The following is a 1,129,033-nucleotide window of genomic DNA, read 5'->3' as shown; positions in this document are numbered from 1 at the left end:
AGTCCAAAATGTGTTGTGAGATTAACCAAAATACTTATTTTTTCTTCTGCTTATGTTATATTCCAAATACTCTGTAAAAACCCAGTTCTATACAGATATACAGTTGGTATGTATGTAGAAAAAAATATATGTATATTTCAGTCACCTGCATTATCTTAGCTGGGTCTCCACCAATGGTAATGGAGTGGTTGTATAAAGGCATATTTGCATGTCCATAGGTTGTCTACTTGCGCCCATGGGTCCCTACAATTATAGTCCTGCTCACTAATAAAAAAAATGAAAAACAGCTTGTCATGTTTCTCATACATGTATAGTTAAGTGAAAATTACAGTGGTAAAGAAGAGGCTGTCCCGACGTTCTGACTTTGTTCAGTGAAACATTTTAATTAAAGGGGACTATGTACATGTACTCCATTACAGATGCAATCGAAATGTCAGAGTTAGACATACATACGGTTACAAAAAAGAAAAAAAAACTACTACAAAAATCTTTTAAAATTTACACAAAATATTTATCCAGCATTTCATTTAAAGAAATGTGCACATTTCAATCCATACAGCAGCACTGCACTGACTGCAAAAATACTACATTTTTTTTTGTTTTCTAGCTGAAGCTTGAACAAATATCCAGCTCAATTAGATTACAAAGCACAACTTACTATATTAACTTACAACATGCCTATCTTATAATTTGACATCTTGTAATTCCAGCATTGGTTACTGTAGCATAAGATCATGAAGTGAACCACAATAGTCAGCCACTGACATATTTGCTTATTTTATCTGGTCACAGCTTAGCACTATTGCCTTGAAAAAAACTGAAATAATATGGTTTGTAAAATGCACAATAGATGTGTATATAATACAAGTGGCTTTGTGCACAGTTGTCAATTGTACTGTGGGCACCGAAGCACTACCTCCAGCTGAATACAGGCACATTTGTTGGCCAGTCCTCTATAAATACCAGCCCTGTTAAAAGTGTTCTTTTATAAAACATATCTATTTCTTACCTTCCCAGTTACTGTCATCACACAGTGATGTGAGATCCAGCCGAGGCACCTCAGGAACAAAGCTCTCTTCAGCCTCTAGCCGTCTTTGCGGTCTTGATTCAGAATTATTCTTTTGTTCCTGAATTTTCATTTTTGCTGCCTGGAAAAAACCCAGCAATAGAAGCAATGAGTTAAATGTGTTCTTAGCAAGAACAAAATGTCTTGCAACTCAGAACGAATCTGTGCAAATCCCGCGTGAAACAAATGAGCGTTGGACAATCCCCGATTCAAGCTTTCTGTGTGCTCTCTGAAAACTGAGTGCTCAATGACCTCTGCATGTTAATTGGTCAGATATCCTCCGGTGAAATCAACACCCCATTTCAATTCTGAACTTTTCAGTTATCCCACAGAAACCGTTGCATTCCTAAGACCATCTGCCTAAATTAAAAAAAAAAAAAAAAAACCTGGAACATGTAAGAGCTGTTTCTCATATCGGCCCTAAAGGAATCACCACTCCCATTTGTTGACAGCAGCAATGCGAAAGGAAATCAAATAAAATCACAAATAATGATCTTGTGGTTGCTAAGGCTGACATAGCAACATAAGCTTTAGGATTCCCTCAGGCAAAGATGATAGAACAAGAGTGGATAAATGGAGCACTATGAAGTTGATCTTTCTATGCTGGAGCTGTTAATCAGCCTGAACGATAAGAAAGAGAGGGACAAGAAGCACTTTTTATAAGGGATCTCCTGCATACCAGACGAAAAATACAGCTAGCAAGGTCTGGAATCTCAGCTGGAAAGAATACAGGGCTTGGGTCTGTGCCAGCCACAATGAGATAGCACACTTGATAGCAATGAACATACCCTGCAGTGTGTCAGTAGATGAAAACTTCATTGTATACAAAGATTTGAAGGTTACACAAAGGATTTCTAGTAACCATTTCTGTGCTAAACCAGGAGTAGATTTTAGGGATGGATTTAAAGAGATACTGACACCAGAAAATAACCTTTTTTTGTATTTGTCATAACATTGTTTTTGAATGCTATTTCAAAATTTTGCCATAACAGTATTTAACAGTCTAACAGTATTTGTGTGATGCTTTTACACTACATTTCTTACCCCCATGTTTCCATATTTGTGCAGAAATAGTTTGTTAGCATTAGAAACTCTACCTGACAGGCTGAGAAGAGACAGTCAAAAGAGACTTACAAAACTGTAAGTTGCACTATAAATAATATATTTTTCTTTGTACCGGTATATAGTTAATGAATTATAAATATGCAGGATTAGGATTTGGCCAAAAAGTAAATACAAGAATACCTGTGAAGTTGCTGTGGGTGTTTACAATTTTATTGCAGTGCTCTGTACACAAAATAAATCAAAAGCTTTGGGACACCTTATGACACTTCATCACTTTAGGAAGGGAATACCTAGTCCTGAAACACTCTGTGTCCAGAGCACCACAATAAAACTGAAAAACAAGCTACAGCAACTTCAGATATTTTTTTTTATTTGATATCAATATCTTAACTTTGTAGTAGGAGAAATATTTGTTACACCATAAATCTCTTCATATTCCCATCAAGATACTGGTACTTGTGCAAGCAAAAGCAGTACCACAGCCTGTCCATAACTTTGACACTCTATGGGGGAAATTTACATTGGGGTATAGGATAAAACAGACCTATTTTCTGATATGTTCTGCCTGTTCTCCACAATTAATAAGTGGTTTAAAAAAAATGTATACATTATTTGGCTTTGCCACTTTTTTGAGCGTGGACATCAATTTTTGTCCAACACAAATTGTGTTTGTAATAATAACACTTGTACAATTAATTACACAAAAAAAAAGAAAAAGAAAGAAAAAAGCATTCTTCCCTGTAAAATACTCTTAAAACTCCAATGGAACTGCACTTAAAGGGCAACTGTTGGGTAAAAATGTTATCCCCAACCAAAGATGCGGGCTAATAGAGCCTGCATTCCTGTTGGGGATAACTTTTTTTTTTTTTTTTAATTACCCCCGACAGCGCTCTATTAGCCTGCACCTTTGGTTGGGAATAACATTTTTACCCAACAGGTTAATTTGCTCACATCATATTTTTTTTTTTATTAACCATATTTTTTTTTGACCCAATGCAGATTATTCCATAAAAAATAAGAACGTATTAGTCTTGCATAGTATAGAAGATCTGGTTACAAGCCTCCTGTGAATGTTTCCCTCCCTTTAGTAGAGCAGATTAACATGAAACCAGGTTACAAACTTTTTTTTGTGTGTTTTTATCATTCTGGGTTACAGTGCCTGTTGCTAGTGGTAGGTTTCTCAACTCTCTAGGCAACAGACTTAGAAGGCTAAACGAATGCACACAATTTCATAGGAATGTCACATTTTTATGACATCCTAAAGCATTTAATACGATTTTGGTAGCTTTTCCTATTAAATGATTGTGCCTGCATTTTAAAGAAAATCTCCTTGTGCTTGCAAGCACTACTGGTTTATTCCAAACAAATACACAAGTACTCGAATAAGGGGAGGACAAGGAAAGAGTCACTAGAGTTAGAAGTATATTAGTACGGTAATTCTAAACAGCAGATGCCAAAGCAAGAAGTCTTTAGATTTTTGGGGTTGAGGCCTCCCTAAGGATAAGGAGTTGGTAAACCCTTAGAAACTTGATCCCCAACCATTTGTTCACAAGCATGTTGCTTCCAGTGGCCTCAAAGCAAGTACATATTTTAGAATGTTTGGCTTAGAAGCAAATGCTGGTTGTATAAAACTACTGCCAAGCATACCCTCCTTTAGACTGCTAGTCCACATAGTCCTTTAGACCACTACCAAATGCCCTTATTTGGCAACCCTAGGAACATTTTTCATGCTTGTGTTAAGCTGGACAAACATTCAAAGATCTGCTCGTTTGGCAAGGCAAGGTGGGCAATTTCGGGCTGATCCAATCACGGGTCCTAGGGCCCAACGATCAGATCACAATGAGGAGAATACGGGCCGTCAGATAGAGGACCACATCAACAAACCAATGTGATCCTTGATCCAACGGCAAGATATTGATTGGGGAAACCAGTCGGAGGGCCCCATACACTGCCCAATGAGCTGCCGACATATTGGCCCATGTATGGGGACCTTTACTCGCCAGCTCTTTTAATAATGGATTGGGGCTCACTGGTATTCTGCATCAAAATAAAACAATGTCCTAGTTGGTGTTATTTAAAGGAGCAGTAACGTCAAAAAATTAAAGTGTTTTAAAGTAATGAAAATATCATGTACAGTTGCCCTGCAGTAGTAAAACTGATCTGTTTGCTTTAAAAACACTACTATAGTTCATACAAACAAACTGCTGTTAAATAGTGGATAACAGATAACACCATTATGTTCTACAGAGCTCATCTGCTACTTGAGCCTTTTCTATTTTGAATGGTGGTCCCCATTGCTACATAGCCGCTTATTTATATAAACAATAGTAGTGTTTCTGAAGCAGTTTTACCAGTGCAGGGCAACACTGCCTTATATTTTTACTACTACCGTATAAAACACTTTCATTTTTTGATGTTACTGTTCCTTTATGAACATTAATGGGATACTGTCATGGGAAAAAAAAAAATCAAAATGAATCAGTTAAAGGAACAGTAACATCAAAAACTGAAAGTGTTTTAAAGTAATGAAAATATCATGTACTGTTGCCCTGCACTGGTAAAACTGATCTGTTTGCTTCAGAAACACTACTATAGTTCATATAAACAAGCTGCTGTGGAGCAATGGCGGAAATTGAAAAACGGCTATATGGCACAGGTTAACTAATGGATAACAGATAACACCATTAGACAGACAGAGCTTATCTGCTATCTGCTCTGTAACCTGAGCCTTTTCTCCTTTGAATGGCTGCCCCCATTGCTAACAGCAGCTTATTTATATAAACAATAGTAGAGTTTCTGAAGCAAACACATCAGTTTTACCAGTGCAGGGCAACACTGCATTATATTTTCATTACTTTAAAACACTTGACCTTACTGTTCCTTTAATAGTGCTGCTCCAGCAGAATTCTGTACTGAAATCCATTTCTCAAAAGAACAAACAGGTTTTTTTATATTCAATTTTGAAATCTGACATGGGGCTAGACATATTGTCAATTTCCCAGCTGCCCCAAGTCATGTGACTTGTGATCTGATAAACTTCAATCACTCTTTACTGCTGTACTGCAAGTTGGAATGATATCACTTCCCCCCCCCCCCGGCAGCCAAACAAAAGAACAATGGGAAGGTAACTAGATAGCAGCTCCCTAACACAAGATAACAACTGCCTGGTAGATCTAAGAACAACACTCTATAGTAAAAACCCATGTCCCACTGAGACACATTCAGTTACATTGAGAAGGAAAAACAGCAGCCTGCCAGAAAGCATTTCTCTCCTAAAGTGCAGGCACAAGTCACATGACCAGGGGCAGCTGGGAAATTGACAAAATGTCTAGCCCCATGTCAGATTTCAAAAATGAATATAAAAAAAATCTGTTTGCTCTTTTGAGTAATGGATTTCAGTCCAGAATTCTGCTGGAGTAGCACTATTAAAAAAAACATGTTTTCTGATGACAGGATCCCTTTAAACATTGGACCAACTAGAGAGAGCAAAAGATGGGAAAGGTTCTTTTGAAGTTTCTTGCAGAATTGCAGGAATATCGCTTAAGACAATTCACTAGCATTATCGAGGCATTTATTAAACAGAAACGAGCACACAATATAATCACTCTCAATTAAAAATGTGGCAAACAGAGAATGGCTTACCAGGGAGATTCTTGAATATTCTTGATCACTACTCATTTCTTTGCTGCTAAGAAACCAAAAAAAGGGGTGAAAATGAAATTATGTTTGTATGCACATTGGAGGTTACATGATACTGTAATGGTAAATGAGATAATGGATAGATAGACAGAATAGGAACTCTAAACACTAAAGCTGGCCAAACAAAATGTTTCCTATGATTCAAATAAATCAGATCGCCAAACACAGTTTACCCATCAGCAGTAATCTGCCCACTGGATGTTGACCACACATAAAATTAAAGGGAACTATACTATAATCATAATACATAACTTAAGCCTTTTTATAAAAATACATTTAAGTAGTATGTGTAAAGTCCACCAACTGGCACATATGAGGAACTGTGCTATACACAACTCAAGGGCAAACACATATACGCTAGGTTACTTCAATTAATGGTCAGAGCTGTTTTTTAATCTTTAAAAAAAAAAAAAAAAAAAAAAAAAATTACCTTGCTTCTGACAATACTTCCATGCCGGTGAGCTCTTGTATGTCTACACTTCTTGATTTAAGTAAATGTTCTGTACTCTGTAAAAGAATGTGAAATTTACAAACGGCGAGATATATACGATAGTATCCTATGATTGCAGATATCTTTATTCCTAAAATCAGAAAGCCACAATGCACAGAGTAACCTTTAACAAAACATCAAAAATACAGAATAGTTTAGAACCTCAAACATTCCATAACTAATGTAAAAATTCAAACAATTCTATGATTCAGCAATATAGAATGCGCACAGTGAATATAGTCACATTGCTTACTAGAGCTAAATATCAGAAGACAAACTGTCAAATGATGATGCTAACCCCCTTATCTTATTGGTGCCACATACTGCTAGGGAATGAAAAAGAATGTAGAAACAACAGGCTGCTTTTTGAACTAGAAATGTAATGTGCATGTCATACTATTCTGGAAATGTTCACCCTGCCTAAAACCGAGCAACAAATAACAGGGAAGAAAGTGTCAGCACAGAAAAAAAATACTTGCTTTGGTTCACCAATTCATGACATGCAATGAATCGTCTGAACATTGTATCTTTTTCACAGTAGCAATGTACAAATTTAAAGGCAATAACCATACAAGCCTTGGCCTTATCATCCACAGAGAGATGCAAAGTACAATGTTTTGGTCTGTGCTAGGCCTGTTTTACAAAAACCTAAAATTGACAGGATCATGAGAAAATTCAGTCCTTGTTTCAACTCTGGCAGCAAAAACAAATTATTCAAGAGGAAAGTAACTGCCTTCTAAAACAGCATGCTGTCAAACTGTGTGCTTTACTACCATCCACCAGCTGCACATTTTTAAGTCTCCTTAAAAGTAGCAAGGACCTCATTATTATCAGTCATACATCAAAGGCTAACCAGAAGCATAATCTCTACAGCAATTTTCTATAAAGTTAAATTCAGTACATAAAGCTCAAAAGAACTGAAAATTATGGCTGTAGTCTATAACAGCTGGAGAAAATAATAATCCCTGACACAGAGCACGTTTCAATACATAAGCATGCACAAAACTACCAGCAGCCCCAAAAATTCCTAAACTCTACTAAGAGGACCTCTCTTGGCATAACTAGGGTAGTGCACATTACCAATGCTTTGGTCACTCACGTTTGCTGCAGCTGCTTGGTTCAAAACCAAAGTTTATAATCAGTGCACCATTTTAAAAAAAAAAAAAAAAAAATTCTTATTGTGCACTGTTAAGATCGCTATATATCTCTCCATATCCTTCCAAGTTAAAGGAACAGTAACATCAAAATATAAAAGTGTTTTAAAGTAATAGAAATTATAACACAGTGTTGCCTTGCACTAGTAAAACTGCTGTGTTTGCTTCAGAAACACTACTATTGTTTATATAAATATGATGCAGTGTGGCAATAGGGGCAGCCATTCAAAGGAGAAAAGGCTCAGGTTACACAGCAGATAGCAGATAAGATTATAATCTCTGTAGAAAATAAGTTATATTTTATCCACTATTTAACCTGCACCATTTAGCCCTTTTTCAATTTGCTACACAGCATCACAACAGCTTATTTATAAGAACTATAGTAGTGTTTCTGAAGAAAACATGATTTACTGTTGTAAAATTTTTATTACTTTAAAACACATTTTTTCTTGTTATGGTTCCTTTAAAGAAAACGGAAAATGGAAAACACTTTAAGCATCTATTGTGTTTTGATTGTCCCTTTATGTGGCAGCAATGAAATGGCTCTTTGGTTCTAAATATCCTTACTGTCAGAGCTAGTTACAGAAAGCGAAGGTTGAGGAGGAAAAATGTTTTGGGTTCTGTTTTATCAAATGTGGGGTCAGCAATACAGGTTAAAATGAAAATAAAAAAAAAACAAAACAAAAAAATCCTATGGAAGGCAGGAACACCAGTGCTCTAACAGTGACAATCCTATATACCAAATAAACATAGATTGTGTATTTGTTACATAGCTTGCACAATCCAAAGGTGTTTATTGTACCACTGGCCAAGCTTGGATAAGAGTTGTACAGCCTTTACTATCAAAATAATTGAAAAAAATTATTATGGCCAAAATGGCAGCAAGACTTTTATAAAGATTTTTGTAATTACTTACACAGCTGCCATACTTACCAGTGGGCTATCTTTATTTTCATTGAGCTCAGAAAGCTTGCTGCTTGATTTCTGCCTCTTCGGTTTGCTTCTTTCCTCGATGTACCCAGAACAATTTTCCTGGAGTTTCTCTGCTTCCTTTGCAAGGCCACAAGCACCCAAACTGCCACACCCTGAAGGGATGTTTTCCTTGTTAGTTATTTCCCTAAAAAACAAACAAGTTCTTACATGTTACCATCACAACACATCAGGGACCACATACATGCTGTGAGGTGAAAGCAGTTCATGTGAACTCGGAATCAGAAGAAACCAGAAAAAAAAATCATGGATATTATAGCTGTTTATTTTGTTGTATATTGTATTAGAGCAACAAACAGAAGCAAATATAATTCCTGTTTGTGAATACACAACATGTAACCACAATTTTATAAATTTAAAGTGATACTGATCAATTTCTACATTAAATATTACGGCACTGCCAACCCTAGGATCGAATACCTGGGAAACTCCACTGTTTTTCTCCCAAATCTTTACATCATCGCTCAGCATATGTAGCCAGTGCCTAAAAAAAGTCAGGTCCTGGCACAACTTATTAATAAAAGGGGGTAAAAGAGCGCCACTTATTGCTTAGCAAAAAAAGCTATACATGACCAACCCATCAATAACCAGTAGGTATAGATATAGCTGCACTGTTAGATCTCATGCACAAGTTTCACAAAGCTGCTATATATGACCATCAAGGATATGTTGACTAGTAACAAACATACACAGTGGTTTCTACACACTTCCTGATCTATGTACTTAAACATTAGGTACTTGGATAGAAAGCACTTTGTATAGAACCATATATTTTATCCTCCTTTTAGTGGCTAAGCAGATCTTGGACTAGAATTGCACCAAACCCATATAAACTATGCCTTCCGACACTCATTGGAAGCAGCCAGACCATACCATTAATCACTTCCAGGGCAGCCATCAGAAATCATGGTGCCCGCACAACAACATTTTCTGGGCCCCCCTTGCCATTCTCCCTCTACCATCAGCACAAAGGCCACACAAGACACATATTAATTAATAAAATATTAAGTGCCCCCATACAAGTTTAAAAAAAGAACTTTGCTGCCCAGGGCTCCCCTACAAGTTTAGTGATCAGGGCCCCCTACATTTTAAATGAAAAAAAAACAAAACATTGGTGGCCTAGCACCAACCTACAAGTTGTTAAAAAAAATCATTAGTGGCCAGGGCCCCAATAAGTTATTTATATAAAAAAAGTCATTAGTGGCCAATGCCCCTATAAGTTATTTATAAAAAAATAAATAAAAAAAAAAAGTGTTGCTAGGACCCCAACAAGGTATATATTTTTTTAAAAAGTCATTAGTGGGCAGAGCCCCTACAAGTTATTTTAAAAAAAAAAAAAACATGTGGCCATGGCTCCTACAAGTTATAACAAAAAAAGAACACTGCACTTACTTTAGCCAGGGAGCTCAGGTGCCAGTATCTTCAGTTTCCTGTGCTCTGATTCGCCAGTGAAGTGTAAGTCCTGGTAAAGCTGCATGGAGATTAGTTTGGATAAACTAGAGGGGAGGTTCAAACTACACCCCATACGGCTTTACCAGGACATACACTTCACTGGTGAAGAGCACAGAAAATCTGCAGCTCACCGACGGAAGGGGTATGTAAGCAAGTGCAGCACAGCCAGGCCCAAACCATCCGGGCCCGGGACAGCAGTACCCCCCCTTTCCCTCCCCATGTGGCCCTGATTACATCCAATTACCATAGGTTAGAGCAGCTTCATTAACGAAAGCTGGCCACACATTCGGAGATCCACTCATTTGGAGAGATATCAGGCTGATCTGATCGTGGGCCCTAGGGTCCAACGATCAGATCACAATGAGAAGAATACAGGCATTCTGATCAGTGGTATTTCTAAACCTGGCTGATCGACATCTGCCTGACTTTCAGCCAGATATTGATTGGGGAAGCCCGGAGGGACCCATACACTGCCCAATTAAGTGCCCACTTAATTTGTCAGCAGCTTATCTCAGCCTGTGTATGCAGATCTTAAGGGCAAGGCCAGACGTGGCGTTTTTACATTGCGTTTTGAAAAAAGAACAGCCAGGCATAATTACACCACTGAAACCACATGCGACCGTCAACATGCGCTTTTCATGCATTTTTCAGCACGTAGGATTCTTTTCCCAGCATGCACTTCTCATTGTTTTCATTGTTCTCATTGAGAATTTGGACGCCATATTTAAAATACACTGCGTATTTACGCAAAGTGTGGTTTCAAACGTGCAGATCCCATAGAGTCTATTGATCTGGTAGTTTCCGGACATATTGTCGTTTCTGCTAAAAAATGCAAATACGGACGTCCTGTGGCAGATTTCAGCTTCCAAGCGCCCTATGTGAAATGCCATAGTGCGTTTTCCATTAGTTTCAGTGGTAGTACAGTTTATGCGTATTTACTCCTGGCTGTTCTTTTTTAAAAACGCAACGAAAACACTGCAAAAACACCACATCTGGCCTTGCCCTAACTCAGTGTCACTTCAATTCTATCTGCAAGAACCACTGCTGGGTATATAGACAACAGTATTGGCCATGAAGACAGAGCACTGTGTTGAATCCATATTCTGTATAATGTATATCAACTGTATATAGCATTTGTAAGATCAAAAACGAGAATAAAAAAACCAAGTTCATATGCAACAGGCAACTGTGTTTATCATTTCCATTTGAAAAACTTCCATGTGCCTCAAATGTTTTTTCTTACATGTCTCTGGGTTTTTTCCGGATGTCATCCTGTTTTTTCAAATGCCTCCTCCTCTGCCTGGCAGAGGAGCTGGTAGATGGTGATGATGTGCCAGACTCCAAGTACATCAATTAGATGATGTTCCACTGCTGTTCTAATAGTACTCTCCACAAGTCTGTTCACCCCCCCCCTCCCCCAAAAAAAGTGAACTTCCTGGATATATGTGTATCCATAGCAGCTCATGAAAAATACACATCAGGGTCACAGATACCTCCCACATATTCAGATAATTAATTTTGTAGTTAAAGGGATACTGTCACGGGAAAAAATGAATCAGTTAATAGTGCTGCTCCAGCAGAATTCTGCACTGAAATCCATTTCTCAAAAGAGCAGATTTTTTTTATATTCAATTTTGAAATCTGACATGGGGCTAGACATCTTGTCAATTTCCCAGCTTCCTCAAGTCATGTGACTTGTGCTCTGATAAACGTCAATCACTCTTTACTGCTGTACTGCAAGTTGGAGTGGTATCACCCCCCTCCCCCCCCAGCAGCCAAACAAAAGAACAATGGGAAGGTAACCAGATAACAGCTCCCTAACACAAGATAACAACTGCCTGGTAGATCTAAGAACAGCACTTAATAGTAAAAACCCATGTCCCACTGAGACACATTCAGTTACATTGAGAAGGAAAAACAGCAGCCTGCCAGAAATCATTTCTCTTCTAAAGTGCAGGCACAAGTCACATGACCTGGGGCAGCTGGAATATTGACAAAATGTCTACCCCATGTCGGATTTCAAAATTGAATATAAAAAAATCTGTTTGCTTTTTTGAGAAATGGATTTCAGTGCAGAATTCTGCTGGAGTAGCACTATTAACTGATGTGTTTTGAAAAAAACATGTTTTCCGATGACAGGATCCCTTTAACCCTTTCGCTGCCAGCCAATTTGGCCTAGTTGAAACTTCTATTGCCAGACCGTTTTTGAACATTTTTTGCTCTTTCACTTTAGGGGACTTGCCTGGGGGGGTCTTTTAGTTTACCCACGAAAACAAGGTATAGTTTTTCTCAGGACAACCTAAGCTTTCAAAATATGCTAGTATTTTGTTGTCATTCCACTCCAGTAAAAAGATATGGGGTTCTAAATGTATAAAAAAAAAAAAAAAAAACAGTTTCACATGATAAAAACACATATATCAGAAGCATAATTTATTTTATGCATGAGAACATGGCAGATTTGGAAAGTTCTGTGTCTCCTGAACGCGCCAATACCAAATATATATAGTTTTATGGAGATTTCTTACTTCTATAGATCAAAAACTTCGAAGCAGTAAACTACCAAATTTCCAAAGCACTGCTCTACAAAACTGCATACATCTGATTTCAAGACCAAACATTCCACTAACAGTAGGTTTACCCTAAAAAACTACCCCTTATTAGAAAGAACAGATTCTAACGAGTTCAAAATGGGTAAATATATATTTGTACTCCAAACTACCAAGTTGCAATTCTTTCCTAAAGTTAGCAGTTTTTATAAAAATGTGTTACATTTTTGAAAAATTACCTCAAAGTGTCCAGTCTACAGCATCGTATCTACCACATATCATTATATACCAAGATACAACACCCTAAATATGAAAGCCCAGGGTTCGCTGAACAGTTTGATGCCCAATATGCATAGGTACACCTAAGTATGTGGCGTATAGGGGCCCCAAAACGAAGACACCCCATATGAGTTATCAGTTCTGGAATTCCAAATACTGCAAAATCAGCACATTTACAGCATTTCTCAAGGGGCAAAAGTACAAAAATGCATGTTCACCCCAGAAAACCATATATTTTTGGAAAGTACACATTCTGACGAATCTAATATGGGTATGCATGTCTTTCTACTCCAAAGTACCAAGCCGTAAAGCGCTCCTACATTTGCCAATTTTTATGACATTACCGAAAATCATCTCAATATTGCAACTCTGAAGCATCGTATCTCCCACATATCATTATATACCAAGATAAAACACACTAAATATGAAAGCCCAGGGTTCGCTGAACAGTTTGATGCCCAATATGCATAGGTACACCTAAGTATGTGGCGTATAGGGGCCCCAGAACGAAGACACCCCATATGAGTTATCAGTTCTGGAATTCCAAATACTGCAAAATCAGCACATTTACAGCATTTCTCAAGGGGCAAAAATACAAAAATGCATGTTCACCCCAGAAAACCATATATTTTTGGAAAGTACACATTCTGACGAATCTAATATGGGTATGCATGTGTTTCTACTCCAAAGTACCAAGCCGTAAAGCGTTCCTACATTTGGCAATTTTTATGACATTACCGAATATCATCTCAATATTGCAACTCTGAAGCATCGTATCTCCCACATATCATTATATACCAAGATATAACACACTAAATATGAAAGCCCAGGGTTCGCTGAACAGTTTGATGCCCAATATGCATAGGTACACCTAAGTATGTGGCGTATAGGGGCCCCAGAACGAAGACACCCCATATGAGTTATCAGTTCTGGAATTCCAAATACTGCAAAATCAGCACATTTACAGCATTTCTCAAGGGGCAAAAATACAAAAATGCATGTTCACCCCAGAAAACCATATATTTTTGGAAAGTACACATTCTGACGAATCTAATATGGGTATGCATGTCTTTCTACTCCAAAGTACCAAGCCGTAAAGCGTTCCTACATTTGGCAATTTTTATGACATTACCGAATATCATCTCAATATTGCAACTCTGAAGCATCGTATCTCCCACATATCATTATATACCAAGATAAAACACACTAAATATGAAAGCCCAGGGTTCACTGAACAGTTTGATGCCCAATATGCATAGGTACACCTAAGTATGTGGCGTATAGGGGCCCCAGAACGAAGACACCCCATATGAGTTATCAGTTCTGGAATTCCAAATACTGCAAAATCAGCACATTTACAGCATTTCTCAAGGGGCAAAAATACAAAAATGCATGTTCACCCCAGAAAACCATATATTTTTGGAAAGTACACATTCTGACGAATCTAATATGGGTATGCATGTCTTTCTACTCCAAAGTACCAAGCCGTAAAGCGTTCCTACATTTGGCAATTTTTATGACATTACCGAATATCATCTCAATATTGCAACTCTGAAGCATCGTATCTCCCACATATCATTATATACCAAGATAAAACACACTAAATATGAAAGCCCAGGGTTCACTGAACAGTTTGATGCCCAATATGCATAGGTACACCTAAGTATATGGCGTATCGGGGCCCCAAAACGAAGACACCCCATATGAGTTATCAGTTCTGGAATTCCAAATACTGCAAAATCAGCACATTTACAGCATTTCTCAAGGGGCAAAAGTACAAAAATGCATGTTCACCCCAGAAAACCATATATTTTTGGAAAGTACACATTCTGACGAATCTAATATGGGTATGCATGTCTTTCTACTCCAAAGTACCAAGCCGTAAAGCGCTCCTACATTTGCCAATTTTTATGACATTACCGAAAATCATCTCAATATTGCAACTCTGAAGCATCGTATCTTCCACATATCATTATATACCAAGATAAAACACACTAAATATGAAAGCCCAGGGTTCGCTGAACAGTTTGATGCCCAATATGCATAGGTACACCTAAGTATGTGGCGTATCGGGGCCCCAAAACGAAGACACCCCATATGAGTTATCAGTTCTGGAATTCCAAATACTGCAAAATCAGCACATTTACAGCATTTCTCAAGGGGCAAAAATACAAAAATGCATGTTCACCCCAGAAAACCATATATTTTTGGAAAGTACACATTCTGACGAATCTAATATGGGTATGCATGTCTTTCTACTCCAAAGTACCAAGCCGTAAAGCGCTCCTACATTTGCCAATTTTTATGACATTACCGAAAATCATCTCAATATTGCAATTCTGAAGCATCGTATCTCCCACATATCATTATATACCAAGATAAAACACACTAAATATGAAAGCCCAGGGTTCGCTGAACAGTTTGATGCCCAATATGCATAGGTACACCTAAGTATGTGGCGTATAGGGGCCCCAGAACGAAGACACCCCATATGAGTTATCAGTTCTGGAATTCCAAATACTGCAAAATCAGCACATTTACAGCATTTCTCAAGGGGCAAAAATACAAAAATGCATGTTCACCCCAGAAAACCATATATTTTTGGAAAGTACACATTCTGACGAATCTAATATGGGTATGCATGTCTTTCTACTCCAAAGTACCAAGCCGTAAAGCGCTCCTACATTTGCCAATTTTTATGACATTACCGAAAATCATCTCAATATTGCAATTCTGAAGCATCGTATCTCCCACATATCATTATATACCAAGATAAAACACACTAAATATGAAAGCCCAGGGTTCGCTGAACAGTTTGATGCCCAATATGCATAGGTACACCTAAGTATGTAGCGTATAGGGGTCCCAGAACGAAGACAGTTCTGTAATTCCAAATACTGCAAAATCAGCACATTTACAGCATTTTATGAGGGGCAAAAGTACAAAAATGCATGTTCACCCCAGAAAACCATATACTTTTGGAAAGTACACATTCTGACGAATCTAAAATGGGTATGCATGTCTTTCTACTCCAAATTACCAAGCAGCAAAGCTTTCCTACATTTCGCAGTTTTTATGACATTTACAAAAATCTCCTCAATACTCCAACTCTAAAGCATTGTATCTCCTACATATCATTATATACCAAGATAAAACTCCCTAAACTTGAAAGTCTGGGTCCGCTGAACAGTATGATACCCAATATGCATAGGTACACCTAAGTATGTGGCATATAGGGGCCCCAGAAAGAAGACACCCCGTACGAGTTCTGTAATTCCAGATACTGCAAAATCAGCACATATACAGGATTTTGTGACAGGCAAAGGTACAAAAAATTACGTTCACCCCAGAAAACCATATATTTTTGGAAAGTACACATTCTACCGAATAAAAATTTGCTAAAACTGTCTTTCTACTCCAAACGTACATACTGCAAAGCAATGCTAAATGCAGTGGTTTTTATGATATTTCTGAAAATCGCCTAAAAATATTGCAGTTGGTCGCACTTATCCAACCCAATTTCTTACATACAAATGGAAAACACCCTAAATATTGACTTCAAGAGTCTACTGAACAGTTTGATGCCCAATATGCATAGATATACCAAAGCAGAGGGGCACATGCGGACCCCAAATGAAAACAGTGCATAAGAACTTTCTCGGCTGTCAATTCGCCTTCTGTGAACATAGCACACTGACTGCATATAATGTGCTGTAAGACCCCCTAACAGTACAAAAACCCCCCAAAACTATATATTTTTGGAAAGTACACATTCTGTCGAATAAAAATTTGCTAAAACTGTCTTTCTACTCCAAACGTACATACTGCAAAGCAACGTTAAAGGCAGCGGTTTTTATGATATTTCTGAAAATTGCCTAAAAATATTGCAGTTGGTTGCATTTATCTCACCCAATTTCTTACATACAATTAGAAAATACCATAAATATTGACGCCAAGGGTCTACTGAACAGTATGATGCCCAATATGCATAGATATACCAAAGCAGGTGGGCACGTGCGGACCCCAAATGAAAACAGTGCATAAGAATTTTCTCGGCTGTCAATTCGCCTTCTGTGAACATAGCACTCTGACTGCATATAATGTGCTGTAAGACCCCCATACAGTACAAAGACCCCCAAAACAATATATTTTTGGAAAGTACACATCCTGCCAGATAAAAATTTGCTAAAACTGTCTTTCTACTCCAAACGTACATACTGCAAAGCAACGCTAAAGGCAGCGGTTTTTATGATATTTCTGAAAATCGCCTATAAATATTGCAGTTGGTCGCACTTATCTCACCCAATTTCTTACATACAAATGGAAAACACCCTAAATATTGATGTCAAGGGTCTACTGAACAGTATGATGCCCAATATGCATAGATATACCAAAGCAGGTGGGCATGTGCGGACCCCAAATGAAAACAGTGCATAAGAATTTTCTCGGCTGTCAATTCGCCTTCTGTGAACATAGCACACTGACTGCATATAATGTGCTGTAAGACTCCCTAACAGTACAAAGACCCCCCAAAACCATATATTTTTGGAAAGTACACATTGTGCCGAATAAAAATTAGCTAAAACTGTCTTTCTACTCCAAACGTACATACTGCAAAGCAACGCTAAAGGCAGCAGTTTTTATGATATTTCTGAAAATCGCCTAAAAATATTGCAGTTGGTCGCATTTATCTCACCCAATTTCTTACATACAATTAGAAAACACCATAAATATTGACGCCAAGGGTCTACTGAACAGTATGATGCCCAATATGCATAGATATACCAAAGCAGGTGGGCACGTGCGGACCCCAAATGAAAACAGTGCATAAGAATTTTCTCGGCTGTCAATTCGCCTTCTGTGAACATAGCACACTGACTGCATATAATGTGCCGTAAGACCCCCTAACAGTACAAAGACCCCCCAAAACCATATATTTTTGGAAAGTACACATTCTGCCGAATAAAAATTTGCTAAAACTGTCTTTCTACTCCAAACGTACATACTGCAAAGCAACGCTAAAGGCAGCAGTTTTTATGATATTTCTGAAAATCGCCTAAAAATATTGCAGTTGGTCGCATTTATCTCACCCAATTTCTTACATACAATTAGAAAACACCATAAATATTGACGCCAAGGGTCTACTGAACAGTTTGATGCCCATTATGCATAGATATACCAAAGCAGGTGGGCACGTGCGGACCCCAAATGAAAATAGTGCATAAGAATTTTCTCGGCTGTCAATTCGCCTTCTGTGAACATAGCATACTGACTGCATATAATGTGCCGTAAGACCCCCTAACAGTACAAAGACCCCCCAAAACCATATATTTTTGGAAAGTACACATTCTGACGAACACAGAATTGCTAAAAATGTGTTTCTACCCCAAATGATCAAAGTGTAAGCGATGCTAAAAAATGACACAAGGAAAAACAATGCAAGCATAAAACTGCAATAAAAATCACAAAAAATCAAATACAATTAGGAAAATCAACGAAATAACAAAATGACAGCGTGGTTAGTGGTCAGAATGCTTGATCCAGTAGTCACGCTATGAAATCTAACGTTTTTTGGGGAAATAACAAGAGGGAAACTTGAAAATGAAGAGCTAAAAAAAAAAAAAAGTACAAAAAACCCCTATAAGTGTGTGTTTGTGTATGCATGGATTTACAGCTCTAAAAAGTGTATACATTTGTGCATATGTGTATGTGAGTGTGTAAATAAGTGCCAAAGTGTGAAAAATCAAAAAAATCAGAAAAGTCAGAAAAGTAAAAAAAAAAAAAAAAACTACTTTTACTAATATGTGCATTGTGTACATGTAAATGCTTGTAAATGTACTAAATAAGTAAAAAAAAGGGGGCACTTACCGAATCTAGATGAAGGGGGTCCTTTTCAGAGCTGTAGGGTCCAGGATCGATGAGTCAGAGCAGCAGGAAGTGCGTGGGCGGCGCTGGAACACGTGAGGTCCGGGTCCTGCGACAAGGAAGCTGTTGCTGCGTCTGTGTCGCTCCTGGAGAAGGGTGTCGGCGAGGATCGGCGATCTGCTGCAGGTAAGCTCGTTGCCTAGGGGGTTGTGGCGCTGATCGCTCCTCTCTGCACGCTGTTTTTGCTGCGCGTGCAGAGGGAGCGCTGACTTAGTAAAGAACGTAGCTCCTACGTTCTTGGCACTTAAAGCCTTTTTTAAAAGAACGTAGGAGCTACGTTCTTGGCACTTAAAGGGTTAAAGGGGTTGTTCACCTTTGAGATAACTTTTAGTATGATGTAGAGAGTGATATTCTGAGACAATTTGCAAATGGTTTTCATTTTTTATTATTGAATGTTTTGAGTTATTTAGCTTTTTATTCAGCAGTTCTTCAATTTGCATCTTAAGCAATCTGGTAACTAGGGTCCAAATTACCATAGCAACCATGCATTTATTTGAATAAGAGACTGGAATATGAATAGGAGAGTGCCTGAATAGAAGGATCAGTAATAAAAAGTAACAATACAATTGTAGCCTTACAGAGCATTTGTTTTTTAGAAGGGAATCAGCTACGCCCATTTGAAGGCTGCAAAGAGTCAGAAGAAAAAGGCAAATAACTATAAAACTATTAAAAATAAATAATGAAAACCAATTGAAAACCAATTGAAAAGTTGCTTAGAATTGTTTTATAACATAATAAAAGATACCTTAAAGGTGAACCACCCCTTTAAAGAAAAACAGTATAAGGAGGTGTTGTATGTGAGAGATAAAAATGAAACAGATGCACATTAATATGATGACAAGCCCATATTTTTACAATGTTCACACTCTCCAATAATGAATATAAAAAATATTTAATACTTACTCTCTGTCAGCAGGAACGTTGACTTGAGCCACGTCACCACTGTATAAAAAAACAAGGAGTATGAATTAAGTGACAGTTCTGTCAGCCTATGCATTTCAATGGCTGTAAAAGGAAACAGCTCTGGTTACTTCCCTTGGTTCCTGAGACGTGCATCACCAAAAGTGGATTAAAATCTGATCCTCTCTTAAAACAACCTAATCCACTTCTTCACACACACACGTGCACACTCACACATCAACTGGTTTTGTATTACATAATATTTTCTGCTGCATGAATAACTTCAATTAATTTTAAATTTTCTATGCTGCAAAAAATTTTTTGCAGTGCAAAGAAAACACAGGATTCAAGCACATGAATGATTTGATGATGATCCAGTTGTTATTGCAGTTCACAGGACAAGTACAAGTGTTGCAAGCTCTATTTAGCAGGGATCACTTTACCTGTACTGGTCAGACGTTATTATAAATACTTGTTAATAATAATAATAATAATAATAATAATAATAATAATAATGAAAAAAGGAATGAATAAAAGTTAAAATATCCCTTCTGGTTTTTTTTTTCCATTATACAGGAAAGAGTCTAGGCAACAGTTTATTATGCGCACAAAACATACTTTATGTATTTATATTTTTTATGTATTTATATTTTATGTATATTGCTTGCCTTTGTAACTCTCCTAGTATAACAATAAACCAATAGTATTTAATGAAGACCATTACTACTGTTCTGTGTTGATCAATAGAAGCAGTAGGAAGATTTCTCAAATATATACTAAATGGATTTTCTGTGCAGTAAACCATGACCTTGCTTGCTATTTTTTGTGAAATGTACCGTAAATGGAAACAAAGGGCTGCTTATGAACAGGGTACACTTCTTTATAAATTGTTCAGTTGCCGTAAAAACACTTTTTATTTTTAGAAAATATATGTAAAAAATAAATCCTGTTAAACATCTTGATGATCTTTTGTTACAATGTTAAAGCTCACCAATGCCATTCTCATTTACACTAGTCAGACAGAATGCCTAAATGTATACATTAAAATGTTAGCTTTGTGGTTCATTTAGCTCATTTTACAGACGCTGTCTTTTCTCTTTCAGATTACATATACATGTTCATTTCCAGTAGCAGAAATAAGTCCAAGGTCCAAATGCAATATCTCTGGATCCCTCCCCTCTTGTACGTGACAGCACTTACAGTATTTTTCCTCATTCTTTAGCCATGTATTGAAGGATATATGCACATTTCTTAACAGAGTACAGTACTGATAGTATTCAGATATGTACATTTCTTAACAGAGCACATAAAGTAAAATAAATATCTGCCGTAACTATAAGAGTGTCAAGTAAGAAATTCCTTATCATACTAATTAAACACTGGCCACATTTTAGAGCACGCTGTGATCTGGAATGCTAAGGAGAGGGTGATGCCCATTGTGGCAAAGCTGAAAGGTAATAATATACACACACAACATTCCTTACCTGCCACAGAGTCTACACAGATTAGATATGGAAGTATTAAAAGTAAATGTAACCAGTTACTGGATTATAATAATATAACAAATATATTATCCAAAATTACAAATAAAGCTTTACACACATGCTCTTCAGAAATGCAAATGTATGACCAAAGTACAGAACTGCCCACTCACCACTCATTATTTCTTCATGTAAAGCAGTGAATTAAAATGAGAGATTCCCTAGCTGTTGATAGCACAAGGCCCCAGAAGCCAGTGTCACTGGCTCCTCATTCTACAGCACATGAATTAAAAGGGATTGTTATGTGAAGAAAACAAACCTTAGCAACAACCACAAAATTATCCCTGCTATACCTGATCAATGCAACAGATGTAAGAGTTCACAAGCTGACTTTTTCCATATGGTTTGGTCTTGCCCACAGATACATCGGTTCTGGACTGATATTGTTACTTATCTCACACAGCTCATGGTCTTGCCTATAGAACATCATCCAACGGTCCTCCTTCTCAACTATCTCGCGGACACTGTGATCTCACGATCAGAAAGGAATCTCCTTCTCTTTTTGCTTTTTCAGGCTAAAAAGGCCATTGCTATTAAGTGGAAAGAGGAGCAACCGCCTACAATACCCTTTTGGATCAGTCTGGTGGAACAAACCCTGCCCATTCTGGAACAAATTTATGCAGCCAGGGGATGCCCAACTAAATTTACTAACACCTGGTCGCTGTGGATTTTACATAACAACTCCTACTCCAATAGACCTGGAGACTCACACTCCCCCCACATTGACTGGCTTCCACCAGACCCCTGATAGCCGACTGCTCCTCTTTCTTATTTCTTATTACTTATTTGGGTTGAACGGACCGAGGGATGTGCCTCGCGGGTCATGGATCCTTTAGAATGTTTGTCTCCTAGTCTATATGTGCACTTGTGAATGCACGATGGTGAATACACTGCCCATCTATTTATATCTCGCAATCTCCTGTAGCTGCTATTTAGCTCACTGTCTCCCTCCCTCTTTTCATTTCTTTCTTCTTTTCTTTTTCTTCCTTTCTTCTTCTCCTCTCTCCTTATCTCACCTCTTTTCTTATCTCCTTCTCGCTGCTCTCTATATGACCTTTCGACTCTCCCCGGATGCCTCTTTGCATCCTCTTTGTTTTCCCAGGGGTTTAACAAAAAATCTTCCGATGCGTTGCCAATTGCATTATTTGTTTAATATGCTGACTATGCTACTTTGTATGGCTTTGTATTGGACTAATAAATAAATCTTTTAAAAAAAAAACCTTAGCAACAAGTGTTTCACCAACTCTGTACTGAGTGAATGGTCAACAAATTTTTACAGTATACCTCAGTCAAGGCAGGAACTGCTCCTTCAGAAGCCAATAAGATAAACGTCATTCTATAGCTACCTCAAGTACACAGTTCTACATTAGCTACTGTTAATTATCCACTACAGAGGTAATAAAGAGAGGATAGTCATTTAGCAAGGACTGGAAAAACACTAGCTTTCTAACTTTGGGCAGCAAGCCTATGCTCTCCTGCCCTTCTCCATAAAGGTTTCCTGAAAAATCTGACAAAAAAAACAAATAAATATTTTACCTATTATACTTACAAATATACTTGAATAGCCTGACCACAGTTGTAGCAGCATTATAGTTTTTAATCAAATTCCCCAAATACCATAATACTAGTATCGTAACTAGGGATCCACTGGTACAGGTGCAAAAACTGCACCCAAACTCCCTCGCCTGGACATGATTATGATCTCATCTTATCTCAGGGTCTTTTAACATGTGTTTAATGTTTTACAGTCAAACCTCCATTGTATGCTTCAAATGGGTGCATTTACCACATTTTACATCATAATTCTTGTAGTTTCCTTAAAACAAGCGATGTCCTAAATGTTAATATTTGTAATTACGCGGTTTAAAACACCACTCAGACGCATATTTTGTATATAGGGACTCTGGCTTCCTCTGCTACTAGTTGATGATCACCACCAGAGTACCCTATACTTCATGAAATGCAGGCTTAATATGTTGCCGCTAAACCTACTGCATAAGCTTTGCATTTCTAGATAGGGTACAGGGTGGCCAGTGAAACTTTGTGCAGTAGCAGTGATTTAGATTGGAAGTGGGCAACACTTAAGGCAGAGACACACAAGAAGATTCAGGGACAAATCGCCCCTTCTTCGGACGACAAATCTCCCCGAAAAGCCTTCCCGCTGGCTAGAATCTAAATCGCAGCGGGATGGCACTCTAAGCGATTCGTTTTCTGAAGTCGCCTGAAGTTTCCTCGTGAGCCAGTTCGGGGAGAATAGTCACCCGGGTATCTAATTTTCCCTTATCTTCACCCTTAGAAGTAGATAAACATTCCCAGAAACAAAAAACAAAGCAGCCTATACAATTAAAGGCCATTAAGTAAAATAAACAAAGTATACATAACATATTTAGGATTAAGAATTCACCATCCGTTGCACATTATGATCTTAACCACAACAAGTTATTTTTCATTGCACCCACTCTTGGCAAAATACCATGGTATTTTTTTGTCTTTTTTGGGGGTGGAGGTGGGGTTATATCTTGAAGATTTGACTGAGGCTGATGGTGCACAACATTTAAGATCACCGCTCACGTCTGAAGAAGGGCTGCTACAATCAAAATGCCTTTGTCTGCTGGTTGAGGTTTTCCATTCATCTCAAAGGAAAATGTGCAATGCCAAACTGCTTCTGTTAGCAGGTGGCTATAAAGGTTTAAGATTGTGGTAGTCATCTCAGGGAGAATTGTGATGATCTGAGAGATCTAACACTGATCACAACTACGGTACTTACCAAGCATCGTACTGGAAAATGTGCCGACAATGGCAGACCTCCAACTTGTAAGTGCTTTTAGCCGTATGGCAAATGCTTTTTTTCACAAAAAGCTTACCGCCCATTCAGAAGACAATAATATATTGGTAACAAACACTCCTGAGAGAGATAACCATTTATATATTGTTCCGAAATGCTGATGATGATTTAAGTAAAGAGCACAATGTAAAATGTGTACTGGATGTGGGGGGGGGGGGACACTGGAAGTATATGTTTTTGAGGCCGACCTGCAGCAAAAATTTAAGCTTATCCTTACACCTGCATTAAGCTGGAAATGTCATTGGGTCCTGGCATCTTTAAGAAGAAGAATTCAAAATCTAATCCAGTTGTCATAAATATTCTACCTGCAACATGCTCAAGCTTGGCTATCTGGCGACCGGCATAAACAAGCTAAAAGTACTACTGTATTTGACAAACAACACAGTGCAGGATTTTTCTGTATTGCAACAGTTTAACATAGTCTGGCTCAAATGTATATGGTACGTTGGTCAGCTCAGGTAAAGCATAAAAACTCTTTGGCAACTGAAATCAATCTTCAATCAAGTAATCTCTCCCAAATGGGAGATCAATTTGAAATAGTAAAAAAAAAAAGAGCAATACAGCATATTTGAGAAATCAAATCCCAAGGAGACTGATAATACGTACACTTGGTCCTGCATGCTACTGAACACATTTTTCAATAGCAATAAAGCTTGTTTGGTATTAGAAAAAGAAAAAACGAGCTCTAATGCATATTGTTGTATCTATGGAGGCAATGAACAGAGGATCAATTTATCACTAATGCCACACACAATTTCAGCTATTTACACAAGATAATAGGTTGCTTACAAATATGTTTGCATTACACACAGATTAAAGGTTTCTATGAAGCTGTAAAAGTTCCTAATGTTATGATGTAACAGAACAATGGTCTGGCTATTGCAACTTTTACACTGAGCTTTTAAAGGGCAAGTCAACTCCAAAATAGTAATGTGCCTAATAAAAGAAAACAATCCTAAACAACTTTCCAATATACATTAAAAATGTCAGTGCTTTTAATGTTATTTGTAAAAACAGTCAAAAGCAGCATTTGCTTAACTTAGCTGTTAAATTTTAAACAAATATCTTCAGGAGGCCATAGATGTTAAAGGAACAGTTCAATGCAAAAATAAAAACTGGATAAATAGATAGGTTGTGCAAAATAAAAAAAATGTTTCTAATAATAGTTAGGCAAAAATGTAATGTATAAAGGCTGGAGTGATTGCATGTCTAATATAATAGCCAGAATCCAACTTCCTGCTTTTCAGCTCTCTAACATTAAGTTAATCAGCGACTTTAATGGGGGCCACATGGGACATAACTGTCCAGTGAGTTCCCAACTGATCCATAGCATGTAGCTCAGATTCAAAAGCAACAGTTATGGCCCATGTGCCCCTCAAGTCACTGATTGTTTACTGCTTGGTCACCAGGGTAACTAGTCAGAGGGAACCAAGAGAGCTGAAATACAGTAAGTAGTGTTCTGTTTTGTTATGTTACACATCCAGTCACTCCAGCCTTTATACATTACATTTTTGGCTAACTATATTAGAAACATTTTTTTTTATTTTGCACAGCCTATCCATTTACCCAGTTTTTATTTTTATACTAAACAATTCCTATAAGATCTTTTCGTTAACGTAAGACCAAGCTTATTTTGAAACAATCATTTAAATGCACGATTTGTCCATCAACTAAAAAGACCATTTCAAGAGATAAAGTCTAGTTAAAGATGAGAAAACTGTAGGTAGCTGCCTGCTTGGCCCAGCAAACAATTGGACAATAGACAAATTTCACTGTAACAGATGAACATTTTCTGACCGATGTTGGACGAAAAATCGCTAGATGCACGTTCATTCACTGCACACTAACCTGACGATAATTTGACGGATGTGTAGACTCTTATTACTATTATCGGAACCATTAGAATAGATTTGTTTATTAAAATCAGTTACTCTAATCAAGCCTGTTAATTGTGGTACTTTTTTTTTATTTCAATATTTTTTTATTGAGGAAATCGTGCATTACAACATATCCGTCAGTATTGTTACGGTTATCTCACAGACATAGACAGCGATGAAAACATCTCTTTCTCTAACAGTGAAGTGGCTAAATCCAAACTTAATAACATACGTAGCAGGCGACATGATAGCTGAACATGTATCAAGTCCATAGAGTATAAAGGGTAGACACTGCACGTTTTCCTTTTATACATATAATTCAATAAGAGAAAGGAGAACTGTAAAGTACAGAACAGAAGAAAAGAAAAGGAAACAACAAAGAGAGAAAATAAAATACAATTGAAGAAAAAGAAAAGATAAAGTAAAATAAAATAAAGAAAATAAAATTGAATTCCACTGCCTTATGAACATTGACCGTTTTAGTCAAAAACTAGCTTTTCACTATCTTTCTCCCTAAAATCATGGTGACCTCTCCTCAATATACAAGTGCTGATCGATGAAATCCGGTCGGGTGACGGTAGGTGATCCAGGGGTCCCAAACCTTCGCAAATTGTTCCTGCTTGTCTAATGCTATACTCGTCAACTTTTCCATAATGAACACTCAATCTATCCTGGTTTTTACATCAGAAAAAAACAATTTTGGAGTCAGCCAGGCTTTTGCTATCACCTGCTTTGTGGCCGTGAAAAAATGTGTAATTAAGGAGTATTGTGCCCTAGAGATAGCGTCAATTTTTTTGTGTAGGAGAGCATCCTCAGGCCGTTTGAGTAGGTTCACTTGCAATACTGAATAGATCAGGTGGTATACCCGGATCCATAGGCGTTGTGCTCTGGTACAGTGCCAAAATATATGAGCCATTGTTCCAGCCTCGGAACAACCTCTAAAACAATTAGGGTTGGTTTGGGGATTCCATTTAGCTATGCGACTCTGAACCAAGTACCATCTGCTAATAACTTTATATACAGTTTCCTGTGCTAAAACATTGGTGGAAGCACGTTTGGCACTTAGAAAAATTTCCTGCCAGTCTTGATCTTGCAATGTTAACGTCAATTCCATGTTCCACCTTTGTACATATTTTAAAGAGGCTATAGGCTGAGTATTAATGCTTTGATGGTAAATATGACTAAGAGAGCCTTCCATACTTGGCCAATGTAGGCATAACGATTCAAAAAAAGTGTTATGGCTAAAGGAGCATTTTTTCTGCACCGAAGTTAAGTAATGTCGGATTTGATTATATCTATACATTTCCCGATCTGGGATAATATATCTATCTTTTAAAAACGACCAACTTATTATGTTTCCATGTAGTATGAAATGCCGTACATGTGTGAGGTTATTGTCACTCCACCAACTAAACTGTTTTGGTTGTAGCCCAGGCAAGAAAATCGGATTGTTAAATAAAGGTGCCATCGGTTGGTGTTTAGATATCCAATTGGGATTAGCTTTGATTTTGTGCCATATAGATAATGTGCATTTTATTGTTGGAAAAGTCTCTGATCTATGGGAGTGCTTATGTGTCCAAAGAAAATCTCCCAGAAAGTTACATTGACATATAGCTTGTTCCAATACAACCCATTTGGGAGGTCGAAGTAGAACAAACCAGTTCAACATTTGAGCTACCATATAGTATTCACGAAGGTTTGGGACACTCAATCCCCCCATGGTTCTATGCCTATATAGTAGGCTCCGAGCAAGTCGTGGCCTTCTATTATTCCAAATAAACCGGAGACATGCATTTTGCAACCGAGATAACCAGTCTGCTGGTGGTGCTAAAGGAAGGGTGCGAAACAAATAAAGAATCCGAGGTAATATACTAATTTTTATGATATTAACCCTGCCAAACCACGAAACTGAAAAACTTTCCCAGGACTTCAGATCATCCATCAGGTGCTTAATGAAATTTTTATAATTAGTTTCACATAACGTGCCATAAGAATCGGTTAGGTGGATTCCCAAATACTTAATAGATGTTTTCGTCCAGGTGAAATCGAAATTGAGCTTCAACAATTTTATCATACTAGAGGACATATTAAGGGGTAATGCTTCAGATTTTGACACATTAATCTTCAGACCCGAAATCCCGTAAAATTTATCCAGAACATTAAACAAGTTTGGCAAAGAAATCATAGGTTTCGACAAAGTCAATAGCAAATCGTCAGCATATAAACAACATATTTGTTCTTGGTTCTCCACATTTATTCCACTGACATCCTGATTTTGTCGTATCAATGCCGCCAAGTATTCCATTGCCATTACAAATAAAATTGGTGACATTGGGCACCCCTGTCTTGTGCCTCTTTCAATTATAGTGGGGGTAGTAAGAACTCCAAGATGTTTTATTTGAGCCGTGGGGTAATCGTATAGAGCCTGAATATAAGACAGAAAAGTCCCCAGAAACCCATATCGAAGCAGGACATACTTAAGAAAATCCCAGGACAGTGAATCAAAGGCTTTCTCTATATCCAGTGAGAGGAGCACTGCAGGAGTGCCCCTCTCACTGGCCCAAGAGATTAGATCAATTGCCCTGCGCATGTTATCAGAGGGTTGTCTGTTAGGGACAAAGCCGGCCTGATCACTATCAAGGAGATCAGACAGAAACGTGTTAATTCGTTTAGCTAATATTTTCCCAATTAACTTCATATCATGATTCAATAAAGTGATTGGTCTGTGGTTTTCAACTAAATTACTATCCTTATTAGGTTTGGGAATAGCTGTTATAAAAGCTCTAAGAGAATCTGGGACAAACCGGTCTCCTGCTCTTATTGAATTAAATAGATTCACGATATGTGGGTTCAATTCTTTAGTGAAAGCCTTGTAATATGGGCCTGTGAACCCGTCAGGTCCTGGGGCCTTCTGTGCCTTCAACGATTTAATAGCCCATTGTACTTCCTCCGCGGTAATAGCCTCATCCATAAAAGCCTTCTGTTCTAAAGTTAAAGTGGGAAGCCTTATATCTCGGAACAATAAATCTGCTTTACATTTATCAAAATTCGTATAGTGCTTATACAGTTGTGAATAGAAGTCCTGAAATGACTGCTATTTTCTGGGGATTGGCTGTAATGGCCCCTGTTTTAGTTAGAATACTATGTGTAGGGGGAATTGTGGTACTTTTTTGTTATTTGTACGTGTCTACAAAGGTGGGTAATTCTGATTAGCATTAAAGAGAGCTATAATGTTAATAGTAAAACATAACATATTAACATTTAAATCATTAGTTGCAGGGAAGTATGTACTGATAAAAAGTACTTTCTTAGCAAATTGGTTGTCATTTTTAAGAAAAGAGATAATTCCGCTTTATGAAAATACATCGACCTTTAGTGAATATTGGTCTTCATGTTTTTTTCCTCAGTTACAATGAGCAGTTTATCACTTAAGCTCCCCATAGACGCGACGATTCTTCTTGCCGAATGACCGATTTTAGGGAAGCCCGACCGATCCTTCGAAATTATCGTGCGGTTAGTGGGATTCGAATGATCGTACATCTTACGATTTTTCAGCCGACATCTGTCAGGAAATTGATCGGCCAGGTCAAAAAATCTTTGTCGGTCCCAGTGCAATCTATCTATGTTTGCAGGGCCAAGCGGGCAGCTCCCCTTTGTTTTCCTGGCAAATTGATCTTTTTAGTTGATGGTAAATTCGTACGATCGTTCTGAGAAGATCGTGGGCTCACGATCAGGATCTGATCTTTTAAAAATCTCAACATCTATGGCCAGCTTTAGGGTAGAGACACACGGTCAGATTCGGGGAGATTAGTCACCTGGCGACAAATCTCCCCGAACTGCCTTCCTGCCAACTAGAATGAAAAACGCCGGCAGGATGGCACTCAGAATGCTTGTTTTCCTAAGCTGCCTGAAGCTGCCTCACATGGAAACTTCGGAAAACGAAGTGATCAAGTGCCATCCCGCCGGCGATATTTCATTCTAGTCGGCAGGAAGGCAGTTTGGGGAGATTAGCCGCCCCGAAGAAGAGATTTGTCACCAGGCGACTAATCTCCCCAATCTGACCATGTGTCTCTGCCCTTAAGGCAGTTGGTCCTAATATGATTGCTTCACTAAAAGTAGACCCCCTCATTGCTAAATTTGTCTTAACTATAAATTAAATGAAGTGCTTCCAAACATTTTAATGCTTTGTTACTCACCTCACGTAAAAAGGTGACATGGGATGTTCATCATCTTGAGAACTGCAAAACAAAAAAGAATGTATATGTGAACAAATGCCATCAGCTGGTATGCCCAGCCAGTAGAGCTGTAGATTCATTACTGTGGTCTCACAGACAGCCTAAAACAAAACGGTTCTAAGAGGCAAGTTCTAAGAGTGAGAAAAGTAGTTTCTGATTGCCCATCTTGCACACACACATTCTATACATCTACATCTTTTTTTAACACATTTAACTTTTGTATTTGCCTAGATTATATACGGTAGTTTAACAGACAGTGCAACTGTGAAGAAACAGTGAAGAAACAGATAAGAAAGAAGCAAAGCAAAGAATGCCACCTTCTGGTACATAAGAACAAACACTATTTATTCTAGCAGCACTATACCAGCAGAATTACAAGGTGGGACGTAAAGGTGTTCTTAAAATATTTACATTAGAAATATTTGTCTTGTAGCAAATTAAAATTAATTTACTTCTACTTACTGCAGTACTTATTTATTTCTGTTTGCCTGCATGAAGAAGTTGTACACATTGGGGGTCATTAATAAAATTCATGCAGTGCATATTTATGCGCAAATGGTTGCATTGCCCATGCTTTTTTCCTGAAGGCAAAAATATTGCACTGCCGTGCCCATCTTTCCATTTTTTGCGAATTTGCATTGTCCATAAATTTTCGCAAATGGCTCACAAATCAGAAGGACATTTACGTGCGAGGTTGTTGTGCATGAAAATAGCATTGTTAGTAATTTTGCAATTTCAACATCAAAGTTTTTTAAAGTAATAAAAATAGAACACAGTATTGCCCTGCACTGGTAAAATTGCTGAGTTTGCTTTAGATACACTACTATGGTTTATATAAATAAGCTGCTGTGTAGCAATGGGGGCAGCCATTCAAAAGAGAAAAGGCTCTGGTTACACAGGAGATAAGCTGTGTAGGACATAATGGTGTTATCGGTTATCCACTATTTAACCTGTGCCATATAGCCTTTTTTCAATTTCTGCCATTGCTACACAGCAGCTTGTTTATATGAACTATAATAGTGTTTTTGATGCAATCACTGGGCAACATTCATGTAAATAAATGTGAGAATAAACAATGTGTTAAGCATTGAATGCAGATAAAACTGGACACATAGGGACAGACCTACTTTGAACAGCACAAATATCTACTGTGCAGTAAACACGCTCAGGCTTATTATCAAGCAAGGGGTTTCGATCATCATGACTCTCCCAGACAAAAAGCCCAGAAGCACTATTTTTTTATTTTTAGTAACACCTATGTGTCATATTACCAGAGGACATTCTTATTGATTAGGCAACCTGCTTCTCTCCAGAACGTGCTGAGCTACAACCACTGTCTGTAGTTTGACCAGGAAGGCTACATATAACTTATCCATGCCCCAGGCAGGGAAAGCAGTACTTAATATTGGGCAGCAATGTTTAAGACCCACAAATAACATTATATTCAAATGATCATGGTAAAAATCTGTTACACTTTTAATTAATACCATTAGTTGACCTGTTCAAAATGTGTCGGCAAACAAGCTTTTATCTCCACCCCTTCATAGCAATAATGAAACATGTAAAGCATTTTTTTAACTTTCCAAACAGGTCTGCAGGAGAGGAGTTTTGTACGGGTATAGCCCTAAGAGTGCTATATCTGTGACTTTGTCCTGATATTTCACATTATATTTGTACTCTTTGTAAGATGCAATAAGGAGGCACCAGAGAGAAGCATTCACAAGTACTCAACTGCAGTGCTCTTCTGATAATACCACAAGAGGGCCTTTGCACCTGGCTCTTCTGTTATACAAGCCAGCTAGGGAAGGACTGTTTTCTCGAAGCATCTCAAATAAATAAATAATACCAGATTTTAACTAAGGCATAAAGAATGTGTCTGGGGCACAATACTCAGAAAGATCAAAGTAATATCCAACATACAGCCTACAGACCTAACCTAGTAAAACACACAGCGGTTTGTTGGGATATTGTGGCATCTCGTGGGATTAGGGTTGCCACCTTTTCTTGAAAAAAATACCCGCCTTCCTTTAGTTTTGTGGATTTTCCCTATTAAAAACATTGGGACCAAGCTTTATTTTTACCGACCAGGCCAGTTAAATACCGGGTAGGTGGCAACCCTTCCTGGGATCTGTGCATAAGCTGCTCTTAAAGCACCAGGTTGCTTTTATTGAGCAATATCAAGATCTATGCAGTGAATCATAACAAACATGACCTGTTAAACTAATTAATTATAGACAACCCTCAAATTAACAATGAGTTGGAGACATGCATTTGTTTTCCAGGCAAAAACACTGCACTGCCTTTACCAACACTACAGCCCTGAGTGCATATTTTAAGAGACTGTAATGCAGGGCTGCCACAGCTGTGATCTCAATCAGAAATTAGGGATAGTGAAATGAGCATGTAATAATGAGGGTGTAATAAAAAAAGAAATGTTAAAAACAGTTCAAAGATCACATGCTGACAATTTCTGGGGTAAATGTAAAAATCTCATAAATGAATAGGATGAAACTTTAATTATAATAGATTACCTACAATAATGCCTAGAACAACAATACCCCATCCGAGCTATATGATGATAATAATAATAAACGAAAATGACTGGTCCTACTGTTGGGGGTATAATACATAGCATTGTGCAGATATCTAATTTATACCAAAATATTTCCATAACAAACTATGGCGAATATATGCAGGCTCAAAACGGGGGAAGGAAAATGAAAAAAGCATATGAAGACCTGCGTCTGAAATCCTAAATGGAACAGCCAAGCTTCTGTGTATCTGTAACATGTACTTCTATAGCGCCAACATATTCGGCAGCGCTGTACCTTTGAAGAGCCATGAGTTCACAGGCCATTCCAGTGCAGCAGCCAGGCAGAGAACAGAGAGCTCGTGCAGCAGCTCAGCCTGCAGTGACTGTCTTCCACCGAGTTTCAGAGTAGCAGATCGGACACATTTCCTGCAGCCGTACGATGCACGGGATAACTTTCTCTATGTGGCAGCTGCTTATCAGCGGAATTGGGGCTGCGTTCTGTAGCCTTATCCCCGCCCTCTCCTTGGCACACATGCACTCAGACAACAGCAGCTACTAGCTAAGAAGTCAGCCAGCCGAGAGGAATGATACCACGCCCTCCAATCAGGAAACGTGACAACACCTCTGCAGGAGACCACCAATCACGCGCGCTCTATGCCCAGCCTCATGAATGACGACGATCCCAAAAAGGAAATCCTGGGCTGTGTCTGTAACATTCCCAGGGCTCCGTCTCGCACCCTTTCTTACGTAATCTAAACAACAAGCTACGCTAGCGTAAGCGGGTTTGTACGTAGTCACGTCTGCCAGGTACCACAACAGCGCTTCATGTGCCCTGTGTGGATAATGATAGCATTCATCATAATATTCCGTTCCATTTGGGAGTAAAACCAAGTCATTGCAGCCATGTAGAACCAAACAGATCGATATATATAGTGAATAAAGTACCCCCTCTTGTAAAATATAAGGATATTATAAGTTACCGAGGAGTTTCGGCCTCGTGTTTTTATTCAGGCCATGGAACTCCGAGGTAACTTCTAATATCCTCATATTTTACAACTGGGGGTACTTATTATAATACACAAATTTCAGTGAGTCATGTGACAGAAATGATACGATAACTCACTGTTTATAACTGATGACATCAGAATTCACCGTTTATAAGGATATAATTTACAAGATATTCATAGCTTTTGTGTATTATAGGCTAATAGCTGTAATGTTTACACATTCCTCTCTCTTACACAGTTTGTGTTAACAAGCCAGTCTGAAGGTGCATTTCTCTTAAAGATATTATCATCATCATCATCATCATTTATTTATATAGCACTGTCAAGATACGCAGTGCTTTACTGCAGTTATAGCAAACAGGGAATAAATGGTGGATAACAAACAAGGATTACAGAGTACAATAGGGTTAGAAGGACCTAGAGATTAGAGTTTACAAACTAGGGTACAATTGAGACGTTAGGATTACAGCAATGATTAATTAAGGTACATCTGTTTAAAGCCTCTTTAAACAGGTGGGTCTTTAAGGAGCGCTTGAAAGTTTGGAAAGAAGGAGAAAGTCTGACAGCTTGTGGCAGAGAGTTCCACAGGAAAGCAGAAGCCCGAGAGAAGTCTTGTAGACGAGAATGGGCAGAAGTTATCAGAGGAGAAGTGAGGCGAAGATCAGAAGCACAGCGAAGGTTTCGTGAAGAAGTGTATTTGGAGATTAGAGATGAAATATAGGGAGGGGTTTCATTATTAAGGGCCTTGAATGTAAGTGTAAGTAATTTGAATTTGATTCTAGAAGAGATTGGGAGCCAGTGAAGGGACATGCATATGGGAGCAGCTGATGTTGAGCGGCGAGCTAGATGAATGAGTCTAGCGGCCGCGTTTAGAACAGATTGGAGTTGTGAAAGGTGACTTGTTGGAATACCTGTGAGGAGTAAGTTGCAGTAATCAAGGCAGGAGATGATGAGAGACTGAAACAGTGTTTTAGTTGATTCTGAACTGAGATATGGTCGTATTCGAGCAATGTTGCGCAGTTGAACACGGCAAGATTTTGCAAGTGTTTCGATGTGTGGTGAAAAAGACAGATGAGAGTCTAAAATAACTCCTAGGCAGCGTGCCTATGTGGTGGAATGAAAGGTGGTGTTGTTTACGGTGAGTGATATCTGAGGGACAGGAGAAGATCTTGGAGGACATATAATGAGTTCTGTTTTAGAAAGGTTCAGTTTCAGGTGGCGCTGTGACATCCAGGAGGAGACAGCAGAGAGACAGTCTGTGACTTGGGAAAGGACAGAATTAGAAAGATCAGGAGTAGACAAGTAGAGTTGGGTGTCATCAGCATAAAGGTGATACTGAAGTCCAAATGACTGAATAAGTTTTCCTAGTGAAGTTGTATAGAGTGAGAACAGCAGGGGGCCAAGAACAGAGCCTTGAGGAACTCCAACAGAGAGTGGGAAAGTAGTAGAAGTAGAGTTAGAGAAGGAAACTTTAAAGGAATATTATGCTCTTTTTTAATCTTTTTAATGATTCTTCTGTATTATTTTCGCAACTGCTGTGCAAACCATGGGGATGAGGACACGGCACAGCTGAAACATTCACCTCGTCAGGCCACAAGAAGGGGGGGAGCAGAAACCCCAAAGAAGACCTCTGCTGTGTATGCTTTTCAGAAATACAGTATTTTTCCTGTACTTCACATGGCAGTGGGTACTAATGGGTTAACCCCTGATCACATGACATGCAGGAAATAGAATAAATTTGAATCCCAGCCCCACCAATCCATCCTTATTTTCCTGTGCGTGAGCTCATCCCAATACCAGCAGGGTCTCCGGCCTCTGACTGCTGAAGCTCCAGGGTTTAATAAATATATCCTGTGAGGGTCTTATACAGACCATGGCCTTCCGCTGCCCGTACCTCGCAGTAAGCCACATGGTGGTTGAACTCGTGCAGTAAGTCGATGGTTGTATTCCAAATGATTTGAGAAACGAGGACAAGTGCTCTCCTCACGTACGCTCTGTTTATTAGCTTGAAGCACGCTATGTCATTACAATGTGTTTTTAACATCCATAGGCACATTTCTATGCCTCAGAGTGATTTAAATGGTGATCTTCCTTTCCCCCAGTTATGGGAAGTTATAGTTAAGTGCAGGCCTGGACTGGGAGTCAAAATAGGCTCTGCCATTCCAAGTACGCAGAGGCCCAAACAGCCCCCTACCAGCCCAAACAGCCCCCAACCAGCCTACTCTATGGAACCATACAGCAGCCCCTCTGGCATTTGCCAGAACCCACAGATTGCCTGTCCGGGCCTGGTTAAGTGGGTGAGATGCAAGAGGATATCAGAGTGCCTTTGATATATCTGGAGAAATTCAGCTTCTTGGGAGGATCCTGCATTATGTGAATCTCATTGTCTGGTAATACCTTTATACTGTGCATTTTCTTTTCAGCTCATTATTACAATGATGCTTCTTGCCGCTGCTGCACGTAAATATGATGTGCATCAAAACAATGCATCACCTAGTAATGTGGTTTTGATATCTTAAAGGAAACCTGTCACTTTTTTGCTGACAGTAGGACTGTAATTAAAGAGTTATAAATACTCACATACCACCATCTTTTTTTGAATAAATGTGACTAATGCAGTGCTTTCAATTTGTGCACGAGACTCTACCAGTCCGACTTTCTGAAAGTCGGCATGCAAAGCCTCAAGGGAAACACTATAAATCTTGCGAGATTTCACCTCCCACTCGTTTGAATCCTCGGAGCTGCAATCTGTCCCTTCGCATCCCTGTCACTTCTTAACGGAGTATTAGTGAGAAAAGTTGAAAGCTCCGTTACCCCCCTGCATATTGTAATAAATAATGTGGAAAGTAGGGGGTGGGGGGGGGCGAGCACGGAGAAAGGAGATTTTGGAAAAGAATGTGCTTGGAGATAGATTGACATTGTGGATCAAGAAACTTGAAAGGTGAAGGGGCATGGAAGTACATAAGGATAAAGGGGCATTGAGGGGTCATGGAAAGCAGTGTTTTGCATCTAGGCGTGGGACATAAATAATTGTACTTTGAAGGAGGGGGGAATTGTAACATTGTCTTCCATGCTGTTAGCCTTTTGCATTGCTGCATTTCTTACTGAAGTCCTACTCCCCTCTCCATTTTTGGCTATGCTTTTAACCACTGGCAGCACACACTCTAGAGCTGTAACACCTATACTTTTATGCGATAAACGCTAAAAATACAATATATATATATATAGTGGCCCTGAAAAAAAAAGCGATTAGTCACCTTGCAATTTCTTTCCTTTTTGCCTCAAAGGGTTGGTTCACCTTTAAGTTAATTCTGAGTATGTTATAGAATGGCTAGTTCAAAGCAACTTTTCAATTGGTCTTCATTATTTTTTTTTTTTATAGTTTTTGAATTATTTTCAACCTTCTAATTCTTTCCAGCTTTCACGGACCCCATCTAAAAAACAAATGCTCTGTCTACACATTTATTGTTATTGCTACTTTTTATTACCAGTCTTTCTATTCAGGTCCTCTCCTATTCATATTCCAGTCTCTTATTCAAATCAGTGCATGGTTGCTATGATAGTTTGGACCCTAGCAACCAGATTGCTGAAATTGCAAACTGGAGAGCTGCTGGATAAAAAGCAAAATATCTCAAAAATCATAAATAATAAAAAATGAAAACCAACTGCAGGTTGTCTCAGAATATCCATATCTACTTAATACAAAAAGGTGAACAGCCCTTTAAAGGGTATGTTAACCCAAAAAAAAATATTTTTTGCCTTATAAAATAAAATGTACTTCTAACTTTGAAATATACATTTTTCTATGGTTTTCAAATTATTTGTATATGTACTGGATGTCCTTCTCTATTCTCTGCCCTGATGGCTCAGACTGTGGATACAACCAAGACAAGGCAGCTGATTAGGAGAACTGCCTTTGCTGCTGGGGAACTAAGACTTTTGCAACATTGTTTAAAAAGTACCAACCAGGAGTTAAGCAAATACTATAACTTTAAAAGCACTGAACATCTTCAATAAATATAAATTAGAAAGTTGCTTAGAATGATGTTTTCTTTTATTAGGCACATTTTTATGTTGGGGTTGACCTTAAGTTAAAGGGGGCTCATGTATAAACACTTAGCATATTTGCACCTGGGCAGTAACCCATAGCAACTGTGACTGGCTTTTTACAGGCAGCTGCAGGTTGAATGATGAAATCAAACATTTAATTGGTTACTGCCCAGGTGCAGATTTACCCAGTGTTTATAAATGAGCCCCAAGGACTGCACATTCTTAGTAGGTTTTAGCCTTTTGGTAATTTCATAGTTTATGAGATTTTTAGTAGTAACCCACACAATGTGCTGATACAGAAGGTGTTTCAAACAATCCTAATAGAATATCAAGTCCTGGTGTGACATGAGTGGTGCAGAACATGTCTATCACAGAGATGCATGAGATTTGGCAGTTTGGCTCAGCCCACACACAGAAAACAAAGGGGCCCTGTTTCAAGATGGCAGCACCTATGAAACACTTTTTACATGTAGGAAATTTTCTAATCCGTTTCGGATATAGACAAAAACAGCTGACTAAAGGGTTTAACTAAGGAGGGAAAGCTATATATTACTCATGTCTCAAGGTGACAGGTCCTCTTTAAACCTTCTGTAGTTCATCTTTAGCACTATTTGTTGTAGTGCAGCCAATTCAACACAATATGTTGTATATAGTTTCATCATTTATGCTATCATGTTAGCTTAGTTGGTATTCTATAGGCATTTTTACACAATGCTATCTTGTCTAGTACTTTACACTGCATAATCTTACCAAGATATTATTCAGTATAATAATTAACATTATTTATCTGAAGGTTTTAAAAAATCATTCAACAGGTTAAAGTTCCTTTAACTAGCTCATCTACCAGTTTCATTTAACTTGTAAGTATGGAAGGGTTCATCATCCATGCTAGTAATAAGGAGCATCACAATACTTAAGTATTTCGGTTACAGAGTGGTGAGTATGTATTCAACCACAAAAACCTATGGACTGGTTGTTCTCAGTAGGCAATTATGTTGCTATGTACTGTTAGTTCTAGTGTCCTTTTTCTACAGTAAAAGAGACCCAAAGATTACTGCAAGTACTAGCTTGTCTTATCTAGAATTATGCTATTGATTATGTATTATGGTACAGTATAATTATTACTGTGGTATCCTAACCAGGGTAGTATCTCAGCGGTTGTATAACTACTATAGATATGGTGTTGCAGGTACTGTATTTCCCTCCTTAATATGTATACTGCTTTGGTATGTCCCTTTAGTACCCACTGCCATGTGAAGTACAGAAAAAAGGAAAATCAAATCATACTTACCGAGATTTTCATTTCCTGTACTGAAGCATGGCAGTGGGAATACGTTTCCCGGTCCTAGTGGGGAGAGCTCTCTTGTTACAGCAAAATAAGGATGGATTGGTGGGCTGGGATTCAAATTGATTCTATTTATGCGTGTCACGTGACCAGGGGTTAACCCATTAGTACCCACTGCCATGCTTCAGTACAGGAAATGAAAAGATTTGCCTGTTTTTAGACAAAGTAATTGTATCCATAACATCTCTCATGTCTTCCGTATTTTAATTCCGGTTTACACACCTTTAAAACTAATTTATTTTATTTTTTCTTAAGTATTTTACTTATTTTTACTTTATTGGGTCAAACTTTTTTTTTATATTCTAAATCTAAAGCTTTTAGTTCTTCAATATTTGCCCTACACAGAATCCCAGTCACCTATTACAAGATGGGTAGTGTATTTCTGCAACCAACCTATTCCTGTTTGTTTTTTAAAGCAGTCACAGAATAATTATGCTTTAGTAGTTCTTTCCCTTTAGTAGCCTCAGTCCATGTTAATACATTTTTTGCGACCCTCTATTATCCCTAGAATGCAACAAAAAAAATACAACCTACAATAGTGTATTTTTAAAGATTGGCATCTCTCTGCTACACAATATGCTATTTTTGTTTTATTTCTAATGCTGTCTTTTTCAGCCAATAATACATTTCTGCCATCTTACAGAACAGAAAGTACAAGTGAGCACTGTAATTAGAAGGATTTTACAATAGACATCTGTGTTATCACATAGGCATGGGATACTTGAGGGGGTGTTCTTCTGGAATGTTTACTCACAACTAATTCCTGAGAGAGAATATGACTTTAAAAAAAATAGGCCTACATTTCTCCAGGACTCTTTCATGTTCCCAAACTGGACAGCCTCAGTGTAAAACAGACTGTGTGCTAATATTGTAGGGATTTGAAATATGTAAAGATATTATGGAAAACAACAAAAAGTCATTTACTCATGACAAAGGGCCTGTTGATGCAGCAGTATGCTGCTCCCCAATGCAGTTCAAACACACAACCCAAATGCTATGCATTTTAATGCAATGAAATACTTCAATGTACAATTCAAAAGGAATGCTTTATAAGGGTAATATAATCTCTAAACACACCGTACTTAAAAGAACATGTTAACTTTTTTCTATATAGTGCCATTATACTATATATCATTTCCTGGCCTAGCAGAAGTTACTAGTCAGGTCCCAATTGCATTCACATAAAATACATTTAGGTGATGGCACATGGAGTGCTCTGTAGCCCATGGGAAATTGTGCTCCCCCACACGCCAAACACCTCTTAATTGCACCAAACAGGAATTGCCACCTGTAACACAAGAACTGCATCAATTTCAAGCATTTTATATTGCGTTGTGTGTGTTACCCACAGGTTCCAAAGGCATTTTAAGGTACTTTATCCAACACCTTGGCTTCGCTCTGATATTGCTAAAAGCCAATTATCTTTTTTTTCTTCTTCTTTAGGGAGTCCACTTTATGGGCAAAATCTAACCTATGACCGCAGTTCTGCAAGGCAGCAATGGCAACTCTTGAATACTCCTTTATTATGTACTGTACAAAATGATTATGTGTATGCAGTGCAAATAACTACTGGGTTACGCAGCAATACACAGTTTTTTTTCTCCTGTGAACCCTTGCAAATAAATGAAAGGTTCGGGTTGTTGACAGATGAGCATGTGTTCTAAGGGGTCACAGTAAAGAGAATGCAACATATTAGAATGAATGAAGATGTGAAATCTGAGAAAGCCAGTCATGAAACCAATCAGTACTGGAAAAGTCTGACAGTCCAGCTTTACATTTTTCCTTTATGCCGCTGTCCAAGTTAATTTGCAATGCAGTGTTCCCTGAGCACTCCAAGCAGATCTGCTCGTTTGGCATCGTCACCAAACACCCACACAAACCAGCACTCGGAATGGAGGACCCATTTAATAGTAGCGTTTATTTCCATACACACAAATGCATTGAGAACAATGCGGATTCTATTCCACATCGAAGCATGAAGAAAAATGCTTGGTCACCAGGTAGGGTTGCCACCTGGCTGGTATTTTACCGACCTGGCCGGTTAAAATTATGGTTGATCCCAATGTTATTAATAGGGAAAAAAGATAAATACGTATATAGAAAGGCCGGTATTTTTTTCCAGAAAAGGTGGCAACCCTATCACCAGCGTAACCAGTCAGTGGAAACCAAGAGCTGAAAAGCAGGTAGTGTTCTGTTCTGTTAGACATCCAGTCACTCCAGCCTTTATACATTTTTTTTTTTTTATACATTTTTGCCTAACTAACTATGTCAGAAACATTTTTTATTTTGCACAGCCTAACCGTTTACCCAGTTTATATTTTTATACTGAACAATTCCTTTAAGGTGACTAATAGTTGATTTCAGTTTATTCCCAGGGTATAGGTTTGATGAATCTTAAAATTCAATTCAAGTTTGGATAATTCACAATTCAAATTTTTTTTTGAAAATTCGAATTTACTATTCAACCCTTAATAAATCTGCCCCTTAGTGTAGTAAGGAGAACAGAAAAAGTACTATAGAGGAAATTATAGGAGCTTTAAAAGATTTGTGTCAAATGTGTGTTACAGCATGCTTCTTTTATGGAGAAAATCCATATGTGCATATAAAGGCTGTATACATCAGCTTCAGCATATACAGTGTGCATATACAGACCATATAAATTTGGAATGGTAGGTAGAGGAACATATTTTGAATCACGGATCTTGAGACAGGAATACCGTGTGTAAGCAGAAATAGTATCTCCTCCCTCTTAAACCCAGATAACAACCCTTTTACCTAAAGCATTCTGTACACACCTGACACTTGTGGGCAGATTTATCAAAGGTTGAATTTTGAATTTATGTGATTTTTTTTTTATTACTCTAATAATTTGAAAATACTCGCAACTCCAATGGGAGGTTATTTAGGAAAAATTAGAATGTCTATTATTCGATCAAATAGTCCCAACCCGAAAATTGGAATCAAATTTTCCCCCCGAAAAAATTCAAATGTCAGGAGGGCAATTAACATATTCAAATGGTTCAACAGACCTCTGCCATTGAATTGTAAATGAACTCGGCAGGTTTTAGGTGTCAAATTTTTTTTTGTGGTAAGTACAACTTGTTACCTTTAGGGGCAGATTTATCAAGGGTCGAATTTTAAAGTGGAAAATACTTAGAAATTCGACCATAGAATAGAATCCTCCAACATTCGAAGTCGGATTATTTTATTCATCGGACGATCGTATTCTGATCGTAGTACGATCGTACTCCGATCGTACTTTGAATCATATGATTCAAACGATTTTATCCTATGGTCGTACGATTTTCCTTCTAAACCCAAAAACTATATGCTCTGGCAGGTCCCCATAGGCTAACATAGCACTTCGGCAAGTTTAAGTTGGCAAAGTATTGAAGTCTTAAGTTTTTTTTAAAGAGACAGTACTTCGATTATCGAATGGTCGAATAGTCGAACGGTTTTTACTTAGAATCGAATTCGAAGTAAATTCGAAGTTGTAGTATCCTATTTGATGGTCGAAGTATCCAAAAAATTAATTTGAATTTCGAATTTTTTTTCACTTCGAAAATTCCCTCGAATTCACTTTGACCCTTGATAAATCTGCCCCTTAGTGTCCAATGACTGTGTTGTATTGACCTGTCCAGCCAGTGCATGAGGCATCTGTCATTTAAGAATGTACTTACCCAATGAATGAGGCCAGGCGGAAGGCTCAATTATCTAAAATATGGTAATGCAAGACTAAGACTTCCACTAAATGACTTTTACATCGTGGTATAATGACACACTGACAAAAGGAATTGCTACAAAGAGTACTTCTACAAATACATGCATTTATTTTCAAACTGCAACCCTTTCCTAAATAAAAATGCCATGTGTACTGATAGTTAACACAGTTTTATAATAGTTTCATTAGAGTGAAGACACACAGAGCTACTAGTAGCAGCTACAAAATATTGTCTATGGCAGGGTATTTTTTGGCATTTTGTAGACACAAAAATTAGCTACTAAGGGGCAAATTCACTAACCTCCGAAAACACTTTGCCAGGCGTAGATTTGCCAGGGCAGCGCTAATTCACTAAAATCCAAAGTTGCGTCCAGGGTGCCTAATGCTGGCAAAGTTGCACTCGCGTTATTGCGCCAAGTGAAGCGAAGTTGCGCTAGCGTTGCCTAATTTGCATACATCAGGAAGTTAAAGTTCAATGGCCGTATATGTTGTAGCAAATACATTACATTACACAAGCCTGGGAAACCTTAATTAAATAAAATAAAGTTGTTATATTGCCATACACATGAGCCCAGTGTATAGTTTATGTCCCATATGTTAGGAAATGTAGGCGGAAGCCGTTTACCCCCAAAAAAATTTACACTATTTTTCAGCCTATCACCCTGAAAAAGGAAAAGACGCTAGCGTTTTTTGGGAGGGGTCCAGGGATCAATTTGGTGATGTTTGCAGCCAGGCCGGATTTGGGGAGAGGTCGTCTAGGCCCGGGCCTAGGGCGACAAGATGTTAGGGGTGGCAAGCAGGCGCCCCTAACATCTTCTCTAACTCTAATCGACCCCAATCCGGGCTGCTGTGCGCCTGTGCTCTACTCAGCTCTGTCTTCATTCTGACAGAGAAAGAGTAGAGAGCGCAGAGCAGTGGCGGTGCTGGTTCAGAGCTCCTCTTCTCTTCCGGGCTGCGCACTGTGACGTCATCACACGACTGTGCATGTGCGCGCGTCACCGTGGCACCACTCGGCGCAGGTGCGGCGCCACTGCGCCAGCCTGATTTTGACTAGAGGGAGGGGAGCTGGGGCGGCACAGTAGCTGGGCCTAGAGGGGCAGGAAGGGTAAATCTGGCCCTTTTTGCAGCCTTCCTAACATTCAAGTTTTTTTCAGAGAAAAACACTTGAATCGAGTTTTTTCGATTCGAGTTTTTATAATTCAATTTCAGTTTTCAGGTCGATTTCATTTGTCCAACTTTAAAAAATATGATTTTAATGATAAATTTCGATTGGTCGAATTTCGAATTTATGGGAATTTTTGATAAATGTGCCTCATTGTGTCTTACAAGAAGTGCAGGCCTCTCTACCATTTCCATTTCTCTTTTCATTTTCTTTTATTTACTAGTTAATGTCTTGTACATTGTGTAAAATGGGCAGGTGCCTTACAGCATTCATGCAGAACAAAAAAAGTGCTGCCAAGCATACATGTTCAGGCTTGTACAAACTCACTGGCTTGCAGCAACACCAGCATGTTTGCACACACACTGGGTTTACAGAGAACATCATATTCTTCTATTATTTTGTTGCCTATATCCTCCAGCATACTGGTCTAAGACTCTAGTGGAGAAATGTAATATTGGTCGGTAATGCAAAAATCGTTCAGAATTAGTTCACAATGCGAATACTGTATGTGTTCACAAAGTGAAGAATTCTGTCTTTGCCAACACTTTGTCCCTCACGTGACAGTAATATAGCAATTGAAAATTTTATAGTTTGAGATAGTGTACAGTATATGTAATAAAACTTCTTAATGAAAAAGTTACATATGCGCCAAAAGTTTACATCACCTTCATGCAGGTGTTAAAGTGCAATTAAGATTCTCAATGTAATAAAAGGATATTACATTGCGACATGCACATTTTTATTCGAAAATGTGTTCTCTTTGCAGATTTTATTATATATCCCTCCTAGTTCTTTCTATAAACATCACAGAAATCCCTAAACGTTTATGTTTTTGTCTAGAAAAAAAATGTAGAACAACTTGACACTCTCTTTACTGGAAAAAGAATTTGTGTAAGCATCAATTTTAAAAGGACAATAGTATTCCTTATAAAATAATTTACTTCAAATCCTCTATGTTGTTAAAATGGTAAAGTATGAAAACTGGGAGCAGTATTACAAAGCTAGATATAGTATTTATGATCTATTTTCCACTTTTACTTCCTATAACTAGAGCAAAGTGTATAGCCTTTTACATTTCTCTGCATCTATCTATCCATCCATCTATCTATAATATTTGAGAGGACAAAAACCAGTAAGAGTTATTTATGGTCTCTGTACATATCATATGGACATCATGATGTGGAAACTTAAGTGTGCCAGTTTAGGAACTGGCTAGCACAGCACCTGGGGGTACATCTGCGGGTGGTATAATCACAATCTGTTTAGGCCTAAACCTGCTCTCCTCTCCATCAGAATTATATATTAAGTCCCTGCTGCTCGAGGCACCAGACCTGGAAAACCCCATCCCAATTGAAATCGGCACATGCACAGTTTTCATAGCATGCATATGCTGACTGCCCGGAGACTGAGGTACCCCACCTCAGACTTTGACTACAATGTCAACAGCAGATGGGGGAATTTTTTCCAAGTTTTCTTGTTTTATATATATATATCTATAGGCACCTGTTGCCAGCCCCCCTAAAGATACAGCTCTAGGCACAGGCTCTTAGGTGCCTATATAGAAATACACCCCTGCTCTCCACTTCTGTCTGAAAGAGCAGTCCTATCTAGGATTCCTTTTGCAAATATGCATACATATGGCAAACTGTAACTAGCGTTCAATGCACAAAATCAAGAAAAGCTATTTAGAGCTTGTTTTTTTAGAACATGTATTAAACATCTTAATATTCATGTTGTTTCAAGCTACTTCTGTTTTAACTCCTTTAGTCCCCTTTGGTTTAAATTCCACTTCAGAGAGCCGACAACAGAGCACCAAGTTACAAAGCTACAGGTGCAAAACTGAAAAGCCAGGCTACTGTGGAGGAAAGTCTAGTTTTGGTACTCGGCAATCACATTTGGCTCATTCAGTCATTCACCAGGCTGTAACCAGTAAATGAGAAACAAGGCTGGCAAGTAAAATATAATGTTAAGCCCTTTTTGCCTCAATGTTTTTATTACCCCCATATTTTACAGCTCTCCAAAAACAAACTTGGGGGATTCACTGTGCAACTGTGTTCTGAGCAACCCTTTTGACAGTATCTGTCTGGGGCAGTTACTTTCATGTGCTTATGTTTATTGCTCTTTATTGTGCGAAGGGATGTCTAATCTCAATACCTTGCTAATAGTCAGTTGAGAGAACATGAACATCCACATCTTTTTGTCCTAAAAATCAATGTGCATTGGCAGGCATGGCATTGGTCTGTTATTGCACATGGGGCAGATTTAGACACAAACATTTCTGGTTTGTTTCTGCTTAGCATTTCTGCTCCAAAATCTGCCCTGCCAGGCCTGTTAATGTACAGTAGTTTGGGGGCAGGGAAAAAATCTTGTGTGACATGACTTTTATGCTAAAAGTTATGATACAGCAACAGCTTCAGAGACAGAGTTTGAAGATTGAAGAGCTTATATATTTTCTGATCTATGGGCAATGTCAACTTAGCTAGCTGATGATTAAATACCATGATGTTACGAAATGCATAGGGCCTATGGAGATGGATTTATAATTATGACCAATAAAAATTTAACTTTTTAATTTATACTATTGGCCCTGTGGATTCCTCTGAGTGCTGGATAGCCCTGTTCTTTTGCTGTGTATTTCGGATTGACGCTCCTGAAGTTGGGGGTCTGGGGCTGGTGCACCTGGACCACATGATCAACTTGGTGAACTAATTATACTTTTATTCTGGCGCACCATTTTCCTGCCCTTTTAGTGAACCAGGTTGTCCTTTGTACACAAGTGCTTGGGCCAAACATGATAAGCTTGTTATCTGGCAGTCTGCAAACTTCCAAAGCAAAACACAAATAAAGACTGATGCACAAGAGGCACAGGTTCAGCAGGAAAAAACACAGGCGGGGAAAAGTCAATGGCACTCACACCTACCCAGCAGTTAATTTGCAATGACAACCATAGCTTTGGCCTCCACTCATATCTGCTGTCTTTGTCTGCACCCAGAAAAACTTTGTCAGGCCAGGTGCAGACATGGAGTGAATTTTGGTGCCGTAATGAATGAATATGCATTTTGGAAATTCCAATTGACACCATGGGGTATATTTATCAAAGATTTAAGTCCTCTAGTGTGAAATTTCGTCAGGCAATTTTTACAGGCATATTTATCAAAGGGTAAACTTTCACCCTCAGATAAATACGCTTTTAAAAATCTTATAGATATGAATGGAGAGTGGCGGAATTTCACTCTAGCAGACTGTGATTCTTTGATAAATATACCCCCATGTGTCTGTACCCTGGCTAATGCAGAGGTTCTGGGAGCAAAAGAACAAACAAGCGCAGAGTCTGTGTAGTCCAAAAAACAGTCCTATGTGGCATTAGCCTTACAGTGAATGTTCCACAAAGGGCTATATAGTAAGTTTTTCTTTTTAAACAAACATGAGTCACAAAGACTTACATTATACAGACATTTGATCAGCTGCAATTAGCTGTTGATTGCTTCCCATTGCCCTGAATGGGAAATGCTGCAGTTCACCCCAGATGTGACTATTTCTTAAAAAAGTGCCAGTTCTTGTTTTTATTTTAGAATCACAACTTAATTTCCACTTACTGTACCGTTCATCTTATTACCGTGAAACTGTACAATAATGTTTGATTTGGGCTCATTTAAAATGTATTGAATCTGTTTCAGGATCTGTCCTTTTTGGGCCAAAATGGCCAGATCTGTTTAACTGGTAACATATCCAACAGGATGTAGTCCTTGTTCAATGGAATGTTCAAACTTATGTGATAAATATTTGCTTGATACTCCATCAGAAATTGGTTGGACAACTGTTGTTTTGGCCCCATACATGTGGCATTAAGCTGTCACCTTGGACTAGAGTGGCCAAATGAACAGCCAAATAAAGTCATATGAAAAAGTTTGGGAACCCCATCTTAATTCTTTGGAGTTTTGTTTAAAATTTATTGGATTAACAAAAATTATGCACTATGCATCATAACAAAATTAGACAGGTGCATAAATTTGGGCACCCCGACAGAGATATTACATCAATACTTAGTTGAGCCTCCTTTTGCAAATGTAACAGCCTCTAGACGCCTCCTATAGCTTTTGATGAGTGTCTGGATTCTGGATGGCGGTATTTTTGACCATTAATCCATACAAAATGTCTCCAGTTCAGTTGTATTTGATGGCTGCCAAGCATGGACAGCCTACTTCAAATCATCCCATAGATTTTCCATTATATTCAAGTTGGGGGGCTGTGAAGGCCATTCCAGAATACTTCTTGTACTTCTCCCTCTGCATAAATGCCTTTGTAGATTTCCAAGTGTTTTTAGGGTCATTGTCTTGTTGAAATATCCAACCCCTGCGTAACTTCAACTTTGTTACTGATGCTTGAACATTATCCTGAAGAATTTGTTGATATTGGGCTGAATTCATTCGACCATCGACTTTAAATATAGGGCCCCAGTCCCTAAACAAGCCACACAACATGATGAAACCTGCACCAAATTTGACAGTAGGTAGCAGGTGTTTTTCTTGGAATGTGGTGTTCTTCTTCCGCCATGCAAAGTGCTTTTTGTTGTGACCAAATAACTAAATTTTTGTCTCATCAGTCCAAAGCACTTTGTTCCAAAATGATTGTGGCTAAATGAGCTTTTGCATATAACAAGCGACTCTTTTTGTGGCATGAGTGCAGAAAGGACTTCTTTCTCATCACTCTGCCATACAGATGTTCTTTGTTTAAATTGTGCTGAATTGTAGAACGATGTACAGATACTCCATCTGCAGCAAAATGTTCTTGCAGGTCTTTGGAGTTGATGTTTGGGTTGTCTGTAATCATTCTCACAATCCTCCGCATATGCCGCTCCTGTATTTTTCTCTGCCTGCCAGACCTGGGTTTTATAGCAACTGTGCCTGTGGCCTTCCATTTACTAATTACATTCCTTACAGTTGAAACTGACAGTTTAAAACTCTGAGATAGCTTTTTTGTAGCCTTCCCCTTAAAGGAATAGTTCAGTGTGAAAATAAAAACTGGGTAAATAGATAGGCTGTGAAATATAAAAAATGTTTCTAATATAGTTATTTAGCCAAAAATGTAATATATAAAGGCTGGAGTTAACAGATATCTAATAAAACAGCCAGAATCCAACTTCCTGCTTTTCAGCTCTATAACTCTGAGTTAGTCAGCGACTTGAAGGGGGGCCACATGGTACATTTCTGTTCAGTGACTTTGTAATTGATCCTCAGCATTCAGCTCAGATTCAAAAGCAACAGAAATGACCCATGTGGCCCCCCCTCAAGTCTCTGATTGGTTACTGCCTGGTAGCCACGGTAACCAGTCAGTGTAAACCAAGAGAGCTGAAAAGCAGGAATTACTGATCTTATACATCAAATCACTCCAGTCTTTATACATTACATTTTTGGCTAACTAACTATATTAGAAACATTTTTTATTTTGCACAGGCTATCTATTTACCCAGTTTTTATTTTTACACTGAACAATTCCTTTAACCATAATACTGAACAATCTTTTGTTTTCAGATATTTTGAGAGTTGCTTTAAGGATCCCATGCTGTCACTTTTCAGAAGAGAGTCAAACAGAAGCACAACTTGCAATTGGCCATCTTAAATACCTTTTCTCATGATTGGACACACTTGCCTAGGAAGTACAAGGCTTATTGAGCTAATCCAACCAATTTGGTGTTGCCAGTTATAAGTATTGAGCAGTTATATGCATTCAAATTGGTAAAATTACAAGGGTATCTTTGTTTAAAAAACACCCCAGTTTCATATGACTGTATCAGCATGTCTGGCCAGCTTAAAGGAATTGTTTAGTGTAAAAATAAAAACTGGGTAAATAGGCTGTGCAATATAAAAAATGTTTCTAATATAGTTAGTTAGCCAAAAATGGAATGTATAAAGGCTGGAGTGATTTCATGTATAACAAGTCAGTCAGAGCACTACTTCCCTGGCTACCAGACAGTAACCAATCAGAGACTTGAGGGGGGGCCACATGGGTCATTTCTGTTGCTTTTGAATCTGAGCTGAATGCTGAGGATCAATTACAAACTCACTGAACAGAAATGTACCATGTGGCCCCCCTTCAAGTCACTGACTAACTCAGAGTTATAGAGCTGAAAAGCAGGAAGTTGGATTCTGGCTGTTTTATTAGACATCTATTCACTCCAGCCTTTATACATTACATTTTTGGCTAACTAACTATATTAGAAACATTTTTTATTTTGCACAGCTTATCTATTTACCCAGTTTTTATTTTCACACTGAACTATTCCTTTAAGTTTAGTTATTATTATAAGATTGGCAATTAGGATAATTGCTTCACCTTCATGAAGAATGTTTAGTCCACAAAGAAACTCCAATGTCAGCAACATATTATCTTTGTTATTCTGCAACAGAATAATAAATCAATTATGGAGTAATTTTACTGAGCAAGTTATTTAGTGGGTGCTGATGAGGCATAGTAGCAAGAAATAGCTTTTTCATAAAATAAGGATTTTTGTTATTTTTTGCTAATTTAAACATTTGACAGACCAGCACTGAATACCTGACTAGATTTAGAGTTATATGACAGGACAGGCAGCCAAATAGATGTAAAATATGTGTGGAAAGCAGACAGGTAACAGAATATTAGATTAAAAGGTATAAAATATAAGCAACAGATTTCAGATCTGAAATTACGTGTTTCATACACATATGGAGGAGGAAGTAGAATAACACAGAATGCTTGATCTTTTCTATCCAGCTACTGAGAAACAAAGTGATACTTTGGGTTTCTGGGGAAAAGTATATTTGTGTGTTTTGAAAATATACTGCCTTCCAGTAAATTTCTTCCTTTAGTCAAATGACATTACCTATTTTTGTCTATGTAAATTAAAATATGGTCCTGCATATATATCACAGTAGTTAAGAAGAATGCAAGGAAAGGACCTACCTGTGCAGAGAGTCTGTACAGGTCCATGTCCTCAGAGAAGCCGATTTGAGGTCTCACATGAAGGCTGGGTTGAGGCATGCCATCTGATATTTTTGGTGTAGGCATAGAGAATTCCTGAAGCAGGGTCTTGCTCTTATGCTTGTTTGACTACAATAACACATATGTGGCAACAGATAAAGAAAATTATATTTTATCCAAAGAACCTCTTCTCATAAATTAAGGCATTTGGGAAGCATATAACCAGACAAATTGTCAGCAAATTGCAAAATGAGTCTTGGGCAAGAAGGCATACACTGCAGCTCAAATATGAAGATATTTCACACAATATAGATTGTTGGCTGTTTATATTGTTTACTAGACATTGCACCCTGCCAGTAAACCACAGTTTCAACAGTAAAAAAATAAAGAAAACGCACTGTCCAGTTTCTCTTTAGTATTTCTAATTTTACCATTATTTTTTATCTTAGCAATATTTTTTTAGTATACTGTTCTTTGTGCACTCTGATAACAGGAAGTCAAGGATGCAACTTGCCTTAAAGTACAGAAATATTTTTTCCCAAACATAACCACCAACTTCTAATTTGAGGCTTTAAAAAATGCCAACGTCAGCAATATTAAAAAGAAAAAGTGAAAACAAAGTGGAGAGTAAAGAAAGTATATAAAACAAATGTCTAACAAAGCAGCCTAATGGGATTTTTTAATCTGTCTAATATACATTTGATTTATGGACAGATATTGATTATGCCATCTAACAAGGCATGGATTTGATTGGTCTGATTTCTTTTAACCAAGGGTGGGTTAACCAGTTCTATACAGTACACTCCATACATATTCAGGCATGGGGCAGATTTATTAAAGGGCAAAGTGAGTAATGCTGGCGTCAATTCACCAGCATTACCGCTTTCAGGCACTTTGCCAATTTACTAACGGGCGCAGGCGTAACTTTGATAGCGAAAGAGACAGACGCTATCAGTCATTCGCACTCTATCGCCAGGCGAATTTTCGATCTGGCGAATGGATGTTACTCCCCAAATTCACTAAGATGCGGATGTTACTGAATGTTACCTCTTTCGCCAGACTTGCCTTCACCAGCTCAGACCAGGCGAAGTGCATTGGAGTGCATATATCTTCTTCAATCTTCTGTTACTTACATCATATTTTTAAAACGCTGGTGTCTTTTCCTTTTTTCAGAGTAATAGGCTGCAAAAGTCCTTACATTTTTTTTCCTAACATATGGAACATAAACTATACAGTGGGCTCATGTGTAGGGCATTATAACAACTCTATTTTCTTTATTAAGGTTCCCTGGACTTGTGTAATGAAATGTATTTGCTGCAACATATACTGTACGTCCATTCAACTTTATAATTAGCCTGTGCGAATACTTCTAACGGAGTTGCACTAGACAGAATTGAAAGCATCTTTGCTTTGATTCCGAAGTAACGCTAGCAAAAAATCGCCAGTGTAAAGCAACCTGGACGCAAATTCGCATTTTAGTAAATTATCGTTGTCTGAAGTGTTGCGATGGCTGTGAGAGAGATGGCCTTCCTGTATTTCTGGATAACTGGTTTCCATTTAATAGATCCCAAACCTGTACTGTAAAAAAAGGTCTGATTCACACTATGGAATAATGAGGTTTTAAATGTGGTAGGAAAAACTGCCATTGTTAGGAAAAAAGTGTTATTTTTCCAGTGTAAATAACCATAGCCCTGCCTCATGCCTCTTATGGTGTAAATAGCGGGACAGATGTCATGTGCTTTTCCTGCTTTTCATACACTGTGTATTTTTCTTCAGAGTTACGTGCATATCAGAAGCAATTACTGTACATGGGCTTTGATAGTTTTGAAAATCTGTTTTATCTCACGCCAAAAAAAGAAACAGTGATTTTTTTCTTTTATTTATAATTTGTGCACTAAATCAAAAGTTTTAATTTGATAAACACAGATTGGATGTTTCATTTATTTAAAAAACAAAAGTCTCACAGCAACTAAAACACATTATAGAAAAAAAATACATGATTATAGATTATATATTTATTAAATGGATAACCCCCCCGCCTCAATAATACTTTGCAAAGTTACAGAGAAGAATATTCATGGGGGAAATTGTTATTAACTAATGGAAAAGTTTGAGTATTTATCATGTAAAATATTTTTTACAGTAGAACCCTCACATTTTACCTTTTTTCAGGGGTCCAGAAAAAAATGGTGTAAAAAATTGGTGTAAAATACTTGAGACCCTTTTTAACTCGCTATCATTCATTTCAACTTTATGCACATTTTACAGCATCACAGTTATTCAGTGAAGTTCTGATGAGATTCAAATTAGGCACTGGCTGCACTTCCATAACCAGTGAACCATGAAGTCAGCCATAAGGTTTCTGATGAGTCTGGTCTGTTCACCTGCCTTTCTTATTATATCAGCAGCCTTATTAGTTATTAAGGGCAGGCCAATTAAACCCTTCTCCAGTATCATTTCCTGGCCTGAGCATTAGCATTGTTGTTGCTTGAGCACTGAGTTTTCTCTCTTGCATTTGTCGTGCCTTGTCCTGTCTGCTGCTTCAGCTTATTCTGTCTCTACGCCCCCTCTGTCCCACTCCAGTTTATTCTGCTATGATTCTTCACCCTCTCCATCCTGTCCTGTTCCAGATCTTTGCCCTCACCCCATGACTAGTCCCTTATTGGTCCAGAACTGCTCCTTGCCTAGACGACTCCTCCTTCTATCTGTGTATTAGGGATCTGCATTCATGTAAATACTATTCTCCACAAGAAACTGAAAGTAATGCAAAAAATATTTAAGTTGACTCAAGGGGAAATTGCAATGAAATAAATAGTTTAGCAGGTCAGCTATCCTTTCTTATGGATAATCATGCCTGATATTCATGCTATGCCACAGGGCCTATTTCTATCACAGGTATATTGTACTCATATTAAGCACTATTTTTTGAAAGCAGTCCTTGTTAATTATTTCTGTTATGGGAAGATCTAAATATTACTGGGTTGATGACTTTTTATAAAATTCATGCTCAAGGGCAAACATTTTCAGGGACTAATCCCTGGAAGTTTAGGACAACTGCCATTTATGCAATTAGTACATTTTATTACATCCTTTCTTCTGACTTGCCACCAATATGGATTCATTATATCTTTTATAGTTTGGATTAAGTTCAAGGTACTTAAGATTTCAGGTACAGTGTATGAGTGAGTGGGTGTCATAACTCACTCTGGTGGTCTAGTGGTGCGGTGGGGGCGCCCACCACGCTGCTCCTCTTCTTCTGTGTGCCGGTAACTAAGGGTGCGCGCCGCTCATCTTCTGTATTTATAGGCGCATGACGCCAGTGCACAATGGCACGAAATTTAAATGTACTTAAAGAGACATTTTGGATTTTTTCATTGCCCATTATAGGATCATTTCTAGTGAAGTTCCTGGTGCTTCTGTGCTTTAAATCTGTCTGATATTTGATTTCTGTTGTGACCTCTGCCTGATTTGATGATTCTGACCCTGCCTGGTAACCGACTCTTCTATATCCATCCGTATCCCTTCTGATTGACCCTTGCCTGTCTGACTCCGCTTGTACTCTGCCTGTCCAACCTGGCCAGTTTTGACTATGCCTTCTTTTTACTCCTCGTTCTGTGACCTTCTGCCCAAAAGACTTTGCTTTACTGTCGTGCCCCTTTGCTCATCCAGAACCCATAGCTTGGCACCTCTCTTTATAAGACCTGGCGGCATCTGATTAGCAAAGGGCTCCTACCGAGGTGAAAGGTGGCTGTTAAAGGCAGAAGCAAGAGCCAAGAACAGGGTGCTTAGCATTGGTTCTGGATTTAGGGTGCCGATCGCGACATTATAACGGGCCCATGGACGCCGAAGGTCATGCTGCAGCTGCTCCTCCCACTACGGAAGCGCTCCTCACCACTCTTCTGCAGTGCTTGGAGGTACAAGAGCAGAAGCAGGACTACCTGGTGCAAGGCTTGCACAACCTGTCACGCAGATTGAACGCTTCTGAACAGATTCCAAAGCCGGTGATCCAATCGCCTGTTGCCGTGCCAGCGGATTCTTCTGCCAAGATGGGTAATACTCATAAATTCCATGAACCCAACATTTCTTTCCTTGAAAAATTTAGTGGGGATAGAACCAAATTCTTTGTCTTTCAGGAGACATGCAAATTATACCTTAGCTTTTTCCCTCAATACTTCGATACTGGTGAGGAAAAAATGAGGTTTGTAATGACCCTGTTATAGGGTGACCCTCAAATTTGGGCCCTAAGATTATCCTCCTCTGACCTTGCCCATTTTTCCCTAGATTTTTTTTTCAACTGTATGGCGATACTTTAAGATGACCCGGATCGTGCTGCTTCTGCCGATACCGCGATTTGTAAATTACGCCAGGGAAAACGGGAAGCAGAGGTGGGCTGTAGAAACTGGTTGGAACGACATGGCTCTCTGTAGCCAATTCCGGTTAGGGCTTTCTGACGCTGTAAAAGACGGCTTAGTAAACTACCATCTATCTACTAATCTGGTCTCTTGCCATCCAAGTAGATAGAAGACAGAGGGAGAGAAGGGGTGAGAAGGGTACTTCCTTTTCTACTGGTTTTACTAATGCTAAGCCGTCTAACGCCTCAGTGCCTCTGCCTCAGGAGGAACTCATGCAATTGGGTTTCACTCATCTAACTCCTGAGGAAAAGGTCAGCAGGCGGCCTCAGGGTCTGTGTATTTACTGTGGGAAAAAGGGTAATTTTATTAACCAATGTCCTAAGAGGCCAGGAAACTTCAAAGCCTAAATGGAGAAGGGGAGCTCCATTTGGGTCGAGTTTCCTCTACCCAATTTTCCTCTAGGATCATGGTACCTGTTAATGTAACCTGGCCTACAGGCTCTGTTAAGGTTTCTGCTTTTGTGGATTCTGGGGCGGCGGGGAATTTTTTAGATGTTGCCTTTGCAGCAAGGTTTAATATTCCTCTAATACCCCTTATTCCTCCTATGAGAATCTTAGCCATTAACAAAAGCCCTTCGGGGTCAGATTTGGTGCCTAAAAAGACTGTGGCATTGTCCATGTGCACTAACAACCTGCATTTTGAGAAGATACCCTTCTATGTTATCGAGGGTTCTTCATCCTCTCCTCTAATTTTAGGTTTACCTTGGTTACAGGTACATAACCCACATACTGACTGGGTAACTAGGGAGATTCTTCCATGGGGTCTAAAATGTAAGGCAGGGGTGTCCAAACTTTTTGTAACAAGGGCCATATTTAGCTAGGAGAAAATGTGTTGGGGGCGACCATTCAGCCTGACATTCTTTGAACCATTAACATCATTTAACTCATTTAAACAAGGAATCGCGTAGCCATAATATTTGTGCACATTAGTGAAATGCTGTGCCACTTGGTCTTTACTGCTGCCAGTATGCTGAAGGTGTTAGCAATACACGTACTGGCAAGTAGTGATGCGCTGCTCTTGCATACTTCTTTAGTTTACTGTACTGGCACGTCAGTACGTCTATTGACACCTTCAGCCCTAACGAAGTATGCAAGAGCAACGCATCACTACGTGCCAGTACGTGTCTTTTGCTAACACCTTCAGCACACAGGCAATAGTATTGTCAGGGAGCCGGGAGCTCCCTCCAGGGAGGTAGTCAGGATCAAGGAGGAAGCCCTCTTGAGGGAGCAAGGTCGCGGTATCCGAAGGGTTAAGCAGAATCAGTAGTAGTGGTCACAGGCAGGAGTTAACGAGGGCAGGCAGATCAGAATCAAATATCAAGTGTTCAGGCAGGGGGTCAGAACCAAGGCAGGAGCTAGAAACAGACTGGGAGCTGGAAACAGACTGGAAACAGGCTGGAATCAAGCTGGAATCAGGAATCAGGAAACAAATAGGAACCCAGGATTAATGGCAGCAAATCCTATTCTTGGGCGCCGTCACAGTGTTTTGGGCGCCCTTTTATGACAAGATCACGGCACCAGTGATGACATCATCATGCAGCGACGCTGCAGCCATGTGTTCAGCATGGGCGCCGCCATCTTGGATCTTCACTGTGACCGCCGGGAATGTAAACAGCGCCGCCGAGTACTTCTGGGTCGCGTAAGTCTGGCAGTCCTGACAGTACCCCCTCCCCCACGGGGGGCCTCTGGACCACCAGGACAAGGCTTTTGGGGAAACCTGGCGTGGAAATCCCTCACAAGACGAGGAGCATGAACATCAGAGTGTCCTTCCCAGGAGCATTCTTCAGGGCCAAAGCCCTTCCACATGATGAGGTATTGAAGAGAACCCCTGGAGATTCTGGAGTCAAGGATCTTTTCCACCTCATATTCTTGTTGACCATCCACAGAGATAGTAGGAGGGGGAGACTGGTCAACAGAAAAGCGGTTGGAGGTAGCGGGTTTCACCAAGGAGACATGAAACACGTTGGGGATTCGCATCTCAGGGGGAAGCTGAAGTCTGACAGCCACAGGATTGATAATCTCCAAGATGGGAAATGGACCCACAAACTTCGGACCCAACTTGGGAGATGGCACCTTCAGACGAATGTTTCGCGAAGAAAGCCAAACTTTATCACCAACCTTGAAGAGAGGAGAGGACCTACGTCTCCGATCAGCGAGGGTCTTGTTCACAAGAGCACTCTTCTCCAAATTAGACTTGGTTGCAGCCCAAATAGCGGACATATGGGCCGCATGGTCATCAGCGGCTGGGACATCAGTCAAAACAAAGTCTTGTGGAAAGGCTTGAGGATGTTGGCCATACACAGACATGAATGGAGATCTTCCAGTAGATGAATGACAGGCGTTGTTATGAGCAAATTCCGCCCACGGGAGAAGGTCAGACCAATCATCTTGGCAGAGGGAGACATGATTTCTCAGGAATTGTTCTAAGGCTTGATTCGCTCGCTCCGCTGCCCCATTCGTTTGGGGATGATAGGCAGAGGAGAATTGGAGAGCAATACCCAAGACCTTGCATAAGGAACGCCAAAACTTCACCGTGAACTGGGAACCTCTGTCAGAGACAATCTCCGCTGGGAAGCCATGCAGGCGGAAAATGAATTGAATAAACAACTGCGACAACTCCACTGCAGATGGAAGCTTCCGTAAAGGGATGAAATGGGCCATCTTGCTAAAACGATCTATGACGACCCAGATCACGGTATTCCCACTGGAGGGAGGCAGTTCGACTATGAAGTCCATTGCCAAATGCATCCAAGGACGAGAGGGGACAGGCAATGGCTGTAGTAACCCGCTAGGGTGAGAATGGCTAGGCTTGGAAGTGGCACAAACGGTACAAGCAGCAACAAAGTCTTTGACATCTTTATGAATAGTCGGCCACCAGACTAGACGCCGTAAAAGTTCTAGAGTCTTAGCAGGACCAGGATGTCCCGCTTGCTTGGAGCTATGAGTCTGTTGCAGGATAGGCAGACGAAGTTCAGGAGGTACAAATGCCATTCCGATGGGAGTATCAGGAGGGGCAGAAGATTGACCAGCCAGAATTTGATCAGCAAATTGAGGGTACAAAGAAGCGATGATCTTAACAGGAGGAATAATTGGCTCTTGTTTTTCAGGAGAATGATCCACCGGAGTGAAACTTCGAGACACAGCATCGGCTTTCTGGTTCTTGGAGCCAGGGCGATAAGTCAAGACAAAGTTAAATCGAGAGAAGAAGAGAGCCCACCTTGCTTGTCTGGGATTCAGTCTCTTGAGAGATTGAATGAACTCAAGATTCTTATGATCTGTGTAGATCGTGACTGGGATCAAGGAACCTTCAAGGAGGTGACTCCACTCTTCTAAGGCAAGCTTGACAGCCAGGAGTTCTCGATTTCCTACATCATAATTTTGTTCGGCAGGAGAGAACTTCTTAGAGAAATATGCACATGGGTGCAACTTCCCATCAGAGGGATGTCTTTGGGACAAGATAGCTCCAGCTCCAACTTCAGAAGCATCCACCTCGATGAAGAAGGGTAACTCCGGATCAGGATGGCAGAGAACCGAAGTGGAAGTGAAGGCATCCTTCAGGGATTGAAAGGCTTCAATAGCAGACGGGGTCCACAAACTGGGTTTACCCCCTTTTCGGATGAGGGCCAGTATAGGAGCAATGCGAGAAGAGAACCCCTTAATGAATTGCCGGTAGTAATTGGCAAAACCAATGAATCTCTGGATTGCCTTAGTGCTCAGCGGTAGGGGCCACTCTTGGATTGCAGACACTTTCACAGGATCCATCTCAAAACCCTCTGGGGAGATGATATAGCCCAGAAAAGGAATCTTGGACACTTCAAACACACATTTCTCCAGTTTGGCAAAGAGAGAGTTCTTCCTCAAACGAGAGAGTACTTCCTTCACCTGGGAACGATGGCTTGCAAGGTCCTTGGAGAAAATCAGGATGTCATCTAGGTACACGACCACAAACTTTCCCAAGAGATCCCGGAAAATGTCGTTCACGAATTCTTGAAAGACAGCGGGGGCATTGCAGAGACCAAAGGGCATTACGAGGTACTCATAGTGCCCATCACGAGTGTTGAATGCTGTCTTCCATTCGTCACCTTCCCGGATGCGGATAAGGTTATACGCCCCACGGAGATCCAACTTAGAGAAGATTTTAGCCCCCTTCAGTTGGTCAAAAAGTTCTGCCATCAGAGGCAAGGGATACCGGTTCTTAACGGTGATTTTATTAAGACCCCGGTAGTCAATACAAGGACGTAGGCCTCCATCCTTCTTCTCCACGAAGAAGAATCCAGCCCCTGCAGGAGAAGTAGAAGGGCGAATAAACCCCCGCTGGAGATTTTCTTGGATATATTCCTTCATGGCAGCGGTCTCTGCTGGGGAGACAGGATAAGTGCGACCTCTAGGAGGCATGGTTCCAGGCAGGAGATCAACTGGACAATCGTAGTGACGATGAGGAGGGAGAAATTCTGCAGACTTTTTACAGAAGACATCAGAGAATTCCTTGTAGAAGGAGCGAAGCGTCTTTAAATCTGACGTAGAAATATTCACCCTCTGGATGGGTTCAACAGGAAGGCAGTGCTGTTGGCAGTATGGACTCCAACGGGAAACCTGCCCCGAGGACCAATCAATCAATGATAGGGTTATGCAGGCGTAACCAGGGAAGCCCGAAGACGACAGGAACAGAAGGACAGGAAATAATTAGGAACGATAACTTTTCTTTGTGTAAAGTCCCAACCTGCACAGGCAATTCCCCAGTCGTCATGGAAATAAACTCAGATTCAAGGGGTCTGTCATCAATGGCGGTTACTCGAAGAGGAGGAGTCAATGGAAACAGTGGAACATTCATATACTTAGCAAAGAGAGCGTCCATGAAATTTCCGGCAGCACCAGAGTCAATGAATGCTGAGCCAACAATGGTCTTAGTGGCCAGACGGATCTGTAAAGGCAGAAGAAACCTGTGAGAGTTCTCTTGACATTTGGGAACAACATCCCTCACATGAGACTTTCCTGGGACACCTTGAAGAGGGGAACTCTGAGGCTTTACAGGAATAACACCCCTCACATGAGTCTTTCCAGGGTTACCTTGAAGAGGGGAACTCGGAGGCTTCACAGGACAAGAGTTGGCAAAGTGGGATTGACCACCACAATAGAGACAAAGTCCAGCCGTACGTCTCCGGAGTTTCTCCTGTTCAGAGAGACGAACTCTTCTGACTTGCATAGGTTCCTCTGGAGGAATAACAGAAGGCTGCTGAGGGGTAGAAGGTAACAGCGGTCTTTGGAAGCGAGGAGCCAACATGGCTTGAAATTTCTTGACTCGATCCCTATCAGCCTGATGTTCTCTCTGACGGGTGTCCACCTTGACAGACAAGGCAATGAGGTCTTCACCTGCGTGGGTAATTCACGGGAGACCAGGTCATCTTTGAGGCGGATAGAGAGTCCATTGTAGAAGGCAGCATGATAGGCATCATTGTTCCAACAAGTCTCTGCAGCGAGAGTACGGAAATCAATGGCATATTCTGCTACACTGCGATTCCCTTGGCGGATCTGGAACAGACGAGAAGCAGCGGTCGCCACCCGACCCGGGAGCATCGAACACCGTCCAGAATTCTTGAAGGAAGGCTTTGGAATCATCTAATAAAGGAGATTCTTTCTCCCAATGCGGAGATGCCCATTCAAGCGCTTTCCCTGCCAGACGAGTGATTACGAAACCAACCTTAGCTCGCTCAGAGACAAATTCTGCAGGTTGCAGGGCGAACCGGATCTGGCACTGATTCACAAAACCACGACAGGCTTGAGGGTCGCCACTGTAGAGAGGCGGTGCAGGAATACGTGGACCAGAAGTGGAGGACTGTGTAGCCATGTTGGCAGCAACTGGCGTGGGCGTTGTCGGCATTGGAATAGTCGGCGTCAGCATGGATAATTTTTCCAAAATCGCCTCCAGCGTGTGTCCGACAAAATTTTGCCGAGCTTTGTACGCCTCCATGCGAGTATGCAGACCTCGAAAGGCCCTGCCGAAATCTGTCTGAGCTTCCTCAGTGGGATCCATGGCCCAAGAATAATGTCAGGGAGCCGGGAGCTCCCTCCAGGGAGGTAGTCAGGATCAAGGAGGAAGCCCTCTTGAGGGAGCAAGGTCGCTGTATCCGAAGGGTTAAGCAGAATCAGTAGTAGTGGTCACAGGCAGGAGTTAACGAGGGCAGGCAGATCAGAATCAAATATCAAGAGTTCAGGCAGGGGGTCAGAACCAAGGCAGGAGCTAGAAACAGCCTGGGAGCTGGAAACAGGCTGGAAACAGGCTGGAAACAGGCTGGAAACAGGCTGGAATCAAGCTGGAATCAGGAATCAGGAAACAAACAGGAACCCAGGATTAATGGCAGCAAATCCTATTCTTGGGCGCCGTCACAGTGTTTTGGGCGCCCTTTTATGACGAGATCACGGCACCAGTGATGACATCATCATGCAGCGATGCTGCAGCCATGTGTTCAGCATGGGCGACGCCATCTTGGATCTTCACTGTGACCACCGGGAATGTAAACAGCGCCGCCGAGTACTTCTGGGTCGCGTACGTCTGGCAGTCCTGACAAGTATAGACCAAGTGGCAGATCATTTCACTAATGTGCCCAAATATTACTGCTATTGCTAAATGATTCCTGATTGCATGAAGGAGCCTGAGCCGCAATTGGCCCCCGGGCCTGACTTTGGACATGTCTGATGTAAGGGCTCTTGCATAAGTGGTCCTCAATTGGTGGCAGTCACATCCCTAGAGGTTTTACCTGCGGCTTATGTTGAATTCTCCGATGTGTTCTCTGAAAAGGCAGCGAAAACATTACCTCCACTGACTGCCCAATTGACCTCATTCCTGGGTCTACTCCTCCTAGAGGGAGAACTTCACCTCTTTCATTGCCCAAAGCCCAAGCAATGAAGGAGTACATCAAAGAAAATCTTGAAAGAGGTTTCATTAGGCCCTCTAGTTCCCCTGTTGGTGCTGGATTCTTTTTTGTGGGCAAGAAGGACGGAGGTCTTCACGTATTGACTATAGGGGCCTTAATAAAATTACCATCAAGAACCACTATCCCCTTCCGCTGATTTCTGAGTTATTCGATCAGGTCAAGAATGCTTTAAACTTGACCTTAGGGGTGCATGTAACCTCATTCGTATCAGGGAAGGGGATGAGTGGAAAACGGCCTTTTACTCCAGGGATGGCCACTACAAATATTTAGTTATGCCATTCGGTCTTTCCAACGCCCCCACAGTGTTCCAGGAATTTGTCAATGACATCTTCCGGGACCTGCTGGGGTTATTCGTAGTGGTATATATTGACGATCTTCTAATTTTATCCTCTAACTTGGGTGACCATCAGAAACATGTCTGGGAGGTTTTGCTCAGGTTAAGGAAGAATAACTTATTTGCGAAGCTTGAGAAATGCAACTTTGAGGTTTCTTCTGTCCAATTTTTGGGGTTCAATATCTCCGTTAAGGGTCTAGAAATGGATCCTGGGAAGTTTAAGGCCATATTGGATTGGGCTCAGCCTCTTTCTTTACATGCAACCCAAAGGTTCTTAGGTTTTGCTAATTATTATCGTCAATTCATTAAAAACTTTTCTTTGGTGTCTCCAATTACGGATCTAACTATAAAAGGTGCAGATCCAAGTATGTGGCCTGCGGAGGCTATTCAAGCCTTTGAATTCCTCAAGAAAGCATTTGTGTCTGCTCCCATTCTCCGTCACCCTGATACTACTCTTCCTTTTATTGTAGAGGTTGATGCCTCTGAGGTTGGGGCAGGGGCGGTCCTTTCTCAAAGGCATCCGATACCCAACAAAGTACATCCATGTGCATTCTTCTCTAGGAAATTTTTACCTGCCAAAGCCAATTACGACATAATATATAGAGAATTGTTGGCTATCAAATGGGCCTTTGAGGACACCTTTGATTCAAACACCTGTTGGAGGGGGCTAAACATACTATAACAGTCTTTACTGACCACAAAAACCTGTTATACGTCGAGTCTGCTAAACGGTTGAATCCTAGGCAGGCTAGATGGGCTTTATTCTTTACCCGGTTTAATCTTTCTCTCATATACAGGCCTGGTTCCAAAAACACTAAGGCAGACCACTCTCTAGGAGTTTTGAATCTAATCTGTCTGAACCTATTGAGTGTGTTCCCATCATTCCGGGTGAGTTGATTGTGGCAGTTCTGGGATCAGATCTTGCCACATTACTGTCTTCAGTACAATCCTCTACTCCTGTAGATACTACTCCTGGGAGGTTATTTGTACCTGAAGGCTTAAGGGAACAGGTTCTGGGTGAGGCTCATAATTCTAAAATGGCGGGACATCCTGGTATCTCTAAAACCTTGTCTTTGTTGTCTTGTAATGTGTGGTGGCCTTCATTTAAACAATATATCAAAAACGTTGTTAATTCTTGTCCGTCAGGTCAAAGTCTAGAAACCTGTAACAGGGATTGCTAAGGCCACTGCCTATTCCTGACAGACCTTGGTCCCATCTGTCTATGGATTTTGTGGTTGATCTCCCTCCTTCTCAAGGCAAAACAGTGATTTGGGTGGTGGTGGATAGGTTCAGCAAAATGAGTCATTTAATTTCCCTCCCATCTGCTAAAACTTTGGCTGAGTTATTTATTTCTAATATTTTCAAATTACATGGTTTTCCGGTCAATATTGTTTCTGATAGAGGGGTACAGTTTGTTTCTAAATTTTGTCGAGCATTCTGCTCTTTGGTTGGGATTGATTTGTCATTCTCTACCACATACCCCCTCAAACCAATGGTCAAACTGAAAGGGTTAATCAGTCCCTTGAACAATTCTTAACGTGTTATGTGTCTGATAACCAATCCTCATGGGCTGAACTATTACCCTGGGCAGAATTTGCTTACAATAATGCAACCCATGCTTCTCCTGGTCAATCTCCATTTTTTATTGTTAATGGTTTACATCCCAAACCATTTTCTTTTTTTGGTTCATTATCCTCTGTACCTTCTTCTGTCAAACAATTTGCCAAGATCTGGTCCGGGGTACGTAATTCTCTTTCTGCAGCTACGGCCGCTCAAAAAAAGGCAGCTGGTCTCGCAGGGAAGCACCCAAATATCAGATTCTGTATGTTATCAACAAAAAATATCAAACTTAAGGTTCCTTTAGTCAAGTTGGGACCCAGGTTTACTGGTCCATATTCCATCACTGCAATAATTAATCCTTCTTCTGTTTGTCTCAAATTACGTGACAATTTTAAAATATCTAACTCATGTATCTCTTTTGAAACCAGCCTCACAGTCAGTCCACAGTCCATTCCTCCCCCAGTGTTGGTAGAGGGTCAGCCTGAATTTGTAGTCCAAGAACTCCTTGACTCTCGCCTTGTGCGCGGTAAGTTACAGTTTCTAGTGCAATGGAAGGGTTCTTGCCCTAAGGAGAATTCTTGGGTTCCTGTTTGTGATATTAGGGCTGACTGTCTCAGGAAACAATTCCATCTTAAGTTCCCTGAGAAACCTGGGGGTCCGGTGGCCCCTCCTCGAGGGGGGGTTAATGTCATAACTCCTCTCCGCTCCTCTTCTTCTGTGTGCTGGTAACTAAGGGCGCATGTGGCACGCACCTTCTGTATTTATAGGCGCATGCACGGCAGCGCGCAATGGCGCAACATTTTTTCATTGCCTGTTATAGGATAATTTCTAGTGAAGTTCCTAGTGCTTCTGTGCTTTAAATCTGTCTGATATTTGATTCCTGTTGTGACCTCTGCCTGTTTTGACGATTCTGACTTCTGAATCCTGACCCTGCCTGGTAACCGACTCCTCTATATCCGCATCCCTTCTGATTGATCTCCTGGTTTTACCCTTGCCTGTCTGACTCAGCTTGTACTCTGCCTGCCCTGACCAGGCCAGTTTTGACTACGCCTTCTGTTTACTCCTCGTTCTGTGACCCTCTGTCCAAAAGACTTTGCTTTACTGTCATGCCCCTTTGCTCGTCCAGAACCCTTAGCTTGGCACCTCTCTTTATAAGACCTGGCGACATCCGACTAGCCAAGGGTTCCTCCCGAGGTGAAAGGCGGGTCTTAAAGGCAGAAGCAAGAGCTGAGAACAGGGTGCTTAGCATTGGTTCTGGATTTATGGTGCCAATCATGACAGTGGGCTTCCCTCCAGCCCTACAGGGTTGCAGTTACACCACTGGTGTAATAATAGCTATAAACATAAATATATATATTGTTGGTAAGGACTAGCACTCTCTTGTATTCACATGCTTGTATTCACTTGTGGTATGTAAAAGAGTTTTCTGTTTTCAATTAAATACAAGAGAGTGATGGTCCTGCCAACCATAAAAATTCTTTTTTTGAAAGATTATCTTTATTGATTCTATAAACATAAAACAAGTAAGAAAGAAGAGAGTGAAGGAAAAAAAAAAAAAAAAAGATAGAACGAAGGTTGGGCATTCCCATTATACGATAAAATGTATCACGCGGTGAGGTCACGAGGTCAGGCTAAGATCTTTTCACTTCCACAGAGTCAAACGACAACAGTATCTGCTTGCTTTTTTGTAAGCCACCTATCCCAGATTTTTTTAAACTTATCTAGGCATCCACGCGTTATATATGTCAATTTATGACTGTGAAGAATGTCATTGATAATTTTTATTCAGAAAGCCAAGATAGGAGGTTCCAGGGCTTTCCATGTGAGCAAAATAGCTTTCTTTGTATAATGTAAAAGTTGCTTGAGACACAGTCTGTCACTGGATGAAAGAGTTAGTTCCTCAAAATATCCCAAAAGGCAAAATGCAGGTGTCCGAATAGCTGGGAGTCCCAAAGAGGCATTTATAAATGCCAGAATTGCTGTCCAGTACTGTTGAATTTTAGGGCACTCCCAAAATACATGCATGTATGTACCACTATCAGCGTTACATTTGAAACACAGGTCAGGGTATCCTTGGTATATTTGTGCCAGCCTGTGTGGGGTCAGGTACACTCTATTTAGAAACTTGGTGTGTATGTAACGGTCCCTAACTGAAATGTTGGTTTCTGGTATTTGCTCAAGAATATCCTTCCAGGTTTCTACCTCCAAAGAAGGAAAGTCTTGGGCCCATTTACAGCAAATACACTTAAAGGGGTCAAAGCTATCCTGTATCAAATTGGTATACTGTATATAGAAGGGAGACCTCTTTGCAGCTGATTAGCTAGGGCCTCAAAGGATGTAACCACTGCCGCTTCCAGGACTGTAGCTGGATTGTTGGGATCAAGTTGGGAAGGGCCAGTCGCCCTTTCTTAACCGGTGCTTGTTGCATCTGCATATTAATTCTTGGGTGCTCGTCTGCCCAAATAAACCCCCTGACACAAGCATCCAGCTGCTTAAACCACACCCTGGGGAGTATACAAGGTGCATTATGGAAGGCGTATAAGAATATAGGTAAGAAGATCATTTTCAGGATATTAATTAGACCCGGAAGGGTTAGTGGCAGACTTGACCAGTGTTGCATTTTCATTTTCAAAGAACGGATTATTGGGGCCAAGTTCAACTCAGAATATTGCCTGGGATCCCTATGTATCTCAATTCCCAGGTAGGTAAACTATGACACCCATTGTAGTTGGGATCCATGCAGTGGGTCTCTGATATTCCCAGGGTCAATTAATATCGGTAGTTCTGGTTGGCATAAATCCGGTTTGATCAGGGTGTATGAGATTGTCAATTACTTTTTTGAGTCTGTTTGCTAGGACTTTAGCCAGTATCTTAATGTCTGAATTGAGAAGTGAAATCGGTCTATAAGACCCACATCTATCAGATGATTTGCCAGATTTAAGAATTAGAGTAATAGTGGCGAGTTTGGTACTATCTGGGAGACGTGTTCCCTGCGGTATAGCATTAAATAGTGAACTAAGCTTGGGCACCACTATATCTTTGTGAGCCTTGTACCATTCAATGGGAAGTCCATCTGAACCGGGAGACCTCCCATTGGGGAATGAAAATGGAAAGAATTTAATGAAAGAATTTAGAGGTGCTGCATCCTCCTGAGAAAGTTTAGGTATTCAGATTTCATTTAGGTACTGGTCCAATGTTTAGGTATTCGGATTTCATTTAGGTACTGGTCCAATGAGTCTATGGAACACTGCACTTTGGAGCTATAGAGGCTAGAGTAGAATTTAACAAATTCCGAGAGGATCTGTTCTTGTGTGCAGATTTCTTGACCTGCTTCAGAGGACAGCCTGGGAATAGAGGTTAGTTGTCTGGGGTCTCTAGTAAGGATAGCAAGAAGTTTGCCACATTTATCCCCTTTTGTCGTACCAAGAGGCAGCTCTCTGAAGCTCCCACTGGGAGTATTTATATGTATAAGCCAAGTTAACAGCCCTCTGAGCCGCTGCCAAGACCAGTCCCAATGGTTCGGCTGGATTATTTGTTAATGCTGTTTCAGCTTCTACCAACTTCCCCCTAAGGAGTTCCAATTCTGCATCCTGCCTAACTCTAGCCCCTTATATTAGTGATATATATATGATCCCCTAGTAAAGGCCTTACTTGCATCCCAAACAACCTGTTCCTGGGCTGTGTCCTGGTTAATTTCCCAATATTCCTTATACTGTGCTCTAGCTGCATCTCTAACCAATTCATGAGCAATTCACTTTGGGGGCAATCTCCATTGTCGTATCCCCTTACCTCCTCCCAGTTGTAATTCCAATAGTAGCGGGCATGATCTGAACAGATTCTAGGAATGAAGGAGACAGAGGTCACCTTCTGTAGACCTGAGGGAAAGGCCAACACTAAGTCAATTCAGGACAGGGCAGAAGTGGATGTTGTATAGCATTATATTGCTTCTCAGATGGATGGAAACATCTCTAGACATCTGTAAGGTTCGTGGCTTGTAGCCAGTCACCCAAGACTCCTGATTCACCCCTAAGTGGTCGCAACCTGTCCAGTCAGGGACAGCATTAAAGTCTCCCAACCAATATGTTGGGTAGTTGCCTTCTGTTGCTATCTTTTAAGTATTGTTCACAGTAGACTTAAATCCCCAGGGGGAGGAGAGTATACATTAACGATCATCATTGTATATGTCTGAATTGTTATCTTTTGAATGAGGAATCTACCATATCTGTCAGACATCACTTTCTCAATATTAGGACTAATAGTTTTCCTGAACAGAATAGCTACCCCTCGTGAATACGTTGAATACTCATGGTGTAGAGTACGACTCAACCATTGCTTTTTAAGAGCCTGCACCCTCTGCCCCACAAGTAGCATGATATCAGCCCCTTGTTTTTTGAGATGGTCTAACACTAATGACCTTTTGACCTTATCATTTAGACCCCTAACATTCCATGATATTATTTTCAACCTACCTCATGCCATAACACCTTCCAGAAAATACATGCATTGACTACCAGGCACGCACCAGATACATAAAAAACATTTCTCAAGAAAGGGAAGCCCACAAAGAAGAGAGATAGCATAGAAAGTAGGAGAAAGGGGAGAAAAAAGAGCACAACATAGCAAATAGACCCCAGCATTAAACCCCCCACCCGGTATCCTCCCCCCAACCAGGAGATACATTTTCCCAGAACAGAATATACCCAAACGGGGGTGTGGCAAAAAAAAAAAAACAGAAATAGGGCTAACTAGCCAAAACGAATGAAGATCATCACATAAGGATGTTGTGCTAACAACAGTGTAGCAGCTCCAATTGCACTCAAATATATAAAAAAAAAAAACTGGACTCGTTGCAGAAGGAAATGGTAGATTGTCCGTTCCTAGCAATAAGGAGTTAATAGGTTCCCCCACAAGTGAAGCATATCTACCAGCCAGCGAAGTGGATGTGCATCTCCTTGTGGAACCCGGTGTGCACGTTCTACCACAAATTGTGGTGAAAATATATTTTGTCCCAACACTTCTTTTAGCCAGCTTTCAGCAAAAATCTCAGGGTTGGAGCCTTCACTTCTTTCAGGGAGACCTAGGATCCGAACATTAGAACGACGTTGGCGGTTTTCCATATCCTGGAGCTGATGTGATTTACTTCTTGCGTCAGAGGCGCAGTGCGGTCCTCCACTCCTCCCACTCTCTCTTTCAACTCCCCCGTTCTCTCCCTAATGTTCTGGATATTCTGCTTGATCAGTGAAAAGTCAACTTTAAGTTCCTCAATTTTAGAGGTGAACCATAAACATTCTGAACCTGACCATAGGGTTGCCACCTGGCCGGTGTTTTACCGGTAAAAACGGCCGGTAAAAATTATGGCTGATCCCAATGTTATTAATAGGGAAAAAAGATAAATATATAGGAAGGCCGGTATTTTTTTGTTTGTTTCCCACACTGCCAAAGGGGGGGGGAAACATTTTTAGATGATAGTAAGCAAACTCAAATGTGGAAATGTACCTTTTTTCTTGGAGAGGGTTTAGGATAATTAAATCCACTGTATGTTGGTTTATTGGCTATTGCATCCATAGTATTTTCCTAGGAAATTAATAGAGAATGAAAAGAAATATCTTCTGTTTTTTTTTACAGTGATAAATTACTGAAAAAAAATTGGACTTGTCTAATTTATGCTTATTTATTAGTCACTATGACAATCAAAGTTTTCACCTTGCCTCATGGTAGGAGAGATCATGTGCCAGAGTAAAAAGCCTAACACTCAAACAAGTATACCGCCACTGGTTGATGTGAGTAAGCCGGCAGGGAGGTGAATCTGTTAACTTTATCGACTCCCATCCTCGTGTCCACCGCTACCCACCAGCCTGCTTGCTCTTAGGTAGAAGAGTGGTTGGAGGGGTTTATTTCTATACAACTATAAAGAAAGCATACTTCAAGATCCCTGTGACCTCTGGGTAGGATCTGCTTCCTCTATAGTAACACTAACATTTCTTTTAACATATGAAAAAAGGCATAGTTTCTTGGCTTGGTTAAGGTTTATAATGGGTGTTGTTTAAAGGAGTTAGTAGGGGCAATATATCTGTAAAGAAAATATAATTTTTTTGCAAAATATCTGTAAAGAATCTGGACTGTGCCCTACATGACCCATTATTTCCTGTCCCTGGATTTTTGTTTTCCAAATGTGAAAACCTTAAAGCGGACCCGTCACACAAAAAAAATATTCAAAATCCTATTTTATCACATTAGTCAAGCACAATGAACTTTAATTACACTATATAAATTATTTGAATCTTGTTTCCTTCAGTCTGGGAATTCAAAATTATAGCAAGCAGGCAGCAGCCATTTTGTGGACACTGTTTTTAAGGAAAGCCTTCCATCATCTCAGAATCTTGTTTGTGCACCAGAATGGGGGACCAAATGTCCATTCCCATGCCCTGGCTACACAATTAAATGGTAAAGAGAACGGGGGAATGTGTGGAAAGCAGTGACATCTAGGAAGTGCTGAATGGAAAGTGAAAGTAATTGTCTGCCCCGCCTCTATGCCCATGGCATAGAGGAGGGGCAGACAGTATTTGATTGACAGCTGAGATTTTTAAATGAGCTTACAACAGCTATGAATGCTTTAATTATACAGATTTTTGTGTCTGGGTGACAGGTCCACTTTAACATACTGTGAATTTATTTATATATATATATATATATACTACCAACTATCACAGACTTTTGACAGGCTCACCTTTGACCGTGGAGACTGATAAGGAACCTCTCTTGTCTCTAGACACACTGGAAAGTCTGATCGATAGATTTCTATAAAAAAAAAAACATATTAAGATTATGAAATAAACACTAGCAACAAAAGATGTAAATTCCTGCAGCAGATATCTTAAACATAAAAGCACAGATCAAAAGTGAATTGTGCTGATGCTTTTTGCACTGTATTGAGATACCGGCAAAACATGCTCAACATTACTAGCTGCTTCCTTGGGTCAACTCTATATTTTTTAACATATTTTTTATAAAAATTAGCAATGAGCAAACAGCAATGGATATTTTCCATGCAAATATGTAATGTGTTAGTCACATGCTTAAATTGATCCCCAGCTGCCTTGCAACTGGTTAGCTTTGGGCATAAAATTGCTCCACCAAAATGGAGCCCCCAGTTCAACTGCTATATTTTGGAATAAATGTGCATAACGAGCGAGTGCCCCTGCTTGCTTATCACACGTATTTGTGTGTCCTAACATGGCTGCCCAGACCAGCAGCTCCCTGGGAGCAGAGCACTCTCAATGGGGTATATTTATCAAAGAGTGAAGTTAGAGATCGCCACAGTCCGCTAGAGTGAGTTTCCCCACTGTCCATTCATTTCTATGGTATTTTTAAAGAGTATTTATCAATGGTTGAAAGTGAAAGTTCACCCTTTGAAAAATATGGCTTTCAAAATGCCATAGAAATGAATAGACAGTGGTGGAATTTCACTCTAGCGGACTGTGGCGATCTATAACTTCACTCCTTGATAAATATACCCCACTTAATTTTTGTTTAAAAAAACCCCTAAAAAACTCAAAAACCTATTGTACAGTCTCTGTTAGTGGGGTATACAATTTTGATGTGATAGGTTCTCTCTTTGTTTGTGATTTTATTTGACTAAAGGGCCGGCAGGTTAATCTGCGTCTGATGAAACTAGCCATAGTGTGTGTGTGTGTAAATGTGATAGCCATCTTAAAATCTAAGCACCACTGAGGCAGGGAATGAGTAATAATTGCTGTCATTTCATAGGTGTGTCAGTGCTATATAAAAAAAGCATGATAATAATAATGCATACTAGCTATAACAATATTACTGTATATATTTGGATGATAATAATTCCATCCAAATCAGTGGGAGGCTGCAGAACGGTTTCAGGCCCACTGTACCAAGGCCTTCATGCTAGCTGGGCTTAAACATCATTATGACCATCTATAGCATTCTAAATGTGTCAGTGAGGTGGTGGACAGTTAAAAAGTGGCAAATATAACATTTTCCAGGTGTAGCAGTAAGTGAACAGGCCCCTATATCTCTCATAATCTGTACCATAAACTACACACAATTTATCAGAGACATTTAAGTGTATCAGGGCCGGAACTAGGGGTAGGCAGAGAAGGCACGTGCCTAGGGAGCAAAGCTGGAGGGGCGCCAGGCACGCACCTTCTCTGCCTCTGCTATCCCCCTAGTCCGGTCCCTGTTCTGGCCGGCGTATGCGCGAAAAACCGGAAGTGCGCATGCGCACTCGTATTTTTTCGCACATGCGCACACGTATTTTCTTTGCGCATGCGCACTCGGGTATTGGGCGCTTTACCGGGCCAGGCTGCCTGGGGAGCCTGCCCGGGTTGGCCCGGCACTGAAGTGTATAGTGACCCTTAGGCTAGGGTATACCAGGCAGATATGAGGAGAAACGCAGGCCGAGAATCTGCTTCTCCACTGCTGCTGTCCTAATTGTTCGTGCACCCGCAAGCATGGTCTCCACTTGGGTGTAATAGGCAGATGCAGTGAATACCGGCTGTGAAATGCAAACTAATTAGTTATTTTGCCGATATCCGCCGTATGTGTCTGCACCCTAACAGAGACAATGCTTGTGGGTGCAGACAGAGCAGCGAGAGTGGATTCTGCATTCGTATAGCCCCAGTCTTTCAGTAGGATGACTAATGTACTAGAAAAAATGATACATATAAAATATGTTTTTCTTCAGGAACACTACTATATTTTATATAAACAAGCTTCTTTGTAGCAATGAGGGCAGACATTCAAGCTGGAAAAGGAGAAAAGGATACACAGCAGATAACAGATAAGCTCTGTAGTATTCAACGGTATTCTTCAGAATTTATCTGTTATCTACTGTGTCTCCTGTGCTTGAATCGCTGCCACACGACAAAATCCGATGGCACACAGGGCTGAAGGAATTCTTCCAAATTTTATTTCAAAGCTTCAAAGCGGAGTGCAAATGCAACGTTTCGGGGAATAAAACCCCTTTGTCAAGCCCTTGACAAAGGGGTTTTATTCCCCGAAACGTTGCATTTGCACTCCGCTTTGTAATAAAATTTGGAAGAATTCCTTCAGCCCTGTGTGCCATCGGATTTTGTCGTGTTGTATCTTATCGTGAGGTGGCCGAGCCTCTACCCTTGTGCACCAGGCGTCTCTTTCTGCAGGGTGTGCGAGGTCCTACACTGCTTTGAACCTTAATGGCTGCCCCCATGGCTACACAGCAGCTTGTTTATATAAACTATAGTAGTGTTTCTGAAGCAAACACACCAGTTTTACCAGTGCAGTGCATATGAAATATGTGGCCAGTGTAACATTCAGATAGGGATACTGCAAGAACACATTCTAAAATTATACCTTGCTTTTTTTAGCCAATGTCCATATATTTATCACTGTCATATTTTGTGTATACAGCATTATTAGAAGTCTACAAGAAGGACAGCAGAGTATACAGTTTTGTTGCAGGTGGGCAGCTGGCAGTGTGTTTCAACAATAAGCAAGCAATAATTGTGGATTGTTGTTTGGCTGATATATCTGTCTGACTGGCATTCTGCAATAAAAAAAATGCATTTGGGTTTAAAAAAATGCAGTCCTGAAACTTGAGTTAATGGTGGCATACCCTTAACACAGTGATCCCCAACCAGTAGCTTGTGAGCAACATGTTGCTCTCCAACCCCTTGGATGTTGCTCTAAGTGGCCTCAAAGCAGGTGCTTATTTTTTAATTCCAGTCTTGGAGGCAAGTTTTGGTTGCATAAAACCAGATGTACTGCCAAACAAGGCCTCAGTGTAGGTTGATAATCCACATAGGGGCTACCAAATGGCCAATCACAGCCCTTATTTGGCACCGCAAGAACATTTTTCATTCTAGTGTTGCTCCCCAACTCCTTTTACTTCTGAATGTTGCTCATGGGTTCAAAAGGTTGGGGATCCCTGCCTTAACACAAAAGTGCTAGCTTGTCCTGAGCTTTAGGCTAGTGTCCCACTAAGTACTAAGGACAAACCACCGCATATGTAACTAATGGTACACAAGCTCATGTCAAGTTGTTTATAAACGTTTCGGAGCTACCCAGTAGTAAATTAAAGCACTAGGGATACCTAGGAGGATTTAGGACTGCCTCTGAAGTGGTGGCTAAGGTTATAGCTATACTTTTTTCTGAAGTATATGTCTTAATATAACAGTTTAAGAAATGGGTACTGTTAAAACAAAACTTCATAAAAAGTTAATGTTATTATACTAACAATTGATTCCTTATTGTCTCTTTTCTAACAGTATATAACAGTTTTACATTTTTTTTCGTACAAATGAATCTATTCTTCTACCTTTTAACATGTGCAGCAGCTACCACATTACAGTGTCTTTCCTTTTTAATTTACAGGTATGGGATTACTTATCCAGAAAGCCCATCTCCCATAGACTCCATTTTATCCTAATTATCCAAATTTTTAAAAATGATTTCCCTTTTCCATGTAATAATAAAACAGTACTTGTACTTGAGCCAAACTAAGGTGCAATTACTCCTTATTGGAAGCAAAACCCCCCTATTGGGCTTATTTAATGTTTACATGATTTTCTAGTAGATTTAAGGTATGTTATCTGGAAAAACCCAAATCCCGAGCATTGGAGAACAGGTCCCATCAGTGGCGTAAGTATAGAAGAAGGAGGCCCTGCGGTTCAAAGCAAAAGTAAGTCGGTCACCTTTTTTCCAGGTGCCAAGTTTTGGTCATTAGTTTCTGTAGTGCACAGCAACAAGAACACTTTAGAGAATTATGCCCAAAATATTGTTGCAATATTGGGTACCTAACCTTTATCCGCGGGCATGAGAGGGAGTTTCTCTTTCTTCATTAAGAGGTTGAAAAGTTTGGTCTGGATTATATTCCTGAGGAAATAAACATTCTATTTCACTGCAGCAGTAAAACTCAAGACAGGCAAGGCAAGATGTATCATTGAAACCTTGTTTTTTTTCATGGCTAATCCACACAATACGAAAAATGCTGGCAAGCACTCCAAGGTCCTCTCGTAGGGTAAAATCATCAACGTTTATTTCAACAGATTAAAAGAAACATTTTTGTCCTGACGCATTTCATATCAAAGATACGTAGTCATGGCTTTGATACGAAACTTGTCAGGACAACAATGTTTCTTTTAATCTGTTGAAATAAACTTTGATGATTTTACCCTACGAGAGGACCTTGGAGTGGTTGCCAGCATTTTTAGTTTGGGCGTTTTTTATCACCCATAGCTACGGGTTCGGGGCGATGCACCCGGGCCACTCGACCTTCCTGGTGAGTGCGTGTTTTCCCAAATCCTCTATCTAAATATCATAGAGTGCCATGTGCCCAGTAGCTTAGGACCTGTGGTATATACACCCAGGTCATTATGCCCCAAGGGTGAGCATGTTTATTGTCTTGTGGAGGCTATTTAAATAATGATAAAAAATTCCCACAGTGAGATTTAGACTTTACCTAAAATGGAGTCTGTATAATATAATATAATTAAATGTAATGCCCCATATTAATCATTGGAGGTAGGAAGGGACCTATTGTGTTTTGTAATCCACACAATAATATGGTATACAACACACTGCTATAACCATTTTAGAGCATGATTTGCCTTCTGTGAATTTAAATAAGTACACAATAGAAAACCCATAGATAAAATTAGGATCTTGTTATTAAGTAATAAAAACTTGGAACAGGATCTGGAAGTCATATACTTACTTTGCCAGAATTCCAGATTTCATTATTCTGGATAAGAAGCTGCGTAAGCTTAATAGATTCATTCCTTAGCACAAAACAAGTCAAAGTAGCAATTTGTTCTACAAGAGACAATGAGACCTATTATGTGTAAAAAAAATTTGAGAATACACCACATTTAACTCCATGCTACTCCATGTAAAATTGTGTGTATTTTTCAAGCTGTGCATTGAATGTGAAGCTGAGAGTAAAATTCTGGTGTAAAAACCGGTGTAAAAGTGAGCTTGTCCATTGACCCTACGTTTGTAAGTGAAAGTGTAAATCCAAATAAATAATAAAATAGCACATTTTTATAAAGTACACCACATTTTACTCCACAATTTTCCCTCAGCTTCACTGACTTGGATTACACCAGGAAATATACATAAAAATAATATCTTAATAAATAGCACTTTTACTTAACACTACTTTTTACAGTTTTTTGGTCTAAATCATTTTACACAGCTTGATTGATATGTCTCAATGTTTTAATTATCCACCCACTCAGTTTCACACTAATAGAACTACTGTATGCTGCTCTGGTTTAGGCAGTTATGGTTTACTATTTGTTTTTGAGTTAGTGACCAGTGGCAAACAAAATTGCTTCTTCACTGTACAGTATTGTAAAAATACTTTTAATATATGAAGAAGGGTGGATGGTAAACTTATGGGCATTATAAATCATTTTTAGGTAAACAATTTGAGAAACTCTGGGATTAATCTCGTAAGAAGGGGAAACTGTAGCAGGGCAATTCTGAAAATTATATGTGGCTATGGGGTTGACCAATATCTCCTTTTTTGTGCCATAGTGATGCATTAGCAAAACAGATTTATTTCTGGTCTGGAAAGCCTGCCTACAGCACATTGAAACTCTCTCCGAAATTGCTTTTGAAGGGGGCACCATATGAAGACGTTAAGCGATGCTGCAAAGATATGCCCTAATGTCTATAAGGCTGGTTAGGCTAAGACAAACTGTAGTAATTTCTTTAGTATAGACAACCACACAGACAAGTAAGTGCTCATACAGAACAGCAGTGCCCTGTGTATAGAGGAAACAGTTCGATTTTACCAGCACAGCTAGACTAAAGCTGTAAGGCTACCGGTCACCCATATTTTTTTTTTGTTTCATTAAAGCATCCATACACATTGGAAGTGATTGCTGTGCCAGAGGCATAGAGACCGGGAAGGCAATATAAATGACCAGTAGCGTCACTAGAGGGGGGCGGGCCCTGGTGCGTGACGTGCAGCCGGGCCCCGCCCCCTCCATACGGCCGCATTTGGCCGCATTTGTCAGTGGCGCGTGAGCTGCCGGGGGGCCCTGAGGGGGTGCGGGCTGCTCCCCCGGTAGCTCTGCCACTGTAAATAACTGACATGAATATGCTGAATATGCTTACACTTCCTTAATGTCACTGCACTGCTTACATTCCACCTCCCTACTCACAGCTTATAACTATGTATCCTGTGTATGGCATGGGATTGAGGTCAGGTATATACACAAGATTTTTGCCATATAACAGTTTCTACAAAATGGCATCTACTTTCTTGCTGTGATTGTAAATTTCAAGACTAAAAAAAAACAAGATTTAAATAATTTATATAGTGTAAATTGATTTAAATAATTTGTTTAAATTGTTTATTTTGTTGGGCTAACATGATAGAAAGGTCCTCTTGAAGTAAAGAATGTAGGCTTTTTACTATGATATATTTTAGCCAAGAGGTCCAACCATACCTGCCTAAATGTTTAGAGAGCCAGAAAGCCCTCTAGTGAGCATATTCAGGTCAAGAAGCTCTAGAACTTGTACTTTCAGGTGGTTAACACAACAGCCAATGGTAGGTAGTAGAAAACAGTTTTGGACGTTTTCTCCATCAGCTAAAATATGCTGACGGAGAAAACGCTGTATGCTTCAGCCTTACCAATACATTCACTTTTATTTATTTTGCCAGTTAAATTATATGTAGTATATAAGCATTGCTTCAAATATCATAATATACAAAGAAAATTAGTTTCTTATAATGCTCATTTCACCTACTTTCACTGTAATAATTCTTGTTGTATCTTCTGGTAGTTGATCTTTTTCCAGGCTCTCACACTCAAAGAATGCAGTATAATCTTCTAGCAGACTTTCCATGATCTTGTTACATATGTTCTGCTGCCTCATACATTCTGGTCCTGGGGAAACACTGGAAAAAAGGAAACATTGACCAAGTTGTGGTCCCATCATCTACCTACTGTATTCTTCAGATAATGTTATCTTAATAAGACATTGCTACATATTGTTTTTGTGCTATTAAAATGAGGTATGTGTGTCTTTTAAGAATTTTAGAAAAAATCACTTTTTTTATGTTCATGTTATTAAAAAAAATTGTCCTTAGGGAAAAGAGCCAGGATTCTATTGCAGTTTTTGACCTAATGTCTATGTGGAAAAAGGTTAGTGCTGCACACGGGGAATGATGCTCTTTCCTCAGCCTGTGTTTTGTATGCAGGCTAAGAAATATTGACCCTCTCCCATTCACTCCTTCATGATGCTCCACAGACATGGAGTGTTGGTCTGTGTGCAGCTACAATGAGCAGATTTTGGCCAGAAAATGCACATTTTCACAGTTTTGGGCCAAAATATACCCAGTGTAGCTTTACACAGGCTGACACCATGTGGACAGGAGGAGCAACTCTGAGACAATCCACTTTTCCCAGCTTATGTACCAAACGCAACCTGGGAAATGTGGATCATCCATCCCGTGTGCCCCTGCTCTAAGGATAGAGCTTTGCAGACGTTTGTAGAGTAATTTTCAAGGTTAGGTTATCTACTTGAGAATCTGCAGTCTACAGACAAGGCAGGTTATGTAATTATACAAGCTATTGAATGACATTCAAATTATGTGTAATTACACGATGTAACCTATCTGAGGGTCATAAATAATCAGATCTGATGTATCAATCCCAGTTTGTTGCACAAATTAGGCTTATCTAGACTTGGAATGAAGGTGTGTTTACCATGTTGTAAATTTCTCAGAATCGGGACCTGGGTTTTCCTGATAAGGAGTCTGTAATTTGAATTTACCTTAAGTTTATTAAAGTCTATTAAAAGCATTTAAACATTAATTAAACCCATTAGGATTGCTTTGCCTCAAATAAGGATTAATCACATCTTTGAATAAAGTACAAGGTACTATTTTATTATTACAGAGAAAAAAGGAAATAATTTTCAAAAATATTAAGCTCTATGGGAGCTTTCTGGATAATGGGCTTTTGAATAATGGAACCCTACCTGTATTTGCAGTTTACAACACTCTGGATTTTGCCATAATAGGCTTATTATGTTTGCTGGCTGGATTATGATAATATTATCATATAATGAGATCTATGGAGTCCTTGAATATGAAAGTTCATGAGAGTTCACCTTACCCAAATGTCTCCAGTAGAACAACTCTGCTTTGGAAAACTTTTATTCATGAACTCAATTCAAGAAAAAAACTAGCAATTACAGGTCTGATAACAGCAAGCACCTTATACCCTCTGGCAGCCTATGTCTGTTGTAAAATACCATCCTTGTTTAAAGCAGGATGACTGTGGGTCAGTAACATGCAATGTGCTGTACTCATGCCCCCCAGGCTAGAAGGCTAAAAGGTTATAATTTCTTACAAAAAATATACCAGTGAATGCTAATCATAATATGTTAGTTTATATAATGCATTATGTATCCCTTTTACAAAATATACAATATGTCATGTCAAAAAAGCCATCAAATTACTAGATGATAAATTTCAATGTCATGTGATATCACCAAGCTCTCATTATAAACGGATCATCTCACACTGTATATAAAGTTTACTATTTATTAAGGGTGTTTTCTACTTTTAACAAAAGTTGTAAATCAGTTGTATGTGAAGTATATATTTTAGAACACAACATGTTGTAAACCCATATGGATAAATGCAGGCTGGGAATGAACCCCTGTGTTCAAATCAACTTTTTTTTCTGTGCCTGCACCCAGAACTACTGCACTGGCCTGGGACACAGGCACATCAGTATTGGTAATAAAACATGTAGGTATGCATTTTGGCTCTGAAAAGTGCTCCGTGTGCCTGCACAAGGGACGATGCAGTGGTTCCGAGTGCAGGCCCAGAAGAGCACTGATTCACGTCTAGGATCTGATCAAATCAGCCCAGTGTATCTATGGTCTTAAGTAACAAAAATTTAACCAAAAGCAACTGAATGTGAGTCAACAGATGTATCTGCATTGAAAAACATTTTTTAGATAGTTGGGTATGTGAACGCATGCTAATAAAAACTGATAACCATTTTTAACCAACACCTTTATAATATTACGTGACCATCATTCAGAGTCTGTAGTACAAAGGTCTTTTCTGATAGTCACCTCTGACAGACCCACCTAAATATTGGATTTTGCTAACGCCACTGATAAAAGTTCTGGAATAAATTCTTGATACAAAGGGTACACAGGTGATAAGCTGGCAAGTGAAAAACTTGTAAAACTGCAACTAATAATCAGATTACCCTAGTTAATATAATACTTTCGTAGATGGAAAATTAACTACTAAACAGGAAATAACTTAAAATCAACACTTTAGGTTCATAAAGCATATTGTAGACAATACCACTAAAACGTTACAAGAAAGTCCTGCCAACAACTACATTAAGAAAACAAAAAAACAAAACCCTAGTTTTACAGTAGCTTTACTTTTGAGAGCGAATTGCCTGTTTTGTAGATATGGGTTCTAGACATGCCTTATAAAATTGCCAGGCATCAAAATACAGATAAAACATTGACATTATTTCAACAATCAGCTAACCTTGAGAATGGACAGAGATGTTGCTTTGTCACACAGGCCTATTTATCAAGCTATGAAATGTTTACACACAAAATAATGTGTAAATAGTGGTGTAAAATAAAAGTGTTATTTATCAAATTAGTAGGCAGAATACTTTACAAATCCAGCAATATTTATGAAGCTGTTTAATTTAATGTACAGTAAACCATTTTTTACATCTCAGAGGAAAGGCAACCCATCAAATCAATGGGGCTAAGGAGAAATTCAAATAAATAAATAAATACATAAATTAAAAGACAAAACTATATTGTTCAATTTTAGATGTGCTGTGACTATGCATGTATGGAGCACTCATTGGCCATTTCCACATTATACTGGCACGTCTGTGGTGAATATGGGGATTATCCATTATATATAGTAATTATAATGTCATATCTCAGATTAATATCCAGATTATCAATTTTCCGTAGTAATCATACTGTTTTGTCTACTGGTTTATCTATTTTCTGTATTAATTTTAATGGTTTAATGGTAATAGGTTAATATGCTGATTATCCTTTTTTTTGTACAAATTATACTGGCATGTCTTGTAATATACAGATAATATACAGTTCATTTTCCATAATAATTATACTGGCGTTATAATGCCAGTTATCTATTTTATTTAGTGACTATGCTGGCTTGTCTGCATTAATATTCTTGTTGACCATTTTCTGCCTAATAACTTTGGAGTCATACATGTGTATTGTTTGTTTAAACTGTGTAATCACTTCTGTTATATCATTACCAATACCAATTCCTGCTTGGCAATATGATGCAATCAATTAGTGTCATATTCATTTTATATTACATTTTTTAAAACATCCATAGTAAATCAGTAAACTGAGGAAAATGAGAGGTTCTTCTTCTATGTGATAGAAATAGTGAACCATCTCCTAATAAAAAAGCCCAATATGCACTTTGATCACTATTAGTGGCAACAAATAATTGTTGGTCACCTGCAGGTAAGATGTATTTAAAGGGGCTTTGGGCTAGAAATCATTGTCTGGGTGCGATTTTGTCTGTGAATATCCTGGTTTTGATCCGTGCCTGTTTGACTATCCTGAACTCTGCTGATACTGACCCTTGCCTACCTGACTATCCTTGAACTCCTCCTGTATCAACCCCGGCCTGTCTGACTATTCTTGAACTCTGCCTGTACTGACCCCGGCCTGCCTGACTATGCTTTATCGCAGGGCCGGAACTAGGGGTAGGCAGAAGAGGCAGCTGCCTAGGGCGCAGTGATAGGGGGGCGCTGGGCAGCTACCTCTAAAATTGTCCTCTGCCTACCCCTAGTCAGCACTCCTCGGTCTTCCTTCCCTCCTGTGACCCTCCGCTCCATCGCTGTCCACTCCCTTGCTCACCCCTCCCCACTCTTCTCTCTCAGTCGGGTCAGCACCCGCCCTCCTCTGTCAGTCACGCAGGCAGGCTCCTTCCCTGCTCTCACTGCCCTCCCTGCTCTAATTTCTCTCCCTTCTCTGTCAGTCACACCGCCAGGCTCCTTCCCTGCTCTCACTCCACTCCCTGCTCTATCAGTCGGGCCAGACGACTCCCTCGTCTGTCAGTCGTGCGGCTCATGCCGGCCGGCTCCCTCCTCTACAGTAGCTCTCACCTCTTTTAGTCTCACCAGACACAAGCGCGTGCGTGGGGAGTTTGTCAGGCCAGTTTGCCTAGGGCGCCCGGCCGGCCTGGCCCGGCCCTGCTTTATCGTTTAATCAGTGAGAACCTGGTGCTTATGATTAAGGGCACCTGTGCCAGAAATGCGTCAAGCTAAACATGCAGCCTGTTTTTAATATGGACTAATAAAGATTTTGGCTTTTAAACAAACAGTCCGGTGTGCGGAGCTTGCCCCTTTGCTCGTTCAGAACACTTGTTTTGCTCCTCTCAAGTTAAGACCTGGCAGCTACTGAGTAGCTGAGGGCTCCTCCCTAGGCCAAAGGCGGCTGCTACAGGCAGAAGATTGAGCCGTGACCAGGGAGCCCAACACTTGTTCTGAATGTAGGAAGCCGTATGTAACAAAAGCTAGTATACACATCTACAGTTTTTGTTGTTTTTTATTTTAACATAGACATATTTTACCATACCCACACAATATTTATTTTTGCATATTTGCAGTAATGAATATAAAAGTAAACAGCCAAAAAGTATTAATCAGTCTATGAATCTTATATGTAACTCTTAATAGTAGCTGTTAATATTATTAATTTACTTGAAGGAACTGGCAATTCAGCATCATCGTGTGCGTGTATGAACAGGGAGCAAATGTGTGTTTGTTCACAGTGGACCTGTTCTCAAATGTGGTTTCTGCTGGTTTTATCTTGCAGATAGCTGGTTCAGCTGGTCCAGTAATAGTATTCCTAAGAGTAAGAGGGCTGGTATTGTGTAATGGTGAATGGGAGAGCTTGTGTAAATCCAATAGGTACAGGTATGCCAGGTGACAAAAGGGATCCCTCTCAGAGAGGGAGGAGTGTGTATTTAGAGTCCAAGGTAGAGCCGTTCATTTAATTCCTGGCTTTGGAAGTTCAGTGGGTAATATTTGTATATTGTTGTTATTGAGTAAAAAATATTGAACAAACTATGGCACGGTTTATTCATTTGGTTAAGGACCAATTGTTTCCCAGAATATTAACACAAAGCAGTACAATAAAATTAAACATTATACACAGATACATACTATTTAAAGAGATAAACAAACATACATACATAAATACACACAAACACACCACACAGGCAAATATAAACAGAAAAAACATATATCCTTGTCAATAAAGTTTGCTTACCATTAGGTAGGCAAATAAAGCTAAAGAGAACCTGGAGGGATCATATTTTTGCTAACATAACACATGATGATATCATGCAAAGCCTGACACTGTACTAATCTGGCTCCTACAGAATGTCCAAGCTGCTGTATTGGTCAGTCACACTATATCAAGTAACCAGCCACAGATGGCTGGACTACAACTCACTCTACACAGGCCTAGTTAAAGGGGCAGTGTCAATTACATTTTAGATCTGTCCTTTAAAATGTACACTTTCATTTTATTGTACTGAAATTCCCTTACCCCAGATCAGTGCTGTTGACAACATTATGACCGGCTTGTATAGTAGAATCAGCTCCCAGACTTTGTCAATTTGTGGGCCCTGGTGCACGTACCCTGACTGGCCACCTTGCAATCCTTTTCACAAGTATTGATTGAAGTACAGCACCACAAATTTTTTCTTATAGATAAAAATACCTTTATTGGAACACTGGCAGGACCTGGATAAGTGACGTTTCAGGCTACACAGAGCCTTTTTTCAAGCTAAAAAAATGTTGTGGTGCTGTACTTCAATCAATAAACATTATGACCGGTCCAGCTGATGCACATATACAAGAAAAACAATTCTGCAAACAGAACTACATTCTTCTCATATCTTATTTCCATAAAAATAATAAAAGAATAACTAATTTATAAAATTGTTCATTGTGTACACACATGATTTCTGCTATATTACTATACTTGCCTTTGAGCTTAATGCCTTTTTGTCCTACGTACACTTGAGTGCATAAATTATGCTTAGGTTTAATTATATAATGAAAAAAGTGTAACATTTGGTGTAAAAAAATATCTATTTATAAACCTGTAAGTTATGTTTGGGTTGAGGTTTTGGTTCAAATTTCACTGCAAATAATCTGGGAATAGTTTTTGTAACAGTGCTTTTGACACAGTTATATAGAAATATGTTTAAATCATACACTTTTATAAACTTGTGCAAGTCTAGCAATTTTTCTATAAAATGACCCATCTCGCAAATTTGGTAGCCACACCAAGTTCTATGTGAGTGTATTAAGACTGGTGCCAGCTTCTAAGCAGATTTGTACATGTTGCTTCAGAGCGGCTTCAGATCTTAGAGAATATGGCAGCTTGATTTTTTAATATTGCATTTAGATGTTAAGGTTGTATATCTTAGATACAGTGGAACACAAAAAAACCCCATCCCATTTTATAACTCGCTGTGCTGGGAAGCACAATTTGATGCCTCTCAACACAGTTCTTTAGTGCCCTCTGCTGAGTATTTTTGTAAAGTAAAGCTATATAACAGAATTACACCTTTTTTCCACCAACCTATTTCAGTCAGAAAATAAGGGGTAATTTTCAACTGAGAATAAGCAAAGCATAAACACAAGCGTAACTGCAGACATAAGGGGGAAATATGCACATCAAAATCAAACTTTGTTCTGTTATACCTGCACTTCATTACAAATGGGGCACAGCTGCACTGAAAATGTTCAATGTTGGGATTACTTTATTTCAATTGCCTGCTGTCACAAGTTTGTGCACAAGTTTTAGACATTTTGTTGTGACTATTGATGCAAGGTGCTAAGGAAACCCCTGGAGCGATCAACAGGCACACTTGCAAAGGATTTTCTGAACAATCAAATCAGTGGTCAGCACAACTATGTAGAAATGCAAGGAATGTTTTTTTCTCTGTACTGTTTACAGGTAAGCGGGCCAATGATCTTTTAGGTTTGGTTCACACTAACATTTGATATTGGATGAAAGACATTCCATGGGCAGATTGTCACTTGACATCATGGCTGCATATATCTTATATGAACTACCTGCTGAAAATGAAACAATACAGTTACATAGTTACATAGTTGAATCGGGTTGAAAAAGTTTAACCCCTCGAAATACAAACCCAGCATCAATAGTAGGGATGCACCGAATCCCCTATTTTGGATTTGGCTGAACCCCCAAATCCTTTGCGAAAGATCGTCCGAATACTGAACCGAATCCTAATTTGCATATGCAAATTAGAGGTCGGAAGGGGAAGCATTTTTTACTTCCTTGTTTTGTGACAAAAAGTCACGTGATTTCACTCCCCACCCCTAATTTGCATATGCAAATTCGGATTCCGTTCGACCGGGATGAAGGATTCGGCCGAATCCTGGATTCGGTGCATCCTTAATAAATACACACACCCCTCCATAACTTCACATAAATTTTAAATACCTATATCTATATTAACTATAGAGTTTAGTATCACAATAGCCGTTGATATTATGTCTGTCCAAGAAATCATCCAAGCCACTCTTAAAAGCATTAACAGAATCAGCCATCACAACATCACCCGGCAGTGCATTCCACAACCTCACTGTGAAGTACCACCTAGGTCAGGGGTCAGCAACCTTTACTATCAAAAGAGCCATTTTGCCCCCTCTTCCACTAAAGAAAAATAGTCTGGAGCCACAAAACATAACACAATAAATGAAACACTAAATAGCCACTGCTGGTGGCTTCCTGACTGTGCGACAGCGGTAAGCTAACCGTTAGCTTACTGCGGTCACACACTCAAGAAAGTGACAAGCAAAGCAGTAAGACCGAGCCGCAGCAAGCAGGATGAAGAGCCGAATGAGGCTCCAGAGCTGCGGGTTGCCTACCCCTGACCTAGGTTGCTTCAAATGAAAGTTCTTTTCTTATAGTCTGAAGGGGTAGCCTCTGGTGCGGTGATTCTCTTAAGTAGAGAAGGTAAAAAGGTCCCCTGCTATTATTCTATAATGTCTTCTAATGTACTTGTAAATGAAACCATGTCCCTTAGCAAGCGCTTTTTTTCCAGAGAAAACAACCCCAACCTTGACAATCTACCATCATAATTTGTCTTCCATCCCTCTAACCAGTTTAGTTGCACATCTCTGCACTCTCTCCAGCTCATTTATATCCTTCTTAAGGACTGGATCCACAACTGCACTGTATACTCCAAGTTAGTTCTTACCAGGGACCTATAAAGAGGCATAATTATGTTTTTATTCCTTGAGTTAATGGCCTTTTTATGCAAGAACAGAACTTTATTTGCTTTAGTGGCCACAGAATGACACTGCCCAGAATTAGACAACTTGTGATTTACAAAAACCCTAGATCCTTCTTAGTTAAGGAGACTGCCATTTAGTGTATACCATGCATTTATATTATTTTTGCCAAAGTACATAACCTTGCATTTATCAACATTGAACCTAATTTTCCAGTTTGCTGCCCAGTTTTCCAACTTAGTCAAATCACTCTGTAAAGTGGCAGCTTCCTGCATGGAACCTTTAGTTCTGCACAATTTAGTATCATCTGCAAAAATAGAAACAGTACTTCAATGCCCACCTCCAGGTCATTGAAAAACAACTTGAAAAGCAAAGGACCCAGTACAGAGCCCTGCGGTACTCCACTAACAACACTGGTCCAATTAGAAAATACAAACACACTCCTCCACCCTTTTTAATTCCTTTGTCCCTCCTAAAAAGGGTGTAACCATTTTAACTCACAGGCCAGTGACATGTTTCATCCCACCAGGTCTCAGTGATACCAATTATATCATAATTTTTATTAGTTTTTATTAGTATGCAATTAATTCTAGGTCTCCCGTTTTACCTGACAAACTCATACAGCGGAGGTTACTACTTTTTCTTTTGAGCTTTGCATTACTTAGTGGAGAATTATATTGTAAGTTAGTGTAAGCCTGTTTTCCTTGTAACAGAGGGACCTCCTTAGCTGGTAAACTGTATGCCCCCCTCACTCCTCCCCCATGACCCCTTACTATTACCACTGCCCCATCTACCCTAGCTTCCCCATAATTCTTTATCTCACCCCCCCTTGCCTAATTTAAACACTCCTCCAACCTCTTAGCCATTCTTTCCCCTAGCACAGTGGACCCCCCTTCCATGCAATCCGCAATCTGTCATAACTCTATAGGTTGTACCCCAAGGAAAAATCAGCCCAGTGCTCTAAGAACCCAAACCCTTCCTTCCTACACCAAGACTTGAGCCACGCATTTAGCTCCCTAAACTCCTGCTGTCTTCCTAAACTTGAACGTGGCATGGGCAAAATTTCTGAAAAAATTACCTTTAGATGCCTGAACTCACTCTTTAAGTTCTTCTTCATCTACCATTTATTTTGTCATTAGTACCAATATGTACTAAGACAGCTTGGTCATGCCCAGCCTCACCCAATAATTTGTCTACCATCAACCACATGCCGAACCCTGGCACCAGGAAGACAGCTGCCTTACCAATCACCCACTAATATATTTAATTTACAAAATGCACTTGACCATTTTGGTTTTGTGTCCACTCATTCATAGAGTGTAAGCATTGATCTTATAATTTGATTATAAAGGACATTTAGTCTATACAACAGAGAAGTATCTGATCAAAATCAAAAGTTTAGTTTTGCCCTAAGACTTCTGTGGTGGGCAAGTTATATGAAAGTTTGATATTGAAAATTATGATCTAAAACGTGCTGTCCAATTCCTGTGGTACTATTCCTATGGCTCACACAGGGAACATAGGGCAGGCAGAGCATGGCTCACAGAAAACATAGGGCAGGCAGAGTATGACACACACGGGGCATAGAGAAGGCAGATTATTAAACACACAGGGAGCATAGAGAAGGTAGAGTATGGCACACAAAGGCAACATAGGGCAGGTAGAGTATGGCAACACAGGGATTATACGTCAGAGTAAGGCACAAACAGGGGACATATGGTAGGCAGAGAATGGCACCAGGTCCGGAACTAGGGGTAGGCAGAGTAGGCGCCCGCCTAGGGCGCAGTCATAGGGGGGCGCACTTTTGAAAAGAAAGAATTTTTTTTTTTCGTTTCTTTTTTTTTTTTTTCTTCCATTTATTTATTTAAGTTCTCCAATGCGGCCAGCAGAGTTCCGCTCTGCTTCTCACCTCCCTCTTACTTGCCCTGGCTGGATCTGGTGTCTCCGCCTGCCCTGTCTCTCCCTCCTGCTAGGTTGCTTGCTCCAGAGAGTAAAAGTAGACAAACGCGCAATTGTGCATCCATGCGCTGTAGTAAGCAGCGCGCCGGCATGGTGACATCACTCAGGGAGGGAGCTCTGTGCCTGTGCTGGTCTGGCCTGGCGCTTGGAGAGAGCCCTCAGGCAGTGTGGGTGCGGCAGCATAACCGGCATTCTGGTGTTATTGGCAGCTGGTGTTATTGGAGAAGAGAAGACAGAGAGAGAGAGAGAGGACAGGTACACACTGATCTGGGCTGGGGCCAGGCAATTTTGGTGATGCTGCCAAGTCCTGACTTAGGGGGCAATGCTGCATTGTTTGGCAGTTGGCACAACAGGTACAGACTTTGGGGGGGGTAATATTTTGGGTGCTGGATGCTGGCACAGGTACAGATTGAGGGTAATATTTTGGGTACTACTGGCTGGCACAGGTACAGATTGGGGGCAATATTTTGGGTGCTGCTGGCTGGCACAGGTACAGATTGGGGGCAATTTTTTGGGTGCTGCTGGCTGGCACAGGTACAGATTGGGGGCAATATTTTGGGTGCTGCTGGCACAGGTACAGAATGGGGGCAATATTTCGGGTGCTGCTCGCACAGGTACAGATTGGGGGCAATATTTTGGGTGCTGCTGGCTGGTACAGGTACAGTTTGATTCATTAATGTGTTGTAAGGTTTTTTATTAAGTAAAATAATACGCGTGATTCTGTGGGAAATGGTCATACAGAAAGGGGGGCGGGGGCGCTGATTGAAGCCCTTGCCTAGGGTGCCAAACTACCTTGGCCCGGCCCTAAATGGCACACACAGGGACCATAGGGCAGGCAGAGTATGGCTCACTCAGAGAGCATAGGGCAGGCAGAGTAAGGCACACACAGGGAGCATAGGGCAGGCAGTGTATGGCTCACAGAAAACATAGGGCAGGCAGTGTATGATACACCCAGAGAGCATAGGGCAGGCAGAGTAAGGCACACACAGGGAGCATAGGGCAGGCAGAGTACAGCACACACAGGGAACATAGGGTAGGCAGAGTATGGCACACACAGGGGGCATAGGGAAGGCAAAATACGGCACACACAGGGGGCATAGAGAAGGCAGAATACAGCAGGAAACCTGTCAGGACCACTCTAAGATTCATACTGTGCTGCATACAGCAGTGTGTATGCAGTGTTTTATATACTGAATTTGAGGTTTACACAATGCAGGGGCCAGTTAATCTCAGGATTGATACATTTTCTTGCACCCTCTTTTAACTGCACTTGAGCTTTTAGATTAATGCACTTGCATGTAAGGAGGCGGTGATGGGTAGTACAGCAATGTGACTTGGAGGGGCAACGATTGCATGGCAACAATTTCTTTATAATCTTGAACAAATTACTGAAATAGAACTAGCAAGATAATTCAATTTCTAGAGCAGATTTCTCTTAAGTGTGCAGGCTGCCACTGTACACATAGTAAGTATTTGAATAGTAAATTTGAATTTTCAAGTGTCTAAATTCACACATTCAAATTTGAATCCCCCCATTCGAATGTAAATTTGATTGTGAGATTTATCATACTTTGACAGGAAACAGCCCTAATTCGAATAATTACCCCCTAAAACCTTCCGAATTCATGTACAAGTCAATGGTAGAGGTCTGTTGAGCCATTTGGAGTTGTTGATAGTCTTTTCTGACATTCAAGTTTTATTCTCGGAGAAAAACTTAATTTGTACGAATCAAATACAATTCGAATACGATTTGATTTTTCGATTGAATAGTAGCCATTCACATTTTTTCTTATATAGCCTCCCAGTCGAATTGTGAGTATATTCAAATTAAAAACAATTCACATGAATTCGAAATTCGACCTTTGATAAATGGGCCTCTAAATGTTTACACCATTCTATTGTATAGCATTGTGGCATATGTTGGTGCTTTATTAATAGTAAATAATAATATTAATAACAAATACCTTTGTGTGAAACCTCCCATCCTGCCCAGTAGCACAGTTCCCCAGCTGGCAGGAATTCTTTAGAAGATATGAAGAAAGAGCAGGGCCGTCTGGTACTCAAACGGATCCACAGGACCAGAAAGAATTAGTTAAAAAATGTATTTTTATTATACAAAGGCTGATGGAGATGCAAGTATACATTTTTTAACTTTGTGGAATAAAAATATATTTCGTAACTAATTCTTTCTGGTCCTGTGGATTCGTTTGAGTGCCGGACAGCCCTGCTCTTTCTTCATATCTTCTGGCGTGCCACTCCCTAAAGCTGGAGGTCTGGGGCACCCGGACCACATTTACTGTTTGGTGAGTTATTCACAATATATTCTGGGGCATGTTGTCTCTTCAACTACAGGAATTCTTTAGAAGCAGGCAAGCAGACTGGTTGCACTTCAGTCACTTTCTCTGAGAGGTGCAGCAGCACTATATCATCAGATTGATCATTGTTCTGTTGGTAGGCAAAGTATTCATGCTTGATAATGACATCTGTACCAAAGCACTTCTTAGATGCTGTGATAACCTGCCTGGAGTTGAATCAGGGACCTTGTGTGCCTGTGCTCTCTGCGTTACAGCTGCTCTATGTGTGCAGACAGCTACGGCCCTGGTTCACTTCTATGCTTGCTATTGCTAGGAAGAATGGCTTGTTTCACCTGTTGCCAATTTGGCCTCAGGTGATTTGCGGAAGCCATTTGACTGGATATAAAAACCCCAACTCTGCTCTGATTCATTGCTCAGTATAGGTCTATTTCAGTAGTTCCTGGGTGCAATCTGTTATTGTTTAAGATGTGTTTGACCTTGCCTGTCCCTGTTTCTGAATTGTCTGCTGCCTGTCCTGACCCTTGCCTGAACTTTGACTATTCTTCAGATCCTGATTTAGTGCTATGCTTCTGATCTGTTTTTGACCTTGGCCTGTATCCTCGACTATGCTTCAGCTTCCTGATTTTATACCGTATTGTCTGTTTGCACCGGCCTGTCTCTTGACCACGCTCCTTGTTCTCCATCCTGTCTGTATACGTTATGGTTCCCTTGCCTGTCCAAAGCTTCCCCCTTGGTCCTCTCATGTTAAGTCCTGGTGGCATCGGAGTAGAGGAGGGCTCCTCTCAAAGCCAAAGGTGGCTGCTATACGCAGAAGTGTGAGCTGAGACCTTGGGGTTTGCTCTGGGTTTTGGGATACCAGACGTTACAGGTGCATGCCCAAGGCACACTAGCAAAGAATCTGGCTCCTTAAGAAAAAAAAATTACAATTATTCTCTTTGGTTAATGGCACATATGCAAAACCCCAAGAATCTCTCCATGAGCCATATAACGTTTTAGATTAAGTTTCCAGTGGCGCAAAGGCATAGCCACTAATAAACCTTGTTTAACTCAAAATGTCTAAAAAATAAACTAATAAAAGCCAACTTGTAAAACAGATTTAGTAAAGATTTACAATAGTTTTGGTTTATATGTATGGCAAGGACAGACCCCCTTTAAAAAGTAATACTATTCCTTTAAAGCAGGGCACATTAGATTCCTATTTGAGAATTGTAAGATTTAAAGGATGACAGATTTTGTATCTTTACTTGGTCATTTTTTGTGTTTTTGCACTGTCATTTGTATAGGATTTTATTTTGTCTTTGTGCAAGAGTTCTATATTCACTGCAAGCATGCCAGAATGACTCACTCACCATTGCTCCAAAATAAAGAAATGAAACAGGCAGGAATATTCATTCATTACATATTATTATGCATAATCTAGGTCAAGACTTTCTACCAAACTGGGGCAGGGAAGGCACCACACAGCTTCTCCTGCCTCATAACAAGAACACCTGGGGAATGTCAACAGAATTAGATCTTTGACCCAGTTTTTTGTATTTACAAGACAAAGTTGGAAATAATCTGAGTCAACATTATGTGCTTCACAGTAGCACAGGATCTGTGTATGTTCTGCTTCAAATCTATATTTTTATTTGTTTAATGTCATTATGCGTACAAACTTATGGATCTTTCCAGGGCAGTGGCACAGAGACATAGAAACATCCCAGGCAAACAGAGATGGAATTTTATCCTGGGCTTGTGCCAAGTCAATAACCACTAAAAAGGCCCTATCTTAAAGGAAAACTACTTAAATTATCAATTCATTAAAAATAAAGTACAGTTATTCATTCATAAAAAGTTAAAGACAGTTATTTCTGCATGAATAGCAAAGTTTATTTAAATTATACCCTTTCTGCCCCATCATGTTTGTGTGCTGATCGGGCAGTGCTCAACCAGTGTGTGGCTGCCATAATTATATAGTGAATAAAGTACCCCCTAAAAAATATTATATATTATAAGTCACTGAGTGCTTTTATACAGGTCGTGGAACTCCAAGGTTACTTCTAATATCCTCATATTTTCCAACAAGGGGTACTTTATTTATTATAATACACAAGTTTTAGTGAGTCATGTGACAAAAATGACATCACTACTCATTTATAATCGATGACATCACTAATCACCGTTTATAAGGATATCATTTACAAGATATTCATGGCTTTTGTTTATTATATCTTTATAATACACAAAAGCCATGAATATCCTGTAAATTATATCCTTATAAACGGTGAGTAGTGATGTCATTTCTGTCACATGACTCACTAAAATTTGTGTATTATAATAAATAAAGTACCCCCAGTTGTAAAATATGAGGATATTAGAAGTTACCTCGGAGTTCCATGACCTGTATAAAAACACTCGGCCTTCGGCCTCGTGTTTTTATATGGTCATGAAACTCCTCGGTAACTAATAATATCCTTATATTTTACAAGAGGGGGTACTTTATTCACTATATAATCTACAGTCTGGTCATTTCCCTATGGGACCAAACTGTAAATTATATCCTTATAAACGGCGCGTTCTTACGTCAGAATTGGCCGTTTATAACTTAATGTGTCATCAGTTGTCACTGCCGCACTCTTCCTACAGCTTTTCCTCCTGCCTGTCCGCCTCACTTCCCCACTTCCGCCTTCACTCTGTGCTCTCTCTTGCGCCTCCTATTAAGGTCTTGCTGCCTTTCCTTACCTCTAGGTTCTCCTTTTGTCTCCCACCCTCTGCTGCTTGCTCACTCAGTGTCCTCTTCTGTTCCCCCTCCAACTCTAGTCTCGCTTCGTCTACCTCTCTCTTCTGCTCACAGCCCCTCTGCCCCTCCCACACCCAGTCACTCTTCGCTCCTGTTCCTTCTGTGCTCCATCTGCCTCTCACTCACTGTTCCTTCTCAGTTACACTCCCTCTGCCCCTCCCGCATCCTGTCACTCTTATGTCTTGTTCTGGCTGCTGCTCCCGCCCTCCAGCTATCAAACTTCAGTTTTCACCCTCAATCCTCTCCAGTCTTGTGCCCTCAATTCATTCATATTCATATTCTCTCTCTCTCTCTCTCTCTCTCTCTCTCTCTCTCTCTCTCTCTCTCTCTCTCTCTCTCTCTCTCTCTCTCTCTCTCTCTCTCTCTCTCTCTCTCTCTCTCTCTTCTTAAAGGGGTGGTTCACCTTAAAATTAACTTTAACTTTAACTTTTTATTTTATAGGATTACTAATTCAAAGCAAATTTTCAAGTGGTCTTCATTATTTATTCTTTATAGTTTTTACATTATTTGCTTTATTGCTCTGACTCTTTCCAGCTTACAAATGGGGGGGGGGGGGGTCACTGACCCCATCTAAAAAAGCTATAGATTTTTTGTTGTTGCTACTTATTACTCATCTTTGTATTCCAGTCTCTTATTCAAATTAATGCATAGTAGCTAAAACTGCACACTAACGAGCTGCTGAGTAAAAAGCTAAATAACAAAAACCATGAATAATAAAAAATGAAAACCAATTGCAAATTGTCTCAGAATATCACTCTCTACATCATACTAACAGTTAATTCAAACCTGAATAACCCCTTTAACCTACAGCAATATGAGTGTGACATCGCATGGTCAGAAACTTAGATCAAAGGAGGAGAATCACGCAAAAATACCTCAGAGGGTACAGAAGGGCTACAGGGAGACACAATAATAAAATGAAAAACCACAAGGGAAACAATGTATGGCATTCGGTAGACTACTATAGAGCAGAGGTAGTTAACTCCTTGAAAAGCTGCACATAGAAACACTGTAGATTATCCACTATACAATAGACCACATTAAGTCTGAGATGCTACCTGAACCCATCACTGAGTATAGGATTTTGAGCTCTCACAGGTATTATAAGAAAAGTGATATAAAAAGGTGATTTCTGAATCTATGTAAGCACTTGCTTCAGCAGGCATATGGGGGGGGGGGGGCATTTCAGGCAATTTGGGGCTCTTGACAAATTGCTCTGCATGCAATTGACAAGAATTTGTAATTATAGTGAAATGCTGGAATAGCAGGAATGGATTACTTTGACTCTGAAATCAAATGTAAACATTTTTTAATTACTTACCTTTTCTAAGGACATTACACTCACATTTTTGGCACTATAATGTACATTTATTTTGATCTTCAACCAAGGTCCAACTGGATTTTATGCAACAGGCAAGCCCTGACAATCACTGATAGCTGATAATTATATTTAAAGCACTGTTCGTAATAGTCATGAACACATCTGTTTCGCTTCACCAGAAATTTTGTGAAACAGCTGAAAAAAAACTAAAAAATTCACAAAACATAACTTCAATGGGTGTTTTTTTCTCACACCAAGATAATTGGAGTTTTTACCCATTCTAAATGCAATTAAGTAATGGGCATTTTATAGTCACTTGTTATTTGCCTGTTGCTTCTACTGTAGTTACCAGATGACTAAAAAAAGGTTATACCTATTAAATAGCATATTTGCCTATTTTATAGCATATTTAAGTAAATGGGTGTTTTATTCTCATTCCAAAGTCTGTGGGTGTATTTCTCAAGCTTTTTCTCTCTCCAAATGCATTGCATTAAGCGATTGGGTGTTTTTTCACAGCAATTTCTGTCTCAAGTTATTGCAGCACCTTCACGATAAAATTTGCAGATGGCAAAAAATGGAATTTCATTCTGAATCCATTCCTGCCAAATAAATTAGCTTGTCGCTATTTCTCAACCTTTGAGAGAAATAAAGTAAATTATACTGTGTTTGTGGGGAGGAAAAAAAGCATAGTACCTGTAATTTACTAACTTGTACAGAGAACTGCCATTGTGAAAAATGTAGCCCTGAAAATTCACTGATTTTATTGAATGACATAGTATCGCAGCTTGTAGGCCATTTTACAGGAAAAAATATAAACGTTTCATTAACAACAATATAATTTAACTTCCAGTCTTTACTGACCAAAACATTTTGATGCATAAGGCACAAAAGCCATTTTGATCTCTGCTTTCTGTAGCCGCAATGAGAATGCCATGGATTACCTTGGGATGCTTCCTTGTGATGACCATGGGACTATTTCAGCTAACAAGTTAATTCTCATGTTCTCCAGCTTTGTTTTCATTTGTCCAGGTAGTCTCAAGTGGCTGCCTTGCTCCCCCATGCCTATGGGCATTCTCATGGGCCCACTATATACCTTTTCAGTTTTAAGCAGTACTAGTAGAGATGTATAAACCTGGCTATATCTAAATCTTTTTTTTTGAAGCAGAAGAGTAATTTATTAACAGTTTCTGAAGGTAATCTTTTAATATACATTGCCATTATTGGGGATTAAAACCCACAGTCTTCCTGGTGCAGGCCTGTTACACTAAGCTAAGTTTTGCTTTATTTTTAAAAGATATTTAGATTGAGCTTTCTCCTGTGTGGCTTGAGGTGTCAGAGTCATGCCAGAATTATTTCTTCCTTGATAGCAGGTGAGAGGGTTTCAGTAAGCCAATGCTTCTGGCACTGTTCCAGTCTGCATATTGAAAAGCAAATTTTAATAATGTCCTGTTAAATCTCCACTAACTGTATACAAGGAATAGCAGACAGGGCAATGGTTAGAATAACAAAACATTTCCATTATGTACCGCAATCTCTATTTCCATTTATTTGCATTCTATGTATGTATTAATACGACTATATATGAGCATTAATAAATATACTGTATATTAGTTGCCTGATTGATGTTTAGCTGCATGAATGAACACAAGAAAAAAAAATATCTACTCTACAAGCATTATATGCACTATACATTTTATACATTGTGAGTTCATGTGAACATGCCATTTAAATTTTCCATTCATTTCAGTTACAGTTGATGAAGGGCTGAGAGACAACTAACCAATTATTTGTTTGGCTGGCTATGGATCTCCATCATAAACAAGGCAATATGTCATTTTATTAGGCAGCAGAATGGGGTGTCTTTCTGTTGTATAAGTCAGCTTCTGTCTGCCAACAAATGTAATGGTTGTTTAGAGATATGTCAAATATGATAATACATTCCATATAGAACCCTGTGACACTAGGGAAGCTTTTTGTTTTACAGAAACGATGAGAAGTGTCTAATCCTTGCACACAAACACCATAACAAGTGTCCAAATTCTGAATTAGATTAAACATCGCATGACATAATAAAGGATGGGAATTTTACTTTTCAGTAGAGCATTACTCACTGAATAGAAATGAATAGTAGATAATGATAAAGATTAACTAATCCACTAATCCACAGATTGATATGCACAGTATGTAGAATAATCAATTATCACATTCTTTGGTCATAACATTTCTTGCAAAGTAAGTGAAGAAATCGATTAAGGTTTTTAATTGATGAATGTTTTATTTAAGCTTTCAAAATGGTAACAAGTAAAGTTTCAGTAAAAATGTGCTGTTTCAGTACTTTCCATTTTGATTTTGAAAACCGTTTCCTGGGGTATCTCTAAGTTCTTTATAAACACATAATTATTTTTCCCCAACTGTTATGTTCTGATAATTACTGTTTGTTTATGTCTAGGACCTACTGATGTTTAGAAAATAAATGGCTAACACTAGGGGACAGATTTATCAAGGGTCGAAGTGAATTCGAGGGAACTTTCAAAGTAAAAAAATTCGAAACTCAAAGTAATTTTTTGGATACTTTGACCATCGAATAGAATACTATGACTTTGAATTTAATTTGAATTCGATTTGAAGTAAAAATAGTTCGAATATTTGAACATTCGATAATCGAAGTACTGTATCTTTAAAAAAACTTCGACTTCAATACTTCGCCAAATTAAATCTGCTGAAGTGCTATGTTAGCCTATGGGGACCTTCTACATAATTTTTCTAAGTTTTTGAAGTCGAAGTTAAAATTGTTCAATCATACGATAAAATCGCTCGAATCGTTCGATTCAAAGGATTTAATTGTTCGATTTTACTTTGACTGCAGAATAGCCAAATTCGATGAAAGAAATTTCTAATTCTATATTCGAATTCGAAGTATTTTAATTCAATGGTGGAATTTCGAAATTCGACCATTGATAAATCTACCCCTAGGCCGAAAATGACAATGGAGTTAATAAATACATTTAAAGGACATATATTGGGCCAGATTCAATTCAGTGAGAAAAAGGTTTATCACATGAAAAGTCATGGATGAAATTCTATCTGAGATGTAATTCAATTCAGAAAAACTTATCTCATGGTTTATCACGTGAAAACTCTATTGAAGTATATGGGGAAAAACTGGAACTGAAAAGTTTTTCTCTCTTTTGAATTGACTCTTGTCCATGAATTTTCACTTGATAAATTGTGAGACAAACTTTTTCTCACTGAAATGAATCTGGCCCATTTTTGGAAAACCAAGATATGAAAGGAACATTAGATATTGTGCACCTGAGGCTTTTTATAGTTATATAGTTAACATTATTATTATTATTTCTCACCTATTAAAATGTCATGCCATGGTTTTGCTGGTGTTAGTGGTAGACTGGAAACATCAGTTAGGTTAGTTGTCCAATAGCCACGGAAACCTTTAAAGTGTCTTTTGTGATTGCCGTGTTTTCCTGTTGTGTTTAATATTTCTGGGATGGTATTTCCACAGAATTAACCTAAAATAAAATTAAATAAATAAAAATAATCTCCAGAGAGATTCAGGAATGGCATTCCAAATATAAGGAGTCGCAAAAGAGAAGGGTTTCATACGGGAACCAGCAGTAGTAATGGGGGTACAACCAAGCGGTTGTTCTGAGAGGAGCGGAGGTTTTCGGGCAGGAACATATAGAGAGACAAGAGATGAGATGTAGTTAGGTGCAGAGGAATGAAGGGCTTTGAAGGTTATGAGGAGGAGTTTATAAGTTATTCTTGGTTTTATAGGAAACCATGATAAGGACTTCAGCAGCGGAGGGGCCTGTACCCTTTTGGATGAGATGAGGATAATTCTTGCAGCAGTGTTTAAAACAGACTGTAGACGGGAGAGATGGGAGTTAGGGAGGCCAGTTAGTAGAAGGTTATAGTAATCTAGTCTGGATAGGATGAGAGCATGCATGAGCATCTTGGATGTATCAGGTGAAAGGAAGGGATGGATTCTGGCAATATTGCGTAAGAAAAAGTGACAGGTTTTGACAGTGGTGTTAATATGATCAGAGAAGGAGAGAGAGGAGTCAAAGATTACCCTCAGACAGCGAGCTGAGTTGACAGGATTAATGAGCATGCCTTCAATAGAGATAGTAAATAGGGGAGTAGGACCAGGCTTAGGTGGAAAGATGATAAGTTCAGTTTTTGTTAGGTTGAGTTTAAGGTGGCGCTGGTTCATCCAATTTGAGATAGCCAGGAGGCAGTTAGAGATCTGAGCCTCTGTTTCAGCTGTTAATGAAGGGGTGGATAAATATATTTGGGTATCATCAGCATACAGATGATAATTAAAGCCAAATGAATGGATGAGATCTCCCAAAGACAGAGTTTACAGGGAGAGTACAGGAAGAGTAATTCGACTAGGGAATAGTCCAAATTTGATTTGAGTTTAAAAATATTTGAAATTTATCATGTACTGTCCCTTTAAGAATTCGAATTTGACTATTTGCCATCTAAAACCTGCTGAATTGGTGTTTTAGCCCATGGGGGACCTCCCACAATCAATTTGGATTTGTTTGGTGGACTGTTGAAAATCCTATTCACCTGAATTTAAAAAAAAAAAAAATCAAATTTTTTAATAAATTTCGATTGGTCGGTTTTTCGAGTTCATGGGAGTTACCCTTGTGCAGTTGCTCACTAAGCTCTGCATATGATCATCTATCCAATCTTGTAAAATTCAGTGTTCCATTTTAGTGGTTTATATTTTTCAAAGCTAAGAATTTTTATATTTGCTTTATACTCTTATTTTTACACTTATTCCCATATGTGACATTTTTATATACTGAAATCTAGTCACTTCATATTCAACCCCTGAGAATTCACAGATAAGTACCACATAAAGGGGCATAATTATTAGAGGGTGAATATAGTGTTAATACAGTTGGCTAGAGGGAAATTTGGCTTAATATATACACAACTAGCTTTGCATATATACAGCTCAATAAATATTTATCCAGCTTAGTATTGATAAGGCACAATAAATACCCCCCTAGCTTAGAATGTATACCGTTCATACTCACCAAGCTTAGCATTTACATGGCACAATGTATATTCACCCTATATAGCATTTATATATTACTAGCATATTTACCCACCTTAAAGCTAATATGACAGAATACATTCACAACTAGTTTAGCATTTATATATATATATATATATATATATATATATATATATATATATATATATATATATATATATATATATATATATATATAGCAAGACACATTTTGGCTCAGGTTAGCATTCATATTGAACAATACATTCTGAACCAGCTTAGCATTTATACAGTATATATATATATATATATATATATATATATATATATATATATATATATATACTGTATAAATGCTAAGCTGGTTCAGAATGTATTGAATTGTATACATATATATATATATATATATATATATATATATATATATTTTCACTCTGTGCTTTGCATGCTCATTATAAAAGTACTGTATCATGCATACTCACTTAATTTTATAGAACCAACTCTGTCCCCAACAAAAATCTCCACATAGTCTTGGCAACCTCCTATAAGGCTAGGCAGCTGTAGTTCGAAATGTGAAAAGACAATGAGAATTTGTTTTCCTGCCTCAACAGCAATTTTACAAGTGCATGCTTTGCTTCCAGGGTAGTTGCCATCTGGCCAGTTGGTTGACATAAAAAATCCATTGTCAGCAAGGAAATTACCGCCACATTGTGCTACACCTAAATAAAAGGTAAATATTTACTGTATATTGATATAAAGAATACATTGACACACCCCTAAATGTTACAGAAAGTTGCTTTCTAAACAACTACTCAAAGTTAAAGGACCTTTCCATGACTTTATCAATCAATGTGTCATGATTTGGGAATAAGGAAAGAAAATGTATTACAGGTTTTGCATATTCTCCCCCCCATAATAACCCAAGAAGAGTCGTATCTCAGAAAATGTAAGAAACTTTGGTGAAAAGTAAAAGGAATGAATCCGAGAGATTTACTTCCATATTGTGATCATATTATGAATCTAACTCTTAAAATAATGTCCAACTTATCAGTTTAATAGAAAGTCTTCAATAAATTTGGAAACTACTGAATACTCTTTGTAACCTGTATTGTGTATTGGTGCATATAAGTATGTTATATTAGATGCACGCAAACAAAGATAAAGAAGAGTTGGTTGCACTTGGAGGATCTGTGGTCATCAATTGGAGTGAAGTGAAAAGTGGAGTGATGTGAAACTGTAAATTTGGAAGGAATATGAAATAATGCATTTTCACTGTGTGTGGTTAGTGAAAAATATTGGGCAAGTTTTATGCAAAGAACAATCTACCCACTGGGGCTACTAGAAAAAAATTCTCTCCGCACTTGTGACAACAAAAGTGTTTGTGTGTTTTGTATTTGTCTGTATGTCACATCCTATACTCATCAAGTAAATGTTACAAAAAATAATATTTCTCTGCAGTCTTCACTTCCTCGTTGGGATACTATAATAACAACAGCATAACTAGCTTGGCACTAGTGAAAAAACTGTAGATTATATATATATATATATAAACCAAAATGCAATAAGGTCCGCACTCTCAGGACTTTTTAAAAGAAAAAATTATTTATTGTAGAAGTTACAGACTGACGTTTTGGCCTGGTCCCAGGCCTTTCTCAAAGTAACAATTCAATATTGAAAATGCATTTTATACACATGATAAGGCGGGATAACAACAGTCTGATTGACCTGATGTAATCATCAGCATTTAGCGACTGCCAATCAAACAAACTTTCGTGGCTGCACATCAGTGTTGCTTCAATGGTTAATTTATCTAAACCCATTATAGGGAACCAAAAGGCTACTTTTATATAACAGTTTAAAACAAAGTTGAAAACAAACCACAGTGTTGCAATGTTACTTGTTGAAATTATTATAATAAAATTGTAACAATCAAAGTGTTGTTACTGTGTATAATACATGAGGATCTAATAAAACATGGACAACTCGTTCTATCACTGGGCTATATTATACCTTAACTCCATAACACGCAATATATTTTTCATATATCATTATATAATAAATTAAGTAAATGTCCCTCTCACTGACTTTATATAACACTAGTTTAATGAACTCACATGTTCGTTAGTTCACACTACATAGAAGCACACTCTTATTATGTTGGATGCACAAGTAGAAAAAGATATCTAAACAAAGAACACTAAAAATGCTGCCAGGTCTGGTCTATTTATACAACATGTACACACCAGGGAAGCATGCTTTCCCGTAAGATTTATACTGTAGCGGCCCAAAGCAATGCTTCATTTGCTAACTAAAGCTTGCACAGTAATGACTCCCAGCACACATTTCAGACTACAAGCCAATGCTTACTAACCAGAAAATTGCTTATGGGAAAAAGAACAAAGCAAAATAAATTAAAAAAACAGACTGATCAAAAAGTCAAGAGAGAAACCAATAAATCTATTTCACACACACATACACACACGTACACACACATTTATATATTTTTTCCCAAAAAAATCACGCTGTCAGTAATAATTGCATCATCCTCAACACATATGGAATGTCTTTATCGTGATGTAATAATATATACGGTTTGTGTGAAAAATGGGAATCAAATGGTAGATGGAATACTTTGGAGCACATATATTTCTTTAACATGTTTCTACTCTAGGGCATTTATTTGTTTTCATATTCATCAAAATATGTTTCTACTGCAACTTATTTGGTGAGCATTACACCCTAAATTTGCAAAATGTGAAAACGTACAGTGGGTATCACAGTTATTCTTTTGATGATCTTATCAAGTAAAAGGACAGACCAGTGGTCCTCCAGAATCTCCCTGTATTTAGAGGGCAAGTCAACCCCAATATAAACATTTGCCTAATAAAATAATACCTAATTCTAATCAACTTTCCAATATTCATTTAAATATATACCTTTTAAATAAATTTTCTATTGAAAGCAGCATTTGCCTAACTCCTGCTTGTTCAGCTGGCCACACATGTTCAGATTTTATTCATCATACTCGACTGTTTGGATATCAATAATACCTTTCAACGCAAGGATCTAAAACTAACATTCAGATTTAAACTGTAGGATTAACGTAGGAAAAATAACAATTCAGACAATGCTCTGGCCATTAATTGACAGATAACAATCGCATGCAAGTTATGTCCTGGAAATGGTAGTGATGGATATTTGTCAGACAATACATGCAAAAATATTCATAATGATAATCATTATTCAATAGAAATTGTCTAACCTGTCCAATCGACTAATCAAACAATCTCCATGGTATGAAGATTATTATTAGGACAATTATTCATAGTCCACATTTTGTATGATTATATCAGCATGTGTGTAGCCAGCTTTACTTTTCAAGCAATGGGCCAGATTTAGTTCAGTGAGAAAAAGTTATCTCATGGTTTATCACATGAAAACTCTTGGACAAGATTACATTTTAGGAGAATTATTTTTCTAATTTGCTTCCTGTTTTTTCACATAGAGTTCAATAGAGTTTTCACGTGATAAACTGTGAGATAAATTATTCCGAAATGAATTGCATCTCAGATTGAATTTCCTCCATTAGTTTTCACATGATAAGCCCTTTTCTTACTGAAGTGAATCTGTTAATCAGCTGTCTTATTTTGCATTTATTTAGTCTAATTAGTCATAGCCAGCAGGGTAGAGAATAGAAAGGGACAGTCAAACACTGTTTTAAATGGCATTACATATTAAAATAACCTAAAAACCATAGACAATTGTAAGAAATGTACAGTATATTACAAAATTGCTTAACATTGTATTTTCTTTTATTAGTCAAAAATTTATTTTTTGGATTCATATTCCTTTTAAGTAGCAGTACTATTACTTTTGCAGACTTGACTCTTTACCGTACCACAAAAATCATAAGTTACGTTTTATGATTGTAATGTAACAAAGGTTATTAAACATTTTGCTTTTTAACAATTTACAGACCAATAAATTCTAATTACGGCTGTTTTGTTTGCTGGTGGTTATTAGACCTGCTGTGAACGTAGCAACTTATTTAATGTTACACCAGTGTGTAAGGAGGCAAAATGTGAATTGTTAATGTATAATTAGTTTGGCCACTAGGTGGCAGTGAGTCCTAAATTAAACTGTGAAGTATAAATCTGTAGAGATAACTCAAATCAATTTTATTGCTGTGTTTTTAGTTTGAAAATATTTCACCAGTCATCCAACTGGCTTTCTCAATTCAGAATAACTTGAGAAAGCCAGTTGGATGACTGGTGAAACATCTTTAAGGAAAAAACACGGTAAGTCCACTTATTTCTACATGAAATGAGAATGAGAATCTTCACAAACATATGTGAGGTATAAAGCAAACAGGAACAGGAAATATGGTGCCCATTTTTGGCAGTAATAAAGGAAGAGACAGCAGTCTATGTCAGGGAAAGGTGAAGAGAAAGGATTGTGCTGCAACTTATCTGTTATGAGAAAGTCACCTCAATAAACTTGAACTGTTTATGAGAAAGTCTTCCATACCTTGTGTTGCAAGGTTACAAGTACAGTGGTGTGGAGATATGGAGGCACTGCTTTTATAGACAATCCCCTTTACTGCTGAAATGCATATCTTGCCTTTAGGTCCTATCTTCCCATATTCATAACATGTTTCTAATAAAATGGTAGACATTTTTTAATTAAAGTATACTGGAGATAAGTTTCTTTTTCAATAAAGAAAGTAAAAATGGGATTTTATTTTTTTGCCTTTACATCCCCTTTAAATCTAATCATATATGTTTCAGTAAGCCTGCAGGGTGGGGATAAAACAGACAACTATTGATGGCACTTGGCATTTGTAGGGTAAAGTCAATTGTTTTGCTGAAGTCAAGCTATAATCAGCTGGCTCAAATAGCTTTATTGTTGGCAACATCCAACAATGAAGAGGTTCCACAAATTGAATGTTTACTAACTGTTAAATTAACATTTTAATTGTATTAAAAACTTTACATATAATTTAAAAAAGACATTCTATTATATTAGTATATAATATATTATATTTCATGCAATATGATATATTTTCACTATATTTATAAAGTTAATTAGGATGGCAACACTCATTTTGCATTACAGGTATGTAATATCTTATCTGAAAACCCATTATCCAGAAAGTTCCAAATTATGGGAAGGCTTTTGCCTATAGACTCTATTATTAATTCTTAATAATAAGGATTTCCTTTTTCTCTGTAATTATAAAACACTACCTTGTACTTGATAGTAACTATGCTTATAATAAACTACGTTTCTTTCATGTTTAAATTATTATAAACATAAAATGGAAGGTATAGTGAGCTTTATTCACTTTTTTAAACAGACTGCTATTACTCTAAACATAACTGTACATACCACACCTATAGTTCCATGGGGGCTGGTAAATGTGCAAACACTTTCTTGTTTAAAACAATGTCTTTTCATGTACAATCAGCTTTGATCAGATTGTTGGCCATGTTATTATAGTTACTGTTTTTATGGGTATTTTAAAAAGAAACTCAGCAGGCTTAAAAACTCTTTTTGATTAGGGATGGGCGAATATTTTCGGCTTGTTTCTCCGAAAAATTTCTTCTCCAGTGGGACTTTGAGTTTGTTTCTGAGAATATGTTAGGTCCCTGCCATAAAGAGTTTTCCAGGAATAAAATAACTACAAAGAATTGACACCAGTGGAAACATGGTGAACTAACCCCCAGGTATTTTATTAGTCTACCATCTATTTCACAGGGATGCACCTGGTCTGGATACAAATAAAGTTGCAACATGTAGTATGATATAAATATAAAATACTGAAAACATACGAAGAATGCATATTGTGCCGGTGAACATATTCCTGTATTGCCATACTTTTTATTTTACTACTTATTTTACTGTCTTTTTACATTTAAAGTAAAATCAAACTACCTTAAGTTAAGGTCATTTTCTACTGATGGTGTCATTATTGCAATTCTAATTATTTTTATTATCTTTAATTTAAATAGCACAGACATTGTATTGTGTTTTACCAATTAAAAAAGGTTTCCATCTTGAAATACTAACCATGTGTTACTGTTTGTCCTGGCCTTTCTTTAAAAGCAGAAGCAAAAACACAACAGGCCCATGTAAGTAGGTCTGAATCTTCTAAATCAAAATGAGTGAATGTCAGGTGCACTTTTTCCTGTGGCACGTCCATAAGCCATACATACACAGTGTTGGGTCCATAATTATAAGGCCTGTTTGGTGTTTCCTCATTAGAGTTACTAATTAATGCAGTATCACTACTGCCAGGGGCGCTCCGTCAATGAGGCGAGTTGAGGCACTCGCCTCAGGCGGTAGGGCCCCCTGGTTGCCAGGTTCGGCAAAAATGCCAAAATAAATAAATAAAATAATTACAATGAGAAATTCCAAACAATTCATATTTGGTTTATCACTGAACACTGACACTGAATTTACCAGACAACAACATTTCTTATAGAAAGTATTGCAGAGAACAGCAAGCTAAGTTTCTGCAATTTACACAGTGAATCATTATATGTATTTTGCTGGCATAATTGTAGTTGCAAAAAATCCCCCATATATTCCCTTGCTTTTCTCAGATACCTGAAATATCATCAGAGTGAACTGCTTCCCATTTTGCTTCAAACCTTTTGTCGGTTCTCAGGTTTCTCAAATTTCACAAAGAGCTTGTTGCTTGTGCTGATGATCACAGGAGGCTTTAGAAATCCACAGTAATTACCTAATATTTCAGTGGAGTAGAGGAAAACAGTTGTTAGCAGTGGATTAACAACTTGAGTTCAATTGAAGTTATTTCTTAAAAGGTTCACCTCTGCAGTGAAACCTTCACCTATACTGCCAAACTGTAAGGATATTTTTTTCTACGAAGATGAAAATTTATTTAGTATCAAAGAGAATTTTTGCAATGAGTTTACAACAGAACATTAGTGGATTCTGCTACTGACTAGGTTTAAATTTATTTATTTTTTTCAAATAGTTAGCTTTTATTTACATGTTGATATATTATGCAGTGCTTTACAAATACTGTTTAAAGGGGCAGTTCAACTTTAAATGAACTTTTAGTATTTCATTTCATTGTTTACATTTAGGGGGTTATTTATCAAAATCCGAATTTATTTCATTGTTTTCTGAAATATACTCTGACTAAATCCGCACAGGTTATTTCCCCTTATTTATCAATACATTTTCCCGAAAAAGTTTTTGGAACTGGAATTTTGTGGCGAAACTGTATTGATAAATAAGGGGAAATAACTTTGATTTTATGGGAGGGAGTGTTGCATCCCGAGCTGTTCCTTTAGTTAATATTAATGTTTACCTGTCACATCTGAGGTATCAGATACATTTATCATGTCTACACATGACCCAATATATCCGTCCACAGCAATCTCAGTAAATGGCAGTTTGACCAGAGATCCCTCTGCAATGGTGATGTCCCAGCTGCACTGAAGATTTGCAGGGTAGGCTTCGGGATAATTTTTAGAATGAATGACGCCTTTACGGCCATGCTTCAAAGCATTGCTGTCATATCCAGACTCCAGAAACAGGTACACAAAACATGCATCAATTATTCAATACAACCTTCAAATTCTTTTTATTGTTCCCGTAATAACCCATATGTCAAGATACTCTACCAGGAGGCTGACTAATGGTTCATTCTGATTACCATAAGAGAAGAAAAATAGTCAGAGCTGTAAATTCTGCTCTTTTAGTCCTCCATTGTGTTGTGGCAATAGCTTAACCCTCTTCCTGCAAGTGTTTCTCTGTCAATTAAATAAAGGTGTAAAGGTAAAGGTGAATTTGTGAAAAGAGCATTTATTCATTTTTCCTGTAATGTAATCAATATTGATATTGATTTGTAGTAATGCAGAATTGTTTTTTAATAAGTTGCAAAGTTGCCCGTAGGAGTTAAAGTGCTTAATGTTCATTCTGTTCAAAGAAATTTAGTGTTAGACCCATAATAAAAAAGGGTGAATGCTAAAATGCTTGTGGGTAGAACCCTGTAGAATAAAATAAACTTTATAATGCATCAGTTGCTCACTTTATAATTAAATTGTTCACATTGTAATTAAAATATGATGCTGTTAAAGATGAAAATATTACTTTGAAGTTTCCCATGGACACGCCCTAGTGCAGTAGTAATATTTCATATGTGTAGCTTGTTGCTGAATGTTACTTAATATGCTGGAAACTTTGCACTAACCAATAAAACAGTTTGAAGTAGTGGAGAAATGAGGAGATAGTGGTAGCAGGTATATTCCCTTGGAATGAGCTGTATGTGGCATGGAAACCATGCCTTCTCTATCTGATGTGAAACGTATAGTACAACTAGTATGTGTCCAGGTTAATAATCTGGTCCAAGAATCTGTCTACCGCAAAAGTGCACTGTAAAAACAATTATATTTATCATTCCCTTGAGCAGTCGTATATAATATAAATCTATTTTGTTATGTTACAAAGTTTAATCATGGAAATATTCTGTATAATATCTGAAATTATCAAATTCTTCTTCACTGTTCCCCTCTCAGCGATTTTCTCTCTGCAAACAGGCTTTAAAATATGTTTTTTTATGGACAGTTACTGGGGGCTCCCTTTACCTTGAGGATGAAAACTGGCAGTAGTGACAAACTAAGTAAGCGGTAGTGGAGAGTAAATTTACTTTTGATTATTCAGAAACATTACAGAATAAATTAGTTGAATATATTCATCATGTTAATAACCCATATATCCCATTTCTGTTTTCATAAGAGTACCCCTTTAAATAATATGTCAAAAAGTCACCAAATTGCTTTCATTATAGCTTGCTGATGTATTTTTGGATTTTTAGTTAAGCAAAGCAATATGCTGGAAAATAAATATATAATTATGCTAATTACACAAGGACTTCAAAATGTAATGTGTTCCATGCTTGTGTGCTGGCCTTATGAACTTAATCTAGATAATACTTGACAAGGGCAACATTAAGTCTGGGACCCTCTCCCCCCCCTTTTAACTGACTCTCCCCCCTTTTATTAAACACACAGCCAAACCTTTTAAGTAGATTGAAAGGCCGCAGCCAAATTGATAAAACATAAATTAACAATCAAATAGCTTTCATATTTCAACATATAACATTAGGACAACTAGCCAGCAGACTCTCCACCTCTAGCCTCTCTTGGCTGCTACCACGGAGATCCCCTGCTAACTATGGTATCTAAATCCTGAAGCTAGTCATTGTTACACTGTATGTTGTTACAAATGATGCACAGTATGATAGGGAGGTTGTAACAGTTACCCTATTAAAATGTTTATATGCAAGGAATTTCTATAATAGTCCCCTTTTGTACCTGCCTTGCCAATCAGATGTGTTTGTAAATTGGTTGATAACTGCAAGGATTGTTGCTTGGACACATGGGTCTCTGTAGCACAGATTTTGTATTTCAGCAGTTGAACAGGTATGGGACCTGTTATCCAGATTGCTTTGGACTAGGGGGTTTGCAGGTAAGGGATCTTTCAGTTATTTGGATCTTCATGCCTTGTCTACTAAAAAAATCATTTAAATATTAATTAAACCCAAATAGGATTGTTTTGCCTCCAGCAAGAGTTAATTATATCTTATTTGGAATCTAGTGCAACAAGCTGTTTTATTATTATAGAGAAAAAGGAAATTCTTTAAAAAATTGATTTATTTGATTAAAATGTAGTCTATGGGATATGGATTTCCCATAGCTTTCTGGATAACGTAATCCTGCATAACGGGTTTTATACCTGTACCTTTATTGTGTGTATCTTGGTTAAATAGTGGGAAGCAATTCATCCTTTTACAAATCCTAATTTGCATCTGTATAAGTGTATTGAAGCAACCCACAAGGGGAAGCCAAGTACATCTCTGAAATGAATAATCTTGTAAATAGGATTTACTGGGTGTCTGATAAGGAAGAACATGTTGAAACATAGCACACACAAAACATCATTGCCAGAGCAAATTAAGAGAGAAACAAATTAGAACATACCTAGCTTGCATGACCCTTTGGTGTCTCCATCATAAATTTCCGCCGCATCTTTGTAACCAGCCGGTCCTGCAGGTTCTAGGTCAAATGAAATGAAGGTCAATTTTATCTTGTAGCCCAAAGCAATTGAAAATTTCCACTGCAAGAATCATAAAAAATACATTTTTATTGACTTGAATGGTACAATGTGTTTGCTTAACCTTTCAGATATATATGGCACTTGCAGATGGAGGTGCAGGGTAAAAGGGGGTCTCAGGAAGAACCTATGTGTGGGGCATTTTATACTGGGGAGACTGAAAAGGTTTAATTATATCACAGAGAAATAGCACCCTGGGTGGCCGCTGTACTGCTATATGATGGAAGCAACACATTTGCAGTGGTAGGATTCTCACATTCTGAAACTTAAATTTAAGAATATAATTACAGTACTTAATAGTATTAAGTATAGGGTTGCCAAAATTAACGAACTGTAACATCATTGTCACCATCTGTGCATTATTAGCCAGTAATTATACGGTATATTATTATTTTGTCCTCAATGTCAGAACATAAAAACATCACTATCTAACTGTGTGATACAGAAATCATCCTGAGCCATTATTACATTAATCACAGCATGGCCTACATAATTATATAACATGATTGATTAGAATATAATTACGACTTTTTTTCAACAGGATACATTCTAAAGTATAAGATCAAATTGCACCTAGTCCCAATTCCCTTATTCCATGTGTTCAAGTCAAACGCATTTCATGGAAATCCTTCAACACGCACACAATGCACAGAGAACAGCTATGTTTGATCTAGAGTAATTACCTGGTCGATGGCATCGTTCTTTCTTGTATATGCAAGCTGATGTGTCAGGTGTTCCAAACTCCCCTGTGTTCCCAAGCAAATGTTTAAATTATTTCACCCCTTAACCTTTTCCACAGCCAAGAAAAGACACAGTTAGGGGCCGATTCACTAACCTCGAGTGAAGGATTCGAAGGTAAAAAACGTCGAATTTCGAAGTTTTTTTTGGGCTACTTCGACCATCGAATGAGCTACTTCGACCTTCGACTACAACTTCGAATTGAAGGATTCGAAGTAAAAATTGTTCGACTATTCGACCATTCGATAGTCGAAGTACTGTCTCTTTAAAAAAATCTTCGACCCCCTAGTTCGCCATCTAAAAGCTACCGAAGTCAATGTTAGCCTATGGGGAAGGTCCCCATAGGCTTGGATAACTTTTTTTGATTGAAGGATATTCCTTAGATCGTTGGATTAAAATCCTTCGGATCGTTCGATTCGAAGGATTTTATCGCTCGATCGAAGGAATTATCCTTCGATCGATCGTTCGAACGATCTGCGCTAAATCCTTCGACTTCTATATTCGAAGTCGAAGGATTTTAATTCCTAATCGAATATCGAGGGTTAATTAACCCTCGATATTCGACCCCTTAGTGAATCGGCCCCTTAAACTCATAACATAACTTACTTGGCAACTTGCATAATTGATAATACAGGATTTGATCACAATTTCGTAAAGGTAACACGTTGAAAGATCTGCTTGTTTAGCATTGCTGTCAATAGAAAGGATATTTGCCTTATTTTTCCACTTGGGAACTACAGTTCAACAGGTCAATTGGAGGCAAGTGCAGAGCCCTTGGCTGAAGACCAGGTCCACATTTCATTTTAGTCCTCTCTTAACTCAGTGGATATCTTGATCCCCTATCATTTATTAATTAGTAAGGGCATTGTTTTGGGTAGAACATGTTTCAATATTTTTTACATTTCTAATTGTATACTTGAAACAGGCTAAAATTGTCTGGGTTTTGCTGTATTTTCTGTGGACAGTGTGCACAAATTAAAGTTCAAGTGGTTTGCCCTACAGTATACAATTAAAACTTTTTAGCCTGCTACAAAGTGTCATTAAACATTGCCCTTCCTCAAAGGCCATTTGAATGAGCAATTTATCTAGATATTGTTGGACAAGCCACCTGTGTAACATTGCGAATGCTATATCGCTAATACTGGCCATTTGGATTTAATTACTGACCTGTGTGTTTGCAGCTCTATTGAGCGTTTTTCTGCAAATATACAGACTCCACCAATAACTCACTAACCCCTAATATTGGGTTCACACTTTATAAATTGAATATTCATACAGGGACAATGAGTGTGCGAATATTTACTTTGGACAAATTTTTGGCTCTCAATGCTACTTGGGATGTTGTGTGCACCACAAATCCTGGGATTTATTTTCCTTATATGACTACCAAGGATTTGTTTACCTCTATATAGGTTGCCTGCCTTTATCGCATCATTTATGTGCTCATATTATACATCATATTGTGTAGGTCGACTTACCATTCTGTCTCCTATATGCAGATGGAACACCATTTAATTTACCTTGTTTGCATGCAATTTCCTCACACCTGGTTCACAGAATCGGTGGATGGGGCCAAGTATTTATAATAGAGGGATCCCTCTTTCCACACGGAGCGCTGCTTGTTTTTAAGTTGATTTTAGGAGTATTATGGCATGCTGGTGAATAAATATTGCCTTTTTACTTTTATGTGTGATCATTTACAATACCACAATCTCATGGTTTGGGGGTTGAGTCCCAATTTGTGTGCATATATGTCTGAGCTATGGCACATTCATTTTGTATATTGTAGAAACAAGTTGAACATATTGGCACTCTTCCTAATGTACAGCTGGAAACATGAGGTACTTTGGTTATCTTTTCCTATCAACATCTGTTATATGCACATTTGCACATTCTCTTACACAAGCAATTTTGGTAAATACTGATATTAAAATATGTAATTTTGGGGGTTATTTATCAAAACTTGATTTTTTTATTTACAAATGTGAGTTTTTTTTCACATATAAACCTTGAATTTAAAGAAAAAAACCCCAAACATTTGTAGAGAAAAAAAACTAGAATTTTTCAAGATTTATTGTCCCCCAAAGCTGCTAAAACTCCGAATCCAAAAATGATCCATCTAAAACCTGTCAAGTTCATGTAATGGTCAAGGGCAGCTGTCCCCTTAACCAGTTTTTTTTTTTAGATTCAATTTTTTTAGTAAATTAGCCAAAGTCGTGGACAGGAGTTTGGTTCAGTTCATTCTGATAAAATATGAGAATTCTTTTTAGTACCGTATATACTCGAGTATAAGCCGACCCGAGTATAAGCCGAGGTACCTAATTTTACCTACGAAAACTGGGAAAACTTATTGACTCTAGTATAAGCCTAGACACAACTACAGCCCTGTCTCCCAGCAGCGCACATTCTGCCAAAGCGACCCCCCCAGCGATCAACCGGACTTCTTTGCAAAGTTGATGGTGACAAAGAATTGCCAAACGGATAACTGTGTGCATTGTCCCACTGTCCCACTACCATGTGCAGAGGGTGCTGTTTGATATTGCCATCACTGTTAATCTTTCGTATAACCAACAGAGGGCGCTGTGTGATATTGCAGTCACTGTTATTCTTTCATATAACCAACAGAGGGCACTGTGTGATATTGCAGTCACTGTTAATCTTTCATATAACCAACAGAGGGCACTGTGTGATATTGCAGTCACTGTTATTCTTCCATATAACCAACAGATGGCGCTGTGTGATATTGCAGTCACTGTTATTCTTTCATATAACCAACAGAGGGTGCTGTGTGATATTGCAGTCACTGTTATTCTTTAATATAACCAACAGAGGGCGCTGTGTGATATTGCAGTCACTGTTAATCTTTCATATAACCAACAGAGGGTGCTGTGTGATATTGCAGTCACTGTTATTCTTTACTATAACCAACAGTTCGCGAACTTCGAACACCCGCTAAAATCGTTCGATTCGAACGATCGAAGGATTTTAATCGTTCGATCGAAGGATTTTCATTCGAATCGAACGATCGAAGCCATTCGATCGAATGATTTTCATTCGATCGAATGCTTACAATCGTTCGAACGAATGGAAATCGTTCGATTTTTAGCGGTCGAACGATCGAACGCGAACTCAAAATGCGAACGTTCCCAAACGTTCGCGAACATTCGGCGGACGCGAACGGTCGAAGTTCGCGCGAACTAGTTCGCGGTCGAACAGTTCGCTACATCCCTATTCTTTAATATAACCAACAGAGGGCGCTGTGTGATATTGCAGTCACTGTTATTCTTTCATACAACCAACAGATGGCGCTGTGTGATTTTGCAGTCACTGTTATTCTTTCATATAACCAACAGAGGGCGCACTGTTATTCTTTCATACAACCAACAGATGGCGCTGTGTGATATTGCAGTCACTGTTATTCTTTCATATAACCAACAGATGGCGCTGTTTGATATTGCAGTCACTGTTATTCTTTCATATAACCAACAGAGGGCGCACTGTTATTCTTTCATATAACCAACAGAGGGCATTGTGGGATATTGCAGTCTCTCCCCAAGTGAACTGTTGGTATAGGAATGATTAAAAGTGACTGCAATCTCAGCTACTCGGGTCGGGTACCGCTGACCCATGTATAAGCCGAGGTAGACTATTTCAGCACATTTTGGATGCCGACGGTAAATATTCCCCTTGGTGTTCTAGTACAGGTATGGGACCTCAGGACCTGGGGTTTTTCAGATAATGAATTTTTCCATAATTTGGATCTTCATACCATAAGTCTACTAGAAAAACATGTAAACATTAAATAAACCCAATAGACTGGTTTTGCTTCCAATAAGGATTAATTATATCTCAGTTTGGATCAAGCACAAGGTATTATTTTATTATTATAGAGAAAAAGGAAATCATTTTTAAAAATTTGGATTATTCGAAAAAAAGGAGTCTATGGGAGACAGCCTTTCCATAATTCGGAGCTTTCTGGATAACGGGTTTCTGGATAACGGATCCCATACCTGTAATTTTATTTCAGTAATACAGCAATGTCCCTCCAGCCTGAACTTCCACTGCACATCTAGCAGGGTAAGGACAGATTATTGGTTCAGTGTCAGATGGCACCTAAATAATACTGCCTTTGCAGTTCTTCATAAGTGAAGCAGGAGAATCAGTCATAAATTATGTATTTTTACAAATACTATACTTTCTTGTGTATTTATATGATGGCTATGATAGTCATATTTAGTGATGGCCGAATTTATTCCCACGATTCACCACCAGCAAATAAATTTGTGAAACGTCTGCGAAAATATAGCGCCGGCGCCATTTCAGCGAATTTTTCACTGTTTTGCGGATTTCGCTGGAAATTTGCGAATTTTTCGGCGAAGCAAAATGCCCCAAATTCGCCCATCACTTATCATATTATACATAATTATCCAGCATCTGCTACACTTTAGGGTACATGTTTCTATCAATGACAATTCTCCTTTAATGGATAGAATTCAGAAAAGCATTTGAAAAATAGTTAATAATAAAACTGTTAACTGCCAATATAAACCAGAATATTTTTTCAGCTAATCAGTATAATAATCAGTAATGGAATTCAGCAGCATGTAATTATAGACCTAATATAACAGAGCAAGATAAATCTAGGCTAAAACTTTGGGGGTTATTCATCAAAATCTGAATTTTTCTGATTTTTTAAATAAAAAAAGTCAGACCAAACTAGAATCCACAATTTGCCCTTATTTATCAATAAAAAACTGGAAAAAATCAGATTGGGAAATAAAGCTACTTTTTCGGATTGTCCCTCGAAATAACAGATTTTTTTTGCATTTGACACCTGAAAACAGAAAAATTTTTAGCTTTTGTGGAAAAGCCAAACCCTGAAAACTCCGAACATTTTGTGAGGGTTAAAACATCTTGAAATGGTTAAAGGGACATCTGCCATTGATTTTTACACAAATCCAGCAGGCTTTAGATGGCATATTTTTGGATTCGGACTTGGAACAGCTTCGGGGCATAAATCTTCTTTTTTACCATGACTTTTTTAGCTTCAAAACAGAGCCGTGAAAATATCTAGCCTTAATAACCCCCTAAGTGTGAGAGATGTAAAGCAGGCTGTATAATTCCAGCTGTCTAGCACATTAATACGCAGTAAATATTTGTTTTGGTGTTGTGAACAGCAAAGAGAACATTTACTGAAGCCTGACTGAGAATATTCTTCAGTTATCATGTACATTAAAATACATTGATAATTGGATTCACTTATTTTTTCCATGCTTTCACTTGATAAATTGTTAAAGCACTTTTGCTGACAAAATTACCTGCATTTCACAGTACATGGTACATGGAATATAATAAAACATGTTAATGAATCAAGCTCTATTGTTTGATGCTTATATAAATATTGAATGTATAATGTGGCAAATAGAGAATTTGAAGGAAACCTTGAGTCATATAGTATTCCAGGGCTGAAAGCCATATTTCAGTTTTTTATCCTTTCTGGTTTTCCACCCACTGATTTTGAGAAAAGTACAAAAAGCACAAAAAGGTCTATTTGTTTTTTTTTGTAAAAAAATATATCAGGATTTACCTGTAGTTTAACTTGGATCTATTGCTATATAAAAAATATATATAAAAAGTATATTTCCGATTGAAACAAGTGACTTGGGAAATGAATGCCCACAGTATCTACTTGTTAAGATTAATAAATATCATTATTAGACAATAATGGTATTATCTAGGTATACAGGATACTAAACCTTTTTTTTGCATGTGCAATTAAACATCAATAAAAACATACAAAATCTTCTACAGGGCCAAATCTTGTGTAAAACAAAACAAAAAAACAACAGCACATATTCCATTTCATCAGTAGTGTAACTTTAAGGGAAGCAGACCCCTTCAGTCACAGGGATGTGGTAGGGTGGCAGGTGACCAGTGAATGCAGCGGGCGCACAGGGGCCCCGGGAATGTCAAATTACACCTCTGCATGTCTGTTTATAAATATAAAATATGCAGAGAAGGGGGTTATAAGGTCTAATTCTAAATAAATGACTCTAGACAAGGGCATGGACCTTGAGTCAGATTTGAGCAACAGGGAACTAGAATTTATTAGACAAGGCAGATACTATTATTATAGTTGGTGAGATAAAATTTTAAAAAATTGCATGAGGTATAATAGCATACCAATCATTTATGTTACATTTATATTACATTGCCCCTGTTGTGTTTCATTATCTTGGCCCCTCAGCCTAACAGTTCTGTTACTTCTTCAAACTAATGATTTCCAAAAGTAGATAACCCAGAATAAAAAAGATCGGTAGCAAAAGATTATCACAGTTTTTGTAGGTGTTTAATTATTTATACAGTATGTGGCCACAATTACCAATTTATTTTTTATTTCAGAGGCTTGCCTGACTCGTTTTACAGTTGTTTTTCACATTGCAGAGCAGTGATCCCCAACCAGTGGCTCATGAGCAGCATGGTGCTCACCAACCTCTTGGATGTTGCTCCCAGTGGTCTCAAAGCAGACGCTGATCTTTGAATTCCTGGCTTGGTAACATAAAAACACATGTACTGCCAAACAGAGCCTCCTATAGACTGCCAGTTTGCATACGGGCTACCAAATAGCAAATCATAGCCCATATTTTTCATCACCAGGAACTTTTTTCATGCTTGCATTGCTCTGCAACTCTTCTTACATTTGAATGTGGCTCACTGGTAAAAAAAAAAAATAAAGGTTGGGGACCCCTGTTATAGAGTGTAACTATGTTCTAGAAGCCATTGGGCAGACAAGTTTTGATCTTTCTCGTATTACTATTTGCCTCCAGATATTAAAGGCAAATTAACGCCTGATGAAAAAATGTACATCCAGTAGAGTTGTTGTACCTTGACCATTAGAAATCAGCATTGCTTGGGCAAGCATCTATTTGACTATACGAGGTGACCGGGGAAATGGTTAACAGTTAAGAGCTTGGCTCCATATTTTGGTGGTGACTAGGTAGGGGAAATAATGTAACAATGTTCAAGTGCCCAGTTTTAAAATCATATGATCCCCCTCCTCCTTGCATTAGGTTTACTTTAGGCAGGCTGGTGGCATGAACAGATGCTAGCTGTTATCTAAGCCAAATTGGTCCAACTTTTTATGGAATTGCTACATTATTTGACCTACCTAATATTTACCATGCAGTGGCCAGACATCAATTTGAGGACCCAATCATATTAAAATGATGGGTGGTTCAGGAACAGTATGGGGCAAATTTACTTATGGTCGAATATCGAGGGTTAATTAACCCTCGATTTTCGACTGTCGAAGTTAAATCCTTCTACTTCGAATATAGAAGTCGAAGGATTTACTGCAATTCGTTCGATTCAAAGGATTTTAATCCATCGATCGAATGATTTTTCTTCGACCCAAAAAAGATAGCAAAGCCTATGGGGACCTTCCCCATAGGCTAACATTGACTTCGGTAGGTTTTAGGTGGCGAACTAAGGGGTCGAAGTTTTTTTTTAAAGAGACAGTACTTCCACTATCGAATGGTCGAATAGTCGAACGATTTTTAGTTCGAATCGTTCGATTCGAAGTCAAGGTCGAAGTAGCCCATTTGATGGTCGAAGTAGCCAAAAAAAACATTTGAAATTTTATTCTATTCCTTCACTCGAACTAAGTAAATGGGCCCCTATGTGTTGTGTGGTTGAAAGGGTGCAGAATTGATACAGGGGGTTCATACAATTCTGAGGGTAGCGCTAGTGGAGGGGAGTAAGAGGACCAGGTCATGATTATGCCACCTTCCCTGTCAGTACTGGGCAGCATGTAGTCTACTCCTTAAATGGAGACCACTGAGATGGTTGTAGGACAAAGCTTGGATTTAAACTTATGTGGTGGCTACTACTACCAGAGCAATAGTGAGGAGCAAGAGGAGTCTGTTTCTGTGAGCGCTAGTGGTGAGCAGATTTGCAGACACAAAATATTTTTTAATGTGCTGTGCCAGTACATAAGATATTCTCTGAAGAAACAGGATATTAAAAAGGAGAATATGTTGGAGGAGGAAAAAAAGCATCATGGATAGAGTCCTAAAAGCTTTAATATATGTTACATGCTTTCCGTATCGATGCTAATGTGCTAGCCACATAACAGCTACAATACTACTCAGTAATACATAAGAGGCTTAGATTAATGGTCCCAAAAAAGCTTTTACTTATTCTGGTAGCACTGGAGGGTTCTATCTTCAATTTAGTAAGGAGAGCTGTGTGTAGGAAAGACCAAAATGCAATTGTGACAGTAGAGGAGTGTTATCGGACATTAAAGTAAAGCAGTACAAAGCACCTTATAAGCAGTTTCACTGAAGGATATATGTAGTACTTTAATTCTGTTTACGTAAAATAATAGCTGTGTTTTGGTTTTTTCTATATTTCAATGTGTTTTGAGCAAATTAAATTTGTATAGGAAAGCCCCGGAGCTATAAACGCAGGGCGTGCATGACAAGGGATCTGAATGACCAGCAGCCAGATTACACTGATTTATATTTAAAGATTGGCAGAATCACATGTAGCTGTGATTGGGTAAGAGGGAATGAGTTAAAGGAGAAGGAAACCCTTTCGGCACAAAATCCCTCCCCCCGTTGGCCCCCCTCCCTCCTCCCCCCGGCCTACTTCCCCCCTGGGAAAATGCCCCTAAGTTGCTACTTACCCTTCGGCGCATGGTCCTCTCCCGTGGAGTTCACAGGCGCCATCTTCTCCCATGCGGTCTTCTTCCTGGATTCCCCAGTGTTTGGCGGCACATGCGCAGTAGGAGCATTTGCCTGTTGGAATCTACTGTGCATGCGCCGAAAGTCACAAAGTTTTCCGATTTCTCTATTTGCGCTGAAAGGGTTTCCTTCTCCTTTAAGGCAGCCGGGGGGGGGGGAGTAGGACAGGGATGTGATGACAGGGGAAGAAGCAGTTCACCTCCTTATCTTCTGAGCAGGTAGAAACATCCCACCCTCCACTTTTTTTGCAAATTTTGTGAAATGTCAGGAGTTTCTCTTTATGTTCTTATATTCAGGGCCGACATCAGGGGGGGGACAGGGGGGACAAGCGTACCGGGCCCGGGCATGAAGGGGGGCCCGGCAGCGCTGCATTTTTTGAAGATCCGGGCCCCCCTTACGAGCGCCCGAGCCGTACGTCTTGCCTCTTGCGTGCCGAATGCGGAAGTGCCGAAAAGCCGAAGCCGATGCGCCGAAAAGACCCGAAGTCACGGAAAAAGCCGAAGTCCCGAAGTCACGAAGTGCCGAAAAGACCCAAAGTCATGAAAACAGCTGAAGTCCTGAAGCAGCGCAAAGACCCGAAGTCACGAAAACAGAAGAAATTGAAGTCCTGAAGCGGTGAAAAGACCCGAAGTCACGAAAGGAGGCGAAGTTGAAGTACTGAAGCCATGAGTTCAATCCTACTGAACACCAGTTTGTGTTTTTTTTTTTTTTTAATCCCCTGGCCACCAATGTATTATTTTAATATTCTATAGGCCCCTGCCACCAATCTTTTTTTTAAAACTTTTTTTTTGGGGCCCCAATTTTTTTTTTAACTCGTAAGGGGCCCCTTGCCACCATTGTATTTTTTTGTTTTGTTTTTTAAAAAAAAAAATTAATTTTCTTTTTGGTGGCCCCAAATTTTTTTAACTTGTAAGGGGGCCCCTGCCACCAGTTTTTTTTTTTTTTCAAAAAAAAATTATTTTTTTTTCAAATTTTTTTTTGGGGCCCCAATTTGTTTTTAACTTATAAGGGGGCCCCTGCCGCCAATGTTTTTTTTTTTTTTTCAAATTTTTTTTTGGGGCCCCAATTTGTTTTTAACTTGTAAGGGGGCCCCTGCCACCAATGTTTTTTTTTTTTCAAAAAAAAAGTAATTTTTTTTCAAATTTTTTTTTGGGACCCCAATTTGTTTTTAACTTATAAGGGGGCCCCTGCCACCAATGTTTGTTTATTTTTTAGGTTTTTTTTACATTTTTTTTGTTGGGGCCCCAAGTTTTTTTTAACTTATAAGGGGGCCCCTGCCACCAATGTTTTTTTTTTGGGGCCCCAATTTTTTATAAGGGGGCCCTGACCATCAATAGCTTTTTACAACTTGTGTGTGGGGGAGGGTTACTTTTTTAGCGCTGATGTCTGTGTGGTCTTTTAACTGCGATGTGGAGTGGGCGGGATATGGGGTGGAGCTTGGTCGTCAGTGTGGGCGGGGCCCAGGGGGCCCCAAAAATTTTGTTGTACGGGGCCCCGTGATTTCTAATGGTGGCCCTGCTTATATTATATATTAATAAGCAAATGTGGATGTTTTCCTGCATGTACTGTTATATTGTGGTTTTGATACTGTTATACAGTATAAACAAGTTATTTTTATTATTCATGTTAAATGAATGTCAAACGCTTGATCCAGGGAATGTTTCTGATCGCCATTGGGGTCAGGAAGGAATTTTTTCCCTCGAGGCATATTTTGCAGTGGCTTCAGGTTGGGTTTTTTGCCTTCCTCTGGATCAAAACAGTGGCTATATGATAGTACATTTTAAGTTTTTGTCACAGCAGCGGTAGGACGTTGCCAGAGTACTGCACAGGTAAATTTAGAAGAGGGAGAAAGGAGGTTCTCTCCTGTGACTGCACTGTGGGTTGATTGATACAGATGCTACTACTGCTTGTGCTAGGTGACAGCCTGCTTGGATTTCCTATCATCAACACACTGCAGATTCTGGACAAACAGCAGGGATGCTGAACTTCTCTCATGGTGGGAGATACAGCTCTTGCTCGTAGCAGAGTTTGGGGCCATCCTCTCTGTAGGTAGAGGCAGCCTAATACTCAGAGGTGGATATAATGATATAGAGCTGATCTGAAGTGAGGAGCGGCAAAGCATAGTTGCGATCCCTTATGGAATTCTTGCTTTGAATATTGCCTTGGGCGAGGCTGGCAAGGTCCTATTTATTTGATAAAATGTTAATAAATGCTGTGGCCATTTTACACCATTTCTGGCTCCTGGTGTTTCATTACGGTATGTAACAATGGGGTTCAATGGGTAGGCTGAAGTCGAAGTGTCAATTGAGGAGAATTAAAATAACTTTCTTTTTTTAAATACAATGTTTAATTAAATTGCACCATAACATATTAAGAAGGATGTAAATTATGCATGTGGGACATTGTGTTTAATCATTTTAACATGGTTCTTTTTTTTCTTAGAAAGCTAAGGTGTAGCACTGCAAATCTCATTCTTTGCAGAGAATTCCTTAGATATTTTGTAGCATTAATTTGCAAGGTATGGGTTTACTAACCCCTTGAGACCTACATTATCCTGCTCCAGCTATTCCTTGACAGGCACATATGGAAGTGTTTTGCAGATTTAAAAACATCAATATTCCCAAAGCTGGAGATATTGTGAATTCTTTTTATGGAGTATCTGTAATTCGTAAGGGAGTTTCTTCTCCATGAATATTTTTTCTTGCTATTTTGTACTTGTTGTTAAATGGCAAACTCCCAGTATGCTTTTACAGCTGTCTAGTGCACTCATAATATAGGGAAAAATGAGCTGGTTCCACATAGCAAAGGGCTGGTATGGAATGAACACAAATATAAACAATGAAAAGATTAATAATAAAACCCAAACCTCAACAGATTTTTTAGTAGTGTCTACAATCAGTGTCCAAAGAAAAAGCAGGGCAGTAAATAAATGTTCATTCCAAATCCCACCCTAACTGATGTTCATGCTGGGCTTTTAGGTATATATAAATAATTCCCCCCTAAATCTCACCCAAATTAGCATTTTCCCCATGTTTGTACGGTTACTGTACTGTAAAAATATACAGCACAGAATATGCAGTAGTGCTCTTTTAAAATTTTTCCTTTTTCTCTGAAATAATAAAATCTGGTACTATGCGGTCCTTACAAAATTCTGTAAAAATTGTCTGTTACCAATCGCCCATTATCGCTGAGAATATTCTTGTGACAAAATTAACGCTGTTCACAATTTTAGTAAGTTGCGATGACACAAATTTGTGTGGAATTAGTTATGCAAGTGTTGCAGTTTGTTTCATGGTTATTTCTGGTGAATTGCAAGTTTTTAGGCTCTCATTTAGGTTAACTGCATAATCTGCATAATAATAATTTTTTGGCACCAGTTCCAATGCCACACTAATGAATATATATATATATATATATATATATATATAATTTATGGTCAGTTTTCCCATTATATTAATCTTTCTTGATAAATTAAGAAAAAATACATTTAGGGGCACTTGCCTCCTCCTCTAATGCTCAAACCCCACGCAAGGTGATCCACCCTGAGAAGACTACGATAGACATGGAAAAGGAAAATACCCTCCCCCCCATCTCTCTCTCTTTCTCCCCCCTCCACTCTCATCTGTCTTTGTTTGTACATTGCTACTCTCATGTCAAATGTATGATACCGTGCAACTCTGACTCAAAAAGTGGTAATATGACAAGTGACTACCACGGCAAACCGAGTATAAACACTTACAATGCTAAGGCGTTCATAATGTAACAACAAATAGATAATACACGGTTCTTGAAATATCACCTCTGCTACATGTATGTATTTTATTTTATTTCTGAAAGCAATAAAACAGTTGTATAAAAAAAAAAATACATTTAGGGGCAGATTTATCAAAGGTCGAGGTAAATTTTTGAATGAAAAAAATTTCGGGCTATTTTTTGTGTACTTCGACTAGGGAATAGTCCAAATTCGATTTGAATTTGATAAAAATTAGAAAATTAGAATATCAAAATTTATCATGTATTGTCTCTTTGAAAATTTGACTTTGACCATTCGCCATCTAAAACCTGCCAAATTGCTGTTTTAGCCTATGGGGGACCACCTAGAACCTATTTGGAGTCTATTGGTGGACTTTGAAAAATCAAAGGTTTTTTTGGGAAAAACTTCGAATCTAATTCAATCTAATGCGCTATTACTTCGATTCGTACGATTCGAAAATGGCCGAATACGGACCTATTCGATCGAAAACGGACCTATTCGACCAAAAAAAACCTTTGACTTAATTTTCAGTTGGTCTTTTTGAATTCGATTTTCAAATGTTTTTTCAAATGAAGTTCGACCCTTGATAAATATGCCCCTTACAGTATATGTATCATCATTCTTCCCCAATGCAATCACTAATTGTCTCTGCTTATGTACAAAAAAACTGACTTTACTCCTCTTTTACTGTACAATTTCAGTTTTACATCTCCTCTACAACTCCTCTTTAACAATCTTTTTTTCAAATAACACCACTCTCTGGGTGGCGATAAAAATTTGTCTATATTATTCTGGTATCTGGTGATAATCGTTAGCAAACCTTGCGAGACAACTTACGTAGCATGAATGTGATAATAGGCATTACTATACAGTATATATATTTGCCAGAGTATTCGCAATGACAGAAGTGCTCGCACTTTAGTAAATTTGCTTTTGCAGATTTTCTCTGGCACAGGCTATTATAGCTGCTTATCCACCTTAGTAAACTTACTCCTTGGTCATAACTAAGCTTCATTAATCCATATTGGTCGCAATCCTATTGGGTTTATTTAGTGATCCAAAATTACAGAAAAATTATTTATCTGGAAAACCCCAGTTTTCAAGCATAAAAAAATGAATATAAAGATCCTATACCTATACAGTACATACAAATTCACCTGCTCATTTATTCTTCCACACATGAATAGTATTTTCAAGCAATAATAAACAATGACAGTCAGACTTTACATTTACCTTAAAAAACTCACAAAGTGAAGATAAAAATATCTGCTTAGCAGAAGAGTGCAACAAAAGGGGCCCTTTCTCTTGTCTGGCTGCTTAGATTTAACTCAGTCAGACATGTCAGTTCAGTCAGAAGGAATGTCAGTAAACAAACTAAATTCAGAAGTCTGTTGCAGTTTCATAGGAAACAATGGTCACTACAAAATAAGAAAGATAAGCAGAAGCCATAACTAATGTATCAGGCAGCTAGCGTAATGGCTCAGGAGGCTTTGTGCGTAATGTTCTGTGAACATCAGCTTCAAGCATTTCTTGGAGCGCATGGAACACATAAGGAAAAATATCAATGAAATATCCACCTTCTGTAATGCTAAAATTAAACTGATCACCCTGTAGTGTTTAAAAGCAGCTCTTTAATGAAATGTTTATTATTTATTCATGTTTATTGCTATATAGCAGTGCTAACATTAAAGGGCACCCTCTATAGCAGGCCAGATTGTATCCTATCCCAACCTTTTCTATTTGCCACATTCAAGTATAAAAAAGTTGACGAGCATAAAAACACAAGCATAAAAAATTTCTCTGGGGTGCCAAATAAGCGCTCTGTTTGAGTATTTGATAGCCTTTGTGTGGACTGGCAGCCTACAGAGGGCTCTGTTTGGCAATTGTAGTGTTTATACAAATGGCCTGTAGATGTCACTGTGCTCAGACATACTGTGCATACTTCCTGGTAGCTTAAAAGTGAAAGCTTACTGTTGTGTAATGCCTGCATGAGAGCCTGCTAATAAAGCACTGTTATACTCTACTCATCCTCGGCTACCCAAAACATAACAAATGGCGATAAGGATGGCTCTTCTACCTCTGCAGCAGCCTGCACCTTTTCTTCCAAAACCTGGTGAGCCTACCATACCATTTACTGCTTGGATCCGTATATTTGAAACATTACATTATTGCTGCTGACCAAGGGGATTTCTGCTGCTAGAAAGCGTGCTTTACGTATTCACTGCCTGGGAGCAGAGGGACAGCGTATATTCTATACATTACCATTACCTGATAAGGATATATATATATGTAAACTCTAAAACTTGCTTGAAGCTGGCACAGCACGTATAAAGGTTAAGTGTGCCCGGGTGCAAAATGCAAACAATAAGATAACTGTCCCAAATAAGACATACACTCACCGGTCTTATCCAAGGTAAAAAAAAGGTGTTTATTAGGAAAAAAAAACTGCTAACGTTTCGGATAGCCCTCTAGCCTATCTCAGAGTGTATATGTGTATATATGTATATATAATTTATAAGTGTGTGTGTTTGTGTAATGAACGACTGAGGTATAATTTATATTAAACATACTGAAAACCCTTTTCACCTACCCTATTTCCCCTATTAAAATCCTTTAAAGGGTACAATAAATTACATTTTGATATGTCACAAAGCATCAGGTATAATAGCAAGGAGTGACATAATAAGGTCAATAACTGAAAAAAACCCTCTGTATCAATATTTCAACATGAAATAAAAATTGTGAACCTTTACTGTCACATGTAATGAGTACAGGTTTGTCCTCTCTCGCTCTCTCTCTCTCTTACTTTGCCGCCTCCTAAACCATTTAACATCTATAAATCATTTTAAATAGGACACAGGAAGGAATCTTGTGCCATCACAAGGACTGCATTCCCATTTTCTCTGCACATTTGATTTAATTCACCTTGTCTTTATCAGATATCTTTTTAAAAAATGTTTTAGTTCCAAACTTAAAGTCTTAAACTTCAAGACAAAATAAATAAAATAGAAAAATGAAATGGAGGGTGGAGAAGAGGAAGTACTTACCCTGGTTGCATCGCCATTGTCTAAAATAATAGTTATATTTATTAAGCTAATTCTATTTTTTATTTCAATAAATTTTTATTGATTGAAGCAAAAATTTGTACAGAACATTATTTCCAATAAACATCTCAAATATACATATGTTGACATAACATATCATAAGTGACATATGTTGTTACAGTTGGTGTTGAGATATTACCATGATAACAACAGCATTTTAATGTACCTTAAAATACTCAACAATGAATATATATCAAAGTAACAATAAAAAGGAAAGAACAAAAAAGGGGGAGAGAAAGGAAAAATAAAATGACTTCTACACTGACTCTAAATTAGAAAAAAGGATGCTAGGAACACCAGGACCAAATCTATACTCAATCCAGGGACTCCAGATTACTAAAAATTTCTGGTGTGAGTCTAGTAAAATGCTGGTCATCTTCTCTTGGGACATAATCCAATCAATTCAAAATTTTACAGGGTCAAATGGGATGCGTTTTTGATTCCAAGCATGAGCAAGGGTCTTTTTGGCAGCGGACATAACAAATGTGAACAATCGGAATTGGGCATGGTTTAATCCCTCAGGCTCAACACAAAGCTAGTGCAGGGTCCCTAGGCAGAGAAACATCAAATATAGAGTAAACCATGTTGAATACTCTAATGTGTGGTACATTGTGCCTTTTTCACTGCAACCCGGGTCAGCTGAAAGAGAAAATTTAGCTATCCGTGCTGGGACAAGATACCAGTGAAAAAGAACTTTATAATTGGACTCATGCAGGGAAACATTATGCGATGATTTCTTAGCCGTAGTCCATGCTCGGTCCCAATCTTTCAGATCTAGTTCTCTCGAGAGATCTTTATGCCAAGCTAACATATATGGCAACATCAGGGGCTGCGGGGAATCAAAAAATAAATTGTATATATACGAAACTGCTTTGCGTAATCTAGGAGACCGAATGCACCAGTTCTCAAAGGCTGTTACCGGAAAATATTTGCTCATAACTCTCGACCATTGGGAGTGAACAAAATGGAGAATTTGTTGAAGCCTAAACCTTTCCCCCTGAGGGATAGAGTACTTATCTATCAATTGTTGAAGGGAGAAAGGACCAGAGGAAGTACCAAACTGACCCAAGGCGCAGATGTTATGTTCCGTCCACCACACAAATTGAGAGGCCTGGAGCCCTGGAAAAATTGTGTATTCCTTAATATGGGAGTTGCGGGCCTAGAGGGAGAGCATCAATTTACTTTCTTCTGGAAAGTATCCCAGAGTTTCAGGGTATGTTGGAAGCACCTGATAGATATCTTGGGTCTTTTCCCCGGGGAACACCAAATTAAAGCGGTAGGAGAATATGGCTGTGTAAAAGAGGCCTCCAAGGAGACCCAGTGTGGACTATCATCTGTAGAATGGAGAGTTGGAATCTGTGCCAATTGGGCAGTAAAAAGAGAGATAAGGGAGCCCCAAACCATCGGAAAAGGTTTGGAAGAAAAGCCTAAAATATTAACCAAGGCTGATGGGGAGTTATATAATGCTTTAACCCACATTAGTAGTTTGGAGCCAAAACCCCATTTTCCTAATACATAGTATAAGTAGTCCCAGGATAATGAATCAAAGGCTTTACGTATATCGAGTTTGAGGACCATAGACTTAACATCAGCTACTTGGGCTCGCTGAATAATGAGAATCAGGCACCTAGTAGTAAGAGTCAGAGAGCCTGACGCCCAGGAACAAACCCCACTTGATCTTTATTTATTATAGCAGGGAGAAAGGTGTTGATATGTGTAGCTATAATTTTACCCCAAATTTTAATATCAGTATTCAAAACAGAAATAGGTCTATAATTTTTACAATCAAAGACCTGAATCAGGTTTAGGTATAGCAGAGATTTTATCTTGCAGCAATTCTGGATGGAAATATTGACCTTCTCTTAAGCCATTGAGCAAATGGGTTAAATAGGGGGTTAGTTCCGCAGAAAGTTTTTTGTAGTATAGATTCGTAAGGCCATCAAGGCCAGGGGGTTTAGCGGGCGAGAAAGCCATTCCACACTCATAGGATAAAAATCAATGTCCAGCTTTATTGGAAAAATTAAAACAACAAACAGGCATCCTTAGCAGATGTACTCCTACACTATGACATGTTAGATCACCTGACGCGTTTCATGCCCCCATTAGGCACTTCATCAGAGGTGAGGTCACAGGATATCCTGTGCCTTATATACCTGTGTTCATTAAAAAAATCTCAGATATAAAACAAAACAAACAAAAAATATATATGTTTTGTTTGTTACTAGTCATACAGGTCACAACAAATATTGTCATAATGTAATATAAACAACATATTAATTTTACACTTCCTTAACAGCGATGTTATTCACTCATAAATCATTACATATGCACATGTTTGGGTTGTTATACATACATCATGGCTGAAAAAAGCATGTTACTTCCCAGTCATTATTGAGACCATGCGGATGCCTAGTCTTTAAAGTGAACCAGCACACCATTAGGAATGGACACATTGGGGCCGATTCATCAAGAGTCGAATATCGAGGGTTAATTAACCCTCGATATTCGACTGGGAACTAAAATCGTTCGACTTCGAATATCAAAGTCGAACGATTTTGCGCAAATCCTGCGATCGATCGAATCGATTCGAAGGATTTTAATCCAACGATCGAAGGAAAATCCTTCGATCAAAAAATCACAGGCAAGCCTATGGGGACCTTCCCCATAGGCTAACATTGACTTCGGTAGGTTTTATCTACCGAAGTAGGTGGTCGAAGTATTTTTTAAAGAGACAGTACTTCGATTATCGAATGGTCGAATAGTCGAACGATTTTTACTTCGAATCATTCGAATCGTTCGAATTCGATCGAATTTAACCAATTCGATGGTCGAAGTACCCAAAAAATACTTCGAAATTCAAAGTTTTTTTAATTCGAATCCTTCACTCGAGCTTCATGAATCGGCCCCATTGACAAAGTGGCCACAGCATGGACTTGTGAGTCTTCTTTTCCTTCTCTCTATATCCTCATCGGATCCAATTCTCCATTCTCACTTGTCCGAAAATGTGGGCCTCATGAGTGTCCTCATTATATACTTCATGCCGGCTTTAACCTACACGTTCACATGTCTCGCTATTTGAATGGAATAATATGGCACTGGGCAGTTTTTATGGACATAAGTGAGGGTATTGTGAGTGAAATTGCGGTGACATGCACGAGTGCCTTGGCTCTGGCTCCATGGCGCGCTGAGACGCCGGGAGATGACGTCGGGGACACGTGATACACGCGCTACAGGCATAGTATAAAGCAGAGCGCCGCAACCACGCCACAGGATACACTGGGGAAGGCATCGTTCCTCGAGCGCAGCCGCTTTGAGAAGCGCTGAACAGGAGAAGTGACAGTGCGGTTGTGCGGGAGTTTTACCGCTGGACACCAGGGACCGTAGGTGGAGGAACGTCTGCCGTCTGGATCTCTGCTGGGGTCTCCAATACGCACAGCGTCACCAAACAACAAGATGTGAGATTGATGGGCGACATTTGCGCCATGATTTGCTGCACTTGATACAACTAGGTTTGGGAGCGAGTGAGGGCGAAGGGGGCCTAGGAAACTTTGGCTACAATTCCCCCTCCACAAACCTTAAATATATAATTCCTTCCTAGTTGCGGGACATTAAATAAATCCGGACAAAGAGGACGGGAACGCGCTCAAGGAGGAAGAGTGCCACGTGGTGAGAGACTTTAACAGTTTATGCATGTGGCTCTGTCATTTATATATAATTTATCGTTTTTTTTCCTTTGGGACCCTATCTGAATAAAGACCCCTCTAATAAAAGGTTTGTGTGTTTCCCACAATAATGTTTTGGAAGTTACCGAGGGAAGGTTTTCTGAGAAGTAGTTTTTTAGGTCCCCCTTAACCTTATGTACTATGTCAGGATAGCTTTAAAGTGAGTTATTGAGTCTCCAATATCAAGACGGAGCTTGTGAAGAGATTTGAGACAATGTAGCCAAAACAGATGTATACATTAAGGCAAACCTATAGAAAGATTGAATATCATAACATGTAAGCCATCTGAAGATCAAGTAAGTATAGCTACCAATTGTCCCGATTCGGGTAGATAAATCCCGTCATTGTATTCCAACAGCGATAATCCAAAAACCAATCATAATCGAACAGTCATGTTAAAGGTCTAGGACTATGCCCAGACAGTGAAGAGGCTGATGACTTCTGGGAAAGAGACCTTACTTTTTTCCAAATAGGAGACAGTTTACGTGAAGGATTAGCAGGGTTGGGAATTTCTTTCAAGGTAGTATCCCCAAAACCCAATTTTACAAAAAGAACTCGACCCTCCTCTGGGGAGACAACAGAGTGTCAGAGCAAACGGAACGGGAACAACCAACGATATGGAATTTTACATTGCTGCAAAATAACCGTGATAGGGCCCAGGTTCCTTCTCCTTTGTAGAGTAGTTGGTGACAGGTCGGCATAAATCTGGAAAGGATATGTTTGGAAAATCAGGTCGGCATAAATCTGGAAAGGATATGTTTGGAAAATCAGCTTAGCCTTGGCTCTAGCCGCAGCGAGAATGGCCACTTGGGTTTGATTGTAGTGGAAACGAAGAATGATGTCTCTCAAATATGCTCAGTTGCGAATCCATAGTGGCAGGCGAAGGTGATGACGCATTTCTCTTAGGCCTGGTAAGGTACTCCGCAACGAAGCGTGCCGATTTGGACGTACTTGTAATCGTACCGTGATCTACGAGTCCGCTGACTCGCCATAGAAGTGGACAACGATAAAGTTGATCCAAAGAAGCTCGTTCCGAGATCTTTAGGCCATTTTTATTAAAATTCTGAAAGTGATATAATTCCAATATGTGCATACATACAGAACATGCAGGTAAAATCCCATCCTTGGATCAAATGCAAGCACTGATATACATGGAGGGGATGGCATTAAACAACTGGTGGCGACTGGAGATGCGTGTTTCCAGGTTATGAACGTGGGTCCCACAAACAAAAATTTGAAATAAAATTCACAGACCTCTAGAATTTTTTAACCATAAATGCTGGTTTTCTATTTTTCTATTCGTGGAAAACAGGATTCAAGGCAAACCCTTTTACCTGTTTTTTTTTTTTTTTTTTTTTTAACTCTGTGACAATAATTTTTATTTTCAAAGTGCATATTGTGCCACAATTAAGGTTTTTTTTGTTTTTCCCTGAGGTTTTCCTGTCTGGTGTGAGGTGGCAAAAATCATTGTAATCTATGACCAAAGTTTGTAAACTTTCCAGCATTCTCTGGGAAATTATCTTATGGGAAAGAAAATATTTTTACTCAGTTTCTCACTGGAGATGTTTTTCAAAAATAATAATAAACTGCAGGATAAACTATTTATCAATCCAGTCAATTTATCCCCTGGATGATTTATAGCTCCTTGGGTGAGGACACAAGTGTTGTTAATGTGTATGATCAGTATAATATTGCGTATTAAAATTCTTATATTTGATTTTTGACCTGAGAAAGAGAGATGCTCACACTTTATGCACCAAATGACCATCGGTTCCTAGGGGTATGAATACAGATAAAATTCTTAAATACCCACCCTTTCTATTGTTGCCTTGATAAATATATAAGAAATATATTAGAATTTAGAATACTAGAATACTATTTGTAAAACAAACATTTACTGATTTCAATCAAATAATGTTTTATTGCTGCTTGATTATCTCTATAATGCTACCACTTAAGGGTTCTTCATTGAGACAATTTAAAATGTTTTTTTTCTTTGAATCTGTGTCCACAATATTATTTGAGAATGTTATCTTAATTTGCAAATGTGCTTGGAATATCTGTCTTACCTACATTTTCTTTCTCCTCCATTATCCTCCTTATTGCTTTAAACGCCCTACTTTTAGTCTTAATATTATATGCTGTTCCTTTAATAAAATTATGTGGGTAGCTGTAGACATGGCCTTATATGAAAAAGAGCAGTAGCTACAACAGGAGGAACTGCTACTAAAAGAGAGCAGACAAATTGGAATATATTAATATCCACTTAGGTTTACTTATGCTCATGGAGTATGTGGATTTATTATGTAGTCAGTATTCCAGGAATTCCGGGAATTAACTGGCAATCCTGAATAATTTCTTGAATAATATTTACAAAATAAATTGTATTTAATAACATGTAGTTTGTATTTAACCCTTTAAGTACCAGCAGAATTGACCAATTTGGTTACGCGAAATGCCAGACGTTTTTGAAACATTCTGTGCTCTCTCACTTTAGGGGCATTTTCTGAGGGGAAACCTATAGTTCAGCTAGGAAAACTATACATTGTTTTTTTCGGGAGAAACTGAGCTTTCTAAATCTGCCTGAGTTTTCTTGTATTTCCACCTCTGCAAAAAGATTTATAGTGCTAAATACAAAAAAAAATGAAAAATTCCTATTTTTCACAATATATGAACTTATACCTGAAAAATATTTCATTTTACGCATGAAAATCCAACTGATTTGGAAAGCCTCATGTCTCTTGAACATGCCAATACCAAATATGTATAGTTTTAGGAAGATTTAGGACATCTGTACAGCAAAAACTACCGGCAGTATATTACCGAATTTTGAAAGCAGAAGGCAGAAAACGGCATACTTTTGATTCCAAGGCCACAAAATCCTGAAACAGTATGTTTACCCCAGAAGACCATATATTTTTGGAAAGTACACATTCTGACGATTCCAAAATGGGTAACTGTGTCTCTCTACTCCTAACTACCAAACATCAAAGCTTGTCTGAACGTAGCGTTTTTTATCAAAATGTATCAAAATTTTGAAAAATCACTTCAAAGGTTTTATTTTGCTGCTCCGCATATCACACACTATATTAGATACCAAGAAAAAGCACCCTGAATATGATTGCCAGGGGTCCACTGAACAGTTTGATCCCCATTGTGCATAGGATTACCAAAGTACCTGGCATTTAGAGACCCCAATATGAAGTTAGCACATCCAAATTGTCCAGGACTTTACTTCAGCTACTGAAAAATCAACACACTGACTGCATTTTTTGTGGGGTAAAAACACCGAAATATACGTTTACCCCCCAAAACCATATATTTTTGGAAAGTACACATTCTACCGAATCTAAAATGAGTACCCATGCCTTTCTGCTCCAAACTACTGAGTCGCAAGGCTTTCCCAAAATTGTCAGTTTTGGTGAAATATCTGAAAATTTCCTAAAAGCTTCAACTTCCCAGCACCATATCACCCATGTATCATTACATACCAAGAAAAAGCACCCTAAATATGATTGCCAGGGTTCCTCCAAACAGTTTGGTAGCCATTGTTTATAGGTTTACCAAAGTATCTGGCATTTAGAGGCCCCAAAATGAAGTTAGCGCATACAAATAGTCCTGTGAGTAACTTGAGCTAATGAAAAATCAACACATTGACTGCATTTTTTGTGGGGTAAAAACACAGAAATATACGTTTACCCCCCAAAACCATATATTTTTAGAAAGTAAACATTCTACTGAATCTAAAATGGGTACCCATGCCTTTCTGCTCCAAACTACTGAGTCGCAAGGCTTTCCCAAAATTGTCAGTTTTGGTGAAATATCTGAAAATTTCCTAAAAGCTTCAACTTCCCAGCACCATATCACCCATGTATCATTATGTACCAAGAAAAAGCACCCTAAATATGATTGCCAGGGTTCCTCCAAACAGTTTGGTGGCCATTGTTCATAGGTTTACCAAAGTATCTGGCATTTAGAGGCCCCCAAATGAAGTTAGTGCATACAAATAGTCCTGTGGGTAACTTCAGCTAATGAAAATTCAACACATTGACTGCATTTTTTGTGGGGTAAAAACACTGAAATATATGTTTACCCCCCAAAACCATATATTTTTGGAAAGGACACATTCTACCGAATCTAAAATGGGTACCCATGCCTTTCTGCTCCAAACTATTGAGTCGCAAGGCTTTCCCAAAATTGTCGGTTTTGGTGAAATATTTGAAAATTGTCTCAAAGCTTCAATTTCCCAGCACCATATCACCCATGTATCATTACGTACCAAGAAAAAGCACCCTAAATATGATTGCCAGGGTTCCTCCATACAGTTTGGTGGCTGTTGTTCATAGGTTTACCAAAGTATCTGGCATTTAGAGGCCCCAAAATCAAGTTAGTGCATACAAATAGTCCTGTAGGTAACTTCAGCTAATGAAAGATCAACACACAGGAGAAAGCTCTCTGTTTAGTGCTGAATTAAGCATTGAAATTCCTGTTTGAGACAGGATTTTTTGTTATCACTTGGTGTGTGAATGTGTTGTCCACTTGGTGGGTGAAATTTGGGAAGTTTTGAGTTGATTTTCTTTACTAAAAATCGATTTTTCTTTTGACCCTGAAGGTGAGTGATTCCTAGCCCAGTTCCTTTCACTTGCTCTGGGCTACAAACTCACTGTTAGATCCCCTACCCCTCCCCTGCACCTGGGTGTCAGTTTCATTTGCATTTTTCTCTTGTTTCAGCACAAATTGTTTAATTTTTGTACAGATTGAGTGGATATTTTGATTTTGCACTCAGTTCTGTGAGGAGAGAAAGCTAAAGGGAGAAGGATTTAATATAAGTATAAATATAAAATCTTTTCCAGCAGCAGCAGTGCAGCTCCCAGGCACCTGCTCACATTAACCCTCTCCCTGCCACAGCTTCTCAACTTAAAACTTACTTTTTTTGTTAATCAATAGTATAAAGCTTTCTTTTTGTGTGGTGTTGTGTAAAATAATGGGAGGGAATAAAAAGGAAAGTTATAAAAAAACATCTCTTGGTTCTAAAGCAAAAGGACCTGAAAAACCCAGCTGTAGCTCTGCAAGGAAACACCAGTCAGAGCCCATGTCAAAAAGCCCCATTGCCTCTACTTCTGCTGCTGCAGCCAATGTGAACCCTGCTAAAACATTCGCACACGCGGTAGCTACTGGCAGCAACCCTAGCCAAGTAACTGCTGGGGTAGAGAAGCTTACAAGGAAGCATGGGGTCAGATGCCTAATGTCAAGCACTCATGGAATAGAGGCTTATATAAAGGCTGCAGCTGAAGTGGTGGGCCACTCTGCAGTAGTGGCAGCAAGTAAAATGTATGGGAAAGCCATAATCTTTGCCCGTACTCTAACTGCAGTGCATACTCTGGTACAGAGGGGTATCACAGTGGGAGGGAGTTATGTCCCTGTAGAACCCCTAGAAGGATTGGGCACAAGGGTGGTTTTATCTAATGTGCCCCCCTTCCTGCAAGACCACTTATTGTACCCCCACCTGCAAGCCCTTGGGGAGTTAAAATCAAATATGTCTAGAATACCCCTGGGATGTAAGGAGAGCAGACTGAGGCACGTCCTTTCCTTTAAAAGGCAGGTGCAACTACTTTTACCTCGGGGGCAAGAAACTATTGAGGGGTCTTTCGGGGTTCCATTTGAAGGGGTGCTGTATAAAAATTTTTACAGCACAGAGGAAGTGAGGTGCTTCCTTTGCAAGAACCTGGGGCACACTCGCCAGAGTTGCCCCAAAGGGCAAATTAAGACCACAGCCCCTGTTCCTGCTCCCAGTGCCTCAAATAAAACATCTTATCCTGCTGGGACTATTTCAGCAGGGTCCTTAAAGGGGATATCTCCTTCACTAAAGAACCTCAAGGTGGCTGTTACACAACCCACCTCTACAACATCCAAACCTCCTCCTTCTTCACTGAAGACATCTAAGGCTGCAGCATGTCTTACAATTGCGGCAAAAGAGAAGGGGGGAAAACATGTCAAAGCTTCCCCCAGGGTCACAGTTGTTCCTACCACAAAAAAGTGTACCCCTGTTATGGGCACCCCTGAAGGTGTGGGGGTACCCATGATTGCAACACCTGTTGGGGTTGGGGCAGATAGTGGCCTTTCCTCTTCAGATGCCAAGAAAAAGAGGAAATTTAAATCAAACTGGCTGGTACCTGAGGAATGGGCATCAGTGGTTAATGATGGGGCACCCCCATCCAAGGGTAAAAAGGGCAGCAAAACTTCTGCTCCTCATGTGGTGACATTGTCTGGCCCAACTGTTGGTCACGATCAACCGGTGTCAGACCATGCACTCTTGCCTCCAGACCAGGTGGGGAATAATGAGGTTAATGGTCTGCATGGCCTTGAACATGGCAGTGTTGGTTTCCCCACAGAGTCAGGGGTGCAGTATCTGCCTCATAATCATTTGGAAGATCTTCCCTTGGAGTGTAAAGAGACACCTAATGAGACTCCTGCAGAGTGGGCAGTCAGTGTTCCTGAAGTGCTGAGATTTGGCAACTGCAACCAGCCTCAGTTTTTAGTGCCTCAGGGTATTTCACTCCAGGAGGGGGAGAATATTGGGCTAACCCCCATACAGGACCCTGCAGATAAAACTGCTGGGAAGGATGGTGAGGGTGGAGTTGTAAATACGGAGGAGGGTAGCCAGACAACCTCTACTGTTCATGCTAAAATCTCTCCTCCCTTGTCTTCAACTGACCCAAATGTTATTGCCATCCAGAAAGCACAGGAGGTAGTAGAGAGGGCAGAGGCTAACCATCGAGCCTCCAAAGCTCTACCTGTTGCTGAGGAGCTAATTAGTTCTGTTGCTCCTGTGTCAAACACTTCCAAATGTGTTTCAAGTGAAGTTGAGGGAACACCTGAGCCATTGCAGGGTCTCCAGAAAAGTGATTCTGATACTTTTCCTGTAACAACTTGTGGAGAGATTCTCAAAGCTCTAGTGGAGAGGGGAGATTATCAATCCCTTAGCCAGGAAGAGCTCATGGATGAGGGGAACATCGAAGAGGAGGTTGACATAGGAGTGGCAAATCCTTCTACCCCAATCATCCCTGCTGAGGAACTCAAAAAGTTTCTTGAGAGCACCCTTGGTGTTAAATTAGAGAAGAAGATGCACATGGCTCTGGAGAAGTGGCATGATTTGCCTTTAGTTATCAATTCTGTGAGACAATACATTAAGGTCATAAAAGAGGCCAAGAACTATGGAACAGCGGAATATCTCCGTATAATGAAGTTTCACAAAAAATGTTTGTCTCATCAGACCTTGATGAAGGTTAAAGCACTTCCTAAGACTCAGTAATGACCTTGAGTATAAGCACACTTAATACTAATGGCTGTCGGAATCCTTTCCGAATGTTTCAGGTACTCTCCTTTCTACGTCAAGGAGGGTACTCTGTGAGTTTCCTCCAAGAGACCCACACCACTCCAGAGCTTGAAGCAAGCTGGAATCTGGAGTGGAAGGGAAGGGTCTTTTTTAATCACCTCACTTGGACATCATGCAGGGTGGTGACCCTTTTCTCAGATTCCTTCCAGCCAGAGGTCCTGAGTGCTACCTCTGTCATCCCTGGCCGTCTATTGCATCTTCGGGTCCGGGAGTCAGGTAGAACATATAATCTAATGAATGTGTATGCTCCTACTACCGGACCAGGGAGGGCACGGTTCTTTGAAAGTTTGTCAGCCTACATGGAGACAATTGACTCTGATGAAGCCTTGATTATAGGGGGTGATTTTAATTACACCCTTGATGCTCGAGATCGCAATGTACCCAAGAAAAGAGACTCGTCTGAGTCCGTTTTGCGAGAACTAATTGCTCATTTCTCCTTGGTTGATGTCTGGAGAGAACAGAACCCAGAGACGGTTGCCTTTACCTATGTCAGGGTGAGAGATGGTCATGTTTCTCAATCCCGGATTGATAGGATATATATATCGAGCCATCTCATGTCACGAGCCCAGTCGAGCACCATTAGATTGGCACCATTCTCAGACCACAATTGTGTATCCCTGAGAATGTCAATCGCACCATCTCTGCCAAAAGCTGCTTACTGGCACTTTAACAACAGTTTATTAAAAGATGAGGGTTTTGCAAAGTCAGTCCGGGATACATGGAGAGGCTGGAGGGCCTTTCAGGATGAATTTGCCACATTGAACCAGTGGTGGGATGTAGGCAAGGTTCACCTAAAGCTCTTGTGTCAAGAGTATACCAAAAGTGTGAGCGGGCAGCGCAATGCAGAGATTGAGGCACTGAATGGGGAGGTGCTTGATCTTGAGCAAAGGCTATCAGGCTCTGAAGACCAAGCCCTTCAGTGTGAATATCTAGAAAGGAAAGAAGCGCTGCGTAACATGGAACAACGACAGGCTCGTGGTGCCTTTGTGCGAAGCCGGATGCAGTTACTTTGTGATATGGATCGTGGTTCCCGATTCTTCTATGCTCTGGAGAAGAAGAAGGGGAACCGAAAACAAATCACATGCCTTTTTGCGGAGGATGGAACCCCCCTTGAGGATCCGGAGGCTATCTGGGACAGAGCCCGGTCCTTCTATCAAAACCTTTTTTCTCCAGATCCCATCTCTCCAGATGCCTGTGAGGAGCTATGGGATGGGCTTCCAGTGGTCAGTGAGAGGAGAAAAGAGAGGTTGGAAACACCAATCACTCTAGATGAGCTCTCTCAAGCACTCTGTTTAATGCCCCACAATAAATCTCCTGGGCTTGACGGACTGACCATAGAGTTCTTCCAGTTCTTTTGGGATACTCTGGGCCCTGATTTCCATAGGGTCCTAACTGAGGCCTTCAAGAAAGGTGAGTTGCCACTTTCGTGTCGTCGAGCAGTTTTATCACTACTTCCTAAGAAGGGGGATCTCCGTCTTATTAAGAACTGGAGACCAGTCTCACTGCTTAGCACAGACTATAAGATCGTGGCCAAAGCTATCTCACTTAGGCTCAAATCTGTGCTGGCAGAGGTGATTCATCCTGACCAGTCCTATACAGTCCCCGGTCGGACAATTTTTGATAATGTCTTTTTAATCCGAGACTTACTACATTTTGCGAGAAGGACTGGTCTATCTCTTGCTTTTCTCTCTCTGGATCAAGAGAAGGCATTTGACAGGGTGGATCACCAATATCTTATAGGCACTCTGCAAGCCTATAGCTTTGGCCCACAGTTTGTGGGCTACCTGAAAACAATGTATGCCTCTGCAGAGTGTTTAGTTAAAATCAACTGGTCTCTGACTGCACCTCTGGCCTTTGGACGAGGAGTTCGGCAAGGATGCCCCTTGTCGGGACAACTGTACTCGCTGGCCATTGAGCCCTTCCTGTGTCTCTTAAGGAAAAGGCTCACGGGACTGGTGCTCAAAGAACCTGACATGAGGGTGGTTCTCTCAGCCTACGCTGATGATGTAATTCTTGTGGCCCAGGACCTAGTTGATCTTGAGCGGGCACAAGAGTGTCAAGAAGTCTACGCTGCTGCCTCATCTGCCCGGATCAACTGGTCCAAGAGCTCAGGCCTTCTGGAGGGTTCTCTAAAGGTAGATTTCCTGCCTCCTGCTTTTCGTGACATCTCGTGGGAGAGTAAAATCATTAAATATTTAGGCGTCTACCTATCAGCTGAGGAGTATCCTGTCTCACAGAATTTCATTGAACTTGAGGAGTGTGTTCTAACGCGCCTTGGAAAGTGGAAGGGTTTTGCTAAAGTACTTTCTATGAGGGGGAGAGCTTTGGTGATTAATCAGCTGGTGGCCTCTCAGATCTGGTACCGGCTGATATGTCTTAGCCCAACCCAAGAATTCATTGCTAAGATCCAGAGAAGGTTACTGGACTTTCTCTGGTTAGGAAAGCATTGGGTTTCTGCAGGTGTCTCAAGCCTCCCGTTGAAAGAGGGAGGGCAGGGAGTCGTGTGTATACGTTCTCAAGTGCACACCTTCCGTCTACAGCAAATACAGAGATACTTGTATGCAGATCCTTCTCCACAGTGGTGTACTCTAGCATCGAGTTTTTATCGCCAGGTACGAAATATGGGATATGACCGGCAATTGTTTATAATTGAACCTGAGGGTTTCCTAAGAAACCTTTCAACCCTGCCGGCTTACTACCAAGACATGCTAAAAACCTGGAGCATGGTATCCGTGTTAAGGCAAGGAGCCATTGAAGGGGAAGACATTCTAAATGAGCCCCTACTTTACAATCCATCTTTTAAGACTAGGATGTTAGAATCCATCAGCATCCGACGTCGCCTTTGCCAGGCTCGGTTAACCAGAGTTGGAGATCTCCTGGATTTTGAGAAATCAGATTGGGTGGACTCTCAAGCAGTTATGCAACGCATGGGATTCCTCACCACTAGGGTTCCACACCGTCTTCTCAAGGAAATCAAGGACACAATCTCTCCTGATTCTCACACCTTCATTGATGGGGTTTTACATGCTGGAGAGCCACGTCCACCTTGGAACTCCTCACCTCCAGACATAATAATAGCACCTAAAACCCGTCAATCCCCCCAAGCACCTCCTTCCCCCAACTTGAGCCAGTTGGAGAATTTTCCATTGACACGCTTTCATGATATAACAAGAAAGCTGTTGTACTCTCTAATGCTTCACACTGTACACTTCCTTGCCCTCATCTCCCGATATGATACCATCTGGAGACGTGTGCTTAATGAGGGTGAAAGACCTCAGTGGCGAGCTCTTTATTCCAGTTTGGTGCCTAGACCAACTGTAGACTTGAGTTGGAAAGTGCTGCATGGTGCATTGAGCACGGGAGAGTATTTAGCTCATTTTACAGACTCCCCAGCTGCTTGTCCATTCTGTGGCAAAGGAGAGTCTGTGTTTCATGCTTATTTTACGTGTGCCAGACTGCAACCTCTATTGGCTCTTTTGAGGAAGCTTTACCTGCAGTTCTGGTTACACTTTTCCCCTCATGTTTATATTTTTGGACGCCCAGTATCCCGGGACAATAAAGAGAAAGACCTTCTCTCCAACTTGCTCCTGGCTTTAGCTAAATTAGTCATCCATAAATCTAGAAAGCAATGTTTGGAAGGTGGGAATCCTCTGCCAGCAGAGGTCTTGTTCCGAGTGCTGGTGCGTTCCCGCATCCGAGCAGAGTACACCCAAGCAGTGTTTACTGGTCGGTTGAAAGAATTTGCTGACCAGTGGGCAATAGATGGGGTACTTTGCTCAGTATCCCCAGACCTGGTTTCTGTTCAGACACTTCTCACACTCCATATTTAAGTGCACTTTAATTTAAGTGACAGTTGTATTTTAATCAGTTAATTATCTCCTTTGAGATGTGATTAACTTTGGTGAGCAATCACTCACCTGCAATTTGAATAATATATCAGCTAATGAAAAATCAACACATTGACCACATTTTTGTGGGGTAAAAACACAGAAATATATGTTTACCCCCCAAAACCATATATTTTTGGAAAGTACACATTCTACCGAATCTAAAATGAGTACCCATGCCTTTCTGCTCCAAACTACTGAGTCGCAAGGCCTTCCCAAAATCGATGGTTTTGGTGAAATATCTGAAAATTGCCTCAAAGCTTCAACTTCCCAGCACCATATCACCCATGTATCATTACGTACCAAGAAAAAGCACCCTAAATATGATTGCCAGGGTTCCTCCAAACAGTTTGGTGGCCATAGTTCATAGGTTTACCAAAGTATCTGGCATTTAGAGGCCCCAAAATGAAGTTAGCACATATAAATAGTCCTGTATGTAACTTCAGCTAATGAAAAATCAACACATTGACTGCATTTTTTGTGGGGTAAAAACACAGAAATATATGTTTACCCCCAAAAACCATATATTTTTGGAAAGTACACATTCTACCGAATCTAAAATGAGTACCCATGCCTTTCTGCTCCAAACTACTGAGTCGCAAGGCCTTCCCAAAATTGACGGTTTTGGTGAAATATCTGAAAATTGTCTCAAAGCTTCAACTTCCCAGCACCATATCACCCATGTATCATTACGTACCAAGAAAAAGCACCCTAAATATGATTGCCAGGGTTCCTCCAAACAGTTTGGTGGCCATTGTTCATAGGTTCACCAAAGTATCTTGCATTTAGAGGCCCCAAAATGAAGTTAGCGCATATAAATAGTCCTGTATGTAACTTCAGCTAATGAAAAATCAACACATTGACTGCATTTTTTGTGGGGTAAAAACACAGAAATATATGTTTACCCCCCAAAACCATATATTTTTGGAAAGTACAGATTCTACCGAATCTAAAATGAGTACCCATGCCTTTCTGCTCCAAACTACTGAGTCGCAAGGCCTTCCCAAAATCGACGGTTTTGGTGAAATATCTGAAAATTGTCTCAAAGCTTCAACTTCCCAGCACCATATCACCCATGTATCATTACGTACCAAGAAAAAGCACCCTAAATATGATTGCCAGGGTTCCTCCAAACAGTTTGGTGGCCATTGTTCATAGGTTTACCAAAGAATCTGGCATTTAGAGTCCCCGAAATGAAGTTATTAGCTGAAGTTACCCACAGGACTATTTATATGCACTAACTTCATTTTGGGGCCTCTAAATGCCAGATTCTTTGGTAAACCTATGAACAATGGCCACCAAACTGTTTGGAGGAACCCTGGCAATCATATTTAGGGTGCTTTTTCTTGGTACGTAATGATACATGGGTAATATGGTGCTGGGAAGTCGAAGCTTTGAGGCAATTTTCAGATATTTCACCAAAACCGTCAATTTTGGGAAGGCCTTGCGACTCAGTAGTTTGGAGCAGAAAGGCATGGGTACTCATTTTAGATTCGGTAGAATGTGTACTTTCCAAAAATATATGGTTTTGGGGGGTAAATATATATTTCTGTGTTTTTACCCCACAAAAATCTCCCAAATGAAAATAGTACATATGAATTTTCACATATGACACTCTGACTGCTACAATACAAGCACCTGGTATGTGCATTATGCACCATAAGACCCCCTAACAGTATAGAGACCCTAGAAAACCATATATTTTCTGAAAGCACACATTCAGACGAATCTAAAGCAAGTAATTACATCTTTCTACTGCAAACTACAAAACCACAAAGCAATGCTAAACATAACGCTTTTTATGGAATTTCTGAAAATAGTCACAAAGCTTGCATTTTACCCCATTATATACCCCACATTTTGTAACGTACCAGCAAAAGTCATCCTCAATAGAGATGTCGCGAACTGTTCGCCGGCGAACTTGTTCGCGCGAACATCGGGTGTTCGCGCTCGCCGGAAGTTCGCGAACGTCGCGCGACGTTCGCCATTTTGGGTTCGCCATTGTTGGCGCTTTTTTTTGCCCTCTCACCCCAGACCAGCAGGTAAATGGCAGCCAATCAGGAAGCTCTCCCCTGGACCACTCCCCTTCCCTATAAAAACCGAAGCCCTGCAGCGTTTTTTCACTCTGCCTGTGTGTGCTGAAGAGATAGTGTAGGGAGAGAGCTGCTGCCTGTTAGTGATTTCAGGGACAGTTGAAAGTTTGCTGGCTAGTAATCGTTTTGATACTGCTCTGTTATTGGAGGGACAGAAGTCTGCAGGGGTTTGAGGGACATTTTAGCTTAGGTAGCTTTGCTGGCTAGTAATCTACCTTCTACTGCAGTGCTCTGTATGTAGCTGCAGTGGGCAGCTGTCCTGCTTCTGATCTCATCTGCTGACTGCTGCAATAACAGTAGTCCTTGTAAGGACTGCTTTTATTTATTTTTTTGTTGTTTTACTACTACTACTACTACTACTATAAGAGCCCAGTGCTATTAGTCTAGCAGTGTTGGGGAGTGGGACTGGTGTGCTAATCTGCTGCTCCTAGTAGTTCAGCAGCACCAACTTTAATTTTTTTTTTTAATATTCATTTTTTTTTATTTTACTTTTTTTTATTTTACTACCGCTGTAGTAGTGTATAAGTTGACCTTTTAGGCATTATTTGCCCTGTAGGCATTATTTGCACACTGTTTTCTTCAACCCGCCATCTAGCTGTGTGACCTTGTTCACATTCTGTCTAAATATCCATAATATTACCGTCTCCAGAAAAAACACCGGAGTGACTTTTTTCAAGCAGCCATAATATATTTTACGTAATCCGTATCCACCGCTGTAGTAGTGTATACGTTGACCTTGTAGGCATTATTTGCACAGTGTTTTCTTCAACCCGCCATCTAGCTGTGTGACCTTGTTCACATTCTGTCTAAATATCCATAATATTACCGTCTCCAGAAAAAACACCGGAGTGACTTTTTTCAAGCAGCCATAATATATTTTACGTAATCCGTATCCACCGCTGTAGTAGTGTATACGTTGACCTTGTAGGCATTATTTGCACAGTGTTTTCTTCAACCCGCCATCTAGCTGTGTGACCTTGTTCACATTCTGTCTAAATATCCATAATATTACCGTCTCCAGAAAAAACACCGGAGTGACTTTTTTCAAGCAGCCATAATATATTTTACGTAATCCGTATCCACCGCTGTAGTAGTGTATACGTTGACCTTGTAGGCATTATTTGCACACTGTTTTCTTCAACCCGCCATCTAGCTGTGTGACCTTGTTCACATTCTGTCTAAATATCCATAATATTACCGTCTCCAGAAAAAACACCGGAGTGACTTTTTTCAAGCAGCCATAATATATTTTACGTAATCCGTATCCACCGCTGTAGTAGTGTATACGTTGACCTTGTAGGCATTATTTGCACACTGTTTTCTTCAACTGTTTTCTGGCAACTGTGCTTCAGTGGCTGCGTCCAAAAAAACTGGGCAAACAATGCCTACAAGGTCAACGTATGGCAGTTGTTTAAAGAGAACAGTAGATTACTAGCCAGCAAAGCTACCTAAGCTAAAATGTCCCTCAAATCCCTGCAGACTTCTGTCCCTCCAATACAGAGCAGTATCAAGCAGATTACTAGCCAGCAAACTTACTATCATCTGTCCCTGAAATCACTAACAGCTCTCCCCCTACACTATCTCTTCCAAGCACACACAGGCAGATTTTTCAGATACATTTTTGCCCTTGATCCCCCTCTGGCATGCCACTGTCCAGGTCGTTGCACCCTTTAAACAACTTTAAAATCATTTTTCTGGCCAGAAATTTTTTTTTTAGATGTTAAAGTTCGCCTTCCCATTGAAGTCTATGGGGTTCGCGAACCGTTCGCGAACCGCTCGCGTTTTTGCGCAAGTTCGCGAATATGTTCGCGAACTTTTTTTCCGACGTTCGCTACATCCCTAATCCTCAATATGAAAGCCAGGAGTGTACTGAACAGTGTGATGCCTGATATGAAAAGATTTACCAAACTAGGTGGCATACATAGACGCCCAAATGAAAATAGTACATATGAATTTTCACATATGACACTCTGACTGCTACAATACACGCACATGGTATGTGCATTATGCACCATAAGACCCCCTAACAGTATAGAGACCCTAGAAAACCATATATTTTCTGAAAGTACACATTCAGACGAATCTAAAGCAAGTAATTACATCTTTCTACTGCAAACTACAAAACCGCAAAGCAATGCTAAACATAATGCTTTTTATGGAATTTCTGAAAATAGTCACAAAGCTTGCATTTTACCCCATTATATACCCCACATTTTGTAACGTAGCAGCAAAAGTCATCCTAAATATGAAAGCAAGGAGTGTACTGAACAGTTTGATGCCTGATATGAAAAGATTTACCAAACTAGGTGGCATACAGAGACGCCCAAATGAAGATAGTACATATGAATTTTCACATATGACGCTCTGACTGCTACAATACAAGCACATGGTATGCGCATTATGCACCGTAAGACCCCCTAAAAGTATGGAGACCCTAGAAACCCATATATTTTCTGAAATTACACATTAAGACGAATCTAAAGCAGGTAATTACATCTTTCCATTGTGAAACTACCAAACTGAAAAAGCAATTCTAAACATAACTCTTTTATGGAAATTCTGAAAATAGTCACAAAGCTTGCATTTTACCCCATTATATACCCCACATTTTGTAACGTACCAGCAAAAGTCATCCTAAATATGAAAGCCAGGAGTGTACTGAACAGTTTGATGCCTGATATGAAAAGATTTACCAAACTAGGTGGCATACAGAGACGTCCCAATGAAAATAGTACATATGAATTTTCACATATGACACTCTGACTGCTACAATACAACACCTGGTATGTGCATTATGCACCATAAGACACCCTAACAGTATGGAGACCCTAGAAACCCATATATTTTCTGAAAGTACACATTCAGACGAATCTAAAGCAGGTAATTACAATTTTCTACTGCAAACTACAAAACCGCAAAGCAATGCTAAACATAACGCTTTTTATGGAAATTCTGAAAATAGTCACAAAGCTTGCATTTTACCCCATTATATACCCCACATTTTGTAACGTACCAGCAAAAGTCATCCTAAATATGAAAGCAAGGAGTGTACTGAACAGTTTGATGCCTGATATGAAAAGATTTACCAAACTATTTTTTACACAGAGACCTCCAAATGGTTATATAGCAGACAAAATTTCCAAGGTCAAAATGAAGTAACAAAAATCCCTAAAATCCAACAAAACCGCAAAAATCAATGCTTTTTTTTTTTTCGCCTACTGTAATCAGCAGTCAGAATCAATTTTTGATAATTTTAGCATGGCCAAATAGGTTTTACAGACAGAAAAAGGGGAACAACACCTTTGCAAAGCTGAAAATGTAATAAAATGGCAAAACATACAATAAAATGTCTAAAAATGCACCAAATGCACCCAAATTGCAGTATAATCACCAAAATAACATACAAAAGGTATTGCGCAGTGCAATTAGCGAATACGCTATTCGCAATGGCAATAAAACAGTTTTTTCAGCAAAAAAAACAGACGATGCGATAAGAAAAAAAAATAAAAAATACACAACAGTGCAAGTGTGTATGTGTGTGTGTACAACTGACCAATTGCATGCTGTGTGTGTGTGCAAGCGTGTGGGGGTGCTGTGAATGTGTGTGACCCCCCTGATCCCCCAAAAATGTATGTGATTGTGTGTAAGTGTGAATGTAAGTGTGTAATGGGAAAATAAGTGTGTGTTTGTGTGTGTTTCTGTGTGTGGATGGGCACTAACCTGGGGGAAGCAGGTCCAGATCGTTGTGCAGGGTTGGAGGAAGAAAATGCTGCATCACCCAGGAAGATCCGTTGAGAGGGGGCGGAGCTTCGGCTCAGGAAGTGAAAGCAGCAGCAGGACACGCAGTGTGCACGTGTCTGCTGCTGCATTTGGGGCCCCTGGGCGATCGCGCCTCAGGGGCCACTCGTTCCCGGCCCCTGCTCGTTGCCTGGGGGCTGGGGAACGAAGAGGAACGGAGCAAGCGGCTTGAAAAGCCGCTCCTCCGTTCCCTAACCCTGAAATGCTGCAGAACGTAGAATCTACGTTCTGTGGCATTTCAAGTGCCATCCCCACAGAACGTAGATTCTACGTGGGGTGGCACTTAAAGGGTTAAGGGAGCTTAACAGTTTATTTCATTTGTGTCCAGACTTAAATGCATGATCCAACAACCTTAAATTAGATCAATTTGGTATAAATCGAATTAGGGTTCTACCTCATCCCTTGATTATCTGATTGTAGAAAATAAGGGGGTATGATCAGTGACTCCCATTATATTTAAATTGCAAAGATATAGCGAAAACATTTTTGTTTTACCTGCTAAATTTGTAATTTTTTTTTCATTATGGTGATCATCTGGTCATCTTTTTTCTAACTGTTTCGGTAAGGTAAACCTTAAACTGCAGTCTGAATGTTTTAGAGAGGAGACATGAAAATAAATTATTCGGGGTGTATTCACATCCTTAATGCCCTGGACGAAAAAAAAGAATTTTCACCTGGTTATTATAAAATGTCCTAAGATCTATTAAATAGTTTATAATGTAGATTATTTATGTAGACCCATTTATAAGGATAAAAACCCAAAGTTTGCACCAATTTTGTGAAATTTTCATCCTAAAGTAAAAAAATTAACCCAATTCTAAGGCAAGTTATATACATGTTTTAGAAGTAAACAGAAACTTCAGTCAAGTATTTGTGCGTTTTGTCATTTTTTCAAAATGACCTATGGGTAAATTTTAGGGCCTTATTTATAAAAATCCAAATTTTTCGGATTTTTGCCCAAAAAGCCGGAGATAGATGGATTTTCGGACTAATTCCTGAGCAGGACACAGAAACTTCCAAATACAGTAGGATAGGGACCTCTACCATTGACTTATACACAACCTCGGCAGGTCTGAGATGGAGTATTTACGGAACTTATTTATTTGGATTTTTTCCATCTTTGGGGGTATAATAAAATTCAAACTCAATTTTTTTTTGTTGGATTCAGACTTTAATAAATAACCCCTTTAATGTACATTATTAATCTTAAAGTGTTTTTTTAGTGTCATTAGTATCTGTCTGCAAATTGAATGCAGTAAAGTATCCTCCTATAGTAGGCAAGAGAAAAAATAATTGTTTTCACTCTTTTTGGGATATCCAGACCTTTGAAATATAATACATTGTAACTTGTAATAATGATTTGTGGAGAAGACTGTACACTCCTTCTGCCTCTGAAGATGTGGGCTTTTCAAGAAAGAAACCCACTATAAAACCAGTGCAAGCACAAGTCGTAAGAACAAAGAGTGCAATCAGCAGAGACTCCAATGAACTTAAAGTCTTGGAAGCCATCCTTGTGTTGAGTGCTTGTTGGAGCCCACAGCCTGTGGCTTAGTGTTCCATAGACTTCCAAAGAACTGAACTCTGCTGATTATTTAAAAGTATACTATCCACTTTATCACGTTCATCTATATAACTGTGAACCTTGGTTGGTGTATTTTATGGTTGTCATTGTCAGCAGTTGTATTTTCTTTGAGCTACTTGATTTTATGCTTATGCCAATTACCCACAACCTCTAGATTTCAAGGAAGGTACATGGGCTTGTTCTTTCCAAAACATGTTATTTATATTATGTAGTATATTATTTGTCAAAAGATAGATGCAATTCAGAGCTTTGTATGTACCAGAAAATTTTGTTATATTGTATACAAGGGTATACATGACAAACTGACAAAGACTGTGGTTTGGTGGCATGTTATAAACAATTTAATGTCCCTCTATTCATGGAGACATGCCATACAATCTACTTAAAGGAGAAGGAAAGCTACGGAGGCATTTCATTGCCAATAGATAAGCTGCAATAGTGCAAGCTAGAATGCTATATTTATTCTGTAGAATGTTTTACCATACCTGAGTAAAAAGCTCTAGAAACTCTCTGTTTGTTTAGGATAGCAGCTGCAGTATTAACATGGTGTGACATCACTTCCTGCCTGAGTCTCTCCCTGCTCTGGGCTCAGATTACAGTAGAGAAGGGAGGGGGTTGGGGAAGAGGAGCAAACTGAGCATGCTCTTGCCCAGGGCAATGAGGTTTAAGCTGAAAACAGGAAGTCTGATACAGAAGCCCATGAGTACACAATAGAAGGATAGAAATGCAGTGTTTCTTTTGACAGGGCACTCAGAGCAGCACTACTTTGGGGGTTTACTGGTATATTTACATGGACCTTTCTGATAAGGCTTACTTTGTTTTTACCTTTCCTTCTCCTTTAATAGGCCCTAATGTTGGTCAGTTATGTAGGCCAATTTCTCAGTTTATTTAACTTTTTTTTGGAGATTTATAGTACAGGTATTGAATATGTTATCTGATCTGGCAACCCTTTATCCAAATAGCTCCAAATAATAGAAAGGCTGTCTCTGTAATAATAAAACAGTACCTTGTACATTGTTTACACCTCAAATTCAGTAAGCTCATGCATTGCTCACACCTGTACTCCCTCTGCAATATTCACACATGTAGCACCTCTATTGTTCACACCTGTAAACCCCTGTACTGTTGCCACCTCAGACCCACACTGTTAAGGTCCCCATAGACGCAAAGATTTCTCTTGCCGAACGACCGATTTTAGCGAAGTCCGACCAGTCCTTCGAAATTATCGTGCGTTTTTTCGTCCGACATCTGTCAGGAAATTGATCGGCCAGGTTAAAAAATCTTTATCGGTGCCAGTGCAATCTATCTATGTCTGCAGGGACAAGCAGGCAGCTACCCTTTGTTTTCCTGGCAATATCGCCTGAAATGGTCTTTTTAGTTGATGGACAATTCGTATAATCGTACGATCGTTTCGAGATAATCGTGGTCTCACGATGACGATTGGATCTTTTAAAAATCTTTACATCTATGGCCAGCTTTAGTGCCCATATTGTTCACACCAGTTTACACACTGTATTCTGCAATCTAATTGACCCCTTATGTTACACCAACACAGACTATTTGCATGTAGCAGTTAAGACAAATAAAGATAGCTGCAACATGCTGACCCCATGCTTGTGATCCATTTATGCCAATGCCTCTCCATTCAGTAGATTAGAATATTGTATGCTTGGACAGCTAACAGTACTGGGCAAAGAAGTAATTAAAGTTATGATGCATAGCTTAAAAATTATGGTAACCATGGCAAATCTGATATCAAGGGCCATTACATTTGCTGTTGATTAAATTATAAGATTTGCATGACAACATGTGTAATAACACTTCAGAATCTGCTGTTTTGTTAACGCAAAATTGCTGCTTTTGAGTTAGATCTGTCTGGTTATCTGGGATAGATGGAGGTCTTACTTAAAGGAGAAGGACAGGTATATAATACTTGGGGTGACAAAAGTTAGGCACCACCAAGTGATTTTATATACTACCCTGGGCCGGTGCTCTTATCAGCAGAAAACTGCACCGATTCGGAGGTTCTTCCAACGAGCACCACAGCGCAATCTGCTTCCTTCTTCTTTCTACAAATTTCCCAGGGGAAACGCATGTGCAGTAGAACAAAATAGTCGACTTAAAGTACATTAAAGTACATACTGTGTATGTGCACATGCGTGAAGAAAAAAAAGTAAGCAGATCGCTCCATGGTGCTTGCTGGAAGAACCCTGGGCCGATGCAGTTTTCTGCTGATAGGAGCACTGGTCTGTGGTGTGAGATAAGTATATACAATCACTTTGGGGTGCCTAACTTTTGGCACCCCAAGTAAATAGTGCCTTTCCTTCTCCTTTATATACTTCAAGAGCACAAAGCAGGGTGTCTTTCCTAAAAGCATCCAACGTGTTTGGATTTATCCCCTTAGGAATTTGAGACCTATTTGTAAGAAACAACTATTTGTGCAGAAACACTTGCCACGTTATTATAATTGTTATGGTCTCCATATGGCACTTATAAACTTGCTCCAAATTAAAGGCAGGGCCCAATCTGAATGTAAGAGGTCTGGAATGCAATTAATGTTTCCTGTGCACAGATTAAGATTAAGGGGGTTATTTACTAAAATCCTCAAATGGCATTATTTTAGTAAAACCAGTTTGACCAAACTCCAATCCACATTTTTACCTTATTTATCAATAAATTATTTTTTCAGATTTTACATCTAAAAACTGTGACTTTTTTGGATTATCGCCCGACAACCAAAATCTTTTCAGATTCTCGTATGAAACCCAGTGCAGATCAGGAAATCTTCCAGTTGTAAGAGGGACATCTGCAATTGACTTTTATATGACCTCAGCAGTTTTAAGATGGGGAACTTTTGGACTTTTAGCAGCGTGTGGGTTACTAAATCTAGAAAAGTTTCTTCCCTCAAAAAAATTGCTTTCCCCTTTAAAACTCCAACCAGAAAAAATTGGACTTTAGTAAATAACTCCCAAAAAGGTAGTTGTGCAGTAGGAATAGTACCTGAGTTAAATAATCATAGCAAATGTTAAAAGTATAAAGTGTTTATTATTCACATTTCAAAGTGCTATGGCATTTATGTTTTTTAACCATTGCTGTGCACTTGTGGATAGCCAAGGTGGTTATTTCTTTCTGTAGTCACTTTACCTTCAGATGAGTGGAAAATGTTTGTTCTATGACAGATGCTATCATATACAGTATATATTACTCAGGAATGCTTGCTCCGGCAATCCCAGCTTTACAGTGAGAGATTCTGCCAACACTTTCTCAGAAGCCATCAGTTGAAATAAAATATCATGCCCTGAATTAATTTTTACTATTGAATATACAGAAGGATACTGATCTGTGAACGAACATGGTTGGGCCATTTACTGCGTTGACACTCCTGTAAAAAGCATCTGGAGTCTGGCTGCATTCTGCACCTAGTACCACACTGCCCTTATAGAACACATTGATGGGTGGTACAAGGCAGTCCTGCTCTTACCACCTGCTTGAATGATGTTCAAGTTAGGGGAAAGGTGGAGCAGAAGTCAGGATGCCTACATGTCCCCACTTGCCCCTCATAAATACAGCACTGCAGAATTCAAACAGCAATGTATTAATTGGTTGAGGTAGGTTCTGCTTTTCAATTTGGAGTGTAGTAATATTTCAAAGTGCAGGGCAAAGCACAACGTGCAAATAATATGGCGGATTGCCCCTGTTTTTTTGTCTTTGCATACTGTCCTGCAATTAGAAAATGAACCCCAGTGCCTCATTCAGAGATGGTCATATATAGAACTGTTTAAAGTAAGCAATGATAATTTACATATGATATCTGTGTGTATATATATATATATATATATACAAACTGGAAGATAGAAGCGCACTCCTGGGATTTCTTCAAAGGCAAATCATTTTATTAAATTCTCATAGCAGTAATCGACGTTTCGGCTCGTGTCCAGAGCCTTTATCAAGATTACATAAAAATATAAAAAAGCTGTTTAAATAAACACTGCCCCTCCACAGTTACAATGTGGATAAACTCTGTGATTAGAGGACTATTGTGCAAGTCGGCTACAAAATTTATGTCTTAATATTTAACATTTATTGTGTGGTTTATTTATAATGTATTTATGTATTTATTGCTGTATTTATTATATTGAGGCTATGCCATACAGGTGCTGTAGCAACAGCGACTTATTCCGATAATATTTGATTTTTTATAAAGATTTTAAAAGCAATAATAACATATAATACGGAAGACCGTTTTTTGTGATGATGTCTATGGGGCTGTAGTGATTGGTGGTTGGTGGGTGACACTGGGCACGCCCCTTGGGGGGCAGTGTGTATTTAAACAGCTTTTTTATATTTTTATGTAATCTTGATAAAGGCTCTGGACACGAGCCGAAACGTCGATTACTGCTATGAGAATTTAATAAAATGATTTGCCTTTGAAGAAATCCCAGGAGTGCGCTTCTATCTTCCAGTTTGTATCTACTAGTTCCCAGTAGCAGCACCCGGGTATATGAGAGGATTGGCCAAGAGGAGTGAGGATCAGCGAGTTTGTATATATATATATATATATATATATATATATATATATATATATATATATATATATATATATATATTCACAACTTAGGGACAGCAATCTCCATCCCCATTTGGGGGAAAAACTGCCAACCCTCTCTGCTAACACTACCTCTGCAGGCCTTCCTTCCTGTTAGCTCTATACCTCCCAACCATCCCGTTTTGAGCGGGACAGTCCCGCTTTTGACAGCTCATCCCGCAGTCCCGGATATATATTGATATGTACTGAGTTTCTCTTTGATCTGCTGCACTGAACTGCCAGAAAAAGATACAACGTTTCTAACTTCATTGGCTCTCACTGGCGAGTGGCGATTTTTTTTCTGTGTTAAGAGGGCAGTTTTTGGTTGCTGTGGTCAGTGAACTTGACAGCCACAGTGCATTTAAGTTGCAGATCAGAAAGAGACAGAAAAAGAAGGCTAATTATTTTATGACCATAAACAATAAAAAATGAACACCTATTGAAAAATTACTTAAAATAGGTTAATTTTTTTTTTATCAAAAATTGATATACAAATTAGCTTCCCTTTTTTAGGTTCCAATTTGGTGCCACTAGATTTGGCTGAATCTAAATTCTGCAAAGAATGCTGTGAGTTGGCTGAATCATGAGCGACTCCTGGTAATTTGATAATTCTCTAAGGTACTAAATAACAATATTGTACCTTTGAAAAGAATGTGTGCATTTAATAAATATGAACAGGACAAATGTGCTTTCACAAAGGGGGTGTGACCTGATGTTCTTTTAAAAAAATATATTTTTTTGTTTTTTTCTTGTCTTCCTGCTGCACTAAATTATTGTCTCCTCTAGAATTATATGATTAGTATAATAAATAAAAGAGATTGTATTGTGAGGTTAAGCATTGGCTGCTACTTAATTTAAATAACGGCAAACATATTTCGCCTTAAAAAAAGTAAATTCTAACTAGGTACGATACGTATTTTTTTCTGCAGAGCAATGCTAACTGAGTAACCACATATTTTGGCATTACTACCATGATACCTTCAGTGGAGATTACAAGTGGAAATCATTTCACTTATTGCTGTTTGCTATGACAGTGCATTAGCCCATTACTTCAGGTTTGTACCTTTGTTCCTTACCTAATTTACATATTGATAGCATTCATTTTAAAATAGCTTTCTGGTCAATGGCAAATTGTAAGGCAGAATAATTCAACAGAAGTGTTATTCTGCAACAATGTCTAAAGCCAGAGAGAACAAAAGAAAGAAAAAAAATCCCCAAAAGTGTATGTACAGCTATAAAATCTGCATATAGCATAGACCTTCCAGTAGCTTCAAATCCATCCACTTGTGAAATATATTCCACATTTTCCAGCTAAATATTCATTTATGTATTATGCAGCAGTTTGGGCGTGATTGTTTCTGAAGCAACACACAAAGAAGACTGACAGCTATAGGGAACTTTGATATAATTATACTAGATAGAGATGTTCAGACACAAAAGATAATGTTTGCACACTTAAAGCCAGGGCTACACAGAAGTAGCAAGCAAAAAAAGTGTTCGAGGACAGGACAATGCCATTTTGATGTAGATGTTTATAAAACCTTTCAATGAACATCTCCTATCTACCTGTTCTCCAAAAGTAAGAAGATCTTGCTGCAGCCAAATTCTAGCAAAGATGATCAGCATGTACAGAAATAGAAATTCCCAAGAGAGCAACAGGTTCATGGGCAAATTAGTTGGACTGAGGTTGAGTTGGTTTGTGCCAATCTGAAGAAGGTATTCAGTTTTATCCTAGGGACTGGTTTTCAATGGCAGATGAAGGTTTTAGCAGTTGCACCTTTTGATGCAGCGGAAACGAATAGCTACCGCCACCTTGAACTAGGCAATAGCTCCAGAGTTCCCAAAACCGGTGCAGTGCTTGCTGTGAAAGAATAGGGTGCACTCATCACTCTCATGCTGGATGCTAGAAATGCTGTCAACCGGTCATTTTTTCTCAGTGCAATTGTACAACTCTTCCTGGTAACAGTAATGTCATTAGAATTATAGAAAACAATGCTACATTGTGGGTAAAAACATGGCATCTGAAATTGCATTTTGCACTCTTTAGTGTGGTAAATAAATGACCATATAGTCTTCAGGTATCTGCACTCCTGCTTGTCTTTTCAGTACTCAAAAAAAATCAAACAATAGAATAACTCTCTTTGAAAGCTAGAATTACTGTGGGGCCCATTTACTTAGCTCGAGTGAAGGAATAGAATAAAAAAAATTCAGAATTTCGAATGATTTTTTTGGCTACTTCGACCATTGAATGGGCAACTTCGACCTTTGACTATGAATCGAAGGATTCAAACTAAAAATCGTTTGACTATTCGACCATTCGATAGTCGAAGTACTGTCTCTTTAAAAGAAAACTTCGACCCCCTAGGTCGCCACCAACGAAAAATCGTTGGATAGATGGATTAAAATCCTTCGAATCTAACAAATTGCGGTAAATCCTTCGACAGTCGAATATCGAGGGTTAATTGACCCTCGATATTCGACCATAAGTAAATTTGCCCCTGTGTGTCATGGTTTTTGGCACTTGCTCACATGTTCACTTTGAACACAAAATGCTTCAGGCTTTCTTATTATGTAACAAAATTAAATTTCTACAGTTTATTCTATATTTTGTAGATGAAACCTCCTTTATTCTAATCCGAATGGATACCCTTGTGTCTGTTGTAAGGACCTACCGTTGTATGAAGCTGTGATGGGTGAATCTGTCCCGTTTCCCTTCACTGAAAAATTTGTGAAACAGCGAAAAAAATTTACAAAACAGTAAAAAATTTGTGAAACGCATTGAAGTCAATGGGCGTCAATTTTGAAGCAATTTTTATATTGTATGCGTGACTATTTTGTCTAAATGCATTAAAGTCAATGGGCGTACGAATAATTGACACACAACAAATTTTTTTTGTTGCAGCAAATTTTTTTGCTTTTTTTTTGTTCGCAGCGAATCCATGCCTGCCGAATAAATTCACACATAACTATTCAAGATAAGACCTTAGCAATCCTAATGACACTGACCTCCTGGGAATCTGTACACCTTTTAATGGAACAGTAACACCAAAAAATCAATAGTTTTCGAGGAAAGGCAATATAATGTACTGGTGGCCTGCATTGACAAAACTGGTGTGTTTGCTTCAGAAACACAGCCATGGGGGCAGCCATTCAAGCACATGAGACACAGTAGAAAACAGATAAGTTCTGAAGAATCCCATTGTATGCTACAGAGTTTATCTGTTAGCTGTTCTGTATCCTGTGTCTTTCTTCCTTTTTCAGCTTTGAATTACTGCCCCCATGGCTACACAGCAGCTTGTTTATGTACTATATATTATATACTATATAACTATAGTTGTGTTTCTGAGGCAAACACACCAGTTTTACTAGTGCAGCACAACAGTAAATTATATTTCATCACGCTAAAACACATTCATTTTTTGGTGTTATTGTTCCTTTAATAAGTGTGTAACGAACTTACCTGGTGGTCTAGTGGGGGGACGGCAGGGACGCCTGCCGCCCCCTCGGCGAGGACGCTCGCCGCACTGAGCCGCGCCGGTCTGTTAGGGCGCGCGCGCGCGCCTCTTCCTTGGTTTTATGCGCATGCGCGCTGACGTGATGACGTCAGCGCGCATTGGCGCGAAATTCAAATACTATTTAAAGGGATCCCTGGTTTTGTTCAGTGCCCGTGATAGGATTTCGTTTCCTGGTGCTTTGAGCTATATTCTGAATCTGTTTGATCCCTGTTTTGACCCCTGCCTGGCTATTTTGACTATTCTGAATTCTGGATCCTGACCTTGCCTGCTTTCGACTACTCTACTGTTTAACCCTTCGATTGATCACCCGGTTTTGACCCTTTTGCCTGTTTGACGATTCTTGTTATCTGCCTGCCTCGACCCAGCCTGTTTGACGATTCTTGTTATCTGCCTGCCTCGACCCAGCCTGTCTGACGATTCTGTTGCCTGTTCCATTTGTACCGTGACCTTCGGCCCAAAAGACTCTGCTACCTGCCGTGCCCCTCTGCTAGCCAGAACATCTTGCCTTGTACCCCTCGTTAAGTCCAGGTGGCACCCAAGTAAGCTGAGGGCTCCTCCCGAAGCCCAACGGTGGTCACACTACTGGTGAAGCCGAGCCGAGACCAGGGTACTTGGCACCTGTTCTGGTATTGGGTGCCGGCCGTGACATTATCACGGGCCATGGAGGACGAAAGTCACGACGAAGCTGCTGCCGCTGCTGCTCCTCCAACTACCACCGAAGTGCTTCTTACTACACTGTTACAGCGCTTGGAGGATCATGAACAGAAGCAAAATTACCTCCTACAGGGTTTTCACAACCTAACCCGACAGCTGGAGGGTACACAAGCTTCGCAGCAGCAATCTGTTCCTGTTCCAACACCTTCTGTGGGTTCCTCTGTCAATTGGGGTAACTCATCAAAACCCCATGAACCAAAAATTGTGTTCCCCGAAAGGTTCAGTGGGGATCGCACTAAATTTTTTGTTTTCAAAGAGGCATGTAAGCTGTACCTTAGTTTTTTCCCTCATTCTTTCCAATCGGATGAGGAGAAAGTAAGGTTCATAATGACCCTGCTTTTGGGTGACCCTCAAATTTGGGCCCTCAGGCTGCCTTCCTCCGACCCTGCTCGTTTTTCCCTAGATAATTTCTTTAACAGCATGGCCATTCTCTACGATGACCCGGATCGTGCATCGTCTGCCGATACTGCGATTCGTAAGTTGCGCCAAGGGAAAAGGGATGCGGAGGTGTATTGCACCGAATTCCGCCGGTGGGCAGTGGAGACTGGGTGGAATGATTTGGCTCTAAGGAGTCAATTCCGGTTGGGGTTATCTGATTCTGTAAAGATAGTTTGGTTAATTTTCCCCTACCTTCTAATCTGGACGACCTCATGTCCTTCGCCATCCAGGTAGATAGAAGGCAAAGGGAGAGAAGGGGTGAGAGGAGTACAAGCTTCTCGGGGGTTACTAATTTAAGATCTAATGTGGTGACCCATGTAAAATCTCCTAACCCCTCTGTGCTTCTACCTCAGGAGGAGACTATGCAATTAGGCATATTCCATTTAACTCCTGAGGAAAAGGCACGCAGGCGTACTCAGGGTCTTTGCATGTACTGTGGTGAAAGAGGGCATTTTCTGAACCAATGTTCTAAGAGGCCGGGAAACTCCCGAAGCCTAAATGGAGAAGGGGAGCTCCATTTGGGTGCAGAGTTTCCTCTCCCCAGTCTGCCTCCAAGGTTTTGTTACCGGTTAAACTAACCTGGCCTACAGGCTCTGTCAGGGTGTCTGCATTTGTGGATTCTGGGGCGGAGGGTAATTTTCTGGATACTGCTTTTTTCCGCTAAATTCTGTATCCCTGTAATTTCCCTAAGTGCCCCCATGAGAATAATGGCAGTGGACAGAAGACCCTTAGGGTCAGGTGTAATTTCCAGGGAGACGGTGATTCTTTCCATGTGTATTAATAACTTGCATTGTGAGGAGATAGCTTTTTACCTCATAGAAGGTGCTTCCTCTCCTCTTATTTTGGGGTTACCGTGGCTCCAGAGGCATAACCCTCTGATTGACTGGGTCTCCAGGGAGGTGGTTCAGTGGGGTACTATGTGTGATGGTGTATGTGTTCCCTCTGTAGTAGCAACTACATCGCTTGAAGGGTTGCCTGCTGCATATGCAGAATTCGCGGATGTCTTCTCTAAAAAGGCAGCAGAAACCTTACCCCCACACCGGCAGTATGACTGCCCAATTGATCTGGTTCCTGGATCTACTCCTCCTCGTGGTAGAACCTATCCTCTTTCATTGCCCGAAGCCCAGGCAATGAAAGAGTATATAAAGGAAAATCTAGAAAGGGGTTTCATCAGACCTTCTAGTTCCCCTGCGGGGGCGGGCTTCTTTTTTGTTGGGAAAAAGATGGTGGTCTTCGCCCCTGTATTGATTATAGGGGGCTCAATAAGATCACCATAAAAAAACGCTACCCTCTCCCTTTAATTTCTGAACTCTTTGATCAGGTCAAAGATGCTAAAATCTTTTCCAAGCTTGATCTTAGAGGGGCTTATAACCTGATCCGTATTAGGGAGGGTGATGAGTGGAAGACTGCATTTAACACCAGGGGATGGCCACTACGAGTATCTCGTTATGCCTTTCGGCCTCTGTAATGCCCCCGCAGTGTTTCAGGAGTTTGTTAATGACATCTTCCGGGACCTGCTGGGGATCTTCGTATTGGTCTACCTAGACGACATTCTGATTTTTTCCTCTAACCTGAAAGAACATCAAAATCATGTTCGTGAAGTCTTACGGAGGCTAAGGGGAAATAATCTAAATTATAAACTAGAGAAATGTACTTTTGGGGTTTCTTCTGTTCAGTTTTTGGGGTTTAACATTTGGAGCAAGGGTCTAGAAATGGATCCAGGCAAGGTGAGAGCAGTCCTGGATTGGACCCAACCCCTTTCATTACGTGCAACCCAAAGATTTCTTGGTTTTGCTAATTATTACCGTCAATTCATCAAAAATTTTTCCCTCATTGTGGCCCCCATCACTAATCTAACTAAAAAGGGCGCTGATCCCAGTATATGGCCCCCTGAGGCCGTTCAAGGGTTTGAATTCCTCAAAAAGGAATTCAGCTCTGCCCCAATTCTTCGTCACCCCGACACTGCGCTTCCTTTTATTGTGGAGGTTGACGCCTCTGAGGTGGGAGCTGGGGCAGTCCTTTCTCAAAGGCACCCGACTACCAACAAGTTACATCCCCGTGCTTTCTTCTCCAGGAAGTTTTCACCCGCAGAGGTGAATAATGATATAGGTAACAGGGAATTGCTGGCAGTCAAATGGGCCTTTGAGGAATGGCGGCACCTCCTGGAGGGTGCAAAACATCTGGTGACGGTCTATACTGACCACAAAAATCTGTTGTATATAGAGTCTGCTAAACGCCTTAATCCAAGGCAGGCTAGGTGGGCTCTATTTTTCACAAGGTTTAATTTTTCTTTGACTTTCAGGCCCGGGACTAAAAATACCAAGGCGGATGCACTCTCTAGGAGTTTTGAAGCAATTTCCCCTGATTCTAGTGAGTGTACTCCCATCATTCCCAGGGAAATAATTGTTGCGACCTTGGAGTCTGACCTCTCTTCCTTGTCGTCCCCTTTACAATCATCTGCTCCTGCTGGAACCCCATCTGGGAGATGGTTCGTTCCTGAGGAGCTTAGGGAACAAGTGTTAATAGAGGTTCATGATTCTAAAGTGGCAGGTCATCCAGGTATTACAAAGACCATTTCACTTTTATCCCGTCATGTCTGGTGGCCTTCCTTCAAACAGGATACTAAAACATTTGTCATTTCCTGTCCAGTCTGTCAGAGGTCTAAGTCATCTCATCTTCTGTCCCATGGTCTATTAAACCCCTTACCCGTTCCAGAGAAACCATGGTCTCACATTTCCATGGATTTTATTGTGGAGTTGCCTCCTTCTCAGGGTAAGACAGTGATTTGGGTGGTGGTCGATAGGTTCAGTAAAATGGCTCATTTTATTCCTCTTCCACATCTCCCTTCTGCTAAAACCCTGGCTGACTTATTCATTACTCATATTTTTAAGTTTCATGGTTTTCCTGAGAATATTGTTTCTGACAGGGGGGTTCAGTTTGTTTCAAGATTTTGGCGTGCTTTCTGTTCCTTGGTGGGTACTGAATTGTCTTTTTCCTCTGCCTATCACCTTCAAACTAACGGTCAAACCGAAAGAGTGAACCAGTCCCTTGAGCAGTATCTCAGATGCTATGTGTCCGATAACCAGTCCACATTGTCTGAACTGCTACCCTGGGCAGAATTTGCATACAATAATGCTACCCATTCCTCCTCAGGAGAGTCTCCTTTTTTTGTTGTCTATGGTTTGCACCCCAAAGCGTTTTCTTTTTCTGACTCTAATTCCCCTGTACCCTCTGTCCTGAAATTTTCCGAAATTTGGTCTCAACTTCATAATTCTTTATCCGCAGCTTCCCTAGCTCAGAAAAGGGCTGCTGACAAATCCCATAGGGAAGCACCCCAGTACAAGGTGGGAGATTTAGTATGGTTGTCAACAAAGAATATCAAGTTGAAGGTTCCCTCTCCTAAACTGGGTCCTAGATTCATTGGTCCATACCCCATCATTGCAATAATTAATCCATCCTCTGTCCGTCTTCAATTACCTCCTAATTTCAGAATTTCTAATTCCTTCCATGTCTCTCTTTTGAAGCCTGCCAATAATTCTCGTCATCTGTCTGTTCCTCCCCCAGTGCTGGTTGAAGGTCAGCCTGAGTATGAGATCCAGGAGTTCCTCGACTCCCGCCTCGTGAGGGGTAAGTTACAATATCTTACCAGGTGGAAGGGCTTCGGTCCTGAGGAGAACTCTTGGGTCTCAGTTGATGACATCAGGGCTGATCGCCTCAGGAGACAATACCATGCTAGGTTTCCCGGTAAGCCTGGGGGTCCAGTGGCCCCCCCTAGAGAGGGGGGTAATGTAATGAACTTACCTGGTGGTCTAGTCGGGGGACGGCAGGGACGCCTGCCGCCCCTCGGCGAGGACGCTCGCCGCACTGAGCCGCGCCGGTCTGTTAGGGCGCGCGTGCGCGCCTCTTCCTTGGTTTTATGTGCATGCGCGCTGACGTGATGACGTCAGCGCGCATTGGCGCGAAATTCAAATACTATTTAAAGGGATCCCTGGTTTTGTTCAGTGCCCGTGATAGGATTTCGTTTCCTGGTGCTTTGAGCTATATTCTGAATCTGTTTGATCCCTGTTTTGACCCCTGCCTGGCTATTTTGACTATTCTGAATTCTGGATCCTGACCTTGCCTGCTTTCGACTACTCTACTGTTTAACCCTTCGATTGATCACCCAGTTTTGACCCTTTTGCCTGTTTGACGATTCTTGTTATCTGCCTGCCTCGACCCAGCCTGTTTGACGATTCTTGTTATCTGCCTGCCTCGACCCAGCCTGTCTGACGATTCTGTTGCCTGTTCCATTTGTACCGTGACCTTCGGCCCAAAAGACTCTGCTACCTGCCGTGCCCCTCTGCTAGCCAGAACATCTTGCCTTGTACCCCTCGTTAAGTCCAGGTGGCACCCAAGTAAGCTGAGGGCTCCTCCCGAAGCCCAACGGTGGTCACACTACTGGTGAAGCCGAGCCGAGACCAGGGTACTTGGCACCTGTTCTGGTATTGGGTGCCGGCCGTGACAAAGTGATTTCATTATTCGGGTGAAAGTCTGCTTTAAAAAGAGGGTTTGTAAAAAAATTAAGTTGGCAATTTGCATCCAACTTAAAAAAATTGTCAATATAAAATCTACATTTTCAATTTGTTTTGTATCTTGTTTTTTTTTTTGGCTGGCCTACTAAAGCATTGTATGCTTTTCTTGGATAAACTGTTGCATGAGTTGATATGTGCTATCTGATATTATTGTGCTGACACATGCAGGACAATATATGTTCAAGTCAACATCCTATTATTAGCAGGCAAATGTCTTTGCGAGCAAACAGATGAAATGATCCTTAGATGATCTAAGTGACAGTATATCAGGTTTTATGTCAGCAGCTTTGACACTGGGTATATCATAGTCTGAATTACTCAAAGATAAATTGCTAGAAATGTTATTTCCTTCACTGCAGTGCAGATATGTGTCTGCCACTAGTTTCATTGTGCCTTGCGATCACTGTATAACCAAGATTGTATTTGTAGCATAAATAACCTTGCAAAGCAAAAACACTTGCGAAGCAACTTTGGGCACCTCACATACCTGCACACACTCATGGGCACTATTATAGCCCCTGGTGCTCCCCCTCTCTACTTTTACATATTTAAATATGAAGGGTAAACCTTTGAAGCTGAATACTAAAGGCTATTAAATGTGTTGTTTACCTTCTAAACATTCTTTTTTCATTCCAGCTGTTTTCAGAATTCGCCACAAATCCATGCCTGGGGAATAAATTCGCCCATCACTACTCACATGCCATATCAAAGCACCTCATTGTATCTGAGTCCTACACTGCCTATTAGCATCCAAAGTCAACTCTCCAGTGTTGTCAAGTCCTGGTGATTTCATTCTTTGCTTGGTGTACAAATTGTAGCCTAATATTGCTTCTTGCTGACTCCCCACAGATATTTTAATTTTAAAGGCTCCATGCCTTTCTCACTTGAGCTCCTGGGTTAAGGTAAATGTAACATACAGTACTTACCACTTAGTCACACTGTCTGATGGGGGACACATGATTGTATATACACAACAGAATGCTAATGGGAAATCTAGGACTCTTTGGCCAAAGTGTTGTACTTACCTCATTTTTTGTAACAATTATTTTTAAGGCCCGAGATTGCGTCCTGAAACTGCCCCCAAACAAGGAATTCAAAAATAAAGACCTGCCTTGAGGCCACAGAGAGCAACATCCATGGGGTTGGTGAGTAACATGTTTCTTGTGAGCCATTGGTTGGGGATCACTGAAGTAGACTGATAATTAAGTCAGGGCCATTTTTGCGTTGTTTCTTGCTTTGTTCTTTTTCTTGTTGTGTTCATGTTTTTGTGTAAATAATAAAGTCTTTTGCAGGAAAAGTAGATCTGGAAGGGGAAGTCTACTGACCATTCTCGTAGTATGTATATAGGGATGACAGGGGCATACACTTTCTTGTTCAGGTAGAGCGTAGGTCCAATGTGAGGGACTAGACTGCACTACACACTGTGCATGAGCCGTAAAAGTCTTAGGAATAAAACCTAGAAATTCTGCTCAGAGAAAGATTGTGTGCTCCATATTTGTACTTTTACAGGCTGCTTACTACAAATGCAGATATCTACTATCAGTTGCATTTATATGCTTTATGTACAGTATAAAATGTAACCGTGTCTTGCTTTATGGCAAAGATTAAAATATATTTGTTTTTATTTTGAACTATTCCAGAGGCAGATCAACAATTAATTGTAGTCACCAAACCTTATCTTATGCAACAGCTGAGTTTACACTGCATAGCCCATCTCCCAACAGATATGCTTTACAGTTGCGGGCTAAGTAAATTCACTGCAATAGCGAAAGGACCATACCAACAACTAGTTTAATTTCAAAAAGTGGAGTGTGTGATTTGTTCCTGATTCCATTCTTAACCTTTTAAAGTATTGACCACTTTTTCCGTTTTGTTTTGCATAATTACTAATTTAATTTGCTTATTTGGTGAGGTTGCCAAACATGTGCTAAGTGCAATTTGCTGCTGATAAGCATTAATTAGGGGCATCTACAGTCTTTAAATGCATAAGGACTCAGTAACTTACTAGCTCATGCTTCACGTATTTATGAAATGTGTTCTGATCTTAGCAGTTTATTTTAAGCAAAATATTGCAACTCTTACCATAGTAGGATACTCTTATTTGTATATATATTATATAGAGTTATGTAATAAAAGGCACTACGTTTGCCCAGGGGCAGTAACCCATAGTAACCAATCAGCATGTGGGAGGGGCTTCCAGATTTTAAAGGGGAACTTAACCCCACTTGTTACTCACCACACAAAACTTGATGTAAAAAATTAAACAGGAGATTTTTATTTACAGGACACAGAGGGTTCTTAGAGCGGGCACACTTTACACACTCCAGTACACGCTTCTTCAAACACTTTCAGTTACAATTACTACAAGGAATCAGTTCGGTGTAGGCACGCCTGCCGTAGGATCTTGGATCACACCTAACCGACTAGTGGTCCGGTATATACTCCACCCGTATCCCCCCACTCTCCAATAGTGGCCCGATACCTTCTGGGTGATATCCCTCCACTCTTCCAGGTTAGGACCTTTTCCATCCGATTCCTGTCCAGAGACCCAGGTGTCCTTCCTACCTTGTCCTAAACTATCACTGATTCCCTTACTTACGGAGTGCCCGTAGGAAACTAATTCCACTTTCCTCCTTGGCTTGATGGGGCCACAGTTGCCCTTACTAACTATCCTCACTATCTTGTGCACCTAGTGCTCGCTTTACTTAAAATCCCACTATCTGTCAATGATGTCTCCACTCACCAACCAGCTGATGTTTCTTCGGCCGCGCCCTCCCTTCAAGACAGCTCATCTTGGGCGGGGCACCTTCTTGTATAGTCCTTCTGTGTCCTACAGTGGCCTCTAGTGGCTGGGGTAGAAATTACACTTAAACTAAACTAAAAATCTACTGCCATCTGGTGGCGATTTACACAAATTACACCCACCAATTTTAAACACACATACATTTTACATACATGCACAAAAAGATAACATTTCACTCACATAACACTCATCACTTTACACCCCCCTACAAGCAGGCAGCATTTACTGGTCACCTGTTTAAAAGTAAACATCTTTTGGTTGCTATGTGTTTCTACTCCTGGGCAAACTTAGTGAATTTTATTACATATGGGGCTTACACTCTTCATAAAAAAAATACGAGATGTAAAATCATTTATCAAATGCTATGTTTAGAGTTATAAAGAGTTATAAAGTGGAATGCGTTAATTTTGTTTTTAAGATAAGAACAAGCTCCTGAATGTAAAAAACCTTGCTTTGTGTTTTGTTGCCTTGGTATTCTGCAGCGAGCTACATGAAACTCACATATAACTGAATTATAACTTGTGCACGGAAGCTTGCAGTATATGAGTCTGGAGCAGAAATCAAGCTTGGGAAGCCAGTGGTGCCTAAATTAATCTCCACAGACTAGAAATGACCTAAAATGTCTCAACAAGTGGCTTCTGCAAAAACAGGCGAGCATACCCAATTTGTGTAAGAGCGGAGACTAAACACGTTTTTTTCCAGAGAGAATAATTTTTTACAAGTTGTTTATAGAGTATTTATTTGAAGTTACAGTTAGCAGTGTAGTAGATTTTCCTACTTTTTCAATGTAGTGGCATTGTTTATTTTTTTGGGGCTGGACTAGTACATAGTAAAAATTATGATGGAGCCCATAGGCAGCGTGGAGATTATGATATTATCTGGGTTGCCAGCTGGACAGACCTCCTATAAAGTGTGCACAAATGTTCTCTTGGTCCTAGTTTGTGGGGAAGCAGAGCCTATTGTTTAAGGTAGAATTACCTATATGTAGGATTGTCATGTGAACTTATATAATACCCCCACCAATTGGTACTCATTCCTGCAGTAGTGTAATTAGTCTTCTTTAAGAACATTATCACAGGATCAAGTAATAACTGCATCTAGTTCAGTCCATATTTGGTAAAAGCAACACTTTCACAAATGGTCAGTATATTTGTTAAACACGTTGTTTCATACTGATAAATCAGCGGTTTAATCAGAATTCATTTAATCCTTTCCGTTCACTGTTCGAAATTTGCACTGATCTTGCAATCTGTTCTCTTTCAAATGCAACAATTTATACAGACCACCACCTACAATAAATATATTTAGGGAAACTTACATAAAAAGTATTCTGTTATGCTAGATGCTAAATTAACATGAAACAGTCTTATTACTTACTTAGATTCAATATACTATTATTTATCTTATTAACTAGGTAAGATGACATTTATAAATGTCTTTTTAACATATTATCTTTCAGCAGCAGCTTTTTCTTTCCATCAGGTTGTATTTAGCTTACTATATCCACAATATGATGCAGCAGTGTCTCTCTGTTTGATTTTATTAATGACAATATCCACTTTGGAGAGGTAATAAAAGGGTCACTCAGCAGTCATTTAACTCCAAAAAGCTGCATGCATTTAATTTGTGGCTGGCTGATTATAGTGCATATGGCAAGCTGTTAGCATCTTTGGAATATAAATTGCTAGAAATACAGAATCCATTAGAATAATCCTTATACTCAACATATCAATACTGTGTGGAGGAAAGTTAAAAGCAAACACAACTGAAGAAATTCTCAGGGTTTGATTCTGCTTTACTTTGTGAATCATTCCAAAAGAGCACTAATGTTTATATTTTCATAATTTTGTGATGCATCAGTAGTCTTCTCCATCGCTATATTATTGTAATAACCGTCCTGGGTAATTTGGTACACATTTTCATGTTAATCTTACCATTGTTATTAAATTAAACATGAACCTGAGGTTACATTTTCAAGTTCTGAATTCTAAATTGAATGTTTACATGATTTTTTAGTAGACTTAAGGTATGAAGTTCTAAATTACAGAAAGATCTGTTAGCCAGAAAACCCCAAGTCCCGAGCATTCTGGATAACAGGTCCCATACATGTACATTCAAAGAAAACTAAAGCTGAAATGAGAACTAAACCCCCTTCAGGAAGGGAGGACTATGGAGGGTAGGGGGGGGATAGGGGTTTTTATTAGAAAGGGGGTTTAGTTCTCCTTTAACAAAGAAGTAGGGTAGAAGAGCTGCACATTATGTTTTGATATTCTATACCAGTCTAAGGTAACCACTCTCCTTTAGCAGATCTGTGTCCCTTGAAATGCCCCCCATTAGCTCCCCCTGTCCTTTTCTGGTTCACAGTGCAAGCTCTGGACTGATGTGTCTAACCTTAGCTTAGTGAAAGACTTACAATATATTGCATATTCAAATATAAAAGTTACAATGCAAACCTATCCACTCTGCATCATAATTTAATACTCAGCCAAATAGCATCTGCTTCAAAGTGAAACTCCTTTTCTGCTTGATGGTTTGCAATGACCCCTTCATTTAGCCTTTCTACAGCTGCCCAGGATACATTGTGCGTGTGTGTGACACTTCTAACAAACTTCAAAATTAGGATCTTAGGTGGTATGTAATAAATAATAATAATAAGTTTGCTACTGGTCTAGTAACCCACAATGGCTTACTTTTTGAAAGCAAACATCTGAGCTATGGGTTACTAGACCTGGCCACGCATTGCTCTTACATTAGTCTATTAGTGCCAGTTTGGTGTTATAATGAAAAAATACAACTCATTTTGTCACCTGAGGTTGCAGGGTTCAGCTGCCTTATACTCCACTGTATCTCATGGATGTTCTGACATCCCTCTTATGTAATCCAATTGTGATCTATGGAAACAGTTTGGCACTAAAATTAATGCTTGTAAGTTTTCTTTGGAGTAGAACTTTCTCAGCACAGCCGGACTACCTTATGATGAAACACTTGTGTTCTACAGTAAAAATGTTGCAATCTCTCAGTTCTCATGCAAGCACTCATATTATACACAGAACAAAATACCCACAGCTGTATGCATTCGCATAAATAATGCACATGTGCAGGAGGCCTAATAAAACAGAAGCATTGAGCAATAAAATCTACTATCGCTTTTGCTGGAAACAGCTATTGCTAAACAGTTTGCTAGAATTTTTTTATCAATACAGACTGGGAGTGATTTGCTTTACTCTATGAACACTGGGGGGCAGATTTACAAAGCTCGAGTGAAGGATTCGAATTAAAAAAACTTAGAATTTCGAAGTGTTTTTTGGGCTACTTCGACCATCGAATGGGCTACTTCGACCTTCGACTACTACTTCGAATCGAACGATTCGAACTAAAAATCGTTCGACTATTCGACCATTCGATAGTCGAAGTACTGTCTCTTTAAGAAAAACTTCGACCCCCTACTTCAGCAGCTAAAAGCTACCGAAGTCAATGTTAGCCTATGGGGAAGGTCCCCATAGGCTTGCCTGTGATTTTTTGATCGAAGGAAGGATTTCAAAGGAAGGATTTAATCGTTCGATCGAACGAATAATCCTTCGATCGTTCGATCGCAGGATTTGCGCTAAATCGTTCGACTTCGATATTCGAAGTCGAACGATTTTAGTTCCTAGTCGAATATCGAGGGTTAATTAACCCTCGATATTCGACCCTTCTTACATCTGCCCCCTGTTGTCATAATCCAAACAACTATTCATACTAGCAAGACCAACAGCTTCATAGGCAGATTAAAATGCATTTAATATCAAATCTCATCTCCTCTCTTGACGAAACAAATATGGTGTGAAACGATTCCGATTGCAGTGCATATGATGAATAAAGAATGCATTTTAGATTTAAATTTGATGATAGCAGGTTATATAATATTGGTACAAAAAACGCCTTAATTTAATGATATTCTTATATCATTATATTGTTATATAAACATCATACGCATAAACCCCCCCCCCCCAAAAAAAACTCTAAAGATATTTGAACTATGTTTGCTCCAGATGTAGCAACCCAGCCAGCAAATTTATGATTGGTTAAGTCTACATCTTTGTATTCTTTGCATTTATTTTATTAAAAGGAACACACTTATTTTGGTTCTTTTTTCATATACTACCTTAGAGTGGTTGCATTTAGCCATTTTCTATGGAACATACCAAATTGACCCTATTGAATCTTACAGTGTGGACCACCCAAACTCTGCCTTAAAGAATAAGCCATGTTTTACCCACAATACATCATTATTTTTCCAGAATTCAAGCATAATTGTGGGCACTTGCAAAATAGTGTCTTAAGCAAATGTAAAAATTATCCAAGCTGTCAAATGGTGCATTTGCTGCTTTACATAGGTGTAACTTACAGAATGCTTGCAGCAATAGTATATGTGCAATTCATTAGGAGCAAGTCAGTTAGATATGCAGATGAAATACATTAAGGGAACCATGGAAGTAACACTTTCCTAGGTAGGTTTAAATTACAGAAACCCCTTGCATTTTTGCAACCCGTGCTTTGCAATTTATTCTGTGAACTGGACACAACTGGCATTTTAGTGCAAAGGGCAACTATGAACGACTGTGCATTGACAGTATACAGTATTTTGCACTTTACACTGGACACTTGTGTCCGGAAGCTTAAAATGTAGAATTTTTTAGGATTTGTATGTGGCTTTTTTGTCAGCCTATATTGTGCCCTAAAAAGTTACTGTTGACAATGGAGGACAAATTTATCAACATGGTGAGGCCCATATTTCAAAGGTCAAATTTTGAATTCATGTGAATTTTTTTTAAAACTCGAATATACTCGACTGGGAGGTTATTTGAGAAAAATGTTGAATGTCTAATATTTGATCGAATGGTTCAGACTCCAAAATTCGAATCGTATTTGATTATTACAAATCAAGTTTTTCTCCTGAAAAAAAAAATAGAATATTAGGAAGGCTATTAACCAACTGACCTTGACTTGTACATGAACTCGGCAGGTTTTAGGTGGCAAATATTCAAATTAGGAGGACTGTTTCCGTAGTCGAGTTGTAATAAATCTCACATATGAATTTACATTCGAATAGGGGGATTAAAATTTGAATGTCTGAATTTTGACACTCGAAAATTTGAATTCGAATTTACTATTCGACCCTTGATAAATCTGCCCCTTATAGGAGAGTTTTCCGCAGATTTATCAAGGGTTGAATTTCGAGTTTATGGGAATTTCTAAAAGCTCCCATCAACTCCCATAAACTCGAAATTCTAATACAAAAAGGACCAATTTATTAAAAAAAACTTCTTTTTTTAATTTGTTTTTTTTCAAAAGTCCACCAAATGAGTTTTCCAAACATGAATAAAAAATTAATCAGCTACATAAGTTGAAGGTATGGTACATCTATTTTCCAATTGCAAGTTATATTAACATTTTTGTTTTTCTAAATATGTCTTACTGACACTCCCTTCATCAACTGCATGAAGAAATGTATATATTAGACACTGTTATGGTTGTCCTTTCTGTAATACTGGGCCTCTCTGAGTATTATAAAAAATAATAATGTTGGTATAGTGTCTACTGTTGATACACGATAAAAGAATAACAATAAAAATTTTTATGTACCACATGCCTATAAAATATATGAAAGCACTGGAATAACCACTCGGTGGCGAATATTTAACTACCCCCAGCGGGGGGCGCAAGTGCCGGAGCACTGGGGAGCAGCACATCCCCAGGATCCCCAGTGCGCCCCATAGAGCGGTTGGGCGGCATGCCTAAGCCCTGGCCTTTGTGGCCTCACCACAAATCCAGACCTGGGCTTCTTTGGAATTTAATCAAGGATAAATCTAACTTATTTGGATCATTCATGTCCTGCAGAGTAAATGTCCCCTAAATAGAATAACTTTTCCTGTGAAAAGCATACTGTAATAAAAACACATTTGTAGACAACACAGAACATGTAGATTGCTTTAATAATTATACATATTTATTACAGATCCTTGACACATAAGTGCATTTGTCATTTCCAGATGTATTGGCAGAATACTTACAAACCACTATGATAAATATCAGAAATTAGCAATTATGGCCAAGGTATGCTGTCTAAAAGTGTGGCAGATAATGTTTTATATAATCAAATAATAATGCCTACATGTAATGTACTGGAACACTTACCTATAATTCTTGACACGCACAAGGACATTCTTTTGTAAATTAAATCACATCTTTTTAGGTAGGTACCCATTAATTACGTTACTAAACACGCAATTTACATGGATTCAAGATTATGAAGGCAACTATTGAATTTTGGTAGTTCAATGTAGAAATGATCAGACAAAACAGTAACCCAGATAAACCTTATCAATAATCCTTTTGCTATAACGTTGTGGTAACACTGGTAGTATGTTTAGGTATATTTTAAAAAAAGTGAGCATTACATTTCTTTTTTTTTTTTCTTTAATACTTCGTATTCAGAAATTAGAATTTCCAGGGCTTTTATACTACAATTATTGAAATACATCAACCACACAGATACTCACAGATTGTATCAAATACATTTTATCTTGAAATAATCATACATATTTATCTTGAAAACAGATGCCAATCTGTGTATTATTGATGAGTATGGGAAGGACATATTCTGACATAAATGTGATATAAAACATTCTGCATGTCAAACATTTTTATTTACAGTTGGCTACCTTTAATACATTTGTAGTAGATAATTGCAAATGAAACATAGAAACACCTTTATGATGGCTACATTTTTCTATATCCTTTAATTTACAATAAATTAGAATTTAAAACAGTTTTAATTTAGTTATTAGCTATAAATATTGTATTAGAAGGCAGAATCACAGATCAAATAGATCACTGCCTACTATAAAATTAGCCACATATTGTTTTTCAGGTCATATGTATGTATGTATAAAATTAATATTTAACTTATATTGCACTAATTATGTGCTCAACATTGCCCTAACTGCTTTTTCTTGTGCTAGTTCTCTAAAGTAGATTCAAAAGTTCAGTTTTAATTGCTAGCAAGAATTGCATCATGATGTTATGTCAGTTTCCCCATAATGCTCAATGCATCAACAGCTAAGGTGATTATTGTTATCTTCCCAGTCTAAAAGAAAAGAAAAAAAATTATAGGGATGATCAAGGTTCTACAATGCAAATAGCAAACAGAGATATTAACATTGAAGACAGTCTTGTCCGGTTTCCTTGGATTTGTGCTTCTAGCTCCTTTTTGCAAATTACACTTTTTTTTCAAAATGCTGTCATAAATCTTTCTATAGTAGTGATAAGAACACTATTTAGTGTTACCTAGGCACATGTATGAATTATATAAATATATATCAAATGCAGTCAGTAGTAAGGTTTTTTTCTCAAGGGAATATTGTTTTGCTGTACTAGCAAATTCTGAAAATGTGCTTTCATTTTTGATGCTTTAAGATTACCATTGGTAGTAGTAGTAATCATTTACACGTCTAAATATTATTTGTTGTAACTCTCTTTTCAATCATACAGTACCTGTTAACTCAAGATAAAAAAAGAGAACAACTAGATAAATAGATAGGCTGTGCAAAATAAAAAATGTTTCGACTATAAATAAAAAATGTTAGCGACTTGAAGGGGAGCCACATGGGACATAACTGTTCAGTGAGTTTGCAATTGATCCTCTGCATTCAGCTCAGATTCAAAAGCAAACATTTATGACCCATGTGGCCCCCTCTCAAGTCACTGATTGGTTACTGCCTGGTAACCAATCAATGGAAACCAAGAGAGCTGCAAAGCAGGAAGCAGTGTTCTGGCTATTATGTTACACATTCAGTCCTTCCAGCCTTTATAGATAACATTTTTGGCTAACTAACTATTGTATATTTTTTATTTTGCACAGCCTATCTATTTACCCAGTGTATATTTTATACTGAACAATTCCTTTAATGTAGACATAGAAAAGGTCAATACAATCCCTTTTGCAAATTGAGTTACTGCATGCATATTTACAACATCCCATTTGCTAGCTATGGCTCCAATACCCCTCTGAAATCATGGAGAGTTACCTGCACAGCTTGACTGGATAAGCACAAAAGTTATTGAAGGGGCATGGCCTAATGGTCTAGGAGGAGTGCTCTTACACCAAATGGGATATAGGTAGATGAATGAGGTGCTTAATAACAAACAATGTTTTCTAATAGCCACTATAGATATAAGGTGTAAAGTGGCTCTTTGAAGACTCATAACAGAAACTTAATACAGGTATAGGATCCCTTATCCAGAAACCCCATATCCAGAAAAGCTCCGTATTACTGAATGACTGTCTCCCATAGACTCCATTTTATCCAAATAATCCAAAATTTTAAAAATGATTTCCTTTTTCACTGTAATAATAAAACAGTAGCTTGTACTTGATCCCAACTAAGATATAATTAATCCTTATTGGAAGTAAAACCAGCCTATTGGGTTTATTTAATGTTTAAATGGATTTCTAGTAGACATAAGGCATGAAGACTCAAATTACGGAAAGATCCATTATCTGGAAAACCCCAGGTCCCGAGTATTCTGGATAACAGGTCCCATACCTATACTGAAGATCTATTTTGGTAAATATCCACTAGTTAATACTAGTTAATAATGCATTTAATCATTTGCTTTAACCCAAGGTTATATCTAGGTGATTGGGACAATGAATTCAGAGAAATGTTCTGGCACATTGTTGAGTTGAGTCACAAAGTTCAAAGCTAACATGTAGGAGACATGCGGTAGTTCACATTTTATTTTTTTTTCCTGAACAAAAAGAAAAATCTTCAATAGGGTTTTTGAGATAACAATAACTTCTGCTCTCATGTAGGATGAAACATGACTATTAAAGGCTGAATAAAAGTTACACCCCTGTGTAGAGGAAACTTTAAACATATTTGTTAGCTATACATCTTTTTTATACAATAAATTGTCATGCAGTGCTAGATAATTTAATATATTAAAATTCTACAGCTAGAAAGGCTCAAGTGATAAAGGTTATTGGCATTGTATTTTACTAAATACATTTTTTACTGCATGATTAATCTTATTCAAATATGGGAATATGTTCCCTTTCATTTCTTAATATATTTTTGAATAGGAACTTACAAAATCATAAGTCTTCACTTATAAAAACACTACCCATTGCTGTTTATGGAAAACAGTAGCTTATATTGTTAATGTGCTATGGAAGTGTTAACAATTCCATCACAAAGATAACAAAACTGTGTATTAAAAATTAGGGTGATGTTTTACTCATCCTATTTAATTACATTTGTAAAATGAAATTCACTTGTAACATTCTTAAAAAACAGAAATATATTTGCAAAGTATATCTTAGGAGAATCTGAAATTTAGTTTTTTTGTTATTTTAAAATTACTTAGTCCAACACAGACGTAGGGGGAGGACGGGCACAGCAGTTTGGTCGTCTAAAGTTCTTAAGTATAGACTGAAACACTCTATGCTGCCTTCTCTTTTTCCCTGAAGAATCAGAGCCAATTGATTTCCGGTTTTGCTTCAGTTGTGCCATGATCATTTTCTCATGTTCTCTGATTTGTCTTTGGAGGTGATTTTGAATAGCAATCCCTAATGACTCTGGGTCCATAGAGGCACCATACACCTCCCATGTCATGCCCTGCTCATCCCAAACAACATCTTTCACACTCTTTGTCTGTTTCCCTTGAGTTTTTGCTCCAGCGTTTGAACTTGGTGGAGTTGCTTTTTTGCCATGTAGCTTAGGCTGTTCAGAGGTAGATAAGGTGACCAGAAGTGGTTCATTTTTTTCTTCTCTGGCTTTTCTAAGCCGTGGTGTCAGCTGCGCTGCACTTATGTCAGAAGCAGGTCTGGATTGCAAACTAAAACTGCTGGACCTTTTAGCAAGTGCATTGTCATCCTGGTCCTTTCTAATCAAGACTTCAAGTATTTCATCTGCTTGACCCCCAGTAGCTCCAATAGTGTTTACTTCCACTTCCACATGTAGAGGTGTAGGTTTATCCTCCTTCTTTGGTTTTTTTATATCTGTTGTTATGATAGCTTGTGTAGAACCCTGCTCATTTGTAATTTTAAAATGAAAAGGTTTTCGGTCTGTGCTATCATCTCCAGGAATACTAAGAGTATCTGTCTGATCGTTATCTATACGGATGTTATGTAACTGAATATTTTCTACTCCACTTAAGTGGTGAAGTCTAGATTTGTTGTTGACTTCAGGAGCTCTAAAATGTGACGGTTCACTGTACATGTCCATAGATCTCGGTTTTGGCTGGGCACTGTTCTCAATGTTGATTTGGTAAACAGGTTTCACATTCATCAAAATAGGAGAAGGGCTTGCCATTTGCATCTGTGGCATTTCTCTGAAACACAGCTGTTGCCCTTCTAATTCATTTCTATATAATATCTGTGAATTTCTGCCTATTTCTGTGTGCTGGAAGGCAGGCCGTGCTAAATCTGGTGAGCTTTTAGCATGCATTTGAAGAGGCTGTGAACTCAGTGCATCTGGTGCTTGAAAACACAATTTTGGACCTAGTTGGTTCTGAGAAAGCTGTGCCTGCAAAGCAAAGTTTGCACGGTCCAACTGGCTAGCGCCAGGGTTACCCTGATAAATAATACAGACTTGTTCTTGTCTTTCCTTGAGGACTGGAGAATTTGCCTTAAGAAACGCAGCTAAGATGCTTGGACTAGTTGACACAGACTTGTTCTCAACATTTGCCACAGCCTGAACCTCAGCATCTTGAGTTGTCCAGTTTTCCAGACTAAATGAAGTCATTGTCCCCATTTCCTTAAATCTGCTAGGCAACATTGGATCCATTTCTACTTCTTCATTCTCTGTTTTTATTTTATCTTTCACAAAGCTTAGCTGCTGATATTCATCTGACTTTGTAGATGATTTTTTTACAGGCTCTCCTTCAACTGTTGTGACTTTTTCTGACTGGGTAACTGCATATATATTTTGTGAACCACTGTTTATGCTTTCTGTTTTGTGGGTTATCAAAGATGGGTCTTCTTCCTTATTCTGAACTGAGTTGACAAGTCCTTTATCAGCTCCACTTTCAACTAATGGTCTGTTTTTTAAATCACTTGGTACTTTCATATCTGCTTCCACTGATGCTGAAGGAGTTACTGAAATGCTATCTTTTGCTGTTTTTTCTTCATGATTACTGCATGATTCTGCATTCCCATCTGTAGAAAGATATGTATTTCTTATACTGGGGATAGGCTGGGTAGAGTCCTTTATGGCTTGTGGTACTAATGGAGGCAATAATACTAATTCATTACAAGTCCTAAAGGAAGAGGTTGTGTTGCCTGATTCCTGTTTTTCTTGCTCAGTTGCCATATTGCTGCTACAAATTACATTAACAGGAAAGGTCTCAGAAACAGAAATACCACTGCCATTGTTTTCTAAGGTTCCTTGGGTAAATTGGAGAAGTGTATCAGATGCAGAACTATCTTTCTCCTTAGGAGAAGTTACCAATGGGCTTTTGGAAGACCCATGAGGATCTGGTACAGTCCCCATGGAATATCCTTCTTTAGCAAGGTATCCCAGGCAGAGCTATTGAATGTGGCAAGCCGTAAAGTGAAGATTCTGATTTTCCAAATCTGTCCAAAAAAAAAAAATACACAGAGTTAAATAAATTATGTAGTAAAGACTTTTTTTTGTATACCAACATGTAAGTAATGGTTTATGCTTATATTATCTTAAGACCAATAGCCTGCAATGGTTTCTTTATTTTTTTCTGAAAATACATTTCTTACTAACCTACATGGATTGGAATAATTAATATATATTTGCTCAATAAATAACATAGTAGACAAGCCACAATCAGTTCTTAACAAACTAGTCTGTTTTTGAATGATAATTGAAATACTGTAAGGCCTAAATTGTACAAGTAAATTTGGTTATTTTTAAACAAAGGTGATCTTTTACAAACTAATCAGCAAATTGCTTTGAACAGTCTATATGTACATTAGCACAAACCATAAGGGAAACACAATTCCCTAAAATAGCTTGCTATGGATTACTCAAACAGGGACATTTATTCAGGAATTTATTACAAAACCTCTTGGGGTTGCACATTATACTGTGGGAATCAGCCTAGGTTTCTGCTAGTGTTTTGATAGATATTTACTTTTTTTTGCTTTTAGGACATAAGCAATATACAAGTATTAAAAAACAGATACCTCACTATAAACAAATCAAAACCATTTGAGTACTTATACCTGCACACGTAAACTAACCATGATTACTTCAGCAGCATCACAGTCTCAGTTTACATTAGTGGCATCTAAAATTGGGTTGCTGCTGGCTTTGCTTGTCAGTTGTCAACATGGAGTACAAACTCTACAAATCTCACCCCTTTCCAAATGAATCTCCACAATGCCCGGCCCTGTTTGATATTCAACGGGATTTGGATTCACGTTCAGAATAATCCTTAGTGGTGAGCCAAACCAAATAAAATTCTTAGGAAACTTTGATTTAAAAAAATCTGAGCCCCTTCAAGAAGAAGAAAATCCCACTGAAATGTTTGCCTTTGCTTTGTTCATTCTTTCCAGTAAATCACCTTTCACAGTCCTTCTTGTGGCGATCTGTGGTCTCCCTGCGCAGCTCTAGCATGAGGGGTACCTCAAGGAGCCTTTTGAAAAATTTTCATAGACACTCCTAACCTCTCTCTACAAACTTATATTCTACCTACATTCCAAGCTATAGACAAAGCAGAAACTAGCAAATGAAAGAACTGAAACATGAGTATATCTCTTATCCCTTAAACTGCACATTAAGATTTGCAGGTGTGCAAATTCATCAGGAGACATGCCTCCAAATTGTAGTGTGTAATTTGTAGTGTGCACATGACGAAGGGGCAGGGCCAAAAACCTAAAGGAGTCTTAACCATTGAGGATTAGGTTGCTTCTTCTTATATGTCAGTGCTTTGTTAGAGTACGGATGGGGTGCTGCTGGTGCTCCGACATATTGAGGAGAAGTTCAACTTGAAGTGCTGCAGAAAGGGCTGTGACAAATTTAAAATTTGTAAAGAAATTTTCTGCAAGGTGTAGAGATTGTGAAGATCAGAGTGGAACAAGAAATAAATAAACTAAGCCCAAACTGATTGACTCAGTCCCCCTTGTGACGCCAGCCTTACTATCTTATAACTTATTATCTTGCTTAAAGTTTTATAACTATAAGATAGTTAAAAATTCAAGTTTCTAACTAAGATAAATTCATTTTCTATACAGACCTATAAGTGTTATTTTGAAAATATGCAGGCTCAAATGATTTTGGATAAAACATATATTGATAATTTATTCCGAAGATCAGTAACATGGATTTCTTGTTAATAAGATATTTTATCCTATTAATACTACTCTTTGTGATTAAGCTCTAATCAGGTATGGTATCCATAGGAACCTATTGTTTGATAGCTCAAAGGATAAGTATGTGTTATAGCAAACTACAGTTAATTAGCAACTGTTTGCCTTTAACTTGGTAATAAAGAATATTTCTTTGGTTTTATCTATTGAGCGGGCTTTGTACAGTAGTTTCAGGCATTTATATGACTACACACCAGAATTATTGAGATAATAAAACCAATAGTTCAGTGATACAGAAGCTTTCAATATAAATTAGATTTCATCTCCCAGTATTTTCATTTGATCAGTGATATCATGGTAACAACAGCAATTATTACCATAAAATGGTCCACCTTGGTTTGAATTTGCATTGAAACAGCAGAAGGATAATCTTCTCTGACAGATGTCCACCCTCATGCCCCTTAGTGTCCCTTGCACATACTGGGTTCATTCAGTGTCAACAGAAATTTACCTATTGGAAATGTTGGGACATGAAAGTAAATGTATTTTTTACTTGCTTTATTTCCCAAACTTCTATTCTGGCTCAGCTGTCTACTATCTCAATATCACCTCCTATAGAACTCCTGTTGTATATATTATATATATAATATAATAATGGCCTTACAGGTCTTGTATGATGTCACTGGAGGCATGTTTAGTGGAAAATGGTTGTAAATGGCCCCATAGCTAGGATAACTTCTATGACGTATATATTTATCAAAAAGTGAAGTTAGAGATCTCCACAGTCCGCAGAGTGAAATACCGCCTCTCCATTCATTTTGATGGGATTTTAAAAGTGTATTTATCAAAGTGTGATCGTGAAAGTTCACCATTTGATAAATATGACATTTGGCCGATTTAAAGAAACCAATGCCAGACATACAGTTTTTCATGGTTAGAGTATACTAAGGTAGCAAAACAGTATAAAATATGTAACAATGATAAATAAAGAAAATGATCAATATATGCAATGCATTAACGATGATTATTGACTGTATGGCACAAACAAAAGATGTCACCTTAATTTTGTACTCTTTTGTTCCTTTTACATGATGACCAAATTGTTTACTTAGCTAAAACGTTAGGGCCACAGAGTCACATTCATCCATTTAGCTGCCCATCTGTTCTGTGTGCCTTTGGTCCTCCACCCACATTATAAATAAGGATACATGTTACATGCTAAGGCTACATGCACAATGTGGCCAACACACCTACCTGTCACTGGGTATCATGATTTTTGAGCTGTGACTGATGTTTAGCAAGTAGTTGATGTATTTATCATTGAAGACACAGGTTTAAATGCAACATATCTGCAAGCATCTATATAAGTCACTAGCCCTATTGCAATTACTACTCTCTGCAGCAAACACCCACTGGGTACAGAGTACAGATTTGCTCATGGTTATGTTAGCCTAGTTGAAAGGGGTTTCTGTGCTTAAACGGAAACTAAAGTGTAAAATAGAATAATTCTAGAAATGCTGTATTTTGTATACTAAACATAAACATGAACTTACTGCACCAGAAGCCTAATTAAACAAATGATTTATGCTTTCAAAGTTGGCCAAAGGGGGTCACCATCTTGTAACTTTTTTGAACATTTTTGCAAGACCAACACCATGCATATGCTCAGTGTAGTTTGGACTTCTGCTTAGGGTTCGTAATAAATTATCAAATAATATCTGCCATAGAAGCCGATACAGCAAGACTAATTAATAATCAGAATATGCACTGGTTCCTGCGTTGTCATGTAATCTAATGTGGATTTTATAGTTTTTGTATTGTTTAATACAAACTTTCTCCAATTCTTCAGAACCAGTGGCTGCAGCAAAAAAATATTCCAAATAGAATCCCAGGTTATCTTTTAAAATCTGGCTCCATGATCTTTGTCCCTGCAACTGGACGTGGAAACATTAACGAGGATGTAAAGGCAAAAATAAAATGCCATTTTTACTTTTTACTATTAACTGAAAAAGAAACCTATCCCTAAGATAATTCCATTAAAAAATCTGTACAATTTTTATAAGAAACCTGACTGTATGCAGGGATATTCCCCCTTCATTTAATTGCTCTGACTGCTGCAGATATGAACCTCTACATGTTCGCCAGCTGTTTTACAGGGAAACAAACAAAGCTGTTTGCGTTATGGGAAGTCCCTCCCCCTGCTGTTTGAAAGTATGATCCTTTCCCTGCAGAGCAGTTAGGGACCGTCTGAAGTTTCCTATCTGCAGCAGTCAGAGCAAGTACATGAAGGGAGAATTTCACTGCATACAGTCAGTTTTCTTATAAAAACGGTAGACATTTTTTAATTAAAGTATATTGGTTTCTTTTTCATTAAAGAAAGTTAAAATGGGTTTTTATTTTTTTTGCCTTTACATCTCCTTTAAACAGAATGTCTTGTCTATTTAGTGAACAAATATTCCCAGCATCCACTGACAGTATTTTGCACAAATACTAAAAGTAAAGTTTAATTATACTATACTAGTATTTATACAAGACATGCATGCAGTGAGTATATATACAAGACATGCATGCAGTGAGCTACTTTGTGTAGTTAGAATTTGACTACTACATTGGTATACATTACAGTACACTGCAGTTAGCATCCACAGAACAATTTCCTGGCTATGGGCTGCATTAAAATGTTACATTTAGTGTAAAGCTTTTATTTCTTTATTTCCTCTTATAGTCTTCTTGTTGTACAATTAATACCTCGGTTGTTCTTTCCATGCGTAATATGAAAAGTGTGTTTGTTACCACTGCTGGTCTGATAAACGTCAAAGGCACTAAACTAAACAAAATTACATAGTAGCATATGGTGAAACCCACACTGTTGACATTTGCCCAAAGTAGATTTCCTTTTGTGTTTATTTAGTGGAAGTACAATAAGCCACCATTTCAAAGTCAATGGGTAAGAAAATTGAAGGGTACCAGGTAATATTTATATATTATGATCACTTTTACTGTGTTGCACAAAAATAGGTAAAGATATCTCTCTAGAGGTGATATTTAAAAACAAAGACATCTATTTAAGGTTAATATAGAAAACTTATGTTTTCTATGTGACTGGTATATTGATTCAACTTTGTGATAAATCCAATAACATCCTCTGTAAAACCAACTTAGAAAATAGGTGTAATAAAATGCAGAAACTGTAGGAGAAAACACTTGCACACAAGTCAATAATCTTTGCAGGCTGTATTCTGCACTGTAGTAAAAATGTATACATGGTGCCCAATTAAGCCTTACCAGAATCACCTTTATGACATTTGCTAATTGATTAACAACATCTATATTGGAATCCCTGACATGAAGTAAAATAGGGACAGCCTCACATGTACTAGAAAAGGGATTCCTCCATGCAACTTTTATGGTATAGAATGTTTTGCAACTTTTTTAGTGGTATTCATTTTTAAAATGTTTTAAACATTTTTAAAGAGAAGAAAATCCAGAGCTGGCTGGCCAGCTAGATAGTATCTGTGTGTTTAAACCATAGACTAATTGGCCAGGAGCCTTGAAAGGTCAGCCTATATATGACCAGTTGACTATCTTTACAAAAGGGTCAAGTCAGAACTATAGAATGAAAACATATCTGATTATTTTTTTAATGAAAATTATATTTTTTGCCAAAAATGATGTACTGTATTTGTGGGTTCTGCATGAACAGATATAAACTTGAAATGTAATTTTAAAAAATCTAATTTACTGGGTTATAATGAATGAAGAGGAACAAGTTCAGGCAGTGTGAGAAGTAACTATGATGCTCAGTTGTTTACTCACTTTCACCAGTAGGTCATTAGACAGAAGGCCACGTTTGGGGACCATAGTAGTGCAAATGCTGTGCTATGTTAAACTCTAGTTTAAACTCATTTCAAGAAATTGTTCAGTATAAAAATAAAAAACTAGGTAAATAGATAAGCTGTGCAACATAACAAGTGTTTTCAATATAGTTAGCTAGCCAAAAATATAATCTGTAAAGGCTGGAGTGGTTGGATGTCTTAAGGTGGCCATACAAACTAGCGGATCTCTCCCCGATATGCCCACATTTAGGTGGGCGATATCGGACTGATCCAATCGTGAGCCCTAGGGCCCAACGATCAGATCAAAATAGAGGCAATACGGGCGGTCGGAATGCAGGACCTCATCAATGATTCGACTGGATTTTTAACACTGCCCAATCAACATCTGGTTGATTTTTGCCCAGATATCGATCGGGGAAGCCCATTGGAGGTGTATGGGGGCCTTAACATAATAGCCAGAACACTAATTCCTGCTTTGCAGCTCTCTTGGTTCCACAGATTGGTTATCAGGCAGTAAGCAATCAGTGAATTGAGGTGGGAACATGGGTCATAATTATTTGCTTTTAAATCTGACTTCTATATGCTATCTATTTAAACAGTTTTTATTTTTACACTGAACTGTTTAAGGGCAAAAACAGTTTATCAGCCCTTTATACTTTCTGCAGAAAACCTATTCCAGGGCCGGAACTCTGGGTAGGCAGAAGAGGCACCTGTCTAAGGCGCAACCATAAGGTATCTATTAAGTGTAAACATAAATCATGCACACAAAGGCAGCACCTTCCATTGAATATAATACTAAAAAACAAAAATGTGGTGTGCAGGGTCAAGAGACAGTAGATCAAGACCAAGGGGAGAGAGAGAATGACCCATAGATTTGCACCACCACACAATATGTGTTAGAGATTCCCATCATATGAGCTTAATTAGAACTTCACTTCTAATAATTGTTAATTAAAAATATGCCCAGAGATCACCAAGGTTAAAATAAAATCAGGAGCGAGAGCTATATCGACTCGAGGTCACTAGCTCATGGACAGAATATAGAGGATTGGATTATTACATAAATAAATAACTTAATGATAAATCTGAGGTATTAGGGTCTCCAGATAGTGATTACTCACCGCAAAAGGAAAGAGGCCCAGGTGCACCGCCCTGAGCCCTCAGCACGGGGAGCGGACAAACCGAAAACATTTTGGAGCAGGCACTCAATGAAGGCAAATATTGAAGTGAAGAGAGTTTTATTGTGTCCACAGACTAAATAAATGACTTAGCCTCATTCGTAAATCAACTTCCTCTGTTAAATAGTGCTTGCTAAAGGAATGGTTACGGGGAGAGCAGATATCACAGTGATAAAACCGCAGTATTATTTTGTGTTCTAATTGCTGAGGTCGTAATACATGAAGAAAGTGGAGATCGTCCTGCTTGATAGATGTAGGAGGCTGTATTTTAGCTACTACCGCTCCCATAAACACCAGAGAGCATCAATGAGCTGGCCCACTATTCTGCCCGCCCAGCACCCTTAACGAGCGCAACTTTTTCCAAATTTTTTCCTATTTTTTCCTATTCCTATTTTCCAATGCCGATGTTAGATCACTACGTCCTGCCTATAACTGTTTCTGCCTAATTACATAGATTGGCGCAAACCCGCATACCACCCTTCCACCACACCAATTTGCAGATTTTGATAGTTAAAAAAGGTTTAGGCCCTGACGTGCGTTTCAAAGGCTGATAAAGCTTGCTTGTAGCAAGCAAAACGCTATCCAAATCTTGGATAAAGAAGAACACTGGTTTGAAAGAGGCGTGAAAGAGGCGATTCATGCAGGGGTGCTTCGCCAATGAGACGAGTTGAGGCTGTCGCCTCAGGCGACAGCGCCCCACTAGGTACCAGGGGCAGCAAAAATGCTGCTCCTGGTACTTTAAGAGCGAATTTCCAGGGGAGGGGTGGGGCAGCAGCAACTGCTGCTGCCTCAGGCAGCAGAGGGGCCAGGATCACCCCTGGATTCATGTCAAGGTGGAGAATCTATCCCTGAACAGAGGTGGGGGCCTTTGACATCACCTGTCTACTACATAAAATGCTGTTCTAACATCTGTACACCAGTGGTTTCAGAACACTTTACACATCCATTCATGCAACTCTCACAAGTAACACCTGCTTCTAGGAGTTGCATGACACATTGGTAATCCTATCACAGTAATTACAAAGCAAGCACAACCTGTGTGCGTTTCAGATGTCACTTCTCTGAAAAGTTACAGTTGCCATTGTGATTGGATTAGCGGAAGAGTTTATATGCCGATGATTTCCCGCAACAGTTGAACTGAAGAAGCTGCTCTGATGAGTAGTGAAATGTCTTCAATGATTACTCAGCAAGTCCAGTTGTTTTAGAATTAACTATACTAGTTAAAAGGAGCCACTGCTTTTCAGTACCTAAATATGCTTATGTCCAATCTGTAAATCTGTTTTAGTGCTGCATAACCCCTTCAGGTAGTGGGCTGATATGCCTCATGTAATTGTAACAGAATATAAAAATCTTTTCAGCTGGGGCCATACAAACTGTTTGATGGGTTGCACTGGGCCCACTAATTCGAACTGGATCAACCTTAACTATTGCATATTTATTAGAAGCATATAAGGTAAATCAGTGCTCATTTCAGTAAAGGAGGACATCTTCCAATTTACTCTTCTGCCTGACCTTTAGTTCTGTCATCTCTCCTTTTCATAGGAGTATTCCTTCATGTACATTATTATTCCAAAGTATGTCATCTCTAAATTTCTATGGTAACTACAAACTGTCTTTCCTTTCTTCATGAAGAAAAGTATGCCATTGATCATTGTAATTGCCTGTGCCACTTTATGGGAAGATGCATCAAATGGCAGATTTTCATACATATTAAATGAGCTTGAACAAACTAGCATTAGAAATGCTTGTGAACAGGAGAGAATTTTCAAGGCCAATAAAAGATTTAAGGGGAAATATACAGCCAGTGGTGTTCTTACACAGTTAACTGTATTAGTCTCATAATACGCAGGGGTGTTGTACACTTTTTATATGACCAGCCAGGTGAATTCTGAATAAAATGTAAAAAAAACATATCTTGGACATCAGTTTAGAATTTAATTCTGCACCTAATTTCTATTACTATTGAGTCTCTGTATTAGAGAACTATATTAGTGGGAATGATGGAAAACTACCCTTAAAAACACACAGAACCATTTTTTGACCAACAAATTTAAGTCTAAAAATGAATGTATTAATCAGTTCAATTATTGCTTTCATCCTGTTTTGCATGACCTTCTGGGGAAGGGGTTCTTGGTGTGGATTGTAAAGGTGGCTGATATATCGTTTCAGATGTGTCATACATTCGATTTTGTTTTTTAGGAAGTTGTACCACCTCAATTTTTTTTTAAAAGAATTTGTTGAACTCTTTCAGCTGATTAAAGAAAAAGGAAAGGTGCAATTAATTACCAAACCATGAGCTGTTGATCCTGTTTGCTAGTGTAGCACACTCAGGGCCGCCATCAGGGGGTCACAGGGGGTACAGTCCTCCCGGGCCCGCAGGATTTTTAACTTTGAGGGGGGCCCGGCCGCGCCGCACTGAATTCATTTAGCCGGCGAAATTTACACTGGTTGCGTCCCGTGCGTACGCGTGACGTCAGTACGCACGGGCGCAACTCTATTTAAACCGCCGCAGCCTGCCGCCTGCACACAGAAGATAGAAGACGCGTCTGGAGAAGGATCGTCTTCCTGGAGATGGAACGGCTTCCTGGATACGCCGAAGACGCTGAAGACACCGCTGGAGGAATAAGAAGACCGCACAGGAGAAGAAGTCGCCACTGGAGTTGCAGGTAAGTGCCACTGACCACCAATGTGAGCCCCTGATCCCGCCACTGACCACCAATGAGCCACTGACCACCAATGAGAGCCCCTAAACCGCCGTGCGGGCCCCTTAAGCCCCCAGGCCCCTTGAAGCCCTAATGCGGGGCCCCTTGAAGCCCTAATGCGGGGCCCCTGAAGCCCCATGCGGGGCCCCTGAAGCCCCATGCGGGGCCCCTGAAGCCCTAATGCAGGGCCCCTGATCCCCCCCCCCCAAGGAAGGGCCCCTTGAAGCCTCATGCTGGCCCCTAAAGCCCCAAGGAAGGGCCCCTGATCCCCCCCCTTTCAGGGCCCCTGATCCCCCCAAGGAAGGGCCCCTGATTCCCCCCCCAAGGAAGGGCCCCTTGAAGCCTCATGCTGGCCCCTAAAGCTCCAAGGGCCCCTGATCCCCCCATGCAGGGCCCCTGATCCCCCAAGGAAGGGCCCCTTGAAGCCTAATGCTGGCCCCTGATCCCCCCCATGCAGGGCCCCTGACCCCCCCATGCAGGGCCCCTGATCCCCCCCAAGGAAGGGCCCCTTGAAGCCTCATGCTGGCCCCTAAAGCCCCAAGGTAGGGCCCCTGATCCCCTCCATGCAGGGCCCCTGATCCCCCCAATGCAGGGCCCCTGATCCCCCCAAGGAAGGGCCCCTGATAAGTTGTATATCTTTTATTTATACTAATCAAAGTTCTTAATGGGGCACATTTCAATTTTCCATTGTCCTTTTTAGGACCGGTTATTTTTTGACCAAGGGGTTAAACCAAATGGCTCTTATTTGTACAATTTATATGTAGAATTGTAAGTACAATTTATCTTAGAGCAGGTACCTGCTTAAAGAGTCTACCTTGATGTGGTGGCAGGCTTAATAACCCTTTTGCCAAAATTATTTTTACTGTTTCTTTGCTTGTACGTGTGACCTTTGTACTGGTGGGAGGGTGTGGTTAGGGAAGGGGCGTGGCCAGGGGAGGGGCGGCAAGGGGGGCCCAGAAAATTTTGTTGTGTGGGGCCCCATGATTTCTGATGGCGGCCCTGAGCACACTTAATATTTGCACCTGTAAGACTGCTGGGTAATGTAGTCCCCCCATGCCTTCCACTACAGTACAGAGGAACTAGTTAATGCTTCAGACTGCAGGAAGGAAGGGATTTTCTCCAGCCAATGATAAAGGAGACACTGTGCCCTGCCCTCTCAGCCAGGAACAGGAAGAGGAACCAGGGCCTGGAACAGGGGGAGGAGAGACCAGCCAGCATGGAGAGATGTGCTGAGAGATCTAGAGACTGGGTTTGTGTTCCAGCCTGCTGAGTGACCAGCCAGAGAGAGAGACTGCTATTAACCTGCAAGGGGAGAACACTGCAGTGTGCAGCCTGCTTGAAGCTGTGTGCTGCTGTTCCCTGGAGGAAGTTTTGTTGTCAGCACCATTGTGATCCAGGAGTACAACAGTCAGCCATCTTGATAAGGAGAAAGCCACAGTGTGGAGAGAAGCAAGGTTCCTTGTCAACTGTAAGTTATTAACCCTTTGTGCTACCAGTTTAAGGAACTTTGGGAGTTATAAAACAGACATTATCCTGCTAGTCCATTGGAGGGTGAGACATATTGTGCAAGGAGAGCTGACAGCATTGCACCATCTATACCCTTACCAAGGGACACATCACCAGTTCTTTTATTGTGGTTACATCCAGGGAGATAATTCAGTTGCACAGTTCAGCAGCAACCTAAGGTGGAATTTGCCATTCATTTAGACTGCTGTGCTATTTGCAGCCCATCCAGTTCTTTCAACTCAGTAAGGGGGCCCCCCATCGGTACACAACTGTTTCAGGACTTAGGTGTGCACACCAGGGTTTGAAGGGTCTTACAGGGGTTGTCTTTGTTAAATTGTCATATTTACTACAGTGTTAGCAGAATACTAATTGTCATATTATTGTTTTATTTCTAACCAATCATCTCTTACAGCTGCAGCTGTTTAATAAAGTCAGGTTGTGCCTGTTGCACTGCCATCTTGTGTGCCTGGTTACTGGGGCCTTGGGGTGTCACCTGGTTAAGAAAAGCAGACTCATATAGACTACTGCCAACACCTACGGGTGCGCTACACTGAAAACTGCACTGGCCCAGGGTGCAGTAAGAGCACCATCTGTTTTCGCTTCTTTGATCATTCCTGCGGCCCTTGGCTGAGTGCGCAGTAGTGTAAACATACAGCCTTTTCCTTCTAATTGGGTGTTTCACTCTACTGTGCATGTGTTTCTGGACTATATCATAGAGAGGTTTTAGTGCTCCTACAATGGTACTTTGGGCACATGCAATTTTCAGTGAACAGGAGCACTAACTCAGGGTCTCAGATAAGCCTATTATAACATTCAGGCATCACATCGTAATTATTATTTGCTTCTCCTTTAAATTGATTTCAACATTTTTTGGAGATTTAGGGGCACATTTTATAAGTTTCAGTGAAGGATTAGAATAAAAAATACTTTGAATTTCGAAGTTTTTTTTGGCTATTTTGACCATCAAATTGGCTACTGGCCCTTCGACTACGACTTCGAATTGAACGATTCAAACTAAAAATCATTAGTCTATTCAACCATTCGATAGTCAAAGTACTGTCTCTTTAAAAAAAACTTCGACCACCTACATCGCCACCTAAAACCTACCGAGCACCAATGTTAGCCTATGGGGAAGGTCCCCATGGGCTTTCTAGGCAATTTGGGATCGAAGGAAAATCGTTCAATCGATGGATTAAAATCCTTTGAATCGTTCGATTCGAAGGATTTAATCGTTCGATCGAATGATTTTTCCTACGATCGTTCGAACGAACGAATTACGGTAAATCCTTTGACTTCGATATTCGAAGTCGAGGGATTTTACTTAGACGGCCGAATATCGAGGGTTAATTAACCCTCGATATTCGAACAATAGTAAATGTGCCCCTTAATGTCTGGCTGACACCGCATTTTGGTATTTGTCTGTTACAATTTTTTATACAAGGAGACTAAATTAATAAAAAATCACCTCCACAGATGTCAGTATTAACTATGCAAAAATGTCAGCTCTCGGTTTTACACGAGTTAATAAACAAAGCAAAACTCTTAAAGCTCTATAGGTTCCATATACAATACCTTGGGTATTTTACGTTGCCCAAAGGTTTGCAAAAAAGCAGAATTTCCCCAAAATGTACTGGAACTTATATTAGCATTAAGGCATTTTTTGCTTTGCAATAACATTTATATTGCCCTTTATTGTTAGAGAAGTTTCTTTCCACTATGCTACAACTGTTCTTCAGAGTACGAAATGATACTGTATATTTTCTCTCAGTTGCTCAGAAGAAAAATCCTCCAAATCAGGGTGACCAACACCCCATTTTAATTCTTCATTAATTACTCAGTGTAGTTCATGCAACTGATTCTCCATATTGCAAAGAAGCAGCAGATGTGGAATGCAAAGGGTGAATTAATGATGTTGGCTGGGAGCATCCTTTCTCCAGTCAAACAGACACAATGGATTTGTGAAAAAGTTCACTGTTGGCAAAACCACAGCTTTTGCTGCAAACAAGTTCACTTGTCCCTTTCCACAACCCTTATTTCTCAGAACTGCTATAAATAAGAAATTAGGGGTAATTTATGGTGCAGACCCCGCCTGAGGCAAGCAAGGCATGTAGGCACTTTGCACAGGGGGAGCTATGTTCTTTTTGCCTCTCCAGAGATTTCCATTGACACCAATGCAAAGGAAATTGGGAAGATGACAAATCTTCCCATGTGCCATCACCTTTAAGTTCAGAGTGTTGGGAGGTATTTCATCTACAGTAAATTATAAAAAAATATATACCTTAAGAGTTTATATTGTTTTGTAACAAATTACATTAATCGCTTTAAATATATCAAGAATTGTTTAGCTGTCCTTTGGGATTTGTTTTTCTGTACAAACCTGCTAGAGTAAAGAAATAATACAGAAAATTCTAAGAAAATATATCTTACATGCAAATGATATGCAGTGGCTGCACTGGTAATCTCAAAAGTCACCTTCATTTGTACCTGGTCAAAATATATAAAACAAAGTATTAACTCCAAGTGAATCATATGCAGGAAGACTTGACAGAATACCATGAATATGTATTCCAATGAATAAGTCATGAATTTTTTGACAAAAATAAGAGGCAACCGTACATACACAAGTGCCAAATGTAAATGTAAGTATTTTCAAAAATCTTGTCTACTGAAAGGGGAACTGTTGCAATAATAATAATAATTAAGTAAGCTGTAGGGTATGTTTAATAAATCAGTTTCACATACAGTATAGTATAAGTTTTTTTTTTTTTAACAGTTTTAACATATTTAATATTTATCTTAAAAATCTTCAGCAATTGCCTGCAATCCCACTTTTGACCTAGTGTTCAGTTAAGGCTGGATTTGGGCTCACATGTCAATTAACATTTCTGTTGAGTCGCCATTATCATGTGACTGCATCAACAATATTGTTCTATCACTAATTCTCAACACAACACTGTAGTTTTAAAGTGCATAATCAAAAGATATTGATCATAAGTCATAACATTCTTATATGGACAATTTGAATGTTTCAGAACTGTCGGAAGATGATAAGATGGGCCTCTCCTGCCAAAATTTATTGATTTCTATTTTTATACACTTATGTGTGGATCGACCCTAGCCATTCAGCATCCACTCCTGTGCTTCCCTATTTACAGACCCACGCAGAAGCAAGAATATAAGAAGGTGAGCATTGAGGCAGAAGCAGGGCACTGTAAGGTTGCGGGTGGGGTGGGAGGAGGCTAAAGTTGCCCTGCAAACATTGTGCGGAAGTCAGCCCGAACATGCCGATCCGCGGGTCTCATGGCCTTTGGGCTGACCAACACATCACTAACTGCAACACTGCACTTTTTATGCAAATCTGGCAAAATTGTATGTCTGCAAATTTCCAATTCTCTTCCAAAACTCTATGTTAGTCTTCAATTATGAAATCTCAAGTTCTGTTCAGATTTGACAAATTGGTTTCACAATTGCTGGAGGTAATAAATGGCCACAACATAATTCCTTTAGTTGCAAGTTGAATGCCATTCTTATGTTTTCTTATGTCTGTTGACCTTAATGAAGCATACGTGTACCTGCCACATACTGTAACTGCTTCAGTTTCCCAAATCACAGTTGACAAGCTAGATACCCAAGTTTGGCATATGTAATGGCCTATAACAGCCCTTTCCCCAAAGTATTTTGTTGCTACTATGATCCCAGTAGCTTTGATAAAGGCTGCCAGTGCTACTATAATGTAAATCCAAAAAGCAGGAGGAAGAAACAGATCCAACATGAATGGTACGCAACTAGACAAAGACTGAACATATACTATAGAATAGATAGAACAAACCAAATGATACAACTTGGATTTACCAGAAGAGTTAAATGTACAGGATTCAAATGAAAGCTTGCATGGAATAATATTCTATAATGCTACAGGGCAGATAGCAAGGACAGGGCTCCTTAGAACACTTATTCAGCCCAACTGAAGTGTCCTTATTTTAAGTGAAAAGGGTGCCTGTGGTGGGGATGTAGGAAAATATGGGGCATGCTAAGTAAGCCATTCAACATTTGACTAGCCATGACCACTTCAAAATAATAAAAAAAAACCTGCAATGTTAAATTCTAAGACTTTGACATGCTGTTTAAGTAAAATCTGTATTCTTGAATATGAGACACCACAATGTATTTTAAAAAAAGGGGTGATAAGATTAATGGGTCATAGGAGTGCTCAATATATTAGGTGTTAAATAGGTGGAAAGCAGAAAGGCTTAGGGACATTATCCTTAGCTGGAGTCCACAGGAGAGCCACTGGTACTTTGAAAGTCTGGTCCAACTTTGTTAACAACATATTTTTTATTATCCATGTCATCTTAAACAGGAACTACATATTGATAGGATTGTGTAAAACCCATCACTACCAATGTCCAGTTTGTTATCCATGAACTAAGTAGTTACAGACATGGCCAGTGGCTAGGTACATTAGGCTTTCAGGTTGCACAACTATTCAATAATTCCATACCCACACAACCATTGTTTATAGAGTTTGTCAACACCATTGACAATATGACACATTTACAGTATCTATCATCACAGAAACATACATATGCCCATTTTAACAGCAACATGCAAGTGCTTCCTTCCCTTGTCACTTGTACTCTACAAACCAGCTCAGTTAGCCTGTCAGCCTCTTTCCTCACCATTACCACTTACCCCATTGTAAATACTGCCTGATCCTATAGTTTCTGGCTATTTACAGTACTTACATATATACATATCATTTTTCCCCGTTGCAGTAGCAGGCTCTTGGGTAATAGTTAGTAATGCTTGCCTAGTAGGGGATCACAAGTGGCCATCCCAATAAAGCCTGAGGCAAGGGTCTGCACCTAGAATGGGTTCCAAGAAAGAAAAGAATGCTGGGGAAGGAAGGACAAAGCTCAGCAACCTTAAGATGTGTGTAGAAAAGAAATGTAAAATGACAGAACAAGTAAGTGCTCTTGTTTTATTTTTAACATCATACCAAATTATAGATTTTATACAGTTATGGAGACCTTATGACATTTTCTAACAGCTGATAAATACCTTGTAATAACTGGCAATGGCCTGGTAAAGGCCCTAAATGTGTAACAAACAATTTAACATTATTTCACAATCTGAGAATGTGTTAGTTAATGGAGCTGGTGTGAACTCAATAGGAATCTGCTCTGTTAGATTGGAAGTGAAGAAGATGTGCTTTTATTTGTTACAATAAATGCCACCTTCTCCTCATTCTGCATGGCTAAATTGTCAAATGAATCTGCACATGTAGGCTCATATTGCCAAACATTTTTGTATTTCTCAATGAAAATAGCAAGCCGTTGGTCCAGATATGTGCCAAAATCAATAATGATTCCAGCATGGTTATGGCAGCTATTAACTACAGAGTTTCAGTGGGCCTGACAAGGCACAGCAGCAGAGCAAGGAAAAATTCTATGTTGTCTGATGCCCTAAGGGCTGTGCTTCTGCAGTCCTTAGAGCTCCTGCAGTTGTACATAGTCCTTTGCAAATACATTCCTTTTATGTTCTGAGAGGTAAAATTTTTAAATTAATGCTATCATGTTTTTTTTCCAAGCATAAATAAAAGCCAAAATAACTGCCATCATAATATTTTACACAACATTAGTATCTTAAAACTGATTAGATAAAGCATATACTCCTTTTCAAGCCCAAGGGCACTGTGGAAATTTAAATACATATTGTTTGTTCACTTGAACGGTAAAGAACCTTATTCTGTTCCCACCATTCTTTGGCCTCCATTTTCATAAACAATATCATTATCCCCAATTCTTACAAGCAAATGTGACTAAATTATAAAAACTGGCATAAATATAAGCGGAATCAAATCATTGCAGAAGTCTAGCCCATTATATTGCATTTTGGCCAGTGACACTATGGAGCAGATTTATTTATTACTGAGACTTCGTCCTGCTACAATTTGTGCAAATCAAAGTAAAAATGCAATCACTTTTATTTCAAATAGTGCATGTTTTTTGTACAGTCTGCCCCCCCCATTTTTAAGCGCTGTTTAGTAAGTTTCGACAGATGTAACCTTACTTTTTGTTGTTTCCAACAAACCCCTAAGCTTAGGTTCTCAGTGTCACTGGCCTAACATGATCATGGGAAGCTGTTGTGAAAAACTCTGAAGGCTGGTACAGTAAGTTCAGTATATAAAATGTAGTCTTTCTAGGATTTAGTTCTTCTTTAAGGCAAGTTTTAATTGTATAAACGTATAAATTGATATTAAACAACCCTAATGAATATGTATATTCATTTTTAAATTTTTGCTCTTAGGGAAAAGTATATTTTAATAAAATACAGTATGAAAAAAGATATTAAACTAAGATTCCTTTTATATCTCAAAAAGTGACTATAGTTTACTAATTTCCCCTAAAAATATACATACCTGTGTTATCATCATAATTATTATATAATTATATAGCATAAGCAGTTATACAGTGCTTTATGTTATTTACAGCAAGCAGGAGTTTAGCAATAATTAATGTTTAAAAAACAAAATCAGAGGGTCTGATCACAATCTAAAAGATTCTTATTAAGCACAACAGGCAAGCAATAGTTTTTTTGAAATACTCGCAAGCTGAAGCTATAGACTGACATTCAGAGAGGATGAGTGTACCTGGGGGAAAATATCCTAGCAGCACTTAGAGGGACAGTAACACCAAAAAAAGAAAGTATATCAAACTAATAAAAATATAATGTACTGTTGTGCTGCACTGGTAAAACTGGTGTGTTTGCATTAGAAACACTACTATAGTTCATATAAAGAAGCTACTGTGTAGCCATGGGGACAGCCATTCAAAGCAGAAAAAGCAGAAAAGGCACATGATACACAGCAGATACCAGATAAGCTCTATAATATACAATGGGATTCTTCAGAATGTATCTATCTACTGTATATTCTGTACTTGAATGGCTGCCCCATGGCTACACAGCAGTTTGTTTCTATAAACTATAGTTGTGTTTCTGAAGCAAGTGCACCAATTTTGCCAGTGCAGCTCAACAGTATATTATATTGTAATTTTTTTTAAAACATTCTAATTTTTTGGTGTTACTGTTTCTATAAATATAAGAGTCTCATATAAAACTATGTTAGGCTTGTGGAAAAGAAACAACCTATATTCAGTCCAATCCAATTCTGTGTTGCTGCAGCACTCAGAGCCATCTGCCTGTCATTGTGCCCACCAGGTGGATTTTATTTAAAATAAATGCAAAACTGCTTTTTTAAACAAAAATCCACCCCATATGTGCAGTGCTACAACAACATTGGATTAGAGCAGAGTGGAAAATGCTCTGTGGCATTATTGTAAAGGATACACATTTGCTTTTTTTGTATGAAGCCTAAAAGTTCCCTTACCAGCCCTGTCCATATAGGGCTGTCTCCAATAGCTATAAATCACTAATAAACCTATCTTGATATTATGACAAAAATCTGTTTATGAGAAACTCAATTCCAGAATCTGTAATGTAAAAAACAATGTGTGATATTTAGACAAAACAACAATCCATGACTTGTTTTCATTCTAAAAATCAAATGATCTTCCACTTCAGAATTACTCCAGTTTCTTTACGGAAATGTGTGAATTGTTTCTGCAAACTGACAAATCCCAATGAAATATAAAGGCAGGGAAAAAGTGGGTCAAACACTGGCCTTCTGACTAAGCAGGTTAGAAATGATCTTGGTGATCAAAATAATCTTACCAGCAGGGTTTGCAAATACCAGCTACATGGATTAAATCCACTACTGTGTATAAGGCTCATTCCGTTTTTATTATTAGAACTAAATGTATGATGATAATATTGACCTATTAAGATGGTTATTTATTAAATAAAATGCTTTCACACAATCTGGAACAATAACTGCATTGTAATTAATTTTTTTTGTATTCTACTTCATGTGAACATGAGTTAATTGACCTGAATCTTCTCTACGGGCAACATATTAAAGAGAGCAAATAAATGCTGCATGATAATAAAATATTATCTGTGATTTGCATTTATGTGATCGATAAAGCCCCCACAGAGCAAGACTTGGATCAGATCACACAGATGAAACGTGCAGACAAGCGCCAGTGACTAGCGGGGGTGGGGAAACAAAGGCCCAGACCAGGGGTAGGTCAGAGATGAGGTGTCTCTTCTGCCTACCTCTAGTTCTGGCCCTTCTGTATAGAGTGATATTCTAAGAAAATTTGCAATTGGTTTTCATGTTTTATTATTTGTGGTTTTTGAGTTATTTCAAATACTAAAATGTAACTTAAATGAAACTTTAACAATGAATCTGGTTCAAGCTGCTTTACTGGTGCCTACAGTTGCAATGTAATTATTGTACACCAATGCAACTGCTTTGTAAATGAGCCATTTGTAAATAAAATATACTGCACGTATTCCTGTATCCTACTGCAGAATATTATGTAACTATCAAATGCTTATGTATAGTATCTGGACTATTTGGACCTGGACATTATTTTGCATATATTAGTTGCATAGTGGTTGTGACATTCATTTACAGTGCTAAACAGGAAGGTTAATGCAATCATACTGTCAAAGAAAATGTCATGTATAAAGGGCTGGTCCTATCAAATGCAGGGCCCATGAGAGACAGGAAATAGGAGCACATATGAAAATGAGAGAGAGAGTGATAATAGAGGCATAGGGAAAGGAGAGAGGAAATAGGGACACACAGGGAAGGAGGATATAGGGGCACATGGACAAGAGAGATAGGAAATGGGACATACAGGGAAAGGGGAGAGAGAGACGGGAGAGTAAGGAAATAGGGGCACAGAGACAGGAGAGAAAGGATATAAGGGCATGCAGGGAAAGGAAATAGAGAAGGAGAGATCAAATAGGGGCACATGGACTGGAGAGAGATGAAATAGAAGCACGCGGGGAAAGGAGAGAGAGAGAGTGAGAGAAAATAGGGGCACACAGGGAAAGGAAAGAGAAAGGTAGAGATTGAACATGGGCACAGTGACACCAGAGAGAGAGAGGGGGGAAGAAATAGGGGCACAGGGACAGGAGAGAAAGGATATAAGTGCACATAGTGAAAGGAAATAGAGAAGGAGAGATCAAATAGGGGTACAAGGACAGGAGAGAGGGAAGAAATAGGGGCACATGGACAGGAGACAGATGGAATAGAAGCACACAGGGAAAGAGAGAGTGAGAGAGTAAATAGGGGCACTGTGACAGCAGAGAGAGAGGGGGAAAGAATAAGGGACACAGAGACAGGAGAGAGGATATAAGGGCACACAGGTAAAGGAAAGAGAAAAGGAGAGAGTAAATGGGGGCACAGGGAGACAGAGGAAATAGGATCACACAGGTAAAGGAGAGAGAGGGGGATGGAATGGGGCACACAGGGACAGAAGAGAGAGGAAATAGAAACACATGGAAAGGAGAGAGAGAGGGGGAGGAAATAGGGGGCACACTGGGAAAGGATAGAGGGAATAGGGGCACACTGTAAGAGGAAATAAGGGCACACTAGGAAAGGAAAGAGAGGAAATAGGGGCACAGGGAAAGGAGAAAGAGGAAATAGGGCACACAGGGAAATGATAGTTAATCTTGGCATTTACCTTAGCCATATGAATTACTGTAGACCCCCCCCCCCACACACTTTGAAAAAAACTTTTTCTTGTTATTTGAAAAAAAAAAGAGCTACCGATGCTAGGTGTGAGTAAAGTGACACTAGGAATGCAGTGCTCTGATTTGTCACTCATAGCTATGATTGCTTCCTGAGAGACAATGAAATGACACAACCAGCCTTCATTTCAGCCTAGACGTTGAGGAAAAATAATCTCTCTTTGGCTCTAGTATAATAACTTTTTTAGTTGGTAAAATATTTTTTTACAGTAGCACTTTACATTTTAGAGAAAGGGGAACATACTAGAAAAAATTAAGTATGACACAATGGGGGTAATTTATCAACACTGGGCAAATTTGTCTGTGGCAACCAACCAAATTGTTGCATTCATTGTTCTACTTGCAGCTATCTGAAACAAGCCAACCACTCATTGGTTGCTATGGGCAGATTTGGCCAGTGTTGATAAATGAGCGACAATATGTCTCCTTTAAAGCTTTACTGAAGTCAATGGAATTATTGACATTTCCAATGGAACAAGAATGCATTTACATTTATATGAATGTATAGATGTGATATCATTAATTTGTTAATAGTTATATAATTAATTTGGGTTAAAAAACAACAACAATCCATTAGGTTCAACCCCTACAATCATCCCAAGTACTTGCATATACAGACACACCTATCAATACACTTGCATACAGTATAAAGTATATATCGGTTCCGTGGCTATATGAGACGTATCTTAAGTAGATGATTGGCTGCAATCATTTTGCTGCATCATGTTTGCAAGTGCTGGGCAAAAATTAAAACCAAATATTCAGTTTCTTTTTTAGCCATTGTTAGAAAATTGTTAATGCTATAGAACTTATACTTATATTAAAAAGACATTTCCAAATACCCATTTCAACTAGTAAGACATATGTTGGCACTAATCCATCTGGGAATAGAGCCATCTCTGTGAACCTAGAAGCATTGGCACCAAAACAAAAGACAGTTAGCGAAAGAGGCCAGGGATTAATTGGTTTCACAGACAAAATTATCTCATCCATCCGTTATAGCTGATTAATTGTAGCCATAACATCTACTAGCTACTGTTTGGTAAATAATCAGAATGCTAGACTTGCTAATCGGCTCCCATGGCTAATGTACTATGTTTTAATACAAATAATTATAATTATTATAATAAATAAACTGCAATGCTTTCCAACGCAAGGATTGACGGCTCTAGATAGACTTCATCTTCCAGCATCCTCAAATATAAAAAACAAAAGGGCTTGTTTAAAGGAACAGTAACACCAAAAAATGAAAGTGTTTTAGAGGAATGCCAATATCAAATCCTGTTGCCCTGCACTGGTAAAACTGGAGTGTTTGCTTCAGAACACAACTATAGTTTATATAAACAAGCTACTATGTAGCCATGGGGGCAGCCATTCCAGCACAGGATACACAGTAGATAACAGATAAGTTCTGAAGAATCCTATTGTATACTACAGAGCTCATCTGTTATCTGCTGTGTATCCTGTGCCTTTTCTCCTTTTTCAGCTTTGAATGGCTGTCCCCATGGCTACACAGCAGCTTGTTTATATAATTATTGTAGAGTTTCTAAAGCAAACACACAAGCTGCGGCAGTGCAGCACAACAGATTGTTACATTTTCATTACTTTAAAACACTTTCATTTTTTGGTGTTACTGTTCCTTTAAGAATGCCATTGCAAAATGCAAGGTGTAAAAATGTATACAAATCACAAATTTTACTCACAATACAGTTTTTCCCAGGATTTCTGCAATAATAGATTGCCCCCACCAAAATAGTACGTGTTTAACTATAAGCTACTTTTATCGCATGTACCTTGCTGCTTAATTTTTTTCTTTAGTATGGGCTCAAATGGTTCCACTTTTGGCATGCCCATATGTGTTGTACCAACAAAAGTATTAAAATGCATTTCTTTAAGTGAACATTAGTTGCATGTTTATATGCAACATGCAGAGTGCCCTGAAAGTAACATCTCTTCAAGGCAGGTGTTAATTTCAGGACTCCCTTGCATACCCATCATGCATTGTACTTTGCACCTTTCTAACTACTGGCAAAATTGTAAAATTATACTGAACATATTTTTCAATGGATCAAATCTTTGCAATTTCATTTCTGTTAGAGGGATTCTGCTCAGCAGAGACAAAGATAAGAAATATATCAACTAAATGTATCAACTAAATGTATCAATTTAGAACAGTTAAAGAGTCTGCTACTCCCCCCTCCCAGAGCTGCTTTAGAAGGTGAAAAATGAAACTTTTCACTTCAAAATAAAAACTAAAATAATAATAGAAAATAGAAAGTAATTGGAAATTACTTAGTAAATTAAGGTGAACAACCCCTTTAAGGGCTCATACACATGAACGTTTTTACCTGCGCTCCCCTGCGTTCCGTTTTTCGGCGTTCAGCCGCAGGGGAGCGCAGGAATAGACGCATTTAAATATTTCAAATGGGGCTGTACTCACACAGGCGCATGTAGGCGCCGAACGCAGGTTGAGATGCAACATGCTGCATTTTTCCTGCGTTCGGCGCCTACATGCGCCTGTGTGAGTACAGCCCCATTTGAAATAATTAAATGCGTCTATTCCTGCGCTCCCCTGCGGCTGAACGCCGAAAAACGGAACGCAGGGGAGCGCAGGTAAAAACGCTCATGTGTAAGAGCCCTAATATAGGTTTTGCAAACCTGTACAAAATGAAGTACACATTTGCAAATTGAAAAAAGATTGCAAATGTTATAGTTTGTACCAGTGTGCTGTGTATGTAACCTTCTTGCTGACAAAATAATTGTATTTATGCCAAAAAAATATACCAGGTCTTTAAAAATGTTCTATGTGTAATGTAATAAAGTATGTAATGTCTAATGAAAAATAATGCATTGCAAAATATAAAGTTTTGTTCTTGTTGCAATTATTTTACCATGTTGGACTTATTATTATGTGCTCCATTAGTTGGCAAATTTTGTGTTCTGATTGTAGTCACAGAAAAATCTTGATTTTAATTATAGATTTTGAACAGAATTTCCCACAGATGTAAATGCTGATTGAGAGTTACTTATGTTTATTCTCGGCAATCAGGACATACTTGATTGTGTGAGACAAGTACCATACAATGCTTCACAGTTCATAAATGTGTCAGGTATTAGATACAATTACGGTAGTGCCTACTCCCAATCGTTATACATGCAATTATCTTTCACAGGTTATATCTGACACAAAGACTTATTTTCATTAGGAAGTCAGAACGTGCCACTTAATTTACAGACGTGTATAAGATCTGTTATCCAGAATCAGATTATCCAGAAAAGCTCCAAATTATGGGATGGCAATTTCCTATAGACTCCATTTTAATCAAATAATTCAAATTTTTAAAACGATTTCCTTTTTCTCTGTAATAATAAAACAGTACCTTGTACTTGATCCCAACTACGATATAATTAAACCTTATTGGATACAAAACAATCCTATTAGGTTTATTTAATGTTTAGATAATTTTTTAGTAGACTGGTATCGAGATTTAAATTACAGAAAGATATCTCATCTGTAAAAAAAACCCAGATATTAAGAATTATATTACACGTTATGCTGGTTATGGTGTGGGCATGTATTCGAGACTAAAGTTTGAAGTGACAACCTTAACAACCTTACTTATTCCAATGAATCTACAAAACTACACAAACTATAATAATTGCTATTCGCAAAAAAAAAAGAAAAAAAAACTCCTGCAAATCTGGGGAAGGCTCGGCTCTCTTCCAAGCTTCAACCAATTAATCTCCGGTCAGTGAGCAGAAAAGGGAGAAAGGAACAGGTAAACCGTCAACCGAAAATCATATTTATAAACACTCTAAAATTGATTAAAAATTGCCCAGAAGGCACAGAATATTAGTCCATAAATAGTAAAAGCCCCAGGGAATCCATTCAGGGTCCCTCAGTCAGAGTTTAAAACTAAGATACTTCTTCTCTTTGAAATCTAGAACAGGTATCGGATCCATTATCCAATATCTGAAATACGGGAATGCCGTCTACCAGGACCAACCAACCTTTTCTGTAAAATAAAACTGTATCATGTTAGCTGCTCTGCCAATTTTTTTGCACTCTGAACATTGCATTTTTTAAATGCAAATAACCTTTAGAGTTAGTACTTTTGTTTTGATGGTAACTAAGCTGCATAAATCTATGTCTGTGCCAAAACAAACCTAAAGTTTATTTTAAAGATTTTAAATAGTGGATGTGATGGTCTTACAAATCTTAGATAGATACCATGCCTTTATACAGTATTTGTTATGGTTTTTTATTGCATGGACATTTACTATATTATATTTATACTCACAGAAACTTGCTAAAATATATCTAAAATTATATTCACAGGGCTGACTCAGGTTCAGAGCATTGAAACACAAAGCAAACAAGAAATCAGAGAGCCATTATTCTGCTTATTTTAGAGGTGGGATGACAGTATTTCTTTAACTTGCTGAAAAATGGTATAGTAGTCATCTGAATAAATCAGGAATATACATGTGTATGAAGTGGCCAAGCTCTTTCCAGTTTAGAAATTTGTAATAATCGTGCAGTAAAGTTAATGTAAACTCTACTTATAAATAGTGAATATGTGCACTTTTTGGCAAGTGAATAGAGTCCTTTCTATACAAATGTCATAGTGATGTCTTTATCATATTTATGATGTGACTAATGAGCTGACAGAGCTATTTACATCAAATATATCAACACAACCGTAACCAACCCATATAATTATGTGCAAAAAACAAAAATACTGTTTTAGTATTTCTTGTAACATGTTTAGTGCTTTGGATAGAAATCAAGACTCAAGCAAAATCTTGCTGAATGGTGGCTTTCCACCAGAAATGCTGAATGTGACCCAATGTTGCATTTAATTAGTTTGCTGCCATATGTATGCAGGCTGATATGAACATTGTTGAGGCTTACATTTTTTAAAAAAAAAATGTTTTGGACATTATTTGCTTTTCTGTTCTGCCACTGCCCAGTCTAAAATATACAATCTTATCACTTGGACAACATTCTCAGGCAGAACATTCTCAGAACCAGTGATCTGCATGTGAAACTTGAGGAGAAATAGGAAATATATGCACAAGGTTAAATACAATACTGAAGAGGAGCTTAACATCAATAAAATGCAAATGCTAAATGTATTTGAGTGAAATTGCACTGATTGATTTAGAAGTATTTAATTAATTTTACACTAAAAATAAGATTCTTTAGCATTTCTTGCACTTATCGAGAGCTGTGCTCAGGTTCAATATAAAAGCATGGCATGATAGTAATCTCAAACATGTCTACTTTAATAAGTAACCAAGTACATGTAATACAAAAGGCAACACTTTTTAGTTCAAAGTCCATTTGAAAACCCTCTACAGATACCACAAGATTACATAAACATTAATGGTGCTCTGTAATTAAAATATGTTTCTCTTAGGCAGCTTGGTATGTACTGTATGACTGTGCCTTTTTATATTAATGCAAATATATTTCTGATAGACGCCTTTTCACACATTTTATAAAAGAAGAAGAGTTTTACAAATAATACAGAATTTCATATTTTTTTCACATACTGTATCTATTCAAATGTATTCATCGATGAATTTATTTTCATCATTCTGTTGTCAGATTGAAATCTGGGATATGAGGAGTAGTAGACCTCTTCCTAAAATGTATATGGACATGATAGGGATGTCCAACCAAAGTTCATCATCCTTTTAAAACCAAAATCACTGTGAAATTACTTCTGTTGCAAGTAGTAATGTACACCCTAGTAAGAATATAAAACAAAGAATTTCCATTTTACAGTCTGGTAGGGATGCACCCAGGGTTCAGCCATTTTCATCAGGATTCAGATTTGGCAGAATCCAAGTGCCTGGCCAAACTGAATCCTTAAAACCATGTGATTTTTCGTTACACAAACAAGGAAGTAAACCATTTTTTCAACCCTGCGGTTCTCTATAACCCTTTCTAAACCTAATTTGCATATGCAAACTAAGGTTCGGATTTCCTTTGGTATTTGGCTGTATCTTTCACAAAGAATTTTGGCTTGGAATCCCAAAATAGTGGATTAGGTGCATCTCTCCATTCTAGTAATGCCAAAGTACTACTATTTTAAGCCAAATTCCCATTTTCTGATGTCCAGAAATTGTATAGGGTTGTTTAAAAATATAACTAGTGTTACCAACTTTTTGTCTGTCCATTTTGGATTTAAAAACTTAAGCTCAAAATCATGTGGCTTTCAAGAAATTCTTAGGTCACCTAACCCAAGGATATTACTAATACATAATAATAACATACCCCACTAATAGGATATTAAAATGATTTTAGAACTCACCTCAGCACTGTACAACTGTGGGGGCGGATTATTCCACATGTAATGAACAATAAAAAAATCTTTAAGCATGTGAATTTAATGTTGAATAATATAGTAAAGAATCTGAGCAGTCTCCAGTCTCTCTGTGAACTACAATTAGTCTGTATAGGTCTGGATATACAGAACATGGCCATATTGGACAACAGACGAAGGCTCACTACTATTCTATATGGGTACCTTAAATTGTTACATGTATTAACTCAAAGTGCAAAAACAAATGCAGATTTCTATGTTTTAAAACCGATTTCTAACATTGTTTTGGGATTGCATCTGCTTTGGTAAATTGCATGCAGTTATGGTGCAAGCTTTTCTTTCACTTTGTCTTTAATACACGTGGAAAGCAGCAATGTGGCCAGTCCCGCTGTCTCACAGGTGCTCCGTCCACACACCTCAAATCTTGTAAACAATCGAAAGCGGAGAACAGAGGAACAAACTTGCAGAATAACTGCTAAAGTGCAATTTTATTATAGTCCACACTGTGGACTATAATAAAATTGCACTTTAGCAGTTATTCTGCAAGTTTGTTCCTCTGTTCTCCGCTTTCGATTGGGTGCAAGCTTTTCATATTGCATTTGTTTGTTATTGGCGTCACATATGACATTCGGTGTCAATAAGATCTTGACATCTACTGGACATAAGTCAAATTCCATGTGTTTGCACAACCCAATAAACAAACCCTAATAATTCAGGGTGCCATTTTGTTGTGTTCTATACTTTGCAGCCTACAGACTAAACAGGGGCCCACCAAAGGGTGTTTAAAGGAACATGTATAAGCACAAGTACTGTATCTTTGTTAATAGCATTTAAATGTGCACATTTTAAGATCATTTTCAGTACTTTGTTCATATTTAAGACCTTATATTCTCTCTTTCATATCAGCGGTACAGCAATTGCAGAAAAGAGTACAGAACTGTTTCTCATCATTTGCAATGGGAAGGGGGATCTAATATTTTTACTTGCTATAGGGACCAATTACTTCAAGCTACTGTATCCACATGTAGGTTTAATAAGAATCTCACAACAGTTACTTATTAAATTCCTCTGTTGAAGCAAGCACTGATACATGTATAAATATATAATCTTTGATCTAACCTGATCACACACTAGTGTAGCAACAGCCGACAGTGGCTGCATTCAGACCCCCGTTCAGTTGATAGTTCCAAAACAAATATAGCTAGAAGTTTTACTATTATAATGCAGATATCAGGAAAGGGTTATTCTCTTTAGCACCATTTGCAATTACATAACAGTAGAGTAGCAATGGAAGCTGCTTCCTGTCAGGGTTTATCTAGGCCATTCTGCAGCTGAGATGACAGAACCAGGTCTGGATGATATGCAGCCCAGACGAAGAAGAGGCTTTCTTATAGCTAAGGAAGGTAATTTTATTCATCTGTAGTAGGAAGGCTGTAATATAATATTAAAGTGTGCTTTCTTGATGGAATCTGCTGTATGTGTGCAGTGACAGGCAGATGTCATTTACTGTATGTCAGTTACTGCAAATGGTACAACTTTGCAGTTTAAGACTGCAGGAGTAAATGAATAGTACAACATTAGACCAAGGACTAAACTTACTGTTTAAAACAGGAAATATTAAAAGCCGTATAATCCTATATATAAAGTAAATAAATAAATCCTATATATAAAGTATATAAAGTCCTTTTCAAATTAACCATGAAACCACCCCCCTATATATATAGTGCCTTCCCGGTCTCTGCCTGTTTGATTTCCATAAAATGATGTCTGCCTGTATGCTCTAATTCCAAACGAATAGAGAAAAACTATTTAAATAATTTATTTAGTGTAAGTAAGGTTTACTTTGTTCTACAACCACATTAATATAAGATTTGGGACAGGTTCCCTTTAGTGACGTACTTTTTCTGGAGGTGACTATGAGGCATCTGCTCATCTTTCAATATGAGAGAGATCCCCTGATGCCGTGTTTTATATTTCTAGCAACATGTAAAGACAATGGAAAAGATATAGTTGTTTAAAAATTACAGAAATAACAATTAGTTGTATGCACTAGATAAGTGCCTTATTTCTTTTTTGCATCTGGTACTGCCCAGCATAACAATGGATGCACTTCATTTTGTAATTTACTTTACTAATTTTACTAATCCAAAATAGTTTACAAAAAGTTATTTTACTAAACACTTGGAGAACAATAGTGCTAAGTTTTTTTTTTTAGTAATGTTTCAATTAAACAAACCAAGAGATGTTCATTCAGCCAAATACAGGTTTTATCACTATTCAAGCTACGAAAAATACAGTATATACATTCAGCTTGTTTACCTTTATGTGCTCATGTAAAAAAAACGGGGGGTTTACAGTTAACCATTGATTAACCAAAGTAGCAGAATGATTAATGTATAATTTGTTCTTGCATCTTACAGGACCTCATACATGAAATAAAAAGCACAATCTGAAAGAGTATAAACTTAAAAAAAGCAGAGACTTCATCAGAATGAAATAACCTGTCATGTTTCCTCATGAAAGTGCCTTTGTTCAGTTTGTATACAAACCAAGATAAGTATGCTCACAGATTTGGTTTCCATGTAACAATGACTTGGACATATAAACAGTGTGAGTTCAGTAGTAATGCTCAGTTAATCTTTAACCTAATGCTTTCAAAGCTGTATTCAGTGTTTTGTTAAGCTACCCTTTTGACAGTACTATGCATAGCACTAAGTGAAAAGTAATGTATATAAAATGTCCAATATATATTAAGATGGGTAAATCAATAGCAAAATGACTTGAGCTGGCCATAGATGTAAAGATTTTTAAAAGATCTTGTCGTAATCGTTAGACCAAGATTATCTTGAAACGATCATTAAAATGTACGATCAACTAAAAAGACCATTTCAAGCGATATTGTCTAGTTGAAGCCAGAAAAACTGAGGGTAGCTGCCTGCTTGGCCCTGCAAACAATTGGACAATAGATAGATTTCACTGTGACAGATGAAAATTTTCCCCATAGACGCGACGATTCTTCTTGCCAAACGACCGATTTTAGGGAAGCCCGACCAATCTTTCGAAATTATCGTGCGGTTAGTGGGATTCGAACGATCGTACATCTTATGATTTTTCGGCCGACATCTGTCACGAAATTGATCGGCTAGGTCAAAAAATCTTTGTCGGTCCCAGTGCAATCTATCTATGTTTGCAGGGCCAAGCAGGCAGCTACCCTTTGTTTTCCTGGCAAATTGGTCTTTTTAGTTGATGGTCAATTGTACGATCGTTCCGAGAAAATCGTGGTCTCACATCTATGGCCAGCTTAACTTGCCCAATCGATTTTCTGACCGATGTTGTTAGATGCATGATCGTTCGATTCCAACTAACCTCATGATAATTTGACAGATTGGTTGGATTGCACTAAAATCGGTCGTTCATCAAATAAAAATCTTTGCGTCTATGGGGACCGTAATACAAAGTACATTTTTTAAGCATCATGGTTAAATACAAGGCTTGAAAGGGCAATAGCTGTATTATGAAGTTGTGTACTATTAAGCTTCCACAAATATGTCCCAATGTTTGTTTCAGGCAGTTGCTGGGGTTTATTCATAGCTCATACCTTGACACTCTCAGGCTCCCCCAAAACTCTTTAGTAATGTAACTCAGCCTTTCCATACCCCCAGGGGCTATCCCGGGGCTGCCGCCGCCTGAGCAAGCAGCCCCAGTGCTGCCCTCCCTCTTTCACTCCGCTTTTAAAACATCGGTGCAAGTCAAAGGGGGCAACATCTCTAGTGCAATGAGCTTGATATCGCTCTCCGCACTAGTGGAGCCGAGTTTCCAGGTAAAATGGGTAAATTCGGCACATCCTTTTACAAGAGGCAGCTTTTTGCTGCCCCCTTATAACAGGCTGCTTGCTGACGCCTAAGTCAAGGTTCTCACCTTGCCTTGTGGTAGGAGTGATCCTGCATACCCTAGGCCAATTCTGAACGTGCAGTTGTAATGGGAATTATTTAACATCACGGGGCTCAATATTCCAGATCACTTAAATGGGTGTCATAATATGTGTGCCTTGCAAGCACTAGAGGCTGGTAGAAGACCACCCTGTGAGGCAAATTGTTTATCTTTATTATAGGCTTTCTACATAAAAGTATAAAGACTTCTAATATTGTGAAAAAACAAAGACATATGTGCAGAAAAGCATGACTCAAAAGGTGAAAGAAGGCTGCAGAACTACACAAAGGTAGGAATAGAAGGAAATCCACAGAGTTCTGGAGTTTTGTTATGTAAAGTCACTGATGGAAAGGGACATGTTATAATTATGTAGGTTAGTAGATCAGAATCTGAAAGTGGGAAAAGGGAGAGGGCAATCAGACTATAGAGGATATGCCAAAAATATTAATAATATATTAATAATATAATATTGGGTCAATACTAATGCAGCAAACAGCATGCTTGCTTGGATGCAAAAGATATGTACTAAGCATCATCAGCATAAATAAGTATCATAGCATTAAGTCTACACAAGAGTAACACACAACAGTCTAGTCAGTTGGATGCACAAGGTATATATTAAACAAACAAATGCATTTTGTTACAGCTTAAAACAGACATGAGCTTTAGCCTACACATTGCAGCCCCTAGCAAAACAATTGGTCTCTTTTTGTCTGGAGATAATAGCCCTTAAACCTGCATGCCAGTCCCTTTAAAAGTTTAGCAGATTATATATACATGCTACCTACTGCTTTCCTCGTGCATTATATATATATATATATATATATATATATATATATATATATATATATATATATATATATATATATATATATATATATATATATATATATATATATATATATATATATATATATATATATAGTACAAAAGTACTGTAAACTCATCATAGATGATGATGATGAACTCAAACTTTCAGTGCTTGTGCCATATTAAAACTTCCTATGGCAGTTACAGCTCATGTTTATTTAAGAATTTGATACAGTATCTTCCTACTGTCAAAAGAGTAAAAAGCAGTATCAGCCCCTGGGGACCCTAACCATCCTAACCCTTTTACAGAGGCATTTCTCTAAATCAATTACAAAAATCAAATGCTGATTTCAATTATGGATAAAGATAGTATAATTAATTATTCAGGTTCTTCTACAAGACAGAAAAACATGTTTCAGGGGAATCTAGGCTGGAGGGCGGACATTTTGGTTGTCCTAAAAAGAAGTCGAATAAAGAGATGTGAATCTTTGTGTGTATATAGTTCTATTGTAAACATAAACATGGAAAGACTTTTTTATACTCCATGTCTCATACCTTCTGATCCACAAAATACCTAAGACCCTCAATTCTCATTTGTTTTATATGTGTCCCTAAAGGATTTTAGTACTTGCTAGCACTATTTCAAGTTTTACACTTTATCCCTTCTGCTACATGGGCAAACATGTGAAACCAAAAGCAATGTCTTATGTATGATCCTTGTGATTGTATTATGTTTCCACAGCAGCCAAGAACAGAGATAGAAAATCACAAGGTTTGTTATACTATCATCTTTGGTTGCATTAATAATTCTCAAAAGCATCAATTACATGGGAAGTCTTTAAAATGCTGCTTAATAAATATACTTGTCAGTATATTCCACTTGTAAGCAAGGAACGTCGTTGCAAAGCAAAACTTTTTGGTTCAATAGAAGCGTTGGTGTTGAGGTGGGTAAGAAAAGACGTGCTTTTAAGGCTTTCAAGTTAGCTGGTACAGCAGAAACATTTATAAGGTACAAAGAGGCCAATAAATCATGCAAGGAAGCTATAAGGCAAGCTAAAATTGCTATAGAAAAGGATATTGCAGCTAGCAGTAAAAAAAATCCAAAATTATTTTTTAAATATGTTAATAGTAGAAAAATGAAGCAGGAAGGGGTGGGACCCTTACTATCAGAGGGGGGTCAGCTGGTTGATGAAAACAAAATAAAAGCGCAGATTCTGAACTCATATTTTTCATCTGTCTACACAAATGAGGAACCAGTAAGTGAAGGTTTCCTTCTTAACAGTCCCAATTCTAGTAATACAACTAATGATGCATGGTTCACACATGAAGAAATTCAAAAGAGACTAGAACATGTTAAGATTAACAAAGGTCCAGGGCCAGATGGTATTCATCCCAGGGTAATTAGCGAGCTTAGCTCTGTGATTGCCAAACCTCTTTACTTAATTTTTCAGGATTTATTGAGATCTGGCATAGTGCCGAGAGACTGGCGAATTGCTAATGTGGTGCCTCTATTCAAAAAAGGATCCCGTTCTCAGCCTCAAAACTATAGGCCAGTTAGTTTGTGCCAGCATGGTTTTATGCGTAATAGATCTTGCCAGACTAACTTAATTTCTTTTTATGAGAATGTAAGTAGAGACCTCGATTCTGGGATGGCAGTGGATGTGATTTACTTAGACTTTGCTAAAGCATTTGATACAGTGCCACACAAAAGGTTACTGGTTAAATTAAGGAATGTTGGCCTGGAACATAGTATTTGTACCTGGATAGAGAACTGGCTAAAAGGTAGACTACAAAGAGTGGTGGTAAATGGAACATTTTCTAATTGGACCAGTGTTGTTAGTGGAGTACCGCAGGACTCTGTACTAGGTCCCTTGCTTTTCAACTTGTTTATTAATGACCTGGAGGTGGGAATTGAAAGTACTGTTTCTATTTTTGCAGATGATACTAAATTGTGCAGAACTATAGGTTCCATGCAGGATGCTGCTACTTTGCAGAGTGATTTGTCTAAACTGGAAAACTGGGCAGCAAACTGGAAAATGAGGTTCAATGTTGATAAATGCAAGGTTATGTATGCACTTTGGCAAAAATAATATAAATGCAAGTTATACACTAAATGGCAGTGTGTTGGGAGTTTCCTTAATTGAGAAGGATCTAGGGGTCTTTGTAGATAACACGTTGTCTAATTCTGGGCAGTGTCATTCTGTGGCTACTAAAGCAAATAAAGTTCTGTCTTGCATAAAAAAGGGCATTAACCCAAGGGATGAAAACATAATTATGCCTCTTTATAGGTCCCTGGTAAGGCCTCATCTGGAGTATGCAGTTCAGTTTTGGACTCCAGTCCTTAAGAGGGATATAAATGAGCTGGAGAGAGTGCAGAGACAAGCAACTAAATTGGTTAGAGGGACCGAAGACTTAAATTATGAGGGTAGACTGTCAAGGTTGGGGTTGTTTTCTCTGGAAAAAAGGCGCTTGCGAGGGGACATGATTACACTTTACAAGTACATTAGAGGACATTATAGACAAATGGCAGGGGACCTTTTTACCCATAAAGTGGATCACCGTACCAGAGGCCACCCCTTTAGACTAGAAGAAAAGAACTTTCATTTGAAACAACGTAGGGGGTTCTTCACAGTCAGAACAGTGAGGTTGTGGAATGCACTGCCGGGTGATGTTGTGATGGCTGATTCAGTTAATGCCTTTAAGAATGGCTTGGATGATTTTTTGGACAGACATAATATCAAAGGCTATTATGATACTAAACTCTATAGTTAGTATAGGTATGGGTATATAGAATTTAATTAAAAGTAGGGAGGGGTGTATGTGTGGAAGCTGGGTTTTCATTTGGAGGGGTTGAACTTGATGGACTTTGTCTTTTTTCAACCCAATTTAACTATGTAACTATGTAACTATTATTTACTTTATGAATAGTTTTTCTCTAACGTTTAAAAACTGCTGCTATAACCCAATAGGATGGGACATTTTCTCATTACATAAGATAACAGAATATTTTTTCATATTAACTGCATTGCCTATAGTTCTGGTATACATACATTTTGTTAGATTTAGAATGGAAGGCAGTTTCTTAATAATTATATTAAAAATATATAAGAAGCAAAACAGATGTCAGGTTCTGCAGCTTTAGGAGTACAGAACCCTACAAATTCTACCCACAGACTTTCAAATTTTGTGTGATGGACCCTTTGTTGTCTATCAACAGGTCAGACACAACCTTAACTTTATTTAAAAAATATACCTTTATATAAAACATTTGATGGTGGTGTTATAATTTCAGGAATTCCCCAGTATAGCATATAACCCAAGGTTTTCAACTATTGCCATTAATTTTGCACCCCAATCCTGTGCCTAATATTAAAGCTACACCCTGCCTATACATTTAGACCTCCTAGAAAGGGTGGGTGGTTTAAATGTACCAGGTTAGCAAATATAAACAGTATATGATATGACTAAATCAAATGCAGTTAATGCATCAGTAGAAAACCACAATACACCCTTGCACTGACTAATTTAGATAACATATAAAGGTCACTTCATTTATCTCAGCATAGCAGTTTCCTGTCATTTACTGCCATAATAGCAGTTGTTCTTTCAGTCAAGTCAATCTTCTCTGGGGCATGGAACTGCTGGGTTTTTAATCACCGCATCTGAGGTTGCTATGGTTTCCTCAGATCTTACTAAGCTCAGAGTGGACATCCGTTTTAACCTTACTGACGCTCCTAAACAGAGCACTGGATTAAATGATCATAACAAAATCTACTTCCAAAACAACAGGATAATCTCTAGAAGTAAATACAATTCTCTGAACAGGCCAGAAGCTCCAAAAAGATAACTGAAAGAACATCATAAGAACTTTAGTGGCTGAATCAGGTGTTGATGTAAAAATGATCAGATATGTTGTACCGACTCCATCATCTACAGATCAGAAAGTAGGCTATACTAAGAATACATAAATACTATGAATAATATGACATTGCAGTTGTTAAAACTTAGAAACTGAGTTATGGAGACAGGGAATTGTGGCCCAAGTTCCTAAAAAAGGTGCATAACCCTGGTATTATCATTAATTGCTTACATATTATTTTTCTATAGAGAGAGCAGTATCTTTCTGTGGTTGGCCAAGGGTTTAATCATTTCTATGCATCCAATCTCACCAATTCTCATACAGGACAAGCCAACGTGACTTCAGCTTAATGTTCCAAGGTAAACCAGTACTAGTAGCTTTATTTAGGGGCTGAGGAAATGTGATAATGATTGCTTAGGGGGCAGGGGATGGGAAGGGGTGGGTTGTATTGTCCTACACAGCATTATTTAAGAGAAATCACCTCTTTTGTCTGCATTGTAGAACTGTAAACTGATCAATTAGCTCATAGCTGATTTAAATTTAGTTAGAATGTTTAAATATTAGTTAGTTTAAGCAGATTTAAAGATATTTTAATGTGATATGGTTTGGGCCAGGCTAGCACTGTACTGTGAGAGCACACCAATACAGTGAGCTATAAAATCTGTAATAATAGTACAGGTATAGGACACTCGGGACCTGTAGTTTTCTGAATAATGGATCTTTACGTAATTTGGATCTTCATACCTAGAAAATCATTTAAACATTAAATAAACCCAATAGGTTGGTTCGTTCGGTACAGGGTACTGTTTTATAATGACAGAGAAAAAGGAAATTATTTTTATAAAATTGGATTATTTGGATAAAATGGAGTCTATGGGAGATGGCCTTTCTGTAATTAAGATCTTTCTGGAAAATGGGTTTCTGGATAACAGATCTCATACCTGTAAAAATGCCCCTACATTCATTTTCAATAAAACGTGAATTTCAGCCATGTGCCATATAAAGACCTTTGATCATGAAACAACACTTATGGAAATTTGTTTAATAAGACTGACCCTGTAGTATGTTAAACTAACCAAGAATGAACTTTGAAGGTCAGTAGGTTCCAGAGTACAAGCCAAGGTAAATTTAATCAGTCTATGCAACACTTTTCTTTCTCTGCTAATTAATGTTCTTTGATACATTTTCATTAAATCAGGAACAACTTTGCTGCATCAACAGCTCAGGAGTCATTAACTTAAAGGGCACCTGTTGGGAAAAAAAGTTATCCCCAACCACACGTGCGGGCTAATAGAGCCCGCATTCTGGTTGGGGATAACAGTAGTTTTTTTAAATGCCCCTGCCAGCACTAGGCTACGCACACCGGGAGGGAGCTCCCCGTGCGAGCAGCCATGTCCGGTCACTCGCACTCACATTCACACATGTGCTCCAAATTGCTTGTTATGCACATGCGTGTGACATCACATGCATGTTATGCACATGCAAGTGATACAACATGGCTGCTTTCACCAGGAGACATTATTATAAATAAAAATGTTATCCCCAAGCAGAACGAGGGCTCTATTAGCCCGCGCCTTTGGTTTGGGTCAACAGGTGCTCTTTAAATTGTGGGTATTTTATTGAGTGCTCAGTAAGATGTTTTAGTAAAAGCAACAAAACCCCATTAATATGATTATGTTTATGCAGACATATACAATAAAATCTGTTTAAGCCTCTGCTTCTCTGATTCTGTCAGAAATCATGGATAAAATCAATAAATCAATATTTTTACTTCTCATATTCATTTAGAAATTTATTCACCTACACTGAGCTACTAAAGAACTGTAAACATTTTTTTAAGAATTGTAAAAATATTGTAAAATATAAGAATATTATAAGTCACAGATGAGTTCCATAACCATACAAAAGCACAAGGCCAACTACTTTTATACAGGTTATGGACTATTCTTGCATACTTCTAATATCCTTATATTTTTAACAGGGGATACTTTATTTGTTATAGTACAAGTTTAAGTGAGTCACAAAGCACAGTTTATATAGTGAATAATGTACCCCCTATTGTAAAATATAGGGATAATATAAATCAATGAGGAGTTCCATGACCATATAAAAGCATGAAGCCGAACTACGAGGTTACTTCTAATATCCTCATATTTTCCAACAAGGGGTATATTATTTATTATAATACACAAGTTTTAGTGAGTCATGTGACAAAAATTACATCACTAAGCTTCACTAATGACATCACTAAGAGCTGCTTATAAGGATATAATTTACAGGATATTCATGGTTTTTGTGTATTATACATGGATATAATTTACAGGATATTCATGGCTCTTGTTTATTATAAGCAAATCATTCTATGCTTTAAAAATAATTTCCTTTTACTCTATCATAATAAAACAGTACATTGTACTAGATGTTAACTGCATGAATCCATACTGGAGGCAAAACAATCCTATTGGTTTAATTCATTGTTTTAGCAGACTTAGGGTATGGTGATCCAAATTACAGAAAGGTCCCTTATCTGGAAAATTCCATGTCCCGAGCATCCTGGATAATAAATCTTATACCTGTATCCAGAAAGCTTTGAATCAAGGGAAAACATTTTTATATAGTGCTTTTCACCCATGGGACTCAAAGCGCTTTTACAGCAAGGCAGCCATTATAGGCACACTAAGCAGCTGGGATACCAGGAGATTAAGTGACTTGTCCAGAGTCACAAGGAGTTGCCACAGACAATTGAACCACGGTCTCTAGCATGAGATCCACATCAAAGGCTAATTACTTAATCTCTAGGCCAGCTCTTCCTCACTTTTACTAACTACACGAAAGCCATCTTCCATATGGTCCATTTTAAGCAAATAATTAAATTTTAATAAATGATTTTCTTTTGTCTCTAGTAAAAAAAGTACCTTGTATGCAATGGTAACACTTGCATACAGAAGCAGCTGCTGACATTTCCAAATACACCAGCTAATGGAGGAGGAGGAAAAGCAGAAGAGAAGCTTACTAAGACATTTGGCAACTGGCTTAGAGCCTTTTGTATCCTAGCCAGCATTATTGGGAAAAAGCTCCCGAAAAATGCTCGGCCCTCTTTTGTTACATAGAAGGTATTTGGGCGGCTTTTGGGGTTTATGGTGGGTTGGCATGGTGGCGCTAAGACAAGCAATTCCATCAGAGGCTAGTGGCCAACCCAACCATGATATGGGACCAGATGGACATTACCCTCTGGCATGAAACTCGTGATGGCCCAAATATCATCCCCCTTTCAGAGGGGGGCGGGGCACAATAAAGTGCCACCTCGGCCTCAAATTTGGAAATTGTTGCCAGTTCAATGATGATGAATGAATTCATGCAGGTTTAAGCATGCGTGCTCGGGGTGCTGGGGTATACACGCTTACAGTAGGTGTTTCAAGCGGGGAAAGCCATCAGGTAAACAAATGGAGGCTCCAAAAGGGCAAGACAGCAGTGAGGGTAGACGCGATGCTTCCTTGGCTAAACTGCTACAGTAAGAGGGGAAGCAAAGGCCTTAGAACAGGGTTTTCAGGAGGAATTCAGGATACCATTCAAGTACAGTGAGGTTTCACAGCCCCACGAAATCTCAAGTCCGCAGAACAATTTCCAGAAATAATTTGCCAAAAATTGATCAAGGAAATGAAGTTGGGCAGGATGGTGGGCCCCTTTTCTAGCCTGCCGTTGCACAACTGGAGAATTTCATCCTTGGGTGTGGTACCAAATAAGGAGCCGGAAAATTCCGGCTGATTCATTATTTGTCACACCCTGTGTCATATACTTCATTCAATCAACCAGTAAAGCTGGTACAGAAAGTGGGTTGGGGGCCTTTGCCACAACCCAAAATTAGGATGGTTTGGAAAAAAACATTTTGTAATGAGTTTATGTGATGGTAATGTTTCCTTACATTTTTAGTGTCACTAGCTGTGTCTATGCCCATTTCAAAAAGTCATAGGTCCATGCTGGTTTTGTAATATTTCATAATGTTACAAGGCAAACTTGGGCCTATTTCTATCGATTGTACTCCTAGGTCCTGCAATTTTATTGCTGTGGCCATAAGCAGATGTCACTGATATCATCCCAAAATGTCATTCTTTAACATCCCTGACTATAGCACCAGTACTGTGACCCCTTTCACAGGCACCCTTCTGTAAATGCATTAAAACTTCTTGTTCTGCAGGACAATAAAATATATATGCTCTTTCAAGGGAACAGATATTGTGATACTACTAAAACAAGAGTTAACGTGTGTGGGGGCTATAACTATGAGGAATGGGAACAATTGCAAACATCTTCAACAGAGACAATGTACTCAACCTTTACCTGACAACCCCCTTTCTTGTTTAGGGAGCAGATTAACATTTGTTGATAACGTACAGTATATGGAAAATGAAGTTGGTGATATGTCTCAAGACATCAGAATTATTCAAGAAATGTACAGGAGATACTAAGGATATTAAAGCTGTTATGTGGGAGATTCACCAAGAGAGAGAGAGGTCAAGATAACTACAGAGTGTTAGAGAACATGTCATTAATCTTGTTATTTCACAGAACCTATTTATCAAACTGGACACTTGATTAATAAGCTGCATGCACTGACTGACATACCTTAAAGGATACTCTCACTAAGGAGACATCTATTCTAAGATTGTATTTTGAGGCTGGATGGTGCTTGCTTTTTTCATCTTTACATAACAAAATAAAAACTTACATTTATTTTACAGACCAGCTCCCTAGTATGATTTATTTTGTACGCCAGCATTTCTGATTTGATTTATTGCTATTATAAGAAGGATGGAAGCTCCTGGGCACTGAGGTCAGTATTCTGTTCTCTCCTTTGTTCCTCAGGACATTATTAATTGTGTTGACATGTTCATCAGTTCTCTTATATCACTGTAAGATAAGAATCCAGAAATACCAATGGCATCATGCTGTTTCAAGAAATTCTAAAAAGCAAGGTTTTTAAACAATTATTTTTATCATTAGTTTTTACTATACAAGCTCTTCTGTTTAATTCAGAGGGAATAAATTCCTAATCCATAAGTATCTTTATTAGTATATTTATATCTTTATCAGCAATTATTTTTCCTTCAGTGAGTTCAAAATATCTGTTTTTATGTCTTGAACCATCTTTGTCATTGGACATTAAGGGAGTTATTTATCAAAATCGGAATTTATCTCTCTATTTTTGGAATGCCACTCCGACCATAATGAAAATTTCCCAAAAAATTCCTGTGCGGTAAAAGCCTGAATAAGAAAGTAAAAAAATCCGAATTTTTTGGGAGTTGACTCCTGAATACCGAAACTTTTTTGGATTTGAAGCCCGAATACTGCAACTTTTTTGGAAACCCAGACCAAAGCAGGATATCTTTGGGACATGTGTCATTGACTTCTACATGAATTCTGCAGGACTGAGTTGGAGTACATTTTTAATTGGGTCTTTTAACTCCATCAGTGAACCCCCTGGATCTTATTGCAAATGACAAGGAAGGGGGAAATTCTTCAGCACGCCACCAGGGGCGATCCTGGCATTTTGCCGCCTGAGGCGGCCTTCATTTTGGTAGTCCATGCCACCAGTGCAGAGAGCAGAGTGCAGTAGAGTCGATTTTCCGGGTTTAAAAACGGAAATTCGGGTCATAGTTACCAGGAGCAGCATTTTTGCCGCCCCTGGCAACCAGGGGGACGCTGCCATCTGAGGCGAGTGAACAACTAGTCTCATTGGTGTAGCTCCCCTGCGCGCCACTGTGCTATTCTGTTGGGGGGGGGGGGTAGCAAGGGCACATCCTGCACCCAGGACCAATGGTGCCTAGTTACATCTCTGTCAAGGATATAAATGCGAACCAATGTATCCTCTTCTCTCGTCAAAGCCCAAAACCTGCATTCAACTATACAGTTATGTAAATCAATGAAACAAAAATCTTGCTATGATGATAATATAAAGGCTCCCCACTTCTACACTGTGTTCTGGATTCATAAACCTTATGCCTTACAGATACCTTTAGTCCAAACACCTAAACAGTTTAACCTCTGCCTTTCTGATGTTTGAGTGTTACATTAGTGGGCACTTATTAATCAGTAATTTCGGGTGGAAACCTCTTGCATTTGTAATTAAGTTTGCAATAGCTACTTTGGGGAACATTTTTGGGTAAAGTTACATAACACAAGGTTAATAGTATATAAACATTTCTTTCATTGTCTTTAAAGAAAAAGTGATAACCTAAGGTTGCCAAATAAATAGAAAATAGGTACATTTCTAAGGCTAATTGCAAAACAGGTTTCAGCAAGTGACACAGTTTCTATTCATGTCAATGACAGGAGGCACTGGAGCTGTTGGGTGTTTTTTCTTTGGCTGAAATATGCTGGTAGAGTAATAACGTGTGCCATTATGCTAATAAATACACTTATCAGGGCTGCACTGATTGCAAACTGATTGTAAAATAATGACATGCAATCAGAACAGACCTGAATTTTCTAGAACTGTCCCAGATTTTTCAGAAGACCTGGTGACTCTATTATAACAAAGTAATGTCATTTAGATATGCTCTATGCAAGAAAAAAAAGCTTGTTGCAGCAGCTACAACTTTAAATGGCAACCTTGCAAGGAAGTGTGACACTTTGAGAACACTGCTTGAGTGTCATTTTAGTGATATTTTAAATCTGTAAGGAACTAATATTGGCTATGACATGCACACGTGGCCCTGCATAGAAATACAACGAACCACTTATTTAAGAAGGTTGAAAAGAAGTAAAGCATCTTTCATAAAAAGGACAAAATTATTTTGTGCCTCAAGCTGATTGTTAGATTCATAATTTTATTGTTACAGAACAGAATTGATGGATGCCTTGATCTAGGATGAATGAGGTTTTAATTTGTGATTTTAATTTAAATGTTTAATTCAGTGAAAAGTCCATGAATGTATGCTCTCACTTATGCCTGGACAAGAGATTGGAGATACTTGATCACAGCCCCTGAATGCATTGAAGTGAATGGGTGTTTTTCACAATGACACAATGACTTTTTCAGAGGTGACTTTGCTGTGACTTTTTCATGCATAATACATTTTAGTCTATGAGCATTTTTACAAGGCATTTTTTACTGCAGTAGCTTTTTTTTTTGCTGCACCTTTTTCCATGCTGGAGTCAATGGGTGTCTTTTTGCCTTGACTTTTTAAGTGCAAAATTCATTGGGATCTATGGACGTTTTGTTGTGGGAAAATGTTGCTGTGGTTTTGTGAAAATAATCACTGATTGTAAAATTCAGAATCCATTCCCCCTGTAATATGTTGCTTATCACTAGGGATTAGGGCTCATTCATGGACCAGTTGTGCTGTGGCAATGGACTGAGCACAACTATTTGCTCTCTATTCTATTCTAGCATCTAACCTCATATGTAATAAAAGTTTGCCCAGGTGCATAACATATCAATAAGATATTTTCTTTTAAACAGGTGACCAGTAAAGGCTAGTTGTTGATTGGTTGCTATGTGTTACTGCACCTGGGAAAAAATAGTTTTTTTAATACATAATACTCGAAAAGTTGCACTTTGGGGCACAGCCAATGAGGCAACATGCAAAATGCAAAAAAACGTATTCCCTGAACCTAATTTTTTCACTCTGCATGTTGCTCCATGAGAGATGAGCAATATTTGCAAACTATGGTATGAAGTAGAGAGAAAGGAATACCTAACAGGTAAGTTTTATTTAGATTTAAACATAAATGGGGGAATGTTGTATGTGTTGTTAGCTCAAAAAACATTCACAGACATTTTTGCGAACATTATCGACCATGTTTGCGTCCTTTTTGACTGATTACAGAATCAACGATTTTCTTGCAAAGTTTGCGACCAAATGGCTGTTGCGAACATTCACAGTGTATACATTAAAATTTCCCACTCGCAGAAAGGGTTTTTTTGTCACAAAAACACTTGCGATTTTAATTACATTCCCCGAAAAGGACATATTTAATTACAGTAAATAAGAATGAATTATTTTCTTATCAATTCCATGTTTTTCCCATATTGCCAGAAGCAATCCAGTGTGAAAAATGTCTCACTCTTATGGGGTTATTTATATTTTTGAAGAATTCTCATTATTTTAGTAAAACCCCTTATTTATCAATAAATAAATTCGAAAAAAATCTTGTTACGGGAAAAGATTTGATAAAACCATGAAAAAAGTCTGTATTGTATGATTTTTTCAGATTTGATGCCAAAAACTCAGACTTATCCCCTGAAAACTGCATTTTGTATTATTGTATGAAGCCCAGCACAGATCATGATATCTTACAATTGTAAAAGGGATGTCTGCCATTGACTTTTACATGACTTCAGCAGGTTTGAGATGGAGTACTTTTTTATTCCAACTTTTAGCAGCCTCAGAGTTTAATAAATCTCGACAATTAGGGGCACATTTACTAAGCTCGAGTGAAGGTTTCGAGGTAAAAAAACTTAGAATTTCGACTTTTTTTGGGTGTTTCGGTACTAAACCTACCGAGCTACAGTGTTAGCCTACGGGGACCTTCCCCATCAGTTTGTTAAGCTTTTTGTGATCGAAGAAAAATCGTTTGATCGATCGATTAAAATCCTTAGGTTCGTTCGAAGGATTTAATCGTTCAATGGAATGATTTTTACTTTGATCGATCGAAAGTATTTGCGCAAAATCCTTTGAATTCGATATTCGAATTCGAAGGATTTAACTTCGAGGGTCGAATTCGAGGTTTAATTAACCCTCGATATTCGACCCTTAGTAAATGTGTCCCTTAAAGTTTTTCTTTTTCTACGAATATTTCTTTCCCTTTAAAACTCCGACCAGAAAAAATTGGACTTTAGTAAATAACCCTCTTACTGTTCTCACTTGTCATTCACTCACTGTTTATCAAATGAAAACTCTATTGACTAGAAGAAACTGGAACTGATTTAGAAAATCACCATATCCAACTTAGTTAAGGATACCTTCAACCTAATACCATTTAGTTTTAACACACATTTATTTAATTTGTACCAAAATGCATTACCTTGAATTTATCAACATTGATCTTTATTTGCCAGTTTGCTGACCAGTTTTCCAATTTAGTCAAGTCTTCAAAGTGGCAACAACCTGCATTGTACATACTTTTGCACAATTTAATATCATAAGCAAAAAAAGGGACATTACTTATAATGCCCACATTAAAGTCATTAATAAACAAGTTAAAAAGCAAAGGGCCAAGGACAGACACCTGCACTACTCCAATAACAACACAGGTCCAATTAGAAAATGCCACTCCAGAGTCTAGGTTTCTGCTTACCTCCTCAGTTAGATTAGTTTGGCAATATCTGTTATATATTATAAATTCACCTGAGCATGTTTGCAATTTATGATATTATTATTTTTTTATATATTAAATGAGTTGGACAGTTTCTTCAACAATGAATTACCTCTATAGGGCAGCCCTTTATAGGGGGTAGCTTTGGTCAGAATCATCCTGCAATGAGTTCCCTTCATCTCCTTTGGAATCCTGTCATTCTGAGAGTACTTAATTCCAAATAGTTCACCAGCTCCATGTCCCATGTTGGTAAAAACTGTGTTAACTAGCCATAAGAGATTTCAAATAAAGCATGCAAGATAATCAGTAGCACTCACAGGAGTGCCAATAAAATATCAAATCTGGGGTCCCCTTTGCAATAAGTTACATGACACAAACCCTCCTAGGTTTTAAATAACCTTTCAAGAAGCTTGAAGGTGCTATTAGCCTGTACGGACAGATATCATGAATTTATAACCGCATAAGTATTCTCCTATGCTTTACCAATAATTCAATTTAATATTAATTTGCTCACACCGTGAGCTATTTAATCTATTTCTGGGTTGTTTTTGTATTGTCTTTTTTACATTTGCTCTTAGAAGCAACATGCAAGACTCTGAAAGTGTGGGTAAAAAATAATGTTTAATGCAAAGACACATTTAATAAGGACATGCTCTTTATGTGTTAGTTCATAAACGGGGCCCTTAATTATATGTTAATTGGTCAAACATATTTTAAAGAGCCAATCACATTAAATGTATCAAATGTATCCTGAATATGAGCCAGTCATATTCTATGTATCAAATATATCACTTGGTAAAAATGCCAGTAATATTTCTTTGCTTAAACAGTTAAATCATTTCTAATAATGTGGTCACAAGGACTCAGCTTCCATTTCACCACTTGCTATAAATGGCCTGTCCATTTACAGGTGGAATAATATAGAAAGTTTTGACAGACATCTACAGTATATCCCTCTAGGGACTTCTTCAGAACAATTTTTTTTTCTTCTCCTTAAAAACTAAGAACAACATGGCTGCAATACATAATGCATCTGCATGGGGATCAATATGCAATGTGTGCACCAGAAGATGAGAGCAGTCCTGCTGAAGAACATTTTCCTTTACTCTAATCTGGCACTCTAGACCCTGCCTTTGTGTGAGATCTTTGTTTTGCATCTGAACTGTAAATAAAATCTGCTGGGACTGTTGGAAAAGTAGAACACTGCTTTTTATAGAGAAAGAACTAGATCAGATCTAGGAGAAGCAAAGGTAACCTTCAGAACTACAGTTGTTGAGTGGAATAAACTCCCAGCATGCCCCTGCCAAGCTACACAGGTCCTGTAATTCTGTAACAGCTGGAGGGCTTAGCAAGGATTTTCCACAACCATTTACATGAATGAAGACATTTTGGTAGGATACAACAAATTGTAATATGCAAAAAATTTGGCCAGCCAAATCTTCGGGGGGAGGAGATCGTTTTCCATGAAGTTTTAGCAATTCTAGAACACTGAGTAACAGCCAAATGGGAAGCCTTTGTTGGTAATCTTGTAACATAAACTATTATTTATATCAGGGAGCTGAATTTGTTTTATCCTTACATTCTTCTTTTCCTGTGCTACTTCCCATCTGTATGACGATAAATAGCATCCCTTACATTTACAAAGTAATGCCTTATACATTTATATAGATATAAATATTTTCCGTTAGCCAGTTTCCGTTAATTATCTTAGATACAGTTTCATTATCTATGCAGAAAAAAAAGAGAAATATTGCTATTAGGATGCTATTTCCCACATCAGACCCTATAACTGAACCTTGATATTTGTCCTTGACAGTGTGCAGTGAACATGAAGAGGATGCTGGGAGGTAGCCTGAAGCACAAATAAAATAAAGACAGCAGCTGCAACTGTACCTTGGCAAAATACCTGTCGCAAGGTTAAACTTGAGAACAGGGGTGATAGTGTCCTTTTCAATGAGAAAAAAACAAAATAGGTTTGGTGCAGTACTGAATTGAAAATAGAATGAACTCACAACAATAATTCCATTACAGACTTATAGACCATAACTCGAGTCTTAATCCAAAGTCATACTGTGCTAACAAAGTGACAACACACACTGGTGCTGCTGGGGGCATGAGAACATAGGACCCAAAAGGGCAGTATACAAATACCAGATTCATTATTTTTGGTGGGGACATAGAAAACATCCACCTGCTCCTTCTGGAGCCCTCTTTCTTATCTCTTTCTTATCTGATACTGCCTTACCTGAGAATACAATATGTATGCACCCAGGGGCGTAACTATCGGGGGTGCAGGAGGTGCACGACCTGCACCTGGGCCTGACCCAGCTTAGTTACATTACTGCATGCACACATTGATTAAATAGGCATATGATCCATTATCCGGACACCCATTATCCAGAAAGCTCCAAGTTATGTGAAGGTCATCTTCCATAGACTCTATTATAATCAAATGATTACATTTTTTAAAATGTATTTCCTTTTTCTCTATAGTATAAAAACAGTATGTTGTACATCCCAACTAACATATAATTAATGCCCATTGAAGGCAAAAACATTTTTTTAGTAGACTTAAGGTATGGAGATCCAAACTATGGGAAGACCCTTTTTACGGAAAACTCCAGGTCCCATGTTTTCTGGATAACAGGTCCCATACCTGTATTATAATAACTAGACCTTGCACACAAAAATAGCTCAATACAAAGGTGGAACTGCAGTAAATATTCTTTTATCAAGAATTGAGCAAAACAGGCATTTTATTACATACAAACAATGTCTATACCAGTGGTATACAAGTCAGAAAGCACCCCAACGCTGCAGCAAAAAGCCTTTGTCAATGGGAATTCCTGTTTTGTGAAACATTGGAGTGATTTTCTTGCCTAAAGTATCCACTTTCTGATTTGTATGCTATCTGTGCTGGGTGTCATGTTTATAATCTTTTGTGGATATTGTCACAGGCATAAACACTGTTTCTATATAACGTAATGCCTGTTTTGCACAATACTTTCAAACCTAAAGATGCTACACAGCCCGAAGGAAAGCCTGACAAATCAATATTTTATTAATGGACACAGAAACATCATCTATAACTGCCAGTTAAACTGTATCCTAAAAAATGTAAGCCTTGAAGAAGAATAAAATTACTGGCTGCCTGTTAATGCCTCTCAGAGCAAGACACCCTAATGATTTGGTGAGGGACGTGCCAAGGACATTTAGGAGCGTGGCTGACTGAGCTGAATGTATGCTGTTTGATGCAGGTCTGTTCAACCTTAAACATTGTTCTTGTGAGAGCAGAAATATAGATAGGAAGAAAACTGGCAGTGAAATTACTTTCTATTCTGAGACATTATATAGATACTATACACTTCTCTGGTTTTATATTGCTATGAGAGCAGTTTTTTGCTTCCCTTAGATTCATTGTGTACAGGGCCTCAGGCTTTTGTGCCTCTAAAAGAATATTACATTTGTTTTATAGTTAAATTATATTCCAGAAATATTTTTTTTAAGTAGACAGCAAGCATAATTGGCTTTGTATATTCACCACTTCCTTTCTTTATACTGACATTTCCAAGAGAGATGTCATGTTGCCTTCCTAAGCTAATGTATTCTCTATAGCAGTACTGTCCAATGTCTTTCTTGTTGTGAGCCAATTATCTTGTATACATATTCTCTGTGATCAGTTCGTTACATTAATGAAAATGTCTGGGGCTTTTGGTATTGCTGGGGGCCATAAAAACTACTTGAAGGTACTTATCTGACTCAGGGGCCCCCAGTTGGGCAAGAACAGCAGCTCTATGGATAAGAACAAGCAAGAAGATTTTGATTCTGTTTAAAAACATATCTAGCTAGTGTTTATCAAGATGGCAGCTTGGCAGCTCTGTATGTATATATGTGTGTGTGTATGCAGTAAATTATGCTTTTGCATTTGGCAGCATTTAAATAGGCAACTTGCTGATCATTTACTAGGATTTAGTAATGTTTCCCATTGAAAAAATATTGCAGTCCCTTGTTCATAATATAACTAACTTTCCTGTTTCTCTGGAGTGACTTGCATCTTCTTCTGTGCCTGGATAAATCAGCACTTACAGTGCGCTGCCCTAAGGAACAATATATCAGTGCACAAAAAAATTGGGTACCTGGCATCATAGAGAAGTTCACTGAATGAGCGTGGTGCATAGAAGATGGTGTTAAGAAGGTGTTAAGAGGGCATATTTTGGGGATGAGGCACTGAGACCTGTAAAATTAGTATTTCTGTCATTTGACTCACCATACCTAAAGTCTACTAATAAAATATTTAAATATGAAATAAACCCAATGGGATATTTTTATGCAACCATCAAATAGTTTTTGTTTTATTATTAAAAAGAATGAAATTAGAATTTTACTCTTTGGGAGATGTCCTTCCCGTAATTCAGAGCTTTACTGATATTGGGTTTTCCCATACATTTGTTTTAGAATATCAGTGGAAACCTGGTTGATTAGTTCACATACTGTATATATAATGTATCTATTTTGCACGTAAATGGGGTATAGGCTGTAAATATTAGACATACTGGGGTCACCTGGACACAAGTGCAAGAGCATTTAGGGTTGCAAAAACATACCCATTAGTGTTCCTTTAAAATACAATTGAAGCCAGAGTCTGGTTGTGCCAAATTAAGCAACATGCCAGCAGGCACAAGGCAGCCCTGCTTTTACTTGCTGCTATTGGGTGGTGGAGAAATTCAGTTGCATGTTCAATAATTAACTTTTACAGGCTGCTATAGGGTGATTGTGAGGATCCTTCCTATCAATGCTAAATCATCATCATCATCATCATAATCATCATTAAGTCATCTTGCTATTACACACAAAAGCAGACTTCTGGAGGACAAGCAGAATGCTGTTGCACACACATTGATTTTGGCATGTTGCTTACAGTAAACTCAATATTGAAATCCACCCTTACTGTGAAGATTGGAATTCTGGTAGAAGCTCATATGTGCATAAGTCAGTATTTTGACATTTTGACTCTCAGAGTGTACTGTAGGCCTTAGAGCTTTGGTGTAAAAAATGTGTTTGAAGCCTTCAAATGGTAATAGCATTAACAAAAACAGAAGTTGGGTGTATATAGATTACAGGATTCATTGGACGGTCCTCTTGCAATAAGTGGAACACTGATCCTAGAGAGGATCCTGAAAATTGTGTAAATTTCATAGAACAGTTTTATAAATTTCAAATGTTGCAGGATTACAATCTCCAGCATGCTTTATTCCTTAATAATATGTCAGAGAATGCTGGGAGTTAAAGTTCAGCAACTGGTCAAACAATATCCGCTATCAAGAATCATTAATAACTTGCTAATGAATTATTATTTTTCTTGTCCATTGTTATAAAGAGATCAAAACATTTCTATATCACACAAATAAAACAGAGCTGCGTGCCAAAATAAAACTGCGTTTGTAAATACCAACATAATCAGTTTATAGATATATAATGTATTATCATCTTGATTTTCTTTGTATAATATAAAAAAAAAAAAAAAAACTGCCCTTCACTTGAATTGTTTCTCACCATTTAGTTAATGCGTGGAACTGAATTGAAGCAGGCATTGTCTTTGTGAAAGGGCAAGGCGAAACAGCCACCTGTACAATATTTAATATTCTGCTGCAGGTTTTCTATTTGCGTATTCTGTCCCCCAACCCCCACAAAAAAAATCGACTGGCTGTACGTCTCATTGCTGTTGCTTTCAATGACGAGTGAGCTATGGATAATAATTAATCTTAATGAAATGCAGATTAGAAGGATACAGAACATAAGGCTTGCTTTTAACCCAGATAGACCAGAAAAGTGAATTTTACACTTTATAAATAATCTACACTAAAACACACCTTAACGCAGGGAATCCCATACTGGAACCCTGTGCTCTTAGTGAACTCTCGGCATGCCCAGGTAGATATAGGTTGTAAAGGGATGCTGGGAAATGTAGTACAGCAATAACTGTAGAGTTGTAGTGACTGCATCCATTATTTCTGATTTCAGTGGTGAAATCATTGGATTGCCTTACAAAGTTTAACTGCAATCACTGTATCAAATGAGGAAGGCTATAAAACTGCAAATGTGCATCACAAAAAAAGAAAAAAGAAAACACATACACAGGGAACTTCCTCACGGAAATGTTAATCCCCCCTCCCTCTGTGACACCTGGTGCCACCCAGTATCATAGAACATATGTCATTGTGTGTATGAAACCAAACAAATAGTTTTCCTGCTATGTAGAGCAGCTGTATCCAGCACAGTCCCTTAGAGCTGTCTGCATCCCAAGCCAGGCAACAGGAGAATTCATGTATTCTGTAGGTGCCAATCAATTCCCCTGAGGAAAAGGCAGCTTTCACTGGTAAACATTCAATGACTGCTATGTCCTTTGCTCTATTTATTATCACCTAAAGAGCAACTCATTAACTGCAGTGGGAAATAAACCAATTTAGGGCATTCTTCAATTGGGTTTTTTTTTTTTAAAATACATATTACCATATATTCTTATATATCTATATTTCTTGACCTTGTGTATCTCCATTGATGTCCTACCCTTGCCTACATCAGGGAAGATGGCAGATAGGTAGCCTAGCTTGCAGTCTTGATGACCTACTAGTTTAAAGTGCCATTTACAAAAGTATTGCACATGACCATACACTGCAACGAAATTCATATTTATGAAAAAATGTGGCACACTTTAGCAATATTCACCATGCCATCCTTAATGAATGCCCCCCAATGAGCCATTAGCATTCATATCTCCATCTAAGCTGTAGACATGCTGCACATTAAACAAAATATCATCGCACCAGTATTCTATTCATCTCACCTATGGCTAGCTTTCCAATCTGAGAAAAACCACAAAGCGATCATGACCAGTCTAGGGGACTTTGCCTTTTTTTCAGGAATTATTAAAACAAATGCAAGATTCACTGCAAATGATGTTGATGGCATCTTTCTAAAACTCAATTCAATGTCTCCAAAGCAACTCGCTTTCATGGCTTTAGAGCAATAATGTCTAAATACCTATAATCCAAAACACATCTGTTAGGGTGCACCAGCTTACCTTTAGTCCGAACCCTCCATGGAAAAGGCAAAAATTGATCTTGTCTGAAAATTCTTCATTGGGAACTAGGATGTTACTGTAAATCCAATAGTCAGAGAGATGCCCAGATATCCTAGCACAATTCTTCAGCCCAGGGATGGGAGGCACAGCCTGTTTTATCTAGTTCCCTATGAATGATGAGAGCTGTTATGATCAGTGAGCACGGCTTGCCTGTTTGTATGCTCTGCATGTACAAGAATCTCTGGCTATTTTTTCCAGGAGCTTCGCACAGCAGCACAGCAGCTCCACAGGGAAGCGTTTCGGCTCCCAGTTCTGACACGCCTCCAGTGATGCTGCCTGTCACTCAGCAGGGCGACAGCAAGATTGGGAGTGGATCACAAACCATTTGCACATTTCATTTTAATGCACCAACAACAGCAGGCAGCCACATTGAGTGATTTAAATTATATAAATAAATTCAAGAATGCAAATATTGCATTATCTCTCTTGCTTTAGTTTTACCATTTACCCTTTACAATTTGGTTCCTCTGTTTGCTTCGGTTCTGTGATTTTTTTTATTTCATAACTGCAGATTTTTCTCATTCTGCAGCTTCTGCCTCTCCAGCTATTGTGACCAGTGATTACAGCCTGGACCGGGAAAATCTACCTGATGCACATCTGGGGAGGGCACTGTTATCAGTATATATTACAAATGGAATTTGCTGAAATGCAAATAATTCACTTAATTAAAAACAGGATTAATCCCATTAGTCCCATCAGGGCTTCAAATTATTATAGAATTTTTTCCAACCAGTTGTGAATATGTTTAAAAAAAAAGGTATATGGGATGATTACAAATCAGTCCTTTGTTTATAGTACACAAATTGGTGTGCAGTAAGGTAACAAAACAATCTCTCTGAAAATATTTGGAATTGATCTGAATTTTCAATGTAACATTCATAGCAATTTAATAATTTTTTAAATGACCGGATTAGCATGCTATTTTCACATATGGTCATTTTTTCAAAGTAGAATTACCTGATACATTTTTGGGTGGTAATTGCCTGCTCAGGGCAACCTGCAGCACATAAAATTTAATGGTAAGAAATTTAAGCTTCCCTTCAGTTAGAGCTGCAGTACATGGTGCAATGTGCAGTACATGCACAGTATTTATGGCAAAGGAAAGAGCTCGTAGTGGGCACATAGTAGCATTCAAAATTCCCTGGTAGCCCTGAGCAACTAAAAATGAAAAGTATTTTTTTTACATTATCCTCTGCTCCAGTGCTGTCATTATAACTTGACATTTTGCTTATGACGCCAACCTGCAGGGACTAGGGGTTGTGCTGGCCCAAGTCCAAGTGGGGAAATAGAGAGTGATAGTATAAGCCTGTGACCCACCGAGTAAAATTACAGTTTGTTCAAGTTGGAGCTACTGGCTATTGTTTGGTCTGTCACCGAGGAGTTTGCTGAAGCATGTGGACATTTACACAGGCAATAACCCATTGGTCTATGGACTCTGCAGGGCTGGGGGCCTTGGAGCAGCGTTGGTGGCCCGCTATCCAGTTTTTATACAGTTTGACTATGAGATTCCCTATAAACCTGGAAAGTCTCACCAAAACACATATGCTCTGGTTCGTAAACCAACAGATGTGCAGGTTGGGTAGTGGGATGAGGAACATGAGGGGGTTGAGATTCCACCACTGGAATTAAGGGTTCGAGGGAGGCAGGAGGCCTCTAATACACAGGTTGCGGGGGTGGAAGGCCCCATGCAAGAAATCTACACTGTGGACTAGTGGAAAGAGGCCCAAAAGAAGGATCAAGCACTCCAACAGGTACTTTATTGAGTGAGGAAGGGGCAGCACACCCATACCAGGTGAGGGTCTGAATGGCTCCAGTGGCTGGGGCAGCTGCAGCATTGGGACAGGCTGCTAGAGTACCATGGGCTGCTATACTGCCAAAGTGAACAGGAGAAGTAATTGCAGAAGACATGGCAGTTTGTGGTCCCTGATGCCCAGCTGCGGGAGGTGTGCTGCATTATGCCTGAGACTGAGGGCAGCTTAATGGCGGAAAAAATTGAGCAGCTAGTTCGCCCTTGATTCTTTGCTCTAGGACTAGATGTGGTCGTTAAGAAAGTGGCCAGCAGTGCCCACAATGTGCTATTCATAAGGCTCGACCAAATAATACAACCCCTCTTCAGACTGCTGCCTGCATTTCACTAAACACTCTGTCAGTAGCCTGTTTTAAACTTTGCAAAGGTGCCAAAAGAACTCAATTTACTGGAGAGTATATGGATACCCTAAATGTCAGCATGCCTTCATAAACTGCTAGTTTATTCTTTTATAGCTATGTCATGATCACATTCCTGCAAATGAACTCAAACCCCTCTACTATACACTTAAGTCCAGTCATTAACACATGGCCGAATGGCTGCCCTTGCATATACTGAAATATCCAGCATTCCTTGCAAACCAAGAATAATGGTAATTATCCAGTTACATGGCAATAAAGACACTTCCTTGATGTGGCAAAGTATCCTGAAAACAGGGCCAGATTACCTGTTATGTGAACTAGGTACCACTTAGGGCCTGTCTGATGCACAGGCCTAGAAATGGTGGGGCTATAGAGTGTCTTGGAGAGGCTGCATGTAGTGGCCAAAAATTGTCCAAAAATTAAACATTGATCCAGTTTCCCTCACAATGCATTTGGCAATAACACTCTTTGTGCAGGACTTCTTTCTGATTGAACAGTAAGTTTATTTTTGTCCACTTGGAGAGTAGTTCGTGCACAAGGAGACATTTTTTGCTGAATGAACATTGTTGAAAGGAGGTCCGAGAAGAAGATGTGACCCCAAAAGACAACCCATTTTAATAATGCTTAAATTGTGTTAATCTGGCTCTTCAGAAGGACATATAAATGTGCAAAAGCACTTCACTGCATGTTGCAGACAATATCTTTATTATAACCAGAAACTATGTGCATACTTACAACCAGTAATAAAATAATATTTATACACAAAAAGGACAGATAATCAGAGAAAGTGTAAATACATCATCTCATTTTTGGAAGTTGTATGTAAGAAGCAAAATTATCAGTACGGCTGTCAGCCATGATTACATTTCTCTCTCTACAGACTGAATACATTTTAAAAATTGGATCCTAGTTCCACTGTCATAAACTATTATGCTAATTACACCAAGCAAGGCACTATGTAGAAGCTACTGGAAAAAATATCTGAAATATTGCTCTCCAAAAAGTGAATCATGCTACTGGGTGCCAGATAATCATTTGAAGTTTATCAGAATATTAGTTGACTGCAAATTTATTAAACACAGTCACCCTCTCCCCATTCCCTTTCATCATATTGTAAATCATATTCCACGTCTGTATTATCAGCTGGACCACACCCTGCTTTTACCTGTTACTAGAAGACTCTATTCCTATGTATCAAAGCCCGAAGCATCTCATTCTGGGGATTGGGGTATAAACCAAAAGGAAGTTTAGTTATCTTCAAGATGTAAGCTATTATTCTTTGAACACTCAAGATGATTGTCAGTTTTACAATTTGGCAAAGACAGAAATATAGGAAATAATATAATATGAATAATAACAATAATAGGAATAATAATAATAGATATGTGAATAATAGGAAAATACAGATAATTATATATCCACACCCATACCCCAATGCATCATCAACTATTATCTTTTAGGCTGTATGGACTTCACCCAACATGATCTAGATTGTTGATAGCTCTAGAGAGAAGCTGGTTATAATTGCAGTGCTAAGTACTCTAACTATTTGCTGTGCTATGGTGTTTCCATCTTGTAATTTTAACAAGCCATAACCCACAATGCAAATAGAAAATTCTGCATATAGACAAGCAACTATTGGGGAAATGTTCTCTGCAGTATTTTAAAGAATATGTCTCTGGTAACTCCTAATAGGTGGTCGCTGGCAAGTCCCCCTTCAAAATACATTAAAGCAAAGTATATACTGCATTCTTATGGTATTTATTGTGGCAAGAAAGGACTTTGTAGGCAAATTTAACTTCATGAGAGCATAATAAAAAATGTTTAACCCAAGTTAACAAGCACCTGGTGGGTGCAGTCTGGCTTGTGTTTCTAATAGGCAATCTAACTGCTTTGCATGCTATGGTCAATGAAACTCACTTATGCATTTTGAAGATTCACAGACTCCTTTTACTGGTGAAGGGTGCTCAAACTATGAGAATGTCTGGTTATATGTTACAATAAAACAAATATTTAACTTGGCCCTGATTGTTCTTACTTCACATATTTGGACTATACCCACAATCTGTTCTTGATCTTAAAGGGAATCTGTCGTCAATTTAAACTTTTTTATTTGCTTTTTTTTCTAAAATGGGACTCAATAAACACTGGCAAATAAATTGTTAATTCACAAATCTATTATTGTTTTTGTCAAGGGGGCTTCCATATCTGCTCATTATACATGTCCTCCTGTGCTGCACTAACAGGAGGCACAACATTATATCTGTGCTTGGAGGATAGTAGCTTATGCCTATAGGGAGGGCTTTTGCTTGTTGCCAAGAACATATGCAATGTGAAAGTTGTTTTCTGAGCAGTTTCAGAATATTTTCTACAATTTTCTTCTTATTGTAGAATGAAGCTTGAAGGGTGGTTATTTTACTTACACTAGCCAATACATCTAACTGCTGATTTATTGCAAAAATTTTTTTTAAAAAAAACAACAAATCTGTGTACAGTGTATAAGAAACAATTAAAGGAAACGTATGAGTTTATATTGCCTTTAAATATATTGAATTTATTTTTCTATCAGTTGCATTTATAAAAATATCAAAATATTAAAATTATATATGAAAATATTAAAAAATAACCTTCCACATTCCTGAGAAGTAAAAGAGGCATTTTCAAGTTTTAATATGCAAATCTGACCTAGTTTGAGGATTTCAGCATCTCATAGATCCTCGATATTCAGTGCATTTGCATCATACCATGGCCTTAACAGAAAATTTCAATACATGAATATAAAACAGTAACTTTTAAAAAGTCAATTAAGATGCATTCAAAGCATGCTGTAGCTTTTGGTATTGACTGCATAAGAATTTAGATATTATTTTCATAAGACAATACCCAGAATACAATCATGGTATAAATATATTCCTGTTTCCTATACCCTATAAAATGCTTTACAAAAAAGCAGAGCCATATTTAAACAGATCGCTATGATTTATAATGAATGTAATGTTTGATCGGCCAGGACCAATAGGTTTCCTTATACCCTTATAATCTTATACCACAAAGGCTTTGAAAATTAGCGTTGTGCTAAACCTAAGAAGTGTATAATTAAAAACATATCACAGTGTCTTCCAAATCCAATAATGCTGACTCGAGCTGAATATTGGTATACTGCAAGACAACATCCATTATAAACAAGAATTGTTATATTTTGGGTATCCGAGGATGAGTAGAGTATAACAGTGCTTTATTAGCAGAGTCAGACAGCCATTACATAACAGTAAGCTTAAACCCTCAAGCTCAGAAGCGTGACTAGAGGAGGGCCGGCCCTGGTGGTGACGCACAGCCGGGCCCCGCCCCCTCCGAACGACCGCATTTGGCCGCATTTGTCAGCAGCGCGCGGTCTGCCGGGGGGCCCTGGCCCGCTCACACCCCCTGCTCCCCTGGTAGTTCCACCACTGCTCAAGCTGTACAGAAAGTCTTGTTTATGCACAGCACAAATCCTGTGCACAGTGACACCCACAGGCCATTTGTGTAAACACCACAGGAATTCTTTCATAGTTGGAGTTTTTCCAATAAATTTGCCGAAATGTGAAGACTATGGATGAGAACATTTTTTTCCCGACAAACTGTGCCACAAATTTTTGACACAATACAAATTTTTTCACCCATTAGAGTCTAAATTTTGCTCATCACTAATAATAAATCCTGGAAAAGCTTAATAAATCACAGATAATTAACAAAACAATATTTTTAATAAAATACAGGTCTTCTTTACTATTGTTTGGTTTCTATTTTTTTTTATACACATCACGTAAAAACTGATAAATGATAGCACACGATAGCAAAAAAGTCAATGATTGTCGGAGGTAGAGATGAAAAAGTTGAAATCCAGAAGCTTTGATTTTCCAGTAAAATTTCCAGTGATATTAAAGCTTTCATGCAAGAAGATAAGAGGCAAGGGAGGCAAAGTCACAAGTAAATTGAGGTTATAATAAGGCAATATGGAGCCAGGCTTGGCTGTTGACAGCTGGGGCCATCAGCACAGGTGTGACTTACTAGAGTATAAAATATGTACAAAAGTCTTTAGGGGATTGAAGCACAGACATTCAGAATATATTCTGTAGAAGTAAAATTATGACAATGAATAAGTATGATCAAATAATTTGTATGTATGTAATTCCTGAATGTTAGCTTTAACCATTAACTTGAATACCAGATTATACATACAGTATATGTCAGTGAGCATACGCTGTACCAGGTGTCCCAGTTCTGCTTCTGCAAAGACATACTGGAAGGGATTGTGTGGGATATCTGTAGATCCCAAACATATCTAAAATGATGTGATTTATTTAAAAAAATATGTTGCTTTTCAATTGAAATTGCATATTTTGCAAAATATTTTCTGTCTGAGTAATATGTTGTGTGTTAAATTGTACCCCACAATGTATGCAGTAACTCCCGGCCTTATTTTGCTATTTGCTATTATGATTCCAGCTGGGTGAATTTTGGATTCAGCTACACAATGACTGTATACACTTTATCACAAAAATAAAGTCCAGCTTGTACTGCTTTGTGATGCTTTGCACTTGGTAAGGGAATACTTTTACTGTACCCCATAGAGTAGCCATGTAGAATACAAACTAATGCACATATATCTTTATATTTTTTATTCATGAATTCTCCACTCAGATTTCTTATTAATATACATTGTGTGAGTATAATCTTCTAGTATTTTGGAAGCCAAAGAGATCGTTTCTCCCAGACTTTACAGTGTTAAGCCTGCAGTAATTTTACTGGCATGCTGAGCAAGGGTGTTGCTTAGCAAGTCAGTTCCATCCTGGAGCACTTTATTAATTGAATATGAATTCATAAATCAAGCTTATAGCATTGAAAGACAAAGTTAATATTGCCCTTCTTTCCAGGCACCTGGTTGGGTTGCAAGAATAAATGACAGTGTTAGTAAGGAATCAATTGTATTGACCCAAAATAATCCACCATAATACCGTAAATATTCTCCTATAACAACACCTATATTCCCCATGGGTATAAAAACACCACATATACTGTATCATTGCTCTTCTGAGTAGTTTGACATGCTCCTCACCCTCCCCAAAAAACATATATTCTCTAAATGTTGTAATTTATCACAATTTTCTTTTTAAATTTGATAAGTAATAAATGATCCCTTATATGTTTAAAAGCGCCACAGAAAAGAAAGTCAGAAAAAAATAATAAACAATTGACATGTCACAGAGGGGTTCTTGCAACACCTTGGGGCTCTTGGACTTCTTCATAAGAAATAACTAGTGGGGGAAGTTTCACATGGAAGCTCCTTAGGCTGTTCTTATACAGTTGCCAGCTTCCATTACTGCAAATCATCAATCAAGCTGATTGTAAGGGTACCTGGTGGTCCAGTGGTACGTCGGGGCGCCTGCCATGCTCCCTGTGAGTATGCAGCATTTGCTGCTTCCTGCTGTATGATGTGCATGTCCTCTTTTTTTCATTATTGTTGCATGACGTCACCGCGGTGTGAAATCCAAATATTTAAAGGGCGGGCCCTTGTCCTACCATTTGCCTAATATAGATCTATTTTCTGTAGTTCCTGGGTGCGATATCTAGTTGTCTTGTTTGTTTCTGATCTTGCCTGTCCCTGACCAATCCCGGTTTGCTGCCTGTCCTGATCCTGCTTGTTTATTGATTACTCTTTTAGATCACAATTCCATACTGTGCTATTGTTGTGTTTGACCTGACCTTTGACCTCCACTATTCCATTCTCTCCTGTTTTTGTGCCTACTCTGCCCGATTAGTATTGACACAGCTTTTTCCAGACTGCCCCTTCTTGTTCCCCATTCTACCAGCTAATGTTTGGTTTCCTAGTCTGCCCAGAACTCTCTTCTTGGTCCTCTCACTTTGCGACCAGGCGGCATCTGAGTAGAGGAGGGCTCCTTCTGAAGCCAAAGGCGGCTGCTATAGGCTGATTATGAGCAGAGGCCGGTCTTTGGGGTTTGTGTAACACTCATGCAGAGGCCTAGCAAATATAAATATACAGTTAAGTAAAATATATTATATATAATTTTATTGGTCAGAGGCAAATTTGTTAAAAAGTATATCCCATGATGTACAGTGCAAATCGGGCAAGAATCAGGCAAGCAATTGGCAAGAACATACCTATTAGCTGTGTTAATGTATTGTTGATATGTGATGAGCTTATTCCTTAAAAGGGGTCTGTAAATATCCATCCATATACAGGTGGTATAGCATTTGGGTGTTATAGTACCCAATTACTACAATATGTTGTTGCTTCTATCCCATAGCCTTTGGCCATGAGGTTTTCTTTGTCTGCTTTATTTATAGTCTCTTCAACGTTGTTATCAAACGGTTAGAGCTGCCATTATCATATGGTTCCCTATTTCACTGAAATTTACAATCTTTATCAGATGTAAACTTCCTAACATAGCTAAGGTTTCAGGATGTGTACATCTATAACACATACAACAATAACTGTTATTATACAATGTACAATAACAGTGCATAAAGTCCTCTTATATTGTGTATGTTAGTTACCCTCTGTACTATGCCACCATACAGTATTACACACAATCATAGCTGAAGCATTTTACAAGTCTACTGTAATCCCCCTAAAAGCATCAGGCATACATACAGTAGTTAATAATAAAGTATGTGATCACACACAATAATCCTTCCAAGGAGAATTCCCAGATACTACACTAGATTAGTACAGCAATAACTGCTACCGACAGGATTTGGTCACCTCTGCACTCAATCTTCTGCAGACCGCAGTCTTGCATTCTCTCCTCTAAATTGTATTATGGCAGTTATGCAATACAGAATGAATTCTACTACATCAAATTCACAACTTCCAGATGTTTTCAGGATCACATAGTCTTTTTAAAGGTTGATATATGTTTTTTATAAATGTTCCCTTTTGACATGTCTACTGGATACATTAAAAGTTGCACTTCGTGTGTATTTATCTTTCTATCCTCCACCAGCTTATATGATGGTATTGGCTCAGTATTTATAGCCTAACCTAAGAGGCCATAGTCTCAGTGACTGTGAACTTCTTTATCACACCCCTTACCCCTCCTTTTGTGCTATAATCCCCCTATACAAGAAAGAAAATAGTGGGACATTCAGGTTCAGATTTATACATAGGGTCCCCCAAGGCTGGGACCACTCTTCACCCCTCTTTTCCCCTTCACACATGAGTAAGTCCTATCTCGTCACGTCTGAAGCACAGGGAGATTTAAAGAGATAGCAAATCTCTCGAAGGTCCCCAGTGATTCCGAACCCATTGCAATGTGACTGGGCGGCATGATGCCCCTAAAATTCTGCCGCCCTAGGCCTGGGCCTTTGTGTCCTTTCCACAAAGGCGGGCCTGTGGACATTACATAGCAATCTAGAGGGTACAGTATTATGTTATTCTAGTCATGGCAGCTGGAAAAATGTACTTTCAATAGCTTAGAAAATTCTACTGGTTTCTCAGTGCATGTAGAGAGAGATACAGGCCAAATATTTCCTTGTAGTCAGTACTGATAAATATGAGGTATATTGTCATTTATGCCCACATCAGAAAAAGTTATAAGGAGTATAGCTGTCACTAAAGACATGCATGTGATGGATGAATATAGCTTGACTACCCTCCTCATGGAATATTTTCATTTGGAACTGACATGGTTAAAAAATATTATCATTTCTGATACTCTAGTATTACGGTCCTGTGGAACACAATCATATATGAAGTGACAGAGAAGGTTGCAGGAAAAACTATACTTAGAATCATGAAATCTCATTACATTTTAGCATTCAACTGAATGCTGCAAGACTGATATTTAAGCGAGCAAATCTGCCCAGGAGCCTAATTAATAAAACTTATAATAAGAATTTTTGGCAAGAGATGGATGAATAGTGCCTAAATATGAAGTCTGCCTTTGAGATGTTCACTATGGGAATTTTTTCCCCACTAATCCTCTGTTTTGCCAACTGAATCATACTGCCCTCAATAAGTCAAAGACATAGCATGGGAACAGAGTGCAAGTAAAATGACAGGTTATTATACTGCCTAACACCCAGCTGTTCAGGCTTGCCGAAGGTGCTTGTTTTAAGCAAACACGAGAGAGCACATCTTTTATCTTCTAGATATGCTTGTTTTAATGATGAGTCTGCTGTGAGAGACAAACACATTTTTAATTTTGTTGTATAAATGACATTCATATTCATAACTGATGTTGTTGAGTAAATCTTTTTCATCCTGAGGACTTCAAAGGATAGACTCTGGGTCTTATTTACCTAAGTGAGCTGGTATTGGCTATAACTCATCACATATTCTGGCAGCAATTAATTTTTCACGTAAAGTAACTCTGGTCCCATGTTGTTAAAATAATAGTCAAAATGTATTTTCACTCTTCTCTGTTAAGGCCCTTATTCATCCAGGTCATAATATGCATCTGGTTGAGGTAAGTCTTAAGTAACTGGAAAGTCCAGACCTACCTCTACTAGATGCTATTTCTGCAGTTACATAATCAGCTGTCAGAATCTGCTGTTTTTCCTGGAATTTTTCCTGGCAATGCGTTTTTGTTTAACTACAGGGAGCAGATGCCTAAATCTTGATTTCTTACAAATATTTTACATATCAATTTCCAGGACATTTTAAATACAAGCTGATGAATGAATTCCATATAATGAGGAGTAGTGACGGGTGAATTTTTTCGCAAATTCGTGGGGGAATTACCGCGATTCACCCCCGGCGAATTTGTAACAGACTTGCCCTAGCCCTCCCCCTCCCTTTTCACTTGTCTGAGCAAACAGGTTCTTTCTGTGAGTTAGGGTTTTACAGCAATCTGGTTAGACTGTTGTGATCTACCAGTTGTGTGTGATTTGTGTCTGACTCTTTTGCTGGCAATTTCTGGTTCATTTACCCAAGTTCTATGCATGACTCAGCCTGTTCTGTGACTATCCCTCTATAACGTCTTAGTAAATTGTTTGTATTGAACTGAACTGCAAGTCTCCATTCATCAACTGTGAATCCTCCAGATAAAGGGTTGTTAATATTATTAGTTACATTTGTATCAAAAGGCTGTGCTGTGTAATCCGTGCATTCTGCCAAAAGCCTCTGGGTTTTAATTACATTTTATAACTTTGTAACCTTTTCAGTCAGTGTTCAGCGCACCTGTCTACCAGGGAATTGCCTGCTCTCTAGTCATATAACTACTGATTATCTATACCCAGCCGTTAGGATAAACTTCATATAGATATTCATAGATGCCACTGGGAAAGAGAAGGATTTAACTAGCTTTACCCAGCAGATTGCATTAATGTTAAAGGTTATGCACAACCTGCAAATTCAGTAGCTACAGGGACAGGTTGCTCAGGCTGTGGCTAATCCTACAGCTGTTACACACACACACACACACACACACACACACACACGAGTCCTCTGCACTCAACCCATTATCAATATATTTAAGACAGAGACTTAAATACTGAAAAATGCCTTACCCTTTAAACAAAACAGGGATTGTTTGTCCATATATTGCAATATATTTAAGCTGGCCAACAACGTCAAAGTCATCCCATATCTGGCCAGTCCTATGCTCAATTTTCATCTGATTCATTAAGAATTCTATTGCTTCATTATACATTTTACAAAGGGACTAAGTTTTACCTGCAACTTACTAGCTGCTTTCAAAGTAAAACTCCCAAACTGCTGCCCTTTTATTAGACACCAGTGGGATCACCTAATTATAGCTGGGAAGGGTGGGAGATACAACATGGAGCTGGTCACTGCTCCCTTATAACTATAACAAACAAGGGAAAGTTGTGCTCACCACTTATTTTTAAAACCATTAGGTGGGGATGCAATGAGGCTGTGACCACAAAATACATATAGTCAAATACAAGAGTCCTCTGCACTCAACCCATTATCAATATATTTAAGACAGAGACATTTTGTCTCTGTACTTGGTCCTTTATAAAGTTGTTTAAGCAACATAATCTCAAAGAAGGCCATGTTATGATTACTTTTCCTTAAACGCTCAGCCACACAAATGCTAGATGAGATGAGATGAGTTTGCTATTATTAGGTATAACAAGATTCAAAAGAGAATCATTCCTAGTAGGTTATTGAATGAGCTGAAATAAAAAGTTGTAATTTAGAATATTTTATATATTATATAATTAATAACCTGATAGTTTTTTCTGACTTGGCAATCCCATTACCCCAGTCAATGTCTGGATAATGAATTACTTAATAAATAATTATAATTAAGTTTGTATTAGCCTGTTCTCCTTGAACAGGCTAATACAGCTGGTAGCTGGTAAATTGCATGCCCCCCTTACTCCTCCCCCATGACCCTTTACTAATCCCATTTCCCAGTCTACCCTAGCTTCCCCATAGTTTTTTAGCTCATCCCCCCTTGCCTAGTTTAAACACCCCTTCAAACTCTTCTTTCCCTAGTACAGTAGACATCTTCCATTGAGCGCCAATCCGTCACTAGTATAAAGGTTGTACCCCAAGGAAAAATCATCTTGGTATTCTAGGAACCCAAACCCATCCCTTTTTACACCAAGACCTGAGCCGCACATTTAGCTCCCTAAACTTTGCACGTAACTTTGCATGTGGCACGAGCAAAATTTCAGAAAAAATTACATTGGATGACCTTCCCATGATCCTAGAGGTTAGATCGTTGAACTCATTCTTTAAGGTCTTCCATCTACCATTAATTTTGTCATTAGTATCAATATGTAGTAAGACAGTTGGGTCATGCCCAGCCCCAACCAATAATCAACCACATGCCGAACCTTGGCACCAGGAAGACAGCAAATTGTTCAGTTGTATCGATCCGGATGACAGACTACCCTCTACTTTCCTAATAATTGAATCCCCTACAACCACAAGCTGCTTAGGCCTGACTGCCAATCCAGAGTTCACTCTCCCATCTTCTTCTAACAATCTGGCAAATCTGTTGAGATGAATAAACCCTGGAGCAGCCTCCCTTTTCCTTTTGCCCACATTTTCTTACTCTCACCCAGCTGACTGCCTCATTATTCTGCTGCTGTTCTCCTTTCCCCAAACTATCCGACCCCACTAGGTCCTGCTCAGTGAGCAAGAGACTACTCTCAGGATTATCAATTAACCGCAGTGTTGCAATTTGTTGCTCTAGGGCTTTAACAGTGGCAATTTGCTCACTACCGTCACAGAGGTAAGCAGTTTGGAACATCCAATAGTTCAAAAGACCGTGACTACCTTGTTGTGGTGCTATATCCAGAAACCTTGCTGTTTAACTTGGTTCCAGTATTCCATATAGTATAAGAAGTCGGATGGCACACACTGTGGCAATTGTGCTAAAACATAAGTGATTTATTTGGATCTCAACATGGTTAAGATCCAAATAAATCATTTATGTTTTAGTACAATTGCCACAGTGTGTGCCATCCGACTTCTTATACTATATGTAAGCAGTTTGGAACTCTAGCTCCATCTTCACAGCTCTCAGTGTAAAAAACCCCTTCAGAATATTTAGCCAGAACTTTTTTTCATATAATCGGAATGGGTGACCTTGGGTCAGTTGGAAAGATGTACTGCTATATAAAGCATTAGAGAGATTATTATATGATACCCTCATATATAAATAAATGGTGATGATGATATATTTATACATAGTTATCATATCAACCCATGAGCTCCTATTCTCAAGCATAAACAACCCCAACTTGGCCAGTCTTTCCTCATAGCCAAGTCTTCCCATACTTTTTACCAGCTTAGTTGCCCTTCTCGGCACCCTCTCTAATTCAATAATGTTTTGTTTGAGCGCTGGAGACCAAAACTGTATGGCATATTCTAGAGGCTTTCTAGGAGCCTTACCTGCACTCTGTACAGTGGAAGAATAAACCCCCTTTTAGTATAGCTCAAGAACTTATTTGCCCTTAATTCTGCTGACTGGCATTGCTTGCTACAGCCAAGTTCATTATCTACAAGGACTCTTTGGCCCTTTTCCATTATGAATTTGCATAGTTCAGTGACTTGGATGATCTATCCTTCATAAAGCCATGCTGATTGCTGCTCATAATGCCATTCACTAGGACAAAAGTTTGAATGTGATCCCTTAACAAGCCTTCAATTAATTTGCCCACCACAGATGTCAAATTTACTGGCCTATAATTGCCAGGCTGAGATCTTAATCCCTTTTTAAATATTGGAATGACATTAGAGGCCGATCTAAAATTGAACTAAGCTCTCTTAGAACCCGGGGTGGTATGCCATCTGGCCCTTGAGCCTTGTGCACATTAATTTTCACTAAAGCTTTATGAACCATATCAGGAGTCAGCAGCTGACTCGATTGAGTTGAGCCAACAGAGCATCTATGAGGTAGGCCTGGTAACTCTGACTCTTTATTATGTCCATTGAAGAAAAGAACTGATCTTTGCCTTCTGTATTGCAGTTCAACAACATTTATTATCGTGTTTATATTTGTTAAATGCAGCTTCTACCCCCACAAACTTGTAGTTTTTAAATGCCTTTCTCTTATTTTCTATTAACTTCTTTACTTCTATAATAAGCCACATAGGGTGATTATTGGTGCTTCTACGTTTACTTCTTCAGGGAATAAATTGAGAACAGTAACAATTAAATATAATTCTGAGATGAAAACATATTGCCACAATCTATGTTCTGATGGGCAGCCCTAAAGGCACTAAAATTAGCTTTTCTGAAATTCAGGGTTTTTGTTGCCCTAATGTATATTTGTTTTTTGGACCCATCATTAAATGGTACATTAAACTTGTACATTTACTATATGTTGTGAGTCATTAGCGATAACTAGATCCAGAATAGCTTTTTTTCTGGTTGGCTTCTCTCTCTCTTGCCATAAAATTGTCATGCAACAGATTTATAAAATTGTCCCTATTAACTGTCTTGGCTGTACTGTTGCACCAGTCAATATCTGGGTAATTCAAATCACCCATTAGCATTACTTTCCCAAAGCTAGCAACCTTTTCTATTTGCATCAGGAGCTTAGCCTCCTCCTAACTTACAGTACATTAGGGAGTCTATACCATACTCCTACAATTAATTTGCTGGACTCTTTACAACCAGTGAAGAGCTCCAGCCATATGACTTCAACCCCCCTCTTTTTCTAACATCACCTCCTCCTTTATATTAGCTTTTAAATCCTGCCTAACAAACAGACAGACACCTCCTCCTTTTCTATTGCCTCTGTCCCTCCAACCAAATATCCTCCACCATTTTCCCTTCCTTTGCCCACTACTTCATTTAACCTGTCTTCCATGTAATACTTTACTGATTGATAAATCAGCCCAGTTCTCCAAAAACATCACACGCTCTTCCCTACACCACTCTCTCAGCCAAGGAAGCAGATAGTTAGAGTGTCAACATCTAGCAATTGTGTATCATTTTGGCTTATCTGACTTTGTGCTTCTAAAATAGTTACAGCGTTATTTGATTCATAATTAGTGTATTTCCCAGTCTGTTTCTCCAACACAGACTCATGTGTTCAGTGTCCCTGTCACTTGGCACCCATCCCTGCAGCTTCTGAGCTGAACTACAAGTCTCTCTACTCTTCAGCTATTCATCCAAAAAGTTGTGTTGTCTGGAAACTCAAAAGCCTCTGTGTTTTAATCAAGTTTTTGTAACTTTGTAACCTTTTCAGGCAGCATTCAGAGAACCTGTCTACCAGGGAATTGCCTGTTCTCTAGTCATAGAACTACTGATTATCTATACCCAGTCACTGGGATCCACTCCTATGATTTTTATTTCTTTCAATGTAATTTTGAATATGGGGTTTTGTATTTATAAAAACAAAGGCAGCCTTTGTTCAGTAACCTGTAGCAATGAGATATTAGCCTTCCCTAGACTGGTCTTCTATAACTTCATAAAATACTAATATCCTCCTCCCCATATGTATATTAAATCACACACAGTCATTGTTTCGTGAAAATAATCTTTATTCTGTTCCATGTAAGTCCCTTGGTCTTACATTAATGTTGATAAGAATAAGAGGATGCATTTACATAAGCATTAAATGATTACTTTTATCCAGCTTTGAACTTACACTGTGAAAATATAAAGGGCCTAGGCAAGAGTGCATTAAAAATTAAACAAGTTGGTTTTGTTTCCTTCTGTGGATCAAATGCTCAACCCAAACATCTGCTTAAGTGTTAATTTATTATAATGCTTTGCCTTTATTTTAAGCCACAGACAGTGTATGATATGCATATAATTGCATATTGTTTCATTTAATACAGTTAAATGGAAAAAATAAAATTTCCCAAGTACCACTTGCTTTTATTTCCTTATGCTCTGATATTGCCTTATTTATCTGCTTAACTGCATTTATGAATACACGTGGGATAAGCTAAACTGCTTCTTCTGACATTGTACAATGAAATAAACAATTCACATGCACAGACATACAATTGTTGTACTCAGCAAGGAGCTCTGGAAATATATTTTCAGAGTCTGCAAATACAGCCATAAAACCAATTGCTGGATTATTACTGCAACAGATTGACACAATTTTTATTCTCAATGAAAAATTTTTTAAATTTGATTTTGCAAACACTTTTCATGCCTTATTGCTATAAAAAAAAAAAAATATATATATATATATATATATATATATATATATATTCCTGTTTAAAATATGAAATGTATTTTTTAATTTTTCTGTATAATACTGTATAATGTGTTTCGTATTTATAAACACACAACAAATCCTGATGCAGTTAAGGCTTTATCTTTCTGTTACCTTTTTCTATGGCAAAGTTGGCCTGGAAATGTAGGTGCAAGTGCAGTGGGAATATCATAATTGGTTGTGCTCGTTGATTACCTCAGCTGAAATGGTGACTAGTACTATACTTCGAAAAGTGAAAGAGCTGGTTGGATAAAAGAGTCAGAAGATTGCATGAAAAGAGATGATGAATAAAATGGCCTCTTTGAGACTTTCTGTGCTCTACTGACACTGCCCTTTGTTGGTTTAGTTAAGGTTTCTCTCTCTTTTAAGATATCTATTTTTCTGGTATATATCACTTGTACTATTTTACAGTGCTGCAAGGCTCTAAAACATGTTTAAGTAAACTGACTGAAACTGCAACTGTTCTAGAATAATCCTTCTGCAGAACCTTGGATTTATCTCTAAAGTAGATGTCACTTTTCTGTAACCAGGTCACCAAAGGTTCCCTCTAAATTATCTTCTCCATTTCTCCAAAACTAAAGTAATTCTTTTTCCACCATCATTATCTTTTATAGTCTCTAAACTTCCTCTTTTAGTTAACAGTCAAATTTTATTCAAACACTTTGAATCACTGGGAAGGAGTCATTATTGTATATCTGTATCATAACTTCCTGTATTATCATGTGATACAGAAAGGGATAGAGCCTCATTTTTTAGGGTAATGTTTTATATAGCAAGGAGCCAGCCATGTTTGCCTACTCCAAATAGCCAATAATGCTGCTTTTAATTTGTTACATGAAAATGAGTGGAAAAGTTTCCACCTTACCAGCCCTGGAGCTAGGGGCACTGTTCAGGAGCTGAGATCTCCCCAGTTTTAACCTCATTTGTAGCCTTAAACCAAATTATCACAACTTGTATTTCCATTTGGTATTTGCTGAGTTTCTCTTACAAAATTGCCTGGATTTGCACCCTGTTTCCATACTTATGCTAAAATACAGCCACGCAATTCTTGCCTTTTTCCCCCTGTACATGAGAAATCTTTTGAATTCCAGGAAACTCACATACCCCATTTCATGCACAAATACACTTATAGATATTACCGTAGAGTAGGTAAATGTGTGCACTAAATCGGTAGGGTTGTAATTTTTAATCAAATTTTATTGTCAATAAGCCTATATTTCTCTTTTTAAATATTTACTATTCCTGCTTGTGGGATCTGTGAGTGCCTAGAGATCCTTGGTTCAATTTGTCTCCTTAAACTGCAGATCTGGGGCATGTTAACCTCAATACCACGTTTTTATTGGTGAGCTTACATTTTATTGAGTCTACCACTATACACCTTCTTTTTAATTAGAATATGAATGCACCATTAGATTTATATTTTATTGTTAAACAGGCACATGTCAGAAAAGCCACACATTCTCTGAGAAATGTAAATAGTCTGTTTAAAATTGTTTCTCATTTTCACAGGTGGAAGATACAGGAGGGGATATGATCCATTTTATTTAAGATTGCACTGTTTATTTATTCTCCCATCTATCAATGATTTTATTCTGTTAGTCTTTTTTTCCAGTACCATGGACAGCAAACACTTCTTTACAAGGTTTGTGTGAAAGAACAAAATTCTGTCTTGATAATCTGAGTTGATTCATGCAGATTATTGAATTTGTCAGGAGAACTGTGCAATAATTGTAGAGACACAAAAAATAAACTATATTTCATTGTATATTGACCTTTGCCCCCAATGTCCGTAATGCACTTCTGTAAACACTAGAACCACCGAAGATTCATTTTAATAGGGATGAGAAATCTGAAGATTCTGAAAACTGACAGGAAATATCTGAAAAAGATTCCTGGAAAACAAGAAAAAAACTCCACTACAAATAACCTGAATTAGTCTGGCCATTATAAATAATGGTTAAAGTTTGCCTTTCTCACAATATGTATACATTTATTTTACTATAACAATAAATATAGCTAAAGTATATTATTTCTTGTTACCTTTAAATGCTTTTTTGCTCTTGGGAAAATATTTTTTGTAAAATGACGCCTCTGAAAATAGTACAAAGTAATCATCAGGGATTTACTGTGCTGGTAAACTGTAGTTTTTCAAAGCAGCAATAAATCATTCCTTTTTTTTATATATTACACATACTGTACATAATGCTGGGTGTCAGAAGTAATGCATGTCATACTTAAAGAAAAAAGAGCCACGAAATCAATATGAATTAATAGTAAAGTCTAAACAAAGCATTTTAGAATAGGTATATTACATAACAACACTATAAAAGAAACGCAAGCTTAGAAAATATTGGAAGACTATTTTTTTAATGTATATTTAATAAAAAATATTTCCTGAGAACAGCAGTGGGTCTGTTATGAATTTGAAGCACCAATTTATCATTGTAAAATGCATCAATAATTAGGAATGTTGATCCACTTGCAACACACATTAGTTGCAAACATATACAGTATATGCACACACAAAAATAAAGTAATTTGTGCAGGCAATTTGTTTTTTATGCATTACTCATCCATAGGTTACTCATTATTTACAGTATGTCTCTTAGACAGCAGTTCTGACAAATTGTCATGCAATCCCACTGGATTACAGTGGCCTCCCAGGACCTTCAAATCTAGTTTAATTACCTGTATCATAGTGTGTGCATCACTAAGGGGCAGATTTACAAAGCTCGAGTGAAGGATTCGAATTAAAAACATTTCGAATTTCGAAGTGTTTTTTGGGCTACTTTGACCATCGAATGGGCTACTTCGACCTTCGACTACTACTTCGAATCGAACGATTCGAACTAAAAATCGTTCGACTATTCGACCATTCGATAGTCGAAGTACTGTCTCTTTAAGAAAAACTTCGACCCCCTACTTCGGCAGCTAAAAGCTACCGAAGTCAATGTTAGCCTATGGGGAAGGTCCCCATAGGCTTGCCTGTGATTTTTTGATCGAAGGATATTCCTTCGATCGTTGTATTAAAATCCTTCGAATCGTTCGATTAAAAGGATTTAATCGTTCGATTCAAAGGATTTAATCGTTCGATTTTAATCGTTCGATCGCAGGATTTGCGCTAAATCGTTCGACTTCGATATTCGAAGTCGAACGATTTTAGTTCCTGGTCGAATATCGAGGGTTAATTAACCCTCGATATTCGACCCTTCTTACATCTGCCCCTAAGTTCTTAGAAGGTGCCCGTTATTGCCCTTTGGTCATCAAGTCAATATGATCATGGCAATGTATTTGGCTTTGTACCACAGATGCTGCCATAGACTCCAAGCCTTCAAACATGCTTTTCAAACACAGTTCTTCATCCAAGCAAGTGCAAAATATCTACAGTATAGAAACCAGGACCTCTGCTACAACTATCGTCACCAACACCTGATACCTGATCAGTTACCTTGCCCTTTTAGATGGTAAGCTTTTGTGAACATGGCCTTCATAGTGTTCAGTTCATTGATACATAGATGCCTTTGTTGTTTTTATTTTCCAAATTAGTTATGGTTTGGTGCATTATAATAATAATGTGTGGACAAATTGTAAGATTTGTTTGCTCAGCTTCCTTGCATAGGATTAGCTCCTTTCTGAGCAACTGGACTGCCACTAACATAAAAAAACAATGCAATGCTATGGACTGTATCTAAGGATAAAAGGGGCAAATAAATTTGTGTTTATTGCATTATTTTACTGGGCTTTATTTGTATGTTTCATATTATATATTGTAAATACATAATACCACCAAATAAAGCACTGTGCAAACTTCCAAATCACCCTCTAATGAAATCTGGGTAAGACAGATTGCAAGGTTTTTGTCCTACTCATATAAGAGATTAGATACTTACCTGTACCTAGAATTTCTGCTGGATTTCAGATTCTTAACACTGCAGTCTGCTACTCTTTCCAGCTTCTAGCATTTATTGGAAAAGAAGGGGGAAACAGATAAAATAAGATATTTATATTACTATTTTAGATCATGTTTTTATTATTAAAAATGCTACTTCTGAGGTCAATCAATACATTTTAAAAATACAGACAGAAAAAAAGAAAAAAGATTGATCAATGCACATTCCCTGGTCCCCTGTCACATAAGTAATTTATGCAGATGCATGTATTTACAAAGACAGGGGTTTTTTAGTTAGAAAATTATGATCATAAGATTGATAAGCCACCATACAACTTCAAGATAAAACCTATATGGCAATCCCTAACTATTTACCTCTGGTCATAATACTCAAATGCTAAAGCCTCCCGGTATAACAGCATTACCTGAAATAAAGGTCTCATAATTTTCATAATTAAAAAAACCCTCTCTTTGTAAAATAAATTACTTATGTGACAGGGGACCTGGGAATGTGCATTGATCAATCTTTTTCTCTATGTCTGTAGTTAATTTGGCCAGATCAGTAGCACTTCCATTATATTTTAGTACATGGAGTGCTCCCACAACCTTTCCTTTTTACTTTCTCAAAAATAGCATAGAATTTATACAACTTTAGGCCTTTATTTCACCCTATACTGAATTACTGCCAATTTTCTTATGTTTACTGAAATATAGCTTTTCCAGCTCATGCAGTTGACATATGGATTAAATGTAGTATTTTACATTTTGCCAGTATGTTTTTGTCAAAAATATGATTATGGTAATTTCCCATTGTGCTGCCATTATGATGCACTTAGTGCCTTCATTGTGTATTACGTATATATACAGGTAGAACACCTTTAATCCAGAATAAGGGGTAATTTCATTCTCTATACCTTACTAAAAATAATTTAAAAATTAATTAATCCCAATTTGTATCAAATAAGGATTAATAATGTCTTAGTTAGGGTCAAGAACAAGGTACTTTTTATTACTACAGAGAAAAATGAAATCATTATTAAAAATATGGATTACTTAATTAAAATGGATTATATAGGAGACAATCTTCCCATAATTTCGGAGCTTTCTAAATAAAAGAATTCCGGATAATGGATCCCATACCTGTACCATTATATAATATAACAATATAAATAGACTTGGTACCTGTTGCTGGGCACTCTGAGAAGCAACACAACACTATGTAGGGGTGCTTACTGAAGCAATGGTCACAATGCACATGCACAGGTTCAGCCATGATAGAATCTGTGATCTTGCATGCAGGTGCTTGCGTTCTAGGATGCGTCAAAGTTACGCACCATTGCTCATAGTGATGCTCTTGCATCCCTTTGTTTGACGCCCTTTCTGCTAACTGACAGTGAGACTTTACTTGGTTATCAAGTTTACCCTTGTGCCTGGTGTTGCTGTAACTTGATCTGATTCCTAATGTGACCTTTGGCCTGATTAACCTTCGCTGCCCGCCTTGACCCAGATCTACTTACATAGTTACATAGTTAAATTGGGTTGAAAAAAGACAAAGTTCATCAAGTTCAACCCCTCCAAATGAAAACCCAGCATCCATACACACACCCCTCCGTACTTTTAATTAAATTCTATTTACCCATACCTATGCTAACTATAGAGCTTAGTATCACAATAGCCTTTGATATTATGTCTGTCCAAAAAATCATCCAAGCCATTCTTAAAGGCATTAACTGAATCAGCCATCACATCACCTTACTTGACTACTCTTCTGTCTTACCCCTGGTAATTTGTATTGGCTTTCCGGCCTCTCTCCACTACTGCACTTCTGGGAAGATTTGCTAAAGGGTGAAGTGGCTGTCGCTAGTGAAAATTCACCAGAAATCCAATCCGCAGAGACAACGCCAATTTAATAACAGGGTGGGCTCATGTCTAGGGCATTAGAGGATGTCTTTTGACTTTATTTTCTTTTCTTGGACATTTTAATAATACATGGTCACTTCAAGTATTTGCACTAACACCACTTATAAAGACATATATATATATAATTAACATTATCCAAAGTTTACTATGAAATGCTCGCGCTGAAGACTTTACACCACCGAAACTTCTCCAACGTTCATCTGCCGAGATGCAACTTTGCATTTTAGTGAATAAGTGTGCTGGTAGCGAATTTGCGCCTGGCAAAGTTATGCGAAGTACGCACCTACAAATGAAAATTTGTCCTTAATGAATTTGCTCCTTCCTTTCCTCAACTCCAGGTCAGTCCCCGGTTAGAATGAGGCGCTTGTGAGCTTGATTTTCATCTGTTGTTTTCTTTGGTTGGACACAGCTTTCTAAATAACATAATGTATCCAAATATAATATATACCCCCACACATTGTGTAATAATACATATTTATTGCAAAGCAAAAATATATAAAAAGTAGCCAGCCTACCAAGTCATCAGTGTTTTATATAAAAACTAATAAAATAAATTGTTCAATTGTTCCATTTCATAATTATTACCAAGTCATCAGTGTTTGACATGAACAAATAAAATAACTCTTCATTTTTAAAGAAGGAAAGATATCTAAGAAGAGTGATCATGAGTTTTCAATAAATGGGACAATAAAGCACAATTAATATTTGTAAGAATAGAAAAGATGATAGGTTGAACAAACTGAATAAAAAAATATGATCACAATTAGTTATTCAACAAGTTCAAGGCAGTGTTCTTCTTCTGTCACCACCAAGTGTACAGTTTGACTCATTTTATGACAGATGCATATTTCTACAGCTTTTCTGTATTTAAATAAAAGAGGTCAGGTTATACACCAGTAAAAATGGCATGTTAAATGCTGTGCATTTTGTTGACATGGTAAACTTTGCATTTGGAGACATGTTTGAAGACAATTATGGTTGCCACATCCAACAGAGTTCTACAGTAGAAGCGCTGTGTATCAAAGCACTGATAAAACAGCAATGAACAACAGCAAAGCAAGGGAGATCTGCCATTCTCAAACATACTGTTCCAGTACAGCAATCCACAATAATGATATGAAGAAAAAAAGACACTGGAAAATCTTGAAATTACCTCATGGTTAAAAAATAAATATTAAGCTACCAAAATTCTTCATAAAAGTTTGCTGAAATAACCCAAAAAGAAGAGTACATTACTTTGTTTTGCAGAAGACAGTTTCCAAATCAATATCCACTTATTTTTATCTTCAGAGCGCAGATTGCACTGAAGCAATTTCCCATCATGTTTTAATTGCCTGGGTAGGCTAGAATTTCCAAACCACTTTTTCAAACGCTGCAATTTTTTTAGGACAGCAGTGATTACACTTGAAGGCTGAGACATTACATTGATTTAATTATATTCACAGAAAAAGAGAAAAATCATGTATTTCACCGACAGAAAGCAACTCTAGAAAACAGAGAGGTTACAATTTTGAATCGACATTATTCTTTCTAGGTGTAAAACAAAACCAGAATAAATCAATGTCTAGACTGTTGGTACTCGGGCTGTAGTTACATATAATAACATACTGTTATTTATTATTTTTTTAAAGGTATCTCACCTTGTCTACAATAGGCCCCTGATTTTTTTTTCATACTAACTCAAAACAGGCCATTTCCAGTTAGAAAGAAAGAACATAGATCACACTGAACTCTCTCACACAAGATGAGCCTTTACTAAGTGGAAGAATGAGTGTGATTTTGAAATAAACCTCTCTTGCTCTTGTGTATAAATAAAACAGAGGATGCCAGACAATCTTGCAAATAAAACATAACAAAGCCTGTATTGTCAAAGCACCACAGGGTAATTGTCACGTACGGCTCCCTAAATCCAGAACAAGTGCTAGGCTCCCGGTCATGGCTATGTTTCCGCCTGTAGCAGCCGCCTTTGGCCTCGGGAGGAGCCCTAAGCTACTCAGATGCCGCCAGGCAAGAGCCAAGCAAGAGTTCTGGACAGGCAAAGGGACACGTGCATTTCCAAGGATTTTGGATGGAAGGCAACAGTTCAGGGAATAGACGAAAAGCGTAGTCGGTACAGGCAGCATTCAAAGAGTAGTCAGGCAGGCAAGGGTCAATACCGGTAGAGTTTAGAATCATCAGGCAGGCAAGGGTCGGGATTAGCACAGTTCAGAATAGTCAGGCAGGCAAGGATCAAAACTGGAATCAGACAGAACAAAAATTGCACCCAGGATACTAACAAGTTAGACCTAACAACGTGCAATGATCACTGGCCCGAAGCCCCTTTAAATACATTCAAATTTCAAATTTGAATTGAGTTACTAGATCTGGTACATTACCTAACTGCAAACTCTTCATAACATTAACATACTTTCAATTATGTCATAACTCACAAACCTTTAGCATGTATAGTATCTATTTAACTATATATATGTTTCCTTGCTCTCTATAAAATGCCTGAAATCTAAAAATACATTTATGCATTCAAGTAAATCATTGATGAAGAAGTAGCTAGAAGTACTTGTAGGTAATTGACTTTGTGCTTTCAAGCAGTGACAATCTGCGGAATTTCCAGAACACTATTCTATATTACAAGGGGCATAGAGTCAAGGGAGGAGAAAGTAAGGCACTTCCAGGTCCTTTTATCTAATACAGTAGAATTTGGGCTCCAGTAAGCAAATTAATAGGGACCTGCAAATTTCATGTTGGGTTTGTTAAATATAAGAATCAACTGAAGTGCTTGACTTGTGCAGTGAAAATCATATCATTGTTTCATGGAGGAGCAAACCTTCCCCTCATAAGGAAAGGACGAGAAAGGAGGTTTTCCCCCTGAAACATTGATTTTCACTGCACTAGTCTGTGACTTGACATAAAAGGCAAAATGCTGGAATATTATATGTGAGTGCCATTTATGAATGCAACATGGCAGTGTTTATCCAAGACATTCAGGGAACCTAGGCACTGCAGAAAATTGAAGTGTGGGTGAGATTTCTATGGGGCACATTTACAAAGCTCGAGTGAAGGATTCAAATTAAAAAAACTTCGAATTTCGAAGTGTTTTTTGGCTACTTCGACCATCGAATGGGCTACTTCGACCTTCGACTACTACTTCGACTTCGAATCGAACGATTCAAACTAAAAATCGTTCGACTATTCGACCATTCGATAATCAAAGTACTGTCTCTTTAAGAAAAACTTCGACCCCCTACTTCGGCAGCTAAAAGCTACCAAAGTCAATGTTAGCCTATGGGGAAGGTCCCCATAGGCTTGCCAGCGTTTTTTTGATCGAAGGATATTCCTTCGATCGTTGTATTAAAATCCTTCGAATCGTTAGATTCGAAGGATTTAATCGTTTGATCGAACGAATAATCCTTCGATCGTAGGATTAGCGCTAAATCGTTCGACTTCGATATTCGAAGTCGAACGATTTTAGTTCCTAGTCGAATATCGAGGGTTAATTAACCCTCGATATTCGACCCTTAGTAAATCTGCCTCTATATGTGTCTTACATAGCAACATAGTAACTTAGGCTGAAAGACACATCCATTGATTTCAACATTACATGTCTAAATGAAATCTCACTAACTGGTAGTTGATCCAGAGGAAGGATACAAACCCCATACAAAGACTCTCCAATTTGCCTCAGAGGGTGAACAAATTTCTTTCTGACTCCATGATGGCAAACCAGTCCCATATTAACTTTGTACTAGAAGCTATTTCCAGAAAATGTTTATTGTTTCTCTTGCTAAAAAGCCATCCAACTCCTTCTGGAAGCTATTTAATGTATCCCAAAACCAAGAAAGGACGGCACTCCGAAGAAAAGCAGGTTTATTGCAGAATCCTGCGGGCAACAATCGCCTTATGTCCCTTAGTCATAGTTCTGCAATAAACCTGCTTTTCTTCGGAGTGCCGTCCTTTCATGGTTTTGGAAATTGAATGCACAGTGGGGTTGCTGTGGACAGAGCACCCGGACCTATGTGGGTGAACAGTTAAGGGAGCGTGAGTTTTTGAGCGGTGGCCATTGTTTTTTTCTTCTATTCAATGTATCCACCAGTACAACTACCTCAGAAAGGAACAGCTTTTACTCATATTAAAATGGAACCTCCTTTCTTCTAATTGTGATACCCTTGTGTCTGTTGTAAGGACCTACTGGTAAATAAAGTATTAAAAGTCTAAGTAAATGCCTCTTCTCCAGTTTAAATAACTCTAACTTGCCAGCCTTTCTTCATAACTGAGACTTTCCATAACCTTTACTAGCGTATTTGCCCTTATTTGAATTCTCTCTAATTCAATACTTTCAGTATTATTCTAGTTGAGCACTGAAGACCAAAACTGCACTTCATATTTTTCGTACATGGGGCCATACCAGTGCCTTGTAAAAGTGAAGAACGATCGTCTCTCACAAATGTTTTTAAAAGTACCTGTATGTCCTTCTCTATTATAGATTCCTATAACGTTACTTGCATATTTTTATATTTTAACCCAGGTGATTCCCTTACATTAATGTATCAGTATTGAATGTCATTTGCATCTTAGCCAGAATGCCAATTTGTCAAGATCCTGTTGCAAAGATGCCACATCCTAGACGGAAATAATTGGGCTGCATAGTTTTGGGTCATCTCCAAACACTGATAGATTACTTACAATACCCTCCCCTAAAACAATAATCAGCAAATAAGATTAAAGTGGTCCCAATACAGAACCCAGTGGGACTAAAAACCCTACTCCAAGTAGAGAATGTACTATTAACAACCACCCTCTATAAACAATCATGTAGCCAGTTTCCTTTCTATGTACAAACCACTTTACTAAGACCAACAGCCCTTAGTTTAGAAAGCAGTGGTATCTGTGATCACTTAACAAACCCTCAAATAACTTGCCCACTACAGAGGTCAAACTCATGGGTTTATAAAACATATATGAAAATCATATGTGCATACAGTATGTGCATCAAGTGAGTTTTCTTAACTAATATACTTGTTGAATGCAAACAGATCCAATTCATTTTGGCTTCTTTTTATGTCCCTCTGTCGTAGAAGCTCGTTATGCAAATGAGAATAGATAAGGCATTGCAAGGTTATTTTAAATGCAAAGTGCTGCAGTGATGAGCGGAGTGGTGGGGTGGGTAGAAGGAGAATTATTGAAGACAGATGAGAAGTGGTGAATAAAAATGTGCATTCCAATTAGAAACATGGAAGTAGGAAATTATTTTTATAAGTTAAAACAAAATGAAGTGTAAAATCTCAGTGATAAAATGTAAAATTTTCAATTTGAGTTGCCAGCAATTTAGGAACTAAAAACAATTTCGAATAAATCTCAATTTAAAACAAGATTAAGATATAAATTAAAGTGTTTGCCATTTTTAATGGAGTCTTTGCAAATTGTTTTATTTCTCTACAAAGAATATTTTACATGGAAACCAAAATACTCATGAGGAGGGATAAAGAACAAGTTTTGCATTGGCTGTAAGACTTTAGTTACAATGATGTTTTCTCATTAAAGGGTTAGTTACTTGAAGGTAGGAACATTTTGGGAGTTATTTATTAATGTCTGATTTTTTTCAGGTCAGACTTTTTAAGGGAGAAAACAACCCTCTATTTTTAGATATTTAGTAAACTCAGATAGTACTCCAACTCAGACCTTGCCATTTTGAGTATATCCTGATCTGCACTGGGTTTCATACAATAAACTAAAGATTTTGGACTTTTCGGACTTTAAATCGGACAAAATCATAGGATTCTGATTTTTTTAGGATTTTATTGTGACTTTTCCCACACAAGATATTTTTGTGAAAATTTATTGGTAAATACTGGGAAAAAGTCTGTACAGATTGGTGGTTTTCAGAAAATAGTGAGAATATTTTGGATTTTGATAAAAAAAAAAAACCCAAAATGTTATTACTGTTCCTTATTTAGAAAATATGACTGCATTTCCTATGTGCCCTTGATGGAAATTCCAATTGTTTTTGGGGTCTTAAACATGTTGAGTTTATCTCTTGGGTTATGAAACTTCTTAACTATTGCTGAATAAACACATCAGGTAAAGCCTCATTTATGACAGCAACCACAAAGGCAGCACTAAAATGGACACAAATAATTTTACTTATTATAAAATATATCAAAAAGAGAGAAGAAGTGATTCCAAGTAGTATAGGTGATAATGACATACTTGTGGCAAGTGAACTGTGCTATGTGGATGTAATAAGGTGGGAATTCTAAGGGAAAAAAAACATTTTCATTGTGGGATAAGATGTGGTTTGTTAATATTTGATTGGAATTCATTATTGGCCAGATACACTTTGGGTCCCTGTTAGAGACTGACTGAGACACCAGACAGGGCTGGAGAGACAAGTCCAAGTTAATCACTGCATCTGAGTTACAGTAACATAGAATAAGGATTTTTAAAGGATGATAAATGACTAAAGTCTTAACATGCTCCCAGCCAACAGGGCATAAGTCATGACTCCATTACAGTATGTTGTAGATGACTATTACACAGTGCCTAGATTGATAAATTACTCTGAATTACAAATGAGGTTTGGAACACTGTTTTTCCGCTGCTTTCAGTCTGGGTTTCATTTTCAGTATCTAGAACATTTATATTTTAATATCCTTAAATGACCACTAGTCTGAATTCCTTCCAAGCCTTTTTTTACACTAATATAGCAGTTCCTAATCAAATTTGTACTTAATATTTCACCACTCAAATTATTTGTATGACATTTTTATTTTGTGATGTCTTTCTTTCTTTATAGATATTCCTACTTACCTTACTAAATATGCTCCATATTTCCTAGGGAAGCCGGATATTTTTGTTTTCCCTTCTAAATGACACCACAGTTTCTGCCAAAAATGTTTCATTTGAGTGGGGTACATGTTATGGCCAGCTGTCTGTGTCAGATAGAGGGACCGCCAGTCCTCCACTCCCAACTCCTGACCTTAAACAGCTATAAGGATAATTCTGTGGTTGTAACACTTGCCTTGTAGTACATCACTTTACCCCTAAACAGACAATTATACTGTAAACTTTGGTCTATCTTGCCTGCCACACCTGCATTAAAATGAAGTGTGGCAGGCAGCCTGCAAGAAATGGCTCATACCATACATAGTGCTGCCAGCCATGAACTTTATCAAGATAGACCAAATACTAATTCCACTAATGCTCCCTGGACATCACCTACTTTGTGAGTGTCATAATATATTAAGAAAATGTACTGTATTACTAGAGTCTATAGTTAGAGTCTAATATCATTATTGTGAAAGCTGTATTGTACATTTACAGAAGAGTCTGTAAATTATTTGGTATATTTAGAGCACATAATACTTTTTTTTTAATGTTACAGATTATCAAAGAAAAAAAACTTTAAAAATTATGTTCAGAAATGGCCTAGTACATTGTGATTGAACTTCTACTGCCTATGAATACATGTATAATTACATCCACAGAGTAGGCCTTGGATAATCCTGTTGTATATTTAAACTGACAAATAGCTGCAGGAACATTCTCATGTGTAGTCAAATTAACATGAATTAGATTCCGCTGTAAGATTCCATTTATCACAAGGAAACATCTTGGCTTTCAAATAATTCTTTATTTTGCAAAATTAAATGCATTATGTAATGAAATATGTCACAGAGCTAGAGGTTTCTCCTGCTCCAGATTTCTCGTGGCTGCCGTTCAGAATGGCTTGCAACTTTTCAATCAGTACTAAGTGCTGCATGCTGTTTAGCTGCAAGATTAAATTGACTCGGAAAATAGGTTTACAGCTCTTTGTTAATCTGTGGTAGATAAAATCATGATAAAAATGAAACACTCAAACACGATCAGCCTTTCACATTGATGTGTTGCATATGAAAATATGTTTATACAATATATGCATTAACACTTTTCCAAGGTAGCAAGTTTAATGATTATACCACTGTCTACTATAATAAGCAGATTTATCGCATTACAGCTTTTATTTGACTTGTTGAGTTACAGAAGCATTTAAAGGGAACATAGCTGTTATATTTGTGAATAAAGATTTAGTGCGCTGTATTCTCGAATGGCAATAACCTAGAAAGGAAGAAGAGGCCTAGGTGGTGTATTAACCTTTATATAAATGGATATTTATGCGCTCAGATTTACTCACATGGAGATGGCGATAATCAGACGGTTCAAATATGTGATCGCTCCTTAATCCAGGTGTATACGGCCCTCCCTACTGCATGCCTGGCGGGGGAGAAGCTCACAATAGTGCAGAGCGGCTGATGTTAAATGCAAAAACTAAATATTTTTGCGCTTACCGGAAGATGAATAATCACAGTGCATTCAGTCCTCTGGGAGTAGCAGTATGCTGCAGCGGTCCTTGCGGGTGTATTCGCCGCCCCGATTCACCGATCTTGTTAGGTAGAGCTGGGAGATGAAGTTGAGCAATAGGCAGTGGATCAACCTCTTTCAGCTTCCAAAGGATAGCGCTCAGCTTGTTCTCCACATTTCAAAATATTTCTTTTGCTGCCATTTCTGCACAGAGAATCTTTGAATTGCTATTTCTGGGTCAGGATAGACCTTAAATAGTGTCTTATCATCAAAAGAGAATAGGAATGCAACTTTAATTTGAAACTCAAAACTAGACATCTCCTATATATCCTATACAATAAATCAATGCCAGCAGCACAGGGGAAATGTTCCTTTCTCTTCCTCAGACATTCTTATTCTCACCAGGCACCAATCAGCTTTTACTTCTCTTTATGTTTAGCTGAAATGAAAGCAAGGATGTGGACCACTTCCTAGGACAGCTACTTCAGGTGGGCTGCACACTAGCTGTCTATATAAAATGATTTTGTCTTCAGCAGGGGAAATTCTTGCCCCAAAGCCACCCCGAGGAGGGTGGCAGGTGCACCCTTGGCCCTCAGCCTGCTGATGTTGAGTAACCTCTAGCTAGTGAACATGGAAAACAATTATGAACATAGAAAAAAATACGAATAGCTTGAAAACCTATAAAAATGTTAGGTTTTTCCAGACAATTCCTAGCAAAAAAAAAATATAACAGCTTCTAAAAGTCCGAAATTGATTAAAAAACAGTTTAATAAAATCAATGCAGCTCCCAGTGACTTTTATAGGACCTTAACAACTTTTACTTGGCAAAGTTTTGCCTAAGAGTTTTTTGTGGTTTCTACACTTATTAAATCTTGAATTTATAGATGAAGAAGACCACAAATTTTTCCAGATTCATGGAAAAAAATAGTAAATGGCCCTTTAATCTCTATATATTTTTTTATATACCTTGAAACATTTTATCCTATGAAATGAGGGAAACATTTTTTCGGATATCTGCACTGCGATTTGTTTTTCATAGAAATAAGAAGAGTTTCTTTACAAATGCAAGTTCAGTGTGCAAAAATGGATGCAGACGCTTGTCTGTTTTTCATCCACAATGATGCGTTTTAGAACATCACAGTCATTACAGGCACCAGAAAAATTAGGGGCTCATACAGCTGTCTTAAAAAGACTAATCTGTTATTGTTTGGGGCACACTGATGCAATGCTGCTCAGTGTTGAAGCTGGGCTACAGGTTTTTCATACAATAGCAGTCCTTCTGGTGCATTCAACCTCAATGTCAATGAGAGGTGCATAATTCATTAGGTGCATGTAAGTGTGTAGTCACAACTAGCAACATAACCAAATGCAAAACCTAATTTGCATATATTAATTTGAGCAAACAAAAACTGCATCATACGAAAACCTTGTCACCGTCTTTTACTCAATTTCTTATGGTCACATGGCAATAGCTAGAGTTTGGTGAAGCATTCAGGATTTGTTCAGATCCAAGTCCTGCAAAAAGTGCTAATTTGTTGTATTCCTGCTAGAGGCTAAAGTATCAAGGTTCTGTACTGCAGATACCAGATTATTTATTTAGAAAATAAATATAATTAATGTAATACTGGTGCTTAAGTGTCTTGGGGTGGAACACTGGTTTTAAACTATAATATAATGTGGCCATGTTATTATGTCAATTGCATACGCTCTGCAGACTGTGTTTAGGGTTGCTACCTTTTCTAGAAAAAAACTGCCTTTGTATATTTTTGTATATTTTTATCTTTCCTCCCTATCAACAACATGGGCATCAAGGACTGTCTTTACCGGCCAGGTAGCAACCATACCTTTTCTTGTTACTGCATATGTAGGTTATATGGAAACCTACATATCTTATGTTCTATTTACAATCATTAAACTGATGCTGCAGGTATACTGACATTTACATGCCCTGTGTTATGTGATATGTGAACATATTGATTCAATGGTGTGGGGGTGGCAGTATCATCAATGAACTGGATTTAAGACACATCTATGGATTGGTAATTTTATATAAAACATCTATAAGAGCTGTGAACAATTTTGATTTCCATGTTTAACTGAGTACAGCAGTGCCACATAGTGGTGATAATCCAATATTTAATGTGTGTGTGTGTATATATATATATATATATATATATATATATATATATATATATATATATATATATATATATATATATATATATATATATATATATATACGGAGTGCGTGCTATCTTCTATTGCTTTGAATACTTCAACCACAGCACAGCACCTGGAAGCATTTAACTACAAACTAGTGTTTGCGGATATTTACAATATATAGTATATATAATGTGAGCTTCCGTTAGCAAAACCCAAGGCCCCGGCACAGATTTCAGCACAGAAACGGACACTGAGAGCCTTTTTACGTTAAATTGCAGCTTTGCTGGCGTTTATTTGCAATAGAGCACAATTTTCAGCCCACTGTCTTCACATGGGGAATCACATAACAGTCCAGCCTTGCACCCTCACTGGTGTTCTCTATACTCACATTTAAGTTTGGCCCTCACTGGCTTTCAGCGGATTTCACCGGACCACAAGTCCCAGAATCCTATCTGGGCACACTTGAGACACTTGTCTCTTCGGAGTGGTTTCTCTGGTCCTCTCCCAGACCTTTGGAGCTCTCTCCAACTCACGGGAACCACCCTCTGGTTCCCTGGTGCTCACCAGCACTCTTTCCGTGGCCCCTCACCCTCCTCCACTCCAGGAGGTCTCTATGGGGGAAGCATCAGCAGCAGCACTGAGGTTTTGCTCCACACCTCCTTTTAACTATCCTTAATTATCTAATTAGTTAGCTACCTAGTTTTGGCAGCTACAAAACCTTACATAGAGCAAGGGATGGAAGCCCACACTGCTCTCTTCCATCCACTCCAGGGACCCATTATTCAGCTTTTTCCAAGCTGGTACAGAATTAAGCAGCATTACTTGATGCAATAACACACTTTTCCCTGGAGTTCTGATTTCACCATCTTAATGTTCCTCAGTGTTCCCTAGGTGGAGGCACTGCGTTGTAATTCCCAGTTCCCAGTACTTTTCATATGCTAAAGGGACCCAGGGCCCCTGGATTGTCAAGGGTAAATTGCTATTTAAAGAGACAGTAACCAAATTAGTGTTATACATGCATTACAGTACTGGCTGAGGAAGAGTGAATTATATAGCCAAGAACAAAACCAATTTATTATAGAATCTGTGGAATATTTATTAAATCATAATTATTTCATGTTTAATGGGGTATACTACCTACAAAAGTGTGGGACAGCGATATGGGCGCGGTTTGTGCCCTCGTGTGCTAATCTATTTATGGGCGAATTTACGATTGCGTCCATTAGTAAATCGGCGAAGTGCCTGAAAGTGGTAACGCTGGTGAATCATCGCCAGCATTAGTCACTTCACCCTTTAAATCGGCCCTATATATTTGGCTGTGGAGCTTGGGGGTGGGTGGAAAAGAGAGACACAGGGCCCTTTGAGTGATATCTAGAAATACAATTCTTGTGGAAATAATGCCACGCATATGACTTCATTCTGTATATTGGCGCACGCACGCACGCGGGAGGGGGGAGCTGTAAGGTCCCTTAATATAGCCCTGATGTATAACATAAATAATATCATTGCTATCAGGTATCACTATTTTTTGGTTCAGCCAAATACTGAGAAAGAACAAAACTATGGGACTTGTTTACTACAATTTCTTACTTACTTTGAGTTACTGTAATAGTACCTGTATGAATCCGTTATCCACAAACTCATCATCCAGAAAGCACCAGGTTATGGGAAGGCCATCTCCATAGACTCCATTATAATTAAATAAATACCATTTTTGGAAATTATTTCCTTTAACTCTGTAATAAAAAACAGTACCTTGTACTTAATCCTTACTAAGATTTAACTAATCCTTCTTGGAGGCTAATAGTAATAGTATTAATTAATGTTTAAAGGAGAGGGAAAGTGTTTTCACATTTGTGGTGCCAAAGTTAGGCACTCCCAAGTCAGTGGCGTAACTACCAGGGGAGCAGGGGGTGCGATTGGGCCAGGGCCCACACCCCCTCAGGCCCCCGGCAGCTCACGCGCCACTATCTTCTAAAGAGTTCCGGGCATGCGGAGGGGGGCGTGGAGGCACGTCCCGTGCCAGGGCCCGTCCCCCTCTAGTTACGTTACTGTCTCAAGCGATTGTATTATCTTACCTGACCCCCTGTGCTCCTATCTTTGTAACCCGTAGTATAGCGCTGGCCGAATCATCCAACAGAGTCACTACATATTGCTAATTAAAACCCTGTACAACCCAAGGGCAGACCCATTGTAGTGGGTATAGGCTCCCTTAATGAAGGTTTAAGTGAGTATGTAGATGCACTAATACAGTTGATTGTCATCCAGTTACCTTCATAATTTAGAGACAGTGGGGATGCCATTAATAAGATAAGTGACATCAAGTGGGGACATGAATATTTATGGGTGACAATGGACGTTACAGCACTGTACTCTTCGATTAGACACACAGATGGATTACATGTGTTGGGGACATGAGGAATCCTTCCCCTGTTTGTCTGCCTGTGACATCATCCAGCCCAGTTGCATGCTGGAGAGCGACCCGATTGGCTGGGAACCCCAGTGCATCCTTGGGAGAAAGGGTGTGCCTGACTTTGGAGCCAAATGCACGGGGTCTCCCAGAGAGAGAGAGCCAGCGTGAGTAGCTGTAAGATTGTAAGGTACAGACAGGAAGAAGCTGTTGAATCTGGGGAGATTGAGCCCAGTCTGTCCCCTGCCAAGCTGCTGAAAACTCAGAAGGAGAAAGGTGCCACTAGTGAGATTGTTTCTGCTGCGGAGCTTTGTGTGATCTCCAGTGTGAATTCCTCTGACAGCACCCTGGTGAGTGAGCCACCCAAGGGAGGATACTGGCATGGATACAAGCGTGGGGCCCCTTACTGAAGACAGGTTTTAACCATTTACCTGCTACGAGAGAGCTGCTGCCAACTTCAAAAGGGAGAGGTACTTTTGGCGAATAAGGTAGCACTACCTGGGGAATAAGAGCTCTGGGGAAGGGATCATTTGAACTGTGTGGTTATTAACCCCTTCCGGATGATTGGGACTGTGATATTTACCAAGGCCTGTGTAAATACACAGTTAAGCACCTAATGGTTTAGGTAGAGTCCCACGTGTCCCTAGTGTAGGAGTGAAGTGTCTATTAGTTTGCCCTAGTGTTAAACTGTTTATATAAAGTTTATATTTGTTAATTTGCCAACTGCAACCAAATTAGAGTTAAATTGGGAGGCACTGCTGAGATGTCAACTGGGAAGCTAGATATGTTTGATGAAAATATGTCTTCATTTGAAACTCCACAAACTGTTCGCCAGTGATGTATTAAATTGGGACTTAACCCCCGAAAGGTTGCCGCTGTGGGGCCTATGGTGCACAGAGTGACAGAATAATTTATTTACCAAGTTCTAGATGGGGAACAGATTTTTTACCGCCCAAGGGTGGCTGCGTCATGGCGAGATTCTGCTGGGGTCCTGATGAATGTTCTTATAGACAGCCCCAGAAAGATGGATCATGACCGGGTTCCCCCTGATATTGATGCTGAGAGTGAATGGCCCTGGAAGATTGTTCTGCCTGACATGTCTGATGACGCAGATGCGTTAACAACCCAGGGTCATGCCCTTACTACCCAGTATGCAGTGAAGGCACAGGAGAGTGTGCTGCTGAACAAGACATTGTTTGATTCACCAGCTGAAAAGAGTCAAATAAAGAGATATCCATCCTGTGAGAGTGTGGTCTCCAAGGGGAGTCGGCATAGCTCTGGTGGCCGGCTGGATACCCCAGAGATTGTGAATGCGCTGGGACAACTGACTGACCAACTGGAGACTTAAAGTGTTCTCCGGCACAGATCCTGTACCCACAGGTGAAGAGTCCTTTGAGAGTTGGAGAGACTCCACTGTTGTGTCTGTGAGAGATTGGACTGGCCCCGAGACGACTATGAGAAGGAAGATCCTTGAGAGTCTCCACAGTCCTTCCGTGGATGTTGTTAAATCCTATATGGTTGGTCATCCCGATGCTACTTCATGTGATCTGATTGAAGTCCTGGAGGTGACGTTTGGCCCTGTAGAGAGTACTACAGAGATGCTTTATGACTTCCACTCTACTTTCCAGAAAGAGAAGGAAGATTTGTCTGCTTATCTGGTGCAGCTAGAACAATGCCTGAGACTGCTAGTGAGCCGCAGTGCAATTACAGACGATGAAATGGATTCTCTGAGAATTCGTCAATTGAAAAGAGGGACCCTGAATAGTGACCCTGTTGCCGTGACAATTAGAGCACACTACCAGGATAAGCTACCCCCTGAGTATGTTGCTCTGATGGAGAGAGTTCGGCGAGAGGAGGCAGACGCCTATGTGAGGGTCAGATGAAGTCCCACTTCAGGGCATACAGAGAATCCCCTGCTGATGCTAAACTGTTGGAAGAAAATAAGAAACTTCTCAAAGAGCTGGAGGAGTTAAAAGCTCAACTGTCTGAAAGAGCCAAACCCCGGCTGAGGCTAAGAAAGTTCCTAAGTATTACCGGTGTGGCAAGCTTGGCCACATCCAGCCAAACTGTCCAGTTCCTAATGAAGGTCAAACCCAATCTGCACTGTGTAAAGTACGCTGCAGGCGTAGAAGATTCTATGGAAGATGTTAGGAATGCCAAGTGATGGGTCATCAGGCCCGGAGTTGTTAGACTTACAAAAATTTTACAGTACAATCTTATGAGCCTTCCATCTGTAAGAGTGACTCCCCTGAAGAGGATAAGGTATTGAGTTGAGAGAAGTCTACTGTGGAGAACCCTGTTGGCATGAAGGTGGTCCCTGAAACCTCTGATACCCCCTATAGAACTAAAGGACTGTGTCTGGGTAAGCGCAGATCTTCAGGTAGGGCAAATGTTAGGGTCTCAGGTAACAGTAGAGATACCAACATTATTGAGTGTTTTACTGTTCAGGCATGCCAGGGCATACAGCAAGTGAGGACATTGCTGGTTTGTCCAAGGGGAGAATGTAGGGGACATGAGGAATCCTTCCACTGTTTGTCTGCCTGTGACATCATCCAGCCCAGTTGCTGGATATCTATCCGATTGGCTGGGAACCCCAGTGCATCTTTGGGAGAAAGAGTGTGCCTGACTTTAGAGCCAAATGCATGATGTCTCCCAGAAAGAGAGAGCTATGAGAGCCAGCGTGAGTAGCTGTAAGACTGCAAGGTATATTTGTTCATTTGCCAACTGTGTGTTTTATTATTCCTAGTGGAATCCCCTGAGGTCTGTTCCTCAGTGTTCCCTAGGTGGCGGCACTGCGTTGTAATTCCCAGTTCCCAGTACTTTTCATATGCTAAAGGGACCCAGGGCCCCTGGATTGTCAAGGGTAAGTTGCTATTTAAAGAGACAGTAACCAAATTAGTGTTATACATGCATTACAGTACTGGCTGAGGAAGAGTGAATTATATAGCCAAGAACAAAACCAATTTATTATAGAATCTGTGGAATATTTATTAAATCATAATTATTTCATGTTTAATGGGGTATACTACCTACAAAAGTGTGGGACAGCGATATGGGCGCGGTTTGCGCCCTCGTGTGCTAATCTATTTATGGGCTGGATAGAAAAGTTCCACATACACAATGTACCGCAGTTCATCAATGTAAAGAGATATTATTGCTACATTGATGATCTGATATTGGTATGGGAGGGTACCGAGTCACAGTTGGATCTATTTGTAAATCAGTGTAACACTAATGACAGAAACATTAAATTTACATATAAGAGTGATAGACAGACAGTTGATTTCCTGGATATACAATTTGAGCTTGATGGTGATAAAGTACACATGAATATATACAGGAAACCAATTAGTAGGAACTCACTTCTACTAAGACAGAGTAGCCATCCTGAGCCCCTCTTACGGAGCATACCCAGTGAACAGTTCATGCGACTATGTCGCAACTGTTCCACTTGGGATGCTTTTCAATCAAGAGCCATGGATCTATGGGATAGACTGATACTGAGGGGGTATGAAACCAGTGATATTAAAAAAGCGTATGATAAGGCTGTTTTGAGCAATAGAACAGAATTATTCACACAATTAGGAAACAAACAGAGGAAATATAACACAGGAGAATAAGAGAATACGATTTATTACTGAATACAGCTCCCAAGCAAAAGAGATACAGTAGATCATTATGAAACAGTGGGGAAAACTGGGATGTGATCCGATACTGTCAGGATTGAATATGGGGAAACCCCAATTTGTCTATAGGCGTGGGTCAAATCTTAGAGATAAAATGTCCCCTAGTATGTTGCTTGAGAAAAGGGAAAATAAGAATTGGTTACAATGTACAGCTTTCGAAGGAGAGCCCTAAAGGAGGTCACTGGATGCATGCGTGCGCGCGTGCAGGTGTACGTGCGTGTGTGCAGCTAAGCTGGGCCCCCTGAAGATTTTTTTGCAGGGGGGCCTGGTTAGTTGTAGTTACGCTTCTGCTAGTTGTCGTACATTTAATGTAATATACCTAGCCACATGCCGGCAAACAATATGTGGGGAAAACAACCAGAAGATTGAAGGACAGAGTATTGGAGCATATAGATTGTATCAATAGAAAGGATTTATCCTCAGCTATAACAACTCGTGTTATCAGTGAACACAATGCTAATGAAAACTTTGTTTCATTCCAGGCAATTGAGACTGTCAAATTGGGAAAAAGGAAAGGAGACATTGATAGAGTACTGTATAAACAGGAGATTAAATGGATACTTTTGTTGGAAACAGTCACACCACAAGGGTTCAATGAAGAATGTGATGTTAAATCGTATATAGATATAACAGGAGAGATACTAGAGTATGTATGCAGTAGGTAAATTAATGTACAAGAATATTTGATGCCATTAGTTTATTTATAGCATTATTGTGTATATACTGTAGCTACCGTTGCATAAATTACCAATAAGAGATCAATATTTTGATTATTATTATTTAATAAGAATTGCCAAAAGACTGGGTAAATGGTAGCAATGTATACTTTTAATATTATCATGTTAGGTGTAGCCTTTAAATATATATTTATCGAACACAATATTTATAGGATCTGATAAATTGATTGAACCCTAAATAATCAGAGAAGTACTCGGAATGGATTTATTCATTGAATTTATGTATTTAAGATTTAATATTTATACATCAAACAATTGTAGACACTATATACACTTCACATGATTTTATACCGATCAGTTTATTTTATTTTATTTACATTTTAACACAATATTATATAATATTATTACAATATTATATAATAATAGTATAATATTATTATATTATATTGAATGTGGCTTCTGATGCTAATTTGCATGTAAGCAGCCTTACACATATTTTCTTGATTAAACATGCATCAGAGAGCCTATTTAAATAGCATGTCACGTGTCTCACCTTTGACTCTGATGAAGTGCTGACACTAAGGGCACGAAACGCGTTAGTTTGACTAATTTCCCACTGCCTATGCTGTCACATACTATGTATGTGAATAAAGCCGTTTTTCAAAGCAATATGTAGCGACTCTGTTGGATGATTCGGCCAACAATATACTGCGGGTTACAAGGATTGATGCAAGCTCCGGTTTTCAAGCTGCCAGGCCAGCAGGAATACGCTACACTGCTACAGGGTGATCTCCACTTTTTTTCACTACCCCTACTATGTTGGACCCCTGTGCTCCTATCAGCAGAAAACTGTACTGGCCCCGTTGGTGCAGTTTTCTACTGATAGGAGCACTGGCCCAGGGTGTCAGGTAAGTAAATAGCTATCTTTTGGCACCCCAAGTGTAAATGATTTTCCTTCTCCTTTAAATTATTTTTTTAGCAGACTTAAGGTATTAAGCATTCTGGATAACAGGTTCCATACCTGTAAAGTAATTTGTATAAATATACCTGTTAAAACCCAGTGAATGCTGGCACCAAGGCTACATACAATGACCCGTGTGGTTGGTATCCCCCCCCCTTTGATTTGGGGTGTTATGCTACACAAGTGAAATTCTGAAGGACATTGCTGACAAGTAAATCTACCAATTTGGCCTTATTTCCAAGTGCTTCATCATATGTACCCATAGTAAATAAGCCATTTGTTTAATCAAATTGAAAAAATGTACTTCTGTAAATGAACACTGGATGTCAGTATGAAGTAAAATAACAGCCGTGCATTCAGTTTTGCAGAAAATACTGTAAACTTTTGTGACAGACAGAAACCGCATTGCACATTTTTAATAAAGAATTAAAAATACTCCAAAACTAACATGCAAAAGGGACCCTGCTATTTTATAAATTAAAAGGGTTGTGAACATATAATAGCCCTTAATGAATAGGGATATTGTTTGTTTTGGTTACTACTTTTCATGCTGATATTTACATTATTCATCAGAGAGCCAGATCTATTGTTGGACAAATCTCTTTGTAACAGTGGGATCTCTGTAACAGTTATGAAATCAGCCCTAACTACACTAACTTCCCCATAATAATTTAACACTTGTTTCCGCTAGCACATTGGACCACTTTTCATTAAGGTGCTATATAGATTGTACACTATTATCCTAGTGAACCACTTAAATTATGTGCAAAAAGAGTTAAGGGAAGGACAAGGAATTGAAGGACTGTTTGTCAGAAGGTAGAGCACTTAACTTTAAGATTTATTAATTGACATTTCAAAATAATGGGCTGATTTAAAGCAGACCTGTCACCCAGACATAAAAAGCTGTATCATAAAAGTCCTTTTCAAATTAAACATGAAATCCAAATTCTTTTTTTTATTAAAGTATTAATAGCTGTTAAATGTCATTTAAAAATTACAGCTGTCAATCAGATATTGCCTGCCCCTCCTCTATGCCTTAGGCATAGAGGCTGGATAGGCAATTACTTTCACTTTCCATTAAGCACTTACCAGATGTCACTGCACTCCCCACATTTCTCCTCTCTCGTTACCATTTAATTGTGTAGCCAGGGCATGGGGATAGACATCAGGTCCTCCATTCTGGTGCACAAACAAGATTTTGAGATGATGCAAGGCTTGCCTTAAAACAGTGCCCACAAAATGGCTCCTGCCTGCTTGTTATAATTATAAATTCCCAGACTGGAGGAAACAAGATTCAAACAATTTATATAGTGTATTTAAAGCTTGTTTTGCTTGACTAACTTGATAAAATAGGATTTGGAATCATTTTTCCAGGTGACAGGTCTTTTTTAACCAAATGTCATAGCTGCAGAGAGATAAATTACTATGCATACCTAGGATATACATTTTAATTACCAGTTAGGGATAGAATATCATTATCAAACTTGAATTTGAAGTATTGTTTAAATGTGCCATAAACAATTTCTGTTATCTTGGTTAATTGTTTTGTTATAAAGTGGGGCATATTGATTGAAAAAAGTCATCATAATATTTCAGTACTAGATATTTCCTTATCTCTTGACCCACAAAATGTATGTCCTGTGGACTAGAAAAAAACAAACAAAAACAACAAATTACATTTACATTACGTTACATAGCCTTTGATATTATGTCTGTCCAAAAAATCATCCAAGCCATTCTTAAAGGCATTAACTGAATCAGCCATCACAACATCACCCGGCAGTGCATTCGACAACCTCACTGACCTCACTGTGAAGAACCCCCTAAGTTGCTTCAAATGAAAGTTCTTTTCTTCTAGTCTAACTGGGTGGCCTCTGGTACGATCCACTTTATGGGTAAAAAGGTCCCCTGCTATTTGTCTATAATGTCCTCTAATGTACTTGTAAAGTGTAATCATGTCCCCTCGCAAGTGACTTTTTTCCAGAGAAAACAACCCCAACCTTGACAGTCTACCCATAATTGAAGTCTTCCATCCCTCTAACCAATTTAGTTGCATGTCTCTGCACTCTCTCCAGCTCATTTATATCCCTCTTAAGGCCTGGAGTCCAAAACTGCACTGCATACTCCAGATGAGGCCTTACCAGGGACCTATAAAGAGACATAATTATGTTTTCATCCCTTGAGTTAATGCCCTTTTTTATGCAAGACAGAACTTTATTTGCTTTGTTGTGGATACCATGTTTTACCAATAGGAAAAGTACTAGATTATTTCTCAATAAAAGACTGTAAGGTTGCTGAAAACATTTCCATTTTGAGGACAGGAAAGTAAGAAAATAAACTGATTTACTGCACTAGCACAAACAACAAACAACAGACAGGTGCAGGTCTAATTAGAGGCAGATAGCCTTGACTTGATCCGCATTTGATGATGTTTTGTACTTTTGTACCTGAATCAATGTCTGAGAACAGAAAAAGTCCAGCAATCGCTTTGTAACAGTCCTGATGAATGACAAGTCTCCACTACCTCGTCGTGCAAAGTTGGATATTCGTTATTTCATAACACACATCTTAGATTTTATTTTTATAATGTTTTCTTATTCAGTGTTGTTCACGCCTTGTACAGGTCTGTCCAACTGGCAGGACTAATACATAAACTACGGTAGAAGCCCTTTAAGAGACATTTATGGACTAAAGTCTCCAAGGCTTCTTTGAATGAATACCTCATGATCATAAGATTCTGCCCCACAATCTTTTTGTGTATTGAATATTTTGACCCAGTAAAAGGAAAAAAATAAACAGAACTGTTATATCACATAGTAATTAATATCTGCTTGGACTTTCTATAATAAAAATGTTTTCTGACAAGAATATACCAAAAGATGAAAATTACAATATACTGTACTATATATAATATGAAAAAACTATATATAATATGAAAAAACATGTGAAAAACAACATACAATTTCCTAGTGTGGTGATATTATTTAATTACCTCCAATTTTATAAACACTTTGCTGAACTCCACACTCCACACACACGTACAGTACATGGTGCCATAAAGTGAATCTCGTTACTATGCCGGCTTTACAGTACATATCTGTAAAAAATCTGGGATCCTCCCGGGTGTTACCCATAATGATATAATTCAATTCTGCATTTTCAGTAGCATCTTTGGTAATATCTTTCTGGCACAGAGATTTTACTCTGCTGTGAGTTGCCTGTCTCTTTTGTGGTATGGCGACCCTGGGTGGTAGCACTTTCTGTATGTAGGGAAAGCTGTATTCCACAAGGAACCTGTCACACAAAGACACAATGTGTCCAAGGCAAAATAAAAAAATTCTTATCTGGAAACCTGTTATCTAGAAATCTTTGAATTATGGAAAGACCATCTTCCATAGACTCCATTTTATCCAAATAATCCAAATTTTTAAAAATGATTTCTCTTTTCTCTGTAATGATAAAACAGTAGCTTGTACTTGAGCCAAATTAAGAACTTACTGGAAGCAAAAGCTGCCTTCTGGGTTTTTTAAGGTTAACATGAGTTTCTACTAGACATATATATAGAAGATATAAAGATCCAAATTACAGAAATATCCATTATCCCAGAAAATCCATGTCCCAACAATCTGGATAACAGGTCCCTTACCTGTACTGGGATACACACAATTATAGTGTTCAGTGGGAACAACAGTTTCATTCATATTTCTTGTAAAATCCCATATTTGATTGGGTGGAATAGGTAGATCTTTTTTATATCTAAGAAGAAAATGAAAACCTGACTGTTATGGGATTTCTTATTAACAATGGGCAAATTAGTCCTAGGGCAGTAACTCATGCCAACACGTTTTTGTTACAGTGTATATATATATGTGTGTCCCTGTTATCACCAGCAGCTTATACTCACAATGGTCTCAATTTAGGCAGAACAGACCAAAAACCTGTTGAATGGAGGAGCTATCTATCTTTAGTTTGCTTGGCACAATAGTGGCAAAAGCCCAAACCCTTCTTGGCAAGCTCTACAGAATCAGCACAATGGTCCGTAAACTCATGTCCACAAATAGGAGCATGAATCTTGAATACCTCCAAAATTACCCTCTCAGATGTTCATCTCACAGCTCTCTGTCCTGGCTTGATGTTTAAATGTCCCCTTTATCTTCTGTTTTTCACAGCTCCCTCACTACTCCTGAGAATAATCCAAGATAGCCACAGTGAAATGCACGGCCATCTTGTATTTTTCACAGGAGCCAGGCAGAGGGAGGCAAAGAGAGAGAGAGAAAGAGGGAGACAGAGGAAGGAAGAGTGGGAGCAGCAGGAAAAAATGTTGGTGTTTGTATTCTGCCTTTGCAAGTTTAGATGAGGTAATGCTTTCAATCTATCCATTTCTGGAGTTCACAGAGTGATCATTGGCCATTTCTACAGTGATTATACTGGCTTGTTTGGAGTTAATTGAGTGCTTATTGTCTATTTTGCCATGATCTTACTGGCTTGTGTATAGTGACAGCTCTGATTCTGTGGTATATCACTTTCCATAAAGTCTTTTATGTTCTGGCTCTTCCCATTGATTGGCAACTCTGTACCTGTTTGCCTGTCCTGCTTCTAAACTATCCCAATATGTCTGTCAATATACACATTTATAAGCCCCCCCCCAGTATTACAATTATGTTCCCCCCTGGAAAATTTTCTGCGGACTTCTGTGCACCTATGCAGAAGTGCAAGCAGTTACACAGGATTTCAGCCATAAAATGTAATTGTTGTCTCTTCAAGGTAAGGAATAGCTGCTCCTACTCATATGACTAAATGAAAATTAAAAATCAAAATGCTCCCTGGACAGAAAAACCATTGTCAGCAACTTTTATTAGATATTTATAGTACAGGTATGGAATCTGTTATCCGGAAACCTGTTATCCATATAGCTCCAAATTATGGAAAGGCTGTCTCCCATAGACTCCATTTTAAGCAAATATTCTAAATTTTGAGAAAAGATTTCCGTTTTCTCTGTAATAATAAAACAGTCACTTGTACTTTATCCAAACTAAGATATAATGAATCCTTACTGGAAGCAAAACCGGCCTATTGGGTTTATTTACTGTTGATAAACCCTAAAAATTAATATGGCTAAAAATTTCGTATTTTATATAATGACCTTATTGCATGAGCCTAAAATTTCAGCTTCTCAATAGCGGCAATGATCCAGGACTTCAAACTTGTACCTTTCTTAAAAAAAAAACACTTTTAGTTACAAAGTTTGTACAAAGCATGCATAAGCTGACGCGCCCCGTCAAGGCAGTGTCCATGCGTCAGTCCTATCCTAAGTGAAAAAAATAAAGTGTTACCTTTGGGGGGAGACAGACCATACCTGCTTTTCTCTTTATTTAGCATGATCTCTTCCAAAGACACCATTAGGGGGGCTTGGTTCTGTTTTGTGCTTCTGTAATATTATCATAGAATAGATTACAGTTAAAAAAATTAAAACAAAGCTCAGATTGGATGCACTATAGTTACTATGTTAGTAAAATAGTTTCTACACCTATGAGATGACAGGGTGTTGGACTGAAGATGAGTGGAAAAATTCTGCTAGTTTGTAAATTGTTCAAATCTTTTTTATTGTAAAAAAAAAACTTTTTAAAAAATCACCTGCCAGACTTCCAATTTTTAATATGATATGAAGCACAGCACAAGTGTGAGCAATTGTTAAGCCTGAATATAGTTTGAATAGCTCCATGTGTGCTATTAGTGTAAAACAATAGAAAGGGGACTCAAACTGAGGGACATATAAGATGTGGTGTTCGTTTGCTTTTCTAGACAGTTCAACAAGTAAAGCACAAAGGCCAGTTAGGGGGGAGGTTGTTTGTTCTGTTGTTGCTGAAACTATTGATGGATTGCTGATTTCATCTTTTTAACCTTTTTATGAGTTAACAGGGACATTGACTAGATGTGAGACATCAAAGGGGACTTCATATCAAATGTAGATTGAACCCACAAATTTAAAACAAAACACCAAGCAAATGCCTAAATCTGGCCATACACAGGCCGATAAATGCCTTGAAGATGGGCATATCGGGGAGAGATCCGCTCATTTGGCGAAATCGCCAAACAAGCGGATCTCTGTGTATAGCCACCTTAAGTTACCTCAGGTCCAAATAGTTGTTCCTTTGGAATATTCCTGTTTGGTTCACCAAGATTCCTTAATCATAGCTGTTAGTTCAAACTCCTTCTGGCCTCTTTGAAGGAAATGATAATTATGGGAGAAATGTAATAAAGCTTCCAAGATTAATAATGAAATATTGTATAGGAAATATAATGTTGTTATATTTCTTGAAGGTGGTGTGATAATTCTTGTCAGCTATGTTATTAAATACACTAAGCATGTGTGCGAAATAAGTAAATCTCAATCATATTTTTCATCCGGTACCTGCGGGTACATATAAATCAAAAATCATAATACAAAAAAAGTTAGCATTTTTTCCAATAAGAACTTGTATTACATTTCCCAAAAGAGAGTTGAATGAGATTGTATGGAATATTGTGGTAATTCACTTTAAAAGCACGTAGAAACATTGCTAAAACATTTAATTTCAAATTTCCTTTTTTAGAGAATTATTACTATACACAAAGAAGAAACAATCTGATTCATCTTTAGGGGATTTTAAATTATTTTACACTGCTTTGGCAGATTGTTATGTCATATGATTGCCTAGGACAAGTTTTATGTTTTAGTTGGGCAGAAGAAAATGAGATGCTTTATTCAAAATTTAGGGCTTTGACAGACAAAGAGAATAGTCCTTTTGCGAATAACCTCCTCTAGAGGGTGGAGCTGCTCAGAAGAGAATTTAAAGATTTACAGCTTGCATTATGATTTATGTATATCAACGTATTAACTTAATTTGTGTGAGGTTTCAGTACAGCACAAGTATTAATTTTTTAGAGAATCTTGCAGCTAATGCAGGAGGTGTCATACAGTATATAGTAAGGTATGGGACCTGTTATCCAGAACGCTCGGGACCTTGGGTTTTCTTGATAATGGATCTTTCCATAGTTTGGATCTTCATACTTTGGGGTATAATTAGTGAAGTTAGAGATCACAGAGGCCACTAATGTGAAATTCCGCCACTCTCCATGCATTTCTATGGGATTTTTACAGGCATATTTACATATAAGGGTGAACTTTCACTTTCACTCATTGATAAATACTCTTTTAAAAATCCCATATAAATGAATGTAAAGTGGTGGAATATCACACTAGTGGACTCTAACTTCACTCTTTGATAAATATATCCCTTTAAGTCAACATTAAATAAACCCAATAGGCTGGTTCTTCTTCCAATAAAGATTAATTATACCTTAGTTGAAGTCAAGTACAAGGTACTGATTTATTATTACAGAGAAAAATAAAATCAAAAATTTTATTTTTGGAAAAATACAGTCTATGGAAGACGACTTTTATGTAATTTGGAGCTTTCTGGATAATGGATCCCATTTCTGTATGACTAATGACACAACAGTTTCAGCCTTAATGTGGCCATAGATGTTAAGATTTTTCTCTCCCTAATGACCAATTTTAGTGCAATCCAACAAATCCGTCAAATTATTGTGAGGCTAGTGGGCACTGAACAATCGGGCATCTGACGATTTTCTGTCCATCAATCAGAACGATGTTCAGTCAGGTTAGAGAATTTTCATAGGTCACAGTGAAATGTATCCATTGTCCAATTGTTTGCAGGGCCAAGCAGGCAGCTACCCACAGTTTTCCTGGCTTCTGCTAGACGATATTGCTTTAAATAGTCTTTTTAGTTAATGGATAAATCGTACATTTTAACAATTGTTTCAGGATAAGCTTGTTCTTAAGCTAACAAAAAGATCTTTTAAAAATCTTAACATCTATGGTTAGCTCTACAGAATCCAAAATGAGTGCTAGCCAACATTGGTGTTTTAAACTAAGGAAGCAATTGTCAACGTTCACATCTGTGCCACAATTTGAATTGTTTTGTGCTAAAACTCCGGAATTTAAATTGTGCTTTCAAAGTTGAATGTATGATGTCTAGTAAGCGCAAACATTTAGAAAAATGTTTATGTAAAACTACAGCATCTAAAAGCTGCAGAGATCATGTAAAAGTGAATGGGAGCAGTCTATGGCAAATTTAAAGGGGTTTTCAATGCAAATTTCTAGTGTTTAGACCCAATGAAAAAGTACAAATTTTCCCAATTTTATTTTAATTTTTATATTCGTACTTGCAAAAAATAAGCAAACATTCATATTTTTTTTTTAATTTAGAGTTTATTTGAAGCAGAAAAAAACTCTAAAATAAGTTGAATTTTGATCAATAGGCCCTTAAGAGTTAGCGTAAAGGCAAATAGGGCTTATTTGCTAACATATTTCTCAGGTGCATCAACACTTATTATTCCACCTTCAGTTGCCAGATCAAGACCTATTGTTGGTTGCTATGGTGCAAATACGCCTAGCATAAAACAAGTAGCAAGAGAAACTCCATAAGATAGAAAATGGCACAATTTGACAGGGTGGGGGGTCTGTAGGGGTGTAAAGGAAAAGGTTTTCTATTCCACTAGAATGGTATTTGCAACATAAAATTGTTGTACAATGAACTGTTCAAAGCAGACTTACTTACCCCTTAAATAATAGAAATCACCAAGTTTGCCCATGAGCAGTTCCCCATAGCAACAAACAAAATGTATGATGTTACACTGGTGACCACTGAATGCTTTTATTACATTCCACCATAAGGGTCTATTTTATCCACACAAACTGCAGCCTTACAATTTCAATATTCTGTAACTGGATTCAATACATTACAATAATTCCTTTATAAATAGTTTACAATAAAATAAATACCTAGATGGCTAGAGGGTTGGAGGAGATTTTAAACTAGGTGTGGGGGGGAGGGTTCAGTAAAAGATTCAGTGGTAGACAGGTTAGATGAGATAGTGGGCAAAGAAAGGGAAAATGGGGGAGGAGATTTGGCTAGGGATACTGTTAAGGATAGGGAGGACCACATGTCATATGTTCAATATGGTGCCAGTATTAAATGTATGTTTACAAATGCAAGAAGTCTGACTGGTAAAATGGGAGAGCTGGAGCTGCTGGTGATGGAAGGAAAATATGATGTGATTGGTTTGGCCGAAACATGGCTGAATGAGTCGCATGACTGGGCAGTAAATATCAGTGGCTATACTTTGTTTCGGAGGGACAGAGGCAATAGAAAAGGAGGAGGGGTATGTCTGTATGTTAGGCAGGATTTAAAAGCTCATATAAAGGAGGAGGTTATGTTAGAAAATGAGGGGCCAGAAGTCGTATGGGTGGAGTTCTTCACCAATTGTAAAGAATCCAGCAAATTAATTGTAGGAGTATGCTATAGACCCCCTAATGTAAGTGAGGAGGAAGAGACAAAGCTCCTAATGCAAATAGAAAAGGCTGCTAGTTTAGGTAAAGTAATGATAATGGGGGATTTTAATTACCCAGATATTGACTGGAGCAACGGTACTGCTAGATCAGTTAATGGGAACAAGTTTATAAACTTATTGCACGACCAATTTTTTAGCCACAGGTTGTTGAGGAGCCAACCAGAAAAATGCTATTCTTGGATTTAGTGATCTCAAATGACCCAGAACTTATAGCAAATGTGCAAGTCATTGAACCCCTGGGTAATAGTGACCATAATGTTATATCTTTTAATGTCTGGTGCAAAAAACAAAAATATACTGGGGCAACAAAAACCATGAATTTTGCCAAAGCTAATTTTAGTGCCTTGAGGGCTGCCCTACAGAGCATTGATTGGGGCATTAGGTTTTCAGCTAAAAACACAGAACAGAAATGGTTGTCCTTTAAAATGATATTAAATCATTACTGTTCTCAATTTATTCCCTTAAGGACTAAACGTAGAAGCTCTAAGAATCATCCTGTGTGGCTTAATACAGAGGTAAAGATGTTAATGGGAAAGAAGAGAAAGGCATTTAAAAACTACAAATCTGTAGGGACAGAAGCTGCATTTAATGAATATAAACACTGTAATAAATGTTGTAAATCAGCAATCCGGAAGGCTAAGAAAAGAAATGAAGAGTTAATTGCGGTGGAGGTGAAAACTAACCCTAAAAAGTTTTTTAAATATATTAATAGTAAAAAGATGCAGGTTGAGAGTGTTGCTCCATTAAATAATGGTACCAGTATGGTTGTAACAGATACAGATAAGGCAAATGTGTTAAATCAGTTCTTTTCTTCAGTGTATACAATAGAGGAGTCTGGGTTCACAGGCTCGCTTAATAACTGCACGAATGGTTCAGCTCAATCTAGTCAGTGGCTGACTCAGGATATGATTCAAAAAGCTTTAATACAAATTAATGTAAACAAGGCTCCAGGGCCTGATGGCATACACCCCCGGGTTCTAAGAGAGCTTAGTTCAGTTTTAGACCAGCCCTTATTTCTGATTTTCTCAGATTCACTGTCATCTGGTATGGTGCCTATGGATTGGAGAAAAGCTGATGTTATTCCAATATTTAAAAAGGGATTACGATCTCAGCCTGGCAATTATAGGCCAGTAAGCTTGACATCTGTGGTGGGCAAATTATTTGAAGGCTTGTTAAGGGATCACATTCAAAATTTTGTCCTAATGAATGGCCATTATGAGCAACAATCAGCATGGCTTTATGAAGGATAGGTCATGTCAGACGAATTTGATTGCATTTATGATGTGGTAAGTAAGATTCTGGATAGTGGGGGGGCAGTAGATGTGATCTATTTGGATTTTGCCAAAGCGTTTGATACTGTGCCCCACAAACGACTGCTTTCTAAACTAAGGTCTGTTGGGCTTAATGAAGTCGTTTGCACATGGATAGGAAACTGGCTACAGGATCGGGTACAGAGGGTGGTTGTTAATGGGACATTCTCTACTTGGAGTAAGGTTCTTAGTGGGGTCCCCCAGGGCTCAGTATTGGGTCCACTTTTATTTAACTTGTTCATTAATGACTTAGGGGAGGGTGTTGTAAGTAATGTATCAGTGTTTGCAGATGACACAAAATTATCCAGCCCAATTAATTCCATCCAGGATGTGGCATCCTTGCAACAGGATCTTGACAAACTGGCAATCTGGGCAGCTAAGTGGCAAATGAGATTCAATGTTGATAAATGTAAAGTCCTGCACCTGGGATGTAAAAATATCCAAGCCACTTATACCCTTAATGGGACTGCACTAGGCAAATCCATTATGGAAAAGGACCTTGGAGTCCTTGTAGATGATAAACTTGGCTGTAGCAAGCAATGCCAGTCAGCAGCATCAAGGGCAAATAAGGTCTTGAGCTGTATTAAAAGGGGCATAGAGTCACGGGAGGAGGGGGTCATTCTTCCACTGTATAGAGCACTTGTAAGGCCCCATCTAGAATATGCCGTACAGTTTTGGTCTCCAGCACTCAAACAGGACATTATTGTATTAGAGAGGGTACAGAGAAGGGCAACTAAGCTGGTAAAAGGTATTGAAAATCTTAGCTATGAGGAAAGACTGGCCAAATTGGGGATGTTCACGCTGGAGAAGAGGCGCTTAAGGGGTGATATGATGACTATGTATAAATATATAAGGGGATCATATAACAATCTCTCTAATGCTTTATTTACCAGTAGGTCTTTCCAGCTGACACGAGGTCACCCATTCCGATTAGAAGAAAAAAGGTTCCGCCTAAATATTCGGAAGGGGTTTTTTACAGTGAGAGCTGTGAAGATGTGGAATTCTCTCCCTGAATCAGTTGTACAGGCTGATACATTAGATAGCTTTAAGAAGGGGTTGGATGGCTTTTTAGCAAGTGAGGGAATACAGGGTTATGGGAAATAGCTCATAGTCCAAGTTGATCCAGGGACTAGTCCGATTGCCATTTTGGAGTCAGGAAGGAATTTTTCCCCCTCTGAGGCAAATTGGAGAGGCTTCAGATGGGTTTTTTGCCTTCCTCTGGATCAACTGGCAGATAGGTAGTTAATAAACAAAAAAACAAAAAAAAGGTTGAACTCGATGGACATGTGTCTTTTTTCAACCTTACTTACTATGTTACTATGTTACTATGTTACAATAATTCATTTGGTCTTGCTGCATGCACCTGCATCTGTATATGAAAAGCTAAGATATTTTAATTTGAAAAGAAATTAATTGAACAAATAGTCACCATTTGGAAGACCATCAATTAAATAATACATTTTGTCTGAGACATATGCACAGTGCAGACATCTTACTTTAAAAAGAGAAACTCACTAAGAATTGTAGTTCATTGTTGTCATGTGAAAATACCTGCCTATAGGACTCTAAGCCATCTGACTATGATCTGATGTCATTATGCCAAGCAGCAAGAGTGGCCTGGCATTTTTGTATAAGCACTCAGAATGTTAATGCCAAGTGAAATGTTCACATAGAATTTTCCTAATGTGACATTTATAATATTTTTCTTAGATAAGGGCAGTGACAGACTCAGCAGGAGTTGCCCTTTTTTTTTATTACCCATTACTCTTAAACAGTTGAGATTAGTATTAGTAATGCCTTTTAGGTAGAATGAAGTATTTTGTTATTACAGACTGGTAGAAAAACACATCACTCAGATCAATCATCCTTAAGAAATTGTCACCGAGCATAAGATCAAGGTTACCTTCAAAGTTAATAACTGTACAGAAAATAAGGTTAAGAGAAAGCAGAAAAGATAGATAATTGCTGTTGTGCTACAGTATATATTATATTTAACTATTACTTTATCTAAAACATATATATAATATAGCAGGCTATGGTTCTTTAGAATAAAGGAAGGTTTTCAATTCAGAACTGTGATTAAGGGAGTGAAGCTGACCATACACAGGCTGATCAAAGCTCCCAACTTGGCTCCTCCAGACCAATTTAGCATCTTATTGTCCCAAGTAAGGTGTCTGCAGATCTGCCTGCTAGTGATGGGCAAATTTGGGGCGTTTTGCTTCACCGAAAAGTGTGTGAATTTCCTGCAAAACGGCGGAAAAATTCGCGAAACGGTGCTGGCGTTTGTTTTTTTTACGAAGGCGAATTTTCGCTGCAGTTTCGCAAATTTATTCACCGGCGGCGAATCGCGGGAATTTGCTGCGAATTCACGCCTGCCAAATAAATTCGCCCATCACTACTGCCTGCCCAACCAATATCTAACAAAAAATTAGCTAGATATTAATTAAACAGGTTAGAAAATCTTGTCAAGCATTTGCATTTGACAGGGGCCGATTCACCAAGGGTCGAATATCAAGGGTTAATTAACCCTCGATATTCGACTGGGAATTAAAATCCTTCGACTTCGAATATCGAAGTCGAAGGATTTTAGCGCAAATAGGATTATTACTTCAATCGAACGATAAAATCCTTCGAATTGAACAATTCGAAGGATTTTAATCCAACGACCGAAGGAATATCCTTCGATCAAAAAAATTTAGGAAAACCTATGGGGACCTTCGCCATAGGCTAACATTGAGTTCGGTAGCTTTTAGATGACGAACTAGGGGGTCGAAGTTTTTTCTTAAAGAGACAGTACTTCGACTATTGAATGGTCGAATAGTCGAACGATTTTTAGTTCGGATTTGAAGTCGTAGTCGTAGTCGAAGGTTGAAGTAGCCCATTCCATGGTCGAAGTAGCCAAAAAAACACTTCGAAATTCGAAGTTTTTTTACTTCGAATCCTTCACTCAAAGTTAGTGAATCGGCCCCTTAATGTATTCATCCCCTAAAAGATCATCACAGGTCCCCTTTACAATCCAATAGTTGGACTGAGTGCAACTACAGTTAACTATAAAAATGATAGCACCATTCATTAAAGGTACTTGCGTGCAAAGCTGCATTTGCACATTTTGGTGCTTAGGGTCAATGCACTCCTTCAGTCTGGATAAATCACATGCAATGTGCCAATTGATGCTGGGGAAGCCTGAAACTGTTAGCTCAAAGGTCCCCACACATGTCAATAAATACACTGAACTTTCACTTAAAGAATCATGCACAAACAACATTTTGACACCAAGCATGCTAAATAAAGACACCCCAAAATGTCATCCAATAGCACAGTAAAGAAATGGATTGGTTTATTATTAATGCAGCACTGTTCATTCATTTAAGTATGGCATTTCAGTGGAGGAGGTGAAGAGCATCTTGACTTTGGGGTTTTCCTTGTCCTTTAAGGCATACATTGTACTCTAAATGTAAATTATCATGACCCTAATGGGCTTCATGTTTCTTAAACTGGCAGGTAGAACATTTCAACTGAAATTAAACCACCCTTAAATCTTGGGAATTAATGCTCAGTCTCAGGGTCCCTCCCAAGGCCTTCTGATAATTTACCAAAAATGTAATAGGTAGTTATCTATTGAATTTTTGGGAAATTCTTCTTAAGAGTTCAAACAAGGTCTTTACTGCCATTGTAAATATATATCTAGTATGTAACCAACACTATAACAAGTGTTCCTTTTGCATTTTTATAGATTGCTGTTATATTTTTCTGCTTTTCAGATGGTCTAAAGCCAATCATTACTCGGCCAAAACTTCCACAGTATCATACATTTGCCACCTATATCCTTAACAATTGGAATCTAGCTTGTAAGGAATAGAGATGTCGCGAACTGTTCGCCGGCGAACTTGTTCGAGCGAACATCGGGTGTTCGCGCTCGCCGGAAGTTCGCGAACGTCGCGCGACGTTCGCCATTTTGGGTTCGCCATTGTTGGCGCTTTTTTTTGCCCTCTCACCCCAGACCAGCAGGTACATGGCAGCCAATCAGGAAGCTCTCCCCTGGACCACTCCCCTTCCCTATAAAAACCGAAGCCCTGCAGCGTTTTTTCACTCTGCCTGTGTGTGCTGAAGAGATAGTGTAGGGAGAGAGCTGCTGCCTGTTAGTGATTTCAGGGACAGTTGAAAGTTTGCTGGCTAGTAATCGTTTTGATACTGCTCTGTTATTGGAGGGACAGAAGTCTGCAGGGGTTTGAGGGACATTTTAGCTTAGGTAGCTTTGCTGGCTAGTAATCTACCTTCTACTGCAGTGCTCTGTATGTAGCTGCAGTGGGCAGCTGTCCTGCTTCTGATCTCATCTGCTGACTGCTGCAATAACAGTAGTCCTTGTAAGGACTGCTTTTATTTATTTTTTTGTTGTTTTACTACTACTACTACTACTACTACTATAAGAGCCCAGTGCTATTAGTCTAGCAGTGTTGGGGAGTGGGACTGGTGTGCTAATCTGCTGCTCCTAGTAGTTCAGCAGCACCAACTTTAATTTTTTTTTTTAATATTCATTTTTTTTTTATTTTACTTTTTTTTATTTTACTACCGCTGTAGTAGTGTATAAGTTGACCTTTTAGGCATTATTTGCCCTGTAGGCATTATTTGCACACTGTTTTCTTCAACCCGCCATCGAGCTGTGTGACCTTGTTCCCATTCTGTCTAAATATCCATAATATTACCGTCTCCAGAAAAAACACCGGAGTCACTTTTTTCAAGCAGCATTCATATATTTTACGTAATCCGTATCCACCGCTGTAGTAGTGTATACGTTGGCCTTGTAGGCATTATTTGCACACTGTTTTCTTCAACCCGCCATCGAGCTGTGTGACCTTGTTCCCATTCTGTCTAAATATCCATAATATTACCGTCTCCAGAAAAAACACCGGAGTCACTTTTTTCAAGCAGCATTCACATATTTACGTAATCCGTATCCACCGCTGTAGTAGTGTATACGTTGGCCTTGTAGGCATTATTTGCACACTGTTTTCTTCAACCCGCCATCGAGCTGTGTGACCTTGTTCCCATTCTGTCTAAATATCCATAATATTACCGTCTCCAGAAAAAACACCGGAGTCACTTTTTTCAAGCAGCCATAATATATTTTACGTAATCCGTATCCACCGCTGTAGTAGTGTATACGTTGGCCTTGTAGGCATTATTTGCACACTGTTTTCTTCAACCCGCCATCGAGCTGTGTGACCTTGTTCCCATTCTGTCTAAATATCCATAATATTACCGTCTCCAGAAAAAACACCGGAGTCACTTTTTTCAAGCAGCCATAATATATTTTACGTAATCCGTATCCACCGCTGTAGTAGTGTATACGTTGGCCTTGTAGGCATTATTTGCACACTGTTTTCTTCAACCCGCCATCGAGCTGTGTGACCTTGTTCCCATTCTGTCTAAATATCCATAATATTACCGTCTCCAGAAAAAACACCGGAGTCACTTTTTTCAAGCAGCATTCATATATTTTACGTAATCCGTATCCACCGCTGTAGTAGTGTATACGTTGGCCTTGTAGGCATTATTTGCACACTGTTTTCTTCAACCCGCCATCGAGCTGTGTGACCTTGTTCCCATTCTGTCTAAATATCCATAATATTACCGTCTCCAGAAAAAACACCGGAGTCACTTTTTTCAAGCAGCATTCATATATTTTACGTAATCCGTATCCACCGCTGTAGTAGTGTATACGTTGGCCTTGTAGGCATTATTTGCACACTGTTTTCTTCAACCCGCCATCGAGCTGTGTGACCTTGTTCCCATTCTGTCTAAATATCCATAATATTACCGTCTCCAGAAAAAACACCGGAGTCACTTTTTTCAAGCAGCATTCATATATTTTACGTAATCCGTATCCACCGCTGTAGTAGTGTATACGTTGGCCTTGTAGGCATTATTTGCACACTGTTTTCTTCAACCCGCCATCGAGCTGTGTGACCTTGTTCCCATTCTGTCTAAATATCCATAATATTACCGTCTCCAGAAAAAACACCGGAGTCACTTTTTTCAAGCAGCATTCATATATTTTACGTAATCCGTATCCACCGCTGTAGTAGTGTATACGTTGGCCTTGTAGGCATTATTTGCACACTGTTTTCTTCAACCCGCCATCGAGCTGTGTGAGCTTGTTCACATTTTGTCTAAATATTGATAATATTATCGTCTCTAGAAAAACCACTTGAGTTACTTTTTTTCAAGCAGCATTCATATATTTTACGTAATCCGTATCCACCGCTGTAGTAGTGTATACGTTGACCTTGTAGGCATTATTTGCACACTGTTTTCTTCAACCCGCCATCGAGCTGTGTGACCTTGTTCACATTTTGTCTAAATATTGATAATATTATCGTCTCTAGAAAAACCACTTGAGTTACTTTTTTTCAAGCAGCATTCATATATTTTACGTAATCCGTATCCACCGCTGTAGTAGTGTATACGTTGACCTTGTAGGCATTATTTGCACACTGTTTTCTTCAACCCGCCATCGAGCTGTGTGACCTTGTTCACATTTTGTCTAAATATTGATAATATTATCGTCTCTAGAAAAACCACTTGAGTTACTTTTTTTCAAGCAGCATTCATATATTTTACGTAATCCGTATCCACCGCTGTAGTAGTGTATACGTTGACTTTGTAGGCATTATTTGCACAGTGTTTTCTTCAACCCGCCATCTAGCTGTGTGTATTATCGTTTCCAGAAAAACCAACTGAGTTTTTGTTGTTGTTGTTGTTTTTTAAAAATAATGCCAGGCAAAGGCAGGCCGCCACGCAGAGGCCGTGCTAGGGGCCGTGCTGCTATGCAATCCTGTGGCCCTAGCAAATTGCCCAGTTTTAAAAAGCCAATGACCCTGAACTCCCAAAATGCTGAAGAGGTAGTTGACTGGCTTACACAGCACACCCCATCCTCTACCGTTTCTAACTTTACCACAACATCCTCCTCATCCTCCACTGCTATGGCCACCCCACGTAACACTTCCTCCACCACCGGTGCCCCTTCTTCACTGGGGTCAGAGGAGTTATTTTCCAATGAGTTTCTTGAACTGAGTAATGCGCAACCATTATTGCCAGAAGAAGATGAAGGAGATGAGGACCTTACACCAGATTTAATTCTGGCAGAGAACACGATAGAGATGGACATAATGAGTGATGAGGAGGAGGTCCCCGCTGCTGCTTCCTTCTGTGATGTGTCAGAAGAAATTGATGCATCTGAGGAGAATGATGATGAGGAGATTGATGTTTTGTGGGTGCCTAGTAGAAGAGAGCAAGAGGAGGGTAGTTCAGATGGAGAGACGGAGAGTCAGAGAGGCAGTAGGAGAATAAGACTTAGAAGAAGCAGGGAGGACAGCCCGTAGGGATCAGTAGGGCAACAACATGTATCGGCACCTGTGTTCAGCCGGCCAACGCACCCGCCATTGCCGCCAATACCGCCAACTCCGCCAACTTCTACTGTTACCGCCAGATCGCACACTTCCAAAAAGTCAGCAGTGTGGGATTTTTTTAATGTGTGTGCCTCTGACAAAAGCATTGTAATTTGCAATGAGTGCAGTCAGAAACTGAGCCTTGGTAAGCCCAACAGCCACATAGGTACAACTTCTATGCGAAGGCACATGAGCGGCAAGCACAAAGCACTTTGGGAGCAACACCTCAAAGGCAACAGGCAAACTAAAAGCCACACTCCTTCTGGTCCAGCATCTTACTGCTCTACCTCTGCTCTCCTTGACCCGTCTGAACCACCCTCCACTCCGCCTTCCACCTTGACCACCTGTTCCCATTCCCAGTCATCTGCCACCAGCCAAGTTTCTGTGAAGGCCATGTTTGAGCGTAAGAAGCCAATGTCTGACTGTCACCCCCTTGCCCGGCGTCTGACAGCTGGCTTGTCTGCACTCTTAGCCCGCCAGCTTTTACCATACCAGCTGGTGGACTCTGAGGCCTTCCGCAAATTTGTAGCAATTGGGACACCGCAGTGGAAGGTACCCAGCCGCAATTTTTTTTCTAAAAAGGGAATACCACACCTGTACCAACATGTGCAGAGCCAAGTTACCGCATCTCTGTCACTTAGTGTTGGGCCAAAGGTCCATATGACTACTGACGCATGGTCCTCCAAGCATGGTCAGGGCAGGTATGTCACCTACACTGCCCACTGGGTGAACTTGGTAATGGCTGGGAAGCAGGGAATGGGTAGCTCAACAACAACAGTGGAGTTGGTGTCACCGCCACGGATTGCACGCGGTTCTGCCACCACCTCTACTCCTCCATCGCTCTCTACCTCGTCTTCTTCTTCTTCTTACTCTGCTGCTGGGTCCTCCTTCTCCTCCTCCACACCTGTGCACCCCCAGCTCCCCCTAGGCTATTCGACGTGCCAGGTACGCCGTTGTCACACTGTCTTGGGGATGACGTGCCTGGAAAGCAAAAACCATACCGGATCTGTACTCCTGTCATCTCTGCAGTCACAGGCCGATCGGTGGCTGACCCCACACCAACTGCAGATCGGAAAAGTGGTGTGTGACAATGGAAGCAATCTGTTGGCAGCGTTGAGACTAGGCAATTTAACACATGTGCCCTGCATGGCACATGTGTTAAATTTAATAGTCCAACGTTTTGTCTCCAAGTACCCAGGATTCCAGGACGTTCTCACCCAGTCCAGAAAGGTGTCGGCCCATTTCAGACGTTCCTACACAGCCATGGCACGCCTTGCTGACATTCAGCAGCGCTACAACATGCCAGTCAGGCGTTTGATTTCTGACAGCCAGACTCGCTGGAATTCAACGCTCCTTATGTTGGAACGTCTGCTGCAACAACAAAGGGCCGTCAACGAGTACCTTTTTGAACTGGGTGGTAGGACTGGATCTGCACAGCTGGGGATTTTTTCCCCCGTTACTGGGTGCTTATGCGCGATGCCTGCAGGCTCATGCGACCTTTTGAAGAGGTGACAATATGGTCAGTCGCACCGAAGGCACCATCAGCGACCTAATACCCTTCGCTTTCTTCCTGGAGCGTGCCGTGCGACGAGTGACAGATGAGGCTGTAGACCAGCGTGACGAGGAGCTGGAAGCGCACGATTTCTGGTCGGAATCACCAGAACGAACCCAGGCACCTGCTGCAACGCAGGGAGAGGTGCCAGAAGTGGAGTCAGAGGAGGAAGGTGGCTTTGTGGAGGAGGAGGAGGAGGACCAACAGGAGCAGGCTTCCCAGGGGGCTAGTGGTGACCTTTTGGGGACCCCTGGTCTTGTACGTGGCTGGGGGGAGGAGACCGTGGATGATGCAGTCCTTGATAATGAGGAAGCGGAGATGGATAGCTCTGCATCCAACCTTGTGAGAATGGGGTCTTTCATGCTGTCATGCCTGTTGAAGGACCCCCGTATCAAGAGGCTTAAGGAGAAGGACCTGTACTGGGTCGCAACGCTACTAGACCCTCGGTACAAGCATAAAGTGTCAGAAATGTTACCAACATACCACAAGTCCGAAAGATGCGGCATTTACAAACCAGCCTGCAAAACATGTTGTACAATGCTTTTAAGGGTGATGTCACTTCAGGAACTCATCAACATTCCAGGGGCAGAGGTGCCAGTAATCCTGCCACGAGCACACCTGCAAGGACAAAGCCCTTTGGCCAGTCTGTAACGTCAGACATGCAAATGTTTTTCTGTCCAAGGCAGCGCCACAACCCTTCTGGATCCACCCTCAAAGAACGCCTCGACCGGCAGGTAGCGGACTACCTGGCATTAACTGCAGATATCGACACTCTGAGGAGCGATGAACCCCTGGACTACTGGGTGCGCAGGCTTGATCTGTGGCCAGAGCTGTCACAATTTGCCATGAACCTCTTGTCTTGCCCAGCCTCAAGTGTGCTCTCAGAAAGGACCTTCAGTGCAGCAGGAGGGATTGTAACTGAGAAGAGAACTCGCCTAGGTCACAAAAGTGTCGATTACCTGACCTTTATTAAAATGAATGAGGGGTGGATCTCGGAGGGTTACTGCACGCCGGAAGACTTGTTCTGACTTCTATGCAGCTGTCCTTCTCTTCAAGCCTCATGACTCCACACACAGCTGTCCTTTAGCGTCCTCCTCCTCCCTCCGCCACCGTTACAAACTAGGGTGCAAACCCTACTGGTTTAATTTTTTCTGGCCTCTGTGCTTCAGTGGCTGCAACCAAAAAAATGCATATTTTCTGCATTTATATGGCATAATTTTTCTGGCCTCTGTGCTTCAGTGGCTGCAACCAAAAAAATTTATATTTTCAGCATTTATATGGCATAATTTTTCTGTCAACTGTGCTTCAGTGGCTGCGACCAAAAAAATGCATATTTTCTGCATTTATATGGCATAATTTTTCTGGCCTCTGTGCTTCAGTGGCTGCAACCAAAAAAATTTATATTTTCAGCATTTATATGGCATAATTTTTCTGGCAACTGTGCTTCAGTGGCTGCGACCAAAAAAATGACTATTTTCAGCATTTATATGGCATATTTTTTCTGGCCTCTGTGCTTCAGTGGCTGTGGCCAAAAAAACTGGGCAAACAATGCCTACAAGGTCAACGACGTTGACCTTGTAGGCATTGTTTGCCCAGTTTTTTTGGCCACAGCCACTGAAGCACAGAGGCCAGAAAAAATATGCCATATAAATGCTGAAAATAGTCATTTTTTGCCATACGTTGACTCAACGTATATGGCAAAAAATGACTATTTTCAGCATTTACGTGACATATTTTTTCTGGCAACTGTGCTTCAGTGGCTGCAACCAAAAAAACTGGGCAAACAATGTCTACAAGGTCAACGTATGGCGAAAAATTACTATTTTCAGCATTTATATGGCATATTTTTTCTGGCAACTGTGCTTCAGTGGCTGCGTCCAAAAAAACTGGGCAAACAATGTCTACAAGGTCAACGTATGGCGAAAAATGACTATTTTCAGCATTTATATGGCATATTTTTTCTGGCAACTGTGCTTCAGTGGCTGCGTCCAAAAAAACTGGGCAAACAATGCCTACAAGGTCAACGTATGGCAGTTGTTTAAAGAGAACAGTAGATTACTAGCCAGCAAAGCTACCTAAGCTAAAATGTCCCTCAAATCCCTGCAGACTTCTGTCCCTCCAATACAGAGCAGTATCAAGCAGATTACTAGCCAGCAAACTTACTATCATCTGTCCCTGAAATCACTAACAGCTCTCCCCCTACACTATCTCTTCCAAGCACACACAGGCAGATTTTTCAGATACATTTTTGCCCTTGATCCCCCTCTGGCATGCCACTGTCCAGGTCGTTGCACCCTTTAAACAACTTTAAAATCATTTTTCTGGCCAGAAATGTCTTTTCTAGATGTTAAAGTTCGCCTTCCCATTGAAGTCTATGGGGTTCGCGAACCGTTCGCGAACCGCTCGCATTTTTGCGCAAGTTCGCGAATATGTTCGCGAACTTTTTTTCCGACGTTCGCTACATCCCTAGTAAGGAAGCAGTGCATTATACAATAAAATATTGGTAGTGTGTGTTAATTGAAGATATCAGTTTCATTATCTACTGTTAAAGGTATCTATCCTTCTAATTACTGGGATATTTTAGTTCATGATTAGGGGAGGCCACCAATAGATGTCTAGTCTAAGGAAATTATACCTGTATAGTTACATATGAGAGTTGGCCTCTGAGCCTCCCCAACCCCTCATTATTCTTCACCTTTGCCCATGATGTTTATAAGGCATTTTACAACACCAAGACAATATACTAGATACTTGGGAAAAATGAAGCAGATTATGCTGGTAATTCTACACAATAGCATTATCTGTAAACCATTAAGTTTTATTAATGTACATACTGTATATGCCATAGTATGGTGCTGTTTGCAAAGTACCTGAACAGAATGAACCATGAGATGTAGAGTGACACCTTTTTATCTAAAGAAAGATGCCTTTAAATTAACCAGTACTTATTATTTGTAAATAATTTGCACTGACCATTCAAACCAATCAAGCCTTCCTTATTTTTATATGTATTTGTCTAAACATTGAATGGAGCCATCTGGATGGTTTCATGCACACGTGTATCTTATTAGGTAGATCATCCATTCCACCTTGGAAAGTAGCATTAGAAAGGTGAAATAACGCAGTGAGGTCACAGGCTTTGAAAAGGTGTTAAAAGGTGGTCATTGCATGACTATTGCACTTAATAAATATTCAGGGAAATAGCTTGATTTATACTTTTGACTCACATACAAAAAATGCATAGTCAGATCCCCACCCACACCCTACATATATCTGTGCCCAACAGCAGCTGCAGGATCCTCTGTCACTATTCTTATGCCTCTGTCTTCACATAGCTCACTCTAACAGTATATACTGTATGTAATTAGGTTTTGTTCATTGCACAGACTTCTCACAAATATCAGCTTCTCAAAATGAATCTCTTTGTTAATAACAGCAAAACTTAAAGTCAGGAAGACTATGGGGCCTCCCATTTGGCAAAAACCATTACAAGGAGTGCTAATGTGGACAATTGCGGGAAAACTCTCTCACTGAGGAAAACATTTTTACATTGTTACATTATATTAATTAACCCAATTTGCAAATTCATCTTAAGGTGAGGAACATGTAATGTGTCAAATATAATTAATACTGTCCCATTTTGCTCTTTATATTCAGATTTTAGTGACCTTTTTGTAAAACATTTCTAAGATATATTTATTACCTTTCTTCCTGCCTCTCCTGTTCAAAAATAATATTTTGCCCTTTTAGAAGAGAATAGTGAAAAGAAAATACCATGTTTATATACATACCATACATAATACATGTATAATTATCAGTTTTACCTTTATTTGTAAATATACCCTCTAATTACACTGACTAAGTACAGTGACTGAGCCAATAAGATACTGGACTTCATAGAAAATCATAATACTATGAGTTTGTGCCAGCATGGTTTTATGCGTAATAGATCTTGCCAGACTAACTTAATTTCTTTTTATGAGAAGGTAAGCAGGGACTTAGATTCTGGGGTGGCAGTGGATGTGATTTACTTAGACTTTGCTAAAGCATTTGATACAGTGCCACACAAAAGGTTACTGGTTAAATTAAGGAATGTTGGCCTGGAACATAGTATTTGTACCTGGATAGAGAACCGGCTAAAATATAGATTACGAAGAGTGGTGGTAAATGGAATATTTTCTAATTGGACCAGTGTTGTTAGTGGAGTACCTCAGGGCTCTGTACTAGGTCCCTTGCTTTTCAACTTGTTTATTAATGACCTGGAGGTGGGCATTGAAAGTACTGTTTCTATTTTTGCATATGATACTAAATTGTGCAGAACTATAGGTTCCATGCAGGATGCTGCCACTTTGCAGAGTGATTTGTCTAAGTTGGGAAACTGGGCAGCAAACTGGAAAATGATGTACAATATACAGTAAATGCAAGGTTATGCACTTTGGTACACACCTTCAGTCTAGAAGAAAGGAACTTTAATTTGAAGCAATGTAGGTGTTTCTTTACAGTAAGGACAGTGAGGTTGTGGAATGCACTGCAGTGATGTTGTGATGGCTGATTTAGTTAATGCCTTTAAGAATGGCTTGGATGATTTCTTGGACAGACATAATATCAAAGGCTATTGTGATACTAAACTTTATAGTTAGTATAGATATGGGTATATATAATTTATGTGAAAGTATGGAGGAGTATATATGTTGGGTTTTTGTTTGGAAGGGTTGAACTTGATAGGCTTTGTCTTTTTTCAACCCGATTTAACTATGTAACTATGTGTGGTGTGCACAAATTGCCGTCACTGCAAATCTTAGAATGCTTAATCACTTCCAATCGTTGACTGCTTATCTGTTCAGCATCAGGAATTCAGTTGGCATCTAGCAAGAGCATTGGAGCAATTCTTCTGGTTTAAATGGACACTATGCCCAAATGTAAAGTTCTCCCAATGGTGCCCCATTTTTCAATTTGATTAAAAAATTATGCATGAAAAACTATTCTACAACAAAAAATCTACCAAGGTAGAACCAGAAGAAAACCACACAGCCCTGTTCCAATGAAACAGAGGGTAACAAGGCCCCAACCAATTGCATAATGGAGAAAAAAAGAAAGCCTCTTTTTGCAAAACAGAGCAAGTGAAATTCCACTATGTGCAAAAAGGAGGAAAAACAAAGTGAACCTGATACCATTCCCTGCAAAAAGGAGGAAGATTAAAGCAAACCCTCCATCTGTTAAAAGGAAGAAAATGGGTCAAGGAAAGACAGGAAAAATAAGAAATGCATTATAGAAATAAAAAAAACACAAGCCTAATTCATGGCCTCAAGCAAAGCTTTTACTTACTACATAAACGAGGAAAAGAGAAACGAGACAGAAAAGGGGAACAGAAGCTAGAACCTGACTCTACTCCCTGCATAAATAATTAACATGAAATCATGTTCTTCACTACTCACTTAAATGATAGAAGAGCTAAAAGAAGGTATGAAATGTGGAAAAACAATAGACAGACTATCAGGGATCAGGAAAAGAAAAAGTCACAAATGTTAAGGGATGCATGCAGATTATGCTTCAGATTATACACAAAATTAAATTATCTAATAATTCATATGAATCTGTAGAATTTACAGGTCAGCTCTTTAAATTAAAAGGAATTTATGACTGGACCCCTAAACTCAAATGGACACAGCACCATAAATAATACAATATACTGGAAATGTCTGGATGATAGAATCATTGATGCTGCACAGTCTTTAAAAATGCAGTTTGATACAGAGAAGGTTCAGACCTGCATCCTTTCTCAACATGGATTTAATCCATTTACTGGACCATCTGTATAGATTTATTAGGACAGCATAGAGAAACATTGGTTGACAAGCTGCTTCAAACAGATCATGTGGAGATTGTAGACAGAGCGGAGATAAAACACAATTGCACAACACTACGGGGTAAATTTCTCACTATTTTCTTATTACAACTTCGAACAAACACCTGTGCACATTTTATCAATAAATGTACTCAAAAAAATCTGGTGTGTGAAAAGACTCGATAAAATCGTAACAAAATATTTTTGGATTTTTGTAAGAAACACAGCGCAGATTCCAACTGTAAACGGGACATCTGCCATTGGCTTCTACGTGACCTTGCCAGGTTTGAGATGGAGTACTTTTTTATTTGGACTTTTAGCAACCTCTGGGTTTAATTAATCTTAAAAAAATTGAGTTTGTTTTCCTATGAAAAAAGGGTGTTTTCCCCTTTAAAACCCTGACCAGATAAATTCGGACTTTAGCAATTAACCCCCTAAGAGAACAAATGTACTAGTGTATGATGCTGAAGAAACTATGGAAATACTTGACGTCTATCAACAAGCAAATTTTGAGTTCTTGTCTGTTGGAAACCCCATCTGCCAATATGATCACACAAAAAAATGAGAAAAAAACAAATTTGTTGTTTTGAGAGTAGGAAGATTACAGTATTCCCCAAAATATCAGATACCTGTGTGATTACAGAAGTGACAGGCCAGCCTGTCACAAATATGAATAATTACTTGATCCCTGAACTTATCTTTAAGTGGCAGGATAAAAAACCTCTTGCATTGTAATGCATGGCTGCTTGACAATTATCATCTGTATAGATTCATCATGACAGCATGATAAACTATGGTTGACAAGCTGCTCTCTAACTCATCACTTTAAGATTGTAGACATTGTAAAATATGTATTTTTCACCATATTCTTCTCCAGCGCAGATAACAAACATCCAAAGTTCCCTCCACTATGGCAGTGGGAATAAATATGTAGAAGCCCAAAGTTAAGAACCCAGGACAAATTTACAATGTCCTTTCTCAAGTTAATATTTGTTTCAAATATCTAATATCTAGAGGAAATGATAATCATAAGGATAAGCATGGTACTGATAGATATAGGTTATAAAACAAAACATTTTATGTGCCAATATTTTATGAAAATATCTTTCTCTATATCCAATTCAAGTCCCCTCATCTCATCTATATGTCCTTTTATAGAAAGCTTTTTTTTTTAATGGTTTACTAAAATATTGTGCATTAGTAAACTTGGACTAGTTGTATATGATTGCACTATGCTAACTCCTTCCTGTTGCAGGAGTGGCATTGGCAAATTTGTTGGAAGATCTTGCTGCTTTAAGCCCAGCTCCAAAAGGTGGTCCAGTGATTTGAATAGGTTACAGTAGCTCTGAGCTGTAAAATGTTGGTGTACATTTCTGGAATAAACCAAAATACCAAGATACCATAAATATCACCACTTTTAACTTTCTAACTTTTTAATTGATTCTATTTGCTTATGTCAGAAAAAGAATAACACAGCTTGATAACTAGTATGTTCAAACACCACTTTTAAAGGGGCTCACCTTTGATATTAACTTTTAGGGGCAGATTTACTAAGGGTCGAATTTCGAAGTACAAAAAAACTTCGAAATTCGACCATCGAATTAAAAAACTTCGAATTCGAATATCGAATTCGAAATTTTTTCAACAAATTTGGCAATCCTGAGATCGAATAAAAATCTAACGATTCAAAGGATTTCAGTGATCGATTGAACGATTTTTATACGATGTGTAAAGACTTAGAAAATGGTTGTAGAAGGTCCCCATAGGCTAACATAGCACTTCGGCAGGTTTAACTTGGCGAAGTATTGAAGTCAAAGTTTTTTTAAAGAGTCAAAGTCAAAGTAAATTCGATGTCGTAGTATCCTATTCGATGGTCGGAGTATCCAAAAAATTACTTCGAATTTTTTTACTTCGAAAATTCCCTTGAATTCACTTCGACCCTTAGTAAATCTGCCCCTTAGTATAATGTAAAGAAAGATATTCTGAGACAATTAGCTTTTTTAGCTTTATATTCAGCAGCTCTCCAGTTTGGAATTTCAGCAATCTGGTAACTAGGGTCCAAATTACCCCAGCAACCATGCCCTGATTTGAATAAGAGACTGGACTATGACTAGGAAAGGGCATGAATATGGGTAATGAAAAGTAGCAATAACAATAAATTTGCAGCTTTACAGAACAGTTGCAGCTGCAGAGGGGGGAGGCCCTCCGATGTGTCATCGCCGCTGGGGGGCCCAGGGGGCAGTGTGGGGGCCCAGATGCATCAGCCCTGGTGGGCCCGGGGCCCCCCAGTCCGACCCTGTCTGGTTCCACCACAAGTATGTGATACTGTCAGCGAGCAAGGGCAACTGCATTATTAAACCGCTCATATTTCAAGAACTATATGGAAAAAAATTGATTCATTAAACACCCACATATGTTTATAACTACTGTAAATAGATTGTAATATACCTACAGATTTAGTACAAGAGTCTTCTTGCATTTAACATAAATATTAATCTTTATTGACTCTATGCTTTAAATAGCAATACATTTCATTATAAACACAAAATCAATCAGGGTGCATGATAGAAATGTAAAATTGCTTGGTGCATAGATCATGCTTACTGTCAGAAATACCGTATAGCTAGAAACTGGTACCACAATATGTTACATGTAACAGTAGAGGACGTAGGAAACATACAAAATTATTATAAACAATACCAAAACCACTGAAAACAGTCAATCATACAAATAGAAAGTAAGACATTAGTAGACACTTAGGTGTTTTTTTTTCTTTCTTTCTTTTTTTGTTTAAATCAATATTGTTTTTAAAATTTAAATTCTGCCCGCTTTAGTAGGGTGGAGTTAATGGGTCTCTGATTATCTGATGATAATAGGTTTCTGATAATTAACCCTATTTTGTGATGTCTTTATCACTGTGGATGTAAGACTTCATAAACAACTGCAGAAATATACAAAAAAATGACAAATGGCTACATTGGAACACATTTTCATATGAAATAGAATCTCCTACAGGATGTAATTTGCGCTGATTATTCATGCTTCAGGATCATAATCTTGATACTCCTCCTGCAAAAATTCAACACAAAGAGGCAAGTGTTAGGCATTTGACAGAGAAACAATTATGTGGAAAAATTGTATTAATTAATTGCAACTCTGAACTATATCTGGAAACAAGACTGTACTTACCAAAGGCCAAACTGGCATACATGCATCATTCTACTTTATCATTCTCATGGAGTGCCTTACTTCCAAAATCATACATTAAATTGCACCATTTAAAAGCTCTTCACAAAGGTGCTTGCTATAACACATATATCAAAATTCCTTGTATCCAAAAGATAGCTGTCCCAAAGGCTTACTTTTCAGTAAAAAATCCTTTATTTAAATTATCATTAAAAATATTTGGTTACATTCAGTCCCCCAGGCCCACCTTACGCGTTTCGCACCTTCCGGCGCTTAGTCATAGGTGTATGAGATACACCTATGACTAAGCGCCGGAAGGTGCGAAACGCGTAAGGTGGGCCTGGGGGGACTGAATGTAACCAAATATTTTTAATGATAATTTAAATAAAGGATTTTTTACTGAAAAGTAAGCCTTTGGGACAGCTATCTTTTGGATACAAGGAATTTTGATATATGTGCCGCCTGTGAACTGGGGCGAGTACCTAAGGCTTCACCAAATGTAAATCAGAGGTGGTTTCCCAATTTTGATATATGGGCTTGCTATAACACACCCTTGCAACATGAACCTTGTGCCAATACACCGGTTTGCTTGAATTGCATGCACAATGAATTACATGCAAGATTTAAATGCAAAAGGGAACTCTGCCCTGAGGATCAGTATTATTTGCTCTTATACAACATTAACTTATTAGACACTTATCTTGGAACCATATTTTAGATTTTATTGGTATGCACGAATGCCCCAGTTTCCAATGCATTCTTTCAAGATGCAAAAATGCAGATTAGTGCACAGTGTATATCGTCTATATTTTTTCTTCCTCATTCTTTTTAAATAGTTAGCCTATGAAAATAACAATGTTTTCCTTTGAACCATTTTCCACTAGAAGGTAAATAATATTTTCTAAACATTTCATAACTTATATTAGCCACAGTATGACAGCTAGCGAAACAAATATCAAATGATATAAAGTTGCTTTATAAGGTATTGGTTGTAAAAAACATCTGGCAGGTGCAAAAGTGTGGGTGACATATATAACATGGGTCATGCTCCTTTTCTGATGTGGGTTATGTTATAAAATGTGCAAAGTTTGCTACAGGTCTAGTCACTTATGACAACCAATCAGCAGGTGGCCAGACATCTCATTGGTTGGTAGGTGTTACAGCACAAAATATGTGCCTTTTATTACAGATGGGGATATTTTACACAATGCTATCTATTTGCCTTCACCAAACTTCTCCAAAGATTGCTCAGTTCTGAATAAAGCCCCATGAATGTCTGCAGTGTGAAAGTAGACTTATATGGAAGTTCTACATTGAAGGTATAGAAATGTATGTTTGACAGTGTGAGCTACAGAGTACCTGACGGAGTCTGATGTTATTAAACTAGAATAATGTGGTCATGGTCCAAGTGCAAGCGGCAAAAATTCTTTAATCTGCAAGTGGTGTTAGGTTAACCCCAATGTAGGGCTTTATAAAAATATATTGCATAAAACAGCTTATATGTAAAACACTGCTTAATGAAAATAAACAATTTTCATAAAAATATACTTTTTTAGTAGTATGTGCCAATGAGTAATCCTAAATAGATAACTAAGGGCCACCTCCTGGGATCCTACAACTCACGGTGCACACAAACATACATGTTGGGTCACATGAGCCAATTAAAGGACAAAGTTCTTTCTTTTGCTTCGACACTTCTTTCTGTTAAGTGGCATAGCAGCCTATGACTAAAAAATACAGCAATGGTTGGCCAGGCCTAAAGTTACCCTATAAAGATCTTTAGGCAGACTGAGAATTTAATTTAATTTTATAGATAAAGGAGATGTTTGCCCCTATATAAGATTATGGGGCATAGTTATTATGCTGTGTAAAAAACTGCAGGATAATACACCACACATCTCCAGGGTTTGCTGTGTAAAAAACGGCATTCATTTTTTGTGCATTTTACTTATAGTGACTTCCCTGGAAGCAATGTAAAATAACAGCGTCAAATCTGCCATTCATATGGCATAAAATTACCTACACTATGATAAATTTGCCATTCATTTTTCACAGCTTTGTACACAGTTTTTTTGGCAAATTTCATTTTACACAGCATAATAAATATGCCTCTTAATAATGTATAGCAATTTGTATAACACCTTTTCGAACAGTTATAAAATTCCTAGACAATATCATGCCAGAGACAGAAAATATATTTTTCAGCTGTAAATTGATGCAAATGTGCAATGTACTGCCTTAGAAATTGTTATAGCTGGAACATTAGATCATTTCTACATGAGATAGAATATAAAATATAGTGTTGATAATATGAGCCTTATATTAATCATTTGCTAGAATCCACAAAGGACATTCTCCTTGATTGCTAACTTAGAAATGGAAAATGTTATGTTTTAGTATCACTGCCTTTATTTTTCCAGCCATGTAGCTGATGTACTGCCATAAGACATACTTCTTAATAAGCATATTTTGTATATTAAAGTGTAAAAGAACTACTTTTATACGCATGCAAATTAAATATGTCAGCATTTTGAATTGGGTTGTGCACATCAGATTGTTATTATAGACATTGTAGCATCTCTGAAATACAAAATTAGTGTTATGGGGTTAATGAGCATTTGTTTAATTTTGAAAGCTCATTAAAGGACTAAACATTATTTAGAGCTTTTAAATATCAGTCAGTGCTTTGTAGATAACCACAGAAAACAAAACCAAAAACAGTATTTATAAAATATCCTATTTCTGACAGCTTTTTTTTATTAAAGGAGTGGTTCAGCTTTATGTCAACTTTTGGTATGTTATAGAATGGCTAAGCAACTTTTCAATTGGTCTTCCTGATTTATTTTTTTATAGTTTTTGAATGATTTGCCGTCTACTTCTAACTCATTCCACCATTTAAATGGGGGTCAATGACCCCATCTAAAAACAACATGTAAGGCTACAAATGTATTGTTATTGCTACTTTTTAATATGCATCTATTTATTCAGTCCGTCTCCTATTCCTTTCTCTTATGCAAATCAATGCATGGTCGCTAGGGTAATTTTTACCAACGCAACCAGACTGATGAAATTGCTAACTGGAGAGCTGTTGAATAAGCAGCTAAATAACTCAAAAACCAAAAATAGTAAAAAATGAAAACCAGTTGCAAATTGTCTCAAAATATCTCTCAACATCATACTAAAGGTTAATTTAAAGGTGAACAACCCCTTTAAGGTTAACTGAGAGTTACAGTCTTATGATAATATGCATTTATGCAAGACATACATGCATTTCCTGGTTAATCATAAGATATGTAATACTACCAGTGGTTTTTGATCAAACTGGTTTAAAAACATAGTTTTGTGCTCATAAATTAAAATCAAGCTCCATTTAATAAGCCTGAGCACTTCTCATTGAATTGAATGAAGCTAAAAAGAGAGAAATCATTCTTTAGAAATAGCCACAAATTCCAATATTTACCAGTTTTAAAGTCTTTGGTTGCTTCAAATCTAAGAGTATGTACAAAAATATTTATAATAGTATAAAAGCACCATAATGTATATTTTAAATGATACTAGAAAATCTTTTTCAATATTTAAATTATTTATTATTATTATTATTATTATTTAATTTAAATTATTTAAATTATTTTAATAATCCTGGGACTATAATTTCAAGGTATGCAATGTTTTACATGCAAAAAATAAAAACTACATATTTTTTTCATGCAAGATCAACACCCTTTTTTTTTAATCAACACCCTTTGATTTTTTTTCAGCAAGTATTTTAACAGCATCATATTAAAACACAGAAAATGTTTTGGAAATTGAGTAAGGCGATATAAATGGAAATTACCTCAGGCGGCATTTCATATGTCTCATTATCTGGATTTACCGGCATATTTTCTGAATTCTCCACTGTCCCTTCTGGGCCGAAGCCGCTTTCATTCTGCAATCAAATAACAATATACATTTTTTCATTTTGCCCTGCCCTTTATAAGATATTATTGCATATTTTAAATTTAACATTTCTTCAAAAATAAAAAATAACTGCGTAAAGAAGATATAATTATAAATACAATAAAATATTGCAAATATTGGATTCTTAATATAAAGGGGCAGATTTGTTAAAGTTTAAATGTTAAATCTGAATTCAAATTTTCAAATTTTTTGGTCATACTTCACAAATTCGAATTTTAAACCACCAACTTGAATTTGAATGTGAGATTTATCACTTTTCGTCCCTGGAAACAGTTCTATTTCGAATATTCACCACCTAATACCTGCTGAGTTCATGTACAAGTCAATGGCAGAGGTCCATTGAACCATTTGAAGATGTTAATTGCCTTCCTAACATTCAAGTTTCTTTTCAGAGGAAAACTCAATTAGATTTGTATTTGATTCGAATTTTCGGGTCTTTCGTATTTGATTGAAAATTAAACGTTTGAGTTTTTTTTTTTAAATAACTTCCCATAACTTCGGAATATGATCTTTGATGAATCTGCCCGAAAGTATATTTTACGCAGTTGACCGAACAAACAAAGCAAAACACACCTTAACATCAAAATGTACACCCTCCTTTGCATTGCAGAAATATTTTGTAATAAATGCTATGGTTTTGAACAAGAAGCTGCTTCCTTGTGACAACAATTCCATATTTCAAGGCAAGCCTCATAATAAAATTTGATTTTTAAATGATACAGATGATGGATGAGAACCATGCAACACTCCAGCTGATGTGAAACCATAATTCCCATATTATTCCGCAGTCAGTGCCTGAATGATGATGCTTGGAACTGTGCTTTAATTTAGCAAAACAGATAAAGAGCACAGTAAGAACCCACTCTGTCTATTTGTATAGTTATCAGAGTCAAACTTTACAGCAGTACCTGAAAACCAAAATATACTGTACCTTGAATTATGAAACCCAGGTAATGGCATACAGCCGCTCTTTTTTTTTTTTATAGAAATTTCAGCCCTGAAGTAAGAGTTCATAATACAGAATTATGTGATAACATTACAAGATAATTATATAGAGTATCGATCTTTGTTCAAATATCTTATGAACCAGTATACTTTAAAAAATGCTCTTTGAATACCAACAGAGAAAATACTGTGTATTGCTTCACTTCTGTGGAAGTTATACTATATAGTTATACTATATGTGTATACATATATGTATTTTCTGCCACTGGACAATGCTAACATACTCTAAAAATATGTAGAATACAATGGAGTTGAGAACTTTACTATTTACATGGAGAAAGGTATTATAAATTATTTCAGAATTTAAACAAAAAACACAATATTGACAATATATATTCATGATGAGCAAATAGCTCAATTGCTTCACATACCTGCTAAATATGGGGTCTGTTATCTGGAAACCTGTTATCCAGAAATTGGATATATTAGAGATATCTGAATTACATTAAGGTCATCTACCATAGACGCTATTCTATTTTAATAGAATAATTGTAATTTTAATAATGATTTCCTTTCTCTGTAATAATAAAATAGTACCTTGCACTTGATGGCAACTGAACCACATGAATAATTGGTATTAAACCCCTCCTATTGGGTTTATTCAATGTTTAAATTATTTTTAGCAGTCTTAAGGTATGGTGATCCAAATGAAAGACAGATCCCTTTTTTGAAAAACCCCAGTACCCATGCATTCCGGATGATAGTTCTTATACCAGTATATTGTAAGCCATTCCAGTTTTTTTTGTGTTACTTGTTTCTTAAACAGACTTAACATATACCAGACTTGAGGAGGTAGGAAGAATCATTGTTTTTTTTAACATATATAAATATATGGAGTTTGAAACTACAATTTGATATTTTCCTTGGTTAATTAGAATATGTAATTTCCCCTGTAATGTAATGATAGAGTGACAATCATAGCATTTCAAAAAGAATGTCAAAGAAAACATGTTTCAGATGGCTGTAGTTCCACTACTTCTCTCATATTGACCTTTCTTCTAGCAAATCATCCATTTGTGATATAAACATTTAAGTCATTGTACAAGTAAAACTAAAATATTTAGAAAGCTAAATCCAATTCTTCTTTCCAGAAAGGTGGACAATTTATTTTAATTTGGAATGGTTAACTTGGTGCACTTAAAATGCATAAAGATTAGACAAATGGATGTCCATTGATTAAGTCCATGTACATTGACCCATATATCAAATAATCTTCCTTGATTTATGATAAATAATTACTTGCACTCAAACTCCTATGTTCCTTCCTTTTTATATGTTGAACTAGAATGTATTTCTGCTTCAAACTATGGTCTGTTCCAGTTCATATAATTCACATCATCATCTGCCTCTATATCTTTTACCTCTTTCACTTATGGTCAGAAACATGACTTACCTCTTCATCCTCTCTTTGTCCACTTTCACTCTCTCATTTCCTGATAAACAAGAGCACATAGCACCCATTCTGGAAACCCTTCCTTGATCTTGCTGAGCTTTATAATTTACTGTACTATGTCCCTTCTCTTGTCAAGGGTACTGTAGATTTTATACAAATGGACTATTCACATCCTCCTCCAAATTTAACATTCTGATTTCCACCCTCTACTGAATCAGCAAAATATTTTCTACTCTGCCAGGCTTAAATGTCATTGCTCAACCAACCTATTGTATAAATACTACCATTGCTCCACCATTATAAATGGTTTAAATATATTCAGATTATACAACAACCCAACATCTGCTGTACAAGCAGATAATTTGCTGTTTAGTGTTTAAATCTGGAATTATACCACTAACAGAAGACGACTAAGGGATTTTAGCCTTGTGTTTACTGTATGTGTACATATAATTGTTATGCATGCATATGCAATGCTGTACATGTAAACAGTGTAATACATTATAGACAGGGGAACAAATATGACAATAGATAAAACATAGATAAAAAAACAAATATGCACAGTTGGGTAATAGCCCAAGAAATATATCGTTGCTCATGGTAAATCATGTTCCCAGCAATTGATAAAATGCCCCAAAAAATCTATTAATTGAAAAGCCTTGCAATCATCTGTTGCATGTCCTTCTGCGTTTTGCACTAGTATGCTGTTCACCTGGTACAAAACATACAATTGCAAGATTTTACATATAAGGGGCACAATTACTATTGGTTGAATATTGAGGATTTTACTTCGATCAAAAAAAAGCTTAGAAAGCTTACGGGGACCTTCCCCATAGGCTACCATTGGTGCTCGGTAAGTTTTAGTAGCGGAATAGGTAGTCAAAGTTTTTTTTAAAGAGACAGTACTTCAACTATAGAATGGTCGAATAGTCAAAAGATTTTTAGTTTGAATCGTTCGATTCAAAGTCGTAGTCGAAGGTCAAAGTAGACAATTCGATGGTCGAAGTAGCCAAAAAAAAACTTCGAAATTCAAAGTATTTTTCATTCACTCGAGCTTAGTAAATGTGCCCCTTAGTATTTGTTGCTTGCACAATTTCCTACTGGGGACAAATGTCCCATGCACATTTACCCTTTCAAAGATTACATTAGAATGAATTCCTAAATCATATGTGCTGTAATCTGTCAGTATGCCACTAGCAGCCCTCTCTCATTCTGTATAAAACTATAGGCTATTTCTTGAGGAGGGGGATAACATGATGAAGATGCCACATGTTGGAGTAAAGTATTTAGGTGCTAACTAGAAAATTTATAGAAAAACACAAGTTTTTAAATACTAATTTAATACACGCACAGATTCACGGAGGTGGGTTCTATTAACCAAAATACTCGAAATTTGCCATAAAGGTATTATAACGGATTTCATAATTTAAACAAAAAAACACCATTGACAGTATATATTCATGATGAGCAAATACCTCAACTGCTTCACATAGCATTTAAAATATGGTGTGCATGAACTCTATTCATTCCATTACAGCAATACAAAAACAGTATTTTTATTAAAATAGTCTGCAGTTGTAGATAAAGCTGAATAGTCATATAATTGCACAGAAAAAGCAATTTTCTAAGAATGTTCTTTAAGTATTTCGCACATTTTAATTTATGTTAGCCACACATCTTTTGAAACTCCAATGGAATAGATTCCAAGAGCCATTAGGGAATCATGGAAGTTCTGAAGTGTCAGGTTGTGCTGGGATTCTGGCTTGGTGTCTTGACCACTGGACCAGGTGAGCAGCCTGCAGGCTTGCTCACTATATATTGCCTGGCCTTTTTAGCCCCAGCCCAGCAGTAGCCTGATTGGTTTGCAGTCAGGGTTGACTCTGTCCTATTTAAGGCCAGCCCTCAAAACACTCCTTGCCTGACCATTGCAGTGTGCCATCGTCCCTAGCTAAGGGTTCCAGCTCTAGCCCTTTTCCCTTGATTCTACCTTGCACTGATCTGCCTTGCCGTGCTTACCCTACCTAGTACCTTTGCCTGCCTTGAAATGACCCTGCCTTACCTGTTCTTGATTCCTCCTTCCTGTTCCAACTAGTACCTTTCCCTGCATTGACCTTGACCTGACCCTGCCTTGCCTGTTCTTGATTCCTGCTTCTTGTTCTACCTGGTACCTTTCCGTGCCTTTGACCTTGAACCGACCTTGCCTTGCCTGTTCCTGATTGCTGTTCTGCCTTGTACCTAACCTGTCCTCTCGCTATCCAGTCCTTCTAGTCCAGTCCTTCTGCACTCTATCCCCCCTGTACTATCCTTTCACTCTGTTCCTGATCTATGCACGCACCATCCTGTCCCATCCTTTCCGTCTGCTCCTGATCTACGCCCGCACCATCCTGTCCCATCCAGTCTGTTCCTGTTCCATTCCTGCTCCATCCAGTCTGTTCCTGTCCTGACTCTTCGCCATCTTCATCCTGTCTAGTCCAGTCATGATCTTCACTCTCACCGTCCTGTTCCACTCTGCACCTGTTCTAGTCTGATTCATCTCCCTCCTCACCCTGTTCCTGCCCTTTTCCTGTCTGTGTCCCGTGAGTTCAGCCAGCTCTTTCCTAAAGGACTCACCTTCCTCATCAGCCTCCATGGTGCCTCCTACCTAATCCTTGACATGAAGTGACAAGTAGAGATCCCAACTAGCAAGTTTTTCCTTTAACCTTTCAGCAGTACTTCAATAATAAGGTTTTGTAATACATATGTATCTTTCCAATGTTCAGATGTAGACACCTTAATGAACAACATTATTTGCATGAGATGCTTGGGCTGGATGTACAAATAATTGTACCCCACTCATTAAACAACTTGTGAGCATCAGTAGGATATAGAAAATTACAAGATAAAATTAGAATAAATACAAACTGAGCCTCTGTCTTCTGTACTGCTGCTAATGTTCTGCTCAAAGCTGCAATACCCCCTCACTTGCTCAGATTTGCCTGGTCTGAAATAAACTGATCAGTCAGATTTGGCTATCCTTGTAAATGGTCAACTTGCAGATGTATTCATTTTGTAAAACAAAAAGAATCGTTTTACATACCATAGTTTTCAGAGTGACACAGTAGAGAACAGCACATCTTTGATAAAAGTGAATGTAAATTAGTAATAGTAATTAATAAATAATAAAACCAACACACTGACTATAGAAAGTCATTCTCATTATTTTCACTGCAGAAACAAATATTGACTTTGCTAATTGAAAAACTCTTTATAATTTCAAAGAAAGCAATCACTTTAAGGGAAGAGGGAAACCTAAAAAAGATATACAGAGAAATATGTGCCCTTGAAAAAGAAGGTTTAAAAAAAATAACTAGAAATAAATAGAAAAATATCTAACAAAGGTATAAACCAATTTTACTCATATTCCTGTGATGGATAAAATCAAGCTCAAGAATTTTTTTTGAGGGGTAGGGCCAAAGTCATAAGCAAAAACAACCTGTAAACAATAACTAGGTGCCAAGTTTTGAGGACACCAATTTATTGACTAAGCCCATATAGTTGCTCACAACTTACATAACTGTATAATTAGGGGCTTTATAAGTAGAAAGTAATAAACCATGAAAATCTCAAATCTTTTTTGGTCACACTTGGTTGAACACACCCATACATACCACACCCATTTTAACAAAACATACACCACACATGCCAGTAAATTTACTACAGAAAATGGATAACAAACATATTAACCCCAGATAAGCTTGTATAATTACTGAATAAAATACTGTATATCATGGGCATTTTTAACCCAGATGTGCCTGGTTTAACACAGAAAATGGATAATCTACATATTAACCCCAGACAAGTCGGTATAATTACTATAGAAAATGGATAATCTGCATATTAAAGGGGTTGTTCACCCTTGAGTTAACTTTTAAGGGGTTATTTACTAAACTCTGAATGCAAAAATCATGAAAAATTCGTGATTTCTTTAAAACTGTTACATTTTGTGTTATGAAATCAAATTTTAGAGCAATGGATCTAACATACTTACTTACATGCATGCCTTTAAGAGGCATATGTTTCCAAAATTTCCATAAATACTACAAAAGTTGCAGAAGACACAATGTATAATTCAATGGTTTTTCAGATCAAATCACGTGTATACTTTATGTGCAACCATTAATTATTAGTGATATCTCACTAAATTGCTGGTGGGGTGATCAAGCTGACCAATGACTTCATAGATACAATGATGGCAACTAGAAAAGTTCTATAAAGCATAAATATTTAGTAGTAACAATAAAGATAAGGTAGTGAATAGGAAAGAATGGTGGAGGGCAGAGTCCTGCACAGGGTCCAATTTCTGAAACCGCGATCTGTCCTGAACCCTGTGACCAACACTCAGACCTTCACCTACCAGATCTGACCCACAACTGCCTTATCCCAACCTGCTACCCAGTGGCCACCATGAAATTGTAAGTGATGTTGCTGTGAAAATAAAGAAATATTATAAAAAACATTACATTATCAGAAGCAATGGAAAATCTCTTATACTGAGACCTGTGACCTAACCTATCTACTAGAATGCAAACATATCTGCATCCAGAGTCGGTGTGGGCCAGCAGGACACTGGGAGAAAACCCAGTGGGCCCAGAAGGTACGTGCATACTCGCATGGGGGGGTGCTGGTGCTGAAGGGAGGTTGTGGCTGAGGCGGGGGTCTCGATGGGGCTTTGTGGTGGAGGAATATGGCCCCTAAGATAGCAGCCCAGTCAGACTCTGTCTTCATCTACAAGTGCAGTACCCACAACTGGCAAAATAACATTTTTTAGAGGTAACCTGTGGGAACTCAACCTGATGCAGGGAGGGTTATTATATAAACCAAGATGCTTTGGTGGATTTATTCAGTGGTAAATGAGTAGTGATGGGCAAATGATGGGACTAATTCGCAGCAAATAAATTTGCAAAACTGGGGAGAAAATTAACCAGTGAAAAACCCCCCACACAAAAAAAAAATGTCAGGCGTCAGAATTGTCGCTCGTGTCAAAATTGTCGCACATCAAAGTTATTTTGACACCTATTGGTTTTAATGCGTTTCACAGATTTTTCGCTGTTTCATCACTTATGTGGTAGATACCCAAAAGGGACATACTCAAATAATTATAATGATTCATTGAAATAACAGTTGTATATTTTCAGGGGACTATAAAAATACATAAAATCTTTGAAAATGTAAAATCAAGAAAATGTGTTAAAGCAAGTTTACCTTCAAGCACTCAAGTGTAGTGATGGGCGAATTTATTCGCCCGGCGCAAATTCACCGTGAATTTTTGCATTTCACCACCGGCGAATAAATTTGTGAAATTGCAGCTACAATTAACGTACGCCCATTGACTTTAATTCCGTGTCAAATTGTCGATTGTTGCCGGCGTCAAAATTTGAGTTTCACAAATTTTTTGCCATTTCGCAAATTCCATGAAGCGGGACAAATTCGCCCATCACTACTCAAGGGAAGAAAGCACAGGAATCTGTTTCCTTAAAATATATAGTTAATACTTAACTAAGGCATGAAATACTATTGTTTACCCTAGCACACATTGACATTACCAACATGAGTTTACTATTATGAAAGGCCCTATTCTATGATTATCGGGTATGAAAAGTTAAACAGGTATTTTGAAGATAACTGTTCAAAATTCAGGTGTGATTTATAGAAAAATGAGGCGTAAAATCAAGGAAAAGTGCCTCTGGACCACAAGAAAAAGTCAAAAATGCAAAAGAAAAATGTGGAAATATAAAATTGTGGTTAAAATTTATCATTTTTCTCAGAGCAGTAATTGCAGTAATTGCAGGGAATAGTCACAAAAAAAAAAACAGTGTTGGATTCATAATGTCAAACAAATAAGCATCCAAGTTTGGTCCTACACTAGGCCAGAGCCTACCGTTCTTTAATTTGAATAAAGACTTCTGATCAGTTAGTCTAGCTTTTGTAGTGTGGTAATATCATATTCAGAAAGCAGGTCAATATATTAAGGTAGGTGAGAATTATTTTCATCTGCACAATTCTATGAAAATGAGCCAGGTCTGCTAAAATAGGATGTATTTTATTGAAATAAAATACAGATCACTCATCCACATCTCATTAGTAAGTAGTTCATGTGCGGCACTTAACACGGTATATGGCTAATACTGGCATTATTCCTCTGAGTATTTGGGGCACCAATGTAATTAAGAAAGCAATGGGAATCCCAGTCTAATCAATTTAATCCACAAGGTGTCATAAAGTGCCAAGATCCATCACTGTCATCGTTACAGATGCAGTTTCCATCAAACGCTTAATCCACTGAACTGCCTTTGGGAGATAAATTCATAATACTAATTAGTAGTGGAATGATGCAGGTATGATGGAGAAGGTTGAAAAGTCTCTTTTGCTTTCATTTAATTGCATCTTTGGGTTTTCTTGCCAGGGACTGAAAGTTTCATAAAGCATCAATTGCCCATCTGAGAAAAGTAATTGAATTTTTATTCGTTTTAGAACATACTGTACTCTCTGTTTAAAATATAGTGTACATATCTTGGATTTCTCTTTAATACAAGACAGCTCTATGATTGTCAGGTTATGTGACTGTGTGGTAGTATGAATGGTGATATAAAACCTGTTTAACTACAGAGCTCAGGGCCATGAATAACCAATTGCTTATGGAATTTATGTAATTTTGGGGGGGAATGTAATAAAAGTCGCAAAGAGCAAAACAACTCGCACCGTTAAGAATAAAAATCCGCATCTCGCAATGTAATATTGTTTCTTAAACTGTTATTACATTGCGAATTTTAATTGTGCACTTTTATTACATTGTTACGTTATTACATGTTTTATTACATTGACTGCGCATTGGCGAAAACTATAAAATTCGCAAACGGTCTTCCACTGTTGGAAGTGGTCGCTAAACAGCTTCCGGGTTCGCAAAAGCTATATTAAATTTGCGCAAAGCAAAATTTGTTCACGCAAAGGCATAACTTTTCGTATTGCGAATAGTTTTTCCATACCGACTTTTATTACATTCTCCCGTTTATGTCTAAAGGGTGAATTAAGCGACACAAAGGATTACATCAAATATGATGTCATGTTTGTACTAAAGCTCCTTTACTCATATACTGTAGGCTTTGTGCCACCCTCTGTAATACAGAGAGGAAAGTGATCAGATCTTGAACTAGCCCAGAGCATGTCATGATTATGGCACTTCCAGCTGCACTTGACTTTAAGTGTAGCTATTAGGGGTCATTAAGCACAGGTTAAACTAGCGAGCCAGCACCTCAATACACACTACAGACATTGGATAGCATTTCCATTCAGCATGCAGAGAGCTAAGAATTACAGTTACTAGTGATGGGCGAATTTGCGCCGTTTTGCTTCGCCGAAAAATTCGCGAAATTTTTGACGCCGGCGAATTTTTTCTGCGAATTTTCGCGGGCGTTCCGCGAATTTATTCGCTGGCGGCGAATCGCGCAAGTTCGCCGCGAATTCGCGCCTGGCGAATAAATTCGCCCATCCCTAACAGTTACACATTTTCGAGCTAGGGTAGTTTAGAGCATCAAAGAAAAACTCAATACATTTTATATTTAATATTATAAAAGGTACAACAGTATATTTAGTAAGATGTTACAAAAAGGACATACATTAAAATATGACAAACAGTTTATAAAATAAAAAGGGGTAAAAACCTGGTCCTGTAGTCCAGAAACTGAAGGGATAAACCCTCAGGGAAATGAGGTTTTGAATTTAATGACTTCCTTTGAGTAGGGACTGGGCCAAGAATATAATGACCATACTGTACATGCTAACAGGAACATGGTATAACATCATTTTATATTCAATAGTAATGAATTATTGTATGGATTTCACACATACTAAACATTTATACGGTGCGACCCTCCCCTGCCCAGATAATCCCATCTGGTGAATCAAGTGCCATATTTGGGCTTCTTTGAAAGCTAATATTTTACTGAACCCATAACCTGTTTTTTGGAATAAGGCATTAGAATAAATTATAGGTTTTATGATAATAAACGTGTTTTTAGTTAGGTTATAGTGTGACCACCATATCACCTATGAGGGATCTTGCTGTGAACTCTAAGTCCATGGGCTTCCACTCCCCTACATGGCATGGCTTTTATCTGTAAATTATCAGCTATGGCTTAGAGTACAACATCACAGGTTGTGATCCCTTTATACATGGCTGATTCCAGACCTTAGTGAGCAGAGGCCTGTTAACTAGCTCTTGGCAGAATGTTTTTTTCATTATACCGTGGCCTGCTTTATTAACTCTTACAGGTCTGTAACATGATAGAGCATGTGAAATGCTACTGCTACAAATATGAAGATGAGACCAAAATATAAGGACAGGACCATTTTCACTGCCATAGGAGTAATATAGCTCTGAGATGGTATAGTAAACCATGTACATTATTTCATGTAGTATTCTTTAGCTAGCTTTAGTTGTTACATTAGTCATTATGAAGTAGCTAGCCTTGACTGGATTTTATTTTGAAAGATGGACTACAATACATTACATTTTCTACATTGGCTGTTGTGTGCATGCTAAATTATTTGACAGACCTTGACTCGTGGTTTAGAATGCTAAGAATCTCCATGTGTCATGCCATGAAATAAAACTTAAATTGAGGTATGTGCTTGACTGTAAATTGCTGACATAATATATGTGAACAGAAAGCTTACCTGCAAGAATCCTGCAAGCTATGATTCCAGAATGATTCTAAAACCATGCAGCCAGTGTTAACATTTGCACATGGGATAATGCTTGAATACATGAATGGCCATGTGTGTATGCATCAGAGTTGAAGACAAAAAAAAAAAAACTGGTTCATGGCTTTCATTGTCAAAGTAAATTGTACATCATAAAATAGAATAAGACTAATGCTGGAATTCTAATGGGCCTACTCAGTTGACTGAATGTAGGAGCAGAGCAGGAAGAGAGAAGCAAGTTATTCACTGGTTGAAATTAGGGAGGTGGGATAATGTGTCTCAGCCCTATTTATTCATGTCCCAATCAGGGCTGAACACTCCATATTTACAAAAGGAACTGGAGCATCACCTCTTCCAGTATTTCAGAATTTGAGACTATTTTGTAATTTGGCTTTAGTTTCAAGAAACTGTGGAATCAGAAGGAATTCAGAGATATAGTTATGTATCGATGCAATTTAAAAAAAAAAATCCACTTTCATCGTATAAATGTAAGGTAATGATAATGTCGAAGTACTATTAGTAGTCTTATCAACATGTTTAAATCCCCATTATCAGTTCAGCCACTGTAGTCTTACAGTAGAAATTACTGTCAGCAAGGTTTTTTTTTTACCCTTCCAGAGAAACACTGCAGGAGAAGTTGGAACAAATGTGTGTGGGCTGCTATTTGCTTCAGTAATGATTAGGTTTTAAATGTTCTTCCCTTTAAAGTTCATAGAGTGCAACAAGAACAGCAAATGAAACAGTACCATTATGTGCATATGTGCATACATCAAATGTATATACCTCCACACAATAAATACAGGTTACACAGTAACATAGTTGAAAACAATTGGGTTGAAAAAAGACAACAGTCTATCAAGTTCATCCTTTCCAAAGGAACCCCAAAGCACATTATGGGAAAAAGATCCCCTGAAATCTGTCTATAATATTCTCTGATTCACTTGTAAAGAGTAATCATGTCCCTTGCAAGTGCCTCTTCTGCAGAAAAAATAACCCCAACATTCTACAGTCTACCCTTATGGTCTAACTTCTCAATTCCTTTTACCAGTTTAGTTGCACATCTTTGGGCTTTCTCCAGGGCCAGATTTAAATGGCGGGCGCCCCTAGGCCACACGGACCGTGCTGCTCACGCACTCCCCCAAGAGCGCACTCGACAGCAGCAGTTCTGGGGGGCACTTTCCACTTGGAGGATTCCAGGCCAGCTGGGGCGCTGCGCTCTGCTTCATTCAATGCCCCGTTGCTGCACAAGCACAGCCTTTGCCCGCTGCCTCTCAGATTCCCCCCCCCATTCCTCCCAGGCTGCTGCAGGTCTCTGCTCGGCCTCGGATGGATCCAGGCGGCTGGGCGGCATACCACCCCTAATATATTGCACCCCAAGCCCGGGCCTTTGTGGCCTCACCACAAATCTGGGCCTGGCTCTCTCTCTATTACATATGACAAACCCAAACCTTAGGGGAGTATATATAAATTCCTATCTAGGTGAGCTCTTCTTCCTTCTGCTTATAACAGCCACCTTTGGGCCTGGTCCCCTGCTACTTGGGTGCTGCCAGGACTTACCACATGGTAATCCAGTTACTCCCACAGGGGCAGGTAAGGGAGCCAATATAGGATTCAGTAAGGAAACAGCTGGATGTAGTCAGACAGACCAGGTCAGAACCAGATAACAACTTTAGAATTGTGAGGGAAATACAACGTCAGGAACAAGCTGGGGTAAAAACCAGGAAACCACACACAGACAGAACAAGAGAATCAGGAAATAACAACAGTGTTTGACTTATAATGGGCCACAAGTGCAGAGTAGGGTCTTTTATAGATAGCCTGATGGCTAACGCTGAGCAGCTGTGGCCAGATTAACAGCAGTTGAAACAAGCCATAACTACTTGAAAATGCTACAACTGTTCTTCATAGAAAAAAAGGCTCCTATGTTTCCAATTGCTTCCAAACATGGCACCCTGGACACGTCTTAGATTGGTAGGGCTGGGGAGTGCTTCAATCCCATTGGTTGTTTTTCAAAGCAAGGGCTGCATAATTATGATGGTGTTTTTTTCAGGTGTTTTTTTTAAAGCCGAAACAAAAAGCATGGCGAAATTCTAGTGCACATAACTGGTGAAACCATTAATTAATCGTGAAACTGTACTGGGGAAATAAGTCCTTTCATCCATAAATAGAGATTTTCACAATGTGTTACATAAAGAAGTAAATGAGATCAGTAGTCAAGCTAAAATATTGTCTTGCATACTTCCTCTTTCTATGGAAATTCTGTGATCACTAAATACTGATACACTGATTTATACCCATATATATACTCTAAAATTTTATTCGGTTAAAATCAGAATTTACTCAAGCTGATATTAAAATGGATGTGCAGCTTCTTTTCTATACCACACATTGATTAAAATCCCCTTGAAATCCCTTCAAGCTGCTTGAAGTATTGTATCTATTCTTAAGGATTTGCATGGATATACAGTAAATATGAAAATGTTCATAAAATATAGAAAAAAATAACATTTTGCATAATAGTTTACCTATTCCTACAATGTTAGAAGGGATTCGATAAATGCGGCATGCATATCAAAAGTAGAAGTACCTGCCAGAAGGAGGAGGATAATTATTTGTTTTAATAAGAATACTGTTGAGCAAAAGGAAACAGAACTATAAATGTGGTGCCCCCCACCCCCAGAGATTAGATAACATCATGGAGCCCTGGTAAGTAGCATATGGACTAACTTTATCTGGTGAACATTATCTTCCAAATATAGAAAAAACAAGTAGCATTTCAATAAATATCTGCATTTGACCAAGGCATGGATGACATTTCACTGTGGTGTAGGGGGCGTAAAAAAACCTCTGCTAAATGTGTGGAATTGCCTTGTTGCTCAGCACATTTTATTCTCTCGTGATATTTAGTCAATAACAACCAAAAACAAAACAATAGTGCCTTTGTGTTACATTTGCTAATTTCCTACCATATGCTGCTTCAACAGAAATGGTATGCAGTAAACAAGCTTAGGCAGACATACACAACTGCACATTTCATTATAAAGAACAGAGCATTTCTGTTCCCTTCTCTTAGGAGACTTGTATTAGTCTATGAAAGGCTTTTCTATGCTTATTATTCTATACTAATGCATGGACCAGATTTCATCAAATAATCGTGTTAATTGTGTCTGTGCAGAGTGAGAAGGACAGTTAAAAAGGTGAAACATTACTTTTTTTATGTTGGGAAGGAAATCGACTAGTGAAATTGGTTAACTGATTATTTTATGTAACAAGGCTCAAGTTTCTGTGTTGCCTAATTTCTACTAATTACCAAGCATTATACGAAGTAACCACAAACAATATTTGGATTCATAAAGGAGTACTTGGGCTAAAAGTATTACACAGTGTTCAATTTGGATTAAAAATGCTTATTTTCAGATGTAATAGCTGTTTTTGTACACATTTTCAGGCGTAGAAAATTTTCTTTAAAAAAAGGCATAAAAAGAAGTGTTGAAACACATAAAATAAATCACCAAGCCCTGTTATCTTTATTTTGTGGTTGGAGAGTTGAATAAATAATACTCACTTGATGCAAGCAGAGCAATCACTTGAGGAGAGATTGATGAAAAAAAAAAAAAAAAAAAAACCTGCCATAGAGATGAGAGTGTTTGCATAAATCAATGCTGTAAAAGTGACAGCTCTGGTAAGTGAACAGTGAAGACTAGAACATAGGTTGACTATGTCTGAGCAGAGATAGAACAGCAAACAGTAGTGCTGCTTTATTTGTATAACTGACATAAAACAGTTACAGAAGACCTATAGTCGAATAAAAGTCTTCAAGATTAATCAGCAACCAGTGTAGCAGTGTAGGTAAGACAATCTGCTGCAGGAAATAAGCCTATTTAGCCCAGTCATCTCTCATTTTACTAAAATTACTTTATGATCTATATTATATCTAGAAAATATTATCCACACTTCATTGACCTATAGACAAAGTAATATCTTCATTGGATTTCTTCTTCTCTTCAAACTTTTAGGTTTTCTACATTTACTTGTTTTTCCAAGTGCCACAATTTTGGTGTAACCAGAGTATGGTTTATGGGCTTTCCTAAACTGATACATGTTATAAAGGTTACATTCATTTTAATGGGTTATAGTTTAATTGGGTAATAGTTTACTTTTGCAAGTTATTCGTTCTTGTGGCCATTGCTATCGTTTATTTTTACTTATACAGCCACTAAGGCCCTGTTTAGGGCAACTTTTCTCACTTAATACAATTCTCATTTAGAAAAAAACTGCCACTGCTTTACTGATAAAACTCAAATATGTTAACATTCTGCTTCTTCCCTCACTCTTAACTTTGGTTTAAGGAATTTGCTACAGTAACAAAGAAGTTCATATTTAGATTTTATTTGCCTCAAATATAACAGCTCTGTTCCCTGAAGGCTAAAAGAAAGGGAATGGTTATGTTTGTGGTGCAATTCAGCTGAGAGTAAAGTTGTAGTTAAGAAAATCTTCCCTCCCCAGTTGCTGCCTTACCGACTTCAATGCGAACTGCCAGGGAAGTGGGGGGGCATGATCAGCAGGTGGGTGGGTGGATAGAGGGCTATGTATGAGATGCTGTGTGCTTGACCCCTGGATATTTTTTTGGGGGTCTGGTGCTGTGTTGTTACACCACTGGTAAATATTTAATGGGGCAATATATGCCTATGTACACCTTTACTAAACATAAGCACAGTAAATTATATTTGTATTGAATATGTATTTGCCTGTTATTTTTATTTAAAATCAATTTTTTTGAAAAAGAAAAAAAACATATCAATATCTTAGTTTGGAAAAAATAGGTAAAAGTACTGTATGTTCAGAACAAGCTCTAGTCATTGGAAAACAGAGGCATGCTGCCTCTATATTAGGATTTGTTTGTCACTTGACATACTGGTTAAGGAACAGAAATGGGCAGAAACTGAGACAAACTGAGATGCTCTGTGGCCATTGTGTGTTTTTTCTTTACAAGTAATATCAATGAGTAGATTACTCTAGGGCTTAACCACCATATAATTGACTAGATAACAGAGGCAGATGCAAAATTCATCTGAAAAAATTGTTCTTAAGAAATTTGCTGAGTACAGAACTTCATAGCAACTTAGGTTCAATAAAATTGATCTGTTCAGTCAGAATAATGAATGGTGATTGGTTGCTATGGAATAATGGTAACATTTCCTGTATTTTGCCTTTCTAACCAGATGGAAAACCTCCCATTCAAACACAATGGCGAGGATAAATAAAATGTACAGAAATGTGAATCATGTCAAGATTCCACTATGATGAACAAAAAAGGGATCTAAATAAGCAAAAAGAATTAACATATTGTTCTTTCTATTCTTTTCAAGTTTGCTTTTGCAAGGACTTTGCAAGTCATCAACTGATGACAAATCACAGATACAACAAGACAGAAAAAACACCCACATACTCTTCTACCAGAAAGAAATAGAACCTGTAAAGCAATAAACATGTAACATTCTTGACAAGGGGACTCCTCAATTGATCCTTCACTTTCAGCCATCCCACTGAACCCCATTGTTCCTAACATAATAAAACGGGATGGGGTAAAATGGCCACAACATTTATTAACATTTTATTAAATAAATAGAACTTTGCCAGCCTAACCCAAGACAAAATTCAAAGCCAGAATTCCATAAGAGATCGCTACTATGCTTTGACGTTCCTCAGTGAAGACTTGAGATCATCACTATATGATGAGGCAATTGCGGAGGCCTTTCATGCATATTATGCATTGCCCAAGTTCACAGGGAAGGGAGGACCTTAATGCCCCCTTATCGGAGGAAGAACTTAAAATGAACCTAAAGCACCTGCCCTCAAACAAATCACCTGGTCCTGATGGTTTGCCATATGGGTATAATGCATCCTTTAAAGGACAATTGGGCAAATACATGCTGAAACTATTTAATACTTGGATGGAAGGGGAGCCTATCCCTAAGACTGCACTAAGCTCATTCATAACTTTGCTTCCCAAAGAAGGTAAGGATCACACAAGGTGTGCCAATTACGGCCCAATTTCACTTTTAAACTCTGATCTGAAAATATTTTCAAAGCTTTTAGCAAACAGATTAAATAGATTATTACCTAGTTTAATAAACACAGACTAGGTAGGATTGGTTTTGGGCAGAAGGGTGGGTGATAACATTAGAAGGGCTGCAAATCTCATAGATTTAGCAAATAGGAGAAAACCCCCACTGTTAGTTCTTAGTTTGAATGCCGAAAAGGCCTTTAACCGTCTTAGATGGGACTATATGTTTCTAATATTAAGTACCATGTGCTTCCAGGGACATTTCTTAACTGCTCTCCACTCCCTTTATTCCTCTCCACAAACACAGATTAAACTACAAGGCATCCTGTCTGGGCCCCTTCAAGTGCGGAATGGGACCAGGCAGGGTTGCCAATTATCTCCGTTACTTTTCGCCATCAGTATCGAACCCTTAGCACAAGCTATTCGGCAATGTCCGGACATCAGAGGCATTGAGCTCAGGGACAGAACATATAAATTGGGCCTTTACGGGGATGATATTTTACTCACGGTGACACATCCTTTGACCACTCTCCCAAACTTTCATAATATATTGTCAAAATATGGACAGATCTCAGGGTACAAAGTAAATAATGATAAAACTTAAACAGTACCAAGATATGTGTGGAGAACCTAATTTGGAGGGCCTCACCAATTTGCAATACTTACAACTGAGACATCTGGCCCTATCTTTATGCCCAAATGGTTTGATACCAGAGATTAACCCCGTGGTGCGTATATGTAGGGGGGCTTTTCTCAGAGAAAACTAATCTCTCAATGGTATTCACTTTTGAATGAAAGAAATCTCACCATTGCCCCTCACACATATATGAGCAAATGGGAAGAAGCTTTGGGTCTCCCTGTGGAGTTAGAAACATGGCACAATATCTGGGAAAATGCAACTAAAACTCCAATTTGTATTACTTTAAAAGAGAACATATATAAGATTCTGATGGGCTGGTATCATACCCCCTCCCTATTACATAAGATGTTTTCACTAACAACTTCCCCGAATTGTTGGAGGGGCTGTAATATGGATGGGACATTAATGCATGTTTTGGGCTTGTCCAGGCATTCAATCATATTGGACAATGGTGAGACATTGGCTACAAAGAGTGTTACTTCTTGAAGTATAGCTTGATCCTATGGTTTTCATACTAGGGAAAATAATTCCCACACTTAAAAAGCTGGTGAGTGCTTCACTTACTGGGGCAAGATGTGCAATTGCAGGGAAATGGAAATTTACCCACCCCCCATCTGAAACAGACTTTCTGGAAAGAGTCCGCTTCATTAGGAGGATGGAATATTTAACGGCACTCCGCAACGATGCAGTGGACAGTTTTGACAGAATTTGGTCTGCATGGGACTTAGACCGTATAGGGTTCTTATTGGAACTGACCTGGCCAGGACCAATTATTCGGTCACTTTTCATCTCGACATTCATGATCAAATGGAACTGGATCCAGGATGGAGAGAGCCAACTAAGGGGGGGGTGGAGCCATGGCCATAGCAATAGCCACCAATATTTCAGCACAAATACCACAGCTATACCCTTGTAAAGAACTTGCCCAAGGAAGAGTTTTTACCCAATTTTTTGTTGGTTTACATTTTTCTTTTTCTATTTTGAGTTAGCTGCTAATACTTGAGCACAAATGGCTCACTCATAATTTTTGGTTGTTTGCCTGATTATGTCAAAATGACAAATATCTTAAATATCAGCTTCTTGGATGTAAAATGAAGGCTCTATGGTAAAATAAAATATGAAAAACCAATGCTTTACTGTAAAAGAAAATGTGAAAAACCAATGCTTTACTGTAAAAGAAAGTGTGAAAAATCCAATTCTTTATTGTAAATGAAAATGTGAAAAACCAATAAAGAGAAAGTTAAAACTCAACTTCTGAATATCTGAGAATCCAAGCCAAGTTTGTTTTATCCCAGAAGTAATCAAAATAGCACTTTGACATTTAGAAAAACAAGCTTGCTGCCCATGCTTTTAAACTGGCAGAAGGCCTTCTGGGCATGAGTATCTTTGATCTGCATTAAATGCAGATGATAAATACTGTAAGGCCACAAGCATTGCTTGAATGTGTTCCTTTAATTAATGGTACTTATATCAAAAGCTGTTTCTTGCACTTCTGCATGCTTGTGCTTACTGCTGATAGTTCTGTCCCACCAACTCTTACAAATAGGGCACCTCTTGATACAGAGGTACTGTCCCCAAAGTAGCAGTAGCTCCAGGGTTGCCACAAAGGCCTACATTAATTGACACAGTGAATATTCTATGCATGTAGAGACAGATCTCTGAGTGGAGGATATTGAAAGGGAACTTGACTATTACAGATTAGTTTATTGATTATATTTAGAAAGCTTCTTACTGCCACATGGTAAAGCTTATATGAAATCTTCATTTTCATGATAGTTCCCCTTTCAGTTAAACTACATTTTTGAATGCCCCTTATTTTGTTAAAATTTCATGGTGTTTTATAAAAGATCATTTTATATTTATTTTTATAATTTTATATTATTATTATACCTTAAAAAATGGTTAACACAATGATGTCTAGTTAGGGAGACTAAAAGAATAATTTGCTATGCCCATTTCCTTTTCCTGAGCATCTGGTATTCTCAGTTCCCTACTATTGCTGTTAGCAACAACCTGTGATACTTTTTGACAGCCAAGCACAGGCCTTCTGTTGTCATTAAAGCTAATGATTGGGTTACTAATGCTTTAACACTCTTCTGCTGCTCTGAATTTCATCTTGAATTTCAAATGATTGATGTACCAGTGCTCCAAATATTCCATATCTCATACATTCAGTTTTAAACGGACAACTAAAAAAAAATATGCTGATTCTTTCAACCTGTTTTCATCCTCTGACAGTTTTTGTGTAGGCTGAGGAATCTTTGAAGTTGGATTGCACCATGAGCTTGGAAAGGAAGATCTAAAATAGCTATACACATTTACCACCACATTACTATGGTCTATATAAGATATTTATGGCTATTGCATGTATTAGAAATAAAATGATGGTGAAGCAAAAGAAACAGTTACGATTTTAGAGAGGTGTGTTTATGTCTGTGCACTGAACTGTGCTTTCTACATTGCTTTGCTTGTGTTTAGAATCTTTGGAGTGCATCAATTACTGTCTTAGTATGTTGCTGTGTTTGAAAAACACACGGATTGGATGCTTGTTTAAAATGTAATTATTTCAAAATATGCTTCATAACACCATGGCTGTTGGATTATGTTTTTTAAAGAGGACCTGTCACCTTAAGAAATAATTCAGAATCCTTATATGATGGTTGTCAAACAAAATAATCTTCATTCATTATTTAAATCTTGATTTTTTTTTTTGCTTTGAATTTCACAATCACAGCAAGCAGACAGATGCCATTTTGTTGCCACTGCCATTAAGGCAAATATTGCATCATACCAAAACCTTGTTTATGCACCAGAATGGAGCAACTGATGCCCATGCATTGGATGCACAATGAGATGGTGAGGAGGGAGGGGGAATGTGGAGAGTGCAGTAACATCTAGGAAGTGCAGAATGGAAAGTGAAAATAACTGCAGGCCCCACCTCTATTGAATAGAGGAGGGGCAGGCTATATATGATTGACAGCTGAGAAAAGGTAGGGATGTTTTAATTTAAAAAATAATGTGGCTTTCATGTTTAATTTGAAAATAACCTTTATTATAGAGCTTTTTATGCCCGAGTAGCAAGTCCCCTTTAAGGGTTCAAACCCCAGGAAAATTCTGTAGCACGCAGCTGTGAAGAAGGAGATCAGCAATTTCCAGTAGATATGTTATGGGCTGGAAGAAACTTTAATAGACACATCTACTTGTTACTTCCAGATACACCACTTTTGCAAACCCTGTTCTGAAAGGAATTTGTACAGTGTTCGGCTCCATTTTAAAAAAATAATACATAAATAATAAAGCTCCACATTCAGTCAGATTGCAAACTTGCCAAATTGTTTGGCCCAATGCTGCAAAAAATAGCAAGCCAGTAGCATACTGACTAGTCTACTATCTGCATTCTGGATTAATGGCCAGAAAGGCAACTGGAAAGGAAAGCCATGAAGCTATAAATGCAGGGAACTGCATGACAAGGGATCCAAATGACCAGGAGACAGATTACACTGGTTTATATTTAAAGATTGGCAGAATCAGATGCAGCTGTGATTGGGTGAGAAGGAATTAGTTAAGGCAGGTGAATGCTGGGCTGGGGGTGGAGAAAGGGAAGGATGTGATGTCAGGGGAAGAAGCAGTTCATTTCCTTGTCATCTGAGGAGGTAGAAACATCTCCCCATCCCCTTTTTTTGCACATTTTGTAAAATATCGGGAGTTTCTCTTCTTTATGTTTTCATATTATCTATTATTAACTAGTTGTGGATGTTTTCCTGAATTAACTGTTTGACCCGGGCAGTGTTAAGGCCGCCGTCTTACCTGTATCCCATTTGACCACTCCCACACCCCCCTTTATCATAAAGATCCCAATAAAGACACTTGAGGCTCAGGATGGAATTCATAGGCCGCAGCTTTTATTAAACTTTAATATATATGTATGTATTAATCACACATAACTGTAACATAACAGTAATTCCCACGGGAATGCTTGCCTAACTGGTTACTCCATAGAGTGACCGGGCCACTGCCATGCCGGCCACCCGGGCGCTGCCCTGGATGGGCAAGTAGTAGCAGATGGCCTCACTCGACTTTACCTCCCGGGGCCCTTACCCGGAGAGGCACCAACACACGCCACAAATAGGGGACTACAGCCCCATTACCCACACTGGCAAGCATTCCCCCGCCACGGCTCGGGCCGCTTGACCCCTTAAGCTGGCCGGGCTCCACCCACACACTCGCCCAGCACCCTTTCAATTCCATCCTGCAACCCCAGCACAAAAATGTCCAAACCCACCTGGCTTAAGTGCACCCCATCCTTCAAGTAATACCCCGGGTCCCCCGCTACCACGTACTTGTGTCGTACAATAAAGCCGCCCATCTTCCTAACGATACCGGCCGACTGTTTATTAATCACCTTGCGACTCCTCTCAATAGCTTCCCATGTGTTGGCAAACCTCCAGTGGATCCTACTCACCATTTCTGAAAAAATTATCTTTACCTTGGGCGCTAACTGCATGATCCTCTCTAAATCACGCCACATGACCCGTATAAGTTGCCTTTGGGATACCCTGCCCAGGTCATTACCCCCACAGTGCACCACCAGTATGTCTGGTGGCGTAGCAATTCTCATTTGAGCTGCAAACTTTAGCAATACCTGCTCCCATCGCATGCCCCCAACTCCAAACCATTGAATCACTACTTGAGTTGGAAGGAAGCTTAAAAGTGTTCCTGGTGGATTTGTTTGCAACCGCTGATGTGCCCGGGCAATGTATGAGTCACCCACAATCCAAATCACCGATCTGGATGAACCTGAAAGAAATTATAACAAGAAAGAACCACACGAAAGGGAGGGAGGGGTGGTAGTTAAAGGTACACACTCACAGCTTATTCAACCGAACATATGATCGAAAACTAGCTGACTCCCATCTACCTTTTCCCTCCTGATCCGTTTTTGATCTCCTCAACCAGATCTCAACCCTATTCTCAAACGTATGTAGATCACTTAACATGAGGCCCCCCGGGCGTGCCTTGCTGGCACTAACCAATTCCCCAACCCGAAAGGCCCCAAAAAACGCCAGCGCAAATGTGACTCTAAATAGGAGTACCTCGTCCCCTGATGAACAAACCTTATCAAGTCTTTTCGAAACCTGACTTAATAACTCGAAGGACAATGGCCTGCGCCTGTCTTTTTCACCTTTTTTTCTGCGAATGCCCCTGTTAACCAACTGAACTACAAAGTGTTTAGTCACATCTCGAACACCCTGAAATTTAAACAGGGTGATAAAGCAGATAGGTCCCTGCCTATTGTTGCCCCAGAACATCCTTGGTGAGCCCTCCTGCAAAGCAACCACAACAGCACCTCCAATCGCGACTCGTCGTGGACCAATGGGCCTGAGTTCCCGCACAACTGCTCCCAGTCTTTCCACACCTTACGGTAAGCCACCCAAGTTGTCGGAGCAAGGGACCTGGAAATCACCGACTCCAGTATTTCTGGCCAATGGTCCAGAGCCAACCCGGGCAAGGGCTGCCGACATCCTCTGCTGTGGGGGCCACTGTTCGAAACTGGTCCCACTGAAAACGAGACAAAGAGTCCGCTATCACATTCCTGCAACCCTCTACGTGTGCCGCTCTAAAGCATATGTTAAGTTCTAAGCAGCGCAGTACCAGCCAGCGCAGCAGCGCCAAGACTGGCAACGAGGAGGCAGACAGATTGTTGAAAGCGGACACCACTGCCATGTTGTCTGAATTAAAACAAACTTTCCGATTGGCAAATTCTTTACCCCACAACTCCACCGACACCAATATTGGGAACAATTCTAGGAATGCCACATTCCTTACCAGCCCGGATTCCACCCAGCTGTAGGGCCACTCCTCCGCGCACCACTTTCCGGCCCAATATGCGCCGAAGCCTGTACTGCCCGCCGCGTCGTGAACAATTGTAAGGAGTCCGCCGGTACCTCCTTCTCCTGAATAAATTGGCGCCCATTAAATGAGTCCAGGAACTGGCCCCACACTTTCAAATCCTCCCGCATCCCGCCAGTTTACCCGTATGTGGTAATAAGGCTTTGTCACACCCGACGTGCTCAGGGAAAGGCGCCTGCTGAAGGCCCTTCCCATCGGGAGAATCCTACATGCGAAATTTAATTTCCCCAAAAGTGACTGCAACTCCTTTAAGGTTACCTTCTCCCGACTGGCTACCCCTCACAGCCTCTCCTTCAAGTCGACTAACTTATCCTCGGGCAACCTGCACTCGAGCTTCACTGTGTCAATAGTGATGCCTAGGAATTTGAGGCAGGTAGTAGGACCCTCAGTCTTTTCTTGAGCTAGCGGGACCCCCATGACCCGTGCCACCCATTGGAGAGTACTGAGGAGATGAAGACACTGATCTGCTGCCGCCGGACCTACACAAAGGAAATCGTCCAAATAATGCACGATCCCCTTGGAGCCCGACTCGATTCGCACCACCCACTCTATGAACCGAGCGAATGCTTTGAAATATGAGCAGGAGATGGAACATCCCATGGGCAAACAAAGATCGACATAGAATCCTCCTTCAAACTTGCAGCCCAGCAAATGCTGACAGTCTGGGTGCACTGGCAACAGACGAAATGCGGACTTCACATCGGCCTTGGCCAACAGCGCTCCTCGCCCAGCGCCCCTGACCAAGTCCAAGGCTTTGTCAAATGATGTATATTGCACTGAGGTTAGGTCCCGGCAAATCCCGTCATTAACCGACTCGCCTTTAGGGTAAGACAGGTGGTGGATCAGGCGGAACTTGCTGGGCTCCTTTTTGGGGACTACCCCCAGTGGGGATATACGAAGGTTCTGCAAGGGCAACGCCTCAAAGGGCCCCGCCATTCGCCCCAGTGACACCTTTTTGTCAATTTTTTCCCTGACCACAACGGGGTATTCATTCACCTACCGCAAGTTTTTGCCACAATCCACCCCAGGTGCATCCTGAAAAGGAATCCAGAACCCACGTGTAAAACCTTCCCTTAACAGGATGGCATCCCCTTGACAACTACAACTGCTTAGCCACCGCTCCATCCCTTCTAGCCTCACGGGGGTACTCCCCTTTTCCCCCCGCATCCCCAGGCTTGTTGCCTTGTTTGCCTTTCTTGAAGCATTTTGAGAAAGGGTGCCCCCCACCGCAACCGGAGCATTCATGCCGGAATCTGCAGGTATTCCTCCACTTACACTGTCCCTCTTTGAACTGAAAGCAAACTGGCTTCCCGCTGCTTGCCAGCAAGCCGGACTGTTGCTGCCCGCTGGCGCCCCCCTGAAAGGGCGACCCTTTTTGAGGACTCATCAATTTTAGCCATAAATTTATATCCTTATAATCCCAGCGCATATTGGGGTGCGCTGCTTTGCGCTGACGAAATTGCTTGTCATATTTCCACCACGCGTAACCCCCAAAGTCTCTGCTTGCCGACCAAATTTCATCAACATAACAAAAGAGGGATGAACATAGCTGTGGTTGTTTTTTCCCCCAACACACTAGCATATATGCAAAAGGCCCTCAGCCACGTGCCAAATGTTTTAGGAATTTTCCTGTATCGCCTTTTTTCCTCCTCCTCACGCTTTTTTGCTTTTTCCTTATCTTTTTCCTCATCCACATCTACAAAGTCCTCTCTGGGAAGTAGCGAGTACAGCTCCAAAAATTCCCCCTTCCATATCTTTTCCTTTATTTCAGGTTTCAGATGCACCCCCAAGGGGCCAGCACAACAAAAGTATGACTCCCCTAAGGCCGTGTCTGCCACCTGTACTCCAACACCCGCAGTGCCCCCAGCCACCACCAAAGTGGCCTGCTGAGCTGGTGGCTCCGCCGTCTTAACCCCTGTGCTGGGCTGACTAGTCCCAGCGACAGGAGGAGGAGTGGGGTTCGCTACCGGGCTATGCCTCTCTGCCCCCAATGACCCCAATGCCCCTTGTACCGGTGCCGGTGTGGGGGGCCCCCCATCCCCTGTTTCCATATCCCTAAGCCCTGTCAGCAAGCCTAACAGTGACCCATGTACCCCCCCAGGTCTCGCCTGCGCCAAAACCACCTGCTGCGACTGCATTATTGGTAAAGCATGCTGCGACTGCATTATTGGTAAAGCATGGTACTCACCACCCATAACGACTTGAGGAGCCTCAAGCTGTTGTCCTGAATTTCCTGGCACCATCGTGCGTTCGGCCTCCCCTGATACACCACCGCTTCTGACCTCGCCTCGGTCCGCATTAGTAGTGGTAGGTCGTGAGTGACGCCAGCTGCGGCGAGTGGTCCGGTCCTGAGATCCATCTGACTCCGAGCCATGGGGGCTGTAAGACCGGTCCCTGTTCTGATTGCGCAGGGGGGGGTATCCCCCCCCGGGCTGTCTGGTCCTGCCTCTGGTCTGGAAGCCCTGGTAGGGGCTGTGCCTCTCCTGTGCTGCCCTTCTCCATCTGAATAACTGCCCTGCTCCCTTTCAGAAGCCCTGTCCTGGGCTGTTACAGTCCCGTGACTCCAAGCTGCAGCTGCTGGACTGGTGTAAGCAGCCTCCCCTGGGCTGTGAGACGAAGTTGCTGTACCCCTACTCTGCCTGTGTAGGCTTGGAGGGGTATTACTGCTGCTGACAGGTACAGTGGGAGTGTCTCTGGTGCCTCTCTGCTTGGCTGCGCCTCCGCGCACACCCCTTCTACTCCCCTGTGTGTCTGGTGTGTGCAGGAAGTTGCGCCATTCTACCTGTCTCCCCGCGCTGAGCTGCGGCTCGCGCGTAAGCTCCGCCCACTTCTTTGCCCTGATGTCGGATGCGGCGCCATGCAGCCTCCGGATCTCCCCTGCTCATTATTCCCGCCTGAAAGCACTGCGGGAGTGCTTGTCCTGCTACTCCTGGGACCCCTAGTAACCCCCGGACTCGGGCTGACCGCCCGCCTTCTTTTTCCCCCAAGTTCTGGGCTGAGGCGCGCTGGGGGCCTGCTCCTCCGTTGGGGCCTACTGGGGGGGGGGTACTATCGCCACCTGGGGGGCCATTAATCCTATCCAGCTGGTCCTGGTACCAAGAAGGACTGTGCCTCTGAGCCTGTCTCAAAGATTCCAGCATAGCTGTGATGTCCCAACTCACCATGACACTGATGCTGCTAATGCTGCTTACACCTCACTGCTAGCTGTAAGATGGATGCCACTGCTTTCCTGATGGATTCTACTCTGCCTGGTAACCCCACCTTTTACTCTCTCCCACCAATCATAACCTTTCTAAGACTAAGGCCTGCCTAACCCAGTCAAAGCTTCCCTCCTTCCACTGTGTTTATCTGGGAAGCCCTAATATTGTGGTTTTGGTACAGTTATACAGTATAAATGTGTGAGTCTGTATGGTATTATTCTTGTTAAATGAATGCCAAATGCCTGATCCAGGGAATGTTTCTGATCGTCATTGGGTCAGGAAGAAATTTTTTCCCCTCTTGAGGCATAATTGTGCCATAAATGCGTGGCGCATTCGTGGAGGCTGCCCCAGAAAAGAAAATTAATGCTGCAGTGTTCTGCGCATGCGTGCCATGTCTTTTGCGCGCGTGCACAAGGCGCTATTGTGGAGGTGGGAAGGGGGCTGGAGTTCAGGAGGGGGCCCTGTGACAGCAGCCACGGTGGGCCCCGGGCCCTGCAGTACAACCCTGTGCTGGTAGCAGAGTTTGGGGGCTATCACTGTAGGTAGAATTAGTCTAATGCTCAGTGGTGTATATAATGACATAGTGTTGATCCCAAGTCTAGTACCGATCTCTTATGGAATTGTGGCTTCGAATATTGCCTTGAAGTGAGGCTGGCAAGGTCCTATTTATTTGATAAAATGAGAATAAATGCTGTAGCCATTTTACCCCATTTCTGGATCCTGGTAAGGTATGTAACAATGGGGTTCAGTGGGTTGGCTGAAAGCAAAGAGTAAATTGAGGAGTCCCCTTGTCCACTAAAAGAGAGAAATGGCGAAAAATTTGCGAAACTACGCCGGCGTCCATTTTTTTGATGAGACGGCGGTTTTGCAAATTTATTCGCTGGCGCCGAATCACAAGAATTTGCGCCTGACGAATAAATTCGGCCATCACTACACATTTGCATTATCACCTCCAGTGATGTGAAATGACACAATTTGAGTATGACTTGGGATATGTAACTACCATGGGAATGCATCTTGAGAATTAAACAGACAACATACATTACAAAATCCACAAATGAATGCATATGTATATAGGGATAGGATCTGTTTTCTAGCAAGCTCCGAATTATGGGAAGCCCATCTCCCATAGACTCCATTTTAATCAAATAATTAACATTTTTTAAAACATAATTCCGTTTTCAACAAAACAGTACCTTGTATTTAAGCCAAACTAAGATATAATAAACCCTTATTAGAAGCAAAAAAGTTATTTTCTCTTAGTAAACTTAAGGTATGGTGATCCAAATTACAGCAAAGCAAAACCCCTTATCAGGAAAACCCCAGTCACCAAGCATTGTAGTATTCTGCTCTCTAGCATTTAAACTATAAGTGCCATTAATATAGTATGTTTTGACATAAATGGACCTAAATGGAATTGTAACGCAAACATTATAACCTTATGGAAAGGAAAATGCTATGTTCCCAGACCCTGTTATCACAACATACAGCTGAAACCTGAAAACTACAAAATGAAATGCATGAATTCATACTGTGGTTCTATAGCTACCCAAATGCAAGAGATCTCCCTCTGAAATTAGTAGCCTCTGTATATTATTATGTGTTAATAAAATTATAGAAGTGCCTCTGCTAATTAGATTTCTCATTAATATGGACCAGGAAAATTCTTTACCTGATCCTCTGCTTCTGAGTAGGTAGTGTTTACCTTAGGGATTCATTACAGAGCCCCAAGGGAAGATCTTATGTTCACAGTTCAGCAATAGACCCAGGTGGCTATGGTTTGAATAATTTTCTGTAATATGACAGTACATTTAGAGAATGGGTATTTGGAGGTTACCTTCAACAGGTTTCATGTCATTTCATATATCTAGATTCAATTTGAGGAAACTAAGTCAGTGTAGACTGAAGAAAGTACCATAAGGAATGTAGTACTTAAGCCATTATTTCCTTAAAGAATAAAAGACAATATGAAAGGCAAAAATGCTTTTGCAATATTATGAAAGATGTTAAAAAAGTCACATTTCTGGTGTCCATATCTCTATAACAATACACACCATTTCACTCTGATCATGCAAACTGGGGCCCTACTTTACAAGTTTAGAAAGGGGAACACATAGGGACAGATTTACTTGGCTCGAGTGAATAATTTGAATGGACAAATATTCGAATTTCAAAGTATTTTTTTGGGTACTTCGACCATCGAATTGGTCAAATTGAATCGAATGACTCGAACGATTTGAAGTAAAAATTGTTCGACTATTCGACCATTCGATAATCGAAGTACTGTCTCTTTAAAAAAATACTTTGACTTCATACTTCGCCACTTTAAACTTACCGAGGTGCAATGTTAGCCTATGGGGACCTTCCCCAGCACTTTTGTAAAATTCGATCGATCGCTTAAAATCGTTCGAATCTTTTGATTCGAAATAAAGCACTGCGTATCTTGACAGCGCTATATAAATAAATGATGATGATGATGATGATGATGATGATGTTTTGAAGGTTTCCCAGGCTTGTGTGGTGATGCTACATATACCTCCATTGTAACTTTAATTTGGCGCCGTATGCAAATTAAACATCGCTAGCGTAACTTCGCTTTGCTTGGCAAATTAACGTTAGTGCAACTTCACAACCTTACCCTTCCCCTGAGCGCAACTTCGGATTTTAGTGAATTTGTGAATTTTGGAATATAATTTGGTGTACATTATTTCTGCAAGGGCCCAGCTAAGGTGGGAAGTCTCAACCTTAGGAGCAGCTGGAAAAGGTACCTTTAATTATCTACAGCCCCACGTTTGGCATTGAAACATAATAAAAACAATGCTTCCAGGCAACTAGAATCATGCCATTTGTTGCAGTGTTATTTGCTTTTGGTGAGGAAATAAAACAATCCAACTTTGCTTTTTATTACTCTGTAGCATTATATTGGTGTGATGACAGCGCTCACCTAGGGGACCTGTCAAACATCTCAGCAAAGGGTCGATGAGTGTTAAGGACACGAAGATCTTAGAGTACAATGTTTAGCACACAAATCTTTGTGCTTCTTCTATATTCCTTAAACAAATAATTCACCTTAGAAATTACGTTTGATGAAGACATCTATATTCGAACACAATTTGCAATTTCTCTTCATTTTTTATTTATTCCAGGTTTACCATTCTTTATGTTTGTATTGTGCAGCTCTTCAGTTTGGAATTTGTACGTCAATATAGCTGCTAGACTAGTTTTGGCAATTAAATTAGAAAATAAATAAGGTTAGGCCTAAAAGAAAAGATAAGCAATGCAAAAATAAAATAAAGATAGCAATAAAAGTGATGCCACGGAGTCAGTGACCAAATAGCAATCTGCATTTTCAGTTGCAGACTGGAAATAAGAATATGAAGACTAATCATTTAAAAGGCCAAAAGTTGCATACATTAGGTCCATTTATATGAATTTAAAGTAAGCTACTCCTTAAAAAGGGAATGCTGACGGCAATGGGATGCATCACTTTTATTTGAAATAAACTCCAAAAATCAGCACTTTGGCCCCATGACCATTTTCAGAAAACTGCATCACACAGCAATGAATATCAAACATAGGGTTGCCAATATCAATTTACATATATGTAATCCCTCTCTCCTAGCTCCCCTTCTATTCCTATGGCACCTCTATAATCTTGCCCTGCTAATCAAATCCCTCACAATTTGCCCTTTATGTCATGTTTCCAAATCTTTACATCATGGCCCCCTCGTGGCCCTGCTCCCCACTTCTTATATCAACCAACCAGTATAATATGTAACAAAAGGTAGAAACTGGAATACCTGTATATACAGGGAAAGGGTCTAGAACTATTATCCAAAAAAAGCTCCAACATATATAAATACTATTTTCTTGGTGTTAAAAATAACAAATATATTTAAGTGTTTTAAATTGTTTTTAGTAGCTTTATGGTGATCCAGTTTATAGAAACCCACTTATCTTGAACCTCCAGATTCCATGCATTCCAGATAATACATTCCATGCCTGTGTGTGTGTATATACTGTATATATATATATATATATTTACGACATCCTTGGAGTGCTGTCACATTGCTTCTTTATATTATTTTCTACGGAATAGCACCCAGGTTGTTATCCTGGCTAATGGTGTGCGGTCCCTAAGACTGTGTGTGTACAGTATATATATATATATAATATATATATATATATATATAAATGAAATTTAGTCTCTTGAGTCTCCATTCAGCACACTTATCTTTCATTTGATAACGTCTCTGCTGTACGCCTTCATACTGACCCCTTTTCTGAAAAATATATCACAGTGATTGACTATGAAAGACCACCAATGACATTTCTGTGACACTAAAACCACAAAAGCTGCATCATATTGTTAATACATGTCCTATGTGTCATTTTATACAAGAACACCTGTCTGATGTATAATGTGATGTTGAAAAAATAAGAGAAAATCTGTCCCCCATGGGAGTTGAGAAAAGAAAGTCATGGCATATGTGAATAACAACATTAGCATAAGCCAATTTGTTTTATTCATGGGATTTTGTTCTTCCTGCTATGACTGAATGTTAGATACCTAACCTTGAAGTTCAGCTATCCTTGGGAAACAAAGATACCATACAGATAAGCGAAATACATCTCTGTATAAACCAGATCAGACCAGATGGCTTTAGCAGTCAGGAGTAGGTTCAGCGAGCAGAAGCGCAGCCTTTGATTTAGAAAACAATCATCACAAGAACGATGAGGGCCGAGAGCACTGTGCTTAAGTAAATTCATCTGCCTCTTGTACAATATTTCTGACTGATCCACACAATACAGAAGATGATACCTTCAAAGCAGGTGTAATTTGCTGTATTTTGAGGAAAAATATCTTTTTACTAACTGCCAATATTCAGAGAGCATTTTCATAGTGTTTTTATGTCTCATTAAAAAGCAATAAGCCTAATTAATAAATTAGCATGTAGAAATCCATCTACTCATCCACTACATAAGCAATAATAAAATAATAATGTCTAATTTACATAGTATCTGACTCTAAAGAGGCTGCAACCACTTTGCAGCAAATAAAAGAATGCCCCCAAATAACAGGTACATTTGGTTATACAGGCTGTGCTAAGACAAAATGACCTAGTCACTTTTTAATGTCAAATTGAGGTACCACTGAGTGTAAAATTTAGAATCTCAGCTAGATCAATGTGATGTCACCCCTGGTCGGGTGAAAATCCATTGGGTTTCGAAGGTGGGTAAGCAGGTCCAAGTCAGGCTTAGTGAGCGGGTATGGGTTGGGTACCACTGAGTGTAAAATTTAGAATCACAGCTAGATCTCTGGAAAAAATATATGTAGGGCAATATTCCATTGAGTTTATATAATGTAAATTATAAGGCCAAAGGTTTGTAATGTGAAATCCTCTTTTTGATGTAATTTGCTGACCTGTTCCCTCAATTAGAGTCCTGCATCATGTTGGGTACCTGCGGGTACCCGCGGAATACCCACAATATGATTGGGATTATTCTTTGATGCCTAGTGTGAGGGTGGCCCACGGGTACCCAGTGCAGTGGGGGAGCTACAGGTGGCCAATCGAGGGGAAACAGCTGAAAATGTATGTAATTCACTTACGGTCAACTTCACATTACTTTTGGTAGGGTGAAATTCCATGGGGTTTCGAAGGTGGGTAAGCGGGTCCAGGTCAGGCTTGGTAAAAGCGGGAAAGGCTTGGGTGAGGGTTTTAAAAAACAGACCCGTGCAGGTTTCTACCCTAAATTGCTGACATAGCCATTAGTGATGGCATGATACGTGGGTTTACAAGATTGTCAGGTCCCAGGCGGCTTTGGGTTAAGCTCTTCCTTCCTATCTCTCCATAAGGTCTGCGTGACCGTACTCTGCTGGCTTTTGCCTTCATCAGCGTCTATTTATAGGGGCATGCCTGCCCCACTGAAAGGTCTAAAACAGGCATGTCCAAAGACCGTCCCTCAGCCTCCATCATGAAATTAATAATAATGCGGCCCGCCAGCACAGTGCAATCAGGAATCGCATAGCCGTAATATTTAGGCACATAAGTGAAATGATCTGCCACTTGGTCTATACTGCTGCCTGTGTGCTGAAGAAGTTAGCAATAGACACATACTGGCACATAGTGACGGGTCGCATTTGGCCCCCTGGCCGCACTTTGGACATGCCTGGACTAGGGAATAGTCCAAATTTGATTTGAAAAAAATTTGAAAATTAGAATATCAAAATTTATCATGTACTGTCTCGACTTTGACCATTTGCCATCTAAAACCTGCCGAATTGCTGTTTTAGCCTATGGAGGACCTCCTAGAAAATATTTGCAGTCAATTGGTGGACTTTGAAAAATCTAAGGTTTTTTTTGGGGAAAACTTTGAATCGAATTCGATCGAATGCGCTAATTCTTTAATTCTTATGATTCAAATTTGGCCGAATACGGACCTATTCAATCGAAAGTGGACCTATTCGACCAAAAAAACTTAATTTCAGTTGGTCTTTTTTAATTCAAATTTCAAAGTTTTTTCAATTCGATAAATATGCCCCTTGGTGTTAATGGATCTTTTAGATATAAAATGTTAAATACATTTATAGCATTGTTTTTACTAGCATGCATTCCTCAACCTTCCACATTGCACCTCCTTTAGTGTGACAGTGTCTTTACATAAGTCAGCAGCAATAACAACCCCCTAAGAATGTTCATAGATAATGAGAAAACTACCTTAAAATTGTCTCTAAAGAATTCAATAATTAACTTTCACAATCTTTGACATGTAGTGTTCATGTAAACATCAGAAGGATAATGCCACCTAGTGTTTAAAAATAGCTTGATGTTTATGATACCGTTCATTCCAGTAAAGTGACATGGAACCTCCCACTTTTAAGGACAAATACAAAAGCAGAAATAGCTTTTGTCTTTATACAGCAGATGATCACCATTCTCTTTTATTTCTGTAGTTTGTGTTACCCTTCAATTGACATTAATAATAAACAAACAATAATAAACAAACAACCTTTGCTCTGAAATGTATGTAATGATCAGATATTGTAGTGTACTGTTACAAACGTAGATCATTATTTCACAGTTATGGGTATGGCATCTACATTCCAGAAATCCAGAAAGACAATTTGCCTGTTTAGACAAACAATTCTTGATTTTTTAACTGATTTGATCAATACTCTCTTGCTGGAAAACCTTAAGGTCCTAATGATTGCAGGAAACACCTATCATATGTGCACAACAGAAGGGACCAAGTACAGGTATGGGACCTGTTATGTAGAATACTCAGGACCTGGTGGTTTTCATTTAAAGAATCTTTCTGTAATTTGGATCTCCATGCATTATGTCTACCAAAAAAAATCATTTTAACATGATTTAAACCCAATAGGATTGTTTTGGCTCCAATAAACTTTAATTATATCTTAGTTGGAATTAAGTTACTGTTTTATTATTACAGAGAAAACGGAAATCATATTAAAAAAATTTAATTATTTAATTAAAATGCAATCTATGGTAGATTGCCTTCCCATATTTCGGAGCTTTCTGGATAATGAGTTTCCAAATAAGGAATTCCATACCCATATTGTTTTATTTAAATGTTGTTTGCTCATCCACATTACTCCTATAGTAGGCGGAAGATTTATGGGATGTTCTGCTAGAATGCAGCCCAGGGTACTTTATTGGTCAACATATTCTGCTTACATATTCTGGCTTCACAGACTGCAATGTATGACATTATTTTAATATATTTTGGCCTGCAAACATAGTAGGACACAGTAATATCGGACCCAAATAAATAAGTGTAAACCAACTGTATGTGTAGGCACATCTCACAAAGCATCCCTTGGAATAAACTTCTCCTCAAGACATGTGGTAATTCCTGGGCTTTCTTGTGTCCCTTTGTCTTGTGCTTCGAATTGTGTATGTTATGCATCCAAGTAGGTTTTAACTGTATGCATAGACAGAATAAATCTTTCATTTGCATTTCAGTAGACAAAATTTTACACTTTTCACCACACCTTAGTCTGGTAAATGAGGTGTATAGTATGTCAGATATTTGTCCCTCCATATGGATAATTCTGAAAAGTACTAAACCAAGTAATGTCAAAGGTTTGGCACACGTTTTGGCGTGAAATTTGAATGTATTTAAGGCTCATTCATACTCCCAGCCAGTGCCCATGATAGAACTTAGTTTCTAGTGGTTCTGAGCATAGTTCATCTGTTCCTGTTACTCTTTTACCTTGATTACTCCGTGTTTGACCCTGCCTGTATCCTGACTACTCTGAACTCTGTATCCTGACCCTTGCCTGCCTACGACAACTCTTCCTGCTTAACCCCTTGATTGACAACCCGGTTTGACCCTTGCCTGCCTGACGATTCTGATATCCGCCTGCCTTGACCCAGCCTGTCTGACCATCCTTCTCCCTAATCCTTTTGTACCGTGACCTTCGGCCCAAAAAGACTTTGCTAACAGCTGTGCCCCTTCGCCAGCCACAACATCTCGCCTTGCACCCCTCGTTAAGTCCAGGTGGCACCCAAGTAAGCTGAGGGCTCCTCCCGAAGCCCAACGGTGGTCACACTACTGGTGAAGCCGAGCCGAGACCAGGGTGCTTGGCATTTGTTCTGGTATCGGGTGCCGGCCATGACAGTATCTCTGTTAATTGAACTACCATGTATTAATTTTAGAACATTTTTAAATTTAGAATCTATTAATTACATTTATTTATTTTTAACTAATACAGACACTCAAATTAATCAGTTATCATTAATAAAGTACTAGACAATATTCATTGTGATAACTAATTAACATATTTCTCTGATTCATCAGTCATTGTATTTGCTGTTTCACTAACTTGTTCAGTTTATGTTTTGCTCTGTCCTGTGTAGTAATGAGGATGGAAAGACAAAAACTCAAAAGCAGAAGATTTCTGTTTTGGGGTTTTTTCGTGCGTGTAAAATAGTGGACTTAAGAAAAAGTCTGTTGGAATGGAATTATGTGCATGCAATGAGAAACTGAACATTTACTCAGTTAACTGAATTTTTTTTACGTAGCATAAAATAACTAAAATGTAGGTTCAGGTTCACCTGAGGAAGGGGTTGTGCCTGAAAGCTTGTGCCACATTTCTGCTGCAACAAATGTTTTAAAAAGCAGGAGCCGAAGTATGGTGTGCTTCATCACCCTTTTCTAATTGTCTTGTTGGGCTTGGAAGCAACCAGGGATTGAATGCAACCTAGTAAGTAGTGTGCCGAAGACAAAAATTACTTTGGTTCACTGCTAAAAGCAGTGGAGAGCATTGCAATGAACTGAAACAGGTACAGTATCAGATATCAGGTTTCATAAATGCATTAATTCAATAAAAACTTTCCTGTCTAACTGTATACCTTGAATCCTTGAATACTACGTAACATATAAAACATTTTAATTTTTTTTACCTTTTGATCCTTCTTTACCAGGCCTGTTGCTGCAGCAATATTTCCAGCTCCTTCTACTGTCTTCTGTGCAACTGCAGTCATTCCTGTAACTACTGCTTCACCAACATTAGACACCTGTTCTTTGGTCTTCTCCGCAACTGATATACAGTAAACAAAAGAAAAATAATTCCGTGCCATACTCTAGAAAAAATTTTGGGTTCACAGTCTTACAAAATAAAATATGAAGAAAACCACATTTGGATATAGTATTTTAGAGAAAAAGTTCTCTGCCCATATATTTTATTTAGAAAAGCAGGAAAATGAAACCAGAATATAACAAAGCATGCATTTTTAATGTATTGAGCATGTAAGGTTTTGTGGCCCTTATAAGAGCCAATATTCTCTGTTTTCACAGTTTGTGTTCAAAAAATTATTTTATTTACTTTCTAGCAACAAAAAAAGGACACATATTGCTTTTGATCAAGATTCTAGATACACAGTCAAAACAAGAGTCACTGTCACACAAGACAAAGCAAGATAATTTAATCTTTATCAAAAAGTCTCATTAATATTTATCGCACTGCTGCTTGGAGATAACATTGGCTGTTTTAACAAAGGGAGTGAAAGAGATAAACCTGTTTTATGTCTATAAATATGTGAAATCAGATCCTCTTATGAGACAGGAAATACAATTAAGCTGTGATAATAATGGCATTATAATTATGATAATGGTTTTATAATACAAGGGTTTCTCCATTTACCATCTATTATTAAAACTAATTCATTAAAAAAAAGTGCTTAATTTTGTATGCATTTTATGCCATGGCTTTCTCAAAACAAATGTGGTTTAAGAAAAGTCAAGGTGGCACTGCAGAGGTAAATGTAAATACTAGACAGATCTTCTCAGCCTATAGTTATACCATGATATCTTAGTCTAGTTGATTGGTGGATGCAAAACTAATAAGGTTCCACTTTTTTTGTAAAATAACAATAATGTGGCTCAAATTGAGTTAGCCATATTCAATTGAAAGTAATAATTTACTGTTTTTATGGAATAGTAATATTTTTGTACACTATGATTTGTTATTTGGACTACCCATAATCATAATTCTTTTTCTGGATTCATTTTAGAACATTTTTCGTGTTTAAAATATTTTATTGGTGTTTATAATAAACAAGTGAATTCAATATGACAACAAATAACATGCAGCCTCAGAGGGTATGTTGTAATAGGTACAATGGCATATTATTTGAAAAAATTAATAGCATTAGTAAATACAAAAAGAAAAACATATAAAAATGAACAAAACGAACTACACCAGTGGATGTGAAGAAAATAAAAATTAAAATAAAGAAAAAGACCATTGTTTTCGTGAAAGTCAAGGAACCCAATAGACGCTCAATCTAAATTCCAAGGAACCTATACATTTGACCTTTTGTATTGGAGTCACAGACCTCGGAATAAGGAGACCACAAACGTCTAAAGGACGTTTTGGAATTCTTCCCCATTTTTTTTAGCTTTTAGAGCTTCCTGCCAACTAAGTTGTTTCATATAAGAAATAATATCTGTTAACGAGGGGAGCTCTCTCTGTAAACAGTAATTAAAGTAATTAAATAAAACTTTCCTAGCAGAAGCCAAAAACAGAGTTGTCAATGTGTCACGATCGGCACCCAGAATCCAGAACCAATGCTAAGCACCCTGTTCTTGGCTCTTGCTTCTGCCTTTAACAGCCACCTTTCATCTCGGGAGGAGCCCTAGGCAAATTGGATGCCGCCAGGTCTTATTAAGAGAAGAGCCAAGCTAAAGGTTCTGGACGAGCAGGGGGGCATGATCATAACAAAGTCTTTTGGGCAGAAGGTCACAGACAGAAAGCGTAGTCAAAATCAACCCGGGTCGGTGCAGGCAGGAAACAAGCGGAGTCAAACAGGCAGGGGTCAAAGCCAGGAGATCAATCAAGAATGGTCGAGACAGGCACGGGTCGGAATACAGATATCAGAATAGTCGGTTTACCAGGCAGAGGTCGGGATCACAGAAGTCAGGAAAAGTCAGGCAGGCAGGGTCAAAACAGGAATCAGAACACAGCAATATACAGGATAGCACCAGGAACTCTCACAAGACGAACCTACAACGGGCAATGAGTTTGAATGGGAAGCCCCTTTAAGTACCTTTAAATTGCGCGATGACGTCATACGCCACGTCGACGCTACGCACAGAAAACAAGGACGTGTGTGCCGCGCGCGCCCTAAGGCATTTCCACAGAAGCCAGCAAAGAAGAAACATCTTGCGACGGGCATCCACACCGGAGGCGTGGAGGGCGTCCCCACTGGCCCACTAGACCACCAGGGGGAGTTTTCCTCACACTATGTCTTTCTTTCATGAGATAAAGGTTTTAGCTTAGAGACTGCCAGTCCTTCATCCAATAGTCCAGTTCTTTCCCAGAATATTACAAGGCAACAACAAGAATGACTGGTTCGTTAAAATAAACTGAAACTGACTCATAGGTGTAGGAGTCATCTATGTTTTTGACAACATCTTTAATGGTTCTTAAGATGAAATGCGTCAAAACATATTATATTTTGCACCACTTTTGCTAAGCTTTTCAACACTAGCCCTACCACAGCCATAACTATTAAAGCCTATCAGTTTCTATAGGAATCAATGGTCAAATTTAAGTGAAATTTTAGTGGAATCTGCTGGCAATATCCAAAACCCCTAATAACAGTAAGTACTTCAGTTTCAGTATAGAAACATTCGTTTTAAAAAATTATCTCAGATTAACCTTTACAATGTGCTGTATTTGTAAGTCCATCGTTATTTATAGGGCATAGATATTGATCTTATCTACCAATGTGTCCTGAAGATGTAATTTTTTATAATGTTGACATTTTGCAAGGCACAAAAGGCCACTAGAGTAAGCATATATTGATGGACATTGGGTCTTGCATTAAAGTTCAAGCTGCTCTGAATCCAATGTTGCTCTAATTTGTACTGTATCCACAGTATGTGAAAGATAAGTGACTTTTTTTCAAAAATATTTTTTAGATCTGCCACAATTTGAAATTATTTGTGCAGTAACCATTTGAATACACCCTTTGGCAATATCCTATTGATTTAGCAGTATACTCCATTATTTCATGTTTAATTTATTTAGTCATTGGTTGTAAACTATATACTATACATCGCATGAATTTAAATTAGATTTATAGGTTTTTAGTAGATGGCCACATGGTGTTTATGTTTAGCTCATGTTTGATTCTTTTTTAAAAAAAAGTTGAATATAAAATTGAACCTACCTGTTGTTACTCCATGTACAACGCCTTCCTTTGTTTTTGAGCCTTAAGATAAAAAGAAAAGTATATATATAGGTTAAATTGAAATTGATATTATTTATACACATAGCAGTACGGACATTGCCATCCTCTCCCCTCAGAATGTAAAATCAAAGCTTGGAGCCCTCAGAAATCAAGTCAGAGTCAGATTTATAAATTATCCAGTAGGGATTCCTCTACAATTCCTAGCTATTCAGTCTTCATTGAATTAAACATTAACTGAACTTTCCAGGAATTTCATATCTCTACCCCAAAAGATTCACTAGTCACTGAACTGAAGGTTTGATTGCTATTTTTCTTCTGACAAATATTGATATAATATCAACAGTATAGGCATCATTTTCAGGAAGATCATTTAAAGATCTATAACATGTGATCAATGCATAGGAAATCAGTATGATCAGTTATGTATTGTCAGTTGCATTAGTAATTAATAATGTTCAGAACATATATAAAATCATGTTCAGAGCACATTATAGTGACAAATCGTAATTCAGTTCATAGTGCACAGTAAGAACACCATTAATGGTAGCCAAAACATGTCAATGTATATAAATACATACTCAGTCAGCAAAGAAACATACAGTAAATACCAGTGCAGTGCAATGCACAAAGGCAAAATTCAGTTGCAATCTGCCATTTTTTCCAAAAGTGCAGTGTAATTGTGTGAGCACATGAAATTGCATTCACTGGAATTATCATACATATATTGCATATATACATATAACTTTCATATATGGCGCAAAGCATTTTATGGGAACCTTTATCCAGGTATGGGAACCTTTATCCAGAAACCTGTTATCCAGAAAGCTCAGAATTATAGAAAGGCCATGTCCTATAGACTCCATTTTATCAAAATTGTCCAAATTTTTGAAAAAGATACTTTTTTCTCTATAATAATAAAACAGTACCTTGTACTTGATTTCAGGTTACCCACAAATATATATATATTTGCTCAACCAGTCAATCACATAACAACCAGATGTGTGTTTTCAAACAGCTGACCGGAAGCATTTTTACAGATTGTTATGGGTTACTAGACACCCCATTAATTCTTAATTTGTTGAGAAATGTGTATACATACTGAAATGTTTCAGCTCTTATTCAGGTTGTGTTCACTGTGCACTTTCCGATTATGTCAGTTACTATTTTATCATTATGATACTATGGTGTTTGAGCAGTAGTTAGCGTTACTTATTAATGCAACTATCAATCTATAATCATTTTGAACAAATACTGTTTTGCATTTGTTTGACTATATATGAGAACATTGATATCAATATTATGTGTAAAATGTATGTACAATTTCATAGATGAATCAAATCCAATAATCCATGAACAGTAGTTGAAAGACAAAGCCACGCCTTTACACATTTTCATTATTTCTTGCAGAGTAAAAGCCCCCTAAAGACACCAAAAGGCAATTAGCTGACTCAAAATACAATAACCTTTAGGAGAAATGTCACCAATTGTCGAATAAGTGACCTATTGTTACCTGGAGAGCTCCTCAATCTTGTTGTGTTATAGTCAACATATTCATGCCTTTCAGTGCATTCAGTGGTGAAGATTAATATGAATGAAGTATTGCACATTACCTATGGTCTATATCTGTCATTGGTGACGTTATTTTCACAATTTAAATTATACCAGCATTAAAGAATGTTCACACATAACTCTTCCCACATATTAACCAATGTTATGTTGCCATTTTACAATACTACTTAATTATTCTGTGCTGTCAGAATATCAATAAAAACATATATGCATGAAAACATTTTTGGCTGGGCAATGGGTTATCCCTCAACATGCACTTAGATTAAATGCATATCAGTCAACACCAAAGATTTATTTCAAAAAGCTCCTCCTTTTATTAGAATTATAAATAAGGTTTACGATATTAATACAAACTGAAATGCAATGATTATGGTATCTGCAAACCTGGTTCCTCCACAATGAATTAGCTGCTTTAAAAGGCATTCCAGTTACAGTGCATAATTGGAAAACTGCTCAGCAGGATATGTTACCTTCCCACACTGAAAAAATATGGGACAAGTCAAAGATCTTTATTGCACAAAAATCAAGGCTAACTCTAGGAGATAATGGTTTATCTAAAAAATTATGATTTAAAGATTGATGCAGTGTTAAGAATTTTTAGAAAGCTTTTTCTTTGGCTCTTGGGTAAATAAAATGTATAGCTCTGTAGGGTACAAGACAGCTCTTTCTTTTCTGGCTGCTGATGCTCCTTAGTAAGCAGACCACCTGCACAGTTGAGACATTATGTCCCGAATGCTTTGCATGTACCTTTGGGTACCTGATCCACTGCAGGACTCTAGTGCAGGCTGCAAGATCAGGCATCATGAAAGAATGAGCCCATTTTTGAGCTTTGCATTTATACTAAATGACCCCTACAACACATAGGGGCAGATTAACTAAATGGTGAAGTGGCCCTCGCTAGCGAAAATTTGGCAGAAATCCAATCCGCAGGGACATCACTAATTTACTGACAGGTGTAAAGTACAATTCGCTAGCAAAAGAAACCGTCGCTATTGCAGTTATGCACCCTATCGGCAGGGGATTTCTTGCTCCGCCGAATAATCGCTACTCCGCAAATTCACTAAAGTGCACATTTTACAGAATGTTACCTCTTTCACCAGAGTTTCCTTCACCCACTTTAGACCTGGTGAACTGATAAGATGAAGCTACATCCTCCTCAATTTTATGTCAGTGACATCATATCCTCTATGCCTGAAAAGTGGGATTGTCTTCAAAAGTTCTAACTATTAAAAATTTGTGTGATAATTTTTTTTTACCAATTTGAGGGGCATGCCACATTTGTTTTAAGGTGGTCTCATGTCTAGGGCATTAGAGGATCTCTTTTGTCTTAATTTGGCTTCCTTGGACATTTGTAATAATCTGTGACCACTTTAAGCATTTGCACCAACATCTCTAACAAAGACGTCTATACGACCTTGAGGCTGCCCTATTCAAATTGACCTAAGCGTAAGAGCACTAACAAAGTTTCTCTAGGCAGAAACAAATGCTTGCGAAAGTTCGAAGAATAAACACTAGCCAGAATTCACCAGTGTTCGACTACAGAGACGCAACTTTGAATTTTAGTGAATTAGCGTAGTGGTAACGGATTTACGCCTGGCGATGTGGCGCGAAGTGTGGCGGAGCATTCACTGGTGAAAATTTGCCCTTAAGTGAATTCCCCCCATAGTTTCTTCTTGTATATCAGTAAAAACAATGTCTTTGCTTCGCCTTTCTCAGATTTGAGTTGTCACACTTTATAAAATTTATAGCTCTTGATACCTCTGCCCCTGGGCGGGGGGGGGGGCATAGCACAAGCACAGTTTGGACACCACTAGTTTTAAAACATGCTATAAAATCACACGTGTCCTAGGTAAATTCAGAGCTCTGGGTTTAGAATGGAACATATTTACTAAATTCTAGGCTGCAGCTACAGCAGGTGTACATCCTATCACAGTGGAGTTCAACCTAAGGGGTCCGTTTACTAAAGTGCGTTAAAAATATTCGCACAATATATAGACAGAATTTTCGCCAAATATGTTATCGCCAGTTTACTAACCTGCGGTAAATATAAATTTGCGAATTTTCTTGCGCAAGAATAATTGTTCGCCAGTTATCGCATTTGCTGAAAATAACGCTACGTACACATTAACGCATGGTTTACTAAACAGCGAAATGTGCTAAAGACAAAATTAACGCCAGAATATTCGCAAACTTTTACCGCCACATATGAAGTGGCGTAAAAGTATTTTTTCTGCCAGAAAATTCTCAAGGGGCAGGAAATATCCCATAATAATGTTTTTTTTTTACCCATCATTCTTTGCTGACAGGAGAGAGATCTGTAGCTATTGCTGACAGGATGTTTTGGCTTCTGCTTCTATCTGGTGCAACAGCAGCAGTTTCAGCTCAGAGTCGTATTATTGGCAGTGGCATCACAGTCCAAGGATTCGTCAGCCTCTACACTTTTTGGTTTCATTGGGATTGGCTACATTAAACTGTGCATTTCTATGAAGCAAAGAGATTGACTGGTATCATTTCCTATGATTCTATTGGCAGAAGAGTTTATATGATGCAGACATGTTTGATTGGTATTACTCTGGTGATGTTGTTGGATGGTATAATCATCAGTCAATAAAGTTTATAAGTTTTGAAGATGCATTTCTGGCCATAAATGTCACAGTAAAAATTGCCATAATAACCGCCATAAAACAAGACTATTTTATAGCATAAATATTCGCAAAAACGTAATTTTTCGCCAGAAAATTCGCAACTCGCTAAAATTACCGCTAACGTAAGCTGGTTCCTTAACGTAGTTACCGCAAGTGATCGCAATGACTTCTGAGCGCATCGCTGTTTAGTAAACTTAGTCACTGCGAATATTCTGGCGTAAAAATATTCTCAGCGATAACATGCGGAAACTTAAAGTCAGATTTACCGCACTTTAGTAAACGGACCCCTAAATCTCTATGTATTTTTAATGGGATTAAACTTTCTAATTTTTGAAAAGCAATCTTGAAGAGCTGCAGGACATATTTTGTTTGCAAATTACAATTGCAGTAAACAAACTACATTTGCCTTTTTACTGTTTTCTGTTATTCTTTTTTTTGCAGTTTGCAATTTATTTCATATACTGAAAGCCCCAAGTAGATCAGAATGTATTCATTACAGGCACACTAACCATGTGTTGTATTTGCTTAATTGTACACAGTATGTGGGACTGCATTCACTAAGAATTTGTATATGTTCTTTTTCTGTGTAGACTCTAAGGAAACGAAGAGGGTATTTCCGAATCTCGTTTTTCTACCAGTACTGCTTACCCCATTCATCAGTTGCCTAAGGATATGTCTAATATCCACAGTAGTAGTAATGTAGGCTGTTGGGAAGACCCAACAGGTCTCTTTTAGGCAGAGACAGTGTCAAACCAGTCCCTGATATAAATTCCCCAAGTCCTTACTCAGCAAGTTTCCACAAACTGTTTATTGTACAAAGGTCGTTATGTCAATATATTCTTTGCAATTTAATTTAAAGTTACATAGACTGGTACAGCTGGTCATCACAGATTAAACATTCCTAACAGTATACCCAAACACATTGGGGTCGATATACTAATAGTCAAGCCTTTAGGTTTGAGTCATCATAGAGAAAACCATACTTGAATTAAGAGGAAAATACCTTTTTTGTAGAGGTATTTTAGCTGAGTGGGCTTTCTTAAATAAGAAAAAGTTCGGCAGCCCCATAGACTTTGATTATTTTGGTTTGGTTGTTCTGGTGTGATCATGCCTTTTGGTTATAATGCCCGCACCATGCCAGATTAATATTTTACATAAGATATATATGTGGAAGATCAAAATTAAGAGTTACTTCACTAAAAACATTAGGGGTCATTTACTAAACTTTGAATGCCAAAAACCCGAAAAATTTGTGTTTTTTTAGTATAAAATCCAAATTTTTTGTGAAAAAAAATTACGCATTTTTCTGAATTTATTATACCCAGAGGATGGAAAAAGTAGGAATCTGAAAATCCGGCATCTCAGACCTGCCGAGGTTGCACAAAAGTCAATGGGAGAAGTCCGAAAGATTTTTTTGATCTGCACTGGGTTTTGTGCAATAATCCGAAATTTTCGGGGTTTTCAGGCGGAAATTCTGAAAAGAATTCATATTTTTCAAGTTTTTATTGGATTTTTTCCCGCAAACAACATTTTCGGGAAAGTGTATTAATAAATAAGCAGAAAAAACCTGTGCAGATTTGGTCAAAGTTTTTTTCAGAAAATATTGAGATAAATTCGGACTTTGATAAATAACCCCCTTAATGTAGTATCTGGGGCAACAATCAGTTTCTGGCATGGGCCTGTTGTAGTCTTGGCTGAAATAGAGGAAAAGCAACCCTGTACCTCATAGTCTTTACATTAATTGTATCAATACCTTTAATAAAAAGAAGGGTCTCATTGGTACATACAAAGGGAAGAAGATGGGGTTAAGGAAGATTTTAGTTCTGATCTGAGTTCTTGCCATCTGAGATTATAATCAACACTTTTATTATTCAGGTTTAATCAATACTAATTTCTCATACAATTTTAAATTATTTTTGGTAAAACTGTTTTATTCTGTCAGATTTGATGGATTATTTGGCTTTTTTTTAGACCACAGTTCATATTTACTACAGTCATAAATGAAATTGTAATGTAAGCCGATATTGCTTGTGATCTTATACTGAACAGGTAAGAGTTATTCAGAATAGAATGACATTCCTTTTAAGTCCAATGATTAGCTCTCCTAAGGATGCTCAGTAGGCATAATGAAGATGACAGAATATCTTAGGCATCATGCACATGTGCAGCTTTCATGTTGCTTCATTTATCCAATTCCAGAAGCACTGACATTCTTCCAATTTTCAATGCAACTGTCAACTGTATGCAATTTTAATGTAGTCAACCTATATGCTATTCTTTAATAAAAAATGTGCTGTATTTGAAATACACACATGTTAAAATCAGATACGATCAGATACAGTTTCTTCAGTCAGTAGAACTATAGTGAGGCAAAAGGATCTCATGCATTATTTGAATGTCTCATAATATTCAGGAAAAGTAGTTGAAAAAAGTAAAAAATACATTTATTAGGACATGAAAAACTAGCAAACTATAGTGTTTCCGAAGCAGATAACCAGTTTTACCAGTGCAAGGCAACAGTACATTATATTGTCACTCCTTTAAAACCCTTTTATCTTTTGGTGTTACTGTTCCTTAAAGATGTTGGGAGGTTTGCCCCCCATATTGTGCATTCTATTAAATAAAAAAAAGTATTGCACTTGCCCATGGCATATTCTTACAAATATCAAGTGTGGTTCAACAATTCTAATTGGTAATTAAGTACAGTAGCTTAAAAGGAACAAGACTAGCCTACAAGGGTGTACGGTATGAAATGCATTATGATTGTTTTTCATGTTCTAAATATATGTATATTTTGTACTTTGCTAACTGCTGTTTTATATGATGAATAAATAGGCATGTGGATAAACAGATTGGACCCAAGATGAGATATGATGTACGGTAACCCCTTATGGTACTTGCACTAATCAGACCAGAAGATCACAGACCAACAAGTCATACTGTATCTCGAACTGCACATGAAACCTTACAGGAATCAAAATAGCTGGGAAATAAGACAATAGTGCAGTAAACCAAAACATCAGTATGTGCTTACTTGAATTGAATCTCTCTAAAACTTATATTACCTGTGTGTCAGCCTTTGTGACACATGCTCGTATAGCAGTTACTGAACTATTTGTATTTTGTGTCATTCTGTAGACTGCTTTGATCAAAGTTCCTGTGTGACAGCAAATATTTCAATGACGACAACAAAAATCATGGGCAATGCATATAGAAAGATATTGGCATAAATGTTTACACTTCATATTTTAAATTGCTTTTAAACCATATGTTACAATATGTCTATATTGTACTGAAGCTTGACAACCACAAAAAGTAGAAAGTTATTTATACTTCATGCGTTAGGCTTAAATTGGAAACATTGCTATAAATGTTTTATAGATATTGAAATACTGCATACTCTCGGTAGTTTAGGGTCATCATTTCCAAATAGAACTGTATTCAACTATAAATAGTTCAAAGGAGGTTGAAGTTGTGGGTTGCAAATATCACATTTATGTTACTAGCAACTCAACTGTGCTCATCAAACTGCCGATTGGGAATATAAGGCTTGTGATTCAAATGGTATGGAGATCCAGAGCCTTTCGAAGCCTACAGCTGAAAGTTGATACTGAAGTATGTAGTCCAGGTAAAAGTTTACATCATAGTATTCCTTATTCCTTTCATTGGTGCAAGCTACACTGAAAGTTAGAGTGTTATAATCCTATCGGAGCTTATGAGTACAGTATGTTATATTGTATGCTTCTAGATTCTACAACACAGTCAATAAACTACAGTATGTATAAATCAGAATTTATTTCCTGGGTAGTTTTAGTGATAGTGTGAAACTACAAGAGAGGTCATTTATTATTCCCCAGGCACAAATGCTAAGAGGAGCACCTACCTAGTGTGCACCTCAGGAATGCTGCAGTGTTACTGACTTGTGAATTTAAATACCGGGAATACTTATGTGCCTGCCCCTCTTGGATAACAGGCGGTGCTCAATACAAGCGACATGTCGCAAGTCTCTACTCACCAAAAAGGAAGTCACACAATGCAGGACAAAACAAAATGTGTAAAAGTCAACTGCAGCCTTTAGTTGAACTTTTCACACTGTATCCTGCATTGTAATTGACCCCTAAGGATTTACTCTGCTTCCACATTGATTGGCACCTAAAATATAAGGGCTAACTTATTATTGAAAATGCACAAATGCTGGAATATTAAGGTGTGCAATTGCTTCATTTAGGGCACTACTCACTTAGCACTTCCGCCTCTCCAGAGTGCTGTGATCTGTAACTTGTGCTGGCTGAACTTTTGTTGTCACATTTGGCTTAAGGCAGAGTACAAAGCAAAAATGAGTCCTTTACTGAATGTATAAATATATACATTAAGTATGAGCTTTCAGATACACATTGGGGGTTGTTCATTAATACTCATTTTTTTTCTAAAAAGATCTCACATTTTTAGATAAAAATTTTCAAGATGTATTTTGCCCTGAAGCTACTAAAAGTCCGAAACCAAAATTCCATGTAAAACCTGTCGAATTTTTCGAGTGTTTTTTTTTATCCAATTTTTTCGTTTAATTATTATTAATTAGCTAAATTTGTAGGTGGGAGTTAGGTCGAGTTTGTTTCTGGTACAATATGAGGAAAAAAAATGAGTTTTAGTAAATAACCCCCACTATGTTTACAGATTAATCTTATGAGCTTCTTCTGATTGAAGCACCGGTGAGATGATACACACATGGTGCCCTTTGTATCGCAGGTGCTGATAGTAAATTAGGGCAAGGAAGGGTTAAAGACACTCTCTGCTTGTTCGGTCAAACATTTTTTTACTTCCTTGTTTGTGTAATGAAAAGTCACATGATTTTAAGGATTCAGATTCGACCAGGAATTCGAATTCGGCTGAATCCAAATCCTGCTGAAAAAAGCCAAATTCTAACCAAATCCTAAATTCTGTGTATCAACATCCCTAATTATAATCACTAGGAGGTGCCTCATATGTTGGCAAATACTAGAATAGCACCTCCCACAACTCCTTGGTTTAGATTAAAATAGTATGACCTTTGTTCAAACAACTTGTTTTAATGTAGTTAAATTGACAGGGATAGGGATAAATTGTGTACAATCACATATAATGTAAAGCAGGGGTGCCCAAACGGTAGATCGGGATCTACAAGTAGACCTTTAAGCTAGTGATCATTAAATCTCAAGACACTATTAACAAACAGCTTCTCTAGATCACCCTCCCATTTCATGCTTTTCATTCAGCTATGTATTACATTAAGGTGACATAAGAAATTGTTGTTTATTTTTTAATACATTATACATTTTCCCATAAATCAATATTTAAGTAATATCTTCCATGGAACAGATTGCTAACAATGCTTTAATGGATGTAGATCATAATAGGACAACATCAGTAGACCTCGCATTCGACCTCACATTACTATGGCCAGTCCTGCTGTAAAGTATAATGGAATGATGTATTGAGAGCACAGCATACCTGTATATTAGCATACAGTATATATATATATATATATATATATATATATATATATATATATATATATATATATATATATATATATATATATATCATAATAGGACAACATCAGTAGACCTCGCATTAGACCTCACATTACTATGGCCAGTCCTGCTGTAAAGTATAATGGAATGATGTATTGAGAGCACAGCATACCAGTATATTAGCATACAGTATATATATATATATATATATATATATATATATATATATATATATATATATATATATATATATATATATATATATATATATATATATATATATATATATATATAGCAAATTTGAGTACAGTGCACACGGATAACCGAAAAAAGCAATGCCTGTGTGCTGGTTGCATGTGTCAATAGTCATAGGCAAGAGAGTAAAAGCGCACCAACAGGTCTTTATACAAAAATAGAAAACCTTTTATTCAACGTTTCGGCTTGACCGCTGGAGCCGTCTTCAGGAACAAAGACGGCTCCAGCGGTCGAGCCGAAACGTTGAATAAAAGGTTTTCTATTTTTGTATAAAGACCTGTTGGTGCGGTTTTACTCTCTTGCCTATGACTATATATATATATATATATATATATATATATATATATATATATATTGTGTGTGTATATATACTTTTCTAAGTACAGCAGAAATCAAGGCAACCATTATAGGTGCACTAAGGGGGTTATTTATCAAAAATCCAAATGTCCAATATATTTTAGAATTTTAGAAATATTTTTTTCAGAAATTATGAAATCTTCGAAAATAATGTGGATCAGGATATCTTCAAAATGTCAACAAGACATCTGCCATTGACTTCTACGTGAACTCGGCAGGTTTGAGATGGAGTACTTTTTTATTCTGACTTTTAACACCATCGGAGTTTGAAAAATTTTGTAAAAATTTTGTTTGGGTTTTTCGGACCAGAAAAAAATCATAGTTTATTAAATAACCCCCTAAGTATGCTAGGATATTATGTGACTTGTCCAGGATCAAGAGTTGCCACAGGGAATCAAATCAAACCATATATGGAATTAACAAGTTAAAGAGTACTGGTGTACATATGCAAATACAGGAGCAAACATGTAGCATTCCATTTAAATAATATAAAATACATGTTGGGGATATGATACATATGCACAAGCTTTTAGCTCTGCATTAAATTAGTAAATAAGCACTGTGTTAAGAATAGTCTTTCCTATGTGTACAGTTTTAAAGTAGACACTGGCCAGAGAAGGCCAAACACCATTGGGATTTAACATACTTGATGTGATAAAGTAGTATATGTTTCATTGAGTTATTGAGTTAGCTGTCATACTCCATAATAATCATCTGACAATCAAGTGACCAATGCCGTGAAACATGTCAGGAGGGATTGACTGACATGAGATATGTAGAAAGAGGTAGTACACTGTTTTGTGGTACAGTATGTTTTGATGTAATGTCTTTATAATGTTCATTTATACACTTTGTTTTTATGCTATTTATTGTGGATCTTGCACTAATAAACATTTGAAGTGAGTCAGGCTGCATGCATTAGATTGATTGTTTGGTTTATATTATGGGACCCATTGTATAATACTCAATCATAGAGAACTAAGCACTTTTAGTTTGGTATCATTATTATTAAAATCTAGGGTTTCTGGACCACATACCAGGTCCTTTGTAGATTTAAGTGTATCCCCTAATTCCCTAAAATACCTTATTGTGTAATGAAGTCATGGACTTAAAGAACATGTGTAACAGGCTACATTGTTTATCAAGTCTGTATTGTAGGGATCAGTATTGTGTCTCACTAAGCTGCACAGTGGGCTATTGCTTCTAAAACAGACTTGTATGTGATTTACCACAATCGTGATCTGTGATCTCTAGGGGTTACTGATCTATAATGCCCCAGACAACTACCTCTGCAAACTTCTACACACAATAAACAAATATTAAAGGTTATATTTGCATTTGTATTTAAAGGACGCAGGAGACAAATGAAATGTCCTATTATCCCTTTTGTGAGGTGATGAGAAGTGAAGATAAATATGGTAATTAGACAGATGACATTATATTAATTAGTGTTTTTTACCTACCCATATAGAGAACACCCTCTTTTGTTTTTCCTGCTGCTTCTGCCACTCCCTGTTTGGTTTTTTCTGCAGCTGCCACAACACCCTCTTTTGCTTTGGAAAACCCTTTCATGAATACATCCATAGCTAATAAATTTATTCTAGTGGCTCTGTAAGATATAAATACATACAAACACGTTAGGACAGGTACAGCTGTAATTTGATTATAGTGCTACTTCTGAACAGCAGTCACAAAAAACAATCTATAATCTGATTAGAACACAGTTTTAAAACAATTTGTCAGCACAGCCCTTGCCTATCTTTAATCAGCCCAATCAGTTAGATGTGTAGTATATATATATATATATATATATATATATATATATATATATATATATATATATATATATATATATATATATATATATATATATATATATATATATAAATATATATATATATATATGTATTATATACACAAACATTTCTTAAATGTGAAAAGCCATTTGTTGAATACGTCTGAATTATATTACAAAATGCAATAGAAAATTTAAACCAGACTCTGGTTCTGTAATAGTAGCATTTTCATAGATATGCAAATTAAAACCAAAATATTGTAAATGATAATTTAATAGCCATTGTCGGGATTCAAAAGCATATCAATAATTATTTGTAATTCAATTAAAACTTTAGGAAAAAAATATAACTCATGTTGTTGACATGAACCTAATTACAACATATTTGAGATGTTTGATAGGTGATAGATACAAAGTGCACATGTGTGTCTCTGAAAGTCTACAGATATGTAAGTGTATGTGTGTGCGAGAATGAATATAAGTGTGTTTGTATGCGAGACAGTGTATGCGAGAGAGACTTTGTGTGGCAGAGAGTGTGGGGGTGTTTGACGGCGAGTCAGAGAAAGAGACACCATATACTTCAAACACACAAAAAAATAAAAGATCAAATTCAATGCTCTAGTATTTAACCCCCAGCAGCCTGCCATTTAAGAGAAAAACAAGCATAAGCCTTATTCCCCGTTGCATTCAGTACACAGGTGACAAGATATCCCATGAGCAACTGTCAGCTACATAAATTAGGTCTCAAATGGGTGAAAATGCCAGATAAGACATTTACAAGAGCTCGTCGTAATCCAAATGAATACACTAAATATCCTACCTGGCAAGTTCTATAGATGTAGATACTTACATTAACCTTTGGTCCCCAAATTTAGTCCAAGAGGAATGATACCTGTGCTTGCATAAACAATAAAAAAAGAATCAAGTCTTCTCTTCAGTACATAACTGCCAAATAAATCCCCTGAGAGGTATGTGCATATGGAACAACCTGATGGAATCAATGCATTCAAAGCAGGTACCAGATAAACCACACCTAGCAGTTCTTCATAAACAGAAGGAATTGTATAAGGGGTGAAAAATAAGAGATTAATACTTTAACTCAGTGGGAGCAACCTATGTCATCCGTATTTTTCTTCCCTTCCCCTACACCCTTCCACACCTCCCTCCTCTCGTTTTTCCTTTCCACATGCCTGATTTGTCAGTGTGAAAATTGAATAATCATAGCCAGCCTCCCCAAGCTGGACCACTTGTAATCCGGCTGCTGCTCGAGGAAACAATGAGACCATTATCAACAGAAATATTTTAGATTAAGAGGTCTGCCTTGCATCAGAAAATGATTGCTCCTGTCACCTTCATTTGTAATGTAGGTGCTGGAAAGCAACAATCAAATCTGCCCACAAAACATCACCAGTAGAAAAGAGTGAAATTGTCTACTACAGACATGCAAATGATCTGCTACCTTACCCTAGCAGCTGCTGTATGCCCGCTGTGCTGAATTATTTATTGCTAAATAACTGCACTTGCCACAATAAATATGTCTTACAACTAGCTTGCAGTCACTTAGGTGATAACAGATATGCAGCTAGCATGCATTTTAGAGCTATGTTCAATTGATAATGACAGTAATAAGAGAATAATGAAATCAAACAGCTAAAATATTACAAAAGGATTATTAAAACTGAATGCTAGTATTCACTGTATTATGTAGATGGTTCTTTCAGCCCAGGAAATTGGTCAGTGAAAGGATCATTTCATTATGCCCTAAATATTCCAATTCATAACTGTACGGTAACTAAAGAATGTACAGTAGAACCTTTATACAATCTCCTTTTGCCAACCTACTATGGAAATTATAAGATCTTATGAACAACGTTAGTCATAATAATTCACTGTGACCATTGCTCATGCACTGCTACAAAAAGCTATATAATTAGCAATCATTTCCACTCTTAAAACAGGAATACTGCTATTATCATCCTTTATTTACATTAAGTATTAAGGACAACCCTGCAGTTAAGAAGCTGAAGAGGCAGTGTCTAATAAAGAGATAAACGGGTATGGTCTTTCTTCTCCCCCCCAAGGAAATATGAAATATATAGGAGTCATATATTATATATATATATATATATATATATATATATATATATATAGGGTTGTTCACCTTTAAATTAACTTTAGTATGCTGTAGTATGGCTAATTCTAAGTAACTTTTAAATTAGCCTTCATTCTTTCTTTTTTGTAGTTTTTGAATTTTCCTTCTTATGAATTTTTCCAGCTTTCAAAAGTCACTCACCCCATCTAAAAGACAAATGTTCTGTAAGGCTACAAATGAATTTTATTGCTACTTTTTATTATTCATCTTTCTATTCAGGCCCTCTCCTATTCATATTCCAATCTCTTATTTAAATCAAAGCATGGTTGTTCGGGTAATTTGGACCATAGCAACCAGATAGCTGAAATAACTCAAAAACCACAAATAATAAAAAATGAAACCTCTACTCTCTACATCAGTGATCCCCATCCAGTCAACGGACGCCCCTAGGCCCGCGGCTGTTCATGTTCCCTGTCTCCTCCCCTTCATTCGTGCACATGCACAAATTTTCATCATCAGGTCGGGAGCACTGGGGATTGGCACACGGGATTGGCACAGTATGTCCTGAGCAGACCCAGAACTTCTGAATTAATGTGAATGTGTTTGGGCAGAATGCTGCCCCCAAAACCCTGCTGTCCAAATTTATTAAAAAAAGGGTCACAAGACTGGGAAGGCTGATTAATTAAAGATCAGGTTTTTGAGTATTTTGAAACCACGACTAAACTCACAAACTCTAAAACTACAAATGTTTTTCTGACAATTTCTATTGGATAAAAAAAGTCTGAATTGATTTAAAGCAATCCAATAGGATCCGCATAGCTTCCATTGACTTCTATAGCACTTCATCAAATTTTACTTGACAAGGTTTTCCGAGATTTGTGGGAAAAAACCGCAATTCAATTGTTAGAAAATTGGCCTCTATAGTGTGTGCCATTCGACTTTTATTAATAGGAATGTAAAATTGGACTTACAAGAGAGTTACAAAGGAAAAGGTTCATCAAACATTTCCCAGAGATCCAGGGTTCTGATCCCCCAGAGAAATGTATACAGTAAATTATATGCTAATGAAGTACTAGAGTCATCCCTGTGTACTGTTATAATATATATTGCTTTTGCTGTTTCTGATGAACTTATTCTATTCTTTCCTGTCTGAAATACAAAAAAAAGGAGAGCAGAGAGGCCAGGCAGAGTGAAAACATATATTTAGTTTAAAGTTTACATGATGGCAAAGGGAAAAAACATTGTCTGTTGGATACAATAATGTTGTTTAAAATGAACCCTTGTAATTAGGGTGATGAGTTTTTTTTAATTCTGCCAGTTCTTACGCTTCAGTAAATTGATGGGTGAATTTCTCACTATAATGAAGAATAATTAAACCCATGTTTAAGGCTATACTAGTCTCTGACCTTGGTTTTGCTGTTACTGTCAGATGTAGACAGATAATGCTGTTGTTACGATCTGTATGCTGAGAAGCCCGTGTAATGTCTGGAACAACTTCCAAGTGAACAAGAGAGCCCCACTTTCCCCAGTATTAACCGACGCCCTTTTGGGGCCCCGGACTTTCTGCTGTGGAAAAAGGCAGGGATCTTATTCACAAGCGAAGTGTACGATAAGAAAGGTGAAAACTGTGGCTTTGTCAGACCTGGCAGAGTTCAAAGGCTGCAGCAAGAATCGTAGTTTGTAGGAAGGCAAAAGTTCAAAGGCTGGCGGCAACAATTAAAGTTTTTAGGCAGGCAAAAGTTCAAAAGCTGGTGGCAAGAATCATAGTCAAAACAACAGGCAAGGGTCAAAAACCAGGAAGGAAATTCAAAATAATGCTTAGCAAGTTCAGGGGAGCTGAAGAGAAGCTTGAGCAATGATTGCTGTCAGAGATGCGCCTTTTAAATTAAAATTTGGCGTCAGCACCTCCACCGTCTTCACAGCGCATTGCGCATGCACCTTGTTTTTTCACTGCACCTGCTCACGTCCAGTGCTGGAGAGACTCCAGAAGCCGGCGCGCCTTAAGGTAAGGGCACACACCGGTCTCCCGGAGCGCCTTACAGCTGTGTTTTCAGTGTACAGGTCTTACATTTGTTCACCTTTGATTGGGGCCTGTACTATAGCTCCATCAAAACAAAACAAAAAAAGAAAAAAAGACCCAATTTTTGTCATTGCAATAATTTAATTCTGTTCAGTAATCTTTTATCTTCCCTCAGTATAAAAAATCACTTGATTCTGCTTGCCCAAAGAGATCACAGTGTATTTTTATGTGTGCTATTTGCCCTCTATAAAAAGCTATTGGTTCTTTTTGAAAAAATAATATTAATTGTGGATTGCAATGGTCTTTTCAAAATAGCAGAAAATATTGAGCATTGCAAAGTCACTTAATGGGGAAACATGAAAGTGAAATAAGATATCCTGTTGCATTAGCTATCAAAGGTACAACTGATGAAGGATTCACTTAAACTTAAAATCACTATGCTATACAATATTCAATTGAATAAAACATAATGAAAACCTAATATATTTGCTACAAAGGTTAAAGATTCTCTAATATAACATGCTTGGTTTCAAAAGCCTAAGTAAAGAATATTGTACATTATGGTCTTTTAATATGGCACACAGTAAAAAGGGTAGCCAGCAATTTCTGGACTAAACATGATACAGATACCTTTCAAAGTTCTATAGAGATTTGCAGCACCAGACTCAAGATTAAGATACAGGGAGTTTAAGCACCAGCAAGGAAAAGTAAAAACAATATACTGAAGTTTCCTCTACATAGGAAAAGGCACTCGTTGAAGTGGCAGCTATTCAGTGGTTGTAGGAACTACTGTTCCCAACGTGCCTTGTTTAAAAAACTTGGAAATTGTCATGCACCAGAGATGAGTCCCAGAAATGATGTGTTATTTTTGCATTAATCATTCACATTAACATAAATGCTTTCATGATACATATCCAAAAAAGAGTTTTGTGCCATAGAAATCCAACTTAGGAAATGTATTTAAAATACAGTAACTCAATCTGTAAATAACATGTAAACTATGGATTCAAAGGTACTTAATTAGGATGCAATGCTTTTATGGACGATTAATTGCTTGACTTTTCAGGCCAGATCTTGAGCCGTTCACTACATCTATGTTGTCCTATAGTGTAAACATATAGGCGTTAACTGGATATTTTGGTCCTCTATACTTATTGTTCACTTGGAGATATTTGTGCCCAGTTATGTTAAGTACTGCACTGTAATTGAATTTTCATTTTCAGCTGATTAATATGATTCTAATAGTATCCATTTATGAACCCATGGAAATTAAGATCTTGGAAAATAACAAATTAGATGCAATCTGCTGGCAGTTAACACTGGAATAATATGAAACTGCCATATGTTGCTTATTTTTCTGTTCTACGCATGCATTTTTCTATTTGATTCTCTATATTTTGTACTAAATCTCTGAGAGCAATTTTGTCGGTTTATGCATAATCATCCCTGAATTTTAAATGTGAACAGTGTGCCTAATTATGACTTTTTTTCAACCTTTAATTAACAAATGCTTCTTGTAAATTCAACGTTACACTATTATTTAACTACTCTATATGGATAAGGATAAAGAAGATGTTATATTAGAAGATAGATACATAGGCGTATACATTTAACAGTAGTTGAAGTTAACACCATGAAACACTTATAAACTGTATGCAAATCTGTAAAAACAAAATTCATCATGGAAAAAGCACAAAAGTAAAAATGCTGGAATGGGGAAAGCATATGGCAATGCATAAAAGCTAAGGGGTTGGACAGAGGAATGACAAAACATAACATGAAAAGAAGTGTGCAGTATGGGTAGGGATAAGCAAACTTTTTCTCAAGGTACAGTTATGCTGCAAAATGTGTGGTTTTGTGAATCTACTAGAATTTTACCATGTTATCCATTTCACTGGAAAAAAAACCACGGTCTGTTTCTGAGAAACCCCCTCCTCACAAACATAATTATTACTGGCCCCCTGCCTAGTCCATCAACCAGCGGGATTGTTGCACTTCCAAAGTTTTTTAGAAAAAGGTGTCCAGGTGGTCATTGCTCAGTGCATCAAGTTGTTGGATAGAGAATTAAACTAGTGTAGTGTAAGAGTCTATTGAGGCATAATAAGCCAAAATTGTGTAGCAGTTTTTGTAGTTTTCTCAGTTCTGCTTGCCAGTTCCTCTATAAGACCCAAAGTTAGGATGGTCACTGAAAAGTGGAAACAGCTATCCACTGGCACATAGGGATGCACCGAATCCAGGATTCGGTTCAGGATTCGGCCTTTTTCAGCAGGATTCGGATTCGGCGAATCCTTCTGCCCGGCTGAACTGAATCCGACTCCTAATTTGCATATGCAAATTATGGGCGGGAGGGAAATTGCGTGACTTTTTGTCAGAAAACAAGGAAGTAAAAAATGTTTTCCCCTTCCCATCCCTCGGTCCATGCCCCACATTTTCCTGCCCCCACCCCTGTGGGGTCTGTTTCCTCTATAGTTACGCCACTGAACAGAGGAGACATTTATCAACATTCTTATTTTAGTTGATTTAGAGGTTTTTGAAACTACGACTAAACTCACATTTTCTAAAACCAGGAATGTCATGGAAATTATTAAAAGATCAGAATATAAAAAGTATGAATGAAAAAGAGCTGAACGGTGCAAATACATACACCTCTAAAACCTCAAAAAAATTGGTTTGTTTTTCAGACAATACCTAGCAAAAAAGAAAACAGAAAACCTCTAAAAGTCCGAATTGCTTATAAGTGGTCCGATAAGATCAGTGCAACTCCCGTTGACTTCTATAGGACCTGAACAACTTTTACATGGTGAAGTTTTGCTTTAGAAGTTTTTGTGGTTTTTACACTTAATAAGGTAAATCTCAAATTTTTAAAGCTTTTTAGAATTATAGCAAAATATTTCAAGATTCATGGAAGAAATCGCAATTCAATTATTAGTAAAAAGAGAGTTAATCTGGAGAGTTAATCTGGTTAATCTTTAAACTCAGTGTCAAGTTTTTCTTGTTTGCACTCTGGGGAGACACCAGCATTCATACCATAACAGTCTCACAAGGAAAATTTAACTTATCCGAACAACTTAAATCATATTGCCAAGTCTCAAGCCCCTCTCCTAAAAACTCCATTACTTTTCTGGTCTGCTTACACCTTTTGCAGATTTCATCTCCCAAACCTCAGCATTAAGTCTTCTGTTTGCGGTTGCAATCTTTGCTGGGTGTGACATCACTTCACATCTGCACTTCAAAGTATTGTGCATGCATCATTTTTTAATAGCACTCAGGAGAAAATCTGGGAGCAAGGGAGGCTGGACAGGGCTTGGGACAATAGAACATGATCTGACCCTCTCTGCCGTGTTTCGAATTAAATTAAGAAAACTGATGATATCACCATACTTGTAAGGCAGTAGAAGTGATATAGCGTGATAGCTAGGTACTACATAGAGCTCTGCAGCGAGTTCATTTTTTAAGTGCCTCTGCTAATAAACTATTATTTAATTTTGACTTTTCCTTGTCCTTTAATCTCAAATCCCATGCTATGTTCCTGTTGTTTGTTTGCACTCTGGAGAGACAACTTTATATACCAGTAAGCATTAAAAAGTGAGTTCTTATTCTCTAAACTGGTATTGCCTGCTTGCCACACTTATTATGCCAAATATTACTATTATCACAAAATATTAGACCAAATAATGGATAAAAAACACATTGACAAGGGGACTCTTCAATTGTCCGTTTGCCCTTAGCCATCCCACTGAACCCCATAGTTATATTATATACTGTGAGAGAAGTGCTGGGCAGGTAGTTGATGGTGTGTATATTTCACCAATAATGAAACGGTATATGCATTAGCTCCAAGGAAAAGTTGTATTGTAGCAGCTAAATGCTACATTTAGTTTGCTGGCTTGGGAAAGCTGGATAAGGGATCCCTGGAGCGAATGGAGGGAGAGTAGGGTGGGCCCTCCATTCTGTGTTCTATATGCTGACCAGAGTTTTGCAGCTCATCAGCCAGGTAGTTGCTTAATTAGCATGCAGGTGTGCAGGAGGGGCTGATCCCTGCTAATAGAGGCTTTCAGTGAGAGAGTCTGTCTGGCTGTGCCTGGGGGAAGCAGGAGCTTCAAACACATGAGAGAACTTTTGTGAGTTTTTCAACAAAACTGTATTTTCTTTGGAAGGGCTGGGCTCTAGGCCTTCCCCTTTATAGAGAGGGTTGATTCTCTGTATTAGATATCGCCAAGATGGCCTAGGTTTTTGTTATTTTCTGTTGTGTTTTTTCCTTCTGAATAAAACTGTCTTTTCGGGAACTGTGTTGCTTTGTGGGTGTCTGAGCAAAAGTGAGACCGGTCTGCCCCAGGAGACCAACATCCTGCTACCTGAAATCCCTGCAAGTGGTGGAGTTTGCTCTGGCATAAAAATTTGTAAGCAACAAAACTGTTTAAAATTTAAAGGGCCAGACACCCATTAATACTGGAGTAGCACAGGACTGTTTTGCTGCTGTGTTTTTTTGCTACCACAATGGAAGACGTACTAAAAGCTTTATTACAAGCTACTGCTGTGCAGCAGGAGACTAATCAGAGACTGATAGAGCAGCTGCTCGTCACACAGGAGGCGCAGCACCATGATCGAGAGGAGCTACGAAAGGACCGGGAAATTATTAAGGATATGATGCTACAGTTGTCTACAAAAACCCTCGAGGCAACACAAAGGGCAGCTGCTGGTTCAAGCACCACACATCCTAGCAGAATCCTACAAAAAATGACACCAACTGATGATGTAGAGGCCTTTCTCGCTACATTTGAGCGCACGGCTGAACGAGAGGGATGGCAAAAGGAGCGGTGGGCAGGAATATTGGCCCCATTTTTGTCCGGAGAACCCCAGAAAGCTTATTTTGACCTAGACAGTGCTGATGCTGCGGACTATGAAAAGCTCAAAGCCGAGATCCTTGCCCGGATGGGGGTAACACTGGCCGTGCGTGCCCAGCGAGTTCATGCCTGGGCCTATCAGATGGACAAGTCTCCTCGGCCACAAATGCATGACCTCTTACACCTAGCAAAAAAATGGCTACAGCCAGAGAAGTTAGTTGCAACGCAGATTGTGGAGCGTGTTGTGATGGACCGATTCCTTAGGTCCCTACCTTCTGTTCTGCGTAGATGGGTCAGCCATGGAGACCCCGCAACAACTGAAGAACTTGTGCAGATGGTGGAAAGGTATGTTGCCGCTGAGGAGCTCACAAGTTTGCCACAACTAAAACTCACCCCAGCTCTAAAGATGAGGTCTTCAGGAAGCGGTAAGACTGTTTCAAGGGAAGGGGGTGCTGGGACAATGATTAAGACTGTTTATAAAGATGGAGAGACTGCAAGCTCTCGGCCTGGGACCTGGCAGAATGCATCAGGAAGGTTTTCACCTCCTAAAAGACTAAATAAAGACCTGATAAAGTGCTTTAAATGTCACACATTGGGGCATATTGCTGCTAATTGCCCCTTGAATGATGAACCAATGGAATGTGATGTTGCCTATCCAGGACGTAGGCTCTCTCTATTTGCAAATGTGTCATGTACTGCTATGCCTCAAACAGGGTCTAACAAGGCAGTATGTGTGGTCACTGTAGAAGGGAACCCAGTGAATGCTTTACTAGATTCAGGTAGTCTGGTTACCTTAGTAAAAGCGAGTCTGGTAAACCCAGAAAAATTGCAGTCGAATACCATAGGGGTAATTTGTATTCATGGGGACACCCGCAACTATAACACTGCTAATGTGTGCATAAAAACCCCTTTTGGTGCTGTGACCTTTTTGGTGGGTTTAGTTCCCTCCCTGATACATGAGGTTATTTTGGGAAGAGATTTTCCCCACTTCTGGGACTTATGGGAAAAGGGAATGTCTACTAATGTGTCTGCAGAAAACGAAAGTAACCCGGAGCCATTTTGTGATGGTAATAATACATGTGTCCCTGTGGAGGTAGCCTCTGAGAAAGAGGATAATTTCCCCTTGTCTGTGCTTGTTGGGGAGACTGAAGAGCCTAATTCTGATACAAATGGTCAAATTGAAGGGCAAAGGGAAGGTTTGCATGACTTAGAAGTAAAGAGAGATGACTTTGTGTCAGAACAGTTGAAAGACCTTACCCTTGCTAAAGCAAAATGTCAAAACCATAGATGGGAAGCTAGTAGAACCAGGTAGGGCGTTGCCCTTTCCTTACATGGCACTTAAACAGGAATTACTATACCATGTAGTTAAGAAAGGAGAGGATGTTGTGGAACAGTTGGTAGTTCCCCAGCCTTACCGTAGGATGGTTCTAGACCTGGCTCATGGTCACTTGTTGGGAGGACACCTAGGGGTAGGAAAAATTACTGAGCGTATTGTGCAAAGGTTTTTCTGGCCAGGGCTTTATAAAGATGTGGCTGATTACTGTGCCTCATGCCCAGAATGCCAGTATACTGCCCCTAAAGCAAACTTTCGAAGTCCCTTAGTTCCTCTACCAGTCATCGAGGTCCCGTTTGAAAGGATTGGAATGGATTTGGTGGGGCCTATGGTAAAGTCTGCTAGAGGGCACCAATACATTTTGGTCATATTGGATTATCCTACACGCTATCCAGAAGCGATCCCTTTAAGAAATGCTACTGCTAAAGCTATATCTAAGGAGCTGGTTCATGTGTTCAGCAGGGTGGGTATACCTAAGGAAATATTGACAGACCAAGGCACCCCCTTTATGTCAAAAGTTACTAAGGAGTTGTGCAAGGTATTTAATGTAACCCAACTGCGCACCTCTGTGTACCATCCCCACACAGATGGTTTGGTTGAAAGATTTAACAAGACCCTCAAGAGTATGTTAAGAAAGGTGGTTGACCAAGATGGGCGAAACTGGGACCATCTATTGCCATACCTCATGTTTGCCATAAGAGAAGTTCCTCAGTCGTCCACTGGTTATTCTCCCTTTGAATTATTATATGGCAGACATCCTCGAGGCTTGTTAGACATAGCCAAAGAAACTTGGGAGGGGCAAACAACTCCTTACAAAAGTGTTATTGAGCACATTTCTCAAATGCAGGACAGGATAGCAGCTGGAGAAAGTTGGAGAGGTGAATTATAAAATTCGCCAGCCAGGAAAGAGAAAACCAGAGCAGATTTACCACATAAATCTCATAAAACCCTGGAAGGACAGATTGTCTCTCCTTGCCAAACTTGCCCCACCACCATCTTCAGGGGCTTTGATACCTGCGGTACAGATAGCAGAAACCCTGTCCTCTGTTCAAAAGAAAGAAGTCAAAGATTTTGTAATAAGAAACAGGGATGTATTTTCAGAATTGCCTGGCCGTACAGCAGTAATTCATCATAAAATCATTACTGAACCAGGTGCAAAAGTTAATTTAAAGCCATACAGAGTACCTGAAGCAAGAAGAAAAGCTATCTCTGCAGAGGTAAAGAAAATGCTCGAGTTGGGCGTTATTGAAGAATCACATAGTGACTGGTCAAGACCCATCATACTAATTCCAAAACCAGACGGGAGTTGGCGTTTTTGTAATGATTATAGGAAATTAAATGCTGTCTCCAAGTTTGATGCCTACCCAATGCCCCGGGTAGATGAATTAGTTGAGAGACTTGGGGAAGCAAGGTATTTAACAACGTTAGATTTAACCAAGGGCTACTGGCAGGTACCTTTGACTGGTAGTGCCAGAGAAAAGACCGCCTTCTCTACACCAGAGGGTCTTTTTCAATATACCGTGCTACCTTTTGGGCTACATGGAGCCCCGGCTACGTTCCAAAGACTAATGGATAAGATCTTGAGGCCACATAGACGGTATGCTGCAGCATACCTAGATGATGTGGTCATTCACAGTTCTGATTGGCTGTCACATTTAGCTAAAGTACAGGCGGTACTGGACTCTATTCGTGAGGCTGGGCTAACAGCTAACCCTAAAAAGTGCTCTATAGGACTTGAGGAGGCAAAATACTTAGGGTATACCATTGGAAGAGGTTTGATAAAACCTCAAGTCCATAAGATAGAAGCTATCCAAAACTGGCCAAGGCCAGCAACAAAGAAACAGGTTCGTACCTTTCTAGGCATCACTGGTTATTACCGACGTTTCATACCAAACTTTGCCACTACAGCAGCTCCCTTAACTGACCTCACCAAAGGCACAAAGTCTGTAATGGTCAAGTGGACTCAAGAGGCAGAGATAGCATTCCAGTCTTTAAAAACTGCTCTCTGTAGCCAACCAGTGTTGATAACTCCTGACTTTGAACAGGAGTTTGTAGTACAAACAGATGCTTCTGATGTGGGTTTAGGGGCAGTACTGTCCCAAAACAGAAATGGGGAGGAACATCCTGTGGTTTATTTGAGCAGGAAGTTGAATAGCCATGAGACAAAATATGCAATTGTTGAGAAAGAATGTCTGGCAATCAAATGGGCATTGGAAGCCCTCAGATACTACCTCCTAGGACGACAGTTCAAATTGGTGACAGATCATGCCCCACTTAAGTGGATGTGTGAAAACAGAGAGAAAAATAGACGGGTCACTAGGTGGTTTCTGTCCTTGCAGAACTATAAGTTTACGGTTGAGCACAGGCCAGGTAACCAACAAGGAAATGCAGATGCCCTATCCCGGGTACATTGTCTGGGGGCTACATGTGTTCCGCCCCCTGGGTCGAAACAAGGAGGGGGGATATGTGAGAGAAGTGCTGGGCAGGTAGTTGATGGTGTGTATATTTCACCAATAATGAAACGGTATATGCATTAGCTCCAAGGAAAAGTTGTATTGTAGCAGCTAAATGCTACATTTAGTTTGCTGGCTTGGGAAAGCTGGATAAGGGATCCCTGGAGCGAATGGAGGGAGAGTAGGGTGGGCCCTCCATTCTGTGTTCTATATGCTGACCAGAGTTTTGCAGCTCATCAGCCAGGTAGTTGCTTAATTAGCATGCAGGTGTGCAGGAGGGGCTGATCCCTGCTAATAGAGGCTTTCAGTGAGAGAGTCTGTCTGGCTGTGCCTGGGGGAAGCAGGAGCTTCAAACACATGAGAGAACTTTTGTGAGTTTTTCAACAAAACTGTATTTTCTTTGGAAGGGCTGGGCTCTAGGCCTTCCCCTTTATAGAGAGGGTTGATTCTCTGTATTAGATAGCGCCAAGATGGCCTAAGTTTTTGTTATTTTCTGTTGTGTTTTTTCCTTCTGAATAAAACTGACTGCGAGTCAGTTGTACCCTATTTTCGGGAACTGTGTTGCTTTGTGGGTGTCTGAGCAAAAGTGAGACCGGTCTGCCCCAGGAGACCAACATCCTGCTACCTGAAATCCCTACAATACCTTAATGAAACACCAGGAGACAGAGATGGGTAAGTCCACAGCATTTATTTAATTTATATTTTATTAAATAAACTAGACATTAAGCCCGTTAAATTAACGGGCGCTAGAATATATGTAGTCAAACATTTATAAAAACCCATTTTAGAGTTTAAATTCGCCAGAGACGGTCCGTGGGGCACATGCGCAGTAGCGCAATCCCACGGACACAGGGACTGGACGCAGAGACACTTCAACTTTATTATATAGGATAGGGTATTATATAGGCTATATATATATATATATAGTATAGGTGCGACCCACACACATACAGCACTGCTTCCCTATCATCTGGCCCAGGGAGCGTCGGAACTACAACTCTCACAGTACAGCACTAAGTTGTGATAGAAAACATGAGCACGCCCTGCCTCAGAACACAGTAACGTGCCGCCGGTGCCCCTTCAGCCTGTGGCAGAGACTATTTGCCGCACAATTTGATGCACTGCATGACGGTGCCAGGGCCCAATCCCCACCCGCTTCACTAATCGCCCCACCTACCTAACAGAGCCAAAGGCACCAGAAACCGACGGGTGTGAGACGCTGGTACCGCTCTGGCACTTCCCACACCGTCTTTTTCAGCTCTTGCTTGTAGAATCCAACGCCCCCGCTCATCTTGTCCGGACCTGTAAGCACAGAGCCGCTGCTGGGAGGAAGGGAGGAGTCAGGAAAGGAGGGAGGAGCCAGGGGCGGAGGAACGGCAGGTGGATGGATAGCGCGTTGCCAGTGCCTAATACCATATTACGGTTTGACTGAAGTTCTCAGCGCCGCCTCCCCGCACTGCCTGTCTTAATTACAGCTCAAACCAACTCCTGTGGGGTTGCAGGTCACAGCTCAGGCCATTTTTGTGTGCGGTCCGTGGGGCACATGCGCAGTAGCGCAATCCCATGGACACAGGGACTGGACGCAGAGACACTTCAACTTTATTATATAGGATAGGATCTTGCCAGCCTAACCCAAGACAATATTCTAAAGCCAGAATTCCTTAAGAGATCACTACTATGCTCTACTGTTTCACACTAAAGACTTGAGATCAGCACTATGTCATTATATCCACTATATTAGTCTGCCTCTACCTACAGAGAGGATGGCCCCAAACTCTGCTACCAGCAGGAGCCGCAGCATCTCTCACCATGGGGGAAATTTACTAAAGGGCGAAGTGGCTAACGCTGGCGAGTGACGTCATTTCAGCACTTTGTCGATTTACTAACGGTAGCTGGTGTAATTTTGCTGGCGTAATTTCGCCAAGGAGGACTCTGGCGCAACTTCGCACTCTAACGCCAGGCGAATTTTCGGTCTGGCGAAAGATCGTTACTACGCAAATTCACTAACTTGTTGATTTTACTGACTGTTACCAGACTTGCCTTCGCCACCTCAGACCAGGCGAAGTGCAATAGAGTAGATAGGAGTTCCTCAAAAAAAGTTGAAAATTGTTCTAAGTTCCAAAAAACGCTGGCGTTTTTTCCTATTTAAAGGGTGATGGACTGAAAAAGATGGTAAATTTTTTTTTGGGATACCCTCCTTCCCCCCTACATTTGCTAACATATGGCACCTAAACTATACTGTGGACACATGTGTAGGGCATTATAACAACTTTATATAATTTTATTAAGGTTCCCTGGCTTTGTGTAGTATATAATGTATTTGCTGCAGCATATATGGCCATTGTACTTTAACTGCACGCTGTATACTAATTCGCCAACACTAGTGTAACTTCGAACTGCTGAGCGTAATTTCGATGGCGTAATTTCACCAGTGTTCTGTACCCTGTGCGCAACTTCGGATCTTCGTGAATTAGCGTTGTCCAGGCAAATTTACGCCTGGCGAAGTGTTGCGATGTGCACAAAGCCAGCGCTGGCGAAATTTCGATGGTTAGTGAATTTGCCCCCATGAGAGAAGTCCAGGAGCCCTGCTGCCATCCTGAATCTACAATGTATCGATGATAGGAAATCCAAGCAGGCTGTCACATAGGACAAGCAGTTGTAATGTCTGTATCAAGCAACCCACTGTATAGTCACAGGAGAGAACCTCCTTTCTCCCTCTTCTAAATTTACCTGTGCAATACTCTGGCAATGTCCTAACGCTGCTGTGAGAAATAAAACTTAAAATACATTATCATATATCCACTATTTTGATCCAGTGGGAGGCAAAAAACCCAGCCTAAAACCAGTGTCAAATATGCCTCAAGAAGGAAAACATAAATTAATATAATGCTGACTATTGGGTTTATACTTTATAAAGGTACAGAAACCACAATCTAACACAGCATGCCGGAAAACATTCATATTTGGTTATTAATAGATAATATAGAACACAAATTTCACTTTCCTTTCAATAAATTATAACGCATTAGAAAATGGTTTACCTACATTTTAGAAGATGCTAAGAATATTCAGTGTGCCTTTACTTAAGATTTACCTCTAAAGATGCAGAGTTTTATATTATTAAATACAGGTCCGGATTTATAAACAGGGCACCCTTAGGCCGTCTCCGTTCATTGCCCCACCTCCCCTTTCCTTGTCCCCCCTTTACCCCTCCCCTTCCACCTCCCTTTCCTTGTCCCCCTTCCTTTTCGTGCCTCCCCATCCATGTCCGCCGCTCTCCCTTACCTTCCTTTCCCCTCCCTGTATGCGCCAGCTTCTCCCCTTCCTGTACCCTCCCCTTCCTGTCCGCGACGTCCTCCGCTTGAGCCTTGACATATGTGCATGCGTACATCTTGAACATGCATATATGCGCAACTTGTTGAATGTGGCTTGGCGGCATGCCGCCCCTGAATTCCTGCCGCCCCTGAATTCCTGCCGCCCTAGGCCCGGGCCTTTGAGGCCTTGCCACAAATCTGGGCCTGGTTCCATATATATACTGTATATTGTCAAGTTAAAGGCTTAACCCATTTCTATTTTAAAATCACCCCTGAAATGTATGAAAATACCTGCTGGGTTGTTTAAAGAAAGTCACAATGAGGAATACATTAATCGAAGTCTTTATGAGACCACCACCCCTCTTTGACCCCGATGACCTCCTAAAACTACTGGGTCCAGGTGCTCAAGCATTAACAGTGAACGCACTAGATAATTCTGTTCTTGAATTTTGAAGCAAGAAGAAAACTAGATGGTGAATATTTATGTTTTGACCAAAAAACTAGATTCTGTTTTGCAATGCTGGGTTTGTAACATAATACATAAAACATTAAGCAATTGTAGTGGTTGAAAAAACATTTCCTGTCCATCATGTTTAATCCTTTGTCTATACAATTGTTATTCAGCTCCTAGCTAACGAAAAGGAAGGAAATAAAATAATACAGAAATATCCAACCCCTCAGAACTACTAAATTAATTAGACACAAAGCAAGTCAGGCATGGATTGCAATCATTTTCTGTGCAGTGGTTTCTGCACTCTTCTTTGTTGATTTTCCTTGTAGTGGTTTTAAGCTCAACATATTTAGCAGTATAGTGAGGGGACGCTTGGGAATTGAGGTAAGCATCCCCTTTCATCTCTAGCAGTTAAAATGACACTTTATGATCAATAGCGGAGTGATAACTTCCAACATATCAAAACTGCAGTATGGAGTATCACATTATTTGTTGCTGTCAATACATATTTTGCCTCATGGGTATTTCTCTTTATTGCCAAGAAATGTAATTCTTCACTATTAAATCTGTGTTAGATGCTTTAATTTAATCTCTAACATGTAGCCATACAGGGAGCCAGTTTACCCTGCTTTCGTTCATGTTCTGTCAAACCAATGTTTATTTTTTAAGTTTACTGTATATTCCTATCAGCCATTCCCTTGAAACAAATATAAAGTATAATTACTGACAAAAAAAATCTAACTTTTAACTAAAAAATGTTTTTAAGAAATTAATTATGTTGGTGGTGTCCACATATATTATAATAGTTATGCACCACCAAGGTATTATGATTAAAATGGATTTGTTGGTTACCTAAAAGCTTTAACACCGTGTGTGACATGTATATGAATTAGGCCATTGCTGTACGACATTCTCATGCATACCACACGTTCTTGGACCAGATTACAATAAAATGATAATATTACACAAAAACGTAAACCTAACGTATATTTTTAACCAACTCAATCTTTTTTTGTTTAATATATTTTATATATTATATAAATTTTAGTATTAGAATCAATCCTCTGTCTCATGTATACTAACCACTTGTATAATATAGAACCAGCGTTATATAAAGCTGCCCTATAAGTCCTATTGCCACATGCTGCACTCAAATATGGGCATGCTGGCTACCCTTCAGCTATCAAAACCTGTCCTCGATTAGGCATGGACTACCCTAATGCTGAAATATTTTAATAGAGCTCAAGGACCATTCATCAGTTAGGGGCCGATTCACTAACTTCGAGTGAAGGATTCGAAGTAAAAAAACCTTGAATTTTGAAGTTTTTTTTGGGCTACTTCGACCATCGAATGGGCTACTTCAACCTTCGACTACGACTACGACTTCGAATCGAAGTATTCGAACTAAAAATCATTCGACTATTCGACCATTCGATAGTCGAAGTACTGTCTCTTTAAAAAAAACTTCGACCCCCTAGTTCGCCATCTAAAAGCTACCGAAGTCAATGTTAGCCTATGGGGAAGGTCCCCATAGGCTTGGCTAACTTTTTTTGATCGAAGGATATTCCTTAGATCGTTGGATTTAAATCCTTCGAATCATTCGATTTGAAGGATTTAATCGTTCGATCGAAGGAATAATCCTTTGATCGTACGATCGCACTATTTGCGCTAAATCCTTCGACTTCGAATATCGAAGTTGAAGGATTTCAATTCCCAGTCGAATATCGAGGGTTAATTAACCTTCGATATTCGACCCTTAGTGAATCAGCCCCTCAGTGTCTAGGCCCAGACGTATGTATTTCTTCCCTTGATTTAAATTATTAATGACCATACCTCCTTTTTATCCAGTGACCCAGGAAAAAATTAGTTAAACATTAAATAAACCCAATGGGATTGTTTTGCCTCCAAAAAGGATTAATTATACCTTAGAATCAAGTACCATGCACTGTTTCATTGTTACAGAGAGTAAAAAAAAAATCCAATGTACAATCTCTCCAATTTGACTTACAGGGATAAAAAAAAAACAAAACCACAAGATGGCAATCAACTTTGTGCTAAATGCTTTGTGCAGAAACCCTGTATTTTTTTTTACTTGCTAAAAAGACATTCAGTTCTTTCTTAAAGATATCTAATGTATCTGCCAGTACAACTGATTCAGTGAGAGAATTCCACAACTTCGCAACTTTCACTGTAAAAATAATTATTTTCAAATATTATGATGGAAGTTCCACTCATCTAATCTGATGATGCCCTCGTGTCTGATGGAAGGGTGTACTGGTGAATAAAGCATCAGAAAATCAGCTTGGTCCCCTTGAATTTTCTTACATAGTTTTATATATTGCCTCTTCTGCAGTGTAAACATTTCCAATTTGGCCAGACTTCTCATACCTAAAAACAGCTTCGTCCCCATTTTTTGAATTCTCGTTAATTCAATAATATCCCATTTGAGCACTGGAGACCAAAACTGCTATGCATATTCCAGAAGGGGCCTTATTAGTGCTTTACAAAGATAAATAATGACCCTCTCCTCCTGCAAATCTATACCACTTTTAATACAGCCTTTAATACATTAAACTCATATTACAGGTGTAATTGGCTTGCATAGAAAAAGTCAATATAATAATTTAAATTATTGCCCTAGACAATTATATGTGTATGCAGATGTGTTGTACATTTTTGGCCAGGTTCAATTTGATGACAAAAACTACAGATTTTTCCAAAGACGTTAATGTTTTCACTTTATGATCCACAGACCCAGGTTTGTGGAAGGCCACAAAGGCCTAGGGTGGCAGAAATTTATTAGGGTGGCATGCTGCCCAACTACACCTACATTGGTTCGGAAGCACTGGAGATTCGCAGGAGATTACCTGTGCACTAATCCCCAGTACGCCAGACCCGATGCTGAAAATTTGCTCATGTGCACAAAGGAAGAAGAGGGGACAGAGGCGATGAACGGCAGCGGGCCTAGGGGCTCTGCTATGTAAATCCATATAGTTCTCTTATTACAGGGAATCTGGACCTATGTCTCAAAATAAGAACCAGATTCAATTTGATGAGAAAGGCTTCTCTCCTAATTTAGTTACAGATTTTCCCAATTAAGCCAGTTGCAATTCAATGAAAAAATTTACTGTATCTAACCGTGTTGTTACTATGAAAAAAATGGAACTAAATTAGGATTAAATTGAATCCCACCTGTAAACTTTCATGTCACAAACAGTAAAATAATGTTTCCTCGTTGATAGTGATGGGCGAATCTCTCCCATTTTGCTTCACCGTAAAATTTGCGAACTTCCCGCAAAATTCGCGAAACGGCGAAAAGTTTGCGAAAAATCATGAAATCAGAAAGTTTGCCAAAAAATCGTGAAATTCAAACGGTTTCACGACAAAATCGAACAATTCAATCGTTTTCACTAAAATCGAGCAATTCAAACCTTTTCACGAAAAAATCGAGCAATTCAAAAATTTTCACGAAAAAATAGTGAAAATCGGAAATTGACGCTGGCAAATTTTCACCGATGAATTTTTACGGGAGATTCGCAAATTTATTCGCCTGCGGCGAAATGCGGGAATTCGCCACAAATTCGTGCCTGGCGAATTTATTCACCCATCACTACTAGTTTATTTTAATGTTCCCCAATCTCTGGACCCCTAGATCAAAGGAGTGTAAACATAATCATAAATAGACATTATATTAATATAAAATCTCATAATACATGTCAGCAGGAGGAAAACAAAAACCCATTTACTTGTATTTCATTAAAAGATTTTATATATGACTTGTGGGGTATTAAATAATTATTTTAATGTATCAGTGGTGTATGCAAACTATTGTACAATTATATTACTTGTATGCATGGCCTGCATCATATTAGAATACAGTGGAGATGAGCTGAATGTAATTTGAAGATGTGGAAAAATTTATTTCCTTGAATACATGTACTGTATCACAGGCCATCTTTGTTGTCTCTCCATCTGTTTGCAGGAGGATGGAATTTAACCATTTGTGCAATCAAGCTGTTATCTGACATTTTTGATCTGTTTGCAATGGTTAAATGATGTACTGGCTCTAAAGTAATCTATTGGGACTTTTTAAGTCCAGTATTGTTATACTAAAATGGCACTGTATTAGTTTGCCAATCTTCTGACTTTCTGATGCCAATTAAAAATATACCGTATATACTCGAGTTCAGCATCCAAAATGTGCTGAAAAAGTCTACAACCTGTTGTTTATATGAAAGAATAACAGTGACTGCAATATCACACAGCACCCTCTGCTGGTTATATGAAAGAATAACAGTGCGCCCTCTGTTGGTTATATGAAAGAATAACAGTAACTGCAATATCACACAGTGCCATCTGTTGGTTATATGAAAGAATAACAGTGACTGCAATATCACACAGCACCCTCTGTTGGTTATATGAAAGAATAACAGTGCGCCCTCTGTTGGTTATATGAAAGAATAACAGTGACTGCAATATCACACAGCACCATCTGTTGGTTAAATGAAAGAATAACAGTGACTGCAATATCACACAGCACCCTCTGTTGGTTATATGAAAGAATAACAGTGCGCCCTCTGTTGGTTATATGAAAGATTAACAGTGACTGCAATATCACACAGCGCCCTCTGTTGGTTATATGAAAGAATAACAGTGACTGCAATATCACACAGCGCCCTCTGTTGGTTATATGAAAGAATAACAGTGACTGCAATATCACACAGTGCCCTCTGTTAGTTATATGAAGGATTAACAGTGATGGCAATATCACACAGCACCCTCTGCACATTGTAATGGGACAGTGGGACAATGCACACAGTAATCCGTTTGGCAATTCTCTGTCACCATCAACTTTGCAAAGAAGTCCGGTTGATCGCTGGGGGGGGGTCGCTTTGGCGGAATGTGCACGGCTAGGAGATAGGACTGTAGTTGTGTCTAGGCTTATACTCGAGTCAATAAGTTTTCCCAGTTTTTGTAGGTAAAATTAGGTACCTCGGCTTATACTCGAGTATATACAGTACCCCAGCTGGCTGTCTAACTGTGAACATCACAGGAACACATTTCAGATCAGCTCTGGGTCCAAATGACAACAAGTGTAAATTCTAACACATTCTCTGTGCTGTAAATAAAGTAGACCTGCTTAGTAGTAGTAGAAGTAGCAAGTCCAAAGTGCTGTAAATATGCACTTTTATGAACAATATTAAGCACACTCCTTCAAGATATTGGCATTGCTACTTACATGCCTGAACTACATTCAGAAAAATGAGTTATTTATGCAATTGTATGCTTTTGACTGCATGCTAAAAATGAATCTTACTTTACTACTTATAGGCACCCTAAATACCTAAATGAGTTAACCCAGTACAGGTTGGGTGATAGATATCACAGAATCGTACAAATGTATTTGTACATCATGCAATGCAGATTAAAGTAGAGAGCTGCAGGTATCCTTATAGCATGCATCTAGTTAGACTTAACAAAGAGATTAACCTTGATGAGGTAGACAAACTGTAATACTCATTGGTCACATTATAAAATGTAGAAATGTAGAATGTAAATGTCATAGGGACTATAGATTGTAATCTCCATTTACACTGAAGCACATATTTAGTTTGATGCAAAAAGCCTATATTCTTATTCAATCCTTATTCTAATCCAGGTTTTCCCATAGCCAGCTGCAATTTAATAAGAAAAAGGTTTATCACATAAAAACTCATGGTCGAGATTCAATTTCAGATGTAATACAATTCAGAAAAACCTATCTCACAGTTTATCACATGAAAATGCTATTGAAGTCTATGGAGAAAATAATGGAATTTGTTGAAAAGTTTTTTCGCCTTGAATTGAATCTTGTCTATGAGTTTTCATGTGATAAACCATGAGATAACTTTTTCTCACTGAATTTAATCTGGCCCAATGTGTCTAATAACATCAATGGAAATAGCTATTGAGTATTTTGAAAGCATTTCATAGCATTTTAAGGTAAACTCTGAGCCACTGAGACATGGATTACTAGTGTAGGTTTAGTGCTTGTGGTTCAACCATAAAAATGGAAACAGATGACCCATGAGATGTTTGAAAATGTAAATGTAAACACTGAGGTGCTTAGAGTAGGTTTAAAAGTAAAAATATAATTCTGTGCACTTCTATCTCTTTTATGTTAATTCCAGGCAGTAAATCAGTACATACAAACTTTCTCTATAAAAAGCCTGTGCACCAATATTAATGGCCACATAGAATATACTTCCAATGCCCTTTCAATGATATGTTTATGCTTAAACATCCACAGCTTTTATTGATGTTAGATATTGAATCATTCACTTCAAATTTTAACAACAATAAATCCAAATCTCATGGGATTGTAGCAGATAATACTTAATGGGACGGCAGCATTTTAGAAGTCTGTTTGGTGTTTTGAACAATTTTGGAGGTTAAAACTCACCCTTCAAAGCATTTAGGACTTCATACAACAAATTGTTCTTTGTTTCCAAGCATTGCACTGATAGACTCTTTGTAAGATGGCTTGAAATAAACTATAAGGGGGTGTCCCAACATAAATAAATATTTAACTAGTTATTTGTCCACTTCAGTTTAAATGTATGTAGAGACCCTGAGGGCTTTGGTCACCGAAAGTGGTTTATCTGTTTGAAGCAACCCCCTGGACTGCTGTTATTTCCAAGCTGGGACAAACACGGATACAAAACAGGGAGTTGCAGGGAGTTGTCCAATGCTCAAGGGTGCCTAGGTACAAGTGGGTCAGTGGTACAACACAAGCAGCCTAGTCCTGTTCGCAGACACTATAATTTGCACTGCAATAGCACGCCCACAGGTGGGCTACGTTTAAATGACAGTAACTTTTGTCTTTGCCGGATCATAGGGAATCCATATGCATTGTCACTGTGAAAATACAGTATATTACCACTATGTGTTTATTGTTCTTTTGTGCACACCTTTTCCTCAAGTTATTTCTTTAATATGGCTATTTGGAGGGGTGCTGATGTCTACCATACAGTATTGTAGTATCGTTTTTGCAAGGTCAAAGTGTGATGGTTTGTTTTTATTGGCAAAGTATATTGGCTGCCACTTGTGATTTAGAAATGTAAAATGCAGGCTAATGTTTCTCTTGAATACACATAATGGTATTTAACACAAGGGAGCAAGGTGCAATGCGTAAAAAACAGCTGCAAAGGGATCTATGTGTTTGAAATTGTTTGTTGATTAAATGCTATGAATAACAACTTTGTTTTGGCTCTTTTTATGCATGCCTTTTTAATAAGGCTTCAAAATCTCTTAATACCCTATGTTAGTGTTGAATGTAGGCCCATCGCCCTCTGCATTCTGGTCGCTGTTCTAATATTTCTGCTGGTACTTTAAAAAATAATAGTGCAGTGTAGGGCACATTGAATCACAATTCCCTGAGTTTTCTTGATCAGTCTGAGCAATAATAAGATCCTGGAAAGAAACAATGAACTATGGAAGGAAACCCAGACTGAAAGGATGCAAGGCATCAAATGAAACATACTGTATTAAGGCAATTACATTATCAATGCACTGTTAAAGTTGCACCATCTTCACATGAAAGTGGCTTATGGTCTTGAACAGGTGGAGTTGCCAGTTGTTCCTATGCTTTTTGCTGCTATTAGTAAATCCAGACATTGTGTCAACTCTAATGCACCATCTTCATTTGAGAAAATAGGTAATCCTATTTAATATAATTTAATCTAATGGGAACTAAACATGTCCATTAGGGACAACTTCATAAAAATCTCTGGCTTTTTTTTCCTAGATGAGCATGTATGATCCTGGCAGCCTACTACTAAATAGTATGTATAAGTGTCAGAGGTAATCTGATGGTTTGCCTTGTAAGGTTAGTATGGGGATAAACTTTTATGTCTTTGGACACTGGTACAGGATATCCTTGCAGGTTTTACATTCTGAGCCTGGATACAAAAAATATATCAATACCTCTGTGATTGACAGGTTTACTTTCTTAAATTATTATATCTGACAATCTATGCCTGCGTTGAAAACCAAAAAATGTAATGCAGCTCGGGAAGAAGCAGATAATTTAGCTGGTAAGAATATGTGAAATATCTCCAACTGCTATATGAAAAATACATTTAGCATTTTCTGTTGAAAAAGTGATCGTTTCAAAAAACGGCTATTTAAATGTTTCCACTTTATGTAAAATAAAGCTGAGCTGCTAAAAATAGTCTTTTAAATCCAGAAATAATTTTACATTACTTTCCCCACCAAATATAATCAGCAATGATTTACAGGAACCATTTTATTTTCATGCATTTATCTAGTACTCTATTTTATTAAAATACATAAAGACAGATATTTAAAATGCGGCTATGAAATAAAATGTGCATATATTTGTATAGAGCTCGTCTGTCACCTTTATGAGAAATTAACAATCTGCACCACACTTATTTATAATATATAAGGTGTATGTTCATTTATATACCTTTTTTATAAAGACTTAGAGTATTTCTGTTTTGATGCCTTTTTAGACTTGGTATGATCCAATGAAGTTAATGGGACAAATTCAGGTGGCAAAGAATTTCTGAGGTTGAGTGTTTAAATGATATAGATCTGCACAATATGTTGGCTCTTTCTAAATACATGTAAATAATTATAAAAATTGGGGATATTCAACAAAGATTATTTTTTCCCATGTTACTACCTTTTTTGTTATGTAATGTAATGTTATGTAATTTTATGTAAGATATAAAGATATTGTTCTGTGGTGTTAAAGTGGCAATGACTGTTGTATTTTAAATATGTTTGCAAATTTGCCTTGTTTATATACTGTATTTAAAGAGCAACTAAAATGCTATGTCCATGTGTTAATTGTTGTGTAAATAATATGTTAATTATATAACTTCATGAAGAAATTTAAAACAGTGCACTGAGTCCATGTATTATTCCCTGGTAACATATGCTATCCAGCAACACATTTTTATCACTGTAAAATGATTTCCTGTGTGTGTTGGCCTTTGGTAACTTAAACTGAATTGTCTACTCAGAAGCATTCTGAGGTTCTTGCAATGAGATGCTAGCTCTATACAAAGTTACTCATTTCTAGTTTGTGTTTAAATGTAATTGCACAACCTCAAAGCCCTACTTATTGCGAAAAAAGAAATTGTTAGGTCTAATCCCCAGTTAATATACCATTTTCACCCCAATGAAGGATGGATGTAAAACTATGTGTCAACGACAAACTACTGTACATATTGTTGCACCATGGAAAATGATTGCAAATTATGGTGCAAATATAATAATAATAATAATAATCATAATAATTTTTTTTGTATTGAAAATTTTTATTCAGTTTTAATTGCCAGAAAAAAGAATATTGCAACATATGGAACGAAGGAAGAGCTTGCTAGAGATAACATACAAAACTGAAATCTAATTGTATCATTAGTCCGAAGAACAATATATTATCCAAACATTTCTATCCATGAATGCTAGAATGAGACATCTCCTGTCCCAATATTCCAGATTTGTTTCTTTGTTGGGGGGGGGGGGTTAGGTATAGGGGAGGACAATCATAGAGAGAAAGAGAAGGGAAAGAAAAGAAAACGGTAGAAAGATGGAATAGTATCATTATCTAGTTATAGTAAATGATAGAACATCTTGCATTCAGCAAAACGTACCTCTGGTCTGCAGGTCATTCAAGTACTGGGCCCACGGATGCCACTCCAACTCATAGCTTCATAGCTTCCATCTTGAAGTCTGTTCCGTATGGATTCCATTGCTCTGATCCAGTTTATCTTTGATATTAACGCTGGACGCCCTGGAATATTTGGTTGTTTCCAATTTGCTGCTAATAGAGATCTTGCTGCTGTAAGAATGTGTGTGGCTAATTTGCGAGGTTGTGGAAAGTGTAATAATCATAATAATTAACAATATGTTTTACTACAAAAGTTGACTTTAGATACAAATATGAAGGTTTCCTTTAAGATTCAGTTTTGGGAAATCCATAGTTCCCTTGTGCTTTACTGATTTTACATAGCAGATTTGTCCTGTAGAAACTGTAATCTTTTCTGTTGCCCAATGCAGAATACACTAACCAGTTAACCTCAGAAACCAATAAGTTTTTTTCAATCAGAATTTTGCATTCATATTCTAAAGCTGGCCATATACTGTACAAAAAGCTTGTTTGTTCATCAAACAGTGAATAGAAGATTTGCTGATTGGTTGCTATTGTCATCTGCACCAATGCAATTTATTGCCTACCCTCTTTGTCTAAACAAACTGCCACAAATCCAGGTTTATAACCTTTCAAATTCAGTCTTACAGCTCAAGTGTTCTGCTGTGTGTGCTACTCAATCATTTCTGTCCAAGGTATCTGCAAATTAAGGAAATCTTATACTGTGACATTACTTCATGTTGTTTTGTCATTAGAATATTGACATTAAAGTTACACAAGTTTGATGCCAGTGTCCCCAAACTTGTCGCAGTAGGTCACTGGGGGACTAAGGTTAAAAGTAACAAGAACCAATTGAGTCACAAAGTTAGTTCACATGTTTTTTCAAACCAACATGAAGTTTGTTGTCAAAATGTTTTATATTTATGTGTTTCTTCATTTGCTACCATCAGCCAACAGATGGAAAGTGGGGTCATTAATCATAGCAGATCAGAGCTCAAACAATACTTAAAGGGGACAGAAACCCAAAAATGCATCTGTAGCTTTGCTCATCACTAATTAATATCCAAGGAGTGTTGAGTGGGATTAGAATCCCAGGTACTAATTGCTCTGAAGTAGGGACTAAGGGGCATATTTATCAAGGGTCGAATTTTGAATTGAAAAAACGTCAAAATTCGAATTCAAAAAGATCAACCGAAATTAAGTCAAAGTTTTTTTGGGTCGAATAGGTCAATTCTCGATTGAATAAGTCTGTATTCAGCCAAATTCAAATTGTTCGAATCGAAGGAATAGCGCATTCGATCGAATTCGATTTGAAATTTTCCCCCCAAAAAACTTTGTTTTTTCAAAGTCCACCAATTGACTCCAAATAGGTTCGAGGAGGTCTTCCATAGGCTGAAACAGCAGTTAGCCAGGTTTTAGATGGCAAATTGTCGAAGTTGAATTTTTAAAGAGACAGTACATGATACATTTCGATATTCAAATTTTTACATTTTTTGCAAATTTGAATCGAATTTTGACTATTCCCTAGTCAAAGTACTCAAAAATAGCTCGAAATTTGAATTTTTTCAATTTGAAAATTCACCTCGACCTTTGATAAATCTGCCCCTAAATGTCAGAGCCAGGGTTTAGAGAGATATCCTTGGGGGATCCACTTAGGATAGAGACTTAAAGCGCCTCTGTCTAAGCTGTCTATTCTCTTTCTTACCCTGAGGGGTGTATCAATATAATGATCGGTGCTGTATCCTTACATACAGAAGCTCTAGAGCTAAATAGATACAAGCTATACAGAATACTGGTATCAGAAAGGCAGACACAATGTTACACATCTGGTGAACTTATAAATGAACACAACTGTTTTGGCCTAAAGTATTTAATGATTAAAACATTGTAGCCTGTCTCTGAAGTAATGGCTTAAAGAAATACAATAATGAAAATGAAGCAGGGCTGACCGGCACTCAAACGGATCCACAAGACCAGAGATATTCAGTTAAAAGATACATTTATTAGTAGAAAAATTAAAAGTTATGGCTTCATCTCCATCCACCCTGCGCGTTTCACACCCTTCAGGGTGCTTAATCATGGGCTCAAATGAAAATCACAGGATATGAGCATTTATACAAAACACAACCAATCAAAAAAACAAAGAAAAAAACAGAACAAAAAACCTTAAAGAGACAGTACCTCTAAATTTCTCCAGAAAGTTAGATATTACAGAGGAGTACTAAAAACATTTTATATATCTATAAAAAGTATATGGAAAAAAATATATAGAAAAAGTAATAGAAAGATATATAAAAACATATATGAAAAAATACAAAGAATATACAGTATATTGACATACATAGTATTAACAGAGAATGTATCAGACGGAGAAATATATATAAGTATAAAATACCCATATATACAAAACATATTCTCTCATGTTCAGACAAAATATTAGGTTGAATAGGGACATCATAGGCAGTTTCTCACGAGTAGTAGCAAGTTACATCAAATTCAGAATTCATACCAAAAGGTATTCTAGTTTTAAGATAGAAAATCCAGTAAACTTCTCTCCTAGACAGAATTTTAGATATATCTCCACCTCGACAATTAAGATTTATCTTTTCTATACCTTGAATACTGAAAAAATTCAGATCCCCAGAGTTACATAAATGAAAATGTTTTGAAACGTTAGTTTCTTTTCCAATTCTAAAATCCGACATATGTTCTCGAGTTCTCTCTTTCAGTTTACATGAGGTTTTCCCTACGTATTGACTTTGGCATTTTGTACATGTAATCAGATAAATCACATTTTTCATGTTACAGTTGATATAATGTTTAATTCTGTGTATTCTGCTGTTTATGTTGTCCGAAAAAATATCACTTCTTTTCATGTATGGACATACCGCACACCTCTTTTCGCCACACATGAAATTTCCTTTAGTCGTTAACCAGGAAGAGTGTGATTCTTTTTTAGTATTTATCATACTTGGAGATAACATATTTCTTAAAGTAAGATTTTTTCTGGTTACAAACTTACAACCCGAGTTTAGAATGTTATTAAGCTTATCGTCTGTTTTCAAAATGGGAATATTTTTCTCAATTATTCTTTTTATCATAGGGTATTGTGGTCTGTATATAAATATGCATAAAGGTTTATTCATATTTAAAGGTGTTAAATTGTTTCGAGATTTGAATGTTTCTTTGTGAAGGAGAGAGTTCCTTGGGGTTATAAGTGCTTTTTTAAAAGCCTCAATCAGCAAGCTGATGTTATATCCCCTCTGTAGTAACCTGTCTCTTAGTTGACATGCTTCCTTCACAAAGCTGTCAAAATTGGAGCATAGTCTTCTAAGACGCAGAAATTGGCCTATTGGTATATTCCTTATTTGATGTTTAGGGTGTGAAGACGTAGCTCGTAGCAAAGTATTAGCTGCACAATCTTTTCGATATAGGGAGGTGGTAACATTGTTTCCTTCACTTGTCAGGCTTATATCTAAGAAGTTAATTTTAGTGTCCTGGTATTCATGTGTAAATTTTAGATTTAAATCATTATAGTTAATGTATTCAATGAATTCATTAAAGGTTGTTATATCACTTTTCCATATAATGAGCAAATAGTCAATATAGCGTCCATAAAAATGTATTGATTTTTTGAACGGGTTATAATCGCCATATATATATAGTGGATAATGTACCCCCTACTGTAATTTATAAAGATATTATGTTACTGAGGAGTTATGTGACCATATAAAAGCACGAGGCCGCAGGCCGAGTGCTTTTATACAGGACACATAACTCCGAGGTGACTTTTAATATCTTTATAAATTATAGCAGGGGGTACATTATGTATTATAATCTACATTTTCTAGGTGCAGTGTCTTGATTCCTAAAGATGTCTGGCTTTGCTTTATGAACTACAAAATTAGCCTGTTTTGCTTCTGTCCCACTTGCTGTTCTACAGTACCTGTAGTTGAATTCCTAATTTTGTTCTACCCTTGCCTTCTTGCCTGCCATGGGTAACATCATAGACATAGGAGAAAGGCCAGGGAAGGAGGAGATTGAAGGTGGGAGAGAGAGAGGTTATGCAAAAACTGGGAGGGACGGTGGAAAGGAGGGGGGGGGGGGCAAGAACAGAGTGAGACCATGTGAGGGGATGGAGATTGGAGAGGGTTCCTAGACAGAGTGAAAAATGGAGAGGCAGGTAGTGAAATTTGAGACAGGGGGTGTGAGAGAGATAATATGAAGAGGAAAGGGAGAGCAGTAAGGCATCATAGGATGAGGGAACAGATGTGGATATGCAGGGGGGAGTGAGAAATGAGACCGAAGCAATAAGGGGCAGTATCCAAGGAGTGAGAAAGTTTCCATTCTTAGGGGATAGAGGGCTGAGTTTTGTTTGCTTCTGTGAGACCCCCTCAATCCCAGCCTATCACTCCTGTGCCCAGGAATAACCTCAGCGCTGATCATTCCCACACTTACTTTTCTTTTGGAGTACAATCCTTTCTGCTGCTGCTCTTAGAGAGCCTTCCCTGCCTGCGTTGCCATTTGTTTACTATTAGATTTATTTGGCTGAATGCAAAGTCCATTGGCTGCTGATATATATATACAGTATACCCCCCTCCATGCATTAGAAGCAGCAACAACAGCAGCAGGGCTACTTGGCAGCCCGAGCACTGTGTTAGGCTGCAGCAGTCACTCGGCACTAAACAAGCAGCGCTGCTCCTAACAGGAGGGGGAGGGTGATTAACACCATATAAGGTCAAAACCGCACCTCCTTAGATGTCTCCGGCTGACAGTGCTGCTCCCCTGGCTGGGTTTAGAGGTTTGGCTCTCGTGAAAGGAGGAGCGCTCCGTGCTGCGTAAGTAAACATATAATCCTGGCAGTCAGATGGGAGGGGGGAAAGAGCGGAGGTAGAGCTGTAGGGAGACGGAAGTGCTGAGAAGCGGCGGAAGTGCTGACTCAAAGAAAACGGCGCGTTCTGACGTCAGAACGCGCCGTTTATAAGGATATAATTTACAGTCTGGTCCCATAGGGAAAGGACCAGACTGTAGATTATATACATATATTCCCACCATCCCATATACAGGTTAGCATATGATGGTGCAAATTTTGCTCCCATCGCAGTACCCTTTTTCTGTAGGTAGTATTGCTTGTCAAAGAGAAAAAAATTATGAGTCAGTAGAAATTCTACAAAAGAATGCGGAGCTGATATGCAGCCAGTTAAGTTAGTGGGCACTGCAGGTTTGGAAGGCATAAACATATGTAACCACACTGAAGCCAGAGGGACGCTTATGTAACAAAGTATCCACCCTATGCTTCAAAGCAAACCAGTTCAGTGTCTAGTGCAAACAATGTATCAAGTGCTTAAAACGTAACATTTAATCCAATTATTTAAAAGTAGAAAAGCACTCCAAAACCACACACCCACTGCTGTTTAAACCTCTCAGCAGTGCTAGACATCTGTCCATAAAAAACAAATAATTAAAAACTGCAAATGGTGGACCAGTGAGCTAAGTGAACGCTTAATTGCGAAACCCTAAGGGGTCAAGTATGCATTAAACTAGAAGGTAGCATCACCCGCTCCCACCCTTCCGTTTTCAGCCCCAGTATGCCAATGCTACCTAACTACGTAGGGAAGCTAGACTCCCCACCGTCCACCAATGCTGCCCAAAGCGTTTTGCCGACTTGATCGGCTTCTTCAGGGGCATTAGATGGCATCAGTAGAAATTCTATTGCTTCCAATATGAAATTTTTTAAAGAAGTATCATAGTCGCTATATCTAGTGATGGGCGAATTTGCGCCGTTTCGCTTCGCCGAAAAATTTGCGAATTTCGCGCGAAATGGCGAAAAATTCGCGAAACGGCGCTGGCGTCTCGTTTTTGACGCCGGCGCCCGTTTTTGACGCCGGCGCCCGTTTTTCGAAAAAAACATTTTTGACGCCGGCGAATTTTTTCCGCGAATTTTTGCGGGAGTTTCGCAAATTTATTCGCTGGCGGCGAATCGCGCGAATTCGCGCCTGGCGAATAAATTCGCCCATCACTAGCTATATCAATCTAAGCTGGGGGTCTGGGGCTGGTGCACCTGGACCACTTTCACTGTTTGGTGAGTAACTTTACAACTAATTCTGGAGCACCTTGTCGTCCTCTAACCATTTGAATTGAAGAAAATAATACCCTAATAATATTCTGTGCAAAGTGTTTACATTTCAAAATAAAGGGGTTTTTAGTTACAAGTTTATGATCATAAAATTGTCACTCTGAAAAGTAAACTATAATGGAAGTGCAGGAGATCTGGCCAAATTTGCTTCAAAAGAGAGGGGCTCATTGTTTGTGGAACAGATGTCTGACTAGTGACAGCACTAGTGTGTGCTCCACTTGTAGATATTCCATGAGTTTTGGCTATTGCATCCTGGATTACTTTGAATGCACTAGCCTGCTGCTGGCTAGACAAACTGTTATAAGGACTATAAAGCTCCTTTATTAATGTGGTGCAGCTTGCTGATCCAATGAAATGCTAATTGTAAGCTTCTATATCTGAGGAGATCCTATAAAAATGCTGACCTGAGCTAAACCACTGGTGGAATTTCATTACCACTTCCCAGCAATAAGTATTTTGCCCACAGTGTATTTCTTATTATTCTTATTATTTGAGGAAGTAACGTTAAAATAAATCATGTTTAGTCAACAAAACAAATATGCTTGCTTGTTACCACTATCAAATTTCCAAAGGCATTTAAAGATAGATAAAAATAACCTGTTCCTATAGTCATTACCGTCCATTAAACAGACATTATTAACTTAAGTACACGTGCAGCAACAGTTAACCCTGTGGCAAAACCTGTGGCAAAACCCTAGCAACAAAGTATAGCAATGAAGATACAGACCCCTTATTTCACTGAGACATTATAGTGTGTTTAGGGAAATGCCCCCTGAAGCATATAGTACCTAAAAGTATTAAAGAACCTTTCATAAGTACCAGTACTAGGACATCTAATTTGATGCAGTCGGATAATAACTTTACATAATCAATTCATCATTTTGCATTTTGACCTCCACAGAACCATGACTGACATGGACATGGAAAATACAATACTTATGTCAGAAGCTGACACAAACAGACAGTATTGTAGTATAAACGTTAACAGTGCTGCCTTGCAGTGCTAGCCTCTCAGGGTTGATTCTGGCCAGGGCAATATATTTATGGAGATCTTCATTTTTCGCTGTGATTTATGGGTTTCCTCTGGGTACTTCAGTTTCCTAATAAGTTTTCAAGCATAAGACAGATGTAGTAGAGTCACTCAACAAAGTAAAGGCGTGGCCCAGGTGCTCCAGCCCCAGGCCCTCAGCTCAGGGGAGCGGACAATCCGTATAGAAGAAGCATAAATGTTGGTACCGGGCACAATGGCAAACTCACGTATTGATCAGACCAGAAAAATAGTAAATTAAAATTGAAGCTTTATTATATAGTCATCTCTCGTCTGACGTGTTTTGTGTCACTAGGACACTTAATCATAGGCTTGAGTGTACACAGATATGGATCAGTATTTAAAGGCTGAACCACCAATCAAAAGGGAGGGGGAGGAGAAAAAGGAAAAAATTTCATCACATCACATCTAATCCAAATTTCAAGGCAAAATATGTCCAAATACAGAAAATACACAGAAAATATACAAAAAGTATGTACAAAAAGCACAAAAAAATATAAATAAAGGAAAAAAGCTATATACAATCTAAAAACAACTACAAATGAGCTAGATGATTATATAAAGGCATTATAGAAAAATGTTTGAGTAGAAAAATATATGATTGTAGATAAGTATTCCAATAATAAAAGATATATGAATGGTCTTGTTCAAAAAGTTTGTTATAAATATTGAGCAATATATTAATATATAAATATGAATAAATATATAAAAAAAATATATAAATATGATAAATATGAATATATGTCTCTAAGAAAAGTGTCAAAACCTCTTTCTTTTTATGTACAAGAAAAAATACATTTGTCTATTACGATTGCAAAATGTTTCAGAATATCACTCTCTCCATCATATTAAAATGTTTTTTAAAAGTGGACGACCCCTTTAAGCACAAAATGTATTTTTGCCAAGACTGTTATACAATTCCCCCCCCCCCTATTATTACATTATTTCCTGAGGTTTCTGTGGATGTATTCCTTCCTAACTCTGTTCAGTGTTTTGGATGTCCTTTAACTTAATATATGTTCAGGCTACAAGCTGTTTCCTTTTTTTATCGAATGTTAAAACAGCAACAAGCAAAACTCTCCTAAATTACAGAGCAGAAGAGAGATTTGGAGAAGGAGACAGCTGCTGAAAAATGGCCTCCGCTTTAGCAATGAGATTCACTTTAATAATTCTTCTTCTTAACATTGGTGGTGGTTTATTTATTTATATTTTTATTTGTGTTGTGTTTGTATTTTATTTTCAGTAAACAATAGTTCAGTAGCAGGTAAATTAATGTAGCACCTTTTTGGGCAATCTTGACCACCATTGGTTAAAGTGTCCAGCTAACGGTATAAGCATGGGCCACACTGCGACTTACACACAGGGTCAGGGCCTTAGCTAAGTGGAAGCTCTCCCTTCATGGTGTAGTGGAACTACAACCCACCAGGCTACTGTACACAAAAAGAGATACTTGGGAGCCAGGAGGTTCTTTGGTGCAAACAAACAAACAAACGGTTGATTAGTCAGAGACAATAACCACAGGTTTACTCCCGCAGGTTTAGCACGACACTTACTATAGAGCTCACACAGAAACTGATAGACTCACAAAGAGCTTATAGCTAGAATCAGCCTATTGGGAAGCAACTCCCTGCTGCAAATCCTTGTTGGAGCTTCAGCTGCTCTTTCTCTCTTACCTGTCTGCCTTTCTCTCCTAGAGAGACTATTACAAGTCTGCCCTACTATAGCTGACCTCATTCACGGGGTTGCCTGGTCCCTGACTTCTTCTCCAAAGCACATGGCTTTTCTGGGCCTAGCTGTACACAGGCTCCCCTGAGCACATCCAGGCGGATCACCATCCAGAGGCCAAAAAGGAAGAGGCAACTCCTTATACACACTATAATGCAGTGTGGCAGGAAGTTGTCATTACACCTCTTGGCCAATAACACTGAGCTACACAGGATTTTGCCTGGTAACTGAGAAAAGGGAGGGGCCTTAAAGCCATAGGGGCAGATTAACCCCTATGGGCCCCTACACTAAATTTTATCTCAAATGCAAACATTTATGTCACTTTGGTTACCTGCAAATGCCAATACAATAAATCCAGTAAATTCATATTGTTTTCTGTGCTAGTTATTATTATTTCTAGAAAAAAAGCATATTGCTATACAGGTACATGAAATATGTTCTGCAGAAGATCTAGCAGATTTCGGAAAATCATATTACTAATGATAGAAATCAAAAAACTTTCAACATAGAAACTTTTAAAGGAAAACTAAACTCTAAAAATGAATATGGCTAAAAATACCATTTTTTATATACTGAACTTATTGTACCAGCCTAAAGTTTCAGCTTCTCAAAAGAAACAATGATCCCAGATTTCAAACTTGTCACAGCGGGTCACCATCTTGGAAAGTGTCTGTGACACTCACATGCTCAGTGGGCTCTGTGCAGCTGTTGAGAGGCTCAGCTTAGGGGTCATCACAAATTATGAAGCAGAAAATGAGGTTTGCCTGTAATATAAGCTGATGCTACAGGACTGATTATTAAATTCTCATGCTAGTTGCACTGGTTTCTGTGCTGCCATGTAATAATTATGTGTATTAATTACTAATCAGCCCTATATTGTGACATTTATATTTTATGTGTACTGTATATTGTGAGTGGGTCCCTAAGCTCAGTAAGTGATAGTAGGACAGAGCATGTGCAGTGAATCAGCAGAAAAGAAGATGGGGAGCTACTGGGACATCTTTGGAGACACAGATGTTCACTGCTAAAGGGTTATGGTTGCCTTTGGCTGGTACAGAAACCCAAAACATAAAGTACAACATTTCTAGCCTACATCTTTAGTTAAGCTTTAGTTCTCCTTTAACGTAATTGATAAATGCAAGTGCCATTTTCTGTTGAAAGTAGGATCTTCCTTTCCCTTGCTATTTTCTGCATTGCCGGTTCTGACACTGTAGTAGTAACAAGGCTTGTGAAGAAGCATGCAAGGCACGCAGTCTTGACTAACTTCTGCTGCACTGTCAGAACCAGGAAAGCAGAAAGGGACAACTGGATACTGCTTTCAATGTTACTTGTAATGACGTGCGTATTTAAAATGCACATGATGCAAAATAACAGTCCCAAAAGCATTGCGTTATTTGCTTACAATGTACTTTGCCACACTGAATTTTTCTTGATGCTTATAAGTGCAACTCTTTCAACTTCCAGAATGTATTTTGCCTTTCTGTTTATGCAGGGCTGCATAAAGTAGTGGCACATAGAGGGAGGGGGGCATTTCATGGCAAGCTCCTTGATTGTGCAATATTCATGACTGTTTGATGCCTTGCGCTCAATGGGGCAAATTCACTAAAGCGCAAAGTGGCTAACGGTAGCGCAAATTCGCCAGCATGACGTAAATTCACTAGCAAAGTGGACCTACTCTAGCGCTACTTTGCACCCTTACGCCAGGCGAAGTTGCGCTATGGCGAAGGGACGTTACTAGACTTCCCAGACTTGCCTTCGCCAACTGAGTCCAGGCAAAGTGCAATAGAGTAGATGGGCTTGCTTTAAAAAAAGTTTACATTTTTTCTAATGCCCAAAAAACGCTGGCGTCTTTTCCTTTTTTAAGGGTGATAGGCTGAAAAAGATCGTACATTTTTTTGGGGGTACCCTCCTTCCCCCCTACATTTCCTAACATATGGCACCTAAACTATACAGTGGGCACATGTGAAGGGCAAAATAACAACTCTATTTTATTTTATGAAGCTTTCCCAGGCTTGTGTAGTGTAATGTATTTGCTGCTACATATACGTCCATTCAACTTTAACTTGGCGCTGTATGCAAATTAGGCATGGCAAGCGTAACTTCGCTTTGCTTGACGAATAAACGGTAGCGCAAATTCACTACTGTTCGCCTCCCTGAGCGCAACTTCGGATTTTAGTGAATTAGCAGTGCCCTGGGGAAGTGCGGCGAAGTGCAGCGAAGTGCGGCGAAGTGCGGCGAAGGCGTCGCTAGCGCATTTTCGCTGCTTAGTGAATTTGCCCCCATGTGTCAGGTGTCATTAAAGATGCGAATGGCACAAGAGAGAAAAAGCAGAGCTGTATCATGGCACAGGGGTAATGTATATTTAATTCTAATAGGTTTTCTTGCACTTTGCCAGGAGAAGTTTCGTCCAGGGCACCGCTAATTCACTAAAATCCGAAGTTGCGAGGCGAAAGGTAGCGAAGTTGCGCTAGCGTTAATTGTCAAGCAAAGCGAAGTTACGCTAGCGATTCCTAATTTGCATACGGCGCTAAGTTAAAGTACAATGGACTATATGTAGCAACAAATACATTACACTACACAAGCCTGGGAAAGCTTCATAAAATAAAATAGAGTTCTTATTTTGCCCTATACATTTGCCCACTGATAGTTTAGGTACCATATATTGGGAAATGTAGGGGGGAAAGAGGGTACCCCCAAAATAATTTTTGATTTTTTTCAGCCTATCACCCATAAAAAAGTAAAAGACGACAGCCTTTTTTGGGACTTAGAAAAAATGTAAACTTTTTTTTAAGCAAGCCCTATCTACTCTATTGCACTTCGCCTGGTCTGAGCTGGAGCTGGTAAGTCTGGCGCAAGAAGTAACGTTCAGTAAAATGCGCCAGTTAGTGAATTAGCGTAGTTACTTCCCTTCGCCATAGCGCAACTTCGCCTGGCATAAGAGTGAGAAGTAGCGCTAGAGTAGGTCCACGCTAGCAAATTTACACCAACACCCGTTGGTAAATCGGCGAAGTAACGAAATGACGTCAGGCTGGTGAATTTGCGCTATCGTTAGCCGATTCGCGCTTTAGTGAATTTGCCCCTTAGTCTGATTAAAAGCTAGCCTGTTCTTTTTTAAGCAATTTTGTTTATTTTCAGTTCTGCCAATAGTAGGAACCATGAAAGTCTAAACAGTGGCAATCATGCTAGCTCTGCACAATGGCAATGTTATCTGCATTATACAAGCTATGGACTATGCTACACATACCTATAAAGAGACAGATCCTAATTTACATATTATACAGAGCCTACTGTTTGATGCAACAGTCATTTCTTTAATGGTGACAAAAAGCTCCAAGGATGGCAGCACTCTGTGTCTCATGTTTGTTGAGACTTCAGGGAGATATTTCAGTTTGTGCAACATCTTGTTATTTATTAACAAATGATTTGCTTACTGTAAGTTGGTTTTTATCTTTGATGTAGCAGATGCCTAGGAAGCAGGTCTAACAGAAGACACACACTCTACGAAGTGGCATGTGTTTTTACCTTAGTTCATTTGCATTTGAAAACAGAAATCTGTGCATGATGTTTACCATCCAAAATGAAGTTCCTGATATTTTAGTTTAGTATTTGGCAGTAAACATTTTCAGGCAGCATACATTGTGTATTAACAGGGAGACTATAATTTATATTGTGATACTATCACACTTTTACTGATAAAGCATTGATACTGCCACAAGGTGATATTTTATTGTAATATGTTCTTATTCTGGCTGCTATGTGAGATTTTTCTTGCACTGATTTAGCCTTTATATCGCTGTTGTTATTTTAACATACTAGTTGGTTATAGACTATCACACTTTGACTTGCGGTAGTAAAATTAATAGTTTCTCCTATAAGCTAATTTTAGTATATTAAAAATGTACAGGTATGGGACCTGTTATCCAGAATGCTTGGGACCTGGGGTTTTTGGGATAACGGATCTTTCTGTAATTTGGATCTTCATACTTTAGGTCATGTAAATCATGTAAACCTAATAGGCTGGTTTTGCTTCCAATAAGGACTAATTATATCTCAATTTGGAACACGTACAAAGTACTGTTTATTATTACAGAGAAAAAGTAATTTTGTTTAAAAAAAAAATTTGATTTATTAGATTAAAATGGAGTCCAACTTTTTGAAAATCTACTTAACTCTATACTAGAATATGGAAAACCAGCGGTTTCCGTATAGGATCTGTTATTTGGAAACCTGTTATCCAGAAATTTATGGGCAGGCCATCTGCCATAGACCCCATTTTAATAAAATAATTCAGAATTTTTAAAAATATTTTCTTTTTCTTTGAAATAATATAACAGTATCTTGTACTTGATCCTAAGATTTAATAAATCCATTGTAAGTAATACAGTCCATTTAATATTTAAATGTTTTTAGTAGACTTTAGGTTTGGTGATCAAAATTATGGAAACACCCCTTATCCAGAAAATGCCAGGTCCCAAGCATTTTGGATAGAGTGCATTCATAGAAAGAACTTGAATTTGCTGCTATTTTTATCTAGTAGTAACTGCAGAAGGACAGGTATGTCACCCATTATCCAGCAACCCGTTATCCAGAAAGTTCCAAATTCTGGAAAGGCTGTCTCCCATAGACATTTTATCCAAATAATCCAATTTATGAAAAACCATTTCCTTTTTCACTGTAATAATAAAACAGTACCTTGTACTTGATGCAAACAAAGATATAATTATTTCTTATTGGAAGCAAAACCAGTCTATTGGTTTTATTTAATGTTCATATGATTTTCTAGTAGACTTAAGGTATGAAGATCCAAATTACAGAAAGATTCATTAACCAAAAAACACCAGGTCCTGAGCATTTTGGATAACAGGTCCCATACCTATATTTTGAAGACAATAAATAATAGGACTGAGAGTACAATTCATATGATAACCTTGTCTGTTCCTTATGAAGACCCAAATTACAGAAAGATACATTAACCAGAAAACACCAGGTCCTGAGCATTTTGGATAACAGGTCCCATACCTATATCTTGAAGACAATCAATAATAGGACTGAGAGTACAATTCATATGATAACCTTGTCTGTTCCTTATGCACAGTGGGTTCTACCACCAATCAGTCATAATGCAGATGGCAATGACCTGTATGAAGGTGAAAGATGTAAGAAAGGTGATCATTCCTGTCTTCACTCATATTTGTATTCAATGCTTATCTAATGTATTCATTGGTGTTTCTTGATATTTCTTCTGAAACATATGGCTTCTGTGATGAAATATGTGAAAAATTATGTGGGGTTTTCCGGATAACAGATCTTTCTGTAATTTGGATCTTCTTACCTAGAAAATCATGTAAACAAGAAATTAAACCAATAGGTTGGTTTTGATTCCATTAAGAATTAATTATTTCTTAGTTGGGATCAAGTACAAGGTACTGTTTTATTACTACAGAGAAAAGGGAATCATTCTAAAAAATTTTGGATTATTTTATTATAATGGAGTCTATGGGAGACAGCCTTTTTGTAATTCGGAGCATTCAGGACAATGGGTTTCCAGATAATGGATCACATACCTGTATTGCAAAAGGGCATGTGGCGTTAAGATATTTAAAAAATGTGGGAGATTTTCAGCAATACAATAGACAATATCTGCTTTCCTAGATCTGCAAACTGGTCATTTTATAGTAGTTACTGCTTGCAGTAAATCCACACACACACACACACACACTAGCATATTCTGTAAAAGTACAGTTTACTGCTTTTTCTGTGTGTCAATTACTCCAGCGACTCTACTTTTCCATTTCAAGCTAAGCTACCAATACACAAATGTAATAATAGGAGTTTTTTTCAATAATGGCTCATGGTAATACTCTGATAAAACCCAATAGCTCTTTGATAAAGAACTGTATAAAAATATAACACAAAGAATCGTTCGACTGTTGAGCCTGATTTTGTATGTTGAGCCTAATATAGTGTACAGGATAGCTTTATAACGTATAATTGTGTATAACAAAGCTTTGTATCATAGTATACAAGACAGCCTTATAATTTATAATCCTGTATAATGAAGCTTTGTGCAAGAGAAATCATGGGGACTAAGCAAATCGATGACCTAATACTTGTTATTTATTCTGGATATTCTTATATGTATTATCTAATATGCTTATGATTTCTGAAGCCCTTATCAGATTCTTCTTTATTATAGCTAGGGGCACAATATGCTATTCAGCTACCAGTTAGCTAGATAGGATGTTTGCTTCGGATGTGCTTATTGGGAGTCTGGCCAGCTTCTGATGAGCGCATGGGAAGCAAGATCTGTAATAAATCATATCATTATGAGTTATTGACTAAATCACTAAATTAGCTTATTATGAGTTATTCACTAAGCCTTTCTGTGAGCTTACTGTTTGAAAGCATATACTGTATAAACTGGGGGTCACCATTTGGTCAGTTGAGATCTCGCTTGTGGGGTTAACACGTGCAGTCACAGGACCTCCGTACATCGTTTGAGAACTTCCATCTGCGGACTGTTTGGGATCTCCCAGAGAGGGAGGACTTGCTCAATTTGCTCATCTGGTAATGTATGTCTTTTTCATTCTATGTGTGTAATAAAACCCTTTGCTTATACGTAGCTGGTGTGTTTCAATTATTTCTGAGAGACTCATAGAACCACAATTAAAACACACATACAATACATGTGAGCAACTGTGTGTGTGTGTGTGTGTCAGTATAACACAGCATAAATTGCATTGTTTTGTAATCTTGAGAATAGTGAAACAAGTTACCTGATGCAATCCTCATTTGAATACATGTCACAAAAATTAAGGTTTTAGTACCACATTTTGGTCCAAATATTTAAAGAGCATGTAAAGGCAAAAAAAATAAAATCCCATTTTTACTTTCTTTATTGAAAAAGTATATAAGTATAAAGTATATCTCCAATATACTTTAATCAAAAAATGTGTAGCATTTTTATAGAAAACCCGACTGTATGCCGTGAAATTCTTTCTTTGTTTACTGCTGTGCATATGAATTGTCAGACGGTCCCTAACTGCTTTGTAGGGAGACAATCATACTTATGACCAGCAGGGGAGCCACAGCCTTACTTTCCAGCCATGTAGAACTCAAGCAGCTTTGTTTGTAGAGCAGTCGGCAGGGCCAGATTTACGTAGCTGGCGCCCCTAGGCCCGCTGCCATTCGTCACCCCTGTCCCCTCCCCTTCATTTGTGCACAAGCACAAATTTTCATCATCAGGTTGGGAGCCCCGGGTGTTTGGCGCATGAGAAATTTAAAAAACTATTGTATCTCATGAGCAGCTCCAGAGCTTCCAAACCAATATTGGTGTGGTTGAGCTTTATGCCGCCCCCTAAAATACTGCCACCCTAGGCCAGGGCCTTCGTGGCCTTTCCATAAATCCAGGCCTGGCAGTCGGCAACTGTGTAGAGATTTGTATTGGAAGTTATTTTTTGCCTTTACATCCCCTTTACTGTTTCCAACTCTAGTTGCAGGGACAAAGACCATGGAGCCAGATTTAAACAGATAAACTGGGATTCTATTTGAAGGATTATTTTGCTGCAGCCACTGGTTCTACAGAGTTAGAGAAAGCTTACAAAAACTATAAAATCCACATTAGATTACATAACAAAACAGGACCCAGTTCAGTCTGCCTATTCTGATTATTTATCAGTCTTGCTGTATCAGCTTCTGGCAAATATTATTTGACTTGTGTTGTTTTGATAATTTATGACGATTCCAGCAGCACAGACCAAACTGAGCATGTGCACAGTCTTGGTCTTGCAAAGATTTTTAACAAAATAACAAAATGGTGACCCTCTGTGGCCAACTTTGAAAGCATAAATCATTTGTTTGATTAGGCTTGTGGTGCAGTAAGTTCATGTTTATGCTTAGGCTTATGCTTACAAAATAAAGCATTTCTAGAGGCCTATGGAGGGACCCTGGAACAGGTGGAGCGGAGTAAGGCATGACTTAGGGGACAAATAGGAAATTAAGGGGAGGTCTTAATGGGGCATTTTGGGGATTAGGCAGGGCTGAGCCTTTAAAGTGAGCTGGAAAGTGCGGGAGAACAGTCTTACCTTTGGCAGAAGCAAGGGAAGCAGTGTTTCCCGCCCGCCCTGATGGAAAGTAGGGGTACCATGTTGCGGATTTGGCGGTGTGGGGCTGCCCTAATGGGTAGCCAAATAAGGGGGGCTGGAGTCTTAAGGTGAGATTGGCCTGGGGCAAGGCTTAGGGGCAAGGAGGCACAGTAAGTGAGAAAACAGGACGGAGGCTGGCTTAGGCTGGAGAATGGGTTCATTATGAAGAGTAATGTGAATGCATTATAAGATACTGTTAAATGTTATGCAGCCTTAAGCGGTTAAATGTTATGCAGCCTTAAGCGGCTATTATTTTATGTTTTGGCTGAAACACAGTAAAGACTAGGCCAGCCATCAAAAAATCTGAAGCCAATAAAAGTTTAGACTAGAGATGATATTATAAATATAGTGTATAGTGCTTATGGTACCAAGTTAGTGTTACAGCAGCCCAAGCTGAATGTTCATGGCTAAAAATGTGTCATCATAAATCTATATTTTTCTTGTCTTTGCTAATCTTCTCCCTAGTGTCTATGCTCTTTACATTATGGTGTCCTGTAGGTAGATGAAAAAGCACCCGGGCTATATGTCCACCACTGTCAACAGCAGGGAATGGATGTTTGTAAGATATTTTAAGAAACATCGATAGGTAGAGATATACTATACTCCAGCTAGGTGCTAATGTCCAATGCATATCTAGCACATTCATTTTTGGAACTTTAACTGTCCTTCATTTGATGTTACACTTGTACTGTACTCTTTGTTTATAGTTACTCTACTTTATAAACATGTGCATTATGAATAGAGATGTCGCAAACTGTTCGCCGGCGAACTTGTTCGCGCGAACATCGGGTGTTCGCGCTCGCCGGAAGTTCGCGAACGTCGCGCGACGTTCGCCATTTTGGGTTCGCCATTGTTGGCGCTTTTTTTTGCCCTCTCACCCCAGACCAGCAGGTACATGGCAGCCAATCAGGAAGCTCTCCCCTGGACCACTCCCCTTCCCTATAAAAACCGAAGCCCTGCAGCGTTTTTTCACTCTGCCTGTGTGTGCTGAAGAGATAGTGTAGGGAGAGAGCTGCTGCCTGTTAGTGATTTCAGGGACAGTTGAAAGTTTGCTGGCTAGTAATCGTTTTGATACTGCTCTGTTATTGGAGGGACAGAAGTCTGCAGGGGTTTGAGGGACATTTTAGCTTAGGTAGCTTTGCTGGCTAGTAATCTACCTTCTACTGCAGTGCTCTGTATGTAGCTGCAGTGGGCAGCTGTCCTGCTTCTGATCTCATCTGCTGACTGCTGCAATAACAGTAGTCCTTGTAAGGACTGCTTTTATTTATTTTTTGTTGTTTTACTACTACTACTACTACTACTACTATAAGAGCCCAGTGCTATTAGTCTAGCAGTGTTGGGGAGTGGGACTGGTGTGCTAATCTGCTGCTCCTAGTAGTTCAGCAGCACCAACTTTAATTTTTTTTTTTAATATTCATTTTTTTTTTATTTTACTTTTTTTATTTTACTACCGCTGTAGTAGTGTATAAGTTGACCTTTTAGGCATTATTTGCCCTGTAGGCATTATTTGCACACTGTTTCTTCAACCCGCCATCGAGCTGTGTGACCTTGTTCCCATTCTGTCTAAATATCCATAATATTACCGTCTCCAGAAAAAACACCGGAGTCACTTTTTTCAAGCAGCATTCATATATTTTACGTAATCCGTATCCACCGCTGTAGTGGTGTATACGTTGGCCTTGTAGGCATTATTTGCACACTGTTTTCTTCAACCCGCCATCGAGCTGTGTGACCTTGTTCCCATTCTGTCTAAATATCCATAATATTACCGTCTCCAGAAAAAACACCGGAGTCACTTTTTTCAAGCAGCATTCATATATTTTACGTAATCCGTATCCACCGCTGTAGTAGTGTATACGTTGGCCTTGTAGGCATTATTTGCACACTGTTTTCTTCAACCCGCCATCGAGCTGTGTGACCTTGTTCCCATTCTGTCTAAATATCCATAATATTACCGTCTCCAGAAAAAACACCGGAGTCACTTTTTTCAAGCAGCCATAATATATTTTACGTAATCCGTATCCACCGCTGTAGTAGTGTATACGTTGGCCTTGTAGGCATTATTTGCACACTGTTTTCTTCAACCCGCCATCGAGCTGTGTGACCTTGTTCCCATTCTGTCTAAATATCCATAATATTACCGTCTCCAGAAAAAACACCGGAGTCACTTTTTCAAGCAGCCATAATATATTTTACGTAATCCGTATCCACCGCTGTAGTAGTGTATACGTTGGCCTTGTAGGCATTATTTGCACACTGTTTTCTTCAACCCGCCATCGAGCTGTGTGACCTTGTTCACATTTTGTCTAAATATTGATAATATTATCGTCTCTAGAAAAACCACTTGAGTTACTTTTTTTCAAGCAGCATTCATATATTTTACGTAATCCGTATCCACCGCTGTAGTAGTGTATACGTTGACCTTGTAGGCATTATTTGCACACTGTTTTCTTCAACCCGCCATCGAGCTGTGTGACCTTGTTCACATTTTGTCTAAATATTGATAATATTATCGTCTCTAGAAAAACCACTTGAGTTACTTTTTTCAAGCAGCATTCATATATTTTACGTAATCCGTATCCACCGCTGTAGTAGTGTATACGTTGACCTTGTAGGCATTATTTGCACACTGTTTTCTTCAACCCGCCATCGAGCTGTGTGAGCTTGTTCACATTTTGTCTAAATATTGATAATATTATCGTCTCTAGAAAAACCACTTGAGTTACTTTTTTTCAAGCAGCATTCATATATTTTACGTAATCCGTATCCACCGCTGTAGTAGTGTATACGTTGACCTTGTAGGCATTATTTGCACACTGTTTTCTTCAACCCGCCATCGAGCTGTGTGACCTTGTTCACATTTTGTCTAAATATTGATAATATTATCGTCTCTAGAAAAACCACTTGAGTTACTTTTTTTCAAGCAGCATTCATATATTTTACGTAATCCGTATCCACCGCTGTAGTAGTGTATACGTTGACCTTGTAGGCATTATTTGCACAGTGTTTTCTTCAACCCGCCATCGAGCTGTGTGACCTTGTTCACATTTTGTCTAAATATTGATAATATTATCGTCTCTAGAAAAACCACTTGAGTTACTTTTTTTCAAGCAGCATTCATATATTTTACGTAATCCGTATCCACCGCTGTAGTAGTGTATACGTTGACTTTGTAGGCATTATTTGCACAGTGTTTTCTTCAACCCGCCATCTAGCTGTGTGTATTATCGTTTCCAGAAAAACCAACTGAGTTTTTGTTGTTGTTGTTGTTTTTTTAAAAATAATGCCAGACAAAGGCAGGCCGCCACGCAGAGGCCGTGCTAGGGGCCGTGCTGCTATGCAATCCTGTGGCCCTAGCAAATTGCCCAGTTTTAAAAAGCCAATGACCCTGAACTCCCAAAATGCTGAAGAGGTAGTTGACTGGCTTACACAGCACACCCCATCCTCTACCGTTTCTAACTTTACCACAACATCCTCCTCATCCTCCACTGCTATGGCCACCCCACGTAACACTTCCTCCACCACCGGTGCCCCTTCTTCACTGGGGTCAGAGGAGTTATTTTCCAATGAGTTTCTTGAACTGAGTAATGCGCAACCATTATTGCCAGAAGAAGATGAAGGAGATGAGGACCTTACACCAGATTTAATTCTGGCAGAGAACACGATAGAGATGGACATAATGAGTGATGAGGAGGAGGTCCCCGCTGCTGCTTCCTTCTGTGATGTGTCAGAAGAAATTGATGCATCTGAGGAGAATGATGATGAGGAGATTGATGTTTTGTGGGTGCCTAGTAGAAGAGAGCAAGAGGAGGGTAGTTCAGATGGAGAGACGGAGAGTCAGAGAGGCAGTAGGAGAATAAGACTTAGAAGAAGCAGGGAGGACAGCCCGCAGGGATCAGTAGGGCAACAACATGTATCGGCACCTGTGTTCAGCCGGCCAACGCACCCGCCATTGCCGCCAATACCGCAAACTCCGCCAACTTCTACTGTTACCGCCAGATCGCACACTTCCAAAAAGTCAGCAGTGTGGGATTTTTTTAATGTGTGTGCCTCTGACAAAAGCATTGTAATTTGCAATGAGTGCAGTCAGAAACTGAGCCTTGGTAAGCCCAACAGCCACATAGGTACAACTTCTATGCGAAGGCACATGAGCGGCAAGCACAAAGCACTTTGGGAGCAACACCTCAAAGGCAACAGGCAAACTAAAAGCCACACTCCTTCTGGTCCAGCATCTTACTGCTCTACCTCTGCTCTCCTTGACCCGTCTGAACCACCCTCCACTCCGCCTTCCACCTTGACCACCTGTTCCCATTCCCAGTCATCTGCCACCAGCCAAGTTTCTGTGAAGGCCATGTTTGAGCGTAAGAAGCCAATGTCTGACTGTCACCCCCTTGCCCGGCGTCTGACAGCTGGCTTGTCTGCACTCTTAGCCCGCCAGCTTTTACCATACCAGCTGGTGGACTCTGAGGCCTTCCGCAAATTTGTAGCAATTGGGACACCGCAGTGGAAGGTACCCAGCCGCAATTTTTTTTCTAAAAAGGGAATACCACACCTGTACCAACATGTGCAGAGCCAAGTTACCGCATCTCTGTCACTTAGTGTTGGGCCAAAGGTCCATATGACTACTGACGCATGGTCCTCCAAGCATGGTCAGGGCAGGTATGTCACCTACACTGCCCACTGGGTGAACTTGGTAATGGCTGGGAAGCAGGGAATGGGTAGCTCAACAACAACAGTGGAGTTGGTGTCACCGCCACGGATTGCACGCGGTTCTGCCACCACCTCTACTCCTCCATCGCTCTCTACCTCGTCTTCTTCCTCTTCTTCTTCTTACTCTGCTGCTGGGTCCTCCTTCTCCTCCTCCACACCTGTGCACCCCAGCTCCCCCTAGGCTATTCGACGTGCCAGGTACGCCGTTGTCACGCTGTCTTGGGGATGACGTGCCTGGAAAGCAAAAACCATACCGGATCTGTACTCCTGTCATCTCTGCAGTCACAGGCCGATCGGTGGCTGACCCCACACCAACTGCAGATCGGAAAAGTGGTGTGTGACAATGGAAGCAATCTGTTGGCAGCGTTGAGACTAGGCAATTTAACACATGTGCCCTGCATGGCACATGTGTTAAATTTAATAGTCCAACGTTTTGTCTCCAAGTACCCAGGATTCCAGGACGTTCTCACCCAGTCCAGAAAGGTGTCGGCCCATTTCAGACGTTCCTACACAGCCATGGCACGCCTTGCTGACATTCAGCAGCGCTACAACATGCCAGTCAGGCGTTTGATTTCTGACAGCCAGACTCGCTGGAATTCAACGCTCCTTATGTTGGAACGTCTGCTGCAACAACAAAGGGCCGTCAACGAGTACCTTTTTGAACTGGGTGGTAGGACTGGATCTGCACAGCTGGGGATTTTTTTCCCCCGTTACTGGGTGCTTATGCGCGATGCCTGCAGGCTCATGCGACCTTTTGAAGAGGTGACAAATATGGTCAGTCGCACCGAAGGCACCATCAGCGACCTAATACCCTTCGCTTTCTTCCTGGAGCGTGCCGTGCGACGAGTGACAGATGAGGCTGTAGACCAGCGTGACGAGGAGCTGGAAGCGCGCGATTTCTGGTCGGAATCACCAGAACGAACCCAGGCACCTGCTGCAACGCAGGGAGAGGTGCCAGAAGTGGAGTCAGAGGAGGAAGGTGGCTTTGTGGAGGAGGAGGAGGAGGACCAACAGGAGCAGGCTTCCCAGGGGGCTAGTGGTGACCTTTTGGGGACCCCTGGTCTTGTACGTGGCTGGGGGGAGGAGACCGTGGATGATGCAGTCCTTGATAATGAGGAAGCGGAGATGGATAGCTCTGCATCCAACCTTGTGAGAATGGGGTCTTTCATGCTGTCATGCCTGTTGAAGGACCCCCGTATCAAGAGGCTTAAGGAGAAGGACCTGTACTGGGTCGCAACGCTACTAGACCCTCGGTACAAGCATAAAGTGTCAGAAATGTTACCAACATACCACAAGTCCGAAAAGATGCGGCATTTACAAACCAGCCTGCAAAACATGTTGTACAATGCTTTTAAGGGTGATGTCACTTCAGGAACTCATCAACATTCCAGGGGCAGAGGTGCCAGTAATCCTGCCACGAGCACACCTGCAAGGACAAAGCCCTTTGGCCAGTCTGTAACGTCAGACATGCAAATGTTTTTCTGTCCAAGGCAGCGCCACAACCCTTCTGGATCCACCCTCAAAGAACGCCTCGACCGGCAGGTAGCGGACTACCTGGCATTAACTGCAGATATCGACACTCTGAGGAGCGATGAACCCTGGACTACTGGGTGCGCAGGCTTGATCTGTGGCCAGAGCTGTCACAATTTGCCATGAACCTCTTGTCTTGCCCAGCCTCAAGTGTGCTCTCAGAAAGGACCTTCAGTGCAGCAGGAGGGATTGTAACTGAGAAGAGAACTCGCCTAGGTCACAAAAGTGTCGATTACCTGACCTTTATTAAAATGAATGAGGGGTGGATCTCGGAGGGTTACTGCACGCCGGAAGACTTGTTCTGACTTCTATGCAGCTGTCCTTCTCTTCAAGCCTCATGACTCCACACACAGCTGTCCTTTAGCGTCCTCCTCCTCCCTCCGCCACCGTTACAAACTAGGGTGCAAACCCTACTGGTTTAATTTTTTCTGGCCTCTGTGCTTCAGTGGCTGCGACCAAAAAAATGCCTATTTTCTGCATTTATATGACATAATTTTTCTGGCCTCTGTGCTTCAGTGGCTGCAACCAAAAAAATTTATATTTTCAGCATTTATATGGCATAATTTTTCTGTCAACTGTGCTTCAGTGGCTGCGACCAAACAAATGCATATTTTCTGCATTTATATGGCATAATTTTTCTGGCCTCTGTGCTTCAGTGGCTGCAACCAAAAAAATTACTATTTTCAGCATTTATATGGCATATTTTTTCTGGCAACTGTGCTTCAGTGGCTGCGACCAAAAAAATGCATATTTTCTGCATTTATATGGCATAATTTTTCTGGCCTCTGTGCTTCAGTGGCTGCAACCAAAAAAATTTATATTTTCAGCATTTATATGGCATAATTTTTCTGTCAACTGTGCTTCAGTGGCTGCGACCAAAAAAATGCATATTTTCTGCATTTATATGGCATAATTTTTCTGGCCTCTGTGCTTCAGTGGCTGCAACCAAAAAAATTTATATTTTCAGCATTTATATGGCATAATTTTTCTGGCAACTGTGCTTCAGTGGCTGCGACCAAAAAAATGCATATTTTCTGCATTTATATGGCATAATTTTTCTGGCCTCTGTGCTTCAGTGGCTGCAACCAAAAAAATTTATATTTTCAGCATTTATATGGCATAATTTTTCTGGCAACTGTGCTTCAGTGGCTGCGACCAAAAAAATGACTATTTTCAGCATTTATATGGCATATTTTTTCTGGCCTCTGTGCTTCAGTGGCTGTGGCCAAAAAAACTGGGCAAACAATGCCTACAAGGTCAACGACGTTGACCTTGTAGGCATTGTTTGCCCAGTTTTTTTGGCCACAGCCACTGAAGCACAGAGGCCAGAAAAAATATGCCATATAAATGCTGAAAATAGTCATTTTTTGCCATACGTTGACTCAACGTATATGGCAAAAAATGACTATTTTCAGCATTTATGTGGCATATTTTTTCTGGCAACTGTGCTTCAGTGGCTGCAACCAAAAAAACTGGGCAAACAATGTCTACAAGGTCAACGTATGTCGAAAAATTACTATTTTCAGCATTTATATGGCATATTTTTTTCTGGCAACTGTGCTTCAGTGGCTGCGTCCAAAAAAACTGGGCAAACAATGTCTACAAGGTCAACGTATGGCGAAAAATTACTATTTTCAGCATTTATATGGCATATTTTTTCTGGCAACTGTGCTTCAGTGGCTGCGTCCAAAAAAACTGGGCAAACAATGCCTACAAGGTCAACGTATGGCAGTTGTTTAAAGAGAACAGTAGATTACTAGCCAGCAAAGCTACCTAAGCTAAAATGTCCCTCAAATCCCTGCAGACTTCTGTCCCTCCAATACAGAGCAGTATCAAGCAGATTACTAGCCAGCAAACTTACTATCATCTGTCCCTGAAATCACTAACAGCTCTCCCCCTACACTATCTCTTCCAAGCACACACAGGCAGATTTTTCAGATACATTTTTGCCCTTGATCCCCCTCTGGCATGCCACTGTCCAGGTCGTTGCACCCTTTAAACAACTTTAAAATCATTTTTCTGGCCAGAAATGTATTTTCTAGATGTTAAAGTTCGCCTTCCCATTGAAGTCTATGGGGTTCGCGAACCGTTCGCGAACCGCTCGCATTTTTGCGCAAGTTCGCGAATATGTTCGCGAACTTTTTTTCCGACGTTCGCTACATCCCTAATTATGAACTACCCATTTCAGAGAAAGCTTAGGAAATACACTCCCTCAGTAATGTTTAAAAGCCCTAAGACTGTGGTAGAAGAAAGTGATTGTCTTTAAAATCCCTTTTGTTCAAAGGACAGACGCACATCTGCAGTTAGCTATTTACTGTCACACAACACAAAACTATATTTAACCATACAAAGGTCCGCTGCCATTCGTCACCCCTGTCCCCTCCCCTTCATTTGTGCACAAGCACAAATTTTTATCATCAGGTTGGGAGCCCCGGGTGTTTGGCGCATGAGAAATTTAAAAAACTATTGTATCTCATGAGCAGCTCCAGAGCTTCCAAACCAATATTGGTGTGGTTGAGCTTTATGCCGCCCCCTAAAATACTGCCACCCTAGGCCAGGGCCTTCGTGGCCTTTCCATAAATCCAGGCCTGGCAGTCGGCGACTGTGTAGAGATTTGTATTGGAAGTTATTTTTTGCCTTTACATCCCCTTTACTGTTTCCAACTCCAGTTGCAGGGACAAAGACCATGGAGCCAGATTTAAACAGATAAACTGGGATTCTATTTGAAGGATTATTTTGCTGCAGCCACTGGTTCTACAGAGTTAGAGAAAGCTTACAAAAACTATAAAATCCACATTAGATTACATAACAAAACAGGACCCAGTTCAGTCTGCCTATTCTGATTATTTATCAGTCTTGCTGTATCAGCTTCTGGCAAATATTATTTGACTTGTGTTGTTTTGATAATTTATGACGATTCCAGCAGCACAGACCAAACTGAGCATGTGCACAGTCTTGGTCTTGCAAAGATTTTTAACAAAATAACAAAATGGTGACCCTCTGTGGCCAACTTTGAAAGCATAAATCATTTGTTTGATTAGGCTTGTGGTGCAGTAAGTTCATGTTTATGCTTAGGCTTATGCTTACAAAATAAAGCATTTCTAGAGGCCTATGGAGGGACCCTGGAACAGGTGGAGCGGAGTAAGGCATGACTTAGGGGACAAATAGGAAATTAAGGGGAGGTCTTAATGGGGCATTTTGGGGATTAGGCAGGGCTGAGCCTTTAAAGTGAGCTGGAAAGTGCGGGAGAACAGTCTTACCTTTGGCAGAAGCAAGGGAAGCAGTGTTTCCCGCCCGCCCGCCCTGATGGAAAGTAGGGGTACCATGTTGTGGATTTGGCGGTGTGGGGCTGCCCTAATGGGTAGCCAAATAAGGGGGGCTGGAGTCTTAAGGTGAGATTGGCCTGGGGCAAGGCTTAGGGGCAAGGAGGCACAGTAAGTGAGAAAACAGGACGGAGGCTGGCTTAGGCTGGAGAATGGGTTCATTATGAAGAGTAATGTGAATGCATTATAAGATACTGTTAAATGTTATGCAGCCTTAAGCGGTTAAATGTTATGCAGCCTTAAGCGGCTATTATTTTATGTCACATCTTATTCATTTGTTATGCATTTGTTACATTAAGATTAACATTATGGGTATGTTGGTGGATGGTTTTACAAAGCTTGGTGAGTGTTAATAAATAAGATGCGGCCTTTTTTCCACCCATAAAATGTTGTTTTGTGTCTCATTGCGGTTAAAAGAGTTAATGGGCGTTATTGAGTCATACGTAAGTCAAGCCTTATTCTATTTTAGACTTTACATCTGCTTTTAACATGAGTTCTACTTTGCCTTATGAGTAATAAATATTGAACACCATTCTACCACTCACACATATATTGCACAATGCTGCTAGGGGTTTCATGATTTTAAAATGCATTTCAATATTTAATCCTTAGTTTTTAAACCATGTATTTTCCTATTTACCCCCCATTTTTCATGCCAGGAACCTCTGAATACCTTCATGTGGATCCCGTACTTGAGGCCATTACACTTGAACCAAAATTAAAAAGACATTGCCATTACTTAAATAAGCAGGGGGCTGAAGCATAGAATGAGAATATGTAATAACCCACAATGATATTACGTAGGTAAATTAAATACACCATTAAGGCCAATGTTTTTAAAATTCCCTTGTGAGTTTTCTGCTAGAGAAAAACAACCCATAAGTGCCATCAGTACATCTGCTGGCTGAATTAGATGTGGGAGTTCACACCTTTCACTTGAAGCATAAATTTCAAGAAACCCTTTGTATGGTTAAATATAGTTTTGTGTTGTGTGACAGTAAATAGCTAACTGCAGATGTGCGTCTGTCCTTTGAACAAAAGGGATTTTAAAGACAATCACTTTCTTCTACCACAGTCTTAGGGCTTTTAACCATTACTGAGGGAGTGTATTTCCTAAGCTTTCTCTGAAATGGGTAGTTCATAATGCACATGTTTATAAAGTAGAGTAACTATAAACAAAGAGTACAGTACAAGTGTAACATCAAATGAAGGACAGTTAAAGTTCCAAAAATGAATGTGCTAGATATGCATTGGACATTAGCACCTAGCTGGAGTATAGTATATCTCTACCTATCGATGTTTCTTAAAATATCTTACAAACATCCATTCCCTGCTGTTGACAGTGGTGGACATATAGCCCGGGTGCTTTTTCATCTACCTACAGGACACCATAATGTAAAGAGCATAGACACTAGGGAGAAGATTAGCAAAGACAAGAAAAATATAGATTTATGATGACACATTTTTAGCCATGAACATTCAGCTTGGGCTGCTGTAACACTAACTTGGTACCATAAGCACTATACACTATATTTATAATATCATCTCTAGTCTAAACTTTTATTGGCTTCAGATTTTTTGATGGCTGGCCTAGTCTTTACTGTGTTTCAGCCAAAACATTGAAGATTCTATAGGGTCCTGTGCAAGATGGTAAATTAAACTAATATTTATAAACAGCTAATATCAAGGATATGTCTTCACAAAAGGAAAGGTACTAGTTTACTGCAGATCTATAAAGAAAATAGCATTGAACACAGCATTCAAAATAAGGGGAATGGCATGAATACAAGTAAGTAGAAACCACATTCATCTACATTTTAGTGTCATCATTGTTAATCAAAACTAGGGCAATGTCCATGAGTAATCAAAATAAATCTGTTGCCAGTTCATGGATTCATGGATTAAGGAGTAGCTTTAAAAATCTTTAAAAATATAGAGTACATTTGCTCAGACAGATGGAGAAAACAAATCACAAGTGTTTGCTAGACATTCACAGCAGGCCATTACAGTACAAAAAATTAGGTTTAACAAGGTTAAGGAAGGAATTATAGTGTGGTTACTAGATACGGTAACTGTATTTCTACACATTGGGGGTTATTTACTGAAGTCTGATTTTTTTTCTGGTTTAAGATTTTAAAGGGGAAAACACAATTTTTTGTGGGGATAAAAAAAACTTTTTTTTTAGATTTATTATACCCTGAGGATGTTAAAAGTCCAAATTAAAAAGTACTCCAACTCAAACCTGCCAAAGGTCATGTACAAGTCAATGGCAGATGTCCCTTTTACAATTGGAAGATATCATGATCTGCGCTGGGTTTTGTACAAGAATCCAAAAAAATTCTAAAAAAAGTTTTATAAGCATCAAATCTGAAAAAATTTATGATTTAGATTCTTTCATGATTTAAGAGTCTTTTCAAGCACCAGATTTTTCGAGTTAATTTATTGATAAATAAGGTAAAAATGTGGATGGGATGTTGGTTAAAGTGGTTTTAATAAAATAATGCGAATTTTTTGGATTTTACCAAATAACCCCCATAGTGTATAATCCCTTAATCCAAATTGACCACATTACCAAAATTAAAACATCAGCATAACTATAAGACTTTTTAAAACATTTGCATGTAAAGTATTTAAAAGGAATCAAAGTTTTCCATGCTAAACCTTCAGATTAAATAGCAATATACATTTTAGCAGTGCTTCTCAACAAAACAGCACCAGAACTTCAGCCATGCCAAAGAGGAGTAAGTAATTATTCACTGGCAGATGAACAACAGCAGGAAAAAAAAAACAACTCATTAACTCTTTAACAACTAATTACATTTTGGGAGTTTACAATGTCACTGTGCACTGCGACAGTGCAAATGTATCACAACATATAGTCCATTTTCTTTTAATACTTTCATCTGTTATCACGTCCTGTGATTGTGATCTCTACAATGTCTTTCATTATGTGCAAAGAGGAGGAGCAGAATACGTCAGCTTATTTGTAAAGCATGTCTGGCAAAGAGAGGGGTTAAAACTACCTGATGCCTTCCACCAATCAGATGCTAGAGGAAGCTTTTTAGAGACCTTGTCTCTATTCACTCTTTGCCTAAGAAATCAGGTTGTGAGTGTGGAAGTGGGGTGTTTTGGGAAGTTCATATCAATTAGTGAGTGAGTTCCAGCTATCAGTTAATATTTGACCTTGGCCTGTCTGACTTTAATTTTGGGTTGATCCTTGTCTAGTTTATCCTTTTCTACTTTTTGCCTCTGTTTAATCCCAGGTACTGCACTATTGGTTCCCCCTTATGTATAATCTTCCACTCTTGTCTCACCTCTTAGTACTTTGCTTGAATTGACCTTTCTGAGCATTCTTTTGCTCCCAGTGTTCTCAGTGACACTGCTCACTCCTTCCTTCTCTGTCCCTGTTATACTTGCTGAGGTTTGCTTATACAACTCACTGGCACTGTTGTGAGTTATAGTTCTGCATACAGCTGTACTCGCAAGGAATGAGTTGGGGCTGGTTAATATTCCTGGTACTGTTGTTGGAAAATAGTTCTAATAAGCACCTGCAATCTCTAGAGTCTTCCATTCTGTGCTGGCATCACAGGTTCAGCTACTGGGATCCAGCACTTAAATGTCTCAAACCCTAACAGTAAGGGACCCACATCCCTTGTTTTTGAAATAGCAAGTGTAATAAAGGGAAGAAACCCCTTAATGGGACCCCATGGCCCGTATAGGGTTAATAGGGGTCTTGATGGTGTTAGGAGAGCAACTGTCCCTGCCCCCTTTTTGCTTTGCAGTGCTCCGATTGGCGGTTCCCAGGCAAGTGAGCAGGGCAGGGGCAGCAGTGATACTCACCATTCGGCGCCGGGATGTGAAGGAAGCAGGTCGCATCATCCCTCCCTCCCTGTTGAATGGTGGATTTAGTCACAGTTGCGGAGGGTACCTTTGCAAGGACCCCCAGGGGAAGTTAAAAGGGGGTATTCATAGTGAGTGTAAGTAGCCTGGTAGGCCTGGGTCCTCATGGGAATGTAGGCAGCTCGGTTTAGGGCTTGGGAGAAATGGAACAGGAACCTCTCTTGGCAGTTGGGGTACAGCCACCCTACCCCCATTCCCCTCTCCCCCGGGTGGCGGAATAATATGATAAAAGTTAAAGGTTTGTTATACAAACAGTTGTTAAAAGGTTAAAAATGTTATGCATGTTAATTATTCGTATTACTGTGTTAAATAAACAACTGGGGCCATCTCTTTCCAAAACCAGTGGTGTGTATATATTATTTGGGGTAGGAGGTATATGGTGGGGGCAGAAGGGAGAGGTGCAGAATCGACAGTGCATCTGTCAAGGGTTTTCTTGCATTTCTTCAGTTCAGTTGGTTTCAGATTGTTCATCGGAAATAATGACTTTTTCCAATTACTTTCTATTTTCTATTTGTGACCGTTTTTCTAATATTGAAGTGTAAATTAAATGTTTCACCTTCTAAGGGTTGAACTACACGAGCGGTTTTGTAGGATGGCGTCGGATCGACAAAATGCATCCTGCAAGCCAGATGTTGTCATGTGGGTTAAAATATAATGGGACTGATGAAAAATGTTAAATGAAAACTATACCCCTCAAACAATGTAGGTCGCTATAAAGATATATTGCATAAAACAACTCATATGTAAAACCCTGCTTCGTGTAAATAAACCATTTTCATAATAATGTACTTTTTTAGTAGTATGTGCCATTGGGTAATCATAAATAGAAAATTGCCATTTTAAAAAATAAGGACAGCCCCCTGGGATCATATGATTCACTGTGCACACAAACATACCAAACAAACCATACATGTTAGGTCACATGAGCCAAATAACAGGCAGAGTTCTGTCTTTTGCTTCCACACTTCTTCCTGTTACAGTTAGGGGCCGATTCACTAACTTCGAGTGAAGGATTCGAAGTAAAAAAACTTCGAATTTCGAAGTGTTTTTTGGGTTACTTCGACCATCAAATGGGCTACTACGACCTTCGACTACGACTACGACTTCGAAACAAACTATTCGATCTAAAAATCGTTCGACCATTCGATAGTCGAAGTACTGTCTCTTTAAGAAAAAACTTCGACCCCCTAGTTCGCCATCTAAAAGCTACCGAACTCAATGTTAGCCTATGGGGAAGGTCCCCATAGGCTTTCCTAAGTTTTTTTGACCAAAGGATATTCCTTCGATCGTTGGATTAAAATCCTTCGAATTGTTCGATTCGAAGGATTTTATCGTTCGATCGAAGGAATAATCCTTAGATCGTTCGATCGCACTATTTGCGCTAAAATCCTTCGACTTCGATATTCGAAGTCAAAGGATTTTAATTCCCAGTCGAATATCGAGGGTTAATTAACCCTTGATATTCGACCCTTTGTGAATCGGCCCCTTAGAATTGTAGTATTTCTGGTCAGGTGATCTCTGAGGCAGTACACATCACAAAATGGTGGTTCAAGGCAAGAGATGTAAAAGGGCGATATTTACTTATATATATTGGTATGACAAGATTCTTTAATATACCTGTAAACTATCGATTGCTCAAGTATTAATTTTGGGGGTAAAGTTTTCCTTTAAATTTTCCATCCGACACAACACGACTGTCGGATGTGAACAATGCATGCTGCGTATTCATCCAACAAATTAAAAACGGATGGTGTTGTAAAGATTTTTTTTCCTTGTTGAAATATATTGACTGTTGGATGTAAATGCATGAACATTAAGGGTACATTTCCCCGCAATTGTGCCAGATCCGACGATCTGTGCCAAAACGCAGGCATCAAGTCGGATGCGACAGAAAACAAGGTAAGAAATACAAATGTCAGATGGTGTCGCAGAGTTCATCCGACGCGACACTACTTAGGGCAGGACAACACGAAGCGCTTGCGCCGGACATGTAGCAACACGACGAAACACACGAGACAATGTTTTACAGAAAACGGAAGTGAAGGAGAAATCACAGATAACAACTACACTAATCCGACTGTCGGATGAAAATGCAGCGTCAAAAAACATCCGACACGTTGCATGCGTTTAGTCGCATTGCGACGTGTTGGGTCCAAGTGCTTCGTCTAGTCCTGCCCTTAGGATGCAGACCCAAAGACTCCATCTGACTTTACATTCTAGCATAGGGGCATCAGATTTTGTAGCATCCTACAAAAGCTTGTGCTGTGTTGCATGGCATAATCAAATAAAATCTGACCCACAAAATCTGATCAAAATCTCCCGTGTAGCTCCACCGTTAGGATGATTTCTCTGCATTTGTCCCGGATCCGACATGCTGTGCCAAAATGCAGGCTTCAAGTCGGATGCGACGAAAACAAGGTAAGACATACAAATGTCGGATGGTGTCGCAGAGTTCATCCGACGCGACACGACTGTCGGATGCAGCATGCAGCGTCTGCATCCGACAGTTGTGTTGGACGCTACACTATTTTACTGTAGTTCCTGGATGATGTACTGTATATCAGTGTGCCTTAAAGCCTCTTTTACTGTGCATATCCACCCAAGTAGAATATAAACAGAGCTTTTCAGGTTCAATAACATTGTATTTTTAACGTTTTCTTTGTATTAATAATATAGATAATCTTAAAATAAATTAATAAAAGATCTAATTAATTCTTTAGATTAAAAATGCGTCTAAACATACCCTGCCGCTGAATATAGTAGAAGTGCAATGTGCATATTTATATGCATAAATAAATAATTTTGTATTTTGCGTGTACATAAAGCTAGCCTATAGTATCCATTGTATAGAATGCCATCACACTGTGCACCCCCATCTGGTGTTTGGAAGACCAGTGATAATTAAAGCAATCTCAAATGTCATATCAGGAGAACCTCTATATCCTTCTGCAGTAAGGAAACATAACGGAAAGAAAATGCTTAATATTCAGTCATACAAAGATGACTAAATTGTTTTAAATATTTTTATCCTACAGTTCTGCCCTTTTGTCCCTATACTTTAATATATCTGTCTGAGATCAAAATAACTAGGTGCGTTCATTGCTATGCTTATTAAGAGATTAATATTGGCTTTAAAATGTAAGCAGACACTGAGGTAAGTGCATTATATATTTATTATAGGGTACATTTTTGGCATGCACAAAATGAATGAGTGCTCCATCTCTCCCATTTTGCGTGTGACGTAGAATCGGGGGATCTGTTGGCTTATTAGTCCTTTCCTCTGATGTATGGCAGATGCCCTTTAAATTCACTAATGGAAACATATCCCATATTGGTTATGTATGTATTATTGAATTTTATTACATTCCTTCATCTGAGTTCAAGCCCTCTCTGCACTCCAACACACAACACTTAACTCACAACAAGCTTACATACTCTATATAATATAAGCATTGCTTTTTGATCAGCCACCCTATTCTATTGATATGTACATAAAATATATGTATGTATACTTTTATTTATATAAATTAGTATTACTTGTACACATAGCGCTGTGACTATAAAACACAAATTAAGTATTCTGTCCATCTCACTGACCTCAGCAGGGAGCCCCATTCCACTTCTTTGGACTTCCGTAGCGAGGTGGGTGTAGTCTCACAAGTTTGGAACCTGAGCCTTGTATCTATTACTATCAACCACCATAGATAAAGCAAAAAAACAAACAAAAACATTTTACGAATGTTTGCATTATGTTGGTAATGATGGAGCCAAGACTGCTTAGTTTTTGGTTAAATTTGGCAGACAGAGTGTTCTGCAGCACTCCTTTTGCTTTAAGCATTAATATTTAAGTACAATAATAGTTAACTCTGTTTCCATGGTGACCGAAGCTCCAAGTAAATGCATTGCAGAGGATGGCTGCTGACAGTCACTTAAGATATAAATGTGTTCTGTTGAGAATGCATCATACTCTTTTACACAACCTTTCTGTGAATTAAAGTTCACACAGCCTGCCTCCCTTAGGCTTTGATGCTTAACTGCACACGGCTCCATGTATGTTTCTCCGTATAACAGTACACACTAGTGGCATAACTATACAGGAAGAAGACGCCGCAGTGGCAGGGGGGCCCAGACTGTGGGGTCTGCTTCCTCTATAGCTAATAAAAAACCCTTCTCCCCAGCTGCTCTCTTACTTGCAGCAAGGAAGGGGATGCGAGTCAGATGGGAGTGGGATGGGTGGGTGAGTGAGTGTGCCGGGCACCTCTGAAGATTTTTTTGCAGGGGGGCCCGGCGCACTCTAGATACGCCACTGGTACACACCCTAAGTATAAGCAAGCTTTAAACTTAACTTTGCATAAAGTTTTTTTTTAATATGTGTGCTTGCAGGCCTTCATGTAAGTGTAAACTGCCATAATGTAAACTAATCTAATAAATCCCACTCCAAACTCACTTCTATCAGATGCCAGTCCTAGGTTCATATAGTATGTAGAATTACTATGCACCAATACTAACCCAATAGTGACTGATATATAGAAGGGACTTACAGTAGTAGCAGACCTTGTGGATGAAACTACCCAGTGTTTGCATTTGAGATGTTAATGGTGTTCGAGCTGCATGGCAGCACTGGGTTCTTCACAGAAGGGTTGTGCAGGACTGACCATCTTAAGATCCTTCTTAAGAATGGGCTGGAGGGAGTGCAGAGATGTGCAACTAGACTGGTTAATGGGATGGAAGAATTAAACTATGAGGAAAGATTATCAAGGGTTGGCGTGTCATCTCTAAAGGAAAACACACGTGCCACCTCTTTAGACTAGAGGAACAGAACTTTTATTTGAAGCAGAGTTGGTGGTTCTTCACAGTGAGGGCAGTGAAGTTGTGGAATGTACTGCCAGGTGATGTTGTGATGGCTGATTCTGTTAGTGCCTTTAAAGGAAAACTATACGCCCAAAATGAATATGCAAGCCACAGATACTTTACATCATATTAAGTGGCCTCTTACCAAACTGAGATATACATTTGAGTAAATATTGCCCATTTACATCTTTTCCCTTGAGCCCCTATTTTATGATATTCTCAGTGCTGCCTCAGAGATCACCTGACCAGAAATACTGCAGCTCAAACTGTAACAGGAAGTGCGGACACAAAATACAGAACTTTCTACTGGGATAGATTTGTGATCTACAAGTGTTTTATACAGTGGAAAACAATAGTTAATGATGCCCCAAGTAGGGATGCACCGAATCCAAAATTTGGTTTGGGATTCGGCCTTTTTCAGCAGGATCCAGCCGAATCCTTGAGCCTGGCCGAACCAAATCTGAATCCTAATTTGCATATGTAAATTAGGGACGGGTAGGGAAATCACGCGACTTTCGTTACAAATAAAGAATTGTTTCCACTTTTTCCTTTCTTGACCCTAATTTGCATATGCAAATTAGGATTTCGATTCGGTTCGGTATTCGGCCAAATATTTCACCAAGGATTTGCGGATTTGGCGAATCCCAAATAGTGGGTTTGGTGCATCTCTAGCCCCAAGTACATCTCATAAATGGCTACTGGAACCCTAAGCACATTATCTACAATGATAGGCTCTGAGTACTGACACCAAAAAGTACATTAGATAAAAAAAAGAAGCAGTTGGTACTGACAACCCAAACAAATTATATACAATGAGGAGCAGTGGGCAAAAAAAAAACAAAAAAAACAAGGAACGCTGCTGGAGGCTAAGAGCAACCCTGCTAAAAGAAAAAGGTAAATTGAAGCTACTGTCACTGTGCACTTCTCTCTCCCTGTAAACCAGATTATATATTGAAATATAGTGTCACAGGGCACTGCTGCTGTACCAACAACCCAGAGCACTGGCCCAGAACCTTACAACCTTTCAATGTATAGCAGCAAACACACAGCTCACCTCTTTTGTTGTCCCATCTTGTCAACTTTTCAGTTTTTTCCCTTCTCTTTTCTTATTCTTTTATTGTCTGTCTTCTTTTACTATACATTTTATTTTTCCTTCTTCATAAATATTCTGTTCTTTTACATTTCTAATTTTTCCCACATCCTATATTACCCTTCCTCCCCTTTCACTTGGACCAACCACTTTGCCTCATTCTACTCCCTTGTGGGGTGTGCTGTGATTGTCTCTCTTTCTGTATTTTCCACAGGGGAGTTTTGGGGGTCCTTGTCATCCTGAGGCAGCCTCTATGATGTCCCCCCGGCACATACCTGTACCATTTCTCAACATCATGGCAGCAGCACCCCTGATTTCCCATCCTCTTAAACCACCTATTTTAAATTTACCCTCAACTTGTTTCACTTCTCTTCTTTAATTTTCCAAATACTCGTTGTTTCCCCCCTTATTTTGCTATCTTACATTCACAATCCTCTAATATCTTCTCTTCTGTTTTGCCTTCCTTTAAAGGGGAAGTATATCCCCTCGTGCAGCATGAGTGCAATGAATAGGGTTTATGCTAAACATAATTTTTGCCTATTTGTTCAATAATGAATGAAACCTTAAGTTTTTGTTATCTTATGTTTTGGTCTTATAAGGCAGATCTATTCCTAGAAAATCCCTGCATAAAGGAGTCTGTTTATCTAAGCAGGTTTGTTAAGGGTAAGGTCACACCTGGAGATTAGGGGAGATTTACGAGGAAACTTCAGGTGACTTTGGAAAACAAAGCGCCATGCCGCAGGAGTTTTCTCATTCTTGCAGGTGGAAGATAGGGGGAAGCCATTCGGGGAGATTAGTCGCTCCAAAGAAGAGGCAACTCCTTACTACTTTATCCTCTCCTCATTACTTCACCTTATATGTTCTCTCCTTCTTTCCCCTAAACTTATATGCGTTCCTCTACCCCTTCTTCATCTGTCCTACCTGTTATTCAGAATGATTGTGACCTTGAATTTTTTTGGATAAGGGGTCTTTCTGTAATTTGGATCTTCATACCTTCAAGGAAAAAAACATTTAAACATTAAACAAACCCAATAGGATTGTTTTTCGTCTAATAAGGATTAATTATATCTTAGTCGGCATTAAGTACAATATACCATGTTATTCTCACAGAGAAAATGGAAATCATTTTTAGAAATTTGAATTATTTGATTAAATTGAGTCTATAGGAGATAGCCTTCCCATAATTCAGAGCTTTCTGGTAATGGATCTCTGAATAATGGATCCCATACATTTACCAGAAGAAAGTGACACTAAAGCCAATTGGCTGCTTCAAAGACCATATCTTATTGGTGAGGAGGATGCAGGAGTGGCTGCTCAGGAGATAATAATGATAAGCTGAATTAATTTTACATGTTAAAATTGGAACCAGCAACTTTGGGGGAGGCGCAGCAGGAAAGCTTTTGCACATATGCACCTGGAACATAAATCCGGAGGAAAGTGGGGCCTGGGTGCACACCCTGCACCCTAGCCTCCCCTGGTTAAGCCACTGCATGAAGAATTACCTGCACTGCTTCAAATTCAAACTTGTGTCCCTTTAGTTGGCCTCTGGTTTGTTGATCCTTTTATGTGGAAAAAGATCCCCTGCTATCTGTCTCCAATATATTTGTAAAGCATAATCATGTCCCCTCACAAGCATCCAGTGTCGGACTGGCCCACCGGGATACCAGGAAAAGTCCCGGTGGGCCAAGGTGTCAGTGGGCCCTCATGCTGCTAAACGTTCGCCTATTTCATGCCCATTCCCTATTTCTACGAGAACAAAGAGGCTAAATAGATGGAATAATTGATTATATTATGTAAAAAAAATAAACTAGGAGAATAGAGGTTGATTGAGGAGATGAAGAATAATAGTACTGAGAGTGGCCCCTGGTCTAAGGTTTTATGGTGGGCCCCTGGTCTAAGGTTTTTGGGTGGGCCCCTGGTGTCCCAGTCCAACACTGCAAGAATCTTTATTCCAGAGAAAACAGATTGTCAGAACTAAGCCATACAATATAACTAGTACAATTGCTGTATACATTGGAGTTGATTAGTGTGCCTGAGTCTGTGTGTGTCTTAGTGTGTGCGTGCCTGTGTGTATGTGTGCCTGTGTGTTTGTGTATGTATGCATGAGTCTGTGTGTACCTGAGTCCATTTGTGCCTGAGTGTATGTGTGGCTAACTCTGAGTGTGCCTGAGTCTATGTGTGTCTGAGTGCTGTTGCCAGTATTGCAGATTGTGACTGCATAAAGAGAACATTAACAAAAATTTCATGTGGGAAAGTGACTACTGAGGAAGAAGTGGAGAGAAAGAGGTATATTAAAAAAGGCAAGTACCGAAAGAGGGGTAGATAAATTGTTGCATACAAGAAAGAAAATGGAATAGTTGTGGACAGCAGCAAAGAAAAAGTGTAGAGGAGGGGGAACAGAGAAGAACCACTGAAGGATGGGAACAAGAACAAAATATGAAGAAAAAAATGTTAAATTATTAAAGCTGGCTAGGTGGAAAACTGGCAAAAAAAGGAGAAGTAGTCCTTTAAATCAAGGGAACAAGTAAAGAGGAAAAGCGGAAGACCGAACAAGTAGAGAATAGAATACATGCATACTATAAGCTTCAAGAAGGGGTTTGATGTCTTTTCAGAGGGAATACAGGTTTATGGAAGATAGCTCATAGTACAAGTTTATCCTGGGACTGGTACGATTGCCATTTTTAGTCATGAAGGCATTTTTCCCTCTCTAGTGCTTCACCAGGCCTGAATAGTATATTTTATAATACATGAGTGGTACTCAGCCTGAAGCCTTGTGTCTTTAATTATTTATATATATCCTTATAAATAATATTATAATACATACTAAGAGTTCCCTATATAACTCAGCATGCAGCCTTGTGCCTTTATATGGTCACAGAACCCCTCACTGACTTATAATATCCTTATCATTTACAGTAGAAGGTACATTTTCCCTTATATCATTATAATACAGTGAAACCTCAATTTTACATGTCCTTTTTGCATGTAACTTTTAAGTTAACTTTTAGTATGTTATATAATGGCCAATTCTAAGCAACTTTTCAATTGGTGTTCATTATTTCTTGTTATTGTTTTTGAATTATTTTCTTTCCTCGTCTACATCTTTCCAGCTTTCAAATGGGGGTCACTGACCCCATCAAAAAACAAATGCTCTGTAAGGCTACAAATGTACTGCTATTGCTACTTTTTAATGACTCGTTTATCTATTCAGGCCTCTTCTATTCATATTCCAGACTCTTCTTCAAATCAGTGCATGGCTGCTAGGGTAATTTGGACCCTAGCAACCAGACTGCTGAAATTCCAAACTGAAGAGCTTCTGAATAAAAAGTTAAATAACTCAAAAAACAAGAAATAGTAGAAAATGAAAACCAATTGCAAATTGCCTCAGAATATCACTCTCTACATAATACTAAAAGGTGAGCAACTCTTTTAGAGGGGGGCAGTTGTAAATTTATGTTCCGGGGCCCTTAGGGGTCTAGGCACGCCACTGACAATCTTTCCTCATAGTTTACATCCTTCATCCCTTTTACCAGATTAGTTGCCTGTCTCTTCACTCTCTCTAGCTCATGAATATTCTTCTTAAGGACTGGAGCCCAAAACTGCACTGCAGATGATGCCTTACCAGGGACCTATTAAAATTATATTATTATCGGTAAACATTTCTGCCATTTTAGCTACATATTGCTTGTATATTCAGCATTAGTATATACTGTAATGGACAATGTTTGTTGTCACTTTACTTTACTTTTGTACTCTGCAGTGACTCACTCTGCTTGGAAAGAATCACTCCTAGATTCGAGAAGAATATGATTTGAAATTGGAAAATGGAAAAACTGACACATTTTGCATGAGCCCACTGGCAGAAAACATTGGTTGCATAAGCCCGCCATCTAGTGGAATACTTGAGAAGCACAAGAGTAACAGTATAACCCCCATTTTATGTTTTTCAGGGGACCAGGAAAAAATGTAAAATCCATGAAAATGTAAAATAAGGGAAATTTGTTAAAGCAACTTTTTCTTCAGGTACTGGAAGGTGATAAGCACATGAGTCAGTTTTACTTTGAGATACAATATTTACTGGTTAATAACAAGGGTTAAACATTGCAGCATTAATTTTCCATTATGGGGGGTATGTGTGAAGCCTCTCTGTCAGTCACATGCACAACCTAAACCAATAAGTGATTGGTGCAGAACTGTATGAAGTGCAGACTAATTGGAATTGACAATTTACAGGCAGAACCATGGCAAAATATACATCTGGTTAGTATGTTAAACCTCTTTATTTCACTAATAATTACATTCACATTGGTTTTTATGTAAATTAAAATATGGAAACACATTACTTAACATCAGGGAAATACACCCATTGAAATGTATTATTAAAAATGGTGGGACCACAAATAAAAAATGTAAAATGTTGGAAAACCAGGGTACTTATAATTGAGGTTTCACTGTATTTACAAAAACTTTTATCAGTCAGGTAATTGAAAATTATGCAAAACTATTTTATTTTTTGAACCTCAAAACCACAGATTTTGTTATCACAGCCATATGCAACCATGATGTAGAAATCGACAAAATGCTGAATTTTTTTCTCACTTATCTGTGGAAAACAGAAAGCAGCAGTAGCTAAAAGTAATAATATTATTATACAAACCAGTGGCAGTAATAAGTAGTAAGATTGGCACTTTTCATAGTAATGTCTATCTTTTTCATATTATTTTTGAAACATTTAAACAGGAAATTCGGTAGAAATGTTTATGTACTACCTAACATATTACTTGGGGTAAAATTATTTTGGGGGGGCTGTAGTTGAGTAACCGCAGAACTGGATTCTAAAGGTAGAATACAAAAAATAATACTTGAAAATAGATTATCATTATTGTCCATTTTTATTTTTTATCGTAATATGTCACTTGTATATGTGTGCCTTTCATATTCAGTTCTGCCCAGTTTACAATTTGACCTTTTTTTGAGTGGTGCCACAACCCATTTCCGCCCAGATCAACAACCCCTTTCTGCCCTTCCTCCCCCTACAAGCCTTCAGTTTGATGCATGTGCAATACATAGTGCTAAACTCCATGGATTCTTATGGTTTGATATGGTGGCACCCCTGAAGACTCATTTTTGTCCACCCAGATATAAAACATATTTATTTTATATTATACACTCAGTGGATACTTGATAAAGACATATTTCACTTATTAACTATTAGCATGATATAGACAGTGATATTTCTAGACAATTGCCAATTGGCTTTCGTTATTCTTGGTTTTTGAATTAGTTAGCATTTGGTTCAGCAGCCTTCTAGTTTAGAACTCCAGCGGCTATCTGGTCAATGTATCCTATCAACCAGACAACAATTTAAATGAGACAGGAAAATAAATAGGAGGAGAACTGAATTTAGAGGCAAATAATAAAATGTATCAATAAGAATAAAATTGTAACTTGAGCTTTTTGCTTGCCAGAGTGCATCTGCTGTTTTTCAGCTGCCTAGTTGAAAGTAGACGTAAAGCATCTTATTGCAATAAAAACAACTTTTTTCCAAATACATGGCAAAACCTTGGATTACAGCAATGTTGGCCTCATAGTTGGGCAAGCAAGACCTTTTATAGACAATACATTTGCACCATCTACTGGTCCCATCCCATAAAACTTTCCCAAATTCATAAAACAATACCAAACATTGTTATTTATTATCCAGTTATCACTTGCAGTCTACACAACCCAAAGTTACAATGTATCTGAAAAACATGTGGTATTAAAAACCTTTAGTTTTGAAAGATAGTGTGCAAATTGTATTCCCTATTCAGTCCCTGAGTTGTTAGGGACTCACATTTTCTAATACACATTGCCCACTTTTTCAGTAATGCTTTAATCCTATATCAACCATGTTGAAAACTTGGGAAATCATTCAGAACTTGGAATTATATTTGTTAAACAACATGGCCCGTTTCTGCGAAATGGGATGCAACTGCTTGCTCAATTTTCTTTGTTTTTAATCACTGATTTGTGCTATTTCATCTGCTCTCTTACAGGGTGGTATGTTTGCTCCACGTACAGTAACCCACAAGCAAACAATGTTGCACAGGTGTAGTGCCCTTCTGAGGATGATGTACCACACACCTCTTCTGGCAATTTGAGCAGCAGTTGCATCCCACAATATACTTTGACCACCCTTTGCAGTCTCCAGGTCTGACCCATTTAATAGAAACAACTTGTTCTATTTTTCTTATATAACATTATTTGTGGTTTTCCAAAGCAAGCCCCAGTGTCTCCTGATTATATCATCCATTTTATGTAGGGATGCACCGAATCCAGGATTCGGCCAAGATTCTGCCTTTTTCAGCAGGATTCGGATTAGGCCGAATCCTTCTGCCCGGCCGAACCGAATCCTATTTTGCATATGAAACTTAGGAGTGGGGAGGCAAATCAGGCGACTTTTTGTCACAAAACAAGGAAGTAAAAAATGTTTTCCCCATCCCACCCCTAATTTGCATATTCAAATTAGGGTTCGTATTCAGTTCGGTATTCGGCTGAATCCTTCGTGAAGGATTCGGGGGTTCGGCCGAATCCAAAATAGTGGATTCGGTGCATCCCTAATTTTATGACTTAGGACAATATGTCTGACAGATATAATATATACAAAGGGTATGCCTCTCCTTTTTTCACTTACCTCCCATTGCTTCCATAGCAGCTGGTAAGGATATCCCTTCTCCTGAAACTTCCCCTGCATTTCATCCAGTCCTATGCTTAGTTGTTCATCTGTAACTTTAAGTTTTACTCTACTGAATTGTGATTTGGGAAGTGATTTTTTAACTGGATAAAAAGACAGAGACCCACCACATATAGATATACAATGTATCCAGGAAGGGAATATGGTTCTGATTGACATGAATTGTAAATTTAAAGCACAGCAACGAGGAATTAATGTCAAACTAAAACTCCTCAAGGAACCAACATGGTCCAATTAAAAAATGTGAACACATGATCAATAGAAAATAAACGTTAAACAGCACTTATTTCAGGAACTAGAAAACACATTTCTTATAGGCATCATCGATTGCTTGAATGTGGCTCACAGGTAAAAAAAGATTTGGGAACTCCCTGAATAGACAGTTAGGGTATCTGACACGTTTGGCCTACAAAAAGAGCTGCTGCCTAGCAGTAATAATACTAACCGGGGCCGGAACTAGGCGTAAGCAGAAGAGGCAACTGCTTGGGCGCAACAATTGGGGGGCACTGGACAGCTTCCTCTTCTGCCTACCCCCAGACCGGGCCACACTCCTCTACCAGCACATATGCACGAGGGAGCATCACCACGCATGCGCACACGTCAGAGAACTTCACCATGTATGCATGCGCAATCTACAGGGGAGGAGGGGGTGGGCTGGCAGGGTTGCCTAGGGTGCCTGGTCGGCTTTGTCCGCCACTGATACTAACTATAACAACTAATAACTTAGAAAATGAATGCAAAATGCCAAAGTGCTCAGTGGACCACTTTGTTCAAGTTTCCACCAATTTTTTTTTGTGGGGGGATCCCCTCTAAAGGGAGAATGAAGTTTCATGGAATTGTTGTGCGTACCACATATTTCTGAACACCAAATCTCACCATACTCCAACATATTATAAAGAGCTAAGCATGCTAAAGGTAACATGAAAGCTGGTTTCTTAAAGCAATACTGCTCAGTAAAACATTTCATCTGATTTTTGAGAGACATTGGCCCACATACAGAGGACATACATTTTAGTAGCAGTGGTACTCCAATGAAATGTTAATAAAGTTAGAATTGTTCAGCATTTTTGTGAAGAGTTAAAGCACGAGGGAAGCTGCAAGCTAGCGAAACTGCCCAATGAAACCTTTTTCAAGTTCTTCAGCGCCAGCGGTCAAACAGATGAATGAGAATCCTCCAAGAAGAACTATGCATGCCCTATTTATACTTGTCTCTCTCTTCTTCGTTTCATACAGGCATTATAAAAGGCATACTTTCTACTCTGTATAAAGAATTATAAATGGCCTTTTGAAATGTGATTAAATATGTACAATCTTATTGGTATGTTTGATAACAATAGGATAACTCTTGCTCTGTAATCACAGTTTGGATGACTATTTCGTAACACTGTGTGATGCAGAAGACTCAGTATTAGAGGAATATGTCCACTTTCATAGCTTATTTCTTTTGTCAGCTTCTTGCAGCCCTGGAGTTAATTCCCTATGAAATCTTCCTCTCCAGTCAGAAGCTTCCAGCATAGGGAGCCTTCTCTGTTGATGCTGTCAAGTCTCTGTGCTGGACTCTGAAGGAACAGAGGCAGACATCCTAGAAACAAAGGCAAGAGGCCATATATAAATATTTCAAAAGCTGCAAGGAAGCACCTACAGAAATATATAATATAGAGCAGTATGTCTAAAACAATATAAACCCAGTGAGTGTGTTTGTGCCCACTTAGGAACACACAAATTTGATAGTGGCATCTGGCACCTGACAGTTGATGGCTGAATTCATTGGGGTTACACAGGTTTCCGCATAGAGGACATGACAGAGGTGCAAAAAACATGAAGGATTTTGTCTGGTTTTTTTTTGCACTTTGCACTCTAACGGGGAAATGTAATAAAAGTCAGTAACGGAAAAACTATTCGCAATGCGAAAAGTTATGCCTTTGCGCGAACAAATTTTGCTTTGTGCAAATTTAATATAGCTTTTGCGAACCCGGAAACTGTTTAGCGACCAATTTTATAGTCTGCGCCAATGCGCAGTAAATGTAATAAAACTTCTTACTGAAAAAGTAATGTTTGCTCTAAAAGAAACCTTCAAGCACTTGCAATGTAATAACAGTTTAAGGAACAATATTACATTGCAAGATGTGGATTTTTATTCTTACTGGTGCAAATTGTTTTGCTCTTTGCGACTTTTATTACATTCCCCTGTAAGACTATGGCCACAGAGAATCCGCTGCTCCTCTTTTGCTGCGGTGCCTGCACCCGGAATCATTATCTCCACTCAGATGCTTACAGCACAGCAGAAGAAACAAAGAGAAACATTGAGCAGTGTTATTCTCAGCCTGCAGAGAATCCGTGTCATATACAGTAGCCCTTGCCTAAGCTGCATGTAGTTAATGTCCCCTACCATAGTTTCACAGTTGTTACTGACCCAACTAACCACTTAAACTTCACTAACTAACTAACCACTTAGTTAGTTAGTTAGTCCAACTAACAAATCGTTTGTCCGAAGGGGGCCACATTTTGCATATAAAATCTTAAACTACATCTAAAAACATTTAGCTCAGACTGCCCCAGTCAAACCACACAATTTCCTAGCTGCATTAACTGTAATAAGCAAATACCAATAAGTAAAAAGACAATTAGAATGCAAAATGTCTACAGTGAATAAATAATAGAAGAGGGCATTCTAGAATTAGAGGAACTGCGTGCTTCTCGTGCGGCTAGGAAAAGTCACAAAATGATAAATTAATTTAAGTGAACAGTTTTTTCTTGTGCAAAGGAATTTTACAGAACAAGGGCCATGAAGTGAGTGTAATAAACATTTTCTTGCATGTTTTGGCAATTTTCCATCCATTCAAAGCAAAGCTATTATGTCCCTGAAAATTAGATATATTAAAAGAGTGGTTTTTTTTCCATGTACAGCAATTAAGCATACACCCCCAAATGTCTGGTCCTCTAGTCACACCCTGTACACTGCTTTAGCCCTTTCTCCTGTCCAGCCCCCCATAATTTGTAAGCTTTGAGTATTTAATTGATGCTTCCCAGTATATACACAAATGCACTCTAGTGGGAGTTGTATGGATGAATGTCCTCTAAATTAAGCATGAGACTTTGGGCTCAATTCAGTTCACTTCAAAATGTCCTGTTTGCTTTCAACATATTAAAAATATTGGTGTCAATAAGAAAAAAGCTGCAGAAAGGATGATTTAAATTAGAAGTTTTCAAAGCTGCAATAAAGTACCTGCAAACCTTATAGTATACAAGTATATCAGAGTCAGTAGGCACTTACCATTGGGTCATCAATATGTTGTATTTTTCATTCTCCAATGTCTGTGTAGCTGCTGTAATACAGGTATGGGACCTTTTATCCAGAATGCTTGAGACCTGAAGCTTCCCAGATAAGCTATATGTATTAAAAACCATCATAGATATATTCCCAGATAAGGGCTTTTTTTCTGTTATTATATCTTTAAATCTACTAAAAATAATTTCATCATTAAATAAACCTAATAGGATTATTTTGACTTCAGTAAGGATTAATTATATCTTAGTCAGGTTCAAGTACAATGTACTGTTTTATTATTAAGCTGGCCATAGACGCAAAGATCTCATCGTACGAATCGAGGATTGATACGATTTTCGGAACTTGTGTGGAGAGTCCCAACATTTTTCGTCTGGTGGAGATTGGTCGTTTGGTCGATAGGACAGGTTAGAAAATTTCTGTCGGCTGCGAGTAATATCTCTGCGTGTATTGCCGATCATACAATTTTCAGTGGGAGACTGTCACTAGCTTTGTCTATCGTACGATTGCTGTCAGGGGCAGAACATCAGCTGATCTGTTCTTTAACTACTTTATTTGGTCTGAATGGTAAGACTTTGATCTGAATGGTTAGTGGCAGGTCAGGAGATGGGAAAGTCCGATAATACATTGATTCGTACTATCGGATCTTTGCGTCTGTGGCCAGCTTTAAAGAGATGAAGGGAATCATTTTTCAAAATGTGAATTATTTGCTTAAAATCTAGTCTATGTAAGATGTAAAAGGATATATGTGATGTAAAGCTCTACAAATTTGGTGTCCCAAAAATTACATATGCTGTACCATAAGACTAGTTTCAATGCAGACACTCTAGTTGCATTTCTACTAGTGTCAATGGCCTTTTACCTGATAATCATTAGCAATCTCAGTCATCTTGATATTGTCTAACATATTGACACTGCTGTGCAGTTTTGGTTTGTCTCTTCTCCTTCCTAATTGACACATAAGCAGACTTCTTTGCTCCAAGCACAGAAGTGAGGAGTACCACCTCTCACCTCTGCTGCCAGATTAGTCACATGTGTCCTTCAGCAGGCTGTGCGGAATTTCTTTTTTTTTCTAGATAGACACCTAGAGTCGTCCCTCTGAATTTGATCTCCTAGTCATTGTAAGGGCTTACCCTGGTGGTCTAGTGTGGGGACAGTAGGGACGCCTGCCGCCCCCTCGGGGGGGGACACCCGCTGTGTCTGCTTCCTCTTGCGTCGGATTGTTTGGGCGCGCCTCTGCTGTATAAATTGGCGCATCTGAGCTTGCGTGATGATGTCAGCGCGCAATGGTGCGAAAATTTGAAAATTTAAAGGCCCATTGTACAGATTCTCATTGCCCGTTATAGGTTTGTTCCTGGTGCCTTTAGCTTTTGCTATTTTGATCCTGAGCTTGTTCCTGATTATCTGTTGTGACCTCTGCCTATTCCTGATGATTCTGACCTCTGTATCCTGAACCATTGCCTGAATTTCGACTACCTCTTCTGCTTTATCCCTCTGATTGATCTCCCGGTTTTGACCCTTGCCTGCCTGACCTCGCTTTGAATGCTGCCTTCCCAGACCCGGCCTGATTTGTTTACGCTCACTTTCTGCCTGCCTCGACCCGGCCAGTTCCAACTACGATTCCGTTGAACACCTTGAACAAAGACCTTCTGCCTAAAGACTTTGCTAACAGTTGTGCCCCTCTGCTTATCCAGAACCTCTAGCCTTGCACCTCTCATTTAAGTCCTGGTGGCATCCAAGTAGCTGAGGGCCAACGGCGGTCACACTACAGGTGAAGCACGAGCTGAGACCAGGGTGCTTGACATTTGTTCTGGTGTTGGGTGCCGACCGTGACAGTCATATGCCCTCAAATGCCTATGTAGAAAATAAGTCCTGAATTTAACTTTATTGTATGGAAAGTATGACAAATAAAGTAATTTCATTAGATCATGTGAAAATTGGAGATGCTCATTGAAAATCCAGATAGAAGGGCAGTTCAACAACTTCCATTTTTTAGAGGTGTCTTTGATTATTCAAATAATCTGTTATTTTATTGTTATTGAATTGTTAATGAATGGTTACTTGTTTGCCAGAAATGTTATTTTGCAGAACCAAATAGAATCTCCCAAATATAAATGTCTTGCAAATAATCTTTTTAACAAGAGCAGAAGTGGCCATCCAAGTCTATGGTTCACCCTTAGTATCTGGAGACATAGTTAAATTGATACCCTTAGCTTGTTTATGAACTAATCAAGATGATAGTGACCGTAATTTGGCACCAGTAATTGTTATTTGTAATATATTGCATTTTCCTTGTTGAAACATTTGCTGCTGAGTCTGTGTAAGCAACACCAGCACAATAATTATTTGTTGGACAGGCGAGTAGCTAAATAGGCAAAGTTTAGCATCTTTCACGGGGTCGCTACCATCTACCGAGTTGTATTTCTTTGCACCAGAGATCCTTTTCATGATTAAGGCCTCACTTCCTCTCCATCAGTTGAGTCTACCTGCCCTAGATGGAGAATACCTCCTGCCCCCCATACACCTTACATGCCCAACTCATAGCTATGGATTTCTTATTGAGAGTAGAAGAATCCATATTCCTGTACAGTACATGATATTTTGGAGAGTGTAGTAAATATAATTCTATGGATGTCCATGCTATAACATCTGCATACCTTTGTCTATGTCATGTACACACATCCAAAAATCTATTTTGTGAGCCTTGTCTAATTCAAAATTAAGATACAGGATTGTAACAAGCTAAAGAGATTATTTTGAAACTCTCATTACCTGAAATGCAAAGGTAACTTGATTTAATTAATGTAACAAATTACAGTAGCATAATTATATGATGGGACTTAATGATGCCCCTCCTTATTAAATTAGTGTTTTTAATGAGATTCATTTTATAATGCCTCGGGGTGCATTCCTCCAAAGAAAACCCATGTAAAGATAGGATTCAGTTTTCTGCACACAACTAGATTTCTTTTCATTTTTGTGAATGTCAAAAAGTTGCTGTATTCTGCTTGTATATCTGTAGAGATAAGGCCGACTTTTCTTCTAACAGTGTGTACAATATGGAAACACAGACAATTAATAAACAGAGGGGAAAAAGTAATCGCTCTATGTCAGATATCATCAGCTCTGACAGTGAAATGAGCGATACATCGGTTCCATCATCAGCTTCATCGCTGAGTCCGAAAAAACATAATGAAAATAAAAGCAAAAAGCAATACAAAGGCAGCAAACCCAATATGGGTACCTCAACTCAGATGCAGCCTTTTTTAGGACCACCGTGGGAGGGCCCAAGCAGGGGCCGGTTAAGAGACAGACAGAGGTGGGGCTATCGGCTGAACAGATAGCTAAAGGCGGTGACTCATTACAAATATTCAATTTATCACAATACACGTTAAATGCACAACAAAATAAAGCGTTAAAAAAGGGACTGACTTTCGCTCCTACAAGTACTTTTAACACGTTTAACTGGATTAAAGATCTGCATTTATTTGGGAGAAAACTGCTACTCTATAAACATTTCAATAAGCAAGGCAGTAATACAGAATGGTCAGTGGAGGAACAAAATGCCCTAGGTGACCTATGTTATCTCTTAGAAGATAATGATCAATACAGAAGGGAGATTAAAGGTCCATTCTCCACATTAAAACCTAAAAGCACCTTCACCCCACCCTACTCACTATGCCCCAAAATAGAGGTCTTTAAAGAAGCATGTACAACAGAATTTAAAACACTTCACAATAACATCAAACATGAATCTAAGCCATGTAATAACCTTTCGTGGAAAGAACGTAAAGGACTCAGAGATCTCGAAGCAAATGGTGATATTATTATAAAACCCAGCGATAAGGGTGGCAACATCGTCATTCAAGATAGGGAAGCATACGTAGTAGAGTGTCTGAGACTTCTCAATGACAGAAATTACTATAATAAATTACATGCAGATCCCACCGCCAAATTTCAATCAGACCTATCAAAGATTTTGAAAATAGGCAGAGAATCAGAAGTACTAAGTAAGGAGGAATGTAACTTTATGACAGTCAAACATCCGATAATACCTACGTTCTACACCATTCCCAAAATTCACAAGAATTCTAAACTGCCCCCTGGCCGCCCAATCGTCTCAGGCATAGGTAGTCTCACTGAAAATGCCAGCATGTATTTGGATGAAATATTGAAACCATTTGTGAACAGTCTCCCTTCCTTTGTACAGGATACAACAGATGCCATTCGACATTTAGATGGCATCACTTTAGAAGAGCACCAATTCTTAGCGTGCTTGGATGTAGAGTCCCTGTACACTAGCATTTTACACACAATTGGGCTAGAATCAGTAAGGGAAACCCTCAAACAAAGAGGGCAACAATATTCCAAACATAATGACTTTATAGTTGAACTATTAGAGTTTGTGTTAACACACAATTATTTTACATTTAATAACAAATACTACCATCAGATCAGAGGTACTGCGATGGGGAGTCCCTGCGCACCTACCTATGCCAATATATTTCTTGGATGGTGGGAACGTAATTTTGTATTCAACGAGCAACTAGCTGAATACGCGCAACTGATATCGCTATGGCTGCGCTATATAGACGATATAGTTATTATATGGTCAGGCACCAGTGAACAATTCTTCACATTTGTTGACAAACTTAACAATAACAATATTAATTTGAAGGTAACAGCACAGATACATAAAGAAATGGTGAATTTTTTAGATATAAAAATTTACCGTGACCAACAGGGCAATATAGCAACAACTCTGTATAGGAAGGAAACGGCAACTAACAGCTTACTTCATGCACGCAGCCAACATCCCCAAAGAACCATCACGGGGATCCCAGTGGGACAATACTTAAGAATCAAACGAATATGTAGCAATCCGGAAGATTTTAAGAGTGAGGCCAAAAAGCTATATGAACGGTTCCGAGAGAGGGGATACAGTCATAATTCTCTAAAAAAGGCGTACAAAAGGGCCCTGGACACGGATAGAACTGTTTAAAGTAAGCAATGATAATTTACATATGATATCTGTGTGTATATATATATATATATATACAAACTGGAAGATAGAAGCGCACTCCTGGGAACGGTCGGAATGACAATGACAACACTAAATTGTTCAGATTGAACACAACAAAATTAAACACATAGTAAACAAACATTGGCATATATTACAACAAGACTCACAGTTGAAGGAAGTCATTGGTAAAACTCCACTAATAACCTTTAGACGGAGTAAAAACTTAAGAGACACATTAACAAGAAGCCATTATACTCAAGCCACTAAAACAACATGGCTAACATCAAAAATGAAGGGCTGTCATAAATGTGGAGATTGTCTAGCCTGCCCCTTAGTGACAAAAACACTATATGTTACTCAACCACGATATAACGTAGAATATACCATAAAGAACTACATCAACTGTAAGAGTACCTGTGTAGTCTACCTGATGCAATGTATATGTGGAAAAATATATGTAGGCCAAACTCTACGTGAATTTCGGAGGAGGGTCTTGGAGCATGTGGGGGACGTCAAACATAAGCGCAATACCTCAGTAGCAGTACATATAAATGAATGTCACAATGGCAACACTAAAGTGATGCAGTTCTTTGCAGTGGAACAATTAAAACAAACCTCAAGAATAGGAGACGTTAATAAAAAATTATTGCAGGCAGAAGCCAGATGGATTTATGCCATGAATAGCAAATCCCCCAACGGCCTTAATGAAGGATTTACTTTTTCACCATTTTTATGAGCCTTTGGAGCAGCTCACTGTAGGGCTCCCATATAGATATACTTATCTTAGTTCCCCATGTATATACTTATATTATTTCTCCTACTATAATTTTTAATTTTTCTTTTTCTGTGCACTTTTTTGTTCATTTGACTTTTGTCACTATTCGTTATGCGGATCACATAAGTGATAGGGCTAAATACTGGCCAAAGTACACTTAAAAGTATACCTATAGGCATAACTATACTTATATATTAGGGCGGTGACAGTCGCCCACTAATCATGGAAACCAATAGTATTTCTAGGTACTTATGAAGCGGATGAGTACGAAGTACGCATGCGCAGGAGAATCCACAACACAGTGAATTGCAGCATAGATGTGCGCTGTACGCACAGGCGCATTGGGACTTGAACCGCAAGCGGAACCAAGCTGAACCGCACCAACCCAGACGCTTTCCGGAAATGACGTAATACGGCGGAAGTGCTTCTTGGAGATACCGGCGACACGGTATTTAAATGGTCACTCCACGACCGCAACTCACTTATGCCCCTGAGGAAGCCGTTCACGCGGCGAAACGCGTAGGGCAAGGCGGCATAGGTGGAGGATGGTGAGAGAAGCTCCTATTTCTCCCAACGTAGACAGGCAGGCGTTCTGTGTGGGACTGGAAGGGAGGGGGGCAGTCCATTGTGACTCGTTACTGGCTTGATTATCAAGCAAGGTGCCATTGTAGCCTAAAGCTAGGACCTTACGTGGGTCCTGCCATCTGTCCACCTTTGCATTGTTTTAATTAATTGTTTTTTATGGACACGGTCCAGCACTGTGTATTCACATGCAGTGAAGTTGTTAGTGTGTTTGTGGGGTGTCACGAGGTTCATGTCTTATGAATTTATACCTTTTTATAATGGAACTATTAAAAGTTAAATTTTAAAATTTGAAAATAGACTGTTTTTGTGCACTTGACTGGAGCAGGGGTTCTGAACTGGGTTGCTGAGGGGCGGGGCCTGATGTACTCAGCTTGCTGGGTGCACTGCTCCAACCCTAATGTTTCTATTTTATATTGTTACTATATATACAACCTTGCAGAACAGCCTAGCTCAATCAATGAAGTTACATTGTGGATGCGTTTTTTCTACTATGTTATTAAATTGCACCAAAGTAACATGTCACATATGGTTCCCAAAACCTAGAATAGAGGACAAGGTTCCGGTCACGGCTCATGCTTCCACCTGTAACAGTCACCTTTCGCTTCGGGAGGAGTCCTCCGCTACTCAGATGCCGCCAGGAGAACCAATGTGAAAATATATGTGTGTTATATTTCACACATATATGCAATGAACCAGGCAGTATCATGCAAAGGGCATCTGCCACAGTGCATTGTCTACAGCATGTAGGTTACCTTCTAACCTACACCTAAAAGCCTAGTTCTTACCTGGTGCACAATCTCCCAGGATACTAACTCCCATGTCTACCTCCTTGTTGAGCCCAAAACTGCCCTTGCTAGCTACAGCTATAAAACCACCTGAGGTGATTCTCCACTCCAATTTTTACTCACCTTATTCTAGATAAGACCCTGCTTGAAGGCTTGCCTTGCTTCTAGATCACTCCCTTTTATAAGATCTTGAAGAGAAAGTCCCCTACAGGCCAACCTAATGGGTTGCTGCCACCTGCTGGCTGACTATACAATTGATAACTATTTAAACTGAAATAAAATATATTTCACCTCTTTACATGCTTATTTGGCTAGGTTGCCAAATGAAGAAATTCACCCAATGCACACAAGTCCAAATCAGGCAGATTCTGTTGTTGGCCTGGGGGCCAACGATAAGTCATACTGCAGAAATGTGTCAATGCAGTCATCGTCTGATGGGTTTTCAAACCTGCCTGATTGAAATTATACATGGGGCAAAAAGTTGCTCTGGAAGGGCAGAATTGGTGACTATTGGCCAGAATTTGTATATTTTATATACTAGTATGGGATCCCTTAGCCAGAAACCCTAATTCCAGAAGGATGCAAATTACATGAAGGCCATCTGCCATAAAGTTAGTTTTAAGCAAATATTTCTAATTTTTAAAAATGTTTCCTTTTCCTCTGTAATAATAAAACATTTACTTGTGATTGAACCTAATTAAACTGAATGAATCCATGTCAGTGGCAAAACAATCCCATTGGGTTTATTTTATACTTAATTAGCAGAATTAACGTTCGGTGATTCAAAATATGAAAATCCCAGATTACCAGCATAATAGATCCTATACCTCTTTAACTATTTTGCCATTATAATAGAGGTATTGGATCCCTTGGATATAAACCTGCTATCCAGAAACCTCCAAATTACGTGTTGCCCATCTGCATTAAAGTCTATTTTTAGCAAATAATTCTAATTTTTAAAAATGATTCCTGTTTCTCTGTATGATAAAATAAAGAATAGATCCTGTGCAATGATATATTATCATTATATTAAAGGGGTGGTTACATGTTATTTAACTTTTAATATGTTTTAAGTGTGGAGATCCAAATTATGGAAGAATCCCTTATTTGGAAAAACCCCAGGTCCTGAGCATTCCTCTAATTCCTTCTTCACTATGTGCGCAAAAAATTTGTGTGCACATTTTAAATTTGTGCAGTATTTAAAAACTCAGGTCAGAACTGATACAAAATGTTGTATTTTAACACAGATTTCTTTGTGCACACCATAATGTTTTGTGTGCGCTAGCATCAAAACTTTTGCGCACACATGAGCACACACCTTAGAAAGAACATTGGTCTCATACCTGTACTTAGATATCTTTCATTTATATTTCCAGTGATAGGGCTGTTATGGGGTTACGCTATAAAAGCTGCAAAGTTTGCTACAGGTCTAATTGCCTATAACAACCAAGCAGCCAGTACTATTTACTGGTCTCAGGCTATGTGTTTCAGGAACTCTATTATTCTCTATTATTATTTGATCCCATGAGCCCTTTATCATTACAGCAGGCTTGCAGGTTATAGAGAAGATCTGCCTTATGTTGATATGTCTGACATCATTATGGCAAACTATTGTGCTAGGAGCCACAATCTTGAGGTGTCTGATCTGCTTTTTCACATATAATAAATGTTGAGATAGTGATAAGTGTTATGTTATTGCAATATGTTGGTGCTATATAAATAACAAGTAATAAATAACACGTGTCACAAAGCTAACTTACCTCTATATATATTTGGCACAGTGTTGCAGCATATTTGATTGCAACAGCAAAGAATGACTGAATGAGGACACTGGTGTGAGGGAGTCTTCTATGGAATATAATTTAACCAAACAAACGTTTCTTACAAATATCTTATATGTGGCAGATGCAAATGTGCATCTTGTATACAGTATATCAATAGAGGTTTTATTGTATTTGATGTTTATGTTTTTATTCATAAAAGTACATGTACTGTATTATAAGGGCTCTTACACATGGGCGTTTGTGTTGCGTTCCCCTGCAGTGGATTTTTTCATGTGTTCAATGTTCTTTTTTACCTTGTATACTTTTGTACTACTCCTTGATTTAATACTTTAATTTGATTTCCCTTTTTAACCATACATTCTAATGCCCTCAGTGAGATTAAGATGCTAGCGGGAGCAAGGAGTGGGCAGGTAGGAGGCAGGGAGTGGGCAGTTGGGAGGCAGGAAGTGGGCAGATGGGCGGCAGGAAGTGGGCAGGCAGGGGCTGATAGGGATCTCTGCAAAAAAATCTTTGGAGGGGGGCCCAGCACACACTAGTTACACTGCTGAAAGTTTTAGTACATTTCATAATAGAAAGGAATACAATGAATTCCCCAAAATGTAGAAGTACTGTATATATTTTTACAAGAAGGTTAAATGAAAACATCCCCTATTGGCACTTTATCAGTGTCCTATTAATTTGAAATCTTTGTGAATTTAATTAATGTGCATATAAAGCAGAAACTTCTGTTGTAGATTTATGGATGGCCCTTTTTTCATTCATATTTCTACTGTATCAACAAATACAGAAAATGTATTTAAAGGAACAGTGCTGCATTGTTAAAACTGGTGTGTTTGCTTCATAGGGGCGTCTTGGAAAAGCAGTCAGCACATCGATTATCTCTCCTTTAGAGAATTGGTGCACGTTCCTCAGTGGCCACTTTCCACTGATATCACGACAACCTTTGTTTGCAGAACAGCACCAGACAGTAAATCTTTTTGTTTAAAAAGCCTTTATTTCAGTTTAGGGCATCACAGCAACGTTTCAGGCCATGCTGCCTTTTATCAAGCTGTGATGCCCTAAGCTGAAATAAAGGCTTTTTAAACAAAAAGATTTACAGTCTGGTGCTGTTCTGCAAACAAAGGTTGCTTCATAGGGGCGGGCAAATTCACTAACCTGCACCGAAGTTACGCTGGCAACCATTAGTAAATTGGCGAAGTACCTAAATGACGTCACGCTGGCGAATTTTCGCCGGCGTTAGTCACTTTGCTCTTTATTAAATTTGCCCCATAGACTCTACATTCTACAATAGTTTATATAAAGAAGCTGCTATGTATCCATGGGGGCAACCTTCAAACCTGAAAAAGGAGAAAAGTCACAGCATACCCAGCGCATAACAGTTAATCTCTGTAGCACACAATGGGATTCTTCAGAACTCTATTATCTACTGTATTTCTTGAGCATGAATAGCTGCCCTCGTGGCTACACAGCAACTTGTTTATATGAACAAGTTGAAGTAAACACACAATTTTTACCAGTGCAAGGCCAAAGTACATTATATTGCCATTCCTTTAAAACACTTTTATTATTTGGTGTTACTGTTCCCAGCAAGAATACTTAAATGGACAGTATCAACAAGAACAGCAGTTCTGTCATATTTTCTGGCTAACAATCTAGATAGCGTTTTATTTGTGTTCTCTTCTGATGGCTTTTTTTATGCATTCAGCCACAAGGTAACACATCAGATAGTGCAGACCATTCACAGATTGCTTTCTTGGGCTTTAGAAATCAAGAAATATTGTGTGAGAGTGCAACACAGGACCTAATAATGTGTTGTTGACAGGTCCAAACTGGGGAATTCTTTGCTTATTTCAGACAAACTGCATTATGTAACAGGGGTGTAACTACCGGGGGTGCAGGGATCCCACCCGGCCTTCACCCCCTTGGGGCCTCCGGACGCTTGTGTCAATGCGAAGGAGCACAGAAAACTGAATCCAGAAGGGATGGAGGGCTGCACTGCCTACACCCTGGCCCGACCCTTCTTAATTAAGTTACTGTTCTGTAAGTACAACAGCAGGTTGCTAAGCCTATCCATTCATGGTGAAGCAATTTGCATTAGTTAAAGTTGGGGTGCTAAACTGGCCTGCCTGCAGTCCAGACCTATCATATATTAAAAACATTTGTGCATCATGAAATGAGAAATATGATAATTGAGACCTTGAACTGTTGGGGAGCTGAAATCCTATATCAAGCAAGAATGGAACAACATTTCACTTTAAAAACTACAACAACTGGTCTTCTCCATTCCAAACGATTATAGAGTATTGTTAAAAGCTAACACAACACAATGGAAAAACATGCCCCTGTCCCAACTTTTTTAAAACATGCTGCTGACATGAACTTTAAAATGAGCACATATTTTTCAGAAAATACAATTTGTCAGTACAGGTATGGTATCCATTATCCGGAAACCCGTTATCCAGAAAGCTTAGAATTACGGAAAGGCTGTCTCCCATAGACTCCATGTTATCCAAATAATCTGCATTTTTTAAAAAATAATTACCTTTTTCTCTGTAATAATAAAACAGTACCTTGTACTTGTCTAATTGCTGATTGGTTGCCATGGGCAACATCACCAGAAATCTCTCCAGATATTAATCTCCAATTTTAGTGAACATGCCCCCTTGTACCTTGTACAAAACAAGCCTAGTCGGGATATTTAAAGGAGAACTAAAGCTTAAAGGAGAACTAAACACCCCAATAATAAAAACCCCTACCCACTCATACATAGTCCCCCCTCCCTGCTTCCCCCCCCCCGCATAGGTGATTACCCCTGAAAGTGCCCCTAATTCATTACTTACATATAGGTGCAGAGTAAGTTCAGTGGAGCATATGGGCGCCATCTTCTGGCTAAAGGGCTCTTGATTCACTGCACATGCTCTGTGCTGCTGTCACTTACTGAGCTTAGGGGCCAACTTAAAATATACAATACACATAGCATATATATGTCACAATATAAGGCTAATTAGTAATTAATACAGATAATTACTACATGGTAGCAGAGCAACCAGTGCAACTAGCATCAGAATTTAATAATCAGCCCTGTAGCATCAGCTTATATTACAGGACAACCTCATTTTCTGCTTGATCATTTAAGCTTAGCTTTTCAATACCTAATTAGAGCCCACTGAGCATGTGAGTGTCACAGACACTTTCCAAGATGGTGACCCACTGTGACGTGTTTGAAGTCCTGGTTCATTGCCGCTAATGAGAAGCTGAAACTTTAGGTTGGTTCAATAAATTCAGAATATAAAATATAGCATTTTTAGGCATATTCATTTTAAGGGTTTAGTTCTCCTTTAATATTTACATGATTTTCTAGTAGACTTAAGGTATGAGGAAATCACAAAAGGATCCGTTATCCTGAAACCCCCATGCCCGAGCATTCCTTATTGCAGAAATTGGTGCACATGTGTCAATACCAGGCTCATGCCAACTGCAGTAATATATACCATGGAAAGGCACATGGCTTCTGAAGCAGGACCATGCTCTTGGAACACTGGATCTTGTTCTGGAAGGTGTGTATTCTAATGACAATGAACACCATCCCTATTCAATGTACTGTAATTTAGTATTTCTGTAACTAATGCAAATTGCTTCACCGTGAATGGATAGGCTTAGCGTAGAAACGCTGAAGTGTTAAGGAAACATGCTGTGGGTTGACAGATGACATCTGCATCTGAGCTCTGGGAAGACCAAGGAAAGAAAATATGTAATCATTGTGCTGAAAATGAAATTCTACGGACCATTAATAAGGAGTGAAGGAAACCACTTAACAAGTGCCACAAGTTTTAAATATTTTACATATAGATTAATGAACGTGTTATGATCTGACAGATCATTCTCTCTAGTAGAATACACAGCATGTACAAGTAAATTAGAATTCAATGTTGCATTTCTTTTGATCAGTTCTGGAAAGGGCAGCCTTTGAAGCTTTCTTATACCGTGTTAAATAATAAACTGAAGATCTGCAGTTATTTTGTATATTTCTACTTTGAAAGCTAAAAACACTCCACTACCCTTAGGTGTACACCTGCTTGAAAACGCTATATAACAGATTTCAACCTATTATAATTCACATGTGGTTATGGTACTACATTCTTAATATGCCCAAGGTGCAGAGCGGAGCCTGCTATGACAACTGTCCTCGTTGCAACTGCTTAATGCAAGGGGCTCTTATGACAATATTACTCCATAGCCACATGTGAATTGTAATAGGGTGCAGCAGTGTCAGAAATAGTAGAGCCCTGTACAAAGTGTACAATCCATGTGGTAATATGCTAAGAGCACTCTGCACTAACTGCAGCTGTAAAAACTAACTGAGGGTATAAAGGTGGCTAACTACAATATGGTAGGGTAATACGTTCAATTGGGATTGTTTGTATGTGATTTTATATGAATTTCCACCCACACTCCAAAAGGCAGGTTAATTATCTCCTTAAAGAGACAATATATACCTTTGCTAAGAATAGGCACAATAAAAAGGATTTGTGTCGAAATTACATTATGCCTATTGTTTTAATTTCAAAGAAAATCCACAATTTCCTTATTTTATTGCCATTATAAAGCACTGATTTGAAAGCTGAGCAATTTTCGCTGACATTACCCCCCTTCCTTAATAAACGGGACAATTTGTTTGGAGCTCCCTATCTACCTTTGAACAACCAACTCCTTGCTTCTCTAAGCAATGGCCTTTAAGCAGCTCATTATCAGGGGCTTCTCAGTGGTCTGGTGAATAGTTTTATCAATTCCTCTGAAGTTCTGTGTTACCAGAAGTGACAGTAAGTGCTAAAGTGAAACTGGCTACATATTCTACAAAAAAGCATATATATTTCTTAAAATAATTAATCATACAATTTAGATAGTAAACGCATGGGGGGGGCATACACATGTTGACAAAAAAAAGTTTAATAGAGATTGTTGGTCCCTATTGATAGTTCCTGGGTGGGGGGAGAGAGGGGGATCTGCCAAGCTGTGAGCCACCAGGATTTCTCATATAGTGAGGAACAAAGTTCTTTCCCGCCCCTCACCAAAAGGAAGCAGGAAGCTCTGACAGGTGCAACGTCGAGTCTGTACCCCTCCCCTCTGAGCGAAACCCCAAACCTCCTGCCCAATGATACACACATACAACACTGGTTTGGAAAGAGATGGCCGCAGTTGTTTATTTAACAAAATAATACCATACTTAACATGTATAACATATTTAACTTAACAAGCAGTTTGTATAACAAACCATTTTACCCCACCTTTATATCACCCCCCCTGGGAAAAAAAGGGGGGGGTGCTGAGCCTCAACTGGTAAGCTTGGTTCCTCCTCCATTTTTCCGGCCCCTAAACTAGGCTACATCCCATGAGGACCCAGGCCTACCAGGCTACATACAATCGCTGGGAAATACCCCATTTTAACTCCCCCTGGGGGTCCTTGTAAAGGTACCCTCCGCCAACTGCGACAGCAACACACCTGCTACAGGGAGGTGGGGCGGGATGCTGCGTCCTGCTGCTTCCACGTCCCGGCGCCGACTTGTGAGTATCCTGTATGCTCTGCCTCTTCTGCCAAACCCGGGAGCCAATTGGCCAATCACAGCTCACCATACAGAAAGGGGGCGGGGAGTGGCCCTCTCCTTAACCCTGTCAGACCCTGCTTCCCTAACCGGCTCATTGGGTCCCATTCCTGCTTGCAGTTCCGTTCTGCGCAGCCTAGTGGTAAAAAAAGAAATCAGTGCAGGCTCTAATAATATTGCTGTAGGAGCCACAGTGATCTTCTATAGTTATTCTGCCAGATGGCACCGCTTCACGGGGCAATTCTCTAAGGGGACCGAAGTCCTTAAACGGGGTCTTTCCCTGTGAGATGGGGACGGACTGTCAACTTACAGCAAAGAATTATTTTGAGATTTTGAATTTTATTTTAATAGAAATAGAAAGAATATATATTCTGTGAGTATACATGTGTAGGTGTATGTTTATCGGCATGACGTTGCCCTTGCATATACATATTAACCAACAGAATGGAACTGAAAAACTATTTTGCAATAATATTAAGCATGAGATACAAAGTATCAATATACTTTTTGCCAGGAGAAGTGTGTATTAACACCAATGATCAGGATGGTGTACTACAAAATCAATAGCCCAATGTCCTTCTTTCATCCACCACCGTCTGAGCACTTTATGAAGAATTATTACAGTACAATCCACAGAATGACCACCAGATGGCAGATGTAATGCAAGCATATGTATAGAAATAGTGTTTTTTTGGTTGGGCCTCTTGAATTTATATGGTCATGTTATTCCTCAGTCACTGCTAATATCCCCATAAACAACTTTGGATGGGAATACATTATCTACTATATAATGATCTTTTGTGCGTTTTTTTTTTTTTTTGTTTTTGTGAAGCACCAAGGTATCTGCCACACAACATGAGAATATAACGTTATAAAAGGCCTTCGTTTTGAAATTGGATATTTGCTTAAAAGACAACATGAAATTTAATAAAAGGAGTAGTTCTAGTTATTTATAGCAACAATACAGATTTAACTGCTTCCCACACATTAGTTGCTATAGCTGTTTAGATATGTAGCAAACTTTACACGATTTATTAAATTACCCTCAAAATCTTGATATCAGTTCTGCTACCCCCTGTAAATATATTGTCGTCATCAGGGCCGGATTTACAACGCAGGCGCCCCTAGGCCCGCTGTCGTTCGTCGCCACATTCTCTCCCTTCACTCAAATTTTTATCATCGGGAGCAAAGCAATGGGGATGGGCGTACAGGAAATTTTAAAAACTAACAGATCTCCTGCGGCTCCCCAGTGTTTCTGAACCAATGTGGGTGTGGTTGGGCAGCATGCCGCCCGCTAAAATCCTACCACCCTAGGCCTGGGCCTTGGTGGCCTCTCCACAAATGGCCTGGTCATCATGCACACCGGGAGCTTCTTTATTTATGTATTTGTCACCCTAAGAAATAATTTTAAATTCTTTTCTGTTGTGTTTGTCAAGCAAAATCAACTTCACTTACACTATATAAATTATTAAAATCTTGTTTCCCTCAGTCTGAGAATTACACAATTGCTGAAAGCAGGCAGGGACCATTTTGTGGACACTGTTATTAAGGCAAGCTTTGTATCATGCCCCGAATCTTGTTTAAAGGAAAACTTTACCCCCAAAATGAATACTTAAGATAGTTTATATCAAATTGAATGACATATTAAAGAATCTTACCAAACTGGAATATATATTTACATAAATATTGCCCTTTTACATCTCTTGCCTTGAACCACCATTTCGTGACTCTATCTGTGCTGCCTCAGAGATCACCTGACCAGAAATACTACAACACTAACTGTAACAGGAAGAAGTGAGGAAGCAAAAGGCAGAACTCTGTCTGTTAATTGGCTCATGTGACCTTACATGTGGTTTGTATGTAAGTACAGTGAATCTTACGATCCCAGGGGGCGGCCCTTATTTTTTAAAATGGCAATTTTCTATTTATGATTACCCAATGGCACATACTACTAAAAAAGTATATTATTATGATAATGGTTCATTTACATGAAGCAGGGTTTTACACATGAGCTGTTTTACTCAGTATCTTTTAATAGAGACCTACATTGTTTGGGGGGTATAGTTTTCCTTTAAGCACCAGAATGAGACACTTGATGCCCATCCACTGGCTACACAATTAGATGGTGAGGAGTGCAGTGACATCTAGAGAGTGCAACATATTGCAAATAGGGAGTGCAACTAGTGCAACTAATCGTCTGCCCTGCCTCTATGCCTTAAGTAAAGAGGCAGGACAGGTAATATATGATTGACAGCTGACAGCTGAGATTCGAATATAGCTTTAGAATGGGTATGGATGTGTCAATAAAAAAATAATTTGGGTTTCATGTTTAATTTGAATAGGACTTTTTTAATGCAGCTTTTTAAGTCAGGGTGACTGATGCCCTTTAATTAGTGCAAATAAAAAAGAGGTTTTACACATACATTTACAATATGTATAATTCAATCACAAGCCTGTTTTTCTTAATCATATACACTCTGCAGCATAAACTTTTATATAAAACTGTCACACACTTGAAGAATAACACTGATAAAAAAATGAAACAAGCCAACAATAAAAGGCTATTGAAAAAATGAAGACTTTTGTTACATATATTAATGTAACTTTGGCTTAATTTGATTTTGAATATCCTATATATGAGCCATGTATTAAACAAATGATTCATATTTATGCATAAATTTGTGTTTATTATATAAAGTTGTGTATAATTTGTGTCTAAATACGTTAATTTGTGCTTTTTTCCCTCTAGAAATCTCAGTATAGGCAAAGCACCCAAATGCCATATAAATGAAAGAAAGAATGTTAATTTCCCAGTAATAGTGATACATCATGTCTCATTTTAATAGAGAAGAGCACAGTAATTTAAAAATAATTATTAATATTCATGAAAAGAATTCAATATTATGTTTCCAGGACTCATTTTTCATGAATTATGATTAAATTATAATAAAGCAAGTGATTGCTTCCTTAATGATATGTGAGATGTTAAAGTAAAAATGAACACCTGTTAAAACTGACAGTTTTGGACGAGCTACTGTTACTGTTTGCTGGGAAAGTCAGATTGCCCTTGAAATATAACATATGGTATCAGCCCAGAGTCTGTATAAATACATGAATATGAGCTAGAACTATTAACCAGCTTGCCAGTGCATTTAATCATTAACAATAGGGTCCCTGATTAAAATTTTAAAGAAATTGACATAGCTTCCTGTTACTTCAGGAAAATGAAACATAAATGAATATGTCCTATATGTAAATTTGATTTGTAATTGAAGTATTGCACATGGCAATTCAGAATCGATTACTATATAGTCTCTATTAATGAAACAAAAAAAGGCATTCTTGGGAAAATCCAGAATGGGCTTCAGAATAAATTAAAAGAGGAATGTCTTTATTTTTCTTTAATTTGGCCACCAGAGGTCCCCTTTAGTTTGAAATTGGATCATTGCTTTAACCAAGAATATATTATAAATAGTTTTCATTTATGCTATAAAGCTCGTTTAAGATCACAAGTGCAGTGGCAAAGTGCAATTTTGGATATAATTCGCTTTGTTTTTTACCCAGAATACAACTGGGGCTAATTTACACTGGGCAAATTTGCCCATGGGCAGTAACCTATAGATTGTTGCATTCATTGTTTTACTTGCAGTTGAAAAAAAGCTTTAAAAAACGAATCACTGATTGGTGGTTTGGGTAACTGTCCATGGGCAAATTTGTTTTGTGTTGTGTTTGTGTTGATAAATGTTTCAACTGTTTCCCACACAATTCAAACACAATAGTCAGAGCATGGTGGAGTTACATTTGATGCAATTGCTCCTGATGTGTCAAAACATGTGAGTGTTTTGACAAATTCTGTGCAATGTGTCATTTACCCACGTATGGTGTCTGCATTTGTGATTCTTTAGGAGCAAATCTATTATGCCCATAGACACAGACCGCAGTGGGAACCATGAAATTACTTTCAGGGCAGTGGCAGCTCCAGCATTCCCATGCATCGGTAGGCAATAAGAAGTCAGGGGGGTTGAAAGGTGCGCTGTAAGGGATTCCTATAGGTAGAAAGAAAATGCTCTCTGGTGTATTAACTTTAAAACAGAGTTCCAACGCACCTTTCAACCCCCCTGACTTCTTGTGACACGTGGACAAGTGGATCCACTTTGTGAATATCGGTGCAGCTTTTCGTTTCACATCCCCTTCGGACTGAGCTCGGTTTTTCAATTTATTGTTTTATCGGTAGGCAATAAGCTCACTTGCAAACAATTTATTGGGACTGACTTGGAATGCTTATTTGCTATTGGCACAAATACCCATCAGTCAAGAGAAAATGTACAGGAGCAAGTACCTTTAATGAATAGTGTCAATATTTGCAAACACTGAACACATTTTTGTGTAAAGTCAACTGAAGTTGCAGTTGACTTTACACAAGTTGTAAATGAGCCTAATATTTCCAACTTGCTGTGTTTAATTTACAAAGTATTGCATTGGGCATATTAGGTCCTTGTTACTAAAAGTCCTTAGAGAATAAATAACAGTAGTTAAGAAACAGATATATAGGGCCCACTTTTCTAATTTTTTTCCCCATAATTCCAGCTGCTTCTAGAATACAGGCCAGACCTTTCCCCTGTTTGTAACTATTGTGAAAGGGTTCATAAAGATATAGATGTTATCAAGACATAGGCATTCACTTATTCAGACACACCAAGAGACCATCCCACATTCCTACCTTCTGACACTCTATTATTTGTGAACTTCTTGTATCTTGATGTCACAGTGCAGACACTGTGATGTCAGCATCATGTACAGTATCTTGACGTCACAATACAGACACTGTGATGTCAGCATCATGTATCTTGATGTCACAACGCAGGTGCTATGCCTGTATTAAATTTTGCCTTTTTGATGCCTGCCCTGAACTCCTGTCTGACTTTGATCAAAATTCTCTTTGAGACTTCTATGTCCAACACTTTCAGATCTATGTCTGAAGTGTTCAGGTGCCTTGTAAGCCCACAGCATAAATTTCTTGGGCCCCGAAAGTGTGTCTGTTAATATGGGTACTGGCAGGGGTCTCCTGTTTCAGGAAAGAGAGAGTTTGCCCAAGCAGACTGTGGGGTTCCTATAGTAAAGAATGTGACACATACATTATTAAGAAACCCTTTACTTTATTTTCTACTTGTCTTATTTATTCCCAAATGGTACATCATAAAGCACCACCCTGATTGCATTAATATAATATAAGACTGACATACTGTATTTGCCCCATGCAGTAACATAGCAGTATCAGCCGGTCAGCAATTATCTTGGATCTGTCTGCAGCAAATAGAATGAAAATAAATCTCTAAAGGTGGCCATACATGGGCAAATTAAAACTGCAGATATCGGTCCTTTAGACCAATCGGCAGCTAATCTGCCCATTTATGGGGGCTTCCGACAGGTCTTCCCGATCGATATCTGGCCACAATATCGATCGGGAAGGTTTAATTTTTCCGATGATCGACCAGTCGGAGCCCATTGCTCCTCGTTGTAATCCGATCATTCCGCCCTAGTGCCGAACGTTCGGATTAATCCAATATAGCCCTGCCGTTGCTGGGCATATCGGGTGTATATTGTATGTCCAGCTTTACTGGTTGTTTAAAGTGGTCCATCCCATTGAAACATCTTGAGAATGCCCCTTGCCATCAATATAGAGATGCTAAAAGATTTTAACAAGATGCACTACAATAGTTAGCCTAACAGCTGCTATATCCTTTGGTTTGCCAAGTATAATACTCAAGAGTAAATATTGAGAAGGATATAGAACTGAAATGATAAATGAGCTCCCTAAATAGGCTAGGGTCTATGTGAAAATATTGGGAAATTACAAACTCAAAATGTTGGTGATTTTTTTTGTAAAAAGAAAGTTTTTCCCAGCCGAGCAGATCTGTGATACTGTGTGTTAGAACTATCTTCCATTACTGCCCAATAAGATGAACTATTAGCTTTGTTGGGAAGCAAATGCAAGAGTATTTTTTTCAAAACTTAGACAAACAATCATGCATTTATATACTTGCTCAGCATATAGCAATAAGCCAGTATTGTTTTACATTGCAGTGTTTACTCCAGTATCTCAGCAGCAAGTTGATGATGTTGCTGCATTATATGTCAACTTTAATGCAATCAACAAATCAGAAACTGGCAAAGCTATCAATCTTATAACCAGTGACTTGCATTGAAATAGATGCTCTAGCATATTCAGATTTTTTGTTGACTGATATAAGACGGAACACATTATGTAAGCTGACTGGGAGAAATACTAATTCTGAAGAATATACATGAGGTTTTCCATCACAGGCACAGTATATCACTGCAATATAGCTTACTGTATATGCAAATGATTGTTAGATGTGTTTGCACTTTTTAAAGTATTGACTTTTGAATTTCATTTTCAATAAATCCTAATATACAAATGAATTAAACACTTGTGTGCTTATCTGTGGCTACTTATCCTGTAGCAGAATACTGCTATACTGGTAATATACTCAATTTAGGAAATAAAATAGACAGTTCCACACATTCAAAATTAACTATCAAATCACAGACAAGTGGGCAACAAATCATTTGCACTGACACTACAACAAATTTTATTGGTTTCTACAAGTAAATACCTTTTGTTTTCAGAAGGCTTCACTTTGCATATATTTAAAGTAGAAAATCATGTGAATGGGTCAATATAGCTTATAGAAAGAAAGGACTTAACCCCTGATAGGTCAATATAGCATATAGAAAGAAAGGACTTAACCCCTAATAGAAATCACAGATATACCGGTAACATTAAGATAAAAGGCAATATTTATTGACATCTCTACTAGCAATTAGTTTAAAATCACACTAAAAACAAAAGCAGTATTAGTCAAATTAGTCAAATATAATGCATGGGTTAAACAACTGTACAATCATATATCCAGGGCCGGAACTAGGGGTAGGCAGACGAGGCACCTGCCTAGGGTGCAAAGATGTAGGGGTGCTGGGCAGGTACCTGTTCAAAAGTCTTCTGCCCAGGTCTGGAAAGGGAGTCAAAATAGGCCCTGGCATTCCAAGTACAAAATGGCTCAAACAGGTCCCAGCAGCCGACTAAATAGTAACTTTCTATGGGACCTGATAGCAGATAGATTTGCCAGAACACACAGATTGCCAGACGGGGCCTGCTTCTGCCTACCTCTAGTCCGGGTTGAAGACCAATAGTCTCATGGTGTGGGTCACTCACCGATCACATCTGTGAGTTGAATGATGCAGTGGTACAGCCATTTGTAATGCAGCTGATCTCATACCTTACAGACACAACTCAACTTTTGAGGGAGCTAGATGTATTATTATTGAACTTGGAGTGTTTTTAGTGACAATTTTTGTTACAAGGTTTGGAATTTGTTCTATAGCATAACATCTTTTTGTTTAATGGAATGTATTATTTACAAAAACAGGGCGTAGCTATGGGGGCCAAATGTGCCCCCAGCTATGCCAACTTATATTTAAGAGAGTGGGAAAGGTTCATTTTTACAACTGCAGATTGTAATTATACTATTATCAGTTTCTCTTTTATCTCCACATGCATGGAGTAACGAATCAACTGCAGAGCACAAAACAAATATGACATGCAAGCTGAACATTGACTGTTTGTAAGTACATGCCCAAAAGGGAAGCCTGATTCGTGTGTGCACCTTGGGTGGATCCAATTAACCTTTTTTTTTCTGAACACCTTTTAACCCTATTGTGGCTGGATTGCCCTTATCAGACAACATAAAACAGTATTGTCCTATGTGCGCTTCCTTCTATTTTCTCTTTTAGATATTTTGCAGCACTGACCAACTTTGTGTGAGAGTTGGAATTAAGGAAGCAGCAGAGATATTTAGTGAAGTGGTGCGGTATTGATAAAAGCCTCTTCCATTGCTTTTAATTGCCTTTGTCATGGGGAATTCTGATGTGTCACCAAGCTATCTAAAGTATAAATACTCCATTCAATTAGACTCGAAAATCTCTGGCGTTATTACGCTGACGTTATTACGCTGAAGTTATTATGCTGGGTAAACGCCCAGCGTAATTACGCAGCTCCCTACCTACGCAAACAGTGATGACAGTGTCAGTGTATCCTATCATAGCAACCACAAGCAGCGCATTTTATAGAAAAAGAAGGATTTAGTCATCAAATCTCTGCCCTAATAGAAAGTGCTGGAATATATCATCATGCTCCATTTCCACCCTTTCAAACCTTAAAAACAACAACAGACTAAATGTGGTTGTACACTTTTAAATTAACGTTTAGTATGATGTAGGATGTGATATTCTGAGATAATTTGCAATTTTTTTTTATTATGTGTGGTTTTTGAGCTATTTAGCTTTTTATTCAGCACCTCTCCGATTGCTCTTTATGCAATCTGGTTGCTACAGTCCAGATTTCCCCAGCAACAATGCATTGATTTGAATAAAGAAACGGAATATGTAAAGGAGAGGTTCCGAGTAGTAGGATAAGCAAAAAATTAGCAGTAATATTAGATGAGTAGCCTTACACAACATTTGTCTTAAAAAATGAAGGTCAAATGAAAAGTTGCTTATAATTAGCCATTTAATAACATACTAAAAGTTAACTTAAATGTGAACCACCCATCAGTTTATTTTGAGTTGTATCTATACATAAGCATAAAAGCATGGCATTGTTTAAAATTACATAGGGCACAAATTAGTAACAGTTATCTTTCTGTTTTTCTGTTGCCCAACGTCCAAATACATTGCAGCCAATCAGAAAGCAGTCTTGTAGGGATTTTGATTTTCAAGACAAAAGATTACCAACTACTGATATATGTTATTAATTAAGTGTAATAATATCTAGCTATCCAGAACCAGCACTCCAGAAATCACCTGTGCACGTTTTCTTGTATTACTTGTGGATAATATAGCAAAAAGTGTGTGCTCACTTCAGGGCCGGGCCAAATCGTCTGGGCGCCCAAAGCAACCCAGTCGGCTAAGCCCAGCCACCCACAAGCGTGCATGCTTCATAGAAGAGGGGAAGCAGAAGAGGCAATGCGGAAGGGCAGGGGAGAGCAGTAGGCGAGAGTGGCAGAGGGGAGTGCAGCCAGACTAAGAGCAGGCAACTAGTGATGGGCGAATTTGCGCCGTTTCACCAAATATTCACGAAACGGTGCTGGCGTCTCGTTTTTGACGCCGGTGTCCGTTTTTGACGCTGGCGACATTTTTGTTTTACGTCGGCAATTTTTCACAGCGAATTTTCGTGGCTGTTTCACGAATTTATTCGCCGGCGGTGAATCACACAAATTCGCCACGAATTCGCACCTGCCAAATAAATTCACCCATCACTACAGGCAACACTTTAGTAGAGTGTAAGCGGAAGAAGCAATGTGGAAGGGTAGGAGAGGGCGGTAGGCGTGAGCGACAGAGGGGAGTACAGCTAGACTAGGGGGCAGGCAGTAGTGCCTTGAATAGGCACCTTCTGCTTACCCCTAGTTCCAGCATTGGCTCACTTAAACAATTTTAAACCAATAGAAATATGTCTCAGACAGGTAGTAACTTTATATTCACTACATTTCTTCTAAGTTCCCTAATTCATATATGATTGACACAAAAGGAAGAGATACTGTCTAGGGAACTCCTACACCCTGTCTACTTCTTGTTTTACATTGATGCATACAGAATATCAGCACCCCCATTTGCGCTCAGTTTAGTGAGCACAAAGATTTAGGCACAGGATGTAAATCTAATAGGAGCAACATTGAAAAAAAAATGGGTATGCTTTGTCTTAAAGAAATACTGACACCAGAAATGTAACCTTTTTTTTTACATCTGCTATAAAATTGACTTTGCATGCTTCTTATAATTTTGCCATAAAGTATTTGCCAAATGCTTTTACATTACCTGACTCCCTGTGATCGGGGGCTGCCATATTTGTGCAGCAGGAGTCCATTAGCATTAAAAACTTTAAATGACAGGCTGAGATGGGACAGTCAGGTTGGCACAACAGTCAGGTTTATGAACTTTAACTAACTAGCATGACTATAAGTAACTTTTAACGTACATTCATATTTTAAAAAGTAGTTTTTTAGTGTCAGTATCACTTTTAGAGCAGGCAGCAGAGAGCAGCCAGTTTCAAGGGGCAGCAAAAAGCCGCCGCTTCCGAGTTTTTACTCAGAAAGTCAGCTTCGCTAGTGCAGAGAGTGTTATTGCACTCATTACACTAGCGATCCGCCCCCCCCCCCTTTGACTTGCTCCAACACGGATGTTTTAAGCTAAGAGCGGGAGAGGGGGCTGCAGGATTGCCCTTGTATGTACTGATGGTTAAAGTTGTAATAACGGTCCTTGGTGAAGGTCTTTTCTTGACTGCTTAAAGGAAACTATACCCACAAACAATGTAGGTCAATAAACAAATATATTGCTTAGAACAGCTCATACGTAAAGCCCTGCTTCATGTAATTAAAGCATTTTCATAATAATATATTTTTTTAGTATTATGTGCCATTTTCTAATCCTAAATAGAAAATTGCTATTTTAAGAAATAAGGGCTGCTTCCTGGGATTCTACGATTACCAGTTTAAGTGGTTATATAATTTAGTAATTTTTATTATTATCACAGCCATCTTATACAAAATAAACTGTGTTTTAAGAGAATCTAGAACAGCTGTGAAATTCAGGACTAAATGGTACGGAATACGTAACAATTATTTATTATAACAGTTGTATCCAATGTTCTTACAGCCATATCAGTACAATTAATGTGTAATGCAGGTGGAATAATGCAGCTGAATCATTGATTGCTAGCTATAGGGGCAACTTTATCCAGGGTTAATAAATGAATCCTGTGTTCTGGTAAATTCACAGGGATGGGAATAACTCAGTTCACTTAGTAAGTTAATCACGGATTCTAGGCTTATTCGGACTGTAGGAAATAGCTGAACACCTTAGTAATAACTGTGCACTTTACTTAATAATCTAGCAGTTTATATAAAAATATTGATTTGATTCTACTAAAAATGAAATCATAGCTGTTTTCATCTAACGTCCCTTTTTACTTTTTACCAAAATAAAGCCGTGCACCCAAAGCTGAGCCAAGAAATGAAGCTGACTCTACTAAAGAGACAAGTGGAAAACATATCCACAAACATGAGTAATGTGCATAGCGCTCTGTATTCTCTAGAGGAAAAAATCAATGAAGATTATAAAAGAAAAGGCATCCACTCATTCCTCACAGGTAAAAATGCCCAATAACAACAATTGTCTTTCTGCAATTTCATTATTTCAAGTCTACATTTATACACTGTTCTGTTTCACTTATGTCACTATTAGCCTTCTAGGTGGTTAGGAAAAAGCATGGATAACACAGCAGCAGTATTGGGGAAAATGACTTGCATGCAAAAGAAATATTTCTTGCACACATTTGCTGCAAAATTTACTAGTTATAGGTGTGGAATTTATAAAGAACTGCTAATTAATTTAACATATATACAGAGATTGACATATCATAGAGTTTCAGCGGAATATTGGCAAAATATATACAAGGTAAACAATTTTTCCTCTGTGTGAATATTTCTAAATATATTTAGAATTCATTTGTTATTCGCATTCATTTAACAATTCTTATAACTGATACCCCAATATTTATTTTCTGTGAAATGAAATAGGCAGTATAGTAAACTATATGTACAGAACACACATATGTACAGAACTCTGCATATTTCTGTTTGGAACTACTATAATATTGGCATATTGTTTGATCCAACTGCAGCAGTCTCAGTAGACAGTGAATGCAACTTCAGAAACTGAAATATGTACCCTTTACAGCTGAAAGTATAGTATATGAAAATCAGACAAGCAATATGCCAGCTCTCATCCTTTTGTTAATTTAAGGAGACAAAAGTTACAATTACCAGGGGCAGGGGGAATGTGCCAAAATGTTAGGTACCACTCAGTGATTTAAATCACATACCTGATACCCTTGGTCAGTGCTCCTGTTTGCTAAAAACTGTTGTATAGCTGCTGAACTATACTGTCGCCATCCTATTCTCTCCTTCTTCTCCTTCATCCTCCTTCTTCCATCTTCTCTTTGTGTGGCTGGGCAGGTTCAGTAAAGAAAAATCTGCCTTCTTTGCTCTACTCAGCATGTACCTGCCTATGTCCTGAGGAAAGAAGACAGAATAGGAAGAAGACTGCAGATCAGTTGGCGTATCCCGGCCTCTGCAGTTTTCTGCTAACAGGAGCACTGGCTCTGGGTTTCAGGTAAGCAATTATAACCACTGGCACCACCAGCAATTCTAAGTTTAGGGACGATCCTGGCCCCATTGCTAGAAGAGATGACATTTCTGGTTTAAAGCTCTTAAAGTTACCAGGAGTGGTAACTTTGCCACTACTAGTAACCAGCAGGGCACTGCTGCCTGAGGCTCTCCTAATTAAAGCAGTTTAATTCTCTATTAAGACACAAGCAGGCAATGGGCACAAAGGGTGGTGTAATTTCCATAGGAACTGGGTATTATTACCTTTTGATGCTCAGATTAGTAGAACAACATAGTTTAAGGTCTAGTCTGGGTCTGGTACCCTTTAACTTAAAGGGATACTGTCATGGGAATACATTTTTTTTTCCAAAATGAATCAGCTAATAGCGCTGCTCCAGCAGAATTCTGCACTGAAATCCATTTCTCAAAAGAGCAAACAGATTTTTTATATTCAATTTTGAAATCTGACATGGGGCTAGACATTTTGTCAATTTCCCCGCTGCCCCAAGTCATGTGACTTGTGCTCTGATAAACTTCAATCACTCTTTACTGCTGTACTGCAAGTTGGAGTGATATCACCCCCTCCCTTTTCCCCTCCAGCAGCCAAACAAAAGAACAATGGGAAGGTAACCAGATAACAGCTCCCTAACACAAGATAACAGCTGCCTGGTAGATCTAAGAACAGCACTCAAAAGTAAAAACCCATGTCCCACTGAGACACATTCAGTTACATTGAGAAGGAAAAACAGCAGCCTGCCAGAAAGCATTTCTCTCCTAAAGTGCAGGCACAAGTCACATGACCAGGGGCAGCTGGGAAATTGACAAAATGTCTAGCCCCATGTCAGATTTCAAAATTGAATATAAAAAAATCTGTTTGATCTTTTGAGAAATGGATTTCAGTGCAGAATTCAGCTGGAGAAGCACTATTAACTGATTCATTTTGAAAAAATGTTTTTCCCAATGACAGTATCCCTTTAATATACATATTATATTAATTTATATATTTTTGTTAAGAAAAAACACTACACAACATTACCCTACATATATTATAGAGTTGTATAGGTTTACTGTATTTATGAATTCTGCTTTCATTTCAGAATTGGATTAAAAAACTATAACATAATTAATTAAAGAGATTGTTAAAGATCAGTTTGCTGTATTTCAGGTGGACATGCAAGAAAGTATAGCCCAGCTCTATATAACCATGTCTGGGATATCTATTGAACTTGAAAAAAACTAAAGACAGTAAAAGTTCTTAACAGCACAGTAATAGTCTCCAGCCATAAATGTACCCTTGAAAAGGAAAATAAACCAACAATGGATGATATATTAGAGCTCACAAACCACATGAAAGACTTGAAAAATACTGCTGTTGCTTGTAACACTTCTTCCAAAGAAATGGAAGAAAGATATATAATGCTTTAGAAACAGAACTAGAACATGAGAGATCAAGAAGCAGTATCTACATTGAATCTCTCAATATCACTCGGAAACCCATGGACAATTACTGGCTGATAACTATTCTGGTGGACAAATGGATTCTGCAGTAAATGCTTCTGTAGATGATTATTTTACTGAGTACCTGCTTTCTCTGCAAAGTAGGCCGAAAATGCAGAATATAATCATGTTGCAATTGTAGAATGATATCAATGCTTAAGATAGTAAAATCAATAACCCTTCCATTACTTTGGAGCTTCAGAGGCTTTCAATTGAAAGAGCTTGCAAAGACAGATTTACATCATGTAAAGAACATTTTCAGAAACAAATAATAGGAACAGAAGAGAATGTGCTTGTTTTTTTTAACAAAACAGTATCTGATGTTGTCCTTCTTTTGAAGGACAACATAGACAAAATGAAGGAGCAAATAAGTGATTTATGCTATGATATGAAAATACTCCAGCCACTCGTCGAAAAGTTGGCTCCTTTCAATATGGCACCTGAACTGGGACACCAAGGTGATGTGGGAAATATTAAAGGGCAATTTGAGTCTGAAGAATCTATGCATTAAAGTTAAGGAACTCCTTAAAGTGCAAGAAAAACTGTGAGCATATTTTTAAAAAAGGATTAATGAATGTCTTCTGGATGCAGAAGATGACTTAAACAATGCTGTTGATTCTATCCAGGATAACTACATGCCAGGGGCGGCGAAAATTCCGGTCCTGGTAACTAAGAGCCGAATTTCCGTTTTTAAACCCAGAAATTCGGCTTTTCTAGTGCAGAGAGCACAATTGCACTAGCGATGTGGACCCCCCGCCGACCCCCGTCTGGCGCTGAAGGTGAGTGCCGTGGGGAGGTGTGGGCGGCAAAAACAAAGGCCACCTCGGGAGGCAAATTGGGTAGGATCGCCCCTGAGTGGTACATGGTACAAGTGATTGCATATCATAAGGTGAGAAATATCTTCCTCATGCAGGTTATGCCATATTGTTGGATTATAATTGTACAGTTAGTTATACCCAGTCCTGGACTGGGATCCATTAAAAGTACACAGAGGCCCAAACAGCCCCCACGAGCCCACTAAATACTGATTGTCTTTGGCATCATACAGCAGCAACTCTGGCATTTGCCAGGATCCACAGATTGTAAGTCTGGGCTTTCAAGTTCTTCACCACCAGTCCTTAAAAATCATGCTACACCAGCAATTGAGAACACATCTAGATCCACAATTAAATCAGTCATCATAAATATATATGCATTCTATTCACTTTTCTTCTACTTTTTCTTTTTTCCTTCTGTTTCCAATTCTCTTTAAAGGATTGTTCTTTTTATTTATTTTTTAACTTTTCCTGGTATGTGCCTGTTTTAAAAGTTTCCTGTTATTTGCCCTTTAGACCTCTTTCTGCTATTTCTTTTATTTTTCCATTTCTCTCCTATACACCTTTTCTCTTCTTCAAGACTACTTTCTTTTCCATCCTTGCCTTTTTTCTTTTATTCGTCATTACTTTTTTCCACCTCTCTACAAAACACTTTTCATTTTTCTCCTGCTTCCTCCTCTAGTCATTGTTTTTGTTTCCCTTTTATTCATTACATCTCCCTACATTTCCTTTCTTCTGTCCTTTTCCACCTGTCACACTCTCCCTCTCTGTTGTTTCTTTAGAACCCTATCATCCTCACCCACTTCTTACAGTATCTATTATATCTTAAATTTATCATGTGTTTTTGCTATTTGTACCATTGTCTGCCCCCCCATTCTCTTCCTCCATTTAGTTTTATTTCTGTACTGACCCTACCCCAGAGTTTTTCTCCCTTTCCCTTTATGTAAATATACAATATGGAAAAGTCCATTAAAGAAGGAACAATGCTTTCTCTTCTTACCAATGCTCATAACTAAAAGATATTTAACATAAAAATAAAACTTTATACCTTGATCCTATACCACCCACTTTTACAACAGTTGGTAGTTTACATTGTTTTTTTATCCCTGCCCCAACCACAAACTGTATTCCCTGTCTTCATAGACCCTGCTGGTCTCCCCTTTGGTATCCTTGTTCAAAAAGCTTTATATTTGACCCCTTTTTTTATTTGCTCACTTTAGTTTTCATTTTCCTTCTTCTGGTCTCTTATTTTTCATTCAACCCCACTCCTGCAGAGAAATAAAGCATGTACAAATGCAAGCAGAAGGCAGCACCAATTGTTTGCCTGCTTGAAATTATGAATATTTATTCACCATTTTTGCTGAACACTTTCTTCTCTCAGTTATGCTGTGAGATCATGCATGTACTTTATGTGCTTCTGTTTTGGATTTCTGGGAGTTTTTGGGAGTATATCAAAGCAAGTGTTCAGAGTAACACCGAAGAAATAAAACTCCTCACTTGACCAAATACTGTTCTTTCTTTAAACTCTCAATGTGCCATTTACTTTTTCTTTATGCACCTCCCTCTCATTATATTCCACACATTTTTCTGTCCTGCTACTTTCATGGCATTTTCTCCTGTCTGTCCTATGCTCTCCTTATACTTCTAGGGTCACCATACTTCACCCCCGCCCCCCCACACACACGTTTGTTTGTTGATCGGCCAGGTCAGAGAAGGTTGACATCGGCCAGGGTTTACTGCTGAATTGTCAGATACAGGTCAAATTCTATTGTTTCTACCTGTTTATCTGACGATTCAGCTCTAAAGGTGGCCATAGACGCACCGATAATATCATACAAAACACATTTGCATATGATATTTGGTGCGTGTATGGTGGGAGACGAGCTGACCAATATTGGCAGAAGACTTGGATGCCATCGACATGTCGGCTCACCGATTGGGCTGGCCTGAAAATTTTGATCAGGCGTCTTTGAAGGCACCAGGACCAGCCATTTTTAGTGCTGTATTGTCAGATTCTATTGTTTCTACCTGTATATCTGAACAGTGGGCCCACTTTCCAAACTATTATTCTTTCTCTCCTCATTCAACCTTTTTATTCTCCTAGTCTTTTATATCTACTTACTCTATTCTTCCATTATTTAGCATTTTTTCCCATAAAGAAAAAGGGAATGACCATGAAATAGGCCAAATGGTTAGAATCAAGAGGCCCACTGACACCTGGGCCCACCGGAAGTTTTCCTGGTATCCCGGTGGGTCAGTCCGACACTGTATCTGAAGATTCAGCTCTACATGTGTGTATTGCTCTTTCCTGGAAAGATCTTTTGCAGTAAAGATCGTAATTGTAATATCTATGGCCACCTTCAGAGGCAGATTTATCAAGGGTCGAGTTTGGAATCCATGTGAGTTTTTTTAATTCTAAAAAATATAATTTTCCTCTTAATTCGATTGGGGGGTTATTTATTAAAAAGTCAAATATCTAAATCTTGGATGAATTTTACTGACATTCCCAAAATTCGAATCGAGTTTGGATAATTTACTAGTCAAATTTGAAAGTTTAGATCGTAAAAACAATTTTAAAATTCGAATTTGAATTTTCAGTTAGACCCTTAATAAATCTGCCCCTGTGTGTCTGTATTAAAAACCAGTGGTTGCAGGAAAGATTGTAACTGTTACGTCTATGGCCACCTTTATTCCTCTTTAACCAGCCTTAGAGCAACATACATTTCCTTATGCAGAGACTTATGGTGCTTATGGGATTTAATGGGAGCGCAATTAGCTGCTAATATGTCAAAGTGCACACTGTAAAGCTGTGAGGGATAGGCATAAATATTATTAAGATCCTTTTTTTTATTGTTTTACCATTCCAAGAAAAAAAAATGTAATTTACTCCTGTGATTTTTTTTCTTAATCAAAGCTAGTATTTTCCATACAAATCAAGAGCTAACCCCGTTAATGATCTAGTAGCACAGATATCATCTGGGATGTTTATCATTCTATTGCAGAACACTGTACAGCTAATTACAACATAATTACTGCTCAGCAGTCGCTTCAGTAATGAAACCCTTAAAATGCAATTTATTCTGTTTTATACCATTGGAAATAGAGTCTCCTGCAGCGAATGTATTTCTAAGATCCCCCTCTATTTAATAAAAACCATGACTTTAAGCAAAGATGAAATTCCACCAATATTTTGTTCAACTTTAAAATGAAAAATGGATTTTATTGTGAGTGATTGAATTTAATCTGATCTAGTTAATAAAACTAATTCTTATATTGACTGAAAAACTGGCACAGATAACTGCTTCTTTCTGTCTTTTATTTTTTACTTCATTTTATATTGTGTTCTGGAGAACAACGGGGCAATGGGTCTGGAGAACTGCATTAATAGCCAACTACACCAAATGCCACAAATAACCCAAGTTAAAACAGAAAAGAATGTTCTCGGAGCTTGATGAAAATTTGTGATAATTTTGCAACATTTTCCTCAATGTAATACCCCAGAGGCAAAAAATAACACCTTCATTCACAACATTTACTGAGCCAGTTGTTTGTAGATACTAAGGACAGGAGTTTCCACAATCCAGACAAAGGAAAAACATTAGCATATTATTATCACACTTTCTGTCTGGCAGTGTCTGACCACAGTAGAAGATCCTAATGTCAAGCACATTGCTGGGCGAATGTATGTCTTTTATATGTAATGTGATTGTAGACATTTATATAACACAACAGAGAAACACTCATATTATTTATTATACTATTTGCCTTGTGCTCGGGAGATACTGTCAGCACTAACACCACAACACTACAATATAGCTCATTTGTTTCAGGCTTTGATATGCATACTATACCTTTGATTTTCTTTGAATTAATCTTTGCTTTTATCACCAAACATTAGTCTCTAGGGTAGCTCCTACTGCTTTCTTGAGACACAGTATTAAATAATGGAAATATCTGGGACACTTTGGGTTACTATACCTGTTTCTTATAATCTTTTAATTCAACTGTATGATGGGCAATCATGCTTTAATTGAATTAGTTAAACATTGATTTGTTTAAAAGTTACATGTGCACCATTCCTAGTTCCTATCTGATTTAAATTCAATTGGTTTTTTTTCGCTGGTAGGCATATTTTCCTAAAAACTGGGTTCTGATGCAGTACAGGATGAATTCTAAGAGGGTTGCATGTGAAATGTTGTGCCATGAGTTGACCTTTGATACCATGTAAGTCGCATGATGTCAAAACAATATGTACTTTAATTTAGCTGTATTTTAAAAGCGCAGCATTGGTTGACAAACCATACGTAGCTTCATGGGGAGGGACACAAACAGAATAGATCAGTACAAGAAGGGTTAGTTGAAATTAGTCCTGGCCACAGCTGTTTTTCACAAGCTTATTTGGAATTATAAGCACCAAATAACCACTAAGCACTCGTGATATACGGGTATGGGACCAGTTATCCGAAAAACCCATTATCCAGAAAGCTCAGAATTATATCTCCCATAGACTCCATTTTATCAAAATAATCCAAAATTTTAAAAATGATTTCCTTTTTCTTTGTAATAATAAAACAGTACCTTGTACTTGATCCAAGCTAAGATATAATTAAATCTTATTGGAAGCTAAACCAGCCTATTGGGTTTACATGATTGTCTAGTAGACTTAAGGTATGAAGATCCAAATTATGTAAATATCCATTATCCAGAATACCCCAGGTCCAAGAATTCTGGATAACAGGTCCCATACCCAGGGCAGCCATCAGGGGGGGACAGAGGGGGAGAGTTGTAGGGGGCCCGAGGGTAAGGGGGGCCCGGCCATGCCACACTTACTTGATTATCCGGACCCCCCAACTTTCTGAGAGCTGCTGACTTCGGGAAGGCATGGACATTTTCTCATAATGTGGGGGGCCTGGCCACCATTTTTTTTTCTCATGTGGGGTCCTAGACACCAACATTTTTTAAAAGGGGGGCTCTGGCCATAAATGTTTTTTATGGGGGCCCTGACCACCAATATCTTTTTATTTTTTATTAACATGTGGGAACCATAGCCACCAATATTTTTTTTAGTTTTTTTACTGTGTGGTGGGGGGGACCTGTGGGGTGGGGAGGGTGGAACTGGAGGTGGGGCTTGCGGTGGGTGCAGCCCAGGGGGCCCAGGAAATTTTGTTGTATGGGGCCCTGTGATTTCTGATGGCGGTCCTGCCCATACCTGTACAATAAATGAAATGAATATTAACAAATTAGGGTGCAGATAGAATAGGGTGGTGTTACCTCTAAAAAAAATATTGGAACAGTTTTGGGTTTTAATCTGGCAGCATATTCCAACCTGTACAATACTGTACCTACATATTTGTTATGGAATCAGCTTTTAAATGACAGTGGTGGACTGCATATTACAGTTCTAAACTTTTAGGGGGTTATTTATTAAAACTCAATTTTTTGTAGTCAAGTTTTTTTAGTGAAAAAATTCAAATTTTTAGAGAAAAAAAACTCAATCTGCAGCTGTCCCTTTAACCGTTTGATGTTTTAAACCTTCACAAATTTTGGGAGTTTTGGGCTGACACTGTTTTTTGCTGTAAAGCTTTTTTCTCAACCCAAAGCTTACTATATTTATAGTAATTAATATTACAGCTTTAATATTATAAAACCTTATTTTGGCCTAAAACAATGCTTGAGCTTTCCTCAGGTAGAACACGGTTACATTAAGATCTTTTATCTCTCAGATGGTAGGGAAGGAGTGGTGTTTGGACTGAACACAATAAGAATGTAAGTATGTCAGAGGTTTTTAAACAAGTAATACATGTTTATTTGCATATAGAGAGGTAGTACTAATATAGTACAAGGTGGTAGAATGTTTACCCCACTACACCACTACTACACCGAAGGGATGACACCTTTAGGGCACTATTCTGTCCTTGGGCATTGTTGTCCAAGGTTCCCTTGCAACATCAACTCTGATTAGCAGGTGGCAGTAAACCTGCTGCTAGTTACTATATTAAATTTGAAAAATGGAAATGGTAATAACAAACCTGAGCCAACAGGGTAAGACTATTCAATCTAGGTGTCTAGGTTACAGGTGCTGGGAAATAGCAACTAGAAAAATAATGAGACTAATAGTGGAATCCCCAAAGCAGTAGAGTGTCATAAAAGTGCCAATAAAATTTTGTTCAACTCAAAAAATATTTTCAGTTCTGAACATAACTGTCCAATATAGGTAGAACGAATAGAAATTAAACAATTGCAGCAACAAATCCTAAGGGTGAATGTTGGGGGGGGGGCTATTTACTAAAATACACATTTTTCTCAGTATTTTATTAAAACAATGTTGACCAAACTCCCATCCACAATTTTACCGTATTTATTAATAAATTACCTGGAAAAATTCTGGTGCAGGAAAAGACAAAATACATTAGTGAAAAAATTAGAATCTTACAATTTTTTCAGATTTGATGCCAGAAAAGTAAAAAAAAATTCGGATGAAACCCACCTCAGATCAAATCTTCCCATTGTAAAATGGAAATCTGTCATTGACCTCACCAGGTTTGAGATGGAGTATTGTTTTATTCTGACTTTTAGCAGCCTCGGGGGAAAAATTAATCTCAAATAATTTGAGGTTTTTTTCCACTAATTGTGTTTACCCCTTTAAAACTCTGACCAAAAAAATTCGGACTTTAGTTAATAACCCCCTTAATGTTAAAGAGCTGCAAAATTAATAGAAAAATATGTGAAATAAAGGACCTATAATCATATGTAAATTAATGCCAAACAAGTATATCTGTTTTTTAAATAAACAGACCCAGGACTTGCCTCTACAAACTTACCCACCATACTTACTCAGTAAGTAATACTGTGAATCTCCTACATCACATCATAAGCTCTTTGCAAAAAGTGAAGGAGTGAACGCTCAGGATAATCTTAATTGCAAATTGCAATGTTAAATTAATAAAAATAGTTTTCTTCAGTGTTTCTACATCAGAATATCTAATTTGTAACTAATTAAATTGTCCTTATATCCTCAGCAAAAACCTGAAGCTATTAAATACTCAGCATTGTAAATAAATGACCACTAATTTATCTTATTGAAGTCTATTAAATGTAGTGTGTCGCATTACTGTATAATAAAGAGATTTATAATATTAGCCAGTTGGTCAGATGAGCAAATTAACTTTGGTTTAGTATAAAATATCTGCTCTATGTTCACCACTTCAAAAGCTAGTATTAATTCACAAATACTCCAATGAGAACTGGAGATGAAAATGATGCGTGCAAGCATTCCATTTCTTGTGTAAGGATGAGTAAACATTTAGCAAATATTTAAGTAAGTATTTAAGTAAGTAAGCACCAAAGAGATATTCACTAAAAGGGGTGATAAGCTTAAATACCCCATGACCTTATAGAATAAACAAAAGTCAAGTATTTTTTAATACAGTCAGTTATACAGCAATGGAAATGTTTGAACGGGATGTAAGCTAATATGCTGAGCTGTAGTTAATAAAATGTTAATAATACATGAGTAATAAGTACTGTTATATTAGCTTCATTTTTTAATAGAATGGAAATCCAGGCCAAAAAAGACTGGCAAAAATTGCTCAGATCACTTTTAGATATAGCCAGAAATATTATCCTTGAGGGCACCAAAGGGTGTAGCGAGGGTGCCAATGACTGGGAGGAGGGATGACAGGCCAGGGGATTGGTGATTGGTGGTTTTAGACTAGAGTATTATTGGTGGGAGCAGAAGGGGAGGGCAGTTATTTATAGCAGGGAGTGCCTTACCTGCTTCCTTTCCGACTGCTGCGCGTCTCAATGCAGCGGGTCCATCTAGGCGTTCCCGCCCCCCGTCCCGACTTAGTCCCAGCCCCCCTAGACGGCGGATCCGGAATGCGGCTCGCAAAGCGACCGCTACTCCGGCTGCCCGCCCTGCTAATGCGGCTATCCCTTCCCAAGCCCTAGCAAGTACTGTGAGGCCTCCTGTTACACGAGCGCGAGCGGCTGCAAGTGCAGCAGGGCGCGCTCCTCCTACCTCGGACACTCCATGTCAGTCACAGAAACTGCCTGCTGCTCGGGCTGAGTCCCGCAGCTCCCCTCCTCCCCCTGTTACTGTTTCTCAACACAGGCTGCACGTGTCAGCTAAGTCTCCCCAGCTGCCCGCAGTTCCACCTAAGCACACTGGGGTACATAATAAAAGTATTACATCTGGGGTCAATACACACGTGGCCCCATTCTCTTCCTCTGAGGATAGTTCCCCACCCCATGATTCAGAGTGTTCTGCCTCTGCCTTAGGGGGGTTTACGCATGGTCAGCAGTCTTTCCACCACAAAGATGATCGTTTAGCCACTACTCATAGCACCCCCCATTCAAATGCTACTGAAGATAGGCATGGTTCTACGTCTCGGGGAGCTGACCGGTGTATTGACCATAGCTCCACTCGTAGATATCAGAACATAGCTGACTCCCCCATTAGGGATACCAGTGGTAGACGAGGTTCACGGGTCCAATCCCCAGTACCCTCCTGTTTTTCGGCTTGGGAGTCGCCATGGTCATACTCCCCCTCCTCTCCCTCAAATGGGAGTTCAGAGGATCGGCAGGGGAACAAGCGACGCAGAACACATCGGGGTTCCCACCGGTTTCACAGTTCGTGCCGGGATGACACCACATCTCGTCAGAGGAGTAATGCTGCTACTACACCCCTGCCCTCAAGATCTGGTGGGTATGACTGTACGGGGGCATGGGTGGGTACTGGTGAACCTACTAATGACGTTCTTGTTGCGCTTAAACAAATTTTGGGCAAGTTAGTTGCCCATAGTCCTACTCCACAGACTGTACTCCCATCGGCTGGTACATACAAGGATGTCTATTTTTGTGGGGTTAGCCCGCTGGGCTCTCATTTATCAGCTGAGACCAGGGAAAAAATTTGGAATAATGAGTATATTGATATTTGGTCCCTGATCTCGCCTGATCAAGTGACGGTTGATAAGGAGAGGCGTTTTGACAAAAGCGAGGACAGGAAGCCTAGAGTCGCTAAAACGTTTGGAAATTGGCTACAAGCCTTTTCGGTGCTTGCAGGGGTTATCGGTCAAAAACATCCCGAAAAGTGCTCTCAACTTTTTGTTTACCAGGATCTTATTTATGGGGCTTACAAAGTGCACGGGGGTTCTGCCTGGTGGAGGTATGACGAGGAATTTAGGAGGAAACTTGCGCTTCATCCGGATCTGGGTTGGGACATGAAAGCTACAGATGTTTGGATTCGGCTTATGATGGCCCAGCGCCCCCCTCCCTTTCTGTCGGGGGCCGCTGGGCACTCACAGGCCAGCTCTGCGGACCCCAGAAGGCCGGGGGTTTGCTGGTTGTTCAATGAGGGTCATTGCAGATTCTTCGGAACTTGTAAATTTAAGCATGAGTGCTCCATTTGCGGGGGAGCCCACTCGGCCGTTAGGTGTTTTAAAAAGGGCAAGCCACTGTCAGCACCTCAACTCCCAGGTAGAACAGAGAACCCCAGTGAACGTGCTAGCAATGTCACTTTGGTTAGATCAGTACCCCAGGAAGCGGGAAGCCGCCCTGCTTAGATGTGGTTTTCTTTTTGGGTTTTTCATCCCTTTTCAGTTGAAATTTAAACCATTGTTTTCAACTAACCTCAAGTCAGCGGAAGAGCACCACGGTGTGGTAGCTGATAAGTTAAGAATGGAAGTGGAGTTAGGCAGGATTGCGGGCCCCTTTGAATCGTTACCTTTTCCCAACTTGAGGGTTTCCCCTTTAGGTGTGGTACCCAAAAAGGAGCCCGGTAAATTTCGTTTAATTCACCACCTATCATACCCTAAAGGCGGATCCGTCAATGATGGCATTAGTAAGGAGGATGCTTCAGTGTCTTATGCCCCCTTTGATCGTGCAATTGCATTGGTTTGTAAGGCAGGTAACGGTGCACTTTTGGCTAAAGCTGACATCGAATCCGCATTCCGGCTCCTGCCGGTCCACCAAGATTGTTTTCATCTTTTAGGTTGTTTCTTTGATGGACATTTTTACTATGACATGTGCCTAACAATGGGTTGTTCAATTTCCTGTTTCTACTTTGAGGTTTTCAGTTCCTTTATAGAGTGGGTCGTCAGTTGCGAGTCAGGCTCTCATTCTTTAACTCACTACCTAGATGATTTTTTGTTTGTAGGCCCAGCAGACAGCAGTAGTTGTTCGGGCCTCCTAGCCACCTTTCGTTTTGTTGCTCAGCAGTTTGGTGTCCCTCTCGCTGAGGAGAAAACAGAAGGTCCTACTGTAGTTTTGACTTTCCTCGGTATAGAGATCGACACCATTCGGATGGAATTCCGTCTTCCCAGCGATAAGATGTTTAAGTTGCTAGCGCTAGTCGAGCGGGTACAAGAAGCCTCCAAAGTTACCCTGAAGCAGCTCCAATCGTTGTTAGGCCTTTGGGTTTTTGCTTGCAGAATCATGCCCATGGGTAGGGTTTTTTCCCGACGCTTGTCCCTGGCTACGAGGGGAGCGAAATCCCCCCACCATTATATCAGGATCACTCGGCAGTTGAAGGCAGATCTAGAGGTGTGGAAACAATTTTTGCGGGTCTTCAATGGTAGGTCTTGCTGGATGAGCCATGAGGTTCGCAATCACGACTTATCCCTGTATGCGGCCGGCTCTGTAGGTTTTGGGGCCATCCTCGGCACTCAGTGGTGCTTTGGTGCTTGGCCCGAGTGCTGGGTTGAAGCTGGCCTTTGCAAGAATTTGACCTTACTTGAGATTTTCCCTATTGTGGTGGCGGTGGAACTCTGGGGCGAATGCATGTCAAATAAAAAAGTTTGTTTTTGGACTGATAATTTGAGTGTTGTATTTGCAATTAACAACTTGACGTCTTCTTCTTTGCCTGTTTTAGCTATGTTGCGCCACCTGGTCTTGCTTTGCTTGACGCACAATATCTGGTTTCGGGCCAAGCATGTACCGGGGGTTTCCAATTCAGCAGCTGATGCTCTCTCTCGTTCACAGTGGCAGAAATTCCGGGATTTAGTCCCAGAGGCAGAGTCCCGCGGACAGGAATGCCCAACTACCTTATGGGAGATAGTGGAGAGCAGCTTATGAACATGGTCCGAACTTCGGTGGCTCCAGCCACTTGGGCGGCGCATGGTAAGGCTTGGGCTGATTGGTTCTCCTTGTTCCCGGTTACTACCTCCTGGGCACCCGATAACTGTTTTCAGGTGACTGTGGATTACCTTTTACTGCTTCGGGGGCGTGGCCATTCAGTTGCAGTTGCTAAAAAGCGATTGACGGGTTTGGCATTTCTGTTCAAGCTAATGGGGGTGGAAGATGTTACGAAACGTTTTCCCATATTGCAAGCCATGAAAGGTTGGGCCAGGAATTCTGTTAAGAAGGACTCCAGAAGACCGGTGTCGTTTGCACTACTGTGCAGGCTTTTAGCTATATTACCCAAAGTTTGTATATCCAGTTATGAGGTTGCTCTTTTCAGAACCGCTTTTGCTTTAGCTTTCTTCGCAGCATTGCGAGTTAGTGAACTGGTCCCGCAAAGCAAATCAAAAGCGGGAGGACTGTTATCCGGTGATGTGCTCGGCAATTCCTCTTCCATTCTTTTGTGCATCCGGCGCTCTAAGACTGATGTTTTGGGTAAAGGGTGTTGGATCCCATTAACGGCGATTGATGGCCCTGCCTGTCCCTGCGCCCTGGTGTCTCAGTTTTCCACGATTAGATCTCAGACTGACCGTTTTCTTTCACACCTTGATGGTTCCCCGTTGACCCGCTTCTAGTTTGCGGCCATGTTTAAACGTTGCTTGTGTCAGCTTGGTTTCAATCCTAATGAATTTGGAACTCATTCGTTCCGCATAGGTGCCGCAACGGAAGCGAGTCTTTGTGGCCTCAAGGATGAACACATTAAAAAGATTGGTCGCTGGAAATCAGCGTGTTTTACCACTTACGTACGGCCTGATTTACTGACGCTTTAATCTCTTCCAGGGCATCTGCGTGCGACAGTTTGGATGGTTGGCCATTCCTATATTCGGCGGGCTGAACAGAGAGCGGCATTTCGTCCAGGAGGAGACACTTTGGGTTTTACAGGGGTGCAATTTCAATGGCGTGGTATTGGAGGTTTACAGTGGTTGCAGGTCTTACCAGAGGTGGTGGCAATCAGCAGGGTTACGCCCCCCCCCGTCATATTGGTCATTCACGCTGGCGGCAATGATCTTGGCAGTGTACGTGTAGCGGAGCTGTTATCCCTCATCAGATCAGATATGGGCAGGTTTCAAGCTTTTTTCTCGGATATGGTTTTAGTTTGGTCCGAAATCGTTCCCCGGCTTTGCTGGAGGGGGGCGAGAGACCCGGGTGCAATTGAGAGAGCCAGGCGTCTTCTTAATTCCCGGATTTCCCGTTTTGTTCGCGACAGGGGGGGTATTGTAGTTCGCCATAGACTGTTGGAAGGTATTGATCAGGGCCTCATGTTGCGTGATGGCGTCCATTTGAATGATATCGGCCTTGACATTTTTCTTTCCGGTTTACGGGATGGTATTGGAGCCGCTCTTCTGCGTTTGGGTGGGGGTCGGAGTCCCGTGTAGGTGTACAGGTACTCCTCCGTGGCGGGGTAAAAGTGTCCTTGCCATTGGTTACCCAGACGGTATTTGGAATGACCTACATGCCCACCGCGGCTGCGGTGGCTGGCATTTGGAAATTAATGGTTGGTAAATTAATGGCAAGTTTTTTCTGTGTACGATATGAATAAGAATCTGTTTAAATAAAAGCTGTGGCCGACCCTTACCCACTAAAAAGGAAGTTTTGCTTCAGTGTTGTTATTTACGCTATGGGTTATATTAGTTAACCGTTAAGTTATCACACATTACCAGGTATGCCTCCTCACAGTCTTGAGGGCACCAAAGGGTGTAGCGAGGGTGCCAATGACTGGGAGGAGGGATGACAGGCCAGGGGATTGGTGATTGGTGGTTTTAGACTAGAGTATTATTGGTGGGAGCAGAAGGGGAGGGCAGTTATTTATAGCAGGGAGTGCCTTACCTGCTTCCTTTTCCCTCAGGATCCTGGAGCGCTGGTGGAGCTGCCCACCCACCCTCCCGTCATTTACTACAGTCCGTTTGTTTCTGCAAGTTTTGTATGTTTGTGTCAAAAAAAAACAAAAAAAAACAATAACATTTTCCAGTGTTTGTATTTCCTTGTCACAGCGGGGTAAAAGTGTCCTTGCCATTGGTTACCCAGACGGTATTTGGAATGACCTACATGCCCACCGCGGCTGCGGTGGCTGGCATTTGGAAATTAATGGTTGGTAAATTAATGGCAAGTTTTTTCTGTGTACCATATGAATAAGAATCTGTTTAAATAAAAGCTGTGGCCGACCCTTACCCACTAAAAAGGAAGTTTTGCTTCAGTGTTGTTATTTACGCTATGGGTTATATTAGTTAACCTTTAAGTTATCACACATTACCAGGTATGCCTCCTCACAGTCTTAATGATAAACTGTATTTCAGTTTACTTTCTCCTTATCCTGGTTTATATTTAGTCAGTACTTTTACAACAGTATTGTGTTTTTATTATTATTATTATTGTTGTTAGCTTCACCTAGATAATTCTACTCTATATTATATTTTTAGATGTGTAATTGTTAAGGGGGTGTATCCGTTATCGCTGTTTATGCAGATGTTCGATACTTAACTCCACCTATTTATTCCTTAAAGAACTACTCTTAATTGGCCTTTCACTATGTACGCTATATACTGTACTGTACTAACTATCTGCGTGCGATTACTACTCTACTTACCATAATAACAAACACAACACAGAAGTTACAAATAACACAATATATTTAATACGACACTCAACAATAAAAACAGTAACTACCTCTAATGCAGATATACCAATTACACAACATAAAACAACTAAATGAAACAATCCTCATTTACACTAACAATCCCCAAAATTCACCCACAATCTAACTACACATACACAATCACACATGATATAATTGCCCGCCCTTCCTGGTGCTAAACTTTCCCTGAACCAACAAAAGGGAGTTGGGGTACAGGGGATAGGGATCGTTGGTGGGATAATAGGGGGTGAATGGAGTAGGGGTTTGATGGGCGTTGGTGGGATAGCAGGGGTTTGATCAGTAGGGGTTAATGGAGTAGGGGTTTGATGGGAATGGGAGTTAGTGGGATCGTTGGTGGGATAGCAGGGGTTTGAATGGATGGGATTCGTTGGTGGGATAGCAGTAGGGGTTAATGGGATTCGTTGGTGGGATAGTAGGGGTTGATATACTCAGCCAGGTTTAAATGCTCGTTGTCCAGGGGGGTGATGTTCTCCGGGCGATGCACACAAGAAGAAGAGACCGAGTGCAGCTGCGCCGGACCTTTTAAACCCTGCTCAGTCCTGCCCAGCAGCGTGCACACACGCCCCTCCTCCGACACACACACTACTCTTACATGTGGGCCGGCACGGTGATAGGAGGATCAAAGCAGATCCTCCGGCCAGACCTTGCCTGGCTTTCCCTCCCTGCTGGGAGGCAGGGAGGGGTTGGGGGGGGATGGGTCACATCCTTCCCTTACAATCCCCCTGTTGTCGGGAATACGACAATTAACTTTAGCGGGAAGGATGGATATGTATTTGCCCCTCTCTACCCCACTCTTGGTGACAGTTCAGGAAGGACTGAAGTATACTATGGTCCTTAGGTACCTAGACATCACCCACTGCGACTATCTCTGACTTGCCGTTCACCGTAACCTTAGTCTCCATCCTCAGAGTATCCCGTCTTCTTCTCTCTGCATCTTGGTCTTTCTTTCACAGTCTTTGAGTCAATTTCCGTAGACTGGCCTTTCTTTCTGTAACCAGCTGCAGTCTATGGTGGTCTTTGAGGTTTCAGCTGCTCACGCTATCATCTTTTAGGGGCCATACTTTCTGGAATGGCTTCACCCTCATAGTTTTTAGGCCAATCCAGGTTACAATCTTGGACTGGGGTTTTTTTTTTTACAATCTTCAGGAGTCGGCCACCTCCAATGAACCTGGAGTAGTCTCGCACACTGGCCTTTCTGTTCTCTGTTAGAACCGGACTTTCGTAGGCAAGACTCCCATCAGACATGTTTCTCTTTATCTTGATTGCAGAGGGGGTTCTCCCGTGGATGGATAGATAGGTCTTTACAAGGCAGATCAGACTTGGAGTCAGAGGTGATACCAGGGAACCTAAATTCTAACTGCGGGAAAGAACACCGCACTTATCTGACATTCAGTTCAAACTTGACTGCTCCTGGGGCGAGATTGGCAAATACACTTGGTTTAGGAGGGGACCTGTCCCTAATAAACCCTGTTCTAGTCCCCATTCACACTCACAGTCCCATAATTACACACCCAACACCCACCCCTCTCAAAAAAAAAACAAACAAAAAACCAATAATATATAAACACCATACCATGGGGCTTCAGGATAACAAAAGATCTGCATCCAGAAACCTCATAGAGAAATATATATACATTTCCAAGAATTGGGAATTTAGGGTAGCTTTGCCTGGAGTCTCTCGATAAATCAAGAACTTTATAAACTTGTTAATTTAAGTACTCTGTCAAGGCTGCGCCCTGAGTCTCCTACGGGTGACTTCGTGGAATTCTGTCTGATTCCGATTTAATTTTTCTGCAAGTCTCTTGACTCTCCGATATATCAGCCACAATCCCATGTACATAATGAAGACCAGAACCAGAAGGATTATCACAGGATGGATCAATAGATTGAAGAAGGAGGTCGCCTTTTGGCTGTAACCAAACAAATTTTCCCACCAGGAAACCTTGGCGTCTTTATCTAAGGAAGTGGCAATTGCTTTTATCTTGTTCTGGTCGTGGACAAGTTGGATGGTGGCCTGCTTCTCGGACTCATGGAGTTTCTGAAGTATTTCTTCCTTGTTGCTCTGCGACATCTAATCCTAAAACGGGACTAAGAGTACAATACACAGCGGGAGGAAGTTCTCCCTTCGCAGTACAGTTAGTTCCATAAATGATAAAGGTTGCATTGTTCCCTTGGTACCAACACCAATATCCCTGCCCTAAGTATACCAAATGAGAGGACGGCATTGGGTTAGTCTTCATCTCACAGGACCCCTCGGAGTTCCAACACTGGTGTCGAAGCACCCAAACCTGATTACCCTGAGAGAGGATCGCATCCTCTTTCCTCCAGCATCCCTCCACATTAACTAGATAGGGATGACCTCTCTCATAAGTGAGGACTTCCGAGGGGAGCTGAGGATGAAACACTGTTTTATTACCTACAACCACCCCTAGGTTGACGGCACTGTATCCCTGTAAAAACTGACCAGATACAGGTGCCAATGACGAGGCGGTACAAGTGAGGTTCCAACACCCGTGCCATTGGACCACCCACCAATTTGTGTGATTGAGTGCAAATTGGGAAATAAATGGACTTACCCGTTGGCGGAGGTTGAATGGGAAGTGGCCTCCGTGCAAAGATGATACAATATGTTTAAGGTTATCCGAGAGCTCACCTTGGACCTGCGTACATGCCAGAGCCAGATGTACTCTATTCTGTACCTCCAAAAGACCCATGGATACCAAATCTCTCTTCCTCCTGAATTTCCTGCGTCGAGGGTCGTCTTTCCTAACCTCTTGCCCCGCCTCTATCCATCCTTTCATCATATCAATTTGGTTCTGAATAAACTCCCCACATCTGTGATCCCAATGATCCACTCTGAAAACCTCCAGGTGAAAAGAATGAACTTTGCCCCTGTGATGATTTTCCATGGAGATGACAGTTGAGGGGCTACTGGATCGGCCAATTGATGGATAGGGGCGTTGCAAGAGTCTGAATGCGGTTTAATTAGAGACAAGGTATTAAATATTATGGATTCCACATCGACCCCCCCCAACCCTCCCCCTTTTTCACCCAAATCTCAGTGTCTTTATGTTATTGAGTTGGGGAGGCTCGGGTGGCCTTGGCCTGGTCGATGTGGACCCACAAATCCTCCTGACTTCTACGCGACTTTTTCTTATTAGTCATTGGCCTTTGTACCTTTAACATGGTATTGCCCATTACTTCTAGGACCCGATAGGGACCTTCCCAGTTTGAGTCCCACGGACCAACATGCCGGAAGACCTTTACCATCACCATTTCTCCTACAGAGGGCATTGGCGTTTCCCCCTGTAGATACGGTTTGTGCAACCATATTGCTGCGTAAGGCAGTAACTCCTTCAGGTTCTGCTGAACCTGTTGGAGAAACAGGTCTCTGGCGATGGCATTTTTTATGGGTTCAGAAACCAAGGGTTCATTAGTTAGGCATAAGGGCATTTTACGTCCGGTCATTATTTCAAACGGGGTTATACCGGTACTGGTGGCTTCAGTGGCTCGGATGCCCATTAGTACTGCTGGAAGAGAGGTTACCCAAGAGGAACCTTTCTCCAGTAGTGCTTTAGCCAGCCGTGTCTGTATGGTCCGATTCATCCGTTCCACAATTCCCGCTGACTGAGGATGGTAAGGCACATGAAATCTCTGTTTTATGTCTAAAAGACCACAGAGCGCCTTCATGACCTTACCCATGAAATTAGTTCCTCTGTCTGATTCTATCATTCTGGGGATACCCCATCGTGATAGAACCTGCTCCCAAAGGACACGGGCAGTGGTTGCCGCCGAATCATTGGTCGTGGGAATGGCTTCTACCCATTTGGAGAAGACATCCACTACCACCAGTGCGTAGCGACAATTGCGACTACCGGCTGGTAAAGGTCCAATAAAATCGATTTGGATTGCGGACCATGGACCATCTGCAGGCGGGACCCGCTGCAACACCGGCTTCAGAGCTGGGGCCCTGGGGTTAACCTGAGCACACACCAGACACTGCTGAGTAACTTCCTCTACCGTATTGGACATCCCCGGCCAGTATAATTTATCTTTCAAGAAAGACAGGAGCTTATTCCGGCCGAGATGTCCAAAGAGTTGGTGGTTCAATCTGGTCAGTTCTGCTTGTAGATGTTGTGGAACCACTGGAAGAGGAAGCTGCTGGGTACTGGTATCATAACACAAAATACCCTGTTGCAATGACCAAGGATGTTGAGGTGTTTTGAGGTGTGTCATTAGAAGAGGATCTTTGGCTTGTTCCTCTTCAAATGACACTGGACCATCCTTCAGATGGGATCTTGTTGCAATCCGGTGTGTGGGTAACTGTTCAGTGTCTGGTTTCCGAAGGGTCCCAGACACTGCCGCTAATTTTGCCATCTCATCTACCTTGTTATTCCCCACTATCAACGGTTCATCCCCTTTTTGATGCGCCGGGATTTTGATAATTGCTGCTTCTGCCGTGTGTGTCGTACCCCAATCCCACAGTTCCTTCAGGACCGATACATGAGCCAGAGGTTTGTTTTGACTGTCTACAAATCCTCGCCTCTTCCATATGTCCAGGTGCAGGGTGAGGGAGCGAACTACATATGAACTGTCACTATATATAGTTCGCTTCCCAGAGGGCTGAAGAAGTAAAGCTTCCTTGACAGCCTCCAGTTCTGCTCTCTGTGCTGACATGTGACCGGGTAACTTGACAAGACTCTGAGTACCTGTGGTCTCATCTAGCACAGCAAAACCTGTGACATAGGTTCCCTCCAGGTAGAAACGAGAGCCATCAACAAAGATGACCCTATCTTCTGGATGTCGATTGGTCCTGAACATCTGTGGTACACTGGTTTGCATTGGTTGGCCACAGTCATGTTCGGTTCCAGTGGTGTTCAGTAACTGGGACAGAAACTATTTAGCTTTTGTGGTTCACCTGCAGATTCCGGCCACTAAGATCCATAATCCACCTACCGAATCTCTGTTTGAGAGACTCCAGGTAGTGTATCACGGAGCAAAAGGGCCAATGGAGAATGTGGAGTCTGCAAGGTGAGTGGCCTGAAACCTACAATATGCTCAGTGGTCTTAACAGCATAATGTATGGCTGCCAGTTGTTTGGCACACTCATCGAACCCCCGTTCGACAGGCGAAAGCAACCTGGAAAAGTATCCCAGCGGTCTGGTTTCATACCCTACCTTCTGTAGAAGGACCACTGCGATAGACTCCGTCCCCGCATGCGCCTGTACGGCCATTTCTCCATCGGGATGTGGAGTACCCAGTACAGGTGCCGAGGAGAGATCTCTTTTCAAAACAGAAAAAGCCTCTTTCTGCGCATCGGACCAACCTTCGATTGAGGGTTCTTCTCCTCGTAAGAGTTCATAGAGAGGCCTTGCTTTAGCAGCGAAATCCTCTATGAACTCCCTCATGAAATTGGCTACCCCCAGAAATGTTCTCAAATCCTGAAGAGTGCCTGGCCTAGGTAACTTTACCATGGCTTCCACACGGGCTACCATGATTCCTTTGGCTCCAAAAGAAATTTGGACCCCTAAGAAAGTCACCTCTGCTCTAGCCAACTTTGCCTTGTGGGGGCTCAACTTGAGTCCTGACTTGGCCAGAAGTCCCAATAGCTCCCTCAGCAGAACCAAGTGTTCCTCCATGGTTTCCGCATGCAGGAGCAAGTCGTCCACATATTGTAACAGACATTCGGGCCGCGAAAACACACTCAGCACCGCTGCCAATGCCTGGTGAAAATATGTGGGACTGCTATGAAACCCCTGAGGAAGTACAGCAAACATGTACTGTTTGTCTCCCACCGTGAAGGCAAATTTGTATCTGCAATTCTCGGTTAATTCGATGGAGAAGAACCCATTGGCAACATCTAAGGTCGAGAACACACGGCTTTTGCCACTTATTCTGGCCATGATGTCGGGAGTCTGTGCCACTACAGGGGCTGACATAGGGGTGTACTTATTAAGGACCCGGAGGTCTATGGTAAGCCTCCATGTGTTTGTGTCCTTCTTCTTAACTGGCCAGAGGGGATTATTGCATTTTGAATTTTCAATGACCACACCCCTAATCTTCAGTTCCTGAACTGTGTCCATGATCGAATGAGTGGCTTCTGATGGAAATCTGTATTGGCGTTGAGGTGGAGGGTCTGGACCTTGTATGTCCACCTGAACGCCAACCAGTCTACCACAGTCATTTTTGCTCTGGGCCCACAGATCGGGATTCTCGTATACAATAGGCTCCAGGTCCGCGTTATGCGAGACATCCGGCCATTTGTGTTCGAGTATATCAGTTCCCTTATCTACTGCTGGCAAGGGTGGTCCCAAACACTGGCGTTGTATTACAAACACCTTGGATCGTTTGGGGCCCTTCCATACCATACAGTTTACCAGATCCTGGATCCACCCATTCTGTGTCATCACGTCCGTTCCGATGATGTTATCAGAGCAGGGGTAGTACCACATTGGGATCTTAAGAGTCATGTATCTGGCAATCTGAATGGTTACTTCATCAATTCTGTGGACCCTCACCCCCCCTTGTTGGTGATAAAATCCGATCACCACACACTGAGGGCTATTGGGGTGTAAATCATGTTTGACATTGGTAATGGAAATTTCCGCACCAGTGTCCAGCATGATTTTTGTGTCATGATCTTTTATGGTGGCTGTAATGTGGGGTCTCCCTGAAGAATCCAGTATAATAGGACATACTGGAGCCAGCTCTTTAGGGAGCCCTAACTTTCAATTGATATCTACCAGACTCCCAGTAGGTACCTGTGAGGTACATACTGCTACTTGTGAGTTCTTGCTCTGATCCTTCGGTATGGATTCCTTTGATTCCATAACCTCTGGGGTATTCACAATAGCCACCCGTTTTGGTGATTGGCTATGTAAATATCCCAGGTCTGTATCCACATGTTCCCTAATGAGTTGTAATAATTAGGTTTCAGCTTGAAACCATTATTATTGCCGTCTTCTGAGGGATAGTGCGACTCCTTAGCCATTGCGGACAATTCCTTTTCATGTGTCCGGTTTGTAAACAGAAAAAGCAACGAATGCTCCCTGTCCGTTCAAATGGCGGGGCCGTGGGGCGAGCATTTGAGGTGAATTTGTTGTGCGGTACCCGTTCATCTTGCGAATTAACGTGTACTGGCACACGCTCCCTAACTTTAACAAATTTCTTATTGTGCAGTATATCCTGTCTGTACTGCTCAATAATTATGGCCGCATCCGCAAGGGAAGGTTCCTTGGCTGCCCTTAACCTGATTGCAGTATCAAGATATGGGAACTTTTCCACAAACATGCGGACCATGCCTTTTGGGATTCCCATACCCTGATCTTTAGTAACCCTCCTGTACATCGCTTCAAACCGACTACACATATAGTGGGCTTGAATTTTGACAGAATATCTGGAGTGACGTCCCAATGCCCTGTTGCCAGTTTCATGAGAATGGAGAGTCTTTCTTCCTTATCATAATACTGTCCATTCATTGGTTGTGTCTTCCCTGTTACCTCATACCTTTGGTTAAAGTGTGTAGGTAACCAAAGTTTAAACAACTCCATGCGATATTCAGGAGCCACTGAATACTTGTTACAATGACCCTCAAAAAGATCACATGAAGTAAACGGATCAACATTAGGATCATATTTTGGGATCTCCTTGCAGATCCGCAACAGGAAATTTATCCTTCCATACTGGAATGGTTAGGATATACCTTTTCCTGTCTATCCGGACGAGTTGGCGGATTGGAAGTGGAAAATGGCCATCCACTCTCCTGTCCCCAACTGTTGTCCTGTTCCTGGAAGCGGTCGTTCCATCTGTTCTCCCCGGGTGTCGGAGTGAACTGTAGCGACCGTTCCACCTGTCCCCTAGTGTCTATTGCCTCGGATCTTTGATCATTGGGAGACCTTGGCGCTATCGCCGCTGTCTCCCCCTGTGCCGTTCCCGAAACACAAACCTGTTTCGTGGGCACCGTGCTATTAGCACCAGGCCGTGACAGATTGACAATTACCTGCTGCAAATCCGCAATGATTTGTGTTTTTGCAGCCAGATCCTGTCGCAACTGAACAATCACAGCATCAGTAGATACTGCATTGTTCCTCAACTGATTGATTTCAGTGTACAGTCCGAGCAATTCTTTGTCCATGTCAGAGTAGAGGCTCTCTTTGTCCGAGAGCCTAGACTCCAACACACAAATTTCCCTGCCCCTCTCCACTGTACACTGAATTTTCTCTTGCACCTGCGTCTCTAGCGCATGTATTTTTGCTATATTTTCTACACAACAATTGCAATGAAAGTTTAGTGCATTTGAAACCTCCCCTGCCTTTCTAGTGCTAGCTAGTGTCTCCATGTGTTCTGGCTTCCAAATGATATCCTCAAAGGTGTAAACCAATTTAGCTAACATTTGGAGGCGTTTGTTAGTTTTATTAAAGACACCCCTACTGATACAATTCTTATCATGAGCATATGCCTGGTCCAACAAAGCGGACCATAGCAGCTCAGTAGATTTGTATGCGTTGGGTATTATGGGATTAAAAGTGCTGTGTTTACTCAAGTGTTGAAGTGTGGAAAAAGTCATACTCACTTTTGGTTGAGATGTCATCATTCAATCGGTGCTAACCTTTGTCCTTGCTGCTTCTAGAAGGTCCTTTAACTTCCGGAACGCCTTTCTCCCTACCAGAATAGACTTTTATCCTGCTCCGATAACGATGGATCTCTTCTCGTGACGTGATTTTTCCTTTCAGCAATGCGTACGCGTCCGTGAAAGGTAATCAAAAATAAATAAAAAAAGTTAGTAACAGATAGATTATAGATTCTCTGCTTAAGCGTGATTTACGTTTGGTACTACACTATAACTCGCGTTACCTGTCCGAATTATCAGGGCAGACATTCAACCTTGTCTCTACCGCCTGATAATCACAGTATAACCGATCCCTAGCCTCAAAACCGAACGCAGAAATAACGCTATATGCAGGGACCGCTGGCTCGCCAATGTTAAGGGGGTGTATCCGTTATCGCTGTTTATGCAGATGTTCGATACTTAACTCCGCCTATTTATTCCTTAAAGAACTACTCTTAATTGGCCTTTCACTATGTACGCTATATACTGTACTGTACTAACTATCTGCGTGTGATTACTACTATACTTACCATAATAACAAACGCAACACAGAAGTTACATATAACACAATATATTTAATACGACACTCAACAATAAAAACAGTAACTACCTCTAATGCAGATATACCAATTACACAACATAAAACAACTAAATGAAACAATCCTCATTTACACTAACAATCCCCAAAATTCACCCACAATCTAACTACACATACACAATCACACACGATATAATTGCCCGCCCTTCCTAGTGCTAAACTTTCCCTGAACCAACAAAAGGGAGTTGGGGTACAGGGGATAGGGATCGTTGGTGGGATAATAGGGGTTTGAATGGAGTAGGGGTTTGATGGGCGTTGGTCGGATAGCAGGGGTTTGATCAGTAGGGGTTAATGGAGTAGGGGTTTGATGGGAATGGGAGTTAGTGGGATCGTTGGTGGGATAGCAGGGGTTTGAATGGATGGGATTCGTTGGTGGGATAGCAGTAGGGGTTAATGGGATTCGTTGGTGGGATAGTAGGGGTTGATATACTCAGCCAGGTTTAAATGCTCGTTGTCCAGTGGGGTGATGTTCTCCGGGCGATGCACACAAGAAGAGACCGAGTGCAGCTGCGCCGGGCCTTTTAAACCCTGCTCAGTCCTGCCCAGCAGCGTGCACACACGCCCCTCCTCCGACACACACACTACTCTAACATGTGGGCCGTCACGGTGAGAGGAGGATCAAAGCAGATCCTCCGGCCAGACCTTGCCTGGCTTTCCCTCCCTGCTGGGAGGCAGGGAGGGGTTGGGGGGGATGGGACCCATCCTTCCCTTACAGTAATCATTTAAGGTACCTATTTCCTTTGTCACTGTTCATCGTTGAGAAGAGTGCATAGTAGTTCTATCGACTGTTCCACATAACCATATCCAATCCAATTAAGCACAATAAATGATGAGTGACGGGAACTTTGACAGGCTTTCTTACATTCTCTTTTAAATAGCAAGAATCTATGCAGGGACGGTACAGTGAGATGTAGGAATAAAGAGCTGAAGGTTCGTAAAGGAAATCTTATTGCAGCAAGAGATAATGGTTTTTTATTGCAATTCGTCTTGTTATCCTTTTTTCTGAAAAATGATTTGATTTAAATGGAGAGTCTTAAAATAGAAATACGGTGTATATGTGCTTTAATAAAAAAGGAATATTTGCTACTATTACTGCTGATGTGTTTCCACAGTGCTGCAGATGCTTTTGCATCTTTGTTTATGTAACTGCGGGTGCTATAGTCTAAGAAACTAATGCATTGTGAGCAGAGAGATATTGTTTTATATATTTAATATTTTCCATCTATGTAGTGCTTTACAGAGTGATATGCAGTATTTTACAGAGTAGAGCTTACAGTCTAAGTTACCTATTACAGTTATGGGATCCGTTATCAGTAAAGCTCCAGAAAGCTCCTAATTAGGGAGCAGCCATTTATGGAATTATGGAATGGCCATATCCCACAGACTCCATTTTAATCAAATCAAAACATTTTTAAATTTATTTTCTTTTTCTCTGTAGGAATAAAATAGTACTTTGTACTTGATCCAAAGATAATGATATAATTAATCCTTATTGGAGGCAAAACAATTCTATCAAGTTTAAATTATTTTTTAGTAGACGAAAGGTATAGAGATCCAGATTATAGAAAGACACCTTATCCAGAAAACCCCAGGTTCTAAGCATTCTGGATAACATGTCCCATATATGCACAATCACACCCAAATGGGAAACTGGAGTTCCTAATGGAAACCAAGACCAAGCCACAATGCCAGCCACTCAGCTTCAAAGCAAATTAAATTATTTTTTTTTTAATTCCGATTTGCCCAAATCCTTAGGGGCAGATTTTAAAATGTTCACATTTTGCATAGATTTGTATATTTAATTACAAATCGAAACCCTTAAATTCATGTAACCTGAAAGGAGGAAAGCTATAAAAATGTTAGGTCCCACCACAGCGATTATAATCCATTACTTAATAACACGGACAAGTGCTCATGTTAGCTGCAAACGGCACTGGCCAGAAGTACTTCTGTAGAGCAATCTTATTAGTTAAACTTTTTTCTAAAAGCTCTTTGTGCCAGTTGTACATACCTTGTTATATCTCCTTCCTGCTCCTTAATTTGTGTGACTGGGTGACTGTAAACGTTGTTGGCATACATGGGGAGTTGATCTTGGTTGAAGCGGCCCATGGGGGGGGCACCCGTTTTTTTCCCAGTATCCCAACACCTAATCTGATCCTGTGTACATGTGCAATAGAGTGAAAAGCTGAACGAGCAAAAATTCCCTATTTTCAAGCAATAATGTTAGTTTATGCTAATGCCCAGCATATGTAATAAAACATCTTAAAGCAAAACTGTATTAACAAAAACACACCACCATCTAGCAAGTCTTTCAAAAAGCACCATGCACAATTAAAATTCACATTGTAACAACTCGTTAACAATCTTACTTTGAGCAATTTGATTTTTAATCTTGCAAATTGTTATTCCATTTAAAATTTTTGTACTTTTACCTTATATGTGTGTTATATAGCATCGACCAAGTTGGGTATGGCTTGTCTGAATAATTGTTTTCCATCTGCCCCATAGACTATACTGATTAATAGGTCAGGCTTTTTCTTGTGACTTATTTAAAATAGTAAGCGATTCTTATTCTATCTAGACATTTCTTCAAATAATGGTGCCAAAGCACTCAGACTTCTGGCAAGAGCTTTCCAACCAGTGCCGAGTGCAATGATTCTGTTTGCATGACCTGAGTACTGCATCCATTGTTGCATATCTGCCAAATCAGTTAATTCTGCAAGCCAAGTGATTTCCCCACAATAATATTGATGACAAAAAAGAATAATGAATAGCGTTGCTTTCCATTTACCTGCCAAACACCAAAGGAGCACTTCTGATCATTCAAGCGGCTTCAGATCTCATACTTTTCCCTTGCACTTCACCAAGCACAAGCATTTAACCTTCTTTCTGTCTGTGACATTAACTAGCACAGGTTTAAATGTTTACATATTACAGTGTGCTTCTAGTACTTAGTATAAGGAAATGGTCACACACCTTTTCTTCCATTTACAGTATTAATATCAAGTGTTGCTAATATGGGAATAGTTTTATTAAAAGTCATTGTGATTTTACAAAAAAAACCACAGTGAGTAACACCAGGAATATTTGTTGGCTAAATATGTTTTAATATTTTGCACTCTTTCTCTTAGAGAAAGCTGCGAATTACAGAAAGGCCATCTCCCATTAACTCCATTATAATAAAATAATCCACATTTATAAAAATGCATTCCTTTTTCTCTGTAATAATAAAACAGTACTAAGTTATTGATCCATAGTAAGATATAATTAATCCTTATTGGAAGCAAAACCAGTTTATTGGATTTATTTAATGTTCACTTGACCAGTTAAATACTTACAATGTCCTGACATTCATATGTTATCAAAAGAACAGTGCATCTCAAAGAATCATTTTTCTATCTTCTTGCTAGTTCCACAAGGTTTTTGCATCTAGTGTTACATAACCGGTTTAACCATCCACAAATACAATAAGTAAATAGCCAAAGGGATGCATTAGGCTTTCATAATCCTTTCTCAAGAGTAGTAAAAGGTTCACAGACAGGACATTTGCATTACAGAACCTTATGTTGTTTGATAAACATGAAAAACACACAGCAATATAATAAAAGTTGCAAATTTTTCCCAGGTCTAGTCACCCAAAGCAACCAATGAGATGTTTGCTTAAAAGAGTGACCAGTGAATGGTAGCTTGTATGTTTTGCTTTAAGTTATTAGCCCTGGTGTAAAGAAAGATGGACAGACAGACAGGTCATTATATAGCAATGCCTGTCTATGGAGATAGATCTAATTAAATGAGTTCATATGCCCCCAGTCAAATTAAAACTTTTGTTTTAAAATTCAGCAGGAATCTGCCATGTGATCACATGATATTAATGACAAATAGCTAGGTAGCTGAAGCAGGAGGCAACATATATATAGAATGAGCCCATGAAGTGTAAGTAGAAACATAAATATATCAGAGATTAGCATAGTGCTGATATAGTTACGTGACCATTCTTTTTAACATATCCACCACACAACAGAATCAGGATTGTGGGTGTCAGGTTCATGTGCAGGATGTGCTGCCAAGGTCAAGCTCAAATGTTTAAAACTTTTATAACTAACACCCGCAGGGCTTGAATTACACTTAGCCATATGTGATGCTCAAAAAACTCATAAGATTCTTGGTGCTTGTAATTAAAGATTGTGCAGAACTCATGCAGGATGAATGCTTTTCAAGGTTGTGGGAGTTAAGTAATCATAATCACTAGCCATAAAGTTGTAGTGGTGCGTACCTTCTTTACAGATGCAAATTTAATTACAGCCAATCCAGCATGGTGTATATGAATCATAATAATGTTCAGGTAAATACCTTTCATTCAGTACTCTAATATTCTGTACACACATTTCCATTACAAGAACCAATAAACACATGGGTTATACGTTCTGAAAAGGAAACACAGTGATCCAAATCCCCTGCAAAACAGGGAATGATAAATATCAGGAATTGGGCTTTGAGGTGTAAGTTGTAAGGGACAAAATCAAGACTAAAGGTGGCCATAGATGCAAAGATCCGCTCGTTTGGCAGCATCGCCAAACGAGCGGATCTTTCCCCGATATGCCATTTAACAAACATGGCTATATCGGGTGTAATCTGATTGTTCGGCCGTATGGCCAAACGATCCGATTACGATGTGCCCTGGGTTCCGGCGGGAGCAGCCGGGTCAAAATCAAACCTGACTGATCGACCAAACGACGATCTCCGCCGGACGGAAGATGTTGGCACACGCCACACACGATCCAAAAATCGTACGAATCCTCAATTCGTATGATAGGATCTGTGTGTATATGGCCACCTTAATGCCTATCAATCAGCATCTTATTTTCTAGATACTCTTCTATAGATGTCACTACTATCCAATATATCTAATATAAACCAGAGAAGCTCCAGGGATTATGACAGAATATTTTGAATATTGTCCTCTGAAGAAATTAGCAATTAATTAAAGTGGCTTTCAGTTCCTTTAAATAATGAGGGGGAGAGAATCATCTTGTTCTTCTTTTATTGTTTTCAAACTTTGGAGACAATGAAATGACCACATGGTTATAATTCAACTTCATGTTCCTCCTACCAAAACATACCATATTTGAAACAATGCCTGTGTTTTCTTAGGAAAGTAGGAAACACCTATTTTCCTAAATTTTAACATGGAACTTGGCCAGACACAGGCCTGGATTTGTGGGCAGGCCACAAAGGCCCGGGCCTAGGGCGGCAAAGATTTGGGGTGGCACTCTGCCCGCTAGCCGCATTTGAACTGGGGACTTGGTGGGAGAATTTGACAGTTGATTGAATTTCCTGCCCATTCCCCTGTGCTGGCAATCATGAACTAGCAGCAGAGGCAAGTAGGTGTGTGTGTGTGTGGGTTAATGTGTGAGTAGTGGGGGGATAGTGGTGGGTGGTTGGATGGGGTTTGAAGAGGGAAGTGTGCGAGCAGTGGGGGGTGGTGAAGGCAAGTGGCCCAGGAGTGCACTCGATTAAAGTCTGTCTCTGACCATACATGGAGATAACGTGACCACACGAATAACATTAGCTTGCTGCAAATGCTTCATAATGTTTTATTATCAGAACTGGTCACTAAAAACTGTAGGCTTCTTTGGACATTCCCAAACATAAATTCTATGATTTCTTAGCAGATTTGTCTGTAATGTGAGGTAATAGCATATGGGTTTGCTGTTATTTTTTTTATCTAACTGTTTTGCAGAAAGTGGTATCTTAAGGATGAGTACTGAGCTCTGCAATTACCTAAAATGTTGTCATTTTGTGAACTCTTTCATTTTCCTGTTTCCATACAGTACATACTTTACAAACAAAATACATGCATTGTTTTTTATTGTGTTGATGATGTGTGTTTGAAATGATTATTTATTAACTTTGTATGTACATATAAAGTGTACAAGGAAAATGGAAAAAGCGTGTTTTGTTAGCGAATTCTTTTCTCTGTTGTTGGGTCCTGGAAGCTGAAGTGTTTTGGAAGGAATGGGAGGGCCAGACACGCTATTACACTGCTCCAAGTCACATACCAGAGCTTGTTTTCCATAGGAAGTGTGCCTTTTGGAAAGGTATTAAATTGTAATAAGAATGTTAGTATGGAAGATATGTGCATATGGAAAGAATCCAGCATTGCTGGGGCTGCCGTTTGTAAGGAATATAGGGAGCAACCTAGAGAGTAATAAGTGGAGTAAGTATAGGAGTGTCCTTAAAGGAGAAGGAAAGCTCCAAGACAGTTTATTGACAACAGATTAGCCACAATAGTGCAAGCTAGAACACAATAATTATTCTGCAGAATGCTTTACCATACCTGAGTAAACAGCTCTAGACACTGTCTCTGTTTGTTTAGGATAGAAGCTGCCATATAAGCTTGGTGTGACATCACTTTCTTCCTGAGTCTTTGCTTGCTCACTTACAGCTCTGAGCTCAGATTACAGCAGGGATGGGAGGAGGGAGGGGGAGAGGAGCAAACTGAGCATACTCAAGCCCTGCCCTAGAGGTTTATGCTGTAAACAGGAAGTCTGATACAGGAGCGCATGTGTACACAATAGAAGGAAAGAAATGCTGTGTTTCTTTTGACAGTGGACTCAGAGCAGTATTACTTTGAGGGTTTACTGGTATATTTATATAGACCTTTCTGATAAAGCTTACTTAATTTTAGCCTTTCCTTCTCCTTTAAATATTTCTACAAATTTTTGCTAGTAGTACAAATGGGGCTCAGTGCAGGGACGGAACTCACCAAGTAAGTGTGTAGGTACTGTGCATATATGATATTATGAGATTATGATATTTTATAAATTATGCTTTGGTTGTATGTTGAGTTGCTAAAATCCAGTGTTAGTCCACAAAACAAATACAGTTTTCAACAAAGCATAATGTGATAGATGTGGATTTTATAAAGCAGTGGAAAAACATTACCAAACAACACAAATAGCCTTACATTCCCCATTTGTTTGTGTTTTGCAAGCATAACATAGTATGTGTAAATCATTAATAATGCCATGGGAAGATTTATATATTTTCCAGTGAATGCTACTGTTTGATTTCCTACATGAGCAGCCGGTATTTTAGATGTGCTGTTACTTAATGGGTGACCGCTAATGAGGCTGAAATAATTAGAGGTCTTAATAAAAGCATATGCATCCTTTCCATGGCTATTTTCCAGATTAGCAAATAATTAAACTTTACCGATGAACTTCAAATAATAGGAAATACAAATCGAACCAATAAGGAAAAAACAAACCCATCTTTATCAATTTCATGCCATAATGTTCTCCTAAAACAAAAAAATAATTTACCACTTTTACCAAGCAATTATGGTCCAATGATGTGCATTAGGACAAGGACAATTAAAAGATGGTTGGAGGGCTGCAGCAGGAGGAAGTTTATTGCACAATATGCTGCTTTTTTGTGGTTTCTTGTGTAGATTATTTTTCCCTTTCTTCACTATAAAAGAATTGCCAGATGGCAAAGTATTTTTGGCAAGCAAAAGCGACAGGAGCAGAATGGACTGATCACTGGAGGACACAAAAACCTGCCAATTAGCTTTTGCAGGATCTTTCACTTGAACCACTAGAAGAAATATATTGCTCTGTACTGTGTCAGTGTAAATGAGCCAGTAAATCAAATCCTCATATACCTCTCAATTAGCCCATAATATTCTCACTAGTTCTCAATATTTATTTAAAAATAGAGCTAGATATAAAGCTATGGATCCTTAAAATATTTACAAATGTCTATGTCAAAATTGTCACACCCTTATAGAATATAATAAGTATATAGCAAGAAAGACATTTTTTCTATGAGTTTTCCCATATGTAAACATATGCATGAGCAGAGGTGGTGCTGTTATTCTGACAAGTGAAAATTATCTTTTATTGGCTCAGAAAATTTCACTTGGAGGAGTTTTCTTAAAACAAACTATGGGACTGCCCCAGCCAGATCCAGATCAGCTAGGGAGAGATATAAAGGCAAATGCCTTCTAGCTAACTTGTATAGTCTTTAGCAAGGTAACCTATTAGTAAAGATTTTTCATATATCAATCTTTATTAAACCTGAATGATAAAGCTAGATATAAAGCTATGGATCCTTAAAATATTTACAAATGTCTATGTCAAAATTGTCACACCCTTATAGAATATAATAAGTATATACAGTAGCAAGAAAGACATTTTTTCTATGAGTTTTCCCATATGTAAACATATGCATGAGCAGAGGTGGTGCTGTTATTCTGACAAGTGAAAATTATCTTTTATTGGCTCAGAAAATTTCACTTGGAGGAGTTTTCTTAAAACAAACTATGGGACTGCCTCAGCCAGATCCAGATCAGCTAGGGAGAGATATAAAGGCAAATGCCTTCTAGCTAACTTGTATAGTCTTTAGCAAGGTAACCTATTAGTAAAAATTTTTCATATATCAATCTTTATTAAACCTGAATAAAATGAAAACATTTGTCTTAGGGTTTCACAAAGGTAGAGAGATCTGTCCCATAAATTATTTCCATGAATCTGCACACAACAGCACAAGATTTTGTGGGATGCTGCAAAATGTGTTCCTCCATGCAGTAATGTAAAATCAGTTCAGATAAAGTCAGATGGTTTCTTGTTTTCATGCATCCACAGTACATGCAACAGAGAATAAAAACAAAAGTCTAGACTTTTCCTTGGTGAATGAAACATAGTATGCTGTGTTCCCTTCCAGCTATGTTATGTTGCATGTCAGATTTTTCATGCAATTTGCAGAAGAGATCTTCAGAAATGCAAGGACATCTCATGAAGTCTTACGTTAAAGGAGATATTAACTGCTAGCATTTTATAGGTGGACCCATTCTAAACAATTGTCAGTTGCTCTTTATATGTTATGGTTTGTATTCCAGTTTTATTAGCCTGAAACTAAAAATGCTATCTAATATAGTTGCAAGAGTGAAAATGGCAGGCAAAAATCAGATAGTTTCATTTTAATTAAATTTTTAATTGCTTATCTAATCTTTCTTTTTCTACTAATCTTTCATTCTGGCTTCCAAATTGATACATGGTTTCTAGGGTAATTAAGCCCTAGCTTTAAATTCCAAGCCGAATAAATAAGCAGAATAAATAAATGTATATTTAAAAAAAAACTACAAAAAAAAAACAGACATTCTATCTTTTAGGAAAATGTATCATTATACATCACACAAATACTGACTTACTCTTCTAAAGACTTAAGAAGTTATGTTGTTTAATAAAGGTACGAAGTTTGCAACTGGTCTAGGCACTTTCTGATCATCAGCAAACATTTAATTAGTTGCTCTGTGTTACTGACTGTACCTGGACAAACGTTGGGTCTTTTATTGCATATGGGTCTTTTTAAAATGAACATGTAAGCAAAATATGCTTTGAGGTTGTTTGTCAAATACTTTCACAAGATATGAGAGCAACTTTTGTTAATGTTTCTCTGTAAACCTTCACTTATTGTTTTAACTATTATTAATAATTGTACTGTATTAACAATTATTTTTAATGGCTGTTATGGTTTGAACCTGGCACTAAGCTACCAAATCCTTCATATGTTAAATACAATATGTGCAAAATATACAAGACAAAAGTTTAATTTTTGTCCTGTGAAAGACTCCTGTAATGTTCTGTGCATGTGCCAAAGTCAATGTGAGACATCTGAGCAATACTGTATGCTACATCGCAATATTCCCAAACTTCCCGGATATGAAATGAGGCTTTCATTTCATATCAATTCAATTATATGAGGCTCAGATAATTGATCCTTTGGTGATGCTGCCCACTAGACAGACCATAATTCATATTCACTTATAATCTACAGTCTGGTCAATTCCCTATGGGACCAGACTGTAAATTATATCCTTATAAACGGCGCGTTCTGACATCAGAACGCGCCGTTTATAAGCTAGAGACGTCACTTGCCGCTGCTTCTCTTTTCCTCCACTGCGTCCTGCTTCTGTAATTCGCTGGCTCAGCTTTTTCTTTACACGGCGCGCTCCTCCTGTGTCATAACTATGGCCTGTTTAAATCAGTCAGTGTAAGGTTCGGCTCTCCCTAGCCCCACCCCCTCCGTCTGGCTCCCGTCACATGATGCTTCTATCATCTCCCTCCCCTTCGCAAAGTGCCTCTCTGTCTCACTCCCCCTCCCTTCCACTCACCGTTTTAACTTTAACTTCCTACTCCTCCGTGTCTGCTCCTTTAGCTCCCCCTCCACGATGTCATTCCATTCTCCCTTACACAGTGAAACTCCGGTTTCGTTCCGCCTTTAGCCATCACTCTCTGTTCCTGAATTCTGTCACCTTCCTTTATTCACCCTCCCCCCCCCTCAGCTGTCTTTAACCTGCAACTGACGACGTCACTCAATGCAGGACAAGGAAAATGAAAATAGCAGATTGAATTCAAAAGGTACTTATTCCCAAAAAAAGTAACTACATGGAAAAAATTTAATCGGGGGGGGGGGTAGGGCAAAATGAAACAGCCTCAAAAGTGTTATTTTGTACCACATAAAGCAATGCCAGTAAAACTCTGCACATACACAGCCACTGTAAGGCACTGTACATAAAAACTAGATTATAATGCATAATGTACCCCCTAATGTAATTTATAAAGATATTAGTAGTCACCTTGGAGTTATGTGACCTGTATAAAAGCACTCGGCCTGCGGCCTCGTGCTTTTATATGGTCACATAACTCCTCGGTGACTTATAATATCTTTATAAATTACAGTAGGGGGTACATTATCCACTATATTATTACATCAATTATTAATAAGTGAATAAATAAATAAAGTATGCTATAAAAATGCATCTTCTTGTATTTGCTTAGGGGAATGTTTAAAAAGTATGTCATTTTAGATATTTTTTCCCTCTGGTTGAATATGAGCTCTAAAAGATCCATGCTTAGCTATAGCAAATAGATTATTAGAGAAATATAGCCTTTTTTTTGATGATGTTTTGTTTTTTCTTATGTAAACATATTTACAATCCAGTTTATCCAAAATTGTACATTATCTACAATAATATATATTTCTTTACATTTGCACCATTCATCCATTTTTGGAAAATAGATTTACTGGCCTCCATTGCTAGGCTCTCGTGTCAAGATTTTCTCAGTAGAGAAATAAACTTCTTCGCCTCAGGCAAATGTAGGGGACAAGAGGAATCCTTCTCCTGTTTTTCTGTCTGTGACATCATTCAGCCCATTTACAGGCTGGAGAGCAACCCGATTGGCTGGGCACCTCTGTTCATCCTGGGGAGAGAGGGTGTGTACAAAATGTCAAAACTTTTTTCCACTAGAACTTTTATAATTCTTGTATATTGATATACCGATAAGAGGTGCTCAAATGTTAACTCTGCTGCAAACAAAGAGCTTTCATCAAATGTCCACAAAAATAGAAACAAATGGCACACTCACTTCAATGCTTCTGCATCAATTCAAACTGTTTTCATTTTTATTTCGGTGAGATCTCAGCAAACGTTTCGGGGTCAAGCCCCTTCATCAAGTGCTACTTACAAACAGTGTGAGTAAAAACATTTAAAGGGTAGGGCACTATGTAACCACACCCCTTCGTGATTAAGTGAAATCAATTACACCATCATTGACAATTAACATTGTATTATTATTACATTATTCATCGTATTCTCCTCAATCAAAAGGAGAGAGGGTGTGCCTTATTTTGGAGCCTTTTGCACAGGGTCTCTGAAAGAGTTTAGCAAGGGCTGTGTAGTGAAAGATCCAGTGAGAACCAAGTCCTGTAAAACTGTTCAAGCTGTTAAATTGTAGAAGAACAGAGAGAGGCCATCCTGTTCCCTGCCAAGTTGCTAGAGACTCAGAAGGAGAAAGGTGCCATTGGTGAGACTGATTCTGTAATCTCCAGTGTGATTTCCTCTGAGAGCCCCCCGATGAGTGAGACACCCAAGGGAGGATACTGGCAATGATACAAGCGTGGGGCCACAAACTGACTACAGGTCTTGTGTATTTACCTGCTACGTGGGAGTGCTGCTGTATTCCAAAGAGAGAGGTACTTTTAGGAAAGGTACCGCTACCTGGGGAATAAGAGCTCTGGGTGAGGGACATTCCATTTGAACTGTGTGGATATTAACCCCTTCCAGAGGATTGGGACTTTCATACTAAAAAGGACTGTGTTGGAGAAACAGTTGGGTACCTAATAGTGATTTAGGTAGTGTCCCACATATCCCAGTGCAGGAGTGCATTGTGTATTAGATTGCTCAATTTCTTTATTACTGTTTTATATAAAGTTTATAAAAACACAGGTAAGTGGAGGGCACTCTCATTTAGAAAAATAAAGAGACAAAAATGCAATAGGAGGTGCAAAAAAACCTAAAGTCACCCCTACAGAGCAACCAAATATACCATGTCAAATATCAGGTCTGCACAAAAATACTTTACTGTTTAAAAAGAACAATTTAACAGTAACACAATGTTTACAAAGACAAAACACTCCACATAATTGTAATATACATCCCACGATCCCCTTACACATCAGAATCCCCTTGACAAAGGCTGTGTGCCGAAACGTTGGGGCTGTTCTCATTTGGCAGGTGTATCCGCTTCTTGTTGTTCTATCCTGCCTTGTGTGTACCAAAGGGTGGTATGTATATTACAATTATGTGGAGTGTTTTGTCTTTGTAAACATTGTTTATATAAAGTTTATATTTGTTTCATCTGCAAACTGTGTGCTTTATTATTCCTAGTGGAAATTCCCCTGAGGTGTGTTCCGCAGTGTTCCTTAGGTGGAGGCACTGCGCTGTAATTCCCAGTTCCCAGTACTTTTCATACGCAAAAGGGACTCAGGGCCCCTGGATTGCCAATGGTAATTGCTATTTAAAGAGACAGTAAGCAAATTAGTGTTATACATTCTTACTTCTGTCAGAAAGGCTAGTCTAAAGAGTATGGTGATGGTTGGACAAGTGCAGATTTTCATGCACCAATTTCATGCATTTATATATATCGGGTGCCTATTTTTTTGGTATTTTTTGGGTTCGTTTTTTTTAACCCACCCTCCGCAATGGATTTCTGTAGGAGATCAGGTGACTGAGCTGAGGGGTAGGGGGTCCGAGGAAGACTGCGGAAGTGACGTCATGCAAATAATGCACTGACATCACTTCCACTGAATACGCTGTGGCCGTAAGTATATATGGCACGGGACATCAGCGCTTACATCGCATGACCTCAGCCTGTTGTAGGGGCATGTTTAGGTATGATGCCTTGGGCAACATCGGACCTAAATAGCACTGCATATATATTTGGAAATTTTGGAGGGAGATGGGCAAGGCCCTAACCTCATTTAGGAAACTCAGCCGTCAGACTGCAACACCAGAGACAGGAACATTAAACTTCAACTTTCGAAAAACTATCTATCTCTTTCTATATGTGATATTGAGTGCCTGTGCATAAATTATGTTGATGTTTGATGTTGTTATATAAACACTAGTAATGTTTCTGAAGCAAACACGACAGTTTTACCAGTGCAGAACAACAGTACATTATATTTGTATTACTTTAAAACACTTTTATATTTTGATGTTACTGTTCCTTTAAGTGAAGAAAAGAGGCTTATTTATCCATGCTTCAGTTCCACCTTTTTAAAGGAAACAAATATGCATGTATTAGGCTTGTTATCCAGAATGCTCAGGAATGAACAGGACTTTGGGTTTTCCTGATAAGGGGGAAGTCTTTCATCTATTTCATCTATTACCTGCGGTATATGTGTGAGGCCAATATATGATTCTGAAGTAATTGACTGAATCATTTACCGACTGCAAATCAAACTACTTTTGTGTGTGTGCATAATCAATACAACAATCAGAAAAAATATCCTTTAGCAGCAGACTATCTTAAAATGCCTTTGATTTAGATGTCTTTTGACAAGGATACCTGGCCTTTGAAGGGGGCTTACTTGTACAATCTTTTATTACATAGAGCTAATGGGTCAGAGCAGTGCTTTCCAACTTCTATGGTACCGAGGGCCAACAGTGTTGGCCACTCCCCCTTTTAAACCACACCCACTGTAAACCACACCCATGTTACCACAAGAACTTTTAAGATCATATCCACATTAATGGTGGTAACACACCAAAAAACCAAATGGTTGGTGCTCACTGCAGGGAAATCCTCATCACTCATGTGAAAAATTGAAGTCATGTTAAAACATACCCTTAAATCCATATGCCTCATCCTCCCCTGTGGATAATACAACAACCGCCAACACACGGTTAAACACCTTAGGGGCCCTTAATGCTAACAAACCCCAAGAATAAACCCCTAACAGGCTTACATTCAACAGGTAGCATAGGGCAAGCAGAGAATGGCACACACAAGCAGCAATAGGCAAGCAGAGAATGGCACACACAAGCAGCATTGGGCAAGCAGAGAATGGCACACAAGCAGCACTATGCAAGCAGAGAATGGCACACACAAACAGCAATAGGCAAGCAGAGAATGGCACACACAAGCAGCAATAGGCAAGCAGAGGATGGCACACACAAGCAACACTGGGCAAGCAGAGAATGGCACACACAAGCAGCACTATGAAAGCAGAGAATGGCACACAAGCAGCACTATGCAAGCAGAGAATGGCACACACAAGCAGCAATAGGCAAGCAGAGAATGGCACACACAAGCAGCACTGGGCAAGCAGAGAATGGCACACAAGCCGCACTATGCAAGCAGAGAATGGCACACACAAGCAGCACTGGGCATGCAGAGAATGGCACACACAAGCAGCACTGGGCATGCAGAGAATGGCACACACAAGCAGCACTGGGCATGCAGAGAATGGCACACACAAGCAGCACTGGGTAAGTAGAGAATGGTACACAAGCATTTTGAATAAGGTGTGAACAGGTGAACAATGTGGGCAGTTTCAGTCTGGGTCTCAGGTGTGAACAGTACAGGTCTTTAGGGGTGTGAACAATAGAGGTGTCACAAATGTTAACAATACATGGGGATCACAGGTGTGACCAATACAGGGGATTACAGTCTGAATTTGAGGTTTAAACAATGCAGGGGCCAGTTAATCTCTGTAGTGATACCTTTTAAATCTTACATATGGTAATCAAACACAGCAGGTAGGTGGGGGGCCACAGAAGGGGGGGGGGGTTGCAGGCCGCCTGTTGGACAGCCTTGGGTCAGAGTATATGTAATTTATTCAGCCTAACGATAATTTCATTTCATGCTTTTCATGCTTGATGCTTCATCACAGTACTGAAAAAACAGTAAATGCTTTAGATATTTGTATCACTAGGTTTTGTGAAAAGATTGTGAAAAGATCTAAACACTGCACTGCATATTAGCCAGAATGGAAGTTCACCTCAAAAGTAACTTTTAATAGTATATAAAGATATGTCTGTCTCACTGCTGTTTGACATGTGAAGGTCTATTTATCAACCACGAATTTCATGAAATTTAAGATGCAAACGGAAGGAAAACATTTTTTTCCAAATAATTACAAGTGAAAAAATTAGAAATCCAATAAAAGTCTGAATAAATTGAAAATGGTCCAATAGGATCATCACAGCTCCCATTGAATTGTATGAAACATTGACTGGAGAATTTTTGTAATAGGGTTTTTCTTGGTTTTTTCACTTTATAAATCCAGAGTTTTAAAGAAATACAGGTATGGGATCTGTTATTCAGAAACCTTTATCCAGAAAGCTCAGAATTATGGAAATGCTGTCACCCATTGACTCCATTTTATCCAAATAATCCAAATTTTAAAATTACTTCCTTTTTCTCTATAATAATAAAATAGTACCTTGTGCACAATCCATATCGATACTTAACCAGCAGAACCAGCCTATTGGGTTTTATTACTGTTTAAATGATTTTCTAGTAGAGTTAAAGTATGAAGATCCAAATTATGGAACAATCCCTTATCTGGAAAGCCCCAAAAAAATTGAAGTTTGAATATTAATAAATAGATAGAAAGAAAGATATTTATCAATAGTAAACAGTAAAAAGTTAATTAATTTTGTTTACAGTTTTATTGTTTTTCTAGTTTTCTTCTTTGTGTACCAGTAACAAACTGTATACTTTCTAATAGGACACAGAGGCAATATGGATTGAGTGCTTTATCTTGAAAGGAAGAGTCAGCTAGAATTTGTGTACATTATATATTACATTATTATCGTATAAGCAGAAGCCCACTCTGTTTGCCAAACCCCATTTTGACTACTGAATGAGTTTCACATAAAAATTCCTCCTGATTTCGTATTTATGTATATATATATATATATATATATTATCGTTATGGTGTGAAATGGTTACTAGAAGAATAGTGCCTGATAATCAAAATAATTGCACAGATACAACATGCTAATGTTTTTGCTGGAAAATAGTTTTACTTTATATCAGGTAACTCTAAGATTAAAAAGGACAAAGCAAAGTTGAATCAGCCATTAAAGCAATGGTGTGTTATTCAATGTTAGCACAAGTCCATTGGGGTGTTACAAGCACACTAGAGGAAATAGAGCCAGTCTTCTATATTGCCTTAAGTCATTTTACTTCATTGTACAATAATGATTCTTGTAATGTGTAAATTGTATGTTTAATGGTGTATGTAATAGTTCTTTGCAGTTGGTCCAATGTGCAAGCTCACATTATTTCAGTCAAAGTGATATTAAAGTTCAGTAACTGTGATGCAAGGATGTCAAAAGAAGTTGTTTTAATGTATTTAGGTGGATTTAGAAATACTGTTTTTTTTCATGCTGCATGCTACCAAAACAATCCTGAAAATACATAGCTGGGTGCTAGACAGAAAACTACTTGAATTTTCTATTTAACACAGTTACACAACAACTCTGTTTGTTACACTTGACAACTCTGGATTAAAAAACTTTAACCTGAATTGCATTTTCATTGTTCAATCCTGACAATCACTGAACCTCACTATAAAGCAGCATCTCTGAATTACTGTGGGCTCGCCTGCTGCTCAGCCAGATGACTGCTTAACTGGAACTGAGAATTTGGGTACATAACAGATGTTCAGCTAGCATTGGGTGTTTAGTAACATGCATGAAATCAGAAAAGCAACCTCAGCTTCATCCCTGAAATAATTGAAATCTCTGGCTAATGCAAAACCAATCATCACATAGCTTCAAGTTGCCAGAAGTTGTTCTGTTGTCAGGCTGCTGGGGGGGGATAATATCACTCAAATTTGTAGTACAGAAGTAAAGAGTGATGGAAGTTTATCAGAGTACAAGATACATGACTGGAGGCTCCTGGGAAACTGGCAATATGTCTAGCCCTAGGTCAGACTTCAAAATTAAATATAAAAAATCAGTTTGCTCTTTTGAAAAATGGATTTCAGTGCAGAAGTCTGCTGGAGCATCACTATTAACGGATGCGTTTTGAAAAACTAAAATGAAATGTAATTAATCTTTATTGGAAAAAAAACCAGCCTATTGTGTTTATTTAATGTTTACATGATTTTCTGGTAGACTTAAGGTATGAAGATCCAAATTACAGAAAGATCCGTTATCCCGAAAACCCCAGGTCCCAAGCATTCTGGATAAAAGGTCCCATACCTGTACCATTCTATCCAGATCATTCACAACAATATTTTAAAAAATATATATGTTATTATTATTATTGTTTAAACCTGGGTTTACTACACCTTAAATGAATATGGTCATGCTATAGTTAAAGGCATATGATATAAATGACATGTTTTAATCGTTATTGCATAGCACATAAATGGTTATGGTTCTACGTCTAGATTTTTGTACTGGAACCAGTTTTCTATAAACCTCTTCAGGAAATCATGGTGACATTTAATCTAAACTGTTTTGCATGAGAGTAAAGTTTTCATTATAGCTGATCAGTCACTGATGACAGCGCTAAATCATGTGTCTAATGAGATAGCTGGGAATTAATTAAAATAGTTGGCAAGTCACTTGAAGAGTTTGGTACATGCAAATAAGCTGATTTTTTTTGTTTGTTTGTGTTTAATATACTGCCATGTTTTGTTCAAGGCACATTTAACAAAATACAATAAAGTCTGTATAAAGTCAGGAAATAATGTACAACCATATTGCACTATTTTAATTGAATATATGAAATGCAAAATGCTTATTGTGATCATTCTATTTATATTTTTTAAAAACATACATAGCATCCATATGCTATCAAATTATACAGAGACTTTATATGTAAATACACACATTAATATGCACACAGTATTATTTAAATGTAACATTAGCCATATCTCCTTGACATAGCAAAATAATCTGCTTTGTACTAATATCCTATAAGCAGAAAATAAGCTAATAACGATATTGTGCTCCTCTTTAGCCATCACTCAAAAGACAGCAAGTAAAAGCATTCATAAAAAAAAAAAAATGTTGCGCTAACAATATGGGGCAGATTTACATAGGGTCGACTATCGAGGGTTAATTAACCCTCGATATTTGACTGCCGAATGTAAATACTTCGACTTCAAATATCGAAAGTCGAAGGATTTACCGCAAATACTTTGATCGAACGAAAAATTGTTTGATCGAACAATTAAATCCTTCGAATTGATCGAACGATTTTTCTTCGACCTAAAATTGTTAGAAAGCCTAACCCCCAGACCTTCCCCATAGGCTAACATGGCACCTCTGTAGGTTTTAGCTGGCGAAGTAGGGGGTCGAAGTTTTTTTTAAAGAGAGTACTTTGACTATCAAATGGTCGAATAGTCGAACGATTTTTAGTTCGAATCGTTCGAGTCGAAGTCGTAGTCAAAGTTGTAGTTGAAGGTCGAAGTAGCCAATTCGATGGTCGAAGTAGCCAAAAAAAACCATTCAAAGTTTTTTTTCTTCTATTCCTTCACTCGAGCTAAGTAAATGGGCCCCTATATGTTTATTGTTTCTAAAATATATAGTTTTAATGCACTCCTTCCCAGCTTTATAAACCATCCTTGGGAAACCAGTAATAGACCAGGATTTATGAGCTCCAAAACAGATGAGTCAATTAGGGTAAGGGCACACGGGCAGATTCAGGGAGATTTGTCGTCCCGGTGAAAAATCTCCTCTTCTTTGGGGAGACAATCCCCTTAGAGGTCAATCAGACCATCAGTCATCTTGATAAATTCATACTTGCCCTAGGTTCTGGTTTGAACACAACTCCTAGTAATGTAATGATGTGTCACTTGAACTACATTCACTTTATCTCTATCACTGGTGTGTCATGTGTCAACAAAGATTAGCTGCATATAAAGTAGGTGTATCTTTGACCTGTGTGTCTCGAGATGGACTCTAGCTAGCATGTGTAAGAGTACCTGGTGGTCTAGTAGTGTGGCAGGGATTCCCCTAGCGCTCACAGAGGTGACACCCACCACCTAGTAACGGAGCTAATCAATTGCGGGCCCGCAAGCAGGATGTGCACCTGGGCCCCGCACTCCTTTAGACACGTTATTATCTTTACCGCCTCTCTGCAACGCGATCTCTGGCGGGCCTTGAAGGGGAGCGGGGGGAGCAGGCCCTGGTGCATTTGTACCCCCCGCTCCCCTGGTAGTTACACCACTAACACTGTTGAAAGTCCCGCTTCCTTAAAGGGGTTGTTCACCTTTGAATTAACTTTTAGAATGATGTAGAGAGGGATATTCTGAGACAATTTGCAATTGGCTTTAATTTTGTATTATTTGTGGTTATTTAGCTTTTTATTCAGCAGCTCTCCAGTTTGCAATTTCAACAATCTGGTTGCTAGGATCCAAATTACCCTAGCAACCATGCAATGATTTGAATAAGAGACTAGAATATGAATAGGAGAGGCCTGGATAGAAAGATGAGTAATAAAAAGTAGCAATAACAATACAACTGCAGTCTTAGAGAGCATTTGTTTTTAGATGCTTGCTTTATTCATTCAATGAACTACCCAAATTTAAAAAAAAAAAAAGATCTGTGCCTCCAAAGATGCCCCAGTAGCTCCCCATCTTCTTTTCTACTGACTCAGTCAGTTGCTGAGCTTAGGGACCCACTCACAATATACAGTACACATAGAATATGAATGTTGTAATATAAGGTTGATTATTAATTAATACAGATAATTACTAAGTCAGCACAGAAACCAGTGCAATTAGCATCAGAATGTAATAATCAACCCTGTAGAATCAGCTTATATTACAGGTCTACCTAATTTTCTGCTTGATAATTTGTGACTCAGCTTCTCAACAGCTGCTCAGAGTCCACTGAGCATGTGAGTGTCGCAGACACTTTCCAAGATGGTGACCCCTTGTGACAAGTTTGACAAGTCCTGGATCATTACTGTTATTGAGAAACTTTAGGCTGGTGCAATAAATTGGTGCACTAAAATATGGCATTTTTGGGTTTAATTCTCCTTTAAATCACTTGACCAGAAAAATGTGAGACTTAATAAAAAAGATCCCCAAAAGTGAAGATTATGCTGCTATTTTATTAAGTGCTTATATTTTTTACCAAGTGGTAACAATAAAGCTGTAGCAGCACTTATTTTGACAAAGTGACACATTCATCTGCTTTGTTTTAATGTATTGATTTGTTAAACACTTTCCTGACTGTACACTTTCCTGACTGTCTCCAGCCTTGGAGGGTTTAAGCAGGTGATGTCAGAGGGGCTTATAATAAATAAATGGTGTCCAGGGAGCTGTATGGGGCATAAGCAGGATAAAAGGCATAAATTAACTCCTATAGTATTCAGTGAAATGAACAGCGTATAGAAAAGACCCACTGCACTGAAAAGATTTTGTGCACTTGTCAGGAAAAGCTTTTCTGAGCTTATACTGTACATCTAAAAATAAACTAATTTTATTCTGCTTATTCACAGCAACAAAAAGGCACTCTTCTATTTTAAAATCGACTGCTGATGTTGATTTCCCTATGGTAAGCTCAAAGATTCTTGATTTTATCCATCCATTTTATCCATTTTTTCTCTGAAAAGCATCTTCTCCCTTACAGTGTTTGTCATTTAAACCCAGCTAGTAATACCCCCTTCCGAGAGATCTCATCACCTGCACAGCATGAATACTGTGGTCTGTCTGTCACTCTACAGATATTCCCAGACAACCCCATACTAGTTATAAGCAAGGGCCCTATGCTACAAAGTGCATATAAATAGCAGAAAAAAAAAATACCATGAGTTTCAGAATTAATTTATTTACAGATTTTTGAATCCTGTAACTAATGCAGAGTGAATTGCTTCCAATGCAGGTGTGTGTATATATATATAAATATATATATATATATATATATATATATATATATATATATATATATAAATATATATATATATATATATATATATATATATATATGTGTATATATATATATATATATATATATATATATATATATATATATATATATATATATATATATATATATATATATATATATATATATATATATATACATACACTATGGGGGCCATTTACTTAGCTCAAGTGAAGGAATAGAGGAAAAATAGTTCGAATTTCGAATGTTTTTTTTGGCCATCGAATGGACTACTTCGACCTTCGACTACGACCTTCGAACGATTCGAACTAAAAATCGTTCGACTATTCGATAGTCGAAGTACTGTCTCTTTAAAAAATTATTTGACCCCCTAGTTTGCCACCTAAAACCTACCGAGGCCAATGTTAGCCTACGGGGAAGGTCCCCATAGGCTTCCTGACAATTTTCTGGTCGAAGGAATATCCTTCGATCGATGGATTAAAATCCTTCGAATCGTTTGATTCGAAGGATTTAATCGTTCGATCGACCGATTATTCCTTCGACTTCGATAGTCGACTTTGACGGTCGAATATCGAGGGTTAATTAACCCTCGATATTCGACCCTAGGTAAATGTGCCCCTATATATACTGTATATATATAGTGGATAATGTACCCCCTACTGTAATTTATAAAGATATTATGTTACCGAGGAGTTATGTGACCATATAAAAGCACGAGGCCGCAGGCCGAGTGCTTTTATACAGGTCACATAACTCCGAGGTGACTATTAATATCTTTATAATTTTCTGTAGGGGGTACATTATCTATTATAATCTACAGTGTTTTTACTTTTTTTATTGTCTCCCTGTGTGATTCTTCTCCTTTAAACTAAGTTCTGTGGCATTCTGACCACATGGTTGCAGTCATTTGGCTTTAAGCTAAAAAGTGGCAGAAGGGGAAAGGCACGAAGGGTGTAAAATGCAGGGGGGTGGGCAACTCCAGAGATGAACTGAGTGAGATAAACAGAGAGGAGATTGATGGCACAAGAGGGACGTGAGTGGGAGGGACAGACGCAGCGAGACTAAAGTATGAAGCTGGGGGGTGGGAGCAGCAAACAGATCGAGACAAAGAGTAACAGGGTGATGGAGTGTGACGAAGAAGGAGGGGGGAGCAGTAGAGAGAGGCAGATGGAGCAATATTGAAGTTACCTGGATTGGAGCGCTGAAGAAACAGGAGCAAACGGTGACAGGGTGTGGGAGGGGCAGAGGGAGGAGGAGCGGAAGAGGAAGCCCGAGGCAGACGAAGCAAGATCAGTAATGGAGGGGGAACAGAAGAGGAAGAGAGACACTGAGGGAGCAAGCATCAGAGGGTGGGAGACAAATGGAGAACGGAGAGGTAGGAAAGGCAGCACGACCTTAATAGGAGGCGCGAGAGAGCAGGCAGCGTGAAGGCGGAAGTGAGGCAGACAAAGCAGGAGGAAAGCTGTAGGGAGAGTGCAGCACTGATAGCTGCTGACGCATTAAGCTATAATCGGCGCGTTCCGACGTCAGAACGCGCCGTTTATAAGGATATAATTTACAGTCTGGTCCCATAGGGAAATGACCAGACTGTAGATTATATTTATTTATATACACACACACACACACACACACATGAGCACTGAACTGGCATCTGGTGTACCAGACACTTCTCCAGCCTGTCTGTCACCTCTTTGCTTAGAAAAACACTCTGCTGTCTCCTGGGACTGTCCTTTACCAATTAACCTCAGTAATGGAGGTTTACAGGAATAAAAAAGCATTTTTAACCACTGAAAATTATTTACATTTTTTCTGAACTTATGCAGCTGTTCTATTACACAATGACAATTTAAATAACAAGATGAAATTAATTTTTATTTTATATTTTTATATAGCGATAAAAACAGATATCTTCATTTTTAAAAAAAATATATTTTCTCTTGCACATTTAAATTTTCATTCCCTGTTCATCAACTGTCTCACTTTTCTCAGCAGTGTCTTTTCGACAAATACATTTGAGGAGGTTAAAATCTGTCTCAATTCATTCAAGCCAAAAGGCAATGAAAATGTTCACTCCAGATGGAGAATTCTCAAGGGTTGTTGAGAACTCTTTTTTTTTTTTTTTATAAATTCTTTATTTTCCAATAGCACCGTCATACATCACTGCCATCACCTGTGTGTACAGAACTGTTCAATCACATCAAATAACATGACCAGGCAGATCTAGATATGCAAAAAGAGAGACTACAGTGCAGTATCGTGTGTCTATTGAGCTAGTTCAAAGACAGAAAAATGCACAAACAAACGAAAACAAAAACAAAAGGATTATGCCATAGGTAAAGCAATGTATAGTTCTGTATCAGTTAGCATGGGTAAGGAAAAATATAAGAGTCACTGGTGAGCATGGAAGACAAAACAGCACAGATCTAGGTAATGTAATAAGGCACAGAGGAGGAGGCCCGCCGGGGTCTCAGCAAACCCCCCACCAATTATAGTCAGAACAACCTAACGGCATTGATACTGAAATCGAGACCCTGTTAGTGGAGAAGAGCCGCACATTCCGGTGATTCCATGAAGAGAAGCCAATGGGTCCATTTCTGTCTAAAATTATCTTCCTGGGAACGTTGGTCTCTGGGGATCTTGAGTTTCTCAAATTGGTAGATTTCCTGAACCTGCAAAATCCACTCTTTGACTGAGGGAGACTTGTCTGTTCTCCAATACCTGGGTATTAAGGCTTTGGCCGCATTAATCAGAGTGGAAACAATTGAGCGTCTATATTGAGCCGTAGACATCATGTTGTGATGAAGTAGAAAAAAGGCTGCAGAATCCACAATCTCGATATCTGTAAATTTAGACAATAGCTGCTTAATTTTTGACCAGTAAGATCGTAGCCCTGGGCAGTCCCACAAAATATGGGACAAAGTCCCCCTCCCTCGTCCACACCTCCAACATGTGTCCGGGAAATCCGGGAAGATTTTTGCTAACTTTACAGGGACCCGATACCAATGAGAAAGAACTTTATAGTTATGCTCCTGTAGTTTGGAACTAGTTGCAGTTTGGAATGATCTATCAACAATAGCGGACCACTCTACGTCAGTAAAAGTAGCATTGAGTTCCTGTTCCCACTTCTCTTTGAAAAGACCCATCGGTGAAGCCTGAGTATCAGAGAGGATTCTGCGTAACAACGAGATTTCGTGAGGGTATCTGTTGGATTGTGTAAACAAGTGTTCAAAAGCGGTATCCTCACCACTGCCAGTATCTAACGTGCCTTCCGTCAGCAAGAAATGTTTAACCTGGTAATACCTCAGATGCTCTAACGATGAAGTCCTATCAGGTTGTATAATCTCTTCCAATTTCTTAAACTCTCTTCCACGCATAAGCTGGAAAGCCCACAAGGTATCCCCTTGGATCCATTGTGTGAAGTTAGTCTTTCGTAGACCTGGCGGAAATTTCGGATTATACAATATCGGTACCATTCTAGTATTAGTATTTACCAGGCTCAGTTTCCTTCGTAGGCTGTCCCAGGTATGCAGAATATTGAGAATAATCGGATTCTGTGGTGTCGTAAGCAACCTATCAGTTTTTGCTATCCAAGGTAGTACTTGCAGTGGAACCCTCGACTCTTCTTGAAGTATCGATATCCACAATTTCGCCTCTTTCGCATGCCAGATGTCCAGCAATCTTTGCAAAATCGCTGCTCTGTAGTATGACAGAAAATCCGGTAATCCCACCCCTCCTTTGGTCTTGGGTTGAGTTAAAAAGTTAAATTTAAGTCTAGGCCGTTTCTTGAGCCATATAAAGTGAGAGATCAATGCATTCAATTTTTGAAAAACATGTTGCGGTATCTGGAAGGGAATGGTTTGAAAAAAATATAAAAACCGAGGTAAGACATCCATCTTCACTATATTCATGCGGCCAAACCATGAAAAACCAGGCCTTTCCCACCGGGCAAGATCTTCTCGTGTTCGTTTGAGTAAGGGAAAAATATTAGCGGCAACCCCATCTTCTACATTAGCAGTAATTTTAACTCCCAGATACGTAATGGACTTATCCTCCACCGAAAAAGCAAAAGAGAGCTTCACTTGGGCCAGCAGTGCAGCTGATAAGGAAACATTAAACAGACTCGATTTCTGGTAGTTGATCTTTAGGTTGCTAACTGAGCCATAAGTCCGAAGTTCCTTCATCAAATTCGGCAAAGATATAAGTGGGTTTGTGACAAAAAACAACATATCATCGGCGTATGCCGCCACTTTCTGCTGAGTATGAGCTATGGGAACCCCAGTGATATCAGGATTCATTCTGATTTTGTGTAAAAATGGTTCAAGAGTGATAATATACAACAGCGGAGATAATGGGCACCCCTGTCTTGTCCCATTGTTGATCTCAAAAGCCTCCGACAATGACCCATTAACCCTAATGCATGCTCTGGGGTTTTTATATAGACTCTGAATGCTTTGAATAAATTGGGGACCCAGACCCATCTTCTGGAGACATTGAAAGATAAACGACCAGGATACACGGTCAAAGGCCTTCTCCGCGTCCGTGGACAACAAGGCCAGAGGGATGTTGTTCCTTTTACAATAGCTCATAATGCCATAAACTCGAAGCGTATTGTCCCGAGCTTCCCTTGAGGGAACAAACCCCACCTGTTCCGGGTGGATATATGTGGCTATCACTGTTTGCAGACGAGTCGCCAAAATTTTTGAATATATCTTCGTATCTACATTTAGCAACGAAATAGGACGGTAGCTCTTCACATCTAAAGGATCTTTACCTTTCTTGTGAAGCAAAGTGATGTATGCCATAGTAGCGTCTTGTGGTAACGTCCCTGTAAGTTGCGTGTTTTCTTTAAACTTGCCGTGAAATGCGGAAGTAAAATATCTTTAAATTTTTTATAGTAGAGTCCAGTGAACCCGTCAGGGCCAGGAGCTTTTCCGTTTGGCGTAGTCTTTATAGCCAATTCTACCTCTAAAGCTGTAATTGGGGCTTCCAACCGGTCTCTAAGTTCAGTTGCTATCTGAGGTGACGACATGTCGTGTAGATATTCCTCACCTGCTGCCCTTTGGGAGTCTTGACTCTGAACAGAAGATTGTAAATTGTATAAAGAATGGTAGAACTCCCGGAACGTCTGGGCTATAGTTTGTGTATTTGTCGTGGTTTCCCCCTTGTGGGTCCTAATCTTCGTAATATGAGTAGATTGCTGTTTACGTTTCACGCATTGGCCAGTAGTCTACTGCATTTGTTCCCATGGTCGTAATATCTCTGTTTTTGATAAAAAATGGCTTTTTCCGTATAATTAGTGAGGATTGCTTTAAGCTTCTGTCTAGTTTCCGTGAGAAGCTGCAACACATGCCCCGACTGGGCCTGTTTGTGCTCAGTCTCTAAGCGTTGCAAGGTTAAAAGTAGGCTATTATATTTTTCAGTTTTTTCCTTTTTCTTATGAGTCCCTATTTTAATGAGCTCCCCCCGGATCACACATTTGTGGGCTTCCCATATCATTTGAGGGTTGGTACCTGCTTGGCAGTTGTCGGTAAAATAATTCTGAAGTACTTTCCTAAGGGTATCAAGCTCAGTTTTATCGTTCAACAGAGATTCGTTCAATTTCCAATGCCATTTGTCCATTCTGGGCTGAGTGAGTGCTATCTGTAAGAAAATTGGAGCATGATCAGACCATGTAATGGACCCCATGGATGCTGTGATGATGGTTGGCAAACAAAAATGCGGTACTAAAAAATAGTCAATGCGGGAGTATTGTTTATGAGCATTGGAGTAGAATGAATAATCCTTGAGAGTAGGGTTATGTAATCTCCAGACATCCATAAGATGATGGCTGTTAGACTTACGTTTAGACGTTAAGTGGATCTTTTGTAGAGGAGGACTCACGAGCAGCTTCCACCGACAGCAGACTAACCTGAAGGTGGAACAGGTAGAATGCGCCGTGAAAAGAGGCCGGAGAGTCCGGATAAGTAGCAGTAGGGATCAAGATGGACGAAGTCAGGCGGGCCGAGGTCAGATGCAGGCAGCTCAGGTTCGAAGTCAGGCAGGCCGAGGTCAGATGCGGGCAGCTTAGGTTCAGAGTCAACAGGCCGAGGTCAGATGCAGGTAGCGTTCAAGCAGAGTCAAGGATAGCCGGGTCAATATCAGGAAGTCAATAAACAGTGCTGGGGTCTCTTGGAAATGTACTAAGATAACCTAGCAACTTGTTCACATGTTAGCAGTGAATTTATAGGCCCAGCGTCAATTCGCATGCGCAAGAACGCACAGTGCGCACGAACGTACGCGCGCACGCCAAGACGCGCGCGCGACTAGGCGCACGCGCGACAAAGCGAACGCTCGCGCACGAACGTACGGGCGCGTCACCGCTGGCGACTGACAACTTGCCTGCAAGAACGTTTTCAGGAACAGACATCCCTCTGGAGACGGTGAGTGGCCTTACAGATGGCCATTGAGAAGCGATTTTAGCTGTGAGGTGCATCTAGTGGAGAGGGAGGATTTCTGTGCAGAACAATCAAGGTATGGGTCAAGTGCAACATTCAAGTCTCCGTCTATCAAAACAAATCCCTCAGCAAAATGCTCCATCCGTTGTAGGAATTTCTTTAAGATCAGATGCTGGCCCACATTAGGGAGATATATGGATGCTAATGTGTACAATTTCCCCTTCACGAGACCTTTCACTATATTGTAGTGGCCCTGCGCGTCTGCTGCCTGATCTGTTAGAATCCACTCCGCGCAGTCATCAATCAGAATCGCAGTGCCACGAACTTTACTCGGTTGAGGTTTGCTAGTGTATATATGAGAGTATCCCTTTAAGTACAATTTCGTGGTGGCAGCACATTTGATGTGAGTCTCTTGTAGTAGCGCAATATTTACATTGTGCCGTTTCAGTTCCAATTTCAAACAGTGTCTTTTGTGAATTGTATTAATGCCATTGACATTAAGGGACATGCAACACAATTTTTTATCCGCCATGTAAGAATAAGATAGAGAAAAAAGGCTTCATTACTTGTTTATAGCTGTCCTCCCAGCGGACCCCCTCCGTGCCGACCAGCAGTTGCGTAGTATTTACTAAACCTGAAGCAGCAAACCACAAAGGCATAATCCAAATCAACATCTTCAATAACATAACTATAGCAAACAAACTGTGACACTCAAAGTAAAGCTCATGTATTGCGTAAGCATTCCCACCTATCAAACCTTCAGTGTCTGCCCAAAAACTCATTTTGGGTATACAATATCCCGCAACTCCCCTAAGATGTTATGGGGGGAACAATCAGTGCGGAAAATATAAGTAGGGTACGTGAAGTGGACTAGAGAACCCACCAAGGTGATCAGAAATAACTGACACTTTACATGTCCCCTGTAGCTCCCACAATATCATCCCATGTATATCCTCACGTAAGTCCCCTTAAGAGGCATATCATTTGTACTCCCAAATATCCCTCGTAGTACAGGTCCAAGGGCGCCATGTCGCTATCTCGGCTGCACGCCCTCAACCCACTATCACAACAGTAAACGAATACGCATATTTGTATATTAAGAACAACCTGCAGAGTAAATCAGAGGACATAAAAAGAGGAAGTCCATATTAAAAACTGAAAAAGAAAAAGAAGAAAAACCAAAAACCAAACCGTAATACGCATCAAAGCAGTTCAAAGTCACTGTCCCGGTATTGGCCCCTACCGGCAGCACCGACGGACATCATCCAAGACCCTGCAAAAAGAGAGGAGAACAAATGGGGGAAGATTCCTCTAGCTGAGCAGCGCGGTCAGTCCTTGGGTCTGTTGTTGTTGGCCCGCTGCCTTTTCGATGGCGATTCCCAGTCTGAAGCCCTAGGCACAGGCAGGTCACCGCCATGGTAGATCAGTTGCCTCCACTCCTCAATCTCCATTGCTGGTAGGCCTAGCTCCTGGCAAAATTGGCGTAGATCATCTGGTTCCTTCAAGGTGTGGGATCGGCCTTCTTTATGCGCCACCAAAGCAAACGGGTAGCCCCATCTGTACTTTACGCCGTTCTCATGTAGAAGTTTCGTGAGAGGCCGAAGAGCACACCTCTGCTGCAGCGTGATCCAGGCCAGGTCTTGATAAACTTCCACCTTCTGATCCGAGAATAAAATCTGTCCTGCTGTGCGGGTTTTTTGCATGATCATCTCCTTCAGCCTGTGGCTGTGCAGACAGCAGATTAAATCCCTCGGTCTCTCACTTCTTTGTGAAGCACCTAAGGCCCGGTGCGCCCGATCAAATTCTATGGTCGTGTCCAGCGGCCTATCCAAAATGGAGTTAAAAATGGTCTGCAACGCACCTTCAATTTCAGTGCCGGCAACCGTCTCAGGGACGCCACGTACACGAATGTTATTGCGTCTACCTCGGTTGTCCAGGTCCTCCATCTGACGCCTCAGAAAATGCAGTTGTTTATGATGGTCATTGGACCGCTCGACAGTTTTCTTGATGGCCACCGAGTTAACGAGGGTCTGCGCCTCCATCTCGCCCAGCTTCTCACCAATCTCCCGTAGCGTCTCCTTGATGCCCGCTAGCTCCGATTTTTGTGCTGCCTTGATGGCGCTTGCCATGTCCCTTAGATCTACCTTAGTTGGTAACAGCGATAGCAGTTCATGTATGTCGGGCTGTATGGCAGGCACAGGGGACGCGCTGGACGAGCGATCAGGGCTCGGGGTCCGGGCCGGAACATCCGCCATTTTGTCTCTCCTCCGCGTGACTGCGTCACACTCTGCTTTTTCAAAGAATTTGGAGACCGACGGCGGTTTAGGCTGCGATAAAGTAGGTGGTTTTGGAGTCTGGGGTTTCTTCTTATTATCCTTCCCCATGACAAGCGTCTATGGGGTCCCGTGCCAATGAAGAACGAGGATAAAGAAGCTTATGAACGGGAGCTACTCAGAAACACGTCTCACTAGGTCGACATCCAAACCACGCCCCCTCTGTTGAGAATTCTTGAGTTGTTTTATGATTTAAATTTTATGGAAGCAATTCTTGAAACTTCTTCTCAAGCATTGTCACACTTAAGAAAATTCAAGCAATAACTGATACAGGCATAGGACCTTTTATCCATAATGCTCAGGACCTGGGGTTTTCCGGATAAGAGGTCTTTCCATAATATGGATCTCTAAAATAATGAAATATGAAATAAACCAAGTGGGTTTCTTTTAACTCCAATAAGGATTAATTATAGCTTAATTAATTATAGCTTAGTTTGATACAGGCATAGGACCTGTTATCAATACTGCTCAGGACCTGAGGTTTTCCGGATTAGAGGTCTTTCCATAAGGAAAAAGAAAGGATCTCCATGTCTTAGGCCAACTAAAATAATGAAATATGAAATAAACCAAGTGGGTTTGTTTTCCTCCAATGAGGATTAATTATAGCTTAGTTTAAATTAAGTAAAAGATACCGTTTTATTGTTACAGAGAAAAAAAAGAATATTTCTTAAAATTTGATTAAACTGGAGTCTATGATAAATAACTTTATTATTACTTATTTGGGTTATACTGGTTTGAAGTTACCATATGTTGAAGGGTGTATTTACGGGTCACCTGTTAAAATTACTTACTGGTTGTTATGGGTTATTGCGTCTGGGCAAATGTTGTTAGAATAGGGAATAAAGTTTCTCAACATGTAACACCCATCAATCTTCGCTATACAAGTAAATACTGACTGCTAATTTGCTGTTATTTGCTATTAGGCCAGGGGGCCATGTCACTATATTACTCCATAGGGTCCATTAATCCTGCAATTATCACTGCAGGCACTTGATGTGACGAGACACAACACTTGTGGCATGGTTAACCAAAAAACACTGCCGTAGGAAGAAAAATAGGTTATAAAAAGAAATTAGCCCCCAAAGGCCATCACCTCTGACAGCCTAACAATGATAAGCATTGTCAATGCTGTTGCCATAAGTGAGTATCTTCTATGGGAGTCCTGTCTGCAAAGATCACTGGTGCCGGGAGTTCCAGAATATAGTGAATAAAGTCAACAACAACTCTTGTGCCTTGTCCTATAAATTGGGTTTTATTTATATATATCATATGGCTGTACATCTCCTACTGTACTATGTTTATGACGTCTGCATCTTTGTTAAAGGTGGACCTTTGTGTTGATTAAGCTAAATTAACCCTGTTCAAAAAATAATAAAAAGAAGTCATTCTAAAGACTACTATTAAGCTACCAAGTTCATATAAGTCATTTTACAGCTATGTACAATTTTTTCTTTATCATTAATTGCTGCATTCAAATATCGACAGCCATTGTTAATTAGCTCCTCGTTGATTTAAGTATAATATTTTAAAAACATAAATTGTTCCCTCGTATACAAATGTACTGTCATGCCCAGGCAAAGGGTTAACAAAAGGAGTTGAAGAAACAAATTCTTCTTGTTTACGTTTATTCATACAGGGCCAAAACAATTTATACACTGCAATATTCCTTTCCAATCCTAAGAAGGAAGCTGTGTTTCCTTATCAACATTACAGATTTATAAACATATAAAATGCATAAGTATTTTTATATTAATATATAGGAGTATTCAAATATATTTTTGTATTAAATCCAGAAACCTGAGGATGAATGTGTGAATGTTTTATTTGTAACATACACATTGAAAACCTCTATTAATTTTATTGCAGTGGCTGAGATGAAGAATCTGCAGGTAACAAATTATTTGAAGAGAGAGGTTTTATTGTACAAATGGGAAAAATACATCATTGTGCTAGACTTGCGGGCATAGGGAATATAGAAAAGGGGATTCATAGCCTATGTGCTTACTGAATGATAACAAGGCAGAATGTGTTTTGAATACTACCGAGGTTAAAAAGTATAACGGGAGTTATGATATTTGGCAGCTTTTATAATCATGTAACTTTTTGAGTGTTTTTATTTTTAGAGTATAAATTCCATGACCCCGCTATTTGAGGATTGTTGTTTTCCCATCTTTCTACATTTTAACTTTTAATTCTGAGTTGTTTTGTAATTCTGATCTTTTTCATATTTGCAAGTGTGGCGCAAGTAAAAATGACTTTGTGTAAATCACAAAATCCAATCATAGTTCTTGGAAGAAGTTGTTACCAAAGATTATATTTATTTAAATACATATATTTATACTCGGATACCTGGTTATGAGGATGCAAATCTTATTTTCTATCACTTCAGATCAGATCAGATCTGGCATAACCTGATGACATCAGTTTAACCAAAGATAGACGGAGAAGGTTTCTAACACGCAACAAAGATAAAAAAAAAAAACTGCACATCCAGTCACACCAGTATTTTACACTAGGCTACACATAAAATTCACTGCATAACTACAGTATATGATTATGGGTGATTTGATGCATCTCTTTGTCATTGGTGTAACTATTAAGACTTGGCCCCCCCCAGCAAAAAAATCTTTGGACGGGCCCGTCACTCACCACAAACTCTACCTGCGGCCTGCCATCTTGCTCATGTGTCTTAAGGTGGCCATACATGGACAGATTTAAGTCCATAAATCAATTCAGCAGCTTATCTGCATGTGTATGGGGCCCTCCGACAGGCCTCTCTGATTAATATCTGGCCAAAATCTGGCATGATTGGCTCATTTCATACTTTTCATATCCCCTTCATTGTAATACGATCATTTGGCCCTAGACCAAACAATCGCATTACTACGATATGGGCCTGTCAGGGGAAAAGATTAGCTAGTTTGGCAACCAAAGGAGCAAACCTTACACTGGCCACATTTACTCCCCACCTGCTCCTTGTGAGACATGAACAGTTAAAGAGGAAGCAAATCCTGCAATTGTTACGCCACTGTTCATTGTAATGGAGTATTCCTGTAATCACTATGCATAGTGTTAATTTATGTGTATTGTCTTTTGTCTATATGAGCTCTTTAAAATAAGCAATTTATTTTACACTAATTTTTACTCCTTTTGTTGGAGTAAAATATTTTATGTACTAGACAGTTAATATGCCCTTATTAACTTAAGTATTCCTTCTCTGGACTCTTTTGAAGTGCTCTTTTTGCAATAATACTTCTCTACCTCCCTCCCTCCCCTATCAGTACCTAATTCAATATGACAATATCTTTATGACTCTAGTTATATGTTAACAAAAGCATTTTTTTAAATTAGCTTTAAAGTTCCAATAAAAATAGGTTGCATATTCCCTGTTCTCCGGCATCAGTTCTTAGTGGATACCTTGAGAATAATGCTGCAGAAATACATATATTCCAATCCCATTATGTAAATGAATGCATTTCATTTTTTTCGTAACTCATATTTTGTTTAGCCTACATCTCTCAATTCCTCTTGAATAAATATAGTAAATATGCTTTCAAGAAATGTAGTGATTTAGAAATATAAATATTCACAATGAACTAGACCTTGAAATGCAAGAAAGGGAACGACCACAAAATAGTAAATTATTTTGTCATATGTTAATGTGAGGTTAAAGGCTTAAAGGAATTGTTCAGGATAAAAACTGGGTAAATAGATAGTATGTGCAAAATAAAAAATGTTTCTAATATAGTTAGTTAGTTAGACTGGATGTGTAACATAATAGCCAGACTACTACTTCCTGCTTTTCAGCTCTCTTGGTTTCCACTGATTGGTTACCAGGCAGTAACCAATCAGTGACTTGAGGGGGGGGGCACATGGGTCATAACTGTTTGCTTTTGAATCTGAGCTGAATGCTAAGGCTCAATTGCAAAATCACTGAACAGTTATGTCCCAGGTAGAGAGCTAAAAAGCAGGAAGTTGGGTTTTTGGTCAGACATCCGTTCAATCCAGCCTTTATAGATTACATTTTTGGCTAACTAACTATATTTTTTTTTTCAATAATGTTTTTATTTATTTATATGCGTTACATGTTAAATGGCATATTGCAGGTAAAATAATGTAAATAACAACAAAAAAAAAACAAAAAAAACAAGTATAACAAAATAAATGTCAAGTGAGGTAGTAGAGGTGTGACTTCACATGTCATGGTTAGGTAAAGATATTAAGTATTACCAAAATGACCAACAATTGTATCTTTGGTTCCCTTAATCAATCATATCATACAACCGTATTCTTCTTTCATGTAGGTGGCATTGCTAAATTATAAATCGGTATTTTGCAGGATTGACGGTTGACTCGAGAATATTCTATTGAGACGGTGACTCCCGGGGGGTTCCATTAAGCTTTGACTTACTGAGGTGATGAACAGTTGTTCAGCCTCCCGGACAGATGCAGATCCGCATAGCAGTTCAGTTTCGTATCAGGTAGTGTGTTGAAAAGTCTGTATTGTTAGTTGTCTGGTGGTTGGTGGTAGTGTGTCTATGTATGTTGACCAGGTGTTAATAAATTTTCCCGTGTATTTTTCTTTGTCTGTGAGGGTTTCAATCCAATCCATATGGAAAATGTGTTGCAGCTTTCGTAAAACTAGAGATATGGGTGGGGGGGATTGAGATAGCCAGTTGTGGAGTATGGCTTTTCTGGCTGCTGCGGCTAAGCGTTCAGCTAGGATTTTTCCTGGTTTGGGGGATTGTATGTCTGACGGGAATTTGCTAAATATGGCCCATGCGGCTGTGATGGGCATCTTTTTTCCGGATATAGTTTCCCAATAGCTGGCGATTCCCTCCCAGAATAGTTTGATTTGTGGACAAGACCATAAACAATGAATTAAATCTGCTCTGTCAGCACCACATTTTAAGCATCTGTCCGAGGTGGCAGTTCCGATGCGGAATCTTTTTACAGGTGTGAGATAAGTGTGATGTAATATTTGTAGTGCCATCTCTTGGTATGTGCTGGCGGGCAGACTTTTCATGACGTGTGTGTGGTAGTTTAAGATGTCTTCATTTTCTGCTAATGGGATCACCGTTTTCCATTTTGTAAAGTTGAAAGTGGATTTGTCAATATCTAGGGTTGTCCTGATTTGTCTGTAGATTTGGGATGTTGATTTTACTGCGTCCCGTCCTAGCCAAAGGGAGTCTAGGGGGTTATTTTTGTCTTTTTCAGTGAGTTTGTTCAGGTGCTGAGTAGCGAAGTGGGTGATTTGTAGCAATGCGAATTGATGGGGTTGTAGGAAAGGGTATTTTTGTATTAGGTTAGAGGTGGTTAGTAAGGTGAATTTGTCTGTGACCATGTCTTTTATGTTTTGTAGGCCATGCGTTTGCCATATGTTAAAGACAGTATTGGAGCGACCAGGAGTAAAGTTTTTATTCCTCATCCAGGTCAAGTGTATGGAGTTGAATTGAGAGATGTTGATTTTTTTCCGATATTTGTGCCAGGTATTGTATGTGTGGATAAATAGTGGATTATCTTTCATGTTTTTTGGGATATCTTTTAGTGGCGTATGTAATAGACAGTTAAGTGATATTCCTTCTGAGAGTGTGTCATCTATGGAAATAGTGGTGAAAACGTTTCTATGGTGAAGCCAGTCACCTGCAAATCGGAGAAGGGCAGCTTCGTTATATTCTATTACGTTTGGAAAATTAAGTCCTCCTTCATGTTTTTGTAGTTGAAGTTTAAAAAGATTGATTCTGGGTCTTTTTTTATTCCATATGAATGTTCTAATTATGTGTTGTAATCTTCTGATGTCTGTGGATAGTATCCTATATGGTAGCAGTTGTATTTTGTAGAGAAGTTTGGGAAATGCAATCATCTTTATTAAGTGGAGTCTGCCCGCGAATGACAAGTTTGTGTTAATCCATTTGCGGGTCTCTTGTTCTATCTGGTCTATTGTATGCCTAATGTTTAGGTTGTAGAAGTCTTGATGACGTTGTGGTAATCGGATCCCGAGAAATTTAATGTGTGTTTTCTAACTAACTATATTATAAACATATTTTTATTTTGCACATACAATCTGTTTACCCAGTTTTTATTTGTACACTGTTCCTTTAAGACAGCACAAAAGTGTCAGTATTACTGATACTTACATAAATGTTTAAACTTTGCTCTCTTAAAGATGCAGAAGAAGGAAACTTAATAACTTTCATAACATGAATAGTTGAGGCAAATTCAAAGAAAGAAAAAAAGGTGAAGGCAGGGGTTCTGTGGAATTGAGATTCTGAGATTTGAGCACTGGCATCTAAGAGACCATCATAGGCAAAATCCTATGGGCAAAATCAGCCAGGAGGGAAAAGAAAACATTCTTTGGTTATGTAATAAAAGATAAGATATTTGCCCAGGTGTAGTAACCCATAGCAGCCAATCAGCAGAAAACATTAAGGGGCACATTTACTTAGCTCAAAAGAAGGAATAGAATAAAAAATACTTCGAATTTCTTCTAACTTCGACCATCGAATTGGCTACTTCGACTATGACTTCGACTTCGAATCAAACGATTCGAACTAAAAATCGTTCGACTATTCAACCATTTGACCATTCAATTGTCGAAGTACTGTCTCTTTAAAAAAACCACCTACTTCGCCACCTAAAACCTACCGAGCACAAATGTTAGCCTATGGGGAAGGTCCCCATAGGCTTTCCTAGCTTTTTTTGATTGAAGGAAAATCGTTCGATCGATGGATTAAAATCGAAGGAAATGCGGTAAATCCTTAGACTTTGATATTCGAAGTCGAAGGATTTTACTTCGATGGTCGAATATCGAGGGTTAATTAGCCCTCGATATTCGACCCTAAGTAAGTGTGCCCCATAATCATGGGACCTTTTATCCAGAATGTTTGGGATCTGGGGTTTTCCAGATAATGGATATTTCTGTAATTTGACTCTTCATACCTTATGTCCACTAGAAAATCATATAAACATGAAACAAAGCCAATAGGCTGATTTTGCTTCCAATAAGAATTCATTACATCTTGGTTTGGTTCAAGTACAAGGTACTGTTTTATTTTTACAGAGAAAAAGAAAAAAATCCAAAAAATTTGGTTTATCTGGATAAAATGGAGTCTATGGGAGACAGCCATTATGTAATTCTGAGCTTTCTGGATAACGGGTTTCTGGATAATGGATCCCAAACTTACTAGTCACCTGTATCTGGCTTGCTAGACCACAATTCCTTCTGGATCCAAGATATTCCTTAGACCAGGCTGTTTGTTCTCAGAAAATCACTAGCCTTCTTAGAAGGTCATTTAAATGCAGTGGATTATTCCTTGTAACAAACCAGGAGCAGTGGTATCATTAGAACTTCTACTTAAAACAATTCAAATTCACTTCCACTTCAAAATGTACTCTATTTCTACTGTACAATTAAACCACATCACTGAAGCCCAAAAAATGTTACTACTAGCGCAGTTCTTCAATTTTCTTAAATCTTAAAGATTAATAAAACTGGCTTCAATAACCACTTATATGAATAATGTATGAAGAAGTGTAAACAATATTGCAATATAAAATCCACAGACATTGGGAAAGTGTAATAAGATAGTTAAATATCCATGAGCTTAGGTTAAGTCTGGGAGTTATTTTGAGGGCAGGAAACTGGACTAATATGGATATTCAGCTAATAGTCATGCTTGTATATTTATACTTTCTTTAAAGGAAAACTATACCCCCGGAACAATGTACTGTAAGTCTCTTCAAACATAGATTGTATAGAACAGCTCATACTGTATGTAAACCACTGCTTCATGTAAATAAACCATTTTCATAATAATATACTTTTTAGTAGTATGTGGCACTGGGTAATAATAAATAGAAAATTGCTATCTTAAAAAATAATGGCCACCTCCTGGGATCCTAGGATTCACGGTGCACACAAACAAAGCAAACAAACCATACATGTTAGGTCACATGAGCCATTTAACAGACAATGTTCTGTCTTTTGCTTCCACACTTCTTCCTTTAACAGTTAGAGCCAGGGTCAGACTGGGCCCGCTGGACACCGGTTAAAAAACCCGGTGGGCCCCCGGCTCCGCACCCTGCCGCAACCTCTCTTGGGCCGGTCACAGCGAAACCACATTGTGCACTTATGTGAACGTGCACATGCGAACATGCACGTTGCAGTGGGGGCGGTCCGGCCCTGGTTAGAGCTGCAGTATTTCTGGTCAGGTGATCTCTGATACATTTAATTACCTTGGATCAGGAGCATAGTAAAAGTTGTTGTAGCACGCTGGGATCTTCTAATGGCCAAACAGAGGTATAACTATGTAACTTGAAAAATATTCCCAAAGCATGCTTGTAAATTAAAAATTACAAGTTCATTACAAGTTTATTAGATTGCCTATGACTAAATGCTAGGTAAGCATGAAACGCGTAAGGCGCCATAAGGGGATTGTTTGATTTTTTTATAATATGTACTAAACTTGTACGTTTTAACTTACAAGCATGCTTTGGGAATATTTTTCTGGTGATCTCTGAGGCCAGAGAGAGACCATCACAAAATGGTGGCAAGAAATGTAAAAAGGCAATATTTACTTTAATAAATATTTCAGTTTGGTTTGATTTTTTAAGATGCCACTTAATTTGATATAAACAATCTGTTGCCTAAGTATTAAAGGAGAAGAAAAGGCATTTTTACTTGGGGGTGCCAAAAGTTAGGCACCCTCAATTGATTGTATCTACTTACCTGATACTCTCGGCCAGTGCATCTATCAGGAGAAATCTGCACCGGCCCAGGGTTATTCCAGTGAGCACCACGGAGCAATTGTCTCCCTGCTTCTTCTTTCATCAAATTTTGTTAAAGTTTGTCTTTTCGCTCTACTGTGCTTGGAACACTTTTCAAATAGACAGCACCAGACCAATGGAAATTTTCTTAAAAAACCTTTATTTGAAGGGCTGTATTCAGATGCAATACAGCATTGTTTCAGGCTTACATTAGCCTTTCCTCAAGCTTGAGGAAAGTGTAAGGAATCCTTACCCTGGTGGTCTAGTGGTGGTGCGGCGGGGGCGCACGCCGCACCGTCCTTCTCCTTCACTGCCGGCTTCCTAATGCGCGCCGCGCGTGCACTTCCAGTTTTTATAGGCGCATGCGCGCTGGCGCAATGGCGCGGAATTCAAATGGATTTAAAGAGACATTTTCTTTTATGTCATTGCCCGTGATAGGATTTGTTCCTGGTGCTATTAGCTGTTGCTATTCTGTTTGAATCTGATCCTGATTATCTGTTTTGACCCCTGCCTGCCTGTTTGACTACTCTGATCTCTGGAACCTGACCCTTGCCTGAAACCGACCTTGATTCTGCTTAACCCTCCTGTTTGACGTTCTGGTTTGACCTCTGCCTGTTATTTGACTCCGATTCTGCCTCAGCCCATCTGATTGATTACCCGGTTTGACCCTTACCTGCCTGACGACTCTAGCTATCTGCCTGCCTCTACCCGGCCTTACGTTATTGTACCACGACCTTCGGCCTAACTGACTTTAACAACAGTCTGCCCCTTTGCTTGCCAGAACTCCTCGCCTTGCTCCTCTCGAAAAGTCCAGGTGGCATCTGAGTACGCTGAGGGCTCCTCCCGAAGCCAAAGGCGGTCACACTACTGGTGAATCCGAGCTGAGACCAGGGAGCTTGGCATTAGTTAGGGTGCCAACCGTGACAGAAAGGCTAATGTAAGCCTGAAATGTTGCTGTCTGAGACGAGCACCTAAAAGACTATCTACGAATGATGAGTGCTGACTTCTTATCCTGTGTGCTCTACTGTGGTTACGCAGCCTCGAGAAGAAAGAAGAAGAAGGAAGCCGATCGATTTGTGGGGCTTGCTGGAATAACCTCGGGCCGGTACAGTTTTTTGCTGATAGGAGCACCAGCCTGAGGTTTCAGGTGTGCCTAACTTTTGGCAACCCCAAGTATAATATGCCTTTCCTTCTCCTTTAATTTTGAGGGAATAGTTTTCCATTTTTTACTATGAACATCTGGCCTCTTGTGTTTTTAACAGAGAAAATAATCATGATTAAAAAAACTCAAAACACAATTTACAGTACATACTGTAGTTACATCCTCTATTATTTGTCAATAGCTATATTGAATTCATTTGTTATAGCTCAATGAATAGGGCCTAATATCACTTTACCAGGGAAAGAGTATTTTTTGTTTCTAGTTATTTTCAGTTCAAGATTTATTTGACAATTCCTATACTGAAACAGATGATTTAAGTAGTTCAATTTATAAAATAATCAAATGTCATTGAAAGTAATAATGATCAGCATATCTGAAATTACCTTTTAAAGACTAGTCTGAATGCGCCATAAAAGTGCTCCATGCATACATAAAACAAGAAGGGGGGAATATAATAACAGTCACAAAGAGCAAAACAATTTGCACAAATAAGAATAAAAATTCACATTTCGCTATGTAATTTTCTTCCTTAAACTGTTATTCTGCATTGTGAATTTTAATTGTGCATTGCAAATTCTAATTTAGTTTTGCCCACTTTTAAGAAGTGCTTGAAAGATGTTGTAATATTTTGGAGTACGCCTTGAACTTTTGAAATATGAATAAAAAAAGACCAATCAAAATTTATTTAAAAAAAAAGTTTTTAACTTCGGGTGAATAGGCTGTATTCGAATTGTTCGAATCAAAGTATTTGCCCCAAAAAACTTTTTTTTCAAAGTCCACCAAATGACTCCAAATAGGTTCCAGGAGGTCCCCCATAGGCTAAAACAGCAATTCGGCAGGTTTTAGATGGCGAATGTTCATAGTCTAAGTTTTAAAGTTCCTTGAACCGGAGGGTTCCAGGGGTCCATCTCGCCTCATTGGAGCAGTGCCCCTGATAAATGGTAAATATATGTTACATTTTAATAGTACATGGGTTCAACAATATTCACTACATATATATTAGGAATGCACTGAATCCAGTTGTTTAGAATATAGCTGGATCGATGAGCGAAATGTAGAAAAATTTGCAAAGCGCATTGAAAACAATGGGCATCAAAATTGTTTTTACTTGCAACAATTTTTGTTGCTTCAAATAGAGTAAAGTCAATGGGTGAATCGTCCGAATCCTTCTGTCCGGCCGAACCGAATCCGAATCTGAATCCTAATTTGCATATGCAAATTAGGAGCGGGGAGGGAAATCATGTGACTTTTTATCACAAAACAAGGAAGTAAAAATGTTTTTCCCCTTCCGAACACTAATTTGCATATGCAAATTAGGATTCGGTTCGGTATTCGGGGGTTCGGCTGAATCCAAAATAGTGGATTCAGTGCATCCCTAGTTTTTTCTTTTGGACAATTATCTCTGCACCTTTTTTGTTGCAGTGAATATTTATGCAATGAATTTTTGCCGCAAAAATTATGGCAAAAAATGCACCATATTGCCTGTAATCCATGGCAGGCAAAAAAATTTCTCTACCCATCAATTTTTTCAGGATTTGGTTTTACCCAAATTTTTGTGTTCAAATCAAGCAGCACTCACATATTGCAAAAAACACACACACACAAACACACCATTCCGTACCCTGATTTTAAGTTTTCACTTATTTTTCACTAGTTTTTACACATATAATTTGGTTTCTACTCTATATAAACACAGTACATATAAATTTGCCCAGAAAACCATTAAGATCATCTGATTCTAATATACAAGCTTCACTGTGAAAATAACTCGCTAAATTGCAAATTGCTAATAGAATTTCTTGCAAAGTTTATCAACGGCTCAATGAAGTTCCACAGACCAGAGTAAACGTGTCTAAATAAAGCATTTTATGCAATGAATATTACTGCCAAATTTTATGACAATGTGTTTCTCAAAATTATCTTTTGCACATCATATCCTTTCATATCCTAAAACATTATTAAAGAGACTTTCATTAATGTATAATGTATTTTATAACACATTTGGAAAGCCTACCATTCCAGATTCATAGTAATGCTGCTACCAGGATGCATTCTTGGGCTGCAAGCCTGACAATAGCCAATGAACACTTGTTATGCAAATGTTATCTGCTTGATGAATTTTTGATGTGCTATCATAAACTCGCTGCATCATAAGCAATCACAATCTAACTTATTTTGACTTTTTAGTGCAAAATCATTCAGCTGTTAAACAAATAATTGCTGGCATATATATTGTAATAAGAATGAAAAAAGGGTCCAATTTCTCATTTGAAACGGGCCAACAGTAACAGTCAGCAACTGCTCTACTGTAACACTCTATTTTGTTTGATTTTGCTGTACAGACTAGACTTCCTTTTAAACAGATTTTACAAAATGTAAAGCAGATATTGTTCTGTCCCCACATGAAGGCGAATGAAGGTATAACTAATAGTAGCTGTGTGACTTCCTACCTTCGTATCCAAGCAGTGGGGCAGACCGGACCGGCAGATGCTCAGGTTGGATGGATCCAAACGTAGACACAGAGATGAAATTAGCCTGGGTTTATTTGATCCAGAGTACAGCAATATATGGTGATACAATACTGTTCTGTAGTAGTGGTATCAATACTGTCCTGTAAATGACTTTCCTGAGGCTAACTGCTGGTCAAAAACTGATGCCTTCACAAGCCCAAAATGTCTGAATGTCCAGTCACACAGTAATGAGGCACTAAAAATGGCTGCAGGAAGTGAGAAGGACAGAGCTGGCAGAAAACCACACCCTGAGAGGAAAAACTTTACTAACAAGAACAGAGGTGTGCAGCATGCAAATTTTGTCCAGCAGAAGGCAGCAGCACAACAATGCACAGAAAATAACATAGATAAAAAAGCATTAATAATAACATATGCAATTAACTATGAGGAGAACAGCACACTCCCCGTCTGAAATTTACTTTGGAGATTTCACTATGACGAATGTCCATGAAATATAACACAAACCTGCAACAAAAACATGTTAGAATGCAATAAACATAACAATATAGTTGGCTTTCTTGGCTTGTAATGGAGAAGATGTCTATAGTTCAACTTCAGTCCTGTTCATCCTGCAGGAACGTTCTCGATTGGTAATATCAAAATGAGTTTGTTAATTGGCCTTGCGAACGTTTTAAGCTCACCCTTCCTGAAGATCTTCAACTCCACTTTTCGGACTTTGCCATCCTTGCTAGGGAAAACCTTTGTAATTAGTCCCATAGGCCAGGCAATCCTTTCGGTTTGTTGCTCCTTCATCAATACAAGGTCTCCTTCTTTCAAGTTTGGTTTTTGGTGTTGCCATTTTCTTCTTCCTTGAAGAATATTGAGATACTCCTTTCGCCATCTGTTCCAGAAGTAATCCGCCAGGTATTGTACACGTTTCCAGTGTTTTTGGTAGATATTCGCGTGAGTAAATTCTCCACTAGGCATTAGTATATTCTCAGTTTTTTGGGTAAGTAGAGTAGCTGGAGTCAGTATGGCTGGTGTTTCAGGATCCATAGACACCGGCACAAGGGGTCTTGAATTGACAATAGCCGAAACTTCAGCAAGAAGGGTGACAAGAGTCTCATGTGTGAGTCTTGAAGAGTTTACATCCATCAACATAGAATTTAAGATGTTGCGTGAGATCCCGATCATTCTCTCCAGGAACCCCATATGGGAACTATGAGGAGGATTAAAGATCCAGGTGCAACCTTTCTCCGCCAACTGATCTTGAATGGGCTTAGTGTCGATGTTCAGTTCTCTACAGGCTCCAATGAAGTTACTTCCTCGGTCTGACCTCAACTGTTTCACTGGTCCTCTGATTGCGAAGAACTGTCTTAAGGCATTAATGAGACTGGATGTGTCCATGGATTCTATCACCTCTATGTGAACGGCTCGCGCACTCATGCAAGTAAATAGCACAGCCCAACGTTTACTGTTTGCGTGACCGCCACGGGTTCTGCGTGCGGACACCATCCATGGCCCAAAGACGTCCAGGCCAGTATAGGTGAAAGGCGGTTCTGAACATAGTCTATCCGCAGGCAAATCGGCCATTTGTTGGTGTAGCAGTTTCCCTCTTGCTTTGCGACAGTGCACACAGTCATGCAGTATTCGGGCTACAAGTTTTTTCATACCTATAATCCAAAGACCTGCAGACCTTAACTTGCCTTCGGTGATTTGTCTGCCCTGGTGTTCAGCCTTTTTGTGATAGTGTTGGATCAGCAGCACGGTGATATGATGTTTGCTGGGAATAATTAGAGGATTTTGTTCTGCAACTCCTAGGTGGGCTTGATTCAAGTGACCACCAACTCTGAGCAGGCCAAAACTGTCTATAAATGGATTTAGGTTGGCAAGATGACTTTTTATAGGAATCTGCTGTCTGGTGTACAAGCACTTCCATTCTACGTTAAATTCTCCCTGCTGGACGTGACGTATTATGAGAGACTCGCTATGAGAAATGTCCTCAGCAGAGAAGGGTTTATGGCAAACATGCCAACCATGACAATCTTTATCTTCCTGAGCATTGCGATAACATCTAGCGATGTGCACTAACCTTGCAATAGTTCTGATGAGTCTCATCCAACTGGAGAAACGTTCAAAGCGATGACAATGGAGGCTGGAGGTTTGCCTTGCTTCAGTGACTAATGCACTAACTTCAGCGTGGATTTCTGGATCATTATCCGGATCCTGGATGCTGAAATCTTCCTGTACACTTTCATCCGCCTCTCCTAGCAGAAACTCTGGACCTGTAAGACAAGAAGAGTTAGTAAAAGAACCTATAGACATAGGCCTAGTGGCATGATCTGCTGGATTGAGTTCGGATGGTACGTAGTGCCATTGTTCAGGTTTGGAGGACCTCCTGCTTCTCTCTATGCGGTTACTGACATACACATAAAATCGTTTTTTCTGATTGTAGATGTAACCCAGAACGACCTTACTGTCAGTGTAATACTGGACTTCATCTATGTCGCCATCCAATTCTTGTTGTATGAAATCCGCAATTTCCACTGCTAACACGGTCCCACAGAGTTCAAGTCTGGGAATAGTATGATCAGGCTTGGGGGCTAACTTAGCCTTACCAAAGACAAATCCAACGTGATTTTGATTGTTGGGGTCTGTCACCTTCAGATAGGCCACCGCTGCTATGGCCTCAGTGGAGGCATCCGAGAACACATGGAGTTCCTTCTTTACGCTAGAGGTAAGTGAGGTTTTAATATAGCATCTTGGGATGCGGATCTCATCTAAAGCACACAAAGATTGCTTCCAGGCTTCCCATTTTTGCTCTTTATCAGAAGGAAGAAGGGTATCCCAATCCTTGATGGTTTCAGAAAGCTGTCTCAATAGGGATTTACCCTGTATAGTGATGGGTGCTACGAATCCCAGTGGATCGAATAGGCTGTTCACCACGGATAGGACACCGCGTTTTGTGAATGGCTTGTCTGCACAACTTATTTGAAAACCGAAGGAGTCGGCTGAGAGATCCCATCTGAGGCCCAAGCTCCTTTGCACGGGTTGACTATCCTGTCCCAGGTTAATATCCTTGAATCCAGGTGCATGATCACCCGACTCGAAGGCCCTCATCACGGCCAGGCTGTATGAAGCTATTTTGTGCAGTCTAAGTTTAGCTTGGTACAACATGCCTTGGGTCCTTTTCAGCAGATCGATAGCCGCTTCCTCAGTTGGTAGTGATTTGAGTCCATCATCTACATAAAAGTCTTTTTCCACAAAGTCTCTGGCATCTGTGCCGTACTCCGATTCTCCTTCTAACGCAGTTCTCCGAAGGCCGTACGTCGCTACGGCAGGTGAAGGGCTATTTCCAAATACGTGTACCCTCATTCGGTACTCCACCGTCTCTGCGTTGGTGTCATTGTTCTTATACCACAGAAACCTGAGGAAATCCCGGTGGTCCTCTCTGACTACAAAACAGTGGAACATCTGTTCGATATCAGCAGTGATGGCGATAAGCTCTTTCCTGAACCTCATCAGCACTCCGACCAGGCTATTTGTCAGATTAGGACCTGTAAGAAGGACATCGTTAAGGGATACACCTTGGTGTTTGGCACTTGAATCGAAAACAACCCTAATTTGATTAGGTTTCCGTGGATGATACACTCCAAATGAAGGCAAGTACCAGGACTCGCTGTTCTTTCCTAGGGATGGAGCTGGTTCTGCGTGGTTATTACGGAATATTTTATCCATGAAGGCAACGATATGTTCTCTCATTTCAGGCTTGCTGTTCATGGTACGCTGAAGAGAGTTAAATCTGGATAGCGCTTGCTCTCGATTGTTCGGGAGTCTTACCCTGGTGGCTCGGAAGGGTAATGGAGAGACCCAGTGATTGGTTTTGTCTTTAAAGAACTCACTGTCCATTATCTTGACAAACTCTCTGTCCTCTACTGACAAGGCTACCTTATCGTCATCTCTGGTTGCGTGAAAGACCGATCTCCCCAAGTTGTCAGCAAAAAGGGGAGAAACGATGTCAGGTGGTTGTATGAGGTCTGGAGACTTCTCTTTCACTTCATAGTGATGAGGACAAGGCTTAATGCAAGTTGTGCGTCCATCTCCACGCACGTACGTTTTGAAGGAGTTAATTCTTGGTTGATCTGAGCATACATTTCCTATGACTACCCATCCCAAGTCCAGTCTCTGAGCATATGGCGCGTAGTCGGGACCATTACATTGTTGGCGCACCTTGTGCACCCTTAGATTGTCTCTGCCGAGCAGGAGTAGAATCTCTGCGTTATTGTCCATAGCTGGGATAACGTTGGCAAGGTGCCTTAGGTGTGGCTGGTGAAATGCAGCTTCTGGGGTAGGGATCTCATCCCTATTGTTAGGTATTTGATCGCATTCGATCAGTGTTGGTAGGGGTATTTCTGTATTCCCATTGATGGGAGAAGCAATGAATCCTTGTGCCCTCCTTCCGCTAGTCTCTATGCGGCCCGAGCAGGTGTTTAAGATGTAGGGTTCTGATGGTCCCTCTATTCCAAAGGCATCGAAGAATTTAGGTCCTGCTAGGGACCGGTTGCTTTGGTCGTCAATGATAGCATACATTTTTACTGCCTTTTCTGGTAGTCCCTCTGGATAGACCTTGATTAGGCATATTCGGGCACAACATTTCTCACTCTGGCTGTTGCCACATACTTCCAAACATGAGCAGGAAACGGCGGTGGCTGTGTTAGTGTGATTCTGAGGCTCCCCGCCATGACTTGGAGCAGGACTGGTGGTGAAGACAGCTGGTGAGTCTCTGGTGAGCGGAATTGGGTGCATAGCTGAGGCATGTCTTTCACTATGACACTCCTCACACTTGATGACGGATTTTACAGTCCTTAGCCATGTGCTCCAATGAAGCGCAGCATCTGAAACATACCCCAAGCTCGCTGAGGACTTTCTTCCGCTCCTGTATGGTTTTAGATCTAAACCCTCTGCATTTGTTCAGTGAGTGTGGTTTTTTATGAATGGGACATTCACGATTGAAGGACTTGTCTCCTGATGAGGTATTGTACTGTTTACCCGTGGGTGCTGCAGGTGATGGTAGGTTAGTCTTTCTGACACTCACGCTGCTCTTAAAGTTTTTATGCAAGACACTTTCATACCTTGAAGATGGTGTCACTGAAGCTGTAGTGTTGAACTCCAGGAAATCGAGGCTGGGGTCATTCCTCATCTGGGACTGTTCATCGATGAATCTGCAGAAATGAATAAATGGGGGAAAGGTGACGTCATGCACTCTTTTGTACCTTGAGACTGATGCCGCCCACTTTTCTTGCAGACTGTAGGGTAACTTCATGACAATTGGGTTCACTCCATGGGCTGTATCCAGGTAGCACAGGCCGGTCAAGCGAGGGTCTCTTTTGGCAAGCTCTAATTCCATGAGGAGATCACTCAAATCCTGAAGCTTATGGACATCCTTGAGATTGATCTTTGGGACGTTCTGCAGTTTCTTGAATAGGGCTTTCTCTATTGCTTCTGCACTGCCGAATGTACGTTCGAGTCTCTGCCAGGCGGCATCGAGACCTGCTTCTGCTTGTCCCACATAGACAGTTCTGAGGCTCTTAATACGACTTGTGGAGCCTGGGCCCAGCCATTTGATCAAGAGGTCGAGCTCCTGCTCTGCGGTCAGGTTGAGGTTGGCAATGGCGGCTTTGAAGGTTGCTTTCCAGGCTCTGTAGCTCTCTGCACGGTCATCAAATTTTGAAAGACTTGTGTTAATTAGCTCTCTGCTCACCATAAACCTGGCAAACTCGGACATATCCGATTTCTCACTGCTTGTTGCCATGACAACTTGTGATGCCCCCGGGGCGTGTGGGCTGCGTGGCGTGAAAGGGTGAGATGCTTCCGGGTAGAATGATGTTGCTGCAGGGTTGAGCTGTGGTCTAGCCTCTGTAGATTGTGATGACTGCTGCTTGAGCTGTGGCGGTAGGCCGGGAAATGGCAGGTGGCCCTTTTGCTGTAACACCTGTCCTTGAAGGGGCACATCTGGGTGAACGTCATCAAGTTGCTCAGGTGCTGTGAGTGGCACTGGCACTGTAGGTAGAGTTGACTTGAGGGTTTCAGTGTTGTCGGCTTGGACAGTACTGCAAACTGGGGGTGGTGCAGGTAACTGTTTCAGTACATAGTCACTGGTGCGATCAGCTGGATCATCTATCTCCTGTGGTGGCAAGCAGACTGGGTCAAGGCCTTGGCTCAATGCTTGCTCGAGTAGTCTTACTTTAGCTAATGCAATTTCCTCTTCCATCTCTGATTCAAGAATCTTTATTCGGGCCTCTGCTTCTGCCCTCTTAGCCTCTGCGTCTGCTCTCTTAGCCTCTGCGTCTGCTCTTTTTATCTCTGCTTCTGCCCTTGCAAGAGCTTCCTTTTCAGTGAAGGAGCGTCTCACCTTGGATTGCTCTGCATTTATGCGGGCCTCTAGTAGTCGGTCGCTTAGGGCTGAGCTTCTTGAGCACGATGATCTGTATGACCGAGAGGAATGTTTAGATGAATTTGATCTGTGGGATCTAGTTTCTTGCAGATGGGAGATACGGAGTTCCGCTTTATCTTTAGCACGCAGCACCATGGCGTCTCTTTGTCCGTCTATTAATTCTGCCTTGCTCAGTTCTGACGGGGCTTCATCATTATTAGCATCTTTTAGAAAGGTTATATACCTTGTGGACAGTCTCTTATATCTTTCATGAGCTGTATTCAGCCGCCCTATAGCAACTTGTAAGCTTGTGGCATCACCTGAGGATTTAAGTCCTGACATGATGGAGGAGACTCGTTCCCATAGCTCTTCCAGGTTATCGCATAGCTCATCTTTCTTGATTTGATAGTTTTCTTTGACCTTTATTGTCGGTTTGAGAGAGCGTCTTGGTCGCACGACTTGGTCTGCTGGAAGTGTGGAATCTGCTTCCTGTTCTTCATAATGATCAGTATCAGGTTGCATTAGCATTGTTTCATCACTGGGAAACTGTGCAAGGTCTTTTTCGGCCATTTTGATTTAAGGTGCGCTGTCTCTTTAAGAAAATAAACTTTTGAATTGAGGGCTGAAAATAGCAGTGCGGCTCCACTGAGGCACCCTGACAAGGTTCCTAAAGTGTTTTCAGTGAATTGTGGGGTTTGGATGGAGGGGGACCCCACGTGCATTAACAGTTCTTGTACTATGCGAGCAAAGGTTAATACAGGATGTAGAAAATGGCTTGATGGGTTGTGGAGGACTTTCAGGTGAGAGTATAGATACTGCAGACACGTGGTGCTTGCCTTTTGGCTTCTGTGACGTGCACTGTATCTGGGCAGATTTGCTGCAGGTGGGCCTGTTGCCAGGGAGATTCCTGAGTGTGGTACTGAACTGTGAGGTAATCTGTGGCCGGGGTATGGCCATTAAGGCAGTTTTTGACTGTTCTGTCCCCACATGAAGGCGAATGAAGGTATAACTAACAGTAGCTGTGTGACTTCCTACCTTCGTATCCAAGCAGTGGGGCAGACCGGACCGGCAGATGCTCAGGTTGGATGGATCCAAACGTAGACACAGAGATGAAATCAGCCTTGGTTTATTTGATCCAGAGTACAGCAATATATGGTGATACAATACTGTTCTGTAGTAGTGGTATCAATACTGTCCTGTAAATGACTTTCCTGAGGCTAACTGCTGGTCAAAAACTGATGCCTTCACAAGCCCAAAATGTCTGAATGTCCAGTCACACAGTAATGAGGCACTAAAAATGGCTGCAGGAAGTGAGAAGGACAGAGCTGGCAGAAAACCACACCCTGAGAGGAAAAACTTTACTAACAAGAACAGAGGTGTGCAGCATGCAAATTTTGTCCAGCAGAAGGCAGCAGTACAACAATGCACAGAAAATAACATAGATAAAAAAGGATTAATAATAACATATGCAATTAACTATGAGGAGAACAGCACAGATATTGAATCTTGTTCTGCTAGTGAGAGGCCAGTATTTGTTGAACCAAGCCAAAATAATAGTAATAAAGCACAAACTAATATCACACTTTTATATTAAAATGTATATAAATTTTACAGGGCCGATAAACAAATGGTTGAAATAGAACTGAATTCAAATTTAGATTCTTGGAGAATCCGTTTGCATATTTAAATAGAGGAAGAAAGCAAAAGAAAGAGAGCTAGAGAAAGAAAGAATTTTTGCCAGATGAGAATATCTAAACTAAATGACCACATTTCTCTATTTTCCTAATGTTATCTGAACAGCTGAAAGAATCAGAGCCGGGCCATGCTGGGCAGGCCCGGCAGTCGCAGCGCCTATTTAGTATGCGCTCGCGCGCATGCACGAAGTTGCGCTCGCATACGCATGCGCGAATTCGCGCAGGAAGCGCGAACAGTCGGCCAGAGAAGGGAACCGGACTTGGGGTAGGCGACAGAGGAGGTACGTGCCTGGCGCCCTCACAGCTTTGCGCCCTAGGCACGTGCCTACTCTGCCTACCCCTAGTTCCGGCCCTGGAAAGAATACTAACTTTCCAAACAGAGATTTGTGGACCATGTACATGTATGAGTAAACAGAGAACCTAGATCATATCCAGGTATGGTGAATCACATACTGTAGGCTTTTGTCAAGCACACTGCCTAACTACAGAAATGTCAAGTCACATCATATACAGTAAACCTCGATTTTAAGTACCCTAAATTTAAGTTTCCCACATTTTATATGTTTTATTTGTGGTCCCACCAATTTATAATGCAATTCAATTGGTGCATTTCCCTGATTTTAAGTATCTATTCCTGGATTTTACAAAAACATTGTGTCCTGATGTTCCCAAAAACTGCTTTTTTTCCTCTATAAATGTTATTATTTGTAAAATAAGGAGGTTTAAAATACTAGCCAGATGTATATTTTCACCTTGGTTCTGCCTGTAAATGGTCAATTCCATTTCAAGCATTTCAACCATTTTTATATATGCCCTGTAAAATTTATATACATTTTAATATAAAAGTGTGATATTAGTTTGTGATTTATTACTATTATTTTGGCTTGGTTCAACAAATACTGGCCTCTCACTAGCAGAACACGATTCAATATCTGCTTTACATTTTGTAAAATCTGTTTAAAAGGAAGTCTAGTCTGTACAGCAAAATCAAACAAATTCAGTGTTACAGTAGAGCAGTTGCTGACTGTTACTGTTGGCCTGTTTCAAATGAGAAATCTGTCCCTTATACAATCCTGCACCAATCACTTATTGCTTTAGGTTGTGTATGTGGCTGACAGAGATGCCTTGCACATAGTGTAACATTAACACTGCAATGTTTAACCCTTGTTATTAACACAGTAAATATTGTATCTCAAAGTAAAACAGACTCCTGTGCTTATATCCTTTCAGTACTTGAAGAAAAAGTTACTTTAACACATTTCCCTGATTATACATTTTCTGAGAATTTACATTGTTTTTTTCTTGGTCCCCTGAAAAATGTAAAATGGGGGTTCTACTGTACTTTAGTTGATGTTTTCTTTCAACAGTATACAGTAGTAAAATCACCTTTATATACCAACTAATAAAATTTGCCAGACATCATAAAATAACAAGGAATCCTTTTCAATTAATATCTGCTGAATGTGACTTCCTATCACGGTTCTAATGACTGGTGTTGAGCATTCTTGTTTGGAAGAAACTTGTAAGGTGCATTGGAATTGTGTCACTGTGCTGGTGCAGCTGACAAAAGACCTCTAGGGCCCTCCTGCTATCCCTGAGTTCTTGTGGTATCTGACCTTGTTGTTCTGGTTTGACCTTGGCCTGTGCTGGTTGTCCCTTTGCTGCCTCACCCTAAGCTGCTGCCTAATTTTTGTTATGTTAACCCACTGTGTGCTGAGTCTTAGATTTTTACTTGCATGCCTGTGAGCCTACTTGCTTGTCCATTAAACCATACTTTTCCTCAGCCTTGCTTTTTTACCTGACCATGCTTCAGTTCTAATGCCTACCTTCTATTTGACTCAGTACCAGTATGATCAGGCACCTAGTACTGCCCTGAGGCTTCATAGCCTAAGTATCCCCCCAAAATTTGGACCTGCTTGGACCTGCAACCTGATTTGCAAATGCCTTATCGGCAACCCAATCCAAAAACCGATGACCACCATTAAACAGGAAGTGTTGCTGCTGCAACCAAAAGGACATCAACAGAACAGAGGGTGGGGGCAGAAAAAGTTTTAAAAAATGTTTAAAGGGGTAAAACATAAACAATAAACATAACATAAACTAACATAAGTAATATAAAATACATGTATAAAAATGTAACATCAAAGAAGCAATGTATAATTTTTCTTCACTATAACATTAAAAACGTATTTTCATTTAGGGAGCAAATGGCAAGAAAACACCAAGAATCCTTCTTTCCAGTCTTTCTTCTCAGTGATTTATTGAGGATAATCTCACTGTTGTCAGTATGCACTGAAATATTTCAAGGAGGGAATTGTACAGCATTCATCTTTCTTTTTTCACAATGCAACTGTACTTTTTCTGAAAAACCTCCCCCCCTCACCTAGTGAAGAATGTAAAAAGAAGTCAAGCTCTGCAAAGAAATGGAGTAATCTTTAGTGGCATATGTGGAGATGCTGTTGAAAGATCATTTATCAGAACAGAGTCTTGGAATATAAAAAATAATGTTACCCTCCATTCATTTCTAGCCTTTTTTCAAAATTTTCACTCAAGCTATTCTTCAACCTTGAGATTAGAGTCAAAATAAAAAAGTACAACAACCAGGCTGTAATAAAAATACAGGTTCATGATGTACGTTGCTTTATATCAAGGAAATAGGGTACTTGAGGGTGACATTTAAACCAGGTGACATTTAACATTCAGACTGAACAGAAGTGCAACCTACAAAGAGGCTAATCTTGTAATCCAGATCTTCTCATATCCTGGATTAATTGAGTGTCAGAGCATACAGAACACAAACATTCATGTGACCTGTTCTTTTCATACTGTCAATGGGTAAGAAATACATTTTGATACCTGTGAATATTTAGTCTCACCAAAAAAATTTAAGAATATATATATATACACAAAATTATATATATACAAAATTATATATATGCAAAATTAATATACTTATACAATGTTTATAAACATTACATACTAAGGAAATCCGATATGATTAATGAAAATAAATTGTCATTTACATTTGGATGATTTGATCAGGCTTTAAATGAGTGAGAATCTTTTTCTTCAGACAGCTTGCACAGGAGGTTATTTATATGCAGGAATATCTGGGATGTTAAGACTTAAATGCTGAGCACTTCTAGTATCAGCCAATTAGACTCCTTATAATAGGAGTTCACTACCTTCCATTGGCACCCATGTGTATATATATATATATATATATATATATATATATATGTATGCATATGCCCCATATAATCAAATGAACACCTCACTTGCCTCACTTTGCCTATTCCTGCTTTTATATACCATTCTGTGTAGAATTTCTGTTCACATTTTACAGAATAGTAAATTAAAAGCAGAAATAGGGCACAGCGGCGCTTATAATCCACAGGGAGACTCAAAATTGGTATCTGCCTAAAAATACTGAGCAGACTTCTGCCACTTGGAACCCTGTCTCCAGCACAGTCTGCACTATTTCATCTTATCTAGCCTATCTCTGATTCATCTTATGTGGTTGCCTGCTGCTCTCTTATCATGTAGCTGTTCATAAAAGAAACAGTACAGCAGGAATATGGTGCACAAACTTATGCTAATCGTCAAAAAAAATCATATGCACTCCTTATGGAAATATCCAACAATTTCTCTATTAGGTGTGTTTTGTTATTATAACTTTTTACAACCTATGTTTTTTCTTTTACCAATTATAATGCATTCTGATGCCTATAAAAGAAAAGTGTGATTTGCAATGAGGAAAGTTTAGAGCCTTGAATATATCATTGGTATATAGCACAGTAACGAGGATCCTACTTACACCTTATATCCACTGTCAAGGGAGTATCTGGAATAGGGTTAACAAAATAACTTTTGTTTAATAAAATAAAAGGAGGCTGGCAAGTAGTTAAAATTTGGGACACGGGCAAACATGGTCAAGAATATCTATAACCATGAAATAATCATGGAATTAATAGGAAAATGTATTAATAACCATTTATATAAAAATATAAGGATAGAGGGTTCCATAATTAATTGTGGATCTCTACTATCAAACTGCCCCCCCCCTAGAGAGTCCCAATTATTAGGCTACCAGTCTTATAGGCCACATTGGTGGTTGACCCTCCCGAAGGGCCCAATAAAAAAAGACCCTTGCATGCATGTCCATGGTCCAGATTTACTCCGACTACTCCTCAATTATGCCCAAACTCCACTCCAACTTACTATAGCATATGCTCTTCCACCTTTCATGGCCCATAAATAGTGTTTTTCCATGTCAGGGGCCCTTTCTGAAACAGGGTCCCAGACTACAGTACCCCTATACCTGCTGATGGCAGCCCTACACATATATATGTCTAATATATGCCTAAGCCTATGATTATCCAGGGTTGCATACAAATAGCAGGTGCAATAACATTATATACCAGTATTTATAGTTCACAGTTAATCAAGGAAATTTTAGTTGAGTAAATTCCAGAATTGTGTTCTATATATTATAAACCTGCATTGGCGATTCATGGTTCCTACAGTATCTGGGGAAAACCCAGATACTAATTTATTAGAACCCCAACAAAACTACTGCTAAGTGAATTTCTAGTTGTTATTGGATTTACCTAATTTCCCAAACTGCTCTCAAAAACCCAATACATGTTTCACTTAATACAGGCTTTGTCAAAGGCACTAGTGAATGAATGTGCATAGAGCTGGATATACAGCAACATCTTAGGCCATAAATGTCCTGAGTGGATTATCACTACCCTCTGCAATCCTATTATTTATACCATTATGTATTGTTAAACATGTGTGGAAATTGTCTTGTGCTGATTTCTAGGCTGTCGATAAAATTGTGTATTTACCTATAAGGCTGTGAGAAGAGGGTATTAGGAAAGGGCACAAGGCTGCAGACTGAGTTTAATATACTCATATTTTACAACATTGGGTACAATATTTTTTAAAATGTAATTGTAGTCATGTGACACAAGTAATTCATGACCTCAAAAATCACAGTTTTTAAGGATACATATATATATTGTTATAACACCATAAATGCACACAGTACTGGAACTTACAATATAACTGAATATTAGTTATTTTATTTGAGGGAAAAGACACCTGACAAAAAACATTAAATCTATATGGAAATGGCTTTCTAATCATTTTCTGTGCAGGAGAAATTATTTCCCATGTGCCTATAGTCCACAGACACCAGGCAGAGACTTTTGTTAATTTAGCTGCAGAAAATGAAGTATCTGTCTCTTATTCAGGAGTTTCTAGAGAGCAAAAAGGGATATTTTGAAATCCACTAAAATATATGTATATAGTACACTGTTTTCACATTTCCTGAAATTAAGTAAAATGGAAGGGTAACCGCTTTGTTTGCCATCTTTCAGGAGCTTTGTGCTAATTTTGTAATTTGCAAAGGTATTTTGAGCAGTAGCAACCTAGTTGTCAGGTGTAAAAGATTTTATTATGATATGCAAACCCTCCAGTCCCCACCAATCACTGAAAGTTGAGTAATTCATATACAGGTATGGGATACATTATCCTGAAGCTCTGGATTACGGTAGGGTCATCTCCCATAGACTCTTTTAATTCAATAAATGTTAAAACATATTTCCTTTATCTGTATAATAATAAAGCAATACCTTGCACTTAATCCTAACTAAGATATAATTAATCCTTATTGGAGGTAAAACAATCCTATCGGGTTTATTTTACATTTAAATTTTTTTTAGTAGACTTAGGGGGTTATTTAATAAACTTTGAATTTATCTCATATTTTATTAAAAAAACACGACCAAACTGCCATGCCCAATATGACCTTGTTAATTAATAAAAAGACTCAATTTAATCGGTTGGTGGAAAAACCTGATAAAATCGAGCAAAAACCTGAATCTTGAGTTTTTTTGGAATTTTTTTCACTAATTTCTTGTGTTTTTTGGGTTTTTGCCTGAAAACCCCAAAATTTTCAAGGTTTTTGGGCTAAACTCAGCGCAAACCACAATATCTTCAAATTGAGATTGGTGCCTCAGTCCCATTGACTTATACAGGACCTCGACAGGTCTGAGATGGTGGATTATCAGATGGGCTTTTTGCAGCATCAGGGTTTAATAAATATAGAAAAAATCTAGTTTTTTATCCACAAAAAATTCCAGTTGTTGCCCCAAAAATTCAAAAAAAGATAAATTTGAGGTTTAGTAAAAAAAACCCTTAATATATGAAAATCCAAAATATGGAAAGCCCCCTTATCTGGAAAAACCCAGGTTCTGAGCATTTTGGATAACAGGTCCTATACCTTTACTACAGATTATTTTTTCTGGTCCTAAATTGTTGGTATAACAATTTGATTGGTATTCAGGAAAAAATGTATGTGCCAGTTTGGAATATTTTGCAGATATTACTATAGATTGCTCTTATACAAAACTATGGATACATTTTAAATCAGTGATAAACTAAACCGCTCCTCTGCAGCAGCAGCTTCAGAATCAAAGAAGACAGATCAGAGCAATCTGGAAACCAGTTTCATTTATAGGGCTACATATTCAGTAGCAGGTCTACGGTTAGTCTGTAAAGCTCTGATAGGGTCTCCTTAGGGAATGATGATATATTTAAGGGAATACTGAAGCACACGACTGTACATTTATGAGACAAATTAAACAGAACTCAAGAACGAAGCAGGATTCAATGTTAATGGCTGCATATATAATATTATCCCAGGTGAACTGCCCACACTTGAAAAATCAATGGCTATTTGACTAGAATTTGGATAGATTAATGCAGTGGAAAATATGGCATGCCTAAATTTGAACTAGTTTAACTCCTAAATAACCTTGAGAACCTGAAGCTGTTTATAGCAGTCAGAAATTGTTAACCAAGGATAGTGTGAAAACTTAATTTTCAGGTCGTTGATCTTTTATTATCCATCAGTCATGGTCTCTAGTGCTTCTGGCACTGTGACCATCCAGCGAGTTTATGATGGACGATCACTTTCAATTGATGGATAACATTCAGCTATTCATGCTAATCATGTCTGACCCATCATCTTCTTTTCAAAAAGTGGGATTTTTCTAGTGTGCCATTATTATTATTTTTTTTATATAGTTATATATAACTATAGGAAAATGTGTGCAAATCTATTTTTTTTTATGTTATAACAGCCGATATATTTACAGTATGGATTTTATATTTGAGCTAATAAAGTCAGTCATAGATAGCAAGTCACGTAAGAGGATACAGCTAGAGCTGATGCTCTGGATTTAAGTTAGGCATGCACTGAATACTGAATCCTCCACAAAAGTGTCAGCTGAACCCAAATCTGAATACAAACCATAATTCTGTATGCAAATTAGCCAAATAATGGAAGAAAAATTGTCAACGTTACTTGATTTAGGGTTTGGATTTGGTTTGGTCGGAGTCTCAGACTTGGCTAAATCTGAATCCTGCAAAAAAGTATTACTTTAATTACAGTTATTGCATCCGTTATCCAGAAAACCATTATCCAGAAAGCTCCAAATTATGGGAAGGCCATTTCTAATAGACTCGATATTAATGAAATAAGTTGAATTTATCACACAGCACCATCTGTTGGTTGTATCAAAGAATAACAGTGACTGCAATATCACACAGCGCCATCTGTTGGTTATATCAAAGAATAACAGTAACTGCAATATCACACAGCGCCATCTGTTGGTTGAATAAAGGATTAACAGTGATGGCAATATCACACAGCGCCATCTGTTGGTTATATCAAAGAATAACAGTAACTGCAATATCACACAGCACCATCTGTTGGTTGTATCAAAGAATAACAGTGACTGCAATATCACACAGCGCCATCTGTTGGTTATATCAAAGAATAACAGTAACTGCAATATCACACAGCGCCATCTGTTGGTTGAATAAAGGATTAACAGTGATGGCAATATCACACAGCGCCATCTGTTGGTTATACAAAAGATCAGTGATGGTTTTATGACACACAGCACTCTCTGCACAATTCTCTGTCACCATCAACTTTGCAAAGAAGTCCGGTCGATCGCTGGGGGAGTCTCTTTGGCGGAAGGTGCGCTGCTGGGAGACAGGGCTGTAGTTGTGTCTAGGCTTATACTAGAGTCAATAAGTTTTCCCAGTTTTCGTAGGTAAAATTAGGTACCTCGGCTTATACTCGGATCGGCTTATACTCGAGTATATACGGTATGTGAAATTAGTGCTTAAGATGTATGTTTCTTTTTCTGGGAAAAATGCTGTGTTGCAAAACAATTTGCACTTGGTTTAGCTTTATTTAATAAATTGCTAATTAGCCATTAACCATGTTAATTGTTGTGTGTCTTGATGATATGTCATGTAATTTTTGACACACTTGGTACTGTGCAACCATTCTACATTCAGAGGCAGCTTAAAGTAATATCAAAAAATTAAAGTGTTTTAAAGTAATACAAATATAATGCAGTGTTGCCCTACACTGGTAAAACTGATGTGTTTGCTTCAGAAACACTGCTATTGTTTATATAAATCAGCTGCTGTGTAGCCATGGGGCAGCCATTCAAAGGAGAAAAGGTTAAGGTTACACAGCAGATAAGCTCTGTAGAACATAATGGTGTTATCTCTTATCCACTATTTAACCTGTGCCATATAGCTTTTTTTTTCAATTTGCACCATTGCTACACAGCAGCTTGTTTATATGAACTTTAGTAGTGTTTCTGAAGCAAGCAGATCAGTTTTACCAGTGCAGGGCAAAATACATGATATTTTCATTACTTTAAAACACTTTCATCTTTTGGTGTAACTGTTCCTTTAAATTGATAACCAATGGGCTTGCTCTGACCTGTGTTTTCTAGCAAGGAGTTGCCCCACTGTTTTAGCATTAATCTTTGCTTTCTCATACGTAAGGCAAAGCCACATATGATGCTAAAATAGAGATACAATTATCACTAGTGATGGGCGAATTTATTCGCCAGGTGCGAATTCCATCACTAATTACCCAGTTGTGGGATGCCGGATATAATGCTATTAATTATATCAGAGAATTATAAAGCTATAAATAGTTAAAATTTAAAATAGTTTAAAATATAAAAATTTCATTATAAATAATAAAAAACTACATTTTACCCCATACCCATGATTTATTTTGGACATTTAGCTCAATTATCTGCATTAAAAACCATACAAATAAAATACTTGTATAAAGTATCACACTCCTTTAATCCCCCTCCCTTTTCTTATGTGACATGCCGTTGTATAACCACTGTAACCTCTGCAACTAATGTCTCAGCATTAAGCCCTCTTTCAAAGTCCTGGAGGTCTCTTCCTCTAGGCATGGCAGTCAGGCAGAAAATAATGAAGCCTTAGGGGGCATTTGAGACCTACGAGCATTTAAGTTCATGACTACAGCCTTGATGAGATTATTTGTTGTTTGTATGATACTGGTTATTAAAATCAAGAGTCATAACTGTGTGTAATCAACAACTTTCAATATAACTTGTATCCACTTTTACTAAAGTGTTTTTTTTATTTCTTTTACAAAGTTAGCTACAGGCACCTTTATTTAACCCTTGAGTCTGAAGAGAGACTTTCATAACTAACAGCATACAGCATACAGATCAATTCAAATTGAGAAAATGTATTGTGAACACAATTTAATGAACTACAACTGATACCAAATTCCCAAGTCAAAGTGATTTTGTATGGGTTTCGTCTGCTACTCAAATGATTTACATATATAAATATAAATCTTAAGAGACTTTATCTATAAGACTTTCTGAAATTCTCCAAGTGATTTGGGCTTTCATGGAAAAAGAAATACTGCCAACTACAAACAAATGCTTCCCACATAGATCCATAAAAGGCTGACATTTAATTAATTTCTACTGGAAAGCACAGTACACACATAGCACACTTTTCATTTTGAAACCTGTAATTTGCCAAATGTTTAATTACTTATCTAAAAAAAATGATACGTTTTGACAGCCTAAAACAATTCTAAAATGACCTGCTAACACAAAAATGCAGATCGCTGCTGAAAAAAAAAGGCTAGAACTGCACTAAGACATAGCTAAGAGTCCGTTCTCAATTGTCCTTTGCACTCCCATTTCTAATTGGAGTCAGCCGAGAGGGAAGCCTCAGGGGCTTTACAGCCTTGTGTTCTGCTTGAGATGTCTGTCACACTGCTTCATCCTGGTTGTGATGCTGTGAAAGGCCATTCCTTGCTTTTGTGACCTTAAATTTTAAGTGTCTCTCTCTGAAGTCCAGTCAAATAGAAGGCAATTTAGTTGTTCTATTTGGCAGAGAATAAGTCAGTTGCCTATGCCAACCATGTATTATTGTTTAAAGCTTTTAATCTTCTTGGTTATGTGTTATTTGCCCTAATTCAATTTTAAATCAGCATAATTGCTTTTTGCTTCAGCGTGATGCAGAAAATTGTGTATTCTAATCTATTATTAATCAGGATGAAATTATCCTTAAAGATGCAGGTCTTGATACAAATGCATGGCTGTTCAACTAGAGGTACAAATGCCATATGTGGCCCTCCACTGTACTTCTATGGGTGCCATCTTTGTCTAACATGATGTGTATTTGATAAATAACATATCATATGACAAAAGTTGCAAAACATTATAATCGTTCTTAAAGCTGGACTTGAAATTTTCCATCCCTTATGAAATTATCCTGATAGGAAAATCAAAGGCTTCTTCTATAGAACAGCAATATCCAATATGTTTTCCTGGAGTGAGTTAGCTATATGCTATTAAACTTGTTGTTGGTCCTATTGTAATAAAATGATAATACTGTAAAAAGAATAGTGCCTTTCTGCTAGCTGGGGACAATAAAAATATTTTAAAGGGCTACTGTTATGTATGAGAATGAGTAGAGTATAACAGTGCTTTATTAGCAGGCTCATGCAGCCATTACACAACAGTAAGCAACTCTAACACCACAAGCTGTATAGAAAGTATGCACCGTATAAGTCTTGAGCACAGTGACATCTACAGGCCATTTGTATAAACACCACAGCTACCCATAGGGCCCAAATTGTACAATTGTATTTTGTGAAGTGTAGTTTACAAATTCTGGCATCCAATCATACAGGCAAAAATTCTGCAAGAAATAAGATATGATGACATAACATGCCAAAATGGGGATTTCTACTCCTATGTGCTTCACCACATTTGGGTTAATTTATCAATGAAACACCTTAGTGCTAATTCACTAAGTAGTACAGGGATGGATTTACATAGCTGGCACCCCTAGGCCGTCTGTCGTTAGTTGCCCCAGTCCCCTCCCTTTTTGCAATCCATTCTGTAGTAGAAATACTTGTGCCCACAGGTGCTCGCAGTGAGGCATGATGAAAAGTGTCAAAAACATGGTGATTTGTCCTTTTTTATGCACTTCGCACCCTACCTCACCAGTTGTAAATGAGCCCTATAGTCACTGCAAGGTGCCAGATATTCTACATCTGTGTTATAATATGCTTTTTTAACCCTTTGGTTTTTTTAGACCCAATTCTGTGTGTCATCTGTACACTGATTCAAATTATCCAAATTCTTTGCTTTTTCAGGAACTTAATTAAGAAGGAGCTGCATATACAAATAATATAAATGAGAGGGCAAGATGCATGAATACAGTGAATGTTTTTGTATAATGAGCCTTTTGGGAAAGAGGAAAGTACCTCTCTTACATCTGCATTAATAGTTTGCAGCTGCATACTGTGATTACCAAATCCATCAGACTGATACAGTGAATGGGTGTAGTACAGGGATCTCTCCAAATTGCTGCCCATTACTGAGTAACTCACTAAAGAGTAAAGACTGAGATTAGAAGATTGCTGCACGTTACCTAGTGATTTGCTGATATGTATGAGATGAAATAGACGGATATTAGTCAGTCAATCTCTGACATTCTAGTAACTTAATGACAAGCTACTGTGGGGATCTGGACCTTCATTAGAATTTGACTGAAGGTAGAATGACAAGCTTTTCTGCCAGAATATATCAACCTCTCATAAAGTAATTTTGGTGGGCAGTTACCACTTAAGCATTACAGCCAAGAATACAAGGCATCTGTGTATTTTTACCCAGATACTGGATTTATTGTATTTGAGCTTGCAACCTAAAACAAAAAGTAAAAATTTATGCTCACGAGAAGGTATTTTAAAAGTAAATTATTTTTAACCTATCAAGTGTCATACATTATAAAATATAATTATCTAAAATAATAAAATCTACTACACATGCTCATGTCAGAAAGTACCAGAACCAGTGGTTTCTGTATTACAGCACATTAAAGGGTTTAGTATTAAGGTACAGTACAGCATTTGTCCTGAAACCCGTTATCCAGAATGCTCAGAATTACAGAAAGGCTGTCTCCCATACACTCCATTTTATCCAAATAATCCAATTTTTTTTAATGATTTCCTTTTTCTCTATAGTAAAAAAACAGTACTTTGTACATGATCCAAACTAAGGGGCCGATTCATGAAGCTCGAGTGAAGGATTCGAAGTAAAAAAACTTCGAATTTCGAAGTGTTTTTTGGGCTACTTCGACCATCGAATGGGCTACTTCGACCTTCGACTACGACTACGAATCGAACGATTCGAACTAAAAATCGTTCAACTATTCGACCATTCGATAGTCGAAGTACTGTCTCTTTAAAAAAAAACTTCGACCCCCTACTTCGGCAGCTAAAAGCTACCGAAGTCAATGTTAGCCTATGGGGAAGGTCCTCATAGGCTTGCCTAAGTTTTTTTGATCGAAGGATATTCCTTCGATCGTTGTATTAAAATCCTTCGAATCGTTCGATTCGAAGGATTTAATCGTTCGATCGAAGGAATAATCCTTCGATCGTTCGATCGTAGGATTTGCGCTAAATCCTTCGACTTCGATATTCGAATGTCGAAGGATTTTAGTTCCTAGTCGAATATCGAGGGTTAATTAACCCTCGATATTCGACCCTTCATACATCTGCCCCTAAGTGTCACGACCGGCTCCCTAAATCCAGAACAGGTGCTAGGTTCCCTGGTCGCTGCTCTGCTTCTGCCTGTAGCAGCTGCCTTTCACTTCGGGAGGAGCCCTCTGCTAATTGGATGCCGTCAGGTCTTAATAAGAGAGTAGCCTAATAAAAGTTCTGGACAAACGAAGGGGCACAATCTAGAGAGGCACAGTTCTTGGAATAGACAAAGTGTAGTCAGACACTTGGAGGCAACGGATCATCACAGCGGGCATCCTCGCCGAAGGCGAGGCGGGCGCCCCCGCCGGCCCACTAGACCACCAGGGTGAGTCCTCACTATAATTAATCCTTATTGGAAGCAGAACCACCCTATTTGGCTTATTTAATGGTTACATGATTTTCTAGTAGACTTAAGTTATGAAGATCCAAATTATGGAAAGATCCATTATCAGGAAAGCCCCAGGTCCCAAGAATTCTGGATAACAGGTCCCATACCTCGATATACAGTATAAATAAATGATGTGATGTTTGGAGTCTTTGATAAGCTTTATAATTTTATTGCTACATGTGTTTATTTTTTATTTTTTATTTTTTTTTAACTCTTTATTTAACATAAAGTTTACAGTCACGACGTAACAAAATCTGCACAATGTTATCACAAACCTCAGATCAGCACATATTACGCATTGTACAAAAAAATGAAAGAAGGGGAAGAGCATGGCATCTACAATAGAAAAGAGAAGTCATACGCTTCCCAGGTTTACCTATACCCAATGAAGGGAAAGCCCTTCCGATTTATTGCTTACAATATCAGCGTTCCATAAATGTAAACAGAAAGAAAAAAGGGAACAAAAAGAGCAGACAGAAGAAGGGGAAGGGTAGGGAGGGAAAAAGAAAAGAAAGGGAAAAAAAAAAAAAAAGGAAACAACACTAAAGCATCAAAACTGTCCGAGCTCGGGGGAAATCAAGGAAATATGAGGATCCCAGTCTGGGAGTAAGTTAGCATGGTGTCGGGGGGTGTAAAGCGACCCAAGGAGACCAAACTTTCTCGTAACTCGGTAAACGAGAAGTGTGTAAGGCAGCCATGTATTCCATTCTTCGTATGTCCTGGATAGCTGTGTTTAGCTCAGTCACTGAGGGGGGCTGTGGCTTCTTCCAGTTGCGAGCTATGACCCGTCTAGAAGCCGTCAAAATCAAAGTGGCTAGCCTTTGGTTATGCTTCTTAAGCCCTGGGAGTGGAGACCCGAGCAGAAAAGGGAGTGGGTGTCGCTGTACAGCAGTCCCAAACAGTGAGGCCAACATGTCCCGCACCTCCTGCCAATAATGTGCCAGGAGAGGACACGTCCAAAAAACATGGTAGAGAGTCCCCACATCACCACATTGCCTCCAGCACTCTGAGGACACCGACGGGTACAATGAGTGGAGCTTGGCCGGCGTCAAATACCATTGCATTAAAATCTTATAATTTGTTTCTTTGTGGGTCACACATATCGAAGCCCTTTTGAGGTTCTCCCAAATCCGAGACCATTGCGGGAGGGGTATCTCTTCCCCTAGCGCCTGTTCCCAGGCCAACATATATCTATGTTTCATGAAAGAGGGCTCAGTGTAGGTGTTAAGTACGCCATAGATGTCAGATATAAGCCCCCTTCTGGATCCCCTAGTTGCCATAATCGTTTCCATAGGGCTGAGTACTGAAGGGGCCTGAGAGCCCACCACTGCCAGGGCAAAATGCTTGATTTGAATGAACTGATAGAACAACGAGTTATTGAGCTCGTACTTGGCTTGAAGCTCCTGAATAGAGATGTCGCGAACTGTTCGCCGGCGAACTTGTTCGCGCGAACATCGGGTGTTCGCGCTCGCCGGAAGTTCGCGAACGTCGCGCGACGTTCGCCATTTTGGGTTCGCCATTGTTGGCGCTTTTTTTTGCCCTCTCACCCCAGACCAGCAGGTACATGGCAGCGAATCAGGAAGCTCTCCCCTGGACCACTCCCCTTCCCTATAAAAACCGAAGCCCTGCAGCGTTTTTTCACTCTGCCTGTGTGTGCTGAAGAGATAGTGTAGGGAGAGAGCTGCTGCCTGTTAGTGATTTCAGGGACAGTTGAAAGTTTGCTGGCTAGTAATCGTTTTGATACTGCTCTGTTATTGGAGGGACAGAAGTCTGCAGGGGTTTGAGGGACATTTAAGCTTAGGTAGCTTTGCTGGCTAGTAATCTACCTTCTACTGCAGTGCTCTGTATGTAGCTGCAGTGGGCAGCTGTCCTGCTTCTGATCTCATCTGCTGACTGCTGCAATAACAGTAGTCCTTGTAAGGACTGCTTTTATTTATTTTTTTGTTGTTTTACTACTACTACTACTACTACTACTATAAGAGCCCAGTGCTATTAGTCTAGCAGTGTTGGGGAGTGGGACTGGTGTGCTAATCTGCTGCTCCTAGTAGTTCAGCAGCACCAACTTTAATTTTTTTTTTTTAATATTCATTTTTTTTTTATTTTACTTTTTTTTATTTTACTACCGCTGTAGTAGTGTATAAGTTGACCTTTTAGGCATTATTTGCCCTGTAGGCATTATTTGCACACTGTTTTCTTCAACCCGCCATCGAGCTGTGTGACCTTGTTCACATTCTGTCTAAATATCCATAATATTACCGTCTCCAGAAAAAACACCGGAGTCACTTTTTTCAAGCAGCCATAATATATTTTACGTAATCCGTATCCACCGCTGTAGTAGTGTATACGTTGGCCTTGTAGGCATTATTTGCACACTGTTTTCTTCAACCCGCCATCGAGCTGTGTGACCTTGTTCCCATTCTGTCTAAATATCCATAATATTACCGTCTCCAGAAAAAACACCGGAGTCACTTTTTTCAAGCAGCATTCATATATTTTACATAATCCGTATCCACCGCTGTAGTAGTGTATACGTTGGCCTTGTAGGCATTATTTGCACACTGTTTTCTTCAACCCGCCATCGAGCTGTGTGACCTTGTTCCCATTCTGTCTAAATATCCATAATATTACCGTCTCCAGAAAAAACACCGGAGTCACTTTTTTCAAGCAGCATTCATATATTTTACGTAATCCGTATCCACCGCTGTAGTAGTGTATACGTTGGCCTTGTAGGCATTATTTGCACACTGTTTTCTTCAACCCGCCATCGAGCTGTGTGACCTTGTTCCCATTCTTTCTAAATATCCATAATATTACCGTCTCCAGAAAAAACACCGGAGTCACTTTTTTCAAGCAGCATTCATATATTTTACGTAATCCGTATCCACCGCTGTAGTAGTGTATACGTTGGCCTTGTAGGCATTATTTGCACAGTGTTTTCTTCAACCCGCCATCGAGCTGTGTGAGCTTGTTCACATTTTGTCTAAATATTGATAATATTATCGTCTCTAGAAAAACCACTTGAGTTACTTTTTTTCAAGCAGCATTCATATATTTTACGTAATCCGTATCCACCGCTGTAGTAGTGTATACGTTGACCTTGTAGGCATTATTTGCACACTGTTTTCTTCAACCCGCCATCGAGCTGTGTGACCTTGTTCACATTTTGTCTAAATATTGATAATATTATCGTCTCTAGAAAAACCACTTGAGTTACTTTTTTTCAAGCAGCATTCATATATTTTACGTAATCCGTATCCACCGCTGTAGTAGTGTATACGTTGACCTTGTAGGCATTATTTGCACACTGTTTTCTTCAACCCGCCATCTAGCTGTGTGACCTTGTTCACATTCTGTCTAAATATCCATAATATTACCGTCTCCAGAAAAAACACCGGAGTGACTTTTTTCAAGCAGCCATAATATATTTTACGTAATCCGTATCCATCGCTGTAGTAGTGTATAAGTTGACCTTGTAGGCATTGTTTGCCCAGTTTTTTTGGCCGCAGCCACTGAAGCACAGAGGCCAGAAAAAATATGCCATATAAATGCTGAAAATAGTAATTTTTTGCCATACGTTGACTCAACGTATATGGCAAAAAATGACTATTTTCAGCATTTATATGGCATATTTTTTCTGGCAACTGTGCTTCAGTGGCTGCGACCAAAAAAACTGGGCAAACAATGCCTACAAGGTCAACGTATGGCAAAAAATGACTATTTTCAGCATTTATATGGCATATTTTTTATGGCAACTGTGCTTCAGTGGCTGCGTCCAAAAAAACTGGGCAAACAATGCCTACAAGGTCAACGTATGGCAGTTGTTTAAAGAGAACAGTAGATTACTAGCCAGCAAAGCTACCTAAGCTAAAATGTCCCTCAAATCCCTGCAGACTTCTGTCCCTCCAATACAGAGCAGTATCAAGCAGATTACTAGCCAGCAAACTTACTATCATCTGTCCCTGAAATCACTAACAGCTCTCCCCCTACACTATCTCTTCCAAGCACACACAGGCAGATTTTTCAGATACATTTTTGCCCTTGATCCCCCTCTGGCATGCCACTGTCCAGGTCGTTGCACCCTTTAAACAACTTTAAAATCATTTTTCTGGCCAGAAATGTCTTTTCTAGATGTTAAAGTTCGCCTTCCCATTGAAGTCTATGGGGTTCGCGAACCGTTCGCGAACCGCTCGCGTTTTTGCGCAAGTTCGCGAATATGTTCGCGAACTTTTTTTCCGACGTTCGCTACATCCCTACTCCTGAAATGAATACAGTTTACGAGTAAGTGGATGATAAAGATCTTTAAGCTGCAGTAGGCCGGCTTGTCTCCAGGGCTGTGCGAAAGAGTCCTTGAGGCCAGGAGGAAAGTAAGGGTTGCCCCAGAGGGGGCTTAGCCTGTATGGTTCTGGGGATATACTGAACTGTACCTTAGCATAGTTCCACAGTGACACAGTCAATTTCACTGAGTTCAGTACACAGTCCTTGAGTTTCAGCAATTTTTTCGGATCCCATAAAAAGGAGGAGATGGCAAAAGGAGAAACAGTATCATTTTCCAAAGACACCCATTTCCCACAGTGTGTCCTGGCCGACCATGCCACTGCCTGTCTCAGGTGTGCAGCCAGATAGTACCTAGTAATATCTGGAGCCCCCAGGCCCCCCCACTCCCTCGGGGATGTAAGTACCCTCTTAGAGATTCTGTGGGATTTAGCCGCCCATATGAATTTAACTAGTTTAGCCTGGATCTGTCTCAAAATTGTAAATGGGACTCGGACAGGTAGGGTCTCGAAATGATAAAGCAGTCTGGGAAGGGTCACCATTTTTACTGTGGCAATCCTGCCCAGCCAGGATAGCGAGTGGGAGGTCCATTTTTCAAGATCTTCGCAGATCTTAGCAAAAAGTGGGGTGTAATTTTCCTTGTATAGGGCAGCATAGCTAGGGGTCAAGCGGATCCCCAGATATTTGATATAATCAGTTTTCCAATTGTAGTTGAAATTTAATTTCAGGACCTTGAGTTGCGGGTGGGGGATATTTATGGGGAGGGCCTCCGACTTGTCCTGGTTGACTTTATGGTTGGAAAGTCTACTGTACGTGTCTAAGATAGCGTGTAAATTAGGGAGAGATGTCAGTGGTCGAGTAAGAGTTAGGAGTACATCATCGGCAAACAGCGAAATTTTGTGGGTTGTACCCCTACGAGTGAGACCCATAACATTAGGGGAGTTCCGAATAGCGACAGCTAGGGGCTCTATCGACAATGCATACATCAGGGGTGAGAGGGGGCACCCCTGTCTGGTCCCATTGGTGATCGTAATGGAAGAAGACAGGTAGCCCTCTATCCTAACCGCAGCCGAAGGGCAAGAATACAAGGCAGACACAGCGTTTCGGAAAGGACCCCCAAATCCCATCTTGTCTAGAACTTTGTTCATAAATGCCCAGTTGAGGCGGTCGAAGGCCTTCTCAGCGTCTAGCCCCAGGACCAGAAGAGGGGTCTTGGTCGAATTAGCTAAGTCTATGAGGTCAATAGTCTTTCTAGTATTATCTCCAGCCTGCCGGCCCATAATGAACCCTACCTGGTCCTGGTTGATGAGCGAGGGCATTAGTAACGTTAAACGGTTCGCAAGAATTTTGCTAAAAATTTTTATATCCGCATTCAGCAATGCTATAGGACGATAACTTTTACAGGACTGGGGGTCCTTACCTTCCTTAAGGATAAGGGAGATGTGGGAATAGAGCATAGATGGTGGTGGTTTGGAGCCTGTCAGGATTCTATTAAGAACCTGTAGCAAGTGGGGACCCAGAGATTCCTGAAAAGTTTTGTAATAGAGGTAGGTCAAACCGTCCGGTCCAGGGGACTTTTTCGTTGGGGCCAATTTAAGTGTCTCCGCTAACTCTTCCATGGTAATGGGTTCATTTAAGTGATCATTTTCTTCCGTGGTGAGGGTGGGTAATGTGGAGGGAGACAGCAAGTCCTGAATATGCTTCCCCAAGTCCCGAGCTGTTCTCAATGGCAAGGGCGGCAGATTGTACAGGGAAGTGTAGTAGCTATGGAATGTCTTAAGAATTTGATCCCTAGTATGAACTAGGGTACCTTGCTTAGTGCGGATCGCTAGTATGGCCTTTTGGGCCCTCTGGTCCCGAAGCTTACGGGCCAACAGAGTGTGGGCTTTGTTGCCATACTCATAAAAGCGCTGTCGTGTGTAGGAGATGGCTTTTTCCGCCTGTGTGACATCTATATCTTTGAGTTGAGCTCTGAATGATGTTATGCGCGCTAGCGTAGAGATAGAAGGTGAGTGGCCATATCTGCTCTCCTCAAGTTTAAGCTGCTGCACTATTTGTAACCTACGGAAAGTCGCGGATTTTTTGAGGTTAGATGCTATAGCAATCAATTCCCCCCTTACCCATGCCTTATGGGCTTCCCACACTGTGAACGGGGATGGGACCGAGTCCTTATTCCTCTGAAAATATTCCACAAGGCCTGTGGACAATTGAGTTTTAACCGACGAGTGGGCTAGCAGTGTTTCATTAAGACGCCATTGAAATGGTTTCCGTGGGAGTGGTAAAATATCTAGGGTCATTTCGACAGGGGCATGGTCAGACCAGGTAATTGGATGAATGGTAGAACTTTGCAAAGAAATCAGGGCTTCATGGTTAAGCAAAAAGTAGTCCAAGCGCTGTTGGGAACCGTGGGGGTGTGAGGCAAAGGTGAAGGCCTTTTCGGTGGGATGGCAAATACGCCATGCATCGTATAGGCAATGGGAACGAATAAATTGCCTAAATTGCTTGGAACACCTCTCCCTCTCATCCCCCACAGGTCTCCACGAACGATCAGCTCTCGGAGAGAAAACCAGGTTATAGTCACCCCCAGCAATCAACAATGTATTAGGTAACAAAGATAGTTTCTTAAAAGTAGCATTCAGAAAAGATATCTGCTTCCTATTGGGGGCATAAACGCAGGACAAGACAACGGATCGGTTGTTAAGCGAACCCTCCAGTATTACATATCTCCCCTTCGGATCCACGTGAGCTTTCGTAACTTGCAGTGGGAAATTTTTGTGAATGAGGATAGCCACCCCCGCCTTTCGAACCGGGGCTGAGGCTAAATAAGCCGTTGGGTAGTGGACAGAATGTAACCTTGGGGAGTCCGAGAAGCGGAAATGGGTCTCCTGGATCATTAACACATCAGCTTTAAGTTTGCGAGCCTCCCGAAAAAGCAGATATCTTTTCAGAGTACTATTTAACCCCTTCACATTTAAAGTAACAATCTTAGCCATTGCCCTGGAGAGGAAAGCGCTTGTAGAAGGTACATCCCCTCTTTGACAACACACATAAGGCCCCCGAGCTCGGATCAAAAACAATGCATAGAACTGGACTTGAGAAAAGTAAAAAATCAAACCAGAAAAAAGTCAACAGAAGTAGAACCCCAATAGGGGAAAGGAATGGTGGAGCTATATCAACCATGTTGCGTTGCTCCAAGTGAAGGGAACACTGGCCCTTCTGTGGGGGGGTCATGGGCCAACAAACCGGCCTGGATGAGAGCCGCAACACTCTCTCACTGAACTACCCGAACACCGGGCTGGTAGCAAAACTGGAAGTGAATAAAGGCATAGTTACGACTCTGTTGGTTCTTTCAGCAGGGGCTCCACCTGGTGCGATGGAGAGGACGGGTCTGGGGACCCAGGGAGTAGCCTAGGAGAAGCAGGACGTCTTGGGGAACGGTGCTGTCGGTCCGGGGTAGGCGAGCGGGGACTTGCGGCCTGCTGTTGCGATGCGTTGCTCCTTTTCAACCCCAACCTCCGCAGCAGGCCTGGGCCCTCTGCAGGATCACGGATGACGAATTGAGAGCCATTATGCGTCGCCACTAGCCGAAACGGGAACCCCCATCTGTATGGTATATGATTATCCCGCAGTACCGTAGTTATCGGTTTGAGGGCCCGACGTTTGGCTAGAGTGGTTGGCGATAGATCGCTGTAAATTTGCAGCGTATCGGTTTTGAATAAAAGATCTCGGCTGTTTCGGGTTGCCATAATAACTTTTTCCTTGGAGGTATAGTAGTGTAGCCGTAGAATGACATCTCGAGACTGCTGGGGCTGCTGGGGCCTGCTAGTGAGGGCCCGGTGTGCCCGATCTAGACGCCAATCCTCTAACGGGAGGTCGGGGACCAGGAATTGAAAGAGGGCCAGTAGGTACTCACTCAGTTTCGACGGCCCAACATCTTCCGGGATCCCTCGGATCCTGAGGTTTTGTCTCCGGTCGCGATTCTCAGCATCCTCCTGCTGGTATTGGAGGTGTTGAATTTCTTGCCGCAGAGACTTATTGTCGTCCTCCAAATAGGAGATGTGTTGCGTAACGTCCTCCATGGCATACTCTAGATGCTCTGTACGGTCATCTATATTCCGAATCCGGTCCCAAAGCTCCTTCGTGGCGTCTGCTATAGAGTCTCGGATCGTGACTTTGAGTCTCTCATGCAGTTGTGCCAACTGGGCGCCCAGCACCTCCGCTGTGACCGGTGTTTGCTGAGACACGCTGTCCCGCTGTGAAAGAGTCCTCTGCGAGACATGCGTCATAGCGGCCTCAGGCTCGTCGGCCATGCGGGAAGAGGTGGCCTTCACCGTATACCGGTCCATGGAGTCCTTTTGCGGCGGATTTCGACGCCTGCTCATGTCCAGCTAGGTATTAGCTGCTCACAGAAGTCCCCGGGGCAGTTCTGGAAAAGCTCAGGTAGGCGAATAACGGGGAAAGCTGACAGAGTGGTGCGGAGCTAACTCCTTAAGCGGCCATCTTGGATGCGTGCGCGCATGCGCCCATGTGTTTATTTTAACACAAATTGTATGTCAAAACATACACTTAACATCTGTATATACATTTTTAAAATTAAAATATTTTCTATTAAACAGAACATTTACCCAAATTCATATGTTGCCCGAGTAGAAAAAGATGACAAGCAACATGTGTGAATGAATTAACTTCTTGTCTGCAAGGAGTAGTACAATTTAATTGGCTGTAAATTTAATCACTGCTGTCAGAATAAATAAATAAAAAATACTTCTTATTTCTTACTTATTTCTTCACAAGCAAACTTTGCATTTTTCTATAGATCTAGAAATATTTTGTCAGCTGTGATAATGATGACAGATAGCAAGAAGAAACAGAAAAAATAAAACTTTTTTCATTATTTGAAGGTAACTATATTATTATTATTATTATTATTATTATTATTATTATTATTATTAAATGTGTGTAAAGCACTAAAATACTACACAGCCCTGTGCAATAAATGGGTTTATATACTGAAAACACAGATTACATACAGAAGAGAAGAGAAATTTGGAAACAAAGAGAGACTGGGAAAATTTGGATGGAACATGGGTTCCAAAGTCTTGAATGGGTGTACAGTATGTGAACAGGCAATGGGGTATATTTATCAAAGAGTAAAGTTAGAGATCGCCACAGTCCCCTAGAGTGAAATTCTGCCACTCTCCATTAATTTCTATGGGATTTTTAAAAGAGTATTTATCAATGGATAAAAAGAGAAAGTTCATCCTTTGATAAATACTCCTTTCCAAATCCCATAGAAATGAATGGAGAGTGGCGGGATTTCACTCTAGAGGACTGTGGCGACCTCCAACTTCACTCTTTGATAAATATACCCCATAGTGAGTACTTATAAATAAGTTTGAAAAGCTGGAGCAGATTGCAAGGTTTCCAACAACTAGCTATCCCCTTAATGCTGAAAGCAATTGCCAGTGCTTGTTTTTGGAAAGAGAGGGACAAATATCATAAAGCACATGCTAACTTTTAGAGTTCTGAGAATAAATGAGCAAAATAATATTCTGCTATTAAATACTGGGGGAAACAGAAGTGTTCTTCTGCTCTAGCTGGAAAATTTGTAATCCCTTTCAGTTTGCACCCTCACTTCTGTTTATGCCCACTGACTTGTCCATTGAAGACATCAGTCCCTGTCCCCACGAGAAGCAGAACCAGACTGAGATTCAAAATAGGCCCTGGCACAAGCCTGTACAAGCCCAAAAACAGTGACTGCCTATGGCACATTACAGCAACACCTCTGGCGTTTGTCAAAATCTACAGGTTTTCCAGAACCCTGGGCACACAAGGATCTGCCGCTTCTCACCAGTCCCTGCCCCAATATGTGGCAAACCTAGGAAGGGGCGATCCTGGCCCATCCGCCGCCTGAGACAACAGCAGTTGCTGCTGCCCCCCCTCCCCCGGAAATTCGCTCTTAAAGTACCAGGAGCAGCATTTTTGCTGCCCCTGGTACCTAGTGGGGCGCGGGTGCCTGAAGTGTCAGCCTCAACTCGCCTCATTGGCGAAGCACCCCTGAACCTAGGCCTATACTTATTTACATTTGTTAAATATTGACTGAAAAATCTGACAGTGAGATCAAAGGATTTATCAAAGGTTAAACAGAGATTTCCAAAAGTATCCTGCCATTTTTCCACTTGTTTATATTTATTGATATTATGTAAAATGACTGTGAGTTTTTCTCCAGAATCGTTCAAACTTTATTAATTTATCAGACCATTTTCCATCTCCCCCCATACTGTTTGTTACCAGAATTATTAAACATTTGCTTGCATGTTTTTTTTATGGTCACATACTGCCAGATTCAATTCAGTGAGAAAAAGTTATCTAATGGTTTATCACGTGACAACTCATGGATGAAATTTTATTCAAGGAAAAACAACTTTTCTCCTAATTCAGTTCCAGTTTTTCCCCATATACTTCAATAGAGATGTCACTTGTAAATTGTCATAAACTTTTCCTGAATTGAACTGCATCTCAAATTGAATGTCGCTCATGACTTTTCACATGTGTGCCAGTCAATCCTGTGCATACTTTTACTTCTTTACCAAGTATGACATCATTGTGTGTGGTGCAAAATTCAAATATGTGCCACAGCCATTTTACTGTTGCCCAATTAAGGTCTATTCTAGGTGGTTCCTGTGTGCGCTCTTCATCTGATCTTTTGTTCTTAACCCTTGCCTGTCCCTTGACCACTGCTGTTTCACTGCCTTAACTGACCATTTTCTGACCATTTTCTGTTACTGGCTACGCTTCTGGATTCTGACTGACTGTGTACCATGCTGACTGATTGGTTAATGACCACAGCCTGTTTTCTTGACTGCACTTTACTTTCTCCCCTTACTCCTGTTGACTTTTCTGCTTACCTTGCCTGCCCAGAACCCTCACCTTGCTGGGAAGGCGCCTCTTCTGCCTACCCCTAGAACAGACTCACCTGCCACTCGGCTTGAGCGCTCCTTGACCTATGCATTAGTGGGCGATGTTATCACACATGCATGCACTATGGGGGAAGGGTGGACAGCTGACTGGTTGGGTTGCCTAGGGCACCTGGCAGGCCTGGATCGCCTCTGGTTCCCAAAGGCAAAATTATTCAGTTTGCAAACATTTATTTGCATTGCTAATGATTTTTGCTTTAGCGACCAATATTACATGCCCCCATAAATATTTGACACTGCTTTTATAAATGCTCCAGTAAGGTTTGCAGAGAATGCAATGGCCAAATGTTTCTACAGTTAAGAATACGGCATCATTTAGACAAGTAACATATGTCAGGATTAGCACAACATGTACTATGTTTAATTTCCTGTGAACATTTTCTATTTAATTTAGGATTGTAGAGTTTTTCCTTTAGATTTCTATTTTCCAGCCCCTCTACTGGGATATTATTTATTAAACTAATAACTTTACAAAATTACAGCATTTCTTCATATTTCCCCTCAGCCTGTCCCTCTGACTTTAGAGCACAGCCTCTTGCTTTAGCAATTTTCTAGTTTCCACATGCTATTGTGCATTCCTTTGTGTGAGAGGAAGATAAACGTTTGAGCATTAAATTGGAATGAGAAACTGTACCATACATTTTGTCTGACCCTTATTTGGCAGAGTGCATGAATAATCAGATGATTGGAGTAATGGTAAAAACAAAGGTTCACAAATATACTCACATAAACAGTTACCGTATGTTATGATATGCCTGTGTTATAGGGATTCTGGTGTATAAGGAGAATCAAAAATACAGAAATAACATAAGCAAAGATAGAAAATTACACATTCCATTGTCCATGAAGTTCCAACCTTCAGGTTGACTACTTTTTAATGTCATTGTCACACTTGTGATTTATTTTCATTATTGGTAAGACTGCATTAAAAGATCACATTCAAAATAATTCAGAAATGTAAAAGTTATATCATTTGAATATATATCAGAAAGTGTTAATGTTGCTGCAAATCCAGGGTAGTCAATATTATGTATACATGTATGCATAGTTTACCTTTATTTATATAGAGTTTCTGAGCCAGCAGGGAAAGCTGGGTGTACCCTAACAGCTGAATGTCCAGAGGCTGCTTTATGTGTCAAATTGGTACAACCCTACACAACTATATACTGTATGTATTTATGTAGGACCAGCACATTATAGATGAATAAAGAAAAAACAGAAATGTTAGATACAAGTGGTATGTAAATTAATGTTTTTTCACTCATGTAGAGTGTGCAATCTGTACAAAAAGCACAAAAAGGGGCAATACAGTGCAGACACTTTAAAATATGTATATATATATATATATATATATAGATAGATAGATAGATAGATAGATAGATAGATAGATAGATATAAATATAGATAGATATACATATAGATATAGATAGATATAGATATAGATATATATATATATATATATATATATATATATATAAATATATATATATATATATATATATATATATATATTCATAGTAACAGGGACTCTTACATTCATACATAAGGATAGCAGGCATCTGTAAAGTGCATTGGTCCATATAAAGTAGTTTACATTAATATGATTTATTTGATCCTAACAATTCCATTCAAGGTATCAGCAGTAACCAAACATGTATCAATATACTGTATTAAGGATAGAAAGATGTACAAAAACTCATTACACTTACAAAAATATTTGCAACGTATCCAATTTTAGTAGCATTTTGCACAAAATACCTTAATGTCAGAAGAGTTCTGTGTGGTTTTCAGAATGTGGATATAGCAGTGATGTATTTGGATTATTATAAAAATACGGTGTGTCTGCAATGTCTAAACTTCTGTATATATCTTGCTGCTCTCTAGCCGTTTTAGGCTATTGGGCTCATTAAGGACACCAAGATCAGTGAGCAAAGTGCAATTTTGAGAGCAATAACTATGTATTATTTCTCACAGTGCAGGAGTTTTTCCAAAAATTCCAGTGTCATTGCAGAAGCAAAGGGGTGTTGAATCTGAAGCGATTATTATGTGCTTCATGCCTTCATCACAAACTGGGCATAGATGCACCAAATAAAAGTCTAGGGGGTATATTTATCAAAGAGTGAAGTTAATAGTGAAGTTCTGCCACTTCCCATTCATTTCTATGGGGTTTTTAAAGGCGTATTTATCAAAGGGTGAAATTTCACTTTCACCCATTGATAAATACGCCTTTCAAAATCCCATAGAAATGAATGGAGAGCTGCGGAATTTCACTCTAGTGGCAGAACTTCACTCTTTGATAAATTTACCCCTAGGTGCAGGTGCCAATTCGCTAGCGAATGGGACCGTCGCTAGGGTGCAGGAGACTTTTCGATCTGGCAAATGATTGTTACTCCGCAAATTCACTAAAGTGCAGATTTTACTGAATGTTACCTCTGAGTTGACTTCACCACCTCAGACCAGGCAAAGTGCTTAAAAGAAGCTAGATCTTCCTCAATCTTCTGTCACTTACATCATATACTGTGTGCCGAAAATGCATTAAAGTTCCAAAAACGCTGGCGATTTTTCCTTTTTTGAAGCTGCTTGGCTATCGGCATACAGGATATGATGTCACTGACATAAGATTGAGGAAGATGTTGCACCCGTAGCCCCACTGCCGTTCATCGCCCCTGTCCTCTCCCCTTTATTTGCAAAAATTTTTACCATCGGAAAATTTTATCACCTGCACATCCCCAGTGTTTGTGAACCAATGTGGGTGTAGTTGGGCATCATGCAGCCCCCTAAAATCCTGCCACCCTAGGCCCAGGCCTTGGTGGTCTTTCCACAAATCCAGGCTTGTTTATCAGTTCATCTGGTCTGAGGTGACAAAGTAAAATCAGAGAGAAAAGTCGCCTGGTGATAGAGTGCGAACGAATGCTAGTGACAGTCTCATTCGCTAGCGAATTGTTGCTAGTGAATTGGCGATGTCCCTTCAGATGGGATTTCTGGCGAATTGTCGTTAGCGTCGGCCAATGCTCCCTTTAGTGAATCTGCCCCATAGTGAGTAGTGCACAGATTCAGTTGAAAGCAGAGAAAGTCCCAGAATCCAATATGGAACAAAACTAAAGGGTTGAATGCTTTTGCTAGTCTAAACGTATTTGGGAAATGGCCCATGTGTGTCAGAGGCAGACATCATAGTTTGAGGAATTATGTTTCTCTGGGAATAAAAAAAACATTTATGAGGCCCCTTTTTAATTCTGTCCATCTGTCTTCCCTATATGTGTTTACAACCTCCACTATCTGTATCTAAATTCCCACATGCCAATGACTTTAATGCATTAGTCTGAGGAAATATGAAAGTTAGGTTTTATGTTTATCTGAGAAACCACTGAAACATAAAGCTAAGGGCAGATTCTCCCACTCCATCTTTTTATGCACAGCCTAGATGCAGTCTCTATAAGACACTCCATTTACCCGTGAAAGTGGTAAAGAATTAGAATTTTGCTAGGGAAACTCTATAGGGACCCACCAAACAGAATTTTTTTTCTAATATAAAATAACTTCCCTTTCTTGCTCATACAGTAGTTTGCAGGTGTTGCCCTGACTGTGCTTATACACCCGAATGTAGGTCAGAGTGCTTCCTTCACAATTTTCTTAAAAGCATTTATGAATTTCAGTATTTTATGGGCTGCTACACATAGCAAGGCTTTGCACAGCATGGTCATAGCTGCAGAACATCTTGCTGTTAACATGATCGGGAGTTAATGCACTATAAATATTAGCACCTTTTGCTAAATATCTATTTTGGATTTAGCTGGTGAGATCACAGATAAAATAATGTGGTAAAGGTCAGACTCATAGCTTAGATAGATCATATGTTTGAGCATCATGTAGTCAGCTGCGCATTACAATTCGAAAGTAAAAAAAAAAAACAGATCACGTGTTTTCCAAAAAAGAAGAAAGCAATGCAAATATGTTACACATTTATTATACAGTAAGGGTCAAAAAGGAAAAAAACGTTTTACTGAAAGACATTCATCTACTTTACTGCCATCTATAATTCAATGTAATTTCCAGCACAGTCAATGGTCTCCTTTCACTAGCTGCACTGAATTACTGAATGCACACTTTACCTTAAGAGCATGATTCCCATTTTTAAATCTTTTCAACCCCTATGGAGAAACTGAAAGTAAAAGAGCAGGTTAAATCAATACAGCTCACACCCAAACAATAAAAATAGCAAGAGGGATGAGTGCATCAGAACTAATTACTAGGGCAGAACGATATGTCTGAGTTGTTGGTATTTTCCCTCACTAATCAAAGAGGTGTGACTCGCACCTTCATGAAATATATATTAGGAGCCACACTTCCCATTCTTTAAATAGCTAGCATGTGTTAAAGGCATCAGTCCTTCTGCAATCTGCCAGTGAAATACTACAAAGAACTACTAAGGATAAAACACTTTGTTTCATTGTCACATTGTCCATGAATTGGAATCATATGAAATATAGCTTTTGATTCAAGGAACCCTATTTCATTTCTCACCTCCCAGCAAATCTTAGACACTGATTCACACATAATAGCAAATAGTTTGGGATTCCCTGATGATGCTAGATAGAAAATGAACATTGACACTTGTGTAAAGAATAAATGCATGTGTGTTTAATATGTCCTACTTTCTGAATCTTTCTCGCTCCCTCAGTTCTCCCAAATCCACCACACTGGAACTAGTCATATTCTTCATGTTCTCATTGTTGAGTATGGAAGGTTGTGATCAAATGTAATTCCAAATTAAAGAGAACTAAAACTCAATAGAGAATTAGGCTGGAATTGCTGCATATTATTGCAGCCCTTTGGCAGTGAGGATATATGCCTTTGAAAATACTCTCAAACTGTTTTACTGATGACTTATAGCACATGCTATAGGCTGCTGTCAGTCATCTGCAATTAGGGGCTGACTCACAACATACAGCATATGTAAATGCTAAAGTCATATTTCACAGTTGTTTTTCTGCTGTGGGTAATATTTACTGTAGCATCCAAGTAGTGGCTAAAATTCCAAATTGGAGAGCTGCTGAACAAAAAGCTAAATAATTAAAAAATACACAAATAATAAAAAAGAATGAAGACCCGTTGCAAATAGTCTCAGAATAGCGCTCTTTACATTATACTAAAAAATAATTAAAAGGTGAATAACCCCTTTAATTGCTCCATGAGAAATACATGACATAATATTTATTTATTTTATAGTGTGCTATCAATATTAATATTGGATGCCATGTTTTGGGGTGCATATTTATCAAAGAATATACTTCAAAGTTATATAGAAAAGAAATTCTCTTATCTCTGTACTGGTAAATGTTACAAGGCCTTTATAATTAAAGTTGTTTCAAGGGTTTATTCAGTTATCGATCAAACATGCTGAAAAGTCCCAATGGCCAAGAAAAATCATTGGCCCGTGAATATAATTTGTAGCTGGATGCAGAGGGCCCCTGCATTTTCTACAAGCTTTATGGGACAGGGATACCGTTTATACTCTTACCACGTAGCACTAAATATAAAATCACAAATAATCACATTAGGACAACAATTAGGTAGCTTAATTGAGCAAGAAACCCCTAATTTAGTCACTTTGATATACAATTGGACTATATATGTCCAGCTCAATGCCATTTTAAGTCACTGGTGTGACCAGGCCAAAGATTCCATAGGTGGGTGCTCATAAACCCCCCCCCCAACAAACTGTAGTAGAAATGCCCTAATGATACTTAATATAAACTCTAAATTAACTGGAATGAAGGCCCTCTCTCTGTGCTTTCTATCAATTACAATGAGGGATCAGTTTTTTCCAGAAGCCTACTTATTCATAGGTTAATGAAGATATCGATTTTGTCCCTGGGATAATGCCCCTTTAAATATGCCCTGGAGCAATTAAGTGTCACAACGCCACAAACTTTTGATAATAAACACACCTCGAATGATTAATGGTGACCAATAACTTTTTTTTCTCTTGGTTTAGGTACAGGGTGGCAGCCCTATCATACACCTGGTTCTTATTCTCTGCCTTAATTTGAATTAACTCCAAATTCTTGGAAAACGTATTTCTGCTGGTGTATTGTGTGTCATAATATAGCGTAACCACCACCTTGTTTACTGGGTTAGTGGCATTGCCCTATGGAGACACCGCCTGGGATAAATACACACTGTATAGCTTGGAGGAATTTCAGAGGACAAATATCTTTACAAATTCCAGAATACATTCCTCTTTTCAGTGTGTTCCCAAGCAATGTAAGCAATCAATAAAGCTGTGCAAGAGAAGACTGGCCATACACCCACACCTAATGCCGATAGGAGGTAGGGAGAATAGGGAAGCAAGAGGCTTGAGCTACAGCTGTTTTACTTATGATGTGGCAGCGCTGGCTACTGTCACCCTGTGTATATTATATGCACACACGCACAGTCTGCTCTCTCATCAGCCAGCCCTCCCCTCAGCTCCACTCCTCCAGCCCTCACCTCAGCTCCACCCCCCTCTGCCCTCTCCTGTTCCCTTCACAATCAGCTGCCAGTGAGGCCCCCAATCCTTCCACTTCGCAACTACTCTGTCTTAGCAGGACTTGGCATGGAGATCAGTAACACGAAGAGCTGCCTTGCCATCAACTAAGGGATCTTAGCAGGAAAATAGCAGAAGAAGCTCTTTGCAAACAGAGCAGAAGGAGGAAGCAGAAAGCAGAATAGGAGACTGCAGGCTTTTGCAGGAGCTGACAGAGCAGAGATCCAGTAAGGTACAGTAGCTTCTCATTCCTAATGCTCAGATTATCCCGCAGTGGCTGCTGCATGACAGCTGGGAGTTTGTTCTGTTCAAGCAGCTTGGGATGACCCCCAGCAACCCTTCCAGTTGTTCTCTCAGAGCAATACGCGCAAGGCCTTCCATAATGTGTGCTCCATCACCTTGCTTGGGGTGATTTGGGGTCAGTGCTAATGTGGATGCTGCAGGGATGTCATCAGTACCGGACAAGGATTTCCACTGGCCCAGAATTGCTCTTGTTGGTAACCTGACCCCTGACTGCTACAGCATGTGCTGTGTGTGTACACACAACATACTGTCACACCTATACTGCAGTGTGTGCTGTCTACACTGTCACACTGTTTGTATCTATGCTGCTGCATGCTCTGTCTATATACATTGCAATGTCACTGGGTGTTTGTGGGTTTACTGCTGTTTCCCAAGTCTAACACACAGCTCCTGTATATGTATGTGCGTTTGTATCTATACTGCAGTCCATGAATTGTCACTGTTTGTGGGAGTCTTTACTGCAGCACGTGCTATTCCCAGTTTACGCTGCTGCAGTGTGTTGTCTATGTACAGTACACCATCACTATGTGTGTCCTTTCTGCAGTGTGTGCTGTCCATTTATACAGTATACATTACTGTGTCTCTTTACTGTAGCATGGGTCTGTTTACAAATCCCTGTCACTATGTACTGCAGCATGGGTTCTCTATGTCAGCATGTGCTTGGATTTTAAACACAGCATGTGTCACCATGTGTACAGTGTCACAGTTGAGTGCACTGCTAATAATTCTTTGTTTATACAAGAGGGATCTTGAACCTATGGCCATGTACAGTAGCTGACCCCCCTCCTATATTTTGATTGCAAAGAGAATCTAGAAGTTGTAGTTCAGCAACAGCCTGGTGGCCACATGTTCAACACTTCTGGTGTGTACTGCAGTTTGGGACAATGGAAAAGCTTTACAGCGCACAGTCCCTTCAAATAGTTGCCTTTTCTGTTCTTTTTTAACACAATTTAATGGACTGAGCAACAGTGTGACAGTCAGTGAATTAGACAGGACAAATTGCTTTGTTCTGCCTGTTTAAAGAGCTGCAGTGTTGGAAGCTTAGACACAAAAAGCTAGTCAATGAGAAGGAATCTGTCATCAGGTCTCTGCTAATTGTGTATGAGCTGAAGTCAGGCTCAGTGTTGGGGACACTTCTGAATTCCCACGTGCACATTTCCATTTCATTCCTGCTATAAAACGTGATTACCACATTGTAATATCATGTAATATGCAGGGGAAGTGTTTAATTTCTTTCAAATCGGCCGATCTTCTGTGGTTCTGATTATACTTTATAACAAACTCTTTCAGTTAAATTATTTAACACCAATAAAATAATGAATAGTTTTTATTCCAGATAGCAATGATCTGCTTTTGCCCATCAGTATATTGCAGGATGCTCAGGCATGCAAAATAGTTTTTTTTTTTTTTTAATCAACCAATTTGGTTGTCTAATTCCTCTCCGCTAAAGGGCTAACAAAGGAAGCAGTTAGCTGAAAATGAAATAAGGGATGTACCTCTAGGGAGTTTATTTTTGCAAGCTGGTGGCCAGTCTTACACATGCACCCATATTGTAAAAAAAGAGCTTGATGGTTTCAGATATAGAGGCACAAATTATTATTTGTACACTTGATTAGACTTTGCAAGAAAAATTCTTTGGGGGAGAATGTTGATAATGTTACAAAATAACATGTATTGTTTACATTTGTGAGTTGCTGCAACTTTCATTTTCCCACTGACATACAGATGCTGAAAGTTATAGTTTAATGAGAGATGCAGGGTTGCCGTTTTGCCAAGCCTAAACTTCTTATAGTTTTTTCATTTAGACTGGGGCTCCAATCCATTGCCAGCTTTTCTATCTCTAAATATGGCCCCACGCACATGGTTATCTTTGTTTTTTTGTATTACTATTCAGCATCTTTTAGGCCCTTTCAGCTGTATATTGTGTCACTGTACTGTTTTAACAACCTTAATACATAATGTATGGGCTTCCCTTTCTTTCAGATGTATGGCAATGTTTTTGTATTTTAAAACAAAGCGTATCGCTGGTATGAATGGTATTATAATAATGGCTGCTTTAAAAAGTGAAAGTTATAAGCTCAGCAATAAAATCCTTGTTTTTTTCTCTCTAATAAATTCTAAGAAAGCATAAAGCTTTTTACCGGTATGGGTGCTGAATTCCAACAGCAACCAGTTAACTGTGTATTATGAGTTAGAAAAAAACACCTGATTGGTCACTGTGGGTAACTACATAGGTACATAGGGGCAAACGCTAATTCACTAAAATCCGGAGTTGCGTCTAGGGTGCCGAATGCTGGCAAAGTAGGACTAGCATTACTGAGGCAAGCAAAGCGAAGTTGCGCTAACATTGCCTAATTTGCATACGGCGGGAAGTTAAAATTCAATGGACGTATATGTTGCAGCAAATACATTACACTACACAAGCCCGGGAAACCTTAATAAAATAAAATAGAGTTGTTATATTGCCCTACGCATGAGCCCAGTGTATAGTTTATATGCCATATGTTAGTAAATGTAGGGGGGGAGCCAGGTACCTCAGAAAAAAATTCTGATCTTTCAGCCTATCACCCTGAAAAATTAGGGTGTCGCCAGCATTTTTTGGGACTTAGAAAAATTTTCAACTGTTTTTTGAGGAAGTCCGTTCAGTGAAATTACCATCTTAGTGAATTTGCATACAACTTCGCCAGGCGAAAAACCGCTAGAGTCTATCTCTTTTGGTAGCGAAGTTACGGCAGAGACCGTTAGTAAATCAGCGAAGTAACAAAATGACGTTGCGCAAAGTTCGACAACTTACACTTTTTACGATTTCAAATCTGTCCCAGTTAACATTACTTTGCTGTAACCAAAATGCTTATATAACTAACTGTAACTTTTTTAGCCGAATGTTTACACCTATATACACTTTATCCGTGACTTGCCTTAAAGGGAGGAGCTCTTTTCTGCTTATGTCTAATGCACTTTGTAATGCAGGTTATAATTATTATACTTAGATATAATACTTCACACTCATGCTTTATAGCTGACAATCATTTTTTTTTTTTGGAAAAAAAAGAATCAGCACCAAATGCGGAATATCAAACAAACAGGACACATAGGCTAGATTCTTATTGGCAAAGTGTCTTGCATCTCAAATGAAGTCAGTGTTGCTGAAAAGCTTGGGGAGTAGATACAGTAGAGGGAGCTAAGAATAAATAACAATAACAATAACTAATAAAATTTCTAACACAATAGATCTGCAAAACCTTTGTTCTGAAGGCTATGTACCTTCATTGGCTTCTCCAATAAGAAGGAAGGACAGCAGACATATCACCAGGGACCTGTCTGTATACAGATGGAGAGTCCACTACTACAACAAAGGAAGGTCACTTTGTCAGAGAAAAAGACCATTCTGATGCACAGTCTGTTTACTCATTCCTACTATTGCCCCTCTTTCTTTATGTATATTTCAGGGTTTTGTATCACTGCTTATGCTTATTGAGTGCCAGGGAGCATCTTTATACCTTGTACTGTATATTGTTTATGATCTGTCTTATATAAAACAAATATGATGACGTTGATAAAATATTACCACTTAGGAGGGAACAGTCAGACTTTACTTACTTTTATATGAAGCCAAACCTTCTATTAAAATGTAATCACTTACATTGAAAGAAGAAATGCAGTTATCTAATGTTACTGAAATATTACTAAAATATTTCAGGAACACCAGTCCCTGATGCATAGAACTTGGAATTTAAGTTTGCTGCCTCAGACATTTAAGTTTGGTACCTCAGACACATACAGATAAAATGAGAGAACTGTAGCACAAAAAACAGTAGGCAACACTTTGCATTTATTCTTCACAGACTTTCACTATTTTTTTAGAGGTAAGCAACCCCCCTGCAAAAACAAACAAAAAAGAACCCAGTAATACAATTTATTACTTCCCCCCCTTACTTTAAAGTTTAGAAGTCTATTGATCTTGTGACACCCACCAACAGGAAGGTGTGTTGTGCTATATGTAGTACCCATCAAAGATACACATCATGGCTTATACAAGTTGCCTTTGTGTCAACTGTGAACAGCTTATAGATCAATGTTATCTGTTATCAATATTATAGATCAAGTATTCTTCATATATCATGTTTGGAGTTGACATTATTACAAAATAATGTTTTAATTTAAAGCGGTCAGAGTTTTTGTGCCTGGGGGCATTAAAATATGTAGGAGGGTCACCCCTGGCCTGGTTGGGCAGCTTTGTTATAGCTAAAGCTGAGTATTTTTATGCCAGTACATGTCGTGCAGAGAAATTCTTTAAGGAGTTTCAGGAGTTTATTGATAAATTTATGAAGTTGTTATGAAGAAGAACCTATTTGTTAGACATCAAAGGTTGTTAAAGCTTAAAGGTCTGAGCACAGCCCAGCAAGGTTTAACTTTCCTTGTAACAGACAGATCTGAGTAACGACAGGCAGTGCTTGATGTTGTGTGCTAAAGGAATTCCTTACAGAGCTGTGTATGTGAAGTGCATGCCACAAATAGGAACAGGATGCTGGATTGCTCTTTCGCCTCTCCTGGGACTGAAAAACTACTTATGTACAGTACTTAGAACTGTGTGCTGCCCTTCTCCAAAGCCATTGCTGGCTCGAATGATTTGAGCTCTCTATTGACTGGTGGCAGGACGATGTTTCATTTGTACAGTTTGGGGGTTATTTATTAAAGTCCGAATGCCAAAAAACTCTAACTATGAACACCAATTTTTAGTGGAAACAAAACTTAAGTTTTTCAAGATTTATTAAACCCTGAGGATCGAAAAGTCAGAATCTGAAAATCAGGCATCTCAGACTTGCCGAGATTGTATAAGTCAATGGGAAAGGTCCCTATGTTTCTGTGAAGTTTCTGTGGTCTGTGCTGCAATTAGCCAAAAAATCAGACTATTTCAGCTTTTCTGGCAAAAAGCCAAACCAGACTTTTCGGGAAAAAGTTCAAACAAAATGTACAATTTGGATTTTTTTCGTATTTTGTCTACCTCTGGGTAGGGTTAAGGTTGGGGTAATACCCAGCCGGCGGTGACTGGGGTATGTGTTCTGCACCACCCAGTCCACGATACAGGACAACGGATGGGTTAATCAGCCAGGATTCGAAAGCCACTAACTTTGGGGACAGTAGGACACACCTATGGAGTATGGCAGTACGTTAACTATTCACTTTGTGAATGAGATTGCCTATGACTAAGTGCTAGGTAAGCATGAAACGCGTTAGGCTCCATGTGGGGATTGTTTGGCATTTTAATTGATGTAATAAAACTATAGTTTTTATCTTAAAAAGCACGCTTTTGGCATTCTTTGTACAAAATGAGTACGTTAACTATTGGCTTTTGTTTTTATCAGTCTACTGATGATTGACAGGTGCTTCAGAACAGTCTTTTGGTGCCATTTATACCTATCTTAATGGACATCTGTGCACTGTATTGCTTTCCCTGATGAAGGGTCCTGTGGGGAACCGAAATGTTGGATTCAAATAAACCTCCACTGCAGTGTATATATTTATTTATTCATTTTTTCTTTATTGGTATGATTGTGCCCATCTACTGTTGTTCATGTACAGATATCCGCTCCCCTAGAAGGTCTGAGGTTGGTGAACCTGTACTACATATATTACCTGGTGAGCAATCATATTTGAGTGCTGTCTTGGTGACATCTAACTCTAGAACTACAACAGAGTCACTCTCAAGCTTTTTGGATCCAGATATGCTCTCATATGGTTGTTGTTGAGTAATGGTTTCCTGTGTGCCAGCTCGCCTTACAAGAAAGCATTATGCAGAACTATCATTATGAATGACCAATACCTAATGGTGGTAGCAGTGACTAATTTTGTGAAATATGAAACTTTATGTGCCAATGCATGGGGTATCCAGGAGCAGTAGCCCATAGCAACCAATAACAAGAAAAATTATGCCTTACGTAAATAGCAGTAAAAACCAAAATCCGTCCTCTTGCAATAAAAGGGTTCTAGATGCAAAACATCTTTACATTGTTTTCAATTAAATATGTATTTTGGCCCATGCTTTTCTAGGGGAATTAATTTTCCCCTAAAATTTGTACTATATGAATATGTATTTGGCTTTGGCTCTGTAAGTAGTTCCCTTGTAATTGTCAATAATTTGTGTTATAGTTTTAAGTATATTTTGTAGCATGCATTTATGACAACTTATAGGGAAAAACACAAAATGCCTTTTCAGCTACAAAGTAATGTAGGCCATAGTGCTGTCAGAAAAATGTATGAATATAATTATGGTTTATTGTGAAAAAATAGCAGGTATTATAGCCAGAGGTTTTCTAACAAAATTAAAGTTCCTCAAAACTCCATCGCTAACTTTTTTGTTGTTGTTCATGCTTAATGCATTTACCTTCTAGAAAAGCAAGAACAGAGATATGGAGCAGCTTAGTTCAAACACACACAATAGGCTATGCTTGATTTGTCTGAAACAAAGCAAGCTTCTTCAATAAGCCTTTTTATTTTGTAGACTAGCAGTTTTCTATGGATGAGCCTTTTGTCTTGTTAATATACAAAGAAAAACTAGTACACTGATTTTATCACAGCCAAGTTTCCATTACATGCAGTTTCTTCCAAATGACTGTCAAGGTAACTTCTATGTCTTTAAAGGGGTAATGAGAACATGGTGATTCTCTTATGCCAGTTACTCGTACAGTATGTGGCCAGTAATTTTCTGTACTTATTTATTAATCTAGGTGGCAGCTCTTTGCCCCTGCAAAGATGCAGCTTGTTCTATCTATGCATTGTTGCTTTTCGAACACAAATGCCACCCAAAGGAGTGTCTGTTTTTGATTGAGTTCACAATCGGCCTAGCTTGAGCTTAGAGAACCAAGGCTGTTGGTGTCATGCATAGCTTGATGAAATACAGTATCTTCTAATGTAAATTTTAAAAATGACAATTTTTTCCTCTCTCTCAAGTTTCCCAGTAGGTTCTCAATATATCATATTGCTGCTTTTCTAAAGTGTCACCAAAGTGATACATTCATTGATACTTTGCTCATCCACAGCAGCTACAGCTTTAGACCCTGGCCTTCTGCCAGAACTTTACAGAGTACCTGTTACAGTTGATTCGTTGCTGAGATTTGTCTGGTGAGAAATGTATCAAATTATCAAATTAGTATAGAAGGCCCATGATGTTGCTTAACAGTATATATATATATATATATATATATATATATATATATATATATATATATATATATATATATATATATATATATATATGAGAGAGAAAAATGAAACCAATTCATTTTTAAAACCAACATTGTCAAAAAATAGTAAACTTTAGGAAACAGTAACCAAATGCAGCACTTCACGAGAAAGGTCTAATAATGATATCTTGCCATGGTGCACTACTTTAAATCTTGCAGATGTTACAAATATTTCATGTCATATAAAATGTATTTGTTCTATTATGAAACATATGTACCACTTTGCTCAGTTAATTTCTGAGGGCATTTCACAACAATTGCATGTGCTTATCTCTGCTTATCACTTGTTCATATATTTTATATATGTTTTACATGGCTCATGGGTGTTTTTGATCAATTCAGTCTTCCCTTACAACAAAGACCTGTTCACCAGCATCTGCTTCTAATACACGTGATCAGCAAACAAACAGCTTGTTATAGACCCTAGTGCCTAGTGTCAGACAAGTATCATGGAATTTGGAAGTCTGAGCAATACCCACATGAAAAGTGCTCATGTCTGTCACTGAGTGCATTTTTTATTAGGTAAATGGGAAGAGGCTGCTGGTGTAGGTGGGCATTATGATGTCTGCGGTTCTTGCTCACGAATGGTCCTTAGGCATGCAGTAGGTAGAGACAGTTTGCATAAAGCCTACTGAATAATTTAAAGTCTACTAGAGAAGGCCAAGAAGGTAATTTAATAATATTGCAAAGTTTGCCCCAATTCAAGTAACCCATAGCAACCATTTAGTAGCAGGTAGCATTTTACTGGTCTGCGGCTTAAAAGAAAACCTGACTGGTTGTGATGGGTTAAAAAAAAACTAGGACATGTTTTGTTTAATGTAATTTGTAAATGTAACTGCTATTAAAAGCAATGATTAATATGTGTCTGTTCTCTGCACTGCTGATCCTGATGATGTGCACCAAGTTCTCCAGCCAAGACTCCACTTCCCACAATTCCTTGTGTGTGATTAACAAACCAATAAAATGAAAGAAGTGTGGTTTCAGTATGCATCATTCTAAGAGATGGACCTAGTATAGAAGTTTATTTGTGATCACCTGTCTGTTATGAACTAACCTAACTTACATGTACTTAGAAGAAGATATAAAGCCTGGTTTGCAAATAAATATTTCTTCCCATCCCTATACCCTCACCACCCTTACTTAATAACTGATTAGCCTGTGAGAATATAGCTTGATTTTGTACCTATAGGACAATGACGTGAAGGATGTTATGTCATCTGCATGCTTTCTCACTCATGGGAGGACAACAATATACCTGGAAACACTTCTTTATAGGCTAACCGTGTAATCGATCTGATCCTGACAGAGTTATCATTTTTGCACAAAACCAGAATTATGCTGGTTATTACACTGATTTCAAAGTTTGGCTTAGGAATGGTATTTGCAAGCCTCAGGTGCTATTGTCCTGAGATTAGTTACTACCCTCCTCCCCTGAGCTTGTGTGGTCTTTTTCCCCTTTTAGTTTCAGCACTCACTGCCACAGTCCTGCCTAGAGTTGCCATCTTTCCCTTTCAAAGCCTTGCAGTTAATTTACTCATAGACTGAGGATGTTGACACCAAAAACAAACCTTTTATGATAATTATAATAACACAGACTTTGCAAGGGTTTTTTAAATTGCTGTAAAAGCATTCCCCAATGCTTTTACATTACTTGTGCGACCCTCATCTATTATCTGTGATGGGATCACCATATTTGTGTTGTCTGTTGGTAGTAGAAATTCAAATGGATAGGTTGAGAAGTGACCATTGCAAAACTGTCAGTAAAAAACATTCAGTACGGCTAACATGTATCATTAAATGTACATGAATAAAGTGTTGTTTTCTAGTATCAAAATGACTATAAATTTTGTGTGGGTGTACAAAAATTTGTGCAATCTGCAGCATCCATGTAAGTTAATGCTTTTTAAGCATGTAAGATGTTTTTTTTTTTTTTATTTTAAAACGTTTATTTATTACCAGCACAAAGTTGTACAGAAAAGTAACATGCATTCAAGGCAACCATTGCCACACTGTGCTGGACATTTTAACTTTAAACCCCCAGGGAAAAAAAAAACAAACAGCAAGAGAGGGGAGAAACAAGAAAAAGAAGAAGAGATAGAGAGAGAAGGGAGAGATCAAGGAGAGGCAGTGGGAGATCAAGGAGTGAAGGGAGGGGTATCCCCGACCCAAAAAGTATGAGACCAACCCCACACAGAAATACTAAAAAAAAAACAAGTCAGTATCGACCATATAGCCTCAGAGCATAATTAGCTGCGAAGGAAAGAATCAGCCTCCCAGTCAACGAAGGCAGAGATTCTACACAAGCCACTTTAAGTTAAGTCCGGATCATTAAGCCAGTCCAAAACAGGTTGAGGGGGGGACTGTGCCCTGTTAGTATAGGATTCATATTGCAGTATCCAGAGAGTCCAGATTTTAGAGAACTTCGTGGGACATCCACGAGCTGCATAGATTTGTTCCAAGGTCGGTAGAGTTTGCTCAACCAACATTTTCCAGAGGGTGGTTGTGGGTGGGAGAGCGTCCTTCCATTTCATGGCAATTGCCTTTTTAGCAAAAAAGAGCAGGAAGGTGAGCAGTGTTTTCTCCGTTCGTGAAGTGACAGTGTCATCGAGATAGTTAAGTAATAAGACTGAGGGGTGTAGTTCTACCGGTAATGCCATTAACTGAGAGATGCACGCAGCTACATCAGTCCAGAAATTTCGTATAACGGGACAGCTCCAGGCTAAATGGAAGAAGTCAGCATGAGCACCCTTACACTTGTTACACACATCAGGAAAGGAGGGGTTGATTCTATGCAAAATGTGGGGAAGCATGTAAGATGTTAATTTAATTTGTGTTTGGGTTTAAGGGATGAGGTGACAACCGGAGTACTATAAATGCATGTCACTACATGTCAATGGCTTATCCAGTGAAACAGTAGGTACTCGTCTATACACTGTTCCCATAGGGGTGATTTTTATTTTTGGGATGGTTCATTAATAATATTTTCTACACAAATTGCTTCAGAGTATCCCAGGACCAGTTCTACGTATAATACCACAGAACTTGTGGTACTTGTAATGACAATTCCATGTAGTAAAATGCAGTGCCAACTAATGTATATTCTCCCCAGAAAACATGGCAGAAAACTACATTACCAGGTTAGCATATAACACTTTGGGTAAATACAGTTCCAGATTAATGTAAAATAACCAAAAAACACATGCACGGCTAGTTTAAAGTAAAGATATGGGACCTGTTATCCAGAATGCTAGGGATTTCGGGTTTTCTAGGTAACAGATCTTTCGATAATATGGATCTTCATACCTTAAGTCTACTAGAAAATCATGTCAACTTTAAATAAACTCAAGAAGCTGATTTTGATTCCAACAAGTATTAATTATATCTTAATTTGAATCAAGTACAAGGCACTGTTTTATTATTACAACAATTTTGATTATTTTATTGTAATGAAGTCTATAATTCGGAGCTTTCTGGAAAACGGGTTTCCGGATAATGGATCCCATACCTGTACAAGGAAAGGCAAAAAACAACAATTTGTCTATGTATTGGCTTACCTGTATATTGTCTAATAGTGCTGCTACTTCTGTCAACTTCCAAGCCTTTCAATAGATCCTTAGCCTTAGTTTTAAGAAAAGTGCATTGTTTAGGCAAAAAAAATCCCACAATGCAACACTGTGTAAAGATGGCGCCCACAATTAAAGTGTAGGAAGTTACTTTAATAAGCGGTGTTTCTGGATATAAGTCAGTATCGACCATATAGCCTCAGAGCATAATTAGCTGCGAAGGAAAGAATCAGCCTCCCAGTCAACGAAGGCAGAGATTCTACACAAGCCACTTTAAGTTAAGTCCGGATCATTAAGCCAGTCCAAAACAGGTTGAGGGGGGGACTGTGCCCTGTTAGTATAGGATTCATATTGCAGTATCCAGAGAGTCCAGATTTTAGAGAACTTCGTGGGACATCCACGAGCTGCATAGATTTGTTCCAAGGTCGGTAGAGTTTGCTCAACCAACATTTTCCAGAGGGTGGTTGTGGGTGGGAGAGCGTCCTTCCATTTCATGGCAATTGCCTTTTTAGCAAAAAAGAGCAGGAAGGTGAGCAGTGTTTTCTCCGTTCGTGAAGTGACAGTGTCATCGAGATAGTTAAGTAATAAGACTGAGGGGTGTAGTTCTACCGGTAATGCCATTAACTGAGAGATGCACGCAGCTACATCAGTCCAGAAATTTCGTATAACGGGACAGCTCCAGGCTAAATGGAAGAAGTCAGCATGAGCACCCTTACACTTGTTACACACATCAGGAAAGGAGGGGTTGATTCTATGCAAAATGTGGGGAAGCATGTAAGATGTTAATTTAATTTGTGTTTGGGTTTAAGGGATGAGGTGACAACCGGAGTACTATAAATGCATGTCACTACATGTCAATGGCTTATCCAGTGAAACAGTAGGTACTCGTCTATACACTGTTCCCATAGGGGTGATTTTTATTTTTGGGATGGTTCATTAATAATATTTTCTACACAAATTGCTTCAGAGTATCCCAGGACCAGTTCTACGTATAATACCACAGAACTTGTGGTACTTGTAATGACAATTCCATGTAGTAAAATGCAGTGCCAACTAATGTATATTCTCCCCAGAAAACATGGCAGAAAACTACATTACCAGGTTAGCATATAACACTTTGGGTAAATACAGTTCCAGATTAATGTAAAATAACCAAAAAACACATGCACGGCTAGTTTAAAGTAAAGATATGGGACCTGTTATCCAGAATGCTAGGGATTTCGGGTTTTCTAGGTAACAGATCTTTCGATAATATGGATCTTCATACCTTAAGTCTACTAGAAAATCATGTCAACTTTAAATAAACTCAAGAAGCTGATTTTGATTCCAACAAGTATTAATTATATCTTAATTTGAATCAAGTACAAGGCACTGTTTTATTATTACAACAATTTTGATTATTTTATTGTAATGAAGTCTATAATTCGGAGCTTTCTGGAAAACGGGTTTCCGGATAATGGATCCCATACCTGTACAAGGAAAGGCAAAAAACAACAATTTGTCTATGTATTGGCTTACCTGTATATTGTCTAATAGTGCTGCTACTTCTGTCAACTTCCAAGCCTTTCAATAGATCCTTAGCCTTAGTTTTAAGAAAAGTGCATTGTTTAGGCAAAAAAAAATCCCACAATGCAACACTGTGTAAAGATGGCGCCCACAATTAAAGTGTAGGAAGTTACTTTAATAAGCGGTGTTTCTGGATATAAACCTAGCGATTTAGGAGAGGAAGGGGTGACCAATCGTTAAGAGGGTTATTTACTAAAATCCAAATGTCTTTGATTATTTAAATAAAAAAAGTCTGACCAAACTAGAATCCACGATTGGACCTTATTTATTATTAAATAAGCACAATTCAATCTGATTGGGGGAAAAGTCGATAAAATCAAGCGAAAACCCAAATCGGATGATTTTTTTCAGAGGTTTTCCCGAATTGTACAATTTTTTTTGGGCTTTTTCCTGAAAAGCCTGAATTTTTAGAATTTTTGCCCAAAAAGCCCAAAATAGTTGGGTTTTCGGGCTAAATCCTGCACAGACCACAGATCCGTCAAATTAGATAAGGACTTCTCCAATTGACTTATATACAACCTTGGCAGGTACAAGATGATGGATTTTCGGATTCTGACTTTTTGCAGTATCCGTCGAAAATGAAAAATTTGAGTTTTGCACCCAAAATCCCGATCAGACTTTACTAAATAACCCCTATAATGTGTTCTTGAAAATATGGGTTTATCTGTCCAATGCACATTAACCGCAGAACACATGGTAGAATAAATAAATAACTTCCTGTAAAGGAGAAGGAAAGCTACAAAGGCATATTATTGCCAATAAATTTGCTGCAATAGTGCAAGCTAGAATGCTATTTTTATTCTGTAGAATGTTTTACCATATCTGAGTAAAAAGCTCTAGAAGCTCTCTGTCTGTTTAGGATAGCAGCTGCAATATTATCTTGGTGTCACATCACTTCCTGTCTGAGTCTCTCCCTGCTCACTTATAGCTCTGGGCTCAGATTACAGCAGAGAAGGGTGGGGGAAGAGGAGCAAACTGAGCATGCTCACGCCCGGGGCAAGGAGTTTTAAGCTGAAGGCACAAAGTCTGATACAGAAGCCCATGTGTGCACAATAGAAGAAAAGAAATACAGTGGTTTTTTTTAACATAGGACTCAGAGAAACACTACTTTGGGGGTTTACTGGTATATTTAGGTGGACCTTTCTGATAAGGCTTACTTAGTTTTAATATTTCCTTCTCCTATAAAGTGTATATGACGGGCATGATGATATGTCCATCCAGTTTGTTGTAGCAAATTCAATGGGGTTGGTTAGCCTTCCACCTATGACTATTCCTCTTCTTTTTTGTGTGTGGGTTGTAAATATATACAGTATTATATCTAAAAAAACCCTAGGCTTCCGTTTATAAAGATAAGTGACAAACTGCCCAGCCCAGTATCCAGCCACTTGCTTTTTTTGTAATTACATAAGAATTGATCAAAACGTATTGGTTTCTATGTGTTACTGCACTAGGGCAGCAAATACCCAAGTTCAACAGTTTGTACGAACAAAATGTAATGAGAAATGTAAATGCTGACTTGTAAATGAGTGCAATTTCCACAGACTTTATTTTTGATAGCACTCGGATCTTTAAATGGATATGACTCCATGACCAAGTCTAATCCTCCCACAAATGTGTCTTCATTGATTTTCTTTAATTTAATAGATTTTTTTTCAGAGCGTGGTACACATTACTGAGGATGAATGCACCAGACGTTTTCTGTGCGTAATGAGAATCATAACCGATTTGATTAAAGAAATGTACCTCTTAAACAATCCGTGCCTTCTTAGACAACATGATGAAATATTACTGAACAGGAGAGTTGCGTTTTAACATGTGGGAAAGTTGCCAAAACGAAGAGAGTCGGTTAGCATATTTAAAGGACACATTTTACTAGAGGTTAGTGTCCTATGGTTTAATCTTGTTTTATTGGATTTTTTAGCAATTTTCTGCTGCCATGGTAAAACCTGCTTGATAATAAAGGATATAAACCTTTCCTTTTGAATATAGATAGGCTCAGCTGTTTTGGGATTTGCTGTTGAATGCATGAAACATTTAAGCAGGCTGAAAATAGTCTTTAGCAGTGAATTTTGTAGCGGGACATCTATAATGCACAATAATAAATCACTGTAAATGGAAAAGTGGGCATGTGAAATGTGTTTTTGTGAGAATAGATAAAAATATGTGTTTGCAGATTTGCAAGGCTTCTTGGAATTTAAATGCATATAGCTCAACACATGCTTGCCTCTTTAAGGAAAGAGACATGGCACATAGACTTACTGTATAAGCTTTAATCAGCAACAGCACTTGGTTAGTCTGTGGGACAGTGTGTTGGACTCTGCTAATTTAAATTTTATTTGCATTTGGATTTTGGATTTGTAAAGGACTATGCTGTTAGGTGGTATATATTTTTTTATAGGGAAAAACAGAACAAAAGAGTTTATAGTTAATAATTATATAAGAGAACAATGGTCCTGTCTGCAAGGAATTTGTATGTTATACAAGTGCATATGTTTACTCCTTATTCTCCATTCCCCCCCACTCCCCAACACACCAGGTTAATTTGGTCCTTTTTTACTCTAGTGTGTTGGGTTGAAAGTGGTAGAGACCTTGGTCTGTAAGCTCGTCCAGGGTAAAGACATATGAATGCTGAACAATCACTGTAAATAACTGTCTGTACTATATAAATGAAGGATGATAATAATAATAGTAACGTGATTAAAAAAAACTCGTAGCACCTGTGTTTTATTGAAGTGTTAGGACCTCCTGTCCTGTGCCCGTAGGTGATAAATGATAATGGCTGTATTGACTATGATACAGTGATTAAATGACAAACTGTCTGGAGCCCTATGGCATTTGCTTTTTACAGTATGCCCTTGTATAGTTTACATATAGACATTATAGACGTTGCAGGTTGATGGTAACTTACTTGACAGAACTTAACTTTCTATTCATATGTTGCATTAATATCTATGGCCCCTTATAAATGTGTCCATGGCATCTGTAACAGTTTTTCTCGTCTAATTAAAACCTGATTACTCTTGTTATACCAGTCAGACAGCTAGGGCAATAAGAAGATTCAAATTGCTGATACTTATCCTATTTCAGGTATGGGACTTGGGATTTTCTGGATAATGGAGCTTTCTGTAATTTAGATCTTCATACCTTAAGTCTACTAGAAAATCATGTAATCATTAAATAAAATTAAATAAACCCAATAGGTTGGTTTTGCTTCCAATAAGGACTAATGATATCTTAGTTTGGATCAAGTACAATGTATTGTTTTATTGTTACAGATAAAAAGGGAATTATTTTATAATTATTTGATTATAATGGAGTCTATGGCAGATGGAGTTTCCGTAATTCATAGTTTTCTGGATAACAGATTTTCATATAACGGAGTCCATACCTGTACTTACAAAATGAATGATTTCTGGATTTTCACATACTGTAGCTCTCTGACTTTTTCAGGAGAGGAGTGCACTAAAAATAGGCATATATACTTACCCTGTGCAGAATTTTATATTCCCACCTGGACTGTATTAAGCCTCTGGCTTTTATGACAGTTGCTGGTTTACTGTTCCTAATGAATTGTGTAAAAAAAAAAAAAGATGGTAAAACGTGTGTTAAATGTAGATTCAAATCAAATTATATTAAATGTTGCAGGCTTGCATTTAGTGACTCCATACCCCCGAATAATAAAATGTAGGTTTTAATGTTCCAACATTATTATACAGAAAACAAGTCAAGTTACAACATTAACAAGTGATACACTGCAATTGTTAACTTTTTTTTGTGCAACTGAAATAAAAATCCTATTTTAAATTGGACAAAACCACGGGCAATGTTGTAATTAGGGTAAATTACACACTAGGCTCTGAGTGAAATAGGTGATGCAGAGCATAGAACGAAAGGATGTGAAGACATCTGTAAAGAATAATAAACTATGTAAGTAAACTATGTAAAGTACAGTATGTTCCTTCCTTAATTAAGCTGGCCATAGACGCAAAGATCCGATCATACGAATCAAGGATTTGTACGATTTTCGGACCATGTGAGGAGAGTCCCGACATTTTTGGGATTAGTCGTTTGGTACAACCTTTCTGTTGTTTTATTCTTTGTGTATACATTGCAGACTATTGTATATTTAATCAGCATTGTTTAGAAAGTATTATATTCCTTTTACACTTTTTTTTGCTTTATAATATGGCATAATAAATTCTTCAATTGACTAGTATACAGATATAACACAATTAACCTATTTGGTTGGTGAAGCTAAATCTATCAACTAAAATTCTTAATTCCTTAATTGGATCTTTTGATCATTAGAGATCAAAGAGCCCTTGATGTTTTTAGGTTACCCGATTCTTCCCATGCAGATTAGATATCTAGAAAGAAAGACAGAACAAACTGACAATCCACTGCTAGTATGTTCATTCCATTATGTCCAGCAATGAGAGTGCCTAAAATATGTTGTTATGTATGTTATGTATGTACTAGTGAGCACCATATTCACATTTTAAAATTTGTATAATCTCATTTTGAAATATGCAAAAGGTAGAAGATTTTTGTATTGTTGGGCATGACCGCTATAGTATAATTCTGGCAATTGAATTCTCACCCCTGGTCAAGTGTAAATGGAGTTTAGCCAAACAGCTGCATTTACAGATAAGGTATGTCTGGGCACTCAGTACCAAAAGGAAATCTTATTTACTCTGCGGATACATGGCACGTGCTCTGGTAATGTACAAGATATTATAGATAATGCGTGATATTCCTGTGCTCCGTTTATATTATGAGCTGATAAAAAAATGCAGAATTTCATGGTTGTGATTTAAATATTTCTGTTGTAGCTATATTGTCTGGTTATTTTTATTTAATTTGTGTGCATGACAGAAGTGAAAGGAAAGCTCACAACAGAATAGCATTTAATGTAAGTATTATTATTCTGTTCCTTAAAGGGATTGTTCACCTTTATCTTAAAGGGATACTGTCATGGGGGAATGACATCAGTTAATAGTGCTGCTCCAGCAGAATTCTTCACTGAAATCCATTTCTCAAAAGAGCAAACAGATTTTTTTATATTCAATTTTGAAATCTGACATGGGGCTAGACATATTGTCAATTTCCCAGCTGCCCCAAGTCATGTGACTTGTGCTCTGATAAACTTCAATCACTCTTTACTGCTGTACTGCAAGTTGTAGTGATATCACCCCCTCCCTTTCCCCACCAGCAGCCAAACAAAAGAACAATGGGAAGGTAACCAGATAGCAGCTCCCTAACACAAGATAACAGCTCCCTTTAGATCTAAGAACAACACTCAATAGTAAAAACCCATGTCTCACTGAGACACATTCAGTTACATTGAGAAGGAAAAACAGCAGCCTGCCAGAAAGCATTTCTCTCCTAAAGTGCAGGCACAAGTCACATGACATGGGGCAGCTGGGAAATTGACAAAATGTCTAGCCCCATGTCAGATCTCAGAATTGAATATAAAACAATCTGTTTGCTCTTTTGAGAAATGGATTTCAGTGCAGAATTCTGCTGGAGCAGCACTATTATTATGTTTTTTGAAAAAAACATGTTTTCTGATGACAGGATCCCTTTAACATTTATCATGAAGTAGAGAGTGATATTCTGAGACAATTTGCAATTGGTTTTCATTTTTTTTATTATTTGTGGTTTTATTTTTATTAGCATTTTATTCAGCAGCTTTTCAGTTTGCAATTACATCTGGTTACTAGGGTCTAAATTCTCCTAGCAACCATGCATTGCTTTGAATAAGAGATTGGAATATGAATATAAGGGGCCTGAATAGAAAGATGAGTAATAAAAAGTAGCAATAACAATACATTTGTAAACTTATAGAGCATTTGTTTTTAGATGGGGTCAGTGACAACCATTTGGAAGATGGAAAGAGTCAGAAGAAGAAGATAAATCATTCAAAAATCATAAAGAAGAAATAATGAAGGCTGTTTGAAAAGCTGTTTAGAATTAGTCATTCATTAACATACTAAAAGTTAACTTAATGGTGAACCTCCTATTTAATATTCTGCCTCTCGTCAGCTTAAAAATTAAGATACTAAGCATTGTGTCTTTACCTGTCCATTATTCAAAACAGTTATTGCTTTTTAGGATCATTTGATACCATTCTGGAGCACAAACGCCTGCATCTAGCGTCCTAAAATATAAAATAAATCTAGTAAGCGATTGATAATGTGCTATACTATTTTAAACTATATATGGTCTTTATTAGAGATTAGGAAATCAGACGGATTACCAGCAGTTTGATACTTTTTTGACTGCTAGGAGTTTGCACATTTATCAAAGTCGATCCATTACCCAATATGTCAGAAAGTGTTCTATGTACTTTGGGGTATTTGTGCTCAGTACAGATCAGCTGCAGCACTAATCACTTAAACCCATTCCAGTTGTTAATCTCCAGTACAAATTGCATGCTGGAATGACAGATTTGAGAAATATAAATTGTTAAATTGGAAAATATAATTTTTTTAATGAACAGTTAGGGTCGCTGTTGCCATGAGACTAGTTGCGAAAACCCACTCTTGGTAATTTAAAGAGACAAAATTTTGACTTTTAAATTGAAATTTTGGCTCTTCTAGTGCAGAGAGCCCATTAGCACTAGCGATGCACCCACCCCGCGAACCACTCCAGTGTTTAACAGGTAAGTGCTGGGTGTGAGGAGGGTTAGCATCCGAAAAGCTGCCTCAATGCGGCCAAGACCCATGAAATGCCCCTGTGAACAATTTGCCTCATTTCCGCTTGTAAAAAACAAAAAAATACAAGTAATAGTAAATCGGCCCCTAAATTTTCAAGTAAAATATATTAATGTTGTGCCCCATTCCCTTTTTAATTATTAAGCATAAGAATAAAAATATTGTGTTGCCAAAATATACCAACCAAAAGGGGAGTATATGTGACCAGAAACATTATATAATATATAACGTTGATCTAAGTTTCATTAAAAGGGAAACAGTTTTCATAGAAGTGAAAGCTACAGAAAAAGGAGAATAACATAGTAGCTGATTCCTCTTACGACTTTAGTGCTCCCTGTTGTGCTTTCCCAGCAGAGCAGAGTATATTTCACTCAGTGGGTTGCACAGATATCATTACCATAAGCGCCGGATCATTATAATCCGTTATGCAGCATTTCCTTGAAAGTTGTGCGAGCAACACATTGATTTGGAGCCAGCTAATAGGCCTGCTGCTTTCTGCCTCAATCCACCTCATTTGTGCCTTTGTTTCAGGAGAAATCTTTGAAAGTTGGCTCACATATAACTATAGTCAGCATTTGTAAAAGTTACAATTATATGCAGTGATCTAATTTCTGCAAGCACATTTGCAGATCTATCCTTTATGTAATATGACGACAAAGGTATTATGTGTTTAAATTACACACTAATTCCATGTAATTTCAAGCATATCTGCCAACTGTCCAGGATAGTTCCCTGAGCTACTGGCTAAAGGGCGTGGGGCTAGGGCAGACTGAATGGGGTTAAGGTATCACAACCAGAAATCTTATTAGGGCTACCCAAACTTTTTATATTACAGTCAAACCCCTATTTTACATTTTTCAGGGGACCTGCGCTCATGTGGCTATTAAAGTATACTGCATGTCCTGGTCTACAATTAGGGGGCAGGGCTTGAAGATGACATGTACATTGTGTATGAGTCTCATGTCTCTAGAGTGGGAAATGCCAGGGGTATTTGCATCTGGACACATGTGGTGGTAGTTACTCCACTGTGCATAGCTTGATGGAAGTTTTGCACATTTACGGGGGAATGTAATAAAAATCGCTAACGGAAAAACTATTCGCAATGCGAAAAGTTATGCCTTTGCGCGAACAAATTTTGCTTTGTGCGAATTTAATATAGCTTTTGCGAGCCCGGAAACTGTTTAGCGACCACTTCCGACAGTGAAAGACCGTTTGCGAATTTTATAGTTTGCGCCAATGCGCAGTCAATGTAATAAAACTTACTGAAAAAGTCGTTATGTTTGCTCCAAAAGATTACGACACCTTCAAGCACTTCTTATGAGTGCGCAATTAAAATTCGCAATGCGCAATTAAAATTCGCAATGCAATAACAGTTTAAGGAACAATATTACATTGCGAGATGTGGATTTTTAGTCTTATTGGTGCAAATTTTTTGCTCTTTGCGACTTTTATTACATTCCCCTGTATGTGCATAAAGGAAAACTCAACCCCCTCCCCACACAGAAATAACGCCTTATTCTCTGCCCATCATCGGCCCTCTTCAGTGTCCCTGTTTATAAAGCTGACCTATAGATGCAAAGTAGTGCAGCAGAGTTCACAGGCACTATCTTCTATAGCTTTGGGGTTCATTTGAATCAGTTCACCAACACAGAGCTTGCTATTTCATGTGCAGTTGGAGCTTATCCTGAAGGATTTTCAACTGCTCATATACCACCAAGCTCTGTGATCTGAAGAAAACCCAAAGATAATAACAGACTCTGTGGGGAGGGAGGGTGGCCAATGCATGGCAGTGGATGGGGGCTTTTGTCTGTTCAAGGATTAGTTTTCCTTTAAATGCATACAGTACAGTATCTAGGTAATATTCCTTCAACTTATTATTTGTAAGGGTTTGCTGATTGTTGCTACATTGGCACGCAGTGTTTATGCTGCCAACTTCAAAACAGAAAGAACATGTGTGTCAATAAAAACACAAACTTATCTGCGTTTGACCAGTTCTTGCCACATATTTCTACTTAAAATAGGCTATCTAGATCCACATTCAGTGCCAAATTGTACTCATTATTCTGCAAAATTTTTGGGTGTTCTATTAATGTTTTAAATTTCTGGTTATTGACTCCTGGCCTGTTTTTTTATATACTGCCTGCCTAGGCCTGTTCCTCATATGAACTGTGACTCTGCTTATACCGATACTGACACGTTCCTTTAAAAATCATAGGAACGTGCCAGTATCAAGTAAATGCTGCACCCGGAATAGTTCACTCTCTGTTCCCTGTTCCTCCTGTATATGTAGCCCTGGTCCTCTCACTTTAAGACTTGGCGGCATCTGAGTAGCAGAGGGCTCCTCCCAAAGCCAAAGGCAGCTGCTAAAGGCGGAAGCGTGAGCTGAGGCCCGGACCTTGAGGTTTGTTCTGTGTTTGGGATACCATACGTGACAATCTTCCAGACAAGTGACTAAATTAGAAAGAAAAAGATAATGTTAGCAAGTAAAATTGAGTACTTGAGTACTACATTTAACTTTACAATGGTAATAATTTAGGAATCCCCTCCTGACAGCACAATTTCACATAACTTCAGATAGTTAAAGACAAGTGATATTGACACATTCCTATGAAAATCAGTAGAAATGAGTCTGTGTTACTAAAGAGTTGCAGCACCTAAATATTTCTGTCCAAAAGTCCCTCAAAGCCTCCAGTAGCCCAACTAATCTTACCTGAACCGACATGCTAACATGACTAAACGCTGCACTGCTGGTTGGGGGCGACACACTCTCTTTCTAAAGGCTAATTATAAATGAAAACAGTACTCCAGCCTATGGAAGGATCACCCCACCTCTGGCCCAGCATGACTGACATAGCAGCATTTAACTCCCATGAACTTGCCAGCTTTTAGATATTTACATTTCTTTTGCCCTTAATACATCTGGAACACTTGAGTTTGGGAAACCCTAATTTGAGTACAAGAAAATTTGAATTGTGGTAATTTGAACATTGAGAAATCTGCCCCCAAATGGAGAAAAGGTATGGAAAAAAAGACTTTATTTATTGTTTTTATATTTTATTCATAGTATAATTTGTCCCCAATCGCTGGCAATTAAATGTTTCTCAGTTGGCTGCAATTAAATATGGGGAATATATCAAAAGCAACAAAGCAGATTAAGTACAATCAAATGTATTTTTTTTGTAGCGTGCTGTCTTGTGAATACAAGTGAGCTGGAAGTGTATAAACCTGCCTTCATCAGACAGTTAGGGTAATTTATCAAACTCCTGTTAGCAAGCCTTCTCTGGCGTTATCTTCCATTGACACAAACAAGATCAACTGCTTCAGCCATTGTTTTACTGGCTACACAGATTGATGTATATCTCCTTGATTTACCATTTGAAGGTGAAAGGACCCTTTATGCACTTTAGCTCTGTATTAACTAGCTCTTACATGTAACTTTTTTCTTTTTACAGTGACACTATCAGTGCAATGCTTTATTTTTATTTATTTTTTTGAACTGTTCGTTTAATTACAGTATATTCTTTTAAGAGTGACAAAAGAACTATGATATGCTTAAAGACCATGACAGTGAAAGGGAAATATCATCTAATAAAATACAGGTACGGAATTTGTTATCCGGAAACCTGTTATGCAGAAAGTTCTGAATTACAGAAAGATCATCTCCCATAGAGCCCATTTTATCCAAATAATTCATATTTTTAAAAAATGTCTTTTTTCTCTGTAATAATAAAACAGTACCTTGTATTAGATCCAAACTAAGATATAATTGATCCTTGTTGGAGGCAAAACCAGCCTATTGGGTTTATTTAATGTGTACATTATTTTTTAGTAGACTAAAGGTACTAAATTACAAAAATATCCCTTATCCAAAAAAAGCGGCATTCTGGATAACAGGTCCCATACATGTAGTAGTAGTTTTCAACTAGATGTGTATGGAATGAGAAATCAGAACAAGCACCATCATGGGCAAAATATATAGTGGTCATTTATAAAGTTCACACAGCGCATATTTATTTGCAAGTGGTTGTATTGCCCATGGATTTTTCTGAATGCTAAAATATTGCACTGCTGTGCCCATCTTTCCGTTTTTTGCGAATTTGCATTGCACACAAATATTGGCAAATAGGTCAAAAATTGGAACTGGTTGTTTGTGTAAGTGCGGCCACTGTGCAAAACTGCTTTGGAAATTTTTTCTCCTCCACCAAAGTTGTGGCACAGAGTGTGTTCATAAATATTCATAGTTTACGATTTTGTCAAATTTTAAAAGCTCTCATGGACATTCACAGTGCGAATAAGTATTTGAAATTCTGTTTGCACATTAAATACACCTCCCTTATCCAGCATTATAAATATAACCATGCTCAGAGCAAATATTTTCACTGTGCAAACCATTCTGCTCTCCTTTTAAGATGCTGTTTGGGCCAAAAAATGACACTAGAATGTTATTTCTGGTTGTTTTTGTTATTAAAAGTTGGTGGTTATTATTATTATTTCCTGTTCTGTAGATAATGACATTCATTGTTGGTGCTTATAATCTGTTATTTTAGAAAAAAATATTTTCTTTTTGTGGTTCTCTTAGGTTTGTTGTATTATATTTCATATTTTATGTCAAGTGTTACTTTTCACTTGATAGTGCTAAGTGGTTTACGCCGATATGACTTTTATGCCCTGATATGTAGACTATTTCTGTTGATAGTATATTGTTAGCTGCTATTCTTTTGTATTGCTGAGTGATTTGTTATCTATTTGAACTCTGGTTAAGATACTTTGAGGTTCATTGTTTGTATTTTGGGCATTCCAGTTTTCATCCTTCCCGTTGTTTTACTGACTGTATATTTTTTAATTTGCTCAAGCTCTTGTTATTGTTTATTGTATCTTTTATTTAAAGATGCCTTTTGAGTCTGTTTGTAGGGTTCCAACTCTTTATTGTAATTTGAATAGTTTTATGTAGGTAGTGAAACATGAAAACCCTTGTTAAAGAATGCTAAACAGAGAATACTTTTTGGATTAGACTAGTATGCTTCAGTCTATTTGTCTGCTTAATTGTCTGTTAATACTTAAGCTTTACTCTTAATTGCCTTCTTCTTTTAAATAATTGAATTTTTGTTGGTAGTGTTTCTTTTGTTTAAATGAAGCCATTGGATGAGTTAGGTATCTGTTATCCGGAAACCCGATATCCAGAAAGCTCCGAATTACAGAATGGCTGTCTTCCATAGACTCCATTTTATCCAAATAATCCAAATTTTTAAAAATGATTTCCTTTTTCTCTGTAATAATAAAACAGTATCTTGTACTTGATCCCAGCTAAGATATAATTAATCCTTATTGGAAGCAAAACCAGCCTATTGGGTTTATTTAATGTTTAAATAAATTTTTAGTAGCCTTAAGGCATGAAGACCCAAATTACGGAAAGTTCCCTTATCCAGAAAACCCCAGGTCCCGAGCATTCTGGATAACAGGTCTCATACCTGTATTATTAATAATCAAGAGAAAGGATAGCAGTGCTGATGTTTCGGGGCCCTTTTGGGACCAACCATTGAGATGTTACAGAAGCTGACTCCTGCACTAAGTTCCCCCCAGCACACAAACACTTATTATTGTTGAGTAAATTCTCATCCTGTTGTTGTATTGTGATGCTTACGAGAGCGTAAAACCACAGGGCAACACGAGAGCCACGTGTGATGTGCGAGTGAGAATAGAAGCACCCTGCCAAGCAATTTTCCATTCGATTGTTTTGTTGTTTTACATTACCTTTTATTCATACATATTAAATATATTTTGGGGTTTTAGTGAACTTTATTCTGCTTGTACGGAGCAACTGATCCTGAATGATGGGGGATCCATGTAGGAGGGTGCAAGCTCCCCAATAACAGAAATATAGTGCCAATAATATATAGAGAACATTAGTCTGTCCACGCTGCTTTTTCATGGCATTGGGCTGAAATCTAATGGGGCATTGTGGGTGGGTATGTGTGTCATAAATGTGTTTTGGAAAATGATATATTTTCAAACTCATATTTTTCTCTTTTTGTAAAATAAATATAAATGTTAAGTACTAATAATTTGTTTTTTTAAGCAATTGTAAATCTTGCAATTCATCTTGAAATGATCTGAGTAAGAACTGTGATGCTAAATTAATTTGATATGTTTTATTTCAATTTCTGTTAAAAAAAAGTATATTGTGTGCTTTTTTTTATTAATTTACTCTTCTTTACTCTGGTACTCTACTGATATTCGTGTTGATTGTTCTTATGTGCTTTGCATCTGTAAGCCACAGTATGCCTGTCTAAACTGTCACTTTTGACATCTGTGGCAGTGTTTGTATTGAAGGTCTCTAGTTTGGTGCATGCACATTGAAATTCAGTCTGTGTGTGACAACTGGTCCCAAAATACACTTATGGCTGCATACAGCATGTGCACCTATTTTCTAACATTTTTGTCTGATATACAGTAATTAAGTCTTACTGTGTGAATGCATTCATTGACGTTTTTGGGTAAATAGGACAATTCCAAATTTGCAGATTAAATAGGTATTATTGTATGTCCAATTTTAAAATATAAAAATATTAGAAGTCATCAAGGAGTTCTATGACCATATAAAAGCACAAGGCTGAAGAAAGAATGCTTTTATATTAGTCATGGTACAGTGAGGACATTGTTATATAATACACATGTTTCAGTGAGTCATATGAAACAAATTACTTACATCACTGATTATAGCTAGTGACATCACTTAGCATTGTTTAAAGCTATTTTTAATTCTATTTTAAAGGATAGCCATGGCACTTGTGTTTTATATATATATATATATATATACAGTATATATATATATATATATATATATATATATATATATATATATATAATACATAAGAGGCATGAATATCTTGTAAATTATATTCTTAAAAATAGCATTTAGTGATGTCATCAGTTATAACTGATCAGTGACTTATCAATATTATGTACACTGTACCATAATTTCTGTTTAAAAAAATGAATTTGCTAATCCTTTGAAATCAAGCAAAATAAAAAATGAGCCCACACTCTGCATTAAAAAAAGCACCCCAGCACACTGCCCTTTCAGGAAAACAAAACCAATAAGACCTCAGAAAACGTTTTATTAACCAATTAAGTCTACATAGTACCCTTTCTCCTGTAGAAAAAAACTACCTATTAAATCCCGTACTTGTATGTACTTTTCTCTGCCTTCATACTGACCTCAACCCCACCCTTACAATATTCTATAATAAAAAATAAAATGCAAGGACATTTTGCAAGGACATTTTTAAAATGTGTGATTTTAAGTAACGATTGATTTAAACATTGAAAGTAACACATGAAGTACAATGTATAGGGACATATTTAATAGGAAATGCTTCTTTGTAAACAGAAATAATGCTTGACATAAGCTCCCCAGACAAGCCAAGACGTTGCTGTTTAAGGATTGGGATAATAACAGAGCTCAGCTAAACAATACTTTGGTGTGCACAGCATAGCAGTCAGACGCTCCACTCTTATCCTAGAGAAGCTGAGTTAATCTCTCCTAAATCCTAAAGTAATTTACGTTTTTACTGATCCTTCAGACATTTCCTCACAAAACATGACAAATGATAAGGATTTAGGAGAGGAAAGTTGCCTTTTCCACTTATCAAAGCAATTTCTGCTGAGGCTACGTATGTAAAAATATAATTAACCCCTCTATGCCTGCGTCCCACAAGGCAAAGCAGTTCCGTCTCTCCTGTGGGGAAAAGGCTTATTAAAATAAATTAGGAAATGCAATAAAGTGTATCAAGCTTTTAAGTAACTATAATTTGCCTTACTCGTGTCCCTCCTACTGTGTTGTTTCTATCTTAATTATGCAATTACAATGCCAACTGAATGTATCAGAATATGAAAGAGCAACATAATGATTATGAATTTATAGAGCAGTGACTATATGTGGTTTAATTTGGATGTTGCCTGCACATAAGGTTGTACATAATGTATGGCATATAGTGCAGCAGCTAATCAACAACTACTTGAAATGACCAATGTTAGAAAACCATTGCATCGTCCGATTTTGCTACAGGATGCTCAGTAAATGGGTTAACTAAGCTTGCATAGTTTTCTTAATAGGAAATGAGAAACTTTTCGTGTGCCAAAACCATGGAGTGATCCATTTATAATCTTATTTTGCTCTCCTTGACCTCAGTGACATCAGAACATATACCGGTATATACTTCTTGTCTATTCTTAGGGAATTGTAACACAATAGGAGGGTTATTAGACATAAAGGAAATGCATTAATGATGAAGTGCAGTGAATTGAAAGCACTTTTATTTTACACCTTGTCTGACCTCACTTGTTATTTAGATGGTGGTGGGAGAATAAGAATGTTGCTTCCCAGTAAAGTCACTGTATAATAACAATAATTATGCTTAGCCACAAGAAGCATTACACAACCACTGAGAGTGACTTGTTGTTAATACAGGTTCTCAAACTCCCCTGCTTATCGATGTGGAGGGGTATTTAATAATTGTTAAAAGAAGCAATGATACATTTTTATTAATGAAAAAAAATATGAATTTATTTATAACAAAAAAATGACAAAGTCCATCAAGTTAAACCCCTCCAAATGAAAACCCAGCATTCATACACACACCCCTCCATACTCTTAGATAAGTGATATATACCCATATCTATACTAACTATAGAATTTTGTATCACAATAGCCTTTGATGTTATGTCTGTCCAATAAATCACCCTAGCCACTTTTAAAGGCATTGACTGAATCAGCCATCACAACATCACCCGGCAGTGCATTCCACAACCTCACTGTCCTCACTATGAAGAACCACCTATGTGGCTTCAAATTAAAGTTCTGTTCCTCTAGTTTGAAGGGATGGCCTCTGGTACAGTGATCCTTGTTTTCAACAGAAGCCATATCATCATCATCATGATTTTTTTATTTATATAATGCCAAAAAGTTACACAGTGCTTTACATTCGTTTAGAATGAATAGAGAACAAAAGATGAATAAGAAAGTTTATAAAGTACAATTGGGTAAAAGGGGCCTACTCGCAAGAGCTTACAAACTAAGGGTTAGGGTACAATTGAGATAAAAGGATTTCAGAAACAAATGAGTGATTTATGATACAGCTATGACAGATGGGTCCTTAGAAAATGTTTGGAAAGAAGGAGAAAGTCTGACAGCTCGAGGCAGAGCGCTCTGGAGAAAAGCAGAAGCCCGAGAAGTTTTGTAGATGAGAATGAGCTGAAGTGATTAGAGTAGAAGAGAGGCGAAGGTCAGAAACAGAACAAAGGTTGTGTGAAGTAGTGTATTTTAAGATCACAGGTGACATATAGGGAGGGGCTTTAAGGTTAAGGGCCTTGAATGTAAGTGTGAATAGTTTGAATTCAATTCTAGAGGAAATTGGGAGCCAGTGAAGGAATATGCATAGGGGAGCAGCTGATGTTGAGTGTTGTTGGAATACCTGCAATGAGTAGCCTGCAGTAATAAAGGTGGAGATAAGACTGGATAAGTATTTTGGTTGTGTCTGAACTGAGATACAGTCATATTTAGGTAAGTGTCGGGATGTGTGGTGAAAAAGACTGATGCAAGACTAAGAACTCCTAGGGAGTATGCCTGTGTGTTCAAATGAAAGGTGATGTTTTTAACTGTGAGTCACAGGGGAAGATCTCTGATAGAAAGTCCTGTTTTAGAAGACATCCAGGAGGAGACAGCAGAAAGGCAACTTGTAACTTGGGAAAGAACAGAAGGAGAGAGGTCAAGAGTGGACAGCATAAAGGTGATACTGAAGTCCTAACGACTGAATACGTTTTCCTAGCGAAGTAGTATAGAGTGAGAACAGCAGATGGCCTAATACAGATCCTTGAGGAACTCCAACAGAGAGATGGAATGTAGTAGAAGTTAGGGCAACTTTACCTAGGTCTGGATTTTTTCTTCGGAAATCTTCTTTATACTTTGCAGACAATGTCAGACGTTAATTCCCTACGACTACATGTATTCTTCAAAATGCCAAAATTTGTCTGCGCAAATGAACGCTAGTGAAAATTCATCAGCACAAAAGTTTCTTAGCAAATTTTCTCTAGAGTTACTTTTTTTCTACCGAAACTAAATTAAAATACTTACACTTACATCAATTTAATTATGGTTGTTGTACATAAAGGTCATATGGTTGCCTTTTTTAGTGATGCTGACATTGCTGGTAGTGGCCACTTATTATTAAAAATGGCCAAAGAAGCAAAATAAAGACAACAGGGATCCTCTGAAAATTAGAATACCCTAAAACAAATGTGTCATGAACTTCAAATGGTTTAAAAACTAAAAAAAAATTATTTGAATTATGCTAAACGTTAAACACTACTGCTTTATGCAACAGTAAAATCTTATTGCTTTCTACATGGCTTTCAGAAATAAAATACCTTTATAGAGCTATGGACCCTCCCCTAGTAAGCCCCACTTGCTTTTGAGGTCCGAGATTCAGAATTGTCTCTTGGGACTATTAGGAGTTGTTGCATAGTCCATCACAAGTCAGAATGCAGGGACTTATAAGCAATAAGTAGTGTTTGGCTAGGAAACATTTTGAAAACATTTGCAGCAGCCAAAACAATGCAGGACATAACACATCAGGATCTAAATGGAAACTAATGCCAAAAAGCTAGCAAAACCATTTGTGGTCCCCAAATTTAGGACTGATTTATTCTCACATTAAAAAGCATTGACTCAAAAAGTAAAGCTTTTATAAAATATTTTCTTTTGTCTACAGAAGAATAGGAAGGCCTTAAACCTTACTGCTCTCTTGAGGTTACTATCATGAATTCTCTGAAGAGCCTTCAATACAAAGGGCCGTGCAGTTTTAAAGGGAAATCCCACAAGATAAGAGGAAAAGTTTCACTTTAGAAACAGCAAGGTATTTTCACTGTAAAGGCAGTAAAAATATGGGATCTATCACCCAGGAAGGTCACCCTGGCACTAATTATCTTCAAAAAGATATTGGCTAAGGCTTTGGAAAAGAGGGCACATTACTGAGTTTAAAAAGGATTTACAAGAGGAGAAGGGTCTTTATATATCCTGGAGCCAAAATTGTTGTATAGTATACAGGTATGTCACATTTATTGTTCTTAGCTACAAGGAAAACATTGTATTTTTTCCTTATATTCGTATTTTGCATTGGTATAAAATGTATGTTTGCTTCAGAATCGCAAGAATTGTTCAATGGTTTTAGTTCTCATACAGGAAGATAAAAATAAGTCAAATGTCATGCAGAGATGTCTGCATACAGTATCTATAGCATGAAAATAAGCAAATCGAAAACCACTTTCCAGCATTACTGGGCTTTATGGTCTATGGCAGCGTTTTCTCCTTGTTATAGTGGTAAGTAGGTGAGAAATTTTTTAAACTCAACCCCAACCTAATAGCACTTGTGCCCCTCTGATGACTAATGTATAGGTATTATCGGCTACCATATGGGAGGGGTCAGCACTATTACATCACCAAAAAGGAGTGGTCCTGCTTGAGGTTTTAAAAGGGGCTCACCTCCTTGGCCTGAACCTATCCAACCCACAGGTTTCAGGTCAACCCATTAAATATGGCCACATTGGTGATGGTGACAATTGCTTAAATGGTCTTGCAGGGTCCACTAAACATATTTAAAGTACAGTTTCTTTTCATTCATTTTTGTCAAGAGCAGTAACAGGCAGATAGGAGCATTTTGTCCATTGCTGCGGCCAAAAAAAACAAACTTTGATTTCTTTTTTTAATAAATTTCGGTTGGTCTTTTTTAATTCGAATTTCGAAGTATTTTAAATTCGAAATTCAACCTTCGATAAATCTGCCCCTAATTATCCCTAGTATGCTTTTGGATGATTTGCTCAACAACTTATACCAGTAATAAACATTTGTCTCATGCATGATAATTCACTAAGTAAAAACTATGTTGTAGATTTTATTAAATTTAAATTTATCTTCAGAAATGCTAACTGCCTAACTGTGAATGTGCAATTACATTTGTATTGTATTTAATTACATGTTCCTTTCTCTTGCTGCTTTGCCCGTTGTATTCATTTAGGTGTTTTATTTTATTATGTGATTATTGTTAAATTCTGCATATTGTATACACCTTTTGAATATAAGACAGATTATCTTTTTTGAAAAGGAAATTGCCAGTCAAAAGCCTTGATAATTCCCACAATTAATCCTCTTCTTTTGATAATCAAGAACCCAGAGTTACCTCTGTGTTAGAAGCCCAAATTAATCTGAGAATTTCTGCCTGAGTGTCTAATGCACATTCACTGCAAATGATAGAGGTGTAAATTTGTATTCAAACAGTATTGAAGGTTTGGAATTCCCTACTGCTTAGAAAGTTCTGCAAAACATGTAAGTGTGAATTGAGAAGGTCCTAATTAATCAAGGCACAAAAAAAAAAAAGACTTAACAGCGGAAGGTCATTATTTTCTGTATATTTAATGGTTTTGAAAAACTGTTAAAAATGTTTCATTTAAATAGTAATTTCATTTTGCAGACCAAAGCAGTATTCTGCTGCCATAATACAAAATAGGCATTTTTCATAACTCTGCAATTAGTTTACAATCATAATGTATTCAAATGTTTCAAATTTTAGAAAATCTACAACATTCTATTTTGTTTAATATTTCAAAATAACATATAAATGTTATAACTAAACTGTATACAAGTTTAAACTTCAGAAAGCTTAATCACAGGAAGGCTACCTGTCCAAAGGAGCCGATTTTTGAATTTTTGGGTTTGAGGGAAAGAAAAAGAAAAAAGTTATGGAACTTTTTAAAGGAGAAGGAAAGTCATTCATACTTGGGGGTGCCAAAACTTATACACCAAATGGTTGTATTTACTTACCTGACACTCTGGGACAGTGTTCCTATCAGAAGAAACCTGCACTGAACCGGGGTTCTGCCAGTGAGCACCATGGAGTGATCGTCTTCTTCACTCTTCAAATTTCCTGGGGCAGATACATTTTGAAAGAAATAGCTGTCTTTTTCATTAAAGTCGGCTTTTCACTCTACTGCGCATGCTCAGCCATGAGAAGAAAGAAGAAGCAGGAAGCTCCGTGGTGCTCATTGGCCATCCTGTTATGTTAACACTAGTTATAATGAATGTTCCTCAAACCAACCTGGACATTTATGTTGTAATAAAACGTGTATGCGCTATAATGTAGTTTTTTCTTTTGTTCATATTTGTTATGAACTGTATCATTTATGATAGTTGTGAGCTCCTCAAATTTGTGTTCATATTATTTTTCAGCTAGTAAATTGATTAGAATTTTCAAGCATCACATGCAATTGAAATTCTCATTGTAATATAACTGTAATAAGGTACAATGGACCCATGACAAATACCTCCCAACTGTTCTGTTTTTCACAGGACAGTCACGATTTTAACCTGCAGTCCCAGATTGTTACTAAAATGTCCTAACTTTCTCTTTGATCTCCTGCACTGAACAGCCAGAAAAAGATACAAATTTTTTAAAACTAAATTGGTTTTTGGCAGAGAGCCCAGAATATGTTGCAGGTGCACTTAGATACATTTGTAACAATTTAAGATAAGCAAAGAAACTATTGTAACAATTAAAGATAAACAGCTCCCTTGAAGTAGAAGTCCAGTGAGATGTTAAAATACACTTGTGTAAAGGTGGCCATACACGGAGAGATCCGCTCGTTTGGTGATATCACCAAATGAGCAGATCTCTCCCCGATATGCCCACCTTGAGGTGGGCAATATCGGGCTGATCCAATAGTGGGCCCTAGGGCCCAACGATCGGATCCTAACGGTGGCTTTACGGGCGGTCGGATCGCGGGACTGCATCAACGAACAGATGCGGCCGCGATCCGACGGGATTTTTAGTCCCATCCGATCGAGTTCTGGCTGACTTTCGGCCAGATCTCGATCAGGGAAGCCCCATACACGGGCCAATAAGCTGCCGACTAGGTCTGTCGGCAGCTTTTATCGGCCCGTGTATGGCCACCTGTAGTATGGCATTAAGGTGTGAGGTTGGCAACCCCTATTGTCGCTCAGCAGGTTCAGAGCATCCATATGAATTTAACATAAACTGGCAATTATTGGTGTTTTTTGAGTGTTTATGATGATATATATAGAGATATATAGATAGTATATATCATTCACATCAGTCCTTCCCCAATGGAACTTACAATCTAATGTCCCTATCACATTCAAACATTCCAGGGCCAATTGCTATCAGGAGCCTATTCACCTGCCTGTATGCGTATTATTAAATCCAAAAACTCCATATTGTTTATGTACAAAGTTATAGCTCAAATAATGCTTTGAATTTAGTACCGTTGTTGCTTTAGGAACAATAATAGGTAGCTCTAGTTTCCTGTGATTTCATCGATTCTCAATATGTAAAAGAAAAGTATCTACTGCTTTAGTCAGCTTATAATAAAAGGAAAAAGCGTTGGCAGCTTCCTGTGCATTTAAAACAAAGGTATCGGGCTGCCTTCACACATATGCTGGGAAAAGCTGTTCCTTTGTCTAGCGACTCAGATGGATGTTGCCTTCCCGATATTGCACTTAGCACTCTGTGCCTTTGTAGAATCCTTGGCAGGGAAATCTACCCACGTTACAACTCTTGACACTTTTCTTGTTTCCTGTTTTTCTGCCCAGCTGCATGGTAATTTGGGTTAATGTTAATGTATATTACCAATGTGTATCATATAATATACAAAGAATTCTATTTCCTATTCTGCATTTGTATTGTACGAGGAGCAGCTGATAATACTTTTACCCAGAGAACAAAACTGTGTTTTTTCATTACTTTTGTTGGTGTATTCTGGCACAGTGTTGAAAGGAATTCTATTCAAAGCAATCTAGGACAAGATACTTGCTGGAGGTTATAACTTACACGACATTATCCTTGTAAAATATCTGGGCAGTTGTTTGTGTTGCTTTATGAATAGATCTTCATGAATCCTACCAGCATTAAAATATAGTTAAATCGAGAAAATAATTCCATAATGATTTTAAACTGCAACTAAGAATTGTGGGTAATGTTATTTTGTCTATTTTAAAGGATATGTAAACCAACCAAATTCATTAAGTTTTCCTGAATGACAGCTTAGGCACTTGCAATTATATTGTGTCAATAGTATCTCCAGCAACTCAAAGAGGGTCAATCTAAATCTGAGTGGTTGGTGCACATCATATCTGCAAAAAACACTTTGCAGAGACTCAGACCCAGACAGTGTTGGATTGGCCTATCAGGATACCAGAAAAACTCCCAGTGGGCTCAGGTGTCAGTGGGCCCTCATGCTGCTAAACATTTGGCCTATTTCATGCCTACTCCCTATTTCTATGAGAACAAAGAGGCTTAATACATAGAATAAATATATAGTATGTAAAGAAAGGAGAACAGAGGTTGAGTGAGGAGAAGAGGAATAATATAACTGAGAGTGGGCCCCTGGTCTAAGGTTTTTGGGTGGGCCCTTGGTGTCTCAGTCCGACACTGGACCCAGACCTTAGTGCTTGTGCATTAAATGCAGTTAGGGTTGCCACCTTTTAAAATAATCTATACCGGCAGATGGAGGGGGCGGTGTTAAAAGGGCGGGACTGTGACAATAAAGGGGATGGGATCGTGACGCGCTATTGGCTGGCCGGGTCATGATGTCAAAGGGGCGGAGCCATATGCGCGAATTTGGCAAGAAGCCCAGGAAAAAGGTAAGTTTGGAGCAGGCTGGGGGCAGGTCACGGGCTTTTTTTAGGTGTATTACAAATTTACCGGCAGCTACATTGCCGGTAAATTTGTAATACCGGCCTTGGCTGGTGTTTTACCGGCTAGGCCGGTAAAATACCGGCCGGGTGGCAACACTATATGCAGTTCAGCACATTCACAATACAGTGATGATGCAAGCATTACTGAATGAAAAATATGTATCCTAAGGGTTAAACAAGAGAATAGTCCGGTCACAGGCAAAGTTCTTCAGGCAGGCAGTGAAGGATCAAAGTCCAGAACAAGCAGGGATCAAGATCAGGGAACAAACAGGAAATCTGCACAGGAAACACCCAGGTACAATGCAGGCAAGAATACCTATAATTGGGCAGGCAGGGTTTCAGTGTCCAGGGTGCCCTTTTATGACAAAATCCCGGCACCAGTGATGAAACCATCATGCAGAGACGCTGCACTCATGTGTTCAACATGGGCACCGCCATCTTGGATTTTCATTGGTACCAGTGATGACGTCATCATGCAGCGACGCTACACCCATGTGTTCAACATGGCCGCTGCCATCTTGGATTTTCATTACGGCCGCCGAGAAGGTGAGCAGCGCCGTCCGGTGCTTCTGGCAGTCCTGACAGTAAGAAATCATATTTTACACAACTTACAGGGAATTTCTTTTGCCCCCCCCTCGTTTCTGAAATTCATGTTTACCCATGCCATTGAAAACCAATGAAAAGGCACATGAATTTGAATATACCTCAGAAATAGGCATGGCTCGGAGCATGATCCAGGATGCCTCTGAGTCGCAGGTGCAATGGAAGGGTGGCAGGGTGCATTGTGGCCAAAATAGACAAGGGTTTGTTTATGAATGCTAAGTGCAACTGTAATTTGCCACAGACATTTGTGTGAAATATAATCCTATTCGTTTTCGTATTTTGTGTACTTGCATAGTTGCACTTGGTGCCACTCGCTCTGCCCTACCCCTTTATTGAATCACGTGTGGTTCACCCATTGAGTCGGGAGCCCTGGAGCTACCTCCATGTAAGCCAAAAATAATTGGTAGCAGATATCAGAAATATAAAAATCTGAAAAACACTGAAGATTTTTAGCACAACTGCATCCAATTTAGAATCAACCACACTGCCCTGGAGTTCTGGGGGGAAATGATGAACTGTAGTTAAAAAAACAAGGCAAAACTGCACCATGTGCAGTGCACAACATACTTATTTTCAGACATAAATCAGCCCTTTTGTGTATTGTACCTGTTCACCCATTGGCCTCATAGTTACGAATAATTACATAAGTAATTGACTGACATAACTAAATGGCTTTTATTGAGCTCCCACTTGACAGTGTATAATTTTTGTACTAATTTTAACATGGCCCAACTAGCCATGTGTCCTTAGATGTTTTAGTGGGATTTCAGGAGATACTCATTGTATTATTGAATCATTACCATTATATATACATGATTATAAAAGAAGCAGAGGAAGACAGACATTTCTTACCCTTTCTTTTCTCCGTGGCAAGATGTCTTTTTGATAGCAATTAGGTTGGCTGTCAGGTTAGCCAAGTATTCTGACACTTATGTGTAATTGCATTAATGGCAAGTCTTTTTATCACTTTGTGAATTTGTTACAGGTTTGCACGCTCGATTTGCTGCCAAATTAGGCAAAATGAAACGCTGTGCCATGCATTACATCCCTCTCCCATCAAAATATCACAATTTATACTTTTAGACTGACAGCTTTATGCAGTCTTTTTTTGACTACCAAGTGTAGAGGATTGTACCTTCCTTTCAAACCATTTTACTCATTTATGGGCAAATTCCCCTAAGTATTCCTGCCCTTTGTCTGAAATGTAGCATGTAATGAATCAGCGTGCCCGGAGAATAGAATATGGGCACTTTCAGGACAGGAAGTAACAAGGAAAATATAAAGACTCAGATGCCTGAAGAATGAAAGAGCCTCTGGGGAAATGACTAAGGCAGTCATTTCGAATGTTACACCGTATAACATTCTGTAATAAAACATTTATCAAAAAAATAGATATGTTGTATCTGAATAACCACAATATACAGTGTCTCTAAAAGCAGGCCTGTCCAATCTGCAGCCCTCAAGCTATTGTTGAACTTCAGGGGCTTAATATGCCTGTACTCAATTACCTGAAAAAGGAATGCTGGGAGCTGAAGTCTAATTAAGGGAGCCCCACAGGTCAGAATTCAGCTGTAAATGTATAAATGGTATACTGTATATACTAATAAGTATATATATATCTCCAAAATCATCTACCGGTAATCCCATGCCATTAGTAATAGAGTGATCCAGTCCTGGTATTTATTTTTAATTATAAATAATTTTATTAATATTTGTTATAATTAAATTGTTAAACCCTAATTCCTCTTAAAGTTTCAAGCACTGTCTACCACTTACTTTGCTTCCCTTTTGTGGCCGTGATCACAATTTCCTACAGGGTGGGGAGGGGGGTCATCAGGTGCCATGGAGTCCCGCCACCCCAGTTGACCCAGAATGCAAAAGCTCCCGGTAATAATTTATGCAATTACAGTTGAATTTTGGTTAAATTCATTAATTAAATTAATTGCACTGTGCATATCGTTATTATTTCATGGTTTAGCAAGTCTGTATAGTTCAAGCCTGCTCTCTGGGAAAAAAATCAATTAACTTGCATAATTGCAGGGATCTCTCCTTTGAAGTTACCATTTTTGTTTTTAGTAGGTTTAAAGGTTTTTACATACTTAGTTATATAATCAAGTCTGGTTCAGTCCAGGGGCTGCATTTAACAGGGATTTGAATGAACAAATATAAACTTCTGTCAGAGAGCCTACTACTTTACAGTGTATGTATTCAACTTTAATGATACAGAATCAAATCTTGTACCATGCATTAGGGAACAAGGATTATATGGCTTTAGTGGTTTGTTTACATAGCGCAGCCCTTGGATACAAATTTTAACAAAAACCCCCATTGCCTGGCATATATTGTGCAGAGAACAATGCTTTACCTACAAATCTACATTTCGGCATATGGGCAGGAGCTGCTATTGTGTGCTATTCTTTAGTGCCCTGCTCCCCCCGTGGTCATAAATATATGGTTACATTCAATTAAAAAAGTGTGCAGAAGGCTCAGCCAAGGAGAGCAGCTTATACTACACCTGTGCCTGCTATATTCCATAAGTATGCATATTTATAAATGTATGAGCAAATAGACCAACCTGTATCAGCCCTGTTCTGAGAATAAAGTGAAATAACTTATTATATGCACATCTACTGGCAGCTTCATGTATGAATGATACATCAACATTTGTACTAAAAAAAAACCTGCAGTCCCACACACAGAGTGCATTTCCCTTGTTCCATGTGCTCAGGTCATTTCATCATAATAATGTAACATTTGTTTCTGCTGTAGAGCTCAAGGAGAATAAGCCATATACCTCTGGGTTGTTCAGTAAGCCCCATAAATCAACTACATCGCTTCTAGTCTCAATATGTTTTCAGGCTTCATCTACCATTTATGTCTAGACAGGCACCCTTCATGTTTTTGTCAACAGAGCAGATCTGTGTTTTGTGAAATGTGTAACACAACATTCTGGGTCCCGTGGACCTAGAAGGAGTAGGTGTTGATGTCTCATTGCCCAGTAGATGGGAGCAGCTATTTTATTTCAGTCATGCTTACATTTAGTTACATGTTATTATATATTCACTGTTTATTCTAATCTTTAGTAATGCAGTCACCAAAGGGGCGCATGATGCTTAAAGGGGAAATAAAAATGTAATAGAAGCTTCAGCATACTGAAATAAGAAACTTTCTAAATACAAGAAATGAAAAATTCTGTACTGTTTCTGAAATAATCAAGTTCATCTTCACTATTCCTCTCTCAGCATCTGTTTATCTTCATCCTCTCTTCATGCAGGAGTTGGGTGTCATATATTTATTGACAGTTAGCTCCAATATATCTTATATGGGGCTCATTTTGCCTAGAAGATGTATTATAGCTCACTCTAATAAAATCACCAGACATCATGGCTCTCTACATGCGGCATTTGTGCAAAAGACAAATGCTGAGAGAGGAAAAGTGAAGATAAACTTGATTATTTCAGAAATGATGCAGAATATTTTATTGATTGTATTTTGAAAGTTTCTTATTTCAGGATGCTGAAGCTTATATTACATTTTCATTTTTTGCAATAGTTCCCCTTTAATGTTTGTATTGAACCAGTGTTACTACTAAGCTCACATTACTTCTATCTCAGCATTATTTAATAGTTATCCTGACCCAGTAATGACACTTCCTCTCACATTCCCATGTTCCAGCCTGTGTACTTCGTACTCCATTAAATATCCATTACTAAATTCTGACTTCTCTACTGTCTCGCCAACATTTAGCGTTGCAATAAATTTCCATGTCTGGAATGTGGATTTTTACTATAAAGTTCATTTTTCAGAATACATGAATTGTTTTAAAGCTGAACAAAGAATTTGGAAGCAGCCAACCACTTTTTATTAAACTCATTTTTTGTATTGGCAGTTTCCCTTTACCTTAGTATAGAAATATGGTCTGAGTGACGTTTAAATTGTTACCTGTGGAGCAGGTCTAAAAAAATGTTTCAGTGGCTCCTAGGAACAAACGTACAAACAAATTCACTGCTGAAAATAGCTGGTTATTGATTCTGCTTTAGAGGCTGATGACACTTGTAGCAGGGAGGCGCAGGCATTTGCTCTTCTTTTATGATGTGTTTCTAGTTGGTTTCCAAAGGAATGTTTAAAATATAAAGAAAGGTAAAGCGCAGCTGCTATAGAAGTTATTGCTTATTGCAGTCTCATGTTGACTTACATGAGTGGCTTCTTCTGACACATGATTCAGCAACACAAAGTTTAGCTGTAGGCACAAGTGTTTTCCCCATACACAATTTAAATTAGATTTAGCTTAGATTTGGAATGATGTGGACTACCCTTAGATGGAGTATACTTTCTAGGGGGTCGAATTTTGAAGTTAAAAAAACTTCGAAATTCGAGCCTCTAATTGAAATCCTTCGACTTCGAATATCGAAAGATTTTTAGTGTATTCGATCGATGGAACGGTCAAATAGAAATCGTAAATAGTTTGAATTGAACGTTTCGAACGATTTTTAGCGATTGATCGATTTCTATCCGATCAAAAAAAAAACTTAGAAAAGTCCTCTGAGCTATTGAAACTTAGAAAAGTGCTGTGGAAGATCTCCATAGGCTAACATTGCACTTCAAAGTTTTTTTTAAAGAGACAGTACTTTGATTATCAAATGGTCGAATATTCAAACTATTTTTACTTCGAATCGAAGTCGAAGTAAATTCAAAGTCGTAGTATCCTATTTGATGGTCGAAGTATTAAAAAAATCACTTGGAAATTCAAACTTTTTTAACTTCGAAAATTCACTTGAGCTTAGTAAATCTGCCCCTAGGTGTCTAAAACTACCCTTATACACACTAAAAATGGTAGACCCTCTTAAAGTGCTCTGAACGTTGGTGGAAATTTTACGCTGTAACTTTAATTACATTGCTGAAAGCTCCCAGACACAGGTACAGTTGTTTTATTCATTGCATCTTATCTATGACAAGAAAAAATGTGATTCCCATGCACACAGTCAGCTGGGCTTTTCAACACTTTGTTTATTCATGGTGTTGCTTCAAGTAAAGTCCATCACATGAAAGATAAGAATCCACAAGCAAATGTTTTTACTTTCGAACGCCTCTGCTAACAGGCACAGGACAGGGTCGACTTATTCTGTGCAGTCTCACAGCATGATTGGTTCAGTAGTACAGGTATGGGATCCATTATCCAGAAATCTAGCTCTGAATTACGGAATGGCCGTCTCCCATAGACTCCAATTACTGTATATTATTATTTAGCTTCCACAGTTGAAAACTGGAGCCCAAAGACACACAAAATTTTGAGTACTGGAACAGATATTGAATCATGTATGAAGATGTTTTGTTTATATGGTGTATCTCGACCTATGGTTGAAAAGGGGTTATGTTACAGACATTTAACAAGAAAGATTAATCACAGTGAACATATGTCCCCCAAAGAGAATTTTTGTAACACACCTGAATTCTTACCATTATGAACTAAGAAATATGCTAGGGTGGAGCACATAGTGAGAGCTTGAGCCAAATATTACAGTATAGTACAGAAAAATCTGTAAAACCTGTTATCCAGAAAGTTCTGAATTCCAGAAAGCCCATCTACCAGTTGAAGCAAATAATTAAATTTTTTTAAAAAGAGAGCCTTTTTTCTGTAATGATTAAAACATACGTTATAGCTGCTAAAAAATATTGAAACATTAGATAAACTCAATACGATTGTTTGCCAAAAATATGGGTTCTTGCAGCTTAGTTTTACCATCAAGTAAAACCTTGGATACTAGAATGTTGGGGTAAGGATTTCTTATTAAGAATACAATGGTGCTTTTTTCATCATGTGTTTATAAGGTTTAACAATACGTTTAGGCTTTTGTTTTAATCATAGTAACTGTTTTTTGTTACCTCTTGCACTAAATAAAAAAATGAAACATTAGAACGTAATCTTCTGCCAAGCAGAGAAGATGCTGCTACAATGAATTACAAGTCCATTGAGAAGCCCTTGGTAGGCAGGATACATTTTCAAGACAGGTTATAGCTATTGTGCTAATTTTCAGCAAAGCTGTTGTTAGGTTTGTGCTTCTCCTTTAAATAACAAGCTCCCTGCAGTCATGATCTGGGTTGAGTGTACAGGCTATTATTCATGCTGGCATGCCATTGTGTGCTGTAGCAGGGACAGAGCCTTGCAGTGAGGTCTTTGCTGAGTGCTGATAACCTGAGCATTTAGCAGGTATGAAAATAAAGCATTTCCAATAAGAGTCCAGCTCTGTGATTGTTTTACTCTTCACCTATCGATTTCCTTGGAGCACAGTGCTGATAGCAAAGCAGCATCTAAAGACATAGGCATCTCTGATGTGAAGAATTGTCAAGAAAATAAATGTGATCATTATTACCCTTGCTCATATGAAAAAGTGAATAGAGTCCACAGCACTACAGTACCATTTACTCTCGCAGTCGTACATTTTTGTGTGTTAATAACTTAGGCTAAGGGCACATCTGGGAAAGAGACAATAATCACATAAAAGAATCTCTATTTTGTGTCCTATGCAATATCATTCACTGGTTAAGAATCCATTCGCTATTATCCATTATCTATTATGCTGAAGCTCAGCAAACCAGTTTAAAACCATAAATATTTAATTAGCTGGTCTTTTCTAATGCAGAGGGATAATTCTTTTTTTTATTTTTTTTTATTTAGTCTACTGCAGGTAACTACATTCTGACTACCATAACTATTATTATAATAGGCATTAGCATGGACAGGGTGCAGCACATCTCAATAGATGCACCCTGGGGAACTCTATGATCTTCAGTGGCCAACTGTACAGCCGCCTGCTGCCAGCTATAGTGGTATGCAGCTCTGGACTGGGAGTCAAAATAGGCCCTGGCATTCCATGTACAAAGAGGCCCAACCAGGCCCAACCAGGCCCCAGCAGCCCACTACATAGTGACTTTCTATAGCACCTGATAGCAGCCCCTCTGTCATTAGCCAGAACCCACAGATTGGCAGTCCGGGCATGGTGGTATGGGTATTAGGTTTGTTCCAGTGTATAAAATTTGGGTAATTATTCAACTGTGGTATAAAATACTCTTTGTGCACCACCCAGTGATAGGTTGTGTTAGAGTGTTACAGGCAGATATACTTTGCACATCTGTCATCTATACAGGTATGGAATCTATTATCCAGTAACCCCTTATCTTGAATGCTCCAAATTACAGGAAGGCTTTTCCCATAAACTATTTCATAAATAATGATTTCCTTTTTCTCTATAGTAACAAAACAGTACCTGGTATTTGGTCGCAATTCATCTTTATTCAAGGAAAAACAATTCTGTTTTATTAAAACAATTGTTACTAAAACAATTCTGTTTTATTCATGTTTAAATGATTTTATAGTAGACACGGGGGCTTATTTATTGACGATCGAAAGTAAGTGTTTTTTTGAGGATTTCGAAACCGCATATAAACTCACAAACTCTAAAACCACAATTGGCATTGAATTTATTAAAAGATCGAAGTATAAAAAGTATGAATACAAAAAATGCACTGAACAATGCGCTAAAAAATATGAATACCTGGAAAATCTCATTACCTAAAAATGTGAGTTTTTCGGACAATTCCCAGTGAAAAAAAATCCAAAAACCTCTAAAAGTTCAAATTGATTAAAAGAGGTCCAATAAGATCAGCGCAACTCTCACTGACTTCTATAGCACCTCGACAACTTTTACTTGCCCACGTTTGCCATTAAAGGTTTTCGTAGTTTTGACACTTGATAAATCTCAAATTTTTAGAGGTTTTAAGAAATATAGGAACACCATGAAATGTTCAATTTGTGGAAAAAACACAATTTGTTTGTTTGTTAATAGGCCCCTTAAAGTTCCCTTATGTGGAAAACCCCAGTTCCCAAGCATTCTGGATAACAGGTCACATCCATTAAGATTACAGAATCCAGGATATTTCTATAGAACTACGCTATATTGTTGCTTTCCATTTAATATTAGGGATGTAGCGAACTGTTCGCCCGTGAACTAGTTCGCGCGAACTTCGACCGTTCGCGTCCGCCGAATGTTCGCGAACGTTTGGGAACGTTCGCATTTTGAGTTCGCGTTCGATCGTTCGACCATTCGACCATTCGAATTCCTTCGACCGCTAAAAATCGAACGATTTCCATTCGTTCGAACGATTGTAAGCATTCGATTCAATGAAAAGCATTCGATCGAATGGCTTCGATCGTTCGATTCGAATTAAAATCCTTCGATCGAACGATTAAAATCCTTTGATTGTTCGAATCGAACGATTTTAGCGGTGTTCGAAGTTCGCGAACGTTCGCATTTTTTGCTGGTGTTCGCGAACGGCGTTCGCGAACACCAAATCGGCAGTTCGCTACATCCCTATTTAATATGCATTTCACAGAATTTTCAGGTTAATAAAACTGTCTGTGATATATATGTCAGCTGGTGTACTGTTTATAAACCTCTACTAGACTCTAGGATTAGACATATATCATATACTGTACCAAGAGTTTCCTTTGCCCTTCAGTGCCAGATTTTTATCACTGGAAGCATTATGTGTGCCTGAGCATGTGGAGATATGGATGCAGAGGGCAATGTTAACACCTCTGAGTACTCCCCTCACAGTTCCAACAGCTGCCACTGATAGAAGGTGGATGAAAATGCTGATTACTTTGCAACTAATAAGCAGTGCATTAGCATTGTTATAGCATACTCTCATAATGGTGTTTTTTTCACATTTCTTTTTTGTTGTTTTTCTAGATTAGGACATTATTTTTGGTGCTCTTAGTAGGCATATAAAATATTCATATTTGCAAACTGAAAGATATGGAGAAAGGTGAGAGACCCTGCACGAATACATCAAAACCCGTCTCTACCTACACCTAGGAGGATTACAAAAAGTCCTATGGAAACCAATACTGTGGCTTTAGTGCATTGTATATTTCCCACAGTGCAGAAAAATCTTTGATTCTTTAGTAGAGGCACCACAGGGAACGGAAGTCTCAAATTATTCATTTTTGGAGCCTGGCTAAACAATTGAGCTAACTAGGCCAAAGACAAACTTTAGAAATGAGCAGTCTGCCCACATATCGGGTACCATAGGGGCACACTTGCAGCTGAATGATGTGGTAACATCTTTGTTTAGTCACAGACTATGCTGGAGCAACGATTTTTTTTAACTTATAAATAGCCCATGGTGTGCACACTTTGCTGGTGTCAGGAGCACCCGATGGCACTCCCGTCTCCGGGAGCCGGTGCCTTGATGCACGAAAATTGAAAATAAAAAGACTTCCAGGTCACGGGTTCAATGCCGGATTATAGGAATTGCTGACTTGTGTTCCTTGATTTCCTACATTCCTAAATTGTTGTTTCCTGGATTCCTGACCCTCTGCTAGACCCTGATTCTGATCCTTGCAGCCTGCCTTATTGAACTCTTGCCTGAACTTTACTACGCTTATGCCTCACCCCTTTGGATACAGCGAACTTGGACTTAACCCCTAAGCTCCCTCCTTGGTCCGGACTTCTCTGTTAGGTTTCATACCTGTATGGAGATTTACTAATGTAACGTTTCACTTTGGTTACATTTTCAGTTCTTCCTTTTGATTACCTCCCCTCACTCCGGATTGACAAAATATGGACTTTATAGGGCATTGCCAACCTTATCCTCAGTAACCCGCTAACTCCACAAACTTTCTGGTAAGCACCGGTCCACAAATCAGGACTCAACTACCTGGATAGCAAGACATGCTTCATCTATTTTGGATATTGTTAATATTTCAGTATCAGTATATCAATATTTGTTCCACCTCCATTGACAAACAGATACATTCTCTAGTCCAGTCAAACATAAGCTCAGTTATGGTAATGCTTTATGTGCACATCTATGAATGGTTTCACAAAGTCTCTGACCCTGCTGCCACTATTTTTTCCTGTTCAACATCACAACAGTGTGATCAGCCTGAGCTGTACAACGTAGCAGCACTGAGCTCTTTCTAGCTGTTAAGGTTCATGCTAATACTGTAATCTCTCTTCTGCTAAGGTCTGCAAAATCTTACGATTTTTTTACTAAAAATAGGAAATCCAAAAGTATACATTCCAAGAGAGTATTTCCTGCTATTATGTGTAGCTCTTATTATTACTTATATTGTATGGGATTGAAAAGCAGAAATGTGGTAATTCTGTATTTTCTTCAGAAATTTTCTGTTCTAAATTTAGGTCTAAAGGGGGAAGCATGCACAGCTTAAGTGCAAAATGAGTATGGTGCCAACATATCTATAGAAATAAAATAGTCTTAAAGCAGCTCAGTATATGCACCAAGTGATTTAGTTTACACGAACACTCTTGGCCACATACAGTACCTACATTGACAAATGGCAAGAGACAAATGAGGGAATGTAACTTTGGTCACTAAACCAAAAATTTTTGCAATTTGTTCGAATAAATGTTTGCAAAGTGAACAAGTAGGATAGTGATTGCGAATTGTGATAGTGTGCAGTGTGTATAAAAAAAATATTAATGAAAAATTTGTTATATTTGCTTCAAAAGTTTACGCCACCTACAAGCAGGTAAGGTTCTCGATGCAAATTTAAGATTCGTAATGCAATAAAAGCCTAATAATGAATATATTCACAAATATGCCCTTTTTTTGAATTTTAGCACATTTCCCCCTGAGATATGATCATTAGCTACAAGTGTTACACAGGGTAGCAACAAACTTTTGGAAGCTTCACTTTGGACCTTCTGGGTGGCAGTTTCCCCTATGTGGTAACATCAAGCCATTACACCATGTTGTTGGTAATACTTTGGATGTGTTTTATATTTAACCTTCCTTTTCACTTCTGAATATTTTTGGTGCATGTGTACTTCCTACAGCTGTGCTACAATATTGTATGCCAATTAAACTCTCAGATGTGTTGCCTCTATGTTACCTACCCACCTAGGTTGTATGTACTACAGGGCAGAAGAGGAGCTTCAATTTTTATCTGGAAACGAATGTACACATTTATATGTGTTTTCTTTTTATATACTTGCACTCTTGTTCCTATTGACTGTACTATTAAAAGAAATTTAAATATAAAAATAAAATAAATTAAATTTTTTCTATACATTACAAGCAAGCACTTTGATACAGATTGAAGAATGATGGCCCACTGACTAGTCAGTGGAGCAGGGTTTGCTTAGGGTTTACACCCATGGATTTCTACTTGTATAGCATTTAATGGAAAACAGAATTCTGTTGGAGAGATATAGGTGTTGTAGTTCAATGGCAACTGAATTGCATAAGTTTTTTTTTCGGATTTAAATTGTTACAAATTTTGTAATGTTTTCATCTTTTTCTGCATTTCCCAGGTCATCTTTTTATCTCCAGCCCTGGAAATGTTAAACACATTTAACAATAAGTACATTATTTGCCACTTTGACTTTCAAGCTAGAAAATCGGATTTTCATGGTTTCACGTCTATCCAACCAGAGAATGTGCTGTGTGTGAACTTTTAAATGGAGTTCTGTCTCCTTCAGTCTGTTTGCGCAGCTGATGATTTGGAATTATCCATCTGTGACAAATTTTAAGCAGTAGAACATAGGACTCAGCCCCTTTTGCTGTTTAGGTGTCTTTTCTGAGCTGTGACGTTCATTTGAAGGAGCAGGGAGTTTTGAAAACAAGAGTCTAGATTTTTTGAAAATAAAAAGATAAAAAAATAGTTTATTTTCTGAATGAAGTCTCTTTGATGGTCTGATCTTTTTAGTTTAGGGTTTGCATGCAATCCATGAAAATGATCTGTCTTTGCAGAACAAGTTGATAAGTAAGTCTAGAGATAATTCTGACTTGCCTACCTGATCCATATATATATAAAAGTTCAATTTAGACCAACACTCCAGTTATTTTTCAAATGATTTTATTCAATCATCACTCGTGTTTTCCAACGTTTCGGCCCCATCTGAAAAATAACTGGAGTGCTGGTCCAGTTTGAACTTTTATATTCCAAGCATTGACCAAGCACCCGCCATTGGACTACGTATGCGTGCAGGTACTTTTTGAAACATTATATATATATATATATATATATATATATATATATATATATATATATATATATATATATCACACAAGTAAGGTCTGCATGTTTATTAACGTTTCTCAAAGTTCAGACAAACACAAATGAAATGCCTTAAATACATGGTATGGCGGGAAAGTTAGTCTGTATTGAGCTGACGTGTCAGCATCATCATCAGTATGCGTCAAATAGTTAACCAATACATTCAAGCCATATACACATTCAATACTAAATACATGAAACACCAACATTTAAACTATACCGCCCTACAATGTTAACTGTTAAAATGGTTAAAAACACGATACTATGTAACATTGTGCTGCTCTTAATGGCCATTTACTACTTCCTTATTCACAGCTACTTTCTATGTTACTTGTGTTGCACATAGTATCAAAAATTGATACAAGGTCAAGATTAAAGGTCTATCTTGAAATTCTTCACTCACATTTAAAATCATTAAGACTATACTCAATCCGGTAAAACTAGTGTGGTCGCCAGGTCATGTCAGGAGCATCAATAGTGCAATCCCCTCTAAAAATTAATCAATCTTCATCCCTCTCTAAGGGTGGGTGTCCCTAAACGGGGGTGTTAACACTAAGGCTATGTACCGGATAAATAAAGCATACGTATATTTGGGCATGTATGTCCGTAAAGGGGGTAGTGCATAAAAATATCAATATTGTGACCCTACTTAGATATTTTAAAACTGACATGATTTAACCAAACAATGACGCCTTACTACATGTTTATAGGTGTTATTATTTAAATAATTACGAACGAGTGTGCAAAGTGCAAATTACCCTGAAGTTGGACAATCCCTTTGCTAATCAGCATTCACCTATAATTAGTGCACACGTCCTGCCCCTGCAGATATGTAAACCCCACTCTAAAGCACAGAGAATTAAATTCAAAATATGATAAAAAATAAAAAAGGCAATGAAATGCAAAATCCCAGAGTCACTGTGGTGAAATAAATAAATGATGTCCACATGTTCTGCTCTGTTCATAGCCCCTGTCGGTTGCATGACGAGGGCTATGAGGTCTTCAGTGAAATTTCCAAATTAGTACAGCAGTCAATCATGTTTGTGCCTTCTTTTATCTTGCTCGATCGCTTACAGTAGCCGGAGAAGCTCCACTTATTCATTACAGCAAGGGTGTAGATAACCCACACGGAGATAGTTAGTTAAATTTAGTTAAATTGGGTTGAAAAAAGACAAAGTCCATCAAGTTCAACCCCTCCAAATGAAAACCCAGTATCCATACACACACCCCTCCCTATTTTTAATTCAATTCTGTATACCCATACATATACTAACTGTAGCGCTTAGTATCACAATAGCCTTTGATATTATGTGCTGTTACTTGTCACTTTCAGCCTTATGATATTAGACTTGAGCACCTCTCGGTGTAGGAATGTGCGTCCTATGTGCATACAACGTTGGAGCTCACAATAGGTACTGGCTTGTAGTGTTCAACTCTCCTGAAAGCAGGGCCTCCCATCTTGACACCACGGCATTCGCATCATTATAGAGATCATACAGGCACGCACCATGGAACCATGGAACCATATCATATATCACCACTTAGGGGCAGATTTACTAAGGGTCGAAGTGAATTTGTGAAGAAAAAAACTTCGAATTTCAAAGTAATTTTTTGGATACTTCGACCATCGAATAGGATACTACGACTTCGAATTTGATTTAAAGTAAAATCATTCGAATATTCTACCATTCGATAATCAAAGTACGGTCTCTTTAAAAAAACTTTGACTTCGATACTTCGCCAAGCACTTGCCCAAGTGCTATGTTAGCCTATGGGGACCTTCTAGAGCAGTTTTCTAAGTTTTTTGAAGTCAAAGTAAAATCGTTCGATCAATGGATGAACGATTTTACTTCGACCGCAAAACGGTCAAATTCGGTGCAAAGGAATTCAACTTCGATATCCGATAGTCGAAGTAAAGCCATTCGATGGTCGAACTTCGAAGTATTTATCACTTCGAAATTCGACCCTTGATAAATCTGCCCCTTAGTCTCTTATTCAATGCTCACTGAGGGTATGTTGTAGATGTAGAGGGACTTACGTAAAGCATCGGCCCTATTTATCAGCACCGATCAGACCGGCTCTATTCAAGACCATTAGAGACCTCTGAGGGAAGAGGTGGTAACGTCCATCCAAATTCAAAACTTCCACCGCCATTCATGGTATCAGCATTCATATAATTAAACTGTAAATCATGTCAAAAACACACACACACACAAATCAGTGTGCATGTTGCTCAATATAGCATGGTGCAAATGGGTCATAAATTGAAAAGAAAAAGCTTGGTTCTTGAACAGATTAGATCTTGTTTGCCACCTATTGTCATGCTAATAGCCAAAATGAAGGAAGAATGACGACTATAACTATTTCTTGTGTCCATAAACATAGGGAAATAAAGGCAGTGACCCTAATGCTCTGTAATGCCCATCCACTCAAACCTCCATTCATCACAGACCCTCATAGGTTCATTTTCATGCCTACAATCTTGTTTAAAGAATATATTGGATTTATTAAATGTACTAAAAATTTATGTTAAACGTCATAAGGAGAATGGTAGCTTTGTAGAAACATCACAATAAATACATTACCCTATCTTCAGCAAGCTGTACTCCAAGGGGCCGATTCATCAAGCTCGAGTGAAGGATTCGAAGTAAAAAAACTTCGAATTTCGAAGTGTTTTTTGGGCTACTTCGACCATCGAATGGGCTACTTCGACCTTCGACTACAACTTCGAATCGAAGGATTCTAACTAAAAATCGTTCGACTATTCGACCATTCGATAGTCGAAGTACTGTCTCTTTAAAAAAAACTTCGACCCCCTAGTTCGGCAGATAAAAGCTACCGAAGTCAATGTTAGCCTATGGGGAAGGTCCCCATAGGCTTGCCTAAGTTTTTTTGATCGAAGGATATTCCTTCGATCGTTGGATTAAAATCCTTAGAATCGTTCGATTCGAAGGATTTAATCGTTCGATCGAAGGAATAATCCTTCGATCGTTCGATCGTAGCATTTGCGCTAAATCCTTCGACTTCGATATTCGAAGTCGAAGGATTTCTATTCCCAGTCGAATATCGATGGTTAATTAACCCTCGATATTCGACCCTTGATGAATCGGCCCCCAAGTGATGTGATGTAATAGTTCATTGTAGTACTCTCCACAGAACTGGATTTTATACTGTATATCATTTTACCAAGGGTCAAATTTTGTTCAAATAATGATATCCTACAAAGAAAGCTATTGAGCAGCTATGTAGGTGACATAGAACTCCTTACGTTCTAAAATAATTGTTATATATGCACAACACAAGAATGTTTGCTGGTTATAATTATTGGATGGCCCTCCTCTGCCTATAAAACTTCCCCACTGGTCTCCTAGCACTTGACATAGTTTAGATTTTGTATGGAACAACTAATGTGTACTAATGTGTAGAAAGAAAGCAGTGTTAAAAGACCTAAATACTGCTTCATAGTGTAAGGAAATTAGGACTCCCATGGTAAACCCCAAACACACTCTAAATGGGGGTAAAGTAATTTAAATCACCACAACTATTCAATATTGTTATTAAAAACAGATAACTAGATAATATAGGGCATCAGACTTGGTGCAGACTTTTGTTTCTTATTTATCAATTTATAATTTTTCACCAAACACTTAATAATTCTTCATTATTGTATTTTTTTTTATTGATCAGCAACATGCAACATGCTGTTGTACGAGAAATGTCGTATTCAAATTTATGTATAATATAATATATATAATATATTCTTGTATATATTGTCGTTCGTCTATCGATATGATTCTCACCCACAATGAGTAAGTCTCTCTTGGATTTAAATAAATACTTACTCAAATCGAGCCTGGCTCCAAAGTTCCCCCTGGGCCTGACTTGAACCATTCAGATTCACTCAGGATATTAACCAGACAGCTTTATTTGAGGTATACATTAATATAGAGTAATATAATACAGAGTATTAAATAATAGCTCATATGCCCTGAAAGCTCGTGAGGACGTTGAGGGAACAATAAGCAATACAACAGATGACCATTTTAACCATTTCTTCTTCCATGGGGCTGATCCAGAGGCATCCAATCATCATGCTTGTTTTAGCATAACTGTGTCACTATTTCCATCTTAGGGACACAGTCTCAGTACAATAGCCAAATAAGCTACATCTACTGTGTCAGCACAGTGTCCAGAATGGTATCTATGCTGTAGTTTCTGAAACTATATGTGTCTTTCTTGGCCTTGCACTATACTTGTGACATGAGAAAACATATGTATTCCTTGTTCTGTGCAAACATTCTACATTCTAATAACAGAATGGCCTTTAACCTTGAGCTTCTTCTACAACACAGCAATTCTGTATTAGTGTCATGTTCTATAATCTTTATTCTTTGATAATAACCACGTATGCTTAAATCTAAAACCCTGATATCTACATATGCATGTGCCCAATTGAGCTTGCAAACATGCCATGAGGTGGAGGCTGAGAGTTTTCTGGCTGGGCTGCCTAGGGCGATAGACACATAATAAAATGGGTTAGACCTACTTATGCTTTGGTAAAACGGAATGTTGAAAGGATGTGTTGTAAAATCTATTCCAATTCTATTTACATTAGATTTATACAAATTTGCCTGAATTCATCATTCATTGTAGCATAGATCCTAAATGATTAAACATTTGGAAGATACCGTAATCAGATACTGTAGGTCTTCCATTCTGATACAGAGAACCTTGTCTTTTAGAAAGGCTGAGTGGAAGAAACCGAACAAGTACAATCTAGTTTAAATATTTAAATGTAACTTATAGAAGTAAGTAACCTCAGTGGAATTCAAGTCTGTACATTAACTTAGATTACAACTAATTTGCTTAGTGTTTGGGGAAAAGGGAGTGCAGTTTGTGCCTCAGTTTAATTAAAGGGGTTATGCTGCGTTCTGTACTATTTCCCACTAATGTCTTTAATGAAAAAAATGTTTGGAAGTCTTGGTTCCATTATTGTCTCCTAGTCTTTATGAATAATATGCAGGGAGCAGAGATTTGCTTTTTTTTGGAGTTCTATCGGAAATGGTGAACTTACTCATTGATGAAGAATTCTGATATAAATCAGCCAATGTGGGCACCAGGCCTTTTTATGACACGTTTTCTGCTCATTGACTACTGAATTATCCTTCGTTCCTTTTAAAAAATATAATTAGTTGGTGACCACTTAGCATCCATTCTTTACTAATCCCCATTCCTCGAAAGCAAAGAAGATGTCTCCACTAACGATGAACCTAATTAAAGAAAACGTTCAACAGTAGTTGGCAAATTACTTAAAAGAAAAAAAAATATCAATCTCTTGAGGGCTTTTTTGGCGGATGTCTTATCTTTTCAGCATGTTTAATCCGCATTCAAACCATTCTTTGGGGGCTATTAAAATCTCTTGTAACCCCAAGGTGTTGAATGTGGTGATAGTAAAGGGAAATGAGATTTGTGTTAATGTGGAAAAATATTCCCACAATATCTTTTTAGGATGGGTACTGATTTAGAAAATGTCATTTTGAAAGCAAAGACAGCAGGGTATAGTAAAACAATGTTGGAAGATATTATGATTTTTGCATTAATACAGACCATAAGTGAAAAAAAGTAAAATCCTGTTTTGTCTGGATTATTTATTCTGATTACTATGACTATGAAGTGGAAACCATTTTAATTACTGTAGGAGAAACTAATTAAGAAAACATTCTCATATTTTTCTTACATTCATTTTTTGCTTAGTAGTGTAAATCTTGCTTATAATATGCAATTGTTGTCTATGTACTAGCTATGTGGCTCTCCTTTACCCACCTCTAACGCTCGTGGGTAAGCAGACGGAGGGGGGTGAGGGTGGGCATCATAGGGCTGCTGCCTCCTGATGAATTTTTGTGCTTTCAGCTATATCATGTGGTACATTCCAATAGCAGACACTAATTTCTCAAAAAAACAGGGCTTTTTTTCACTTCAGCTTCAGTAACGTCAATATAAAGAATGTATCTAGCATAGCACTATAAATATATATACAGAATATGTATATATGAACCTCTTCATTTCAAGTTTGCTATAAGAAAATGTATAGACAGCCTTGCATTTATTCTTCTAACAGGTGAATAGAGATTGGTTCCTCTACATGCATTCTCTTTACTCTTATTTAGAATAAAAAATAATGGAAAGATGTATTAGCTGACAGATGCATTCGACAATAAGAGTGAGCCTTTCATTATTATTGGGTACAATGCTTTATCCGATTCATCTGTTTTGGCTCTGTCACTAAAATGATGACAGTGCAGTTCTAATATGTTTATATTTACTTGTGCTTTATTGTTATGCACAACACTGCAGAATTACAATGCATGAAATCTGCTTGTGTTGGTACTGTAGTTTCCAAGTTGAACAATGGGTTAGCTGGGCTCATCACTTCCACTTGCCAGCTGCCTTGGGCGACTGTTTTATCCAGTAAATCAGGTTAAAAAGCTATTTTGGTTTGTCTTCTAAGGAAAAATTGACATATTGTCTCTAGGAAAGATTAGAATGTAGCAGTTTTCTTTTCTTGGCATCCCAGACAGTTGGCTCTAAAATAAGTGCTACGAGCAGCTGTGCAAATTGTATATACAATTCCAGTGCAATTTGGCTGAATCATACACATCTAACTAGAATGTTCTGGCATTGGCTGTGCATGTGACTCATTGAAATAATAATTGTACTCATATTAAAATTATTTGTCATTTAAAGCATTTTTTTGCAGCTGATAATACTGAAATGCTTAAGCTTACATCATTCCTTTTATTATTCCTTTAAGTTTCAAGTTTCAAAGCAAAAACAGGCCAACAATTATAGTACCTCATCTGACTCCTAATTAAACTTTAGACTGGTATATACAAGAGCAAAATGGCACTTTCCCAGGATTTCACCTCAATGAGTCTTCAGGCTGCGCCCACCAGCCGCCTTCCCGAGCCTTCTTTGATGGGTTGCCATTGCCCTCTCAATTCTTTGGAGTTTTGTTTATCATTGGCTGAGCTTTCAAAGTAGCAACTTCTTTTTTATATACATTATAACATGCCTTATGGAAACAGTAGTGTTTCAGCAGTGATATAAAGTTTATTGGATTAACAGAAAATATGCAATATGCATTATAACAAAATTAGACAGGTGCATACATTTGGGCACCCCAACAGAGATATTACATCAATACTTAGTTGACCCTCCGTTTGCAAATGTAACAGCCTCTAGACACCTCCTATAGCCTTTGATGAGTGTCTTGATTCTGTATGGCATTATTTTTGACCATTCGTCCATACAAAATCTCTACAGTTCAGTACAGTATTTTTCTTGGCCACCAGACCTGGGTATTACAGCAACTGTGCCTGTGGCCTTCTATTTACTGATTACATTCCTTACATTTGAAACTGACAGCTTAAACCTCTGAGCTTTTTGTAGCCTTCCCCTAAACTGTTATACTGAACAATCTTTCAGATCTTTTGAGAGTTGCTTTGAGGATCCCATGCTGTCACTCTTCAGAGGAGAGTTAAACAGAAGCACAATTTGAAATTGGCCACCTTAAATACCTTTTCTCATGATTGGATGCACCTGCCTATGAAATTCAAGACTTAACAATCTAATCCAACCAGTTTGGGTTTGCCAGTAATCAGTATTGAGCAGTTACATGCATTCAAATTAGCAAAATTACAAGGGTACCCAAATTTTTGCACAGCCAGTTTTTCACATTTGATTTCATTTCATACAACTGAATACTGCTTCGCTAAAAATCTTTGTTCAGAAAACACCCCAGTACACAGATGTACCTGGGAAATGAAAGAAATAGCTAGTTATCTTTTTTGTTGAAAGTGGGATAAATTATTATGCAGGCTGAGAGGAGTTCCAAAACTTTTTCATATGACCGTATATAGTTTATACAGTATTTGTTTGTGTATAGATGAGTGTGTGTATGTATGGGCACTGGGGCTCATTTGGAGAGGCGGAACTTTATATACTTTGGTCTTTTTTAATAATGTACAGTAACTATGAATGTTTATATACTGTCTTGAATGCCCCTGGAACATTTGAACATTTCATTTCCAAATAACAGATCCCATACCTGTACTGTTACTAACCTGCACATCTATTCATTACATATGTGTTCAACTGCATCAGGTGCAGGTAAAGCATTTGTAATCTACTAATGATCTCTCGACCATCATAGGACTTCAGTTGGATTCACATAATGTTAACAACATTAAAACTGATTACCTGGTATAGACTGACAAAATAAAAAATGTCGGCATTAAATTTACCTGACACCCACAAAACTGCATGTGTTTGGCAGAAAGGACAGGACAACAATAGCTGTCACAGGTGCCAGGCTGTTCTCAGGGATTTCCTACACATGACCTGGCAATGCCCTCATATACAGCACTTCTGGAGAACAGTTACAGTAAACCTATCTACACATTTGGTTCTCCCCTCTCTATTGTCCCCCCAATGCTGCTTACTTGGAGTTCTGGATAGTGCTGTCACAGGCAAGTTTATGAACCTTCTTACCAGGGCCCTACTGTACTATGCAAAAAAGTGTATCATCCTAGTAGGACCGCCATCAGAAATCGCAGGGCCCCATATGACAAAATTTCCTGGGCCCCCTGGGCTGTGCCCACCGCAAGCCCCACCTACAGGTCCGCCCTCCCCACCCCACAGGTCCGCCCCCCATCACACAGTAAAAAAACTAAAAAAATATTGGTGGCTAGGGTTCCCACATGTTACTAAAAAATAAAAAGATATTTGGGAAGATATTGATGGCCCACCATTAAAACATTAAAAACATTTGTGGCCAGGGCCCCTTAAACATCCATGCCTTCCCAAAGTCAGCAGCTCTCAGAAAGTTGGGGGGCCCGGCTAATCAAGTAAGTGTGGCGTGGCCGGGCCCCCCTTACCCTCGGGCCCCCTACAACTCTCCCCCCTGTCCCCCCCTGATGGCGGCCCTGCATCCTAGTGTGGCAAAAGTTGGTAAATACCACGCTCTCAATAACCAAACTTGCATACCTTTGCCAGGGGCTGCCCTGACAAGTTTGACAAAAAACTGAATTGATGCTGAAGATCTGGTCCTCCTTGATGACTATGCCACAACAAAGAGGGTTATTAATCAAAGTCTGATTTTTCAAATCCACTCGGGTTTTTTACTTTGCGGGAAAAAGAAATCAGATTTCTTATGCTTTTTGCCCGAAAACTCTGGGGTATTGCACGAAACCCAGCTCACATCAAAAAATCATTGGGACATCACCCATTGACTTATATGCAACCTCCACAGGTCTGAGATGCCAGTTTTTCTGATTCTGACTTTTCCATCTTCTGGGTTTAATAAACTCCGAAAAATTTGTGATACGATTTTATAAAAAAAAACTCACAAATAAATGTTTGTTTTAAAAAATTGATGGGAAGCATTCATGAGTACATGAAGTCACAAAAAAACGCATAAAAATTTTACGTCATTTTTTATAGCCATTTTTTCCACTGAGACGATGAGGCAATGTGTGGTGTATTATCATGCTGTTTTTTACACAGCAAAATAAATATGCCCCAAGACTTCTTTTTATCAACTAAAGCAACATATAAGCAATTCTAACTGTGCAGCACTTTCATACCAATTCTTTCTTAGGTCCCACTTATAGCTATCCACCCCCCTGTCAACCCATACACAATATACCTTGCTTTTCAAGTTGCTTCCACATCAAAATAGGGATCACAGAAATAGACCCAGATGATAATTTATGCACAATAACCATGAATGGCTTCTTGTATGCACAAGTTTGCATGCTATTTTACACCTAGCACTTGTGTCTGTGTTAGTAAAAGAGCCCTGTGGTGTGCTATTGGACATGGTGGTAGTGGTTGGGCTGGAGTCAGACATAGCAATGCTTACTTTTGATTTACTATAGAAAATGACCCATTAAATCTTTATTTAAATCTAATAATAAGTGGAACTCTTGGGGAGATGCTGACATCATAATTCATGTTTTGGCATAAAGGATCTTATTAAGTTATTTTCTTATAACGTGTGCTATATGTGATGCTTCTGATGTATGCTGTTTATTCTAACATCCTAATGTTTTACATCAGTGTTCACACTATACATTATAATATTACATTTTCTGTCAACTATGTCAAAAGTTAACAAACATGCACTCCCAGGTCTCACCGATAACTAGTGCTCGATGCCCAATATTCTGCGACATCTGCTTCTTCTATAGTTACACGGGTGGTTACCGGCCGTCAAAGGCAATTTCAAATGGGGAGTAGACCCTGGTCAAACAATTTCCACAAAGTTTCAGGAGGTATTTCCATTCATTAGGCTTTTCAAGGTAAAAGAGCATGCTCCCTTCACTTTCTTCCTCTTTTAACCCCGCTTGTCTCTACACCCACATGTTCCCTAACCTACTCTTCCGGTTCTATCATTCCTAGCCCTGTCATGGCCATGTCGTTCCCAGTTCCTGCTTACTCCCCTGGGCATTTTTAACAAATGGGCATGCCCCCAAAATGTTATGGAAATTGTTTGACAAAATAAATCACAGGAACTAGTTCTCATTTGGAATTGCCTGAGATTGCCAGTTGCTTTTCACAAATTTAGTCAATCAGCACAGTTAAAGATGATGATCACTATGCAATATATATATAAAAATAAAAATATATTTATTTTTATTTTTATATATATATTGCATAGTTTTTGCATATATATATATATATATATATAACAGTTGCTGAAAGAAGTCGCAGTCTCAGGACTTAATGTGAAAAGAAAATAATGTTTTATTAACAACGTCCGACTTCTTTCAGCAACTATTACTACTATCATCGAGGTTGACACCCAGGCAGAATATACAGCGAGGTGCTGGTAGTTTGTATGTATATATATATATATATATATATATATATATATATAATATTATTTATACACATATTTAGAGGATACTCATGGCTCTTTTTCCTCTAGTATTTCAGCACTGGCCTGCTACTGTTGCTCTTTCTCCTGGCATCCCCCAGCCTCCACTGGCTGCACAACTGCTCCTTCTGTCCTTCTGCTAGATCTGTAGCAAGGGGAGGAGAATTGAGGGGAGGGAGCAGATGGGAATAGAAGTAGGGAGCAAAGGGGAAGGAAAAAATAGGGTAGGAGACAGCAGAGAATAATGAAGGGGAAGGAGAGAGAAGGGTCGAGAGTGGGGAAAAAACAGGAGGATGAGATTTAGCAAAACTTGCAGCAAAGTCCTTAGGGGCAAATTCACTAAGCGCCGAAGCGCCGAACGCTAGCGTTACTTCGCTAGCGTTACTTCGCTAGCGTTTGTCATTTTCGTTAATGCGCAAATTCACTAACGAACGCTGGCGTAGTTTCGCTAGTGTTACTTCGCACCCTTACGCCTGGCGAAGTTTCGCTAGCGACGTAACTACGCAAATTCACTAACGCGCGCAGTGTACTGAACGCTACATTTTACGCTAGACTTCCTTCGCCACCTCAGACCTGGCGAAGCGCAATAGAGTAGATAGGGATTGTTTCAAAAAAAGTCAAATTTTTTTCTAAGTCCCAAAAAACGCTGGCGTGTTTTCTACATTATGGGTGATAGGCTGAAAAAGATCGAAAAATTTTTTGGGGCTCCCCTCCTTCCCCCCTACATTTCCTGACTCATGGCAACTTACCTAGACAGTGGGCACATGTGTAGGGCAAAATAAAAATTTTATTTGATGTTTTGAAGCTTTTCTAGCCATTTGTAGTGCTGATACGTATTCCTCCATTGAAATTTGACTTTTGCGCTGTATGTAAATTAGCCTTCGCTAGCGTAACTTCGCTTTACTTAGCGAATCAACGCTAGCGCAACTTCGCAACCTTATGCTACCCCTGAGCGCAACTTCGGATTTTAGTGAATTTGCGAAGCGCTGGCGAAACTACGCCTGGCGAAGTGCGGCAAAGTGCGGCGAAGTTACGCCTGGCGCAACTACGAATCTTAGTGAATTTGCCCCTTAGTGTTTAGTTATGTCATTTCTGTCACATGTAATAAATTAAGTACCCCCTGTTATAAATAAATATATTAGAAGTCCCCTTGTAGTTTTATGACCTTTATAAGGGCACTTGGCCTTCATCCTCATGCTGTATATGGTCACAGCACTCTTTAGTGACTTATAATATCCTTATATTTTACATCAGGGGTTATGTTATTCACTTATTCTTATATACAACAACATTCCAAAACCTAACCTTTCAGTGTTTTTAAAGCAATGTACTCAGGGGCGATTCTGGCCCCTCCACCGCCTGAGGCAGCAGCAGTTGCTGCCGCCCCCCCCCCCTACCGTGCGCTTACCTTTTTGCGCCTGAGGGGGTCCACATGGGCGGCAAAGAGGGCCAGTACGCTAGTTATTTAGGCTCTCTGCGCTAGAAGAGCCGAATTTCTGGTTTGAAAACTGAAAATGTGGCTCTTAAAGTACCAGAAGCAGCATTTTTGCATGGCCCCTGGTGCCTAGTGGGGTACTGCCGCCTGAGGTGATAGCGTCAACTCGCCTCATTGGCGAGGCACCCCTAAATGTGCTGAATTCAGAGTGAAATTTTGACTTGCTTGTCTCTTACAAATCCTACTAAATGTATTACTCAGGGGCCAGGCCCAGATTTACAAACGGGGCGCCCCTAGGCCGTCTCCACTCATCAACCCCCCATGCCTCCACCTCCCCTTTCTTGTCCCCCTCCTCTTCCTTGTCCCCCTTCACCCTTCCCCTTCCGCCTCTCCCTTCCTTTGCTCGTCCCCTTTCTCCTCTCTCTTACCTTCCTTTCCCCTCCCTGTCCGCGTTACTTTCCTCGTTACCCTCCCCTTCCCGTCCGCATCATCCTCCACTTGTGCCTGGATGTATAGGCGCATGTGCACATCTTGTATATGCGCATATGCACAACATATTGAATGCAGCTGGGCGGCATGCCACCACTGAATTCCTGCCACCCTAGGCCCGGGCCTTTGTGGCCTTGCGACAAATCTGGGCCTGTCAGGGGCGTAACTACAGAGGAAGCAGACCATGTGGCTGCAGGGATACCCAGAAGCTATAGGGACCCCATGAGGCTCTAACTCATATACAATTTCAATAATTCAATAAGTATTGGCAAAAGAGGTCAACCTCTAGACAGTTTGGGGGCCTGACAAATAATTTGCTATGGGGCCCATTAATACATTATCACAATCTAGTTACACCACTGGTATTACTTATTTTAATACTAAGCAAGCTCTGGAGATCATAGTTAGAATTATTTTGGTTGGAAGATAATGCCTATATAACTTGGGGAAAGCACCTATCATTACATTTTTATTCCATATTAAAAATACAATTACAAAAATACATATGTGGGTTTCATGGGATCATGCTAGGGTTTTAAAGCAAATTAGAGATGTAATAAAGTCTTGAGATTACCCATTTAGCACATTTATGATGCTTTTCACTTGAGAACAAAACACACAGTTCATATTGCTTTTGGTAGACTCTAGCATGTCATTTAGGAAGTAATTGTGTCTAAAATAATTACAACTGCATACTGATAAAAGAAGCTTTTTATTTGCAGCTCTCATTAACTAGGGACTTGTTAATTTTGACTGCTTTACAATTTTCATCAAATTTTACATTCCTGCTGGGAATTATCAAGCAGTGATGCTGTTCATTCTTCTTTGTGAATCAAGTAATGTCTCTTACATGCACCTTTAACTTGTGTATTCTCTAAAAAAAACCAGACTTTTTTATGCCTTTGAGCTTATGACCTGAATTTAAATTCTGTCAAGTTAAATCTTCTGTGACTGTGTGTCAACTACTGATGATTTAAAGTGCATCCTGTCAGCATGTACAATATGGCTGTCAAGTTCAGTATTGTTTTTGTTCATATTTGATTTACTAGCCTATCATGCTGATTTTTCCAGTGAGCTGTAGAGGTTTACTGTTTTCAGCTTAATCATTATTAACGTTTTACAGTCTTTCAATTGGTTTATCATAGGCTGGTAATCATGTTTCTTATCTGACATAAATGTTTATGTCAAAGGAGATGGATGTTGATAAAAATAAATCCTCAGTTTATCATTTATTTGATGTCTGTTTTTTAGGTACAGGTGCCTCCACTACACTTGAGAGTATTTGAACAGTGCCAACGCCTGGCAGATTGTACATATTAAGCTGGCCTACATTTATAGATTTGCTTGCTTTGTGACCAATGCACAGGACCAAATTGGGTGGATCTGATCATTGCAGGGCCAGAACTTGGGGTAGGCAGAAGAGACATGTGCCTATAGTGCAAGGGTGGTGGTGGGACACTGAAATGTACCTCTTTTGTCGCCTACCCCTAGTCCAGGTCCTTGCCCCCACTACCGCCTGATCCTTCTCCCACCCACAAGCTTCTGTGTGGAGGGTCACATGGAAGCTTGGTGTCAACAGAACTGGTTTAACCTTTTAAATGCTGATTGTCAGCAGTAGGCTCCTGCAAGCTGTAATGGTGCCTCCTGCAAGCTGTAATGGTGTGCCATCCCTTCCTGTAAGATGTTAATGTTCATTTTAATATGCATTAGCAGTTTAGTACTGGGTGGAGTAATGAAAAAAAGGTTGAAGGGGAAGAAGCAGAGAGTGTGGAAAAGCAACCAGGAATAAGGTTGAGTTCTACCCTGCAGTCTGGCATCTCTGTGTGCATTCTTCTGGCTCCAAAACACCCTGCCCTGGGTTATCACACTAGCTGCAGAGCTGACTCACAGAGCCTGAATTGCTTTGGAATGGATCCGAAGTTGCGTCCAGAGCGCAGAACGCTGGCGAAGTTGTGCTAGCGTTACTGCGGCAAGCAAAGCTAAGTCGTTGCCTCCTTTGCATATGGTGGGAAGTTACATTTCAATGGATGTATATGTTCAGTAAAATCTGCATCTTAGTGAATTTGCATAGTTACGTCCATTCGCCAGAGCGCAAATTCGCCAGGTATTAGGGAGAGAAGTAGCACTAGAGTCTCTCTTTCGCCGGCAAAATTACGCCAGCAACAGCTAGTAAATCGGCGAAGTACCGAAATGACGTCACGCTGGCAAATTTTCACTAGCATTAGTCACTTCGCTCCCTTAGATCCTATAGTGCTACAGACAAGTGCTCAATTGTGCGTCTCTATTTATTAAAATGTAATTAGATCTAAAAAAAAGACGTAATAAGATACATTTACCTCTATTATATGAAAACTTATTATTCATTAAGTTCCAGATATAGGAACGCCTTTTACCATAGAGTTAATTTTAAGTAAAAAAAAAATGTTAATTTTGTTCTTGTTCTTGACAAGTGTCTATATTTATTAAAATAAATGTAATTAGATATAAAAATCGAATAAAAAAATAAAGTATGAGAAAATTCTTAAAGAAATGGTTATTATGCTGTAACGAAAGCTACTATTGTTTTCTCTCCCTATTTACAGATACAGTTCAGATGATGTAGTGTACTAGAAACATATACTACAGTATTTTTTTATAAAGTGTAATTTTGTCAAATAAAAGGAAGCCATGGGAGACATCCAGAAAGTGCATATGGATATAAATATGGACATTAAAACAACCCATCTGATGCGACTGGTAATTACCAAGTGAGGGAATCGCAGGCTAGCTGCCTATTAAATCACATTTACTATAACTTGCAAATAGCGCATTATCTTGACTTTAGAATAAAAAATTTGATCTCTGAGGATTTAGTTGCAGAAATTCAACTTATTAATATAAATAGAACATAATGATGTCATTCATTATATTCTGGGATTTAGATTTAAGTAGCAGACATTTCTGCAAGTGACTAGAAGAATAATTTGAAAGTAGGTCATCTTTTAGCTAGACACTGCTGCACTGGCACAATTATTGTAAAAGCCAGTCTTGTGTCTTCCTAAAATCTCCAAATTGCTCTTCATAAAATGTGACCTGCTATAGAAATAATGGATTCTAATTGATGAAAGACTTGTAACAGACATCAAGCACTACTTGCGTTGTTTATTATAAGTTCCAACTAGCATTTTATCTTCTGTTTCATATTCAGCTGGCTTACTTTGATTAGCTACTCTGTATTTAGCTCTCCGGGGGGCATGTGGAATGTGCAGCCTATGGGCCCCACATCTCATTAATCCAACACTGTGTCAAGCAGTAGTAAGAGTAGAACACATAAAATAGTACAAAATTACAACATTAGGGCAAGATGGCAGCAGTATCAGAAGACGGCAATACACATACACAACAGAGCTGTTTATAGAGTAGTACAGAGGCCACTTGAGGCAGAAATCATATTGTGTTGATAAAGGTGTTACATAGTTAAATAATTAAATTGGGTTGAAAAAAGACAAAGTCCATCAAGTTCAACCCCTCCAAATGAAAACCCAGCATCCATTCACACACCCCTCCCTACTTTCACATACATGATATATACCCATATCTATACTAACTATAATGTTTAGTATCACAATAGCCTTTGATATTATGTCTGTCCAAAAAATCCTCCAAGCTATTCTTAAAGGCATTAACTGAATCAGCCGTCACAACATCACTCGACAGTGCATTCCACAACCTCACTGTCCTGACTGTGAAAAACCACCTACGTTGCTTCAAAAAAGGGGTGGCCACTGGTTTGGTGATCCTCTTTATGGGTAAAAAGGTCCCTTTGCTAGGCCACTTACTACAACTGAACATGCACATGTGTTTTGATCATGGCTAACTGCACTATATGCTCCTATAATGTCCGGGGATTTAATGCACCAAACAAAAGATCCCAGATATTGAATGGGCTACACAAGCAAAAAGTAATGGTGGCATTTTTTCAAGAAACGCACTTTAGAACGGGGAAAAGGCCTCTAATATCTAATAAGTATTATAAAAATTGGTTGTTTAGTGATAATCCTGAAAGTAAGAGCAAAGGTGTGGCAATTGCATTCCATCATCGACTCCCATACAAATTACTGGACTCTCTGATAGATCCACTTGGTAGATTTGTCTTCGCCAAAATAGAAATTCAAAGCCATAAGCTAACATTAGCAAATTGCTATGCCCCAAACACAAGACAATCACAGTTTTTAGATAAAACTCTGAGGAAATTGGAAGAATTTTCTGAAGGCCCGATCATACTGGGTGGTGATCTTAATGTAGCGATTGAGACGTCATTAGATTCTTCTACGGGGAGGTCCAGTCTACCACTTAAAAATTTACGACAGATTAAATCTCTACTGCACTCTAATCAATTGATGGATTCCTGGCGGATTAACCATCCGAGAGATAAAGATTTTACCTATTTCTCACAGGTACATCAACAATATAGCAGGATAGACTATCTGTTTCGCATTTTATACTAAATTGGGTTCGGCGATGTGATATTGGAATGCAGTTGCTATCAGACCATGCTCCAGTACTCTTACAGCTCTTAGTACCTTTTATTACCAAAAGAGACTGGACATGGAAGCTGAATGTTTCATTACTTCAGGATGCTGACTGTCTGCAGAATGTTAAAAATGTTACACAAATCTTCACTGAAACACATAGAGATGATTCCACCCATCCTTCCAAAAAATGGGAGGCTCTGAAGGCAGTACTTAGGGGAGTCTTAATAAAACATGGCACCAGGCTCAAGAGGGCACGAGCGGAACATCTGGCGGGCTTATTTCGCAAGGCAACAGAACTAGAACAAGCACACAAAAATTCTGTAACTGATAGCATAATGCAGGAACTCACTGCTACTAGAGAACTTATTAAAACAGAGTTGAATAAAAGATCATTGTTTGCGCTGCAAAAATGCAAAAGTATGTTCTATGAGCACAGTAATAAGCCCGGCAGATTTCTTGCAAGAGCAATTAAACAAAAACAATCTAATTCTTTTATACATGCGATGAAAACTAAACAAGATAAAATAGTGTATACGACACAAGAGATTGCCGAGGCCTTACAGAATTATTACACTGAATTATACAACCTTAAAACCCCCCACAATAGATGTAGAGATAAACATATACAGAAAATTAGGCAGTATATAGAGCGCACTGCCCTGCCTACGTTAAACCCTGACGTTATTGAAAGTCTGGAGAACCCTATTACAGCACAAGAACTAATTTTTGCTATTAAAAACACACCAAATGGAAAAGCACCAGGGCCGGACGGTTTCTCTGCACCATTTTACAAATCCCTAAAAAATGAATTGGTGGATCATATGCTTAAAGCCTTTAACGATCTAGCCCTGATTCGAAACCTGGAAAAGACCCCCTGGTGTGCTCCAGTTATCGACCCATATCTTTGCTAAATGTGGATATTAAAATTTACTCTAAAATTCTCGCTGACAGGCTAAAGGTCTATTTTCGATGACCTCATTGACCAAGACCAAGTGGGATTTATTCCGCATAGGGAAGCCAAAGTCAATACCCTGAAGACCCTGACGCTGATAAATTACGCCCAAAAGAGTGGGATTCCCATGCTGGCCCTGTCAGCTGGGATTTTCTACATGAAACACTTAAACAAATTGGCCTAGGTACGCAGATGGTGGGCAGAATTATGGCCTTATACCAACAGCCACATGCCAGAATCAAAGTTAACGGGCAACTTTCGGGCCCAGTTATGATAAATAATGGGACACGCCAGGGGTGCCCTCTTTCCCCGTTGCTATACGCACTAGTGATGGAACACTTGGCTAACGCAATTCGCCTTAACAGAGATATCAAGGGCTTACAAATTAAGAACACTCAACATAAGATAGCGTTATATGCTGATGATTTGTTAGTGTTTGTCACCCAACCACATACCTCTCTCCCATTATTATTACTGGAATTTCAGGAATATGGTTTACACAGTAACTTTAAAATAAACTATGATAAGTCAGAGGCGCTCAATCTCTCTCTAACACCAGAATTGCAAAAACAGTTACAATCAAATTTTCCTTTCAAATGGAAAACGGAAGCTATTACGTATCTTGGGATCCATATACCGGCAAATTTTACCCGAATCAACATATTGAACTACGCAAAACTACTGAAACAAATTACTCATGATCTTACGAATTGGCAACTCCCTAATATCTCATGGTTTGGCAGAATTAATATCATAAAAATGAACATACTCCCTAGAGTACTATATTTGTTACATACAATTCCATTGGAACCACCCCAACAATTCTTTAACTCACTCAACACAGTACTTACTTCCTTTATATGGGCTAATGGTAAACCGAGACTAAACAAAAAAATCTTAACCCGTAGCAAATCTCAGGGAGGCCTAGGCCTACCGAATTTTAAGCAGTACTTGAGGGCAACTACCTTGGGAAGGATTGTGGAGTGGTTCCACTGTCAAAGCATAAAGAAATGGATCCAAATAGAACAATCCCTGACTGACCGACCACTCCAAGCATTCTGGTGGCTACCCGCCTCACAAAGACCAAGCCCTCATCTCCTGCCCCTAATATGTAGGGAAACTTTAACTACGGCTGGTAAATTTTTGAAAAAGTCACCACATCTTATTTCACGCAAGGGCCCATGTACGCCAATAATAGGGAATCCCACTTTTGCACCTGGCATGATGCATAACCTATTCCTGGATAGAAAACCCAACGTTAATCTAATGTGCTTTCATGTTATAAAGGATAAAGCGTTGTCCTCCCTAGCGAACCTATGTCCTGGCAAAGAAGAATTTTTTCTCTATAAATTAAAATATGCTCAACTCAAGCACTGGCTTTATCTACCAGAAAACAAACATATAGTAACAGAACCCACTTCTACTTTTGAGGACTATTGTCTAGCTGGGCATATCCCTACTCACCTCACCTCATTGCTTTACAAATTAACAGATCACCAGCTGGTGGGTAGCCGACCAAAGTATGCTGATAAGTGGGAGCGAGAACTTAATACAATATTCACTGAGGAACAATGGGAAACGTGTTTCTTGCTCACTCACAAATTTTCCATAGCCTGCAAGGTTCAAGAAATGAATTTTAAAGTGATCTCAAGATGGTATAGATGTCCTCATATACTACAAAAAATGTATCACACTACGAACGCATTATGTTGGAGATGCAATGAAGTGACAGGGTCTATGTTACGCATCTGGTGGGATTGTAAAATGTTGAAAAAATTTTGGGATAAAGTGTTTGAGGCAATTAATATAATATCGGATGTTCCTATAGAGAAAACCCCATCTATTGGCTTATTATCCATGATCCCAGGCACTTGGGCTAAGTATAAACACTCTTTACTGGGGTACTGTTTAGGGGCAGCTAGAACAGTTATACCCAGACACTGGAAATCCACAGCACCTCCTACATTCAGCGAGTGGATTTCCGAAATGAGCCAGATAATGCGTATGGAGGAGCTACTGTCATATATGCATGATAGACAAACGTATGTCAAGACATGGACAGCTTGGGTTATGTTTTTGGAATCAGATGCTATAAAGAATATCTAACCGGACAGGAGCAACCTTGTATTTGCATACAAACCATTGTATTACAGAATGAGCGATTTGTGGTGTTTGGCCTAGCACTAGTTTTATTTATTCATTTTTATAAACCCCCCTCCCTCTTCTTTTTTTTTTTTTACTATTGTTTATATTGATGCTTGCCCAGGGTGTCCTCGCTAGATCCCTTCTACAACAGTCCACCCCCTTCCTCTCTACCATAGGGAATGAGTAGAACGTTAACACTTCGCTATAAATGTATGAGTTACAACTCACTTCTGTTTCAGAGATGTCACTGGCGAAAGGCTATCCAGGAAAGAGGGCTTGGAAATCTGGTAAAGTAATGTCAACCCTGAGTATATGCATTAACACTGTTGGTTATCTCCTCCTTCCCCATGTCCCCATTCTCTCTAACAGTTGAATGATCACACTTTATGAATAACATGCTTTATTGTTATAAATTGACTGTCGAGATGTTATTTTCTTGTATGCTATATCACCCAAAAATAAAGATTATATAAAAAAAAAAAAAGGTCCCCTGCTATTTGTCTATAATGTCCTCTAATGTACTTGTAAAGTGTAATCATGTCCCCTCGCAAGTGCCTTTTTTCCAGAGAAAACAACCCCAACCATGACAGTCTACCCTCATAATTAAAGTCTTCCATCCCTCTAACCAATTTAGTTGCACGTCTCTGCACTCTCTCCAGCTCATTTATATCCCTCTTAAGGACTGGAGTCCAAAACTGCTGGTGTTGTTCACCTTTAAATTGGCTTTTAGTATAACATAGAAAGAATAGAATACAAAGGTGAGTAATAAAAAGTAGCGATAACAATAAAGTAGTTGACATATAGAGCATTTGTTTTTAGATGGGGTCAATGACCCCCATTTGAAAGCTCCAAATTATGTAAAGACCCCTTATCCGGGAAAGCCCCCAGGTCCCATACCTGTATATGAATCTTTAGATGGAAATTCCATTCCCTTCAGGCAATCCGTCACACTATGGCGGTTATTTACTAAACTCCGAATGCCAAAAACCCTAAGAAATTGTGTTTTTTAGTATACAATCCAATTTTTAGTGGAAAAAAAACCCACACATTTTTTGTGATTTATTATACCCAGAGAGCGGAAAAAGTCTGAATCCAAAAATCTGGCATCTCAGACCTGCCGAGGTTGTATATAAGTCAATGGAAGAAGTCCCAAAGATATTTTGATATTCGCTGGGTTTTGTACAATATTCAGAACATTTTGTGGTTTTCAGGCAAAAATCAGAAAACACGAGTTTTCGTGTGGAAAATCTGAAAAATTCTTGCAAATCTTTTTTTTTTTTTTTTTTTTTTTTTTTACAAATTTTTAGTTTTTTTTCCTGCAAACAAAATTTTCGGTAAAGTGTATTGATTAAAAAGGAGAAAACCCATATGGATTTGGTATTTGTTTGGAGTTGTTTTCAGAAAATATTGAAAAAAATTCTGACTTTGCTATTATTATTATTAACATGTATTTTTATAGCACCAACATATTGCGTAGCACTGTAAAGTAAATGTGATTATACAACTAAAATTGAATTATATGAACACATGAATACAACTAAAATTGAATTATATGAACACATGAATTATATACATAGAACATATGGAGTTACATACATCACAATCAATACAGGTACAAAAGGTGAGGAAGGCCCTATGCATAGGCATATACTCTAAAGGTAAGGGAGTAATACACAAGGTGTGGGAGTGGGCAAGATCAAATTAAGTGGGTGAGAAATGTGGTACTGTATGTGGTGTTGCGTTTGGTAGTTAAGCAGAGTGAGGGTAGGCTTCTCGAAAGAAGTGCGTTTTTAGAGATTTCTTGAAAGCAGAAAGGTTGGTAGAAAGTCGGACAAATGGGCTTGCTTCTATGAGTAATTTCTTATCAGCCTTTTGTGAACAGAGCCCTGCCTTTGGTTTTAAAAAGTGGCATGCACAGTTCTGGACAAAAATGACATTTGCTGGAGCTCTAGTCTCTACTCATTTCATTTCAGTCAAAGGTGTTGCTGGTATCGTACTGTTACATGGGGAATCTCTGAACATTTATTCACTGCTAACAAGAATTTCTTGCCAGGAACACCTCCAATTTGCAATAACAGATGCGATCATAAAGTATGAAATAGAGGAAATGCACGTTCAGGCTTCTTCACACTAGCAGCTTGATGCTTCTAAACAGATGTAGCATGGGAGTGTGTGTCTGTTTCTCTCCCAAATAACCACTCATTTCTTTGCTAAAGAATATTATGGATTAAGGAAAGGCAAAATGATAATATGGCACATATAAACATTGAATTTTATTCAGGGGCATTCCTAGTGGAGGAGTGGCACAGTGGTAAATAACCCATGTAAAGCCCAATTGTTTATATAAACTAATAGCCCTGCAACTATTGTTGAACTACAACTTCCAGAATACTCTGGTAGCTTTTTACTGCAGGGTTATGTAGGTTGGACAGCAGTGATACCGATAGCATCTTGCTGTAATGTACATGTTAATGTTAAATTATTTGTTACATATGTAGCGCTATAGTAAACTGCCTCTTATATAGCAGTTATAGCTACTTTCCTTTGTGGACTCTCACCACAGATGAGCTCTCTTTCTCAGGGGTAAGCCCTCGCAACGAGGTGGAGGAAGGATGTAATGCAACTGTAACTCGGTGCAATAGCACAATGATGGGCGCCAGTAGTTCTTTAACCGTAAACCAAAAGAATATTTATTGAACAATAGAGCATGAAGATGATCAGTACAATTATCCACAATGGAGCATCAAATACCACAGCAGCATTAAAGGAGCTTATACTCACAGCACGCATAGGCTGAATCCCCACAGGCCAGGGAATAACAGCAGAGAGTAGTTGCAACAGGTGTGGGTATTAATATATCTTCAGTACTCAGGAACTCCTGGTTGCTCTTAGGGGAAACCTACCATCCCTAATCTCAACACTTTAGTCCCTCTCTGGGTCAGTATTACCCGGGAATCTTAATCCCACTAATCTCCTCGTAGGAGCCTTGAGCTGCTCAACTAGTTAACCTCTCTATCACTCCTAGAGTGATCTATGAACAAGTATAGCTATCTACTTACTAGGATGCTGGGCTCTAGGGTCAGCACTACCCATTCCCTTCCAGCCTGCTTGGTTGGGCTAAAGTAATGGACCTAGAGCACATGGCTCCTAAACCTTTTATACTCTGGCACAGCGCCACTCAGGTCACCGTGTGAATTGCAAGGGTTACATAAGACAGGAGCACAATACCCCTCCCAACTGTATTTTAGGACCCACTTAGGTATCCAAATAGCTAGGGATGGGCCTGTCAATAAAGTGTAAGGGTGTCTAAGATTTTCACATCCCTACATTCTCCCCCTGGTGAATTCCTTCCGTCCCGGCAAGGAACCTTCAAAGAATCAATACTGAAAATATAGCAGTTAAGGCACATCATGCAAGAAACCTTTTCAAAGAACACATTGCATTACTACACCATTACCTTATAACCTCTTCGGGGTAACTCTCCTGAGTAAACCCAGGTACAATGGCATAACTGAAAGAAAACATATCAATAGCACAGTTTCCTTCATGAACAGGTAAACTTTTATTGGTACACCTATAAAAGAACACAAGTTAGAAATACTGCAGTTCAAACACAATCAGTATTCTAGTCCATCAAACATTCGAACCCACAATCCTTTTTGAAAATGCACTTAGGAGAAATTGGATGAACCTACCAACGGACAGGTATTACCTAAAACAGTCCTTGGGCATAACTCCAACTGAAGTAAAACGAAAAACAATCTTCCCCTGTAGAAAGTTCAGTACCTTGAAGGGACAGGAAAATAGGCAGATAGCTCAAAAAAAATAGCTACAAACAAACTCCCAATGGAGTATCAGCAGATTAAATCATGTGAAGAAATCTTGCCTTGGTATCTTCATAGGGGATGTAGTATTTGGGATGGGGTTTGTCCACCCACTGTCCATCTCCCAAATAGACTTCCAAGTTGAAGTACTTGGTGGGGTTATACTTGCCACAGCTTTTCACGGCATTCTTTAAAATGGTGCGGCCATACCACCATTCCCTTTCTATGGAACGCAGATACTGCCAATCCTTCTCTCTCCTCACTTTGTCAGGATTGGTAAGGCAACTGTGGTGCATCTTTTCTTTGCGGAGAATCTCATCTATGAGCCAATTTTCATAAGATGCCGCCACCTTCTCATACACCCACAGTGGTGCATAGGGCATGAAATATCCCCAAGTTCTATGAACATGAAAATTTATCACCCTCTGTACTCTGGATACAGAGGTGAATACATTGGGGTCTGCCCGTCCTGGCAGCACCCAAAAATCTTTTTCCTCCTCAGGGCCAATGATGGGAGGTGCAGTGAAGCTGGAAGGTCTCTCTATAGAAGGTGTTGGCTCAGACACGGCTTCGGGAGTTTCCTCTTCATATTCTTCCCATCCAGGGGCTCTTTTGAGGATGGAGTCATCAGCAACAACAGGAATGATAGCAACCAGTCCTTCCTCCCTCTCTAGGGATATCTTACCCCACTCGTGATGGTACAACTCCGACACGTGAATGCTCTCTCCTGGCTCACTAAGAGTTTGAAACACGGTCACCTTGGGGCACACATTCTTTGTTGGCTCACTAGCCACAGATCGTCGGCTCTGACATCTGACCTGAGCCGGAAGGTCCAATGTGGAAACTCCATCACTGTCCACACTGGCAGAGATCCACTTTTCTAACAGGTCCTCCTCATCCTCCAGGATTGGAGGATCTCGGATGGTTGGTGCAACAGGCGCAATAGTCCCCAACCTGCCAAAAGAAAACTTCCTCCATTCCACATCAGAACTAAGGACTGGAAGTGGTGCAGGAACAGCTAGGGCTGTATAGACAGTCACTGTTAAATCCCCATGAGGTCCCATGCCACTGAGCAATACTTTGCGGGGCAAAGGATCATCTTTGGGGCAAATCGTCACAAAAGGCTCCTGGTCAGTTCCAACATTCTCCTCTGCTGAGGCATGGAACAATTCAGGATTTGAATTCACCTCCCACGAAACATCAGACTCAGCATAGCTAGATATGAATGGCTGAAACATTTCCTCCTCTGAGGATACAAGAGCAGCTTCAGGCCTGCAAGCTGCATCAGGCTCTAACACGTGCCACACCCCTTCTGGAAAGTTCTCTTGGGGTGTGCCAGGGACCCAACAGTCAGGATCCTCAACTGTTAGTAAGGGATCCAAATCTCCCCCTGGTACATCTGAAACTGGGGAAGACACTTTAAGAGGCAAAAGCGCAGGACACGCCAGAATATTTTGTTCACCCTCGGACTTTAGCAAGGGGGTAGTAGGAGTCACATCAGCCGCCCGGCAAGACGGCACTCTTTCGTGACCCGCAGTGGCGATCACAAGTTCCTCTCCCCCTGGTAGAATCAGATCAGTCTGCGAAGCACAATCGCACATGAGCTTAACCTCACTGAGTTTTAAGGCCGGCACTGTTGCAGACACTGAGACAGACTCGGGCATAGACACAAAGTCCATAGCAGGCTCAGGGACCGGTGTAGGGACAGGCTCTGGAGCGGAGTCGGAGACAAGCTTGGGTGCAGCTCCAGATATGGGGCCCGCAGCCGCTGACACCCCGGGGGCACCCTCTATCTCGTTGTAGATGAGAATAGTTTTGCCGCTCACCTTGTCCCGTATCCGGTCCACCAAGGGGGATTGATCAGCCCGCTTGAATGGTCCCATCCACAGATGAGCTTCACACTGGAAACAAACACTCTCCGGATCTTCCAAGGCGTCGGGTGCTTCCAAGTCGCACACTCCACAGCCCGGAATCATGGTTCCCCATTCACTTGGGGTAAAGGTTCCTTGGTATATATACTGCCACTCAGCCTCCACCCGGATAGGAACGGAATCAGCTCTCGCTCGAGGGGGCAAAGACTCCATGGGCAACTCTGGAACACCGGGTTCGGAAATCGGCTCCATAACAGAATTCAGGTCCCGGTCTACTAGCTCCGAAGATCCTAGCAGCATGAACGGCAAACAGGATATCCCAGCCAAGCTATCTTTTAAATTAGGACGTCGCGACATCTCCTCAATAACGCCTCTTAGAGGTGAGTGAGCACGCCCCTTATTTCTTCGCGGGCTTTCCGACTTAACCCCTTCTGGGCAGGTCAAGGACACAGGGTGTGGCGCAGCAGAAAATTTCTTAACAGCCACTTTTCCTGTGCGAGGGGGAATAGGTGGCGGTATAGCAAAACAGCTATCCACCAACGAGTCTTTTTCCTGGGCAATATTAGGACATTCCTCAACGGGCAAACTGTCACTACAGTCCTTGACATCATCAGCTAGGAACGGATTAAGCCCAGGGGTAGACACATTAATCTCATAATCATCAGACACTTTAGTACTGCAGCCCTCTTGTTCTCCCGATAAACTCGAGCAGTTGAAAGAGTCAGTTACACAGTCACTAAAAGGAGCTAGCGGAAACCCAAATGGAGGGAGTGTTGGCGGGCTCTGGTACCGACAAGGGCACCCTTCCTTCTGTACTCCCATCGGATAGACTCTAGAAGGCCAGGTGCTTTTCTGGGGCACTGCAGGAACCCAATATAAGAGCCGAACAAATCCCTTCTTGTCTGAGGGTTCTCTAGCTACATAAGCAAACGCATCAAATATAGAATTTCCCATTAGCGATTGATTCACAACGTCTATGGGACATTTCTCAGGTACATCATCGACCATAAATGTGTATTCAGGATCCGCTCCCATATCCAGGGACCAATCCCACATTGCAGCTTCAGATAGGGGAGCCATAATGTTTAATAAGGACAGAACCAAGCAAACAATACACTTCTCACTGGAATCAGTATGGCAGCACTGGGGGAATAAGAACTACAGACTTTCCCCACAGTAAGGTGCCTTTTTCCTACTGGGTCCGCACACGCAGCGCCTGTCACACTAGGCTGCGTGCAGTATAACAATTAATGGTTACAGTTAACCCTTTCGAGCCCCACGTTGGGCGCCAAAATGTAGCGCTATAGTAAACTGCCTCTTATATAGCAGTTATAGCTACTTTCCTTTGTGGACTCTCACCACAGATGAGCTCTCTTTCTCAGGGGTAAGCCCTCGCAACGAGGTGGAGGAAGGATGTAATGCAACTGTAACTCGGTGCAATAGCACAATGATGGGCGCCAGTAGTTCTTTAACCGTAAACCAAAAGAATATTTATTGAACAATAGAGCATGAAGATGATCAGTACAATTATCCACAATGGAGCATCAAATACCACAGCAGCATTAAAGGAGCTTATACTCACAGCACGCATAGGCTGAATCCCCACAGGCCAGGGAATAACAGCAGAGAGTAGTTGCAACAGGTGTGGGTATTAATATATCTTCAGTACTCAGGAACTCCTGGTTGCTCTTAGGGGAAACCTACCATCCCTAATCTCAACACTTTAGTCCCTCTCTGGGTCAGTATTACCCGGGAATCTTAATCCCACTAATCTCCTCGTAGGAGCCTTGAGCTGCTCAACTAGTTAACCTCTCTATCACTCCTAGAGTGATCTATGAACAAGTATAGCTATCTACTTACTAGGATGCTGGGCTCTAGGGTCAGCACTACCCATTCCCTTCCAGCCTGCTTGGTTGGGCTAAAGTAATGGACCTAGAGCACATGGCTCCTAAACCTTTTATACTCTGGCACAGCGCCACTCAGGTCACCGTGTGAATTGCAAGGGTTACATAAGACAGGAGCACAATACCCCTCCCAACTGTATTTTAGGACCCACTTAGGTATCCAAATAGCTAGGGATGGGCCTGTCAATAAAGTGTAAGGGTGTCTAAGATTTTCACATCCCTACACATATAATGAATTTAAAAAAAAAAAAAATTATTTCTGTATACAATGCAGTGCTTTTGCAGTGAATAATGTGACATGGGCTGTTAGTTACTGCTTTTAGACAGTGATTTCCCTATTTTAATTAACAGGAATCAAGACCAGTATGTAACAGTTTGTGTATGCTAAAATTGATTCCCGTTGACTGTCATTAAAATGTTATTGAGTGCAGGGCCAGAAATAGGGGTAGGCAGAAGAGGCAGCTGCTTAGGGTGCAATAATAGCGGGGCGCTGGGCAGCTAACTCTAAAACTGTTTTCTGCCTACCCCTAGTCCTAATTTCTCTTTTTCCCTCTTGACTCTCCCTCCCCTCCATTGCTGTCCCCTCCCTTCCACTGCTGTCCCCTCCCTCCATCACTCACCCCTACCTCCCTGTCCGTCTCTTCTCTCTCCGTCGCTCGCACATGTCAGGGGAGTGACTTGTCAGCCAGGGGCGGGGCTTTCTGCCCATGTTGCCTAGGGCACCTGGCGGGCCTGGCCCTGATTGAGTGCACCAGACTTGCCCAATCAGACAATAGGACTTATTTGTGAAGTGCAGGACAGGGTGCAAAGTGCAAAAACTGACTTTATGCTTTCATCACTTTGGAACCCTTGCCCGCACTTTGCACTAAGGGAACTGATCATTGCACAATGATTTCAGCATTTCAAGTATTTAGTAGCTCTACATTCATAAGGGGCAGGTGTGTTTAGGCACATAGGTGTCCATAATCTTTTAACATGTGTGTAATTTAATATTATCACTTATATAAAGAAATACAGACATTTGGGTAAACTCATCAATAAATAAGGGAGCTTAAGAGAAGTTACCAAACATATTTCTTCAGAAACAGCAGGCTGGTGCAAAACCACCGTATTACAACAAAATTTATACAGTAAAAAGGTTTTTATTCAAAGATTAATCCTCTCAAAAAACACACCCCACACATTTCATGCTTTAGAGGGTACTTAATTATAGGCTTGAAAAATTGTGTAATTCAGTCATGCAAGTTAGTGATCCTGTCCCATGAATAGTGGTAGGTACAGGACTAGCACAAGTGCTTGTTTCACTGAATGAAACATTGACCTATTCATAAAGTATGACAGGGCTACTGTCTTTCTGACAGGAAATAATGAATCACCTGAGAACCAGAACTACCATCCCCTGTTCCCCCAGAAACCATTATATAAATATTTTCAGTTCACTTCTCTTTATACAGAATAACACATGTTCAGACACAGCTTTATTACTTTATTACAGGCATGGAATCCCTGTTTGGAAACGGTTATCCAGAAATCTGCAAATTACGGGATGGCCATCCCCCATACAGTCCAATTTAAGCAAATAATTCTCATTTTTAAAATTTGGTTTCTTTTTAAATTTAATAATAAAACAGCACCTTATACTTGATGGTAACCAAACTGCATGAATCCATATTCCTGGCAAAGAATTCCTATTGGATTTATTTCATGTTAAAATGATTTTAAGCAGACTTAAGGTATGGTAATCCCTTATCTGGAAAACCCCAGCACCAAGCATTTCGAATAATAGTTCCTATACCTGTATAATTAAGCAATATCAGTGATAAAAAAAGTTTACAGATTTATGTGTATGCTAAAACATGGTATATCATTTAGAGGAAATTATATTTTATCTGCTTGTTTACAAATTGAAAGCAATGTGGAAGCAGAATTTTATTTATATATTTATTCTCAATACTTACACTCAACTGCCTCCCCCCCATTCCAAGGAAAATTAATTTGCAGTGGCATCTAATTGACTTAGATTAATTCTATTCATCTGAGACCTTAAATACTTTCCTGCAGCCAGTATAAATATGCCCACAACAGTTCATGCATACTGCGACTGGAGAGTTTCATTGTTATTAAATTATATCTTCTGAGAGCTAAATGTAAGTGATTTAAAACAGGAGCTACAGCTCATTAAAAATAACTGTTGGTGCCCTCAGGAATAATCTTCTGGTGGTGTATTATATTGATGGAAGGATTCCAGCCTTCTGCCACAGACATTTATGTATTGTAATAAGAAGTGTGACTTACCTGCACAGCCTAGAAGCATATATTAGCTTCTGATGTGCAGTGCCAACCAAATGACAGTGGACAATCATGATAAAAGTACAGCATATGCATAATTTTACTGATGGCTATCCTTAATGAGAATCTAGCTTTCCCTTAATTTAAATTAATGGTATTAACATCCAATATTATGCAATATTATCCTAAAGTCTTTAGGCAGCCTCCTAACATCCTCCCCAGATTCTCCACTCAAAAGTATGTGAGTGACTGGGGAGGAATTCTTTAGAACTGTACAAGTGGCCTAGGCCTCCCCCCACCCCTGTCTGTTTCCTCTTCCACTGCATACGGCATTCATTTTAGTTGGAAAAATACAGTTTTCTGTAATACAATGACACATGGTATGATTGTATACATTAAGGGGTAGATTTATTATGTGGTGTAAAAAATGGTGGAATAATTTGCCACTCATCACTAAGTATCGCAATGTAAAAAACTACGTAAGAATTACATCATTTTTTGATGCACTTTCTCATTTATCAACTTCCTCTGGAACTTACAGTACTTAGAAAGGGCTGAAGCAGTGTAATATAACGGCGGCAACTCTGGTGTTTACATGGCGTAAAATAACACACACCTTGATAAATTCACCGTTTATTTTACACAGCTTTTTTCCGGCAAATTTAGTTTTACACAGCATATTAATTAGTCTGATCTTACATTTATACACCAGGCATATAAAACTTGCATAGTCTTTATTTCCAAAGGCTGCAGGGATGGGAATCCTAGGCTTACCATAAAGTCAATGATGACATCTTGGAAATCTCCATCCCCCCAACCTCCATCCTGACAAGTTCATTGACTGTTGGGCAGATATGCCATGATCTGATTGATCAGTGAAGTCCTGGGAATGACCCTTAATGACTATTTTTAATGGTGAGCAAAGCAGAAAAAATCAATTGCTATAAATAAACAGTAACCTAGTCAGCTGCACTGGTATGTGTAAGTACCACCAGCAAAATAATGATGTAAAAATATTACCAGTGGCAGTATATACTTTTAAAAATTCAAAAATATATTTCCAGTCAATTCTCAAAGTTAAAAAATCACTTTTTATTCATCATAAATATTAAAAAAGTAGGCATACAGACCAATTGATACTCCGCCTTACGCGTTTCGCACCCACAGGCACTTATTCATAGGCATTACTGTTGTTACATTTGGTCACAAAATTTATACCCCAGGAAATCCCTCCCCAAACGTTAAAACCAATCACGTGTTGCCACCTCACGTCTCTTTTCTTAAAGCAACATACATATCAAATTGGTCCTATTAGCAATGTTTTTCTGCCTATACTGTTTCATCTCACAAACATTTTATTAGGATACCCTCACTTAAACAAGTATTTAAATGGCAATTACTGCCCCATTACATTGTATTTTCACTCCTAATATTATTATCAGTATATATCACATTCTCTTATCTGCCCCATACAATTCTATACATCCACCTCATTGTAGACATAGCTGGCCACATTATAATTTACGTAAAGCATGTTACATCAAACTCGTAGTTCAACCCAAGTGGTAACCGAGTGTGCAAGTAAAAAATCCAAAAAAGTTCCCTTTTTGCTAACAGCCCCGCCAGATTACCCCCTCTATTACCCAATCTTACTTTTTCTATTCCCTGTACAGAAAAATATGCTAAATCACTCCCATTGCATCCTCGATCCCACATGAATATGGTATAAAGGCAATAAATTATCATCTGGATAGGTATAGTGGTTATTCAGTTGAACTCAGGGGGTTCCTGTTGGCATCCATTAGATTTTTGTTGGAGCACAATTATTTTACATTTGACTCGATATATTATCTGCAGAGATGTGGGACAGCAATGGAGGCGAAATTTGCTCCCTCCTACGCCAACCTATATATGGGATGGTGGGAGGAGACCCACATCTCTGCAGATATGAGAAAATCTTTGAGATTATATACGCGCTATATAGATGATTTACTATGCGTGTGGAAAGGGGGTGAAAGGAGTTTCATAACCTTTGTACACAAGTTAAACCAGAATGAATTAAATCTGAAGTTTACAAGTGAATATAGGCCAAAAAAAATTTAATTTCTGGATGTAAAACTAATGGTGGTGGATAAAGAAATACAGACCTCTATCTTTAGAAAGCCATGTAGTGGAAATACACTTCTGCATGCTACTTCCTGCCACCCGAAAAATTTGGTGGGTGGGATACCTGTGGGCCAGTTCCTCCGGCTTCGGAGGAACTGCTCCACAGACATGACATTCCAGGAACAAGCAGAGGATATGAAGGAGAGATTTCTAGATCGAGGGTATGGGCGAAAAGTTGTGGATAGGGCCTATCAGAGAGCGAGACAAACAGAAAGGAGGAATTTATTGAGTGTGAATCCAATGGGTGGAAAAAAGAAAAAAACAAAACAGGGGCTATCAGAAAAGGTGCCATTTGTAACTAGGTATAGTAAACGGTTCTATATGGTACTAGATATAGTTAAGAAATACATCCCGATTCTATATGCATATGATGATTTTCAAAAAATATTAAAAGGAGGAGTTAATAGCATACCAAGGCGGTCTCATACATTGAGGGACCACTTATCACCAAGTATGTACAAGGAAACGAATAGGGGGGACCAAAGTAATAAGAGCTTTCTGAAGGTAGAAGGGAGCCAGAAGTGTGGTAGTCGTAGATGTATAACTTGTCAACATATGAAAATTTCAAAAGAATTTAAGTCCACGGTGACAAATACTAGTTTCAAAATAAGAGATTATATAAATTGCAATACATCCACAGTGGTTTACTTGATAACATGTCTGAAACGTCAGAAACAATATGTGGGTTGCACAAGCAGAACGCTAAAGGAGCGAATACGGGAACATCTGAGTCAAATAAAAAATCCAAAAACAGTTGAAAAGAGTAATATAACGAGACACTTCTCAAGATGCAATGGGAGTGATTTAGCATATTTTTCTGTACAGGGAATAGAAAAAGTAAGATTGGGTAATAGAGGGGGTAATCTGGTGGGGCTGTTAGCAAAAAGGGAACTTTTTTGGATTTTTTACTTGCACACTCGGTTACCACTTGGGTTGAACTACGAGTTTGATGTAACATGCTTTACGTAAATTATAATGTGGCCAGCTATGTCTACAATGAGGTGGATGTATAGAATTGTATGGGGCAGATAAGAGAATGTGATATATACTGATAATAATATTAGGAGTGAAAATACAATGTAATGGGGCAGTAATTGCCATTTAAATACTTGTTTAAGTGTGGGTATCCTAATAAAATGTTTGTGAGATGAAACAGAGTATAGGCAGAAAAACATTGCTAATAGGACCAATTTGATATGTATGTTGCTTTAAGAAAAGAGACGTGAGGTGGCAACACGTGATTGGTTTTAACGTTTGGGGAGGGATTTCCTGGGGTATAAATTTTGTGACCAAATGTAACAACAGTAATGCCTATGAATAAGTGCCTGTGGGTGCGAAACGCGTAAGGCGGAGTATCAATTGGTCTGTATGCCTACTTTTTTAATATTTATGATGAATAAAAAGTGATTTTTTTAACTTTGAGAATTGACTGGAAATATATTTTTGAATTTTTGAATTGAGTGCCCTTTGGAGTTGGGGGCTATATTCCAGCACTTGGCCCTTTTTGACTGGCCTAAATAGACTGCAGCAGTTGAGTAGTAAAGTTTTTTTGGAGTATATACTTTTAGACTTATTGTTAAAATATAATTTTAGTTGAGGAAAATAGTTGGCTGCATGGTTGGTCATAGTTAGGAATTCCCTTGGGAATTTTCTTGCATGAGATGCCTCTTTGGTCTGGCCAACATATAAGTGGCCTATTTATTATACTGCGTAAAAACTTTGTGAGCAAATACACCACACATAACTTTGGCACCGTTGCTTTAGAAGCTGTGTATTTCTGAAGTTGTGTATTGATATTCACCTACCATGTACCTCTGTGTAAAGTAAGCAGCCACTTGAAAATAATATTGGGAAATACAGTGTTCATTCATCTTTTTTAAAAATTTTATGTTATCATTTCTTTATTATGTAAAAACAACATAAAACAGTAGTGAGTCATATAGTATAACATGTAAGTCAAATACTGTAAACTGAGAATAATCTGGGGAGAGGAATGAAGGGAAGGAGGGGTGGGGGGAAGAAGAAGAAGAAATTACTTGAAGCTTGAATTTTCCCATTGACTTTTTACACAAAGTCTGACGGAATATAATGGTGTCAAAGGCATTTATCGTATGCACCTTTTTACACTATTACACTGTTATTCTTTTTACGCAAGATGATTTATAAGCCCCTTAGTACAGTATAAGGATGTTTCCAGCCAGGATAGGGGTGAATTGCTGGATGGTCTCCTCCAATCATCTTTGGGCGACTATTGAAAACACATCGCCGCGTGTGCATTAGCGCAGGCGACTTTTCATTGTAACCTATGGGGAAAAACGCTGAGGTAGTTCGGGGAGATAGTCGCTTAAAAGACTCCCCGAATCTCCTCGTGTGGACTAGCCCTTAGTGAGCATGAGATGACTAATGATTAGTGAGCTGGATACTCTCTGGTTAACTCACAGATAGGGATACAGTGACTCACATTAGCAGCACTGAGTTGAGACAGAAGAGTGAATAGCACCTCTGTGAAATGAACCCCTTCAGAGAGGTAGTTAAGAGTTATAAAAGTATTTACAGTTTCATTTGCAATTATGTCCGTACCCCATAACTAATCAGTTATTAGAATTATTGCTATGCCATTACCATGGCAAAGTATCACTTGCTGCCATCCTATGCACACGCACACAAACACAATCATGGGGTTATCAGAGCTAAGCACTTATAATTTTATATGTTTGGAATTTTATTTTCATTAGACGACATGTCAAATATATATATTTTCAGAAAGTTGCATAAATATTATATAATAGACACAGTTGTGTCATTTACAACTGCCCCAAGTCCAGGAGCACTTAAGGATGCATATGCATACTGCTTCTTTCTCATTCAATTTTGACTTGGAGCAGTGTTCCCATGTGTACCCTTGCTCGGGTGAAAGTAAGTGTAGTTGTAAAATGCTCCCACAACCACTTCCTTACTAACATTCAATTTAGGAGACAGGTAGCAGACGGGACACATTCATAAGTGATGTGCCACCCGTCACTTATTAATGCAGGCACTGCTGTATCCATGGGAGCAAACGGGATGGGAATTCATTTAGCATGCCAACCATAGTTCAAATTGTAAAAACTTTGTTGATTGCATTCATATTTTGCACTTTGCATCCTGCCTTGTGTTTCTTAACATTTTTCTTAGGAAACCCAAATGGAGATAAGGGATATATATATATATATATATATATATATATATATATATATATATATATATATATATATATATATATATATATATATATATATATAGACAAATACAAGATTCCTCTGCACTCAACCCATTATCAATATATTTAAGACAGAGACATTTTGTGCATACTGCTACTGAAAAATGCCTTACCCTTTAAACAAAACAGGGATTGTTTGTCCATATATTGCAATATATCCAAGCTGGCCAACTACGTCAAAGTCATCCCATATCTGGCCAGTCCTATGCTCAATTTTCATCTGATTCATTAAGAATTCTATGGTTTAATTATACATTTTATAAAAGGGACGAATACGTTTCACCTGCAACTTACCAGCTGCTTTCAAAGTAAAACTCCCAAACTTGGCCGCCCTTTTATTAGACACCAGTGGGATCACCTGACTATAGTTGGAGAGGGTGGGCGCTACAACATCAGGTGATCCCACTGGTGTCTAATAAAAGGGCGGCCAAGTTTGGGAGTTTTACTTTGAAAGCAGCTGGTAAGTTGCAGGTGAAACGTATTCGTCCCTTTTATAAAATGTATAATTAAACCATAGAATTCTTAATGAATCAGATGAAAATTGAGCATAGGACTGGCCAGATATGGGATGACTTTGACGTAGTTGGCCAGCTTGGATATATTGCAATATATGGACAAACAATCCCTGTTTTGTTTAAAGGGTAAGGCATTTTTCAGTAGCAGTATGCACAAAATGTCTCTGTCTTAAATATATTGATAATGGGTTGAGTGCAGAGGAATCTTGTATTTGTCTATATGTATTTTGTGGTCACACCCTCATTGCACCCCCGCCTAACGATTTTAAAAACTAGTGGTGAGCACAACTTTCCCTTGTTTGTTATATATATATATACATACATACATACATACATACATACATACATACATACATACATACATATATATAATTTCATGGTACGTTACACAGTTGAAATAAAAGTGGCTACAGAACTATTGGCACTAACACTAGGGTGATACTGTGTACAGTTTCCGTCTAATCAGCCCCCATACCAAATGGATGGATACCATGCAAGGTTCCTACCTTTCTATGCTATTTGTGTTGTACCTGTATCAGCTCTAACATTTGGAACAGCAGGAATGAATCTGCTTGAAGCACTGCCCATAACAATTCAGCTGCAGGTGAAGTGTTTGAACCTGCATGACTAATGAACTGACTGATATTCATATCCTCAGTTGTGAGTTCCTCTGAGCCATGTGACACTTGAAAACAACCCCCTCCCATCCACATGCACATAAGTCGGACTGGGCTGGTGGGACACCTCAAGGACCCTCATCCCAGTTGCAAGGTCCTCTGTTTGACCAAACCCGCAACGCCACCCCGGAGCTACTGGGGCATCTTTGGAGACACAGATCTTCTTTTCTAAAGGGCAATGGTCGCCTTGGGCTGGTATAGAAGCCCAAAACATTATGTAGAACATTTCTAGCCTACTTTTTAGTTCAGCTGTAGTTTTCCTTTAATTCAACTTAGTTTAAGTAAAAAAATTGCAAATAGCTTACTCTAAAAAAAGAGTTCTATAGGCTGGCAGAGTGTTATGTCATTTGCTGTTTTATTATACTACAATCTCTAATTTTTCCTTTTGTGTTTGTCATCAAAACGATCTTTCCAACTCTGTCTCTAGGGTGTTGACTGCTTCAGTCAACAGTATGCATTTATCCAGATTATTGCTGACAAGTTTCTGTTATTCTTAGTCACTACTATGGAAAAATGTCAGATGGCTAGAACAAATTTCATGAGATTTGCAATCTACTTGCATGAGAATATTAGCCAATTAGTTGTTAAAAAAAATGCATTATTATTGGTTGTAATTGCTATAATTGTCCATGAATATTTGCTACGTTATTTGTGTGCCAAAAGCAGTTGTGCAACATACTAGGACTGAAAAGAACTGGGAAGTCTGGAAGATTTTCTGTCAGCAATTAACAGCATGCTGCAGTCTCTTTGTGGTTCCAAAATTCTGTCGGGGTCTCTTAAAATCTGAAAGCTCAAAACAACTCGCGTAACAACAAAAGGAGACAACCCTGGGTTTTCAGCTATAGTTTAGGACAGGTGTGTTTGGAATCTGCAGTTATTTATATTCCAGAATATTTCACAATAGTTGTATATTTTGTGCACGAGTATTAGAATATGTTCTGATGGACATTGTGTAAAGAATGAATATCTGATCAATTTTAAAAAAGATGTTTCCTGGTAGCAAATAAATTTGAGAAACTGTGGTGAAAATTTTCAGTTGAAAAATTGTAGTGCGCATCAGAATAGTCGCGCGCATGAAAATGGTCGCAAGTCAAAATTTTCGGACACCCACTATTTTGTGGGTCACTATTGCCCATCACTATTTGTCGTCTGAAATCATAACACTGCAGACTGATGCTTTGCTAAAACAAAAAGTGTGTGTGTATGGGGGAAAAGATAAATTGGGACTATAGGGTAGTAACCAATGGTATAGGTACAGAAAGCTTCTACTAACCTACAATTATCTGTTTCAAGGCCATATACGTGTACAGATTAAAGAACAATATTTTTTTTTTCCCTTCGTGTTTGAAAAGTTCAGTGTGTAATTATTGTTTTTGTTTCCTCTAGCTTATGTGACTCCTTGCAGCTTTATTGTTTAAATCTTCTCTAAATTGCCAGTGTCTTCTTATTCAACTCCCATAACACCCATATGAAGAAATGTAATAAAAGGTTAAATGTTTAGCAAGGTCTAGAAACCCATAGGGGCAAATTCACTAAGATGCGAAGTTGCGCCAGGCGCAACTTCGCCGTTCTTCGCCACACTTCGCCAGGCGTAGTTTCGCCAGCGCTTCGCAAATTCACTAAAATCCGAAGTTGCGCACAGGGGTAGCGTAAGGTTGCGGAGTTGCGCTAGCGTTGTTTCGCTATATAAAGCGAAGTTGCGCTAGCGAAGGCTAATTTGCATACGGCGCGAAATTCAAATTTCAATGGAGGAACACGTATCTGCACTACAAATGCCTAGAAAACCTTCAAATCAAATAAAAATTTTATTTTGCCCTACACATGTGCCCACTGTCTAGGTAAGTTGCCATGAGTCAGGAAATGTAGGGGGGAGGAAGGGGAGCCCCAAAAAAATTTCGATCTTTTTCAGCCTATCAGCCATCATGTAGAAAACACGCCAGCGTTTTTTGGGACTTAGAAAAAATTTTGACTTTTTTTTAAACAATCCCTATCTACTCTATTGCACATCGCCAGGTCTGAGGTGGCGAAGGAAGTCTAGCGTAAAAGGTAGCATTCGCTACACTGCGCAAGTTAGTGAATTTGCGTAGTTTCGTCGCTAGCGAAGATTTGTCTGGCGTAAGGTTGCGAAGTAACACTAGCAAAAATACGCCAGCGTTCGTTAGTGAATTTGCGCAGTAGCGAAAAATGTCAAACGCTAGCGAATTAACGCTAGCGTTCGGCGCTTCGCGCCTTAGTGAATTTGCCCCATAGCGACTAATCAGCAGGTAGAATTCACAGGCAACCTTTTTGGAAGCATAAATATTCATTGGGTTACAAGACATAGTGTAAACAACTTTTATTACATTACCTGACTGTTGTACTACAAGGGTTCTTCCTCACGAGTGTTTTTTGCTGTGCTACCACAATACATTGAATGCTTCTTCACGTCTGTTAATCAGCTGGCATCTACTACATTGTTTCAATACAACCATTCTACAAACACAGTTGTCTGGCACTCAAAATATTCTATTATCACAAAAAAAACAGCCCTCTAGGGAATCCTATAAAAAATAACTTCAGTAATTTTTATCTGTTGATAAACACATTGTTTCAATAGTCAGTGTATGAATATCAAGGCAGTGACAGATATTCCTGATAATTATGTTTACAAATAATTTATAGATCATTGAACATGTATAATATATAATGAATAAAGTACCCCCTCTTGTAAAATAAAAGGATAATATAAGTTACCTCTGAGTTTCATGACCATATAATATATATATTTTATAATATATATATTTATATTTTATACCATATATATTTTATACAGGTCATGGAACTCCGAGGTAATGACATCAGAACTCACCGTTTATAACTGATGACACCAGAAATCACCGTTTATAAGGATATACTTTACAAAATATTCAATGCTTTTGTGTATTCTAAATGTGTATTGTCAGTTTGCTTATGTAGCGCTATAGTAAACTGACTTGTGCTAGGGCCGTTTACTCTACTTTCCTTGGTGGGCTGAGACCACCGATGAGCTCTCTTTCTCAGGGGTAAGCCCTCGCAGCGGGGTGGAGGCAAGGGTGTAGTGTAACTGTAACCTGATATGCGATAGCACAATGATGGGCGCCAGTAGTTCTTTAACAGTTGAACCAAGAACAGTATTTATTGAACAAGAGCACAGAGATCATTTAGCACATTGATCCACAATGGAGTATAGAACATACACAGCAGCATAAAGGAAGCATATACTCACAGCACGAATAGGCTGAATCCCCACAGGCTAGGGAATATACAGCAGAGAGTAAGTTGACAGCATGTGATGGGTATTGCCCGGTTTTCAGGATATCTTCCAGTGGCAGACTAGGGGAACTCCTGACATCCCTATCTCAACACTTGGTTCCTTACTCTGGGTCAGTAATACCCTGGGATTTTAATCCCTCTAATCTCCTCGGCGGAGCCTTGAGCTGCTCAACTAATTAACCTCTCTATCACTCCTAGAGCGATCTATAAAACGAGTATAGCTATCTAATTACTAGGGCCAAGGCGCCTAGGGTCAGCATCACCCATTCCCTTCCAGCCTGCTTGGTTGGGCTAAAGCAATGGACCCAGAGCACATGGTTCCTAAACCTTTTATACTCTGGCACAGTGCCACTAGTGTACACTGTGTGAACTGCAGGGGTTACATAAGCACAAGGTCCCCATAAGGACCCACTGAGGTGTCCATATTACTAGGGATGTGCCTGTCTGTAAAGTGTAAGGGTGTCTAAGATTTTCACATCCCTACACTTAGATTTTTTTTTTTACATTGTATTAGAAACGTATTTTCACATTGGATTTTTGTAAGAAATTTCTTTACTGGGCATATTCAGCATGGATATTTTTAGGAATTGTTTGAGATAACAAAAAATACTGGATAGAATTAATAACACTGGCCATTTGCCATACCTTACCCAAGTTACACATTCTTATTTAGGTGATCTTGTGATCAACTGCTCTATGGTTTCATATTAAGGCACTTGCACTTCCTGACCTTTCCGGATATAACTCATGTTTGACAGTCAAACCCTGTTATTAATGAGCCTCTTCCTTTTCCTTTCTCTCCCTGGCTGCATCGCTGACTATGCCGTTTCGAAAGCATGTTTTGTAAGTTGACAAAAGTGTCTAATGAAACTGATCAATCAGTATTTCAGGTTTCTCTATGAAATGTAATTTCACACCCTTCTGGAGTTATACTAATGAGGATATGCTGCTGTATTTTGAGCCAGTCTATTCCTTCTTTCTGACCTCAACAGTACAGGTACTGTAATTGGTGCCAGAGGTGGAGTGAAATGCATATGATTTACTCTGCAGATTAGCTCAAAAATGAACCACAGTTCATGACTTTAGCAATGCATTTTTATACCCGTTTTGTAAAAACTATGATCTCTTCATTGTTTTTAATTTGTATACCACGCCACACCCCCTTTTTTTTTAAATCAGTCTGGTAGTGGCCAGCATTATCCTATGACTGTGGTTCTTGCAAATGATTGTCTTATTTATACAATATTTTATCAACATTTTAATGTTGGGTATGGTTTGCCAGACTTATTCTGGATATATGTATATTATAATTGTTGCATGTCATTTGACCACCTAAAAGACAGCTATACATGAACCGTTTCCCTTGCGGTATCTGAATGATTAGCTTTAAAATGTATGGCCACATTTTATTGTTTCACTCGTGTGGGCCAACAGCCTGAACTGTGGCTCCTCTTCATTTTCACTGGCTGAGTAGCCTATGGGGCAAATGTACTTACCTTCGAAGTTGCACCAGCGTTGACTATGCCGCATTTAGCCAGGTGTAGATTCGCCAGGGCTGGGCAAATTCAAGAATATCTGAAGTTGCGCACAAGTTACCGTTCATTTGTGAATTTGCGCTAGTGATGTTACAATCAGCAGTTCGAAGTTACGATTGCGATCTGAAATTTGCATACAGCGTGAAATAGAAGTTTGAATGGACGTGTATGCTACAGCAAATAAATAACATTGCACAAGTCCAGGGAAACTAAATAAAATTATATAGAGGTGTTCTAATGCCCTACACATGTGCCCACATTATAGTTTAGGTGCCATATGTTAACAAAAGTAGGGGGGAAGCAGGCTACCCTAAAAAAAATCTTTTTCAGCCTATCACCCTATAAAAAGTAAAAAACACCAGTCTGACCTGGCGAAGTAAACTCTGGCGAAAGAAAAAAAAATTTGTAAATTTGCATACTTTCGCCCCTTCGCCAGAGTGCAACTTCACCTGGCGTTAGGCTGCAAAGTTGCGCTAGTCTACTTCGCTAGCGAATTTTCGCCAGGGACACTTTTAGTAAATTAGCAAAGTGGCAAAATTATGTAACGCTGGCGAATTTTCACTAGCGTTAGCCCCTTCACCGGTTAGTGAATTTGCCCCTATGTGTTCTGAGAAACATACAAAACTGTGTTATTGGAATGCGTTTGCGCAGCTTATCACTTTCCATGGAAAATGCACTGCTGTTGCCTTTTTATGCACCGAATAAAACAGATACAGTACTAGTAATATATTGAAATGAACAATACCCATCTCTATAGCTATTGTTTCATAAATCAGAATGGGAGGTTCATGCAGAGAGATATTTGTGGACATATTTGTGTTGTGATGTACTGTGTAGCAGCTTCAGATCTACTGGTATCTGCTCCTACTAAATGCCTTCTATTGTGCTCCTTCCATATTTTTGCACCAATATTAACTGTATGTTACTTGCATAATCATACAGTTACATTATATATCCTTGGCATGCTATTTATATGTGAGTTGCTTCTATAGTAGTGAAACAAACCATTGACCCTTCCGACCATTTCACAGTAAATAAAGTGCCTCTTTGTATGACCCATAGCATTCCCTATATCACCGAATAAGAAAACATCACATTGACATATAATAGATTTTTTCTTTTTCTCTTGTGACTGTGATTCATCAGAACCACTGAGTGGTAAAGCACATCAGGTCTTACAAGATAAATTGCATTTATTTTCTAATTAGGGAGAATGCTGTTTAGGGCTAAATCTGCCGCTAGCAAAAGCTGCTTATGCTGGTAATGGTTTTTATTTATTTATTGTTTGCAAGTAAGATACACTTTTCTGACCCTGACCAAAGGGGTTATTTTATCTGCTTAGGGAAGGTACAGTGTACTTAAAAGCTAAAAGCATAATGATAAGATATAATAGATGCCAATGGGTCAGAATGTGTATGTAAACAACTACTAATATTGTATTTAAACACCTAGTCCCACCTAGTAAGACCATTCCATTGTTCGTGTAAACATAGTCGTGTTTAGAACCTGTTAGGGTAGTGGCACATGATGCTATTCTAGGGAGATTAGTCAACCAGCGACAAATCGCCTCTTCTTCGGGCGACTAATCTCTCCGCAATTCTCACAGTTGTCTCACTAGGAAACTTCGGGCGACTTTGGAAAATGAAGCACTCCGAGTGCCATCCCACTGGCGATTTACAATCGAGCCAGCGGGAAGGCATTGCAGAGAGATTAGTCGCCTGAAGAAGAGGCGATTTGTCATTGGGCAACTAATCTCCCCCGAATAGCATTTTGTGCCACTACCCTAAAGTGATATGTGAGCTGGAGGCTATAAATTCCACAGAATGCGATATGTAGGTATGGATTGGAAAATGCACTCTATTCTGTAAATTAGAAGAATAATAGATGTAAATATTAGAATGAGAGTATTACCAGAACTTGCCAGTGCACAACTTGTTCTCATAGCTGCCATCAGCCCATTTGGGGCTAGAGATGTCGCGAACTGTTCGCCGGCGAACTTGTTCGCGCGAACATCGGGTGTTCGCGCTCGCCGGAAGTTCGCGAACGTCGCGCGACGTTCGCCATTTTGGGTTCGCCATTGTTGGCGCTTTTTTTTGCCCTCTCACCCCAGACCAGCAGGTACATGGCAGCCAATCAGGAAGCTCTCCCCTGGACCACTCCCCTTCCCTATAAAAACCGAAGCCCTGCAGCGTTTTTTCACTCTGCCTGTGTGTGCTGAAGAGATAGTGTAGGGAGAGAGCTGCTGCCTGTTAGTGATTTCAGGGACAGTTGAAAGTTTGCTGGCTAGTAATCGTTTTGATACTGCTCTGTTATTGGAGGGACAGAAGTCTGCAGGGGTTTGAGGGACATTTAAGCTTAGGTAGCTTTGCTGGCTAGTAATCTACCTTCTACTGCAGTGCTCTGTATGTAGCTGCAGTGGGCAGCTGTCCTGCTTCTGATCTCATCTGCTGACTGCTGCAATAACAGTAGTCCTTGTAAGGACTGCTTTTATTTATTTTTTTGTTGTTTTACTACTACTACTACTACTACTATAAGAGCCCAGTGCTATTAGTCTAGCAGTGTTGGGGAGTGGGACTGGTGTGCTAATCTGCTGCTCCTAGTAGTTCAGCAGCACCAACTTTAATTTTTTTTTTTTAATATTCATTTTTTTTTTATTTTACTTTTTTTTATTTTACTACCGCTGTAGTAGTGTATAAGTTGACCTTTTAGGCATTATTTGCCCTGTAGGCATTATTTGCACACTGTTTTCTTCAACCCGCCATCTAGCTGTGTGACCTTGTTCACATTCTGTCTAAATATCCATAATATTACCGTCTCCAGAAAAAACACCGGAGTGACTTTTTTCAAGCAGCATTCATATATTTTACGTAATCCGTATCCACCGCTGTAGTAGTGTATACGTTGACCTTGTAGGCATTATTTGCACACTGTTTTCTTCAACCCGCCATCTAGCTGTGTGACCTTGTTCACATTCTGTCTAAATATCCATAATATTACCGTCTCCAGAAAAAACACCGGAGTGACTTTTTTCAAGCAGCATTCATATATTTTACGTAATCCGTATCCACCGCTGTAGTAGTGTATACGTTGACCTTGTAGGCATTATTTGCACACTGTTTTCTTCAACCCGCCATCTAGCTGTGTGACCTTGTTCACATTCTGTCTAAATATCCATAATATTACCGTCTCCAGAAAAAACACCGGAGTGACTTTTTTCAAGCAGCCATAATATATTTTACGTAATCCGTATCCACCGCTGTAGTAGTGTATACGTTGACCTTGTAGGCATTATTTGCACACTGTTTTCTTCAACCCGCCATCTAGCTGTGTGACCTTGTTCACATTCTGTCTAAATATCCATAATATTACCGTCTCCAGAAAAAACACCGGAGTGACTTTTTTCAAGCAGCATTCATATATTTTACGTAATCCGTATCCACCGCTGTAGTAGTGTATACGTTGACCTTGTAGGCATTATTTGCACACTGTTTTCTTCAACCCGCCATCTAGCTGTGTGACCTTGTTCACATTCTGTCTAAATATCCATAATATTACCGTCTCCAGAAAAAACACCGGAGTGACTTTTTTCAAGCAGCCATAATATATTTTACGTAATCCGTATCCACCGCTGTAGTAGTGTATACGTTGACCTTGTAGGCATTATTTGCACACTGTTTTCTTCAACCCGCCATCTAGCTGTGTGACCTTGTTCACATTCTGTCTAAATATCCATAATATTACCGTCTCCAGAAAAAACACCGGAGTGACTTTTTTCAAGCAGCATTCATATATTTTACGTAATCCGTATCCACCGCTGTAGTAGTGTATACGTTGACCTTGTAGGCATTATTTGCACACTGTTTTCTTCAACCCGCCATCTAGCTGTGTGAGCTTGTTCACATTTTGTCTAAATATTGATAATATTATCGTCTCTAGAAAAACCACTTGAGTTACTTTTTTTCAAGCAGCATTCATATATTTTACGTAATCCGTATCCACCGCTGTAGTAGTGTATACGTTGACCTTGTAGGCATTATTTGCACACTGTTTTCTTCAACCCGCCATCTAGCTGTGTGAGCTTGTTCACATTTTGTCTAAATATTGATAATATTATCGTCTCTAGAAAAACCACTTGAGTTACTTTTTTTCAAGCAGCATTCATATATTTTACGTAATCCGTATCCACCGCTGTAGTAGTGTATACGTTGACCTTGTAGGCATTATTTGCACACTGTTTTCTTCAACCCGCCATCTAGCTGTGTGAGCTTGTTCACATTTTGTCTAAATATTGATAATATTATCGTCTCTAGAAAAACCACTTGAGTTACTTTTTTTCAAGCAGCATTCATATATTTTACGTAATCCATATCCACCGCTGTAGTAGTGTATACGTTGACCTTGTAGGCATTATTTGCACACTGTTTTCTTCAACCCGCCATCTAGCTGTGTGAGCTTGTTCACATTTTGTCTAAATATTGATAATATTATCGTCTCTAGAAAAACCACTTGAGTTACTTTTTTTCAAGCAGCATTCATATATTTTACGTAATCCGTATCCACCGCTGTAGTAGTGTATACGTTGACCTTGTAGGCATTATTTGCACACTGTTTTCTTCAACCCGCCATCTAGCTGTGTGAGCTTGTTCACATTTTGTCTAAATATTGATAATATTATCGTCTCTAGAAAAACCACTTGAGTTACTTTTTTTCAAGCAGCATTCATATATTTTACGTAATCCGTATCCACCGCTGTAGTAGTGTATACGTTGACCTTGTAGGCATTATTTGCACACTGTTTTCTTCAACCCGCCATCTAGCTGTGTGTATTATCGTTTCCAGAAAACCAACTGAGTTTTTGTTGTTGTTGTTGTTTTTTTAAAAATAATGCCAGGCAAAGGCAGGCCGCCACGCAGAGGCCGTGCTAGGGCCCGTGCTGCTATGCAATCCTGTGGCCCTAGCAAATTGCCCAGTTTTAAAAAGCCAATGACCCTGAACTCCCAAAATGCTGAAGAGGTAGTTGACTGGCTTACACAGCACACCCCATCCTCTACCGTTTCTAACTTTACCACAACATCCTCCTCATCCTCCACTGCTATGGCCACCCCACGTAACACTTCCTCCACCACCGGTGCCCCTTCTTCACTGGGGTCAGAGGAGTTATTTTCCCATGAGTTTCTTGAACTGAGTAATGCGCAACCATTATTGCCAGAAGAAGATGAAGGAGATGAGGACCTTACACCAGATTTAATTCTGGCAGAGAACACGATAGAGATGGACATAATGAGTGATGAGGAGGAGGTCCCCGCTGCTGCTTCCTTCTGTGATGTGTCAGAAGAAATTGATGCATCTGAGGAGAATGATGATGAGGAGATTGATGTTTTGTGGGTGCCTAGTAGAAGAGAGCAAGAGGAGGGTAGTTCAGATGGAGAGACGGAGAGTCAGAGAGGCAGTAGGAGAATAAGACTTAGAAGAAGCAGGGAGGACAGCCCGCAGGGATCAGTAGGGCAACAACATGTATCGGCACCTGTGTTCAGCCGGCCAACGCACCCGCCATTGCCGCCAATGCCGCCAACTTCTACTGTTACCGCCAGATCGCACACTTCCAAAAAGTCAGCAGTGTGGGATTTTTTTTATGTGTGTGCCTCTGACAAAAGCATTGTAATTTGCAATGAGTGCAGTCAGAAACTGAGCCTTGGTAAGCCCAACAGCCACATAGGTACAACTTCTATGCGAAGGCACATGAGCGGCAAGCACAAAGCACTTTGGGAGCAACACCTCAAAGGCAACAGGCAAACTAAAAGCCACACTCCTTCTGGTCCAGCATCTTACTGCTCTACCTCTGCTCTCCTTGACCCGTCTGAACCACCCTCCACTCCGCCTTCCACCTTGACCACCTGTTCCCATTCCCAGTCATCTGCCACCAGCCAAGTTTCTGTGAAGGCCATGTTTGAGCGTAAGAAGCCAATGTCTGACTGTCACCCCCTTGCCCGGCGTCTGACAGCTGGCTTGTCTGCACTCTTAGCCCGCCAGCTTTTACCATACCAGCTGGTGGACTCTGAGGCCTTCCGCAAATTTGTAGCAATTGGGACACCGCAGTGGAAGGTACCCAGCCGCAATTTTTTTTCTAAAAAGGGAATACCACACCTGTACCAACATGTGCAGAGCCAAGTTACCGCATCTCTGTCACTTAGTGTTGGGCCAAAGGTCCATATGACTACTGACGCATGGTCCTCCAAGCATGGTCAGGGCAGGTATGTCACCTACACTGCCCACTGGGTGAACTTGGTAATGGCTGGGAAGCAGGGAATGGGTAGCTCAACAACAACAGTGGAGTTGGTGTCACCGCCACGGATTGCACGCGGTTCTGCCACCACCTCTACTCCTCCATCGCTCTCTACCTCGTCTTCTTCTTCTTCTTACTCTGCTGCTGGGTCCTCCTTCTCCTCCTCCACACCTGTGCACCCCCAGCTCCCCCTAGGCTATTCGACGTGCCAGGTACGCCGTTGTCACGCTGTCTTGGGGATGACGTGCCTGGAAAGCAAAAACCATACCGGATCTGTACTCCTGTCATCTCTGCAGTCACAGGCCGATCGGTGGCTGACCCCACACCAACTGCAGATCGGAAAAGTGGTGTGTGACAATGGAAGCAATCTGTTGGCAGCGTTGAGACTAGGCAATTTAACACATGTGCCCTGCATGGCACATGTGTTAAATTTAATAGTCCAACGTTTTGTCTCCAAGTACCCAGGATTCCAGGACGTTCTCACCCAGTCCAGAAAGGTGTCGGCCCATTTCAGACGTTCCTACACAGCCATGGCACGCCTTGCTGACATTCAGCAGCGCTACAACATGCCAGTCAGGCGTTTGATTTCTGACAGCCAGACTCGCTGGAATTCAACGCTCCTTATGTTGGAACGTCTGCTGCAACAACAAAGGGCCGTCAACGAGTACCTTTTTGAACTGGGTGGTAGGACTGGATCTGCACAGCTGGGGATTTTTTTCCCCCGTTACTGGGTGCTTATGCGCGATGCCTGCAGGCTCATGCGACCTTTTGAAGAGGTGACAAATATGGTCAGTCGCACCGAAGGCACCATCAGCGACCTAATACCCTTCGCTTTCTTCCTGGAGCGTGCCATGCGACGAGTGACAGATGAGGCTGTAGACCAGCGTGACGAGGAGCTGGAAGCGCACGATTTCTGGTCGGAATCACCAGAACGAACCCAGGCACCTGCTGCAACGCAGGGAGAGGTGCCAGAAGTGGAGTCAGAGGAGGAAGGTGGCTTTGTGGAGGAGGAGGAGGAGGACCAACAGGAGCAGGCTTCCCAGGGGGCTAGTGGTGACCTTTTGGGGACCCCTGGTCTTGTACGTGGCTGGGGGGAGGAGACCGTGGATGATGCAGTCCTTGATAATGAGGAAGCGGAGATGGATAGCTCTGCATCCAACCTTGTGAGAATGGGGTCTTTCATGCTGTCATGCCTGTTGAAGGACCCCCGTATCAAGAGGCTTAAGGAGAAGGACCTGTACTGGGTCGCAACGCTACTAGACCCTCGGTACAAGCATAAAGTGTCAGAAATGTTACCAACATACCACAAGTCCGAAAAGATGCGGCATTTACAAACCAGCCTGCAAAACATGTTGTACAATGCTTTTAAGGGTGATGTCACTTCAGGAACTCATCAACATTCCAGGGGCAGAGGTGCCAGTAATCCTGCCACGAGCACACCTGCAAGGACAAAGCCCTTTGGCCAGTCTGTAACGTCAGACATGCAAATGTTTTTCTGTCCAAGGCAGCGCCACAACCCTTCTGGATCCACCCTCAAAGAACGCCTCGACCGGCAGGTAGCGGACTACCTGGCATTAACTGCAGATATCGACACTCTGAGGAGCGATGAACCCCTGGACTACTGGGTGCGCAGGCTTGATCTGTGGCCAGAGCTGTCACAATTTGCCATGAACCTCTTGTCTTGCCCAGCCTCAAGTGTGCTCTCAGAAAGGACCTTCAGTGCAGCAGGAGGGATTGTAACTGAGAAGAGAACTCGCCTACAGATGCAGCCACTTTGGTTTGTCTGTTTGACACAGAATAACTAAACACAGATATCCCATTTATCTCATTTAACACAGAAAACTGTGACACAACATCCCATCTAATTAAAGCATTCACCATTGTGAACAATGGTGCTTTGGTATGCTAATGAAAAGGTTAAATGCATTAAATGAGTTAAGATAACTTTAGATAACACAGTTTCTTCAATTAACTCTGAGTCATGACGCATTTAACTCACAAATCCAAGTGGCTTCATCTGTAGGTCACAAAAGTGTCGATTACCTGACCTTTATTAAAATGAATGAGGGGTGGATCTCGGAGGGTTACTGCACGCCGGAAGACTTGTTCTGACTTCTATGCAGCTGTCCTTCTCTTCAAGCCTCATGACTCCACACACAGCTGTCCTTTAGCGTCCTCCTCCTCCCTCCGCCACCGTTACAAACTAGGGTGCAAACCCTACTGGTTTAATTTTTTCTGGCCTCTGTGCTTCAATGGCTGCAACCAAAAAAACTGGGCAAACAATGTCTACAAGGTCAACGTATGGCAAAAAATGACTATTTTCAGCATTTATATGGCATATTTTTTCTGGCAACTGTGCTTCAGTGGCTGCGTCCAAAAAAATGCATATTTTCAGCATTTATATGGCATAATTTTTCTGGCCTCTGTGCTTCAGTGGCTGCAACCAAAAAAATTTATATTTTCAGCATTTATATGGCATAATTTTCTGGCAACTGTGCTTCAGTGGCTGCGACCAAAAAAATGCATATTTTCTGCATTTATATGGCATAATTTTTCTGGCCTCTGTGCTTCAGTGGCTGCAACCAAAAAAATTTATATTTTCAGCATTTATATGGCATAATTTTTCTGGCCTCTGTGCTTCAGTGGCTGCAACCAAAAAAATGCATATTTTCAGCATTTATATGGCATAATTTTTCTGGCCTCTGTGCTTCAGTGGCTGCGACCAAAAAAATGCATATTTTCAGCATTTATATGGCATAATTTTTCTGGCCTCTGTGCTTCAGTGGCTGCAACCAAAAAAATGCATATTTTCAGCATTTATATGGCATAATTTTTCTGGCCTCTGTGCTTCAGTGGCTGCAACCAAAAAAATGCATATTTTCAGCATTTATATGGCATAATTTTTCTGGCAACTGTGCTTCAGTGGCTGCGACCAAAAAAATGACTATTTTCAGCATTTATATGGCATATTTTTTCTGGCCTCTGTGCTTCAGTGGCTGCGGCCAAAAAAACTGGGCAAACAATGCCTACAAGGTCAACGACGTTGACCTTGTAGGCATTGTTTGCCCAGTTTTTTTGGCCGCAGCCACTGAAGCACAGAGGCCAGAAAAAATATGCCATATAAATGCTGAAAATAGTCATTTTTTGCCATACGTTGACTCAACGTATATGGCAAAAAATTACTATTTTCAGCATTTATATGGCATATTTTTTCTGGCAACTGTGCTTCAGTGGCTGCGACCAAAAAAACTGGGCAAACAATGCCTACAAGGTCAACGTATGGCAAAAAATGACTATTTTCAGCATTTATATGGCATATTTTTTCTGGCAACTGTGCTTCAGTGGCTGCAACCAAAAAAACTGGGCAAACAATGTCTACAAGGTCAACGTATGGCGAAAAATTACTATTTTCAGCATTTATATGGCATATTTTTCATGGCAACTGTGCTTCAGTGGCTGCGTCCAAAAAAACTGGGCAAACAATGCCTACAAGGTCAACGTATGGCAGTTGTTTAAAGAGAACAGTAGATTACTAGCCAGCAAAGCTACCTAAGCTAAAATGTCCCTCAAATCCCTGCAGACTTCTGTCCCTCCAATACAGAGCAGTATCAAGCAGATTACTAGCCAGCAAACTTACTATCATCTGTCCCTGAAATCACTAACAGCTCTCCCCCTACACTATCTCTTCCAAGCACACACAGGCAGATTTTTCAGATACATTTTTGCCCTTGATCCCCCTCTGGCATGCCACTGTCCAGGTCGTTGCACCCTTTAAACAACTTTAAAATCATTTTTCTGGCCAGAAATGTCTTTTCTAGATGTTAAAGTTCGCCTTCCCATTGAAGTCTATGGGGTTCGCGAACCGTTCGCGAACCGCTCGCATTTTTGCGCAAGTTCGCGAATATGTTCGCGAACTTTTTTTCCGACGTTCGCTACATCCCTATTTGGGGCCCATTGTGATATACTGATTAATACAAAATACAGAGCCCTGACAATGACCATTGCTTTTCAGAGGGTATTGCTAACAATTTCTGGTTACCCCAAACAACCTGGAAATGATGATGTACCAATGGCAAGTGTTAAGTACAGGGTGGGGGAAGGGTACAATATGGGATTTGAGAGGCTAACAATAAGCTGCTTTCTCCAGCTTTGAAACATATACTATTATGCTGATCTCTGAGGCGGGTGAGCCTGTGCTGAAACAGAGTCATGAACAGGGACTTTCTTTGGGAATAACAGTGGTCTGCAATGCTTTATGCATATCACACACAACTCATCAAACGTACATTTACTCCTAAATCTTACGTTCATCCAGAATATGTATTGTTTATTTAACCAGGTGTGATCTGTAATATACATGGTTTGTTATGTGTTTTTCAGTAAGATAAACTAGGAGGCACTATGCAGTCCGATGCAATACTCTGATGAGGACATGCCTATTGTCATGCTATTCGAATATATTGTAATTAGCTTTCATAAAAGATATCACGTGTCATTCATTTATTTCTCTGTGCTGTCAGTGATACAAGGACATTAAGGGGCACATTTACTTAGCTCGAGTGATCGAGCATCGAATTGGCTACTTCGACCTTCGACTACGACTTTGACTTCGACTCGAACGATTCTGTAACGATCTGTTACCTGGGATCCCGGAGGAGGACAGCTGGTCCTAGGCGGACAGATGGCAACTGGAACTCCTCTACGGCTCCGGTCTTCACCGACGCCCTTTTGGGGCCCCGGACTTTCTGCGGCGGAGTCAGCAAAGGAGCCAAGCGTGTTAGCCAAAAGCGAAGTATCCAGGGATCAGGCAAAGGCGTAGTCAATTACAGGCAGTGGTTGTTTTCAGGAAGCAGAGAAGCGAAGTACCAAGGGATAAGGCAAAAGCGTCGTCAAGTTCAAGCAGTGGTCGGTCCGGGCAGCGAAGGTACAAGGTCGAATTAACAGGCCAAGGGTCGAATAAACAGGAAAGCAGGCAAACGGGACTTGAGCAGGAACTGTGGAAACAGAAGCCAGCTTGGGCAATGTGAGAAGGAAGAGGAAGGTATTTAAGGGGACAGGAAACAATCAGGAGCAGGCTGAGGAAAACAGACAGATCAGGGACCAATAGGAAGCCAGGCGCCCAAATTAGATGTCATAGCTCCTAAGTGTTTTGGTGGGAGCGTCCATTTTGGCATGCACCGGTGTTTATGCGCCGGCGCCTAAGTTGACGCGCTCCAGCGTTTATGCGCTGGCGCACTGCCGGTGTTGTCGGGAAACCTCCTATGGAAGGTCCTCAATAATCGGTGGGCATGGGTATTGGCAGCACTCACCCACGATCTCTCCTCAGGACCAAAGCCTCTCCAGTGGACCAGGTACTGGACTCCTCCTCTGGACCTACGAGAGTCAATAATATCTTGTACCTCAAATTCCTGATGGCCATTCAGGAAAACAGGAGGAGGAGGTGATTCCAGAGAAGAAAATGCGTTCTGGACAACAGGTTTGAGCAATGAAACGTGGAAAGAGCTGGAAATGTTCATGTTGGGAGGAAGGTCCAACCTCACAGACACCGGATTAATGATTTCCTTGACTTTAAAAGGAGCGATGAAGCGAGGACCCAGCTTAGGACAGGACTGCTTGAGCTTGATATTCCTAGAAGAGAGCCAGACAGAGTCCCCTACCTTGAACCAGGGAGCAGGGCGACGATGTTTATCGGCAGCCACCTTCTGGCGTGAAGAAGCCTTGGCAAGGGCGGAATGAGCATCTGTCCAGATCTTCTGAAAGTTCCGAAACAAGGAGTCAGCTGCAGGAACGTCCACTTTGACAGCAGTTGGAGGAAGAGCTGAGGGAGAGAGACCATAGACACAGAAAAAGGGAGAGCAGTTTAAAGAGCTATGTTTGAGATTATTATGTGCAAACTCAGCCCAAGGAAGAAGATCAGACCAGTTATCCTGATTTTGTGAGATGAAACATCAGAGAAACTGCTCCAAAGATTGGTTCGTCCTTTCAGTCTGCCCATTACTCTGAGGATGGTAAGCCGTGGAAAAGTTCAGATGAATGTTCAGAAGTTTACAAAAAGCCCTCCAGAATCTTGAATCTTGAAACAAACTGAACGAGGTGATTCCAGAGAAGAAAATGCGTTCTGGACAACAGGTTTGAGCAATGAAACGTGGAAAGAGCTGGAAATGTTCATGTTGGGAGGAAGGTCCAACCTCACAGACACCGGATTAATGATTTCCTTGACTTTAAAAGGACCGATGAAGCGAGGACCCAGCTTAGGACAGGACTGCTTGAGCTTGATATTCCTAGAAGAGAGCCAGACAGAGTCCCCTACCTTGAACCAGGGAGCAGGGCGACGATGTTTATTGGCAGCCACCTTCTGGCGTGAAGAAGCCTTGGCAAGGGCGGAATGAGCATCTGTCCAGATCTTCTGAAAGTTCCGAAACAAGGAGTCAGCTGCAGGAACGTCCACTTTGACAGCAGTTGGAGGAAGAGCTGAGGGAGAGAGACCATAGACACAGAAAAAGGGAGAGCAGTTTAAAGAGCTATGTTTGAGATTATTATGTGCAAACTCAGCCCAAGGAAGAAGATCAGACCAGTTATCCTGATTTTGTGAGATGAAACATCGGAGAAACTGCTCCAAAGATTGGTTCGTCCTTTCAGTCTGCCCATTACTCTGAGGATGGTAAGCCGTGGAAAAGTTCAGATGAATGTTCAGAAGTTTACAAAAAGCCCTCCAGAATCTTGAAACAAACTGAACGCCACGATCAGAGACATTGGAGGAAGGAATGCCATGCAGACGAAAAACCTCTTTGACAAAAAGCTGAGCGAGAGTGGAGGCTGTGGGCAACTTCTTGAGGGGAACAAAGTGCGCCATCTTCGAGAATCTATCCACGACGACCCAAATGGTAGTCATCCCCGAAGACTTGGGTAAATCCACCACAAAGTCCATTGCAATGTCCACCCAGGGTTGGGAGGGAGTGGGTAAAGGTTGAAGAAGGCCACAAGGAAGGGAACGAGGAGTCTTCTGTTGAGCACAGGTGACACAGGAAGACACAAACAAAGAGACATCTCATTTCAAGGAGGGCCACCAAAAGTACCTGGATAACAAATCGAAAGTCTTGTTGACACCAGGATTCCCAGCCAACTTGGATGAATGGGCCCAGGACAGGACTTGAGGGACAGAGGACGCAGGCACAAAGGTCTTTCCAGGAGGACATTCTGGAGGAGAGACAGAAACAGGAGCCACAATGAATTCAGGAGGAATAATTGGAGTAGGAGAGAGAACAGGGGCTTCATCTGACGAAAATGATCTGGACAGGGCATCAGCCTTGGAGTTTTTTGAACCAGGGCGAAAAGAAATGATGAAATTAAATCTGGAGAAAAAGAGAGCCCAACGTGCTTGGCGGGGATTCAGTCTCTTGGCAGAAGAGATGTATTCAAGATTTTTATGATCCGTAAGAATGGTGATAGTTTCAGCCGAACCCTCCAGTAGATGACGCCATTCCTCTAGGGCCAATTTAACTGCCAAAAGTTCTCTGTTGCCCACGTCATAGTTTCTCTCAGCAGAGGAAAATTTCCGTGAAAAGAAGGCACAGGGATGTAACGGGCCATGAAAGTCAGACCGTTGTGAGAGGATGGCCCCAACTCCGGAATCAGAAGCATCAACCTCCAAAACAAAAGGACGAGAAACATCTGGATGAATCAAAACAGGAGCAGAAGAAAAGGCTTGTTTCAGATCATCAAAAGCTCTCTGTGCTTCAGGGGTCCAGACAAACCTTGTACCCTTCCTAGTAAGGGCGGTGACAGGAAGGACGATGCCGGAAAAATTTCTAATGAACTTCCTATAGAAGTTGGCGAAGCCCAGGAACCGTTGGACCGCTTTCAGATTAGAAGGAGGGACCCATTTCTGGACCGCAGAGACTTTCGCTGGATCCATCTCAAAACCAGAGGCAGAATTGATGTAACCAAGAAAGGAAATCTTAGGCTGATGAAATTCGCATTTGTCAATCTTGGCAAACAAATTATTCTCTCTGAGGCGCTGAAGAACCTGTCTCAGATGAGAAACATGAAGGGATTCACAAGGGGAGAAAATCAAAATGTCATCCAGATAGATTACAACAAAGGAGTAGAGGAGGTCTCGGAAAATATCGTTCATGAAGTCTTGAAAGACAGCGGGGGCGTTGCAGAGGCCGAAAGGCATGACCAGGTACTCATAATGGCCGTCACGTGTGTTGAAGGCTGTCTTCCACTCATCTCCTTGCCTTATACGGATAAGATTGTAGGCTCCCCTGAGGTCTAACTTAGAAAAAATTTTGGCACCCTTGAGCTTATCAAAAAGTTCAGGAATGAGAGGGAGAGGATATCTGTTTTTGATAGTTATCTTGTTGAGACGATAATCAATGCATGGACGAAGACCCCCATCCTTCTTCTGAACGAAGAAAAATCCGGCACCAGCAGGAGAATTAGACTTCCTGATGAACCCCCTAGATAAATTGTCCTGGATGTAGTCCTTCATAGCCTGAGTTTCAGGTATGGATAAAGGGTAAGTTCTTCCCCTAGGAGGGACGGTTCCAGGGATCAGGTCAATGGGACAGTCATAGGGTCTATGGGGGGGAAGGACTTCAGCGCTTTTCTTCTCAAAGACATCAGAAAAGTCTCTATAACAGGCAGGAAGAGACTCGAGGGTGGATAAGGAACAAACGGAGACTGGAGAAGAAGAAGAAGAGAGCAAACAACTGGAAGAACAGCAGGAATTCCAAGCAGACAGTTCTCCAGCAGACCAGTCAATAGCAGGGTTATGCAGTTGCAGCCAGGGCAACCCTAGGATGACCGGAGTGGAAGGGCAGGAGATGGCCAAAAACGAAATCTTCTCTTTATGGAAAGGACCAACTTGAAAGTGCAGAGGAGAAGTGGAGTGAGTTATCAGTCCAGGAGAGACGGGATGTCCATCAATTGCTTGAGCCGCCAGAGGCACTTGAAGAGGAACAAGGGGCAAGGAAGAGGCTCGGGCAAAAGAGAGGTCAATGAAGTTCCCAGCAGCACCGGAGTCAATGAAAGCCTGGCAAGGAATGGTCTTGGAGGAGTGCTTAATAAGACAGGGAACCAATAGGCGAGAGTAGTTTCTTGGTGGAGAAGAAGCGGCAGTGCCCAGGACGGTCTCCACCGGCCGACCTAGGCTTTGAAGTTTCCCTGCGGCCGAGGTTGAGGCTTGTCAGGACAAGTTTTGACAAAATGACCCTTCAGGCCACAGTAAAGGCACAGACCTGCCGTACGACGACGAGACCTCTCCTCGCGGGTAAGTCCAGTAGCCCCCAGCTGCATAGGTTCCTCCGGCACAGGAAGAGAATTAGCCAGAGAAGCTGGAATGTTGGAGTCGAGGAACAGTCTGTGAGCACGTGATTTGGCCGAAAGCCTCTCCTTCAGTCGAACATCAATTCGGATGACCAAAGAGACCAGGTCTTCAAACTGCGGAGGAAGATCTTGGGCAGCCAACTCGTCTTTTAGGGAGTCATTGAGACCGTTCCAAAAAGCTGCCATAAGGGCCTCGTTATTCCAGGATACTTCCGCGGCAATGGTACGGAAATCGATGGCGTACTCGGCTGCGGAGAGTGACCCCTGGGAAATCTTTAAGAGACGAGTCGAGGCATTCTCCTTCCTACCAGGAGCATCAAAAATCTCACGGAAAGTGGATAGGAAGGCCGTGGAATTGTGAACCAGAGGATCGTCTCGTTCCCAGAGAGGGGAAGCCCAGGCCAGTGCCTTTCCATAAAGCAAAGTCAAGACATAGGCCACTTTGGACTTCTCACTAGGAAACTGTGAAAGCTCGAAGTGGATCTTACACTGATTCAAAAAACCTCGACAGGTCTCGGGGTCCCCGGAGTAACGAAGGGGTGCAGAAATCTTGGGTCTCCAGCAAAAACTCTCCCCACTGGGTAAATGAGCTGAGACCAGAACTGGAGCAGGCGGTGCCACAGAAACAGGAGGCAATGGGGTCTGGGAGGCCTGCAGGACATCTAGGCGACTGGACAGATGTTGAATACTCTGAGCGAGATGCAACTGTTGGGTCTCAGAATCTTCAAGACGCTTCATGAGAGCCTCCAAAACAGTCTCCAGAGAGGAAGGTCGACCAGCGGCTTGGGAGGGATCCATTTTAAATGGCCCAAGCTAACTGTAACGATCTGTTACCTGGGATCCCGGAGGAGGACAGCTGGTCCTAGGCGGACAGATGGCAACTGGAACTCCGCTACGGCTCCGGTCTTCACCGACGCCCTTTTGGGGCCCCGGACTTTCTGCGGTGGAGTCAGCAAAGGAGCCAAGCGTGTTAGCCAAAAGCGAAGTATCCAGGGATCAGGCAAAGGCGTAGTCAATTACAGGCAGTGGTCGGTTTCAGGAAGCAGAGAAGCGAAGTACCAAGGGATAAGGCAAAAGCGTCGTCAAGTTCAAGCAGTGGTCGGTCCGGGCAGCGAAGGTACAAGGTCGAATTAACAGGCCAAGGGTCGAATAAACAGGAAAGCAGGCAAACGGGACTTGAGCAGGAACTGTGGAAACAGAAGCCAGCTTGGGCAATGTGAGAAGGAAGAGGAAGGTATTTAAGGGGACAGGAACCAATCAGGAGCAGGCTGAGGAAGACAGACAGATCAGGAACCAATAGGAAGCCAGGCGCCCAAATTAGATGTCATAGCTCCTAAGTGTTTTGGTGGGAGTGTCCATTTTGGCATGCACCGGTGTTTATGCGCCGGCGCCTAAGTTGACGCGCTCCAGCGTTTATGCGCTGGTGCGCTGCCGGTGTTACAGATTCGAACTAAAAATCGTTCAAATATTCAACCATTCGATAATCGAAGTACTGACTCTTTAAAAAAAACTTCGACCCCCTACCTAAAACCTACCGAGGTGCAATGTTAGCCTATGGGGAAGGTTCCCATAGGCTTCCTGGCAATTTTTGGTCGAAGAAAAATCGTTTGATCGATGGATTAAAATCTTTAATCGTTCGATCAAACTATTTGCGGTAAATCCTTCGACTTCGATATTCGAAGTCGAAGGATTTACATTCAGCAGTCGAATATCGAGGGTTAATTAACCCTCGATATTCGACCATATGTAAATCTGCCCCTAAATCTGTCAGGCAGATGTAAAAATCCGTCTTTTTCACAGAAACTGTGAAATTTGTTTGAATGTTTAAACAGAATTCTGAGTTAATCCATTTGTCAGACTTTCTAGAAATTGAGATTTACTATAGGAAAAAATGGAACAGACGGGGATTACTGGGAAAGGTTAAATATTATTGGGCATGTATGTTATTTATTAGTTTGTATTTATATTTTGCTTGAACATAGTGCCTTGTCAGAAAAATACAGCCAATAAATACCCCTGTAAGTGCGACTGAGGGGTTACTGGGGCTTTGGTGATTGGCTTTCACTTTCATTTGGCTTGTCATCAGGATCAAGTCTTTCTTCCTTAATGGAAACCTGCTGATCTTAGGATCCTGCCAGCCATAATATTTACTGTAACCAGGCAAAGGGCTTGTTTATTTATTACAGCAATATGCAAAGTAGACAAACCAAAACCACATGCAAGCAAGAAATGCATATTTTTTTTTTTTTTTTTTTTTTATGTCGTAGGGCTATGAAATCTTTTTGAATCTCAAAGACTCCTTGCCCATCTCTTGAACAAGTTTTGCAGTTTTGTATTTAAATCTTCAGGGATTATGTATGGTAATAGGAATTTTTTTATTAGTTCTCTATATTTCTGCCTTAGCTATATTTTCTTTTTTACAATTAGCCAGTCAATTGGCTTTAAGGTTAGTCGACACAAGAGACAGTGCTAAATATTCTATTCTATACAATTACAGGTACATGTCTTATATCTCTTAAAAATCATGTTGCATACCAATCAAGATATGTTCTGGCTCAATATACAGTTACGGGACCTGTTATCCAGAATGCTTGGCCTGGGGTTTTCTGGATAACAGATCTTTCTGTAATGGATCATCATACCTTAAGAAAATTATTAGTGAAGGGTCTGATTTGCCAGTCCGCAGAGCAATAAAGTTCCAGGATTTTGCTCCAGTTGCTAGGGCACCCTCATATATTCATTTAACAAAAGAAATCCCATGAACTGCTAATTATAAAAAAAAAATAATAATTTTATTAAGTTAGCATATTTAAAAATAGAACATACCCCAAAATGGCCCACCTTACGCGTTTCGTACCCTCCGCTACTTAGTCATAGGTGTCTTTGACACTGTGAAACTTTGGTACTTTGCTTAAAGTAGACTCAATGGGAGATGGCATTTCCATCATTCCAAACGTTCTAGATATTGGGTCTAACAAATCTAAATCTTATCGATACAGATCCCAAATACTATATTTTAACAATGCAGTTTTTAATTATAGCTTGCTACAAATAATTAAACGTAACAAACTCATGGATAATGAGCCTTGGTGTCCCCAAATACACACATGCAATTAGACATTCCTGTTTATTGTGGAACGAGCAGATCAAACTACAGGCACTTCCTGCACAACTTACAATTTCCAAGATAATGTTTGATATAAATTTCCATAATTAAAAAGTTAGTTCATAAATGATGCCATTAGATTAATTGGAGGTATCTTATCATAGATCATAATCCTGTGCTGATATTTTTCTCCTTTCCTTACAGTAGAATGTTTGCACAAATAAAATACTGCTTGTACAGAAAGACATGCTAATGTATCCAATAAATAACCATGATTACTCGCTTGTTTTGTTGAACTACTTTTATGCATAATTCAGCTTCCGTTTTACACACTAAGAATACATTAATGCATTATTCATCCGATTTATGAATAAATCTAATTGCTATGCAGATGCAATTAAGTTGCTTTAAAAAGTGAAAGAAAAATAGAAGACCATATGGTCTTAGCTGACAAAAGCAACGGCATAAGCATGATTTAAACACAAGGTCACAAACACATACGCTTAAATACTGCAACATTATATTGGTGAACTTTTCACTGCTCTTAAAAGCATACTTCATACATATTCATAGAAAAACGTCTGAATTCTGAAGGAAGTCCGACCACAATTTATCCATTGCATTACAACTTTTTTATATTGTTGGCACACATTTAAGGGTTAACAGTTAGGATAATTGTGGGGTGTTGAATTATATCCTTACAGTAGAGACACAGTATTGGAATTAAACCATATTCTTTTATTCACTTGAACTGATGTCAGAGACTGAACTATAAGGGCTTTTCCATGTTAAAGTCAATCAAGTATGTCCATTTGTGCACTATGGAAAAATTAAATTGTACTGTATATCAGTAAGTGTCTCATTAGGCCTCTTATTTTTGGATCTACTGACCCTGCCTATTTTTTGTTTTGGGGGGGGTTACATATTTTAGTTTTGCACGCTCCTTCATTTTACATTTATGCATCTTTGCCTGTTTTTTTTGTCTGCTTTTTGGAGGTGGCTTAGCCATTATATTCTCATTGTGAAGCTTGCTTTCCATTCACATAGCATTCTATTGACAGGTCTATTGAAAATGTCCCGTTTGTTTGCACCTTCCCCCAGAAAATTATTCTATGGCTAACGAATCCATGTTTGCTCCTGCTGACAATATACAGTAAATGTGTCACACTCAAAGTCAGGGATCCCCAACCTTTAGAAGCCGCGAGCAACATTCAGAAGTAAAAGTAGTTGGGGAGCAACACACAGCATGAAAAATGTTCCTGGGTGCCAAAATAAGGGCTGTGATTGGCCATTTAGTAGCCCCTATGTGGATTGTCAACCTATATTGAGACTCTGTTTGGCAGTACATCTGGTTTTTATGCAACTAAAACTTGCCTCCAAGCCTGGAATTGAAAAATTAGCACTTGCTTTAAGGCCACTGGGAGCAACATCCAAGGGGTTGGAGAGCAACATGTTGCTCGCGAGCTACTGGTTGGGGATCACTGCTCAAAGTGATGGTTAAAACTTATAGAAAATAATGTGCTATTTGTCCTGTTAGGTAATGTTTGTTGTTTTATTTTAATTAGTATCACTCCTATTGTTGTGATAAAATCAATAGCAGTAAGGGAGGGTCACTGTGGGCAGTTCCCAAGCAAAGTAAGTGATATAAGAGCCACTGCATGTCAGAGCTGGTTCAAGATTAACACGAAAACATGCAAATATGAACGTTAAAGGGGTGTTTCACCTTTAAGTGAAATTTTTAGTATGTAACTAAGGGCTCTTACACACTGGTGCTTTTGCCTGCGCTTTATTCCAATTAGCCGCAGGGGAGCGCAGGAGTAGAAATACTCAATTATTGTGAAGGGGGCTGTACTTACACAGACATGTAATGTAAGCACCAAACGCAGGTGGAACGCAGCATGCTGCATTTCACCTGCGTTCAGCACATACATGCATCTGTGTGAGTACAGCCCCCTTCACAATAATTGAGTGCGTCTACTCCAGCACTCCCCTGCGGCTGAACGGAAGAAAGCGCAACACAGGGGAGAGCAGGATAGTCTCCCTCCTATACTTATTCCAGTTTCTTTTCAAATCACTGCCGAGTTGCTAAGGAAAATAAGACCGTAGAAGCCAGGTAGCTGCTGAAATACCAAACTGGAGGGTTGTTGAACAGAAAGCTAAAAACTGAAAAGCTTGAAACTGAAAAACCTTAAAAAATTAAAACCAATTGCACATTGTCTCAGAATGTCAATATCTACATCATACTACACATTAATTTGAAAGTAAACTACTCCTTTAAGCCTGTAAATATGGAAACACTGAAGAATATGTTGGTGTTTCAGGGTAGGACTACATGGACGTTTTCGGCGCGATCCGACTCGTGCAGTGCTTGCATCCAACAGTAGTGTTGCGTCGGATCAACGCTGTGACTTCATGCGACATTTCCATTACTTACCTTATTTCCATTGCATGCGATTTGACTCTGCGTTTTGTTGCAGCACATCGGATCGCGATGAAAACGTCCATGTAGTCCTACCCTTATAAATACATGTTAATAATAATAATCATAATGATTATAATAATATATGGCCATACGTTTATGAGCTGTCATGTTTATTGAACTGTTAATAAGTGAGAACTATGTGAAGTAGGTGAAACCGAACACATATGGAATCCACAGCCTGCATGGCTAATTAGCAATTCATTTAGATGCATGTTGCAGACTGAACTGATTTATGTGCAGCCATGTATCATGCATCTAAATGAATTGCTAATTAGCCATGCAGGCTGTAGATTCCATAGTGCAAACGATTGGGTATTCTATAGTTTATCCGTGGTTTCCAGTGCGATTGTTTGTGAGTTGATTATGTGTAGAAAGTCTAATACTTATGGATCCTTTAGTAGGTGCACACAATGATCACAGGCTAATATCTTTACACCAAGCTCTGAAGTGATCCCATTTGTATGGAATAAAAAAAATGTGTGCTACAACTTGTTCACATTTGTGAAATGAATATAAATTGTGGCATATGGGATTAGGTACCCATAATCATGGTGCTGCATCGTGGGTAAAAATAGAGGAAGTTGCATCTCTATTTTGCATTTTGCCCTAAAAGAAATGTTTGTCCACTAATCCTACATAGATAATTCTTGTTTTATTATTATTCTGTATTTTTTTTTTTTTAGAAAAGACAATTTTATATCAGGGCCTTGTGAATCCTTCTGTTTAAGAAGCCTTTCCCTTTCCTATTGATCCTTATGACCCTGCAGCAGACGTCTGTCAGAAGCAAAGCAGTGAGAGTGCATAAAGCAGGTCAGCCCCTGTCTGTGTCTGGAGTGGAAGGAAGCCTGATTAATAACTGATTGCTAGAATAGAGCTTTTTCTTTGATAACAAATCTTATTTCTGAGTGGCTCCCAAGCTTTACAGGTGTAAATAAATACTTCTTAGAATTTCCCTTTCAAGGTAGGCTGTGTGAGCACCATTTACCAGCAAAACTATACAGACAGGGGTGTGAACAATTAATGGAACCGCTGTTGTTTAATTATAAGCATCCCCTTCATTTTTAATTAAAATGTACATAGAAAAACAATTGGTAATTTTAATACCATACTGTCACTAGTGAAAAGCTTGGCTCCGCGTGGCGCATCCTTGCAGCACAATTAAAAAGCATTAAATGTTTCGCTGGCTCAGCCAGTTAAGTTTACTAAACATGGTTCATGGTTTGATATATCTTTAACTCCTTCACTACTAGGACATTTTGCTGATAAAGAAGGAGGCAACAGATTTTGTGGCTGGGAAAATCAGCTGTCCATTTAATAATTAGCATCTGGCTGTGTTATTAATGAGTTATGCAAGCAGAAAAACCTTCTGTTGCACGGGAGGCTGATATTGCAAATCCATTTGTGCTGCTTTGTCTGGGAGCGAATGGGGTTATTAAAAAATCCACATAACTCAGCAAAGAGATGAGTCATGTGACTGAAAGATGATTTATGGGAATACTAAATGATAGAGTAATTATCTTTATGCATCTTATCAAATTATATTAAGCCATCTCTTATTCTACATTAAATAAAGCTATAAAAAAATCCCTGACAGAGGTACAAGCTCACTGATCCATTATTTCTAGAATTTTTCCATCTTACAAATCTTATTGTTGGTTTTTTTACTCACCGTCACTGAAAAGCATTCGATTAGTAATGTGGTGGACACTGTCGGAAATATAAAAGAATAATAACAGTCAACATGAAGTCCCATAACCTTGAAATGGCATTACACAGGTTGCAGTGCAACTGTTTTTTTTTCAGGTGCTTCAAAATGATGATTACATTTAAACAGATTGATTAAACTGTAAGGGCTCTTACTGAGGAGTGGTTGTAGCTGCGCTCCCCTGCGTTCCATTTTTCTGCGTTCAGGCGCAGGGGAGCAGGAATAGACGCATTACATTTTTTCCAATGGGGCTGTACTCACACAGGCGCGTGTAGGTGCTGAACGTAGGTTGAGACGCAAAATGCTGCATTTTTCCTGCGTTCGGCGCCTACACGCGACTGTGTGAGTAAAGCCCCATTGGAAAAAACTTAATGCGTCTATTCCTGCACTCCCCTGCGGCTGAAAGCAGAAAAACGGAACGCAGGGGAGTGCAGCTACAACTGCTCGTCAGTAAGAGCCCTTATATAGGGAATAGTCATTATTAATGAAACATTTTCCAGCTGCAAGTCTTGTGGGTGGATGATACTTCCGTAATTTGGATCTGTACTTAAATCTACTAGAAAATCATTTAATTAACCCAAATAGGCTGGTTCTGTTTCCAGTAAGGAATCATTATATCTTAGTTTGGGTTATGTACAAGATGCTGTTTTATTATTACAGGAAAAAAATAAATCATTTTTAAAAATTTTAATTAATTTATTTTTAAAATGCAGTTTATGGGCAATGGCCTTTCCTTAATTTGGAGCTTTATGGATAACGGGTTGCGGATAAAAGATCCCATACCTGCTTTTGTCTCTGCACACAAGCTTTTTAAGGGCTCTTAACACACGGCCGTTTTTGCCTATGCTCCCCTGCGTTACGCTTTCTTTCAGTCACAGGGGAGCGCAGGAGTAGACACAGTCATTTTGAAGGGGGCTGTACTCACATAGACGCATGTATGCACCGAACACAGGTGAAATGCAACATGCTGTGTACCAACCTGCATTTGGCGCTTACATGCGTCTGTGTGAGTACAGGCCCTTCAAAATAATTGACTCTGTCTACTCCTGCGCTCCCCTGCGGCTGAACGGAAGAAAGCGCAACGCAGGGGAGCGCAGGCAAAAACGGCCATGTGTAAGGGCCCTAAAGAATGCAAAAAAATGCTTTTTTAAACACATGAATGCAAGGAAGAGAACAATGCTGAATGCAGTGCTGAATCCGGCACAAGGTGCAAAGTGTGTCTATGACCCAGCTGCCCCTTAGTGCTTTTGCACTTACATTCAGAGCATTTGTGAATGACCCCCTGTATGGTTTTTTTTTTTTTTTTCAGTTTCAAAAAAAAGCTTTATTGGAAATTATCAGTGATACAAAGCTGTAAAAGCATTAACAGTACCAAATGCATATGTCAGTAACAGTTAAGCTAACATCTACAATGTCTCTTGCAAATGCGCTGAAGGTTAAAGTTCACAAAATGACAGACTTACAGGTAGTAGTCAACAGGTTTCACAGCGTAACAGCCAGAAATCATAATATTTCAAAACAGAGGGAGACATACATAAACGTAACAACAGCAAAAGAGTAAGTAGAGAAGGAGGGGGGGAGAAAGGAGAAAGGGTGCAGCGGGACGGTATTGGGTCCACAACTCATGAAAGGTATGTTTTGTAAAGATCAGTTTCCTTAAATAGGAACCATCGTATCCAAGTAGTTGAGAATTTTGTGAATTGCTCAGGGGTATGGGATGACATTTCCTCGAATCTGCAAATTTCCGTAATTTTGTTGAACCAATCTTTAATAGTAGGCACATATGTAGTTTTCCAGTGTAGAGGTATCAACAGTTTAGCGGCATTAAGCAGTTGAGGCTCCAGACCCAGGTTAAAGACCGCGGCAGGCACTGTGTTATGGAAGAGCAATATTTGCGAAGGATCTGCCGCCACAGTGCCCCCTAGGATTTGCCCCACCAGTGAGCAGACCTCAGTCCAGAAAGGTCTCAGAAGGTCACAGTTCCAAAAAATATGGTATAAAGTGCCTGTTTCTCTTGTACAACGCCAACAAATGCCATTAGAGTTCTTATATATATGCTGTAATTTAGAAGGAGTATAATACCATCTCGTGACTATCTTATAGTTTAGTTCTTGTATGCGACAACATGCGGAGCTCTTGAGCAGTTTGGAGAGAATATTTTCAATCTGTACCTCCTCCAACTGGAGATTAAGATCTCTAGACCATCTGTGGATAAATGAGACTGATTCCCAGTTAGTAGGTAATTGTAATAGTTTGTAGAGGTGAGAGATAACATGACGCGGAGGGTCAGGTGTCGAGCAGGCCAATTCAAATTTGGTAAGGTCACGACCTAATGTTTGTGGACCGCCTAAGCTGTGAAAATAGTGTGAGAGCTGTGCAACTTTAAGGTGATCTTTCTGCTTGAAGTGTGGCAAGCTTTGCAGTTTTTCTTTGGGGAGGAGTGTTTTATTTTCCATAAAGTGGATAAGTTGGAGGTTTCCATCTATAAGCCAGTCCTGAAAGCTGTTAGGCAGCAATCCCGGGGGGAAGGCTGGGTTGTTAATTAGGGGTATTAAGGGCGATGGGTATGTTGTGAGAGAGTATTTCGTACGGCATTTATCCCAGACAGCTAAGGTGCTAGAAAGAAGAGGATGGTCGGGGTGCTTCAGTCTTCTATACAAGTTATCTATCCAGGGTAAATGCAAAAGATAGCAGTACGTGGACTGTTGCTCTATTTCTATCCAGAGTTTAACATTAGCGTAATGGGACCAGTCTATTACTCGTAGTAAGACAGCAGCATTATAATAAGTCCTGCAATCGGGAAGTGCTACTCCGCCCTGCTTTTTAGGTTTTGTTAGCATTTTGTAACTAATTCTAGCTTTTTTACCCTGCCATATAAAATTGTTTATCAGGCTTTGAAGTTGGTGCAACTGGGTGTCTCCTAGTTGTAAAGGGAGCGTTTGGAAGATATATAGGATTCGGGGCATTATGTTCATTTTTACGACATTCATCCTTCCCATCCACGATATAGGTTTATCCCTCCACGCATTTAGGTCCTTCTTTATTTTTGATATAACCTGTTTTAGATTGAGGTCCGCCCAGTTCGCAACGTCCTTGGAGATCAGGAGACCTAAGTAGGTAAGTGTACGTGTGGCCCATTTATAAGGGAAACCGGTAGATAGAGCTTGCAGAGTGGCGTCTGGGACGGAAACATTAAGTGCCATGGATTTAGAAAAGTTTATCTTAAAATTACTGAGAAGACCATAAGTGAAGTGTCTGGTTAAGCGCCGGTATGGAAGTCCCAGGATTAGTGAGGAAAAATAGTAAATCATCCGCGTACGCGGCTATTTTATGTTGCGTGTTACGTACAGGGATGCCTGTTATCTGAGGATGTAATCTAACATGGTTCAACAGGGGCTCAAGTGCCAGTATGAACAAAGTAGGAGATAAGGGGCATCCCTGTCTCGTGCCGTTACGAATGTCGAAAGAATCAGATAAACCCCCGTTGATTTTGAGCCTTGCCGAGGGGTTAGTATACAGTGACGAAATCCACTTTAGCATGTTAGGACCTAGTCCCAGGCGTCGAAGACAGGCAAACATGAATGTCCAACTGACCCTATCAAACGCCTTTTCGGCATCAGTAGATAACAACATGGTTTCAATTTTGTGTTTTTTAGCCCAAAAAATTAAGTTGACTAATTTATTCGTATTGTCCCTACCTTCTCGGCCCGGGACAAAGCCCACCTGCTCCGGATGGATTAAATTTGGGAGAAACATTTGTATTCTATGAGACAAAATCTTGGCTAACAATTTTATATCAGTATTTATCAGCGAGATGGGGCGGTAATTACCTGGGTCTATTGCATCTTTGCCCGGCTTCAGAAGTAATGTAATGTGTGCTGCGAGCGACGATTTGTCGAAGGTTTTGCCCGAAGTGATGCAATTAAATGCCGAGCACATAAATGGTAAAAGTTTCTCTTTAAACGTTTTATAATACGAAATAGTGTAGCCGTCGGGTCCTGGGCTTTTGCCGGAGGCTGTGCTTTGGAGGGCTAGCTCCAGTTCCTCCAACGTAATTGCCCCTTCCAGTTGCTCCATCAAGTCAGGGGAGATAGGCTTCAAATTCGCTGATGTGAGGAATTGGTCAATGTTTTCTCGAAGTGAAGGCGGATGAGCTGGGGTCTGATCAGGTAATTGGTAGAGTGAGATATAAAAATCACGAAATATGGATGCAATTTTGTCCGAAATATGTTCAATGTAACCTTGTTTGTTTCGTATCGAGGGAATAAAGTTCTTGGATTGTGAGGCTTTTAATACTCTGGCCAGCAGTTTACCACATTTATTGCCATGTTCATAAAAGCGATGTTTCGTCACAGCAATCACTTTATTAGTATAGTATTCTAGGTGATTTGCCAATTGTTTTCTAGCCTCAGTCAGATCAGAGAGGATGCTCTCTTGCATGGTGAGTTTGTGTGTTGTTTCTAAAGAAACTATTTTTTGTAAATATATGATATGTTTTTTCCCGTTCTCTCTTTCTTCGGGCTCCTATTTGAATCAAAAAGCCTCGTATTACACATTTATGGGCTTCCCAGCAAGAGATTGGTGAGGTTTCAGGCAAGTTATTTTCTGTGAAGTACAGTGTTATTTTGGAGGTTATGTCCTGGATTACTTGTTCATCCTTCAGCAAGGAGTCATTGAGTCGCCATGAGCTATTTTTCTGCCTATCGGAGGGAGTCCGTAACGTAAGTGTGATCATAGAATGGTCAGACCATGTCCTAGGCAATATTTGGCTATTGAGAACATCCTGTAAAGCATTATGTGAAAGGAATAGATGGTCGATTTTAGAATAGGTATGGTGTCTGTGTGAGTAAAACGTGTAGTCTTTTACTGTTGGGAAAAGGATTCGCCATGGATCTGCCACTTGTAACTGGTGTAAAAGTTTTTTGGTTTTAGTTATATGTGACCGAGGAATCGCAGTATGTGTAGCCGAGCAATCGAGCGTGGGTTCCATGGGGTGATTGAAGTCCCCTCCTAGAATGAGGGTGCCCTCGGAGAAGGAGAGGAGTTGATCCACTATGCGAGTGAATTCAGTCACCTGGTCTACGTTAGGGAGGTACAGATTGGCCAGGGTGTACAGTCGCCCGAGAAACGTGCCCTTTACAAAAATATAGCGGCCTTGGGGGTCGCTTTTTCTGTCCGTGGGTAGAAACTCAAAATTTCGAGCAACTACTATTGCAACTCCTTTAACCTTCGTGGGCTGAGGCCGGCTGTGGTATATATCTGGGTAATGTTTATTATTCCACTTGGGGGTGCAGCCTTCCTTGAAGTGTGTTTCCTGTATAAAAGCTATACTAGCTTTAGTCTTCTGCAGGTCCGAGGAAAGTAGGATCCGTTTTTGGGGGGAGTTAAGTCCATTAACATTAATGCTTACGATCCGGAATGAATCAGACTTGTGTTTGGACATAGTGTAAACAATATATATGCTAATTAGTAGCAATGGATTGGGTTGTGGAGCAGTGTGGCTCCCGCTGCACCAGAGGTGGGGATGTAGCACGGAAGAGCAAAGAGGAGAGGAGGATGGGGGAGGGTATCAAGGGAATTCCCTTTCTGAAACTAGAGGTAGAAAGGGGGAGAGATCGAAAAGCGCTTCTGCCCAAGGGAAGCCTAAAGCATTCCCTGAGTAGATAAGTATAGTAGCGCAAGTGTAGAGGGTGGGTAAGGGTGGTCGGTGTAGTTAACTAAACGGCAGAGCCCCGCCTCCCTGGGCTGTAAAAAGTGAATATCTTGGCGAAATCAAAGGTAGTCAAGGCGTAAGGAGAAGGGCTGGTGGGGCGTCTTGAGTTAAGTAAAGTAGTGGTAATCCTGTAGGGCAGTGATCCCCAACCAGTAGCTCGCGAGCAACATGTTGCTCTCCAACCCCTTGGATGTTGCTCTCTGTGTCCTCAGAGCAGATGCTTATTTTTGCATTCCAGGCTTGGGAACAAGTTTTAATTGCATAAAAACTAAGTATAGTGCCAAGTAGAGCCTCTTGTAGACTGCCAGTCCACATAGGGGCAACCAAATAGCCAATCACAGCCCTTATTTGGCACCCCAAGGGACTATTTTATGCTTGTGCTGCTCCCCAACTCTTTTTACATTTGAATGTGGCTCCCGGGTAAAAAAAGGTTGGGGACCCCTGCTGTAGGGCGTTCCCGAGTATAGGGGGGTGAGCTGAGACGTGAGGAGACATGTCGAGTAGAAGCTCAAAGAAAGACATATAGTTGAGAATGGGCAAAGTAAACATGTGATAAATCATAACCCGGAGCAGCTTTTCAAATATTAACCAGAACAGCACCTGGGACATACGTTAAAATGGGGATAAAGTGAGGCCCAGTAAGTATGGTGAGGGAAATCCCAAATTTAGTGCTGGGGAAAGCCCTGTAAAGAGGGAGGTAGCGTCAGACCACAGTCCCATATGGGGCAGTAAGGAATACCGTAATACCCCCACGAGCTATACTTGTGTCAAATAAAGGGTAACCCCAGGATCGGTTTGGAAGACAATAAGTAACAAATTAGAAGGTTGGGGGATCCTCCTGTATGTGATGGCCATGGAACATGTAGGAATAGGTATCAATATCAATATTCCCTCCAGTACCTGAAAGAAAGGCATATGCATACAAATGTACAAATAGAAACACAAGTGCACTTCGAAAGACATTCCCTAATTTGCAGTGGGGGTACCAACAAAAAAAAAAAAAAAAAAAAAGGGGGGGGGCATCGGTACAGAAGGCAATAATTAACAAACTAAAAGGTTGGGGGGATCCCCCATCAGATTATGGCCATGGGTCGTGTAGGTATAGGCATCAACACTTTCATAAGCACCTGGAAGGAAGATAAATGTATACAAATATAGACACATGCGCACATCGAGATACATTCCCAGAGTTGCCGGGGAGGTAACAAGAGAGAAAAAAAAAGAAAAAAAAAAAACCTTCCAAGGGGGGGGGGGGAATGGAAGGAAGGTCCAGCTGAGCAGTAACATTTCAGTTTGAGAAAGGCAATATCGTTCTAACGGGTAGGGTTACTAAATATTGGAAGGCAAAAAAAATTACCTAGCATGAGATAAATGAAATACATAGAAACGTAATAGGCCATTAGCTGTCGGAAAAGGACCTTGCAAAAGTTGAAGGAGTAAAAAAAAAAAAAAAAAAAAGGGGGGGGAAAGGGACCATAAGTATCCAGCTGAAAAAAGACAATGGATCAGCATCTGGAAGGGTTCGCCAAGTAGTGCAGATTAAAAGTGCCCCTGTATGTTTTAATGGTGTTGTTTAACATTTTTGTTGTATATGGTATGTCATAGCCAACAGCTGATTGGTTGATATAGGTTGAAACTTGGAACAGAAAAAATGGGTGTTTAGTTCCAGTTAATATTTTTTCTATAAACCTTACTATAATCCATTACCAGTACCAAACAGTCCTTCTTAAATTGCATAATCAGCCTCTTAATCAATAAAGTACAATCTGCGCTGGTGGAAAATTGTCTATTTAAACAAATTCCCAATTTACAGAGGAGAGTTCATATATTCAGTTTTTCTAATCCCACTCCACTGTTACTCTTAGTCCATACAGTATATAATAGCTAGCATAGAAAACTTTCTAACAGAACTTGCTAGCATTACTTATATACTCTAAGGGTAGGATAGAGAGTGCGACTCAGGGAGTCAGATCCCTCCCTCATGTAGATCGGAGTGTATGTCCCAACAAAAAATGAAAGTGGCTTTGTTCTCTTCCAAGATGTGATCCTAGTACAAAGTACAGGGTGCACACATGTAAGACAAGAGACCCCCCAAAGGTAGCACCTATCTTTTTGCGACTACACATACACCTGACTTTCCATAGTAAACTATGTGCCATTAGTGATCTCATTTAAAATCAGTTTTAAATCAGTTTTGGAAGTAGATTGAACTAAATATTTGTTTTAGTTTGTCCCAGAGACAATGACACAGCAGTCATAGCAAGTTTCTTTAAGTCAGCATCTCTATAAATAAGTGTGCATTGGCCTGGTGTGCTAGCTTTTTGTGGAATTTAGTCCTTAAAGCCTAGTCCATCAGGCTCTGGCATCAGGCTTTTTGTTTTAAAGTAATTTGTAGACAAATAGACAAAAAAGCATTTCAGGTAAAGCAAAGGTATGAAAGTAAAGACATGCAAATGTGCTGTACCTTCAGCATGACTTGTTCAGTAATGTTAATATCTGATTATTAGCCAAATTAACTTTGGAGATAGCAAAGCTAAGAGACAAAGGGCTTCTGTACAGATTATTGTTTTTGTGATTGTAACAATAGAAAGCACATCAGTTCCCAGTGCTGCAAAGGATGCATATAAAATCAGAGAAATGTTGTCTTATGTTGCCATCTAGTGGCATTTGCACGGAACTTAATTTGAGGATTTCTTGAATAAAAATAATTGTTTACTACAGGTATGGGATCTGTTATCCGGAAACGCATTATCCAGAAAGTTCTGAATTATGGAAAGGCGGCTTCCATAGACTCCATTATAATTAAATAAGCTTTAATTTTTAAAAATGATTTCCTTTTTCTCTGTAATATTAAAACAGTGCCTTGTACTTGATCATAACTAAGATATAATTAATCCTTATTGGAAGCAAAACCAACCTGTTGGGTTTATTTAATGTTTACATGATTTTCTAGTAGTCTTAAGGTATGAAGAGCCAAATCACAGAAAGACTATTTATCCGGAAAGCCCCAGGTTCGAGCATTCTGGACAATAAGTCCCATACTGGTACTATAGATAGATTTAATACACTGCAAATGACTGTTTATTATAGGTATGTGCAATGCCACATGCAATACACTCATTCAAGTACCAAGCAACTAACACTTGTTTTTTTCTAGTGTTTTCCATTAGGTGCACCCTGTACCTTTATGTTAGCTGTGCTTGTCTTTCAACTTTAGTCTCAAGATGCAGTGCTCAAGCTACTTGAGAAGGCATTAAATACAGAATTCCCACTATACATTGTTTCATTAAATGCTCGCAATTCCACCTAGTGAAAAGTAAGAAATGAAATACATGCAAGTGAAAGCCAATTATAAGTTATTGACTGCCCATACATGTGTCAAAATGTTTATCTTTATCTACCAGCATAAACCTTTGTACCTTTGCTTAATTGGCACTAAAGCTTTTTGCCAATTTGTAGTGGGAATGAAATGAATTGTGGGTAAAACATAGCAATTTGTCTTGTTTATGAGCACTTTGTATCTCTTTAATAAATCACTCCTCCAATTTACTACTTAGTGTACAAAAACCTACAAGTTAGAAAAACTAATTTGGATTGTGAAGTTGTGTTGTGAGTTTTCTCTTCAACTTTGCTAAACATTCTCCATTGTTTTTGTGACTCAAAAGTTGACACAGGAATCCCCAAGTAAATCGACCTCCCTAGAATAACTTTGAACTGAGCTTTGCTATACCTCTGCTTAAAATGCCACTTTATTATCTGTAAAGGTTGTTTCTCTTGTAGATTATTTTCAGGTAATGAAAAGCTGAGAGGTTCTATTTTGTGCTGATAAAGTCTGCAGATCTAAATTTGAGTGTACTGCCTGAGTTATACAAACAAGTTCTAGGGTCAGTTCATTCGAGATCAGCTTATCGAGTAGTGGAACCATTTTTTTTTTAACCAGGTCATTTCTTGCTATGTTTGTGATGCAGATGTTGATATTGTTACTTGTTAGGAAATGCAATACAATTTGTCACTTCTAACAAAATTGGAAATGCAGCCAGTTTCATGTTATTGCTATGAGCGTCAATGGCACACTTGACATTTAAAATGCTCCTAATGTAATAATTGTATAGGTATGGGGATCTTTTATCCGGAATGCCCGGGACCTGTGGTTTTCTACATAAGGAGTCTTTACATAATTTGAATCTCAGTGCCTTAATTCTACTAAAAGTGATTTAAAAATGAAATATGCCATATAGCCAAAGCACTTCACAACTCTGCTCCACCCTACATCTCTGAACTCATCTCTATATACTCACCCACTCGCTTACTACGCTCCTCTACTGACCTGCTACTCAACTCTTCTCTCATTACCTCCTCACATGCTCGCATTCAAGACTTTGCAAGGGCTGCACCCCTCCTCTGGAACGCTCTTCCACGGTCTGTCCGACTTTCTCCCAACCTTTCTGCTTTCAAAAAATCTCTGAAAACGCACTTCTTTCGAGAAGCCTACCCTCACTCTGCTTAACTACCAAACGCAACACCACATACAATACCACATTTCTCACCCACTCAATTCGATCTTGCCCACTCCCACACCTTGTGTATTACTCCCTTCCCTTTAGACTGTATGCCTATGCATAGGGCCTTCCTCACCTTTTTGTACCTGTATTGATTGTGATGTTTGTTACTCCATATATTCTATATATGTAATTCATGTGATGTAGTTGTATAATCACGTTTACTTTACATGTTAATAATAATAATAATAGTTTTGTCTCCAAAAAGGATAAATCATGTCTTAGCTGGGATCAAGTACAAGGTACTGTTTTATTATTAGAGAGAAAAAGCAAATCATTTTAAAAACATTTGGATTATTTGATTATAATGGAGTCTATGGGAGATGGCTATTCCATAATTCAGAACTTCCCATACCTGTAGTAAATACTTATTTTTGGGTAATGGATCCCATACCTTTATTGATTAAGCCATGATTATTGCTGAAAGATGTCCACGTGACAGTAATTTGTACATGGAGCTCTGTACGATGCTCTGTGCAAGATGTAATGTGACGCTATGCCCCAGACCCTTAGTATAGGAGCACAAAGGGATGCAATTTGTGCACCTTAGTGGTTTTGCGCTCCAGGGCATTTGTAAATAACCCCTCACATGTAGGGTTATTAAAATTTCCACCGGCAGGTGGAGGGGGCGGGTATAAAAGGTGGGCCCTGATGTCAAAGGGGGCGGGTTGTGACAATAAAGAGGGCGTTTGGCCATAGGCTGGCAGCAAAAAGGTTAGTTTTAACCAGGCTGGAGGCAGGCCATGGGCTTTTGTTAGGTGTATTACAAATTTACCGGCAGCTACATTGCCGGTAAATTTGTAATACCGGCCCCGGCCTTGGCAGGTGTTTTACCGGCTAGCCCGGTAAAATACCGGCCGGGTGGCAACACTACTCACATGGTTTATTAATTAAAGAAATGCAAAAGTTTAGGGGGAGGGTATTTAATAAAGTCTGATTTTTTTTCTGGATGGATTTTTTGTGGGGAAAAAAAGCACAATTATTTTGGAGAAAAAACTCTATATTTTTTCCTGATTTATGAAACTCCGCTGGTGTTAAAAGTCTGAATAAAAAACATACGATCTGGATTTTTTTTTTCTCCCGCACAAGAAATTTTTGTGAAAATGTATTGATAAATAGGGGGAAAAGGCCAGTGCAAATTTGGTCAGAATGGTTTTCAGAAAATAGTGAGAACAGATTTCGATAAATAACATTCTTTCCCAGCACTGTAATGTAGTTGCAACCACTGTGATCTGGCACAAAATTCTGTGCTCTCACAATACTTATCATCAAGTGTTCTATGAATAAGTGTTGTGAGAACACGAAACGCGTAAGGCTGTAATCCATACTTGTACTTAAATAAATACTTTTTAACTACAACTGGCTGGAGGATTTGTGTTGAGTGCCTACTCTACAAACAATATGGTGATGTCTGCTCCCTCAAGCCGAAGGCTTGGGGCAGAGCACCTGGTCCTCCTCATATACGTGGTGAGCCTCTTGAAAGAAACATTTTTGATGATAAAGTGAGACTCTTGCCTCAGGAGGCAGCACCCTACAAGTTACCAGGGTCAAAGGCAGTAGTGTAAGTTATTCATGGTAACTTTATGAGCCTAGGTAGCCCTTCCTAAACCTCAGGGCAGCCAGAGGCCCAGGGTTTATAACTCCATGAGGATAAAGTTGCAAACCAGGCAAAAATCCACCTAATTCAATCCATGGCATCACTGTCTCTCACCACCCATCCGAAAACATCACAGCCCTGCCAGGCTGCCACTAAACATCTGCAAAAACAAAATAAATTGTTCAGGACTGCTGTTTCCATTAGCTTTATAATTATTCTCAACACATAATGTTTGAAGGAGTACACAGTGTACAATCAATTGGAATCTAATATTCTTTGTACAAATACTAATGTCACTTTAAGCGCCTAGCACAGCATGTCATTTAGTGGCTGAGCATACGGCTACATATGGGTTTGCTGCAATCATCCTTCTTACAAAGAGAGAGACACCCAGGCAGGGATAGCATCTGAATGCGTTCGTATAAAAGAAGCTGTATCCAGAATGCTGCCATGTGTCTTGAATAAAGGCTTTTTATTTTAAACACGGACCAGTGCTGTGCCTCAAGTATTCCATCACTTGATCTTTTGCTATTCTGAGAGCCCTAAAATAATTGTAAGTATTGTGGGGTATTTATAATGAAAGCTCACGCTAACTCCCCTGCAGGCACAAAAAGTAATGAAAAGCTAACTTCCTTTTAATAAACATTTTCTGAATACATAAAACAAAAGAAGCCTCAATTTCTTATCTCTGTTGCTTTTACAATTGTTATTGCTTGTGTAGTTCCATTGCCAGATTTCTATTTTGTGTTTGTTCTTTTGATGCTTAACATCAAAGCTGCTTCTTTAATTTCTTTTTTTGTCTTGGTAGCCTGTGCTATTCATTTTTTTTTCTAAATGAATAAGTATGATGTGTCATTTGCATGTGCTTTTTCAATTAGTTTAAAAAAATATTAATGTTGATTTTGTCAAGTTTATTTTATTCCCCAGCGGTTTATAAGCTGCCATGCTGCTTTGCTTACCATGGCTGATTAATACAGCATAGACTATGATAGAGCAACTTAATTTATTTGTTTTGAAGTCTGTGGATAATTCCTTAGCTATTCAATGAATAGGACACCCTACAGGGAATACTCAGTTTATAAAACATACTGATCTATGGGTTTACATACTGTATTAATGTGCAAGATAAGAACCAAGGAAAATAAACAGGTATGGGATATGTTATCCAAAAACCCTTTATCCAGAAAGCTCAGAATTACAGTCCCATAGACTCTACTTTATCCAAATAATTAGAATTTAATTTTTTAAAAATGTGTCCAGTGTTAATAAATAAGCTCTACTAACATGAAATGTACATTTATATACAGGCTATCATTCTCAAGATTTGGGGACATTAGGGATCCCTGTAAAGGTTTCAAAATGAGGCTAATAGATTTTAGCTCCCTGTAATTGGGAATATACCCTTGTTCACCGAACTGTGTAATTTGGAACTTCAAACTTCATAGGTGTTGTTCACTTTCAAACACTTTTATTAGTTCATTTGGTTTCAGATTGTACACCATGAATTGTACACCATGAATAAAAAAGTTTTCCAATTACTTTCAATTTCCTATATGTGATTTTTTTTTTCTAATATTGAAGTGTAAAATTGTTTTTCATCTTCTAAAGCAGCTCGGGGGGGGGGTCATTTCTAAATTGATACATTTAGTTGATAAATTTCTTATCTTTGGTCCTGCTGAGCAGAATCCACGAGTCATTAAAGGCAGCTGTTAGAATTGATATAATAGTTGCTAATATTCCACAGATGCTGCTGAGAAATGTATCAACTAATTGTATCAACTAAAAGTACCAAATTGTAACAGTTCAGAATTCTCCTGGATCACTGAGCTGCCATACTCAAACTCCAGACACAGGAACATTACATTTGAAACTTTAATTTTGGGGGGGAAAAAGATGGAAATCATTGAAAAAAGTCTTTGTTTATCGTGAACAAGCTGAAAACAATTGGACTGAAAAAAAGTGTTTGGAAGGTGAAGAAACCCTTTAAGCCTGTATAATTGCTTTACCATCAATAAGAATTAAATATATCTTAGTTGGGATCAAGCACAGGTATTGTTGTGTTGCTACAGAGTAAAAGGAAATAGGTTTTAATTTAATTTTGAACTATTTCATTAAAAAGAAGTTTGTGCAAGACAACCTTCCCATAATTTGGAATGTTCTGGATAACATGTTTCCAGATATCAGATCCTATACTTGCAGTATGCTAGTTAAGATTATTATAACTCTATATAACTCATTTAAAGGAACAGTTCAGTGTAGCTATAGAGGCTGCAGTGACTGGATGTCTAACATAACAATTCCTTTAAAGGAAAACTATACCCCCGAATAATGTAGGTCTCTATGAAAATATATTGCATAAAAAAGCTCACATGTAAAACCCTGATTAATGTAAATAAACTATTTTCATAATAATTTACTTTTCAGTAGTTTGTGCCATTGGGTAATCATAAATAGACAACTGCCATTTTAAAAATGGCATCCTAGAATAGTGGACACAAACAAACCATACATGTTAGGTCACAATTAACAGACAGAATTCTGTCTTTTGCTTCCACACTTCTTCCTTTTACAGTTAGAGCTGCAGTATTTCTGGTCTGGTGATCTCTGAGGCAGCACACAGACCATCACCAAATGGTGGTTCAAGACAAGAGATATAAAAGGCAATATTTACTCAAATATATAATACAGTTTGGTATGATTCTTTAATATGCCACCTAATTTGTTATACAGTAAACTATCTGTTACTTAAGTATTCTTTTTGGAGGTATAGTTTTCCTTTAAATGCTTTTAATTGGTTTAAGGCAGAAAACAAACTGTTCAGGTATGTTATCTAGAATCCTAGGGACCTGGAGGTTTTCCGGATAACGGATTTTTTTGTAATTCAGATCTTCAAAAGTCTACAAGAAACTAATTTAAACGTAAAATAACCCCAACAGGCTGGTTTTGCTTCCCATAAGGATTAATCATATCTTAGTTGGGAATCAAGTACTAGGTACTGTTTAATTATTACAGAGAAAAAGGATTCGTTTTAAAAAATGTAGGTTATTTGGATAAAATGGAGTCTATGGGAGACAGCCATTCCATAATTTGGAGCGTTCTCGATAATGAGTTTCCAGTTAATGGATCCCATACCAGTACCTGAAATAACAGATACTTATTGGGGTCCAAGATTCATTTCCAGCCAGAACAGTATCTGCAAGGAGCTTGTATGTTCTCCCCGTACTTGTGCATCCCTCACCCTAAAAATATACTGATTAACTGGTGCTTGATAAAACTGGGAATAGTATGTATGAGTGTGATAGGAAGCTTCATACGGGTAGGAACTAATGAGAATAATGTGTAAAGTGCTGTGAAATATGTTGTTGCTACATCAATAAAGGATAGTAATAATAATAGAGTGGTTACAGTTAACTGGTAAAACTCACTTTTTCAATGTGCCTGTTATTGTTGAAGTGGAGCATATATTTTCCTGGGATACAAATCTCTCATTTGATATGATAGATTACTTTTCCACTTTGTTCATTAGTGCTTCTAAGCAACGGTGATAAAAGCCTATTATTGTTTGGGCATTCAGAATCAGCTTGTCAAAAGCAATAAACAAATGCTATTATATCAAACTGATTCAAATAACTGGTAATAAATAATTCGAAATTGCCAATTGATTGCACAGTATCTGAAATATGAAACCCAGTCTGTTATTTAAAATGTCTAGAAATTAAGAATTTTCAAAAGTGATTGAATGCAAAAAAAAAATTCCTTCATGACTCCAAGATGGCAATCGGACTAGTCCCTTGTACTATGAGCTATCTTCTATAACTCTGTATTCCCTCACTTGCTAAAAAACCATCCACCCCTTCTTAAAGCTGTATCAGCCTGTACAGCTGATTTAGGGAGAGAATTCCACATGTTCACGGCTCTAACTGTAAAAAAATGAAGCAAAGATTTAGTCGAATCCTCCTTTCTTCTAATCGGAATGGTTATCCATGTGTCAGCTAGAAGGATGATCCCCTTATATATTTATACATGTTATCATATCCCTTAAACACCTCTTTTCCATCTTAAACACCCCCTACTTGGCCAGTCTTTTCTTTAATGTGGTGGGTATGTCAATTAGATTTTCATGGTGAATTTAAGTCATATGGTAGTTCCTTGTGCACATAAGCAAAATTATTGAAGTGGTTTTGTAGCTGTATAATGTTTTAAAAAGTGTGCTTTATGAAATGTTATAAAATATAAAACAATATGTGCGTCATATTAATTCTTTCATATACATTTCTAGGTCCATACTTTTGATCTGATGGGGGACTTAGAATCGAGGAGGTCAACGCTTGTCTCCAGATTGCCAATATTTAGACGCAGTATTGGGCGAAGGCAGGATTCCCTTCCTTCTTCACCATCATCAAGCAATACTGTTGGACTGCACAGCTCCTCTCCTTCCTCTACTAATTCTAGCTCGGGCAGTACTGGAAAGCGAAGAAGTATATTTCGCACTACATCTTTAAGCTTCCATCAAAGAAAGGAGAACAATCAAAAAACCGACTCTGTCAACCAAACTGTTAATATTTCTAATGAGTCTCAGAGTTCTCACAGCTGTTTACCAAAGCTGGATGTGGAAGAACAAGTTAAAAACAAGGGCAAGAGTTCCATTAGTGTATATGGCTCACGCAGAAAAAAAATTACAAGGTCGGTTACTGAGGACTTTGAGAAAAAGAAAGACCATTCGGTTAATAGGAATGTATTTACAAACTGTTTAGGGAAAAATGAAAGTGATGACTCAGGATTTATAGAAGAAGAAAGCAAGCGCTCTGTTAAACATTCCACAAGGAAGCTTCTTCCTAGGTCACTGTCATCGCACTACCGGTTTTCTAGACCTGTGTCTCGGTGTCAGTCACCATCATTGACCCAAAACTCTGGATGTTCCACAGAACATCAGCATTCTTCAGTTACTGAATCTCCAGCTGCGAAGCCATTGTTACCCAGTGCTGCTGAAATAACTGAGAACACAGAAGGTTCATTGCACTCACCTCTTATCTCCACGGATCATACAACTGCTCCACATTCCCCTTCAGATTTCACTTTTATGGATGATTCTGCATCTGAAGCTGATTCTTTGCCAAACAGTGGACAGCAACAACCTCACAAACAGCATATCTGCCATGCTAATTCTACCTCACCGACATTTCGTAGCCCAGGCATAATGAATGAACACATTAAAGAAACTGATATTTTAAAAAACGGCTCTCATGTTGATGGCATAAGCCTTACAAAGTTGAAGGATGAGACAAGTATGGAGAGACTGAGTTCAAAACCTTCTGTAACAAGCCCCAGTGTATATCAACCAAAAGTATTATTACCAATTTCTGAGCTGAGTACAAATGAATTTAAGGACAATGGAAATAATACAGCAGGATGCCATACAGGCACTTCAGTGTTTCAAAATGGTGGTCACTCACTCTCCACTGAAAATGTCCCAAAGAAGTATGAGCGAGCAGCAGATATACATGAAATGATACCTACAAAGTTGAGAACTCATCGTTCTGTTTCGGAATCAAAAAGTATCTCATCTGTCGAGACTCCGTCTGCTTTAACACATCATAATCATGCTAGAGGTACCTTATTAACCTGTCTTTTGATTTTCCATGAACTGCTACTTTATAATTTTACAAACACATACATATGTATAGGAAATCATTTACACTCTGTTGTAAACTGTAAAGATATTACAATTTACTGAAGATGATCTTCAGATACAAAAAGAACAAGACTGCAGGCTTTGACTACAGCTCATGAAACTCTAAGGTTGCTTTCATTATCCTCCATATACTGTAAATGGTGAACCCCATATGTAGGGGTTCAGTGAACCATGCAACACATGGTGTCATTTAGGACTTAAAATGTAAGCACAGAATGATACAAAATAAAAACAAACAAAACAAGTATCAAGTGTAGGCACCCTATTTTTAGTATTTGCAACTTGTCCTAGGCTTAGCTGTGGAACCTGATATCAAGGGCCCAACAACCGAAGCCCTTAAATGGTTACATTAAGAAACACCGTGGTATAACCAGGTTTGAGAAATTCATTGTTCAAGTGCAACTTATTAATAGAGCCAAAGTACAGTTTTTCAAAAAATGTGCCCAATAGATGCCAGTTCACAAAAGTCTCTAGGAAATATTTGATACAAAGATATCACAGCAAACAGATTGACAGCTTCTAACAAAACACATTTATGGCTAATTTTCTGTAGGCAGCTGATGCTCTCATTTATGTTCTGTTTGTTGTGTTATTGCTAGTAAAAGCTGTGTAAGGACCCAAAAACAACACCATGTGGATACAGACAGAGGATAACACAGATAAGGGTGCAGGCTGATCCTCTGTAACCCTATGTCCATATTATATGGTTGTATTGGGAAAATTATTAGCTCTTTGCTCTCATTTACTCCTAGAGCAATTCCCCTACCAGCCCTATATGATTAACAGCCTCCCAATATTCTTCTGCTTATCTGATGCAATAAATTTGGCACCTATCTTTTTTCTTACCTAAACTAACTTTCTTTCTCAAAAAGGTAAAAAAATTAATGTGCTCCATAAAGGGCAAAGGGCCAACTAGGAAAATGTCCTGGGGGTTATATAATAAAAGGCACTAAGTTTGCCCAGGTAGCATTTACTGGTAAATGCCAACATCTTATTGGTTGCTGTGGGTTACTGCTCCTGGGCAAACTTACTGGCAAATTTACTTACCTTCGAAGTTGCGCCAGCGTTGGCTTTGCCGCACTGCACCAGGCGAAATTTCGCCAGGGCGCCGCTAATTCACTAAAATCCAAAGTTATGCTCGGGGAAGCAAAAGGTAACGAAGTTGCGCTAGCGTTAATTCGATAAGCGAAGTTACGCTAGCGATGCCTAATTTGCATACGGCGCCAAGTTAAAGTACAATGGACGTATATGTAGCAGCAAATACATTACACTACACAAGCCTGGGAAAACTTCATAAAATAAAATAGAGTTGTTATTTTGCCCTATACATGTGCCCACTGTATAGTTTAGGTGCCATATGTTAGGAAATGTAGGGGGAAAGGAGGGTACCCCCCAAAAAATTTACTATCTTTTTCAGCCTATCACCCTTAAAAAAGTAAAAGACGCCAGCTTTTTTTGGGACTTTCCCAAATTTCAACTTTTTTTGAAGTAATCCTTATCTACTCTATTGCACTCTGCCTGGTCTGTGGTGGTGAAGGCAAGTCTGGCGCAAGAGGTAACGTTCAGTAAAATGCGCCAGTTAGTGAATTAGTGTAGTTACATCCCTTCGCCATAGCGCAACTTCGGCTAGCATAAGGGTGTGAAGTAGCGCTAGAGTAGGTCCACTTCGCTAGCGAAATGACATCACTCTGGCAAATTTTCGCTAGCATTAGCCACTTCGCCCTTTAGTAAATTTGCCCCTTAGTGCCTTATATTACATATGGGGGCCTGACATTTAATTCCTGTATCATGTATTGATAGGCTATTGTGAAATGCTGTGGTTACTGTGTCTTATCTTGCTGGGGTCAATCTCTAGGGTTGCCACCTTTGCCGGTAGCTAAACCCAAACAAAGGGGATGGGGCAGATAGCTTGGGGCTGGGGCCATGATGTTGGGGTGGGCATGATGACATCAGAGGCGGACACAATGATGTTGGTGGAGTTATGATGCAGGGTGGGGTTATTGCATCACAATTACATTTCTGTCCAGTTCTATCAATGTTTTAAACTGGACAGAACGTTTTGAACAGACAGCCCTTTGAAAAACTGAGATGTCCAGTTCAAAATGACACAGGTGGCAATCTTATCTCTATCTATATTCTGTCTGATGATTAAACCCAATCCTTGAATTACAGGTATTGGATCTATTATACAGAACAGTTATCCAGAAAGCTCTGAAATATAGCAATGCTAATTTAGAAAAAAAATTATGTGTTTATTTTGTTAATAAATTAACTGCACTTGATAATTACTAAGCCATGTTAAGTATTTACATGTTGTTAATTTATTGGCCATTTATTGGGTTTTAAAAAGCTGAAAACAAAACAGAATGTTGAGACCCTAACAGGCCATAGAAAAACCAAACTATTTTTGGTAAGCTGGGTACCAATGTATTGGGCCATTTTCCCTCAAAATTCTGGATCACTGTGCCAGAGGGAGTCACAGAGCTATTGTATTCTATAGGGCACAGTACCCTATATTGGTGGAGGCAGGGAGTCACTGAAACATTGTATGCATGAAATTTTATCTAGCAAATTCTATGTGGATTAAAATTTGGCCAATAGCAGATATACAGGGTTGCAGGATTCATTTGCTTTCCTGACACTAGGGGGCACATTTACTAAGCTCGAATTTTGAAGTATTTTTTTGGGTACTTCGACCATCGAATAGGCTACTACGACCTTCGACTTCGACTCGAACGATTAGAACTAAAAATCGTTCGACTATTCGACCATTAGATAGTCGAAGTACTGTCTCTTTAAAAATAATTCGACTACATACTTTGGCAGTTTAAACCTACAGAGGTACAATGTTAGCATATGGGGACCTTCCCCAGCACTTTTCTAACCTTTTTTTGATCGAAGAAAAATCCTTCGATCGATCGCTTAAAATCGTTCGAATCGTTGGATTCGAACGATTTTATCGTTCAGTTGAACGATTTTTACTTCGATCGAAGGATTTGTGCTAAATCCTTCGAATTCGATATACGAATTCTAAGGATTTAAATTTGAGGGTCGAATTCGAGGGTTTATTAACCCTCGATATTTGACCCTTGATAAATGTGCCCCTAGTTGTTTGAAGGAGCTTAGATATATACTACTGTACAATATTTGAGGGGCCACTTAGTTATGTCATATTAAACAGGTTATTAAATATTTCTGCATTTATAATTTGATTTGGTATCCTGATGTGCATGTGCATGTGTACCTATTGATGCTACAAACCCTGGAGGTTCCCACAGCAAACTGCATCAAAAGATGCATACTTGTGCCCAAAGAATCACGTGCAGATGACATTTTTCTGCTGAGTGCCAGAAATGGCAAGATCTGGTCTCCAGAAATTTTCAGTGTAATTTCACTCAATTCGTGTCAAAAAACTTGCAACTGGCAAATGAAATTGCACTTTGCTCTTAGAGCTTTTGGGTTGATCTTGCCTATCCTTACCCATAACAATTGGTAGTCTGCAAAAAAGAGACACTTGTTATGTTCTGTCACTGAGGACAGGTAGGAAAAAGGGAGCCTGTATACTGGATAACCTGGTGTATAACCATAAATAAAAATAATATATTGAGGTACTGGCAGGCAAAGCAAAGTCCAGTCCAATGGGCCAAAGGTCTGGACAGGCAGCTAACAGTGAAGGTCCAATAAACAAGCTGAGGTCGAGAGAGGCAGAGGTCCAGAGGGAAAGTCCAGAGAGCAGACTGAGATCTACTGGGAGATCACACAAAGTAGGCAGGGAGTCAGTAGGAATGTCCACAGTGCAGATCAAGGTCAGTACCAGGAGATCCAATGAAGCAGGCAGGGATCAAGGACAATGGAACAGGAACAGGGAGAGGGCTCAGAGACTAGAAACTTGGAACAAGACAAGGGTACAATGGAGTTACAGGCTAGATCTGGATAGGGTCAAGCAACTAGAGGTCAAATGGCCCTATGATCACATTTAGTCTGTGAAAATGATTTAATCTGCCCCCCCCTGATGTGTAAAATTTTATTTGAACATCCTTTTTGTTGTTTTTTTTTTATGTTTATGCATGCTCTCTTCTGCTTTTAGTTAACTATGCCAATAGCTTCAGCCCATATCGAGATTGGAGGTCATCTGAAAGGCGATCGAGATCATCTTCTGAGGGCACTGCAGGAGGCAGTAGAATGGCTTTTAGACCAAAGGACGGAAACACAGAGGAATCTAATAGTTTAAGAAAACAGAGAACAAATTCAACATCATCCAAAATGAATAGTATGGTAAGAGTTTCTCTCCAAAGAATAACTTATCTATCTATCTATCTATCTATCTATCTATCTCTATCATATATAAATTTTAAGAATTCAATTTAGTCAACAAAAAATAGATGTGTTGTCAAGGTTTCAGATATTAGGTAATGAAACTTTTCTGCATTAAAATAATCTCTTGTTATGCCATAGACTGTTTATTATATCATGGGGTGAGGCATTTTAGATAAATATAACATTTTTGGGAATATAATATAATAGAATGAAGGGGTGCCCTTGTGAAGGCTAGATACTGTAATAGGTTTTGGGACAGGAATATGTTTACAACACTATCCCAGCAACACTTAGGGGCAGATTTCTTAAGGGTTCAATTGTAAATTCGAGTTGGATTTTTGGTCAAAACTCACAAATTCAAGTTGGGAATAATCCAAACTCGAATTCGAGATTTATCATACCTGGACCCTGGGAACAGCTCGAATTTGACTATTCACCACCTAAAACCTGGCAAGTTCATATAGAAGCAATGGCAGTGGTCCAATGACCCATTTGAAGATATTAATAGCTTTTCTGACATTCGAGTTTCTTTTCGGAGAAAAAAATAGATTTGAGTCTAATTTGAATTCGATTTGAGTATTCTGGTCAGTAATATTCATTTGAGTTTTAGACGTTTGAGTTTTTTCTTAAATAACCTCTCATTCGAGTTGTGAGTATATTCGGATTCATTACAGTAAAAATAAACTCGAAATTTTACCTTTTATAAATCTGCCCCCAAGTAGGGAATACAGAAATTAGGATAACGATGCCTGCCTTTCTTAGAGTCAAAGTCAGCATTGACCCCAATGTTTATTAACAACTCCCCACTCAAATTGTGTATAGAAACCTCCGCACATATCTACAAAAATTCTAGCATACCACTACATGTTTGCCAAATGAAGGACAGAAATCACACGTTTCTTTAACGCCCCAATTTGGAGGTGATCTAGAAGACCCCAACTTCCCCATCCCTGTGTTTCTCTGGTGACTTATTATTTGGGTACACGCATTTAAGCTCATTTCTCACTTTTAGGTTCCTATACCTTTCTGTATTGACCTTCACATTTTCATAGGGGTTCTGGACAGTTTATACCATCAGAACTTCCCATCTCTCTCTCCTTTCTATACTGTATAGAGCCATGTCTCCCAGCATCCTCTGGTACCTCTGTTTCTAAGGTTACGCCAGTGGTTTCCATACTCACTCAACATGATATAAAAAGCAATCTTAAGAAATAGTTAGAGCATGAAAGTGCCTTTATTATGCTATCCACTAAATTATTAATGGTTTGCTTAGCAGCCTATTAAACATATGTGTGTTAATTATCTTACTTAATCTGCTAAGATAAATAAACGAAAGCAGAAGTGTTGCATCTAGGAAGAGCATGAAAAGGTTAGATAAAGGTGAGCATGAGAGATTGTACAAATAAAGAAGAGATCCCCTGTGTAAAATGAGTCAACCTCTGGGCTGACATTTATCAAGCAGAAGAAAATTGGTCAATGATAAAATTATCCTCTACAATTCCTGTGTTATTCCGAAACATCTAATTAACAGTAACACTGTTATACAGTATTTGTTTATATATGGTATAATGTATAATCTGTTAAAGATGTTGCTACCATGTTAGACAGCTGAGTAGCAACTGCCAAAATGCTCTAGTTTCACCTAAGGAATTCCTAAGAGGGGATTCACAAACATTCAAACAAGGCACTATGATACATTTGATTCCAAAGGCCAATTAGCCTCAGGTAAGTAAATTGATTAATAAGTGAATACCAACAAATATACTATTACATTTTTTCCAACCACTTTGATTTCAGGATTATTAAATAAAGAAACTGATAATTATATCAGCAACATTTTGTAGCTGGAACTACATCCAGTTATTCTTTGCAACCAATCAAAAATACGTTTTTATACCTCTAGTACAAGTAGACTCAACAAAACATCTGATTGGCTGCTATTGCTTATGGGAAAAAGAGAAACTTTTTACCATTACTAAATTACTCTTACTACACTACAGTAAGCCTGGGTATATAGTATGGTGTTAAAAATGCAGAGATGAAACTAGCAATGCAGTTGGTCAAAATGTTGGTCAAAATGCAGTTACTTACCATGTGCACTGAAATGATTAAGACTGCTAAAACCTGCAATCTGAACTTGCAAAACTTCACGCTCACCTGTGTTCCATTTAAGTTTTGTGCTTGTGCATCCACAAAATTATTTTGAGGCCAGCGCACACAAGAATTGTTGTTTAACCTGCTTTATCAGACCCAACATGCTCTAATATTGACTGCTGAGTTGGCAGATCCTTGACCAATTTATGGGTCAAAATTACCAGTTCCTTCACTGATGTGTTAAAAATATGGTTAGATATTAATCAAACTTGCTGTAAAATACCATTGGATGATGACTCTCCAGATTTGACTGCATAGCCTCCTTAAAATGTATTTGTTGTCTTACCACTTGGATGGCAAAAATGTTGTTTTTTTTTCAGTGTAGAACCAGGTTACTTTCACTGCCAGTACCTGGAACTACCTTCATCATAGTAAATACTGATGTTACGCCCACTTTAATCTCAATTTCAAAATTTTAAAAATGTTTAACTTTATTTATCTGTAAATAATTCAACTAGAATAAAAAATATTTATAGTTACATGTTCTAAACTACTGCTTTTTTTGTGTTCTTTTTCAGTGGTGCTACTTTAAACTCTACGGGTGTTCACGTACCTGACCATAAAGGGTCAAAACTTTTGATAGGTTTTCATTTTTGATAATTGTTGTTAATGCCTATTGAAATGAATTTTGTTCATTATAAAACAGACATGTTTGATCAGCAAACAATCAACATCTGCAAGATCTGCTTTTCTAAATGGCTCTAGGGACAACATCACATTTGCTTTTGTCTGGTATATTAAACAAGACAAATGCCATTCTCTCTTGCTAATAACAGTAAATCTTTCTCCATTTACAGTATTTATTTTGTTACAGTATTTTGTTTCCAGTAGTAGTAGTAGTTCAAAGGTTCCATTATAATACACATTCTTAAAGGAGAAGGAAAGCTACCAAGGCAGTTTATTGCCAATAGATTAGCCACAACATTGCGAGCTAGAATGCAATTTTTATTCTTTAGAATCCTTTTCCATACCTGAGTAAACAGCTCTAGAAACTGCCTCTGTTTGTTTAGGATAGCAACTGCCATATTAGCTTGCTGTGACATCACTTCCTACCTGATTCTCTCACTGCTCGCTCATAGCTCTGAGCTCAGTGTACAGCAGGAAGGGGAGGAGGGTGAGATAGAGGCGCAAACTGAACATGCTCAAGCCCAAGCCCTGGAGGTTTAAGCTGAAAACAGGAAGTCTGATACAGAAGCCCATGTGTACAGAAAAGAAGAAAGAAATGTGGTGTTTCTTTTGACAGAGGACTCAGAGCAGCATTACTTTGAGGGTTTACTAGAGCATTTATATAGACCTTTCTGATAAAGCTTACGTAGTTTTAACCTTTCCTTCTTTAAAGGGGAAGGAAACCTCCTCGGCGCTAACCCCCCACCCCCCTCCCGTGTATTGCCCCCCCTCCCTCCTCCCCCCTGGCCTACCCCTCCCGCTGGGCAAATGCCCCTAACTTGTTACTTACCCTTCTGCGCAGGTCCAGTCCAGGGAGTTCACAGCCGACATCTTCTTCCACGCGATCTTCTTCCTCCTTTGACCGGCGCATGCGCAGTAGGATCATTTCGCCGGTACGATCTACTGCGCATGCGCGTGACTTTTGGCGCATGCGCAGTAGATCCGTACCGGCGAAATGATCCTACTGCGCATGCGCCGGTCAAAGGAGGAAGAAGATCGCGTGGAAGAAGATGTCGGCTGTGAACTCCCTGGACTGGACCTGCGCAGAAGGGTAAGTAACAAGTTAGGGGCATTTGCCCAGCGGAGGGGTAGGCCAGGGGGGAGGAGGGAGGGGGGGCAATACACGGGAGGGGGTTAGCGCCGACGAGGTTTCCTTCCCCTTTAAGATGGCCATAGATGTGCAGATTTATCCTTATGTCAGACAAATGTTCGTCCATTGCAATTTTCCGACCTATTACTAAGCATTCAGATTAAGTAGTTAAACGACCAAATCAGACAATGTTCTGTCCATGAATTGACAGACAGCAATCACAGTCACCAGAACCGTTCTAACCTGTCCGATCCACTAAACGACATGGTACAAAAAATGTTAGGACATTTCAAACACAATCCAAAAATCATATGAACCGTTGTTTCATACAACTTTATCTTTGTGTCTATGGCCAGCTTTATTCTTTTTGTTAGTTCTACCATTACTATCATACAGCACTATGCTGTCTGATGTTTCGCTCTCTGAGCACAAAATTATTTGTTGAGCACTTTCAGCTGTGTGCAGCCCACTAAATTCAGGCACAGCACTTTAAGTACGACACAGCTCTGTACTTCCCAATAGCCATAGACATGTTGTAAGGACAGGGTTCCATTGAACTAAGTGTCTGGCACACAAGGAAACCATGTAAGGGAACTGGGCACCTGCTACAAGTGTCAGTTTTGTGCATGTTATGGAATCAGGTGCAAGTTACATTGCATCCAGTTTTTGGTGCAAGCACAATTACACTTGATTGCAGTGTAATAACACGGTCTTTCTAACTACACCATATTCTTCTACTTTGCATGCATTTTAGGTTTGTAAACAAGCTCTCAAGACTTGCATAAAAATGCCTACAATTTTGTTTGACCTTACTTCGCTGAACATCTCTTCACACTGCAAGAAAACCACCAAACTGTAAAAACATGAAAGGAAATAGAAATAAATAAGGAAACACATCTACATTAAAGCATCTCAGCATCTTAGCTTCTGTTCTAAAAGAATAGTTATCATATTGAAATAAATCAAATGTATCTTTGGAAAGCTGGTCAGAAAGACCCTAGAGATTTTTTCAAATGTGCAGCGGTTTGTGTGTGCTTGTGATCATCCCCTTTCTATGGTGCTGTTTATCTGCAGATACTTGAATGGCAATAAAATGCTTGTTGATGACAATGCTATGCAGGAAGTTAAGATGAAACACATCACTCACCTACAGGTTCAGTGCTACACCATACAATTTAGCTGGAGTGACATTCTCATCTCCTTTGTCATTGCTGCTTTGACAGTATTTCTTTCTGATTATAGAGAGGAAAGCATGCTCAGTGCAGTTCAGCATAGTTCAGGGATATACATTTGGTACAGTAAGATATTATGGTAATAATTGCAGTCTGTGCATTTATAGGTGTGATCAGCAGAACACAAGCAACATATATAGGGTTTTCTTTTCTAAAGGGATACTGTCACTTCGCCTGTTGTAGGATATTGGTAGGAAACTGGTAGAAAACACAAGTATAGCACCTACCATATGTAATGAGTATTTGCTTGTATGGATAAGCAGATTTTCTTTAAGGCTAGGGGAGGCTAAGCTTCCCCAACCCTGTCTAGTACTTTTATAAGTATAAAGTCAACCTTTGCCATCTGTTTGGTGAGCAGCAGAGGAGAAGTTTGAGAGGAAGATTAGAATTCGATATTCAAATTCGAAGTTTTTTAATTTGATGGTCGAATTTTGAAGTTTTTTGTACTTCGAAATTCTACCCTTCATAAATCTGCCCCTTATTGTCTGCCCTTCAGTGAGTGCTACCATGTCAACATTTGTTGTGTCCTTTATATGCGGTTGGACAACGAAGCACCTAAAACTATTTTCTGATTGCCCAGAATTAGAATCACAATACATTGATTTCAGAACTGGTAAGTCAAAGGGTATTTATTGGATAAAGCACTGAAGTCAGTGGGAACTGTGAGTGGTTATTAGAATGATGATTATTGATTCCAAAAATAGTCACCCTATGCTTACAGTAAATGCAGTATCATGGTAGCAAATCTGGTATTGGTTAAGTCAGATTTACAAGGCCTTTCAAAATTACCTCTATTGGGAGGTACACAACAATTTGGCATGCCAAGTGTGGGTTCCCTACATTGCCCTGTACTCCACTGAGGTATGGATACCATTGTTTGTTATGTAATGTGCCTCTATAATTGTTTTTTTTGCAGCGGTTTGCAACTAGCTGATCCGAATATCCCTTAACATTACAGGGAAATGTAGGCCACTGCTGCAGTGGCAGAACTTTTATTACAGATATAAAGCAGAACACTATGCTCTTTGTAATAAATCTGCAAGAAGATATCACTTCCAGAGCACAGAAGCCAACATAACTGGCACAGTCAACCAGGAGCTGGTGTTTTGAATTGAAAATATGCAGTATTCAGTGACTCCCATTCACTAACAATGGGTACATACTGTATTATTGAGTGCAGTGACCCTTCCAGCAATTTTTTTAATTAGTTTTAATTTTCTGCAGCAGAAAGAATGCTAAAAGCAAATCTCTAACTATTTGCTATGGGTGACGGCCCAGAGACAAATTTGTCCAGCGTTAAACTATAAAACCCAACTAGGGTTGCAATTCACAGTGTTGACAATTTATGTGCCATCATCAGTATTGTTCATCCCACAACTGAGCATGAAAATACTTACAAAAAATGTTAATCAGTTGCTTTTAAACTGCCCCGATTCTTAAACAAAACTTCCACATATGGTTTAAATGTGTGTCCCGATGTGTGTCCTCGCAAAGAATATTTTTGCTGGCCTGTACTTAAAGTGATACTGACACTAAACATTTTCAAAATATTAAACTACATCAAAAGTTACCTATAGGTCATATTGATAATTTTTCGCTGATAGTTCTGCTTTTGTAAGTAATTGTCACTTGAAGTTCCTAAACCTGACTGTTTTGACAACCTGACTGTCCCTTCTTAACTCTTCAGTTAAAGTTTCTAATGCTAACAGACTACTGCTGCACAGATATGGCAGCCCCCTAATTATAAGAAAGATAATGTAATGTATTAGGCAAATACTTTTATGGCAAAATTATAAATAGCATGCAAACACAGTGTTTTGATAGAGGCCTATTTACAAATTTTAAGGTCAGGAAAAAAAATTTGGTAAAACTTGTGCTACCTTTTTTCTCAAAAACTAGTTATTTAAGAACAAAACGCGTGCGTTTTTTTCTGCAGAAAGAAAAGTCACATGCCAGTGAGAACCATACTGTCCCATTCAAGTTGTTAGAGTCAATTTTCATTGACCACAATTGAACCTTGCCAGCTATTACTTGCCACGTTTTTTTCTGGCGTTTTTTTTAAGGTTCAAGCTTCTGAAGAATATTCTCAGGTATAGTCATCATTATTGTAATATATTATAACACAAGTATGGGATTTGTTATCCAGAATGCTTGGGATCTGGGGTTTTCTGGATAACAGATCTTTCTGTAATTTGGATCTTCATACTGTAAGTCTATTAGAAAATCATGTAAACCCTAAATAAACCCAATAGGCTGGTTTTACTTCCAATAATGATTAATTATATGTTAGTTTGGATCATGTACAAGGTTCTGTGTTATTATTACAGAGAAAAAGGAAATCATTTTCGAAAATTTGGATTATTTGGATAAAATGGAGTCTATTAGAGACAGCTTGTCCGTAATTCGAAGCTTTCTGGATAATGGGTTTCTGGATAACAGATCCCATACCTGTATTATATTAATTGATTAAGTCAAATTCTAACCAGTGAACCTAGTTAAGCATTGTTTAGATTTTTCATGTACTATTTGTGTAAAGCAGCAGTACTAGATGTGGATGCACAAACTACCACAAGATGTCAGCAAACCCTAACAATCTCAGGTTTCATAAGTCTCTACATATTGTTAAATGTTAATGTACGCTGCAAACATGAGCAAATTAAAATATCATTTCATGGTATTGTTTTGATTAAGCAACTGTGCCTTTGACCATAATATACTGTATCTTGCCCCTATAAATTCTATCTTTGTGCAAAGGTGAATCAAACTATGAGTGCATGGCAGCTTTTATATTATTTTGCAAACGTCAGTTTTTTTTCCAAAATTGCTCCGTATTATTAATATTCCATTTTATGCTGCACTATATATCCTTTTCACTTTTAATTAAAGAGGGAAAAAAAGAAAGATAAACAAGGCTGAGAAACAGCTTTGCTGTAAATGTGTTTGCATTAGTGCCCGTACGTTGTTCTTGCTATGCCCTTTTAGAGCATATCCCATGGCACCAGTGCTTTAAAAGTCCAGTTTCACAGTTCGCTTTTCACATGAAATAAATCTGACAGCATCCATTTCAAAGCAGCCTTTCCAGTGACCCAGTATAATTTCTCCATTTTCAGTTGACTTGCCGTCTTTGTGTGTGGGCACGGATTTGATGTTAAGCAGATCACATGAAATAAAACCAGCATTGGGCTAAAATGAACAAGACTATAATGTTATATGTTAGTGGTTGTTGCAAATAATCTAAATTTCGAGATTATGATTGGTTCAATAGCTCGCTGCTATTGTGTGTGTGTGCGAGAGGGGGAAGGAGAAGTCAAGCAGATGTTGATCAGGAAAGTGCATCGTAAACAGCCACAATAATACAGAAACAATATCCAATATGCATGAACAGGTAGATCGCTGGGAATAGTTACGTTCTATGCTTGAAGCAGAAGCAACGAACCGGCCAGTGTTTATTGTACTGCATGTGGTATCAGGAGCCTTTTGTGAAGTGCTTTAAGTTATAATTAAAGCCCAGAGAGTCTTGTTCTAAGTTTGTTCATTAATCTGTATTAGTTGGCATTCTATGATTAATGAAGCAGTATGTATATTTAAGTTCAAGCATTCTGCAAATGCATGTAAAGGTGTCTCGGAGCTATGCTGTAGCATTTGGGAGAGAAGTTCAGTGACTATATTGAGTATTATATTTTCATGCTATGTACATTAAAATGGCCAGCATGCTGTAAAGTAAAAAGTGTTACTTACCTGTATTATTTTTATTGAGGTTTCCAAGAAAGGTAATAATCCATTCAAATACTGTATCACATTATAATGTTAATGATACTCCTAGCAGACGTATTATGCTTTCCTTTCCTACTATTGCTGAATAAGGAAACAAAGAAGCCACAGGTAAAGGATCTATTACTGAGAACCAATTACCAAATTTCCATTTTAAGAAAAGAAAATTTAGTTTTATAAATGCTTTTTTTTTCTCTTTAATAATAAAACAGTACATTGTACGCTCACATTGTAACTAGCTCCATAAATCCATGCTGCAGCAAAACAATCTTAAAGGATTTTTTTTTACTCTTTTACATGTGTTTTGGCAATCCTTTATTTGGAAAATACCAGGTCCCAAGTATTCGGGATAATGCATCCCATACCTGCACAATATTTATCTGACTATTTGGTGAGGTAGCTCGAATATATTGCTTAGCAGTGAAATTCTGGGAACTGTTGCATTGTATATATAACGTAATAGAATCCATAAAACTGCAACTAGGGAATGGGAGAAAGGAAATGATAAAGGATTTAGAATAAACCATTTTTTGAAATTCAAGTTATGACATATTTGACACTGCCATATTTGGGGGACAATTCCTATTTGCTTTCATAGATCATGGAAGCTCATACATTTTGACATATTATGTATTCAGACCCACAAGATGGTCTGTGGATGGCATTGGCCAAAAGCTGGGCATCAAAGGAGCGCTTGAGTTCTTAAAGGAACAGTAACACCAAAAACTGAAAGTGATTTAAAGGAATGACAATATAATGTACTGTGGCCCTGCACTGGTACAACTGGTGTGTTTGCCTCAGAAACTATACTATATTTTATATAAACAAGCTTATGTGTATCAATGGGGCAGCCATTTAAGCACAGGATATACAAAGGACAACAGATAAATCCTAAAAAATCCCATTGTGTACAACAGAGCTTATCTGTTATCTACTGTGTATCCTGTGCCTATTCTACTTTTTCAGTTTTGAATGGCTGCCCCCGTGGCTACACAGCAGCTTGTTTATATAAACTATTGCAGAATTTCTGAAGCAAACACCCCCGTTTTAACAGTGCAGCACAACATTACATTATATTTGCATTACTTTAAATTACTTTAATTTGGTGTTACTGTTCCTTTAAATAATTTCAACCACCTCTGTTATGCATGACATTTTTTAAATGCTGATTGTCCACCATATTTCCTTTTTCTCTTTTGATTTCCCTCCTTAGAAGTTCTACTAATGTTATTGTCAGATTGAATGGATGTTTGAATTAATGGAATGCACAAATTAATTTGATCATAGCAGATTTACTGTAAATTCTGACTGGCTGTGCATGACAGAGACTAGGTTAGAAAAGGTATATTTAAGTATTTGTTCCCTGAACAGTACCTAATGTCTAAAGTGAAGGGTTAGATATGTAATGGAGACTGTAGCAGTTTCAACTGACAATCTTCTTATTATGAGACGTTATAAATTATGCATTTCTCAATGTAAAAGAAAAGAAAGGACTATTTTCATCAGAAAGAGAACTGACTGTGATGTTCAGATAACCTGTGCAACTCCATTGTGAGTGCAAATCGAACCTTTCCCGGCTGTGACATTTTATCATATGGAATAACCTGGTGACATTTCATACACGGTGCTATCAGATTTCATGTGAAGGAAAACTATTTTCCAGAGGGTATCAGAGGAATGAGATATTTATACTATTGATGTGATAGATAAATGTGCCACCCCTTGGAATGGCCTGTATTGTAATATCATGTCATGGATTATTGTCCTGCTGCCGCTAGCCACACACATAACATTTATGAATGAGCAGCGATATATGTCTGTCAAGAAAACATAATGTACACAATGTAAGGTACAGAGAATATTTGGCATTCACTAAACTGCATAAATCTATTTCTTGATGAAAATAGTCAGTGGTCCTAGAATTTAAAGGGAAAATATACCCTTATGAGACCTAGGGTGAGATTTATTAATCATCGATCTCCCCCTAAAGGGGTTATGTAATAAAAGGCACTAAGTTTTCCCAGGAGCATTATCTCATAGCAACCAATCAGCAGGAACCATTTACTGGCCACCTTTTGAAAAGCACACATCTTTTTGGTTGCTATGGGTTACTGCTCCTGGTCAAACTTTTTTGCCTTTTTTTTAGATATGAGGGTTAGTGTTTACATTTCCCCACATATTTGCTGAATAACTTAATAATGTTTTATAAGGAGCTTTGTGCATCTTCATATTTGTATTATATATGAATGGAGCTTCCATACCTGAGAACTCATTTAGGAAGTGTGTCCTGGGGTCTTACTGTGCACTGCACTTTGCACTAGATTGAAACTGTAGCACAAGCACAGCACTGGTGGGTGTAATGCAGCCCTGCCCATGCTGCTTTCTATAGGGTAGGTGGTAAGTACTGATCTCCTTTGTATCCTACACCACTATCATGACTGCAGTCCTCCCTAACACAGGCTGTATTTATGTAGGTTTAGAATGGAGTGAAAGGACCCGTGTCCATAGGCAGTGACAGAAGTTCAAAAAACATTGTGGCTTGCATTTTTTATACCTTACATTAAGCCCCGCTGTCTGTTAATAAGATCCCTGTTGTTATGATAAGTGCATTTGAAATTGCCTTCATAGTCTTGTTTGGTAGTGCCCTCAGTAGGAAAAATGCCATTAAAGATGGAGCACTGCTTGTAATTAACGGCACAGTAAAGGTGTTTGCCTCAGAAAAACAACTATAGTTTATATAAACAAGCTGCTTTGTAGCCAAGGGGGTAGCCATTCAAACACAGGATACTTAATAGATAACAGATAAGTTCTGAAATATCCCACTGTATAGTACAAAGCTATCTGCTATCTGCTATGTATCCTGTGCCTTTTCTCCTTTCTCAGATTGGAATGGCTGCCCCCATGGCTACACAGCGGCTTGTTTATATAAACTATAGTTGTATTTCTGAAGCAAACACACCAGTTTTACTAGTACATTATATTTTCATTACTTTAGGACACTTTCATTTTTTGGTGTTTTTGGAGAGAAATTGAATTTCATGTTTACATCCTTGACATGATCCTGATTTGTCTGCTTAAAGCATTAGCTAACTGCAGTGAGTTACTATATTCCTATATCTGGGAAAACTCAGCTCAGCATTGATAACACTCCCCTACATAGTAGCAAACACAAAGTGGGACATTCACTAAGATTCGTAGTTGCGCTGGTGTCCACTTCGCCGCACTTTGCCAGGCATATTTTCGCCAGCGCTCCGCAAATTCACTAAAATCCGAAGTTGCGCTCAGGGGTAGCGTAAGGTTGCAAAGTTGCACTAGCGTTAATTCGCCAAGCAAGGCGAAGCTATGCTAGCGATAGTTAATTTGCATACGGCGCCAAATTCAAGTTACAATGGAGGTATATGTAGCAGAACTAGCAGAACTACTACACAAGCCTGGGAAACCTTCAAAACAGCAAATACAATTTTTATTTTGCCCTACACATGTGCCCACTGTATAGTTAAGTTGCCATGAGTTAGGAAATGTAGGGGGAAGTATTTTTCGATCTTTTTCAGCCTATCACCCATAAAAAATGCAAAAACGACAGCGTTTTTTGGGACTTAGAAAAAAAATGTAACTTTTTTTGAAGCAATCCCCTAAACTACTCTATTGCGCTTCGCCTGGTCTGAAGTGGCGAAGGAAGTCTGGCGTAAAAGGTAGCGTTCAGAACAATGAGCGCGTTAGTGAATTTGCGTAGTTACGTCCGTTAAGGGTGCGAAGTAACACTAGCGAATTTACACCAGCGTTCGTTAGTGAATCGAATTAACGAAAATGCCCAATGCTGGCGAATTCACGCTAGTGTTAGGCGCTTCGGCGTTTAGTGAATTTGCCCCAAAGGGTCACAGTTATCAACGGCTGAGCTTTGTTTCCCATGCAAATTTCAGTAAAAATTTAATTTTAATTAATTCTCTATAGAAATGCATGTAATGGAAATAAATGTTTTTTCAGGGGTCCAAAAAGAAATGATATAAAATTGAAGAAAATGTAATATCAGGGAAATGTATTATGCGTCATGTATTGGCGGGGCCCTAGAAACTTGCCATATTGCCAAAACAGCCCAATGTATTTGCAAGTTTGCCAAGAATTCTGTTAGTTGATCAAGTTGAGAAGTAGTTTTGCAGGGAAGAAAATGTCATACCGTATACCATCCTTGCAAATAATTATCTGGCATCACTCAGTTATGTGCCTTTGTTTATGGCACTTAATTGGCTTTTATCGACACATTTGCTCCCACAGTTTATTCAAATACAATACGTGGGACTTGTTTTTGTTTGCGCCTATTGTTTTTTCACTTCTTATTTTTCTGGCAGTAGAATTTGGAGAATGTCCTCATGTGTTCGAGAGCAACTTGCATTTTTCGGATAAGCATTCTATTAAGTAGAAATCAAAGATTCTCATTGTTAAATAGCTTTTTATAGATCGAAGCAGAAAAAAAGACAAAGCTATAAAGCTGTGCATTCTTAAGCAAGACCAAACTAAAGCAATAAGATCTGATCCACGCCTCAGGTGGCATTGATCCATCCAGGAAGAAAGTCCTGCATGACAAAAAAGCAATGCATTTATTACATTTCTCAAAAGACGAGATGAGTTCCTGAAGCATGCTTATTGCAGTTCAGCGGGCGGTTTAGCTGCTTTGTTAGTTCTAGAAGTTCAAAGATGCTCATTGTTTTTTCCACTTTTAATCTATTCACTGGGGTTTCAGACAGAAGGCAATAAGACAAGATCTGTTTTTCTTCTCATTGTGTATTTTCTTCCCCACTATCCCACATGCAATGCGTCTTCATAGTCACTGTCAAGCACACATCTCTGTGCATCCTCTGGTGTGTGTTTAATGATAGACTTGGGCAAAATACCAAGCTTCATTGTAACACATAAGTATGCAACATGGTACCTTTATTTCAGATATTGTTGGTCGTGTTGTTAGATTATGGGATTCATGAGGATAATAATGGAGAAGAACAGGGGGAACTAAAGGCAATCTTGCCGTAAAAGCAGTAACTCCTAGGCAGGAGATCCTCTTGACGGTAATTTATAAAGTGCGTATGCGTGCTAAAGTTCATTAGAGTATGGTTTTCCAGTGACAGAAAAGCAACAAAACCTGCATAAATCCGACACTTAAAACTAAAATGGCCTGGAGATCTTGCAGAAGATAAAAGGAATGTTCATCTTAAAAATAATTTTCCATATGACAAGCCTACTTAGTTGGAAATGGACTTTGTATTTTATTCTTTGTTATTTCTGAATTATTTAACGTGTGTGTCTTCAGCTCCCAGGTTTGGAATCGAATCTGCCATTTTTGCTGTTTTAGTCCACTTTCTTAGAAACCAAGCAGTGGCATAAATAACAGTCTAAAAGGTAACAAGATGAACCTGGAAACAACTTGGTTAACAATTCATCATTATAAATGATTTTATATATTTTATATGTATGTATGTATGTATATATATATATATATATATATATATATATATATATATATATATATATATATATATACACACATATATATATATATAGTAACCTATTGTACTTTTTTCGGTGGTTAAATACAAGATTATGCATTATATGTTGGTGGGACCACAAAAACAGTGTACAAATAAAGGGATGTAAACTAATTGAGGTTTCACAATAGATAATTCAAAAAACAATGACATTTAGAAAGATCTCTTAGAAAAGAGCTGTTCGTTTACTTCCATTCCGTCAGATTTACTATATTACATATTGAGGAGTCAGATTATACTAAAATAATGATGTTATCGAATCAGGCCAGTCGAGCCCATGAGCAATCTGAGGGACATGAGTCTCTTGAAGGGCCTTATTTGGGCTTCTAGTTGGATAGACCTGTCTTAGAATTTTAGCATCTAGTGTAATTTAATAAGAAGTCCCCTATAATTCTTGCAAGATATGACATATACTATTTTGTTTCCACTTTTCCTTTATATCTTCTGGTTCTTATTTCTGAAAATGGTTTTGCTGAGATTTTCCTAAGTTTTATGCATTTGATTTCCAGCAGAAAAGAATTATCAATAGAAATCAGCAATGATATCTAAAGAGAAAACCTCTCTACCTGTCTTGTAACCACTGTTAGATTAGTAGCAGTGGAAGCCCAGCTCTCCACTAGAGCGGTGATCACTCTGAGCGACAGTGTCTTTGATCACACAATAATGTTAGTTATCAGTGAAGCTTTGTTCCTGACAGCTGATGTGACACAACAGAATTTTCTTGTCTAGGTGTGTACAATTGTAAGGGATGTCTGTTACTCATATATGTTATTTTCTATCAGTCCTTCATGTATCTGTCTTGGTGCTGCTCCCATTACAATCAAAAGGAAATGGAAGTTTCTCTGGGTTTGTTTTGTGTTTATTGTATAAAGATGTAGCAGAGATCGGTGCACCAACAGTTTGCCACCTGAGCAACCCTATCCAGTAGTTTATTCACTGTAGTGATATTTAATCAAGTTATGGGTGCAGTTTGCCATATTTCTTACTTAGACCTGCATGCAGTAGCTTGGCACTGTATGGCACCCCCCACCTGCACCCACCAATCTACTAATTTATACGTCATGTAGATCAGTAAATTAGAGATTGCTAAAAGGTTGTAGGCCCCAACCAGGCTCTATACTTGACATCTGACCTATGCATGCATGCTGTATTCATAAGGGGAATGCAGGGGGAGGCACTTAGGTGCTCCCCCCTTTTCCCTGAACTTGCGTGTCATTCAGGCAGGTGATAAGGACAGGGTTGGCTGGATTCACACCAGATTTCTTATCAATAGTGATGGGCGAATTTATTCGCCAGGCGCGAATTTGCGCAATTTGCAAAACGGGCGTGGAAATTCGCCGGCGAAGTTTGGTGAAACTTTTTCTGGTGAAACGGTACATCTTCGCCCATCACTACTTATCAATTGACTTGCATTGTAGTCATAAGAAAGCAAGCTATTGCCAAGTGATAGTAGCCTGGAAACAGTATTTTCAGGCAACTACCACCTAAAAGCGATGGAAGCGTAGTAACTACTGGGGGTGTAATTGCACATGGGCCCACCACACCGCCTTGCATATGTGTGTCGGGAGAACAACGCCACATAATTACAGAGGGAAGGCTAATTATGCGACTTAGAACTGGCAGAAGCCCCATATACCTGTAGGCATAATTTAAAAAAAGTTCAGAGTTAAACATAATTACCATATACAAAGTCTATGAGAGCCATTGTTTCACTCTATGATAATCTCTGGAAGGTATTAATTCAAACTATATTATGGCACAATAAAGGTGGTTTAGAATTTGACAGGTGAAGTAATTCCCCTGTTACAGATACTGCAAGCTATTTCTCAGTTATTCAAATTATCAGATAAAGGGCTGTTGGAACTGGAACCATTTTTTCCTCAGTTGTTAAGTGAAGCTGTCAACCTGTGGAGCTCTATTACACTAGGTGACATCAGATAATGAAGGAACTTCATAAAAGTAGAGAATCTCATTTGTACACAGTTGAGGGGGTCTAGTACAACCTGGGATTTTTTTTTAATCAGACCTGTTTTGTCGTACTTTTTTGATCACTGTAAATGCAGTAGTGTGATATGCAATATCTTGTAGATCACAATTTTCGGGTCAATTTATTCTAAAGCAGGTGGACAGCTTAGGACAAAGGTGCAGAGATGCAATCTTTCCAGCCTGATTGCAAGGGTTTTGTGCTAATCACAGCTATATCAGTCATGATTAGGGACAGAGAGTACATCTTTATTAGAAATCCCTGATTGCTTCAATGCGGAGCTGTGCATTTTATTTTCTAAATGAAGATTTCTACATTTTAAATTAACTGTGTCAGAAAATGATGTTTGGTGTTGTTTCAGCTTGCAGGGAACCTGTCTCTATAACTGATGAAAATGCTTCTTGCCCTGAGAGCATTGGGATCTGGAGATTTAAGGCCAAATGAGATATTCCTAGAAAGATAAGATTTTGCCCTAAAAGCTAAAACTGCACTTGTTATCTGTTTATGATTCTGTATGGAGGCTTTCTGCTTTTTATTTGAAATTTGGATTCAGTCCTTATGTTTTAGACATTCATGTTTTCTTGTCTTGAGGTTATGGCATGTATACTTTCTTGTAAGGAATAAAAACATAATATAGGTATAGGATCCCTTATCCGGAAACCCGATATCCAGAAAGCTCCGAATTACAGAATGGCTCTTAGGCTAATCAAAAACGTTCTCTGCACTGCCTTAGCGCTGTTGTTGAATGCATCAAATCCTCTTCCGTATATACTGCTATCCCGACATATACTGATAAATTCAAAAATGAGGAGAGAACTCAAAAGTAGCAAAAATATGCTGTGGTTACATTTATTCAAGGCCACTACAAGACATGTTTCGGGTCCTTAAACCCTTTATCAAGTTTATTCAAGGCCACTACACGACATGTTTCGGGTCCTTAAACCCTTTATCAAGTTTATTCAAGGCCACTACACAACATGTTTCGGGTCCTTAAACCCTTTATCAAGTGTCACTTGATAAAGGATTTAAGGACCCGAAAAATGTTGTGTAGTGGCCTTGAATAAATGTAACCACAGCACATTTTTGCTACTTTTGGTCTCCCATAGACCCCCATTTTATCCAAATAATCTAAATTTTTAAAAATGATTTCCTTTTTCTCTGTAATAATAAAACAGTAGCTTGTACTTGATCCCAACTAAGATATAATTAATCCTTATTGGAAGCAAAACCAGCCTATTGGATTTATGTAATGTTTAAATGAATTTCTAGTAGACTTAAGGCACGAAGACCCAAATTACGGAAAGATCCGTTATCCGTAAAACCCCAGGTCCCGGGCATTCTGGATAACAGGTCCCATACCTGTACAATTAAAAGAAGTAACAATATTAAAAAAATAATAATAAAATCAATTAATGGTAATATTGTTTGATACATTTCATATTACAAATTGTGGTTACATAATGGTATTTTCTTTGCTAACCAACTGTTCTGTCCAACACTCAACTGCCTCCAATGCAGTCACACAATTACCTGCATAAAAAAAACTTCAAGAAAATGTTTGTCTATGGTGCTTTTATCTGGTTAGCGTAATTTACAACATTCACTTGAGAGTGCCTTATTCTTGCAATTGCATTGTGGCTATTGACACAAGCAAACCTTTTTCTCTGTAGTAATAAAATAATGCCTTGTACTTGGTCCCAACTAAGATATAATTAATTCTTGTTGGAAGCAAAATAGTTGGGATTGGGTTAATTTAATATCTAAATGATTTTTTAGTAGACATGTATGGTGATCCAAATTCTGGAAAGACCTGTTATCCTGAAAACCCCAGTTACCAAGCATTATGAAAAATAGATACTTGCATCTGAGGTATGAGATCCTTTGTTGGGAAACAAGGAGCTCAGAATTACAGAACATCTCCCATGGATTCAATTTTAAGCAGCTAATTCTAGGTTTTTTAAATGATTTCCTTTTTCTCTTTGAAGGGATACTGTCATGGAAAAACATGTTTGTTTCAAAACACATCAGTTAATAGTGCTGCTCCAGCAGAATTCTGCAATGAAATCCATTTTTCAAAAGAGCAAACAGATTTTTTTATATTCAATTTTGAAATCTGACACGGGGCTAGACATGTTTTCAGCTTCCCAGCTGCCCCCAGTCATGTGACTTGTGCTCTGATAAACTTTAGTCACTCTTTACTGCTGTGCAGCAAGTTGAAGTGATATCACGCCCTCCCCCCCCAGCAGCCGAACAAAAGAACAATGGGAAGGAAACCAGATAGCAGCTCATTAAAACAAGATAACAGCTCCCTGGTAGAGCTAAGAACAGCACTCAATAGTAAAAGCCAAGTCCCACTGAGACTGATTCAGTTACATTAAGTAGGAGAAATAACAGCCTGCCAGAAAGTAGTGCAGGCACAAGTCACATGACTGGGGCAGCTGGGAAACTGACAATGTGTCTAGCCCCATGTCGAATTTCAAAATTGAATATAAAAAATCTGTTTGCTCTTTTGAGAATTGGATTTCAGTGCAAAAGTCTCCTGGAGTAGCACCATTAACAGATGCATTTTGATGTTGACATGTTTTCCCATGATAGTATCCCATTAATAATAAAACAGTACCTTGTACTTGATGGTAACTAAGCTGTATAGAGACATATTGAGGACCAAACAATCCTCTTGGGTTTATTTCATGTTAACATTTTTAGCAGACTTGGTATGGAGATCCGATATGGAAAACCCAAGGTCCCAAGCACTTTGCATTATAGCTCTCATACCTGTATTAATGAAATGCAAATGCAAAGTGTTTTGCCTCCCTTTCTAAGCATTGAAAGTGTGATCTCTTAACTTATCAAGTTGTCTTGAGATAGCAATACCTTACAACCTTAGGAATGTCATCAGACAGTTGAACTCATTCAGAATGGCACCTAAAAGATAGTTGAGAACTTTATTACTAAACTGTGAAGATCTTGGACAACAGTGAACATCCAGATAGGTTAAAAGATTATTATATGATCCACTCTAGCAAAATGCATGCAGTTCAAAATGGAGCCTAGCATATACTTTGGACAAATTAAGTAAACCAACAGGATTATTTGCCAAGCATTAATATTTATCTTAAACTGGTGCCTGATATCACATTAACCAATGTTATTATTATCAGTGACAGTTATCTGCTGTCTGGGGTCCAAAACCCTGTGTTAATTCTATATAAATCTCTGCCAAATCTAGCAACACAAAGTGCATCTAATTAATTTATACTTCTTGCTCAGCTCTGCTTCCTGTCTTTGCTTAAAATTACATATATTTTTAATTGTTGAAAAAGAAAGGGCTTTCCTGTTGAGTTATTGATTTTTAGAATTATGTGAGCCAACTAATTAAAGTATATTAAAACATTTCTGAAAGGTTTCTTACTTCAACTCTGTTTCCTTGCATCCCCAGGGAGCTGTGAGTTGATGCTTGTGCCTCACGTATACAGTGAATTTTATAAATCACACTCTCTAGGAATATAGTTTTAATGGTATTGCAAAATAAGAATCAGTCAGTGACTATTAAAGCATAACTGCTTTAAGTGGTTAAGAGGAAGCATAAATGGATTCCCTGGTGGAAAATCATAAAACTCTCAGCTCAAGCTATTTGCTTGCCCTTTATCTGGCACAATGCAAAAAAAAAAAAACATTTATTGCTTGATCGCTTTTAAAGAGTTTTATTGAATGCAGTGTAATTTGAGCATGAGCACAGGATATATAGCTTCTATAAGCTCTTGTTTTAAGGAAATGCACAGATTAAAAAAAAAATCACAGTTATATAATTTATGGCACTAAATGTCAAAATACAAGTAGCAAAAACTCTATACTCTCATAGAAAAGGGAAGTTTTCTTTGCTAACCTACTGTTCTGTCCAACAAGGAACTGCCTCCAATGCAGTCACAAAATGACCTGCATAAAAAAGCTTTAAGAAAATGTTTGTTTATGGTTAACATTTAATTCATTAAAGCACCAATATAGTACAAAAATCAATTTAAGTTAAAACTGACCCAATAGAAAATTGTATGCAGGTATGGTATCTGTTATACAGAAACCCATTATCTGGCTCACATAGACCCCATTTCATCCAAATAATCAATGTTTTTAAAAATTATTTCCTTTTCCTCTGTAATAATAAAACAGTACCTTGTGCCTTTATCCAAACTAAGATATTATTAATTTTTATTGGAAAACCAGCCTGTTGGGTTTATATAATGTTTACATGATTTTCTAGTAGACTTAAAGGGGCCTGTCACCCAAAACAATTATTCAAAATCCTATTTTATTACATTTAGTCAAGCAAAACGAACTTTAATTATACGATATAAATTATTTCAGTCTGAGAGTTCATAATTATATCACACAGGCAGGAGCCATGTTGTGGACACTGTTATTAAGCCAAGCCTTGCATCATCTCAGAATCTTGTTTGTGCACCAGAATGGGGACCTGATGTCCATCCCCATGTACTGGCTATACAATCAAATGGTTTCAGTTATAGTGTTTCCCATAGGCTGATAAGCATATTCGGATCAGCTGACAACTATTCTCCTGCAGATAAACATATAGGCATGTGGAAAGCATCTAACAAATGACATTAAGTGGTTTAGTGGTTAGGAAAGGACATATATTTATTCCATATAGTTTATTATGTTCAAATTATTAAATTATTTAAATAAAATGGATTTGTAGTGTATGTTTTCTGTCCACAAGGTAACTGCAGTTTTACAGCTTGTTGTGTGAATAATAGAGAATGTGTAACAGAGACACTATACCCCATGAAGCTAATAAAAAATAGCACAGCATAGACCAACACAGCAATGTCAGATAAACTTTAGGAAGCCACATGTTATTTTAAGACACATTGTTTTCTTCTATTATTTCAACTGCAATACTGAATTGTGCAAGGCTTAAACCATATCAGGTGACTGGTATTGTTATACACAAGCAAAACACACTTGCATATTGTCAACCCAAATGCTTACAGCATAACCAATTTAAAGCTCTAATTGTTTGCACAACTGATAACGTTGGGATTTGTAAACGGCTCTTAATACATGGGGAGAGGACATACTGTAAAAGAAGATATATTGGCAAAACAGAATACTATGTACAGGGATACTTTAGCAAAACATTCCATTTTTCCCAGACAAGCTATTACAAACAAACAAAGCTCTGTCTACAATGAATAGGCTTTTCATGAATCTACATTCAGTTTGCTTAACTACAAGTTCATTTTATTTATAATGTAGATGTGCAGGGCCGGACTGGGGGGCCTGGGGCCCACCGGGACTCCTTTCCAGGGCCACTGTCCAGGGCCACCCTCCGGACATCCTACTGTGATGTCACACATGCACAAATGGAGCTGCGCAAATTGTTTTTATTTTTTTTTAGGGCCAGGAGATCGGGAGAGGCCAGGGACCACTGTGTTTTTTCCCGGTGTCCCGCCAGGCCAGTCCGACCCTGTAGATGTGTACACATAACAACAACAACTAATGTATTTTAATAACATCAGTTCAAATATGAATGAAAGGTACTAGTAGAATGTGAGTGTTAATGAATCCCCTTTGGTTGTTTACCTGGAAGGAAGTTGTGTCAGAAAGGTTTTGCTTTGATTTATTTTATAAAAAGTTGGATGCTGTTCAGCCCATATTCTAACTGTGTTCCAAACCATGGTGCTTTAATACTGCTTTAGGATTTTGGTGAAAACTAGAAAATGAGGTACAAAATATGACATCCTGGCCAAAAGCAGTGCTTGATAAGAAACTGATTTTAATGGTACTATAGAACTGTCCATTCTTAAAGAATAATGTGAGTTTTTTCCCACATATACTATGTATCTTATTGATTGGGTATAAAGTATGATAGGTTTATAAATTAGAATATAGTTTGTCCTAAAGAATCAATTTGTATCTGAAAAATGTGTTTGAACATGAGTCCATAGCTTTAAGAAAATGTGATTGATTTCTTCCTTTTGAAATACCTAGTTTGGATGCAGTGCATGTGTTAAATGAATTGTAAACAGAATGAATGGGCCTCATATAAGCTAATGGTATATACAATACAGTGATAACCTGCCTGGAGTTGAACCAGGGACCTTGAGTTTCTGTTTTGTCTGCTTTACCACTGCTTTATGCGAGCAGACAGCTAAGGCTGTGGTTCACTCCTATGGCTATGCTTGGTAATTGCAGTAAGCATGACTTGTTTTACCTGTTACCAATCTGGCCACAGGTGATTTGTAAAATCCAAAATTCTGTGAAACAGTGCTTCACAAGTAAGCCCAGGAAAAGACAGCAAGAGTAGGGGATAAAAAGATTCCAAAATATAGTGTAGTATATTTTGTATATATTTGCCACCTCTCTGTGTGAACACTCTATAATATCGATTTCACGTAAGACCCACTCCTTCATTCAGCAGACCATGGTTGCACATTTAATAGGACACCACCAAGGGAAGATGGGTACTCACAAACGTTTAAAATGGTTATGCGCCTGTCTGGAGGTACTCTCAATACTTCTGTCCAGATCCCAATCCGGATTTGCTAAGGAAAATGCGCTTCATATAGTGTAAAAAAGTTTTTTTAATAAATATTACATAAGTTAAAATTGCACTCACATAAAACCAAGCAGATTGGGCACTTATCAGTCTTTTCCAGGTTTGAATGCTTATACCTGATACGCTGTGTTAGGAGTCCAATTTATTCAAGCCGGAATACTTCTCTCCTCACAACGTTTCTTTCCGGACACACCCTGGCTGACATCACCAATCCCTGCCTTTTACACGGGTGATTTGTGTAAGCCATTTGACTGGCTATAAAACCCCCTACCCTGCATGGACTCATTGCCCAGTATAGGTCCATGTTCCATAGTTCCTCGGTGCGTTAGCTGGTCTGATTCTGTTTATTGACCTCTGCCTGATCTTGACTTTTGCATTCCTGCCTGTCCTAACCCCTGCCTGTGTTTGACTATTCTTTGGATCTTGATTGGTGCTGTGCTTGTGATCTGTGTTCGGCCTTGGACTGTGACCTCAACTACACTTAGCTTCCTTATTTGGTACCAAATTGTCTGTTTGGTATTGACCCGGCCTGTCCTTAGACCTCGCTCCTTGTTCTCCGTTCCAGTTATACGTTACAGTTTCCTCGCCTGCCCAGAGCTTCCCCCTTGGTCCTCTCACATTAAGTCTTAGTAGCGGAGTGCTCCTCTCAAAGCCAAAGGCGGCTGCTATAGGCATCGGCAGAAGGTGTCCAGCATGGCACCACGGCTTTCTATCATTTCCCACACAGCAGTACCCTCTTTTTCACCTGGCAGGACTGTTGGGGGAAACAGTACCACCCATCCTTAGTAATTTTCTAGGATCCCAGGTCACAGCTTGGTAGTAGGAATGTTTGCCAGAAGGCTGTGTGTACATCCCCTAGGCTAGAAAACACAAGGGTACTGATGGTTCTGTTATGCATAGGTTCCCGGGAGACAGGCATTCATTATGATTATCCGCTTTTACATTCCCATCAGCAGAAGGTGTTCAGCATGGCACCACGGCTTTCTATCATTTCAGAATGATTGTGTTTAGTACTATTTTGCAACGTTAGTAATGTATTAATTACTTGTTGGTAACAGATACATTCGTTCTGTTCTCATTGGTTTTTGGGGAAACAGATTGGTCTTAGTGGACTTAGTGGCGATATCCTAGTCAAGTCTGAATCTAATTTTTTTTAATTAGTAACAGGCTGGAAAGCACTTTATTATGTTTTTATTGTTTTTTGAGTAATTATTCCTTTTGTTTCTGTTGAAGGTGTGTGTTTCCTATACTGATTCCCTAGCAATGCAAAACTCCCAAATGTATTGTATCCTTACTCACTGAGGGCTTGATCAGACAGAAAACTGTTCTCTTATTGTAATAACCCCAGTTAATTCATCATTAGTATTACATATGTGAGTGATGTAAATTTTGTAATTTAATTTTTTAATTTTTAAAATGTTTAAATATTCATAAATAGAGGCATGGGCATCCACAGAAAAATTTTCAGGGTTGGGGAAGTAGCTAAAAGCATCACAAGCAAAATGTCTACAAATATTTTCATGGCAAAGGCACACATCTAGGAATGGAATTTTTAATACACTTGAAAGATGGAAATATTTGTCAGCTAAAATTTTAAATAGCCTGAAAAGAAGAAATAATATGAGTCATAACTCTGAACCAACGTAGCCATCTTTATCTTCTTTACAAGCAAATCATGTCATGGGCACACACATATTAGCAGGCGAATCAGTGCATCAGATGCAATGGTCAATAACCATAGTTTTTCTTACTTACACACTTGAATTGATGTGAAAGAAAAAATCTGCATTATTCAGAGAAGACATTAATTTGATCCTTTGCTGGGAGCTCCAGTAGTGGTGCAGGCACAGGCAGAGGATGATGTTTTGGTTTGGGAAGGTTTATTACAGCTATAAACTCAATTAGTTGTTTCATAGTCAAATGGCACTTCATGCAAGCACATACAGTGCAGTACCAATCTGATACGTAATGCCCCAGAGTTTCAGTGCCAATGTCATGTAAATTGTTTCCATTTGATAATAGAGCCAGCTCTGTGTATAATAGACCGAAATACCTTACAGTGTAAACATGATCTCAATTCAATAAAGAATCCCCCAAAACACAGTTCAGAATACTTTTTATAACAAACCAGAAAACACACCAGAATTAATATAGTGCCAATAACAATGCTGCCAGTTCCATTAATAATGCCCCTAGAATACAAGGCTGTATAGATACACAGCGCCAGTTGTAAAGCTGAGAGCTCAGATCACATGGGAGAATAAATAGGGGGCGGGTCCTTCCTGCAGTGTACATGGGCTTTACTCAATCAGGGACTCAGGCAGGATCACAAGCACACTCATACACGCACTCATACACACATTTATAGGCTTATAAAGGCACTGCAATAAAAGCAGATGTAACAGGCACAGTTGCACAAGTAGAGAAATTGTGACAATACTTAGCAAACACACACAATAATACACAATTCATTAGGCAGCAGCACAAAGATATCTGGGTCAGGTCCAAACACACAAATGCAGATTTAGATATACTAAGTAAATGTGGCCATACACAGGCAGATTAAAGCAGCCAATATTGGTCCTTTAGACCGATTCGGCAGCTTATCTGCCTATGTGTGGGGGCTCCCGACAGGTCATCCCAATTGATATCAGGCCAAAAATTGGCCAGATATCGATCATTCAAGTTTGATTTTTTACATGATCCAGGACTGCATCGGCTAGTTGAGGCGGCCCATTCGTAGTATTGTAATCCGATCATTCGGCCCCAGGGCTGAATGTTCACATTCATCCGATATTGCCCAGCTATTAATGGGCATATCGGGTTAAGATCCACTCGTTTGTCGACCTTGCCAAATGAGCAGATCTTATAGTGTATGGCCACCTTAAAACACACACATGTACGTGGCAGGCACACACATACACAATGTTCAAGCAAAAATGATCCAAGGCTGCTGCAAGCAAGGAACCCCTTGCACGTTTATTGTGGGGTTCCTTGCTTGAAGCAGCCTGTGTGCCTTGGATAATTTTTGCTTGAACATTGTTGTGAGGTAGCCGAACCACTACCATAGAGCACCAGACATCGCATAATACAATTTGGGTGTGCGAGAGCCAGCTGTATTATCTACACACATACACAAGACAGATGATTAGGACAAATCTAGAGCTTTCACTGACAATCAACTTTAGTGCTATTACCTTATTCCAAGCCTGCTGCTGCCTGCAGAAACTGCTTATCTATCTCTCAGTCTAAGACCAACAAGGGAAAGTTGTGCTCACAACTCATTTTTAAAACCATTAGGCGGGGTACAATGAGGCTGTGACCACAACATTCATATAGACAAATAAAAGAGTTCCTCTGCACTCATTTTTAATACTGTATATTTAAGACATTGAGACATTTTGTGCATACAGCTACTAAAAATGCCTACCCTTTAAACAAAACAGGGATTGTTTGTCCATATATTGCAATATATTTAAGCTGGCCAACTATGTCAAAGTCATCCCATATCTTGTCAGTCCTATGCTCAATTTTCATTTGATTCATTAGGAATTATATTGCTTTATTATACATTTTACACAGGGACTAAGTTTTACCTGCAACTTACATGCTGCTTTCAAAGTAAAACTCCCAACCTTGGTTGCCCTTTTATTAGCCACCAGTTTGGGAGTTTTACTTTGAAAGCAGACTGTAAGTTGCAGGTAAAACTTAGTCCCTGTGTAAAATGTATAATGAAGTAATATAATTCGTAATGAATCAGATGCAAGTTGAGTGTAGGACTGGCCAGATATGGGGTGACTTTGACATAGTTGGCCAGCTTTAATATGCAATACATGGACAAACAATGCCTGTTTTTGTTTAAAGGGTAAGGCATTTTTAGTAGCAGTATGCACAAAATGTCTCAGTGCCTTAAATATATTGATAATGGGTTGAGTGCAGAGGGCCTCTTGTATTTGCCCCTCAGTCTAAGACCTGGTACAGCTGCATAGGGATTGGCTAGGATGCAGAGTGAATATTTACAGTCTATCCAATCATGTACCGCTGTACAGTCAGGGAGGAGAGGTTTCCAGGGGTGGAAAAAAGCCATTCCTGGTACCTTTTAAGAGCTGAATTTCTGTTTTTTAAACCGGAAATTCGGCTTTACTAATGCAAGAGAGCGCAATTGCTCTCTCTGCACTAGTGTTCCTGCCTCCCCTCCCGACAGGTAAGCCGGCGCTTTATTTAGAATCGGCACTGTGTACAGTGATTGGCTAGACTGCTGGGTCAATCCCTCTAGCCTACCCAATAGGTGTTCAGTTGTCCCGGGACACTGAGATCTTCTCTACAGGTAGTGGCTTGAACCAGCTTCAGTTCAAGTCAGAGACTCCAAGGAGGGGCAAGGGCCCTCCCTTGCCCCTATTTGTGGACGCCCATGAATAGAGGTGTAATCATTTGCTTTCTAAACTCATAAGTTTGTGTTGAGTTCAACCCTTCAATGTATAACCCTGCATCACAGACAGAGGATAAGGAAACCCCAAAGTTACTGATGATTGTTGCTATAGAGCGAAACATATAAAATATTGTCCTTACTGAACTGGTAAAACAAAATAATTTCTTTGCTCAACATATTAACTTCAGAGAAATTAATCATGGCCTTAAACTTATTTTGGTCTTTGTATAATACAACTTACAAGTGTCTTTAATTCATACACATTAAAAGTTCTGTGATCGTGACTGATGACTACCTGTGTGACTGTGTTAATTTCAATGCATCAAACCAGCAGGAAAGCCCACAATTTATGCAGTCTGTAAATGGCTATTAGACTAGTACTGTAATTACCAGCTGATAAATACTAATGAAAATGATAATTGTTTTTGTGCAAAATGAATTGGAATAAACATGAATTAGATTTTAGCATTAAAAGCAGCAAGGCCACCCACCTAGACAATTAAATGAGTGATTAGTAAGTTCTCTTAAAGGCATGTGTAGCAGACTTGCTTTGATCCCTACAATTAAAAAGAATATTAAATACTGCTAATGGTTAATACAGTGATTTGTGACCTAGGGTTAAATAACTAATGATGAAAAAAAAAATTGTGAGTGTAAGAAAATATTACAATAAATACATGTGTATACACACACACACACACGTATGAAAGTCTGTGAGACTGCTGCACACACTTCAAAAAATGTATGCAGGTTGAAGAAAAGCTGTTGCACTCTAGGGACTCAGATCTAAATATAAAGTTTTTATCTGCAAGAAGTCCCTAGAGTACAACAGATTTTCTTCAATATATATATATATATATATTATATATATATATATATATATATATATATATATATATATATATATATATATATATATATATATATATATATATATATATATATATAGTCAAATACAAGAGTCCTCTGCACTCAACCCATTATCAATATATTTAAGACAGCGACATTTTGTGCATACTGCTACTAAAAAATGCCTTACCCTTTAAACAAAACAGGGATTGTTTGTCCATATATTGCAATATATTTAAGCTGGCCAACTACGTCAAAGTCATCCCATATCTGGCCAGTCCTATGCTCAATTTTATCTGATTCATTAAGAATTCTATTGCTTCATTATACATTTTACAAAGGGACTAGGTATTACCTGCAACTTAACTTGCTGCTTTCAAAGTAAACCTCCATACTTGGCTGCCCTTTTATTAGACACCAGTGGGATCACCTGACAGTCAGGTGATCCCACTGGTGTCTAATAAAAGGGCAGCCAAGTATGGAGGTTTACTTTGAAAGCAGCAAGTTAAGTTGCAGGTAATACCTAGTCCCTTTGTAAAATGTATAATGAAGCAATAGAATTCTTAATGAATCAGATAAAATTGAGCATAGGACTGGCCAGATATGGGATGACTTTGACGTAGTTGGCCAGCTTAAATATATTGCAATATATGGACAAACAATCCCTGTTTTGTTTAAAGGGTAAGGCATTTTTTAGTAGCAGTATGCACAAAATGTCGCTGTCTTAAATATATTGATAATGGGTTGAGTGCAGAGGACTCTTGTATTTGACTATATGTATTTTGTGGTCACAGCCTCATTGCACCCCCGCCTAATGGTTTTAAAAAATAGTGGTGAGCACAACTTTCCCTTGTTTGTTATAGTTTATACAGGAGCAGTGACCAGCTCTATGTTGTAGCTCCCACCCTTCCCAGCTATAGTCAGGTGATCCCACTGGTGTCTAATAAAAGGGCAGCCAAGTATGGAGGTTTACTTTGAAAGCAGCAAGTTACTGTAAGTTGCAGGTAATACCTAGTCCCTTTGTAAAATGTATAATGAAGCAATAGAATTCTTAATGAATCAGATAAAATTGAGCATAGGACTGGCCAGATATGGGATGACTTTGACGTAGTTGGCCAGCTTAAATATATTGCAATATATGGACAAACAATCCCTGTTTTGTTTAAAGGGTAAGGCATTTTTTAGTAGCAGTATGCACAAAATGTCGCTGTCTTAAATATACAGGTATTGATAATGGGTTGAGTGCAGAGGACTCTTGTATTTGACTATATGTATTTTGTGGTCACAGCCTCATTGCACCCCCGCCTAATGGTTTTAAAAAATAGTGGTGAGCACAACTTTCCCTTGTTTGTTATATATATATATATATATATATATATATATATATATATATATATATATATATATATATATATATATATAATATATATATATATATATATATAATATTAAACATCTTTGCATAAAGTAACATTTACATATATTGAATTTTTTTATGTTGCTGCACACCCCTAATTGAGTGTTCCATAACAGAATAATCAAGCCTCATTGGACTCTTCTAGGAGACCACTACCTTATCCAAGTACATTGGTCAGTAATATATTCAGGTACACTTTCTCCTTTCTTCCTCTTCAAGCAAAAATATATATACAGTGTATACAGCAAATATATTTAAAGGGAAAGGTACATTATGCTGCTGCGGGACTTTGTTTAGCAATAGAACATAGTTCAGTTAATAGTAATACACAAATAGCATATTATACTCCATTGGTCATTAACTCTTGGCTACAATGTCTTTTCATCCATAGAGCTTTTCTTTGCAGTAGTATCACCTCCACCCTGAGGTTCTGAGACAACTTTATCACTTGCCATATTCATTGTGATAAATTATGAATATGTTTCTTAAAGTGATGAACAACTTGTGAATAAGTATTAGATTTAAAGTCCTTTGTGTCATCTCTTTGTTCCATTATACTGGCCTAGTCTAGAGATTTTAACATATATACTGCTCCTGCAGCTGAACGTGTCATATTGTTATAATCTAATACTGTGACCTTTGCTATGGTGTTGTACTATAGAGAACAACACAAAAATACAGCCTTAATAGGCAGCATCGGACTGGCACCCCAGCCAAGCCCCCTCCCCCACGTAACGTGTTCTCCTCTTGAGGCATTATCAGGGCCAGGGTGGGAGCAGTTAGCAGCACTCAGAATCTTTGGCAGGGCCCTGGCCTAGGTCTTCAGGGCCCATGAGGGAAGGGGCACACTGGGTTATTTTCCCAGTGTCCTTCTTGCCGAGCACAATTCTGTAAATAGGAAAGTGGGAATATTGAGGGGGTTATTTACTAAAATCCAAACATTTTCACTATTTTCTCAAAACCACTGACCAAACTCCCATGCTGGTTTTTACTGTATTTATCAATAAATGTACTCAAAGATTTGGTGTGACAGAAGACCCGATAAAATCTTGCAAAAAATCAGATTATCACCCAGCGCAGATCATGATATCTTCCAATTGTTAAAGGCATATCTGCCTTTGACTTCTACATGAACTCGGCAGGTTTGAGATGGGGTACTTTTTTATTTGGACTTTTAGCAGCCTTGGGGTTTAATAAATGTCAGAAAATTATTTTTCTTCTGAAAAAATGGACTTAAAAAAATAGGACTTAAAATAATCCCCTAAGTGTACCTTTAAATATTCTCTCTATCCTATTGGTCTTATATTGTTTTGCAGGACCCAGTGGATAGTTTAGGTTAAGTGCATCTTCATTCATACTCTGCCCAGTTTCTTATCATACTGGGGGATTGGAAAGAACCTTTTTATGACCCCTACCATATATCAGTATTCAAATAACTGTTCTTCTTTTGAAATCTCCCCAAAGTCCTTATACTTTATCAATGTGTTGTTAAAATACAATGTCCTAGAAGCCTTGCAGACACATTTTTAATTCCCTAATATCTTCTCTGATGCTGGCCCAGCCATTTTCATTGCCTGGGGCGCCTCTTCTCTAAGTGACCTTACTAGATATCAGTACCTTGATATTGAAGGTTTAGCTGATCAAACATTTTTAAGCACAGCAGAGACCAGATTTCACTAAGAAAGACCAGGAATACACAAAACTGATAGTAATATTTATCCTGTATTAATATACCTTTCTGAAGGAAGAATAGGTCTTTGGTATTGACAAATAGGAAGGATAATTTTGTAACTGACAAGCAACTTTAATAACTTATTATGTCTTGTCCACTAAATTCCCCAGGCTGCAAATGCATAATAGTAAGTTACTAGTACTCTACCTATGTATTATATTGTGCTGGTGGGCTTGAGAAGGCACAGCTATATTCATGTGTATATAATTCATTACTTAGGCATTTTCAAGCAGTTGATAAAAATTCTACCATAGCCACATGTTTATTAGGATTGAGTCTTTTAAAACTGACAAAATAATAATATTTGGACATGGAAGGAACAGTAATCATTTGTGAATTGAATTCTTGATTGAACATTCAGAAAAACAGATCTCATATGCTGCATTCCTGCTCATATTATTCTAAAACGAATGATTACTATTCTAAGCTACAAAGGCATTTTTCAAAGGATTGAGTTTCCTCAATACTTGTATTAGAATTTACAGCTAATTTGAGGAAAACCTTTTCGATCTAGAAATGAATAGAGCTGTAGATAAACCGGTTTCCCACAGGTCTTATGGCCAAAGCCAGACTTAGAGGGGAAATACATTTAGGTCTCAATTCTATGCCTAGTGGATTTCCCTAGTCTGAAAAATGCAGCAGATTTTATACTAGAATATAAATAATGAGAAATTAAGAAAGACTTGGGCAAATGAAGTCCTTATTAACACTACCAGAATTCCACCATCAATGGGTTTCATTTGCTGAGATGTTCTTGTTTCTCTAGCAACACATTCCACTATAATGCTAGTGATGGGGGCTTTGATCTCATAAATTGGCTTGTTAATGTTGACAGTTTACCCATGCTTAGATTATAACCCTTGTTATTGTTTCAAAGGTTTTTTTTTTCAGTTTTTTTCACTTTGTTAAATAAAAAATCTCTTGCCACATGGCTTGCACCAACAAATAAGCTTGTGTAAATTATACCTTTGCTCTTTCTTTATATAAAATAAAATGTGTTCAATGAGATTTATGTATGAACATTATTTACTGCCAAAATGAATCTATATAAACTGCCTCATTATGGATTCGTTTTTGCCAATTAATAATGAATGAACCACATTATGCTGTACAATAACCCTACAGCGGTTGTTAAACTATAACCTTCATGCAATTATCGTGGGAGTTGGAGTCTAACAGGTCAGTATTACTTCAAGTACATAGGGCCATGTAAATAAGCAAGAGCATATTTCAATACCTTCAGCTTCGACATGCTTTTTACTCCCAATTTGGTACCCTTGCCCCCCGACAGTCCTCCCTGGCCATAGAAGAAACCCTCCATGACCCTAGCCCTTCCAAATTGGTGTCCCGGCTATACCACCGGCTACTACTAGCTGGACCTAAACCCTTCCTGATTACTCAAGAATGGTGGACTAATAAAATTACTGGTCTTACACAGGAGGACTGGGAGGAGGCAATAGATAATGTGTACACCGGCCTTGTCTCTCTTAAAGATAAGTTGATTCAGTATAAAATTTTACACCATGTGTATATAACCCCAGTACGTCTTAAGCAAATGGGCCGAATCCCCCTTGACATTTGTCCGAGGTGTCAGCAACCAGGTGCGGACTTCTTCCACCTATTATGGGAATGTCGACTGATTTTAAGCTTCTGGACGCGAGTGGTTAACTTTCTAGCCGATAACCTTGACTTCCCGAGGGTTATCACCCCGTCCGTTTGTCTGTTGGGGGTCTTAGAAGAACTGGTCCCGGCCAAATACCCCAGACTTGCCTTTCGTATCCTCCTTTTCTACGCAAAGAAAACAGTTGCAATGCACTGGATGGGCAATCTACCACCTTCTCTTAGAGCGTGGGTGCAACTAGTTAATAATGTCTTACCCCTTTACAAACTCACCTATGAATCCAGGGGCTCGCCTACGAAATTTGACAAAATATGGGGCTCGTGGGCTGACATAGATCCAAACCTTCCTGACTGAACGGTAGCTGTGCTGACCGTCTGGGTCGTACTAGTGGTGGTTCCGCCCATCCTGTATTCCCTGTAAGGTCTTTTGGGTGTTCGATTATCCCAGAAGTCCATTATTGTCTCATAGCGATGTTTATTTTATTGTGCTTGTAGTCAACTTGCATGTCCAGCCATTTTTTGTACCTATGTATAATCTATATGAAGCGGTCTGCTTGACTGTCTGTTCTGTGTGTCTGTTTTGTGTTCAAAACGCAATAAAACTTACCTTTTAAAAAAAAAATAAGCAAGAGCAATGAGAATATGTAGTCACATTTCCCAATGTATTATCAGAATGTACTCTGAAACAGCGTTGGGGAAAGCTTATCATATATAGTTTTCTACTGCTATACAAATAACCCTAGAGATTTACTGTAAAACATATTAATTATCTTGTCATAAAATCTGAAAATTATATTCACTAATTAGTGATTTTGTTTGCACTTCTATGTCAGAAACTAATAGATTATCCAATTCAACTGGCACCCACCATGTTATTCTTTCATTACTCTATTTGATGGTATGTAGGCACAATATGGGGGTTATTTATCAAAATCCAAAATATTTCATTATTTTCTGAAAGCTACTCCAACCAAATCCGCATGGGGTTTCCCCCCTTATTTATTAGTACATTTTTCCAAAAATTTCCTGTGCGGAAAAAACTACAAAAAAACTTGAAAAAAATTTGAATTGTACAATTTTTCACATTTGACAACCATAAGATTTTTTTCTGATTTGTGCCCGAAAAACATGAAATCTTTGGATAATTGCAGGAAAACTAGCTCAGAACAGGATATCTTTGGGACTTCTCCCATTGACTCTTACATGAACTTGACAGGTCTATGTTGGAGTACTTTTTTATTCAGACTTTTAACACCCTCAGGGTTTAATAAATTCTGAAACATTCAAGTTTTTTTTCCACTAAAATTATAATAAAAGGAAACTAGAATGTTCAGAGTTTTTGGCATTCAGACTTTAATAAATAACTTCCTGTATGTATTGTAAGTGTCTACCCCATAGAGCCCTTACAGAAATGCATACCAATATACCATTTGAGAAAAAGGGAAAGAACTGCTTGTTATGTGAAGGTTTTGTGCTTGAATATAGGGTAGGCAATTCATCTTCTTAGCAATCGCTGTATGACTCATGCAGCCATTAATTCATTGTTCATACTTAATAGATGCACAACATTTCTTTGATATCAGAATGTACTTGGCTGTTTATTCTAGTAAGTGTGTGTTACGTAGGTTGCATGTTTTACAGTCAGCTCCACTTTACAATGCTCTCTGTTTAGCAATTGACATGGGCTTTTACAATGGAATTCCAGGCATTGATCAATGCAGATCATTTTTTTCTTTTCACCAGCAGAAATAACTTGTCACAGCTCTGAATATATTCTTAGGTGTAAAACAGAATTCATAGTTTCCAAGAGCTTTAGTTAAAGGGGAACTCAAACTGTTTTTTTATGCAAAGAGAGAATGGAATTCTGTGCAACTTTCCATTCTAAATAATGTCAATGCTTGAATTTATTTGTAAATGTAATTACAATTAAAAGCAGTATTTGTGTATCCTTTCCTGTACTCCTGGTTCTGACTCTTGGAGCCAAGACTCCAATTTCAACAATGCCATGCATCCTTTGTCACAGTTCTGATAATTAGCAGATTTTTTTGTGTACAGTTTCAAGAGTCAGAAACAACAATACAGAAAATAAAAACATTATGTAAAACCAAAACTATTCAAAATATGTCATTAATGATTATTGTAAAGCTTAATAAAATTTCATTTTCTATCATTATTCCAATGACACCATTAAACAAAACATTCATTCTTTATGTACTGGTATGAGCGCTTTACATTTGTGGACAGTTATTTTACCAGATAACAGTTTCCATTGGCAAATGTATATCGTTGAGTTAATTCAATATTGCTTCCTGTCACACAGATTGTCACTAGTACAGGTTACCATAAAATCCCCCTGAATGATCTATATTGGCATGACACCCCATCTACTGATTGAACTGTTTTTCTTGATTGCCAGCTGAGCTAGGAGGAGATGACCTTAAGGGCTTAATATTCCATTCATTTTTCTTTTTCTGTATTGGATGTAAAAATTAGACCTCTCTGACCTGATATAAATCCTTTTGAGGGTCACATCCATGCTGTGCTTATCCCACATTGCATTCATGTTCTAGATATTAGACTTTGCACTTACAGGACTGCATTTTTACACAAATTCCTTTTGGTAAGTACCAGAATTTGTATTGTCACATCATCAAGGAAAATGTAAATTAAGACTCCTGGAAAATTCTTGGAGATCTTATATATATACTATAACAAACAAGGGAAAGTTGTGCTCACCACTATTTTTTAAAACCATTAGGCGGGGGTGCAATGAGGCTGTGACCACAAAATACATATCACAGCCTCATTGCACAACTTTCCCTTGTTTGTTATAGTTTATACAGGAGCAGTGACCAGCTCCATGTTGTAGCTCCCACCCTTCCCAGCTATAGTCAGGTGATCCCACTGGTGTCTAATAAAAGGGCAGCCAAGTATGGAGGTTTACTTTGAAAGCAGCAAGTTAAGTTGCAGGTAAAACCAAGTCCCTTTGTAAAATGTATAATGAAGCAACAGAATTCTTAATGAATCAGATAAAATTGAGCATAGGACTGGCCAGATATGGGATGACTTTGACGTAGTTGGCCAGCTTAAATATATTGCAATATATGGACAAACAATCCCTGTTTTGTTTAAAGGGTAAGGCATTTTTTAGTAGCAGTATGCACAAAATGTCGCTGTCTTAAATATATTGATAATGGGTTGAGTGCAGAGGACTCTTGTATTTGACTATATATATATATATATATATATATATATATATATATATATATATATATATATATATATATATATATATATATATATATATATATATATATATATATATATATATATATATATATATATATAGTAAAATTGGTAAATAAACCGCACAACCAGGACTTCAGTAAAGTGTGAAAAAAACAAATTATTTTATTTTTATTTTGAAAATAAAATAATCTTTGTTTTTTTTCACACTTTACTGAAGTCCTGGTTGTGCGGTTTATTTACCAATTTTACTATTTATAATTTAACCAGCACCTAGGCAGTGACGATCACTTGGGAGTGCTCCAGATCGCGATTTTGATATATATATATATATGTGTATATATATATATATATATATAAAATTATAATTCCGTACAACTGCTGCACACACTTTTGCCCTGGTGCAAATAGAAGTAATATATAAAGTTTGAAGAAATGCTGTTGCACTTTTTTAAAAAATAAAAAACTTTATTGGTGTCAACGTTTCGACCCTCTATGGGGTCTTTTGATAAATGTGCATGGACCAAATTGTTTATCTATCTATCATTATCTATCTATCTATCTATCTATCTCTATCTATCTATCTATCTATCTATCATCTATTTATGTGTATGTATGAGCAGGTTACAAGATACTGTGTATATCTTTAATAAAATGAAGCAATCGCTTGTTAGCAATAATGTATTACTCTGGCCTCAGACTATGGAACACTATTTTATATAGATTAATTGCCCTAGTGTTTTCAGTTTGCTATTGGGGATTCATAACATTTTTAAAGTATTGTTGCAAAAGATAATATCCTAAAAGTATGTAAGTCGTAATGATTTTCAACATAAAATCACAGAAATGTATTGTTAAAAATGTGTCAGTAGCCAGGGTTATGCACAGCATGGGCAAAGATTGCTGTAACCTTGTATCAAATAGCAATCAGTTGGCATTTAGGCTTTACTGGTCAAGTGCAATTTGAATAATGAAAGCAAGCAGCTAATTTATAGCTATGGCCTACACGGCTAGGGAAAACTATGACCATGTTCGTGCTTAACCCTCTTGGAGAATACAACACATAAATCAACCATGCCGGAGATGTAGGCTTTTATTAAAAGAGCACCAGAGTACTATTTACTTTATGATCATTTTGTAATGTCAGCTCCTTATTGGACTGGGATAGTTTTATAAAAACTTGCCAGTTGTGCACCTGGCAAAAATTAAAAAAAACCTAAAGATTAATACACAGTCCCAGGCTCTGTGGAGCTGTCACTGTGTAAAGATTGAGCAAACTATACCTAAATGTTTAGTTTGAACGAGTCAGCAAGTTGCACACACCTTACTACCTTTAACTACATCATTATCATACATATTTTTCCCATTAAAATGAATGCTGTGACATGTTCTGCCATGCTTTGTGGGATGTCAAAACTAAATTCGCTCCTGCCGTATAGTCCTCTTCTAAACCCACAAGACACCACAACAGATAATGCACATTTCTTCTTTGATACATAAATTATTTAACTAAACACTTATTAGAATAGTCCACCTTCAGAGTATACAAAAGGCAGAGACATTTCCATATCTCTGTTTTTTAAAGTCCTCAACAACTGATTTACATATTTGCTTGGTACTAACGTGGGAAGCTTTTGTGTTCCATACAATAGTCTGGAGAAGCGCTAAAAAGCTCCATTGAATGAGTTTTAGCTTCCTTAAAACTATATATCAATATTTGATCTTATCTTAAGATAACAGCCTGGATTTTTTTTCTCTATTCTTTTTAAGAAATACAAAATGTGATTTAACTTCATAATAATCAGCATGTGTCATTTACATTTTGTACTCCCTGCAGTTTATAGAGCCACAGGAGACACCTTTTTTAGGAGGCTTACATTTTGTTTCTAATAAAGATGAAGAGAAAATAACCAGACATAATTGTCTTTTTTGCTCCTACCCTGGAACTTGAAATAGCCTTCTGGATGTTGTTATGAACCATGAGTGCAAAAGCTCCTACCAGAGTGATCATTCTTATGTATTTTGTATATATGCATTTAATGTTTATTATTTGACTTTTTATGCAACATTATGGGGGTTATTTATTAAAGTTATTATTTATTAAAGTTAAAGGAAAACTCGACTTTTTTGTGACTTATTATACCCCGAGGCTGTTAAAAGTCCAAATCTGAAAATACTCCATCTCCAAGCTGTCATGGTCTTGTAGAAGTCAATGGCAAAGGTTCACACTATATATCCTCTTTTACATTTTCAGTGGGTTGAATAACTCACTTGATTGATTAGTTTACTTTTCCCTAGCACAAACCCTGAGACGTTTTACATGAATCTACGTATGCTGTACAGGAGAATGGACTTTGGGGACACTGTTCTTGTCTGATCTTGCAGATAAACCAGCTTGACAGTTGTGTGACAAGAAACAACCAATGGTTTTGGCTGTGATAGTGAAAGGAATTTGTATGGCAGGGAGCTGTCATATTGTTGTATAAATGTTTTCTAAAGTCACCCAAGATCAGTTTTTCTTGGGTGCTGCCAATCTGCTTAGAATAGCAAGAGAAGTCTAAGTGCATGTTCTAGTATTCTGTTTTTACATTTAAGGGCCAATGTACTCCAGCGATAAAAATAACTCGATGAAAGAGGATATGTGAAGGATATCTTTGCTTTCTCCTTTTATTAAAAAAAAAGTTTTGCTGTTAATTTTAGAAATGGGTACATTTGAACATCATTTTCAGGGATATTTTTCTGCTGCTGTGAAGATTTTCTCCTAAAAGGATCTGCAGTATGGACTATGATTACCTTGCCTGATAGGGATAAAATTCCATCAGGTCTTATGACATACAGGATTGCTTTCTAGTTCTATGAACTTATAAATAGTTATGTCATTTTTAAAAACCGTAGTTTTTTGTCTTGAGACCAACATTTTCTAGATCAGACAAAAATAAGGAACATCAAAAAAAGTTTTACAAGTTTGCACACTGCAACTTGTAAGTCAATGCTGCTTATTGTGATAAATATAAGCATGCAACCAGTTTCATTATTTTTTTACTGTTGAAATATAAGTGGCTTATTAATATAGTTTCTTACCCTAGCAATTTTTTCCTGCTGCCAAAAACTCATCCAAGTTTTTGGGCATTGGTGCATTGTAAATTGCTCTTTTATGCTGGAATCAGTCTGTCTATGTGAAATTAAACAACATGAGTGTGTTGTTTGTAGCTGGAATGTTAGATTGAGTAACTCACAAATGAACAATTTTATATGAGCAACTGTAAGATAAAATGATAAAGCATATTTGTGAAACAGATTACACATCCTATTACAGTTTAGCAGATATTTTATAACTGACATGGTTACAGTTTATTGTTCAGGGAAAAAGAACAATCCCAATCTGGAATCTGCTGACACAGCTGGAGGGTCTTTCATCGACATACCTGATGTATATAATATTATCTCTACAGATTGGGGCAACAACTACGTTAATCAGTGTGTATTTTTTTTAATTCCAACCCTGTTAATATTGTGATTTGGAGCAGACTATATACTATATATCAGCATTTATAAAGACACAGAAAAAGAAAGGGTCTTACTGCCATACATATATTAAGCTATAATTTATTTGGTTGTCAAATTATGTGGCGAGAGCCACCTCCCCATAATACAGAAAACAACATACTTAAATGCAGCTCATCCATTCTTATTGGGTGCATGAGGTGCGGCTAGATATACATACTACACAACTTAACCCCAGCACTCCAGCCCCCAGGGGAAACTTATTTTAGATCAACTTATTGGTAACATTTAGTAAAAAGAGACACTTTTAGTTACAAAGTTTGTGCAAAGTATGCATAAGCTGACGCGCCCGGTCAAGGCATTGTCCATGCTTCAGTCCTAACTAAGTGAAAAAAGAACATTATCTTTGGGGGGAGAAAGACCATACCTGCTTTTCCCATTATTTAACATGATCTCTTCCAAAGACACCATTAGGCGGGTTCTATATTATGGGGAGGTGGCTCTCTCCTTAATGCTTGCTCTCCCAAGCCTCGCCTAATGGTGTCTTTGGAAGAGATCATGCCATATAAAGAGAAAAACAGGTATGGCCTTTCTCCCCCCTAAAGAAAATGTTCTTCTTCTTGTGCACCCAAAATGAAGGGATGAGCTGCATTTTAGTGTGTTATTTTCTATATATATACATATATATAAATGTTTAATACTGGCACTCACCTCCCATCAGTTAATTCGCCGGGTGCTAACCAAACCGTATACATCCAAAGAAAGATGAAAGCACTCTCTGCATCAGTTTTGTAAAAAAAAAAAAAAAAAAGCTCTTTACTGAGACATACGTAGCAGACATCGACATGTTCCAATCCGCTAGGGAACGTTGTCAGGATGTATATATACAGTGTATATAGATCCCTTTTAAAAAAGCAGACCATGACACACACTGACACACATACATACAAGTCATACATACAAGAAGAGATGTGGCTACATATGAATACTCTCAAATGAGGGAATGTAATTAAAATCACAAGCTTTGTTTAAAATGGCACTTTTGCTAATGTTTAGCACTGCCCACAATGTAAAACCATTTGTTGGCAAATATTACATATAATGAATATCTTCAAACACGTGTTTGCAAACGTTTTTTGCGTGAACGACACATATTACATTCCCCCCTTAAAGTGTTTTACTAGGACAAATACAGTATAGTAGAAAGCTTTATGAGCTATTTTATTGTGCTATTGATGTAAAGGAGAGGATTCCCATCATTCTCCAGATGACCTAAATCCTATTACTACAAAATGTATGTTCTTCATTTTATAATGTTTTCCTGAGATAAAAAAATAAAAACACACTCCGCTATGCAGTGTTCATGTGTCATGTCCTCATATATATTGTTCTTTCCACTTCACCGAGCCGCTTGATGTGTTATCACTAGCAGGAAAAGTCTATGATCTATAATATTTTATGATAACTTTATCCCAGTTGTACCACCATGATTGGTGTGATTTTTATCTGCTACTTTTTAAAGCTATATTATCATTCGTAAAGAGCACCAGGTCCTTTTTTCTGTTTTAGCTTTGTCTCTTGTAGAAAACCTTTCTGCTTTGTACCATAGCATAAATATGAGCAATGTATAAGATGGTGGATTTTTCTATCGTGCTCTCATAGTGCAGTTCCCTAGATTCACTTAATCCACCCCTGAGTGGAAACCCATAGCACATTACTGATACTGACTTATTAAAGGAAGACTTTGATAAAAAAATATATGCAGTTCTAGGCCTGGGCCATGGTGGTCTTTCCACAAATCTGAGCCTGATAATAAGGTGAAAGGTAGTGCAGTATTGTTTTAGTTTCTGCTATATAATGTCTACCTCTTTTTTGGCAATTGATGAATAAATGCGGAAACCACCATTAATTTATTGCAGATAAATGTTCATATTAACAAAAAGACATGTGGCAGAATAGTTTACCTTTTATTTAAACGTCCTGTATACATTTACTGAGTTTAAAGCTTAGGAGATGATAACGTTAGCCAGGAATAGAAATGCATGATGGCTCAACATGGTAAAACACTGCACAGAAACACTTTGCCACAATAGAAAAAAGATGTGTAGTAAGAATGCACTAAATACACCATTATAATCCATTCCATCTGTATATAATATATGAAATTGTAATGTAGCAGAAATGTACAGTACATAATCATTCATGTTAAATAGGGTATTATAAAAAGGGCCAATTATAAGATGACAATGCCCTTTATAATTTAAAGGAAGATAGTAGAGACAATTATGTGACTACCAGGAAATCATTTTCAGAAAATTAACAGACCCTTTTTCTGATACCATGGTATTCAGTATAATTTTACATTGTTCTCTGGCACAGATAAAAATCAATTTTGGCTTAATTACAGCATTCTTTTCAATGGTATAAATATTCATTTATTTTGTAAGTGCATGAACTGTAATACAGTTACATGAAAATAGACTGTGTCTGTATGTATTGTGTATCTATTTCACCCCTGTTCACTTACATGTGACACTGTAATGTTTTGCTCGTTGCTAATGCCAGTATAGAAACATGTGATTATTTAATTGCTATTTAATTCGATTAACATGTTTGTTTATACATGAAAAAAAAATATTCTTGTCCATAATGAAGGTACTATATTGTTGCACTGAAAAAAATGGTCAAAGATATAACAGGGAGATAAAGAATATCTCATTAGTAATGAACGAAATTCTTAACCAGGTTTCAGTGTGAAAACGATGCCCATAGACTCCAATGGGTGAAAAAATTTGTCGCGCATCAAAAAAAATTTGTTTCAGCGAACTGAAACGGGCCAGATTCGCCCATCACTATATCTTATTATAATGTCTGAAGATCTTCTCTTTTGTTAAAGTGGAAACTATAAATGAATGTAAAATTGCTGAGAATGTTTAGGAACATTGATTTATCACTTTTAGTTTTCACTATGTGTGCAGTTTTATGCTGCAAATATGAATCTTCAACCCCTGCTGTTACTGTGCTGCTGGCAGAAGGTTTGGTTTCTGATGCAGGAGGAAACATCTCCTCTGCTAGGTTCTATCACTTATTATGGCAGGAGCTATAGAACCAGGTAGAGAAGTGTCAGGAGAATCTTCCTGCATTAGTAACTTTATGGCAGACAGAACAGCAGGCTGTGTCCTTGTGGCAAATATGTGACATTAACAGCATAGTGCAGTATTCAGCAGCAGAATAAATAGGCACACATGCACTTTAATTCCTATTTCTGATCTCCATGCTTTAATGCCAATGTTTGTGTTTCATTACTAAAAAGAGCACTGCACAAAAGCAGATGCCCTTCCTATTGCACTGACAACACTGTCTCCCATCAACAACATATTATGCAGTTACGTGCATCAGTATGGAGAAAAAACAGAATGCATAATCTATCTGCTGCCTATACAGAAGAATGATCTGTCATCTGGAGACAATAATAGCTTCCTGTCACCCGTGATTGCACCTGCCTCTCTGTGTGCACCACTTGCATTCAAACTAATGTCCTTACATTATTTGCCTTGTTTTGACATAATGTTCTCTATTAAATGGCATTATCACTTATCTTGCTCTAAATGCACTCTTTCATCCTTTGGTCTCCATGGAGAAATTCTGTTTGTTGTTTGAAGATTAAAACCACTGAAGCATACTTTGAGATCATTTTTCTCTTGTGTTCTTACTGTGTACAGGTGTATGCAAGCTCGCATCCGTTATCCGGATCCCTCTCAAAAGCAGGGTACTGGGGAACATGCAACCTGTCCTCAAATCTGAGAAATTTCTCATCATTGCCGGGATTTTGCCCAATTAATAGTGGGAGTTGGGTCACCTTTTTCCTGTCTACTAACCCAAATCTGATGGGAGAAGGGGGAGGTATAACGGCAGCATTATGAGTGGACGTTTTAAATCTAAAACTACTACCCATTAGCCAAAGCTGTCAGCACTACCATATAAGTGATTTTACCATTATTCCAGAAGGACCTTTATTTGAGGGTTTCTGGATAAAGCAAACCCACAATTTGTTAATATTCTTCAATTTGTTGCTCCATTGTTTGTTTTTTTGATTACAAATGTCCTTGTTTTGCCCAGTTTGCTCACTTATGCTAGTTTTCTGTAATCATGTCTACACATTTGTCACTCCTGAAAGGCTTTGTAAATGTTCAATTTATCTTTAAGCACTGTGGCTCCTCCCATTTCAAGAATATATATTTTACAACTAGAAAGGTTTTGGTCAGCATTTCACTACATACAGTTTCTCATAAACTTTAATCTCCCAAAAAGTCTTTGGCTTTGACAATGAAAAATGTGTTGTTTAAAATGGAGGTGTCATAAAATTCCTGCTGTGTAAGGTAGCTATAGTTTTATAGAGCTGTTTGTCCTGAAGCAGTGATTTTGTCAAAAGCATTTGCAGTGCAGCTAGCGCATGGAACATATTCTTAACTGACTGTATGAGCTTACGGATCTGAGAAAGGTCCTCACAGAACCCATGAACGGAGATAGCATAGTTAAAAACATATATTATTTCTTTATTTTCTGCTTCATTTTATATTCTCTTTATCTCTCGCCACATGATTAAATAGTGTGTCGTAGAGCTCCCGAGAATAATTGGGAAGAGCAAAAGCATTAATAATGGGAAAATGTGCTGCCTACAGCAAATACCTTTGCTTATTAGTCAAACTGCCATCTTGTGTGAATGCGATAAATTGGAAACGGGAAACAAGGCAAAGACACATGACATGTTGATTTACTCTACTTTGTTTGTGGTTTGTTCTCAAACGGCAACACAAAATGCCATTGTAACAAAATCACTAGTGATGGGCGAATTTGCGGCGTTTTGCTTTGCCGGTATATTTGCGAAATTGTGAACAATTTGCGAAACTTTTAAAAATTTGCGAAACGGCGCCGGCGTCTTTTTTTTTTTACGGCGGAGCCCGATTTTTGACGCCAGCGTCCGTTTTGGCGAAACATTTTTTTTGACGCCGGCAAATTTTTCGGGCGAATTTTCATGGGCATTTTGCAAATTTATTCGCTGCCGGCGAATCACGCAAATTGGCCCATCACTAAAAATCACATCTTGGTAAATGTTGGATTATGGAATAGATAACAGTGTTGTTAACATACTATAGGTAGTGTGTGCTGTGTGGCACATTGAGCTCATAGCAACTGATGCATCTTATTGGCAGAAATATTAAAACTAACTACACTGTATCATTGCCTGTGCGCTTGCATTATTAACACCAACTTTGTAATGTAATGCAAAGGTACAATGTTGCCCATAACAACTAACCTGTTGGTAATGTTTATTGGCTAGATGTTTACTAATGTTTACCATTGCCAATTTATATCTAGCATCTATATCTTCAAAGGATTGTTCTGCACTTTTGTTAACCATTTTCCTATAGTCTGATAGGTAGCTGCTGGGTAGACTGTTCCATATCCCCAAATTCTCCAGCTATAGGGGCAAATTCACTAGCCTGCGGAGTTGCGCTATCACAGCCTTCGCCGCACTTCTCCTGCCAAATTTTCACCAGGCCACCGCTAATTCACTAAAATCCGATGTTGCACTCAGGAGGCGAAAGGTAGCGAAGTTGCGCTAGTGTTAATTTGTCAGGCAAAGCGCAGGTGCGCTAGCGAAGGCTAATTTGCATACGGCGCCAAATTTAAATTTGAATGGACGTGTATGCTGCAGCGCATTCAGAACACTACACAAGCCCAGGGAAACGTAATAAAAGTTTAAATAAGTGTTCTAATGCCCTACACATGTGCCCACAGTATATGTAAGGTGCCATATGTTAACAAATTTTGGGGGGGAGGTGGGTACCCTCAAAAATATTTTCGCTCTTTTTCAGCCTATCACCCAAAAAACGCCAGCGTTTTTTGGGACTTAGAAAAAATCTCAACATTTTTGGGACTTAAAAAATTATTCAACTTTTTTTTTCACAAACTCCTATCTACTCTATTGAACTTCGTCTGCTCTGACCTGGCGAAGTAAACTCTGGCGAAAGAGGTAACGTTCAGAAATATAAAAAAATCTTAGTAAATTTGCGTAGTTTTGCCCCCTTTCGCCAGAGTGCAACTTCGCCAGCATTAGGGTGTGAAGTTGCGCTAGGCTATCCACTTCGCTGGCGAATTTTCGCCAGGGTCACTGATAGTAAATTTGCGAAGTGGCAAATTGATGTCACGCTGGCCAATTTTCACCAGCGTTAGCCACTTCGCATTTTAGTAAATTTGCCCCATAGACTGGACATTCATGAATTGCAGGGGAGGGTCTTGTCGGAAAGGAGATGATATTTCAGGTGGATTAGGGACAAGTCTGACTATTACTAGGGCATATTCCAGGAGGGGAGCTATCTTTACTCTTAGGGGGCTAATTATTAGAGTTCATTTTTTTCTGGTTGGAGTTTCCAAGGGGAAAACAAAGAGAATTAAACAAATCCAATTTTTTGTGATTTATTTTACCCCGAGGCTGCTAAAAATCCAAATAAAAAAGTACTTAATCTCAAACCTGCCGATGTCATGTAGAAGTTAATGGCAGATGTCCCTTTTACAATTGGAAGATATCATGATCTGCGCTGGGTTTTATACGAGAATCCGAAAAAATCATGGTTTTTGGGCATTAATCAAAAAAAGTTGGCGTTTTCGACTGTCATATCTAAAAAAAAATTCTGTTTTCTTCACTATTTTATTGAGTTTTTTCTTGCACTAGTTTTTTTCGAGTTAATTTATTGCTAAATAAAGTAAACATGTGGATGGGAGTTTGGTTGAAGTGGTTTTAATAAAATAATGAGAAATTTGGGGATTTTAGTAAATAACCCGATTAATTTATATAGAATGCCTGACCTTTCTGTGTAATCAGTAAGCACAACATTTTACCATATATTCAAAATCCAAACAACATTTTTAATAAAATGTGTACTGAGGTATAATTGTTTCCATATCTTGTTGTTTTTAGTGACAGCAACTGTTAATTTCCATTTCCTTTTATCCTTGTGACAAGTCATCATTATTCATTCAAGGACTTTCTTCATTTTTCATAAATGTTCAAGCTACTCACGCAGACTAGTCTGACAATAAATGGCATGTATCACGGCTGTAAACAGAAGTATGCAAGGCTATGGCATTTTGGAGGTGGGTTTCTCTGTAGCAGCATACCATCAACATTGACGTTGTAAGACCAAACAAAGATCTTGAATTAAGAAGCCATTTCTCTGTATTAAAAAATGTTTTTTTAATGAAAGATCGCTGGCAAGTATCAAAGTCCACATAACATTTGGTTTAATTAGTTTAGGGCATGGTCACTTTTATGGGACTGTTTACAGGCTGTAAAGAATTAACTTATCTCAATTATTAGAAAAATGACATACATTTTTCCCCAATTATCCACTTTTTGATATTTGTTGCCAGATTATGAACCAGAATGTGTTTGTATTTATTTAAAGAGATTTCTTACTTTTCTCTAATTCTGCAATCCCTTCCTTTATGGATGTTGCACTGTGTAAACAGCTGTAAAATTAATCTTAGGGGCAGGCCCGGATTTGTGGTGAGGCCACATAAGCCCGGGCCTAGGGCGCCAAAAAATTAGGGGTGGCATGTCGCCCAGCCGCATTATGGGGACCTGTGCATCCCCATCCAATAGTGCCATTTGCCGGTGCGCGGGGGGAGTGCGAGTGGGCGCCTGCCCGAGAAATCCGGGCTTGCAAAGGTCTTTGTCCTGCTATCAGGATTGATGTTACAGCTGCATGCACAATGAAGCAGCCATGAAAAATGGGAAGCCACATGCAGGTTAATTCCAGATTAGCTGATTTGAGGCAAGGGTATACTTACTAATAGTGATGGGCGAATTTGTGGCAAAAAAATTTCGAAACGCAATGGGCGTCAAAATAATTTTGACGCAAGCAACAATTTTTATACAGGCGACTACCTGGTCCAAATGCGTTAGAGTCAATGGCCGTCCGAATAATTTTGATGCGCAACAATTTTTATGCGCAAGACAATTTTGGCAAGTGTCAGGTTTTTTTTGACACAGCAAATTTTTAACCCGAGAATTGTCGCTGCAGTGTCAGTGATTAATTTGTTTGCGGGGAAACTCGGAAATTTGCAGCGAATTTGTGTCTGGTGAATTTATTCATCCATCACTACTTACTAACTGGTAAGAATTTTTTACATTGCTATAACTGCTTTTAGCCAAAAGTTTTATTACAAAAGATAGACTTAACATACAGTATGGTATAGACAAAATATATTTTAGGTGCTTTAATTGCTGTTCAGATCCTTTTGGGTCAGGGATAGAAATTCAGTGTCTAGGCACTTAAAAATATTTAAAAATATCACTTTTTAGCTTTAGTTTTAATTCCACGTGTACTGTAGGCGATATGTTAGAAAGGACTGCTCAGTTAATGATTTGCTATTTCTTTTCTTGAAAAATACTGTTGCAAGTAATTAGCTGCTGTATTACATGACTTTAGTTCCAGCCAGTTTTGTACAGTATGTTACAAATCTAATTTAATTCTAATCTCAGTCATCCTTATGAATAACAAAGTAGAACAATTCACTTGACATGCTAATAAAATGGTTGTTCTAGAAGTTTGAGCAAATATGGAAAGAAGTTCAAGAATCTTAGAATAGCTGTGTGGCAAAGCAAAGCTTTTTTATTAATTACAAAGTCAGCTAAGCATGTAACAGGGCTACCCATAACTGTTACACCCCCATCAGCGGAAAGGGAGATGAAGAGATGAATGAAGGCAGACTTTTATTGGACAGCTTCTCACAGCACTTAAGCATTTATGGCCCAACTTCTTAATATCTTGAAATGCACGCACGCACACACACACACACGGTTTCCTCTTTCCAGAAGGCTCCAATGGCACTGCCATATGGAAAGGCACTAGCAGATTGTTGTTTGCTGTTAACCCACTAACCCTGCCCCCTTTCTCTATTGTGTCCAGTATACAGTGCACAAGCTTCTGCTGGCTGTCTCACTATAGCCCAGTGGTCCCCAACCTTTTTTAATCATGAGCCACAAATGTAAAAAGAGTTGGGGAGCAACACAAGCATGAAAAGGTTCCTTGGGTGCCAAATAAGGACTGTGATTGGCTATTTGGTAGCCCCTATGTGGACTGCCAGCCTACAGGAATCTTTACTTGGCAATATAGGTTGTTTTATGCAATTAAAACTTGCTTCCCAGCCTGGAATTTAAAACTAAGCACCTGTTTTGATTCCACTGGGAGCAACGTCCAATGGGTTGGTGAGCAACATGTTGCTCATAAGCCACTGGTTGGGGATCACTGCTATAACCCTTAGGGTCCTAACCCCAAATCACTACCTCCATATCAGGGTTGCAGCCTGCCCTTTCTACTACCTATCATCAAGTGGTCCTGGTACTACTCGCCTAGTCCTAGCAGGGTGCAGTCTCCCACCTGGTCTGGATCAGCAGTCTGCCTTAAGATTGTATTAGGCCAGAGAGGAAGTGCCTAACTCCTGCACCTCCTTATATAGGCTCCTGCAGGGTATTTTCCTATAGGCCAACCTTAAAGTGACAAAATCCTATTGACATTTTTATATTTAAATTTTATATTTTTTTATTAGCTTTTATGAATAGTGTTTCAGACTACAGACATACACCTTCTGTGGGAAACACCAGGTCCCAGGTACTCAAGATAATATATTCCATGTCTCTATAACATTGAATAATATAAATAACACTAGAGAGGTACATTTCCTGAAGAAAATGTGAGTGGTGCTTGCCGTGGCAAAACTCAGGCCCAAATCTGATTGGCTGTTGTTGCCCCGCCCCTTTTTTTCCTAATTGTGAACCACAGTCACTCAGTGACTAACATACCAAAGTTTGGGAATGCTGTCATTTAATGTGTAAAAATGGCAGCATTTCTATTTTTTTCTATTGAAAATCAATGAATGAAATTTGATTGGTTGTTGGTGGCTCCGCCCACTTTTTCTAAACTTGAAGTGGAAACCCCCAGCGACCACATTTGTGATATTCAAGGTCCCTGACATCAATACTGAGAGAATGGCAGCCTTCTTAATTTTTCCCATTAAAACCAATCAAAGAAATCTGATTGGTTGGTTTTGGCTCCACCCACTTTTCTTAATTTTAATCCCAGTCCCCCAGTGACCAACTGTGCCAACTTTGAGGAGGCTGCCATTAACCGTCTAAGAGCGGCAGCAGTTTAAAATTTTCCTATTTAATTGAATGGCTGAAATTTGATTGGCTGTTGTAGACTCCGCCCACTTTTTGTAAATTTTGGCTGCAGTCACCCAGTGACCCACGGTGCCAAGTTTGGGAGCTCTGGCTTTATTACTGTGAGAATTACAGCTGTTTACATTTTCTCATTGACGTCAATAGGGAAAATCTGATTGGTTGTTTGCGGCTCCGCTCACTTTTTTGGGTCCCCAAAATAGGACAGAAAAGTCACAACACCCCATTCCCGAATAAGCTGAACGGTTTGACACCTCATTCATGGGTCTGCGACAAACTAATTATTCGATAAATTCCCCATTATAAGTAATGGGGCAAATTTGGGGACCTCTCCTGCCCCGGGGGTAAAACTTATACCCTCGTGTGGGGTATCATCTGACACAGGTCGCAAACCTCTTCAAATGTGGTAAATTTAACGTTTCTACAAGATTCCCTCTCTGCGCTAGAATCCGTCAAAAGTTGGCCTCAATGTTAATCTATGGGACTTTTCGGGGTGGTTAATTGCCCCCGCAAGGGGCAATTAACCACCCACCCCTTAGAAAAGTCATACCACCCCATTCCCGATTAAGCCGCACGATTTGACACCTCATTCATGGGTCTAGGACAAACGGTGCGGGACTAGTTACGCGCCAAACTTTCATACGGAAGAAGAATAAAAATAAGTTTGCAAGATAACAGTAGTGATGCTTTGCTTCGCAAGCACCACTAATAAGTTTGCAAGATAACAGTAGTGATGCTTTGCTTCGCAAGCACCACTAATAATAAAGAATGAAGTTGTGGTAGACTTCTGTAGCACTGCTTCCAAAATCATATATTGTACTAAATGGCTATGGTATTAAAGAGGACCTGTCGCCTATTTTACGATATTGGTCAAGCAAAATAAACTTCTTTTTCACTACATAAATGATTTAAATCTTGTTTCTTGGAATTTGCAACCATAGCAAGCAGACACTTAGATGGTGAGGATGGAAGGGGAATGTGAGGAGGACAGTGATATCTAGCAAATGCAGAATGGAAAGTAAAAGTAATTAGCTGCCCGACTCGATGCCTAATGCATAGAGAGGGTGCAGGTAATATATGATTGACAGCTAATATTTTATATGTGTTCATAAAATGTATGGTGTTTTAATTAAAAAAATAATTTAGGTTTCATGTTTAATTTCAAAATTAATTGTATCGCTTTTTATCTCTGGGTGACTGGTCTCCTTTAAAGGGGACCTGTCACCCTAAGAAATAATTCCAAATCCTATATTATAATGTTAGTCAAGCAAAATAAACTTCATTTACACTACTTAATTTATTTTAATCTTGTTTCTTTGAGTCTTGTCATTCATAATTACAGCAAGCAGGCAGCCATTTTGTGAATACTGTTATGAAGGAAAACTTTGCATTATCCAAAATTGTATTCATGCGCTAGAATGGAGGACCTGATGCACATGCCCATGCACTGGTTACAAAATTAGATGATAAGAAAGGAGGGGGAATGTGTGGAGAGCAGTGACATCTAGGAAGTGCTGAATGGAAAGTGAAAGTAATTGCCGGCCCGCCTCTATGCCTTAGGGCAGGCAATATATGATTGCCAGCTGAGATTTTTAAATGTGTTTATAACAGGTATGAATGTTTTAATGAAAAAAATAATGTGGGTTTCATGTTCAATTTAAAAAGGACTTTTATTATACAGCTTTTTATGTCTGGGTGAAAGGTCCGCTTTAAGTAAATGAGATGGTATTACTCCCTGCTATTTTCAGCTTCCAAATTCAGTATTGTTTGACTTTTGGGTGGATATCTTAGATTCTCCTCTTGAGTATACAAAAGAAACATTTTAGTAAGATTCCCAATTAGACCCTTAGATACAATAATACATTTCCCCGTTCTTTATAGCGCCACTAGTTGGCTTGAGAGCTATACTGTAAATTAGATCTATTTAATAATATATGACCCAATCCGTTCTCTGTCATCACGACCAAACTGCTATATTCTTCCAAAAGAAAGAACAAAACAAAGAGTACCTGCTACTGTGATAAATGGGTGCTTAAAACAGAGCAATTCAGGTTGTCTTTTGCTGAAACACAGAATGAAAAACAGGCAAAGGTTAGTAGCATTTAAAGCAGCCACCAGACCAGGTATTGTTACAGTTAGTTTGCACCAGTGCATTTGATAAAACATTTTACAGATAAAGCAAAATCCTATGACCTTTTCCATTTGCAGTGTCATAAACCGTGTAAAGTACAATATTATTCTGTGAATTTGTATTCCATTCATGACTTTTAATACATTTCACCCTATTGCAGTAATTAGATGTATTCTGTGTATTCCCATACACTAGATGGCAGCATCTGTCTGTGCGTGTGTAGCTATATACAGTGTGTGTGTGTGTATATCTATCTATCTATCTATCTATCTATCTATCTATCTATCTATCTATATATATATATATATATATATATATATATATAAAATGACAATATGTCCTATTTTCTCATTTGAAGAGAAAACCACCCCTCCCCCCTTTTTCAGATAGTTAGAAATTGCAGTCATATGCAGTCGTGTGATAGAAATCACACATTTCTGCATTTTTCTGTAGAAAATAGAAATTTACAGGGCAGAAATGCTTTGAGACTGTAACAATACATGCAATGTGAAAGTGAAGGATACAGTGTGAGGCATTCATTGGCAATGAAACAGGTTATATCTTTATAGCTAATGTCTTAACCAAGGTTAGAGCCTACATACACCTTAGATGAATTCCCCTGTAGCACAATACAAAGCCCAACTTTTTTAATACATATATATTTGATTTTTGAGGAAGATGGAAATAGTAGCACACCTATGGTTGTAGCACACTTCATTGCAGTGCTATTTCTGACAAGTAAATTACCCTGGCAAGCCAAATTCCAGCTTGTTCAGATTCAGAGATCTTGATTTCTATACCCAGTGGTTGCTTGTCAGGTGTTTGTGTGGAAATGGTTCAGCTATGTCATCAAGTCAATATTTATATCCATCACTCACCCGTTCATAAAGGAGTTATATTTGCCATTAATGTAGCTGTAGTAGGTTTTGTTTAAAAGATGCCAGATGTATTGCAGTGTTAAATACACAATCTGCCTTAAAGGACAACTATACCTCCTACATGAATATTTAAGCAACAGATAGTTTACATCATATTAAAGATTCCAAACTGGAATATATATTTAAGTAAATATTATCATTACATCTTATCCATTGAGCTCCCATTTTATGATATTCTATGTGCTGCCTCATAGATCACCTGACCAGAAATACTGCAGCACTAACTGTAACAGGAAGAAGTGTGGTAGCAAAAGACAGAACTTTGTCCATTAATGTCCATGTGACCTAACATGTATGGTTTGCTTGTATGCACCGTGAATCGTAGGATCCCAAGGGGGAGGCCCGTATATGTTACTGCTTATAAAGTATATAATTATGAAAATGGTTTCATTACATTAGGATTTTACATATGAACTTCTTTATGCAATATATTTTTAGACACCTACTATGTTCTGGTTATAGTTTTTCTTTAAGCAGGTTTATCCAATTTTGGAATTTAGTCCAAAATCGTAATTATACTGTATACTTACTTTAATATTGGGAGCTGTTGTAATGAAGGTTGCAAATGTATACTGTATATGGCCATGAATAGTTCAGTTCCATTTAGCAACAACCTTTAGGCTAAGGCCACACTAGGCGATAGCGCGGCGATTTGACTCGCGGCGACTTTTCGCCGCGACTTTTAAGCCGCAATCACTGTGGAAACTTTTGCGCTGGCGTCTATGGGGAATCGCGAAAAATCGCCAGCGTAAAAACACACGCGGCGATCTTTTTTCTATTGTCGCTCGAAATCGCCTAGCGAGGCAATTTCGAGCGACAGTAGAGAAAAGATCGCCGCGCTATCGCCTAGTGTGGCCTTAGCCTAAGGTATCAACTGCAGTGAAGGCATATGGATTTGAGCTGTGTAAATGTATGCTTATTGTTTTTATAGGAATTGTGCTATAAGCAGAGATGTTTGTTTTTTTAGATGTTTCTTTGAGGATATTATACAAATCCTTAGATTCCCTCCAGCTATTGTAACCTAGAACAACCAGCCAGCAGGCAGAATTTTGTGAAAACTGCTTTCAGGGGCTCTCTGTATTTTTCCTCCTTTTATACTACAGCAGCCTGTGAAAAAAATGTTAAATACAATAGTACCACCAGATAAACACAACACTTAGGGGCAGATTTATCAAGGGTCGAATTTCGAAGTACAAAAAACTTCGAAATTCGACCATCGAATTAAAAAACTTTGAATTCGATGTTTTTACAGCAAATTTGACAATCCTGCGGTCAAATAAAAATCGTTCGATCAAACGATTAAATCGTTTGAATCAGAGGATTTGAACGATTTTAGCGTACGATCGAAGGATTTTTATTCGAGGTGTAAAGACTTAGAAGAATGGTCTAGAAGGTCCCCATAGGCTAACATAGCACTTCGGCAGGTTTATGTTGGCGAAGTATTGAAGTCAAAGTTTTTTTAAAGAGACAGTACTTCGATTATCGAATGGCCGAATATTCGAACGATTTTTACTTCGAATCGAAGTCGAAGTAAATTCGAAGTTGTAGTATCCTATTGGATGGTCGAAGTATCCAAAAATTTTTTAATTTTTTTCATTTGAAAATTCAATCGAATTCACTTTGACCCTTGATAAATCTGCCCCTTACAGTATTACAGGATCTAGGTCCGCCAATTTCTTTTTGCCTGTTAAACTAACCTAGAAACAAGAGAAACAATATCAATTCTATGCATAAATTGGGCAACTGTATATATTTCAAATATCTGAAATATACATATGAAATATACATAATGTTTTTATTATCACAACATAAGGCTAGCCTGCTAGTGCTTTTGGGGGTTTCATTGTCTACAATTATCTACATCAAAACTTCCTAGAAAAGGTTCTCCTCAACTGTATTATAGTCATTGGCAATTTGAGAAGTGCCACCATATAAAATATACTTGCAAAGATTGTGTGTGAAGCCAATTGTCTTGTAAGGGAACTTTACAGACAATAGTAGAGAAGAAGATCTTTAAGTCCCTGTCAGCATGACATGATTCATATCATCACTTCAGGGTGGCTATGCTTTAAAAATCAATGCTAGCTGAAAAATGCACAGACCATCTCCTTGAATATTACCCAGTGAGTACATCTTTCATATGTCCAGTGCGAAAGCAATATACAGCATTCATGCAGACACTTTTAATAGTTTGTTGTCGTTACACTGTTTAAATCCTAGTGATTAACTACATTTTTATAAAATAAAATATGCCTTTTCAGTATAATGAAGTATTTGGGCACACTATTGCTCTGTCCAGGATTGTTCAAATACACCTTTTCAATAATACCTGTAAGTGTGTATGATCACAGTTCCCAAAAACAGTGTCCAATAAAAGCTTGCATTTTAAAGAGTGTTAAAAATTAATTTGTGAATAATCACCACTGAGCCTTTATCAGGACACTTAATTTGCTTTTGTCCTTTCTTCTGGTATAATAACTGTTTCAGATGTTGTCTCAAATGTTGTGTCTCTGATGCATTAAGTCACAAAAGTTTGTTCTTGTTGACTTCTATAATGCTTGTCAACTGGGACACTCTTTTTTTCCTGTAAAACCCCTGGCCTTAAGCATTCCGGATAGCAGGTCCCATACCTGTAATACCGTTGCATTGCACACATTACTATGCTGTTTCACAAGTACTCTCAATTATGTGGACTGTATTGCAACATATCACCTCAGGGGCTATTTACTAAAATCCATTTTGTTCTCATTATTTTATTAAAACAACCTCGGGCAAACTCCCATCCACAATTTAACCATCTTTATCAATAAAATAATTTGTTAAATCTAGTGCGGGAAAAGACTCTTTCAAATCTCGATAAACTACTGAAAAAAAGGAAATTTACAAATTCTTCGGATTATCGCCCAAAAACCACACATTTTTTGGAAACTCAGTGCAAATCATGATATCTTCCAACTGTAAAAGGGACAGCTGCAATTGACTTTTACATGACCTCGTCAGGTTTGAAATGGAGTATTATTTGATTTGGGCTTTTAGCAACCTCAGGGTTGTAGGTTTTTTTTCTAGGAAATTTTCCCCTTTCAAACTCTGAATTTAGTAAATAATCCCCCTCGTGTGCATCATCCTCATGAGCTTGGTGTTAAGGTCTGAAATGCCATTCTTCAGCAAGATCTTTCTGTTTTACTTTGCTAGGAAAGGCAACAGTAGACTGAACTGACACAGTAGTGGAAAAAAATAAATATATATTAAAATCCAATTTTCTTTATCAAAGAGTGATTCACTGCATTACACATCAAACTGCTATTCACTGGTTGCTGTAGGAACAAAGTCTATTCAAAAAACATATGAACATCGACACTTCTGTATAATAGGTATTCTTCATTTGCTTCAATCAGGGGTCCTGCCATTTTATGTAATTCTTAATGCTTTTCTTGTCTCGTTTAGTCTAAAAATTAGCTATGCATGTTCGTAGTGACACCATTGTGAATAAGAAAACGCATAAAATCTACATGCTTAAGGCTATTCTGCAATTTACAATGTGAGAGGTTTCTTAAAAAAATCCATCAGAGTACAATGTGAGTATGTATGCATTCCTAGCATACTAACTACCTTATGTGCCCACAAGGCAATTAACTATAGAATTTATTCAGATGGCCGCTTGTTTCACTTTTATTTTGTTGCCGGACTTTAGAGCAACGCAAGTTGTTGCCTTAGATCTTCTATCGATGCAATAATATTAATAATCATAATAATGATAGAAATCTTAGGGGGTTATTTATTAGAGTTTGAATGCCAAAAATTCCAAAAATTTTTGTTTTTTAATATAAAATCCAAATTGTTAGTGGGATTTATTAAAACCCAATGCTGCAAAAAGTCCAAATCCAAAAAATCCGGCATTTCAGACCTGCAGAGGTTGTATATAAGTCAATAAGAGAGGTCCCTGTTCTGTTTGGAAGTTTCTGTAGTCTGTGCTGGAATTAGACTGAAAATCCAACTATTTCAGGTAGGGATGCACTGAATCCAGGATTCGGTTCGGGATTTGGTTCGGGATTCAGTTTGGGATTCAGTCTTTTTTAGCAGGATTTGGATTCGACCGAATCCTTCTGCCCGTCCGAATCCCCTTCCGAATCCTAATGTGCATATGCAAATTAGGGGTGGGGAGGGAAATCGCTTGACTTTTTGCCACAAAACAAGAAAGTAAAAAATGTTTTCCCCTTCCCACGGTTCGGATTTGGTTCGGCATTCGGACTAAACTTTTGTGAAGGATTCATGGGGTTCGGCTGAATCCAAAATAGTGGATTCGGTGCATCCCTAATTTCCGGATTTTCGGGCAAAAATTTGAAACTTTTTAACTTTTCAGGAAAAAAGCCTGAAAAAAATCGAGCAATTTGGGAAAAAAATCTGAAAAAATCATACGATTCGGATTTGTCCCAGATCCAATTAAATAGTGCTTTTTTAATAATAAATAAGGTCAAATTGTAGATTCTAGTTTGGTCAGACTTTTAAAAATAAAATACTCATCCTGTATTGTCATAACATTTACATAGGTGTTCTTTTGACGTTAGCTGGAGGCAAGTTTGGGCCCTATTTACTGTGTAATTGTAAATTTTCTGGCAAAATGTTTACATTGGTTCAGTTGGTGGTTGTTCCAGTGCAGTGCAATCAGAAAAAAAAACAGGAAAACTTCCCCCACAAGTTGCATTTTTAAATATATCTTCTTGTACTGAATATAATGCTAGTTAGGAGAAAGGGGCTTAAAAACATCACAATGCCCAGCATGTTTTCCCAGCATAATTAAATGTTTCCCAGCATTTATATGACACATTGTTTATTTGGCTGCAGAAATAAGGCCATGCTGAGGTTGCCACTCTTGCCTTTTGCTTTAGTTATGTAGCTACTAGGCAAGCTCAATGGCACTACAAGAAACATCTAGAACCGTTTCTTTACAGCTTACTCAGAGCAGGCGTGAATACAGGACTTCCTGAGGAAACATAATGCTGATGTTATCAAACTTGTAGGATTCTTTCTTTTTTGAAAATTTTAACTCACATAATGTTAAAATTTTCATAACCGATATCTATGTTTTAACATTTTAATATATCTTTTAATATTTCAACATGTTATCTTAACAATGACTATACTAATTACACCAACCTACAAATATGCAAATACTCAAAATTTTAGGCATCAAACCGAGTAAAACAAAACTAAAAAAAATTCAGACAGGCGGAGATTTTATACCAGTACCGATGAAATGTATTGGATATACAGAACTCACAAGTCTGCAAATTATTTGAATAATGGCACTGCAACAAAATACTGATTGCCTAGCAAGTGACTTTCTTATATTTCTTATATTTCTAATATTCCTTTCTTATATTTTAAAGAGCTGGATGCTTATCCCTCCTGGCTTTTACACAGGAGAGCCACATAATGGCTGGTATTTTAGTTCATATTGTTTATTTATTGATTGGTAGTGTAATAGCCACTGGGAGAGTAATCTTACTAAAGCCTTCATTATTCTGTATCAGTGCCAAATTCTGTGTTTGAACTGTTCACCTAGAAGTAACTTAATCTTATCCATTTCTTGCAAGATGAGATCTGTAAATAGGCACCATAAGAAAATCTTATGAATGCTATGAATAGTATGATGTCTGTAGCTTCAATAGAGTATATTTCGGCACCATCTGTTGTCTTTGTACAAACCATATGTAGCAGTATGTAATGATGTTTATTTTTTGCCTTCTACTGCTCTTAATAAATGAAAAGGGGGTGTGTAACTAGAATTATGAATTATGAAATAAAAAGTATTTTAGAGCCATAGAGCACTAAACAACAGAATGAACAGGTATTTTTTCTGAAAATAAAGGTTAAAGTGTTCATGTTACATGACAGCAAAATAACCTTAGAATTCCTGGTGCTGTTGACTCTCCATAGGGCAATGACACTTTTATGTCTTCGGAATATGATTACTTGTAGTCCTACTACTGGATTAGATTTAAAGGCCTGTAAAATTTACAGGTAACACAAATAAACCAATGAGCAAGTTACTTTGCATAAACGTCAACAAGGAAAGGTCAAATAATGATAATATAATTTTTTTCTAGTAGTGGTTTCATCATAAATGCTGGCTATGGAGAGTAGGGATACTGTCAGCACTAAATAACTGCAATGTAAAACTTTGTCAGTTGGGTTCTTTTATAATTAGCTGAGGATGAGTAGAATATAACAATGCTTTATTAGCAGTCTCATGCAGCCATTACATAACAGTAAGCAACTAACACCACAAGCTGTATAGAAAGTATGCACAGTATAAGTCTTGAACACAGTGACATCCACAGGCCATATAAACACCACATATTCCCCCTATAGTAGGAAAGCATTTGGACAACTATAATAAACAGCAACAATTAAACTGTATGCATGTTAAAACAATATTATATACATTCTTCACATCACAAAGTCCTTGGTCCATGCAGGTTCACTTTCTTCAGGCCTATTGCAGTTGACATAAGGAGTAGGAAAATGTCTTTCATTAAATGGAGCTTCTCCAAAGTCATATCTAACAGGAGCAAGATGACTTGCATTCCATATGCGTCCATCAGACAGTTCATATGTGTATGGTCCTTGCTGGAGTCTCACTTCAAGTGGTGTAGTAAATATATATTGTCCTTGTTTCAGTATTCCTGGATTATTAATTCTTAAGATCCGGGCTGAACGTGTACTTCTCTTGCACCACATGTGTGGCAGGCACTGGTGCTGAAGTAATGAGACCATCAACTAATTGTAGGTTTAATGCAGCAAAGAGATCCCTTCCAAGTATAGCAGTACCCTTATTCACAATGTAAAAGTCAGATTTTGCAGTATTTAATTCAAATTGTACAGTCACTGGCAAGCAACCAAGCACAGGGATTTGATCCTTTAAGTAACTAACCATTCTCAAGGCATGTGCAACAAGCGGATCTTTTGCAAAGTATTTCAAGAAAATATCCTTTAGTAGTATAGAAACAGCTGAACCTGCATCAAGCATCAGGTTAATGGAGTGTCCCTTGTCAGCAGAAGCAGTATTGACACTGTACCAGCTTTATCTACACTTAATACTGTAACATTTGTAGAAGTGACTTCATGAACATCTTTAGCAGAACTACAGCAGATCTTAGCAAAATGTCCTACCTTTTTGCATTTGCGGCACTGTACAGCTTTTGCAGGACATGTAACATACTGTAATTTGCAGTGTGTTGTGTTGAAACACAGCAAAAGCAGTATTCTGTTATTTGTATTTGCTGCACAGTTTTGCAGTGAATCCCTTTCCTTAGCACTGTATTTTGCCTGTGACTGTGTATTATTAGGCCACAATGTTGAACTCACAATCTGTACATTCCCAGCAGTTCCCTGACTGAGAGTTTTAGCCTCTGCCACTGCTGTTTCAATTTGTGAAATTGTGTTTTTTCCACTATTTGGTCTCTTAGAATTTCATCTGTTAGATTCCCTAACTCACAGGTAACAATTAGCTCTCTAAAAGCTGCTACAAATTGTACTATGGATTCGCCATTACGTTGTCCATGTTGGCGTAATTTATAAGTTTACCACATTTACTCTTGGCATGAAAAAGTTCTTTATATCAGTACGAGCAGTTTCATAAGTCTCATCAGGTAATGTATAGATACGCTGTCCTACTGCTCCCAGGCAGTGAATAAGTAAAGCACGCTTTCTAGCAGCAGAAATCTCCCTTTGGCTAGCAGCAATTTTCAAACATATGGATCTAAGCAGTAAAAGGTATGGTAGGCTCACCAGGGTTTGGGAGAAAAGGTGCAGGCTGCTGCAAAGGTAGAAGAGACATCTTGTCGCCAATATGAGCACAGTGACATCTACACGCCATTTGTATAAACACCACAACAATCAGTATCTCTTGCTCCTTCTCTTCTATCTAACTACGTGTTTCATTTAGTATTTTTTTTGTGTTTTCAGAATGGGTGTTGCTTCCGCTTTATTCCATAACTATCTTTGCCAATGGACCTTTGATAGGGAATGGTTCTGGATTAATGCTATTCAAAGTAATCAGTTTATTAAAAACATTTTCCTGGAATCTATACCAATTTTGCCAAATCTATTTACATCTATCTCTACTGTATGCACTGTTCTTTACTCTTTATAAATATAATGTGATGATAATGATGTGAAATAGCATTATGGTTATGGTTATGTGTGCTAGTCAGAATCTGGTTACAGCACATAATTAGTCTAGATGGCTGTTCATACAAAATGTGCACAAAATAACATTAACACCTTTACAATTGACAGTTTCATTTTTAAGCGGACCTGTCAGCTACACATAAAAGCTACATAATTAAAGTCCTTCACAAATTAAACATGGAATTCAACATTTTTTTTTTAATTTTAACATCCATACCTGTTATAAAGGTGTTTAAATATCTGAGCTGTCAATCATATATTGCCTGCCCCACCTCTATGCCTGAGGCTTTCACTTTCCATTCAGCAATTCCTGGATGCCACTGCCCTCCTTACATTTCCCATTCCTTCTCACAAATTCTATAATTTTATAGGACACTGCACATGGGCATTAGGTCCCCCAATCTGGTGCATACACAAGATTTTGGGGTGATACACAATTTGTCTTAAAGGAACAGTAATACAAAAAAATGTAAATGTTTTAAAATAATGAAAATATCATGTAGTGTTGCCCTGCGCTGGTAAAACTGATTTGTTTGCATCAGAAACACTATTATGGTTCATATAAACAAGCTGCTGAGTAGCAATGGCAGAAATTGAAAAAAGGCTATATGGCACAGGATAAATAGTGGATAACAAATAACACTGCTGTAAGCCCCATTGCTACACAGCAGCTTATTTCTACAAACAATAGTATTGTTTCTGAAGCAAACACATCTAGTGCAACACTGCATTATATTTTTATTACTTTAGAACAATTTCATTTTTTGATGTAACTGGTCCTTTAAGAATAGTGACCACAAAATGGCACCTGCCTGCTTGCTGTGATTGTGTAATTCCAAGACTGAAGGAAGCAACATTTAACTAATATAGTGTAAGTAAAGTTTATTCTGCTCAACTAACATGATAGAAAATAGTTTGGAATTATTTTTTAAGATGACATGCCCCCTTTAAGACTCCTGGCACTTGGTTCCTACCCATTATGGCTCTTAGTTTTGGAGCACTCTTATGTGACTGCAAGTGCAAATCTCCTTGTTGTGCCCACAATTCAGTGTTTTGTTCCCAGAATTTCAGTGTAATTATGGGCAACCACTCAGCAGGGTGTGTTACATGTGTACTTGCAAAGAGGTCTGCAAGTAAGTCATAATCGCAGATTTTCATTCCATGGCTCTGTTAATTCCAGCAACCATGTAGCTTTCACCTTATAAGGTAAACAGTATCAAAATGAGATCGACCAGCATTTGTCTGCATGACATGTATTGAGATGCATGGATGTATGCATTTACTTTTGCAGGTAGCACTTATAATAGAAAATTTTCCCCCACTTACCATCGGACTCTTGGTTAAATGAGGGGTGAGGGGGAAATATGATATCTCACAGTGGTGGGAATGCACTTTTTGTTAAGACAATCAGTACACAAAACAATCGGTATTGATAAAAATCTCCATGAGTATCTATAGTAAAGTAATATCTATATCTGTGCTTGGTAAAAATGAAGTAGCCTGACTTAACCCTTTACAACCAGGGTCAATATATGTCTTCACTGACCTCTGAACAGAAAATGAAGGCCTATGCAAATAACAAATAATCTCTATAGGTAACTGTAATTGGCATTATACCTGCCAAGAAACAATATATCTTATTAGCTTGCATGTTCCATTTTCCTTGCAGTGTTTTACTTACAAATTCAATATAACACAATACTGTAGCTTATGTTTCATACAGGATTAGGGTTCATCGGCCTAGAAAGTATATTAGTGGACACTGCTCAAGTCAGTAGTTAAATTACAAGGGAATTTACTGTCATGGTAACTGCTTTGAAGCTGAGTGCATATTTTATTGATCAAACATCATTTTAAGAGATGATGCTGCTTAGAAAATTCAGCTTATTGGGAACAAACATTTATTCTGTGAACCTTGTGCTCTGAAGCATGAAATATACCTTTGCTAGAAAAAGAAAGGCACAAACTGTAGAGGATTATAAATCATAAGGTACTGCTGTGCATTCCATTGACTTTAGTCTTTAGCGGGGTTATTGAACAGAAGGACAATAAGCTGGGTCGTTCCTTAGAAACTGAGTTAAATCCATAATGTAGTGGTTAATAGACCAAGTTGTACAATGCAATAAAGTTTTACTATACTCGTGACTAAAGTTGTCTCTCGAGTGCTCAAATAAAATTAGGCCCTCTAAAATGTTTTATTAGTTTCAGTCACAGTGGTCAGGAGAGCAAATTACCAAAGTGATTTTTGTTTTTCTTCAGATGTCACGCAAAAATAGCTAAGAGCAAATTAATAACCAATGGCATATTTTTTGTGCCTGTTATCTTTTTCTCTAAATATATTTACCTCAGTTTTATGCTCAAGTGGCGCATCAGACTCATTTTTGTCTCACAAAACCCATTTTATGGAAATAATAGTCCTTTCAATATATCTACATAAAGCACATTAGTATTCAAACCACTTGTATTGTAAAGCCATGTGGAATACCAAGGAACAATTCCCTGTGTATGGGAAAGAGGAAAATAGTAGCCAAGGGAAAGCAAAATATGAAATCAATGAGATGAAAACTGTTATTACTTCTGTCTCTGTCTTCAAAACTCCACTCATTAAAATACAGTTTTTTTACATCTGCCCACATTTCAGAAGCACAACACACACCATGCGCACTTATTTGAAACACCATTTTTCTTGTCTTCCCACTTGTACTGTGCTTGAGTGCCATTTGGAAACTGACCAATACCATTGTTATTTCTGCGACTCCAGCTATTGTACTGATGGATTGGGATATGGCCGAGATGTTATTTTGCTGAGGAAGTTATACAGAAATAGACTGAAGCACTGAAATATCTCACAGTCAAAACATTATTTTAAATGCCATGTAGCATGCTACAGTATGTTATATAGGATGCATGCACAGCTGTATTGAACTTAAGATTGTGGTTTTCGGGCTTATTTATTTTATGGCCCCCTTCTGAGGCATCCTCTTAGCTCAGAACAAGGTTACACATACTATATGTGAAAACAATACTTAATTACAAACAAAAGATGCTGCCGGCACCCTAAGTCAAATGAAGGTGGGAACCAGCCCCTCTCGTTTTTTGAGTCAAAGATCTAACACCTTCAGCAGAATAACCTGCCTTGGAGTGCTGGTACCTTCTTTTGTTTGCAGCACTTGGTGAAGTGCCAGATGATTGTGCACCAGGCAGTGTTTCACTTAAGTCCCAGGTGTGCTTGTGAACAACTTTGACTAAAAATTATTTTAAAATCAACTTCATTACAATAGTATCTATGACATAAAATAAGTGTTTAATCAAAATCTTGCCAAGATGGGTTCCCAGTCCCATACTTTCACAACCACTGCCTTGAGGTGTCAACATCCTCTTCTCTTATGTTGTGTCACTTTATAAGTAAAGCTGGTCATATACTGGTCTGGGCTCACCGGGGTCGCCACACCCCCCCCCTGGCCCCAAACTCCCCCTCTGCCATCGCGCAGGCCCTCACAATCCTATCCTATGCCACCCCACCACAAATCCCCCTGAGCACTCTGCCCCCCCCCCTGCCCTGCCAGCTCGTACCTTCTTCAACACACGTTATTTCTTCAGGCGGCAGGGGGGGAGGTCAGGAAGGAGTAAGGCTCTGCCAGCAGTGAGTGGGTCTGGGCTGATGGGGCCCATGAGGGCTATGGGTCTACTGGGTTATTTATGTCCAATGGCCCAGTCCAACCCTGAACCAAGTATCTGCACATAAATGATGCATTGGCAGATGAGAAAGTGAAGATGAACTATACTCCTGCTCTACCTATAATATGTACAATTTGCTAAAATAATAACAACAATAAAACTGAAGCCATAACATGACTGGCCAATAATGCTATCCATTACTCCAGTGGGCTGACATACAGTGAATCTTGTTTGCTTGTCTATGGCTGCGAATTGTGCATTTCAGAGAGCAGGACAAAGCCCTCACTCAGGGTCTGTATTTGTAGCTACCTATAGTTTTTGGGTTTTTTTTTGCATCCATAAGGAAAAAGTAGACATTAAATCTCCCTTAAGAGATTGTGGGTAGAGGCATGAAGGGTCATTTAATGCTATGCTAGAATGGATAAAAAATGTTGTTATATTGATGCTATTCAGTGTTTACAATAAAAGAACCATGTACTTGCACCCAACCACATTTATAAGCATCATTATGTCCACTCTACCTCTTTCCTGCATCATTTGCAATTGTAGAGGGTACCATTTTCTGCCGGTATGGCTGCAATCATACTGGAGTTGTTGGAGAAATGCAGGAGAAACATGGTGAAAGATACCTTCATGTTTCTCCTTACTCACAAAAACTAGAACTATGGTTCTTCTGCTGTTCAACAGAAGCTACTAGGATCGGTCATTAACTAAAGACTATATAGCATTCATAAAAGCAATGGCTCCATTGCTACAGTGACAGAGGTTATGCATACACATTTCTTGACTTAAGTCAAGAAATTAAGGGGGTACAATAATACCATAAAATTTACTTTTTTAATAACTAGATTTTTGTACACACTAATTTACTTGGCTCCCAGGCATCTTCCTGTCATTTAAACAAGTCACACATGCTGGATCTAGGCCTTTATTAGCCAGCTAGACTTTACATGTTCTGCCAAGCTGACAGTGTTGCACTCAATTTTCCATCTGTGACTACCTTTCCATGTGTAACCAACAGTATATTGGATCTTTTATACATAATCCTAAAATATACAAATTGCTATAATATAAATGATAAACCACTGCTGACCTGCCAATGGACTGCAAGTATAAATAGACACATAACTCAGAAAAATCACTACATCATTCATGCACAAAAGTCACTACACCTTGTTGTAAGCACAAATATAAATATTTTACATGATAATAGCATCTCTTTCATGGCAAACACATCAATTAAATATTCTAATGTTTTTGGCATTCCTGTACCTGCTGAAATACTTGACAGAATACTAAATAGCCTTGAGGCCTGATAGTAGTATAGTACTTTTCTTTGTAGGTTATTTCATGGGAATGAAATCAATTTGCATCTCTGCATCTACATCTAGCAAAGAGACTTATTCGTATTCATAGGTGTATTTTCAGCTCCTGTATGAGAACAGCACATCTAGAAAGATATTGTGCTAATGAAAAGTAAATGTAATGCCAGACAGAAAATGTATACACCAATAACTGGCTATTCAGCTTTATAGCTAGATACATTATTAATGACGTGTTTTAGTACTGATTAACATTATGTTTCAGTTTGAAACCAACCAATGTTTAATAATTGTTTGCATTTTAGAGTTATCTGATAGTTGTTGGTTAGTAGTTGGCATAACATGACAGCATGCATTTTTTAAATTCCAAAGTGATTACAAAATAAAGACTTGAGGCTGGTTTCCATGATACAATCTAATCATCTCCTGTGTGCAGCAAATCTCTGGATCAATATTCCCTGTGTTCAAAATGCGTAGGTGTTAGTGATATTGATAGCATTAATACTGCTCCTTGCAATTAGTTACTATTGTCTGTTGACACAATAAACACCGCAGTTATGATTATGACCTAATATTCCATAGCCGTTACCGATTATTTTTTGTTGTTGTATACAGTGTTTTAAGCTAATTTGAAAGTGACATGATTGTTATACATAATTATTATTATTAGTGATGATTATGGCCTAATATTCAATAGCCTTTGCAGCTAGCACCACCAAAAGATTCTGTTTGTTGTTTACAGTGTTTCAAGCTATATTGAAAATGTAGAACAAATCCAAATGATACAGGTATGGGATCTGTTATCCAGAATGCTTGGACCTGGGATTTTCTGGATAATGGATCTTTCCGTTATTTGGATGTTCATACCTTAGGTCTAGTAGAAAATTATGTAAACAATAAATAAACCTAATAGGCTGATTTTGCTTCCAATAAAGATGAGAGAATTATATCTTAGCTGGAATCAAGTACAAGCAGCTACTGTTTTTTTTTTTTTAAATTATTTTTATTTCTGGAAAATTCTGACATTTGCGTACAATATAGTATGCTAACATTTAGCAACAAGAATATAGAATACAATCGTTTATCCATTTATAAAGTACAGGTAGAGCACGGTTGTACAACTGTAGGTCGAAATCCGTGTCAGTTCCACAGTATATAACCTTCGCAGTTGATGCTACTGAGATATAACATGCACGATACGTTATGACCATATCACTTAAACAATCCTATATTCATATTTATTTAGTTACAAACATCTTTTAGAAAAGTATGCATATAAATTAACATTTGAAACCTAAACCTTAAACAAAACACATCTTGTTTCTAAACCAGGGGTGTGGAGACTTGTAACTGGATAGTTGAGCAAGATGATCATCTGTCTGAGATTATAATCTTGAAAGTTATACTGCAAGGAGTTGGGCGGGGGATCTATCCCCAAATCTATATAATATCCATGGATGCCAGATCTTTCGAACCAGCTGGAGTTTGTCAGTTGCTATTCCTGTTAGCTTTTTGTTTATAAAAAAATCCAGTCTATCTTGTTTTTAAACATTACAAAGTTAACAGTAGAAGATTTCCAAGATTTAGCTATCGTTTGTCTAGCTGCCAGGAACATGTGGTTCAACAGTTTTCTCTTAAGTTTCGGCACCCCTTTCGGGGGAGCTCCTAGCAATGCCTCGTATGGGTTCTTACGAAGATTAATTTGTAACACTGAGTAAATTAGTTGATATACCCGCCTCCAGAATCTTACTACCCTGGGGCATAACCACCATATATGAGCCATTGTCCCTGGTGCACTGCAGCCCCTAAAGCAGTGGTTATTGGATAGATGGTGCATTTTTGCCAGTCTCGCGGGTGTTAAGTACCAGAGCATTAGCACTTTATAACCAGCTTCCAACATTATTATATTGCTTGAACTATGTTTCAAGTTGTCCCACACTCGGATATGGTGATTCCCAATTCCTGCTCCCACGCTTTAATATATGGGAAGTTAGTGGGCTCATTCGCTGACAACATGTTCCTATACAAGAGAGAGACTGCTTTAGGAGGAGGGGATTCATTTAAACACCAACGTTCAAAGTATGTCTGGGGAACTGTGGCTGGATCCCTTCGATCCCAACAGGACTTAACCCAGTGTAGTAGTTGGGATGCCCTGAACATTTCATCAGTAGGCATGTTATGTGTTTCTATAAGAAAGGCTTGCGTGTATGGACCCCTAACGCAGAGAAGATTAGCTACCCTTGATATTTTTTTGGAGACCCACCATTTGAAGGGATCACCACGAATCCCAGGGATAAAGTGGGGATTGCCCATAATCGGAGCTGCCGGGGTGTGTGGTGACGCCAAAGAACAAGTCTTCACATTTTGATCCCAAATGGCTAGCGTGTGTGAGAGGCATCTTCCATGATTCCTTTTTCTCTGTTATAATAAAACAGCTACTGTTTTATTATAACAGAGAAAAAGGAAATCATTTCTAAAAATTTGGATTATTTGATTATAAAGGAGTCTATAGGAGATGGCCTTTCCGCAATTCGGAGATTTGTGGCTAATGGGTTTCCGGATAACGGATCCCATATCTGTACTTAAAAATTGAAATTCGAAGATTTTTTGTGTAATTAAAATAAAGAAAACCTATAAACCTCAAAAACTTCAAACCAAAAAAAAGATTTTACAATCGCTAAAGGACTGCTCTTAGATGGCACAGTTTTATTTTAATGTTTTTCCATTTGATATATTACAGATTTTGATGGTTTAGAGTGGGCATCCCAACCTTTTTTCACCCTTGTGCATCATTCAGATGTAAAAAGAGTTGGGAAGCAGCACAAGCATGCAAAATGTTACTGGGTGGTGCAAAATAATTGCTGCGATTGGCTATTGGTAGCCTATATGTGGACTGGGGGCTCTCTTTTGCAATACACCTGATTTTTATGCAACCAAAACTTTTATCCATGGCAGGAATTGAAAAATATTATTAGTGATGATTATAAGCTTTGAGGTCACTGGGGGCAACATCCAAAGGGTTGGTAAGCAATATGTTGTTCACAAGCAATTGGTTGGGGATTACTGGTATAGAGTAATTAGTAAAATACGTGTTCATAAAGGAAAACTATACCCCCAAAATGAATACTTAAGCAACATGGCTCATGTGACCTAACATGTATGGTTTGTTTGTGTGCACTGTGAATCCTAGGATCCCAAGGGGTGGCCTTTATTTTTTAAAATGGAAATCTTCTATTTAATATTACCCAATGGCGCATACTACTACAAAAAGTACATTATTATGAAAATATTTTATTTACATGAAGAAAAGATTTACATATGAGTTGCAATATAAAATATACAGAGACCTACATTGTTTGGGGTATAGTTTTCCTTCAAGCTCTAAAAAATAGAATTCTGCAATAAAAAGACAAATGTTTATAAATCGCCCCTAATTTGATCTCAAAGTTGTATTTAACATTATTTCATTAAATAGCACTATATACCCATGCTCAAAAAAGAATCCATGCCTATATTAGTAGCTATAGAAGAAAGTGGTTGGGCACTTAAGGAGTCATACTATGGGGCAGGATTATTTATTTTTGTGTCAAATGAATATAACCCATAGGTTATACTTAGCACTGGTCTGAAATCTTTACTGTGTTATGAGATAAAAAGCAATAGATGTTACCTATTTTACATGAAGCATTATTATTTTTTTTTACCCCTTTACAGGATGTGTTAAATAACTTGGGATCTTGTGAATTAGATGAGGACGATCTCATGCTTGATTTGGAGTTTACAGAAGAGCAGAATCTCCGAAGAGGTAATGAACTGTGATATATGAAATGCAAACTACTGTATCATCTCTGCTCTAAGGGTTATGCATTTTCATTACAAAGAATGAATGAAGCACTTCTAATAAATGGGCTGGTTTCATATCACTCATTTTGCTGGGTGACTGACTTTTAACCTTGTAGTCAAACACTGGCAATCAACAGTAAGCTGTAGACCTTTACAAATATATATTGTATTTTACATACATGATAAATAAATAAATATAATAGTTACATTTCATGCAATGAGCATAACTTATTATCAGCTTATTGTATGAGAAACATTCTGTAATGTATGGGAAAGTCTGGTATTCTATCTGCAAGTATAACAATTACAACTGACAATGCTACCCTGTACACACAGTATAGCAACCATGGAAAGAATTCTACAGCATCACTCAGAAGGAAAGAAAAAGTGGTTTATTCATGCCACAAACCAGGTTACAGTATGTAGCATGTGGTGCTTCTGGAGTACACTTCCCATCTGCAGGTATGCTTTGGGCTCTCAAGAAAGCAATCATACAATAACAATTTTAGACTGAACAAAACCTTCCCAAATGTTAGCAGTATTAATAGTGTAAGTGACAAAGGAACGTGGACTTTTATTAGACACAACCTAATAAACCTACTATAGCCTAATACATGTTCTTTAAGCACTAAAACACTATTTTTGTAGTTAAGGTCCCTTTAAAAATAATTTAACTGAAATGAAAGTTTTGTAACAGTTTTAGATTCATATATTTCTAAGGCTGCAACTGTACTCATGTTTTCCTGCACAGCACTCAGCACAGAGCACCAGATGCAGTACTTGGTAACAAGTGCAGCGTCAGGAGGCGAGGTGGTAAGGACATGGTCCAGATGCAGGCTGCACCTTCTGCTGCTCACTTTGGTTTCCGACCTCCCTCCCCATACCTAGCATGTCATTTAGACATGCAAGGTATGGGGAGCGAGGGGGTGCCAAAGTGACTGTCCCCCATCCTTCACTAATACAATTCTAACTATCGCAGGCAGGGCTGTATTAGTGAAGGGCACTGCTCTTGGGTTTGCACATGAACCCTCATGTGTTTTACATCTTTGCAGCTTGATATTCATAGCCACACATATTTCCAGGGCCACTGATCCTCATGGCTAGGCAGTTTCCTCAATATCAGACTGAAGGTTTAATAGGAGCAGTCATAAATATGGAGATAATACAATAATGCAATATTAGCAATTAAAGTTTGGTGTGAAAATCTAACTACTTTCTGGTTACATTTCAGGTTGGAGAAAGGCAAAATGGGTAAATAATAAATAAGAAAATTAACAACTAAAGTGTAAAAAGTAAATTTAAGAAGTATAACCCAACCATAAATTTGCTTCAAATATTGCAATCTATAAAACCTAACTTTTAAGGTGAAAAACACAGAATTAAAACACAGTAGCCATTGTATCCATTGGTGGGACAATGTCTATTCTGCTCTCTTCTTTTCAGGGCTTCAGAGATTAAGGACCATGGCAGATTGTACACTTTGTCATCTGCACCAGCACGGGGGCCAACTGTTGGAAAGTACCTTTTTATTGAAGTCAGTCTGAATCTCTGCTAATAAAACTTTTAAATTGCAATAAAATTAGCACATGCAAAAAAAACCATACTGCTTGTCATAACGTTTAGAGACCAGAAAAGGACAAGCTTTGTGCATTTTTTAATCAAGAGTGCAGTAAAGTATTTGTTGCGTCTCCAGAGCCCAGGGCCATTTATGGTCTGCCTAGGCATGTGTTGATATTTAACATTTCTTAAATAGCGCAGAAGCCATTCAGGCATATTTAGCAGGACTCTATGTACTTTATAAAAGATGCTACTCAGTACTGTAACTAGAGGAGACGGGCCCTGGTGTGTGACGCGCAGCGAGGCCCCCGCCCCCCTCCGTACGGCCAGAATTTTAGTGGCGTGCGGCGCTGCCGGGGGGATTTCAGTGGCGCGCGGCGCTGCCGGGGGGCCCTTTGGGGGTGCGGGCCCTGGCCCGATCGCACCCCCTACTCCCCCAGTAGTTCCGCCACTGGTGCTACTGTAGGTAAGGACACAGAGACAGCATAAAACAAAAGGGTAATTTGTAGCATAGCATTTACTTCAGGGCTGGTTGTACAGAGATTCCTGAGCCAGACAGTAAACTGATGGAACAGGGAAGAAGATGCAGATTATCTTGAATTAGAATATTTTTTTTAGTTGTAGATTTTGAATAACCATCATGACATTTAGTGTTATTAGCTCTTTTATTTCAGTCAAGTGGTCACATTTTTATTAGAAAATATTCAGCTAATTAAATAGTTTCCCAGCTGTTTTTTATGATTCTTTAATCAGAATTTAAAAATGCAAGTGTTTTATCAGCAACACAAAGAGCAGAACTCTCTGTGGAGAAGGTTTGCCCAGAGTGTTACGTTATGTGCCATGGGCAATGTTTTTTTTTTATTTTATGTGCCATGGGCAATGTTTCTCAATGTTATCTAATTCCTTCTGTGCTATGTACGCAGAAAAAATATTTTGTGTGCGCATTTGTAAAAACTGTGTGCGCAGGTCAGAATAAATGCAAAATTTTGTTTTCACACACAATTCTTTGTGCACACCACAATTTGTGTGCTTTGGCCTCAAAATTCACGTGTGTGCACATGAGTGTACAGTTTAGAGGAAACATAGGCCATGGAGTTTCTGGCTGTAAAAAGTGGCACAACATTCCTATGCCATAACGAAAGTTGAAATTACCTCTCTTTGTATGTATACATGATAGAAATAATGCCTGAAACTATATAGTCTACCTGACCAGCTAGGTATTTTAAATCATTTGTCTTTAGGAAGGTTTGCTGGATGTGGGGCAACTCTGGCATATTTTGTTAAACTATAAGGGGGAAATGTAATAAAATTCACAAAGAGAACAAATTTACGAATACAAATTTGCATGTAGTGATGAGTGAATCTGTCCCGTTTTTCTTTGCTGAAAAGTCTGAAAAACTGCTAAAAAATGTGAAATGCAGAAAAATTTGCAAAACGCATTGAAGTCAATAAGAAACAACTTTTTTACGCACAACAATTTTTTATGTGCAACAAAGTCAATGGGCATTTTTTCTTGTGGTTACTTTTTTGTCTCTGCAACCTTTTGTCCAAATGCATTAAAATCAGTGGGTGTTTTTTCTCCAAATGCATAAAAGTAAATGGATGTTTTTCCTTATAGCAACTTTTTTGTCTCTGTGAAATTTTTGCATTGCTGACTTTTTTGTGGTGGTGAATATTACATTCCTCCATAAATGTGTCTCTTTTGCCTATGTTTACTTACTGTAACCTAGTAAGTATATTTCAAACTGGGGTGAGGATACTGGAAATGTTTAACCAATCATACCATCCTGATAAGTGGTCGATTGTTCCTATCAGTCACATAGCAATGATAAATAGATCCTAGATGGTGCAGTCATAATTAGACCCTACCATGGTGCGGTCATATCAGTCAGCTGTAGATTCTTCAGTGATATTCTGATTTACTAAAGTATATAAAAACTTAGGGGTAGATTCACTAAGGGTCGAATTTCGAAGTTAAAAATACTTCGAAATTCGACCCTCGAATTGAAATCCTTCGACTTCGAATATCGAAGTCGAAGGATTTAGCACTAATCCTTCGATCGATCGATCGAAGGATTTTTCGTTCGATCGAACGATTAAATCCTTCGAATCGAACGATTCGAAGGATTTTAATCCAACGATCGAAGGAAAATCCTTCGATCAAAAAAAGGTTAGCAAACCTATGGGGACCTTCCCCATAGGCTAACATTGACTTCGGTAGGTTTTACCTGCCGAAGTAGGGGGTCGAAGTTTTTTTTAAAGGGCAAGTACTTCGACTATCGAATGGTCGAATAGTCGAACGATTTTTCGTTCGATTCGTTCGATTTCGTTCGAATTCGAACGAATTTAACCAATTCGATGGTCGAAGTACCAAAAAAATACTTCGAAATTCGAAGTATTTTTCATTCGAATCCTTCACTCGAGCTTAGTGAATCTGCCCCTTAATGTGTTATTTCAGTTGACCTTAGCAAATTTGCCTGGGTGTTACTTATCTTTTAGAAATACATTCTAAAAACAAGAGTCATTAAATAATAAAGGTATGGGACCTTTTATCCAGAATGCTTTGGACCTGGGGTTTTCCAGATAATGGATCTTTCCATAATTTGGATCTTCTACTAAAAATCATGTAAACATTTCATAAACCCAATAAGGCTGGATTTGCTTTCAATAGTTTAAAATAGTTTAATTATATCTTACTTTGGATCAAGTACAAGGTACAGTTTTATTATTAAGGAAGTGGAGCGAAGTGAAAAACCATAAAGGTAAATAGTAATCAGCCCGCAGGTTTGAAATAATTCTAAACAACACCAAAAGATAGAGGGTATGAGGGGCAGGTACTTTAGTCCAACGGCACCTCCCCCATACTAAAACCCACTTGCAAACCAGTTCAGGCTAAAATGTCAAATTTTGTATAATAAAACACAATGAAGAACACCATTAAAACTTCACCTTTAATATAAAGTATTAAAACGCACTACAAATCACTGGGCCAAGCCCACACTGCAAACAACAAACTCACAGGACCAGACTCACTGCATCACATAAAGTGTAATCAGTGCAGGACTTTTGCCTTAAAGTGGACCTGTCATCTACACATAAAAAGCTGCATAATGAAAGTCCTTTGAAAATTAAATATGAAACCCCAAAAATGTTTTTCATTAAAACATCCATACCTGTTATAAAGGTGTTTAAATATCTAAACTGTCAATCAAATATTACCTGCCCCGCCTCTATGCCCGTGGCATAGAGGAGGGGCAGTCAATTACTTTCACTTTCCATTCAGCACTTCCTACATGTCACTGCTCTCCTCACATTCCACCTTCCCTCCTCAGGCTCTATAATTGTGTAGGTCACTGCACATGGACATTAGGTCCCCCATTCTGGTGCATACACAAGATTTTGGGGTGATACACAATTTCTCTTAATAACCGTTTCCACAAAATGGCTGCTGCCTGCTTACTGTGATTGTATAATTCCAAGACAGAAGGAAACAAAATTTTAAATAATAAATACAGTGTTATTAAAGTTTATTTTGCTCAACTAACATGATAGAAAAGAATTTGAAATTATTTCTTAGGGTGACGGGTCCCCTTTAAAAAGAACACTTAGAAATAAAAACCATTAGCATAGTGGACGGTGAGAATGGGAAATCACCACTAGAAAAGAGAGTGTTGTTTCAAATGAAAAGTCACCATTAAAGGGTAGTATCTAGTAAAGGTATTGCCATTACACCCTCCCTCTCCAATTCCGTTCCCTTCGGCCCAATTCTGCCTGTCTACGTGGGGAGCGGATGGGAGCTAGATCGCCCACCGTCCACCTATGCTGCCCTACACGTTTCGGCGTGAAAACGGCTTCCTCAGGGGCATAGGTGATACCTATGCCCCTGGGCCGAAGGGAACGGAATTGGAGAGGGAAATCATTTTAAAAAATTTGGATTTATTTGGTTAAAATGGAGTCTGTAGAATGCAGCCTTTCTGTAATTCTGAGTTTTCTGGATAATGGGTTTCCAGATAAAGGATCCCATACATGCACTAAAAAAACACATATTCTGAGCCCACTGTAATGTTATGGTTTGAGGCTTTCAATAAAATCGTATTTAAACAGAAAATACACAAGAATTAAAATTAGTACTTTAGATTTAAAAGCTTTCTTTGAAAAGAAAATAGAAAATCATTGCCTTTTATTTTTGTGACATAAAAGATGCAGGCAATAATGTTTTTACCTTTTTCTTTCACTATTTTTTCTTTATGTACCTTTACAATCCGTTTGCTTGATTGACTATGTCTGCAAAATATTAAATTTTCAATATCTTCTGTACATTATGCCTGGCACACTTTGATTTAAGTTTGATTTATAAAACCTAAACCTTTCCAAGATTCTTCTTATTTTAATAAGACCTTCCTTTTGAGATGTATAATCTGTCTGGCTTCAGACATTTAATTTAATTGCACTAAAATTATGAGAACACTTCATGTGTTTAAAAGGGTTGCAGTTCACAAGTGATCCGAGTTCTTATTGCTTTGACAGGGCAGTTAGCAATTTAAAATCAGACAAATGTGTTAGTAATATATGGGCTTTTTTGCCCAAGAGAACCTTGTCTTGTAGGGAACAGTTAAGGCAGAACCAATAGGAAATCTTTAAACTGTATAACACTTCTTTTCAATTTAACAAAGGACTTAATTGGATAACTTACATTGAGGCAAATGATAAAATACTTTAACAATAGCTATGTCAAGATATGGGGCTATACATAAATTTTAAAGCCTATACATTCACACTATGGGAAGGTTTATGTTCAGGTGTAACTACTTTTCCTTTATTCTTTTTGCAATATACACAATAAACACAACAGAACTGCTTTTATCGTAACATTGATCAGGATGGTCATTTGAAGACATAATAATGGAAAACTTGAACTGGAAAGGGTAGGATGTGTCCCATGTTAAAGTCTGGTAATTATTGGCCTATAAACTAGACATTTGTGGTGGGTAAGTTAATCATTAAAGATTATGCTAGAGAATAGAATTTGAATCAGTTTGGCTTTATGAAGGGCAATTGCATCAAAAAAATGTAATTGCTTTTTATGATGAAGTAATAAGGACTTGGGACAGTGGGGTTGCAGTATATGTGATATATTTGGATTTTGCCAAAGCTTTGGATACAGTGCTACATAAAAATATCTTTCTGAACTAAGGTGTGTTGTTCTTGGTAATGTTGACATTTCTCTAGTTTCTCAGGTCCCTAGTGTGGTCTCACAGGATTCTGTATTGTGTCCATTTATATTTAATTCATATATTATTGACTTGGAAATAATCTAGAAGTGATTGCAGAAGACACAAAACTCTGAAGACCCAATTATTCAATGCAACATGTAGCATTCTTGCAGGGGGATCTGGACAAACTGGTATTCCAGGCAACTAAGTGTAGATGAGGCTGAGTGTGTCACGTGACATTTAAAAAAAGTTGCACCATTCGAATTGTCATAAAATTTCGTTGCCACTTTTTGTTGCACTGAATTATTTTCAAGAGGATTGGGGTTTGGGAGTTTGGTCAATTTTTTTTTTAATAAAGCAAGAAAAACTCAAGTTATAGTAAATAACCACCTCACTGTTGACAAATGTAAAAGTATACACCTTAGATGTAAAAAATATGCAAGCTGCTTATCCCTTAATCAACCATTAATGGACCTTCTTTAGACAAATCCTTGATGGAGATAAACCATGTGGATAATACATTAACTGTAGCAATCAGCTGTTGCAAGGGCAAACAAGGTTTTGATCTGTATTATAAATTACTGGTAATGCCCAATCTAAAATAGGCAATGCTCAAAAAAGACATTATTGAATTTGAAGGAGTCCAAAGAAGGGTAACTATGGGTAGTCCAACAACTGTGTATGGAAGAATCACACCTACCAGCAAATGCTTTTTAATCCATTTATTGCACCATAAAATGTGGCACAAGCTTTTGGAGAATACGGTGCATCATTTCTCAAGTGCAATGACCAATTGGCCTGGAAGCAGTCAGGGAAGTGAATGCACCCTAGAGAATCAAGTACGTGGTGTGTGGAGGAATTTTGCTCTTCAACTATGGGTAGTCTCAGTTGTGGAGAAAAGCTGGGCAAGTTGGGGTAGTTTAATCTGGAGAAGAGGTCAACCCATAAAGATTTTTTCACCCAATAAAAGAAAACACAATTATAAGCAACTTTCCAGTATGAATTTATTAAAAAGTGTTAATGGAATTGTTATTGAAAGCAACATCTGCTTAACTACTGGTTGTTACTTTTTAAACAATGTTGCACAAGCCAGTCTCCTACAGCAAGACAGGTCTGTCAATCCATTTTCTTTTATTAGGCAAAAAATTATATGTCGGGTTGACATGTCCTTTAAGGGGAAATAACTATGTATAAATGTATAAGTGGTCTTATAATAAACTCTGTGATACTTGCAACAAATGTGAAGGCATTCACTGAGATTGGTAGAAAGGAGATTCCATCTTGACAGTGTTTAATTCTCACCTTAAAGTGGTTTCAGTGCCAGATACATTAAATAGCTTCCAGAAAAGGTTTGATGGAAGCTGAGAAAATACAGGGTTACTGAGTTGATCCAAGAATTGGCCATCTTTCAGTCAGGAAGGATTGTTTGCCCTGAGGCAAAATGGAGAGTAGCGATGGGCAAATTTATTCAATACAAATTTGCGGTGAATTCCCACGTTTTATGGCTGGCGAATAAATTCGCGAAACTGCAACGAAAATTCACCAGTGTAAATTCGCCAGCATCCACAAAATGAGACGCCGGAGGCGTGTTGCAAATTTTTCGCCGTTTCGCAAATTTCACTGGAAATGCGTGAATTTTTCGTCGAAGTGAAATGGGACAAATTCGCCAATCACTAATGGAGAGGCTTCATGTGGGTTTTGTTTTTGCCTTCCTTTGGATCATCTAGAAGTTAGGCTGCTTTCATTTAGATAAAAAGAACCAACTTGAAGGAAGTTAATAGCTATGTATTTTGTTAGACCAGAAATAGGAGAATTGGCAATTTTATATAGGAGAGAACAGAAATGAATTATGATTTGAAAATACTCTTTCTAAACAAGAATTAGATTTTAGATTTTTTGATTTATTCCTATCATACTTTTATGTTTAAACAAATATTATTTACATACAAGTACAGTACAAAACTAGTGTGACTTTTTTTTTTGGGGGGGGGGGGGGTTGGGTCTTAATTTTAATCTTGTCAAGCTCATCCCAAGAAAACAAACCTATTTTCTAAGCAGCATATTTGAATGCAAATTCATTGTGTATGTGCAACCAAGCAAATGATTCATTTTTTTGTGAGTTTCCTGGCAAATGAAGTGTAAGTTCTAAAATTTCATTTTTTTTCCAAGTCAATTAAAATAGCTTAATTGTCTTTGTAGTTCAAGAAAACCTACACATAAACAGATGTTCACAAACACAAAGCTAGTTTCCCCTGCCTAAACAAAATGTATGCTTTCCGTGACAAATTCAACAATAAGAACTGAGGCTTCAATAAGGACTAGTGATGAGCAAATCAGTCCAAATCTGAAAAAAACTCATTTAAGTCAATGGGCATTTTCTGGCATTTCGTTACTTTGCCGATCTACTAACGCTGTGGCGAAAAGAAGTAACTGCGCTAATTCACTAACTTGCGGATTTTACTGAACGTTACCTCTTGCGCCAGATTTGCCTTCGCCACCAGGCGAAGTGCAATAGAGTAGATAGGGATTGCTTTAAATGTTTTCTAAGTCCCAAAAAACGCTGGCGTCTTTTACTTTTTTAAGGGTGATAGGCTGAAAAAGATCGTAAATTTTTTTGGAGGTACCCCCCTTCCCCCCTACATTTCCTAACATATGGCACCTAAACTATCAGTGGGCACATGTATAGGACAAAATAACAACTCTATTTTATCTTATGAAGCTTTCCCAGGCTTGTGTAGTGTAATGTATTTGCTGCTACATATACGTCCATTGTACTTTAACTTGGCACCGTATGCAAATTAGACATCGCTTGCGTAACTTTGCTTTGCTTGATGAATTAACGGAATTAACTTCACTACCTTTCGCCTCCCTGAGCGCAACTTTGGATTTTAGTGAATTAGCGGCGCCCTGGCGAAACTTCACTTGGCATAGTGCGGCGAAGCCAACGCTGGTGCAACTTCGAAGGTAAGTAAATTTGCCCCAATGACTTTTATTATTTGGCTCTTTTCACACAAAATGCATTGAAGTCAACGGGCGTTTTTGCACGCTTGTATTTTTTTTTCTCCCTTGAAAATTTGCTGTGACTTGGTGAAAAAATGTCACCAATGATTAAACAGGGAATTCTCTGTTAATCCATACCTGGCAAAAAATTACGCTTATCACTAAATAGTACCTTTGATTATCCTCTTTCCTTTCTTCAGAGAGAGGAAGATAAGTAGTAGTCAAAATCTAATTCATTGAGGAATAAAGCTATTATTTTAAAATCTGTACCCCAAGTGGAGAGTGCTGGGGACTGCAATATTATCAAGCTGAACACACATTTTTGTTAGCATACTAATTATCAGTTGTCAAATTTTGGACAGTATTATATAGCTACGCAATAGCTAAACAAACTTTTCTTGAATTGGAGGACCGCTCAGAATCCAAAATTCTAAACCCTTTATCCATGACTCATGTTATACAGTAGTTTGAACAGTTATGCCAATAAATCAACTAATTTTTTAAAGATAAAAATAAAAGAAAAAAAGTGTCTGTATAAATTACAGGTGATTGATTAATTAATCACAAGGGTTTAAGCAACCCAGGAAATTAAATCTGAATTTCCGAAAATTCTACTTGTGAGTTTAGCAGGCACCTATTTAGAAATGTGTATGGATAGTCATAATTTATAATATTGGTAATTTGTGCTCAATGTGGAAATAATTTTTTATTTTAGACTTTTATATTTATTTATGTTGGCAGTGAGTGCCTCTTTGATGTGGGTGGGGGCAAATTGTTCCTACAGCTAACCATTAGAGCATTAGAATGTTCAAAATAAAAGAGGGTCAAGTACAAACCCATGGCTACACAAAAGCATTTTAATCTTTATCAAGATAACAACCCCATGCCTTAACTAAATACCCAGTGTGTACAGCAAGTATTGGCACCAAAGTTACATCATAGTGATGTAAGAACCTACTAAAATACAGTATATATTATACCAAATTAGTAAAAATACTGTGCAAAATTTGGAAGCAACGGTGTAGGTTATGTTTAAAAACAACCTTGTAATTTGTGCAAGAATGGTAATGGTCACTATCTATGATATACTAAGGTATTGGATCTATCTGGAATGCTTGTTTGTGTGATTTTAGTGTTTATGCATTAAACAGTTTTAGTGTTTTTTTTACAAGTAAATGTCCATATTGTTTGTCTGCAAAATAAGCTTTGGCTTACCTGATTTTATTACAAGGCTATTGTTTATACAGCAAATATATTAACACAAAGACTGCTTACAATGCAATATGTTTGGTAACTTATGAAATAAACATTCAGGAATATGTTTTCAGAATTTTACAAAATGCTATTGCATATACGAGCGACATGTGCTTTATATTTAACAGTAAAACTCATAGCAAAAAACATATGGATATACAAAATCTGCAGTACATGTATAATCTTAGCGCATTAGCCAGCAGGAACTTGAGGTCACCAAAAGAAAAAGACCTTTGCAGGGTGACAGTATTGTCAATTACAAATTAATTTAGCAGTTATTAAATGATTTGGCATTTAAAGAACATACACTGTGCGGAGCTCATTCAGTGAATTAGGAACTCCTCCTGAGCCTCTTAATTATACATGGTGTAATTCATTCTTATTAATTTTAAAGGTGAGAAGCACAGTTGTGCCAAAACCCATAATAGACTATCTCTAACTGCGTATTTTTTTTTATCTTCTGTTCTTGTTGCACTAATTGCTACTTTTTAAATTATTGCACGGGTTTTCAAAAGAATTAACTATATAAATATTGGCTTATATAATGTTTTATATAAGATATTGCTATTTTTAAGTTCTTATTGCGCGTTTCTAAAGATACAAATGTGAATGTTAATTAATGGCTAAGCTGTATCACTGAGGAAATTCTAAGGAGAAAAGTTCAAAATCCTAATTGAGCTGCTTATTATCACAAGAGATGGAGGTTCTTACTTTCAAGTTGACGGTATTGGAGAACCTTGACAACAAACCATTTATTTTTTTCTTATGTAAGAAGTGAAAGTAGGGGTTATAGATCAGTGTATACACTACAGTGCATCACGCTTCTTTTTGTCTGACAGAATTCACAATGAAAATGTTGCCTTTAAAATGTTATTGTATTAATGATCATTCCTCTACTTTTACAATGAAGAAAAAATGAACACTTTTTACATCTACATTATTTTATAAACTTGTCATAATGGCTTACTTGTGTATATTTAGCTTTTCTGAAAAGTACTCACCTGAGACTAGAGCACCTCTTGTCATAACTGCAAAGGCTGTCAATATCATCATTATTTTATTAGATTTTTCCCAAAAAGAGAGAACCTATATTTAAGACTAATTATCTTTATTATAGTTTTTATCATTTGGAACAGTTACTTGCTCACCCAAGACACGTTTGTTCTTGTTTCACATTTTAAATGGAGGATCTTAGATACTATGTCAAATGTCCGAGGGAAAGTTCACTGAACCTTATTTGTACCTGTTTGCTCTGCCTTTATGTACCATGGCAATTAAATTAATATGGTAGGATTACTGACCCTAGACAGTGCCATAGATGAAACAGGGGATGTTGTGTTTCTATGTTTTAATTACTTCTATTTTTATTCGTGTCTCTCCTCATCTTTGTTAAAGAAAAATTGTTACTGGAGTTGCCAAATGCTACCAGTCACTATGTACCCTCATACTGTACCCTGTATTTCAATAATCAATTTACTCTGTCTGAAGGATACATAATAAATATGATAATAAAAATAGTTAACACCAAAAGCCATATATTAGTGGCTATATTTATATGCATTATAATCCATATAATCCTGTATTGAATTTTAGGGGCATATTTATTAAGGGTTGAATTGCAAATTTGAAAAACTTCGAAATTCAAATTCAAAAAGACCAACCAAAATTAAGTCAAAGGTTTTTTTTGGCAGAATAGGTCCGTATTCAGCCGAATTTGAATCGTACGAATCAAGTAATAGCGCATTCAATCGAATTCGAATCAAAGTTTTTCCCAAAAAAGTTTTTCAAAGTCCACAATTGACTTGGATGGTGAATGGTTGTCGAATATTTAAAGAGACAGTACATGATACATTTTGATATCCGAATTTTTGAATGTTTTTCAAATTTTAATCAAATTTGGACTATTCCCTAGTCAAGGTACACAAAAATAGCTCAAAATTTGAATTTTTTAAATTAAAAAATTCACCTCGACCTTTGATAAATCTGCCCCTTAATGTCCTGATGTCTAAAAAGCCCCCTTCAGTTTATGCCTTATGATGAGGAAAATGGTTAAGAGTTGTTGCTTAAATTTATAACCATTAATATTCTGGGAAATGTTTAGGGTTTAATGCTGAGGCTTTAACATAGTTCCATAATGGAACTCTGGATATCAAGTCTGGTCAATGCCTTATCAGGCCAGCAACAGGTAGTCACCTGATATAACTGACCACTCTAAATGCTTTATTTCCAGAATATGTTTTGCAAAGGTTTTGTTATACAGTATAAGAGGGATGGACTCATACCATGGAGTGAAATGGACTCTCTGAATGCAAGCTGGAGAGGGAGTAGGTTTAGGGGTTGAATTTGTGTTTACTATTAAATACATCCATGGAACTAAACCAGAATGACTGCTATAAACATGCCTTTATTCATCTTTAACTTTTTTATATGCTGGGGAGAAGGAAGGTAAAATATTCATACTATAAGGGGGCCTGAACATGAAAAAATATTTTTTGTATTAGTTCTGTTAGCATGTTTTATGGCATAGCAACCCTTTAAGTTCTTAATCTACTGTATTATATTACAACTAGTATTACTTAATACTAAAGAAATGTTTATATCAGATTTTGAACAAAATCTTTGTCTAGCACTGTCTACAGTTAGAATACCTATAAAAACTAATGGTTTTGTCGCAGTGCGTTGGATCGTGCCGAAAATGTCCGTGTAGTCCTACCCGTCTCAATTTTATTGTTTGATCTACTTTCTCTTTAATGGCATCAGTGACTCTTAAATAATATAGTTATCATTTACATTTACCTTCTTTAAGGACAGATTTGCGCTACAAATCAGCAGGGGCACATGTTCAGTATCTTTGGGTGCAGTCACAATTGAGACTTAATAGTCTTAAATAAGTTTGTTTAGATCTCTTCATTTGTGTGTATTTTACTTTTACTAAAACAATTTAAATTCACAGCAGGTTAAGGAAGCCAAGAGGCACACTTTACTTTTGTCAGCTAACAAGAATAAAAAGGAAAAGAAAAAGAGAAAAGGAACCTTGTTTTGTAACTGTATCAAACACTACACCTCTGTAGTTCACCCACTTCTCTCCACATATAGTTTCGGTTTGTTGTATAATTTAACAAGGGAATCCTTAATTGTTACAATAATCCAAACCAAAACTATGTTGTACCAACATAGTTTCGGTTTGGATTATTGTAACAATTAAGGATTCCCTTGTTAAATTATACAACAAACCGAAACTATATGTGGAGAGAAGTGGGTGAACTACAGAGGTCTAGTGTTTGATACAGTTACAAAACAAGGTTCCTTTTCTCTTTTTCTTTTCCTTATTATAACTAACTGATACCTTGTGTGACTGTGGAGTCTGAGAATTCATTTATTATTGTAACAGTTAACTTTCCTTCTAATAAAATCTAACAAGAATAAACACATGGTCTTAAATATGTATATGATGGCAAGGTTGTTCTCGATTTCTCGGTGGGGAATTTACTATGCAGAGCTCAGACAGCACTGTGTAAGGTTGCACAATGGGAGGGGTACTTTTAGGAAGGTCAAATTAATTCACTATGTATAAAGTATAGTCATTTTACGTTTTTGTTATATATTAGAATATATTGCCCTTGACTTGCCATCAATTAGATTTTTATGAATAAAACAATTCATGAAAGCTTTATTGAAAATGTTATTATTACATCCGCATGAACATTGTTAAGGCTTATTTTGAATTTTTTTAAATAAATACAGGTGCTGCAAACGTAATTAGTTATTCTCTCTGGCATCTCTCTCACAGTCGTTAGTATATAACATTTAAATAGCTATGGGGTAGAGTACCTTATGCACTGATCATAGCCCTTTAACCACACTGCTTACAACAAAGGGACTAGGAAGAGCTGTTGATTTTTTAAAAATTTGACCCTAGAAGTGCAGTGAAGCTCACAGTCACCATCTTTCGTCACTTCATATTGTCTTCGGGTCTTATCGCCGACTTGCGCATGCACAGTTGAAGCCAATTTTTGATTTGGCGCATACTCCCACAGGCTTCGTGTTGACGAAGAGATCCGAAGACAATACGAAGCAAGGAAAAGGGTGACCGGGAGCTCCACTGTGCTTCTCTGTATTTAAGGGTCAAGTTTTTGTTTTTTTACTAATGCAAATCGCAAGGAGGGGAGGGGGTGTCAATGTCAGGGAGTTTATGGGGGTTTTGGTGCAAGGGTTTAGTTCTACTTTAAGTTTACAAAATTACTGAGCATATAATCATAATTAATCAATATGTATAAACTTCATGACTACTTGACTGTAATTCTTAAGGTGCCATATACAAATACTTATAGCTAATTGAGGAAGGAAGAAGTAAGCAACAAAGTTTCTTAACAAGTATGGAAAGCTGATTTGAAAATAGCTGCATAACATTGAGTGTCTCATCAGCTTAGCCTTTAGATTAGAAGTGTTTCTAAATGTAATTATTGTGTCTTGTTAATCATGAAAACAAATTAGCAGTGAATTGTGTTAGGTATGTGTGATTCAGTAATGACACTCAGCTCATAACAATTACAGTTCATGTTTAGCTGTAGTATCATATTTGTCGAAGGCTTATTACCATAAATCTTCATAATAAACTCAGCATACTTTCAGACTTTTGTGATATACTATAACAACCCAAACATTTAACTTATCCATACTTTATCAACTTCTAATACAGTGTCCAAATACACCCTGTGACAAACTGGGTGCCTGTACATGTACATTTTTGGGGTAAATTAGCTACGATAGGCAGGTAAACCGAGGATTAGGAGCAAAAAGACAGGGAAACAGCGTCTTCAGGCAAAAATACAGGTTTATTTAGGAAAACTCCTCCAACATAAAGTCACTGGAATACAGAAACACAGTTCATCAGTGTTTTAACAGCATGCATTCAGAAATCTTTTCCTCACACTGGGCTTTTCACCATACAAGTTGGCTTCCACATTCAGGAATATTCAGGCTTAGCACTAAGCCCACTGACTTTCCCCTCCAGAGACACAAATTCACCAGCTTCTGGCCTGGCTCACCTTCTGACAGCACTTCAATTACTTTAGACTCACAATGACTTTGTCATGTCTCCCTCTGCTCCTTGCAGTGACAGGCAGCACCCCAGCCCCTCTGGGAGTTCCTAGCACAGACAGGTAACCTTTCTGTTCTCTGCCCTGCTCTGAGAGACCTTCCTAACTCTCCCATTAGAATTAAATACCTTTCCACAGGACAGCCTTCCTGTGGAAGTGAGCTCCAACATGCGAACTGGACCACTGGAATGGTTAGTAAAATCTCCTTTGCAGCGTCCATCCCCTATTGGTGAGAAATTAAAGGCAAAACTCACCTTTTTTACACATTTCTTTGGTCAATCTACCTCAGCCCTTTAAAATGATAGTTCAAGCATAATTTTATGTTAGTTTAATGAACAATTATCTCTTTTTCCAAGAAAAATACAATGAAAAACTTTTATTTTTCCAGATTTCCTAAAGCTTTTTCATCATCTTAAGGTGATGTCCAAGCAGCTTCTTCAGTTCAACTGGGCCCCCGACAGCACGCGCGACACTGACTTCTTCAGTGTTTCCGGGCGTACGGAGGGGGCGGGGGGCCCGGCTGCTCATCCCCCGCCAGGGCCCGCCTCCCTCTAGTTACGGTACTGTCTGCTTCTGTACAAATTACCTGACCTCACAATAGCATAGGAATTTACAGTATTAGAATGTAAGCTTAAAAAAAGAAACAAAATGCCATATTTTCAGCATGAGTGAGCTGTACTTGCTGCTTTGCTGTAAGAGTTTTTAGGTAGTTTTCAGAAAACAGATCACAATGACATTAAAGTACTGTTATTGGCATTTTCTAATTAAAGAAACTTTGAACACTTTTACTGTTAGATATTATAATTGAAAAGCATGTTTGCAAAGAATAGGGATGTAGCGAACGTCGTAAAAAAAGTTCGCGAACATATTCGCGAACTTGCGTCAAAAATGCGAACGGTTCGCGAACGTCGCGAACCCCATAGACTTCAATGGGAAGGCGAATTTTAAAAGCTAGAAAAGACATTTCTGGCCAGAAAAATGATTTTAAAGTTGTTTAAAGGGTGCAACGACCTGGACAGTGCCATGCCAGAGGGGGATCAAGGGCAAAAATGTTTCTAAAAAATCCATTGTTGACACAGCGCTGCGTTTTGTGCTGTAAAGGGCAGAAATCACACTACATTTCTAAACCTGTGTAATAAAATGCTTTAAAACGTCCGGCGTCTACATGCCAATCAAGTCGTGTAAAAGTTACAGCCTGTTCACACGCAAAGACGAAACGCGGTGCTTACTGCAACGCAAAAAGACGCAAAGAGCTTTAATGAATGATACCGTCAAGTGAGCAAATAATAGTTTTTAATTACTAGTTGCTTGTCACCTCCAGGATGTTCGTCCTGTTGGTGGCAATATTTCTGTAGTGGTGTGTTTAGCAGTCACCGTGCTTGTGCGCACGTGCACGGTCAGGCAGAGGTAATTCAATGTACAGTGAAGCGAACCAAAAAACACTGATTCTGCAGTGTGGGCCCAGTTTTGGTCTACTTTATTGATCACCTGCGGTGACCATAAAAGATGCGATTTTGCCACTGTTGCAGAACCCTGAAAAATTAGGCATGTGTACTTTCCTGAAAAATTATGTTTTTTTTGTCGCAGCCACTGAACCAGAAGTCCAGAAACAATATGCCATATAAATGCTGAAAATATTAATTTTTTTTTGTGGCAGCCACTGCAGCACAGAGGCCAGAAAAAATATGCCATATAAATGCAAACAATATTAATTTTTTTTGTCGCAGCCACTGCAGCACAGAGGCCAGAAAAAATATGCCATATAAATGCAAACAATATTAATTTTTTTTTGGTCGCAGCCACTGCAGCACAGAGGCCAGGAAAAATATGCCATATAAATGCTAACAATATAAAAAATTTTTGTCGCAGACACTGAAGCACAGAGGCCAGAAAAAATATGCCATATAAATGCTGAAAATATTCCATTTTTTTGGTCGCAGCCACTGAAGCACAGAGGCCAGAAAAAATATGCCATATAAATGCTGAAAATATTCTGTTTTTTTTGGTCGCAGCCACTGAAGCACAGAGGCCTGAAAAACTCAGGATTTACCTGGATTCAAATTAAACCAGTAGGGTTTGCACCCTAGTTTGTAACGGTGGAGTCATGAGGCGTGCAGAGAAGGACAGCTGCATGGGGAGTCAGAATCAGAAACTCAGAACAAGTCTTCCGGCGTGCAGTAACCCTCCGAGATCCACCCCTCATTCATTTTAATAAAGGTCAGGTAATCCACACTTTTGTGACCTAGGCGAGTTCTCTTCTCAGTTACAATCCCTCCTGCTGCACTGAAGGTCCTTTCTGAGAGGACACTTGAGGCGGGGCAAGACAAGAGGTTCATGGCAAATTGTGACAGCTCTGGCCACAGATCAAGCCTGCGCACCCAGTAGTCCAGGGGTTCATCGCTCCTCAGAGTGTTGATATCTGCAGTTAATGCCAGGTAGTCCGCTACCTGCCGGTCGAGGCGTTCTTTGAGGGTGGATCCCGAAGGGTTCTGCCGCTGCCTTGGGCTGAAAAACATTTGCATGTCTGACGTTACAGAGTGGCCAAAGTGCTTTGTCCTTGCAGGTGCGCTCGTGGCAGGATTACTGGCACCTCTGCCCCTGGAATGTTGATGAGTTCCTGAAGTGACATCACCCTTAAAAGCATTGTACAACATGTTTTGCAGGCTGGTTTGTAAATGCAGCATCCTTTCAGACTTGTGGTATGTTGGTAACATTTCTGCCACTTTATGCTTGTACCGAGGGTCTAGTAGAGTCGCGACCCAGTACAGGTCCTTCTCCTTAAGCCTCTTGATACGGGGGTCCTTCAACAGGCATGACAGCATGAAAGACCCCATTCTCACAAGGTTGGATGCAGAGGTATCCATCTCCGCTTCCTCGTTATCAAGGACTGCATCATCCACGGTCTCCTCCCCCCAGCCACGTACAAGACCAGGGGTCCCCAAAAGGTCACCACCAGCCCCCTGGGAAGCCTGCTCCTGTTGGTCCTCCTCCTCCACAAAGCCACCTTCCTCCTCTGACTCCACTTCTGACACCTCTCCCTGCGTTGCAGCAGGTGCCTGGGTTCGTTCTGGTGATTCCGACCAGAAATCGTGCGCTTCCTGCTCCTCGTCACGCTGGTCTACAGCCTCATCTGTCACTCGTCGCACGGCACGCTCCAGGAAGAAAGCAAAGGGTATTAGGTCGCTGATGGTGCCTTCGGTGCGACTGACCATATTTGTAACCTCTTCAAAAGGGCGCATGAGCCTGCAGGCATCGCGCATAAGCACCCAGTAACGGGGGAAAAAAATCCCCAGCTCTGCAGATCCAGTCCTACCGCCCGGTTCAAACAGGTATTCGTTGACGGCTCTTTGTTGTTGCAGCAGACGTTCCAACATGAGGAGCGTTGAATTCCAGCGAGTCTGGCTGTCGCAAATCAAACGCCTGACTGGCATGTTGTACCGCTGCTGAATGTCAGCAAGGCGTGCCATGGCTGTATAGGAACGTCTGAAATGGGCCGACACCTTCCTGGACTGCCTGAGAACGTCCTGGAATCCTGGGTACTTTGAGACAAAACGTTGTACTATTAAATTCAGAACATGTGCCATGCAGGGCACATGTGTTAAATTGCCCAGTCTCAGTGCTGCCAACAGATTGCTTCCATTGTCACACACCACTTTTCCGATCTTCAGTTGGTGTGGGGTCAGCCACCGATCGGCCTGTGACTGCAGAGATGACAGGAGTACAGATCCGGTATGGTTTTTGCTTTCCAGGCACGTCATCCCCAAGACAGCATGACAACGGCGTACCTGGCACGTCGAATAGCCTAGGGGGAGCTGGGGGTGCACAGGTGTGGAGGAGGAGGAGGACCCAGCAGCAGAGGACGAAGAAGAGGAAGAAGACGAGGTAGAGAGCGAAGGAGGAGTAGAGGTGGTGGCAGAACCGCGTGCAATCCGTGGCGGTGACACCAACTCCACTGTCGTTGTTGAGCCACACATTTCCTGCTTCCCAGCCATGACCAAGTTCACCCAGTGGGCAGTGTAGGTGACATACCTGCCCTGACCATGCTTGGAGGACCATGCGTCAGTAGTCATATGGACCTTTGGCCCAACACTAAGTGACAGAGATGCGGTGACTTGGCTCTGCACATGGTGGTACAGGTGTGGTATTCCCTTTTTTGAAAAAAAATTGCGGCTGGGTACCTTCCACTGCGGTGTCCCAATTGCTACAAATTTGCGGAAGGCCTCAGAGTCCACCAGCTGGTATGGTAAAAGCTGGCGGGCTAAGAGTGCAGACAAGCCAGCTGTCAGACGCCGGGCAAGGGGGTGACTCGCAGACATTGGCTTCTTACGCACAAACATGGCCCTCACAGAAACTTGGCTGGGGGCAGATGACTGGGAATGGGAACTGGTGGTCAAGGTGGAAGGCGGAGTGGAGGGTGGTTCAGACGGGTCAAGGACAGCAGAGGTAGAGCAGTAAGATGCTGGACCAGAAGGAGGGTGGCTTTTAGTTTGCCTGTTGCCTTTGAGGTGTTGCTCCCAAAGTGCTTTGTGCTTGCCGTTCATGTGCCTTCGCATAGAAGTTGTACCTATGTGGCTGTTGGGCTTCCCAAGACTCAGTTTCTGACTGCACTCATTGCAAATTACAACGCTTTTGTCAGAGGCACACACATTAAAAAAATCCCACACTGCTGACCTTTTTGAGGCTGGCAATCTGGGGGTAAAAGTAGAAGTCGGCGGCGTTGGCGGCAATGGCGGGTGCGTTGGCCGGCTGACCACAGGTGCCGATACATGTTGTTGCCCTACTGTTCCCTGCGAGCTGTCCTCCCTGCTTCTTCTAAGTCTTATTCTCCTCCTGCCTCTCTGACTCTCCGTCTCTCCATCTGAACTATCCTCCTCTTGCTCTCTTCTACTGGGCACCCACAAAACATCAATCTCCTCATCATCATTCTCCTCAGATGCATCAATTTCTTCTAACAGCTCACAGAAGGAAGCAGCAGCGGGGACCTCCTCGTCATCACTCATTATGTCCATCTCTGTTGTGTTCTCTGCCAGAATTAAATCTGGTGTAACGTCCTCATCTCCTTCATCTTCGTCTGCCAATAATGGTTGCGCATCACTTAGTTCAAGAAACTCATGTGAAAATAACTCCTCTGACTCCAGTGAAGAAGGGGCGCCGGTGGTGGAGGAAGTGTTACATGGGATGCCCATAGCAGTGGAGGATGAGGATGTTGTGGTAAAGTTAGAAACGGTAGAGGATGGGGTGTGCTGTGTAAGCCAGTCAACTACCTCTTCAGCATTTTGGGAGTTCAGGGTCATTGCCTTTTTAAAAGTGGGCAATTTCCTAGGGCCACAGGATAGCATAGCAGCACGGCCCCTAGTGCCTCTGCGTGGCGGCCTGCCTTTGCCTGGCATTATTTTTAAAACAAAAACAACAACAACTCAGGTGGTGTTTCTGGAGACGGTATTATTATTGATATTTAGACAGAATGTGAACAAGCTCACAGAGCTAGATGGGAGTTGTTTGAAAATGAAGAAGAAGAAGAACACACTGGGCAAACAAGGCCTACAAGGTCAACGTATACACTACTACAGCAGTGGATACGGAATATATTATTGCTGCCTGAAAAACGTCACTCGGGTGGTGTTTCTAGAGACGGTATTATTATTGATATTTTTTTTTTTAACAGGTTTCCTTTTTATTATTTTCAAAATGAGGGATACAGAAAGCAAAAAGGAGGGAGGGGAAAGTCAAAGAAAAGAAGGTACAATAACATCATATCACAGTCAGTATACAATCAAATGTACAGCAAATTTCAGTACATCAATGCAAAGAAGCCCCTAAGTGAATATCACACCACAAGTCCCACAACTTCGGAAATTTACCCGGACACCCTCGAGCCTCATAAGTGAGTTTTATTAACGGAAGCATGTTATTAACATATTGTATCCATTCCCTCTTTACCGGAGGATCAGGGGAGATCCAGTGCATCACCAACATTTTTTTTGCATAGAATAGTAATGTCCTCACCGTTAGTCTAACATGGGCAGCCTGCAGTAGATCCTCTACTACCCCCAACAGGCAGCTTTCAGGGTTATACATATTAGGCACCTCTAGGACTTCTGAAATATATACACACACTTCCTTCCAATAGCCCACAATTGTCGGACAGGTCCATACCATGTGCCAGAAGGAACCATCCAATACCCGACATCGTGGGCACCGTGGTTCAGCCAATCTACCCATTCTAACTAGTTTGTTAGGAGTAAGGTAGGTACGCAAGAGAAATTTATGCTGGTTTAACCTGTCTCTATCTGAAATTAAAAAGCTATATAAGTGACCTGTCCCTTCCTCCCATTGGTCGATAGTAAGGGATGGCAAATCTATCTTCCACGTGTCATATGCTCTTCCAAATGGAGAAGGTAGAATAAGCAGAAGACTAGTGTACACATACGAAATCATTTTAGGAGGATGTGATTGACGTAAGTAGGTAAGTATGACAGGTTCTGACAAGTCCCCCAAGAGTCCCCCAAATTGTGATTGGAACATATGCCGCAGTTGGAGATAACGGAACATGGGAATCGTAGGGACGGCCAGCTCCTGTTCTAATTTAATTTTGTCCACAAAAAGATTATCTACTATTAATTCTCCTAAATACTTAAGCTTCCTGGGGGCCCAATAGCCGACCGCCTCAGCTCCATGGAAATGCGACAAATATGAATTATTCCATAGCGGAAGATAAGGGGACTCGAGTGGGAACTTAACACCAAGCAATTTCATAGCTTTTTGCCAAGCCTGATAGGGTGCCAGCATACAAGGGGGCAGATTTGGGTGGTCTTTCAACTTCCGAAGGGGGCAGTTCCGTAGTGCCTCTAGCGAGCCTACCCAATGAGCCTGAAGTAAGACATTAGGATTATCTAGATCTTGCGTGAGCCACCAGTGAATATAGACTATTTGCGATGCAAGGTAGTAGTAGAGAAAGTTAGGTAACCCAAGACCTCCCTTATCATAGGGCACATTCAGAGCCTTAGAGGAAACCCGTGGCACCTTATTGTTCCACAAAAATGGAGTAATCAAGGCCTGGATTCCAGTACAAATCTCCTTATGGAGTGGGATTGGACTATTATGAAACACATAGAGATATTTGGGTAGGTAGACCATTTTAATCAAATTGACCCTCCCCCACAACGTCAGTGGCAGAGATCCCCAAACCGAGAGGGCCAATTTAAGTTTCTGAGTGATAGGGGTGACATTCATAGGTACAAATTGGTCCGGCTCACGATGAATGTGAATGCCCAGATATTTAAAGGACTCCACACATTGGTGGATACGGAATATATTATTGCTGCTTGAAAAACGTCACTCAGGTGGTGTTTCTGGAGACAGTATTATTATTGATATTTAGACAGAATGTGAACAAGCTCACACAGCTAGATGGCCACTGGGCAAATAATGCCTGCAAGTGCACTACTATTGGTGCACTACTATGAAGAACAGCAAACAGCACTGGACACCTTAAAGAACAGTAAGATAAGTAAAATAAAAAAAAAAATTATATGTATATTAAAAAAAAAAAATATTCTCGGGTTGGTGCTGCTGAACTACTAGGAGCAGCACAGTAGCACACCAGTCCCACTCCCCAACACTGCTAGACTAATAGCACTTGGCTGTTAAAGTAGCAAAGTAAAACAACAAAAAAGAAAATAAAAGCAGTCCTTACAAGGACTATTGGGTTATTACAGCAGTCAGCAGATGAGATCAGAAGAGATCAGTGCCCACAGCAGGCAGCTACATACAGAGCACTGCAGTAGAAGGTAGATTACTAGCCAGCAAAGCTACCCTAAAATGTCCCTCAAATCCCTGCAGACTTCTGTCCCTCCAATACAGAGCAGTATCAAGTAGATTACTAGCCAGCAAACTTACTATCAACTGTCCCTCAAATCAGTGAAATCACTAGCAGCTCTCTCCCTACACTAGCTCTTCCAAGCACACACAGGCAGAATGAAAAAACGCTGCAGGGCTTCAGTTTATATATGGAAGGGGAGTGGTCCAGGGGGTGTGGGGGTGGTCCAGGAGGGAGAGCTTCCTGATTGGCTGCCATGTATCTGCTGGTCTGGGGTGAGAGGTCAAAAAAAAGCACCAGGTAAGGCGAACCCAAAATGGCGAACGTCGCGCGACGTTCGCGAACTTGCGGCGGACGCGAACAGCCGATGTTCGCGCGAACAAGTTCGCCGGCGAACAGTCCGCGACATCCCTAGCAAAGAACACCATAACATTTGTCTACTTTCCAAAGGATATTTAATATTATGTTTTACTTCTACTATCTCATTGGGATCTGTCTTCTGTATAAAAAAAAAACTCAACAACATGAATAATTATAAAATGGCTAAATAGGAAATTGTCAAATGTTATATTGTGTTACTTGTACACTGTATTACCAAATCCACATTCCAGTTTAGAATTTACGTGGAAAGTTCATACCCAATGTATATTAGGCCGCAAAATATCTATAAACCTCCACAAATGTGTAATCAGTGAACACCATCCTCTAATACTTGCCACCCCAGTTGTCCTTAGGTTAATAGTAAGGCTGCAACATTAACTAACATTATCTAACACACTCGGCCCCTCCCTTGGGAATTTTCTTTGGCTGTTGGCCACTGAGCATGCTCAGTTTATCTTAGCTCAGATGACTAAATACGCCCTCCAGTCTGGCAGCCAATGAAGAGATGGCAATGTTGGTTCCCATAGAAACTCTACTCTTGCTGTCTGCTCCTATTTTTTCTCATAATATCCTTTTCTGAGTTCAGCTTAACCAATACAGTGCTCAATTGATGTAGAGCTTTTATAAAGTAAACTCTGCCTTTGTAAGCCTGTATTCATGACTGCATAAACTTTACAGCGCATATGTGCTCTCTGCAGATGTAAATGTCACTGATGATGTGTTTGGAAAATGGCTTCCAGGAGAAAGCTACTACAGGTATGGGATCCATTATTTGGAAAACTGTTATCCAAAATGCTCTGAATTATGGAATATCTCCTATAGACTCCATTTTATCAAATGAATCCAAATTTTTACAAATTATTTCTTTTTTCTCTGTAAATATTAAACAGTTTGTTATACTTGATCCAATAGATATAATTAAGCATTATTAGAGGCTAAATCATCCTATTGGGTTTATTTCAAATTTACATGATTTTATAGTAGACTTAAGGTACGAAGATCTGAATTACGAAAATATCCATTATCCAGAGAACCCCAAGTTCCAAGCATTCTAGATGGAGCTAGTGAACAGAGGGCATATATGAAGTACAAATAATGCAGTTTGAGTGGGAGAGTTGTGTCAACTTTATATGTTATGAAAACGTAGATTTACATTTCCTTTAAGGATTGAGATGGTAAATTATGGCCAAATATAGTCAACATTGTACCCTCTAGTTGTAGCTAGCTGGTGTCAGTAAGGGCAATACATAAACAAGAAGGCTACTAAGATATGACCTGGTTCATCCACTGATTCACTTTAAAGGATAAATTAAACTCAGGAAGCAATTTTGCTAGGAATGCAATGTCTTGTGTTTTGGGACCCACGTTTTTTTCTACTGATTCATATCATGGGATCTGAACTGCTGTCGCTGAGGTCACAATATATAGTATATCTATACAATATTAAAGTCATCATACAAAGCAGATTAGACATTTATTGATTCACATTACATGGCACAATAGAATATAGTGCACTTTGTACCGGAATTCATTAGCTCTATCATATTAGCTTCTATGACAGTGGAAAATCACACTAATGTTTTGATGATTTCTGACAACCCCTAAGCTTTGCTTCTAAACAGTAACACTGAACAAGTGTCCACTGGCACCTTAAAAGCTTGATAATGATCAGAGGATGAGCAGCTGGTATAGAAACCAATGAACTTATGAATTATTACTGTTATTGAGTTGTTGAAGCAATGCTGGAAAAAAACATATCTAGCCATATACTTTTTTAGGGTTTAGGTATCCATAACATTTCACAATTGTAAATTAAAAAGACATAGAAAGACATGACAGAGTGAATTAAAATGGATGTCAGAAAAATAAAGTAAGGTTAAAAAGTAAATCCTTTAATTCGACAGCAAGGTTGAAAACTTTAGCTGGAAATGCGTTTGCTGCTAAATTATTTATCTCAAGGCACAATCCTTCACTGTTATTACAGAAGTGGCCTGCTATCGGGAAGCTAAAGAGCCTAAAATATGACTTCCTTAAATAGCAGAATTGATTATTCAGATGTATGTAGTTTATTCTGTGAACATTTAAAATTAGTAAAGCCTCTATTATTGTTACTACTGTAACTCACAGTAAGCTTCAGCAAGTAATCATCGACTAGGTGAACTGAGTCACATAATTATATGTCAAACAGTTCACATAGTTTAGCATGTTACATCCAGTTCTAATACATTGTTTTTGTCGTACCAGATAGACCTATTTCCTATAAATGAAGTAAAACTAGTCCTGATTCTGTGCAGATTAGTTGCTCCAAAATGTGCACATCCTAAATCTAATCATTGATATGTCTGTCTTGCATTGTTGAAGAAAGAATATAGATTGTAATGTGAAAAAATTACGAATCACCTATAAAATAGATCCCTATAAAGAGTGTTAGATTTTTTTGTATATTCTTTAATGAATATATACTGTATGTGTTACATGAAGAGCTGGCAAACGCCCTATTTTTTGGGAGTAACCTTATTTTGGGCTCTGTCTCCCAGTCTCCCATCGCTCTTAAGAAATCCCTTAATTTCTGAGGATTTTCCATGATTACGGATGATTTGCTGCGAAAATCTGATGTGCGTATGCACAGAACATTTCAGTGATGTCAGCAGAAAGATTTGTGCATGTGAAGTGTGGAATCTTTGGCTTTTGGAGAAGTTCTGCACATTCTTACATGGTCATGTCCAATGACATCACCGGGTCAGGGAAAAATTTGGTTTCAGGCTGGAGCTTGCAGTATATCCCCCCAAATAATGTATTTAGAGGCTGACAGCTCTGCACACGATTCAGTTTAATGTGTGCATTACTTGAAATAATGTAATTCCTACTTTTAAGTAAAAGGTTAATAGAAATAACACCACAATAATTTCATTTTTCTCTGTAATAATAAATCTGCACCTTGTACTTGATCCAAACTAAGATATCATTAATCCTTATTGAAAGTAAAACCAGTCTATTGGGTTTGTTTAATGTTTACATGATTTTCTAGTAGATTAAGGTATGAAAATCAAAATAACAGAAAGCTCTATTATCTGGAAAACCTCTGGTCTTGAGCTTTCTGGATAACAGGTCCCATACCTGTATTTTATTTCCTATATTATTTACAAATTCTAATATTTATTTGACATTACTATATATAGGACATTAGGTAGCTGTCAAGACAATCTTAAAACCCATGTTTCCGCAGAAATTATATTACTGATAAAGGGTAAACTGATTTCCTGAAATCTTGCTATTGCATATAATTTGCGTTATAATTTCATTTTATTTAAGAATTATATTCTTATTCAGTACCTGTTCATGGTTTACATGTTTGCTTTCTCCCAAGTACATTTACCATTGCCCCAGGTGCAAGGGCAAAAAAACACTATGGGTTACAAAAATGCAACCTTTAGGGCCCATGAACTTACTAGATGTTTTGGGAGCACTCTGCACTGGATTATACATTTAGTAGAAGTGCAAGGCAGCCATGTACTTTAAAGGAAAACTATACCCCCCAAACAATGTAGGTCTCTATTAAAAGATACTGAGTAAAACAGCTCATGTGTAAAACCCTGCTTCATGTAAATGAACCATTATCATAATAATATACTTTTTTAGTAGTATGTGCCATTGGGTAAACATAAATAGAAAATTGCCATTTTAAAAAATAAGGGCCGCCCCCTGAGATCGTAAGATTCACTGTGCACACATACAAACCACATGTAAGGTCACATGAGCCAATTAACAGACAGAGTTCTGCCTTTTGCTTCCTCACTTCTTCCTGTTACAGTTAGTGTTGTAGTGTTTCTGGTCAGGTGATCTCTGAGGCAGCACAGATAGAGTCACGAAATGGTGGTTCAAGGCAAGAGATGTAAAAGGGCAATATTTATGTAAATATATACTCCAGTTTGGTAAGATTCTTTAATATGTCATTCAATTTGATATAAACTATCTGTTGCTTAAGTATTCATTTTTGGGGTATAGTTTTCCTTTAAGCCTGCTATAGGTAGGTGCTCAGAATAGGACTCTCCTGTACCTTGCTCCCAACAGCGCACCAAGGGGTCTCCTTTAGGCTGCCCATGCCCTGCCCCCTATGATTTTGGCTCCTGAAAACAGTTAGCGATGTATTCACAGGAAGGTACAAACGGCAGGGGAGAAAGTATAGTGAGTCCTATCTAACCCTTTGCATGTTAAAATGTTACTTAAGAAGCACTTGTTCAGCGAGGTAAACTGCCCTCTGCTCCTTGCTCTTGATAGAAAATACGGCACTAGGAGCAGAGAACAATATCAGAAGGCGCAGCTAGCTCTGTCCTAAATGATGTTCAAGTTGAGGGGGTAGTAGGGTACCTATGTGCCTCCCCCTTGCCCCCTTGGATTGAGAGATATCTTCAAGAAGACTTGTCTGTATCAAACAAGACTAAATAAAATAAGCAGGGCCGGGTAGCTCGCATGCACATCCTTTTTTCTTGACGAAGCACTAGCGTCTAATGAAGGGATGCACCAAATCCAGGATTCGGTTCGGGATTCAGCCAGGATTCGGCCTTTTTTTAGCAGGATTTGGATCCGGCCGAATCCTTCTGCCCTTCCGAAACGAATCCGTATCCTAATTTACATATGCAAAAAGAGACTGTCTAATTTGCATATGCAAATTAGGATTCGGTTCGGTATTCCGGCAAATCTTTCGCAAAGGATTCGGGGGTTCGGCCGAATCCAAAATAGTGGAAAATAATGTCTACAACATGCCATATAATTATCCATAAAATTAAATTATGTTTTAAATGTTTGGTAAAGAACAGCAGAACTAGGTCAGCCATTTATATCCCAGCGTACACACTGCACATCTCAAATAGGATGAACTAAATAAATACTGCTGCACATTTGGAAAATGTTGACAAATGTTTGCACCTTCAAAGACTACAAAAACACAGTGATGTTTATCATTAAATCATCAAAGACCAGTAAACACTGTTCCTTGACCTTTGGAAACCTATTTAAAATGATGTATTGCAGAATTTGAGATTGTAGATGCTTGGACTAAACAAACGAAGCTGAACTAATGATAAATAAACCACCATTATATCTTAGGAATTTGTTTGTTGGAAAATGCCAAAAAGTTACTTCGATACGTGGCCTAGAGATTTGTCACAAGAAAGATTGTCACAATCTTTGAAAAAAGAGGCTTTTTTAATTGTTAAACTTTTGCTAATTATTTTAAAGGGGTTGTTCAACTTTAAATCAACTTTTAGTATGATGTAGGGAGTGATATTCTGAGACAATTTGAAATTGGTTTTCATTTTTTATTATTTGTGGTCTTTGAGCAATCTGGTTATGAATTGTGAATTGTGAATGTGCAAATCATTAATTTGAGCACAAAAGGCAACATAAATTTCCAGGGGAGATTTCAGGGGTGTTCAGCTTGATAATGCTATCCATTTGCTTTCATACCTGGTTGTTTTCTTAGCCAATGCTAGATACTGACCTGCTTACCTATCTAGCCAATGATACAGTATTAGTAAACAGTTTAGCTCCAGCAATAGTAAAGAAACAACATACCTTAGAGTTTTCAGGTGTTCTGACCTTGGTTATGGTGTCCATTTCACTTCAAACCTTACTTTTCAAGACAATGGGGCAGATTTACTAAAGGGCGAAGTGGCCGTCGCTAGCGAAAATTCACCAGAAATCCAATCACCAATTCACTAACAGGTGCAGACAACAATTCACTAGAGAAAGAGACCGTCGATAGTGTTCATTCACACTCTATCACACTCCAGGCAACTTTTCGCTCAGGCGAATGGTCGTTGCTCGGCAAATTCATTAAAGTGCGGATTTTACTGAACGTTACCTCTTTCGCCACAGTTGATTTTGCAACCTCAGACGAGGCAAACTGCTAAAATGAAGCTAGATCTTCCTTAAGCTTATGTCACTTACATAATATCCTGTCTGCGGAAAATGCATTGTTGAAAACGCAGACGACTTCTCCTTTTTTTAAGCGGGATTGCTTGCAAAGTCCTAACAAACATTTGTGGGTTAACATTTTCCCCCAGACATTTGAGGGCCATGGAACATTCATTTTACAGTGGGCTCATGTCTAGGGCATTATATGATCTCTTTTGTCTTTATTAAGGTTCCATGGACATTTGTAATAAAAGTGGCCACTTCAAGCATTTGCACCAACATCTCTAATAAAGACATCCTTACAACTTTAATGTACCCGCCCTATTCAAAATGACCTAATTGTAAGATCACTAGGCATAAACGAACAAATCTTCGCTAAAAAATGCTCGCACTGAAGAAGCATCATTTGCGAAAAGTCTCCAACGTTCATTGCCCAAGAAGCAACTTCGCATTAGCATAGTGGTAATGATCACTGACTGCTGACCTGAACATACAGTAGTTGGTGACAAGCATCAAACTAGTGTGATGTGATCAAAGGACAGTGCATCAAGTATTAAATGTTGTAGAAAAAAAAAACCTAAACTGAACTGTGCACAGATACTGTATGACTACTTTTTGAGGACAAAACTGGACAAAGTAATTTGCTATTATATTAACTGATGTACATATTGTGCATAAAACAAAAAACATGCTGTAGGAAGTTTTTTTCCTATTATCTTGCTAATCTCAAGATTGCATAGATTACAATGTGTTCTGTATGTGTCACAGCTTTTGGATCATTGCAGACCAGTATCTAGGATATTTACTTCCAAAACTCCCACAACTGATGATACATCTGATTTTGTTATTAGTAATCTAGGAAAGTAGATGCATAACAAGTCCTATATGCTATTTGTGTATAAAGCCACATTATCACTAAGAGGTGATTGTTTCTCAGATGTACAGCTACTGATTTCATACAGTCTGAAAATAGATTCCTACTATTTAATCCGTGCACCAGTAAACAAGCAAAGCGTGGATGGGAAAGGTTCAACATGTACTTAGCTATTTGTTGAATTACTGTTTGAATCTTCAAGTCAACACTTTATGATGGTATTGCTATTTAATGTTATATTGATATTCTGCCTTGATAGCCATTTTCATACTTCAGCCTAATGAGACAGTGCTTTTTGTTGGACCAATATAGATTTATTGAGATCTATTTTTGTCGCCACAAACAATTTAAAGACATTGAGTTGTCTTATTGTATGTCTGCTTTCATCTCAGTCCAAGTATGCCTCAGCCCATGGCACTGGTGTGTAGTCATTGGTCATGATGTGAGACTTGTGGCAATGTCATGACATCAGACCTGGACACCCATGCGTGAATACAACAGAGGGATAAAAACATAAGCAGCAGAGTGCTGCTCTAATGTGCCTAGCATTCTGATTAGCGATAAGTGAAATTTTTTGCAGCGAAAAAGACACCCATAGACCCCAGTGGGTGAAAAAAAATTGTCACCCATAGACTTGAGTGCATTTGGTGAATGTTTAACCGTTTTGAGAATTTTCAGGTAAGATTTGCTCATCACTAATTCTAATTCATTTTACAGTTGAAAAATGTTTATTTCTGAAAATACTTTTCAGAATCATGTATAAAAGTCAAAATCGCACACTTATTAATACTTTACTTTTACACTTAAAATATGCTTATGTTATAGTTATTTTAAAAATATACTTAAGAACATTAAGAACAGCTTAGGCACATTAAGAACAGCTCAAACAAATTAAGAACAGCTTACACAGTTGTCCAATGGATCCACTTATTGGAAATACCCGATGGCTCTACACTTTAAACATGAACTTGAACTTATAGATTGACCTGTCATTATGCCAGGTAAAATAACAAGACACACATTTTCCAATCATTTATCTCTGGCTTTCCACTCAAAAAATACACAGAAAGCACATATTTCTATGCAAAAGAAACACAACCATTTCAGTGGTTGGTACCATATACCACTAGTTGCTGTTTACATTGATCATGTCTTGCAACTCATAGTTAAGGCCATGCAGTCATATACACAAGACTCTATACAAGTCATCAGGATTTTGAAGCACTTCGGTGACAATCTCAAAGACATCCTTCTGGATACCATGGATGTTAAACACCTATACACAGTGACCCCTCCATACACATATTTGTGTATGTAGAAAGGCATTAGAGACATGCTATGTCAAACCCCTTCCACCGAGCTATTTCAAATATCAGTTTTTTTTATTCAACTGTGGGAAGTTCACTGGAGCTCATTTATGCTGACTTATTTATGCTACAATTTGAACATGAACAATAACTTACTAACAATGAAATTACATTTTTTCCCACAAATTTCAAAAAATGTGTGGTTTTCCCATCTTTCTTAAAAGCAACTTGAGATTTATTAAGTGTAAAAATCTGAAAAATATCTAATGCAAGTTAAAGTTGCTGAGGTACTATAGAAGTCAGTGGGACTGCTCTTAATCAATTTGGACTTTTAGAGGTTTTCAGATTTTTTTTCCTAGGAATTGTCTGAAAAACTCCAAAATTCGTATCTTTTAGGGTATCGTTCAGCTCTTTTATCTTCATACTTTTTATATTTGGATCTTTTAATAAATTGCATTCCATTTGTTGTTTTAGAGAATGTGAGTTTAGTCATGGTTTCAAAAACCTCTAAAACCACTAAAATGAGAATGTTGATAAATAAGCCTTCACATCTCTAAGGCAAGATCTATAATAAAACGTATATTTCATCGCATACAGTAGATGATGATGGAGAGGCAACTGGAACTCTTTGAAGTCTTTTTATCAGCTTTTCCACCACTAAAATAAATATTCCAGAAAACAAGAATAAAGGCTTTTAAGTCAACAAGATGTTTGCATTTTATTTTGGTATCATAAAAATCTGAATTGGGTAGGTAGCCAACTGGGGTGGTGAACATTGGCACCTTAGGAAGGATCAGTTAGATCCGAAACATATAGTGCTACCAAATAAATGATCACTTGTTTGATGATATTGGTTCTCCAGAGTGATTGATTCTAAGTATTGAGTATAAGTCCACTCCCTATGTCAGATACATAACCACACTCAGAAAGGGCAATGGTCAATAAAATAGAAGGGTCATGCATTGACCCCCTATTTCCTCAACCCCTGGTCTCTGAACTATGCAAGATTTAAAATATATATTGAGCTTTGCAGTCTATCTGTTTAGCTGCCTGTCTATATTATACGTCTCTTTCTTTCATCTTTCTGTCTGCTCTCCATCTAAATTATTTGTGTATTTGGTTTAACAAAATAATTTATCTTTGTTTTACATTACTGCTATATGATATTTATAGCTGTTTTCTATGATTGTAAAAAATGTTTAACCAAATTGTTTTGTGTTGTATGCTATAAATGCTTAGCCATGAATATGATGAGCCAAAATATGCTTTTTATTCTTTTCAAATATAACTTGTGCTACATTATATTTTTGAATATGCAGTTTTGACATCAATAAAATGTAGCAAGGTGGTATAAAATGAACATGAAGAAAACAACCAGCATTTGAAGTTAAAACCTTTATTGGCTGTATTATTACAGTACTTTTGGACATTCTAGTTTAATAATAAAATATAGAAAATAAAGAATAGAATACTCTTTTATTCTTTGTTACATAGTTAGATTGGGTAGAATATATATATGTATGTATATATATATATATATATATATATATATATATATATATATATATATATATATATATATATATATACAGTATATATATTTATATATATATATATTATAAATACTGTCCAAAACGGTACACTCCCATCACATAAATAATCTTGCCTGGGTGCAAATAAAAGCAACTAGATATGAAAAAATAGCATTCCACTCTATAGTTAGAATTGTCTAATAACTTGTAGTATGCAATGCTATTTTTGCACATATATAGTATACAGTATATATTGGATGTGTATATATATATCTGTATACACTCCTTGGATACTATTCTTGTTCATGGAATCATCCAAGTCTCATTTAAAGGCATTAACAGAATCTGCCATCACAGCATCACCCTGCAAGACATTTCACAACCTCACTGCCCTCACCATGAATCACCACCTATGCTGCTCAGGTCTAAAGGTAATTTTCTATGGGAAAAAAATCCCTTCTATCTGTCTATTCTGTCTGTAATATACATGTATGGGACCAGTTGTCCAGAATGTTCAGGACCTGGGGTTTTCCCGGATAATGGATCTTTCTGTAATTTGGATCTATATATAGATCCAAATATATCTATTCGACTCTCACTAGGTTACGTACACATCATCAGCATATTACAAATCAATCAAGGCACAGGATGAAAGCGTTGCTAAGCTAATAGTCCCAATAATTAAATAATATATTTCAATAGACTATTAAATGTATAAATAGTAGTAAATATAAATACAATAAAATTTATATAATAAATAGTTTATTATAGTTAATAAAATTGATGACCTTAATAAATGAATTATTAAGTATTCTTAAATATTCTTTATGAATTTATTATTTCAGTAACTCTTAATAGTCTTTTGTATGTATTTCTACCTTTATTAGGTCTTATTCTGTAGAATGCTTTACCATACCTGAGTAAATATCTCTGTTTGTTTATGATGGCAGCTGCCAAATTAGCTTGGTGTGACATAACTTCCTGCCTGAGTCACTCCCTGCTTGCTCAGATTACAACAGGGAGGCAGGGCCGGATTTACATAATGGGCGCCCCTAGGCCCGATGCCGTTCGTCGCCCCTGTCCCCTCCCCTTTATTCGTGCAAATTTTCATCATGGGGATTGGCGGATGAGAAATTTAAAAAATGATTGTATCTCCAGCGCATGACCTGTGTTTTTGAACCAATGTGGGTGTGGTTGGGCAGCATGCCGCCCGCCTAAAATCCTGTCGCCCTAGGACAGGGCCTAGGTGCCTTTCCACAAATCCGGGCCTGCAGGGAGGGGGAGAGGGAGATGGAAGAAGGGAGAGAGGAACAAACTGAGCATGCTCAAGCCCATGCCCTGAAAGTTTAAGCTGACAGGAGGAAGTCAGATACATAAGCCCGAGTGTACACAATAGAAGGAAAGAAGTGGGGTGTTTCTTTTGACAGAGAGCAACATTAAGTTGAGGGTTTACTAGTGTATTCATATAGACCTTTCTGATAAAGCTTACTTTGTTTTAGCCATTCCTTCTCCTTTAAGACACTGGTTCTCAGATAGACAGACATATAGAGACAGATTGTATGTAGGCAATAGCTTGTATGCCTAGTATACTTCTGCTGTAGGTCTAAGGGTTCCAGAAGTGCTTTATACAGTGTATAGCAGTGATCCCCAACAGTAGCTCGTGAGAAACATGTTGCTCCCCAGCCCCTTGGATGTTGCTCCCAGTGGCCTCAAAGCAGGTGCTTATTTTGGAATTCCAGGCTTGAAGGCAAGTTTTGGTTGCATAAAAACCAGATGCACTGCCAAACAGAACCTTAATGTAGGTTGCCAATCCACATAGGTGCTACCAAATACCCAATCACAGCCCTTATTTGGCACCCCAAGAAATTTTTTCATGCTAGTGTTGCTCCCCAACTCCTTGTACTTCTGAATGTTGCTCACGAGCTTTAAAGGTTGGGGACCCCTGGTCTATAGTGATGGGCAAATTCGCGCCTGGCGAATAAATTCGCCCATCACTACTGGTCTATAGTATAAATTGCAATCTCATCATACTAAATATCTGGAAGAAATATCCTGCAAAGAGTCTCCCGAAGCTCAGGGTTTATAAATGTGTTTCTGAATCTTTAGTAAGGGTAATACCAGCTGGATTATTATTTTTTATGGTCAGCAAAATAACCATGTTTTTTCTATTATTTCACCAAAAAAAATGTTTACACTGCAAGAACAAAGAGATAAAAAAAGAGAACTCTGTTCAATGTTTCCAGTACATTTGCTTCTATGTTTTCGGCCAATAATTCTCCATAGGCAGCAATGGTAATGCTGGTCAACTTCTTTGTACTTTTTGTTGTCACATGAGAAAAAGAACCCATCTTGGCAGCAGAATTGCTGTGTGTGTGATATGACCCAAAACACTTTATGGCTTCTGGAATGGTTGCTGGTAAATCAAGGAAAGAGTTATTAATCTCAGGTCTGCAGTACAATTTAAAGTTGTAAGCAGTAGAAGACAAGACTTGAATGAGCTTATGGCTTAATTGCTTTTCCCAAACATGTCACAGTATCTTGTATTGTTAACTGCACAAATCAAAAAGAATGACATAAGGAAAGCATAAAGGTTAATTAGCTAACTATATTTAGGTGCGCTTCTGTTTCATTCCCTGCACACACGGAATAGGTTTTTCACTTATCTTTCCTGCAATATAGCCCTCTCCCTGCAAGATTCTTCAAGTTCATGTCTGTTTGCTTCTTTCTTTAGATTCCTTTATCCTAGTGCAGCCCTTAATATCACATACTGCTTTTGACATATTGGATTATCAGCAATGTACATTGAGTACTAACAATAATAACTGCTTTTGCACCTCTTCAGTTTCTAGAGAAGAGGTGTTACTGTGTGCTGACAACACTGCATTCCTGATGGATAGGAGAAAATGGAATCTGACATTATAGCCTGTATATGTAACAACAAATCCAAACATTTCAAAAATACTGTTTTCCCTTTCCAATATTATTAGCTCTACCATATCAGTTTTAATAAAGACAGGAATGTAAACCATCTAAAAACTATATATATATATATATATATATATATATATATATATATATATATATATATATATATATATATATATATATATACACACACACACACAAAGGTACAGGTTCTATTATTTAGAATGCTTGGGTCCTAGGGGTTTCTGGATAACCGTTCTTTTTGTAATTTTCGATCTCCATAACTTGTCTATGATTGTTCATAGGATTTAAGGGTCTGATTTGCTAAAATTCATATTTCTATTTTATTCATGGATCATGTTTTTTAAGAATTAATTTTTTTAATTGCTCTAAAACTGTAACAATTTGAGATGTATTAAGTATAAAAACGACGAAAAACTAAAACTAAAATGTGTAAAATGGGAGCTGTGCTGTAAATTCTTTATTGATATCAATCAAATATGTTTACAGCAACACAGAATGTAGTATTGTACAGACATTGTACCTTTTACACCATAATCAAGGTCACCATAGTAGCTGAACGAAGCATTCTGTCAAACAGCAGTATCAGGAATAAACATGTGCAATAACACATATCCGAAATACAGCCAAACTGTAAGAACGAGAAACAGAGAAAGAAAAAAACAAACATACGTAAGGTTTCCCAAAAAAAAAAGGGGGGGGGGAAGGGAAAAGGATCAACCACACCATGTAGTTGAATCTGCTGCAACTTTATGTGAGATTCTTGTTATGATGCAAGTTGAGAGAGAGGGCCATAAAAAAGCAAATAGAAAAGTGTCCAGACTGTGGGTCCTCAAAGCCTATTGAGTACTTTTTCCTCTGTAAATTACCCACGGATGCCAAATGGCATCATAAGTGGAGACTCGATTTTCATTATGCGCCGCCATTAATTCCATATCTGCTCTTACATCCATTGCTGACAATATGTGGTCAATTGAAATTGGTCCTCCAGGTTTCCAAAATTTGGCAATCAAGCTAGTGGTAGTGTTAAATAGGTGAAATAGTAACTTTTTCGTAAACTTAGGCACATGGTCCGGAAACATCAGTAGCCAAGCCACTTGTGGTTCGTAGGGGATGTCTAATTCAAGACCAACCGTTATGATAGTAAACACAGACTTCCAAATGAGCTGTGACAGTGGGCAGTCCCACCACAGATGAAGCAGAGTTCCAGACTGACCACAGTTTCTCCAGCAAAGCAGGGAATGAGATCGAGAAATTTTATGCAAGGTTGCCGGTGTAAGATGCCACCTATATATCAATTTCTTGTGGGACTCTAAGTGGTTAGTGCATCTGGTTGCACCTGATAAGATTTGTGCCGCTTCTAACCACTTATCATGATGGAGTGATAAATGAAGATCTCTGTCCCATTTAATCATATATGGATATTTGTATTCTGGAGGATCTGAAAGAAGCGATTTATAACAGATAGAGAGCACTCCCCTCATGGACCAGCCATTAACCGAGAGTCTCTCCAGAAATGAAGGCAGAGGAGGAGATCTGAACCCCGGGATGTGCGATTTGAGCAAGTGTGTAAGGAGTAAATAGGTGAAATAGTCTCGGTCATCCAAATGAAATTTGGATTGCAAGTCTTGGAACGATAAATATGAACTGGGACCAAACAGGTCTTTAACAATCTGCACTCCATTAGTAATCCAGGGTTGCAAAGGTAAATCACTTATGAAATAATGGAGACTTTGCAATGGCGTTCTTAGAGAGATAGTCGAGATGATGCCCAAATCAGACCTTGCTTTGTCCCACACTTTGAGGATTTTTGCGGTAGGGGGCAACATCAGAGAACTTTTAGGTCTTAAGCAAGGAGGAGTCCACAGCAGTTGGGGAATTGTAAGGTGGGGCATTTCAAAAGTCTCCAAGTCTAGCCAGTATCTGCAAGATAACGGGCTATGCATTTTCACAGCAGTGTCCAAAAGAGAGGCTCTAAAGTAGCAGGATAGGTTAGGCATTCCAAAACCACCCACAGAAGTTGGACGTTGTAACACCTTAGCAGCTGTACGAGGCTTCCTCCCTCCCCATATAAACTCACTCATTTGTCTCTGTAACAGTTTAATGTATTGTGGCGGGAGATCTACTTGAATGGTTCGAAATAAATACAAAATTTTCGGCAAGGCCGTCATCTTTACAGCATTAATTCTGCCAGTCCATGAGATATATGAAGGTTTCCATTTAAGATACAGTTCTTGAAGGGCTTTCTGCAGGGGTATATAATTGTGCAACAACAACAACTCAGGGTCTTTAGGAACCAGAATGCCAAGATACGTGAGAAAGGACTCTCTCCACTCATATAGATAATTACTTTTAAGAAGTCCTACCTCCTGAGCTGAGACGTTAATTGCTAGGTCCTCTGTTTTTGGAGGATTAATTTTATACCAGGAGACACGATAAAAGGAATCAAGTTCTCGGAGGACATTGGGAAGTGTAATGTGTAAATTTATTAGACCATTTTTTTAACCATTCAGACTTTGAGGTTTTCAGATTTTTTGTTTTCGCTAGTAATTGTCTGAAAAACTTTTTTCGAGATTATTATACCCCAAGGATGCAAAAGTCTGAGGGCCTGTAAAAGTCAAAGGTAGAAGTCCTATTTGCAATTTGAAGATATTATGGTCTGTACTGGGTTTTGTATGATAATTTGAACATTTTGGGCTTTTCTACTGATTCCCCTGATTTCAAGAATATTTCACACTTGTCTGGCATCAAATCCGAAAAGTTCTGATTTTTCATGCGACAATCTGAAAAAGGTGCAGATTTCATGTGACAATTTGTAAAAGTCGAGTTTTTTCCTGATACATTTTTTGTGGCTTTTTTAATGATACATAAGGGTAAATTATTGATTTACTGATTTTGATAAATAACCCCCTAGTATTATTGGTGTTTGTATTGGATGTGTTTTTTGATGCAATACTAGGGAAAATATGATATATATAGTTTCCAAGAAATGGGGTCTTTGTCAAGATAACAAAAAACATGACAAAATTACAAATTTATAACCTCATAAGTTCACTCCCACCAGACAGGTGCTACCATCAGGTGTCCAACATCAAGCCAATTAGTCCAGAATCTCCAGTGAAAATACAAATAAATACCACCTAGGGGTGAAACACAAAAATAACCCAAAATAAATGAATAAAAATTTATTTAAACATTCCTATGTTTTAAAAACAATTGTTAGCGTTCATCTAAGAAGGATAAATATGAACAATATTCATTAAGGCCCCTTGGGGAAAGTGTGTTCAGTTTTTGGATCCAAATTGTTTCCCTCTGTAATAGCATGTGGCAACGTTCACCACCACGGCGGGAATTAGGAATCATATCTATCCCCATAAATCGAAAAGTTGGTGGTCCATGGCCATGTTCTAAATAATGTTTATAAAGGGGGATATAATTTTTTTTATTCTCAAAGGCTGCTCGTAGCGCTGACCAGTGGATACCCATATGCTCACGTACGGAGTTCTGGGTCTTGCCCACGTAAGTTAACCCACAGGGACATATAATTATATAAATTACGTATGTCGTAGTACATGTTATTCTATGTCTTATCTCAATGGACTTCCCTGTATGTGGGTGACAGAAATTCTTCCCAGTAAGCATGTTTCTGCATGTAGTGCAGCCTGCACACTTATAACAACCGTTTTTTAGTGGTGCTAGTAAATACGGTGTTACATTGTAGCAATCCACTGGATCTTTTGGCATCAGTATATCCTTAAGGTTCCTACCACGTTTATAGCCCCAAAGGTTTTTGTTTCAATATATTTGGAAGGTTATTATCACTTGACAGTATTGGCCAATTTTTACCTATAATGTTGCTAATGGTGGAGGAGCCTGTACTGTATTGGGAAGTGATAACTATCCTTTTAGGTTCAGTGTCCCCCTCTGACTTATCTTTTGTGACATAAGTCAGGGCTTTATTTTTTGCTGTAATTAGCTTTTTTAGCACTATATCCCCTTTCTAAGAAACGGTTGTGTGCTTCTTTAAGTTGTTTTTCACATTTATCATTATTAGAGTTATTGTGAATTGTGAGAAGGGTACACTGTCCTTGGTTGCTGGAGGATGGAAGCTAGGGTGGTGTAAGATTGTATTCCTGTCCGTAGGTTTACGGAACAGGCTATAATTGAGGCACTCCTCAGTTAATGAGACTGTCATGTCCAAAAATTGTATGTCATTAGGGCCAATGGAGAGCGTAAAGCGCACTGGGGTATTGAGGCTATTAAGGTCTCCAACCATGTCATGGAGGGAATTTTGGTCCCCCTGCCACACAATGAAGATATCGCCAATATAACGATGATACATTACAATATTTGACTGATATTTTGGCATGATGTACTTGTTTTCATATACAGACATAAAACAATTTGCATAGGCAGGAGCCATGGCTGCTCCCATGGCTGTGCCCTCTCTCTGCATATAATGACATTTCTCAAACCGAAAATAATTATACTTCAAAGTATAAATGCAAAAGTTCACAGATAAAGTCTATAGGTGGACCACCATTGTTTGTAGAGGTTTCTAAAACAGTTCGAACTGCCTCAATCCCTTCAGAATGGGGGATAAGCGTATAGAGGCTGTTTACGTTGAGGGTTGCCAAAATAAGATTATTCTGTGTGAAGTTAATGTTTTTGATCAGTGACAAAAAGTGTGGGGTGTCCTTCAAATAATATGGTAATGATTGTACCGGCTTTTGTAGATAATGATCAATAAAAATGCCACAAAAATAGAATGAACTGTTTCTTGACGATACAATAGGACGGCCAGGGGGATTTGAAATACTCTTATGGATTTTTGGAAGACGGGACAGATAGGAAAATTGGGTAACAAAAAATTCCTTGTATCGCTAGTAATCCAATGAGACTCCACTGCATGATCTAAAACCACAGACAAAATATTTTTATATTAATTTACAGGATCAAAACGTAACTTTTCATATGTTTTAGTGTCACTTAATTGGTTTATGACCTCATTGTGATAGTCCTTGTAATCCAACAGGACAATACCCCCTCCTTTGTCGGCAGGTCGTATGATAATGTTATGATCCTGTTTAAGAGTGGTGATAGCTTTACATTCTTCCATTTTTAAATTAATATGTCCCTTGGTTTTTTTATTTAGTGTCCTATTGATCTCATAAGTAGTTGCCTGCAGGAAAGATCTAATGCTGGCAATATCGGAAGTAGGGTCATAGTTGCAGGCTGTTTGTAGCTGTCATCTCAGCTTCGGAACCCGAATCCCCGGATGTGACATCACTAGTGAACGTGAGACGCCGCCTGCGTTGACTGTCATGCTGGCGTTGGTAACGTCGCAGCCTCTGATCACTCCCACCACTTAACCATCGGTAAACCCTGTGGTCTTCATCCACTATGTGCATTTTGTCTCTTTTGAACTTCAGTTGATCCATCTTGTAGTTTTCCGCAGATCTTTTTAAATTATTGAGGGATTCCATGTTGCTGGTGTCACAGAGTATAGTTTTATTCTGGAGTTCAAACGAGGTCAGATATATATATATATATATATATATATATATATATATATACATCCTGAAGACGGCTCAAGTAAGCGAGCCGAAAGGTTGAATACATTTTGATATTCAATTTCTTATTGCACGAAAGTTTCATCGCATTATACATAAACATTGGCCCTTACTTAGGAAAGCATATCCCGATGTTCCGGAGTTTCAGGTACCTCCACTCCTTTCCTATAAGCGCCCTCGCAGCTTGAGGGATAGATTAGTGAAGGCAGATCTGGGCACCACACGTAATGATCCACAGAGAGTTCTGGCACCCCTGAGAAATGGTATGCACAATTGTGGTAGGTGCAATCAGTGTTCAAGCGTTATACGCATGGACACGTTTACACATCCATATTCAGGGAAAAAGTTTTCCATACAAGGCCACTACACATGCAACTCTGAATATGTGGTATATATGCTTAAGTGCCCGTGTGGGTTGGCATATATTGGAGAAACAATACAACCCATACGTGATAGAATTAGCCAGCATAAGTCCACGATTAGGAAGGAGGTGGTGAAGTTACCTGTACCTGCACACTTTAAGATGGCCCGACATTCAGCTGCATCCCTCAGGTTTCTTGTCATAGAGTCTGTTGCCCCCCACGTCAGGGGGGCAACAGACTCTTACAACTCCAGAAAAGAGAAAAATTTTGGATACATAGATTACAGACTATGCACCCGAGAGGACTCAATAAAGAGTACAACCTGTATGCTTTCACTTAATATGAACTATATGGTCAGTTATGGTGGAATTTAGAGAGATAAGGGATTGGGACACAGTTATATGGACACACAACCTTTCATTTCTTGCAGATTGTTTGGGATTTCACATGTCAATTGTATTTGGTTAGGTCTTTAACCTGTAACTAATCTTTATGAGGCGATGCATGCTTAGATATATACGAAATACTGTTTAACATACTAAAGTGAATTGATCTGTAACACAAGGGAACTGATTTGCATAATGATGAGAGGGGTGTGTACTACCTATGCTTTAAAATAGGTTGTGATGTCATAGCAATCTATTAATGCTTGAGAAAGAAGCGGGAGCTTCGAAACGTCGCATGTTTGCTGTTACCTGTTGGTAAAGAACTTTTTTATTTGCACAAAGTTGTCTTGACTTTTTTGTTGGTTATGTATATATATATATATATATATATATATATAAATATATATATATATACATATGTTGTTGGAAAAACCGCACTGCTCAGGTGTTATAAAAAATGTATAGATTTTTATTTGACACATACTGCTTCTTCAGCCTTTTTCAAAGTACGCTGAAACGTCAGTATGTGCCAAATAAAAATATATAAATTTTTTATAAGACCTGAGCAGTGTGGTTTTTCCAACTACACATGTTAATTGAACCCTTTGAAACCTGCACCCAGGCATTTAAATAATTTGTTTTTTGAGAGTGCTGATATCCCAATATATATATATTTAGTCCAAGTGTTCGCACTCTAACTTTGCTTGTTTCCTGGGTGCACGGTCAATCTGTATTATAGGCATTTCAGCAAGGACCAGCACTCCAGTTTTTCTTCAAATTATGTGATTTATACAGCATGTTGAAATAAATCACATAGTTTGAAGAAAAACTCTAGTACTGGTCCTTACCGAAACGCATATATATATATATATATATATATATATATATATATATATATATATATATATATATATATATATATATATATATATACACCTTCCATTTAATTCCATATACAAAAAGTACTATAGGAGACAGCTGCCACAGGTCTTTTTAAAAAATAAAAAGTTAAAGGACCAGTAACACTAAATTTTTTTTCCCCAAAATTCGTTAGTATAGAACGAAAAATAAACACCAAGGCAAATAAAACTTTTGGATTGCAAAGCCTTTATTAAGAGATAACTTACCAAAACTCCACTTCCTGTCCTCTTCTAAAATGGCGAAAGGGCGACCATCCATGCAGCGGCGTTCAACTTCTCCTCCCTGGCTATTCTAGTGACAGTATGTGAAGAGGAGGCAGTGGTCCGCTCTGCAGCGCTTCCCCTATTCCCAGCAGTCGGACTTTGACTCCAGCCTTTGCTCCTCCGACGAGGAAGAAGAAGAGGAGGAGGGCAGCCTCTGCCTCTCCAGCGGCAAGTGCTGTCTGCAGAATGGTAGTAATAGTAAGCGGCAGGCGCACCGATCTGCTGAAGAATATCCACTTGTTCCCCGTCGATGTGCCCATCTGAGTGTGCCTGGGGCTGGCAGTCCCAGCTGCTGCAGAAGAAGCCGCAATTTTAGACTCCGGTTGCTGCAGAATCCATGGATGAGGTGGGAGCGCTGAACCACTTGCTACCCGTCGATTTTCAGTGTTTCAGTCCCAATATCCCAGTATGTGCATTACAAATGAAATCTGTTTACCCAACAGCTGTCACTTCTGCTGTTTATAAATATACGTATATATGTATTTTTCATAGTAATTAGTATGAAATAAAGAGAAATAAGTCTTGCATTGTGCATTGATAATTGGGTACAACTTGATAAGAGCCTGCCATATATATATATATATATATATATATATAAGTACTATCAGCTGATTGAAAGACAGGTAATTTTTGAAATCATGTGTGAAATGGTTATCAAGAAGGAGAAGAACATTTACCTTGTTATTGATATAATTAATCTACACTCTGTTGCCCCCCTCCAATTAATAATAATTATCTTTCACTTAACTTATTATAGCAAGCTTTGTAAATATTAGTGGCATTACTAATGGAGTAAGCTTACTCATTAAAATAGCACTTAAACATGTAGCACTTAACAAACCTGAAGAAAAATATAATGTCAAAAAATACATAATTAGGCCTTTAACATTCATTACAATACATGCTGTCAACACTGAAAATAATTTCAATAAAATCTACACAAAACTGTCCTCTCCGTCAAGATTATAATGGCTGATCAAACTGATAACTGATCAAACTAAGAGATAAATGGCATTAGTTTCTATTAAACTAATGGGATGTGTGGCAGTATAAATGCAGTGTCAAATGACTGAAAGGTGGGCTCATTTGATGAGATTTGTTTATAAAATTTACCTTAAAACTACAGTTTCATCCAATACAAACATTTTAATGAGATATAAATAGTTTAAAAGTTTTTCCCAGCATTGAGCTGACATTAACCATTATATCCCATAGGCCTCACAATTGCAGTAAATCCAGGTGAAAAGATAAACCAAAAAATTGTCACTGCATTTGCTACACAGTAGATTCTATATTATACTGCCAAATAAATATTTTTGGAAGACTCTGAATCAGAAAAAAGTAATAAAGAACATACATTAGTAATGTGATTGTGATAAGTGAGAAAATGGAAGCTCAAATTCCCTTTAGCATGTTTGAAATGTCTGTATGCTTATTAGTTTAGAGTGTTTGTTAAAACATCTTATGTATTTTAGCAAGCTAAAGTTTTTAGCTACTCTATAAAAGGGTATATGGTAGTATTAGTGAGATTTAAGTAGGATATACAGTATATACACAATGTATTATTCTTACAATAGTGTAAATATAATACCTCTTTAATACCTGGTAAGGCCTCACCTAGAGTAGGCAGTGCAGTTTTGAGCTCCTGTTATTAAGAATGATATTTATGAGCTGGAGAGCGTGCAGGGACATGCAACTAAACTGGTTAAAGCAGTGAACCCCAACCAGTAGCTCATGAGCAACATGTTGCTTATTTTTGAATTCCAGGCTTGGAGGAAGGTTTTGGTTGCATAAAAACCAGATGTACTACCAAACAGAGCCTCCTGTAGGCTGCCAGTCCACATAGGGGCTACCAATACCCCCCAATCATAGCCCTTGTTTGGCACCCCAGGGACTTGTTTTATGCTTGGGTTGTTCCCTAACACTTTTTACATATAAATGTTGCTCACCGATGAAAAAGGTTAGTGACCCCTGAATTAGAGGGATGGACAGTCTGTGTGACTGTCAAGGTTGGGGTTGTTTCTCTGAAGAAAAGTGCCTGCAAAGGAACACTATTACTAAGTACATTAAAGGACACATATAATTGATATACATATTGCAGGTAATAATTTTTCACATATAGATATCAAAGAATATTTGGCCTCCCCTTTAAACTTGAGGAAATGAATGCTCATTTGTAGAAGTGAAAGGGGGAATTTCTTCAGATGTCACCTCTTTGAAGAGTTACAATGTGCCATTGTGATTAGTGGAAGAGATTATATGACGAGATCTTCCCACACCAGTCAGTGGAACTGAAGAAGCTGCTCGGAGTGAAACCTCTTCATTGGTTACTCGGCAAAGTCCATTTGTTTTTAGATTTAACTATACTAGATAATCTCTGTTTTGTTTAAAGGGTAAGGCATTTTTAGTATCTTAAGGCACAGAATGTCCCAATGTCCATAAAATATTGATGATGTGCTGAGAGCAGAGGCCCTCTTGTATTTGTTATATAGTTATATATGTGTGTGTATAGATAGGTCTGTATAAATATGTGCATATATGTGTACTGGGCACGTTTGGAGTGATTGAACTTTACTATGTAGCTATGTCATATGGTAAGATAGTGTAACAAAATTAAACCGGTTTCAAATTGTTTCAAATAACATTCCTGGATTTCTTTTTATTTCAAACAATTAAAGGCCCAGTTTTCCATGGCATAGTGTTGAAGTGCCTATTGTTTTCATAATTGCTAAAGCAAGATGATGCAATGATAGCCCACCTCCAAAACAGTCCTTCTACCAATCTTACAAGTCTGCTAAGCATCCTTCATGTCCTTTTTTTATCATAACTTGATTTCTTTAATTTCCTAAAATATTTTTTCGATTGCATGTAAGTGCAGTACTTAATTATGTACATTGCTTTTTTCCTGTTGCTACATTTGTAAATTTAATGTATGCCCAACCAACTATAGAAATAGTTACTAAATAAAGTGTGAAAAATGTGTGAAAAAGTGAGATATTGAAAGCGCTTATCACCCAGAAAACAATTTGATAAGTTACATTGCCATTAGGAATGAAACAATACTTGTTGTATAGTCCTATTGTGTTAAGAAGCACTTTCTTTTTTTTTCAGTCTGCCGAGAGGATTCCTTCCAGTCCATAGTCTCTTGCTCAGCACTTTTACTGTCCCATGCGGATCAGACAAGTGAAGAAAATAAATCTACAGATGAAGATCTGAAAATAATTGAATCTGCAAAAAAGTAAGTCAGTTGTTAAAATTTGAGACTATCATACAGGCAAGAAGACATCTTAAATATGCACAAACTCTTTCACTCCAGGTAAAATTGAAATGCCATGTTTATTATTTTGACAGTGCCAGTGACCAGTCATAGTCTATTAAAAATGGCTACCTGATTTGCCATTCTTCCCCTGAGCTTTTGAATACATCAGAAGACGACATAATATTTCTAGGACACGGCATAAAACCTGTTTTGTTGAGAATGAATTTGAAAATTTTCTTAGAAATATAGTATATATTTGTGTCAATCAATCTAAAAAAAAGATACAATAAGTTACAAGTGAATTATTAAGTAACTGCTGCAAATGATCATGCCTGTGTAAATACATCAGTCTTATATAAATAAAAGATAATAAAAAGGCCAAATGGCTCAAATTTAGTACAGGTATGGGACCTGTTATCGAGAATGCTCGGGACCTCGGGATAATAGATCTTTCTCTAATTTGGATCTTCATACCTAAAGTCTACTAGAAAACTATGTATACATTAAATAAGCCCAGAGGAAAAGAAAATCATCTTTAAAACGATTTCCATAATTCAGAACTTTGTAGATAATGGTTTTCGGGATAATGGATCCCATACCTGTATCTTCAAAAGCACAATTTTCCTTGCACATATATGGCTTTTTCTGCCAATATATTCTGGCCAAGTTTGGAGTATCAACTTTTTTTTTTTTTGTAACATATTTTTATTGATGAGCAAGTAAATAGTACAGAATCATGAGCCATTCACAATAACACCTGACTGCTCATGATGAACATTTTCATGATGTATGAGGCTTCATCAATGTTAAAGGGTACTTAGTAAGAAGAAATAAAGAATAGGGAAAGGGGGAGGTTAGGCAGAGGGACAAAAAAGGGAAGTAAGGGGATGAGGTAGATCGAAAGGGAGAAAAGAAGAAACAAGAGTTGAAGAAGAATAGAGTAGAAGATTAACAAAACAAGAACAGTCAGCCTTGGCTTCATATCGTATCTAGAGCTAGTATGAACAATATATTTGAGTAAAGTTATGTTGTCAATGAGAATGTGACTGCTCAAGACTCACCCCACTACATCAGTCTCTCCAATCAGCTCTATGAGCTCCGTGTGCTCAGCCACCAGCACCACCAGCGCTTGTGTTAAACCACACAAAAAAAAAAAAAAAATGTTCCAGGCGGCACTCCAGATAAGTATAAAGAGGTATCTTTATTGTGTCATGGTGGGTAACATCATCGCCTTAAGCCTATGACTAAGGGAATGCTTTCCCGAAACGTGTAAGGCAATGATGTTACCCACCATGACACAATAAAGATACCTTTTTATACTTATCCGGAGTGCCGTCTGGAACATTTTTCTTTTGGACAAAGTTATGTTGTGTCAAATTCTAGAGTTAACCTGATGACAGTTATACATTATGCAGTCAGACCCTCAAGCACCCAAACAGACCAGACCTGTACATATTTGGGGGTTTTATTCTGTAAAAAAGCTATTCTCTCCTCAAAAAATCAATTGCTATTGAATCGGTTTATCACCTCAGATAAAGTTGGGGAGTCCAAAGATTTCCATTTGGCAGCTATAGCTAATCTTGTAGCCGTTAAAATCTGGTTAGCTAAATTCTGGGAATGTTTGGAGAGCTGAGGGAATGGATTTCCTATAAGATAGGTTAAAGGATCTCTAGGCAGATTATGAGTTGTTACTTTGGTTAGTAAATCCGCTATGCCATCCCATAGCATCTGTAGTTTGGAATAGGACCAGAATGTGTGTAACAATGTGCCGACTTCACCACATGGCCTTCAACAAGTATTTGGATGGTCTGGAAACAAAGTGTGTAATTTATCCGGTGTATGATACCATCCCATAAGTACTTTGTATATACTTTCTTTTTTCCGGTGCAAATGACCATTTTCTGGGCATTGGATTGTGTAAAGATTTGTTTTTGCCACCTAGAGTAAAAACCCTGAAATGTACCTGAAAAAAGTCTGGGTTCTTTAGGTAAATTGTGTTCAAAGTATAGGCATATTTTAAATTGAGCTTCGTTTTGAGACTGTACCATCAGTGGCGTAACTAGACCCCTAAGGGCCCTGCTACAGAAATTTCCAACTTGCCCCCCCAAAGGGATTGTTCACCTAGGAGTTAACTTTTAGTATGATAGAGATTGATATTCTGAGACTATTTGCAATTGTTTTTTATTTTATTTTATTTGTGGTTTTTGAGTTATTTAGCTTTTTCTAAGGATATTAGAAGTCACTGAGGGGTTGTTCTGTGACCGTATAAAGACACAAGTCGGCAGGCTGAGTTATACATGGAACTCTGAGTATCACTCATGTATTATAAGGGATAATGTACTTCCTACTGTAAATGATAAGGATATTAGAAGTGACCATTGTGCTTAGCACAGGGGAATACCTATGCTGCCATAGTTTTATGGTTAATCTCTGTACAGACTATGAGCAAATTTAGGGGGGCTGTTCCTGCTGAATTGTGCTTAGTACAGGGGAATACCTATGCTGCCATAGTTTTATTGTATCTCTCTGTACAGGCTATGAGCAAATTTAGGGGGGCTGTTCCTGCTGAATTGTGCTTTGTACAAGGGAATACATATGCTGCCATAGTTTTATGGGACCACTATGTACAGGCTATGAGCAAACTAAGGGGCTGTTCCTGCTGAATTTAGACCATGCCCACTATGGTAGAAATATTAAATATATTGATAGCTAAACATTTCTTTTAGCTGCACAAATCTCATAATTCTGAGAAAAAAAGACACTGATGCAATTTAATTAATTATTAAAACATTAAGTAATATAAATACAATTGCAGTCCCATGTATAATACCCCAGAACTAAAAGTAGGATGAACACAGTAAGAATTTCATGTTTAATACCCCCAGAACTCATAGTAGAATGATACAGTGGCAATTCCATGAAAAAATAACCCCAGAAATCACATAAGGATGGCACACTGTCAATTCCATGTACAAATGGTGGTGGGTGGAGAGGAGGAACCTGCAGCAGTAGCACCACTGTCTGCCATCCATCCTACCTGCCTGTTAAGAGTCCTGGACAATATGAATGAATACTGGCGCCCTTTTCCCCTGTTGCAGATGGCTGTAATTTGTCAACCTCCCTGCACACTCTCTCAAACCCCCCCACACTCTCAACCCCCCTGCACACTCTCAAACCCCCCGAACACTCTCAACCCCCCTGCACACTCTCTCAAACCCCCCCACACTTTCAACCCCCCCTGAAAACTCTCAACCCCCCTGCACACTCTCTCAAACCCCCCCACACACTCACCCCCCTGAACACTCTCAACCCCCCTGCACACTCTCTCAAACCACCCTTGCACACTGTCAAACCCCCCACACTCTCTCAAACCCCCCATACACTCTCTCAACCAATCCTGCACACTCTCAACCCTCCCTGAACACTCTGAACCCCCTGCACACTCTCAACCCCCCATACACTCTCTCAACCCCCCCTGCACACTCTCTCTCTCAAACCCCCCACTCTTTCAAACCCGCCCTGCACACTCTCTAAACCCCCCTCACACTCTTAAACCCCCTCCCCATTCTCTCAAACCTCCCACACCACTCTCTCAAAACACACACTCTCGAACCCCCACCCCCTCAGTCTGCCACAATTTTTATCTATAAAGCCAGCCAGGGTCGGACTGGGCCGGCTCCGGTGGGCCCCGCCGGCCCAGATCCGCACCCTGCTTTTCTGCCTTGCGCAAAAGAAGTGGTTTACGCACTAACACGCATGCGCGTCGGGTAGGATACCGGACAGGAGCCGATGAGCGAGCGTTCCCCGGGGTCGGGAGGGGCGCCCTGAGGCAGAAGCCTCGGTGGGTCCGGGCCACCACCCTGAAGCCAGCAGAAGTGCGAGCTGCCGTGGGGCCCTGAGGGGGTGCGGGCCCTGGCCCAATCGCACCCCCTGCTCCCCCGGTAGTTACGCCACTGTGTACTATAAGTGTGTTGAGTAGATCGTAGAAGAACAGATGAGGGGGTTGGTTGTTTGTTAGAGGACCATATTTGAGAGTTAAGATGATTTCCTAAAGCCTGTTAATTTTCAAAATGACCCCATATGGTATTGGGTTCCCATAGAGACCAAGCCAGTAGCTGTTAAGGTGGGATGCCTCATAATACCTCTGCAGTGATGGAACACCAAGACCCCCATTCCTGATCGGGGCAGTCAGCATTACCTTAGGTATCCTATAACGCTTGTTTCCCCAGATGAACTTGTGTAAGGAGGCCTGGATATCCTGAAGAGTTTTGCGGGGGAAATGGGATAGGTAAAGACTCAAATAGATACAAAAACTTGGGAAGAATGTTCATTTTCAGTGCAGCGATCCTCCCAAACCAGGACAGAGACAAACCACTGCTGTAAAATGGTCTTTGTTTGGTTGATGAGTGGTATAAAATTATAGTCAAACATATGGTTGTATGAAGGGGTGATTTTTGTACCCAGGAAGGTAATAAAGTTTGATTTCCAGTTGTATTTGAATTTGGATTGTAGAATTCCTAAGGTCATTTGGGGTAGCTGAATTGGCAAGGCTTCCGTTTTGTTCAAATTCATTTTGTGTCCTGACAGTCTACCATATAAGTCCAATATTTTGTGCAAGGAAGGCAAAGTTAATAAAGGATTAGTGATGGTTAGTAATACATCATCAGCAAATAAGGACAGCTTAAATTGCTCGTGATTAACCTTTACCCCAGTAATATCCTGCTGTTTCTGATCACTGCTGCCGGGGTATCAACTTTTCAATCCCTTATAGTGTACACTTTGTTGAGCAATATAGAGATATGACTAGAGGGCTAGCATAAAATCACCCCATTAGTGTTCAATCATAAAGCAATTGCATCCAGGGTCTTGCTGTGCTCTGAAATTTGTGCTGGAAATACTGGTGTGTACAGAGTGCAAAGGAGCTAGTGGACCTGACAGGAAAGTGCAGTTTGACTTTTCCTGTGTGAAGGAAGAGCTGTGATTGGCTACAAACAATGTGGAGGTTTATTTATTGAAGGTCGAAAATACGAAAACCTCTAGCATTCTGATTAAAAATTGTCCAATAGGATCAGGGCTGCTCCCATTGCCCATTGGCAAAGTTTTGCCTTAGAGGTTTTCATGGTTTTTATACTTCATAAATCTCGACTTTTTAGAGCTTTTTAGAAATAGAGGAAAATCCCAAAGTTTTCAAGATTCTTGGGGAAAAAAAATCACAATTTGATCATCAGTAATTGGGACCCTTCGCTTTGTGGGGAATTTAAGGTGAATTTTTAATTTTTGTTCTAATTAAAGTATGAAGAAATATATCAGATTTATATATTAGTCCTTTATTAACACTTCATTTAAAAATATTCTTGAGAACATGATTTATACCATATGAAGTGCAACATACCCTAAAATAGATTTCTGTCATAAACCCTTGTCAGTTTCATGTAGCCTTTCGCAGAATCCCTATACTCTACATAACCTACAAATACCCTTGCAGTACAGAAGGATAATTATTTATTATGTCACATGAGCATTCCATTTTATGTTGTAATATAGGTCAAGGTTGATTTATATAAATTATATTGTATGTCTCCTAGGGAACACTCTATTAAGGCCTTTGAATGTCTATTTTGGTGGCATTTCCAGTTAAAAACTTTAATATTGACTAAAACAGAATGGCCATAATGTTAAGTTTTATTGTAAGTTCTTTCTTTCTCTAGGACATAATAATTTCTCATATATTTCCTTAGGGAAGCGCAAATGCACATGAATCCTAGTGCAGTAACCTCTATAAAATATATAAAGTGCACATGGAACACACATTTATAGTGTAAAGTGTAAAATTGTGAGAAATATAACTATATAGATAATTTGCAGTTTTTCTTTAAACGTGCAGGGGAATGTGTCCTTTTAATGGTTAGATCACCTACTCATCAGATGTTTGTTTATAAGAGGTAAAACAACATCCACATGTATAGAACTCTTCTGGATTTCACTCCATGTACATAATGGGATAAATTGCGCCATAAAGTATAATATAGTTAGGGGGTTATTTATTAAAACCTGAATATATCTCATTATTTTCTGAAATATACGCCGAGCAAATCCAAACGGGTTATTTACCCATATTTATGAATACATTTTCCCTAAAAATTCCAGTTCGGGAAAAAACTCGAAAAAATTGTGAAAATCCTCTGAAAATTAGATTCCTACAAATTTTCAGATTTTTCACCTGAATAATCTGATTTTTTTTTTGGATTTTTGCTCAAAAACCACAACATTTTCAGATTTTTGCATGAAACCTAGTGCAGATAAGGATATCTTTTGACTTATATACAACCTCGACAGGTCTGAGATGCCGGATTTTTTTTCTGTACCTGAAGGTTAAATGCTCCTATGTAATTTATTAGGCTAATGCTGCTTTATTGTGATTTTGATCTGTGCAATCAACAACTGTTTTTGGAGGTCATTCTTTAAAGGAGAAGGAAACCCTTTTGGCGCAAAACCTTTCCCCTCTCCCACCCATAGGCTCCCCTATTCACCCATCCATGCAGGTCCTCTCTTGCTGAGTTCACGGGCGCCATCTTCGTCCAAGCTTTCTTCTCGCAATGCTTAATCTTGCTGTCTTTTGAACTCAAGCAAACCACACAATCGGGCACCAGTAACCTTTTCGTTTTAACCTCATTTTTACTTTTATATATGAATTCAAATGAACTTATTTTAATGGAATTAAATGAAACAATTTAAGCCTTTATTCAACAATGATCATTCTAACCATACAGTATAATGTCAGAGGCAGTAGCAAAGATCAACAGTTTCAGTTTTGTGGTACCCCTACACCATCAAACAGCTTCTAGTAAGGGGTTGCACTGTGATGAAGCCTACTCTCCAAGTGAGTGTGATATTGTGCAACAAAATGGCTTCCATTTTTATTTTTGTTACCATATTGCTTATCTCCTTGGTGACAAGTTTAAACAAAGTACCTGATCTATAAATAGTATAGGTAAAGTGCAGATAAAGTAACTTTAATATAGACATCCAGAATGTGTTTTTTCAGACCTGGAGCCTAGCAGCTGCCTAATAAATACGTAGGATATGCCCCCCCCCCCATCTCCACACACAGACACATACACACAAAATGATCCCAGTCAAAGAATACCAGTGAGGGAAACAGAGCCAGTGATGCCTGGGGATCCAGAAGTGGGTCTCTGATCAATTATTCGTTTTAATATAAATGTGTGGAATGTTGAGGGTTTTAGAAAGATTTTACTAAATACTTATAGTTACCTAATTAATTCTTATATAAAATCTACAACCTAACCATTTTTTTTAAAATAAATGCATAAAATACAGTCATTCTGCAATGCTGCATAAAGTTATCTGTCTTATATGTGATCCTGCTGTCCATGTTTTTATAATGTTTTAATGTTTTTATAATGTCACTTTTTTGTCTTTTTTGGAGTTTACAGATGAGCAGAAAGCCCAAGATAGTTTTAATCCATTTTGAATAATTTAGTTTGTGTATGCCTTTCCTTTCTTCATCTTCTTGCCAGTTTTTTCCTTTGCTTTGGTAAATGTTGGAAAGGACATAAAATGAAAGTGATTTTTATGCCTCACAGACTTCCATAGATCTCTTACAGTATGTACTACATCTTCTATTCAAATGCATTTAACTTGTGAGCATCTGACCATAGTAGATAATTGAGCATCCACACAGAAAAAATAGTTGGACAGCAGTGAAGCAGGCAACCAAAAATAACCGCTGCTTTTTGCACATCTGTCAATGTTGTTTCATTGTATTTTGTTCTATTTAAATGGAGGGAACCTCAAACAAACTAGAGAATTTGAGAAATGTAACTAAGGTATCTTTCAGGTTAGATTAATTGAGTTGGACTACATCAGTTTGTCTGACTCATCAGATGCCAAGTCTTTTTTTGAATAAGAGTTAAAATGCCTATTTTGTCAATACAAAATAGGAGAGATGGAGAAACTAGAAGGTGCTGCACATTTAATCTGACACAAGCAGCTGTGTGAACAGTAACATAAGTTATTGTTTAGGGAAAGAGCAACTGGATAGACTTACATAAACATAAAGGAGCAGTTTTATCAAAATTTAAGCTTGCATTTTTTTGTAGAATCGAGAAAAAAACACAGCAAAACATAGAAAGAAGAACACACACATGATTTTTTTTTTTTAGAATTCTAAAAAAAACCACAAAGAGGCCCATTTATCAAAGTCTAAAGTATCTCAATATTTTTAGGAAAAAACTCGGACCAAATCCACATGGGCTTTCTTCGCCTTATTTATTAATAAACTTTCCCGAAAATTTTGTTTGCAGGAAAAAATCTGAAAAAATGTGAAAACAGTTTTTAAAATGTTTGCCAGAAAACCCAAACAATTCCAATTATTGCTCGAAACCCAGTGCAGATCAAAAAATCTTTGGGACTTCTCCAATTGACTTATATGCAACCTCGGCAGGTCTGAGATGCTAGATTTTCATATTTGGAGTTCTTCCATCTTCGGGGGATAATAAATTTTGAAAAATGTGTGTTTTTTTAAAATTCTGATTTTATACAAAAAAAACACACATTTTTCAGAGTATAGTAAATAACCCCTAAAAAGTTGCATGAAAAAAATTGGCTAGTAAAAGTTTGTCTGTGACTTTTGTTCTGCAAAAACAGTAAGTGCAGAACAAAATTTAACCTAACAAGTTTTTCTTTAATAAGCTATTAAAAAATAGGAAAAGCTATTGAAAATAGGAAAAAAAACATTGTGAATTTTATCCCTCTAGCTCGAAAACTGTTAAATCTGCGTCTAAATGTTTTTTAAATTCTCCATTTATGAGAGACATGTCAGCTGTGTTCAGTGGGTATATAGAAAACCAGTGTTCAGATTGCTGTAAAATAGAAACAAATTGATATCCAGATAACTATGTAATTTTTGTGTTTCTGACCCTCAAAATACACAGTGTTTTAACAATGCTGTTCAACACAAGGCCTTTGAAGGTCTTTATAAGGGTTGCTATGGAGATATTGTATGTGGGCAATCTTAGGAGACATAAAGACAACTGTTCACTTGGATACTGTGGTTACTTCATAATGGGATTTGGAAATGTTATAATAAGTTGTTTATATAACTCAACAAAAGCTACGAAAAGTGAAAAGTGAAAAATGCCCAGCAATAGAAAAAAGCTGTACAATATAGTTGCATCTTAAGTCATTTAAATGAGTCAGTTAAACATTTGCCTTTTTAATGTCAAAATACTCTTTATTTTCTTGGTGGAAATATATAATGTATGTAACCTTGTTACTTAATTATATTAACACATTTTCTTGTAGCTGTGGTTTGAATACAACCATTGTTTAAGACAAGTAGTGACACTTTTGTGCCCCATTATAAAAACTGGTACCGTTAAAGTAATAAAACAGCTGCCAAAAAAGCTGTAATTTGTCCAACATATCTAGTCACATACAGGTATGGGACCTGTTAACCAGAATGCTTTGTACCTTGTGTATATGGATAAGGGGCATTTCTGTAATTTGGATCACCATGCTTTTATGGTTGTGCAATGAAAGGTATTAAGTTTGCCCAGGCGCAGTAACCTATAGCAACATATTAGCAGGTCGCACTGCTCTTGGACAAACTTAGTGCCTGTTTTATATAAATACAAAAAGAAGATGTGCATCGTAAAGTATTGTTGATCTAATATCATAGTAGAATGATAAAACAATGAAAGCTATTTAGTAATTCATTTAACTGCTAAACATCTAGCTTTAAAAAGTTAACAAGGCAAAGCATTTTTCAAATCCCAGTGCAGATTTGACACTTAATAGTGCAGAGAAACTCTGCTAATAAAAAAGGGCCTGGGAGCAGACAGACTTCTGTTCAGCTACAAATTGCTGCTGACTCAGATGTCTGATGGCTGAGCAGAGATCAAGTAATTTGCCTTTGAGTCAGTGGCGCACAGATCACAGCCATGTACACATTAATTACACAAAAATGAGTAAGTTCCGAGATATGTATGTAGGAAAACCCAAAATTATAGATAACAAAACATATGTTCTATTATATATTTTCTGCTGGGTGGAACAAAAGTTTATTCCGCAGTGGCTTATGCAAAGAGTGTATGTGTAAAATATGTTATAGGGGGACAGATGCTCTTGTGGAGCATGAAAACAAAACAAGACAGTAAACTCTGTACAAAATGCAGCCAATCTCCTGGAAAGCTCATACAATCATGATGTAGAGATGCCTAGGACTGTGGGAAAGACTGTCTCTTCCACTGATAGCACCTAGTGGCCATAGCCCTGTTTCAAAATTTTTGCCTACATTGTTCAAAAAGCTCTATTCAAGCCCGCCTCTCATTGACCTACCACATGTAGACCACCAATGGTGATCAACTGAGAGATCCACTAATAGAGATGTCGCGAACTGTTCGCCGGCGAACTTGTTCGCGCGAACATCGGGTGTTCGCGCTCGCCGGAAGTTCGCGAACGTCGCGCGACGTTCGCCATTTTGGGTTCGCCATTGTTGGCGCTTTTTTTTGCCCTCTCACCCCAGACCAGCAGGTACATGGCAGCCAATCAGGAAGCTCTCCCCTGGACCACTCCCCTTCCCTATAAAAACCGAAGCCCTGCAGCGTTTTTTCACTCTGCCTGTGTGTGCTGAAGAGATAGTGTAGGGAGAGAGCTGCTGCCTGTTAGTGATTTCAGGGACAGTTGAAAGTTTGCTGGCTAGTAATCGTTTTGATACTGCTCTGTTATTGGAGGGACAGAAGTCTGCAGGGGTTTGAGGGACATTTTAGCTTAGGTAGCTTTGCTGGCTAGTAATCTACCTTCTACTGCAGTGCTCTGTATGTAGCTGCAGTGGGCAGCTGTCCTGCTTCTGATCTCATCTGCTGACTGCTGCAATAACAGTAGTCCTTGTAAGGACTGCTTTTATTTATTTTTTTGTTGTTTTACTACTACTACTACTACTACTACTATAAGAGCCCAGTGCTATTAGTCTAGCAGTGTTGGGGAGTGGGACTGGTGTGCTAATCTGCTGCTCCTAGTAGTTCAGCAGCACCAACTTTAATTTTTTTTTTTAATATTCATTTTTTTTTTATTTTACTTTTTTTTATTTTACTACCGCTGTAGTAGTGTATAAGTTGACCTTTTAGGCATTATTTGCCCTGTAGGCATTATTTGCACACTGTTTTCTTCAACCCGCCATCGAGCTGTGTGACCTTGTTCCCATTCTGTCTAAATATCCATAATATTACCGTCTCCAGAAAAAACACCGGAGTCACTTTTTTCAAGCAGCCATAATATATTTTACGTAATCCGTATCCACCGCTGTAGTAGTGTATACGTTGGCCTTGTAGGCATTATTTGCACACTGTTTTCTTCAACCCGCCATCGAGCTGTGTGACCTTGTTCCCATTCTGTCTAAATATCCATAATATTACCGTCTCCAGAAAAAACACCGGAGTCACTTTTTTCAAGCAGCCATAATATATTTTACGTAATCCGTATCCACCGCTGTAGTAGTGTATACGTTGGCCTTGTAGGCATTATTTGCACACTGTTTTCTTCAACCCGCCATCGAGCTGTGTGACCTTGTTCCCATTCTGTCTAAATATCCATAATATTACCGTCTCCAGAAAAAACACCGGAGTCACTTTTTTCAAGCAGCCATAATATATTTTACGTAATCCGTATCCACCGCTGTAGTAGTGTATACGTTGGCCTTGTAGGCATTATTTGCACACTGTTTTCTTCAACCCGCCATCGAGCTGTGTGACCTTGTTCCCATTCTGTCTAAATATCCATAATATTACCGTCTCCAGAAAAAACACCGGAGTCACTTTTTTCAAGCAGCCATAATATATTTTACGTAATCCGTATCCACCGCTGTAGTAGTGTATACGTTGGCCTTGTAGGCATTATTTGCACACTGTTTTCTTCAACCCGCCATCGAGCTGTGTGACCTTGTTCCCATTCTGTCTAAATATCCATAATATTACCGTCTCCAGAAAAAACACCGGAGTCACTTTTTTCAAGCAGCCATAATATATTTTACGTAATCCGTATCCACCGCTGTAGTAGTGTATACGTTGGCCTTGTAGGCATTATTTGCACACTGTTTTCTTCAACCCGCCATCGAGCTGTGTGACCTTGTTCCCATTCTGTCTAAATATCCATAATATTACCGTCTCCAGAAAAAACACCGGAGTCACTTTTTTCAAGCAGCCATAATATATTTTACGTAATCCGTATCCACCGCTGTAGTAGTGTATACGTTGGCCTTGTAGGCATTATTTGCACACTGTTTTCTTCAACCCGCCATCGAGCTGTGTGACCTTGTTCACATTTTGTCTAAATATTGATAATATTATCGTCTCTAGAAAAACCACTTGAGTTACTTTTTTTCAAGCAGCATTCATATATTTTACGTAATCCGTATCCACCGCTGTAGTAGTGTATACGTTGACCTTGTAGGCATTATTTGCACACTGTTTTCTTCAACCCGCCATCGAGCTGTGTGAGCTTGTTCACATTTTGTCTAAATATTGATAATATTATCGTCTCTAGAAAAACCACTTGAGTTACTTTTTTTCAAGCAGCATTCATATATTTTACGTAATCCGTATCCACCGCTGTAGTAGTGTATACGTTGACCTTGTAGGCATTATTTGCACACTGTTTTCTTCAACCCGCCATCGAGCTGTGTGACCTTGTTCACATTTTGTCTAAATATTGATAATATTATCGTCTCTAGAAAAACCACTTGAGTTACTTTTTTTCAAGCAGCATTCATATATTTTACGTAATCCGTATCCACCTCTGTAGTAGTGTATACGTTGACCTTGTAGGCATTATTTGCACAGTGTTTTCATCAACCCGCCATCGAGCTGTGTGACCTTGTTCACATTTTGTCTAAATATTGATAATATTATCGTCTCTAGAAAAACCACTTGAGTTACTTTTTTTTCAAGCAGCATTCATATATTTTACGTAATCCGTATCCACCGCTGTAGTAGTGTATACGTTGACTTTGTAGGCATTATTTGCACAGTGTTTTCTTCAACCCGCCATCTAGCTGTGTGTATTATCGTTTCCAGAAAAACCAACTGAGTTTTTGTTGTTGTTGTTGTTGTTTTTTTAAAAATAATGCCAGGCAAAGGCAGGCCGCCACGCAGAGGCCGTGCTAGGGGCCGTGCTGCTATGCAATCCTGTGGCCCTAGCAAATTGCCCAGTTTTAAAAAGCCAATGACCCTGAACTCCCAAAATGCTGAAGAGGTAGTTGACTGGCTTACACAGCACACCCCATCCTCTACCGTTTCTAACTTTACCACAACATCCTCCTCATCCTCCACTGCTATGGCCACCCCACGTAACACTTCCTCCACCACCGGTGCCCCTTCTTCACTGGGGTCAGAGGAGTTATTTTCCAATGAGTTTCTTGAACTGAGTAATGCGCAACCATTATTGCCAGAAGAAGATGAAGGAGATGAGGACCTTACACCAGATTTAATTCTGGCAGAGAACACGATAGAGATGGACATAATGAGTGATGAGGAGGAGGTCCCCGCTGCTGCTTCCTTCTGTGATGTGTCAGAAGAAATTGATGCATCTGAGGAGAATGATGATGAGGAGATTGATGTTTTGTGGGTGCCTAGTAGAAGAGAGCAAGAGGAGGGTAGTTCAGATGGAGAGACGGAGAGTCAGAGAGGCAGTAGGAGAATAAGACTTAGAAGAAGCAGGGAGGACAGCCCGCAGGGATCAGTAGGGCAACAACATGTATCGGCACCTGTGTTCAGCCGGCCAACGCACCCGCCATTGCCGCCAATACCGCAAACTCCGCCAACTTCTACTGTTACCGCCAGATCGCACACTTCCAAAAAGTCAGCAGTGTGGGATTTTTTAATGTGTGTGCCTCTGACAAAAGCATTGTAATTTGCAATGAGTGCAGTCAGAAACTGAGCCTTGGTAAGCCCAACAGCCACATAGGTACAACTTCTATGCGAAGGCACATGAGCGGCAAGCACAAAGCACTTTGGGAGCAACACCTCAAAGGCAACAGGCAAACTAAAAGCCACACTCCTTCTGGTCCAGCATCTTACTGCTCTACCTCTGCTCTCCTTGACCCGTCTGAACCACCCTCCACTCCGCCTTCCACCTTGACCACCTGTTCCCATTCCCAGTCATCTGCCACCAGCCAAGTTTCTGTGAAGGCCATGTTTGAGCGTAAGAAGCCAATGTCTGACTGTCACCCCCTTGCCCGGCGTCTGACAGCTGGCTTGTCTGCACTCTTAGCCCGCCAGCTTTTACCATACCAGCTGGTGGACTCTGAGGCCTTCCGCAAATTTGTAGCAATTGGGACACCGCAGTGGAAGGTACCCAGCCGCAATTTTTTTTCTAAAAAGGGAATACCACACCTGTACCAACATGTGCAGAGCCAAGTTACCGCATCTCTGTCACTTAGTGTTGGGCCAAAGGTCCATATGACTACTGACGCATGGTCCTCCAAGCATGGTCAGGGCAGGTATGTCACCTACACTGCCCACTGGGTGAACTTGGTAATGGCTGGGAAGCAGGGAATGGGTAGCTCAACAACAACAGTGGAGTTGGTGTCACCGCCACGGATTGCACGCGGTTCTGCCACCACCTCTACTCCTCCATCGCTCTCTACCTCGTCTTCTTCTTCTTCTTACTCTGCTGCTGGGTCCTCCTTCTCCTCCTCCACACCTGTGCACCCCCAGCTCCCCCTAGGCTATTCGACGTGCCAGGTACGCCGTTGTCACGCTGTCTTGGGGATGACGTGCCTGGAAAGCAAAAACCATACCGGATCTGTACTCCTGTCATCTCTGCAGTCACAGGCCGATCGGTGGCTGACCCCACACCAACTGCAGATCGGAAAAGTGGTGTGTGACAATGGAAGCAATCTGTTGGCAGCGTTGAGACTAGGCAATTTAACACATGTGCCCTGCATGGCACATGTGTTAAATTTAATAGTCCAACGTTTTGTCTCCAAGTACCCAGGATTCCAGGACGTTCTCACCCAGTCCAGAAAGGTGTCGGCCCATTTCAGACGTTCCTACACAGCCATGGCACGCCTTGCTGACATTCAGCAGCGCTACAACATGCCAGTCAGGCGTTTGATTTCTGACAGCCAGACTCGCTGGAATTCAACGCTCCTTATGTTGGAACGTCTGCTGCAACAACAAAGGGCCGTCAACGAGTACCTTTTTGAACTGGGTGGTAGGACTGGATCTGCACAGCTGGGGATTTTTTTCCCCCGTTACTGGGTGCTTATGCGCGATGCCTGCAGGCTCATGCGACCTTTTGAAGAGGTGACAAATATGGTCAGTCGCACCGAAGGCACCATCAGCGACCTAATACCCTTCGCTTTCTTCCTGGAGCGTGCCGTGCGACGAGTGACAGATGAGGCTGTAGACCAGCGTGACGAGGAGCTGGAAGCGCGCGATTTCTGGTCGGAATCACCAGAACGAACCCAGGCACCTGCTGCAACGCAGGGAGAGGTGCCAGAAGTGGAGTCAGAGGAGGAAGGTGGCTTTGTGGAGGAGGAGGAGGAGGACCAACAGGAGCAGGCTTCCCAGGGGGCTAGTGGTGACCTTTTGGGGACCCCTGGTCTTGTACGTGGCTGGGGGGAGGAGACCGTGGATGATGCAGTCCTTGATAATGAGGAAGCGGAGATGGATAGCTCTGCATCCAACCTTGTGAGAATGGGGTCTTTCATGCTGTCATGCCTGTTGAAGGACCCCCGTATCAAGAGGCTTAAGGAGAAGGACCTGTACTGGGTCGCAACGCTACTAGACCCTCGGTACAAGCATAAAGTGTCAGAAATGTTACCAACATACCACAAGTCCGAAAAGATGCGGCATTTACAAACCAGCCTGCAAAACATGTTGTACAATGCTTTTAAGGGTGATGTCACTTCAGGAACTCATCAACATTCCAGGGGCAGAGGTGCCAGTAATCCTGCCACGAGCACACCTGCAAGGACAAAGCCCTTTGGCCAGTCTGTAACGTCAGACATGCAAATGTTTTTCTGTCCAAGGCAGCGCCACAACCCTTCTGGATCCACCCTCAAAGAACGCCTCGACCGGCAGGTAGCGGACTACCTGGCATTAACTGCAGATATCGACACTCTGAGGAGCGATGAACCCCTGGACTACTGGGTGCGCAGGCTTGATCTGTGGCCAGAGCTGTCACAATTTGCCATGAACCTCTTGTCTTGCCCAGCCTCAAGTGTGCTCTCAGAAAGGACCTTCAGTGCAGCAGGAGGGATTGTAACTGAGAAGAGAACTCGCCTAGGTCACAAAAGTGTCGATTACCTGACCTTTATTAAAATGAATGAGGGGTGGATCTCGGAGGGTTACTGCACGCCGGAAGACTTGTTCTGACTTCTATGCAGCTGTCCTTCTCTTCAAGCCTCATGACTCCACACACAGCTGTCCTTTAGCGTCCTCCTCCTCCCTCCGCCACCGTTACAAACTAGGGTGCAAACCCTACTGGTTTAATTTTTTCTGGCCTCTGTGCTTCAGTGGCTGCGACCAAAAAAATGCCTATTTTCTGCATTTATATGACATAATTTTTCTGGCCTCTGTGCTTCAGTGGCTGCAACCAAAAAAATTTATATTTTCAGCATTTATATGGCATAATTTTTCTGTCAACTGTGCTTCAGTGGCTGCGACCAAACAAATGCATATTTTCTGCATTTATATGGCATAATTTTTCTGGCCTCTGTGCTTCAGTGGCTGCAACCAAAAAAATTACTATTTTCAGCATTTATATGGCATATTTTTTCTGGCAACTGTGCTTCAGTGGCTGCGACCAAAAAAATGCATATTTTCTGCATTTATATGGCATAATTTTTCTGGCCTCTGTGCTTCAGTGGCTGCAACCAAAAAAATTTATATTTTCAGCATTTATATGGCATAATTTTTCTGTCAACTGTGCTTCAGTGGCTGCGACCAAAAAAATGCATATTTTCTGCATTTATATGGCATAATTTTTCTGGCCTCTGTGCTTCAGTGGCTGCAACCAAAAAAATTTATATTTTCAGCATTTATATGGCATAATTTTTCTGGCAACTGTGCTTCAGTGGCTGCGACCAAAAAAATGACTATTTTCAGCATTTATATGGCATATTTTTTCTGGCCTCTGTGCTTCAGTGGCTGTGGCCAAAAAAACTGGGCAAACAATGCCTACAAGGCAACTGTGCTTCAGTGGCTGCGTCCAAAAAAACTGGGCAAACAATGTCTACAAGGTCAACGTATGGCGAAAAATGACTATTTTCAGCATTTATATGGCATATTTTTTCTGGCAACTGTGCTTCAGTGGCTGCGTCCAAAAAAACTGGGCAAACAATGCCTACAAGGTCAACGTATGGCAGTTGTTTAAAGAGAACAGTAGATTACTAGCCAGCAAAGCTACCTAAGCTAAAATGTCCCTCAAATCCCTGCAGACTTCTGTCCCTCCAATACAGAGCAGTATCAAGCAGATTACTAGCCAGCAAACTTACTATCATCTGTCCCTGAAATCACTAACAGCTCTCCCCCTACACTATCTCTTCCAAGCACACACAGGCAGATTTTTCAGATACATTTTTGCCCTTGATCCCCCTCTGGCATGCCACTGTCCAGGTCGTTGCACCCTTTAAACAACTTTAAAATCATTTTTCTGGCCAGAAATGTCTTTTCTAGATGTTAAAGTTCGCCTTCCCATTGAAGTCTATGGGGTTCGCGAACCGTTCGCGAACCGCTCGCATTTTTGCGCAAGTTCGCGAATATGTTCGCGAACTTTTTTTCCGACGTTCGCTACATCCCTATCCACTAATCCTCTGCCCCCCTCTTTCTTAGCTAGGCCTGAAGTCTATCACCTTAACCATCCCTTCAACTGCCCTCAATGCCATTATAGGTAGACCTTATTCTTCTCCTTCCATAGCTGTGCAATACTTCCTAGTTGCAGTACAGCTCCTGCTCAGAGGTGAAAGAAATGGCTGAAGTGTCCATACAGATTAGTCGCTTAAGAAGTCGCAGTTATGTTTTACCCTGCTTTTTTTTAAATTCCTTTTAAGATCAGAACCCTATACAATATATGTTTTCTGGTAAGCTGAATCCAGCCTAGAATCAGATGCTAGACAAGAAACTGTAAAGATGGCAATCATTTTTAGGATATCATGCTTTCTCATTTCTGCTCCATTTCCAGATTTTATTTAATTTTTTATTTGACTGTGATTCCTAAGAAGGTACTAAAATTCTACTGAATATACACTTATTTTATTGAGAACTTTTGTCACTATTTTTCTGATTGTATAGTAGCTCTGAGCTCTAAATTTTAGCTTTTGGATACATTGTTGGACTACAAATATGCTACATTACATTTAGAAATTAATTTTACAGTGTGACATTAAAGTGTGCTAATTCTTCCTAGTTCCAGTACAGCTCCTGCTCAGAGGTGAAAGAAAAAGCTAAAGTGTCCATACAGATTAGTAGCTTCAGAAGTCATAGTTATGTTTTAATTTATTTATTCCTTATCTGAACCCTATACCTCTATGTTTTCTGGTAAGCTGAATCCAGTCTAGAAACACTCTCTGATGCTGTACAAGAAACTGTAAATATGGCAATCATTTTTAGGATATCATGCTTCCTCATTTCTTCTCCTTTCCCAGGTACCATGCTAAATTTTGCTTTATTCACCATTGATTTTATCCAAAGACTAACCAGTTAGCAACAGGATTGCAAAGGAAGATACTTTGTCTCTTTGGTTTGTTTTTCACAACGGAATAACTATAGTACAAAAATAATGCAGAGGGGCTATCCCTCCCATAGTTGTGACACAATTAATGCAATTAATTCACCCATTAACCTAATACTATGCTGTTTATTTAACACTAACATTTACACCTTTCTTTGACATTATATACTCCCATATACAATACACAATATCCAAAAATATTTTGCAGAAATTGCACGGTTATTTTATTGTGTTAGATAACAGCAAGATGACTGAATTTGGAAATTACGTTTAAAATACCTACAGTCATATGAAAAAGTTTGGGAACCCCTCTTAATTCTTTGGATTTTTGTTTATCATTGGGTGAGCATTAAAAGTAGCAACTTCCTTTTAATATATAACATGCCTTATGGAAACAGTAGTATTTCAGAAGTGACAAAACGTTTATTGGATTAACAGAAAATATGCAATATGCATCGTAACAAAATTAGCCAGGTGTATAAATGTGGGCACCCCAACAGAGATTTTACAATCAATACTTAGTTGAGCCTCCTTTTGCAAATGTAACAGCCTCTAGACGCCTCCTATAACCTTTGATGAGTGTCTGGATTCTGGATGGCGGTATTTTTGACCATTTGTCCATACAAAATCTCTCCAATATTGTACTTCTCCCTCTAAATAAATGCCTTTGTAGATTTCTAAGTGTGTTTAGGGTCATTGTCTTGTTGGAATATCCAACCCCTGCATAACTTCAACTTTGTGACTGATGCTTGAACATTATTCTGAAGAATTTGTTGATATTGGGTTGAATTCATCAGACCCTCGACTTAAACAAGGGTCCCAGTCCCTGAACTAGCCCCACAGCCCCACAGCATGATGGAACCTCCACCAACTTGACAGTTGGTAGCAGGTGTTTATCTTGGAATGCGGTGTTCTTCATCCACCATGCAAATCGCTTATTGTTATGACCAAATAACTACATTTTTGTCTCATCAGTCCAAAGCACTTTGTTCCAAAATGATTGTGGCTTGTCTAAATGAGCTTTTCCATACAACAAGTGACTCTTGGTGTTTGCATGAGTGTAGAAAGGGCTTCTTTCTCATCACCCTGCCACACAGATGTTCTTTTTGCAAGTTGTGCTGAATTGTAGAAAGCTGTAAGCATACACCATCTGCAGCAAAATGTTCTTGCAGGTCTTTGGAGGTGATCTTTGGGTTGTCTGTAACCATTCTCACAATCCTCCGCATATGCCGCTCCTGTATTTTTCTTGGCCTGCCAGACCTGGGGGTTTACAGCAACTGTGCCTGTGGCCTTCCATTTACTAATTACATTCTTTACAGTTGAAACAGACAGTTTAAACCTCTTAGATACCTTTTTGTAGCCTTTCCATAAACCATGATACTGAGCATTCTTTGTTTTCAGATGTTTTGAGAGTTGCTTTGAGGATCCCATGTCCCATGTCACTCTTCAGAGAGCAAGTTGTGCTTCTGTCAAACAGAAGCACAACTTGCAATTGGCCACCTTAAATATATTTTCTCATGATTGGACACATGTGCCTATGAATTTCAAGATCCAACACCAATTCGGTGTTGCCAGTAATCGGTATTGAGCAGTTACATGCATTCAAATTACCCAAATTTTTGCACAGTCAGTTTTTCACATTTGATTTAATTTCATACAATTGAATACTGCTACACTAAAAATCTTTGTTCAGAAAACACCCTAGTACTCAGATGTTCCTGGGAAATGAAAGACATACCACTGTTATCTTTTTTGAGTAAATTATTATGCAGAAGAGGCCTGCACAGGGGTGGACCCACAAAATAGTAGAGCCGGAATCAGATTGTAAAAGGTTAAAAACTTACATTTTATTTTCCATAATAACTAAGTGTCCCTGGCAGACACCAAACGTAAGTTTTTAACCTTTTACAATCTGACTCCGGCTCTTCTACTTTGTGGGTCCAGGCCTGTGCTGGCCTCTTCTGATGTTTCCTGGTGTTTGCTCGCTCTGCTGAAGGTCTGAAATGTGTGCCCCCGGCCCACCGTACATAGTGGTAAGCTCATCTAATGTACTTAATACACTGCATACACTGGTTCCTAATTTGAATATTCTAAATTATTATGCAGGCTGAGAGGGATTCCCAAACTTTTTCATATGACTGTATGTTGCAGTGCTAGAGGACTAAAATGAGTGAGATTTATAAAAAAATGTAAAACGTTGTTAAATGTAATATTTGCTAAAGTAAATGTTTAGATGGAATAATATATTATGGCCGTGAGACTGATTTTAATAAGAATAGAATATTGTAGTTATTTTGTAAAGAAAGATGCAAGTATTATGTAATGAACTCAAAAGTATTTCAGGTAATTCTATGTACAGTTCAAATCCTAAAATTCTACTGGATATACACTTGTTTTATTGAGAACTTCTTTGACTATTTTTCTGGTTGTATAGTAGCTCTGAGCTCTAAATTTTAGCTTTTGGATACATTGTTGGACATCAAATATGCTAGATTACATTTAGGTATTAATTTACAGTATGACATTAAAGTTCCCGAAGTGTGCAAATTGATTGCATTAAATTGTAGTGTAAATCTGTCTTCCCAAAGTTCTTACTGATGAGAAGCATATTGTCTGAGGGAAAAAGGTATCATAAAAACTGCTGGATGTTATCCATGTGTCATTATTGCCTTTTTTAATGAAATATTTTTAGGCTCTCCAAAGAACTGAGGATAATCAATCCGCAATTCAGCAAGCAGAACTATTTGTTGAGACCTGTGCACATTACCACTCATATTATATGGGGTGTTTTTTCACCTTTAGACTATTATTTCTGCATACACACCCCCTTCCTCCTATAAGGGTCGGACTGGAGGGCCCAGGGCCCACTGGGACTCCAGTCCAGGGCCCCCCTCCCCCTACTGTGACGCACTGTGCACCATTGGCGTGCATGCGCACGCTGCACCAAAAATCCTTTACTCTTTTTTTAAAAACAATCATCGGGGATGGGGTCTGGTCCAGCGGGGGCCCATGAGGGTCGGGGCCCACCGGGTTTTTCCCCGGTGTCCCGCCCGGCCAGTCAGAAACTGCCAACTATCCAAAGAAATGACTCAATAGCGTACCATCATCTACAACAGGGCTGTCCAACTGGCAGATGTGGGCCTGCGACCCCCCTTTGTGTGGCCCCCCACATAAAAGGGCTGCCTGCTGTGTCTGCTTACTATGTGTAAGCTTTAAAAGGTATCACTACAGAGATTAACTGGCCCCTGCATTGTTTAAACCTTAAATTCAGATTGTAATCCCCTGTATTGTTCACACCTGTAATCTCCCTGCATTGTTCACACTTGTAACACCTCTATTGTTCACACCCCTAAAACCCTGTACTGTTCACTGCCCACATTGTTCACCTGTTCCCACTCATACAAACTGCTGACAGCACTGTATTTAGCACAGTATGAACTCTTCATTTTAGAATGGTCCTGATAAAGTTTTCCTCCCTGTGTGTGCCATACTTCACATGTCCTACTACAGTATGCCTGTTTGTACCATACTCTGCCTGTGTGTGCCATAATTTATATGTGTGTGCCCTACTCTGTCTGCCCCATGCTACCTGTGTGTGCCATACTCTGCCTGCTATATGCTGCCTGTGTGTGCCATACTTTACCTGCTCTATGCTCCCTGTATGTGCCTTACTTTGTCTGCCCTATGCTCCCTGTGTGTGTCATACTTTGCCTGCCTTATGCTCCCTGTGTGTGCCAAACTTTGCCTGCTCTATGCTCCCTGTATATGCCTTACTTTGTCTGCCCTATGCTCCCTGTGTGTGCCATACTTTGCCTGCCCTATGCTCCCTGTGTGTGCCATACTCTGCCTGCCCTATTTTTCCTGTGTGTGTCATAATCTGTCTTCCCTATGCTCCCTGTGTGTTCCATACTCTGCCTGTCCCATGCTCCCTGGTTGTGCCATACTCTGCCCACCCTATGCTCCCTGAGTGTGCCATACTCGGCACCCATATGCTCCCTGTGTGTGCCATACTATGAACATCCTTGGGTGTGGCATACTATGCATGCCCTATTCTCCTTGGGTGTGCCATACTTTGCCTGACTCATGCTCCCTGTGTGTGCCATACTCTGCCTGCCCCATGCTCCCTAGGTGTGCTATACTCTGCCTGCCCTATGCTCCCTGTGTGTGCCATACTATGCCTGCCATATTTTCCTTGGGTGTGCCCTGCTCTGTCTGTGGAACATAAGCCTGGTATTTGTTCTGGGGGTTTGTTAGCATTTTAAAATTATTGTTAGGGGCCCCCAAAGTGTTTAATCATGAGCTGGGGGGTACTGTGTTATCCAAAGGGGAGGATGGGGCGTATGAATTTAAGGGTATGTCTTAATATGACTTACCGTATATACTTGAGTATAAGCCGAGTTTTTCAGCATCCAAAATGTGCTGAAAAAGTCTACCTCTTTATATGAAAGAATAACAGTGACTGCAATATCACACAGTGCCCTCTGTTGGTTATACGAAAGATTAACAGTGATGGCAATATCACACAGCACCCTCTGCACATGGTAGTGGGACAGTGGGACAATGCACACAGTAATCCATTTGGCAATTCTCTGTCACCATCAGCTTTGCAAAAAAAGTCTGGTTGATCGCTGGGGGGGTCGCTTTGGCGGAATGTGCGCTGCTGGGAGACAGGGCTGTAGTTGTGTCTAGGCTTATACTAGAGTCAATAAGTTTTCCCAGTTTTCGTAGGTAAAATTAGGTACCTCGGCTTATACTCGGGTCGGCTTATACTCGAGTATATACAGTAACTTTTTTTCACATGAGTGATGAGTGATATCCCTGCAGTGAGCACCAACCATTTAGTTTTTTGCTACCACAATTAATGTGTATATGGTCCTGTGGTAACATGAGTGTGTCTTAAAGTGGTTGTGGTTTAAAAGCATAACCACTAAATGCCTCTAGATACACTAAAAGAGGATGAAATTGATTCCTACATTTCTTTTGTCCTGAGAACAACCTTTTATATATATATATATTCTCCTGGAATTTGGATGCAAAATATTCTCATAAATATACAGGACCAAAGTGGTATCTTAGGTAAATTGCAACTGGTTTCTGGGAAAATTTTAGCAGCAAAGTTTCCAGTCTAACAGTTGACCCCACACCCAAATACCCTATTCTCAGTTGATACTTGTAATTGCATGTATCCAGCTAATAATGGAAATATGCATTTGTTCTATGTGTTTTGATATGCCATACTTGTAAACTGCATTGTTTAAAGCATTTACTGTGACTTTAGAATTACAGTAGATATGAATCACCGAAACCTGTAACTGAAAATTGTTGTACCCTTGCATCATTAGTTGGTTTTCAGATGTACACTATATACAGTATGTATATATCTGGCACACTGAATATAGCTCCAGTTTAAAACTCTTCTGTGTTTGCCACTAGGGATGTAGCGAACCGCCGCCGATGTGTTCGCGAACGCCGTTCGCGAACACCGGCAAAATTTGCGAACTGTTCGCGAACTGTTCGCGAACTTCGATCATCCGAAAATCGTTCGATTCGAACGATCGAAGGATTTTAATCGTTCGATCGAACGATTTTCGTTCGAATCGAACGAAAATCGTTCGATTTTAGCGATCGAATGGTCGAATGGGCGACCGATTTTGACGCGAACGCCTATTGGCGAACGTCGCGCGACGTTCGCGAACTTGCGGCGGACGCGAACAGTCGAAGTTCGCGCGAACTAGTTCGCCGGCGAACAGTTCGCTACATCCCTATTTGCCACCGCACAGTTCATAATTTAAGTGGCCTCTTATGGAGAGAACACTAAACACTCTAATAAATATGTTGGGTTGCTGTAGAGCCACTAGGCTGAGAGACTGTTTAAGCATCAAAGATAACGGTACACATTTAATAAAAGCTTTGATGCATGGCTATGGCTAATTATTAATCAGCTTTGATGCTAAAGCGATCATTTATGAGCTGCCATGTAATGTGAATCTGAATTAATTAGGGATACACCTTGAAATGTAAATGTTATATGTATTTGTGCACTGTATATTGTGAGCTGGCACCTATAGCATGTGCTGTGAACTTGCAGAAAAGTAGATGGACAGCTACTGAGGCATCTTTGGAGACACAAAAGTTCACTGGCTAAGGGCCCGGCATAATAAAGGAGCAAAAAACATAAGGTATAGCATTGTTTGCCTATTTTTTGTTGAGCTTTAGTTCTCCTACTAACTACAGCCTAAAAATCCCACTACTACAGCCCAGGAAGGAAATAAAACACACTATTGTATTTCTTTTTTGTTCTACGCAGGTATTGTAATTAAAATCAAACCTCAAATGACTAGCAATGGAAAATTGTTGCCCAGCCATGAGAACTTGTGTTCAGAAACCATTTCTCTGTCACTATTCAGTATTTATGAACAATTCCTGTGTGTGGTCGTTAGAATTCTGCAGTAATATCTACAGTTTGTCATCATTAGAAGCTTTGGTTTATACGTCTAGGGGCAATTCATGTCTTTGAGTGAAGGATAAGATTCTTTGTGGAATACTGTTAAAATTGAAAGAGATATCTGGGGAGTTCATTAGAGGATACAGTCACCAGCTGTATTATTTCTATCCTGATTTTGTAGTATGGCGATATCACCAGCATTACATTCTCATGTGACATTTTACATCAATATCTTATGACACTGCTCTACCATACATGCACCTGGTCAGTACATGTATTGTTTTTGCTGCATTCATAAATGTTCTTACCTGCTATGCCCAAAGTGGGTTTGACCACTCAACTAAGGCTTTTTGTGTGGGGATAGGGAGAAGAAGGTGTTTATGCGACTTATTTCATCATAACATGTTCTTTATAAATTTTCCTTTATCAAAGTGGGATTGTTTTTATTCTAGACAAAACGAAAATAAAACAGCACAATGTTCTGGTCTGTACAGCCTACTATAAAACAAAAAAAAAACCTATTTCATATATTGTATTTTTTATTGATGCCAATGCGGGGGCAGATTTACTAAGTGAATTCGAGTGAATTTTCTAAGTAAAAAAAATTCAAAATTCAAAGTAATTTTTTGGACACTCCGACCATCGAATAGGATACTACGACTTCGAATTTACTTCGACTTCGATTCAAAGTAAAAATCGTTTGAATATTCGATAATCGAATACTGTCTCTTTAAAAGAAACTTCAACTTCAATTCTTCACCAAATTAAACCTGCTGAATGTGCTATGTTAGCCTAAGGGGACCTTCTAAAACCATTTAGAGGTCAAAGGAAAATCTTTTGATCGATCGCTATAATCGTTCGAACGATTTAATAGTTCGATTCTAACGATTTAATCGTTCGACCGATTTTTATTCGACCGCAGGATTGCCAAATTTGTTGAAAAAACCTTGAATTCGATATTCGAATTCAACGTTTTTTAATTCGAGGGTCGAATTTCGAAGTTTTTTGTACTTCAAAATTCGACCCTTGATAAATCTGCCCCTAACGGGCCTGTTTACTAACATTCAAAATTACGATTTTTTCCCCCACAAATATCAAGAAATTAGTGGTTTTTCTATATTCCTTATAAGCTCTAAAATTCAATGTATATTAAAGGACAAGGCAACCCCTTAAAAGATAGCGTGTCAAAAGATATGCTGACGTCCTTACAAATCTTCTCAGTGATGTGAGTCTTCCCTGTACCAGCTCAATACGTTTGAAAATTTTGCAGATTTTGATGACGCCAATTCCCGATAATTCTTCACTACAGATGAAGCCTCTTCAACACTGTAATTGTAAGGCAATGTCAGCCCATGCACCTTAGAGTCAGCATCGCCCATCTTAGTGAAGTCAGTGGGGGAAAATGCTGGTGCAATGAAGGATGCAGTGTGAAATATTTATTGTAGTATTCTTTAAAAAGTGTCTAAATATAAACACCAAGCGGTTCAGTAGGCACAAAGGAGCACTTCAAGTGGGAGGAATGCAGTTGCCCGGGGCTGCCTTGTCCTTTAAGTGTAAAAACTACAAGACCCTCTAATGTAAAACTTTGTAATGTAAAAGTTAGTCAGTGGGAGCTGCCCTGATCTTATTGGACTGCTATTAATCAATTTAGACTTTTGGAGGTTTTTGTATTTGTTTGAAAAACTCGAATTAGAAGTTTTTTTTTATAGGTTTTCGCTGTATTTGTATTTTTTAGTGCATCGTCCAGCACTTTTTTTTTCATTTGTATTTTTTACATTAAAAGCTTTTAATACATTTAATGATATTCGTGGTTAAGAGTTTGTGAGTTTAGTTGTGGTTTCAAAAACCTCTAAAAATGTGACCTTTAATAAATAAGCCTCCGCCAATTATACAGATGAAATAAGTATGTTTTTTTCCTATAAATATGGTAATTGATGATGTTATAGGTTATTAGTTGTAAACAAGTTTCCTTTTCTGCACATCTGCATTTGCCTGAGTTTGGCATGAAAAGTTATGGATAAGATTCAATTCGAGGAGAAAATAACTTTTTTCCAAATTCAGTTCCAGTTGTCCCCATAGACTTCAATAGAGTTGTTACGTGATAATCTGAGAGATACGTTTTTCTGATTTGAATTGTATCTCAGATTGAATCTCGTCCATGAGTTTTTAAATTGATGGACCTTTTTCTCACTGCATTGAATCTGGCCCAGTGTATCTGTACCAATAAAGCCTTAGGGGCAAATTCACTAAGCGCCGAAGCGCCGAACGCTAGCTTTACTTCGCTAGCGTTTGGCATTTTCGTTACTGCGCAAATTCACTAACGAACGCTGGCGTAGTTTCGCTAGTGTTACTTCACACCCTTACGCCTGGCGAAGTTTCGCTAGCGACGTAACTACGCAAATTCACTAACGCGCGCAGTGTACTGAACGCTACCTTTTACGCTAGACTTCCTTCGCCATCTCAGACCAGGCGAAGCTCAATAGAGTAGATAGGGATTGCTTCAAAGAAAGTCAAAATTTTTTCTAAGTCCCAAAAAACGCTGGCGTGTTTTCTACATTATGGGTGATAGGCTGAAAAAGATTGAAATTTTTTTTGGGGCTCCCCTCCTTCCCCCCTACATTTCCTGACTCATGGCAACTTACCTAGACAGTGGGCACATGTGTAGGGCAAAATAAAATTTTTATTTGATGTTTTGAAGGTTTTCTAGGCATTTGTAGTGCTGATACGTATTCCTCCATTGAAATTTGAATTTGGCGACGTATGCAAATTAGCCTTCACTAGCGTAACTTTGCTTTACTTAGCGAATCAACGCTAGCGCAACTTCGCAACCTTACGCTACCCCTGAGCGCAACTTCGGATTTTAGTGAATTTGCGAAGCGCTGGCGAAACTACGCCTGGCGAAGTGCGGCGAAATTACACCTGGCGCAACTACGAATCTTAGTGAATTTGCCCCTTAATGTTTCTGGACTATATCCTCCAGCATTAACCCTTAAAAATATACTGGAGTATGTTCGGTGTTGCAGACAATATTTGGATGGAGCAGCACTGTCCTGTGGCTGTTGACAGAGTTTAGTCTACTGCAATTGCACATGATTTGCCAAAATGCACTCTATAACGTATAACATCTATTTGTGCACAGTTTTGTGTCCTTTTTAGCACACCCACATATACAGTTGATTTAGCAAATAAAGATTATGGTGTTATGATGGACACTGCTTGTGGCAGAGGTCAGAATGCTGGTACTCAACTTAATCAGATCCTATAATATAAGTTGGAAGCCACAGGGGTTTCATGGCACAATGAAAAATGTTTTTGCACACTATACACAGGTGCATTCTGAAATGTTGTTTCACAAGTAGATGTAATCCAAAATGTTATATTGTATTATTTCCACATTTGCTGCATTTAAGTTTCATATGTTCTCAGTATATAAAAATGTACTCCTTGTACTTGTTTACTGAGATATTTTTAATTGTTCTGCTTTAATTGCATTAAAATTACTTTTTTATGTGATTTCTTTTCTTCTATTCTGATGGAATATTTTACGAGTGAAATAAAAAAGAAAATTACAATTCGATATAAATCACCTTCCTACACCACACATAACCAACTCCACTGAGAAACTACAAGAGAAATAAATGGGCCAAATTAGTTGAGTTTCTGAAAAACTCATGGGAATCTTTAGTGCTGTTCTAACGTGCAAAAAGCTTGTTTTGTGCTACAATTTGTTCCTATCAAAGTCAAAATTAGCAGTATAAACAAGGTGCATATAAATGCAATTGCTTTATGATGCTCATTTGTATACATCCATGATGCATTAAAAATACATCTAAAACATATTAAAATGTGTACATTTTGATTTAGCTAAAGCATTTAGAGTTATAATTTCTAATTAATATTATGTTAATCCCATGTAATTAGAATATAATGGGATTTATGTTGTGGATATCTCATATACCTGATAGTCTGCTTAATATATCAATTCACACCAAAGGGTTTATTTTCAAAACACAGCCATAATTGTGGTCATTTAAAGATTACACAGTTATCTGCGTCATTCATAGAATGTACAGTACTTGCAGGTCCATGTAATTGTGTTAAAGGGGACATGTCACCCTAAGAAATAATTCCAAATTCTTTTCTATCATATTAGTGGAGCAAAATGAACTTTGCTTACACTGTGTTTAATTTCAATGTTGTTTCCTTCAGTCTTACACAATCACAACAAGCAGGCAGTTATCATTTTGTGGATACTGTTATCAAGACAAGTTGTATATCACTCCAAAATCTTGTGTATGCACCAAAATGGGGAAACTAATGCCCATGCTCAGTGTCCCACACAATTATAGAGCATGAGGAGGGAAGTGGGAATGTGCAAGGCCCCAAAGTGGGTAACGAAGTATGCATGGGACTGTGGGGAGGTACTGGGAGCAGAGGGAACCCTGGGACTGGCTACTTGGGGTGTAAGGATTGGTTGATGGTAGTGATGGGTGAATTTATTCATCAGGTGCGAATTTGCGGTGAATTTGCGCGATTCGCCGCCGGCGAATAAATTCGTGAGACGGGCGCGAAAATTCGTCTCCGCCGCCGTTTTGCAAATTTTTCGCCGTTTCGCAAATTTGGAGGGAAATTCTACAATTTTTCGGCGAAACTGCACAAATTTGCCCATCACTAGTTGATGCCACTAAGGGAGGGCTGTTATAAAAAGTGGAAGCTGCTTACCCTCCTCCTCTTGTGACATCAAGGGCACCTGGAGCACTGTGCAGGCTGGCAGAATGTCTGGTCTCCCGTAATAGCAGACGATCATCCCACCCAAAATTGCACCGTTACACTTACATTTTTAAACTTATTTGTTAATAAAGTTTCAATGGATTGGTTTCCATATTGTTAAGAATATGTCATATAACAAATATTATTATTGTCACAGCTTTTGGTTGGTTTTTGGTCCTTGCCATTTGGGTATGGCCAGTATGTTTTTCCCATGCGGTGGCTGGCATTTGTGGTATCCTGAGCTTGGTATAACATGGCAAGGACAGGGTTATCGGTTTTTGGCAAATATGGTTTTAATAAAAACTGTGGCCGACCTCCACTCACGAAAAGGAAAAACTGAGTCTTGTGTTTTATTTAAATGTTTGCTCACAAGCGACTGCCTCCCCACAGTCTTAGAAGAGCAGTGACATCTAGGAATTGCAGAATGTAAAGTGAAAGTAACTGACAATGCATAGACGGGATGGGTAATATTTGATTGACAGCACAGATATTTAAACACCTTTATGGATGCATGGATGTTTTAATGAAGAAAATCATTTAGGTTCCATGTTTAAGTTGCAAAGAAATTTCATTATACAGCTTTTTATGTGTAGGTGACACATCTGCTTTAAGTTCTCAGCACTTTGCAATTTGTGCTAAGGAAAACTTACCCACAAACCATGTAGGGCTCTACAAAAATATTCTGCATAAAATAGCTCATATATAAAACCCTATTCCATGTAAATATTTTTCATAAAATTTTCATAAAAATACTTTATTACTAATATGTGCCATTGGGTAATCCTAAATATAAAACTGCCATTTTAAGAAAAAGGGCCACCCACTGGGATTCTATGATTCAGGGTGCACACAAACAAACCAAACAAAACATACATTAGGTCACATGAGCCAATTAATTAACAATGTTCTGTCTTTTGCTCCCTGTTACAGTTAGAGTTGCAGCATTTCTGGTCAGGTGATTACTATGGCAGCACAGAGAATATCATTAAATAGGGGCTCAAGGGAAGAGATGTAAGAGGGCAATATTTACTTAAATATATATACCATTTTGGTAAGATTCTTTATTAAGCCACTTAATATGATGTAAACTATATGTTCATTTGGGGGGTCTAGTTTTCCTTTAACGGTAGATGCTGAAAGTGACACTGCACTGTGGGTAAACATGGCAACTTGGGCCCACAATTGGACATTGCACTTCTTGACTATTGTGACTTTTTTATGTTATGTACTTGCATGCTCACATTTAAATTTTCACATAGAAATAGTGATAATTTGCAAAATACATTGATGTCAATGGGCATTTTTTTTCTTCTTGCGCTGATTATTTTCATGCAGAGTGCATTGAAGTCAATGGGTGCATTTGTGTAGCTTTGTATGAAGTCAATGGGCAATTTTTTTCCAGATTTATTTTATTTTAGCATTTTGTCATGGCCAAATTTTGCCATGGTTGCCACAGCTTTGAATCCATGCATGCCAAAAAAATTCACTTGTCTCAGTTGTGCTCTTTACTACTCCTTAGTGCTCCATCTTAAATAAGCCCCATTATTCGTAGATTTCTATCAACTTGGTTATGGTTTATATGTAAAGTTGAAAGAATACTTATGGGGGAATAAAAGTCGCAAAGAGTAAAACAATTTGCACGAATAAGAATAAAAATTCTTATTTCACATTGTAATACTCTTAAACTGTTATTGCTTTGCAAATTTTAATTGCACATTCCCCACTTTTAAGAAGTGCCTGTAGGTGTGGTAATTTTTTGGAGCAAACATAACTTTAAGGGGGTTATTTACTAAGCTCCGAATACCCGAAATTCCCCGAAATCTGAAAAAACTAGATTTTTTTTGTGTTATAATAGGCTTTAAAAAAAATCACAAATTTTTCAGAATTTATTTAACCCTGAGGGCTAAAAAGCCCAATTATAAAAACATGGCTTCTCAAACCATAAAAGTCAATGGGAACAGTCCCATTGATTTTTGGTTGTGTTGGGGGTTTCGGGCAATTTCACAATGTTTTCTGAGTTTTCAGGTGAAAACTCCAAAAAATTTGGAGTTTTCGGGGAAAATTCACGAAAAAATCAGAGCTTTTCCCACATAGGTAGTTTTCAGGAAAATGTATTAATAAATAAGCGTTAAAAACACGAGCGGGTTAGATATTGAGATAAATTCGGGCCTTGATAAATAACCCCCTTAGTAAGATGTTTTATTACATTGACTGCATACTGGCTCAAACTATAAAATTCACAAACCTTCTTCCACTGTTGGAAGTGGTTGCTGAACAGTTTCTGGGTTTGCAAAAGCTATATTAAATTTGTGCAAAGGAAAACAATTTTCACAAAGGCATAACTTTTCACATTGTGAATATTTTTCCCTTTACCAACTTTAATTACATTCCCCCAATAGAGTTCAAAGGAAAATGGGCTTATTTATCAAGCCTCAAATATGTGTAGTTGAATTTTAAAAGGCAAAAAATCTGAATTTTTAGAGGAAAATATTTTCCAAGATTTATTATGCTCCTAAACTGCTATAAATTGGAGTCTGAAATTAATCCAGCTAAAACCTATTGGAATCACGTAGAAGTCAATGGCAGATGGTCCCAATTCGAACATGTTTTTACCTTAAGGATTCTCAATAGTTTTGCACTGTTTGTACTGGTTTTTGTTTGATAACGCGATAAATTCAAGTTTTTTTGGGTGGCAAACTGACAACTCAATAAATTCCAGTTTTCAGAGCAACATTTGAAAAAAGTTGCTTGATTGATTTAAATTAACGCTCAATTTTGTTGTGAGTTTTTCTCGCCCCAATTTTATTGACAATAATTATTGGTAAATGAAGGGCATTCTGGCTTGGGAGTTTAATTGAATTTTTTTAAAGTGAGAAAAAGTCTTAGTAAATATGTCCCTAAAAACAGAGACTTTTAGTTAAAGTTTCTTATAAGGAATGTGCTACAAAAAGTAATTGGATGGGTAATTTTCTTAGATCCACTTTAATAATTACCTACTTTTATCACTGTGTAGCTATACAGTATCCTGAACAGTTAAAGGGGCATGGGAGCAGTTATACATATTTCAATTTATCATTTCAAGTCTCCAGTCACCTGCACACCTTTTTGTTGCATGTCGCTGTTTCAAGCAAGGAGTAGAAATTCAGTGACACAGCTTGCATGGATTTCTAATTTACAGCATTTAAACTAATCAGGTTAGTTCAGAAAAAATTTACATAAAAAAAACAGATTTACTGCATATGTGAAAATATAATCACATTATTTTATTTTCTGATTGCTGATTTAGTTGCTGATTGTACATTGCCCTGTACATTTACTACTCCAATTAGTAGAATATTTATAATGTTAAGCAGCAAAAGTAAATCTCGTAACATCCACGATAATGGTGCTCATCCCATATAATTTTAAAGCACAGTGTAACTTTCTGGCACCATATAAATAGATTATAATGATAATGATGATATCTGCTATTTACAGCTTAATTTCTGCTTATGTATCAGTTTAAAAAATACATATACTGTAATTGAATTTTACAAGCTTACATGTAATCCCAATATTCTGTGATACTGCTGTGGATAGCAGTTTTCTTAAAACATAAAATCATTGCTGAAAAATACCATTGTTCCTTCATCTTCCCCTGTGCTTTGTTTTTGGCCATCATTTTTACAAATTACATTTGTAATGCTAATGGCTAATAAATGTAAGGGGAAATGTTATTAATGGGCTTTTTAAAGTAGGAAGCCTAAGGCAAATAGTTACACATTAGCATTAGTTATTCTAGTATTTTTGTGCTATAATAATTCAGACTTCCTTGTACTTGTGCCCTGTATTGTAGAACCCTGCCTGTCTGCTTACTACAAAGCTGCATCTCTATAATAATGCTTTGGTCTTTATGGCGGTTATTTATTAAAGGTCGAATTTCGAAGTTATGTGAATTTTTTTAACTCCAATAAATTTGAATGTACTCACAACTCGAATGGGAGGTTATTTATGAAAAAACTCAAATTTTTTGCATTCGTTCGAATAGGAACAACCTGAAAATCCAAATCAAATTTTAATCGAATTCGAATTCAGTTTTCCTTGAAAAACTTGAATGTCAGGAAGGCTATTAACATTTTTCAAATGGTTTAACAAATCTCTGCCATTGACTTCTATCTGAACTCTGTAGGTTTTAGGTGGTATCAAATTAAAACAGTTTGAGGTGTGATAAATCTCACAATTAAATTCAAATTTTAGTTGGTGGTTTTAAATTTGAAATTGTGTTTTAACCAAAAACCCCCCAGAAAATTCGAATTTACCATGCAAATCTTAATAACTTTGCCCCTAAGTCTCACTGCTCTAATTTCTATTGTAGGGCTACAATCAAACAGTGTCATTTAGTTTACACCCTGCAAAGAACACAAGTACTAAACGTTGTGCTTTCCTCTCCCCATTTTACTGTATATTCAATCCAGTTGTGCATTACTTATACAGGGCTGTACCAGTTTACGGTACAACCCCATCAGCATGTTTAATACCCAAAGTGCAATTTCCAGTGAATCGCCATGTTTTTTCCCCACAATGTGTTGTCTTTTCATAGAATTTCACCATTATTGCAGATGCAAAGGTACACTGACTCTCGCAAATCAGGCATAGTTGCACCAGATATTTTCAAAGTTTGTGTGTGGTGTTATTTTCAGGTTTTGCTGGTGTTTGACAAATGCCATATTCTTTTGCCGCAACTGCACTCTTTCTGTTGATGTAGGGTGCTGTGGGAACCCTGGAGCTACCACCTGCTCAGGTGGTGGTGCTTTAATAGGTGCAGGAGCTCCTAATTCAGAGCAGAAGGAATTAAGCTGCACAAAGCATAACTATACAAAATACATTATAGTCAATGGACATTTTTTTTGTGACGTTTTTTCCACTGCATTTTTCTCACTTTTTTAATACAAAATGTTTACATTATAGACCTTAGACAACATAGATCTTTACAGAACAAACGATACTCTCGCATACTCGGCGCTGATCCAGGACACCATGTGAGGACAACAGCGTTTGTGTTGAATTTTCGGCTTTTTTTCAACAAACACACAGGTAAGGGTGCAGCGTTGGGTGTACAGGGCTGACTTACGCGTTTCTTGCCGGATCTCCCGGCACTTCCTCAGAGTCTGAGGAGTATGCAAGAGTATCGTTTGTTCTATATTAATTACCGACATGGAGTAGCTGGCGTCTCGCAAAGGCAGCGGCTGGGAAGACACAGCATTTCAGGGTGAGCTCCGATGCGAACCGCATCATTTTTGTTTATTTAAACATAGATCTTTACCCCTGCATGCCTTCTGGTTGGGGAATCGAGGAAAAAGTGGCTTATGGCTTGGGATTTGGGATTTTTTTTCAGTTTTTTTTCAGACTTTTCCTGTGTGTTTTTATATTTAAATTTTAACCTTAACAACATTTTGTATTTTTTTTTACACTTTTTGCTGTGATATGAAGCATGATCCCAATATGTGTAAAAGATATGAAGCACTGACTTGAACTTTGTACAGTAGGACCATCATTTCTTATCCTATCAAGCAATGCATTTGGGTAAAGATGTCATGTTTTACTTTTTGCTTCCCTAACCTAAGATTATCCTGAATCCAGTTGAGGAATATACAACCCTAGGGAGAGGAATGTCATAACAAGATAAGTGGAAAGCAAAAATATGCAGTACTTGCACCACAATGAGTCATTGACCGGGACTGCAGCTTCCTGTCAAGCACAATTTTTGTGTCAAGATGTCATGTTTAGCACTTCCAATTATTACTGCAATTCTATAAGCCAGTGTAAAAATACAAAAGGAAGAGTACATTTTGTCCAGAGCTGGGGATTCATGCACAGCATTTTTTATTGTAGAGAGAGCATAATCTCTGGTTCACTTGCTTTGCTTATGTAAAACAGTTTGTTGGAGAAGGACTATAATTGGGGAATGGTAATATAAATCATAAATGGAAAACAATATAAACAATGTAAATAATTTTTCCTGTGTGTAAACAAGTTATCCTTTGCACATACTATATGTTTTGACTAATATTGAATATCTTCCATTATCTATTTTGATGTCTGCTCCAGCACCAGTTTATATTATGATACTTACTGTTATTTACTTTACAAATGATGGCACTTTTAGGTGGCAAAAATGCACTATGGAAGTGTAATAGGCTATATAATAAGTTTACATTCCAAAATTCCTATTTTATTTGTATACATTGCATACATTAAATACATGCTTAGAATATTCTTTAACCTATGTACTTTTTGTCACTGTTTTTCCTCTCCCCAGTTTAAAGGGCCATGCATAAATCTCCATGCATCTGGCTATAGACTAGTTTTTAAATGGTTTAATGTTTTAGTAATCTCATACATATGCAGTTCTTACCTGGCCGCTTACTTGTTTGTGGCAGGAGGTGAAGTAAACATGGCAGGGACATGAGGCTGGTGTGGGGGGCTACCTAATATCAGACAGTGGGGTCTGCTGTATAGTAGTTTCACCACTGGATGTGCTCACAACGCACTCCAGGATTTTTTCAGGAATCGCTCACTCCACGATTAAAGGTATAAAAAAGCAATCTTTATTTCCATATTTACAAGTAACATTGTCTGAGGTCTAACGCATTTCATGTTTGACAATTCCTCAGAGACCTCAATCTTCATTAACATATCATTATTATTATTAAACCTACGGTAAAACACCCATCTAATTAATGCATGAACCCTTTCAATTTATTTTAATGAGATTATAAAAAAGCCTTACATACAAAGCCAATCAGAATAAAAACAATCAAGTTCATTAAATACATCATAAAGATTCCATCCATGCATCTATGTAATTTTATGCTATAATCCAGAAGTCTATTTCATCAGATCACATTTTCTATCATAAATACTGTTAACAATTAAATATGTTACAAGTATATACCAGTTTTAAACCAATTTAAAATGATTACAATTGCATTCTGGTAGAAAATATCTAAAGTATCAATATGCGGGCTACTTTATAAAGATTACTAGATGAATCTGTGTAGCGATTCCAATTGTTGTGCAGTGTGTAACTTCCGTCCACTTAACAATAACAGCTCATGTCGAATACCTCGGGGTTGTCTAGTGTGTAACTTATAGATCCATTTAACTTCTGCTCTCAACAATTTGGCTTGCAGATCACCTCCCCTAGGGCCCAGGGTCACTCTCTCTATTTCTTGTACTGATGCCAATTCTATATCCCCACTACTTCACTCCTTGAAATGTCTCGATACTGTAGTGCCTTCACTCCCAGATTTATAGCATTGAGGTGCTCCCTTATCCTACTCTTCAGACTTCTGATGGTGCATCCAACATACTGTATATGACATTTTAAGCATGTTATTAGATATACTACTGATTTTGTGTTACTGTTATGTTTTGGGTAGCTGAGGATTAGTAGAGTATTACAGTGCTTTATTAGCAGAGACTCTTGCAGCCATTACACAACAGTTACTTTCACTTTCACTTTTTAAGCTGTCAGGAAGTATGCACAGTATAAGTCTGAGCACAGTGACATCTACAGGCCATTTGTATAAACACCACATATTCTCCCTATAGTAGGAAAGCATTTGGGCAAATGTAATAAACAACAACAATGCATCTTAAAGCAATAATATACATTATTCACATCATATAGTCCTGGGTCCATGCAGGTAGTTTTCTGATTCTCTCAGTATGCCTTATAGGTTGACTTTCTTCAGGCCTATTGCAGTTGACATCAGGAGTAGGGAAATGTCCTTCATCAAATGGAGCTTCTCCAAAGTCAAATCTAACAGGAACAAGATGACTTCCATTCCATATGCGTCCATCAGACAGTTCATATGTGTATGGTCCTCGCTGGCGTCTCACTTCAAGTGGTGTAGTAAATTTAGATTGTCCTTGTTTCAGTATTCCTGGTTTCTTAATTCTGACTAAAGATCCAAGCTGAAAGTGTTCTTCTCTGGCACCACGTTTTCTGTCAGTATAAGCCTTGCATTTGGCTTGGTGACGTTTCACAATGTCAGCAGTAGATGATTTTGTAGGCACAGTATTTTGTGGAAGTTTGATGTCTGCAACATGTAACTTAGTGTGCATCTGTCTGCTATGTAATAGTTCAGCTGGAGATGATTGGGTTGTTGCATGGCGCGTTGCTCTGTAGTTATGTAGGAACTCTGTTGTAAATACTTTCCAAGATTTCCCTGTAAGATTTGCTGTCTGTATTGCTTCTTTCAGACTTCTGTTGAATCACTCGATTTCTCCATTTGCTTGTGGGTAATACACTGAAGATTTCCTATACACAATATTCCTCTCTCTCAGAAAGGATTCAAACTCATATGAGACAATCTGTGGTCTGTTGTCTGATATTAACTCCTTTGGATTACCTTCTCTGCTGAAGACTGTAGATAGAAATCTTATTACTGTAGCTGATGTTATATGAGAATCAAATGCAATTTCAGGCCATTTACTGTAATAGTCTATCAAGGTTATAGCAAATCTACAGTCTATAGGAGCATCTGTAAAAGGACCGACAATATCTATAGCAAGTTTTTCCCATGCTGAATCAGGAAATGGTACTGGTTTTACATCTGGTCTCTTGTGTACAAGGTTCTTTGCACTGCCCAGTGAAATGTTGCTTTGTGGTGAAATTTTAGACACTGGCTGTGTGGCAGGCACTGGTGCTGTAGTAACGAGACCATCAACTAATTGTAGGTTTAATGCAGCAAAGAGATCCTTTCCAAGTATAGAAATACCCTTATTCACAATGTCAAAGTCAGATTTTGCATTATTTGATTCAAATTGTACAGTCACTGGCAAGCAATCAAGCACAGAGATTCGATCCTTTAAGTAACTGACCAGTTTCAGGGCAGGTGCAACAAGCGGATCTTTTGCAAAGTATTTCAAGAAAATATCCTTTGGTAGTATAGAAACAGCTGAACCTGTATCAAGCATCAGGTTAATGAAGTGTTCTTTGTCAGCAGAAGCAGTACTGACTCTGACAGTGCATATAAACTTGTCTGAAATAAATGTACCAATTTTATCCACACTTAATACTGTGACATTAGTAGTAGTGACTTCATGAACATCTTTAGTAGGGATGTAGCGAACCGCCGCCGATGTGTTCGCGAACGCCGTTCGCGAACACCGGCATAATTTGCGAACTGTTCGCGAACTGTTCGCGAACTTCGATCATCCGAAAATCGTTCGATTCGAACGATCGAAGGATTTTAATCGTTCGATCGAACGATTTTCGTTCGAATCGAACGAAAATCGTTCGATTTTAGCGATCGAATGGTCGAATGGGCGACCGATTTTGACGCGAACGCCTATTGGCGAACGTCGCGCGACGTTCGCGAACTTGCGGCGGACGCGAACAGTCGAAGTTCGCGCGAACTAGTTCGCCGGCGAACAGTTCGCTACATCCCTAATCTTTAGCAGAACTACGGCAGATCTTAGCAATATGTCCTACTTTTGTGCATTTGCGGCACCGTTTAGCTTTTGCAGGACATGATTTGCAGTGTGTTGTGTTGAACCACAGCAAAAGCAGTATTTTCTATTTGTATTTGCTGTATGGTTTTGCAATGTAGGTGAATCCCTCTCCTTAAAACTGTATTTTGCCTGTGACTGTGCAGTATTAGGCCACAGTGCTGAATTAACAGTCTGCACATTCCCAGCAGTTCCCTGACTGAGAGTTTTAGCCTCTGCCACTGCTGTTTTAATTTGTCTAGCAACTGTAATAGCCTTTGCAAGGGTTAAATCCTTTTCTAGGAGCAGTTTCTCTCTCTCTAATGCGAGGTGAGTTTGTTTTTTCCACTATTTGGTCTCTTAGCATTTCCTCTGTTAGATTCCCAAATTCACAGGTAACAACCAGCTCTCTCAAAGCTGCTACAAATTGTTCTGTGGATTTGCCATTACGTTGTCCATGTTGGCGGAATTTATATCTTTCAGCAACCACATTAACTCTTGGCACGAAAAAGTTCTTTATAGCAGTAAGAGCAGTTTCATAAGTATCATCAGGTAATGGTAATGTATAGAATATACACTGTCCCTCTGCTCCCAGGCAGTAAATAAGTAAAGCATGCTTTCTAGCAGCAGAAATCTCCCCTTGGTCAGCAGCAATAATGTAATTTTCAAACATACGAATCCTAGCAGTAAAAGGTATGGTAGACTCACCAGGATTTAAAAGAAAAGGTGCAGGCTGCTGCAGAGGTAGAAGAGACATCCTGTCGCCAATCTGTTATGTTTTGAGAGTATAACAGTGGGGGAGTTGGGCCTAGGGAATGGGGGGACCAAACCGGGGGGGATTGGTTTCCTCTATAGCATTAAAATCCCCCCTCCTGCTGGTTTTGAAAAAAATATGCTTCAGATAACTGTGGGAAGGGGGGAGTCTTAGGGGCTGCTGCCGCCTGAGGCAACAGTCCTGATGCCGCCCCTCCTTCCAATCTGCGCTTCTAACTTCTAGTATTGGAGCAGGTCGGGGGGGGGGGGCCACTTCACTAGTGCAGTTGCACTCGTTGCACTAGCAGAGCCGAGGTTTTCACTTTGCCTCATGGCAGGAGTAGCCCTGTGTGGGACCTCAAAAAAGGTAAGCATGGCTTAGGGGGTCACCACTAGAAAGTCTGTCTCAGAGTGGCAGGGGGTCAAAATATTGCAGAATGCAAATATTACAGAAGGCCAGTGTATTGGGGCATTAAAATGTGTAGCATAAAGGCCCAATTGAGCTTCTTCTTAGAATAGTAGAAGAGTGGGTAAATAACTGTAAAATATCATTTGTGGGCATTAGTGCTCCTATAAACACATATTGCCCACAATACTTCAGTTTAAATATAACCCTTTCATTCATATCATTTAAATCATGCATATTTGAGGGGACAGAGGAATATACGATTATCACCAGCAAAAATTTTAAAAAAAGTGATCACAACATCATAAAAAATGCGCTCATTATAAAAACAGAATCATCATAAACAGTAAATCATGAATCTGAAAACAAATTAAAAACAATTCCATTCAGCGTGCAATAATATGAATCTAAAGAAAACTCAGGAATTGTATGAGGGTAGATGTTTTGGAGAATACTGGATGTGAATGCATTTTTCAGTTTTGTTCCGTTTACATCCCTCTGACACTAAAGGCGTATTTAGACAAAGAGCTCTAATCTCCAGCAGCACAATGGTTTAAGCAAAATGTATGTTCTTCTTTCAAATTCTTTTGCAGATATTCATTTTATATGGCACATATGGGATTTTAGAGCTATTTGTTCAATGCAATATTTTTAAATAAATAACTTGCTAAATGGTGCATGAAATAAGATGCAGTAAAAGTCTGTTGATTTGTTTCAAGCTAAGAGTGTCAAAAATGAGGCCTTCTGTTTTTAAAGCTTGGAGAAGGATCTTTGGAACTGTAGTTCACTCCATCACTGGCAAGTTAGTGGTAAGGGCATGAAAAAGTATCTCTAAAGCAATTATCATTAAGCTTTAAAGCAATAGCATCATCCTGTTATAATAAGCTCAACTATATATAAAAACTGTTTTACAGTTCTTCAGAAATAAAGTAATTCCTTTACAAATAGATGCTTCTTAATTCTATTTCTCCTAAAATCATCAGAATTGCTCTCAGAGAAGGGGAAATAATCATTACTTTAGTGACCCTGTCTGTTCAAAGGGTCTTAAAATATAACACCTCTTTTTCAATGTTGCTACTATAAATGGTATAGTTCAGGCCTGGGTTTGCAGCAAAACCACAAAGGCCTGGGCCCAGTGTGGCACAAATTAAGGAACAGCATGTCGCAAAGCCACACCTGAAATTTGCTTACTTCTAGGGACTAGGCACACAGGTGATTTTGTCATTGTTTGAATCTACATGCACTCTGTCCCCTTTACTCCAGTTTTACGAAAAAAGGATGCACATGTGCGCAATCCTGTGGGAGGGAGGGGGTGACTGAGTGTGCTCAGTCCTGAGTCCATTTAAACACAACAGTTGATAACTCAGTGCCAAAGGTGAGTCATTTTGGAATGCTGCACAGCATGTTAAGAGATTTTCAGGCACCACTTAAGTACAATTTGAAAGTCTCTCATCTGGCCTCAGCCTAAAACAGGAGCTGGGTTTGTATTGTCTTTCTACAGACTCCTTTAGGTCAGATTCTGACTTTAAGGGCAGAGACAGATGAGGTTCCCGGGAGATTGGTCTCCCGTTGACAAATGGGCGACTAATCCCCTCAACTGCCTCCCCACTGGATAGAATTGAAATTGCTGGTGGGGTGACACTTGGAGCGCTTTGTTTTCCGAAGTCGCCAGAAGTTTCCTCTTGTCTCTGCCCTAAAAGTGGATGCAATCTTCTCCCAAGGTATTTGTTTAATAAGAATGCTGAGAGTGTTATGTCAATGAAACAACACTGATTGGTATCCCTGTGTATATATATGTATTTGATCCTTATTTAACCCAAACTATAGGTAGAGGTCTGACGAAGTCAGATGAAAAAGTGTTAATATTATTTAAGAAAAAAGAAACCCCACCAAATAGATAGTTACCGTATATACTCGCATATAAGCCGAGTTTTTCAGCACCCAAAATGTGCTGAAAAAGTCTACCTCGGCTTATACGCGAGAGATACTAAAAAGTATACCGGTATGTTAAAGTTGCTGCTTACCGACGCATGCAGTGACTCCTCCGTGCTGTGTGGGCATATTAAGGTACTACAGAAAAGCGACGCTTGCACTGTCCGTGCTGATACGGGGGACAGACTGCCGATTACCGCATCATAGAGCACTGGGCGGGACAAGGTGTGCGTATTGTTCCCTGCTGTGGATTTTGTAAGGTGAGTGACGTGTCATACTCGTGGCCCTTGAGGTGCGCTGCCGAGCCGGGCCCCTGGATGGAGCGACACTGCCACTGCTAGGAGAGGGCTGTGGACGTTGCAGACGTCGCACTCTTCTGCAAACAGCTAGCGTCTAAGGAAGGCAGGTAATGTGCTGCTGCTGCTCAAACCGGTCAGACCGGTACAGGAGCGCAGCACACTCGTTGACACTGTTATATCTGCAGCACGCATACTCGCTCCAGTTCCTGCTGTATTTATTCTCTTCCACTTTCTTCTTGGCATTTTGTGAGTACAGAGAGTGGGCCCCGTACCCCAAGGGATGAATTAGGACGCCCCCAGAGGATAATTTTGCTGTCCGGCATTTAATGCTCATTCACTTGGGTGAGGGCAGGGGGGGTGGCAGTGAGTGGGAAAGTTCAGGAGGCACCCGCAAGGTGAAAGTAGTCTAGTCCGTGGTGGGCTCAGCACCCTGTCACCAGTCACCATGCCTAGAGCCTTCCTAGTAAATTGAAGGAGTCCCCCACCCGTGACTCAGCTCTGTTAATACATGACTCTGTGGAAACAAATGCACTTACAACCCCCCCCACAGCTGCTTTCTATTATAGAGCACTGGGACGCATATGCTTATAGCTAAATATAGCAGAGGGAACTCTGTATTCGAGCAGGTATTCACATTTATTCAACAGGCTGCAAACTGGCCATGTCCTAAAATGCATTTCTCACCCCTAGGCTTATACGCGAGTCAATTAATTTTTCCAGTTCTCTTAGGTAAATTTAGGTACCTCGGCTTATACACGGGTCGGCTTATACACGAGTATATACGGTACTATATCTATACCAAGTAAACTCAAACCATAAATTGCAAAACCAAAATAATTAATGATAATAATAATTCATTCATAAAGGTGCTGACTAATAAATTAGGTAAAGTGCTAGTGCAAATAAATAAGGGGAAATCAATCAGTCCGAGGACTGATGAAAAAAAGTTGATTATTCCTGAATCCAAAGGGTGTATTATCCCACCAATAAACTTTACCTAATTTATTAGTCAGCACCTTTATGAATGAATTATTATTATCATTAATTATTTTGGTTTTGCAATTTATGGTTTGAGTTTACTTGGTATAGATATAGTAACTATCTATTTGGTGGGGTTTCTTTTTTCTTAAATAATATTAGTGTTATTCAATATAGACAGCGAAGAAGCACGCACTCCATGGGCCAGTAGTTGTGATTAAAAGCCTTTATTCAAACAGCTAAAACAATATAAAAAAAATAAAACAGCTATTGTTTTAGCTGTTTGAATAAAGGCTTTTAATCACAACTACTGGCCCATGGAGTGCATGCTTCTTCGCTGTCTATATTGAGTTACTCCCCCAGCTACGGGTTCAGGGCGCTACACCCAGCCCATTAAACATCTTCGGTGAGTTTCCATACATACAAGATTGCCGAGATTTTGAATGGTTATGCCGTATACTGGTTGAAGCTACACCCTACAACGAGAGACCCAGGGTTTTTACACCTGGGTCTGGCTCTGCGCTGGGTGAGCCGTTAATTTAATTTATTTATTAATTTATTTATTTATATATTTACTTTTGGGGACTGAGCCGGTAATTTTCTCTAAATATTAGTGTTATGTCAATGTTATCTGTAGGCTTTGCAGTAATGAAACTTTCCAAAGGTTGAAGCAGAGATTTTTCTCAGCATGTTCCACAAAGTGACAGAATGCAGGATCTAGTAATTAGTATTCATAAGTATAACTGGGTTGGGTTACAAATGTCAAGATGAATAAAAGTTATGCTAAAAATAGTGTTACATAATTAGGGATAGTAGTGAAAATGGGAATGATGCTACAGCTGTATAAAGGCTCCTCTAATATCCTCTCTACTTTACAGATTGTTTAATTTAAAACATATCAATAGAACACAGCCATATTGCAGAATTGTATACATGTCTTAAAGGAGAAGGAAAGGCTAAAACTACGTGAGCTTTATCAGAAATGTCTATATAAATACACCAGTAACCCCTCAACATAATGCTGCTCTGTGTCCTCTGTCAAAAGAAACACAGCATTTCTTTCCTTCTTTTGTGTGCACATGGGATTCTGTAACAGACTTCCTGTTTTCAGCATAAACCTCCAGGGCTAGGGCTTGAGTATGCTCAGTTCACTCCTCCCTTCCTTTCCCCTCCATTTCCCCCTCCCTCCTCCCTCCCTGCTGTAATCTGAGCCCAGAGCTATGAATGAGCAGGGAGAGGCAGGAAGTGATTTCACAACAAGCGAATATGGCAGCTGCTATCGTAAACAGAGAGAGTTTCTAGTGTTGTTTTCTCAGGGATGGTAAAGCATACTACAGAATAAATATAGTGGTTTAGCTTGCACTATTGTGGCTAATCTATTGGCAATAAACTGCTTTGGTAGCTTTCCTTCTCCTTTAAGCATGAGGCACATAGATCACAACCATGGTTGAAGCCTTGTGTAGTTTGAGCTAAAATTGTAGTTTATATGATAAAGACCTTCTTCGGAATGGAAAAACATTATGTATTCTTACATGGCAACAACAAGATGATCAATCTCTTCAAAAAACAATTAGACAAGTTGAATGGTTTAATTTTTTAGCATTATTAGAGGAAAAACAGAAAAAAAGAGAAACACCTTGTGTATGAAGAAGGAAGTCTGGCAAAATAAGAGATTTTTAACTAAAAATAATTATACATATTATGCATCTGCTCTATAAAGAAGAATTAGGGCTTCTGTAGAGTACAGTATGTTACTTGGCTCAAAGATGAGTAGAGACAAAAATATTTACAAAAAGTTGGCCTATGTACACTCATCTGTACTGCCACTGAACTCCAAATTGCTTGCTGCACCTGTTTTAATATTAAAGGCACTTGTACAGGTGGCAAATGCAGTGATCTCTTTATGTGTTGAGCCTGTAGGTGACCCAGTTGCACCATTTGAACCATCTAGAGATACTGTTCATCACATTGCAATCTGCATGATCTGGGATGCACATCAATGCCTTTACAAACCAAGTACAATTTTTGTACCAATTTTTGTACCAGGATTGTCTCAGCTGAAGTGATAACAGCAAACTTTTTTGGGGATAAAATTGTGAATTTCACTGATCTGTTGCAGTTTTCATTAGGATTTGATCCATATTAACTGTAACAGCATCCATTTATAGATTTATGGGACATTTGGCACATGGAGGTGATTCTTTCATATATCTGTGACCTTGTTATGTGCAAAAGGGAATTAGTGTAGGTTGGACTTTACAGGGAAACCTTATTAGTAACATGGGAAATTAATGAGAATTAATAGTAACATGGAAAATTAGACAATTTCAGGCAACAGAGGAAATCACGAGTTCAATCATATGTTATATTTAATTTCTAAACAGTATTACATTAAAATGAATTATAAATTGGTTCATTAAAAATTAAGAGAACATTATAAGAGAGTATAATTTGAAAAGCCTTCAATAATCAAACACGGATTGCTTCTTAGCTATGTAATATGCAGAAAACATATATTGCATTGAATAACTAAGCAGTAATTAGACCTGCACTAGCATAAAGGAAGGATACTAGGAACTAGGATAAGGAATTTTGATTGCAAGAGGTAACTAGTAGTTTTCTGGCCTAGGAGATAAGAATACTGTGAATATTTTTAGAACTTTTGAAAGAAACACGTCTTTGACACTGGTGTACCTTTAAATGCAGCCAAACATTTGCAGAATGTATAGTTGCTCAGTGTAATAGTATATTGTGCCAATGAAATGTAGGAATAAAGCCAAAAAACTCTGCAATCACACATTGTTGCACTTTATTGTTATTTTTATGTATAATAATCTTTAGTATAATTACGTTTTCCAGTGCTTTTCTTATTCAGGCACAATTACCCTACCTGCTGGTAGATAACACGCAAAGAGATGAACTAATGTGACCATGGCTGCTATGTGTTAACCACAAGTTTACTTGGGGGCAGATTTATCAAGGATTAAAAAACCCTCGAATTCGAATATCGAATTTGAAGGATTTTAGCGCAAAATGTTCGATCGAACGATCAAATAAAAATCGTTCAATCGAACGATAAAATGCTTTGAATTAAACGATTCGAACGATTTTAAGTGATCGATCGAGCAATTTTTATTCGATCAAAAAAAACTTAGAAAAGTGCTGGGGAATGTCCCCATAGGCTAACATTGCACTTTGGTAGGTTTAAAGTGGCGAAGTATGAAGTTGAAGTATTTTTTAAAGAGACGGTACTTTGATTATCGAATGGTCAAATAGTTCTAATCATTCGATTTGATCTAATTTGATCTAATTTGACCAATTCGATGGTCGAAGTACCCAAAAAAATACTTTGAAATTCAAATATTTTTCCATTCAAATTATTCACTCAAGCTTAGTAAATCTGCCCCTTGGTATTGTGACCAAGAATCAAAACGGAGGTCTTATATTTACATAAGCACACGTGTCCTAATTTTATACTTAGCAGAGTTACTAATCATTCACCACAAAGCAATTTGCCTCTTATTCGGGCAGGCTGACCTCCCAATATTTTTTTGGTTTCTACAGTGGCCTTTGCAGTGTTTCCTGTCCTCCTAATCATAAATCCAAGATGGGGTGAAACTCTATATTTATTATTAACTTGATATTTTCGCATTCTTCGAACATATACTTCTGGCAGACTTAAGGAGGACTCACCATTCTTATTTTAGATAATACAGATGTGTTGCTACAGTTCTACAGTCTATTTTGTGACCCCAAGGGGCACATTTACTAAGGGTCTAAGTGAATTTTCGAAACTTTGAATTTCAAAGTCATTTTTGGGTACTTCGAAGGCCAAATTCGATTTTGACTTCGATTTGAATTGAAAATTCTTCACAAATCTGACCATTCGGAAATTGAAGTACTGTCTCTTTAAAAAACTTCGACTTTGACACTTCGCCACCTTAAACCTGACAAATTGCTATGTTAGCCTATGGGGACCTCCTAGAACCTATAGCCAGTATTTGGCTAAATTTTGAGACGTCTAAGGATTTTTTTTGTAAATACAATCGTACTATCTTAAAAATCCTTCGACTTCAAATGTTGGACTACCCTATTCGATGGTCGAATTTCGACGTTTTTTTCACTTCGAAATTCGACCCTTGATAAATCTGCCCCCAAGTGTCTCTCTTCTGGGGAACATAAGCACAGCCCTGTGCTTATCCCTGGGTTTGCATCAGATCAAATCAGACCAACAATACATTTTTGCATAACTAGATTAAATCAATTTTGTCTTTAGAAAGCAACTCAAATCTGATCATGCATCTTTGTATGGATTTCATATTTTCTATTGAAAAAAAATACACTGTAATATACTTGTAGCAATACTGTGACATTTTTTGTATTCATTATCCTTTAGTCACTTAGTACAACACTTCTGCTCAATAAAACAGCCAAGTGATTAAATACTTTCATGAACTGTGTTTTGGATAATGAATTTTGAACACTGCAGACTTCAGAACACTTCACTAATTGGTGAACCAGTTACAAGTCCCCCCCCCAAAAAAGAAATACAACTATATTTTAGTTTTCTGTCAGAGATGGAGTTTGTAACCTTTACAAAGGTGTTCGGCTGTACCATCCAAGGTCATCTGTGAAATGGCATACGTTCATGATATGATTCGGCAGGCAGATAGCTTTTTTGGATGATATTACTGTGTATATATATATATATATATATATATATATATATATATATATATATATATATATATATATATATATATTAATTCCACACTCACAGGACTTAAGCAAATATAAAAGTGGTTTATTGAAGCAAAACTATATATATATATATATTTATATATACTGTAAAAAAATAATTTCAACATTAATGAATTAATTCAACATTAATTTCAACATTAATTACTACAGAGAAAAATGAAATTAGGACATATTTGATTAAGGAAAACATTTGAATTATCTGCTTAAAAATGGAATACTGTATATGGGAGATGGCCATCCAGTAACGGGTTTCTGGATATATTGCCAATCCTTTATGCAATGAATTCTAGTTGATAGACATGTCATGTTTTTTCAATAATTTCCCCCAGATAATTGTCGCTAGTGACGGCCACTCCGTCCTTTAGTGAATCTGCCCCAAAGAGTACATGTTGATACCAGTATCTTTAATGAATGGGGCCTAATGTGCAGCTGACTGCAGGGATATTTGCTTGAGTGCAAATGCGATTGCATTTATAAGTTACCCCTTGATAGTTTGAATAGCTCCTTTTTGTTTTAAACATTGGAGACATTCTAGGGCACTGGGTATTGATTCCCAATATATATTATGCAGAATATCAAAAAATAGCAAAAAATAACATATTTAAGCTGCTGAAGAATTTTGTAATCAGCATGTTTTAGTGGTTTGATGCATCATACCAGAAGTTCTGTTAAATGCTTGACAATATGTACTGTAACGAACACTCTGCATTCTCCTTCTTGCTTTGAAATGTCATGTTTAAGGTCCAGAAAGGGCTTACTCAAGAAAATGCTTGTCTTTCTTAGCCCAAGGCAACATTTATCTAGCACGCATAAATCAGTTATGACTAAATTCTTTTATTGCCACAGGCTGATTAGATTAACCTCAGTAATTTGAATGAAGTGTATGGAATGATCTATTTTGCTCTAGATATCTAGTTATTTAAAAACATCATTCTAAAAGGCCTCATTTAGTTTAGACGCATGCATTGTTGAATATGGAATAAACGTGCTATGCTAAACAACAGATTAATTGAAAGATTATATTAATTTAGCAGTATGGGCAATTATGGTGGGTAATTTAGAAAGTGATTTAGATAGTTGTGGCTGTTAATCTAATAGTAGCAATATAAAAATAAATATTAATAAGTATGGGATTGCTAGGAATAGCAAAGACTGTCAGTATTGTACTCATTAGGCAACACAGATCCTTCAGTTACAGTAAAGCATAAAATAGTGGCAGGCACTGTAAGGGTAAAGTAATAAAAGGTGCAGAATTTCCCCAAGACTAATAAACCATAGCAACAAATCAGATCTTTGCTTTCAAACAGGTGACCTATAAAATGCACTGTATACTTAATGCAACAGGTGGGTGCTTAAAAGATTTAACGAGGTGCCATATTCATAAACACGTCTGGAGGGAAAATATGCTTTGCTTCCTCAAGTGCTGACAAGCACAATGTACAGTATAGTACAAATATTAGTGACATCCAATTTTTGTGCACCCACACATTGCATTTACTGTACAGTGGTATTCACCTTCCCTTCAATCATCCAGCTTTTTTGTAGATGTTTGCATTTTACACTAACAATTTTTCCTATGAGTCATAAGCTCCATGATTTCTGCAGTGAACAAATGTTTGGTGATTATACATGTTTCATAGTGTTTTTCCTTTGACGGCTACACGTGACATCAGGCATAACAGAAGTGACATCACCTGTAGCTGAAGTGATGTCATATACAGCCATCACATAGATGCCAATTTATCAAAGTTAAAATTTTTAATTCATGTGAATTTTTTTAAATTTAAAGAAAAAAATTGAATGTCTAATATTCGATCGAATGATTTGGACCCGAAATTTCGAATTGTATTCGATTCGTATTTGATTCGTTCCGATAGAGTTTTTCTCCCCCAAAAAAAAACTTGAATGTCAGAAAGGCTATTAACATTTCCAAATGGCTCAACGGACCTCTGCCATTGATTTGTAAATGAACTCGGCAAGTTTTAGGTGGCGAATATTCGAATTCGAATAGGGGGATTAAAATTTGAATGTGTGAATTTTGACCCTTGAAAATTCGAATTTACTGTTCGGCCCTTGGTAAATATGCCCCATAAAGTCACTCCAGGCGCAACTTGCCTACTGACTCATTAAATCACCAGGTAGTCTTTGCTGGCAGCTGGTTAGGATATTTATATTTCTAAAAAAAATAATTTTATTGGTAAAATAATTATTATATAGATAACCAAGGTCAACCCCCTAAAGCTGTTGCATTAGGCACTGGCCCTTAGGTGCCAATATAAATATGGCCCTTATGTGGACAGAACAAAGTGTACTAGCAGCAATTATTTCTACATCATGCTCAAAGTAAAGATGTAAATGTGCATGGGTTCACATTATGCCAGCCTAATGCATTTTAACCATATTTTATTGTCTCTAGTAGTGTTAAGAAAAGCGATTTTCCTGTTCTAAAAAAATGACTGACAATGCTGTTTTCAAAAGAAAAATCAGCCAAAAAAAAAAAAAGGGAACCCTTACTCAAATCCAGTGTGAAAAATAACAAAGAAATGTACTGAGGATATCTAAGCTAATGCCATTGACACCTTAAGCCCAAATAACTTACTTTTAAATTATTCATAAGCAATGTAAGCGCTCTACCTTTATCAGGTCCAAAACTTGCTGTCCTTTCAAGCTAAGTTAGAGTAGTGATGCTGAAAGTTGCATTTTTAGGATCCTTTGTCAATCCTGTTAGAACAGGGACAGCAAATATATGCCTAGAAGGTGATATACTAGAGTCAGGTTATTATTGGGAAACCATTAGTGTAAAATATAAATCAAACACAATTTGTTAGTATTGTTGACACTTATATGTGTAAATGAAGTCAGCATTTATCTGTATGGACACAGATACAGTATGTACTGAGTTTGGTGCCTGCAGACTTTAAGGCTGGTCTGGTACAGTATTTTCATCAAATCAACAACTGTGCACCCCAAAAAGCTGAAATGGCACACAAAACTCCTGTAATCGACCAACACCACCTCTTTCTGTAGAAATTCGCAAACAGTGCTTCTGAAAAGATTGTCACTAGTTAATATAGACTGCTATGCTATCAAATGACAAGGAAATTACAATATTGACAAATGACAATTACAGAAGATTTGGTGATGGTGATGCCTTTGATACACTAAGAGGCACATTTCACAAGGGTTGAATTTCGAATTCATGTGAGTTTTTTAAAATAAATTCAAAATTTATTTATAAAATTGGTTTTTCTCATCTCGGGTGAATTGAATCGATCTGAAAACATGATTCAAATTTGATTCAAATTAGAAAAACTCGGATGGAATTTAAAAAACTCAATTTGAGTTTTTTTCTCCGAAAAACTTGAATGTCAGGAAGGCCGCAAACAATCCCCAATCAGAACACCAGTGGTGTTAAAACCATTGTTATTTAGAAAATCTTAAATAACTGTTTTTGTCGTTTTAAATGCTCACATGGACTAAGTGAAAAGGAAGTTGCTTCTGTCCACAAAACGTGTCAACTATTAGTTTGTTACGCGCTCCATTCATGCTTTTTAAGATTTTCTAAATAAAGCAATGGCTTTAACAACGCTGGTGCTCCGTGATTGAGGATTTTCTTGCTGGAATGTACATGCTTCGGGAGCGGATACACGTAGCAGCACAGCGGCGTCTCCTTCAAGGGTCAGGGAGAGCTCCCTGCTCTTGTGCTCATTAAATCACCAACATGATCCCTAGACCTCTCCCATTGACTTATACAACAATTTGGCAGATTTAAGGTGGTGATTGGTGAATAGTCAAATTTGAGTTCTTAAAGGGCCAACGTATGATAAATCTCAGAATTCAAATTCGAATTAAAACTCAAATCGAGTTTGGATAATTCACAATTCGAATTTGAAAGTTTTAACCAAAAAGAATTTTAATTCAGATTTTCACTTCGACCCTTCATAAATCTGCCCCTTTAAATGTTATAGTTCAAAGTGATATTGCCTTATATTGCCAAATGTACTAAGTGTGCTTTTAATTAACATTTCAAACACTGGTATATTACCTAATCTCTGTCCCTCGTTTACATTGCCTCATGTGAGAGATGCTTTATTATATTTGTTTATAGATAAAAATTATTAGGACTGCAAGATGGAGCAGAAATGATGCTGACATTGCTGGGATTCACAGTAATTTTAAAATGTTATGTAGTAACAAGGACAAAACTATGTTATAATTTATTTAATTGCACTTTGTTATGATATGATTTAGCCAGCCATTGTTTTTGACTAGTATTCCAGCCTTTAGTATTGAAAGGTGCTTTTATTCCCCATGGAAAGAAAATTACCAATATTCTATAGAAGCAGTCAGTATTTATTCATATAATTCCACAGTAGGTCATTTACAGTTTTTTTTTCTATTTTTATAGTATTGCAATAAGAAATGTGTTATTGTGAAAGGAATTTTGACATTTGCTGTTTTTAACAGGTCTGTCATTATACTCTAATTTTCCTCTTTTGCGATTTCCTTTTGACAGCCTATTGAAAGTATACATTGACATCTTATATCCTTTGTAGTTATTTTCACCGTATAGTTACAATGCCACTACACAATGAAATGGTATAATTTGAGCAATGGGTATTAAATAATATAACGTCAAATTCAATGTCACAACCAAAATTAAATATTTTTTTAAAATATTTGTAACTTTTTTTGCATGATTAAGAGAATCATGATACTGATGAGTTCTAACAGCTTGTGTGCTTGCGATGAAAATGTATAGGTGACCTGAGAAAATGATGAGAGAAACCTGTAACCTTGCATGGGGACAGTTATTCTGTAGGAAGTTGGATTGTTGGAGGGAATTGAAATAGTTCAAGATTCCCTAAAGATAAAACTGTGATGGTATATGTTACAAACTGAAGATTGATTTGACAGGGCCATTTGACACTAACTCCAGCCTTTAAAAAGAATATTTCTAGAGGTGACATTGCTTGAAATCTAATATTTAATCTGTTTCAGAAACAGGTCCCAGCCTTATCATGTTCCAGTTTGTAGCTCAAAGCTAAATCCAGTTCATTTTCTACCACATGCCTTTTGTATGCCTTTTGACCATTTCATGTTCAACAAGGTCTACTATTTCCATTCTCTGACCTAGGTTGTGAATTTGTTTAAGATTTGTAAATACAAAGGGTTTGAATAAACATGTAGGAAACTGTAAGGAATCGTGGTACAAGTCAAGTACAGGCATGGGATCTAAGCAAACCCAGCCTATTGTTTTTTTTTTTTTAATTATTTTTTAAAATGATTATCTATGAAGATCCAAATTATGGAAAGGCCCATTACCTTGAAAACTCCAGGTCTCAAGCATTCTTGATAACAGATCCCATAGCTGTATCTTTAATATATAAAATGGAATTAGCAATATAAAACACATTCTAATCATTCACAAATTGAGTTACACTTCTAAAATTAGGACAAAGATCATCCATTAGAAATAATAATAAAAATAAAGACTTGAATAGAGAAGTGGTCAGGCAACATGGCTCCTAGTTTTATTTCACAAACATAGGATTTGTATATTTTATCTCTCAAGTCCAGCCAAGGGCACCCAGTCTGCTTTAAGCTTAAACATTTGTTTCATTTATACTATTTGCCTATAAACTACCAAGAATATGAGTGGCACAAAATAGGTGCTAAGCATATCATTCTGCGGTCACAGTAAACCACAATTGTCTAACAACAATGTTAGACAATTGTGGTTTACTGTGACCGCAGAATGAAAACTAAGGAGACACAAGCTTATGATCTACCCCTCTACAATAGTTAGATGAGTAAGTTATAAGGCACTAAATATGGAGAAGTGTGAAGTCTTGAAAGAAGGGTCAGTGATAGATTTGTTAAAAAGTGAAGAGGAAAGCTCTGCTGTGAGTTTGTCAGAGGAAGTTCATGCATTTCCTTAAAGAAACTTAAATAGATTCTGTCATTTTTATCATTTCTAAATTACACTGTTTACACTGCAAACAATTCACTCAACCATGTAAAATTTAATTCCTGAACCAGCAAGTGTATTTATTTAAGTTATAATATTGGTGTGAAGGCAGCCATCTCAGGTCATTTTGCCTAGTCATTGCTTTCAGAAAGTCAGCATTTTAGGATGGAACTTTCAGGCTGTTGTTTCTCCTTCTCAATGTAACTGAATGTGTCTCAGTGGGACTTGGCTTTTTACTAGTGAGTGCTATTCTTAGATCCACCAGGCAGCTGCTATCTGGTTACTTCCCATTGTTCTGTTGTTGCTGGCTGTTGGGGGGCTGTTGGGGGGGTGATATCACTCCAACTTGCAGTAAAGAGTGACTGAAGTGTATTAGAGCACAAATCACATGACTGGTGGCAGCTGGGAAACTGACAATATATTATATCTAGCCACATATCAGAATTCAAAATTAAATATAAAAAAATCTGTTCGCTCTTTTGAGAAACGGATTCAGTGCAGAATTCTGCTGGAGCAGCGCTATTAACTAATGTGTTTTGAAAAAAACAACTTTTCCCATGACAGTATCCCTTTAATGAAGAAGACAGGCACATTAGGATCAAAGAGTTAAAATGAGCCTTCTAGAGCAGCAGTTCGGAGTTATTTAGAGATATGCCACCAACAGAGCAGAATTAGATGGTATATAGAGATTTCCAACATTCTAGAATGTTTTAAACTGCTCTGCTGTGGTTTTGTTTCTTTTTTCAAGCTATAAAACGAGTAGCCCCTGACCTTTTGTTGTTTTCCAGAATAAGCCTCATACTATAGATAAGGAGTCTAAAGAGACTCCTGCATTTAGAAGATGCTTAGTTATTGCTCAGTGAATCCAAACCAGCATTCGCTTAGGAAAATAAAGGAGGGGAGGGGGCAGATTTATTACAATTTGAGCTGCTTAGTTATTATCATACATTTTATTGATAGAAAAGTTTTTTGTGTTATGACAATTTCGCATTTTTTCAGAATTGATTTGAATTCTTTAAGTGGTCAGCTCTTTCTAAGGATGCATGAGTCTTCCATTCTTTATACTCATTGCAGTGCTACTTGGTATCGAAATAGAGCAGTAGGTTTCATGAATCAACTTGCCCATAGAAAAGAAATGTATAAATTCTAAAAACTAACAATAACCATTGTTACTACATGATATTCAAAGAAATACTGACAATTTAAAATTCAGTCCAGGACTTTTTTCTTTTCAGTTACACAAACATTATAGCAAAAATTGCCCAAAATACAGCTGACATGAGCCCAGTACATTTAATGCATGAGGAAAATGTACTCTTGGTTGTTCAGAGCATGTATGAAAGGTGGGGAAGAAATTAAGTCAGATTTTATTCACAGTATTACCATCTGAATGATTAACTACTCCTTACCTAATCTTCCTGAAACAGACACAGTGTCACTGAGGATAAGGAAAATACATATAAAGATTGCAGACAAGAAGGAAATAAAGAGTCCTTGTATGGTTTAAAAACTTAGATGTTTAAAATAAAAAAACTGTTTTTTTTTTTTGGTTTATGTAGAATATAAATTTATATTACCGTTTAAAGCAGCTCTTTGCTTTGTGTATATATTGTAGCCAGTTTAGCTTCTAGCTGCCACTCAGCATATAGGAAATATGATTCAGGCACAGGTGTATCTTAATTAATTAGTTGGCACTTCTTCTGGTCTCACTATAATTTCTGAGCAAAGGGTAAGTGAACATGGTTCCACCACTCACATAATGCACCATGTTGCTGGGAGCTCAGTGAATGAAAATGCTTCTATAGCTTCCAAGTCCAAAGTAAGCACAGTTATATCTGCCTACCTTCTATCTTCCATATTTTAACTAGTTTTAAATGTTTTTAATTGCACCTTAATATTTAATACACAATAGGCAGTCAAGGACTCACATTAAATGAGGGGCTTTGACGTGGCATAAGAACTTAAGCTCAGACTAAATTTGAGTGCTGGGAGTTTTTTCTCCTTTTTAGCTGATTTTCCATTTTGTTCTATGTAACCAAGCAGTTGTTTATTTTTTGTGGATTTGCTTTTGTTTGGTATTAAGAAGAGATTAACTTGTTCTTTATGATAATCGAATTTTACTAATCTAGAAAAATTCATGTTGCTAGCAAAACAATATTTTATAATGCTAAAATCTCATATGTAGATTTCATTTATTTTCAATTATAGGTAAACCCTGTATCCAAACCCCCCTCCTAATCAGAAGCATTGCAAATAATAGAAGCCATACCTGCAGATGACCCATTAAAAATAATGTGTTAAAGAACGTGTTTCACCTATGTATATAGCTACATATTTATAAGTTCCAAAACTTGGAGATGACTAATATTCTGTCTTCAGAATAGGTGATAAACAGTTAATGTAAGTAACAACAGTTTGGGATTTTAAGTAAACCTGGAAAATTACCTAGAATTGTTTTCATAAAGAGCAATGTAATCTTTAGTCTAAAAAAGTTGTTCTAACTGGGCAAACAGGTTTTGCCATATTGTAAAGTATACTGTGTATCTGCATGAATTTAGAAGACTCTCAAGTGCCAAGGAATTCTTGATGGGGATTACTTAGCTCAACATCAGCATTCAGGCTAATAAATGCATTAAATCTCTGTGCATGTGCTCAAAATATTAAATATGACAATTAAAAATATCACAGCTGCATAAAAATAAGCCTCAAAGTATCATTACAAAGTAATTAATTTTAAATCTTAGTCTGAATACTAATGCAGTCTGCCCAGTTTTCATCATTGTATAATTTGGATTTGATTAATTTAATGTGTAGCTATCCAGTAAAGTGCCTACATTTATTTATACTGTAGGACTAATATTCATAATCTAGGAATTACTATATTTACTTATAATTTTAAGTATCATGTTTATTGTGTTGCAATGTGCATGTATAAAATGCATTAATGTAAGCATGAGTGGTCGCATGCATATATGCACTTACACAAGCCTGCATACAAGTGAATACTTACATGTTTACCGGCACACACACATACATAATTATAAAAACATTAGATAGAGCCATGTGGTTTCTACAACTGGTACTAACAGTGCATACCTGCTCCAACCTACCTATTCTATCTACACATTGTATTAGTCGTATTTGCATGTAACATAAATACTTTAATTAAATAGCAAGTTGTCATTCTGTGGCGACTAAAGCAAATACAGTATTGTCTTCCACCCAGTGTTGGACTGGCCCACCAGGATACCAGGAAAACTCCTGGTGGGCCCAGGGGTCAATGGGCCCTCCTGCTTTTAAGCATCTGTAACAATTTCATGTTCATTCTCTAATTCTTTTTTGGAAAGAAAGGAGCCAGATAGATGGAGAATAGAGTATACCATGTAAAGAAAAGTACCAAGAAAATAAAAAGGTTGAGTGAGAAGTGGAGGAAAATTAGCTTATAGAATGGGCCCATGGTCTAAGGTTTTCTGGTGGGCCCCTGGCATCCCAATCCAACACTGCTTGCACCCATTAACTCAAGGGATGAAAACATAATTTTGCTTCTTTATAGGTTGCTGGTAAGGCCTTGCCTTCAGTATCCAGTGCAGTTTTGAACTCCAGTCCTTAAGAAGGATATAAATGAGCTGGAGAGCATGCAGAGAGGTGCAACTAACTGTCAAGGTTGGAGTTGTACTTTACAAGTACATCAGAGGACATTATAGACAGATAGCAGGGGATGTTTTTCCCATAAAAAGGATCAACGAACCAGAAGCCACTCCCTTTTGACTGGAGGAGCAGAACCTTCATATGAAGCAGTGTTGGGGGTTCTTCACTTTGAGGATAATGAGGTGGTGGAATGCCCTCCCAGGTCATGTTTTGATGACTGACTCTATCCAAGTGGCTTGGTTGATTTCATGAACAAGCATATTATCCACTGTGATACTAAAATCTGCAAAGTAGTATATTGGTGTAGATATAGTTATAATATATATATTTCCTTTCCTTGAGAAAGGTCCCCAGGTGGGGATAACGTCGGATAATAATGCTGTGTTACCAATAAAACACTTTATTCACTTCTACAATGAGTGTGCTGATCCATTACTACTACATATTATGAATATTGATTGTGCACCTCTACTCTATCTGAGATCGAGTGCGGACACCCAGAGCATGCTGGTGCACACAGGGATTTTTTCTTAGGAGACTGTTTTTATTTAATCAACGTTTCGATCTACCTCTGGGACCTTTATCAAGAAAATTATTTATCTTGATAAGATTATCAAGAGAGACAGAAAAGGCATTTTCAAAGATCTGTCTGAATCAATTGTTATAGGAACCATTCTATCCTATATTGGCCTAGACAAGACTGATTTACATAAGTAAAGTGCAATATCAGGCACAATTGCCATGTTTTTCCCCACAATGCAATGTTTTTCCCAGAATTCCAATGTCATTGCAGATGCAAATGACGTTGAAGCTCAACGCAATTGCACCAGACATGCCAACATTAACACAATTGTGTGTGTGCTTTGTTGCAAATTGAGTGTAGTTGTGCCCACTCCTATAATTTATTTTGTTTTGCAAATTATATGTGTGTATTGATGCTGGACATGAGGTGAAACCTGGAGCTACTGCCTGTCAGTAGGTGAAGGAACCTTTAGGGGTTCCCCAGCGTCAATACATGCAGTGGCACCTGATTCAGAATGAAATGCTGAGATCAGCTATATGGGAGTTCAAAGAGAACATTTTGACATAAGTAACTTGTGGTTGTAAATAAGCCCTTAAAATAGCAATTCAGTGTAAACATAAAAACTGGGTAAACAGATAGGATGTGCAAAATGAAAAATATTTATAATATAGTTAGTTAGTCAAAAATGTAATCTATAGAGGCTGAAGTGAACGGATATCTAAAAGAACACAACTTGCTGCTTTTCAGCTCTCTACATCTTAGTTAGTCAGAGACTTGAAGGGGGCCACATGGGACATTACTGTTCAGTGAGTTTGCAATTGAAAATATTCAAAAGCAAACAGTTATGACCAATGTGCACCCCCCCCCTCAAGTCACTGATTGGTTACTGCCTGGTAACCAATCAATGGACACCAAGAGATCTACAAAGCAGAGTTTTATCAATCTTTCATTATTATTTTTGTCAGTTTTTTTTTATTTTGTACCAGTTTATTATCCATAATGCCTTCCTAGTCTTAAATTAGCATGCAAAATAATATTTTAATGTATTTTTATAATTATTGACATGGCTGTCCGTCATCATTCACATCCAGTAAGTCCTTACTCTAGTGAGCACAGGCACTCACATAGACAAACACACACAATATCTTCCTGCCATGCAATTTCATATATAATGGAGGTCTGTAGTGTATGTTTGTGGCACATACATCTGTTGTCTTGGGTTAGAAGTCAAAAGAAGCCAATGGAAATGATACTGTGCAGATCTAAGTCTTAAGATGCACTTTGGTTTTATGTCTGGCACAGAGTTCATAAAAATGTAACACTGACTATTCTTGAAATAGTTCAGACCAGTTATTTCCAGGTGCTGACAGTTGAGGTTTTGTCACATTGTAGCATCTGTTCGACAGTTACTGCTCATTAGCTAATATATTGGGACCATCGTATTATTTAGATTTCATTAACTTCTAATGAGCCCAAAGCACCTTTTTAACAAGTGGCAGATGGAAGCATGGCACACTAGGGATGCTTCTGTAATTAATATCACTAAATGGGCATTTTGCCTCCATAAAACATGTTATTTTCAAATAGTATAGAAGAATTAATGACTTTTTTTCCAAAAGCATTCAATATTCTACTGCCAAATTTCCAAATTGCTGCAGTTTTATGCATTAATGATACATTACTCAGATACAGCCCTGATTTGCAACATTAGTATTCTGTTTGGTCATCATAATATTTAATACTCGGACTGATGTTCCGTATACCCTGCACCACTGGCTCGATTGATCCACCAGAATAGGCGCTCCAAGATGTGGACGGTGTAGGCAGGGTAGGTGAGTTACTGCACCTTGCATTACACTCGCAAGTGAAGTTGGTGGAGATTTTTGCATGACCAGTAAGTCTAGGATGGTAGCTGAAATGGCTGTGCGGACTGCTGTCCATTGCGAAGGTGTATGGGACAGCCTACCGGCGATAGATGCAGAGGCGGGGTTTAGATGGTTATGGAGCAATGATCGCTTTGGTGTGATTAGCCTGCGGAGGCTTAGCGCTGAGTTCCACTGATGTGCATGAGAGGGATATACTGGCATTTTCTGTTAGTAAATTGCCTACTACAAGGGCGACATGGGACACAGTATCCAGCTGTTTAGATCCCTCCTCTGGGTAAGGATCTCTATACTTTAATGCTCCCACTCTGTTATGAAGGCAGTTTGCTTCTACTATTAGGTTAATTGTAGCCACAATGTGCATGGTTGCGATTTTTTATTCTCTATGTTTTCTTTTATTTATAAACACCTATGGGCAGATTCATCAAGGGTCGAATTTTGAAGTGGAAAATACTTCTAAATTCGACCATTGAATTGAATACTACGAAATTCAAAGTCGAATTTCTAGATTTTTTTGCATCGTACGATCGTATTCTGATCATAGTACGATCGTATTTTGATCGCAGTACGATCGTACAATCGTACTCCAAACGTACTTCGAAATGTACGATCCGAACGATATTTCCTTTGAATACAAAAATATGCTCTGGTAGGTCCCCATAGGCTAACATAGCACTTCGGCAGGTTTAAGTCAAAGTTTTTTTTAAAGAGACAGTACTTCGATTATCGAATGGTCGAATATTCGAACGATTTTACTCCGAATCGAAGGTCGAAGTCGTAGTAGCCTATTCGATGGTCGAAGTATACAAAAATTACCTTTTTTAAACTTCGAAAATTCCCTCGATTTCACTTCGACCCTTGATAAATCTGCCCCCCTACTGTATATCACCTAGTTTTGCGGTGAAATAGTCAGATGACTGCTTTTCCCATGCACAGAGGTTCACAGTTAAACTTGCACTTAAACTTGCACTATGTGTATACTAGATGTTTACACCCTGTGATGATATCACAACCTATTTTGGCGCCATTTGTGGGTTTAAAAGGGTTGATTGTGTGTGGCATTCACTTTCTGAAATCGGCTCGAGTTTAGGAGCCGAAATGTTGAAATCACTCTGATGACACAAATCTTCAAACCGACACACCCTTAAAATATTTGCCTTTTTATTTCCAGCACAATATTTATACAATGTACTGGAAATATAAACGCAAACTAAATATACTCTATATTATATATTCGAAAATAAAAACGCCAAAAATGTTATAAGATGTACTGGAAAGTTATATGCTATATATGTGAATGTTTAATTTTTTTATTGAAGGTGACCTGACTCTTGTTTAGTAAAGTCCCATAAGTTATTGTTCTACAATGTTCATTACTTCAGACTTGTGCATAGAATATAAAATGTCCTTAATTGGACTCATACAACATATTAATAGATTCCTCCACTGGGAGCCTGTATAAAAGATGAAAAAAATTTTTAAATTTTTTTAGTTACAACAGATTTTTACTTGTATGATATACATACAGTATGCTTTTTTCTTATTCAATACTTGCTTTAAAGAAAGATTTAAATGTAAAAAGGGCTTATGAAGTCATTAAGAAAATGTTAGCCTGTTGCATTACTATTATATCATATCTAGAAAATTCTGTAGAATTACACATTGTACTGTATATCTGTATTGTGTACTATATCAGTTTTCAAGTTTCTCCATTTTCAATAGCTTTTAATTATTGGTACAAGCTCCCCAGACAAGTAGAGAAGAGATAAAAAGGTTATTTAACTCATGTATCTTAGGCAAATTTGTACCTGGGCAGTAACCCATAATTGATAGCTGTTTTTAGAACAATCAACGTTAAAATTTCATTTGTTGCCATGGGTTACTGAGCAGCTACAATTTTGTCAATGACATTTCCCTGGCATATGGGGAAATGTATCTATAAGGAACAATTCAGTGTAAAAACTGGGTAAATAGATAGGATGTACAAAATAAAAAATGTTTCCAATATAGTGACTAATGTAATGTATAAAGGCTGGAGTGACTGGATGTCTAATATAAGAGAACAGAACGCTACTTCCTCTTACTCTGAGTTAAGCTGGCCATAGATGTTGAGATTTTTAAAAGATCAGATCCTCATCGTGAGACCACGATTTTCTCGGAATGATCGTACGAATTGACCATCAGCTAAAAAGACCAATTTGCCAGGAAAACAAAGGGGAGCTGCCTGCTTGGCCCTGCAAACATAGATAGATTGCACTGGGACCGACAAAGATGTACGATCGTTCGGATCCCACTAACCGCACGATAATTTCGAAGGATTGTTCGGACTTCCCTAAAATCGGTCGTTCGGCAAGAAGAATCGTCGCGTCTATGGGGAGCTTTAGTCAGCAACTTTAAGGGGGGCCACATGGGACATACCTGCCTGATAACCAATCAGTGGAAACCAAGGCAGCTTCAAAGGAGTGTTCTGGCTATTATGCTACACATCCAGTCATTTCAGCCTTTATACATTACATGTGTGGCTAACTAACTATTTTGGAAAAAAAATTTTATTTTGCACAGCCTATCTATTTACCCAGTTTTTATTTTTATATTGAACAGTTTCTTTAAACATTGTACAGTAACATATGCTAGTACAATCAGAAATGCTCCATGTCATTTTGGATTCTCTACAAGTAGATCATGTGGAGTTGTACTTAAACATTAACATGGACTTGGATATTACATTTCTCAGCCCAATGCACCAATTTCAATGGGGCTTCGATAATTTCAAACCCTGGTTATTTGCTTGTGGAAGGTATAAGACGGTGGGTGGGGAGGGGTGGCAGGTGCAGCCCTCTATAAAATAGTACAGATTACCAGATAGACTTAATGTGGTTGATAAATTTGATGAATCACAATTAGCCAGTCATGTGCCTTGGGATTTTATAGGCTACTATACTAGTGATGGGCGAATTTATTCGGCAGGCGCGAATCCGTGGCAAATTCCTGAGATTCGCGAAACCACAGCAAAAATTCGCCTGAGTAAAAAAAAATAGACGCCGTCATCTGTTTTTTTTTCACCTTTTCGCGAATTTCGCTGGAAATTCGCAAATTATTCAGCGAAGCAAAGTGCCCCAAATTTGCCCATCACTATACTATACAGAAGACAAATCTCTACCATGCTTCCTGTGGTGTGTGTCTATGAGTAATTCCAACCATCTAGGTCAATAAACAACTTTTTTATCTGACACAGTTTTAGCTATTTACCCCAGAAGTGACCGTTAATACTTTTTGCTGAAATAATGCTATAATTGCTATTGGAAAATTTGTGCAACACTACTCAAGAAGTAAACAGGGATTAAAAAATACCATATGCTATATTATTCAGTATATTTTGGATACCAAGGGGCAGATTTATAAAGGGTCGAATTTCTAAGTAATAGGAACTGCCATAACTTTGAAATTCGAATAAAAAAAGACCAACCGAAATTTGAGTTTTTTTTTCTAGATGAATAGGCCGTTTTTGTCTGAAATCAGCCTTTCCAAAAAAAGCTTTGATTTTTCAAAGTCCACCAATTGACTCCAAATAGGTTCTAGGAGGAAAATGGTTGATGACAGTACATGATAAGTTTTGATATTCTTTTTCAAAATTGAATTTGGAATTTTCCCTAGTAGAAGTACACACAAAATTAGCTCGAAATTCGATTTTTTTTATTTGAATTTTTACTTCGACCCTTTATAAATCTGCCCCCAGTTGTTTGAGCAAAGAACAATCAGAGATGCCAGCATAAAAGGACATGCTTGTTAAAAACCTTTTTTGAAAATATTGTCCTTTTGTGGTTTATAATTATCATGTACAGAGATTTTAAACACACAGATAAAATGAAGTTGACCTCAGTATCTCAGTCTCATCCTTCAGTAGGCTTAGTGGCAAAAAACTGTGACTGGCGAACAATTGTGTATTCATCTAGAGCCCTTCACAATGTGCAACATTTTGGGTATTTGGTTTTGCCGCATATTTTCTCAAGTTCACTGAAATATAAATGTAAATATCATGCAACTTATAGGAGTATCGCATAATATTATGTGCTTGAATTTTTTGTCAGCAATTTGCTATGGAAAAGTCTGATTTATTATTTACTGGTAAAAATTCAAATCTAAAATTACTCCAGCTAAAACCGTTCGAAGTCATGTAAAAGTCAAGGGCAGATGTGCCTTTTACAAACTGAAAATGTGTTTGCCTTCATGATTTTTGAGGGTTTGTGGATATTTGTCACTAGTTTTCATCCTAAAATCCAAAAAATTGTGGTTTTCAGGCACCAATTCGAAACAGTTGCACATTTAGAATTGCTGCAGGATTTTGTCTCAACTTTTCCTGCATACTTTTTTTTCGATCTTATTTTTTAGTAAATTAATGCAGTTTGTGGTTGGGAATTAGGTCGAATTATAATAAAAAATGAGAATTATATGAGTCTTATTAAATAGGCCTCTAATTATTCTGCCTCTTCTTCTTTAAGATAGAGGATGTCAACCTTTAGCAGCAGTAAAAGAACAATGTGGTTTAAAAGAAGAGAAGTTCTTTGCAAGTTTTGCATGTCTGATGATTTTGTCTTAAAAAAAAATCTTTTTTTGGCTGCCTTCATGAGTAAAGGTATGCCTTTACTGTTAACCTACGTGATAATGTCCCATAATAGACTGATGGGTTTTGAAAAGAAAAAACAGTTAAAAAGCCATTATGTACAGCTTTAATACTTAAGAAAAGAAAATACATTTTTCATCTATTTTTTTTATCATCCTATTAAATCTGTTCATGACAGCATTGAGGAAATTATAGTGATTTTAGGGACTGAATCTTTATCAGTGGTTGACAGGAAGAAAATAAACGATAAGAACACACAAATAGTTATTTATAATGGCATTTAGCTGTACCATGGCAGTTATTCACTATGTGATTTATATAAGTTTTTCCCCAACTAGTAGAAAAACATTTGCAGCCCATCAGACATTTTTATGTGCTTATTATTGAAGTTGGAAAGTATGTGACCTTAGTAGAAAGGAATAAGATAAATGTAAAATAGGGACAGAAGTACTGCGGCTAATTTAAATCTTGGTTTTAGAGAAAATTCATTTCCGCAGCAAGCAAGGCTTATGATCTGTTGAAATTGCTCCTTAGTAAACTTGGGAATGCTTTAGTGGGTGGCATACTTTTTGTTATCAAATACTAGCATCAAACTGAAGTTCCCTACATTAAATTTGACCACATTGCATGTATTTTTTTTTTTTATACACTCTGTTTTGCCTGTTTAAATATTTAGAAGTGGGATTTCTTTTATGCAGTGTGGTTCTGACATTTGAGTTTTTTTCTTATGGCATTCTACTCCTAATAAACAATGTTTTAATTGAATTGTGACATTAATTTAAAGTGATGTGCTGCTAATGCTTGTTACACTCCTTATTCCTCTGTTGGAGAATCTACTGTATATTGACCCACAAATGTTTCTAAGCTGTACTGTGTTGTATAAGTATATACAGTATGTTGTGTGCACTAAACTGTGCTCTGTTGGTCTGTGGGAGATCATTTTTAATTGAAGTTGAAAAAATACATATTTGAATTGCAAGTTAGATTAAATAGAATGCCTTCTAGATATGATTTGGAATTTACTTGGAAATATTTTTAAGGTGTAATATTAATTTCACTATTTACCAGCTTTCAGGACATTTGAAAGAGAATTTTTGATTAAAGCTTTCCCCTTTGACGGCTAGATGTCTAGACCTAGGAAAACATTCCTGTTTTAGCTACTATTGAATAAATATATCTGCAACCTCAATACAGTATCATAGAGCACAAACAGTCTTTCTTACCAAAAGTCACCCTAACTAATAGTGTTTGGTGAATTTATTCACCAGGCATGGATTTGCGCCAAATTTCCACACTTTGCCAACTGTGAATGTTTTCACTAAACTGCTGAAAAAATTTGCAGTTAAAAAATTTGCTGTGACAAAAGAAACTGTTGTCTATCTCTGGCATTCCCTGCCACACTGTTAGCTTTTCATTATTATTATTGTTATTATTATTATTATTTATGCATGAGTCAGCATATCCTCTTTTGATTTTGTGCTTTTGTGAGCAGTGGTCACATTCTGAAACCCTTCCACCATTTGTTATATGAATATTTTAAAGTAGTTCTGCATACAATTTTTGTGCTATATAAAAAAATGATGATGCAGAATAATGACTCTCACTGTAATGACTCTGAACTGTCAAAGTCTCAAAGACATGTAAGACCACTTTCTATTTTGTAGTGGCAAAACGTGCTATACTCTGTTAATGACCACAAATGTAAAAGATGGAATGTATAGAGTAGACCATCAACTGTATGTCATACTATACATATAGAAAATTAAATCTTATTTGTTTATATCCTCATTGCCATAGTTTCCAGTAACATCTGCTTTTTATTCATTGATTCTTGTATAATGCATATTGCATTTATTAATAACTATTGTTGCACTGCACATTCCTGCTGGTTTAGTAAGAAATGTATGGTCAATAACTAATCCCTGTACTTGTGACCAGAGCCGGGCCAAGGTAGTTTGGCACCCTAGGCAACGGTTCCAATCAGCGCCCCCCCCCTCCTATATTAGCATTTCCCCCCCACAGTACCAGCAGCCAGTCCATCATGGCCCCAAGGAAGTCCCCCACCACAGTACCAGCAGCCTGCCAGGGGCCAGCCCATCATGGCCCCCAACTATACTACCTATGTGCCAAGATCTCTGTACCTGTGCTAGCAGCAGCCCAGCAAGCGACTTAAAGGAAAGTAGGAAGTTACTAAAGCAGCCAGCAGGGCCCCAGCCAGGCAGCCAGCAGTACAGAGTGACAGTCTTCAGCGCTGAGTTACTGCTCCAGAGTCCCTCTAGGCGCGCACAGTCTGCAGCCAGGTCCTGTCTCTGCCTGATTCCTCTTTGTAGTGACTTGCGCCGCAGTCCAATGTGCAAGCACGCTAGCGCATCATCGCGCCAGCGCGTCACAGAGAATTGGAAGTCAAGCTCACGCTCCCAGGGTGGGGGAGCGCTGCGGCTGCTGTATATGATTAAACAAACCTCAGAGGGGTTTGGGGCCCTTGGGGGCATGCAATTTTTTTTTAAATTATCCTTTAATACTAAAGGCCAGCCATGGGACTACATTTTAAAACTGAAAAAAAAAAGTAGGTGGTTGCCTACCCTGCCTACCCCTTGGCCCGGCCATGCTCGTGACCATTACATAAATGCGTTACAGTATAGCTGTCCCTATTGGTGTTGCATCCATATGATGTTGTAAAATTGGTGTTATTTTTCCTCTTGTCACATTCTGTCATTGCAGAAAAACTTCACCTCTGCTTGAGGAAAAAAAACCTTTCTCAGATATCCACTGAAGAATTCATCCAGATATGAGGAAAATTGCAGTTAATGCAGTTTGGTTGAAGGGCACAATGTCAAACTTATTTTTCCAAAAAAAAAAAAAAAAAAAAGAGAGAAATTCAAATTCTGTCATTGTGTGGTTGGGTACGTTTAGCAGCCCATCTGCTGTGTGACATTGCTCTCTTCAATGGTGCTCTTTTAATGAAATAAATTAGCAAAGGCCTTTTCTTCCCAGTTGATGCTAAAGCGATAGTGACGAGGACATGTCAGAATCACTTTACAAAACTTTCTAGATCCTCATATTTTCTGAAACTTAACCCTTTCCCAATCTTACTTACCTGTGTCAGACTCCAGCATGCTATGCCCATTACTTCTGGAACACCTATGCAAAGTGCCCCAAACCCTCTCATAAAGCCCTGCTTGGCACTCTCACAGTCTTTTGATAGATAAGTGTTGTTTACGACTAAGGCACAGTAGGTTCTTTAGTATCAGATAATCTTTAGAATATTTTCTGTTGCATCTATTGACCTGTTTTATATAAAGGTTTTTATTTTAAATGTTGAATACAATTATAAGATGAAGGAAACATAACAAAATAAAGAAAAAGATGGAACACAGGTATTCATGGCCCACAGTACAATTATAGCTGGCAACAGGTTCTGTAGTAATACAATATATCACACAATGTAGCATTTATAGTTGCACACTAAGGTGCACATTTATCAAGGATTGAATATCGAGGGTTAATAAATTCGACCCTCAAATTTAAATCATTCTAATATTGAATTCGAAGGATTTAGCGCAAATCCTTTGATCAATCAATCAAAGTAAAGACCGTTAGATCGAACGATAAAATCGTTCGAATCGAACGATTCGAACAATTTTAAGCAACCGATCGAAGGATATTTCTTTGATCAAAAAAAGGTTAGAAAAGTGTTGGGAAGGTCCCCATAGGCTAAAATTGAACCTCGGTAGGTTTAAACTGCCGAAGTATGAAGTCAAAGTATTTTTTAAAGAGACAGTACTTTGACTATCTAGTAGCCTATTCAATGGTCGAAGTACCCAAAAAAATACTTCGAAATTCAAAGTTTTTTTTCATTCGAATCCTTTACTCGAGCTTAGTAAATGTGCCCCTAGGAGTCCATGTCATATGGTGGGTGGATATCTAACCAAGTGGACCTGGGGAGCCCAGAGATTCATAAGTTATCCTAGTGGAGTGAATTGTTTTATATCATAACAATTAACCTGTTACCTGCTTTTACCAATGGCATATTATAGATTCTTGCCATCTGCCTAATCATTCACATCAACACTCACGCTCAACACCAGGGTTAGAAGAATAGATTTTCCTGTGGTACAAGCACAGACTTTTTAGGTATAAACTTCTAATCCATTCTAAAATTGGTCCAGACCCATCAGTCCCTAGTTGTAACCATGTTAATAAACATATGGGATCCAGCTACTGGTCTAGTAATTTTAACAACAATCAGAGAAGACATGTCAAAGCAGTATGGTACTGGAGGGGATCACAGATATGGTATTAGAGAGTATGAATACCACTAGAAATATTTTTAGTTGATACAAACAAGTTTCAAGTATTGGTTTCTCTAGATGTGTATTTAATAAGTGTTTTAGGCTCATCATGTTTCATTCACACATTTGTGGGTGTTGTGATTTTTGTAGTTTCCATGGTGTTTCTTGTAATTGGCATTTGCTGTTTTTGTGGCTGTTTACTCTCTAGCTCAGTGTAACTTCTAGGTAGTTGTGCTTGCAGTATAATGTAAACTGATTTTTTCCTTCATTAATTGATACATAAAAACAACAGAATATAAATATGGCATATTTTGCACTAATTTTAATGCTATTTCTTGGTGTAAAATATTTGCCACGCTTTTATTAATATGGCCCCTAAATTAGCCAGTGCATTCTAAAGATCAGAGAACAGTAATAGTGCTATTTCTTGGTGTAAAATATTTGCCACTCCTTTATGAATATGGCCCCTAAATTAGCCAGTGCATTCTAAAGATTAGAAAAAAGTAAAATAGTCTCAACTTAATTTCAGGTTGGAATTACATAGAATGTTGTAATTATTTATTGATAAGCATACACAATGAAAATTTTCTGAATAATGACACTAAGAAAAAAATTCTGCCTATGCTTCTCAGGGGCGATCCTGGGGCTGCTACCACTTGAGTCATCAAGTGCGGTGTGGGTCAAAGGGGGACATCAGCATTGGGGCTGGTCAAAGGGAGGCTGTATTGTTATGCAGCAATTATGCTCTCTGCAATAGTGGAGCTGAATTTCACAGGATAAAACCTGGAAATGTGTCTCTTAAAGTTACAAGAGATGCCTTTTTGCTGCTCCTTGTAACCGGCCGCTCGAGGCAGCCTGAGGCAAGGTTCTCACCTTGCCTATGGCAAGAAAAGCCCTGATGCTTCTTTCTGATCCATTGTTGCTATTTTTTTGTTTTTCATAAAAACATACTAATGGTTCTTTTCTAATAAAAGCCCCACAAAGGTAAAGCTGGCCATATATGAAGAGATATGATCTTGCACATGGTCCATATTCTCATGACCATCTTTCTCTTAGTTAGGACAGAAGATCTGTTTTGTTGTGCCTTCTACCAGTACATATGGGAGATTACCTGTTGACCTGGAAGTAAAAGTAGTAACATATGCCTCCAGGTATTCTTCCTATCTTGTTCTGCTGCAGGGAAATATGTGGATCAATGCACTTTGGCCATCTATGTGTATTCACTTATGAATATCCAATCTGACCAGTTTAAGCTGCTTTTAAAATAAAAGGAAAACTTTCCATTGAGTATTTCAACCATTCTTGTCTGCCCTTTCCATATCAAATTTGATTCATATAGTCTAACTCTGAAGTTATGTCTTGAAGTTAAAGTTTGAGTATGTTAATTATGACTTTCTCACAAAGTCATTTCATGCAGATTTCTGTTTAGATCTATTCTCATTTCCCCCGGAAGGCTAAAGGGATAGAAAAACTGATCAAATTCTGAATAAGTATTTGAGACTTGGTTACTTGCAGACTCAATTGGAAAACATTATGCAGGGCCTATTGGTCTGCATGTGTCATATAGTTAGATTTGCTGCTTTGTTTTTCACATATATTTCCTACTCTTGGGACATTTAAAGCTACTAAACGACAAATGACTATTTGGTATTCATGTGCAGACATATTGAATATATTAAGCAATTTTCAAAATTCATTTACTTTGAAACATAATAGCTAAAATCCATTTTTATGTATTTTTTATTTCATTACCTTGCATAATGCCTTTCATTCTACTAAATAATCATGTGGCTCTTCTTCTGTTTTGTGCAAATAAAAACAAGTATTTTATAACCTAACCGTAACTTGTAGCATTTGTTTTATTTTGCTGGCAGATATCTTGGCAGTTTTTTTTACTTTTCACTATGCAGTATATAGAATAAACAAAGGTATTCAGTAATCATTTTATTTTTAATATCCTATTCTATTTTATATATTGAATTTTTACACTATAGCACTGTACATTGGTTTTGTGGGCTCTTAACTTTTTCGGGCATTTTTCGAAAAAAATAAATAAATAATCAGACATATGTGTTAAGATGTATAAGAGCTCACTTTTTAAAATCACCAGAAATCCTCTCTGCATGCAGGATTTGTGACAATGTAAGTTATTTAGTTTCATTTTATTATTGCAGAGAAAAAGGAAATAATTTTAAAAAATGTGAATTATTTTGATTAAATAAAGTCTCTGGGAGATGGCCCTTTTCATAATTCGGAGCTCTCGGATAATGGGTTTCCTGATAAAAGATTCCGAAGAGTTTACTAGAAGAATAGAATGATAGAATGATAATATATCATATAACCTAATCTCCATCCCCAACCACCCAAGCATCCATTTTACAGGAGTTAAAAGGACAATAGCATCATGACATGCAGTTACAACATAGATGCCAACATTTTTACATGATTTCAAGGCACATGTTAGCATTGGGCAATTGCACCATACAACGTTTACTTTAAATGGGTCATATTGGGGAATAGTGCAGACTTTAGCACCAATACAGGTCCATGGAGCACTCATCATCAAACATCTTGCACCTAGCTGATTGTACCTCCACTTTACTTTGTTCCTTATTGTGCTGGTGCTTCTAGTATCTTACCAGTGTCCAAGTACAGGCCTGTTACATGATTTCTTCTGTACTCTCCCCACTCTCTGCCTTGTCTTGGACTTGAACATTGCTTTAACTTATACAGTACTATTAGACATTGTCAGTGTCGCCTGTTCCAAGTACCAGTCTTGTCTATCCTGCAGTTTCCAGTACCAGCCTTGCAAACTTTCCTGTCTTCCCTGTTATCAGTACCAACCCTGCCAGTCTGTCTTGTTTGTTCTCCAGGACATACTCCTCCAAATTCTTTACAACCTGTTTTATCTTGCTGGCCATTGGCCCTGACACAGATAAATAGAACTTGCCATTTTTAAAATAAATGTGCAGTTATATAAGAACAAGATGTGTATTTGCATATGTAAGTCTTTTAGCTAAACTGAATTTGTAGTACTGTACTGAAACTTTAGTTATCGTCCATGAGAGCACTGTAATAGTAAAGCTTATGTAGTATTTTTAATTGCAGCATGTATCACTTGATACACATGTGTCATAAAAAACACATTCACATTCATTCTTAAGTTTCACCAAGCTTTGACCAATATTATCAACACTGCCTAGATCAGTGCAATCATATAATTGTTTGTACTTTACTGAAAAGGTAATGTAAGTTGTGCTGGTATGTGCAGTCTGTAGTCTGGAAGGGGTTACAACATTTTTCTTAGAAGAACAGATGTGTTCTTAGAAAAGCAAAGCCCTATTCCCATTACTTTCTGGTCAGAACTGATACAGGTGCATGTGAAAATCAAGGTGATTAATCACTCATGTAGCCTAGAATGCAGAAAACACGTTTTTTTGCCACGTGTGCCTTTGCCCTTAGACTATTCTAGGTAAGTTGCCACCTCTACTTGTACATTCAGAAACATATAGGCTTACCTTCCTATGGGACGTTAGACTGAAGTACGACATCCTGTTCTTAGTCTCCCTGAAAAGTCTCATTTTTTGTTCCCTTCAAGCTACTAGAAACCTCTAACACCATGCAAACGAGCCAAGAGCTTTTTTCTGCATGATATTCAGCAGAATCATAAAAAAGCTTAGGCTAGCTAATGTTAATCTCAGTGAATAATATACAGACAAGGCTATACAGGGATGGAGATAAGCATAGTATACATTTCATTCTTTATCCATTTGTGAAATGCACTTGTTTTTCCCTAGGACACAGCCAGTTTTATTGCTCAGTTTATTGCTGCCTTGTAGCAAAGCATACATTCACCTGCCATTATCATGCCAGCCTCGCAGTACGGTGTCTTATTTCCTGCTTCTGCCATGTTTACCACTGCAAAATTTATAGCTTACAGGGAAAATATCCATTGGTTATTAGTTACATCCTCGTTTTTTTTCTTGACAAAACAGTAAAAAGGGCATACAGTATTATGTGCACATAACATCATATAAAATTCCTAAATTTACATTTCCAAATATATGTAGGATGTAGACACTCCATTTTTATTTTATCGCAAGGGGTGCTGTCCTTAAGATGTCAGTATGCTGCATAGCTATATTTAAACTGGCACGGACAAAAATGGGTCACCCTTGAGAATCCACATATCTTACACCTGATTAGGTTATGGAAGGTTTTTGAATCCAATGTTGTAATAAGTTATATGCATTGATAGAGAAGATTGAGAACTAAGGTATTGCTTTGATTCTGGATAGCAGAATATCCATAATAAGTTAATAGGTATTTTTTTAATAATAAAAAAACAGGCAGAAACAGCACAGCACTGAACAATATTTATTCCCCTGCACATTACCGAAAGTGTGTTCTCTAGATTCCTGTCGGTTCTTGCCATAACTGTCTCACCACATGATTCAAACTTAATTCCTGCTAGATAAAGTAAATAATGTTCTGTGCCTGTCCTATTTTCCATGCTCTCTGAGAGTGGAAAGTTAAATAAAGATAGCTTGAGAGGTACTGTATCAGAGTTACTGTGTCTTTTCAGCTACAATATTAATCAAGACGTTTTGCTGGTGATCTTTCATGCCTAAACTATTCTTATTTACGTATTCATTAAAGTTTGCAGTCAATCAGCCCTTTCCCTCATAGACCAGCCAGAAAAAATACGAACATGAGCAATTACCTAAAATCATGTGCTTTGTGTACCATGCTAAAGCATTTAAAGTGTAATTGTCTTATTCAGAAGTGAGCATTATCTTTTAATTATGTTGTTTTTATGGATGTTCAAAGAAAACACAATGAAAGAAAGTTAGAAGAACAGTTTTAAATTGGGTATTGTTCCCCTCCATTTTGCATGTGGCACAGTTTATATGGAGCCACAAATAGTATGTAAATCAATTTGTTTCTGTTCCTTGTTTGAAACTAAATCTTTTAATAATCAAAATAACAAAGATAACATTGAAAGTATTATGTTTGAGTTTATAATACTATTCTATTCTATTCTGTTCTATTGCCTATTTTCAGTAGGTAGAGAGCCCTAGCATTTTGGTCACCACTACTGAAAACATCCTTAGTAATATACTTACATATACTATACATATTTTTTTCGCATATAGGGACAATGTAATGTACCCATCTAGAACCCATCTACCTGACTAGCACTCGACTTTCAACTATGTTCTATTTCTTGTTTAGTAGAAATACAGTACATTTTATATGAAACAAATCTTTTGTGTTAACCATGCTGTATTTAGCGTTATATTTTCCTTTAGGTAAAGTATCCAGTAATGTATCATGAGGGTTCAGAGTGTCAGGCTACTTCTGTGAGAGTCATAGCTAATAGTGATGGGCGAATTTGCGCCGTTTTGCTTCGCCGAAAAATTCGCGTGAAATTCGCGAAACGGCGAAAAATCGCAAATCTCGTTTTTGACGCCGGCGCCCGTTTTTGGCGCCGGCGCCCGTTTTTTTTGGAAAAATTTTTTTTGACGCCGGCGAATTTTTGACGCAAATTTTTGCGGGCGTTTCGCGAATTTATTCGCTGGCGGCGAATCGCGCAAATTCGCCCATCACTAATAGCTAAGGCAATTATTGACTAGTACCCCAATACATATTTATCCAAAAGTGAAATAAGATGTGCTGCTGGAAAACTGCCAGCTGGGACATTTCAGGAAATCAACTGCTTTTTGTTATTTTTATTACCTTTAAATGTTTCCTAGTCTTTAAACACAGGGCATTGTTTTAAAACAAGAGAAGGTTTCCTTTACTATTGCCTAGATGCAAATACATACAGGCGGACCGCACTTTATGTAGGCTTCTGCAACAATGAAAGGAATACTTTCATCCTGAAACCTCACTTTTAATTATTTCATATTCTGTACACTTCTAATAAATGCAGAGCAATTTTCTGTTGCTAAATATATCCAGATTCTATTGAATTACATTTTTTAAAACTTTTGTGAGGAAGATTTTTAAAGATACTGATAACAAAGGGATGTACTATATTGGGCTAATGCCACATACATTAACTATGCTGCTACGTTGGCATCAGCGTTCTTCTTTGCCTCCTGGAACCGAATGCAGGCACACATGGAGGATTTTGGCACTGCATACTCACCAGTTTTAGTGGCAAAATCCTCCACAGTACATAGTTACATAGTTATATAGTTAAATCGGGTTGAAAAAGACAAAGTCCATCAAGTTCAACCCCTCCATACACACACCCTCCATACTTTCAAATAAATTATATATATATATATATATATATATCCATATCTATACTAACTATAGAGTTTTGTATCACAATAGCCTTTGATATTATGTCTGTCCAAGAAATCATCCAAGCCACTCTTAAAGGCATTAAGAGAATCAGCCATTACAACATCACCCGGCAGTGCATTCCACAACCTCACTGTCCTCACTGTGAAGTACCCCCCTACGTTGCTTCAAATGAAAGTTCTTTTCTTCTAGTCTGAAGGGGTGGCCTCTGGTGTGGTGCTTCTTTTTATGGGTAAAAAGGTCCCCTGCTATCTGTCTATAATGTCCTCTAATGTACTTGTAAAGTGTAATCATGTCCCCTCACAATTGCCTTTTTTCCAGAGAAAACAACCCCAACCGTGACAGTCTACCCTCATAATTTAAATCTTCCATCCCTTTAAACAGTTTAGTTGCATGTCTCTGAATTTATATCTCTCTCAAGGACTGGAGTCCAAAACTGCACTGCATACTCCAGGTGAGGCCTTACCAGGGACCTATAAAGAGGCATAATTATGTTTTCATTCCTTTGAATTAATGCTCTTTTTTATGCAAGACTTAACTTTATTTGCTTAATGGGCCAGAATTAGACAACTTGTTATCTATAGAAACCCCTAGATCCTTTTCAGTTATGGAAACTCCCAACACACTGCCATTTAGTTTATAACTTGCATTTATATTATTTTTGTCAAAGTGCATAACCTTGCACTTATCAAGATTGAACTTCATTTTCCAATTTGCTGTCAAGTTTTCCAACTTAGTCAAATCACTTGAACTTATAGTTCTGCACAATTTAGTATCATCTGCAAAAATAGAAACAGTACTTTCAATGCCCACCTCCAGGCCATTAATATAGAAGTTGAAAAGCAAAGGACCTAGTACAGAGCCTTGCGGTACTCCACTAACAAACTCATTGTATTATGATTTGCTATGAAGTCCAGTATCTTATCCTTTATTAACCCTTTGAAAAGCTTTCCTACCACTGACGTCAGACCAACTGGCCTATAGTTTTGAGGCTGAGAATGGGATCCCTTTTTGAATAGCAGCACCCCATTAGCAATTAGCCAGTCTCTCAGCAACATGCCAGACCTTAATGAATCCTGAAAAATTAAGTAAAGAGGTTTGGCAATCACAGAGCTAAGCTCGCTCAGTACCCTGGGATGAATACCATTCGGCCTTAGACCTTTGTTTATCTTAACATGTTTTAGTCTCTTTTGAATTACCTAATTTGTGAACCATGCATCATTAGTTGTATTACTTGAATTGGGACTATTAAGAAGGAAACCTTCACTAACTGGTTCCTCATTTATGTAGACAAACAAAAAATAAAAAAGAGTTCAGAATCTCAGTTTTTTTTTTTGTTCTTATCAACCAGCTGACCCCCCTCTGATATTAAGGGTTCCATCCCTTCCTGCTTCATTTTTTTACTATTTACATATTTAAACAATAATTTTGGATTCTGTTTACTGCTTGCTGCAATATCTTTTTCCATGTCGATGTTAGCTTGCTTTTTTGCATGATTTATTGGCCTCCTTGTACCTTGTGGTAGAGTGACAAGGAAAAGGAGGAAAAAGGTCACTCTAGCCTTTAGTTTCTCTCCAGGGATGGAGAGAGGCTCCAGGAAGGGAGTTATGAAACAGAGAATCCGTTATCTGTTTAAAGACTTTAGTAGCCAGGGACTCCATTCCACAGATCCAGTCCAGACATTGGAGTTCACCTTCCACAGGAAAGTTGTCCTGTTGAAAGGCTATTTAAAGTTAATTAGAATGGGAGAGTGGGTCTCTCAGCAGGACACAGCAGGTAGGAGACCTGGCTGTGTTAAGAACTCCCAGAGGAGCTGGGAGTGCCGCCTGATACTGCATGAAGCAGAGGGAGCCTGTGACCCTGACAAAGTTGTGCCAGGAAGCTGAACAATCACCACCAGGAAGGAGTCCTGTGAGTACAGGGGTGAGCCACAACATTGTTTTGTTTGCTGGTAGTCCACAAGGGGCCCAGCCTAGTCAGGGACTGCTCCAAAGTTTGAAGGTAGTGCCCAGTGGGCTAGGTTTTATTTTAGGATTTGTTTGTATGATACAATGGTCACCCCCGTGTCTGTGGATAATTGACTGTTTAAGTTTGTTTAAAAAGGGAAAATAAACTGCTGTTTTCCTTGAAGAAGCTGTGTGTCCCTGTCTTTCTGCTCCTTTGTCCTATGCTGCCTGCCCATCATTGACTAATTCCCCCGGAAGTGACGCGTTCAGGCAGCCAGCTTGCCAAAACCTTATAAATGATTTGGCTGTCCCAGCTAACTTGAAAGCCTTATAGCATGTAATTTCTTACCCACCTCAACACCAACATTTCTATTAAACCAAAAAGGCTTTACTTTGCAACAACGTTCCTTGTTTCTAAGGAGAATATACTGTAACTCCACTTACAGAACCCCCACTTACAGAACCCCCACTAACCCCACTTACAGAGCCCCCACATAGACAGCAAACACTTAAGAGCAGCTAAACACTAAAACAAGCTACACTGGCGTCCCAGGGGTTCTATTTATACAATCTGTTCAGGTGCAACTAATCAAACCCCACCCACTTTAAACTGAGGAAAAAGTAAACTGCAAAGTAAAGCAGGTTGTGACAAACTTGCTGTAAGCACAATGGCACACCAAACTTGGCTATTTAGCACCCAAGACAGAAAAAAGTACAATAAATGAAACCACAGTTAAATTTTAATATACAACCTTAATATAAAATAAAAGTTAATGTGCGTGCACCTGATTCCAGGTGCAGGCAAGAACCAAGCAGATGCCAGTGTAAAGGCTGATTCTCAAATGCCTTTTTTTTTTGCAGGCTGAGAATCAGCCCCGTGTAGCATTAGTCACAACTTCAACATTTAAAGACATCTTTTTTTTTTTTAACAAAGCTTTATTGAAATAAAGTACAGAAACACGGTCAATAAGCAGGTTCACAGGAGTACAATCAACAAGCATTGGAGACCATTGCAGTATACATTAACATAGGATCATTTTCACTTTTTTGTTTTTATTATTGAGTTTATTGCATTCCACGGTTATACCTTCAATAAACCAATGCATGGTGTCGTATCACTGTACCAATAAATCTACCAGAACAACCTAACCCAACTTGTGCTTTACTGCGTTATGTGCTTGTCAAGATCTACCTAGAGTGCCTAAGGTTCCAAGAGAAACAGGTGTACCATCAAATGAACACTATTGGGGAATGCTAAGGTGGGTGTTTAGGACCTCAAGCAGGACTCTCATGAATGTCCATCCATGGGGACCAAATTTTTGTGAATTTCGCTGGGCAGCCCCTTCTAGTGTAAAGAAGTTTGTATAACGGTACTGCAGAGATGATCAGGGATTCCCAGAACCGAATAGTTGGGGCTAAGTCAGCTTTCCATTTTAAGGTAATAGATTTGCGGGCATAAGCGAACATTATGGAGATCAATGCTTTCTCAGCCATTGTTGGGGCTAAGTGAGATACATGGTTCAGCAACATCCCAAGAGGCTCTACTACCAGAGGAATATCCATCATGTCAGAGATATACTGAGCTACATCACTCCAAAACCTCTGTATCTTAGTACAGGACCACACCATATGAATAAAATCTGCCGGGGAAAGGTGGCAACGGGGACACACATCAACCTGGGATGGTGACATTTTAGCTAATACATTCGGAGTAAGATATGCCCTGTGTAAGAATTTATATTGTACCATTTTATCTCTGGACGCTACTAAGTGGTCAAAAATGGAATCCAGAATCTCCTTCCATGTCTCAGTGTCCAATTCAGGAATATCCCTATGCCATTTCCCCAGCAATTTGCCCAAAGGGGATTTCCCTGCCGTTATTAGAGTGGCATAAAAACCAGACAAACTTTTCACGTGTGTAGTAGTGAGGGCTCTTGCTTCTAACTGAGTGGGCTCAGTCGTTACCCGCATCCCCCTAAATTGTGATTGTGTGGCATGCCTAAGCTGAAGAAAACGGAAAAATATTTTATTGGGCAGGTCGTATTTAGCTTTAAGCCCTGCAAAATCCAACAGTTTACCCTCAACCATAATATCTCGCATGTACTTGATGCCACAGGAGGCCCAAGCTTGGGGATCTGGAATGGTTCGCATGTGTGGTAGTTTAGGATTGCCCCATATGGGTGTGAGTTTCGAGCAGTAATCTACCGGTTTTGGAAGGAGACCGTGAGCTGTATTCCAAGCCCATACTATTTCTCTCATAAGTGGCGTCGCTTTTGCTGTATATTGGCATCCTCTATAAAGGAGATTTTTAAGTTCCTCGTATGACCCAATAGCCTGGGCCTCTAGGCGAGTAGCAGGATTATCTAGAGATGGGGTCATCCACCACTTTGCTATGACCAGCCTTGCAGCCAAGTAGTATAGAAAAAGGTTCGGGGCCGCCAGTCCCCCCGCCTGTGTTGGGAGCTGAAGTTTGACCATGGCAATCTTTGGCGTAGACGGGTGCCAATACAATTGTGTAATGGAACTCCTAAGAGTTCTGAAAAAACTGTTTGGGATCTTCACTGGAGATTGTCTAAAGACATATGTAAACTTGGGCAGCATGACCATCTTGAACAAATTTATGTGCCCAATCAGGGAGAGCGGCAAGCGTTTCCATGCTTTGATTTTTTGATCCAACCCCTGAATGAGGGACAATAAATTTAGCTCCACAAATTTACTCGGGTCCAAATGGATGTTAATGCCCATGTATTTGAAGCGGTCTGTCCAGTTCAAGCCATGAGGTAGTACAGGCGGGGGGGTTGGCAGGGGGTCTATTGGGAATAATGCAGATTTGCCCCAGTTTACCTTAAGACCAGAGTAGGAAGTGTGTACATTAATGATATCAAGTGCCGCCCCCAGGTCGCTTTCTGCATTAGCTAGATACAGGAGCGTGTCGTCTGCAAACAGGGATATCTTTTCAGTGACCCTGCCCAATTTGAGGCCAGCTATTCTGGGTGATTGTCGTATCATGTAAGCTAAAGGTTCCATGGCCACTGCAAAGAGCAAGGGAGACAGCAGGCACCCCTGCCTAGTTCCCCGGTGTAGGCGGAATGGGCAGGAGGAGTTGTGATTCGTGCGGATAGTGGCCTCAGGAGCCCTATACAGCATTTGTACCCATGTCAGGAACCCGGCAGGAAAACCCATACATTCCATCACCGCCCAAAGATAGGACCATTCCACTGAGTCAAACGCCTTCTCATTATCTAGGGCAGCAACTACTCTAGTGGTGGAGTTGTCATGGGTCACTGTGAGATTTGTGTACAGCCTCCTAATATTTATGTCAGTGGTTCTTGCGGGAATAAATCCTGACTGGTCTATTTCAATGAGTTGGGTAATAACCGTATTAAGTCGTCTGGCAAGAACTTTTGCTAGTATTTTGGCATCGCAGTTCATCAAAGAAATCGGTCTATAGGAGGCGCATTGTTTAGGATCTTTATTTGGCTTAGGGAGGACAATAATTAGGGCTTTGTTCATCGAGTCTGGCAGGGGGGTGCCCTCTCTGACGTCATTAAATAGTTGTAACAGGCTGGGGGTCAACTCTTTTTGAAAAGTTTTATACCATTCCATAGGGAGACCATCTACACCAGGCGTTTTCCCTCTCGGAAAGGAATTAATAGCTTCTGCAATTTCTTGGGCAGATATGGGTGAGTCCAGGAACAGCCGACCTTGTATATCTAGTGTTGACATATCTATCTTGCCCAGGTACCTCAGTATATCCTCGTAGTTAAATTCTAGTTTGGAGATATAAAGGCTTGCATAATAGTCCTTGAATGTGTCATTTATTTCCCTGGGGTCAGTGGTAGGGAGCCCTGGTCTCTGTTCTATTACAGGGATCGCTGTGTGCTGGGCAGGGTCCCTACTAAGGTAAGCCAGTAGCTTACCACATTTATCTCCCGACTCAAGGACATTTGTTTTTTGGTAGATAATACTTTTCTTAACTGCCTCCGTTTGGGCTAGAAGGAGAGCTACTTGTGCATTTTGCCAGGCAGCCATGGTGGCCGGATTGGGGTTGGCTATATAATTAGCTTCCGTGGACTCCACTTCCTTTTGTTTCCCCTCCATATGTACTACGGCTTGGTTCTTGGCCTGTCGTATTAGCATAGAGTACTCCCCCCTGATATAAGCCTTGAGAGCATCCCAGACAATGGAGTTAGTAGCTGTTCCTGCATTTATTGCTAAGAATTCAGTAATTGAGGAGGCTATGGGCAATAAAAGATCTGGATGATTTATCCAGTGTTGACTCAGGCGCCATGTATTGTCTTGGGGTTCAGGACTGACTTGAATAGTAAGGCTAAGGGGAGAGTGATCTGAAATCCCCCTGGTCAGAATTTGAATTCCCGTAGCTGCCCATGCAATTTCCGGTGACCCTAATGCTAGGTCTATGCGAGAGAGGGTACCATGGGCAGAGCTAAAGCAAGTAAACTGTTTAACCCCTTCATTGCGGACCCTCCACAGGTCGGTTAAATGAAACGTATCCACCCATTTCAATAGTGCTGAGTCAGATCTAGTTGGAATTGGCAATCTGTCCAGGGCCTTGTTAAGCACATTATTAAAATCACCCATAAGTAGTAGGGGCGCCATAGGCAGTGTAGAGATTTTGCTCATTATCGTATACAGTATGGAGTCTGAAAATGGAGGGGGGACGTATACATTGGCAATCGTCCACTGCCTGCCCATAATAGAGAGGTGTAGTATCAGAAACCTCCCCCCAGGGTCAGATATCACATTGTGCAGGGTGTACTGACACGTTTTCGCTATGAGGATGGACACCCCTCTAGAGTAGCTGGAGTAGGGTGCATGATATGCCGCCGCTATCCACGGCTTTTTAAGTGTCATGAGCTTACCCCCATCTAAGTGAGTTTCCTGAAGCAGTATAATTTGTGGGTTCTGCTTTCTCAGGAATTTGTACACCAGACCCCTTTTGATTGGGTCACCCATTCCCCTAACATTCCAAGACAGCAATTTAATGCTACACATTACAATCGGATAGCACATAAACTACAGTATAACTTCCCATTACCCGTCCAACCTCCAAGACCATAATGCATTCATTAGTGGCACCAGAATTGGTAGCCCAGACAGCAAGTAAATTTTCACGTGGTGCAACGTAAACAAAAGCAGTAAAGCATTGTGTAACTTCCCCTACCCCCACCCTATCCACCACCAACCCCAACCCGTAGTGGATCTGACTCCCAAGAACTGTTCGAATCAGTAAAAGTAACAAGACCAGAGTCTCAAAAGGCAAAGATATGCTCATCAGTGTCAGTTATGAATGGTGGGCCCCGTGCCGGCCCCCTCACAGGATATATATGTGTGCATCCTAAAGCAGAAATATGCAGGTACAGCAGGTCTATTATCCAGCCATGCGTCCACGTCCCTGGCCGTTGTAAAAAAGTGGGTTTGGCCATTAGCAACCACCCTCAATTTAGCCGGGTAAAGCATGGCATACGGCATCTGTAGTTGTATCAGCCGTTTCTTAACTTCTGCAAACTTCATGCGTTGTTTACGGACCTCAATGGAGTAGTCTGGGTAGACAGATATTCTGGAGTTTTCATACATGACGTCCCCTTTGGTCCGTGCTTCTTGTAGTATTTTGTCTCTGTCCCTGTAGTTGAGGAGCCGCGCAATCATGGTTCTTGGCGGGGCGCCCGGTGGAGGAGGTCTGCCAGGCACCCTATGGGCGCGTTCAATCACAAATGTGGGTGAAGAGATCGAGGGGAAGGTTCTCTGGAGCCACTGTTCTAGAAAGACCTCAGGACGACCCCCCTCAGCTCTCTCAGGCAGACCGAGCAGTCGAATATTATTGCTTCTCAGCCTGTTTTCAAGGTCATCTGCTTTTGCCTCCGTAGTGGCCAGCCTTGATTCCATGGACTGCATCCGTTCCTGGAAAGGGTTAACTGTATCCTCAAGTTCACCCACACGTCTCTCGACCTCTTGGGTGCGCTCTCTAATGTTCTGTATGTCATGCCGAAGTATGGTAAAGTCAGAGCGGAGTTCATCCATTTTGCCAATAGTGGTGGCATGGTTGCTGTGCAGCAGGGACACTATCTCAGCCAGGGTGTTACTCTCCAGCAGGGTAGAGGCAGAGCTGTGTGCTATGTCCCCAGGCCCTAGCAAGTCAGCCTGCTGCGTGCTTTCCCCCTCCCCCACCTCCAGTGAAACATGGGGTTCCTGCATGACTGCGTCAGCCACCTCCAGGACAGGGGGACTAACTGTGGCCCTGCTGCCCCCAACACCAGGCTCACGGACAAAGCGCTCCAATTTATGCGCAGCCTGAGCGCCTATGTCTCGAGTGCGCTGCTCACCTTGCTGCTGTTGCTGTACGGCGTCTACAGAGCGCCTGCGGTCGCCATCTTGGATTTGTGCCTCAGCCCGTGTGCGCCTCGTTTTTGGCGTGTGATTGCGGTTTCTGCCCATTCCAACTGCACCGATCAGTGCGGGGTAGACAGCGGAGCAGCAGGGGAGGTTGCAGGTATGTTACCCAGCCCTCAGGATGCACTTTTAATGGGCTGACAGTGGGGTCCGGTACGGAGCTCCTAGTAGCACGTCTTTCCTGCTCTACATGCGGCCCCGCCCCCCCTTTAAAGACATCTTTATTTACAAATAATAAATACTATTGACAATGTTTTGGCAGTGAACTGTTTAAATAATCTTATTTGGTATCCCACACCAGAGTTCAAAGGACTGTAGCATCCATAAAAAGGTCATAAACTTGGGGCATCTGCACCTGGGTCAAAAGATTCTATGGGGAAGCAGCTTTTGTTTTTGAGTTAACCAGATCCTGCTGATTGAACACAGGCGCAGGGTCTAGGGCTGAATGCACCTGGATCAAATTTTACCAGCATGGTGTGCTGATTTATTACCTGTAGAAAGCAGACTTTTATAAAGTGTGAACTGCTGTTTAAAATAATGTTTATATTAAATCTTTAAGTGTTCAGTTAACTGGTTGTATATAGTGACATTGAAGATCTGGATAGACCGTATGGGCTGTATTTTTGTGGACCTATACACTACTTTATTTTCTTAAAGTACAGTTGTATTTCCTCTTGTTCTTTATTCCTTTCGCTCCAGCTTCCCTTGAGTTTTTAGTGTTCATAATTGTTGCCCTGTTGTGTTAAACCCTTCCTTGTTTTTTCTTCTTCTCTTGTGCCATGTTCCCCTTCTTTGTCTTTTCTCCCTGACAATGCCATTGTACTTCACATCCCCCTATGCACCCCCTTTCTCTTTTCCTCCCCAAGAGCCAATTTCTTTTTTTATGTATTTGCTTATTACATTTCCCAGTGAACCCTGACATGCAAGCACATCTAAGAGCAAACAGCCCAGTTTTGTTTCAGGAGTATACTACCTTATGTTTTATGATCAGTGGACACAATTTTCATTTTCCTGCATTGTGTAAATGTCTTCCCTAGCAAATATACCATAGCCAGTCCATTTTTACATGCATTTTACCCATATTTAATTGGCTGTAGGTTGGTTACTTTTCCCTGACTTACTTTTTCACCTGAATACACATAACCTGGGGGATAACGAAACTCAACAGGCAGACGGCACTTCTGGGATAAGGTTTATTGTGGTTGCTACTGTGGAAACCTTAGGTTTCAACTGCAGCAACCCCAATAAACCTTATCCCAGAAGTGCCGTCTGCCTGTTGAGTTTCGTTGTATTTACAGTGGGGACACTGTTGACAGAGCACCTGGATTGAGGGAAGAGTGGTGAGCTGTAGCAGTCTCTCTTTTTTTGCTTTTTAACTTGGGGGATACCTGTGCGACTCCTGCTATAGCAGGAACATATATTTGGGCTGGGGACTCGACCATGATGACAGAGATGGACTGGTAACCTTTTTATAAGGATCTGATTAAACTAAAATAAAAATAAGGTAATTTTATTTAAAGATTTTACTAATTCACTTTTTTCAAGAGAAAATACTAACTTTAGTTTCAATAAAAATATCTTTAATTTTGCTCTACCTATACATTTTAACTAAAAAAACGGAACACTTTGTTAATTTATTGCAAAAAGTAAAACTTTTTTTCTGAGCAGATGCCTAGCAATCTAAAATAGGAGCATACAGCTGAGAGCAAAGTAACAGCAGAACTCAATGTATTAGGACCAGGCAGAGTGCAGAACTATAGAATTACAGTACGTACGTGTGAATGCCTTCTTCTCTTTAAAAGGTTAGTTTGAAATACTTTTTAGACACCTCAGAAAAGTGTCATTCTTTTCTTATCATTTCACTTAAAACAGACTAGTTCAGATATAATGAAGCTTCCTGTATTTTTCTCTGTATCATAACTACTGCATAGTGCTTTGCTGACTTCTGCCTTTCTTGAAGAAAATCAAATCACTTTAAAGCCTGAAGATATGACAAGGAGTTCTGTGGAAGCCAATGTCAAAGTTATCAAAATATCATACAGGCAGACAAAATGAATTGTCCTTTGTGTAAAACCAAACAATTTGTATTTGGAACTGTTTCTGAAAAAATTGACAGTATCTATAGAATAATTTTGCACAGAAAAATATTAAAATGATGTTTTCCTCATCATCACTGTTATAGCCATGATTATCTGTATCATCATAAAAGCAATATAATATTAATATAATAACTAGTTCTGGGAGGCTGGGAGGTAACTAAAAATTGCTATACATCATGTTTACTGTTTGTGGGAATAATAACAAACACTACACAAAAATGTTGTTGTTGTGTAGCTAAATCTTTGTAAATGTCAGTTTCACTGAAAAAAAAATTCAAGATAACTTTCTATGAAAAACTAATTAATGAAGGATTATGTTTTATTACACGGTAATTATATATAATTATCATTCCAGAATAAGAAAGTAATATTAAAACATTTGATTTATCAAATTCCTGCATGTATCAGGGAATAATAATTTAATTGGGTGTTAGTGCTCAACCCTGCTATTATTCAGTTGAACTGAGCACAAACACCCCATAAAATGATGCTTTTGAGTGCTCAAAGTTATCAGCAATTTGCAAATATAAGACTGGTCAGTAAAATATTTCTTGTAAGTAAAATAATGCAATAAATGTAGGAGGGGTAGAACAATGTAAGTAGCAGTTACCAATTACCAGTGTTATCTCAATCAATGGCTATACATTCGTATTTATGTATAGGTATGGGATCCGTTATCAAGAAACCCGTTATCTGGAAAGTTGTGAATTATGGAAATGCTGTCTCCCATAGATTCCATTTTATCCAAATAATCCAATTTTTTTAAAATGATTTCCTTTTTCTCTGTAATAATAAAACAGATCCTTGTACTTGATCCAAACTAAGATATAATTAATGTTTATTGAAGCCAAAACCAGCCTATTGGGTTTATGGGGCACATTTACTAAGCTCGAGTGAAGGAATAGAATGAAAAAAACTTCGAATTTTGAAAGTTTTTTTTTTTGGCCACTGACTTCGACCATTGAATTTGCTACTTCGACCTTCGACTATGACTTTGAATTGAAGAATTCGAACTAAAAATCGTTCGACTATTCGACCATTCCATAGTCGAAGTACTGTCTCTTTAAAAAAAACTTTGACTACCTACTTCGCCACCTAAAACCTACCGAGCACCAATGTTAGCCTATCGGGACCTTCCCCATAAGCTTTCTAAGCAATTTCTGATCGAAGAAAAATCGTTTGATCAATGGATTAAAATCCTTTGAATCGTTCGATTCGAAGGATTTAATCGTTCGATCTAACGATTTTTATCCTTCGATCGTTCGATCGAAGTAAATGCGGTAAAACCTTCGATCCTTAATTAACCCTCGATATTCGACCCTTAGTAAATGTGCCCCTTAATGTTTAAATGATTTTATAGTAGATTTAAGGTATGAATATCCAAATACAGAAAGATCCGTTATCCTGAAAGCCCCAGGTCCCGAGCATTCTGGATGATGGGTCCCATACCTGTACTTCATTGGCATCCTACAACTTGAAAGTCATTGAAAGTCATTGCTCATAGCAGGTTTATTTTTCTTTTACATTTTAATCCTTGTGACTTAATTGAACAGGAATTACATGTGTGGATGTATATGCATAGGTAGTAACCATTGTAAATCCATCGCCTGGTCTGGTAATTTACAGCAACCCATAGCAAATATTAATTTTCATTTTTTTAACTGCTGTAGACTGGAAAATATATTTCAAATGATTATTGTTTAGTATGAGTAGACCTAGAACAAAATTTGTACTTGTTATTGCAAGCCTCATTTCATACATGACAGTTTATCGATGGTTTGGTATTACTTGTATAACAATACCATAAACTGTGGCACTGAAATTTTCTAATGAAATTCCTGGGGTAAGTGCACTTTTATTCTATATATTTTCTCAAACAACATGGAAATATAGTAGTACTTTAGAAGAACTGTATTAGTACCACCAGTAATGGACTCAAGGTTCAGAGCTATTTTACCCAAATTAGCCACCCACTTGCCCACAGCATAAACTACAATCATGTGCTTGGGTTAAACAATATAGGTTTTATCTCAATTCTTCTGTATTTAGTTTGTTTGATGTTTCAGTAAGTCCAGCAATAATTGCTGCCCTATTTTAATGGATTTGGCAGCACACCAAAGTGATACATCTTTATTAGAACAGATTAAAAAGCTTTGCTACAACTTTAGCAAGGTTTCTTAGGTAATTGATGTTCTTCAGAATTCTTTTCCTTAGAGATGATGTATAGTGCACCACAAAACATATATATTGTTTTTTGTTTTGTTATTTAAGAAAAAGCTTTATAAAAACCAATGCTTTAAGGGCTGTGTGCAGCACTATGGAATAATATGTTGGAGCTTAATAAATACATAGTAATAATAATAATACACATGACAATCACTCCACAGACTAGAAGGCTAATTTGTATTGAGACTGTAAGTCAGTTAATGCAGCAAACGAAGCTCTGAAGAGAAACATCCTCTGCTGTTTAGTATGAATAAACTACAATGCAGTTTAACTGGTTAACGCTAATACCTTGGTTTGTTTTCTTTAAGAGCCTCTTAGAAGCTAAATGTATCTCCCTCATCAACAGAACAAGAAGTTATGAATTCACTTTCATGCAAAATAACAAACATATACAGTATTTTTCTGATGCTGGGCATTAGGATAAATTTGGGCATTAGGAATACTTGCTTTATAATATTACCGTCACTCACCCTAGTCTATATCTTAATCTGAGAGTCTCTTTGCCATCTAAATTAGCTTTTTTTTGCTCGAGAGCCAGATTGCATGTTAACTGCAGAAATTACTCAATGGTTAATTCAATTAACATGTACTTAACCAGCATTATGGTATTTTGTGTTGTTGTGAAATATTTTGCTAATGCTATTGTGTACCAAATTGTGCAAACATTTTTGTTAACCACTTGGATCTGTTACATCATGTAATACAGATCTTTGTGATTATGAACCCATATCACAGTCACTGTTAAGATAGCCTTTTCTATGCATGGGAGGGGAGAAATTTAATTATGGCCTGAATAGATTCTGAATGGATCTAGTCCATCAAAATGTCATTTTTAATGTTTTACTACAAGAAAAAAAGTTACGAAAAATGAAAAAGAAATTGTTGACCTATTGCTACTCTTCTGTCCTAACTTTACAGTAAAATTGTTACTGATGTTTTGCCATTTAGAGGAGACTGTGGGCACCATTACGGTGAAGACACACAGAGCTACTAGTAGCAGCTACTCATCACGGCTACAAAATAGACAATATGTGACAAATAGTTACCCTGGTGGTTTAGTGTCTTGCCCTGTGGCCTGCAGGGGTGGCCGCTGTGCCTTCGGCAGGGACACCCGCCGCATGCGTCCTGTTCCCTTTAGCGCCGGTTCTCCTATGGCGGGTGCATGCGGGTTTATGCGCTGGTGTGATGACTTCATCGCACAATGATGCGAAATTCAAAGTATTTAAAGGGGCTTTGCAAAGAAAACTCATTGCCCGTTGTTAGGTTCTATTTGTTAGTTTCCTGGGTGTTTATTCCTTGTGAATCCTGCTTGATCTATTGATATTGACCCTTGCCTGCCTGCTGACTATTCTGAACTCTCCAATCTGACCCTTGCTTGCCTGCTCACTATTCTATGCTCTCCAATTCTGATCCTAGCCTGTATGACCATTCTTTGAACTCTGCCTGCACCAACCTGGCCTGTCTGACTATTCTTGTAATCTGATTGTGCTGGCCCGGTTTGCCTATCTACGCTTGTCTGTCTGGCCTGTCTTCCATCCAGTATCCTTGGTGAAACGATTGTGCCCCTTTGCTTATCCAGAACCTTTAGCTTTCCTCCTCTCTTAGTAAGACCTGGCAGCATCCAATTAGCTGAGGGCTCCCCACGAGGTGAAAGGTGGCTGTTAAAGACAGAAGCAAAAGCCATGACCAGGGAGCCTAGCATTGGTTCTTGATTTAGGGTGCCAAATGTGACACAATAGTTATAATTGTCATTGCTAAGACACTACATGGCTTATTTACTAAAGCCCACATTTTTCTGGTCTGAGTTTTAAATGGGAAAACACTATTTTTTGTGGAAAAAAAACCCTTTTGTGATTTATTAAAACCCAGAGGCTGCTAAAAGTCCGAATCCAGAAATACCCCATGTCAAACCTGCCAAGGTAATGTAGAAGTCAGTGGCAGATACCCCTTTACAACTGGAAGATTTTATGATCTGCACGGGGTTTTGTATAATAATCTGAAAAATGTGTGGTTTTCGGGGTGATAATCAGTCTTCTCCTTTACAGAGAAAACTTTAGTCAAAAGGCTGTATAAAAATCTGTCTAAATATAACATTTCTAGAGCTACTTTGCCATATTATAATACCTGTGTAATCTTCATATGATATATCTTTCCCACTTACACTCAACTTTTGAGTGCTTTTGTCTTAAATGATCTTGGCCTATTTAAATACAAACATGCCCTCATCATTAACTTGATTTAATAAGTAAAACTAGTACAGTGCAGTACTGGATAAGATTTGTAGAATTCACAGTGATTGCAATGGGCAGATCTAATAACCAGTTCTTCCTTTTAGAACAAAGAAATAACAAACCTGAGTTGTATTTTAAAATGAAATGATATATGATAGCACAAGTGTTGTTCCAATTTAGGTATTGTACATTGCCTTTTTATTTTGTAACAGATGAATAGGATATGAGAGAGTGAAAACTGGCTTTTTTCTTGTTTGCTGCTGAAATGTGTACTGATGTGAGGGAAATCCAATGAATATGAAATTATGTTGAGTATTCACTGTGGCAGAAAAATTGATGTCTAAGACTTTTGCCTTAGAAAAAAACAAAACAAAACAAAACACCAACATAAACAGGGTAGAGCCAAAATGCTTAGTAAGCTCTGTGATTCCCAATTAGGTACAGAAAAAAGCTTGTAAAGAAACTCAGCATCTCTGTGCTGTCACTTTAAATCACAGCTAGCGACATGATAAAGCTGATGCCAGTGGCTTTATGGACCTTCACACCACTAAATGAGTTTGCTTATTAAGCATGGAATGAAATGTTTCTTTGCCTCACTAACAGTGTTTACAATTTGGTTCTTCTCATCTACAGGAATCCGCAGTGCAGCTGTAGGATGTTCACAGGAGATAGTATCACAATGAAGAGGTGCTGTGGCCAGCCACCCTCTACTCAAATAGGCTTTATGTGAAGTGAAGGCTTTGAGAGATTAGCTTCGGAAATCTGTTATGCGTCCAAGTGAATGCTAAGAGGAACTCAGCAGATTATTTTCTGACAGATGTGGAATTAATCAGCTGTACTGAATGCATCTGTTCAAAAGTTTTCAAAAGTCAAACAATTCAGATAGTCAGGTTGTGCAATGAGGGCAGTGGTAACCATCCCGCCATGTCAAGTTTGTTTAATATCATTCATACAGGCATTGCAATGCTGAAGCATACTTGTTTTCTATGTGTTCTTTTCTATAATAAACCCTAATTTCTAGCTAATATAATTAATTCATGTGACTTCAATAGCACATTTATAATAAAGTGCATTTAAAGGATCAATAACACCAAAAATTCTAGAAAAGCAAAGTGGCACGATCGTTTCACAAGGATACTGTAATGGAAGACAACTCAACTTGGAAGACAGGCCAGATAACACAGCGTGGAACAGGCAGGCCAGCACAAGCAGAGTTTAACAATAGTCAGACAGGCCAGGTCGGTGCATGCAGAGTTCTAGGAATGGTCAAACAGGCTAGGATCAGAATTGGAGAGCGTAGAATAGTCAGGTAGACAAGGTTCAGCTTGGAGAGGTCAGGATAATCAGGCAGGCAATAGTCAAATTGGAAAATCCAGAATAACCAGGGAGGCAAGAGTCAGGATACAGAGTTCAGAATAGTCAGGTAAAAGGCAAGATCAAAACCAGAAGAAACAAACCAGGAAGAACAAACAGGAATCACGTAGAATAAAGCACTTAGGAAGTACCAAATAGAAACTAACGGGCTATGATCTCAACACTGAAATCCCATTTAATACCGCATGAATTTTGCGTCATTGCGCCATGACGTCATCACGCCGGTGCATAAACCCAGAAGCGCACGGCCACGCATGCCATAGGGGAACCAGCATAGGAGGAACACGGCAGCACGTGGGGGGCATCCCCACCGCCCACTAGACCACCAGGGCGAGTCCTTACAAAACACTACGCTTCAGAAACACTACTATATCATCATCATCATCATCATTTATTTATATAGCGCTATCAAGATACGCAGTGCTTTAGTTTAAATAAATGAGCTGCTGTGTAGCCATGGGGGCAGCCATTCACCTGAGCAAGGGCTCAGGTTACACTCAGGTTTACATAACCACTGTGCAATATAATGGTTTTCTGTAGAGCTTATCTGTTATGCTATTTAACCTGTGCCATTATGATTGGGCACTTTTCTCCCCTTTGGTGTCGCGGCCAAGATGGCCACGCCCAGGGATCACGCATGCTGCGTCGCTATGATGTCAGTGTGCAATGTGATATTTTAATGCAGATTTTCTTGTGCCAGAAGTTATACCTTCCTGATCCCTGGCAAAAACAGGCAGTCCTTTCATTGCTTTGTGACCTGCAACGTTTGACCTACAATTTATAGTTTTTGTAGGTTTGTGTCACAAATGAGTCTAAAATATTTTACTTTTGGAAAATTTGGCATTTCTCAATGTATTATTACCTGTCCTCTACTATTCTGACTCATATGTTCTCTCCTATTTGCATCTGCCACTTCAAGTGACAAGGAAGATTATGAGAGCCCAGTTTAACTACTCAAAACATTAATAAGCTTCTGTGTACCTTTGAGCTGTAATTTCTAATTAGCGGCAAGAGAATGCCTATTGGAACAATATACTCTAAAATCACACTATTTAAAATTTCCTGAGGGGACTTGTATCCATCTTTTAAATTGTTTTAATTATGAAAATAACACTTCCTGGAATATTTCCAGTTCCTATGACAGCTTCTCACGAAAGGAACCCAAAACATTTTTATTTCAGGAGATATGTGTTTGAAAAGTTTGCACAGAGATTGACAACTGTTATGACTGCATCCAATTTTATCTATTTATTTTTCTTTTACTCTGGCCAGACACAAATCCCGTACAACTACAATTACACTGTAGTTGCTACTGATGGGAGTGATGCATCATTTCTTTAAAGCTCTTTAAAATATGTTAATGCTCCATAAAATAGGAGTACTAGCGATACCTTCCAGTTATACTTAACATGGTTAAAGTTAAAGGTAAAAACACCCAATGAGTTAAAGGGACATATATATATACAAAAATAACACACATTGTGCACATATGCGTTTAACTTACTGTAGCCAACTGCACAATAGAAACTATGATTTTCTTTTGCCAAAGTTACAAATATCAAGTATCTAAAAGCTCAGCAAAGATCGCTGCTTTAAAGACCTTTGCTAAACTGGTGAAGAACTATGAAAATTATAAACAGGGCAAGATCTGTATTGAGCTTAACATAGAGTAGTGTCATATGAAGGGCCACCATCAGGGGGGACAGGGGAAACGTTGTCCCGGGCCCAGAGGGTTTTAGGAATTAATGGGGGGCCGGCCATGCTGCACTTACTTGGATAGCTGGCCCTGCTGTCACTGAGCTGGAGACTTCGGAAGGGAGATGGGAGGGAGCCTGCATCTTCTTCCACATGGTGTTTGGACGGGTTAAGTTTGAACCTCCCCTCCAGCTTATCCACCATACGGCATTACCAAGATTTAAAAATCAGAGAACAGGAAAGCTAAATACATAGACACCTGAACTCCCCCAAACTCTGCAGCTGAGGTAAGTACACTTATTTTTTTAAATAACTTATAGGGGCCTTGACCACCAATTTTTAATATAACCTGTAGGGGGCCTGGCCACCAGTTTTTTTTATATAACATATACAGTAGGGGCCCTGGCCACTATTTGTTATATAACTTGTAGGTGGGCCTTATATGTTTTAGCACTTGTGCCTGTGTAGCCTTTGTACTGATGGATAGGAAAGGGGAGCCAGAAAATTTTGCTGTGAGGGGCCCTCGTGATTTCTGATGGCATATGCAATAACTACTGTAGTGGATGGACCTTACTTGCCGCATGTTGCCTTTTATATTATTTTTTTTATTCATGTATACTTTTAAATGGAAATTTTAATATGTAAATGTTAAATTAAGGAAAACTTAACTTTAATTAAAACATACTTCTATTTAAATATAGCTTTAAAATGTTGCATTCTCTTGCTTTGCCGTGTTAAATGAGTTACTAAGCTGCTTAGTATATTTTTTATGTTAGGCAATTCAAAATAATTTTAAAACAATGTTGATGCTTTATGCTTAGACACGTTACTGAAATGGGAAGCAGATAATATCTCAATGAATGCTTTTGTTTTCTCAGTTGAAAAGAAACCTAGCATACTGTACATGTTGGTTTTAAAAGTCCATTAATTATAGCATTCACTGCAGTTGCAATGCCTTTGCAGAAGAAATTCTTTATTAGTGTTGTGTTTTCTTCTACTTTCACTTTATGTAAGTTACTTTTGTGCTTTGCAATCAATTATTGTCTATAAAACAGGATGAACAAGATAAATTCTACTTCCTCAAATCCCCACCTTTCAGTGTAATCACTTGTAATTTATCAAATAAAATTCTGTCTGTTTAGTAGCTTTTCCCCTGCCTCTGACTGAATACTCCTGAGTGTCTTTGCTAAATCCTACTTTTAAAATATAGTGAAAGCTACAAGTCATGTGACAGGTATGTAACATAATGATTCAGAGCGAATTCCAACAGAGATATTTGACATGACTATGTATCAAATGATATATATGTATTAATAGCTTTTATGTGATTATATATATATATATATATATCAAATACATATATATATATATATATATAGTAGGGATGCACGAATCCACTTTTTTGGATTCGGCCGAACCCCCAAACCTTTTGCGAAAGATTCGACCGAATACCGAACCGAATCCGAACCCTAATTTGCATATGCAAATGCATATGGGAAGGGGAAAACATTTTTTACTTCCTTGTTTTGTGACAAAAAGTTACGTGATTTCCCTCCCCACCCCTAATTTACATTGCAAATTAGGATTCGGATTCGGTTCGGCCAGGCAGAAGGATTCGGCCGAATCCGAATCTTGCTGAAAAAGGCCGAATCCTGAACCGAATCCTGGATTTGGTGCATGCCACGCGAGAGCGCATCCACAACTTCTTCAGCTGCTTATGAGGTATGTGCCTGGTGCCCCCCAAGTGCGGTTGCCACCTTTTAGCCAGGTAGAGACCGGCAGGGGGCAGGGTTGTGACACATAGGGGGTGGGGCCCAGACATGGAGGGGTGGACTGTGATGTCAGGGCGGGCTATTACATGGCGATCAACGATTGGCCAATCGCCATGCCAATCTAAGAGAATCCTGCCCGGTTTTCCCAATTTGGAAAGCCGGGCAGGCAGATTTGACCCGGGTAGCCCTTCAAATTACCAGGCTGTCCGGGTCAAAACCAGACAGGTGGCAACCCTACCCCCAAGCTTTGCACCCTAGGCATGTGCCTCTTCTGCCTGTGTGCCCCTGCTGAAGAATATGAGGATATTATGAGCCAGATCAGAGTTTGTGCCCTGTATAAATGCACTTAGCTGGTGGTGACATGCCTTTAAAGGAATTGTACAGTGTAAGAATAAAAATATAATATCCAGAACACTACTTCCTGCTTTGGTTTCAACTGATTGGCTACCAGACAGTAACCAATCCATGACTTAAGGGGGGGGGTGGCACATGGGTCATAACTGTTTGTTTTGAATCTGAGGCTTAGCCATCCATTCATTCCAGCCTTTATAGTTTACATTTTTGGCTAACTAACTATATTAGAATCATTTTCTATTTTGCACAGCCTATTTAGCCAGCTTTTATTTTTATACTGAGCTGTTCCTTTAATACCCACAGATTGTTATCTGTGACATGTGATATCCACATAGGGACAAAGTATTCCTTATTATTATGTGAGCTTGGTGATTGTTGCCAGAACTGTCTGAAATGGTTTATATAATTTACCAAAGAGAAAACAATACAGAATGAAACTGTAATCTCCATGGCCATCAAAATCAGATTTCTAGATTTCTCTGTTATAAGTTACTTAAAATGTTATGCTGTGCAACAGAAACATTTCTTATCAGACAGAAAAACTTTTTCTTTTTTGATTATGTATACTTGAAGTATACCAACCACCTGTCAGAGTTGGTTTTCTTATTAGGTTTCTCTTAAATCCAGCAATAGCTTCAGATAAAAGAAAGGATATAAAAGAATTTGATCAATGAGTAAATCCTAAATACCTTGAGAAACAATCTAACATGCTGCAGGTCTCAAAGAAATAAAAAAAAAAAAAAGAAAGAAAAAAATAGAATAAAGCCATAAGAAGGGGTTGTCATAAAACATCTTTTAAAAATACAAGGTCTCTGCAGATATCCCCTTACGAATGTTCCTTTGTGCCTGGGGAAAATGGCAAGGTCACAACCCCTGCTGAGATTTACACTTTGTTGCTAGAGATTGGAAAATGGACAAAACTGAAAAAAATTCTAACTTCTGCCATTCTCACAGTATTTCCTTTTAATGTGATCACCAGCATAATCTAAGCTCAGGTCAAAATAACTTGTCACATTTGATTGTGATTGTTTTATGCACCTCATATATCATGTATGAAATATATTTTTATACATTTTTTTTACATACATAATTTTTTAATTTAAAGTGTTACTTTGTGTGTTGCAGGAAGTTACCTCCTGAACTTTTTTTTGCATTGCCTCCTTAATATATCTGCAATATGGTAGTGTTGATTTTGCCAATTAGCAAATGAACCAGGGGTTAATAATATAACTCATATCCAGGATGTGCATTCACGCTATATATTATGGTTGTAATTGATTAGTGCAGAAGGCTATATTTGTGTTTCTGACTATAGCATCTTTACTATTAGAGGGGTGCAATCTTCCCATAGAAGGACAGATATTGGATGGTGCTTCTACTAACCTAATTGTCAGTTAAATAGTTTCTTTAATATCAAGGATGGGTAGAAGCACTATTTATTGTGGTTACAATTAATGAGGTATACGTTTATATTTTGGATTACATTTCTTGGGTATTAGAGGCATCTAAAGGTTCCCTTAGAATATACCATATAGAAATTTTGCATGTCTTGATGAGACTTTCAGGCATCATAAGCCTGATTTTGTGAACCACTTTGGAGGCTAAATCTGCCAAAGATTATTTTTTATATGGTGACCTAAACAAATAAAAGCATCGTGCCATGTATCCTTGGTTATGTGTTTCTAGAAATTGTTGCATTAAGGGTCACCTTTGCGAGTCCTGTTTTGGTCATGCCGTTCTCACTCCCCAGCAAGTTTCTTGTCAATTTTTATACCGGTATTCTTGCATTCGGATAAGGGTCATCTAGAGAGTTCAGCCTTCCTAGATTCCAGGGGAACCGGGAATTTCCTGGATATCAGTTTTGTGCTTAGGCATGGAATACCCATTAAAACCCTTGTCCCTCCACTTAAACTGGTGGCAATTGATGGTAGTCCTCTTGGGGGTGGCTTGGTGTTTTCCCAGTCAGAATGGTTTGACATGCCCATGGGAGATCACTCTGAGGAAAGTTTATTTTATTTCATCCATCCGATAATTCGAGGTCTTCCTTGGTTACGGGGTCACAACCCTCAAATTGATTGGGTCATGGGCAAGATATTACATTGGGGTTCTGGCTGTAAGCCTTCATGTTTTGAATCTCCACATGTACTTGCTGCAACCTCTCTTGAAGGATTACCTTCTGTCGATTCCTCCTACTCTGATGACTTTTCTAAAAAGGCTGCCAAAACCCTGCCCCTGCACAGACCTTATAATTGTGCAATAGAGTTAATTCTGGTACCACTCATTATGAGGTTAGAACATACCCTCTCTTCCTTCCTGAGTCCTAGGCCATGGAGGTATACATTAAAGAAAACCTGGAGAGAGGATTCATAAGGCCCTCCTCCTTTCCGGGGGTGCCGGTTTCTTTTTTGTAAAAAAGAAAGATGGGGGTCTGAGGCCTTGTGTAGACTACAGGGGCCTAAACAAGATCACGGTCAAGAACCGTTACCCCCTTCCCTTGATCTGGGAACACTTTGAGTAAAAGGTGCCACCATGTTCTCTAAATTTGATCTAAGGGGGGCATATAATCTAATCCGTACCAGGGAAGGGGATGAATGGAAGATGGCGTTAAATATTTGGGATGGGCATTATAAGTATTTAGTAATGCTAATGCTAATGCTAATGTTTGGTCTATGTAATGCCCCAGCTGTCTTCCAAGAATTGGTAAACAATGTATTCCGGAATCTTCTGGGTCGGTATGTTGTGGTATACCTGGACATGGACACATGACCTGGGGCAGCTGGGAAATTGACAAAATGTCTAGCCCCATGTCAGATTTCAAAATTGAATATAAAAAAATCTGTTTGCTCTTTTGAGAAATGGATTTCAGTGCAGAATTCTGCTGGAGCAGCACTATTAGCTGATGCGTTGTGAAAAAAACATGTTTTCCCATGACAGAATCCCTTTAAGTTGTTCCTGCCTGTCCTGATTTTCCCCCAGTACTGCGATATTGGTGTGTTTTGATGCAGCTTTTCTTTGACTTTTTCAAGTTTTTTTATCCAATTTTTTTTACCTGAAATATTAGAAAATACGCCAAATGTGTGGATGGGTGTTAGGTCGAAAAAAATTAGTTTTAGTAAATAACCCCCTTAATGTCTGATTTGATATGGTGAGAAAGTGTGAAAATACCATTTAAAATGATTGCAAATGTCATTGCGAGACAGCTTGCTACATGTGATTGGTATGTGATTAACAAATCAACATTCTTATTAAGTAATAATTACATTTCTGCTCTTTCCATCATAAGTTGCATTTTAAGCAAAACATATCAAGCAATATATTAAGGAGAAAAAAGAAGAACAAGAGCTCATGGTATAAGAGCCCCCTATTTAAATGGAGGTAGCAGCAACCACCTTGAAGGGGTTCTTAATCTGGGAAATTTACTGTACAAACAATAGGGTGAATCCATATGGAAATTGTCACCCTGATTTGTCTAAAGCTGTATCCTCACCTCTAATACCAAAAACAAAATATAACAGAAAAACAACAAAAATCACTCAAGCTTTGGTACCTTTTGGATTTTGAAAATGTATAAATTGTTACTGTACATTGCTAGGAAGCTTAAGCACAATACATCCTCAGTATTTCAGGTGTTATATCTATAGTCCTTCCTACACACACAGCTTGTATGATTCCATTACAGCAGAAAATCTAATAAAATAGCTGCATTGCATATTATCAAAGAATAAATAAGTATCTTTTTACCTCAAATTGCAAAGGTTAGTGCCCTTGTTTAATAGCTCGCATTTTATCCTCCATATCTGTTTTATAAAAAGGTTATAAATCCCTGTATGTGCAATTAGAGATAAACCAAATACCAGTGGTGTAACTATAGAGGAAGCAGACCCTGCAGTCACAGGGGGACCCTAACTGTGGGGTCTGCTTCCTCTATAGCCGCTCTCTTACCGGTGAGGAAGGAAACACAAGTTGAGGCGGGACGTGGGTGGAGTTGGGTGGGGCGTGGGCGGGCAGGAAGTGGGCAGGAGGATGGGGATAAGAGTGCGCCGGGCCCCATGTGAAGTTTTTTTTGCATTGGGGCCCAGCGCACTCTAGTTGCGCCACTGCCAAATACCAAAACTACAAGTAGGGTATACACTCATTCCTCTTCAGAAATAGTTTTAGCTATTGAACTAGATCAAATCATTTACTTGCAAGGTGCACAGTGCTGAACTAGTAGGTGGAAATTATGAGTTGTTTTATTCTACTCTGTTGTTACCTACTTTGCTGTAATGACTGAAATTTTTTTTAGCTGAGTTTGTGGGCAATGGCAAATGCAGGCAATGGCCTTATTTGATTTGGCAAATACAATGTGACCAAAGTGCAAGCATTGCTGATTATCCTTCAACATTTTTACTGGTATGATACTGTTTATAGCACAATTCTCCCATGAAAACCAATGCATTTCCAGTTACAATAATGCCTGTGTGCCAAAGAGAGCCCAGAATCTTTAAGAGCAATTTGTGACTGTTCTTGACTAGTGATGGGCAAATTTTTCCCATTTCGATTCGCAAGGAATTCTGGAAATTTCCAGCGAAATTCACGAAACTGGCGAAAAATTCGTGAAACTGTGATTTTGACGTCAATGGGCGTCCATTAATCGTTGCCGGCGTCAAAATTTTTTCTACGCCGTCAAATTTTCACCAGCAAATTTTCTTGCCAAATTTGTGAATTTATTCACAGGTGACAAAACACACAAATTCGCTGCAAATTCGCACCTGGCAAATAAATTCGCCCATCACTATTCTTGACATTTGGTGCAACAGATTCCCTTGATAAAAATAGCAAGGGATAATGTTCCTATGCACTACTAATAAATAGTACAATTGATAAACTAATACAAACTAATACAATTAATAAAAATCACAATGGAAGACACTCAAGCATACAGACAGATAGAGAATGACACAAGGAAAACTATACCCCCGAACCATGTAAAAAAAATATATCACATAACACAGCTCATATGTAAAACTTCATGTACATTAAACATTTTCATAATAATATACTTTTTAGTACAGGTATAGGATCCCTTATCCGGAAACCCGATATGCAGAAAGCTCCGAATTACGGAATGACTCCCATAGGCTCCATTTTATCCAAATAATCCAAATTTTCTTTAAATGATTTCCTTTTTCTCTGTAATAATAAAACAGTACATTGTACTTGATCCCAACTAAGATATAATTAATCCTTATTGTAAGTAAAACCAGCCTATTCGGTTTATTTAATGTTTAAATGAATTTCTAGTAGACTTAAGGCATGAAGACCCAAATTACAGAAAGATCCATTATCTGGAAAACCCCAGGTCCCGAGCATTCTGGATAACAGGTCCCATACCTGTAGTATGTGCCATCAAGCAATCATAAATAGAAAATTGCCATTTTAAAAAATAAGGGCCACACCCAGGGATCTTATGATTCACTGTGCACACACAAACCATACATGTTAGGTCAAATGAGCTAATGGCTGCCCCATTGCTACACTGCAGGTTATTTATATAAACAATAGTAGTGTTTCTGAAACAAACACAGCAGTTTTACTAGTGCAGGGCAACACTGCATTATATTTTTATTACTTTAAAACAATCAAAAAGTTTTATGTTACTGGTCCTTTAAGTATTCATTTAGGGGGTATACTTTAAAGAAGGAGATGGGATGGCCCCTGTATTGTTTAACATTGCCCTAGAATACATCATCAGAAAAATTTCAATACACCCAAAAAATATACTAATATATAAATCAGTACAAAGTGTACCTTTTTTTTTTTGTAACTTAATTTTTTATTGCATTTCTTATGTTCACATAATTGTCAGAAGGACAAGAAACATTGAAAAGCCAAAGTAAAAAACCATATAGTATATACATTCCGAAAATCGTATATGAGTATACAGTATTAATATCTGCCTTTTTATACAATGTTGCAATATACTGTAATAAACAAGATGAAACATATCTTAGGAGTACAAAGTGTACCTTATGCACACAACATCAAGATAATTGGCAGGACAACAGGAGTTGTAGTTATACACTCAGAGACAGTGTATGGTATGCCCTATATACAGTGTATCCCACTGTTGCTCAATCTCAACACCATATAGTCCAAAAGCTAATGTAGAAGAGGGGGACAAAAGGACCAGAAGCAGGTGCAATTTTATTGTGATCCACACAACATGTTTCGGGCATCACATGCCAGTGTACTGGTCCAAGGAAGTAGATCTGATAAATATCAATAAAACAAAAATTATAAGACTGGCTATGAAATATGGATCCTAACTCAAAATTTTATAAAGTAACTGACTCTTTTTTAAGGAATATTTATGGTCCTACCAATGAGATTGGTCTGTGGAAAGCCAAATACAACTACAAGCTACTGTATATCAACTATATAATGTCCCCCCACCCACTAACACAGAATATTAGGGTTTAACGACTGAGGTGGGCAGGAGAAAGTCAGTAAAGAGAACTATTAAAGATACACAACTGTAAACAGGCAGTGATGGGCAGGGATAGATGTGGCAGGAAAGTGAAGGGGACCAGGGCACGAACTGGGCTGTAGCACCATTGAAAAGAGAGAGAGAGGGTATTCAGGAGGGGCAGGCAGGAAAAGGTAGGTTATCGTAGAAGTGCATCCAGGTGATGATTAAAGCTAAATCATATGTAATGGCCAAACATAGCTAACCATGAAGAAAGGGTTTGATCTCCCAAAACATTAATCTTGTGGTTATATAGCTGAGTAAAAAAGAAGCTGCAATGCAGATGAGGAGAAAGGTAAGGTAACTAATACTCTATTGTACATAAAATATATAATATGCATCTTCATAGCTCTTCTTTCAGCTTACAGTTCCATGAGTAATTTTATCTCTGAAATGTACTACCCAACTAATGGATTTTTGATAGAGTGAAATACAAATATGCATAGTAATGCATTTTGAAACTATGCAACAATATTACATATACTATATTTAAACACTTTGCCAGCAAACATTGGCATGTTTACCCATGAAACATATATAAATTCTACCCGTGTCTGATTTTTTTGCTAATATAAATTTTTAAAAAGACATTCTTATTGCTCCAGTGAGACTTTAAGTATACCATACGATGTATAATTCCCTTGACTTTAAAACAAATTTATGCTTCATTTTTCAAGTGATTCATTTTCTAAGTGTCATCGTCCAAAGGTTAATCCTGAATCAGTTTAACTCGTCCCAGAAGGGTAAGGCGAAACAGTTTATTTTAGTCTGAAATACTGTGTTTCATTTGATACCTAGTTCTTGATTTAAAGGTTACTGAACTTTTAATGTTTTCTAATACAAACGTGAAATATGCAGAGTAAACTGAGTATATACAGTATGCTACTTTTCTTCTTGAAGCTTTGCTTGTAGTACTGTACCTTGTATCCTCACTGTCAGGGTCAGACTGGGCCAGTGGCACACCGGGAAGACAGCTGGTGGGTCCCTGGTTCTTTGGGCCCCACGGGTCGCGGCAAAAACGGTGAGTGTATGCGTACACGCGGGGTGGAGGAGGGGACCTGAAGCAGAGCCCCCCAGTCCGACCCTGCTCACTGTTCATGCTGTGGGGCACTGGCTGGCCCTGGACTCTGTAAACTTTGTAGAGCTTTGGGTGGGAAGAAGTCTTTATTCCTAGATCCACTATGGATTTTGCAGCCAGTCCTCATTATTAACATCACTTTAATATATGCTCTCTCTCTAAGAGCATCTTTCAGTATGTGGTGACTGGTGTGTGAAAGAGGGGGGACTCTCTGTAGTGCTGCAATATTTGGTTTGGGGTTGGGTAACCATTTAGACCCCAACAAAGTGAGAGTCGTATGACTTTTTAACCAGAGACTCTTTAGAACTTATTCTGTATGCTACACTTTGTTTGAAGTAAATTATCTTGTTTTTCTGATAAGAATGCGCACAGAATAACCTGCTTTAAAATCCAATCTGGCATCGTTGTCTCCTGATAGCCTTAACTCTGCCGATGCCAGCTGAGCAAATCCCTACAATATTCAAACATGTAAAAATTAACAAGGCTCAAGAGGAACCTTTTTCCAAATGCATCAGTAATAGAGCTGAATTTGAAAATACCAAATAAATATGGTTATAATTAATTACGAAATTCAAACAATAGGCAGCTTTTTTCTTATATTCTCTCTGCCTTGTGACTTTGATAAGCTTGACACTGATAAGCTTCCCCTCCCACCTTCACCCCCCTCAGCAACTGATTTAAATATAGCCTTGACTGGCGACTCTTTCAAATTACAAAAAATAGGAAATCAGTAGTTATGGGAGGCAAGTACAGGTTGGGTCTGATTAAAAATGAGCCCAGTGGTCTAAGTGAGGGATAACCATGTTGAACAAAACTGAAGACAGAATGGCATAAAATAGTTTTTTGGGGGACATAAAACAATGTGACAATATTTATCAGTGGTTTAAGGAGTTTGTTGTGTGTGTTTAGGGGAAATGATTTAAGAAGCTGTTCAAAGTATTGCTGCCTTCTTGCATGAAGAGAACTCAGCTCTGTGATTGCTAAATCACTAAATTGTCCAGGTTTCTTCGATGCCTTGCATGCCACAGAGAGATTGGGAAAATTGCTAGTGATGGGCGAATTTGCGCCGTTTCGCTTCGCCGAAAAATTCGCGAATTTCGCGCGAAATTCGCGAAACGGCGAAAAATTCGCGAAACTGCGCCGGCGTCTCGTTTTTGACGCCGGCGCCCGTTTTTGACGCCAGCGCCCGTTTTTCGACGCCGGCGTCCGTTTTTTCGAAAAAAAAATTTTTGACGACGGCGAATTTTTGACGCGAATTTTCACGGGCGTTTCGCGAATTTATTCGCTGGCGGCGAAACGCGCAAATTCGCCGCGAATTCGCGCCTGGCGAATAAATTCACCCATCACTAAAAATTGCTAATGATGCACCGTTATTCAAAAAGGTATCCTGTAACTTAGCCTGAAAGCTATAGTCCTGTTAGTTAGACATCTAACTTATGGTTAATAAAACTTAATTGTACAAACTGTAAGTTTCAAGCAGGATGTTGCTGTTTTGCAGAGAGATTCCACTCAACTGGAGAACTGGTCAGCAAACTGACAAGTGAGCTTCAATGTTTATATGCAAGTTTATAAATAAAATGAATGCAAGTTATACACTAAATAGTAGTGTGTTGGGTACCTCATTAATTGAGATATTCTGTAGGCAGTGCCATTCAGTAGCTACTTAAGCAAATAAAGTGTTGTCTCGCATGAAAGAGGCATTGCTTCTTTATTGAGCCTCAATAAAGTCAAGTTGGGCGGGAAAGAGTGCAGAGATGCGCAAATAAACTGGTAAAAGGAATGGAAAAATTAATCTGTAAAGACTACCAAAGTTAAGGTTGTTTTCTTTGGCAAACAAGAGGATTATAATTACAAGTATATTAGAGAATAATACAGACAGATAACAGGGGAATCTTTTACACATAGAAAAGAACAAAGAACCAGAGGCTACACCTTTACAATTGAGGAACTGAAGTTGCATTTAAAAGTGGTTCTTTATTGTAAGGGCAGCGAGGTTGTGATATTGTTATAGGTTACTGATGAAAGTGTGTCAGGGTACCTGTGCGGCGGGGCCATCCTTCGCGCCACCGGCGGGGACGCCAGACGCCCCGTTCTCCTCTCTTCGCTGGCGCCGGCTTCGCTCTAGAGCGCGAGCAGCGCGCCTCCTGGGGATTTAAAGGCGCAGGCGCGCTGACTTCATACGTCAGCGCGCAAAGGCGCGAAATTCAAATAGGATTTAAAGCCCAGGGTTGCTGCTTGTAAATTGCCTGTGATAGGACTTGTTTCCTGGTGCTTCTGAGCCTTAGTGCATCTGTTCCTGTGTATTATTGATCTCCTGTTGTGACCTTGCCTGTTTCATCATCCTGATATCTGTAATCCGACCCAGCCTGTATCTTGACTAATCCTTCTGCCTGATCCTATTCTGATTGACTACTCGGTTTGATCCCTTGCCTTCCTGACGTTCCTAGCATGCCTCGACCCAGCCTGCTTGACTACGATTCTGCCTCATCCTTTTGTACCGTGACCTTCGGCCTCCGTGACTCTGCTAAACAGCCGTGCCCCTTTGCCAGCCAGAACATCTTGCGTTGTACCCCTCGTTAAGTCCAGGTGGCACCCAAGTAAGCTAAGGGCCCCTCCCTAAGCCCAACGGTGGTCACACTACTGGTGAAGCCAAGACCAGGGTACTTGGCATTTGTTCTGGTATAGGGTGCCGGTCGTAACAAAGTGGCTTGGATGACTTCTTAGGCAATGATAATATTCAAGGATATTAGGATCTTAAGATCTGCTGTTAGTTTATTATATGTATGTGCATATATAGTTTTATATATGTTAGTGTATTCATATGTCTGTATAGGTGGTGGAAATATGTGTGTGTGTGTGTGTGTGTGTGTGTATATCTATATACTTTTGGAGGGTTTTTTGTCTTTTTTTTTTAAACCAAATAACCAAAGTAACTACAGTATATAGTAGATGATAGATAATATTAAATATATTTTGCTTAATAACATACAACGCAGCTCTTAATGCTGGTATTTTTACGTAATAAGTTCTATCTGTGTATGCATACCCGAGAATTAATATTCTGATTTCCTTATAGGGCATTCACAGCTGCATCTAAAAGAAAAGCAAAATAATTAGGAAATGATCAAACTGCACAAAAAAAGAGATTAAGAAAATTTAGTAGAGCGAATGTTCTTTTTAATCCCTGTTGTCAACTGATTTCAGTTTTAGAATTAGAAAGTCCATTACTACAACCCAAAAATGCAATAATGTTCTCAATAATTGCATCTTTATTTATGTGTTGTGATGCTTGACCTGCACTTAGAAGTAAATCATTTAATTAATCTCCTCTGTATTCATACCTGAAAATCATAATGACATCTCCATGCATAGTGTATAATTAACTATAGCAAGTGCTCATTGACCTTCTCTGTACAAAGATTTCCATGGGTTGCTGCTTTCACAAATGACATTATCATAACATATTAGAGGTGGGGTAGGGATCTATTTTTAAAGAACTTATTTCTATAGATATTTTAAAGAACATTTGTCCATACTCAAATTTTTCTGTTTGAGTATTAAAGGACAAATGGCGGATGGTCCCTGTAACAATTTGAAAATGTTTTTTACCTTGGAGTTTCTAAATAGTTTCTGACTGTTTGCACTGGTTTTCATTCGATAATTTTCACAAGACAACTCGAAAAAGTCAAGTGTAAGTGTAATTCCCATGATTCAAATTGACGCTCGATTTTGTTGCAACGTTTTCCGCACCAATTTGTTCTATAAGATGTAAGGGGAATTCGGGTTTGGGGGATTGGTCAGATTTTTTTAAAAAAAAAGAGTGAGAAAAAGTAAAGTTTTAATAAATAACCCACTAATCTTTCTACCTGTCATGTTTAGAAAACATAGTAACATAGTAAGATTGTAGAAAACGACACATGTCCTACAATGATCCAGTCAAAACCCTTATCCCAATATAACCCCTGTTTGTTGTACAATTTTAAAACTGAGATGCAAAAGTCATCCACATCCTAGGGGAATCCAGAAATCCTAGGAACAGAAGGCAGGAGGAAGGCGTAAATACAAGGAATTAGATGTGACACAACAAAATGAATGGGATTTTTCATAGATCTGACCTGCCCTGGTAGTTTTCTGCAATTTTGTATTATAAGCAAAAATAGAGACCACTCTTACAGTGTCATTAATACACAAAATAAATAACAAAGGACAGACCTTGACGGTATCCCACTAACAAAACTGGTCCAATTTGAATTTTTTTCATTTAAACCACTCTTTGTAAACTATCTTTTAGTCAGTTCTCTATCCAGGTTATTATTAAGTTATTTTAGTTGAAATAGGTCAGATGCACTACCAACCCATTTTCAATGTTACTGAAGGCAAGATCTATTACATGTAAAATGAATCTAGCTCAGAGATATTATTATAATTTGAAATGTATTCCTGCATTTTAGCCCTCATTGCAACCTCCAAAGCTTCTCATTGATGTCAAACTACCAGACCTATAGTAAAGAACTTTTTGAATAATGGCGCAACATTAGTCAATCTCTTGGCACCTTACCAGATGCCAGAGAATCCTGGAAAATTATGTAAAGTGGCTTGGCAATCAAAGAACTAGGCTCATTTAGTAACCTTGGTTGAATACCATTACATGCTGGGCCTTTCTTTGCATTGAAATGTTTTAGCCTCTTTTAAACTTCCTTTCTAGACTAACCAGTGCATAGGGCCTTTTAAAAAGTAATATTTAACCACAACCACATCCTTTCATCTGTAAACAGATGAAAAACATCAGTTCAATATCTCTTACAGTATTTCCACTTTAGTCCTTAGTGGGTATTACCTGAGAGGGTATTTCTGGACTATAGAGGAAACCTCTCTAGTTATTAATATATAAAAGAAGTCAAATGGACCTTTATGTTAAATCTTTGTGGTCAAAAATCAGATTTTGATGTAACCTGTTATTATGAAAATAATTGTTTTAAACTTTTCCCTCCCCTTTCTTTCATTATTTGATTAGTTTAAAGTGGTCATTGTCTGTCTCAATTACTCCAGTTCAATTAGCCTATGCACAAATGTGTAAGGCTATGTGTGCTATAATTTAAATGTGAATAAACTATCCTTGCTTTTACTTTGCCTGTTTACATGGGGTTTTGTGAGAGCCTGCTTAATGGTTTTGTTCCTGGCTCATCAACTGTTGTTGAAGGACAGGGGTATGACTACCTGGACCTCAGGATTTACTTGTTGAGCATTGATTACTTCTAGACCAGCATCATATCTCTAGTTCTTGTAACTTATGACTCCTCTTAAACCCTTTGATACCACACAACTCAACTTTGTATATTGTGCTGTTCCTCAATGCCAGCTTTCTCCTAAGTCTTCACAGTCTTGTGACTCTCACAATTTGGGATGTAAAAAAGTTGTGATGCTTTAACTGCTTTATGTTTTGAAAGCATTAAGGTTGAGCCACCAGATGTAAAAGCCAAAATATTCATTAAAAGTCCTATTTATAATGTATTTTCTTAAAGGTGCATACATGTTTCAAATTGCTTTTATTTTTCGTTCCTTTAGAAAGTTTAAAAAAAAACTGTTTGTGTTTTCTGATTCAGATTTTATTTACTTTCATTCTTTTTCATTTCCTTTTCATTGATCTATATTAGATTTAGAGCATTCTTGTGTGGACTCATAATCATTCTTTAAAAAAATCTATATTCACAGGGTGATTTTCAAAAATCCATTAGTGTCATGTAATAGAATATGAACCCAGATTTATAGTACTACCAGGAGTATAAATATTACAGTATAAATAAAGTAGTGTGGCATTTTCCTGATGTAAAGATGTAGTATAGAAGAAGTATTATAGCATGTTCTATACTGTATAAGTGTATATAAACTACTAGGGATGCACCGAATCCAGGATCCGGTTTAGAATTTGAGCTTTTTAGCAGGATTCGGAGTCGGCTGAATCCAAGTGCCTGGCCGAACCATATCAGAGTCCATTAATTAAAGCGAAATAATTGCCCTAAATGTAAAAATATTACTAATATAGAGATATCAACTTTCCTGGATCTCCTGGGTGTTACATGATTTTTAAGCCTTCTCCCCGCAGACTAGAATAGTAATTTATTCACAAGATAATCTGCTGAAACAGCTGAATTGTTCTCATGGTAAAACTGTTTTTTCACTATGTTTATTTCTGTACAACATAAGCATAAATGTCCTCTCTAATATAAAATATGAATTTTGAAGAACAAAGGCAAAGCTCTAGAAAAGTTTCTAAAGATAAGGGCATAATGTATTTTATATTAGAAGCTGTCCATATTTAAAAGACAGATACTAGTTTATATTAAAAAAATGTCACAATACTTAATTTCTGTTTTGCTTACTTAAGAAATGTTTTGCTTACTTGAAAAATGTGCCAGGTGTTATATATTTATTTGTATTATCTAGCCACTAGCTGGAAACACAGTGGAAGAGTGATTGTTTTGTTAAAGTTTTTGCTTCGGGCACCCAGTAGAAGCATTAACCGCAATAACTCTTGTATCTGTTTCTATGGAAACCACTAATATCTCTTGTATTCCCACATAGCATGCTAAAGTTTAGTGTTAAATGCAATATTTTCTCGACTTAAATGTAAAAGTTGTTATTATATGGATTTCATAATAAGAGCAATAAACCATTTACTTCTAACAAACATCTTGTCCGCGTCAAAAGAAAGGCTGTTATTTTACTATGGAACGTATATAAAAGATGGTTAAAAGATTGACACATCTGGATAAAACTACTTCAATTATTATGAAAAAGTGAGAAATAGGGTATCTATAATATTATGGATTAGCACAATAACTATTGTAATACAACAAATTTGACTGCAGACAGAGTTGTGCCTTGGGGTGTAGTCAAACAAGATAGAATATCCTCTTAAAGGATGGCAGAGATATTCAGTTATTAATGGCAAGCTATGTATATTACATTTGTTAATTGGATTAATGCGAAGCAATGTGGGTGACATTATAACAAAACATAGAGGCAATTTATTAATGGTCAAATGTTAGTGGTTTTAGAGATTTTTCTCTAAAACCACGAATGCCATGAATGGCAAGTAATCAAAAGATCCAACAATAACAAGTAGGATCAGGGAAAATTGCTGCACAATACACTAAAAAATATGAAAAACCTCTAAAGTTTTGTGATCTTTTTGGACGATTTCTAGCGAAAAAATATCTGAAAACCTCTAAAAGTCCGAATTGATTAAATATGATCCAATTGTATCAGTGCAGCTCCCACCGACTTCTATGGGGGCATTGACAGCTTTTACTTAGGGCAGTTTTATATTAGAGTTTTTTTTTTTTTTTTGTATTAGAGTTTTTTGTGATAAAACTGTAATAAATCTTGAATAGAGTTTTTAGGGCAAATTTACTAACCTCCTAAAATTCGCCAGCGACGGCTTCGCTCACATAGCAACATTTCGCCAGGGGTAGATTCGCCAGGACAACGTTAATTCACTAAAATCGGAAGTATCGTCCAGTGCGCCGAACGTTGACAAAGTTGTGCTAGCATTACTGCGGCAAGCAAAGCGAAGTTGCGCTAGCGTTGCGTCATTTGCATACGGTGGGAAGTTAAAGTTGAATGGACGTTTATGTTGCAGCAAATACATTACACTACACAAGCCCAGGGAACCTTAATAAAATAAAATAGAGTTGTTAAATTGCCTTACACATTAGCCCAGTGTATAGTTTATGTGCCATATGTTAGGAAATGTAGGGGGGAAGCCAGGTACCCCATAAAAAAATTACGATCTTTTGCAGCCTATCACCCTGAAAAATGAAAAGTAGCCAGCATTTTTTTTCAACTATTTTTTGAGGAAGTCCTATCTACTCTATTGCACGTCACCTGGTCTGAGGTGGTGAAGGCAAGTCTGGCACAAGAGGTAACGTTCAGTAAAATCCACATCTTAGTGAATTTGCATAGTTATGTCCATTCGCCAGAGCGCAAATTCGCCAGGCGTTAGGGCGTGAAGTACCGCTAGAGTCTATCTCCTTCGCTAGCGAAGTTAATGCCGGCAACCATTAGTAAATCGGCACAGTACAAAAATGACGTCATGCTGGCGAATTTTCACTAGCGTTAGTCACTTTGCCCTTTCGTAAATTTGCCCCTTAGAGAGAAAACAAACAGAAATCCAAATTTTAGTAAATTTGTCCCATAGAGTTGATGATAATCACCTTATATAGGGAATAACATACTCTTTATTGCAAAAACGTCAGTATGTACTAGTGATGTGCGGGCCGATGTGCGGGCCGACCTCACAGGCTCCTTTCCGGGTCCATCAGAATGTCAGCTTCTGACTTCCGGGGTTAAGCTTTTATAGATGCAAATCTCTAATCCCGCCCCCTTTTGTGATGACATCGGAGGGGTGGCACAGGTCTATAAAAAGAACCCGGAAGTTGGACTCTGGCGGGCGTGGCTGGTGGGAGGGCAGATAGCGGGCGGGTGTGGGTCGGGAAAAGCGTGACTCGCACGTAACTAGTATGTACTGTATTTTAGAATCCAGTGAGATGTCACTCACTGGATTGGGGGAGTTTCATGCAAATGGCTTAATGATGAAAAGGAGCTTAATAACAATTAATTATAACTGATAGCATCACTAAGCAAGCATAGTCTATATATAGTGAACAATGTATTATTTTGTTAAATATAAGGAAATTACAATTCAAGGAATTCAAGGAATTCCATGGCCATATTAAAGTGAAACTGCAAATTTTTAAGAAAAACTCTACTAAAGTTCACTCATCCCTACTTGAGACATTGGAGCAATGCCAAATACGATGAGCCAGCACCCAAGAGATAATTAGACATTTAATAATTTGGAAATTATTAAGAGGAAACCATAGAAATCGATAAGCCGCAAACAGGAATTTACAGTTTGCTTATAAAAAATGAAAGTGTTCCTTCCCTTTACTTCAAGGGAAGAGGAACAGGTAATGAAACACAATCAAAGGTTAGCATATAATTTATTAAGTAAATAAAAAGCATTGTTTTTCTTTTCCTGATTGCTGGTTCTTCAAAAAATAATTTGTGGGAGGAGGATTCTTTCAGTGATTGAATTACCACTGCTAAAATAATCCTGTATCATTAGGAACATCTGCAAATATAGATTCAACCAATAAGGGAGACTTACTTATGCCGCTATTGTCTATAATTAAACTCAGTTTATTACAAGAAGGAAGTGGCATGATAGTAAGGATAAAAACAAAACTGAGCAATTAAAGGAACAGGCAGACTAAACAGACTGGAATATAAATAGATAGCTAGAATAGATAGATGATGGATCATGTGCCAGTCTATTTAGGATTATAAACTGTTTAGAATGTTTGGTGCATTGGTTAGTTAAAGCTAATCCACATTTCCTCCTTCTACATCTGGAATAGGTATAATATTCTTTGCTCTAATGACACCCATTCATGACACTTGATAAAGGGCTCTGGGCCCGAAACATGTTGTGTGCAATAAAGAGCACCTAGCAGAAAGTTCTGCCTCTTCGTTTGCTTTTCTCTCAGCTCTCTTGTTAATTGACACCCATTCATGATTTTCTTAACATTCAATGAAAAATAGTTTCTTATACTGTACAGCAGATCTTTAATCAAAACTGACAACCAAATATATATTGATCTATATTATTAAAGGAAAACTATACCCCCTCCCCAAACAATGTAGGTCTCTATAAAAAGATATTGCATAAAACAGCTCATATGTAAAACCCTGCTTCATGTAAATAAACCATTTTCATAATAATATACTTAAAAAATAAGGGCAGCCCCCTGGGATCATACCATTCACTGTGCACACAAACATACAAAACAAACTATACTTGTTAAGTCACATGAGCCAATTAACAAACAGAGTTCTGTCTTTTGCTTCAACACCTCTTCCTGTTACAGTTAGAATTGTAGTATTTTTGGTCAGGTGATCTCTGAGGCAGCACACAGACCATCACAAAATGGTGGCTCAAGAAAAGAGATGTAAAAGAACATATGTCACTTAATATGATATAAACTATCTGTTGCTTGTTATTCATTTGGGGGGTATAGTTTTCCTTTAAACACAACTATTAAATGGTTAATCTCCAGCAACTATAATAACGTGTCTTCTGTTTCATAATAATGCATTTTCTATTATATGCTTTCCTTTTGGATAATTTAGAAGTTAATCAAATATTTGTTGGGCTGAAGGATACATTTTGAAGGATGAATTTTAAGAAGCATGTTATTTTACTGTCTCAAAAATATACTCCCTCCTTTACTCATACTATAGGTCCTTCAAAATATTCAATAAACAAAATATTACAATGACTACATCACGTAGGGATTTTAACCCTTTAAGTGCCAGCAGAATTGACCAATTTGGTTACGCGAAATGCCAGACGTTTTTGAAACATTCTGTGCTCTCTCACTTTAGGGGCATTTTCTGAGGGGAAACCTATAGTTCAGCTAGGAAAACTATACATTGTTTTTTTCCGGGAGAAACTGAGCTTTCTAAATCTGCCTGAGTTTTCTTGTATTTCCACCTCTGCAAAAAGATTTATAGTGCTAAATACAAAAAAAAAATGAAAAATTCCTATTTTTCACAATATATGAACTTATACCTGAAAAATATTTCATTTTACGCATGAAAATCCAACTGATTTGGAAAGCCTCATGTCTCTTGAACATGCCAATACCAAATATGTATAGTTTTAGGAAGATTTAGGACATCTGTACAGCAAAAACTACCGGCAGTATATTACCGAATTTTGAAAGCAGAAGGCAGAAAACGGCATACTTTTGATTCCAAGGCCACAAAATCCTGAAACAGTATGTTTACCCCAGAAGACCATATATTTTTGGAAAGTACACATTCTGCCGATTCCAAAATGGGTAACTGTGTCTCTCTACTCCTAACTACCAAACATCAAAGCTTGTCTGAACGTAGCGTTTTTTATCAAAATGTATCAAAATTTTGAAAAATCACTTCAAAGGTTTTATTTTTCTGCTCCGCATATCACACACTATATTAGATACCAAGAAAAAGCACCCTGAATATGATTGCCAGGGGTCCACTGAACAGTTTGATCCCCATTGTGCATAGGATTACCAAAGTACCTGGCATTTAGAGACCCCAATAAGTTAGCACATCCAAATTGTCCAGGACTTTACTTCAGCTACTGAAAAATCAACACACTGACTGCATTTTTTGTGGGGTAAAAACACCGAAATATACGTTTACCCCCCAAAACCATATATTTTTGGAAAGTACACATTCTACCGAATCTAAAATGAGTACCCATGCCTTTCTGCTCCAAACTACTGAGTCGCAAGGCTTTCCCAAAATTGTCAGTTTTGGTGAAATATCTGAAAATTTCCTAAAAGCTTCAACTTCCCAGCACCATATCACCCATGTATCATTACATACCAAGAAAAAGCACCCTAAATATGATTGCCAGGGTTCCTCCAAACAGTTTGGTAGCCATTGTTCATAGGTTTACCAAAGTATCTGGCATTTAGAGGCCCCAAAATGAAGTTAGCGCATACAAATAGTCCTGTGAGTAACTTGAGCTAATGAAAAATCAACACATTGACTGCATTTTTTGTGGGGTAAAAACACAGAAATATACGTTTACCCCCCAAAACCATATATTTTTAGAAAGTAAACATTCTACCGAATCTAAAATGGGTACCCATGCCTTTCTGCTCCAAACTACTGAGTCGCAAGGCTTTCCCAAAATTGTCAGTTTTGGTGAAATATCTGAAAATTTCCTAAAAGCTTCAACTTCCCAGCACCATATCACCCATGTATCATTACGTACCAAGAAAAAGCACCCTAAATATGATTGCCAGGGTTCCTCCAAACAGTTTGGTGGCCATTGTTCATAGGTTTACCAAAGTATCTGGCATTTAGAGGCCCCAAAATGAAGTTAGCGCATACAAATAGTCCTGTGGGTAACTTCAGCTAATAAAAAATAAACACATTGACTGCATTTTTTGTGGGGTAAAAACACAGAAATATACGTTTACACCCCAAAACCATATATTTTTAGAAAGTAAACATTCTACCGAATCTAAAATGGGTACCCATGCCTTTCTGCTCCAAACTACTGAGTCGCAAGGCCTTCCCAAAATTGTCGGTTTTGGTGAAATATCTGAAAATTGCATCAAAGCTTCAACTTCCTAGCACCATATCACCCATGTATCATTACGTATCAAGAAAAAGCACCCTAAATATGATTGTCAGGGTTCCTCCAAACAGTTTGGTGGCCATTGTTCATAGGTTTACCAAAGTATCTGGCATTTAGAGGCCCCCAAATGAAGTTAGTGCATACAAATAGTCCTGTGGGTAACTTCAGCTAATGAAAATTCAACACATTGACTGCATTTTTTGTGGGGTAAAAACACTGAAATATATGTTTACCCCCCAAAACCATATATTTTTGGAAAGGACACATTCTACCGAATCTAAAATGGGTACCCATGCCTTTCTGCTCCAAACTACTGAGTCGCAAGACCTTCCCAAAATTGTCGGTTTTGGTGAAATATCTGAAAATTGCCTCAAAGCTTCAACTTCCTAGCACCATATCACCCATGTATCATTACGTATCAAGAAAAAGCACCCTAAATATGATTGTCAGGGTTCCTCCAAACAGTTTGGTGTCCATTGTTCATAGGTTTACCAAAGTATCTGGCATTTAGAGGCCCCCAAATGAAGTTAGTGCATACAAATAGTCCTGTGGGTAACTTCAGCTAATGAAAATTCAACACATTGACTGCATTTTTTGTGGGGTAAAAACACTGAAATATATGTTTACCCCCCAAAACCATATATTTTTGGAAAGGACACATTCTACCGAATCTAAAATGGGTACCCATGCCTTTCTGCTCCAAACTATTGAGTCGCAAGGCTTTCCCAAAATTGTCGGTTTTGGTGAAATATTTGAAAATTGTCTCAAAGCTTCAATTTCCCAGCACCATATCACCCATGTATCATTACGTACCAAGAAAAAGCACCCTAAATATGATTGCCAGGGTTCCTCCATACAGTTTGGTGGCTGTTGTTCATAGGTTTACCAAAGTATCTGGCATTTAGAGGCCCCAAAATCAAGTTAGTGCATACAAATAGTCCTGTAGGTAACTTCAGCTAATGAAAAATCAACACATTGACCACATTTTTGTGGGGTAAAAACACAGAAATATATGTTTACCCCCCAAAACCATATATTTTTGGAAAGTACACATTCTACCGAATCTAAAATGAGTACCCATGCCTTTCTGCTCCAAACTACTGAGTCGCAAGGCCTTCCCAAAATCGATGGTTTTGGTGAAATATCTGAAAATTGCCTCAAAGCTTCAACTTCCCAGCACCATATCACCCATGTATCATTACGTACCAAGAAAAAGCACCCTAAATATGATTGCCAGGGTTCCTCCAAACAGTTTGGTGGCCATTGTTCATAGGTTTACCAAAGTATCTGGCATTTAGAGGCCCCAAAATGAAGTTAGCACATATAAATAGTCCTGTATGTAACTTCAGCTAATGAAAAATCAACACATTGACTGCATTTTTTGTGGGGTAAAAACACAGAAATATATGTTTACCCCCCAAAACCATATATTTTTGGAAAGTACACATTCTACCGAATCTAAAATGAGTACCCATGCCTTTCTGCTCCAAACTACTGAGTCGCAAGGCCTTCCCAAAATCGACGGTTTTGGTGAAATATCTGAAAATTGTCTCAAAGCTTCAACTTCCCAGCACCATATCACCCATGTATCATTACGTACCAAGAAAAAGCACCCTAAATATGATTGCCAGGGTTCCTCCAAACAGTTTGGTGGCCATTGTTCATAGGTTCACCAAAGTATCTTGCATTTAGAGGCCCCAAAATGAAGTTAGCGCATATAAATAGTCCTGTATGTAACTTCAGCTAATGAAAAATCAACACATTGACTGCATTTTGTGTGGGGTAAAAACACAGAAATATATGTTTACCCCCCAAAACCATATATTTTTGGAAAGTACACATTCTACCGAATCTAAAATGAGTACCCATGCCTTTCTGCTCCAAACTACTGAGTCGCAAGGCCTTCCCAAAATCGACGGTTTTGGTGAAATATCTGAAAATTGTCTCAAAGCTTCAACTTCCCAGCACCATATCACCCATGTATCATTACGTACCAAGAAAAAGCACCCTAAATATGATTGCCAGGGTTCCTCCAAACAGTTTGGTGGCCATTGTTCATAGGTTTACCAAAGAATCTGGCATTTAGAGTCCCCGAAATGAAGTTATTAGCTGAAGTTACCCACAGGACTATTTATATGCACTAACTTCATTTTGGGGCCTCTAAATGCCAGATTCTTTGGTAAACCTATGAACAATGGCCACCAAACTGTTTGGAGGAACCCTGGCAATCATATTTAGGGTGCTTTTTCTTGGTACGTAATGATACATGGGTGATATGGTGCTGGGAATTTGAAGCTTTGAGGCAATTTTTAGATATTTCACCAAAACCGACAATTTTGGGAAGGCCTTGCGACTCAGTAGTTTGGAGCAGAAAGGCATGGGTACCCATTTTAGATTCGGTAGAATGTGTACTTTCCAAAAATATATGGTTTTGGGGGGTAAACATATATTTCTGTGTTTTTACCCCACAAAAAATGCAGTCAATGTGTTGATTTAGCTGAAGTTACCTACAGGACTATTTATATGCGCTAACTTCATTTTGGGGCCTCTAAATGCAAGATACTTTGGTAAACCTATGAACAATGGCCACCAAACTGTTTGGAGGAACCCTGGCAATCATATTTAGGGTGCTTTTTCTTGGTACGTAATGATACATGGGTAATATGGTGCTGGGAAGTCGAAGCTTTGAGGCAATTTTCAGATATTTCACCAAAACCGTAAATTTTGGGAAGGCCTTGCGACTCAGTAGTTTGGAGCAGAAAGGCATGGGTACTCATTTTAGATTCGGTAGAATGTGTACTTTCCAAAAATATATGGTTTTGGGGGGTAAATATATATTTCTGTGTTTTTACCCCACAAAAATCTCCCAAATGAAAATAGTACATATGAATTTTCACATATGACACTCTGACTGCTACAATACAAGCACCTGGTATGTGCATTATGCACCATAAGACCCCCTAACAGTATAGAGACCCTAGAAAACCATATATTTTCTGAAAGTACACATTCAGACGAATCTAAAGCAAGTAATTACATCTTTCTACTGCAAACTACAAAACCGCAAAGCAATGCTAAACATAATGCTTTTTATGGAATTTCTGAAAATAGTCACAAAGCTTGCATTTTACCCCATTATATACCCCACATTTTGTAACGTAGCAGCAAAAGTCATCCTAAATATGAAAGCAAGGAGTGTACTGAACAGTTTGATGCCTGATATGAAAAGATTTACCAAACTAGGTGGCATACAGAGACGCCCAAATGAAGATAGTACATATGAATTTTCACATATGACGCTCTGACTGCTACAATACAAGCACATGGTATGCGCATTATGCGCCGTAAGACCCCCTAAAAGTATGGAGACCCTAGAAACCCATATATTTTCTGAAATTACACATTAAGACGAATCTAAAGCAGGTAATTACATCTTTCTATTGTGAAACTACCAAACTGAAAAAGCAATTCTAAACATAACTCTTTTATGGAAATTCTGAAAATAGTCACAAAGCTTGCATTTTACCCCATTATATACCCCACATTTTGTAACGTACCAGCAAAAGTCATCCTAAATATGAAAGCCAGGAGTGTACTGAACAGTTTGATGCCTGATATGAAAAGATTTACCAAACTAGGTGGCATACAGAGACGTCCCAATGAAAATAGTACATATGAATTTTCACATATGACACTCTGACTGCTACAATACAACACCTGGTATGTGCATTATGCACCTAACAGTATGGAGACCCTAGAAACCCATATATTTTCTGAAAGTACACATTCAGACGAATCTAAAGCAGGTAATTACAATTTTCTACTGCAAACTACAAAACCGCAAAGCAATGCTAAACATAACGCTTTTTATGGAAATTCTGAAAATAGTCACAAAGCTTGCATTTTACCCCATTATATACCCCACATTTTGTAACGTACCAGCAAAAGTCATCCTAAATATGAAAGCAAGGAGTGTACTGAACAGTTTGATGCATGATATGAAAAGATTTACCAAACTATTTTGTACACAGAGACCTCCAAATGGTTATATAGCAGACAAAATTTCCAAGGTCAAAATGAAGTAACAAAAATCCCTAAAATCCAACAAAACCGCAAAAATCAATGCTTTTTTTTTTTCGCCTACTGTAATCAGCAGTCAGAATCAATTTTTGATAATTTTAGCATGGCCAAATAGGTTTTACAGACAGAAAAAGGGGAACAACACCTTTGCAAAGCTGAAAATGTAATAAAATGGCAAAACATGCAATAAAATGTCTAAAAATGCCCCAAAATCACCCAAATTGCAGTATAATCACCAAAATAACATACAAAAGGTATTGCGCAGTGCAATTAGCGAATACGCTATTCGCAATGGCAATAAAACAGTTTTTTCAGCAAAAAAAACAGACGATGCGATAAGAAAAAAAAAAAAAAAAATACACAACAGTGCAAGTGTGTATGTGTGTGTGTACAACTGACCAATTGCATGTTGTGTGTGTGTGCAAGCGTGTGGGGGTGCTGTGAATGTGTGTGACCCCCCTGATCCCCCAAAAATGTATGTGATTGTGTGTAAGTGTGAATGTAAGTGTGTAATGGGAAAATAAGTGTGTGTTTGTGTGTTTGTGTGTGTTTCTGTGTGTGGATGGGCACTAACCTGGGGGAAGCAGGTCCAGATCGTTGTGCAGGGCTGGAGGAAGAAAATGCTGCATCACCCAGGAAGATCCGTTGAGAGGGGGCGGAGCTTCGGCTCAGGAAGTGAAAGCAGCAGCAGGACACGCAGTGTGCACGTGTCTGCTGCTGCATTTGGGGCCCCTGGGCGATCGCGCCTCAGGGGCCACTCGTTCCCGGCCCCTGCTCGTTGCCTGGGGGCTGGGGAACGAAGAGGAATGGAGCAAGCGGCTTGAAAAGCCGCTCCTCCGTTCCCTAACCCTGAAATGCTGCAGAACGTAGAATCTACGTTCTGTGGCATTTCAAGTGCCATCCCCACAGAACGTAGATTCTACGTGGGGTGGCACTTAAAGGGTTAAAGAGCTGAGGTGAGATTTGTTGAATGAAGGTTATAGACCAACAAGATCAGTGGAGATTAATTGCCTGCCTGTTGATGGAATTTCACAACAGTCCTTTAAACCTGCCAGCAAAGGGGCAGAGATATTTAGTGAAGAACAATGCAGGATGACGGATATATTCAATTCTTATGAGAGAACTGATTTGTAATATTTATTAGAATAGTCCTGGGTATATGTAAGAAAAAAGCTTAAAGGAAGTTGATCCTTATAAGAAAGCATCAATGAACGTCACAACAAATTGGCTATTTTCCCTTTTTCTTTATATGTTCATATTCCTGTCTGTACAACTTCATTTATCTCCATCCTTGGTCATAATCAGTCTGTTGCTTTGATGTATTTCATCGTGAAATAATATTCATCTTCATGTTTTTCTCCATCCATTGACTGATTTGATCATTTTATCTTATTATAAGGATAGTCAACTGAACACATTGGTCACATAGCTGTGATGAAGGCTCATTTATTACAAAAAGAGGTATATCAATATATATAGCCATGGGAGTATCTGCACTCCAAGGCTTAATATATCTTTAGGAATAGGGGTGCTCGGTTATAACATGTATACGCCAAATAGCTTCAAACCGGCATACTCTTTAAAAATAACTTTGGCTTTTTATTATTACATAGAATCAAGGTCCAATGTTTTGGTCCTTTTCCCCCTTGAAAAAGGTCCTAATGAGGACCAAAACGTTGGACCTTGATACTATGTAATAATAAAAAGACAACGTTTTTTACAAATGGTGTGCCTGTTTAAAGATATTTGATATATATCTTTTACTGTATGTAGATTACCGATATGTTCTGAAGAATTGCATACTATAGAGTGTATCTGTTATCTGCTGTGTATCCTGTGCCTTTTCTCCTTTTTCAGCTTTGAATGGCTGCCCCCATGGCTACAGAGCAGCTTTTTTATATAAACTATATTTGTGTTTCTAAGCAAACACCCCAGTTTTGCCAGTGCAGCACAAAAGTACATTATATTTTCATTACTTTAGGACACTTTAATTTTTTGGTGTTACTGTTTCTTTAAGGAAGGCTATGATAAATTGTTTATAAATGGCGAAACATAGGCAAGGTTTGGCTGTTTGTGAACCCATTCTTGAATTTCACTGTGTGGTCTGTTGTGTAAAAACACCTACAAACATCATTATTATCTACGATTTGCAGACCACATCAACATATGAATTCAGAGGCCTCCCCAGCCTAAAGAGCTCCCGGGCAATGTGTTTTTAATAGATTGGCAAAATGGAAGCTTCTTTTTATTCAAGAGCAGTTACATAGTTGATGAACTTCTCTATTAATGTATGGCAAAGTATATAATATTGCAGAGTTAAAAACACCATAAACACAATTCAATTTTGCCTTCTTATTGATGCCAATGCACTTTTTTTAAGAAGCTAAAAATGGAGTTTGTGCAATACAACTTGCTACTAATCTTAACGACTGCTGCTTCTATTCATGTCTCTCAACTTCAGATAATCAGAAAGTGATAATTTTGTGGACACATTTACCTAGGCCCAGTAATGTGCTGGCTATTTAAGGGAGCACAAAGGATACTTTGTTATAACAAATAATCTAGGTCAGAAGAACAATATAACGGTTGTTTTTGGGTTATGTTTTTCTCTAAAAGGAAGTGTGAATATTTTATTATAATTTATCACTAAAACAAGCATAATCCAACTTTGCTTGCTGACCCTGCTTCCTGGAAATCCTGCATGTGGGTTTTCTGTAACTCAATTGCTTATTCATTATTGCTAAAAATAATGATGGGTATTGTGTTCTAGCTTCCTGGAATAAAACATTATTGTGATTCCTCTGAATATCTGTATAAATTTAGATCAGTATAATGAATATAAATGCGACATTGAGACAATAAAAGTTAAGGACAGAGTTTATACTAGTTAAAGTAGCTGGCATTTCTTTGATAATTGTCAAAGTTTTTTGGTAATGATTAATGTCCTTGGAACACAATTATACAGCTTCTTTGCTAAGACATTGTTAACGATAGATACTTTCTTTTACTCATCAGTTGAATGTTTACTTTTGTGCTAAGTTGCCCCAGGGGTTATACTGTAGGATTTGCCTATTTTCAAGACTATACTGACTTACATTTATGAAATTTAAGATCAGACTCCTGAATACATTGCTACTAAACCTTATTCATTACTTGACATTTTCTATTGCATTTCAAGCCATAATAAAATATATTCATAAAAATAATTATGATGTAAGTTTTGTAAGGAATGTTTGTTTGTTCCTAGTATAGTTGCAGCTACTAGGACTACTAGAAATGCCTTTCAGTAACTGTCTTTGAAGTGATCTGCCAAAATTGTAATGTAGTTTATGTCAAGGCTATATTCCAGAAAGTTGTGTTGTGGCACAACTTTCAGGGAAAGAAGTGATTTTAAGGAACCGCTGCTCGAATTATTCCTGAACTTTTTTCCCTGAATATATGACTGTTAAATGGCTGGATTGGAGACCAGCGTGTAAAGGAATTAACACCAGTGGGAGGTACGCCTTAAGTGAGGAAGAGGGAGAATGGACACTTGAGTTGTATAGGTTGTGGCAGATCCTGTAGAAAACTGAATTTAAAAAATACGACAAGGTGTCTAACCAAAAAGCAATAGTCTCTCATTGCTCTTCTGTGTTCTCATTGCTTTTGGGAATGCTTCAAGCATAGTCCTTGCAAACAGTGCCGGATTTCTTCAGCTGCCACCCCTAGGCCGCACGGTCCGATGAGGCGGCTGCACGGTCCTAGTGCCCGCCTACACTTCTCATTCCAGGCGCACCTGTGAAAAAGCACAGACGGCCCTAGTGTAATTGAATGCACACGTCCCCACAATGCGGCTGGGCGGCATGCCGCCCTAGGCCCGGGCCTATGTGGCTTCGCCACAAATCCGGGCCTGCTTGCAAAGCTTGAGCAGTGATCCTAATCTGGAAAACCAGAGCTGTGAAAGTCTGTACTGTTTTTAGGGCAGAATAAGGCTGTATCTATTTGCAAAACACACATTGTATTGTGTGATATATCAATGATAAACCAAAGATTGTTTTCTTTTAATAGAAATGCATTTTCCATGTAGTTTATAAATATACTGGAAAATCAGCTTCTTTAAAGTTTGCCTTTAAAGAAGCACACTGACAGTTCAGGATGGATTTATAAGACCACAGCTTTATTAACACATTGTTCAATAACACAATATCTTGTACTTTAGATAACTAATGCTACCGAAATGCTTGTGAGAACTCCGCAGAAGTGAATGGGCTGCTCACCATGCTGCCTGCCTGGCTAGACAAGCCTCGCTCCAGACCCCCTACCACCTAGGACCAATACCCAAGGAGGTTGTAACTAAACTCTACTAAGCATGGGAACACCTATATTGATGCAATAGGTAGAGTAAAACCTGGAGCACCACCCACTGCTGTGACAAGTATCCCTATATTGGTGCAATAGGTGGAGTAAAACCTAGATTGGGAAACACTCCGACTATAATTAACTCAACCCCCACATAAAATAAGCAGGGCGGGATGCTGCCCCTTCATTGCTCAACTTTGGTCAAGGTATAGTGAAACCTTAATTTTAAGTACCCCGATGTATGAGTTTTCCTGCATTTTACATTTTTTATGTTTTTATTTATTATATTTATTATTTATTTTTTGTGGTCCCACCAATTTATAATGTTGTGTTACAATTTGCAATGGTTGTGTTTCCCTGATTTTAAGTTATGTTTTCCCGGATTTTACATTAAAATGTTGTACTGATGTTTCCAAAAATTGCTGTTTGTTCTCTGTGAATGTTATCACAATATTAGTGAAATAAAAATGATTAACATACTAACCAGATGTATAATTTGCCATGGCTCTACCTGTAAATTGTCAATTCCAATTACAGTAGTCCTACCCCAATCACTTTTTGGTTTCGGTTGCAAATGCTGTGGCATATGCCCCCCATAGCATAAAAATAATGCTGCAATGCTTAACCCTTGTTATTAATGCAGTAAATATTGTTTGTTTTCAAAGTAAAACTGACTTCTGTGCTTATATCCTTACTTGAAGAAAAAGTTGCTTTAACAAATTCCCCTGATTTCATGTTTTTTCTTGGTCCCCATGAAAACTGTAAAATGGGGGTTCTACTGTATGTCCCTATCTTTACATTTTAGTGCCTCCTAGTCTGGTCAATGCCACCCTCCCTTATGATGCATGTCCAGGTAGCTCCAATACACTCACAAGGCAGAATGCGATGATTAACAATAGATGAAAGCTAGCTAGGTAGAGCAATAGATAGAGAAAAACCTTTATAATTAAAAGCTTATATAAAAATAAAGCTGTCATCCCCACTGGTTGAAAAAAAAAAACTCCCTTACTGTGACCCTCCTTGAGCATTGCATGAAAGCATCACATGAAAATGACAGGATGAAAAAAGAATATTTCAGTGTAAGTCACTTTGAAAGGAAGTTAAATTGCAAGGAAAATGTTTGCTCTCATGATAAATGTAATATTTATCAGATACATAATTGAGAATTCCATTCTCCATCAGACACTGGGTACCCTTAAAGGTAGATGCTTTCTTTGGGCACTGAATAGTATACTGAATGCATGTGTATCATATTCTATCACTTTGTTCAGCCAAGCAGGGTTAGTATAGGTTAATCACATCCTTGTAAGCACATTTTCTGACATTTTTTAAGAAAAGGGCTATTGTCCATGAAGAAATTGCTTAATAAATCCCACTGTAAACGGTTTGATGGTTTTACCATTACTAGATTTACTTCATTATTCTGACTTATCATGCTTAAATGAAGAATAATATAATTTATCAGTTCCAGCAAAAACAATGAGCTCCTTTGGTTCTAATGTGTAAACTAGTAAATTGGATCCTCCATGTTTAAAGAATTGTTCCTGTAAGCAAATATACTTTATATTGCTTATGTTTCAAAGTAAAAATCTAATATGATTATACTTTTTCAGCCTGTTATCCCCTGAACTTTTTCATTTCTTTATAGTGTATGTGTTTATGTATGTTTATTCACATAAACCACCGAGCAGGCCTATTTCTCTAACTTATATATTTTATTATCAAATAAAACCTTGACCCAACCTAATTACTTTGATGCCTGGGAAAGAGATCTAGAGATAAATCTGCCCCCCCCTCCAAATAATGGAGAACAAAAATAAATCTTCCAGGGCCTCTAGAGTAACAGAGATGCTATATAAAATCACTTTCAGGTGGTACTACATATAGGGGCAGATTTACATAGGGTCGAATATCGAGGGTTAATTAACCCTCGATATTCGACTGCCGAATGTAAATCCTTCGACTTCAAATATCGAAGTCGAAGGATTTACTGCAAATAGTTCGAATCGAACGAAAAATCCTTCCAATCGTTTGATTCGAAGGATTTTAATCCATCGATTGAACGATTTTTCTTCGACCAAAAAAATTGCCATTGCATCTCGGTAGGTTTTAGGTGGTGAAGTAGGGGGTCGAAGTTTTTTTTTAAAGAGACAGTACTTCGATTATCGAATGGTCGAATATTCGAACGATTTTTAGTTCGAATCATTCGATTCAAAGTCGTAGTCGAAGGTCGAAGTAGCAAATTCGATGGTCGAAGTAGCCAAAAAAACATTAGAAATTCGAAGTTTTTTTTATTCTATTCCTTCACTCGAGCTAAGTAAATGGGCCCCATAATCTTCCCATCCACTTTGGAAAAATGCTGGAGGTGCAATTCTGATGTGGGATCTTTCAAGTACATATGGTTGTTGTAATTGTTCCTTACTGGATCAAAGTCTAACCTGATAAATAAAACAACAGCAAACAAAGTCCACCACACCACTGATATAACTTCATTATTATTCCATATGGACAGTAAAAATAACTCCATGCTATCAGACAGACTAACTCTTCACCTCCTCCAAGCAACAATTACTATGGTACCAAAAAGATGGAAATCACCAAAACCACCCTTAGAGATTGAATGGACGAACCTGGTTGAAGAGATTAGGAAATTAGACAAAATCACTTGCTGCACAACAATATACCTCAATACAATCAGATATGGAAACTTGCCAGAACTAAGGGTAGGCAGAAGAGGCACGTGCCACTTGCCTACATACTCCTAGTCCAAGCCCTCGAGTACCCCCAGTCCTGCCTGCTCTCTTTCGCTCCCCTTGCTTTTCGAAAAAACGAGACGCCGGCACATTTCGCGAATTTTTCGCCGTTTCGCGAATTTCGTGCGAAATTCGCAAATTTTTCGGCGAAACGGCGCAAATTCGCCCATCACTACTGAGCAATGTGTATGTTATTGCAGAGGGAAACGTCTTAACTGCAATGTAGAATCTCAATGCATTTTAGCAAAATTTCACATTTTGTGGTTTACAGAAATACAGTACTTCATTGAAATGAAATGGGCCAGTTTTGCTTAACACTAGGGATGAGCTAATTGTATTGCCTGATTTGTAGCTAAAGATGTGCCATTTCACAAATTTTTCAGCAAAACAGAATAGAACAGTTTTGTTCATCACTAACTCCATTTATAATGGCAATAATTGGATATTTGTAGTTTTGTTTGCATACATGTAGCACATAGTGAAGGTGGAAAGGAAACCCCTATTGTGCTCATTGTACTATGAATATTGTGGAGGAATGTAATAAAAAGTTGTAAAATAAAAAACACCCTTTGACTTTAATTCATTTGAAGTGAAAAAAAAGTATCTTGCATGTCAAAAATTTTGCTTGGAATTTTTTTTTGATGCCTATAGACTTCACTCTGTTTCACAAATTTTTTCGCCATTTTGCAAATTTTTGGCAAAGTAAAACGGGATAGATTCGCTTATCACTATTTAAAATATGTTGTTGGAAAAAGATATACTACCAACCACTACATCTTTCAGCATTCATGATTGCAAGGAAATATCCCAGCAAATGCACCAAAGGATTTTTAAATATACAGTGTGAAAAGCTTATTGATAAGTCAGCAATGTCGTATTCCTTATGCTTTAGTATTACAGTATTTCCAGCTAATGTGCATCTTCCAAAAACACAATCATTTACAGTTTTTATGTATGACTGCAAGGAAAGCAGTCACATGCCAATGCTTATATTGAACCTCACATTGTCTCTGCGACCTACAGTGAACAAAAGATCACGGATGCATACAAAAGGGAAACAGAGGACAAGAGAAGCATTGGGATGAGATCTGAAATACAAGCACTGACATTGTAAAAAAAAGAGGGTTGTTTTTTTTTTTTAAAAAAGGGATTTTTACAGAAGGAGAGAGAATTTTTAAAAAAAAGACAGCCTCAGCTGAGGGGGGTAAGAGACTAGAGTAAAAACAATGGGGAAAAAATGCTCAGGGACAAAAGGACAGGACATACTGCAGTTGTCTGACTTTTAAAAAGTTTACAGTCGAAGGATTTTACTTTGACGGTCAAATATTGAGGGTTAATTAACCCTCGATATTTGACCCTAGGTAAATGTGCCCCATAATGTTTTTTTGTAGTTTATATTAATTACTCTAATAAATTATTTTTAAATTGCCCCTTAGTGTCAAACAAAATAGAATCCATAGCACCCACATATCAATGTCATGGTGCCAATGACATAGATTGTAAACAAATTACCAACTGAGAAGTTAATACTGTCTATAACAAGCCTTTATATCACTAACCTCTAAAACATGAATCGTTGTCAAACCATTAAGGGGCGGATGTACTATTTACAATTGAATTTCTATTTTTTCCATGAACCTCTAAAAAATTGTGGCTTTCCTATTTTTTTTAAAAAACCCTGAGATTTAACAAGTGATAAAAGTGTGAAAGCCTTTCATGCCAAACTTCACCAGGTAAAAGTTGTCGAGGTGCTATAGAAGACAATGGGAGAAGCACTGATCCTATTGGATACTTTTTAAACCAATGAGAATCTTAGAGGTTTTCATATTTTTTTGCTACGAATAGTGATGGGCTACGATCACTAGCTACGATTTATCCAAAAAAGAGTTTTTAGATGGTTTTTTTAGAGGTATTCGTTTAGCTCTTTTATTCATTCCTACTTTTTATAATTGGAACTTTTAATAAATCGAATGACAGTCATGGTTTGTGAGTTTAGTAGTGGTTTCAAAAACCTGAAAAACCAATAAAACCTGACCTTTAATAATTGTCTCCACATGTAACAACCACAAAAACCTCTAATCCTATAGACATCAATGGGAGCAGCACTAATATTATTGGTCCTTTTTTTAATCAATTCAGAATTTTAAATGGGGCAGATCTATTATGGTTTGAATGGTAAATTTGAATTCAAATTTTAAAAAAAACTTTGTGTCAAACTTTAAATCCAAATAGTATATTCACAGATAGCACCATCAGCGAAAAATGCTTTCATTTAGATGCCTTTATTTGAATATGGGCTCTGACTCAGACACTCAGCAACATTTCAGACTGCCATCGGCCATTTAACAAGCTCACAAATTTGAATTTAAAAGCACCAACTCTAATGTAAATTTGAGTGTGAGATTTATCACAACTCAGCCATGGAAACAATTCTAATTTGAATATTCACAACCTTAAATCTGTCTAATTCATTTACAAGTCAATGGGCGTTGACTCATTTGAAGATATTAATAGCCTTCCTGACATTTTTTTTTGGAGGAAAATTTGATTCGGGTTTTGGTCGAATTCGATTTGAATAAAAAAAAATTCAGGTCCTTCCCATTTGTTCAAATTTTAGACGTTCAATTTTTTCATAAATAACCTCCCATTTGAGTTGTGAGTACATTCAAATTTATTAGAGTAAAAAAAAAATCACATCAATTCAAAATTTGACCTTTGATAAATCTGCCCCCTAGAGTTTTTTTTAACATTTTTTTTGTAGTAAACTGTTAGAGGTTTTAGAGGTATTTGTATTTCTTAGTGCATCATTCAGCGTTTTTTTTACATGCTTTTTAAATTCTGATTTTTTAATAAATTTCACAACATTCATGGTTTTATAGAAAGTGAGTTTAGTCATGATTTCAAAAACCACTAAAATTAGACTGTTGATAAATAGGCCTCCATGTGTCTAAAGTATACAGCTTACAGATTCATTTTTACTCACATGGTTTCAAATGTGTTGTTAGAAGTCCAATAGGAAAAATAGAAAATGTATTTATTTGGTCATACTGTACATACTATTTCTTTCTTTCCTGTATGTGTGGTCTGCAATCCTTAATCTGTTGTCTAAACAAAGCTGGCCTCAAAAGCCCTAACAGAAAAATTATAGGTATTTTCTAATAATACCATGCTTTCTAGAAATTGCTTCACATTTTCAAAATGAACAGCATTTGAAATATCTTTAGAGCATTTTTAATTCCCTTGTGTTACTGCCCTTTTAAATGGAACTCCCAGGAATGCAAACAAAACAGAATAAAAGCCTATATATTGGAATAGAGAACAATAATCCAACCTTCTAGTCTTGCTTGTTTGAAAGAATATTAGTACTTTGATGTTCTATGCCGTAATGCATCATCCAATATCACAGCTTTTCTCAATTTTCTAATATTTAGACTGCTTTCTCCAAAAGTGCTTGGAGACAAAATTGGGCTTCATCAATGCTTCTCAATGAGCTCTCTCAGACAGCTGCCATTTATTATGATCTGACTGGCCAAATATTGAAGATATTGCAGACAAGAACATCCAGAGTACTGTGCAATCTAATAAGGGCAATATAATTTCCTGAAGTAATAAAAAATGTAAGTGGATAACAATAATAACATAATATATATCATTTATAAAAATTTTGTCAGAAGTTAACATGCATTAAGATTTTGGCAAGTGCCCTAAAATTAAAATGATAAATCTATGCATTATATTGTTCTGGCATCTAAACTCTTGTTTAAAGCCAGAAAACACATTGAGAAAAAAGCAGAAAATCTGTCTTGGGTCCCAATCATGTCAAAGGTGCTTAATGTTATCTTGGAATGTCAGTATAGCTATAGCTGTAGCTTAACTCAAAATCAATAGTACTTTTCAAGTATCTCATCACGTTTAGCCTTTTATGTTTCAGATCCATTTGTATTGCTTGTTATTGCATAGGACCATCTACCCCCTACTGTATTTTTACCTTCTGTTAGAGTAGTCAGTATAAACATATCATTCTCTTTTAGTGAATCTATTTCATCATATCTGTGATTGGGATGAATCTATGACTCTGTGTGTGAGCTAATGATTCATGGCTTGCCTTTACCAGCTGGATAATATCAATGATACATCTGTGATATTAGGGTCTCCAAAAGTAAATGATTACTCACCACAAAAGGGAAGTGGCCCAGGTGCACCACCCTAAGCCCTCAGCACAGGGAGCGGACAAACCGAAAAACCAATTGGGAGCAGGCACTCAAAGAAGGCAAACTTCCACCAGGCCAATAGTTCAAAGTGAAGACACAATAAACTTTCTTCACTTTGAACTATTGGCCTGGTGGAAGTTTGCCTTTATCAGGCAAGCTAGTTTGGTTTTTCGGTTTGCCTTTATCAGCATAGAGGTTTCTCAGGATTTGAAACACTTTCCTTCCATCATCAGCTGCTTTTCTCATAATCAGAGACAGACTTTTATCATGCAATAATTTGTTTAACTCAGCATAAGCCTCCTCTTTCTTACTTCTGTCTTCATCCAAGTCTCTGTCCTCTGTCGGTTCATGCAGGATGGTTTCTTTAATATTCATCAGGCGCATGTGGCTTAGAAACTTTGTCTCCCATAGTTCATAGTTCTTTTCTTCTCCATCAAATATCAGCCTGCTCCATCTGTTTCTCCCTCTCTCCTGGGCCCACAACCTGTTGCAAATCTACTTAAGAGATGGGATAACCAGTAGCTCAATCTCACATGAGCCTGCAGCTTTCTTTTAGACAGAGGAGAAACTGCACACAGACACCATGCTTCTCTTTTTTTCAAGAGGACATAACTTTATTAACACTTCTGCATTAGCAAACAAAGACCATGCTACATGACACTATGTCAGTATCAGATTACTAAGTGATCTGCATGAGAGCACACACATTAATACACATCTTAACAAAGGTTTTAGTTTTTTTTCACTTCATAAATTTCAGATTTTTAGAGCGTTGTAGAAATATAGAAAAACTACAAATATTTCATGATTCATATAAAAAATGGCATTTTGATTGCTAATAAATGGGCCCATAAATTTAAACAGAAGATTTATGTAAATGAATGAGTTTAATTCAATGTAAAAGTTTGCGCCTAACACAACAATTTGAGAACAAATGAGTTTCCATTACTTCTATTATAAAGACATTTCTAAAAGTATTCAGTTGATGAAAAGTCACAAACAAGGATTTCATGAATCTTCCAGGCATTTCACTAGACTCATTAAAACCAATGTGGGAAGCTAGCAAGAACTTTTATACAAATACTAATTTGTCAAACATTTGACTATCGCAAAACTGTTATGAAAAATGTCAAAAAATATCAAATATCAAATATTAGTAATGTGAAAATTAACACTTTGCTATGAAACCTAACGAATTGTCTTCAGGAGAGCCTATTTGACCTTTGATACATCTTTCCTTAAGTTGATGTAAAATGTTTTATTAAAATCTTTTATGCGGTTTCTTAATTTATATAACTATAGCTGCTCCTATGTATTAAAAACAGATGCACAAAATTGTTTTTTTCTGGAACAGATAAATCATGCATGATGACCAGATTTCTAAACTATGGCTGCCCAATCTATGTATTGAAATGAATATTTGTAAATACACTTATAGAATCCCTTATCCAGAAAGGTACGGGAAGACCATCTCTCATAGACTTTAGAATTAGAAATTATTGTAATTTTTCATTTTTGTCTGTAATAATAAAACAGTACCTTATACCTGATGGTAACTAAATTGCATGAATCCATATTAGGGCAAAATTATCCTACTGGATATATTTAAGGATTTTTTATCAGAATTAAGGTAAGGAAATCCAAATTTTAGAAAGATCCCTTATCCAGAAAACCCATGTGCATTGGTTAAGGACAATGTGTGGTGTAATTATCCACAATATTACAGTACAATTAATTAGATAAATAAAACCAAATGTCTGATTGGGTGTGGTGGCTTTGTGCAGAAGAGTTTGTCTGAAGTATGACCTCAGTCTATGGCCATTGATGGAATATTGCTGAGACAGAGACAAGAAAGTAAGAAATTTTGGGGGCCTTTCTTTTTTTTTTACAAAAAAATTATTGACTGTTCTCAGGGCATGAAATATTGATGCTATCACAAACAGTATTGTTAATGGATCTAGATCATACAATACAAGACTGAAGTAGCTTAATATCTTAAAAATAGCAAGGGAATGTTTACTATGGATGTTTACTATTGAATGTGCCTTTGAAAATTGTAAAACAAAAATCAGTCACGTTTCATACACCTTGGATATAGGGTGGAAGTCATTTTTTAACAACTGAAGCAAGCTGCAGCACTGCATTGTTGTAGGCTATGGTTGTCTTTACATATCTGGCCTACATGTGAAAGGATTGCCAAATAACTTGTCTTCACTTCACTTCACTTGTGAGATTCAGCTATTAAGACTACTTAACCCAGTGTATTAAAATTTCCATTTGACTGGATGCAGTATTGCAGATTTATTGTTAGAAAACAAAAACTGAATATCTAATTCTATATAATATCTAATTTTTTTGTGGCTTCCGTTTTGATGCCGAAAACCCAAAAAAGTTGCAGTAAAAAAAAACATGATTTTTTGCAATGTATTATGTCCTGAATATGTTCCAAGTCCGAATCTAAAAACAATCCATCTAAAACTTGCTGAATTCATGTACAAGTCAATGACAGGTGTCCCCTTAACCATTTGAAGATGTTTTAACCCTCACAAAATATTAGAGTTTTCGGGGTTTGACGCTGATTTTTTTATTTATCTGATTTTTTTTATTTAAAAAGATTTCAGATTTTGAGAAAATAACCCCTTAAAGTGTTATGTAAAATAAGGTGCATAGTTTGCTACACTTCTTATCACGTATACGGCTAGATTCAATTCCACTGACCCTTTTCAACGAAAATTTGATGAAATGCATTGAAGTCTATGGGTGACAAATTTTCAACAAATTTTGGACCATTAGAGTATATAGGCATCATTTTAGTGGCAAAACTTGGGGACAAATTTTGCCAATATTTATCAGGTGAAAACTCATGGAGTAGATTCAATTCAAGGAGAAAAAAACATTTCTCCTAATTTACGTAGTTCCAGTTTTTATTGTCCCATAGACTCAATAGAATTTTCACATGATAAACCATAAGATTAGTTTTTCTGAATTAAATTGCATCTCAAACTGAATCTCGTCCATGACTTTTCACATTATAAACCTTTTTCTCACTGAATTGAATCTGGCTCATAATGACCAATCAGCATTTTCTGGTCACCTATTTTTGCATGCGGGCCTTTTTATATTAAACTCCACCACTTGCACTCTGCACAAATTTCTCAAAAAGTTCACACAAAAAAAATATTGGACACATAGGGGCATATTTATTAACATTGAAGACCAACAAATTTCTCAGCCAGCTTATGAATCCAGTAGTGACTTATGCAAGTTATTGTTAACGTCTGCTTTTTCTTAATGTACATATGTATGTATACCAATGTTCTCAAAATGCACAAACACATTATTAGTATGCCTTATTGAAAATCATTGACTTCTCATTAACGTTTCAGATTTTATCAGATATATTAAACTTTTTGTATTTATATTTAAATAAAATGACAGAGATGTAAATGAGAGGGTGGGGAGGTTAATAATTACAAAAAGCTTAAATCACTAAGATACAGGAAAGCCCCAATAGTGCATTTGAAAATGTTAATACTCATACAACATATCTTATTTCTTTTTACTTACAGGAACCCTTAGGCAAATTCGATATTTCACATTAGCTCATCAAACCTCCTTCTAAATGCCGCAATACATTTTTAGCTCAAAGAAATGAATATATAATCAGATTTAATGAAGATATAGTAAATTATGTCTTTGAATCTATTGTATTCTGGTATTAAAGGCCTAGTTAACAAAAATATTAAATTCTAAGTATGTAGGAATGATAATATAACATTACAGAAGCACGAGCATAGAGAAGCCAGCACTTCACACATTTCTTTATATGTATAATACTGTATATATTATATTTTTAAGAACTTTAAATATTATAAATAAAAGAAGAGAAAGCTGAGCCATTTAATTTAGAGTATTTATGTTCGCCTGCTATTAAAGAAATAATTTCTACTTTACTATAAGTTGGTTTTATTATACATAAATGATGATAACTGTTGCTGCCAAATGTGTTAAAAACATTAAAATCCTTTTTTGATTTCCTGAATGCATGACCTGACTTTTTTTTTTAATTGCATTCTGTATTACATTTGCAAAAATACCATATTTTAAAACAGTGGGTGTCATTTATAAAGTTCCCACAGCACATATTTCTTCATAAATGGTTGTATTGCCCATGATCTGCCCTGCACAAAGATTATACATTTTCACGGATATTTTTAATACTTGACACTGCCATATTTGTTTTGTTTTTTAAAAAAAGATTATTAATTTGTCCTTAACTCCTTTATTGCTAAAGTTTACATTTAGGGGCAGATTTATCAAAGGTCGAAGTGAAAATTTGAATTTGAAAAAAAATTCTAATTTCGAGCTAATTTTTGTGTCGACTAGTCCAAATTCGATTAAAATTCGAAAAATAATTGAAAATTCGAATTTCAAAATTTATCATTTACTGTCTCTTTAAAAATTCAACTTCGGCCATTCACCATGTAAAACTTGCCAAATTACTATTTGGAGTCAATCGGTGAAAAAAGTTTTTTTTGGAGAAAAAACGTACAATTTGAATGCGCTATTACTTCGATTCGTACGATTCAAATTTGATCGTAAATTGACCTATTCAATCAAAAACTGACCTATTCGGCCAAAAAAAACCCTTTGATTTAATTTCGGTTGGTTTTTTTGAATTCGAATTTTGAATTTTCAAAGTTTTTTCTAATTTAAAATTATTCCCTTGACAAATCTGCCCCTTAGGGTGGTGCCCTAAATGATTAAATGTCAAAAGACATGAGGATCTGTATTTATTTATTCAAGTATAATCGTTGACTTCATAAAAGAAATCACAAATGTCTGGCATAAACATTAAATTCAGCAACTTGAAAGCTTTCTGTCATTCACATGGGCTTCCTTTGCAATCTTATAATGAAGAAAAAATACTCAGTTTGCCATTTTAAAATGGGATTATGGACGAAATAGGTGACATTAGAAAGTGCAATAATATGTCTATGTTTTGAGTTTGTGTGCTCTCTATGAACTCCTGCATGTTGCCTATTTTTCTAAATTTACCTTGTCAAGTCATATCCAATAAATATTAATATTAATATTGTTAATAAATATTAACTTTAAAAAAAATGCACAAATCACACCATTTGGAAAATGTTGATTTTATTTAGAAAATGAATGGACCAATGTAAACCATGAACTAGCTTGTTATCCATTGACCAGCATGTCACGTGTGTCCTTGGGTGGAACAGTCAACTACAAGAGGTCCTCTGCACTCAACCCATTATCAATATATTTAAGACAGAGACATTTTGTGCATACTGCTACTAAAAAATGCCTTACCCTTTAAACAACACAGGGATTGTTTGTCCATATATTGCAATATATTTAAGCTGGCCAACTACGTCAAAGTCATCCCATATCTGGCCAGTCCTACGCTTAATTTTCATCTGATTCATTAAGAATTCAATTGCTTAATTATACATTTTACAAAGGGACTAAGTTTTACCTGCAACTTACTAGCTGCTTTCAAAGTAAAACTCCCAAACTTGGCTGCCCTTTTATTAGACACCAGTGGGATCACCTGACTATAGCTGGGAGGGGTGGGAGCTACAACATGGAGCTGGGTGGAACAGCTCAGAGGATCCTGTTGTAATCATTTTAATGTCCAATACTCGTGCCCTTCAGTGGCAATCATATATCGTTTTGTGCTGCCCACACAGTGAATTTCCTGCAGATAAAATTTAATATAACAATATGGAGAGCTAGGTAAACAAAAACCAGTTGCCTTATGGGAAAATGAAATGCATACTTTAATGTTAACTTGAATTTGGCATGCATTGTGAATTTTTTTTCTTTAGTAGCGTTTTTGGTAAATATATTTCATTTACACATATTAATAAATAATTTAAATTATAAACTGGTTAGAATAAGATAGATTTGAAGTATATTGTCTGCCCACACCTGGGGCAGATTTATCAGCATTCAAATTCCGCTTTTTATGGGGGACAACTTTTTTGGAAGTTTGAATTCCCAAAACTTAATTTTTAAAAAATATTTATTAAGCACAAAACTTGAATGAAAAAAATGGCAAAATCGTAGTTAAATTAGCAAAATTCAAGAGTTTTGAACTTAAAAATGAAGGGTCTAATGTGTTTGTGCTGTGTTTGAGTTTTTTTTAATGTTTTTAAGCATTAAAATTCAGTTTCATCTTTTTTTTTCAAATTAGAAAAAACATAAAAACATAAAAATGTGAAATTTAATTTTCTGATAAATCTGCCCTCTCATCTGCAAATGAACTCAGTTTGTGTAGAATAGCATGTATGGATATAATGAACTTTACCCCATGGCTCTGACAAAAAAAAAAAAAACAATGAAGATCGATACCGCAATATATCAAGCCTTTCTGAAGCATGGACTTGCATTGTTAATCTGAGAAACCTGGTGCTTCGCAAGAAATTTATAAAGTATATATTGTACATTCACAGAATTGTGGTTCCTGTCTAAAATTAGTAACTGTGCTCTGTTTGAACTGTGACTAAGGTTTTGATTTATTCAAGTTTAAGATATTTAATTAGATGGTGTTTTGGATTCTAGAGTACAGTATTGCCTCTGCTTTTTTTTTGTGATTAAACTAATATATACAGTATATATAAGTACCTGCAAAATTTTAAGCTAACATTTCATCCAGCTAATTAAGAAAGCCATCATTTATTATAGATTGAAAATTCATTTTTGTATTCTGAATTATAAATTGATTCATTACTATACACTCCTTTTCTTTTTTCCTTTACTCTTTAGAAACCTTGTTTTACATTTATCAAAGGACAGTGAAGAAGATGCCAAGTGCCCTCGTGTCTGCCAAGTACCCACCAGTCCATCAGTAGAATGGCCCTTTCCACAGGAAGAGATTACTGGCTTGGATGCAGTGCCTTTCAGATTGATGATGCAGGACTGTACATCTGTTAAAACTTTGCTGCTTAAAATGAAGAGGATCCTGCAAGAGGTAATGACTTCATTACTTATGATTTCATTGTAAGTAGATTGACTTATAGAAATGTGTTTGTTTGTGTCTATATGATTATATACTGTATCTGGAAAATTGTTGGGAGAAATGTTAATGTAAATCTATCCAGATGTTAGATAATGATTACTATATACTGCTGTAGCAGTCATGATACATTATGCTCTAGAATGGCAGTTTACTTTATATTTAGAAAACTAACCTGAAAATTGATTACCCTGTCTAATGCATTAGCATAGAATCATACGTTTTATGAATTCTATTGGAAAATTATACTCTCTTTCTACCGTAGTACATTACTAATTCAGTAAGTTTCCCTTTCTTTAGGGAAAAATAGATGTGTTATAAAACATTGTACATTCCTGGAGAATTGTTTGTCATCTAGTACCTAAGCAATATACAAAGAGAAAGTTAAATATAATTTCAGCTTGTTTTTTGTCAAAGCCAAGTAAGCTTCAAACTAATACACAAAAAAGGTTAACAAATCAGTATGGCCGATTACCTCTACAGAACAAAAAAGGTCAATAAATTTTTGAAATGTTTGTTATTTACACCTTAATGTTTTAGCAAACTCTGATAAAGGCACAGCATCATATTTTGTTTAAATGTTAGGGCATATTTATAAAGCTCTTTAAGAATAAATATACCACACATCACCACATAATGCTGTATGGATTCCAGGTATCACCTTCTAAAAGTGACTTTATATATATTTTCAAATCTATATAAATAACAATAAATAACAGTGAATATATTCAATAAAATGCACACATTGATAAACAAATCAGTTAAGGCTCTGTATGTATCCTGGTGGTAGATTTCCACAAAGGCAACATATGGTAATATATGGTATAATGCAAACATTAATATACAGCTTGATAAATAAGCTGTTTAATTTACTCCTCCTTTACTCTGTTTTTATAGTGAGAAAATGGATAAAAGTATTAATAATTAAGCATGTGATTAATGTGTATTATTCCTTAAACTGCTGTAAGGTAGCAGTCATATAGTACAGGCACTGTGATAAAATAAATTAACCCAGTATGTTAAATCAGGTGTAGAAGTTCACAAGCAATTTGATAATGCTCGAAAATGATAATGCTATGCATTTCTGCAGAATTTGGTTTGTGAAATTAATGTATTTTTAGAAAATGTCATAGCAGTGCTGACATTTTTTTCCCATACAAGAGAGATTAAAAGGCCCATTTATTAAGCCTCATATTTTTCTGGTTTGGGGAAAATTCTAAATACTGTATTAGAGAAAAAAACTCTTTTCCAGATTTATTATACTCCAAAGCTACTAAAAATGTAAATCTGAAAATACCCCACCAAAAGTTAATGGCAGATTCTCTCTAATAATTAGAACATAATTGTTGAGAGTTTCAGGCTGGTCTTCATTTAATAATTCAAAAAAAAAAAGATTATTATTCAATGATCTAATAAGTTTGAGTTTTTCGGGCTTCAATTCGAAAAAGTCACATGATTCGAATTGTCCAAATTTTTCCCATCAAAAAAGGCTGCACTTTGCATGTTGTATTTTGCAGTTTAGGAATTGCCATGTCTATGGGTTGAGTTTTTTTAGCAGCCCTCCAGTTTGCAATTTCAGCATCTATCTGGTTTGATTTTAATAATAGACTGGAATATGAATAGGAGAGGGCTAAATATAAAAATGGGTAATAAAAAGTAGTATTAAAAAATAGCCATAACAATTATATTTTAGCCTCACAGAGCATTTGTTTTTACATGTCAGTGTCAATAACCCCCATTTGAGAGAGAGAGCTCTCAACCACTTTCACCATAGAACAATGGCAAGAAATATGGGAAAATGCCAGGAGAAGTGTTACTTGTGTAAGGCAGAAAGAAAGTGTTTACAAGGCTATCTTTCATTGGTACTATACCCCGGTGAAATTAAGTAAAATGTACCCAACCACCTCAGCTATGTGCTGGAGGGACTGTGGACAAGAGGGCTCTCTCTTTCCATATTATGTGGTTCTGTCCAAAACTGTCCGAATTTTGGAAAGCTGTTGGGGTTCTGGTGACAAAACTCTTTTTTATGAAATTCCAATACATGCTTCTAATGCAATACTAAGCCTACCCCATGTGGACATCTCCCCCCCAGGACAGAAACTCCTGAATTTCATATACACAGCAGCCAGACTGTCTATTACTTCCAATTGGAAATCGCCTCGTGCCCCAACAATAGCCGAAACAATTTCACGTATTAGTGATATGAAATTAATGGAAGTAATGACAGCCAAGCATCACGGATCCTTACCTAAGCATGATACAGTTTGGTCAAAATGGGATTATTATGTGTCTCAGACACGTGTACAGGAATAGGGGGAATAATGTTTGTAGATACATTGACTCCTGCATAGTACCTTATTCTTACTCAATGTTTTCCAACCATTTCTGTACCACTGTACGTTTATTCTGGCATCCATGTAAGCTCCTACTTCCTTTCTTTACCAACTGAGAACTCTGTGACAACGATAACCATGACCTTTCTTCCTGTTATATCTGTATCGTGTGATTTTATCATGCTTGGAAACTTAAATGCTAAAACCAAATAAAATTTAAGTTACAAAAAAAATAACCCCCATTTGAAAACTGGAAAGAATCATAAAAAGAAGGAAAAAAAAAAAAAAACTGCAATAAAGATTTTTTCGTAGCCTTAAGGTATGAGGATCCAAATTATGGAAAGATCATTTATCCGGAAACCCCCAGGTCCCAAGTATTCTGGATTACAGCTCCCATACTTAATACATACAAATATGATTAGATGGAATTGTCATTCTTGTTACATATTAACAATATTTTTTTACCGTAATCTAACACTTTATATATGTGAATGACTCGTAGAGAGCAATGATAAAAAATACCTTTTTCACGTTCCTGTTATAAAACATTCTGTAAATCTGGACTATTGGCCATTTTAATAGTGATGGGCGGATTGCGCAAATTCGCTGCAAATTCCCGTGATTTGCGAAACTGCCACGAAAATTCGACGGCGTCAAAAAAATGACAGTTTTCGCGCGGGCATCAAAAAAATGGACGCTGGTGTAAAAAAAACGGACGCCGGTGTCAAAATCGACGTTTTGCAAATTTTTCACCGTTTTGCAAATTTCGCTGGAAATTCACAAACTTTTTGGCGAACCGAAACGCCCCAAATTCGCCCATCACTACACGTTAAGTTAACCCTAGATATGTGGTATGCACACAGGTGAAACATTTTTTGAAAAAAACCCTACGACCTGTCCCCCAGTAAATCTATGTTCACAATTTATTTTCTGCTTTCTGACAGGCTGTTAACATAGCAATGGTTTATGAGAGCAGAGCAGACTGCTTTAGTACAAATGCGTTGTCAGTAGAGCTGCTGGTTGTTTTACTGATAGAAGTGGAAACAGTGTTGCTAAAAGTAGAGCATTAAAGGGTTCATCATTTATCACAGTCATGAACAGGATATCGTTGAAAAAGATAACAGGAACATGGAATTTATTTTATTCTCAAGCTTCAATCTGTGCCAAAATAATATAAGAATGCAGCATAGCTGTAGTGCTGTCTCCTTGCAGTAACCTAATCATCTTCTGTAACAGCAAATCTTTAGACAGTGTATTTTGTATAAACAAGTCTGCCAGGTTTAGACATTGTCTAAATATCTGTTTATCAGTTTATACCTTATATATTTCTGTCAGACACATACCAGCCAGAAAGTAATTACTTCCCTGCACTTGTAAATATTCGACATGTTTGGCTTCAAGCAAAATTCCTTTTTTACTTTTATTAAAGGTGAAACACTGCATTGTGCTTTTTTTTCTTTGGCTTTGCTGTCATGCTTTACAGATTGCTCTTTTGGCACATTGTGGCTACTTGTCAGATGAATCTGTTGAATCTGTTGTTTACATAAAATACGACGTTCATAAATACAAATTCCAGACAATGGCATTGTTAATCCTCAATTTTGCACAGATTGGGTTCTGGGATTGACTGACTAAATCACCAGGTTGTTGCATTGTGCCGCTTATCATTCCTACATAACTGGCACCAAATCTGCCTTACAGAGCTCATAGGATGATTTTAGCCCCCTAAAGTTGCTTCTGTACTTTGCCTGTGGGGTGGGGGGGGGGTTTGGCAGTCAGAGTCATTTAATCATTGCATTAATTTATTTGAAAGTTATGCTCTTAACAGTTTTAAACAGTGTAATGCATTCCTTCTGTTTTCAACAGTGGTAACTATTAGTATTTTTTTGTTTATATATTTTAATGTTGTATTTTTGGCATTAAAATATATATTTCACTGGTGCAGGGCATATGAGGTATCATTTTTCAGTGTTGGGGCTCCTAGGAAAGACTCCCCGATTATAATGAATAACTTGGGCAGCCACATGAAACACATGAGAATCACTTCAACTTTTTCCAGTAATATTGATAAGTTGATGTAGAAATGCAAACTTCATTTCTGACCAAGGCCAGTAGTGTTTGCTGGGCACACAGGGGATAGTGGATACCAGCTATTGCAGTCAGAAGGTCAACAGTGATGTCCTTAGAGGTTATTTGCTATTGCATCCCTGTTTTTCCTACAGCCACTTTACGACTAGTAATGGGCGAATAGATTTGGCAGGAGTGGATTTCCGGTGAATCTCCAAGTTTAGCCGCCAGTGAATACATTTGTGAAATTGAAATTGACGCGCTTCAAAATAATTTTGATGCCCATTGACTTCAATGCGTTCAATGCAAATTTCGCAGGGACTTTGCAAATGTTTCAGCAAACCGAAACTGGACACATTCGCCCATCACTATTTACGACTTTATGTTTAGCATGCTGTGTAATGGAATGTACATATCTTAGAATGAGAACCCTCTTTTTACATGTACTTTCACTCCCAAACCTCTCCAACATTTTCAAAGAATAACAGCTGAACACGTCTGTTAGATCAGGCCAGTTATAAGATTTCCTTTGTCTAATGTATTACCCTCAGTAATGGTATTTTTTAACCAATATCATTCCAATTAAGCTTCTGGGCTTTCTCACCTTACACAAAGTACTCTGATTATTGATCATTTTTTGATCATTATTGATCATCTTAATCATTTTGACTGTGACTTGCTTATGAAATTGTTTCAAATTGGCATGGATGCCAAGCTTGTATGAGACCAGTTTATTGGCAAAGCCCATAAAGTTGCTCACTACTTACATAATGTTATAACTAGGGGGGCTTTTTAAGTAGAGAATATATACCATGAAAATCTGCTGTCTACAGCACTGTGCACTTTATAAACACACCCATAAATTACACCCTTTTTACCAAAACACACCCCAGACATACCAGTATAATTACTACAGGAAATGGATAACAAGCACCACAGAACAGCCAGTATTTGATTAAAGAAATGCTTAATGAACACCCCATTAACTACAGACATTCTATTAAAATGAATGATTGAATGTATTCTCTCACCTAAACTTGCACAAGCAGAATACCAATAGTACAGTTCTTCTTTCTGCCTCCCTCTGTCTGGCTCATATAAAAAATCCAAGATGGCCATGCATTCCATGGTGGAATGCACAGCCATCCTGGATTTTTCTGCAGAAGCAGGGAGCTAAGAAGAACCTGGAACAAGCAGGGCAATGTAGGACATTTGAACAGTGATCTGGGATAAGGGGCTATGAGCTGTTAGATTCCAGATATGCACATGCCCACTTTTGCCCCTCTTTGCTGACACCCATGAAAATTGGCTGCACTTATAGCCAGGCATAGTTTCAGGCATTAATTGAAATCTACAGGTTGCCTACTACTGTCTACTACTATAGATACCTCTTTGTAACCTTTTACAAGATACTGTATGTGTAATGACCAAAATGTCTATGTTTTAATTAAGCACTGTTAATAATGTTGTAACAGCTTTTACTAGTGGTAAGCCAGAATAGCCAAATAATGTATTGTATTTATTTTCCTATTTTACTGTATGCCACAATCAATGATTACCTGCAGACATCTAACAGAACAGAGGTAGTGAAAGAATAGAAGACAAGTAACACACCAGAATCACATACAAATATTATATATGAGTGACAGATGTATATTGTGGCTTCTGAATGTTATGGAACCTCGTCAAAAACGGGCGCCGGCGTCAAAAACGAGACGCCGGTGCCGTTTCGCGAATTTTTCGCCGTTTCGCGAAATTCACGAATTTTTCGGCGAAGCGAAACAGCGCAAATTCACCCATCACTAGATGTCAGTAGAAATACTTTGTGCTTTGAGCATAAAATTACATTAATGCTTTTTAGTTAGTAAATATTAAAAAAACATGAACCACATTCTATTTTGTTGCATTACCATACCTTGTACAGTAATGGGTCTTAATATTTTAACTGACAATATATTTATTTATTAAATTCAAATCAAATATCTTAATCATCTGTAATGGTATAATTGAATGTTTTTTAAGAAAGAGCAAGAGTTAATAATTAACCACTGTAGAAATATTATATATGCAAAAAAACCAAAACATCTCAATATCACTTCTGAAAATCACTTCTGAAAATGTTGAACAGATTGATTCACGGGAAAGATTTCAAATGAGACAGCAATTTTAAACTGATGTTCCTTAAACAACAAAAGAGATGAAGAAAAAAAAAAGACAAAAGAGATCCTCTTAGTTCTACCATTTGTAAGCCTAGTACTGACTAATAGCTAACTCCATCTGCTAAACATCTTGAACAAATGGCATGATATGGCTGCTGAAGACAGTGTTTTACTTTTCTTATAAAAATTCAACAGTTTGAACACTTGGGGGCACATTTACTATGGGTCGAATATCGAGGGTTAATTCGAATATCGAAGTAGAAAGATTTACCGCATTTCGTTCGATCGAAGGAAAAATCATTCGATGGAACGATTAAATCCTTCGAATCGAACGGTTTTAATCCATCGATCGAACGATTTTCCTTCAATTGGAAATTACTTAGAAAGCCTATAGGCTAACATTGGTGCTCAGTAGGTTTTAGCTGGCGAATTAGCTGATCAAAGTTTTTTTTTAAAGAGACAGTACTTTGACTATCGAATGGTCAAATAGTCGAACAATTTTTATTTTGAATCGTTCGATTCGAAGTCGTAGTCGAAGGTCAAAGTAGCCAAAAAAAATTCGAAGTATTTTTCATTCTAATTCGAGCTAATCTACATAGTGTTATTAATGTACAGTAGATGCAGGTAGTTTACTTGTATGATTTATAGTTTTTTTTTTTTTTTTTTTACCAAAAAAACTACAGAGGGGTAACAAACTTATTTACTGAACTTTCTCTGGTGGAACTGTGATTTGTAGGCTAAAAATATTAATACGTTAAATCCATAACACTGGCAGGCTATGGAAAACCACATTACTGTTATGTGTTGTGAAAGCAGAGCAAACATTCCTGGGGCAGTTGACAGTGGTTTTGCGGTGCAGTAAAGAATGCCATAGTTGTTAGACAATACCACCCCAATGTTTGCTTTTGTTTGTCAGCAAAGTCCTTGAGTTCATGTCAGAGGTGGCCTAGCAACATATCAGTGGGCAACAGAGGTGGCGCTGTTTAAAGTGACAAAGTCGGAGTGGAGAGTGGGACGAGTGGTGTCAGGGGTGGGTAATGTAATATCAGGGGGTGCTATGTTTTGTCATTTTAAATAAGGTCCCTTCCAAGGAAGTAAATCTGGTGTCAGGCTATTCATGTTTTAGTGCAACTTCACACAAAGCAAGTTTTATGAATTATTGTTTTTAACTGGCTCTAGCTAGGCCCTGCAGTAGAATATCTACACCTTATTATACATGATAAAAGGCTTTTAAAATGTCTCAGAAATATGGCCATTGACTATTTATTATTTTTAAATTAGGAACTAATAATAGTCATTGGTATTACTGAAGAAGGTCCAGTGCAAATGGCAAATGTAGAAGAAAATATGTACAGTAAAATTGTAGTCTCGGGTCATGTACAGAGGGTCATGTGATGGTGCAGTGCTGCTAAACAGATGTTCACTGGGACAAGATATAACCATTATATTGCAAGCTCATCTAATCACAGAACACTTTCTAATTTGCATGCCAAACACAGTCAGAAGCTTTATTTTCCATTGTTATTCATGGTGTTTATCTGTAAAAATACAAGTGTTATAATCACAATGTAGTATATTGTTAGAGCAACTTCTCCACGGTGAAACCTTGTCGATACTTACCACAGCACAATGGAATACTCAGCATCTTATCTTTACATTATGCAGTGTAGTGGAATGCAGTATGTGTGTCTTTCTACAATTTCAGTTTAAGTTGATCTATCAGAAGATATTAAGAAATGTGCAAAGTATTCCAAAAATCACTAGCAGATCTCTTTATCTTCTTTTTCGTCTGCATGAGCCTCCGAGTTCAGAGAAAATGAATTTAAGAAGCTTTGAGAAATGTATATAATTCAATGGATAAATGTTTCCTCTTGCTATTAGCAAGCTTGTTTTTTTTTTTCAAAAGTGACGCAACCCCCAATCTAGAAATGTTAGCCGCAACTTGCACCCAGTATGCAAAAACATGTATGTTCAGTTGCATTTGTGTTGAAGTGAATGCAACTGGTGCTTGGCTACAATTATTCTAGAAATTCTGGAGGGGGGTTAATCTGGAAATTGTACTTTTCCACACTGCGCTACATCATAAATGACCCTGACCCTGTAAAAGACAATTATTTTGCTTACTACAAAAAGGCAATTAAAAGCATTATCTGTTAAGGAGAGATCTTGCATTGCTGGCAGTTCTTCCACATCTTACTGTCCTGAAAACTGCAATCACTGTTATAGGCTTGTAAGTATTCATAACCCAATGGATAACAAAAAATAAAAGAACCTTATAGGGCCTTACATGACAATTGTTCTTTTTTTTAATAAGAACCAAGAAACTTTCTAGATTCGTAATCTGCCTTCCACCAGATTTTGTGTAAATCCCTCCAGTTGTAAAATACTTGTTTATCTACCTCTGTTAATCCATACAGCAGGGAGTATGAAAGGCTCATTTTGTTAACATTCAGTCTGCAGCCTCCATTTCATAGAAGAAAGCCTGAAATAAGTCTTGCTATGAAATAAATGTAAAAATGTGCATCTGGTTAAAAAAAAAACAAATGCCTATATTTAACATATATCTTACATATCAAAATGTATTGTAGATTAAAGTAGGCCTAAAAAGAAAAAGTCACTTATGGAAATCTAGATCAATGGCTTAACATGTAGGGGGTTATTTATTAAACTCTGAATGCAAAAATCACAAAAACATTTGATTTTTTTTGTATAAAATAGGACTTTTAAAACATCATTTTGGAATTTATTATTACCCGAGGATGGAAAAAGTCTGAATCAGAAAATACGGCATCTTAGACCTGTCACTGGGAGAAATCCCAATGATTTTTTGATGTGCACTGTGTTTCGTGCCATACCCTGAAGATTTCGGAGTTTTCAGGAAAAAAAGCATACAAAATCTCAGTTTTCTGGTGGAAAATCTGAAAAAAAACCTTTGGTCACAGTTTGTGCTACCTTTCATAGAAATGTCCTTTGCAAAGGATAATAGAAACAAAGATATAAGAGAGTCGCCATATACTCAAAACAATTCTGCAAACTAGTTGCTCACATTCATACAACAGCGAACTGGAGACAATTGCAATTCCAGGTTGCAAACATTGATAACAAAGGTGAGCAATGGAATTTATCATTGATAAACCTCTGGATAGAATGAAAGGGAGCTGGAGTGGTTTCCATGAGCCCAACAACTGGAGTGCCTGAAATCTAGAACTAATAATGCAACCTGAGGTTTAAAAGTATAAAACACATCTGAACACAAACTTTTCCTCTACCTTCTCTTTCATCGTTCTTCCTTTCTTCTCTCTCCGCCCTCCCTCTCCCATACACTGCAATTGGAATGTCTTTGTGAATGTATCAGGACTAATGATGAGTGAAATTTTTCACCAAGTTTCGATGCGAAAATGACGCCCGTAGATTCTAATGGATGACAAAATTAGTTGTGTATCAAAAATTTGACGCATAATTTGTTGCACGTCAAAAAAAATCTTGTCATCCATAGACTTCAATGCATATTGGCAAATTTTTTCAGTTTTGCGAAATTTCGGTGAAGCGAAACAGGTCAGATTCTCCCATCACTAATTAAGACATAGCTATCATATGGCAGTTGGGAAAGTTTACAGGTACAACTACCGAGCTTCTATGGACTATTTGCCAGGACATTGATTTATATTTCGATACATGGATCCTGATACAATGTGATAATTTTGCCCCACAGACATTTCTTCATTTAAGGGGTTAATTATCAAAATCCGAATGTTACTCATATTTTAAATAAAAAAAGTCTGACCAAACTAGAATCCATGATTTACACTTATTAATCATTAAAAACGACGAAAAATTGGATCGGGGAAAAAAACTCAACTTTTTTGAATTGTCACACAAAAAATCCATATTTTACGGATTTGAAACCCGAAAAGCAAGAATTTTTCATGAAATCGTGGAAAAGCCCAAAATGTACAAATTATTGTTAGAACCCCAGCATGGACCATAATATCTTCAAAATGCAAACAGGACCTCTGCCATTGACTTCTACAGGACATCAACAGGTTGAAGATGAGTATTTTTGAATTCAGACTTTCGGCATACTCAAGGTTTAATAATTCTCAAAAAATGGATTTTATAGAAAAAAAAACTCACATTTTTTGAGTTTTTAGCATTTGGACTTTAACAAATAACCCCCTAAATGTATTATTCTTCTCAAAAATCAATAAATATTATACATTTTATTTTAAAAAAAGGGGGAGATACCAGGGTCATTTCATTGCCCCAAATTTCAACTATATCATGTTCTCCAAAAGATTACTCCAGACCAAACTGGTCCAGATGATTTATTGTATATATTGTAGCATAAGCTTGCTTTCCGCATTTCATGCTGTAGGTAGAACTTAACTCAGTTCACCCCCTCTACCCCATTTCCTTTGCAGCAGCCAAGTTCAAATGCCCCATTTTCTGCCTTCAATGTCTTTGGAACCTTAGAAAAAAATTAGAGCAAAGTGAAAAGCCCAGAGCATTAAATGTGTTTTCATGGGTAGATTTTTTTGACTTTGCAGTTGCTTATGTTAGGTTTAGTTCCGGCAGATTCTTACCAACAAATTAAATCTCTGCACATAACATAATGAAAATGTATTTTTCATTACATTCAACTTCCAAACACTTTTAAAAGGAAAGAATTTTTTATCCTCTTTCAATGCACTGTGGTGCTTTTATTGTAGTTTATTCTCTATACATGGAGCATTGCATCAAAATAAATTTTAGTTTTTTGCTTCAGAATAATAACGCAGCGGGTTATTTGTGTGATAATTTACTTCAGTGTTTATAGAGAAATAATTGCCTTTATATTTCGTTTTTTCCTTAACAAAACTATACATTTCGTTTTCTCATTACACAACCAATACAGTAAATTGCAGGAACAATGAATTGAACAGGACTTTGTAACCATGTGAAAGAAAAAGTTAGGCAGTTACAATTTTCTTTTGTCTGGTGTTCAGTGCCAAAGAGCACAGTGTTCTACAGAAACAATATTTGTTTCTGCAATAATGCCCCAAAAACCTTTAGACCAGACATTTAAATACAATCCCTGAAAATCCATGTGAATAGATTTCAGCCAGTCATGTGAAAACATGTACTTATGTCAAAATGCTCTCTTTGCACTTTCATCTAGTTGCACTCAGCACTGCTTCCTTCCTACCTTTTATTTATTCAGAGGAACCCTGAAGCTACCAGCACCTCCTGACCAAATATTTGCTCCAGGATTCCCGTTGTGAAATTTGCCGCAGCTTAGTTGCACCAAAAGAATAGGGTGAATATATTACTCTCATTACACTGCACAAATAGCACAACACAGTTACATCACCCCTTTGCGCTTCACTGCATTTGCAGTTGTTAATGAGCCCTACAGTCTTAAAGGGCAACTAAAATCCTGAGAAGAATTGGTGTATGGGTTTATCCAATGGCATAACTATAGAGGAGGCAGACCCTGCAGTCGCAGGGGGACCCAGGGAACAGGGCGGCCCGGGCTGTGGGATCTGCTTCCTCTATAGATAATAAACCCTCCTCCTCCCCAGCACTCTTACCTGCGGTGAGGAAGGGGGATGCAAGTCGAGTGGAAGTGGGCAGAGTCGAGGCGGGGAGTGGGTGGGGCAGGAGAAGGGTGGGTGGTAGGATGGGGATTTGAGTGCCCTGAGCCCCTCTGAAGAATTAATTGCAGTGAGGACTAGGGGGGCTTAGTTACACCTTGTTATAAAGGTACTGTGCAATGCTGGAGGTACAGTACCATGAAATACTTCCTCTTCACAGGCTGCTGATCCCCAATTAAGGGATAGTTCTGCTCTGTCTGATCCAAAGTAATAGACCCTATGTCACCTCCCATCTCACTCTACTGCACTCAGACTGGGTAGAGGGGGATTACACAGTGCAGAGAATGCAGTTGCAATAATATTTTATAGAGGGCCCAAGATTTTGACTTTGTTTTCTTATGCTAGGTAAGTATATGCACCCTAACATACATGCACGTTTGTGGATAAAAATATGTGCATTATTGAGTGCTTGCCAAAAACATGTGATATTGGGGATCACTGACTCACATTTGGAATCACTGGCTCCTTTACCAGCATTGGGTAAATTGAATCCAGATCAGTGACCTATAGCAACCAGTAATTGTCATTTTTCATTCAGCTGCAGGTAGGCCAATGAAAACATTTTACCATTGGTTGTCATAGGTTACAGATTTGCCAGTTATTAACAACTCAGTGCTACCGTATGCAAAAATGCCATCACTTGGGTGGGTGTGACGCTCCTCTCCTCTTCAGCGGCACAGGCAAAATGGTGCCCATGACCCACATGCGTCGCATTATGGCATAATGGCATCATCGTGCCACGCTTTGGCACCAAATTGAAATTTAAAGGACACCCAAGGTGCCTCAATATAGGTTATACTCCTGAGTGTTAAAGGGTGTGCTAAAATCATCTATTGACTGATTCTGGGATTCGGACCTACACCTATGCTGTTTGCTACCTGCCCTTGACTCTTTGCCTGGATTTTAACTTTGAGACTGTTTAACCCCTTTTGTACCGCAAACTGGACTTTTGTCTGCTAATCTGCACTGCATCTTCCTCCTGGTCCTGACTCCAATCTTCAAGTGCTGCAAGGCCCTGACAGGGGAATGGGAAGAATAATGGGAAGAATAAATTATTATTATTATTTATGTGAATGACTGGACTTAAAGGAACAGCTATACCAATAGGGCATTTGCAAGCATACTGTCATAATGTTATTGACTCAACTTTAAGAAAACTTCAAGACTAAAGTGAAAAACAAATACAGCTACTGAAGACACTCATAACAAAAGAATATTAATGAGAAATCAGTTGTGCGCTTTTGCAGTACTTTAAAATGTTCATTTTGGTACATTGTCTTTTGTAGAAATTCATTTATGCCCATTGTTACTCAATGATAAGTTTGGGCTTTAAAATATAGTACCACAGCAGATGTTTATTCCCTCAACTGCAAAGTAAAATAATATAGCATAAATAAGTAATATTATTGAAGAATTGCAATTAATATACACAAAAGAGCCTGACGTATAGCATTTTGAAAAAGAATTGTACTGCAGTTTAGAATCATACTGCTGATTGTATTCGCAGATTTGTAAACAAGATGGGTTACATATAGGTTTTGGCAGAAGCTCAGATGCAAATTATATATTCTGATTGGCATACTGAATAATGTGTAGATTTCCAAAACATTGCAGGTGTTTTAGTACCGGTATTCTTTTTTTACAGTAGTATGGAATGCTAAATTGTTATTCTTACAAAATAAATATGCTATTTTAATATCACTTCATCTGTTTAGTAGTTGGACATTTAAAGGAAAGCAAAAGTGCTTGCCACAGACAAAGGAACCAAAAATGGTTCATTCAAAAATATTCTTTTAATAATTTTTTCTTGAACTAAAAGACTAATAAGCGTACTGCTTGCTAAAGATGCTTTTAGATTTGACATTGTTTTCATAACTGTACAATGCCAAACTCTGGGCTCTTTTCGTGACTTTGCGTTTTTTCGCCGCTTTGTGACTTTGGCTGCTTGCATTTCTGCTGTTCGGGACTTCAGGAGAGGCAGCACTGCGATGACGATGGGCCTTCAGGCCCTGTCCTGGTACAGCAGTACCCCCTGTGCCCCCCTGCTTCAGAAGGAGAACTAGATCACTAGAAGGAATTATCTACTCAGATGGAGGACCAGCTTCTTCCAACCATAGTTACAGACCTTGCCTACCAGCGAGGGCCTCCAGAGGGCCTTCAGAGTAGATGAACATTTAAACTTGCACAATTGCTTTTCATTCCAAGCAAGTTAATGCTTGCTGGACTCAAAAGGAAAATATATGTTTTATACATATTGTACATTGGAATTGACTTACAGTCTCTCAACCACTGGATCTTTCTCAACCTGCTGAGAAATATCCACAGTGGTCATATGTGAAAGACTTGGCCTATACTTGGAGCGAATGCATACAATCCATTAGACTCCAATGCATCCCGGAATATATATTCTTAATTGTGGTATGGTATGTAAGTGATATTTTTTGTAGTTCATTTTTGTGACTATTGCCCATTCAAACGGTACAGATTCTAAAAGAAAATGCATTAAATAGATACAGATCTGATTCATTAGAATCATGTACGCAGTTTATATTTATGCAGTTAGCCTAATAATGCATTGACATTGACCAATATTTTTATACACTGCTTTTGCTGGTTTGAAATTATTACAATCTCAGTGTTTTCTTGACAAATCTGAATTGAGAAAAGTGTACAAAATGATTCTCTAAAGCCTGTATTGATATAAATAATTCCTTGGAGTGCACAATAATAAGAAATAAATCTCATGTATGCTGGTTTGTTTTTTTTTCAGAGAGATGCAAGTGAAAACATAAATAGTTGCTTAGGTGACAATAACCTTTAAGTACCTGCTGCCACAGGCATGAACAGTGAATGTATGTGCATTTAATCTAGTGATACACATCTGTTTCCTGCAATAGTTTACTATTCTGTGTGCATTATACTCGGAAAACATGTTCACATGCATCTGTTAAGACTCAAGACAATTAAATAATATATTTATAGTTCAGATTATACAAGAACAACATCCAAGTTGCACTTAATCAAAAGAGTGATGTTTTTAAGTAAACATTATCTCAATGATCTAGACACTATCATGTTTGACAGTTCTAGTATAGATTATTGATAGCATAAATAGAGAGTAGCCTTAGATACATTCTGTATAAGTAAGTTCATTAAAACTTACACTTGTTTTAGCTTATAGATTTTAGGAGTTCAGTTTGCCCAGTGTGTTCTTCAAACAACTGCCACCTAGCTGTGTGAGCTTGTTCACATTCTGTCTAAATATCAATAATAATACCGTCTCCAGAAACACCACCTGAGTGATGTTTTTACAGCAGCAATAATATATTCCGTATCCACTACTGTATACGTTGCCCTTGCAGGCATTGTTTGCCCAGTCTTTAACCAAGTGCCACCTAGCTGTGTGAGCTTTTTCACATTCCGTGTCCAGAAACATCACCTGAGTGACGTAGTGTGATTTCTGCCCTTTACAGCACAAAACGCAGCGCTGTGTCAACAATGTATTTTTCAGAAACATTTTTGCCCTTGATCCCCCTCTGGCATGCCACTGTCCAGGTCGTTGCACCCTTTAAACAACTTTAAAATCATTTTTCTGGCCAGAAATGTCTTTTCTAGCTTTTAAAATTCGCCTTCCCATTGAAGTCTATGGGGTTCGCGACGTTCGCGAACCGTTCGCATTTTTGTCCGGAAGTTCGCGAACATGTTCGCGAACATTTTTTCCGACGTTCGCTACATCCCTATTGATTAATTTATGTGCTTTTAGCTTCAGTATTACCGAGGCTAAACTACATTTTTTACATCATCTCGTACCCCAGTGGAGCTTACAGTTTATTGCCCTTATTACATTCTCACAACTAAGATCAATTTCATCAGAAATCAACTGCCTTTAGAGGAAACTTCAAACGATTTTGGAAGACTGAAGCAACACATTGGTTTTACCACCAGCAATTCACATGATTGTCTATGGGAATGCTTTTACAGGAGATAAAGAGCCTGCAGAAGCAGATATTTATTGATGGCAATTAATCTCCTGATGTGCCATTGCCCTCAGGAATGTGAATTGGGAAAATGTTTTTAGATCAGATGAGACCAAGATACTGTAGATGTTCTTGTGCAAAAGTTAAAGCGACACATTCAGTACAAATCTAACACTGCTCACCTGTCATACAGTGAAGTAGTTGGAAGTAACTTTATGCTAGTGGGTTTTTTTCATCATAGACTGAAGAAAGATTAGCTGTTGTAAATGTCAGGCAAATGTGGCAAGAGAACATGTTGTGATCAGTAAAATACCTGAAACCTGGGTTAGATTTTATCTTTTATCCTTAAGCAATAAATGACTCTAAACACAAGGCCAAGCAAAATTGCAGTTGCTCAAGTATAAAAAGCTGAATATACTAGTCTACATCCAAGCAATGGTTTTAATCTAACTGAGAATCTGTAGTTAACCTAGTGCAGTTTAATTTGGAAGAATGGAGAAAATCACTCTATTCACTATTACTAAAGGCTGTTGAATATTTGTGTCCATTTGAAAAGCTTTGACTATTTGAATGTTTCCAAATGTTTGTCATTCTCTAAATGACAAGATATTTTTAATTTCTATAATTTTAATTATTCAAGGTTTTATAACGTGGACTTTATACATAAGTATCATTACAACAATCCTAATTATTATTATTATTATTATTATCATCATTGGATTTTTTTTTTTATCAGAACACATTCTGAAATTGCAGAAACTTAGAAAACCTTTCTATTTGCAACAACTATAGGGCTCATGAACTGGATGCATTTCCATTAAACCATATAAGCTAATAAGAGATTAAATTTCATTGCTCTACCTGCAGTAAACTGACTGCTGGTTGGTTACCATAGGTTACCGTGCTAGGGCAAAACTGACCCATAAAATCAATATTTTACTTGTGCTTCACTATGGCGTTTGGTTTTGTTTTACAGCAGCAGGACATTTCACATTTCTTCTTAAACACATCTGCTATCATTTTTCATAATTTGAATATTTTACTCGAATATGAAAATAACCCATAACCCTTGGCAAGATTTTAATTTTCAAGTTCTTAAAAGTAAGACATTTTGTATCAATAATCACAAATAACAAGACATTGTCAGTTGTTTGGCCTCCGTTTGTTCTTCTTTCATACAATATAGCAGTGTGCTTTTAGCTTTGATCTGAGATTTGAACTCTTATAGTGGAACGTGAGTAATAGAATAAGGTAGTTATAATAAGGCACTCTTTTTTCAAGCAGACATTTTAAAAGTTCCAAATGGAAACTCAGGTATAAAAATATTTTGTAAGATAGATCAGTGCTTTTTAACCTTATAAATGGAATTTGATATTGGCTTCTTTATAAGGGGGTTATAAATCTATACATTTGCACCTAACAAAGAAAGTTATTTCCTTCCCTTTAAAACACTGTACAGGTATGGTATCCACTATCCATAAAAACCTCATTGTCCAGAAAGCTCTGAATCACAGAAAGGCTGTCTCCCATAGAATCTATGTTATCCAAGTAATCCAATTTTTAAAAAATGATTTCCTTTTCCTCTGTAATAATTAAACACTAACTTGTACTTGATCCAAGCTAAGATATAATTAATCCTTATTGGAAGAAAAACTAGACTATTGGGTTTATTTCATGTTTACATTATCTAGCAGACTTAAGGTATGAAGACCCAAATTAGACAAAGATCCATTATCCAGAAAACCCCAGGTCCCGAGCATTCTGGATAACAAGTCCCATACCTGTACTTTACATATGCTTAATTGTTTTTCTATTTCGATTACCTGTTACTTTGACTCGTATCATTAAAAAAGTCTGCATCCCTTATCCATAAACCCATTTTCCATAATTGAACTGCGGCATGGACATCTCCAATAGTGATCATATTAATAATCATAAGCATATCATAATCATATCATAATCATATTAATCAGTTTTTTTTTAAATTATTTTCTATTTTATTTGTAATAATTAAACACTACCTTGTACTAGATGGTAACTGCATGAATCCATATTGGTGGCAAAATAATCCTCTTGGATTTACTTTTATCTACTATTATTTTTAGCAGACTGAGGGTATGGAAATACAAATTATGAAAATATCCATTATTCATAAAACCCCAGTTCGAAGCATTCTGGATAATAGGCCCTATACCTGTAGATATTTTTACTTGGATTTGTGTTTTATTATATTTTAATCCTTCACTTTTAAATATTGTTGACACTCTTGTCCATTATCTTGAACCCATTGAGCTTGGGTTGCAAATCTGAACTCAAATCCATTAAAAGAGTAAACAATATCCTAAGGTGAACCCTATTTAACACATTTTGCATGATAGATACTTTCTCTATTGTTTACTAAGGCGTTATTTGATATTTATAAAGAACTATTAGATGTGGCACTATTAACCTTGTTGCAGAATTACATTTTGTTTACAGTGACCTCCTTCGGCTTCATGGGAACGACATTAATATGTCCATAGCATATCAACATTCAGACACATCTAAAGAATCTATTTTCCCTTAACAAAAAGTAATTTTAAAGCAGTGCAATTCCTTTAAAAGATTTCCCCAAATTCATTTGTAGCTGTCATTTTCTATGTGTTTGTTTGGTTCAGGTTAGATCACCCTATTAGGAAGGGTCAGTTGTATGACCTTTAATTCTAGTTATTTTCTTATTCTATGTTTACAGTGATGATCATCTCACCAGCAATGGTGCAGTACTCTTTTCATCTGTATAGTGGTTTTTGGCCTTAAATATCACATTGATATCCATTATTTGTTGCAGGAGTAGTAGACAACTTTTAGTTTTCACCCTGTGTTTTCCAGATTATAAATTGTCTTTAATCTAGAAATGGTAGTATTTTCATGTTGGTGCGCAATTCACACAGTGACTTCTTAATATACATCAATTCAAGCAGTCAACACATATTAATACAACCAGTGACATGTGAATAACATGCTATTAAAGGGATCAGAAGCCTTTAGAATTCCTGCTCATCCAGCATGGGAAGCTGGGCATGGGACAGCAGCTAAAGTGCCATTGTTACCTTTGGCTAAATAACTATAACTATCATAGCAGTGAAAAGATTTTTTAACTAGCATGACAGATGTATACTGCCAGTTTTTATTTATACTTAAAAGTTCACAACTCCACTTTTTCCACTTTTTATGCCTGCACACAAAACTGTTATTTTCATGTAACAGTACCTTTTTACCTTTGAACTGTGGCATAGTTCTTGTTCATGTTCTGCACTCTGGTATGGATTCCTGTTCCAAACAAAGATGAGGTTTGGGATCAAAGAATGGGCCTTTCAGTAACAAACGTGTGTTTCTTGTTCTGTAAATAGACAGAACATTCCAGCAGTGCATTGTGTAATAGTAATCGGCACCTTACCATTTTATTGAATTCAAAGGGAACTTTCTTTTGACTGGATGCACTGTGCATCTTTTCTGTATCGGAGGAGGTCAGAAAGCACTTAATATTGTTGCGTCTCCTAAAGAGAGGTCAGCAGCGAACAGTTTTAGTGTAAGGAGACCCACCAATCCTTTGGCAATCCTTTTGAACCATCAACTCCACCCATAATTAGAAATTCTATTATATAACTCAGTAAGTGTATCTGTATTAAAGGTAACCTGTCACCCAGACATAAGATGTATAATAAAAGTTCTTTTCAAGGCAGTTTATTTACACACAAGGGTGACTATTTCAGGATGCAAAACAAATTAGGGATGCACCGAATCCACTATTTTGGATTCGGCCGAACCCCGAATCCTTCTTTAAAGATTCGGCCTAATACCGAACTGAATCCGAACCCTAATTTGCATATGCAAATTAAGGGTGGGAAGGGGACAAATGTTTTACTTCCTTGCTTAAAAAAAGTCACGCAATTTCCCTCCACACCCCTAATTTGCATATGCAAATTAGGATTTGGATTTGGTTCGGCCGGGCAGAAGGATTTGGCCGAATCCTGCTGAAAAAGGCAGAATCCCGAACCAAATCCTGGACTTGGTGCATCCCTAAAACAAATCATAAAAATAAATCCTGTCCACTGGACTCTACCTTCACACGGGAAGAGTTCCCTTACTAAACTGGGCCCCTTGTGGACTACCTGTAAGCAAACACATAAGTTGGGTCACCCCTGTACTCACATTTCTTCTGGGGGAATTGCTCAGCCTCCTGGCTTTCCTCAGTCAGACAGACTCTGTCATTTGCTGTCACCTCTCTCTGCACCGTACAGTGGCAAGTGGCACCCCCAGCCCCTCTGGGAGTTCCTCACACAGGCAGTATCGTTCCTGCTCAGTGCCCTGCTCTAAGAGAAATTCCTAACAGGCTCACTAGAACTAAATACCTTTCCACAGGACAGCCTGTGGAAGGTGAGTGCCAATCCGTGAGCTGGATTGAGTGCCAAGCCTGGATTGGAGTACCTGGCTTGCCTGTTCTTTCCAGAATACTCCAGCTTCCAGGACCTGGCCAACAAAGCCTTTAAACAGAGAACATATTCTCTGTCTATTAACACCCATCCTGGTGCCTACCTCTCCCACTATGGAGATCTTAAAGGGAAGACACACCTTTTTATATATTCCAACAGGATACCAGCACTCTTGTAAAAAGCAACTAATGTGCCTGGGTGCAGAATTAACAATTGTTCCACAAAATTAGAATACTGGTAAGCAAACACATCAAGAAATGGAAGAAACACAATCAACCTCATCAGCAGTGAAATCCACGATTACTATGTATCTGAAACGTATCATAAGTGAAACAGAACTGTAACAAAAATATAACTGTGTAACACTTCACTTCCTATTATTATGACTTCTATCTTTGATTCGGTAAACAAAGGAATGAGCAATGCTAATTTAACCCTGCTGGCGCCAAAGTGTTTAACCTTTTTATTTTTATCCAGAACACTTTGCGCTGAAGCAGCATTTTTGATCTATCCCCTCCCCTCCTTGGAGGTGGTGTATGATCAATCGCAATATAGCGTAGTGTGGGTAATCTGAATCAAAGATAGAAGTTATAATACTAGGAAGTGAAGTGAAGTGTTACCCTGTTATATGTCATAGGATGCCTCTTACATTTCTGTTACATTTCTGTTACAGTTCTGTTTCACTTATGATATGTTTCTGATACATATCGTTTAGTGGTATGCTGAACATATTGAAGTATTTTTTTAAATAAGTGCCTATTGCAAGACACTGAGTTCAAGCACCCCTATTTTTGAAAAAAAATTTTGGTTGATTTTTTCGGTTAAGCATTTTTTCTACTAAGTACTCCTAAGATCTCCAAGCCTTACAATGGAAGACTACTTTGATTGAGCATTTCTATCTAACGACTATGCTGAAACCTGGCACATTACTGAAGCAGACGCAGATCGTGTTGTATGGCATCAGACAAATACGGAAATATCCTGTAAATTGAGTGAGACAGACATATCGGCTGAATGGGAGAGATTGAAACGACGGGAAATAGATCTGTATCTCCATGGCATGTTTTTGTCTGACTATTACAGACTAAGAAGGGTTCTATGAGGATTTTGCATCCAAAATATACCTACCATAGGTAGATCGAATCCGGAGTTTTGTAAGAAGTGGATAGGTGTTCTGAATAAATGTTCCCTCGACTTAATGATCTTGTTGATTGAAGAGGTATTGAGAGATATAGTTAAGACTCACAAAACCCTTGTGTCACATGAGACGGAACACAAAGTGCTGTTCAGTGGGGAAACAGTTAACGCTGCTGGTGAAAGCACGCGCGTCAGTAGACTCATACAAACAGGAGCTTCAAGAAGGAGAAGCTACGTCGGGTTAATGAGGATTACTCTAATTGCTGGGTCTACAGATGGCTAAGTGGGGAGCATGATCAATCTCAACGACAGGGACGCTACAAACGGGCCCGAGGTACAAATTGAGAAAACCCCTAAACACCATTGACAACAGCTCTGGTGACTCCAATGGAGATAAGCAGCCTATGGAGGCATGCGGTAACAATGTGGGAACAATTGAGACATCGCTGACAAGAGAACAGATCCCTGTATCTTCCCCCCTCGCTGCTTCTTCTACTTCTTTTTTGGATGAATGACAGCCGCTACACGGCAAACCGCCGATTGGCCGTGGCCGCACAAGAAGTACCTAACACGGAGGGGGCAGAAGAGGAAAGGGCCACAGAATGTAGATGTGCCTATCTTCAACCTGTCCCATCATATGCTTTCTGCAGCAGAGGTGAGCTTATTACGTAAGGGCTTGTGTTTTGTTCCTACATGCCAATTTAATTCTCTAAACTGGGATGTTGATTTTTTTAAATTGTGCAGGGGGCTCTGCTTGAAGGATCTCTTTAAAAATTCACAGGAGGTTTCATCTGATGTGCCCAACCTGTGACTTAAGAGTATGTTTACCCCTCCACTTATACATCCAACTATTATACTTTTTAAACAAGCGGTTGAGCGTGATGTAAAAAAGAAGGTCATCACATTGTGCTTTTAAATTATTCTGATTATAGAGATGAGATCATGGGCCAATTACAGGGCAAGGATTTCTACAGATGTTTACCAAAGGATCCAGTAATACAATTTATATCCCAGGTTGACAAAGTGATTGATAAAGCTTTTGATGATCAAATTATTAATCTTACCTTGAGAGACTATTTGAAACAGGATTATCCCATTTGTCCAATTCTCTATGCTTTACCGAAGGTGCACAAAAATATCTTAAAACCACCTGAACGCCCTATAGTATCGAGCAGGGGTTCTTTATTACACCCCAAATGTATTTATCTGGATACTATTTTAGAGCTAGTGGTACAAAACACCCCTACTTACCTAAGGGACACCCCACACTTGCTCGAGTGTTTAAAATCTCTTGTGATTCGTAAGGGACAGAGATGTTGGTTGGCCAGTCTGGATGTGGTCAGCCTATACACATGGCAGTGAAATGTTTACTCGAGGAGTTTAAACTTTAGGGGGACCCCAATACTATTCATACTGGAACTTTTAAGACTGTCTTTAACTATGAACTATTTTCAGTTTCAGTCAGATTTTTTTCTACAGGTTGCGGGGACGGCAATGCGGCTGCCATGGCACCCTCATATGCTAACCTATTTATGTACCAGTTTCAGCAACATTTCATTATGCCAAATTATGGAAATATTATACTCTTCCATGGGAAGGTAAATTATTTAAATGCTTTGGGGGGCCCAGTAGAATTCACTTATGAATTACACTTAGAGCGGATACATTTTCTAGATGTAGAATTATGGAAACAGAATGATCATATTGAGTACACATTGTTTTGCAAAAAGACTGGTAAAAATGTCCTCCTCTACTACAACAGCTGTCATCCCGGGCCTATGGAAAAATCATTGCCTTTCATACATTCTGTCGAGCATTACGGAACAATTCAAATTCGACATTGGAAGAGCAACAGGTAAAGGAGATGTGGACTAGATTTAGAGAATGAGGGTATCCTGCTACAGTGTTACAGCAAGCACTAGAAACAGATAGAAGCCGGGCGATGGCCCCATGGCCACAAGGGGTGAAGCACTTCCATTTTATTTACAGTACCAAGTTCTCTACATGCTCCAATATAGTAAAAAAGGTCATTAGGAACCACTGGAGCATAATTCAAGCAGATGATAGTTTGAATAGGATAATTCCTCTTAACTTCTCTTAGTGAAGAGTGACCCTGTGAGGTGCACCAGACGAGACAGGAAACCTGGTTACGGAATGATATGCCTGGTTGTTTTAAGTGTCCTAGCTGCACCACCTGTAGATTTATGACACGTGGAAACAGTTTTTTACATCCCCAGACTGGCAGACGATTTTTAATCAAACATCATATTACATGCACAACCACCCATGTTATCTACATGATTACCTGCCCCTGTGGGTTATCATATGTGGGTAAAACCGAACAAACATTGCGGTTATGCATGGACGGGCACCAGTCCGGCCATACAAATAAACCAGTAGCTAATCATTTTTTTACAGTAGGCCATAGATTACTCACACTACGCTATATTGTGATTGATCATATACCACCTCCAAGGAGGGGAGGGGATAGATCAAAAATGCTGCTTCAGCGCAAAGTGTTCTGGATAAAAAGGTTAAACACTTGGCGTCGGCAAATGAGCATTGCTCCTTCCTTTGTTTTCTGAATCAAAGATAGAATTCATAATAATTGGAAGTGAAGTGTTACCCTGTTAGATGTCATAGGATGCCTGTTACATTTCTGTTTCACTTATGATACGTTTCTGATACATAGTAGTCGTGGATATCACTGCTGATGAGGTTGATTGTGTTTCTCCATTTTTTGATGTGGTTCAGGTGGTGCCTTGTTTGACCTCACCAGTGGGGTGGAACTTCTCATCACATGTCCTATAGGGCTGCACTGGATTGGGTGAGTGCTGTTGGTTTTACTTATTTATTTGCATGATGTTTTAATGGGTATTATTAAATAAAATTTATATTTTTTACTCCTGTAAATGTTCCCAGTGTGAACCTTATTTCTTGGATTTTTGTATGCAGCAGTTGGATGGTAGCACCGGGGTCAGATGTTTATCGTTTAGTGGTGTGCTGAACATATTGGACTATATTTATATTTCCTTGCTTGAAAATGCACTCACGGACTAGGCGGATAAAAAATGCTCACTATTATTGCATGCTCATTACATCTACGGGTTTTGATCCCACATGGATCGTCATCAGGATGTGATGATTTCGTACAATATCTCAATAGGTTATCCACACCCATCAAATTCACCCTCACCTATAATAGGGAACAGAATGATTTTTTAGATGTGAGGATATTTCGATCAGAGTCTACGGTGGACACTACCATTTATCGAAAGCAAACAGTTTGTAATACTATTCTTCATGCATGCAGCATTCACCCTCTCTCCATTCATAAATAAATTCCATATTCACAATTTTTACGAGTTTTTCAAAATAACACAGTTAAGTTAAAAGCAAACAACAAGCTTGGGAAATGTTGTACAGATTTCAGAAGAATAAGTTATAAACATGAACATCTTGAGAAAGAACTTTACAGGGCATTGAAATCTATAGTAAAACCCAAGACATATGAGGATAGGTGGAAGGAAGGCCAAGTAGTGTTTGCCTCAGATTACACGCCCCGTAGTACACAAATGAGTAGAGCAATTAAAAGGAACTAGCCTGTAATACAAATGGATACAGATTTACCATTTACAAAAACACGTCCACAAATAAGTGCATACAGAAGGGGTAGGAGTCTGAAGAGTTTACTGGTAAAGACTGATCTGGATACATACAACCAGTAGAGCTCAGATGCGTTGGCTTCCCGGTGTTAAGAAAGGCTGTTACCAATGCTCTGGATTCCGTACATGTGGATTTTTGGTTACAGGACAGACATTGGCACACCCACAGAGTGGTAAAATGTTCATGATTGGACTGTGTATCAGACCATGTAATATAATTTATAGTGTGTTACAGTGGCCTTTATTACATCAAAAATTGCTTGACCTCCTTCAGATTAAGAATGAATAACCATAGAGCTACTATACATGCATCTTTTATTATGGGGAGAGCAGACACTCCATTAGGTGGACACTGTGTTGCATGTTAATTGACCATAATTCCCCAATGCATGGGTGGTGAAAGGGTTAGTGCCCTTTTACAAAGAGAAGCAAGGTAGATTTTATATCTAGTTTGGGATTGTTAGAAATTGTAAAAACGTATATGTTGGGATATATATGCCTGTACATGGCTATGTAACTCCAAGGCAACCTATCTGATTTTGTGAGAAGGAGGTTAGGTTCAAAGTATACAATGGGAATATGGATATCATTGATAGTCCCAAAGGATGTTTATCATTTCCTCTTCTACCTTTACTGCAGATTAAGACATTTTACCACAGTAGGAATCCTTGATAAGTTTTATAGTGTTGTGAATATTTGTTGTTTTAAATTTTTAGTGATTTGTGAAGAAATTAATCACTTTGAATATAGAACAAATGTCCGCATATGAACCAATACACACTATAACAAGCTGTAGGTTGTTACACTAAAAAAATGTGAAGTTAGAATATGTGGAGAATATAACCCCTAAGGGTCTTTATGATTAAGCAAAAATGAAAATATAGATGTTTATTGATGCCAGAAATAGACTTTTTAGTTACGAATAAATTGTTCCTCATATGGAAGGGTAGAATGTTGAAGTGGCCTGACTGGTTAACTTACATCACAGGGAAACATAGGATTCACTGATTATATAGTAAGAGTAGTTTATTTTATTTTCGTATAGAAGTTCTCTATCCAGGTACAAATACTATGTTCCAGGCCAACATTCCTTAATTTTACCATTAATCTGTTGTGTGGCACTGAATTAAATGCTTTAGCAAAGTCTAAGTACTGTAGATTACATCCACTGCCATCACAGAATCGAGCTCCCTGCTCACCTTCTCATAAAAAGAAATTAAGTTAGTCTGGCAAGATCTATTACGCATAAAACCATGCTGACACAAACAACTCATAGTGTTATGATTTGCTATGAAGAACATATCTTATACTTTATTAACCCTTCAAAAAGATTTCCTACCACTGATGTCAGACTAACTGGCCTATAGTTTTGAGGCTGAGATCCCTTTTTGAATGGGGGCTCTACATTAGCAATTCGCCAGTCTCTCAGCACCATGCCAGACCTCAATGAATCTTAAAAAATTAAGTAAAGAGGTTTGGCAATTACAGAGCTAAGCTCGCCAAGTACCCTGGGAGGAATACCATTCGGCCCCAGACATTTGTTAATCTTAACATGTTCTCATCTCTTTTGAATTTCCTCATGTGTGAACCATGCATCATTAGTTGTATTACTAGAATTAGGACTATTATGAAGGAAACCTTAATTCCTTATTTGTGTAGAGGGATGAAAAATAACAGTTAGCAGAATATCAGCTTTTTTTCTGTTCTCATCAACCAGCTGACCCCCTCTGATATTAAGAGTTCCCCCCCTTCCTGTTTAATTTTTTTTTACTATTTACATTTTAAACGATAATTTTGGATTCTTTTTATTGCTTGCTGCAATACCCTTTTCCATATCGATTTTAGCTTGTCTGATAGCGTTTCTGCATGATTTATTGAACTCTTTGTACCATATAAATGTTTTGGCTGTTCCAGCTAACTTGAAAGCCTTAAAAGCACATCTTTTCTTACCCACCTCAACACCTACACTTCTATTGAATAAAAAAGGTTTTGCTTTGCAACAATGTTCCTTACTTACAAGGGGAACATACAGACATGTATATGTATTAAACAACATTTTAAAACTTCCCATTTTTGTTCCGTGTTTAACCATGTGAAAAGCATTTCCCACTTAATTTGTTGTAGAGATGCCCTTATACTGTCAAAGTTTGCACGTCTAAAATTTAGTGTTTTAATTATTCCCTTATAGAATTTCCTCTGCAATAGAATCTCAAAGGAGACCATGTTAGGATCACTCTTCCCAAAATGGTGAGATGAGTTCAGCACTATTAGTTATAACAAGATCCAAAAGATAATTATTCTTAGTAGGTTCTTGAACGAGCTGGAATAATGGAATGGTTACGGAAGAGTTAAAAGCAAAAACAATTTAACATGGCATAGTTATAGTCTTTTTTTTTGTAGAGCTACTGCTCTCAGCAGCAGTTAGTGCTAAACTTTAAAGTGCCTGGCATAGTTCCTTTCTGTGGATTTTTCATTTGCTCATAAATATTATTAGGTATCCAAGTATATGATTCTAAGTTTTTGCTATTACTATTTTATTAGTATGATTTAAATTTCCTGGACTAGATTCCCATCACAAAGATCTATTGTATTCTTTGTTGGATTTTTAGAAACAAAGATTTGTCTATGTTATGAAAATGTTTCTCTCTCAAAAGAGAGCCTAGGGACAAACCATTATACAATTATGTTTAATTGTATTTCCTGATGCAGTGTGCAGGGTATATTCAGGAATGTGGTACACTGCACTAGGTGAAACACAGTCAAGTATAAACGTCTAAATTTCTAAGTAGAAAACATTTATTTTACTTAGACCAGCAGCTGTGTGCAGAATAGACATCTTATCAGAAATATACATTTTTATACCCAGAAGACCTCTTTTTAGGTTAACCAAAGCTGTGGCTAACTGGGCAGCTTGAAGGCTGCTGTTGAGACTATTCAAACATCTAGTTTTGTGGTTGAATGTTTTGAGACCATTTGGATGAACTTTGGACTACCGTATTTAGGGACCATTGTAAAATCTGATTTGGTGTATATAAGGCAGCCATTTGAAAATAGAGGCTATGGTTAAATGTTTATGATTAGATATATATTTAAATCCTATTGAGATATATTAGGCAGAAAATGTATTCTGCTATAGATTGCATGGACAGCAAGGCCTGTGTATTCAGGCTGGAGATCATATATTTACAGGCTTATTCATGTGATTGAATAACTCTCCTAAAATGAGTATGACCAGAGAACATAAGTGGTTGAACTAAGAAAGCATCTTTTTGTTGGGTGACCTGACTTTTGGAAAAATTACCTTTGTCACAGAGGCCATGGTTACATGACTTCCTCAATGCCTATATTGTTACAAGCATCTGCACTATAAATATTAAAAGGTTGTGCATGATGTTCAGATGTGTTTACCATCACATACCTTAGAGTTCAATTACAGATTCCTGCAGCACCCCCAGGAGTTATTTCTAAAGTTCTGATCATGGCTAGTCGAGTGCATTATTAGCTAAACATATCAGAAATAAAGGAGCATTAACTTGATACTTTGCCACCTTGGGAAAGTACTATAGAAGCTTAAAACGTTGTAATCATGTCATTGGATAGAGGGCTTTATTTCAAATCTGCGTAAGCTGCTGTAAGCTTTCACTAAATTAAGTTGTCCATGATTCCAATATCTGCTGTAGCTAGCAACCTTGAGGTGCTTACTACTCAGTTGCAGGACAAACTCAGTTGTTGTGATGAATGGCTTACAGCCTATCACTGTGATATTATGGGGGCAATCTCCATTAGACCCACATTGAATTTATTTCATTGTAAAATTAGTTGCAAAAACAGTTTAACAGTGAAATGTTTTCTAAAAAGAATGTAAAGAACTGTTTCTGAGTTAAAACCGGAAAAAACAAAACCTGCAGGAATATGTTTTATAAATATATATTTATTTTTTAATATGAAGTATTGAGTGTAATAAGCCACTGTGGCTTACATAGTTATATGATTTATTTTCTTTTTAGATTAAAAAAAAGGGAGAGAGAGAGAGGAAACAGCCTTAAGCAACATAACAAAAACATCAAAATCAGCACCATGTAATTAAGAGGAATGCTAATATTTTAAATTTTAGGTTTAAAGCTTTTTATGTTTACAGGTTAAGGTTCCTGCAAATGAAATCACAATACTAAACAAGGCCCAAGATTTTTAATATGCTGGCATGGCAAAATGTTCTCTTTGCAAAATATTTCCACGTCAAGTTCTAATTAGTCATAATTAGTGTTGTGTGTTATGACTTTTTTTTGTTAATAAGTATATACTGTATCCAGAAAAAAAACATAATTTGTTTACAACAGCAGTGGAGTATTTTCCTTTTCTTTGTTAAGCTCTCATCTCAATTACTCTAATCTACTGTTGTGGACTAATAGCTCAAAATTGTGCAGGAACAAAGGATTTCTGATATAGTGGCTCTTCAACATGTGTAAGGAAAAAATAAAAGCGTGGAAACCCCTGCATGTTTATTGAGTTGTAACATTTCGGGGCACGCCCCTTCTTTAGACATATACACTGATGAGTGAAGAATTTAAAGTCAAAACAATTAACATAGCAGTCGCCAGCAGTCGCCAGCGTCCACTTCGCCCCCAGCGGAACACTTCGCCAGACGAAGATTCGCTCAGACAAGTTAAAGTTTGCCTTGTTAGGATGTCTTTATGTTAACTGTTGGTGCATATACTTACACATTACACTTTAAAAACATGTCCATGGAACCTTAATAATGACAATAGAGTAATTTTTATGCCCTACACATGTGCCCACTGTAAAATTAATGTTCCATTATGTTAGCAAATATATGGGGAAAACTGGTTACCCAAAAAAGTTTGTTAGGTCTTTTGCAGGCAAACAGGCTGAAAAAAGGAAAAGACACCAGTGTTTTTTGGACTTTAATGCATTTTTGGCTCAAAGAATATAATGTCAGTAACAGAAGATTAAGGAAATTCTAGCTACTTTAATGCACTTCTCCTGGTCTGAGGTGGCGAAGGCAAATCTGGTGAAAGTGGTAACATTCAGTAAAATCCATATTTTAGTGAATTTGCAAAGTAGCGTCCGTTCACCAGAGCGAAAAGTGATAGAGTGCAAATGACCACTAGAGCCGGTCTCTTTCGCTAGCAAATTGGCACCTGCACCCGTTAGTAAATTGCCAATTTCCCTGTGGGTGGCAACACTGGCGAAAAGTCACTAGTGTTAGCCACTTCGCCCTTTAGTAAATCTGCCCCATGGAACTTTAGTTTACCCTGTAATGTTTAAATTTTCATATCTGCAACATAAAGGGAAAGATTAACATATTATCCATTTTATAAATAACAGGCAAGGTTAAAGGGGAACTCCAGCTTCCAAACCAAAATTTTATAAGGAGGCCCACAAAACACAGAAATGAACATCGTTTAGTAAATGGATGTCTAAGTTTCACATGTGGGGTTAGCCAAAGTAACCAGTCAGATTTTACATATGTTTTCTGACTTCTCATAATTGCCAACTGAGTGTTGTAGGTACCAGAACTGGCACATGATTTACATCAGATTCCTCTCTATGCTGCTATTTATATGAATAAATACTTTTTCATTGGCCTGAATTAGCACCAGAAACTGATTTTGATATAGTTGCAAAAAAAATGGTTGCACTATTATCAACTCGTGCATTCCATCATCATCATCATCTAAATGATCAGTGATATATTGGACTCCAAACTCTAGGTAACTTTAGAAGTAAATGAGTTATGCATTCCAGATTTGGATGAAGAAGAATGTGAGGAAGCACTGGAAGTCCCTTGATTTAGTATCCTTTGATGTTAGGTGCAGATTCTCTCAAATGCTTATTTTGCATCAAGCATACATCACCACTGTTATTATGTATATACAGTAGCTTTCATATTGTCCTACAGTTGTTCCACTTTGAAATGAGGTCTGTAGAGTGCTTACTATAGTAACTGCAAGTCAGGTTTCTCCAAAAAATATGGTATGTCGAAAACACTCCTCTATCTCTGTTTGTCCCCCAAACACCAGATGTGCTTCAAAACCAAAAGCTTTTTAAAGTTACACGTGGGGAATTACACATGTCAAACATGTGACTTTTACTAGCTGAGGAATTTCATGTTCAGCTTGGAGGATTTTCATACCAGGAATATTTACCTTGTAGTCTATAAAGGGGTTCAGGTAATCAAAGTGCATTTTACCCTAATTTTATCCTCAATCTTTAACTTGAAGCAGACAATCTGCAACATGTTTGCTTTAGTTTGATCCAGTAATAAAAGGAAACACCTAATTAATGCTAGGGGATAATCTTACCTGTTTTATGAAATAACCCATTTAATATTTTAGTGTAATTTTTCTTCATTCTTTTAAGTTCTGTGGCATTCAGACAATGTTATATTAATTACAGATGCAGCCACTTTGGTTTATCTGTTTGACACAGAATAACTAAACACAGATATCCCATTTATCTCATTTAACACAGAAAACTGTGTCACAACATCCCACCTAATCAAAGCATTCACCATTGTGAACAATGGTGCTTTGGTATGCTAATGAAAAGGTTAAATGCATTAAATGAGTTAAGATGACTTTAGATAACACAGTTTATTCAATTAACCCTGAGTCATGACGCATTTAACTCACAAATCCAAGTGGCTTCATCTGTATCTACCTACCCTTAAATTCCAGACAGTCTGAGCATGCCAGAGTGTATAAATAGTGTGATAATAATAATGGATGATGGCCAATATATTCAATGATTGCGCATCAATGTGACTTGAAGAGAAGACAATGTGACCCTCAATTACTGTATCAAGCTACAACTGTAGCAAAGTAAAACAGCCATTTGAGATTTATATCTAGGCCATGAGGTTCTTCCAGCAAGCACCATGGACCAATTCTCTTCCTGCTTCTTCAGTATTCTGCACACGTGCAGTAGAGCAAAAAGCCAAACTTTAACGAAAAAGCCAGATATCTCATTCTACTGCACATGAGTCTGCCCTGGAAGGTTTGAATACCAAAAAAGCAGAAAGAGGATCTCCGTGGTGCTCACTGGAAGAACACTGGGCTAGTGCAGTTTTCTGCTGAATGGGAGCACCAGTCCGGGGGTCAGGTAAGTAAATATAATCACTTGCCTAACTTTTGGCACTCCCAAGTGTAAATTGCCTTTCCTTTTCCTTTAAGAAAAGTTCAATTTTAATTATTAAGAGGTAAGATTGTGTTTTTTGTATGAATAGCACAGGGGCTTTTTAGCACAATAGCAGGATGGAATTACATATAACGTATGTCTGAATATTTGAAATAGTGTCATCATTATATTATTTGCATAATTTTATAACAAGCATTTGCAGAAGTACTGCATGCACAGCTACATAAGAAGAGGTCAATATATTCTAGCTATAAAGGCCTGCTAACCTGTTCTTTAGTTACGAACCATTCCAGGGAGACTCAGAGCAAATTTGTTTATTTTACAAGACTTTTACAGTTCTGAAAATAAACTATGATAAAATCAATGTTGACCTCACGTTTGGGTTTAATGGGACATGGTTTGCTGCACATAGTGCAGTATATCAAAAAACAAGCAACATGCCATTTTGACTTTTCAGTGTACAAGTTAACCCTTGGTTTTTAGATCTATAAAAGTCATACTATGAAAACAGTATCTGATTGTGTTTTTTGCAACAATGCTTAGGGTTTAGACATATCTTGCATTAATATAACATTGCATTATTTTGTGTGTGCATATACTGTACAATATTAAAGATTACTATCAGCTTCCTCCTTAACCCAAAAAGAGAATATCATACAGTATAATATATTTACTGCATGTTTTAAAAAGGCAGTATAGCAATAGTGAGGAGCGAATTTTTTCACCACATTTCGCCATGAAAATTATACCCATAGACTAATGGGTGAAAAAATTAGTCTCTTCTCAAAAATTTGTCATGCAATTTGTTGCCCATAGATTCTAATGCATTTCACCAAATTTTTGCAATTTGCCAAATTTTGATCAGATTCACCCATCACTAGTGGCCAATTATAGTTGGTAATATAGGTAATATAGACTGAAAATAAATAGGAATTCAGTTTCTGTTATGTCAGCTGCACCAAGAGATAGACATTATTATTAATGTTCTTTATTTATATAGCATGGAAATATTCCACAGTACTTTACAGAAAAGATACGTTATTCACATCAGTCCCTGCCCCAGTAGAACTTACAAACCAAGGTCTTTGTTGCATGGTTTGGAGCTGTTGCCCACTGTATCTGGAATGAAACAAGAGTGTCCTGTTGATCCAGAAATTGAGAAACATGCAAACATACAAACTTTTTGCGGGTAGTGACTTGGTTAGAAATTAACCTAAGACCCCAAAACTTCAAGACATCAATTCTAACCAGAGAGGTACAGATGAATGAGAAAATATTGATTTGAGTGATTTTTTTCCTCAGGCCTAATGAAAGCCCTATCACATTCTCAACAACACACACCCAGGAGACACATCCCAGTATGTTTTTGAAGTGTGACATTACAACTGAAAATTATGTTTGCAAAGTTCACCCCATATCAAGCCTTCATTAAGTTAATTTGACAGTCTGTTGCAGATGAGAGCAAATTCTTTTATTGCAGCAATACATTTTTTTTCTATAATGGTCAATAAACATGTACATTTAAGTAAACCTGAAAATCTTCGGTAAAACTGAAAATCTTCTGCCATGCAGATTGACATATTAAAAAAAAAAGCTTTTCAATCTTTTGGTGAGAAAAAAAAATCAAACTTTTGGAAACTTCTGACACATATCTGTGATGCCTGGGATGTGCTTCAATCCTCACCTCTTAATTTAAACTAGATAACTCTCTCTGAGGAGACTGGCATGGTAAGGAAGGGTGACACAAAATTCATGTAGTGACAACTGATAATTCTCACTGGATTGAAATGAGTCAAACACTAACAGCACTAGTATAGAAAATGATATTTTTAACTTGTTCTTACTTAAAAGGGACATTTTTAAGCATTATTAAAGATGCTTCAAATATAGTTAAAGAAAAAAGAATGCTTGATCTGGAAAATAATTCCAACTGATAATTCTAAAAAGTAAGAAACAAAAAAGAAAATTTCAGCATTCTGGAATCTATTCTATACATTTTATAACTTTATTTCCAACTGACGCCTTGAGATGCAGAACACTGAAAAGTAATGTAAGATGTAATGGTTATTAATGGTTATTCTTTCCATAATGTTATACCTTGTAAAAGCTTATTACACCATAGAATACATTTACATCCCCTGATTTTAGGTTTTCGCTCATTTTACAACATTTTTTTTGTGGTCCAACCAATATAGAATGCATAATGAATTTCCCTGATTTTATATTTTACATACATAATTTACATAATTTTTTTCTGGTCACTTGAAAAGTATAAAATGGGGGATTTACTGTATCCTAAAACAACAAGGAATATTATATATATATTATAAGGGTTATTATTAAATATACAGATATGGTAAACAGAACTGCCTTTGCAACAGTTATGTTTTAAATGAAGTTTCTCAATAAAAAATGCATTTCCAGTTTTTTTGTTATACTTTTAGCTATGTATGCTATCAAAATGACATATAAAGATTAATTCTGCACTCCAAAATTAGTAAATGACAAAATTCTTTATTATAGCATAATTTAAATTATACAAACCCATTGGGACGGGTGCAATATCCTCTGTTGAGTGCAATAATATTGTAATTCTTGGAAAAAAAACCCCTCTGCATTGTGGGAGAAAAAACATGATGCTTGAATTGCGATTGAAACTGCATTTTGCTCACAGCACTTGTGGTTGTGAATGACCCTTTATGAGTTATTTATCAAAATCCAATTTTTCTGATTTTTTTAAACAAAAAAAGTCTGCCCAAACTAGAATCCACTATTTGACCTTATTTATTATTAAAAAGCTTGATTTAATCGGTTCAGGTAAAAACACAATAAAATCAAGCGAAAACCCAAATCGTATGTTTTTTTCCCAAATTGCTTAATTTTTTTTAGGGCTTTTTCCCAAAAAGCCTGGATTTTTTGGATTTTGGGCTAATTCCAGCACAGACCATAGAAACTTTGTTGTTAAGTGCCATTGACTTAAACATAACCTTGTCAGGTCTGAGATGGCAGATGGCGGGCTTTAATAAATATCTAAAAATTTGAGTTTTGCCCCAAAAAGCCTGACCGGAGTTTAATAATTAACCCCCTTGATGTCAATGAGAGGAGCTATTGACCAGTGCTCTTGGACCAACTGTGTGATAGCTGAATTGAACAACATTTCTATTTACCACATAGCTGAGGAGTTGAGATAACTAATCGGTCAGACTATGTACAGTGTGTTTTCTTTAGGCACTTCTGAATCAACAAATCAGTTGACTAGCATAAGTATATTGAATAAGTATCCCAGCCTTTAATACCCTAGCCATGGGATAACTGACTAAATGTTCTCTTCACTTTCCTCCAGCTGCGACAATAATTAATTATGCAACTATGTAATCTGCATAGTAACTTCTGTGGTGGATCATGAATGTGCTTGCAAGAAGTGGACTGAAAAGCTAGCAACTAGAGAACTCCCCATTCTTCTGCTATTTAGTTAATGAGGCAAAATTAGTGCAGTCACCTTTTTACAAAATTGTTTACCAAAATATAATATGAGACCTGGTATCTGCAATTTCAGTATAAGGGGTATTTCCATAATGTTGAGTCACAGGTTTTAAACCTACGAAAACATTTAAACATTTACAAAAAAAAATTGGCTAGGTTAGCCAACATGCTTGTATTTATGCTAGTGTATGTGAACATTGTGGGGCAGATTTATTAAGTGAAAATTCTAATTAGATTTTTTTGAGTCAAAACTCTCAAATTTGAATTGTGAATTATCAAAACTCAATTCCAGTTTTAATTCAAATTTCTAGATTTATCATACTGTACTTTTAAGAACTCAAAACATTTTGCTTCCTAAAACCTGCCGAATTACTGCATAAGTCAATGGGAGAAGTCCAGGGATCAATTTGGTGATGTTTGCAGCCTTCCCGTCATTCAGGTTTTTTTCAGAGAAAAAAACTTGAATCAAATTTTTTAAATTCAAATTGAGTTTTTATCATTTGAATTGAATTCAATTTGAGTTTTTAGTTTGTTTCAATTCGTCCGAGTTGAAAAAATTAGATTATATTTATAAATTTAGATTATGGGAATTTTAAAAAACCTCTTAGGGGCAGATGCAGATTTACTATGGTTCGAGTGAATTTTCGAAGTACAAAAAGTTTGAGTTTCAAAAGAAATTTTTTGGATACTTTGACCATCGAATAGGATACTACGACTTCGAATTTACTTCGACTTTGATTCAAAGTAAAAATCGTTCGAATATTTGACCATTCGATAATTGAACTACTGTCTCTTTAAAAAAACTTCGACTTCAATACTATGCCAACTTAAACCTGCCGAAGTGCTATGTTAGCCTATAGGGACCTGCCAGAGCATATTTTTAAGTTTTTGGGTTTCGATAAAATCGTTCGAATCGTACAATTTGAAGTATGATCGGAGTACGATCGTACAACTTCAAATTTGAATGTCGGAGGATTCTATTCAATAGTTGATTGTCAAAATATTTTCCATTTCAAAATTCGACCCTTGATATATCTGCCCCTAAGTCAAATACAGATAAAGAAATGCAACATTTTTAGCAGCATGGTGGCACAATAGTTAGCAATGCTGTTTTGCTGCTTGAGGTTCCTACGTTTAGGCCCTCCACAGGATAAACAGTAGATAGCAGATAAGTTCTGTAGAATCCCATTGTATGCTACGGAGCTTTATCTATTATCTGCTGTATATCATGTGCCTTTTTTCCTTTTTCAGCTTTGAATGGCTGCCCCCATAGCTACACAACAGTTTTTTCATATAAACTATAGCAGAGGTTGTGAAGTAAACACTTCAGTTGTACAGTTCAGGGCAACAGTACATTAGATTTTCATTATTTTAAAGCACTTTTATTTTTTTGGTGTTACTGTTCCTTTAATACCGTATCTGTCATCACCCTGTAACTCTAGGTTCTTAAGAGGTGTGTTGATTCTCTTTAGCTTCTGTTACTGCAGCATCCCCAGGAATTGATTTCTTTATTCCCTTGATGGCTGTTCACATAAAAGTACTACACATAACAACACTCGGAATCTGGGTCTGGTAATTTGTAGATATGGCAAAAATGCCCGGAAAAAGCTTTCCTAAAAATTTAGAATATGGTTGTAAATGCATGAAACTTATTTTAAAAATATACAAGGTTTTAAATATTCACATAAAATTGTGATTTATGAAAAAGTATGTGTATGACGTATTTGTTTTATTGCTGTGTGCCTCTGAAGATAGATAGTTTTGACAGCTGCAATCAACTTGGAAAGAACCAATGTATAAGAAATTTAAATATATCAATACATTGAATTTGGAATGGTAAACACCCTAGAAAAACAGAAAAGACAAAACATTGATACAGTAACATATTTTTATAGATTTATACAGTGCCGGGCCACGCTGGGCAGACGCCATAGGCAGGCCGGGCAGTCGTGGCGCCTGTTTGGTGTGCGCATGAGCGAATTTACGATCGCGCGCATTTGTGATATAGTGCGCATGCGTGAAGTCCACACGCATGTGCGAAGCGCAAAAAGCGTGAAGAAACGGGCAGAGAAGGGAACCGGAATTGGGGTAGGCGACAGACGGGGTACGTGCCTGGCACCCTCCCAGTTTTGCGCCCTAGGCACGTTCCTACTCTGCCTACCCCTAGTTCCGGCCCTGGATTTATAATCATCAAAACCCTGAGGGTAATAAAAGTAATAGTGACATTTTTATTGTAACTTGCTTATGTCAGCAGCAGAAAAAATGTCCAGTGTAGGGTGTCCTATAATGTAATTTTTGCGTCATATTTGTTGGTAAAGCCGATAATAGCGTTCTATTCTACTATTGTTCCTGCAGTGTGAAAGTTGGGGTGTCGAGCACTTAAGAAAGACCCTTACTAATTAAAAATAGAGGATGATTTAGAACTTTATGTGCTGTAGGTACAAAAAAGAAAAGACAAAATAAGTTTTTTTTCCCTTAAAAGGCATATTAGATCCTGGGCATGGTATGTTACTCATTCTTAAATTATACCTTGATGACATCTACACCCAAAATACATTCCGCCAATTTAATGCAAGCTGCTGTAAGAATACTGTCAATAGCTCCACAGTTCCCCTGTGTCAATAGGTGCACTGATCATTTCATACAAATAGGCTGGTTAGGCACATTGATACTTTGGGTCAAAATGAGCAAGTGTAAGGAGCAGCTTTAGATTCAAATATCTTTAAAGAATTGCATCAGTTGATGGAATGACTGGGCTGAATGTGACATGACTGCAACAGCCATTTTATGAGTTGGATGTTGTTAGGTGATTCTGCAACACACACATGCTTGGTGTGCTTGGAGCAGCTGTTGAATCTAAGCTTCGGGACTGATGCACGATATACTGAATATATATCATATAAATGTCAAAATATAAGGTTAATTAGGAAATAATTCAGATTATTAATATGTGATAGCTCAGATTCCAGCACAATTAGCATTAGAATTTAATGATCAGCCCTGTTTATATGGCAGATCTAATTTTATGCTTGAATATTTGCGACAAACCCTAAGTTCAGAAAGTGACAGCAGCACAGAGCAGGTGCAAGGAATTAGCAGAAAAGAAGATGGGGAGCTACTGAAGGGCTGTGGTTGTACTGGGCAGGTTCAGAAGCCTAAAACATAATGTACAACATTTCTGCCCTAGTCTATAGTTTTCATTTAAATCAATAACTAAGCTAAAAGCATGCTACTATGTGTTCAATCTCATACAGCCTTCCTACCTGTATGAACCTGTTCAGGTATCTCCAGGCACTTAATTAATGTTGTGCATCCTTGGACCGAAAATGCAATTATACATAGACTATAGAATACATATTGTATTAAAAATGACTGCTATAAATCAACACAGAAAAGTATAGATTTATGTAGACTTAAACCTTGATGCAGTTATAACACAATATGATCTAATCTCTGAAACCTAATAACACATTTTGCCATGAAAAATATTGTTGTTTATAAATGCTGTGCTATATTTGTTTCAAACAACGTGTAGCATATTGAAGTTCTATTTATTGTACAGTGAATTTTCTGAAAAGTTGTTCAGTGCAAATCATTACAGAAAACATGAAGCTGTAAGAGTCAAAGCTGTTTTACCACTTATAACTAGAGTTGCCTAAAGCTATCTTTAAAAATAAAGTTAGACTTGGAACATAAGATTTATGATAGTCTCGTGGAAGGACACACCGTTTTTGCTTTTGGCTGTCCATGGGTGGCAAATTGACAGAGTTTATTATTTCATGGTTTCTGAAGTAGCATGACAGTTGAATGACAGATTGCAAATAACAAATGTAAAAGATAACACAGAGGAGACTGACAAAAAGGTCATACCTTGTTTGGAGACTAGCCCTTGTGTTCACAGATGGTACATTTATTCACAGAAGAAGAATTTGAACAAGGCTATACTGATCTTTTTGGACGGAACTTTCCAGAGTAACAACCATGTCCTGAGTTCATTTATATTCTTCGTAGCACCTGCTAACATCTTGTTTCTGAAACTGATGACAACAAATCTGTAGGTTAACCAATTAGGGCTATCGACATATAATTTAGAAGATTACTGATTGTTAGTAGTGTTCTCAATTTTACAGAAGTAGTTCAACATACTCAGGGCAACAAATCAATTTCTTCCAGCCGCATGCACAGACAGATATGTAGCAAACATATAGAAAATAAAAACATGCTAGTTTTATTGCGAGCCTTTCTTTCATGCACTATGACTGATAGTGTGGGGGCCAACAGGAGTAATGAGTCACTCTTGCCATGAGTTGATACCACGTAATTGAATGGAAAAATGGCAAACAATTCTGTGGGCATGAAAGGGATTAGCAGAGATCCATATATATTTTAGCTTTTAAAATTTTTTTTTATAGTTCTTAGTAAGGTTTGTAAAACTCTTCCATCTGATTTTAATAATCAGGCATCTTATATGCCAATATGATAAGGTTATTGCAGATACAATATGAAGAAGAAGATTTCTTTACATTGACATACATGGTAAGCACTATGGATTGCCAGGTATTTCTAGTACTAGCTTCTGAATTGCTCAGCCAATCAGACACCACACCCCTTTGCTGTATATATTATATGGTGCTAACGTTATGTCTATCCAAAGATTATATTTTCTATCACAGAAACATAATATTAGCAATGAGATTTTAATGTGTTGTCTAAATTTATCATATTTATATAAACTGGTAAAGCTCTTTAAGGAAAGGTTCAATCACTTTACTATTTACATTAGCTTTGATGAAAAAAAGCTTCTTTTAATAGGGGCTAAAAATAGAAAGAAATGCAGAGAGCATGGAAATAAACAAAAATGAACAGCAAATGATTTATACAAGCTGTTGGAATATTAAATAATACCTATAATTTACAGTTAAATGGGGTTGTGATTCATGTTGGGAAAAGTAATACAATTCTCCAGTTGTAATATAGTCCCTAAAATAGGGTTGCCAACTTTTGGTTTTTATGAAACTGGGCAGGGGGGTAGGAAGTGATGTCACGGGACAGGTGACATCAAGGGCAGAGTCTGTGACATCATGGGTTGGTGATGTTAGGAGTGGGGTTATGATGTGTAGATTGTCTGATTGTCGCATCAATGTAATAAAATCATGATTGTTTTCCTAATTTGGAGAATCGGGAAGGCAGTTTTTAGCCAGAGAAACCTGAAAACCGAGCTGTCTGTTTCAAAACTGGGCAGTTAGCCACCCTAACTTGAAATATTATGATGCTTCAATGTGAACTGTTAAAGTGTGTAGACCTTTAACATAGTTCATGATCTGCATCCATAGGCTTTGATGGTAGGGTGCAAATGGTAAAATGCAATTTGCACCCTGCCCTCTGTCAGCAATAGAACCTCCAAATGTAACAATAAATAATCACACAAAGAATAGATTTCTTCTAGCACTTTATTTCTATAGCTACAATAAACCCCCAAATGTAATACAAGTGCTTTATATGAAAGTACTCTTGGAATAATAACTACCAATACTGGAATTAAAAGTAATATTTTACATTGTGTAAGAGATGTGTTTAAGAAGGGCATGATATTGTTTATAGCAACCGTTTTGGCAGCACACTCCGGAACCACCTTAAGGAACCGCACTACTTCCAGATCACTGGTAAAAGCTGACAATCTTTATTTTCATTTGCAAATCTGATTCACAAACATAGCTTCTGAGGTCTGACGCGTTTCATGATATTGTGTATATATCATCAGTATTAGACTGGTGAATAGTAAACTCCAGGGAAAGATGTATGTTGCTGCAGCAAGTAGGGCTGTGCATTTATTTTGCCATCTTAGGAAAAGCTGTAAGGAGGAGAGTAGGGTGGGTCTTCCATTGCAGGTTCCATTCCATTCCATTGCAAGTGCTGCAGTTAAAAAGAGGTGTGGGACTATACCTCAGTGCTCCCCCTGGAGACTTCCTTGTGCTAGAGGAGGGTGAGGGGCTCACAGACACCTTCAAAACTGATTGGAAAGTGAAAGTGAGAGCCCTTACAAGAGACTATGTGTGTCTAACAGAGGATTCTATGACTGTGTATATGCATGGCTGAAATTTGTGGTATTGTGTACACCAATGTGGATGTTGAACTGGAACTGCTTTCCTATGTAAAGCTAGTATGCTAAATTGGATGATTTTTGTCCTAATAAAAGCCAGCCAAGCTGCATTAAAAATGTAAAGGTGATGTCAAACTCCATTTCTGTGCTAAATCTGTGTTGTGGCTATGGTCTTAGCTACCTGAAAGTGAAACCCGGGACAGTGTATACTGGCAAAAGGGTACATGACAGGGGCGGGACAAAACTGCCAAGCAGGGGATTAGTAGTGGGTTTAGTGACATAGGTGCTGGGTGGTGATTTTAAGGGGATTTATAGAACTAACCAATAAGGTGTCAGGGAGCCGGGAGCTCCCTCCAGGGATGTAGTCGGGATCAAGGAGGAAGCCTTCTTGAGGGTGCAAGGTCGCGGTGTCCAAGGGGTTAATCCAAAGAGTAGTCAGAATCCAGGCAAGAGTTCAGGGGCAGGCAGATAACAGCAAAGTCCAAAGTCCAGGCAGGGGTCAAGGATATTAATCAGGAACAGGAGTAGGAATATAAGCACACAGGGAACCCAGGAAATACTTAGGGCAAGGTTTCCTATTCTTGGGCGCCATTCTGGCGTCTGAATGGTGTTTTTATTTTGAATTTGGCGCCATTGACGTCATTGACGTCCTTGCGCCGACGTCGGCGCACTGACGTCATCGCGCCGGCGCCGCTTACCCACGTGGCGGCCATGGGCGCCGCCATTTTGGGAGCGACGCCGGCAGGAGAGGACGCGCCACCCGGAGCTCCTGGACCTGCTCCGGGCGGCGATCGCGACAGTACCCCCCCCTCACGGGGGGCCTTCGGACCACCAGGACTTGGCTTCTGGGGAAATTTGGAGTGGAACTCCCTCACCAGACGAGGAGCATGGACATCAGAGCGTCCCTCCCAGGAACATTCTTCAGGGCCAAAGCCTTTCCACTTGATGAGGTACTGAAGAGAACCCCTGGAGATTCTGGAGTCAAGGATCTTCTCCACTTCATATTCTTGTTGACCATCCACAGAGATAGTAGGAGGAGGAGGCTGGACAACAGAAAAGCGGTTGGAGGTAGCGGGTTTCACCAAGGAGACATGAAACACGTTGGGAATTCACATCTCAGGGGGAAGCTGAAGTCTGACAGCCACAGGATTGATCACCTCCAGGATGGAAAAAGGACCTACGAACCTCGGACCCAACTTAGGAGATGGTACCTTCAACCGAATGTTCCTGGAAGACAACCCAGACTTTATCACCGACCTTGTAGGGAGGAGATGGTCTACGTCTACGATCTGCAAACGTCTTATGAACCAGAGCACTCTTCTCCAGGTTGGACTTGGTTGCAGCCCAAATAGCAGACATGTGGGCTGCATGGTCATCAGCGGCCGGAACATCGGACAACACAAAGTCTTGTGGGAAGGCTTGAGGATGTTGACCATACACCGACATAAATGGGGACCTTCCAGTGGAAGTGTGGCAGGCATTGTTATGAGCAAATTCCGCCCACGGGAGGAGATCAGACCAATCATCTTGACAAAGGGAAACGTGGTTTCTCAAGAACTGTTCCAAGGCTTGGTTCACTCGCTCAGCCGCTCCATTCGTCTGGGGATGATAAGCTGAGGAGAACTGAAGATTAATACCCAGATCTTTGCACAGGGAACGCCAGAACTTTGCAGTGAATTGGGACCCTCTGTCAGAAACGATCTCGGCCGGGAAGCCATGCAGGCGAAAAATGAACTGGATGAACAACTGTGACAACTCCACTGCAGATGGAAGCTTCCGTAGAGGGACGAAGTGGGCCATCTTGCTGAAGCGGTCAATGACAACCCAGATCACGGTGTTCCCACTGGAGGGAGGAAGTTCAACAATGAAGTCCATTGGCAAATGCGTCCAAGGACGAGAGGGAACAGGCAACGGCTGTAGTAACCCGCTAGGGCGAGAATGGCTAGACTTGGAAGTGGCACAAACGGTACAAGCAGCAACAAAGTCTTTGACATCTTTACAAATAGTCGGCCACCAGACTAGACGTCGTAAAAGTTCAAGAGTTCTAGCAGGACCAGGATGTCCCGCCTGCTTGGAACTATGAGTCTGTTGCAGGATAGGCAGACGAAGTTCAGGAGGAACGAATGCCATTCCAATGGGAGTATCAGGAGGGGCAGAAAATTGACTAGCCAGGATTTGATCAGCAAATTGAGGGTACAAAGAGGCGATGATCTTGACAGGAGGAATAATAGGCTCTTGTCTTTCAGGAGTACGATCCACCGGAGTGAAACTTCGAGATAGAGCATCGGCCTTCCGATTCTTGGAGCCAGGGCGAAAAGTCAAGACAAAGTTAAATCGAGAAAAGAAGAGAGACCACCTTGCTTGTCTGGGATTCAGCCTCTTGAGAGATTGGATAAACTCAAGATTTTTATGATCCGTGTAGATTGTGACTGGGATCAAGGAACCTTCAAGGAGGTGACGCCACTCTTCTAAGGCAAGCTTAACAGCCAGGAGTTCTCGATTTCCTACATCATAATTTTGTTCAGCAGGAGAGAACTTTTTAGAGAAATATGCACATGGGTGCAGTTTCCCATCAGAGGGATGTCTTTGGGACAGGATAGCACCAGCTCCAACTTCAGAAGCATCTACCTCGATGAAGAAAGGTAACTCCGGATCAGGATGGCGGAGAACCGAAGCAGAAGTGAAGGCATCCTTCAAGGACTGAAAAGCTTCTATAGCGGGCGGGGGCCATGAGCTGGGTTTACCCCCTTTTCGGATGAGGGCCAGGATAGGAGCAATACGAGAAGAGAATCCCTTTATGAACTGCCGGTAGTAATTGGCAAAACCAATGAATCTCTGGATTGCCTTAGTGCTCAGCGGTAGAGGCCACTCTTGGATTGCAGACACTTTCACAGGATCCATCTCGAAACCCTCTGGGGAGATGATATAACCCAGAAAAGGGATCTTGGACACTTCAAACACACATTTCTCCAGTTTGGCAAAGAGAGAGTTCTTCCTCAAACGAGAGAGGACTTCCTTCACCTGGGAACGATGGCTTGAAAGGTCCTTGGAGAAAATCAGGATGTCGTCAAGGTACACGACCACAAACTTTCCCAAGAGATCCCGGAAAATGTCGTTCACGAATTCTTGGAAGACAGCGGGGGCATTGCAGAGACCAAAGGGCATTACGAGGTACTCATAGTGCCCATCCCGAGTGTTGAATGCTGTCTTCCATTCGTCACCTTCCCGGATGCGGATAAGGTTATACGCCCCACGGAGATCCAACTTAGTGAAGATTTTAGCCCCCTTCAGTTGGTCAAAGAGTTCGGCAATCAAGGGCAAAGGATACCGGTTCTTAACCGTAATCTTATTAAGACCCCGGTAGTCGATGCAAGGACGTAGGCCTCCATCCTTCTTTTCCACAAAGAAGAATCCAGCCCCGGCAGGAGAAGTAGAAGGTCGAATAAACCCCCGCTGGAGATTTTCTTGGATATACTGCTTCATGGCAGTGGTCTCCGCTGGAGAGAGAGGATAAGTACGACCTCTAGGGGGCATGGTTCCAGGCAGGAGATCGACAGGACAATCGTATTGTCGATGTGGAGGAAGGAATTCTGCAGACTTCTTACAGAACACATCAGCGAATTCCTTGTAAAAGGGGGGTAGAGTCTTCAGATCAGACAAAGAGATATTCACCCTCTGGAGGGGTTCAGCAGGAAGACAGTGCTGCTGGCAAAATGGGCTCCAATGGGAAATCTGTCCTGCGGACCAATCAATGGAAGGATTATGCAGGCGCAGCCAAGGGAGACCCAACACAACTGGAACGGATGGGCAGGAAATAATTAGGAACGAAAGTCTTTCTTTATGCAGCGTCCCAACCTGCACAGGCAATTCCCCAGTCGTCATGGAGATAAATTCAGCCTCCAGGGGTCTGTCGTCAATGGCAGTGACTCGGAGAGGAGTAGACAATGGGAATAAGGGAACTCCCATGTGTTTGGCGAAAAGAGCGTCCATGAAGTTCCCAGCAGCTCCAGAGTCAATGAAAGCGGAGCCGACAATGGTCTTAGTGGCTAGGCGAATCTGTAAAGGAAGGAGAAACCTGTGAGAGTTCTCTTGAGACTTTGGAGTAGTGCCCCTACATGAGTTACCCTGGAAATACCTCGGGGAACAGAACTCGTGGGCTTCACCGGACAAGAGTTCGCAAAATGAGACTGTCCGCCACAATACAGACATAAGCCAGCCATTCGTCTACGGAGTCTTTCTTGTTCGGAGAGACGAGCCCTTCCAACTTGCATCGGTTCCTCCGGAGGAGAAGGAGCGGCTTGAGCAGCTGGAGTTTGCAAGAGAGGTCTCTGGAAGCGAGGTGCCAACACGGGTTCAAATCGTTTACAACGCTCCCTCTCTTCTTGATGCTCTCTAAGACGAGTGTCCACCTTAATGGATAGTGCAATCAGATCTTCCAGCAGATCAGGGAACTCCCTGGAGACAAGATCATCTTTAATGCGAATAGACAGACCTTGATAGAATACGGCCTTATAGGCATCGTCATTCCAGGAAGTTTCAGCCATCAAAGTTCTAAAGTCAATAGCATAGTCACTGACACTGCGGTTACCCTGTCGGAGTTGCAGAAGACGAGAAGGGGCATTAGTGACCCGACCCGGGGCATCAAACACAGTACGAAATGCTTGAAGAAAAGCCTTGGCATCAAAAGTCAATGGAGAATTCTTCTCCCAAAGAGATGTTGCCCACTCAAGCGGTTTGCCCACCAAACGAGACATCACATACCCCACCTTGGAACGTTCATTGGGGAAATGCGAGGGTTGAAACTCGAACTGGATCTGGCACTGTGTAGTGAAACCTCTGCAGGCCTGTGGGTCCCCACTGAAGCGAGGAGGAGGCGGAATACGAGGCTCACCAGACGAGAAACCTGTGCTAGACGAGACGTCCGCCATGGGAGGATTTGCAGCCGCTTGGGAAGCAGGAGGCGCTGGAGGCACTCGGGAGAGAAGGGTATCGAGTGCCTGTCCAATGTGGTACTGCTGGGCTTCATATTCCTGCATGCGGGATGCCAGTCCGCGGAGCGCTCGTCCGACATCAGGCGTAGCTTCCTCAGTAGGATCCATGGCCCAAGAATAATGTCAGGGAGCCGGGAGCTCCCTCCAGGGAGGTAGTCGGGATCAAGGAGGAAGCCTTCTTGAGGGTGCAAGGTCGCGGTGTCCAAGGGGTTAATCCAAAGAGTAGTCAGAATCCAGGCAAGAGTTCAGGGGCAGGCAGATAACAGCAAAGTCCAAAGTCCAGGCAGGGGTCAAGGATATTAATCAGGAACAGGAGTAGGAATATAAGCACACAGGGAACCCAGGAAATACTTAGGGCAAGGTTTCCTATTCTTGGGCGCCATTCTGGCGTCTGAATGGTGTTTTTATTTTGAATTTGGCGCCATTGATGTCATTGACGTCCTTGCGCCGACGTCGGCGCACTGACGTCATCGCGCCGGCGCCGCTTACCCATGTGGCGGACATGGGCGCCACCATTTTGGGAGCGACGCCGCCAGGAGAGGACGCGCCGCCCGGAGCTCCTGGACCTGCTCCGGGCGGCGATCGCGACATAAGGAGGGCATCCATTTAGGTGAGAAAAAAAGGAGTTTCCACCCTCCCTCCCTCGTATTAACCCTTTGTGCTAGTTGTCAAATTGTGGCGTGGGTTAGTGGGGCACAGGTTACGTTGACATGGAATGGTGAGTTTTGGGCTGACTAACTAGGATGTGATGAGAGGGGGATACAGCTGGGCGGCAGGCCCCTGGCAATGGGGAGAATTAATTTAGAATCTGGAGTTTTTTACCAAGTCCCAAGTTGGTTAATGAAACTTGGTTGGTGGTGTTCCTCTCTAAGAGCGTTGGTCTCTGGGAGGGTATGTTGTATTGGTGGTAGCATGCAATCCAGCGTACCCATCATGCTGGAAGGCACAAGTGGCTGGTGGCTGGTGCCAGGGGCCTTGCAGAGAATTATAAGTTAATGGTACATCACTGTTCATATTTGTATGTTTACAATGTTGTTAATATAAATTGTTATTGATATATAGGGATGTAGCGAACCGCCGATAATGTGTTCGCGAACGCCGTTCGCGAACACCGGCAAAAAATTCGGACAGTTCGCGAACAGTTCGCGAACTTCGAACATCCGAAAATCGTTCGATTCGAACGATCGAAGGATTTTAATCGTTCGATCGAACGATTTTCGTTCGAAACGAACGATCGAAGCCATTCGATCGAATGATTTCATTCAATCCAATGGCTTCGATCGTTCGATTCGAACGAAAATCCTTCGATTTTAGCGATCGAATGGTCGAATGGTCGAACGATTTTGACGCGAACGCCTATTGGCGAACGTCGCGCGACGTTCGCGAACTTGCGGCGGACGCGAACAGCCGATGTTCGCGCGAACAAGTTCGCCGGCGAACAGTCCGCGACATCCCTATTGATATATGTCTTAAATTATGTTTGGTGCAATAAAGCTGTGGCCAAAAGATTCCAACAAAATAAATGGATGGTGAGTGAGTTGGTTATTTCTAGGCCAGTTTGGGGGAAGACGGCAGGTATTTGTCTCTGCCCATGTCATGTGACAATTGCTAAATTTTTGGAATTAAAAAAATAAATAAATTGAAAAACAGTTCATAGCTTGCCTGCAGAGTTGTGCAGGGATCACTATAGCAACTTGCTGAATGAAGAACCTGGTTATATATGGCACATTTTCTCCCAGCACTCTGGCCATGCTCTGTGATGTATGTCGTTCTATTTACACGTGTGTCTTGACAAGTTTTGAGTAGCATATGGGTCCTCATCACCAAAGCATTATAGGAAAAATACTAAGCTGTGCATAACAAGAATGTAAAGAGTGTTTAACATATTTAAATTAACTTTATTGTCAGCTTTTCCTGATGTTAATGATTTATAGTTTCTGTAAAGAGCTGCAGTGCTATATAAACAAACAAAAGTAATATTAAAAGTATCAGCATGTGGCATAAGCAAAAACATATGAACACTTTCACAATTACATGAAATTGCAGCATTAGCAATAACTTAGAAGTTATTAGACAAACCTACAAAGAGAGTAGATTTTTGTCAATGTACACAACATAATTGATAATCAATCAATTAAGGAAGGGATATAGCAGTTCATTAATTACGAAAGAAATCAGTATATCGTGGTACAAATATGTTTAAATGTTCCCATAAATAAAAGAGCCAGAATTATACTCTTTCTAAGGACAATACATAGTATTAGAGGTAAGTTGACATTTGTGCACAAAATGTAGGTGTAAAGGAGATGAAAAAGTGTAACTACAGTAGCTTGTCATTTATGGTTAAACAAAGGAGATAACAGCTGTTAGTACATGTTAGAGACTCATCCTTTGGTGAAGTAAGTAGGTGGTTATATCAAATCTGTAAGAACCTGTGGTGCAAACACAAAAACTGTAAAGTTGCCAGTGTGACTCCTCTTTGTCGGGTTTGTATATCACATAAAGCAGTTGCCAGTATGTTTATTTGCATCAAAGATCTTAACCGTTTAGAGAGGTACAGACTGTTCTACGTCTGCTTGTCTTTACAAAACGAAGATAATTGCCCACAGAAATGATTCTTTTTTTAAATCAATGTAGAAAGAACTTTATAATGCAAAGGTGGGATAGTGGCACAATATTACCATACTATATTGTAAGATTATTCAGGAAGGAGAGGTGACACTTTGTCAACAGTACAAGAAAACCCAAAAAGTAAAATAAGATAAAAATAATGTGCTGTGATTTTAAGACATTTAGGGGCAAATTCACTAAGATTCGTAGTTGCGCCAGGCGTAACTTCGCCGCACTTCGCCACACTTCGCCAGGCGTAGTTTCGCCAGCGCTTCGCAAATTCACTAAAATCCGAAGTTGCGCTCAGGGGTAGCGTAAGGTTGCGAAGTTGCGCTAGTGTTGATTCGCTAAGTAAAGCGAAGTTACACTAGCAAAGGCTAATTTGCATACGGCGAGAAATTCAAATTTCAATGGAGGAATACGTATCAGCACTACAAATGGCTAGAAAACCTTCAAATCAAACTACGCCAGTGTTCGTTAGTGAATTTGCGAAGTAACGAAAATGACAAACGCTAGCGAAGTAACGCTAGCGTTTGGCGCTTCGGCTCTTAATGAATTTGCCCCTTAGCCTCAAGTCCCATTTTTTAACCAACATTTTTGTACAGACCCCATTTTTTCCAATAAAAGGTTACACATATACGAATGCGTTTTCCTTTTTGAATATCTGATTAAGCAATGTTTTCATATATATCTATAAACTTGGAGGAAGGCCCCTGACCAGATTTTAGACAGTTGTATCTGAACAAGTCAGGAAACTCTTTCTCTAGACGTTTGGTTTTAATTGTAGTGATATCTTCACATAAATAAATGTGTCAGATGAGAATTATGTCTTGCACTAAGTGTAATAGCTCACTTTCTCTATGGACCCCGAAAATTATGGCCAGACAGTACCAGCCAAAGAGAGCTACTGCAGACCAGTAATTAATTGCTGTTTGTTACACAGTGGAATACCTGCTGCACTGTGGGTAGATTACTAAACTAAATTGGCACTTTAATTAGTATCTTGTCTGGCTGCTTGATGTTGTTGCAGTATTATAACTACAGATATGGGTTTCCTTATCCAGAAACCTGTTATCCCGAAAGCTACAAATTATAGGAAGGCCTTCTCCTATAGAGGTCATTTTGAGCAAATAATTCTAATATAATAAATAATAGAATTATTTATTATATTAGAATTATTTGCTCAAATAATTCTAATATAATAAATAATAATAAAGCAGTACGTTGTATTTCATGGTAACTATTCTGTGTGAATCCTTATTAATGACAAGACAGTTCTATTGGATTTATTCAATGTTTCAAAGCTTTTTAACAGATGTAAGGTATGGAGATCTAAATTATGGAAATATCCCTTATCCATAAAACCCTAGGTCCCAAACATCCAGATAATAGATCCCATACCTGTATATGAAACACATATTAGATAACATTGGTTGTCTCAACTAGAGAAGAATAAGTTGTGGATACATGGATGCAGATTATGTGCTGGATCTGTTGCCTCCAGTTATATTCATGTTGATGTCATTAAAAAAAAATCCATGGACAGACTGAATGACACAGATAAGTTCTGGAGAGCCACATCCAGCCTGTGGACCTACAGTTAGACAGCCCAGGAGGAGACTGTAGATTATGACTCCCCAACACTGTTGCTGCTAATCTACTCTATAACATAGCAAATAAGATACACTCACTGCTGAACCCAGTGGGAATATGCCTGCTGTTCACAATCACTTATTTTCAGAAGAATGTTTCTTGCATCCAGGCAAGTATCATACTGTACTTTTGCTAAAATAATAATAAAAAAACATATGAGTGAACCTGACAAATTACTGTTGGCAGATGCCAGCAATCTGATCCATTTCTCTGTGCATAAGTGATTGAGGTACAGGGAACATTCTCAGCAATGACAGCTACACATCAAGTTCAGAAAAAATCATTCTTTTGCCTTTTTTAAACTCCTGATAATGTTTTTATTGTGCTTTGAAAGAAAGAAAAGCAAGTAGTTATCTCCTTTAACTTGATTTTTTCTATAAGTAAGAATGACATATCTAAACAGATTAATTATACAGTGTTGTGCTTTTGGGTACCTACTGAATCTCGTTTAGGAGCTTGTGCTGGTTTAATGAGAACCAGTAAAAAATCATTTCCGTTCATGCTGTTCCAGCTTAATAGTGTGTTATCTCTTGTCCAATACAGGCTTGTTTTTTCCTTAAATTTTAATAAAAAATAGTCCTGACACATGGCGGTAATGTGTACAGCAGCATCAAAACAAAACATTTTATACTAAATACAGGCTCAGACCACTCTGTATTTAGTATCTAGCATATGTTTAAACATATTCCATTTTATAAAATAAATGGTGTACTAACAAAACATATACAGACGATATGCCAGTGCAGAAGGGAAGCTGATGATTAACAGTCCCGCATCTTGTCATTTACTACGTGAGGGAATGGGTGCTAATTGCAAAGCACAGCTACACAGGTAAAATTCCCTTTTCATTTTGCAAAGACCTGTGTGTTCCCAATGAAAAAGCACTGCCTGCTTTTAGTAGCACTGGTTGGGGGAAGCACATTGTAAGTTTGATATGATGAAGAAATGATGGGTGCAGAATGCAGCCATGTATTATCACAACCCCCTGGATTCAGTGCCTGCTGCATGGTGCACTTGAATTCCCTGTCACAAGTAGGGTTGTCACCTTTTCAAAAAAATGTACAGGTCTGTGGTGGGTTGGGAACAAAAGGGGCGGGCCGTGATGTAAAGGGGCAGACCATGACGCAAAAGGGTGGGGTAGAGGGACAGTGACACAAAAAGGGGCAGAGCCACTTCATTCGATGCCCGGAAGCGAAGAAAAGGTAAGTTTGGAGTTTAGGGTCAAGGGCTTTTTTTAAGCGTATTACAAACCTACCGTCAACTACATTGCCTGTAAATGTCTGAGTCAATTTGCAATTGGGTTTCATGTTGTATTATTTGTGGTGTTAGCTTTTTATTCAGCAGCTCTGCAGTTTGCAATTTCAGCAATCTGGTTGCTAGGGTCCAAATGACCCTAGCAACCATGCATTGCTTTGAATAAGAGTCTGGAATATGAATAGGAGAGGCCTGAATAGAAGGATGAGTAATAAAAAGTAGCATTAACAATAAATGTGTATCCTTACAGAGCATTTGTATTTAGATGGAGTCAGTGACCCCTATTTAAAAGCTGGAAAGAGTCAGAGGAAAAAGGCAAAGAATTCAAAAAGTATAACATATAAATAATGAAAACCAATTGCAAAGTTGCTAGAAATTGGACGTTCTATAACATACTAAAAGTTACTTCAAAGGTGAACCACCACTTTAAAGACCCCTAAACCTTTCGAAAGATAGCCAGAGCCCTTCTGGGATCTCAAGATCTAAGTGTCAAAAAGTCAAGGAGTGACAGTGTCAGTGTCAGTGACTTTTCCCCCTTCCCATTTTCACTATCCCACAAAGCCTAAACTATAATCCAGCTGCAGACAATAACCAAATTGGGGCTATTAAAGCCTGCTTCTGCCATCATTCTGTGCTGAGTTATCAGCCCTCCTGCTTTGTCCAAGCTGTTCAATTTCTGAATTCCTGTTGGGTAAGTTGATTCCTCCCCTGCTCTTGTCTGCTTGTCTGACTTCTCAGTTTAACCCTTGGCCTTTTATCTGGATTCCTGTTTGTCTGCTGCCTGCCCTGTCTCTGTGGTTCAATTGCTTGTTATTAAACCTTTGTTCAAAAGCAATTAGTGCCACTCCTGTGTAGCAGGCTTCTTACAAACAGTACAACCAGCCTTTCTGACAAGGGGTCTGCTTTCCATGCATCTAACCCCTTTATATTTATCAATGTACTGTATGCGATTATCTATTTCATATGTTTCATGGTATTGTCTAAGGAGTTTATGCATGCTGTCTTTAAATAAGAGCCTTCATGTAGCAATACTTTGTTTATATTTATAATCTTGTGAGTAGTTAGTGTCACTGGTTGATATTGTATTCTATTTATCTGTCACAATTGATATATTCCTTTAGCTGCTGTCACCACTTCATAACTTCTAAGAAAGATCTCAGTTATAATCTCTCTGCTACAGTATGCTATCTTGTCAGCGGTTTATTTATTTTGTTATGGATTTACCTTAACAAAAAAACAGTTTTAAGTGTTTTCATGGAGGCAATGGTTTAGCAGATACTTTTTCTCTTTGACTACTACTGCTACCACTGTACTACTGTAAAGTATTATATATATATTTTTAATGTTTTGTCTATGGTACATACAGATGATATCTTGTTTTACATTGTATTTAGAAATTGGTATTAAAAGGACACCTTAATATTAGTTCTGTAAATGGACTCATCACTACAAGGGAAAACTACTAACCAGGTATCTTTATAGCCACCAGAAGTATATGTATATATACATATACTTCTGTTGGCTAGAAAGATACCTGGTTAGCAGTTTTTCTTTGTAGTGATAAGTCCCTTGTAATGATGCTCAAAATCAACCAGGCATTTAACTGCAAGTCCTGTGGTTTGGTTGTAAAACAAGCTGTGACCATTGCTATTTCAGTGTTCAGTGTTTTACATCTCAAGAAGCACAGGATACATGTGGGAGATTTGCTAGCTCTCCTGCGTGCCAATCCCAGTGCTCTGGCCTTGAGGAGAAAAGACTTATAAAATCATGCGTATCCACAATTTTACATGAAGGGGATAGAGGGGGCAAAGATTAGAGGCACCTTATTCACCTGCCCTGTCACATAATGATGGATTTTAAGTACAAGCTTCTGTATGTTTTAAATCTACTGTGCAATAAGTTAGAAGTTACCATTACATATCAGATCAGCAGCAAATCCACCATACTTTAGTTACACTTTAATTAGCAAAGAGTTTTACGATATAATTTAATCTTAAAATATCAGAACATTGCATAATATTGTGGTATTGACACAAATGTTACCTTAGGCTATTGCTAGTTAATTTTGCCGGCATCAAAAAATTTTGGACGCTCATCAGAATTGACGCAGCCGTCAAGCAGGCATCAAAATCGGTGGAATTTTCAAATTTTCCGGCGAAGCAAACTGGGACAAATTTACCCATCACTACTACTAACATCTAGTGAATCAGTCCCTTAAGTGTGTATGAAGAAAAGTAACCAGATCAACGGCGTTTCGTCTCAAGTATTGTGCTATTGAAAAAGACAATTTACTTCTTTACGTAACCTATAACCCAATCTTGTGCTTTGTTGTATTTATATTCCATTATATTCCTTTGTACCATATCAGAGTACATTTTTTGGCTTATCAATAGCATCCTCCCTTTTCTTGTCATATTGAAAGAATTTTTCTCCACGGACAACTTTATCTTGTGTGCTTGCTGTTATCAGGATACTTGTAAGAACAAGAAGACAAGCTGTCAAACAACTTTAGTATTTGTTTCCACTTAAAAGCACTTTAACTTGTAAAGAAACCAAAAATCTGTAAAGCAAAGACACTATGATATCAATCCAGAGATACAGAATCTAAAAAGTAAATTGTTCATGCGTTTGTAATGAAACATTCACGTTGCTTATCTTTGATTTATAGATTGACGATGTTATGTTTATGTGCTAAAACTAGCTTTTTTGCTTTTTATCCATTGACAGAGCACTGATATGAGCCCAGCAAGTAGTACTACTTCTCTTCCAATTAGTCCCACTGCTGAAAGAAGCCTTCCATTTAAGGTATGAAATTCATCCATACAATTTCAAGCCATTGGATTGTAATTGGCATAAATTTGTGTTTAGAGAAGAATATAAAATCCATTATCTTGATGCAATTAGAGCACTGAGCATTAACCTAAGAGCACTCACTTAACACTATGCCACAGCAATAACAATCTAAGTGTTTTGGTGATTTGGTATTGTAGCAAGTAAACTTTGGGTCCAGTCACCTGTAAGATTATATTTAGTATTGAGAGCATTGCTCTATAGTTTTTGCTTAGTACTGTTGCATCTTGCTTCATAAAATTCAGCAATAAATGATACTTAGTTTAGTTAAAATTTGAGTGAACAATTTGGGTAATGTAATAAAAGCTGGCAACTGAAAAATATTCGCATTGTGAAAAGTATGCCTTTACATGAACACATTTTCATTTGTGGAAATTTATTATAGCTTTTGAAAACCCCAAAACTGTTAAACAACGACTTTCTGACAGTGGAAGAAGTAATTCAAATGGTGTAGTTTGCACCAGTGCGCAGTGTATGTACAGTAATAAATCTTCTTATTAAAAAAAAGTTATGTTTGTTTCAAAAGATTAGGTCACCTTCAAGCATGCCTTAAACAGTGAGCAAAGCACAATTAAAAAAATCACAGTGCAATAGCAGACTAATAAGCAGTATTAAATTGTGAAATGTGAATTTTTATTCTTTGTGCATTTTTTTCCTGGTTACTCCTTTTATTACATTTCCCACCAAGTGTTCTTAACTACCTTACTCACCATCTAGCTCCCCGCTATCTACATGCGCAGACCTGACACCCTTGCACCTGCAACACTTCCACCTTACCTATGCATGATGTAAATATGGGTTCTGAAATGGGGAGGACCGGGTAACTCATGGGGGGCATGCTCCCATTGTAGTCACTGGGTAGTGGAAGAAAGAGTAACATTATACCTCCCAGCTGTCCTGATTTTCTCTGGATTTTGCTCAGCCCGCAGTCACAATTTCTTACTGAAATGTCCCAAGTTTCTCTATGATCTCCTGCACTGTCGACAGAAAACGATATAACGTTTCTGAAATGTAATCAAATAAGAGGTTTTTGGCAGAGAGCCCAGAATAATCACACCTGCATTTTGATATTTTTTTTTGTACTATTTAAGATAAAAAAAGTATCTTGGGAGAATTGAGACTCCCAACTTAAAGGCCAATTTCACCTTTAGGAAAACTGAAATAAGACTTAAACATAACACCTCTGGCCCTAAAATTCTCAGAAATGAGTTCAAACTTTCCATAACCTGAAAAAATTTGTAAAATGGATGTAGCATTTAGGGAGTGTGGCCACAAAATGGGTGTAGACAAATATTTTCACTGCGCTGCCCACACCAGATATTTTTGATCCTCTTTCAATTCTTAAAATGTTGGGAGGTATGTGACATGTAGGTTGAATTTGGTTGAGTTGACTCTGGATACACAAAGAAAACTTAAACTTAAACCTGTAAAAATAAATATGCATTTATAAAAATGTGGTTATTTTATAACAATAGTATTCTTTTAAAGCTGACCATGCACCCAGTTATTCAGGGCAGGATTAGTCCTGCACCCTGTTTAGAACAGGATAAAATATAAAGGAAAAATCAGCTACAATATATAATAGAAAGTAGCGATTAGCAAATGGGTCCAGTTTGGCTTCACTGGAAAATGTTAAAAACGGAGAAATTTTGCAAAATAGCCCAAAATTTGCGAAACACATTAAAGTCTATGGGCATAATTTCTGTCGTGGCAACATTTCTGTTGTGGATGCTTTTTTTGTAGCAAAATACATTAGACTCTATGGATGATTTTTTTGTCTACTGCAACATTTTTGTCTTCCGTGCAACATTTTTGTTGCATACATGACATTTTTGTCAAACACAAAACTTACTGAGGGTAATTTATCAACACTGGGCAAATTTGCCCATGGGCAGTAACCCATGGCAACCAATCAAATCGCTGCATTCATTGTTCTTCTTACAGTTGGCTTTAAAAAGCTAATCACTGATTGGTTGCTATAGGTAACTGCCCATGGGCAAATTTGCCCAGTGTTGATAAATGAGCCCCAGTTGCAAGTTATTTGGCGTTGTTCCATCAAACTTTTTGGCGGCAGGGAAACTCAGAAATTTGCGGTGAAACCATACATGCCAAAAAATTCGGTCATCACTAATAGTAGGTGTTGTGCACAAAATAAACATAGTTAATGAAAGAATGTCAAGTTAATATGTTTTCATTTTGAAATGTAAATTTTTTTTTTTTTTCAAAATATTTTTATTAAACAAAAAGAAAAACATCACCATAAAAGTGTACAGTATTTTTCACATTTGGTATAATATATCACAGCATACAGCAGAGAACATTATTGCATAGGACACATATAAAAATCTTCTCTGGTAAACAATCACTCATTAAGTGCAATCCGACAGCTGAAAATCAAATGGCACAGTGTACACAATAAGCCGAAAGTGATGAAAAAGAAGTAACATAAAACTCAACATAGCAATACACACAAATGAGTTTCAGCACAGCAGCAGCAACATCTCAGATACAGGACACCCCGAGCAGACATAATAAAATGGTACGAACCTCCCAGCACGATATAATTGGGTAAATAAGGAAGGTAGCAGGAGTGGCAAAATATGTCAATTAGAAAGTATCTCCTGGGCTATATCCCAGTTGCCCCAAATGCTATTAAAGCGGTCAATTGTGTCATTACGTAAAGCCGTTAAAAAGTCCATCCGTCTGACATACCTGATCCGGTTTAACAACCCTAGTTCAGAAGGTGGGGATGTCCCCTTCCATTTACTGGCTATACAGCACCTAGCTGCTGACAAAATAGAGTTTGCCAGTCTCTGCAGCGGAGTGGCAACGTGAGGTATGGTATCCCCTAAGACAAATATAATCGGATCTTTAGGTATAGGTGAGGGAAGCACTTTGCCTAACCATTTGCTCACAGAGTCCCAGAAGCCTAAAATCACCGGGCACGACCAGAAAATGTGTAAAATAGTACCCTCCCCAGTATTGCATCTCCAACACTTGGGAGAAGAAGTTTGAGGGAACAAGTGATGCAATAGCGCTGGAGTATGATACCACCTCATTTGTAATTTGTAAATATTTTCCTTGATAATAGTGCATATAGAACTTTTGGAAGCATTCTCCCACATTCTCTGCCATCTGGGCAAATCTATAGAACATTGCAGATCAGCTTCCCACTTTTGCATGTAAGCATGAGGGTGAGTTTCCAAATCAATAGAATTCAGTAAGTAATACCACCGTGATGTTAGCCCCCTTTGAATATAACCGAGGCGGCACAATGCTGACAGCGGATCAATAGGAGGTAGTATACCCTTAGGAACAATAGCCAAAACAAAATGCCTCAACTGAAGATATCTAAATCTGGAAAGGGTAACTTCCCCCGTGTCTGAAGTACACTCTTGGTAGCTTTTTAACTTCCTAGTGAGTGGGTGAAACACCTTAGAGAGGTGGAATAAAGGAATAGTGAGGGTAGGAGAAACATTAGTGTGTTGTAAGTTTGCTGACAAATCTGGATTACCCCAAAGAGGTAACAGCGGAGGTGGGGAGGGTAAAAGTTTATGTTTAGCTATCGTTCGTTGCCACAAGGTTAGTGAATGGAAAGTCGGCCTCAACAGAGTAGGGTAGCAAGGAGGTTTATGGGTAGTCCATAAGTAATAAGCCAGATGTGGGGTATGACAGTGAGAAAGTTCCAAGGACGCCCATTTAGTACATGGAACATACTCTACCCAGTCCATCGCCTGTTTAAGCTGCGCAGCCTTATAATAATTTGACAAGTTAGGGATCGCCAATCCGCCTTGCGTGTGATGCGCAAACAATGTGTGACGCGCTATACGATGTCTTTTACCCGCCCATACAAAGTTCATAATCGCCCGTTGTAAATTATCTATTGCTGATTTCGGTACCATCAGAGGCAGAGTGTCAAAAAAATACAAGAGTCGCGGAAGTAGATTCATCTTAGTTGCGGCTATTCTACCCACCCATGATAAATTATAAGTATGCCATGTTTGGAGATCACGTTTCAAAGCTGTCAAGAGGGGCACATAATTCTGTTTATATAAGGAAGCATAGTCTGCTGTAAGATTGATACCCAAGTATTTGAGAGATTCTAAAGGCCAGCGGTATGGGAAATTAATCTGCAAAAGTTTTAGGTGTGAGCCCGTGATGTGAAGAGGGAGTGCCTCAGACTTATCATGATTAACTTTATACCCTGATAAGTGTCCATAGTTCTCCAATATCTGGTGAAGGTTTGGCAGAGAAGTTTGCGGAGAAGTAAGTGTCAACAAAATATCATCTGCATACAATCCTATCTTAAATGTCTGTGTACCCACTACAACTCCAAATACGTCAGGGGATCGCCGTATGGCTGCTGCAAGTGGCTCAATACATAAAGCAAATAGAAGTGGGGATAAGGGGCAGCCTTGTCGTGTACCATTACTTATCTGCAAAGGCTGTGACAAGACCCCTGGAAGTTTGACCTGTGCAGATGGTGTAGAATAAAGGGAATGCAAGGCTGAAATAAAGGGGCCGTGAAATCCCATGCTGTGAAGCGTCCGAAACATAAAACTCCACCGCAAGCGATCAAACGCCTTTTCTGCGTCCAAACTAAGGAGAAGTGATGGTATCTTATGTTTGTTAATATAATCAGTTATCGATATCGCCCTACGGATGTTATCACTCGCTTTCCTCCCCAATATGAAACCCACTTGGTCCAAATCTATCAATTTCGGGAGGATAATGTTCAGCCGAGAGGCTAACAATTTGGTGAATATTTTCAAATCAGAGTTAAGCAACGCAATGGGACGGTAATTGGCACAGAGGGTATGATCTTTCTCCGGCTTCGGAATGAGGGTAATATAGGAGTTGAGTACTGTATTAGGTATTGGTGTACCTGACATCCAATCATTAAATAATGGAACCATACGCGGTACTAACAATTCCTGAAATGTTTTATAGTAGCCATATGGCAGCCCATCTGGACCCGGAGATTTATTTGCCGGCATGCCTTTCAACACCTCAAGAAGTTCTTCAGCAGTAACCGGTTTGTTAAGGGATTCCACATCTAAGGGATCTAATTTAGGGAGACTAGCTTTAAGGAGAAAGTCATCTTGTTTCCGCGACAAAGTGTCACTACCCCCAGCAGGAAATAGATTATATAGTTGGGCATAATAATCATGAAACGCCTTAGCAATATCCTGCGGTGCACTAACCAGCCCTCTGCTAGAACGAATAAGCTGCGGAGTTTGGAGAGCCTGCTTAGTTCTAAGCTTGTTCGCTAACAGCGTGTGCGCCTTATTGGCTTTTTCATAATAGATCTGTCTGTACATAGTTAACAGTTTGTCCGCATCCGCTATCTTCAAATCTCGTAATGCATTCCTTAAGGAAACAATTTTAGATAAGGTATGTATTGTTGGGTGATTGGCCTGTCTCTTCACCTCCTTTTGTAAGGCTGCCGTGAGTTGATCATATTGCAAAGCCTTATTCTTCTTAAGAGAAGAAGAAGAAGCAATGCATACACCCCGTATAACAGCCTTATGCGCCTCCCAAAGGGTATTTTGCGAGGACACCGAGGGCTGATTAATAAGAAAATATTCCTTCAGCTGAGCAGCAATGTGATCCCTGACAGCTGGAGACTTCAACAAATGATCATTCATCCTCCAGTGGCTCTTATGGGTATGCAGGTTGGTAGTGTGAATAATTAATTCTATCGGAGCATGATCTGCCCATGAAATGTGGTGTAATTTCGCAGAATAAACCAGAGAGGTAAGTGGAGACGTTAAAAATATATAATCTATCCTGGTATGCACTTTGTGTGCATGCGAATAGAATGTATATTCTCTAGAAGAGGGATTTTGGAGCCTCCACACATCTTGTAAATAATAGGAACGTAATAATGTTCGGAATTGAACAGAAGTCTGATCAGTAACCGAGGGTGGCAAAGAATTATGTAGCGCTTGTCTATCCCTGGACGGGGTATGAATCATATTGAAGTCTCCAGCTACAATCATATTAGCATTATTAAAGGAAGCAGTCTTTAACAGGACCTTCCTAAGGAAAGCCAGTGGTCTCTTATTCGGTACATACACATTCACCAAAATTACAGGAACGGTACCCAGGTGTCCAGAAAGGATAAGGTAATGACCAGAGGGGTCAGCTAAGTGAGTCGAGCATGTAAAATTACTATTTTTATGAATCAATATAGCGACCCCTGCTTTTTTCGCGGGTCCTGACGCTCGGTAACAATGCGGGTAGTCCCTATGTTTAATATACCAGGGATCAGACTGCCTATGATGCGTCTCCTGAATACAAAAAATAGAGGAATTCAAGGATTTGAGTTCCCTATAAAGCAAAGCTCGTTTGAGCGGGGAATTCAAACCATTGACATTCAATGAGGTAATGTTAGCCATTAAATAATTTGAATGGGTCATGCAACTTAACCTTCCAAACTTGGATTATCAGCAAAGGCAAATATGCAAAAGTAAATAAACATTTCCAACAAATATTATACCACCAAAATGCACAGGTAAATATCAGAAACCATTTACGAAAATACGTCAAAAATCGTGCAGCCAGCCTCATCACAATCAGACGAATCAGACGATCACTGGGATCTCCAGGAAAAAAAGGGATTAGTCCAGCCACAGGGCTCATTTGTGTGTGCCAAAAAAAAAATAAAAAGAGTAAAAAAGTAAGAAACGGAACAAAATCAAAATAGAAAAACCAACTATAAAGTCGAAAAAATTCCCGTCTTGCCAACATGATCAGTGTGTAAAGACCAAACTTGGTGACCCTTCAAGGCCTCAGCAAGGGGAAGACAAGAAAGTGAGCGGGGTCACCCTGCTCGTGGTGGGTGAGATGGTGTGAAGGCCTACCAGTAGGCAAATGAGTGGAAAAGGAGAAAAACACGTACATCCGACTGCAATCATGGATGGTGGGCATCAGGGGGTCGTGGTAAACAGCAGAGATGACTACTGTATGTCTCCCACATTCAGCAAATCCAGAAAGTAACACAAAATTGTATGGGCCAGAGTCCTCATGTAGGCGACGGTGGCGTAGATCTCTCAGCAGGAGAGCCTTGAGTGCGTGGCGGTTTCGGCGATACTGCGGTCCATAAAGGAGAGGGCCTAGAACACGGTGGAGAAGGAGCTTTCGGTGGGGACTCTCTCCCTCCAATCCCCAACTGTGAGAGTAGTTGGGAGCCCAATTTGGGGTCCCGAAGCACATATTGACGCCCATCTTTAGTGACAGTTAGTCTGAATGGGAAGCCCCAACGATAATTGAGATGGTGTTCACGCAGTTTCTGCGTAATAGGCTGCAATAATCTCCGCTTTGCCAAGGTGGTCAGAGAGAGATCATTAAATATTTGTAAAGTCTCACCTTGGTGGGAGAGTTGCTGTTGATTACGGAGCTTCTGTATAATTGAATCTTTACTCTCAAAATAGTGGAGACGAACCACCACATCCTTGGGTAAGTTGGAGGAATTGCTTCCCAGAGCTCTATGAGCTCTATCCATTCTCCATGCTTCTGGGGGTAAGTCCGGGTTTATGGAGGAAAAAAGCCCCCTGAGATATGTGCGCAGATCAGGAGTCGAGACCGTGTTGGGGATGCCTCTAATACGCAGATTGTTTCTCCGCTCCCTGTTCTCAATATCCTCCTGTTGCGTTTTCAAATGATCAATTTCCTCCCTAAGTGCAGCATTCTCATCCTCCAGAAAAACCTGACGCTGTAAAAGGTCATCAGCAGCCCCCTCCAATTTATCTGTGCGTTCGCCAAGAGAAGTCAAATCAGCCTTAAAATCCGAAATAGCAGATTTTATGGATTGGGAAATGGAGGCCGTAAGATGGTCATGAAGGGATCGCAGCTGCGTCATAAGATAGGTAGTGGTGAGCGCTTCAGCAGATTCTTCTGCTATATCAGGCATCTCCATCTGGCTATACGTTTGGGGAGAGGAGGCCCCCGGATCCCCTGAACTTTCACTTACGGAAGACTGCGCTGGGGAGTTAGGTGCCGAGGGCCTCAGATCACCGCCATCTTGTTTCTCCCGTCTGGCGCGGCCTGACTGCGAACGCTTGAGGTAGGGTGAAATGGTGCCATTCGGGTCTTTATGTTTCCTCCGGCCCATAGCAAGTGCTGCCCCTTACGTCCTTACGGCAGCCCGGATGTGAAGGAGCAATTGTAAAAGCTGTATTCAGGCTGAAATGTCGGCTTAGGTACGGAGCTCACTGACTATGCAGCCATCTTGTTTGCGCGCCAAACCACGCCCGCTTGAAATGTAAATTTTGACTTACAGTAACAAGCTTTCTAGAAGATCAATGCTTCTGAGAACATTTGTTTTGGGAAAATCTTTCATGAGATTCCCATATCTTTACAAAGAAGAGTAACTATTGACTGCTGTTGACAAAGTTCAATTGAACAGTGAAGACTCTGACTAACATAGTTTTTTTTTTATATTTTCTTTTGGTATTCTTTTAGGCATTTTAGTCTATATGTTAGAAGATTTTATGTTAGAAGACACCGTTCACATTATCTTTTGGTAAAGCAGCTTAATTGATGTCAAGCTTACAAATCAAATTAGCAATAATAAGGACCAATAGACTGTTTTTCTAGAATCCATTCTGTTTCATAGCACTTCTGGCTGTTGCAAAATTGTTGTTGATCTTTGTTAAAGATCAAGGTTAAAGTTAAAGTAAAAAAAAAAGGATCAGCATTACTGTCAATTTAGAACTGGCTTTCTGCCCTTTAGATCCATTGTGGACACTGCCTTAGAGTATTAATCTGGATTTATGTCAGAATGGCTGTATTTAAAACTTTTTTTTTTTTTAAAAATTGCCATTTGCTGAAGGGAGGCAACACAAGGTTTAATATGCTGATCAGAAATACTTACCATCCTTGTTATATTTTCTCCTTTCTGAATTACTTTTTGCAACGTGGAGATTAATTAGGTTTCTTTTGCTGTCCATGACCTATTTTTATTGGTACACTTGACATTTAAGGCAATACTTTTCTATCCAGAAAGTTGTCTTGCTCAATTTACTACAAAATGCACTGTAATCTGAGTCTGATCTGACTAACAGACTTTCTTTTTCAGCAGCAGTGGATGTCATTGTAGAATGAAAACGCAGCCAGTATATCTTCTATAAAAATATATATATATTCTTTTTATAAACATTAGTTATTACTGGTATCATACAAGCAAACAGACAACCCATGCTTATATTTATGTAGGACATTGTGTTTGCTTGCATGGGTTATCTTAAAAAAATGAAATACATAATTTTATTTGTCAGGACAAGACTAATGTTTTCAAAGCCTTACATCTTACTGAAAATTGGGTTATTAATCTCTGGAATAATGACACCCGGTGTTTTCTGTGAATAGGACCAAATGCAAAAAGAGGTACAGCTTTTCTTACTTGCTTGTGTAATGATGCTTGCTGAAAATATAATAGTAGCATTAAATGATACAGTTCTATAAAAGATACATTAGGCAGTCCTTTTTATAAGAGGCAAATGCCATTACTGTTGAAACAATATAAGCTGATCTTTCTCTGCTGTGCTCTGCAGATACCTGTACTGAACTAACACTACTTCCAAATTAAAGCATAAATCATGGAATTTAACCACTAGCAAACCATTGATGGTAACCTAAAAAAATTGCATTACTGGAATAAAAAAAAGAAATGTGAAGTTAAAGCAAAGCATTGGTGAAATTCAGGCCCTGGCCAGCCTGCCAGACACCCTAGGCAGCCCATCCATGCAACGTTGTGTTAATGCGTGCGGGGAGTGGGAGCTCGCTTAAAAGCATGCCAAAGGAAAGACTCTGCAGGGGAACATGGTCTAGAACATGGGTAAGCAAAAGAAGAGGTACGTGTTTGACGCCCCCACTTTGTTGCGCCCTAGGCAAATGCCTCTTTTGCCTACCCCTAGTTCTGGCCTTGGTGAAATTTATGCTTCTGTCCTGCCTGTGTTGTTCTTTTGCCCAGGGTCTCTTAATTAATTAAATAAATCTCCCCAAATATATTTTATTTCCTTCTCTCATCCTTGAACAGCCATTAGTTTCCCGACATTATTCATAACCCTGAGCAACTTATGCCATAATTAGGACCAACCATAATTTATAAGACTTTTAGTTAATTTTAAATAAATTACCTTCATTTTAAATAAATTAAATACAAATTGCAAATAAATTAAAAAATACATTTAGGGGCAGATTTACATAGTAGGGGGTCGAAGTTTTTTTTTAAAGAGACAGTACTTCGACTATCGAATGGTCGAATAGTCGAACGATTTTTCGTTCGAATCGTTCGATTCGAAGTCGAAGTCATGGTCGAATGTCTAAGTAGCCAATTTGAAAAAACATTCGAAATTCGATTTTTTTTTCCTTCTATTCCTTTACTCGAGCTAAGTAAATGGGCCCCTTATTGTTCAAGCAGAGCTCCAAATATACTTGTAGCTCAATGGACCCTAAACACATCCTTTTAAAAGTATATAAGGTAGTTTAGGTAAATATCGGGTTTGCAGTCATTTATTTATTCTACTAAATGCTCAGTAAAACATGTTGACATGGATTACTCTGTAAAGAGAATAGGGATGTAGCGAACTGTTCGCCGGCGAACTAGTTCGCGCGAACTTCGACTGTTCGCGTCCGCCGCAAGTTCGCGAACGTCGCGCGACGTTCGCCAATAGGCGTTCGCGTCAAAATCGTTCGACCATTCGACCATTCGATCGCTAAAATAGAACGATTTTCGTTCGATTCGAACGAAAATCGTTCGATCGGACGATTAAAATCCTTCGATCGTTCGAATCGAACGATTTTCGGATGTTCGAAGTTCGCGAACTGTTCGAATTTTTTGCCAGTGTTCGCGAACGGCGTTCGCGAACACATACTCGGCGGTTCGCTACATCCCTAAAAGAGAATTATGTTGCACCCACCACTTAGCTAAGCTTAGTCAAATATTGCAGTTAAACCATAACCCCCCCAGTGGATGGATATTCTAAAATCATTTGCTATATCAAAAATATATGAAAAGGGAAGGCTCTTAAAGGGCACTAGTCACTAATTTTTTTTATCCCGCCAGAGGTGCGGGCTAATATAACCTGCAGTCCGGTTGGGGGATACAATGAGACTCTTAAGCATGCTATGTGTGCTAAGAAAGCAGTGACTTTAAACAAACTGTTCAGGTGGTATATTGTGCAGACAATGCTGAATGTTGACACAAAATCAATCAGCCATAAGTGGAACAGCAAACTTTTATTATTAAAAGGCAATAAAGGTGAGCCATACAGTCCTCATTATTAGGGTTTCCGAAAGTGATAATTTGTTTAATGGGGAAAACTGAAAAGGGAAAGATAAAACTTGTACCAGGTCTAGTAATCTCTAGCAACCAATCAATTTTTTTAGTGTTAAACAGGTAACTATTAATCACTTTCTATTCTTGATCGTTTAAAGGGGACCTGTCACGGAGACATAAAAAGCCATATAATAAAAGTCATTTGGAAATACAATATGGAACCCAAAATCCTCCATACCTGTTATAAAGGTATTTAACAATCTTAATTGTCAATCACATATTGCCTGCGCTACCTCTGTGCCTCAGGCATTAAAATGCATGGCAAGCAATTACTTTTACTTTCCATTCTGCACTTTTATATGTCCATGCACTCTTCACATCCCTTCTCACTGTCTATAATTGTGTAGCCAGCCAGCTTGGGCATCTGGTTCCCCATTCTGGCACATAAACAAGATTTTGGGATGGTGCAAAGCTTCCCATAAAAACAGTGTTCACAAAATGGCTCCCTTCTATGTGCTATAATTTCAAAATAATGCAGGAAACAATATTTAAGTCATTTTATAGTGTAGGTAAAGTTCATTTTATTTAATAAACACAAAAGAAAGGGATTTGAAATTATTTTTTCGGGTGGCAGGTCCCCTTTAACATTACCCAAAGTATATTTACAATATGTTGATCATTCACACATTGAAGCATCATAGCGCAACACAGGGTATTATCTCATGCCAGTGACTTAACTTCCATACAGAATACACTGCAGGGGGGCCCAGGATACAAGGGGTCTAGATGTGATGTATAATTCTCCAGCCACTGAAAAATCAACCATACTGTCATCTTACTCCCTAATTGTGGGGGGCACTATGTGGTTGGGTAGGGGTTTTAGTTTGGGTTAAAGACCTGCAGATACACACCAGTGGCCCATTGCTTTGGAGGTATACTACTGCCTCACACCACCTATTTCTTTGAACTAGTATTTCTATGTGAAAAATGAGACTTGAAATATTGCCCTTTGTTAAATGAGTGTGGAGAGTTATCAGATCAATATTCAGAACAAATTTATAACATCTTGAAAACTGTACGCATGAAAAAAGTGTAATTTGTTTGAATTTCCTCTTAGCATAATGAGAGCTATTTAAATCTGGTTGCACCTGCTGAAACATCCATCTTCTCTCGATTTATCTAGGTCGGTTTTTCAGAACTCCTTGCCCTTTCGCATAACGACAACTGTTACAAAACATATACAAATACAAGTCAGCACTATTATTTTAAGAATGCTGTGAACAAACAGCACATTGAACTTTCAATCCATCTAAATGTTGTCAAGCAAGTGTATTGTTCTCTGATAAAAGTAAATGCATTTCTAGGTTCAAGATAATGATTTGTCAGTCTTCAAGTCATGTCAGAGCTGTAAGCAGAATTATATACAAACCAGTGGAGTCTGAACAATTATTTAAAAATATAAACAGTCTACTGCAAGTCTTTCTCAGTCGCTGAGCTCAACCTGGGGATCATTTATGTTTCCTTTGCATACTTTTATTTTATTTATACTTTGATTGATTTACACCGTTACTTCCCCTTTGCTACTCATTGATATCTGCATGTAGTCTAAATACATCAAATAAAAAGCCATTCAGTTCTCAAGGGCTTTAATGAGTTTTCTGGAAACAGATACTCTAATGACTTTCACATCTGCTTAAAAGTATCTTTAATACAGACTTGGAGGCCTTTATATCCCCTAATGCATGCAGCATTTGTTTTGCATTAATGAGAATGTTATACGCCTTCAAATGTAAGCAATAATCCCTCATCTTTCTTCAAATTTACTTTTATTTTGCCAGTAAGGCTTGCAGATGAATACACTTAACTTTCATTTTAATGGTGCATACATTAAGTAGAAAATATAGGCTGTATATTAAAGGCACTCTAACACCTCTAAAATGTCATTATCTTGAAATAAAGTATTTATTGTGTGCATGAATAAAACAACTTTATTGAAAAAATAAGGGATTGTGCAGTTAATTTGTATTACAATGCCAAAGTTTCTTACAATATATTAAGAAGTTGGCAAAACATAATTTACAATAAAGCCTTTTCATATTTTTTGTGAAGCACAAACTAAATTACAGTTACACTAAAAACAAAACAATTATAATCATTTATTCAAAACCACGACTTGTTTATGCTTCTACTGCATATACAATTGGTTCTTTCAGGCTGTCATCTGTATAACTAACTTCTATCATGTGCTTAAACAAACCCATAAAGCCCAAATACAGTGTAACATTCTTTCTAGAGTGTGGTGACATTCATGTGCAAGTGCATTTTTTGCATTTTCATTTCCTGGTTGTATAAATAGTGATGGGCAAATTTATTCGCCAGGCCCAAATTCGCGGCAAATTCTGTCAAATAAATTCTAGAAAACCGGCGTAAAAATTCACCAGCGTCCAAAAAAATGGACGTCGGTATCAAAGACAAGACGCCAGCGCAGTTTTGCAAATTTTTCACTGTTTCCCGAAAAAATTCGCAACTTATTCTGCGAAGCGAAACGCCACAGATTCACTCATTACTATTTATAAAGACAAGATTCTATGCAGAAAAGAATTTTCAAGAAAGTATTTCAGTCATATTATAAGGTGTTGCTTTAGACCTGGCTAATTATAGGAGATGTTTTGTTTATGCGTATGAATCAGATCAAATATTTAAATCAGGCAAACATTCCTCTTCTATCTGGATAGAAAGGCATCACCTTCAGATGAAGATGCATTTATCATCTGGAATGATATAAATAAAGTTTATTGTATCTACAAGATAATGAAGACCTCACAACCCTGTATTGTGGTAAATAAGACTTCCATTGCATATAGTGTCTACAGACAATTGCACCTAGTAAATCACATTCTAAGGGTGTTTTTGATTATATCTGCATTGCCATAATAAAAACTTTACTTTTTATCTACATGTAAAGTTTACAAGTTTTACTTGCTTACTAATGCACTAGACTGATATTGTCACGGTCGGCACCCTAAACCAGAACTAATGCCAAGCTCCCTGGTCTCTGCTCGGCTTCACCAGTAGTGTGACCGCCTTTGGCTTTGGGAGGAGCCCTCAGCGTACTCAGATGCCACCTGGACTTTTCGAGAGGAGCAAAGCGAGGAGTTCTGGCAAGCAAAGGGGCACGACTGTTGTAAAAGTCAGTTAGGCCAAAATGGAGCAGGCAAGAGAATCGTCAGACAGGCAGGATTGAGGCAGGCAGATATCGAGAATCGTCCCCGCCGCACCACCACTAGACCACCAGGGTAAGGATTCCTCACAGATATTTGCAGTTATCTGCCTCACATCTCTAACCAGTTGTGTTCAGAATAATAGCAGTGTGTTTAAAAAAGTGAATAAAGCTCAAAATCCTTATAATAGCTTTTATTTCCATACACACAAATGCATTGGGAACACTGCACATTCTATTCCAAATCAAAATATAAAGAAAAATGTATCAAATTTATTAAATATGTGTTATTCCTTTAAAGAAAGGGAGGCTGTTAAAAGCAGTGTCTGCATTCTTCTTAGAAACTCAAAGATTCACTGTATAAACAAAAAAATATTTCAACAATATTTTACTTTACTTTGAAAAACTGACTGAATATTTAGTTGTAACACTGTTGCTGAGAACTGCTGCAGTCCACCAACTTCTGGCACCTGTTACATTCCACCGTTTTTCTGCATTTCTTCTTGATTTTGTCTCAAGAACAGCATTTTGATATCACCACTATTAGATTAAGGTCTGGGGATTGGGCTGGCCACTCTATAATGTCAATCTTTTTGGTCTGGAACCAAGATTTCTGGTGTATTTGGGGTTGTTGTCTTTTTGACAATTTCAAGGACAATGATATTTCCTATTCAGTATAAGCCAAAGTGACCTCTTCAAGTATTTTGATTTATTGAAATGGATCCATGATCCCTGGTATGCAATTAATAGGCCCAACACCATAGTATGAGAAACATCCCCATATCATGATGCTTGTACCAACATGTTTCACTGTCTTCACAGTATACTGTGGCTTGAATTCAGTGTTTGGGTGACAAACTTTATGTGGCCCCTAGAACCATTTATCTTTAGGCCAGTCAATATGTTCTTTGGCAAATTGTAACCTTTTTAGCACATGTTTTTTCAACAATGAGACTTTGCGTAGGCTTCTTGTCGATAGCTTGACTTCACATAGGTGTCTTCTAATCGTAACAGTACTCACAGGTAACTTTAGACCTTCTTTGATCTTCCTGGAACTGATCATTAGCTGAGTCTTTGCCATTTGGGTTATTGTTCTATCTTTGGATGGTTGTTTTCTGTTTTTTTGCACGTCTTTCAGTTTTTAGTTGCCATTTAAAGCATTTGAGATCATTATGACTGAGCAGCCTATGATTTTCTGCACTTCTTCATATGTTTTCCCCTCTCCAATCAACTTTTTAATCAAAGTACGCTGTTCTTCTGAACAATGTCTAGAACAAATTATTTGTTTCAGAGAGAAATGCACTATAACCATCATGCACAAGATTTTCTGCCTTCCTTCCTTAAATAAGGGCCAAAATTGACACCTGTTTTTCTTTCACAGAATAAATGACCTCACTAACTGAACTCTACCCTGCTATTATTTGGAACAAACTATTGTTATTTTGAACAAACCTCAATTAATGATTTAATTACATAATCAGCAGCATGGCTGTCATGACTGTTCGGTCTGTTGGTTTTCTTTTACTCTACTGCACCTACTAGTAAATTATTTGCCATATAGAAATATAAATTCTTCAAAAGACACTGATTGATCAGGTAAGTGATGGTATGCTATTATTTCTGAACACAACTGTAAGCGATTAGTTGCTATGGTAAATCAGGCCTTACTAACCAGATAATAGCTCACACTCTAAAGCAGTGATCCCCAACCAGTAGCTCATGAGCAACATGTTGCTCTCCAAACCCTTGGATGTTGCTCTCAGTGGCCTCAAAGCAGGTGCTTATTTTTGAATTCCTGGCTTGGTAGCAAGTTTTAATTGCATAAAAACTAAGTATACTGCTAATTAGAGGCCTCCTGTAGGCTGCCAGTCCACATAGGGGCTAGCAAATGGCCAATCATAGCCCTTATTTGGCACCCCAATGGGTCTTTTTCATGCTTGTGCCGCTCCCCAATTCTTTTTATAGTTGAATGTGGCTCACGGGTAAAAAAAGGTTGGGGACCCCTGCTCTAAAGTGATGTATTGTAAAACAACAAATAATACAATTTAAAGACCGTTTGCTAATTGCTTTAAAATTCCATTGTCATAGCAAAAGTTACATTGAAGGTAAAAATCGAAATTAATTAATTGAAAGTTTGAAGTTTAGTATCAAAACAATTGATGTAATTTTAGAAAAGATAAAGCCTGCATCAAGTGATTTATAAAAAATAATAATGTAATGTTTTATATAAAGTTGTGATATCAATTCCGCTAGTTCTCAAAACAACTTTGACAAAATGCTCTTGGGGATGTGCTGACAGTCTAACGATGTACTTTTCTCAGTGGTCTGATTTAGATTACTTTGCAGTAATTGTCTTGAACATAAAATGAGTCTGTACCATTAGCTATTAATATACTTCTAATTTATTGTCTGCTTTTAGAATGAATGAGAGATATTTTAAAATACTTTTTCACAAGGTGATATTTAAAAAGCTTGTCTGGGTGAAAAAAATTTTTTGTAAAATTTTTTTTTTAAACAATTATCAAGTATTTATAAATAGGGATTGACAGGAGTAATTGTGATTCATTAGAGAGGGAGATAAAGGCTACTACATTTAGGGGCACATTTACTTAGGGTCGAATATCGAGGGTTAATTAAAATTCGACCGTCGCAGTTAAATCCTTCGACTTCGAATACCGAAGTCGAAGGATTTACCGCTATTCGTTCGAATAATCGATCGAACGAAATTCCTTCGATCAGAAATTTGCTAGAAAGCCTATGGGGACTTTTCCATAGCCTAACATTGTACCTCGGTAGGTTTTAGTTGGCGAAGTAGGGGGTCAAAGTTTTTTTCCAAGAGACAGTACTTCAACTATCGAATGGTCGAATAGCGATTTTTAGTTTGAATCGTTAGATTCAAAATCGTAGTTGAAGGTCAAAGTAGCCAATTCGATAGTCGTAGCCAATAAAAACATTTGAAATTCAAAGTATTTTTTCTTCTATTCATTCACTCGAGCTAAGTAAATTTGCCCCTAAATGTTGATTCTTCCATGTTGCTATTATAGATATTTTTCTACTAGCGACAAGACTAGAAGATGAGATGAAATTTTAAGCCCAGCATATGTAGGACATTGCTGCCATTACTGCAGATAATATCCTCCATGCCCCCATCCTAAAAAAAAAAAAATAATAATAGGAACACAGAGTTCCAGCTAGACTACTTTGTGTCCTACATTATATAATATGTTGGCAGAGCAACATTTGTCTTAATGCATTACAAGCATATTAGCAGGATGCAATATGAACAAATGAGCATTTTTCTGAGCGCATTGCTGGGGTGTATGAAGGAGTTTATTTCCACCCTCTACTCTTCCCAAACATCAGATATACATAAAAAATAGAGAAAAACACTGTATGATGCAAAATCTAACATGTTTTGGGGCAATGTAGCAAAGCTACTATTGAAAGAGACCCCAGCTTAGTTTGATAGTCCATTAGATGCACTCCTATAACAAAGCCTGAAATGTTATGTCACCAGTCAATCTAATGCATTGGTTACTAGATAGAAGCACTTGGGACAGAAAACAATTAAGTGACCCATTGTAAAATACAAACAATAATTTTACTGAACTTTTGTACATTTATTTAAAGGAAAACTATACCCCCAAACAATGCAGGTCTCTGTAAAAATATATTGCATATAACAGTCATATGTAAAACACAGCTTAATCTACCTAAATAAACCATTTACATAAAAATATACTTTTCTCGCAGTATGTGCTATTGGGTAATCCTAAATAGAAAATTGACAATTTAAGTACAACCACCTGGGATGGTATAATTCACAGGCCACGCATATCTGTTGGGTTCTGTCTTTTGCTTCCACACTTCTTCCTGTTGCAGGGGGAGGCAGATTTATCAAGATTCAAATTCATGTGGTTTTTTTAACTATATTAAATTAGATTTTCTTTGAAATTCGATTAGGGGGTTATTTATTAAAAAAAAAATCAAATAGCTAAATGAATGAATTTTACTGACCTGAAAACTTGAATTTGAACTTGATTCAAATTTGACAAAACTTGATTTTTCTCCGAAAAAAACTAGAATGTCAGGAAGGCTATAAACATCTCCAAATTGGTCACTGGACCTCTCCCATTGATTATACATAAATTTGGGAGGTTTTACGTGGTGAATAGTCAAATTCAAATTCTTAAAGGGCCAGAGTTTGATAAATCTCGAAAATAGAATTCAAATTTTTTAAATTTTTTTTAAAATTTTATCGAGTTAGGATAATTCCCTAGTTGAATTTGACAGTTTTGACCATAAAAAAAAGAAATATCGAATTCGAAATTTCAATTCGACTATTAATAAATCTGCCCCTTAGAGTTGCAGTATTTCTGGTCAGGTGATCTCTGTGGGATCACAGAGAATATCACAAAATGGGGGCTCAAGATAAAATTTGTAAAAGGGCAGTATTTACTGATATATATTCTAGTTGGTAAGATTCTTTAATATGCCATTTAATAGAGAAGGAAAGGCAATTTACACTTGAGGGTGCCAAAAGTTTTGCACCCCCAAGTGATTATATTTACTTACCTGACACCCCCCGGCCGCTGCTGGAAACTGCACCAGCCTGGGGTTCTTCCACAGAGCACCACAAACTGATCTTTTTCCTGCTTCTTTGGTCTTCTCGCAGCTGTGCATGCGCAGTAGAGTGAAAAGCCGAACTTTAACAAAAAAGCTGGATGTTTCTACTGCGCATGTATCTGCACTGGGAAATTTTAAAAATGGAGAAGCACGAAGAGGATCGCTCTGTGGGGCTCACTGATAGAACTCCGGGCCAGTGCAGTTTTCTGTTTTTCTTGTTGAGATAATCTGAGAGATTTTCATTCAAAAGACAAAATACTGTAAAGCTAAATAAACCTTTTTCCAGTTTTAGATTACCTTTCATTCCATGGAAACTACTATTAAGTAAATTAATGCAAATTCTGCTTATGAAATATATTCTTGCTGATTATCTCTGGTATAGTTCTTTTCTTCAAAGTTCTTCTATTGATGCTGATATTAATTTATATTGATATATATCTAATATAATGATAGTAATATATTTTTTAAAAGATTGTATGATATCCTACTGTACATTTTAACTTGTTTTATTTCTGATTTTTTTTTAAAAAGTACTGTTTTTCCAAGACCTATCCTGACACTTGAGTAAGGAAAAAAAATAAAAATAGTTACCGACTATAACCTAAAGTAATATTAATGCTATAAAACAAAATATAGTGGCAGTGGATCTAAACATTGTATGCATTCAAAAAATCTATTAATTTGTTCAATTGGACAAACAACCTATCTTTAAAGGACATGCAAAGCCTACATTTTCCTACCATTCCTACCATGGGGCATATCTTCCCCCACCCAAGCCACATCATTTGTACTGCTTATACCCCCTCCATTTGCCAATGCCACCACATTTTCCTAAAACAAATAGCAGCTTTCACTAGACGGCCATTTTCCCTCTGACACACTGACATCTATGAACAGAACATGTTTGCTGTAAAATTCATACAATGCAGAATGCAGGTTTACACAGGCACAACATACTTTAATAAAAAGTTCTGCACTGTAATTGTTAAGATAAGCTCAGGAGAGGTGGTTAGGAGAAAAAAATAGCATCAGACAGCAAGAGTTTCTATGGAAACCAGCAATGCTGTCTCTTCATTGGCTGTTAGACTGGAGGGAGTGTTTAGTAATCTGAGCTGAGAAGAACTGAGCATGCTCATGAGCCAACAGCGAAAGGAAACTCCCGAGGGAGGGGGCAAAGTGGGTTAGAGGAGGAAAATGAATTCTAAGTGATTAAGGGGATGCTGCAACCTTACTGTTAACAACAAGAGTGGCATGTATCTGAAGATTTCAAAGAGGCTGTTCAATGTTTACATTTTTCTGTGTGGGGGGGTTTACATATCCTTTAATAGCAAAACAAATTAAAAACATGCTTTGTATATCAAATATTTCAATATGAATATAGTTGTCCTTTGCATGCACAACTTGTATATTTCCTTTGCAAAACATTTTAAATTCAGTCAAATCAATGCAATCAATGTGCAAATGGTTGTGTGTGTATGTATATATATATATATATATATATATATATATATATATATATATATATATATATACTGTATATACATATTATATGATCTCTAATTCTAAAAAAACTAAATAAAAAAAATGTTTTGGTTAAAAACACCAATACAAACTATATATGTTAACCCAACAGTAACCATGGTGACATTGAGTTCATTTAATAGCAAACCCTTAGGCAATAGCTTTATATTTCTCCTTTGTGCTATCTCTCTACTATTTTTCACCTTGCCTACTGAGACAAGCATCACTTTTATATTATCTAACTCCCAGAGTTATACATTTAGTAAAAAAACACATTTGTCAAAGAATAATATCAATTATATACCACACTGTAATAATAAGGCAATTCTGGATACAGAAGGTGCTCTAATAAACACTTATTTTCCAATGGCACTTTCCTTTAGCTCAACCTTTTTCATATAATATACGGTAGAAGGATTACATTTGTAGAGATAAACATGTACTATATATTTATTTAAAGATGATATTCAGCTTGTAACCATGGAAACTGGAAGCCAAGATCTTTCACTCTTGTAATGCTGCTTTTATGTCATCCGTTGTTCAGTAGGGTCTTTATTCCATTTAAAAAGGCAATGCACCCCAACCACCCCAGGGTTTTTTTACACTTGCAGATATTCATTGGAGAGTTCAGTAGCTGTGTAAGAACACTGACATTCAAGTTACAAATGCTTTTTCTCTTCACTGAGAATATTAAGAGTATTTTGTAGTCTGAGCCTGAGAAGGACACTGAATAATGTGCGGCAGGCCACTACTTTTTATAAACCTTAATGCTTTCTGCATAATTCATTTTCCACATAACCAGTGCGACATAATGTAATGAAGTTTCTCCAAAAATTTCAGTTTCAGCTATTTCTTGTTGCACTAAAGTAATGGACACTGGAATATTTCCTCTTTTTCATCAACCCGCAAAATGACTATCCTGAAAATTAAGCCAATCTTAACTTAAGTTAAGTTTCTCTATAAGGTAAGGTAGGCACCCTCCAGTAATTGTATTCACTTACATGATACCCTGAGCCGGTGCTACTGTTTGCATTATTACACATTATTAAATTATAAATTATTCATTTATGCACAAGTCCAGCAAAGACCAAGAGGCATTTTAGAGAACTATTGAAATCTTTGTGATAATGTAGGTATGCAGTTTTTAATATTACCAATCTTACTATTATAAAGCATGTCTGTAAATCTCTAAAGCAGCAGTAAAATGTTGTCAGATAAAATATGTCAATAACATAAAAAAACAGGAGTATAACATGTTTAACAGATTATTGATGGAGAAACACTCACTCTTTCTTTAGTGCACATGCATGGCAAAAAGAGCATGACTTACCTTTACTTTCTTATTAAAAAAAAAAAAGCTGGGAAATAAGCAGTTTAAATTGGCATTGTTACAACATATTAATCAAGTCACATGATCAATATTCAGTTGGTACAGTAAATATATGATATTTTATAATCAGTAACACACAAAGCCCCTTCAAAGTAGATGACTATGACAACTGAGCAGATACTCCCAGGATACAAGCCCATATGTGTGTCATTTTGTGGTTATTCATTTATACATACAAGTCCAGCAAAGACCAAGAGGCATTTTAGAGAACTAGTATACTCCTTTGTTCAACGAGATTTAAATGGATATGGCTTGTGCTACTCTGTCTCGTTCTTGTGAGGAAGATAATTAGATTACTATGCACAGATATTCCCCCTACATAGTCAGAAATGTCAACTCACCTACATTAACCCCCCCCTTCACCCAATCACACACATGATCAGCCAAGTCACCTGCTGTCAGTAACTAGCATTGAAATTTCAAATTGCCATGGAAATGTACTGGCATGTCACCTAAATCCTCCGAAGCAGTTGCAAAATGAAGCACTGTCAGGGGCACTGGTATGGGGAGTTATCTGGCAGGGTGGGGTGCGGCTGGCGGAGGTAGCAGGTAGGACCAAAAGGCACCTGGATTTGAAAGGATCTGGACTAATTTGGATCACAAAAGTATGTCTTAAACATTAAAAAATTTATTTCTGTATACCTCAGGATAGAGTCCTGCGCGGGGCCATTTTTTGGAACCCGTACCCGACCCGTACCCGCAACCTGCAATCCGCAACCAACATTCTGCAACCAACATTCTTACCCGCTTGGACCCGCAACCCAACCCGCAAGTACCTTATCCACAACCCGGACACGCGACCCACTGACCATCAAGAATCAGGCAGTGCTGTCATTGTAAACCGGAAGTGGCATCATCAGAAGTAGACGTGACCAGAAAAAAGGAGTAAATATCGCTATTGAGAAGACCTGTGGCCGACCCGCGACCTGCAAACCCGCAGAACCGCCGACCCGCGTCTATACCCGCACCCGGAACTTCTATCAGCAACCCGCAGAGTACCGCAGGTTTTTGCGGGAGCAAAAAATAGATGTCAGCCCCAATTAAAGAACATACATTATTATATGAACGCAACAAGATAAAGATATTTATACAAACCTCATATTTGTCAGGAACTCCAAATTGTAAGATTTGAATAATGTTTGGTGGATTTTTATTGTATAATGTCATCACTGTGTCATTTAGTAAATTCAAAGACCAAGTAGTTATTAAGAAAATGGAGGGAATCTAGTCCGCTTAATAGATACAGGTATAACTATTGTCAAGCATGTAAGCATGTGATAGATAATTAGTAAATAATAAGTATAGTTTGCAATTTGGTAACCAGGTAGAAGCAACCCTCAGAGATAAGTATTGGTTAGAACCAACGGTGGCATGAATCATTTTTAAAGGGGTTGTATAGCTCATTTTTAGTATCTGATGATGAACATACTTTTTACCTATTTTACCTTTTCCTCTGCCTGTTTACAGTGGAAACCATGTCTGCTTATCTAGTGGAAGTGTCATGATGCCAACAAGGCAACAAACTCTACATATAACTGTAGCTAGTGAAAGAAAAAGTAAAAACTTGCAAAAAGAAGGTTGGCTATCAACACCACCCCAGTACGAGAAAGGGTCACGTGCCTTCTATCAACTGTGACAGAACATTTTAGTGTAGGAAAATCCTTTTTATTCAAAAGTAGTATCTATTTAATGATAACTAAATACATAAAGGGGGTTATTTATTAAAGTATGATTTTTTTTCTGGTCGGGCTTTGAAAGGGGAAAAACATTTATTGTTATTTATTAAACCCAGAGGCTGCTAAAAGTCTGAATAAAAAAGTATTCCATTTCAAACCTGTCAATGGTAGATGTTCAGTTAACAATTGGAAGATATCATGATCTGCCCCGGGTTGCGTGCAATGATCGGAAGAATTTGTGGATTTCTTTTTGAGTAAAAATGTGGTCGGGAGTTTGGTTGAAGTGGTTTAAGAAAATAGTGAGACATTTTCGGATTTTAGTAAATTACCCCCAAAATCTTCGGTTCAGGTCTCATAACTAACAAAAACAAATATACCTGCAGTTGTTATAGGAGTAGTAACGCAATGGGAAAAAGAAAAGCTAGGGAAATGCTACACTGAGCCTTCATACATTTTAGAAACACCAACAACCATTTCTGAATCTCACATTAAACTGCTAACCAATTTGGATTGTACTAAAACCCCTAAAATCTGTGAATTCGAGTGTTTCCAGCTGTGTTTCTCAAGCAATACTGTTTTTTACTTGACCCACGATAAATGCATTTTTTTTTAGTTCAGCATTGCTTCTCATGTGGATACTTGTGAATACATGCCCCAAGCACCCATGCACCATTGTGCCCACCCAGTCTGTCTGATGAATCATGTCTCCTGAGCATGGAATCAATTCCACATTGCAAATTGAAAAAAATGTGTCCTTTCTATTTTGCATTTTATTTGTTGCCAAACAAATGTTTTAAAACAGCAAAATACATCCTGTTCCTCCATCTCCAGGATTTTGTAAGGTCTTCAAAATGTACTGCAACAAAGGTCACCCTTGTAATCTGGTGGTTAGTGCTTTGCTAATTAAAATTTTAATATGTCATCAACTGTGAAAATTTGTTGGTATAAATCTTGTAACACACACTTGTTATGTAAAATAGGAACAAAATCTACTGATAAGAATAGTTGACGGAATATAGCAACATAATATTTGCAACAGAAGAAGTCATATAAGGTTAAAACTAATTCATAGCAATTCAAACAAAATGGTTGCCTTGATGTTCTAGTACAAAATAGTTTTGCTTAATCACAATGACATTTTTCTGCGCATTGTACTGTGTAGTTTTGCATCAAATCATGCTGTTAGCAGTATTCTTTATCTAATTTAATTAAGACAAAAGTAAGTTAAGATAATTGGCTACATTATAACAAGCTGTATATTACTTTAGACATTATTTTACTTCTCACTTAAAGCAACAAAGTCATCAGTACATTATTAAATAATGTGACTGCATTTTAGGCATTTGTTATATCATTTACTACAACCTTTATACTTACCTATTTCCATAGGAAGTCGTGCTTTAAACAGATATGTGTTAATTTGGCTGTTTTGGAAATATTAATACAGGTATGGGACTTGTTATCCAGAATGCTTGGGGCCTGGGGTTTTCCAGATAATGGGTTTGTTTCTGTAATCTTGCTCCCCATACCTTAAATCTACTAAAAGATTATTTAAACATTAAATAAACCTAATAAGATTTAATGATTAACAGAAGCCAATGTGCTGTTTTAAACAAGGAAAAAAGTGCACAACCTTTGCAGAGAGATATAATGGCAGTAATAAGTACAGGTTCAGGCCAAAAAGTATGGGGCAGGCAGCAGACAAACAGATCAGGGACAGGCCAAAGGTCAGGACAGGCAAAGTACATGCAAGGTCAAAATACAAGCCAAGGTCAAAACCAGGAGATCAATATCAGAAGGGAACAAGGAACAGAACAGGAATGTGGCAGGAACAAGACAATATAAGATTCAGGTGCAGAAACTGGAGCAGGATGAGGAAGTAGGGCCATTAATCCAGCATGGGTGTGTCTGGGAAGCAGGCTTAAATAGCCCTCAAACAAGCAATTGCCCTCAGCTGTGTACAGGGTATGTATTCCTGGAATATGGAGGCAGTTTCATATTGTATTTCAGGTTGTCACCACACTGCCTCCTGTGGCTCAGGCAGGAGGAGTAGTGCCTGGAATGCAACAGGGAGTTCCTAACATAGGATTATTTTTCATCCAGAATTAATTATATTTTAGTTGGGATCAAGGTATTGTTTTATTATGACAGAGAAAAGGGAAATAATGTTTTAAAAATGTACATTATTTTATTAAAATGCATTCTATGAGAGATGGCCTTCCCTTAATTTGGAGATTTCTGGATAAGGGTTTCTGGATAATGGAAGACTGGCAAAATGAAATTCTATGGAATTCTATATTTATTATTAAGTTAATTGTCCTATGAGGTTAACTGAATGTAAAACTTAGTTATATAAGCAATCAGTCTGCATCATGGCACTATTCTTAACTTTGTAACCAATCTTTCCATGTCTCCCTATGCATTCTGTCTTTGGGAGATCCCACATGGCTTTAAATATCATACAATATGTGTTCTTACCAAATATATTTAAGAACCCCTTCATTAACAACTGAAATTGAGGCTCAAATCTCTAACTGCCTCTCTTCCTGGATGAATCAACACCACCTCAAACTGAACCAAAACTAAACAGGTCATATTTCCAACTAAACCTGGTCCTACTCCACCCTTTTCTATTACTATTCACGGCATGCTTATTAAGCCTCTCAGCTCAGCACATTGTTTCGGGGTAGTCTTTGACTTCTCCCTCTAATTCTCTAATTCTGTTAAAGGAACATTAACATCAAAAAAGGAAAGTGTTTTAAAGTAATGAAAATATAAAATACTGTTGTTCTGCATGGGTAAAACTGGTGTGTTTTCTTCAGAAACACTATAGTTTAAATAAACAAACTGCTGTCTAGCCATTGGGACAGCCATTCAAAGCTAGAAAAGGAGATACCCATACAGCAGATAACAGATAAGCTCTGTAGTATACAATGGGATTCTTCAGACTAACTGTTGTCTACTGTGTATTCTGTGCTTGAATGCGTGGCACCATGGCCACACAGCAGCTTGTTTATATAAAGTATAGTTGTGTTTCTAAAGCAAACACGCCAATTTTACTACTGCAGGTCACCAGTACATTATATTGCCATTATATTCTTTATAATATTGCAAAAATCTGTCCCTTTCTTTCACAAGCAACAGCTAACACACTCATGCTCATATTGTAATCTGCTACTAACTGTCCTCTCTAACTTACAGTTGTCCCCACAACAATCTGTCTTAAACTTTAGAATTCTTAAATGCTAGAATCCTCAAACTCTCATCTAAGAGAGAACAGATTCCTCCACTCTTGAAATCCTTATCTTGGATTCCCATAAAACAATTCTTCTTCTTATATTTGTAACAACATCCACAAATTCCTCAGAAGAAAATCCTCTCTCCTTCTCTTCAAAAATTAACTCAAAGTGTACTTCTTGGAGCACTCATATAACATGTGACCCAGCACTGATCTCTCTAGTTACCCACCCATTTAGATACCCCACAGGGCAGGGATCTCACTCCTCTTGTCTCATACTTAATCTGTATTGTTTTTTTTTTTATAAATCTGTTTTTATTGATTTTTGAAAAGGAGAAAAAGAAAAAGAAAACAAGAAAGAACGGTATACAACAGCACAGTCAATACAGAGATAAAGCACCAGGAACAATACAGAAAATAGCATCAGTCTTAATCTGTATTGTAACTATATGTTGTATTTATTTGTATTGGCTGCTGTTTGTTCTTTTAATTTACTATTCTGCAGTACAGTGCTGGGTGCATAAGTGGTACTATATAAATTAAAATATACATGCATAAAATACAGAATACTATATTTTCCATAGTTTTTCATGTTTTTCCACCTACAAAAAACATTTAAAGAATAAATAAACCGAAGAGGATGGTTTTGCCACCAACAGTGATGAGCAAAACTGCATTGTTTTGCTTTGGCAAAAAATTAGAGCAACTATTGATAATTTGTGAAATTGTAACATTTTACTAAGTCCATTGGAGTAATTTATGAAATCACTTTTTGAAGTATATGCTCTCGTGGTTAGTACAGTGATTCAATAACATGTCATAATAATATTTAATATATATTTATAATAAGTACATTTGGTTATTGACTTGAATCCCCTATTATTACCTAGTTCCTAGTTAGGTTAAATGTTCTATCATACCACATCCTGGAACCTAAAACCAATTGTTTCATTTAAGGTATTTTAAATGTATTCAGTCTTGAAGAGTTCTACACTTTTTCCTGGAAGCAGGCTAATTTAACATATAAATGCTAGTTACATTTCTTGGAATATAAAAAAAAACACCACAAAATATAGTTGATTTGCTCAATTATCTCGAAAAGACAACAGAAAGTGCACAGGGCAATAGTGCAGATTTTACATCTAAGGAAAAAATATAGCTTTCATCATAAAGAGCAAAGTCAAGCAGTCATGTTCTAGGTCACATAAAAGGCCAACTGCCACTGTTAAGGCATTTCCTAGCCAGTGTGCTGCTTAAATATAAGATCTGTAGCACCTCTTCTGCAGAAAGAACTCACTGCATTAATTGGATTCACAGCAAGTCATATAAAATAGTAGTATTTATCTTTTCCAGTAAAATAAACACAGTAGCAACCAGCAATATGGGGAGGGGGGGTCTAAAGTCAGAATTAAATTGCTCCAGAACTGAGTAGCTCAGTTAACATGCCCAGATAGCTACTGGTCCTTATTAACTACTCAGCATGGTATTATCTATTAAGTCTCTTTGAATGTATATGGTATACTTATAAGTAACCATTGAGCTGCTTGTTTTCCTATCTTGATATATAAGAAAGAGTGTTTAAAAAAATAAATAAAGGAATGCTTGTTGGATATTTTAATGATTTTATCAAGTCTTTTCCTGCACCAGATTTTTTTTTAATCCATTTATTGATAAGTACGGGAAAAATATGCACAGGAGATTGGTTAAAGTGGTTTTAAGAAAATAGTGAGACATTTTTGGATTTTGGTAAGTAAACCCCTTTATGTCCAAGTGGATGTAAAAAACAAAAGTATCAGTGAGCCAGCACAATAGGTTCAGAATTTATGTTTTGTATCTGTCCGTGCTATATGTTATCTGAAATAAGGAGACAATATTATTTGGGCATCCTTGATCTTTTCATGCAGCATGATGGCAGAGTACATTCTGAAGTGGGTACACAATTTATATAAATCTTCCATCTTGTTTACATTACCTTGCTATTCTATAATCCCATGTAACCCCAAGTACTGATTTGTAATTTCTAGCTTGAATGATTATGAGCTGCCTGGCTTCTCAGGCACCTATAGCATAGATTCCATGGTCTATGTCAGAGTTTAAAGCGTTTTAGTGATGTCTACAGAAAAATGAGCATGCACATTGTTAAACAAATATGTAGCACATTAGGGGGCACATTTACTAATGGTCGAATTAACCCTCGATATTCGACCCTCGAAGTTAAATCCTTCGACTTCGAATATCGAAGTCGAAGGATTTAGTGCAATGCGTCCGATCGAAGGAATTGTCAAAATGTCAAAATCCATTTGAATTCAAACATTGATCTTATAGCTTGAAAAAACGTATTAGATTTTATTATTTAAGGCAATTATTTATCAACCTTTTAAGCACCTTTCCATTCATTATACAGAACAAAGGATAAATTATATAAAAAATAATCACAGTGAGGGTTATTTATCAACACTGGGCAAATTTGCCCATGGGCAGTAACCCATGGCAACCAATCAATTTGCTGCATTCATTGTTCTACTTGGGGCTGGCTTTAAATAGCTATTCTCTGATTGGTTGCTATGGGTATCTACCCATGGGCAAAGTTGCCCAGTGTTGATAAATGAGCCCCAGCATCTCCATCCACAACCAAAGATTGATATACTGTACTGTATGATAACTGAAGTGTGTGACCATGCAAATATTTTTACTGTAATGGAAGGCAAATCTAGCAAATAATGAACGGGGAGTGACTTAACCTCCCCTAACATGGGAGTGCGGCAGCTCCCCCCCTGTTTGATGTATTTTTTACTTACCTCGTGTAGTTCTGTGGAAAAAACTTACCTCTCTTCCGATTGGTCAATTTTCAATCCCAAGCCTTCTGATTGGTCGATTCAAAAAAGGGGCGTGGCTTCGCAGGAAAAGCCGCGAAGACTGGCTATAAAAGGACGAACCGGCGAACACTCTTCATTCTTCGCCGGCAGCCGACGTGAGAGGATCGTCTTGGAAATGGCTGAAGAGAATCCCAACGGCAGACTTCGCGACATCCTTCGATGGATCCAGGCGGAGGCGGGACATGAAGACATCCAGACGCTCCTTCAGCAGTGCCAGCTCGCATCATCGACTACGACAGCGGTGACATCACTTCCGACTGCAGAGCCTCCAGGATCGCCGTCAGAGGAAGCTGCGTCATCTTCAGGAGCCGCATCTGACGTCGCCATCCAGCGCACCCCAGCTTCACGCGGACCAGGAAAGAGGCGGATCATCGCCGTCAAGAGGAACACCAGAGGGAAACAAGCGGCGAAGAAGAGAACCCAGATGACGTCAGCGGTCTCCGCCAAGAAGAGGATCGTCGCTGACCCGCCGCAGACAGGAGTTTGGCCGTCGGCTTCCCCCCCTTCATCGCGAGTGAGTTCCGCCGCTGTTGCAAGTGGTGGGCCGCTCCATCAAAAGAGCTTTAACACTTCAGGGCCCTTTCCTTCCACAGGGTCCGGGGGAGGTCCGGCAGCTCCTATGAGGGGCACCAGGTCAGCAGGGGCCCCCAAAGCCGCCCAGAACCGGGGCCCTCCAGCTGTAACACTATAGGGCACCCGGTTCTGCCACCTGCCATCAGGGGTCATACATCACCATCTGTCACCCACAGCGCACCCCAGCCTGCTGGTTTTACCCCTCAGGAGGAGAGTCAACCCATCCAAGTGATTGGTAACTATGCTGCCACTGATGTCATAAAATCTTTGTTAGCTTTGTTAACCCCTGGTGCGGCGTCAACGCATACAAGCACAGGGGCTGTGTCTTCTCAAGTAGCTGAAACTGCTTTTAGAGATTCAATACTCTGTGATGCTACACCTTTGGGTTTGCACTTGCCACAGGCCATAAAGGAAAAAATCACAAAAGGGGAGTATATTGACATGCTCTCACTGTTGCCATCATCAAAGGAATTTTTAGGCAAGCAAGTTAAGCAGTCAGATCCTGAAATGGACAGACGCAGGCCTGTGGCAAGGACATTCACTAATTGGTTACAGGCATTTTGTATTTATTCAAATGTATTGTGTGAAAAACACCCACAATTAGGTCCAGGCCTATTTAAACACATTGACATTATTCTGGAAGCATATAAAGCCTATGGGGGTATTTCCTGGTTTTTGTATGATGATAGATTCAGACAGAAAATGTCCATTCAGAAGTCAATATCTTGGGGTTCAAAGGATATTGACCTTTGGATGGGAATGCTTATTCCCAAACAGCCATTAGTTCCATTACCGGGGAACAAGACTCCTGTGAAATACAATGCTTGCTGGGCATTCAATGAGTCAACTTGCCGCTTTCAGGCAAACTGTAGATATAAACATGAATGTGCTCATTGTGCTGGCAACCATCCTGCCTTTCGTTGCATCAAACGATTTGCTACAAAGCACAGTGGTAGGGACTCCAGTAAGTCAGATAACCCCAGTGAGGTTACCAGAAATGCGCCAATACCTAGAGCTATATCCAAAGCGCCAGATGGCCTGCCTCTTAGAGAAGGGTTTTGAAGTTGGCTTTTGGATACCATCAGCAGATCCTGTAACCCTCATATCATTTCCCAAGAATTTAAAATCAATTGAGCTAAACCCAAAAGTAGTTAAGGAAAAAATTGAGAAGGAGCTTAGATTGGGCAGAATTGATGGCCCGTTTGATGATCCTCCATTTGAGGATTTCAGAGTTTCGCCTTTAGGACTTGTACCGAAGAAGGAGCCAGGAAGCTATTGCTTAATTCACCATTTATCATATCCTTCGGGGGCATCTGTCAATGATGGAATTGGTCAGGAATTATCTTCAGTTTCATATACGACTTTCGACCAGGCAATATCGATAATTCAAGAATTTGGTCAAGGTTCATTATTGGCTAAAAGTGACATTCAATCGGCTTTCAGGCTACTGCCCATACACCCTGACTGTTATAAGCTTTTAGGCTTTCATTATGAAGGCAGTTTCTATTTTGACAGATGCCTCCCAATGGGCTGTTCCCTTTCCTGCTTTTATTTTGAAGCCTTTGCATCCTTTTTGCAATGGGTAGTTCAATGGGAAACTGGTTCTAAGGGGGTTATTCATTATTTAGATGATTTCCTATTTGTCGGTCCTGCAGATTCTAGTTCATGTGGAATTTTGTTAAGTACTTTTACGTGGTTTGCTAGGAAATTTGCCATTCCACTAGCTGTTGAAAAAACAATACCCCCTACTACAACTTTAGAATTCCTTGGTATTCAGATAGATACTGTAAATCGTGAATTTCGCTTACCCGAAGGAAAAGTAGCTAAGCTGAGAAGCATTCTAAACGCAACTTTAAAATCTAAAAAGGTTAAATTAAAACACATACAATCCTTGATCGGACATCTGAATTTCGCTACACGGGTTATTCCTATTGGTCGGGTTTTTAACAGGAGACTTATTGCACTTACGTCTGGCCTAGATAATCCTAACTGGCACATAAGAATCCCTCAGGTGGTTAAAGATGACCTGATTGTTTGGCAGGAATTTCTAGAGAATTTCAATGGCATTTCTTATTGGCAAGGAGAATTGTTCGAGAATGCAGCTTTGAATCTGTATACAGACGCCGCGGCTTCAGCTGGGTTTGGTGCTATCTTTGGCACACATTGGATTGCGGATGCATGGCCATCTTTCTGGGTAGAACTCAAGCTTACCAAAAATCTAGTGTTACTGGAATTTTTTCCACTGTTAGTTGTTTTGGAAGTGTGGGGCCCCCAATTGGCTAACAAACGTATTGTTTGGCACTGCGATAATATGGGTGTGGTGCAAGTTGTTAATAATCTATCTTCTAACTCCCCCCCAGTACTGAGATTACTTAGGCAGGCAGTATTCCGAGCTCTTAAATTTAACATTTTGATTCAAGCAAAGCATATCCCTGGTTGTACCAATGTTGTGGCTGACGCATTATCTCGATTTCAGTTCAACGAGCTCTGGGAAATCGCCAATTATTTGGACAAAGAAGGAACACCATGCCCCCAACATCTGTGGAATTTAGTATTGCCAGAATTTCAAAATGGTTAAGTATGTCATTGGCAGACAAAACCTGGCATGCTTACATCGCAAGCTGGAATGAGTGGATGAAGTTCAAAACAAGTTTTCCTAAAGAGCATTATCAAAGGGACAGTGACGTCTTATTGTCTTTTGTACTGGAGCAAGTTGAGGCTCAGTACTCTCTTTCAGCTATAACTAAAAAATTAGCAGGCATATCTTTCTTTTTAAAGGTTCAAGGTGAGGCTGACATAACTAAATCCTTTTTGGTTAAACAAATTCTTCGGGGTGTTGGTAGGATTACACGATCTGTAGACATTAGGAGACCCATCACATTATCATTGTTGAAAGATCTCGTTTCGGTCCTACCTCAAATATGCTATTCTCGGTTTGAAACAATGTTGTTTACGTTGTTATTTTCTGTGTCGTTCTTTGGTGCCCTTCGGGTAAGTGAGTCGGTCTCTCAGAGTAAAAGATCCCCAGGGGGTATTGGGAGTGAAGACATTCATCTGGTTGAGGGCAAATTAAAGATTATATTAAAAAAATCAAAAACGGATAAAGTAGGAAGAGGGACAACCATTTGGCTTGGTAATAGCACGGAACAGTCAATATGTCCAGTATTAGCTTTTAGACATTATCAGCAAGTCAGACCCTGCCTTCCTGGCCCTTTCTTTATACACAGTGATGGATCTTTCCTTACAAGATTTCAATTTGTGAAAATTCTCAAAGGAGCTGTCAGTAAGCTAGGTATACCACCTGACCATTATAACACACATTCTTTTCGCATTGGAGCTGCCACACAAGCCTCATTGATGGGTTTAGGAGAAGAGTTCATCAAAAGGCTTGGCAGATGGAACTCCTCTAGGTATCAACTTTGTGTCAGACCTACCCTGGTTTAGTAAGTGTTACCTTTTTTCGTTACAGTTTCTCCTCCTTTGGTCTGGATTATTGGACACTCTTTCGTCCACAGAGCGAGAGCTAGAGCAGAACAACGAACCTACACAACTAATTTAGGCATTAAAGATGTTAGAATTGTCTGGATGGGCATTCGAGGCCTTAAATGGCCAGATTTATTACCAATAATTTTGCAAATGAAATCTCGTTGGGGTTTCCCAGCAATTATTCTGATCCATTTAGCTGGAAATGACATTGGAAAGGGTAGAAACATTGATTTAATTCGTAATATAAAAAGAGACCTTGCTCAGATCAGATTTATTTTTCCCAATACTGTGATAATTTGGTCTGAAGTTGTGCCCAGATTAGTCTGGCTTCAAGATGCAGGCTTTCACCCCCTTGAGAGATGCCGCAAAAAACTCAATTTTGCTATCTCAAAATTTTCCAAGACAGTTAATATTTTGGTTTATAGGCACTATGAGTTGGAGCAAGGTTTTGAAGGCCTGTATCGTGCGGACAGGGTACATTTGTCAGATATCGGTTTTGACATTCTGAACATGGGATTCCAAAGTGCAATTGAAAGAGCTTTACATGTGTGGGGAATGGCCAAGGCCAATGTAATGGTTTAATTGGCCTTGACGTGGAGGTATGCTCCTGGCTAGGTAAAAAAATTGGCGGGGCTTAAGGATATTTGTGGTCAAGCTTTAAGGCGGTCCGCTGCAGAGATCTGATGCAGAGGCTGGCTGGGAAGATATGTATGAACAGGTATTAGTATCATTAGCAATATTAATGTTCTGATTGATATGATATTTAATAAACAACAGCTGCGGCCATTCTCCACCATGCAAGTGTCCGTGTCTATGATTGGTTGTTGTAATTGGGGTTTTGTAAGCAAGTAATGCTGTCTGCAACTCCCATGAACGGGGAGTGACTTAACCTCCCCTAACATGGGAGTGCGGCAGCTCCCCCCCCTGTTTGATGTATTTTTTACTTACCTCGTGTAGTTCTGTGGAAAAAACTTACCTCTCTTCCGATTGGTCAATTTTCAATCCCAAGCCTTCTGATTGGTCGATTCAAAAAAGGGGCGTGGCTTCGCAGGAAAAGCCGCGAAGACCGGCTATAAAAGGACGAACCGGCGAACACTCTTCATTCTTCGCCGGCAGCCGACGTGAGAGGATCGTCTTGGAAATCCCACCCACCCATCCTGTTATGGTATATAATATATGAATGCATATATAATAAAAAAAAAAAAAATATTGTCGCAGCAGTTAATTGTTGTTTATAGTGAAGTTTCATGTGGAGGTATGCTCCTGGCTAGGTAAAAAAATTGGCGGGGCTTAAGGATATTTGTGGTCAAGCTTTAAGGCGGTCCGCTGCAGAGATCTGATGCAGAGGCTGGCTGGGAAGATATGTATGAACAGGTATTAGTATCATTAGCAATATTAATGTTCTGATTGATATGATATTTAATAAACAACAGCTGCGGCCATTCTCCACCATGCAAGTGTCCGTGTCTATGATTGGTTGTTGTAATTGGGGTTTTGTAAGCAAGTAATGCTGTCTGCAACTCCCATGTATTCTATTGAGCTTTTAATAGACTGGCCTTTACTCCCCTGCTCCAGTTTGTATTGGAGAAATGTTATACAATATGTATGGTTTTCACACATCTTTCTTTCTGAAATGCTGCTGACTTTCATTGCTTTTCCAGGTTATTTTTCAATACATCTGTTGCATTTTTTATCAATTTATTATTGTCTATGGGCAATATTAACAGAATATATAAATATATATATATATATATATATATATATATATATATATATATATATAAAATTTATTTTTAAATGTCAATAACAAGTCTCTTGTGCAACTTCAGAGACATTATTTCTGCAACCTGTTATAGTATTGATGCCAAAACTAAAACAGGTGTTACATTTTGTAATTTTTGCAATTCTTCCTTCTGTATAGCAAGCACAGATTTTTCATTAGATAGAATACAATTATGTATAAGAGCGTTCATTTATAGGACTTCAAGTCTGCTCTAAACTAAAATTGCAAATATTAATGTCAGTACAAATGCTTCATTTACTAGTGCTAAAAATTAAATGATTTTACAGCAGCTATTTTGTTTAGTCGAGATGCCTGCATTAAATAGTTCTTTCCAACATATTTAGTATTTTACAATTTCAATGGTGTTATTTTCTTACTTCTTAACATTGAGATATTTTGCCTGAAATTTTAGGCTAAACAAGAAACTTTCTCATAGCAATTACAAAATTGAAATGTTTAAGTACGCCTGCTATGTTGCTTTTTCTGACAAAAACAACAAGAAATAATTTGTGGGGTAACCTATTGCATTGAACTTTTATAGCTCATCAGCAGTGATACGTGGAGGGTTTACACACAAAAGGACTTATAGTGTAAAACAAGTTGCAACACAATGTGGTGTTTTATGCCCATTTTCATGTCCCATTTCATGTAAATTAGTCGGCAAGTATAAAGTTATTTAATGTGTTAGTTTGAATAAAGCCAGATAAAAACTAAAACTGGGAGGCCCATGTATTACAGGTTTAAATTTAGTGGTATTAGAGATTTTTGAATCCACAATTAAACTAATTTTCTCTAAAACCACGAATGCCATGAACGTTATTAAAAGATCTAAATATTAACAGCACAAATGAAAAACATTATAAAAAGTGAGCTAAAAAATATAAAAACCTATAAAAATTCACGTTTTTCAAACAATTACTAGCATAAAATCAGAAAATCTGGAAGGGGCATATTTATCAAGGGTCAAATTTAGCGTTTATGGGAGTTTATAAAAGCTCCCATAAACTCCCATAAACTCAAAATTCAAAAAAAATTGACCATTCGAAATCTATTAAAAAATTCGAATTTTATAAATTCAAACTCAAATTGAATTTGAATCAAATAAAAAAAAATGTTTTTTTTTAAAATTAGATTTTCAAAAGTTTAAAGTTTACCAAACGACTCTAAATTGATTGTAGGAGGTCCGTCATAGGCTAAAACACCAATTTGGCAAGATTAAGATGGTGAATAGTCGAATTTGAATTCTTAAATGGACAGTACGTAATTTTGAATTTTGAATTTTTTTAAGCTCGAATCAAATTTAGACTATTCCCTAGTTGTTTACACTAAAATAAACTCAAAATTTGAATTTAAAAAATTAGAATTTTCAATTCGACCCTTGCTAAATCTGCCTGTAAAAGTCAGGATTGATTAAAAATGTTCAAATAGGATCAGTGCAGCTCCCATTGACTTCAATAGCTGGAGGGCTTTGAAACGCGTCAAGCTTAATGGTTCTGTACATTATTGGCAACTTTTGTATTGATTTTTAATGGAAGAATAAAGTATTGGATTTTATATACTCTACTCTACGTGGTGCTCCATGCTAAACACATGAACTTCTATAGGACTTTGACAGCTTTTACATTGTGAATTTTTGTATTAGACTTTTTTTGTGGTCTTTACACTCAATTAATCTCAAATTTGCAAAAAAAAAAAAAAGAAATAGAAATTCCAGCGTATATAGGCCCTTGAGAGTATTTTACTCAGCATTTTATGCTACATTTCATGCCAGGAATTCTTTGCCATCTAAAAGTGTCCATTGACTTCCCTTGGTTATGCCAAGCCTTGTAGTGTAAAATAATGGTGTAATTATAAATATGATAATTAGCTCTTTCAATGAGTTGTTTGTATGAACTAGCATTTACTGAGAAGGAGAACAGCAAGTTTTTTGAAATGTATTTTTACACCATTATAGTTTAATACATTTTGCAATACATTTTTCACACCTCTTATAAATATGTCCCACAATGTCCCCAGTTTCTCAGTTACCATATACTGTATATACTGTATGCTCAGCATTAGGAGAGGATTATGCTACTTCAGATGTAATATTGGTCTAACAGCTACAGATAGTAAGAAAAGAAAAAGAACATGCATTGTGAATTTGTTCTTATTTACCCTGAGATCCCTCAGAGGGCAAAGTTAAAAGCTTTTCTTCTCCATTTGCAGATCATCCATTATTATAATTATCTACCCATATTGGTAAAAGGATAACTATAAATGGTCCTTCCTGTCATAAAGGGCTGTTTATCAGTGTGGGGTGAAAAGCTTTTAATGGCCGTGACATCTTCACATTTGGATCTTGAATTTATTCAACACTCAGAAGAATTGCTGAAGTTATAGCAAAATGAAAAAGTATCCACTTAATGTACTGTGGATTCTTTTCAGCCTAAAGTATATTTCTAAAGTCTTTTTGTTGGTGCCAGCGTAATCGAAAATGCCTTGTAATTGTCCCTTAGAAATGGATAGATTGTGAAATTTTTCACATAAAAGTGTCCGAAAAGGAATAAAAAGTAATTTAGCTGCTTACTAAATAGCGTAGATATGCCTGCAGCATTGACATTGCAACATTACTTTGCATAAAATGGTAGTCTTGGGGAAAGTTTTGCCTGGGCCCAAAAGGCAGTTTGAAAAATAATGAAGGCACAGTACTTAAAATATGCTGAATACAGGCAATTCCTATTTTGATTAAGTGAAATCATACACTTTTCACAAGTGTAATATCTTCTGTTTATTTTTATTTCTAACAGTGAAATATGATGGTGATTGTATGCGTGTAAATTATCCTACCTCTGCCTTTTTAACACTCCCTGTAAGTAGGGATGTGTGCATTTTTTTTGCCTTGTTTCGCCACGGAAACGACAGCCATAGACTTGTATGGCGGCGTGCAAAAAAAAAAAAAGATGCAACAAAAAATTCGCCATGCGACTTTAATGGGCGTTGGTGACATTTTGCCGGAAGCAAATTTTTGGTGAAGTGAAACGGGTCAAATTCGCCCGTCCCTACGGCTGTAAGCAGCATGCCTGGGTGCAGGTAGTGTCAATTTATAGAAGTATTGTACAGGCATGGGACCTGTTATCCAGAATGCACGGGCCCTGAGGTTATTTAAATAAAGGGTCTTTCCATAATTTGGATCTTCTCTATACCTTAAGTCTATAAAAAAAGTAAACATTAAATAAACCCAATAGGATTATATTGTCTTCAATAAGGATTCATTATATCTTAGTGCAATGAACTGTTTTATTATTACAAAAGATAAAGGAAATCATTTTCAAAAATTTTAATTATTTGTTTAAAATGGAATCTATGGGAGATGGACTTCCTATAATTCTGAGCTTTCTGGATAATGGATTTTCAGGAAACTTATTCCATACCTGTATATTACCAGACTTGTTATGTTGTACTTGATCAAAGCTAAACTGTGTGAATTGATATTGGCGGCAAAACAATCCTATTGGTTTTATATGATTTCACTTTTAGAAGGTACAGTAATCCATATTATGAAAAGATCTATTATCTGGAAATCCCAACAATTCTGGATAATAGATATCATAACTTTTAGGGGGTTATTTATTAAACTCAGAATGAAAAAAATGTTTTAATAAAATCTGACTTTTAAGAATAATTTGTGATTTTTTTAATAAAATCTGACTTTTAAGAATAATTTGTGATTTTTTTAATAAAATCTGACTTTGAAAAATCACATTTTTTTCTTAATTTATTAAACCTAGAGGATAGAAAAGTCTGAATCAAAAAATCTGGCATCTAAGACCTGTTGAGGATGCATATAAATTAATGGGAGATGTCCCAATGATTTTTTGATGTGCGCTAGGTTTTATGCAATACCCTGAAGTTTTTGGGAAAAAATCAGATTTTTCGGGTGAAAAATCCCAAAAAATTTTGAATATCGGATGAAATATCCGAAAAAATTTGCGAAAATTTGATTTTTTTTTTCCCCTCAAATTTTTCGGAAAAATTTTATAAAAAAAATAAGTATATATTTTTGGAGGAAATGTAATCAGCTCAGTCAATTTAAGATTATGCTTCAGTGGAATCCATTGTCTGGCTTAACTGGTTCTGTGACTGGCTGACAGACCAGTATTATAAATAAACACAAATAAGTTAATTATTAAGGATTCCATAGCAGAGCAACACATTTTAAAATGTTATGTTAAACATTTTGAAGTGGAATTACAAACCCACAAATGTATAAAAATATAAAGGTATTACATGCCAATGAGTAGTTTCTGGACAATATAAAGGCACATGGCAACACATTTTATCATTTTTGAGATAGGCAAGTTTTAATTATGTGACATCTATAAAGCAAGATTTGAAATGACAACACCACTAAGTGCTGCATAAATAAAAATAGATTACAGGTTATCCATGGATTTAGGGTTTTATGGCAAAATAAAGAGATTATAATCAACACATGTTTAGATTTAAGAAATCCCTCAATGTAGAAATGGCTCAAGCTAAAACTAGTTAAGGCAACAAATTGTATACATGATGCAGTTTTATGCCTGCCTTTCAAATATAATGTTCTTTCACAATAGCTGCCTTTAGCCATGTTTTTTAATGAAGGCTACCTCATCGCATCTGATTACCACTTCATTGTTTCCGAAGCATGCCTAGTGATGAGATGGTTTATGAAACAATTTCCTACAGTAATAAAACTAATTAAAGTAGGCATCCATCCTCTCACTACTCTTTAATGAATTATAATGAGATCATTAATCTAGTCACATTCTCCCAGTGAGCCTACTGGCTGGACGTCAGCCTTCAGCTTGTCAGTATTCAACTCGTGCCCTTTAGAAATGGGAAATATTTGAGGCTGTCTTAGTTTACTTTGTAAAAGTCAATATGCCTGGTTCTCTACCAAGAGAAAAGGGAAACATTTATCTCAGCTCATTTGTTAAAATGCCGGTGGAACAGACTCTGACGCGGTGGGGTGCAACTTCCATGTGCACCTTGCCACACCCATCATAATATTGATTGCTGCTTGAGAATTAAATTGCACGCACAGCTAATTAAATCAAATAACAGTGCCAGAAGTCAGAGAAGCGCAACACGATGTGTTGCCAGAAATAGTCTAAATCTATTATGGTATTTCTGCAGCATTCCTAATTTCACTCCAAAGGATTAATTCATTTGGGCAGAAAATCAGAGTCGCAAAAATGTGTCAGCCATTCCCACGTTTATGTGATATTCCCAATAGTCAATGACTCAATTGTTCGAGCAGCATTACCACCATGCTATTTTATTAATCTTGCAATCAAAATTAAACATATTACAGGTAATGTCGACCTTCAGTTCTCCAGGTACAGATTAATAGAACTACAATTCCCACAGTGCTTTTTCCCACGTTCATATCTGAAATTATGTTGGAAAACTTATTACTGTAACATCTGTAATGCTCAAAATTGCTCTGCCATAATTAATAGTGTTTCAAGGAAATTACCATGATTTGGCAACATTGACTTTTTCAGTGAATTATAAAGTCCAATAAGTAAGTGGGCACTAGTATGGCTTGCTATGCATTGCGTTCATTTCTGTGGTGACTGACAGTAACTGGAACTGTATCTTTACCTGCCTCTGGGGCGCCTGTACATGACAAAACTTTGCCATTAGTGGCACACTGATATCACAAAGTAAATGACAGCAGTTTCAAGCATCCAAGCTGTGCCAGACAAAATAAATATTATAGATAGTGTTCCCAAATGGCATTGATGTTCAGTGAAGTAATGTGATTCTATGCACAAGATGAAAAGTAGATGTGTATTCTAAGCTATTTTCCCCAAATGTTTCAACATACAGTACAAGCTTGCATTTACAGGGAGAGAACGTAGCAAGAGTAAACACTATAATATGGAATATTTATACTACCATCAGGAAGATCATTGGTTAGGAATTACTTCAAATAACATTAAACAAAATACATTTTGGCATATTTAGAAATATTACCTTCACAACAATAGTATATTTCTTGCACATCAATTGAGCTTTAACTTTTCCAATAACCCGCTTTTATATACCGTATACTGTGTACGTTTGATTTATGATGTGGAGCGGAATTAGTCATATTCAGCGGGATCACCCACAGATGTTCCTGTGTAATCCATTCCTATGGATGCATTGCATTGATATGTCTTTGCCAGTAGATTCCTCACATGTACACAAACATAATCTTTAGTGATGGGCGAATTTATTCGGCAGGCGCGAATTCGCGGTGAATTTGCGCGATTCGCCACCAGCGAATAAATTCGCGAAACGCCCGCGAAAATTCGCGGAAAAAATTCGCCGGCGTCAAAAACGGGCGCCAGCGCCGTTTCGCGAATTTTTTGCCGTTTTGCGAATTTCGCGCGAAATTCGCAAATTTTCCGGCGAAGCGAAACGGTGCAAATTCGCCCATCACTAATAATCTTCAGTTTGTTGTAACCAACTGCAATCCTCTGCGTTCATATTATAGTTATTCCTGGTGGGCTGGATGCCAAGCACAGCTATGTACAAAAAAGGAAGGAATCACACTCACGGGCCTTTTGTGAAAAATTCAGTGGTTTATTACAATGTTTCCACTCCTAAACTTGAATCGTCTCGAAGGCTCCAGTTTAGAAGCCAAAACATTGAATAAACCACTGAATTGTTCACGTAAGACCTGTGAGTGTGGTTCCTATCTTTTTTGTACCTTTACATTCATTTATAACCAGCACCCCAGGCAGTTGTAATCCTTTGATTATGTGTGCTCCAGCCCAAATATATATATATATATATTGTAGCATCTGTGACGTAGTAATGTGACTGATGCAGAGGATGCTCTAAAACAGGTGCAATTGCACATGTGCTTCAGTGCAAATTGGTTGTAATAGCATTTACAATCTGTGTTATCAAGATGTCTGCACCTGATTTTTTTAGGCACAAGGATACTGTGTCAATCAATGCAAAGCATTGTAAGCTCCAGGGTTGTCCAATGTCATTAGGCACATCGTGTAACACTGGTGGGGCATACTAGTGCTTTGCAACTCAAATTTTTCATCAAAAATGCCTTGAAAATTTTGCAACTAAATGCTGTTGAGTGTTTATGGCTGTCCTTATGCTGAATTCTCCATGCCTGTGCTGTTTTCCAGTAGCCCACATTCTGCATGTATACATTTTATGTGATAGCTTACAGGGACACACACAGCAAATATAATAAGAGATAAATAGTGCATTTGAACATCATTTACAGTGGAATACAAACAGTTCATTTAGCATTCTTTTTTTCGAAATGTGTTGGGCTTTTATTCCAGTTTATTCCTTCTCTCTATGTACTTGTAATGCAAATTATATTGCCATGCACTTCATGCTGTTTTCTATCACGGCAGCAAGTAGGGGAATCTGAGTATAATGTAACGCTAAACATTAATTTGTCATGTTTGTCTTTCACACCTCAGTGACAATTCAATCAGCGATTTTGAAATTCCTCCAGTTGTAACCACAAAATAGAATTTCACTTTTAATAATATATAAAAGTGTGTCCATATGTAATATCTGCTCTTTACAGACAATTGCTTATGCTAGCTCATGACCTGTGCAGTTTCCTTTACTTTCATTTGTGTTCATTTGATGTCTTGCTTGGATAATTAAGTTGATTGGGCATACCTATTGGAATTGAAATTGCGCTAGGTCGCATTTGCATGCTGGTGTTTAATAAAATAGACTTTGATCTGCTTGTATAAGTGGCTTGATTCATTATTTTTTTATGTCTTCTTTTATCGCTTTGCATAACACCAGCTGTAATCATGCATTTAGTTGAGTCTGCCTATATCAGTTTTTTTCAGTCTTAAGCATGTCCCTATGTTATTTGCAGAAAATCTGTTTATTACTTCTGAAATAAATTATGGCATCAGGCAATGGTTAAAGGCAATATATGATTATTAATGTATGATTTATTTTTAAAGAAAAATAAATCATACATTATTTTTAAAGAAAAAGAAAGAAAAAAAAATTATATATATATATATATATATATATATATATATATATATAATACACAAGAGTCATGAATATCCTGTAAATTATATCCTTTAGTGATGTCATCAGTTATAAATCTAATTTCTACCAAAAACAGTAAATAATCAGGTTACTGATGATTAGGGTGGACATGAATACCCATCGCTACAGTTCTTTTCAACAGAGGAATTCCTTTTTTCTTCTGTAGGCTAATACCAAGATCACTTACACTTTTTTCAAAATACTGTATATACAGTTTAATTAAACTCTGCAAGTTCAATAGAATGAAACCAGGCAAGTAGAGAAATGAATACATATAAGGAAGCAAAACATGTTCAGGACAATTAAAATCATTACAATTAGCCTATTTCTTGGTTTTTAATTAAATCAAGATATTGCAGATATAAAATCTTCCGGTTAAACGACTACATCTATCAATTTGTCTGTCCCAGACTAAACTCCATTGAGAAGAAACCTATATATACACTAATCAAATGCCTTTGACCAAGATGACAAAAATGGCAAAATATAGGAACATACTACTTTAATCCCTAGAATAAAATTTAGAACTGGCCAAACAATTCTTAAATCAGAGGGTACAGCCAATGAGTTTTCTAGCTATTATGAAAGCCTCAACCTCAGTCAATGCAAACATAAAAAATGAAATAGATGCAATAGTAAATGATATTCCATTTGCAATTCTCTCCAGGGAACAATACACACATTTAAACAATCCCATAACCCAGGAAAAACTGCAATAAATCGTTTACCAACAAATAAAATACCAGAACCAAAGACTAGAACCAGAACATCTAGCAGCAGCGGATACCACAATAGCATCAAATAAAAATACCTTTGGAAAATATTTCAGCAATTTAGTATGGACCCATGATTTGTTGGAAAAATTATTATTTATAATTGCACAGAATTAGGTAAATAATGCACTTTTGAGAGTGTTAGGAGTAAGCACAGGGCTCATTGCTCACAGTCTAGAAGGATAGTGTATATGAAATTAGTTAATTTAATCCATGGGGACTGATGGTATTAAGTCTGTGGATCCACTTAAGTTCACGCTGCATGAGAAGCCTCTCACTATCACCCCTTCTTGGGGGATTTGGTGTATGGTCAATGATCATGCACCTTGGGCTGGCTAAAGTATGTCTGTGTTGTAGAAAATGTGAAGCCAGAGGGGTGTCCACTTTGCCAGAGGAAACTGCCTGTAACGATCGCCGCCCGGAGCAGGCCCAGGAGCTCCGGGCGGCGCGTCCATCTTCGCCGGCGTCGCTCCCAAAATGGCGGCGCCCATGGCCGCCACGTGGGTAGCGGCGCCGGGCGATGACGTCAGCGCGCCGACGTCGGCGCAAGTGCGTCAATGACGTCAGAATGGCGCCAAATTTGAAAATAAAAACTCCAACTAGACGCCAGAATGGCGCCCAAGAATAGGATTACTTTCCTGAAGCATATCCTGGGTTTCCTGTGTGCCTTATTGCCTAATATTGTTCCTGCCTTGTATCCTGACCCTTTGCCTGGACTTTGGACTTTGATTGTATTCTGCCTGCCTGTGAACTCTTGCCTGATCCTGACTATTCTCCGTTTAACCCTTTGGATACCGCGACCTTGTTCCCTCAAGAGGGCTTCCTCCTTGATCCAGACAACCTCCCTGGAGGGAGCTCCCGGCTCCCTGACACTGCCAAATGGCAGAACATCGATTAGCTATCCTGTCACGAAAGTTGGTAGTGGTCATCCCAATATACATAAATCCACATGGGTATTTGAAGATGTAAATTATGTACTTCAAGGTGTATGTCACTGGGTGATAAATTTAGATGGTTTTACCTGAGTGAGGATGGTTAAATGAGGGGCCGGCAATCATCTGTCTACAGGATGTACAGCCCGTTCACCTGTAGCAACTCATTTTTGGAGTGCACAATCATGTATATTGTATGGCAGTTTGGTAACAGTGTTGGGGTCCATTTCACCAAGTAGGTCTGAGGCTATGACCTCTCCTATATGCTTGAAGTTTCCTTAAAGATGGGGGGCAAAGTTTTTTGTAGAACCGACCAGTGGTCCCTTACATTACTGTCGTTGTGAGAGTCAAGATGATATAAAAACATACCACAAGGCAGTATTCTCTCTCTATCAGCATACCTCATGTCAGCCAGTCTCTCATGACACGTTTCACGCCATTGGGTGCTTCAACAGAGGATCTCTGCACTAATAAACATTTGAATTCAGCCACCTTGCATTATTTATTTAACACATGTTGTTACTCTGCTCTTTTAACCCAGCAAGCAAAAAGCCACTTAGCTGTGGTCACCAAACAACTACACCTTGGCTTTATTTGGGCAAACAGGTGCTAAGCAAAAAATGTGGCTTGGCTGTGAATAAGGGTGACTGTAATTGTGTGCTTCCATAATAATCTTTTTTTAGTCACACTGTAGTTATTCAGATATCACATAAAATTCTTATGCAGTCTTCTACAGATTTTAAGTGATCTGTTATTCATAATGTATGCACAACCACATCAATAAAAATAGAGATTAAGCATTTCAATTTCATAACCATCTACAGTATTCTATAAATACAGTAAGGGAAACTGAGACAACGCTTAAAGGAATCAGACAGTGGTAAAACCATCTTACATACTGGAAGACATTGCTATTTCTCATCACAGCTACATTAACTTGTTTATACAGCACTTCAGACGATTGTATCAAAAATATCACACATGACAGCAGAGACTGTGGTTTATTATTTGGAGGGCAATTATATCCTACTGTGTGGAACAGATTTTTCTTGTTAACAACAGAGAAAATGTGAGATCTATTATAATATCCTATTTTGTGTTTTTATAGGATATAATGAAAGATGAATGCTCAATGCTGAAGCTGCAGCTTAAAGAACGTGATGAACTTATTCTGCAATTGAAAGAAGAAGTGGTGAGTAGTACACAATAAAACTGAAAATTGAAATAAAAATCAAACAGAATTGGCAACTTCCAGTATCTCCTTACAGGTGGAAATATATTTTTACTAACATTGCTCAAGAAGGTAATTTTGATCTTTATTTAGGATATTTGTACAATTAACCAGGGGACAACAACACAGATGATTTTAAGTCCAAGGCTTTGGAGATATTTTGGCACTCTGGTCTCTAAGGGCAATAACACAAGTTTGATGTGCAAATTATTATTTATATTTTCTGTAAGTAATTCTCCTAATATCAGAGGGCAATTCCCAGTGACATTAATTTGATAAAATGCATGCTGGTTCTTTGGTACATGTGAAATATTTTAAAAAAATGTAATTATCTTAAGCATTTGTGAAACATAGCTTTTACAAGAAACATTATACTTTGAGCCAAGCTATCAGCAGATCAAAATAGAAAAATAGATATTAGGGATGCACGAATCCACTATTTTGGACTCAACCAAACCCCCAAATTTTTCGTGAAAGATTTGGCCGGATACCGAACCAAATCTGAATCCTAATTTGCATATGCATATGCAGAAGGATTCAGCCGAAATTGAATCCTGTTGAAAAAGACCGAACCCCGAACCGAATCCTGGATTCGGTGCATCCCTAATAGATTTATAAATTAACCATTAAAAATGAAGAAGCAAACTGGAGAAGCAAATTATTCTATGCAAACCAGTTTCAGATCTAACTCTAGTCTCTAGTCCTGGGAAATAAACATTTTTCTACACTAGATACAACAATTTATACAATGTATACATTTTTTATGATCCCTAAAGAAATGTATTGTGTTGGAATCACATTAGAGTATATACGTCCTTAATTTTAACTACACAAAGCAGGTGAAAAGAACAGGTTTTTGATTCCTGCTATTAATGAATAGCTACACCAAGATAAGGCATTTTGGGGATAAAAGTGCAATTCCCTTCCCCTCAGTACCCCGGTGTTATTGACAGGGGCTTATGTAATTTTTTTTGATTAAATTGTAGTGATGGGTGAATTAGTTCACCAGGTACGAATTTATGGCAAATTTCCACATTTCGCCAATATATTTGTGAAACTGCCACGAAAATTTGGGCGAGCGTCAGAATGGTCGCATGCATAAACATTTTCGCATGCCAAAATTAAACAGATGCCCATTGACTTTAATGCATTAAAGTCCAAAATAGACGTGTGTATAACCATTAACGCAGGCATCGAGATTGATGTGCGTCAAAATTATTTTGACACCCATTGACTTCAATGCATTTCGTGATTTTTTCACCGTTTCGCGACAAATTCGCCCATCAATTGCATTTAAAGCATTAGTATGTTTTCTAGAAGTATAATGATTTCAATGATTAAATCATTGTAGTTGGTTGGTATTTTTTTTTTTGCTATATTTAATTGTATATATTTGTTATTAGGAATGGGAACCTTAAAAATTGTTAATTTAATATTAAATGTGTTCTTATGTTATGTAGGAAGCACATCATGTAATGATATATGGCATATTTTATTAAACATGACTAACATTTGCATTACGTATATTCAAATCTTATGATACATTTTCATTGTTGCCTGCATCTGAAAATAATTTCTGGGAATACTTTTCCAGTAGGAAGCTTTATTGCAAGGCATGATGTAACAAACCTTCTATACACTGTATGCATTTCAGCTAGCCTGAGTTATTACAGTTGTACTGTGCTTTAGGCGCCCTGCTTTATTCATTATTCATTCATTTTGCGGTGGATTTTTGCCGCAGTTGCACGTAAAAAAATTTGCACATGGTGAAATGCATAAATTCTTTGCAAATCCATAACTGGTGAAAAAATTTGCTCATCACTATCCAGTAATGTATCAGTGGGTGTTAAAGAAGCCTGTTGATTGAATGAACATGTTGGTGTAACTTCCATTTGGGCATACAGTAATTATGCTTGATTTCTGAAAAAGATAATTGTGAGTAAAAAAACTCAGTTGATTGCACCGATATTTTGAACTTGTTTAATAAATAAGTCCTATTATTTTGCAGTAAGTTTAATTGAGACAATGATGTGACAACAGGTACTAATCATAGGCAAAGTTTAGATCCAAAGTATAATAGAATAAGTGTCACTGGAGCATTGTCTGCCTTCTATAGAAACCCTTGAGAAAGAATGTTATAGTGTCTGTCTGTTCTATGTAATGCCAAAGATTTCACTTTAGGTTATTGATAGGACTCAGTTTCACAGTATTCATTATCCCTGTATCACCTTGTATTTTCTGGTGGGTTATTTTCTAAACTGCGTCTTGTATATGCCAGTTTAAACTTTAAAGTACGTAGTGTTTATCATTTAAGACAATTTAAATAAAGTTTCTCTGGATACCACCAGCTTTCCTTGGTTAGCTCATGCAGCATTATGTTATTTATTGCCTACTTATTTGTTATCGGCTTTGCATCAGTGTTATTAAAAGGCACCTGACTTTCTTTTGCCTTATCTTTCACTGCTTTAGAAACTGCCTTCACTGCTATAAAATAAATATGGGAGAGGATTTATTTTGCTTTCCTTGGATGCTTTCTTCATCTGTTTGTTGTCTTAAAATATAAATACTCTTTGGAAAAGAAACAGATGAGCTTCAGGTTAAATAGGATCATTTAGGCCAAGACAGATGAGAAAGGGATCATGGGGTCACAACACACAAATTCATCAAGATGGGATAATGTCTGACAGGTGACTGCAGATTAAATGCATGCATTGTAATAGATTGGTATGTACAAATGTTTTCTTGCCCCTTTGGTAGAAACAGAGAAATTGTATTGTTTGCATGTCTCCAGTGTGCTGGTTCTTGTACCTTTCATTAAGTAAACGCCAGAAGCAAGAGGAGAATAATCAAACTTGCTGGTAAAGAAAATGTAAGCAGTGTAGCTAGTGCCATGCAGGTACAAGGTCAGGGTTATAGAAAGCAGACTGTGAGAAATTCAAACCATGTTTAATATGTAATTGTTTATGTGTTTATGTATTATTCAGATGTTTAGAAATAAACCAAATCCGACAAACACAAATTAACACTGAAACGATTGATCACAGGTTAGAGCAGTGTGATATCTTAAAAGGATCATAGAAAGAATGTTTCACTTTAGCCAATTTTGTGAGCTATAAGGTTAAGAAAAATAGCATGACTATTAAAAATTCTGCCCTAGACATAAAAATGGATCATTAAAAAAAAACTAATTAAAAGTAGTGAATAGCAGGATAGCATTTTGTACCAAGAGGGTAAAAGTGATACGACATAGTTCAGGCTGTTAACTGAGATAATTGCAATCTGTAAGTTGATATTTATTTTGGCATGTCACAGAAAGAGAATTTAAAGGGCAATACAAAGGAGAATTAAGTATTATGGTGTTCATTAAGAAGTGATTATCTGCAAAGTTTATGCATTGAAACTATTCAATTGTAGTGTATTATTCATACTTTATTACAAATATAACAAATATTTTATTGTGGCACCATCAATATTTTTTCATATTTAATAACATCACAGGCATTTATTTTTTTTAGGGTGACAAAACCAGGGCTCAGTTAATACCATATATATTAATGGAGAAAGAACAAATTATTGGTTGGGATTGCCATTAGATCATTGTCACAACTTAACCTATTAGCTGACGTTTAAGAAGTACACCGAGCACATCAATTGCAAATTCCCTGGCATTATTTCAAACCCTAATGGTTTGACACTTAGGGAGTTCTGATTCAATAAAGGGCTGTGATGCTTTTCACAATGCAGCGTTTTATAGTTCTAACCAGCTTGAAAGCATACTTCCAAACATTTAACAGAACATTAGAGTCCTCTCAGCAGTTAAAACCGCTGATCCTCACAGCTGTCTACAAGAAGAAACATCTAATGGGGAATACAATGATTATCAAATGCTGCTCTTAAACTGCATCTGCATCACAGAAATATTGGCATGCCATATCATTCTTTACGATATTGCTGTGTGAAGTTATTGCATGCTGTCTGGCATGTTATATACATAATAATACATAAATAATATTAATAATCACCTCTCCATCTACAGTATATATATATATATATATGTAGATAAATAACAAAGAAAGACCGCTACTGCTCACCACTCTTCCCTCTATCCAGGTGCTCAGTCAAACAGTGTCCCCACTGTGAACGCTACAAAACTCGACAAACAGACGGCACTTCTGGAATTAGGTTTATTGGAGTTGCTGCTGTAGAAACCTAACGCGTTTCGGGAGTAGATCCCTTAGTCACAGGTTAACAGCAACTCCAATAAACCTTATTCCAGAAGTGCCGTCTGTTTGTCGAGTTTTATATATATATATATATATATATATATATATATATATATATATATATAATATATATATATATATCTATATATATAAAATTAGCCAGTAACTCACGTTACAAAAAAATCAAAGTGCCTGGGTACAGTCATAAAATATAGAATAATAGAACACCAATGTCCACACTCTCAGGTCTTAAAAAGTGGAAAAGTTATTTATTGAAAAGAACCGACATTTCAGCTAGTACTCTAGCTTTGATAAAGACTTTTTAAATAAACAAAATAAACCTTTGGAAAATTGATTCAGCAAGTCCTGTGAGTGCTGTTCTTCTGCATTGCTTGTGTTGTTTCTTAGCTCGGGCACCCAGGTGAAACAATGGTGCACCTAATGTCTCTCTCTCTCTCTCTCTCACTCTGGTCATTTTAGTTATGAAAACCGGTGAGCGTCAACATTATTGTGGCGCTCATTGATGTTAATGACAGTGTCAAAATTGACACTAGCATCAATTCAAGTTTTGCAAATTTTTCGCGGTTTGGCAAATTTCGCAGGAAATTCGCAAATTTTTTTTGTAAAGCGAAACCGGACAAATTACCCCATCACTACTGAGACCCAGACAAGTCCTACTGCTAAAGGATTTGAAATTCAAAATGGAAGTCATGATATTAAGGCAGACAACATTTTCCAATAAGCCATTCTGCACCCAATTCTGGTGCTGGACAGAAACATATAACTCCAATTCATCTTATCAATTCATGATGAAACAGATCATGCAATTTCTTTATCAGCATGGAGGACCCAAGGGATGAAACCTACGACCATGCAACAAATTCTTCAATTGTAAAAAAAACACCTTTTCAGTTTGAGTGAAAGATAATGTAATGACATCATTCTAAGGCAACTGGATAAAGTTTGTGACAGCAAATGTATTATGTTTGAGTGCTGCCTCAATGCTCTGTTTCATTTAGTTTGCTGCCATTATATATTCAAAAAAAATTGATGGAAGCATTTCAACAAAACAATTTAATCCCTTCGACTCACTACCACTGGCAGCAAGAAAACAAGAGCATAAGAAAAGAAATTGCATACTGAGGAGTAGTGATTGCTGGTGGTGAGCTGTGCCCTGGGAACTCAGTCTAGTACTGCATATACACATTCATAGATGTCATTATTAAGAAAATAATCACATAAACCATTAACAAGCTTGGTGCAGGTAAAAATTCATATGTGCTGGAAAAGTAGGCATTTGAGGCTTGTCTTGATGGTTTGAATGTGGAAAACTAAGGGGCAGATGTATCAAGGGTCGAATATCGAGGGTTAATTAACCCTTGATATTCGACTGCCGAATTAAAATCCTTCGACTTTGAATATCGAAGATGAAGGATTTTGCGCAATTCCTTCGATCGTTTGATCGAAGGAATAATCGTTCGATTGAACGATCAAATCCTTCGAATCGAAGGATTTTAATCCATCGTTCGAAGGATTATCCTTCGATCAGAAAATTGTTAGCAAGCCTATGGGGACCTTCCCCATAGGCTAACATTGGCCTCGGTGGGTTTTAGGTGGCGAACTAGGGGGTCGAAGAAATCTTTAAAGAGACATTACTTCGATTATCGATTGCTCGAATATTCGAACGTTTTTTAGTTCAAAACGTTCGATTTGAAGTCGAAGTTCGTAGTCGAAGGTCGAAGTAGCCAATTCGATGGTCGAAGTAGCCAAAAAAAAACATTCGAAATTCAAACTATTTTTCCTCTGTTCCTTCAATCAAACTTAGTGAATGGGCCCCTAAATGTCAAATTGGAGGCCACTGACCAACATGCTGCAATCTGCAAGCTAATGTTGACAAACTACGAAGATATTGACCTCCTGTTTGATGTGTGGCACCTCAATAAAACATAGAATGCGGTTACATATTTAAATGGGTATCCTCTGTGAATCATTTGTAGTGGTGTTCCAAAACATGTGAATAAAATGTGGATAGACAAAGGAAAACCTGACTTGTTTCATATTTCTGTTGTACTCCAAAGTTTCCAAAGTACAAGCTTTACAAAAGATGCCTTCACCCTAGAATATCTCAGAAATATTCAAAGAATACAGATTTAAAAGGCATTCCTTTAAAATAAATGCTATGCATAATGCTATGAAGTTTTCTTGCAATAATTTCACAATAGCGGAATTAAAATGTGCTCAAAAGTTAACCCTACCTGTTGGTGCCAAGAGCTAAAAAAAATTGTATTTCCCAGGCATAAAAAAGATTGGATGGCTATGGTCATCTGTGAGGATGTGGTGGATGACCATATAGGATGTGTGGAGATTTAACGATTGATGGGCTAAGAAAGAGCATGCCCCTGAAATGTTGTTGATCAACTATATGTCTCAATAAGCACAAAGGGCTAGCTCCATGTACCTTGCTTTTTCATTGGCAACTATTGTGAATAACCCCTAGTATGTGCTGACAATTTAGTAATTGGTGATGCATAATGAGTAGAACTTTAAATTAAACTATGAATGGTTGCCTTAGCTGACGGAAAATTCCAGATAGACTCTGTATTTTTCTAAGCACTCTTCTCCTGTTTTTCCAGATAGCACGGATATCGAAGTACCATCTATTATTTACTTTACATGTACAAATTTAAGTACAAATTTAAGTACAAATTATCAGAGAATATTTAGTATGAGCAGTGGGCTATTTCCTCATGCTTTGCAATGCATCAAAGTAAAATATATGGTAGAAACCTTCTCTTTAAAAAACAGTTTAGTTGATTATTGAAGTTGCATTAGCATTACATACTAGTTGTTATCATCAAGACATCATATCTTCTTTCTTCTATTTTTTTCTGTGCAACAAATTAATTGCAATAATTAGTTATATTAACAGTAATAACTCCATAAATAAACTCAGAGATACTGATTTGGAGGACAGAAACATTCCATTGGGAATAGCTTCCTATTCGAACTGCACTTCAGTAGCCTGATGAAAAGCTGCCAGACTGATAAAATCTTTAATATTCCCCAGTTCTTGCAGAGATGATTCTGCTTATTAGTTTAAGCCTCTATCGCAAAATGTTGTCATATTGCAGTGTTTGGAGTGGATATAGATAAATGATAGTTGTCACTGAAGTAGAGGGAGCATGCTGTTCTCTCTCTCCCATGCCATGCAGCACATTTACATTGAAATAATATTACAGAAAATGAACAAATATGCAATAATAATTCAGGTTTGAAGTGTCCCTTGACATTTAGGAAGCTTGCTTTTTGATAAGAGTTTCCTTTAAGGATTCACCACATTTGCTTTTCTTCTGTGAAAATTCATTTGCATGACTTGACTGTCGAGGTACCATTGGCAGCCTTTTATAGACAAGCCTTGAACGTATTAAGCAAGAAAGGAAAACACTCTGTCAAACCCACATTATGTTTCATCCTGTATAATAACTGTATGGAGTGGGGGAGGGTTTCTGTCATGGGATAAAAGGATAAACCCCTTTACTGAGGCGACAAAAAGGCCATCTGATAGGATCAGGATTTCAGTTCTGTAGGATACATATCTCATATTCAAAATGATTCTGCTGTGTATATGGTACTATGACTTAAAAAGAGAGTTCCCTTTTAAATTAACTTTTAGTATAATAATCAAGATTTGTTAAGTGAAAACTTCTAATGCAAAACTTTGCTAAGTAAAAGTTGTCAAGGTCCTATAGAAATCAATGGAAGGTGCATAGATCTTATAGGACAGCTTCTAATAATTTCGGACTTACAGATTTTCTGATTTTTCGCTAGGAATTTTCCAAAAAAACTAAAATTATTAAAGGTTTTCTTAATGTTTAGTAAATCATTCAGTGCTTTTTTTTTCGAGCGTGCTTCATGGTTTTAGGTTTTACGTTTTTTGAGTTAAGTTATGGTTTCAAAAAAACTCTGCAATCCATCATTTAATAAATAAGCCTCAACTTATTTAAAATCATGAATGCTATCAAAGTTATTAAAAGATCTGCATATAAAAAGAATGAATGAAAAAAAACGCTGAAAGATGAGCTAAAAAGCTTTTTTCAAGCAAAATGAATTGAAGTTTTTTCTTGGCAATGTTTTTCAGCTTTTTTTTTCTTCATTGGCAAGCTCAACATTTAACAGCAAATTCATTTCTGGAGAAAAATGTAACTAATGACAAGTGATGGGCAAATAAATTTGCCAGGCATGGATTTTGCAGTGAATTTCCGTGTTTTGCCACCAGGGAATAAATTCGCGAAACTGCAGCAAAAATTCACAGCTGAAAAATCTTCTGCAACAAAAAAATTTATCGAGAATAGTCGCTCACATAAAAATTGTTGCATGTCAAAATTATTTGGACACCCATTTACTTTAATGCATTTTGACCAAATAGTTGTGTGTATAAGAATTTTGGCTCGCGTCAAAATTATTTTGATGCCAATTGACGTTTGGCAATTTTTTCCGCCAAAGCGAAACGTCACAGATTCACCCATCACTACTAATGGCTAGCCAGTTTAACATATGACAAAAGGTATAGTTTGCACCTTTGAATATAATACATATTTTAACTTACAAGTTACAGTATATGTGCTTCAAAGAATAGGACACCATTAAGCAGGCCTTAAAAATGCAAGTTAAAACTATTACATTGTCAAATGCAAATTTTTGTTATTTATGCATTTTTTTTCCGGTTTCAGACATTTATTACATTACCCCCTTAGGCTAATAAAACCTAGACCAAATATCAATTTTTCTAACCTTCATATTCATCATAAGAACGCTACTCTCTGTGGATCTCTACTATCATGGTAGATATTTTATTATTGGATATTACAATATATTTATGAGCTCACTTGTCTGATGAGTTCAAATTGTATTAATGTTTTTCCCTTTTAATGTTATCTTTGAGAGCATGTATATTTCCTCACAGGTCACTGCTGAGGTTGTTGCATACTGTACGTGCTTAGATTTGATACATTGTTCTCTTACATTATCCTACATACAGTTATGCAGATTGTATTAACCTCTGAAGCCTTCTAAAAGTTCAAAGGTTATGTGTATACTTACTGAAACATAATACTAATATTGAAATTGTTACATCTATAGATACATATGTACATACACTCAAATATCTTTCTAAAGTTACAGTACTTCAATCTATATATTTCAGGTAAAATGTATGCAACAAAAATACTTCAGAAACACAGATATATCAGAACATCTTTTTCTATAGGTATTGTACATTTGGTTCCTGACACCCAGCTCTAAGGGAAAGCAGCTTTCAAAGCATTAATCCAGGACAATTAACTCGTTAGTCTCATCAGCACCTGCTCATTTTCTGGTTTCAACTTCCCAAAACTTTACTCACAGTCCCTCCCTTTTTCCACAGGCAATGACTCAATCTTAACATTTGTACTGATTTTTCCAGACTCAGTGAACACAACCTTTTCTTCCTCATTTGCTCATAGAGCATGCTGGGAGAAATATACCTTGCCTTTTTGAGCCTTCCCAGCTACTGTACCATAGATATAGATACATACACTCCCTTTTCCCTTCACTCAATTTTCTCTAAAATAATTTGTAGTCAATAAGAAGTCTAAATTACATTGTAGTAAAGGAATTTTTGTTGGCTGGCTTAGCGCAGACTTTCTACTCTCTCTCTTGGCCTTGACACTTGGCAGATCGCAAAGAAATGCCCATATCGAATGTGCTGATATTAATTGATATTAATGCAGGGATGTGCAAGACAAACCACACATTTTTTGAGATTAGTGGAAAATATTGAAATTTGTATTGGCCATAAATGGGCCCGTAATGTCATAAAAAAATTGCCACTGCCAATACCGTGAAATTCATTCACATATGTACCAGGCAAAAAAAGTTCACTCTTCCCTAACTACAATGAAGTGGAAGTAATTACTAACTGATGCTTATTAAAACATTTGGCCATGACTCTGAATAGATGGATTGGATTTATTGATTAATTCGCAATTGGAACTGTACAAGCTCACATACTTAGCACGAGGATGTCCTAAGAAATTCGAGAATATTTGGAACCCTTGGCTTGAGTCGCCAGCCACCTCAACCGACCACTGATTTCAGCCATACCTCTTCTCCCCTCTTTCTTCTTCTTTCTTTCTTTTCTACGTAGCTTTCCTTCCTTCTAATTTTTTTTTTGTTCTGTTGTAAAATTCAATAAAAATTAACCTTTAAAAAAAACAAAAAACATTTGGCCAGCCAAACATATTTGTCCCTGCTAGCCTCTATGCTTCCAAACTGCTAGAAAGGATGGTGCTTCAGTGCCTTGTAAAGTACCAAAACACTGCATTTCAGCTGCTCCTATTATGGATTTTTCTGTGCAGGAATTGTAATTATTGGTAAAACAGTAATTTTAAGGACAATATGTGAGGCCTGGGTGTAAAAAACTGTTTGAAATATACTGCTGTAAATAGAAATGATAAAATGCTTAATTATAGATTTATTTATAATTTCTAATTTGTTTCAGTGAAAATAACATGTATCAAAAACCTTCTCTTCTGAGCATCAACTATTAGTTCTTAAAACTTAAAGCTAATTGTGCACTCAATGGGTACTATTTTCATTGCAGAGTCACCTATGTTCCAAAACACACTTTATAAATTCTATTATTTTATCACCATGCAATTACGTGGGTGAACATTAAACTCAGCATGAAAGAATGGCTCTTTTTTTATAACCCAAGAAAAATAGTTTTTTCATTCCTTCTTTTATTGCTTTGATTAAAATAAATGACCAATTAAGGTGCACTTCTCAGGATCGCTGCTTAAAATATTATTTACATGAGCAACAAACTGATATCTGTTATTTGCTTTCATTTTCTGTAAATTACAGTATAACAGATTTAGTTTTTCTATACTTTGAACCATGACCCACATAATGATTTTCTAACTGCTTAGTTGAACATTTGAAATAGAAATCCTGTGTTCCAACACTGTTATAACAAGTGTATTGTAGCCTAGTTTTTCCATTGTTAAATTCTAAACTATATTATAGAAAGGGAAGTGTATCCATATTTGGGATTTAAAGAGAAACTATATCTACTTGCTCTGTTTTTAACTATCATTATTTTTCACTCTCCATTTATTCAACCCTACCCTAATAGTGATAGTGTAATGGAGTCTGAGTCAGGATTCCAAAATGGTGACCAAGATGGCGTCCAAGATGGTGGCTCCCTGGTTCCTCGCGGACGCAGCCGGATGACGCCCACCTCTTCCCGCACTCTGATTGGTCGCCGGCGACGGAATGGGCGTCTGCGTCAATAATCGGCGCCGGCGTCGGTCGCACACGTCGCGCGTCGGCCGCTGACGTCAGCGCGTCCGCGCACACGTTATGACGCCGATGCGTCCAAAATTGGCGCCAAACCTGGGCCTATAAGAAGGAACTCTGGGAAGTCATCAGTGCCCAATTATAGGTTTTAGCTTGCTATTCCTGGGTGTGTTTCTTGTGATATTCTTGTCTATTTTGTGTACCGACCTCTTGCCTGATTCATCGACTTCGAACCTCTTCTGCCTGGACTGATATTATTGCCTGTTTGACCATTCTCTCGTCTCATCCCTATTTGTACCGCGAACTTGGACTTTTGCTACCTCCTCCCTTGGTCCTCACTACCTCTGAGGCCTTTGGCCTTACATTATAATTGGGCCATGGACCCTTCGGAGGAGAATCCAGCGCCGCCTGATGTCGGTGGAGCGCTTCGTGGTCTGGCTTCCCGGATGCAGTCCTATGAGGTACAGCAGTCTCATTTTGGTCAGGCTCTAGAAACAATACTTGCCAAGTTGTCGGCTCTAACCCCCGCTGATCCTGTTCCGGCACCTGTACCTGTGACCCCACTTCACGTCTCCGAGCCCCGCATTCCGGCTCCTCCACTCTACAGTGGTGACCCTGCAGCTTGCCGTGGGTTTATCAACCAGTGCGAGGTCCACTTTGCACTCTCACCCAGTCAATTCGTTTCTGAACGTGCCAAGGTGGGCTTCATTTTCTCCCGTCTGCAAGGAAAGGCATTGGAGTGGGCTTCACCTCTATGGGAGAAGGAGGATCCCATTATCGATAATGCCAGAGCTTTCGTTCGTGAACTACGAGTGGTCTTTGATGCTCCGGGTCGTGCCACTGCTTCCTCCGCACGCCTGTTCCATCTTCAACAGGGAACTCGCTCGGTCTCGGAGTACGCCATTGAATTCCGCACCCTGGTTGCAGAGACGTCGTGGAATAATGACGGGTATCACGCTGCCTTTTACAACGGTCTGGCGATACGCATAAAGACTGATCTGGTGTCCAGGGAAATTCCATCCCATTGGGAAGATCTAGTCGCCCTGGCCATAAAGGTAGATACTCGGCAGAGGGAGTTTCAAGCTGAACTCGACAGAGAGCGCTCCCCAACCAAGAGATTCCACAGGTTCCAACCTACTCTGGCTCTTCGTTTCCAAAGACCCTTCCTTCCCAATCCGGCTTCCACCTTGTCTTCTCCAAATCCTGCGGCTCCTGCTTCTTCTTCCCTGCCTTCGGAAGAACCGATGCAGATTGGACGGGCTCGTCTGACCGAACAGGAAAAGCTTCGGAGAAGGGCTGCTGGACTTTGCCTCTATTGTGGTGGAAAATCCCACTTCGCCTACGAGTGCCCAGTGAAGCCGGGAAACGCCAACACCTAGGTAAGACTGGGGAGACTTACCTGGGTGGAATTGGTCCTTCTCCCCATTCTTCAGCTCAACGCTTCCTCCTTCCTGTGCAGATTCGTTTTGGAACCCAGACGATTTCTTCTGAAGCTTTCCTTGATTCCGGTGCAGCTGGGAATTTCATGGATAAAGTCTTCGCTGAAAACCACTCCATTCCCCTGCGATCTCTGGCTGTTCCTCTTCGTGCTCTGGCGATCGATGATCGTCCATTATCCTCTGCTACAATTTCCCACTCCACCGATGAACTTTCCGTTATTGTGGGATCCATGCACCTTGAAAGACTGTCCTTTCTTTTGATCGATTGTCCTTCTACTCCCATTGTACTTGGTTTGCCCTGGTTGAATATTCATAACCCAGTAATTGACTGGGCTTCGTCTCAGATCTCCCGATGGAGTTCCTTCTGCCAACAACATTGTTTACCCACCAAATCCATCATTAAAGTTTCATCTGTGTCTTCTAATTCTTCTTTGCCCTTGGTTTATCAAGCCTTCTCTGATGTCTTCAATAAAAAGTCTGCCGAATTCCTGCCTCCCCATCGTCCCTATGATTGCCCCATCGAACTTCTTCCTGGAACCATGCCCCCCAGGGGTCGCACCTATCCGCTTTCTCCTTCTGAAACCTGTGCCATGAAGGAATACATTCAAGAGAATCTACAAAGGGGCTTTATTCGTCCTTCCTCTTCCCCGGCTGGAGCCGGCTTCTTCTATGTAGAGAAAAAAGATGGAGGTTTGCGGCCCTGCATTGATTATAGAGGGTTAAATAAAATCACAATTAAAAACCGTTATCCCCTTCCTCTCATCTCCGAACTGTTCGACCAACTCAAAGGGGCTTGTCTTTTTACCAAGTTGGATCTTCGTGGGGTTTATAATTTAATCCGGGTCAGAGAGGGAGATGAATGGAAGACCGCATTCAACACCCGTGACGGGCATTATGAATATCTTGTAATGCCATTTGGTCTCTGTAACGCCCCCGCGGTCTTCCAAGAATTTGTAAATGACATTTTCAGGGATTTACTGGGCCAATATGTAGTGGTGTACTTGGACGATATCCTTATTTTTTCCAGGAACCTTGCTGAGCATCGTCTTCAAGTCCAAGAGGTCCTTTCCCGTCTGCGGAGAAATAACCTATTTGCCAAGTTGGAGAAGTGTTCCTTTGAAGTATCGTCCATCTCTTTCCTTGGTTACATAATTTCTCAACAGGGTTTCAGAATGGATCCTGCCAAGATCTCTGCTATCCAGGACTGGCCTCTCCCCACCAGTACCAAAGCTATCCAAAGATTTATTGGCTTTGCTAATTATTACAGACAATTTATCAAGGGGTTTTCTTCCAAAATTGCTCCCATTCTCTCGCTTATCCGAAAAGGGGGTAAGCCTCAGCATTGGCCACCCTCAGCTTTGGAAGCATTCAAGGATCTTAAAACTTCTTTTTCTTCTGCCCCCATTCTCAGACACCCTGAACCATTCCAGCCATTCTTCATTGAAGTTGATGCCTCAGATGTCGGTGCAGGAGCAATTTTGTCCCAAAGAGCGTCCACTGATGGAATCCTTGCGCTTTCTTCTCTAAGAAATTTTCCTCTTCTGAACAAAATTATGATGTTGGAAATCGTGAATTGCTGGCCGTAAAACTTGCCTTAGAAGAATGGAGACATTTGTTGGAAGGCTCTTCTGTCCCTGTGACCATCTATACTGACCATAAAAATCTTGAATATATCCAGTCACTCAAACGCCTCAACCCTCGTCAGGCCAGGTGGGCACTATTCTTCTCTCGTTTTAATTTCATTCTAACTTTTCGGCCTGGTGCTAGAAACAAGAAGGCAGACGCTCTTTCCAGAAGTTTTCTTCCTGAAGATCTCTCTTCCGTTGAACCAGAATCCATTGTACCTCCCACAAAGATCATCGCTGCTCTATTTCCATCCTTGGCCTCCCAGTTATTGTCAGTTCAATCTTCTGCTCCTGTAGGAACCCCTCCTGGTGTTGCCTTCGTCCCTCCTGAACTCCGTCATTCCCTTCTGGTTCAGTCCCACAGCTCCAAGCAGGCCGGGCATCCTGGGATTAGAAAAACCACTGAACTTCTGTCTCGCCTTGTATGGTGGCCTTTCCTAAGAAAGGATGTCAAAGACTTTGTTTCTTCTTGCTCTGTATGTGCCATATCCAAGTCTGGACGTTCCCCTCCCAAGGGGTTACTCTTACCACTACCCATTCCTTCTCGTCCATGGACTCACCTATCTATGGACTTCATCGTGGATCTCCCTAACTCCTCTGGTTACACTGTTATTTGGGTAGTAATTGACAGATTCAGTAAAGTCGCACATTTCACTCCTCTTCGAAAACTCCCCTCGGCTCCTGAACTTTCTTCATTATTTATTAAACACATTTTCCGCCTCCATGGTTTCCCTGCCGAAATTGTCTCTGACCGTGGTTCACAATTTGTTTCCAAGTTTTGGAGGTCCCTGTGTAAAGCCCTGGGTGTTTCTCTTCAATTTTCTTCTTCATACCACCCACAATCTAATGGAGCAGCAGAGAGGGTTAACCAGGCCCTTGAACAGTTTCTTCGATGCCATGTATCTTTGTGCCAAGACGACTGGGCGGATCTGCTTCCATGGGCTGAATTCGCACATAACAATGCCTTACACGTGTCTTCTGAAAAGTCCCCTTTCTTCTGTATGTATGGTGTTAACCCTTTGGCTTTTCCTCAGGACTTATTACTCACCAATGTCCCTGCCGCCAATGACCAAGCTGCCCACATGTCGGCCATCTGGCACGCCACGTTTGTCAATCTGGAGAAAAGTTCCTTGGTCCAGAAAAGATTTGCGGATCAAAGAAGAATTCCTTCCCCTCTGTATGCACCTGGTGACAAGGTTTGGCTATCCACCCGGAACATTCGTCTCAAAATCCCCTCTCCGAAACTTGGTCCCAAGTTTATTGGTCCTTTCTCCATCTCTGAGATCATCAATCCGGTGGCTGTCCGTTTACAACTTCCCTCAGAAATGCGGATTCCAAACGCCTTCCATGTCTCCTTGCTCAAACCTGCAGGTACTTCTTCTTCTTCTTCTTCCTCCTCAGCTCCTGTCTTGGTGGACGGTCATCAAGAATTGGAGGTAAAAAGAATCCTGGACTCCCGAATTTCGAGGGGCACCCTACAATACCTCATTGAATGGAAGGGGTTCGGCCCTGAGGAGTGCTCTTGGGTAAGAAGTGCAGATGTCCATGCTCCTCTCCTGGTCCAAAAATTTCATCGGCAGTTTCCTTCTAACCCAGGTGGTCCTGAGGCCCCCCCTAGGGAGGGGGGTACTGTAATGGAGTCTGAGTCAGGATTCCAAAATGGTGACCAAGATGGCGTCCAAGATGGTGGCTCCCTGGTTCCTCGCGGACGCAGCCGGATGACGCCCACCTCTTCCCGCACTCTGATTGGTCGCCGGCGACGGAATGGGCGTCGGCGTCAATAATCGGCGCCGGCGTCGGTCGCACACGTCGCGCGTCGGTCGCTGACGTCAGCGCGTCCGCGCACACGTTATGACGCCGATGCGTCCAAAATTGGCGCCAAACCTGGGCCTATAAGAAGGAACTCTGGGAAGTCATCAGTGCCCAATTATAGGTTTTAGCTTGCTATTCCTGGGTGTGTTTCTTGTGATATTCTTGTCTATTTTGTGTACCGACCTCTTGCCTGATTCATCGACTTCGAACCTCTTCTGCCTGGACTGATATTATTGCCTGTTTGACCATTCTCTCGTCTCATCCCTATTTGTACCGCGAACTTGGACTTTTGCTACCTCCTCCCTTGGTCCTCACTACCTCTGAGGCCTTTGGCCTTACAGATAGATATTGGGGATATTGACACTAGCGCTTTTATGACAGTGGTTGAAATTAGTGTTTTGGCACTAGCTCTTTTGTGGCAGTGATCACTATTGAGGGGTTTTTGGCATTAGCATTTTTATGGTAGCAATCAATATTGAGGTTTTTGGCACTGGCGCTTTTATTTCAGTGATCGCTATTGGGGGTTTTGGCACTAGTGCTATTATGGCACTGATTGATATTTGGGTTTTGGCTCTAGCTTTTTTATACAGGGGTCGATATTGGGGGTTTTGTCATTATCAGGTTTATGGCATAGATTTATATTGGGGTTTGGGTACTAGTGCTTTTTTGACAGTGTTTGATACTGGGGATTTTGGCAATAGTGCTTTTATGGCACAAATCAAATGATCAATGTTGGTGTTTTGGCCCTAGGGCTTTTATGGTAGTGATACATATTGGGGATTTTGGCACTAGCGTTTATTGCAGGGATCATTATTAGGGGTTTTGATGCTAGTGTATTAGTTGCAGTGATTAATATTGTAGTTTTAACAGATTTTGGCAATAGTGCTTTTATGGCAGCAGACGATGGTGGGGTTTTAAAACTAGCACTTTAATGGGAGTGATTAATATTGAGGGTTTTGCACTTTTATGGCAGTGATTGCTTAGGGGGATTTTGGCACTAGTGGTTTTACAGTAATTAATATTGGAGGTTTTGGCATTATGGTTCTTATGACAGTGATCTATAGTGGGGGATTTGGCACTAGCAATTTTAAGGGGCTACTCACATGGGACAGTAGAAGTGGATTTTAAATGTCTCCTTCCGAAGGGGATGTTTAAAAGCTGATGTTAATTTTACTGCAATTATTTATTTTAAAGACAAACAACAGTCCCAATAATGGCAAATTGATGTTTTGCTAGAGTTGATGTCATTAAAGGACATCTGTCACCAGGGCCGGCCTTAGGCCTATTGGACCAATTGGGCCCAATAGGGCCCCGCACCTCTGGGGGCCCCGCACCACAGGGCAGCACAGATAATATTTCCCTCAGCACATGATGCTGCCTGGCCTGCCCCCAACTTTGAGAGTCCAGCCCACCCCTAACTCTGATAATCCAGCCTATCCCCCAACTCCATAGGTCTAGCCTGCCCCCAACTCTCATAGGCCCAGCTTTCCTCCAACCTTGATAGGCCCTGCCTGCCCCCAATCCAACCAAGCCTGCTCCCAAGCTGAATCGGCCCAGCCTGCCCCAAACTAATTGGCCCAGTCCACTCTCTTATTTCCTCCCTCTCTCTCTTACCCTGTGTGCACCTATTATGTGCCCCTATTTCATCCCTCTCACTCTCTTACCTTGTCTGCCCCTTTCCTTTCTATTTTGTGCCTGTATGCCCTTATTTTCCTAAATACTTGGTGTGTCAGTAGCCAGCAACACTTTGTCTAGGGGCCCCGCCAACATGGTCCCAATTGGGCCCCACATTTGATAGGATCAGCCCTGTCTGTCACCCACACATAAAAAGATGTCTAATAAAAGTCCTTTGCAGATTAAATTTGAAGCCCAAATTTTTTTATTAGAAAACATTCATAACTTTTATAAATGTACAGTATTTCAAAATCAATGATATGTCTCATTTGATATATGTCCACATCCACAAGATTTTGGGGTGATTTTACCTTTTGACTTTGACTTTCCCAGTAGTATAATCTAAATGGGTGTCTTTTTATCAGAGAGAATAAACCATTGTCTTTATATGAATTTGAATGCATGAAAATTTGTACTGATATACGGTACAAAATGTTCTTATTAGCTTTAAATTGAGTAATGAATAGGTTTTTAACACAAGCTGTCTGATTTTAGTACCTTGTTTATTTCTTTTTTATGTGATCAATCAAAAATACGGCATTTTTAATTATTATTAGTTATAGTGAAACAACACAGCATTTAAAATACATCTGGCATCTCTTTGGCAAAAGGACATGACCTCCTTAATTAAGCTCTAAAATTACTCTGACACTTGTAAATCAATGTGCTGGTTTTACAAGAGAGGGCATATGTAGCATAATAAAAATGTACAGATGTAATGTACTGATCCTGCATAACAGAAGCAGCAACGATTATTTTAGCTTGTGAGTAATTAGAACAATTTGTTTCCTTATCTGAATTATACAGTTTTTGTTTGAATAAACATTAAAAACACATATTTCTCTTTAGGGGCTACAATTCTATCTCTTAGCCCTTTGTTACTTATCCCAAGAATCCTGAAAATTGTAACTTCAGTTAGCAACTGGCCCCAAAGTTCTAGATATTAAAATGCATGACAGACTGTGTTAAAAATTCTAAAGCCCACTGCTGGAGTATTGTTGTCGATATACTGTATCAGTACATGCAGGAGTCAAATGAATGACATGTGACAATGACAACAAAGATCCCAGCATAGTCAAGTAAAAAGAACTGACAGGTAATACCTTTAACATCTGTGAAATACATGTTACAAGAATGATAGGCAATCAACTCAGATGCACATTTCATGTTGGCCTAGAAATAAATGCAATATATATTCGAAGTGATTGCATGTCTGCTACACCCAATTAATATTTTATAGGTTTACAGCTTTAAATGCATAATTCAGAACCTTTTTTTAAAGCAGTTCATTTGAAATTTCACATATTCATAAGGGTAAAGTGGATTGTCCTAAAATAAACATTAGTGGAAGAGGAAAAACCATAAAAACTGGCATTATTTAGAGAACCTGTACACAAGTGGTGCAAAAGCTCACCCCATAGTTCTTCACAGAGCAATTGGTCTGGCTGTATTTTGCACCCATCAATGCACTTTAAAAAGAACCCTTGTAAGCTGTGATCATAGTTTTTTAAATTACAGTATGTACAGATTTTTTGGTTAACCAAAAACTATAGCACATTATTGATATATCTCAAAGAAATCTTCTACGCCTAGGGCAAATCAAATTCAAATTCTGCTGTGTTTCATGGAATATTTAGGGTGCCTGTTGGCAAAATATATTATCCCCAACCAAAGGTGTGGACTAGTAGAGCCTGCACTCCTTTTCGAGGTAACAAGTTTTTTTAATGAAAAGATCTGTTTTATGCTACCTGTGATGTAAGGCATCATTCTCAATGCCCCACACAGTGTGCACAGTGCCCTCTGCATGGGGAATTGTACATATAGCCTCAGGCTATTAGTGCTTTGCCTTTGTGCCTCCAGGCATCATGAATGACCCCTTTAGTCTTATCGCTAGTGCAGCTGAGCCAAAGCAGCAACTACTGAAAATAATGCACTAAGCACAATGATATAGGAGCAACGGATCTCTAGAATTAACATCTGGCTTTAAACAACCATTATGTTCAGGTGTCAGTTAGTATTCACTGTTCACAAAAACACAGGAATTCTGTAAATAGGGAATATGTTGTGTAAATGTATGGCTGGTTGCACTGATTTTTGCAATTTGTCCATAATTAAAAAAGAAGTCAACTGTACATTTATATGGGATGAAAATACACATATAGCATGCTGCATCAAGAGAAATATTTTGCCCAGCATTGATGTCGTGCCTTTGTAATCAGGAAATCACTTACCTTCAATTCACAGATTGATTTTATCTACCAAATATAGATATCTGATAATATTCCTTTATGCTGGCATGCTGTGCAATTATTTTTAGACATTCCTTTATTGGATTTACTCAGGTTCACATCAAAACAACTGATGTGTTTAAAGCATATCTTATATATTTTCCATTTATCATACCAAAACTACAACTATAATATTTGGATCTTCACATCAGCAAAGAGAAATAATTGAACAAAGAGGTTAGATTTTCACAGCTTGAAAACATCCAATTGAAAATATGTCATTGCTCATAAAATGCATTCTCTTCTATAGAAGGTAACAAATTAATTTCTATTTCACACATCTGAGACTTGGCACTTGCACAAAGCAGCTGCTCCAGTTCAAAGATCTTGGGTGAAATGCTGGAATAAACTTTACATAGAGGGTTTGACTTGTCTTCAAAGCATCATGTATTATGTATATATGTGTGTGTATATATATATATATATATATATATATATATATATATATATATATATATATATACAATGCATATGATTGAATGACAATAACCTTATAAATTAATTGCAAGAATATATCAAAATACGTATACCTATATAATTAAGTGCACGAAAAACTGGTGGTTAATTGGTGGCTATATTCTGCAGCCTCTGCATTCTCTATCAATGGCTGGTTGGCTAAGGAACTTACCCCTAGTGACAGCTGTTATTATATAAAATAGCTGATATTCACGTCCGGCACCCAATACCAGAACAAGTGCCAAGTACCCTTTTCTTGGCTCGGCTTCACCAGTAGTGTGACCACCGTTGGTCTTTGGGAGGTGCCCTCAGCTTACTTGGGTGCCACCTGGACCTAACGAGGGGAACAAGGCGAGATTTTCTGGCTGGCAAAGGGGCACGGCTGTTAGCAGAGTCTTTTGGGCCGAAGGTCACGGTACTAATGAAGCAGGCAAGAGAATCGTCAGACAGGCTGGGTCGAGGCAGGCAGATATCAAGAATCGTCAGGCAGGTAAAAGTCAAAACCGGGTAATCAAACAGATGGGGTCAGGCAGAAAGAGTAGTCGAGATGCAGGCAAAGGTCAGGATTCGGATATCAGAATTGTCAGGAACAGGCAGGGATCAAAACCGGAATAACAGATATAAACTTTCAGGAACAGACAGCACAAGGCTTCAGGAACCACCAGAATCAAGATTCTATCACGGGCAAACTCTAGAAGCCCTTTTCACCCTATTTATACACTTTGAATTTAAAACACTAGCAGCTAGTTCTGCTTTGCGTCCTGCTTGTGGAGACTCAAATCCGTACCCCCCCAACCCCATTTACCCCCTAACCAGTTACTCACACTGACACCAAGGACTTTAGGTAGAATGGTTGCAGCTTAAATAATAAAGAAATATAGGAAATAATCACAATTCGAATAACTTCAAATAACTCGTAATTAATTACATAAATAGTTCTTAAATCAACTTTGATTGAAATAGATTCATTTTCCCAACATGAGACTAGGCCTCAACCACCTAATGTTCCCAACACATCTGACTCAAGCCCAGCCATTGGTCTTGTAACTCAACCCTAGCCCTTGGTCTATCTCTCACATTTCTTGGTTTATCTCTCACACTTGATCTACACTTCAGTCCCCCAAGTATCTCATTTGCATTTTTTATACAGTTTATGTATATTCTGTTGCTACTGCCATTGAAATGAAAATGGTCTTATGTATTTTTTTTATCCAATTCTCTTTTTAATTAGTAACTTTAACTCTTTAATTAGTCTTTGTGTCATTCCATATGTAGGTGGTGTTATACACGTAGAATTAGGGACCTTTTTATTATCCGGTATAAACAGAATCTCATCGTAAAAATAGACAGCGAATGTATTAAAGCTTGTATGCTATTCGAACATTGACGATATTATTATTCGTTGCTTCAGAAATTGTGTAATCCATTAAAATCAATGGGGAAAATGCATGCAGTAATTCTGTTCCACCGGAAGTCGCTCTAGGAAAAGCCACATAAAAAGCCTTGGTGGATGATCACAGTATTTCCCCATAGCAATTTCAAGCAGTTGCTTACACTTATGCTCAATATGTTCTCAGAGATACAAGATAACAAAAAATCAGTAGAGAGTAGCAAAAAAAAAAAATCGGTAGAAAGCGATGTAATTGTTGGGGATTGCCATGTACTTGCTTCAAATATGGTATTTTTATTGTTTTAAAAAAACAGGATATTGCACATTGCGATTACCCTGAAATACATAGTAGTAGCTTGGACTAGTGAGACTTAGTAATTGTTTTTGAAGGTGTGAGTCACGAAAAGAGTCATTTTGAATAAGGGTATATTTTTAAAGAATAATTGCAAGGTAAAATCATTGCATTATCGAAAGTTGAATGTTTTATAATAATGATAATAATGATTTGATTATGGAATAGTAATTTACATTATATTTGGAGAAGGTCTGAGTATATTTAATACACTCTGAAGAGGCCAAATCCACAGCAATCAGACTTTTCTGAATATATCAAATTAATCTTTTGTGTTTAATCATGGATCTATAGTGAACTCATTAATGACCTCGATTTGTACCTTGGAAACAAGTTTATTTTGAATTAGTGCAGGCGTTTTATGCTCATGATATGTTCAGTGTTGTGGAAGGTGCTGCATATGAATGAAGTTTTTCTTGTATCTCTGCTAGAAGTGAGTCATTTGCTCATTTTCAAAAGTCAGCTAAGTGGAATGATTGCTTTGCATCCAGTGTCCTGTTTCATAAACTGCAATACGCATTCACTGGAAAATATGTTCAATATTTCCTACCTTTGTATTAGATAATGAAGCTTCAATTTGTTTTTATAAAGTGACTAATCGCCTCTGATCAATTAAGAAAGAGAAGCAAGCTATAAGATGATAAAAATGGAAATACAACACATGGAATACTAGTCAGATTTATGTGTCAGCATATGTATGTACTAATACTGTAGGTTTTTGTTTTGGGACGAAAAGAGCATTAAAGGGATACTGTCATGGGGAAAAAAATTTTTTTCAAAATGAATCAGTTAAAAGTGCTGCTCCAGCAGAATTCTGCACTGAAATCCATTTCTCAAAAAAGCAAACAGATTTTTTTATATTCAATTTTGAAATCTGACATGGGGCTAGACATTTTGTCAATTTCCCAGCTGCCCCTGGTCATGTGACTTTTGCCTGCACTTTAGGAGAGAAATGCTTTCTGCCAGGCTGCTGTTTTTCCTTCTCAATGTAACTGACTGTGTTTCAGTGGGACATGAGTTTTTACTATTGAGTGTTGTTCTTCGATCTACCAGGCAGCGGTTATCTTGTTTTAGGGAGCTGCTATCTGGTTACCTTCCCATTGTTCTTTTGTTTAGCTGCTGGGGGGAAAAGGGAGGGGGTGATATCACTCCAACTTGCAGTACAGCAGTAAAGAGTGATTGAAGTTTATCAGAGCACAAGTCACATGACTTGGGGCAGCTGGGAAATTGACAATATGTCTAGCCCCATGTCAGATTTCAAAATTGAATATAAAAAAAAAACTGTTTGCTCTTTTGAGAAATAGATTTCAGTGCAGAATTCTGCTGGAGAAGCACTATTAACTGATTCATTTTGAAAAAAAAAAATGTTTTCCCATGACAGTATCCCTTTAACAAAGGACGGCTTTTCAGGATGGAGGCTGAATTAAAGCAAGAACTTGGTATAAATGCTTATGCAGAGACAAAGCATGGAAGGGGCATAGTAATAAAATTATATAAATGACGTGAACATGGTGCACACCCAATATCCATTGTGGCTTCCTAAGGTAGCTCCAAGATATATGGGAGGGAGCAAAAAAAGTACACATTCCCCTGAATCCAAATTGGTTATGCATGGCTTTCTACTCCATAGCACCAAACCTTTCCTAAATTTGGTGATTTTGGTGACATTTCCAAAGATCACCTCAAAACTTCCACCCTGCAGCATCTTATTTCCCACATACTATTAGGTATCAAGTTAAATCATCCCGAATATGAAATCCCGGGGTCCGCTGAACAGTTTGATGCCCAATGTACATAGGCTTATCGAAGTACATGGGGGCAGATTTACAAAAGTGCGAAGTGGCTAACGCTAATGACTTCTCACCAGCGTTGCCACCCGCAGGGACATCTTCAATTCACTAACAGGCGCAGGCGCCAATTAGCTAGCGAACTGGACCATCGATAGTGGTCATTCGCAATCTATCGGCAGGTGACTTTTCGCTCTGGCGAACGGACGTTACTCTGCAAATTCACTAAAATGCAGATTTTATTGAATGTTAGCTCTTTCGCCATAAATCAGCTAAATCTTCCTCAATCTTCTGTCACATACATCATATCCTGTGTGCTGAAAATGCATTAAAGTTCAAAAAACACTGCCTTTTTTTTAACCGGGATTGGCTGCAAAAATCCTAACTTACTTTTTTGGGTAAGCGGCTTTCTTTCACATTTTATTACAGGTATAACATTAATTTTACAGTGGGCTCATGTGTAGGGCATTCAATTTACTCTCTTTATTAAGGTTGCCTGGACATATGTAATATTAACCAATAACTTAAAGGGCATGTAAAGGCAAAAAAATAAAATCCCATTTTTACTTTCTTTAATGAAAAAGAAAGCTATCTCCAATATACTTTTTTTGCTCAAAGAAGATTTTATTGAGACAGATACCGTACAACAATGTTAAAAGGTTACATCAATAAATTCAGTATACAAGAATTGTGACAAATTGTACAATCGTAAGTAATGGCAGTTGTAACAGGTTTATAATACATGCAAGGCCTATACCTTCCCAACTCCCTGCCCAGAACCACATTCCGTGACCACTCCCTAACCAGTGCCAATTTCGAGCGCTTCAACATGGCTAGACCAGTGTCTCCAAATTTGGATGTATTTAAGCATTTGCCCTCTTTTTCCCAACACCAAACGTTCTAGCGCAGCTAAGTCAACCATTGCTTGATGCCATTCCCGAAATCCAGGTGGGGTTAGGTCTTTCCAGTGCAGGGTCAGTAACCTTCTCGCCTGGAATAGTGCTTTAGTGATAAAAAGCTTGGTATGCAAGTCCAGCTCATCATTGAGATCAATTGTTAACAAGCAAGTCCTAGCATCTTCCCTTACCCCAATCTGGTATCATTGAGGACAGACAAAGAGTAATTTCTTCCCAATATAACCTGACCCTGCGACATTCCCATAGTGTGTGAAGTAAAGTAGCAGGTTCCAACTCACATCTGGGACATGTAGGAGAAGGCAACAGCTTCATAACAAACAATCTCTGTACTGTATAATACGCCCTGTGAATCAAGTACAGCTGGAGAAGGCTGTGCCTATAAGAATGGGCTACTATCTTAGGGGTGCTCAATACCCACTCCCACTGATCATCAGTTATCATGCCAACATCTGCCTCCCATGCAACTCTGGCCTTAATTTCAGTATCCACATATTGCGGTTTTCGTAGTAACGTATATAAGGTGGATATTCTTTTCTTGGGGGTATTGGTGGCTAGAGCATCAATGATGGGAGAGTCCTCCATCACTGTGTTAGATCGTCGTCTAAATGCCTGTAAGCTAGTAACAATTCTGTGGTACATTAACCATTGAGCTTGGGGAAGGTTCCTAGTTTGTTGAAGGCGAAGTAAAGAGATCGCCTGATCCTCCTCCCACACGTCCGCCACCGAAACCAAGCCAAGATCGCACCATATCTGAGAGGGGGAAAGCCCTGCCAGTCCCGAGAACTCCGGGTTGCCCCACAGAGGGGTTTGGGGCGCTAATTTATTATAACTAACCAATCTATGGGCTATTCGTAGAATGGTGCTCTGCAGCCACACTAATGGCATTTGCAATTTCTTTGGCTGTTTAACCAGCAGCGCCCACCAGGGGGTGGTGGTGGGATGGTTTGCCGCAATGGACCAAAGCTGTGACAGCGGGGGGGGGGGGACAAATCAGCCTGCACCCAAGGTATGCAATGAGTAAGCTGTGCAGCAATATATTACAAGTAGAGATCTGGCAGTGCCAACCCCCCCCCTCTTACCTAGGTCTCATTAAGGTAGTGAGGCGCAGGCGTGGCCTAGAGGACCCCCATATAAATTTGCTGATAAGGCTGTGTACTCCTGCAAAGAACTTCTTAGGTATAAGAATAGGCGAATGCCAAAGGATGTACAGCCATTTAGGGAGAATAAACATTTTAACTAGTTGCACCCTACCTGCAGGCCCCACTGGCAATGATTCCCAGGTCTTAAATTTGTGCTGGGACCAATGAATTAATTGGTCCAGATTCAGTTCCTGAAACTTGTCAATAGGGAGCGCTATTTGCAGTCCCAAGTATGTAAAAGAATCTACTACTTGCAAGGGGCATGCATTCAACGATTCGCCGGGTTGCTTCGCATCAACCAAAAACAATACAGATTTGTGCGTATTAGTCTGTAGTCCAGAGACTCTGCCAAAGACTTGCGTAAGCTCAACCAGGGCTTGCAAAGATTGACCCCTATCACCGAGATATACTAATGTGTCGTCTGCATATAATTGGATCTTTTCAACTTGGCCCTGTCTTTCAAACCCTCTGATTTGGGGATGCAACCTCACAGCCTGGGCGAAGGGTTCAATGGCCAATGCAAAGAGCAAAGGGGAGAGGGGGCACCCCTGTCTCGTTCCCCTGGTAAGTGAAAAGCTCGGAGTGTGGAGAGAGTTAAGCCTCAGGGAAGCTGTGGGGAGTTTGTACAGCAACTGAACCATTGTGATGTATTTTGGGCCAAAGCCCATTGATTCCATAACTTGCCAGAGGTAGGGCCACTCCACCGTATCAAAAGCTTTGGCAATGTCAAGCGCTGCAATGGCCCCACCTCCTTTGTTTCCGCAATCCAACAACATATTAAGATAAAGCCTTCTGGTGTTAAGACTGGTGGTTTTCTGAGGAATGAACCCCACTTGATCAGGGTTAATTATCTGGGTAATTACTCTGCTAAGTCTCCTAGCAAGGACTTTTGCATAAATTTTCACATCAGCCGTGAGGAGCGAAATGGGGCGAAAGGATTCACACAGCTGGGGATCCTTCCCCGGCTTGGGAAGTAATACAATTGCAGCGGCATATAGGGATTGTGGTAACTGCCCCAACTGAATGGCTTCCTTGTACAAGTTCAGAAGCTGCGGCGTCAGGGTTTTAGAGTGGCGCTTGTAGATCTCGATAGGAAGGCCATCAGACCCAGCCGCTTTACCCACAGGAAAGGAGTCTACCGCTTCCTGTATTTCTAAGAGAGTCAAATCTGCTTCCAAAGTCTCGCTATAGTCTGGAGTGAGAGCAGGGAGACTCCCCCTCTGCAAGAAAGCCACAATTTCCTCCCTAGAAACATTCAATTTGCTGAGTATAAATCAGTGTAAAAATCGGAAAGCATATTCTTAACCTCAGTAGGATCAGTATGGAGGATTCCTTGTTTGTCCTTCAAGACAGGAATCGGTGGGGGTGTGTGCTGGGATTTGGCTAAGTGTGCAAGCATTCGCCCTGCTTTTTCTCCATGCTCATATACTCCTACTTTAGAAAAGTAGAGATAATTTTGTGCTTTGGTTTTAAGACTTAGTGAATATTCAGCTTGCGTAACTTGTAGCAGTTTAAAATTCTCAGGAGTGGGGGCTAAAGCTACTCGAGCGTCGCACTCAGCAACTTTTTCTTCCAAAACTTGAGTCGCTAGCCTAGACTGTTTCTTATAAGCAGTGATATCCGCAGCTATAGAATTCCGAATATATATCTTAAGGGAGTCCCAAATCGGTAAAACGCAAGGGATACCCGAATTCAGTTCCAGGAATTCCTTTATCACAGCTTCTACATCCTCCTGGTTGTCCAGAATGTTCAACCATATAGGATGTATAGCGAGGCGAGGCCTATCCGGCTTATGCAGTGCAGTGAGCTTAAGTTGGAGAGGAGCATGGTCGGATATACCTCTAGGGAGGTAACAGGCAAATGCGATGTGAGGAACCGCAGCAGCATTGACAAAGGCCAGGTCTATCCTAGAAAGCGCCTGTTGGGCAACTGTATAGCAAGAGTATAGCTTCTTGGCTGGGTTTGTGACTCGCCAGATATCTAACAACTCCAGTGCTTGAATCATTCTGCTGAGCTTGGTGTGTTGTGGGGGCGGCCTGTCGAGACGCTTGAGCAGTCTATCTATTTCTGGGCACATGACTTCGTTAAAATCCCCAGCTGCTATAACCAAGGCAAGGAGGGTATTGAAGGAGCTGGTCAGCTAGGCATTGAATTACCTGGGTATCAAATGGTGGGGGGATATAAATATTCGCCAGCAGAACTTCTCGAGAATGAATATAACCATGCAAGAAAATTTAGGGTCAGATTTAATGCTACCAAAAACAAAGGGAACAGATTTACTGATTAGAATAGACACCCCTGAGGAATGGGTCGAGTAGTCGGCATGGTAAGCCCAGCCCACCCAGGGTCTCCGCAGTGCCAGTACCTTAGATCCTGTCAAGTGGGTTTCCTGCAGGAATGCAATGGAGGTGGCATGTCGCTTCAGGAAATCCATTACCAGCCTACGTTTTATTGGGCAGTTCAGACCCCTTACATTCCAACTAGTGAGGTTAATCGCCATTTTCCTGTCTACCCAGATGGAACAGCATATAAACCTTAAACATTGCAGTACAAATCAAAGCATTTCTTTGAGCAGAGAGCAAAAAAATTGCATAAAAAAGTGTAACAAATGACTTGTGCGTAACAAGAGAACATCTCTAAGCCGCCCACAAGAGAAACCCCCCTCCCCTTCCACCTCATAACTAACAAAAGGTAGAACTTGACCCCCAAAGTTAACCCGTTGGTGCATACTTGTTGGGGGCGTGTCGTGCCACTCCGTTGGCGCCACTAGAGGTAAACAAAAGTAGTGGCTTCAGCAAGAAAATCAAAAAGTCAAAATTAAGTAAAAAAAAAACGCAACTTGGAACAAAAAAGGAGATTTGTTGAACCCGCAGCTTCAGACATGCAAATAAACAATAACCCACTCCGGGACATACCAGGACATAAGCGGCAGGGCAATAATAACGTTCCTTCGGAAAACTCAAAGAGTTCCATTATAACGGACAGAAACGATGTCTGGTCATAGGTTGTGGAAAAGTGCCCAAACTGGCAGAGGCAGCATTAGAAAGTCTCCCGCAAGGCCCAAGAAAAGGCATACATGCACAGTACTCACATACAGAGCGCGGCATATCCGTTGAATTTCTAATTCACTCCTCTGGCATCCAACCACTGGTTCAGATCCCGTGGTGCAGTGAAAAATAAGGTGCGATCATCCGCTTGTATCCGGAGCCTGGCTGGATAGAGCATGGCGTACGTGAGCCCAGCATTGCGTAGACGGATCTTGCAGCTCTGGTATCCCGCGCGTTGTCTCTGGACCTCCATGGAGTAATTAGCGTATATGGAGACCGTGGAGTCCTGATACCGCAGCTGACCTCAAACTCTAGCCAGTGCAAGCACCTTGTCCCGGTCCCTTGCGTTGAGGAGTTTGGCGATCATCAGCCTAGGTGGGGCACCCGGTGGTGATTGCCTGGTAGGTACCCGGTGCGCCCGCTCAACGGTAAACGTTGCTGATAGTTGGTCCGCCCCAAAGGTTGTTTTGAGCCAGGTTTCAATAAAAGTTTCTGGAGCGGCCCCTTCGGCCCTCTCGGGGAAGCCCACGAAACGTAGGTTACTCCTACGCAGGCGATTCTCCAAATCGTCCGATTTGCGCTGACATTCCACCATCAGTTTTTGCATTTCACGATATTGAGCAGGCAACTCACTGCATGAGTCTTCAAGAGTGCTTACCCGCGACTCCACTGCTGTAGTTCTTTCCCGCAGCTTTTGGAGGTCGTGCTTGATAATGGACAAATCAATTTTGATTTCGTCAGTCTTGGACTCTATGAGCGTTGTACAGGAATCATTGGCAGCCCTGATTTCCTTCAAAACATCGCGGAGTGTTGGCTCATCCAGCAGTTCATTTGCGGGGTGTGGGTCTCCGACCTTGTTATTATTGTTGGGGTCCTCCGCCGCAGTCTCCCTCTCAGGGGTTAGGCCTTTACCGCCGCCATTTTGAGACGAGTTTCTGGCATACTTGTCCAGCCGGGCTGCAGCCTCCGACGCTCTTTTCTGCGCTTTATTCTGCCCCATTAGCTCTCTTTGGGGTACAGGAGGCTTGACGGAGTGCTCCAGCTCCAAAAGTAGAAGTAATAGAGCAGGTTAATCAGGATATAAGCCGGTTGTGCTGCGGAGCTCTACCAAGTGCGTGCTATCCCATCAGCAGTCAGGCCACGCCCCCCTCCAATATACTTTAATTAAAAAAATGTGTACCGTTTTTATAAGAAACCCGACTGAATGCAATGAAATTCTCCCTTCATTTACTGCTGTGGATAGGAAATGTCAGATGGTCCCTAACTGCTGAGCAAGGAAACAATCATACTTATGAACAGCAGGGGGAGCCCCCGCCTTACTTCCCAGCCATGCAGAACTCAAGCAGCTTTGTTTATGATGATCTCTAAGCAGCCCAGACCACACTCAGCATGTGTAGAAAAGAGAAGAGAAAAAAGAACCTTGTTTTGTGACTGCGGATTGCCTTCAAAGGTTAAAACTAACCCTCACTTCTATAGACCGTGTGTCAATTCTTTAAGCGACCAACTTTTTCATTCCCCAACTTATGCCATAAATATAAAGTGCGAGTGCTTAAATAAATACAACCAATAAAATATTGATTGTCACTACACCGGCTCTGTGTGTATTTTATCAATTATTGGTTCTAAAAAAACGCTGGTACCAATCTAATTATCAATTATTGGTTCTTAAAAAACGCTGGTACCAATCTAATTGGTACCAGAGTTTTTTTTTTAGAACCAATAATTGATAAAATACACACAGAGCCGGTGTAGTGACAATCAATATTTTATTGGTTGTATTTATTTAAGCACTCGCACTTTATATTTATGGCATAAGTTGGGGAATTTACATATATGTATTAACTGATTGGTGAATGAAAAAGTAAATTGACCTAAGCGCAAGATCACTAGCGAATTTTCACTAGGCACAAATTAAAGATAGCGCATCTTAGCTAAGAAATGCTCGCGATAGTGTAAAGTCGCCAGCATTCGGTGCCCAGGACAAAACTCTGCATATTAGTGAATTGGGGTAGTCTGAGCACATATACACCTGGCAAAGTGTTGCGATGGGTGTGAAACGGACGCTGGCGAAAATTCACCGTTTAGTAAATCTTCCCCATGGCATGTAAAGACCCCAAAATCTACATTTACACTAATTTATAAACATTGCCAGTTTTATATGGGATAAAAGCTACAAAAAGTTATGGTGATCCTAAAAAAACATATATTTTTGGAAAGTACACATTCTGATGAATCTAAAATGGTTAATTATGTCTTTCTACTGCAAACTTCCCAACTGTAACGCTACTCTAAATGCAGCTGGCATATGCGGACCCCAAACAAGAATAGTGCATATAAATTTTCTCGGCTGCCGATTCACCTTCTGTGAACAAAGGCTTCTGACTGTATTATGTACCACAAGACCCTCTTAATAGCACAAAAAAACAACTTTCCAAAGCACTGCTCCACAAAACTGCATACTTCTGATTTCAAGGCCAAACATTCCACTAACAGTAGTTTTAAGTGTTTGGCAGGTTTATTAATGGAAATAAATATGGGAAACATCAGGTGATATTTATTTCCAGCATTAGTAAACACAACTCTTGGTCAGATTGGGAAATTATCTTGCAAAAGGCAATTCAGAGCCTTTAGTACTGTAGTTGTAATTAAAAAATTTATAAGAAGGTGTAAGTATGCTGGTAACATAAGGGTACTGAGTGAGCACCTTTGGGTGAGGAGGCAGAAAAAACAGATAACTTGTGACTGTGCCAAAAATTTACAGAGAAAAAAAGATGAAAAAACTGCTAGAAAAAAATGTACTTTAATGCATTTGGAGTGAGAAAAAATGTGAGAAAAATGCCCATTACCTTTAATGCATTTGGAGCAAGAAGGAAATTTGTGTGCTAAAAAAAAACTTTGCATTAATGCACTTTGCTAATTTTTCCAGTTTTGCAAATTTTTGTGGCAAATGTGGCAGATTTGATCATCACTACAAATGACAATTATGTGGTGGTGGGGTTGAAACAAGGATGCCAAATGTACTGGCTTGAAAACACTCCAAGGGTACAACTACACTAGCATCTTCAATGCGATTTTGCTATAGTACATCAGTCGAATGCAGATGCAGCGTGTAGCGTCTGCATCCAACAGTCGTGTTGCATCGGATGAACACTGCGGCACCATCGACATTTGTATTTCTTACTTATTTTCCATCGCATCTGACTTGATAGATTTTTGGTGCACCGCGTCGGATCCACCAATGAGCACAAAGGGAAATGGTAGAGGGTAATTTTGGCTTTTTGATACTTAATTCTAAAGACCGCACAATTACCGATCCACTAAGCTGTCTGTCCAACATCCAAACTGTGGAATCACACCATCATATGTGGACCATTAATCTTGAAAAACTATTTTTGTACTATATTATTGGTACTTGTACAGCCGGCCTAAGGTGCAGAAAATGTGGTGGCAGATATACCAATAAATCACAATGTAGTTCAGAAACATAGCCATAAAGAGGAAGCAATCAGAAACCAAGATGCATAGTACTAATTAGACATAAAAATTAAATTAAATTAAGTTTATATTAAAAGTGACGTTATCCATTTAAATGTTCTTACAGCGCATATTAGGTTTGTTACTACCTGCAGTCCTTTATCATGTATACCTATACTTGATTGTTCTCTAGTTGTTTTCAGGTAATGTTCTATGGTACAGCTACAGTTAATTGTGACATACATAAGCCATCATAAACTGAAACTTCAACTCTACATTTAAATACAATTGTAATGATAAATATATGTATATATATCGAATAAAAAGAATGAAGAACTTTTTTTAATGTTTACTTTCCGAGAGAAAGAGGCTTCTTGTTAGGATAATTGGTGTTTATACCCGTGGGAAGTATTTGAACATTGCAAGGCTTCTCTTTTCAGCATCGGCTTTTAGAACATTTAGAACATTTTGACTAGGAAAAGCACATTATTTCAAAGATTTATTGAGAAAAATAGAAATGTAACAATTTTTATATGTGTGCTTGTTTATATTTCATATATTTTATAAGTGATAGTGCTGTCATGCTGGTTAAAATACTGTTATTTGTCTTTTTTGATTGTCCAATCCATAGGAGTTTTTTTTTTTAATGGCTATTCATTTGGTTAGGGCGAGTGGAGCATAAAAAAATAACATCTATGGAACAAAGTGACCAGTTTGAGAAGCATTACTGTATTAGAGAGGTGGTTTGGCTGAGGATGATTTTAGAGCCCTGTTTCTTGACACTAGAGATATTGCTTGACTACAATGCCCAGCATACTTTAAAATAAAATCAAGGCTTAAATAATGTTGGCAGTTGTAGTCCAACAACATGTGCAAGTCCATCCATTGAAATAAATTAACATAATTTTCAGCTAGCAGTTGAGTAAGGCATGAAGGTACAGGAAACAAAGAATGTTTGCCCTGGCTTGGGGAGCTAAATTTCCTCCAATGTCACCAAAATGCATTGGAGTCAGGGGTAAGTGAATTGTGGTTAAGGCATTTTTGTCTTTGCTATAGCATATAAGTGCTATAAGCAGGAAGGGGCAAATTAATGATATCTGCTGGGAGAAATTCTAATTCTATCACAGATATCATGAAAAAGTTTGCTGCTGACAAACTGTTGGGAAGTCATAACTTGTGGTTTATTTCATCAATGGAAGAGTTAATCCTTCCAAGAGTGGTAGCCAATCAGCTTTGAGGGGAAGCCATAAATATCCCTTGTTCACGTGATCAGGCTGCCTGAGCTTCAGAATGGAGAGAGTGAAAGGTGGTGTAGTGTTCTAGAGGCTCAAATAGAAGAGGGGGATGGTGATTAGCACAGCTTTTCCAAATTATTTCCATCCAATTCCTTAATAGTTGCTCTGTGCTGCAACTGCTGCAAAAGATCCAAGTATAGGAGAAGGAAGAGGAACTCCAGCAGTATTACTGCAAACAACTTTTTTATTCCAGGCAGTGGTAAACACAACATGTTTTGGGTTCAATACCCTTTATCAAGTGAATAAGGACCATTAACACATGCACCCATTTAAAACTCATATGCACTTTGACCTATACAACATAGTGCAGTCTGGGTAATCCATTTAAAGAAAAATGTACTAACACATTTTCCAACATTGGTGTGTATATAGGTTATATTACAACACAAATAGTGAAGCCAGTGCTCAGACCATAATTATGTGCACACATAAGAAGTAATAAATACAAAAGCTCGAAGCCACACTCTCTGTTCATCTGTAATATGGATTCTCTGCTAGAGGCTGCTGGGAGTTGCAGTCCATAGTGTGGGTGTGCTGACTAGCAGTGAAAGGGTAAAGTGACACTTTGTTAAAACATAAATAGTGAAGCCAGTGCTCGGACCATAATTGTGTGCACAAATATAAGAAATAGAAAACTTTGCAGCATACAAAAGTTAAAACAATTAAAGTTAAAAATCCCAATCTTGTATTCATCTTTATTTATTTGTATCCAATTTCAATAAGTCCAGGACGGTAAAAAATCCAATCCAATGTTAAGAAGGAACAAAATGTCCAATAATATAGAAACAATGAAACCATTTCCTAAAAGGAACAGAAGGTATCAAAAAATTTCACTTTAGGCAGGCCACTGTCTAACTAAAACCTGGCCTACTTAACAATGAGACACTGCACATAATGCCTGTCCCAGGTAAAGAAACCTGAACCAAGTGTGTAAGGGCAATACATCCTATGGTCAAAGGGAAAAAGAAATACCCAGTCTTTAATACGTCCCAATTTTTCAACACTCCCTTTGTGACCCAGCATATATTATGCAGATTATAGTACAATATTTACGCCAGCATATATTTTATTAATTTATCTCCTGTAACTCACCCATACCACATTTATGGCAAGGGATCCGTATAAGGCCGCGTATAACTGGCTTAAATCATTATAGTCTTTGGAGTAGTTTTTTTCCCTTTGGAGTAGTTTTTTTATTCAAATCCCCACCTCTTACTGGTTTTGGAACTACCTCCAACACTTTCCATTTCAATTGGCAAACGCTGTGTTTAGTGCTGAAAAAATGTCATGACACTGATGTATCAGTGTAGGTGTGTTTCTTGAAATTCTAGAGGCTAAAGAATATTGAGAGATTTTTGAGAGTTTTACTTTTCAGCACCTATTGCATTTCCTTACAGTTCTCCGGTACTTTGATACTTTGCTGCAGATACTGTATATCAAATTATTGCTGCAGATACTGTATATCACATTATTGCTGTAACCACTTGCTCCTTCATAACTATTATTCTGGAGTTAAACAGCTTTCATTGCAAAATCACCTTTTCTGACATCAAGTGAAACCTGCATAAACCCTTGAAAATGATTTGCATTAATAAGTTTCAACAAAAAGGGGCACATTTACTAAGCTCGAGTGAAGGATTCGATGAAAAAAAACCGTAGTATTTCGAAGATTTGTTTTGGATACTTCAACCATCGAATAGGATACTACGACCTTCGACTAAGACTTCGATTAGAACGATTCAAACTAAAAATCGTTCGACTATTCGACCATTCCATAGTCAAAGTACTGTCTCTTTAAAAAAAAACTTTGACTACATACTTCACCACTTTAAACCTACCGAGGTACAATGTTAGCCTATGGGGACCTTCCCCATCAGTTTTCTAAGGTTTTTTTGATCGAAGGAAAAACCTTCGATCAATCGATTAAAATCCTTTGAATTGTTCGATTCGAATGATTTCATCATTCGATTGAACGATTTTTTCTTTGATGGTTCGATCGTAGGATTTGCAGTAAATCCTACGAATTCGATATTCGAATTCGTAGGATTTTATCTCGAGGGTCGAATTCGAGGGTTTATTAACCCTCGATATTCGACCCTTAGTAAATGTGCCCCAAAGTATATCTTATATACCAGAATTCCTTGCATGTGGCAAGTGAGTTTTTGAGATCTCCAACATAACATTAAAAACATGTGTAACATATTTTGTAACTCAGCTCCAACATAGTTTCAATATAGCTTTTATTTATTACCTTAATTATACCAATATGTATTTAACTGCTGAAAATGTCTTTAAAGGAACTTCAGAGTGTCTATGCAGTAAAATTATAACCCTAATAAGCCAGGTTCCCTTTAATGTCTGAAGGGACATTGCAGAGACATCTAGGCATGCTAGCATGACATCTTCAGCTTTAAAGGAACAGTTCCATGTATAAATAAACACTGTGTGAATAGATAGGCTGTGCAAAATAAAAAATGTTTCAAATATAGTTAGTTACCCAAAAATGTAATCTATAAAGGCTGGAGTGAATAGATGTCTAACATAATAGCCAGAACACCACTTCCTGCTTTTCAACTCTCTAACTCTGAGTTAGTCAGCGGCTTGAAGGGATGCAACGTGGGAAAAATTTCAGTGAGTTTGCAATTGATTCTCAGCATGCAGCTCAGATCCAAAATAAAACGGTTATGACCCAGGTGCCCCCCCCCCCGATTTCTGCCTGGTAACCAATCAGTGGAAACCAAGGGAGCTGCAATGCAGGAAGTAGTGTTCTGGTTATTATGTTAGACATCCAGTCATTCCAGCCTTTATAGATTACATTTTTGGCTAACTAACTTTATTAGAAACATTATTTATTGTGCACGGGCTATCTCTTTACCCAGTTTTTATTTATATACTGGACAATTCCTTTAAAGATGCACTATTACCATTCTCCCGCCACTGAATTTGGTACTTGGCTTTGTAACCTTGAATTATGATCATATTAGAAACTGTCTGGACTACCCTGTAAAATTCTAATACTCTAATTTTGGGTAACTAAATATTATTTTTCCCTGCCAACTTCAAAGCTATTTGAATACAAGCACAAAGAGCATATGATTCTAACAGATGCTCCAAAACTACAGTATCTGACTCTCTATGCATTCAGTATCTTAAAATGATTTTTTTAGCTAAATAGAAAATGTATGTTCTTATTGAGAACACTTGTGATTAAGCATTCAGAAGAATGATCCTGTTCTAGAATATTCTTATAAAAACATTATGAAATCCAGTTTAGGTATGCCTGTGTGGGTCAGCTGCACAATGGAAATATCCAGTCCAAGTATTTCTTTATATACCTTACCTTATCCACATATAAACCATATGCATCTCTCCCTGCTCACATTGATGTAATGGACAACAAATTCCATGAAAAGAGAAAAGTATTATCCATTAGATGCAAACATCATGACTTCAGAGCTCCAGTGCCTTTCATCTTGAATACAGAAAGAAAGAAAATGCTCTGCACTGCTTCTGGCCAGTGATGAAAATACAAATAAATGAAGCCATTTCTTATTCTTTGTTTTTGTCACTGAATAATGTCTATAAAACTATTATTTATTAGGGAAATGGAAATTATTTTAAATCTTAAAAAAGCAAATAATTGTAAGCATATTTTACAAATTACTGTCTTTAACAGTTATACAAGTTCCAAATGCACAGGGACATTATAGTGGGAATATGGATTTGTATACTGTAGGTACTGCATTTCCTATTGGTTTGTTATTGGGACAGTTATTTTATGATGGAATTATGAAGAGAAGCAACTTTTTTTATCTTCTATGGTAAGCCATAAATTGTTTAGTTCTTCTCTGGCAAAATGGCATATTGTGCCCCTTTGATAAACATACCATGATGTTCTGTGAGTGGCTACTTTTTTCATATTAACAGCAATGGGAAGTGTATCAAGTAACCATATTTCAGAATAACTTTATTTTGCCAATGATTTTGACATCAATAATGAATTTATCATCTAATTTGCTTGGCAAAAATAAGTTGCATCCATGGACCCAACCCACAAATGGAACCCTGGCAGTCAGGGCTGGATTCACATAACAGGCACTCCTAGACCCGCTGCTGTTCATCGCTCACATCCCCTCCCCTTCCTGTGTGTGCATGTGCAACTTTTCAGAATCGGGTCTGGAGTACTGGGGATTGGTGCACAGGAAATTTTAAAAACTATTGTTTCTCCTGTGATTCCCCAGTGCTTCCAAACCTAAGCAGGTGTGGTTGGGGCGGCATGCCGTCCCCCTAAAATTCTGCAGCCCTGGGCCCAAGCCTTGTGGCCTTTCAACAAATCTGGCTGGCAGTGGTGATAAGTTTCCCTAGTATGCACATCATCAAAGTAGGCTTGAGGGGTGCAATGGCCACAAGTTGCTAGAAAGAGGCATGGCTGCAATTACTGCTTGAATAACGTTGATGGAGTTCTCAATTTTATGTTCAGTCTGCTGCATCAAACTGGTGCTCATTTTCTGAAATGAGCCCTAATATGTTTTCAAAGGCATTTTTTGAATGAGCATTACCAGTTACTAGAACTGAGTTTAGAAGTCTGGCATAAACAGTGCTAACAGAACTGCTGCCAGATGTGTTTGAGTTGGCAGTAGATGTGTTTTGAGTTGGCAGTAGTAGTAGGTTGTGGGTATGTGTTAGGAACACAATGAGATCCCTGTAGCAAGGAGCGAATAATCATAGACCACAATTAGGATTCCTGTACTCAATAAATTTTGGATTGTGAAGAGAAAAAGAGTTAAACATATTCACTGATAGAATAAGCTTATTTGCTTCCTAATGTTGCAAACTCCAGTTTTTGTGATGCAAAAAGTGCAAAAAATTTACCACACAGTAAGTTTTGTGTTGACCAAAAATGTTGTGTAGTAGAATTTTATGCTGTTTCACGAAATTTCTTGTAGTTTCGTGAATTTTTACATTTAAACATAAAATAAACCCAATAGGACTGTTTTGCTGCCAATATGAATTTATCCATCATAGGCAGTACAAGTTAATGTTTAATTATTACAGAGAAAAAAGGAAATAATTTTAAAAACCTAGAATTATTTGCTTTATGGGATATGACCTTTCCATAATGCTGAGCATTTCTGGTTAGCAGGACTCCAGATAAGGGTGTAGTGTTATGAAGTTTTATAACACTGACAAATACCATGTGAGATACAAGCTTTTCATTTTTGTTGGTTTATTTTTAACATTGCCGTTCTTCAAATAACAGATATGCAGATCACGAGTAGTAATCTGTAAGTTTAGTAATTTAATAATTCTTCTTTTATTAAATGCTGAACAGGAACATCACTAATAATTAAGCCAAGTTATTTCATTTTAAGGTTCTGCAATCAGTTTATTTTATTTGACAGCTGCTGAAATCAAAATGTTATTATAATTTTAATAATATTGACTTTCCAGTAAAAAAATATCTTGTTTTGTTCTGCACATCTGCAAGCCAGACATTTAAGTATTCCCAGAATGCATTTGAGTTCAATAAACAAAATTATTTTGGGCAGACTTTTGCTCTGACTCATTCTAATTATTACTTTTGAAACCTACACAAAATATTGACTATGAAAGATCAAAGTCAGAGGACCAATTAAAAGAAAAAATGAAAATCAACGTTTCCTAAAACACAGCTTATAACGTATTTTAAAGGTATACCAGTGCTATTTGTTTCCCATTTTATAATTAAGTTAATATAATGAAGTGTGGCCTCTAATCCTATAGAATATGTTGTATGAAAGTAGTCAAAATTTTATTGAGCTACTCCATGTAACAACCAATCAGATAATTGTTTTGAACATTGGACCACTAACTGCTGTTGACTGGTGTCCTTATTATGGCATTGTTTACATATCTGTGTTCACTTGTTAGTTCACCTTACTGTATTTCACACTCAGAAAACCCGTTATCGCATAGCCTCTGAGAATCAAAATCATTACTGGTGCCATTATGGTCTGCAAATTCTGTCCAAGTTGTAACATGTTTATAGTTCTATTCCAAAGCTGGGAACAAGCCAGAGCAATTAAATTGGAAATTTATAATGCCACAGATAAATTACTTTAATTCTTGTATTGCATGGTTGCTTACATTCAATACAAATATTAAACAGGCGCATTCTTCAAGCATTTCGAGACAGATCATGAAAGGTTCCAATCAAATAAAGAGCAGTATGCATAGCTTAACCCGTCCCATGCCAGGACCGTTGATCTTTTCATGTTTCTAGGAAATATACATTGTGCCATTGATAAAGAAAGAGACTTTGGTGTTTTTAAAGAAGATAGATGATAGATAGATAGATAGATAGATAGATAGATGATAGACAAACACTCTACATTTAAAAGTAAGTACACATATTTACACATCCCAAAATGTTGATTATAGTAGTATATTACCATAATGCATCCAAAGTCATTGGACTTAAACTATAATAGTATATCAACATGCTGCTTCGTTTTACCAAGACCATAAGGGAAGGTCTATATAGAAGATAAAAGGTCTGGGGAAGTGGCAGAAAAAACTGCAACTCAAGCAATTGGTCTGGGTAGGCAGCAGTTAAATGAGTAAGCAACCCGGGGGGGGGAAACAGAAAATCAGAGTATGGGGATCTAAGGGCAAGTCAGAAACAGATTTACAACAGGAACTCAGGAAACGGAAGGTTAGATTACAGAACAAAATCTTAATCCAGCACTAGTGTATGTTAGAAGTCTGTCTTAAATTGCATCTTAATAAGGGAATAGTTTACGTGAGACAAACCACTTGTAAGTGTCAGCAAAGGAAAACTCAGCCAGGAGAGATGTCATTAAATTAACTACAGAGCCAAACCTATACTACTTCCTGTGAAGAGGTGGCCAGTCAATACAAGATCCCTGTTTTGGACCATACAGTTCCCAAGAGAGTGCAACATTCTGTAAATGTTGTAGAATATCTATTTACAGTTGTCGGGTTAGTTCCAAGATCTACAACTTGTAACTGTGAACATAGTCTTAAATTGAAGCCTATATTAAACTCCTTGGTATATCACCATCTTGTGGCTTTGTTTCTATTCTGTGATAAGCAACCTAATTTGTATTCTTAGTATACCTACAGACTGGCACCTCTGCTCAGGATTTTCTGAGTACTAAGCACCATTATATTGGTTTATTGATATATAGCAGTCAAATACTCACATAGGTTTCTTCACTTAGCCTATAGATGTTTTTTGAGGGTGCTGCAATATACTAAATTAAGTTATTTAGAGCAATGGGTTAATAACAATAATATGACAATAAATGACATGTCTATTATATACAGTACTTGTACAGAATGTCGTCATGAGACTTCGTGTACAGAGTCTGCCAAAATATACAAAACAATCTTTTTTTTTCATAGACTGATTAACTAATATTTTTTACGTGCCCTATTCATTTTCCAAATCAGTTTTGCATTGTCGTAGCTTCCACTGTTACCTATGTTGTTTTTGCCAGTATTTCTTGAGGAATTTGACAACTAGAAAATAGAATAGTCAGTCTAATAATGAAAAACTCCACTTTCTAGTTTCCTAGACTAATCATGTAGAATCCTGTTCTAAAGATTTTCCAATTAAAAACGTACAAGGTTCCTTTAGCAAAAAGTAATAGGAAAGCATGCTACAATTTCAAAATGGCAATATCAGATGAAAAAGAGTTACTTATCCTCCAAGGTCAGCTACAAAACATTGGCCAATGTTAGTCTGAATAAAACTGTGCTTTCAGCATGAAGGATTTTCAAAAATATAGCCATAATCATGTGACTGCCCATCTGACTCCACTGACTGTCGTGCTTAATCCAACTGCAAATTTCTGTACTCTATAGTTTGAATAAACAGATTTATAATATCATTTTCAATTAGGAAAGTCTAATTTCGCTCAGAGTAATTTATTCAACATGAGAAATTGTTCTGCTAGAATGCACTATATTTTTAATCATCTGGGACAAAGTATGCTACAATTTTAGAGATTGAATCAATGACCAAATATATTTGCCAGCAGCCAGTGTTAATTAAATATCTCTAAATCTCTAAAATTATTTTGTTTGTTGCAGTTGTTTTCAGTAATTTAAAATTGTTTAACCTGTAAAATATTCTGATTAAAAGACTATTGTAACATTCATGTATAGTAATTAGAAACTATTCCATACAAATAAAGCATAATTGATGCCATTCAAATCATAAAACTGGCTGTTAAGTTTTCACTAAAACTGACACAGCAAAATTCTGTCTTGCATCAGTGATTCTGTCATTTTGGTGACTAGTCTATGCAGGCCCGGATTTGTGGCAAGGCCATAAAGGCCCGGGCCAAGGACGGCAATACTGTGGGGGCGGCATACCGCCCTGATGCATTCTAAAAAGAGATAACCGCCAGTGCTCCGCCGTATGTACACGCACGCTCCGGCGGGGAAGCAGGGGGTTGTGCACAAAAATTGGCAGGCACTAGGACCCTGCAGCGTGACATGACCTCAGGGTGCCGAAGACAGGAATCTGGCCTTGAGTCTATGGGGTAAATTTACTAAGCGCCGAAGGCTAGCGTTAATTCGCTAGCGTTGGGCATTTTCGTTACTTCGCAAATTCACTAACGAACGCTCGCGTAGATTCGCTAGTGTTACTTCGCACCCTTATTCCTGGCGAATTTTAGATACGGACGTAACTACGCAAATTCACTAACACGCGCAGTGTACTGAACGCTACCTTTTACGCTAGACTTCCTTCGCCACCTCATACCAGGCGAAGCGCAATAGAGTAGATAGGGATTGCTTCAAAAAAATTCAAATTTTTTTCTATGTCCCAAAAAACACTGGCGTGTTTTCTACATTATGGGTGATAGGCTGAAAAAGAGCGAAAAAATTTTTGGGGCTCCCCTCCTTCCCCCCTACATTTCCTGACTCATGGCAACTTACCTATACAGTGGGCACATGTGTAGGGCAAAATAAAATTTTTATTTGATGTTTTGAAGGTTTTCTAGACATTTGTAGTGCTGATACGTATTCCTCCATTGAAATTTGAATTTGGCGCCGTATGCAAATTATCCTTCGCTAGGGTAACTTCGCTTCACTTAGCGAACCAACGCTAGCGCAACTTCGCAATCATACGCTACCCCTGTGCGCAACTTTGGATTTTAGTGAATTTGCAGAGCGCTGGCGAAACTACGCCTGGCGAAGTGTGGCGAAGTGTGGCGAAGCGCGGCGAAGTTGTGCCTGGCGCAACTACGAATGTTAGTGAATTTGCCCCTATGTTACCAAACTATCCAGTATATCACTAAAAAGTCAAAGGACCTTAAAGGGATACTGTCATGGGAATTTTTTTTTTTTTTTTAATGAATCAGTTAATAGTGCTGCTCCAGCAGAATTCTGCACTGAAATCCATTTCTCAAAAGAGCAAACAGGTTTTTTTATAATCAATTTAGAAATCTGACATGGGGCTAGACATTTTGTCAATTTCCCAGCTGCCCTGGTCATGTGACTTGTGCCTGCACTTTAGGAGAGAAATGCTTTCTGGCAGGCTGCTGTTTTTCCTTCTCAATGTAACTGAATGTGTCTCAGTGGGACATGGGTTTTTACTATTGAGTGCTGTTCTTAGATCTACCAGGCAGCTGTTATCTTGTGTTAGGGAGCTGTTATCTGGTTACCTTCCCATTGTTCTTTTGTTTGGCTGCTGGGGGGGAAAAGGGAGGGGGTGATATCACTCCAACTTGCAGTACAGCAGTAAAGAGTGACTGAAGTTTATCAGAGCACAAGACACATGACTTGGGGCAGCTGGGAAATTGACAATATCTCTAGCCCCATGTCAGATTTCAAAATTTAATATAAAAAAATCTGTTTGCTCTTTTGAGAAATTGATTTCAGTGCAGAATTCTGCTGGAACAGCACTTTTAACTGATTCATTTTGAAAAAATTTTTTTTTTCCCATGACAGTATCCCTTTAACTAGGAGAGGGGTCATTCTTTTGACCAATTCCTCCACAATCACTTGCTAGTAGGGTAGAGGTGGGAGTGGAAGGGGTAATTAATTGCAATAATGCAGGAGTCTTTTTTAACTGCCTATGTCAATATAATGTTTTGAAGGCGCTGATTGGGTAATTGAGCATCTATTAAGTACTTTGTTTAAGTGGTTACTGCAAAGCCTTGCCAATACTACAAGGCCAGGTGGAGAAAATAATGGTCTCTCTCTAGTGTCTGGATGTCCGACTCATTCAGGTGGCCAAGTCAATAGACAGCATTATTAACCCCTTAACTTACACCCTCCTATACCTGGAGGTAAGAAGGTCATAAACATATTCACAATGGCACAATGCTTAACACTACTGCCTGTCAGTGCTGAGGTCCTAGGTTTGATTCCAACTTAATACTCTCTGCATGGAGTTTTAATGCTCTCCCCATGCATGGGTTTTCTCAGGGTTCTCTGGTTTCTTCCAACACTACAGAAAACATACAGGCAGGGTTATTGATTTCTGATAACATTGCCTCAATGGATTTTTTAATCTAAGGTGCCTATCATGTGTGAATGCAATAGGGAGGCTCCAATGAATGATGTATAATGATGTAAAGCACTGCAGAATATGGCAGTGCTATATAAATAAAGAAGTACAGACATTTCTAAGTCTGTGCCCATCTTAATTAAATATGCTATCCTGTCTCAAGTCTTGTCTACCAAATTTCTGGAAGACCCATTGTTGCTACTGCTTTGGAAAAAGCCCATGAAATCTAACAATCCAACATTTAGGTTAAGCCAACATAAACAAATGGCAACAGATAGCCAGCAAGTAGAAAATAACCCACATTAATACAAATGATGGCATACACCACCGGGTTCTAAGAGAGCTTAGTTCAGTTTTAGACCAGCCCCTATTTTTGATTTTCTCAGATTCACTTTCATCTGGTATGGTACCTATGGAATGGAGAAAAGTTGATGTTTTCCAATATTTAAAAATGGATTACAATCTCATCCTGGCAATTATAGGCCAGTAAATTTGACATCTGTGGTGGGCAAATTATTTGAAGGCTTGTTAAGTGATCACATTCAAAATTTTGTCCTAGTCAATGGCATTATGAGCAGCAATCAGCTTGGCTTTATGAAGGATAGGTCATGTCAGACAAATTTGATTGCTTTTTATGATGAGGTAAGTAGGATGCTGGACAGTGGGGGGTGGGGCAGTAGATGTGATCTATTTGGATGTTGTCAAAGCATTTGAAACCATGCCCCATAAAGGACTGCTTTCTAATCTAAGGTCTGTTGGGCTTAATGAAGTCGTTTGCACATGGATAGGAAACTGGCTACAGGATCGGGTACAGAAAGTGGTTGTTAATGGTATATTCTCTACTTGGTATAAGGTTCTTAGTGGACTCCCTCAGGGCTCAGTGTTGGGTCCACTTTTATTTAACTTGTTTATTAATGACTTAGGGGAGGGTATTGTAAGTAATGTATCAGTGTTTGCAGAGGACACACAACTATCCAGTCCAATAAATTCCATTCAGGATGTTGCATCCTTGCAACTGGATCTTGGCAAACTGGCAATCTTGGCAGCTAAGTGGCAAATGATTTGCTCAGAAGATAGAAAGGCGGCACTCCGGTTAAAAGAAAAGGTGGTTTATTCCAACAGGTTATTGACCAACATCACCTGACGTGTTTCACGAGTAACTCCCTTAATCATAGCAAATGAGATTCAATGTTGATAAATGTAAAGTTATGCACCTGGGATGTAAAAATATCCAAGCCACTTATACCCTTGATGGGACTGCACTAGGCAAATCCATTATGGAAAAGGACCTTGGAGTCCTTGTTGATGATAAACTTGCTAGTTCGCAGCATTTAGGGCAAATAAGGTCTTGAGCTGTATTAAAAGGGGCATTGATTTACAACACATTATAGAGCACTTGTAAGGCCCCATCTAGAATATGCCGTATAGTTTTGGTCTCCATCACTTAAACAGGACATTATTGTATTAGAGAAGGAAAAATTGTAGCTATGAAGAAAAAATGGCCAAATTGGGGATGTTCATGCTGGAGAAGAGGCACTTAAGGTGTGATATAATAACTACGTTAAATATAAAAGGGGATCATATAATAATCTCTTTAATGCTTTATTTACCAGTAGGTCTTTCCAGCTGACACAAGGTCACCCATTCCATTTAGAAGAAAAGAGGTTCCGCCTAAACATTCGGAAGGGTTATTTTTAGTGAGAGCTGTGAAGATGTGGAATTCCTTGAATCAGTTGTACAGGCTGATACATTAGATAGCTTTAAAATTATTTCTCTTTGTTCTGTAATAATTAAGCAGTACATTGTACTTGATCCAAAATTAAAAAATAATTATTCTTTATTGCAGTACATTGTACTTGATCCAAAATTAAAATATAATTAGTCCTTATTGGAGACAGAACCAGTCCATTGGGTTTATTTAATGTTTACATGATTTTCTAGTAGATTTAAGGTATGAAGATCCAAATTGAGGAAAGATCCATTAACCCCAGGTCCCAAGCATTCTGAATAACAGGTCCCTTACTTGTACTGATAAAACTGACTAAATGCTTACCATAGTTCGAGTGTGTTTAAACCTGTGATACTGCTTTAAAGGTGTCACGGCAACTTGAGTAAAAGATGTTTCCTATATATGCAGTTTCAACATTACTCATGCATTTTGATGGAAAATGTATTCTTCTGTCTTTAATAATGAATATGTAAGTTCTCGCCATCCTGTGACTCTCAAACAGGTTAACTTTACATTTAAGAGTCATCAGTTATGCACAGCGCATGCCTCTGTTAATATTTCTACTTGCTAACCATGGTTTAAAATTGATATATGATCTGGAGATATAAAAAGACCTCTTTCAACTATTTTTAAACTCTCTTTAGAAAAAATAAAAATTCCAAACTCACATGAAAATGTGTAAATGTATGACAGTTCCCACCTGCCTTGGACAGTTTAATATTCTACTTGCATTTAGTGCTTGATATATTTCCTCCCTTGAAGTTTTAGAATATAAAAAATACCAGTGGAGCTTTGAGCCATTTCAAGTATTAAAAAGACTTCACTGATTATTATATGAGTTCCATTAGTAAACTATACAGGGAATAAGTATATGAGGAATGAGAACTACAGGAAGGTTAGATGAAGTCTCTGTTATTCTGGCACAATGCTGACTTTTGTTTTAAGCCTAGAGTTCCATGTCCTACTTTATTTCTACATGTCATTATTGAAGGTATTTTACAAGTAATGGAATATTTATGTAGTTGTATTGGACACAACATGCTTTGATTGTTTTATGTTGGGGGAAAATCCATTGTTACGGTATAACACTTGAATTCAATTGTCTAGGTTGTGTCTGAAATTTTAAACAGTTGATGAGAGCTTCATTCTGGTTTCAAAACAATTTCATTAGAATCCTCTCTGTACGCATTTTGATTTTGATTTATGAAAACTCAAGTTTTAATTGTCAATAAGTGTACCAAAAAGATTTTTCTGGGATTAATATTAATGAGAGCAGTCATGGTATGCTTTACCAGCTTTGCAGATTCTCTGTAATGTATATATTGCATAGATCACTGAAGATGTTGCTGGGATCAAAACAAACTTTTAAGAACAAACACATATGCATAGACACTCACATGTATGAAGATAATAATATGTAGTTTTCATTATTCAAACTTTACAAGCTATACAACCTTTCTACACATTATCTGGTGCTATTCGTGACCATACAATTATGTTGTTCCTTTACTCAAAAGTGTCTGTAACAGATATTGTATATTTCTGGAACCACTGAACTGTAAGTGATTAGATTTAGAGTACAGGTATGAGACCTGTTATCTAGAATGCTTGGAACCTGGGGTTTCCAGATAAGGGATATTCCTGGAATTTGGATCACACTGCATATGTTTGGGCCATGGAACTCACTGGCATAACTATAGAGGAGGCAGACCCAGCGACTGTGGGGCCTTGTCGTCAGGGAGGGGGGACTCCAAAGTGTTTTGCAGGGGGTCCTGGCGCGACTTGGTTACACCACTGGTGGTTCGCCAAAATAAAATTTTAGAGGAAGATATATATTATTTACTGATTTACTGATTATTTACACTTCATGGTTTCTGCATTGCAAGCATATGATTCTTGTTTAAAATGATCTTTTGCACCCTTCAGTTCTAAAATATACATTCAAGATATAGGTGGTCACTAATTGGCTCCAAGGGGAAGTGAAATGGTTGGAAGCTTGAACATACCTTTCTCTCTATACTTTATCACAAAGAGATGCATTGTGCTGGACAGATTACCAGTAAGGCTTGTAACACTACTCATGCAGTACATGTAATATATGCTATTGGTTAGTTAAAGGCATGCCAGAAAGAATGATGAGCATTATTAAATAAAGTATATTTCTCTAAGAAATATATCTCTTCACATGTCTTGAACATTTTGCTTCACTGTCCTATTTTTAACTAATTAGCCATAAACTAACTTTGCTTTTGAAGATTAATAGGAAAATTGACTATAAATCATTGCATTTAACCTCCTGATTTTCTGCTGTTTTGGCATCTCAAATCTTAAAATCATTATTTTAATGAATACGTGCATTCATAATTGTAAATGCAAATTGATAGGAGATGGGTTGTAATGGGCTGGCAACTAGAAACAGTTATTTCCTATCTTTATAAACATATGAACATGTGAAGAGCTGATGTATGGTATGAGGTATTTGGGTTTGAATTTTAGGGCCCTTGATTGATGCCATGTTGTCATGGTATGCTCTATGGAATTGGACCTCTACCACAGTGCACTCCCCCCCATATGTAATATAAGGTACTAAGCTTGACCAGGAGCAGTAACCCATAGCAACCAATAAGATGTTTGCATTTAAACAGGCGACCAGTAAATTCTTCCTGATTATTGGTTGCTTTAGGTTATTGCATACCGGCGAACTTAGCCCTTTTATATCTTAGATGTAAACTGGCTAACTCACTGAACTATATGCAACTTTACTGCCAGGGTCTCACTTAGCCAATTTCTGTCTTCTGCTATGTTATTGATTCTGCTACATAGATTGCACTGCCACATATCCATATCATATATAATCGTACCTTCCTCCCTAGTATTAATTTCCTTGTTGGTAGAGTGATTTCCTCTTATTTGACCCCCTACAGTCAGTGCTTTATAAATCAAATCTACACTTACTAACACAAGAACTACAATTATGACATTAGCATCTATTATCTTTATTTTGTTATGAGGAGCCTTTCATATAAGGAGTCTTCCATGGGCGACTTGGTTAGACCATTGGTCAAACTCCAAAATAAAATTTTAGAGGAAGATATATATTATTTACCTTTGCAATGCATTACTTTAGGGTGCTGTATGCAAGAATTAAAAGGCTGTGGACTGTAAGGATTTTAACAGTGGCTAATTTTGGAGCTCTTTGTAGAGGTACACATTTTGGCAGATATCCTTTTAGAGAAATTGATTTAAGGTGTTTGTGGAGCCTGTCACACACTGTTAAGGGCAGACAGCTCTTTGGGAATAGTATATTTGAAGAAATAGCAGTTCATTAAGAGTTTGTTCAGGGACCTTGGGGAATATGCGATTTTGTACTGTATTTGTCTTATGTAAGCTGATGCCGGGAAGTCGGAAGTCTGTCTCTGTCAAATGTCAAATAGTGCTTTCCAGTTTTATTAACAGCTGTTAATGTGAAAAGATGTTGGGTGGTGAACTGTTGTTACATTATGGTAATGGCATGCATTAAGTTCAGTGAACAATTATTTGGATGTATCCTTTTCCAAGTTGATTACATACTGACATAATGGACATAGTCACAGTCAAAATATATATATAAATAGTTTAGAGAAATTAGATTTAGCTTAGGTGGTTATTAGATTTGAACTTTCCCTAGAAAAAAATCTTACAGAAAGTCCCCATGTCGTATCCATGTCATATCCATGATATAAATAAAAAGCATGACACACACACAATTTGTTATCTACCCAAAAGACATATACATTTAGGGAAGAAATATTGGGTCTTAACTATTATTTTTATCATACTTTTTTTAAGATAGTTCTCAGCGTTTAGTTGCTATAAAATATATAACAAGTGAACATAACATAACATCTAATGGCTTTATATTAAACACTGATTTATATTTTGCTGTGAATAGGAAGAAAAACATCTTTTATTAAAATGTGCTTCTCCTTTTGCACATTTTTAATTAGAGTTTTGGAGAAAATATTGCTTCTTTTGTTGTTTGGAATAAATGGAATGCCATGAAAGTTACTGATTATTTGCACTTCATGGTTTCTGCATTGCAAGCATATGATTCTAGTTTAAAATGATCTCTTGCACCCTTCAGTTCTAAAATAAACATTAAAGATATAGGTGGTCACTAATTGGCTCCAAGGGGAAAGTGAAATGGTTGGAAGTTTGAACATACCTTTCTCTCTATACTTTATCACAAAGAGATGCATTGTGCTGGACATTTTACCAGTAAGGCTTGTAATGAATCCCCTGCTTCTATACTACCCATGCAGTACATATAATATATGCTATTGGTTAGTTAAAATGCCAGAAAGAATGATGAGCATTATTAAATAAAATATATTTCTCTAAGAACTTTCTTCACATGTCTTAAACCTTTTGCTTCACTGTCCTATTTTTAACTAATTAACCATAAACTAACTTGGCTTTTGAAGATTAATGGGAAAATTGACTATAAATCATTGCATTTAACCTTCTGATTTTCTGCTGTTTTGGCATCTCAAATCTTAAAATCATTATTTTAATGAATACTTAAATTCATAATTGTAAAAGCCGATTGATAGGGGATGGGTTGCAATGAGTGGGCTGACAACTAAAAACAGTTATCTCCTATGTTTATAAACATATGAACATGTGAAGAGCTGATGTGTGGTATGAGGTATTTGGGTTTTAATTTTCGGGCCTTTGATGCCATTTGGTCATGGTATGCTCTGCTCTATGGAATTGGAACTCTACCACTGTGCACTCACCCCCCATATGTTATATAAGGTACTAAGCATGATCCAGGAGCAGTAACCCATAGCAACCAATAAGATGTTTGCATTTAAACAGGTGACCAGTAAATTCTGCCTGATGATTGGTTGCTTTTATTACTTAAGCCCTTTTATATCTTAGATGTAAACTGCTAACCCAACTGTTCTATATGCAACTGTACTGCCAGGGTCTCACTTAGCCAATTTCTGTCTTCTGCTGTGTTATTCATTCTGCTACATAGAATGCACTGCCACATGTCCATATCATATATCATCTTGCCTTCCTCCCTAGTGTTCATGTCCTTGCTGGTAGAGTGGTTTCTCCTTATTTGACCCCTCTGTGATCAGTGCTTTATAAATCAAATCTACACTCACTAACAAAAGAACTACAGGCATGGCATTAGCATCTATTATCTTTATCTTGGGATCAGGAGCCTTCCATATAAGGAGTCTTCTTATAATTTGAATCACGTTTAATTTTTCAAGTTTTATTACACCCTGGCAAAATCTGGCATCTCAGACCTGCCAAGGTTGTATATAAGTCAATGGGAGAAGTCCCTATCCTATTTGGAAGTTTCTGTGGTCCGTGCTGGAATTAGCCAGAAAATTTGACTATTTAGGACTTTTCTGGCAAAAATCCAAAAAAATTCAGGCTTTTTGGGAAAAAGCCTGAAAAAAATCATGTGATTCTGTAAAAAAAATCTGAAAAAATCATACAATTCAGTTTTCACTACATTTTCTCAAATTTGTTTCTGATCCGATTAAATCATGATTTTTTATTAACGAATAAGGTCGCATTGTGGATTCAAGTATGGTCAGAATTTTTTTAGTTAAGAAAATCTGAAAAAATTAGATTTTGATAAATAAGCCCCATAAACGGATTGCTAGTATGAAGTTTACTATTATCTAGGTAGCTAAACTGAATAACACACTCAGTTCAGATGAATTGCTATGTTAATGTACAATACAATTATTCAAACAAAATAATCAAAATTATGTTTTTTAAGGCCATTTTCAATATGATTTCAACATCTCTTGCATGCCCTTATATATCAAACAATACTATACACTACTTCTCAGATTCCTAGATAAAATACTCAAAAAAGGAAAAAGAATCTCCCAGATTGTGTATTACATTGTCAAATATATTTTTTGAACATGAGATTGGGTCTGGAGGTGAAGTTGACTTGGCAGTGTTTGTTCTCCTCTTTGTTTTTACATTGTCAAATTATTTTCTAAAGCCTCGTGTTTGAATAAAGAAAAGAACAGTTTTGACACATGCTCCTTTTTCAAGACTACTGACTGTTACAAAACTGTGAATGGATGCAGGTGTACCGAATGCCAAGCATGTAAACATGCATCTGAAAAAAAAAAATCACCTTTGACTTTACTAATTCCACAGCAAGTACTGTGAAGATTAACAGCTGGCAATACATAATCAAATGGGGATAGAAGTGTAAAGCTAACAGAATTGCAGTATCACATTTTCTGATAATAATGTAACAATATGCCATGTGCAAACAAAATAGCAGCTTTTAGATTCAGTGAAGTATAATATTCTGTGGTAATCTGTTTCATTTTTTTTTGCAGAAAAAAGCTCAGAGTTTACAGACAAGTTCCATCTCCAAGCAGGATAAGTCCACACAAACTGAATTTCTAAACCATGACGTAAGTAAGAAGATATTTTCATAGAGTACTGATGTATCTGAATGGTGCCTTATCAAACCTACTTATTCATTTTTTTCTCAGGATAGACAATTTTTTTTGTGTGAGTTGTGTGGCATTCTGTCGATATATGCACACAATTTGTGTTTAGTTTGAGGGTTGTTGTCTTATGGAATATGATATTTATGACTATGAAGATTTTCATTCATTCAGGTCATGGTATATCTAGTATAGGTAAATCTAAAAACAACTGGACTTGCTGAGTAATCAATGAAGATGTTTCACTGCTCATCTGAGCAGCTTCTTCAGTTCAACTGACTGGTGTGGGAAGTTCTCTGCATATAAACTCTTCTACTAATCCAATCACAATGGCACATTGAAACTCTTCGAGGATGTGACATCTGAAAAAAATTCACAGAGTTGTTGATTCTGTGTAGTTACTGTGATAGGATTATCCAATGTGTCATGCAACTCCTAGAAACAGGTGTAACTTGTGAGAGTTGCATGAATGGATGTGTGACTTGTTCTGAAACAGCCGGGTTACAGATGTGAGATGTGTGTAGCAGACAGTTGGTGTCGAAGGCCCCCACTGCTGTTCAGGGATGGTTTCTCCACCTTGACATGAATCGCCTCTTTCGCGCCTCGTCCAAAGGAGGTGTGAAAGATTTACCTATACTAGATAATATGATGTAATAATGTAATAAAAGTTGCAAAGAGCAAAAGAATTTGCACAAATAAGAATAAAAAAATTAATTTAACAATGTAATACTCTTCATTAAACTGTTATTGCATTGCGAATTTTAATTGCACATTGCAAACTTAAATTGCGTATTGGCCACTTTTAAGAAGTACTTGAAGGTGTCATAATCTTTTAGAGCAAACATAACTTTTTCAGTAATACGTTTTATTACATTCAATGCACACTGGCAAACGACAAAATTCGCAAACCTTCTTCCACTGTCGGAAGTGGTCGCTAAACAGTTTCCGGTTTGCAAATTTGTTCACACAATGGCATAACTTTTCGCATTGCTAATATTTTTTCCATTATCGACTTTTATTACATTTCCCCAATAGAGTTTTACCATTAGCTTTCACATTCAGACTTCAGCCACAGCAGGTTTCCTTCTGGCACAGACATGAGAGGCCTTCAGAAATCTTACTTGCCTGTTTCTTAAGACACTGGAGGAGCAGCATGCCCAACCCTTATCAGATCCAGGTTATCGTACCAACGTGTATGTCCAGTAGTTGTTCTGTACTCAGCTAGAGTGTTATTACCTGGTCAGAGTGAAAATCAGCCATTTCACTGCCATGCCAACACTGCAGCCCTTACCATGCAACAGGCAACCTAATGTTTCCATGTTTTATGTCCAGAATTTTACATTTTACAAGCACAATTTCTAAATACATACAGTATTTATGGTTCCACACTCTTTCATGGGAAGATGTTCGCTATAAAAACACTATGTGGTACTAGAGATGAATGAAATGACACTGTGTTGTTTAGATCTAAAGACTGGATCCACAGCAGTATCCTATGTAAAGCAATATGAAAGAAAAGACAGCAAGGCAGTGCACAGAGAAGCAGGGGAACCACAAATGTAATGCTATTTGTATATCAAGAGCTTATCACACAACTATTAAACTAAACCAATATGTATATGTGTCATGTAGTGATACACCACTAAAAACTGTTGTTCAAGCAAACTTCATTGAAATGGCGATGGACTACAGGTTACAGCATAACGCCATGGATTAAAAAATCCAAGGATTAAAGCATGGAAGCTTTGGTCATACAACATCAGGGTGTTATTCATAAACCAACATCATATAACTTTTCTCCAACTCTCCAGGATCCAATGACATTTGCTCCTGAGTCTAACTCTTATATTATTTTATTTTGTAACAACCATGTTGATTGTTAGGAAAAATTGAAGAACAAAATATTGAGTAAACTAGGTTGCTATTAGTGAATATATTTGCACCAGTCATTTTGTTTAGGCTACCTATATTAGAGAACTAGATGGGGTGGAGTGGGGAAATATTGGAGTGGGGAAATATTACAGAAGGTTTAGTTCCCATCCAACTGCTGTTTCAACAAATTCAAAAAAAAAAGGGCTGAATACTTCTTAGATCATATGCCACCTGGAAAAGTCTCCTTGTTCAGAGTAAGTTTGCCATCCCTAACAGCAATATGCCATCAATATTAAAAAGTATTAAAGGACACATAAGCCTACATGTATATAAGTTGAGCATATCTCCCCTACTCAAATGGCATAATTTGTACTGCATATATCTCCTCCATTTGCCAGTGCCATCACATTTTCCTAAAACAGCTTTGACCTAGCGGCCATTTTCCCTCTGACACATCATCAGTGACATTTTTATCAGCAAACTGCACACATGCTGTAAAGTTCATACAATCAAGAATGAAGGCATACACAGGCAGAATTCCAGCAAGGATTGAGCACTGTGATGGTAAAACTGAGCTGAGGAGGTTAGGAGAAAAAAGTCGGAACAGACAGCTAGAGCAGAGTTTTTATGGGAACCAGCAATGTCATTTCTTCATTGGCTGCTAGGCTGGAGGGCATGTTTTGTAATCTGAGCTGAGAAGGACTGAGCATGCCCAGTAGCCAACAACCAAAGCAAATTACTGACAGAGGGAGTTAGTGGGTCAGAGGAGGAGAAGGAGAAGGATCCTAAGTGATTAAGGTGATGTTGCAGCCTTACTGTTAACGTTTGGACAACCAGAGTGGTAGGTATTTCAATATTTTAAAGAGGCTTTTTTTTTTTTTTTTTTTAAACAGCAGTCTGTCTGTTGTTTTAATTCTTTTCTTTCATCTCATTCTTAAGACTTGGCAAAGGAGGTAATACATTGTTAAAGCTTGACTATTGAATGTGTTCATTAAAAATATTGCAATACCTGCATACACACAGATACAGTATATTATTTAAAAACAGCATCACACACATGCACACAGACACAATCTTTCTTTTAAAACAGCAGTCTGTCTGTTGTTTTAATTCTTTTCTTTCATCTCATTCCTAAGACTTGGCAAAGGAGGTAATACATTGTTAAAGCTTGACTATTGAATGTGTTCATTAAAAATATTGCAATACCTGCATACACACAGATACAGTATATTATTTAAAAACAGCATCACACACATGCACACAGACACAATCTTTCTTGGTATGTTATTGCATAATGTTACATTACTCTTTTACTTCCTCCCTCCAGCCTCCCTGCTGAGCTATATTAATATCCATGATATTTTTCTATACTATAACATCTTTCATGTCTCTGAATACACTTTTTATTGCCTCCAATTTTTAGTGATAAAATGTGACTTCCTTTAAGTTCCTAAAATGTGACACATTTAAGTGCATATCAGTTAACTTTACTACCAGTGTGGTGGCAAACCTCATAAGCACCAGATCCTTCTGTATATGTCTGTATTATACAAGATTAACAACCCCTAATCACTGCTTGATGACTTAGAGAAAAAGCAGTGCAGGGGCATTGATGTGTGTCTGAATTTTCTTGTCAAGAAATAGAGAGACAATGACAAATGAATGTAAATTTTAGCTTCTTTATAGATTTTTTTCCCACCTAATTGCATTATACTTTGCAGCTGCACCTGTCTGCCTCTACTTCAGAGGTGGTAGATGATGTCTAAGCAAATCCATAACAGAGTGCTCTGCATTTATTTTTCAATGTAGCAGCATATGTCAGTTCTGTTATTTCCAAGTGTGCCAAATATGCAGATTCCCTCTAAACTAGAAGGAAGGACAGGTTCTTGGCATATTATAGCTGAAAAAAAGCTGGTTCTGACCTTTTCAAATGGCTAAAAAGCATGGCTATCTTTAAACAAAATGGGTTCTCTTTGGTTAGCAAACCTTTAGATTGATTCATGTTTTGTTGATGTCTAAAAGCTCTAAAATGTTGCATTGTATAGGATCCTTGAGAAAGGACCGAAACGTTGGACTCTTATACAATGCAACATTAATAAAAAGATAAAGTGTGCCAGTTGGAAGATTGTGTATATATTTGCTATAACTGAGCACCCCAACCTTTAAAGATTGGGACTTGGAGTGCAAATACTCACCAGTTTGCTATATATACATATATAATATACATAAGCCATGAATATCTTGTAAATTATATCCTTAAAAACGGTGCGTTCTGATGTCATCAGTTATAAACGGTGAGTTCTGATGTCATTTCTGTCACATGACTCACTGAAAATTGTGTATTATAATAAATAAAGTACCCCCAGCTGCAAAATATGAGGATATTAGAAGTTACCTCAGAGTTTCATGACTTGTATATGGTCATGAAACTCCTCTGTAACTCATAATATCCTTATATTTTACAAGAGGGGGGTACTTTATTCACTATATGTATGTATGTATGTATGTATATATATATATATATATATATATATATATATAAGTAATAGAGGATCCACACTCTCCTTTTCGTGTTCAAATTATAACAACTTTTATTTCTCACATCACAATCCAACGTTTCGGTCCCTCCTGGGGACCTTTCTCAGGAGGGACCGAAACGTCGGATTGTGATGTGAGAAATAAAAGTTGTCATACTTTGAACACGAAAAGGAGAGTGCGAATCCTCTATTACTTATACCTCAAACATTGATCAAGCACCTCCAACCAACCAACGTCAGAGGTGCGGGCACTCCAGAAAAGTTCATATTATGTATATATATATATATATACTGTATATACTCTCCAAAGAATCAGCACTCATGATTAGAGTCTTGTTTCATGCCTGGGTGCACACCACCATCCAAAATCAATACACCTGCTTGAAGAAGCCGCACTCACAGGACTTATAGGACAATGAACAGCCGAAACGTTAGTGATGGATTCTTAATAAAGAAATTATTTGTTGTCCTAGAAGTCCTGTGAGTCCTGTGAGTGCAGCTTCTTCAAGCAGCTATATATATATATATATATATATATATATATATATATATATATATATATATATATATATATATATATATATGTATATATTCCCTTTATTACCTATTCATGTATCTATCCACCTTTTTGAAGCCTCTATATCTGCAATCAGTCCTGGGTAATTAAAGCATAAGGTTCTTAGCTTAGTAGTATGCCACACTAAGAGAGTTTTTTTCAGTAAGGATGAATAACTAGAGATCTCTATCTGTTTCAAATTAATTGCTTGTTTTACAAACTATTCCTTGTAATCTAAGATTAGCAATAGTTCAAATAAATGGAGGGTGTATATTATTAAAATGTAAACCATTTAAAATTCTCATATAATTTGCTCTCTGATTAACAATGTAATTAAAGTATTATGTCTGCAATCACTGTAGACTAAGAATTTTAGATCGCTTATCATGTGTCGAAAAACATTTGCAGCTTGGAAAGGGACTTTTATATTAATATTTAACTGATGTGCATCAGCGGGAATACTTGAAGTAATTGCATTAATTGAAAATGAACATTTCCAAACTAGCACCTCAGTGGCAATTAGTTTCAGTCTCTATTTCTTGGTTGCAAAGAAAGCATTGAAAGATCACACCAGAGAGTTCAACATTCAGCTTCCCTATGAGTAGTAGTAGTGAATATGTTGTGGCAAGAGAATATTACTTTGAATATCTTACTTTGCAGCAGGATATGATATTTCTGTTTCTAAAAAAGAAATCTGAATGCTGATCTACAGCATGCTTTTTGTCTTCCATGGTTAAATAGTCTATTGCTATTATGTTAATTAAATTATATGGCTTAGTACTTAGCACAGATAATTTTGGCAGAACATTATTATCATATAATTATATAGTGCCAACACATGATGAAATACATTACAGGTAATGTATCACTCACATCAGTCCCTGCCCCAGAGGAGCTGCACTCCTAGTGTGATAAGAAACATACACAAGTGCAGGTTTAACATACAAAAACAGATAATTCCCTTGTTACAATTAAACCCAGAGCTGCAAACAATACTAGTGGTTTTTTTTTGTGGTTTTAGAGATTTTTGAAACCACTGCTAGCTCACAAACTCTAAAACCACAATTGTCATTGAATTTAATAAAATATAATATAAAGTACAAAAAAAATTGCACTGAACTGTGTACTAAAAAATGCAAAAACCTCTGAAATTTCAGGTTTTTTGGACAATTCTTAGCAAAAAAAAAATCCAATAAAATCAGCGCAGCTACCATTGACTTCTATAGAACCTCAACAAAAACTTTTTACTTGGCAAAATTTTGCCTTAGAGGTTTTCTTGGTTTTTCCACTTTTAGAAGTGTACATTTTTAGAGCTTTTTTTTAGAGTTTTTTTCGTATGAAAAAGAAAACTTGAATTTTTTCGAGATTTATTAAACCCTGAATAAAAGTAGTCCATCTCAAACCTGCCGAGGTTATGTAGTCAATGGCAGATGTCCCTTTAACAATCGGAAGATATCATGATCTCTGCTGGGTTTCTTACACTAATCTGATTAATTAGTGGTTTTCAGGCGATAATCCAAAAAGTTTAGTTTTCAGGCATCCAATCTGAAAAAAACATACAATTTGGATTTTTTATTGTCTTTTCCCGCAGATTTCTTCAAGTTAATTTATTTATAAATAAGGTAAAAATGTGGATGGGAGTTTGGCCAAAGTAGTTTTAATATAATAAAAAATGAGAATGTTTTGGGATTTTAGTAAATACCCCCCAAAATGTGTATGAGAAATATTGTAATGAGATATAACTTCAAAACATAACTGGGTCTTATTTATTCATGTCATTAATGTCCCATTCCTACATTCATCTAATTGTCAGGGCCAAACAGCACAGATGGGTTAGGAGTTGGGACCAAGGAGGAAGCTACACACAGAGTCCACATGGTATCCAAAGGGTTAAAGCAAGTTCCTAGTCATATCCAGGCCAAGAGATCAGGGCAGGTGGCAATCAGAAATGTCAGGAGACAAAGCAAGAAGGTCAGAATCCAGAAATTAGAGCGGATTTTTAGCACACCCACCAACACTCAAAAGTAGGACCTGTACTTAGGCATCACCAGGTCCTCAATGTCTATTTATTTAGAATTTTCATACAAGGCATGACATGATGATGTCATGCGCCTCACACTGACATCATTGTGCCAGCGTCGCAATCCATGTGGTGGCCATGGGCGCCACCATTTTGGTTTCAGGGCCAGAGGAGATAGGAGCTCTATTGGGCATTCCTGACACTAATTTAGATGAAAGAAGCTACTAAAGCACTGTAGTAATATGAGATATCTGACACCCTGAACCCGACTTATATACTATGACATCATTTCTTGTATAAATGAAAGATAGGAAGGTATACAGTATGACTGGAAATTCAAAAATAATTATAATTGCTCATTTATTTATGCAAGTAGTTGGGCAATGATGATATCAATTGGCATTTTTTATTTTTATTATCATGATGTAAAAATATCTCCAAGGACTCCAGCATATGTTTAAATAACTTCTAAAAAATATGTACCAAAACACATTTGTTTATTTTTTTGTGCTTTTTATATAGTTTCCACACATTAATGCAGCTCTTTACATAAATTATACATCATTCACATCAGTCGCTGTACTCATGGAGTTTACAATCTACAACGTTATTGCATTTACTCATAATAGGGTCAATATAATCAATTAATCTGCCTGTATATTTTAAGAGTGTGGGAAGAAAACCAAAGTACCCAGAGGAAACCCAGAGAGACAGATATGTATAAATTGGGATTAGTTTGCCATTCATTAGGTGCATAAAACATGAATTAGTACCTCAGCCCTATGATCTTATAAATCTGTCACTGAACACTATATTGTATTTAATTAATGCAACACATGGGCATTAATACAGTAGATGCTGTTTTTAGCTGTCTAGAAATTGGCTGCATTGTTTTCTATGAGGCGCATGTTATATTATGCTCGCTGGTAAAAATAGTGAAAGCTATAACCTAATTTATGGCTTAAAGCAACATTTTATGTTTATAACAGTTCTGCAAAAATAATTATCTGACATTAACTGACAAAAGGAAAAGAACTTTCAGCAGCATTGGTGGTTCTTCACAGTGAGGATAGTGAGGTGGTGGAATACACTGCCGGATAATGTTGTGATGGTCAATTCTGTTAATGCCTTTAAGAGTGGCTTGGATGATTTCTTGAACAAGCAGAATATCCAAGGCTATTGTGAAAATGGTCATGCTAAAAATATGAAATGTTCATGCTATATGAACTATCCCATAATTAAGAGCAAAATGTACTATAATATCTCTTTCTGCTATTTCCACATTATACCATCCTTTTTACTTTAGCTTGGTATCAATTTAATTCACTGCTTAGTCGCTTGGATTAGTCTTACCAAACATTTTGTTAAACAGATTTTGTAAAGGTTTTTTTTGAAGGATAACATTTTTAAGGGTATATTTTAAAGGGAATTTCCACTTCGCAATTACAAATGACATGATTGCTGGAATAGTATTTTCAGAACATGACTGGTCACTGGATAAATTAACAAATTAATTTGCATGTACTGTTTGTTTCATTAATTTAAACTGTATTTTCCATGTAAAGGCATAATAAGAGAAATAGATTTGCTCTGGTTATATTACAAGAGGGCATGTTAAATTAATATGTCCGCTGAGGGGGATATTCACCTCACCGCAAAATCAATGATTGGTTTACCTTTTTGCCATCAGCAATTTAAATGCAACCAATTACATAAAAGGTGATTAAATGTATGTCACATAAATGTCTGGATAATAAAAAATCCAATATGGTGTATATTTCTAAAATGGCCCGAGGTCGACTTTGTACAGCCTGCTATGACCTACTACTCTAAAACAATTAAGTTCCTGGAAGATTACTTTAAGAAAGTACTATATGTTCGGAAGCAGAAATAAAATGTTGCCATGGTCATGCAATATTCAAGTACAGTATATGATGACTTTTATTCAATAAGGGATCTTTCCTTCATTTGGATCACCATACCTTAAGACTACTAATATAAAATCATTTAAACATTAACTAAACTCAATTCGATTTTTTTTTACTTCAATTGGGATTCATTTTAACCTAGTTGTGATCAAATACAAGGTAGGTACTGTTGAATTATTATTTTGAATTTCTGGATAATGGGTATTCCATTCTTTAACCATAACAGTCACTATTTCTAAAAGTTGCCAGCAAGGCAAATAGGGATTCTTCCAGCTTACTTTATTATATCACATATGAGCATTATCAACTGACATACCATAGGGGTAAACTGCCATTAAAGTGATTTTATCTTCAGCCTTCGTCACATTATTATAGCAGGAAACTTTTTAAAAATGATCCAGAGAGATTGTTAGATAACATATCTGGCCTTAGCAATTTTATTATGTAGTCAGAGTAAGTAAGACATTACCCTGCATAACGTTAAGAGGTTTATTTATTAAAGGAACGATTTTAGTGGTTTTAGGAGTTTTTGAAACCACAACAAACTGTAAAACAACCACTGATATTGAATTTATTAAAAGTTCAGATAATAAAAAGTACAAATGAAAAAATGCACTGAATGATCAGAAAAAAATCCAAATACCACAGAAGGTCTAAACATTCAAGTTTTTCAGACAATTTGTAGTGAAAAAAAAATCAGAAGACCTCTGTAAAAATGGTGCAATAGTAACTGCGCTTGTTACACTGACTTCTTCAGCACCACCAACTTTTACTTGGCAAAGTTTGACATTAAAGACTTTCATGTTATTTTTCCACTTGATAAATCTCAAATTTTTATAACTTTTCAGTAAAGCAGGAAAACCACAATTGTGATAAGTGGAAAAAAAAAAAATCACAATTTGATTGTTAGTAAATGGGCCCCTTGGTGTTGACTCAAGGGAGGAGAGTGCAATTCTGTTTATAAATCACTGGTGCAGGTCCATCACTGTTTTCATCACTGATTCACAAAGATGGCATTATGTACAGAGATGGGCGAATTTGGGGCGTTTCGCTTTGCCCGAAAAAAACGTGAATTTCCCACGAAATTCACGAAACGGTGAGAAATGGACGCCGGCGTACATTTTTTTTCCACCGGTGAATTTTCACATCGGTTTCACAAATTTTTTCGCCGGCGGTGAATCGCGGGAATATGTCACGAATTCGCGCCTGGTAAATAAATTCGCCCATCACTAATTATGTGGATGTGTGAGAACTTTATCACATTAATATGATGCCTTCTTTTTTTAAACAGCAGATGGGAAGACTAATGTTTTTAAATTCTCTCCAACTATTGTGCAACATAGTTTGTAGTAAAAGTTTAATGTCACTTTTAGCAATAAGCAAAGTACTAGAGATTAAGCTATGGGGCAGAATAATCAAAAATCAAATGGGATTTTTTTCCACGATTTAAATATATTTTGCACCCAAACTTACACATTCAAGTTATATTTTCAAAAATGCAAATGTCTGTGAGTTAACAAGAAAAAAAATTCTAAAATTCAAATGTAAAGTCGATCAATTCGAATTTTCAGGACATAAATTCAATCAATTCTTCGAGTTTTTTTTGGGACATTCGATTTTTTTCCCTGTCGTTTTTCATGCGAGTTTTTGACATTTGGATTTTTCCATAAACACGCAAACATTCGAAATTCGAGTTTATCCAAGGTAGAAACCCCTCTCGCAACTCACAAATTTGTTTCTTGATAAATATGCCCCTAAATGTTTGTATTTTAATTCAATTATTTTCAACATTTGTTTTCTCTGTAATTCTGTAATTATTTCAGGAAACAACTTAACATAATTGTATTTTTTGCAGATTTGCAGAATTTGCAGTAAAAAGATTATATAAAGCTTTAACCGTTTTACCTATAATTTTACAATTTTTTTTAAAAAGTTTGGGCAACCCTGTTCTACACATTCAGTAATAGCCCACAGTGGAGCATCACAACCCATCCCTTCAAAAGCCACTAGACATTTTGTTGATATATTTTGACAGTTTAGTAGAAAACACAGTTATAACATTTTCTATATTAAAAATAATTTAAACAGAAAAACTTATACAAAAAACAGAAATAATGATACACATAAGCTTTATTGTTAAAACAGGCATCCTTTTTATAGTGTAAAGCTGAGAAATAATTCCTAAGTGTAAGTTTGTTTACAATCATTTTTGATTTCATTTTTGTTTTCACATCTGTCATCTCAGGGGAGGAGAAGTATGTTTTATGCCAGAATGGGTTCCCTCAGATTACTAAACATTGAGCAAAATAAGAAGAATCGACTGTGAATCCTATTGCTTGGTGACAGACATGTGGTTTATTTTTTCTAATGTTGCTAAAACATTTATAAGAAAATGGATAATGCAGGTTGGAGATTTTACTAACTTGTTTGCTGATCAACCTTTAGTAAACAGACACCTTTTAGGAAAAAGGAGTTTCCTGAATAGCAATATTCACAAAGTACATGAACTGTGGCCAATAAAAATGTTTATAATGTGATCATTTTACCTAGACAGCAAATAGATTTCTTCTCAACTTTACCTTAATTAGAATATTTATGGTTTAAAGTTGCTGTAATTTGCCTACTAAGTGCATCTTTTTAAACTTTTCAAAAAAAGGCATTATCTTCCCATTGTTAGCCTCACTTAAATGGCAACTGCAACTGCAACTGGTATTTATTCTTTTATTTAGCACTTAGTAATCTGGTAATTGTTTTTTTTGATATCTCCATAAGGAACAAATTTGTTAAACAAAAATGGCTTTATTTTTTTTGCCTTTTCTTTTTCAGACCCAGAGGAACCCGACAAGCACAGAAGGATCAATTTATAAGGCTATCAGGCCAGTCCATTGTTTCCAACATATCAGTTTAAGACCAACATCTGGACACAAGATGCTTTCCACTAATGTATTCAATTAAGTATCATTAAAATGTAATAAGCTCCTTTTTCCAAACGGTTAATGCATTCAAGAACTAAGCTGCTGAAATGCAGTTTTAAGTTATCACAAAGGAAAATGTTGTTTTTCTGACATTGGTGTACAGATCTATTTTCATTGCAAGGACTTTAATAGAAATTGTGCTTTTATTTATCCCGCTGGGAAAGAACTTTTTATATAATAATTTAAATGACCGTGGATCATGTATGTGGACCAGAGGACAGCACATTTTTTTAAATGTTTTTTTCCAACTGTACCAAAAAGTCTTTGTTAAACATGTAATCATTATGAAGAAGGCACCGTGCTGTCTATCTTGACTTTGTTAAATTATTTTTTACAAAATATTTTCCTTCTCCTCATTTCTGACTTTAATCTTAAATGACTGTACAATGCAATTGATAAATTATTCCATTAAACATTTAAATTTGTAAACCTTAATCGGCCTGCTTTTTCTTATATTGAATGGTTAGAAATAAACTGCACATACTTATTGCAATCTAATAATGTGTCAAGTTCTACAGTTGATGATACAAAAGCTTCTCAGCTATAGAATTAAAACACTCCCTTTTCTTAATTCTTCTTAGCAATACAGAATATGCATTCCAGCATGCATTATGCATGTTATAAGCAAATGTAGGGGATTTTGTGGGCCATGCCTCTAATTAGAAGACTTGTGCCACTGGATGATTATGTGTGTGTGTCTCGTCTTCTATGCAACACCCAAAGTTAACTTTATTATGCTTTAAAAAAAAAAGGTTAAAGGGAACCAAACAAAGTCTATACAAAGATGAAACAACAAAAACCCTGGAATAAAATAATTATTGATTTATATATAATAATATCCCCTTTCAGTGAAGATGTATACAGTCAATAATGTTTCTATTCAATGTTTGTTAACTTAAAGTGGCACAATATACAGTAGAAACCCCATTTAATTTTTTAAGGAAACTCTGAAAATCTAAAATCAAGATATAAAGGCTATAAGAAAAGGTGCCAGTTTTTTTGCTATACTACTGTTAATGACAAAGTTTAATTAGCAAACCATTAATGTGTACACTATGGGACAGCATTTGCAAAAACTCTAAAATGATTTGAGGATGTCTTGGGAGTACAAACTAACTGGAATTGTTATTCCATTTTAAACTATCTTTAAAGGGGTGGTTCACCTTTTAGGTAACTTTTATAATGTTATAGAATGGCCAATTCTAAGCAACTTTCAATTGGTTTTCATTATTTATTTTTTTGTAGTTTTATAGTTATTTGCCTTTTTCTTCTGACTTTTTGCAGCTTTCAAATGGGCACCGCTGACTCCCTACTAAAAAACAAATGCTCTGTAAGGCTACAAATGAATTGTTATTGTTACTTTTTATTACTGATCCTTCTATTCAGTTCCTCTCCTATTCATATTCCAGTCTCTTATTCAAGTCAATGCTAGGGTAATTGACTGTACAATGCAAATGGACACTGGTTAGGATATAAATGTAGTTAGTATGTTAACTAAAATAACATGTCGGTGTACTACAGTGTGTCTCAGCAGCAAAGGTCTCCAACCCCAAAGGGTGACTCCAACCCAGCATTAAATAGCTTAGTGATTGACAGCAACCCCTAGCATTGGACAGGACTGTAACCTCCAGCTCCATCTGCAGCTCCATTACATGATCGAAATTAGCATTTCATGACACTGTGGTCTCTGCATTTAGTGGGATAGTTGGTCCAGGATTGATCCCAGTATTACTGGGAGTGGGTCCAGTATTACCAACATTTCGTAAGATTTCCTCCAATAATAAACTCGGGATTTCATGAGACTTCAGCAGGCAGTGGCACCTCACATACTTCTTCCCTTGCACCTGCATTTCTGTGCACACTCTCATATTGTGCTCTATCCAATGATGGCAGACAGAGGTAAAAAAAAGACCATGCAAAAGAGCCTTTCCTTATGTGGTAGAATGCAACCGAGAGAACACTGCATTTCATCATACTTTAAGCAGTGAACAGTTGCAATATGGAAAAAAAAAGCCCTGTAGCTTTTTATAAGCTTATAGTGGATTGATGGTGAATTACAGTTCTGCCTATAGTAAATCTGGGAGCATGTACCATCCATGTACTGAACACATTTCTCTGTGGCATTCAGATAATGAACTGGGTTGATTAATACTGTATGATTGATTTGCTGGTCTTTCAGTTCCTGAAAGAAAACTAATGGCTTCTGCAGATTACAAGACAGCAAGCAAATGTCTAAGCTGCATCAGGCATGTCAATTCACAACAGTGTATTGTATGTATATAAATAACTATTAATTAGGCTCAGGCACAGTTAAACACTGTCTTTCATATGCTCTGATCCAAAAACAACTTTTCTTTTCCAAGAATGGAATGAGTGTGCCATAGGATAGAAGGGATGTAAACATAATTAGACTCTGGTTAGTCTTTACTCAAATCATAGGGAGACTGCAATAAAATTGCTGACACCTGTTCAGCAGCAACTTATATTGGAAATATGTAAGTAAACACAAGGGTGAAGTCACTTAAACGCTATTCACAATGGTATGTGTGTCTATCTCCTTGTGACTTGCACATAGGGTTATGTACTGGTTCATTCTACTTTGATAAACACAGGTAACATCTACACATGCAACTGACTGACCACATAGTGAACTGCATGCTACTGCCATTATTAATGTTGCACATACAGTATAGGAATGTAAGAAGTGACCCCATTTGTGCCCACTTTCGTGAAGTGTCACTGCAATTTGCTTGTAATGTGCAAACAAAGATGCTAATTTAGCAAACCACATGTAATTTGGGGGAAAAGGCTGATTTCCTTTTTATCTATAATAAAATAAAACAGTACCTTGTACTTCATCAAACTGAGTACAAACTGAGATATAATTAATCCTTATTGGGAGCAATACCAGCTACCAGCAATACCAGTTTATTGGGCTTATTTCATGTTTACACTATTTTCTGGTAGACAAGGTATGAAGATCCAAATTACGGAATGATCAGTTATCTGGAAACCCCAGGTCCCGGGCATTCTGGATAACAGGTTACATACCTGTACTAAACTTTTCAAGCTTCATAAAAATGTATGAATATGTATCAGGTATGTAAATATGTATCGGGTGTAAACTTTTGAATGCACACACAGGTTATTTTATGACTATTACACCAAACAATCATTTATCTTTTAAAATATAAAGTAGAAAACAGAACGTACATAAGTGAATCAAACAAAAGTAAAATAAGTGTGAAAGGTTTAGTGAAGTTTTACATTGACTGGGGTAATGGGGTTGCTAAGACAGAAAAAGCTAGTAGGTTTGTAAATATGCTGAATGACAATTTTTTATTCCAGCTCGTTCAAGAACCTACTAGGAATAACTCTCTTTTGGACCTTGTAATAACTAACAATACTGAACTCATCTCTAACATTTGTGTGGGTGAGCATTTAGGGAATAGTGATCATAACATGGTCTCCTTTGAGATTCTGTTGCAAAAGCAATTCTATAAGGGAGTAACTAAAACACTAAATTTCAGACGTGCAAACTTTGACAGTATAAGGGCATCTTTGCAACATATTAAGTGGGAAATGCTTTTCACAGGGTTAAACACAGAACAAAAATGGGAAGTCTTTAAAATGCTGCTTAATAAATATAGTTGTCAGTATATTCCACTTGTAAGCAAGGAACGTCGTTGCAAAGCAAAACCTTTTTGGTTCAATAGAAGCGTTGGTGTTGAGGTGGGTAAGAAAAGACGTGCTTTTAAGGCTTTCAAGTTAGCTGGTACAGCCGAAACATTTATAAGGTACAAGGAGGCCAATAAATCATGTAAAGAAGCTATAAGGCAAGCTAAAATTGCTATAGAAAAGGATATTGCAGCAAGCAGTAAAAAAAATCCAAAATTATTTTTTAAATATGTTAATAGTAAAAAAATTAAGCAGGAAGTGGTGGGACCCTTACTATCAGAGGGGGGTCAGCTGGTTGATGAAAACAAAATAAAAGCGCAGATTCTGAACTCATATTTTTCATCTGTCTACACAAATGAGGAACCAGTAAGTGAAGGTTTCCTTCTTAACAGTCCCAATTCTAGTAATACAACTAATGATGCATGGTTCACACATGAAGAAATTCAAAAGAGACTTGAACATGTTAAGATTAACAAAGGTCCAGGGCCAGATGGTATTCATCCCAGGGTAATTAGCGAGCTTAGCTCTGTGATTGCCAAACCTCTTTACTTAATTTTTCAGGATTCATTGAGATCTGGCATAGTGCCGAGAGACTGGCGAATTGCTAATGTGGTGCCTCTATTCAAAAAAGGATCCCGTTCTCAGCCTCAAAACTATAGGCCAGTTAGTCTGACGTCAGTGGTAGGAAAGCTTTTCGAAGGGTTAATAAAGGATAAGATACTGGACTTCATAGCAAATCATAATACTATGAGTTTGTGCCAGCATGGTTTTATGCGTAATAGATCTTGCCAGACTAACTTAATTTCTTTTTACGAGAATGTAAGTAGAGACCTCGATTCTGGGATGGCAGTGGATGTGATTTACTTAGACTTTGCTAAAGCATTTGATACAGTGCCACACAAAAGGTTACTGGTTAAATTAAGGAGTGTTGGCCTGGAACATAGTATTTGTACCTGGATAGAGAACTGGCTAAAAGATGGACTACAAAGAGTGGTGGTAAATGGAACATTTTCTAATTGGACCAGTGTTGTTACTGGAGTACCGCAGGGCTCTGTACTAGGTCCTTTGCTTTTCAACTTGTTTATTAATGACCTGGAGGTGGGCATTGAAAGTACTGTTTCTATTTTTGCAGATGATACTAAATTGTGCAGAACTATAGGTTCCATGCAGGATGCTGCCACTTTGCAAAGTGATTTGTCTAAACTGGAAAACTGGGCAGCAAACTGGAAAATGAGGTTCAATGTTGATAAATGCAAGGTTATGCACTTTGGCAAAAATAATATAAATGCAAGTTATACACTAAATGGCAATGTGTTGGGAGTTTCCTTAAATGAAAAGGATCTAGGGGTCTTTGTAGATAACACGTTGTCTAATTCTGGGCAGTGTCATTCTGTGGCTACTAAAGCAAATAAAGTTCTGTCTTGCATAAAAAGGGTATTAACTCAAGGGATGAAAACATAATTATGCCTCTTTATAGGTCCCTGGTAAGGCCTCATCTGGAGTATGCAGTTCAGTTTTGGACTCCAGTCCTTAAGAGGGTTATAAATGAGCTGGAGAGAGTGCAGAGACATGCAACTAAATTGGTTAGAGGGACGGAAGACTTAAATTATGAGGGTAGACTGTCAAGGTTGGGGTTGTTTTCTCTGGAAAAAAGGCGCTTGCGAGGGGACATGATTACACTTTACAAGTACATTAGAGGACATTATAGACAAATGGCAGGGGACCTTTTTACCCATAAAGAGGATCACCGTACCAGAGGCCACCCCTTTAGACTAGAAGAAAATAACTTTCATTTGAAGCAACGTAGAGGGTTCTTCACAGTCAGGACAGTGAGGTTGTGGAATGCACTGCCGGGTGATGTTGTGATGGCTGATTCAGTTAATGCCTTTAAGAATGGCTTGGATGATTTTTTGGACAGACATAATATCAAAGGCTATTGTGATACTAAACTCTATAGTTAGTATAGGTATGGGTATATAGAATTTTAATTAAAATTAGGGAGGGGTGTGTGTATGGATGCTGGGTTTTCATTTGGAGGGGTTGAACTTGATGGACTTTGTCTTTTTTCAACCCAATTTAACTATATGTAACTATATGTAACTATATGTAAAGTGGCAACTACAAAGCCCCATAGTCCATTAAAGAACATATTTTGTGCATCAGGATCAGGAAATAACAACTTGAAGACGCACTTAAAGGACAAGGAAAGTCTAAAATAGAATAAGGCTAGAAATACTGTATTTTGTATACTAAACATAAGCATGAATTTACTGCACCACAAAGCTTAATCAAACAAATGATTTATGCTTTCAAAGTTGGCCACAGGGGGCTGTCATCTTGTAACTTTGTTAAACATCTTTGCCTGACCCTGACCCTGACCTTGCACATGCTCAGTGTGGTCTGGGCTGCTTAGGGATCATCATAAACAAAGCTGCTTGAATTCTGCATGGCTGGTAAGTAAGGCGGGGGCTCCCCCTGCTGTTCATACGTATGATTGTTTCCCCAGAGCAGTTAGGGACCGTCTGACAATTCCTATCAACAGCAGTAAATGAAGGGAGAATTTCACTGCATACAGTCAGGTTTCTTATAAAAACGGTGCACATTTTTTAATTAAAGTATATTGGAGATATGTTTCTTTTTCATTAAAGAAAGTAAAAATGGGATTTTATTTTTTTGCCTTTCCTTGTCCTTTAAGGGCCTGTTAATACCTAATTTGTGTAACCTTTTTGTGCTTACCTGACATTTAATGGTGACCATCTCAACCTTGCCACATAATTATATGTAAGAAATAAACATGTGCATTTATACTTGTTTCCCTGCAAAGATGACTTTTGGAGGAAGAATTGCATATCTGTGCATATTCGATTGATGTTGTGTTATGAAACTGGTGCAAAGGTCTACTGATGATAACAATGACTAACTGTAGCAGCTAAATACATTTTAGGTCTACTTTCCTTTAACAGAGTATTATTTAAAAGGGATTCTGTCATGGGAAAAATTTTTTTTTTTAAAAAAAAAAAGCATCAGTTAATAGTGCTGCTCCAGCAGAATTCTGTACTGAAATCCATTTCCGATTTTTTCATATTTAATTTTGAAATTTTGATGTGGCGCTAGACATAGTGGCAGTTTCCCAGGTGCCCCAGTCATGTGCTCTGATAAACTTTAGTCACTCTTTACTGATGCACTATAAATTGGAGTGATGTCATGCCCTCCTTTCTTCCCCAGATAACCCTGTGTAGCCTTCCTGAAAACAGTTCTTTCTGGCTCTTTCTGAAATCACAAGAATAGGCAAAATGACCTGAGATGGCTGCCTACACACCAATATCAGAACTCTGTTTACTAAATCACGGTAAAAATATGCTCACAAAATATAGACAAATTTATTATGTTTTCACTAGTTTACCAACCTGCGGTAAATATACATTTTCTTGCTTAAGTATGTGTTCACCAGTTATCGCATTTGCTGAAAATAATGCTACGTACACATTAATGCACGGTTTACTAAACAGCAAAATCTGCGAAAGACAAAATTTACACCAGAATATTTGCAAACTTTTACTGCCATCTATATAGTGGCGGTAAATATTTTTTCATCAGCAAATTCGCAAGGAAACAAGAAATATCCCATAATACTTTTTATCCATCATTCTTTGCTATAGCCATTGCTGACAGGAGAGAGATCTGTAGCCATTGCTGACAGGAGAGAGATCTGTAGCTATTGCTCACAGAATGTTTTGGCTTCTGCTTCTATCTGCTGCAACAGCAGCAGTTTCAGCTCAGAGGCGTATTATGAAATGAAATGACAGGTGTCTATTGGCTGTATATATTTGATTTCTGTAACTTTATGATCCTATTGGTAGGGGGTTCGGTTTTATTGTGATTGGCTACATTAAACTGTGCATTTATATCATGAAAAGAGATTGACTGGTATGATTTCTTGTTCATATGATTCTATTGGCAGAAGGGGTTGTGACTAGATGGATGAAGTATCGGTTTATGATTGGTGTTACTCTGGTTATGTTGTTGGATGGTATAATCATCAATCAATAAAGTTTATGAGTTTTGAAGATGCATTTCTGACCATAAATGTCACAGTAAAAATTGCCATAATAACCGCCATAAAACAAGACTATTTTATAGCATAAATATTTGCAAACTTAATTTGTCGTCAGAAAATTTACAACTTGCTAAAATTACCGCTAACGTAAACTGGTTCATTAATGTAGATAACGCAAGTGATCACAATGACTTATTTTCTTCTTTTAGTGTGTAAAAAAAATACTTCTTGGTTCAGGAACATTTTATATGGTGGAGTGAATTATTTACAATGTAAATAATGTAATTTAGAAATAAAAACAACACCATAGAGATCATGACAGTATCCCTTTATTGTATAATTAATAATGGTATGAGCAAATGCTTACGCATACAAGCATAAATAACATGGGCTTGGATGTGTCCACATACAGTCTTATGAAAAAGTTTGGGAACCCCTCTCAGTCTGCATAATAATTTACTCCACTTTCAACAAAAAAGATAACAGTGGTATGTCTTTCATTTCCAAGGAGTATTGAAGTGTTTTCTGAACAAAGATTTTTAGTGAATCAGTTGTATGAAATTAAATCAAATTAAAAACTGGCTGTGCAAAAATTTGGGTACCTTTGTAATTTTGCTAATTTGAATACATGTAACTACTCAATACTAATTATTGGCAACACCAAATTGGTTGGATTAGCTTGTTAAGCCTTGAACTTTATGCACAGGTGTGTCCAATCATGAGAGTCGCATGTTGAATGCAAAAGCTCATTTAGACAAGCCAGAGTAATTTTGGAACAAAGTGCTTTGGACTGATGAGACAAAGATAGTTTTATTTGGTCATAACAAAAATCGATTTGCATGGCGGAAAAAGAACACAGCATTCCAAGAAAAACACCTACTACCTACTGTCAAATTTGGTGGAGGTTCCATCATGCTGTGGGGCTGAGTACAGGGACTGGGGCCCTTCTTAAACCCAATATTAACAAATTCTTCAGGATAATGTTCAAGTATCAGTTGAAGTTCCACAGGGGTTGGATATTCCAACAAGACAATGACCCTAAAAACAATTCAAAATCTACAAAGGCATTTAATGCAGAGGAGAAGTACAATGTTCTGGAATGACCGTCACAGTCCCCCAGGCTTGAATATCATCAAAAATGTATGGGATGATTTGAAGCAGGCTGTCCATGCTCGGCAGCCATTAAATTTAACTGGAGAGATTTTGTATGGACGAATGGTCAAAAATACCACCATCCACAATCCAGACACTCATCAAGGCTATAGGAGACATCTAGAGGCTGTTACATTTGCAAAAGGAGGCTCAACTAAGTATTGATGTGATATCTCTGTTAGGGCGCCCATATATAAGCACCTAATATCTAATTTTGTTATGATGCATATTGCATATTTTCTGTTAATGTTTGTGAAGATTCTCATTTATCCAGGTCATGGTATATCTATAGAAATAAGTCAAATCAACTGGACTTGTTGTGTTTTTTATTTCCTTGAAGACGTTTGACCAGTCATCCAATGGTTTTCTCAATTCAGAATAACTTATAAATCTTCCTTCGAGAAAATATATCCTCTGGAATGTTGCTCCAATCAGAATAATCTGTTTTTCATAATCCACAACAATATCATTAAATTAGGTGTTGATTGTATTAGCAAGATCAGATCTTTCATTTGTTATTAAAACTTTCAGGGAGAGGTGCCAAAACAGCATTGTATGTGGCAGACAATAGATATAGCAGGTGGAAAACAGGACAGGAGAAAGAACTTGGTCCATATGTAGCTGGGGTGTCGGAAAAACTTAGAAAGATTTTTAATAAATACCACATCCCTATCTGCTTTAAAACCAGCAACACACTGAGGCAGCAAATAGTTCACCCAAAAGACCCAACCCAAAGCACAAGAAGGGTAACATTGTGTATGCAGTGCAGTGAGGAATGCTCTGATTTTTATGTGGGGGAAACCAAACAACAGTTACACTAGCGTATTGTGCAACATATAAGAGCCAGCCCCTCTGGTCAGAAGTCAGCTGTGTACCTACATCTCAAAGAAAAAGGACACATGTTTGAAGCCAATTCTAAATTCTAGACTGGGAAAGCGACTGGTTCAAAAGAAGCCATATATGTAAAAACTGAAAAACCAAGTCTGAATGAGGCGGGGAGTGCGACATCTATTGTCTGCCACATACAATGCTGTTTTAGCACCTCTCCCTGGAAGGTTTAATAACACATCAAAGCTCCAATCTTGCTAATACAATCACCACCTAATGACATCGTTATGGATTATGATAAACAGATTATGCTGATTAGAGCAACTTTCAAGAGGATATATATTCTTGAAGGAAGATTTACAAATTATTCTGAATTGAGAAAACCAGTTGGATAACTGGTGAAATGTCTTCAAGGGAAAAAAAAAACAAAGCAAGTCCAGAGTTTATTTGACTTATTTCTATAGATATTTCCTGTTAATCCAATAAACTTTATGTCACTGCTGTAATGCTACCGTTTCCACAAGGCATGCTTTGTATTAAAACGAAGTTGCTACTTTAAAAGCTCAGATGATGATAAACAAAACTCCAAAGAATTAAGAGGAGCTCCCAAACATTTTCATATGACTGTATATGTTCAGTAACTACTATTGCATAGAAGTTTGGCAGTAACACTGCTATATTATCAAGTGCACATTTCTTCATAGTAGATATAGTACTCTTTAGGTGCCCACAACTAGAGAAAATGTTCAAGACTTCTGAAAAAAAACATTTAAACAGACCAGAAAAAATGCCATATCTATGAAACTACAGTTCCCATCATCTTAACCCTTGATTATATAGTAGAAAATGCTAGGAATTGTAGTCCAACAAAATTTCCTTTGAGCATTACTACAATAATTAGTGATGAGCGAATAAATTTGCCACACAAATTAATTTGTGAAACTGTGAT

At 38.6% G+C, this 1,129,033-nt stretch overlaps 4 protein-coding genes and 1 long non-coding RNA gene across 11 annotated transcripts in view; 2 read left to right on the top strand and 3 right to left on the bottom strand.

The window, feature by feature from the left end:
• Positions 1-39,010, bottom strand: part of fam13a.S (family with sequence similarity 13 member A S homeolog) — a 58,320-nt gene extending 19,310 nt beyond the window's left edge. The window contains exons 1-8 of one of the 7 annotated variants that reach the window (XM_041579691.1): positions 32,893-33,219; positions 30,026-30,067; positions 19,570-19,608; positions 18,610-18,851; positions 8,408-8,591; positions 6,261-6,337; positions 5,774-5,819; positions 1,010-1,148 (exon numbers count right to left, since the gene is read on the bottom strand). In XM_041579691.1, the coding sequence (XP_041435625.1) occupies positions 1,010-1,148; positions 5,774-5,819; positions 6,261-6,283 (208 nt within the window). In that variant the 5' untranslated portion in view covers positions 6,284-6,337; positions 8,408-8,591; positions 18,610-18,851; ... (1 more) ...; positions 30,026-30,067; positions 32,893-33,219. Of the gene's footprint in view, positions 1-1,009; positions 1,149-5,773; positions 5,820-6,260; positions 6,338-8,407; positions 8,592-18,609; positions 18,852-19,569; positions 19,609-30,025; positions 30,068-32,802; positions 32,824-32,892; positions 33,224-38,945 lie in introns of those variants that run through there. The other 6 variants (XM_041579687.1, XM_041579686.1, XM_041579685.1 and 3 more) reach the window with 6 other exon arrangements.
• Positions 39,011-173,976: 134,966 nt separating this feature from the next.
• Positions 173,977-229,313, bottom strand: gprin3.S (GPRIN family member 3 S homeolog). Its single transcript, XM_018242761.2, has 2 exons — positions 229,003-229,313; positions 173,977-177,074 (listed from the first exon to the last, which is right to left on the bottom strand). Exon 2 carries the CDS (start codon positions 176,989-176,991, stop codon positions 174,862-174,864), a length of 2,130 nt encoding a protein of 709 aa, XP_018098250.1. The 5' UTR covers positions 176,992-177,074; positions 229,003-229,313; the 3' UTR covers positions 173,977-174,861.
• Positions 229,314-297,979: 68,666 nt separating this feature from the next.
• On the bottom strand, positions 297,980-355,593 carry LOC100037108 (alpha-synuclein). Its single transcript, XM_018243415.2, has 6 exons — positions 355,313-355,593; positions 354,131-354,276; positions 342,311-342,352; positions 339,038-339,174; positions 302,528-302,620; positions 297,980-298,575 (listed from the first exon to the last, which is right to left on the bottom strand). Exons 2-6 carry the CDS (start codon positions 354,249-354,251, stop codon positions 298,543-298,545), a joined length of 426 nt encoding a protein of 141 aa, XP_018098904.1. The 5' UTR covers positions 354,252-354,276; positions 355,313-355,593; the 3' UTR covers positions 297,980-298,542.
• Positions 355,594-560,792: 205,199 nt separating this feature from the next.
• LOC108706752 (serine-rich coiled-coil domain-containing protein 1-like) lies at positions 560,793-1,118,804 on the top strand. Its single transcript, XM_041579683.1, is given in 11 exon segments — positions 560,793-561,088; positions 689,559-690,888; positions 695,059-695,246; positions 765,316-765,406; positions 812,959-813,085; positions 951,013-951,217; positions 1,006,682-1,006,759; positions 1,053,364-1,053,447; positions 1,106,368-1,106,445; positions 1,118,221-1,118,290; positions 1,118,293-1,118,804. Coding segments are annotated over 10 exon segments (2,277 nt in total). The 5' UTR covers positions 560,793-561,088; positions 689,559-689,576; the 3' UTR covers positions 1,118,337-1,118,804.
• Positions 1,040,640-1,042,146, top strand: LOC121399318. Its single transcript, XR_005964909.1, has 2 exons — positions 1,040,640-1,041,293; positions 1,041,950-1,042,146. It is a non-coding gene; the product is annotated as an uncharacterized LOC121399318 (long non-coding RNA).
• Positions 1,118,805-1,129,033: the final 10,229 nt, after the last annotated feature.

The sequence above is a fragment of the Xenopus laevis genome, chromosome 1S (genome assembly GCF_017654675.1).
Source record: "Xenopus laevis strain J_2021 chromosome 1S, Xenopus_laevis_v10.1, whole genome shotgun sequence".
NCBI lineage: Eukaryota > Metazoa > Chordata > Amphibia > Anura > Pipidae > Xenopus > Xenopus laevis.
This window is presented reverse-complemented; position numbering and strand designations above follow the sequence as displayed.

Coding starts and splice junctions, on each gene's coding strand:
- gprin3.S (XM_018242761.2), bottom strand. CDS start 176,991: ATGGGGACTGTACCAGATCCTCATGGGTCTTCCAAAAGCCCATTGGTA.
- LOC100037108 (XM_018243415.2), bottom strand. CDS start 354,251: ATGGATGTATTCATGAAAGGGTTTTCCAAAGCAAAAGAGGGTGTTGTG. Junction 342,353..354,130: donor AGAGGGTGTTCTCTATATGG/GTAGGTAAAAAA, acceptor TTTTATCTTAAG/GCTCAAAAACAAAGGAAGGC. Junction 298,576..302,527: donor CATATGAAATGCCGCCTGAG/GTAATTTCCATT, acceptor GAATTTTTGCAG/GAGGAGTATCAAGATTATGA.